The 960,397-nt window shown below is 56.2% G+C and overlaps 345 protein-coding genes and 4 non-coding genes across 349 annotated transcripts; 167 read left to right on the top strand and 182 right to left on the bottom strand.

Annotated features, from left to right (window-relative positions):
* Window positions 1-6,060: 6,060 nt before the first annotated feature.
* Window positions 6,061-9,231, top strand: SPSK_03001 (c6 zinc finger domain containing protein; the record flags this gene model as incomplete). The annotated part of the gene is made up of 3 exons (XM_016729846.1): window positions 6,061-6,553; window positions 6,673-8,815; window positions 8,877-9,231. 3 exons carry the CDS (start codon window positions 6,061-6,063, stop codon window positions 9,229-9,231), a joined length of 2,991 nt encoding a protein of 996 aa, XP_016584898.1.
* Window positions 9,232-9,969: 738 nt separating this feature from the next.
* Window positions 9,970-12,014, bottom strand: SPSK_03156 (mob1 family protein; the record flags this gene model as incomplete). Its single annotated transcript, XM_016729997.1, has 2 exons — window positions 9,970-11,724; window positions 11,790-12,014. The coding sequence occupies 2 exons, from the start codon at window positions 12,012-12,014 to the stop codon at window positions 9,970-9,972; spliced, it is 1,980 nt and encodes a 659-aa protein (XP_016584897.1).
* A 742-nt stretch (window positions 12,015-12,756) lies between these two features.
* SPSK_03300 (uncharacterized protein) lies at window positions 12,757-14,305 on the top strand (the record flags this gene model as incomplete). Its single annotated transcript, XM_016730138.1, has 5 exons — window positions 12,757-12,862; window positions 12,927-13,010; window positions 13,186-13,282; window positions 13,337-13,847; window positions 13,925-14,305. 5 exons carry the CDS (start codon window positions 12,757-12,759, stop codon window positions 14,303-14,305), a joined length of 1,179 nt encoding a protein of 392 aa, XP_016584896.1.
* A 1,131-nt stretch (window positions 14,306-15,436) lies between these two features.
* SPSK_03046 (CCR4-NOT transcription complex subunit 2) lies at window positions 15,437-18,121 on the top strand (the record flags this gene model as incomplete). The annotated part of the gene is made up of 4 exons (XM_016729890.1): window positions 15,437-16,017; window positions 16,635-17,573; window positions 17,639-17,842; window positions 17,908-18,121. 4 exons carry the CDS (start codon window positions 15,437-15,439, stop codon window positions 18,119-18,121), a joined length of 1,938 nt encoding a protein of 645 aa, XP_016584895.1.
* Window positions 18,122-19,314: 1,193 nt separating this feature from the next.
* SPSK_02989 (dual-specificity tyrosine-(Y)-phosphorylation regulated kinase) lies at window positions 19,315-22,655 on the bottom strand (the record flags this gene model as incomplete). The annotated part of the gene is made up of 4 exons (XM_016729834.1): window positions 19,315-20,327; window positions 20,392-21,130; window positions 21,228-21,587; window positions 21,660-22,655. The coding sequence occupies 4 exons, from the start codon at window positions 22,653-22,655 to the stop codon at window positions 19,315-19,317; spliced, it is 3,108 nt and encodes a 1,035-aa protein (XP_016584894.1).
* A 1,563-nt stretch (window positions 22,656-24,218) lies between these two features.
* On the top strand, window positions 24,219-24,710 carry SPSK_03681 (uncharacterized protein; the record flags this gene model as incomplete). The annotated part of the gene is made up of 2 exons (XM_016730516.1): window positions 24,219-24,314; window positions 24,363-24,710. 2 exons carry the CDS (start codon window positions 24,219-24,221, stop codon window positions 24,708-24,710), a joined length of 444 nt encoding a protein of 147 aa, XP_016584893.1.
* A 1,031-nt stretch (window positions 24,711-25,741) lies between these two features.
* SPSK_03181 (uncharacterized protein) lies at window positions 25,742-27,688 on the top strand (the record flags this gene model as incomplete). The annotated part of the gene is made up of 1 exon (XM_016730022.1): window positions 25,742-27,688. One exon carries the CDS (start codon window positions 25,742-25,744, stop codon window positions 27,686-27,688), a length of 1,947 nt encoding a protein of 648 aa, XP_016584892.1.
* A 508-nt stretch (window positions 27,689-28,196) lies between these two features.
* Window positions 28,197-28,776, top strand: SPSK_03655 (uncharacterized protein; the record flags this gene model as incomplete). The annotated part of the gene is made up of 2 exons (XM_016730490.1): window positions 28,197-28,311; window positions 28,376-28,776. The coding sequence occupies 2 exons, from the start codon at window positions 28,197-28,199 to the stop codon at window positions 28,774-28,776; spliced, it is 516 nt and encodes a 171-aa protein (XP_016584891.1).
* A 420-nt stretch (window positions 28,777-29,196) lies between these two features.
* On the bottom strand, window positions 29,197-30,261 carry SPSK_03476 (phosphoglycerate mutase family protein; the record flags this gene model as incomplete). The annotated part of the gene is made up of 2 exons (XM_016730314.1): window positions 29,197-30,064; window positions 30,206-30,261. The coding sequence occupies 2 exons, from the start codon at window positions 30,259-30,261 to the stop codon at window positions 29,197-29,199; spliced, it is 924 nt and encodes a 307-aa protein (XP_016584890.1).
* Window positions 30,262-31,057: 796 nt separating this feature from the next.
* SPSK_03242 (phosphatidylinositol glycan, class A) lies at window positions 31,058-32,782 on the bottom strand (the record flags this gene model as incomplete). Its single annotated transcript, XM_016730082.1, has 1 exon — window positions 31,058-32,782. One exon carries the CDS (start codon window positions 32,780-32,782, stop codon window positions 31,058-31,060), a length of 1,725 nt encoding a protein of 574 aa, XP_016584889.1.
* Window positions 32,783-33,284: 502 nt separating this feature from the next.
* Window positions 33,285-35,690, bottom strand: SPSK_03085 (N-acetylmuramic acid 6-phosphate etherase; the record flags this gene model as incomplete). Its single annotated transcript, XM_016729926.1, has 1 exon — window positions 33,285-35,690. The coding sequence occupies one exon, from the start codon at window positions 35,688-35,690 to the stop codon at window positions 33,285-33,287; it is 2,406 nt and encodes an 801-aa protein (XP_016584888.1).
* Window positions 35,691-36,399: 709 nt separating this feature from the next.
* Window positions 36,400-37,851, top strand: SPSK_03337 (UNC93-like protein; the record flags this gene model as incomplete). The annotated part of the gene is made up of 1 exon (XM_016730175.1): window positions 36,400-37,851. One exon carries the CDS (start codon window positions 36,400-36,402, stop codon window positions 37,849-37,851), a length of 1,452 nt encoding a protein of 483 aa, XP_016584887.1.
* Window positions 37,852-38,112: 261 nt separating this feature from the next.
* On the bottom strand, window positions 38,113-38,928 carry SPSK_03573 (uncharacterized protein; the record flags this gene model as incomplete). Its single annotated transcript, XM_016730410.1, has 1 exon — window positions 38,113-38,928. One exon carries the CDS (start codon window positions 38,926-38,928, stop codon window positions 38,113-38,115), a length of 816 nt encoding a protein of 271 aa, XP_016584886.1.
* An 814-nt stretch (window positions 38,929-39,742) lies between these two features.
* SPSK_03023 (uncharacterized protein) lies at window positions 39,743-42,676 on the top strand (the record flags this gene model as incomplete). Its single annotated transcript, XM_016729867.1, has 1 exon — window positions 39,743-42,676. The coding sequence occupies one exon, from the start codon at window positions 39,743-39,745 to the stop codon at window positions 42,674-42,676; it is 2,934 nt and encodes a 977-aa protein (XP_016584885.1).
* Window positions 42,677-42,908: 232 nt separating this feature from the next.
* Window positions 42,909-46,142, bottom strand: SPSK_02994 (ATP-dependent RNA helicase DDX51/DBP6; the record flags this gene model as incomplete). Its single annotated transcript, XM_016729839.1, has 1 exon — window positions 42,909-46,142. One exon carries the CDS (start codon window positions 46,140-46,142, stop codon window positions 42,909-42,911), a length of 3,234 nt encoding a protein of 1,077 aa, XP_016584884.1.
* Window positions 46,143-46,673: 531 nt separating this feature from the next.
* On the bottom strand, window positions 46,674-47,999 carry SPSK_03386 (uncharacterized protein; the record flags this gene model as incomplete). The annotated part of the gene is made up of 1 exon (XM_016730224.1): window positions 46,674-47,999. The coding sequence occupies one exon, from the start codon at window positions 47,997-47,999 to the stop codon at window positions 46,674-46,676; it is 1,326 nt and encodes a 441-aa protein (XP_016584883.1).
* Window positions 48,000-49,612: 1,613 nt separating this feature from the next.
* On the bottom strand, window positions 49,613-51,771 carry SPSK_03130 (primary-amine oxidase; the record flags this gene model as incomplete). Its single annotated transcript, XM_016729971.1, has 2 exons — window positions 49,613-51,409; window positions 51,478-51,771. 2 exons carry the CDS (start codon window positions 51,769-51,771, stop codon window positions 49,613-49,615), a joined length of 2,091 nt encoding a protein of 696 aa, XP_016584882.1.
* A 1,097-nt stretch (window positions 51,772-52,868) lies between these two features.
* Window positions 52,869-55,562, bottom strand: SPSK_03045 (Zn(II)2Cys6 transcription factor; the record flags this gene model as incomplete). The annotated part of the gene is made up of 2 exons (XM_016729889.1): window positions 52,869-55,388; window positions 55,455-55,562. 2 exons carry the CDS (start codon window positions 55,560-55,562, stop codon window positions 52,869-52,871), a joined length of 2,628 nt encoding a protein of 875 aa, XP_016584881.1.
* Window positions 55,563-56,746: 1,184 nt separating this feature from the next.
* Window positions 56,747-59,340, bottom strand: SPSK_03059 (uncharacterized protein; the record flags this gene model as incomplete). Its single annotated transcript, XM_016729902.1, has 7 exons — window positions 56,747-56,964; window positions 57,039-57,472; window positions 57,537-57,608; window positions 57,671-57,702; window positions 57,771-58,165; window positions 58,223-58,301; window positions 58,375-59,340. 7 exons carry the CDS (start codon window positions 59,338-59,340, stop codon window positions 56,747-56,749), a joined length of 2,196 nt encoding a protein of 731 aa, XP_016584880.1.
* A 1,215-nt stretch (window positions 59,341-60,555) lies between these two features.
* On the top strand, window positions 60,556-62,810 carry SPSK_03116 (uncharacterized protein; the record flags this gene model as incomplete). The annotated part of the gene is made up of 2 exons (XM_016729957.1): window positions 60,556-61,942; window positions 62,017-62,810. 2 exons carry the CDS (start codon window positions 60,556-60,558, stop codon window positions 62,808-62,810), a joined length of 2,181 nt encoding a protein of 726 aa, XP_016584879.1.
* Window positions 62,811-63,342: 532 nt separating this feature from the next.
* On the bottom strand, window positions 63,343-67,317 carry SPSK_02945 (uncharacterized protein; the record flags this gene model as incomplete). Its single annotated transcript, XM_016729791.1, has 1 exon — window positions 63,343-67,317. One exon carries the CDS (start codon window positions 67,315-67,317, stop codon window positions 63,343-63,345), a length of 3,975 nt encoding a protein of 1,324 aa, XP_016584878.1.
* A 1,798-nt stretch (window positions 67,318-69,115) lies between these two features.
* Window positions 69,116-70,749, top strand: SPSK_03271 (uncharacterized protein; the record flags this gene model as incomplete). The annotated part of the gene is made up of 2 exons (XM_016730111.1): window positions 69,116-69,278; window positions 69,341-70,749. 2 exons carry the CDS (start codon window positions 69,116-69,118, stop codon window positions 70,747-70,749), a joined length of 1,572 nt encoding a protein of 523 aa, XP_016584877.1.
* An 855-nt stretch (window positions 70,750-71,604) lies between these two features.
* Window positions 71,605-75,481, bottom strand: SPSK_02950 (Ca2+:H+ antiporter; the record flags this gene model as incomplete). Its single annotated transcript, XM_016729796.1, has 2 exons — window positions 71,605-75,239; window positions 75,298-75,481. 2 exons carry the CDS (start codon window positions 75,479-75,481, stop codon window positions 71,605-71,607), a joined length of 3,819 nt encoding a protein of 1,272 aa, XP_016584876.1.
* Window positions 75,482-76,446: 965 nt separating this feature from the next.
* Window positions 76,447-77,187, bottom strand: SPSK_03609 (uncharacterized protein; the record flags this gene model as incomplete). The annotated part of the gene is made up of 1 exon (XM_016730446.1): window positions 76,447-77,187. One exon carries the CDS (start codon window positions 77,185-77,187, stop codon window positions 76,447-76,449), a length of 741 nt encoding a protein of 246 aa, XP_016584875.1.
* Window positions 77,188-77,820: 633 nt separating this feature from the next.
* Window positions 77,821-79,243, bottom strand: SPSK_03347 (glycerophosphoryl diester phosphodiesterase; the record flags this gene model as incomplete). Its single annotated transcript, XM_016730185.1, has 3 exons — window positions 77,821-78,396; window positions 78,492-78,590; window positions 78,659-79,243. The coding sequence occupies 3 exons, from the start codon at window positions 79,241-79,243 to the stop codon at window positions 77,821-77,823; spliced, it is 1,260 nt and encodes a 419-aa protein (XP_016584874.1).
* Window positions 79,244-81,375: 2,132 nt separating this feature from the next.
* Window positions 81,376-84,381, bottom strand: SPSK_03012 (acetate regulatory DNA binding protein FacB; the record flags this gene model as incomplete). The annotated part of the gene is made up of 2 exons (XM_016729857.1): window positions 81,376-83,636; window positions 83,709-84,381. 2 exons carry the CDS (start codon window positions 84,379-84,381, stop codon window positions 81,376-81,378), a joined length of 2,934 nt encoding a protein of 977 aa, XP_016584873.1.
* A 3,564-nt stretch (window positions 84,382-87,945) lies between these two features.
* On the top strand, window positions 87,946-88,509 carry SPSK_10535 (uncharacterized protein; the record flags this gene model as incomplete). Its single annotated transcript, XM_016736911.1, has 1 exon — window positions 87,946-88,509. One exon carries the CDS (start codon window positions 87,946-87,948, stop codon window positions 88,507-88,509), a length of 564 nt encoding a protein of 187 aa, XP_016584872.1.
* A 5,905-nt stretch (window positions 88,510-94,414) lies between these two features.
* SPSK_03272 (SET domain protein) lies at window positions 94,415-96,047 on the bottom strand (the record flags this gene model as incomplete). The annotated part of the gene is made up of 2 exons (XM_016730112.1): window positions 94,415-95,533; window positions 95,592-96,047. The coding sequence occupies 2 exons, from the start codon at window positions 96,045-96,047 to the stop codon at window positions 94,415-94,417; spliced, it is 1,575 nt and encodes a 524-aa protein (XP_016584871.1).
* Window positions 96,048-96,795: 748 nt separating this feature from the next.
* SPSK_03308 (GTP-binding protein) lies at window positions 96,796-98,339 on the top strand (the record flags this gene model as incomplete). Its single annotated transcript, XM_016730146.1, has 3 exons — window positions 96,796-96,889; window positions 96,959-96,968; window positions 97,031-98,339. 3 exons carry the CDS (start codon window positions 96,796-96,798, stop codon window positions 98,337-98,339), a joined length of 1,413 nt encoding a protein of 470 aa, XP_016584870.1.
* Window positions 98,340-99,311: 972 nt separating this feature from the next.
* Window positions 99,312-99,566, bottom strand: SPSK_10959 (uncharacterized protein; the record flags this gene model as incomplete). Its single annotated transcript, XM_016737180.1, has 2 exons — window positions 99,312-99,361; window positions 99,443-99,566. The coding sequence occupies 2 exons, from the start codon at window positions 99,564-99,566 to the stop codon at window positions 99,312-99,314; spliced, it is 174 nt and encodes a 57-aa protein (XP_016584869.1).
* Window positions 99,567-101,439: 1,873 nt separating this feature from the next.
* SPSK_03645 (large subunit ribosomal protein L22e) lies at window positions 101,440-102,051 on the top strand (the record flags this gene model as incomplete). Its single annotated transcript, XM_016730480.1, has 2 exons — window positions 101,440-101,454; window positions 101,692-102,051. The coding sequence occupies 2 exons, from the start codon at window positions 101,440-101,442 to the stop codon at window positions 102,049-102,051; spliced, it is 375 nt and encodes a 124-aa protein (XP_016584868.1).
* Window positions 102,052-102,422: 371 nt separating this feature from the next.
* SPSK_02923 (eukaryotic translation initiation factor 2-alpha kinase) lies at window positions 102,423-107,830 on the bottom strand (the record flags this gene model as incomplete). Its single annotated transcript, XM_016729771.1, has 4 exons — window positions 102,423-103,277; window positions 103,350-104,795; window positions 104,857-105,201; window positions 105,263-107,830. 4 exons carry the CDS (start codon window positions 107,828-107,830, stop codon window positions 102,423-102,425), a joined length of 5,214 nt encoding a protein of 1,737 aa, XP_016584867.1.
* Window positions 107,831-108,518: 688 nt separating this feature from the next.
* Window positions 108,519-110,651, top strand: SPSK_03136 (urease accessory protein; the record flags this gene model as incomplete). Its single annotated transcript, XM_016729977.1, has 2 exons — window positions 108,519-108,579; window positions 108,664-110,651. 2 exons carry the CDS (start codon window positions 108,519-108,521, stop codon window positions 110,649-110,651), a joined length of 2,049 nt encoding a protein of 682 aa, XP_016584866.1.
* Window positions 110,652-111,578: 927 nt separating this feature from the next.
* On the bottom strand, window positions 111,579-114,403 carry SPSK_03031 (uncharacterized protein; the record flags this gene model as incomplete). The annotated part of the gene is made up of 2 exons (XM_016729875.1): window positions 111,579-113,790; window positions 113,868-114,403. The coding sequence occupies 2 exons, from the start codon at window positions 114,401-114,403 to the stop codon at window positions 111,579-111,581; spliced, it is 2,748 nt and encodes a 915-aa protein (XP_016584865.1).
* Window positions 114,404-118,946: 4,543 nt separating this feature from the next.
* On the bottom strand, window positions 118,947-120,731 carry SPSK_03228 (uncharacterized protein; the record flags this gene model as incomplete). The annotated part of the gene is made up of 1 exon (XM_016730069.1): window positions 118,947-120,731. One exon carries the CDS (start codon window positions 120,729-120,731, stop codon window positions 118,947-118,949), a length of 1,785 nt encoding a protein of 594 aa, XP_016584864.1.
* Window positions 120,732-122,427: 1,696 nt separating this feature from the next.
* On the bottom strand, window positions 122,428-123,675 carry SPSK_03417 (uncharacterized protein; the record flags this gene model as incomplete). The annotated part of the gene is made up of 1 exon (XM_016730255.1): window positions 122,428-123,675. The coding sequence occupies one exon, from the start codon at window positions 123,673-123,675 to the stop codon at window positions 122,428-122,430; it is 1,248 nt and encodes a 415-aa protein (XP_016584863.1).
* A 917-nt stretch (window positions 123,676-124,592) lies between these two features.
* SPSK_03363 (uncharacterized protein) lies at window positions 124,593-125,987 on the bottom strand (the record flags this gene model as incomplete). The annotated part of the gene is made up of 1 exon (XM_016730201.1): window positions 124,593-125,987. One exon carries the CDS (start codon window positions 125,985-125,987, stop codon window positions 124,593-124,595), a length of 1,395 nt encoding a protein of 464 aa, XP_016584862.1.
* Window positions 125,988-129,986: 3,999 nt separating this feature from the next.
* Window positions 129,987-130,358, bottom strand: SPSK_03736 (uncharacterized protein; the record flags this gene model as incomplete). The annotated part of the gene is made up of 1 exon (XM_016730570.1): window positions 129,987-130,358. One exon carries the CDS (start codon window positions 130,356-130,358, stop codon window positions 129,987-129,989), a length of 372 nt encoding a protein of 123 aa, XP_016584861.1.
* A 778-nt stretch (window positions 130,359-131,136) lies between these two features.
* Window positions 131,137-131,355, bottom strand: SPSK_03815 (uncharacterized protein; the record flags this gene model as incomplete). The annotated part of the gene is made up of 1 exon (XM_016730647.1): window positions 131,137-131,355. The coding sequence occupies one exon, from the start codon at window positions 131,353-131,355 to the stop codon at window positions 131,137-131,139; it is 219 nt and encodes a 72-aa protein (XP_016584860.1).
* Window positions 131,356-132,356: 1,001 nt separating this feature from the next.
* Window positions 132,357-133,268, top strand: SPSK_03548 (uncharacterized protein; the record flags this gene model as incomplete). The annotated part of the gene is made up of 3 exons (XM_016730386.1): window positions 132,357-132,506; window positions 132,576-132,623; window positions 132,687-133,268. The coding sequence occupies 3 exons, from the start codon at window positions 132,357-132,359 to the stop codon at window positions 133,266-133,268; spliced, it is 780 nt and encodes a 259-aa protein (XP_016584859.1).
* A 1,516-nt stretch (window positions 133,269-134,784) lies between these two features.
* Window positions 134,785-136,395, bottom strand: SPSK_03280 (COP9 signalosome complex subunit 12; the record flags this gene model as incomplete). Its single annotated transcript, XM_016730119.1, has 4 exons — window positions 134,785-134,868; window positions 134,961-135,372; window positions 135,432-135,493; window positions 135,562-136,395. The coding sequence occupies 4 exons, from the start codon at window positions 136,393-136,395 to the stop codon at window positions 134,785-134,787; spliced, it is 1,392 nt and encodes a 463-aa protein (XP_016584858.1).
* A 1,326-nt stretch (window positions 136,396-137,721) lies between these two features.
* On the top strand, window positions 137,722-138,361 carry SPSK_03635 (large subunit ribosomal protein L18Ae; the record flags this gene model as incomplete). Its single annotated transcript, XM_016730470.1, has 2 exons — window positions 137,722-137,943; window positions 138,026-138,361. The coding sequence occupies 2 exons, from the start codon at window positions 137,722-137,724 to the stop codon at window positions 138,359-138,361; spliced, it is 558 nt and encodes a 185-aa protein (XP_016584857.1).
* Window positions 138,362-139,505: 1,144 nt separating this feature from the next.
* On the top strand, window positions 139,506-140,318 carry SPSK_03575 (uncharacterized protein; the record flags this gene model as incomplete). Its single annotated transcript, XM_016730412.1, has 1 exon — window positions 139,506-140,318. The coding sequence occupies one exon, from the start codon at window positions 139,506-139,508 to the stop codon at window positions 140,316-140,318; it is 813 nt and encodes a 270-aa protein (XP_016584856.1).
* A 1,644-nt stretch (window positions 140,319-141,962) lies between these two features.
* Window positions 141,963-144,360, top strand: SPSK_03087 (uncharacterized protein; the record flags this gene model as incomplete). Its single annotated transcript, XM_016729928.1, has 3 exons — window positions 141,963-142,097; window positions 142,241-142,328; window positions 142,397-144,360. The coding sequence occupies 3 exons, from the start codon at window positions 141,963-141,965 to the stop codon at window positions 144,358-144,360; spliced, it is 2,187 nt and encodes a 728-aa protein (XP_016584855.1).
* A 4,855-nt stretch (window positions 144,361-149,215) lies between these two features.
* SPSK_03422 (uncharacterized protein) lies at window positions 149,216-150,439 on the top strand (the record flags this gene model as incomplete). Its single annotated transcript, XM_016730260.1, has 1 exon — window positions 149,216-150,439. The coding sequence occupies one exon, from the start codon at window positions 149,216-149,218 to the stop codon at window positions 150,437-150,439; it is 1,224 nt and encodes a 407-aa protein (XP_016584854.1).
* Window positions 150,440-151,363: 924 nt separating this feature from the next.
* On the bottom strand, window positions 151,364-152,947 carry SPSK_03291 (histone acetyltransferase; the record flags this gene model as incomplete). The annotated part of the gene is made up of 2 exons (XM_016730129.1): window positions 151,364-152,814; window positions 152,884-152,947. The coding sequence occupies 2 exons, from the start codon at window positions 152,945-152,947 to the stop codon at window positions 151,364-151,366; spliced, it is 1,515 nt and encodes a 504-aa protein (XP_016584853.1).
* A 433-nt stretch (window positions 152,948-153,380) lies between these two features.
* Window positions 153,381-153,758, top strand: SPSK_03734 (uncharacterized protein; the record flags this gene model as incomplete). Its single annotated transcript, XM_016730568.1, has 3 exons — window positions 153,381-153,519; window positions 153,579-153,633; window positions 153,713-153,758. The coding sequence occupies 3 exons, from the start codon at window positions 153,381-153,383 to the stop codon at window positions 153,756-153,758; spliced, it is 240 nt and encodes a 79-aa protein (XP_016584852.1).
* Window positions 153,759-154,051: 293 nt separating this feature from the next.
* Window positions 154,052-155,315, top strand: SPSK_03407 (cell cycle checkpoint protein; the record flags this gene model as incomplete). The annotated part of the gene is made up of 2 exons (XM_016730245.1): window positions 154,052-154,208; window positions 154,273-155,315. 2 exons carry the CDS (start codon window positions 154,052-154,054, stop codon window positions 155,313-155,315), a joined length of 1,200 nt encoding a protein of 399 aa, XP_016584851.1.
* Window positions 155,316-156,432: 1,117 nt separating this feature from the next.
* SPSK_03616 (uncharacterized protein) lies at window positions 156,433-157,143 on the top strand (the record flags this gene model as incomplete). The annotated part of the gene is made up of 1 exon (XM_016730453.1): window positions 156,433-157,143. The coding sequence occupies one exon, from the start codon at window positions 156,433-156,435 to the stop codon at window positions 157,141-157,143; it is 711 nt and encodes a 236-aa protein (XP_016584850.1).
* A 4,443-nt stretch (window positions 157,144-161,586) lies between these two features.
* Window positions 161,587-166,470, top strand: SPSK_02931 (uncharacterized protein; the record flags this gene model as incomplete). Its single annotated transcript, XM_016729779.1, has 1 exon — window positions 161,587-166,470. The coding sequence occupies one exon, from the start codon at window positions 161,587-161,589 to the stop codon at window positions 166,468-166,470; it is 4,884 nt and encodes a 1,627-aa protein (XP_016584849.1).
* Window positions 166,471-167,505: 1,035 nt separating this feature from the next.
* On the bottom strand, window positions 167,506-169,184 carry SPSK_03255 (uncharacterized protein; the record flags this gene model as incomplete). The annotated part of the gene is made up of 3 exons (XM_016730095.1): window positions 167,506-168,184; window positions 168,209-169,026; window positions 169,164-169,184. 3 exons carry the CDS (start codon window positions 169,182-169,184, stop codon window positions 167,506-167,508), a joined length of 1,518 nt encoding a protein of 505 aa, XP_016584848.1.
* A 283-nt stretch (window positions 169,185-169,467) lies between these two features.
* On the bottom strand, window positions 169,468-172,753 carry SPSK_02992 (uncharacterized protein; the record flags this gene model as incomplete). Its single annotated transcript, XM_016729837.1, has 2 exons — window positions 169,468-171,137; window positions 171,196-172,753. The coding sequence occupies 2 exons, from the start codon at window positions 172,751-172,753 to the stop codon at window positions 169,468-169,470; spliced, it is 3,228 nt and encodes a 1,075-aa protein (XP_016584847.1).
* A 1,967-nt stretch (window positions 172,754-174,720) lies between these two features.
* Window positions 174,721-175,317, top strand: SPSK_03648 (uncharacterized protein; the record flags this gene model as incomplete). Its single annotated transcript, XM_016730483.1, has 1 exon — window positions 174,721-175,317. One exon carries the CDS (start codon window positions 174,721-174,723, stop codon window positions 175,315-175,317), a length of 597 nt encoding a protein of 198 aa, XP_016584846.1.
* A 522-nt stretch (window positions 175,318-175,839) lies between these two features.
* On the bottom strand, window positions 175,840-176,813 carry SPSK_03517 (oligosaccharyltransferase complex subunit delta (ribophorin II); the record flags this gene model as incomplete). Its single annotated transcript, XM_016730355.1, has 2 exons — window positions 175,840-176,581; window positions 176,686-176,813. 2 exons carry the CDS (start codon window positions 176,811-176,813, stop codon window positions 175,840-175,842), a joined length of 870 nt encoding a protein of 289 aa, XP_016584845.1.
* Window positions 176,814-177,568: 755 nt separating this feature from the next.
* SPSK_03405 (glutaminyl-peptide cyclotransferase) lies at window positions 177,569-178,835 on the bottom strand (the record flags this gene model as incomplete). Its single annotated transcript, XM_016730243.1, has 2 exons — window positions 177,569-178,085; window positions 178,171-178,835. 2 exons carry the CDS (start codon window positions 178,833-178,835, stop codon window positions 177,569-177,571), a joined length of 1,182 nt encoding a protein of 393 aa, XP_016584844.1.
* Window positions 178,836-179,940: 1,105 nt separating this feature from the next.
* Window positions 179,941-185,062, top strand: SPSK_02927 (ABC transporter; the record flags this gene model as incomplete). The annotated part of the gene is made up of 10 exons (XM_016729775.1): window positions 179,941-180,117; window positions 180,182-181,598; window positions 181,661-182,349; window positions 182,412-183,031; window positions 183,095-183,166; window positions 183,243-183,293; window positions 183,360-183,424; window positions 183,492-184,176; window positions 184,236-184,316; window positions 184,342-185,062. 10 exons carry the CDS (start codon window positions 179,941-179,943, stop codon window positions 185,060-185,062), a joined length of 4,578 nt encoding a protein of 1,525 aa, XP_016584843.1.
* A 471-nt stretch (window positions 185,063-185,533) lies between these two features.
* On the top strand, window positions 185,534-187,087 carry SPSK_03298 (uncharacterized protein; the record flags this gene model as incomplete). Its single annotated transcript, XM_016730136.1, has 2 exons — window positions 185,534-185,852; window positions 185,913-187,087. 2 exons carry the CDS (start codon window positions 185,534-185,536, stop codon window positions 187,085-187,087), a joined length of 1,494 nt encoding a protein of 497 aa, XP_016584842.1.
* Window positions 187,088-187,944: 857 nt separating this feature from the next.
* SPSK_03236 (siderophore biosynthesis protein) lies at window positions 187,945-189,690 on the top strand (the record flags this gene model as incomplete). The annotated part of the gene is made up of 1 exon (XM_016730077.1): window positions 187,945-189,690. The coding sequence occupies one exon, from the start codon at window positions 187,945-187,947 to the stop codon at window positions 189,688-189,690; it is 1,746 nt and encodes a 581-aa protein (XP_016584841.1).
* A 979-nt stretch (window positions 189,691-190,669) lies between these two features.
* Window positions 190,670-191,626, top strand: SPSK_03526 (nmrA-like family protein; the record flags this gene model as incomplete). The annotated part of the gene is made up of 1 exon (XM_016730364.1): window positions 190,670-191,626. The coding sequence occupies one exon, from the start codon at window positions 190,670-190,672 to the stop codon at window positions 191,624-191,626; it is 957 nt and encodes a 318-aa protein (XP_016584840.1).
* An 865-nt stretch (window positions 191,627-192,491) lies between these two features.
* Window positions 192,492-193,264, top strand: SPSK_03598 (uncharacterized protein; the record flags this gene model as incomplete). The annotated part of the gene is made up of 3 exons (XM_016730435.1): window positions 192,492-192,677; window positions 192,734-192,824; window positions 192,891-193,264. The coding sequence occupies 3 exons, from the start codon at window positions 192,492-192,494 to the stop codon at window positions 193,262-193,264; spliced, it is 651 nt and encodes a 216-aa protein (XP_016584839.1).
* Window positions 193,265-193,823: 559 nt separating this feature from the next.
* SPSK_03283 (negative regulator of DNA transposition) lies at window positions 193,824-195,429 on the bottom strand (the record flags this gene model as incomplete). Its single annotated transcript, XM_016730122.1, has 2 exons — window positions 193,824-194,878; window positions 194,943-195,429. 2 exons carry the CDS (start codon window positions 195,427-195,429, stop codon window positions 193,824-193,826), a joined length of 1,542 nt encoding a protein of 513 aa, XP_016584838.1.
* A 1,059-nt stretch (window positions 195,430-196,488) lies between these two features.
* Window positions 196,489-200,196, bottom strand: SPSK_02967 (cell division control protein 24; the record flags this gene model as incomplete). The annotated part of the gene is made up of 4 exons (XM_016729813.1): window positions 196,489-199,023; window positions 199,094-199,731; window positions 199,797-200,104; window positions 200,171-200,196. The coding sequence occupies 4 exons, from the start codon at window positions 200,194-200,196 to the stop codon at window positions 196,489-196,491; spliced, it is 3,507 nt and encodes a 1,168-aa protein (XP_016584837.1).
* A 3,315-nt stretch (window positions 200,197-203,511) lies between these two features.
* SPSK_02984 (F-box and WD-40 domain protein 1/11) lies at window positions 203,512-206,895 on the top strand (the record flags this gene model as incomplete). Its single annotated transcript, XM_016729829.1, has 2 exons — window positions 203,512-203,677; window positions 203,759-206,895. The coding sequence occupies 2 exons, from the start codon at window positions 203,512-203,514 to the stop codon at window positions 206,893-206,895; spliced, it is 3,303 nt and encodes a 1,100-aa protein (XP_016584836.1).
* Window positions 206,896-207,159: 264 nt separating this feature from the next.
* On the bottom strand, window positions 207,160-207,807 carry SPSK_03634 (charged multivesicular body protein 5; the record flags this gene model as incomplete). The annotated part of the gene is made up of 1 exon (XM_016730469.1): window positions 207,160-207,807. One exon carries the CDS (start codon window positions 207,805-207,807, stop codon window positions 207,160-207,162), a length of 648 nt encoding a protein of 215 aa, XP_016584835.1.
* Window positions 207,808-209,369: 1,562 nt separating this feature from the next.
* On the top strand, window positions 209,370-213,120 carry SPSK_02960 (ankyrin repeat-containing protein; the record flags this gene model as incomplete). The annotated part of the gene is made up of 2 exons (XM_016729806.1): window positions 209,370-209,973; window positions 210,071-213,120. 2 exons carry the CDS (start codon window positions 209,370-209,372, stop codon window positions 213,118-213,120), a joined length of 3,654 nt encoding a protein of 1,217 aa, XP_016584834.1.
* Window positions 213,121-213,401: 281 nt separating this feature from the next.
* SPSK_03542 (short-chain dehydrogenase/reductase) lies at window positions 213,402-214,325 on the bottom strand (the record flags this gene model as incomplete). The annotated part of the gene is made up of 2 exons (XM_016730380.1): window positions 213,402-213,461; window positions 213,537-214,325. The coding sequence occupies 2 exons, from the start codon at window positions 214,323-214,325 to the stop codon at window positions 213,402-213,404; spliced, it is 849 nt and encodes a 282-aa protein (XP_016584833.1).
* Window positions 214,326-214,876: 551 nt separating this feature from the next.
* Window positions 214,877-216,145, top strand: SPSK_03404 (diphosphomevalonate decarboxylase; the record flags this gene model as incomplete). The annotated part of the gene is made up of 2 exons (XM_016730242.1): window positions 214,877-214,938; window positions 215,023-216,145. 2 exons carry the CDS (start codon window positions 214,877-214,879, stop codon window positions 216,143-216,145), a joined length of 1,185 nt encoding a protein of 394 aa, XP_016584832.1.
* A 973-nt stretch (window positions 216,146-217,118) lies between these two features.
* Window positions 217,119-218,529, top strand: SPSK_03356 (uncharacterized protein; the record flags this gene model as incomplete). Its single annotated transcript, XM_016730194.1, has 2 exons — window positions 217,119-217,205; window positions 217,270-218,529. 2 exons carry the CDS (start codon window positions 217,119-217,121, stop codon window positions 218,527-218,529), a joined length of 1,347 nt encoding a protein of 448 aa, XP_016584831.1.
* A 354-nt stretch (window positions 218,530-218,883) lies between these two features.
* SPSK_03527 (cytochrome c heme-lyase) lies at window positions 218,884-219,837 on the bottom strand (the record flags this gene model as incomplete). Its single annotated transcript, XM_016730365.1, has 1 exon — window positions 218,884-219,837. The coding sequence occupies one exon, from the start codon at window positions 219,835-219,837 to the stop codon at window positions 218,884-218,886; it is 954 nt and encodes a 317-aa protein (XP_016584830.1).
* Window positions 219,838-220,298: 461 nt separating this feature from the next.
* Window positions 220,299-221,696, bottom strand: SPSK_03362 (argininosuccinate lyase; the record flags this gene model as incomplete). The annotated part of the gene is made up of 1 exon (XM_016730200.1): window positions 220,299-221,696. One exon carries the CDS (start codon window positions 221,694-221,696, stop codon window positions 220,299-220,301), a length of 1,398 nt encoding a protein of 465 aa, XP_016584829.1.
* Window positions 221,697-223,038: 1,342 nt separating this feature from the next.
* SPSK_03717 (uncharacterized protein) lies at window positions 223,039-223,442 on the bottom strand (the record flags this gene model as incomplete). The annotated part of the gene is made up of 2 exons (XM_016730551.1): window positions 223,039-223,301; window positions 223,403-223,442. 2 exons carry the CDS (start codon window positions 223,440-223,442, stop codon window positions 223,039-223,041), a joined length of 303 nt encoding a protein of 100 aa, XP_016584828.1.
* A 2,365-nt stretch (window positions 223,443-225,807) lies between these two features.
* Window positions 225,808-228,494, bottom strand: SPSK_10513 (uncharacterized protein; the record flags this gene model as incomplete). The annotated part of the gene is made up of 2 exons (XM_016736897.1): window positions 225,808-225,944; window positions 226,085-228,494. 2 exons carry the CDS (start codon window positions 228,492-228,494, stop codon window positions 225,808-225,810), a joined length of 2,547 nt encoding a protein of 848 aa, XP_016584827.1.
* A 441-nt stretch (window positions 228,495-228,935) lies between these two features.
* On the bottom strand, window positions 228,936-229,739 carry SPSK_03581 (50S ribosomal protein L24; the record flags this gene model as incomplete). Its single annotated transcript, XM_016730418.1, has 1 exon — window positions 228,936-229,739. The coding sequence occupies one exon, from the start codon at window positions 229,737-229,739 to the stop codon at window positions 228,936-228,938; it is 804 nt and encodes a 267-aa protein (XP_016584826.1).
* Window positions 229,740-230,149: 410 nt separating this feature from the next.
* Window positions 230,150-231,371, top strand: SPSK_03423 (uncharacterized protein; the record flags this gene model as incomplete). Its single annotated transcript, XM_016730261.1, has 2 exons — window positions 230,150-230,293; window positions 230,373-231,371. The coding sequence occupies 2 exons, from the start codon at window positions 230,150-230,152 to the stop codon at window positions 231,369-231,371; spliced, it is 1,143 nt and encodes a 380-aa protein (XP_016584825.1).
* Window positions 231,372-231,859: 488 nt separating this feature from the next.
* Window positions 231,860-233,591, bottom strand: SPSK_03239 (aspartate aminotransferase, mitochondrial; the record flags this gene model as incomplete). The annotated part of the gene is made up of 4 exons (XM_016730080.1): window positions 231,860-233,022; window positions 233,108-233,117; window positions 233,193-233,276; window positions 233,469-233,591. 4 exons carry the CDS (start codon window positions 233,589-233,591, stop codon window positions 231,860-231,862), a joined length of 1,380 nt encoding a protein of 459 aa, XP_016584824.1.
* A 1,247-nt stretch (window positions 233,592-234,838) lies between these two features.
* SPSK_10984 (imidazoleglycerol-phosphate dehydratase) lies at window positions 234,839-236,971 on the bottom strand (the record flags this gene model as incomplete). The annotated part of the gene is made up of 1 exon (XM_016737205.1): window positions 234,839-236,971. One exon carries the CDS (start codon window positions 236,969-236,971, stop codon window positions 234,839-234,841), a length of 2,133 nt encoding a protein of 710 aa, XP_016584823.1.
* Window positions 236,972-239,739: 2,768 nt separating this feature from the next.
* Window positions 239,740-240,600, top strand: SPSK_03558 (glycosidase crf1; the record flags this gene model as incomplete). Its single annotated transcript, XM_016730396.1, has 2 exons — window positions 239,740-239,830; window positions 239,888-240,600. 2 exons carry the CDS (start codon window positions 239,740-239,742, stop codon window positions 240,598-240,600), a joined length of 804 nt encoding a protein of 267 aa, XP_016584822.1.
* A 417-nt stretch (window positions 240,601-241,017) lies between these two features.
* Window positions 241,018-242,337, bottom strand: SPSK_03388 (uncharacterized protein; the record flags this gene model as incomplete). The annotated part of the gene is made up of 1 exon (XM_016730226.1): window positions 241,018-242,337. One exon carries the CDS (start codon window positions 242,335-242,337, stop codon window positions 241,018-241,020), a length of 1,320 nt encoding a protein of 439 aa, XP_016584821.1.
* Window positions 242,338-243,971: 1,634 nt separating this feature from the next.
* Window positions 243,972-247,617, bottom strand: SPSK_02970 (uncharacterized protein; the record flags this gene model as incomplete). The annotated part of the gene is made up of 3 exons (XM_016729816.1): window positions 243,972-244,895; window positions 244,919-245,668; window positions 245,830-247,617. 3 exons carry the CDS (start codon window positions 247,615-247,617, stop codon window positions 243,972-243,974), a joined length of 3,462 nt encoding a protein of 1,153 aa, XP_016584820.1.
* A 2,018-nt stretch (window positions 247,618-249,635) lies between these two features.
* On the bottom strand, window positions 249,636-250,754 carry SPSK_03454 (uncharacterized protein; the record flags this gene model as incomplete). The annotated part of the gene is made up of 1 exon (XM_016730292.1): window positions 249,636-250,754. The coding sequence occupies one exon, from the start codon at window positions 250,752-250,754 to the stop codon at window positions 249,636-249,638; it is 1,119 nt and encodes a 372-aa protein (XP_016584819.1).
* Window positions 250,755-251,229: 475 nt separating this feature from the next.
* Window positions 251,230-253,800, bottom strand: SPSK_03062 (uncharacterized protein; the record flags this gene model as incomplete). Its single annotated transcript, XM_016729905.1, has 2 exons — window positions 251,230-252,951; window positions 253,039-253,800. 2 exons carry the CDS (start codon window positions 253,798-253,800, stop codon window positions 251,230-251,232), a joined length of 2,484 nt encoding a protein of 827 aa, XP_016584818.1.
* A 1,016-nt stretch (window positions 253,801-254,816) lies between these two features.
* On the top strand, window positions 254,817-257,297 carry SPSK_03077 (uncharacterized protein; the record flags this gene model as incomplete). Its single annotated transcript, XM_016729920.1, has 2 exons — window positions 254,817-256,549; window positions 256,715-257,297. The coding sequence occupies 2 exons, from the start codon at window positions 254,817-254,819 to the stop codon at window positions 257,295-257,297; spliced, it is 2,316 nt and encodes a 771-aa protein (XP_016584817.1).
* Window positions 257,298-257,376: 79 nt separating this feature from the next.
* SPSK_03797 (uncharacterized protein) lies at window positions 257,377-257,634 on the top strand (the record flags this gene model as incomplete). Its single annotated transcript, XM_016730631.1, has 1 exon — window positions 257,377-257,634. One exon carries the CDS (start codon window positions 257,377-257,379, stop codon window positions 257,632-257,634), a length of 258 nt encoding a protein of 85 aa, XP_016584816.1.
* Window positions 257,635-258,873: 1,239 nt separating this feature from the next.
* Window positions 258,874-260,504, bottom strand: SPSK_03273 (vanillin dehydrogenase; the record flags this gene model as incomplete). Its single annotated transcript, XM_016730113.1, has 3 exons — window positions 258,874-259,476; window positions 259,540-259,933; window positions 260,014-260,504. The coding sequence occupies 3 exons, from the start codon at window positions 260,502-260,504 to the stop codon at window positions 258,874-258,876; spliced, it is 1,488 nt and encodes a 495-aa protein (XP_016584815.1).
* Window positions 260,505-261,829: 1,325 nt separating this feature from the next.
* SPSK_03728 (uncharacterized protein) lies at window positions 261,830-262,210 on the bottom strand (the record flags this gene model as incomplete). Its single annotated transcript, XM_016730562.1, has 1 exon — window positions 261,830-262,210. One exon carries the CDS (start codon window positions 262,208-262,210, stop codon window positions 261,830-261,832), a length of 381 nt encoding a protein of 126 aa, XP_016584814.1.
* Window positions 262,211-264,532: 2,322 nt separating this feature from the next.
* Window positions 264,533-265,963, top strand: SPSK_03343 (uncharacterized protein; the record flags this gene model as incomplete). The annotated part of the gene is made up of 1 exon (XM_016730181.1): window positions 264,533-265,963. One exon carries the CDS (start codon window positions 264,533-264,535, stop codon window positions 265,961-265,963), a length of 1,431 nt encoding a protein of 476 aa, XP_016584813.1.
* A 704-nt stretch (window positions 265,964-266,667) lies between these two features.
* Window positions 266,668-268,623, top strand: SPSK_03178 (arginyl-tRNA synthetase; the record flags this gene model as incomplete). Its single annotated transcript, XM_016730019.1, has 1 exon — window positions 266,668-268,623. One exon carries the CDS (start codon window positions 266,668-266,670, stop codon window positions 268,621-268,623), a length of 1,956 nt encoding a protein of 651 aa, XP_016584812.1.
* A 712-nt stretch (window positions 268,624-269,335) lies between these two features.
* On the top strand, window positions 269,336-270,693 carry SPSK_03377 (nmrA-like family protein; the record flags this gene model as incomplete). Its single annotated transcript, XM_016730215.1, has 4 exons — window positions 269,336-269,431; window positions 269,507-269,520; window positions 269,572-270,039; window positions 270,108-270,693. The coding sequence occupies 4 exons, from the start codon at window positions 269,336-269,338 to the stop codon at window positions 270,691-270,693; spliced, it is 1,164 nt and encodes a 387-aa protein (XP_016584811.1).
* A 75-nt stretch (window positions 270,694-270,768) lies between these two features.
* On the bottom strand, window positions 270,769-272,664 carry SPSK_03197 (uncharacterized protein; the record flags this gene model as incomplete). Its single annotated transcript, XM_016730038.1, has 1 exon — window positions 270,769-272,664. One exon carries the CDS (start codon window positions 272,662-272,664, stop codon window positions 270,769-270,771), a length of 1,896 nt encoding a protein of 631 aa, XP_016584810.1.
* Window positions 272,665-273,412: 748 nt separating this feature from the next.
* SPSK_03119 (uncharacterized protein) lies at window positions 273,413-275,664 on the bottom strand (the record flags this gene model as incomplete). Its single annotated transcript, XM_016729960.1, has 2 exons — window positions 273,413-275,437; window positions 275,461-275,664. 2 exons carry the CDS (start codon window positions 275,662-275,664, stop codon window positions 273,413-273,415), a joined length of 2,229 nt encoding a protein of 742 aa, XP_016584809.1.
* Window positions 275,665-276,022: 358 nt separating this feature from the next.
* On the bottom strand, window positions 276,023-277,656 carry SPSK_03270 (MFS transporter; the record flags this gene model as incomplete). Its single annotated transcript, XM_016730110.1, has 2 exons — window positions 276,023-276,910; window positions 276,976-277,656. The coding sequence occupies 2 exons, from the start codon at window positions 277,654-277,656 to the stop codon at window positions 276,023-276,025; spliced, it is 1,569 nt and encodes a 522-aa protein (XP_016584808.1).
* Window positions 277,657-278,290: 634 nt separating this feature from the next.
* SPSK_03215 (uncharacterized protein) lies at window positions 278,291-280,116 on the top strand (the record flags this gene model as incomplete). Its single annotated transcript, XM_016730056.1, has 3 exons — window positions 278,291-278,870; window positions 278,934-278,999; window positions 279,053-280,116. 3 exons carry the CDS (start codon window positions 278,291-278,293, stop codon window positions 280,114-280,116), a joined length of 1,710 nt encoding a protein of 569 aa, XP_016584807.1.
* An 804-nt stretch (window positions 280,117-280,920) lies between these two features.
* On the top strand, window positions 280,921-281,334 carry SPSK_03711 (uncharacterized protein; the record flags this gene model as incomplete). The annotated part of the gene is made up of 1 exon (XM_016730545.1): window positions 280,921-281,334. One exon carries the CDS (start codon window positions 280,921-280,923, stop codon window positions 281,332-281,334), a length of 414 nt encoding a protein of 137 aa, XP_016584806.1.
* Window positions 281,335-281,564: 230 nt separating this feature from the next.
* On the bottom strand, window positions 281,565-282,566 carry SPSK_03497 (nuclease S1; the record flags this gene model as incomplete). The annotated part of the gene is made up of 1 exon (XM_016730335.1): window positions 281,565-282,566. One exon carries the CDS (start codon window positions 282,564-282,566, stop codon window positions 281,565-281,567), a length of 1,002 nt encoding a protein of 333 aa, XP_016584805.1.
* Window positions 282,567-284,080: 1,514 nt separating this feature from the next.
* On the bottom strand, window positions 284,081-285,880 carry SPSK_03225 (MFS drug transporter; the record flags this gene model as incomplete). Its single annotated transcript, XM_016730066.1, has 1 exon — window positions 284,081-285,880. One exon carries the CDS (start codon window positions 285,878-285,880, stop codon window positions 284,081-284,083), a length of 1,800 nt encoding a protein of 599 aa, XP_016584804.1.
* Window positions 285,881-286,583: 703 nt separating this feature from the next.
* On the bottom strand, window positions 286,584-287,984 carry SPSK_03361 (uncharacterized protein; the record flags this gene model as incomplete). The annotated part of the gene is made up of 1 exon (XM_016730199.1): window positions 286,584-287,984. One exon carries the CDS (start codon window positions 287,982-287,984, stop codon window positions 286,584-286,586), a length of 1,401 nt encoding a protein of 466 aa, XP_016584803.1.
* A 3,631-nt stretch (window positions 287,985-291,615) lies between these two features.
* On the bottom strand, window positions 291,616-292,005 carry SPSK_03726 (uncharacterized protein; the record flags this gene model as incomplete). The annotated part of the gene is made up of 2 exons (XM_016730560.1): window positions 291,616-291,801; window positions 291,880-292,005. The coding sequence occupies 2 exons, from the start codon at window positions 292,003-292,005 to the stop codon at window positions 291,616-291,618; spliced, it is 312 nt and encodes a 103-aa protein (XP_016584802.1).
* A 2,448-nt stretch (window positions 292,006-294,453) lies between these two features.
* On the bottom strand, window positions 294,454-295,998 carry SPSK_03306 (uncharacterized protein; the record flags this gene model as incomplete). Its single annotated transcript, XM_016730144.1, has 1 exon — window positions 294,454-295,998. The coding sequence occupies one exon, from the start codon at window positions 295,996-295,998 to the stop codon at window positions 294,454-294,456; it is 1,545 nt and encodes a 514-aa protein (XP_016584801.1).
* A 739-nt stretch (window positions 295,999-296,737) lies between these two features.
* SPSK_03208 (protein OS-9) lies at window positions 296,738-298,599 on the top strand (the record flags this gene model as incomplete). The annotated part of the gene is made up of 2 exons (XM_016730049.1): window positions 296,738-296,836; window positions 296,899-298,599. The coding sequence occupies 2 exons, from the start codon at window positions 296,738-296,740 to the stop codon at window positions 298,597-298,599; spliced, it is 1,800 nt and encodes a 599-aa protein (XP_016584800.1).
* A 1,200-nt stretch (window positions 298,600-299,799) lies between these two features.
* On the top strand, window positions 299,800-303,584 carry SPSK_02957 (uncharacterized protein; the record flags this gene model as incomplete). The annotated part of the gene is made up of 6 exons (XM_016729803.1): window positions 299,800-299,821; window positions 299,887-300,449; window positions 300,495-300,604; window positions 300,678-300,988; window positions 301,071-301,959; window positions 302,024-303,584. 6 exons carry the CDS (start codon window positions 299,800-299,802, stop codon window positions 303,582-303,584), a joined length of 3,456 nt encoding a protein of 1,151 aa, XP_016584799.1.
* A 6,394-nt stretch (window positions 303,585-309,978) lies between these two features.
* SPSK_02987 (uncharacterized protein) lies at window positions 309,979-313,347 on the top strand (the record flags this gene model as incomplete). The annotated part of the gene is made up of 2 exons (XM_016729832.1): window positions 309,979-310,581; window positions 310,684-313,347. 2 exons carry the CDS (start codon window positions 309,979-309,981, stop codon window positions 313,345-313,347), a joined length of 3,267 nt encoding a protein of 1,088 aa, XP_016584798.1.
* A 638-nt stretch (window positions 313,348-313,985) lies between these two features.
* Window positions 313,986-315,164, top strand: SPSK_03435 (uncharacterized protein; the record flags this gene model as incomplete). The annotated part of the gene is made up of 1 exon (XM_016730273.1): window positions 313,986-315,164. One exon carries the CDS (start codon window positions 313,986-313,988, stop codon window positions 315,162-315,164), a length of 1,179 nt encoding a protein of 392 aa, XP_016584797.1.
* A 1,068-nt stretch (window positions 315,165-316,232) lies between these two features.
* SPSK_03685 (uncharacterized protein) lies at window positions 316,233-316,716 on the top strand (the record flags this gene model as incomplete). Its single annotated transcript, XM_016730520.1, has 2 exons — window positions 316,233-316,330; window positions 316,404-316,716. 2 exons carry the CDS (start codon window positions 316,233-316,235, stop codon window positions 316,714-316,716), a joined length of 411 nt encoding a protein of 136 aa, XP_016584796.1.
* A 536-nt stretch (window positions 316,717-317,252) lies between these two features.
* Window positions 317,253-317,498, top strand: SPSK_03802 (uncharacterized protein; the record flags this gene model as incomplete). Its single annotated transcript, XM_016730636.1, has 1 exon — window positions 317,253-317,498. One exon carries the CDS (start codon window positions 317,253-317,255, stop codon window positions 317,496-317,498), a length of 246 nt encoding a protein of 81 aa, XP_016584795.1.
* Window positions 317,499-317,998: 500 nt separating this feature from the next.
* SPSK_03122 (tryptophan synthase) lies at window positions 317,999-320,219 on the bottom strand (the record flags this gene model as incomplete). The annotated part of the gene is made up of 2 exons (XM_016729963.1): window positions 317,999-320,116; window positions 320,172-320,219. The coding sequence occupies 2 exons, from the start codon at window positions 320,217-320,219 to the stop codon at window positions 317,999-318,001; spliced, it is 2,166 nt and encodes a 721-aa protein (XP_016584794.1).
* Window positions 320,220-321,242: 1,023 nt separating this feature from the next.
* SPSK_03778 (uncharacterized protein) lies at window positions 321,243-321,530 on the top strand (the record flags this gene model as incomplete). The annotated part of the gene is made up of 1 exon (XM_016730612.1): window positions 321,243-321,530. The coding sequence occupies one exon, from the start codon at window positions 321,243-321,245 to the stop codon at window positions 321,528-321,530; it is 288 nt and encodes a 95-aa protein (XP_016584793.1).
* A 103-nt stretch (window positions 321,531-321,633) lies between these two features.
* SPSK_03638 (uncharacterized protein) lies at window positions 321,634-322,267 on the top strand (the record flags this gene model as incomplete). Its single annotated transcript, XM_016730473.1, has 2 exons — window positions 321,634-322,122; window positions 322,148-322,267. 2 exons carry the CDS (start codon window positions 321,634-321,636, stop codon window positions 322,265-322,267), a joined length of 609 nt encoding a protein of 202 aa, XP_016584792.1.
* A 244-nt stretch (window positions 322,268-322,511) lies between these two features.
* Window positions 322,512-322,766, bottom strand: SPSK_03799 (uncharacterized protein; the record flags this gene model as incomplete). Its single annotated transcript, XM_016730633.1, has 1 exon — window positions 322,512-322,766. The coding sequence occupies one exon, from the start codon at window positions 322,764-322,766 to the stop codon at window positions 322,512-322,514; it is 255 nt and encodes an 84-aa protein (XP_016584791.1).
* Window positions 322,767-323,633: 867 nt separating this feature from the next.
* On the top strand, window positions 323,634-324,653 carry SPSK_03490 (uncharacterized protein; the record flags this gene model as incomplete). Its single annotated transcript, XM_016730328.1, has 1 exon — window positions 323,634-324,653. The coding sequence occupies one exon, from the start codon at window positions 323,634-323,636 to the stop codon at window positions 324,651-324,653; it is 1,020 nt and encodes a 339-aa protein (XP_016584790.1).
* Window positions 324,654-324,852: 199 nt separating this feature from the next.
* SPSK_03398 (FAD-binding protein monooxygenase protein) lies at window positions 324,853-326,160 on the bottom strand (the record flags this gene model as incomplete). The annotated part of the gene is made up of 1 exon (XM_016730236.1): window positions 324,853-326,160. One exon carries the CDS (start codon window positions 326,158-326,160, stop codon window positions 324,853-324,855), a length of 1,308 nt encoding a protein of 435 aa, XP_016584789.1.
* Window positions 326,161-326,308: 148 nt separating this feature from the next.
* SPSK_03109 (C6 transcription factor) lies at window positions 326,309-328,609 on the top strand (the record flags this gene model as incomplete). The annotated part of the gene is made up of 1 exon (XM_016729950.1): window positions 326,309-328,609. The coding sequence occupies one exon, from the start codon at window positions 326,309-326,311 to the stop codon at window positions 328,607-328,609; it is 2,301 nt and encodes a 766-aa protein (XP_016584788.1).
* Window positions 328,610-329,563: 954 nt separating this feature from the next.
* SPSK_03547 (uncharacterized protein) lies at window positions 329,564-330,479 on the top strand (the record flags this gene model as incomplete). The annotated part of the gene is made up of 2 exons (XM_016730385.1): window positions 329,564-329,945; window positions 329,986-330,479. 2 exons carry the CDS (start codon window positions 329,564-329,566, stop codon window positions 330,477-330,479), a joined length of 876 nt encoding a protein of 291 aa, XP_016584787.1.
* A 181-nt stretch (window positions 330,480-330,660) lies between these two features.
* SPSK_03143 (uncharacterized protein) lies at window positions 330,661-332,768 on the bottom strand (the record flags this gene model as incomplete). The annotated part of the gene is made up of 3 exons (XM_016729984.1): window positions 330,661-331,743; window positions 331,844-332,595; window positions 332,672-332,768. The coding sequence occupies 3 exons, from the start codon at window positions 332,766-332,768 to the stop codon at window positions 330,661-330,663; spliced, it is 1,932 nt and encodes a 643-aa protein (XP_016584786.1).
* An 881-nt stretch (window positions 332,769-333,649) lies between these two features.
* Window positions 333,650-336,016, top strand: SPSK_03094 (uncharacterized protein; the record flags this gene model as incomplete). The annotated part of the gene is made up of 3 exons (XM_016729935.1): window positions 333,650-334,591; window positions 334,657-335,028; window positions 335,138-336,016. 3 exons carry the CDS (start codon window positions 333,650-333,652, stop codon window positions 336,014-336,016), a joined length of 2,193 nt encoding a protein of 730 aa, XP_016584785.1.
* A 1,693-nt stretch (window positions 336,017-337,709) lies between these two features.
* SPSK_10995 (translation initiation factor 4A) lies at window positions 337,710-337,913 on the bottom strand (the record flags this gene model as incomplete). The annotated part of the gene is made up of 1 exon (XM_016737216.1): window positions 337,710-337,913. The coding sequence occupies one exon, from the start codon at window positions 337,911-337,913 to the stop codon at window positions 337,710-337,712; it is 204 nt and encodes a 67-aa protein (XP_016584784.1).
* An 802-nt stretch (window positions 337,914-338,715) lies between these two features.
* Window positions 338,716-338,949, bottom strand: SPSK_03809 (uncharacterized protein; the record flags this gene model as incomplete). Its single annotated transcript, XM_016730641.1, has 1 exon — window positions 338,716-338,949. One exon carries the CDS (start codon window positions 338,947-338,949, stop codon window positions 338,716-338,718), a length of 234 nt encoding a protein of 77 aa, XP_016584783.1.
* A 400-nt stretch (window positions 338,950-339,349) lies between these two features.
* On the bottom strand, window positions 339,350-343,131 carry SPSK_02958 (L-aminoadipate-semialdehyde dehydrogenase; the record flags this gene model as incomplete). Its single annotated transcript, XM_016729804.1, has 3 exons — window positions 339,350-341,154; window positions 341,220-342,974; window positions 343,071-343,131. The coding sequence occupies 3 exons, from the start codon at window positions 343,129-343,131 to the stop codon at window positions 339,350-339,352; spliced, it is 3,621 nt and encodes a 1,206-aa protein (XP_016584782.1).
* A 1,942-nt stretch (window positions 343,132-345,073) lies between these two features.
* Window positions 345,074-347,047, bottom strand: SPSK_03172 (uncharacterized protein; the record flags this gene model as incomplete). The annotated part of the gene is made up of 1 exon (XM_016730013.1): window positions 345,074-347,047. One exon carries the CDS (start codon window positions 347,045-347,047, stop codon window positions 345,074-345,076), a length of 1,974 nt encoding a protein of 657 aa, XP_016584781.1.
* Window positions 347,048-351,506: 4,459 nt separating this feature from the next.
* Window positions 351,507-352,013, top strand: SPSK_03676 (uncharacterized protein; the record flags this gene model as incomplete). Its single annotated transcript, XM_016730511.1, has 1 exon — window positions 351,507-352,013. One exon carries the CDS (start codon window positions 351,507-351,509, stop codon window positions 352,011-352,013), a length of 507 nt encoding a protein of 168 aa, XP_016584780.1.
* Window positions 352,014-352,300: 287 nt separating this feature from the next.
* On the bottom strand, window positions 352,301-354,250 carry SPSK_03180 (MFS transporter; the record flags this gene model as incomplete). Its single annotated transcript, XM_016730021.1, has 3 exons — window positions 352,301-353,003; window positions 353,086-353,341; window positions 353,398-354,250. The coding sequence occupies 3 exons, from the start codon at window positions 354,248-354,250 to the stop codon at window positions 352,301-352,303; spliced, it is 1,812 nt and encodes a 603-aa protein (XP_016584779.1).
* Window positions 354,251-358,219: 3,969 nt separating this feature from the next.
* SPSK_02937 (uncharacterized protein) lies at window positions 358,220-362,599 on the top strand (the record flags this gene model as incomplete). The annotated part of the gene is made up of 2 exons (XM_016729785.1): window positions 358,220-360,918; window positions 361,000-362,599. 2 exons carry the CDS (start codon window positions 358,220-358,222, stop codon window positions 362,597-362,599), a joined length of 4,299 nt encoding a protein of 1,432 aa, XP_016584778.1.
* A 474-nt stretch (window positions 362,600-363,073) lies between these two features.
* SPSK_03675 (uncharacterized protein) lies at window positions 363,074-363,583 on the bottom strand (the record flags this gene model as incomplete). Its single annotated transcript, XM_016730510.1, has 1 exon — window positions 363,074-363,583. One exon carries the CDS (start codon window positions 363,581-363,583, stop codon window positions 363,074-363,076), a length of 510 nt encoding a protein of 169 aa, XP_016584777.1.
* A 2,483-nt stretch (window positions 363,584-366,066) lies between these two features.
* On the top strand, window positions 366,067-367,973 carry SPSK_03194 (uncharacterized protein; the record flags this gene model as incomplete). Its single annotated transcript, XM_016730035.1, has 3 exons — window positions 366,067-366,771; window positions 366,877-367,695; window positions 367,764-367,973. The coding sequence occupies 3 exons, from the start codon at window positions 366,067-366,069 to the stop codon at window positions 367,971-367,973; spliced, it is 1,734 nt and encodes a 577-aa protein (XP_016584776.1).
* Window positions 367,974-369,631: 1,658 nt separating this feature from the next.
* On the bottom strand, window positions 369,632-369,970 carry SPSK_03749 (uncharacterized protein; the record flags this gene model as incomplete). Its single annotated transcript, XM_016730583.1, has 3 exons — window positions 369,632-369,699; window positions 369,726-369,797; window positions 369,880-369,970. The coding sequence occupies 3 exons, from the start codon at window positions 369,968-369,970 to the stop codon at window positions 369,632-369,634; spliced, it is 231 nt and encodes a 76-aa protein (XP_016584775.1).
* A 3,609-nt stretch (window positions 369,971-373,579) lies between these two features.
* On the bottom strand, window positions 373,580-373,839 carry SPSK_03795 (uncharacterized protein; the record flags this gene model as incomplete). The annotated part of the gene is made up of 2 exons (XM_016730629.1): window positions 373,580-373,734; window positions 373,758-373,839. The coding sequence occupies 2 exons, from the start codon at window positions 373,837-373,839 to the stop codon at window positions 373,580-373,582; spliced, it is 237 nt and encodes a 78-aa protein (XP_016584774.1).
* A 1,658-nt stretch (window positions 373,840-375,497) lies between these two features.
* Window positions 375,498-375,908, bottom strand: SPSK_03713 (uncharacterized protein; the record flags this gene model as incomplete). The annotated part of the gene is made up of 1 exon (XM_016730547.1): window positions 375,498-375,908. One exon carries the CDS (start codon window positions 375,906-375,908, stop codon window positions 375,498-375,500), a length of 411 nt encoding a protein of 136 aa, XP_016584773.1.
* Window positions 375,909-377,718: 1,810 nt separating this feature from the next.
* Window positions 377,719-378,603, top strand: SPSK_03552 (uncharacterized protein; the record flags this gene model as incomplete). Its single annotated transcript, XM_016730390.1, has 1 exon — window positions 377,719-378,603. The coding sequence occupies one exon, from the start codon at window positions 377,719-377,721 to the stop codon at window positions 378,601-378,603; it is 885 nt and encodes a 294-aa protein (XP_016584772.1).
* Window positions 378,604-378,886: 283 nt separating this feature from the next.
* Window positions 378,887-380,404, bottom strand: SPSK_03317 (battenin; the record flags this gene model as incomplete). Its single annotated transcript, XM_016730155.1, has 1 exon — window positions 378,887-380,404. The coding sequence occupies one exon, from the start codon at window positions 380,402-380,404 to the stop codon at window positions 378,887-378,889; it is 1,518 nt and encodes a 505-aa protein (XP_016584771.1).
* A 688-nt stretch (window positions 380,405-381,092) lies between these two features.
* Window positions 381,093-383,218, bottom strand: SPSK_03138 (uncharacterized protein; the record flags this gene model as incomplete). Its single annotated transcript, XM_016729979.1, has 2 exons — window positions 381,093-382,685; window positions 382,751-383,218. 2 exons carry the CDS (start codon window positions 383,216-383,218, stop codon window positions 381,093-381,095), a joined length of 2,061 nt encoding a protein of 686 aa, XP_016584770.1.
* A 686-nt stretch (window positions 383,219-383,904) lies between these two features.
* SPSK_03597 (uncharacterized protein) lies at window positions 383,905-384,681 on the top strand (the record flags this gene model as incomplete). The annotated part of the gene is made up of 3 exons (XM_016730434.1): window positions 383,905-384,208; window positions 384,232-384,341; window positions 384,388-384,681. The coding sequence occupies 3 exons, from the start codon at window positions 383,905-383,907 to the stop codon at window positions 384,679-384,681; spliced, it is 708 nt and encodes a 235-aa protein (XP_016584769.1).
* Window positions 384,682-386,325: 1,644 nt separating this feature from the next.
* Window positions 386,326-390,068, bottom strand: SPSK_02962 (bromodomain-containing factor 1; the record flags this gene model as incomplete). The annotated part of the gene is made up of 3 exons (XM_016729808.1): window positions 386,326-386,676; window positions 386,776-389,419; window positions 389,956-390,068. 3 exons carry the CDS (start codon window positions 390,066-390,068, stop codon window positions 386,326-386,328), a joined length of 3,108 nt encoding a protein of 1,035 aa, XP_016584768.1.
* Window positions 390,069-392,839: 2,771 nt separating this feature from the next.
* Window positions 392,840-394,291, top strand: SPSK_03336 (U3 small nucleolar RNA-associated protein 5; the record flags this gene model as incomplete). Its single annotated transcript, XM_016730174.1, has 1 exon — window positions 392,840-394,291. One exon carries the CDS (start codon window positions 392,840-392,842, stop codon window positions 394,289-394,291), a length of 1,452 nt encoding a protein of 483 aa, XP_016584767.1.
* A 507-nt stretch (window positions 394,292-394,798) lies between these two features.
* Window positions 394,799-400,307, bottom strand: SPSK_02922 (uncharacterized protein; the record flags this gene model as incomplete). Its single annotated transcript, XM_016729770.1, has 2 exons — window positions 394,799-399,554; window positions 399,763-400,307. The coding sequence occupies 2 exons, from the start codon at window positions 400,305-400,307 to the stop codon at window positions 394,799-394,801; spliced, it is 5,301 nt and encodes a 1,766-aa protein (XP_016584766.1).
* A 7,000-nt stretch (window positions 400,308-407,307) lies between these two features.
* Window positions 407,308-409,797, top strand: SPSK_03075 (uncharacterized protein; the record flags this gene model as incomplete). Its single annotated transcript, XM_016729918.1, has 1 exon — window positions 407,308-409,797. The coding sequence occupies one exon, from the start codon at window positions 407,308-407,310 to the stop codon at window positions 409,795-409,797; it is 2,490 nt and encodes an 829-aa protein (XP_016584765.1).
* A 1,240-nt stretch (window positions 409,798-411,037) lies between these two features.
* Window positions 411,038-413,413, top strand: SPSK_03093 (uncharacterized protein; the record flags this gene model as incomplete). The annotated part of the gene is made up of 2 exons (XM_016729934.1): window positions 411,038-411,769; window positions 411,845-413,413. 2 exons carry the CDS (start codon window positions 411,038-411,040, stop codon window positions 413,411-413,413), a joined length of 2,301 nt encoding a protein of 766 aa, XP_016584764.1.
* A 679-nt stretch (window positions 413,414-414,092) lies between these two features.
* On the top strand, window positions 414,093-415,022 carry SPSK_03537 (iron-sulfur cluster assembly protein; the record flags this gene model as incomplete). Its single annotated transcript, XM_016730375.1, has 1 exon — window positions 414,093-415,022. One exon carries the CDS (start codon window positions 414,093-414,095, stop codon window positions 415,020-415,022), a length of 930 nt encoding a protein of 309 aa, XP_016584763.1.
* Window positions 415,023-415,625: 603 nt separating this feature from the next.
* On the top strand, window positions 415,626-417,599 carry SPSK_03171 (ssDNA-dependent ATPase MGS1; the record flags this gene model as incomplete). Its single annotated transcript, XM_016730012.1, has 1 exon — window positions 415,626-417,599. One exon carries the CDS (start codon window positions 415,626-415,628, stop codon window positions 417,597-417,599), a length of 1,974 nt encoding a protein of 657 aa, XP_016584762.1.
* Window positions 417,600-418,447: 848 nt separating this feature from the next.
* On the top strand, window positions 418,448-418,771 carry SPSK_03755 (uncharacterized protein; the record flags this gene model as incomplete). The annotated part of the gene is made up of 1 exon (XM_016730589.1): window positions 418,448-418,771. The coding sequence occupies one exon, from the start codon at window positions 418,448-418,450 to the stop codon at window positions 418,769-418,771; it is 324 nt and encodes a 107-aa protein (XP_016584761.1).
* A 131-nt stretch (window positions 418,772-418,902) lies between these two features.
* SPSK_03790 (uncharacterized protein) lies at window positions 418,903-419,166 on the top strand (the record flags this gene model as incomplete). Its single annotated transcript, XM_016730624.1, has 1 exon — window positions 418,903-419,166. The coding sequence occupies one exon, from the start codon at window positions 418,903-418,905 to the stop codon at window positions 419,164-419,166; it is 264 nt and encodes an 87-aa protein (XP_016584760.1).
* A 701-nt stretch (window positions 419,167-419,867) lies between these two features.
* SPSK_03366 (uncharacterized protein) lies at window positions 419,868-421,250 on the top strand (the record flags this gene model as incomplete). The annotated part of the gene is made up of 1 exon (XM_016730204.1): window positions 419,868-421,250. The coding sequence occupies one exon, from the start codon at window positions 419,868-419,870 to the stop codon at window positions 421,248-421,250; it is 1,383 nt and encodes a 460-aa protein (XP_016584759.1).
* Window positions 421,251-421,599: 349 nt separating this feature from the next.
* SPSK_03452 (thymidylate synthase) lies at window positions 421,600-422,730 on the bottom strand (the record flags this gene model as incomplete). Its single annotated transcript, XM_016730290.1, has 1 exon — window positions 421,600-422,730. The coding sequence occupies one exon, from the start codon at window positions 422,728-422,730 to the stop codon at window positions 421,600-421,602; it is 1,131 nt and encodes a 376-aa protein (XP_016584758.1).
* Window positions 422,731-423,136: 406 nt separating this feature from the next.
* On the top strand, window positions 423,137-424,825 carry SPSK_03250 (uncharacterized protein; the record flags this gene model as incomplete). Its single annotated transcript, XM_016730090.1, has 1 exon — window positions 423,137-424,825. One exon carries the CDS (start codon window positions 423,137-423,139, stop codon window positions 424,823-424,825), a length of 1,689 nt encoding a protein of 562 aa, XP_016584757.1.
* A 1,307-nt stretch (window positions 424,826-426,132) lies between these two features.
* Window positions 426,133-426,672, top strand: SPSK_03663 (uncharacterized protein; the record flags this gene model as incomplete). The annotated part of the gene is made up of 1 exon (XM_016730498.1): window positions 426,133-426,672. One exon carries the CDS (start codon window positions 426,133-426,135, stop codon window positions 426,670-426,672), a length of 540 nt encoding a protein of 179 aa, XP_016584756.1.
* A 3,337-nt stretch (window positions 426,673-430,009) lies between these two features.
* SPSK_02952 (uncharacterized protein) lies at window positions 430,010-433,867 on the top strand (the record flags this gene model as incomplete). The annotated part of the gene is made up of 1 exon (XM_016729798.1): window positions 430,010-433,867. The coding sequence occupies one exon, from the start codon at window positions 430,010-430,012 to the stop codon at window positions 433,865-433,867; it is 3,858 nt and encodes a 1,285-aa protein (XP_016584755.1).
* Window positions 433,868-434,988: 1,121 nt separating this feature from the next.
* SPSK_03525 (uncharacterized protein) lies at window positions 434,989-435,945 on the top strand (the record flags this gene model as incomplete). Its single annotated transcript, XM_016730363.1, has 1 exon — window positions 434,989-435,945. One exon carries the CDS (start codon window positions 434,989-434,991, stop codon window positions 435,943-435,945), a length of 957 nt encoding a protein of 318 aa, XP_016584754.1.
* Window positions 435,946-436,135: 190 nt separating this feature from the next.
* Window positions 436,136-436,882, bottom strand: SPSK_10532 (uncharacterized protein; the record flags this gene model as incomplete). Its single annotated transcript, XM_016736908.1, has 3 exons — window positions 436,136-436,212; window positions 436,280-436,732; window positions 436,780-436,882. 3 exons carry the CDS (start codon window positions 436,880-436,882, stop codon window positions 436,136-436,138), a joined length of 633 nt encoding a protein of 210 aa, XP_016584753.1.
* Window positions 436,883-437,294: 412 nt separating this feature from the next.
* On the bottom strand, window positions 437,295-439,649 carry SPSK_03098 (C6 transcription factor; the record flags this gene model as incomplete). The annotated part of the gene is made up of 1 exon (XM_016729939.1): window positions 437,295-439,649. The coding sequence occupies one exon, from the start codon at window positions 439,647-439,649 to the stop codon at window positions 437,295-437,297; it is 2,355 nt and encodes a 784-aa protein (XP_016584752.1).
* A 606-nt stretch (window positions 439,650-440,255) lies between these two features.
* SPSK_03286 (MFS transporter) lies at window positions 440,256-441,853 on the top strand (the record flags this gene model as incomplete). The annotated part of the gene is made up of 2 exons (XM_016730125.1): window positions 440,256-440,366; window positions 440,507-441,853. The coding sequence occupies 2 exons, from the start codon at window positions 440,256-440,258 to the stop codon at window positions 441,851-441,853; spliced, it is 1,458 nt and encodes a 485-aa protein (XP_016584751.1).
* Window positions 441,854-442,024: 171 nt separating this feature from the next.
* Window positions 442,025-442,449, bottom strand: SPSK_10988 (uncharacterized protein; the record flags this gene model as incomplete). Its single annotated transcript, XM_016737209.1, has 2 exons — window positions 442,025-442,227; window positions 442,299-442,449. 2 exons carry the CDS (start codon window positions 442,447-442,449, stop codon window positions 442,025-442,027), a joined length of 354 nt encoding a protein of 117 aa, XP_016584750.1.
* Window positions 442,450-445,961: 3,512 nt separating this feature from the next.
* SPSK_03227 (uncharacterized protein) lies at window positions 445,962-447,756 on the top strand (the record flags this gene model as incomplete). The annotated part of the gene is made up of 3 exons (XM_016730068.1): window positions 445,962-446,090; window positions 446,174-446,221; window positions 446,293-447,756. 3 exons carry the CDS (start codon window positions 445,962-445,964, stop codon window positions 447,754-447,756), a joined length of 1,641 nt encoding a protein of 546 aa, XP_016584749.1.
* A 212-nt stretch (window positions 447,757-447,968) lies between these two features.
* SPSK_03466 (carbohydrate esterase family 4 protein) lies at window positions 447,969-449,059 on the bottom strand (the record flags this gene model as incomplete). The annotated part of the gene is made up of 2 exons (XM_016730304.1): window positions 447,969-448,263; window positions 448,320-449,059. The coding sequence occupies 2 exons, from the start codon at window positions 449,057-449,059 to the stop codon at window positions 447,969-447,971; spliced, it is 1,035 nt and encodes a 344-aa protein (XP_016584748.1).
* A 1,076-nt stretch (window positions 449,060-450,135) lies between these two features.
* On the top strand, window positions 450,136-451,107 carry SPSK_03518 (ferulic acid esterase (FaeA); the record flags this gene model as incomplete). Its single annotated transcript, XM_016730356.1, has 1 exon — window positions 450,136-451,107. One exon carries the CDS (start codon window positions 450,136-450,138, stop codon window positions 451,105-451,107), a length of 972 nt encoding a protein of 323 aa, XP_016584747.1.
* A 1,008-nt stretch (window positions 451,108-452,115) lies between these two features.
* On the bottom strand, window positions 452,116-453,081 carry SPSK_03521 (uncharacterized protein; the record flags this gene model as incomplete). Its single annotated transcript, XM_016730359.1, has 1 exon — window positions 452,116-453,081. One exon carries the CDS (start codon window positions 453,079-453,081, stop codon window positions 452,116-452,118), a length of 966 nt encoding a protein of 321 aa, XP_016584746.1.
* Window positions 453,082-453,871: 790 nt separating this feature from the next.
* Window positions 453,872-455,697, top strand: SPSK_03214 (uncharacterized protein; the record flags this gene model as incomplete). The annotated part of the gene is made up of 5 exons (XM_016730055.1): window positions 453,872-454,118; window positions 454,176-454,428; window positions 454,506-454,683; window positions 454,745-455,271; window positions 455,349-455,697. 5 exons carry the CDS (start codon window positions 453,872-453,874, stop codon window positions 455,695-455,697), a joined length of 1,554 nt encoding a protein of 517 aa, XP_016584745.1.
* Window positions 455,698-455,943: 246 nt separating this feature from the next.
* SPSK_03107 (uncharacterized protein) lies at window positions 455,944-458,248 on the top strand (the record flags this gene model as incomplete). Its single annotated transcript, XM_016729948.1, has 3 exons — window positions 455,944-457,229; window positions 457,301-458,108; window positions 458,186-458,248. The coding sequence occupies 3 exons, from the start codon at window positions 455,944-455,946 to the stop codon at window positions 458,246-458,248; spliced, it is 2,157 nt and encodes a 718-aa protein (XP_016584744.1).
* An 889-nt stretch (window positions 458,249-459,137) lies between these two features.
* Window positions 459,138-460,280, top strand: SPSK_03448 (uncharacterized protein; the record flags this gene model as incomplete). The annotated part of the gene is made up of 1 exon (XM_016730286.1): window positions 459,138-460,280. The coding sequence occupies one exon, from the start codon at window positions 459,138-459,140 to the stop codon at window positions 460,278-460,280; it is 1,143 nt and encodes a 380-aa protein (XP_016584743.1).
* Window positions 460,281-460,536: 256 nt separating this feature from the next.
* SPSK_03218 (uncharacterized protein) lies at window positions 460,537-462,358 on the bottom strand (the record flags this gene model as incomplete). Its single annotated transcript, XM_016730059.1, has 3 exons — window positions 460,537-460,574; window positions 460,651-461,264; window positions 461,343-462,358. 3 exons carry the CDS (start codon window positions 462,356-462,358, stop codon window positions 460,537-460,539), a joined length of 1,668 nt encoding a protein of 555 aa, XP_016584742.1.
* Window positions 462,359-466,163: 3,805 nt separating this feature from the next.
* SPSK_03206 (uncharacterized protein) lies at window positions 466,164-468,026 on the bottom strand (the record flags this gene model as incomplete). Its single annotated transcript, XM_016730047.1, has 1 exon — window positions 466,164-468,026. The coding sequence occupies one exon, from the start codon at window positions 468,024-468,026 to the stop codon at window positions 466,164-466,166; it is 1,863 nt and encodes a 620-aa protein (XP_016584741.1).
* A 980-nt stretch (window positions 468,027-469,006) lies between these two features.
* Window positions 469,007-471,359, bottom strand: SPSK_03099 (alpha-amylase; the record flags this gene model as incomplete). The annotated part of the gene is made up of 7 exons (XM_016729940.1): window positions 469,007-469,486; window positions 469,551-469,647; window positions 469,735-470,076; window positions 470,167-470,584; window positions 470,648-470,777; window positions 470,894-471,057; window positions 471,134-471,359. The coding sequence occupies 7 exons, from the start codon at window positions 471,357-471,359 to the stop codon at window positions 469,007-469,009; spliced, it is 1,857 nt and encodes a 618-aa protein (XP_016584740.1).
* A 654-nt stretch (window positions 471,360-472,013) lies between these two features.
* SPSK_03086 (uncharacterized protein) lies at window positions 472,014-474,417 on the bottom strand (the record flags this gene model as incomplete). The annotated part of the gene is made up of 3 exons (XM_016729927.1): window positions 472,014-472,394; window positions 472,502-473,072; window positions 473,156-474,417. 3 exons carry the CDS (start codon window positions 474,415-474,417, stop codon window positions 472,014-472,016), a joined length of 2,214 nt encoding a protein of 737 aa, XP_016584739.1.
* A 747-nt stretch (window positions 474,418-475,164) lies between these two features.
* On the top strand, window positions 475,165-476,817 carry SPSK_03264 (MFS alpha-glucoside transporter; the record flags this gene model as incomplete). The annotated part of the gene is made up of 1 exon (XM_016730104.1): window positions 475,165-476,817. The coding sequence occupies one exon, from the start codon at window positions 475,165-475,167 to the stop codon at window positions 476,815-476,817; it is 1,653 nt and encodes a 550-aa protein (XP_016584738.1).
* Window positions 476,818-477,248: 431 nt separating this feature from the next.
* On the bottom strand, window positions 477,249-478,310 carry SPSK_03478 (uncharacterized protein; the record flags this gene model as incomplete). Its single annotated transcript, XM_016730316.1, has 1 exon — window positions 477,249-478,310. One exon carries the CDS (start codon window positions 478,308-478,310, stop codon window positions 477,249-477,251), a length of 1,062 nt encoding a protein of 353 aa, XP_016584737.1.
* A 775-nt stretch (window positions 478,311-479,085) lies between these two features.
* SPSK_03351 (glutaminase) lies at window positions 479,086-480,504 on the top strand (the record flags this gene model as incomplete). Its single annotated transcript, XM_016730189.1, has 1 exon — window positions 479,086-480,504. One exon carries the CDS (start codon window positions 479,086-479,088, stop codon window positions 480,502-480,504), a length of 1,419 nt encoding a protein of 472 aa, XP_016584736.1.
* A 67-nt stretch (window positions 480,505-480,571) lies between these two features.
* SPSK_03240 (tetratricopeptide repeat domain protein) lies at window positions 480,572-482,302 on the bottom strand (the record flags this gene model as incomplete). Its single annotated transcript, XM_016730081.1, has 1 exon — window positions 480,572-482,302. One exon carries the CDS (start codon window positions 482,300-482,302, stop codon window positions 480,572-480,574), a length of 1,731 nt encoding a protein of 576 aa, XP_016584735.1.
* Window positions 482,303-483,985: 1,683 nt separating this feature from the next.
* On the bottom strand, window positions 483,986-484,803 carry SPSK_03572 (GNAT family acetyltransferase; the record flags this gene model as incomplete). The annotated part of the gene is made up of 2 exons (XM_016730409.1): window positions 483,986-484,639; window positions 484,717-484,803. 2 exons carry the CDS (start codon window positions 484,801-484,803, stop codon window positions 483,986-483,988), a joined length of 741 nt encoding a protein of 246 aa, XP_016584734.1.
* Window positions 484,804-485,611: 808 nt separating this feature from the next.
* Window positions 485,612-485,684, top strand: SPSK_11288. Its single transcript has one exon. It is a non-coding gene; the product is annotated as a tRNA-Thr (tRNA).
* An 8,503-nt stretch (window positions 485,685-494,187) lies between these two features.
* SPSK_03429 (mannitol-1-phosphate 5-dehydrogenase) lies at window positions 494,188-495,390 on the top strand (the record flags this gene model as incomplete). Its single annotated transcript, XM_016730267.1, has 1 exon — window positions 494,188-495,390. The coding sequence occupies one exon, from the start codon at window positions 494,188-494,190 to the stop codon at window positions 495,388-495,390; it is 1,203 nt and encodes a 400-aa protein (XP_016584733.1).
* A 721-nt stretch (window positions 495,391-496,111) lies between these two features.
* SPSK_11289 lies at window positions 496,112-496,185 on the top strand. Its single transcript has one exon. It is a non-coding gene; the product is annotated as a tRNA-Val (tRNA).
* Window positions 496,186-497,132: 947 nt separating this feature from the next.
* SPSK_03509 (uncharacterized protein) lies at window positions 497,133-498,119 on the top strand (the record flags this gene model as incomplete). The annotated part of the gene is made up of 1 exon (XM_016730347.1): window positions 497,133-498,119. The coding sequence occupies one exon, from the start codon at window positions 497,133-497,135 to the stop codon at window positions 498,117-498,119; it is 987 nt and encodes a 328-aa protein (XP_016584732.1).
* A 307-nt stretch (window positions 498,120-498,426) lies between these two features.
* Window positions 498,427-500,243, bottom strand: SPSK_03221 (MMP37-like protein; the record flags this gene model as incomplete). The annotated part of the gene is made up of 2 exons (XM_016730062.1): window positions 498,427-500,112; window positions 500,211-500,243. The coding sequence occupies 2 exons, from the start codon at window positions 500,241-500,243 to the stop codon at window positions 498,427-498,429; spliced, it is 1,719 nt and encodes a 572-aa protein (XP_016584731.1).
* An 813-nt stretch (window positions 500,244-501,056) lies between these two features.
* Window positions 501,057-503,678, top strand: SPSK_03055 (mitotic spindle assembly checkpoint protein MAD1; the record flags this gene model as incomplete). Its single annotated transcript, XM_016729898.1, has 1 exon — window positions 501,057-503,678. One exon carries the CDS (start codon window positions 501,057-501,059, stop codon window positions 503,676-503,678), a length of 2,622 nt encoding a protein of 873 aa, XP_016584730.1.
* A 733-nt stretch (window positions 503,679-504,411) lies between these two features.
* On the bottom strand, window positions 504,412-507,770 carry SPSK_02988 (uncharacterized protein; the record flags this gene model as incomplete). Its single annotated transcript, XM_016729833.1, has 4 exons — window positions 504,412-507,196; window positions 507,277-507,362; window positions 507,482-507,574; window positions 507,720-507,770. 4 exons carry the CDS (start codon window positions 507,768-507,770, stop codon window positions 504,412-504,414), a joined length of 3,015 nt encoding a protein of 1,004 aa, XP_016584729.1.
* A 1,731-nt stretch (window positions 507,771-509,501) lies between these two features.
* On the top strand, window positions 509,502-510,056 carry SPSK_03661 (uncharacterized protein; the record flags this gene model as incomplete). The annotated part of the gene is made up of 2 exons (XM_016730496.1): window positions 509,502-509,610; window positions 509,689-510,056. 2 exons carry the CDS (start codon window positions 509,502-509,504, stop codon window positions 510,054-510,056), a joined length of 477 nt encoding a protein of 158 aa, XP_016584728.1.
* Window positions 510,057-510,491: 435 nt separating this feature from the next.
* On the bottom strand, window positions 510,492-515,780 carry SPSK_10503 (ring zinc finger protein; the record flags this gene model as incomplete). The annotated part of the gene is made up of 1 exon (XM_016736891.1): window positions 510,492-515,780. The coding sequence occupies one exon, from the start codon at window positions 515,778-515,780 to the stop codon at window positions 510,492-510,494; it is 5,289 nt and encodes a 1,762-aa protein (XP_016584727.1).
* A 761-nt stretch (window positions 515,781-516,541) lies between these two features.
* On the top strand, window positions 516,542-517,698 carry SPSK_03444 (palmitoyl-protein thioesterase; the record flags this gene model as incomplete). Its single annotated transcript, XM_016730282.1, has 2 exons — window positions 516,542-516,671; window positions 516,755-517,698. 2 exons carry the CDS (start codon window positions 516,542-516,544, stop codon window positions 517,696-517,698), a joined length of 1,074 nt encoding a protein of 357 aa, XP_016584726.1.
* Window positions 517,699-517,996: 298 nt separating this feature from the next.
* On the bottom strand, window positions 517,997-518,455 carry SPSK_03696 (uncharacterized protein; the record flags this gene model as incomplete). The annotated part of the gene is made up of 1 exon (XM_016730531.1): window positions 517,997-518,455. One exon carries the CDS (start codon window positions 518,453-518,455, stop codon window positions 517,997-517,999), a length of 459 nt encoding a protein of 152 aa, XP_016584725.1.
* Window positions 518,456-519,127: 672 nt separating this feature from the next.
* SPSK_10527 (1-acylglycerone phosphate reductase) lies at window positions 519,128-520,268 on the bottom strand (the record flags this gene model as incomplete). The annotated part of the gene is made up of 3 exons (XM_016736905.1): window positions 519,128-519,779; window positions 519,837-520,126; window positions 520,179-520,268. 3 exons carry the CDS (start codon window positions 520,266-520,268, stop codon window positions 519,128-519,130), a joined length of 1,032 nt encoding a protein of 343 aa, XP_016584724.1.
* An 836-nt stretch (window positions 520,269-521,104) lies between these two features.
* Window positions 521,105-522,535, bottom strand: SPSK_03342 (ribosome biogenesis protein UTP30; the record flags this gene model as incomplete). The annotated part of the gene is made up of 2 exons (XM_016730180.1): window positions 521,105-522,349; window positions 522,470-522,535. 2 exons carry the CDS (start codon window positions 522,533-522,535, stop codon window positions 521,105-521,107), a joined length of 1,311 nt encoding a protein of 436 aa, XP_016584723.1.
* A 2,057-nt stretch (window positions 522,536-524,592) lies between these two features.
* SPSK_03187 (transcription factor Tos4) lies at window positions 524,593-526,516 on the top strand (the record flags this gene model as incomplete). The annotated part of the gene is made up of 2 exons (XM_016730028.1): window positions 524,593-526,359; window positions 526,484-526,516. 2 exons carry the CDS (start codon window positions 524,593-524,595, stop codon window positions 526,514-526,516), a joined length of 1,800 nt encoding a protein of 599 aa, XP_016584722.1.
* A 698-nt stretch (window positions 526,517-527,214) lies between these two features.
* On the bottom strand, window positions 527,215-528,325 carry SPSK_03458 (aflatoxin B1 aldehyde reductase; the record flags this gene model as incomplete). Its single annotated transcript, XM_016730296.1, has 2 exons — window positions 527,215-527,940; window positions 528,011-528,325. 2 exons carry the CDS (start codon window positions 528,323-528,325, stop codon window positions 527,215-527,217), a joined length of 1,041 nt encoding a protein of 346 aa, XP_016584721.1.
* Window positions 528,326-530,197: 1,872 nt separating this feature from the next.
* SPSK_03690 (uncharacterized protein) lies at window positions 530,198-530,672 on the top strand (the record flags this gene model as incomplete). The annotated part of the gene is made up of 3 exons (XM_016730525.1): window positions 530,198-530,381; window positions 530,436-530,511; window positions 530,540-530,672. 3 exons carry the CDS (start codon window positions 530,198-530,200, stop codon window positions 530,670-530,672), a joined length of 393 nt encoding a protein of 130 aa, XP_016584720.1.
* A 378-nt stretch (window positions 530,673-531,050) lies between these two features.
* SPSK_03563 (uncharacterized protein) lies at window positions 531,051-531,902 on the bottom strand (the record flags this gene model as incomplete). The annotated part of the gene is made up of 1 exon (XM_016730401.1): window positions 531,051-531,902. The coding sequence occupies one exon, from the start codon at window positions 531,900-531,902 to the stop codon at window positions 531,051-531,053; it is 852 nt and encodes a 283-aa protein (XP_016584719.1).
* A 657-nt stretch (window positions 531,903-532,559) lies between these two features.
* Window positions 532,560-534,196, bottom strand: SPSK_03268 (flavin dependent monooxygenase; the record flags this gene model as incomplete). The annotated part of the gene is made up of 2 exons (XM_016730108.1): window positions 532,560-534,045; window positions 534,120-534,196. The coding sequence occupies 2 exons, from the start codon at window positions 534,194-534,196 to the stop codon at window positions 532,560-532,562; spliced, it is 1,563 nt and encodes a 520-aa protein (XP_016584718.1).
* Window positions 534,197-534,823: 627 nt separating this feature from the next.
* SPSK_03246 (MFS polyamine transporter) lies at window positions 534,824-536,530 on the bottom strand (the record flags this gene model as incomplete). Its single annotated transcript, XM_016730086.1, has 3 exons — window positions 534,824-535,138; window positions 535,198-536,218; window positions 536,301-536,530. The coding sequence occupies 3 exons, from the start codon at window positions 536,528-536,530 to the stop codon at window positions 534,824-534,826; spliced, it is 1,566 nt and encodes a 521-aa protein (XP_016584717.1).
* A 493-nt stretch (window positions 536,531-537,023) lies between these two features.
* Window positions 537,024-539,637, top strand: SPSK_03057 (uncharacterized protein; the record flags this gene model as incomplete). The annotated part of the gene is made up of 3 exons (XM_016729900.1): window positions 537,024-537,632; window positions 537,711-538,190; window positions 538,258-539,637. The coding sequence occupies 3 exons, from the start codon at window positions 537,024-537,026 to the stop codon at window positions 539,635-539,637; spliced, it is 2,469 nt and encodes an 822-aa protein (XP_016584716.1).
* A 1,611-nt stretch (window positions 539,638-541,248) lies between these two features.
* Window positions 541,249-543,200, top strand: SPSK_03179 (uncharacterized protein; the record flags this gene model as incomplete). The annotated part of the gene is made up of 4 exons (XM_016730020.1): window positions 541,249-542,311; window positions 542,372-542,711; window positions 542,806-543,151; window positions 543,177-543,200. 4 exons carry the CDS (start codon window positions 541,249-541,251, stop codon window positions 543,198-543,200), a joined length of 1,773 nt encoding a protein of 590 aa, XP_016584715.1.
* A 4-nt stretch (window positions 543,201-543,204) lies between these two features.
* SPSK_03438 (uncharacterized protein) lies at window positions 543,205-544,376 on the top strand (the record flags this gene model as incomplete). The annotated part of the gene is made up of 2 exons (XM_016730276.1): window positions 543,205-544,130; window positions 544,169-544,376. 2 exons carry the CDS (start codon window positions 543,205-543,207, stop codon window positions 544,374-544,376), a joined length of 1,134 nt encoding a protein of 377 aa, XP_016584714.1.
* A 2-nt stretch (window positions 544,377-544,378) lies between these two features.
* Window positions 544,379-544,756, top strand: SPSK_03733 (uncharacterized protein; the record flags this gene model as incomplete). Its single annotated transcript, XM_016730567.1, has 1 exon — window positions 544,379-544,756. One exon carries the CDS (start codon window positions 544,379-544,381, stop codon window positions 544,754-544,756), a length of 378 nt encoding a protein of 125 aa, XP_016584713.1.
* A 253-nt stretch (window positions 544,757-545,009) lies between these two features.
* On the top strand, window positions 545,010-545,934 carry SPSK_03541 (uncharacterized protein; the record flags this gene model as incomplete). The annotated part of the gene is made up of 2 exons (XM_016730379.1): window positions 545,010-545,090; window positions 545,143-545,934. The coding sequence occupies 2 exons, from the start codon at window positions 545,010-545,012 to the stop codon at window positions 545,932-545,934; spliced, it is 873 nt and encodes a 290-aa protein (XP_016584712.1).
* A 444-nt stretch (window positions 545,935-546,378) lies between these two features.
* Window positions 546,379-548,289, top strand: SPSK_03193 (dihydroxy-acid dehydratase; the record flags this gene model as incomplete). Its single annotated transcript, XM_016730034.1, has 1 exon — window positions 546,379-548,289. One exon carries the CDS (start codon window positions 546,379-546,381, stop codon window positions 548,287-548,289), a length of 1,911 nt encoding a protein of 636 aa, XP_016584711.1.
* Window positions 548,290-548,385: 96 nt separating this feature from the next.
* On the bottom strand, window positions 548,386-549,803 carry SPSK_03352 (NADP-dependent alcohol dehydrogenase; the record flags this gene model as incomplete). The annotated part of the gene is made up of 5 exons (XM_016730190.1): window positions 548,386-548,581; window positions 548,640-548,675; window positions 548,747-549,384; window positions 549,456-549,468; window positions 549,562-549,803. The coding sequence occupies 5 exons, from the start codon at window positions 549,801-549,803 to the stop codon at window positions 548,386-548,388; spliced, it is 1,125 nt and encodes a 374-aa protein (XP_016584710.1).
* Window positions 549,804-550,140: 337 nt separating this feature from the next.
* Window positions 550,141-552,171, bottom strand: SPSK_03160 (uncharacterized protein; the record flags this gene model as incomplete). The annotated part of the gene is made up of 1 exon (XM_016730001.1): window positions 550,141-552,171. One exon carries the CDS (start codon window positions 552,169-552,171, stop codon window positions 550,141-550,143), a length of 2,031 nt encoding a protein of 676 aa, XP_016584709.1.
* Window positions 552,172-552,921: 750 nt separating this feature from the next.
* SPSK_03258 (glucosylltransferase family 31) lies at window positions 552,922-554,589 on the bottom strand (the record flags this gene model as incomplete). The annotated part of the gene is made up of 2 exons (XM_016730098.1): window positions 552,922-553,737; window positions 553,822-554,589. The coding sequence occupies 2 exons, from the start codon at window positions 554,587-554,589 to the stop codon at window positions 552,922-552,924; spliced, it is 1,584 nt and encodes a 527-aa protein (XP_016584708.1).
* Window positions 554,590-556,803: 2,214 nt separating this feature from the next.
* SPSK_03650 (uncharacterized protein) lies at window positions 556,804-557,397 on the top strand (the record flags this gene model as incomplete). The annotated part of the gene is made up of 1 exon (XM_016730485.1): window positions 556,804-557,397. The coding sequence occupies one exon, from the start codon at window positions 556,804-556,806 to the stop codon at window positions 557,395-557,397; it is 594 nt and encodes a 197-aa protein (XP_016584707.1).
* A 707-nt stretch (window positions 557,398-558,104) lies between these two features.
* SPSK_03028 (uncharacterized protein) lies at window positions 558,105-560,954 on the bottom strand (the record flags this gene model as incomplete). Its single annotated transcript, XM_016729872.1, has 1 exon — window positions 558,105-560,954. The coding sequence occupies one exon, from the start codon at window positions 560,952-560,954 to the stop codon at window positions 558,105-558,107; it is 2,850 nt and encodes a 949-aa protein (XP_016584706.1).
* Window positions 560,955-563,509: 2,555 nt separating this feature from the next.
* On the top strand, window positions 563,510-565,028 carry SPSK_03316 (cyclin-dependent kinase; the record flags this gene model as incomplete). The annotated part of the gene is made up of 4 exons (XM_016730154.1): window positions 563,510-563,592; window positions 563,696-563,777; window positions 563,849-564,847; window positions 564,930-565,028. The coding sequence occupies 4 exons, from the start codon at window positions 563,510-563,512 to the stop codon at window positions 565,026-565,028; spliced, it is 1,263 nt and encodes a 420-aa protein (XP_016584705.1).
* A 281-nt stretch (window positions 565,029-565,309) lies between these two features.
* Window positions 565,310-566,896, bottom strand: SPSK_03290 (uncharacterized protein; the record flags this gene model as incomplete). Its single annotated transcript, XM_016730128.1, has 3 exons — window positions 565,310-565,788; window positions 565,857-565,971; window positions 566,042-566,896. The coding sequence occupies 3 exons, from the start codon at window positions 566,894-566,896 to the stop codon at window positions 565,310-565,312; spliced, it is 1,449 nt and encodes a 482-aa protein (XP_016584704.1).
* A 701-nt stretch (window positions 566,897-567,597) lies between these two features.
* Window positions 567,598-569,777, bottom strand: SPSK_03126 (uncharacterized protein; the record flags this gene model as incomplete). Its single annotated transcript, XM_016729967.1, has 4 exons — window positions 567,598-568,145; window positions 568,223-569,095; window positions 569,149-569,316; window positions 569,501-569,777. 4 exons carry the CDS (start codon window positions 569,775-569,777, stop codon window positions 567,598-567,600), a joined length of 1,866 nt encoding a protein of 621 aa, XP_016584703.1.
* Window positions 569,778-570,132: 355 nt separating this feature from the next.
* On the bottom strand, window positions 570,133-570,702 carry SPSK_03657 (uncharacterized protein; the record flags this gene model as incomplete). Its single annotated transcript, XM_016730492.1, has 1 exon — window positions 570,133-570,702. The coding sequence occupies one exon, from the start codon at window positions 570,700-570,702 to the stop codon at window positions 570,133-570,135; it is 570 nt and encodes a 189-aa protein (XP_016584702.1).
* A 1,039-nt stretch (window positions 570,703-571,741) lies between these two features.
* On the bottom strand, window positions 571,742-577,960 carry SPSK_02915 (uncharacterized protein; the record flags this gene model as incomplete). The annotated part of the gene is made up of 15 exons (XM_016729763.1): window positions 571,742-571,774; window positions 571,861-572,418; window positions 572,544-573,047; window positions 573,189-573,277; window positions 573,388-573,771; window positions 573,837-574,614; window positions 574,712-575,441; window positions 575,547-575,630; window positions 575,686-575,726; window positions 575,832-576,535; window positions 576,607-576,636; window positions 576,708-577,130; window positions 577,198-577,269; window positions 577,334-577,727; window positions 577,775-577,960. The coding sequence occupies 15 exons, from the start codon at window positions 577,958-577,960 to the stop codon at window positions 571,742-571,744; spliced, it is 5,010 nt and encodes a 1,669-aa protein (XP_016584701.1).
* A 488-nt stretch (window positions 577,961-578,448) lies between these two features.
* Window positions 578,449-578,882, bottom strand: SPSK_03705 (uncharacterized protein; the record flags this gene model as incomplete). Its single annotated transcript, XM_016730539.1, has 3 exons — window positions 578,449-578,537; window positions 578,595-578,601; window positions 578,661-578,882. 3 exons carry the CDS (start codon window positions 578,880-578,882, stop codon window positions 578,449-578,451), a joined length of 318 nt encoding a protein of 105 aa, XP_016584700.1.
* Window positions 578,883-579,553: 671 nt separating this feature from the next.
* SPSK_03235 (uncharacterized protein) lies at window positions 579,554-581,305 on the top strand (the record flags this gene model as incomplete). Its single annotated transcript, XM_016730076.1, has 2 exons — window positions 579,554-579,576; window positions 579,676-581,305. The coding sequence occupies 2 exons, from the start codon at window positions 579,554-579,556 to the stop codon at window positions 581,303-581,305; spliced, it is 1,653 nt and encodes a 550-aa protein (XP_016584699.1).
* Window positions 581,306-582,624: 1,319 nt separating this feature from the next.
* Window positions 582,625-583,659, top strand: SPSK_03489 (uncharacterized protein; the record flags this gene model as incomplete). Its single annotated transcript, XM_016730327.1, has 2 exons — window positions 582,625-583,125; window positions 583,210-583,659. The coding sequence occupies 2 exons, from the start codon at window positions 582,625-582,627 to the stop codon at window positions 583,657-583,659; spliced, it is 951 nt and encodes a 316-aa protein (XP_016584698.1).
* Window positions 583,660-584,685: 1,026 nt separating this feature from the next.
* Window positions 584,686-586,155, top strand: SPSK_03330 (phosphatidylinositol transporter; the record flags this gene model as incomplete). The annotated part of the gene is made up of 1 exon (XM_016730168.1): window positions 584,686-586,155. The coding sequence occupies one exon, from the start codon at window positions 584,686-584,688 to the stop codon at window positions 586,153-586,155; it is 1,470 nt and encodes a 489-aa protein (XP_016584697.1).
* A 314-nt stretch (window positions 586,156-586,469) lies between these two features.
* Window positions 586,470-587,247, top strand: SPSK_03594 (uncharacterized protein; the record flags this gene model as incomplete). The annotated part of the gene is made up of 2 exons (XM_016730431.1): window positions 586,470-587,043; window positions 587,069-587,247. The coding sequence occupies 2 exons, from the start codon at window positions 586,470-586,472 to the stop codon at window positions 587,245-587,247; spliced, it is 753 nt and encodes a 250-aa protein (XP_016584696.1).
* A 632-nt stretch (window positions 587,248-587,879) lies between these two features.
* On the top strand, window positions 587,880-589,880 carry SPSK_03165 (uncharacterized protein; the record flags this gene model as incomplete). The annotated part of the gene is made up of 1 exon (XM_016730006.1): window positions 587,880-589,880. One exon carries the CDS (start codon window positions 587,880-587,882, stop codon window positions 589,878-589,880), a length of 2,001 nt encoding a protein of 666 aa, XP_016584695.1.
* Window positions 589,881-590,196: 316 nt separating this feature from the next.
* SPSK_03482 (oxidoreductase) lies at window positions 590,197-591,253 on the bottom strand (the record flags this gene model as incomplete). The annotated part of the gene is made up of 2 exons (XM_016730320.1): window positions 590,197-590,228; window positions 590,302-591,253. 2 exons carry the CDS (start codon window positions 591,251-591,253, stop codon window positions 590,197-590,199), a joined length of 984 nt encoding a protein of 327 aa, XP_016584694.1.
* Window positions 591,254-592,668: 1,415 nt separating this feature from the next.
* On the top strand, window positions 592,669-592,757 carry SPSK_11290. Its single transcript has one exon. It is a non-coding gene; the product is annotated as a tRNA-Gln (tRNA).
* Window positions 592,758-593,153: 396 nt separating this feature from the next.
* Window positions 593,154-594,284, bottom strand: SPSK_03451 (NADH oxidase; the record flags this gene model as incomplete). Its single annotated transcript, XM_016730289.1, has 1 exon — window positions 593,154-594,284. The coding sequence occupies one exon, from the start codon at window positions 594,282-594,284 to the stop codon at window positions 593,154-593,156; it is 1,131 nt and encodes a 376-aa protein (XP_016584693.1).
* A 531-nt stretch (window positions 594,285-594,815) lies between these two features.
* Window positions 594,816-596,174, bottom strand: SPSK_03376 (indoleamine 2,3-dioxygenase; the record flags this gene model as incomplete). The annotated part of the gene is made up of 1 exon (XM_016730214.1): window positions 594,816-596,174. The coding sequence occupies one exon, from the start codon at window positions 596,172-596,174 to the stop codon at window positions 594,816-594,818; it is 1,359 nt and encodes a 452-aa protein (XP_016584692.1).
* A 614-nt stretch (window positions 596,175-596,788) lies between these two features.
* On the top strand, window positions 596,789-597,007 carry SPSK_03814 (uncharacterized protein; the record flags this gene model as incomplete). Its single annotated transcript, XM_016730646.1, has 1 exon — window positions 596,789-597,007. The coding sequence occupies one exon, from the start codon at window positions 596,789-596,791 to the stop codon at window positions 597,005-597,007; it is 219 nt and encodes a 72-aa protein (XP_016584691.1).
* Window positions 597,008-597,355: 348 nt separating this feature from the next.
* Window positions 597,356-599,461, top strand: SPSK_03144 (kynureninase; the record flags this gene model as incomplete). The annotated part of the gene is made up of 3 exons (XM_016729985.1): window positions 597,356-598,129; window positions 598,193-599,188; window positions 599,240-599,461. 3 exons carry the CDS (start codon window positions 597,356-597,358, stop codon window positions 599,459-599,461), a joined length of 1,992 nt encoding a protein of 663 aa, XP_016584690.1.
* An 827-nt stretch (window positions 599,462-600,288) lies between these two features.
* On the bottom strand, window positions 600,289-604,530 carry SPSK_02939 (hybrid NRPS/PKS enzyme; the record flags this gene model as incomplete). Its single annotated transcript, XM_016729787.1, has 1 exon — window positions 600,289-604,530. One exon carries the CDS (start codon window positions 604,528-604,530, stop codon window positions 600,289-600,291), a length of 4,242 nt encoding a protein of 1,413 aa, XP_016584689.1.
* Window positions 604,531-607,475: 2,945 nt separating this feature from the next.
* On the bottom strand, window positions 607,476-609,436 carry SPSK_03174 (choline dehydrogenase; the record flags this gene model as incomplete). The annotated part of the gene is made up of 2 exons (XM_016730015.1): window positions 607,476-608,284; window positions 608,341-609,436. The coding sequence occupies 2 exons, from the start codon at window positions 609,434-609,436 to the stop codon at window positions 607,476-607,478; spliced, it is 1,905 nt and encodes a 634-aa protein (XP_016584688.1).
* Window positions 609,437-610,640: 1,204 nt separating this feature from the next.
* Window positions 610,641-612,618, bottom strand: SPSK_03170 (uncharacterized protein; the record flags this gene model as incomplete). The annotated part of the gene is made up of 2 exons (XM_016730011.1): window positions 610,641-611,524; window positions 611,598-612,618. 2 exons carry the CDS (start codon window positions 612,616-612,618, stop codon window positions 610,641-610,643), a joined length of 1,905 nt encoding a protein of 634 aa, XP_016584687.1.
* Window positions 612,619-613,263: 645 nt separating this feature from the next.
* On the bottom strand, window positions 613,264-613,896 carry SPSK_03639 (uncharacterized protein; the record flags this gene model as incomplete). The annotated part of the gene is made up of 1 exon (XM_016730474.1): window positions 613,264-613,896. The coding sequence occupies one exon, from the start codon at window positions 613,894-613,896 to the stop codon at window positions 613,264-613,266; it is 633 nt and encodes a 210-aa protein (XP_016584686.1).
* Window positions 613,897-614,577: 681 nt separating this feature from the next.
* On the bottom strand, window positions 614,578-614,922 carry SPSK_03747 (uncharacterized protein; the record flags this gene model as incomplete). Its single annotated transcript, XM_016730581.1, has 1 exon — window positions 614,578-614,922. The coding sequence occupies one exon, from the start codon at window positions 614,920-614,922 to the stop codon at window positions 614,578-614,580; it is 345 nt and encodes a 114-aa protein (XP_016584685.1).
* Window positions 614,923-615,260: 338 nt separating this feature from the next.
* On the bottom strand, window positions 615,261-616,790 carry SPSK_03314 (ribosome assembly protein RRB1; the record flags this gene model as incomplete). The annotated part of the gene is made up of 1 exon (XM_016730152.1): window positions 615,261-616,790. The coding sequence occupies one exon, from the start codon at window positions 616,788-616,790 to the stop codon at window positions 615,261-615,263; it is 1,530 nt and encodes a 509-aa protein (XP_016584684.1).
* Window positions 616,791-617,044: 254 nt separating this feature from the next.
* On the top strand, window positions 617,045-618,757 carry SPSK_03243 (uncharacterized protein; the record flags this gene model as incomplete). Its single annotated transcript, XM_016730083.1, has 1 exon — window positions 617,045-618,757. One exon carries the CDS (start codon window positions 617,045-617,047, stop codon window positions 618,755-618,757), a length of 1,713 nt encoding a protein of 570 aa, XP_016584683.1.
* A 54-nt stretch (window positions 618,758-618,811) lies between these two features.
* On the bottom strand, window positions 618,812-620,119 carry SPSK_03397 (endoglucanase; the record flags this gene model as incomplete). Its single annotated transcript, XM_016730235.1, has 5 exons — window positions 618,812-619,510; window positions 619,563-619,585; window positions 619,643-619,737; window positions 619,793-619,845; window positions 619,904-620,119. 5 exons carry the CDS (start codon window positions 620,117-620,119, stop codon window positions 618,812-618,814), a joined length of 1,086 nt encoding a protein of 361 aa, XP_016584682.1.
* A 1,198-nt stretch (window positions 620,120-621,317) lies between these two features.
* On the top strand, window positions 621,318-622,109 carry SPSK_03587 (transcription initiation factor TFIID subunit 10; the record flags this gene model as incomplete). Its single annotated transcript, XM_016730424.1, has 2 exons — window positions 621,318-621,620; window positions 621,693-622,109. 2 exons carry the CDS (start codon window positions 621,318-621,320, stop codon window positions 622,107-622,109), a joined length of 720 nt encoding a protein of 239 aa, XP_016584681.1.
* A 473-nt stretch (window positions 622,110-622,582) lies between these two features.
* Window positions 622,583-622,997, bottom strand: SPSK_03710 (mitochondrial ribosomal protein S19; the record flags this gene model as incomplete). The annotated part of the gene is made up of 2 exons (XM_016730544.1): window positions 622,583-622,884; window positions 622,934-622,997. 2 exons carry the CDS (start codon window positions 622,995-622,997, stop codon window positions 622,583-622,585), a joined length of 366 nt encoding a protein of 121 aa, XP_016584680.1.
* Window positions 622,998-623,301: 304 nt separating this feature from the next.
* On the bottom strand, window positions 623,302-624,336 carry SPSK_03488 (cytidylyltransferase; the record flags this gene model as incomplete). The annotated part of the gene is made up of 1 exon (XM_016730326.1): window positions 623,302-624,336. One exon carries the CDS (start codon window positions 624,334-624,336, stop codon window positions 623,302-623,304), a length of 1,035 nt encoding a protein of 344 aa, XP_016584679.1.
* A 592-nt stretch (window positions 624,337-624,928) lies between these two features.
* Window positions 624,929-627,499, top strand: SPSK_10514 (uncharacterized protein; the record flags this gene model as incomplete). Its single annotated transcript, XM_016736898.1, has 2 exons — window positions 624,929-625,159; window positions 625,229-627,499. The coding sequence occupies 2 exons, from the start codon at window positions 624,929-624,931 to the stop codon at window positions 627,497-627,499; spliced, it is 2,502 nt and encodes an 833-aa protein (XP_016584678.1).
* Window positions 627,500-627,875: 376 nt separating this feature from the next.
* Window positions 627,876-629,072, top strand: SPSK_03430 (protein pelota; the record flags this gene model as incomplete). Its single annotated transcript, XM_016730268.1, has 1 exon — window positions 627,876-629,072. The coding sequence occupies one exon, from the start codon at window positions 627,876-627,878 to the stop codon at window positions 629,070-629,072; it is 1,197 nt and encodes a 398-aa protein (XP_016584677.1).
* A 1,738-nt stretch (window positions 629,073-630,810) lies between these two features.
* SPSK_03293 (uncharacterized protein) lies at window positions 630,811-632,393 on the top strand (the record flags this gene model as incomplete). The annotated part of the gene is made up of 2 exons (XM_016730131.1): window positions 630,811-630,993; window positions 631,065-632,393. The coding sequence occupies 2 exons, from the start codon at window positions 630,811-630,813 to the stop codon at window positions 632,391-632,393; spliced, it is 1,512 nt and encodes a 503-aa protein (XP_016584676.1).
* Window positions 632,394-632,724: 331 nt separating this feature from the next.
* SPSK_03535 (uncharacterized protein) lies at window positions 632,725-633,655 on the bottom strand (the record flags this gene model as incomplete). The annotated part of the gene is made up of 2 exons (XM_016730373.1): window positions 632,725-633,478; window positions 633,534-633,655. The coding sequence occupies 2 exons, from the start codon at window positions 633,653-633,655 to the stop codon at window positions 632,725-632,727; spliced, it is 876 nt and encodes a 291-aa protein (XP_016584675.1).
* A 520-nt stretch (window positions 633,656-634,175) lies between these two features.
* SPSK_03499 (uncharacterized protein) lies at window positions 634,176-635,174 on the top strand (the record flags this gene model as incomplete). The annotated part of the gene is made up of 1 exon (XM_016730337.1): window positions 634,176-635,174. One exon carries the CDS (start codon window positions 634,176-634,178, stop codon window positions 635,172-635,174), a length of 999 nt encoding a protein of 332 aa, XP_016584674.1.
* Window positions 635,175-635,699: 525 nt separating this feature from the next.
* SPSK_03302 (uncharacterized protein) lies at window positions 635,700-637,247 on the top strand (the record flags this gene model as incomplete). Its single annotated transcript, XM_016730140.1, has 1 exon — window positions 635,700-637,247. One exon carries the CDS (start codon window positions 635,700-635,702, stop codon window positions 637,245-637,247), a length of 1,548 nt encoding a protein of 515 aa, XP_016584673.1.
* A 136-nt stretch (window positions 637,248-637,383) lies between these two features.
* SPSK_03411 (6-phosphogluconolactonase) lies at window positions 637,384-638,640 on the bottom strand (the record flags this gene model as incomplete). Its single annotated transcript, XM_016730249.1, has 1 exon — window positions 637,384-638,640. The coding sequence occupies one exon, from the start codon at window positions 638,638-638,640 to the stop codon at window positions 637,384-637,386; it is 1,257 nt and encodes a 418-aa protein (XP_016584672.1).
* An 837-nt stretch (window positions 638,641-639,477) lies between these two features.
* SPSK_03520 (rhomboid-like protein) lies at window positions 639,478-640,443 on the bottom strand (the record flags this gene model as incomplete). The annotated part of the gene is made up of 1 exon (XM_016730358.1): window positions 639,478-640,443. One exon carries the CDS (start codon window positions 640,441-640,443, stop codon window positions 639,478-639,480), a length of 966 nt encoding a protein of 321 aa, XP_016584671.1.
* Window positions 640,444-641,202: 759 nt separating this feature from the next.
* Window positions 641,203-642,843, bottom strand: SPSK_03267 (uncharacterized protein; the record flags this gene model as incomplete). The annotated part of the gene is made up of 2 exons (XM_016730107.1): window positions 641,203-641,547; window positions 641,713-642,843. The coding sequence occupies 2 exons, from the start codon at window positions 642,841-642,843 to the stop codon at window positions 641,203-641,205; spliced, it is 1,476 nt and encodes a 491-aa protein (XP_016584670.1).
* A 2,166-nt stretch (window positions 642,844-645,009) lies between these two features.
* On the bottom strand, window positions 645,010-646,809 carry SPSK_03224 (uncharacterized protein; the record flags this gene model as incomplete). Its single annotated transcript, XM_016730065.1, has 1 exon — window positions 645,010-646,809. One exon carries the CDS (start codon window positions 646,807-646,809, stop codon window positions 645,010-645,012), a length of 1,800 nt encoding a protein of 599 aa, XP_016584669.1.
* Window positions 646,810-648,194: 1,385 nt separating this feature from the next.
* On the bottom strand, window positions 648,195-648,590 carry SPSK_03724 (uncharacterized protein; the record flags this gene model as incomplete). Its single annotated transcript, XM_016730558.1, has 1 exon — window positions 648,195-648,590. One exon carries the CDS (start codon window positions 648,588-648,590, stop codon window positions 648,195-648,197), a length of 396 nt encoding a protein of 131 aa, XP_016584668.1.
* Window positions 648,591-650,123: 1,533 nt separating this feature from the next.
* SPSK_03505 (phenazine biosynthesis protein) lies at window positions 650,124-651,116 on the top strand (the record flags this gene model as incomplete). The annotated part of the gene is made up of 1 exon (XM_016730343.1): window positions 650,124-651,116. The coding sequence occupies one exon, from the start codon at window positions 650,124-650,126 to the stop codon at window positions 651,114-651,116; it is 993 nt and encodes a 330-aa protein (XP_016584667.1).
* A 567-nt stretch (window positions 651,117-651,683) lies between these two features.
* SPSK_03748 (uncharacterized protein) lies at window positions 651,684-652,024 on the bottom strand (the record flags this gene model as incomplete). The annotated part of the gene is made up of 2 exons (XM_016730582.1): window positions 651,684-651,772; window positions 651,853-652,024. The coding sequence occupies 2 exons, from the start codon at window positions 652,022-652,024 to the stop codon at window positions 651,684-651,686; spliced, it is 261 nt and encodes an 86-aa protein (XP_016584666.1).
* Window positions 652,025-653,216: 1,192 nt separating this feature from the next.
* SPSK_03501 (uncharacterized protein) lies at window positions 653,217-654,213 on the top strand (the record flags this gene model as incomplete). Its single annotated transcript, XM_016730339.1, has 2 exons — window positions 653,217-653,327; window positions 653,398-654,213. 2 exons carry the CDS (start codon window positions 653,217-653,219, stop codon window positions 654,211-654,213), a joined length of 927 nt encoding a protein of 308 aa, XP_016584665.1.
* A 497-nt stretch (window positions 654,214-654,710) lies between these two features.
* On the bottom strand, window positions 654,711-655,967 carry SPSK_03410 (acyl-thioesterase; the record flags this gene model as incomplete). Its single annotated transcript, XM_016730248.1, has 1 exon — window positions 654,711-655,967. One exon carries the CDS (start codon window positions 655,965-655,967, stop codon window positions 654,711-654,713), a length of 1,257 nt encoding a protein of 418 aa, XP_016584664.1.
* A 998-nt stretch (window positions 655,968-656,965) lies between these two features.
* SPSK_03770 (uncharacterized protein) lies at window positions 656,966-657,266 on the bottom strand (the record flags this gene model as incomplete). Its single annotated transcript, XM_016730604.1, has 2 exons — window positions 656,966-657,136; window positions 657,216-657,266. The coding sequence occupies 2 exons, from the start codon at window positions 657,264-657,266 to the stop codon at window positions 656,966-656,968; spliced, it is 222 nt and encodes a 73-aa protein (XP_016584663.1).
* A 1,485-nt stretch (window positions 657,267-658,751) lies between these two features.
* Window positions 658,752-658,967, top strand: SPSK_03817 (uncharacterized protein; the record flags this gene model as incomplete). The annotated part of the gene is made up of 1 exon (XM_016730649.1): window positions 658,752-658,967. The coding sequence occupies one exon, from the start codon at window positions 658,752-658,754 to the stop codon at window positions 658,965-658,967; it is 216 nt and encodes a 71-aa protein (XP_016584662.1).
* An 813-nt stretch (window positions 658,968-659,780) lies between these two features.
* On the bottom strand, window positions 659,781-660,083 carry SPSK_03769 (uncharacterized protein; the record flags this gene model as incomplete). The annotated part of the gene is made up of 1 exon (XM_016730603.1): window positions 659,781-660,083. The coding sequence occupies one exon, from the start codon at window positions 660,081-660,083 to the stop codon at window positions 659,781-659,783; it is 303 nt and encodes a 100-aa protein (XP_016584661.1).
* Window positions 660,084-661,532: 1,449 nt separating this feature from the next.
* Window positions 661,533-663,173, top strand: SPSK_03266 (uncharacterized protein; the record flags this gene model as incomplete). The annotated part of the gene is made up of 1 exon (XM_016730106.1): window positions 661,533-663,173. One exon carries the CDS (start codon window positions 661,533-661,535, stop codon window positions 663,171-663,173), a length of 1,641 nt encoding a protein of 546 aa, XP_016584660.1.
* A 188-nt stretch (window positions 663,174-663,361) lies between these two features.
* On the bottom strand, window positions 663,362-664,837 carry SPSK_03328 (uncharacterized protein; the record flags this gene model as incomplete). Its single annotated transcript, XM_016730166.1, has 1 exon — window positions 663,362-664,837. One exon carries the CDS (start codon window positions 664,835-664,837, stop codon window positions 663,362-663,364), a length of 1,476 nt encoding a protein of 491 aa, XP_016584659.1.
* Window positions 664,838-665,615: 778 nt separating this feature from the next.
* On the bottom strand, window positions 665,616-666,608 carry SPSK_03504 (hydrolase of HD superfamily; the record flags this gene model as incomplete). The annotated part of the gene is made up of 2 exons (XM_016730342.1): window positions 665,616-666,475; window positions 666,545-666,608. 2 exons carry the CDS (start codon window positions 666,606-666,608, stop codon window positions 665,616-665,618), a joined length of 924 nt encoding a protein of 307 aa, XP_016584658.1.
* Window positions 666,609-668,070: 1,462 nt separating this feature from the next.
* SPSK_03229 (uncharacterized protein) lies at window positions 668,071-669,843 on the top strand (the record flags this gene model as incomplete). Its single annotated transcript, XM_016730070.1, has 1 exon — window positions 668,071-669,843. One exon carries the CDS (start codon window positions 668,071-668,073, stop codon window positions 669,841-669,843), a length of 1,773 nt encoding a protein of 590 aa, XP_016584657.1.
* Window positions 669,844-670,295: 452 nt separating this feature from the next.
* On the bottom strand, window positions 670,296-674,752 carry SPSK_02936 (nuclear pore complex protein Nup155; the record flags this gene model as incomplete). The annotated part of the gene is made up of 2 exons (XM_016729784.1): window positions 670,296-674,275; window positions 674,374-674,752. 2 exons carry the CDS (start codon window positions 674,750-674,752, stop codon window positions 670,296-670,298), a joined length of 4,359 nt encoding a protein of 1,452 aa, XP_016584656.1.
* Window positions 674,753-675,753: 1,001 nt separating this feature from the next.
* Window positions 675,754-676,827, bottom strand: SPSK_03472 (beta-keto reductase; the record flags this gene model as incomplete). Its single annotated transcript, XM_016730310.1, has 2 exons — window positions 675,754-676,608; window positions 676,684-676,827. The coding sequence occupies 2 exons, from the start codon at window positions 676,825-676,827 to the stop codon at window positions 675,754-675,756; spliced, it is 999 nt and encodes a 332-aa protein (XP_016584655.1).
* A 317-nt stretch (window positions 676,828-677,144) lies between these two features.
* Window positions 677,145-677,724, top strand: SPSK_03654 (ergosterol biosynthetic protein 28; the record flags this gene model as incomplete). Its single annotated transcript, XM_016730489.1, has 2 exons — window positions 677,145-677,210; window positions 677,287-677,724. 2 exons carry the CDS (start codon window positions 677,145-677,147, stop codon window positions 677,722-677,724), a joined length of 504 nt encoding a protein of 167 aa, XP_016584654.1.
* A 258-nt stretch (window positions 677,725-677,982) lies between these two features.
* On the bottom strand, window positions 677,983-679,235 carry SPSK_03413 (UDPglucose--hexose-1-phosphate uridylyltransferase; the record flags this gene model as incomplete). The annotated part of the gene is made up of 2 exons (XM_016730251.1): window positions 677,983-679,060; window positions 679,135-679,235. The coding sequence occupies 2 exons, from the start codon at window positions 679,233-679,235 to the stop codon at window positions 677,983-677,985; spliced, it is 1,179 nt and encodes a 392-aa protein (XP_016584653.1).
* Window positions 679,236-680,743: 1,508 nt separating this feature from the next.
* On the top strand, window positions 680,744-682,891 carry SPSK_03133 (uncharacterized protein; the record flags this gene model as incomplete). The annotated part of the gene is made up of 1 exon (XM_016729974.1): window positions 680,744-682,891. The coding sequence occupies one exon, from the start codon at window positions 680,744-680,746 to the stop codon at window positions 682,889-682,891; it is 2,148 nt and encodes a 715-aa protein (XP_016584652.1).
* A 475-nt stretch (window positions 682,892-683,366) lies between these two features.
* Window positions 683,367-686,029, top strand: SPSK_03049 (uncharacterized protein; the record flags this gene model as incomplete). The annotated part of the gene is made up of 3 exons (XM_016729893.1): window positions 683,367-684,991; window positions 685,049-685,231; window positions 685,279-686,029. 3 exons carry the CDS (start codon window positions 683,367-683,369, stop codon window positions 686,027-686,029), a joined length of 2,559 nt encoding a protein of 852 aa, XP_016584651.1.
* Window positions 686,030-686,176: 147 nt separating this feature from the next.
* On the bottom strand, window positions 686,177-687,612 carry SPSK_03340 (uncharacterized protein; the record flags this gene model as incomplete). Its single annotated transcript, XM_016730178.1, has 2 exons — window positions 686,177-687,480; window positions 687,531-687,612. The coding sequence occupies 2 exons, from the start codon at window positions 687,610-687,612 to the stop codon at window positions 686,177-686,179; spliced, it is 1,386 nt and encodes a 461-aa protein (XP_016584650.1).
* Window positions 687,613-688,684: 1,072 nt separating this feature from the next.
* SPSK_03257 (uncharacterized protein) lies at window positions 688,685-690,359 on the top strand (the record flags this gene model as incomplete). The annotated part of the gene is made up of 2 exons (XM_016730097.1): window positions 688,685-689,895; window positions 689,957-690,359. The coding sequence occupies 2 exons, from the start codon at window positions 688,685-688,687 to the stop codon at window positions 690,357-690,359; spliced, it is 1,614 nt and encodes a 537-aa protein (XP_016584649.1).
* A 1,764-nt stretch (window positions 690,360-692,123) lies between these two features.
* Window positions 692,124-698,064, top strand: SPSK_02918 (uncharacterized protein; the record flags this gene model as incomplete). Its single annotated transcript, XM_016729766.1, has 9 exons — window positions 692,124-692,305; window positions 692,369-693,248; window positions 693,335-693,647; window positions 693,713-695,018; window positions 695,123-695,470; window positions 695,559-696,188; window positions 696,267-697,419; window positions 697,502-697,816; window positions 697,876-698,064. The coding sequence occupies 9 exons, from the start codon at window positions 692,124-692,126 to the stop codon at window positions 698,062-698,064; spliced, it is 5,316 nt and encodes a 1,771-aa protein (XP_016584648.1).
* Window positions 698,065-698,818: 754 nt separating this feature from the next.
* SPSK_11291 lies at window positions 698,819-698,890 on the top strand. Its single transcript has one exon. It is a non-coding gene; the product is annotated as a tRNA-Arg (tRNA).
* A 238-nt stretch (window positions 698,891-699,128) lies between these two features.
* On the bottom strand, window positions 699,129-700,202 carry SPSK_03471 (uncharacterized protein; the record flags this gene model as incomplete). Its single annotated transcript, XM_016730309.1, has 1 exon — window positions 699,129-700,202. One exon carries the CDS (start codon window positions 700,200-700,202, stop codon window positions 699,129-699,131), a length of 1,074 nt encoding a protein of 357 aa, XP_016584647.1.
* Window positions 700,203-700,985: 783 nt separating this feature from the next.
* On the bottom strand, window positions 700,986-703,111 carry SPSK_03137 (glutaminyl-tRNA synthetase; the record flags this gene model as incomplete). Its single annotated transcript, XM_016729978.1, has 4 exons — window positions 700,986-701,063; window positions 701,123-702,507; window positions 702,579-702,660; window positions 702,713-703,111. The coding sequence occupies 4 exons, from the start codon at window positions 703,109-703,111 to the stop codon at window positions 700,986-700,988; spliced, it is 1,944 nt and encodes a 647-aa protein (XP_016584646.1).
* Window positions 703,112-703,710: 599 nt separating this feature from the next.
* Window positions 703,711-704,145, bottom strand: SPSK_03703 (uncharacterized protein; the record flags this gene model as incomplete). The annotated part of the gene is made up of 1 exon (XM_016730538.1): window positions 703,711-704,145. The coding sequence occupies one exon, from the start codon at window positions 704,143-704,145 to the stop codon at window positions 703,711-703,713; it is 435 nt and encodes a 144-aa protein (XP_016584645.1).
* Window positions 704,146-704,347: 202 nt separating this feature from the next.
* Window positions 704,348-704,626, top strand: SPSK_03782 (uncharacterized protein; the record flags this gene model as incomplete). The annotated part of the gene is made up of 1 exon (XM_016730616.1): window positions 704,348-704,626. The coding sequence occupies one exon, from the start codon at window positions 704,348-704,350 to the stop codon at window positions 704,624-704,626; it is 279 nt and encodes a 92-aa protein (XP_016584644.1).
* An 858-nt stretch (window positions 704,627-705,484) lies between these two features.
* SPSK_03793 (uncharacterized protein) lies at window positions 705,485-705,745 on the top strand (the record flags this gene model as incomplete). The annotated part of the gene is made up of 1 exon (XM_016730627.1): window positions 705,485-705,745. One exon carries the CDS (start codon window positions 705,485-705,487, stop codon window positions 705,743-705,745), a length of 261 nt encoding a protein of 86 aa, XP_016584643.1.
* Window positions 705,746-705,944: 199 nt separating this feature from the next.
* On the top strand, window positions 705,945-707,714 carry SPSK_03230 (MFS transporter; the record flags this gene model as incomplete). The annotated part of the gene is made up of 3 exons (XM_016730071.1): window positions 705,945-707,268; window positions 707,337-707,441; window positions 707,497-707,714. 3 exons carry the CDS (start codon window positions 705,945-705,947, stop codon window positions 707,712-707,714), a joined length of 1,647 nt encoding a protein of 548 aa, XP_016584642.1.
* A 971-nt stretch (window positions 707,715-708,685) lies between these two features.
* SPSK_03562 (carnitinyl-CoA dehydratase) lies at window positions 708,686-709,537 on the bottom strand (the record flags this gene model as incomplete). Its single annotated transcript, XM_016730400.1, has 1 exon — window positions 708,686-709,537. One exon carries the CDS (start codon window positions 709,535-709,537, stop codon window positions 708,686-708,688), a length of 852 nt encoding a protein of 283 aa, XP_016584641.1.
* Window positions 709,538-710,031: 494 nt separating this feature from the next.
* On the bottom strand, window positions 710,032-713,075 carry SPSK_03009 (uncharacterized protein; the record flags this gene model as incomplete). The annotated part of the gene is made up of 2 exons (XM_016729854.1): window positions 710,032-712,976; window positions 713,054-713,075. The coding sequence occupies 2 exons, from the start codon at window positions 713,073-713,075 to the stop codon at window positions 710,032-710,034; spliced, it is 2,967 nt and encodes a 988-aa protein (XP_016584640.1).
* A 627-nt stretch (window positions 713,076-713,702) lies between these two features.
* On the top strand, window positions 713,703-714,395 carry SPSK_03619 (uncharacterized protein; the record flags this gene model as incomplete). The annotated part of the gene is made up of 1 exon (XM_016730456.1): window positions 713,703-714,395. One exon carries the CDS (start codon window positions 713,703-713,705, stop codon window positions 714,393-714,395), a length of 693 nt encoding a protein of 230 aa, XP_016584639.1.
* A 154-nt stretch (window positions 714,396-714,549) lies between these two features.
* On the bottom strand, window positions 714,550-717,342 carry SPSK_03033 (uncharacterized protein; the record flags this gene model as incomplete). Its single annotated transcript, XM_016729877.1, has 1 exon — window positions 714,550-717,342. One exon carries the CDS (start codon window positions 717,340-717,342, stop codon window positions 714,550-714,552), a length of 2,793 nt encoding a protein of 930 aa, XP_016584638.1.
* Window positions 717,343-718,298: 956 nt separating this feature from the next.
* On the bottom strand, window positions 718,299-718,798 carry SPSK_03679 (phosphatase YCH1; the record flags this gene model as incomplete). Its single annotated transcript, XM_016730514.1, has 2 exons — window positions 718,299-718,621; window positions 718,690-718,798. 2 exons carry the CDS (start codon window positions 718,796-718,798, stop codon window positions 718,299-718,301), a joined length of 432 nt encoding a protein of 143 aa, XP_016584637.1.
* Window positions 718,799-719,127: 329 nt separating this feature from the next.
* Window positions 719,128-721,643, bottom strand: SPSK_03072 (double-strand break repair protein MRE11; the record flags this gene model as incomplete). Its single annotated transcript, XM_016729915.1, has 2 exons — window positions 719,128-721,556; window positions 721,628-721,643. 2 exons carry the CDS (start codon window positions 721,641-721,643, stop codon window positions 719,128-719,130), a joined length of 2,445 nt encoding a protein of 814 aa, XP_016584636.1.
* Window positions 721,644-721,995: 352 nt separating this feature from the next.
* SPSK_03358 (anaphase-promoting complex subunit 10) lies at window positions 721,996-723,402 on the top strand (the record flags this gene model as incomplete). Its single annotated transcript, XM_016730196.1, has 1 exon — window positions 721,996-723,402. One exon carries the CDS (start codon window positions 721,996-721,998, stop codon window positions 723,400-723,402), a length of 1,407 nt encoding a protein of 468 aa, XP_016584635.1.
* Window positions 723,403-724,585: 1,183 nt separating this feature from the next.
* SPSK_03375 (lipase 1 precursor) lies at window positions 724,586-725,950 on the bottom strand (the record flags this gene model as incomplete). Its single annotated transcript, XM_016730213.1, has 1 exon — window positions 724,586-725,950. One exon carries the CDS (start codon window positions 725,948-725,950, stop codon window positions 724,586-724,588), a length of 1,365 nt encoding a protein of 454 aa, XP_016584634.1.
* Window positions 725,951-731,113: 5,163 nt separating this feature from the next.
* SPSK_03546 (uncharacterized protein) lies at window positions 731,114-732,033 on the top strand (the record flags this gene model as incomplete). The annotated part of the gene is made up of 2 exons (XM_016730384.1): window positions 731,114-731,181; window positions 731,205-732,033. 2 exons carry the CDS (start codon window positions 731,114-731,116, stop codon window positions 732,031-732,033), a joined length of 897 nt encoding a protein of 298 aa, XP_016584633.1.
* An 845-nt stretch (window positions 732,034-732,878) lies between these two features.
* Window positions 732,879-733,808, bottom strand: SPSK_03536 (uncharacterized protein; the record flags this gene model as incomplete). The annotated part of the gene is made up of 1 exon (XM_016730374.1): window positions 732,879-733,808. One exon carries the CDS (start codon window positions 733,806-733,808, stop codon window positions 732,879-732,881), a length of 930 nt encoding a protein of 309 aa, XP_016584632.1.
* A 1,229-nt stretch (window positions 733,809-735,037) lies between these two features.
* SPSK_03416 (uncharacterized protein) lies at window positions 735,038-736,285 on the top strand (the record flags this gene model as incomplete). Its single annotated transcript, XM_016730254.1, has 1 exon — window positions 735,038-736,285. The coding sequence occupies one exon, from the start codon at window positions 735,038-735,040 to the stop codon at window positions 736,283-736,285; it is 1,248 nt and encodes a 415-aa protein (XP_016584631.1).
* A 532-nt stretch (window positions 736,286-736,817) lies between these two features.
* Window positions 736,818-737,888, bottom strand: SPSK_03475 (uncharacterized protein; the record flags this gene model as incomplete). The annotated part of the gene is made up of 2 exons (XM_016730313.1): window positions 736,818-737,671; window positions 737,744-737,888. 2 exons carry the CDS (start codon window positions 737,886-737,888, stop codon window positions 736,818-736,820), a joined length of 999 nt encoding a protein of 332 aa, XP_016584630.1.
* Window positions 737,889-739,274: 1,386 nt separating this feature from the next.
* Window positions 739,275-740,919, top strand: SPSK_03265 (uncharacterized protein; the record flags this gene model as incomplete). Its single annotated transcript, XM_016730105.1, has 2 exons — window positions 739,275-739,912; window positions 739,995-740,919. 2 exons carry the CDS (start codon window positions 739,275-739,277, stop codon window positions 740,917-740,919), a joined length of 1,563 nt encoding a protein of 520 aa, XP_016584629.1.
* Window positions 740,920-741,506: 587 nt separating this feature from the next.
* On the bottom strand, window positions 741,507-741,884 carry SPSK_03732 (uncharacterized protein; the record flags this gene model as incomplete). The annotated part of the gene is made up of 1 exon (XM_016730566.1): window positions 741,507-741,884. One exon carries the CDS (start codon window positions 741,882-741,884, stop codon window positions 741,507-741,509), a length of 378 nt encoding a protein of 125 aa, XP_016584628.1.
* An 81-nt stretch (window positions 741,885-741,965) lies between these two features.
* SPSK_03047 (uncharacterized protein) lies at window positions 741,966-744,647 on the bottom strand (the record flags this gene model as incomplete). Its single annotated transcript, XM_016729891.1, has 2 exons — window positions 741,966-742,528; window positions 742,616-744,647. The coding sequence occupies 2 exons, from the start codon at window positions 744,645-744,647 to the stop codon at window positions 741,966-741,968; spliced, it is 2,595 nt and encodes an 864-aa protein (XP_016584627.1).
* Window positions 744,648-745,267: 620 nt separating this feature from the next.
* Window positions 745,268-746,439, top strand: SPSK_03437 (zinc-containing alcohol dehydrogenase; the record flags this gene model as incomplete). Its single annotated transcript, XM_016730275.1, has 2 exons — window positions 745,268-745,435; window positions 745,522-746,439. 2 exons carry the CDS (start codon window positions 745,268-745,270, stop codon window positions 746,437-746,439), a joined length of 1,086 nt encoding a protein of 361 aa, XP_016584626.1.
* A 564-nt stretch (window positions 746,440-747,003) lies between these two features.
* On the top strand, window positions 747,004-748,443 carry SPSK_10526 (uncharacterized protein; the record flags this gene model as incomplete). Its single annotated transcript, XM_016736904.1, has 2 exons — window positions 747,004-747,320; window positions 747,999-748,443. 2 exons carry the CDS (start codon window positions 747,004-747,006, stop codon window positions 748,441-748,443), a joined length of 762 nt encoding a protein of 253 aa, XP_016584625.1.
* Window positions 748,444-748,567: 124 nt separating this feature from the next.
* On the bottom strand, window positions 748,568-749,970 carry SPSK_03360 (MFS monocarboxylate transporter; the record flags this gene model as incomplete). The annotated part of the gene is made up of 2 exons (XM_016730198.1): window positions 748,568-749,721; window positions 749,778-749,970. 2 exons carry the CDS (start codon window positions 749,968-749,970, stop codon window positions 748,568-748,570), a joined length of 1,347 nt encoding a protein of 448 aa, XP_016584624.1.
* Window positions 749,971-750,356: 386 nt separating this feature from the next.
* Window positions 750,357-751,279, bottom strand: SPSK_03544 (uncharacterized protein; the record flags this gene model as incomplete). Its single annotated transcript, XM_016730382.1, has 2 exons — window positions 750,357-750,509; window positions 750,578-751,279. 2 exons carry the CDS (start codon window positions 751,277-751,279, stop codon window positions 750,357-750,359), a joined length of 855 nt encoding a protein of 284 aa, XP_016584623.1.
* A 741-nt stretch (window positions 751,280-752,020) lies between these two features.
* SPSK_10517 (glucoamylase) lies at window positions 752,021-754,046 on the bottom strand (the record flags this gene model as incomplete). Its single annotated transcript, XM_016736899.1, has 3 exons — window positions 752,021-753,338; window positions 753,410-753,581; window positions 753,644-754,046. The coding sequence occupies 3 exons, from the start codon at window positions 754,044-754,046 to the stop codon at window positions 752,021-752,023; spliced, it is 1,893 nt and encodes a 630-aa protein (XP_016584622.1).
* Window positions 754,047-755,464: 1,418 nt separating this feature from the next.
* SPSK_03477 (aldo-keto reductase) lies at window positions 755,465-756,526 on the bottom strand (the record flags this gene model as incomplete). The annotated part of the gene is made up of 1 exon (XM_016730315.1): window positions 755,465-756,526. The coding sequence occupies one exon, from the start codon at window positions 756,524-756,526 to the stop codon at window positions 755,465-755,467; it is 1,062 nt and encodes a 353-aa protein (XP_016584621.1).
* A 1,131-nt stretch (window positions 756,527-757,657) lies between these two features.
* SPSK_03408 (sialidase-1) lies at window positions 757,658-758,920 on the top strand (the record flags this gene model as incomplete). Its single annotated transcript, XM_016730246.1, has 1 exon — window positions 757,658-758,920. The coding sequence occupies one exon, from the start codon at window positions 757,658-757,660 to the stop codon at window positions 758,918-758,920; it is 1,263 nt and encodes a 420-aa protein (XP_016584620.1).
* Window positions 758,921-759,111: 191 nt separating this feature from the next.
* SPSK_03100 (uncharacterized protein) lies at window positions 759,112-761,461 on the bottom strand (the record flags this gene model as incomplete). The annotated part of the gene is made up of 2 exons (XM_016729941.1): window positions 759,112-760,188; window positions 760,277-761,461. The coding sequence occupies 2 exons, from the start codon at window positions 761,459-761,461 to the stop codon at window positions 759,112-759,114; spliced, it is 2,262 nt and encodes a 753-aa protein (XP_016584619.1).
* A 2,134-nt stretch (window positions 761,462-763,595) lies between these two features.
* SPSK_03102 (uncharacterized protein) lies at window positions 763,596-765,937 on the top strand (the record flags this gene model as incomplete). The annotated part of the gene is made up of 2 exons (XM_016729943.1): window positions 763,596-763,688; window positions 763,754-765,937. 2 exons carry the CDS (start codon window positions 763,596-763,598, stop codon window positions 765,935-765,937), a joined length of 2,277 nt encoding a protein of 758 aa, XP_016584618.1.
* Window positions 765,938-766,408: 471 nt separating this feature from the next.
* On the top strand, window positions 766,409-768,502 carry SPSK_03147 (uncharacterized protein; the record flags this gene model as incomplete). Its single annotated transcript, XM_016729988.1, has 1 exon — window positions 766,409-768,502. One exon carries the CDS (start codon window positions 766,409-766,411, stop codon window positions 768,500-768,502), a length of 2,094 nt encoding a protein of 697 aa, XP_016584617.1.
* Window positions 768,503-769,337: 835 nt separating this feature from the next.
* On the bottom strand, window positions 769,338-771,296 carry SPSK_03176 (uncharacterized protein; the record flags this gene model as incomplete). Its single annotated transcript, XM_016730017.1, has 1 exon — window positions 769,338-771,296. One exon carries the CDS (start codon window positions 771,294-771,296, stop codon window positions 769,338-769,340), a length of 1,959 nt encoding a protein of 652 aa, XP_016584616.1.
* A 2,866-nt stretch (window positions 771,297-774,162) lies between these two features.
* Window positions 774,163-775,169, bottom strand: SPSK_03494 (nmrA-like family protein; the record flags this gene model as incomplete). Its single annotated transcript, XM_016730332.1, has 2 exons — window positions 774,163-775,068; window positions 775,140-775,169. The coding sequence occupies 2 exons, from the start codon at window positions 775,167-775,169 to the stop codon at window positions 774,163-774,165; spliced, it is 936 nt and encodes a 311-aa protein (XP_016584615.1).
* A 911-nt stretch (window positions 775,170-776,080) lies between these two features.
* On the top strand, window positions 776,081-777,295 carry SPSK_03425 (uncharacterized protein; the record flags this gene model as incomplete). The annotated part of the gene is made up of 1 exon (XM_016730263.1): window positions 776,081-777,295. One exon carries the CDS (start codon window positions 776,081-776,083, stop codon window positions 777,293-777,295), a length of 1,215 nt encoding a protein of 404 aa, XP_016584614.1.
* Window positions 777,296-780,527: 3,232 nt separating this feature from the next.
* SPSK_03106 (major facilitator superfamily transporter) lies at window positions 780,528-782,837 on the top strand (the record flags this gene model as incomplete). Its single annotated transcript, XM_016729947.1, has 1 exon — window positions 780,528-782,837. One exon carries the CDS (start codon window positions 780,528-780,530, stop codon window positions 782,835-782,837), a length of 2,310 nt encoding a protein of 769 aa, XP_016584613.1.
* A 1,032-nt stretch (window positions 782,838-783,869) lies between these two features.
* On the top strand, window positions 783,870-784,336 carry SPSK_03691 (uncharacterized protein; the record flags this gene model as incomplete). The annotated part of the gene is made up of 2 exons (XM_016730526.1): window positions 783,870-783,902; window positions 783,932-784,336. The coding sequence occupies 2 exons, from the start codon at window positions 783,870-783,872 to the stop codon at window positions 784,334-784,336; spliced, it is 438 nt and encodes a 145-aa protein (XP_016584612.1).
* A 2,508-nt stretch (window positions 784,337-786,844) lies between these two features.
* On the top strand, window positions 786,845-787,528 carry SPSK_03626 (uncharacterized protein; the record flags this gene model as incomplete). Its single annotated transcript, XM_016730463.1, has 1 exon — window positions 786,845-787,528. The coding sequence occupies one exon, from the start codon at window positions 786,845-786,847 to the stop codon at window positions 787,526-787,528; it is 684 nt and encodes a 227-aa protein (XP_016584611.1).
* A 419-nt stretch (window positions 787,529-787,947) lies between these two features.
* On the bottom strand, window positions 787,948-789,942 carry SPSK_03167 (uncharacterized protein; the record flags this gene model as incomplete). Its single annotated transcript, XM_016730008.1, has 2 exons — window positions 787,948-789,795; window positions 789,859-789,942. 2 exons carry the CDS (start codon window positions 789,940-789,942, stop codon window positions 787,948-787,950), a joined length of 1,932 nt encoding a protein of 643 aa, XP_016584610.1.
* Window positions 789,943-791,910: 1,968 nt separating this feature from the next.
* On the bottom strand, window positions 791,911-794,541 carry SPSK_03054 (uncharacterized protein; the record flags this gene model as incomplete). Its single annotated transcript, XM_016729897.1, has 2 exons — window positions 791,911-793,623; window positions 793,660-794,541. The coding sequence occupies 2 exons, from the start codon at window positions 794,539-794,541 to the stop codon at window positions 791,911-791,913; spliced, it is 2,595 nt and encodes an 864-aa protein (XP_016584609.1).
* A 235-nt stretch (window positions 794,542-794,776) lies between these two features.
* SPSK_03774 (uncharacterized protein) lies at window positions 794,777-795,067 on the top strand (the record flags this gene model as incomplete). Its single annotated transcript, XM_016730608.1, has 1 exon — window positions 794,777-795,067. The coding sequence occupies one exon, from the start codon at window positions 794,777-794,779 to the stop codon at window positions 795,065-795,067; it is 291 nt and encodes a 96-aa protein (XP_016584608.1).
* A 2,314-nt stretch (window positions 795,068-797,381) lies between these two features.
* Window positions 797,382-797,777, top strand: SPSK_03723 (uncharacterized protein; the record flags this gene model as incomplete). The annotated part of the gene is made up of 1 exon (XM_016730557.1): window positions 797,382-797,777. One exon carries the CDS (start codon window positions 797,382-797,384, stop codon window positions 797,775-797,777), a length of 396 nt encoding a protein of 131 aa, XP_016584607.1.
* A 2,256-nt stretch (window positions 797,778-800,033) lies between these two features.
* On the top strand, window positions 800,034-801,344 carry SPSK_03393 (chitin deacetylase; the record flags this gene model as incomplete). Its single annotated transcript, XM_016730231.1, has 1 exon — window positions 800,034-801,344. One exon carries the CDS (start codon window positions 800,034-800,036, stop codon window positions 801,342-801,344), a length of 1,311 nt encoding a protein of 436 aa, XP_016584606.1.
* Window positions 801,345-801,884: 540 nt separating this feature from the next.
* Window positions 801,885-802,807, bottom strand: SPSK_03543 (uncharacterized protein; the record flags this gene model as incomplete). Its single annotated transcript, XM_016730381.1, has 2 exons — window positions 801,885-802,659; window positions 802,716-802,807. The coding sequence occupies 2 exons, from the start codon at window positions 802,805-802,807 to the stop codon at window positions 801,885-801,887; spliced, it is 867 nt and encodes a 288-aa protein (XP_016584605.1).
* A 957-nt stretch (window positions 802,808-803,764) lies between these two features.
* Window positions 803,765-804,505, bottom strand: SPSK_03608 (cyanamide hydratase; the record flags this gene model as incomplete). Its single annotated transcript, XM_016730445.1, has 1 exon — window positions 803,765-804,505. One exon carries the CDS (start codon window positions 804,503-804,505, stop codon window positions 803,765-803,767), a length of 741 nt encoding a protein of 246 aa, XP_016584604.1.
* A 1,327-nt stretch (window positions 804,506-805,832) lies between these two features.
* SPSK_03253 (transcriptional adapter 2-alpha) lies at window positions 805,833-807,512 on the bottom strand (the record flags this gene model as incomplete). The annotated part of the gene is made up of 1 exon (XM_016730093.1): window positions 805,833-807,512. The coding sequence occupies one exon, from the start codon at window positions 807,510-807,512 to the stop codon at window positions 805,833-805,835; it is 1,680 nt and encodes a 559-aa protein (XP_016584603.1).
* Window positions 807,513-808,117: 605 nt separating this feature from the next.
* SPSK_03168 (protein-tyrosine phosphatase) lies at window positions 808,118-810,110 on the bottom strand (the record flags this gene model as incomplete). The annotated part of the gene is made up of 2 exons (XM_016730009.1): window positions 808,118-809,924; window positions 810,013-810,110. The coding sequence occupies 2 exons, from the start codon at window positions 810,108-810,110 to the stop codon at window positions 808,118-808,120; spliced, it is 1,905 nt and encodes a 634-aa protein (XP_016584602.1).
* Window positions 810,111-811,382: 1,272 nt separating this feature from the next.
* On the bottom strand, window positions 811,383-812,439 carry SPSK_03481 (uncharacterized protein; the record flags this gene model as incomplete). Its single annotated transcript, XM_016730319.1, has 3 exons — window positions 811,383-812,169; window positions 812,281-812,296; window positions 812,370-812,439. 3 exons carry the CDS (start codon window positions 812,437-812,439, stop codon window positions 811,383-811,385), a joined length of 873 nt encoding a protein of 290 aa, XP_016584601.1.
* A 2,232-nt stretch (window positions 812,440-814,671) lies between these two features.
* On the top strand, window positions 814,672-815,166 carry SPSK_03680 (uncharacterized protein; the record flags this gene model as incomplete). Its single annotated transcript, XM_016730515.1, has 1 exon — window positions 814,672-815,166. The coding sequence occupies one exon, from the start codon at window positions 814,672-814,674 to the stop codon at window positions 815,164-815,166; it is 495 nt and encodes a 164-aa protein (XP_016584600.1).
* Window positions 815,167-815,613: 447 nt separating this feature from the next.
* SPSK_03053 (uncharacterized protein) lies at window positions 815,614-818,253 on the bottom strand (the record flags this gene model as incomplete). The annotated part of the gene is made up of 3 exons (XM_016729896.1): window positions 815,614-817,858; window positions 817,944-818,015; window positions 818,075-818,253. 3 exons carry the CDS (start codon window positions 818,251-818,253, stop codon window positions 815,614-815,616), a joined length of 2,496 nt encoding a protein of 831 aa, XP_016584599.1.
* Window positions 818,254-819,238: 985 nt separating this feature from the next.
* Window positions 819,239-821,134, top strand: SPSK_03196 (MFS toxin efflux pump; the record flags this gene model as incomplete). The annotated part of the gene is made up of 1 exon (XM_016730037.1): window positions 819,239-821,134. The coding sequence occupies one exon, from the start codon at window positions 819,239-819,241 to the stop codon at window positions 821,132-821,134; it is 1,896 nt and encodes a 631-aa protein (XP_016584598.1).
* Window positions 821,135-821,426: 292 nt separating this feature from the next.
* Window positions 821,427-822,560, bottom strand: SPSK_03450 (aldehyde reductase; the record flags this gene model as incomplete). Its single annotated transcript, XM_016730288.1, has 3 exons — window positions 821,427-822,219; window positions 822,290-822,300; window positions 822,489-822,560. 3 exons carry the CDS (start codon window positions 822,558-822,560, stop codon window positions 821,427-821,429), a joined length of 876 nt encoding a protein of 291 aa, XP_016584597.1.
* An 871-nt stretch (window positions 822,561-823,431) lies between these two features.
* Window positions 823,432-823,894, bottom strand: SPSK_03694 (uncharacterized protein; the record flags this gene model as incomplete). Its single annotated transcript, XM_016730529.1, has 3 exons — window positions 823,432-823,587; window positions 823,662-823,772; window positions 823,829-823,894. The coding sequence occupies 3 exons, from the start codon at window positions 823,892-823,894 to the stop codon at window positions 823,432-823,434; spliced, it is 333 nt and encodes a 110-aa protein (XP_016584596.1).
* A 3,272-nt stretch (window positions 823,895-827,166) lies between these two features.
* SPSK_03718 (uncharacterized protein) lies at window positions 827,167-827,566 on the top strand (the record flags this gene model as incomplete). The annotated part of the gene is made up of 2 exons (XM_016730552.1): window positions 827,167-827,359; window positions 827,475-827,566. 2 exons carry the CDS (start codon window positions 827,167-827,169, stop codon window positions 827,564-827,566), a joined length of 285 nt encoding a protein of 94 aa, XP_016584595.1.
* Window positions 827,567-828,242: 676 nt separating this feature from the next.
* SPSK_02963 (uncharacterized protein) lies at window positions 828,243-831,972 on the top strand (the record flags this gene model as incomplete). Its single annotated transcript, XM_016729809.1, has 3 exons — window positions 828,243-828,506; window positions 828,690-828,847; window positions 828,918-831,972. 3 exons carry the CDS (start codon window positions 828,243-828,245, stop codon window positions 831,970-831,972), a joined length of 3,477 nt encoding a protein of 1,158 aa, XP_016584594.1.
* Window positions 831,973-832,373: 401 nt separating this feature from the next.
* Window positions 832,374-832,799, bottom strand: SPSK_03708 (thioredoxin 1; the record flags this gene model as incomplete). The annotated part of the gene is made up of 1 exon (XM_016730542.1): window positions 832,374-832,799. One exon carries the CDS (start codon window positions 832,797-832,799, stop codon window positions 832,374-832,376), a length of 426 nt encoding a protein of 141 aa, XP_016584593.1.
* A 3,486-nt stretch (window positions 832,800-836,285) lies between these two features.
* SPSK_03484 (uncharacterized protein) lies at window positions 836,286-837,338 on the top strand (the record flags this gene model as incomplete). The annotated part of the gene is made up of 1 exon (XM_016730322.1): window positions 836,286-837,338. The coding sequence occupies one exon, from the start codon at window positions 836,286-836,288 to the stop codon at window positions 837,336-837,338; it is 1,053 nt and encodes a 350-aa protein (XP_016584592.1).
* Window positions 837,339-837,570: 232 nt separating this feature from the next.
* Window positions 837,571-838,389, bottom strand: SPSK_03571 (uncharacterized protein; the record flags this gene model as incomplete). The annotated part of the gene is made up of 1 exon (XM_016730408.1): window positions 837,571-838,389. One exon carries the CDS (start codon window positions 838,387-838,389, stop codon window positions 837,571-837,573), a length of 819 nt encoding a protein of 272 aa, XP_016584591.1.
* A 1,286-nt stretch (window positions 838,390-839,675) lies between these two features.
* SPSK_03585 (uncharacterized protein) lies at window positions 839,676-840,477 on the top strand (the record flags this gene model as incomplete). Its single annotated transcript, XM_016730422.1, has 2 exons — window positions 839,676-840,404; window positions 840,460-840,477. 2 exons carry the CDS (start codon window positions 839,676-839,678, stop codon window positions 840,475-840,477), a joined length of 747 nt encoding a protein of 248 aa, XP_016584590.1.
* Window positions 840,478-841,929: 1,452 nt separating this feature from the next.
* Window positions 841,930-843,283, top strand: SPSK_03378 (glycoside hydrolase family 5 protein; the record flags this gene model as incomplete). Its single annotated transcript, XM_016730216.1, has 5 exons — window positions 841,930-842,017; window positions 842,085-842,128; window positions 842,200-842,258; window positions 842,360-843,067; window positions 843,133-843,283. The coding sequence occupies 5 exons, from the start codon at window positions 841,930-841,932 to the stop codon at window positions 843,281-843,283; spliced, it is 1,050 nt and encodes a 349-aa protein (XP_016584589.1).
* Window positions 843,284-844,212: 929 nt separating this feature from the next.
* Window positions 844,213-845,919, bottom strand: SPSK_03245 (uncharacterized protein; the record flags this gene model as incomplete). The annotated part of the gene is made up of 1 exon (XM_016730085.1): window positions 844,213-845,919. The coding sequence occupies one exon, from the start codon at window positions 845,917-845,919 to the stop codon at window positions 844,213-844,215; it is 1,707 nt and encodes a 568-aa protein (XP_016584588.1).
* A 4,253-nt stretch (window positions 845,920-850,172) lies between these two features.
* On the bottom strand, window positions 850,173-850,415 carry SPSK_03806 (uncharacterized protein; the record flags this gene model as incomplete). Its single annotated transcript, XM_016730639.1, has 1 exon — window positions 850,173-850,415. The coding sequence occupies one exon, from the start codon at window positions 850,413-850,415 to the stop codon at window positions 850,173-850,175; it is 243 nt and encodes an 80-aa protein (XP_016584587.1).
* Window positions 850,416-852,598: 2,183 nt separating this feature from the next.
* SPSK_03301 (uncharacterized protein) lies at window positions 852,599-854,146 on the top strand (the record flags this gene model as incomplete). The annotated part of the gene is made up of 1 exon (XM_016730139.1): window positions 852,599-854,146. The coding sequence occupies one exon, from the start codon at window positions 852,599-852,601 to the stop codon at window positions 854,144-854,146; it is 1,548 nt and encodes a 515-aa protein (XP_016584586.1).
* Window positions 854,147-856,421: 2,275 nt separating this feature from the next.
* On the top strand, window positions 856,422-857,752 carry SPSK_03385 (cell cycle control protein (Cwf2); the record flags this gene model as incomplete). The annotated part of the gene is made up of 2 exons (XM_016730223.1): window positions 856,422-856,681; window positions 856,762-857,752. 2 exons carry the CDS (start codon window positions 856,422-856,424, stop codon window positions 857,750-857,752), a joined length of 1,251 nt encoding a protein of 416 aa, XP_016584585.1.
* Window positions 857,753-857,866: 114 nt separating this feature from the next.
* SPSK_03460 (uncharacterized protein) lies at window positions 857,867-858,975 on the bottom strand (the record flags this gene model as incomplete). Its single annotated transcript, XM_016730298.1, has 2 exons — window positions 857,867-858,279; window positions 858,321-858,975. The coding sequence occupies 2 exons, from the start codon at window positions 858,973-858,975 to the stop codon at window positions 857,867-857,869; spliced, it is 1,068 nt and encodes a 355-aa protein (XP_016584584.1).
* A 1,287-nt stretch (window positions 858,976-860,262) lies between these two features.
* On the top strand, window positions 860,263-861,271 carry SPSK_03493 (large subunit ribosomal protein L15; the record flags this gene model as incomplete). The annotated part of the gene is made up of 2 exons (XM_016730331.1): window positions 860,263-860,621; window positions 860,695-861,271. The coding sequence occupies 2 exons, from the start codon at window positions 860,263-860,265 to the stop codon at window positions 861,269-861,271; spliced, it is 936 nt and encodes a 311-aa protein (XP_016584583.1).
* A 692-nt stretch (window positions 861,272-861,963) lies between these two features.
* Window positions 861,964-864,731, top strand: SPSK_03036 (sorting nexin Mvp1; the record flags this gene model as incomplete). The annotated part of the gene is made up of 3 exons (XM_016729880.1): window positions 861,964-862,546; window positions 862,827-863,869; window positions 863,928-864,731. 3 exons carry the CDS (start codon window positions 861,964-861,966, stop codon window positions 864,729-864,731), a joined length of 2,430 nt encoding a protein of 809 aa, XP_016584582.1.
* Window positions 864,732-866,300: 1,569 nt separating this feature from the next.
* Window positions 866,301-866,759, top strand: SPSK_03695 (uncharacterized protein; the record flags this gene model as incomplete). Its single annotated transcript, XM_016730530.1, has 2 exons — window positions 866,301-866,384; window positions 866,520-866,759. 2 exons carry the CDS (start codon window positions 866,301-866,303, stop codon window positions 866,757-866,759), a joined length of 324 nt encoding a protein of 107 aa, XP_016584581.1.
* A 1,997-nt stretch (window positions 866,760-868,756) lies between these two features.
* SPSK_10525 (uncharacterized protein) lies at window positions 868,757-870,204 on the top strand (the record flags this gene model as incomplete). The annotated part of the gene is made up of 4 exons (XM_016736903.1): window positions 868,757-869,085; window positions 869,330-869,415; window positions 869,507-869,678; window positions 869,763-870,204. 4 exons carry the CDS (start codon window positions 868,757-868,759, stop codon window positions 870,202-870,204), a joined length of 1,029 nt encoding a protein of 342 aa, XP_016584580.1.
* Window positions 870,205-870,753: 549 nt separating this feature from the next.
* On the bottom strand, window positions 870,754-871,191 carry SPSK_03700 (37S ribosomal protein Mrp17; the record flags this gene model as incomplete). Its single annotated transcript, XM_016730535.1, has 2 exons — window positions 870,754-871,089; window positions 871,168-871,191. The coding sequence occupies 2 exons, from the start codon at window positions 871,189-871,191 to the stop codon at window positions 870,754-870,756; spliced, it is 360 nt and encodes a 119-aa protein (XP_016584579.1).
* Window positions 871,192-871,875: 684 nt separating this feature from the next.
* SPSK_03027 (uncharacterized protein) lies at window positions 871,876-874,761 on the bottom strand (the record flags this gene model as incomplete). Its single annotated transcript, XM_016729871.1, has 1 exon — window positions 871,876-874,761. One exon carries the CDS (start codon window positions 874,759-874,761, stop codon window positions 871,876-871,878), a length of 2,886 nt encoding a protein of 961 aa, XP_016584578.1.
* Window positions 874,762-877,500: 2,739 nt separating this feature from the next.
* SPSK_03469 (chitin synthase export chaperone) lies at window positions 877,501-878,578 on the bottom strand (the record flags this gene model as incomplete). Its single annotated transcript, XM_016730307.1, has 2 exons — window positions 877,501-878,261; window positions 878,341-878,578. 2 exons carry the CDS (start codon window positions 878,576-878,578, stop codon window positions 877,501-877,503), a joined length of 999 nt encoding a protein of 332 aa, XP_016584577.1.
* A 2,241-nt stretch (window positions 878,579-880,819) lies between these two features.
* On the top strand, window positions 880,820-882,063 carry SPSK_03418 (uncharacterized protein; the record flags this gene model as incomplete). The annotated part of the gene is made up of 2 exons (XM_016730256.1): window positions 880,820-881,286; window positions 881,325-882,063. 2 exons carry the CDS (start codon window positions 880,820-880,822, stop codon window positions 882,061-882,063), a joined length of 1,206 nt encoding a protein of 401 aa, XP_016584576.1.
* A 595-nt stretch (window positions 882,064-882,658) lies between these two features.
* Window positions 882,659-885,439, bottom strand: SPSK_03035 (fungal specific transcription factor domain protein; the record flags this gene model as incomplete). Its single annotated transcript, XM_016729879.1, has 1 exon — window positions 882,659-885,439. One exon carries the CDS (start codon window positions 885,437-885,439, stop codon window positions 882,659-882,661), a length of 2,781 nt encoding a protein of 926 aa, XP_016584575.1.
* A 2,198-nt stretch (window positions 885,440-887,637) lies between these two features.
* On the top strand, window positions 887,638-888,840 carry SPSK_03428 (proteinase T precursor; the record flags this gene model as incomplete). Its single annotated transcript, XM_016730266.1, has 1 exon — window positions 887,638-888,840. The coding sequence occupies one exon, from the start codon at window positions 887,638-887,640 to the stop codon at window positions 888,838-888,840; it is 1,203 nt and encodes a 400-aa protein (XP_016584574.1).
* Window positions 888,841-889,536: 696 nt separating this feature from the next.
* Window positions 889,537-891,170, bottom strand: SPSK_03269 (cell wall glucanase (Utr2); the record flags this gene model as incomplete). Its single annotated transcript, XM_016730109.1, has 2 exons — window positions 889,537-890,789; window positions 891,047-891,170. 2 exons carry the CDS (start codon window positions 891,168-891,170, stop codon window positions 889,537-889,539), a joined length of 1,377 nt encoding a protein of 458 aa, XP_016584573.1.
* Window positions 891,171-895,452: 4,282 nt separating this feature from the next.
* On the bottom strand, window positions 895,453-896,912 carry SPSK_03332 (uncharacterized protein; the record flags this gene model as incomplete). Its single annotated transcript, XM_016730170.1, has 4 exons — window positions 895,453-895,569; window positions 895,605-895,721; window positions 895,804-895,851; window positions 895,923-896,912. The coding sequence occupies 4 exons, from the start codon at window positions 896,910-896,912 to the stop codon at window positions 895,453-895,455; spliced, it is 1,272 nt and encodes a 423-aa protein (XP_016584572.1).
* Window positions 896,913-910,958: 14,046 nt separating this feature from the next.
* SPSK_03369 (uncharacterized protein) lies at window positions 910,959-912,340 on the top strand (the record flags this gene model as incomplete). Its single annotated transcript, XM_016730207.1, has 2 exons — window positions 910,959-911,096; window positions 911,168-912,340. The coding sequence occupies 2 exons, from the start codon at window positions 910,959-910,961 to the stop codon at window positions 912,338-912,340; spliced, it is 1,311 nt and encodes a 436-aa protein (XP_016584571.1).
* Window positions 912,341-915,232: 2,892 nt separating this feature from the next.
* SPSK_03151 (dihydroxy-acid dehydratase) lies at window positions 915,233-917,304 on the top strand (the record flags this gene model as incomplete). The annotated part of the gene is made up of 2 exons (XM_016729992.1): window positions 915,233-915,513; window positions 915,588-917,304. The coding sequence occupies 2 exons, from the start codon at window positions 915,233-915,235 to the stop codon at window positions 917,302-917,304; spliced, it is 1,998 nt and encodes a 665-aa protein (XP_016584570.1).
* A 799-nt stretch (window positions 917,305-918,103) lies between these two features.
* On the bottom strand, window positions 918,104-919,770 carry SPSK_03259 (mannosyltransferase; the record flags this gene model as incomplete). The annotated part of the gene is made up of 3 exons (XM_016730099.1): window positions 918,104-918,950; window positions 919,022-919,420; window positions 919,478-919,770. The coding sequence occupies 3 exons, from the start codon at window positions 919,768-919,770 to the stop codon at window positions 918,104-918,106; spliced, it is 1,539 nt and encodes a 512-aa protein (XP_016584569.1).
* Window positions 919,771-921,310: 1,540 nt separating this feature from the next.
* Window positions 921,311-922,402, bottom strand: SPSK_03465 (short chain dehydrogenase/reductase; the record flags this gene model as incomplete). Its single annotated transcript, XM_016730303.1, has 1 exon — window positions 921,311-922,402. The coding sequence occupies one exon, from the start codon at window positions 922,400-922,402 to the stop codon at window positions 921,311-921,313; it is 1,092 nt and encodes a 363-aa protein (XP_016584568.1).
* A 433-nt stretch (window positions 922,403-922,835) lies between these two features.
* SPSK_03647 (uncharacterized protein) lies at window positions 922,836-923,438 on the top strand (the record flags this gene model as incomplete). The annotated part of the gene is made up of 1 exon (XM_016730482.1): window positions 922,836-923,438. The coding sequence occupies one exon, from the start codon at window positions 922,836-922,838 to the stop codon at window positions 923,436-923,438; it is 603 nt and encodes a 200-aa protein (XP_016584567.1).
* Window positions 923,439-923,989: 551 nt separating this feature from the next.
* Window positions 923,990-924,820, bottom strand: SPSK_03566 (cytochrome c oxidase subunit 5b; the record flags this gene model as incomplete). The annotated part of the gene is made up of 3 exons (XM_016730404.1): window positions 923,990-924,411; window positions 924,500-924,550; window positions 924,601-924,820. The coding sequence occupies 3 exons, from the start codon at window positions 924,818-924,820 to the stop codon at window positions 923,990-923,992; spliced, it is 693 nt and encodes a 230-aa protein (XP_016584566.1).
* A 1,033-nt stretch (window positions 924,821-925,853) lies between these two features.
* On the bottom strand, window positions 925,854-926,569 carry SPSK_03614 (uncharacterized protein; the record flags this gene model as incomplete). The annotated part of the gene is made up of 2 exons (XM_016730451.1): window positions 925,854-925,901; window positions 926,033-926,569. The coding sequence occupies 2 exons, from the start codon at window positions 926,567-926,569 to the stop codon at window positions 925,854-925,856; spliced, it is 585 nt and encodes a 194-aa protein (XP_016584565.1).
* A 788-nt stretch (window positions 926,570-927,357) lies between these two features.
* On the top strand, window positions 927,358-928,809 carry SPSK_03335 (pre-mRNA-processing factor 19; the record flags this gene model as incomplete). The annotated part of the gene is made up of 1 exon (XM_016730173.1): window positions 927,358-928,809. One exon carries the CDS (start codon window positions 927,358-927,360, stop codon window positions 928,807-928,809), a length of 1,452 nt encoding a protein of 483 aa, XP_016584564.1.
* A 639-nt stretch (window positions 928,810-929,448) lies between these two features.
* SPSK_03359 (uncharacterized protein) lies at window positions 929,449-930,852 on the top strand (the record flags this gene model as incomplete). Its single annotated transcript, XM_016730197.1, has 1 exon — window positions 929,449-930,852. The coding sequence occupies one exon, from the start codon at window positions 929,449-929,451 to the stop codon at window positions 930,850-930,852; it is 1,404 nt and encodes a 467-aa protein (XP_016584563.1).
* An 879-nt stretch (window positions 930,853-931,731) lies between these two features.
* Window positions 931,732-933,606, top strand: SPSK_03203 (uncharacterized protein; the record flags this gene model as incomplete). Its single annotated transcript, XM_016730044.1, has 1 exon — window positions 931,732-933,606. The coding sequence occupies one exon, from the start codon at window positions 931,732-931,734 to the stop codon at window positions 933,604-933,606; it is 1,875 nt and encodes a 624-aa protein (XP_016584562.1).
* A 401-nt stretch (window positions 933,607-934,007) lies between these two features.
* On the bottom strand, window positions 934,008-935,066 carry SPSK_03480 (pyridoxine biosynthesis protein; the record flags this gene model as incomplete). Its single annotated transcript, XM_016730318.1, has 2 exons — window positions 934,008-934,837; window positions 934,904-935,066. The coding sequence occupies 2 exons, from the start codon at window positions 935,064-935,066 to the stop codon at window positions 934,008-934,010; spliced, it is 993 nt and encodes a 330-aa protein (XP_016584561.1).
* A 581-nt stretch (window positions 935,067-935,647) lies between these two features.
* SPSK_03768 (uncharacterized protein) lies at window positions 935,648-935,950 on the top strand (the record flags this gene model as incomplete). The annotated part of the gene is made up of 1 exon (XM_016730602.1): window positions 935,648-935,950. The coding sequence occupies one exon, from the start codon at window positions 935,648-935,650 to the stop codon at window positions 935,948-935,950; it is 303 nt and encodes a 100-aa protein (XP_016584560.1).
* Window positions 935,951-936,566: 616 nt separating this feature from the next.
* SPSK_03390 (8-amino-7-oxononanoate synthase) lies at window positions 936,567-937,882 on the bottom strand (the record flags this gene model as incomplete). Its single annotated transcript, XM_016730228.1, has 2 exons — window positions 936,567-937,054; window positions 937,234-937,882. 2 exons carry the CDS (start codon window positions 937,880-937,882, stop codon window positions 936,567-936,569), a joined length of 1,137 nt encoding a protein of 378 aa, XP_016584559.1.
* A 447-nt stretch (window positions 937,883-938,329) lies between these two features.
* Window positions 938,330-940,645, top strand: SPSK_03105 (adenosylmethionine-8-amino-7-oxononanoate aminotransferase; the record flags this gene model as incomplete). Its single annotated transcript, XM_016729946.1, has 1 exon — window positions 938,330-940,645. The coding sequence occupies one exon, from the start codon at window positions 938,330-938,332 to the stop codon at window positions 940,643-940,645; it is 2,316 nt and encodes a 771-aa protein (XP_016584558.1).
* A 538-nt stretch (window positions 940,646-941,183) lies between these two features.
* SPSK_02946 (nitrite reductase (NAD(P)H) large subunit) lies at window positions 941,184-945,089 on the bottom strand (the record flags this gene model as incomplete). Its single annotated transcript, XM_016729792.1, has 8 exons — window positions 941,184-942,222; window positions 942,296-942,453; window positions 942,534-943,006; window positions 943,091-943,293; window positions 943,386-943,892; window positions 943,981-944,066; window positions 944,137-944,830; window positions 944,899-945,089. 8 exons carry the CDS (start codon window positions 945,087-945,089, stop codon window positions 941,184-941,186), a joined length of 3,351 nt encoding a protein of 1,116 aa, XP_016584557.1.
* A 1,374-nt stretch (window positions 945,090-946,463) lies between these two features.
* SPSK_02996 (nitrate reductase (NADPH)) lies at window positions 946,464-949,679 on the top strand (the record flags this gene model as incomplete). The annotated part of the gene is made up of 7 exons (XM_016729841.1): window positions 946,464-946,737; window positions 946,819-946,918; window positions 947,006-947,264; window positions 947,345-947,580; window positions 947,676-947,899; window positions 947,989-948,621; window positions 948,766-949,679. The coding sequence occupies 7 exons, from the start codon at window positions 946,464-946,466 to the stop codon at window positions 949,677-949,679; spliced, it is 2,640 nt and encodes an 879-aa protein (XP_016584556.1).
* Window positions 949,680-951,002: 1,323 nt separating this feature from the next.
* SPSK_03256 (MFS transporter, NNP family, nitrate/nitrite transporter) lies at window positions 951,003-952,677 on the top strand (the record flags this gene model as incomplete). The annotated part of the gene is made up of 5 exons (XM_016730096.1): window positions 951,003-951,052; window positions 951,119-951,394; window positions 951,471-951,964; window positions 952,051-952,410; window positions 952,493-952,677. The coding sequence occupies 5 exons, from the start codon at window positions 951,003-951,005 to the stop codon at window positions 952,675-952,677; spliced, it is 1,365 nt and encodes a 454-aa protein (XP_016584555.1).
* A 1,607-nt stretch (window positions 952,678-954,284) lies between these two features.
* On the bottom strand, window positions 954,285-957,438 carry SPSK_03002 (uncharacterized protein; the record flags this gene model as incomplete). Its single annotated transcript, XM_016729847.1, has 2 exons — window positions 954,285-955,125; window positions 955,313-957,438. The coding sequence occupies 2 exons, from the start codon at window positions 957,436-957,438 to the stop codon at window positions 954,285-954,287; spliced, it is 2,967 nt and encodes a 988-aa protein (XP_016584554.1).
* Window positions 957,439-960,397: the final 2,959 nt, after the last annotated feature.

Raw genomic sequence — 960,397 nt, 5'->3', positions numbered from 1 at the left:
TTACTGTGACTGGATAACGCACGTTGGTGGTTTTTGTCCTGCTCACACAAGCCATCCTCTCCATGTTATGCACCTCTCAGGCCTGGTTTCGGTGGCATCGGGCGGCGCCTGTGCACACCGAACCGTGTGCTAGAGTACTAACCAAGATATAAACTCTCACCTGCAAAGTGTGGAATATCACACGAAATGCGTAATCACATCCTTGCCTGGTGTGACCTTACCAGATGGCTGCTTTGCATATCTGGAGCCATCGATTGTGCATGTGCAGAAACCCTTTAAACCCTTTATGAAGTATTTGAAATAGGAGACGTAATTTGATAGGCAGGCAAGTAGGACAGTCGAGGCAAAATTACCCACAAGATAACCTGGACGGTGTCTGTCTGCTTCTCTGATAGCAACAGAATATTCTAAGAGATGCAAAGCAGCCCAAAAAGGCAAAGAAGAGAGACAAGACGAGACAAGAAAGAAGAAAGTCCATACTCCGTGCTCATATGCCTTGTTCCTCTCAATGTCGTTGATGATAAAAAGTGGCACCTCACCTCGACGTTTAAAACTGCAAAATGTGGGTTGTTTTTGTCGACGGATAGCATGGAGGAATTGCCGCCCGAGTGACATGGTGGTAAATTTTTTTCCTTTTTTGGACTCTGATCTTTAAGCCATGTGTTTCACGGGGGTCCCAAGGAGCACAACATAACGTTGGGCCCTTTTCCCCTTGTATTTACCCCTTGTTTCCCCTGTCCAACCCTCCCACATGAAGTTAATTCCCCGTTGCCCCAAGTGCAATCCTCCCTCGTAATGCAGACAGAAGATCCAATGCTCTGTTAAGATTAAACAGGACCTTTAGGGATCGCCGGAAGAGCTTCAACAGTCAACGAGAGGATGCAAATGCGGGAAATCACAAACGCTTTCGAATGGTCGAATTGAGTAAAAAAAAATCAACAAATCGAAAAGGGGGCAAGGGGAGACGCGGCCCTTTGAGCCCTGAACGGCAAGATGCTTTTTTGGTTTCGGGGGTGTATTTTTTTCTTTTCTTTTTCTTTTTCGTCTCGTCTTCCGCCCTGCCGTCTCTTCGTCCGAGCTTTCTCGCCCAAGCTTCTATGACCCAAGCTCTTTCATGGAGCTCCTATTGCGACGTTGGCATTGGTACAAGGGCGTCTCGGTAAAAAGTGGCCCTTGGACAGACGGAATAGAAGGTTGGGCCTGGCCCACTGGTTCATTGTTGTTTGCTCTTTCATCATCTTCACACGTCTTAAATCTCCTATCTCGGTATGTCATTGTCCTCGGACGTCCATCTCGATAAGAACGCGCCAGAGATCGCTCAGCCAGCGGTTTGGCGGGTTGATTTTATCCTTTGGGTCCTCACAGAGTTTTTTTCTTTTCATATTTTCTTCATTGTTCTTCTCCTCCTATTGTGTCTTTTATTCGCATTTGGCAAAGTTCAATCTGTCGCTCCGTGATTGCGCTCGTCAGACTCTTTCTAATATGGGCCTTTCCTCGTATGGTGGTGCACAATGCACTGTCTGGAGTTAGTTCCCTTGTTAGCTCGTCGGAGAAGGGGGGACAAGGTTCATCAAACAATAGAGGCAAGAGGTGGGCAACCACCAAACACAAGCACATTTTTGCTTGTGGAGCACATAAGACACGCGCCGTCTTAAACCGTTTTCTTCATAGTCGGTTTCCCACGAGTCGACATTCTTGTCCTCTTAAATTCGGTGTTGGTGTTTTGTTTTTCCCTCACTTCCTGCTTTCTCATCCCCTGTCTCTTTTGGGAGCGCAAGAGCGTTGCAAGAATAGCCCTGTCGCAGCTATCAGATATGTTAGCATTTATCCCTGCCCCACAATATGCTCAGGCCTGGTTCTACACCCTTCTTGTGTTATTGACCCTGTTTCTCTCTGGTAAAGGCACCCTCGGCATCCAATCCAGCGTACGGGGACCCAGTCGTGCTTGCTTCCCCACAACTTCTGGCCCTAACGTTCCGACAGTACGTACTCCATACACCGTAGGTTTGTACACATGGCCCCCTCGTGCCGAAGCTTGGGTTAGGTGACCCATTTTGGCTATGTCGGATGTAGATGTCGAGAGAAAGCAAGCTGGAACAAGTTGGGATTGGAAGGAGGGAAGAAAGTCTCGGCAACAAAATCAAGAGGGAGGGACGGGGTTTCCAGGAAAAATTGAAGCAAAAGAAGGAAAGAGATCAACACCCTTACCGTCACCTTTCGCTAGCTTCGAACAAGGGGCTGGCTGACTTGGGCTGAGAACGGATGGAGTTGACTCGTCTGCAACGAATTGTTTTTCGGAGAGTATTATCACAAACGGCTTGACATTCGAGGGCAAGGGGCAAGGCTGGGCCGCGGTGGAGATGGGGAGATGTCGTTCGGCGGGTTGTCAAGGTTCATGAACCGTTCCTAACATTTGTTGTCATCAAGATAGAATATGCGAAATTCCGAGCTACGAATTACAGCTCACCTTGTTCTGGAGCAACCTAGCAATCTTATCACCTGGGTTCATGTCGTGTCACGGTGAGGGTGGCGTAAGTATGTCTCAAATAAGCGTGGGTTGGTGTGCAACAAGGCAGAACACGAAACTAAACGTAGGGTGAGTGAGAGCAGAGAAATGGACGGGTGGGAAGGAGATGCATGAGCCAAAATTGCGACTTTGTCAATAGTAGCTCGTTCTCGGCAAGTGCCACCGCGCACACCTTCCTCAATTCTTGTTCTTTTCGGACGGAACTTGCCTTTGGCTGGTGCCTTCCCTACCTTTAGGTTTGGGACATCTAGGCCTTGCCTAGGTTGGGCAAGTGGCACCTAAGTTGCACACCACTGTTCATGTTTCCGCAGAGACCTTTTGGTCCCCGAACTGTGTGCCTCATTTGCTTATTTTCAGGTGAGTGCCAAGTAACACTCCGTAACTCCAGCACAGTCGGAGCTCGTTTTTATTTATTATTTTTGGGTTTAATTCAGGGTTAGCAGGTACGACTGGCAGTGTTAGAGTGTTAGCAAAACCTCTCCGGCGCTCCTCCCCCCTCACCTAATAACCACACCCTCTACCTTCAAATCAGCAACTGCAGTTCCAAGTCTCCATTGTTCGTTCCTGCCTTGATAACTGCTCTTGCATCCACACTCTTCCCAGCCCCTCATTTGTTTTCGCTTTTTTTAATTCTCGTCAAGTTCTCCTTTCTTCGCATTGCGAAAAAAACAACAACATACTTTTACTCTCACGCAACTGCACACACTCTTTCTCGTCTCAACTTGTCTCATACACCTTAATACCACATCGTTGTGATCAATCTGCCGGCCTGATCCCGATACGATTTTACCAATTGTATGTTGTTGACTTGGTCATTTTATTCTGCTCTGTATTGTTTCCTACTTTCATCTTTTCATCGTCTTACTTCCTTCTCCATAACCATTCGCATTATCCCTTTTTCATTTCGACCCGTCGAGCCTGGCCGCTTCCATATTGCAACGTCACGGTCTGGTCCAGCGTCGATCTCGCCAGCTCCCATAGGCGAAGACTAGCCTCACATCTGCTTTTTTTTTTGTAAACAAAAAATCTTTTCGGCGAAGAGAAGAATCCAACCAAAGCCACAAACCCTCCATTCTGACTTTTGCAGCGGCCTGGACTTCTCCGCCGACAAAGGGCAACAAAGCCGCCATCCAAACTTTGCACAAGTGTTCCCTTCTGCTCCGTTTCTGCTCCATCCAGATACGACAGTGTCTTTTGGGAATACTACCCAACCTCGACACTAGGCAGGGATAGATACCAAGGCTGCCGTTCCAGTACTCCGTACACACTCCCAGAAAGCCAACCTATCCCCATTTGCTGGATTGGTCGGGACACGAACCACATTTTCAAACTTGCTGAATGTTGACGAAAGCTTCCATTGAGAGGTTACCGAGCGCGCCACTTTCCAGCAACGCTTCTAGCGGTACACTTTTTGTTTACTTTATTGCTTCCAACTTGGTTCCAGCTTGTTCTGGTTTAGCCGTTTCCTCTTTCTTCACGCCGACTTGCTGTGTGGATCAAGTTGCAGAGTTGCTTCTTCCCTCCAACTGTCTTTAGAACTCGACTCACACCCTTCTTCTCTGGTTTGTTCCCTTCTTGACTCTAAGAAAGCTCCTTGAGGCCTCTATATATTTTCGTTTCTAACTAAATGGCCCTCGCTGACTCCCAAACAGGTCGAGACGGAGCACAACCATTTGCCAAGGGCACTTGACAAACACCAGAACCAGAGGACAGAAAACCAGCCTCTTTACCTTTGATCTTCCTCGCGCTTGTGATCTTCCTCGCATGCTCCTAGCAACGAAGCCATCTGCCTTCAACATCCCTCCAGTATTCTCCAGAGTAGTTGGTGAACACTAGGGGTTGTCTCTCTGCACCGGGCCGTCTGATCACCTTTTATACATTTCGGGCTCGTCCATCCAAGATAGTATCTTTTGGTTCGGCATACGGATTTCTTCTGTGGCAGCGCTGCCACACCCGGACTCTTTCCAGTATCTTATGGTCAGGGAATCCTCCTCAGATCGGCTGTGGTGACAACAACGCTGGTATCAGTCTGCAGCAACGAATTCGTCTCGTCTCGGACTTTTCTATTTTGGCCTACATCCACTATACGTCAGTGTTCTCCAGCATACGACACATGTTTTTGTGCTCAATCTGAAGCACCTTTGGTAAGTTGTGTTTCTCGTGTCTTGCAATTAGATGTTTTTCGTTGCCCACTTCATCGCCCAATGTCCATGTGGAACGCCTCTGAGTTTGACACGAAGGTATGTGCAAAGGAAGCTTTCGATTGTTTCAAGACTCTCTATACCTCGGTATTCCTCGCTGCATCGTGTCAAAGCAGCTTTTTGGATAACCCGTCCTCTTTTTACACCTCAACAGCTCGCTCATTCATGTGCACTATTATATGCCCCTTCTACATGCAAATGCTACTTATTTATTCAAGACACGCCTTTTGTACCAAGACGCTATCTTTCATTCACTTCACACCTCCCAGCACACCCACCCCTCCCCACCTCCACCGTCCTCTGTCCACACCCTCTTATGACTTGTTTATTTTCCCTCTCCACTTCTTAACCTTGCGGCCCTTGACCTTGCCTGCGGGCAGATCACCCCCCTGGGAGACGGTACGGCGAATGGTACTCGACAGCAATAGCTTTGGATAGGGCTATGGCGAATGGAAAATTGTCGGCGCGTAAATACCATCATCCAACCGTCGTTTGCTTCTAACTTGTTCTACCCTTCTTTACCTTTGCCGGGGCCATTCTGCGCTTTTCCTTTCTGTCTTCTCCACAAGGTGGCCGCATCTCACTTGCTTCGTCATCTCGTTGCTATTTTCCTAATTTCCCCGTCGCCCTCTTTCCTTTTCAAGAGAGTATCCTAGTCAGCTGCGCCCTCGATGCACCTGTACTATATGCTAACGGAGGATAACTGCAGAGCGGAAGAACATCGATGGCACTGCCTCAACAAAGATAGGTTGCATTCTTGACGCACACATCGACAAACAACACACTGCTCTTTTCCTTCTCCAAAACAGCCTCTGTCATCTGTCTGACGTCTGTTCTGTCCGGCTGTCGCTGTACTTGGTCACCCGCCACCGAGATCGTGGGCCGTATACGCCAACCGCGGGAAACTCTCCGAACACCCCGCTTGTCTGAAGATTTTCCACCAATTCTCTCTTTTTTTCTTTTTTGCCCTCCGTCTTTATTCTCAGACGACGCCAACGTTCAACGACAAACGTTGACGGCACCTTATTACTAGCTTCGCGGGACTGCATTGTCCATCGCATCACTGTCTTTATCGGTCTTGCCTTTGTATTGTACCTGTTTCCGCTGTTGTCAGTTTGTTCTGGCCTACCGGCACCGCCGACAACATTCTCACCGCGCCAACCACACAACGACGCTTGCAAAAGGAGAATGCTACCGACGACAAGTTAACTATTCTTTCGTGTCACTCATTCTGCCATTCTTGGAGCCCGTACCATTGGGAGCCAGCTCTCTTGTCAATATAGCAAGGTTATTGGCTACGCCGGTCCCCATATATGGTATATCCTTGCCACCATGAGTGACTATTACCACCAGTTCCTGGCTTCCATGTCAGGCATCGAGCCAAATCCGCATCTTATGCAACAACAACAGCAGCAACAGCAACAACAGCAACAACAGCAACAACAATATCCGCAACAGCATACGCACCAGCCTGTACCACTTCATCAACAGCCTCACCATCTTCACCAGCAGCATCCACAACCTCCGCCGCAGCATGTCCAGGATGTGCCAATGCCGTTGTCACTTCCACCCCATCTCCACCAGCAGCCGGCCATGTCCATGACCATGGGGATGGGACCGGGACAGGGGTCAAACCAGTATCAGAACTTGGGCTTTTACACTGGCTTTCCAGAGCCGGTCATGTTCAACGCGCAAAAGTCACAGCGCAATCGTCGGAAATCCGCTCCTGGATCAGAGCACGTCAAACACCGTCGGACGCGGTCGGGTTGTTATACGTGCCGCAGCAGACGAATCAAGTGCGACGAGGCGCGGCCCATCTGCGAGCGTAAGTTAAACTTCGTTTTTTGTTCTCTCCTTAAAGCATATATGACATGACTGCATGTCTGCTTGTTGCTAACAAAATTCTGCGCGGCATCTTACGCACTACATTCTTTATCTTTATAGGTTGTAAGAAAGGAAAAAGAGATTGCTCCTATCCCGATCCCAAGTCGTCAAAGAAATCGGCTGCCGCTGTGTCACAAGAGGAGGCAAATATAAGCCAACAAGCTAGCCCAGAATCGTCAAACGAAGAAGACGACGAAGATGTGGATAATGACAGCAAGCTTGACACGATTCCTGATTACGACGAGGCCGACGAGTCGACCAGTGGAACGGCAGATACATCTACACCCCAGCAGTTTACGGTCACCTTCAACGACAAAGTGCGGCCTCCTCTACGGCAGTCGAGCTCAACATCACTTTTGAATATGAAACGGCTTGTATCTACTGGTGGCGCAGGTGCAGCGTCGTCGACAGGAAGACGAACTCGGCAAGGTTCAGAGACCCCATCGTTTGAAGGGAAAAGTACGTCACCGGCCACGTCGACGGGTACCGCCGGTAGCTTTCCGCCTACAGCACAATCTGTTGGTTCCTCCGAGCCCTACTACTCCTCGTCCTCAACTTTACCAGCAGTTTCGGCAGCCGACTGGAGCCACCTGCCCCAAGACTTGCGTTTCTACCTGGGATATTTTGTGGACAATATCACACATCTTCACTACTGCATTCCAATCGACTCGGACAGCTTTATTCGTGGCATCTTGCCGGCTCTGGCCGTCCGTAACGAGCCTCTGCTATATGCACTTGTTGCCTTTTCGGCCTACCATTTCATTTTGCGTGATCCGACGGCCAAACTACAGCAGTTTTTGCAATACTATGACCAGAGTGTGAGGCTTCTTCTCGGAATCCTAAAGCGAAAAGAGAAGCATACACTCGGTACTCTTTTGACTGTTTTGCAGCTCGCTACGATTGAAGAGTACCTCGGTGACTGGGTCAATCTCATGGGCCACCAAAAGGCTGCTTTGGAAATGCTTACGGAAATTTATACGCCCGACACCGCCCCCCAGACATCAGTAGGCCGCATGATCCTTCACTGGTACACTCGCTTTGATGTGTTTGTGGGCATCATGGGTGGCTTTGAGACAGCTCTCTCGCGGGATTGGTTCATCAGCATCGTGGAGTACTATCAAGAGCGTATTGCCAACGAGCCCACGAGCCTAATTTACAAGACTGAAGATTGCTCTGCGCGACTGCGACTTATCAGCTTCGATATGTCTTTGCTATTTGCGCGTGCCAAGGAAGACGATAACGGCGAAGATGCAGCGAAACGTGCAGGCGGTGGCCTGGCCGCATTTCCGTCATTTGCACCAGACGAGACCTTTATGCGAGAGCATGCGCGTATTCTCAGTGCGCTGAATGAGTGGAAAGCTGGTCTCGATGCCCTTGTGAAGGTCGACGACGAGACAACAAACGGGATGACAGGCAGCGCAGGAGGAGAATCAAAACACCACCCTCTCCTTGTTACCGACTTTAGTCATGCGGTTGCACTTGAGGAGGACGATATTGTTGACCCTTATCAGCCGGGAATCTTGTATTACGGGCCACTTTTTGCATACACGATCATGTCTTGTGAGTGGCAATCGATTATTGTCATGCACGAACTACAGGCTGCGCAGTTAGCTATGGCCGCTATGGGTGCCGCGCCTCAACCTGCAGCTGGACTATCGCCAATGCCTCAGAGTATGACGCTTCCTGAAGGCATGTCTCCCGCAGAAGGCATGTCTCTACTCAAAGCCGTGTCTCTACCGGAGGGGATGTCCTTGCCAGCAGGGATAGCCCTTCCGGAAGGGATAACTTTACCGGAAGGTATGGCTCTACCTGACGGCATGTCGCTCAAAGACGGCCTAGCTGCTCTTGCCGCTATGAGTGGTTCTGGTGGTGAAACGTCTGGAGACATGGCGGCCATGCACGCTGCTGCGGCTGCTACCAAGTCTTCTTTGCCTCCTGCAGGGCGAGGAAGTGCCCTGGATGCTGACGGACAAATGGACCCCGCTCAAATGGCAGCTCAGATGTCGGCTGGTATGGCAGGACTTGCCAAGCGTGCATACACCATTTGTCAGATTTTTGAGACGCTTGAGATGTGGCCGGCCAGTCCGCCAGGGTGCTTGATAATATCGCAAGCGATGCTTGCCATTGCTGCTCTTTTCCTTCCGCGCGACAGTCGCCACCATATGTGGATTCGACGCAAGTTTGCGTTGATTGAAACCATGGGGTAGGATTTTTTTACGCTTTTTTTTTGGAGCTCTGTATTCAATAGCTAACAGGAGCCACAGCTATATCTTCCCGCTTACTATGCGTACGCGGATGTCCGAGCTCTTCAACGACCCATCCTGTGTTCAGTGGTGGCTGCCCAACAATGAAGGCTTCAGTCCGATTCTGCAAAGCGTGCGTGCTTTTGCCGATGAGCGTAATGTGACGGCCGTGTCGGCACAAACAGAAAACCTACGGGAAGTCCGGCATATCTTTGCGAAGCTCCAGATCGGTGAAGGAGGCGGAAGTAGCGGCAGTGGTGGCGGAGCCGTGGACGATTCAGATGCTGGCAATCGGGCTAGCAGCGACACAATGAAACAGAAGAAAGGTGCCAAGGGTGCACCGAAAGCGGCAAAGGTTAAGAGAAGAGGCGTCTAAATGATATTTTGGGTCAACAATGGCACCTTTCAGTGTTGCATTTTTTTGGGAGGCATTTGTCATTCATATATGTTTTCTTCTTCTTCGAGATCCCTTTCTTCTTACCGACTTTTGTTTACTTCTCCTTTTCTATTTCATCGGCTTTCAACATTTTGCAGCGCATTTAACGGCCTTGTATACATAACAAGATTTATACGTCACCAACCCAGGAATACCAATACATGCAATCTCTTCTTTCTATCTGGGCACGATATACAAAACTGTGGGAAATTTCATTATTTCTTTTTTGATTTGTCGTCCCGAGAGAAATGGTCAAAGTATCCTGGCTTCAAGTTTGTAGTTGGCTTTCTGTATAAATCAATTCGTCGTTGTGGCAGGCTGACAGACGAATGTTGGCTATTTACGCAGAACAAACGGGTACCGCAAGAGTTAACATTTAACACGAAAAGCCACTGACGCCATGCGTATTGGATATCATCTGTAGTTTGGCTATTTCGGTCTCGTGCACACACTTTTGCTCAACTGCTCTTCACTACAACTTGGCCAAAAAAAATACAATACTAAAATAATACAGGAAAAGGAAGGAAGAAGGATGGAAAATGGACAACCGCCAAACAAGACCTAAAGGAAATTATGTGGAATGAAACGTAGTCTGGCTTCTCCTCCCGATGCACGTTATTAAGATGTTGGTTCTTTTGCTATTTCCTCTTCTGTACAGTCACCTGCCGATACCAGCACCTATTCTTCGGCTATCGGTGCTGGTTCTGCAGTGGCCTCGGTCTCGACATCAGCTTTGGCCTCTGCCGCCTCGGCCTTGGTTGCTTCATCCTCCTTCTGGGCCTTGTCAGTAGCCTCCTTGCCCTCGGGCGTGGCAGCTTCCGGCGTTTCCTCGGTGGCGTTGGAGGTATCCTCCGGGGCAGGCTCAGTCTCAGTTGCTGTTGACTCTTCTTTAGTGGCGACAGGAGAAGTGCCATCGGTCGGCTTCACGTCCTTGGCGCTTTCGTCTTCGACAGTCGAGGTGACCTCCTCTGTCGCTGTCTCGGAAGCTGCTGGGACGCCAGTTGATTCTTCCTTGGGAGGCTTCTCCGCAGCCGCCGCTGCACCACCTGTGGCTTCTGCCAGCTCACCCGCTACAATGACTGTGATCGGTTCGGTAGGTTCATTCTCGTTTGGAGGGTTTGCACCTGCGTTAGCGGGCTCTGCACTCAGCTCGGTCTGTTCTGTTTCGGTGCTATCTGTCGTGGACGCTTCCACTGTGCTTGCTGGCTCTTGCTCAGGCGGTGTGGCGGTTGCAGACTTGTGCTGGTGGTGTTCCACGATAATGGGCACCGAAGTCGTCGAGGCGTCTGTACCTGTACCGGCTCCACTGCCGTCCGTCTTTGACTCGTCCGCCGGAACTTCTTGCTCGGTGACCGTCGGCGGCGTCGTCGAGTGAGAGGATGAGCGAGCCAGTGCGGGTGCTAAGTGGGTATTTTTAAGGATGGAGACGGGCCGGCCGGCGGCACCAGGTGCAGCATTCGCGCCGTCCTCATCTTGCTCCAGAACGGTGGTCACAGCGCTGCCAGTGGACGGGCTGCTACGAATGTGTCGCCGCGTATTGGTGCGGCCAACCGCGTGCAGGTGTTCGCTGTCGGCACCCAGTAGGTCCGCCGCAAGACCTGTGCCACTGCTCGAAGTAGAGCCGGCGCCAGCCGGTCCAGAGCCTGACCGGTACGCTGAACGATCGCCGGCCGCACCTCCAGATGCCGGGTTCATGGCAAGGCTCTTCTTGTCGGCGATGGACGACATCGGGATGAGGCCCGGTGCCACATTCTCGGAGGGGGCAGTGCTGCTCTCATTTGTTGAAGGCTCTGCGGGCGCACCGCTGCCCGACACCGCCACGGAAGGTGTGACGTCCAGGCCCTCAGCCTCAGGTGGCAGCTTGTAATTCTCGGCGGGTAGCAGGTCATACATGTCGCAGACAGTTTTGAAAAAGACGTAGAGGCCAGTCTGGCCCTCGACAGACCAGAAGACGCCACGGTGCTGGAACCAGGCGTGGGCAAAGATGCGGTGGAGACGACGGAACACGTTGATCAGGTTCTTAACGGCCGCATTCTTGTCGTGTGGATCGGCAAAGACGAAGCGGCTGGGGAAAATCTTGGGGTTGGTGACGACATTTGCGGCCCAGTCGAGGGTGTGGCAGCAGTAGTCGATGGCGCAGCAGGAGCGCGGCTGCTCGTGGACGGCGCACAAAAACTGCCACTCCGACGCACGCATCTCGGGGCAGGTGGTGGCGCTGCAGGGCGGCGTGTCAAAGAGAAAACCGACAATAAGGCTGTTGCACTGCGCAATCAGAAAACGGCAGAGCTCGTATAGCCAGAGCGTGCGGTCGGTGCCGGCGGGCGCCTGGGCGAGGATGTGGGCGGTCTCGCGGGAGATGGGAATGGTATTGTTGGCAGTGTGGTGGTAATGGAGGGCAGCGAGGTGTTCTTGGAGCTGGAACGCCGAGTCGAGCTGGCGATGTTAGTCGATGCTGTTGCGACATTTTTTTCTTAGGAAAAAGGCCACAGCAAGCTCACCTCATTAAGCGGGACAAGCGGTGGCCCTACGGCAAAATCTGCAGCCCGGGTGCCCGGGTGGATGCGGCGCTTGGAGTTGGCATCGAGGATCGTCTGCTCCATTTGCTGCTCCATTTGCTGTTGGGCCAAAGTTGCGCCCGAGGCTGCCGGCGATTTGGGCCCGATCTGGATTTCGGCGGCCGGGGGAGGGCTGGGCAGCCGAGGCGAGCTCGGCGGGAGCGCCATGTCTGGAGAGGTACTTTATATTTTAGGAGGTTGTGAGGCACTGTCGGTGGCAACCTCCCTCTTCATCACAAAATGATTTCCGGTACGGTTATTGACCCTTGTTTTGTGTCTCGTGTCGAGGCGGCTGTCAAACTGTCAAATTGCCAGGATGGAAGAAATGTTGCGGCGGTTCCGATACGCAATGTATGCTCAGTGACACAGGTTAGCGGCCACAGCTTGGATGCGAAGTCGTGTGCGCGAGTGTCCTGTGTGGGGTCGTGTGTCGTGGTGAGATATGAAGAGTGACGATTCTGGAAGCTATGCAAGCGCTGGCGATGTTTTTCTGTTTGCAGATGCCCGATGTGAATCCTGTTTGTTTCTGTGCCTACCTCCTGTCGCACCTGCCTTACCGCCGTGCAGAGCTATCCAGGGGTTGGTTTGGTAACCCCCGGGCGCTGCAGTTGCTGATTGGCTGATGCTCAAGGAGCTCTTTCTCCGCTATGACTAATCAGGTAAGCCCTCCCGAGCGAGGCGTCGTGTGCTGTATTTGAGGCGGTTGCGGGGCCTTACAGCACTAATTGATGTGTATCAACTTCTGCGAGGCGATGTCATCGCGGCGACAAAGAGGGCGTAGCGTGTCAAAAAGTATTCTCCAATATAAGTTGTGCCTGCCACTCCTACAAACTCGGACACCTTGCTGAAATATTTTATTCCGTGTCAATAAGCGTCAGGGAATAACCAGTCGCAAGCATCTACGGGAACTATGGACTCCGACGACGACCTGCCGCCTGTTCTCGTCGACACAGCCGTCGGAGCAGACGAGAATGACGCAGAGAATGGGCCCAAAGTGCCTTTGACGATCGTGACGGGTGGGTTCTGACCCAGTGGCTATTGTGAGATGTATAGCTTGAGCCTGACCTCTGACCCATCTAGGATATCTGGGGGCGGGCAAGACAACGCTGTTGAACTACATCTTGACAGCAGAACATGGCAAGAAGATTGCCGTAATTATGAACGGTGAGTTTCAGACATGTCTTGCTTCTCCGTCTTTAAAATATCTCCAGATGTATTGTTTAAAGCTTGGGATGAAATACTAATTGTTGTGATGGTAGAATTTGGGGACTGTGAGTCTCGGTCATGGTTGGGACGCGCCTCGGTGTTAGATGAAAATCAAACAACTAACGCCACGCAGCTTTGGACATTGAAAAGTCCTTGACAATAAACAGAAACGGCGAGTCCGTCGAAGAGTGGCTGGACGTTGGTAACGGCTGTATTTGCTGCTCAGTCAAGTGCGTCCTGCCTTTTCTACTATGAATCTCAATTTTCGTTTGCTGACCTCACAGAGACACCGGTGTCAACGCTATTGAATCGCTAATGGCCAAGAAGGGCAAGTTCGATTACATCCTACTCGAGACGACTGGCCTCGCCGATCCGGGTAACCTGGCACCGCTGTTCTGGATGGACGACGGCCTCGGCAGCTCGCTGTTCCTGGACGGCATTGTCACGCTGGTCGATGCCAAGAACATTTTGCGGAATCTTGATGAGCCCGAGGGCACTGATCAGACGGAGGACCACAACCATGCAGATGAGCACGGGCCACTGATGACGACGGCACACGTCCAAATCTCCCACGCCGATGTAATTGTTATCAACAAGTCGGATCTCGTCGATGCGGACGAGCTGGCCCGCGTCAAGACGCGCATCGAGTCGATAAACGGCCTGGCGCGTATTCACGTCACGTCCCAGAGCGCCGTACCACAGCTCGAGGGCGTCCTTCTTGACCTGCACGCCTACGAAACGGCTGAGGCGGTCGAGCGTGCTGTGCACCAAAACTACCACAGCCATTTGGATCCGGTACGTTGACACGCCCGCCCATTTATCTCTGCTGCACACGTCCCGGCCCATTGCACACACTGACACCCAAAATAAAGTCAATATCGACAAAAGCTATCGACCTTGGCGTCCTTGATGCGGCACAGGTTGCCAAGGTCGACGAATGGCTGCGGTCGGTGTTGTGGGAGAGCCAACTGCCTGATCCTGCTGGCGGGCCAAAACAGGGCGGTCGCAACGACCCGACCAGCTTCGAGATCCACCGCACCAAGGGCCGTCTCGTGCTCAAGAACGGCTTGGACAAGGTTGTCCAGGGCGTTCGGGAGCTATTTGAGATTTTCGACGCTCCGGCACCCACACTCGCGGAAGAAGCAGCAGGCCAGTCAACCGCCACGCCCGAGTCGAGCAAGCTGATATTTATTGGGCGGAGGCTTGACCAGTTCGACTTTGAAAAGAGCATATTGAGAGCGATACGGATATAGCCAGGGCATGTCGATGTCTGGTGTTGTCAGCTACAGTAAATATCAAATGAAACCCGTTAAATGCATATCACAAATTGACAAATTGAACCGTTAATTGGTGGTGGTGAGATTGCTGTATGTGGAAGCGAATCTGACTCATCTCAAGCTTTAAATGTGAGGTTGCAGTCTACTGTGAAATAAATCAAAAGACAATGACCCTTATCTACGGGAACAAAGCCGGAACACCTTCGACATGACAATGCAGCTGTCACTTGTTTTAAACTGCACGTGTGAGGCTGAGATGCAGGGGAGAGCTGGGTTCTGCGCGTAATTTGGCAATTAAAAAAGCTGCAAAATTAAATATAAAACTCTAAAAAGAAGGTGGAGGAAGGGCGCACGGGCCATTTGTGTCGCAGCTTTACATCGCTTAGAGAAATATGCATGTATCGAACAGCTGAGTCCACACGCGCTAGTCAACAAAGACATATAGTTTTGTGGGGCTTTGATCATGATTGGTCTCTGTTGGTTGGCTAGTTTTCGCACAGCGAACCTCCTTCGTTTCTTTTCGAGGAATCTCCGACGCCACACTACCCCAGGGCCTCACAACACACGACCACGAGCTTCTATCTGCACGCCATCTTCTCGCCCGACCCCACAGTCCTTTTGACTTCCCGTCCAACGTGTCACTGTGCGCGGTGCACATCAATAGTTGTTACCTTGTAGCATTAGCGCGACGTTCGTATCGTTCGCTCCCTTGCATTATCACGAACTCGGCCTCGCTGTTAGGACGATAAACCATCAACACCCAAGCCCTCAAGCTGACCACCGAGTCGCATCGACGACCATCGACGACCTTGGACGACCATTGACGACCCAAGGCGACCTAACCAGCACAGACGCTGCGCACATAGACAGTCTTTCGATCCGCTGCCCAGTATGAATCGACCAGGTATGAACGACCATTGCGCCCGATAGTTAAAGAGAAGCGCAGGGAAGGGAGGTGAAGTTGGCAGACAGGCACGACCTTCGAAAACTAGGCACACGGCCCTTGGAAGAACAAATGAAACGGCTTCGTTGCCAGAACGGCACGGGTGCTCAGCATGCTGTTGCGCTTCTTCTCGATGCGCGCAAGCCGTCTCAAGCCTTTTGATCATGGTCGCGGTGGTACATTTTGGCCGGATGGGGGGCCACGAGTATCGACACGGCATGGCCGTTGCGATCACTGGCCCCATAGCCTCTGCCCGTGTTGTTCTGCTGCTGCCGTTGCTCCTTTGCGCTCTGCTGTGTCTCTTAACGGAACTGTGGCTGTTATCCCAGCTTCGATCCCCAAAACGTTCGTCTTTGCCTGTCCGGGTCGATCGCGCTAACAACTTTTCTCAGGAGGCGCTCCTCATTCCCTCCGGGGCTTACCTAACGGCTTCAATACCCAACAACAGCAGCCACAGCAGGCACGGTCCGTGTCCAGTCGACTACCCAACGGCAAGATGGGTAAGCACGAGAAAAACGAAGCAGATGGGAGACCGGTCTAGCGGGACAGCTGGCAAACGACAGCTAACAGGCGTGTTTGCAGGTAACAACAATGCGTCAGGCTGGACGTTCGGCTCCGGCGTTCCACTCGCAGGCTCGGGCGCCGGTGGCCTGCAGAACCAGGCCCGGCCGCAGCAACTGGGCGGCAATATCAGCTTTGCCCAGAGCTTAGGCGGGTCACAACCGGCCACGCCTCTGGATCCTTCGTATGTTTTCTATTTTTGTGTTACTTATCCAGCGGTCCATTTTTGGTTTTGGTTCCTTTTTACGGTCGTTTGTGTTGCTTTTATTTTGCCGCCTCATCTTAGTTTCACTTTCCTCTCACCTTGAAGACTGCCCATCTGCCATTCGACTCCACTCTATTCCCTTCTCCAGCCTCGCCACTTCATCGCACTTGGTCACTCTTCATATCGCCCCGCCTTCGCAGTTACTCTTCCTCTTTCATGTTTATGAACAGTCTCCATTTGCCCGTTTTGCCTGTGTCTTCCATTCGCAATGCCTCACTTCGTTTCACCCCCCGCGTCAAAAATGTGCATCCTGGAGCCAGAGACATTTTCTGGACCGGTTCGATTGCAGAGGCCTTGCAGATCTCCTGCACGACGAGTAGCAAACTCGTCCACGTTGAAGAGCATGGCGTACGCTGCGGCTCTCAAGTGGTACATCCCATCTCAGAAGCATTTCCTCTCGTTGTAGCTCCTGTAATAACAGGGAGTTTATCTCGACACGTTGAAACCTCATCCCATGTTTTGTTTTCTGTTTCCTAGCTTTTGCCTTGTTTGTTCGCTGTCTGCTTATCGCTGCTCGCCTACTAACCATTTCATAGGGAGTTCCCCTCGCTGTCAAATAACACGCAACTAGCAAACGCTGGACAAGCATCGTTATGGTCCACGACCGGCGCACGAAACATTGGCAGCCAGTCGATACAACGGGGCGCCAACACGCCCTTGTCGTCGCAGCAAGGCCAGCAGCAGGAGGACATGTTTGGTGCGTCCACACGACTGCCGTCCAACCAGGGCACCTTCCGCTTCGGCAGCCAGGCCGCCAATATTGGCCAGGCCAGCATCGGTCAGGCGAGTATCGGCCAGAACGCACAATCATCACAGCCGGGCGCCATCGACGATTTCCCACCACTGAACCGGTCCGCCACCACAGGCGAGATTGGCCAGGACCGCACGACGAGCCTCATGTCCAAATTCGGTTACAGCGGCGCCCAGACGTCGGCAACTTCACCCGCGGCACCAGGAGGTACAGCAGCAGTCGGCACCCGCAGCATAGGCAACGGCCTGCTCAACGCCCTGTCGGCCAACTCGGGATCGCGAGTCGCCAGCGGTGGTAGCGAGGTGCGGTCACCAGTCGGCACACGACCGCAGGAGACAAGTAGCCTGGCAGCGGAGGAGGCGGCGGCAGCACGACAGAAGATGGACAGCGATGCTGCGTCTGCTTCTGCTGCTGCTGCGACCTCGGCGGCAAGTGCGGCGCAGTCGCCAATAGGAGGAGAGGCTGGTGGGCCGGTGCGCGGTGCCGACGGGCGCAGCTCGATTGGTACGATGGGCGGCGGCGATGGAGCTCCTTCTGGCAAGCTGCGGGAAGAGAGCGAAACAGCAATCTACGCCAGCCAAGATCCCCTAGCCGGCACGGCACCGATCGACCGGTGGGGCATGAAGGGCCTGCGGTCCTTGCTGAACAATCCAGAGTACAGCGCCATGATCTCGGGGTACGGGCTGGACCTGAATGCGCTTGGTGTGGATCTGAACACGAACGAGTGAGTACTATCGTTACCTTCTTTTGTTTTGCTTCCCGGATTGAATTCCATGCCTAACAGAACAGCCTCTTGTCCACGCAAACGTACTCGCTGTTTGACGGCGCGGCACCGCGGCCCGCCATGCCCAAGTTCCGCCTGCCCGAGTGCTATAAGGTGTCCAACGTTGGCCCGATCGAGAGCAAGATTGCGAGTTTCAACGAGGAGACTCTGATGTGGATCTTTTACTCGTGTCCAAACGACATCAAGCAGCAACTTGCTGCCATTGAACTGTATGTCCTGGGAGAATCGAAAACAAAACGCGCCGCTGTGCAAGTATAAGCACTGACACCCTCAGGAACAACCGCAATTGGCGGTGGCACAAGCGGCAGCAGGTCTGGCTTACCAAAGACGACCTGATGATGCCGCAAGTCCTTAGCATGAACCACGAGCGTGGCTTCTACATTGTGTGGGACGTGTCGACCTGGCGCAAGGAGCGGACAACGAGGGAAATTACTCTCAACTATGGCGACCTGGACAATGCCCCGGTTGCCGCAGGAGGCGCCGTCTAAGCAAGGCTCATTATGGATAAACGGGGAAGGAAAAGGACAGAGGAACGCAGGGGTTCATTGCTTGTTTTTTTGGGTCCGGTTTTATCATTAGGAAATGAGTGGGGGAGCCGCTCACCTGGTGCCGTTATTCTGCTCCGCGTGCTCTCTTATAATTTTATCATCGCCTGCTCGTACGTTCGTGTGTACTTTCGGCTGAACTTGGGACTGCTATTTTAACTTGTTCTCTTTTCTTCTTTTTTTATGATCACATGTTGAGTTCTACGTGTCCTCTTCCCATGGTTATCTTACTCTTTTCTTTTGTCTCCTCTGGTTTCCTCTATGGTTCTCTTAAGGTCCTGAACAAACACGACTTTCTCTTGCCGGAATAACACCGAGTCTTTGCATTATTAGTACTTGCCTAAGTGATCCAGCGCGTCTCGTTTTTATTTCCAAATGGTATAAAACTCAACAGTGAAGTTGGGACTTCAAAGGTTATTTTATCTAGCCTTCTTCAAGCTGCAAAAGGAGAACAATACGTATATGTGCGTAAAGAGAATGAGAAGCACAATAGGTATCGAGATCTTTGTTTGTGAAACGCTTTATAATGTCTGGGGTGCTCGTGACACCTAAGATAAGGGACAAGACAGAATGTATAAAGATGTCCTACGGTACAAAAAAGAGGCGTGAAGAGAAGAGGGGCAGAAAAGAAAGCATTTTGACCCTGTCGCACATTGTAGAAATGATGGGAGGGGGACAATATGAGAGAGACATCGACGAAATGGATCAGAGCGGCAGACTGGTGATGATGATGCGATTGAAAAAGAGAAATTGAAAAAAAAGAAGGCGACAATAGCCGAGACATTGGAAAAAGCCAAGAGGCATACGAGATAACCTCGACTTCATGCCCGCACACTGCCAGGCAGCAAAATAGAACGTAACGGAAACAAACCAGAAAATCCACACGATGTCTTTTGAGCCATCTCCAAATAGCCCCCAATTCCATGTCCTGTACAATGATTTATGCCGTGTCCGACCCCATTCTCCCCTCTCCTTCCAAGCAACCCCTGGTCTCCTGTTTTGAACGGTGTATCCATCTTCTACCGCGAAGAAGGTGGTAACAGGAGTGCCCTCGGCTCCAAAAAATGAGAACAAGAATAAAAACTAGTGGGGAAATGCACCCACCCCCCTTCGGTTGACCTCATTTTCATATCCATTTAGTGCCAAGTACCGTTGCCGCCCATAAAGCCTTCCTCCAGAGTCCGCTCCTCCAGGTTGCGAATAAAGTCGCGGTTGCTGCCGCCACGGCCCGAGTTGCCACTGCCGCTCATACCTCCGCCGACCATGCCACCGGCACCCATCCCACCGCCGGCGCCCATGCCGCTCGGACCAGGTCCCATCTGCGTGGTACGGCTGCCGCGGCGGACCGGCCGGCCGGACTGGTCCAAACCCATGCCGTCTGATGGCGGCGGGTAGTAGGCCGGGCTCGGCTGCAGGCGAATGGGCTGCGTCGGGTCAAGGTGGCTGGCGACTCGCTGGATCGCCGCCGGAATGCCGCTCATCTGCTGCTCCATTGTCGACGCGCGCTGCCTAGAGCGTGCCCCCGCAGCGTTTGGCTGCTGCTGCTGTTGTTGCTGCTGCTGCTGGTACGGGTTCTGAGGTGCGCCTCCCATGGACGACCCGTAGCCGCCGGCCGAGGCTATTTGTGGCGGGCCCTGTTGTGCCATGCCCATGCCGGCGTACGGGTTCTGGGGTGCCCCGGCGTATGGTGGCGGCTGCGGTTGTGCTTGGACGTGGCTGTTGCTGGGTGCGTACATGTTGCCGGTGTTGTAGAGAGGCAGGCCCGGCTGGCCATGTTGGACCTGGGGCGGGGGCGGTTGTTGTTGTTGTTGTTGTTGTTGTTGTTGTTGTTGTTGTTGTTGTTGCTGCTGCTGGTATGAGTTGGCGCTCATCGCGTAGGCGTTCTGGGCAGCGGTGTTTGCCTGTGCCTGCGCAGCCTGGGCCCGCTGCTTGCTGATGGCCTCGGCTTGCTGCTGCTGTTGTGTGCCGGGAGCCGGTGACCGATTCAGGGAGCTCGACTTTAGGTTCATGGGCGGGACGAAGGGGCCTGTGAATTTTTGCTGTGTAATGAAGGGATGTAGCTTCGCTTGCTGTGGGGACCATCGCTCCAGAGGGTTGATCGTCAGGAGGCCCCGGACAAAGTCAATGAACGCAATGCGGTTGTTCATTTCTGGGGTTGGCGTTAGTAGGAAGCATGGGAAGTTGGAAAAAAAAAAAAAAAAAAAAACACGAACCTCTGTCGATCTCGCTCTGCTTCATGTTCTTCCGTGGCATAGGGTACGTCTTAATGATCTCGGGAAGCGTCGTGGCTTGGAAGTAGCGCTTGCTAGGTTGCTCTTTGGTGCCATGCTCCCGTGAGTATTGCTCCATTGACTTGAGCTGATAGGTGCGACGGCCAAACTCGTCGGCGCGCCGCTCGAAAAACTCGCCGGCCTGCTTGCCCATCTCGATCATCCAGTTTGGCGGGTTGCCAAGCATCTCGACGATGCGCATAACCTGGTTGTACTCAGACGAGCCCGGGAACAGGGGCAGACCGAGGAACAGCTCGACGACGATACAGCCGAGCGACCACATGTCAATAGCTGAGGAGTATGGTAGGCCCAGCAGGACCTCGGGTGAGCGGTAGAAGCGCGACTGGATATACGTGTAGACCGTCTGGCGTTCGTCGCAGGCGGAGCCGAAATCGATAATCTTGATGATTGGACTTTCGAGGTTCTTAAGCAAAATATTCTCCGGCTTCAGATCGCAATGGATCAGGCGAGCCTTGTTGAGCAGGGCAAGGCCGTTGAGGAGCTGCTGCGCGAAGACGCGGACGAGCGTTGTGCTGAGACCGCGGAACTGGTTCTGCTTGATTAGTTCGTACAGGTTGACGCTCAGTAGCTCGAAGACGAGACAAAGATGCTGCCGGTGGATGAATGTGTCTTTCAGGCGCAGGAGATGGTGGTCGTCGTTTTTGTCGAGCTTCGTGTTGAGCTGACGCGCGACTGTCAGCAGGGAGCACACATGGGGCCATTGCAAGGGGACGAGTTTAAGCAAGTTGAAGAGGAAACACTCTTTGGGGCCAACGTACCAAATCCAGGACAGACACCTCCATCATACTCTGGTTGAAGTAGGCTGTCTTGTTCTTGATGACCTTAACGGCAACGACTTCTTGTGTTTTGAGATTCTGGCACTTGACCACCTGGCCGAAAGTACCTTGGCCAAGAACATCGAGAATGAGGTAGCGGTTCTTGTGTCCTGCTTCTTCGGAACCGAGAATGTCGTTCACGTAGAGGATGTAGTCGCTGTCCTCGTTGTCGAAGCCGTCGTTCTTGAGACCCTTGCTGGGCTTGGTGAGCACTCGCCGGGGATTGCGCGACGACTCGTATTTGAAATGGGGGTTGCAAATCCGGTAGGTCGCCGGCAAATGGACAGTGAGAGCTTGCAGGGGCTAGAATGTAACAAAATCGTCAGCAGCAGAATCACAAGGTGTAGGCATAAGCAAGTACAGAAGGACACTCACGCTGATGAATCCGCCCTCAGGGTTCGCTCGCCGGAATGGCGGCTGGGTATTGACAGTGGGCCGCAGCTCGTTGACGGCCCGGAGCTTCTTAAACTCGGGAACGACGCTGGAAGGCGGCTTGCCGCCAGAAGTACTGCTGCCACCGCTGCTGTTGGCCAGCGTCATGGCGGGCAACTGTGGCCGCCGAGGCGATTTGTGGTCGCCGTACGTGCTGTCCATGGGCGAGAGAGCGCTCGACGCCGGCGAGTAGAGGTCGCTGCCGACGGGTATCAAGTTCAGCAATGGTGGTGGCTGCTGCTGCTGCTGGGATGGGCCCTGGGATGACTGGCGACTGCCGCCACCGTAGTACGGGCTCTGAGGGTGATATGGGCTGCTCTGGGGTGCATAGCCGTCCTGCGGCCGAGCGGGTGACTGACGCTGCGTCTGTTGCTGGCCAGCCGGAGTGTATTGGGCGGCCGAAGACGAGGTCTGTCCGGATTTCGGGGCGTAGGGGGTGTACGGAGAGGTGGGCGAGAGCGCCTCCATGGGCGAGTAGCGCTGGGCCGCCTGGGAAAGCTCGTGAGGCGAGTGCAGGCCCGACGAGCGGCCACCGCCCAGAGGGCCGCTGCTGGACAGGCTATGATGATGGTGAGGACGGATGGGATACTTGACGCCAGCGTAGGGATCGTGGTTCCCACCAGACGCGGCGGCGGCGGCGGCTGCGGCGGCGGCTGCATCGTGCATTGGGATGTCGCCATTGTTGTCGCGGATGGATTGCGGGCTAGTGATCATGGGCGAGCCTGGCAGGTTCTGTGCGGCCAGACCGGCACCGCCGCCTCCCGAGTACTGCTGCGATGAAGGCGGGGCGCGGTGCTGCTGCTGCTGCTGCTGCGGTGGCGGCTGCTGCTGTTGCTGCGACGGACCGCCACTACTGTATTCCCGCCCAACATGGTTGCTACCATTATACTGCCGTGAGCCATTGCCGGACGGCTCGGAGTATGCAGGCCATTGATCCATCGTGGCGGATTGATGGCAAGCTCAATCGTCGAGAGGTGTCGGGCAACCTGGGGGACGAGAAGCGACGAGAGAGACGGCGATGGGAGACGTGGAGGGCGAAGAGCCCAGGCGCGTCCGGGATCTCGAGAGGTGCAGCAGAGTCGGTATACAACGTCCAGCCAGTCCAACGCAAATGTAGTTCGGCCAGCTTCAGCTTGGAGCAGTGTCGATGGGCGTTCGGCTGGGCGCGTCTCGTCGAGTCTAAAGCGGAGGCGAGCGCGTCGAGAGAGGCGTCACGGCGTCACGGCGCCAAAAAGAGAGCGGGAAAGCAACAAAAGCGTCGTCGGATCGATCGCTCTCGTCGATGTGTCGTTGTTGGGCGGCCGAAAGGAGAGAGGTACGCAGCTAAGAAGCTGAAACCCGCAAGCTTGCTTAGCGATGCAGAAATAAAAAGGGAGTAGGGAGGAGGGACCGCCGGGAATGGGAGAGAGTGGAGGGGAAAGGGGGCAACCGCCTGTGCCTGTGCCTGTACCTGTTGCCTGTAGCCCTGTCGCCCTATAGTAGCCCTGTAGAAGCGTGGGCGCTGGGATACAAGAGTGAAACCCGCAGACAGAAGATGAGCCAAACGGGGGCTTTCGCGTGCCTCGGACGCCACGAGAGGAGAAAGGCAGAGGACGAGGTGCGAAGGGTGGTCGCAGGTGCTGCGGGAAAGCGACGATTTTTTTTTTCTATCTCGTCCTCTTTTGCTCTATTTCCCCTGCCTTGGGGAACCGCGAAAAGTTTGTGGCTTGTCCCTCCGCTAAGTCTTGCGGAGATGTTTTGTGTTGGGAGCCCTTTGTAATTTGCGTGCATTTTACGCCGCCAGTCTACAACGTGCTTGGCTAGTGAGAGGTAAGGTAATAATTCGTATTAACAGGGGAAGAGGGAAGGGCGTGCGGGAAAGAGTGGTGATTGGAAAGGCCCAAGGAGGGGGGAATTGCGGTGCGGCTGGGCTTGCACAGAGGGGAGGAACAGCAAGAGCAGCAGGCGCCCAGCGCATGCAGAAGCGCTTGTCAGCGGCCCAGCGCTACGAGAGCGAAATTGGGTGCTTTTTGCTTTGGGCATCCATCATCCCACTCCACGCGCACTACGCCAGTTCCGTCAGGCTTGAGTCAACTGGGGCTGCGACTTGTCACCCACTATTGCTGTGTACGTACACGGCTTGGGAATACGTTGGGCCCAGCACGACCAAAGAATCGCAATTTCAATCGTATCATCGGCAGTCGGAGAACGAGAGAGGCAGAGAGGCTCATGGATGCGTCGAAAATAGCTGACTAAGTTACAAATGCGCAGATGCCAACCCAAAGGGCAAGAGCGAACGATTGCGACAACAGACGGGCGAATGCAACGGCACGGCAGCATCAGACGTCATCCCATCATTGTTTGGCAGGCGTTGCCTGGTTCCTTCCTGTTTTGCGCGCCTTTGGACGCGTTTCTCAAAGCGCTGTTTGAACTGCTTGTAAGATACGCAGTGCTGCCCGCATTTCTTGTATTCTTGCATTTCTTGCATTATGGTTTGTGTGTGATCGTTTCAGCCTTCGCCCAATGTCCATAGATACGCTCGCTTTTGTCGCAGATTTCACGCGGCCATTTCCCAGTTTCGTACCGGCTTACTTCCATGGAATATGGAGCACGGAGCAGGTATCGCTCAGATACGTTGGTCGCTCTTTCCTGCTTGCTCGCGTTTAGCCGCAGCCCAAGACCCAGCAGCCAATCAGAAACCGACAGCGCTCTGCTGCCGCCACAATAGCCACAGAAGCCACAGCGACCACCAAGCCCGAACAGAGGGTGGTAGAAGAGGATGAAGCTGTCAAAACAGTCACACAGCGGGATTTGATACAGTCTGCAGATAGCGAGATCGCACTTGGCTTGTTCTTTCGGTACACTTCCCCAGAGCGGACCGAGCGGCAGCCGTGGAATATCACAGATTTACCTACTTTGGTGGACGCCATGTGGATCCATATCGCAGCTGGAATGTGCACAGAAGGTACGAAGTACGTAAAAGTGGGTCTAATACCTCCGTCACGACCGGAATAGATCACTCGATATTTCTGTGCAGGCAATTGACTGCAAGTGAATCAACCTCAGCTGGAGGAAACAAAGTCGCACGGAACTGACAACATGAGTCTCGACTTTCATTACCAAAAATGACAGCGTTAGCGGTAACATGGCAGCTTTCGCACCCTGACATAGCGCGCTAATTCTAGTGGCAGGGGCGCCTCCGGGCGACTGCCGCTGGGCCAGTTCTAGCGGCTCCGACAAACCGTCCTGCGAAGTAACTCACAGCACCGACTGACTTGAAAGTCCTACAGCACCTCCTCACTTTCTCTCTCGACTGGACGGTCTTGACGCAGACCAATACAAAAAGCATAAAATAATCCATTGCATCCTAGAGGCGTACCCGCGATCCCCAGATCCCCAAAACAGAAGGCGGATCCGCTAGTTTCCGGTACTGTGGCCCAAACCGCATATAGTGTAAATCATGGCCGGGTCCGGCCACGTTCGGCCAGAGTACTTTTGTGCTGTGTTCGACCCTTTTGTAGGACAACCCTGAAAGTTTGTAAAGCGTGCCGAGCAACTGTACGAGAGCATCGAGATGGGAGTGGAACGGGGTGATCGAGACAGAAAAAACATTATAACATACTACCACCCATGGCTTAATGCATCTTCCCGCGCGACCGCCGAGCACAGTCCAGAAGTCAGTAAACAGGACATCATCAACACCGCATTTCTACTTATCTGAATGGTCGTGTGCGTGCCCATTACGAAGACGCCAAAACACTGCTGACGACTTTTTGGCACGCTTTGCAACTTGAACAGGAAAAGCCACAAATCACTGTGCACACTCATTCACTTGAAACCAACGACGAATCCAACTGACAGGCACATTGGCTCGGTATCGCAGTGTAAAATCAAAGAACAACCGCGAAGCCTCGGAAGACAAAAGAGGCACATAGAACGAGAACGAAAAACTTGGAAGGACTTCCTCGAGACGTCCTGGGCACGGAAGAAGACGAAAGCAACTTCGCCCGCAACACAACAAACGGACACAACAAACGGAAGACCACATGAGGAGCCCACTTCACAGCCAAGAGGCAGAACATGCTGGTAGGCGGGCACAAGCAGCAGCGGCGGTGGCAGCAGCAGAAAGAAGCCCATGGTGCTCGCCGATGTGGCCGTCACCAACGGCACTGCCGCACACGGCTCTATTGCCGAGGCGGAATTCGCAGCAACTACCGGCCTCCTCTAGTACTGCATACGAGTCAAGTCACCGTATCAGCCTCAGCGGGAGCAGTATGGGAAGTGACAAAGGCAGCGGAAACGGCTTTGGTCTGTGGCAATGTCCTCATCCCAGCGATGTAACGATGGTGCCGAAAATTGCCGAACTGTGGCCACGGCGCGCGAGCGAGGCCTCGTCTTCATCGTTCCGGCTCGATGACTACTGGAACGCGGCCGTGGCAGACTGTGACGATCCAGACGAGGACGACGATTTCACCCTCTTTCCTAGGCAAACGGATGACCAGCCGTATCACAAGCAAAACAACTTTGTGCTGCCTCCAATGTGGCTGCCCGGCGTCCTTGACGATGACGGTGTTGAGCCCCTACCACGGCCGACAACATCACGCCAGCCTCGTCTTTCCTGTCATTCTTTGTCGTTTCCCTGCCTGACAGCCCAGCAAAAGGCCGCCCAAGCTGTGCAGTGCGACGAGCGACTGCATTGGCCCGAAGCATTTCCAGCAGAGCCGCAAGTCATGTGTCAGTACCAACGGCAATATCAACTCCATCTCCATCTCCATCTCCATCAGCAGCAGCAGCAGCAGCAGCGGCAGCAGCGGCAGCAGCGGCAGCAGCCACAACTAAATCCACCGGTTGTTGCGCCTCCCACTACTACCGCTCCTGCAGTGACAAAGACCTTCAAGCCCATGCAGATGGTCTTCCGCGAGCATCGGCGGACCTCGGCTAGTAGCACGGGCATGAGCAACAGCGGCGGAACAGGAACCGGGACAGCCACCACGGCCATGACAGCTGCGACAACAGATACGGCGTTTCGCGATGCTATGATGCACCAGCAGGCACCTGCAGCAACTATCGTTGCCACTGCTCGACGCGGGTCATCGTCATCAACCTCACAGTATCCCCAATGCCGGCCGCCCCTGTCGTCATCGCCGTCATCCCTGTCTGCGGCCTCAATGGTGGCCTTGTATGGAAGCGCCCCCGTCCTTCCGCTAGAAGAACAGGTCTTCCGTCGCCAGCAGGGCATCAGTCTCAACTACCGCGGCGACATCCGCAACCCACACAACCGCGGCGACCACGTCCCCGCCCACCTCAACACCTCGCTCTTTCTGATGGGCCTGCCGCCGCAGGCTACCGTGGGCGACCTCCTGCGTGCCGTTGCTGCCCTGGGCCCCACGGGCCGCATCTATGCCGCCTCTGTCAATCCGCCCGACCCAGCCCGCCGCCTGCCACTGGCCGCCGCCAAGATTTCCTTTTTCTCGCGCCAGCAGGCCGAGCGGCTCAAGGCCCTCATCGACGCGCAGCAGCTCGTCCTGTTGGACTCGAGAACTGCGGGCGCCGCTCACCCCGGTGCGGTGGGTGGTGGTGGCCGCCCCTTCCCCATCCGCTGCGCGTGGAACCGCGACAAGAAGCCGCCACGGCAGTGCGTACAGGCAAGTGAATGTCGCGTGCTGCGGATCCGGGGCCCTGCAGACGTCGTCAACTTTGAGGCGCTGGCCGCGTACTTTGACGAAAAGTTCCGCTACGAGTTGCAGGACGTGCGTGTCGTGCCAAGCCCGGCAGCAAACGGTGACAGCAGCAGCAGCAGCAGCAGCAGCGGTGGTTCCAGAAGCAATCGTCCGTCGAGCGGTGGCGCGTTGGGCGACGAGCAGACAATGGAGTGGCGGTTTGCGAGTTTCCAGAGCCAGGCCATTGCAGCCAAAATGGCGCTCAACCAGGAGCGCAAGATGGTGCACGTCGAGTACGGGCGGGATCCGTGCGAATGGGGCGAGTGTTCATAAACATCAAGCAGGGAAAGGTTGACATGAAGCCCTCGGAATAAATACCAAGGCCTAACAGGAATTCAAGGGAAAAGAAAGCCACACGATAGGTTCAAAAGCCACAGTCGACCACAGTCACAACAGTGGGAAAAGGGTTCAGAGCATCGCCGTCAGGCTTACCTGTGATCGGTATCAATGGGATTCTGCATGACTAGCTGTATCCCGTGCCATCTCGACGTGAATGTATATTATAACGAAGATATTTCGAAACAAACAAGGAAACGAAACTTGCGCTGTGCAGGGGCTGGAATGAGTCGTTCGAAAAAGGCAAGTCCAGCCAATACAACGACCCTTGGGAATGCTACCCGTTATTTTAGCAACGTCTTACACAGGCCATTGCGGGCTATTTTAGCGCTACAACGAGGCATGTGAATGTTAGGTACAAGTCACCACCAAAAATATCACATCCCCAGAGCTTCCAGCCATTTGCAGCATTTTCTCTCTCTCGTGACAACAACCACCATCAGCAATGCCACGATCTGACGAGGCCGAGTCGTTTTTCTTTGCCGCCTACAGCGCCATTCAAGAGGTGCCCTATGGGAAAGTGACCAGTTATGGACACATAGCAAAACTCATCGGAACCCGTGAGTTTTACAGCGTTCACCTTGACCGCTTTATGCCAAAGTCAGTCGCTGACCCCTACTGCAGCACAACGGCCCCGCCAGATTGGCATCTGCTTGCGACACCTACCTGAAGAGGGCAGCGTCCCGGAGGGCATGCTGTCACGCTTTCACACGGGCACGGTGCCATGGCAGCGCGTCATCAGTGCCAAAGGCGTCATCTCGCCTCGCGGATTAGCCGCGGGCGGAGCAGGCAGCCGGAACCGACAGGCGGCGGCGTTGCAGGCAGAAGGCGTGGATGTGATTGCGGATGCGATGGGAGAGCTGTCGGTGGACCTGAAGCGGTACGGCTGGTTTCCGCGACAGCTGCCCTCTGAAGCAGGAGAAAGACGGGATAGAGGCGACGGGGCCGAAGGAGGTAACGGGGAGAATGGAGACGTAGAGGTGAAGGCAGAAGACGTCGAGATAAAAGAGGAGGACAGCGATTGAAGTCGGGGTGAATGATAACTTGGATCTACGTGGACAATGATCACAACGTCACGAATATTACGAATGCAATAGAACGGATTAGTTGCATAAACAATCAATATTGTGAAATTATATTCATATTTACTGTCTTAGAGTCATCAGTCGTTACATTATGCATCTTGGGAAGGATCTGTCAACAGTTAGTCTTTGATACTCAAAAGAATCAAGTAGTTAACAAAACGAAAAGTGCAAGCAAGACAACTGTCAGATAGCGGTTGGACTATTTATCCACATGAAATTCAGAACAGGTCTGTGAAAAGTGTTTTCTCATCATAGAAGTCGAGCAAGCGGTAAAGAGGACACAGAACAAGAAAGAAAGAAAGAAAGCACGTACCAATTAAGATGGGCGTGAGAAGCGTCGCCGGCCGGCCACCAGTCCTCTCACGCACCATCCCCTCGCTTCCGCTTCTGGGCAGAAGGACCAAAGAAGGCGTCCATCGTCTTCTGCGTCGGGTCAAACCGAGCACTACCAATGCCACCACGAGTTTTTTTCAGCCCGTCAAGGTGCTCCACACAGTTTACTTTCGTAACTTGCAGTCGGATACCATCAGCACGCCGAGCGGTGTCCCCGTTCTTTTCGTCCTCCGTCTCCTCGGTCTTCCTCTTGGTCACAGACATAACGAGATACCCCGTATTGCTCCAGGGAACACGCAGTTCTAATCGTCTTCGCTGTGCTGCTTCACTACCGCCGACAGCCAGGGACGGTGGCAACAGACGTGCAAGCTCCAACGGCGCATAATGCTGTAGCAACGACGACAGGACCACGTTCAGGATAAGACCGTGTGCCACAACCACGATGGCCCTTCGACGATCAACATCCTTGAGTGGGCCGTCTGCACCAGCATCCAGAAGAGGATGCAGGTGCGTGTCGATAAACCGCTCTGCACGCACGCGCATTTCGTCCCGTGACTCGGCATCGGCAAAGGCATTTCGGCCTCCATCAACGTCGCCCGCAGCCGGTGCCCCAAATCGGACGCCCTCGCCCGAACGAAAGTCTCGCTCGCGCAAGTCGACCGACTTGACCACGTCCATCGCCGCGCACGCCTCGCTCCCGCCTCGCTTCTTCTGGGCGTCGAGGATGGCCGAGGCCGTTGCAAATGCGCGCTGAAGATCCGACGAAAAGATGTGCGTGATGACAATGGTATCGGCCGACGAGCCAGTCGCCGACGGCAGCGCAGCAACGTGGGCACCCAGTCGCTGTGTCTGGAGAACGCCATGCGCAGTCAGGGCAGAGTCGCGAGAACCAGCACTGCAGTCGGGAGAAGAGAGAAGAAGAAGAAAAAAGACGAGAAGACGCGTGAGTTCGGGAAAGAACAGGCCTTAAAAACGAGCGGCAAAACACGAGAAGAAACCAGAAAAAGAAAAGCAGGAAACTCAATTCTGCACTGACTAGAGACCAGCCACGTTGTCGACTGACTCGCCATGGCGGACGAGGATGAGACGCATTTCTGCTGTCGTCAAGGGACGTCGCAATACGTTTTCGGTTTCGATCAATCGAAAGGCAGAAAGAGCTTGTCCCTTGCCAGATGGCAGTGGGAGCCGTCTCGTGGTTTGTGACCCTGGGGGGTGCCGGCTGGTTTGGTTGGGTGCAAAAACTATCCAGAAATGAAGAACGGATGAGGTGAAGAAAAGTAGAAATTGGAGAAAAAAGAATTTTCTAGCTGTTGAAATAGGGACGCAGGAGCAAAAAATAATGGCGGTGAAGAGTGGCAGAAACAGGGCACCGCGATGGTGAAATGTGAAGGAGACTGATCTACCAATTTTAGCTTAATGTTGAGACTGCCACGTCAAAATGAGCTTTAAGAAACGGAAGCTCCATTTGCTCAATAACTTCCGAACGGAGCAGTTTAGCTGCGTTCTCGGTATTAACTTATCAGAGGCAAATTTTCTTCCTTTTTTTTTTTTTTTTTTTTTTCTTCTCTCTTTAAATCTAGTCAAAGGTCATTTATTTACTATAATAAAGTAGTAATAATGAACTAAAATGTATTGTCCACATAAGCAAATCAATAAAGGAGATTTACAAACGCAAAGCTGTGTGAACGTCTATTTCATCTTGAACAAACTTGGAGATTACGAGCAATACAACTGTGTAGCTTCTTATAAAACATTATCTATTTGCTATGCCTAACGTATAAGACCAAGAGTCGACGTGTCACAGTGTTCGTCTTGTTGTTTGTGAGTGTGGGTATCATGTCATCGTCGAAGCGACTCAATTCTTGCTTTCTCCGCTTTCCTTCTCCTCTCAACGGATATGCTCCTTCTCTTGTTGTGGCTGTAGTGTTTTCCGTGGCCAGTCCGGGCAGATGTCGATGCGGTCGCGTGGCCACCAGAACTCGCAAAACAGGTACAATAGGTAGTCGATCACCACGCACAGGCAAAATAATTTGCCAGCCCAGATGCCGCAGCCGTAGTACCGCTTGAGGCGGTCAATGAGCGCAAAGCTCTGCACGCCCGAACGCCCACGCGTCGCGCTCCAGCCACCCGCCGTACCACCACCGCCGTTGCCGCTGTTCGTGGCCATGTCGTAACCGTAGAACTCGGCCTCGCTGATGGCGCCCGTGATGCCGTTGTAGACGCGCTCGGTTCGTGCCGCTACGTTGGTCCATGAGTACATGGCCTTGACTTGCTCGTGGAAGCGCTCTGTGCGCACCTTGTTGGCCCGCAGCGCCCCAATGGCACGCCCTGTCGCGGCCACCAGGTCGTCCTCTTCGGGCCGCGCAAACACGGTCATGTGCGACGGCAGAACTTCGGGAATGCCGCCAACCTGCGTGCACACGACGTACAGCCCGCAGCTGGCGGCTTCGACAATGACAGTGCCAAAGGCTTCGGTCAGACTGGGGTGCAGATAGATGTGGCCGCGGACCATCACGTCGCGCACGTCCTCGTGGCGCACGGGTCCGAGCATTTCGACACGGTCTTGCAGCACGTTCTGCTCAATCATTTGTTTCAGGTCAATGGCCTTGGGGCCGGACCCGGCAATAATGAAGCGTGTGTTGGGGTGGTTTTCGAGGATGCGTGGAATGGCGGCGACGAGAAGGTCGGTACCTTTGTTGTAAAAGAGGCGGGAGATGACAACGATTGTGATGGGATCGTGTGGGCTGAGAAGGTGGGCGGGCGTGGGCGGCGAAGCCGCCTGGCTGACAAACGATGGTTTGGGAGGCGAGGTGCCATTTTGCGTGGACGAGGACGAGGACGGGCGGTGCAGCGTCGGATGTTGTGATGACAGCGGCCCACTCCCTGATACATTGCTAGTCAAACTACTGGATGGCCCGGACTGTTGTGTTTCGCTTGCTGTTGCCTTGTTGCCCTGGCTTGCCTGGCTGTCCTGACTCGTGTGTCGCCGGTGGTGACGGTCCTGGTACTGGCTCTGCAGGTGCTGCTGCTCCTCGGTTGACAGCGGCTTGAAGTTTTCTGCGACCACAGCGTTGGGGATAACCGACACCAGCAGCGGGTCGAGCGATGCCCGCAGCACCGTGTTCTCCTTGCAAGTATGGCTGACGCAGATGACGTGGTCGACATCGCTGAGCCCAAATTTGAGCAGCTTGTTGGCGAGGATGCTCGTAGCGTCCGCAAATCCGAACAGCGAGTGATCTGTGTAGACGGTGCGCAGACCCATGGTGCGCGCATGCAGAATGGCCTCGTGGCAAAGACTGCTGAGACTGGCGTGGCCGTGCACAATGTCAATCTGCTCGCGGATGACAATGTTGCGGAAGAGGGGGAAGAAGGAGAAGACTGTCGGGAACGTGGTCGAGCGGTAGATGACGAGGAATGGCACGTGGTACACCTTGATGCCGTTGGTCAGGTAGCGCACGCCCTTGCGGTCACCGTACTCGTGCGTGATGATGACGACCTTGTGGCCGCGGTCGATGAGCTTCGATGCGACTTGGTAGATGTGGCTTTCGACGCCGCCGGGCTGCGGGAAGAAGAAGTCGCTCACCATGGCGATGTTGTATGTGCGGCGCGTCATGGTGGGAAATGGGGCAGGCCGAACAGGCCACTCACGCAAAGGGTAGGCTGTGGTGCTTTGAGTCGAGATGTTAGTGATCCAAGGCCGGATAGCAGACGGTTAGTTTGAAGAGGTGACGTTGACGTTGGGAAGCTTAATGTGTGGTAGTGAACGCGGCAGTGCACGGGCCACGTGATGGTCAGGGGTTTCTTGGGCCAAATAGGTAACAATACAGGCAGGTACAGGGGGGTTTAGTGATAGTGTGCCTCGTTCCTGCCGCTACAACGGCCACTGTAGCGGTTATTGTATGGGCCTAAGAAGGTCCAATGGACGCAATTACGAGCAACAAACATTTAGAAGGTAAGGAAGGAGCAAACGAGAGAAACAGGAGAAAAGAGAACTCTGAAATTTGGGTAAAATTGTAGACACTCAAAACACAAACACACGCCTCATAATTTACAAGATTGCAAGCTGTGTACTATATACAAACGTTTGTTCTCTTCTGGCGAACTGGCACGCTCGCCTAGCTCGCTGTCTGTCGGAGCAGGAACCTCGTAGCCCATTCCGAGGCACTTTTGACAACGATCGTCTTCCTGAACGCTGGTAACCCCTGGCGTTCCCATGCATCGAGGAAGAGTGCACGGTATGGCGCTAGGTTGAGCATCGCGCCCGACAAGATGAGCATGTCCGAGCTCGGTGTGCACAGGCGTGACGTGGCGAGGCGTTTGATGCTTACAACGAGGCTCGAAGCGGCGTCCTGGAGGATGCCAAGTGCCTGGGTGTCGGGTGCGGCATCATCGTCATCAGGAAATGCTAGTGCGGTGACGACGCGCGCGACCTCAGCAATCTGATGCTTGGGCTCGCGATCTGCGTTGTACAAGATGAGCGGCAAGAGCTGTGCAGGGTCGTTCGTACCAAGTGCTGCCAGCACAGCCTTCTCGAGGCCAGATGCTTCGTCGGAAGCATGACCTTGGTCAGGAAGATCCTCTCCAAATAGGCCAGCCTCGTCCGCCAGGAGCGCCATGTCTGCGAGCACGGCCTGCAGTGCCCGCCGGCCGATGTCAAAAGCGCTGCCATCATCGCCCAGCAGATGGCCCCAGCCGCCAGCACGACTGACCTGATCGACGGAACCGTCGGGCCTCTTGCGCACGGCCACGGCTACCGACCCCGTTCCGGCAATAACACACAGGCCACCCTGTACACTGTCGTCGACACCGACACAGGCTCCGAGGAGAGGCGCATCACTCGTCATTCGCAGGCTGCCGTCGCGAACCGAGACAGACAGCAGGGTTTCGAGTCGGTACGCAAGTGCAGCAGGGTTATATGAGTAGTGAAGGCCGGATATTCCGGCCCACACCCTGGAGAATCGTGGGACATCTGTTTCGGGAACAAGACACTGCTGTTTGTTTTGGGTGCTGGGCCCTGTCTGGTTATTGCGCAGATTCGTCAGGGCACTCAGGGTTGCCGTGCGAATCTGTGTCACCAGCTCGTCGGGAGTCGCGCAGGTGATATTGCACGCGCCGGCCTCGCCGTGCGCGATCTGGCCAGACCGTGTGGCCACGGCGACCTTGCAGTTTGTACCGCCACCGTCAATGGCGAGCACGAGCTCGTCATTTTGGCTGGGCAAGAGAAGGGGTGATGGCTGCGATAGGGCCAGGAATTCATAGAAGCGGCCATTGATGCGTTCGAGGCGTTCGAGCGCAGCTGCTAAGTCGAGCCCTGACACTGCAACTGCACAAGCCAGTTTGACGTTGGCCTGGCAGAGTTGGATGTGAGAGTCAATGGCTGCATCTGCGGAAGGCGACGAGAGATCGACTAGATGTGGTATTTGTATTGATTTAACATCTTGCGGTGTGGATAGTGACGAACGGCCGGTGCTGTATGTTTCTACCTTGCCAAGTAGGTAGGCTGGACCTCCACCGCAGACTTGACGGAGTATGCGTCGGCCGCGTACCCGTAACTTGTGGTTGCGCACGCGCACATCGAGCATCAACCCGCGGTATGTCTTGCCGAGATGCACCATGGTAATGGTGCTAACCATGTTGAGTATCTGTTTTGCCGCCGTGCCAGCCTTGAGTCGAGTGCTACCGGCGATAAACTCCGGCCCCGTCAACGCCTTGACCAAGTACTGGACTCCCAAGCGCCCAAAACCCGATGGCTGGCAGTTGGTGATGCCTGCCGTCAATGCGCCCGCGTTGCGTGCAGCCCGCAATGCCCCGAGCACAAACGGCGTACGGCCCGATGCAGAGATGCCAATGATGGCGTCCTGTGCCTTCGGCTGCATGGCCTCGAGCGCGGCAGCGCCATTAGACTCCGAATCTTCGGCATCCTCGCGTGCTTGCATCACTGCACGGCTGCCGCCGGCTACGAGAGCAATGAACTGACTTGGGTCGACGGAGAACGTTGGCCCCATTTCGGAGCAGTCCATGGAGGCGACACGACCGCTGTTGCCGGCACCCACATAGAAGACGCGGCCACCAGCCTGTAAGCGCTTGACAAGGGCGTCCACGAGCGCCGAAATGACGGGCAAGGCAGCTGTGATAGCGGGTAGTACGCTGGACTCGTGGTTGATGAACTCAGCGCACAAGTCGGCTGTGCCAAGGGTGTCGATGCGCTCGGCCCATGCTGCATCGCAGCTCTCCGTCTGCAACTGATTCAGCGATATGGTGTCGCCTAGTTCAGCTGTGACAGTATCGAGCTCCGAGCCAGGCGACGAAGGACGGCGAGCCGGCTCTGCGTGGCCGTTCGGCATACTGTCCTGCAGGCCCATCATATGCGGTTTGCCGCCGCCTCTGCTAGTGTGATTGCCATTCTGCAACGTCTTGTCTTGTTCGAGAGGGAAGCTCATGGAGTGGTCTTCGCGGGCGTGACCGTTTGCGTGTCTGGTTGGTGAGAAGCCACGGTCTGATAACGCAATCGTGGCTGACATGTTTAGCGTGGCAAGGAATGGTCCTTGTCGTGCCTCACGTCGACGCAGCGAGTAATTTGTTCGGGAACTGGACTGGCTCCCGATTTAATACCGTATGCTATGCTGGACATGGCCGTGGAAAATGGTGTCATCTGAGCTAACATGATATAGGAGATTGGAAAGCGAGGGTTCTGCTCGAGATGCGTCGCTGCAACGGATACCGGTGATGTCTGGGGGCCTTCTCTTGGAGGCTGTTTTTACGACTGAGAACGTCGTAAGTACCACGGATGCGATGTTGAAAGTGACGACAGCCGGCGTGTGGTTCGGATATCGCACCTTAGTCAAGATTCGACTAATAGCGGATGTCGCTTTCGTCCGCTACTCGATGATGTGATGGCGCCGCTCGGTTCTTGGCTCCATTTTTTTTTTTCGCAAACGGTTGCAATTTGGATCCGTCAACCACGCGACAGTAACTTACAGCAACCTTCTCTTTTCGCACGTATGCCTATGTTTGCATATTTCGGGGTCGACGCACTGTTCAGGATTTATAAAATGCAGTGACATTTCTGCATGGACCAACGACAGGGTCCAGATTTGTCCCGGCAAAGGCAAAGCATAGCGTCTGCTTTGAGTGTTTGTTCTTGTTGACCACCGTTCCGACGACTCAATCTTCCGCCTTCAACTTTCACCTTTGCTTCAGCATCTTGCCTCTACATTTCCCATCGCCAGCATGTCCTCGCACGTATCTCTCGAGGCGTCGCGCGCGCATGGCGTCTTCCACCGCCTGCAGCACGATCCTTGGTTCCAGATCGGCCTCATCTCCTTCATCTCCTTTTGCAATCCCGGCATGTACAATGCCCTGACAGGAATGGGTGGCTCGGGCCAGGTCAACAGCACCGTGGCCGCCAACTCCAACGTTGCCACACACGCGGCCACGGCTGCCGCCGCGCTGGTCCTCGTCGGCGCCTTTTACAAGTACATGGGCCCGCGCCTCTCGTTGCTCATTGGCGGCTGGACCTATGCACTCTACGCTGGCGCGCTGCTCAACTACAATCGCACGGGCAACGGTAGCTTTGTCATTGCCGCGGGCGCGCTTCTTGGTCTTGGCGCAGCCTTCTTCTGGGTTGCCCAGGGCACTATGATGGTAACGTACACGGACGACCGCACCCGCGGCCGTGCCATTGGCCTGTTTTGGATCATCTTCAACCTCGGCGGCGCCATTGGCTCACTGGCCAGCTTCGGTCTCAACTTCCACTCGTCATCCGGTACGGTGACCGACTCGACGTACATTGCGTACATGGTGATTATGCTGTTCGGCTGGGCGCTCTCGATCCTGGCCGTGCCTGCTGAGTCGCTGTCGGAGCGCTACAACGGCGCGCGCGTTACTGCGGCGGCCAAGACGATTACGGGGGCGCACTTGCGCCGCTCTTTTGTGCAGACGCTGCGTATCGTCGTCGACTGGCGCGTGGCTTGCCTGTATCCCATGTTCTACAACGCCAACATCTTTTACTCGTACCAGCAAAACGACGTCAACGGCCTTGTCTTCAACCTGCGCACGCGCGCCTTGAACGGCGCGCTGTACTGGATCGCCCAAATGTTTGGTGGCCTGTTTATGGGATCCGTGCTCGACTGGACGCGTTTGGGTGGCCGCCCGAGGCGCGCCCTCGTTGGATGGGCCATTCTGTTCGCGACCGGCATGGCCGTCTGGGGAGCCGGCTACAAGTTCCAGACCTGGGCGGACGCGCGCTTCGCCAAGGGTCTCAAGCAAGACGTCGACTACACGCAGTCCGGCACCGCTGCAGGGCCCATGCTGCTCTACTTCTTCTACGGCGCCTACGACGCGCTGTACCAGGGCTTCTGCTACTGGATCATTGGTGCACAGTCACACAGCCCTACGGTCAACGCCGTCATTGTGGGCACGTACTCGGCGCTCAAACCGGCTGGTGGTGCCATGGCGTGGCGCATCAATGCCGTGGGCGTCAGCGCACGCACGCAGTTCTACATGAACTGGGGCTTGACCATGGCGAGTCTGGCCGTGGCGGTCCCAAGCGTGCTGTCGGTGCGCAAGACGATTGACGACCAGGAGCTGGCAGCCGTGGACAAGGCCGACGAGGTGGATGTGCAGTCGGCGGTGGAGACGAAGCCTGTGGAGGCGGACACAGAGGTGGGGGCCAAGGTGTAGGTAATCGATAGAAATGCGGAGTGCTTGTATGACATTGGCATTTGTATAATAAAGTAGGCGCTTAATGTCTAGAGAGTTGACTTGGATGACTGGGCATAATTTATGATCCTTTGTACACTTTGATTCGCCTTCTCACGTAATGACCACTATGCTACCATTATGAAGGTTCACTTTAAAGTATGGTATTTACTTACGGACTTTCCTCCTTGGCATTGTAACCCATCCGATCCTAGGATAGTCCCATCCTCCGACTACCCTTATCTACAGGCCCGAAAACACCTGGGCACCAGGAAGCATTGGCGAACCGTTGTACAGGCCATACAGCGAGGACAGGAACGTGCGAGTTGCCTTCAGCCACGGCTGCTGGCCGGCCGTCGCCTGGCAAGCGTCGTTGCAGACGGCATGGTTCTTGCCGCCCCAGATGATGAAGCCGGCCAGCGATGCACTCTGGGACGCCAGGTAGGTGAGCTCCTGCTGCCACAGATCGACAGGGAAGAACGAATAGTTGCCGTGGTATTGCGGCCAAGTGTAGGGTACAATGGGCACCGATCTGTTGATGGCATGGGCAGTGGCCGTCACGGTCGCCAATGAGCTCTTCCAGGTCGAGAAGCTGTTCGTGAAGGTGTAGGCCGAGGGGAAAAAGGCCGTGGGCGTGTGGTTGGCAATGAGGGTGCGGTAATGGTCGTAGAAGGCCGTGTTCGTGTTGCCAACGAGGCCGTACCAACCCACAATCGAGTTGGCTGGCAGGACCTGAGCGGCCCATGTCTGCAGTGTGGAGAGCCACAGCAGATTGATGTCGGCGGTGGCCGCATTGTTAAAGTAGAGCTGCTCGCAGTCGAGAACAAGTGGGTAGCCCGGGTAGGTAATCCACTGGAGCACGGTGGCCTTCCAGACCGCCTCGCTGGGCAGAGAGCCGGCGGCCAGCAGCGGCGAGCAGACGTAGTTGGGGATCCAGTTGATGTTGGATGTGCCAAAGCCGATGGACGTGTTGGTGTAGGCCGTGTTGTCAAATACGCGGAAGGCGGTGGCAGACGCGGCCAGGCCCGCAAGGGTGGCGAGAATAGAGGAAAGCTTCATGACGGGGTGGAGATGAATATAGCAAGGATATCAAAAAGGTGAAGGTGCCTGAGAAGGGTGAAAAAGCTATGGGGGTCTGTGCCGATGTTGATTGAGTCGGCTCCTCTGTTGCTCTGCTGCTCTGCTGCTCTTCTCTTGCTGCTACTGCTTTTTATACAGACAGAGGCCGTGGCACGCCATCTTTTGTCGCAGTGTCGAAGGTTAGCATTTAGTTGCGGTTTCTGGGTCCCTTGTCTTTCTTGTCAAAACGTAGCTCTGCTAAATGTCGGTGATCCTGGTAATGGCATCGCGAGTTCCTGACTTGGGCAGAGGATGCCGGCTTCCCTCGAATTTCGACACCCGTTGAAATGCCAAGGCGTCCGCCGACATCCGCTGGCGCAGTAGCGCATCCAGATGGCGGGTCTGGCTCTGAGATCCTGACGCCGCCAGACCTGACCGGACCTAGTGAGGATTAGCACCATCGTTCACCAGTTTGACCTTTTCTCATCCCAAGCCGACCTTTCCATTTCTGTCAGTCTCCTCGCCGTCTAGACGGACTCCTCTTTTGGCACTACTTCGACATCTACATCTCTTATCCATGGCGACAATGCGGAGAATGATCGCGTGCTGCATCTGACTTTAATTGTAGCTCGTTTCCTCTTTTCCGGGGCCGTCCCTTGATGCCGCCCACCAAGCAAGCTTGATTTGCAGCCACGAGCATTCGCCTGTCGCTCATCGGTTGTCGCTGGTTTTCGCCGAACAAATACCCTCTTCCGGCCGAAACGCATCTCGCCCTCTTTTTTGGGGGCTGATTTCTTGGAGAACGGATGTCGAGATGGAGTCGGTCAGCTGCATTATCTGCCGAAGGCGGAAGGTGAGTCTCTTTGGTGGAAGGCGAGAGGTGGAAGGTACAGGTGGGCACAGACAGCATGGTCGCACTTGCCAGGACACGACCCAACATCCATTGTTCCTTCCCGTTCCCGCTGACAATTCACCTGTTACGCAGATCAAGTGCGACCGGCGACCCATAACGTGTGCCAATTGCGCCAAGTTTGGTGCCCCTTGCAGCTACCGTGAGGCTCCTTCCGCCTCCTCCACCGCGACTTCCGCTTCCGAACCGGGTCTCGGTGCTCACCACAACCATCGTGGCGGCGCCCTCTCATCCACAGCCACAACGACCCAGGCCGGATTGCAGCGGCGACGGATTCTGCGCTCGTGCACGGCATGTAAGCGGGCCAAGGCCAAGTGCTCGGGCGGCATATCATGCGCGCGCTGCATCCGGCGGGGCGTTGCCTGCGTGTACGAAGGCAGCCGGGGAGATGCGTCTGTTTCATCGACGACGACGACGACGACTCTCGCTGACCAGGTCCTACCACTGGCTCCGGCTCCAGCTCCGGCTCCAGCTCCGGCCGTTGCTCCAGAGATTATGTACCGATCTGCGGCCAATGACAGCGGCATCGCAGGCGACCCGTCGGACACGTTTCCGTCGCCCGACTCGGCAGGCCTCGTTACGCCACTGCCAGTAACAGTTTCGTCATCTACATTGCCATCACAGCCCTCGCATCATCCAGCAGGCGTTTCCGCCATACCGGACTGGCTGCTTGCACCGGGACTGCCACCCATGGACCGGCTGCGTGGCCTCCTTGCCACCTACTTTGCCCGCATCTATCCGCTGCGCTGCTTGGGGTTTCTGCATATGCCGACGTTTTTTGAGCGGCTGCGCGACCCGCAATCGGTCTACGCCGATGAATATGGCCTGATAAATGCCATGTGTGCCTTGGCCGCGCCGTTCCACTGTGTCGACAGGGCCGGTGTGGCAACAGGAACATCTCCAACGTCCACAACGGCGCCCACCCGCTTCTACGATGCTGGAAGCGGCTGGGCGGCGACGGCCATGCAGCGCATATTCCAGCACCTCGGCACGCCCGATGTCGAGAGCTTGATGACCGAAATGCTCGTGCACGAATATTACCTGCGCAATGGCGAGTATGCCAAAGCATTTATGCTGTCGGGCATCGTCGCACGCCATGTCCAGGTGCTGCAGCTGAACCTGGAGCACGACCACGACCTGCCGTCCCAGCAGCGAGCACGTGGCGCGGGTGGAGGCGGCGCCGAAACCATATCGTGGTCCAACAAGGAGTGCCGGCGCCGGCTGGTGTGGTGCTGTTTCCTGCAGGACGCGTTCATGGAATGCGGCATCGACCAGCTGCGCTTTGTCAACCCGGCCGACATCCAGGTGCAGCTCCCCTGCACCGAGGAGCTGTTTGTACGCAACAAGCCCTGCGTGACCGAGATGTTGACGCCCGGCCAGCTTCTGCCGTTTGTTGACCCGACCACAGCCGGTACCGCCGCCCACAATCTGGACCTGCGCGCCTATTACATCCGTGCCATGGCTGTCCGCGCAAAAATCCTCAAGTACGTCAAAAATCTGCGCGGCGACGTGCCCTGGTCCCCGGACCCGCGCGTGAGCCGCTTTGCGAGCCTCGACCGCGAGCTGCGTGCCCTCGAGGCGTCTGTGCCCGACGAGTTGCGCATGACACCGGAAAACACCTCTGTGTTCCGTTGGTCGGGCGGATGGTCGGGGGCCAGCGGCTCGGGCGGCCTAGGGCTGTACTTTGGCTTGCATATTCTGCTGGCGCAGACGTTCAACGACCTGTACCGTGTGGGCGTCGCCAACCTCGTGTTCCCGCACCACGCGACACAATGGATCCGCGCCCATGCACCTCTCGACTTTTTGCTTCGCTGCCATCGCATGTGCAGCAGCAAGGCTGTTGTCATTGCGACGCTACTCGAAGAGCTGTGGCAGACGAACCGGCTGAGTCTGGTGGATACGCCATACGCGATGCACGCGCAGGTGTGTAGCAGCGTTCTGGTGATGACCATTAGCTCATGGCAGGCGCTGCTGAGTAGCTCTCGGGGTCGACGAGGTGGTGTGGATGACCGGGGCAGCGCGGCGGATGGATGCGACGGTGTCGACGTCCCAGACGGCGCTGACAGTCTTGGAAACGGAAACGGAGAATCCAATGGCAGCAACGATCCGCTGGTCGTCCCCGCCTTTCTCCCCGAACACCGCCACCTTTTGCAGAGCAATGTGACTGTCCTCGACTTTCTGCGGAGGTACATCAAAGCCGATCTGTACTACGAGTCGGCCAAGCAGGCGCTCCGTCGGTTTGAGGAGCTCGAAGCTCGCGGCAGCAGAAGCACCAGCAGCGCCGAGGACACAGCAGGTACAGCAGCGAGCAGTGCAGCAACTGAATCGTCGCAGTTCTCGCTTGAGTACATCTTGAACCCACTTGGTGTCTATCCCATGGCGCGGAAACAGGCGCGGAACCGCCACGAGCCTGAAGCGAACGTGGCGGCCAGCGTGTCCAAGGCAGATACGTCGACAAGTGCGCAACATGCGCGGGATGAAACGAGCACCCAGATGGCACAAAACACGCACCAGCAGCATACACAAAACTCACCAAACGTGCCAGGATCCGACAATGCCCCTGGGAGCATGATGCCGTATGCCTACCCGCCGAGGCAACCCACGTATGCCGACATACCTCCGACGATGCTGCCGCCGGGCCAGCATGTTGTACAGCATGAGCAGGTGCAGCCAGCGCTGCCACAGTTGCCGGAGCAAGCAATAGCGGGCGGGCTGGACACGGCCGATGCCACTCAGTTTTCGCTGTTCCAAATGTGGGATTGGGAGTCGGAGGTACCCGGCATGGACAACATGGGCTACCCGACATTCCTCGACACGTTCCCGGTGGCTTCTCATTAGGTGTGAATCTTCTTGAACTATAATTTTATTTTTGTTTCTGGAGGCCGGGGATCAAAAGGAGTTGGACGGTTGGAAATGTCGGGACAGCTTATGAGTTTTCACTTAATTCTTCAATCTAATGACAACGCGCGTGGATGAAAATGGTAATAATTTTTGACAAGATAACACCGTACTATGCTCACGATATGTGTCGTCTATATTTGTTGTTGTTGGCTTTCTATGTACTTGCGGTCTACTTCCTCCGCGCGTCGGCCGCTTCACGGCCCAGCTGCTCCAGAGCTTCTTCGTATGCTGCCAGCCGCGCCTCGCCGAACCAGGCACGCGCACCACCCTCGTCGTCGCCGTCTGTACCGACCTGCTTCTGCTTCTGTTTGTGCTCACGGTCTTCACCACCCACCACGGCTTTGGCTACCTTGTTCGTGCGGCGGACGGTGGATGCCGAGGATGACGACGAAGCAAGCAGCGCTGACTTGTTCTTGTTGCTCTGGCCGGCTACTTCCGGCCAGAACCAGCCAGCCTCCTTCTTGGTGTACAGCGTCCACGCATGGCCCGCCCAGCCGGCGCGCGCTGTGCGGCCGACACGGTGGACGTAGAACTCGACGCTGGGCGGCATGTCGTAGTTGATAACGTGGTCGAGGCGGGGCAAGTCAATACCGCGGGCAGCCAGGTCGGTGGCCACGAGGATGCGAAGCTTCTTGGACGGTTCGGTGCCAAAGGTGCGTAGGGTCTTGCGGCGCTCGGATGTACGGGTTGTGGACGTGATGGTGCCAATCAGAGGCGCGAGATCGGGGGCGAGCAGGGCCAGGAGACGGGACAGGCGCAAGGCGTTTTCGTTGGACTTTGTGAAGACAAGGACGGTGCTGTTGAAAGGGGCGGCCGGGGTCGTTTTTGTCTTGTTTGATGTGGTGTCCTCGTCTTCGTCCGTGTCGCTGTTGCCGCTACTCGAGTCACTGTTGTCGCTGTCGCTGTCGCTGTCATCAACACTCGAAGCACTCGAGTCACTCGAGGAGTCGGAGTCACTAGGTTCACTCGAGTTGCTGTCACTGTCGCTCTCGCTGTCGCCGTCGCTATCGCTATCGCTACCCTCATCACTGTCCACATTCGGCTTGGCTGTCGATGCCGCCTTGCTGCCGCTAGTAGCGCTGGCACCGGACAGCAGTGCACTCCGCAACAGGTCGACCAGGTACAGCGGCTTCTGCGACTCGTCGCGCACCTTAATGGCCGACTCCTGGAGGCGGTCTGGTAGAACGTACGCGGCATTGTCGCCTTCGGTGGCCAGGCCCTGGGCCTGCCGGGCCGTGCCCTCGAGGATAATGTGCGTGGGACGGCTGAGGCGCAGGCTGTTGAGCAGACTGAGATCACGCGTCATAGTGGCGCTGAGCACGACTTTTCGGACGCCGCTCTCGCACGAGTCTGCAAAGTCGCGAGCACCGAGCTTCTCCTTGATCATGGAGTGGGACGCGGGGGAGGAAGAAGAAGTGGCCGCAAGCCTGTCCATGACAATCGTCAACCACTGCTGGTAGCTCTGGCCCAGCAGCTTGTCGGCCTCGTCGACGACGAGCCAGCGGACAAAGTCGAGAGTGAAACCTGGCGTGGACTGAATGTGCTCGACGAGGCGGCCTGGGGTGCAGACGAGAACGTCGACACTGGACATGTTCTGGATGACGTGGTTGGGGAGGGGGAGGGTTGATGAAGTGGGTAGGCCAATGGTCTCGACAGCTGTGTACGGGTTTGCAGAAACTCCTGTCGCAGTGGTGGACGTCTCTGCCGCTGCGTCCTCGGTCGCAAAAGGCCATCGCTGGCGGTTGCTAAGCAAGGCCCGATAGCCCTCCGGATCATACACTTGGTCCTCCTCCATCAGTGTGGCCTGCTCCTTTTTGAACGACTGGCTGCCCATAGCAACACCAATGCGGACCTTTTTGCCCGACGCCTTGCTGCCGTCCGTGGCCGAACCACTGCTGCCGCCGTACGCCCGTGCACACGTCTCGCAGACGTCCTGCACCTGCTGCACCAGCTCACGTGTTGGCACAACAATGACGGCGCGCAAGCGTGTGACACCCCGTGTGCGGCTGATGTCACGAATCAGAGGCAGTACGTAGGCCAAGGTCTTGCCAGAGCCCGTGGCAGCCGAAATCACAAGGTCGCCGCGGCCGGCGCCTGTGGATGGCCGACGGGAGGGTAGAAGCAGAGGCACAACGGCGGTCTGGACAGCAAAGGCCTCGGTCCAGCCCTTTTCATCACGCAGGACCTTCGCCGCGCGCTCGTCGATGCCCAATTCGGGACTGATGCCGAGTTCGGCAAAGGGTTTGCGCGTAGTGGAGGCGACACGGACAGGGTCGGCCAGCCACGGTGGAAGGGTGTCGTAGGCTGGGCGGGCGGTGCCTTCGGGGATGGACGCGGGCTGCGGCAGGGGCTCGAGGCCGTGGAGCTCGGCTGGTTCGTTGGCGTCGTCTGCGCTGGCGCCGTTGTCCTCGCCATGTGCGGAAGTCGCTGGCGCGCGTTCTTGGGCCTTTTTGAGAGACTTGTTTTTCTTCTCAAGCAGAGCCTTATGACGAACGGACAGTTCCTCGACCTCTTCGGCGATGGCGGCTTCTTGCTTGGATTTTTTGTTCTTCTTCTTTTCTCTTTTCGGTTTGTTTTCTCTGAACCGGTCGACCATTGGTGTGTCAACAGCTTGGGCGGGTGTGGTGGTGGCACTAGTAGGCTCTTCCGTGTCTACTTCCATCGGCTCTTCTGTTACCGGAGGCGGTGCCGGGGCCTTCTTGTCCTCGTTTTGTTCTTTCTTTTCTTCCGTCTTGTCGTCCGTTTTGCTCTTTTTCTTTTTCTTCTGTTTTGGATCGTCCTCCACTTTTGTTTCCACGGGCACTTCAGTCTGCCCGTCTTCCTTGGTCTCTTCTATGTTCTCCACTGCCGTTTCTACTTTCTCCTTCTCCTTCTTCTCAACCGTGCTGTTTTCTTCGGCATCGTCACCCTCGTCGTCATTGTCCTCGTCGTCGTCGCCGCCGCGCTTCTTGGACTTGCGCCTCCGCTTGCGTTTCTTCTTTTCGCCCGCCGGCGGAGCTGTTCCGTTTGTGCTCGCGTTCGCGTCCATGTTTGTATGAGGTGTTGCCACAGCCGTCGACTCGGGCTCATCACATGCCCGGGGCCGTTTGCTTGCGCCGGCACCGCCCATCAGGCCCAGCCGGGCTGCAGAGACATTTGCGTATTCGTCATCCTCAAAAACAATCTTCCGTTTCTGGGTTGCAGGCAGAGACGCAGCTGGTGTTGGTATGGGCTGTTGGGCAAACGGTATCGGGCGAGCAGCGTGTTGTGTCGGTTGTGGAGGAGCAAAGCGGTTGGAGCTGGGATAGCCATTGACGCCGTTGACAATGTCGGCGCCATTGGCAGGCGCGGGCGCCGGAGCCGGTTCTGCCGGCCGGGCTGTGCTGGCAGCATTGCTCTTGGGCGGAACCCAGCGTGCGTACATGGTGGGCAGACTGGCACGTCTGATGTTGGAGAGGGAGGGGCCAGAGTCGAGGCCGAGGAATTTTGCATGAGCCCTCGTACGAAGCCCTCCAAGGGAAGGACTATTATAGCGTCAAGATTTTGCAGGCACGAAAGAGGAAGAGCGAAAGTCGATTCTGCCATAGCCCACCGCCAAATATTTTCAGTGGGTCCTGTTATCTTATCGCAGGCACTACTTGCTCTGAAATACTTGTGAGGGGCCGCTAAATGCAGCCTCAACATCATTGTAAATTGCTCTATTCCAGCGCGCTTGCTCGTCACCAACTTTCTTTGCTAAATCACTACATTCTTATCTGCGCACGATGATGGCCCATTCAATGAGTGTACTGGATAAGATTATTAACGGTAAAACAAGACAAGATTGGCACATTCAGAGCAGGACTATACTAATGAGATGTCATGGATCGTGGAATGAGACGGTATATGGCGAGAATCGACAAGACAACAATTGGACTGAAAACAAACACAAAACAAGTGGCCTCTACTTCGACCCTCACGACGACTCCGTCTGGCCCAGGGACCGCAGGGTGCCAATCAGCTGCACGCTGTACTCGACGTGCTGTAGCTCCTCGCGCGTCCAGCGGGCGCCGACCGTGGTGCGCCAGGTGGTGACGTTGTTTTCGATTTCCTCGCGCAGCAGGTCGGCCTTGCGGCGCATCTCGCGGCTGCGGGTCTGGTCGTCCTCGTGGATGGCGTAGCGCTCGCCGTGGATGGCCAGCTCCATCTTGTAGAGCTCGCGCAGCATGTTTGTGGTGTCGCGGATGTCGGCGGGGGTGACGTCGACGTTGGACATGGCGTGCTGCTGGGTGGTCATCTGGGACGAAGACGCGTGCTGGGGTTGCTGTTGTCGGTGCAACGTCTGCGGCGGCTGCTGCTGGCGCTGTTGTTGGGTGGCCGGCTGCGGATAGGTCGGGGCGACAGCCTGGGCACCGCCCTTGGACTTGCCGCCCAGCAGGCTGTGGTGCGCCTTGGCCGACTGCTGCCCTGGCGGAGGCGGCGTGAACTGCTGCTGTGGCTGTGGCTGTTGCCGGGGTGGAAAGGGTGCGCTTCCTGGAGAGAACGGCTGCTGTTGTGCCTGGTGGTACAGGTTGGCATGCGATGACTGATGCTGCGGCTGTTGGGGATGCGAATACTGGGGCGGAGGAGTTGGGAAGGCCGACTGCGAGCTTGTCGTCCCTGCCGACTGTGCGCCGGCCGATCGTGGCGGTGGCGGGACATTGTTCGTGTTGGGGTCGCTGTGGCCGCTGTGCACGCTGCCGCCGGGGGACGTGAGGTCGTCGGCCGTGCTGGCCAGCGGTGGCGGGAGTGCGTTGAGGAAGCTGATGTCGGCGCCGTACGACGGGCCGCCGAGGCTCCCGTTGACGCTCCCGCCATTTGCACTCGGACCGTTTCCGTATGGTAGCCCGATGCCGTTGCTAGCTGCGGCTGCACCGCCTAGCGGATTCGCCACATCCACGCCGTTGTAGAAGGCACCGGGGGGCGGGAATTGGGTTTGCTGCGGCTGCCCATGCGATTGCTGTGGCATGCCGGCGGCTGGGAAGAATTGGCTCCCACCAAGACCACCAAAGCCTCCCGCACCTCCCGCACCACCCGGAGCACCACCACCTATATATCCGGCAAAAATGGGCGGTGGCGGCGGCGTACGGGAGCGTGTGCTGCCGTTGGCCGGGCCGTTGCGCAGACTGAGGTCGGCCATGGACGGCAAGGGATTGCTGCTCCCGCTGCTGCTGCTGGACGGGCCACCTTTGCCGTCCTTGTGATAAGGTTGACCATGTGTCTTTTGCGCCGTGGAGAAGAGGCGCTTCATCTTGCTCGTCATCGTGATGGTTACGTGTGTCGCGAGGAGAGACTTTGGTGTTGGCGATTTGGATGAAGATGGAAGACGCGGAGTGAGGAGAGATGAACCGCACGACCCGAAGAGAGAGGCCCAAGACAATGCCAGGCGTAAATTGCGACGAAGCAGCCTTGAGGAGGTCTGTCGAAGAAAGATAGACAACAAAAGATGTAGAGAACAAAACCCAAAGACTCACAAATCTTGGAAAGCTCTCCGGCCTCCAAAAATGGTCAGCATTTGCTGGAGCTATGGAAGGAATTCGTTCCTCGAGCTCCCTCACTTTCAAGTTCCCTTCCGCCTTGCCGGTTACTTCTCATGTCAATGCTGGGGGTTGTGAGCCTCGCCTGGAGCCAAACAATATTGTCGCTGCCGCCTTACCAGCGCCTTTCTCGTCGAGGCAGTGTAGCTTGCAGCAACCCCCAAAGATACATCGTAAGGCAGGTCAAGGAGGGGCGTGCGATTAGCAGCTGGCGGACATATTGAACAGGGGGCGCAGCGCTGTGTTCTGGCGCACTGTGCAGCGTCTCGTCTCTTGACGAGCCTGGAGCGAGCCAAGCTAGACCGTTTCAAGGCGGCCTGAGGCTCACTAAACAGGCGCTCGCCGCACGCATCCTCCGGGGACCTCTCACAGCGCCGACAACACCGACAGCGAATGAAGCAAACGTGTGGCAAGCTTGCTATCACGGCTGCACTGCAAGGACATAGACCTGCGCTGATTGCGACATTTGCAAAGCTTCTTCGTGTTTCCTTTTCCCCCAGCGACCCAACACCCGGGGTTGAAGTTCCGTGCTGAAGAGACATATGTAAAGAAAGGGGAGACGGAGCCAAAGAAGACTCAGTCTTTAGGTGGCCTCGCCGGACAGCTTTGGCAGGTCTCTCGGTGGCAACCTTAAAACGAAAGTGAATCTGGAGGGCTAGGCTGTCAATGCGTGGCCCCCGCATAGAGAGCCCCTGTCTTATCTCGCCTGGGCCACTGAGATGCTGCCACAAGACAAGAGAGTCGCAACGGGCGAAACAGAGGCCGCGAAAAGAGCCTCCTGTGGGGAGCTTTCTCGCAACCGTCGTCACCGCACTGTGGGCATTTGTGCCTTTTTGTCCTGTGTTAAGTTGTCCACAGTGACAGGCACTGTCCCGGATGCAGGCCTCTTGTTCTTGACCGAGGAGACACGACCGAACGGAGGGCGCAGTCATATGCATCATGCAAGCCACATTGACGGGCCCTTTATTGTATGGAGGACGATAACCGTTTACGTCGGAAAGTAGGGAAAAGCGAAACGGGCAAACGAGGGGAGGACATGAGCCGATCGGCGGTTTGGACCACTTAGGCGACGAGCAACTTCAGCCTCGTGAACGTGGTTTGGTTGCCCCCTTCTTGTTGGAATCCCCACAGGCCTCGTAGGATTGACACAGGCCTCTGTGAAGGATATTTGTGGGATGGGAAGGTCTTCGGCATTCGATAGTCCCTGTAACAAGTGGTAGATAGTTTGGTAAGAATAAAACTGTTTAATTTTAAATTGATATTCAACAAGTACACTAAGTGGCATCCGCCATAGTTTGGGTCTTTGTCTGTTTTCTCTTGTACTTTGCCGTCGTCAAGCTTATGAGCTCTTGCAGCACGAGCCATTTGTACCGTTTGCACCGTTTGCACCGTTTGCACCGTTTGCACCGTTTGCCTTGCCGGCCACAACCAGCGTGCTCATTGTATCTGTTGCGTCGTATGCGCCGCCCTTTTTCGCCGCCAGAACCTGGCTCGGCGTAATCGAGTACGACGGCGGCACGTCCATCACCGGGTTGCTGGCAAAAAAGTGGCGCGGCCGCAGCAGCAGCACAATCGGCTCCGCCGGCATCACGGGGTAGTCCTCGGGCGCGGGGAAGTGCGTCAAGCCAAACGTGTGCCACAGCACCACGTCCGTGTTCACGACCGAGTCCGTGCCGGCGCCGATCCAAGCCGGCAGCCCCAGCGACGGCTCGCCCGACGTCTGCGGCACGTGCCGGCCAGCCGGGTACAGCTGGTCGTCGGCGTACGCGGTTACGTGCACCGTGTGGCGCGCAAACGCCGCGCGCTTCCACACGAGCGACTGCGGCTGCGGCAGCAGCATCGGCACCTCGCGGCTCACCAGCTTGTACGAGGCCGGCTGGCCGCTGTACGGGTGCACCGCGTTCTCGTTAACCATGTCCCACGTGCGCATAGTCGCCCAGTCAAAGTCGGTCTGGGCCTGCGCGGCCGTCTCGAGCCGCGTGCGCTTGGCGTAGAACGCATTCCCGTACGGGTTCTCGGCGCTGCCGACCGGGTGCGGCGACGGCACCGCGTCGGCCGTGAACACGGAGTTGCGGTGTCCGCCGTCCACGTTGGGGTTGATGCGCAGGCAGAACAGGTGCTGGTGGTTGTGCGCGTTGACGCCGGGGAACACCTGCGTGCCCCAGCCATGCGTGTCCTCGCCCCGGCCGAGGACGTAGGTGTTGAGGATGCCCGTGAGCCGCACGTTGGGCTCGATCGTGCCGTCTTGGTGGAAGATCCACTGCACGGCGTACTCGTAGTTGGCGGCCGTGAAAATGTGCTGCACAACCAGCTTGCGCGCGCGCGTGACCGTCGTCGAGTCGTCGCGGAAGTCGCTGTGCTTGAACAGGATGCCGTCGTCCTCCTCGTGGATGCACACGGCATTCTTGATCGTGCGCACGCCGCCCGCGCGCGTCGGCATCGACGCGTCCAAGTAGGCGATGCTGCCCTTGCAGTCGCAGCCCAGAGACAGGCTGTTGGACATGTAGCCCGCGCCATACTCGCCGAGATCGAACGCGTGCTTGCGCTGGTGCGGGTGCTCTGGGTTGGCGTACGGCACCACCATCTCGGCGAGCGACATGCGGTAAAAGATGGGCCGCGCGCGGCCGTTGTCGACATAGCGGATGTTGTTGAACACGGGGCCTTCGCGGTAGTTGAAGCCCACGTGGAACCGCCAGTTCTGCCACGACACCTCGTTGCCCTCAATCAAAAACGACACGCCCTCGGGCTGCGAGATGTTGATGGGCTTCAGGTCTGTGCGGTAGCCGCCGCGCGCTTCTTGTGCCACGTGGTGGTAGTCGAGCGGCGCCACCGTGGAGAGCGGTCGGCGCACCTTGGGGATGTCAATGGCCACAATGGCGTCCTTGTTTCCGTCGTAGATGGGGCAAAAGTCAAGCGGGTATTGGTACTGCGTGTTGTCAATGTCTGGCCGATAGTACATGAGCGCCTGCTGTAGCCGTGTGTCGCTGCCATACCGCTCGTCGTAGCCAATGGTCCACGGGTCGCAGTAGACCTTGTGCATATCCTCGCGCGCCACGCCGCTCAGCACGCACTGCTCGATGACCTGCGGGTTCTGCCGCACCACTTGCTCGACGTGCTGGAGCTCCTCCATGAGAATCTGTCGGGTGTTAGTAGGTACATGAGCAAAGGTATGTTGTGTCTAACAAAGCTGCTGGGTGGGCTCACAATCGGCTGCACGCCCGACAGCTTCTCCCAGGCGGTGATCTTGCCGCCGGAGATGTCCACCAGACCATCGTAAACAGTACCCGCAGGGTTCTCGATCACGACAACTTCAGCTACACGTGCCGGTCGCGGTGCCGTGTCAGGCGCATCCAGCCATGCTGTCATGGCTGCCTTGCGCGGCTCCTGGAGTGACACCACATGGAAGAGCAGACCGTCGCCGTGGGCCTTCTTGACGAGGGCGACGGCCGTCTCGATTTCGGCCGGTGAGAGGGGATCAAAGGGATGAGGAAGAGACATGTTGGGGATATGGGGTACAATACTATGAAATGACAAGGAAAAAGGAAGCGTCGATAATTTAAGAAGAAGGCTCGACGATCGACGTGTGTTGCTCGTGTCTGTCAGAGATTTGGATGAGGACGGGATGGAGAGTCTAGAAACGTCAAACTTCTTCTGGAGAACCTCTTCTTTAAACAAAACAAAGACGTAAGGCACGCAGAGATGCGAAACTACAGATTGAAGACGGCTAGTTTCGTTTCGTCAAGACACTCTCGGCTGGTCGACATGCCTTTAACGCCTTCATATTATATTTTAAAGTTTTGTCTGCTTCGTCTTCCCCCCGGTCGTGGACCACCAACGGGTTGCATCTCTTATCGCGACATCTATCCTCTGGAGGAAACGTCCACTTGCTCTTTCTCCGCTTTATTTACGAGGGTGGCCTTCAGAAGCTGCAGATAACAGAACGTGCCCCTCTAAAAGTGTCACTCCAAACCATCAGCATTTCTGTACGATCTGGAGATAGTACGTGTAGATAAAGATAAAAGATACCGCGCCGCCAGCGAATCATCTAACACGACCGGCGCTTGCCGCGTTCACCCACTAAACGACAGTTTCGTTGTCTGCCCCAAATTCTAGTTGTCAGCAGAGTTACTCACTAATACCACAGACGCTCCTCTTCCACTGAGGGCAGCATAATCGTAAATAATTTCCTAACTAGGTAAAGGCAGAGATTCCTCGCAGCACTACTGCACGGCAACCCACTTATTCCCCTCCAAAGTCCAGGCCCCAATGCGCTCCTCCATTCACTTGGCCTTGGCCCTTCCCCAGTCGTGCTTTGAAGCTCCAGTGGTATTTTGACATCTCCTCAGGTAATGCCTCGTCCTCTGGCTGGCGAGACTGTTCGAGCCTGTCTCTGTGCCATTGAAGTGGAAAATTAATCATGTAGTATCATTAGACCTATATGGCCACGACATCATATTCCGTGGATCCTTCGTAAAATGTCCGCAACGTGAGCTGCGCGACAAAGTGTAAATGCAAAATGCGCCACCCATCCCTCCAAGAAATCCCCGCCGTAGTAATCCGATGAGGGTGAAATGCGTGCTCGTGTAGCCAAACTCCTATGCCATAATCGTCTCCCAGCCGTTCTGGATCATCACATCCATCCAGTACACGTCCGCTTCGCCGTCCATTCCCAATCCTCCTCCGGCGATGCACTTGGCCCGCGCCTCCGCTTGCTGGTCCATTTCCACCCATGTTTGCTTGACAATCTTAAGGCAGGCCTGGATGGGCTTCGGCGGCAGCACGTGCAAGAAGGCATTCAACCGGCTCTCAATAAAACCGCGCGCCCGTGTCACCTCCACAGTCTCCATGTCCAGGTTGAGCAGCGCGTGCAGCGGCAGGCTGGCGCCGCCCATGCCACCCACTGTGCTGGGGATAGCGCCGCCGGGCCGTCGCTTCTTTGTGATGCGCAGTTCGCTCGACAGAGCGACAAGCAAAAACGGCTGGAAGTCGCGGGTACCCGACTCGATGGGTATCGTCTTCATCATTTCCAGACTGCGCAGTGTGTACGACGTGAGCCACTTGACGCGCTCCTCGTGTGTAATCGCCGGCTCGTCCGCTGCGCCGTTGTCGTCCTGGAACGACGTGCCCAGGTGGGCGTAGTCGCCATTGGCACCTCGCCGTTCCCGTCGTAGGCGGGCCGACAACAAGTCGGGGAAGACGTGGTAGATCTGGACAAGACCCGTGTTCCGAATGATCTCAGCCAACGTGAGCAGGTGCCACACGGGTGTGTTGCGGTCTTCCGTGTCCTTGACCGATTGCTCTGTCGGATGTGAAATGTTCACAAGGCGCTCCTCCAGCTCTCTTGCGGTCGCCATATCCTTCTTGAGCTGGTTGATGTGCGCCATGGAGGCGAAGCGATGCGCGTAATTGAATTTACGTTGCCGCCGGATCAAGCGGCCGACCTTTAGAACTGCCAGCTGTGTCTCCGCACAGAAACCCGTCCAGGGATGGGGCACACGAGGTCCGGGGATGGATTGGGGACCGAAATGCCGTTCTGACGAATCTAGGCGTTCGTCGGGGACCGTCGATATGGTGTCGTCGTCTGTGACAAACGCAAGAAGCATTTCCCAGTACAGCATCGACTCGCGGAAGAAGCGGAAGCTGCGGTCACCGCCTGCCTCGCCAAACGTCGAGGCCGGCATAGTGGAAAGACACGCGGCAATCTGGTTGAAAAACGGCAGGCCGAGATCTCGAGGGTCATGCCAGCTGGAGGTACCACCCAGCATGAGAATCGCAAGCATCGAGTTGGCGTCCCACTCGGTAGTCTTGGCTAGCAGCTCGGCAGCTTCTTGGCGCAGTTGGCGGCCGATCGACGCGACCTCTGGGAAATCACGTACAAGAGACGCTGCTGCCATGCTTTGGAGGGTGCAATAAATGATTCTCGATGAGTTCCAAGTGCGCACGACAGCCGAACGGAAAGGGTTCATGCGGCTATCGTAGCACGAGTATACCTGTGCTGTCACCTTGAAGTAGAATTCAACAAGCACAGTGCTGATATCGTTCAAAGAAGTGATCGAGAGGGACGGGCTGCTTTGGCAACCCTGAACGGGGGCCAGTTGCAGCGCCTCTGAAGCCGGCGATGCGTGGCCAAAAATCACCTCACTCACGTTTTCGTCTACCTCACTGTCGGGCCGGCTTTCTACATGGTAGGAAGGCCGCGTGGTAGTATCGAGGGCTAAACTGGTGTGGCTCGGAAGATGCGGCCACCTTCCCCGAAGGAGTCCATCGAGTCCATCGCTGGGCGCGGACGTAAGGTCATCCGGAGGTGACTCAGTCGATACCCGGTGCGGAAATCCATCCGTTCTCGAAATGTACTCCACGTCATCGCCGTTTTCGGTTGCTAACGTAGACGGAGCTGTACTGCCCTGCTGTGCCGTAGACATCATGCTTGGCATGGCCATGCTCGTGCCACTTGGGAACCCGCCAGTCCATGATCCATCAAGCCCGGCGGTTACCATAAGATTGCTATGGAGCATCGCATCGCCATCCAGTGCCTTCTGGGCTGCAAATAAGGGGTTGTTGATGCCCATATATATTTCGGGGAACTCATGGACCGGCACTGGAATGTGGTCGAAAAGGTTGGCCCAAGCCACGTTTCGTGGGTTACTCGAAAGGTTGCCGTTGAAGGGGACAGAATGGGGCATGGTCATCTCAGGCTCCGGGCTGCCGACGCTAGAGGTGAACTGTGTCGTTGGGCTCGTCGTACTCGTGCCGGTTCCCATTGGCGAGGGTAGAGGATGCTGCTGGGCGCCGTCTGCCGAGGAGGGACTGTGTTGCGACCGAGGGGTTGTGTTCTGTCGCTGTGGCTGTTGTCGGGGGGAGCTTGCGAAATCGTGCGCCTGCGTAGGAGAGTGGACTTCCTGTTGCGCGGGTATCGGGGGCGGCGCGGGAGCTGCAGCGGCCGGCGCATCGGACGTCTGGGCCTGCTTGCGCCGAACCTGCTGCTTCTTCTGACCTGGCTCGGCCCGGAAGACCTCATGTTTCGCAGACCAACGTAATTTTTGCTCGTACCCGGGGCATTGGACACCTACACGTACGCAGCGGTCGCATTCCGGATGCTGCTCGTCACACCGCACCTAGGAACACGAACGTCAGCAAAGGCAAGTCGAAATAGATACATGAGCAACAGGACATGGGCTTACCCTCTGCTGTTTGCATCTGGAACAGCCATTACGCGAGTAGCCATAATACGCGCGCGTCCGGCCACTGCCGTTGGCACCGCGGGCCGTCTTCTTCGTAGCAGTCTCCATGCTGACTAGTGAGAGGAGACGAGAGAATGTCAGGAGCTCCGATAGTCGGGGGATCCAACAATGGCGGAAGCAGTTGTTGTCAGGGAATCAAGAAAACAGTCGCCATCCTCAACGAGTGAAGTTTGCTCTGATAAGATAAAGTGGTTGCGTCAGCCGGCCAGAATCGCCAGCCAGGAAATGCAACGCAGAGAAACAGACGGGTTGGGAAAGACCGAAAGAGGGGGCTCGTGGGTTCTCTACAGAGTATGCAATTGCCGAGACGGTGAAACCGCTGGTCGGTGGAGAGGTAGAAGGTGGAATTGGATATCCCGGAGCTGCTCTCAAACTGGGGTGGACAGAGAGGTTGAGTGCGAAGATGACGAGACACAAAGAAAACGAAAGGCCGTGATGTGAAAATTGACTAGGTCATTCGTTTCGGGGGATTCGACAATGATTCGGAAGGGGCATACGGCACTAGCAAACACCTGGAGGAAGGCGCGAAAGCGAGCAACAAAGGACTAACAGTCGGATACCACCCTTGGCACACACGTGATCTCCTAAGAAATGGAAGATTTTAGCGTATGCTCCCCAGGATCTTTCAAGAGCCTGGACCGTGCCAGAAGCATGGCAACATGGGTCGTTCTTTCTTGGTGCTTCTTTCCATCTTCGTGCCTGTCGGGCCTGCGTCAGGAAAGCTTCAAAGTGCGGCTTCCCAGCCGTATTTTTTTGATTTGTAAACCCCAAAGGTCGTGACTGCCTCTTTGTCGTTTTGGCTGCTCCTGCGTGCAAGGTCGGTACCCGTTCGACTAGTCAGTTGTAGAAGGCTCATGTTTTTATTAGTCGTTATTTCCTGATTAGGAAAAAAACATCGAACGACAAATTTTAGGAGTCCCCAGTTTTGCTTAAGACCACCAGGTCACATGCTCGGAGACGCTCCTGATCAAAATGGAAGTCACGACCGTGCGACAACACTCAAATCCAGAAATGTTTTGAATCTACTTCGACGCATACTAGCAAGAAAGGCAAGATCGAACGGCAATAGATGAGCGAAAACGTGACCTGGACCCTCCTTTAAACGAGAACACCATGGCCCCTTTTGCCCAGGCCGCAGAATGAAAACAAACGAAACTCAAACACAACAGTAACGCAAGTGAGGTATCTAAACATGCGGTTTGTATCATTGCCCAAACACTAAACATACCACATCACAGCTTCTTTAGGTCCGTCTTGAGCGGCAGCGTCTCCGGACCAGCCACGACAACGCCGCCGCTGGTGACGGTCACCTTGGCTTCGGTCGTGCTGACGCACACTTCGACCTGCACACTGTACTTCATGTACCGGTCGTTCTTGTCGCCATACTCGACCTGATTTGACGCCGGCACCTTGTTCATGTTGCAATGCAAGATGACGATCTTGGCCTCATCTAGTGCTGTTGTTAGCGGCTGTTCCTGAGCAAATGAAGCACTATGCACAACCTAGAAAAGAAGGAAAACACACCCATGTTGAGCTCCTTGAAGCGTCTCGGGGCGTCGGACTCGTGCGATGCCACAAACACAATATCTCGATAGACCTTGGTCTCGGCAGCGCTGCTGCTGTGGGCGGCACTGTTGCGTTTGCGGGATGAAAACGAAAAGGACGACGTGGCTAGTGCAAAGTCACTTGGCCGCAACAACCAGTGACAGTTGTAGGTGGTGACACGGTCCTTGCCAGGCTGGATAGCGTCATCCTTGCGAACGAACCACTTGACCTGGTCGGTGGCCCATTTAACGCCGAGCGAGTCGATCTCGAAGTTGTCGCCCGTGTTGCGCCAGCCCGAGTAGAGCTGGCGTGTCTTGACGCCATAGTAGCAGGGACTGCGGGTGATGTTTGTTGGCTTCTCTGTGAGGAGGCCCAAGCCTTTCATGACGGCACCCTTGGACACGGCACACCAGCTGAACGATAATGGTCAGTGAGGTGGATTTAGAGAACGAGAAGGCGAATTTAGAGCCTACTTACCAGTCCAGGCCCTTCTCGACATTGATGCCCTGCTGCCCAGCAAAGTCGGCAACACGGGAGAAGAGGTACTCGCTGAAAGATGTTAGTTTGAACAGCCAGAGAAATACGTTGTCAGTGATACGTTCAGAACTAACCTTCTCGCAAAACCGCCAGACAAGAAAATGCTCTAGGAGACCGTCAGTGCCTATTGTGAAGTGCGGACTAATATATACCCCGACGTTCACTTTGACATACCTTCACCTTACGCCGAGGAGTGGCGTTGTCGAGCGAGCTGATCTGGGCACCAATCAGAGCCAGCGTCTTGTCGACTGAGAAGCTAAACATTTCGCGAATATCGTCGGCCGTCAGCTCCAAATTGCCGTCATGGATTCCGCGGTCGGCGCGATCCTGGATATTCATGCCACGGGGTAGTGGAACAGCCTCAGCCAAGTTTGTGTCGGTGCCCGTGAAACCGTGCTTGACGGGCAGGAAAGCCTTGAACACTTCCATGCCGTCCTTTGTCCAGACAAAGTGGCCACCATCGCCGTACATGCCGGTACCGACAATCTTCTCGCTGTCGGCAGGATCGAGACGTCGCTTGAGGGTCTTAATGAAGCCCTCATCAACATACGTCGAGCCACAAGCAAAGCCTAGAGGTGTTAGCGAATTAGCGAACTATTGGTGTTGGTAAGGGTGCTCCAGCATACCAGAAATATGGCCAACGGGCTTCATCATGAATTTGTTCTTGGCAAAGTCAATGTCGGTGATTTGGAAAGATGCCAGATCCTAAAGCAGCCACGTTAATGAGATTGGCCTTTGTTAACAATTTTCGAGGTCACGCCGAAAAAAAAAGACATACGACTGTACCACCACCAGCGTCGACTACGATGAAGCAGTCGCCTTTCCGGAAGCGCGCATGGTCCATCTTCTGTGCGGCTCGCAGCGTGTAATGCGCGCAGGCCTCTGGCTCAGACACAAACGACACATTGCGGATCGTCGGAAAGCGGTCCCCAAACGAAGAAATGGCGGCACGGTAGGTCTTGTTGAGGGCCTCTTCGGACCACTTAGCAGGGTGTGTGATGACAAGGTCGATGGGGATCTGTTCGGGCACGGCGCGGCCCAGGGTGTTGATCATGTCGTCGTACGTGACGTCGGCGATGCGCTCGAGGTAGTCCTGCACAATATCCTCGGCGGTCTTGGCCAGATGGCGAGGGATGCGACCAGCAATCGCATTGGCGTCGTTGAGTCGCAGAGACGCCAGGCCGTGCAAGGTCTGCGTAAAGGTGGTGAGCTCTCGGCCACGGTCACGGCTCTCCTGCAGTTCCAGCTTCGTTTTCGATAAGACCTCGGAATCGTCGTCGATGCTGTAGCCATATTGCAACAGACGGTTCTTGGAGTTGGAATAGGAGATCTGCGAAGGCACCTTGACCTCGGAGGCACCGGGCCAGTTCTGGACGACATGGATGTCGTTGAGGTCGATCGGACGACCGACGGACTGGGCATACGCAACACCCGTAAAGGTTGTGCCGTAATCGATCGCCATGACAATGCGTGCAGCCGACTCGTCATCGGCAGAGTCGCTTCGTATCACAGCACTTGCTCTCGGAATTGCTGGCCGCGCAAGCGGCACGCTCCCCAAGTCGAGCGCAGTCCCCGTCGGGCTTCCTGGTGTGGCAGCAGCCACCGTTGTCGGCGATGAATTGCCGGCGGTTGAAGCTGTTGTCGGCGCTGCGAAGTCTTTCTTGACTTCCTCTTTTAACCGAGCGCGACGTGCAGCCACCCGGGCATGCGGTGCCGGGAGGTCGACTACCTCGTCATAGTTCATGGTGCAGCAGCTAGGAAGAGTCGAAACGGGAAAAACAGGTACGGAAACCAAATATAGTTTTGAAGGCGATGTTGGACCGAGATGACCTTCGATCGCGACAATTCAACGATGCAAATGGGTTGAAATGGGTCACAAAGAAGAAATCGAAACAAAAATGACGGAAGATACAAAGCTTGAGGAGGAAGACGAAGATAATCAACAAGAACAGGGAGAAACAGCCGAACTATGACGATGCTGCCAAAACATTCCCCTTCTTGCTAAGCTCCAGAGCTGGCTGAATGAAAGAGTGCGCCAGACAACGAGAGGCTCTGGTGTCGCCTTGGGTGGTGGTCATCTCAAAGCGTCGCCCTTGACTCGTGTAAGTGAGGTACTTGCCGCTAACGACACCCCCTAGGACCCGCTTTCTAAGGTGCGGGTGGAGCCTTGAGCCGAGCTTCGGTGCGCACAGTGACACAGTGTGACAGCCGCTAACATGCCGCAGTGCCAATATTTAGGCGTCCACTTGCATATGGGCGGCGAGGCTGCGCATCGACCTGGCCTGTCTGGGCGCCAACAAGGCACACTCTCGGAACAGTAAGGGTGACAATATGCAAGCAGAGGGAGGATGGAAAATATGGAAAGAAGGACTGCCAAAAAGGCAAAACACTGAGCGCTGAAAAAGCCAAACACAGGCGACAACCGGAGAGGCTGTGCTGGTTTGCCTTGACGACCCCGCAGAATAGGAAGATACTGGTATGAATGTGACGCTCATACCTGACAGCGACGACAAGAGGCTCAACAGCACGGCACCAGTGCATCGTTGTTCCGCATGGAGAGCAATTGGGATAGCGGCTGCACGACAGTACTCGGTACATCGTACACCCCAAGATTTCCTCTAGATCCCTGGGCCCCAAAGTGTGAGGAAACACTACACCCGCCTCTCTTGGGTCGGTCTCTCTGTCGTCACTCGTTTTTTTTTTTCGTCGCCAGACATCCTGTTCACAATTCTATACTGCTCTGGTTAGCAGGGCAGTCGTTGGACTGCTGCTTCAATCCCATTTCGAGATTGGCTTTGTCTTCCTTATCAGTTGAAAGCCCGAATCATTCCTTGGAGGACCAAGTGTAGGGGGTCATCCACTGCATTGTTTGCCTATCACCACTCTCTAACATCTTTTCTCTTTTCACTTCCCACCAACACATTTCACTTTCACTTCTCCCAGACGGCCAAGGCCCAAAATGTCCCTTCGAAATTTCCTTCAAGGAAAATCGAGCAGCAGCGGTAATGGCGGCAGTGCCGGTGGCGGCGGGGGTGGAAGCATAAATGGAGGAATGGCAGGTGTCGGTATTGGCAGCGGAATGCCCGGTGGGATGCCCGGCGGAATGCCCGGCGGCGGGATGATCGCTGGTACTGGCTTGAACGGAGAAGACGGAGGTGACGGGACCGGCATGGCTCACGTGGTCGACGGCGGCCAGCCCGGCATGGCCAAGGCCTGGGAAGTCGAGGCTCGGGAGCAACGCATGCGCGCTCAGGTTGCCGAAGAAGCACACCTCTACGGAACACAACAGATCCTTACCTACCTCAAACAAATCGGTGCCAGCCCAAAACGCAACGGCAACGCCGTGGAGCAGATCCTGCTGTATTGCAACGCGCTGATAAAGGAGCGCCACGCCACCGAGAGCGATGCGAAGCTCAAAGCCCGCAAGCTCGGTGAGGCCACTGCCGAGATCAAGTTCTTGCAAGGCGATGTCAAGGAGGCGCTCAATGACAAACGCCTAGCCGTGATCGAAGCCGAAAACTACCGCCGCAAGTACAAGGAGAACAAGGAGAAACTCGAAAAGGCCGACTTCAAGCGCGACGAGGCCGTCGCCAAAGTCACGCGCCAGATGAAGGAAGCCGCTGCTGCTCACGTCCTGGACAAGCAGCAGTCTGAGGCCCAGCTCCGCATGCAGCTCGGTGTCCTCGAAACGCAGATCCACCGCATGCAAGGCGAGCACCAAGCAGCGCTGACCCAGCTTGAAGCCAAACACGCCGAAAAACTCGAAGAAGAGGAGGCCAAGCACAAGGTGGATAAGAAGACGCTGCACGACGAAAAGGAGCGCGAGATTGACGAGATTATCGACGCGCACGAGGCGGAGGCGGAAATTCTTAAAGAAAAGATCCGCGAACTGGCGTCCGACCTGATCTCGCAGACCGATGACTTCCGGCCAGCCACCGACCAGGCTCTGCGTATAAAACTGCTCGACCTGCGCAACCGCATCAAGAACATTACCGTGCCTAACAACCTACACCTTCGCTTAGACGGCGGCGGGAAAGGCAATGGCGGCGAGGGCGGCGCAAATGCTGCAAACGGCGGAGACAGCAATGCAGCAGGAGGCGGCGCCTCGGCCCTGCATCAGTTGCCAGCCGATTTGGATCCCACGGGCTTTGTTGCCCGGCATGGGTCACGCGATCTTCAATACATCCTGCGTGGTCTCGTGTGGAACGTGTTGGTCTCGGCCTTTTTCTCTGCGCCGTTTGGCTTTGGTTTCTTGGGGCCAGAATCCCAACGAAACCCTGGCCGACAACAACTACTTGAAATTCATCGCTCATGGATCCGACTCTACGAAGGACAACAGTCGTATCGTGAGTTAACCCTCGTTCCTTTTTTACCTTTTTTTTGTTGAAAAACCCACCTTTTCACATACTAACCTAGGCAGGCTACGCACATGATACCGACGAGTTCGCCATGTACAGGCGCGACTACAATGCCAACAAGCTACGCTCGGCCATCTTTCAGTCCTTCCTCCCCGTCGTCTTTCCGGAAAAGGCTGCTGCTCGCCAGCAACAGATGGGATCTGCACCTTCGTCTGACCATCAGCAGCAGCAAACTCTGACGCTGCAACAACTGCCACCACTGCCCTCGACACAAAACCAACCTCACCCCGGTGACGCGTCCTGGCCAGGCCAGTACCAGGCGTTCCAACCGGGCGGCGGACAGTCCGCTCCGCCACCCTACTCGGCTAGTGGCTCTCCACCGCCGCCGCCTCCACGACGTTCGGCTGTCAACAGTTTGAGTGGTTTTATGGGTGGTGGTGGTGGTTCTGCCGAACCGGGTATTGCCGCGTGGCACCGCCAACACTGCGAATCCGTCGTCACCAGCATCAAGCAGTTGCTCGACCGCATCACCGGCTACGCCACCCGCCCCGATGCGCTCGAGGCTGTTCCCGCTATTGTCAACCTCGCGGCCGAGCTTGGAATCGAGTTTGGTGTCCAGCGGGCCCAGGTCTGGCTCGTTATGCCGCAACGGAACGAGCTGGTGCAAGCCGGGCCCGAGTACCAGGATTGTTTGGGCGGTGGCAGCGGCGCCTCCGACAGCAACGACAAGGAACACGGCCGCGATCTCAAGGTCGATCTCATGGTATCGCCTGGTATTGTGCGCATTGGTGACGGCCGTGGCGACCTGAGTGTTCGCAAGGCCCTCGTGCCATGCGAAGTGTTTCCATTTTCATGAGTTGTCTTTGTAGAGGAGGGTATCTTGATGTGTAGTTTTTTGCTCTTCTTTTTCTTTTGTTTTTATTAACGGCGAAGCATGTTTGACTTTTCTATTCCTTTTTTTTTTACTTTATTATAACTTGAATGACACGACCTTGTTTTGTAACTGTAAGGAAGGTGGGCTATTTTAGATGAATGCCTATTACTTTTACGTTCTGCTGTACATCCCCTTTCCAGCGAACGTGCGAACTGGCGAACGTTTAAATTCCGATAAGATTTTTAATAAAATGTTGATTAACTATGGAATTATTTTATTACCTTTTTTACAATTTCATTCGCATATTTTCAAAATAATTAAGCACCTAAAATCGACCAACGAAATAAATGCAGTGCAGAAAAACGAAAGACGGTAAGCCCGTGTAAAAGAATGAAGACTATGCAAGAATAATCAGAAGACCCCGAAACGCTACATAAACAAAAAATGAGGGTATATCGCGATGTGTGCAAAATGACCACAAAAGAATAGAAACAAGAAGTTGTCTTCCGCTCAACTACAGGGCAGCCCCTGACCGCAGACTGGCAAAGGTCGACCGCATGCCGGTCTCAATGTGCCGCACCGGCGGCATGCTGTAGCCGCTGGGACAGATAAAGACGTAGCGCACGAGCACGCGCGACTCGTCTGTCACAATGTGCGTGCCCGCCGGCGGCTTCTTGGCTCCCGGCGGCAGCGTCGAAAGCGGGTCGTCCTTGATAAGCTCGCAGCCCAGGAGTATCTTTTTCATGCTAAACGCGCTCTTGGACCACGTATTATTAAGGGTGCCGCTGTAGCTAAACGATGTCGACGGCTCGTCGGCCAGGTAGATGCCGGGGCCGTTTACGGCACCGTGTGCCATGTAGCGCGTGTTGGACATGTTGCGCAGGCCCTCGGTGAGCACCTTCCACATACGCGACGTCTGCGAGCCGTGGAAGACGACATCGCCCGTGCGCGGGAGCGGCGCCGGGCGCGCGGAGCCGCTGCTGGCGCTGTTTGTGTTGTAGGATTCAAACGCCTTTTCGCATTCGGGCGTCGAGTTGTATAGCAAGAACTGGTCAACGTCCGACATGATGGACAGCCGCTTGCCCTGCGGCGCCGACAGCATGCAGCCGCGGAACCACTTGCTCATCCAAGCCAGCACCTGCTCGCGTTCGTGCGACAGGTAGTTGCCGAGCCGGATCTTGTTGAGCAGGTCAAACGGCGTCATGGTGTCGTCGGCTTGTAGCCGCGGGAACGAGTCCAGGATCGTTATCAGCCGGCTCTTTTCGTAGGGGCAGTCGGTGGACAGCAGCTGGAGGCCTGAGTTGTCCTTGGCCGCCGCGTACAGGCAGCATAGCAAAAAGTCCAGGACGGGCGCATCAATGAGCAGGCCGTAGGCGCGAACCAGCAGCCCGGACTGCGACATCTCCTTGATGCAGCCGTCTTTGGTACAGATTGTCGGCTTCCACAGGCCCGTCAGTTCATCTCCACAGGCCGTGCACTGCGACCCGGGCCGCCGGATCGTCTCGTTGGTGAGGTCGTAGACGCTCTTGAGCGTGACACCGCCTAGCAAAAAATGTCGATGAAGCCGCTGCGCCAGTGCATGCGTAAATAGGTTGAAGCTGGCCGTACAGATGCGACTGGTCGGTTTGCGGTGGGCGTTGGACTTGGGTCGCCAGTACGTGTGATTCGTTTGTTGTTTGAGTTGCACTTGCAGGCCCTTTCCCAGTTCGTGCACCGTCTCGTGCGGCACGAGGTGCACGCAAAAGCCGTGCGTGCGTTCGGCGCCATTTAGAATCACCCGCACGGTCAGGATGGGGAAGAGGTCGCTGCCGATGCCACGGACTTTCCGGTCGTGGCCTTGCAGGTGCTTGAGCGGGAAGCACAGCTCGTACTCCTTGATGCCCACGCACTCAATAGCGTCGCTCAGGGGCTCGGGGATGTCCGGGTCAATGTACGGGCGTGTGCCCTGCATGCCGATGCGATTGGCCAGCGAGTTGGTCCGCGTACTATCCTTGCGATCCAGCTGGAGGCGCAGCCCCTCGACCTCGCGCGCCTGCTCAATGACACGGTCATACTCTCTGAGCATCTTGTTCTTGATGACATTGAGGCCGTGTGGGTTGAGTGACGGCTTGATGCCCATGAGCTCGCCCAGAAGCGTGATTGCGTTCTTGTCGCCTTCAGTCAAGTCCTTGGACCGCCGCCAAGCCAGCATGTACGCTTGTGTGGCGCTGTCGGGCCACCCTTCGTGCATGTAGAACCGCTCCAGGATCGTACGAATGCCGTACAGGCCCTGCGGGCTGCTCTCGTCGTGTGCCGCCAGGCAGCTGCAGAGCGTTGTGATGCTACTGGGCGACGAGTCGAAAAATGACAGAATCCACTGCGGGTCATAGCCAAGCGTTTTGCGGCCGACAATGGTGCTTAGCAGAGCCGTCACGTTGGGAATCTCTTGGAGGTACAGCCACTTCATGGACGCGATTCCTCCATTCTGGCGCCGCTGCAAGCGATCGAGGTACTCAACACCCACCAAGTATTCGCTCTGCAGCTGTTGCCACCACGTGAGGCGCTGCAGGCTCATTCCGAGGCTGGCCAGAGCGGTCATCTGGTCGGGCCGGCCGTTGAATACGACGCGCATGTCCGTCACAAAGCGGAACCAGTCCTGGACGGTGAGGTTGTCACACGACCAGACAAGGAGGTCGTCAGCACGCTGTTTTAGCATGAGCATCATCAGCGAAATCCACACGTCGTGCACAACCATAGGGAGCTCGATACGGCGGGCCAGGATTCGCAGCATGTCGATGCACGACACATGGGAGTCCCGCTCAATGAGGCCCACCAGATCTCGGAGCAGCACGACATCTTCAACGAGAATCTGCAGGCGACACGCGTGCAAGAACTCCATGTCTTTCATGTAAGCCAGCTTGCGGATGATGCCCAGGATCCGGTTGCGCTCCACGTCTTGGTGAGTGATCCAAAACTCCTGTTCCCCGTCGACCGCTACTTTGAGTGACGCAATCTCCTCTTCTGTGCCTGTACCGCCCAGTGTGGCCAGCAGGTAATCCTTCAACGCCTTTTCCACCGACTCTGTCTGCGGCACCTGCAGGCGCGACATGATGCCCTGGAAGACGTCCTCGGGTGGGAAGCGATCGAGACCAGCAAGGAACTCGGCCGACACGAACTCGTTGAGCCAGGGCGCGTACCTTATGGCGCGGCCGTAAGCTTGGATCTTGTAGCTAAGCGTGTCGTTGGTGCTGCCAAACAGATGGGTCTTGTATGACTCTTGCGCGGCCTCCATTGTGGGAACGACGATATCGATGATCCGACTGGCAAAGACCTCGCGCAGGGCCGGGTGCCGCTGTAGCGTAAGCAATGTGCTGGAGAGTGTCATCATCCTGGCACTGACACTGGCGGTGGGCGTCAGAGAGTTGACAAGGACAATAGCAGCAGTGCAGCACTCCGGATCAGCGATGCGGATAATTGTCTCGGCGAACGTTAAGGAGTTGTCCGTAGCTGTGGTTTCGATGCAGAGACGCGACAGCAAACTAATGGCTTCCGGCCCGATCTCCATGGCTTGGAGGAGGAGCTGCTGTAGACGCTGGATCAACGCCACGTCTGCAGGCTCGACTGCCACGGTTTGGAAGCATGCAGGACCGCAGTCTTTGAACGTAGGGTTGCCGGTGCGTGTCAGATCAGGGCCTTCCAGGTGGAAGATCGGCCGAAGTCGTGCGAGATGCTGGGGTGTGAAGTTGTATGTCTCCCACTTCTGGAGCATGGCTTCGTCTGGCTTCCAGCTGGCCCACAATTGCAAGTCGGGGATCTGGCCCTCAAGAACCTCTCGTGCAAGCTGGCATTGCTGGTTTGAAAGGTACTCGTGAACCCACGAAACGCTGCGGTAGAGGCTGGCAAAACGACACTGGTTCTGCAGCATATGAAGATACAGTTGGTAGGATTGGGGGATTTGGCAGAAAGCGAGCAGCCGGTTGATGTACTCGGCCGGGAGCATCTGCGAATTTGGAATCGTCGATAGGGTCGCTATCATATTGCGGAAAATTTGGAGGGGATCTGCGTAGCCCAGTCGAATTTGCAACAGATACTGGGCAACCTGGGCTTCTGGCACAGACACATATCGTGGTGCGATGCTACTGGCGACGACGAGGCAGCGCAGATATCTGGTATAGCTTGGATTTTCTTGGTTGTCACCTCGCAGAGATTTGAGTGCTGCGATGGCGGTGAACGGCGAGTACTCCAGGGTGCAGGCCAGGATGGCAACCTCAGGATCGCCATGCTCGTTTTGTACATGGTCCCGGATGAGCTCGTCGATGTGCCGGTTGCGCTCGTCGGAGTTGGCCACGAGCCTTTTCCGGTTGAGATAATCCCTGGTGAGCTGCAGAAGCGCCGGCGGGAATTCTATTAAGCTGCCATCGTCGAGCTGTGCAGAAAGGTTGCTTGCAAGGAGCTCTTTGTGCCAGGCCGCCCGGAGGGCCGAGGACTTCGATATGGTGATGATGGGCATGGTCGTGTGGTGGTAGTGAGGAAAGGACGAATAGAGCCCGTTCCAGGTCGTTGATTATGCAGAAAGGAAGCGATGCTGGGTGTCCCCGGTTGCCAAGATCTAATGTAATTCATAAAACAGTAAAGAATGGCACCGGGTGGCAAGCGTGAAGGAATGTTTTTTAAGAATGTGTGTCCGTCCTTCGTCGAGATGGTGATACCAACGAAGGAAAGTAGGAGTAATGCCGAAAAAGTGAAGTGAAGTATTGAAAAGAGAATACCTGAAATCACTGTAACAATAAAAAGAAGGAAAGAAAGGGCAGTGTTAACATGGATTGCAAATACAAGTGGGTATCAAAATGCCGAGTACGGATGTCGAGTTGAAGGCGTTGCGAGGATTGGAATCAGGACGTGGGCTGAAGGCAAGAAAGTTGGAGGTTAGGGAGTTGCAGCTCGGGGCCGCATTCCCACGGACAGATTGAACAAAGAACAAGCGAGTAAGAGAATTACCAATAGAAAACACTTGGGATGGATCAAGGCCAATATGAAAGGTGGAAACAAATGAAGAGCAACTATGAAGGGAAGACAGGCAGAGGGAGGACGAGTGCATGGAAAGTTCAAAGTACACGCTCCGAACAGAAGTTTGTTTGTTTGTTATGTTATGAGTTTTGACTCGTGCTGCTGGTAACAGAAGCCAAAGCAAAACTTGTCGCGATAAGGGATGCCTGCCAGAATATGCCAGTGGAAAGGAATGCACAAGCAAGGTTCGACTCATATGGCGAGTCACCGACGAGGCCACCTCAAGGCAGACTGTGAAAAGCTCGGAAGGGCGCTGATTCTCATTGGGACATCGGTGTCTCTAAGAAACAAGCTTCTGATATCCTCACAGCCTTTCGTTCTATCCACTGTTTGCGCCGCACAGAACGCTGCGCAGCCGGCGTCTTTTGGCGGCTCGCTGTGTTATTGACCATGCTCCGAAGGATGGGTGACAAGGCATTGCCTGAACTGGCCATAGAATCAAATAGGCGACGAGCACTGTAAAGTGCGATATCTGACGCCGTACTGTGTACAGACGACACAGTGCCAGGAGCTAGGAAAACGGGACGGCCAGAGCTGGGGCAGACTAGGGTATCTATACCATTTAGAGTTTAGTGCGCAAGGCTCCTTGACGGGGCGTTTCAATAAATTCCAGCCAGTCGCCAGGGAGGGGGAGGGGTGCAATTAATACTACCACACGAGGATAATAATTGCGCAGCCGAGCTGTTGTCACCCACCAACGATTGAGGAGGCTTCTGATCTGTTTTGGCCGCATCAGGTTGGTCGATTTCTCCTCATTTGCCAGCTGTGCAGTCGGTGGCTGAAGTTACGATTTGGACTGGTAAACCAAAGAGATATGAGAAGCAATGTGATTATTGTTTTGGTAGCGCGTTGAGGAACAATATCCCTGTCGCTTGGGGAGTAGGAACGAGGTGGAGGCGGGTAGGCAAGGCGAAATGGGAAGAAAGCCGACCGTATGATGCCGCCGATGTCGAATTATGCTGGATGGAGGCCATAGGTAAAAGTGGCCAGGCCACACTCAGTGTTGTTCGTTCGAGCCATGCACACTCTCGAAGAAACAAAGCCGTTTATTGTCCACGCCATACTGTCGTGTCTGTGAAAGGTCAGCCTTTTTTATACATTTTTTTTATAATATTGGCACTGCTCTTGAAACGAGAGTACTTTGAAGAAAACAAAAAGAGGGTGGAAAAAGTCACGAACCAAAGCAAGAGAGAGCAAGCACTTTTCCCTCAATACGACATCCATATACACAACCTCCAGTTATGTCATCGTCAAGCGCCGCTGCAAGAACAGCAACGACCGCAAGCACCACGAGCCGCGAGTTTCTCGACGAGCTGTACGAGCTCCTAGAGCGAGACAAGAACAAGAAAAATACCGTCATCCTCGAGCTGATTCTCCAGCAGTGGCAGCAAATCGGCGACGAGCGTAGGTCGACCTTCTCTTCGTGTTGTTTTTTTGTTTTACGTTGTGCTCTAACCGTGGAGTAGAAATGGCACACGGAGTGGCTGAAGAAATCTTGAAGCGAGATACCAGCCATCCTGGCGCACGGGAATATATTCGCAAATCGTCGTCTCAGGTCACCACACCCGCATCGACAATCTGGTCGTCATGGAGTCTCGGCACATCCTCTCGATCCACATCCGCCTCTTCGGCGTCGCGTCCCGATCCCCTCCAAACACGACTACCCCACCGCCCACCACGCGGTGGAGGTAGCACAGCCGGCACACCGGTCATAAGTGAGACGGGGTCCGTCTCGACATCGAGCGGCACACGGCACCTCGACCCCAAAGCTGCCATGGCTGCGCGGCTACCTGCGTCGTCCGGTGACGTGCTTGGGGCGAAGCGGAAGAACAAGCGACCTGTCCAGTTTGGTTCTCCCCTCAGCTCAGAGACGGAGCGGCTCGCGGTCGAGGTGAAGCTGGAGCAGCAGTTTGCGGACTTGCAGGCGCGAGCTACGGAGCTGGAACGCGAGATGGTCGTTCTCGAAAACGTCGGGCTCGTTGACAATGCCGAAATCTTCCAAGACACCCGCAATATCAAGCACGGACGCGTCAGCCTGGTCGTCATGCCTGCTATGCCGCGGCCCGTGCGGCAGCTCGTGCGTGAGCTGCAGGGCGACCGGAAGCGGTGCTTGGACTTGATCATTGACGACTTTGTGGAGGTCGCACAGTGGTCTCTCGAGGACGACACCACAGGCAAGCCACATATTGACGTGGTGCGCGATCGGCTGCTGCGGCGGCAGACGCTGCTGGACGCCATGCTCCCGGCAGGGCTCGAGGACCTGGGCCGCACGGCCATGATGCTCGTCGAGCACCAGCTCATCGACCACGGCAAAAAGTATGCCAACGACAAGACAATGCTGTTCGAGGACGTCGCCGACATCCCCGTCGCCAATCTGTTGGTGACCTCGGACAACTATGCCTGGGACATGTCGGAGCTGGCGGACGCGCTGGCTGTCAACAGCGGCGTCATGCGCAACCCCATTACGCGCGACATGTTTTCCGAGGAGGACGTGCGGCAGATCCTCAACCACCCGCTGGGCGAGCGCCTGCGGCCCATGGCCCTCGAGCAGAGCGAGTTGAAACGCGGCGTGCGCTCCACCACGATTGACCGCATGGCCCACCTCAGCAAGGTCATGCTCGAGGACCAGTCGGCACACGCGACGCCGACGATCGAGGCCATTGACATCTTCATGGCCTACTTCCACACGCTGCCCGACGCCGAGAAGCGGACACTCAAGTCGCTCAAGGTGCCGGCCAAGGACAGCCACACGGGACAGGCATATGACTCGGCGATCCTCGAGGCTATCCAGGACGCCAAGGCAAACCGGGTATGCTACCATAAGGTGGGCGATTTCCTCAGCCAGGCGGCCAAAAAGTTGCAGGATGACTTGTGAGGTGAATGTTGGATAGTGTACAGAAAGTTGAACAGAAACACCAAACATCAACGAAGAGGGCAAGGGAGCCTGAAACTAAGGGGCATGACGGGGCAGGTCACCAGTTTGTGCAAACGGAGGAAGGCGCGATGGAAGCCCACGCTCGCTTCAGATTTGAGAAGGAGCAAACGGCGTTCGGGTCTCAAGCAACACCAATAGGTTGATTACTTATTTGTTTCATGATCTTTTCTGTTTTCTACTCGTTTCTTTTGGGCTGTCGGTTTCATTCTTTGGTTTTGATTTGCTGCGGAACATCTTTTTTAAAGTGTAATACCCTTCTCGTGTCTTGGTCAGTTGACCAGGCTATGATCATTATGAACTACCGTTTCTATTCACATACGCACAGCTGAAGTATTGACGTGGTCATTGTATTTCTTCAAACTTAAACTGCATAGCCAGGCCACGACAACGGTCAATCTATGAAAAGAACGGAAAACACACATTAGGCAGGTTTAGGAAAATGCGACTGGAAATGGCCGCAAGAGACTGATTGGAACTGTCAATGGAAACACAGCACGTAGATACGCAACATATACGGATAAAAAAAAGAACAAAACACACTCCAGCCTGACTATGCCTATTGCAAATGAAAATAAAAGGACGGCGAAAAAATGGAGAACAATTGAGACCAAAATACGATTAAAGAGACATGGCGTTGATCGACCGAGATATTCTTCGCACCCAAATAACCAGACCAGGCGCGTGGGAAATGCAAAGCAGTAATAAAGAGAGAGGCACAAAAAAACAAAAGAAAAAGAAGAAGAAAAAGAAAAAAAAAAGGGAAGAGAAAAGGGAGAGAAAAGGCACCATCGCCACTCAAAAGGCCTCGCCCATACGGCTGCGGCCAACTGTCTTGAACGATTTGCTGTACGGCATGTACTGACCATCGAGGCCCATCGTGTCGAAGCGACGCAGGCCGCTGGTGCTGACATCCATATTGAGATTGGTGTAGCCACTAAAGTAGTAGCCGACGATGACAACCAGGTAGCTGAGCAGCAGGATGCTGCCCTTGAAGTAGTTGCTCTTCCCCTCGCCGTACATGTAGCTCAGGAGGAAGACGCACAGGATGACTGTGACCATGTCCCACTGTGGGAAGAGCAGAAAGAACGTGAAGCGGGACAAGTCGTCGCCCAGGTTGGCGGCTGGCGGGAAGCTGGCCGAGAACAGCACCAGCGCTGGGATTTGCAGCAGACACACCTGCAGCGCGTAGGCGGAACCAATCTCCATGGACAGGGCAATGTTGCCGTTCATGGCAAAAGAGATGGCGTTCAAAAACTCCGTTGTGTTGGGCACCAGGGCGAAGAGGGTGATGCCCAAAAACTTCTGGTCGATCGAGAACCCGTCGAGGACAAAGTCGACAGAGTCCACCAGAATCTCGGCAATGACCGCGTACAGGGCTGTGGCGCACATGAGAATGACGGCCGACTTTCGCCGGCTCCAGTTGGGGGCATCGTGGCCGCCGTGCCCAGCCTCGCCACCGCCCGGGGCCACCGGCTCCTCACCAGCTGCACCCGCAACAACGCCAAGGCTGGCACCACCCTCGTATGGGTCATGGAAGGGAGCCGTGCGGACGGTGTTGGTGCGGATGGTGTTCCCCCCGGCCGTGCTTCCGCCACCAATTGTGCCTGTCGTGGGAAAAGCTCCGCGAGCCGATGCGCGGCGAGGAAGCCGGGCATCGCGGGCGGCGATGGTAGCCGCTGTAGCGGCCATCTCAGCCACTTGGTGCACCAAGTTGTCGCTCTCGGCTTCCGTAAAGCCGGCGATGCGCACAGAGGAGCGACCGTCGTCAGCCGTCGTGCCTGCGGCCCCCGACGACTTGGCCGTAGTAGAGGATGACTTGCCTCCGGATGTGGCTGCAGCACCAGCATCGCAGTTGCCTGTAGAAGAACCACTTGGGCCACTGACAGAGGCATCCCGACTCGCCCTGCCGTCTTGGCGCGGCTGCAGTCCGACCTGCTTGAGAGACTGGCCTAGTATACGGCGGTAAAGGTGGGAGTCGCGAATGTCCACACCAGTGGCGTCACCAGACGTGCCAGTTGCGACGGCGGTCGACGTCACATTATGACGCGGGGCCGTGCCTGCGAGCTCTTCCTGACGCTTCTCTTCAATCTCCGTGTTCCAGATGACGGCGGCATGCGTGCGCAGCGTGAACCAAAGACCAATGACATACGACAGGAACAAGAGACTGGCGGCCACATAGCAGTAAGGGCGAACGGCCTCCAGGTAAAAACGGTCGTCGATGGAGGGTGTCTGGGAAAAGAAGCAGCGGCGACAATCACTAGAATCGCCGCCACCCACACCGACCCCATCGCCATTGTTAATACAGTCCAGGCAGTTCAGCTCGTGCGTACCGTAGATCTGGTAGAAAAGGGTGGGACTGAAGGCGCCAATGACGGCGAACAGCAACATGGTGGAGGTGACACCAGCCGAGCGGGCGTTGAACCGTTGTGTCTTGCGCTTGATGGCGCCGAAACACATGGACAAGCCTGGCAGGAACAGCACACCGGCAAAAATGCTGCCGACGATGCTTCCCTCGACGAGCTGGGACTTGCCCTGGTTGAGCGCCACGCAGTACAGGAACACCTCGACAATGGTGGAAAAGAAGGCGTTAATCGCGGCACCGACGCCCATAGACGACTGGGCAGAAATGGAGGCGACAGCCTGGCCAATGAAGTACGCCAGCGGGATGATGGAGAGCAGGGCGGCGACGAAGAGGAAGGCGGACGACGTGATAAAGCTCTCCAAATGCAGGATGCCGTCGAGGACCAGCCAGTCAAAGATGACAAACATGACCACGGCCATCAGGTTGATCAAGAAGATGTTTGTGCCATCGACGGTGTACTTCCAGTACTTGGCACCCACCGCACGGTACGTGCACACAATAATGGACGACTGGGGTGCTGTGGGAGCGCGTGCGGTGGCAATGTCCGACTCGAAGGTCAGGGCGAGAGGATGCCGCCGCAGGTGGTCGAACAGCAGGATGGTGACGCGGCCCATGGGAATGGAGAAGACGAGGAACCAACAGATACCCGACACGATGAAGAGAGCGGGTGTAATCAGGATGTAGAAAAACAAGAAGAAGATGACGCGGCCAATGTTCCACTGCCCACGGCCAAACAGGCGACGTTTGAGGCGAGGCAGCTCAGCATCACTGTCTCTGCTTGCGTCCTCGTCGTCGCTGTCGTACTCGTCGTCAGCACCGTGTCCTCTATTGTCGGCGTGGGCGTGAGCGTGTCCGTCGTAGCGGCCGTGGTGACGGGTAGCCGATGTACGGTGCTGGATGAGGCTGTCGGTCTCATTCGGCGCGGAGTCAAAACTGCGGCGCGAGCGGCCAACAATGGAACGGTTGCGCTCAGGCCCGAAAAACAGGCGGCCGTACTCAAGGTCACCGTTCTGCCACTGTTCGTACTCGCTGATACTGCGGCCTTCACCCAGATCCTCGTCCAGGTACGCCTCCTGCTGCTCAAGACGGATAAACTTGCCAAAGGGATAGAACAGATAGCCGGAGAGGCCCCAGAGTACACGGCCGTATTCGCGGCCGCTCGGCAGGCCGGCAAAGATGAGACAGACAGCAGCACCCAAGAAGGCCAGCAGCGCTAGCCACATTCCGAAGCACAGAGTCCACATGATGTTAAAAAAGAGCAGCCAGTTGTGGACATGGCCGCCGGGCGACGAGTGAATGTCGCCCTCTGCTGTCTTCTGGACGGACCGGTCCTTCTTGTACAGTGCAGGTTTCCACAGACGGATACCAAACGGGTGAGTCTCGTTGATGGCCTGCTGGCGGTCTTTGAGCGTGAAGCTCTCGGCATCACTGAGATCGTCGTCGTTGTCGTCGTCATGGTCATCGTCATCGTCACCGCCGTGGTGGTTACCGTCTCGGTCCTCGCCGTCGAGATCGTCGCCTGCATTGCTGCGGTCGATCACGAAGCTGCGATCGATGGTCTCGTCATCCTCCTCGTTGCCGTTGCCATCAGCGTCGATGCCTGTCGAGTCGAAAAAGCCCGGTTCGGAGGGGTTGGCGTTGCTGTAGGGCGTTGTCACAGATCTCGAGGTCGTGGAGGTAGGGCCCACCGCTGCTTCGCCCTCCTGGTCAATGTTGTCAGAGTTGGAGTGTATGCGGCTCAGCGGCGCGCCGGTACCAACGACGCCACGGCGGCGTAGTGTTGTGGGTTGCGCGTAGGTGTTCTGCCGTTCGGCCACGTCGGCCTGCACCTCGCTTGGGGCGTCATCAACCGAGAACACGCTGCCACGGTGGGGTGCCTGGACGTTGCTCGAGGCACGTCGTGACAAGGCGGGTTTGCGAGGTCGTGAGCGACCACGGTCGGGGCCGAGAAGTGGTGAGCGGGCCGCGGCAAGGATCGGAGTGTTTCCAAGTCGTTGCGGAGGCCGGTCTTGGGTGGGTGTTGGGGAGTTGTCGAAGTATTGGGAGGAGCCCTGGGACGTAATTGTGCCTTGACAGGTCAGCGTAGAGCTATGAAGGGCAGAATGAGCAAGCACAAGACAGCATACCGTAGGTCTCTGGTCGTCGACGGACCGTGTCGGTTGACTGGAAGCTCTCAGACAGGTTGTTGCTGTTGTTGGTGTCGCCTTCGCGGCCCCCAGCCAAAGAGGTGAAGCGAGTAGGCGCGCGGGTGTCGGTCGGGGACGGGAGGGCCGACGAAGACTCGCCGCGGTCGCGGTCGTCGGCATCCATGGTGTCACAAACCGGCTGGGACAGGATCCAGAATCAAAAGTGCTTGCGTAGTCGACGGGATCGGATCAGACGGAGTGGAAAACACAGGACGTGCGGCGCAGGGGATCCATAGACGGCGACGTAAGCACGATGCAAGATAAGCCGTCAGAGTCGACGTTCGATACGAGTCAAACAGGATAGCGAATACGGTCGTCGTTGGGGTCGGGACAGCGTCAAAATGTCGTTGGAGAGGTCGAGGAAAGCTCTGTCGAGCTCGATCGAGGTTATCGAAGTAAAAAGAACGGACGAAAAAAACGAGAGCAATGACGCCCGAGAAAGTAAACAACAAAAAATGGGACCCAAGGGATACGAGCGAGACTAGCTGTAATTAACAGTATCCGGGGTAAAGTGATGGGACGACAAGAGGGACACAAATAAGAAACGAAAAGGGAGGCTGTCGATCCAGAGCGAAGGCCGAGAAAAGTGACGAGAAGCAGAAAGAGGGAAAAAAGGAAGCACAAAGTACTCCCGACGGAGGCGAGGTCGAATGGCTCTTTGTGCAAAGACAGATTACGACATCCAGGCTGGGTTGCTCTTTCTCGTTAGGGAAGAGAGGGACGGGGCTAATTACGGACGGGCCAAGCAAGCTGAGCAGGATTGCTCGGACGGGAACCGCGCTAAACGGGAAGGAGATGGCGCGGCATGGCGTGACAAAGGCTGGAGGCTTCGGCGTAGGGCTCGAGCTAGTTTACAAGGGCACATTAGGGGGCTGCTCAGTGGTGAAAAAGGTCGCGTAGGGGAGCTCGTTCAGGCTCCACGTGGGTCAGCTATGATGTATCGTATCGTACGAGGCGCTAACAGGCGCTGTTTTTCGAGCTTTGGCGGGCTTGCTTAGCGGCCTGGCCAGGCCAACAAAGCTTCTTTTACAACCCGCGCCAGACCCAACCAAAGTATTCTGTGCGCAGATTCCAATTTGGCCAAATCCATCATACGACGAAGACGACGACCACAATAGCAAAACGTGGGACAGATGAATGTACGATAGCAAGACTACGCCATCGCCCGCAGCCCAACTCTTTCGTTACCCCGTCGTATCCGCATTCTCGTCCGAATACCGCCATGGCATCTGCATCGTCCGCCCGCCGCCGACGCGGTGTAACCCCTGTCGACGCGACGACGACGACGACGACGACGTCTGTGTCCTCTACTGACGCCGCCTCTGATCCTTCCTTTGTCCCGACCGCCTCGACGACGTCCTTTTCGCCGCTCGCCGTCGCCGCTCGCAATGGCAGTCCCGCCGTGCTGCTCGCCGCGCTGGCTCTCTGCTTCGGCGGCCTCACCGGCGATCCCAAGGTGCGGCAGGCCGGTCTCGATGCCGACGCCGACAGCATGGCCATTATCACACTGGCCGGCCTGTTGGGCGTGGCCACGGTCGTGCAGGTCGCTGCGTCCGTCGTGGGCCTGCCGCCGGCCGGGTCCGTGGCGCCGGGTCCGGGGGCGCCGGCCTCGCACACCGGCGACAGCGCAAAGAAGCAGCGCAAGGCGCGCAAAGACGGGCGCAAACCCAACGTCATCGTCACGACGACGTTGTCTCTGGTGCTGACGGCTCTGGCGACGCCGCTGGTGCATTTGGTGCTGGTGCTGTTTGGGGCACCGTTCCTGGCACAGATACGCCGCACATTCTTGTGCGCGGCGCACCTGGCTGTGCTGGGCCTGTACCCAGTCATCTACACGCGCGGCACAGACGGGACGGGCGCGTGGCGCGCACTGGCGTCGGGGTCGCAGACGGCGAAGCAGCTGGACGCGGCTGTAGGTGGTCTGTGGGGCGCGTGTGCGGGTGCATGGCTGGGCGCGGTGCCGATCCCGCTGGACTGGGACCGGTCGTGGCAGCAGTGGCCGATTACGGTGGTGGTGGGCATCTACCTCGGACATGCCGTGGGCCGGACGCTGGGTGGTGTGCTGCAGCGTCGGTAGTTTTAAGAGGCCAAGGAAATGAATGAGAACAGCATTATGCAACAAAGATGGGGTTGGGCATATATAGAGAATAGAGAGACACAGAGCAGTGCGAAAGGAGTGGAAGGACGTGCTTGGTTTGTAATGGTGGCACGCGTGTATTCATAATAGACTGTAAACAGTAGCCCAAATGCCTTGTATAGAAATCAATTTCTTGTGTTCAAGCCGACGTTGTCCTTGTAAGAAACACATTTCATTCCCTTACGAATACGTCTTCTTGACGCTCCCTGGGTCCGCAATATATCATCGCTTGCCAAAGAAGCAAAGCTTATAGCTCAAAATAGAACCGTATGTAGAATCAAATAAAGTCAACTCAAGCCTGACAAAACGAAAATCTCATTCACCTATCAAGGCCGATCCAGCGCTGCCCGAACAACCTTGCTTTCCCAGCCGTTCCTGACCCGCATGACGTTGGTAAAGACCTGTTCCAGCATCCGCAGCAGGCCGACAATGGCGTAGAGCTTCGCCCAGCGCCGCAGGAAGAAGCCGGACAATGTCTTGGTGTTGGGCGGGTGGGCCGTCGGCGGGGCCTTGCCCGCAGTGCGCCGAAGTGGTGTCAGTTCCGAAGCGGGCACAGCACCGTCTTCGTCGCCGTCTTCGCCGTCCTTCTCATCACGCTCCCACCGCTTCCGGACGTCAGCAAACTTGGGCGGGTCGTCCGTAATGACGCCCTCGACGCCGTTGTGGATGCTCCAGTCCATCCACTCTTCGGAGTTGACGGTCCACACGAGGATGCCACGGCCCTTGGCGTGGGCTTCACGGATGAAGCGACGGCCGCGCGGGCCGACCAAAATCCCCTGCAACAGGTTGAAGTAGCCGACACAGTCGTACTTGAGCAACTCGTAGGCGTACGCGAGGGAGAAGCCAATGTAGGCAATGGGGAAGCCGGGCAGCTTATCCTGTGCATGGCGCATATAATTTGCCTACGAATGATGTTAGTGACGTCTTCCTTTTTTGTGTAGACTTGACAGCACGCCGCTGTTGGGGGAGAGGCGGGGGAGGGGGGGGATTGACTGACCTGCCAGCATCCGAGCACAATTCGCCTGCTCCAGTCGCCCGGTGTCGCCAAGATGGTCTCGGCCATCCGCGTCACCAGTTCTTCGGCATCGTCGTCCCGCTGAACGTGTTAGTGTGCATATTCTTGTGTCCTGAAACCATAGAGAGTCAATCCGGGGGCAGTGGTACCTTGATGTCCAGCAGCACCCACACGTGCTCGCGACCCGGCTCCGACAAAAAGGACAGCAGGTCCGTCAGCCGCGCCATAGGCACATGCGGGTCCTTGGTCGTCCGCAGCGTCTCCAACAACGACCAGTCGCAGTCGGCAATCTTGTCCGGACGGCCAAAGCAGCGCTTGAGCGTCGGGTCGTGCGACAGGACGACGACCTTGTCCTTGGACAGGTGGACATCGGTCTCGAGTGCGACCGCGCCGCTTGCCAGCGCGCCCCGGAATGCTTCGACGGAGTTCTCGGGGAACTTGGCACGAAAGCCGCGGTGGGCAATGTTTTGAGGCAGTCGTTTCTTGCCGTCCACTGTCGGAATGCGAGATGCTAATGACGTTGGCGTCTGTTGCTGCTGCTGCTGCTGCTGCTGCTTTGTTTTGTCGAGCGAGAGCAGCTCGGGCGAAAGAGGTGCCATGGGTGTAATGGGTGTGGACGGCGTCGTGGCCGAGCCGCGTGATTTTGCCGAAGGAGATGGAGAGGCTGAAGAAGGGGACGACAAGGGAGATACTGACGACGCGCCTTCGGCGCGAGAAACCAGAGAAGAGGACATTTTGGGGCAGGCGATCTTGTATATGAAGACCGGAATAAGAAGTATATGTTGCCGCTGTCTTTTCCTACCCAGTTTTGTCGCACAGGCGTAGTTTTTGCCAGGTTTATGGCGTTGAACGGGTCTGGTGGGACGGAATAAGAAACAAAGTCGATATAAACCCGACTCTACTGGGCTAGGAGGACGCGGCCGATCTCTCCAAATGATGTGTTTGCGGTAGACGGGGTGGCAGCTCCTCTCCTCCTCGTCGAAATACCTGCTAGTTGTCGTCGTTGCTGTTGTACAATATCCTCCGAAGCAGAAAGTTGACCAGGAAAATTGTATGAAAGCGACTTTGGGGCCTGTGATGCTTCACGTCGTTCAAGTGGAGATGATAAGGACACTCCTCGCTTTTATTGACATTATTCTTTTTCTTCTAGGTTTGCAGTGTCCAGCAACTGCGTCGACAGACGCCACAGGCCACTCCTTTTATTCCAAAGACGAGGCTCGCCAAGCACAGCGGGCAACAAGCTCCCGAACCCGCCGGCCACTACCTCCATTTGAAGCTGAGCTGTGCTGGTACGAGTAAGTTACCCCAAAAAGCCGTATCCAGGCGGTTTTTGGACGGCATCTCCGACAGCATACCGACCTAACACAACGACGGCTTCATACCGACTTTTGGGCTGCACTAAACAGGGAACCTCCCGGAGTTTACTGTTGACATGTCCGTTCCAACGCCAACAGAACGCTGCCTATTTGTGGCGTATTGTTCGAAACCACGACAAGCCATATGATACAATGATGGCTCTGTCGGGGCTCCGGCGGTGGCATAGTGCAGAGGCCCGCCTCTGAAAATGTGGTGCAGCGGTGTTCGGACTCTTACATCGTCCCGGTGCATTTCACTAGCTGGTTCCGGGTGCTTAAGCATACAGGACTTAAGCATACAAGACGGCATGCACTATTGGCAATGTCGCCACAGCCAATCACTTGCGCACGCTCGACATATTGTAAAATCGGCACTGCAGTCTCGTGCTCCGTTTGGTAGTCTTTTTTTCCAGCTGTCCTTGCCACTCTGCATTCAAAACGTTTTGGCCCGCGAAAAGACGCCCAATATATTTGACAAGGACCAGGGTAATAATGTTAGATATTGCGGAGTAAAATACGTACAAGGGCGTAAGGCTGTTGTAGCCTCGTGCTAATCGGTGACATATATTTGCAAATGCTTGTCTCGCCGGTTGCCTGTGCTGGTATTGGTTGGCTTGGGGATACGGATTATGCGAAGATCCTTCACTTAACATTCTGACCACGCAGAGGATGGGAAAGGAAAGACAGTATCAAATATCGTTTTGATGATGTTTCATTGAAGTACGTTAAAAAATATGAACGTAGAAGTTAAGATTTCGGTATGCGCTCATGAGATATGTGGACCAAAAGCAGAGAAAGTTGTTTAAAGCCTAAAATGACTCAGTACAATTTACGCAGTTTTGAACGGGAAGCGACATGATACGCATACGGCATGACCATTGCGGATGACCACCATTCTTGAAAATGTGCATTTCATCATAGGTTAGGCCAGGACATGGATGTGAGTTTGCAAACTCAAGCTCTGCGATTTCAAGTGCATTGCATAGATGGATTACATTTATGAGGCACATGACCACCACCAGCACGGAGAACGAGAATTGTGTAACATAAATGTAAATGAAAAATTGTATATTAAAAACAGGCCCACAAAACGCGACCTTGACATGAGGTATCAGGTATCAGGTATAGGTTTGTCATGGCCCTTCGTATTCCAACTCAACAAAAAAAAGCGGTACGACGAGAAATCAAACCAGAGAGATCCTAGCCGCGCATTCCATTCACGTAAAATCCGTAACCCAAATAGTCGTTAGATAATCCTTCGCCCCAGATAAAATTAAATAAAAAGGTGGTTTGCGAACTCCGGGAGACCAATAAAGTGGCCAAAGTCGAACGTTGCCGTAGTTTTGAAATTTGTGACGTTGCGTAAAAGGTGTTTTTTAAACGTGACCGAAGTCCTCATTTCCGAAGAAAGCCATAAAAAGAAAAGAGTAGCCCATGCAAGACGCACAACAATATAGACCATCAAAGAATAAACACAGAACCGCCACAAGAAAGGGACATGACAACAAAAATCACAGGACGAGACCGTCCACATTGTAGCTCTCAGGGCCGTTGCCTAGAACAATGCCGGTGCTGCGGTAAGGCAGGCCGCCCATATCGAGGCCACCGAGACCAAGGCTGGCAAGGTCGGCCGAGTTAAGGTCATCGCCAGCCACCGAGCTCATGCTCTCGTCGCTGAAGCTCAGCACACTCTGCGCCGGAGCTGGGATGCTGCCGGGCGGGCCCTGTCCGCCAGAGCCGGCCAGATCAGAAAGCGTGAAGCCACTCAGGTCCCAAGACTCGGGAGACCAGCCGTCGCCAGACTGCGACGTTGCCGAGGCAGGTGTCGTGTCGGTGGCAGCCGACAGGCCAATGTTCGGGCCGCCGTAGATGGCGTCGTACACGTTCATGTGGCCGCCGTCCATGGAGCTCAAGAGAGCCTCCCAGTCGGCAGGTGTCACGCTGGACGGAGACTGCGACTTCTGGTTGTGGTTGTAGAACTGCGGCTGCGACATGCGCGGCTGGGCAGGCGAGGACGGCGCTGGAGACACCGACATGTTCAAGAAGTCGAGGTTGCTCTTCTTCTGCATCAAGCGCTGGTGCTGCAGTTGTTGAGACTGCGGCATGCGGTTGAGAATCTGCGCTTGAGACATAGACATGCGCTGCTGTTTGGGCAGCTGAACATGCGCGCGTGGGCTGTCAAAGGAAGAGCGAGCACGCGACCGAATCTCCGAGTCCAGAGTATTACCGCTGACGGCAGCGCTAACGACAGGCATGGTCATGCGGCGTAGCTTCTCCTGCTGAACGAGGAGGTCTGTCTCACTCATGCTGGCACTGTTGTGGTGACCAAGAGAGAACTGCTGTTGCTGCTGTTGCTGCTGCTGCTGGCCCTTCCGTTGCGAGCCACTGGGAGACGGGCGGCGGGCAGGCGCAGACATGGACGGTTCGGAAGGTGTGCCGGAGGCTGTGTCGTGGACGTCGTCCACAGAGACAAGCATGGCAGCTACGCGCTTAAAGTCGTAGCAGCCAGGGGCTTTGGTGCGGTCGGAAATCTTGACGACCGTGTTGACAAGGCGTTCGGTGTCCTTCATCATCTTGCTGTCTTGCTTCAGGTCCATGCTCTGGTACAGCAGGGTCATGCCGCAGACGATGAGGAGATCGGGCTTGTTCATGCACATGGAGAAAGCCATCTTGCGCTCCTCGAGCAGCTCGATGATCTGAACAATGTGCTTGCTCGCCTCGCTGACAGCCATAACAGCAGAGGCCGCCTTGGCACCCAAGCTGGAACCGACGGCGGGTCGCCAGATGAGTGTGCGGATGTAGTAGTAGGTGAGAGATAGGAGAGGGGAGCGGTTGCCAGTCACATCCGTCGACGGCTTCTCTTGGCGGAACGTCAGGGTGAGGTGAGCCGGCAGGGCGTCACGCCACTCGGTCAGTTCAGACTCGAGAGAAGCCATCTTCTGGAGAGACAGCTCGTGGGTAGAAGCGGCTGGGTAGTTGGTGTCCAGGATCTTGGCAAGGATCTTTGCAACGCGGAAAAGGGCGAGGGCGGCCGAAAGGCGGGTGGACTCGCCAGGGAGTGTCGGCTGGAAGCCCTTCTCGGTGACATACTCGTCATCAGTGTCGGCAGGGTACTCGGCATGGATGTCGTCGTCATTCAGCTGCCGGGGCAGACCGAGAATGGCAGCCGAGAAGCAGTCAAGAGTGTAAAGAGTCCAGAAGACCTTTTTGCGGGTCTCAATGGTCAGGGCACCGAAAGAGAAGCGTTTCTGGCCCTGGTGCAGGCCCAGGCGATGGGAGAGACCAATGGCAACGCCCTTGTAGTACTGGAGGCGCTTGTAGTCGGCGCGCATGGAGCAGTATAGTATCGCAAGGACCAGGCACTGCAGTGTGATGATAGTGTTATCCATGAGGACGGCATCGAGCGCACGCTGCCACTGCTGCTCGCAAGCAGCAACCTGCTCCGGATCAGGTTGGTCGCTGGAGAGACCGGCAATGGCAAAGACAAGATACAACTGGGCCAGCTTGTGGTTGTTCTTGACCTTGTCTGCATCGCTGACAAACTCGTCGTAGATACGCAGGAAAGCAGGGCGGTGCAGGATGGGGAAGAGAGGCGACCATTCCTGGAAGTAGACGTTCACGCACCGGTCTGAGAACAGACGAGGTGGAGCACGCATGCTGGACGCGGGAACCTTGTTCACTAGCGGGTAGCAGCCTTGGATGTGCAAAAATGTCTCTGCATGAAAGTCCGAGCAGGACTTGCCACCCTCCTGCATTTTTCTCTTGAAAATATCTACAAATTGCGTTAGCGAGGAGCAAGGAGACAAGGACAACAGACGGCACACCAAGTGGCCACAGGACTTACCAATAAACGAGCGGCCGCTTGAGGAGCCCATAAAATACGAGTCGGAGTTCTCAACGCCGAGAACTAAGGGGGATGCTTGCACCCGGAAGGTATCCTCCTTTGATGCTGGTGTCGACGACGGCTTGGAGTCTCTTTTGGATGACTGTGCGGTTGCGTTACCATCTAACGAATTCCTTGGCGACGCGCTCTTTGCGACTGCTGGTGAGGCTGAGGACCCCGGCGACGCGGACGAAACGGATGTCGACTGGCGAGACAGGCTACCGCTGGCGCTGCTGTCATTTGTTGGTGAGGACGAGGCAGAGGTTGCTGAACCGCTTGTTGGCGAGAGAGCGTTGTTTCGTGAGATGGATGCGCGGTGCTGGTTGCTGTGCATCTTAGAAAGCATATCGATCTTCTCGTCCTTCTCATCGAGCAGGTCCTTCAGCTCGCGGACCTCCGACTCCAGCTGGCGCACGCGCTCTTCCAAAGATTCCGTATAGCCACGGGGAAAGGCGCGGCGGCTAAGCTTGTCGCTGGTGCGGCACTCGAAGCCGACGTTGGCACACTGTGAACAACATGGCCGGATGCCATCGCAGCGAATCTTCTTGCTGCGGCAGCGATCACAAGCCTGGGCGATCCGACTCTGTGAGCTGGTGCCCACCTTTATTACTTTCATTGGTAATATGCCTGGCATTTTGGAAGTGTGAGGGCCGGAGGAAAACGAATATGAAAGGAGGGAGAAAGAAGATAAAATAACTGGATCAAGACCAGCAGAGTCCTGCCTTGCTAACAAATAGCAAGCAGCGGAGGTTGAGCGAGAGCGTGGTGTTGAGGCTGGCGCGCTCCGGTACGACTTTCGGTACTGGTCGGTAACTCTTGCGGTGAGTCGCGTTTGTGAGTTGAATGATCTGGATTTGACCCTGACTAGCGAAAGGCTATCTCCAACATAAAGGGAGCAGGCGGCAGCCTGTATTTTAGACCGCTCCTAGAGGAAATGTTGTTGGCTAGACTTGACTGGCGCGAAATGTCCCAACAAGAAAATATAGACGTCAAATTGTGCGGTCCGCAAGGTGCAAGTTGGCCAGGCCTGTGACGCAGTGTCACCTGTGAGCAATCTGCATTTGCGATTGAGCTTGTGATGTGCTACCGTTCAGCAGCATGCAGTAATAAGGATCGCAAACAAAGTTGACCTAAAAGCAGTTGGAAGGGAGGGCTGCGGTAAAATAAGCCGAGCGTCGTGTCGTCGTGTTCTGGTGTCGAGGATGTTTTCTTGTGCCTGCGGTTTTTTGCCCTATTTTTCTTACTGGGGATAGCCTGGGGTTTTGTACTCCGTAGTTTCGCGGTCCGTTGTCCGAAGCTTGTGCTTTCTTGGGCGGGTGGAACCACGAGTGTCCTTTCTGTTCATTCACAAGAGCAATTGGGTGTGCTGATGGCGAAAAAGTGGGCACCGGTCACAAGCCCACCTGTTGATAAAAGTGTCGATATCAATCGCGAAAACGATTCAGACGTTCAGGACGTCAGAAGCAGATGCGTGTTTGTGGCTGGGGAGCGGTATTGAGGATTAACGGCCGGGGTATGTCAGATGACAAAAGGAAACAGAAGCAAGGCGCAACGTCGAGAGGGGCGATGTTTATTATAAAACGAACTCGGTGTGAAAGGAGCAGGGGATGGGCACGAGGGCGAAGATAGAGCGGAGATGAACAGACGAAGAAGAAAAAGAAGAAATGCGGAGGGCAGGGGAATTAAAAAGGAAGATTTACCAACAAGCAAGACTCACTAAGGATGGGGAAATGGAAGAAAGGAGTAAGGAAAGAGCAAAGGACGATGAAGTGAATGGGGCAATACGAGGCAAGAGCAATCCAAGATAGGCGGACACAAGCTGTGAGGAAGTTTTGTGAGATTGGGGGGGTATGGCCGGGTGAATAGGGAAGGTGTGGGATGGGCAGCAGGTTAAAATGGGAACGAACGAGAAACACCAGGGAGAAACAACTATGGGCGACGCGAAAATAACACTCTAGCTGGTGAGTAGTGGGAAGGAAGGAGGGGCGTGCAGATGGGTGGTAGCAGTTGTTGCGGAGGCAAAAGGGGAAAGAGCGAGGGTGGAGGGTATGGAGAGAGTGCGGATCGAGGGAGGGGCGTGTGTGGAGAAAACTCAGGCTCAGACTGACTGAACTGAACAAGGGAAAATATTTATGACATTGGGGCACTGGACTTCTGTGAGGCAGTCCACTATCTGTCCGTTGCTATCACGATCCATGGAATACGGGGCATGTCCGTTGTTCATTCTTCACTCGGAATTGTCCAGAAGAGTTTTTACACTGATTCGTGAACGGCACCCTGGGAGGTCCTTTTGCTCTACTGTACTAAAATCGCCGTTTTCTTGATCACAGCTGGACTTGCTCCCTCCCACAAAGGCCGATGGAAAAACAGGTCGAGAAGTGAAAAACTATGGGGTGCCGAACGTTCCGTTTGGCGTTGAGGGATGAAAAAAATCAGGTTGAGAACAAACAGAAGCAAGTCGGATGGTGATTGTTACGTGCGGACAATAACGACCAAGAAAATAGAGGCTCTGACAGGGGCAAATGACCGAATGCCTCTACATACGGACTGCACAAATATGCCAAACCGAGTCCATCCCATGGCATCGGTTCAGTTTGCTTGGACGGCACTTGATTTGTTGCCCTCAAGTAGTAGTCATTGTAGTGCTTGGCCTCGCGAGTGTGCTCCTTGTTCGATCAAGCTAACGTGTTCTGCCTCAATACGTTGCCGCTCTCATTGCCATCTCTACTGCTCGGCGCGATATCTCGGATTTCTAGAAGGCAGACTCGCTTGTATGCCTAATATGCTCCCGATATGTTTTAAATTTGACAAAAAGCGGTAATAATAAATAATAATAAGAAGAATAAGAAATAACAGTAAATTGACGGCTGCGAAGCGAAGGTATGCTTGGCATGACAGAAGGGAACTCGCACACATCTCGTAAGCAGAGAGAGAGAGAGAGCCTGAGCATGGGCCCATAACCGTTGTAAATCTGTCTGTGAGGGAGAGGTTACAGCCTTCTTCTCATCGAGCACTTTATCCATCTATCGTGACCCATCAAAAACAGCCTCGAGTGGTTTGGTTTGGCACAAAAACAAAAGTAACAAAAGTAAATAGAAATCCAGATACCCCATATGCTAGGCCACAGAAGGAGAACAGGCGGAAAAGGACAAATGAAAAAAAAAGAAGGCCACGAGACAGACTCAACTCTACGCACGTAGAAACGAGTCCAGTCCAAAAGGCCCCCATTCCCTCCCGCCACTAACCCCACCAATGCAATTCCAAGCATTGGCGTCGGTGGTTGGAGACCGGTAGACAATGCCGTAGTACGCCATACACAGAGAAGAAATGTAGGATACAAAATAGTGTGGCTACCAAGGCCAGAAAAAAAAGGTTCGAAGGCTTCGAGGCGGTCCAGGGCGGGGAGAAAAATATCCCAGGCGGACTAAAGCTATGGAGAAACGAAAATGCAGGGTTTGCCAGCGAATAATTCCTCCACTAGTAATATGGCGTTATGCGCGACGAGTATGAGTGGACCGCGAAAGACGGCACCTCGAAGCGTTCCGTTGCGTTGCCCAAAAATATGGAGAGTAAGATACAGCCAGAAAGAGGATGTTTGCCAACTCTGGACGCCACCGTTTGCCAATCTAGGCTGGCACCACGCGGACAACGAGTGGCACAACTGGTTACGGGACACAAATTTTCCTTACTTGAAGATTCAACGGAATGCAAAAGAGAAAAGAGCGAACGTAGTGCAAGCTGGACAATCTTTAATGGCAGTACTTGTGCAGGTGGCTTCGCAACATATGCTCATTTATGGGAAGTGGGGTTCGAAGTTGGGGCGGTGCCTTAACATGTTAGAAGACATCTGGGGTACATGTGTTTCTAAGGTATCTTTGTCACTCTCGGATGTTGCTGGCGGTCGGTGGCATGATACAGCAGAAAAGAGTGCGGGTGCTGGCCTAATGCATGACCAGGTGAAGATTTGACATATTTTACGGGGAAGTACGGAGTCTGGGGAGCATCGTATGGAAGAGGTACCAAAGTACGGGGAAATTCCACGAACACACCGCCCAGGGATCGTCGTCTCAACGACACGAAAATTACAGTCTGGGCTACAAAAGGATCAACACCAAAATGTTGAATAAATGACGTTGCGTACAGACCGGCGCGCAAACACACCGAAGCGTAATTGGCGGCATGGTTGGGATGAAAGAACATGAAATCCGGGAAAATAGTTGGAAAGAAAGAATTCAACAAACGCTCTCCGCTCTTTAACGACGACAAGGCGTCTCCGCGTTACTTCCGCTCCACTAACATATGCCGTTGCCCCGGATTTGACGTGGAGATGTCGTGGTCCACCTACAAAATCTTGAGCCCTAGTGGATGTCGTCTGTCTGGCGTCGACTTAGCTATCCTGCCACCTGCTTGTCTGCCTGGCTCAAAGACACATTTCGTAGCCTCATTCGTGCCCACATTTCGACAAGTCGGAGCCGGAGTGGCACTTAAACAGGAAGAAAAAATAGATCCAAAATCGGACAAGATCAAGGAGACAGCACTGCGTACGGTAGTATGCAGTAACACAGATGGAGGGCTGCGAGTCGCACTGCTGCCGATGTCACAGATTTGGAAGCAACTCACCGCTAAGCGACGCGCCAGGCACACCGAGAAGAACGGGAGAAGGTTTCGATTCTTATTCGACGTCGAATTTCACATAAAGAAGCCATCAGAAGGAATCGAAGAAAGTGTGCGTGAGCAGATGTCCGCGGACCAAGGAGGGTGACGTGCAGTGACAACATAAATCGAAAGGTGCTCAAGACGAAAAACACCCCAGGGGGACGCGTCATGACAGAGACACATCCAAAAGGGACAGCACGGCGATTCCTGGGTGGCAAAGAAATCATGATGTTTGAGGCACATGAGGCCCCACAACCAGGTTTTGTGGAAAAAGGATCGAGAGCATAAGGAAACTACGAATGTATCGTCACTTTGTCACCCAATACGGAAGCAGCACCTTGACGAGAGAGTCGCGACTGCCATAAACGGAAATGCCCACACCATAAGACGTACTCCTTCCGGTCCATCATCTCTCACCTGTTCGCCCCCCTTTCTCCCTTTCACTTTTCGCATCACGCCGACCACGCCCACCACATATTCCCCATATTCCTGCTCGTCTCATCCCCGCACTTCATTGTCCGTCCGCTCATATTCCAAACGCCCTTAGCCTGTCGGAAGCAGGGTTGTCAGTGAGCAAAACGGAGACTATGAGTGGCGCTACGTCGATCAAGACGGCCCTGGTGGGCAACGGTCGTGATCCCTCCCGTTTTCGACCGATCTTGTCTCGCTCATTTGGATTTGGCTGGGCCCATCTCGAAGCCCATGATCGCTCCGCTTTTCTGCCCATCGGTATTGCGCTCCTCCAAATTCTCGACCACGTTGCGGTTCCGCATCCGCAACCTTAGTGCTTGTTGCACCGTTCCCAATTCCAGACAACCCCTCCTCCCAAGTTTCGCATTGAACAGAGCCTGTCGCGAGGCAGTTTAGCGTCGATGTGTCTTTTTGTCCTCAGACCCGGCCAACAGGAAAGAAAGGCAGTTGGCTGGCTGTTCCCCGGCTGTGGAGATGCAGATAGAAAACCCCAGCCAACTCACTGCAATACCGTGTGGAGCACTAGCCGACCCCAACATTTTCTCCAACTTTCGCGAGGCTGATGTCCCAAGCGGAGGGAGGTGGGAACGAGTGAGTGCACTCAGACGAGGGTATCCTCTTATGAAGCATCTGAACTTTCTGATGAGAAGTTGTAAATTGGCATCACAAATTGGCAACAATAACCGATGATGGCGAGCCAGTATACTTTAGCAGATGCCATCTATCGACCCCGTCTAGTCAGGCTAACAAAATTCTCGTTTTGCAGTTTGTTCACCATTGGTAGTCCTTTGTCCTTTGCCTTTTCGATTCCTTGTTTCGACACTTGAGTTGTTGCTTGCCATCTAAGATGCTGATGTTGCAAAATCCCATGTTTTACTGAAAGGCGGATCTTGACCTAGTGCCTCTTTGCCAATTGACAAGCAAAAAATCAGTGCCGAGTTGTGATCTATTCCATCCATACACCCCCTCCCTGTATTTGGCAGCGTCTGGTCGATCACGACACAGCAAGGAAGGGCTTATTGCGGATAGAGAACGAAGGAAACAATGGCTTGTGAGGGAAAGAGGCGACGTCCTTGAGGGTACACGTGGTGGCCTGTCTGGCATCCGCAATGGTCCTGGAGCCGCACCACGCACGTAAGGGTCTTTTTCACCAAAGGAAAAAGACCAAAAAAGGCACACTTGCCTCATTTGTCGTCAACTGCTCCAGGCGACATCGATACCGGAGGCGGACTGTAACGCATGACTGTGACTGCGACTACGACACGCGCCGCACGAGGCACTACGGCATGGGTTGTGGATGCTCTTCAGCTACGGCTCCGTAGAGTCGCCGGTGTCCTGGATCCAGACACACCTTTCAGCTCTTTTCAAGCCTTTCCCCTGTCCCTAAACTTCAAATGGCAGTTGCGGAAGTAACGGGCGGGCGGACCTTTCCAGCGCCGTACCGCGGCAGCAAGCAGACGGATCGGCCTGGTCTGTCCGGTCGCGTGCATGCGAGAACAAACGTGTTATGGGTCAAAGAGCGCGAGTGGGGGAATGAAAAGAAAAAAGAGTAATAACAACAGAGTGCTAAACCATCGACGGGTCACACCAACGAGACGCATCCGTTTCCCGTTCGGGCCACTTGCATTTTTGGTCACCTTTGGATCTCGCATTCTTGCATCTTGTCTACAACATATATAGGACAAGGTGTAGAGAAGCAGAGTACAGAGTACAGACAACAGCCGGTTCGATTTTCAATGAAGTTGAGAAAGGAGGGCAAAAGAGGTGTGCCAACTTGGTTGTGCCAGAGCAGATCCAACACTTTCATGGAACTGGCAGCGCAATGTAGTATGGCAGAGGAGAGTTGCAAGTGCCGCACCCTTGGAAAATCGACCTCTATTACATAGGCCCTAATAGCAGCCGGCAAAATGCCAGAAAAACACATATGAGACCCAAAAGCGGGTACGACAAATATACTATGCGGCGCTGCTTGTATCTATATTTGTCCCGCCCTCTAAATGAAGAGGCCCCCCTTCTCGACGGAGGAAGTACCAGATGCGTACATTTCCACCCACGCGTTAGTGTTGCACATGCTTCTGAGAGTTGACATTTTTGCGTCCAGGAACGAAAATTACATCTGACAGGGGAGGTTGGGAAACGCAAGAGTCCAGCCAAGCAAAGGTTCGAGGTTTGACTTTATGAATTCCTTGTCTGGTGGCTCGTACCGCGACAGCGAGGCGGAAGGTAGTTTCTTTTTTGAGTGAAAAAAAAGGCAAATGCCACATATTGTCAAATGAAGATGAAAAAGGGTCTGCAACATTTGGGTGGACAGGTACAAAATGGCCTGGAGTGAGAGCGCAGAAGAGAACGGCTGGCCATGGTCCTGGCCACACTAAGAGGAAAGTATGTTTTTGAAACCCCAGATTCCCCGGAGCGGCCTGGTACCGTCGTAATTTGTATGGGATGCACCCTGAGGATAGACACTCTAATTGAGAAAGGGGAAACCGATCAGTAGCATGTACGATGTAGCACTGGAGAGACGGGATGTATATTAATGTCACACGTGGCTAAGAGGCCGAAAACAATAAAGCAAACAGAAGGAAATGCGGTAGTGCGGTATTCCCATATGAAAGGCGCCCCGTCCTCCCTCTGTCTGAAAGACAAATGAGATGCAGTGAGCGGATGACCTTCTATTTTTGACTGTGCTGCGACGGAGATCGATAGGAGGGCATAACAGGGTAGGATTGCAGGATTGCAGGATTGCAAACCTGCAGACCTGCAGATCTACAGACCTGCAGAGGTATTTTTGTGACCTCTTCGCGTGGGCAAGGCACAATAGCGCCCTCTCGTTCGGCTTCTGTGCTTAGCAAAATCCGCACAACTGAACGGTCATAGTAATTTCACACTCGTGCCTTATAGCTGCTACTGTAACGCGGGCGGTTCGGTGGTAATATCCGTGACACGGAGACAGCGAGAAACCAAAAGGCATAGCCCGAAGCATAAGGACAAGCAAGCAAAAAAATGATTCTGTATTTGTACATCTTTATCCCATTTCAGTCGAGGGAGGACAGATCGGGGCAACATAAATAGAAGGCTTGATCGAAACCAACCGACACAAAACCTAAAGAGACAGGGAAAGGGACAAGTCCAAACCGGGGCCAACGCTTCTGCAAAACTCCCGGTTGTCTCGATGGCCGAGAGAGCCGCCGAGAATTCCATGTCTCTTATGTATGTTTGGCCCGGGCCTCTAATATTCTGTGCTTCTTAACGGTACTCTACGCCGAGCCGTGTGAAGATCAGTTGTTTTAACATTGCTCGCTTCCTGACAGGCCTGTGGGGACTGTAGCATCTGATACTGCCGCGAGGATGGAAAAAGAAAAGAAGAGACGAGACTAATCCTACCTGTCCTAACTCTCGCAGTTTCCTTCTCGAAACTCAGAAGCAGTAAACTGGGCCCAGACAGTGGCCGGCCATGATGAGACGCGATCATATGCTGTCCCGGGAGTGATGGTTCATTGGACGGCAAGGGGAAGATGTAGAAAGTTCGTGCGCCCGTGACTTGCGTGAGGCGACATCACTAATAGTTCCAGCTCACGCCCCACAGCAGAAACGCTGGAAGGCACCGGGAGAGGCAGGAAAAGCCAGGGAGAGGCAAGGAGAAGCAGGGAGAGATAAAAGGGCCAAGATAAACGAAAGGAATGGTCCGGGAAGGCTTATCGTCCTTGAAAAATCGAGTCGTGCGTCTAGCTTGTGCGCATTTCTGGCTTGTTTGCTTGTTTATGGTAGTCGTAAACGGCGGGCCAAGCAATGCGCTGTGCGTGCCAATGGTTTTCATTTCATTGTCACTTGTGAATATCTCCGGTTGGATTTGGGCATTTCTAGTCCATGCTCCGCCCTAGCAGTAGTTGTTGACCATTTGCCTTTTGTTTTGATGATGCTCGCCACCCATCACCCACATGCTTCTCGCCAAAGTTCGTATTTGCTTTATTTGAGCCCAGCGAGGGATGTGGGCTCCGCAACGAAGTGGACAAAGACGGAAAATACCGTGACCGTTTGGAAACACGGAGAAGTAGACAAAGAGGTAACATATTCAAACTTTTCGTGAGGCACTAGGGTTGTGGAAGAGATGAATCACATTGTCGAAGCACATGCGTCGTACTTTAAACTTCGTACCAGACAGCCAGAACACCAGAACAGCATAACAACAGAACATCACACTCGTACTTGCGGCCGGTGATTTGTCAAAGAACACAAGTGTTTTGGCTGGCATTCTCAGCTAAAATCGTCATCATCGCCTTGGTGCATAAGCTCATCGACTTGTTCCTGATTGGGTGCCTGGCCATCGACTAGGTCGTTTTGGGCAACTTCCATCGACCCGAGATATGCTACTACTGTAGCATTCGTGAGAAGATCCGACCTCTGCATGGAAGGATTGAGGTGTCAGCAAGAATTAGTACCAAAGAAAAAAGCGACTGAAAGCAAATCTTCAAATGGGTCCCCTTGTTGACAATTTCATTTGGAACGCTGACAGGGCTACCATGAAACGGACCACTTGTATCGTATGATTGTTCGTTCTCTGTCTCGCCCCGTGTGCTCCCGAACACTCGTTATTTCGGTAGCAGTTAAGGGTTGCAAATTCCACGTTAGACTCAATACCTAGGTTCTCTCTGGTGCAGCCCCAGTACACTGCATGTACGGAGTACTAGGCACGGCTCCTACTTGGGACCCGAGAATTCCCTGCGCTTTCTTGACAGTTTCCCACAACGTCGCGTGCCGTAGTGTCATCTTTTGTTCACGTTTTCGTTTGTGGCCCTAGCAAAACGCCAGTCCGAGCGGAGCCCATACTGTCGGCGAATGACCAAGTTCAGCGTTTAAACGGGGCTCATAACGGGGGTTCTTTTGGGCGTGGGGTAGACTTGAAGTGACCTGGAGAATGGCCATGGATCGCACTGTGATATCTCGTACTTCATAGTAGTCTCGAGAGAGGTTGTGTGCGAGTTTCAGTAGGGCAGTGGCGCACGACAGTACTTGAAATGAAAGAGATTGAACCATATTTTGTATCGAGCCCTGAGCATTTCTCAAGCAAGACTGGCAGAGAGAGACCAGTTGGCCTCCAGCTAACACCGTAGGTCCCGACTCCATAAGCATCTCCATGCATCTGTATGGGGTAATGGGGCGACGGGCAGCAGAGGCGAAAAAACAGCTCGGAGTGGCCAGAACGGCGTGACGCGCCTTGTGGGCTTCACAAAAATGAGAATGTGAAGATTGTGGGGATAGTGGATGCGGGGGAACAAATTCAAGAGAAATAGGATCAGAAATCTGGGACCATCTGGGGCCAACCAGGGGAAGAAAAAGTGGCGGCAGCAAGCGAGGAACGATTCAATAAACCCGAAAATGTACGACTGGTACACGAGCTGAACAGAGGTAGCACATCAAACTGCCAGCTTCCGCCCCAAGTGACGAAGGGAGACACCGGTGGTTATGTTGATGATGGCTGTACCTTCATTGTAGTGATGACCTTTTCAGTCACAGGGGAAGAGCACGGGGAAGTCAATCGTCCATTATTCGCTTGTCGGCTTGAAACTCACCTCTGCTTCCAATGCTTCTAAGGCTGCGCTGAGGATCCGTGATTCGATGTCTCGCAAAAGTGCGGCCTGCTTGGCTACAACACTGCGAATGTCGTCGTCGAGACTAGAGCTCTCGTCCTCCATGTCGGCGTCATTATGCGCAGCGTTGTCGTCGTCATCGTTGTCGTCGTCGCCGCTGCCACAGTGGTCGTCCTTTTCAGCTCCGACTGCCTGCATGCGCTCCAAATGCGATTCGATAACCTCCTGCAGAACCGTTACGACACGTAAACGGAAGATGGGCGCCATCGTGTGTTGACTCGAAAACATTTCAAAATCGCGTGCCCTGTCTGTGATATCCTCATCCTGCCAGAACATGCGCAGCTGTGTCGATCCATCTGTTTCCTGGCGCAAGCGAAAGTCGATGCCGTCCTCTTCGTTGACACACATCAGATGGACAAACGGACACGTCCAGCGAACCTTTCCCGATGGATTTATGTTCCCTTCAGCTTCGTTGTTGTCGTCACTATCATCTTCATCGTCCACGCCCAGACATTCGATCTCCAGTCGTGGTACCGGCGCACCGAATACGTGAAGCTTTGCCTTTGCCAGAGGATCATCCGGAAACGGTTGGAACGGAAGGACGAGGCTGTGCCGAGTCGACGCGGGATCGATGAAACCGTAGCTGAAAAGCATCTCGGATGCAGGTTTGAGGCCGCTGTTGCCATCACCAGAACCTGCCCCGGCATCATCTTCTTTACTGCCGCAGTAGCTGATAGTGATCTCGTCAGACGCAGAAATCGTTTGCTGTGGCCTCACCAAGAGAACCACGCCAACGTCGTCGCTGGCTACTGGTGTGGTTGAGGCTTCCTCGTAGTAGGCGTTTGGCTTGTCGCTGTGGTTGACCATGTCGATGCATGGCACCATGGACGGACCATACCGCGGGAGGTCAAGGCAGCGTGAGCGGTACCAGGCGTCAACCAGAAACCAGTGGCGGAGCTCTGGTCCAGACGTGCGGTCCCAGAACGCAGCCTGCCAAAACGGGATGTCTGACGAGTGCTCGCGCAGTTGATCAAACTCGGCCTCCAGGGCTATGAGCTTTGCCCCAACCGCAGACTATATATAATTAGAGTGACGTGAAATCTTGGCAAGAAAACAGCAGTCATTCACCTACCTCGAGCGAGGTACCCTGGAGCAGCAGGCGTTCTGCATCTGTCCACAGGGTCGGCAACGGCACGTCTGCGGGCAAGAACCGAACATACTCCGTCCATGGTGTGGGCAAGGAAGCCAGGTCCTCGTCGGGCTGTCGTAAGCCCAGCACGAGCTGCACCAACAGAAAGAGGAGTATATCGCCACGGGCTGTTTGGTGACCGACGGCATCGAGGAGCAATCGAAAGTTCCGGTCCTGTTTCGCGTATTCTTCGACTGCCTCAACATGGAGCACGAGGCCGTGTGGAACGGAAATCAAGGGCTTGCCATTGCCATCCGTCTGAGAACTCGATTCGGAGCCAATTGAAACTAGTCCAAAGCCTTTACCGGGGATAGCGGTGATGCGGGTGTTTGTGAAGGTGACGTTGTTCAGTGTCTCCCAGAGCGGAAGTGACGTGATGGGCAGCTGCGCATGGGCCATTACGCAGAAAATGATAGTGAATAAATAAATGAAAAAGAAGAAGAAAAGAAGAGCAATAAATAAGAAAGATAACGGAGGGAAAGGGAAGAAAGGATAAAGTCAAGATTTAGGGGCACAACAGAAACAGGGCAAGAGCTTTTCGGTAGATGGAGTCCGTGGCTAGGAAGGAGCAGCCTGGAGCAAGGTTGCGGGACTGGCTCGGTATTTTCTTATCGTTCCTGCCCAGGTATTGCTATTGAGCGTGACCAAGTGCGTTTTGTTTTTAATTAGTATGCAATTAAGATGCGCTGGCTTGGGGAAGGAAGGAGCTGTTCATTTCTCCTTCCAGGTTTGACTTGCGACTGGCCATCACCTGTCACTAAATACGTTCTTGTCGTCAAATACAGCCACTGGATTGGCTGATATTCCACCAGCCTCAATGCGCCAGTCGCCTTCCTAAATGGCGGGGCACCGTACGGAGCGCAAAACATACAAATCGTACTAGCGAGAAAGAAAAGCCTAAACTAAAATTTTCTAGCGGGGCAGCCCACTGCAGTGGCTTTCAAAGCCACTGCCAGTCGAGAACTGGTCAATGCAAGGGCGCCGGCGCATCCCGCACCAGGAAAATCCCGAGCAAAATTCAAGAGACATGCGACATCGCGACGAGGCTGCCTTTACAGAGTGTCTCGCTCGCCGCGCCACATCCGGACCGACCCAGAGGGGCTTTAACGACGTCTAGGGCCGCATTCCACTAGTCTCGCTGCCCATCATGCCTCGCGACCCGCTCATTGGGCTGGTCGGCAAACCGAGTGCCGGCAAATCGAGCATGCTCAATTCGTTAACAGATGCCACGTCCAAAGTTGGTGAGTGATCCTAGCGGGTTAAACCTCTGAGCTGCTTGGGACATGGGGCTGATAGACACTCTCTGACAGGAAATTTCCCGTATGTACTCCTACAAACACTCCCGACGGGCGCCGCCACCCCATCCTAACCATACGCTGCAGCTTTACGACCATCGACCCCCAACGAGCGGTCGGCTACCTCCAGGTCGACTGTGCCTGTGCCCGCTACGGCGTCACAGAGCGCTGCAAACCCAACTACGGCGCCTGCACCAATGGTCGCCGGTCCGTGCCGATTGAGCTGCTCGACGTGGCAGGACTTGTCCCCGGCGCCCATCAGGGCAAGGGTCTCGGCAACAAATTCCTCGACGACCTACGCCACGCCGACGCGCTGATCCATGTCGTCGACGCCAGCGGTACTACGGACGCCGAGGGCAAGAACACACGGGGCTACGACCCGTCCGTCGACATTGCATGGCTGCGGTCCGAGATCGTGCAGTGGATCAAAGGCAACCTGGTGGAGCGATGGCCGGCTATCCGGCGGCGGCACATTGCCGCAAAACAAACGGCTGTCGAGACGATGCAGAACCAAATGTCCGGGTACGGCAGCACGGCCAAGCTGATGGCGCGGACGCTGGACCGGCTGGCGCTCAAGGAGCCGCTGGAGGCGTGGGACGATGCGCTGCTGGACCGCGTGGTCAACGCGTTCACGGACGACAAGTTCCCGACCGTCATTGCGCTCAACAAGATCGACCACCCGGATTCGGACCGCAACATTGCCAAGATCACCAAGATGATGCAGAACGAGTCTGACAAGATCGTGCTGTGCTCCGCTGTGTCCGAAATCTTCTTGCGCAAACTGGCCAAGCAAGGGTACCTAAAGTACACCGAGGGCGGCGAGTTTGTCGATACGCGCGAGGACCTGATTGCCGACGGCGACCCGGAGGGCGGCCACCTCAAGGAGATGGATGAAAAGAACTTGCGGCGCATCAACAATCTGCGTGATATGGTCATCTACCGTTTCGGCTCGACGGGCGTCGTGCAGGCCCTCTCGCGGGCGGCTGACGTGCTGAACCTGATTCCCGTGTTCCCGGTGCGCAGCATTGCCGCACTTACTATGGCACAGGCCAGCGCTGCCGCCGCCGCCGGGTCAGCAGATCCGACAATGGGTGGCCCGCCACCACTATCGGCCGCAGAGGCGGCAAAACCGCTCTTCCGAGACTGTGTTCTGGTCAAGAAGGGCAGTACCGTGGCGGAAGTGGCGCGCAAGTGCATGGGTGATGCACCAATAGCCTACGTTGAGGGTGCTGCAGGCACACGCGTGGCTGAAGATGACACCGTGGATGTCGGCAAGAACGATGTGAGTATTTACGTCCGCATTTTGAGATGCACGTTGTCAATAGCAAAGGCTAACGCTGCTGCAGATCTTATGCTTCAAGGTTGGCCGCACGTAACGACGGCACGTCAGCTTTAAAAGGAGAGACACGCCGGTGATTTAAAGGGCATGCCGCGACAGACCAGGGTGTCTGAGAGTGCAAACGCAATTGCAATCAATGTACTGCAGATCGACCTTCGCCGGCATGTAGACTAGGAGTTTGGACAGGAATACCCAAGCATACGAGTCCGAGCCCAAAGTTGTGGTGAAAGCACGACGTCCTATTGGGCGGGCAGCTTCCATATCATATGCGCTGGTGGATTGGCCTGTCCGATCAACGGACCAGAAAACTACCGTTGCGGCGGCCCGGAGGCAGTCCGGTAGATGTGGAAGCTTTGGTCGACGCAGATATCTGGTCCAAAGGGTGCCAGAACACAACGGCCTGCCAACATCACTGAACGTTATGTCAACGGTATTTTTCACCAAATAGCAAAAGATATAATAATGAAGGAAGGGTATCAAGATTTCATTGTCTTTTGCGTCGACGCGAGCCGACAGCGAATTAAGTAAGGGAACAAAACCCCATGCTGATCGAAATATCAAAACAAAAATGAAAAATAATTAAGAAAGCCGAGACAAAAAGGCAATGCAAATCCCAAGAAATCGTAGAAAGCAATTGTCGACAAATTTACTGTAATCAACATTGCTCGGACATCTTCACGAAAGATGCCAGGCGATCTGATTTGAGATTCCATCTGTTCGACAACAATAAGGGATCGTTGGGCGGGAGATGAGATTCCGGAGATGGCGAAGGTGCTGTTTTGGTTGCGTCTGCTGATGCCAAGGCGCCAAGCCAGACATTGCCCTGTGGACCATGGTTGGCACAGGCTGCGTTGCTTTTACCGCAAGAGGGCGGTCTAAGGCGCGAACGGGGCTTTTGTTTTCGTTGTCGTCATCAACGGAATTGCGCCAAATCGCGGGCGACCCACGCTGGGCTTATCGACCGACTGCTGCTTTTGTTTGGCTTGTCGTCTTCCGCAACGGCCTCCCTCATTCTACTCCATTTTCGGCCTAATATTTCAGAATGATGTACAGGGCGTGGAGGATGCCGGGAATGTAACCTAAAAAGAGTATTAGCTGTGGGTCGCTTTTTACAATACGATGGCGCATCGAGATAGCTGGAGGCGAGAACATGAACATACCCAGGATGGTCAGCAGGATGTTAATGAGCAGGTCGGCACCGCAACCACGCTCAAGGAAGACACCCAGAGGTGGCAGGATGATGGCAAGGATGATCTTGCAGATGTCGGAGGTGGTGAAAGGCATTGTGGTGGTTGGTGAGAGAGTATCTCGAGATGTGTCTTGAAGTGTTTGCTTGAGAGGAAGATGATTGGAGGTCTGTAGTACAGAAGATGCGAAAGTGAATTGGATGAGGGCAAAAACAGGACAGGAACAAAGACACGAGGACGAGGGGACATGCCACCTTTAAGTATCTGTTTGTGACTGGTGACAAGAGCCACGGAATGGGATTGGCGCCGAGGAGCTTATCTGAGTACGCATCACAAGGAACAAGGCGCTACGCTGTGTGATGTACAGCAAGTGGGGGAAGGCAAAAAGACACCATTTGAAAACCGGACGAGGACACAGGAGGGAGCCAGATGGCCGGGCATTGGGGATTGCGGCCTTCTGTGACGAAAGAGGAAAGAACGTACCGCATCCTTCGTCGACAGGCAGGTGCGAGGCGATGGTACTTGCCGCGGTGGGCGGGTTCTGCGGGTTCTGTGGGTTCTAGGCAGGGGGGAGGGGATGTACTGCGTCATACAATCTTTCAAATGAGGCAATACTAGTGTCATGTCTCTTGGATCAACGATGCATTGGCATTACTAAATGAGCTTGGGCGTGCAAAGGACGGATGAACGTGATTGGCAACCTGGCTGCCATGGCACGACCCCGTCCTGTGGCCACCGCCGTTCGTGCTGCTTTCTTTCCAGCCACTGCTTTTACGTATTCAATCCCTTCCGTAAACTCCACTGCGTCTTGCGTTTTTGTTCAAGTGACCAGATAACGTCGCAGTAACCAAAGGAAGGAGCAATCAGTAACAAAACATGCATTTGAAACGGCGGCCGCGATGGCAGGTACAACACATCAATAGTGCCCCGGCGGTTAGTGGAGCTTAGTGAGAGCTCCGGAGGGAGTAGCTGACAGAGCTTGACGGTCCGCCTTTCTATTTTCCATCTTGTATTCTTCCTCTCCTCGAGCCAGATTTGCCAAAAGCAAAACTTATAGAGCATAATCTCCATGATACAAAATACTCTACAGGCTTGATAGGACTGGTCCAACGTTTGTGCCGTGCTTCTCTGTCGAAAAACCTTTTTACTTTGCATGGTCCAGATCCACTGGACGAAATGAAAGTGCAGGAATTACGTCACTACCACGGCGCTAATCTGAGCGATGGCGTCCACAACGGGAAACAGGAGACCTACGGCAGTTCCCCCCTGTTTCGCGCCTTCCCTGCTTCCTTAAAAAATATGATGCAATCACGTCTCCGTAACGGCCCATGACATGACAGATCGGGATAAGCGATCGATAGCTCTTTCCTTTGCAGAATCTGTTTGAGAATCGTGGCGCATTGCAGCACAAGCCACCTCTTTACGTTTTCCTCAGCAGGCTTTTCGTCCATTCCTTGCCATTTGGCAACGGTAATTTTAGATGACTGTCTTGATACGCTCAAAATAGAATCAGGGCTACCTTTCCTTGGTTGCCTGTAGCTCGCTGTCACTGTTACCAGAATTGTGGCAGGGTTGGTAAAAATAGGTGATGCTGATGTGGCTCACCAACAAGGCCAAGTCTTTGGAGCCTAGCGAGAATAACGCAGACAGCCCGGTAGTAGACTAGCGCGTGTGGATAATTGCATTACACGCAGAGCACATTCACGTGACTTTCAGAAAAAACAAGCCCTAACTTTACTTATCGATAACACTGAATTTTTTCAGTCCTTCCTGCGAAAAAGTGGGGCAATTTCGTCTCTTCTCGCTCGACTTTCCTAGTTCCGTTCTCGCGATCTCGCACAGAACTACCACTTTTCTCGTCAACCACCACATCATTCTTCCCTGACAGCACGCAGGATTCGACTTCTTTGCGTCCACCGTCGCTTTTCTATACATCACCCAAAGTTTCCTTACCTTCCCCAGTCTATACAATGGCTCCTCAGAACGTACGTATATTCCCGCGATGAAGACCTCGACGATGCGAGACGAACGATGGCGATGCTTTTTGTGGTAGAACAAAAGCATCGCCGTCGCGGCCTCGTCCCTCTGCCCTTGCCCTTGTCCCTTTGAAAGACAAAACGAACCGCTTTGCTGTTTTTGTGGGCATCTCTTTACATCCTGTACACCCCTCGTCCAAAATCAATGCAGCAGGCTAAAGTTTTGTTTTTTTCCCCCGTTTGTAGAAGAAGTCCGGCAAGGCCGCCAAGACGACCAAGAAGTTCGTCATCAACGCCTCGCAGCCCGCCAGCGACAAGATCTTCGATGTCGCCGCGTTCGAGAAGTACCTTACCGACCGCATCAAGGTCGACGGCCGCGTCGGCAACCTGGGCGAGACCATTGCCATCTCGCAGTCCGGCGACGGCAAGATCGAGATTGTTGCCCACAACGACCTGTCGGGCCGCTACCTCAAGTACCTGACCAAGAAGTTCCTCAAGAAGATGCAGCTGCGCGACTGGCTGCGCGTCGTGTCGACCTCCAAGGGCGTCTACGAGCTCAAGTTCTTCAACGTTGTCAACGACGACGACGCTGAGGATGACGAGTAAACTGTTGCTCTTCTTCTGCAAGGCGGCTAGAGGGAAAGCAGCGACAAATAGACAAAAAAAGGAACAAAACTTGGAAGGCGTGCAGACCAGTAAGAGCGAGAGGATGGCATCCGTGTCGTCGCTCGTTTCCCTGTGCCTGTACTATCGGACTCATGACAAGGCTACTTAGCCATGCATGTCCGTATCCTCCAAAAACATTTAGAAAACCACAAAAGCCGGCAAATAATGGAATAAAAGCTGTCATTTGGGCCCCAATATTGTTTGCAAATTGCATGTGTGACATATGTGACATATGGATGTGATTTCAATGGGAAATTTGTAAGCGTGAAGAGGAGATTTCAAACTAGTCAACAGCGACACAACCAACAGACCTAGGCTCCAAGATCGTAGTAGATGCACGTCCCCGTGCGAAAATTGTACACGAACGCATTCCGCGACCGACTGCTGTTGCTGCCTTCGTACTCGGTCCGCCACCGCAGTAGCATGTCCTGGATGTCTCGCGTGTACTTCTTTTCGACCGAACTGACGCTCTGCTCCACGCGCCGCCAGCTGTCCGGGTCTGAGAGTGCCGTGCCGCGAATCAGGTCGAGCACCTGGTCGGTCGTCTCGACGGCGGCAATGGGGCCCGACAAGAAGGATCGCACGAGCCGCGCCGCGCTGACTTGTGCCTGCTCGACGACAACCTGGCGGTTGAACTTTTTGCTCTTGGTCTGGCCCACGAGGACGCGCACTTCCTGCTGCTGGCCCTCGGCTCCGCCAGCACGGTCACCCGCACCGGTGTGATGACTGCCACCGACCGACGACGACTCGAGGGACGATGAGGCCACGGCCGCGGCCGCGGCAGCCGCTGCTGCTACTTTGACGGCGCCGGTGCGTGTGGAGTCGCGCTCGCGCATCTCGCTGCGCAGCCAGCTGACTACCTGCGAGAAGGGCAGCTCGACGTCGGGTGCGGCATAGCTTCTGTGAAGGGCGGCCGCACTCGACCCGCCGCTTGCGCCTGATCCTGCGCCCGCAGAGGGCATCGTCTTGATCTTGACAATGCCTTCCGGCTTGACGATGATGATCCACGCATGGCCCTCGTCCCGGTTCTTGAGAACAAGCTCTTCTGTGGACCGGGCATCACCGGCCAGCTCGGCGCTGATGTCGTGTGCCCACAGTGTGCGAAGCAGTTCCACACCAACGGAACGGAGAATGGTCGGATCGAAACTAGCCACAAGAATGTCGCACTATTCCTGTCAGCACCATACCATGTCTCAAATAAAAAATAAAAATGGGTTGGTGGCCTTGAAGATACTCACCCGCTTAACCGAAAATGCACCCAGCGTCTCTTCCTCGGCCGCCTTCTTTAAAAATGCCTTGCCACTGGACCGCGGCGGCGGCGGCGCCAGCTTCTCCCAGTTCAGACTGAAGCCCACGGCGTGGCGCTCGTCGGGCAGGTTGGACCCAAAACGGGGCCGGTACTCCTTGATGAGACCATCGTAGCGGCCACCCGCAGCAAACACGTCCTTGACTTTCTTGTCCAGCAGGCATGAGAACATGACGCCGCCCGAGAAAAACGCCTCGTTCCATGTGTTGAGCGGGCACACGTAAATCTTGGACGTTACACCCATGCGCTTGCAGTACTCGTACACCTCGCGGAGGTGGGCCAGGGTCGACGAGGCGCGTTGGTAGGCGTCGGTGCCTTCGAAGAGCGCCTTGAGCTTGGCGTAGGTTTTGCTCGGGGTGTCGCGGAAGTCAAACTTTTGGAGCTCGTCGATGCTTGTTGTCGATGCACCGACCAGTGGCGAGCGCAGCTCACTGCGCAGTTTCTGCCACGTCACGTTGTGAATGTTGAGCCGACTGAGAACGTCGGCAGCCGCGCGGCGGGCAGACTTTTCGACGCCACAGAAGTCAAAAATGACCTGCAACAGGTCGGAGTGACCGAGCTGGAAGCAAAGTGGGTTGGCGCGCACGGTAGGGAACGCTGCTGTAATTTCGTCAATCACTTTAATCACCTCGGCCTCTCGCAAGGCGAGATCGAGTGTGTGGGTCGTGATAAGGTCAAAGTCCACCTCGCCAAACATGCTCGGCTGGCCGCCACCCGGACGGTCGCGGAAGATGCTCCCGAATGTGTAGGACTTGCCCACCACGTTGCTGCCCGAGGAACAGCGGGCCAGCGCACGGGCGTTGCCCATTGTTAAGTCAAACGGCAATTGCAACAGATTGCCGTTGTGGTCGAGAAGCTGCACGACATTTGCTCCTCCGTACAAAGAGGAACGAGGATATAGCGAGCTGCGTGTGGCTTCAACGGCACCATGGCGTCGGAACACAGAGATCAGAACCTCTTTGACAATGTGCTGGCGCATCAGGTCTTGGGAGCTCGGTGGCGCCTGCGTCTGCATGGACGACATATCCCAGGCGTAGTCTTTGGCCTGCTCGACGGGACGTGCAAAAAGCATCGACAGCATCTTTTGGTAGTACGGGGACGACGGGTCAGAGAGCTCGGACAGTGCGTGCCGGATTGTCTCGCTCTCCATCTGCACCGGTAGTTTGCCGCTCTTGAGAAGCTCGGCCCCCGATGGGCGGTCCTTGGGGTTGTGCGTGAGGAGGGACTGGATGATGTCAACCTGCGACTTGTCCTTGGGCTTGAAATCGGACGGCAGGACGGGCGGCGAACCGCGTAGCTTGCCGAGCACATCGGCCCGTTGCATGCCAATCATGGGAGGATAGCACATCTCGAAGAAAATGACACCAAGCGAGTACATCTACACACAAGTTAGTACGTGAAACAACTCAGTGGTGCACGGGGAAGAGGGCGCCACCTACATCGACCTTTGAAGTATAGGAGCCACTACCTCCTGACCGAACCTCGGGCGCCACATAGACAGCCGTACCGATACTTCTCGTCTCGTCGGTGGCATCGATGTTGCTGGAAGCATGGACGCGGTCATTTCCGCCAAGCTGGCCCGTAGTAGCTAGACCAAAGTCACCAATCTTGACGCTATTCACGCCGTCGACACCGGCGCCGATGAAGATGTTCTCTGGCTTGAGGTCACGATGCACAATGCCAAGCCCGTGGATGTGTGCTAGGCCCTCGAGCAGCTGGCGGAAGAGGCGCCAGACCTCTTGCATGTCCTTGGACAGGTTCCTTGCAATCAAATCGCGAAGAGACTATAAATGTCAGTAGAGGATGGCCACATGGAAAGTCGATGAGGATGTGTTGGCGACATACCCGCTTTTCGCAGTACTCCATGGATATGTACATGATGGTACGACCGGGTCGTTGGCTGCCACGGCGCTGCCGCTTCCAGCCAGTGATACCGAGGCGCCCGTTGTTTGTCTCAGTGGCCTTCGAGTCCTCGTCAGAGCTAGAGTACGCAGCGTCACTGCCATTGTCGCTATCATCACTGTCGCCATCGTTTTCCCCGCCATCTTCATCGTCATCGCTGTCGTCATCCGAGTCCGACTCGAAGGCAATGTTGGGGTAGCCGCCGGACGACATAAAGTCAAGGCCACCGCTCTTGGTGAATTCAATATTGACGTCGTCATCGTCAAAGTCGTCTACTTTCTGCGAGCTGTAGCCGCCCGTTGACGTTGCTGCATCGCCTTCTGACCCTCCAAAGTCGTAGACCTCTTCTAGCCAGGCGTTGTAGTAACGAACGACCGCCGGATGGCTGAGTTGTGATAGGAGCCGAACTTCTTTGAGAATATCGGTCACCGTGAGACTGTCCTGCCGGCTTTGCGAGATGGTAATCTTCTTGATGGCATAGATCTGTCCGTCGAGCTTCTTTCGCGCCTTGACCACCTCACCAAAGCCACCCTTGCCGAGGCGGCCCTCCTCGATGAAGTCCTCGCGGTACCGCGACGCTGCAGGGCCGCGTGTCATGGAATCGTGGCGGGTACGCTGAGGTAGGCTCTGTGGAATAGACATCATGGGCCCGTCCATCGAAAAGCCATCGTCGGCCAAGATGGGCGCATCCGTGGCTAGGAACTCACTGGAGCCCAGATCAAAGGCGCGGGGCCGCTTTTTTGGATCAGGCATAAAGAGTTTGGACACCAGCTCTCCGAGCGCGTCTGATAAATTATGCGATTCGATCATGTCGCGCGGCGAATGATATTTCTGGGGCACGTCCAGGCCGAAGATCATTTGCAAAAAGACGACACCAAAGTCCCACACATCTGTCTTTTGGGTGTATTGGGGGCGGGACGCGCCTGCGATTTCCGGTGGCAGCCAGTACGCCGACCGGGCCGTTCGCATCGATGTCATAGTAGGTCCTGTCCGCGAGTATACGTTGTGCATTAGTCGCTGATAAGAAGCATCGGCAAGCTTGGGCACAATGTCGCCACCGGCACCACGGACGAGCAAGATGTTGCTAGGGTGGATGTCCTCGTGCAGCATGCCATGGCTGTGGAGGTAGTCGAGGGCGTCAAGCAGATCGCGTGTCCAGGCCCGCACTTTGTTCACGTCGAGGTGACCAGCCAACTCAAGAACATCCTCGAGTGATCCCTTGTCCGCCAGCAGCGTGAGAACACTGATCGTCCACGTCGTCTGTTCCTGAGCCACCGAAGACGACGTCTGGAGCTGCTGACCCTGTGGCACGCCCGAGGTACGAGACGCCTTGGGGGGCGGGGAAAGATGGGACGATGCTTGCGACAATGGCTTCGATGGTGATGCCGCCCCTGAACCGTTTTCTCCTTCGACCGTCGATGCGCGATCAATGCGGAAGTCGATGACGTCGAGGATGTTTCGGTGCACCTTCTGGCGCCGGAGTTTCTTGAGCGACTTGAGCTGCGTCTCGAGGGACTGGATCTGCTTGATGGCTTGCACAGAGTCCTTTGCACCTGGCTGCAACTCCGTCTGTTTCAGGGCAAGGCTCCGGGGCTCCTGGTCGCTGCGCAGTACGGGCCGCACGACGTAAATCTTGGAGATGGGGCCCGTGTGCAGGAGGAATTTGCCCGTGACCGTGCGGAAGTAGATGGAATTTCCGGCCGTGTCCGTCAGGTCGCACGGCTCATCAAAGACCATGGTGTCGGGCTCGTTCAATCCGGTGCCGCGGTCGGGCGACACATTCGCGCCGTTCTGGGCACGGTTCTTCTTGCGCATCTCCTTCGCCTTGGTGCGCTGCCGCTCGCGCTCCTTCTCGACAAGGGCGCCCAGAGCACGCTCTTCTTCGCGCGTCTCCTCTTGCCGCTTTCGTTCTTTCTCTTCTTTCTCGTCCTTGGCCGCCTGCGCCTGCGACGCTTCGTGTGCTGCGCGCTCTTCCTCCAGCGACGGTAGGTCCAGGCCCTGCTCCTTGGCAATGGCGGCGTCCTCGATAACCTCGCGGATGCCCTCGACCAGATAGTCGATCATCTCCCTGTCCTCGGCGGCGCACTCCTTGGCCCGCGCCTCCATGACCTTTTGCACCTTGAAGAGCGTCGACTCACGCAGGCCGTCATGGTCTTTGATGGTCAGGAGCGGCACAGATTTGGGGTACGATGCCGTCAGCACCACGCCCAGTGTCACGGCAAAGTCCTCGTCCAGACTGGCCTTGATACGGATGTCAAAGGACGGCTCGGACTTCTTCCATGCACTATGCGCCGCCTTGTGCTGCACGAAATCGTCGCCATAAATGGCCTCCAGGACGGTCACCTCGTCTTGCTGGCGCTCCTCGTACTGGGTCTTCGCATCGCCCGGCTGGTTCTGGGGTGGGCCGCCGTCTCTAGGGCCCTTGTTCGCTGCATTGTGCTGCTTCGGCCCCGGGAAGCTGGTCGAGTCGTCTTTCTTGTTGTTTGGTTTCAAGGGCTTTTTGCCGGCCATCGTGATGTGGTCTTTGGTCTCGAGCGTAGTCTCACAGCCTGCGAAGGCTGCAGAGAATTACTCGGAGAGGCCCATATTGGCAATTGGCTGCAGGATTTCTAGGTGTATGGTAAGTAAGGAGTGGCTGTATGTGGTAATAAAAGGGGCCAGATCGTGACTTGACGTCTCGTGCCTTGTTTTTGGCGATGTTCAGACAAAGATGAGTCAAGAACGAATGGCTGCCACAGCAAAGCGTTATCGGGTTGCAGCGATGGGCGCGATTGCGGGGCAAGGCCAAGCTACGCAGCGGCGGGGAGTCAAGTACGAAGGGCGTCCTGAAGCAGCCAGCCAAGCTAACGTACTGACAAGGCTGAGCTGGACACTAGGCCATTTAGGCCATTGTTCAGCGGTCCATGGCCCATAAATTGATGCACTTAGCTGCAGGCCACAGGCGCGCCACTGGTGGGCAAACATTGCTACGCGCTAGTCCGATTAAGGACACTAAGTAAACAAGGGTCGCTTTGCTTTGCTTTGGTTTACCGCTGTGAAGCGGAACGTCTTCTTAGCTCTTTTTCATTTCATCAGCAATTACGGCTACCACTATCCCATATCGGCACGCATCGCATCCGAACCGGCGACGGCAGACGACCGTGTTCGCTTGCAATAGCAATTATTTATGAAGACTCGCGAGGCTTGATCATCCTTCACAATGCTCGGCTGGATGATAAAACGCGGTCTGGACGGCGGACGCGACGCGCCCGAAGACGAAGGTATGGACGACGACGCATGAAGACGACACCTCCTGATCATGCCAGGCCGTGATTGTGATTCTAACGTAGTATTTCCTTTTCTAGACGACACGAGGATCGAGCAGCCAGACACACCAGGTCCTGTTTTTGCTGCGCGGGCCTTCAAGAGCGCTCTCTTTGGCACACCGGCGCGTCGAGACGAGACCGAAGTCGACGTCCAGCCGGCTCCCGCACCAGTACCGACGACACAGGAGTCTCTTCCAAAAGCAAGCGCGGCGACGGGGGCGATACAAACAAAGAAAAACACGAGCACGAAAGACACAGGGGTCACGCCGGGTCGGTTACCCGGAATACTCTTAACGCCCGGTACGGCGACATCACGCAGAAAGCGCGTGTCCTTTGGCCACGAGGTGTCTGGCGAAGGTGTCGACAAGAAGAACGAGCTGCGAATAGACAAAAACGGCCGCAAACCAAACCTGTTCGGCGACAGCACGCGCGGCAAGACGCCTAGAACAACACTGGGGACGTCACTCCAGAACGACCGCAAGCAGAACAACAAACCCGCTGCCCCGAGCAAGCTGGCGGCGGTTGACAATGTGGCAAGCACAAACGACAGAGCTGTCGTAGACGAGATTGAGGACGACAATCTCTGGGAGGAGGTCGACGATGACGACCGGGACCCGGACATCACAGTCGATCTCAACGAGCCGCATTCCCAATCGGGACGATACTGGAAGTCCGAGTTCCAGCGCTACCAGGAAGACGCCAAGGTCGAAATGGGCAAGCTGCTCAAGTACAAACAGTTGGCCAAGTCATACGCCAAGATGAAGGACGCCGAGGCCGCTGATATGCGGACCAAGCTCCAGGAGGAGAAGGAGAAGGTCACCGAGATGGAGGGCCGCATCACGGAGCTGGCTGACCAAATCGCGCGCAAGCGGATGCACGGTTCAGACCACGAATACCAAGAGCTGATCAGCGATCTGACGCGGCAGACGGCACGCGCCGTCCAATACCGCAACCAGGTTAAGGAGCTGGAGGCGATGCTTCAAGACAACGAGAAACCGGCGGTGGCCACCACGACTGTTGCATCACCTCGCACGCAGCGGACACTCATTGACACGCAGCGGGAGCTGCGCCGTGCCCGTGAGCAGGCGAAGGAGCTGACGCAGGCCAAGGAAGAGATCCGGCGACTCAGGAGTAAACTAGGTATTGCTGAGCAGCGTGCAAGTCGCAAGAATGAGAACAAGAACGAGAGCAAGACACTGGCAAACGACCTTGCAGCGTCTGAAGCTGCGGCTGAGGCGCTGGCAGCCAAGGTGGAAGATCTAGAGAAGCGGGCCCAGTTTGCCGAAGACGAGAAGCGGCAAAAGGTCAAGGAGCTTAGTTTGCTACAGCGCAAGTACGACTCGCTCAAGGACGACGCCAAGGCCCGCGTGGGCGAAGCCGAGCAGGTCATGCGCCGCAAGAACGAAGAGATTGCCGACCTAAAGAAGCAGGTTCGAAAGGCCACAGCAGCCGCCGTACGCCAACATGCCCTGGAGCCACCAGTACAGATCGATGCTCTCAAAGACAGCAAGGATACCAAGGATACCAAGGATACCAAGGATACCAAGGATACCAACAACATCGAGGACACCAAGGCCGGCAAGAACATCAAGACGATGGACTCCCCTGTTTCCGACAGTGCTGCTGCCAAGCTTGCCCTGTTGCGCCGCCGCCGCGGTGCGGAGCCACTTCGCCCCGTTGTCGACGCACCACGGCCAAAGGCCATACTCGAGAGCATTGGCACGAACCACGTTCGCGGCGCTGAAAAGGAGATGCCAAAGGCGGGGCCGTTGCCTGAACGGTCTGCAAAGGGCGCCCCAGCAAAACCCTACAGAGCGACGATTACGACATCGGCGCCGGCACCGCCACCGGCAGCCGAGCGAGACGACCCCGTTGCCGCGGCCGCCGCTGCTGCAGCCGATGCTTCGTGTTTGTCCATCTCGTCGGAACGGGCAGCTGCTGCAGTTGCACGGATAGAGAAGCGGCGGGCCCAGCGGAAGCTAGAACTGGAAGCATTGCGCAACAAGGAGAACATGCAACCGGCATGATGGATTATACCGGCGGGCTATGTGCTGTTTTGTGGATTGGAAAACGGAGGGCTATTTTAAGCCCTTAGTCCCTTTATTTATTTTTGGGGACGGTGGAGCGTCGGAGGGTGCTCGTCCTTGATAACCAACGTATTTCTTTGCTGAAACGTTGTGGATTTTTGGTGTTTTTTTGTTTTCGTTTAATTGTTTTTTCTTTCTTGGCTTTTTATTTGGTATTTTTTCTCTATGCATTTGTTACATATCCCTCCTACCGAGCAAATTGAAGGAGCTTTTATCACACAAATTGTCCGTGATTTCAGTAAAGGCATAGTTCATGCTTACCTTGACTTTTAGTTTTACCTAAGGGGGTGATGACGTCGCTTCCGTTGCTTCTCAGCCGTTCGTTTCAGCTCCCAACAATGCAACACGGGAGACCCATAGCCACTCGGTCGTTACAAACAAGGCTGGTAATAGGATTTCTGCAAGGCTGCGCGGCTTTGCTTCCTGTATTCTGTACTGGTTTTGCGTCCTTACAAGGTTCCCAAAATAGAACACTGGAAGGATTTTTGTTCTTTTTCAAAAAAGTTGTATGTAATATAAATCCTATATACATGGGGTAATCTACTATATAATGATAGGTCAAAAACACAACCGATTATATCTCGAGCTTGCGGTTCCTGCCTGTCCAATACCCATCTATGCGTTATATGCAACCTGAGACCAAAAAAGGGCAATGCCAAAACGCCTTTTCGCCGCCAAAGAAGTCGTCCCCAAGACTTGATGAAGACCACCCAAGATTAGAAAATTAGAAAATCAAAGAATGGTAAACGCCCCATGCAAGTTGTGTAAAAGACGTAACCTCGAGAAAAACAGTAAAAGGTTATAAAAAACCGAGTTGGACACGTAAACGTAGACAAAAAAGAATAGGGAAAAGGGGAAAAAGTGAGCTTATGAAAAGATTTCAGCGAGGCTCTCAAACTTGATCGGGTGTACAAGCACACTGCGCATGCACATGCGGCCGGAGCCCGCAGCCTCATCACCCGCTCCACCTCCTAGCCCGACCCAGGTATCGTCTTGGCCGTCAACAGGCTTGGGCTTCGGTGCAGCCGGGTCATCAATGGGCTGCAGGTAGCCAAGCCAGCGACGCCACAAACGACCTGCAAAGTCCGAGTTGTAATACCAGGTCAAACCGCGGTGGTAATGCTCGTTGCCGGGGTGGAAAGGCGACGCGTCACTCGCACCGGAGGAGTGATCGGGTCCGGCATTGAAAGCCTTTTCTGCCGCGGCCAATGGCCAGTGGCGGTCGGCGTAGACTGGGTGCGGTGCGTAGACAGCCTTGAAGCCACGGTGCAGGGCAACGCTGGGCGGGAACATTTCCGCAAACATGCCGTGGTGAAGGCGCCAAGTTTCTTCGTGCATGGCGAAAAGAAGGCGTCGAGAGAGGCGCGAAGCAGTAATGATTGCAGTACGCCGGGGTGGAATCGCAAAGGCCAGATCGTAGCCGGTGACGTCGTTCGAGAATACCCAGCCTGACTCTTCGGCGTCGAACATCGGATTCAGTGTGATTAGGTCAGCAGCTTCGCCTACACCGCACGACCCCGGAATGTTGGTGTAGTTGTTGTTGCGGTCAGCAAAGAAGTGGCGTCCGGGAAGCGACGCCGTTCGGTTGTCTGCGGGTGCGGTGCGGTTGTACGTGCTCAGGACTGCGCCCTCGCAGCCAGCAGGGAGTGGAGAGACACCATGCTCTTCGTCGCGCGTTTGCGTACGGCCGGCAAAGTAGAGCTCGCCGAGAATCGAAGGGCGGCCGGCTTCATGTGCTTCGGCATCAACACGTGCGGTGAAATTCTCCCACGAGCCATGGAGCGCAGGAATGTAGTACTTTGCAGAGCGCTCCCAAAGGCGGCGACGGGGTTGCTTTTCAGCCCAAGAGCCGAGGCGGTCGAAAAATTCGTAGTAGCTGCCCAGGAAACGCATATCCATTTCCCAGTTCCAGTAGTGAGCGTACTCGGGGTGCTGCTGGGCGAAGTGTTGCAGAGGCAGGTGAGGCGAACGGTAGACACCGTGGATATCGGCGTTGGCAGGGTTGTCGAAGGTCGGCTGGCCGCGCATGCCAGGGTACAACAAGCGCATCTGGCCCTCCGACCATAGCGAGACGAGGCCGCGGAACTCGCGTGGGATATTGTCAGCAATGAACTCCTCTGCCACCTCAGCATCGGCCCAGACAGGAATGTTCTCGTCGCGGGCGTGCAGTAGAATGTGCACGTCGTACTCGCCGCCGGACCGCAGAGACAGCTCGGAAACCAGCGCGCGCAAGTTCAGGATGGAGTGGACGGACCACTTGAAGCCAGCGTAGCAACGCATAACAACGGCCGTGCGTTCGATCTTTTTCAAGCCCAAGGTGTTGCTCGATGTCGTTTCGGATGAAGCATTTCTCTCCCCAACGTTGTTGGTCATGTCCAGATTACCAGACGGCGAGTACTCGGTCGAGCGAGCACCCTCAATACCGGAAGGAACAAAACGCTCTTCGTTTGCCGCAAAGCAGCGACGCTGTGCTGAGGCCCAGTCGACGGTGCTATAGTCAATCTTGCCCGAAGTTGACGCGGACCAGATCTGGTTGGCACCCTCGCTTTCCGTATCCAGGGCAAGGCCGGTGCCGCCCTCTTCCTTTTTGTAGCCCAGTCCGTAGGGGCCATAACGACCAAAGCGATCGAAGCAGACATCTTCCCGAAGACCCAGCAGACTGTGGGAACCGAGGAGAGGCTCGGGTTGGCCCTGAGGCACGCCCGGGTACGCCCACAGATCGGGAACAGGGACTTGGTTGGCGGCATCCAGATAACAACGTTGGACGGGGTAATACTGAGCACGGTACTCGGACGAATTGTAGTCCGGATGGGCGTTGAAGATGGTCGGCTTGGGTGTCGCGTTCTTGGTTGCGGAAGTAGTCGTGGAACTTCTCGCAGGTGTCGTTTTGGCGCCGGATTTGTCGTCGGTGCGCTCAGTCCGGGGCACAACAACAGCATCTGCAGCAGCGACGGAAGCATCCACTGCGTCGGAATATTCCTGGAGTCTCCCGATTCGTGTGTCTTCCGCCGTCGGGTACTCGGCATGGTATTGCTTTATTGGCACAATGGTCCGGATGCCGTTGTAGTAGCCGTCCAGTCTGGTACGTATGTTAGTCAGGATTTATTTGAAGCGAAGTCCATAAGGAAGTCCAAAAGGACTAAGAGCAGGACATACCGAGTGTAGTTGACCCAGATCGACTCGGGGCTCGGCCCCTTCTTTTCTTGTGAAGGCTGCTCCTTGCGGAAATGCAGTCCATGGTGGGTATGGCTGTGCACCAATAAAATAACCAGCAGAGCGCAGAGTAGACCGCCAATCCACAGCAAGACGCGCCGGTAGAGGCAGTGGCCGAAAATTGCGCGCAGTCTAGGTGATGACGTCGGCGACCGGAGAGGTGACGAGAGGCCGGAGAGGGGAGCATACGAAGGGAGCTCGATCCGGCCGGTTGGCAGCCATTTTAAAGACGATTTGGCGATATCGAAGGCGGACGATGCCCTGCTCAGGACGGGCATTGGCAGCAAAGATGCGGGCGCAGATGACAAGCCGTTGATGTTAGCAAAGCTGGCGATGCTGGACAGGCCAGTTGCACCGGCTGTTGGTTTTTCGAGGATGGAGAAGCTGCTGCGCCGGCTGGGCGAGGTACTGGAGGGCGATGAGCTCATGCTGGCCGAACTGCTGGCAGCGCCGGTGTCAAAGGTGGAAGCCCGTTCCATCCTGATGGAATGGTGGGCTAGGAGGTCGTCCAAGTCGAGGAGAGCGTATTATCGTGATAGCGTGAACATGAGATGCGAACTGCGTAACCAAGAGAGGCGTCAAAAGGCCGGGTATGCAAAGTGGTCCCAGAGAACGTGCCGTGACGTATTTGAGACCCGAAGGAAGAAAATGAAGGGAAACGAAAACAACAACAAAAACAAACGATGAAATATGAAGAAAGAAGGGGTATGAATATTTCGAGACTAGGAAGGAAAGAACAATGACGACAGACTGTTGCTGTGCAAAAAGAGAATGAGATACCGCGAAGAAGGAGTTAACGAGCGTGTGCGGGTGTTGTAGAATGAAAAAAAGAAAGTAGGTTGAAGTTATTGCAGCACGGGAACTTGCGAGCAGAGCCAGTATTGAAAGTGAGGTAAGGAAAGGGGTGTCTGACGAAGATGGGGTCGTCTTGATTAGTCTTTCCTTCTTCCAACAGTGGCAAGTACTATGGCCTTTTTCGGAAGGCCCTTTTTCCTTTTTCCTTTTCTTCTGTTCTGAGTCTTCTTATTCCTTTTCAGTTGAAAGATTGCGCTGCGTTTTTGGTGCGACAAGAGAGGGGGGCCGTTTCCTCTGCGTGAGCGATAGACAAGGGACCGGGGGGGGGGGGGGGTAGGTTAAATGATGGGTGTGCGTGTAAAGTGCGTGGCTGTATGTTGTGTGTACCGATGTGCAAAGTCAACAGAGGACAAATCGAGAGTTGGGAGGAAGAGAGAGACGGTGAACGAGAGAACGAGAGAACGAGAGATTGACGAGAAAAGGACGAACGAGGCAGATGATCGTGAAAGAGAAATAAGGAAGGAACGAAGAACAAAAGACGCAATCGAGACAAAAAAGCACCGACGAAAGACGAGGCCAAACCCAACAAGCAGGGAAGGAGCCAATGGCAGGACGAAGGAGAGACGATGAGACATAAAAAAGTGAATCGTAATGGTGGGAACGCAGGAGGAACTCGAAAAAGAAAATGTCCTCTAGAAAATGAAAGAGAGGCGATAGCGTGGCGAACGAGTGTAAAAGCCTTCAAAGTATTGACAACATGCAGACTACTGTCACGGCGCGGCTCGGTTGCAAAAAGGAGACGTTCTACCGACGACGTGAACAGGATAGGAGACGGAGGGGCTAGTCGCTCGACACCATACCCAGTTTTAGTTTAGTGGGCCCATTGAGACCAGTGTGCTTTTTCCTATGTGTACGAAGTAATTCTGCTTTGTTATGAGACGCTAGTGAGTGCGACAACAGCAAAGGAGGGAGTAAACCGTTGTCTTGAGTTTTCAGCGCCGCCTGTTTTGCTATGATGGGCGGACCTTCCTTGTTTTGTCCCTGCGCGAAGTATTTAGTTGTGGCAATCGCGCCGGTCGGGCCTGCCAAGTTCGCATTCCTTGTTTGCGTACCGCAAAGGAAGACAAAGGAGCGCCAGGAACGGCGCCAGGCAAGGCACATGCTGTGTTTGCGTGGACGGCAACTGGCTCTCTCGCCATGTGCCTGTGAAAGTGTCTACAACTGGCACATTTCCTGCTGCGCGGACAAGGCCCACTAACCGTCCGCTTTCTGCAGCACGCACCGGCATGCAAAGATCAAAAAAGACATGGATCAAAATGAGGGGCCTTGGGGCCTGTGGCTTGATCCAATATTGGAAGAGCAACGAAAATAAGTTAGAGTCGTGATGAAAAGGGAAAGAAGCATCTTCTGCACGAGCTAGGGGCCAGGAGGTGGTTAATTGTACTGGCTGGGGATGGCCTGGACTGTCCTCCACTTTGTATGCCACAGAGAGTGTTGGACAAAACAAGAGATGCGCGCCAAGAACCAACTGCAGCCATGTGCATGCTGCCTCGAACTACTGTCGCATCAAAGACCAATTGCGCAATCTCACAGAACCAAACATTGGATTTCTGCTGCTTGTATTGGATCAACCAAGACGAAGCACGAAAACAGTAGCGAAGCTAGATACGTTCGAGAACGGAAGGGCAAGGCCAGTCATGCAGTGTGACTTTCTTGTGTTTACAGGGTGTATGTATATTAATTTAGTGTCTTGTCCGACGTCCAATTGAGCCTGAGTGATGCCAACAGCATGGGTTGTGCATTTGATATTAACTGCACATTCCTCCGAGGGTTTCCTCTTCTTGCCTTCCGGTTTTCTCTGCCGCCGTTTGTTTCGCTGCCTTGCGCGTCCCGTCCCTTCCTTCCCAGTTTGTTGTTTTGTTCCAGTACCTTTCCCTTTCCCTTTCCCCGCCATACGAACGACTTGCGCTTCTTCTCACGCAGGTCCGTGCCGCACGCCCGTTTGTGCACGACGGGAGGAAGGAATCCGGGCAGGTCATGCGTCGTACAGGGACGGCTGACTGACAAAAATAACACAAACGTCATAAGAGGCAGCTGGGGTTGTCTGCAGTGACGTCGGTCGTCTACGGAGTACTCCCGTACGTTGTTTTTGTTTCGGATCTGGTTTGGAGTATGTATTCCTCCGTCCTCGTCTCCCCGACTACATTGTGGACGACCTGCGGGCTGCGACAAGATCGGCATCGAAAGGTTCTCGGTTTCTTGTTTGTTCCCTGCTCGTTCTGCTTCCTTCGTCGTTCGTTCTTGCCGCAATCGGTGTACTTGTAGGTTGCCCCCACATTTTGCATCGATCCTTCCTTCCCAGGTTGATCACCTCAACAGGGCATCTTTGCTTGATGGCCAGCGAGCCAGCCTCCAGCGTCGTATTTGTAGATGTGTTCGCGCAACCTGGTCCTCTCAGATAGTGGTTGCCCATGTCCGTTGCCGAATAGCAATACCGAGTCGAGCGCTCTTCGCATTGGCTGACAGAGTTCGTAGACTATCACCGGGCTCGTCATTTTAGACAAACCGCCATGTTGGAGGTGGAGATATACTGAAGTGGGACAAACGGCGGGTAAAAAGGGGAAAGACCCAACCGAAAAGGGAGTTAAAATCCTGTGTATTTCGTATGCTGCCACTTGAGAAAAAGAAGAAAAAGGGGTTGCAATTGAGGCGCAGCACGGGTCGCCACTCGCTAGAAGCAGAAGGCGCGAATGGAAGCAAATGGGGTGGACCGCTGAAATTTGACCATGTGTGCAGGGGACGGACACACAAGGGATGCTACAGGGGAAAAAGCGATAGTCTTTACTACCTCATCATACAAAAGATGACAAGGTGACCATCCCCGCTAAAATGAGAGTTTGGCGGTCAAATCTAACGAAATGGAGCTCGTCGCTCACCATTTCTTTTCCAACTCTACAGGAGTGACAGCCCCGCAAAAGGAGGCAAGAGGTGAGGAAAACCTGTGGCAGAGAGCAGGCGGCGGTTGAGCACATGAGAGCGCAGGTTTTATCACGTGGAAAACGAGGAAACCAGAAAAGTAAGCATTTTGCGATTCAACGCACAATCAAATCACTGACGACGTACGAATATTCGTTCACAACGGATAACCATAGCCGTAATGCCCTACGACCAACTATCTACGACGCGTATACGTCGGACATTGTACGATATGTCCTGTCCTCAATCTCGATGGCATTTCTGCAATCGTGAATCCCTCAAAAAAGTCTGTGCAACTCGACCTCCCTGAAGACAAAAAGGTCGAAACAATTGTCAGCGAACCAATCCTGTGAGCTACTGTGGAGCACCAGGTCGTGGCTCGACGTGAGAACTTAAATGGCCAGCCAAGAAGGGCTCCTCAGTAGTGAGTGAGAGGGTGAGAGGGTCTGGGCCTTTGACAGCCAAGGCCAAGAGACGGATTGCTTGGCAGCGCCATGATGCTGGGATCGTATTCAACGTCCACTGGCGAGCTTGGCATCACGTTGTGTATTTGTGTCGTTTGCCGTCTGTAGTTTTCGAGCACTGAATGTTTACGAAGTACTTTGGATTGACTTTTATGAGATGACCGCTCTGTCTCTTCCATGCCTTCCATGTGTGCCGATATTGAAAAATCTGATATGGGACACCCAGTACGATACTCTCTAATGCAAGCGCCATTCAATTCAACATGCATTGGTCGAGTTGAACTTTCCTGTAGGTGTCTGTTGTGCCCGTCCTTGTCTTTTGCTCACGATGTTGTCTAGATGTGTGCTATGTTGATTTCGCCATGGCGAAAAGGGCAACCGAGGGCGGAGGCACGTCGATGTAGCCATTACAAGGGGACTTTTAAGTAGTCCCAACCTTTGTCTAACACCAGAAACGGAACCATGGAGATTTCTAGTTTGTCGGTGATGGCAGAGATAGCTCTCTTACAGACGCGACTACGAATACCTTTCTTGGTCGCTCCTGCCGTGCTGAATAGCACAATGCATCGGCTGCTCCTGGCGCTCATGTTGTGTTGAGCAGGCGGTCGCAACTGCCACTATTGATGGCCAGACTGTTGTACTCTTATTCGCAGTCGCGCCTTCTTTATAAGTTGAGTTGATCCGTGTCATAGTTTCTGATGTTTCAGGGGCACAGAAAAGAAGAAACAAGGCAAAAAAAGGAGCCAATGTTGCTATCATAACTTTGTCACTTTCGTCACCATCCCCATCATGGATGTTCAGTTGGCGCTGTCCGCTCCTGCAGCCGCTGCTGGGCCCGCTCATGCTCGGCCTTGCGGCGCCCGTCGCGCCATCGGTCCACGCGGTCGCGCCACTGCTGGCCCCAGACGACGGCGGTCCACAAGGCGACGGCACTGGCCACCAGGAAAAGCGCACTGATGGTGCTGAACCAGCCGACGCCGATGCGCTCCGTGGCCGGCAGGACGACGGCGGTGCCGGCACAGGCAAAGAGGTAGCGCACAAAGTAGTTGGCGGCAATGACCTCGCTGCCGCGGCTCTGCATGACGTCGAGGCAGTAGGTGTTGATGCTGGGGAAGCAAAAGAGCTGGGCGACGCCCTGCAAGAACAGCATGATCACCGCGAGGGGAATGCCGCCGACGCCGCGCTCGACACCCCAGCCATACACCAGGATACACGCGGGGATGACGCCGCCCAGAAAGGGGAGGGCCGAGCGTAGGCGGTCCTCGGGGACGCGCTGGCCGTTGCGTTTCTTGATCCAGCGGCGGACCATGTGGTCGGCATAGCGACCACCAAAGAAGGTGCCGCAGACGTATCCGATGCCCGGCGCCAGGTAAAAGAGACCGGACTGCATGGGCGTCGTCAGGTGGAAGCGCGGATTGAGCACATAGCGGATGGGTGTGAGCAGCGCGTACATGTTCCAGACGAGCGACGACGAGGCGCTGCCGGCCATGACGAGGTTGGGGTACACGAAGAGGCGGATGACGCGCACGGGGTTGAGCATAGGGCCCAGCACACGCAGCTTGCTGCGCAGCGGGTAGCCAGCGAGACTGTCGATCTTGCGGTGGTGGATGGTCTCCGGAAGCAGGGCCAGGGTGCCGACAAAGGCGGTGCCGGCCAGCGCGGCCTGCAGCCAAAGGATGACGCGCCACGACTTGTACGTCACAATGATGCCGCCGACAAAGGGGCCAAAGGCTGGGCCGACGAGCGTACCGGCCATGAACCAGCCCATGGCTGTGGCGCGCTCAGTGGGCCGGTAAATGTCACCGACGGCCGCCGAGCCGACCAGGATAAAGGCTGTGCCCTCAAAGGCAGACAGGACACGGAACACAAAAAAGGCAGCCAGGTTCGGCGCGAGCGCAGTGCCTAATGTGCAACAGAAGAAGAGAAACGACGTGGCCAAAGTGATGGGCCGGCGACCGTACACCTCGCTCAGCGGACCCCAAACGGTCGGGGACAGGCCCATGAACAGCAGGTACAGGGCGTTGCTGATGTCGACAATGGAACCCGTGCTGTGGAACTCGGCCGCAACGTCGGGCACGGCCGGCAGCACAGACGTACTCGAGATTGGCGCCAAGAGCGAGCAAAACGACAACAGGGCGACAATAGCCATTTTGCGGCGCGGCGCCAGACGGTCGTAGAACTCGTCGGGGATCTCTACAAACGACGACCAAGGCTGGGCCGGTGCATCGGGGCCAGCAGACGAGACGTGGGTCAGGGCAGACGTCAGCTGCACCGGTGTCTGCGTGGTGCCAGAGGCACCACTGACTTCCATGTCCTCCGTCTTAGCTGCCGTCTTGGTGGCCTGTGATCGTCGGACAATGTTCGTGTCGTCATTGTCATGGTCGTTGTCGTGGTCGGGCTGGACGGCTTCGAGGCCAGCGTTTTGTCGAGGCGAGGTAGAGGGCCCTGCGGGTTGTGAAGATGAGTTTATTTTACGTTCTGTGGTTGTTGTTTCGTTTGTCTTCTCATCGAATGCCTCTTGTTGAACACTCCGCTCCTGGCCTTGAACATGTTTGTCATTTTCTTCGACCATATTGCGAAGACAGTGGCTGAAGCCTTTCGTACGATGCGGCAGTGGTCGAGCGTGAAGAAATTATGTACTCGTGAAAGAAGATGCCAGCTAGAGGAAAGAGTCTGAGGAACGGTATTCAAAGTTGAGTATGCCAAGGCAAGCCCGCGTTGATAAAAATATGCGGAGATGCCCGGCGTGGATTTAGGTGGAAGGTTACCAGGACTGGATTGCAATCAGAGTCTGGGGAAGCAGAACGCCTGTCGAGGCGGAAACGTCATTAGAATGGCAGATGGGAATGGCATCCCTTTGGCCGATGGAGGAATTGAGTAGGACGTTGTGAAGCAGGACGATGAACGAAAATAGTAGGGAAAATTGAGACAAGGCAAAAAAAGAATTACGAGTTCGAGGAGAATGAGGCAGAAAGTGACGAGTGAGTCTTTTGGCACCTGCGACAACGACACAAAAACGACATATCTCAGACGACCAAAAATAGTCACAAGAAGAGCAAGAACCAAAAAGCGGCCCGTCCTTTAGAGAAACTTTCTCCGTTTTCCCTGCTAGCTAGCCTCTCGCACACTCGTGGCTCCTAACACGGCGGATCGACGGTGGGCCGTTCTGCCGCATCCCCGGTTCTAATCCGGTCGACGGCCTCTACGCTGTGCTGGGCAAGGAAGGACAAATCGAGCCCTAGTTAAAAAACCCCAGGCAAAGTGTCAAAGCAAGGCCGAAAAGAGCACAAACAACGGCTCGCCAATCGTCACCCACAATGGCTCAAGTCGCCTTGGCAAACACTAAAAGCGAAGCCTCGGACTGGTGCGTCCGCTCCGGTGTCCATCCGACAGAAGGGCCAGCAGTCAGCCATACAACGTGTTGGAGAAATACTCCACACGCCGTGCTGATGCACGACTTTGGTTTTGGATGTCCTTGGACGGGCCAATTGCCGACACGGCGCCGATGTACCTCCTTATTACTTTTCCTGGTTTTACTGCTCTCGTCCTTCCAGCGAAAACTGCGAGACGGAAACAGACAAGAAGAAATTGTTCTGCTTCCACCTTTTGTATATCCATTGGACCTTGGACCGCTCCAAAACAGAATGGAATTTGACCTTTTTCTTTTCCGCTTGCTTGTCCAGCCAGGGCGACCTCCGGGCCGAAAACCGGCGAGGCAGGGCCGATCCGAGTGGAGTAGATGGCCAAACCCTCTTTTTTTTCGCTTTGAACTATACCGACTGCCGATGTCCTGCATGGTGCCTTGAATACGGAACAGCTAAAGCCAACGCAGTGCATGGAGCCTTATGCCGTCCAATCTTACTCGCTTGTCGTCTGTCGTCCTGTTTGTCACCTTAACAAGTACCGCAGCTCGCTTCTCTCATCGTGACTCCTTCGGACAAGGAGCCCGCAGTGTTACAGTACAACGGCTGCAGCCGGCTCCAGTCGATAGCGCCACGCCATTCGTCCATTAAACTATTATGAACCTGACTCTCACATGTTGCAGACGGGTAGTTCCTCGAATACTTCTCGTCATTCCATATACAAAAAGGTATGAAATCCCGAAGTGGCTTTCGTCCGGTAATGGATATCCAATCTTTATTGCGTCACTATGCCCCGTTGCATCACAGTCTCCATTGCCTTACCCTTTCTATTCCCTTTCCTCGTTTCCATGCTACCCAAAATAGCTGTTGCCCTGCTTCACCCTCCTTACATCTCAAAATCCCCCTCTATGAAAACAGCACCTCGCCAGTGTAGATCCGGCACGACTGCGTCTTGGAGTCCTGCGTCCAGGAGAGGGGCACCCTCTGGCCTGTCGGGTCCATGGCGGGGTACGCGTGGAAGGCGTAGCTGTAGCCGTCGGGGAACCGCGGGATCTTGTAGATGGACACCGGCTTCGTCCACCCGCCCGTCAGCGACGTGCTGTGCGACAGGTAGAGCGAGTCGTCGACCGCCGCCGCACCGCTCTGGAACAGCATAATGTACTCGTTGTACACCGGGCTCCACCAGATGTCGCCGGTCGCGGGCCCATACCACTTGCCAAACGCGTCGAGCGAGAAGTCAAGCACGTTGGCGGCGCCGCCGTCGTCGAGCGCGGGCATCTGCGGGCCAAACTGCTGTCCGTCCCAGAACTCGTACTGCCGGCGGTCGGCAAACGCCTCGGGCCGCACGCGCGCCAGCTTGAGGCCGTTGCTTTTGTGGTTGGCGGCCTCGGACACGCGGCCAAACAGGTACAGGTAGCCGTCGCCCCCGTTGGGCATGAGGTCCGGGTGGACGATGCAAAACGAGCCAAACATGGGCTCGCCGACGTTGAACAGGTTCTTGACCGGCCGCGACACGACGGGCGTGCCCGACTGCGCGTCGAGGTGGATGTCGATGGGCGTGTTGTACAGCAGGGCAAACTTTTGCTGCTTGAACAGGTTGCGGTCAATGACCTCGGTAAAGGCCACGCCGCGCGTGCCGTTGGTGCCGGGCAGCGGGGCAATGTTGTGGTTGGGCCAGATGGCCGTGGCCATGGCGGACTCGCCCTGGTCGGTCAAGAACGGCACCGCCTGCTGGGGCCCCTGCGTCGCGTTGCCGAAATCCGTCACGCGCGTGAGCGTAGGCGGTCCCGACACAGCTCCGTCGCCAGCAACGGCAATCGAGTTGGACACGAAGCTTACAATGCGGCTCGGGTCCGTCGGCGGTTGGCCTTTTGTGTACATGCCGTCGGCAAAGATGATGAGGTGCTTGCCGCCGACAAAGCCACCGCCACCGCCGTCGCGAAAGACATGCGGGAAGTTCGACTGCTGCAGACCACACGTGCGGAAGCTCGTCGTGATGTTGTCTACCTTGACGGGCTCAGACGGGGGGCCGGGCGCCGGTGGTCCCATTGGTTGCTGCTGCTGTTGGTGCGGGTATTGACCACCACTCTGCCCTCCCTCGTGATCATGGACCAAGCCCTTGGCCTTTTCTGTCGCTTTCTTAATCCAATCCATGTTGTATGAGTGTCTTCTGTGCTGCTGTGATTTGTTGCTTTGCTGCGCTTTGAACAATGCTTTTAATGGAGCTGAGTGGTCGAAACCTTAGGGCGTGCCATTTCTTATAGCTGAATATGCGATGACGTATGCGGGGGACCGCCAACAGCTGGAGACAGTGCTTAACATGTGAATACTGTGCTGAGCACATGCTTCATTTGTCTAGTCTGTTAACAACATCAGCTGGCAGCTTGTATCGTGTCGTTGAAAATCCGGTAGAAATTATTGACAGACATGACTTACATAGGATTTCTCCCGCGTCACTTCTATGCCATCTTTCTCAAGATCGTTGCTGTTGTACAACCGTACGTTGTAGTTGTCAAGGAAGCTTCCCCACAGTGCGGAAAGAGGAGTTGCAAGACAAGCTGAACCTCGACCATCGACACAAATAAGAATGCAGAGAAGCAGATATAGTCGTGCGGGAAAAGAACCGTTTCGGTATTGAAATGCAAAAAAAAAAATCAAAAACGATATATACTCGCACAAAATAAAACCCAATGGTATAAAATAACGCAAAATGTGACCAACAGAAAGAGAAAACTTCCAAATCATCCTCTGCAGCAACTCCAAGCTGTTCTCGGGCCTGAGCCTTTCCTGCATCTTTCCAACATCATCTCTGCCACCTCCTCATCCCTTTGGTCCAATATAACAAATCGGTATCGTCGCTCAGAAAGGAAGTTTGAGAATTAATGGAGTCAACCCAAAGCAAGACCGGGCACAGAAATCCTACACTGCTTCCAAATCCAAAAATAAAATAAAAAAACGTCAAAAAGCTCCCCTCGTACAGTGTTGTAAAGTGTCACCAAAAAGTGAAATCAGTGAAAATGAAAGAAAAGGAAAGGCACAAGGACCCTCTCTTGACAACTGTCCGTCCGACCTCAAATAGGACTCTGGGGCGTGCTCCGCACACCACTCAGATCACCGCTGCCCGTCCGTCGGAGCGCCTGCGACATGGTCTCCACCGAAATCTCACCAGCGCCGTTGCCGCCACCAGCGACCTGTAAGAGCGCACTGCCACTGCCGGTGCTAATGGCGGCAATCTTGGGAGACCGTGTGGGAGACCCGAGAGCCTTGCTCGGAGCGGCAGAGGGGTTGCGCTGCGGAGACAGATCCAGGTTCTTGACCGAGCCGCTCTTGCTAGCAGGTGGGCTCGTGCCGAAGCGGTCGGTGGTGGTCGGCGAGCGCATGGGCGACGGAGAGCGGTTGATGGCGCCGCTGAGGGCTGCGAGACTGGTCAGGCCCGCCAGACTGCCGGGACCGGCGGTGGCCTGCTGTTGCTGCTGCTGCTGATGCTCGGCCTGCACGACGTCGGCAAACGAGATAAAGCTGAGACGGCGCACATCGGTGGTGTCAAAGGAGCCGTAGTTTGAGGCGTTGTCGTCCTTGTCAGACACAAAACTGCTAGCAACGTCGTCGACCCAGGCAAATGTGCCGCTGGCAGCAGAGCTGTTAACGCCGCCGCCGCCGCTGCCACCACCACCAGCTACAGCAAGACCAGCCGGCTGGTGGTGTGCATGGGTAATGATCTCGACGGTGTCCGGGTCGAGGTGGCCGTCGGTAATGGCCTCGGAGGAGGCGTCGAGGACGGGCGGAATAAAATTCTCGGTGGTAATGTGGGAGGGGATGGCAGGGGAGCCCGGCATGAGCACGCTGTTGTTTTCTTGAACGTCGCGCTCAAAGATCTGCGAGCCGGCAGGCGACGACATGCGTGGCGATGACGAGAGCGCAGCAATACTACGGCCGGGCGAAGACGGCGGGAGCACGTAGTAGCCACCATAATTGGATCCGCCGGTTGTGGTGCTGCCACCAACGCCGCTGCTGGTAATGCTGGCACTCATGGGGCTGAAGTTGTCGGTCAAGATCGGCGAGGTGGGCTTGCGAGCAGGCACGTCCTTGGCGGGCGGTTTTGGTGCGACCCCGGTGTTGGACAAGCTGCCCGTCTTGGGAGGAGGCGGCGGCGGGGATTTTGACAGAGTGGGTGGTGGCAGGGAAGCGCCGGTGGCTGGAGAGGTACTGGCTGCCCGTGCTGCGGACGCGGCGGACGACGATGTGTCTGCTCCAGCGCCTTCGACCTTATTCTTGCCGAAGCCGAATATGCTACGACGCTTCTTCTGCTTTTTCTCGTTGGAGGCGCTGCCGGTCACAGCGGTCGCTTGCTCATCGTGGGCAGTAGAGGAGGAAGAAGAGGCGGCGATGGGCTCAAACGGCGGCGCCAGTGTCTGGCTGTGGCTGCTGCCGGTGTTGGCCAATGGAGCAGAGCCGGAGAGACTCATTGTGAGGAAGGCTACTTTCTCGGGAAAGCGTGACGTTGAATGTGTGTGGCTGCCGGGAAGCAGTAGGTCTTTTGAGCCGTTCGTCAACGGCGATGCTATCGATCGTTCTAGTCGGAAAAATGTGTTAATCGGCGTGGACGAGAGCAGCGCTTGAGAGGAGCCGGATGAAGTCGAGGGAACAAACGGCGAGAGGGGGGATGTCGCGAATGAAAAATACGACGACACGAAGGGACCCGTGAAAGATAGGAATAGAAAGAGGGAGTGCAAGGAGCAAAGAGGGCGGAAAGCAGCTGTTATTTGCTCGTCGCGCTATTCGTGCTCTTGTGCCTGTTCCTGTCTCACTGCGGCGGCAGCCTGCTAGGCTGGCGGCTTTGCTTGCTCTTGCTTGGTTGGGAACGAAGGTTTGGTTGAGGTGGTCCAGGCCTGGATCACGGAGACACGGAGGCAAGGAGGGGTGAAATGATAGGAGCGACGATATAGCAACAGGGGGAGGGGGGAGGACGTTGTTTGTTCCTTTGGTTCCTTTGATTCCTTTGGTTCCTTTGGTTCCTTTGTTTCCCGGCTGAGAACGTGAATCACTTGACGGCGGGAAAAGGCAAATGGTAAAACGGGGGGAAGAGGAGCTTGTTTGATGCAGATTGCGGGAGGGAGTGCGAGGCAATAACAGTAAATGCACATGCAAGCGCAAATGCAAATGCCAGCTGCGATCGTACGGACCTTTTTCGTGTGGCTTTTGTGTCGTCTCGTTTGTCCCGTTTTCGTTTGTCCCGTTTGACTTTTGGAGTTGTGCTTGCTTCGCGGATGCCTGCAGCAGGTTGGTGTCGAGGTCGGTCACAGCTCTGTATGTGTTTGTCTGGATTTCCTATCGAATGTGGTCAGGGTTGTCGTCGTGCCTGTCGTCGTGTCTCCCGTGCCCGTCTTCGATTTGTGTTTGTTTGTTCGAGATTGTGATGTCCGGTTGGTCCGAAGACGTGATAGATTATGGAGTTTGTGGCCGTCGTGTCCGCTGTCTCCCCCTCTTTTCTGCTGTTGGCAGCGTTTTGTCTTTCTTGGTTTCGCAGTACCCGCAATGACCGTGGCAGGGTGGACGTATGACGCAGCTTCAGGGAAAGGGGGAATGGAATACGGAGAGCGGAGCACGACCCACGACCCAGGCAAAATGGGACCGCACCGTTGTGGATAACGAAACGAGCAGGGCCTGGCCCCCAATCAACGGTCGTAGCGCCCGAGTGTCATACGTGCGCGTGCCAGAGAGACGTCAAAGGTATCTTAAGTCAGGGTCGCCAGTCCACTAAAAGAAATGGGGCGGTTAACTGGTCCTCTGTCTGGCCGTGAGGCCGTGATGTTTTTTATCGGTTTGTAGCTTGACCGTAGGTTTGAGGCAACGCGAAGGGTGGGACAACGGAGCAATACGGCGTATCGGGGTGGAGGAATTAGGCCGTGGTTTGGTGCGACGGAACAGTCAAATGAAGTGCAAATTGCGTCGAGTCAAGTGTGTTGGTGAGAACGCAAAGTAGCGAAGAATGAGAGCGACGAAAAGAGTGAGCGCGAAGTTGGAGATTCAGACAATGACTACGATACAAATAGGCAGCGGTCGCGCCTTCTTAGCAAGGGATGAAAAGAGCGATGAGAGCGACGCAGCGAAGGGGGGAAGGAGCATACGAAGAAAGATTCACAACAGAAGGAACTCGTGCATGGCAGGAGCTGACCTATTACCAGGGGCGAAACGAGGACGATGACAGAGAGTGGGATGGCGACACAAAAGGCAGCACGTGCGACCCTGTGCGGCCACTAGGCCTATGACAGTCCACAGAAGGCGCTGGAACACCAGGCTCCTACCCTTCTGGGGGAAGCATCTTCGTCTACGCTGAAGATGCAGCTGCTGCATGATACGCATGCCTCCTGTCTTTGCACCGGACGATAATAATAATAGAGGTCACGGCGATGCGACGACCGGCACGGTGGATGTTTGCGGCTCAGTCGTCATAGGCTCCGTCGTGGCGACAGCCGTTTGGACCTGTCGATTATGCTGAAGAACGACTGACAGATTGCTTAGGTATCTGTATGTATCTTTCGCTCAGATTATGGTACGAGATACATGTAAATACTCGGCAGATGACCACTTGTGACTACCACAATCAAATGCACTATCAATATGCCGGCGACGGTTCCACCCAAACAAACATATCAACAGATGTTATGCTCCATACGATGCATAATAAGAAAAAACTAATATAAAATACATCAAACAATTGGGACGGTATCAGGGCACGAATAGTTTGAGGCCGACAGCCGCATTGACGACGGCATACGCAAAACAAACTAGTCGACAAAACGGACAGTTTTGAAACAAACAACCTGCTAGCCCGTTCCGTCTAATACTGGCATTATGCCCGCTTAACGAGTAAAGTAATTACAATAAAAAACCAGGGCTGACCAGGTCGGTTGTTTGTGTTGGTGACATTGCTGACGATAGTGGCGAAGCCCTGGCTCTTGCGGCAGTGTAAAAGAAAAGTCCTGCAAATTTTGACTGGCTCGACTATATCAAGGAGATCCTATGTAAATCGACAGGGGATACGTAATGAGGCACGGCAGCACTACCGAGCAGCCAGCCGGCGTGAACGGTCTAGATACAGTCTTGCGACGATACATTGGGCAGCAAACTCGGGCTTCGGCGACTGTTCTAGACGACGATCCAGAGTACTTTACAGATAGCGAGCACAGAGATACCCTCGTGTCGAGAGCATCCTATCATGGATGGTCCAGGCTTGCAGAGATGCATGTGTGCCCTGTGGCTCTGTCATTGGTGAGGCATAGCACTAAGTTACCTGGTCTCGACACCGCTCCGTACGCAGACTTTTGTTGCTTGCCAGGTCACACGGCGCATCGGACATGCGGTGGTACTGGTGTGCGGTGCATGTATAGAAATAACGCTGGACGGTTGAACGTCCCAACGCCCGTTGCCATCACCATAAGGTCATCCTTCGTGTCCATTGGGCCGCTGCCGTGGCCTCGACGTCGTACTCGGGACATTGTGCGGACCTTGCAGAGAGGACGACAAAATCCAAAGTCGGTGAACAATATTTCGTGCATCTCCCCGACCAGGGTTTTATACGCTATTTTGCATCAAAGGAGTCTCATCCTGGAATCATTAAGAGATCCTGGACCGGAAGGAAGGAAAGGGCCCAACAACACCATCGTCTGATAGCCCTATTTGCCTGGGCAGATCTACACACAGCCGCCTCTGATGCCTTATTTGCGGGAGATGGCGACAGGGTTTGGTTGAGTGGGCCCATGTATTCGGAAAATGAAAAACTAGAAACGACAAAAGTCAGGGCGATGTTGCAGGCGTGCAGCGGCGTTCTGCTTTCTTGGTCTGTTCTGGCCGTCAAAGTGGTGCTGGTGGGAGGTCTTCATTTCTTGTTTCAATGAAAGACAGGGCAAGAGGAAGCGGCATCTCACTCCGAGTCCCTAGTGTGAGTGAATCATCCGCCTCGTTTTGCGTCGCCTTTGTTTTCGTTTCTTTTTTTACCATCCATCAAGTAAGGAGATCGAAATATTCAGCGGCTGGTGATCCCACACCGTTTGCTCCTACCCCCAAGATCCTGTTTTCTTCTCCTAAGTTGGACAAGAAACCACGATAAGACGGTGACTTGGCAAGGGCTACAGCATTCTGCTATGGAGACGGTGTGTAGAAACAATGTGCCCGGTGCCTATTTCAGGCGAGGTGACCTGCGTCTTTCGTTGATACTGCAACAAGGTGGAAGAAGCCCTGCCAGAATGCTAGATCGTTTTCCTAGATCCCGCCGTTTAGTACGTTTGGGTCGTCGTCTAACAGGTTGGTTTCGATGGGCAAGAAAAGCAGGTCATCTGTCATATTATTTTCTGCCCAAGTCCTAAGATAATTTATGACGGGCAGCAAGGCAGGCAGTCCGAGAGGCGACCGACAGGTGACGAACAACCGGTGACGAGCACTCTTGTTGCTTCCTGACCCTCGATTTAGACCTGCGTTAGTGCCTCCAGTGAGGAGTTGCAGTGCGGAGCTGTCAAGGGGGACAAAATAGTAATAGAACCGTCAGGTGGTCGGGCATTCGCCCTCGCTTGGTCGGGCTTCCTTTCGGCAGGCGGCAGCTCTGGGCCAAGAAGCGAGAGGTACAGTGCAAGCGAGAGTGTAACATGCTGTCCAGAAGTCTCCACAAGCACCGGGGACGAGGAAACCTTGCTGACTGTGCCGAGTATGCATTGCGTCCGCCATATGTCGGTGTGGTGGAGTGCAGAAGGCACTGGTGGTGTGAGCCTCACCGACCCAATATTGCGGTCGTCAAGCTCTCGGTACAGAGTGCCGTGCGTCGCTTGTCCGCTTGTCCGCATGTCCGCATGCCGTAGTTTGTGAGATTGTTAGCTTTGCCGCCCAACGGAGACATTTAAACCCAATCAATCTGAAAAATCCCTGGCAGCCTCGCCTGATTCTGGGCAATAACAGGGGTGGCCTGGAATAAGTAGGTCAAGAGGTCCACTTCGAGCCAAATCGTATTAGTGTGTTAGCGCGATGTTGTACGGACAAAAGAGGACGGGCCTAGTCTGTCTCGTCTCTGTCTCTGTGTGTGTGCATATCTTTGCTTCTGGAAGCGATCTGCACGCGGCCTCGCGAGATTTCGCAAAGCAAAGATTCCTTCCCGGTTTAAGGGCGACTTGGATGAAAACCGGGTAAAGGTGGACGGTCATGAGCAATTGTTGATGCTGTTGATGCCTGAAAGGCGGCTACTAATACGAAAGAGGAGTGAAACGACTAAAATGAAATAAAGGGGGAAGAAGAAACCAGAAGTACAGTTTATTATTGTCTGTAAGATCAGGATATTGTGGTAGATCCAATGGCAGCATTCACGCCCAAAGACGGTATATCGTGTGCAAGAAATGTGCCAGTTACGTCATTCTTGGAGCCAGAATTACCCACCTAGGCATGCTTGAAAATGCATATACGGCAGTAAATTCCCGACCTGGGCCAGAGAAATAAGGCGACATAAAGATTCTAAGAGAAATATGATTGGAAATAGAATTTGATAAATGGAAAGCAAAAACAAAAATAAAAAAGCATTAAGAAAATACAAACAAAAACAAATAGAAAGTGGTCACATCTCGCTCTCGCACGTTACGCCTCAGCTGAGTAGTCGGCTGCACAATGTGCAAGAACCTCAGCCTCGTGTCTCTGTTGCTCTGCATCAACGGCTGCGTGGACGGGGAAATCCACCGTATACACGGAAATAAAAGCGCCGTTTTGAGCGGGAATGGAAGAATACAAATGCGCATTTTCAAAAGTCCCAACACACATTAGACTAAGCGTGGCCCAAGAGCCGTCAACAAAAGCCATCATTGGCTCTCTGCGACATCGTGTAATTTCGTAAATGGTGGCCGGGTTGGCCAGGAAAAAAAGTTGGCAGCATCCATCACATTTGTGCAAAACATTAACCCAAGCTTCTGCAATGCTGTTGTGCATGCGGTACTTTGCCGCAATGTTGCGGCCCACACTACCAGGCGTTTTGAGATGAAAAAGCGGCGACAAAATTGATACCCATTCCCATTATTGTGTATGAAGAGGTTCTGTCATGATAAGACCGATGCAAAGCTTTATAAATGGCTGGACGATGTGAAGGAGAGTATGGTGAACTAAAATCTAAACAGAAAAAAAAAAACAAGAAAAAAATGAGGCGAGGCCCCAGCTCGGCCTTCTCCTTATTCCTTTTCTTCCCTCTCCCCCTTGATCGACGAATAATGTTGGAACGTGATGAAATGGAGCCCAGCTCCAGGATCCTTTTTGCTGCTATTATGATATGTCCTTAGGATGGTGTGTACCTGTCTTTATAAGTCCGGTCATTTCAACCCAAAGCGCACTCCCGAGCCCGCCCAAGTCAAAATGGAAATAAATAGAAGTAAATCGGGGGCAGTTGGCATCGGCAGTAACCACTCTAGGAAACTGGCGTAACGGACTGATTCCGCACTTGGTGTATCAGTGCATCACAGCATGGTATGGATCCATCCTGGGAGCTATTGTTCAGGATGCGCCGGTCGGGCACTACTTGTTTTCTGTTTCCAACCGCGGCTCCCGAATTCTGGACCGTTCTTCTCACCTTCCGCATAGTTCTGGATCCAGAAATGCGGTCGTGAGGCGGCACCCCATCTTCTCGTCTCCTCATCTGCATATATAAGGGAGGCACCTCCTCACTCAAGTCCCCGTCCGTGCTGAATTCACCTCGCATGCCCCAGAAACTCTCTCGTGTCACTCTAATCTACCTTGCATTACTTTAATACAACTGCTGCCATTTTCTCTCGGTGCAACCCGACATCTCCTTTTCGTTCCTACACCGATTTACTATGAACTACGACTGCTCTTCACCGCCTTCCTACTCTCAAGGCATGAACAAGTACTGGATACCCCACAAAGATATTCACAAGAAGGTCATCACTTCACACATCCAGTTCTACCTGGGATCCGATGCCACAGTCAGGTCATACACAAAAGATGTAAGTCGTTTTCTTTCTCCGTGGACAAAGCAGATAGTTCCTCGGTATTGACAAACGTGTCTCCTTCAGGGCGAAGATGGCTTCCTCATCACGACACCTGGCGAATGCTTGACAGATGTCAGTGGTGTCCCTTCTTTCGCGGGTATTCATACGACACCGCTAACACGCTCTCCTCCTTAGGAACAAATTGACGACCTCTGCAACAAGTCCATGGAGATGTGGGAGCGCCAGGCTGCCGCCCGATCCTTGGCCGCCGCGGACGGTTCTTCGTCATCCTTGTCCATCTCGCCCAAGGCACCTCTCAAGCGCCCCTTACACCAACCCGTCGTCATTGCTCGGGCCGGTGGCAGACGGTCGTCACACTCGAAATCACACACACACTCGAACCGCAGCTCTGCGTCCTCTTCGTCTTCTTCTCATCATCACCACGGCCGGCACAGCCACAACCATAGCTACTCAAGACAGCAGCAGTATTTCCAATATCCACAGCAACAGCAACAGAGACAATTGCCACGGTCACAACAGCAACACCAGCATCACAACCACCAAGAACAACAGCAGCAGCAACAACACCATCACCAGCAGCCCAATCCACAGCAGTACCGGGGCCCACAAAACCAACCCTACATTCAACAGCACCAATACTACCCGCAGCCGTCCAGTACCCAGTCACAGCAAGCGGTACAACCGTGCCACTCTGGCTGGGAGCCCCTGTCGCCGACCCTTGACAGTGCAGTTTCTGAAGCTGAGAGACTGTATTAATGGAGGGAGATGCATAGAGGTTTTGCACACGCGAGGTTAGGTGGTGATACTGGTGGTGTTTACGGTTATAGTATCTCATGAGACGGTATACTTTATTATGCTCTACTCATCTCTTTACGATTGACTTGTCTTATTCAGTGATTCTACTGACAGAGTGGCATGGGGGAAGTACTGTGTTATTGTTATTGTTATTGTTATTTTTTTGGCCCTTCCTTTTCCTATCATCCGTTTTTTATGTATGCGATCTGCTTGTGAACTGATTTTCCTTTCCAACATGGAGCGGAAGTGGCGCGTTGTATTTTCTTCCTAAAAATGAAATCAAAATAAAATGAGAAGAGAGATAGTGGGAAAGAAGAGAGACCCGATGCTGACCATCAGAAGCTTTCACTTTGGGAACTGTTGATCGGCAAAGACCCCTCCAATGTCTGACGATGACGTCGCCAGAAATCTGCCCCAACTCGGAGAAAACACTGCAGGTACAGCTGGATAGGAGACAGCAAGAAGAACAATTATGGAGGAAGAGAACCATGAAAGCATGCGAACCGCAATAGGGGCCAGATGAGGAAGGGCTTGTCACCCTTTTTTCGTGCATATGCGGTGATGGTCTATCTGTATAAGCTGGGTCCGCCTTCGAAAACCAAGCAAATAAACGCGATACTTGGGTCAGAGGTTTCTTTTTGCCAGTCAACGGTTGCATCTCTTTTCGTCCTGACCAAAACTTCTACCATTTCGCTCATCACTTTCGCCCACATAGTCACATCATTCACATCGGCACTAGAGACAACGGAACGACGGATGAGACGGGTTGATGGGACGAGAAGGGGACGAAAAAGGGAAACAAATGTTATTGGTAGATGGCAAGGTGTAGGAAGACATTCCAGCAAGATTTCTATGTAAGGAAAGTAATAGTCAAGTAAATGAAATAACATTTTCATATTATGTATTCACTCCTATTTTGTAAATTAGATTTTTTTCAGTAAATTTTTTTTTTAAAACTATTCAACATATCTGATTAATTATTCATGTGCTTGTGGAGAGCAGAACAAAAGGTTTATATTTCTCTTAAACCCTTAAATTTATATAACGTGAACATTATGACAGCCCATCTCGTGATGCCTGTCGCGTCTTGTAACGCCGCCTTTAGTGACGGCACATTGACTCGTCCTGCCAGTCGCCTATTCCACCTAGCCCCCATAGAACCACTCAACTACAACCTGACCCAAATGGACTTCTCACTGTTTCATAGTCGTTGCATCTGGATCTTTCACCATTCATGGATATGATTGAGTATAGCCATCTACAAATACACCAACGTCATGGTGCGTCGCAAGAAATCCGATACGCTTCGCTTCATCTATAATAATGCAATGAGAAAATGGCCCAGAGGAAACAAATAAAACGGATGTTAACGTGAAAGAATAGAACGCCGTATGAAGACCTCGAGAACCACATGAAATAGCTCGTTTTTCGGCAAATCATATACCATAAGAAACATAGAGTAACCGTTTCGTCACGTCTAAACACCCGTCCCAGGGAAAGCTTCAGCCTTGCTCAGCACGACAATGCCCCGTTCGTGGTGGATGTAGCCCTTCATGAAATTCTGATGACAGTTAGCACGGGTAATGGGAGTTCAAAAGAGAGAGTTGGAGAGAGGGCGAGAGACACGGAGGGAGGATAGTGATATAAACCAACCTTGTAAATCATATTGGCCAGCAGGCACTCCACCTCATCCAGATCGAGGTCTGTCTGCTTCATCGCCCACAGACCCGCCGTAAAGTGCGAAATGGGTACCCGCGTCTTGCGCAATGGCGCCTTGCCCGGTTCCGTGGCCTCCTCGAAGCCACCCGCAATAAATACCTTACGCAGCAGGTTGCGCAAGCAAATGTCGCGCCCGCGTTCGACCGTCAGGTAAATGCGCAGCTTGATGAAGTCTTCCTCGTTGTCGTGCAGGACTTGACTAAAGGCTTCGAGGTCGCCCTTCTTTATGCTGGCCGAGAGGGGCCCAAATAGTGTCTGGAGTTTGGGGTAGGGCGCCAGCAGTTGTTTGCTGGGCAGGGCGTGAGAGGTGATGAGATGGCAAGGAATAAGGTAGGTGAGGATTTGTCTACACGGTGTTAGTGACAACAAGTCGACTGGAAAGGGAAAGGACCGTCGCCTGCATACTCTTTGTTTCTTGTGGCGTGCGTGTAGCATAGCTCGTAGGCTTCTGTAAGGTGTGTCTCTGCCTACAATGTGTCAGCCTTGGCCGTTGTATTGATTTTGGGGCGCGCACAAGTCCAAGAGCGCGCCGTACCTCTGCATAGTTTTCTTCGAGAAAGTATACGACACCCTCGTAGTACTTGAAGGTCACTCGCTGCGACCGGGGAAACTTGTCCAGCCCGGGCATGTCGCCCTTATACGCCGTCAGCGCCCGCAGAATGTTGCGCGACAGACTGGCCGAGTTGAGCTTGAAGTACGTCTTGAACAACAGGTTGATGAGCCCGTAGATACCCCATTTGCGCGAGTGGACCAGGTCCTGCGTCCGGTCGCTCAGACACAGCTGGAACAGCCGGTTCAGTTGCCGCGCGCAGTCTTCGAGCTGCTGGTTCTTCTCGCTGTCCGCGTCAAAATCGTCCTGGAAGGCCGCCTCGCCGACAAACGCCGGGCCAGTGGCAGAGCTGGACGCGTTGGCCCGCTCTTCGTCGGCCCGCACGGCAAAGATGCGCAGGTGGTTGCCCACAACGTACAAGCACGGAACCGTCCACGCCTCGAAGCCGTGGTTCGTGTAGCCGCGGTGCACGGCGTTGATCACATCTTTCCAGGCCTCATATACCCTCGTCCAGGTAGACACTGGGCCACTGCCGCGGCCGCTTTGCTCGTCTTCAACAAGCAGAATCTGCCCTAATGCCTTCCAGTAAGCATAGTACACATCTGTCCAGCCCATTACCTCGGCATGTCCGAGGCCATCGCTGTTGTTCTGGATCTTGCGCTTGATCACAGCCTTGGCATCATGGTGGTTGGCTCCATTGCAAATGTTCCGCAACCGGTACGGGTCGTCGGCCGGCGCCACGGGGGACAGTGTTAATGAGAGTTCGTTGCCGTTGTACCGCTGCATAGCCTGCCCAAACTCTCGGAATAGCTTGTCCATGTTGACTGCTGCTGGTCGTCTATTATGTTCTCACTGTCTTCAGGCGCAGTGACTGGGTAGCTTTGCCCGGCAGATACTCCACGCTAAGAGGTTAAATTTTAGCGTCTTTGGCGAGAAATTGTCCTGATGTATCTCGTAATCTGTGATCCGTAGTCCGTGATCTCAGTATAACGGCCAGTTGCGTCGTCTGGAGCCAGCTGGAGGACAGGGCATCAACACAGTGCACGACGGTGTATCCCACTTTCCCACGCCTGTCAATTACAGCTTTGAGCTCTTTTGCACATGATTGGCTAGCTTAGTCAGCATGAGATCCACTGTTCAGACTGGCTTGTCGAGTCGAATGAGCCTCTCTTTGAGGCCCACTTATTTCCCGGACACGGATCATAAGTTAGTCCGACGCACAATTTTGTCTGTCCTTTTGCGCCCACTAATGGTTTTCAAGCCCCAGAAAAATTCGGCAGCGCCCAATGAACACCACCACAGGCGGTCCACTGTGGTCTGTTTTTACCCTGTAGAAGAGAGAAACCCAAGAAGGGAAAAAAATTGCAAGGCGCGCCCCTCTCCCTCGGAAACCAAGACCACCAAAATTTTGACGACCACCAAAGCGTTTAGGAAAATTATTTTCAAGGTGAGAGACTACTCGGACCTTTCCCTTGCCATTCCATCCCATCAACGACGACACTCTTTTCGAACTTTACTGACATCCATTTTCTTTGCAAAGATGGGTAAGAACAAGTCTATAAAACCTCTACTTACGTGCATGTTACTTTGACGGCTTTTTCTTTCGATCCGACTTGTGTTTGCCCTCTGCCGCGACGGGAGACGACAAGATGTTGGGAGACACGGACGACGAGGACAACATTGACGAGCGAACCCGGAAACACTTGAAGAGGGCCACGATTGCGGGACGGACGTGCTGGACGATGCGAGGGCAGCATACTGCCGGCGGAACCTTAAACATGCCGTTGCAGTTTTTGGCCGTCGACGATTTTGGCCATCGGGAGATTTGGGTCTGACGGCATCCGTGATCGATAAATCGACAGGCTGGCGTCGCGACATAGATCTGTGGATAATGCGGGCGGCTTTAGAGCGATCCGAGTTTTGTCATGCGACCACGGTCATGGCCGACGTCGAAATTCTCATTCGCACCTTGCCTCGAATCCGATCCTCGGTCAAACGACAGCAGTCTCACGCCTCAACCGTTCCTCTCTTCTCGACAACGACAGTCGTTTCCCGTCCTTGTCCACCCACACAGCGTTGACCCCGTCGCGCAGTGCAATGACAAACTGAATCGAAAGAAGCTGGATAGAACGTTGCAGTGCTGTGATGGGCAGGACAGAATTGCTGACAATCTCCTCTGCAGGCCGTCTTCATGAGTACCAGGTCATTGGCCGGCATCTGCCGACCGAGACCAACCCGTCTCCCGCTCTGTACCGCATGCGCATCTTCGCCCCGAACACGGTCGTTGCCAAGTCCCGGTTCTGGTACTTCCTTCGCGGCCTGAAGAAGGTTAAGAAGGCCACCGGTGAGATCGTTGCCGTCAACGAGGTATGTGCAACTGGGAGCGATGGCCGTATAGCCGTAACAACAACACAACTCGCCCCGACACAGAACTAACACGCTCCACCAGATCTCCGAGAAGCACCCCCTGAAGGTCAAGAACTTTGGCATCTGGCTCCGCTACGACTCGCGGTCTGGCACGCACAACATGTACAAGGAGTACCGCGAGCTGTCCAGAACCGCTGCCGCCGAGTCCCTGTACTCGGACATGGCCGCCCGCCACCGCGCCCGTTTCCGGTCGATCCACATCCTGCGCGTTGTCGAGATTGAGAAGGGCGAGGACGTCAAGCGCCCATACATCAAGCAGCTCATCACCAAGAACCTGAGCTTCCCCCTGCCCCACCGCGTCCCCAAGATCCCGACCAAGAAGATTTTCAGCGCAAAGCGCCCTGCCACGTTTGCTTAATTTGCTTAGAAGAGACGGGGAGAAAGAAAGTTGGAGAGCACTGTATCTCGAAATTTCTATGTCCCTTTTTTTACTCCATCTTAGTTCTCTTTTGTGTCCTTTTACGGACCCCTGGCGGAGTTGTGCGTGTTTTTGGACTGGAAACAAAACCACCGAAAGACGACAAAGTTGAAGCGGAAGGAAAATAAAACATTTCAAACCTCTTTTTACAGCACAAAAAAGGCCAACATGACAATGGGACACCGACAATGAAAACAAAAGCTGGGTTTTGACGACGTGCTGTTAACATTGTGTTGGGCGATTGGGTGGTTTTTCTCAAGGGTGTTTCTCTCTATTTCGGCCACGGGACAACATGGTTCTTTAGCATTCACTTTCTTTTTTCTGTCCTGATGTCTCGGTGCGGAAACAGGCGGAAAACAAGAGAGTTGTGAAAACGAATAAAAACAATAAAAAGCTATTTAAAAATGAGGATTGTCAACCTGTGATTGTGTTTTGTAGTCCATCTGTTGTCGAGAAATACATCTCCAAGTCGGCCCTTTTCAGCTGATAACCCGATAGCCAAGACGTCACAATGAGGCGGTGGACGCTCCGGGGCTGACGATGCCATCCGGACTCTTCGATCACGGTCGGGTTATTCGTACGGATGGGGGCGGCGCGGGATGTCCAAGCCCAATGTGCGGCGATGTATTACGCCCGATGTATGAATATTCTGGCTATTGTGCAGGGGTATTGCGAAGAAATGACTCAGAGGCACGCGAACGGTGCACTTTCCACTCCGTTCCGTCACTCGGCGCTTGCTTGGACACAGTTTGGGTCCGGCACTTGCCAAACTAGGAAGCTGAGACGGGCAAGCGCGGAGGCCTGGACCGCACCTTTGACGCTCGATCTGCCAGCCGCATACATGCGACGTATAAAGCGTCTCCTTTTAAAGAGTTCACATAACGTATACCACCCAGCACGCAACTTCGTGTCGGGGAATTTTAGTTGAAATCAGTACCAATCCTACGACATATAAGAAGCATATATTCCCGCAAGTTGAAAACGAGTTCGTGTCTCATCGTCGCTGTTGCCTTTTGCTACGTGACATTCTTTCTATAAAACAAGAGGAAGACATACGCACGGAACAAACCGACCAGCCGCCAGAATGACACACGTCACCGACGGGTCCAAGGTCTTTGAGGACTGGGTTACCGTCCTCTCCACAATGCCCGCGCTCCCGTTGCCGCCCAACAGCCAGCGCGTCGCCTTTGAAACGGAGCGTCTCACCATCCGCCCGCCTGTCGAGGAAGACCTCGCCGCCTTGCACGAGCTGCGCACCCAACCCGAGGTCATGGCCAACACCAGACGCGGCCTCCCGGACGACGACCTTGAGTTCACCCGCGACCGCCTCACCCCTTTTCTACCGCCCGGCGACGCCAAAACATACAACTGCGTCATCTGCCTACGCGAGGCGGGGGACAACAAGCTGGTCGGCATGGGTGGCGTCCACAATTTCACCGGTGGGTTTGGATGGCCCGAGTTGGGCTACATGTTCCGCAAGGAGTGCTGGGGCAAAGGCTATGCCACTGAGTTTGTCCGTGGTTTTCTGCAGCTGTACTCGGCGTTGCCGCGCACTCCAACACCGGTACCGGTGCGGGTCGCGCGAGCCTCACTGCCTCCGGAGCTGGCAGCCAAGGCGGGCCCTGGATCCAAGGAGATGGTCGACGAAAGCTCCAACAGCCCGGCGGCATTGGCGTCCACGGTAACGGCAGACACGGTGGTGGTTGAAGAGATCCTGATGGCGATTATAGCAGATTTCAACAAGGAGAGCCTGCGGGTTTCCGGCAAGGCAGGGTTTGAAAAGGTCTTCCAGTTCACGGAGGAGGACAATCGGAAGCCCGGGACGAGCATCCAGATTCTTGTGCACTTTCTGCAGTACTTTCCCGGACGGAAGACACTATCAAATGCTGAAGCTTGAGAACGAAGCACCCGCTCCATGAATGGACATTGAATCTAGATCTGCACCTCGGCGTTCCTTTTAGAGAGAGGGGGATTTGGGGCTTCGTTCGTCCTGTTTGTACTTGGCGAAAGATGGAGATGACTGGTGGCTTTTGTAGCATAATACATTGTTTCAACCATATTGATAAGATATTCCGCAGCGCCCTGAAACTGCCTCCGGAATGTTCTGTCCACAACGCGCTTTTCTTTGAGTAGAATAAGGGAAGGGTTTGCATATTTCTCACTGCACCAGACTCACTGTCTCCTGAACACAGCTTCATGCTTCAGTCGTACAGCACCTCTCCTTGCGATGATCCCTGTTCTTGGCTAATGGCCTGTAGTATCCCGGGGTCATATGGCCGAGAAGAAACACGAATGCAACAAGGAATGGAGGAACTCAGAATTTGTATGACTCTTGAGGGCTACCAAAGCCATTAACCTTCACACATGAGGTCGTCGGAGGCCAACTGCTCCAACTGCTCACCGCCCCAGTTGCGGCCTGTTGCCAAACTGCCAAACAACTGAGAAAGCATGCAATAGCTGCCTTGGTTGTGGAGCAACAGGCGGTTTTCGGCCACAGCTCGCCTACCAACTTCACTAGTCGCACTTGATATCGCAGAAGGGGTTAGCACTGCCGCGGGATATTGCGTGCACTAATGAAGTCAAATCTCATGTGTTCCTGACGTTGGTGGTATGATGGCGATTCATTTTACTACTCGTCAGCAAAACGCTCCAGGACACTGGCACTTGACAGGGCAATTTTCCCGCTCTACCTGGTCTGACCGCCCAGCCGCTGCTAACCACCAAACGTCATGTCATCTTGGCTTCACCCTCCCATCGTCGATTTGTTGGTATAAAAGTATATCCTCCTGCCTCCTCGAACCTTGTCCCTCGTATCTCACCTTCCAGGCACTGAATCTGCGCACATGTGGCCTCTTGGCGCATTTGAATCACTTGTGCCGTTCCTGTCAGGCCAATGCATATTTGCGCAGTTTCCCCTCTCTTACTCGGTTTTCCCCACCTTTCTCGTGCTTCTCAGCCGTTTGTCGTGCTTGGCCATCTGGTGTCTTCCTCGTGCGTGTCAGCTTACACTCAACTGGCACTCAATCTTTGCAGCGGTTCGCAGACCCTCTTTTCTGCCTACTGGGCCTTCTTTCCCTTTTTCGATTTGCTACCATCGAATTTCTGAAAAGGGAAGGAAACAAACGGGGCCTTGTTTGTTCTCATGTATGTCGTAAACCTTGGGCGCTCTTTCCCTCCTGAGCAGCATGTCGTGCCTACTTCTTCCGTTGCTCATGCCCATCAGCCCCCCAAGGTGCCTTCCCGCAGCACCAGATGCTGTGGCTGCCTGCATGCGCTGCAAGCCTCCATTTTGCATCTGACCAACAGCCTACCACTCGACGAATGAGCTGACTGTGCCGCGCCTGCCTTTTTATCTGATTCGGTCCTTGATAGAATATCACCAGGCTGGTCTGCCGTTTTCTGCTCGTCTACTTCCCCTCTCTGTGTCTCCCGTCACTCTTCTGTTTTCCTCTTTCTCTTCCACATCCATGTCATACCATCGCATACCGAGCACCTCCCCACTGCCGTTGTCGCCGACGCCGCCGTTGTTGCACCCTGCATAATGGCGACCGCCTCACCGCCGCCCAATCCAGACGTGCCGCCCGATCCCAAAACTTACTATGGCTACCTCTTCCAGCCCGACAAGGCACCGACGCCGTTGTTCAACACGTTCTTGCGTGCAATGGCCCAGCATATTGTAAGAAACCTAGACTCTGCCTCCTCCTCCTCCTCCTTTTTCCTTTTTTTTTGTGTTGGTTGTTGTGATTGCAGCGCTGCGTGCTAGTCTAGATCACCACCGGACTATGAGCTCATATTGACACAACCTGCGCACTTGTCCAGATCGACAACATTGGCGACAAAACAGACAAGACGTTGTCGCCGCCCAAGCTAGCTGCCTTTTACAAAGCCGTTGGCCACAACTACGATTGTAAGTGCGCTCATGCACTCCGAGCACACAATCTGAACACGAACAGCTAATCATCTCGTCACTCATAGCTCTGTTTGTCGACTCACCGCACCAGTCCATTTCCTTTATCTGGCAGATCACTGGCTGCCAGCATTCTCTCCAGCCAACTGCCGACGACTTCGCCCCGCCTTCGATCCCTGCCCTCACTCCCAAAGGATTCGTTCGCTGGCAGTCTGTTGAGACGCTGCTTGGACCTGACGTCCATGTGCCATTGTTGCAGCGTGTCGCGAAAGAATGGGGTCTCGTGAACCCGGACACCGGGAAGCCGTTCCCCGCCGACCTCCCAAAGGAGGCCTTGCCCTCCTTGCCTGATGCGGAGGTCGAGAAATGGCACGACCAGTGCGCAAACAAGCTGCAGCGTGAAGCTACCATGGCCGACAAGGACGACCCGCCGTCACCCAAGACCACGACGAAACCGATCTTTACCGAGGGCACGTATTACTACTCGCGTTCTCGAGCAGGCCCCCCGCCGAGCTCTCCCCCGCCGAAAGCACGGGGCGTCAGCCCACATGGCAGCCCCGAAAGTCCAGGAGACTTAAATGCGCGAGCGTTTTCGTTCAACCACGCTCCACCTCGCTATGTGCCGTCAGGCATGTCAGCGGCTGCCACAGGGGCGGCCGCATCATTTGCCACGGCTGCTGCCGCTGCAAAATGGACTCGGCATGTCCGACTTTCCCCACCAGAAGATGACCGGCGCAACACACGCCGACGGAGCTTCTCAGACTACCCGCCAGCTGCTGGGCCTGGCGGAGCCAAGATGCGGACACATTCACCTCCGATCCACTCTAAAAGTCAGATGAATATGGGTGGCACTTATGTACACCGGCCACGGCGCCACAGCCAACCGCACCACCACCACTCTTCATCGAGTGACTCAAGCGACGACGGCGATGATGAGTTACCATCCATAAGAGCTAGAAACGCCCGCCGGTCTCGCCGGCCCGACGATCCGCCTGTTATCTCTGTGCGCCGGATGTACGCTCCACAGGGCCCAACAGTCCTCCCCGACACCTTCCCGCCGGGGCCCATGCCATCGGGCAAGAGGGAGAGCTCGTCCAGTGGCGCCGACCGAAGACGGACGGAAGAGCGTATTCCAATGCCACCTCAGGGCCGTTCACCACATCGGTCTCCCCATCGCAACGATGAATCTCGGCCAAGGCTTTTTGGTGCCGCAAGCGACATACGTGATAAGCTCTCGACCGTACTACCAAACGGCATTCTCGGCGCAGTCTCGAAACCAGAGCGGCCGCGCAGTGCATCACGGTCACAACCCCGCAACGTCGGTCTGGGCGCCGTTCCACTTCGGTATTCAAAAGAGAGCTTGCAAGGTTCACGCCTTGCAGGCCGGAGTTGGTCGTACGACTCGGATGAAGGTGATGGTGCATCGGTTGGAGGCGATCGACGGCCGCCAAGAGACAAGGACAGGGATCCGCGCGACCGTGACCGCGATCACGAGCACGACCGTGATCGGGCGCTGCGACGGGATCAAGACGACGACAGAGACTTTATGGGCCGCCGCGACCGTGAACGGGAGCGCAACCGTGGCGACCACGTTGAGCGCCGCCATCGGTCACATGAGAAAGACCGTGATCGGGACCGTGATCGAGAGCGGGAGCGGGATCGAGATCGAGATCGTGACCGTGATGTGCGAGACCGTGGCCGAGACCGCGACATGAACCACCGTGAGCGTGACCGAGACCGCGGAGACCGTGACCGGGATGCAGTGTACATACTTGACCGCGGATCGCGTGATACACTACGGGAGAAGAAAAAAGCGAAAAGCCAGGACCGAAGCCGGGACAGAGAGCCGCGGGACCGTGATCTTGACCGGGCCGACCGCGACGACGACCGAGACCGCGACTACCGGAGCAGCCGGCGTGACCGCGACAGGGACCGGGACCGGGACCGAGACAGAGAGCGTGATCGACACCCGTTGCGGTCGGAGCCTCTCAAGCGGCCTATCAGCGCCGTAGATATGGACCGGGAGCGGTAACTTGGCCTTGAAAAGACCGCGCTTCGGTCCCTCTGTTGCCTAGTCCAGGCAAATTACGACCATTTGGATGATGTTATTTGGATTGTTGGATTTTTTTTTTTTTTTTTCTACTCTGCACTTTGCACTTTTCTTCTTGGACATATCACCTTTACGACTATACGAATCCCGGCACAAACACACGTTGTATTTTTCTTCTTTTTTGATTGCTCTGCCAACTTGATCCTCATGACTGTACGACTTTATTTTTTTCGTTTGAATTTTCATTACGCACTTCTTTTGGCTTTTAGTACATGTAAAGCCGCTCTCAAAATTCACCAGACACTGGTAGCTTCATTTTATGCCTTCATTGGATACCGTGCTCTGTCTCTACACTTTGTTTGGTCGTGTCGCGGGCCGCCCGCGCTGGCACCGTCCGGGCCAGTATGCACTGTGAACACGTGTGTTGATTTCGTACATCACCGGTCCTGCCTGCGCGGCCACCATCCAGGCCGTGCCCAATTGTTTGTAATAATTTCGGGAGCCTAGTTGAGCCACGTAAATGCCAGCCACCAAAGTCCCCCGCCGGTCCGTCCTGGCGTGCCATATATTTGCTGTCTCTGCTTGGTTACGGGCAAAACGCGTCCTCAGTTCATTCATGCTGCCGGGGTCCAGGCGGACGCGCTTTTGCGGTCGATCGTGAGCTCGGCCCCGTAAGAAGCAGTCGACAGGGTGTTTAGATCCGGCCTCCACCAATGGGAGGGCGAAAGCACGGACGGGCAAATGTGAACAACATGTGAAGGGTGAAATGAAAATGAAAAGAGCAGGGAATACAATGTGGCCCGTATGACGCCCTCCCGTGCCATTCAAAAACCCGGCCGGAATTGGTTGTCAAGTCCTGCATGAAAAGAACAATACAGCGATCCGGCCTGTCATATTCGCAGCGCATCCTCCCTTTTCTTACTTCGTAGGTTTTAGAATACATACTCTCGTCAATACGATTTGATTGCAGCGGTGTGACAGCGTAGTAGAGTTTTCTAAGCGTTTGGCTCCTCCAAAAGAGGCGGATGAGGCATGTCACTCGATTGCATAAGCAGAGAGCCGCTTTGTGGAATGTGCACTTTTTAGAGATGCATCGCCAGCCAGCCCTTTTGTTTGCGGGGCGGATGGCAGCACCTTGCATATCTTTCCAGAAAAGATCTCCTCATCTTAGCATCATGAGCTTGGCGCATGCAAATGAAAGGAAAAGAGAAAAAAGAAAACAAAAAATGCCGCTTTAAAGGCCGTCGACGGTGGCCCTGTTCTTGTTCCTGTTCTTGTTCCTGTTTTTTCCTTTTCTTTTTTTTTCTTTTCTTTTTTTCTTTTCTTTTTGCATATTCACTCGGGCCCCGCCAACAGGTCGCTCACCAACAGCAGGCCACCGAAACAGGCGACCCAACACGGGCATGGGATCGCAAAGTAAGGGACAAGAGGAACGTACGAAGCAGGCCGAGATTGGGGGCCATTCCTTTGATTTTGATTGCCACACCTGGTCTCTTTTTCTGGCCAGTGCTTATGAGTTGTTTTGTTGATTTGGCTTTTATGTGTACCATTGAATCGCTGGGCGCAATGCATTCGATTTGTCGGTTTCGTTCGGAAATCTCCAAGCTTGTGTTCTCTTTGATTCTGACCATCGTCACCACCCGATACTTTGCGAATGACTCGTCAGCAAGCTGCCGAAGTTCGCCAGTGTTCCAAAAAGCGTCAAGGCGCATCGGATGACAACACTCCAGTGAAAGACCCAATGGCTTGCTTCTGGACCTGATCCTGCCATTTTGGCCTGCACATTATCACCATGCGGCCACCTGGAGAGACCCAAACGAAACCACAAGACCAAGCGACCAGGTCCGACTCTGGAAACCCGCGCTGCGAGCTCTGATTTGCTCGTCCGCATAATACGACAATCGTTCTTAGTCGAGTGCTGCGCCTGTTCCAGCCAACCACGTCCATTCTCCTCTCTCCTCCTCACTGCGAGAGGCCCATTCCGGCCGGCCTAATGCTTGGGATGCTGGGAAGATGCGACATACTTGCAGGCAATGTATCTCGGAGGGGGCACCAGCTGTATACAATATAGACACGACGTGCTCTGTATGAGCTGAATTGAAGGTTACCCGACCCACGGCGTCCGTTTTCTGTTAGACGCAAACAGGGAGAGCAAAGTAAGGCGGGCACTTCTGCATATCATTCATGGTATTCCGGATTACTGTGGGCACCCCACTGTAACCTTTTGGCCCGAATAAGAGACACAACGACGGATCCAAACGTGAAAAGAGTCAGAAAAGAAGAGTACAGGGAGCTGTGGGGGGCAGTTGGTGGGTGTGGCGCTCCTGGGTCGTTTGCTCCGTTTCTTTCGCTCTTCTCCCACTTCGTGATTGCATCCCATTCTCTTTGTGACATTGTGACATGTCTCTCTGTCATGTATGTCCTTTTCCTCCAATAAACTGGGTGGCTCGGGCCATCTTTATTTATTTATTTTTTTGTGCCTTTTCTCTCTTAGTTACTTCCCGTCTTAGAATGGGCGATTTGGTTTCGTTGTTCCCCTGTCTGCCGGTCACTCCTTCCCAAATCGTTTGGCTGCTGCTCTTTATTCTGCCCCTCCTCGCACTACTAACCCCAGTCCTCCTACACGGCGTGATGCTTAGCACAGCGGGACCCGCCCAGCCATCACTCACGCCAGTCCGTTAGTCGTGACCACAGACGGACAGCGGAGAAAGAGACGAACGCGGAAGACGTCGTAGTTGTGATGGCTTTGCAGATGCGCAATCAGTGTGGTGTGGACTGTGTCCGTGCCGATGTCTCTGTTTCTCTTTTGTGTGGCTTCGCTCCTTCTCTTTCTCCGCCCGTACTGCCGTACCTGTCGTACCTGCCGTAATTGTACCGTAGTCATTTGACAGGAAATCGTATCAAGGGGTGTGCGCTATCCAAGCTTGTGCATCCACATACGAGAGGCAGGGCGAGGAAGGAGCGACACGGACAACCAGGTAATGAGAGGGGGGCACAAAGACGAGAGGAACAAGAGGACGACAGATCCAGTTTTCGGTTGGCCTGCAGGCGGGGCACAACGTCCGTAGCAAAAGGAAAGGTAAAGGAAGTAAAAATGAAAAGGGAAAAAAGAAAAACATGTCAGGCCAGGCCCAGGGAAGGCCGGGCCAACTTGACCCAGGCCGCCGGCCTGAGAAACCGACCCAAGATGCGCTTTCCTCATTTGTTACCACTCCCAGCTCTCTTCTTTCCTTTTGTTCCCGTTGTTCCTTCCTTGGACGACATGAAAGGTACAACAAAAAGGGCCCATGCCACATCTTCCACAAGGATGCTCTTTCTCGATTCGGTTCTCGTCCTTGTTGCGCCGTAACTCCTATTTCTCCTTCGTCTCATCCTCTCGTTTCTCTCACCTTCTTCTTTCAGTTTGCCACTCCTGTTCTCTCCCTGCCATAGCTAATATCATCATCGCATACCCGGCCACACTACCAGACAACAAGGCCGCGACAACAATAACACGCAAGCCCATTCAGACTACCTGACCCATTCACGCCTGTCCACGACCTCCTTCCTCCCCCGCTTACTGAATGGTTCGAGCCAAACCTAGGCCAAACCCAAAGCTGGACGCCGTGTCGTCACTTGTCTTATAAGTTCGCCTAGGCTCCCGCGCAACCTCGTCACATCCGCACACACGCCGCGCATTCTCTGTTGTTGTCGTCGTGTTTCTATCTGCCTCCGCCACGCTTCGGTCGCTGTCGACCATTTTTGGAGTTTGCTTCTTTTTTGGACCGTATTTATATACCTTGACACAACCCACTCTCGAGATTCTAACACACACACTCTCTCCCCCCAACCTCCCAAGCTTCGACCCATCATAACAGGTCGCTCACTTCGCACTTGCACACCATCCATCGCCATTTCCTTGCCGCTACATTAAGGCTTTTGCGCCGCCTTACTAGTTCGCACACTCGTGGACCAACGGCCAACAGACGCTCCGTCACTCATCAACACATCAATACATATTGTTTTGCTCCAGGTCACCAGCTGCACACACCTGGCGTTCGTCGCCCGTCCGTCGCTAGTCGTCCATCACCTGTCGCTCGTTGCCCGAGCTCTGGCAGCCTAACCAAAGAGCCTTGGCTGGCTGACGCCTCCTGTGACAGACACCGAACGCCCATCCTCTTTCTCTTGCAGCCCCACTCTCTTTGTGCATAGTATTACAGAATACGGTGTACAGAGTACGAGAAACGAAAACGTTGCGCATTTCGCAGCTGCTGGTTTTCTGCTCTCCCCATTTCGCCCTCGGTTTCCGCGCCCGTGTGCACTTACACCGTTCCGTTGGCGTTAGCTCAGCCCATCGAAGTAGTGTCCACGGCTGCCCGGGACAAGCCAAACAGCATCCTTCACGCAACAGCGTCACTGGCCACCAACCAGAGGAACGGAGACGCAGAAATACGACAAAACGACGAAACGAAAAAGCAGGGCGAGCAAGGAATACAAAAGAAGAAAAAAAGTGGCGATCGCTTTGCAGTCCCATCGATACTCTCGCAACCCGAGCAAAACGCAAAGCGTTCCGACTTTCTGGCTTTGGCCCTGTTCCAAAATTCACCGCTCTTTGAAGTAGATGGGATTGCGGCCAAACACCTCACATACACACACACAACGATACAACACTCAGCTGTCAACTGCGCGAAATTTCCTTTCAGCTTGGTTCAGGAACGATACCTCACTTTTTGGTCACTTTATTTTCTCGTTCTTGCGTTCTTCTTCTTTTGTTATTCTGTGTTTTCAGTTCTGCCACTTCTCTTTCTCTCACTCAACTTACTCCATACACAACCTCATCCCTCGCTTCTCTCACACAATGAAGCGCCCTGCAATCGACCAGCTTGTGTACGAGTACATACTTCCACGGCCGAAGGCGTCCGACCCGCCTAACTTCGCTGGCCTACTTACTCGCTTTCTTGTTTTTGAGGTGCGCCAAGAAGTCCATTCCTTCTATGGCCACCTGGACACACAGGAAGCCAAGTACCCAGGTCTCGACTACTGCAACTCGATTCACCGCATCCGCTTAAGCCGCTGGCCATGGCATCGCCGCCTCTTCCGGGCTTTTGACGCTCTGCGTCTCACGCCCTCCGAGATTGCAAATCTGACAAAGTGGGAAGGCACCCGCTGGGCCAAAGAGCGCTACGAAAAAGAGCAGAACATCACCATTCTCGACACGGCTGCCGACGGGATGCCCGACTACCGCCACGTCGAGACCAAGAACTGGGTAGACGAGCAACCGTACGGCATCGACAACTATATGACATTGCTTGCCAGCTCGCACCCGGCCATGGTGTACGCGAGACGAGAGCAGCAAGCTGACGAATGCCTTCTCAGCGCACCAGAAACTGACCCCTCGCATTCACAAGTCGCCATGCTGCGAGGAGCACTGCCAGCCGTAGCCGGCTTCACCATGGTCCAAAGTCAGGACCAGGATGAGGACGAGGACGAAAACGTCGACCAGGACGAGGCGATGAACGACGTCGAAAGCGGCAACCAGGACGATAGCGACGACGGTGTCGTCACGCAGAGTATCGGACTTCGGCTTAATGAGCGGCTGAGAGAGCGCGTGGCTGCCCATAACGCGGGCGACACCTCACAACCACTGGACGAGGACTGGGAGCAATGGCTTAAAAACGCCCTTGAAACTGGAAACCTTAATATGGTGGCCCAGCACACCGAGCTGCCGTTTGTGCACTCCCGGTACATGGCCCACGCCTCTACAGCACCAAGCACCAGCCCGGACGCGGCCGACACAAATGCCACTCACGGCAACCAGCTGTCGTACTCCAACATTGTTCCATCAGAGATTCTTGACTCGGCGCGGCAAGGAAATTGGAGCGAGATCCCCGAATTTCTGCACGACGTTTTGCGTCAGACGGTCGAGGCTGAAGCTTATGCGGACGAGATGCCCGGCCGTATGGAAACCCTGCCCACAGGTACTTCTGCCAACGCCACCTCCTCGACGTCGTCGGGTAGAGCCCGTGAGAGAACCACATCGTGGCGTCGGACATATTCTGATTTGCGGCTTCCAGGCCAGTGAGCCGAAGGTGCACGGTGCACCTTGTCGACGAGGCCTCAACTATCTTTCTTACTCTTGTTTCTTTGCCTTGCATTCGTGACACTCAATCGTTAGATTCCCCTTGTGATTTTCTATCCCTTTAGGACTTATCCACTGGCCCATTTTCGTTTTACTTGGGGGCCCTGGCGTTGGTTTTCACCAGAACTGCGTTGAATGTCAGTCTCATTGTTTTCAGCATGGAGTTTTGTATTTCCCTTCCTTTAACTCAACGGCCTCTTTTTATTCGGGTTTGACTTACTCCTCTTTTTGCTCACTCTCATGCCTCTTATTCCCCATTGTTGTGTATCTTTGTTGTACACGGATCTTTGATAAACGCCAACCATTATCCGTCTCAAGTTCTTTGCATGTCCTCTCTTTGTCCCGTTGAATTTTACTTGTAAGGTTATCCTATTCTTTTTTTTCTGCCGTGCGGGTTCCTTTGCGCCTTGGATAGCACACTTCTGGATTCTGGTTTTGTCATTACAAGAGGAAAAATTAGCTTTGAAATTGCATTTTGTTCAACATCGTCTACGACATCGTCAGGTGAAGCAGTGTTGTAGTGTTTTTGTGCATGCTGCTTTGTATAGTTTGGATTCTATTTTCATATTTTGGGTTGAAATGTTACAAAATGCAACATGCCTCCCTAGTAAAACGCCGCCCATCCTATCCATCCACCCATCCCACCAAATGATGCGGCCATGCACATGTGTCTCCTTACACGGCTGGGTATAAAGCCTTGTTCTCCCGATTTGATGACCGCGCAGTGATGCGAAACAATGTAGTAAATGATAATTAAACAACGCGCGCTCGGAACATGCCCGTATGCAAAAGAAAAACAAAGACAAAAAGGAAAGAAAAATGTACAGAAAGAGAAGAAGAGTGGCGGACGCAAACAGCACAGGACAATTACGGATCCAGATGGGACCATTCCGGAATGGCTTTGATCTGTTGCCACATAAACTTCTCCAGCTTGTTGGCCGACTTGGTGTAGGGCGTGTTCTCGCTGTTGTACTTGCGGCAGTTGTTGAAGATGAGCTTGGCGTCGTGGATAAAGTCCTCGGGCGTGGCGTACTGGTCGGCTTCCAGCTTGGACTCCATTGTGCTCAGGTCCATGGGCTCCTTGATCACGTCGTAGTAGTCGGCGACATCGTCGCGGCTGACCGGGACCAAGAACGGCCACGCGCTCTGGTGGTTCTGCAGGTCGTTGAGCAGGTGCAGAAGCTGGTTGTAGTTGGGGCCATGCCGCGGCTGCCGCGCCAGCTCGTCCATGTCGGGCGACCACCCGGACGCGCGGATCGCGTCGACCGTCAGTGGGTCGATGGGCCGTACACCGTCCGGCCCCGGCTTCCACTCTTTGGGCGGCTGGTGCACAATGTGCGACCGCGAGAAGGCGCGGACCTTGGCCTGCACGCATTCGCGCTGCTTCAGCATCATGCGGCCCATTTCGAGGTACCGGATCCGTGGCAGCATCGTGCACTGCATAATCGTGCCGCCCTCGTAGTCTTTGATGTAGCCCATCCAAATGGACCGGTCGAGCGTCACCTCTTTCGTGAACCCTTGCTTCTTGAAGTAGCCAATAGCATAGTTGTCGGCATAGGTCAGAAAGTGCATCACAGGACTCGTGGCTTTGACGTAGTCCTTGAGGTGCGACATGAGGTGCGCGCCGTAGCCCTTGACCTGCTGGTCGGACGAGATGGCGCAAAAGACGATTTCAGCAAACTTGCGGTCGCGAAAGGGGCGGTACGTGATGCCGCCGACGACCTCGAGCGGCTTCTTGACAATGGCAATCGACAAGTGGGTGCGGTCGTAGACAAGGCGCGCAATGTAGTCTTTGGGCATTTTCGGCAGCTGCTTTTGGAAGATGCACTTGAGGCCGGTCAGGATGATAAAGCTATCCTTGGCGCCATCGTTATTGACAACGCGGAACTCGATGTCGCCGTTGCGCTCTTCGATGACGGCGGGCTTTTCGGGAAACGGGATGGGCTTCATCTCGACCGGTGCGGGCGGCTTCTTTTCTGTGCTGTCGCCGTCGTCTGCGGTGGCGTCTATCTTGTCGTCTCCGTTTCTGTCGTCGCCATCCTTGTCGGCCGCATCGCCGTCCTCTTTCTTTTCGTCGGTGTCCATGGCCTCGTCACCGGCCAGAGCGCTGGTATCAGCGCCGTTCTCGACTTTGGACTTTGTTGCATCATTGCTGTCGTCGTCGTCGTCGTCGTCGGCAAACTTTGCTTTCGCGTCTGCTGCGGACTCAATCGAGTCGGCCACCTCGTTCACACCAGCCGCTTCGGTCGAGTCGCTGCGCTTGATCCGCTTTGCTTCGGACGGTGACGTCGGTGCTTCGCTTGCCTTGCGTTTGGCATCTAAAACGGTTCAATGATCAGCAAGTGAGGAAAAGAGGGACGGGAATGACAATAAGTGTGTGCTCATACTCTCTTCGACGTTGGGGACGGTGTCTGCCGTGTCTAATTCTGATGACTCCATGGTTGGTTGCATCGGAACTGATGGCGGTTGAGCGCCTGATTTCTGTCATTGCGGTTAAGCTTGTGAAAATGAAAGATACAGCTGGGTGGCGTAAAGAGCAACGCCCCAGTGCCCCTCAGCGTTGAATGACTAAGCACATCACGTGAAACTGTTTAACACCCACGAACACAAAATGGAAGGAACATGAATCAAATGCGCTAATCCACTTTTAGACGTGAACGTGTACTTTCCCATTCAAGCCGCGCCGCGCATTAAAGCTACCGTTGCTCTAATTGACCATTGGCCTCTTCCCCTGGCGAGCTTCGTCCCATTGACCTCAACCTCAACCTCGACTTCACATTCCCAACATCGTCCTCGCATTCACCCTCCCACTTCGGCCGACTTCTCACGTTCTTCAACGCGCCTTCTCTCCCATACCCTCTCGCGACCCACCTCATCCAAATACATGGATTCTTCGCTTCAGGAGCTCTGGCAAACTGCGTCAGGCAGTCCCTTCAATCCTACTATCGGCAAGGGAAGCCAGTTCCTCGTGGGGTTCTCACTGCTGGTCCTTGGTCTTGGCCTGACGGGCAGCTTCCTGCTCAGTATGTTGACCAAGTGTGATGGATTTGTGGCCCTGCAACACCAGCTAACAATTCTCCAGACCGGACACTCGCCAGCATCAGCTATCTCGGCCTCCCTGCATCATTGGCAGTTGCGTACGTTTCGAGCATATGACGATTGGCTCCGTAACCCTACCTTGCTTAGGGCTCACTACTGACGTATCCTCTCCTCTAGATTCGGTGTTGTCTACATGTTCTGTGCGGTGGGAGTCTACGTGTAGACGTTTCGACAGTCATCTTTGAAAAGCAACGGCCAGAGCCTTATCCACACGGTCAGCAGGCCATACAAGAGAAGGGAAAGGATATCCAACCGACAAAATAATAAAAGCACTGTGTCCTAGTTGATATAAAGCGGCGTTGTTGATATTTGCGTGTCTTTCGTTTTCTGTCAGTTGCGTTTTCTGCCGCATCTTAGTTTATCTACCGCATTTGCTTGCTTTTATTTCTCGTCTCGTCTGAGTTCAGCGACCACTGTTACTTCTTCTTTCACAGCTCGACCAACACCACATTGACAATGGAGACGCCAGCGCCTCCTCTCTTCCGGGCGATGGCCACCTCGACCCGACCAATCTATCAGCTGCTGCGCTGCGTCAGTTTCTCCAACAAGGTGCATGTGGAGATTTCGGACGACGGCATCAAGTTCATTGCAGACCACACACGTGTCATGCAGGGTACGTCCAGGCGTGCTTACGACAATTGGAATTTATTGGGCACGACATATGCTGACATTGACAGGCATGGCATCGATTGGCCGTTCCATGTTTGCAACATACTCACTTCATCTCCCCCGCGGAGGCAGAGGTGCCGGTGGCGACGACGACGATGATGCGGGAGAAGGGGAGGATGACGAGCCCCTCCCAGCAACGTTCCAGATTTCACTGCCTGCCTTCCTCGAAGCCCTACAAATCTTTGGTGTGACAGATGCACCTTCGCGACAAATCAAGCAAGACCCCGACGGGTATCGTACTCAGCGAGGTGGTAACAACAGCAACAACAGCGGCAGCGCAGGCTCTGGCCCGACGGGCGCTGGACGGCAGCAGGCGCCCGACGCGTTCAGTCATCAGATCCTAGGCATGCCGGGCACGTGCAGCATCTCGTACGCCGAAGCGGGCGCACCGTTTGGCATCATCCTGGAGGAAGCGTCCGTGAAGACGACGTGCAACTTGGCGACGTACGTGCCCGAGGCACTCGAGGCCATCCCCTTTGACCGCGACAACCTCGTCTTCAAAATGATTATGCAGCCCCGCTGGCTGCTCGACGCGCTCATTGAACTTGCGCCCGCGTCGCCCAACCTGCTGACGCTCACCGTGACCCCCCGCGAGCCGTACCTCCGGCTGTCCAGCCACGGGCCCCTCGGCAGCGCCAACGTCGACTTTTCGCGCGGGCGCAGCCTGTTCGAGTCGATCTCGGTGCGCGAGCGCTGGTCGCAGAGCTTCAAGTTTGACCTGGTCAAGTCGGCGACGGAGGCGATGCGGCTGGCAAGCAAGGTGAGCATCCGCGGCGACGAGCAGGGGGTGCTGAGTCTGCAGTTCATGGTGGAGATGGAGCACGGCAGTGGAGGAGCAGGCCCAGCAGGACCAGGCACCGGAGCCGGCGGAGGCGCAGGCGGCAGCGGCGGCGGCAACAACATGCAGTGGCTACACTTTACATTTGTGCCGTTTATGTCCGACGAACAGGAAGAGAGCGACGAAGGGGACGAGGACGGCGATGCTCGGGTCAACAACGGGACGGCCAGAGGCCGCGGCAGACTGGACAGCGACGACGACGATGAGCTTTGAGTGAGAGTTGGCATGAGACCTGACATCCGACACTATCCGATTTGTTTTACGTTGTTTCAATAGAGCACTAAGGTTTGTTTCGAAATAAAGACCATTATTCTAAAAGACGTGGCTAGTATTGAAACATGCAACTCGCCATTGAATGCAATGACAAGAGGCTGGCAGGCACTCCTTAAATTGATTAATCGACGTATGGCACGGCGTATTACGTCGCATGTCGCAAGAGTTTGCATTTTCCCGCGCGGCAGTCAAGACGTGGAATGAAACTCGACATCGCCCATAGCCTCAATTCGCGTTTCAGAGCTGGGCCCTTTTGTAGCGTGCGCATGTCGACACAGAAAATCACAGTCGACCACACACAGGAGCCCAGAGATAATCCGCTGCAAAGGCTGGACCGCCTGTGTGGAATGGGACAGCCCCTTCACTTTGGGATGTCTTGTGCGTCTTTGGCGTCATATGCCAGTTTTCCCCAGTGGGCCCCTTTTCGCTGTGGAATGCAGCAGCCTCCCACATTCTCATCAACGAGCGGGCCACTCATTCGCACTCAGCTCGATCCACCCAATAGACGCGTGAGCAGCGCTGACGAGCATGGCAGACAAAGGTAGGCAAAGAACCGCCGAGTAAAACAGTCTTGGGTGGCGCGCGCATAGGGTCGGCTGGCTGGCCGTCGCAGAGAAAGTGCTTGAAGAGGCGGAGGAAGGTTTAAAGGCTTTGATGGGAGGCGGGCAACGCAGGAATGCATACCTTTCGATTTAACGACTTGTGTGGGAAGAGAACGTCGGAATCGAGGGCAAGGAGTGTATAGCGTGTTTCGTGATCGAAGTATATATAAAGCAGACACGTCGATTGCATTAAGGAGGATAAAGGAAGGAGATCAGAGCATTTATGACTGTGCGACTTTCTGCATTTATCATTTTAGAAGATTCTCTCGTCTTCAGTCACTCGTTTTCTTGCACGGTCAGAGGCAAGCATTTCCACTCGTTTCGTTCTCTCATCTACGATATATCTTTCAATCTACGGTTCTACGACGCTACGATCACGACTCTCTACTTTTGGCCCTTGCTCAACATCTTTTCTTGCAACTGCATATTTCTTTGTTTCGTACTCTTCTCCAACCATGAAATCCTTTATGCTCAAGCCGGCCGGCACCGGCTCGACCAGCAAAAGTCACCAAAGCCACGGCAGCGGGTCGCCCTCCTTATGGTCGTCGGCAAACTCATCGGCAAACTCGTCGTCCTCGGGCTCGTCGTCGTCGACAGCGACGGCCATCGTCTCCTCCTCGCTTTCCCACGCCAAGCTGGCCACCAGCGCCGCCTGGTCGGCCTGCAAGAAGACCACGCGGTCCACTTTCAAAAAGGGCACGTCGGCGCTGCACATGAACGTGACGGACCGCAAGAGCCACAGCCCCGTGCTCGACTGCAACCAGGACCAGCCGCGGACGTACTGCAGCCCGTCGTCGCGCCGTGGCCGCCGCCTCTTCCCCTTTGGGGGCAACCGCCTGTCTAGCAAAGCCCGTTATCGCTCGCTGGGCGAAGAGCTGGACATTGGCGCCGACGACGAGGACCGAACTATTTTCTCGGACCGGCCGTTTTGTGACCGTGTCGACGTGTACCAAAAGGGCTTTGACAGCACCGACTCCTACTACGGCTTTGATGACGACGACGACGACAACAACAACAACAACTTTGGAAAGACGCATATCCGCGTCGTGCACACGCCGCTGTCCACAACGGCCAACGACAACGTCCAGGCCACGTCGACGGCGCGGCATATGCAGTTTGCCGCGGACGAGGAAGAGGAAGACGATGATGAGTGGTGGAGGGCGTAGGAGGTGGAGAACGAGAATGATTCGAGGTGGCTTGCTTCATCTGTAGCCTGCCGCCTCTGCTTCCTTTGCCGTTGCTTATTTCTCTTTGCTTTTCTTTTCTTTCTTTCCATTTTGCCATCTCCTATCAGCATGCAGGACATGAAGGCTTGTCAAGTCACGAATGCTTTCTACGGAGGATATGGATATAGAGTCTGGTTTATGGAGTCCGGTGTCCATCGGCTGGTTTTGTTTTGTTTCCTATTTTCTTCTTCCCCCAATGTCTTTCCAACTACGTCTTTCCTGGCGTTCGTCGGCAGGGGTTGCGAGTTGGATAAGGGCGTTTCTGGTAAGGCGTCCCGGCTTCTCTATTTATTCCTTATCTTCTACACTTCACAATGTCCTAAGATTCAGTTCCCTAACGCTGCCACTTCACATGGACCCTTATAGATGCAACTGTGTTTTGGCCTTTGTCAATCATTTCCCCATCTTTTAAACGTTTTTCTTTTTCTTTTCTACTTTCACGGTTTCCTTTTTGTCTATGTCTCGGGACCTCTTAGATTTGTTACTTTCCTTCTTTCCTTCAATCTCTTCTTCTATACATGGTAGGCGTTATAGGCCGGCGCCGGCCACGGTTTGGGATGGGAATGGGACCTATAGTTATTCACGGACTCGAATCTACAAACACGCAATTTTGGACTCCTTCTCTCCGTCCTTTCTCTTGTGCCTTACATAAACTTCTCGTATTCGCCATTTTGTCTGTTTCAGCCTCACGATAAGTGCAGGATGCATATTTATACATCAGGCTCGTAATTGTCCGGGGCGCCGTTACCGTCGTCTCCTGTTCTTGACTTGATTCGTTCATTCTCTCATTCTTTTTCCTGCCTTAGATTACCTGGCCATCCTCCAGGGACAGTCTTTTTGTACTACCCACCTCGAGAACGGGTACAACAAGCAGACTGCATTGATACACCAGCGCCAAGCGTGTCGTACGTCTACTATCTTTACTCTTTTCTTTTCTTTTTTCAAAATCAGTCCCTCAAGCCACAGAAGCATCCGTGCACATGAGCGGCGATTCGGTAGGCGATGTGGCTTACACGTTGCAACCCTGGTCAGCAACTTCGATAGGGGAAAGGCTTGCTCACAGTCACCGCTGATAAGCTGATGAGCAATGGAAAAAAACAAAGGTCAAAGCTATCAAACTGGATTTTTCAAGAGGAATTTGCGAAATGCAGAATATGACAAAAAAAGAACAGCCGGACAAGCCGGAAACGTGCGGAATTCTGCAAAGAAGGTTTGCAATTGATACTGTCTCCAGAAGACAGTCTCCCGGTAGCACACCCTCGCTTAACCAAAGCTATGGTTTCCTTGTAAGAAAAGCGTGTTGGCATCCTTTCTGTTCTCCCCCACGGACGCCGCTGTTGAGGTGGCGTTTTGGGGGCACAAATGATGAAATGAGGGATACTTACGGGGTGGAAAATACAAACCCCTGCTGTGAAACGTTGGCTGAACTATTTACGGCCGTTAAAAATAAGAAAAAAGAAAAGAAAAGAAACAGACAAGTGGCGAGGCCAACGGGATCGGCGGAAGGGCAGATATTCGTTGGCTACTTTGTAGATATCTCCTATTCCCTCTCGCTGTATAGGACCTTATGTTTGCTTTCTTCGGTGTTTGCTCTGCCTGCACTGTGCTCCAGAATCGCAACGCAAAGCTGACGTCCTGTCAAAGCCAGTTGTTTCACAGACGTACTCCGTATCATGATCCGTTTCATGACACAGTAAACGCAATCGAACGTCAAAAGTTCGCCGCTCTCTTTCTCTGCTAACATTTCCCTTTTCCCAGTCGTCCAGCTTCTTCTCTCCCTATGCTGTGATACGCAAAGAGGACAAGACAGGTGGGGGGATGGCAGGCAGCACAGGGTGTTCTGTGTTCTGCACGGAAGCCAAGTACGTGTACGATCGTTTTGTGCGTCAAACTTGCACTTGACAAGTACGGCGCATGCTGGCACAAGAACACGTCAGTTGGCTGTCGCTGGCCGTCGAATCCAATTATGCCCCTGTCAAGAGAAGAGCTGAAGGGCTAGGCGAGTATTGGGTGCATACAGCTGGGATTGTTTGCTATGAGCAAGGTTGCTTCCATCCTCGGGTCCATTTGTCGGGAAAAAGACATTAAAAACACACCGCTTTTCTAGAACGCTGGCCACCTTGTCAATTTCCACGTTGAAATTTCACAGAGGACAAAAGGAAAACGAAAAGAAAACAAAACGAACGAAAGAATAGGTCGAGGAGAAGCGGATGTCTGCATGCCCTCGACATCGCACAGCATGATTCTATTGCATGCATGGCCGGGTACGCACCTCTGCCTGGTGGTTCAATACGAAGAGACAGCTGGCAGGAAGCACGTACTCGTATGTTGTGTTCCTCTCCATGGCGTGCTTGTCTCTCTTGTGGACAACCTGGACATCTGGTTAATTCTCTTTTCTTTTTTTCTTCTTCCTGTATTGTTTTTCTAATTTGTTCCATCGACATGAAGATATGACAAGTGTATGGAATAGCCGCAGCAACAAATTACCTTTCGCTTGCAAGTTGCAGCTATGGCCTTTAACAGATAGGCGCGCGGAAAATAAAAACGAACACAGCCCCGGGCCAATAAACGAGCCGTGACATCTACAAAAATACCTCCAACAGCCAACTATCAACACAAAGGTGGTGTGTTGCTGCGGCCCGCTCCAGAAACGATGGTTCAAAAACCCCCAAAGCCCCAATGTCCCAAAAAGGCCTAGAAGGGTCAGACAAGAGTGCATGCAGTGCAAGTGTGCATCGTAACACAGTCTGTCATCTTGTTCTAGTGCCCATCTCCTCATCTCGTCCTCTGTCCAAATGAAAGTGAGGGCAAACAACGGTTAGAAGAGACACCAACAGAGAGACACCAGGCAACTATGAGTGTAAAGAATTGTTATGAGCGTTGCTGTGAGACAAGCTGGAGGTCTTTATTTACTTTCCCGCCTGAGCTGAATCCATAATACTATAGGCTTGTACGACGTATTGACCAGGTGCGCTACAATATACGCAGCTGAGCCGCCGCTGCCTTTCGTGGCCGTGTAAGTCGATTCGTCGACCCAGGCGAAAAGACACTGATCATGTCATTTCGTCTCTAGCAGATCGTCAGCAGCACACATTTACTCTCACACAGACAACGCTTGTCAGCGTGCACTGTCCTCCCAACCCTTTTGCCAATTCTGTGCAACCGGCAGGGATGGCGGATGAAGTTCCTGTAGGCCAACATGCACTGGCCAAAAAGGGCCAGGCCGGTTCTGGGGGCCAAAATGCACCCTTGCGTCCCGTATAACATACAGAAGGGAGGAGGGCGAGGGCAAAGGCGGTGTTCTTGTTCTTGTTTTTCTCACGACTCACATTGGGGGAGTGAATCTTGGGGCAGTTTCTGTCCGCCGGTCGAGCACGGGTTCTTTTCCCCCTTCGATATCGCCTCGCACACATTGCACCGTCCCCCAACCTGAATCCCTGCCAACATTGTTCCTGCCCTCCTTAGAAGAGTCAGTTGGTATAATAGACGGGGTCTATTTAGAACGAAATTTAATTCTTGTTTTCGACGCATGACGGCCACGATGGCCCCCGACCTGTGCCGTACTCTCTATTTCCATCCCTTCCTCTGCCTCCGTCTTCTAAACTTACCTTCATGCCGCTTCTTCCTCTCAGCCACTCGGCTGCTCCCTGGGCTTGTAACACAGGTTGTTAGTTTCTTGGTTGGCCCTTTTTGCACACCCTCTCAGTCTACCCGGTATGATTGTTCCAGTCGCTGTTCTATTCATGATCTGGACCAAGCTGTGTTCTATGTTCCAAATTCAGTGTTCTATTTTCTGCGTCCATGGCCTGCCTCGTGTTGATTTCTTGCCTTTCTTATGACTCTCCCTCGATATCATTTTTGTTTGTAATCGCCTCTCCCTTCGTTATTTGTGCCTGCAGAGAACGCTTCCCAAATGCTCTATTTCCATCCCAGCATCTCTATTTACAGTAGCTTTGTATTTCTATCTCGTCGTTGTCCCCCCCAAACCTCCCTCCAACACAGAGTCGCCGTGAGGACACACGAGGCCGGCCCCAGCATTGGCCTTGACTCTGTTATATTGGCAGCAACGACCGCGCACTTTCACCTTCGGTCCTCTTCGAAATCAATTTAAGTTTTGTTTCCAGACCTTGTCTCTAGAACTTGTCTCGTCAGAAACAGCCATGCTACTTGGACCCGGCTCTTGCTGATGAACTTGTTCCCTCTGATGTCCTCTCTTCCTTTTCATCAACTTCATACTCTCCACACATCCCAAAGCCTGTCAGTCCTTAATTTCCCACTCTGTCTCTCTCTGTTGCTCGCTGTCTCTCCTCGCATCTGCATTCGTCCGAGTATCGTGCATTGTGTATCGTCCGTTGTACTTCCTCTCTATTCCCGCCTCTCACGATGCCGTCGCGCGACAGCTTCAGCATCCGGAAGCTGTTCTCGTCGCCTCGCCGGCTGTCTCTCATTGCCGACGAGGTAGCCGCGTCGCCGACGTTCGACCGCGTCCGCAGCAAGCGACGCAGCGACTCCAGTAGCAGCAGTGGCACTAGCAACGAGAATCGGATCATCACCCACAGCCGCGGCAGCTCCGGCAGCTCTGGCAGCAGCAACAGCACCATCTTCCACCCAGACAGCAGTATCAGCATCACGACACCGCAGGCCGAGCGTGGTCTCACCGACAATGTCGACCACGAACTGAGCCAAGAGGAGATTGACCGCATCAAGGCGGTCGTGGCCGCGGCGGCAGCAGCAGCCGCCCGCAGTCTCCGTTTGCGCATGGACGCAGACAGCGAGGCAGCCCAGTCCATTCGAACGATTCAGACCATCAAGACGATTGAAACTGCTGTGCTCGACCGCATGGGAGTCGACTGTCGCGACAAAACAAACGCAACATCAACATCGACAAACAAAAACACAGCGCGGTCCGAGTGCACAGAGAGCGCAGTCACTGCACGCCTGGGTCAGAGCTCAGATCCAGCGAGCACAAACGAACCGCCGCCGGTTCCTCGCAAGAAAAATCGTCCGATTCCTCCAGCCATTGTCGTGCCGCCACGGAGCAACACGCCCAGAACGGCGACCGGCGTCCGGGTGACCCGGCGGGAAAAGCGCGTGCTCGCACCCGATACACACGACAAGGCCGGTGGCGACAAACACAGCAACACAGAGAGAATCGTAAAGACGGAGAGAGTTGACAAAGGAGACAAAAGCGATCGAAATGGCGGCCGAAACAACGACGTTGACAAAAGAAGAAAGAGCCAGCACCGCCGCGTGGACAGCCAAGGGAGACGAGGGAGCCTTGGGGCCAAAAGCGGCAAGAGCCAACAGCACTTGCACGACAGCCTGTCCCAACAAAGAAAATCCAGCAGGAGCGGCAAAGGGGCACAAAAACAAAAACAACACGAGGCAGTCGCAGCCCCGCCCACAGGGCAGGCGCAGCTGGCTGCCGGAAACAGCAAAGGCCAAATCCAGCCAGAAAGCGACAAGCGCCACACCCAGCCAAAACACAGCCAAGCTGCACACATCACGCAAACAACAGCAAAGAAGCAACCGGACAAACAGTCGCACCTGGACAAAGATGGCAAAGGGGACAAACAAAAGAAGGCTGGTGCGGATGTGGGCGGCGCTGCCTGGCGCCATGGCCAGCATCGCAATGCACAGCCGGCCTCGTCTGTCTCTTCCACTTCGACCGTCAAAGCATCATCGTCACGGCCAAACGTGCACCCTCTGACTCTCGATACCACCGTCTCTCTCGCCTCGACTGTCCCGTCTCGAACTTCTCTGTCCGCTCATGCACCCAATCTCTTGACCAAGGCACTCCCGCCTCCACCGCCGCCTCGTGTATCCTCGTTCGTTGCAAGTCACAGCTCATGGAAGCCAAAGACTGAAAACGCATCATCGTCGTCATCAGCAGCTTCACCGGACAAGACTGTTGTCGTTTCGACAAAATCAGACGCTGTCGCTCATCCTCTTTACCGTGGCCGGTCCGGCGACATAGACTGCAAAAAGGACAGCGGAATTGCACTCGACCGCAGTCAGACCAATCTAGTTGGCAGCTCAAACGATAATACCTCCGCCTCCTCCGACAACAACAACGTCAACTCCGACTCCGACTCTGACTACGGCTCCGACGCTGGCTCGTGTATTGATCTGCTGCAGGCGCTTTCCATCCCGCCTGAAGAGGCCGCCCTCTTGCGTCGCCCACCAGCGACCGAGTCGTCTACGCAGTCTGCCAGCATGCAACTGTCGTCGTCCCGGCTGGCCATCGACAGCGACACCAATGTCAGTGCCGATGCCAGCGCCACGACCGATTCTCCCGTTGTGCGCAATGTGTGCACAACACCCACATTCACCCAGCCGCGCATGGCACCAACACCTTCGCCCCCGGCTGTCCCGTCCATCGTCCCATCCGAGGCCACAATCTCGCGTCGCATGATGAGCACATCACCGTCGCCAACACCACGGCCTTCGCTGACAGGCGGGGAATCAAGGACGTCTGGAGCCTCTAGTGCTTTACCCGCCTCTACATCGCCGTCCTCGCCAAAGCGACAGACGCGCTTCTTGCCTCTGCGGTTGAACAAGGGCCTGCCCGACGCTGCCCTGCGCATCAAGCGGAAACGCTCCAAAGACGCCGCCGTCAAACGTGATCGGGCAGCTGCTGCATCTTCTGCCGCTGTTTCTGGTACTTCGACGTCCAACAAAAGCGGGCAGCCATTCGTAGATGGCAAAAGCCAAATGGACGTTGATGGCGACGGCACAAGCAACAGCAAGGGCAGCAAGAACAGTAAGAACAGCACAAATAACAATGCCAACACCACCAGCACCAATAGTGGTGGCAGCGGCGGTAGTGGTAGTTCTCGCTGGACACTGCCGGACAATGTCACAGAACTTTTCAATGGGCGCCTGTTCAGTCGTATGGAAGTCACCGAGACGCTCCCCTTTGAGAAACTGCAAGCTATCCGTGCGAGCCGAGCCCTGGCCCAGAAGCAGCAGGTCGAGGCCGACGAAAAGAAAAAGGCAAAGCAGATGCAGGAGGCGCAGGACGAAAAAGAGCGGCGGGCAACTCAAAATGAAAAACAGCAGCAAGAACTGGCCGATGCCGAGCGAGCGCTCATCAAGGAGCTGCAGCGGCCACACCCTCAGGCTCAGTCTCGGTCTCAGTCCCAGTCTCAGTCTCAGTCTCAGGCGCCGTGTGACTCTGCCGACACAACCACGGCCGGCCCGCTCGAGACATTGCTGGAGTGCGAGGAAGAAGAGCTCCAGGTGAGCCCCCTCGAGCCAGACGACATGCCAGTTGATGCACATGGCAACCCCATCGAACCAACTGTCTTCATGCCCGTGTCACCGCCGACCGAGTCCTACCCTTCAAAGTCTCTTCCAATGCCCCCGCACATTGCTACACAGATGGTGTGGCGAGGTGGTGAGGGCCATGCTGACGGAGAAGAACATGAAGACGGCGATAAAGACGAAGAGAAGACTCCTCGGGTGGCCGAGCCAAGCCACTTGACTGTGGTCCGTGATAAGACCGACGACGGCAACACCAAGACTAGAACCGTGTACCTGAGTGCATCTCGCGACGAACCCGATGGCAGCACCACACCCATTGAGCCGTTCCACATGGAAGATCTGCCGAGCCGCATTGGCGCCGCCGGCGTCCGCGAGTCCATCCTGCTTCCCGTCGAGGAGGAAGAAGCCTACTTCGCCTCGTCCGTGGCTCAGCACAAAGAACGTCGGAGGCGAGAAAGAGAAGCGCAGGAAAGCAAGGAAAAGGAGGCTGCAGCCAAAACCATTGAGTCAGAGTCCGAGTCTGATTTGCTTGAGGAGGTTTCCGACGTCGTGCCCAAGCCACCCAAGTCGCCTCTCGACGAAATTGGACCCTTTCCCTCGCCACCGACAAAGAACCCGATGCGGTTTCAGAGCTTCATCAGGAAGGTGGCACAGACTCCCAAGCCTGACGCTGCTTCGCTGCCGTTGCTGAACCAGCCGCCGCCAACACAGCCTATTCCGCAAGTGACCGTGACCGACGTAGACCGCCAGAGGCGTCGGCGTCGTGCACACCGGTCCACATCGCACAAGTCCTTGGCCAAAACGCCCAAATCGTCCTTTTTCCTGTCGTCCCCTACCTCGCTCGTTCCTCCTTTGTCGTCATCTTCACTATCCACCTCGTCGTCAGCAACATCCATGACAGCCGTTGCGGGTGCTGCCGCATCGACCATACCCCAGCACCGCGACGACACAACCTATGTTTACTTGTCGGCCACGCCCTTCTCGCTCGTCATGCCCACCTACCGCCATGGTCCCGTCCGCTTAAATCGTTTAGATCTTCTCGACGTGCGTTCAGACAGCCGCAGCTCGTACGACCGCAACTTACATCTTCACCGCCATCACCACCCCAACATTGCCACCGTCGAGGAAACTTTGGACTGGACCGCCTTTCAGATGGCCATATTGGGTGGTGCGGGTGAGTATTGCAACGAAAGTATTGATTACGGCCAAATATCAGCAGCCGCGGCCGACGAGGCGGACCGGCTGGCCGACTGGTTCTGGTCGCTCGACATTCCCGCCGAAAGGCTCCTGACAAATGCCGAAGAGGACACGGAGTGGGTTCGTCCTGTTGCACCACCATCTGAAGTAGCGACAGCACCTGCCACGATGACCCAAGACACCCAGCGTCATAAGCCTGGGTCGCAGTGGCCATCCATCAGGTGCGTCGCTGCTGGCGTTGCAGGCAACACCAAAACGAACGTCCGTGGCCTTACACACAGCCGCACTGCAACCGACACAAGTATTGGTACGACAACATCGGTATACAGCAGTTGCGGTAGCAGCATCAACAGAGATGTCGCGGTGGTCGCCAGTGTATCTAGCAGCACCGTCAACACAGTCGACTCGGGCCTCACTGCGCAGACGGCCAACCAGGCCCTGCCGTTCCCCATGAGCCGAAACAACAGTACGGACGACGGCGCATACGCAATGAGCCGCAATAGCAGCACGGCTCGACACAACCCTGCAGTCCATATTGACGACGACATCACACCTACTCAGCCGCGAACCATCCACAACCTCCACCCCATGCACGCCGTCCAGGACATCCGCGCCAGTTATGCGAGCGTCGCCAGCTACGAGAGCATGCCGCAGAGCCCCATGGCCGACCTTATCATGACGCGCGGTGCCAACGGCAAAGAGTACGTGGCACCCATGGGCTACAACCTGAGCCACGACTTGGGTGACTACCTGCAGTGGGAGAAGGACAACGTCTACGCCATGGCTCTAGACGAGCCGAGATAAACGTTTCTGTGCACTTTCTTTTTTTGCGTCTGGCTTTGCATTCTTGTCTCTTTGTGTTCATTTCCTTCTTTGATTGCGACTTCAATTGGCCATGGCTGGTCTTTGGCCATCAAAGTATCTCTTAATCTTTCATTGGATCCTGTCAATTATCTCGGAGGTTCACTCTTTTTTCTTACGATTTCTTTCATTTTGGATAGCAGCATCAATTACGCTACAGAAAGCCAACATCGGCATCACAGTACGAAGTACTAACAAAAAGCGGATCGATTTGATTTCATCTCTTTGTGTTTCTGAAGTCTGGTTATCGCTTTGTTCATTTGCGTACAGCCATATTTTCACCATTCACACAAAAGATACCTAGATACCACGCATTCATGACCAGTCACAATTCAACTTTGTAAATACGTACTTTAACAATATGTGTTCCCGTTTGTACTCGTGAGTGGTTTCGTCAAGCTCTGATTCGATAATATCTCCACTGAAATAAGACGGACGATCGGCACGGTCATTGGCGATGTCGGAGGTATTACGTCGCAGTTTTCATGATTTTGTTTCTTTGCCAACACTCCGCCATGCACTAAAACAGCCCTAAAAAGAAAACCGCAAACTGGCGTATATAAGCCATGCAACCTGGAAAAAGAGGAGGCAGAATGGAGACCGCACATCGTCCGGACTTCTTGCCGACTACAAAAGAGTCACATCCATGGTTCAACGGCCAGTCATGAATTCATGATAACAAAACAAAAGTCCATCTTCTCGTCCCCATCCGTCCAATGCGTCCCCAAAGCATATGCGATTCAACACGGCCCTCCACGTTAACGCACCACAATGAACATCGAGCTCGACAACATTCGCTCGCCCGAGCCGGCCGCCACCAGCAGGCTGGGCGGCGCCCGCACTGCGCCTTCGTTTCGGCCCATCCGCCAAAAGAGCAGCGCCGCGCTCCACCGCTTGAGCCACCGCAACGTACGGCTTGCTGCGTCACGAGGCCGCGATGACGGTGACGCCAACAACGCCGCTTCGCCCTCGCCGTCGTCACCGGCCCACGTCACCTACGGCCGCCGCACCGTGCCGCCGGCCGACCGGGGCCGCGGCGCCTATCTCGTGCTGGCCGCGTGCTCGCTGGCACAGGCGCCCATATGGGGTGAGCTCCCCCCCCCTCCTTCTCGTTTTCTTTCCTTCTTTTTTTTTTTTTAATTTCCCTCCACTGACCTCCCAGGCTACTCCCTCTCGTTTGGCGTCTTCCGTCAGTACTATGCCACCCACAGCCTCGTCGACGCCTCTCCCGGCAGCGTCACCTCCATCGGCACCTCCCAGACGGGCGTCATGTACCTCGCCGTCCCCGTCGTCATGGCCGCCCTGACGCGTTTCCCCCGTCTCCGGCCCTGGTGCGGGCCGCTGGGTCTGGTCGTGTCCGTCGCCAGCATCGCTGGTTCGTCCGCGCCCGGCGCCAGCGCGAGCTCCTCGGCGGCCGCGCTCATCGCCACACAGGGTGTGCTGTATGCGCTGGGCTGTGCGCTGCTGTTTGGGGCCGCGTCGCTGAGTCTGGACGACTGGTTCCTTGAGCGCAAAGGGTTTGCGTACGGCGTCATGTGGGCGGCCAAGAGCACCGTGGGCGGGGGCATGCCGCTCCTGGTGGCCGTGCTTCTCGAGCGGTACGGCGTCGAGACGACGCTGCGGGGCTGGGCCGTGGCGTCGGCGGTCATGGCGGCGCCTGTGCTGCTATTCTTGCGCCCACGCGTTCCGGAAGGTGTTTTGTCGGCAGACGCGATCGGCAGGGACGACGAGAACGAGACCAACGGAGATGGTGCCAACAACCACAGCAACGACGACGAGAGTACCGGCTCCCACCGGCCGTCTCCTGTCGGCGCCCCCACCACCACCACCACACTGGCCTCCTCGCTCGTCTTCTTCCGCCGGCCCCTCTTTTGGATGCTCATGGTCGGCAACATGATCCAGTCCCTCGGCTACCAGATGCCCAACACCTACCTCTCCGCCTACGCCGTCGCGCTCGGCCTCGAGCAGTCCACCAGGCTCGCCACCTACGCGGGGCCGCTCCTTCTCGCGCTCTTTTCCGTCGCCTCCGTCCCGGGCACCATGGTCATGGGCATGCTCGGCGACCGGATGCCCGCCACCACTGTCGTGCTCATCTCGTCGATCGGCTCCGCCGTGTCCGTCTTTGCTCTTTGGTATGTCAGCGACCTGGCCAGCTTCCACGGCAACCCGCTGGCCATTCTGATTGCGTTTGCGCTGGCCTACGGATTTTTCGCCGGCGGCTTCTCGTCGACCTGGTCGGCCGTGCTGCACGACATGAAGCGGCGCGACGAGACGGCCAACACGGGCCTCGTCTTTGGCATGCTCATGGGCGGCCGCGGCCTGGGGTTTGTGCTCAGCGGGCCCATCAGCGGCGCACTGCTGGCGGCCGGTGCGGCCGGTGGCCCCTCCAAAACGAGCGTTGTCGTGGGCGAGTACGCGCCGCTGATTCTGTGCACGGGCACGACGGCGATCTTGGGTGCGTGGGGCTCGCTGTGGTCGCTGGGGCGGCCGTGCCGGCGTCTGGCCCGGCGATTAGTGGTTCTCGTTCGTGGGCGGAGAAGTTAAGGTCGGGTCAGGACGGCAACGGAGCCAGAACAAGAGTCCAAGAGTGCAAATATCCAAGTAGTCAGTTGTGGAGAGGGATCCAAAGGGGGAACGTCCTCAATAATACAAGTCATATAGTAACGATAGGGAGCAGATATGCAGGTGAACCAGTCAAAACAAAAAGAGTAATGCTTTCTGAAAAAAGACAACGCCGTATTGTGCAACCAGGCTATCGCCATCGTGAGCTCGTTTGCTATGCGAAACACCCAAATTGAAGAGCCGAGGCAGAAAGCGAAAATGAGCTGAAAGACATGAAAAAAGACAACAAGCAAAGCGCAGCCAAAGAGAATTCGAAAGCAAAACACCAAGAAAAATAAACATTCACTCCCGTTCACCAACCCCAGCCTCCACCCTTCCCTACACCTCTAAAATCCGCGTAATCGTCACGTCAATTTCCTCGCGCGTCATATCCTGGCCCGCGGCGCGCTGGCCTGCAAGCACATCGTCCAGCCGGTTGAGCTGTTCCACCTTGAGGACGTAGGCGTTCCACAGCTCCTCGGCCTCGCGCAGCACGCGACGTGGCCTCTGCTTGTCGTTGAGCGCCTCCTCCGTCTCGCCGCTCTTGCGCATGGCCAAGATCTGCATCCACAGGTGGCGGCGTTCGTCGTCCAGCAGCTTCATGACGTACGCCAGCGCGCTACCAGGATCCATGGACGGGTCGGGCAGAATGTCGTTGCGGCGGCCGGCGGTGTTCGACGAGGTCGGCTGGCCCGGTTGGATCGGCCGCGGTACGGCCACGGTTACCTTTGCGTTCTCTCCAACTGGGCCGGCATTTTGACAACACACGACACAGTTGACGCGATTGTGCTTGCAGATAGCCGTCGTCGATGCTGCGGAAGTTGACGTGGTCGTATGGCGCAGAGTGTGGTTGGTCGCCTGGAAGGAAACAGACTTTTGCTGGCTGGGTTTGCTGGACTTGCTGGTCTTGGAATGGCTCGCTTTAGCCTTGGCCTCTGCAACCCGCGAGGCGGCGTGGACCTGTGCCAGCTCGCGCTCCAGCTCCTGGTCATGTATCTCGCCGTGCTCCGCGTCTTCGCCGTTCTCGCCCTGCTCCACCTCCACGTTCTCCGTCTGGAAGTCTAGATCGGGAATGATAAACGCCGACGTCATGTTCTCATCCATTGAGTGGTCGACCGCAGATTGGCCCGAGTCCGAGGCACCATCACTCTGGGCCAGGTCGGCCACGTTCTGGTTGTCGTCGGGCCGCTCTTGGTCATCTTGCTCCGACTGGAAATCGTCTACGTACACGTCAAACTCGTGCTCATCACGGCCATCGTGCTCCAGATCTTGGGTCGTCTCCGCAGGCTGCAGCGTGCCCCGGTGCTCCTGGGGTAGACCGCCAGGCCATTGGCCCAGAACCTCTGTCATGCGCATCAGCGTCTCATCCTTGGACGACCACGACTCGCGCAGCTTGCGGAAGTTCTCGTCGAGCTGGTGAACGCTCTTCTCCTTCTCGCGCAGAAGCACCTGCAGCTTCGTGATCTGGTTCCGCTGGCGCTCGACAACAGCATGCACTGTGGCCTCGCGGTCCTTGCACTGCTGCCGCACTGCGTGCAGCTTCTCCTTGAGTGCCGTGTTTTTCTGGGCCAAAGCGTCCTTGGCGGTTGTGAGTGCATACTTTTCGTCGCTGCACTTGGCGTGGTCGCCACTGAGCATGCGCTTTTCGGCGTCCATGCGTGCGATGCGCTCCTTGTGGAGACGCTGCTCTTCGCGTTGGCTGCTGTTGGCGGCGTCGCGTTCGTCCTTGAGTGCTTTGATCACCCGCTCGCGCTCAGCCACCATCTGCTCCAGCTGCTGGATACGCCGCTGCGCCTCCTGGTTGGGACGCTGTGCGGACGCGGCCATCCGCTCGCGAAGAGCCTCCAAGTCAGCCGAGAGTTTCCTGGCTTTCTCAGCAGCGGCATTGGCGCGGCTCACGGCCGCATCGCGCTCGGATGTCAGATTGGTCGAAATTTGAGCCTGCTCTTCGTACTGCGTATGGATGACGTCGAGATCTGTCTCGAGCTCAAGAATCTTATTTTGCAATACTACAGCAATTAGTACACGGGCGGAGAGTGAACAACGCAGACTCAGACAGCTACTCACATTGGTTCTCCTCGCCGCTTTCTCTGGCAGGGTCATCCAGGTCTGGCGCAAAGTCATTTGCGGCGGACTTGTGGGCAAGGCTATAAAAACGATCAAGAAGCGACTTGTACTTGATCTCGCCTTGGACAATCTCGTTCTGGAGCATCTCGTCGTGCTCCTGCAGGCGCTTCACCTCCTCGCGGATGGTCTCAATATCCACGAAAATCTCCTTCTCGTCTTCGGGAATGCGACCAGCTGGCAGCTGGTACTTCTGCTGGGCGTCAACGGATTGGGTATAAAAGTAGTTGCCAGGGGTGAAGCGCAGAGTGCCGGTGACGAGGTTCTGCAGGAGAGGGAACGATTTGGACGGAACGATAAACGACTGGTTAGTAACGCCATCGTTGCTGTCTGACCGAGCCAGGATCGCGGTATGAGCTGCGGGTGCAGGTGGCGCCGAGCTGGTCCTCTGCGGTACATGAGTCGTTGTGGTTGTAACGGCTGTCCGGATACCCAGGTCGATATCCTCGCGTGAACCGGCAGACGTCTCAGGCGACGACAGCTCGTCGTCCAGGAGCGGAGAGTTCTCAAACACCACAGCAGATTGGTGTTTCCTCTTGGTGTCCGTCTCCTTCAGCGAACCTGTCGTGACCGATTTCTTCAACGCCGGCGCAGGTGCAGGAGCAGATGCTGCAGCACGAGACACGGCGCCATACCGCAGGGGAGAGGGCTTTAGCTTTTGGGTAGCCGCTGCCGTCATGACGAACGACGTCTGTGACTCGTTTTGCACCGTAGCTTGCAGAACTGGACGGTTGTGTCGGGTTGGCGCGTCGGCCATGCGACCGTTTTTCTGCTTATTGTTCTGGGCGGATGGGAGGGGTCCGCAGTTCTCCTTGTCAATGTGCACCAGGTTGTCGATGACACCAAAGTTGGTAGTGGAATCCGCGTCCACGTTGACCCGGTTGTCGTTTTGTGCACCTGCGTCGGCGTCCTCAAAGATACCCGTTTCGGTCACATCTTCGGGTCGCCACTCCTTAAAGGTACGGAACAGGGCCGACGTGTTAACGACACCACTCAGGATGTCGGTGGCTGTCCGCTTCTCCTCGCCGCCGTTGCCAAAGCGGCCAGTAGATTTGCGCACGCGGTGGCTCCCGCGCTGGTAGTGCATAGAAGCACGCGTCGACTCGGCGTCGGGGCCGGCCGAGAAGGTAGAGGAGGGGGTAGAGTCGGAAGTGAGGTCATTGTTGTTGTTGATGTTGTCGCCAAAATGGATGGAGCTGTGTGTGATGGTGCCGTGCGAGCCTGTGGACGAGGGCGGTTCGCGAAACTGTGCGGGCATCTGGGCGCGCGCGTGCTTGGCGGCGAGCAAGATGTCGTCGTGGCGGGCGCGGCTGGTGCGCTGGCTGAAGGCCATAAGGTCCTTGAGACTGTCGAGCGTCGTGGAGCGGTCGGAGTCGTAGTGCAACAAGCCGGGCGCGTTACGTGCCGACTCTTGGTGCTGGTGGCGTGGCCGGTGGTGCTTGTCCTGCACGACGGAAGGCCGGGCGGCGCGATTGGCCGTCTGGACATTCCGGTAATCCATTGCAGGATAGGAGTGTGTATATGTGTAGTTGTGGGAGGATGTGTGAAGTCAATCGGTGAGGTAGAAGAAACACGCTGATCAACGCGACTTTTGGGGCAAAGAAATAAAAGTAAACAAAGCGGCCGTGAGATCAAGTCGTAAAGAATAAAAGGGAACAAGAAAACAATGTTTGCTCAGATGCAATGCTGAGACGCGTCCTCAAACCTCCAGAAAGGCACGATGCTGTCCGGGAGTGTGTCGAGGTCCTCGTCGCGGTGAGGCCGTTTCTTTGCGTGGGAAAGACGTGTCGTGCTGCAAGAACCAGGAGAAGATGTCGAGACAAAACAAAACAGCAGGAGAGCTCTTGGTGCTGGTGGCCAGTGTGTTATTGTGGGGCGTGGGGTAGCCACAATTCTGGCCCAAAAAGGCAAGAACAAAACAACTACGAACGAACTGGCTCTTCTCTACTGTTTAGCCACACAATGCGACGGCTCGGACGAGGCTGGCATTTCCGATATACCGCTCGTAAGAAAGAAAGATCTTGCATTTCCATAATATCAAAAAGAGTGTTGAAGATATGCCACACTCGATAGCGGTCGACGACGTAAGACCGCACTAGACGGTTTGTTTTGATAGCTGGCCAATCAGAGTGCGGGAACAATACTTCAGAAGGAAGGCGCTACGAACGTCGAGTCTGTCGTATTGTCGTATTATGTCAGCATTCATGACGACAGCAACTGTAAATGGCCCTCGTCTGCGAAGCGGCTGTGGCAGTTTCATCGGTGGACATGCTCAGCCAATCTGAGACGCATATCTACATATCTGTTCTCCAGAATGATGTCGCACTTATGTTAGAGGCCCGTCAGACCGCTTCCCAACCATTTTTACGAATGAAGTCATACGCGTACCGCCGGTAATGCTTCGGAAGTACTGTTGTAAGGCAGAGCATTCATCATCTACGAGTACGGAGTGTTCCGTACATCGAAGTTAGGCATAGCCCAATTTCGCCCAATGCACAGAGCTTTCTCAAAACGAATTCAAAGCAGTACGATTACGCGTGAGGTAGAGCTCAGGCACCAGCAAAAGAGCAGCATCAAATAGATAGTCCGATCTTGTTCTCATTTTGTCTCAAGAACAAAAAGCCAATCGGTCCATCCGCCGCAAGGAATAAAAACCTTCTTCGTTGGAAGCTCGAATGCAGTGTACGAAATAGAGAAAAATTTAAAGCTCCGTGGCTGTGTTCCATTTTAGCGTCCTTTCAGTGCCACCTGCACTTCGCACTTTCCGCGTGTTGGAACGAGTGCGAATGCGATATCACAGCCAATAGGCGGTCGCTCCTACCCCGAGTGTCCACACCACTCCGCCAACAAATGCAAGGCTCTAGGCAGCCCTTTTCAGGGACTAACAGACAGGCTGCTTCATTCCCATCACAGCCCACACAATTCGCACGATCGCTCCCAATGCGGCTAACCGTACCATTCTGTGGGAAGCATGGCACAGCCCACCTGCGAAGCAGAGAAGCTTTTTGGTTCCCGTTTGCTTGTTTCCTTTAACCCCATCTCTCCATGAACAGCCCCTTGGCGCCCACGTAATCCAGACTGAGCGCGTATTACAGAGCTGCGCCGATCGATTTCGGCTGGCGGCCTCGCCGTCAGTCGTTGGGGCTGCCTGCAATATCAATTTTGTGCCCGGCGAGAGGTATGGATGGGCTCCATCCTGGTTCTGAAAGGTAACAATTGAACGTGGTTGTCGTAGAACTCGAAGGGACAGGTAAGATATAAAGCCAGCCGGTCCTGTCTATCTTCAAGTTGGTATTTGCTTCCAACATCTCCATCTTCTCAAGAAGACACTCACACACATCTCTCATAACCCATCAAACGCTCAACATCTACTGTGACATCACCTGTCCACGCGGATATCACATCCCTTTGACACCTCATCCGCCTTACATCTTTCCCACGCACCAACCAAAGCAAGCCTTCTTCAAAATGGGCATCATTCGTGATATCGTGTACAACGTGATGGACAATCACAACATGAACAACGCGAACATGAACAACCCCAACTGCGGCCACGACCGCAACGTCGTCTACACGACTCCGGTCCCTGTCGGCGCCACCTATGTCGGCTCTCCCTACCTCGGCCGCCACGACCGCCGCATGGCCCGCCGCGAACTGCGCCGTGACTACCACGACGTTCGCCGTGATATGCGCCACGGGTACGTTGTCGACACTGCCTACGTCACCTCCGTGCCCTCGCCCATGCAGCAGCAGCAGCAGCAGATGATGTACAACAACAACACCAACATGCAGTACCAGCAAGGCCCGCCGGCCTCGCAGATGTATAGCAGCAGCAACAACTACAACAATCAACAGTACGCCCCGCCGCAAGGCCCGCCGACGTATGCAACGCGCGACGTATCGTCTCAGAACAACAACAATAACAACAGCCGTGACATGGCTCGGGATGGCAACGCACCACAGCCGCAGCAACGCCGCGTCTTTGACGATGAGTCGGACGTTCACGCCCCGCCGCCCTACACACCCAACGGCAACGACCAGCAGTCAAAACGCTCGAAAAACTAGGGCGGTGGTTGTAAAGTGACGTCTTTTGGTTCTTTTTATTTTGTATTTGTATTATAATCATAGATGGCGGGTATTGGTTCTTGGAATACAGGTTTTAGGTTTTATTTTATTTATTTTCATTATTTGTCGTCGAATTAATTTTACAAAATTTAAATTTAATTTCTAAACAAAGAAAACCTCAAGCTGTTACATTTACTTTTAGAGATGCACTTCTTTATATGAAAAGCGACAAAAAAATTGTTGTAAAGCATCGCAGAACTACAAAAACTAACAAGAAGAAATCCTAGACCGCAATTGTAAACTGTGCAGCAGACCTTTTTTGCTGTATTCCTCCCCCACTCGTCTATTTTCAGTGTCCTAGTATACATTTGCTGACTCCTCTGGTTTCTTCTAGGTACAGTTTCGTACCTTTGCAATCATCAAGTTAAACGATCGGCCGCAGCTCGTCGATATGTGACCATCCCATCTTGCTCACACACCAGCCATCTCTGTCCTCCTCTTCACACTGCACCCACCCCCCGTTTACCGCTCACCCGCCAGGCGACGCGCTTGCACCTCGCCCAGCGCCTTGGTGCCGCTCAGCACCGCCACCGCACCGACGATGCCGGCGACCGGCAGCATCTGGAACAGGTTCCACGACGTGTAGTACAGGAAGAAGACGCCCTCCATGGCCAGGATGGAGCCGAAGAACGCGGCGTGCGAAAGGGGTGCTGCCGACAGCGCCTTGCTCAGGTGGGCCAGGTTGGCGCCGAGCAGCAGCCACGCGCCAAACAGCACGGGCACCGTCGCGGCCACGGCCAGAACAAACAACAGGCTAATGATCTTGGGCGGCGAGCGCGGGTCGGCGCGGAAGATGTGGTGAATTTCGCCCTTCTTGGAGAAGCGCTCGGGCGCGGGCGACGAGGGGGCCGCCGCGTTGGGGTCGTGCTGCAGGGTGAGCGCAAAGAGGCCGCCGCCCGCCTGCGACGAGACATAGGCCTGGGCAGAGCCAAAGGAGCCGATGACGAGGTGGGCGTGAATGGGGTTGCCGGACGCCAGGAGCTGCACGGGGATGTCCTTGTGGGAGATCTGGACGGAGCCCTTGCCGCTTTCCTTGACGGCTAGCGGGAAGGGCGCCTCAAGACCCGATTCCGGGTCTTGCAACAGCAAAAACGCCTGATGCGGCCGCTTCTCCTTGCCATTGTCCTTGGTGGTCAGTGTGATCTTGGCGACGTCGTTGCTGCCGAGGACGAGGGCCTTGTCGAGCGAAGCCTTGGCATTGAGCCTGACGATACGTTTAGTAACAATGAGATGAGCAGCAGGACGGAAATGGACGATGAGCCCATTGAGGAACGAAGAACAACGGCCAAAAACAAAAGCAACACCTACTTCTCCGTCACTTTGTTGCTGCTGCCCTTGGACGATATTGTGATGCTGCCGTCGTCGAAGCTCCAGGCCGACGCCGCCTGTGCCACACCCACGGCGGCGAGCAACAGTGATGAGACCGCAAACCGCATATTGATGTATGGTTTGCGAGGTAAGAAAGGGAGAGTTCGCAATGTTAAAGCTCGAAGCAGGTCGAAGTAGTGTTTGGGTGGGATGGAGGTTGGTGACGTTCAAGATCGGTCGAAGATGTCGTCGAGAAGAGGCGTCGTTGGCGAGAGTTGTATTCGGGGCAATTGAAGGAGAAGGAATGGAAGAAAAGAAAGAAAGAGGCGGCTGAGAAAAAAAGACAGATCGAACCAGCTGAAGGGTTGGCAGCGTCGTCAATGGCAGATAGCTGGTAGCGGAAAAGAAGTAAAGACACCCCTCTGTGATGGAAAGAGAACACCGTGCCGTTTGGGACGCTGTACGACAGAGGGTGTTTGGAGCTTGGTGTTGCGCGGTCGTGCGACAAGCTTTAGCAGTTACGTGTCTCTCTGGTGGAGCTCCACCCGGCCCGTGACCCTGAAACTACACGTGCATTGTCACGTGCTTATAACGGAAATGCCAAACTGCAAAGCGTCACAGCAAGAAAAGCGTGGACGTAGGTTTGAAATACAAAACGTTATATAGTTGATTGAAATCCCATGACATGGCATTATTTCAGTACACTGACGTTTTAGTTAGAGGTCTATTCAATCGGACGTGGGGTGGTCGCTGGCGGTTGGAGACGACAGATGGCAGAATCAAGCAGAAAGACAAACAGGATTAGAGCGTAAATTTGTTGTAATTTGAGTAGAAGCCCATAATATAAACGCCACACTATGATAGCCTCCCCCCACTGTCATTGTCATAACTCTGTCTTGGCAGACTCCCTTGTCGTGCGGCGAGTCTGAAGCTGGGGCAGCATGCCGTCCAACTCCATCCACTCTGCGGTGAATGCCGTCACGATCATGGCCCAGTCGTCGACGGTCGGGATATCCAAGTTTCCAGGGGTATCTGCCATGGTGTGCCACACGGGCGGGAACGGCGCGGGGATGATGTGCAGGATAGCCACGCCGCGAGCCATAAACGGCACGTGGTCGTCCTCAACAAAGGCGCGGGAAAACTGCGAGGGCTTCTTGCCCGACTCCGGCAGAAATTTTGCGCCTGTGCCCTCGGACGCCAGGACCTTGAGCCTGCGCATGCGGTCCTCGAGGGAGGCCATGCGCTGGTATGCCCAGTGCGTGGTTTGGAAGTAGGACGGCACCGTGGGATTTGGTGCGCCGAGAAGGTCGAGCAGCACGAAGAGGCTGATGGAACTAAGTGGGTTGGAAAACGTCGAGAGGGCCTCGTACCGAGTGGCCTCCCATGACTCGGCAAGTGCTCTGGTACGGGGGGGGGGGGGGGGGGGACGCGGTTTAGTATGAGACACAACACGGTCAAAGAATATGACAAGGAATACAAACTCACCTCGAGCCGTAGAGCGAGTCCGTGGCAGTCCACTTGACCCATGCCTCTTCGCCGTCCAGCAGCATAATCTGCACGCCACGCTCTTCCTCGAGACCGCTGCCGGCATCGCCCGAGGCCTTCATGGCCGCCCACTTTTGCGTCAGCGCTTGGTCGAGGCTGCGCGCCACGTGCATCAGCATCGCACACGGCGCAGCGCTGTCCGTGGCCCCAATAAAGCCCTCGGGCTGGAACAATGTGTCGTAGTGTGCAGCCAGCGTCAGCCGTGCCACATCGCCCGGCGCAGCCCAAGGCGGGTCGCGCCGAAAGATTAGGTTGGCAAAGGGAATCTGCTTGTCGCCCGTGGCCGGTGTCGTAGCCGTCGAGTTGTGCCACTCAATTTCCCACTCGGGGAGCTGCTCCTTGAAAAACCGCACAAAGTGCTGCTGCACGGCCCTGGAGCCGGGCGTGCCCGGGACGCGCGGGATGAGGATGGGTGCCAGCAGCTTGCCATTGTGGATGTCAAAGTCGGCGCCGGCCGTAGGTATGCGCAAAAGACTCTCGTCCGACAGCGGCCCGTAGGCGCGGGCGCCGGTCATGTACGTCGCAAGGACGAGGAGGTGCGCGAAAAGAAGAGACAAAGAAAAGGAATCGGTGCCTGGAACCCAAGACGGCTGCAGTGGCCACATGATGTGTTGCAGCCGGAGACGAAACTAACTCTAGGCGGGATGAGGAGGAAAAGGCGGGGGAGATGTATCGTCCTCTCGACAGTCGGCTCTCGGCGCCCACGCGCAGCTTCCACGGCGCCAGGTGTGCGTCTCCCGCAGTGAGGCGCAATGCTGTGTCGCCTGCTTGCGATCGACACCCCAACGTCGTGCGGTAGCGCAGACTATGGCCCAGATTCGTCTGACGTTGTCCAGTGAGACTCGTTCGGGAGTAAGACTTTTTCCGTTCGGTCGCTTGCATCCACACACTCTTCTTTCCGTGGTCCTGTGTTCGCCCGCAGAGATGGACCGTTGTGAGAGATAAAAGAATGTACGCAGTTGGAAAAGAGAATGCGTGTAACGTGCCGTGTGTTCACCCACGTTGTGGCAAAAGACCCGTCGAAAAGCCGATGCGGCCAGATTGGCTGTCTCGAACCAAGATCGGAAACTGGTATCTGTTTATGGAGCACTGCCGAATAGCACCAAAAGCGGGAAGGCCTGTCCTCCAGCTGCTGCTTTAGAGCAGGGGTCCTCGCTATCCGCAACCATCTTAGCGTCTGAGTGAGGCTCTAGTGGGTGGGCGCTGCACGCGATGCGGCGGGCATTTTCAAAATCTCTGGGCCGAAACGCCTCCGAGGCCCCCAAAAGCCGCCTGTGGTGTCGACAATTCAGCCTGTCAACCGCTCCTTCCTCGAGTTGACTGGTAACAAAACACTGATGGTAATCCTGAACATCGATCCTTCCTTTGCATTAATTCAAGTCCCTTCCTTTCATTCGTTGTGTGCAGATAAGCCTGCCTTTGTAATGGTCTAATAAACTGGGCACTTGTCGTCGGAGACACCCAACATTGGATCAACTCGCTTGTTTTATGCTCCGTAAGACACAATACGAGAAACGCAACCCGTCCCCACCACGCATCGCAGCCGTAAACAGTATGGATGGAATTGTGCAATGCGACCCCTGGCAAGACGGTATATAGGTTAGAGCGTCAACTTCGGCCGCTCGCGATGCATCTCATCTGTCTTCGCTATCGTCCTGTCCATTCTTCTCCGACAAGAGGCTGCTGTTGATTTCTTGAGCGTGATGCAGCATGGCGGAATTGCAGACTGTGTCGTCGTGGAGGACGCGCCCGTCTGCACAAGACGGTCTCTTTCTGGCCGCCGGCTTGGCTTCATGGATCTTTCTTCTGGTCCTGCCGGTGAGGCTGCGACAACTGCATTTGGCGTCAGTCAAGGTCAACACCTCTCGCCTTGCCTTTTACAAGATTGTGAGTTTCGCATGTTCATACACGTACCCGTTGATGTCATGATTCGTCCTGTTTACAACCCAAGGCTGCCTCGTTTCTGCTCATCGCCGCCTGTTTTAGCTCGGCCTTCATCTTGGCGCGCAGGGACACCTCCGACTCGTTTGCAGCTCAATGGAGCCTGTACGGTGGACCGGCCGCGTCCGTAGCGGTCGCCATCCTCTCCTTCCAGGAGCACCGCCGAAACCTTCGCCCGTCCAACACAATCGTGCTGTATCTCGTGGCAACGCTTATTATCGACTTGATGTCGCTGGCTGTCCCATTGCGCTTTGGCTGGCCGACTACATTTTACGGGGCCAAGACTTTCGAGGCCACGGCCAAGGGAACGTTACTTTTCCTCGAAAGCCGTAGCAAACAGCGTATCCTGCGCGAGGAATTTCACGATTTGCCTCCCGAGGAACTAGCTGGCGTTCTCAGCTTGACGTATTTCTGGTGGCTTCATGACTTGCTGCAGTTGGGCTACGACAAAGTTCTGTCGCCAGCCGACCTTCCTCGGATGGATAGCAAGCTCGAATCGGATCCGTTGCGGCAGAAAATACTGGCCGCATGGGAAACACGAGGTAGGTCTATTCAGGAACAACAGGCGGCATACTACATGGCCCTAACCCAATGTGCTTTGGTTCTAGAGACTCCCGACAAACCAACGACACTCCCTCGCGTCTTGTTCAGTTGCTTTTCGGTGCCAATCACGCTCGTCGCGATTCCACGGCTCTTTCTTATTCTATTTCAATTTTCACAGCCTATCTTGATAAGCAGGGCAATTTCTTTTGTCCAAGGACTCGCCCAAGAGCAGAGCATTGATGATAATGCATCCGCTGCAGGATCTTGGATTGTCGTGGCGGCCGGCTTTGTCTACTTTGGTCTCATGACATCTACCGTTGTCTATCGCCACCTACTCGATCGCATCCAAGTCATGCTCAAGGGTGCCCTCGTTGGCATCATTCACCAAAAGTCTTTAACAGGACGCAGCCATGCATATGACGATGGAAAAGCCTTGACCCTTATCAGCACAGATGTTGTCGAGATTGAGGGTGCTGCTGAGATGTTTCACGAGTTGTGGGCATTCTGTCTCGAAGCAGCCGTCGGCTTCTCCATGCTTGCCATGGAGATTGGCTGGCTGTGGCCGTTGCCAGCGGGTATTGTTTTTGGTAGGTTTGTACCTTTATGCTGCTCTTCCAATGCCATACACAAAGCTAATACCGGCATGTCAGTCTTCTCCCAGACAAGCCGTTATGCGGTGAAGCCTATGAAGGCGAGGCAAACCGCGTGGAACGAAGCGACACAGAAACGGCTGTCCATGACAAGTTCGATCCTTGGAGCGATCAAAAGTGTCAAGATTCTCGGGATGCAGACGGCCGTCGAAGATGTGATCCTACAGCTTCGCGAGAACGAGCTCCTTGCAGCAAAGGGCGTGCGCTGGGTGAATGTGCTCTACAACTCGAGCGGTAAGGGACGACTGTTATACAACCAATCGACCTGTATCTTTCACTGACGAGTAATTTTGCAGCAAACGCTTTGGGTCTTTTCTCGCCTGTCTTGACTGTTGCCCTCTACGCAATTCTCGCGTCGGCGCATGGCAAAGAGTTTGACACGAGAACCGCATTCACGACAACGGCCATTCTGTCCATGATTACACACCCAATCAACATGGTCATGACCATTCTACCCCGGATTGCAGCATCCATGTCGAGTTTTGAGCGCATCCAGACGTATCTGCTGAGACCAAGCGTGGACGACAAGAGAGTATCTACCGAGCATGAAGACATTTCCAGAACATCGGATGCAGTGGTTTTTACGGATGTCACCATTCCCGACCAGCAAAGCTCGAAGCCTATTCTCCAGTCTGTGAATTTCAGTATCGCAAAGGGATCACTTGCTATTGTCGCTGGGCCTGTCGGAGCTGGCAAGACTCTACTAATGCACAGTATCCTGGGAGAGACTATATTCAGCAAAGGAACGGTAGCTGTGTCTTCATTGAAAATGGCGTTTTGCTCGCAGACCGCGTGGTTGCCAAACAGAACGATCCGAGAATGCATCCTGGGACTCGACGGAGGTGTCCACATTGACCAGACACGGTATGACAAAGTGCTAGATGCCTGCTGCCTGCTTGAGGACTTTGGTGCCCTTCCAGACGGAGATCAAACAGTTGTTGGTACCGGCGGCCAAAATCTCTCCGGTGGCCAGCGGCAACGAGTGGTGCGTACTCTATACGGCGTGTATGTTTCTTGTCAGCTACTTACTGACCGCTTCTACAATAGGCCATTGCTCGAGCTGTTTATTCCAAACTTGATATGTTCGTTTTTGACGACAGCTTCAGTGCCCTGGACAGCAAAACACAGAGCGCCGTTATCAACAATTTACTTGGACCCAACGGTCTTCTGCGTAACAGCAGCATGGCCGTCATATGGGTAACTAACAACCAGTCGTACTTCCACCTTAGCGACAAGGTCATCTTGCTTGCAGATGGCACTGTGAAATATCAAGGCGATTTGCAAGATAGTGACAAAGCTGTTCTTGGGCAGATGTTCACGGATACTACGCTTGCTAGTACCAATTCGGATGAATATACTGAAAACGATACGATACAGGCAGACGCCTCACAGCCCCAAAAGGCGAGCCCAAAAGGACCTGCTGCTGCTATAGACTATCAACAAAAAGATGGCGATCGTTCATTATACAAGTACTACATCTTGTCTGCAGGTATTGGCAACGTTTCCCTTGTCGTCCTTTTGACGGCAACGTTGGGCTTTTTCTTGACGATGCCGGCTCTTTACTTGAAGTGGTGGACGGAATCGAAACCTTCAAATACTGTGCTATATGCTTCGGGATACGTTTCCATGTTGGTTGTCGCATGGATGGCCACGACCCTATTGAAATGGTGAGGGTTTGAAGATGTATCACTGTGTATTACCGCGCTTATGAGGCTAACAAGCTGTCTCAGGGCTGATATTATACTCGTTGCGGGCCGGTCTGGCGAAACTTTGCATCGTCGTCTTCTCCGGTCGATCTGCAAGTAAGTACATGGAACGTAATGTGGTTCATTGCCAACGAGCTCCGTCCGTAGACAACTGCTGATTGTTCTTCATTAGTGCCCCTCTCTTCTTTTTCTCCAACACGGACCTCGGAACTGTTTTGAACAGGTGAGGACTATGGATGACGGCCCGGCCACGTACGCTGTTCTAACGATATTTGCGTTGCTTGTTCAGGTTCACCCAAGACATCCAGCTTGTTGACAAAAAGATTTCCGTTGCAATGAGCAGCTTTCTAGCTCGTACGTATCGCGAACAAACGTCGTATTTCTAAGAAACGAGACAACTACGACGCTAATACTGGTTCAGAGTGCTTTAAACTTCTGATGCAGGTCATTGTCCTTGTCATCTCGCAGCCCCTCCTGGGTGTGACGTTGCCGATCTGCGTTGCAATTGTGTATGTGGTGCAAAAGCGGTATCTACGCACGTCAAGGCAACTGCGACGAATAGAGCTCGAGTCCCAATCTGCAGTGTACTTTAACATTCTGGAGACAGTCAGCGGTGTTCAGACCATCCGTGCGTTTGGCTGGCAGGATGCCATGGCCCAGGAGAATGCCGTGTCGCTTGACAATTCTCAACGGCCGGTCTACCTCACGCTGTCTCTCCAACGCTGGCTGAACGTCGTCCTGGACGCGGTTGTTGCCTGTATTGCTGTTGGTACGGTCTGGCTGGCAGTGTGGGGGGCACTTGCAGGGGGCTCGCCCTCGCAGCCCATCATACGACTGAGTCCGTCAGGTGGACAGATTGGTGTGGCTTTGAACATTATCCTTGTGACCAACACGACGCTCCTTCGCCTGATCCAGACGTGGACAACTCTGGAAGTGTCATTGGGGGCTGTTGCACGACTTCGAGAAGCAACACACGAGACGCCACAGGAGGAGTCTTTGCTGGACAAGGATGCGATCGAAGCCAATGGCGACGCTGGAGGGCGGCTACCGGCAAACTGGCCAAGTACTGGGAAGATCGAACTCGCCAATGTGACGGCATCCTACAGGTGAGTATATCTCTGCCGCGCTACACGCCACTGTGGCTTCTTTACTAACAGCTGCATAGTCAAGATACACCTGTTCTCAACGGGGTGAACTTGAGCATCAATCCGGGCCAGGTAGCTGTTATCTGCGGGAGAACAGGGAGGTATGTGATAGTCTATGCGGACTAGTATAACCCTTGCTTTCGCTGACCGTGTCGTTAGTGGAAAGAGCTCTCTTCTCATGTCTCTCCTGCGACTTTTAACTGTACACACGACCGGCAGCATCACCATTGACGGCATCAACCTGGCCGGTCTCCAGCTCGACGACATCCGCGAGCGCGCATTTGTGACTGTGTCACAAGATCCGTTTCTCCTCCCCGGCGCCAGTCTCCGTTTCCACTTGGACCCAACCGAAACGCTGCCGGACAGATCGTTGGCTGAGGCACTGCAGAAGACGGGGCTGCTCAGCTTGTTTGTCGGCAGCAGTTACGATGAGCACGGTGGCGATGTTGTGGATGGAGCGACCGCCTCGCTATGGGACCGGGCGCTTTCGTCATTCCCCGTGCTCTCGGCCGGCCAAGCACAGCTTCTGTCACTGGCCCGTGCTTTGCTCCAGCTGCAAACCCGGTCCTCCGTTTCTTCCGAGATGTACTCGGACCGCGAGCACGGCAAGCGCATGCCCATCGTTCTGTTGGACGAGATCACGGCGTCACTCGATGCGGAGACGGAGGCGGCTGTGTATGATGTGGTGGAGGAGGTGTTTATCAAAGGCCAGCAGGGTGCCGGCCACACGGTGCTGATTGTGACGCACCGTCCGGCGGCGTTGACACGACGGCTCCGGCCGGGCCAAGATGTCACTGTTTGGATGAGCAGCGGCAAGGTGGAGAGAGTCGAGCCTGTTGAGGTCTAAAGCTAGCTTGCGATACTGGACGGGTTTGCGTGGAGTGGTGTATTGGTCGTGCGACGATTTGGACGACGTGCACCATGACGTGGAACAGCCTTCGCGGTGACTTGAGCGTGTCATATACGAGAACTGTGGACAACGTGATGGTATTTTTAATTCGGGTTTAATTCTATTTATTTTATGTTTAATTTATTTTCGTCGTCGACAATCATTCCATTGAATGTGCGGTTGCGAGATGAGCTGTGGTTTGTTGATGTAGGGCTCTAGCCCCTGACTACAGCTCCTAGCTCCAGTGGTGTCGTGACGTCATTATTTTGTTCCTGTGCATGACAGGTGGCACGCGATAAGGTCTTGGAATTCTCTGTCAATCATTTTTGCGACGCAACAAACGACGGCTCCAACGATTACCGGCACGAGACCACCATTCTACACCGAAACGGACGCCCGTACCGCAGCTTGCACAGCTTGTCGTTGACAATGGCCGGCGCAGGGTGGCTACCACCGCGATTCCTGGTTGTTTCACCGCGCACAGCCATTCTGTGCAGCATACCGCGAGCACCGATCCACACCCTCTCGACCCGACCCGCGACGCTTCCGTCCTTGAACTGGACAGGACGTGTCGGCTTCTCGACGAATCCGCCGCCGGCAGATGGCAAACACGACAACGACAGCGCCTCGCGACTCCACCCGGATGAGCAGCATTCGCGGGCACGCGAGCTACAAGCCAAGCGGCCATGGCACCGCGAAGATGCGGACCAGCCGCCGGCGCAGAAGACGGGGGCCTTGCCAGCAAAGGGTAGGCAATGCATGTTCACGAGTGACTACGATACGGGGACGTCATGCTAATTGTGTGCAGGCAAACTGTTGACGACACCCAACCGACTGCTCAAGTTTACGCTGCCGCTGCCAGTGGGTATACGGCAAGAGAAGGAGAAAGAAGCCGGCGGCAAGAGCGGTGACCAGGACGGCGACAAGGACGGCGACAAGGACGGCGACAAGGACGGCGATAACCAGAATCCACACACAAACATCGAACCGCTCTCGCTGTTCCTGCACCCACAGCAGCCGCTGTCGTACGTGCAGCGGCTGATCCAGGCAGAGCTGCCGCCGGTGGTGGACGCCAAGGGCCGCGAGCGGCCGCCCAACGTGTACTTTTGGGCCGAAGAGACGGGCGCCGAGCATGCCGAGGGCCGCGGTACAGACTCGGAGGCGGACGCCAGCCAGGCGCGGCGCAGCTCGCACGTCGCGGCGTACTCGGGGCTCGGGCACGAAGCGGCGGAGCGGCACGACGCCGACAAGGACTGGGTGCGGTGGGGCAGCAGCACGGAGATGGGCGACTTCATCCGCGAGGCGGCGCGGGGCCGCGAGTTTGCCATTGTGATTGAGGGCGAGCCGCCGGCGACGGAGATTCGGGTCAGCGTGCCGTCGTTTGCGGACCGCACGTTCTACCAGCGCATGCGCCTGCGGCGGCTGTCGCGGCAGATTGCGCACCAGGCGGCCATCAAGCAGGAGTGCGACGCGCTGGCGCACCGCAGCGCGCGGCGGCTGGCCAAGGGCGGGTTCGGCGCGCTCGTCGGGTGGTGGGCGATTGTGTACTACCTGACGTTCATGACCGAGTACGGCTGGGACCTCGTGGAGCCGGTGACGTACCTGGCGTCGCTGACGCTCATCTTGGGCGGCTACTTCTGGTTCCTCTACATCTCGCGCGACCTCAGCTACAAGGCGGCCATGAACGTGACGGTGTCGCGGCAGCAGACGGCGCTGTACGAGAGTCGCGGGTTCGACGTGCGGCGCTGGGAGCGGCTGGTCGAGGAGGCCAACGGCCTGCGGGCGGAGATCCGCAGCGCGGCGTACGAGTACGATGTGGACTGGGACGAAGCACAGGATCTCGGCGGTGCCAAGGTCAAAAAGGTGCTCGAGAAGGAGGTGAAGCGAGAGAAGGCCAAGAAGGAGCGTGAGGAGGCAGAAGAGGCCGAGGCGGAGGAAGTGGAGGATGAGGAGATGGAGGCCAAGGACAAGGAAAAGAAGTAGGGGAGGGAGGTGGTGATGGACTGTCGGACAATCTTTGATGTACATACTCGGCGAATATCATGACTTGGAGTTGCTCGAGATCTCGAGATCGATCGTGACGATCCGCCAAACGCAGTCCTGTTGGTCGCCGTGTTTCGGCGGTGCCGATGTGGTGTGTCTGTGTGGTGTGCTCCAGCCCCTGGCCGTCAGTCCATTGCGGCAATCGTGGGACGGTTTCTAGCGTTAGGGCCGGCCACGCCCACTACACCCACTACGCCCACTATTGTGAATGCCTGCCGTCCACAAGGCTGAGCAAACATGGAAGGACCCCGCTCCCGTGAGATCTGGAGATGGGCAACGCTAGCCGTGCTTGCCCCAACTAAATAAAGCATGTGCAACAGAGGGGAAGGAGCTCGAACAGCTTTAAAGGGCGACACACGTACGAATTAGTGGCCCCACTTTCGCAGGCGGGTGACAAGCAGCTGGAAGTAGATGAAGTGGTGTTATCGCTCTGTTGTGCTTTCGCCGCTTCTACTTTCATGAACCAAGAGGGAGACGTCTGCAGTGATTTGGTGACAGCTGGCCTCGCTTTGGACGGTACATTCCACTATCTTCTCCGGTGTACCGCATTCTCCAGGTCTACGAGGTACCGACGTACTTGCCGATATCGTACGATCTGGCGGCGACTGCCGAATGCACTTTCCCAAGCCGGCACGCAGAGCTACAGAGTCAAGGGTGGGGCTGCTTTTCGCTACGAGGGACATCAACGATTTGCAACGTTTTGCTCGCTCGACTCTCTCAACTCTTGTCAACAACCTCTCGATTGGCAACACCGTCCACACACACGCGCTGTCCACACCGCCAGCACCCCGCCGGCCATGGTCAACTCCACGGTCTACCTGCCGGACGGGCAGCACTTCACCGTCGTGCCTGTCTTTGCCGGCCTCCTCTTCAAGTCCAACGAGCTCAACCCGCACCACTCGCCCTATCCAGTCGGGTGGACAATCGTTCTCCATACCGACGATGGCGACGAGGGCGGCACGCCGTCAGGCTCGGCCGGTGCGCACGGCCGCGGCGTGCACGCCTTTTCGCGCCCCACGCTGCAGGGCGACTCGCTCTTTCTCTCCTCCGTCAACCAGCCCAGCAGCGCCGAGTTCAAGCCGGCCGCCAGCCCGACGCGCCTGGCCGCCATGATGCTGTGGGTGTCGCTCTACTGGTACTTCCAGCAGCCGGCGCCGGATGTGCTGCTGCCGCCGACGGCACACTCGAGCGGGACGCCGCTGGATGGGCGGCCGCGGGGCGAGTGGCGGATCCGGGTGAAGCGGGACGGCATGCTGCGGGTGCGGAACCTGATTCCGAAGCTGGAGCGGATGGGGCTGATTGTGACGCTGGAGTCGTCGGTCGTCTGCGGCAGCACCACGAACGGCAGTGGTGGTGGTGGGCCGGGCGGCAGCGACACGCCCCGGGCCACGTTTGGCGACGACGACGGATGGGACCACATGTATGTCACGCGCAGCATGTTTTGGCAGATCCCGCCGCAGCTGTTCCTCTTCTCTCTGCAGCCCGTCAAGCCGCACGACCACCATCGCGGACTGAGCGGCGGCAACCTGTCGTCGTTCCCTGGGTCGCCCATGGCCAGCCGGCCGTCCTCGCCTGGTTCGCCCGAGTTGGGCGATGCGAGGAAGGCAACGCCGCAAACACTTGGCATCGGCGAGGCCGCCGAGCTGGCCGACAGCCTATCCTTGTCCACCGTCGCGACCAACACAGCCGTGCCGGTGGCTGCTCCGTACGCCGTCACCTCCCTCCCCGGCAGCCAGTCGGCCACCCCCACGCCGCCCATGCTCGCGTCCGTCCAGAGCTTCCCCATGGGCCCGTTTTACTCCACCTCCCACCTGCCCACCTACTACCCGCCGAGCCCGCTGCGCTACACCATGACCGGCAATGTGCGCCACCCGGCCCGCCCACGTCCGCCGCGCATGGGCGAGGTCTTTTACAACCGCTACATCCCGTCGGTCCAGCAGTTCCTGTCGTTGCGCGTGGCCTCGCTGTCGCCGCACCCGGTGCCGTACTACGGACCGAGAGCGTCACCGGGCACAGGCGCGTCGTCGGCGCCCCCTGCCGACCGCGCCGCCCTCCTGGCCACCCTCTCCGACGACGCCCTCCTCCAGACCTGGATGGCCGTGCCGCGCGTCCACAAGTTCTGGGGCGACTACTCGCCCGCCTTTTTGCGCACCGCCCTCGCCAGCCGCCACTCGTTCCCCGTCATCGGCCTCTGGGACGGCGTCCCCTTTGGCTACTTTGAGCTGTACTGGGTCAAGGAGGACACCTTGGGCCTGCTAATTGGCGCCCAGGCCGACGACTTTGACCGCGGCCTGCACGTCTTTGTGGGCGAGGAGTGGGCGCGCGGCCGTGTGGCGCTGTGGCTCACGAGCGTCGTGCAGTGGCTGTTTACGAGCGACTACCGGTGCATGAGCGTGTGCATGGAGCCGCGCGTCGACAACGAGCGGTTCATTGCGCACCTGCAGGCGGCGGGCTTCAACAAGCAGCGTGAGATTACGTTCCGGCACAAGCAGTCGTGGTTTGGACGGCTGCACCGCGACGGCTGGGAAGGGCCGGCGCTGTAAGGTGCATGGGCCGGCCGTGTAACCGGTGTATTTTTGAGCTTGGAGCCCTTTTGATTCTTTTGGCATCATACATACCTTTGCGCATGCAACCGTTTTGTGTCTTTTTTTACTTTTTTCTGTCTTCTTGTTTTTACACTTGGTATTTTTTTATTCTACTCACCATCTATCTGCTTCTACTCCTTTGGATAATAACACTTCTTTTCTATTTTCCGAAAAGCGACACTGACGTCACTGCTCGACAACGTCCGATTAAGATGCTGATGCAAGTTGTAGAGAGTTGCTCCGACTCGCGCGGCGCAATGGCAGGTGGAGGGCCGCTCTAAAACGGGCCACACATCTGCTTAACAATATCACGGCGCGCCAGAGCTGAAGCATAGCGCCGCCGCTAAATTACAGCAACACACACCAGCCACACAACTCGATGCGCATTCCTCCGACGACACGGCGGTGCATGGAAATAAAGGGCAAACTCCGTCCAGCGATGACCTAAGCACTGAGATTCGACACAACGTTGCATGAGGTAATCCTTGACCTTTCTATTCTGCGTCCGTCTTTCCTTTTTTTGTTTTGCTTTGCAATGCATCGACAAGTTTGTTGTCTTTCCTGTGTTTGTAGATCTCGGCGGTCGACGAGACGGTGGATCACGTGTGCTATGCCTATTGCGCAATCTACGTCCGACGCGGCTCAAACTAACAACCAACAGCACGTAGCCCTTTGTATGAATTCTGTACATTGACGTCAATGAAGCAGACGTCGCCGGGTATAAAACTGCCGTCGTCCGCTCGTCGTTCAGAGGAGAGAGAGAGTATCGGACATCAACATCAACATCAACAAGCACAAGTTACAGCATCTCATAATATATTGTCGTTTTCGACACATCAATTACATATTCACATCTTGGACACAGTCTTTGACCCTTGAACCAGCCAACAGACTCATCTCACAACCAATTATAAAATCTGACTCTCCCAACTATACAATGGCCCACTCCGTCCTTGTCGTCGGCGCCACAGGCAAACAGGGCGCCGCCGTCGTCAAGTCCCTGCTCCATAGCGAAGACGCCAGCCTCGTCGTGCACGCCCTGACCCGTGATGCGTCGACACCCCGGGCCCAGGCTCTAGCTGCGTCCGACCCGCGTCTTCGCCTCGTCCAGGGCGACCAGCTCAAGCCCGACGCCATCTTCGCCCAGCTGCCGGAGGGATCCATTTCGGCCCTCTTCTTGATCACCGTCCCGCCCAAGGAAGAGCCCCAGGCCATTCCGTTTATCGACGCCGCGCTCGCCCACGGCGTCCGCCACATTGTCTACTCGAGCGTCGACCGCGGCGGCGACGAGCGCTCGTGGTCGAACCCCACACACATCAAGCACTTTGCCGAGAAGCTCACCATTGAGCTGCATCTGCGCGACGCGGTCAAGAAAGCGACGCAGGCGGGTCCTAACAACAGCAACAAACCAGTGACGTGGACCATCCTGCGCCCCGTCGCCTTCATGGACAACTACAACCCGGGCTACTTTGTGGCCGGCGCCTTTGTGAGCATGCTGTCCATCACGATGAAGCCGTCCACCAAGCTGCAGCTCGTCGCCACCAGCGACATTGGCCGCTGGGCCGCCAAGTCCATCGAGGCCGCCCTCGCCGACCAGGCCGACGGCACCGCCGTCTCGCCCTACGCCAACCGGGCCATTGGCCTGGCCGGCGACAACCTGACGCTGGGCGAGGCCCGCGCCATCTTCCAGCGCGTGGTCGGCCATCCGACGCCCTGGGCCCTGTGGATCGTGGGCAAGCTGGTCTTGCTGCTGGTGCCCGACATCAAGACCATGTTCACGTGGTTCGACGAGGAGGGCTACGGCGTGGACATTGCCGCGCGCCAGGGCGAGGTGCCGGGCGTGTCGTCCTTTGAGACGTGGCTGCGCAACGAATCGCAATGGAAGATTGAGTAGGAGGGGCAGGGAACGGACAAAAAAAAACATGCGAAAATAAAGAAAAATGGAGGGGGGGGTAACAAGGGATCGTTTTCGCACTCTTTTGTTTCATAATGATAATAGTAGTAATAATAACTTTCAATGTTTTGATAAAGAAGTTGTTCTGTATAGACTTGGATTTAAGCAGAACTATTGCTTTGATACACTACAGTTCTCTAGGATTTGCCGTTAATATCCTGATATCCTGGCTTCCAATGAAGTCGCCAGTTTTACCCACCTTGGGCTATCCATGGCTACACTGACACAGCTACAGACAACATGTAAGGCTGCTTGCAGCTGGTCTGATGTACATAACAAAGGTCGAAGACGCACAGCCAGGTTGCCGGAACACATTTTACTCTAAAATAGGCCCGAAATACAGCCAGCACAGCGGAGGTGACCATTGTGTGCTAGGTACAATGTCCTTGTTAGACGCTACACTGTCACAAACCATTGTTGAGGATGCACATAATATTCGATTTCTCGTTTGCGCTTCGGGCGGTGTTGTCTCCGTTCTCCAATGCCATGTAAGCTTGTCTCTTGTTCACGACGAAAAGTTGTCTGTGTTACTGCGCAGCTCTCAACATCATGATTTGTGCTGTCTTGTGCCTGCTTTCATGTAGGGCAAACCATCTTGGTACCATTTTTGCTTCTGCGACGGACGGCCAAGAATAGACTTGTGATGGCTTCAACTATACAGAGAGCACGATGCATCAATATAAAATAACGCTTATCTCTCCCAGACTTGCCTCCTGGCCGGCTGCTTGGAAGTGTCTATAGCCCAAGACAAGGTTCTCCTCCTTCTTCCATGCGTCCACACGTTTGTCTGCTGTATCTCCGCACAATGACGCGTCTTTCTGTCCATCACGGTGTCCTCAGGGCGGCCCTCCTGCTCGCCCTCCTCGCCCCGTTATGCCCCTTGGCTCTGGCTCAGAGGCCCGGCCTCATCCAACACCATCATCACGAACAAGAGCAAGACTCTCCGGACGACAATCAGCTAGAGAGCCACGTTCCCCGCAACCCAGATGCCGTCTGCTCCATTGTCCGGTACTGCCCGGATCCTATCATGTCCATTCTCGGCAACAGGCGGCAGCAGCAGCAGAGAACGACGTCGTCGACGACATCGACTCGGGAGTTGTCGTCGTTTCCGTCCTCCTCCTGCACAACCCTCCACGCCGTCAGCTGCACCTTTTACACTGTCTGCAACCTGACAGCATCGGCGCCCACTGACACCTGTACGAAGACAACGACGACGTCGTCCTGCACCACGCCCACATCCACGACGCGCTGCAGCTCCAGCCTCAGCTCCAACTCCAGCTCCAGCTCCGTCTCCAGCAACGACACCAGCAGCAGCACCACCTACTGGGTGTCCTGGTCGTCGCCGGTGCCCACGCCGGCGAGCTACTCCTATGGCCGTCTGACGCCCGTCCACAGTCCGCCGTGGCCGAAGCTGCCGTCGTCCTTGTCGTCGTCCTCGTCGTCTTCCACGCCCTGTCCCTCTACATCGCTCGACAGCATCACGTCGTGGCCCCCCAGCTTTGCCACCGAATCGACGACACGGTGCCAGCACCACTCGCGGAGCATTCGCAGCTTCCACTCCATTGTGCGCCCGAGTGAGACGTCACGTCTGCCACCGTATCCAACGACAACATCGTCGTCGTCAAGCACGACGAGCAGTGAGGACGACTGTACAAAGACGACAACGCATACGTCCAAAACGCATCACTCGGCATCCAGTGTGTTTATTTTGCCAGAGTTGTATGGAGCATAGTATTTGGAGGTGGTCCGACAAACTCGAGGAGGTTACCAGGTCTTTGGTCAGACTTTCTCGAGGAATTATGTTGTTTATGGGGGAGCGCAAAGGAAAAGCACCGTTTATTTAATTTATTATTTCGATTTGTTTTTAATAAAATCAAAACATAAATAAATAAAACAAAGGAAATAGAGCGCCAAATAAAAACGCATAGCAACCTGCGAGTCTAATGTAGGACACATATTTAATACCATATAATCCCATGAAAACGCCAATGAGCCATTGTAACATAAAGCGACACTAGTATACAGAACATGAACTGACATTAAAACCCAAAAAATCATGCCGAAATCCAACGATGAACGATGCACGATAGTGATGGCAGACATGCTTGTTTATTGCCATTGCACCTTTCCTCCTCCGTCACTCCTCATCGCCCTCCTCGCCCTCCTCGCCCTCCTCGCCTTCTTCGTCGTCATCGCCGTCATCACCCTCGTCCTCTTCCCCTTCCCCTTCGTCGCCATCCTCGGTGCCCTCTTCGTCGCTGCTCCCAGACCCGTCGCTGTCCCCGTCGCTACCCGGATCGTAGTCCTCCTCGTCCTCGTCCTCTTCGTCCTGTAGCTGCTGCTCGGCGCGCTGCAGCTCCGTCAGCCCATCGTCCGGCACGCCGTCTCCGTTGGCACCGGCCGCGCCACCGTCGGCGCCGCCCTCGCCGTTGGCCGTCTTGTCGCCCCGCGCGTTCTCGGCCAGCTCCCGCTTCGCCTTGCGCCGCTCTGCCATGCTGCGGTCTTGCAGGTTGTGCCGCTGGACGTACGTCTCGCTGATGCCACCGTAGTCTTCCTGGTCCAGCATGCCAAACTCGACTTCCTCGTTGTCGTCGGCGCCCGTACCCGCCCCCACGTCCACCTCAACCACAATGTTGAAGGTCCGCTGCAGCACGTTGGTGTAGCTGACGGCGACGATGCGGTCGAGTGGCAAGAACAGCAGCGGTTTCTTGAAGCCCCAGAGGATGCCGGTCGGCAGGAAGAACAGGTAGCCGTCCTTGCTGCCGCGGAAGGCGCGCACGTGCACAGCCTTCTCGGCCGGGCGGAATGGCTGGCGCGCGGCGCTGTGGAACACGTTGGGGTCGGCGGCCACGATGATGGTGCGCTGCCGCGCCAGATACACGTTCTCGGCGGACCGCAGCTGGCCCTCAATGGCCCAGTGGAAGAGCGTCGTGTACGAGTCGGACACGGGGGCCGCGAGGCCGGCCGAGGGTCCGCCGACCTGGCCCGGCTTTGGTGCGGTGGCGGGCACCGTAAAGACAAGCGGCTCGGCCGCGGGAGGAGGAGGAGGGGTTGTGGGTGCCGCGGCTGCGGCTGCGGCTGCGGCTGCTGGCGTCGGTTTCGAGAGCGACGCGAGCGCCGCGTGGCGCGGGAAGAGGATGTAGTTGTACTGCACCTGCGTCTTTTCGGGCACTGGGAGGTAGAAGACGTATTCTGCGGCACGTTAGCTCCTGATTACAAACGGGCACTCTACACGTGTGGGTTCGGGGGAACCTACCAAAATCCGTCCAGGCGTAGACGATGCCGGGCACGGGCGTCGTCGTCTTGGCGGCCCGCGCATACAGGTAGTTCTTGGTAAAGCACAGGTCGTACTTTTTGCGCTGCGGGATCGACACCGAAATGTCCTTGACCTCGAGCAGCACCGTCTCCGCCGCGGCAGCGCTGAGCAAGTCGGTTTCTCTTCCTGCGCCTCCGCTGCCGGTGCTTCCGTTCTGTGGTGCCATTGCTGCCGTCCCTTGACGCGCCGGCAGCGCACTGTGACTGTGTCGGTTCGCCTCGCCCTCCGCCTCGCCCTCCGCCTCCACGCGTCGCCGCTTGTGCGCCGGCTCGCCCCCGCCATGCACTTGCTCGTACACGTAGCCGGCGATGCTGTTGAAGAGCGGCGTGTGCGCCGGCGACTTGGCCGCGGCGGCCCGGATCTGCTCGACGAGGTCGGGCCGCGATTGAAATGCGAGGCTGAGCCTCTCGGTGTCGAGGCTGGCCATAGTTTGGTTGGTGCTTGTGGGGTCAAGAAACAGTTGTCAGAAAAGAAGATCCAACGTCGCAATGGTTCAATATGGTGTAACTTCGAATTCGGGGTAATAGGTCCGGCCGGCAAGTTCAGAGGAATCGACACGGTAGAGTTGTGGTGGTCGTGGTTGTGGTGCACAATTGCTGTGTCGCGTTTGGTGATGTCTCGAAACAATCGTTTTTCGGTGTAAACGCGGCGTGGGAAAAGGAGTGATGCATTGGCGGTACCACTGCTCAAAATCATGCAGACAGGCACATGCTGGCTAATTGGTTGCGTTCATTTTTAGCGCCCGCTTCTTCTTTCAGGGCACGTTACGATGTAATACAACAAAACAGGACCTCTGCCCGTTTCGCAGACGATCAACATCTAGCAAAAGATAGCAAAACTACGTCATGTGACACGGTTCACAGATTGAGCGCCAGCATTTGGCATATTACGTTACTAAAGGTGGTAAACTATTCAATTCAGGAACGCAAAAAAGCAATGACTAAATAATTGAGATTCACAACAAATCGAAAACAGAGGCACCCGAGCCGCTTAACAAGAGCAGCTTGTTGTCGACATGCGCGTAGGCTGCATAGAAAAAAGAGGAGAGAAATGAGAGAGAACTCCACGGCGCCGATAAGGAACGATAAGAACGTCTTGTGTATATGAGAGTGAAACAAGGATCGAGGGCAAGTGGACACTAGCATGTGGAAAATGAAAGATGAAAGGAACGGCAGTAGGCAGTGCATGCTGTAGACGAAGAAAAAAGAAAACAAAAATGCTGCTTCATTTCGGTGGGAGAATGGCCGGAAGAGAAAAGAGGGATGAGGAGAACGCAAGAGAAGTGAAAGAAGCAAGTAGAATAGTTATGGACAGAAGAAGGAAATAATCGGGTAATGTAAAAGGAAAGAAATCCGGATGCGCCTTCGATGCTGTTAAAAAAAAACGACAAAAAAGTTTATCTTGTAAAACCAGAAAAACCAGAAAATGGGAATGAGAAGACGAGAGAAAGAAAGACAATCGCAAACAAGACAAGGTTGCCGGCCGCCTATAGGCCGTCGCCGACGCAGAACAGCTCAATCTCTCCGACACCCGCATTGTACATGTTGCGTACGCCGTCGCGCCACTCCATAAACGCAATCTGTATGTCGTCGTCGCTCTCGATGCTCACAAAGTCGCCGTCCTCGTCCTGGTACCGCAGCTTCAGGTTGCCCTTGCCGATGCTGCTGTTGGTAAACCGCGCCAGCTTCGCGTCGATCCGGTCCACCAGCGACTGGTACGTGATGTTGAACGCCACCACCAGCGTCATGTAGTTGGACGTGTCGTAGTTGACCTTGACTTTCAGCTGCGTCGGGATCGGCAGGTCCGAGCTGCCCACCATGCCCGATGTGCCTATGCCGGGGGTGCCGGTGCCGAGCGGCGGCGATGCCGCGCCCATGTCGTTTGGCAGCGACGGTTGGTGCTGGTGCTGGTGCTGCGGTGGCGCACTCGTCGGTCCGGGCGTTGTCTGGCGTGGGTAGACGGGCTGCGTGGGAAACTGCGCCATGGTGGCGCCGTACGAGGCGGTCAGCTGCTGCTGCTGCTGCTGCTGCAGGCGGCTGGCCTGCACACCAGGGCTCTGCGTACTGGTGCGGATCGGCAGGTCGTTGCGTGGGCTGCCCGTGTTGGACCGCGGGATGGTCGAGTCGTGCCGCTCATGCGTCGGGTGCAGGTGTGGCGGGATGCCAGGCACCGCGGGAATGTTGCCCTGGCTGCCTCCGGGTGTCCTCCGCGCCGGCTGGTTCTGGATGTCGGGGGTGCTGTAGCTGCGGCTGCGTTGCTGTTGCGACAGGGTCTGCGGGTTCTGCGACATGACTGGCATCGACGGGCCGCGTGGGTTGCGGCCGCCACCGCCCCCAGGGCCACCGTTGACCATACCGTACGCGTTGGAGGGCGAGGGTCCGTCGCGTGATGGTGCGCGAGGCATGGCTGGTGCTGTGTAGCGGTTTGTCTCGCCGTCCCAGCCGCCGGGCTGCGGTGTGCCGACCTTGGGGAAGGCATAGCCAGCGCCGGGCGGGAAGAAGCCCGACGTTGTGCTCGTGCGCGACGATACGGGCGATTCGGCCACGGGCGAGAAGTAGGACTCGCCCCCGCGCAAGCTGGGCGACGACGCCTGCTGCGCGGGCAGCTGCTGTGTCTGCACGCTGAGCTGGCCAGGGAGCATGGGCAACGGGAAGCTTGGTGGTGGTTGGCGCATCATGCCGGCGAGGGACTGGGCGCTTTCGGCTGTGATCGACCGTGTACGGAGTGGTTGGCCATTGAACTGTTGTTGCTGCTGCTGCTGCAGTATCTGCTGCTGTTGTGCTTGTTGGTTCATGACGAGGTAGTCGTCATCTTCGTCGGGGTCTTCGGCGTAAGGGTTCTCGATGGCGGCCACACCACCGGCGGAGGTCTGCATCCATGCAAAGCTCGGTGCCGGCTGTTCGGGGCTCTGGTCGGGCCGCGGCGCGTTGAGCTTGCGCTGCGTGTCGAGGCCCGCCGCCCATTTCTTCATGGACTCTTCGTTTTGGAACTTGATGACAAAGTTCTCGACGCCCGGGTCGCCCTTCCACCAGATTTGGACGGTGTAGGACCCCGGCCGGGAGAAGAAAAGGACTTCGGTGACGTTGGTCATAAAGATGCGCCCCTTAAGCTGCAGCTTGGCATTCTTGTTCCGGATCTTGGGTCCCGTGGACTTGGTCTTGTCCTTCTTGTCCTTGCTCTTGTTGGGTGTAATCTCCTTGCAGCAGAGGAGAATGCACTCAAAGAGGTAAATTTCGTAGTCCTTTTCCTGGTCGCTCTTGCCGGTGACAACGGTGTAGACGCCATGCTGAAGCAGTTTGCCGAACTGGTCGACGCGGTGGTTCTTCCAGTCGTCGACGCGGCTCTTGAGGTCTTCGAGGGCCTCTTCCAGCAAGTCACGGTTGACGGCCTCGTTGGCCTTTTGCAGCGCGCGCTCAGCGGCAGCAATACCAGCATCGAGGTCCAGGCGCTCATCCTCAAACTCGCTCTTCTTGCGCAGATCCTTGAGGAGGAGCGGGTACTTGACGAGGCGTTGCATGGGCTTCAGCAAGAATCCATCGAGGGTGTTGAAATCGACAGCGACGGGGTGGTTGGCGGAGCGGATCTTGTCAAAATAGATCTGGGCCAGCTGGGCGGCCTTGCGCTGGTTGGCAATAAAGGGTTGGTAGATGTCAAAGGACTCTTCGAATGCAACGAACGGGTTGCCCCACTGCTGGTCCTTTTGTGGTATGGAGTTGGTCGACTCGATGCGGATCAGGAAGCGCCGCTGCACGTCGAGAATGGCATTGATGTTCAAGAAAATCTGATGAACGACGTCGCCGTTGATGATGCCGCGCTGTTCGAGCGTCTTCTTCAGGTCGTACAAGTTCTCGAGGTCCTGGACGTACTTGCGCTCGGTGTCGACAAGTTCGCGGACAATATAATCGCGGTAGCTGAGCTGCGAGGCTGGCCCGTCGACGGTTTCGTCGACCGAGTCCTGGGCCTGGAGCAGCAGGCCGCGCTCTTGGGCGAGATCAAGGACGTGGTTGACCACGGTTGTGACCTAGGGTAGACTGGGTTAGTGGGTGAAGCGCATGTGGGGGAATGACAATCTGGCGGCGTGGGGAACGTACCTTGACGAAGCCTGTCGTGTCGGTGCCGACGAGGTCGGCAATGACAAAACATTCCGGCGCCGGTATGTTGAGGTCACTGAGACAGGCGCGGATGAATTTGAAGGCGGCAATCTTGGCCCGCTTCGTCTCGCTGGCCTCCATGTCGTTCTCGGCCAGCATCAGCGGCTCGGCCGGCTGCAGGGCATTGTAGATGGCCAGCAAGGGCAGCCCAGACCGAAACATTTGCCACAGACCCTCAACGGGATCGCCGCTCGTGACATCGCGCTCGAGGTGCGCGAGCTCTTCGAGATAGCCCTCGAAGCCGGGCACCTGGGCAAGCCGCTGCTTGAGGGCGACACAGATCTGGTAGAGCGAGCGAGAGGCGTCGGCCTTTTGGTTGATGATGTTGCTGGTGGCCACGACCTGGCCCGTGACGGGTGGGCTGGCCAGGGTGGTCTGGCTGGCGAGGGACGTGAGGGAGGTGGTGCTCATAAATGCGGTGCTGCCCGACATTTGGGACGAGCGCGGCGCGCCGCCGGAGACGCCGCTCATGGTGTTCCGGATGGGACCGCTGCCGTTTGCGCCGCCGGGCACAGCGGGGGTGGAGGAGGAGAAGAGCGGCGCGGTGTTTGTTCTTAACAAGGGCGCGTGCGCCATGGCTGCTCCATTCGCCGAGGGGGCGCGGTGAAGTCGGCTTGACGAAGGGATGGGGTGGGAGGGTTACTTAAATCCCTGGCGTCGTCGTCGTCAAATGTGAGGCGAGAGTGAACAGACTGGTTTAAGGAGGGGGAGGGGGGAAGAGGGGGGGGGGGAACAACGGTAGCGAGAACGCTGTTGACAATGAAAGGCGGCCGGACGTGCAAAGAATTGTCGATGAAAGAAAGAACGGACGAGTCAAACGAAGCGAAGGTGAAAACCGCTGGCAGGTTCGCAGGGCACGAGATGAGCGAGACGGACGGGTTGCAAGGTCGAAAGAAGGAGGAAACACGAGATGTGGTGGTAGCCGCGTGCACTGGCGATACGCGCTTTGTGCTAGCACGAGTCGATTAGGATCAAGTAGACGGCGAAGAGTGGACAAGTTCGTTCTTGTCACAACACCCAACGGTCGCGTCGCCGGAAGGCATGCGTTGGAGAAAACAAAGGTCGAAATCCGAATTGGAGGGTATTGCCGAGATTGTTGGTGGGCAGAAATCGGAGTGCAGATAAGGAATGGGTGGGTTCGAAACTGTACAACGGCGGCGAGCGAAGACTGGAAAAACAAAGCCGGCAAATGAGGCCCAAGAAACCGAGACGAGATGCGAAAAGGCGAGATGCAGGATGCAGGAAACGGAAGGCGTGCCCCAGATGCAAGAACCGCTGGGAAAGAACAAAGTTGCTGTGTCCGGACGCTCTTTCTTAATTTGGAACGTTCGAAAAGGGTGCAGAATGGCAAAAGGCAAGGCAAAAAGGCAGGAACGACGGATCAGGGGTGGCGGACAAGGCGGGCGGTTGGTCGGGAAGATTTGTGTGGATGTGACGGTACAGAATAGTGGAGGGCGAAAGGAGTTTACGACGGGGCCTTGGACAAAGATGGAGGGGCGGCCAATGCAGAAACAGGCCAATGTCCAGTGCGAAATAGGACTTTTGGGCGGGCCTTTGGGCGTCCTTTGGTGACTCGATGTCCTGTCCCATAAAAAAGGGGGAGGGGAGAAAAGCGCCAGGCGGGGGTGAAAAGGGAAGGGGACACAGGAAATGGGGAAAGCGGCCCAGAAGGAGGGAAGTGGTGTCCTGTCCAAACAGGGAGCAGTTTCTGGAAGAAAGGAAAGAGCCAGAGAGGGACCTACGGTGCACGGGGCAGGAACAGACACTGTCCCTTGGACGACAGCTGATGTTCATGCCATTTTTCAGGGTCATTGCAGGGCAAAGAACAGGCGGAAGCGAGCGCTAGAGAACCCTAGAAAAGGGGCATCGGTAGCACTAGTGGCTTTTCCGGAACCCAACTGACGCCATTTAGGAAAACAGTATGGATACAAACGATGCACACAGTATGTCTTGCCGTTGTTGTTGATGGCCGTTGGTTGTTTGGGCGTTTTCAGCATTGAATCTGTCAACGTCTTTCGTTTCAAATTGCGACTATCGACGCTAGTCCCTGGACGGTCAGTTGAACCCCGGCTCGCTGGGCCTTTTGCTGGAAGAAATGAACATTCTACCCTTTCGATTCAGAGTGGGGGAGCGATAAGGGGTGGCAGCACCATGGGACAGAAAAGGGTATGAATGGGGTGAGAATTGGGAGTGGATGTGTATGGAATAGGGGGCGGTAATAAAACGCCAGTGCGTGTTCTGGACGTGTGATGGAATTGTTTGGGCGCGGCGACAAGGCGTGGGTAATTGCGGCCGCTGGAAACGGCAACAGCTGAGTTGAAAAGACATCATCAGGAACATCATCAGGACAGGGGTTGGCAGAAAGGGGGAGATTTGTTGCGCGTCGTGCGCGCAGAGTACGAGCTACAAAGTATTCTGTATGGTCGGGCACGACAGGCGCGAGAGAGAAGTAGCAGGAGAACATGCGGCATATGACGAACACAAGAATGCAAGTATGCCGGCTGTCGATATATAAAAAGTGTAGCCTGCACCCATGTAAAAAGTATGTGCCAGCATACGGTGCAACGAGTAGCAAAAGTGCGCACCCCATCCGACCTGCGAAGTGCGGGTTGTGAATGTGCCTCAACGCCCAGGCCACCTTGTTTGATGTTCCGGGAACCAGAAGCGGTGCTGCGATTCGGCGTCCGAGACACCTTCGACCCATACGATGCCGCTGTCTCAGCAGTGGCGATTCAGAACAACGACATCCAGGAGCAAGGCATTATGACGACACTTCATTCACATTCTTGGCTTTAACGTCCGGTGGAGTTTTGCCCAACATTTCCTAACGGCCCTTTTCTCGGAACTGCGGGGGGACGGATGCAATATAGACCTTCCAGAAGCTGTCAAACACAGCCGGGGCGACGGGCGGACGGGCAGAAAGTCAGAAACTCTTTTGTTGGCTGTTGAAACCATGCGTTCATGCAAAACAAACGTGGCCCGCCGTTGGGGGCTGCAAATCAAATGGAAGCAAGGAGCAGCTGAAGAAAACATGAAAAATGGTTTCACCCGTCCCAGCTCAGAGACAGTTAGTCACGTGGGAGACTCTGAGTTGTCTCTGATTCACATTATTCACACAAGGAAGAAAGAGTCTGCGTTTATGTCGTTGACGAAGCCGATGTTTAATTTAGCTGTGTACATGTAAGGTGCACAAAGACCAGTCCTACTTTATAATTCAACGCCAATATGGCATTTTGCACTAGCATGCCTCTGTAAACTCCGCAGGATAGAGTGGAGACGCCCCTACTGTGTGATGGTTCTACTTAGTTGCAGGCATCATGGAAAGACGGCCTCCTCAACGACACCGAACCCATGACGCAGTCCCTCTTGCCGCCGCAACAAACACCGAGATATTCCTGTTTGGCTCGTTTCCTTGCATCCAAACCATTCAAACAACCCACCATCTGACGACCTGCCGACTACTGTCGGCATACTGGGCGAGACGCTTGACCCACCGCAGCTTCCTCGCCAATGCGCCGTAAGGCTAGCCGCCGAGAAACGGCAGGTGTGGCCTGGCCCAATGCACGGCCGCCAGTGACGGGGGGCCGTGGGCCAGTCAATCCGTCGAGATCGGTGTGCTTGTCATGACTGTTTTCACTTTCTGCTCATATGGCGCCTCGTACATATGTCAAAAGGAAGCACATAATTATCACCGTCGAGAAAAGACGCAAGTAAGATACAAAGGCCAGCCAGCGTGAGGCTGGAGCCAGTGCATGCATGGACAACGTGCGCACGTATCGTAGCACGGCCTGGTACGGCGTGTGCTCTGGTTGCCTATGCAAAAGCTCGTCCTGGTATGACACGTTGTGTTTTAGTCTTTGTGCTTCGTGCCCTGTATGTTTATATGTTTATTTTGCTGGACACATTTTGCTGGACACTCACATATTGTTGTTGTGTTGCTTTGGTCGCTAAATTATTGAGAGAGTCGCACAGCAACATTGTCTGCCTGTGATTGGTCAGCCTGATCTCACCCACCAAATCGCCCCGCTTTTCTCCGCGCCGTCACCAGGCGCCGATCTCCAGCCTATCACGACAGCAGTAGGCGAGGCAGCGCAGCCTGTCATCACCGTTTCCGCCACTGCCGACCCCTACTCCATTCGACAAACAACCACGCCGGCCCTTTGACCAGCGATCTATGTTCCAACGATCAACGTGACGCGATCAACGACGGGTGTCTGGCGATTCGCCGTTCATCAACATTACGACGCGGAACAAACGAGCGATCGAACGGGCCTCTACGCACGATCTCCCCCTTCCCCCCTCACCATCGCGTCATTGACGAAGCGTGACGGGCCATCACCGTCGGCTCACAGTCGACCATGAACCCTTTCCAGACGCAGCAGCCTGATGAGGGCTACTCCGAAGACCCACTGTCGACATCCGGGTCGCTGGCTGTTGCGAGCAAGTCATCTGCTGGGAACACTGAAGGCCTGCCACCAGCTCTGGCACGCCACATTTCGTCCCTCTCGGTTGCGTCCAAGATTCGTACGTTCTGCTTTACGTATTTGCTTGTACGAGTCGCTGATGCGGACATTCGCTGGCTAACCCGCTGAGAACTCACCGAAGCCCTCCTTGACAGCTTGCCGACCAGCGCCATCGCCCAGATCGTTCAGAAGCTGAGTCCGCGCCTGTACATTGACTTTATCCGCTACCTGCCCGCCGAAATCTGCCTCAACATCCTCGGCTACCTCGACCCGCTCTCTCTGATTGCGGTTGCGCGCTCGTGCCGCGCCTGGTACGGCCTGGCCTTGGACCGGAAGCTCTGGGAGCGCCTGTACTACCTGGAAGGCTGGAAGGCCATCACGTCCGAGCTGCAGAAATGGGAAGAGACCATCAACCGCGACCGGCCGGCGCCGTACGACGAGACGAGCAGGGGTCACACGTCTAAGAGACGCGCTATTACCTCGTCACGACGCGCCGCGGACGGTGACCGGGACCATGTGATGCTGGACGCGGACCGGCTGTGGAAGTCGGACATGACGGCCGTCGACTCGTTGCCCGAGGACCAGCCGGTCTCGAGCTTGTTTGGCAACGACAAGCGAGGAGACAACGTGCCGGACCCGGCAGCGGGCACGTCCTTTTCGTCTGTGTCGACGGCCGCCTCGTCGTCGTCGTCGTCGGCGGCGGCGGTGTCGGCTTCGGCAAGCAAAAAGGGCAAGCAGCGTGCATCGTCGCCACCACCAGGCCCGTCCGCAGACAGCGCCGCGCCCGTGCGCGAAGCTTCGCCAGAGGGCCTACCGAAGCAGAGCCTCTGGGTGCTGGACTCGGCCAGCGGCAAGTACCGCATGAACTGGAAGCACCTCTACACGCTGCGGCGGCGGCTCGAGGCCAACTGGGAGCTCGGCAAGTACACAAACTTCCAGTTCCCGCACCCCGACCACCCCAACGAGGCCCACGGCGAGTGCATCTACACCATCCAGTTCAACCAGGACTATCTGGTCAGCGGCAGCCGCGACCGCACCATCCGCATCTGGAACCTGCAGACCCGCCGCCTCGCGCGGATGCCCCTTGCCGGCCACCGCGGCTCCGTGCTCTGTCTGCAGTTCGACTCGGACCCGGAGGAGGACCTGATTGTGTCCGGCAGCAGCGACTCCAACGTCATCCTGTGGCGCTTCTCCACGGGCGAGATCCTCCAGCGCCTGCACCGCGCCCACCGCGAGCCTGTCCTCAACGTCAAGTTCGACAAGAACATTTTGGTGACGTGCTCCAAAGACAAGACCATCAAGGTGTTCAACAGGCGCCCGCTCAAACCAGGCGATCTGGGCTATGCGGTTGGCGACGGCAAGCCGTCGTCGTCTGCCGTCGACCCCGTGCCCATCCATCTCAAGCGCTACGGCTACGACGACGAGATCAGCCGCCTGCCGCTCAAGCCGCCCTACACCATGATTGGCAGCCTCGAGGGCCACAGCGCCGCGGTCAACGCCGTCCAGATCCACGGCCGCGAGATTATTTCCGCCTCGGGCGACCGCAACGTCAAGATCTGGGACTGGCCCAACCAGCAGTGCGTCCGTACCTTGGTGGGCCACAGCAAGGGCATTGCCTGCGTGCAGTACGACGGCCGCCGCATCGTATCCGGCAGCAGTGACAACGAGGTCAAGGTGTTTGACCGCCGCACGAGCCTCGAGGTAGGCAGCCTGCGCTCGCACTCAAACCTGGTGCGCACCGTCCAGGCCGGGTTCGGTGACCTGCCCTACAGCGCCGAAGAGGACGAAACGGCCGCCGCGCTGATGGACCAGCGGTACCTCGAGGCGGTGCAGAACGGCACGCTCCCGATGAACCCGACACACGTTCGGCGCCGCCACCGCACCGGCAACCGGTCGGCCAATGACGACGACGATGACAACGGCATGCTGCGGCCCGAGAACATTCGCTTCACGGGTGCCAAGCTGCCCCCCGGTGGCGGTGGTGGCCAGTACGGCCGCATCGTGTCGGGCTCCTACGACACCACGATTATCATCTGGCGTCGCAACAAGCACGGCATGTGGAAGCCGCAACACCATCTGAAGCAAGAAGAAGCCGCAGCCGCCGCGTCCGCAGCCACGTCCAGCGCGACAAATGCGCTGCGCATGGCCCGGCGCCAGGCTGCAGCTGCTGCTGCCGCGGCCGGCGAACCCGGAAGCCAGCCGCTGACACAGGCGGCGCTTGGAGCACTACAGCAGCAGCAGCAGCAGCTACAGCAGACCGGCCAGCAGAGCGCGGCGAGCGGAAACCATGCTGCAGCAACAGTCGCCCCAGGACAAAGTACCACGCCTGCACAGCAGCACCAGCCTCAGCCCGGCACAGCATCCGCCACCCCGCAACCGTCCTCGTCCCACGCGATGCACGTTGACCTGCCGGACGCGGGCGCTGCCTCCTCGTCAGCAGCGGCCACTGCAACAGCGCATACACCGGTGCAGACGCAGCTGGCACGGCTGATCGACGACCTGATTGCGCAGGGCGTCCATGCTCTCCAGCAAGCACTCTCCACGTACCCGGACCTGCTCGAGATGCAGCCCACGCTGCAGGCCGCCATTGACCGCCACCCGAGCCCCTTTGTCCGCTCACAGCTGCGCCAGGCCGTCAGCTCGGCCCTGGTTCGGGCCCAGATGGTGCAGGCCGCCACCGGTCCACGTCCAGCACCAGCCGGCCTTGCAGCGACAGCAACACAAGCTACGACCGGCACGTCGGCCGAAGGCAGCGCACAAGCCGAGACAGCCCAGACGGCCCAGACGGCAGCTACGCCAGCTGGCGCAGCGCCGGCGTGGTCGACGGTGGTAGGCGTGGGCGCCGGAGCGGGTACGGCCGGCTCCAGCGCACCGCCCGCCACGGCCATTGCGCCCCACACCGTCTCGCTCGCCGCGCTCGAGAACCACCAACAGCAGGTCGTTTTGCCGCCGCCCGCCGTGCCGCCGGCGCCGGCGCCGGCGATCGTGGGGACCAACACCGCACCACATCCCCACGCTCAAGCTGCTGCCGCCGCCGCCGCCGCCGCTGCCGCCGCCGCTGCTGCTGCAGGACCTCCGCCGCACCATCCGCATATGCACGCGGGTGCAGCCGCTGCCGCCGCCGACGACATGGCGAACCCGGCGCGCGTCTTCAAGCTGCAATTCGATGCCCGCCGCATCATTTGCTGCAGCCAGACGGCCATCATTGTTGGGTGGGACTTTTGCAACGGTGACCCGGAGCTCGAGGAGGCGGCGCGGTTCTTTGGGACGATTGAGTAGATTTGCGCAGATGGTGGTGCAAAATATGGTCAGCATGAACTGGGCGTTTGGCTTTGATTGCATTTGAGCTTCGGTCGCATTGTATTGCATCAGGCTTCATTTGAGAGCTTTGCGCCATTACACGCGTTGAACAATTTAAAATCGTGTTGCTAGTAACATGAACGAGAAAGGAAAAGACGAAATAAATAACACATGTGGCGAAGCACATAGAACAGGACGCGCGCATCGACGACCCTGTCGTCCATCCACCCTCCCACCCATCTCTTACCGAGCCACCTCTTGGACCTTGCCTTCGGTCTCGGGTGCCTCGTCGATGAACTCGGGCACCTCGTCTTGCATGAAGCTGGGTACACCGGTCGCCGCGCCCATCTCGGCCTCCAGCTCCACGTCCTGGCCCAGCGCCTCCAGCTCGGCATCCAGCTCGTCCTCGTCCACGTCCTCGGGAACGTCCCAACTGAGTGCTTCCTGGATGTCGTTGTTCAAGTACTGCAGCTCGTCGAGCTCGTCACGTATCTTGTCAATCTTGTCCAGGTCCACTTTGCCCAACTGCTTGCGCAGGTTCTTGTTCGCCGTATTCAATGCACCCACCACCGCGATCGTATTTGCCGAGCTATCCGTCATGCCACGCGCGTTGTCCATGGTCCACAATTGCCCCTTGTAATTTTTGCGCAGATTCTCATAGAGCTTGCGTTCCCGCAGGATCTCGATGGCCTCCTCCCGGAGCCTTTGTTTGGCGCGCCCGGGGGGCAGTTTTCTCATTTTGGAGCTAACGACCGCCAGCTTCGCATCGAGAGCGGCAATTTTTGTTTCTTTGGACTCGAGACTCTCGTTGGCACTGGCGCTGACTCTGTTGAGCTCGGCGATGGCGTCGGCCTTGGGGTCCTTGGACCGGGTGCCGAACAATCGGTTCATGGCGGGCAGAATAGTAAAGCGATGTCGCGTTGGATGCAAGATGTTGCTGGGAGAAGATCACGATAGTGCAAAGCAACCAGGAGCAATTGCTCGTGTTGGGGGCGATGAGAATCGGGAGGCGCCGATTGTAACGAATTCGGTGCGGGGTTGGGAGTTTATGGGGATGGGATGAATCGGTTGACAACAACGGGACGGCAGTCGAAATGGTCGTACAAGTAGTTTCGTCTTATGTGAGTCAGGGGTGTTCGTCGGATTCTTTTTGTTGGACTCTCTTCGTCGGATCGTGATTGTTGAATGAAGACCACTGAGATTTAGGAAGTCACGGAAGCGAGTTACAAGGAAAGAACGACGCCACCAACCAACCATATATTCTTGCCCAAGACAACGAGGCTGGAGTTTTAGCGCAGCAACCGACGTCAGTGGACAGGCAGCCACTTCGGCTTGCATTAGTCACCTAGTTGGGTCAGGCCGGTTCATTTAGGTTGTCTCGTGACTTTGGTACAAATAACCTGCTTCACTGGGCAGAAGGCGCATTTGCATTGAAACGTCAAGAACAAGCATCATATGAAAGCGTCCGTACTGTTTAAACAAACCTGAAGCCAAGCAGGCTCTCGAGAAACTGTCCTAACTGGTGTCGAAGCATAGTGTTTCTTTGCTGTCGGCTCTCAATATTGGTCAAAAGTGTAACCTTACCAAAAGCAAGGGAGGAAAACATATCACCCTCGAAGACAGTATCTTTGCTTAGGCAGTTGGAGAATGCTGTACGACATATTTGTCGTTTACACATTCAATATGAGGATATTATACGAGCAAACTTGGAGTGAATTTAGTCGCTTGTATATGAGAGAAGTCGTCGGTCGCTGTATACTGTGCTTGAAGGTGCAGTACAAACAAATAAAATTACCAACCAAGAGCCTCATGAACAGGGAAAAAAGCTTCTCGGGGTTCGCGAGGATTTGGTATCATCGGTACGCGAATTTATATGGTGGAAAGGTTGATATCGGGCGTCGGCCAGTATTTGTCGTACTCCATTATCAAACACATCCCCTTTTTTCTGCATGGCCTGATCTGCATGGGGGGAGCGGCGGGTGAAGGAGCGGGCCGCGTAGAGGACAAATGTGCAATTTTGGAGTGGTTCTGGTGGCTCGCGTCACAGTCTGACACGTATTTTCTGCATTGGAGCCTAGCATACTATATCCAGAGCTGGTCGGCGGTAAAGCAGAAGTGTTGATTGGCGTCATGTTGCTTCGTTTGAGAAGTTTGTTTATTGGTCTGTGGCTGCATGCTTTTCAATTCTAAACAGCCTTCTCAATTAGAAGAAGAGCATTTTAAGGAAGGCCTTTCCCCCTTCCTCTCATCTTTATGAGAAATCATTTGTAAATATTCCGGCTCGCCCGAGCACGTCGTCTTCTTGTCCTTTCTTTGGATTTCAAACAGACTACTTCTCGTTTTTTGTCACTTGTTCGCACGGAGGGCGTTTACCACGTGCTTTGACGAAACCACCATCCATATCAACACATTTATCTCGTTTAGAGATCATCGCCGTCGCCTTAGGCAAAGTGATGGATCCTCTTAGTACCGTTGCATCCAGCAAATCACTGGTACGGGCCATTTATGAGACGTACACGACAATCCACGCCATCAAGGGCCGTCCCAAAGCGTTTGACAGGGTCAACAAGAGCCTGCAGCTTATTCAACTAGCCCTTTGGAAAATACAAACCCACCGCTCTGGTCCCAGTGCCGATGCTTTGCTGGCAAACGCCATTCGGCCATTCACACGCCGGTGCGAACAGAAGATCAGGGTGCTTTACGACATTTTTGTCAATTTGAAGCATGGTTTGGGGAGCGATTCCTGGCAAAGACAGACGTGGGCGGACCTTGGCCAAAACCGCCGCAGTGTCCTTCTCGAGCTTGCAGAGGGAAACAAAGTCGAGGCCCTCATGCAGGAAATCCTGGCGGACTTGGTCATTGTGGACCAGTACCAGACATTTGGCGTGGCCACCGAGAGCCAGGTAGCACAGTTGCAGAGGAGGATGGAGGAGCTGTCAACGACAAAGTCCGTCACGGCCGACGCGGTTGCAGCAGCACCGAAACCGCTTATTGCTGGTGGAGGAACTGGTTACCAGAATCATCAGGGTAACTCGGGGACGGGGCACCAGGCGGTCGGTAAGACTATGAGCTTTGGTACGGAACAAAATGATATCCCTTTTGCCAATTTAACACATGATTCGGTTGCCTAACAGTATTTGTGACGTTGGTTTAGACGAAGATGCAACAAAACGACAGGCAATCAAGAAGACTCTACATACGACACCGTACAAGGACGACAAAAACCGGAGTCCGTTTCCTGTTCCCGGCACGTGCAAGTGGTTTGTTGGACATACGCTGTTCAGGCAGTGGTGTAACAGTAGCGAGTCGACCATTCTTTGGGCGTCTGCGGATCCTGGGGCTGGCAAGTCTGTCCTGGCAAGACATCTCGTCGACACCATATTGCCTCGAGAACTCGGATCCAGCTTGATCTGCTATTTCTTCTTCAAAGACGAGGATGACGGCAAACGCTCGGCTAAAAGCGCGCTGCGATGCATGCTCCATCAGGTCTTCGAGCAGAGAGAAGAGCTTCTTTCTGACAGAATCGTCAATCGATTCGGGGGTGGCGGTGGTTACGAGACCAACTCCTTAGCCGATACTTGGGACATCTTTACCCAAACACTGTCGCAAAGACTCCCCGGCGAAGACCATATCAGCGTTGTGTGTGTCATCGACGCCCTAGACGAATGCGATGGCAGTGAGCAGGCCGATTTCATGGGGCTGCTGTGCAACTACTACCAACAAATCGGTCAAGATTCTCGTTTCAGCATCAAGATGCTCATCACCAGTCGGCCTTACAGCTCAATCCGCAAAGGCCTTCATCCTCTGGAATCGAATGGACTCTCTCTTATTCATTTAAGGGGCGAGACGGACGAGGAGATCGAGAAAATCAAACAGGAGATTGATCTTGTCATCCAAGCCGAGGTCGACCAGCTGCAGTCCTATTTTCAGCTCGAGGATTCCGAAAAGGAGGCGTTGCTGGCCGGGCTACAAAAGTTCGACAATAGGACATATCTCTGGGTTCATCTCACACTGGACGTGATCAAAGCCCAGTTCGACGAAGATATGGATCTGGCCATCATCGCATCGAGTTTACCACCTTCGGTTGATGCGGCATATGAGCGCATGCTCTCGAGCAGCCCCGACAAGGAAAAGGCCAAACGACTTCTGCATTTTCTTGTTGCAGCATTGCGGCCCTTGACAGTCGAGGAGCTGAACTTTGCGCTGGCTTTGCTACCACACCACCGCAACTATGATGAGGTGGTGATGATACCGGAAGCACGGTTCCGTGAACACATCCGAGAGCTCTGCGGATTGCTTGTGACGGTCATCGACTCCAAAGTGTATCTTCTGCACCAAACGGTGAAGGAATTCCTCGTGTGGGACAAAGACATCGACAGCGAAGAGGCCTCGTCAACACACGGACCTCGTTTGGTGTGGAAATATTCTCTCCATGGACAAGAATCGCAACAAATTATAGCCAACGCTTGCATGCGGAGTTTACATCTCCATGATACCGAGGAGATGTTATCGTCCGCAAAGTCCACCACAAACACCTTCCTATTGTATTCTGCTCATTATTGGGTTAACCACTTTCTCGCATCGGAGACCAAAGCGAGCGATGCTGCCTTGGCTCTTGTATCTATGCGACACGCTCCGAAATGTCCCGCAGCGTGGTTCATGGTATACTTTTTTCATTTTGAGACGAAGTATCCCCTCGGCTTTACGAGGTTGATGGTTGCGTCATATTGTGGTCTCGAACAGATTGTCAAGCGTCTGTTGAGACACCCCAGCGCCGATTTGAATGCGAAGGATAGCGTAGGTCGGTCGGCACTCTCCTGGACTTCCAATATGGCATGTGACCAGCTCAGCTTTGAGACATTACACGGTCAGGTCGATGGATTTGCAAGGGAGACAATGGTGGCTGCAGCAGGGACAAGATACGCAACTGTCGCCCGGTTGCTTATCGACGCTGGTGCAGAGGTCGATTCGATGGATGTCCACAACCTGACGCCCTTTTATTATGCAATCAAACATGGCTGCAGCATTACCGCCCGGCTTCTTCTCCAATTCGGAGCGAATGTCAATACTTTGGGCAGCTCGGGCGAAACGCCGGTGGACGTGGCCACTACCAGAAGCGAGGAGGCCACCGTACGATGGTTGCTTGAGGCTGGGGCGGATATCATGATACATGATAGAACTCGCCGCTCCCTTTTTCGATGGTCCGTCCTCACGGGGGAAGAAAGCCTTGTACAGATGCTGCTCGATGCTGGTACAGACGTGGCCATAGCGAATATACCCGATGAGATCGGTGTAAGTCCGCTTGACATAGCCATCATCGAAGGCCGGAATTCTGTTATACAGATGCTGCTCGACGCTGGTTTAGACACGAATTTGCTTGACGGGTTGGGTTCAACGTCGCTCCACACAGCCATCCTCCATGGCCAGGATTCTATTATAAGGATGCTGCTCGATGCTGGTGCCGATCCAAATTTAGTCGACAACTTGGGTTCAAGTCCCCTTGCCACAGCCATACACGATAGCCAGGATTCTGTTATACAGATGCTGCTCGATGCTGGTGCCAATCCAAATATGACCGACGAGTCGGATGAAAGCCCGCTTAACTGTGCCATCGCCGAAGACCGGGTTTCAATTGTACGAATGCTGCTCGATGCTGGAGCGGATCCAAATGCAGCCGGCGAGTTGAACAGAAGTCCACTTGAAGTCGCCGCCTGCGATGGCCGGATTTCTGCTATGCAGATTCTGCTCGATGCTGGGGCTGACCCGAACTCAAAGGAATCTACAGGATTAAGCCATCTGACAACAGCAGTCCTCCATGACAGGGAATCTGTTTTACGGGTTCTGCTCGATGCAGGTGTTGATCCGAATGTGAGCGACATGACAGGCTTAACTCTGCTTGAATTAGCCGCTTTACGCGGCCAGGAATCCGTGGTCCGCATTCTGCTCGATGCCGGTGCCGATCCGAATGCTAGCGATGGTCAACAAATGCGATCGCTTGGAGCAGCCGTCTCCCAAGACCGGGAATCTGTGGTGCGGATGCTCCTCGATGCTGGCGCCGATGTGACATTGTACGGTGAGGGACTGCTTCTACTAGCCAAATCCCGGGGCCAAGATTCAATTGTACGGATGCTGACCGAAGCTGGTGTCGATGCGGAACTGGACGACGTTGATGGGGTGAATCTTCCTCAAATTGCTCGTAGCTAGGATTCCGCTAAAAGCCTTACACTCGTGGCATGATACGACATTATAAAGTTTGGCAAAGCAGTCCACGGCTCGAATTATCAGTGACGAGGCCACCGATGTTTGTTTCTGTTACGAGGACAAAAATATTGGAGTCAGTTTTACCTATCTTAAACACTTGCACATTGCTCAATATGTGTCCAACATATATCAACAGTTGCGGTTCCATAATGGTTCCTGTCTTGGCTTTGCCAATTTACCGACAGGACACGTTCTTCATAAAACGAGAATCGGATTTCTGCACGTTACTGGACGACTGGTGGTTTCAACTTGTCCAGGCCAACTCGTTTGGACATGGGAGAGTCCTAGGCAAACAGAAAAGCAGGTTAGATCGTGGACGGTCACTGACATGTGCTGAGCATCCGACAGCGCAGACTCACCAGCATCCCGGTCCAGCCAAAGGTGTTGAGGATCCAAGCCATCGTCGCAAAGGTTGCACGCCAGAGCACCGGCTGGGGCGACGTGCGCAGCAGATCCGAGGCCACCTGACGCGCATAGTCATTGGCGGGCGTCCAGTGAATGCCGTCTAGAAAGTCCTTCTTCTCGATGCGCTCCTTGAGCGGCGCGTACACACTTCCCTCGGGCAGGTGGCAGCGCTCGTCGGCGTTGTCAAACAGGTGCGAGGCCACGGAGCCGGTTATGATTGTCACCACGCGGACGCCCAGCGGCGCCAGCTCGACGCGCAGCGTATCGCCCAGAGTGTTGATGGCGGCCTTGGACGCGTTGTACGCCGTCTGGTACGGCGGGTGGAGCACCGTGTTGATGGAGCTGATGTTGGCCACGACGCCGCCGGCGGCCCTGAGCTGGGGCAGCAGCGCATGGGTCACAGCAAACACGCCAAAGATGTTTGTGTCGAGGACGCGCTTGACGTCGGCCAAGTCGCAGTCGGCAAAGGGCATGACGTGGTTGAGGCCCGCGTTGTTGACGAGGATGTCGAGCCTGCCGCCGGACGCGGTTGCGACGTGCGCGACGGCCGCCTTGATGGACTCTGGCGACGTGACGTCCATCTCGAGCGTCGTGATGCCGAGAGCCTCGAGCTCGGTCATCTTGGCAGTGTTGCGCGCCGTCGCAAACACCTGCAGGCCACGCTTGTGGAACTCGCGCGCCAGGGCATCGCCAATGCCGCCGAGGCTGCAGCCCGTGATGAGGACCGACTTCTGAGCCACCATGTTGAGGTCGAGATCAGTATGCGAAACGACGTGCGTCGGGGAGACAATGTGCTTAGTTTATGGAAGGCAGTTTGTTTACGGTTGCTCTACGATGCCCATCGCTATGTCCGTGCTGTTGACATTCTCCAACACAAAAGGAGGGAGGGAGGGAGGTCGTTTACCCCGTAAGGTCGTTTACCCCGTAAGGTCGTTTACCCCGTATTTCACAGCCTCGCTGAAAACGACCAGCGCCAGCTTCAGTGTGTGTTTTGACACACTGCGCCAAAAAGGGGCTAGACCCTCAGAGGCAGTTGGTCCTGCCATTGGCCCCGCGCTAATCCAAGACGAGGAAGGACCAACCGACTGCTGCTGCCGCGCCCTGCAAAATACTCAATTTGTAGCATGAAGCTCTTGGAGCTTAAACTTTAGGCCTGAAAAACACATGCCCCTTTTCGAGTCCATTCACACTTTTGTCGACGGCCGTATTTTTTGTGAACCAGCACACGTCCTCGACAACGACATCTTCAAGTCCAATTCGTTCCTCCCCCGTACGGTTCACACCCTCCACTACGATGGCCGACACGAAGGTGTACCGTGCGACCACCACCGCACCGGTGAACATTGCCGTCGTCAAGTATGCATGCAGCCTCACCGCTCCCTTCGACGTCGAAGCCCTCGTCTTCTCGCTCATCTGCTGACCACCGTGGCTCCTGTTTAGGTACTGGGGCAAGCGCGACCCCAAGCTCAACCTCCCCACCAACTCGTCGCTCTCCGTCACCCTCGCACAGTCCGACCTCCGCACCTTAACCACAGCCACATGCTCGGCCGCCTATGCAGGCCAGAATGACACCCTGCTCCTCAACGGCGAGCCCTCTGATGTCTCGGGTGCGCGCACCCAGGCTTGCTTCCGTGCCCTGCGCGAGCGCCGCGCCGCCCTCGAGGCTGCCGATCCGTCTCTGCCCAAGCTCGCCAGCCTGCCCCTGCGCATTGTGACGGAGAACAACTTCCCCACGGCCGCCGGCCTGGCGTCGTCGGCCGCTGGGTTCGCTGCCCTCGTGCGTGCCATTGCCGACCTCTACGAGCTGCCCGACTCGCCGTCGCAGCTGAGCTTGATTGCCCGGCAAGGCTCCGGCTCGGCGTGCCGCAGTGTCTTTGGCGGCTACGTCGCCTGGCGCATGGGCGACAAGGCCGACGGCAGCGACTCACTGGCCGAGCAGGTGGCGCCCGCGTCCGCCTGGCCCCAGATGCGCGCCGTCGTGCTCGTCGTCTCGGCCAGCAAGAAGGGCGTGTCGTCGACGTCGGGCATGCAGCAGACGGTGGCCACGTCGGGCCTGTTTCAAGAACGCATCCGCACCGTCGTGCCCGACAACATGGCCAAGATGGAAAAGGCCATTGCGGCGCATGACTTTGCCAGCTTCGCCGAGGTCACCATGCGCGACTCCAACTCCTTCCACGCCACCTGCGCCGACACCTACCCGCCCATCTACTACATGAACGACGTCTCCCGCGCCGCCGTGCGCGCCATCGAGGCCATCAACGCCAAGGCCGGCCGCACCGTCGCCGCCTACACCTTTGACGCCGGCCCGAACGCTGTTGTCTACTACCTCGAGCAGGACGCCGATGTCGTGCTGGGCACCTTTTCCAGCGTCCTGGGTGCCGGTGTCGACGGCTGGAAGGACGGTGCCGCGCCGAGCACGGCCGCTGCCGTCGAGATGGACGCCACGGTCGCGTCGACGCTCAAGTCGGGTGTCAGCCGGGTCATCTCGACGGGCGTGGGCGAGGGCCCCATCAAGTCAGAGGAGCACCTGGTCGGCGAGGACGGTGAGCCTGTGAAGCGGTAAGACGGGCCGTTTGACTTGGGAGGATGGAAATACGACATACTTGTGGATTCATTACACTAGCGTTTTTACTGTACTTGTGGTTTATCCAGATGAAAATAAAATGGCACGATGCCCTCCATGCGCCTTACCTAAAGGCGTTGTGACGAGGCTTCCCGGTCGAGGTACACAATGGTAATATGTCATACCTTTCACCACTTTGAAAAGTGCAATCTCCAATCAAGTCCCTTCACCCGTAATGAACCACAATACCTAGCCCAGTATCTAGTACAGATGCCAGCGTACTGAAGCGTTCAGGTACCTAACTACATTCCCAACTGCGTCACCTCTAAGTAAATAAAAATGGGCCCTATTTGCGTAATGACGAGGTGGTCGCGACCAGTGTGCTGTCATTGTTACTACGGCGCATGTTTCGCGATGATTACAGGGCGGTTTAAGTGCTGATGGCATTCCCCGCGTCACGTGGACACGTTCCCCCAGTTTTCCAGAATCCATTGCATGTCGACGCGTAGTTTCGATTGGGGAAGGCAGTCACGACCGACGTCCGTTTTTTTGCATCGCACTTTCCCTATTCAGCTTCAGAGAGCGCAAGGTGCGAATGCCGCGCTGGCCTTTTCTTGCCTCGTTCGTTTTTGTAACATCTGCCATTTTGCATTCCTCGTCTCTACATCCACGCTGCATGCATCCTCAGCAGCCATAGCTCGTCGCCCTCTCACACCCCTTTTCATTCGCTAAGCCTTCCATCAGGGGCCGGGCTGGTGCTTCAATCATCAAAATACCCATCAACACTTATCCAGGTCCCTTTTCATCCCAGCGATATCCCTTTTTCACCTCCCTATTTTCATTTGCGCCCTTTTGCGTCCTTTTGCGTTCTTTGGCGTCCTTTTGCGTCCATTTGCGTCCATTTGTTTCCTATGTTGCGTTTGCCACTGGTCCCTTCTACGTGTCGCCGCTACGGACCGACGCCGCCGCCAAGATGAGCTCGACGGCCTACGACATCGACACGGCCGGCAACGTGCTGTGCACATACACCGACGTCAACGACCCCGAGAGGTTCAAGGCTGTATGTACTCTGTGGCCTTGTCTTTTCATCTCCTGGCAACATGCCTACTGACTTTGCCCCCCAGGAGCGAACCCATGTGCCACTCGGCAAGGCTGTCTTTTATGCCTTTCTGCCAGCCGGGTTCCCGCACAGCGTGACGGATGACTACCTGTCGTATCAATTGTACGACTCGCTGCAGGCGTTTTCGTCGGCCATCGCGTCGCTGCTAGCCAACCGCGCCGTGCTCGAGGGCCTGGGCGTCGGCAACGCGTCGCAGTCGCCCACAGGGGCGCTCGTGCTCAAGATCATCCAGGATACTTTCTCGCGCATGGCGACGATTTTGTTCGCGCACCGGATGGGCCAGGCCATTGAGCCCGAGTGCAAGACGTACCGCTTCATGGCAGACCTGTTTAACGACAGCGCGCTGCTGCTCGACCTGCTCACGCCGGTGCTGCCGTTTTTGCCCAAAGTCTGCGTCATGGTCGTCACCAGCATCCTGCGGGCGCTGTGTGGTATTGCCGCCAACGCCAGCAAGGCGAGCCTGTCGGCCCACTTCGCAAAGAGGGGCAACCTAGCCGAGCTCAACGCCAAGGAGGCGTCGCAGGAGACGGTCATCAGCTTGCTGGGCATGCTCGCGGGCTATGCCGTGGTGCACATGGTGCATGACCGCACGATGGTGCTGTACTGGATGGTGACGCTGGTCTTGGTGCACCTGTACATGAACTACCAGGGCGTGCGCTGTGTGAAGATGCTCACGCTGAACCGGCAGCGGGCGACGATTGTGTTCCGGGAGTACCTGGACTCGGGCCGCGTGCTGACGCCCTCGGACGTGGCCCAGCGCGAGAGCATCCTGCGCAACGTCAACGGGGAGATGGCGAGCAAGGACGGCGACTACACGGGGTCCTGCGAGCTGCGCAACTACGGCGACGTGATGACGAGCAAAACCTGGGGCTACCATTCGTACAAGTTTGAGCGGCCCGACTACTTCATGGGCGTGTGGCACTACCAGGCGCGGTTTTTCATTCGCATCGCTATGAAGGAGCACACACACAAAACCATTGGCCCGCTGCTTGCCTGGTTCGATGCCGTGGCGCACGCCTTCCATTTCAGTGCGGCCCTCAAGAACGGCCTCAGCAGCCACTACGAGAACGAAGGCCCCCACGGTTATGTGTCGGCGGAGGTCAAGGAGGGCTTGCTGGCGGCACTGCGCAGCGCCGGGTGGCACCTGGACGACGGGCAGCTGGAGACCAACAGCCCCGTCCGGGTGCGGACCGGCGGTGGCGGCGATATGAAGAGAACAGCGGAGCGGGGACAGGCCGCCGCTCCACCGGCCAAAGCCGACTAGGTCTTTCCGTGGATCGCCACCGGGACGTTGCAAAATGGTTTGGCTTGAGATCGGTCTTGAGGCCCCAGAACGACGGAGGACGGTTGGGTCGGTCGTCTGTTCACATTTTTCTCTTCTTGTTCTTGTTTTACGCTTTGTACTTTTGTCATGATATGAGATTTGTGTTTCTGCCCTGTACAATATACATTTGGGGGCGTGCGACCAGCGTATACAACGTTTTGTTGTCCGCACGCGCAACGCCGGTATCACCGAATTCTAATTTTTATACAGTCCAATACCCAATGCAAAAAGGAGCCGTCCGGCCATTCCTCATCCAAGCGTCTGAATGTGTTCGTGTCAAGTCCACCCCTTCTCCTACTGCAGGCCCAGGCCGCGCAGGGCACGCATCTTGACGCCCTCCCAGCTGTTCAGCTTCGGCCGCACGTCCAGGTAGAAGCTGACTTGCGGCTGGCCCGCATTGGGCGACGCAGCCGTGGCTCCTGTTGCTGCTGCCGCCGCCGCCCCCGGCCGCCCCGCATAAAAGTCAATCACGTACTCGACCTGCGTCCCGCAGCGGTCGACAACCCAGTCGTGCCGGTCAAACGGCGCTGTGTACCCCAGCAGCGTGTTGAGCCGCGCCTTGGGCGACATGCTGGTGCTGAGCCCCGCAAACGAGTGCAGCCGCGGACCGCCGCACTGGCCCGGGCCCGTGCCTGTGTAGGGCGCCTCCCAGGCCAAAATCTCTTTCCAGGCGCGCTCATTGACGGCGTTGTGGATGGGCACGACGACGCGCATGTCGGCGACGCGGGCGTTGTCGTTGCCCTTGCGCTTCATGGCCTCAAAGAACATCTTTTCGGAGGGGTAGACCCAGTTGCCGGAGACGGGGTCGGCGCCGGTCTCGACTTCATGGTTGACGGGGCGGCCGGCCGCCGGTGCCGTCTTGTCCTCGTCGGCCGAGGTGGTCGTGCGCGGGATCGAGGAGACTTCGCGGTCGGTGCCCAGGCCGCGGATGGTCGGGTGGCCCAGGGGCCGTTGGTGCTGTGACGGCGCGGCATGGGACGACGGAGCAGAGGAGGCGCTCGAAGGAGGCGGCGAGGGTGAGGGCGATGCCCAGAGGCTGGGCCAGCCGCCGAAGAAGCCGGACTTGGGCTGGGCAATTTGTGCAGGGACACTGGTCGTCGGCTGTAGTGAGATTTGTGTCTGTTTGGCCTCAGCCTGTTGTGCTTGTTGCGCCCGCGCTTGCTCAAGCCAGGCGTCTCTCGTCTTGTGGTCGACAGGGCAGACGGCTCCTTCGCCGGCTGTAGAGCCAGGGTGCCCGTTGGGAGACATTGTTGGTGTGTGCGAGTGTTTGTACGAAGTTGTCGTCGCGATGTGGATTTTTTTGGTCCGGTTGATTGGGGTCAAATGTCGTCAGCGCAACTTTTTGAGAGTTTTAGTCGCTTAGAGCGCTGGGTAGTGTCTGTTGGCGCCATTGAGGGGCTTGTGGCAGGCAAATCAGGTCTCTTTTCCATCGGTCCCGCGCAGTCGACAAAAATCATTTAATAAGCGGTTGTGATTGGTTCTCAGAAGAGGTGGTAGTACAACATCAACACGAATCTGTTGCATATAAATATTGAAAGTATTACTTTTGTCGTTTTCAAATCCGGATTTCATATTTTCTAAATATATACCGTTTTCGTTTCCGTAGCTCTGCCCGTCGTTTTAATTCCAGTCAATCCTTTTCCGAGTTTCCCTGCCAGAACATTGTCTCAAATCGTCACTCATAACGACGTTATCAGCACGCCTCTTCTCTACTCTAGCATCTTCTTCAGGACGGCCACCTGCTCCAGGACGCTCGCCTTGCTCGTGCCGCCCTGGGCCGAGCGCATCTCGACGCTCTTGTCGTAGTTGAAGACCTCGGCAATGTCCTTTTCGAAGCGCGCGTCGACGCTCTGCAGCTGCTCAAAGGTCAGCTCGTTCATGGGCGTGCCGGTCTTTTCGGACAGGGCGACGCACTCGCCGGAGATGTGGTGGGTCTCGCGGAAGGGCACGCCCTTGCGGACGAGGTAGTCGGCGAGGTCGGTGGCGAGCATAAAGGGGTCGAGGGCGGCGCGCATCTTGTCGGGCTGGGTGGCGAGGGTGGCGAGGACGCCCTCGGCGATCTGGATGCTGTCGGCGACGGTCTTGACGTGGTCGAGCATGGGCTCGACGGACTCCTGGAGGTCCTTGTTGTAGGTGCTGGGCAGGCCCTTGAGGGTCATCATGAAGCCGGCCATGTGGCCAAAGGCGCGGCCGGCCTTGCCGCGCAGCAGCTCGAGCGAGTCCGGGTTCTTCTTCTGGGGCATCAGCGACGAGCCGGTCGAGTAGGCGTCGGCGAGGCGCACGAAGCCGAACTCGGCCGTCGAGTAGACAATCAGGTCCTCGGCCCAGCGGGAGATGTGCTGCATCAGGGTGGCGCCCCACTGGAGGGTCTCGGCGACAAAGTCGCGGTCGGCGACGCCGCCCATGGAGTTCCACAGCAGGCCGTCGAAGCCCAGCTCCGCGGCCATGGCGGCGCGGTCGATGCCAAAGGGGTTGCCCGCCAGCGCGCCGCAGCCGAGCGGCGAGCGGTTGACGCGCTGGATGACCTCGCGCAGGCGCGCGAGGTCCGCCGCAAAGGCCAGGCCGTACGACAGCATCCAGTGGCTCCAGCGGATGGGCTGGGCGCGCTGCAGGTGCGTGTAGCCGGGCATGATGAGGTCGACCTCGGTGGCGGCGCGCTGGGCCGTCACCTGCAAAAACGAGACCAGGAACGCCTCAATCTTGCGCAGCTCGTCGCGCAGCCACATGCGCATGTCCGTGGCGATCTGCTCGTTGCGCGAGCGGCCCGTGTGCAGCTTGCCGGCCACGTCCTTGCCAATCAGCTCGCCCAGCCGGCGCTCGTTGGCCGTGTGGATGTCCTCGTCGACGCCGGGGACAATCTTGAAGGTGCCGGCCACCCACTCGGCCTCGACGGCCTGCAGCCCCGCGTCGATCTTGTCAAACTCCTCCTTGGTGAGGATGCCGGCGTGGAAGTTGGCGCGCGCAAAGGCGATGCTCCCCAGGATGTCCTGCTTGTGCAGCACCTGGTCAAAGTAGATGCTCTCGTTGTAGGCGACCATCAGAGGGTCGAGGCCGCCGGTGAAGCGGCCGCCCCAGAGCATGTTGGCCTGCTTCTGTTGGGATGCCATGGTAAAGGTTGTTGTGGCGGCGGTGTCGGAGGGTCACGTCGATAAGGGCCAATTGGCACGGAGGGTGCCGTAGAGAGGTCGTAGAGGGTGAATTCAATGCCGTCGGTGTAGATAGAAGCTGGAATATGTCAATTGGGACTGGGTAACTGGGGATTGGGTATCGTGAGCGAACACAAGAAGTGGACTTGTCGTTGGGGGAAAAGTCGGAAAGCAGCCCGCCAGCCTTGTGCACTTTGTTGAGTCACGTTGGAGCCATAAAAATTTTAGCGGCCGCAAGCGGCAGGAGCTATCGATAAGTGCTGTCATTGGCGGTGGAGCTCCATAGCAAGCGGCAGGTCTCCACAGCAAGAGTCGACTTACACCGACGACAGCCATCAAGCCATCGTCAAGAAAAGCATCAACACTTTGGCGAGTCTACGTTTTACGTAATTTTGAAATATTTTAGGAAGGTATGTCAATTTTATCTTAATTTATTATACAACTTTTCTCGGATTTTGGTCATGTTTAGTCACTAGCTACTGGGCGTTGCGATTAATTCGGATTCAAAATGTAAAACGATAAAAACAAATTATGGCCATTTTTTGGCGAGATCAATTCTTTAATTTGCGTTCCTGTTTATTACAAAATAGAACACATTGAATAAGAAAGAACAAAAGGAAATTAATATCTCGGAGACGAATATGCCAACACATGTTTCAAGCCCGTCAACAGAGCTAGTTGGCTAGCATCACCTCCACACGATGAACAGTAATGGATAGCCACGAGATATGAGGAGGCGACTGTCCCACTCGCCGCGTGATGGGTCGAGCTACCTCAGATTCTGGAGCCGACGACGAGAGTAGTCTGTCAGTATCCGAGTGTACGATATATGTGGCTGGCATGCTGTTCTCCTTACGCTTGCTTGAGTTCGGATCCAGCGTTGTTTGCCTCGTGCAACTATCACCACCTGCACATCTAACGCCTCACGACATGCCCGGCGACCAGATCGAGCAACCCTGTTTGCGTGCCCAGCATCACGAGTGCCTCGACGATACATTCACATACCCCCAGTTTGACTACAACACGTCCATCACGTATCAGCGTGTCCCTCTCGCCTCTCTCTTTGCGGCTCTATGATGCACTGTGCGTTTGTTAATGGCGGCTCAGCCTGCATCAGAATCTCCTTTCTTTAAAAAGAGGGCCGACGTCCCACGACCACTTTTAAAGACACTGGGCCATCTTTCCATGAGGACCTCACGGCCGTCTCCCGCGCGTTCAAGACGTACACCATTATGCGGTACACACAGCACTACTGCCTACCCGAGCTGCAGGCGTGTGTGCCCCAACTGGGCGTTGCTGTCCTCTACTGCGACGCGTGGACGACCATGTGAGTGTGCGACTGGGCGGACATGGTGTCGGTCCACGCCAGCGACGACTGCAAGGGGATGGCGGCGGACTGCCGGCGATGGCCGGGCACTATGTGATTGTGGTCGGAGGACCGGTACCGGGCATGGACGGGGCCACCGGGCGGGGTTCTCATGAAACGGGGTTGAGATGCCAAACTCTTGTAAGTTGTGTCGTCTCCATCTTGATCATCTCTGGCATTTCGGCCCAGACGGCGCTGCTCTGGAATAACTGCAATTTCGTTATCCACCTAGCTTGCTAAGCATTGCATTCACAAAGCTTCTTTTTATGCATCTTGGCAAAATAAGTCTTGTACAACGAACTGGCACGGACTGGCGGTGGTTGTTCCTCTGCGTGTTTCATCTTTTCGATGCCGTTGGCTATTTTTGACCTGGTATGGTCTCTCTCTGCCCGCAGATGCTCCAGTGGGGTCGGCGGCTACTGCCGGCACTGGCGATCCACGGACTGGGGCCTAACAAGCGCTGGATGCTGAGGGCCAATCGTTTGCGGGCAGTCCTGGATGACCGCGACAACAACCGCCAGCAAGGGTAGGCAGTCTCGCAGTGTCGTGCCCACGCTCGCCACGGTCGACCTTTTGGTTTCCCCATTCGTTTGCATCGCTGCTCCCGTTTTCGCCTCTGGAGGCCGCCGCCGCTGCCTCCGTTTTTCCTGATCGCATGCAGACGGAGTGATGTTGGCAGGTATCGCGAGACCAAGTTATGCAAGTTTTGGACGTTTTCTTGTATTTTGTTTCTTCTTTCCGCAACATCATTCTGCCCAGACTCGGTTAGAATCGCTCGGTGCTGCGCTGGACGGAGGACGCGATGTTGTCGCCGGGTGGTGAGTGTACCAAAGGCGGTAGCATTTGGCATTTCCTTGCTTTTTGGTCAGTAAAGACGGGAGAGGCCTGTTTCCTCAATGGGCTATGAGGCTGGTTCCGTCGTTTGAATGGAGGAATGACTCGCACTAGCGGCCCGTCATTGGCTCTGGCACTAGAACAGGGGGCACAGGCCACTGGCGGGGATGCTCTTGATTCAATGGTCGGGACTGACTGCTGTGGATTGGTTGGACGGGACTGGCCTAGCTTTGTTGTGCCCTGAAACGCCACCACAAATCGCAAGAAAGACGTGAGAAAAAGGCCAACGAGAAGAAGAATAAGAAAGAAACGCGAAAGCGACAAAGAAGACACCCACGACAAAGCCAAGAAAAAGCTAAGCAATGCCAAGGCAAGCGACCATGACCGCGACTGATGCCTTTTGATCTCAGAAGCGCCAGGCATACGAGACCCCAGCGAGCTAAGCAGCGAGGCACCTGCCACGGCGGGCGACAATCGCTCCAGACGACAGGCCAGGACGAGTTGATCTGATCAAGGAGCATAGATCTAAACAGCACCTGCGCACCTATTCTGCACTGCCTCACTGCTTGCTTCTCCACTGCAGCGAGTGGCAAGAATGAAGTTGTGAAGCCGTGAAGCCATGGAGGACAGATGTTGTCGGCTCTGACTCCTTAGACCTGTCTTCTCTCTGTCTTTGTCTCTCCGACTGTCTCGCATATTGCTGCTCCTCGTCACGGCATGGGTATTCCTAAATCAACACCAAGCTTCCTGTACCAAGCCTCCTCTGATGCAATTCAACGTAGTCATAAAATGGGGGCCGAAAACAACAACGGCGTCATATATCGGAAGAGAAGATTCTAACGAACCCGGATCCTTAGAAAGCGTCAGTGAAAAAAGACCCACTCGTTCCGCTGTCTCGGTAGGCGCTGTGAAAGGGTCAACTTCACCTCAAAATAGATTTTCCCCAGCGCAAAATAAGGCTGCTCCTCGCTAAAACGGACGGCTACGTACGCTGATTGGCCCCCCCACTTACATTGTGGCCTGCCAAACAACGGCCCAGAGGCCATCCTTTATTGAGTCCCATTGTTGTCTCTCTTTGTCGTGCCATTGACGGCCTCAAACGCTCAAACGGACAACGGATGGCAACGGGGGATGTTTGATCCTATTCAGACCCCTTTGGATCTCATTTCTGACTCGTGCCTGGCGCCTACCGCCGCCCGAATGACCCAAAACGCCAAATTGACAAAATGCGCTGTGGTCCAAACAAGCAAAAGCCAGGGGCCTCTCCATCCTCATCCTCCGCATGCCACTCCATACCGTCTGCGCATCGACCACGATGGCCCGTGTAGTCGCTTCTATTTCTCGCCCTTCATGTGTCGTGTTGTGTCGTCTCTGTTTGCTGCGTTCCTATCCCCTCGACGTCTCTTGTTTTCCTATTTTGTCTCTTCATATTTCCTTTCTTCCTGACCTTTCTTCTATTTCTTTTATCCCCCCTTCTTCCTCATCCGTCCTTTCGTCTTCTTCCCTGTTTTGCCCCCGTCATATACCTGGTTATATGCACCTCACCTTATTCACGGCTCTGGCCCTGCACCCTCCCCACCTCTTCACCATTGCAGCCTTTCCATAGAGGCGTGCCTTTTTATTGTCTGCTGGCCAGTTGATTCACGTCTTGCAAGGGTCATCTTCTTCGTTGTTCTCTCTCCTGGTTATTCTTTATATTATTATCTTTGTTATATCCTTTTTCCTCTTCCTTTGATTTTCTCTTTGACGGCCTCTTTCTTCCTCTATTTACATATCCTCTTCCAGTTGTTTTCTCCTTCACCCATTTTGTTCTTGGTTTGATACCACACTATTTTTAATACTCTATTATTTGCTGCATTATTTACTTCTTTTCTATTTCATTGTTACAAGTTCACTTGCATGAACGGGCACCGCATAGACGCCACCGCAAACACCACGAGCGTTCTTAATACCTTCACGGTCCAGACCCGTTTGCTTCGTTTTCTTCTCCTTTGAACCAGTTCTCTCGACTAGAAACGACGTACACACAAATAATCATCTCCACACAAGCATCACGACATCTATACACCGACACACAATCCGGGACACACTCCCAACTACACTCTTTCTCATCCTCTTCTCCTTCGTCCCCGCCCACTCTTACACACACCGCCACGAACATGGGATTCCTTCGAGAAAAACCGGACGCTCAGCCCTATCCTGACGTGCCGCCCAGCCTCCGCGATGACTCGTTTGAGATGCAGAATTTCAAGCTCGGCAACCAGGCCGGGGCGGCCGGCCCGCCGCCGCCGCAGTACGACTCCGCCGGCAGCATCACCCCCTACCTGGGCCTGCGGGCCCGCCTGTCGCAGATCTGGTTCAACCGGTGGACCATCCTGCTGGTGCTGGTCCTCATCCGCGTGCTGATCCTCATCAGCGGCCTCCACGGCAACATTGACGACGCGCAGGCGCAAGCGCTGGCGGCGTGCACCAAGGTCGAGGACGTCGGCAGCGCCATGGCGTCGATGCCGCATTATCTGAGCGTGGGCGTCAACGACCTGGCCGCGAATGGCATCTCGCAGACCGTGCAGGGCCTGGTGGCGCTGCTGGGCATGATCCTGACGGGCGTCGAGCAGCTCATCATCTTTGTCATCAACTTCTACATCGGCACCTACGTCTGCCTGTCGTCGGCCCTGATCCACGGCGGTCTGGACGTCGGCATCGGCGCCGCCAACGAGGCGACGGACCTCATGAACACCGCCATTGGCAAGATCACGACGACGCTCAAAAGCGACGTCAGCGGCGTGCAGGACGCCATCAACTCGGCCTTCTCGACGATTGCGTCGGCGTCGAGCATCTTTGGCAAGACCATCACGCCGCCGACACTCGACCTGTCGGGTCCCATCGATGACCTGTCCAATATCCACATCGACGACACGAGCTTCGTGCAGACGCTGCAGTCGCTGAACTCGACGATCCCCACCTACGACGAGGCCGAGAACTTTACCAAGAACGCCATCAGCATCCCCTTCAACGCCCTCAAGACCGTCCTCAACAACACCTACGGCGCCTACACCTTCGACACCTCCGTCTTCCCCGTGGCCAAGAAGACGCCGCTCACCTTCTGCTCGGGCAACGACAACATCACCCAGTTCTTCACCGTGCTCTACGACATTGCCGATCACGCCAAGACGGCCTTTTTGGTTGTCCTGGTGCTGCTCGCCGTCCTCGCCTGCGTGCCCATGGCCTTTATCGAGATCCGCCGCTGGCGCAGCCAGCAGCGCCGCGCCAAGGTGCTCGCGCAGCACGGCTTCGACCCGCTGGACGTCGTCTACATTGCCAGCCGGCCGTACACGGCGGGCTTCGGCATCCGCGTGGCCAGCCGCTTCTTCCAGGCCGGCAAGCGCCAGCTGCTGGCCCGCTGGGCCATTGCCTACGCCACCAGCTTCCCGGCCCTGTTTGTGCTGTCCCTGGCGGCCGCCGGCTTCTTCTCCGTCGTCTGCCAGTCGATCCTGCTGGCCGCCATCCAGAAGGAGGCGCCCGCGCTGACGTCCGAGGTTAGCGGCTTTGCCGACGACGTCGTCGCGACGCTCGAAAACGTGTCGACCACCTGGGCCCACGACGCCAACGGCGTGCTGCTCAATTTCCAAAACGAAATCAACAACGACATTCTCGGCTACGTCGTCAACGCCACCACGGCCGTCAACCACACGCTCAACGTCTTCACCGCCGAGATCAGCAGCGGCATCAACGCCGTCTTCAACGGCACCGTGCTCGACAACACCGTCCAGCAGATTGTGCGCTGCCTCATCGGCATCAAGATTGAGGCCGTCGAGGAGGGCCTGACCTGGGTCCACGACCACGCCCACGTCACCCTGCCCCTCTTCCCAAACGACACCTTCTCCGTCGGCGCCAAGGCCTCCATCACCAACGACTCGTCGCTCACCTCCTTCTTGGCCGACCCGGGCAGCGTCACCAGCGACGACATCACCGCCGCCGTCGACAAGGTCGTCACCGCCCTGCGCAACAGCGTCGTCCAGGAGGCCCTCATCTCCACCGGCCTGCTGCTCGTCTACGTCGTCGTCGTCCTCGTCGGCATGCTCCACGCCATGACGGGCATGGTGCGCCCGGACAAGACGCGCGGCGACGGCGGCCAGCGCTTCTATCCGACGCCGGGCGACTTGGACGGTGATCCGACGAGCAGCAGTACCAGCAACAACGGCAACGGCAACGCCCGGAGCGTGGCCCCCGCCAACACGGCGGCCGCCTTCTTCCCTCGCTTTGACGGCGGCGCCGAGACGGCGGCGGTCGACGACGCCACAGCAGCGCAGCTGCGCGATGAAAAGTTGAGCGCGCGACGAAACATTCCCGGGAGCAGTGGCAGTGGCAGCAGCGGCGGCAGCATGTCCACCGCCAGCGTCGGCGGCGGCCGCCGCGTCGTGTTTGAGAAAAAGGGCCACTGGCGCGGCAGCAGCTACGGCGACGTGGGCGACGCAGGCGGCCGCTAGGACCGGCCGCCGCAGTATGCGCCGCGCGAGCCGTCGCCCGTCGGGCCGCCACAGAGGCAGGCACACCGACATGCTCACAGACACGCGCACCTGTACGTGCCACCACCATACGAGGCAGAGTTCAATGTGGCCGTCGTGCCAAGGCAGCTGTGCTGACCTTTCCGTCGTCTTCCATTTCGTTCATTCTCTTCCTTTCCTTCCTCACTACCAGTAGATGGATACCCTGCATGTGCAATGGATTGGGCCATTTTTTGTATGTATTCTCTGTTCATTTTCTTTTGTCACGCATGTTCTCTTCTTTCTCACGTCATTTTCTGTCCCTTTGTTTACACTGTCTTGCCGGCGTTCTTCCAGGATACAGGCACAGGCGTTTGGACATCATGTACCGCATTTCGCTCTTAATACAAACAACCACATGACTTCGTATGCAACCCAGTAAACTTTGTGTGAACGCGTCTTTGTGATTTTGGTATTCGTACAGTATGCTACAACACAAGCCTTCTACCCCCCTCCCTATGACGACTTTTTGCCGTCCGTCTCCGCCATGAAACCCTCTTGTGGCGCCATGTCAAACAGGGCCTCCTCGTCAATCATCCGTTGCGTCTCCTCCGTCAACAAGCTGTCCTCCGCGATGTCGTGTTCCAAGAGGGCCCGGGCCGCCTCTGCCGCCGCCTGCGCCGCCTCCAGCCCTTCCTCTGGCAGACCTAGCGTCACCCGCTGCTGCCGGAACTGTTCCTGGACCGTCGGCGTCTGCATGATCCGCCACCGCAGCCGCCACCCCCACGGCCCCAGCTCGGCAATCCGCGCCGGCTTCGACCCCAGCAGGTACGCGTCCAGCCCGCCCACCTTGTCAATCGTGCGCAGCACCCGCGTGCTCACGCGCGTGCGGATCGGCACGCCCAGCGACGCCGAGAACAGCCGCTTCTCCTGGATGTTGGGCCACCACTTGCGGCGCACCTTTTGCGGGTTGATGACCTCCGTCTCGCGTGACACATTGTTGCCGAACCGGATGCGCGCGTTGCCGTAGAGGCCCTTGTTGGACTGCTTGAAGAGCTGGCGCGGGCCGAGCGGGTACGGCGGAATGTCGGGGCGCTTGGCGGTGGGCGAGGGGATGGGAGGGCCCTCGGCGGGGACTTGCTGCTTGTAGGAGCGTATCTGTTGGGTGCCGGTGGTCTGTGTAGCAGAAGAGGTCTGGGAGAGGCGGAGAGAGGCGGCGAGGAGCGAGCAGGAGGTGGGAGAAGACGTCGAAGAAGACGAAGCAGAAGCTAATGGTAACCTCTGGCCGGCGCGGGCGACAGAAAACGGTGAGGGCACCATTGTCGCTGGGGTGTGAGGCAAATGGCGAGGATGCAGTCGTTGTGTCCTCTGACAGACTACGGTCGTTTGCGGAGCGCGTTGCGACGTCGTCGGTCGTGGATGTTTGACTGCCACGTCTTACCGTTTCGACGTTCCGTTCGTCGTGCAATTGAGAAGCTCTTGAAAATTTATGGTGGTGTCGCGCGCGCCATTCAGTGGTCGCACATTATTGGCCACATTGACCCATATGGACCCACCAAGAATTTGCCGGTCCGACAGGGCCCCGCTAACCAGCTGTACAGCGTAAAGTCGGCTGTTTTCGACTACACGTCCCCTATTCGCGGAGACGATCATGAACAGAAGTGAATGTGGACAATAACATCTGTTCAAAAAACCCGGGAAAACTGTCACGCATAGTTGACATCGCTACCATGCTTCCTCCAGTGGACGAGGCGGTTCTGCGGAACAACCCAGACTTTGCTGCGCTCTACAAAACGCTCACAACGGTGATCCTCAATCCGGATGGATCAACAAAGGCACATGTCAATGCAAAGGAGCAGGCGGCCATTAAAGAGGTACGTGGCCGGTGCTCTGTACATTTCCTCACAGTTCTGTTTTCTAGAATCACCCCATTGACGCCCCCCACTCTCTTAGAAAGCAAAAGAAGCGCGGTTACGAGCCGCCAAGAACCACATCCTTGTTCAGGCCATCTCTAGCATTGCCGCACCGCCTCCGGCATCCGAGACTGCGGGTGCAGCGGAGGGAAAGATTGGTGGTGCCGCAGCTCGCCGAGCTGCGCGTGCTGGTACCGTTCCCCGGCCGGCACCGCTCGTGCCACCACCCAAGCCGGCCAACGACCTGCCGCCCGACCTGGTGGACCTGCTGATGCTTCTGCCGCCACTCTTGCAACTGGCCAATGGGCCAGAGTCGTCGTCTTCTTCGGCGTCGACACTCTCCGGCGAAGACGTCGAGCTGCTCCTGTCTAGCCCCCCCTTCACATCACTCCCCCAACACCTGCCGCGCATTGCCAGCCTTGTGTCCGAGAACCTGCAGACCGCCGCCCGCGGCCTGGCCCGCGTCATGAACCCGACCACCAACCCGTCGTACCTGCACCGCGCCGTGCCGGGCTTGCCTGCCCAGGTGGTGGCCCTACAAAAGGCCATTGTGGACACGCGCATCAAGCTGGCCGCGGAACGGCACGCCACCGCCACCGCTCTGTTGGCGCTGCTCGACCTCCACGCGGCCAACCTCACGAGCCTCATCCGCGCCCTCGAAGCCAAGCACGGCCCCGTGGCGCGGTCGCTCGAGCTGCGGGCGGCCGAGGTATCCCTGGCGGCGCAGGCCGGTGACGTGGACGCCCAGGCCACGAGGGCGGCGGCCGTACGGACCGTGTATCCCCCGGAGGCGGTGACGGCGCTGCGCAACTACGCGAGCCACCTGCGCGACAGCAAGATGCGGTTGGAGGAGACGATCCGCGAACGCAAGGCGTTGCTGCGGGAGTACGGGATCGATGTGGATGCGGACGACGGCGAAACGGACGAAAAGACCAAGAGCAAGGGCCGTACCATGCGTGAAATGGCACGGGTCTACCGCGAGATGGGGCAGCAGGTGGAGGACGTGCGAAACGACCTGGCACGGCTGGGCCGGTCATGACGAAACTGAACTGCAATACGTTGCAATACGTGCACCAAATATGACTTACGACTTGGACGACAGACAGATACGACGGAATGACATGGATACGGGACTCTCTAGGAAGGCGTCGTGCCACAGACCGCACGACTGTATCAGCAGGCGGTGACAATGACGCAAGGTGGAGGAGAATGGTGTTGGGTCATTGATAGTCCTTTCCAAGTGACAAAGGAAATAATAGAAACACGAACAAGCACAAAAATACAGAGACGCCTCCAAATCCGTGACTCATAAATAGTTTTTTTTTTTTGTATTTCGTTTCTCACTGTTGTTCCCACTCCCATATCTTTCGTTCGTTGTGCCATTCTAGATCTACTCCTTTTTTGATACCGCTTTTAAATCATGTAGCCGCCAAAACGATCTTCCAGGCCGCCGACGACAGCTTATCTACTCTATTTTGAAACGACAAAAAGGAAAGAAGGTGGACAACCGAGGAGGAAAATAGCCGCTTAACCAGTGACCTTGAAGATGGCCTCGGCCAGGCGGCCGACGTTAGCGCTCGTGATGCCGGCCACCGAGATGCGGCCGTCCTTGGTGGCGTACACGGAGTGCTCCTTGGCCAGGGCGTCCATCTGCTCGGGCTTCAGGCCCGTGTAGGCAAACATGCCAATCTGGCTCGTAATGTGCGACCAGTCGTGCTTGCTGCCCAGCGCCTCGAGGTTGTCGCGCAGCAGCTTGCGCATGGCAATGATGCGGTCGGCCATGCCCTTGACCTCGCCCAGCCACTGCGCCTTGAGGGCGGCGTCGCCCAGGATGGTGCCGGCGATGCGCGCGCCGTGCACGGGCGGGTTCGAGTAGAGGGGCCGCACGAGGATCTTGATCTGCGAGTCGACGCGCTTCGCCTCGGCGGCGTCGGCGCAGACGACGCTAAAGGCACCGACGCGCTCGCCGTAGAGGCCCATGTTCTTGGCAAACGACTGCGACAGCACCGGCTGGTGGCCCTTTTCGACAAAGTAGCGCAGCGCAAAGGCGTCCTTGGTGGCGTCGCCCGACGCGAAGCCCTGGTAGGCCATGTCGAAGAAGACAAAGTGGCCGGCGGCCCGGGCGGCCGCCTCGATCTCGACCCACTGCGCCTCCGTGGGGTCGACGCCCGTGGGGTTGTGCGCGCAGGCGTGCAGCATGAAGACGGAGCCCTTGGGGGCGGCGCGCACGTCGGCCAGCAGGCCCTCAAAGTCGAGGCCGATGGTGGCCGGGTCGTAGTAGCGGTACTTCTTGACGGTCAGGCCGGCGTCGGTGAAGACGGCGTTGTGGTTGGCCCACGAGGGCGTCGGGATGTAAATCTCCTTGGGCCGGTCGGCGCCGCCGGGGTAGAAGCGTTCGAGGAAGGCCGCGCCGATGCGCAGGGCACCCGTGCCGGAAATGGACTGGGTGATGGCGATGCGGCCGAGGGCCGGGCTGTCGGCGCCGTACGCGAGCTCGGCAGCGCCCTTGGTGAAGTCGGGCAGGCCGGTGATGCCGGCGTACTCCTTGTTGAGGCGCTGGGCAATCACCTTGTCCTCGGCGGTCCGGACGGACGGCAGGACGTACGGCTTGCCGGCATCGTCGCGGTAGGCGCCGACACCGAGGTTGATCTTTTCTGGGAACGAGTCGGCCTTGAAGGCTTCCGTGATGCCTGGGAAGAGTTAGTCGTGTGGGGAGCAAAGAGGAAAAGAGACGAAGAGCGTGGGGACCAGGGGCGAGCTGGGGCCAGTTCTTACCGAGAATAGCCTGTCAGCGGCAGTAAGCGAAGCACAGCGACTGGATCAGCAACATGTACCACAACGGCCAAAAGGCACCACCCACAGCGCAGGAATCTGCCGACGCGATGCCGAAGTAGAGGGGAGTTTGCGTCTTTTCCGAGGTTGAAGGTTGAACGAGGCAAAACAACTTACATCCTAGAGTATAAATGTTAGCCCATGTCCTTGTGCATTTGCTGTATCTGTTTTCGTTTGGTTTCTTTTTGTTTGAGTTGTTTTCTTTTCTTTTCTTTTCCTCTTCTTTTCATTCCTTTATGACTTCTTCTCTCGTTGTTTTCTTCTTCTTCACTTCCATTCTTCCACACACAATTCCTCAACTTACCGGAGGACCTTGGGGCACGTTGGCCCACGACGAAGCAAAGCGACCGGCAGGCACCGCAACAGCACCGGCGCGCCGGCTGGCGACACCGGCCTGGCGTGCCGACAGTCTCAGGACAGACAGCATTGTGTTGTGAAGAGGAGGGAGGCCGACACGGGGGGAAGAGTCGAAGGGTGGAAGTCGAGAGCGATGTCGAAAGACGGAGGAGGAGGAGGAAGAAGACAAAAAAGATTCAAAAATCGAAACGGCTCGCGCGGCTGGATACAGTCACAGCGACTGGAAGGGAGCACAGGCAAATAAAGGGTTGCGAGGAAAAGGGAGAGAAAGAGGAACTAGAGAGCAGCGGAGAGAACCGGACTGCGGAGCAGCAAGCTAAAAACCGCAAAAGAAGCGCGTGAGTCGATCGTAGATGGTGCAGGATATGACAAGTGTGGGCAGAGTGGGCGTAGGAATAGTGGAAATGTGGACTGTGGGATGCTGTGGTGTTGCAAAATTGACTCAGAATGCTGCAGAAAGAAGAAAAAAGAAAAAGAAAAAAAAGAAAGAATGAGGCTGTAGCGGGCGAGGGCGGAACACATGTCACAGGGCACCCCACACGGATAAAATGCCCCCAAAGCAGCTGGAAACCCCTGAAAAGGCGCGCCAAGCAGCGTCGCAAAAGATGGAAACAGCGGCTGGTCGCAAACGACAGCCCCTCCGAGCCAAGTCCGAGCCTGTGTTGTGTTGACTTTTAGCGGGTCGCTGAGCGGATTGGCCAATGACTGCTTGTGCCGCGCAGCAAGAACGGCCCATGTGGGGGTTCACGGGAGTCGGTGAGTGCAAAGAAGTGCGGGCAAAAAGCGCAGCTTGTATGACATGGAAAGCTCTACGATATATCGCATAACCGCCCCGAAAAGAGAACGAGCGACAGCCAAGCAACGACCAAAGAGGCAGACGGCGGTGTCGGACTATGGCGGACACTGCCAAACCGGGCGGTAAGGAGCCTTTAAGTCCTCTGCTGGAGACTTCATCCTTGCTTCTTCAAGGAATTCCGCTTCTGCATCGTGATGGCGCAACCGTCGATTTATCCAGACCAAACAGGGGCCCAGCTTGACCCTGGCAACGATTCCCCTCTCAGTCGACTCCACATCTCACCCCAGGGGGAACCATGCCTGGTAATCCCGAAGAGTGCAAGCGGACTTTGGCATCCGGAACTCGGACAACTCTCAATGGAGCAAGTCGTGTGTTGATAATCAGAATGGAACAAGCCCAGGAGAAACTGGATATGTGGTTGTACCCCGACGTTCAAACCCCGCCGCCTACCTCATCGGATATTTCTACGTACATGTACAGATCGGACAATCGGTTTCATCCTGCATTAACATCACGAAGCTCTAACCCCGCCGGAAGGCACGCCGACCTCCGATCCACGTCTCCTCGATGCCCACCGATGCCACCAGCCGGCTCGCCTCGACCGTCCGCGGGTCCGTGTCCAGCACCACAAAGTCGGCCTTCTTGCCGGGCTCCAGCGAACCCACCTCGTCCAGCCGCCCCAGCTGGCGCGCCGGGTTGTATGTGATGCCCGCAAACGCCTGCTCGACCGAAATGCGCTGGTCCGGCCCCAGCACGGCACCCGTCGCCTCCAGCACCCGGCTCGCCGCCGTCTCCACATACTGCAGCGGGTTGGCCTCGCTGATGGGCGAGTCGCTGTGGAACGAGTAGGTCACGCCGGCGGCCACGGCGTCGGCGACCGGGTCGAGGCGGGCGGCCCGCTTCTGGTCCAGCACGTACGTCGCAAACGCGTCGCCCCAGCGCCGCACGTGCGCAATCAGGTGCGACACGCCGAGCCCCAGCTGCGCGGCGCGCGCCAGCTGCGGCGGCGCAATGTCGGCCGTGACGTGCTCGAGGCGGTGCATGTGCCGCTTGCGGCGTAGCTTGCCGGCGCCGCTGGGGCCCCCATAGACGTCCGTGGCCACGGCTTCGGCCGCCAGCACGCGCGCAAACACGCGCAGGGCCTGGTCAAAGGCGCGCGCGCCGTTGGTGTGCATCACAATCTGCCAGCCGCCGCGCACAAACGGCTGCACGAGCGCCACGACGCGGTCGTCGTCGGGCGGCGCGTCGAGAGCGTGGCCCTGGCGGAAGTTGAGGATGCCGTAGTTGTCGGGCTGGCCGCGGTATGGCTCGTACACGGCGGCCGTGAAGCCCTGCGTGGACCCGTCAAGCCACAGCTTGAGGCCGTACACGGCCCCGGCCGCCTCGCCGCCGTCGGCCGTCAGGTGCCACGGCGGCAGACGCAGCAGGTCGGCCACGGGCGCGAGGCGCTCGACCGTCTGGTAGGCCACGGCCCCGTGGAAGCGCGGCAGCACAGGCGTGTCGGCATCGGCGTCGGTGACGGCGCTGGGCAGCGTGTTGCGCTCCAAAATCTGGCGCAGCAGGGCGAGGTCCGCGAGCCCAGCCAGCGTCCCAATGCCGCAGTCAAACGCCGTTGTGATGCCCTTGCTGGCCCACCGCTGGAGGATGCGGCGCCCGCCGGCCACGGTGTCCGCGGCCGTTGGCTTGGGTAGGTTCGTCCCGAGCGCCAACACGGCGTCTTCAAACAGCAACCCCGTCAGTGCGCCGTCCTCGGCCCGCTTTTGGTAGTTCTCGTCGTCGGCCGGGTAGCCAAGCTCGCCGGGACGCTTACCCACGCCGAGCGCGCGGAAGACGACCGAGTTGACGTACGCAATGTGGCCCGACTGGTTCAGGACATAGATGGCCGTGTCCTGCGCGCCGTCCCCTGACACCTCGTCCAGCAAGTCAATGGTCAGGTCCGGGTGCTCCGCCACCAGGGACGGGTCAAAGCCGTAGCCAGCAAGCCATTGCACCTGAGTCTTCTTCTCCTTGTTGGCGTCGGCGCTGGCATCGGCTGCCGTTGCCGCCACGGCGTGCCGCAGTTTGTCCAGCGCGTCCTGCTGCGTCCGCACACCGGGGAACGTCAAGTCAACAAAGCGCTTCTCATCCGTCATCAGAGCCGTCATCAGCAAATGGACGTGCGGGTCGATGAAGCCGGGCGTGATCACGCGGTTCCCATAGTCGACTTCGCGGATGCCCTCCGTGCCCACGGCGGCCCGCACGTCATCGAGCGAGCCCGTCGCGACGACTGTGTCGCCGCGGATTGCGAGCGCTTCGGTGGCATTAAACTTGCCGGCCGCGAGCGTCAGGACGGTCGCCTTGAAGATGATTGTCTCCAGCGGCAGCGGGCTTACTGTCGCTGTCGTCGTAGTCGTCGTAGTCGTTGCTGGAGTGTTCGTCGCCGTCGCTGTTGACGAATCCGGCGCTGGCGTATTTGTAGTCCACCTGTTGTTTGGTGTTTGTCCAGTAGTGCTCACCACTGAGTCGTCCGGTGCGCTGACATTTGTGTCCTGAATTGATTCGCCAGGAACGTCCCGCCCCTGGCGGATCGATGCGACAATAAGCTTATCCACCTCGGCCGTCGAAACGTCCGGGATCAGCGCCTTGCTGAGCTGGTCAACGCTGTCACCACACATTTCGTAATTCGTGGTTGCGTTCGTAGTGATTTTTAGTAACTGGACTTCCCTTGCAACCGCCCCAGTCTTGTAAGAAGTCCTTTGTGATTTATTTATTTATTTTTTCAACTTTCTTTTGTTCTCTTCCACGTTTTCTATTTCTGTCTTTAACCTTCTCGTCGTCTGCAAGAAGATCACGCTCTCTAAAGTACATATGGCGTCGCGAGCACGCAATCATACTTAAATCGTAAATCTAAACGCGGGCGGAGTAGCACATGTCATGTAGTATGGGTCAATTCGGGTAGGATAGGATGTGGGGGAACTCGCTGGCCGCATAGGGTAAATGAAAGCTTTGATGTGGGGGGACACTCGACGGTTTGAACGCCGTCTAGCCAGTTTTACAGGACACGGCGTCTGGTGATGCTTCCGGGGCGAAGGCCGGACAACGGATGCCGCGAATTCGTTTATTTCCCCGCGCGGGGGAAGAGTGTCACAAAACTTTAGTCACGCAAAAAAAACCGCCGAAAGCCGAAGTTGACATGCCATATTACTATAAATCATACTTGTACTCAGTAGTTAGTACGAGCTCCTCGGAAGCTCACAGTTTCGCCGTGATGGAAATTTACATACTACTTACCGAGTATGCAATGCTAGATAGGCATTTAAAAGCATGTGTGAAAGCGTATGCAGTAGAAGGCATACATAGAAGAGTATCGCGTGGATACGCTACGGCGATGCTGTGTCTGCAAACCAGAGGTGTGCCGGGGTGCGAGTTGCCGCGCTGGGAGCCGACGACTACCTCGTCCGCCGTCTGCGCCAACCTGCTCAACTCCGACGCCACCGCCGGCTCCGGGTCTGCGAGTCAACGACGGCAGTGGCTTCCTCTGCACCATCAACGGCAACAACTACTACGGCTGGCGCGACTCTGTCATCAGCGGCATTTACGGCCTTTAAGGTATGGCTGGTCTTTGCCCTTATAAAGCTGCGAATCAAAGGCCCCCAAGAAGGCCAAGTAAACTGGACAGCATGCGTTAAAGACACATTGTCGTTGATAGTCAATCGTTTATGACCTTTGCATCACTTTCTCTTTCTCTCTTTTCTTTTCTTTGTTTTATCGGCAAACATGTTTTCATACTTTCCTTGTGCTGTTTTCTGTCTTCTTCACTTGTCATTCCGCCCGCATTTGCACTGTAACAAGCGCGTCATACCATGCACATACATGGACGTACATTTTAGAATTTTGTTATAGTATACGTTGGAAAGCCACACATACGACAGTCAATAAATATTTTATGCAAAGGGACAGGACTCTGAGCAAAATCTTGGACCGGTTTATTATTTATCCCTTCTTTCTCTTCTTGCCCTTTTCCGTCTCCTACTTCGACCAGAGTACCCCTTTCAGATATGGTCCGAGTCAGAGCACGCACAATATATAATGGAACACCGCTCACCTTTTCTGGGTCACAAAGTGCTTCTCGCAAACAATCACCGCCCCCCTGCACCGTGGCTTGTGGGTCATTGCGATCTCCATCAACGGTAAGTAGTTGAAAATCACCACGATGCACTGCCATTCACCGCCGATAAATACAATGGTCTAGACCTTGAGCACCCGGGCACCTCACGCACAGCACAGACTTCAGAGTCAACGATCTGTAAAACACTCCCCCGGCCGTAAACAGTCCCCTGGATATAGATGCCGCGCGTTCTTTGTATCCGCTAAGCTGCATCCGTGATAGCTGCCGACTTAACGCCCAGCGAAGACACCACGTTTTCTTGGCGATCTGCGCGTGCATCTAAGACAATCGGCATGAGTCGACTTCGCTAGCGACGACGTCGACGAGACGACGTTCAAGATAGACGTGCATTGTACAAAAAGAACGAAATAACGAGAAATAGAACGAAAAGAAACAGCAGAGGGACAAGTCAGCGGCGAATGACCCACTTTATAAGATCTCAGTCTTGAAGTGGAAGAGTACTGCCAACCGAGCAGACGGAGTAGCGTCCTGGCAACCCACGAAACCAAAATCATTCTAAGATTCCCGAATAAAAAAAATAGAAAAATGATGACGAGGCCAGCCTGCGCAATAATTACGACAGCAGTGGGACTCTCTAGAAGAGCATCCACCGTCGACAGTCACTTCTAGGCTTCTTTTGAATATGCTTTTACCGGATGACTATTGAAGTCATGAATTTAAGAAATAGAAACGTATTCATGTTATATCCTGGTACGACCCATTTTCGTCTGGCTGCGCAAGCGTGCCGCAAAACGGGGGGGGAGGTAAGTCGACTTGTCTAGCCCGCGCCGGTTCACCCGGGCTTAACATACGAGGCCCGGAATATGTAGCACCAAGGAAGCTTGGTTTCTATTTTCGGCCTCCCATAGAGCACCGGGGAAGTCGTCAGCTCACAGGCGAATGAAGAGGACGATAAAAAGGGAAATTCCACACGTACGTCGTCGAGGGGGTCGGTTGCAATAAAGAAAACTACGAACAACCCTTTCCGCTTCTAGATTTGTATATGACCTTGTCCTCCTTTCCATCCCCCCTGTCACCTTCTTCAATGCTAGTTGTTATACGCTCGTTCATCTCCTCTGTTCACTTCCGCGGCGCTTGCTTCACCGTTTCTTGGCATTTCTCCGGCATATATCAAATTCAATTTATCTACAGTCACTTCCGCCACAATTAGCCGGCATACTTGGGGGGTTGTCATCTTCGTTATTTTCTTCGTGTGCATTGCTGTGTTTCTCTGCAATCACCTCCACGACCTCCACGACCAGCACCGACGTCGTCATGCATTTCTTCAAGACCGCCGTCGTGGCTGGCCTCGCCGGCTTGGCCTCGGCCCAGACCTACACCGACTGCAACCCGACCACCAAAACCGGTACGTCGACTCTACGGGATGGCTCGCATCACTACTATACTCCCACTAACACTGCAGGCTGCCCGTCCGATGCCGGTCTTAACAAGGCGTCGTACTCGGTTGACTTTACCGGCGGCGCGAGCTCCGACTGGACTCTGACGTCCGCGTCGGCCAGCTACAGTGCCAGCACCGGCGCCGCCCTCACCATCAGCAAGGCCGGCAACGCGCCGACGCTCAGCAGCAACTTTTACATCTTCTTTGGCCGCGTCTCTGTTTTGGCGCGCGCGTCCCCCGGCCAGGGCATTGTCAGCAGCATTGTCCTCGAGTCCGACGACCTCGACGAGATCGACTGGGAGTGGATCGGCGGCCAGGACAAGCAGGTCCAGACCAACTACTTTGGCAAGGGCAACACCACCGTCTACGACCGCGGCACCACGGTCGACCTCGACGCGCCCACGCAGTCGGCGTTCCGCAACTGGACGCTGGTCTGGACGGCGGCGTCGACGAAGTGGTACGTGGACGGCCGCCTGGTGCGCACGCTGGCCTACGCCGAGGCCCTGGGCGGCCGAAACTACCCGCAGACGCCGATGCGCGTCAAGGTGGGCAGCTGGGCGGGCGGCGACAGCAGCAACTCCAAGGGCACGATCGAGTGGGCGGGCGGCGCGACCAACTACAACGACGGGCCCTTTACCATGTACGTCAAGAGCATCGAGATTGAGAACTACACCCCGGCCAGCCGCTACACGTACAAGGACACGACGGGCGGCTACAAGAGCATCGTCATTGGCTAGATATACTCCAAGACTCCCAGGACGTCGTCGGCCACGTCGACAGTGACCGCCGTCTCAGGTGCCACCGCTGGCTTCAGCCGCGTGTCTGTTTGGGCAGCGTCTTCCCTGCTGGCAGTTGCCATGTTCATCTTGTAATAGGGGGTTTCCTTGCGATGGAGCTCCCAAAGGATGTCGTTCGTACAAGTTCTCTTATAGAATACGAGTCAGCTGTTCCTGTTTGTCTTGCGCAAACAATTATGTCTCATTTACTTGCCGTTTATTAAGTGAAAAGCGGACGACGTCATAAATAGAAGGATTGAAACAAAGATTAACACACACAAAAAAAGAAAAACGTGTACATTTTCACAGCAGCTTGGTATAACCGCCTTCAAAAAGAAAAAAAGAAAAAAAGGGCATTTATTTCAAAGAGATAGACCATCAAGACAACAGTTCAACACCGCCCACATTGAACAAGTCCTTGACGAGCTGCTGCCCGTGCTGCCCCATACGGTCTTCGTAGCGACCCGGAAAGTGTTTCTGCAGCTCGGCGAGGCGGCGGCGCAGACGGTTGGCCGACAGGTTGAAGTCGCTCAGCCGGTGGAAGTGGCTCTTGAGGGCGTCGCTGTCGTCGTGGTGGGAGTACCCTCTGTGGCCGTCGTTGCCTTGTGACGGCTCCTCCCCTTCGTCTCCCCAGCCTACATCCTCTTCGTCGTCGTCGTCGTCCTTGTCGTCCGACTCGCTGTCGAGTATGCCCAGACCGTTATCTGAATACCACGTGGGATGGTACACCTCGATGCAGATCCGCCGCGCCTGCGACTTCAACACCTTCTTCGTCTCGTTGCGTACGCGGCGCGTCTCGTAGTACGCCTCCTTGTTGGCCCGCTTCAGACCGCGGTCGGGCATCAGGAGCGTCACCGGCGGCGGCTCGCTGCTGTGGGCGTACGGCCGGGCGTCAGCCATGCTCTGCTGACGCTGGGCGGCGTGGTACAGGTGCGGACAGGTCGGCGGCACGGAGGCCAGCTCCCAGATCATGAGGCGCAGCTCCGCCGGCAGGCGGGGAAAGGGATGAAAGACGGGCGGTGGTGCCGTGGACGACGAAAGCGAAACAGGAGCCTCGCCCAGGGTGACGGGTGGCGCCATGCACAGCAACGCGCGCAGCTCAATCTTGAGTGAGCGGACGTCCGCGGCACAATGCTGCGCCTGCATGTTAAACACCTCTGTCCGCCCGGCGTTGGAGTTGAGGTGGTAGCAGTAGGAGATGTGGACCCGCGTGCGCAGGTAGGCGAGGCGGTCGTGGTCGGCAATGGGAATGGGCGAAGGATAGAAATAGGCCGGGTCGCGGTGCTGCGGAGCGTCCGGGTCTGTGTACCGATCGGGCGGCGGTAGAGGATGTGCGTGAACGTCCAGGTTGACGGCTTCCGTGACCATGAGGGCGGTCTCGAGCTGGCGGAGCTGCTTGATCATACGGTGGGCAAGTTCGCGGGTGGTCGGCGGGGGTCCTCTCCTTGGGGTGGTGGACGGCCCGGTTGTGGTCAGTTCAGCATGCGTTATGGGCTCGGATGAGGGCGTGGCAGTGGGTATTGCCGTCGCCGTGGACGTAGACTCGGATAAGCGTATATAAGGAAAGGAAGATGGTAGGAGACACACAGATACGCATATTTGCCTGTGTGTCTGTCTTGGTATGCAGCAGTGTCGAGCGTACCAGGTCTCACTGCTTTCGTGCACGCCCCAGATGCCATTCATCTCCGAGTCGATCATGGCAACGAGCTGTGTCGGATTGTTGGACAGTATCCGTTTGCGATTTTGGTCGCTGACTTTGTTGTGGACATATTTGTTGATTTGAATCGTACACTGGCCTGTCTCTGGATTCGCAGGAGACTGTCTTTATGATATATGATCTACTACGAGGTAAATGAACTCTAATTTCAAAAAGACTTTTCTATGCACATTCTTAGATAATATGTGATTAATATTTTGTGTGTCGTCTAGGTTTTTGAATAATCTTGTGCGTATGGGAGTCAGCGAGGTTGACTGTTGGATGTTTGTCACGAGTCGCGGTGTTGGCTACATGACTGTGAGTAAGATGTATCGCGTATGGCGCTACTAAAGAAAGGTGCATCGTAAGTCACGATGACCTTCCAATCGACACATCCAGCTTTAAGTCAGCGCCATGGGGTCCTGATACGGTGCTGTTGTTGTCATCGTCAACGTAGCGTGGCGCGCGTTGGTAAGCGCTTCAGGGGATGCCCGGCGCCGGTGGCCCGGATGCTGCGCGGTGTCACGTGAGGAGCGAAAGCGATTGTTTTGCATGTTACACGTCTCCCGACCGACCGTGCGGGACCCTCAAAGTCAGCGATGACGTACAGCCAGGCGTAGACGGCACGTGCAATCTACTCTTGACAGATACGACGACGGCACGATGGGTAGACCGTGGCCGGTGCTCACACGACCCCGACGGCATGTATCTCGGCGACGACTATCTACAGTCGCCTGGATGAGCAGTGGCTCCAGTGCTAGGATCTACTTACTGGGCCAGCTCGAGATGTCACGCATTCTCTCGAGGATACATCGATGAGCTCGTCAACCATGGGTGCCCAGGGCACAGGTACGGACGGCCACGGGGGACCCCACGTGAAATTGACGACACCGCCTCTTTGGTGACATTTTGCAATCCAATATTCTAGAGGATCCCTTCACCGAGAGCGCCGGCGTCTCTGCGGCCGGCCGGTATGAGTCAGTACGGCATGGCCAGTCTTGGCGTTGGCGGAGTCGACCCACAAAATAGAGAGACCGTAATACGGCGTGGGATGTGCTTCGTACAGAGGCATCTGGTTCCATGCGGACAAAGTCAAGCGCCACTCTTAGTACTCTAAAGCGGCAAGGACATCATTGACGGTTGTTTCGTGGCCGTCGACAGAGATGGAGCAAATGTTGCGCCGGTTGGCCAAGACCTTGTGGTGAACATATTCAAAGGCAAAAGGAAAGAAAACGGCAGGGGTCTACACAGGCCAAGACGATCCAGGAGCCGAGCTGCAGCCCTCTTATTGGAAGAAAACTTGGTTATGACTATGACCGCTACTTTAATTCGTCTAGATCAACACTCTTCATTTGTGGTTTCCATGTGTGTGTATGTTTGTGGTTTTTTTTCTCTCCAAACTTCACCACTATCATGTCACACGCCAAGAAGGCCGAGCAATGCCAATGCATCGTATCTCGCATTGAATTCTGGCAAGAGATTCGGGACAGTTGCTCCCATCTTCAACAGACTACAGAATGAGGTCGTGCTATGTTGCCAAGACGGCAACACATAGCTGACACAAATTCGCAGCTTGAAGCCTATCAGCATTTTGTACAAAAGCAAGCTGCAAACCTGCATTCTCAACCTGTTGATGTCATTCCATTAACCACCAACGACATCGACAAAGGCCAACGTGGCTGACACAAAAGTCAAAACAGATCCGACGGAGGGCGTCCCTCTTCGCATTGCTGGCGAAGCGGACACACCACCGACCAAGACAGAGACAAAGACGTTTCCCCTCAACGCTGCCTTTGAGAAGCTGGTCCGCGACACGCTCGACAGATGCCACATTCCGGGCGTCGCCGTGGCGGTTGTAGACGGCGACGACACGTGGACCGCGGGCTACGGCATGGCCGCGCTGCCCGACGTGCCCGTCCGCCCGTCGACGCTGTTTTTTGCCGGCAGCACGACCAAGTCGTTTACGGCGGCGGCGGCGTCGCTGCTCGTCGACGACGACACGACGGAGGCGCGTGCGCGCGTGCAGTGGACGACGCCGCTGAGCGAGCTGATCCGCGAGGACTTTGTGCTGGCCGACGCGTACGGCACGGCCCACGTGACGCTGGAGGACGCGCTGTCGCACCGGACGGGGCTGGCGACGCACCAGCTGACGATTGGGCGTAGGCGGTCGTCGCCGACGGCGATCCGCGACTACGTGCGATCGCTGCACCACTGCGCCATGACCCAGCCGATCCGGACGGCGTGGCAGTACTGCAACGGCATGTTCATTGCGGTGGGGCACATGATCGAAGTGGTGACGGGCCAGACGCTGGGCGCGTTTATGAAGGAGCGGCTCTGGACGCCGCTGGGCATGATGTCGACGTTTTGGACGCTGGCCGAGGCGCAGGCGTTTGTAGCGGACGGCGCCAATGACACCAATGGCAGCAGGGCGACGGCGACGTTGGCGGTGCCCTACGCCTGGGACGAAGCGGCCGGCCAGCACCGCGCCATCCCCTACTTTGACGGCGTGCTGGGCGGCGCCGGCGCCATCATTTCGACCGTCGAGGACTACGCCGCGTACCTGCGCTGCATCCTGCGCAAGACGGCGCCCCTATCGGCGGCCGGCCACGCGGCGCTGCGGCAGCCGCGCGCCTTTTGCCCGCCGGGCGCGCAGCCGCAGCTCACCCAGCCCATGACGTACTCGCTCGGCTGGATGCTGTCGACGTACCGCGGCGACGACGTGATGCTGCACCCGGGCGGCGTCGAGGGCATGACGGCCACCATGGTGTGCGTCCCCGCGCGCGACTGGGCCGTCGTCGTGTTTGCCAACGCCGACAGCCCCGGGCGCGAAGCCATCGCGTGGCACCTGGTGGACGAGCGGCTGGGCGTGCCCGCGGCCGCGCGCCTCGACGTGCACGAGGACGCGCAGGCGAAGCAGGCATGGCGCCAGGCGCGCCACGCGGGCTCGCGTACGCGCCTGTACCCGACCGTCCCCGACCCGCCGCGGCCCTTGTCGCTGCCCCGCCGCAGCCTTTGTCGCTGCCGCGGCTGCAGGACTACGCCGACGTCTACACCCACCCGGCGTGTCCGGACGTCGTTGTCAGCGTGGACACCGACAAGGGCAAGGACAACGACAAGGCGACGCCCCGTCTGCGCGCCGACGTGACCGGCGCCCTCCCCGTGCGCTTGCTGCTGGACCACGTCACGGCCGACTACTTTGTCGCGGGCTTGTACCTTTTCCGGCACGCCACGGTCCCCGACGCCATGGTCAAGGCCGAGTTCCAGCTGGACGCGAGCGGCCTGGTCAAGCGGTTCGGCGCGGCCGTCGACATGTTCAACCCGACGGGTGATTTTCTATGGTTTGAGAAGCAGGAGACGGCGTGAGCGTCGGCGTGAGCGTGCGGCGTGGACATGCGGACGGTCAGGTCATTGCAATGGTTTAGATTAAAGTAGACAGGATCTATGGAAACATGAAACAAAATGACACACACGCCCGCCTGCACCTACGCAATCACGGAATCGTCGTCATCGCTCTTGGCCAGCGTCTGCTCGTCGTTGAGCTTGGGGTTGCGCAGCGCCAGGGCGAGGCCGATGATGGGCACGCACAGCGCGATGCCCGTGATGGTCAGCAGCCGCTGCACGTGCTGGTACGACTCGATGATGGCGGTGCGCTCGACGGTGCCGACGGGGTAGGCGGCAGCGGCGGAGAGCGGGTCGCCGTAGACGACGGCGGCGAGCGTGGTGTTGATTGGGGCCAAGTTGTGCTCGAGCGTGCGTGGCAGCACCTGCGACCAGAGCGCGCCGCTGACGGTGTTGCCGAGGGCGGAGCCGATGTTGTAGGTGGCGAGGTAGAGGCCCGTCATGACGGCGAGGTTCTCGTGCTTGAGGCACGTCTGCAGGGACGCCTGCGCCGGGTAGGGGAACAGGCCACCGGCGATGCCCAGCAGCACCTCGGCGCCGATGACGCCGGCGCGGCTGGACGCGGACGCAGTCGTCGAGCCGCGGTAGTGGATGAGCAGGCCAAAGGCGACGAGGAAGAGCACGGTGCCGGCGAGGATAAAGTACTTGAGGCGGCGGACCTTGAAGACGACGAGGCCCAGCAGGAAGCCGGTGACGACACTGCAGAAGGAGTAGAGCGACGTGATGCGCGTGGCGGCCGCGACGCTAAAGTCAAAGGCGACAAACAGCACCGTGTACAGGTAGTCGCCCTGCATGTACCAGGCAAAGTTGAGCAGCAGCGCGATGCCGAGCGGCGCCCAGACGCCGCGGTCCTTCATGAGCGCGAACGGCACGAGCGGGTGCGGCGCCCGGGTTTCCCACGCGACGAAGACGGGGATGCAGACAAAGCCGACGACCAGCGGCGCGATGATGTGCGCCTCGTGCCACGTCGCCGTGAGGCCGCCCGCCAGCGTTAGGGGCACGAGGATGAGTGCAAACACGGCCACCATCAGCACGATGCCGACGGCGTCGAGGCGCCAGAACAGGTCGACGACGAACCCGCGCGTGCCCTGCTGCGCGCGCAGCGCCTGCGCGTAAGGGCTGACGAGGCCGCGGCGCCGGGCGCGGCGGCCGACGGCCAGCAACGTCGCCAGCAGCGGCACGCAGCAGACGGGGTAGATGATGCACCACATGCCGATGCCCCAGCGCCATGTCGTGGCCGCCAGCACACTTGACGTCACGTTGCCGCTGATCCACGTGTTGATGACAAACGGCAGCGCCGGAATGTAGGAGAAGAGCAGGCGCGCGCGCGTCGACGTCAGGTCAGCCACGATGACCTCGACGAGCAGGATCACGGTCGTGTAGCCGATCTGGTAGAGCACGGCGCCGCCCGCAAACGCGCTGACGCCGCTCGACGACGCCTGCACGACGGTGCCCACGACGTAAAAGACAATGGACACGAGCACCAGCTCGACGCGGCCAAAGATGTCGGCCACCTTGGCGGCCGTCGGCTGCGCGGCCGCCGCAATCACCGACCGCAGCACGTTGATGGCCGCCAGCAGCGAGTGCTGCGCGTACGACGCCGTCGCGTACGTCTGGAACGTGTAGCGCACCGTGCCGTCGAGCCCGTAGGCGTACGCCACCAGGAACACGCCAAAGAACAAGAAGACGCGGTCGGTGCGCGTCAGCACGGCCGCCAGCGCCTCCATGCGCGTGACGCCCGCCGACTGTGCATGGAGGCTGCTCGGGCGGTCAGCGGCCTTGGCCGTGGTCGTGGCAGCGTTGACGTCCTTGCTGTCGGTCTGGATCTCGGGCGCCGACGTTGCATACGCCGGAGGGCCGGCGTGGGCCTGCTTCTCGGCCATTGTCGAGGTGGAGCACTATGGGAGGTGCGGGGAGGTGGTGCAAGGAAAAAAAAAGGGAAGACGATGGGAGGAGAACAAGAGACAGTGAGAGGACAAGACGGAAAGACGACAGCGCAAAGAGATGAAAGATCGGCGGGAGGCAAGTCTTATAAATTAATACCTGAATGACAGTATGCCGGGAGTACTCGGTACAGTTTGCGGCTCTGAATTTTCGTCTGCACGAACTTGGTGTCCCGACAAGCTCCTTGGCTCTGGTGTCGGTTGTCTTGTTGTCGTCTCTTAGCCTGCCGCAATTTTATCTCTGCATTTCGCTCGTCTCCGCCCTTCATCAATCTAATCAGATGGCCAAGACCCAAGGACTGGTCCAATGCGCAAGTTTGTCCGAGGTGCGGCTACTAAGGTAAAAATTGGCAAACACTGTCCACAAAAACATCCACTCGCAGGAAAAAAGCAATAAATGGACAAATCATAACCAACCAGACAACCCTAGTCCCGAGGAGGGAAAATGGCCCGTGGATCAACAAGACTGTGGAATCGACCAACAGACTGGAGCTCAAGCTTCTTTCATCCTTCATCTGGCCCAGCTGCAGACTTTTTTGGTCTCTTCCCTCTGTCTTTTCACGCCTCGAACGCCTTCCCATCCCACCCTTCCACATTCCCTGTGAATGCCGCGTCGGTCCAGGGTCCAAAAGAAGAAAAAGAGCCAAGACCATCCCACGCCTCATTTTCGAGGTCGTATTTACGAATGTACAGAATACGACTTCTTCTTTTCGTCTCGCTCTTGTCAAGTCTCCGCGACCGGCGAACCCATGTGAACCTGCGACGTAAAAACGACGGCCTTCCGTATTCCACTTTCTGTGCAACCTCCCATACAATACATTCCGTGCCAGGACACTACTCGTTTGCTATTTTGTTGGATGTGTCATGGCGGCTTACATCGTTTTCTCACTACGAACTTAGTGTGGCAACTTCATGCCTGGGCGACAACCCTCTGTAAAGCAACCAACCAGCACGGAATGCCCTTACTGTTCTTGCAGGGGTATCAAGTCCGGAGATTGGACGGCGAGTTGGGTCTCGTCAGCTGCCACTTATCAATCTACAGTATTACCACGTACGCACATTCTCTTTTGGCATGACTCCGGCCCCGGAGCTGGGTTTTTGGCGCTGATGTCCCGTGCTCTGTAAGACACGTGGTAATGCAAACTACAACAGTAGAAAACCGAACTCTGTCTCACAGGGTTTTTTTTAAAAAAAAATAAGAAAAATCACGCAAACGCTACTATGCCAAGAATGGACCACACCAAGTTGCCTGGCCAAATGGCACGAGAGACCTGACGGCCGCGCATCTTATCAATCACCACTTTATCAATCAGCCGCAGATTGATAATACGGTGCATGCTGCAAAGAGAGATCTGCCATGGCACACTGTCCTGCAGTATAGAGCTCATGCTCAAACTCTGACGCACTGTGCATCGCGTTACGACAATTTCGTTCCGCGCCAGAACGTAAAAAGTTCTCTTGAGAACTTGATGCTTTTTGGTATGGGTACCACATTCATAAAAAGAAAATCTATAATGTTTTCCGACGATTTGTAATTTTTAATTTATTTTTCGTGCGCTTAAATGATGATACTATTTTAATGCTTACGTTTCACCTGAATATCGGCCTGTATGAATTTGTTATTATTTTTAAAACGAATAATTTGAAACAAGGCTGTACAGAAATGGGCGCTTAAAAAAAAAAAGCTACCGCTGAAGTCAAAGAAAACGTTAACGCTGCATACAAATACGCATATGTATCATTTCATAAAAAATTGCAATGAAATAAAACATCCCGCAGTGCAACCATATATGACAGCGCACATATATCTATCGTGTCAGTGCAGTTGCCAGTCATGAAACCGCTCGTAAAGGGAAAACGGAATGCAGCGCTTTATGGAGCAGGAAGTGCAAGAGAGGAGGAAACAGAGTCACAAACAAGGACAAGAAGAAGAAACGACACAAACAGGCAAGTTAGAGTTAGACCGTCGGCTGCCCGAAATAGTCACCGCCGCTAAAGGAGCCGTCACAATGGCACACATGTGGCCCGCCGACTCGGCGCCATATGTTCAGAACACCAAACCCGCTGCAGTAGTAGCACTCGTCCTGCAGGTTTGAGCAGTCGAGGCACACAACGGTCGCTGCACGCCACACGCCGCCAATGCGCCCGTGGCCCTGGCAGAACGCACAGTCGCGGCGGGGTCGGGAGGGTTCACGGGTGGCGGACTGGGTGGCGGCTTGGACGGGTGCATTTTCGGACCCGCCGTTGCTAATCGGAGGCCGAGCATGCGTCCGGCTCGGAGCATGGGCCTGAGGACGGGCACACGACCGTGGCTGGGTTTGAGACTGGATCTGAGGCTGGGTCTGGGGAGGGTCCTGTTGACGAGGCTGCGACCTCCCAGATGCATCCGTGACTTGGACGTCGACGTCTATGTTGATGTGCAGGCTTCGAGGCTGGGACTGAATATCCGGTTGTTGTTGTTGTTGTTGTTGTTGTTGTTGCTGTTGTTGTTGTTGTTGTTGTTGCTGTTGTTGCTGTTGCTTTTGATGCCGTCGGCGCGGCTTGGCTTGTCGGGCGTCAGGATCAGACGGTTTGGATAGCTTGGACGGCTTGGATGGCTTGGACGGTTTGGACGGCCTGGACGGCTTGGATGCCCTCGAAAGGTCTGAATCTTGCCTGGGCATACGAGGGTTGGAGGCACCTTGTCCCATAACTCTGACTAATATCTCTGCTGCCGTCTCTTCATAGGCCTCCGACGTGTCGTCGACGTCGATGATCGGCGTGCTGCCCGGTGGTTGTTGATTTCGTGCTCTGGTTACTCGCGGTTTCTTCGGTTTGGTAGCTTTGCAGCGGACTTTGGGTTCAGCCGGTTTTGGTATTTTCGGGGTTTTCGGTTTCTGGGGTTTTGAGACCTCTGGGGTCTGGGTGGTTTCGGTCCGTGTCGTAGTCCCTGTGGTCCCTGTGGTTTCCGGTCTCATGGAAGGCCCAACCCTTTGCGTGGCCAGCGCCTCGGCCAGAAGCGCATTGAGCAGCTCGGCCTGTGTCTGGGGCACCACGACGTCGTGGCCACGTCCAGGTGTCTTGACTGAGGGTTCCATATTGCATCAGGGCGGCGTCCAAGATTGGTGCTGAAGCGTGAGACTGTTGAGATGGACATGAGGTCTGCTGCGTTGCCGGGCGTTTCAACGATTTGAATGTTGATATTCATTCTTTCAGAAACAGATGCGGCAAATTTCACGTCGCAGACTCTATTGGGGTCCTAGGAGTGCCAAACATCTTTACGAAATGGGCTGCTGACTACAAGATCACGGTGTGATGCGTGCTAGTCTCCAACTTTAACAGCGGCAAGTCATGGCATTGGACTTGTTAATCTACGAGTGGTAAGCCACCACGGTTCCTCTTGGCTTATGAACTAGATGACACACGACGTCGAAAGGTTATGTATGCTTGCACAGTGTGAGAAGGGAGACTCATGCTGTCATATTTCAAGCTCCTCTTTTGCGGTTTCTCCACGTTTGTACGCTTATAATGCCATGTGAATTTAATCAAACAACCAACAACCAAACGTTCCTATTAGACAGGCTGAGACACCTGGGCGTTCTGGAGGACAACGGTATCGTATACCTGTTCGTCTTTTCCGCCTCTAGGATTGTGATGCTCGTCCCTTCTAGGATGGTGCTCCGGACAGACCTCGTCTTCCGGCGTTCCGCACACTTCCAAAAGCCGATGAACGGCGACAACGGTCGACGGAGCTTCACTTCTAGGTTTGCTTCTTGGATGGTAGACAACAGTAGCCACGCGGTTGGGTGCAGGGTAAATTTCCTCCACAGACGGAAGCACGTCGGCGTCGTCGACAGGAGCATAGGAATGCTGGCCTTTGCTAGTCAGGACGAACCCGGCCGTGTCAAGACCGGCCGCTGCTTCGAACTCGTCTACCTCAGACACGCTGGAATGTCTCGAGTGCAGCTGGTCGTACAAAGACGAGCCGCCCCCCAGAGCATGCATGGGATCCAACCAACAGTCATCATACAGCCTAGTATGCGATGATGACGCGTCGGTTGTCGTTTTGCTGGCGTTGGAGGAATGGAGCGAGTAGCGATCTGGGGATGGTTCCGAGCGAGAGGCCTCTGGCTCGGGGGATGCCACGCTCGAGGCTGTGTCTGTAGCGCTGCTGGACACGCTGCCCGGCGGCAGTACAGCGTATTCAGACGTCCCCGGACGACTGTGGCTGCCATGGTAGAGGGACTGGTCGTCGTCGTCTCCGTCTCCGTAGTCCACCTCATCTTCCGGGGTTTCGCCCCGGCCGTTGTACCCGTCTGCGGCGGACGGGGCCCTGCGCCTTGCGTGGTACTCGCCACGGCGGGACCGTGACGGCGGCCCACTCGGTTTCGCGACTGCCGTGCGTATGCTTCCCAAGCTGCGGTTCGGTGTCTGTCTGCTGCGCTTGGCTGGACGCTCGTGTCGGACCGACGGCGAGGTCGACGCCCACCGCGACAACGCTGACGACGCCCGAGGGGTGGGGGCGGCGAGGTACTCTGACAGTGCCGTCGGCGACTGCTCCATCGGGTACTCGCGAACCGCCCAGTCTGGGCTGGGACGGTAACGTTGCGTTGGTGGATCGGTACGATGTTGTGGTGTGGGACTGCGCGACAGGTCGACGTCAACGTCAACGGAGCTGGTCGACGTGAAAAATTCGTGTTCTAGACATTCGAGGGCCGAGGGTCGGTCGGCCGGTTTGTCAGCAAGAAGCTGCATGCCCAGGTCGAAATGGGCCGGCAGGTCGTGGGTCTGAGCAGCCAGCACCTGTCTCTGCGTGACAACGGCGTCGAGGTACGGCCCCCAGTTGTCGCCTCTGCCGTCGGGTATCTCAAACGACGTTCCAAACAAGGCGAGAATGAGAACGCCAATCGCAAACATGTCCACCTTGTTTGTGCGAGCCTTGTGGCCGTTGACAATCTCTGGCGCCATGTACAACGCCGTCCCGCATGCGGTGTTGAACCGAGTCGCGTCCGTTGCCAGGCCAAAATCAACCAGTTTAATTTGGACGGGTTCGCGGCAGGCCAGGATAATGTTAGCCGGTTTGATGTCTCTGTGTGTCACCCCTCGACCGTGTAGATACGCCACAGCCGTGAACAGCTGCCACAGCACGTCCTGGATTTCGGTGACGCTGAGCGGCTGGTGTCCTTTGTCCGGGTCGCAGATGTCCTGGAGATTGGGACCGTCCACGTACTCCATGATGAGCTGTGCACGCTGGCCGGGCAGGTCGATGAATGCGACATATTGTACCACGTATTCCTACGTAACCGACAGTTAGCAACAATGAGAAGTAAACGAGACGAAAGAGAAATGTGTCCTTAGGAGGTGTCGTGAATCTGAACGTACATGTTTGAGGCTTTGCAGCATGCCTTGCTCTCTCCATTCCACCGCGCCGCGCTTGTACAGCTTCATTGCGTAGACTTGCCCGGTGAACTTTTCCACGGCCTTGAACACCTGCCCAAAGCCGCCCTGCCCAATCTCGTAGTCTTGCATATACACAGGGGGCCGCTGCGACGCATTGGTTGTCGCTATTTTCGAGTCCAGCCCGAGAAACGCCATCGACAGCGTGTCTTCTGCCCCGTACTGAACAAGGTACTCCTTCCAATCCGCTGGGTCATCGACGCGTTCGATTTCGATCTGGAGATCATCGCTAAATCTGATGGTTGCCTTTTCAAAGGTCATCACTGTTTGCGTATTTTTAAGCCGCCTCGCCTCAACCTGCCTTGAAAAATTGACTCGAGTGCCGTGCTTCGAGTGATTTTGAAGTAGGGTAGTGCCCGATGTTGGCAGAGGTCGGACAGCGATATGCCGTTCACTGACCATGTGGCTGTCGACCATAATGTCGCACTTGTCTGGGTCTCTACCGATCATGAAGCCAACGCTTCTGTCTTTGGGGAGATGATCTGTGGTGATACGGAGGACGAATGGCGGCTTCCAGTCGGGCGCGGGTGTGCCGTGGTCTTCATAAATTGACTCGGCAACCTGATCGGTGCCGTCGTCTGCGTAGTAAACTGGGGCGTCCTTTTCGACTGTAAACACTTCATTATGCATGTTTCCAAGAAGGTTCTCGTCTCCCGTGATGGTGAATATCACTTGATTGTTGGCCATGGCTGTGGCTGCGCTGTTGGCTTGCGTGATGATTGAATGCCTGCTATTGATTAAGAAAAGACAATGATGCTAAGGTAAACGATGAGTGGCGAAAGAAACATACATGAAATCATCTCAAATCAACAGCATAAAGCGTCAGGCAGGCCTCTTATGCTAAGTTCTCGGGCCATACGAAAATGTACTCTGGGAGAGGGAGTGTTTGTCATTGAAGCATCTGGGCGTTTCCAGCCTCACTATTTTGGGCATCCAGTCAAAGAAAAACCGAGAGCACCTGTTACAGGATATTCGCTTTTGCCGACATTGGTTGGCTTGCACGGCTCGCTGTAGATAAAGCAGTCTGAGAGATCCACACACACAAACACGACACATGTTGATGGGTGAGGCTGTGATGCGGTGATTGTACGACGTCCAGGCGCTTGCGTGTGAACAGCATTATCTCGGCGGCTAGGGAGCGGGCCGTGTGCTGCAGACCCACTAGCCCATTCATCAGTTTGGTGCCCTGACTGAAAGAGGGGTAAATCACCAACGGGCCTGGCCCTTTGGCGCCTAAGCACGGGAAGTCCCCAGCCTTTTCTGTTCAAGCCAGGGGCTGGGATGACCTAAAAATACCACCTGTCGCAACTTTAAACGCCCATTTTCCAGCGCGACCCGAGTCAAAAGAAAGAAAAGAAAACGATTCACCGAAGGCAGCGCATCTTTCTCCCTCTAACAAAGCCACGACCAGACCTATGTTCCCCCTTTTCTCGACCATACCCCAAAACCCGTCGCTTGACCTTTTGCTACGACATACGCCTTCCTTTCTCTGTCCTCGGCGTCCGTACCCGCTATCATATGCCCGACATATCCTTCCAACCGATTGACGTTCAGTATCCCGTATGGTTAGTAGTGGCGCTCCGGCAGTGCCGGGACCGGTTGATAAGGAGAAGACTGCAGGTCCCCAACGCAAGCGATGCCCGCCATCTCGACAGCGGTATTACGATAGATTGTCATGGGCGATATCGAGCACCGGCCATACTATGGCCGAACTTGCAAGACTCGGGCGTCCTGGTCAGTGGATTCTGCACAACGAGGATATCTATGTAACGGACCTGGACACGCGACCGCAAACACGAAATCCGGACGAAGAAGTACGCATTCGTGGTCTTACATACTATGGGGCCCCTATTAATCGGAGGGACCTGGTTTGGGCAGGAAAAAGGCCGGCGCCCGACTTCCTTGACGTTACGTTTTGGGACGACTACAACAAAAGCCTCGACGAGAAGCTGAAGCAGGCCAAGGCCAGACTTGTACAGCCTCGCTTTACGCCAGAGGAACTGCAGGTCATTGAATCGCTGGAGGCACAGCCTCGCCATTACTTTCGCACGCAAATGAATACCAGGAGACGGAGAATGGCTGACAATAAGACAACGATCTTCGTCGCCTTGTTTGGCCTCGCTAAACTCGGGCGCCCTGGGCAGTGGATCTTGCACAGCGAGGAATTTTACCACCCTGTCATCGACACCCGGCCACAAACACGAGCCGCTGAGAAATGCATCGTTGTGCGCGACGAGCACTTCGTAGGGGACCGGAGGATTGTGGGCGAAGCGCTCTTCGCGAACTTTGAGCTTACATGGGCAGGAGACGGGCCGACACCGGACTTTGACGACTCCCAATTTTGGGAAGAAAAGTCTAAGAACTTACGTGAAACGCTTCGTCGGGCCGAGAAAGGCGATATAGAGCCCCAGTTCAACCCAGACGAGCTGCGCGTCTTGGAGGCGATGGAGGGCGATGAGGGGCACGCGTTTGCCAAGTACCTCACGGAGCGACTAGAGGCACCACCACCGGCGGTCATCGAGACGGAGGAAGAGCAGCAGGTATCACCAAGGCTTGGATTGGCAAAACAATTGGTTCTCGATGCGTTTGAACGTCTGTGGTACTATGGTCTTCCCGGAAAATGGGTGCTGCATAACGAGGATCTTTATCTTCCAGAATACGACACACGCTTCCGGGAGCGCTACGACGAAGACGAGGATGGCGACGACCAGGACAAGGACAATGTCCTGATCGACAGCGATAGCCGGTTGCGATTTGACACCCGCTTCAGGCCACTGCCTGACTTCAGTGACGTTGCGTTTTGGGAGGAAAAACGCGCAGAGCTGCGCAACAAGGAAGACGAAATCACCGCAGGTCGGTTAACAACACACAACTTCACGGAAGGTGAGCTGCTGCGAATCGAGCTACTCGACCGTGTCCTTGAAGAGCAACTTGAATACGGCCTGAGAAGCGAAGAACAGAAAGAGCAGCAAAAGACACGGCAAATTGCAGCGTGGGTCAATGGCAAGTCGCCGAGAGAAATATGGAGCATGCCAGCAGAGCAGCGTACACCGTCCCCATCACCGTCGCCTTCTGTCGACGCACCTTCAGAACATAGACGGCGGGGCCATGCAGCAGACGTCGACGGAGACGCCACCCAAACACAATCACCCGCGTCGAAAGCTCCAAAACGCAAGCGGACGACAATCAACGGCGACAACAATAACTATGGCAATGGCAACAAAGATGACGACAAACCAAGACACATCATACAACCCGCCAAACGTAGCAAAATGCAGCCGCCGCTGGAGCCGTCGCCAGCAGTACCAAACCGGCGCCGCCGCTCCAGGAAACCACCATCAACGTCACCGAAGAAGACACAACGCCGTCCGGCAGATCCACCAGCAAACCCACCTCCGAGGAGAAGTCCACGCATAGCGGCACAGCAGCCGAGGAGGTACCTGTACAAGTAACGAATGCAGCATACTCTGCAGACACTAGACATTGCCTTTGTTTGACACAATGAATGTTCTTTGCAGTGAATCGTTCTCAGAATACCATGATTGTCTTTTCGTTTTCTTTCTTTTTTTTGACAACCTCCCTGGCTATCTTCTAAATACAGTAAACTCGAGCACAATGAATACAATGTACATGACGAGCAGCACGGCGCCCACCCACTGCCTCGACCCGAAGAACACAATCGGGAGAAACAGTGCCGCGGACACCCACATCACGAGGAGCTCAAACGGGACGACAGAGCTTGCGAGCTCCTCTGGATCGCCGGCCACAAACGTGATGCCCAGGCACAGCGTCAGGAGGAAGATGTTGCTTCCCGCCGTGTTGGCAACAACGATGCCGCCATGGCCGCGCGCGCCGCCGATCACGGCAACGAACTTCTCCGGCAGCGTCGTCGCAAAGGCCAAGATGGTGACACCCAGGACGGTGCCAGAGAGGTCAAAGGCGTCCCCAATGGAGGCGGCACTGTGCGACAGGATGTAGCCCGCGAGCGACAGTGCGACGAAGCCGAGGAGGAGTTGAACGATGTGGTAGACGATGCCATGTTTGGGGCGGTGTGGCGGCTGTTCTCCACCCGGTCCGTTGGCGATCAGCGGCGACTGTTCGTCAGCGACCGCATCGCGTGGCACCTCTGCCTCGTGGCCGTTGCCCCGCGTGCTGTCGTCATCGCTATCCGAGTCACTGTCTGAGTCGACATCTTCAGGTGTGTCTAACACGCCCCTGTAAATGCCGTAACCCACAGATGCCAGATACAAGGCAAACACGGCGATGAAGACGGCACCCGCGATCCGACCGAGGCTGTTTGTGAGGGCCACGACAGCTGCGAGCGTGGTGACGACAAAGAGCAATGCAGCATACACCTTTGCGCTGCGATCAAAGGTCCAGTGGCCCGGATGGACGAGGAGCCCCAGGGAGAAGGCGCCGAGAATGTTTGAGATGGAGGAACCGACGACATTGCCGACGGCCAGAGACGAGCGGCGTTGGAGGATCGCGGCCAAAACAACGGCCAGCTGCAGAGCAAATTAGCGTCCTCATTACCATTCCATATTGTAGCCGATGCAAACACACCTCTTCCCATTCTGCGCCAGCGGTGAGCAAGGCGACCAAGGTCTGCGAGACGCGGAGTCGGCGCCCGACAATCGCCGTGTGGTCAATGAAGCGATCCGCGCCGAATTCAAGGAGAAACAAACCCGCGACAAAGGCGCTGGCGTTGAAAGCGACGCTATCCCAATCCATCTTTCTTTCCGGAAAGTCGGATATCAGATTCCTGTCATGTGGCCGTGGGCTGTAGTGGGCTGTAGACTGTTGGCTGTTGGCTTGCATTGTGGACGAAGCTGAGGTTGAGGTTGAAATGGAGCCGGGGGTTTCAGCCTTGTTTGGTTGCGGGTATTCGACGGGACGCGAAATTTAGCATGTGCTATCGGGGCGTCAGGGGGAACTGGTGCAGTAACGTAGCCAGTAAGACCCACTGTAACCTTTTAGGTGGATGGCCTACAGGTTACAAATACAGGCGCTTTACCTCACTTTCTCGCAGGCTTCTTCACCTGAAAATTGAGACCGCAAACATCACGCTACATTCTCACGTCGTTTCTATTTCGACACATGCCACTGCTTCACTATTCTGGTTTCATCTCCAAAATCACGCAAGCTACATCTCCAGATACAAAAATCCCCACTGTTACTTCGTGCCCATTGTCGTTGCCATTTCTGTCCTTGCAGCTATCCTTCCCACAGGGACGGGCGCTTCGCCTCTCGTCGCTGTCCTCCGTCATACGACAATCATAACAGCAGCGGCGGCTGTCATTCCCAGTTCTCTCTGTGTCATTGTGCTGTACCAGACCAGCAAGACTGCCGAGTTGGGCCACCTTAATTGTTGACGTTGGTCATTGGGAATGAACGATCGAGGTATCTGTGAGGGGGGAACAGCCTGATATTAATTAGGCCCACGATATGTGTTGACAGTGAATAAATAGAAGCAGACTGAGATTGAACGACCAGTACAGAATTTTACATCGTTGGCAACACCCACCGAGCGGTACGACTGCTAAACGGAAACTGAACGCAGCAGCAACGGACGGGAAATGCTCCTGAGACGGACAGTACCACGACGTGGCGTGGGACGGCTCGATTGGGAAAGGCAAAGCACCAACGAAACAACAAGCGGATCGTTATTCGGACGTAAGCTCTGTTGCTCTTTTTTGAAAGAAGAATTACATTCCCACCTCCCTCCATCCGGGCACGGCATCGCGCTTGGAACTGCGTCATCTACTTGCTCGGACGGAACGTAATCGTCTTGGTCTTGAGAAACTCGTTGAGGCCGGCATCTGCATTGAACCGGCCAAAGCCGCTGTTCTTCACGCCGCCGTGCGGAAGGCCGGCCTCGTCGTGTACGCTCATGCTGTTGATGTGCACCGCCCCCGTCTCGATCCGGCGGGCAATGGACAGGCCCTTGGCGAGGTCCTCGGTAAAGACGGCGCCGCTGAGGCCGTAGTCGGTGTCGTTGGCAATGCGGACGGCCTCGTCGTCATCAGCGACGGAAATCAGCGACACGGAGGGGCCAAAGCTCTCGGTCTGGTAAATGTCCATTTGGTCCGTGACGCCGTCGAGGACAATGGGGTGGATGGTGCGGGATGGGGTGGACGACGACGCAGCGGCCGGCGCTTGCCCGTGAAACACACCGGCGCCTTTCGCCACGGCGTCCTGGACGAGGCCGGCGACCTTGTCGTAGCCACCAGGCAGCGCAAGCGGCTGGGCCGGCGCCGCCTCGCTGAAAATGGCGGCGATGGCCTTTTTCAGCTCCACCTTGAATGCGTCGACAACATTCTTGTGGACGAGGATCCGTTCCGTGGACATGCAAATTTGACCGGCCTAGAACAGCTGCGTTAGGCTCTCTGTTGCGCTGCACCGTCAGTATGGTACCGTCTGACCTACATGCAAAAAGGCGCCCAAGCAGCACTGCTGCGCAGCATAGGCCACGTTGGCGTCCTCACAGACAATGGCGTTGTTCTTGCCGCCGAGCTCCATGAGGGCCGGCTTGAGATGCCGTCCGGCCAGTTCCGAAATGATGCGGCCAACCGCCGTGCTGCCCGTAAAGTTGATCTTTCGCACGGCCGGATGCTCGATGAGGCTGCGCGTGACATCCGCTGCGTCAGCCGGGCGGTGGTACAGCACATTCAGGCAGCCGTCGGGCAGGCCTGCCTCGCGGAAGAGCGCGCCGATGGCCCAGAAGCAGCGCGGGGACACTTCGCTGCCTTTGAGCACGCAGGTGTTGCCTGCCGCCAGCGCGTAGACGACCGACCGGATGCCGAGAATGTATGGGGCGTTCCTAGACCGTCAGCATGCAGTTTACTCAAATTTTTGTGTGTTGCAGTGTTACACAAGGACGCTGGGCGTGGAGAGCCGCACCAAGGCGCAATACCCAGAACGACGCCATACGGCTCCTTGACCACCAGGGCCTGCGTGTCGGCGTCGTCGCAGATGGGCGCCGTGCCGCTCAGGGCGCCGCTGATGCGTCCGGCACAGTCGCGGATGATCTCGCGCGACGTCATCAGGTTGAACTCGGCGAACCCAACGCCCGAGCCCGTTTCCTGCACCATGCACGCCTGGTACTCGGCCGCGTGTGCCTCGAGGAGATCGGCGGCCCGGAGGAGAATGGTTCGTCGAACGGCGGGCTTGGTGAGAGACCACGCCGGAAAGGCGTCGCGGGCGGCGTTGACAGCGGCCACGGCATCCTCGCGCGAGGCCGACGAGGCCTGCCAGATCGAGCCCGTGCCGACGTCGGGAGACACGACGGGAAACACAGTCGGCGTGACAATCTCCTTTCCGTTGATGAGGAGAGGAACAGTGGTAGTGGTGGCACCACCACTGCTCGCAGGGACGACGTTCTCAATGGCCATGTTGGCTGCTGGCAATGTGTCGATGTTTGCTGCATATCAAACGTTGCGAGACGTCTGCAGCTGGAAAGAGACGGACTATGAAATAGCAAGCCGTGTGCGGAGTTCATGAGGGGCAAACAAATCGTCCCGCCGTAGCATTGTCGTTACAATGTCGCCAAGTCCATCCTCTGGAATCCTGCAAACCGATCATTTGGACGCTAGTTGGCTGGCTCGTGGTTGTCGCCAAACGCACCTTTCGAGCTTTCCTAGTGTCTCCGAGTCTGTGGGCTTGGCTTGTCCAGGGGGAACAATTTTCCCTCAACAACCCTCTCCAGCGGCTTGTAGGGAACGAACTGGCGGCGTTTTCCGAGCGAAACAAAGAGCATCGGCAGTTAGCTGCGGAGAGCCTTCTTGGCGTCGGAGCCATGTGGGATGGATCGTCCGAGTCCAACACGACGTGAAGAGATGGCTGAAAAGGCCTCGACCACCATCCGAGCACTTGTTTCCCTTTTTCCACACAGAGGCTGCGACCGATGATTCGCTTTCCGTACATCCTTCCTACGCACCTTACTAGTTTCGGATGCCATATTGGTCGCCCTTTTTATACTTGATATCGTCTATGTTGCGCTGCACGCATTCCAGTAAGTCCGTCAGGTGGCGGTAGCCGCTGCCGCCGAGTCACTGCATCTTTCTGACTGTCTGCGGTCAACGAAAGTCGTGAAGAAGTCCTGTCAACATTTGTCACTATATTCATTATAAGTCGCTAGGACCCGTAGGAAACTACTTAGCGATTTGACAACCTCCTCGGCGGGTGTGGCGTTGTGTGGCTCGTTAGTCGTCAATTAAGGCGCTCCTTGTGACCAATATTTATATACTTGATTGAAATATAGACTACTTTACTGCATGAAGTACCTCTCGGTGAAAAATATATGTCTTGTTATTATCGTAGCTAGCACTGGATGTGCCAGTAAGGTATGCCTTCTAACTGACACGAACAAAATAAGGAATGACAAGCGGAATTATATTCATTTTGTTCTTTAATAGTCTTAATAATCTTCAGGTATCTCGTCGAGGCAACGAGCATGGAAATAAAAGTAAGTGAAAAGAAAAGGAATCAAAACAACGCCGCCTATATCCCAACTATCCATCCTCATATGCGTAGTTCTACATGAGGTTCCTAGGCGGGTCATTGTCACTTCCCAGTCAGCACGGACCAGCGAATTCGAATTGCCGTCCGAGGGCGTCTCCAAGGTCAGCTCATAACGGTCCAGATCGACATCGTTGAGGTAGCTCTCCTCCGGTGTATCTGGCCAGCTCGCAACCCGGGTGCCACCGGCTGTCCGGGTTCACGAGGCCCGGCTGATCGGGTCCAGGCCGCCGTCGCCGTGCTCGACGTTGTTGCTCAGTTTCCGGAATACACGTGAGTCGTGACTCAAGTATAGTCTGTCGTCCACGACATACAAGTCCTTGTGCAGCTCGCGGAGTCGGGCCTGCAGCCGCCGCAGCTTTCCAGTCAAGGTGGTGACGTGGTGGTAGTCCCTTGCCAAGGGCCCGTGGACCGGCCGGTAATCCTCCCCCGGAGCGCGAGCCGGGTGCAGACCGGCGAGCGCCTCTGCCCTGCCCAGCACCCAGTCAAGTTGTAGCAAAAAGTACCGGCGGTGTTTTGTGATCCGCGCCATCCGCTCCCTGGGCAGGACGGAGAGACACAGTGAAGTCGACGTCTCCATTCCGTCTTCCGCGATTTGTGAGTATTGCTTATATTGTGCCACTGAGTAAAACAGTGAGAACTCGGGCGTGACATAAATATGAGTGATAGTTTGTTATAACAGTGGTGATGAGTGATAATGGTCCCATGACCTTTACGTTGGACCATAAAAGGCTGAACGGCGACAATTCTCTCCATCGCTATCATGCCACGTGAATACAAACTCGCGGAACTGGTATTGGCAGATGTTTGCCATCGTTTTACTCTCTTTTCCATGGTTCGTGGTTTCACGGATACTGATGTTTGTATATCTGAATATATGCGAAACAAATCTCCAAACGTCAGAATCTTGCCCAGAAACCTGATTACTGTAATGGATTCTTATTTGTACCGTCGCGACTTATCTGCACTGCGCCTGGTGCTGTGTTTGTGTCGTTGTTTGGCTTACGGTCTTCCACATAGGAAGAATCGACAACGAACAGTCGTCCTGTTCAAGCCACTTTGAGTTGGCTGTGCGTCAATTTGTCCGGGACAAAAATAGATACGACGCAAGCACAAGTCTGTTAAATGTGTGCCTGGAAGGATTCACACTAGCAATTGTCGAACCCGCTTGTCTCCACGTGGGGAAAGCGCCCCCAAAGGTGCGCTGGTTACAAACCACGGAAAATAACGAGTGTCGTAATTGCATACGGAAGGATCGCAAAGAATAGTTTCTGACCCGGAGCCGCATATCACTGGCTGGTATGTCGTTTCACTTTGTGGGCAGGGGTGGCCTTGGCCAAGAAGTCAAGCAATGCCAAGCGACGGTCAGGCCCGGGGAAAACACAAACGGAAAATGTTTTTTTGTTGTGCCTACCGAGCAATACTACATGCGACTCACTACATGCTACTCACGCGACTCAGAATCGATAAAAGTGCCTTTTTTTTTTTCCAAAACAGCACAAAAAAAGAAAAAAAGCGCGACACCACGCCAATGAATATGCTTAATATTCGACACGGAGAGTGCGTAAAAAATGAAATTTAAATCTCGTATTCATGCCCCATCTTGGAGCCACAGTACGAAGTACGCCCGACTGGTGGTGCATTGCAGGGGGAAGCCAAAACGCAAAACGCAAAGCGCCGGGACATCGGCACAATGACGACGCATAACGGCAACCCACAGTGGGGGAGCCAAGACGACCACTCCGTGAGCTGAGGAGATCGGAATACAAACTCGCATGGTTGGTCTGACAGCTCGGCTGTCGACCTTGGTTGATCTGACATGTGCTGACAACTCTGCATTTCGAACAAGGGATAATTCAAGGCACGGTTTGCTTATCATTTGCCGCGCAAGAAGGACATTGGACGTTGTGGGAGACAAAATATAGTTTTGTGTCCTACAGCAAAGCAGACGGTCTAGCGTGTATTTCGTAAATTCGATAAAGTTGACGGCTGTCACCTATTGTTTGGTGCTTCTTTGTGTCTTTGCGGCAGTGGGAATAGCAACTTTGGCTTAGTTTTGTCGCCTTCGTCATGCATTTGCTCTGACCGTTGGTACACATCTGTTGCGTGGAGGGAGGAAAGCCAATTGAAACAACCATAAAATAAAAATAAAATAAGGGCAGAGAAAAGTAGAAAAAGTGAAAAGACCAACGCGACCTGTCCGTGGTACAGGGACGGAGACTTTCCTCCTGCTCCCTGTCTCCCTGTCCTTGCTGTCCCTCGGTCGGCCATTGTTCTCCCTGAATTCTTGTAATCCAGAGTGGTGCTCCACAAAACACGGCATCGATGACGGCTCGACAGCGTGTTCTCTGGCGTTTGGCTACCACGACTACCTTGGCAGAGACAATCGTTAGTTTTTAAGATTTCTGCTAGGGCGAGAGGCTAGTGGCCCGCCGAACCCGCTTCTTTGACTTCAGTAGCGCCCGGGCGTCGAGTCTGTCTTTGTGATTTATGTTGCTTCGTCTTTGCAAGGGGCGCGCACTGGATCCCGGGCGGTGGTGAGTCTAGCGTGTCGATCTCCTCAGATTCTTTACCGTACGTCATCTCCGTAGCACTGCGTAGTCAGACATAGGCATAAGTCGGTGGACAGTCGTCAGCACAATGTAAGAGGTGACAAGTGGCAATGGAAAGGGGATGTTTTTGTTTGGGAGAGCAAGGGTGGGAGATGAAGGGTTGGGTAAGGAATGCTTTTTTTCTTTTCCTTTTGGAAACGACTGATTTAAACTATTTCCTTTGCTTTCCCATCCCTTTTGAAGCCTCGGAATTTCGTCTTCGTATGCCCGTCTGTCCAAGTCGGGGCCACTGTCGTCACCATCATAGATCACCGTCTTCGTCACCACCACCGCCTTACATCGACTGCATCATGTTGATCGGACTGTCACCACGACGGCGGTTCGCCGTCATCAGCATCTTCTCCTTTGTCGTGCTCCTCGCACTCTTCTCGCGCACCGAGATGGGCGTAACGGCCCTCGACACCGTCAAGGAAAAGCTGCCGCTGCCGCCCATGCGCAGCGGACAGGGACAAGGAAAGGAAGAAAAAGAAAAGCCACGACCGCACCCCAAGTACAAGCCGCTGCCCTCCGACAACAACGGATACGTCCCGCCGCCGGTGCGCGAACCCTTCCCGCTGCTAGCCAACTCGGACGCGTCGACGCTGCCGCCGCCGATCCCTGAGTGGAACCGCCCGCGGCCGAATCTGCACACCGAGTACGGCCTCGCGACGCCGCCGCCCCTGCTCATTGGCTTCACGCGGTCGTGGCCGATGCTGCTGCAGGCGGTGGTGTCGTACATCACGGCCGGGTGGCCCGCCGAGCAAATCTACGTGGTGGAGAACACGGGCGTGCAGCAGGCCAACACGCGCGGCCAGCTGACGCTGCAGCACCCGTTCTACCTCAACCACACGACGCTGCGCCGGCTGGGCGTCAACGTCGTGCAGACGCCGGTGTTGCTGACGTTTGCGCAGCTGCAAAACTTTTACCTGTCGCTGACGTACGCGCGCGGGTGGACGTACTACTTTTGGTCGCACATGGATGTGCTGACGCTGTCGTATGAGGAGGGGCTGGACGGCGTGACGCCGCCGTACAGCGACAAGGGTGTGAATGGCAAGGCCGGCTCCGGGTACAAGACGGTGTACGAGCTGTGCTGCCAGGCGCTGCAGGGCACGCTGCTCGACGACCCGCACTGGGGCCTGCGGTTTTTCGCCTACGACCACCTGGCGCTGGTCAACCCGGCGGCCTACGAGGCCGTCGGCGGCTGGGACACGCTGATTCCCTACTACATGACGGACTGCGACATGCACGCGCGCCTGGGCATGGCCAACTGGACCATTGAGGACCGACGCGCCGGCATCGTCACCGACGTCAACACCGTGCTCGCCGACCTGGCCGTGCTGTACCGCGTCGACGGGCTGCCGGACCCCGACTTTGTCGACCCCAACCCGCGGCCGCAGACGGCGGAGGAAAAGAAGATTCACGGGCGCGACGATGAGGCTGCTGCGCCCGCGCCCCCCGCCGACACCCGCCTCGACCAGTGGCGCAAGCTCCGCGACGTCTCCGACCGCATGTTCCAGTACAAGCACGGCGACCGCGAGCGCAACACGTGGCAGGCCGGCCAGACGGGCGGCCAGGGCGAGAAGTTTTACTATCCGGCCCAGGGCATCGCCGAAGGCATCGACGTCCTGACCGAGGCGGGCCGGGAGGTGTACCGGCGCAAATGGGGCCACCGGGACTGCGACCTGGTCGACGGGGCCGGGCTGTCGCTGTGGGACCAGTGGCTCGTAGAGAAGGATTGGTAGGGTGAGGGTGAGGTGTGTATGATACTCAACATGAATGTTCTTTGGGCACGGCGTTTGGTTACATTGGGATGCCACTGGGGCAAAGCACAATACTTGCAAAATAGATTGATTAATGGCCGTTCTGTTGTATTAAATACATGTAAGGGAAATACCTGGCCTGCGTCGGAAGAGAAATATGAAACAAAGATCTGGAAAATAAAAGCAAAGAAAAAGCAAAGACAAAGCAAAAAAAAAAAAATAGAAGAAGAAGACGAAGAAATAACTACCGCTGCCCTCCATAGTCCCTGCGTCGACATACGTCAATCACTGTGATAGCGTCCAGAATCTGGACTCAGCCGTCGTTAAAAAGCTGCACATTATTAGCCACTACAAAGCACTCGCCCATGACTCGTGAAGAAATTGCAGTCCGTCTGTACATCTCATAAACAATCCGTTCCCACGTGATGGAATCCAACATCGCAATTCTCCGCCAACTCATGTCGGACAGAGCCTCATGACTCCACTTTTACCGCCCAGGCATGCTGAAGCTCCGTCATTAATCGCCGCGTTTCTTCCGCAATGCGACATGACTCACACGGCATCCTCTCGCAGGAGACATACCATGAAAACGTCGACGCCAACAGTGTGTCATAACAATTCCTTGCTTTCCCAAAATTGACGCTAAATTACCTGACAATTGTATCGTCCACGAAAAAACATCGCCAATGTCGAAAACAGGCAATGGCCTGGCAGACGTTCTGCCCGCCATTGACGGCGTAGAGCCCGCGCCGCAAGACTTTGCCGACCTCCCCGACGTACATCTTCGCAGTCGGCCGGTGGACTTGTATCGCGTGCACGTCGCCAAGATTCTTGCCCAACTAACGGGGTGCGCCCCGGCCGTGGCCTACGATGCCGTGCAGTCCACGACGGCGTTGGCCAAGGGCGACTTGGTGGTGCCCGTGCCGCGACTGCGCTTAAAAGGCAAAATCGACGAGCTCTGTGCCGATGTGGCGGCCCGTTTTCCGGACACCCATCCGCTCTTTGCCAGGCCGGTGCCGACGGGCATTCACCTCCCCATCTACCTGCGCCCGCGTCCGCTTGCGCAGTACCTGCTTCCCTACCTGTTTGAGCGCAGCGCCCTGTACGGGCACGACCACACAGAGGGTGCCGCCAAACCGAAGCGCGTCCTCGTCGAGTTCTCGTCGCCCAACATTGCCAAGGAGTTCCACGCCGGGCATCTGCGCAGCACCATCATCGGGGCCTTTATTGCGAACCTGTACGCATCCATGGGGTGGGACGTGGTCAAGATCAACTACCTCGGCGACTGGGGCAAGCAGTTTGGCCTGCTGGCGGTGGGCTGGAAACGGTACGGTTCCGAGGCGGAACTGGCCCGCGCGCCGCTGCGGCACCTGCTGGAAGTCTATGCGCGGATCAACAAGGACTTTGAGCCCGAACAAGAAGCGAGCAAAAAGGCGCGCGATGAAGGACGCGACACGGCGGAGATTGAGTCCCAGGGCCTGTTTGCGGAGCGTAACGACTTTTTCCGCCGCATGGAAGACGGCGACGACGAGGCATTGGCGCTGTGGAGGCGGTTTCGCGACATCAGCATCGACCGCTATGTCGCCACGTACGCGCGCCTCAACATAGCTTTTGACGAGTACGCGGGCGAGTCGCAGGTGCAGCCGGAGTCGCTCCAGGCCGTGGAGACGCTGCTCAAGGAAAAGGGCGTCTACGAGGAAGAGAACGGGTCGTGGCTGATCGACTTCAAGAAGCATGGTGCCAAGGCCCTGGGCGTCGCGGTGGTCCGCGGCCGGACAGGCACCACGACGTATCTGCTCCGGGACGTCGGTGCCGTCCTCGAGCGCGAGACAAAGTACAGCTTCGACAAGATGATCTACGTCGTCTCCTCGGAGCAGGATCTGTACTTTCAGCGCATCTTCAAGGTGCTCGAGCTCATCGGCCGGGCCGATCTGGCGGCGCGCGTGCAGCACGTCAACTTTGGCAAGGTCATGGGCATGTCGTCGCGCCTGGGCAACGTCAAGCTGCTGAGCGACATCCTGGACCAGACGGCCGACGCCATGCACGACGTCATGCGTCGCAACGCGACCAAGTACGCGCAGGTCGACGACCCGGCCGCCGTCGCCGACACGGTCGGCATCGCCGCCGTCATGGTGCAGGACATGACCGGCAAGCGCATCAACAACTACCCCTTTGACATCAAGCGCATGACGTCCTTTGAGGGCGACACGGGCCCGTATTTGCAGTACTGCCACGCCCGCCTCTGCTCCCTCCTGCGCAAGGCCGGCCTCGCGAGGGCCGACCTGCACAGCGCGGTCCGCGAGCGCGGCCCCGCGGTCCTGGCCGCCCTGGGCCCCGACCTCGACACGCCCCACGGCGCCGACCTCGTCCGTCTCATGGCCCAGTACCCCGACGTCACGTCCACGGCGTTGCGCAACCTCGAGCCCTCGACCATCTTGACCTACCTGTTCCGCCTGGCCCACCAGCTGTCGTCGGCTTACGACGTCTTGCAGGTCGTCGGTGCCGACACGCGCGAGAGCATGGTTGCTCGTGCCGTCGTCTACGAGAGTGCGCGGCAGGTCTTGGAGAACGGCATGCGTCTGCTCGGCCTCACCCCTGTTGAAAGGTATTGTCGTCCCTCCTACATTCTCAAAGACAGCTGAGATTGCTAACTGATTGCAGGATGTGAACAACATAGTGGTTTTTACAAACATGATTATCGAGGTTGGAAAAGTGTTTGCGAGTTTGTGGGTTTACTAGTATGAGTTGGCAGCACGAGATAATTTTATATGTGAATTTACGCAAATCTCTGCTGCTTTTGGTGGACTCTAGAGAATAAAAGATGATGGGGCAATTAACTCGGATTTTGCACTGTGATCGCTAGTCCGTCACGTATCGTTATTATAATTACCGACGTAAAGTTGCTTCGGATTTTTCATGAAACAAACGTCCAAATACACAGGAGAATATTCTAACAATCAGTTGATATCCTGCTGCATGTATTCAATAAAAGCATAATAATTTTATCAAGACATCGAGTCCTAAATCCGCGGAGGATCAAGGTACAAGATATTCTTCCGCAGCTGAACGTGACCTCTGTCTTCCACCCATTGTCATCTCGATAACAACCGTCCCTTCGGACAAGAGAAGCGTAAGCTCCAGTACCAGTTCAGTCCTCGGACACTTTCATTACTAATTCTCTTGGATATTGATAATGGCAAATGGAAATGTGTCGTCCTTAGTAGAAGTCGTGGACGTCGCCGCGAGGACGGGTCTGCGATTCTCCGCCGACATGTGGGTCTCGATTCGTCAGGATCTGGAGTCCTGCTGGCCACTAAACCTTGTCAGGGCAGCGCGCGGTCGTTAGTCCAAACCATGTTTGAGCACCGCGCGGTCTTTAGCGCCATTTGTTTCGACGACGAAACGACGCCCGTTGCCTGTCGCCTGCAAAACTTGGCCGACGGAGCGACGGTTTGATTGTAGACGGGCGTAGAAGGCTTTCAATTGACAATCAGGTTTGCAGACGGAGATTATAACGCCCGACAGGATGACGAGAAGGGGTAGCATATCTTTCGTAGCTGTGGCTGTAGATGGAACACCAATATAAATAGACAGCAGCTCCCCGACGTGCAGATAACATCTGGGAGATCAACATCATCCATCTGCCTCTTAACAATTGACACCCTATCTACAACTTTCACAGCCTCTACCACAGCCGTCTTCATCATCCTTACTTTCACCATGTCCAACATTGCTGTCGCCGGCGGTCACGGCAACGTGGGCCGCACCCTTGTGGAGGTCCTGCGCGCTTCGCTGCCCGAGACCACCGTTTTTGCTCTGGGCCGCAAGACGCCCGAGGACGCGGCCCGCAAAGAGTTGTCGTTGGCGGTCGACTACTCGGACGTCGCGGCCACGACCAAGACGCTGGCCGACAACAACATTGGCACAGTCATCAGCGCCATCAGCGTGATGGACGCCACCAGCAGCGCCGCGCAGCTGTCCCTAATCGAGGCGGCTGTCCAGTCGGGCACCGTCGCGCGCTTTATTGCCAGCGACTGGGGCATGGAGCATTCCACAGAGTATGTTGCCTTCGGGGGCGCCCATGTCGTGTCTGCCTGCTGCCACTTGTGTACTGACTGACAAATAGTTCCTTTCTGTATCCCTTCCGCCACGCCGCCATCGAGGCCCTCGCCAAGACGTCGCTCCAGTACACGACCGTCGTCAACGGCTACTTTCTCGACTTTTACGGCCTCCCCCACGTCAAGTCCTACCTGCCGCCCCTGGGCTTTGCCATTGACGTCAAGAACAAGGTCGCGGGCATCCCCGGCACAGGCGACGACACCATCGCCGTCACGTACACCTTCGACGTCGCCGCGTTTGTCGCCCGGCTGCTGTCGCTCGACACCTGGGCGCCCACGACGTATCTGTACGGCGACCGCCTCACCCTGAACGAGCTGCTGGCGCTGGCCGAGGCGGCGCGCGGCGCCAAGTTTGCGGTGTCGTACGATTCGCCCGCGTCGCTGGCCAAGAACGAAATCACCGAGCTGCCGCTGCACGTCGCCTTTTACAAGATGGTGCCCAAGCCGATGGTTCAGGGCATGATGGCCATGTTTGGGCGGTGGGTGCTGGAGGGGCGGTTCGATGTGCCGGTCGAGAAGACGCTCAACGTCCAGTTTCCCGAGGTCAAGACGTCCTCGGCGGCCGAGATTGTGGGCAAGTGGAAGGGCCACTAGGGTGTGCAGTCGGGTGGCATGAGGCTCGATAAAGAGCATGTAGATTTCTTTAATTCAATAGTTTGTCACTTGTCATTACATGAAAACAGGACTGTCGGCTAGCAAGGCCACTGATTCTCGAAATGTGCGTGGTGGTTCGTTGTGCTGCTGAGGCGGCCGCTTCCACAATTCCTCCAAGTGGTGCAGCGTCGACGCCAGGCCGCCGAATTTCTGTAGAGAGCCGGCAGTAGCCACAATGTTGCGGATTGCGGCTCGTTGCTCGACAGTCGCCATGATGCCCGTGACAAAGATGGGCCAATTGAGGCCCCGTAGCACAGCCGGCGACGACAGTTGTTGCAACAGCGCAAGGACGGTTGTGGCGTTCTCTTTATGAGACTTGCTGGCGCAGTTGTCGCAGGCACATTGTCTCGTGACTGTATCCAAATACAACAGGCCGGCATAGGCCCAGATGCGTGTGACTTGGGCCTGTTCCTCAAGTTGGGCGCCGCTGTCGGGCCGGTAGTAGGCTTGCAAGAATGGAGGCGGAGACGCTGCACTCGCACATGTACTTGCACTGAGCGGAGATGTTGCGGATTCCGTGTCTCGCGTCAAATGCTGTAGGCCATCGTGGATGCGCCACGAAAGGCTTTGACTCCGCGCATGGAGCTCTGTCAGCCGGCCCGGGTCGCCACGGTTCACCTCGGAGCCCTGGTATGCCCAATTGGCAAGCACGGCAATCTCGCTGATGAGAATCAGCATCCAGCCCTGGCATCCGACCACGTCTTCCATGCGGAGTCGCCTGGTGTCTTTTGTAGTTCCGTCTGCTTGCGCAATGAGTCGCGGGTACCATGTTCGCAGGTGCGGCATCCCTTGCCGCGTCGTGCTCTCCACAATGTCCATGTACAGAAGCACACTGGCCGCGAAACGGAAGGCCGCTTGGTCAATGTTCCAGATGCGCCAGCCGGTGCCCTGCCGTGCCTCCGAAAACGAGCTGTCGAGCGACGCCAGGACGTGGTCGAGGGAGTCGTACTGCCGGACAATGCCGTCAAACACGTCTGTGGCGGCACGCAGGTGAATGGCGCGTGTTCCTGTCCCCGTCCCGGCGCCGGTCCCCATGGCCGTTTCAAACACTTGCAGCTGCACAATGTTCACCAGCAGCCGCGTGCGCGGGACCAGCGCCGTGTCCGCCGGCGCGTGGGGAATGCTGTCGATGACGGCCCGCACGGCGCGGCTGGCTTCTTCCATGTGCTGGCCAAGAATGTCCCAGATGAACCTACCGCAGAAGGATTGGAGGGTTGTGTGGGACTGGGCCGTCTGAGATGTTTCCGACGGCGACTGCGGCGTCGATTTTGACGGGGTTTGTGTTATCAGGGCCAGAAAGTAGGAAGCCAGGCTCATGGCCGTGTGGTACAGCGGCTTTTGCGTCTGCAGCGTCGCCAGGACCCATGCTCGGCCGCCTTCAAAGATGGTTGGGCGGTAGTGCGGGAACAAAAAGGGAAACACGTAGTCGAGGTACATGACGGTGAAGTCGGCGGAAATGTACGATTGCCCGGGCGGCGCAAAGGCCGCCGACGCAGAAACAGGCGAGGATGGAGGCTCGACTGTGTGCGAGGACAATGGTGCTTGGATCGACGACGAATTGTTTGCGTTTGCTCCTGCTTGTTCCGTTTCCTTCACAGCCGGCACGCCCCGACCATCTATATTCATAAGCAGCTCGGATCTCTCGTCACCGCGTTGTGGGCGATTTTGGACCCTGCGGCGTTGTACGGCAAGCGATCTCTCTCGGACCTGGTGTTCTTTGATTTGTGCTCGGATGACTAGGTAGTACTGTTCCTGTGCTTTTCCACCTTCCATCCAGCGCGGCCGTGTCTCGTCACCATTGCGACAGGAAATGCCCAGGTCGCGGCAGTTGCTGCAGAGGGGGAGTGTGCGGTCGCACTTTTTCTTGCGTAGACGGCATGTCCAGCAGGAAAGCCGCGAGTGTTGAGGCATGTCGGTCAATTGCTCTAGTTTAGCAAATGACCACGATTGTGATGGAGATGGGCTTTGATGGCAACCAGTGTTGGCGGGAATGCTGATGATGGAAAGAGTTTGGCTCGGCCTGAGAGGTGAGAGTGCGGGGTTCGGGATGCTGTGAGTACAGTCTAAGACATGGTGATGAACATGGGCGAGTGTGGATGAAGATGATCAGACGGGCGACGATGAGTTTGACCGTGATGCAACTCAACTTTGTGAGATGCAAGAAGAGTGTGGATGAAGATCATCTTTGACACACAGCTCTTTCCGTTTTGTCACTCGTTGCAATGAGTTGACCAATCCGAGACGTCGCGTGCTTCCGCTATCCGCACCGTCCGCCAGCGCACTTACATGCTGAAAAGTGGATCTACACGTGACTCTCACCAAACCGCCCCGCTTTTGTGTTATCACGCAAGAGCTAACTCACGTAACGCCATTTGTCGAAAGCGCCATGGTCCCTTATCAGCTGCGTTCTCGTTGTGGGTGTCAAGTGCTGGCGCGCGGAACGCTGTCGACGACACACCGACACCGTTTGGCCGAGATGTGTGCGTATAACTGCGGTTGTGCTCCTGTCCATACACGATCATGGCCAGCCAAGCCCAGTTTGTGCCGCTGTCGCCGCCGCCGCGGTCTTTGCGAGTGTCTCAACGGCCGCCAACAGCATGCAGAGGTAGGCCCACGGATTGTTTGATTCGTTTTGTGTTCTTTTTTCATGTTGTGTCGTTCAGACGACGGGCGAGGCTGACAGCCAACTGACTTGGTAGAATGCTCGCAACGCAAGGTCCGGTGTGACAAGGAGACGCCGTGTGGCCGATGCGTTCGGCTGTCCAAAACATGCACCCGCGAGGTGGTGCGGATCAGCAAGTCGCTGTCGCTGCACCGGGACGAGCTGCGGTTCCTGCGGGCACTCCGGGCCCGTCTGGTCGCGCTGGGGCCCAGCTGCCACGATGCCGTCGCCGACATTGACCGACGCGTCCACTTCCTGGAGCACGGCAAGTCGGCCGCGTCCGACGATGGGCCACCCCAGCCAGATGCCAACGACATGAACGGCGCCGCCATGGGCGTGGACCCTGCGATGCACAGCCCGGCACCGACGGATGAAGACGAAATGCGCAGCAGCTACGGCGGAACGGCGACTGTGGCCAGTCCGACAAGCATGGCCACATCGGCGTCGACGCCGGTCGTCAGCGTGCAGCCACGAACCGTGCAGTACCAACACCAGCAGCAGCACCAGCACCAGCGCATGCCGACCACGCACCAGCTCGACGACAACCATGCGTCCATCCTGACCGGCTTCGAGTTTCTGGCCTGGGGCCGGCACAGCCAGGCATGCTTCCCGCACCGCCGCTGCCGCTGCTACCAGAACCGGCGGTATTCGGAGCTGGCATCGATCAACTGCGACGCCGCGTGGGTCGGCCGGCAGGCCATGACGCTGCGGGCGGACGCCAGCGACAGCGACCCGACGGAGCCGTCGGTGCTGCTGCCGCCGCGCGTTGCGCGTCAGGTGGTGGCGTTCCACATGGACCACCTGCGGTGGCACCACAACGCGTTCCACGGGCCGACGTTTGTGGCGCAGTGCGAGCAGTTTTGGCGCACGGGCACGGCGGACCACCCGCTGTGGCTGGCGCTGTACTTTGCCGTGTGCAGCGTGTCGCTGTGGACGCTGCTCAACAACGAGCCGTACCGGCGCGAGGTGACGGGCGACTGGGACTTTGACGAGGCGCTGGTGGGCCGGCAGTTCCAGGCCATGGTGCACACCCTGTACGGCGAGAACTTTCTGGAGAACCTGTCGCTGTACGCGGTGCAGGCGATTGTCATCTCGACGCGGATCGCGCACAACCTCGACCGCACGGACCTGAATGCGATTCTGGTGGGTGCCGCGGTGCGCATCGCCCACTGCCTGGGCCTGCACAAGATTGCGGACCCGGTTGCCGACCCGCCAGACGAGGGCACCGAGGTGGACGCGTGGCACGAGCGGGTCGAGATCGAGACGGGCAAGCGCGTGTGGCTGCAGCTGGTGATCCAGGACCACTTCCAGATCCCGTACACGGACACGTACGTCATCCACCCGTCGCAGTACATCACACCGCTGCCGGACAACTGCAACGACGAGGACATGGTGGCGCGGCCGGCCCGCGAGCCCACCAACTCGTCGTACGTGCGCATGCTGGGCCGGACGGCGTCGCTGATCCCGCCGCTGCTGGACGGGCTGGGGCCGATGGGCGCGCGCAAGCCGCCCGCCGAGGCGTACCAGCACATCCTGGCGTGCGACCGCGTGATGCGGGCCAACGTGGCGCAGATCCCCGAGTTTCTGCTGCGGGACGACGCGGCCCCCGCCGCAACGAAGACGCCCTGGCTGGCGCTGGCCCGGCGCACGCTCGCCATCTCGGCCGCCGAGAAGATCATCATGATCCACCGGCCGGTGCTCTACGACTCGTTCCAGGGCGGGCCCGCGTTCCGGCACACGCGCACGACCTGCGTGGCCGCGGCCACGACCATTCTGCGCGAGCACGAGCAGGCGCTGGCCGAGCAGACGCTGTCCATCTGGACGCACTCGGCGTTTTGCGTGACGGCGGCCGTCGTGCTGGGCCTCGAGCTGTTCCACCGCACCGACCACACCGACGACACGGCGCACGCGTACCGGCAGACGCTGGCGCGGGCCGCGGACCGGCTGCGGCACCGGCGCTGCGACGCCATGGCCAAGCGCGGCGCCGTGCTCATCGACACGCTGCTGGCGGCCGAGGAGGACCTGGTGCTGCGGCTGATGCGCACGGCGCGCAGCGGCGACGCGTCGACGGCGCACCACCAGGCGGCCATTATCAACGACATGCTGGGCCGGCACGAGATCATGGCGCGGTTCCTGGCGCGGGCGCCGCCCAAGCCGGACAGCAGTGTCGGCGGCGGCGGGGGCAGTGCCGGGAGCACGCCCGTGGCGATGGGTGGCGGTGTGAGTGGGGGCGTCGGCGGTCCGGCCATGGACGTGTCGCCACCACCGGCCGTGTCTCTGTACCAGGGGCCGCTTCTACCGAATGCGTCCAACAGGGGCAACAGCGGCAACGCGGGCCACAGCGCAAACCACGACGGTATGAACGCGTTGCTCACATCGATGGACCTGGACACGAGCCAAGACTTTGAGTCCTGGTTCAACAACGTGTTTGCTCCAGTGTACGACCCGCTGCTGTAGCCGTCTACGTAGTGCCTTGTTACATTTATTGCACTTACGAGAAATGAAAGGATGCCACTACTTTCTAGAAACGAATGTCATAATTGCAATTGGCTAGTGTATGTAACGCAAGTAAAAATAAAGTAAAATCATCACAACGCCAACACCCCACTAGTAGTTGTAGAGCTTCACAACTGGAGACGCGATGGGCTGGCCGTCCTTGTCAACGTGGCTGGCGTCCACGCCGGCTACACCATCGCCCCCACCGACCTCCTTCTTCAGCTGCCGGTTGGCCAGGGCGTACAGGACCAGCAGGGCCAGGGTGACGGCGACGGAAAAGGCCATAAAGGCGACGGCAATGGTCCAGCCGCGGTGGTAGTAGGGCAGGTCGTCGGAGCGGAAGAGCTGGCCGCCGACGATGCCGGCGCAGTTGGCGGCCATGATGAAGAGGGCCATGCGGATGGAGCGCTCGGCGGGGGAGCGGGCGTTGATGGCGAGCCAGGAGCCGTGGGCGGCGTGCCACCAGCTGCAGGTGGCGCTGGCGAGAGTGAGGAGGGCAAACTTGGTGGCACGGGCGGCGTCGTCGTGCAGGCACTTGTAGGCGACGGTGAAGACGAACTCGATGGCGACGGCGACGAGGACGAAGCAGCCGCGGCGGCCCCAGCGGTCGGCCACGAAGCCGCCGAGGACGACGAGGGCCACCGACACCCACTGGCCGACGCTGGTCATGGCGTTGGAGGCGAGGCGGTTGAAGCCGTAGGAGGCGACGATGGTGGGCGCGTAGGACCACAGCGCCGTGGAGGGCGCGAGGCCGACGGTCGTCAGCAGCACGTGCAGCCAGACCTTGCCGCTGAGCAGCGTGACGCGCAGGTCCTGCCACGCGACGCGGCGCCGCAGCGGGCCGGCCGTGGGGTCGTCCAGGGCCTTGCGCTGGCGCAGGATCAGCAGCTCGCGGTCGCTAAAGTAGCGCACGCCGGCAAAGGAGACGGGGTGGCTCGGCAGGCCGGGGAAGAGGGTGACGAAGACGACGCCGGTGAGGACGGTAAAGATGCCTTCGAGCTGGGTGGGTTAGCAAATGTCAGGGGGTGTCGTATGATACTATGACACACGGGAGGGGGACGTACAATAAACAGCCACTGCCAGCCGGCCAGGCCAGCGAGGCCGCGCATGTGCAGCACGCCGTAGGCAATGAGGCCGCCGGCGGCCGTGGCCAGGCCGTTGCCCAGGAAGAAAAAGGCATAGCGCCGGCTCAGCTCGTGGGCGCGGTACCACTGCGAGATGGTAAAGAGGCTGCCCGGGATGAAGCCCGACTCGCAGAGGCCCAGCAGCAGGCGCGTCGACAGGTAGCCGCCGAGGCCCTTTTGGAACGACTGGAAGGTGGCCACGAAGCCCCACAAGAAGATCTGGACGCCGATCCAGGCCTTGGGGCCGACGCGGTACAGCACGAGGTTGGACGGGATCTCCAGCACGACGATGCCGGCGTTGAGCAGCTGCGTGCCGATGTTGAACTGGTTCTGGGTGATGCCGACGTCCTTGAGGAAGTTGTCCGTCAGGGCGTTGCCGGCGTTGGCGCGGTCGAGCTGCAGGCCAAAGAAGACGAGCATCAGGATAGGCATCACGATCCAGTCGACCTTGCGCACCAGGGCCTGCTCCTCGGCCGCGGTCCACGTCAGCGTGTGGCCGACGTCGCTGTCGCTGGCGTTGCCGGCGGCGTTGTCGGCGCCGGGCATGCTGGAAAGCGCCTGGGCCGACTTTTCCTCGTCGGACACGGGCACAGAGGCCGTGAGGAGGTCCGACTTGGCCATGTGGGAGGTGTGGGCAATGTTGGTGATGTTGTGCTGCAAGCTGTGGACGTGGTGAGAAATAGTAAAGATGCAGTCACAGTCTGCGGCCCGCTTGGTCCATTCATCTGTCGATCGGCCCCTTGGCGGAACGAGTCTTCATATACTCGTCGAGAGAACCTGGCAACGGGCACAGGTCCTGATGGGCAAATCTAGCGTCGCGATTGCACCATCTTGGACGTGCGCCATGGATGCCACTCTTTTTGGCGGCGACACAGCACGCAGCGTATCGAGTGCGGATGTGATAGGAGATGGAACGAGATGGCGCGGACCTTGTCTGAAAGCAAGCCCTGTCACAGGCGCGGGCGAGACGGACGCGGCCCACAAGTGGAGCCGCCCAGCAAGGCCATCTTGATAACTCGGGCGAGATTGCATCTAGGCCGTGTCTGCACGCGACGGTTGATGGTGATATCGTTGCAATTGATTTCGCAATTGCACGATCTTGGCATCGTGCCCGCAAGACTCCGACGTCCGACGTGGTTGTTAGAGGGTGCATTCCATCTCAGCTTCCAAAGTCATTTCTTTTTATAACAAACACACCACGGACCAAAGCACAACACAACCATCATTCCTCGCCTCACACCCACGCGACACCAACATGGGGCGCTCACCAACGACACCCGCCCTCCTGGCCCTGGCCCTGGCCGCGGCCGTAGCCTCCCCAGCCTCTGCCGACACCACCTACCGCTCCCGGCCCGACCTCTCGCCGCCGCACCTCAACATCACCATTCCGTGCAACGGCCGCTGCGCGCCGGGCTACCTGTTTGTGTCGCCTTTTACCACGTACGGCGAGCCGGACGACCGCGTCTCGAACCAGGTGGCGCCCTACATTCTGGACAGCGCCGGCGACCTCGTCTGGTCCGGCTTTGGCTACTTTGCCGGCTGGACGTGCAACTTGCAAGTGGCGCGGTACCAGGGCCAGGACGTGCTGTTCTCGTTTGAGGGGCTGCACAACGGCAACCACGGCCACGGCCACGGCCACCACACGCTGCTGGACGACCACTACAGCGTCGTGCGCGTGCTGCGGGCGGGCGGCCACCGCGTGTCGGACAAGCACGAGTTTGAGATTGTGGACGAGACGACGGCGCTGCTGCAGGTCTACGAGCCGGTACAGCGGAACCTGGCGGCGTACGGCGGCGACGACGCGCAGACGTGGATTGTCGACGCGCGGTTCCAGGGTAGGTCATGGACGGGCAACACGTCATAGGTACGCTGGAGTGCATCTACTAACCGAACCACAGAACTCGACATTGCCACGGGCGACGTCGTCTTTGAATGGAGCAGTCTCGACCACGTGTCGCCAGACGGTGAGTCCACATTGGCACCCGCATCCCATCTCAGCCCCTCTAACAACTCGCAGAGTCCGCCCTCTCCCTGCCGCGCGGCCTGGCCGGCGTGGGCCGCAGCAGCGCCACCGCCTGGGACTATTTCCACATCAACTCCGTCGCCAAGGGCGCCGACGGCCACTACCTCGTGTCGGCCCGCCACGCGTCCACCATCTTCAAGATCAACGGCACAGACGGTTCGGTCATATGGCGCCTCGGCGGCAACCACTCCGACTTTGTCCTCGGCGATGGCGTCCGTTTCGGGTTCCAGCACCACGCGCGCTACTTTGTGGAGGGACAAGACGGCGGGGCGGACGTCATGTCCCTCTTTGACAACTCCGTCTACGGCTCCGAGTCGGCCGGCCGCGGCCGCGAGATCCGCGTCAACCCCTATTCTCGCGGCAAGTACATCCGCCTCGACCACGCCGCCCACACCGCCACCCTCGACCGCGCCCTCGAGCCGCCCGCCGTCGCCGTCCCCGCCCGCGCCCGCGGCGACCCGCCCATCCTCACCAAATCCCAGGGCTCCCTGCAGTCCCTGCCCGGCGGCGGCGACCTCGTCAACTGGGGTTCCGAGGGGCAGGTCACCGAGTACGACGCCGCCGGCACGCCCGTCTTCCACGCCTGGCTGGGCCGCGGCTTTCTCCGGGACAGGCTGCAAAACTACCGCGCCTTCCGCTTCAACTGGACGGGCCATTCCGCCGAGACGCCGGCCGTCTACGCCGAGCAGCCGGCGGCGGAGGCGTCGGGCGCCGTGGATGCGGGCGGCGCGGTGCGCCTGTTTGTGAGCTGGAACGGCGACACCGTCACGCGCGCGTGGCGCTTCTCGTGGGGCGAGCAGCCGACGACGGACGACGCGACAGGCACCGTGTGGAAAGCCAAGGTGGTGCCACGCCGCGGGTTCGAGACGTCGACGCGCATCGACCGGGCCAAGGACGTGCGCATCGTCGCCGTCAAGGCCGAGGCACTGGACGCGGACGGCCGTGTTCTGGGCGCGTCGTCGACTGTTGCCGTGCAGCAGGCACTGACAGAGACGGTGCGCAAAGGCAACAACCGCGTGGAGGGACAGGACAGATTAGGGCTGAATGTTGAGCTGTAAACAATAGGTATAGCGTATTAATTGCAACAAATTTTTCTCATTTGATTTGAGGATACCGCCCGGCGTCACCGGGTTACGCTGCAGAGTCCACACATTATCTCCATTCTATCTTCCTTCGCGTGCCGCGATAACCGGGACTCGACTTGCTTGCTTCATAATATTGCGGCCCGCTATTAGGCCTGTTGTCAAGACTGGGAAATGAGTGTGCCAAGGCGCTATGCAGCGGCTCAACTTTGCTATCCGCCGAAATGATGTCACTTGCAGCGGTGGATGCATGCCAAGGATGCCTGGCAGGTTTTACGTCGAACAGGGTCTCAAGGGTCCAATTGACAAACGAACCAACAGATGGACCTTTTCAAGGGCCTCTCTTTATCGCTTCAATGATGCTAAGTGGTCCTGCGAACACGTCCGAGTCAATCCATTTCGTCTCGTCATAAGCTTAAAACCCGTCCGGGGAGTACATACACTTTCTCACCCATTGGTCGCCCCACAGGGCAGATGACATGCCCAAAGCGGCAGGGATCATAGGTCTTTTCAGGGATTGAGGGCATCCTTCGCGAAATCAGGGCGGCATAGCCTCGCCACTGTAACGCCAAGCAGTAAACAAACTGGCAGAGTTTATGTCCGGGGTGTCGTGCCGAAGGGGCCTCGTGTGTAATTAATGTAATGATAAGATACGTCCACCATGGCGATAAATCATCTCACAATTCTGCCTCTACCATCGCCAACATACATCATCAATACCAACATCACGAAGATAATTATTCTCGACACAAAAACTCAACAAGACACCTCACCATCACAATGTCCTCTGCTGCCTCAGCGACGTCAAACGCCCCCTCGCCGGCATCGACCTGCCCCGGCGCCGGCGTGCTGCCCGACCTCGAGTCGCTGCCCATCCCCCACGACGTCCCCGTCGCCGTCATCCCGGGCACCAACGCGTCCGAGCCCGACATGGTCGCCTGCTGCTCGCCCAACGCCGTCCACGTCGTCGAGGGCTGCTACCTGTACTGCCAGGCGCCGCCCGCCAACCCAGACTTGAGCTCGTTTGGCAACTGCCTCACGGTCAACCACCGCGACCTCAACAAGTCGCGCATCCTGGGCTTCAGCAACGACGCCGCACCGGGCGGGCACACGTCGCCGTCGATGACAATGGCGCAGCTGGGCGTGTGGGCGCTGCTCGTGTCGGGCGTTTCGAGCATGGTGTTTTCGGCATGAGTGGCGGAGGAGACAATACCAATACCCTACGCTGTGAGGACATGCGGAATGGAGACGGGCCGTGCGACAAAACGCACAATCCATTGTACCCTGTCGTTTGCAGACTATCATAGTGTTCTTTCTGTTCTATGTACCATATGTCCACTATTAATTACAATTGCATCTCGTCTCACGTCGTCACGTCGTCACGTCGTCATCGTTCACATCGCGTATAGAGCGCGCCCGCCCATTCAATGACGGTGCTGGCCGCAGCTGCCGCCCAGCGCCGCGCGGGCCAGCTTTGCTTTGCTCAGGGGCCGCGGCGGGGGCAGCAGGTCGGCGCCGGAGAGGTCGGCCACGGGTGCGCGCTTGGCGGCGGCGCCGGCGGCAATGTTCTGGGCGTAGATCAGGTTGAGCCAGTTGGCGAGGCGGTAGCCGGCCTTGGCGATCTGCAGCTCGACGGTGGGGACGACGCCGTTGTAGTAGGTCGGGTAGAGGTCGCCCGTCTCGAGGGCCGCGACGCCGTTGGGCATGACGACGGAGCACACGAGCGCGTTGGCGTCGGCAGCCCAGCGCGTGGCGGTGGCCACGGCGCTGCCGACGTCGTCGCCGGCGATCCACGACGCCTTGGCGCTGGCGTAGCTGCCCGTGTTGATGGCGGCCGTGAGGCTCGTGGCCCACGACTGCGCGTCGGCGAGCGTGCTGCCGCCGACGAGCTTCTCGGGAATGTACGTGTCCCAGTCGGCGTGCAGGTTGTCGCTGTAGCCGTCAAACGTGACCTTGATGGTGTTGCCGCCGACGTCGAGGGCCTCGTCGTGCAGCGGCTGCGTGATGTCGCCGACAAAGTGCACGAGGAACTTGAGCGCCTGGTTGATGTTGGCCGCGCTCAGGCGCCCGTCGCCCACGCGCTGCGTGTAGTTGGCAATGGCGCTGATGGAGCAGCCGCTGCTGCCGCAGTCGCGCGCGTAGTCGACGTTGCAGCTCGACGGCGGGTTGTCCTCGGCGTCGATGAAGTGGAACGGCGCCGACCACTTGCCCGCCGTCGTCGCCCGGTACGTGTCGGCCCACGACGCAACGTTGGCCAGGTACGACGTGGAGGTGTCGCCCAGCACGCCCTGCGCCCACGTCTTGACCTCGCTCGTCACAAAGTTCTGCGCCACATACGCCACGGTGGCGTGGCCCAGGCTGCCCCAGGCATGGGCGCCCTGGAGACTGGCCAAGCCGGCCAAGACGGGAACGTAGGAGGTCTTCATCGTGGATCAAGATGGGGAAATTGGAGAGCTGTGTGGGGAGGTACCGGAAGGTTGCCTGGCTCCATTTCCTGGTGAATGCGTCGACTCGAGCCGGTTTATATAACTCGAGGGGATGGGACGAACATGGGAGGGACAACGACTGCGTATCCGGAACGACATTTTGATTTCCCTTTCTGGCCTCGGTGGACTGGCCGCATACTGCCAGGTCCCTCCCAGCTCGATGCGCATGCGTACAAAAGTACTGTCGTGAGCTTGTATTATGGAACAAGCACCACGACCAATTAAGCTTATCGCACCGGACGACGTTCGGTCCACTCAGCAGCCGTGACGCAGCAACATGGTCCAGCTGCCGGCCAAGCAGCCAATTGCTGCACGGCACTAGGAAACATGGGGAAGGAGGTAAGATATGCACGACATGCGACTTTGTGCTTCCAATGCTCGTTCGGTTCGTTCCACCGCTCAACTGCCGCCCAAGACGGGCCAAAGCGGGCCAGAATGCCCAGTAGCGCCCGGCGGTGTACTAAACAGGAAACTGGCTTTGGGCCGTCATTTACACCACAGGGGCTGCTGGCTATCGATTGGTTCAGAATGAGCGTCAGGATCGGCACTGAAACGACGAATGCAATATGGAAAAACAAGGGCGTCGGCGGCGATCGATGCTGCTACACATCGTAGTACTCTGTCGATCGTAGTGGCTATGGAGATATGGTCTCTCTCAATGGTGGACAAGCCTGCGTAACGTGGCGCCCACTATGCCTAATGCGACGCCGACGGCCGATGTCGACATGGACGAGGGGAAAATGTGCTATAGCGAAGAACAAAAGGTCCTCGCTTGTGCCGAGAACTCCGGGCACCGACAGTCGCAATACCAGTCTCAGAACATGTTGAGCATCGCACGTTTGTATGAACATGTGCAACGTGCTTGAGCCACCGTGTTTTAAATGTAAAAACAGGTGTCGTGACGTTCGGATTCTGCATTTATTTCGTCTTTCCTATCCGCATCTACCACGATCCACGTCACATGGGCGAGTCGTTGGCCACAGCAGTACCTCCCCACTTGTGTAAACTGAGAATTATGATCTTGGCATTGCCCTGCGAAGAAAAGTCACGAAGAAAACGGTGCGGAACTGTCCGCGTTGGCTACCGACCGTCGCCTTGTGTCTCCCGCCCCCTGCCTCTTTTCCACCGGGCCAGTACTACTCTCCGATCCGACTATGCTCAAATGCGACTCTGCAACTGTGGAGTTGACCACAGGCATGTGATTCCGTCGAGATAAAGACAACAAAGTTACGGATGAATTGTATTAGAATGCGTTACCAAGACTTTGCATCGTAGGTCACAACAACAATGTCTACATATCTTGATTTGTTCTATATTTATTATTTGACGATAAAAAGAAAAAGAAAACAAAACAATATCACTGTTACCCTACTAAAATATCTCAACAATAAATACATGCTTTTATGAAAACGCCAATATACAATCAATTCCTTTACGTAAATGCTCACCACCAACTACTTTCTTGGCTTCGTCGACAGCAACAAGGTGCACACCACCGTGACGCTGCCCACGGCCAGCAAAAAGTACAGCCCGCGCCGGCAGGCCTCGTAGTAGATGCCCTGCACGACGACGCGCGTGTCCGCAGGCAGGTCCCGCAGGGCCTCGACGGAGTGCGTCAGCGTGTCAATCAGCTCGGCGCCGCCCGGGGTGCCGGCAAAGACGTCGGTGAGCCGGGCGAGGAGGTGCGTCTGCACAATGGTGGAGATGGCGGCGACGCCGGCGACGGAGCCGACGGAGCGCACGAGGTAGACCAAGTAGGTGGCGACGGCGTGCTCGCCAAAGTCGCAGGCGCCGATGAAGCGGAAGAGGCTGGCCGGGTAGGACATGCCCTGGCCGAAGCCGCCGACGGTGAGGTAGGCGGCGTAGTGCCAAGAGGGGTCGTGCATGCCGAGGGCGAGGTTGGCGACGCCGCCGGCGAGCAGGACGAGGGCACCGCCACGGGCCAGGGCGGTGAGGAGGGCGTTGGGCCCGCTGGCTGCGTAGCGCGGGGCGAGAAACTTCATGGCGAGGCCCGTCGTGAGGCCGCCGAGGGGCGTGGCGAGCGACGAGGCGACGAGGCGCAGGCCGGCGACGGCGGCCGAGTCGAGCAGCACGGCCTGGAAGAAGAGGGGCATCAGAAACAGGAAGCCGTAGCCAGACATGCCGAGGCAGACGTTGGCGACGAGCAGGGACACGCGCTCGACGCCGTGGAGCATGCTGAGCGGCAGCAGGGGCACGGCCGTCGTGCGGGCCTCGACGGCGAAAAAGACGGCCAGCAGCACAATGCTGCCGCCAAGGCAGCCGAGGACCGACGGCTGCGCCCACGCCAGGGCGGCGCCCGCGCCCGCCCCGCCGTTGTTGCTGCCGGCACTGAGCGCCGCCAGAAACAGGGACAGGCCGGCTATGAGCAGGACGGCGCCGAGAAAGTCAACCTGCTCCCACGTCGACATGGGCCGCGTCACGGTGGCCGTGGCCGTCGAGGGTTCTCGCGCGTTGCCACCGACGACAGACTCGACGTCGGCATCGATGCCGTCGCCGTCGCCGTCGACGTCAGGCTTGACAATGGCGCGGTGCCGCCGGGGCACAATGCTCTTGGGCACCACGACGCGGGCCACAACCAGCGCGGCCAGGCAGATGGGCACCTGCACCAGAAAGGCGAACCGCCAGCCCAGCCAGCCGGCCAGCGTGCCGCCCAGCGACGCGCCCAGGATGGCACCCACGCCGTGCAAGATGTTCTGCCCCGCCTGGTACATGCCGCGCTGCTCCGGCGCAATGAGGTCCGTGTTGATGATGGTCGCCATCGTCATGAGGCCGCCGCCGCCGGCGCCCGCCAGCGCGCGCATGGCAATCAGCAGGCCCAGATTGGGGCTCAGCGCGCAGCCGAGACAGCCGAGGCCAAAGAGCAGGGTGGCCGCCAGCAGGCAGGCCCGCCGGCCGACAATGTCCGAGAGGCGGCCGTAGAGCGGCTGCAGCGCCGTCGTCGTGACGAGGTACGACGTGGAGATCCACGCGGCCAGGTTGGCGCTCTGGAACTCGGACGTGATGACGGCGTACGTCGAGGCCGTCACGGTGCCGTCGAAACCGGCCAGGAACACATTGGTGAACAGGGCCGCCTCGATCCAGAAGAGGCCCGGGACGGCCTTGGCGCCGGGCGGGACGTTGCCGTGGACGGGCTGCGCAGCGGCGAGGAGGGGAGAGGTCTCGTCATGCTGGGCAACGGCGTCGCTCGACGTGTTGGCATCGCCATTGTGGCGTGGGATGTCGCGTCTTGCCATGGTAGTGTGTCTGAGTGTGACGCAGAGTCGGACGAGTGTAGACAAGAGTGAATCCGACAAGGTGCAGGACAACGTGTTGCGGACAATGTGTTGTCGTTTTAAGATGAAAGGCCAGACAAGCTGTTGAACAATGGCACCATCCGCGTCCGATAGTAGAGCTTGCTAAACATCCACCAAAACGTAAAGCTCGACTGGAACAACAGCTTACCTACGCCGTACATTTCCATGTCGGCCGTTGATGATACTTGCCCGAGCAGAGGTCGACACTATATCTCGGCCGAGTCCATTTCTGCCCCGACGATAACTGTGGGGCGCCCGCAATCACGACATCCGCTAACGATCACAACTTCGGGCGCTAATCCAAGACACGAGCGACCCATGCACATAATACCAGGTCGTGGACTTGCATTTGATGTAGAGGGTATCTTGTTAACCTGGCTGATACCGAAGCAGTTTCTCCTGCTGGACATCGCCGTGACATCATGCGACGACTTGTCACGTGCTGCAGGGACTTTTTCATGGTCGATGAGATAAATGTGAACCAAGTTCAATATGTTCAATAGGGTATATACAAAGAGGCGTGCCAATGCACGACGAAGTGAAAAACAATGTACAAGAAGTGAAGGCATGTCGAAACCACAAAATGTATGGACATAAAACATAAAACATGACGGGTGCACATTCGCACAGATGCGGTTGCCGCCTAGTCCAAAAAGAACCAGGACCCTTGCACCCGTCCCATCGCGGCCCCGGCCAGCTGCCCAAAGGCGCTCGGCGACAGGTCGACGTCGTTTTCCGCGCAGGCCGTGCAGCGGTCGACAATGGTGACGTCGACAGTCGCGCCCACGCCGCCGCCGAGCGCGACGCGGATGCGGCGGCCACACAGCGGGTTGTTGTTGGGGTTGCTGACGCCGTGGGCGGCGCCGACGGCGTCGTACAGCGACTGGGAGACGGCGGCAATGTAGTCGGTGGCGGCGCTGTAGCGGCCACACGCCCCCAGGCCGGGGGCGTAGTAGGTGACGTCGCCCGCAAAGGGACCGCCGGACGGGTTGTTGGAGGACGGCGACGAGGGCGACGTGGGGGGCGCGGGCGCGGGCACAGGAACCGGCACAGGGGCCGGTGCAGGGTCCGGTGTGGGCGCAGGCTCTGGCGTGGGTGATGGCGTGGGCGCCGGATCTGGAGAAGGAGCCGGCGTCGTTAGTATGGGTGTGGTCGTCGGAGACGGTGACGGTGATGGTGAGGGTGAAGGAGCAGGCGTGGCAAGAGGTGCCGGGGAAGGTGTGCTGGAGGATGGCACGACGGCCGGTGGAGGCGTACTGGAAGACGTGGGCGGCACAACTGTGGATGCGTTGGACGAGAGTGTAGACGACGGCAGCGTCGACGTGGACGTTGGTGACGTAGCGTTGGTGGACGATGTGACGTTGAAATTAATGGGCGTGGCTGTGGGATGTGGGGGGACGATGGACGGTGTAGATGTAGCAGACATGTTGGTACCAGAGCCGGCCAAGAGCGCATGCCGGGCCTTGGCGGCACGCACGCCCAGGCCGGCACTGAGACCAATGACCAAGATCAGCGCGGCCAGGACACCTGCAGCCATCAGGAGCACACGGCGACGGCGTCGAGGAGCGGCGGGGAGACACCCAAAACGACCATCGTCCGCACCGGCTTCCGTCATCGTGCTGAGCCGACGAGCACTCTCTCTCTCTGCATCCCGGCGCTCTTGCGCCACAGAGAGCGACTCGAGAGACGACACGGCACGCAGAGAGCTGGCCTTCCCGCGAACGCCGGCCTTGCCGGTCCTGCCCTTGGGCCCGTCGTCGTCGCTACTGCTCCCCGTCGTCTTGTCCTCGCTGTAGTAGACATGGGTCTGCGCTCTACCAATTTCCTCGTCACTTGGCGACTGGCCCACGAGGCTGCTCCGGACAGAGGCCATGATCGTAGACAAGCGTGCCAGCGGACTCGTCGGCGACTGACGGTTTTGGCGGTTTTGGAGGTTTTGGCGCGACGATGAGGCCTCGGCGCCCCCGCCAGGCAGCTCCCAGTCGATGGCATTGGCGGCCGTGGACCGGGGCATGTATGCCCGAGATGGCCTGGTGGTATACATTGTACCAAGTGTTGTATCTGATGTGTTTCTTTGTTCAATGAGCGTGGTGTCGTCGACTGGTCATAGTCACGTCTGCTCCTGGCAGACGGCTGGTATTGTATCAAGTAAGGACTGTAGGTTTTGTTGACGAGTATGTCATGGAGCTCATGTCGTAGTGTTATCGTTGTTGTTGCGACGGTGTTTTGAATTTAAGCGTGGAGATCAGGCGATGTGCTTGTTTTTGTTTTCGTCTTTTTGTTTGTTTTCAAAGGAGTGGAAGGAGCGACGATCGGCTCCGGGTGCAAAGGAGTGGGTGTGATGAGACACAGGGGTAGAATGAAACTTAGAATTCAAAAATCGACGCAGACAGAAAACAAACACTCAAACTGGGGGCGACGGCATGGTCCAGCAGACGTGCCTGCAGGGCAACCTCTGTCTATTTATTGTCATCCCTGGCACGACGTGCGTCTGCACGCTGCAGACATGCCTACCGACATGCTTACCGACTATCACGCTGAAGGCCACGGGCGGTTCCTGGTTCCTGAATTTCCATCTCGTGGCCTGCATTCCCGCTCGTTCCGCCATTTTATCCGGGCCAGGAACAGAGATTTACGAAATGTGGCAGCGCCACAGTATAAATGAACGCCAACACACCAACAGACACATCGGTGCCCATGTGGTCATTTGGTCTTTTGGTCCTTTGGTCCTTGTTGTGTCGCTTGCTGACCCGGGAAGCACGACACGCGAGACGGCACGGTTAATTAGGCGCGGAAGACTACCAAAACTACCAACATGCCGGCGTGCGCTGCGCGCGGATAATATAAAACGGTGAGCACGACCAAAGCACGGCATGAATGGGCCTTATAGGCCGTATTGGTGCTTTGCCTCGTGGCGGCATCTTCCCGTGGCCCGGATGAAGCAATGCTGTTCTCGTCCCCTGGCTTCGCGCCACCTCTCTGCCGTGCTTCTCAGCTGGTCTCATTCTGCCATTTTATCCCCCTTCTAGAAAATATAGGCCACAGAGAATAAAGCCACAGAGAATAAGGCCGCTCGAAATAAGGCCGATGCCGAGCCCTATATGTTGCCCTCTATTCTGTGTTGGACGTTTGTATGATCGCTGCGCCCGGCCTAAGACCACGGCCAGGAATGTCGGCAACTCTTCCCAGGCGACACCATGTGCAGTGGTTATGATGATTCTTGCCTGTCTTGCCCGGAATACCGTCTCATTGTCAACCGGTCTCTGCCATCGTCATTGTTTTCTTGTCTCTATTTACCCGAAATCATCACCTATAAACGGCGGACTATATGGCGTTTCCGGGGGATTCCAGCAAAGAAAAATCGATGTCGTCAATACCGTTTTACCCTGTCAGAGGCGCAATTGCATCTCACTTTGATCGTCTACTCACTCTACAGTGCGGCGTGCCAGACATTACACATTATGCAATGACAAAGACAATATACGCTTGTGTCTTGTGCAATGTCAGCAGAGCACAATGCATGGCCATGCAAATTGTCTATTGACACAGCACACAGTCACGCACCAGTGGCCCAATTTCTCTGCCTGCTGCTGCCTGGGAATCGAGATGCAAGTGCTTACGGTTGGTGGCGGACCCAATGCAGGTCTCCTTGGGCGCATTTGGTTGTTCGGCCAATTGTGCTTCTGAGGCAGCTCATTCGTCGTCTGGTCATAGTTTTCATTATCGGTCATGTTGTTCTTGGTCGTTTCTCTCGCATTCCCACGCATTCCCACGCACCGATGGCTGTGACTCTCGTCAGAACTCTTCCCCCACACCCCCTGTCTTTTCTGCCTTACAAGGCGACTCCGCACGCCCTTGCCCTGACGTGCCATACTCCAATGAGCAATGCACCGGCAAACACTCTTGCCACTCTTGTCATCGTGACGAAATAAATTCGGACGAGCTTCTGTTGTCTTCCGTGATGGTCGTCGTGTCGTCGATTCACAGAGCTGCACAGGCAGAGAATGCACGCTACTGTAGGCACCACATGCACCTGCAGCTGCACCTGCACCTGCGCCTGTAACCTTCTGCACCGCCCCTCCACACTCTTGTGCATTTGCCGGAGCGCGTGGGACAGCCAAGGCAACCCGCTTCGGCTATTATTGAGTCTCGGAGAGCTGCAGAGATCATTTGTCCTCGAAATGCATGAAGTTTTTTATGTTTAGGTTTTATTTTATTTTATTTTTTTGGACCAGCGTCAACATTCTGCCTTTGTAGGCTGACAGAGTAAAGTCCTCCGTGTTGCATTCCGTGACATTGTATTTTACGAAACAGCCAATCACAGGGCCACAGAGACCCGAGCCAAGTTATGGCTGTGAGATGGCAGGTCGTCAATTTACATTTTGGCTCTTTTATTTTTCTTGATCGGGTTCTGTTTCGCGGTGATTCACTCCGCCTTACGGGACGTACACTTCGGTGACAGCAAAAGTAAAACACCCTGCCTGTTGCCTGCATATGTGCATTGCAGGCTGCTGGTTGCCAGGAAAAAAGTTGTGATCCGACGAGCTCAGGTCCATTCAATCGGGAGGCACAACTCCGTCTTCTGTTCCGTTACTCCGTCTTCGTTTCCTTTTGAATTTCCAAAGTGCGCCTTTTGTCACGGTGCCAAGGCGCTAATCGTACCGTCGAAGACGTTGACGTTCGTGCGTCTACAACGACCACTTTATGGACCTCCTTCAGGACGCGGCTTTCGACAAGATCAGTCCTGTCAGTCCTGGCCGGCAAACTACTGTTGCATCAAGACCCCGCTAGGCGTCCATAGGCCCCGCCCCTCGTCCAAAACACAGAAACGGCCAAAATGAACCAGAACGAACCAAAACAAATCAAAACAAAACGCAGAGGTGCCCCACCCCAGCAGAGCCGCATACAAGGCTGAGACCTCACTGGTCGGTTTCGGTCCAATGGCGACCGATGCACTACCGGTGCGAGGGCGCGACTGTCAGCAGACCGTACACCCAGCCCCCTTTTTTCGGTCTGCCTCACTCTCGCTGCGTCGCTTTTGACGAATATTGTTCCGTGGAGAGGAGTCAACGCGGATCACAAGCCAGATGTGACACTTTTTTTGTTTCTTTTTCTGATCAAAAGCAACCCGGTCGTGGCCCGTCGTTCCCCTTCGTCTCTCCTGCCAAAAACCACCAATGGCACTTGTGCACAAGCCAATGTCTCAGGTATTTCGTCATCGAGATATGACACTTTTTTGCTTTTCTGCCTGGCGGGCCAAGCAGTCAGGTCACGGGCCGTGGGGTGCGTTATGCCATCGAAAGTGGAGAGGCTGGTACGATGACCGAGCTTGTATGTTGTCATACCATCGTTGGGAGGAGTCACGGCTGCAAAGAGACAAGGGGAACAGTAGAAGACTCAGTGGCATTGAAGTTGAGCTGAGTTGGACGTACACGTCGTAGCATCGTAACACAGCACCGAAGACATAAGAGAATATAGCTATGGAAACAACAAAGGAAGAAAAGAAGACATCCACCGCATGAATCTGTTCTGTTGTGGCCCGCACAAGAGAAATCCGAGAAATAATATGCACCGTCCAAGTGCTCTGATGCAAAACTGCACTCTGTATTTTGTCGTCTGTTGCCGTAACGCGGATTGGCGTAATCTGCCCTGAAAAGCAAAAGTAGGTGCCGTCCTCAGTTGGAGGAGCAGCATGCCGGGGCGTGGTGTGCCTGCAGAGCCGTCTGCAGGGCAGCTTGCAGGATGTAGTCGTCGGTCGTCTCCTCAATCTCCTCCTCCGTGCAGTACGAGCAGCGGTAGTGCGAGCAGCCGCTGCCAGAGCAAGAGTCCGACAAGAGCATGGGACCATTGCCGCAGTCGCACTACAGTGGTGGTCGTTAATTTGGACGTGTTTCTCAAGAAGAAAAGCAGAACGATAGGGAGGGGCAACATCAACATACGCAGTACCAGACAGTAATGTAGGTTTTTCGTGTTCGTATGCCCTGGTCCAGCCATTGTTGGCGGACAATGTCTGATGGGCCGGCCACTTGTGCCTCAGACGCCATTCGGCTCATGCTGTGTGCCATACTTGTGTGCGAAAGGGGGACAAACAGACGGCAGGATCGTCGTCGCTGAATGGTAGTGGAATGGGAAAGTGCCCGAGTGACCAGGAACACGTCGTCAGAACGAGTGTGTGTGGTATGGGATGAGACGAGGAGTTGATGCCTTCCAAGTGAGGAACCGGGCCGTCCTTTATATCTCTTTGTTTCCAACGAGGCTCAGTCTCAGTCAAGTCACAGTTATACGTTGACGAGAGGTTGACATCATGTACAGATAGGGGGGCGAAGCAGAATTCGGCATTCCCACCGGAGAAGTGCAAAGGGCGCGAGAACGAAAACAAGAAGACTGACTCAACTGACCAGACGTTGTTGGTGATTTGCCAACCATGGCTATGGACGATCCACTCTCGGTGGCCTGAGGACTTGGACGGGGATCGGCCGGAAGAAACCCGTACAAAGAAATTTAAAACAAGAAGGCAAATTAAAATCGAGTACAATGAAAAAGGAAGGCCGTATCTTGGGTTGCAGTTCACAACCGGCGTTCATGATACCAGTGAAGAAAAGGAGGCAGAGCAGTGATTCCGTGAAGCTTCTTGTCGATCTAAAGTCTTTCCATTTCTCGTCATAGTTCTGCGACATGGAACGAGAGCCTGGACCTCGTTGTCTCAGGCAGAAACTCTCCGAGTTTTCTTTTTGAGGCTCTGCTGAGAAGGCAGAGACGAAGGGTGGCAGTAGAGGCAGTTTGGGGCTGGATGCCATGAGGCGGAAAGCCAGTGCCGTCTAAGCCAAGGAGGGAAAGCGTCCGGCAAGTTGCTGCACCGCCGCCGGACGGCAATACGGATTACCCATCATCTTGGCGATGTGGCGAGGACTGAGGAACTGTTACCGAGGACACGGAAAAGTGGTCAAAAAGGGAAGAAAAAAATAAAATAAAATAAAATAAGATCAACAAAGACAAAAAGGAGCACTGCCGCATCGCAAGTCTTGGCTGGCAACCACAATGTCTGCCTAGCTCGAGTTGTGCACGTCAAGTGTCACGTTGACGGCAGGCAGGGCATGTCTGTGGTGCCCAAGCAAGTGCAGTATACGGCGTACCTGACCGGACTGCATATGGGAATAAAATAAAACACAAAGTAAAACCCCAAATTCCGCAGAGCCTCTTGTTATAGGCAGCAGGGCACACAACTCACGGGGGTGTCACTGTTGTGGGTCCCGCCAGTCCCGCATTTTTGGGGCAGGATGTCCCCTTGCTCCGTCGTTTCCTTTGTTGGGTGTCCGCAACGACGCATTTTGAAACACGCTCTTGAGGCGGAAAACGAGTCGAATTCACGATGTAGATGGATGACATGGCAGTAATATTTCTGAGAATGACGGTTATGTGAGATTATTTTATGTAAAAGAAAAAAAGGGTCAAGCGTAAGATACGCATTCCGCCGAGACCGGCCTTCCAGAGACTGGGGGTTTTCGACTGAGTCGAAAGGAATTACATCACGGGGCAACTTTTCCACCAAATGAACCTCTTCTCGCCATTCACTATCAGCCACAAAATGACGTGCAACAGGTCGAAAATGAATATCCCCCAGGCGACCTAACTCAAAGGCTCTGCTAGTCTCATCCTCTCTAGATCAAAATCACAATTGTTGGTAAGGAGCAGACACAGTTGTTAAATCACTAGTTGTTCAAATTCTTTTTTCCCATTCATCTCCCTCGCTCTCCTGGTTCACATCCACGCCAATACAAAATCCATATAACGCAAAGCCCGCATCCAACAAACACGTGGTAGTAACATCGCTGGCGTTTTTTTCTTCCACACCTCCCCATTTAGCCATCCTTTTTAAACAACATTTTTGAACGACTGTGCTTCAGGTCGGCCGCGTGTTATGAGACCTTTGTAAATAAGCCATGGTCTTAATACTTCCACTGATGCTGCACCCCGACAGTTATATAATAACCGTCCCTTATATTTTGCTCTGTTTGATGATACATACTTGATTGGGTTGTTTCGCATCCAGTCGTACAATTTCCGTTCATCTCGTATACAGTCGACACACATCGTTCACGGAGAAACGCAGGATTCAAACGGCAACGTTTACCATGGCACCACTGCGAGTGGTGCCGTGTAGGATCGTCCGTCATATGGTACGACTGGGTATCCAACGCCTGGTACCATCCGAGAGGCACAGAGGCATTCCTAAATGCATCGCGTAAACGGAGAAAAAAGTGTTGGTTGTGCTGGCGTGGTCCATGTATCATAGCTGGTGGCCATGACGGACAAGGGTGGACGTAGAAACCCTCGAGTCGTATGATCCGTGTGTAAATCAGCTTGAGACAGCGTGGTCCTTGGTCGCAGGTGGCCAGGCGAACGCGGAGGTGGTCAATGTCCGAAATGCGGACTGGAAGCGCCCGTACAACTTCGTGTTTCCGACAAGCGATTGGGGCATCTCCCCCCCGTCGCTGGAATCCCTGGTACACAAGTCAGCCACAGCGCTCTGGGTCCACGCAGCGTAGCTCGGGCAGGATGCCCGGGTAGTCCGGAGGTGCAATGTACCGGGCGGGGCTATGCCCCTTGTGCAGCTCGTGAACACGATCCCGGAAGGCCTGTGCCGTAATAGCTCCGTTATGCCTACTGTCGTCGGCGTCGGCGAGATTCAGGTGGGCAGTATATGACCATGTAATCACTTTGTGCCGTACACCGTCCACCATCATGTCGTGCACTACAAACGACGGGCTTTCGCCGTGGTCCTTGGTCGTGAAGCGTTCGTATGAAGGAAGCTGTGTGTGGTCCGCCTCGCCCTGACCCTGGACACGGTCGTCGGCCTCGCCCGTATGGTGGGGATGCTTTGCGTGACTTGGATGGTCGCACACAATTCGAAGATGAGCGTCGACTGAGAAGGCGGTGTTGTCAACCTCTGCACTCGACAGCTGGTTGGCCCAGCAATCATCCCGGAAATTGTTGTCGAGGCGGCCATTCGGTAAACTCTTGATGACCGTGTCCCAGTCAACTGTCTTGTGCTGACACAGCCGTACGTGTCCTTCGTGTGCTTGGCACACTCGGTTCTCCATAATCGCCTTGTCATCACGTCGGATCATCTTTCCCGAAAAAAGGCTCATCGGGTGGTCGGCTTCGCACGCTGTGCAGTGCATGAACATGTCGTAGTAACGAAACTGCCCGTAGGCCTTGCAGCCTCCACACATGTCTTCGGCGAGGTGGCCGCGTTGGCGCAACGTTGACCATGCGCCGAAGTCGTCAGTCGGAAAGGCCGGCAGGGTCCAAGGCGTAGGCAAGACATAGAGGCTGGTATTGTTGCTGATGGCGTTGACGTCGCGCAGCGAGGCAAACTCATCTCGACAGCTGAAAAGGCGCATGAACACGCGGCTCGTGTGGCGGAGAAAGTACAGATCGTCCCAGTCCAGGTAGCCCATGATGCGTGCAATCACATCGTCTGGTAGACGGACGAGCGGGCTGCAAGCGGCATTGTACAGGCCACGCGCGGCGAGCACATCGATGTCATTGTGACGTGATACTACGGCGATGTTGCCCAAGAATCTTGTTGGTCTCTTCTTTGCGTGGTGAGTACTTGCCGTTCTTGCTTTCCACGTCGCCTTGGTGGCCTTGGTGGCCGTGGCATATTTGGTGAGTAATGTGGTGATAACTTTCTGTGCAGGTTGTTCTTGGTAAGGTCCGTGTGGACAAAGGGCCCGGAGGCGTCCAAGTGGTACATTCTCGTCGTCGTGGCCTGTCGGAGCTAGGTATTCGTCGTTGGGTGGTGACGGTAGTGGTGTATAGGCGTACAACGACGGTGGGGTACGCGTTGTTGAGACCGCTTGGTTCGCTCGCGACCGTTCCGCTGGTCGTCTCGGTGTTGGTCCGGGTGGCGACGTGACAGCCTTATTTTCTTGAGACTTGTCTTTGCCGGGCGTGTGTTTGGTGGATGCCTGGGTCTTACCACTTGAATCTGGCTCCACGTGAGGCGTCGATTGCAACTGCCTCTTTCCGAAAAGGGAGTTCCATTTCCCCATCTTCGCTGCTCTCTTCCGTGTTGCCGATGCTGTTTTTTATTTTTATTTTTATTTTTTATATTTTTGTCTTTTTATTTTGATGTCTTGTTTCGTGCTGTGAGGATGTCTTGTTTCGTGCTGTGAGAGCAGACGTTGCAGCTTTTTTCGTCAATTCATCCGGCTTGTAGTCACTAGTCGATTTCAAGGCTGTGATCTTTAATTGCCGATGTCTTTTCTTCTCAACATTATTGAATGGTCTGCTAACGGTTTATATATGCTTCGGGTTGAGGGCTTATACATTGCCACGCCTTTATATACAGCTCTAGTGTCAAGTTGTTACTACTCATGTCTACGCAGTGCGCCCAGTGATTACTGACTGAAAGATGACAGTGAAGTACACGTGACCAACTTCACACGGCATCTGTGACTTAGCTCTGATATGTGTCGACGCCTCTTTACAAGAGGCAGATATCTTGAGGGAGCCAATAGGTGATGTGAATGTCATGTACAGAATTCCACTAACTATCATCTCCTCGCGTGCATCTCCCAAAACCGTACATTTCGCGTCACGTGGATACACATGACGTGTCACGTGCGACACTCTCCGTATGACAAGGCTGCTCGCCACGTAATTTCCTCAATGAAGGTGTCTACTAAGTCCGAACATTGACAGCTACAGAAGTACACCTGGCACCATCTCCACTCATCATCACACGACTCGAGCTGACCACGTTGCGAATATGTACCGACAACCACCATCATGAGAACCGCCATATTAGCACTGCTGGCTGCACTGCAGCTAAGCGCAGCAAGACAACCTGGGTTTAGTATCCACGAGGACATTCTTGCTTATCCGCAGGTAAGTATCGCCGTGGAGGGATCTCCCCAATTATTGAATACTAACCACCTCTCCTTCTCCAGTTCGAAGTCGTCTTCTCTGAATCCTACATTCTCGAAGAGGATGCCCAGCTGCTCCTCGAAGGCGCCGGCCGCCACGATCCGAGCGCTTACCAGAACAATCCCGCTGCTGCGGCACCCACAACATCACATACCAACAACATTGCACCCAAGGCGGCAACTGGTCAAAATGGCGCACACTCAAACGACGACGATGATAGCGAAGCCGCGGACGGCACCCAGATCTCAGAAACCTTTGAAATCATGAACATGCCACCCTCTCGCTACCTTTGCTCCGTCCCCGTTTTGGCGCCGCCACCGCCACCGAACCAGACCGCGGCCGAGCTGGCCCGTGCCGGAGAAGCCCGTGAATTGGCCCGTATGTCTGGCCGCGGCGTCGACATCATCAGCACGCTCGAGGGCGAGTGCTTGTACTACATGTCGGGGTGGTGGAGCTACAGCTTTTGCTACGGCAAGGAGATTGTGCAGTTTCACGCGCTGACGACCAAGACGGGGAAACCCGTGAAAGATCCGCACAGCCAAGACTACGTTCTGGGGCGGATGAAGAAGCGGCAGAACGAGAACACCGCACAAGGAGAGGCCGAGGCGCACGCCATACACGCCAAGGACGTGGAGGTACAGAAGCCGCTGGGCGGCTCTGCGTCGACCAAACCAGGCGGCGACGCCTACAACACGGAGCTGCAGGTCAAGGGCGACCAGCGGTACATGGTGCAGCGCTTGGGGGGCGGGACGGTGTGTGATCTGACGGGCCGCGAGCGCACGGTCGAGATCCAGTACCACTGCAACCCGGGCGGCACAAACGACCGCATCAGCTGGATCAAGGAGGTCACCACCTGCTCGTACCTGATGGAGGTGCGCACGCCGCGCCTCTGCGAAGAGCCGGCGTTCCTGCCCCCCAAGCCCACCCGCGCCCACCCCATCAGCTGCCGCCTCATTGTCCGCTCCGAGGAAGAGGCCGTTCAGTGGCACCAGCAGAAGACCATTGAAGCCTACGCGGCAATGCGCGGTGTTCCAACGGCCGCCGGCGCCGAGGCAGAGGACCGAGATGCCACAGCTAGAGCAGGCGATGGCCAGGATGGCCAGACACCGCACAACCAGGCCGGCATCGTCGTCGGCGGCGTCACGATTGGCGCGCGCAAGGCCCTGGGCCGCGGCCAGGACGGCCAGCCCCCGCTCAAACTAGAGGCGCCCAAGCATTTTGGTGGCGGCAACGATGCCAAGCTCCTCGCGAACAACGGCCGCGTCGTCAAGGTCCTCGTGCGTGCTGCCAGCAAAGCCAACGGCGGCGAGGTGGCCATTGTTTCGACCGAGGAGCTCAAGGAACTCAACATCCGCCACGACGTGATTAAGGAACTCGTCGGGAAGCTGGTCAAGATTGCCGACGGTCGTGCATGGCGGCTGGAAGCGGTGGAGAACCCGGGCGACCCGGCGCTGGAGATCCGGGCGGTGCTGGAGCCTGAGGAGGGCGACGACGCCGAATGGGGCGTGAGCAACGATGCGACGGAGAAGTCGGAGAAGACGGACGAGACGAAGAACAAGGTCGGGGACAAGAACGACAAGAACGACGCAAAGGAGACGAAGCAGCCCACGGACAAGGTGACCGTAACCGTCGAAAAGGTTGAGGGCGAAACGGACGCACCGAATGCAGGCGACGACATCGACGACGAGGGCAGCGAGGAAACATTCAAAAAGGACGAGCTGTAAGCCTGATGCTGTGGCGGTCTTTCTATTGCGACGAAAGGCAAACTTATTACTTTTTCGTATAAAGTCAACATCATTTTTCCGTGTTTTTCACGATAGGCCTTGGCGTGAAAGTATGGCGGACGGTGGATTGAATTGATGCACATCTGCTGAACACAAATATAAAATCCAAGCCGGAGACGATTGGCAATGAACAATGAATTGACCAATGCCATTCCTTGCTATCAAGCTCGATGCAGATCCCAACCAATCGAGTCAAAAGTCCTAGCTTCCCGGAGTTGACAAAAAAAAAAAAAAACCTCACCGCATGCCGTGTTGCCCGTTGATATGTCCTGCGCAGGATGCGCAGCCAATGACGTAATCCGGCCTGTAGGGAAAATGTAACAAAAATGACACCAGGTAAATACGGCCCTGCGGTCCAGACAGTCGAGTGAACGTGAAGTGAGTTGGCCAAGGTGTCAATTTCTGTTTGGCGTTGTTCGCCATTTGTCTGCGGGCCTCTAGACCCTCGCTAGCCGCCTGTCAGGGGCGCCATTAGAGCCCCAATGGGGGGGGACCCGATATCGCGCACCGACTGTGCCTCTGTGGGCCAAATCGGTTTGGTGCAGATGGTCTGCACAGTGCTAGTGCCGCGCTAAAGCGCAGAGCAAAGAAGAAAAAAGCAGAAAAAAGCAGAAAAAAGCAGAAAAAGAAAGAAAAACGTTTTCAAATGGCCTAAGAATAAAAAGGTGCATATTTCGTACTCCTTACAGGCAAAAGTAGGCGGAACGGCAAAAAAGAGCATGGCGCGCGCATCAACCGTGAGCAATATAAAGGTAAAAAAGGCCAAAGAGCAACGCCCAGACAAAGGCGCACTTCAGACACGAATGAAAGAAAATGAAGGGGTAAATTTTCGACGGCGATGCCGCTGCCAAAAACCAGCCATCGCAAATGAAGTATGAGTAATGTAGTATGAGTCGACGCGGTCGTTCCTTCCCTCATTTTGACAATCTGTTCACCTTCTGTTTATGCTCGCCTTCCTCACCTTCCCTTTTTTCCCAATGATCAACAGTCGAAAGGCGGAGATACTTGGACTTGTCAGTTTTCGTCTGTAAATTTTTTGTGTCTTAGTTATGGACTTGTTGTTACGTCCAAGCCTCCTAGCCTCGTCCTCTCCCTCCATGCCCACTCTCATCGGTCCGTCTGGCTTTCATTACGTTTCGCATGTCGCCTCTTTCTGACGGCAGTTTGCAGTCTGCCCACAATCTACGTAGCTGCACCCTCGTATTGAAGTATTTCTGAGATTGTGAGATCTGGGTTTTCACGCTCTCATTCGTTCCTTCCTCACCATCCTCGCCATCCGCTCCTTCCGTGTTGACAGTGTCCATTGCCCACCCTCCTTCCCATCTCACCACGTTCCCAGCGCTCTTTCCCTCTTGCACGCCAATCACGCCCGATTCTCAATTCTGCAGCACCGCTCATCGTGCGTCCTTCGCTCGCTAACGTCCCCCGGCAAGACCCCCCCGCATTGTCGCAGCCCCGCCGTCTGCGGCCAACAATGGACTGAATTTTCCATCGCCCATTTTATCCTGTTGCTTTTTTCCATTCCCCTCTCGGCCACACCACCAGCCTCGACCACCGCTCGCTTACGCCGGCCCCTCGCCCACGTCCTCGATCAGGGTCTGTACTCCGTAAAGCTGCTGGAACTGCTGTCGTTTGCTGCGACGGCTGCAGCTCTAGCCACCCTGCAGCGGCCTGGTTGGCTCCAGCCGATCATTCCTTTTCCCTTCTGTTTCCTCCTCCTCTTCCTTCTCCTCACTCAAAACACACCCGCCATCTGTCAGCACAGAGACAACATCGTGACAGCCTCGCCTGTGCGTTCATCCTGTCATCGTCTCGTTGCGTTTTGTCAGTCATAGGCCAACGCCGGCCCTGGCAAACATTCCTTTCTTCTCTCTCGTTTCTTCTCTCTCGACACTGGTTACAGGCCCCTGCACGCCGTCTCGCTTGCTCCTACACCGAGCGCCGAGTCCGTCCACGTTCATCTCCACTGTACGATTGCAGAATTGATAGAAAACATCGACGACGCGACACGCACACAGACATACACACAAGCACACACCCACACCCAACAGCCAACGCATCGGCGTCGGGTCGCATCGGCCCAGTCCTGGTGCCGCGCTGCCCACAAAGGCAGACTATGTGGGTGCTTGCGCCACGACAATGAAGACCGAAGACGGTGGTATCGACGACTTGCTGCCGTCGCTCCCGCCGCCGCCGCCGCCGCCGTCACCCCAGGCCGGCGCCAAGGCCGTCCTCTACACCAACGACGCCGCCGAGTCCGCTCAGACCCAGAACGGGCCCGGCCAAGCACTGCCCAAACGCACCGTCTGCGACCACTGCCGTCGACGAAGTGAGTTTCCCATGGTCGACGCTGCGCCCTTGATAGAATGCTTCTCTCGCCTTGGCTCACGCCTGCTGACTCGTGACCCCAGGAATCCGCTGCGATGGCCAACTTCCGTGCCAGCCGTGCGTCAATGCGTCGCTGGCTTGCAAGCGCGACCACGTTCCTCTGAAACGGGGACCCAAACGTGGTCGCGGGCGGGTCATCAACGAGCTCCGGGAACGGTACTCGATTGAACAGAACGCCAGCGCTGCCATGACCAATCAAAACACCAACACCGCCAACAACATCAACAGCAACAACAAACACAGCCGCGAGAGCAGCTCGGACCTAGTCAATGGCATCGACATGTCGGTCCCGTCTACACCCGCGCCGCCGTCCGACATCTCCTGGCAGAATGTGTCGTCGGATCCCCGGCACGCCGTCGAACCGCGCGGCGCCTTCTCGTCCGAGCACTACCGCCCAACGACCCGCAGCTACATGTACCTCATGCCGCGATGCGTCAATCTCTACTACGAGCACATCTACCCCATCATGCCCCTCCCCTACATGCCCGCTGTGCGCAACATGGTCAACCGGAGCCCCGCCGGCTTGGCCGAGCTGACCTTCTCGGACCGCAACTTCCTCTACGCCCTGTGCGCCCTCACTTGCTTCCACATGTCTGGACAGAACATCACGGCGGATGCACCGCACCCGTCGTGGGAATGCGCCGGCCGTTTCTTCTTGGACGAATGCATTTCGGCGCGCCAGTCATACGACTTCTTCAACGACGCGTCCTTGAACGCCGTCATCTCCTCGTTTTGGCTCTCGACATCCTTCTTCGAGATCAACCAGTCCCGCAAGTCGTGGGTCTACCTGCGAGAGGCATTGACTCTTGCCCAGGAGATTGCATTGCATGACGACGCTTCCTACGCCGGCCTGGATGCTGCGGAAAAGCTGTGCCGGCAGCGTACCTTTTGGCAGCTCTTTGTGACCGAACGGTAAGCGTACTCCGTCATAGTTTTTCGAGTTCTTTGGTTGCTATACTAACCCCACCTCATACAGATCCTTTGCCATTCTCCGAAGCAAACCCATTACACTCAAGAAGACTCCGTCGCTTCCAACCACCCGCCATCCGTACGAAGCCCCCGAGATCCATTCTGGCTTCCGCCAGCTCATCAGCTCCTATACACCACTCGACGAATCCTTTGTGAACGCCTGGAACGAAGGCTCCGACCCACGCGTCACGGCCGCTACGTACCTCACCCTTCAGGCCATCCTCGCCGTTCGGCCGCCCTTCCTCGCCAAAGCCAAGAGCGAGATTGTAACTGTGACGCATGGTCTGTCCACGGCGAGCCATACGCCCGAAGACCGGTCGCCCACTGGCCACGAAGCCCCGCCACCGTCGCCGAGCTCGCCAGCCGAGTTCAGTGCTGGACTGAATGCAGCGCTGCGCACAAGCGGGGTGGCGGGCGGCGACGACGCGGAGATCAAGCAGGAGAACGAGCCGGAGACGACCGACATCCAAAAAGCCGACCTCCTCATCACGCAGCAGTGGCTGCGCCTCATTGTCTGGCAGTCCTCGTTCCGCCAGCAACTCCTCTCGTGGACCGCACCCGATGAGAGCATGCGCTTCGCCTTCCCACTCACCATTGCTGCCCGCACCGCCGCCGTCATCCAGAGCCTGCCCCCACAGGCCATCGAAGTCCACGGCATGGGCATCTTTGAGAAGATTTTTGAGATTGGCACCTGGTCCATGAACGTCTTGCAGGCCTGCGACATGGCCAGCGCCTCGGGCAACAACGTCGCCGGTGGCGGTGCCGCCATGGGCATGGACTTTGCCGGAGCCTCTGACATGGGCGTGCTGGGCGTCGGCCGCATGTCCTTCTCGGTCGACCCGCTCGAGTTCTTTGTGCGCACGCTGAGCGCTAGTCCCAACAGCCGCACCCAGTACGCCGAGCGCCTCCTCATGTTTGCCAATGAGCGGACGGGCGGCGGCATGCGCATGGCCCTGTCGCCGTCGCTGTCGTCGCCGTCGTCGCCCGAGCTGCTGCCGGCAGCACCGGCCCACTGGTCGCACGATGAGATCACGGCCGCCGCCGGCACAGCCACCACTGCTGCTGCCGCCACCACAACAGAGGCGGCAGGGCCGCCAACGTCGCTGCCGACGGTCACGGATGCGACTGGTCGAGGCAATGTCGGCACCGTGCTGGGCGAAGTCGGCGACGATTTCCACATCATACCGTCCATGAACCACAACCACCACTTTGCGTCAACGACGGTCCCCAATGGCCAAGCTGTGCCGTTTGCGTTTGACGCGAGCGCCCTCGACAGCGCCGCCTTTGAAGTTGGCCCCGTGGCCTACGACGGCAACAGCCTCGATGGCGTGGTCTACGACGGCACGGTCAGCCCGACGGGCGTGTCGGTCGGCGGCGGCTCCTACGGGTCCATCCACGGCGGCTCCATCCACGAGGGCATCAGCCGGAACCACAGCTACGGCAGCTTTACGGAGGAGCTGCAGGCCGGAACGGACTACTCCGTGTTCCTGCCCAGCGGCGCACAGAGCCCCATTGAGAACAACGGGTTTGCCGGCTTTGACCTGTCGCGGACGAATCTGGCATCGTAGGCTGTCCTGGCCTTGTTGCATGACCCTCTTTGCGTATCTTTTTATACATACTACTACCTAATATCCTTTCGTTTTTGGTTTCACGAGTTCTCGGCTCTTGTTTTCTTTTCGTTGCGGGGATGGACCGGATGGAGGTTTTCTGGTTTTATATTTCTGTACGTTTGCATTTCGCACCGGCACGCCCCCTCTTGCTCTTGCTTTTGCCGTGTAGCGTACCTCCAATATTTATTTGTTCCTGGGCTGGCATATTTGTTTCTCATCTCTTTTTACATACCATCTATATTTCATAAAAAACTGGGCGGCACATATTGTTTTTGGATTATGGGAAATTTCCTTTCGGTTCATGGGGTTCTGTATGTGTTTGTTTATATATCGATCTTTGTCATGTCATTAAAATCGATTAATGCATTGAATGAGCTGAAATCTTGTATGAATTGACGCTGGTTTTCTTTTTTTTTTTTGAAAAATTGGTAATGGAAGAATGCAGACTTTTAAAATATGAAACAAAAATAAAATATATCAATAAAAGTTATATTTTATTCTGTACTTTGTACGAGTACGATACGTGTATTTGCACGGCACAACTGCTTGCCACATTTGCCTTTGCCTATCCGTCGGATGACAAGAGACACATTGTCTGATATGTCGTTACGAGCTTTCTTGTTAGTTTTCTACCCCATGCAGGGAGTCATTCTGGTTCGTTTACTTGGACATCTTCCAACCTCATTGTACCGTATTTGTGAGAGGGAGAAACGATGGACAATGCAAACACTGCCGGGTACCGTCCTTCGTTCCCATCTGGTCGTGACGTTTCAATTCACGGACCAGGCAATCTTGATTCACCGTCTTTCGATTCCTCTCGCCACGGACAGTGGTATTCTGTCACTCTAAACGCCCCAGTTATCCATAACCACTGGACAGTGATTCAACGAATCACCATCTTGCCAATGACCTTTTGTCGTTTCCATTTCACCTCTTGTTTATGTCCCCTATTCATATTTTGACGCATTCTACCTTGCTCGGGCGGACAAGCTCTAGTTTCCGGTTGCACACTCCTCTTGCGCACTGACAGCTCGACACTTATTTTTATGCTTCCTTCGCCTGGCACCTTGGTCGATCCCACCCGTGGATGCGCACGCTCTATCCACTTTCTTGGTCCTTATTTTTGCGCCGCGTGCCTACACGCCTCCATTTTTGCGCACTGGTCAGCCTCCGCTCGATCCCCCTCAGGCCACCGTTCATCGTCCATCGTACAGTCTTACAGTGCATGCATATCGGTCGGCACGCGGCAGGTGCATGTTCCCGTTGGCTTGGACCAGGTCCCAGGTGAGTCTTTTTTTAACCTTGTCGACGCCCGCCGTTACTCTGCATTTCGTCCACCGTTGTTCTTTTTTCCATCTTTCCCCCTGCTCTCATTGCTTTTTGCCATGCATGCATTGCCCAGCCGCTCTCAGCTTCTGTCTGTCACTCGGCGTGTCTTGTTATTTCTTTTTGCTTTTATGTGGTGGTAAGGAGAAAGTCAAGGATTGGCAGCCCAATGGGCTCTCTACTTTGTACTCCCGGGGCTTCTGCGGAGGACTCCGTGTACTAGGGTAAGATATGTCGTCTAGAAACACATGACTGTGAGACCTGCATATGCGAGAAGCAAGGGACATGTGGGGAGGAACAGATTCAGCGGAGATGAAGGAAAGATGCCGGGGGAGAGAAACATGGTGGAAAGCTTCAAAGAAACTTGCTTTGGCCAATAACACACAGTAACGCTCACCTTGCTAGCTGTCAACTGCAGTCTCCTGCTCTGGATGTGCAAAGTTTATGCAACATCGTGGATATTCCTTGTCTCAGTAAGAAAATGGAAGAACTTCACCAACCGAAAAGTCGATCATGTCTTCTCGTTCTCTTGTACTTCTGTAGATGCTCTCTCCTTACATCCTCAGGGGTTGTATCGAGGTGTATCTGAGGTATCCTGACCGCCATTTGCGGGATGTTTCGCAATGTTTTCTGTAAGTGGTACAGAAAGCGGGAATCGCCAACCTGGGAAGCACCGGCGCGACATACCTGACAGCCATCCATCTAGTTTCTCTTTGCATTTTTGGATGATTTTGACACGTATCCATACGATCTTGTTGGTGACTAGATATTTGTCGATGCAAGGGAGCCCCGGAAGCCTCTTTTCCAACACCCCAACAGGGCATCATATGCAACAAATCGGGCGGCCACAAAGCCACTCGTCGGTGTACAATCGAATGGTTTTGTCACCATTGTTGCATGGAAACCTGCGCTGCGTTTTCCTTTACCTTTTTTTTATTGGCCGTGCCGTAAAAGGGCCAATAGATCGTTTCGAGCCGGGAGAACGAACCAGGGAAAATCCACACGGTAGACTACAGGTCAGTCCCTGGTTTGATTTGCTTCCCTTGGACGGCATCAACCAACTGGAAGTGCGGCTGGATGCATGCAAAGTGCACGACAGGATTGACAGACTGACATATGCCATCTCGAGCCATGTCCTCCAAACATAGGTATCCTGCTGAACTCCGTCAAAGGAGTGGATCGTCGAACGCCACTCAGGTTGGTCCAAGTGACGAATTTCTCCAGTCATGACAAGCGAGACAAAAGAACCGAAACTCAAGCCATCGTTTTCCCGTTGTTTGTCACAAGACACCCGCAGCGTCGTATTTCACTTAAACTTTCTCCGACGCGCTATCGCGCCTTTGCGACGCCATCACAGAAAAAGAGTGTGATTTTCGCGTTTCTAATTAAACGGAACGCTGAAAAGGGTTAAAGTATGAGCAAAAAACAAAAGAGCAAAGAAAAAAGGTGTCTGGACAAGGGAAGGAAACCGAAAAAGGGTTGAAGGTTGAAAACAAAAAAGGACTCCGTCGACAAAACGACAGGCTCCAGAGTCGTAGCCGCAATCTCAACCCTGGGCAGCTGTGGCCAATCAGATAGTAAGTCCTGACATCCCCTGTCAAAACCAGTGGATGCCCAGCCCCCCTATTTTTTTTTGTTCTCCCCTGTTTCCCCATTGACTTCTCAGACTTTCAGTTTTTCATGCCTCATTCCTGTATCCGTTTTGCACTTGTCTCCGTTCTTCCACTCACGGCCCACACGCGGCAGACGGGCCTTTGCACTGGACCAAGGCCGGGGCCGTCTGTCGATGCTCACTGGGCCCCTGTAACTTGCAAGGATATGCCGTCTGTCAAATCTGCGCAAAGGGGCGATAGAGGGGAGAGGACGGACGAGGCGCGGACCAGAGGAAGCACAAAACTGTGCACTCTCAGTGGATGTCGGCCTCTCTCCCAGGTTTCTCGCGCTCTTCATCCTTTTCGTCCTAGTTCTACCGTGGGTTTGGAACCAGCCCAGCCCAGACCCAGTCTTGGCTTGGCCAGTTTCTGTGCTCGTCTTTGCCAATTTGAGTACTGTTCTTCACTATCAGGGGACTGAAACAAGACCGTCTAGCAGACGAGGTGGATGCGGAACAGAGACTTGTGTCGCTGGGTAAAGGGTCATCAGATACGATGTAGAAGAACCGAACACTGGTGCGGTAGTGATAGAGTCAAAGGAACAGAATGGGCAGCATCGGGCAGCAAGACGTGCAAAAGGTGCAAAAACATTCAAAATATGCAAAACGTACGAGCGAGAACAACAGATGACAGATGGAATGCCGAGAGCCAAATTGTAGCGCTCTTGGCGGGCAAGATCATGATAGGATGCATGTAGCGACGCCCAGCTGCTCTGATGAGAGCGGGACACACATCATACGACGTGTTGCAACGAGAAATACTGAATAGGACGCACCAAGTACGGAATAATTAAGTGATAGGGCCCGAACACAGTCCCAATTCGATGATGCACACGCGTTTTGGCGTTTTTATGTATCAGGGCATACCAGCAGGCAGAAGAGGAAAGGGCGACAGGGTCCTGCTCTGCAAGGAGACGCGCTAAAACAGACCAACGGCGGATGCTAATACGAGACGGCGCACTTGGTCCCGGTACAGTCGCTCCTGCCCCAGTATGCCGGGAAGTCTCCCCTTGCCTAGCGGCGTCACTAGCGCCTGCCCTCCTAGGTCAACATGTACAAGAAGGCAAATACGAAGGAAACCCGCGTGAAAGAGGCAAACCAAGTGAGATCAAGAACGAATAGGACGAGAGAGAGTGGAAAAAGAGAAAGTCACGATGGAGCCGTCGCCGTTTATTCGTCCGTGAAAGCTTTCGTGCGAGTCTGCCGTTGGCAAAAAAAAAAGAAAAAGGGAAGAGCAAAATACAAGAGAAGTCGAAGAAGGAGCGATGGTCGGAAAAGGGGAAAGCGTTTTCTGTAGATGACTACGGGGCAGTGGGAGCTCCCGTCCTGGTCAGGAAATTGCCTTGTCGGCCGCTCCTTCCCTTTCCAAGCCCAAAAGCGTGTCTCAGTTTTGTGATGGGGATCGCGTCACAGACCAAAACAGCAGCCACAACCGTCCCCCGTTTGCTTGTTCTTTCGTCACTTCGTCACTATCCTCACACAGCCTTTGGCACCCCTCACGTTGTTTCTGTTCGGCTCTCCACCGCGACATATTCCGTACTCCGTACATACTAACATCGCACCGCACCCATTCACCAACAGAGGCCCATCCGCCGATTCCCGTTCTGTCTACGACATACAGCAGGTCTTACTGCTGTAGGATCCCTGATCCCCCGGATACCTAATAGTGAGACAATTGGAGACACAGCAACAAGGCAACAAGAGAGACCAAAGGATCAGAAATCGACAGGGAACGGCAGGCGAGAAAACTTGGTCAAGAAACAGGGACCATCCTGACTCGCCGGATCTGATCGTCTGGCAGTCAAGCCCACCTTGATTGTGCCCGTGCCACCAAGGAGCGGAGCCCTTCAGGCGATAGGGCCCGGCCTCTGATGTTTTGTTTCTTTGGCGTCCTGTCCCCATCCTCACCTTTCAAGGAATGTGTTGCCCAGTACAGAGCATTTCGACAAGCGTTCCTCGAAAACGAACATAGTATAAGCTCATACTTGGTTGCTTTCTTTGTTCATCGTTTTATTTTATACGCTCGACGCCCAGGTACGACCCATCAGCACTCCGTCTCAAAACCAAGGACCAAGACGCTGCCCCCTCGCACTCGATGACCCAAGAAACGCATCGTCAAGCTTGCAACGAATATCTGCCATCGTATCTGCCTTCGCAGCGAATGTTGCCGAGCCATCGAACCGAGCAATACCCCCACCCCCCGTTGCAACAGAGGCGACCTAGCGCACGAGCCCAGGACCATTGACCACAATCATACCCCACGAGTTGGCAGACGACGACCGTCGCATCTCAGAGAACCAACGTGACTCTCACCTTTTTCACCTGGCTCTCGCCGTCTCGCCATTTTCCCTCCCTCCCTCACACACACCCTCGCATCCACACACCCACAACCGTCGCAACAGGCCCTCCTTAGTTTCTTGACCCCTGGCTGCGCCCCCCATCTTTGCAGTTACCAACGCCGGCACTCCTTCCGGCCGTCCTCCACGATAATAATAGCGCCAAATTTTGACCCTATCTTGCAGCGAAACGAGCAGAGCAGCCGGCCCTGCGACTTGCTTTTCATTTTTGCAGCCGTTCTACGAAGTAGTCGTGAGCAGACTCTGCTTATTTTGTTCTCGTTAACAAGAGGTTTTCGCTGCTTCCTGGGCCTTACCTCACGTTTTGGCTTTGTCTGCCTCTTCCTGCTCCGAGAACCGCCTTCGAATCGCAAAATTCTGTGCTCGTTTTCCGTACATATGAAGTACACACCACAGTGAAGACCCCGACTTCTTGCTCTTTTCGCTCGCCTCTCTTCTCCCTTCATATGCTGCCGCTATCCTTCTGGTAGCCCAGTTAGGAAGGAGTTCGGTATTGGATCTTGTTAGTCTTGACTTTCTTTGCTTTTCCACCTCGTCCACACTTTTTGTCTCTCCCTGGCTTTCTTCAACTTTCGCTTGATACCCTTTTCCCTTTCCGCCTATGGCCTCGTATTGTCTATTATTCCTATTTATTTTTAAAAGGGTTTTTCTGACTTGACCAGCAGCACACTATTACATTACATATCGCCTCTCACCGCCTGCCGTGTCTTGCCCAAATACACACACACCTCGTCGAGAATTCCACGAGACGTCAGCAGCACTCCGCTGGCGTTTGACAACTGCGTCACAATACTTTGACGTTCGATTGCATCTTGCCTGTGTCTTCCTTGGACGAGGCAGCTTGCAGAACGGATTTCAGCGGCCCACACCTTCACACGCCCACCCCTCGTCTGCCGCGTCTCTCCATACACTCCCCAGCTGGGCTGGTTTAGAGGCCCAAGACAGAGTCTTTGCCTCCGACTCCAACCCCTTTTAAGGCTGCCCCCTTTCGTTTACATCTCCGTCGCCACCCGACATCATGGACGCTCCTTTATCTGCAAGCTTCACCAGTAGCACGAGCACGGGTGACCGGTCTCGTCGCCCTTCATATACTCGCGCTTCGTCTCGTTCGAGCACCGGCGCCACCTCCGATTCACGCATGTCGGCACACACTGCGGACCGCTCCATGTCGAACCTGATTCCCTCACCACAGCTGCCTCTGTCGCAGCCGCAACAGCAAACCTCCTCCTTGTCCTCGACACAGTCGACTTCTCACATCGTCCATCGCTTCCAGGACGGCGCAAACAAGAGAGCATCACCAGCACCGAGCACAAGCACTGATTCATCAAAGTTCCGGTCCATCAACGAGTCTACCTCGGACCTTAAGTCGATCGATTCGAAACCGGCCCTGACCGCGACCTCCAGCTATCTCCAAGAGAAGCTTCTGAAAGAACGCAAAGTTGAGAGCGAACGGAGCTCCAGCCGACTTAGCAACGACAAGATGGCCTCGACGCTGGACCTGCGTGGAGGACAAAGCTCGCCTGCTAGAGCGCCTTTCGACATCAGTCGACCCAAGTCCAGCACGGGCCACCTCGATGGTGGCAAGAAGAAGTCTGGTGTTGGCTTGAAGGAGATGGAACAGGTATGTACAGCACCAGCACTACAAAGCTATTTGGCTGTTCTGGTTAGGGCTACGGATCTACCAGGCCACCACCCACATCCATGCATTCATCTAACTCTCTAGACTTTGACGACTCTGCACAAGCAAAATTTCGACCTCAAGCTTGAGCTGTACCACCGCCGCGAGAAGCAGACCGCCCTCGAAGAGCAATGCGGAAGCCTGGAGACAGAAAAGCGCGAGCTGGAAGAGATCAATGACAAGCTCATGTCTGAGCTTGAAATGCGCGATAAGGCCGTTGAGGAGGCTGTTGCTATGATTGTGTCCCTGGAGGCTCGCCTGGAGGAACTCCTTCAGGAGCGCCAGATGATGCAGCAGGCTGAGAAGGAGCAGTTCTTTGCGACCGACGCCCGGCTAAGGAGCGCCCTTTCGTCTGCACTACACGAGACGACAAACGGCGCAGCGGGTACTGAATCTGTCACATCGTTTGACGAGACCCCAAAACCCACGACGAAGGCGGACGACGATCAACGCACCATCAACCGCATGCCGAGCTTCGTGTCTGAGCGTAGCGAGCTTACGGAGAACCTGCGCAACGTGTATCTCGGCACGCGAGCCGGCAGCCTCGTCAGCCTGCCCCGCATGTCGGAAGACAATATGGACGTTGATCTGCGGGACGGCATTAACCGCATCGCGAGCCCGAGCCTCAGTGTCCTGAGCGAAAGCTCTTTTCTCAGCATATACGGCAAGACACGAGACATACCCACACAAGTCACATCAGCGCCATCGGAGCCACGCCCCATGTCGCCTGTCGCCTGCGTGCCGGACATTCCTCGCAGCATGCCTGACGCCGGCTTGAAAGTCGAAGACTCGAATGGAACTGCTGCAGCTGTAGTGGCACACGCCCTTGCATCGACGGCACCGCCGCCTACATCTTCCACTGTCACTGCCAACCGACCAGCGTCTCGGGCGCAGACACAGAACTCATCGACGCCGACTAAGAAGCGATCGAGTTCGAGCAACCGCAACCCTCACCTGAATGAAAACCAGAACGCCGCCGCGTTCAATTCCCTGACTGATTTCCTCGGGACCAACTCGCCACTTCGGCAGCTGGAGAAAATGGAGATATCACTCCAGGCGATGAACGACGCATCCCGCCCAGCCAGCCAGCACGGCCGCGCCGAGATCGAGTCTCTGGCCCGCCACCTCCGCGAGCACGAGCTCGGCAAGTCCTATGCCCGGCAGGCGAAGAAGGACGCTCTGCGCAGAGTGCGCACCGATGCACCATTTTCGCGTGACCCGCATAATCTGCCGCCAACCCCCGACACGATCTCGACGTCGACCCTCCGCCGGTACAAGAACTCTAATGACACTCTGTGCCTCCAGGACAAGGACGGTGCCAACGAGCGCAGCTACCTCGCCATGTCCGAAGCCAACACGTCACGGTCCAGTAGCGGCGAGAAGCGCATCTCGGCGCTGGAATCCTTTGTCGACAGCATCCCTGCCATGCACCCACCGTCGACCTCGGCCTTCAACAGCCGCCGCCACGAGATTGGCGGCCGCAGCACATACTTTGACAGCCAACTGCATATCCCACCGCGCCCCCGGTCCGCAGACGAGACGACGATTTCACATCACGGCCGGGGCAGCGTCTGGGGCGACTCGGAGAGCTCCGACGATGACATGGACATTGATGGCAACGACTCAGCGTCCCTGCATGACTACTGGCTGCGCGAAAGCCTGCGTCCCACGGGCCAGGCCCCGGCACCATCGACGAGTCGCAGCCGCCGGGGTGGTCGCGTTTCGCCCGATCTGTTTAGCTTCCCCACGACATCCAACGGCTGGGCCACAACGGCCATGTTTGGTTCGCTGAGCGGCCAGGGCTACCAGGGCTCTGCACCCCTGGCCCAAACTCTGGACGCCCTTGGTGCTTCCCTCCCTACGCCCGCGGCCGGCCTCTTTGGCTCCGACGGTCTCCTGGCATCGCCTCTTCCCTACGGTATGAACATGAATGGGATCTCGTCCGGTCCGCCACCACCGCCACATCGGCGCTCCAGCTTGCATGCCCACACCGGTTCTACACACGGTTCGCGCCGCGGGTCACTACACGGTACCGCGCCCGGGACACCGTCTCTTGGTACACCCGGTTTGGCCAACAACAACAAGAACCGTCGTTCGCCTACGCGGCCCGGAACCACGACCGGTAAAGACGAATTGAGCCCAAGCAAGGAACACAACAGCCAAAGTCAACCGCCTACGCCTTCCGCACCTGCCCCGGCCACCCAGCAAGAACAGATGACCGTACCAAAGCAGCGACACTACCCGCCCACATCGGGGTCCAACTCGAATGCCACACGCAGTCGTGTGATGAGCCTGTTCCGACGGTCGGGCTCGCACGAGCCAAGTTCGGCTGCGACGGCGGCTCTGGCGTCGTCGGCTACGGTGCCCGCCACGGCGACACCGACGGAGCCGACGTCTGCGCCCGCGATTGGAATGCCGTCGCGGGTGCGCCGCAACGAGCTGGACGAGGACCATGCCGGTGGTCCGGGCGGCGCCAGTGCGACGCCTCCGCCGATTCTGCGCAACCCGCGGCCTGTGCGCGGCGGCGGTGGGGAGGCTGGAGACACGGACGAATCGGCGGTGCTTGTGAAGGAGGTCGTGACGCCCGTGCCGGCGCCGCAGGCCCCCGAGGCTGCGCCCACTGCCACAGCTACGGCGACACCCCTGCCGCAGGAAGTGCGCAAGAAGTGGCTGGGTCGGGTGACGGGCCTGCGCAACCGGGCGGGCTAGCGGTCTCGCGTCGGGAGCAAGGCCGTCAGAGGCAATTGAAGGCGAGACAGTCCAAACGGTGTGTACAACCTGATGATTGGCTCGTCTGGTGGTTACTTTGCTTCTTTGTGTTTCCTTGACATTTCTGTTATTTCACAACCTCTTGCATTTGGCCCACGGTGTTTTCGCGATTGGATTTGGGTTGGCACCTGTTGTTTGTTATGTCTTTTCTTTGCACTGCGATGGTTTTTGTTACATGGCGTCTTTTTGTCAATCGGATAGGAGGACAATGGGATAACAGGTTTGCGGATTGTTCATTTCACACAATATTGTTTTTCAAATTGGAAAGTTTGGGAAAAAAATACAACGGCCAGAAGAATTGGGCTCTGCGTCGAATCTTTTACATTGCGTCATCCATACATGGAGGATCACTACAGAAATTGACACATTATCTTACACGAAAGTCACTTTGCGTCGTGACACATTTTGCGAGTAAAGTCAACCGTAACAAAATGCTTAGGTGTTGTCGTTTGCGCTGGCCAATGGGACTGCCGCATTCGCGGTGCTCTACAGAACGTGGCCCGTTTGCCGTTCCACGCTTGATCATCGAAAGACACACGTTGCTACACAGCAGCCGTCTCTTTTCCTTACATGCCAACATGGCGGAACCAGTGCGAAGGCGACCGCGGCGGCGGACAACAGAGGCAGACGCAGACGTAAATGACGCCCACAACCGCGTGAGTGGCGATCCACCAGCAGCAGATGCACCAAACGCACCGCCTTCCATGACAGCCGCGTCGTCCTCGTTTTTCACAGTGCCCACGGCTGTTCTCAGCGGCGTCGGTCTGCCTCCAATTAGTGGCATCGTGGGACGGTGCATCTACAACCGTGTTGCTCGTCATGTGCGAGAGGGTCCGGCCAGACAATGCCTGCAGTGTATCCTCACCGCCAAGGACGGCCTCCTCGTCCACGTCTGGGCCGTCCTCCAAGCGTCCGTCTTTCGCGGCCATGCGGCCACCGCTGCCGCCCCTTACCTGCTCGCCGCCGTCGTCCTCAACCATGCGCGCCGCGCGCTCTTCTTCGGCCACCCCGCCGCCGGCTTCTTTGTCCGCCCGCAGCCCGACGACGACTGGCGACTCTTGCTGGCCCGACCGGACGTGTTTGTGGAGGATGTTGTCAAGGCAGTGGAGCGCGGAGCGTACCTCCAGGCCGTCGCGTGGAAGGGTGTCTGGGACATGCTGGGCGCGGCGATGGCCATTGCGGCGACGGCGAACGATGCCGCGCCGCATTCGCTCCCCTTGATCCAGTCGAAGAACAAAGCCGTCGCGCGCACACTGGTCCGCCGTGCCAAGGACGTTGCTGCTACGCTCTTCACGGTCTGGCTGTTCTCCAGCATTGAGTACGCCGTGGCACAGGCGTCAGCGACACTGGCGGTTGGGTATGCCGCGTGGACGATGCTGCGGGTTCCTGGCAAGGGCGGTCCGGATCGATTGGCGAGCATTCTTTTCGACAAGAGTCTTCGTACTCAAGCCTCGATCCTCCTCTTTTGCTGGCTGCAGATGGTTGTGTACCCTGTGGCGGGCCTGGCACCACTCGTCGCGAGGAGTGTATCGCGTCCTTTGCAACGGCCGGGCGTTTTGCCGGCACTCGCTTTTGCCTGCGTCGCCATGGACACCGTCGTGCGCTACCGCAGCCGACTGTACATTGCCATTGAGACGAGCGGGCTGTTTGTGTTTCTGGGCTATGTATGCATTTCTGCAATGATGGTGGGTGCCAATAGGATGGGAAGAAGGACAACAGGCGAGGCAAACCAGGGGGGAAATCAACGTAAAAATTGATACGAGATTCTTTGTCACAAAATAAAACAGGTCATAGAACGCAACACTTTATTCCCGCCCTGATCTTTTCTGTCGAGCGTCTGATGGCTTCCCTCGGCTCATGTAAGATGAGATTGATAAGAAAGGAGATGAAGGCACGATAAGATGAGAAAACGGAGATGTCATGACACAGAGCTGAGGTACCACCTTGCACGTGCCGCTGATGGATCTTGGGGGATTGTGAAGACGTCATGTCAGATCGTGGAAGATTCAAAATGTTGTGCTGAGTGTAGGCCGCTGATTTGTAGAATACGGTGTCGGGAGTTAGTATTTCAGTTAAGCACATGTTACGTAGAATGATGAGGCATGTTTATGCACGGGATCTGTGTATAAAAGAAAGGCGTGTAACTGCTTGGCTTCGTGTTTTGTTTGATTTAACACGTCATATCCGTGGACCCATTTCCATTCCGAAGGAGCAAGAGACAAGACACACAAAAAGAAGGAATGGAATAGAAACCTCTTCCCTGTACATGTCTACATAGGCTATTTTTACTGGCCAGTCAGAGCAGCGACGTAGAGCTGGCAACGTTTCTACTGCAGATAGCTTGGGCCTCGCTTACACTGCCCACGCCCCATGATTGGCTGACGCCACCAACGTACACGATGTCAACACACTGCTGATATAAAATGCGAAATTCAAAGCAGATGCACCGCGTATGCCGAGATCGAATCGTAAAATAGCTTCACACACCGCACCACCATTACTCACACTCGTTTCATGACGCTTCCATTGCGTTTTGCCGTCATCTGATGCGTACATATTGACAGCGTCCTCGTTCTGGCCATGACTGATATGACTTTCAACAAGAACAGAAATGTGCATAAATATGAGGCCGCTCGCCCTCCATGGCCGACCTATTTTATTTTTCTTCTTTCCTTCTTTCAAATCTTCCAAGTTCTTTGATATAATCTAGAACCAAAAAATAGCAACTCTTAGTCTCCTGTCGCTTTCTCTCGGCAGACAACTTTCAAAAGCTTCAACAGAGCCTTTACAGCTACCTTTGGCCAGTTCTTGACTTTGTGTCCAATATGAGCTGCTTCAAGGTCTGCTACGACGACTTGTCTGTCGACGAGATCGTCACCATGGTCAATGACGACGATCTGCCGGACACGGTCCTGCGTCGCAAGTGCCACATCTGTGCACACGTTCATATGCGTGTCGACCGTCGGGAAGAAAGCTCTTCCTCACGACATGCCCAGCCACGGCCACGGCGTGCCGGCCAGCGAGCTCTTTACGCCGCAGATGCTGGTCGCCGGGGCCGATGAACTGGCTCTGACGCGGGTGCCGACGGGCATGTCGACCATTTCGGTGTCGTCGATCCAGTCGCTGACACCGTCGCGTCTGGCGGCAGCTGCGGCGGCCAGCGGCTCCAGCGAGTCGGACGTGCTCAACGACTATCTGGATGCCGTCTGGCGGACACAGCCGCCGCGGTTGACGGACGTGGACCACCCGCTGTTCTCTGTGAACATGGTGACGTACATCCAGCAGATGCAGAAGGAGGGGCATTTCTAGGTGTGCGGAAAAAAAATAGGAAAAACAAATAAAAACAAAACAAAACGCACAACCCTTCTAACCCTACCAAAGGCTGGTTGACTAAACAATCACGGTGACCGACTGACTTACATCCGATGTAAGTCAGCCTTCGTCAACCAATCAGAGTACACCACCGCAACAAACGTTGGTGCATTCTTGATTAGAGGCTTCCCCTCATCTGCCACACTCTGCACAAAGACCATGAAGTCGATACTTGGTCCAGTCCGACATTGTCTTCGGCCGGGTGGTACCTTTCTCTACAAGTCCAACTATCTGAAAAGACATGAGAGAAAACACCCAGCCACTAGCCAATGTCGGACGTCGCGGAAACAGGTCACCTGTTCAGATGAGGGGAACTGTTAAGTCTGAGGCTGTCGTCTCGTTGTCTCTTCTCGTTGTTTTTTTCTCGCCTCTTCTCTTTTAAATCAAATAATCAATTGAATCAAGAATCGAGAATCGAGTACAATCGTCGAGAACGAGTACAAACACCAAGAACGAGTGCAAATCATCTCACCATGGACAAGACGGCACCCACAATGAGCAAGATGCAGATGCGCGCCAAGGCCAAGCTGGAGGCCGTCATGCAGGGCCGCGGGCCCAACACAAGCATGAAAAACCGCATCGGCACGACGCGGCACCCGTCCATTTCGGACGGCAGCCCGGCGAGCGGTGCCGGCATTGCCAATGCCGTGTCGCACCCGCCGCGGCGGCCGTCGACAGGCGGCATGCTGAAGCGGATCAATTCGCAGCCGGCGTATTGAGTCCGGGGAAGGATGCTGGGACTCAAGGCGCGAGGCGCGGCGCCTGGAAGGCAAAGATTGAACCGGACAGGATGTGGAATTGACGTTGTTATTGCAACTTAAATTGGAGACTGTTCTTGTTACCCTGTCTGTATCCTGCAAATATATAAAAATGACAACCAAAAAGGAAGTCTAATCGTTTGGCATCGTAACGTGCTCACAAGTACATTGTAAACCAGACAAGTGTCCAAGAAATAATATCAATCACTGTGCATTGACCTTTCCTTTCAACCCGAGAAATCTACCCTTATGTTGGTCGTCATGTCTGAGTGTCTGTCGACGATGCAAACCGTAAACCCGGTGACTACGTTTACGAAGTGGTGCCAGGTCACACAATAAACTACTGGAAGCAATCCCGAACACAATTTATTTCGCTTTTGTATTATATCTACCAGACGTACCATTTTATGGAAATGCGATGGAATATGTTTTGAGCGACAGTTCGCCGTGACATGACCTCCTCAAAAGCGCAGGTCCCAGCCAATCTTGGGGCCAAGCTCCGGCAGGCCGTCCGCCACGCTCTGCACGTCCTTGTCGCCACGGCCACTGAGGCACACCACAATGTCCTCGTCCGGCTTCATCGTCTTGGCCAGCTCCAGCGCGCCGTAGATGCCGTGGGCCGACTCCAGCGCCGGGATGATGCCCTCGAGCTCGCTCAGCAGCTTGAAGCCCAGGAACGCCTGCGCGTCCGTGGCGGCCACAAACTGCGCGCGGCCGCTGTCCTTCCACTGGGCCAGCTCGGGGCCCACGCCGGGGTAGTCGAGGCCCGCCGACACCGAGTGCGTGTCCTGGATCTGGCCGTTGCGGTCCTGCAGCACGTAGGTGCGCACGCCGTGGAGCACGCCGAGCGAGCCGCCGCCGAGCGTGGCCGCGTGGCGCGGTGTGTCGACACCGTCGCCGCCGGCCTCGACGCCGACCAGCTTGACGGAGGGGTCGTCGGAGAAGGGGTAGAACATGCCGACGGCGTTGGAGCCGCCGCCGACGCAGGCGACGACGGCGTCGGGCAGCTTGCCGCGCAGGGCCTGGAACTGGGCCTTGGTCTCGTTGCCAATGACCGACTGGAAGGTGCGCACGATGCGCGGGAACGGGTGCGGGCCAATGGCAGAGCCGATGATGTAGTGGGTATCCTCGAGGTGCACGACCCAGGCGCGCAGCGCCTCGTTGACGGCGTCGCGCAGCGTCTGCGAGCCGGCCTCGACCGCCACGACCTTGGCGCCCAGCAGCCGCATGCGGAACACGTTGAGCGCCTGGCGGCGCACGTCCTCGGCGCCCATGTACACGGTGCATTCCATGCCAAACTTGGCGCACACGGTGGCCGTGGCCACGCCGTGCTGGCCGGCGCCCGTCTCGGCAATGATCTTGGTCTTGCCCAGGCGGCGCGCCAGCAGCAGCTGGCCCAGCGCGTTGTTGATCTTGTGGCTGCCCGTGTGGTTGAGGTCTTCGCGCTTGAGCCAGATGCTGGCGCCGCCGGCGTGCTGCGTGAGGCGCTCCGCCTTGTGCAGGTGGCCCGGGCGGCCCATGTACTCATAGTACGAGCGGTACTCCTTCCAGAACGACTCGTCGTTGAGAATCTGATGGAAGCCGTCCTCGAGCTGCGACAGGCAGTCCATCAGCGACTCCGGCACGTACTGCCCGCCAAACTCGCCGAACCGGTCGGGCATCTTGTCGTGCAGCGCCGCCAGCTGCGCCACGAGGTTGCTGTCGAGCTCCTGGGCCGTCTTCTCGTCCTTGACGGGCGCGGCGACCTCGGGCGCGGCCACCGTCTTGGCCGCGTCGGCGGCGGGCGACGGGACAGCGGCCGCCTTGGGGGGCTGTGTCTCGTGGCTGCCGTGGATCAGGTAGCGGCAGTACGCCTCGACGGCCTTGTACGGGTCCGTGGCCGTCGCGGGCGTCGTCGCGTTGCGCAGCGTGGTCACAATCTGGCTGCCCACGACCACGCCGTCGGCAATCGCCGCCACGGACTGGTAGTGCTCGTGCGTCGAGATGCCAAAGCCGACGGCCGCCGGGCGCCCGCCGCTGTACTTGTTGACGCGGGCCAGCAGCTCGGGCAGGTGTGCATTGAGCGTGCCGCTAGCGCCCGTCACGCCCTGGCGCGACACCACGTAGATGAACGAGTCTGCCAGCTGGCACAGGATGCGCATGCGCGCGTCCGACGTCGCCGGCGCAATCAACGGCACGTACGACAGCCCGCCGCTGCTGACCAGTTTGCGGAACGACACGGCCTCCTCGGGCGGCAGGTCCACCACAATGAAGCCGTTGACGCCCGACTGCTTGCTGTCGCGCACCAGCGCCTCCTCGCCGTACGCCCGCAGCGGGTTGTAGTAGCCCATGAGCAGCACGGGCGCTTTCAAGCCCTTGGCACGCGCATCCGCCACCATCTTGAGCGTCATCGTCAGTGTCACGTTGTTGATCAGGGCCTGTGTGTTGGCTGTCTGGATTGTCGGTCCGTCGGCAATGGGGTCGGTGAAGGGCACGCCGAGCTCGAGGACGTCGGCGCCGCCGCGCTCGAGCCCGAGCAGGATGTCGACGGTGTCCTCGGCACGGGGGTAGCCGGCCGTGACATAGGTGACGAGTGCGGGCTGGGGATTATGGTTAGCATTGGCTGGCTGATGGCTAGGGCAGGTTACCACATACCCGGCTCTCGGCCTTACACCGCCGGAAAGTCTCCTTGATAGCCTCCATGATATGGTGTGTGAGTGTATGTGCGTGCAGGAGTGGTAGTGGTTTGCTGATGGGGATAGAGCCTGGCAGTATCGAGAGTCGATGCGACGAGGTGGCGACAGTCCGATTTATGTATCTTCGACGCGACGTCGACAAGACGATGCCAAAGCTTCAGCAATTGGTCCTTCGATTGCTCAATTGGGCACTCCGCCAACGCTTGCAAGAATCTCCGATGCTCTCGTGAGTCACGGTGCAACGCAAATGGTGATTACCAAAGTCCGTCGTTGCGAAGCGGTTCCTTTTGGCGACGGTTGATCTGCAATTACGTTGCCTCGATTTCCCCCAGACGGCAGTCTCGAAATTTTTACCACCGAATCCCACTTCCGCCGTTTTCGCAGTGATTCGGAAGGCCAGCCAATTCGCACGGTCTAATGCGCACTCTTCTGGCCTAGAAACAGTGCCCCGCACCGTGGCCTGTACGTGCCCCTCCTTCCATATTTCTACGAGGCTCGTTAGCGTGGGCGATGTTCTTTGTCGGAGTTGCTCCTTCCATCGCCGCTTTTATCTTATCGTACCTGCCAGCTGCTCTGAAACACTGTCGGAGTTCAGGCGGCCCCACTGCAGGCCCTGGCCCTGCCCCTGGCATTTGCTGGATGTTCAATGTACATCGTCCCCTCCACATTTCTCATCACTCTCAGCCTCGCATCTGGATGTTAACAATGTCGATCCCGAGCCTCGTCGGGCGACATGTGTAGAAATGTGCACAATGGATCACTTATTGAGCGTAACCTACGGCAGTATCTGCCTGGCGAATACATAACTCGTCACGTGTCTGTACACACTCATGAATCTGTAGAGCAAATACGGCAACGGCAGGAGCGGCCGTATCGGTCGTGCCTTCCTGATTTGACACATCGATGAGGATTAGATAACACAACCTTGAAATTCTGAACAATTTTGACACAGTTTGAAAATGCCCTTGCTCTCTCCTCACTTTCGATCACTCTGTTGTCACAGACTATCTCCTCCTGCCTGCGTTCCGCCATGCCGACAACCAAGAGCGATATTCTTGCCCTTGTGGCTGAGATGCACAATCGAGACCCCGAGACAACAAAAAGCGTCGGCTGGCCATCCAACAATTTAGTCCGTGCAGTTGACACAAAAACAGCCGACACTCTGAACGATCGCAAGGAGTTGTATCGCATGGCGTTCAAGCACGTCTTCATCGATACCGCGTTTCCACCAACCGCTTCCACGCTGGCTCTTTTTTTGGTCTGCCCCATCGAGCAGCTTCGGGACATTGTCCAAAAAGTGACGCAAAATGACAATTAAACGACCAAGACGAGGCTCTAGTTCTTCGGTTCTATCTAGCCCATCTGCTTCCGAGACAGCGACAGAACAGCTCCCAAACCCAGCCTCACCACCAGCTCAGATCATGGCACTCTCATCTACCGAATCAGCGCAGAAGATGAGACGGCAGTCAGCAACAACCGCTACATATCGGCGAGACGACCACGTATGTGTCCTGTCTGGTTACGGTTATCCCGATGGAGCACACATATGTCCCTTCTCGGCTTCTGAAGACAACAAGATGCGCAGTGACATGTGGTCACTTCTAAAGTTTTCTTGGGGTCCTGCTGCAACGGTCGAGTGTGTGGAAAATTGCGAAAACGAAAACATGAGCGAATCCCCACGGAACATGATCTGCCTGTCCAAGCACCTCCACACCCTATGGCGAGCGGCGCGCTTCGGCCTCAAGCCGCTCCGCGAACCCCGGGCAGTCGAGCGGAACGAAGTGTGGGTGCAGTTTCACTGGCTTGCCCAAGGCCGGCTACGGCTTAACCAGGCGGTCGGCTCGGACGCGATGGAGAGACTGGGCGAATACGTCATGGACACCTTTGTCGACGCTATCCTACGAGAGCATGTTCGACACCGGCCTAGGCTGGCAGAACGAGTCTGATTATGCAGACTCTGAAGATGGGGTTTATGACGCTGAAGCAGACGCCGACGTCACGATGCTGGATTTGGACGAGTCACACGGCGCGTTTGACACAGAAACAGATGCCTAGAAGAAGTCTTGTTCCTTGCATGCGACTGCGATTGAGAAGAGCTTGTCGATTTGCTAAAGCTATGAATTTGTGGCTGACCTGGCCGTGCGTTTCTCCTTTGCCATCGCAATAGACTCTCCCCCTCCATTGCGCCTAATTGCTGCAAAGCTTTTGTGACGACGCCCAACTGCACAGTTTTGTTCCAACACACCCACAGCATTTGCAGACCTAAGGGCATGTCAGTATTTCTCTATGGCCTTTTCGATTATTGGGGCGAAATAATGATAGTGGAGAGGGCACCGACCTTCCTTGCCTTGTCGGCCTTGTCTTTGCCCTCGATGCAGTTGAGCGTCTGCTGTCCACGGAAGCCAAACTCGTTGTAGCAGGCGTTGGGGTTGATGACGTCGGCGCAGTCCGTGCTGGCAGCGAGGTCGGCTGGACAGGCTGGGACGGTTTGAGCCATGGGTGTGGCGGACAGCGAGAGGCACACGGCCACAGTGTAGAGAGATGAGAGCTTCATCTTGGGCGCGGTCGTGGTGAGGTGCAGTGTCGCGATGGAAGGACGTCAAGGGGCGTGACGCGATGTTGGGGATGCGAGGTGCATTTCCCGCGTCTGTGATCTATATATATCCAGAGCCTCCATGTATCTCTGATGGAGACGTCCTTGAATTCTAGATTAGGAAACGGAGGTGTGTGGAGACTGTCAGAAATAGCAGCAAACAGTCTCTGAATCGTAGTCGGAGAGTGCCCAGCAAATTAGAAGACACAGGTATTGGACGGGCTAATTTTACTCTCCCCGTCGACTGTAAGTAGTCATGGTACTTCACGACTCTCGAATGTCATATTTAGGCGAATGTGTGGATTGAGGTTGGATTTGAGGTGCCGAACTTTGTCGTCTCTGCCAGTAACACCAGTGCCGCCTGGGGAAAATACTCCGTAGTGTCGTCCCGATATTATCCATATTGCACGCCGGGTGGAAGATGTCGACTACGCACTCCACGCGAATGTTTTGAATTCGTTAGATTGGATTATATTGTCTTGGATGTAAGGGCTGTAGGTCGGTAGTCCACGGCAGTCGCCCCACAGCCTGTAGTGTCTCGTAAAGTTCTGTTTTCTTCCTCTTTTGTTGCACACTCTTGGCACAGCCAATATAGAAGCACTTCCATAGATACACGTCTGCGTGACATTCACAACCACCCTGGTCAGATTGTCGGCAGTTGCCAGCTGCTGATTTGGCAGCCTGACCTGCCGATACCCAGAATCATAAGTACGGAAGGCTGGTCTTGTTCTGTCCCAAGATGTCGTCCGTTCCGCCTTCCCATCCTCGGCGTATCCACACCGCAAACGCAACAACTACGTCAACTCCCTGTCTCGTACTCCCACCACGATGAAGAGCGCTCTGTTGACCGCTTTTGCCTGGACGGCACCGACGTCGGCGCTGATCCGCTTCGGCTGCTCGAGCCTGACGGTGCAGCGCATCGACCCGCTCGTCAACCCGGGCATGAGCCCGTCGAGCCACTTGCACCAGGTCATCGGCGGCAACTCGTTCAATGTGACCATGGACGTGGCCACGCACGACCTGGCGGCGCAGTCGACGTGCACGACGTGCTCGTTTTCCGAGGACTTTTCCAACTACTGGACGGCGACGCTCTTCTTCAAGGCGCGCAACGGGTCGTACACGCAGGTCAAGCGGATGCCGCAGTCGGGGTTCGAGGGCACGACGGGCGGCGGGATGGTGGTCTACTACATGTCGGACGCGCTCTTTGACAACGGGCAGAAGTCGAGCGTGACGGCCTTCAAGAAGGGGTTCCGCATGCTGGTGGGCGACGCGTCGTTCCACACGCGGACGCAGGCGCAAAAGTTCCGCCAGCTGACGTTTACGTGCATGGCGGACGCGAGCTCGCGCGCGCCCGAGACGCTCGACTTTCCGGCGACGCCGTGCAAGGCGGGCATCATGGCCAACCACATCTTCCCGACGTGCTGGAACGGCAAGGACCTGGACTCGCCCAACCACCAGGACCACGTGGCCTACCCGGCGAGCGGCACGTTTGAGAGCGGCGGCCCGTGCCCGGCGTCGCACCCGGTCAAGCTGCCGCAGCTGATGCTCGAGACGGTCTGGGACACGCGGCCGTTCAACGCCAAGGAGCTGTGGCCCGAGGACGGCAGCCAGCCGTTTGTGTGGAGCAACGGCGACAAGACGGGCTACGGGTCGCACGCCGACTACATGTTTGGGTGGAAGGACAACTCGCTGCAAAAGGCCATGGACGCGCACGCGTACGTGACCGGGTCCGGGCTCAAGACGCAGACGATTGCGCAGCAGAACAAGTGCTCGGTCAAGGACATGGTCAACGAGAAGCTGGATGGCTGGCTGTCGGAGCTGCCGGGCGGCATGACGGCGGGCATGTGAGGGATGGTGGTTGGGGGATGGGGGGATCTGCTGTGTCTCCTCAACGGTACTGTTTTCCTTTGTTGTAGTCGTTGTCAATTTTCTTTCTCACTCTTTTATGTGGTTAATCTCGGGGACGCAAACAGTATGATGATATTCTGTTATTATACATGAGACTGAGTAGAGATATGCAATACGTATACAAGGCCACCTTCGTCGTCTACTCCTCGTACTCTGGCGGTTGGGTGAATCCGTCCTCGGGCAAGGCTTCTGCGTCTGCGTCCGGGCCGTTAAATAACAGCACCAGAATAAACAGCCGCGACCACACCAGGAAGCGGATGGTCGTGTCCACCAGCCACACGCCCCAGGTCGTCGCGGGCGACAGGATGCGCAGCAAGCACGGCATGAGCTTCTGGGCCTTGTCGACGTGCGGGCGCATGTCGGCCTCGTAGGCGGCCAGTGCGGTCTCCACGTCGTCGGCGTGTCGCGCCAGAGACGAGGCCAGATGGTATGCGCCCAAGAGTGCCAGGGTCGTGCCCATTCCCGAGAGATGCGATGCACAGTGGGCCGCATCGCCGAGCAGGACAACACGTCCACGGTGCCACGTCGCCATCTTGACCTGCGCCACCATGCTGTAGTAAAAGTCGTCGGAGGCCATCATTTCCCGTACGAGTCGCGGCGCCTGCCAGCCGGCGTCGGCAAAGTATTCCCGAATCAGCTCTTTTTGGGCGGCCACCACCGTCTTGCCGTGGCCCCGTGCCGCCTTGGCCAGTCTCTCGTCCGTTTCGTTGACGACGGTCAGCAAGGCCGTCGACCGGTGGTTCTGCTTGTCCGGGCGGATCGACAGCAGGCGTCTGCCGTGGGTGTGGTAGCAGCGGCGGAAGTCGCAGTCGCCAGCTGCCGTGTCCTGCGGCAGACTGAAGAAGCCAGCGTACATGTGGAGTGGACGAACACACTCTGCCTCGTGGTCCGGGCCCCAGACCATGGATCGCGTGGAACTCAGCAGGCCGTCGGCGCCCACAACCAGGTCGAAAGTGCGCTTGGTCCCGGCTCTGGCAAAGTGCACCGTCACCGTGTTGGTCGTATGGTCCTGTTCAATGCCGTCGAGGTGGTCGCCAAAGATGTACTCCACTGCATTGGTGTTGGCGATCGTCGTGCTCCGCTTCCACAGAATCTGTGCCATGCGCCCCCGCAATATTTCAATGTCGCTCGTCGGATTGTGCCGCCCCGTGTCGCCGTCGCTGGCGCCGCCTAGCTCCGCCCAGACATGACCGGCTGACGTCACCCACTGTACGCCGGCCTCGCCCGTCGTCGATGCCTTGACGGCTTTCTCGATACCCAGCTTTTGGAGCAGTGCGGCACCGACGCCGCGGACGTCGACATTCTGGCCGTGGTTGCGAACGGCTGGAGCACGCTCGAGGACTGTTATGCGCGGGCGTTGTCCGGGAGGAAAGGGTGCCAGTTGGAGAAAACTCGCCAGTGCGGGACCGGCGACGCTGCAGCCGACGATGAGAATACTGAGGGGCATGATGTGTGAATAGGGTTTCGGTTATAGCTTTGGAACTCAACTATTCAGATTGAATAGCATATTATTTGGTTCTCTCGTCTGTATTAAATACAAAGGCAGCTACAACAGTCGGCCAGAAGATGTACCTGTGGCGACGTCGTCTTACACGATGGTAGCTGGTTTCTGCGGTCTTAAAAGCCGAGCGGCCAATAGTAGCCATCCATTCTGCAGGGAGCCCCTCGTACCGGCTTTTAAGATCGCTTCCACGTCCGTTCTACCTTTGCCATTGTCAAAACCCGCAACGACCGAGGAGGAGGATTTCCGTGGCAACATGCATTCACAATCCCCTGTCCCCCTGCCACAGCTGAGCTGCGAGGGCTGCCGCACGCGCAAAATCAAGTGCGACAAGCAGCAGCCGTCATGCTCTGCGTGTGTGGCCACCAACGTTCCTTGTGTGCCCGTCCACCGCCTGCGGCTGCCACGAGGACGGCATGTCACGAACAATGCGGCCGTGGCTAAGGTAACGACGGCTCCTGAAGACACCCGCGATGATCTGAGAAGACGCATTAGGCGACTGGAGGCGCTTGTCAGCCGCACGGATCCGGCGTCGACGTCGACATCGCCATCCATAATGGGAACAACGGCCAGTCCGAATCGAGCAGTCGCTGGACCATCGGCTCCCTGGGTAATGCACCACCCTGAGTATTTCTGGGAAGAACTCACCGAGGCTGTACAGGAGCTGCGGGATGTTGTGGAGTCGAGCCCCGAAGAAGCGGAAGACGACACGGCTCAAACACACGCCGAAGTGTCGAGTCAGCCGGTCCGACCTCGAGACATATCTGTCCTCGGTCTGACAACTCTACCCAGCCACGTCTCGTGCCCCAGCCACATCCTCCTGGACCGTCCCTTGGTCACCCAGCTATGCACCGTCTATCTTGACCAGGTCGACCCGATCCTCAAGATTCTGCACCGCCCGACCATAGCGCAGCACTTGGTGAATGGTGCATCTTACCTTGGCTACCCAGAGGGCCACACATCCGTTGCCGCCCTAGACTCGGCGGTCTTGTACGTGGCTGTCAACAGCATGGATGATGAACAGTGCCGGACATTGCTGGGGCGAGACCGGGCAGGGCTGCTGGTCGCCACGCGTCAAGCCTGCGAGGCGGCTTTGGAGCGTGCTGGTCTCTTGACAACGCGCGACATGACCGTCCTCCAGGCATTTGTGCTGTACCTGGCCGGGCGGCAGGTCGAGGAGCCCAGCCGGGCCGTGTGGACGCTGCTGGCCGTGGCCGTCCGCGTCGCGCGTGTTCTAGGCGTGGACACGCCGCAAGCGAAGGCGACGCAGTCCGTCTTCGTCCGCCAGATGCGCCAGCACCTGTGGATGACAATCTGTCTGATGGATGTCCAGGTGGCCTTCAACATGACCTCACAGCCCCTGGTGGCAGCCGACGACGCCCAGGCGACGGCCGAACGCATGCCGCGGCACGTCAACGACGCCGATTTCCACCCGGGGACAAGCGACGTCGACGTGCCGGCCGAGCGTACCGGCTTGACGGACACAACATATGCGTTGCTCAAGTACCGCACGCAAGCTCTGGGTCGTAGGTCGCAATTCGTGCCACTAGCAGACACCGAAGCGAGGCAGGTCAACGACGACAGGAAACGCCGCGACGACGCCCAATCTCTGTGCGACGCCTTCACCCGGGAGGTGATGGTACTCGCCTGTGGTCTCGACCCCAACGACTCGCCGCTTGCGTGGCTCGTCTTTCACAGCACACAGTGTTTTGTTGGCGGCGCCCAAGCAGGTCTGTACAAGAGTCAACCCGACGACACCAGGACAGGTCGGCCGGGTTTGCTGCGGGCCTGCGCCCAGGTCCTGGAAACGACCGTGCTGATGCACACGGACACACGCGGCAAGGGCTTCCGCTGGTCCATGACGGTGCGGTGGCACATCCTGGCCATGGCACTGGCCGAATGCTACGTCTGCGCGCGGGCAGCTAGCCCGGATGCGTCGCTCCTGACAAACATTTGGCCGACTATGGAAGCGGCATACGCCCATCATGCGTCTATTATTGGACGGCATCGCGGCGGCAGGCTGACGGGGCCACTGAGCAAGCTGATGGCACGAGCGCGACAGACGGTGGAGGCCGTGATCGGCCCGACGTGTGGGCATAATGACGAAGCACAGGCATACATAAGGACACACGATACGGAGCCATCTGACTCTGCTTCGTCAGGACTGCCAAGCATGGACACAGAGGACACGCCGTCCGTTGATTCCTGGAGCGCATCTTGGGACGCCTGTTGGGACGAATTCGTGTCGGCCGCGGCACTCGACGACTCCATCGACACGGCTATTTTTGACATGTACTGGCAAGGGAACCAAAGGGAGGGCCTTGTCGAAACAGACAGATTTGGAGTCGCAGGGCTGGGACGCACTCTATCCACATACAGGACACAGGGGCAGTAAAGGGATGACTTCTTTGATATCTCTATTTGACAATGGAGCACTACCACGTGTCTCATGCTTTTCTTGTCGTATCGTTTTGTCGTACTGTGACAAAGTGCACCCTCGTCCATGAATGACTGCTCTGGTGATGCCACAACGGTCTTTGGATCGAACGCCCAAATTTGGCAGCCCTTTTGGGTCGCCCTATCCCAACATCAGGGCGTTCCATGTCCGCACGGGAATAGACACCACTCTTCTTTGTAGTTCCTTTAGATGACAGGGATCCCAACAGCGGCCCCAGTGGCCCCCATCGGCTGTCGTAGAAGCCGTCCTCTACGCCACGACGCCCTGCCTTGGCCCCCACGAGCGGCTGACATCCCGCCACGTATCGGGCTCGTCTTTCAGCAACGGACCAGAGACGGAATCGATAGAAATGGCTCAAAGAAGAACTGAGACTGAGCGTCGTGGCGATACGGGTCGCCGGTTGTTACTGCTTTGTTTTGGTGATTTTGTTCTCGAAATATTCCGCGTATTTCCAGTGTTACCGACGCCCTCGCCATGATCGCCATGATTGTTCCTGCTTTCCCAAATAGCAGCAAAGCCAAAGCCCCTGCGACGAGTCGAATGCCTTTTGTCACATATACGTTGTTTCTTTCCGTTCGACATGTTGCTACAGACGAGTGTCTTCCAGGACCTCCTTGTGACTGTTCTTTGGATCAGGAATAGAATCACCAGGGCAAGATGGACGATGTCGACATCAGATGCTAAATATGGATGTATATGGTTGCCTTTGTTCCAGTAATATCGTAGGGAGCATCACGGCCAGTATAAAGTTGAAGCTGATACGAAGTCTGCTCACGGGTGCTTTACATTTGCCTTCAAGTCGTCACTCATCCAACGGATCTATCCAATTACGCACAGCAAATCATCAACATTTCAACAAAATCACGGTATCCATCGACACGCAACTGAAACATGGACGCAATGGAGGGCATCGTACCGACTACTGGAGTCTTGTCCAAGCTTTACGACGAGGCATATGGCAACGAAGAGTACAAGGCCTCTGCTTTTTGGCAGGTTTTCCTGCAAGCGAATTTTCACGAAGATTTGTACTTTGTTGTATGCGAGTCCGCTCCCGCGAGCAATTCCCGGCGCCGCGTCGACACCATCATCCGCCGTTACGATCCAGACCACCACACGCTGAACTCCCTTTTGTTCATCGACAGCAAGCATTCTCATGGAAGTCGTCTAGAAGCTGATGAACAGGTCCTCGGTGCTGCACGTCTGGCATTTGAGTCTGACTTGCTCGCGTCCATATACGTCATGACGACGATTGGGGACGGAATACCGCGTCGGGGTTGTCTTTAGAGGGTATAACAGAATCGTTCCGATCGAAGGCAGCTACAACGCCGACAATTATGTCGACGCCAAATCACATCTTGCCGTCGACCTATGGACTGCTATCAGCTACATGAAAGCATGCCCGCCCCTCGGCGAAGCGCCCGTACTACTGAGCAATGCTCCGCTGCCAAATTCCGGCATAGAGCAATACGGAGCCTACGATGACGGCGAGGCAGCCGACATTGACGACCAAACGAATCCTACGGACTTAGGGGAACCCTCCACGGAAAATCCGGGGGGGCCAAGTACTGGTCAAGAGGGATTGGACAACAGCACCATCTTGACTCCTCGCCAGATCATGAGTCGTATGTTAAACAAAATTTTTGTTCATATTAGACTGGAACGCCATACTTTCGGCCACGATGTGGTGTTATTCAGGGATGAAAAGGGGGTGACAAGATCTTCTTTCCTCCGGGACTGGCATAAAAGGAAGATTAACGAGTTCGAGATGCATGTTCATAAAAAATACTTCACCACGGAGTTGCTATAATGGCCGATTTGACTTTGCGCATGGACGGTTCTCATGATTTAGCCAAGGAGTATTTGTATTGCCAAATTAACTGGGATATTTGTACGCTACACATGTATTTTGGAAGCTCTGAAATACGATACAAACAATCTATGAAAGCAACACAGGATGGGCAATGTAGCGGCTGGTCGAGGCACTCATGTCAATGGCTTGTAGCCACTTGGTCGGCTTGATTGACGTCCAGTAAAGAAGGGGCACCTGTATGCCAGAGCACCATGCTTCCCCGGAAGAAAATTGAGCGCCACTGTATTGTTTCATCGTCCACTGTGGGTGTTGCGGAAACCTTCTCCAAGTGTACAACGAAGCGACTGACTCTGAAATATCCAAGATACAATGCATGGGCCGATGACACGTCGATGGGTTCACCCACATTGTCCAGACGAAAATCCCACAATGGAACACATGGCCGCCCATCGCCATACGAAAACAAAAGGCCACCGATAATAGCATGATGGCACTTATCTCCTCGTCGAAAGTACGACGGCGTAACGGCAACCACGCCCTCGAGCGAAATCGTCGTAGCAAAGGCCATCTCATTCCGAGTACGGGGAGGCGGGAAACGCAAGTGTGGGCCGATCGAGGGTCGCATCTCGAGACTTGCATCCTCAAATACCAGCCTTTTTATGCCACGCGGCGACACGTTATAATGGATACATGTCGGGGAGTCCGTCGGCAAGCTGCAGACATGCTCGTACCAGAGATGGTCGTTGTTATGTGAGGTATGCCGGGGCGGGGCGCGCGGACGAACCGGGCCAAACGCCATGTAGCGCCCCTTGTTGGTCCCAAAGGCCAGATCCATGCGTCTAGACGGAGACTCGTGGCCGTTGTAGTTGTGCCGGCAAAAGACGTCGACAAGTCGCTCGCCCGGCACGAGGGGAAAGTAGATCCAGAACGCGTGGGCGTACAGCTGGCCGTACAGCTGGCCATACTGGCTGTAAAAGGACGTATCTTCGCCATCGTGGTGCGCGTGCAGGGCGATAATGGTATTCTCCTTGTTGCTCCAAAATGCGGAATAACCGGTAATGTCTGGTGTGTTGCAGGCAATGGACATCATTTGCCTGCTGCTGTAGTCGTTCCGGTCGTTCCTTGTCGTGGGAGGCACGTGCGTAAGGTTTTTTGTTGTCCGCATCGGAACGCGCCAGACAAATTTTGCCAGTGGTAAATCATTGTCATTCTCGCCGTCATTGTTGTGAGGAACCGCTTCAACGTATCGAATTTTTAAGCCCTGTATGGAGCATCGTTAGTTGTCCTATGTCGTCCCCAAATAAAAAAAAAGCGACTACCAGAAGTCGACAAAAATAGCATAGTAACAAGCCCTAACATACATCAGACCAGACTTGGAGACGGCGTCCGGGCCCGAGTTTCACCGTTCGCCACCATGAGTTGTTTACGTGGTCACTTTTCTTCGCCGTCTGTACATCGTCTGACAGCCGCGAAAGGTCCTCGTCCCGGGAGGCAAACACAATCTGTCGCACGCCGAGGTGGTCTTCCAAAGCGTAGATAATGTTCTTGGCATAGACAGAGTCGCTGTCCAGAAGCTTCAGGCATGTAGTACGGTCGGTTTGGCCAACATTCGGTGTCGGCGGGACCCGTGTGAGCCGTTCGACATAACGGACCCCGTCAATAAACATGTAGTGCGCCCAGATACCCAAGGACAAATCCAGCTCGGCACTGCAGCTACGGCTGTGTTCCCAGAGTTGACGCACAGCCTCGACAGCGTACAATTGCACGATATCATTGTAGGAGGCTATCTTGTGCCACAACTCAGTCGGTAGAAAGGAGTCTGGAAAGAGTTTGGGCAGCTCGGTCGCCAAATGTAGCCGCGTCCGGTGCCATCGACGGCGGTCGTCGGTATGTGGTGGAGAAAATTCGTAGAGCGTGCCAATACTCATGCTCGATGGGAGAAGTTCAGGTCCCCAACGGTTCAAACACGACTCATGGTAGCCTGTTGAGAAGTTGGGCGACGTCGTTTTTGCCCCGCCCGGGAGTACTTGAATGATCACTCCGGCAACTTCATCTACGGCGACATGGCCCACGTACATATACTCGAGGGGATTTGATCTCTTGCCGTGCAAGTCTGTTTGGTGTTAAGTATGACATGCGAGACGCACAAAATAAACAGAGTCATGACAGAGGAGGGTGAGCAGGCGCACCGGCGATATATATGTCTCCAGGCTCAAATTGAAACCGACAGAGCAGGCATCGCGCTTCTAATACATAAGCATTGTCGCTTCCCGAGTAACTAGGCATGGCTGCTTTGGCTTGGTGTTGCGAACTCGTGTTGCCGTATGGTGCGTTCTACTCCGTATGTTGAGAGACACTCACTTTCCATGGCCGACGACCCCTCCTCCTGAATGATGCTGGAAAACAACGAATGGTCTTGATGACTAATTTTGCCACGTCATCCGCGAAGCCGGTGTCAACTCCAAAATGCATCCACCCCCACGTTATCTTGTACACGTTTGTCCAATGCTTGGAGAAACGTTCGCTGCTTTGTTTTCTTGATGACAAGAACAAAGATGTTGGATATTCACTTATGCAGTTAAATTATACTACAAGTGGTTCCACTTTTCATGTAAGCCAAAAATACAGAGCCGGCCCGTTCCGAAACGGCGCTGTCTGCGCGGCCGAGGCCGACTGATTCTCGAGACGTCTCGGTGGACAGCCTTGTCTTCGACCGAGTGATCCTGTTGGTGTGTAGATGGTATGGATACCCGTCGCTCTGTCGTGCGCAAGTTCCGCATCAGCCGGCGGTTTACCAATCGAAACATCCGTTTGCTCTCCAACAGTGACCGCGTGGACACTGGGTATGACGGACATTCACGTCGCCAAGACTGAATCAAACCGTTAATCATTGGGAGTTTGTCGTTGCAAGTACCGATTATGACCGGATACCATGCCCAGACGGCGTGTAGGTGAAGAGTACTGCAATACGACCTACATCGTACGACAATCGCAGGCAGCAGCTACCCCTGTCCTTGTTGTGATTGGTGGGGCGAGCCTTACACACCAAAGTTGCAAGTGCTGATTCGAGCCTATTTAATCTTCTGTGCTTGGGATCCTTCGCGTTCAACACTTTTTCTTGTTAATCGTCGTCAGACCTACGACAGAACACACACACACACACAGCCATGTTTGCCCGCCGCGAAAGCGACAAGCCCCTGCATCTCGGCCTCACCGCCCACTGCGGTCTCTGCGGCACCGCGCTCGAGGCCGGCGACGCCTGCACGGCGCTTCTCGGCGTCGACCGGGCCATGCGGTACCGTCGCCGCACGCCGCCGTTTGCGTATCCCCAGTATGCATTTTTCCACGGCGAGGTGGCGGCCGGACTGGATCCGGACGACGAGCCGGGGACAAACAACAAGAACGAGCCGATGATGTGCCGCAACGCCTCGTGCACCAAGGGCACGGTCATGCTGGAGGCCTGCACCGTGCATGTGGACTGCCGCATTGTGTTCCGGAAGCACTGCGGGAGAGGCGGCGACGGTGCTGGCCTCGACAGCCAAGACGCCCTGGACCGTCTCTGGATCGCCGCTGCTTGGCGCCGGCCGTGGCGACAGGCGGCGCGGCTCTGGCTGGACGAACCGGGACAGGCAGACCGGCGAATCTCCGTCGACCGGGTGGCGAGGGCCAGTATCGCCGCTGGGCATGGCCAGGAACAGGAAGGGGGGCAGGAACCGGATCTGTCAAGCCTCCTTCGTGGACTGACGCGACTGCCGCCCGAGCTGGTCGACATTGTCCTCCAGAACTCTGCCGACAGCCAGGTCTGGCGTTACGCAGCAGTGCTCGACCGAGGCCAGCCTCTCGCCGAAAACACCGCCCAGCTCGCATCCCATCCCCTGGCCGAGGTTGCTGCCTGGGATCGGGGCAGCTCTGTGGTCCTTTTTCGCTCGGAACAGGCAGCCAGCGCGGCCGACCACCCGATTCTGCTGCTGACCATCGATGCCCGGGGGCTGAAATCTGTCCAGCGGCTGGCGGCTCGACCGGCCGCCACGCACGATCGAGCCTCTCATACGGAAGCGTACACCATCGTGGACCAAGCCGACGTGAGGGGTGTCAAGATACACGTTAAGGTGGGTCACGATTGACTTTGGATGTATTTTACTATACAATTCGTACACTCCCACTGACTCTGCAGTATGGCATGGCCCGCCTGGAGGTGCCCAAGAAGATGAAGGGCCTCCACATCTGGGACACACCCACGCCGCCGGATGTCTCGGCCGACTGTCGCTTCATATTTTCCTGCATTGTCCCAACCTCCAAGTTTCAGGCGGTGCCGCTCGACCACTGTGACGGCATCACGCTTATGTTTGTGTACAGCAAAGTCGCAGCCGTGCACATACATACGCCGGCAACGCCGGCGGCCCGCTTCACTCAACTGGCCTTGGACCCCGGTGCTGTGAACTGGGTGTACATTCCCATTCCACGGGCGGCCGGGGAACGGGTCCTGGCCTTTGGAGCAAGACGGAATGCCCGCCATTGGCAAGACGCCGAGGAAGAGCTGGCGGACGTAGCAGCGTACGCCGTGGAGAAAAAAGCAGAGAAAGAAGCAAAGCGGCGAGCCAGGAGAAAGGCAAAGAAAGAAGCGCAGCTGACACCGATGGCTAACGGCAACGAAGAAGAAGAAAAAGAAGAAGAAGAAGAAAAAGAAGAAAAAGAAGAAAAAGAAAAAAAAGCAGGACGAGGAGGACGAGGAGGACGAGGACACGGAGAACGAAGACCATGACAGAAACGCATACGTCTACTGCAACGCAAATTTCCTCTTCCGCTTCCGACTGGCCGGCGACGTCTCGGTCGGCCCGATGCTGGACGCGCCGCGGGTCGACACGGTCGTGGCCGCCAGGCCCCCCATCTCGTTGGTGTTATCCATCAGCGACTCGGAATTGCTGGCCGTCGCGGGGGCGTACGACGCGATCCCACGGCCCCCGTCACCCGTCACGCTGGCGCCGCCCTTTGGCGCCCTACCCCCGCGCGAGCCCGCCCGGGCCGACGACTACAGCAACTTTCTGTCGACGGCGCCGATCGACAAGCCCGTGGCGCGCATCACCGTCTTCAGCGACCCCACGTACGGCTTCGACCGCGGCCTGCTCGTCGAATACGCCACGGGGGCCCAGCGCGCTCTGGGCCAGTGTCGCGTCGGCGTCGACGAGACGACCGTCTTTGACCGCCCACAGTGTCTCTGCGTGCGGCCCGCGAGCTACGACCGCACCAAGCCCCGCTCCTCCCGCGGGCAAAGGCACTGGCAGTCGTGTCAGGTGTTCTACGCGCAGTGCAGCGCCGACATCAGCGACGGGCACGAGGACGAGGACGTGCACGGCGAGGAGCAGAAGAAGGCCCTCTGGAGCTGCATTCCGCTCGGGACGCCCGGCTGCGGGACGCTGGAGCTGACGTTTACGGGCACGTGGGGACGGGTGGCCGTCCGTGGCGATTATGGCGAGAAGCAGGCGTGGCGCAAGAAGCGCTACGATCTTAGCTTTTCCCGATTCCACACGAGGTGAAATGTAACCTAGACAGGGTCGTGTCGCTCTCAGCCGGTATTCTGTATATTGTGGAATGCAAACCGCCAACAGTTGCATCGCATTTCCACAGTGGGTCTATTATTCATTAAAGCAGTAAAATCACAGTAGGCAAGAGAGATGATGGATTGTAGAACCAGCTAGTATTGAGTTGACTTAAACTACACTGAAACATACAAGCAAAAAAAGAAAAAAAAAAGAAAAGACAAAAGGGGGAAGGGGGCAGAGGAAGGGAAGAAATCAAGCGGAGGCGAAAAAAAAAAAATACTCAAAAGGGGGCGATCACTTACAAACACAGCTTCTTGTCTTCCTGTCTTCCTGTCTCCTCGTCTTCAACCGAGCCAGCGGTCGGATTGTCACCTTGTCGTTATTGTTTCTCACATCGAGAGCCGGTAAGCTGGCCGCATCTACGCCACGCAAGAGAGCCGGCACCGGAGACGCTCGTACACGTCACTATAGGTCCAGTGACACAGAAGCTCCGGGCATGCCGTCTTAGTGATAATTGCCGCATCACACATGTCGTTGGTGACCGAAGTATTGACGTGACCACACTCGTAGTGGGTGTAGACGACGGACATGCGGCACATATTGGCGGTGATTGTGGAACGCGAGGCAAGTGTTGGCGTGGTGATTGGAGGATGATGGAGAAAATTGGGCAAGTCAGATGGCAGCGGAGCGATCGGACTTGAAGAGGCTGTCGGTTAAGGAACTCGTTGACACGGTAAAAACTAAAGAACGAGGCTGAAAGTGCTGTTGAAGAGGCAGTTGTATTTGTTGATGATGATCTTTTAAAAATGAATCGTAAAAACAGCAAGAGACAGAGTCTATATTTATACCCATTTCATGCCACATTACATGAACGAGAATTCATAAACAGTTTTACGTGAACAACGTCAGTTGTTTCCGCTGTCTATGAGAACAGAAGAGCGTAGGAAACAAAGTGAACAACTTCATCGTTTGTCGAGTATGCATCTACCAACTCCCAACAACGTCTCATACTGCTGGCTAGCATGCAATACTACAAAGGCACAAGAGCGATAGTTCAGTGCACAGCCACCAACTGTTGTCCTTGTTGCGGACTTTCATTGTTGTTCATTGTCATTGAGTTGCTTTCTGATGGGCACATGTTCTTTCTTGTTATTTTCCTTTGGCGAGTGGCTCAAAGTCTCTTTGTCGCTGTTGTTCTGTAAATTTTTTCGTTTGTCATAAACTTTTGTTGCATTTTTTGTCCATATTTCATTGCATGCACAAAGCCAATGTCTACACAGCGACAATGCCCCGAACTCGTTTCAATTTCCTTCACATTCTATGTTGTGCTCCACATCTAATGTATTCTCTATCATGTGTCTTTTTGCTACTACAACAATAAAATCAATAGGCGGAAATAAAACAAAGCAATAAAGCGTTTTCCACATTGAGAGCACAGAACACTGGCGGAGAGAAATAAATGTCACAAAAGAATTTTAGTTTCAAAAGGCTTGTTTCAGTTTAATTATATCACTTGATGTCACTTGTGACAGTACAAGGTGAGATGGAAGTTGCAATAAAAAAAATTGTATTGAATAATTTTCTACGGATCACCAACGTGTAAGCGGACCAGCCACGAACACTCTCGACACATTATGTACTCTACGCCACAGCCGCACAACTGCGAACCAGTCAAACAACCCGCCCTCTACGGCTCCTCGCGCCAGGGGGCGCACGTCGTGCACTTACCATGAAGCCACACATCCTTGGACTCCGTCTGGCATTTCTCCTGTGGGCACGTCTTCTTCGGCCGCAGCAGGCCCGGCACCACACACACCTTGGTCCGCGCCACCTTGCACGTGCTATGGCCGCACTCCTCGTAGACGTAGTACGTGGTGGTCAAGACACACATGATGGCGGGTGTTTTCTGGTGGCTGGCAGGAAAGGTGTTGTGTACGATGTCGGGGCTGCAGCGCAAAGTAGGCGGTGCAGGCGGTTGGAGGTTGGCTAATAGAGTGAATGTGTAATGTTTGAGTGTTGATGATGATTCTGAAAATCGAAATGTGAAATTGCAACGGGCAGGTCCTTTATTTATAAAAGTCATGATAGTGGACTTGAACAATGTCATGTATTGAACAACATAAACACGTTGTTCTCTCGTTTTAAACCGGCGTTTGTTTCTTTTGTTGTTTTGTTATTTTTATGTTTTTTTGAGACCCTGTGAACAACATCTTTATTATGCCATACGAAACATGTTAACAGTGTTCCCATTGTTGTTGGCTGTCCATTGCTTTCCATTGTCCGCAAACCAATGCTTTATTCTATTTTGTTGGATTCGTTTGATTTGCTCCTAAGTGCAGTACCGCAACTCATTGGAATACCAATGCTTCAAAACTATACAAAATCAGTTAGGTGGAATTTGTGTCGGGTAATTTTTGTGCGACATATTAATAAAAAGAACAGAGTATTGGGTTTCACGGATTCTTAAGTTGTTTCGGAATCAAAGTGTCACACTTTTGCGTACATGTGGAGCGTAATCAGGGAGAGTAGAAGTTGATTTATTGACAAACTTACCAACCAGCGGTTTCATCATTCGACGGCAAACATCGTATCTACCAAGCATTTTGTGCTCTACCAGTACAATCTACATTGTCGTTCCTTTTTGATTTCGTGTCGAATCAAAGCCACCACAACAATCCGTATATTCTACGTCCTTACTCCTTGGCTTCTTCCACGACCTCGTCCTGCGAGGCGGCCGCCAGCACTTCTTCCTCCCGCTTGCAGCGGAAGCACACACAGTCGTACGTCTCATCCGCCATCGACATGGGGCGGATTTGGTCGAGACAGTCCTTGCGGATGGTCGTTGCCTTTGGGCAGTTGGTGACCTCCGTATAGCGATGCTTGTGGCCGCAGGTGTGGTACATGGTCACGTAAAGGAGTTCGCACATTTTGGCGGTCGTGATGGGCGCGGTAGAATTGTTGAAACAGAGCGTGTTGAGGAAGAGGCAGAATACATTCATACTGAAATCTGCACTTGGCAAGACATGAACAATGCAACAAATGTACTGTTCCTTGACACGATTTCTCTTCTTGCACACTCTCCTTGTATTACATGTTGTCTTTGAACGTCACTCAAAGGCCGCATTGTCAACATTTTGAACAACGTGAATATATCTATCATGTGAACATGGCCCTTGCCACTACCTTCGATGAATTGCACATGCTTGTGTCATTTTATATTCCCATACCGTAAACCCAAATTTTTGTACACGTACATGCAGACCTGCATTTATTGCCTTGCGTGCTGAGCACGGCGTCTTCGTATGCGCCCTGCTCACCGCCTACTTCCTAATTGGCAGCCGACCGGCCGCCCAGCCGGCCGGCGGCAATGTTCGCCAGAGCCGCCTCGCTGAGCTGCGGCAGGGGCGTCGCCTGTGTGCCGGCCGGTGCCGCGGGCAGGAACCCGGCGGCCACCAGGTAGGCCAGGTAGACGCCCATGGTGGCGAGGGGCACGGCGTTGGCGGTGGGCGTGGAGGCGGCGTCGTAGAGCTGGAGGGCGCGCTGGGCGTGGCGGTCGTCGAGCTCGGGGGCCAGCGAATTGCCGGGCAGGTCGCCGACGACCATGTGGAAGAGCGGCAGCAGGGCGAACTCGCGGCCGGCATCGGCGGCGTTGACGGCGTTGGCCTCGTCGTCGACGTAGGCCTTGACGCGGTCGGCCCAGTCGGCGTAGGGCACGCGCGGCGCCGTGTAGCCGTAGGCCTCGAGGGCGCCCATCCAGTCGTTGAGCGTGGGGCGCGGGTGGCCGGTGACGTGGGCGACGGCCAGGGCGACGCCGTCGGCCGCGGCCGGCAGGTAGAACGCGGCCGCGACGACGATGCGGTTGACCTGGGTGACGGGGACGGCATTGAGGGTGTTGGCAATGTCGGGGCGCGCGCCCACCTGCAGACAGCCCTTCCAGAGGCGGACCAAGAAGTCGTCCGTGACGGAGGTGCCGGTGACGGGGTCGCCGGTGATGTAGCCCGAGCGGACGATGGCGCCGACCAGGCCGCGGCGGCCGGCCTCGCGCAACAAGTACTCGCTGGCCCACTTGGACTGGCCGTAGCCCGTGGCGAGGCCCTTGCGGCTGCCGGCCAGGTCGTCCGTCTCGAGCAGCGGGGTGCCGTGGGGGCCGGCGGCCTGCTGGACAAAGTGGTCGTTGTCGAGCGCCGACGTGGAGCTGACAAAGGCGAGGCGCTTGGGCTTGCCGCCGCCGCCGCCGCCGCCGCCGCCCGCGGCGCAGAGCTGGATGCACGTCATGGTGCTCAGGACGTTGGCCGCGCGCAGCACCGAGTACGGCAGCATCCAGTTGACCTGGGCGCCGTTGTGGATGACGGCGTCGACGGTGCTGCTGAGCTGCGCCCACACGTCGTCGGTGAGGCCAAACTGCGGCTGCGCAAAGTCGCCGGCCACCACCTGCACGCGGGGCGTGGGCGAGGCGGTCCGCCAGGCCGGCGACCAGAGGCCGTACGCCGTCATGACCGACTCGAGACGGGCGAGGCCCGCGGCGGCGTCTGTGGCACGGACGAGCGCAATGACGTTGGCCTGCGTCGGCCCCTCGATCAGCTCGTGCACAATGTACGCGCCCAGGAACCCGGTGGCACCGGTCAGGAACACGGTCGGAGCGCGCCCTGACGCGGCGGCGGCATCCCAGGTGGCGGGCGCGGCGGGGATGCTGGCGGGCAGCTGGCTGGCGAGCTCGCGGGCGTCGACGGCGTAGGCCTCGTCCTGGGCGTGGGCGTCGGTCTCGAGGGGCACGGCGTCGAGGCGCAGGCCGATGGGGTCCTGGGCGCGGTCGATCTCGGCGGCCAGGGCCTCGAGGGTCGGGTGCTGGAAGATGGCGCGCAGGGGCACGTCAATGTCCTTCCACTCCTTGGTGAGGCGGAAGAACATTTGCTGGGCGAGGATGGAGTGGCCGCCGACGTCGAAGAAGTTGGACTCGGGCCGCAGCGAGCGGGCAAAGCAGTTGGGGATGACGGCGGCCCAGATGGCGGCGAGGCGCTGCTGGGTGTCGGTGAGCTTGGGGGCGACGGAAGACGCGCGGCGCTTGGCCAGGAAGGCGAGGTCGGCCTCGTCGGGGAACGGCAGCGCGGCCTTGTCGATCTTGCCGTTGGGGTCTAGATGGGTCAGGTTTGTGTGGATCAAAAGGAGGGGCCGGGGGGCATCGTTTGGGGGTACTCACTCAACGGCATCCGGGCGAGCGGAATAAAGAGGCTGGGCACGGCGTACGACGGCAGGCGGCCGGCCAGAAACTTCTTGGTGTCCTCGGACAGCGAGCGGAAGCGCAGCAGCATCTGGCCAATGGACTCGTCGGGCGACGGCACGTCGAGGGCAGCGCGCGACGTGCGCGAGCGCGTGGGGCCTGCGCCGCCGCCGCCCTGGGCCTCGAGCTCCTCGAGGTGCTGGAACCAGCGCTTGGTCTCGGGCACAAAGTAGGTGACGAGCGTGTGCTCCTCGTTCTTGTCGCGGCGCACGAGGGTGACGTTCTCGCGCAGGAAGGGGTGCTGCGACAGGTGGGCGTCGATTTCGCCGAGCTCGATGCGGAAGCCGCGGATCTTGACCTGCGAGTCGATGCGGCCGGTGCACTCGACGCTGCCGTCGGGACGGCGGCGGCCCAGGTCGCCCGTCTTGTAGAGGCGGTCGCGCGGGTCCGGGTGGTCGACGAACCAGTTGGCCACAAACTTGGCGCGGTTGAGCGCCTGCGTCGTCTCGTCGCTGCCCAGGTAGCCGCGGGCGAGGCCGCCGGCCCGCAGGAACAGCTCGCCCTGCTCGCCCACGTCGCAGAGGCGCGTGGGATCGTCGCGGTCGACGACGAGCAGCTGCACGTTCTGCATGCCCTGGCCCACGGGGATGATGTCCGGGAAGCGGTCGAGCACGTCCGGGTCCTCGTTCTTGCTGGGGATGCGCAGGTACGACACGGCGCGCTGGCTCTCGGTGGAGCCGTAGAGGTTGATGACGTTGGCGCCGCTGGCCAGGTTGCGCAGCTTGGTGGTGTCCTTCTTGGTCAGCTGGTCGCCGACGAAGAAGGCGTTGCGCAGCGCGCCGATGCGCGCGGTGGCGCCGCCGACGAGAATCTGGCCCATGGCCGGCGTCAGGTGCGTCACGGTCACGCGGCTCTCCTTCATCCACTCGGCCAGCAGCTCGTAGGCAATGACCTCGACGGGCGGGATGATGATCTTGGCGCCCAGGAACAGCGGCGTGAAGATGTCGCGCTGGATCGGGTCGTGCGCAATGCCCGACAGCATCGTGAAGCGGTCCTGGTCCGACAGCCTGAACCGCTCGGCCATCCACGGGAAGTAGTGCGTCAGCGAGAAGTGGCGGCCCAGCACGCCCTTGGGCCGGCCCTCGGAGCCGCTCGTGTACGACAGCGTGGGCGCCGCCTCAGGGCCGACGTCGACGCCCGACGGGTCTTCGCTGCTGTAGGTCGCCGGGTCCAGTGTGTCCTTGCCGCCGTCGGTCGTGTCGGCCGCGTCGGCGCGCACGCCGCCGCGCAGCTCGCCGTCGTCGCACAGCTGCAGCGCCGGGATGAACGATTTGAGGTCAAGCGTCGTCGCGACAAACTCGAGGACCGGCGCCGACAGGGGCCCCGACTCGCGGTTGGCCTTGTCGATGCAGACCAGAAACCGGGGGCGCGCAATGTCGAGCAGCACCTTCTGGCGCTCCGCGGGGTACTGGGGGTCGATGACGCTGACGGTCGCGCCCGCCTTGAGCGCGCCCATGTAGGCCACCACGAGGTCGACGCCGCGGTAGGCGTAGATCATGGCGACATCGCCAATCTGGCAGCCGTGGGCCAGCAGGTGGTGGGCGAGCCGGTTGGCGGCTGCGTTGATCTGCCGGTAGGTAAAGGACCGCTCGTTGCTCTGGGAGCTCTTGGTCTCGACGACGCACTCCCGGTCGGGGTGCTTCTTGGCATTGGCGGCGAAGATGTCGTGGATCGCTAGACGTGAAGAAATAAGACAAAAAACACAATGTGTCAGCCAAAAGTGCCGGCAGCCGAGTACGGAGCCGCTTCAGCCACAAGACGAGCGCTTACCTCCACGAAACTCCCCCCAATGGAGGTCAATTGTCGGATCTGGTGGTGCTGGCGCGGCCATGATGCGCAGTCTGTGCAGTCTGGCTCAATGGTGGTCCTGGTGGTGGGTATATGGTGAAGAGAGAAAAAAAAAACGCCCAAAAAAGAGCCCGGAAACGGAGATGGGATGATTCTTAACACAAAATGCCCCATCGCCAATTGACCAGTGACTTGGGCCCCGCCGAAACAGGCACGGCTGCAGCTAAAATTTTCCCAAGAGCTCTTCTGTAACAGAGCGTGAGTCACGCGCGGCACTTTCCAATGGACTGCTGCGCCAAACTTTTTTTTCCGCCACCGGAGGTGCTGTAGTTCAGCTTTTAGCTGTTGATTTTGCGGTGTGCGGCTTTTGGGGAGGGGCAGCTCCGTACGTCGGGACCAGACAACAAAACAGTATTACGGCGCATAAATGTACTACGTCGCACTTGAGTTAGCCTCGTCTCGCTTGAAGCTGAAACAAAATTCTATTCACCATAGACATAAGGCTGACTTACATCGTGACGATTTTTCTGTTTATTCAACTTTTTTAATAGAACCATTACTTTACAAAAAATGGAAGCGGTGATAATGTCTATGGATGTATCCTTTTATTTACTCAAATAAATACACACTATCATATTAATAAAAAGATCAAATTGTAAATATTAAATGAGTACACAAAAGAAATAAAATTAGCGATAAAGTAATAAGAAAATATAAATTGCAAGTAAAAGATCAAAATCAATATATACTTGTCCAGACCAAGGCCAAGTAGCAGCGAACGCCATTCTGGAACATCATGGGAGAGATCAACTTCTCTTCCCAGCCCAAATGCCCGTTGTTCTGTCGCCTTGACGAGACGCCCATAAGTCAACAAGCGCCATAGTGAAAACACATAAGTCGTTACACGTGTCAATAAACCAAACAAAACTCAAAACAAAAGCAAAGATAACAAAACAGAATGAATAAAAAGTAACAGACAAATAGAGCCACTGCTTCCAAGACGCAACTGCGAGTCGGTTTCGACGCCTGCTGAAACTCGTCTTGCTGTGGCAACCCAACACCTTGCTCAAACTAAGAAGCGAAGCACCATATGACTCTCCCTCTCCTTGTACCCTCTTTGAGTAAACTCGGTTTTGGGAACCATAGCTGCCGGAACGTTTCTTTCCCGGCTTGCTGCTGCTTGACTCTCGTCTTGCAGGTAAAAATCCCTAGTTACCCTAAGACGAGAACGAACATGCAAGGCCACTCACCTCGTCAGCCCATTTTGTCTGCAAAACGTCCTGCTGAGGTGTGTTCCCGTGATATAAAAAGGTAGAAAGAGACAAGGTTGTGGGAGAAAACTTGGGCCCGAATAAAAACGTTGGCCGTTCCCTGATCACGTTCGGATGTACGTTCATAGTCCATCCGACGCTGATTCTGGAAAAAAACATCGACCAAAACGAGGTAAGGAAAACGTAACCCACACATCTGAACCCGATGACGTGAGGGTCTGGACAAGAGAGTCCAAGAAACAAAAGACAGAAGACAGTTGTCAGAGAACAAAACAGACATCAAACTATGACAAAAGCAACAGAATAAGGAAGTGACAAGATAGAGAACAAAATATCAAGAAATCGTCAAAGGTCATCAATAAAACAGGGACGAAGAGAAAAGAAATGAAAAGAAAAGCAAACATCTCCACACTACTTGGCCGACGATCCGTTCCAGGATGGTCGGTTTGTATGGGGAATAGGGATGGTATCGCAGATGACTGTTATCGTGCACAATCCATAATAACGAGATATGTTGCGAGCTTTTTTTTTTGGTTGGTCGTGCCGTTTGGGGAGTTTTTTTTGGGGGGGGGGGGGGTGCAGGAAAGGAACAAGTCGACTTGAAGAAATAAAAACTGTTCAGAGGAAAACAAAAAAAGCCACCTCCGACTGGGAAACTTCTCAGCCAAAAAAAAAAAAAAGGTTGACGAAAAAAAGGTTAAAAAGTACGACTCCTTAAATCGAACCACCGAGAGGCACTAAGTCAAACTCGAGCGGATCGCTAGGAGCATACTGCTGGGAATAACCAAACGCCGTCGCGTCAAGTTGATGCTGCTCAGACAGGAACGGGTGTGCAGTTCCTTGGGTGATGGTGGTACCCGAGGGACTGCTCATAAACCAGGACGATTCGAGACCCGACATTTCGCGGAGCAGGTAGCTTGAGTTGGACTGCGACTCGAGAAAGTGCGCAGACGACACGAGACCGCTGGCCTGAGTGTACATGGCCGACTGGTCGAGTCTCGGCATTTCAGCCTGAAGTTTGGCCGAATGAACATTTTTGAGGCCAGCTGCGTCTCCGCCGGCGGCGACGGCCAAGGCCGTGACTGCATCTTGTGGGAACGCTTGTGGGAACGCGAGGCCCATGCCCATGCCGAAGTAGGTGTAGTTCGGAATGTCGCCCATGTCTGTACCAGTCGAGGCGTCCATATTTCCAGTGACGTCCTCGCTTGCCTGCAGGTCCTGAACTTCGTTGAAGCTATCCTCCTCTTCTTCGTCCGCATCGCCTGCCTCGGTCACAGAGGTGACCTGGTCTTCGGTGATGGTTATTTCTACCATCCATTTTTTCAGAGCGTGCATCGGAGGCCAGCCTCCATCACCGTCTGCGTCTGGGTTGCTGGCGCTGCTGTCCACGGCTGATGCCGCACTGGAGCGCTTGCGCGACGTCTTCCGCTTGAAGTGCGCGCGACGGAGGTGGGCGGCCGCGTTGTAGTACATACCGTAAGCCTTGCCCTGCTTGCAGTGCTTGCAATCACTGAGCGGCCGGGTGGCAGTGATGGACGACTCGATACCGTCCATGTGCGGGTCACGGCAACGCCACTTCTTCACGGTGGTGGAGTGTTTCGAAAGCTTGTGCCGCCGAAGCTCGTGATCGCCTCTGAACCCTTCCGGGCACAGAGTGCAAAGGTCACAAAAGAGCTTCTGTGACTTGGGCCGCTCGCGCTTGGCTTTGGTGATTTCTACCTTTGCACTGGTGCCGCTGGCAGTCTCCATGACCGAGTCGGAGGACGAGTGGCGCGAGGGCACAACAGGCCTCGTGAGCGCGGCCATCTTTGGCTGGATTTGAATCTTGCTGGCGTTGTCCAGTTGCCGGCGCAGAGATGATTTCGCGCGCATACGGAGAGACGTGTTGGACCTGGCGCTGGTGCCAGAGACCGATCGCTCCATGTCCGCAGAAACGTGTTGGGGGCCGGTGTAGTCCGCCAACGCAAAGGTTGCCGCATCAGCAGGGTTCAGGCCCAGAGACGAGTAGCTGTTGTGAGTGTCGCTTCTTTCCATAGCCTGTGCAGCCTCCAGCGAATAGGTAGGGCCAGGAGACGCTTCCAAGTCGTGGCTTGCTTGGCCCGCAGAGAAATATCTGGAGCCGATGCCGCGAACATCGTCATCGCTGACACAGTATGAATTGGCCAGAGAGCCCTCCGTTCCCACACTCTTGCTGTAGCTCATGGCAAGCGACGATCCGGCGGCGTAGCCAAATGGGTCCAGGAATGAGCCTTGGGAGTCAGCGTGCGCCATTTGAAGAGGAGCCGACATGTTGTCACTGTAGCGGTCGCTGTGGTGCCCGCTCAAGGCCGTGTCAAAGGTCGTGTCTTCCGTGAGAGACCCGCAACTGGACGGGAGAGAGTGCAGAGCTGTGGCGTTGTTCATGGTGCTAAAATCCGTTTGAAGATGCCCGGCTGGGACAGATTGCATTTTCTCGCTGGTCGAGACGGGGATCTGCCCTGGGTCTTCATAGATGCCTCTGGTGCGCAGGTAGTGTGCTGGCTCCATGCCGATACCGTCGAAGCCCATATCTGCGAGGTCATGGGTGCCTCTTGGACTTGACATGTAGGACAGTATATGAGGCTGCGAGAAGTGTCTCCGAGCCAAGGCATGGGGCTGCGAACCCATACTTGGTACGACGGAATAGGGCGAGCTCAAAGAGGGGGCCATGTCGACAGAGGTAGGCGACTGCAAGTGGTGAACAGGCCGAGACGTTTTTGACCGCTTTAACGGCGGCGGTTGAGCTACCGCGCCGTCATAAGAAAAGTCCTATGTTCTGTCAGACAGGTCCATGGCAGAACAGCAAGAGATCGTGCGTCATACCTCAGTCAGGGTAGTTGTCGGAACGCCAGCCGTGAGTCCATGGAAAGTTTGATTACTATTCCGGCTGGCCATGATATGGCAGTGATGAGGAATGAAGACGGACAGAATAAGGTGCTGTTCTGCGCGTGGGTGGTGTATTGAGGATGAATGAGGCGAGAAATAACGAGGCAGTTCTTAATGGGGATGTTAAGGCGAGAGCGGAGTTGGGAATGAAAACGAGAGGATGGAACGAGGCGACAAAGCCGGCAGGACAGAGTCTAAAGAAGAAAAAGGATCGATCGGACAAGTAGTCGTTGGATTTGGGCAGGGTTGTTTATGTGGATGCGGTGACACATTTGAGCAGCTCAGAAAAAAGACGGGGCAGAGACCAAATAAATAATCGGAATCGACGAGGTTTACAGACACGCAGAAAAGCACAAGTAGAAGGAGAAGGTGAGTATCATACGCTTGTGTGTGTGCATATGTGGGGGGAAGATGTAAAGGAGATCAGTGATCAAAGAAAAAGTAGCAGAAGCGGAGAGGACAGCGAGAAGGAAACATTTGGGGGGAAGAGGAGGAATAGCGGAGAAGAAGAAACTAGTCGTGGTTGTATGTCGTAAATATGTGTGCCTGCGTGGCATGCGAGTTGTGAAGTGACAGACACGATGTGCAAGCATGAGCGGGCAGACATAATGGGACTTCGTTTGGCTGAGCCGCATGGTGCCTTTGTCCGGTCTGGCGTTTTGTGGATGACCAGAAAGTTGCTCCTGTCCGCAGTGGAAAAAGAAATATATTTTCATCCTTTAATTGGGAAATGCAAAGGAAGGCCGCTAGTCAAACCGGTGTGTGGATTCGCATCCCCGATTTGAGGGTTGCAGGGGTCACAATATTGCCAGTTGCAGGACACATCAGGTCGTGTAAGGGTGGGTGTGAGGATGTGAGGTGGTCCAGGTGCTGAAGGTGTGTAGGTTGTAGCATGTCATCACCCGTATGCACTGGGCGGTGCCTTTTCTGCCTCCAGCTGTTTGCCCGACGACAAGGGGATGGAGGCCGAAGGAAAAAGAGGTATGTCGCCTTGGCTCGCATCTCATTCGACGATGTCAAGAAGGCGTCTCCACCAAGAGGGCGGTTTATGATGTAGACTCTTCGTGCTCTTCTGGAGCAGATTGTTGCTGGTCAGTCATGTCTCTGAGGTCTTTTAGGTCGCATCATTTTTCGTGGTGCAAAAGTAATGCCGCAATGAAAGGCTTGTACAGGGCACACTCTGTTCTCTGTCTTGTTGGTGTGTTTCGTTCTAGGACTGCTGCTCTCTAACATACTACATATCTCATACATGGGCTGTTGGTGTTTATGCGGCGTAAAGCTGCCATGCAGTATCAAAAAAGAGACTCAACAGCGGCAAGGGGGTTGGCAATTCTGTTCGCAAATCGGTCAGCGGTGCGAGCACAACACAGCTGGTGTCTTACAGTCAGTCGAAGGATCATGCACCGCGGCTTGCGGAAGCATTCTCGCTTTCAGGCTCACGTATGTTGAACGGAGTCACTATTCTGTATGTCAAACTTATTGGACGCAAGGCGGGCCACAGCGTCGTATGTCGAAGGAGGATAGTATGCACACTGTGGCACTCAAGAAACCTCCCCAACCCGCATCCAGGCACAAATTGCGGCGCCGAGACCCCGTTCCAGGCGGTGATTTCTTCTTTTTGTGTTTCCTTTTTTTCCCCCTTTGAATTCAAAGCTTCCTCGGTTCGCTTCGCACTTTGTCCGGTTTGGGGATGGGAGGCAATGATCGGCAGTGAGCCGTCAAAGAATGGGGGGCAGTGAGCCGCGACTGGGCTTTGTATTGTCCTGCAGAGTGTGCGGCATGGAGTTGTCCAGGCCGGCTATCACAGACCTGAAAAGGAGACAATCAGCCAGGCAACAGAGCTGATGATGGCTCTGAATGAGATGGCCAAATCCGAGACACGCTGTCGGTGTTGGTCCCCACAGTGGGTGTCGAGGTGTGATGAAATGAGAGGGAAGAGTTGCGGACAAGATGTGTGTCTCTGCGATGCCGAAAGTCATTATGAGAGAATGCGTTTCGACGTTTGGTCATTACGAGCGATCTTTTGGGGGAAAAGTCCCCAACAAAACAAATCAAATCAAATCAACCAACAAATATTTCCTCTTCAAGATAGAGCAAGCCGCCAGGCTGACTTTGTCTATCGTTCTTGCCCTTGATGTAGGGAGGCTGAACATCAAGTCAGGAAGTCGCGACTGGTTGACTCTTTGGAAGGACGTCTCGACTCTCAACGGCTGTTGAAGGAAATATGGGTGGACTAGGGCGGGCCGCTCTGCTAAAGGTTCCTAGCGTTGAACCAGTCCGTGAGGGCTAGGCCAATTCTGTCTGGGGCTGGACAACACCAAGTCAGCCGACACAGTGGGTCCGTCTTTTGATTTTTCAGTTCGAGCTGTCCCAGGTTTGCCAGGGAAAGAGCCAACGGGCGTTGCAGCTGTCCCGCATCAAATTAGAGCCAATCAAGATTTTGAGGCGGCGAGACAAGTGCAGAAGACAGGAAGGAGCCAGACAGGACTGTGAGGCCCGTCAGGGAACAGGAGCGGCAGTGTTGCGAGGGGAAAGTGGGGATTTGGAAATGGTTGGCCCAGACTGTGCCAGCGAAAGTAGGGCGACACTTGGCGGCTTGTCCACTGACAGAAGGAGCAGCAGAGACTGCTGTCCGCCCCATCCGGCTTCACTGGCTGGCGGTGATGTGTGGCTCTTTTCCGCGCTTTTACCTCGCTTTCTTTATCTTTATTTTTTTTCTCTTATTTTTTTTTAAAGCCCCCCCAAACATAACACATGAGTACCTGCCACGGGCTGCATTCTCCGCCTCTAGGCCTGCATATCAGGGGGACCGACACGACCGAGAGGGCCGTGTATCCAGGTCACTCTTTGCCTCTTTGCCTGCTGTGTGCACCCACCACGCGAATAGCACCCCCAACCATGCCCAACCGGCGCTGCCCGTCGCGGCTACTTACACTATTCGAGGCTAGATCCGCTGGCCAGGTTAGCGTTGTTGGTGCCCAAATACGCACTGAAGATCGCTGCCCAAACTGTGCATATATGCTTTCGTGCCTCATTTCATTTATTTCGGTCATTTCCTCATCGACCGCGCGCCCTGGGCTCTTCGTATTGTCACCTAGACGCACTGACCAACAGGACCAGATAAACCCATCGGCGATCGTCGTCGGGATGACCTCACCTGGTTCCCCGAGCCGACATGACGACAATGCCGAAATCTAACTGCAGCGGGCGACAGCACTACGTAATGATGTGCGAGCGAGAAAATGTGCCTGAAAGAGGAAAGCAGCCTCCTGATGACTTGTCTGCAGTTGACGACAGACGTTGTGCAGATAGCAGGCTTTGCCGTCTGTATGTCGTATGGTTGCAGATTGCATAGTTTCACAGCCTGTCGACTGCAGAATCTCCGTATCGTATCAGCCATCACCGTCTCACATCGGAGAGCGAATATTGGCAGCATATCGTTGCATAGCCCCCGTAGCCGTCACAAACAAAAGACGGTGTAAACCGTTCTGCGGGTGCCTGACATGCTGCTTGTCATGGACGCCTTGGCTGTTCGTTACGTGCATCTCCTTCTGCTTGTTGCCGATTTCTCTTTACTGAGCATTTCTGTTGCATCTGTCGCGACATATGCCAACGAAAGATAGTGGGTTACAGGGATTGCTTCGTTAAGTTGTACTCTTACAAGAGAATCGCGGTAGACAGCACGGATATGGCCTGTACTAATTGTAAAGCGCGACAAACCTCGATGAGCATGAAGACCTGCAAACGATGTCGACGAGTCCCATTCTGTCACAAAGTCTGCACAGTTGAACCAGATATGTGTGCCACGACACTGTGCATAGTTTCTCGCCTTGCCTGCTGAAGCAGGCGAAGCTAGGGCTGGTCGACATGGCTGCGCAAATTACGTGCAGGAAGCGTGCTTATGACGGAAGCCGGCTGTACGACTCAGCAGTTATGAAGGTATGCTGTCTATGTTGGTCGCAACACTCTAAAAAGAGAACAACGATAAGCACGAAAACCGTCGTCGTGATTTTGACGTTCGCCGTTCAACCTCGCCTTAAACCAATATGCAGCAAAGCGAGTTCGGAAACCGACACAAATCGGCTGTTTAGCGTCGAAAGTGGACAACAAGCGGGGCGGATCGAGCTTCCGAAACAGACCTTTGAGCTATTCATGATATTGTCCTTTGACGAATTCGTCCGTCGAAAAGAAAGAAAGAAAGAAAGAAAAAGCCGTACAACGTCCAACAAACCCCGCACCCTCAATGTCCGTCGTCGTTCACAACATCAACACCAGGGACGAAGAAACGCCGCTCCTCATCTCTGTGCACTCCGAACCTGCGCCCGGCGGTCCCTCGCGTCTTCCACAGCGCCAACAGCGCCAACAGCAGCAGCACCTCCGCCACCTCGCCATGGCCAGCATGTTCTTCTGGCGTGTTGGCGCCCTGTACGGCGCCACGGCCGTCGCCCTTGGCGCGTTTGGCGCGCACGGGCTCAAGAACCGCGTCAGCGACCCGGCCAAGCTGGCGACGTGGTCGACGGCGGCGCACTACCAGCTGGCGCACTCTGTGGCGATGCTGGCGGCGCGGGGCCACCCGGTGGCCTCGTCACTTTTCGCGACGGGCATGACCCTGTTCAGCGGCAGCATCTACGCGCTGGTGCTCGACCCGGAGCGGTTCAAGGCTCTGGGGCCCGTGACGCCGGTGGGCGGGCTGTGCCTGATTCTGGGGTGGTTGTCGCTCGTCTTTTCGCGGGGCCGGATCCAGCTGTAAGACCGCCGAGGTCCCTGGACAGACAGCCACCGCGGCATCCGCTTTGCGACACTCCTGCGGACAATCTCATGTACATGTATCTCTTCTCTCCCCTTTGGTTTCGGCATTTTTTCTGTATCTCTCCTCTGTCGGCATTTCCTGTTACGACAAAAAAAAAACAATTGTATCTTATTATGACGCTCTACATGGTTACGCTGTGCATGTAATACGCTTGTCATGCTATATGCTTTTTGCTTTTTGAATGAAGTGAAACAGCAGAAAACGTGGGAGAGGGAGACGAAACAGCCTCACGACGTTTCGCCCTTGGATACTGATTGTTGTACAGACCCGTCGTGCAGGCTTCTCTTCTCGCTGCCCGGCCGATCGTGGCCAGCAGCCCGATCGCTGTCTTCGCCGGACGGTGGCGTCTCGTCCGAGTCGGCCTCGTTGGCTTCGAGATCGGCACTGGCACTGCCGTCTCTTGTCGCGACCGGCACCGGGACCACTCCACCGTGGGCGTCGCTCCCCGTCGCACCCTCTTGCGCCGCCTTCTTCTTGGCCTCGCGCACGTCCGTGGGCTCCAGACCTTTGTCTTTGACAAAGATGCACACCAGCAAACAGAGGCCGATGAGGGGCACCTGCAGCAGGAAGACGGCATGGCTGGCGGCCATGTAGGCGTCCAGGACCGCCTCCCGCGCGGCGGTGCTCGCGAAGCTGGTGGGCAGGTAAAAGGCGTTGTTGGCCAGATAGGCGTACTCGACGGGCAGGTGCGCCCGCAGGGCCGCCTGCAGGACGGCCGCCGCCACGGCCAGACCGACGGCGCCGCCGGTGGCGCGAAAAAAGTTGCGCACCGAGATGATGACGGCGCGGCGGGCCTTGGTGGTGTGGGCCTGGAGGGCGACGAGCGTGGGCTGGAGGGTCATGCCGAGGCCGGCGCCCACCAGCATGAGCGGCACGACGATGGCGGCAACACTGGTGGTGCGTGTGTTGAGGAGCATGAGGCCGGCGCCGCTGCAGGCAACGTTAGTATGGGCAGCAAGAGAACGTTGGCATTGGACGGTGAGAAGGGGTTGGGACGGCTAGGGTCACGTACAGCGTCCAGCAAGCAAAGCCGCACCAGATGACTTCGCCGTAGCGTTTGATGCGCGACAGGTACTGGCCCGACAGGATGGAGCACGACGACTGCACCAGGACCATGGCGGACACGAACGCGGCCGATTCGATAATGGTGTAGCCCCGTGCGTTTTGGAGAAACAGCGGCAAGTAGTAGAGCGAGATCTGGTACACGGCACCCAGCAGAAAGCTCTGGACCATGAGCACCGTGATGACATGGCTCTTGAAGATTTGCACTAATAAAGTTAGCGTCAGCGTCGGCTTTTGTAATGGGCATCGTCTGGGACCATACTTGGCATCATGGGCAGCTGAGCGATGCGCAGCTCCACGACAATAAAAAACACAAACAGCAGCGCCCCAATCACCAGCATGCTAATCACCATGGGCGAGTCCCACCGGAAGTACGAACCGCCGCCGCTCACGGGGATCAGCACGAGGATCACGGCCGCCGACGCCGACAACAGGCCCCAGTAGTCAATCTTGCGCGCGTTCTCGCGCAGGCCGCCCTGGGGCGGGTTGGACGGCAGCATGTACGCCGCCACGCACCCGACGACCACGCCCAGTGGTGCCAGCAGGTAAAAAAAGGCGCGCCACGTCGTCCGGGCCGTGAGGCCGGCCGCCAAGAACGGACCCGCCAAGTTGCCGAGGCCGACACACGCACCAATGATGCCCTGGTAGAAGCCGCGCTGCTCGAGGGACACAACGTCCGACACGATAATCATGCTGAGGTTCGTCACGCCGCCGCCGCCAATGCCGGCCACGCCCCGAAACACATACAGCATGGGTCCGTTGCGCGAGAGGCCGCACAGCAAGTCGGCGAGTGCCAGGCAGCCGACGGCGGCCAGGTACACGCGCTTGCGGCCAAAAATGTCGGACAGGCGGCCGTAGAGCATCTGGAAGGTGGTGTTGGCGATCAGAGACGCAGTGCCGGCCCAAGAAATGGTGTTTTGGGCGTCGAGGTCGCGGGCAATGGTCGGGAGGGTGACACTGATGCCGTTCTGGTCGATAAACGTGATCAGCAGCGTCAGGGCGAGGGTCGCAAAGACAATGACGAGCTTCTTTTTCGGCAGCAGGTCGGTTTGGTCGTACAATGCCTTTTCCGCGGCGGACTGCTGCCGCGTCATCTTGGCAACGCCGATGGCCATGGTGGGAGGAGGTATGCTTGTTCAGAAAATACAGTAAACTATGCCAGTAAACTTGTGGATGTCGTGATGCAACGGTGTGCATCCGGCCAGTTCCATATGTATGTATGCAGCCGGGTGCGGCTGGCGTCCATGTATCGCAATGAACAAGAGAGTACTGCAATGGTGGTCGATATTCGGATCCGTGGACCGTAAAGGCAGCCTGGCCTGTCGAGCTTCGAAGTAAAGTGAAGGACTAAGTCAGATTCCAAGCATCGAAAAGGAGTTGAATAATAGTGAAACCCCGGACTGGGGTATGGATTGAGTGAGTCGAAACGAACAAACACAACTGAAAAGTAAAAATTAAAGAGCGAAACGAACAAATAAAAGAAAAGAAAACAGCGGCGAGGTCTTCTCACGGCGAAACTCCGAACGGATATCTGCCGGCAGCTCTTCTTCCAGTCGACGATCAAGACGACGCAGGATGGAGCGGGAGCGGATCGAACGCGAGTCACAAAAAAGAAAAGAACAAGAAAAAAAAAAATTCTACGAGTTGCTTTTCTGGTCCTGCTGATCCCCGTCGGTCTAGCGCTTGTGCGCTGCCGCGTCGTTGCTTCCGCCACCCGTGCGCCTGGGGATGCGATGCCGTCATTGCCGGACTGGGTCCGGCCAATTCCTCTGAGGCGTGGTTGCAGGCCCCAGGGACTGGGGTTGGCCTGGCTCGTATGACCGATGACCGCTGTCAGCAGTCTCTGAAGGAGGACAATACCCCGTCCTCCGCCACTGGGCAAGCAAATGAGAGCGGTTGATACCGAGTACATCGTAGAAATGATTTTTATTTATTTACTTGTTTTTTTTCGATTTTTCTTTCCTAACTCCCAACAGCGGCCTCAAGCCGACGAGGCACCGATTGCGCTGCCGCGAACAACAACACATGTCCGCCGAATCGGATCCAGCCTTGCCGCACACATTGCACGCGACCGTTGGGTAGATGTGTTCTTGACATGTAATCACTTATGGGGGTTCATGTCATCGTGTTCTTTTAGAGAGAACAAGAGTCGGCCCAACCCACACCGATGACAGTTGCAGTTGCAACAATACAAACAAGACAACATACTTCGTAGCTTGGACAGGAATCGGCTTGGCAGACGACGAGAAGCTTTGGGTGAAGACGCTATCGGCTCCGAACCGGCCTGTCCATGATTCAGGCCTGTCGTGGGCTTCTTGGTGGGTACTCAGTCTCCGATTTTAGGGGACGTCAGCGGGGAGGTTTCGCCGTCGGCATTACTGGATTTGGTCGCCGAAAATGCGTGACAAGACACTGGCAGATTTTGCCTGTCGATGTCGACATGCTGACAAGACACAACAGACGGCCAAATGGCATGAGATGAGAGAAAACCATGATAGCATCCCTGCCCGTAAACTGACTGCAGTCACATCTCGAAAGCGATGTTGTTCACGAGCATTGACAGTCATTCAGGAATGAATTGGCCGCTTTTGTTGGCAGGTAGCTTCCGTCTATCAAACTTGAGGATATGCGCGATATTCGGCATAAGACATACACAACAATGGGGATGGATTTTTTAGTTGGCACATCTAAACCGCCTGTGCATGTAAGATACATCCAGACCGCAACTTTCTTGTGGCTTGACTCGACGACGCAGAGGACGAACTGATGGACACGTCTTGGAGAGCGATCCCGAATCACTGCTATACTGTAAAACGCCCCCGTACAACATTGACACCGTTGCTGGACTCGTGGCCATACAGCGTAAGGCTGTCGGTGCAACCGAATCGACAGTGAGCGACAGATTCACGAGGCATGATCGTCTGGTGCGATTTCTTTCACGGAGGTAGCAATGGTCGATGTATTTGGCCGTGATATTGTCCTATGTGACCTGAACATCAATCCAGCAAACATGACCGGCCAATAATTATGCAGCGAACATGAGCACCAATAACCGAATAGTAGGCTCTGTGACGCTGAAACACGGCGGGCCGTTGCCTGTGGCCAGTGGCCTCGCTAATCGACGTGCCCTAGCGCCCCTCTTACCCATAGACAGGTCTCACACATGCTAACACAGCTCTTAGCTACTCAGCTTTGGAGGCCCACATTTCCAACTGCCTCTCTCCACGCGACCGGCGACCAGCGTGTCTGTCCAGTAAGCACGTGCGTCAGGGACCCAATGTCGCTCAGTGCCATCACGACGAGGCCTCTGCATCGCCCGTCTAGATATTGTACGACGAACGCGTTGCATGCAAACGCGCCTGGCCTGCGTCTGGTTTCCTGTTTGCTGCTCGCGGAAAGCGCTATAACAAAAGCGGCCGAAAGCACGTATTACTGCAAAAGCATAGGTGCAAGTACGACATACTCTTCCGCACGGTTGCGCCTTCTGCAGGCGATCGAGTTTCTCCACATTCGTGCCTCCGTCTCCTCTTTTCTCCTCCTCGCAATCCGCTCCTTCTCCTACTCCTCACCTTGTTGCGCCGCATGTGTCGTACTTATCATAAAGAAAGAACTGAAAGGGGAAGGAGGCGATTGCTTCATCTACTAGCTCCGTCAGTTCTTGTTGGTCGGCGAGGCAGGCAAGTGCCATCTGAGCTTTTTAGTCCGTCTCTGTCCTCTGCTGACTGCTGGGTGCATCTTGCACTATTCCAACCTATTCCATCTGAGCTGATACCCTCTCGCATTGTGACTATTATTCGATCTCGTCGTGACTATTGTCCTGTGTCGTTTGCGCCTCGTCGTCAATCAGCTCTGCCGTTCCCCAAACCAAAAGCAACCAAACAGCCCTGGCTCCCTTGCCGTCCAGCTCGGGCCCCTGCGTCAGCTCGCCCACCATTCGCCCTTGCCGAACCTTCTTTTTCTGCCACTCTCCTGCCCTTTCCCCGTCATCGCCTCATCTACCGTGGCTCTATGCTTTGCGGTCGCTTCATCTCAGATTAGATTGCTCAAGCCCAATAATTCGTACATATATTTCCTCTACGACAGCGTCACGTCTTCGCTCACCCGTTCCCAGCGACCGTGCTTCTCCTGAGCTGCGCCATTTAGCTCTCAAGCTCCCCGGTTTCTGTCTGAGATCCATGTTTCGTTTTCGAGGTTGTGCGTCTGGTGACGCTTGTTCGCGCCTTCCTTTGGTGGCTTTGTTTTAGCTCCAATTTTTCCCTTGCCACCACTTCGACTAACCGCTATTAGCGGCAGGTGCATCTGTTGGTCAGTGCTCCGTCCAAATTTTTCGGGCCTTGACTTTTCCCCATCTTTTCCCTTTCCAACGTGCCCTGCCCTGCGTCAGACACCAGCCGCGCCCCTGGAGCTCGTGTCAACAGCTGCGAGGCAGTACGACCTCCCCGGGTGGTTCTCCAAAAAAAGTCGGCAAGTAACTACAGTGTGGCCCTGATCTGATCTGGTGCTCTTCCCGCTTTCTCCATTCTTGCCGTCCAGGCTTTTTCGCTAGTCCGACCGGTTGCTCCTTCCCCATCCTACTTTTTTGTTTCCTCCTTTCTATTCCCTTGACTGTCTGGTCGCCTTCTCCTTCCTCTTACATCGACACCTCCTCCCTCGCAACTTCCTCGCCAGCTCCTCTCGACACTACGTCTTCCCCGACGACGTGCGTCGCGCCTTCCTTGTTTCACCGCCGACACACAGGCGCGCGCCCGCTCTGCCCCTTTTCGACTCCGAATGTACACTGTAATCGACTCGGCCTGCCCCTTGCTTACGACAAAACGCGGTTAAGAGTGGAGTGCGCGCTCATTCGACGAATGTGAGACGCAAACTCAGGGCCGAACAAAGTTGCAAGCACCAAAAAAAAAGAAAAGAAAAAAAGAAAACGACCCAAAACACCAAGCGTCAGCCTCCAAAACACAGCCCAAGGAGCTGGGCTTTGCGGCACCCGATCACCCGATCATCGCCCTAGTTGTTTTTCGAGGCTACAAACTAAAACATAGCGAGGAACAAACCCACGTTCCAGCTGCCCCGTTCGTCGAGGCGGCGCCATGGACTCCCGACAACCACCGCCTCCAGCGCCACCACCGCCACCGTTGTCGACAGCGTCTTCATCCTCGCATTCCCAGCATCCCTTTCCGCCGCGAAACAACCCATCACCACACTACGGCCGCGCAGCATACCCACCGCCTGACGCGCGCTCTCCATCAGCGCCGTCGTCCGCCGCGTACGGCGATCCCAAGGGCCAGCACCAGCCGCATCCTCATCAACCGCCTCATCCACAACATCCACAACATTCACAGCACTCACAACATCATCAACCGCATCCCAGCGCCCATCGACGAGGGCCCTCTGACTCCTCCTTTTACGCGCAGTCGCGCTCCGCGTACCCATCGCACCCGGCCGGGCCCGACGTGGCCAGTCCCAGCTCCAACAACCCGCCTCCCCATTCCGTCGCCAACCACGCCCGCAACCCGAGTGCCCCATCGCTAAGTCGCGCGATGCCGCCACACTCTGCCTCGCCGCCCCCTCCGCTGCAGGGCAGCGGCAGCAACAACGGTAGCCCTGGTGGTCCTGGCGGTCCTGGGGGTCCTGGTGGGCCACCACCGCCGCCGGGCCATCACTCGCCATATACACTGCCTCCGCCACGCGTCGGGTCGTCCTCCTCGGCGTTTCCGTCTGTGCGCGAGCTGCCATCACTCTCGTCCCTGCCGCGCACCGGCAGCTCGGGCAGCTCAATGTCGATATCGTCCATGCTGGGCGGCCCGTCCATGGGCCACGCGCGTGAGCAGTCAGGGCCACCGTCGTATGGCCCGCCACCGCCGCAACAGCCCGCGTCCGCAGGGCCCCCGGGAAGCGGACCTGGTTCTGCCTACGCGTCGAGCATTCACGCCTCGCCACGCATGCGCTCGGCTGCCAACGACTACAGCCCCTACCGCCGACCGCAGACGCCTCCGGACCACCAGCGGTCCTACGACGCGCGTGATTCGCGGGACGGACGCGATCCTCGAGACACGAGAGGCCCCATCGCCGCCTCACCCCAGCAAGCCGGCATGTACGTCACCACGCCCGAATTGCCGCGCTACGGGACCCCCCAGTCGTATGCGCATCCCCAGCGCGGCCCGCCGCCACCCAGCGATCAGCAATCGCGGATGGCTGCCAGCATACCGCGCCCCAACAGCCAGCCCAAGTCCTATCCGCGCGGTCCGCCGCCTCCGGGCGAGCAGCAACAGCAGCCGCAGCAACACGGGGGTCCGCCTCTGCCGCACGCCGACGCCATGTACGCCCGCCGTGACGAACACCGCGGGCCACCTCTGCCGGACTACAGCCCTGACCAGCGCGGCCGCATGTACAAGTACGAAGACCAGCACCCACCACACCCGCCGCAACATACACTACCCTACTTGTCCGAGAGAGAACGCGAACGCGAGCGGGAGCGGGAGCGCGAGAGAGAGCGGGAGTGGGAGCAGCGTGAACGCCAGGCCCGGGAGATGGAGTTTCGCGACCGTGAGCGGCGAGACCGAGCCAATACCGGTGGGTCGGATCCTGGTGGACTCCGCCCACCCCCCGGTGCGCTCGGCCCCGACTACAACACACAGCGGCATCCGCAGCAAGGCGGCCCTGGCCTTCCTCAGTTTGGCCGTCCGCAAGATGCTCGCGAACCCTCACATGATCCACGCGATCTGCGCGACCTACGCGACCCCCGCGATGCTCGCGATGCTCGCGATGCCCGTGATGCCCGTGGCGACCCCCGTGGTGACCCGCGCGATCCGCGCAGCGGCCAAGCCTCCTGGCGACCACCGTACGATCAGCAAGGCCGGCCGTACGAGCATGGCCGATCAGGCGAGTACCCAGCCTCGGCCGGTCCCGGTCACAACCAGCCACCACCGCCGCCGCCGCCGCCTCCACCATCGCAGTACCCTCCTCACGGGCCGCCGGCACCCGGCCAAGACCGCTACCCTCCGACAACCCTTCCTCCCTCACACCATCCCTCGGGTGGTCCGTCGCCATACGAGTCGCCTGATCGAAACCGCATAGGCCTCGGCCACCCGTCGGGTCCGCAAGGAGGACCGCAGGCGCCGCCTCCGCCGCAGCACCAGCACCAGCAGGGACCTGTGCAACCGCTGCCACAGCAACAGCAGCAACAAGGTCCTCCGCGCTTCTCCGTGCCACCACGGCCTCGCCCAATGGACGACGCGCCGCCGCCGCCTTCGGTTGCGTATAGTGCTCGTGGTGCTGGTGGGAATGGCGGCCCACCTCCTCCTCCGCCTCCCCCTGGATACGACACGGCCCCGCCTCGCCAACGGTCTGCAGAAGAGGCCGCACACCACCCACCGCGGAACCTACTGGCCATCCAGGAGATGAACCGCCGCGGTCGCGTGTCCCCCCTACCGCGGGCGGTCCAAGGCGCCCAATCACAAATTCACGGCCCTGCCGGCGAGCCCTCCATTAAGAGCGAGTTTGGCCGCATGTACGTTGGCATTGGAAACGGCGTCGGCATGGGCCTCAGCAGCCCCATCACGTCCGGCGCCACCTTGCCCTTCTCTAACGGCAACGGCGGTCCCACCAGTGCCGACGGCGCAGCCCATGACGCGGCGGCTGATGCGCCAACCAAGCCGGCCAAGGGCAAGCGCCGCAAGGTCGCAAAGGATGACCCAGCCAAGCTTGCCGGTGTCGAGGACGATGGCAGCGGTCGTGGCACGCCCGCTGGCAAAACCAAACGCACTAAAACGGCCCACCACCATCACCAGTACGTGTCAAGCCCTCGTCTTGTTGCCTTGCATTCTCCCACCTTGGGTTATGTTCACTAACCGTGCCTTCCTCTTTCTAGTCACCATACCCCCCACCACCACCACCACCATCACCCTGACCAGACCATTTCTCCGTCGACCGCTTTGTCCGTCCTAAAGAATGGCAAGGGTGCGACGCCTGTCCCTCTTCCTGCCAGCGTGGCCGGCCCCTCTCGCGACTACAACGCAGCCCAGATCCCTCAAGCCGTGGCCCGACCTGCCTTCCAGCAACCCCTTCAGACATCGCCGCCGCAATATCCGCAACACGCCCCGCACTTGTCCCCAACCAATCCACCCAATGGTGCATTTGCGCCCATCCAGGCGGCACCTGCCGTGGTCAAGCCGAAACAGATCGTTCTCTCGCAGGCGGTCGTCGATAGTGTAGCCGACCAACCGCGCAACTACCTCGGCGACGTCCTGTACGAGCCCAAGCTCAAGGCCGCACGCAAGTGCGATCCTCTCACCGGCCGGCCGCCGCGCTACCCGTACTCGACCACGCCCCGCCCCTTGCCCCTCGATATGATCAAGGACAAGGCCAACAGCATCTTGACGGTCAAGGTCAACAAGCTCTTCTTGGCGTCCGCCGCCCGTGAAGAAATCACCCACCGTCGCGCCCTCTGGGGCACCGACATCTATACCGACGACTCGGATGTCGTGGCCGCCTGTATCCACGGCGGCTGGATCCGCGGCGAGTGGCCAGACGATGTCGACGTCGACATGCTGGGCCTCGCAGAGCAGGCCGACGCACTGGCTGGCGGCTCCGGCGGCTCCGGCGGCTCCGGCGGCAGCACAGCGAAAGAGAAAGAAACGACGAGCCGCAAACAGCGCGCCGCCGCTGCCGCCGCCCTGGAGCACGCGCGCAACCAGCCCCTGCCCGATCTGCTGACTGCGCCGCTCAAGACCGGGCCCATGGACATCCCACCCGGCCGCGACCTGCACGTGACTCTCCTCGTGCTGCCCGCCCTCCTCAAATACGGCGCCACCACCCGCTTCGGCATCCGCAGCCGCGAGTGGGGCGGCCCGCCGCACGAGCCGCAGCACCAGCCGCACGACGGCATGAGCTTCAAGGTGCTCAAGATACGCTGGGTGGTCAACGGTGCGGGCGCGCAGAACCGCCTGCGCGGGAAAGCACGGCGCGAGCGCATGCGGCAGGCGATGCGCGAGGTGGATCTGTCGGCGTCGCAGAGCGAGGGCATCAAGCTGGGCTTTGGATTCGGTGGCGGCGCGCCTACGGGCGACGATGCGCACGCCGGTGTCGGTGCCGGTGCCGGTGCCGGTGCCGCTGACGCCCAGTGGTGGCGTCCTCCCCCGCGCAAGGCGGAGGCTGGCGACGGTGACAAGGAGAACCGCCCTGGCTCGACCGAGCGCGGCGAGACCGCAGCCGCGGTTGCTGAGACGAATGGCGACAAGGACCGTGCCGCGGCCGAGAAGGATGCCGTGTCGACTGCGGAGGTGGCTGCACCCAAGGGCGACGACGCCAAGCCGTCGGATGGGACGTCGGCAGACAAGGCAACCCTTGCCAAGACGGCTACGGACAACGACGGCACAGCGGCGACGGGCACCGACGCAGCAGCCGGTGATTCTGCGGCCGCGGCCGAGGACCCCGACACGACAATGACGGATGCTGGGATGGACGACTAGGAGAAGTTCCTCTACCTCAAGACGTTGGAATTCACGGGGACGATCCTCTTTTGAGCGGCATGTTTATTCGATTTTGCTGTTTGTTCGTTGCATGTTTTTCAAGGCGATTTTCTCGTGGGCACGAGATGGTTCTGCAGTGTGCAATGTTCGTATGGCGTGTAGTTTGTCTTACTAGTTTCTTGTATTCTCGTTTTCTCCTCCGTGCGTTACTCCTATTCAGTTCCGTTGTTTAATTCCAAAAGCGAGAAGGTTCCTGTTGCCTGAATTGTCTTCTATTACGTATAACCACACCCTCTCCACACACGTATCTTCTTCGTCTACAATGTTACAATGTCTCAAGTCACAGCTCCGTATTTTAATCCCCGCCTGATCGTATGCCGTTAAAGTGAAATGGACGTCCATTCTATGCAAGTCCTATCGTACAGCCATCATAATCTCAGCCCAAATACCTATGTCATACCCCCATCACTGCCCCTAAAAGTCAGTCACCCGCCCGTTGAAGCTCCAGTCGCCCGAACTGCCCCACCGCAACGGCTCGTTCTTCGGGCCGCCCACCTCGCCCGTCTTGGGGTTCCGGTCGCCGTCAAACTCGGGCGCCGCACCGCGCCAGACGCCCTCGATCGGGTTGCCGTTGAGCGCCGATGCGGGTGTTTCGGTGGCAGGTTTCGCCGACGCCGCTGAGGCCTCCGCCTGTGTCTCGCCTGCTTCTCTTGCTGCTGCCGCCTCTTCCTCTGCCTTAGCGTTGGCCGCAGCGACCGCGTCCGCCAACGACGCAGCCGCCGCCGACTCCTGCGCCTGGCGCACCAGCTTCTCAAACTCGGCCTGCTGCTCGGGCGGCAGACGCGGCGGCGCCGGCTGGTCGTCCCATGCAGACGAGAAGGCGCGGAGGGCTATTGTTGCCGGCGCGCGGTGAGCCGAAACAATGGGGATACGGAAACGTGCGGCACTGCGGCACATGGCCGCAAAGCGCGAGACGGGCAGCATGGCAATGTCGTTGCTGTGGGTGCTAAAGACAAAGACTGGCGGGAGCGTAATTGGAAATGGCGTTGCGACGAGCAAGTGGTTTATTCATAGAACCCTATGCGTTGCCGTCGTTATCGACGTGCTTGTCGTTGTTGTAATTATCGTAAAGCAGTGCCACAAGTCGGACCATTGTCGGACGTTTGAATGCTGAACCTCGGCGTCGGTGATTGGCAGTTGGATGGAGAAGAAAAAAGGCCTGATGGCTTACATAATGTTGAATGGCTTCCTGGTTTCCTGCGGGTCATCGTCCTGTATTCGTCAGGTTTTGGTGCAGCCAACGGCTAACTCTATAGTGGGATGCTACTCTGCGAAGTGCTCCTTTTGTGGGCCTGGCCAGTTCACGGCACGATGTCGCGTCACATGTTGCCAGCGACCTCCGGTACGCTCTTTCCAGATAGGTCGACGATGTTTTGGGAAATTATGAAGGCACTTGCCCAGTCCAGCCTACCATGGAACACAAGGAAGGTGCAACCCACAGAAGTGCGTCGTAACGAATCTCTATCCTATACAACACATATCCGTGGCCATAAATGGCGGCCGTCGATCATTGGCTGCTTGACATGTTTGCGGCTCAAAGATCATGGTAGCCTAGAGAAAGAGTAAAACATTCTCCCAAATATGGGCAGCAACTGGCCACAAAATATGATGCAAACATCACTGCAGTCCCTGAAGAAGGAAAGTGCGAGCCGGCACTTGAGGTTGCGTACCCGCTCTTGCCGCGGGAACTCTCACGAACAGAACCCAGCCAGTCGCAGTTGCCTTTGGTGGTCAACTGACGATGCAGGACACGAAGGAGCGACCCATTCTCATCGCATGCACCGTACAGAAGGCCGTACTTTTCACCACAAACTCCAATGACCTTCCGCTACTTATCGCCAACGGTTAAACGCGTTCGCCAAAGAGCCCCCTCTCTATCTGTAAATATCTGTGTTTCCCTCAAAACAATGTCGCCTTTCAGTTATGCACGACGTGTGAATTGCATGCTGCCCAGGGCATTCTGCTATCGACCCGTTGAGTCGCATTTTGCCAGACGAGGTCACAGTCTTAGCCTCCCACGCCCTCGCTTTGCGGTACGTTTAACCTTTCCATGCTTTGACAGAATGGTTGATCATTCCACGGGTTTCTGCTGCTTGCATCTCGACGAAACCCAAAGGAGAATGAGGTTTGGCCACTAACGAGAGCAGAAATCTCAGCCTTCTCTCGGATCACACCCCACCCACAGTTGACACGTCGGCGCGCATTTGCTTTCTGCAGGCTGCTGATCTGCAGACGAAAGCAAGGCAGCGAAGACTGGGAGTGAGGCCACGACAACCAGCCATAAAAGACCAAAGCATCCCTTTTGGCGGTCCGAAAAGGCGCCTGTCATGTAATTACGCCGACAGTCGTACAAGGGTCGCGCTGCCGTGCTGTCGTTTTGCCAGACGGGAGACGTATCGCTGGAAATTCACACTGAATCCGAACAAGTTCCTCCTCTGCGGCACATACTTCCATGCCATCTTGGCGATGATTATTAGGTGACAATATACCCAGTGGAAGGGTGGAATGAAGACGCTCAAGTCACATGTCCCAGGTTGTGCCTATGAGCATCTGCTGCTCGTCATTCTGGTTGATGCCACCAATAACAGCCGATGCCAACACCACCACCACCACCACCACCGAGCAAGAAGCAATGAGCCGCACGTTTCGTTGCATCCTGCTGTCCAATCCATTCCGTGCCTTTATTCACTGCCCCCTCTTTCCATCCGCTACTCCCCCCCTTTGGCCTACTCTCTCAGTTGTGAAACCTAAAATCCCTCTTACGGCCGCCGTCATTACACTTTCTTTCCCTTCCTCCTCTAATCGCACTTCTTTCAGATGTGCTTATGTGTTGCCTTTCCATTGCTATTGATAATTTCATGATATCGCGTGTGCATTTACGGGCCAAGAACGTTGTCTCATATCCTCAAACGGCTGGTTGCTTTCCCGCCCAGTCATCTGTTCCGTCTCCTTTTAGCATCCTTTGCGATTTGGAGTGGCAGCATCCAGCTCACCTTATCTTGCGGGTTGTTTTTTTCCATTCTTTGCACACAGCTCGCCCTGTTGCAACTGCCTGTGAAACTATCCCGAATCCAGACCTGCTGGTTCAGGACAAGGGTAGTCGGCGTGCACCAACCTCGCAGCGTTTTTGGTTACGCCTCTCGTTCCAAGAGAGTTACCTTTACACTCCGGTGCTTATTTGGTCGAGAGTGTCTAGCCAAAGACATTCGGATTACAGTCTGGTGGCTTCATCAACCTTGGATTTCGTCCAAGAGAGTCCCTCGTCCGAGTGGACATCCTACTAACAAACTGCAATGCACGACGTTGCCTAAGACAACAGAGCAGCACCTCTTGACACCTCGTTGGTCTTACCGTCTTGTTTCGGTTGGTCGACAAGATCCTGTCACATCCCACAGCTCTTGATCGATATGGATTTTCTTCCGCCTGTGGGTACCGGGCCATCGTTCTTTCTCGTGCCAGACAACCATAACGCACATATGGTCATCAACCATCCACACAACGCTGCGTACGTGGACGCGATCGATGGTGAACCTGCGCTGCACCTGAATTTTACGGGCTTGGTCAACGACAAGATTACCCTCGGTCGATCAAATTGCACAATCACACTTCCAGACCACCACGGCGCAGGCATCCAACGACGCCACTGCTACTTCTGGTGCAACTCGTCGACCGGTGCCGTCATCCTCAACGACGAGTCCCCAACCCGAACTACACTTGCCTACGATCAGGATGCGGACTTCAGTGTTCCCATGTCGCAGGCCATGAACTCAGTCGTCGTTACGAGACGGTTCAACCGCAACATTGCCATCGGGAATCGAAAACACTACAAGTTCAAATTGGTTTGGGACGGTGACGAGCCCGTGAGGAATTTTTTAACACAACACCCGAACCAGTTCGGCCCCGAGTCGTTCGATACAACCAAAGCACGCTACATCCAGGGCCAGGTTCTGGGGATGGGTGGCTTCGGACTCGTCCGCAAGGCGGTAAACATCCACAGTGGACACGCCATGGCTGTGAAACGATTCTACAATCTCGAAGGGAAGGGACATATCATGGCAATTCGCGAAATCAACAACATGCTCAAGCTGTCCTCCAACAATGCAAAGAGACACGTAAGTTGCCGGTTTTCTACGGTGTCCTCCCGTCACAAAACCTAAGTCATCATATTTTGCGTTCTTCACTCAGGCGTACAAAGCTAATGTAACCCGGCTCACCAGGACCATATCCTTCCCATTCTCGACGTCGTGTACGACAATAAACACTATCGGTGGATTGAGATTTTCATGCCTCTTCGAGAAGGGTCCGTCTATACTCTTATTGAAGAAGCAGACCGTGCGCTGTCCGACGCCCAAATTGCAGAGCAGGTTCTCTATCAGATGGCAAAGGCGCTCAAGTACATGGCCAAATATAATATGGTCCACCGCGATATCAAGCACGCGAATATCTTATACGAGACTCGCATGCAAGACGATGGCGTCGCACCATACTATCACTTCCAACTTGCTGATTTCAATCTGTCCAACGAGTCCGCCCAGGCGCGGACATTTGCTGGTACACCGGTGTTCATGGCCCCGGAGGTTTACGATCGTCAATTGCAATCGTGTACAGCAGACATATGGTCACTCTTTGTGACGGTTGTATGGATCTACAACTTTGACGGGTTCCGGACATATTCGGCAGACAACGGCTTCGAGCTGCGTGAGAAAATCACGGCGATTGCCCAGCATGAGCTGTTTGAACATATCCGTGACATGGCAATCCAAGACCCGAGTCAACGGGTGTCTGCAAGAGAGCTTGTGGCTCGCCTAAAAGGTACTTCATCGTCTGGCAGGTCCGGCAGGGCAATATTCACCGGGCTGCATGACGATGGCGACGGCGCCTATGGCTACGTTCCGTATATTACGGACGATGTTGCCCAGAGCTTTTCCAACACCTTTGGCTCATCCAGCCGGCAATCGATGATGAGCAGGAGTGCCATGAACGGCTTTTCGGCTATGGCCGAGTTTTCTCTCGCTGGTGGCACAATGATGCCAAATGTAAGTTAATGAGACCAACAAACCTCGATGAGTAACTTGCTAACGGCGTTTGTTTTCTCCTTTGTCAGCCTTACCAAAACGGCCTCATTGACGAGCATTACGAGTACGCCGACCAGTTCCCCCGCAATGAAGAAGTCGATCTTGACGCAACGGCGGGTTTCGCCGAGTCGCAAGCAGAAGACAGAGAAGACGAACCCGGATCGGGCGACGAAGACCGTCACAACATGGGCACGGAGGCGGATAGTGCTACTCCGACATATCCCTTATCGACAGACTGAGTCAAGTGACTTGCTGCGATCTTATTTATTTGCCAACTCTTGTCCTGTTTTCCTCACCACGTTTTCATATGCACAGTTTTTTAACGTACGTTTCCATTAGCTTTCTTGTCAAGCATCATGTCCCATTTCAGTCCTGACAGAATTGTTGTCATCCTCGTGCTATTAGCGCAATTTTGTTGAAGCTCTCTCTTTCTCATATTTCCCCGCCATATTGTCTTTTCATTTAACGACCTTTCACGATAAATGCTGTCCAAGTGTTGCTTAACACTTGCAAATACGTTTTTTTTTATTCAAGTTAAATTTATTTCATAATTTCCCATCCTATTTTGCTATGCTGTCTTGTTTGATTGTTGCTCCAGTTTTCTTTTATTTCTGTCTGTTTATTACAAGTATGTTATTACCTTACACTCCGCATTTCAATTTTACAGTAGAGTTTCTTATGCTTTCATGTATTTAACTTCTCGCCTGGGAGTAAGATGACGTTATAGCAATCAACTTTTTTTTTTTGCTCATGAAATAAAATCACCCAAATGGAATCGTCTGAACTGTGTCGCACCCGCTACTTTGTCAACTTAGAGATCTATAAGAGAAAGAATGAATACAAAAAAGGAAAAGAAAAAGATTCTAATAAATCCATTTTCTTGATTTTGTGGTGGCGGCTGTGCAGGTGCAGACGTCGATGTAACTCGAGTCACGACGAGACCGTTTTTTGATAGGTTACGTTTAGTCTAGCAGAGTGCTGTCGACGGACATTTGTTTGCAATATCTTGGGATCAAACGATTTTAGGAACCAGCTTGCCTTGGAGCCGGTACGGAGGGACAAACGGCAACGTGCAAAAGAAAAAAAAAGACAAAACGCTATCGTGGCAAACAATCCGACACGTAGAGTTGCAGTGGTGATTTCAACGACGCATCATGCCGAAATGGAACCTCCGAAATCAAGGAAGCCGTTCAGCTGCTGTGGCGTTGATCACGATCCAGTCACTGACAGCTGTCAGACAGACAGCCTCAGCAGCCACACAACACCGCGTCGGACCCGTTTTCCAAAATCGTCTCGGACAACATGGCCGACTGTTGTCCAGTCCCAGGTTCTGTTTTGCACAGCCACGCAAACCCAGCGTTGTCAGTGGAGGACCACGTACGTTCCTCAAGCCCCCAAAAAGGACAAACTGCGCGACGCTTCGTCGTACAGAGTCCTTTCAATGCAACAGGCGTGTTGCAACCCTACGTCGGCATGCTTTTCGGACGGACAAGGGGGTGTCGATGGCGCACGGGCGCAGTGGTACAAGTACAACGTACGAGCGCATCGTCGTCCAGTTGTGGATGCGCAGGTTTTGCCGAGTCTCGATGACCTGCATCGCAACAGGCCAGGCCTGGCCACGCAAACCTCCCGGACTGTAGCTGGACGCTTTTATATTTTTTATTACCGTATATACATATACTATTTTTGTTTTCCTCTTTTGCTCATATTCGCGCAGTGCGGCTTCGTCCTTTGAGCTGTGGGGATTCTTTGTTCACTCTGTGGTCGGGCGTCGTGCACAGCCGCAGTGGACATGTTCTGCGCTTGCCATCTGCGGCCTACAGTTGTCCATTCCGATCGGAGGAAAGGAGCAAACGACAAAGATAAGAAGTGTAGGGCCATTCCACATACACATTGTCTATTTGACATTGTTTATACCACCGTCCTCTAGCGGAGTGTTGCGTACAATTCCGTGGACTCCAAGGACTAACTAAGTATGTTGTATGTCTTACCATGAGGGACGTTTACTTCCTTTGTCAATATCGTTCCGAGACAGCCGCGTGCTGCTGGGCCTTCCTCGCCTTCTACTGCATTTCTGCTTTTACCTGCGTGCATGTGTAGCCTGTATGGAATATGTAGGATGCAGTATGCAGTATGTGCACGTACGACGTCTTCGCCGCAAAGCGTGTTTGTGCCTCACATCTGCATTGGTATACGGGAAGCAGCTCTGCTCCTCCTCAGCACTGTCGATAAACATGTCTGCCGTTGCAGCACGAAGGCTTTCGCTGCTTGCTGGCCTTGTTTATTTTTGTCAGAAGGAATCAAGCCATGGAGCGCACAGTGGCTGCGCCATGGCGCATCCCTTCTTTTCTTGGCTCCTTGGGCTGCGCGTGCGTTGCGCGTGCACAAGTCCTGTTGTCCACGTACGCAGGTCTGAGCACATACTATTTTCTCACGGGATTACAGAGTAATTCGTAATTCGTACTTTCGCATGGTTGTCATACGCGGTCCGTTCTTTGCCCAGCAGCCGCGGTCCGGCAGGCAGGAAACGCTCCTTGCCGATCGCCGTTAGATTGTTTCAAAGAGGCAATCCCATGTCCGATTTTTGTTTTGTCGTCCGTCTTCGTCTCGCTACGGGGATCGCTGGGTCGTTTACCGGGTTCCACTGGGTTCCGCGCTGGGAAGTTGGAGATCCAAAGGGACCTTGTTAGGATTTGATGATTTTGCCCAGATCGAACGATCCTGTCTAGCTTTGTTCAGAACAGCCCGTTGGTTATGTTTTGCCGGGGAAGTGTTGGGCATCTTCGCCGAGAGAACGCGTACAAAAGCACAGTAGAAACGTCCTTTTTTGTCTTGAAACACTAACGTCGAAATCGTGCAACACGACTCATTTCGGAGAATTGTCGTGTGAGAACAGGCCTGTGCGGAGCCTTAAAAGAGAGTGAGAAAAAAAAAAAAAAAAAAAAAAAAATAACACGGGCCTGTCGGCTTCTAGAAACCATTATTGTCGTCGCACGATCATTTGTTGCCCATTCCCCGTCCCTTTTTTTTTCTCTCTCTGTATAAAACCGCAACCAGGTACAGCTGTCCTGGTCCTTGTTTCCATCGTCGCTGAAGAGTGGAGTTTTCGGTCGTGCAAGTGGAGTGACTCGTTTTGTTTTTTTCTTGCAAGTCGGATGGGCGCGCATCTTGGTGGCGTGGCGGTTTCGGTGGATCCCCGCCGTTTGCCAGTGGCGGTCGAGGGCTGAGTGATGCTGAGAGTGCAGTTATTACAGAGTACGACATAATTACTCTTCAGCAAGGCGGTGATGCGTTAGCGCCTTGGAGTCCGCTAGAGGACAGGATGAAACGGCGATGGACCCAGGCCCTGGGACGAATAGCAGACGAAACAGAGGCAAAATAGAAAGGGGGAGGCGATACGGAGCATTTGACAGTCTCGACAGGGCGTCCAAGGGCATGCTCCATGGCCTGGCTCGCGTGGTTTTTGTGGGTTTGCCACTCTGTTGGGATTTGGTCGGAAAGTCGGCGATGGAGAACAACTGACGGTCAGACAAAAGGACGCCAGGACACTTGTCGACGGAAGAAAGCATGCGCCGAGACTTGCAAAGAGTCAATCCGTACAGCGGCGGAGAACCAATGGCGATGAGCGATATGAAGATGCGTTCGAGGACCAGAGAGGACGGAGGACAGAGAGAGACAGAGGCAGAGGCAGAGGACAGAGAAAGAGAGCAAAAAGTGTGTGACATCACACAGCATCATCCTGCAGGGCGTATGACCTCGCGTTCCAACGGCAGCGTGGATGCAGCGGGGTGCACAGAGGGTTGCGTTGCGCTCGTCAACGCTGCGTGTATGTCGCACGTCGTCGAAAGCAAAAGAAGCAAATGCGGCTGCTGATGTAGGATTGGGGGCTGCGGTTGCCGCGGGTTGGCAGGATGGAGTGGTGGTATCTCGTAGGGAGATAAGACGGGCATAAAGTGGAAAGGGATGTCAAGAGAGACGAGCGGGAGACTCGATGGCTGAATTCTTACACAAACGAGACGCCCACCCAATGTCGACGGAGAGGGGAGGCTGGCGATGATAGTAAGAGGTAAGAGACAAAGACACGAGGTGCAAACACAGGAAAAGACCACGGAACCGAAGCCGAAACCGAATCGGCCGGCGCATCTACTCACAATGTAGTGATGGTGACACGATGTTGGCAATACAATAATACATTCGCGGACATATCTGAGCGTACAACACATAGACGCCAAAACACTTGCCGCGGCTACTTCCCTGGCCGTTGTAATCGTCATCGAACCGCACGCCGCAGAGCATCCCGCGTGCTTCGCTCTATTGACTGTTTGGTTTCTTACTCTGTCCCCAATCAGTCTATGGTCGGCACCCAAATGAAAGCATGGGCCCGGACGGCAGGCCAAGGCAACGGGACGGGAGGTGTGGGTGGGCCAGCTGGAGAACATCGTGGCACGGATGCAGGTGTGACGGTGTCTTCGTCTTGACGTTTACAAGTACGCAGTCGTACGCTGTAATTACGATGCATGTAGGCCATCAGTGCGCCGTATGCATGTCGTAATTGAGTCGTCGACGGTGTCGGAGAAGGCCGAAAGGGGAAAACGGCCACCACAGCCAAGGCCAAAACCAAGGGCAAAAACAAGGGCAAAAACAGGGCCGCGACAGTCCAGTGCAAAGCTTGAAGCTTGGTACAGGGGTACATTTGATTTGGAGACGTCTTGTTCGTTTCCATTCTCTTCTCTTCTGCAGTCTGCATCTCGGCCGTCTTGTTCTTCTCGTCCGTCGTTGACACAAAATGCCCTCACGATTGTCTCTGTTTTGATCATTGGGCATGAAGACGAATCCTCAGTGTCCCCTCCCCCCTGTCTGCGCATTACGCGGAATGGCCTGGTGTTGATGTCGTCTTTTTTTCTTACTTTCTGCGGATGCGAACTCGTTTGCGGCACTGAAAAAAAAAATCGACTCCACGGACAGGGACAGGCCTGCCATCTGCTCGTCATCCTGTCCCTGTCGGCATCCAGGCCCAGACTCCCCTTCAATATCAGACACACCCATGTCGATGCTTGTGTTGCCGTTTTTTTTTTTTCTCCCTCGCTTTCTTTCTCAAATTCAGCCATTCACGCACATCCTTGTCCCCTCCCTTCCCAATTCCACGTTGTGCATACCCACTTTCTGGACGAGCCCGAGCAACCACTGTACATCACTGCCCATGCCTGTGTCGCTGGAACCGCTGAAGCCTGAATTTGCTGGGGTGCTTGGAACGCTGGTGGTGTTGGGTCGTGTGGCGATCGGCAATTCTAGAACCGGCCATACAGCTGTGTTTGTTAAGCACGGGCATTAGGCAAAGAGACAGTCAATACACAGTAGAGTCAATACACAAAGTCAATAGACGGCAGAATCACATCACCGTCCCGTCGACGGGCAGCCGTCTGCAGAAGTTTCATATCCATCCCTCGTCTCGCCCAGTCAAGAAACATGCTCATAACCATGACCAAAATGGCTCACCTATTTATTTTATAATATTGTATTTTTCTAAATTCAAATCTTGTTTTATTTCTCATGATCCTTCCTGTGCCTCGGAAATACACCTCGAATTCTACTCCGGCCCCATGCCATGCCCATCCATCCAACCCCTGGTCCTGCACTTCCACCCTTCCGATTGCCTCACCATCCATGGCCCCTAGCTTGTGCCTGCTCTGAACGGAGTACATATGTGTGTATTCTTTGAAGTGGTGTTATCCGCCCAGGCAAGATGGCATGGACCTTGTCCTACAAGACATGCAGAAGGCCAGGAACGGCAATCTGCTCTTGAAAAGTGAAGACACCACGGCGGATTTCCTTGCACATCCGCCACTTAAAGGGTCCAATTCGCTTGTCTTTCTTTTGGTTCATTCCATTCTTTCTTCTCCTCTTCGTCTTCAACGCTCGCAGCCACCTCCTCCACCCTCATCACTGCAGCGTACTCCACCTCTGCCCAATACCCACCGTTTAAACATTGGACTGGCACCCCTGTGCATGGATTTGCAGCTCACGCACCCTGAGGCGTGTGTTCCGCCCCGTTCCACTTTCACTTTCCGGTGCCTTGTGCTTCTCGAATTTTCGACGTTTTGACATTGTCACATCCCTTTTGTCTATGACGCTGGCATATTGAGAATTTTCTCCAGCGTCCCGTCCAGCAACATTGCGACACCTCGCGGCCGCGTTCCCTTTACACATCCGGTACGGACGTTGCAAAAACTCGCCCGAAATCACCGCTTTTATTTGATATATATATTTGTCTTTTTACTTATTTTTATTTCACTTTTCCAAGGCCAGCAACTACAAAAGTCTCTTCTCCCGCCCCGTAGTCGTCTCACCTTCTCATCATCATTTGCGTTTGTCTCTTCTTTTGGCGTTTCGCCAGACAACCCTTTATGCAATCCATAGAGCCTTTTACAGCTTTTGCTTTTAAAGCTTCTCTCTCGTTTCACGCCCCACACGAAACGCAAGCTTTCCGGTACCGCGAAGACGGATTCTTTTTCTGGCTTCAGCTACCAAGCTACTCGGCCTCAACTGGACCATCGCCCTGATCGGTCGCTACTATACACATCTGCCGACCGTCGTGACTAGAGAGGAGCAACAACGCCGACGGAGAAGCCACGCCCAAGTCTAGAACGAAACCGAGCGAAATACCTTGACCCTAGGCAAAGTTCAGGCAACCGTCGCAGCGGAAAAGGAACTAAAAAATAAAAAAAAATAAAAAAAAAATCGGAAAAGAGCAGGGATCGACGCAATCGCCCAAGGTCCAGAAGTGGGCCGCACGAAGCAGATCTAGAAATATAAGGGCGATCAGGAACGAGCCACACCCCCTTGTGCCGCCCTTTTTGCCCAGACCCAAGACCATCCAGACCCAAGACCAAAAAGCAAAGACCATCCGAGACCAAAGACCATCAGAGACCCCCAAGACCTCCAAGACCCCGACCATTGAAAGGCATTAAAAGGCACGCCGCGTGGCCGCTTTGGCAAGCCACAAGAGAACCGGCTATTCCGTAGGCTGTACGAGCTTACTGGTATCCCCTTCTCCCTTTCTTCGTTTGTGACTTGTTTTTGTACTCTTCACACTCCACCGCCCTGTTGCTGCCCAGGCAAACTGTTTTGGTTATCTGTCTTTCTCTTTTCTTGTCTTCTTTTCCTCTTGTCTTCTTTATCTTCCATTCTTCTTGTCTTCTTTTCCTCCTTACCTCTTTTCTTCTTTTCGTCTTTTCCTTTTCCTTTTTCCTTTTACTTCTTCCCTTCTTCCCTTCTTCCGTCTTCTTCCATCTCGATTTGCTCCGTTCAACCTCGTCATTCCACCTCCAACATACGAAATACTTCCACTTCCACTTACACCAAAGGGAGAAATCGACCGTGATCACCGCAACGCCGGCGCTTTTCTCCCATTTTGCTTGACCACCTTGCATAGGCCGATCGACAGCCATCGCCCCCCATTCTCCCAAGTAGTCGTCCACTCGCGTCGCATTCCACAGCCCTGCGAATCCAGACCAAAGGGAAACAGAATAAAACGAACAGAAAACGGCGCTTCACTCACGACTCCGCGAAAGGCGTCTCACTCGCTCGGCGCGCCCAGACCAGTTTGATGACAACAACGCCTACATAATTAAGAAAAACGGAGGCGCAACCTCGTATTCCCACCGCCATATCCATTCCCATTTTATTTTGCGTCCCGACTCTTTTCGCTTCGCCTTTTGGCCCTTTCGCCTCATTTTATTTTCGCAATTCTCATTTTCACATTTTCACATTTTCGCATTGTCGCATTGTCGCATTTTCTCTTCCTTCATTATTTCGTCGGGCGACAAAACTGCACTGGCTGTGGTTTCTTGCTCTCCCTTCTCTCGCCATCGCTCGCCATTTCTCGCCATCTTCTCTTTCGCAACAGCGAATCCACACCCTTTCACAATGGTACGTTGAAACCAAGGCACATGTCGCGATTCGTCATTTCCTTTGGTTGGACGAGTGCACGGCGTCGTGCGTCGTGACCAGACGAGCACGACAACAACAATAACAAAAAATTGGCCCGCGTGAACCACCCTGTGACTAACATGATACCCTCCTTTTGTCTTCCAGCCTTCCCACGACCACGCCCATGCCCACGCCCACGGCCACCACCACACGGCGACCAGCAAGGGCCAAAAGACAAAAGTCATGAGCGTCTACTTGTGGCAATGCGTAAGTCTTTTACGGAGCCCATAGCGTTTGTCTTTGCGTTTGTTTTTACTGTTTCAGAACCCGTCTAACAAACCAGCACATCTGCGGCCTGGATGGCATGGAGGCCGTGACACAGATGCAGTGCGCCAACTGCGTCCACGTGCGGTGCCCAGACTGCCTCGTCGAGGCCACGCCCGTCTCCGATTGACAATGAAACCCTGGGGGGAGTAACCAACGAAGCAGCGGGAGGGTGGGTGACAACCGCCCGCCCGCCCTCTGCCTCTCTTCCCTCCGTGGCGACGACAGCCAGAAGTGATCGGCCACGTCGGCCACGATGTTCACAGAACAGGCGCAACATCCAAGCATGACAACATGCACAGCATGACAAACGGCCACCCTCACCGAACATTCGGAACACGATATACCACGACACGAATGCGACGCACAGCACCGCGTCGCTCACAACCGCGTCGCGCCGCCCTCTCACATCTCGACCAAGCACATCGCCCTACGACGTTACTTTCTCATCCATAGATATCCTGGCTTAACACAGAAAGCCAAACCATCATGACGGCATCCGACAACGACCCAGCCGACTGCCATTATTTTTCTCTTTTTCCTCTTCTTCCCCTTCTGCCTCTTCTTCCTCTCTTCCTCTCTTCATTTCTTTATATTGATCTCCCCAGCGGCTATCTTTTGTTCTCTTCTATTCCGGGAAAGGAAGCGACCGTTTCGGCTCGCTTTTCCTCTTTCTTTTTTCGTTCTTTTTTTCTTCTCCTATTCTTCTTTTCTACTTCATCTTTTCATTTTACTCATTTCCTTTCATACTACATCGTGGGCCGGGGCCATCGGCCATCTGGGAAAATTCATTTTTGGGACCAATGCCTTTTTTTCACTCTTGCCATTTCCTTTGTCTTGGGCCGGGTAGCGAAAGCTGCAGGATGGCCTTTTTATTTCATTTTGCTGCTTTGGGCGTTTTACCTTTCACAATCTTGGGAGGACAAAGACAAAAATCAAGTACACTTTTTTGTCAGTCACACATGGGCAGACGTACAACACGATACGACCTGCACATTTCCCCCGGCTCGTTTCGCCTTGCTTTTTAGCAGTCATTGGTTTTATTTGCAGAGATATCCTTCCTACTCGGGACACTGTTTTTTGTGCGCTACGTATATTCCATACACAATCCAATTTTTTTTACCGTTGGCAGATTGTATCATCCTAGTCCTGCTAAACATGGTCGACATTCGACATTTGACTTCGGATAGTTTAGATTGCGCCGTAGTCGATGACAGTATTGAAGAATGCTGTCTTCGCTTTCATATCCATCTGTTCAACACATTTAAGATGGCACCGACATGTTTTCTCCGGTAATGGAATATCTCACCTAGAACAACCAACTGAACAACGGCCAAGTGAGCATAAACGACAAACATGAACAATGACATACCGTAGTTCAGTGTACTGTCTGACAATATTGATATGTGAACACGACCTGAGTCGCATACCATGTATAAATAAACGTGTCTCTTTTTCCTGTTGCTGACGTTCGGTGTACTTTGTCATCTTCAACTATTATCATCTTGGAGATCATCTGGAACCAGGCTGCACTTCAAGTGAAGAAAGAAAGTCACAAAAACAAAAGGAAAAAACGACAAAGCTTTCTCTGGTAGAAGCTTTGTCACTTTTTATCCTATTCACAAATCTTTGTAGACAAAGATATTCCTCCAGACGTATGCCACTGGCCCCAAACACCGTCCACGATACCATCCGCTCTCACGGTTGACGTAGCTTTTGGTTGAGCCAACCATGACGACCTCTGCATCAGTGATGCCGGCGATGACGGCAACGTCCGTCTCTGTCGCGCCCTCGTCAGTGGCGTCCATGGTGGCCCAGCTGAACCAGGGCGTCGCAGACGACAGCGCGCCGTCGCCGCATATGCACGTCACCGCAGCCAGTGCGGCCATCATTGCCCTTTTGCTTCTCGCGGCCGCCTTCGGCATCTGGTTTGCCATTTGGGGCAACCTGGACAAGGCACAGAGGTGTTGCAGCTGCATGCTGGGGCGGCCCAACACAGGTCGTGGCCGTGGCAATGGCAACGACGATGACGGTGACGGCGGCCGGAGCCAGTCCCTCTCCCATGAAATGCAGCCTCCCACGGTCACCCGCTCGTATTCTGTCCAGCGCAACAACAATTGCGTCGACCTCGAGCGTGGCGTGCCTCGTCGACAGGTCAGGTTCTTGTTCGCCTCGTCCTTGTCGTCCGAGACGCCCGGCGCGTCGGCGAAGCCTCAGCCTGCCTCCACCTCCACCTCCACCACCCAGGCCGTCACACCTCTTCGCTGGCCGTTCTGGCCGGATGTGGCCAATCCGCCGGTGGAGCCCACGCAGCCGGAAAACCGAATAGTCGTTGAGGCGCTTGCCGAAGACTATGATGTCGCCGGCAGGAAAGTCCGCTTCGCGCAAGGTACCAAGGTTGGCCGGGTTGCCCACGTTGCCCAGGTTGTCACACCCACATCCACGCGGCCGAGTGTTGTCCCTGTCCAGGGCTCTCACCGTAGCAACGGCTCCAAACGTACCAGCAGTATCCCGACCGCCCAGACTACCGACCGCAACTTCTTGATTGGTTCTCGTTCTGGACTCCGTCGGGACCTGACGGCGCGCAAGTCGGTGGTCGGTGCGAACGAGAATTGAGTAAACTGTGACAATGACAGCGACAGCGACAGTAGACGGGCTGTGCCAAAGGCACGGCAAGGTAACAAACAGTGACAAACAGTCAAAAAGGTACGTAACAATGTAATTGCTCTTGTATTTCTAAAACAAGAAAACGGAAAAGAAAAAAATATACAATCGATCGCAAACGCACAACTAAGACGCAAAACTCCCCGGCTCATGGCCTGCTCCATACAATGCATCATAAAGTGACAAACACGTAAGCAAATTAAACAAGACGCTCAGAAAATTCAGCATAGGCTCTTCACGCCCGTCCGTGCCCACTCGGCCGGATCTGGCGGCACCAGTCACGGCCGTGCTGCACCTGCCAGTTGCAGAGCCCGACCTCCATGGCCATGCCCAGCAGGCCGGCCACGCAGATGCCGCCGCTGTCGCTGACGGAGGTGGCCCCGAGACTAAACTCGCGGTCGGCCGCGGGCACAGTCTCCATGATCTCGGCAAACGTGTTGACGTACACGGCGCCGCCCAGCAGGCCCTCCCAAAAGACAATGGCAAAGACGAGGTAGACGGACGGCAAAAACGAGTCAAAGTACAGGGCCTGCGTGGTGAGCACCGCCAGGTTCACGACCTGGAGAAGCGACGGCAGGTAGAGGCGGTGGATGCGGTAAAAGGGCGTGGACGAGCGCGAGATGAAAACGCCGAGCTGGTACAAGAAGCCGTAAAAGGGGTAGAACGCGCGGAACTCGGTAAACGGCGACGAGGCGAGGGGGAAGAGCAGCGTGGGCGCGACGCCCTGGTTGATGGTGTACTCGGCAATGTAGACGAGCAGGAGCGGCAGCATATAGGGGAAAAAAAGGGCGCGGGCGCGGCGCACGTTGGCCTGGAACGAGACGGCAGCTGGTGGCAGCGGCGGCCGCGGCCGCCGCCGCACGCGGTGGTGGCGTGCTGCCAACGCTTCCTCGTCCTCGACAGCTGCCGCCGCTGCGTATGCCGTGACAACCGAGGCCGAGGACGCCGTAAACCGGCCGTCGCCGACGCCACCGACGCTCTCCTCGCCGTCCTCGCCGTCCTCACTCCCCTCGTCATCCTCGTCCTCCTCCGCGGCTCTCGGTGCGCCAGGAACAGCCGTGTATCGCTGCTGTTCTTTGGTCCGCCCGGCTGCGCCCCAGGCGGTGGTGGCGCGCATCGGCCCCCGCGGCAGCAGCCCAAAGAACGTCACCAGCATCACAACCGGCAGCACGGCCGACGCCAGCAGGCTCGCGCGCACCGAAAAGGCCAGCCACTCGGTCAGCAGCACGTACAGGCCCGCGCCCACGAGCCCGGCGGCGCCCGTGCCGCTGCCCCAGGCCGCCAGGCTCAGCGGGCCGTAAAAGTGCGTCAGCCCCAGGAAGCTCAGCTCGCCGCCGCCGCTGCTCAGACTGGCCAGCACAACGCCCGTGAGCTTGACGGCCACGCTGGCGGTGGCGGGTGTGGTGGCGACGAGCAGCATGCCGGCGGACGAGAGGGCGACAAAGACGGGGATGCGGGCGGCGTAGGGCACGCGGTGGATGAAGTAGGGCGCGACGAGCTTGGTGGCAAAGGACGGCAGGACGTCGGCGAGGAGGACGACGCCTTTGGGGAGCGTGCCGACGAGGTCCTGCGCGGCCGACAGGATGATGACGTAGAGGACGTTGTTGATGAGGCCAAACAGCCAAAAGGACACAAAGACGGACGTCCGGCCGGTCACGAGGGCCTTGACGCGAGCACGGTACAGCGCCCACGACGACGCAGGCGAGCCCGGCAGCGGCAGCAGAAGGCCCGAGGACGACGGAGACCGGGACATGGCGGCGTGCGCAGCAGCGAGGCTGGAGTTGACGGTAAAAGCAAGACGAACATGCGATGCAGTGAAAGTGAGGCGGGACACGAGTCGTGGTATGAGCGAGGTCCAGGGGGGTGGCACGAGATAAGGATACTGCCGGGCGGTGAAGGTGCTAAAGTACCACTGAACAGGGGGTCGGTGGCGCTGTTTACGAGCGCTGACGTAGGTCACGCGACAGTGTAGTTTGATAAGGCAAGGAACAGCCAAAACGGCAGCTGCAGTCGTATCTGATTCGTTACATGCGACGTAAATACTGCGACGAGAATACGACTTACGACTGTCGTTGTGTCGCGTCTCTTTCACATGTTGTATCTAGATATCTCGCCTCTCGTAAAGTTAGAAATTAGGTAGACAAAAAAATGCTGGAGTTCGTTCATTTCTATTATTGTTCTGTCGCATCGTGCATAAAAAACCAAAGTTCCCCTCAAACGCCAGCTTCTCCAAGATGACATGCAGGGTCGTATACAAGTAACAAAATGAAATATGCAAAACAATGGTCAAAATGAAAGGAAAATATGAAAAGACTGAAAAGACGCGCGTATGTGCTCTGTTTGAAAAGGGAACAAGCAAATGTGCCAGGTGGGTATCGCTAACAAAGCAGTACCGTTGAGAAGATGGGAGCCGAAACAATAAGGGACAACGAGGCCACTGACTATGAGTGGTAATACTCCTTCCACGACGCAGGCTTTCGGTCCTTCTCAAAGCTCGATCGGCGGTTCATCTCCCAAGCCGACCGCGTAGCGGGGCTCGCGCGCACAACAGCCGCCGCCAGTCGCCCGATTTCTTCAATGGCGCGCCGGCCGAGACTAAAGGACGTGAAGAAGAGGTGGTCATCGGGCTCTTCGCACACCGCGAGTTTCTTGGTCAGTGCCGGCACGGCTGGTGCGGACACGACGTCCTTGTGCACAATTTTGCTCCGGAATCGACTCTTGACGAAGTTCAGGCTGGGGCCGTTGTTCCGGGCCTTCTTTGGCTGCGCAGTGCCGGTGGGCGGGCCCGGTGCGACATATGTATGGGTCGGGTTCTCCACCTGCGTGTTGGTACCGGTCAGTGGGCCCGGGGCCACGAACGTAAGCGTCGGGCTGTCAGTGGCGCCGTCCCCCTGCTTGTCCTCTTCTTGTTTCTTGTCCTCTTCAAAACGGAGCTCGGTTGTGATCTTGCTGGTCCCCGTTGGGAGACCAATGACTTGAGGAGCTACACAGGGCTTGTCGACCTCCAAATAGCGATCCGACTTGGGCAGCTTACCAAAGCCCTTCTTGTCGACAATGCCGCGCGCCCGCATCTGGCCGTCGATGATCACGTCCATCAGGTAGTCGGACATGCGAAAAAGAATGCCATCTCGGAGGAGCGTAGGGACAGGTGGGCGGTCGATATCCTGACGACGTTTGGCCGAATGGCTGGGCAAGTCGTTTGTCGTCCCAGTGATAGTGCCTGTCAAAGACGATGGACTGGCACCAGCAGCGGCGGATTCGGCGGGTTCGGTGGATTCGGCGTCAGCGCCAACACGGTCGTCCGGGTGGATAAAGGTAGCGTTCTTCTTGGACCATTTGTGCATCCCGTCCAAGACAAAGTCGTTCCACAGCTTTGTGAGGCGCACAGCATTGTGTAGATGCTCGGGCTTTGTGTGCAGGTCGGGCGCGTTGGGGCGGTCGAGGTGCCAGGCGGGCATAAGGGACGGGTCAAACAGAAGCGGGATCACGACACGGAACGGTTCGGACGTGGTGTCCTCCCACTTCAGGTCCGAGTTCTGGCCTGCAGCTCCGTCGGGGTTGTTGATGTTGGCCGTGTTGTTGCCGGATGCCAAAATGATGTCGTCGTCGAGGGGGACAGCGTTGTACTTTGAGTACGCAATCGACGTGGCGTCATGAGCGGCGTCATAGAGCATCTCAATGGTCGAGAACAGGTCATAGACCATGCTCGTCACGTACGCCTCGGCCGTATGGGCCGGAAATGCCGCCAGCGACCAGACATCCCACATGCCCGGTGCGAATACCCAGACGGTCTCCTTGGGCGGTCGCTGCGGTGCCGGCTGCTCGAGAAACTGGGCGACCTGCGTGTACAGATCGGGTGCCTCCCACGGGATGGGATACTGTTCGGACACATACGTAAAGTCGTCCGCTGGCACGTGCTGTTTAGAATCTCGCAAGGCCTCGTCGACGGCTGCGCCGTACAGAGAGTTGCTGCTCAGCGAACGGTGCGGCGAATCGAGCACGGGGACGCAGGAAATGTACGTCGTGCAACCGAGCTGCAGCGTGTTAGTTTATAGATGATGGGCACGGGGGCACAGTCGTCCAAATCAGGAAGGCTCACATCAATACACAGCTCCTTCGTCCAAGACGTGTCATTGATGACGCCTTGGGCATCTGCTACGTCGGACAACACGGACGTCGCAATGTCGTTCTCGCCAAACACGACGACCCTCAGACCGCCGCCGGCCAGCGCATCGTGTGCATTGTTCTCACCCGGCACGAGGACCGACTGGCCCTTGGAGGCACCACGACTACCACCGAGTCCGCTGGGCCGGAATTCCCAAAGGTGGCTTGTGCTGCTGACGATTCGGTTGGAGACGCTCGAGGGCAGGCATTTGGTCAGGGCGAGCAACGAGGCGAGAAGAATTGCCAGGTACAGCAGGAGTCTAGGCCCACTGCGAGTGACGCGGTGGAAGAAGAAGTTGAGGAAGGCAAGAGCCCTGTAGGACCGTGTTGCGCTTGAGTGCGGTTTTGTTGCTGATGTGAGGATGGCAGCTACGGAGTCGGGGCTGCTGGCTGATGCGACCATTATGTTGGGAGGAAAAAATGATCAGAGAGAGAGGGAAGAAGAGGGAAGAACGAAGAGAAGGGGGGGCTTTTGTTAGATACCGACGGCCATGGGAGGATGATGTACGAGATTGGCCGTGTCGTTTACACAGAGCAGGTGGAGTTGTGAAGAGATAAGATATATAAATGGATGTAAGGGAAAGCGAGAAAATAAAGATTGTCAGAGTCCTTGTAACAAAGATAAACGTTGCTTCAGGTATGAGACGGAAATTCAAAGTGGTGAGTTTGTTCCTTGCGCGAGGGATTGGCCGGGTGAAAGGACGTCGTTGCAGGCAGCACGTAGACGCTCACAATTGATGGTAGAGCGGCGAGTGTTTCGGTATCGGGAGGAAGGAAAGTTGTACTGCAACACGAAGCGGCTGCTGGAGACACAAGTAGACAAGCTCACCTCACAGCCTGCTTAGCATTGGCGAGGATGTGGATGTTGATCGTGTGCTCTTATTGCCGCCAGGTTTCGTCGTGTTCCAGAGCTTGCCAATGGCACTTGGGTAATATGATGGGACGGATCAAGGCGAGATGTCCGTGGTGTGATGGACACGATTACGTGAGAACAGAAAAGATCTGGCTGTAGTCGCAGATAAATGTCGAAAGGTGGACAAGAACTTCGGTCAAGTGCAGGACAAGTTGTATGTACGGAAGATGCCAAAAATGACGAGAGCCAAGAAACGAGCAAGAGCACGCTGCTCCTTCTCCGTTTCTCGATCTTTTTTGGGTGAGTGGGGCCACCAGAGAACAACCACTGTTACAGGAAGGAACGAGGCAGGGGCGATGCAGTTTGGCATCGGTGGCGTGCCGGAACCGATTTTGTGTGGGGAGGCAGTGGGAACGGCGACGAAGCAAAAGACCAGACAGGATACGTTGTCTCGTTATAAGTGTAGTCGCACGTCGTATCGTAATGCTGGGCCGGGGCCAATTGCACACAAGAGGCAGCTGCGAATTTATTTACCGAACGGTGCTGATACAGGGCTTGTCAAGGCGACTATGTTCAAGGCGACTATGTCAAATTAAAGAAGGAGCTACCGAAAGTGACAGGAACGAAAGGGAAGAAAGGAGCGTCCCGGAATCTGGAAGAACCACCTGGGGTCGTTAGATACGGAATGCACATGTAATCAGTGAACAGAAACAGAACAGAAACAGAAAAAGAAACTCGCAATAACGACCCCACCAGAAAAGCATACGAATGCACGCGACATCGGTTTCGAAAGTGGAAATGAGGCGGCATACGCAAGCCAGGGGCATTGGCGGCACTCGGCCATCAGGACGCAGATGCAAAAGGCTCGAGATTCGCTGGGAAAGGAAACAGCGATCCTTCCCCAACGCGGCGACCTGTCGCGTGCCCACAGACTCAAGGCCCAGGCCTGGCCCACCCACCTACGAGATGCGTACGCTACTGGGACGCGCCAGGGTTTCGATCGAACTAAGTGACCAACTAAGTGCAATACTAAATATACACTGTCGACGCACAAATGAGTACGCGGCTTCGTGTGGGCCGAGCCAGAATGACGAGATGAGACGACCAAGTGCCAGGAAATCCCAAACACGAAAGCACTCAGCCGGCAACCGGGATCATGGGCTCGAGGGCAAATGACGTTCATATGGGCGGCAGACTAGCTGTGCTTTAAATAAATGAAAAGGACCAACCCCGACCCGGTCTCTGTCTACCAATTGTGCCAGACGGATTTGCGGATTGGAGCGGATATTGGAGTCAAGGCTCTGTCGTTGGAAAGGGACAATGAATTGACGCCCAGTGTCCAGACGTGTCTCTTCGTGATGGATAGGCGGCTATCTTGGCCATCGGTTACCTCGCGATGAAACAGAGTTGTAAGCAAAAATTGCACAAACAGGAAAGAAAAAAACAAAAACAGGGGGCGAGATAAAACGGCACTTCCATCTGTCAACGGGACTCGTCAGCTTGTGGGTCCCGCCCCAAGCCGCCTTGGCAAGTATGGCAGGGGAGGGAGGGAAAGGTATGGACGTACAACATATTACGACAATACTTTGTAGGTATCTCACAACATACAGATCGTCCAAGCATGGAAAACTACAACATTTTGTAATGTCTCTTCCGATCCAGTGGAAATGCCATTCTGGTCTGCAGAAACACCAGTCTTGAAAGATGCAATCTTTCATTGGTGCCAAACGTATGAATTCCGTCCCAACCCTCGAGAGAAGAGATCTTGATAGATGTCGTATCAGTGAACGTAAAATCAATGGCCGATTCATATCAAGTCGTACGCCCGACGCGTTGGCGTTCGCCATCTACATGCAGAGTCTTGCATGTGTATGGTTATCTGTTCTGGAGACTCTTTACTTCGGCTCCTTACACGGGCATCTTGTTTAAGCAACATCGTCCCACTGACCTCAATCCATGACCAGGTCAACGGCTATGAGCTTGCGTTTGTGTGAAATACGATTGAATTGTCAAGGCAGGCCACGAGGGTGAGAATGAAAGAAATAGCAAGGTTACGCTACTCCTAGGCCATGTCCATATAAAATTGGCACAAATTCGTGTAATATCACTTTGAGGATGCTGTAGAGCTACGACAGGAACGAGGAGGTGCTAACACGATCAATTTTCATTCCTTCACTTGCTTCTGAAAGCATGACATCCCGTCTTTTATCTTGGAAACCTGTGTCTCTACCCCCTTGGCCATCATTGTTAATATTCCCGCCGTCCGCATCTTGCGCAACAAAGCAGACCAGACATGGAATCAAATCCGCACGAGACTGCAGGAAACAGTAAACAGGAAAGCAGAAAAGCAGGAAGCAACAACGCAGAGAAAAAAACGTAAATATAAAGAGGCCGCACCCTCCGTTAGCATGGCCAGCAAACAAACGCCTAATTATTTTGGTGTCCCATTTTATGTCCCAAACAAAAACCTGTCCGCCCCAAATCATTCCAAACGTACATTATGCGCAAACGCCCCTCCACCAGCGCAGCGCACAATACAAAAGCGACAAAAGGCGAAAAAAGCGAAACAATATCGCGCAAAACATGCCGACCAAGATTAATACACATAGGCGAGAATTTTATACAGAGAATCAAAAACGAGGGGTAGAGGCAGGCGCCTACTCCTCCTCCGAGTCGACCTCGCTCTCTTCCTCCTCACTCTCCTCTTCCTCGAGCGGTTGGTTCACTTCAACCGACGGCAGTGGCTCTTGACTACCGCTGCCGGGACGCTGGAATTGCGCCTTGATTTCACGAAGCTTCTCAATGTTGCGCTCCTGCTCCAGCTTGCCCATCGGCTTGTGCTTCTTGGGCTTGCCGCTCGGCTTGCTCGCCCCGTCGCCCGTCGCTCTGGGCTTCTCCGTCTTCACACGCATGTGGGGGAAAGCCTTGACGATGAGCTCGTACAACTTGCCCAGGGCATCTTGTGAAAGCTGGTCAATATCCAGCTCCAGTTCGCCAGATTCACTCTCCTATAGTGGAAACACGTTAGTCAATGGTAAACAAACAACAGTGGTGTAGATATGAAGGGGACAAGCGGGATCAAGTCCCGACGGGTTAGAGACACATACCTCTTGACTGGTATCCTTCTTAATGATGTCAATCGCCTTCTCGAGCTGATTGCCATCCAAGTTGTTAATACCGTCTGTCACCACACTCTTCTCGGCCTGGCCAAAGTGCCGCGGCTTGGGAGCCTTCTTGGCCGCAGCACCGGCCGCCTTCTTCGCACCGCCAGCTCCGGCCTTCTTTGCTGCTGCGCCACCACCGCCAGCCGCCTTCTTGCCCTTGGCCGCTTTCGCCTTGGCTGGTTTCTTGGTCCGGCGGTCGGCCTCCACCGCCGCGAGCTTGATCTTCTCCTCAACAATTTGCTTCTGAATCATATTCGTAACAACTTGCTGCGTCGTGATCATCGTCATGTCCGGAGCGGCGGCGTCGAGCAGCTTCTTCAGGCGCGCGTTCTCCTCATCCAGACGCTTCACAAGGGCGTTGACAGTGTCGCTCGAGAGCGGAGGAGCTGAGATGTCGCCACCCTCGTCGTCGCTGTCCTCTGCCTCCTCGTCGGAATCCTCGTCCTTCACAGACGGGCTATGCGCTGTCGTCTGCGTGGTGTGCGCCGCAATCCAGCTGTCCTTCTCCGCCCACTTCTGTTTAAAGAGGTCCTCGAGCCGGTTCGCGGCGTCCACGACCTCGCCGACAACATTGAACTTGCGGCAGTTTTTGACAATGAGCCCAAAGTCGTTCTCAAAGTCCTTGGCAGACACGTACTCGCCAAGGTTGAGCTTCGTCTGCATCGTGCCCAGATCCATCGGCTTCTTGATCACCTTATGGTACGTCGGAATCTGCAGCGCCACAGCATCGACGGGCTTCAAAAACCAGTGGTTGTTCTCGTAGTGCTTCGCCTTGACCAGCTCCTTGAGCACCTCTTCGCAAAACCGGAACTCGGGCGACTTCTTCTTGGGGTTCTTCGGCTCGTAGCCAAGGTCACGGTTCTTGGGTGGGTGGATCGGCCGCTTCGGCCGGTCGCCGTCGTTCTTGGCCGAGTCGCGGCGGATAATGGGCACGCCCGACGACGGGACCGCAAACACCGGTGTCGATGCTTCCACTGCCGTAGCACCGGCCAGGCCGGGAGACGACGCCTTGGCGTTCGTCCCAAACGACGTGGACAGGGCAAGCGGACTGGCCGAAACATTGATGACAGAGTCGTCCGCGGGCGAGCTCGCGGCGCCTCGAGATTCGCGGCGGTTCGCGGCAGCGCGAGGCTCGGTCTGGCGGGTGGGCAGCTGCTTCGGCTCCTTCTTCTCAGACTTCTGCGGCTCCTGCGCAGAGACCTCCGAGAGCCGTGTGAAGTAGTTGTCCACGAGCGACTTGGCCTCGTCGGTCACAGGGTTGCCCAGACCGTTGAACGAAACCGAATTCTCAAAAATCAAAAAGAGGTCCGACGTAAATTCGCCATGCGTCGCGTATGCATTCTCACGAAGGTTGCGCTCCAGCAGTCCAATGTCGACTGGCTTCGCCACCCGCGCTGTATACGCGTCCCAGAGCATAGGCCACTTCTTGTGGACAGGATCCTTGAAGTTGTTACCTGCCTTTGTTTTCTTGACACTGGCGAGGACACGACGGATCTCCTTGCTGGCATACGCCGAAATGGGCTCGTCGTCCAGCTTTGGGTCTGCTAGACTGCCCTCCTTTGCCACGGCGCGTGTGCGAGGCGGCATGACAACGGGGGCGACGTCCACCTGCATCTCAGCGCCGGCAGGGGGAGCCTCGGCCTGGTTGGCCGGTGCCGCAGGCGCCTCGGCGTCTTCAGTCTTGGCACGCTTCGCCGAAGGACCAACCTCTTCATCGTCTTCTCTCTCCCTGGGCACCTTGCCCCCCGAAGCATCTGCCATGATCGTGTCCTGCGCCGCCGCGCCCGAGCTGTTCTCGCGGGAACGATCGTCACGAAGAGACGGCAGGAGGCTGGAGGAGATGGAGTGCGTGAGGGGCGCGTGGACTGGTGGTGACTTGGCCTTTTCTGGCGAGGGAGCCTTGGACACAGCAGCGGGTGAGGGAGTCGGCGCCGCAGCAGCCGCAGCCGGAGCCGCAGCCGAAACCGCATCCGCAGGGGTCGCGTTCTCGCTGGGGGCGGACGCAACGTCAATCATATCGACATCCGAGTCTTTCGCATCAGCTCCCGGTGACGGCGACCCGTGCTTTGTTTCCGCCCGTTCCTCCTCGGATGTCTTCGGCGCGCTGCTGGGTTCGGCAGCTGGTGCTTCTTCCGCGGCGCTCTCTGATGCGGCCTCTGCGGCTGACTGCTTCTCAGCCTCCAACGAGGGTTCTTTCGCAGGATCCACAGCAGGTGCACTAGGAGCTGTCGGCTCTTCTGTCGACGGTGCTGGTGCTGCTGGGCTCACGTCCTTTGGCACGTCGGCTGCCGACTCCTCTGCGGTTGCGGCTGGCGCAGCAACGGCCTCGTCGTCTTCCGCAACCTCCTTCTCAGCGTCGTTAGAGGGCAGGTCTGCTGTTGGTGCCGGTTCCGGATTGGCGTCGTCCTCAGCTGACTTGTCGCTGACGGGTGCGTCGGTTGTTGCGGTCGTCTCCACTGCCGTTGACATCGAGTTTGCGCCAAAGGCTTCGGCGTTCTTGGAGACGTTGTTTGCGACGTCCGAGACCTCCGTCTTTCCCAACGGCGTACTAATCGGCTTGGGAGAGGTTGGCGCTGCATTGGCGTGTCTACAGTGATGAATCGACATGGTTAGCAAGCAAGTCGACTTGGTTCAGAAACAACTGCAGAAGAATCAGATCGCAGGAGGGCAGCAGAGTTGAGAGCTAACTCAATGATCAGAGGAGCCATGATTGTGTGAAAAGTGTGGTGAAGATTACACGCCATTCACCACAGACTGGCGCACAGTCGCGATGAGCGGTGCATGTATGATGAACAGATGGCAAAAGTGGAAAGACAGACAGCAGCAGCGGGCTGATGCAATGCGCAGCATCGCAAGTCGCCACGGTCAAGACGATGCTGCGTTGTCGTGGAGAACAACGAGACGTCCCATGTAAATAAATACAGAGAACAGGATGCAGGCGTGCGCTTTGCTGGGCTAAAGGGAAGGAGCGATCGGGAGCAGCGCGATTGTGCAGAAAAGGGAAGGCACGAAGCAGAGTGACCGTCGTTATGATGGAAGGTGCGACGTCGCAACACGTGCGGTGCGGAAAGCGCCAAAAAAAGAAAAAAAGAACAATGGAAAATAAAACAAAATGCGACTTACCCATTCACGCCGTTGCTCGTCGGCAGTTCATCTGTAACTGAGGCCATTTTGGTTGGCTCTTTGCGGTCGAGGGAAGCAATGTCTGTCGGATGCGGTGATGTCATGACAGCCATTCGAAGATTTTGTGGAAAGAGGATGCGACTAGTTGGGGAGCAGCGACATGAACACACTATCCGGGGCGGCGATAGGCTGGAGAAGGCGCGGCGTGTTAGTGGTCTAATAAATATTGAACGCCAGAGGTAGCAAATGTGAGCCCCGCCTCGCCGTTTTCTTCCTCGGTTCTCAGGGAGCGTTGGAAAGCACAGAAAAAAAGCAAAATGTCGCTATAGAATGGCAATAGCAAAAAAGAAACGAAAAAGAAACAAAAAAAGGTGACGAAAAGCACAGTGCAAGTGATGTATATGTGTCGTCGCAACAAAACGAGGGAAGGCCGGCAATCTGAACAACGCGGGAACTCACTGTAAAGGTGAAATGGAGAGGCTGGGGCGAATTGCTAGCGGTGGTTGGCTCTGGACAAAGCCGCAAATGGGTTAGATAAAACGGTGTGGCGGATGAGTTGTGGCGGGTTGGTGATGACTAAGGACCGGGAAAACGAGGAACGGGGTGTCGAAAAGATAAAATCGAAGAGAGAAAATACAAAAAGCGCGGCGATTGGAAACAAAAAGGTGACAGTGTAAATAAAACCAAATAACTGGGGCTGGGTCGCGCAATTGCGAGAGCCTTGGGGGTGTTTGGGGGCGTGCTTCGGGGCACAGGAACCGGAGTGGAAGGAGCGATGCAGGACGAAACAGGTGGTAGGGTGGAAAGAACGCACTAGGTGACAGTCACTGTAAGGAAGAGCGGACTCTGATTGGTTGGTGGAGTCGCAGATACGTCGCGTTTTCAAAAAAATCAAAAGAAAAAACACATGTCAGTCCCGGTCGGCAGGCGGGAGGTATTTATTTCGAAAGGTACGCTGGGCGCCGCTGATCTGTTCTTATCTGTGATTCGCCTGTGGTTGGACGAGAGGGCAGAAGAGAATGAGAAGGAAGGGGGCGTAGGGGAGGGGGTGTGTTTATGTGGGGTGAGGAAATGGCCCGTGCGCGGATCGGCGTCGAGACTGTGTGCGAAGGACAGAGACGCTAAAAAAAATAAAAGAGGGAAGAAAAGCGAAGAAAACCGAGGGGAAGGCGAAAAAAGTTGCCCAAGGCCTTGTTGCTTATGTACCCTGGTTCGCCACTAAAAGGCCGCGCAGCCAATCAGGCGCCGTGCGCAACGCGAGACGCAACACCGCGACAGCGTGCAGCTTGTGCCTTCCGTCTGAAAGAAAACATTGAAACAGAAATTGCGACAGCGCCTGGTGCTTCCAAACAAGGAAACAACGAAACAAACAAAAAGAGTTGCCAAATGGAATTCAAGTTGGCGCGTGGAAGATGAAAAGGCAGAAGTGAGAGGTACGACTGGTGATGAATCCAAGGCGAGGCAGCGTGTGCGAGTCAGGCCTGGTGCGTAGAGGGAATCACAACAGCGACGACAACTGGAACAACTGGAAACGATAACCATTACAATGATGGGCACGCGCACACTGGGGACTGTCAGGAACATCGATTAAGACAGCAATGTCCAGTTGCTTGCGCCACGAGAACAGGCATCACGCTTCTCACAGCGCTTTGGAATGCACACGCCGGAACGGGCAGGTATCACGTAGCTCCTGTTGCACCTTTTCACCATCGTCCAAAGCTAAGCTGTGGTGAAAGGCCATTGTCGCTGTCTTTCCAAAGCTTGATCTCAATCAGCATGACTCCGGCGTCAAAACGGTTACTGCTAACATCAATGCGAGTGAACATTGTCTTTGCCAACCGTTTGAATCGCGAACCTTGTACGAAGCAGACATGCAGTTACTCGTGTCGCGTCCGGAGTGCTCCGTTCAGTGTGGAACCGTTATGCAGTCTTTGCTTGGTTTGCCTTGTTCGTTTTCCTTTTTCTTCCGCCGCTTCCTGCTTGGAGGCAGACAAGCCAAACGGGTAACGGCCCATGAAAAGGTGTGCGCATAGCCGTTATTTGTTCACAGCTTTGCGAAAATTTCGCGACACAATTGCGCGACCGCTCGCCAGTTCAGACGACGTACGATGTATGTGCCCTGTCAAAAATGAGAACTGAGCACAGAGCACTTCGCCGGAAACAAAGGGCCTGTTCGTCTGCACCAATCAATGGGTCCAGATGGAGACAAATGGTGGATCCCATAATCAAAACTTGAGGCAACGGAAAAGACAAAGGACGGCAGGCAAGTCCCACAATTCAATCTTCAAACACCAATAGGCAGCCATGTATGGGTAAAGGCTCCACGCAAACCACCAATGACGATGCAAGCACCCGTGTCCATTTCCGAGGTTGAAGCCTGCACATAGGGCACTGCCTCAGTGCGCAATTTCCAGAGTTTCCGATTTTATTCGAAGCATACAAAGTACGAAATACAATGTACGAATTGAGAGATGTGAGTCACGCATAAAGTCATCTGATAAAGGCACCGTTATTAGTCATCCGGTAGCTGGAATCGTGTGACTAGGCACGTGCGTCTGTCTCGGACCCACCCAAAAGGCGGACAAGAATACTGCCAGGAATATAGCAAAGTGACCCAGAAAAAAAACTGTACCAGGACAATATTGAGAACAATTTTTTCTCCCATGCTGCAGTGAGAAGCAGGACATCGAGGCATTGTCGACCCCTACTCTCGATCCTTCAATTGCTTCACTTTCCTTCTCGGGGCGTTACGCATAGGAGGACACGGCTTTACACCTAATGGCCTATTTGCCTTTTGCATTTTCATCACCTCCCTTCTTCGCATCATCGTCACAACTGCCCTACTGCATTCACATTCACCTTCACATTCACATCCATATTCACAATGTCGTCGACAAAGCGGAAAGCACCGCCGGTGCGCATTGCCCAACCTCAGACGACGCGGAACGCGAAACCCATGGCCAAGACACGCATCAACGAGTCCAGAACAGCGGTCGTCTCTGTCCCGAAGCACCAGCAAAAGGCGAAGCTGGCCGCCGGCGAGTCGATTGATATCTCTAGCGACGAATCCCACGACGAGGCCGCCGACGTAGACGGGGACGAGGACGAGCTGATGGACGACGATGCGCCGGTGGACGCCGCCGCTGACGAGCCGCAGACCAACGGCCACAAAGGTTTGAAGAACAACGAGGGTGACGACGAGAACAACGAAGACGACGACGACGAGGACCACGAGCCCACGTTTGGCGACCTCGTCCGCGAGCACGAGACCGTTGATGTCGCCGCCGCCCTGAACCAGCTCAACCCGGCCGAGGAGCCCACCGACACAAACGCAAACGGCCGCTCCAAAACCAACACCGCCGTCGCGGCCGCCCCCACGCTGGCCTCGCTCGGCCACCTCCTCAATGCCGCGCTGCGCTCCGGCGACGACGCCAACCTCGAAGTCTGCTTCAACACCACCACCGACGCCGTCTGGATCCGCAACACCATCCAGCGCCTCGACCCCTCGCTGGCCGGCGCCCTGCTGCAGAAGCTGGCCGCCCGCATCCACCGCCGGCCCGGCCGTGCGCACACACTCGTCGGCTGGGTGCAGTGGACCCTCATCACACACGGCGGCGCGCTGCTGGCGAACCAGGCGGGCGTGACGCGTGCGCTGCAGGAGCTGCACCGCGTGCTGGAGGAGCGCGCGCGGGGCCTCAACAGCCTGTTGCTGCTCAAGGGCAAGCTGGACATGCTGGAGGCGCAGATGCAGCTGCGGCGGGTGCAGCGGGCGGGCGCCCATGCGGCAGCCGGTGGCGGCGGCGGCGGCGGCCACAGCGGTGTGGCCACAGTCGGTGGCCGGTCTGGCAGTAGCAAGGCGCTGGACGGTGTGAACGGCCTGGGCCGCGCGCGCGGTGCTGGTGGCCGGAGACGCAACGGCGCCGGCCTGGGCCGCGGGGCACGGGACGTGGACGACGACGAGGAATTTGTGACCACGTACCGCGAGGAGGACGACGTGGAGGAGGAGGATGGCGCGGGCCAGATCCTGGTCAACGGCGCTGGCGTTGCCAGTGCGTCGTTTATTGCGGAGTCGGACGAGGAGGCACTCGACGACGACGACGACGATGAGGACAGCGACGGCGACGAGAACGACGACGCTGAGGAGGACGATGACCTCGAAGAGATGGACGACGACGCTGCCGAGGAGGACGAGGTCGACTTTGACGATGTTGACGACGAAGACGACGAGGACGAGGACGAGGACGAGGACGAGGACGAGGACGAGGACGATGCCGCTGCTGCACCGCCTCCCAAGCTGCAGAAGAAGTCGGGTGCTGCGTTCTCGAAGCGGAGGTGAAGAAACGTCACGAACGTGGAGTAGTGACAAAGGTTTTCTTGTTTTGGATGCCATCCTATCTATGTTGTCTCTATATGTCGTGCTTCTGTCATGCTGCATTGGTTTTCTTTTGTTACGCTTTTACGCTTCATCGTCTGGCGACCACATTTGCTCTTTGCCGCATGTTCGCAGCATCCGGTTGTCATTATCATTTTGCGCCATAGATAAAAATGTAACTGGAGTTCGGATAGGAATTCACATTTCTTGTTTTGCTCTTTTGCTCGTTATGTAAAAACAATCGTGAAACGTACCATTCCTTGTGACCTTTTGTATATTTCGCTTCCTAAGATCGTACTGGCCAACGCCAAACGCAATGCTACAAAAAAAAGATTCTCAAATGCCCATCAACAAAAACGTGCTAGACCAAAAGCACATACCCTCCAGCATATGACAAATAAAAGACCAGACCGGGACTGGTAAATGTGACGACGAAATGAAAAGGTACTTCAGAGAGAACAGAACCTGGGATCAAGGCAAGACGCCCTGACGCCAGCGCTCGACACGGTCCACTTGCGGCGGCGACTGCATCGGCATTTGCATCGGCATTCCCATGGGCATGCCCATAGTGGGCATCTGCATCTGCATCGGCACCTGCATCGCGCCGTAGGGATTGTACGCAGGCTGGACGGCACCGTAGACGCCGCCATAGGCCATACCGCTGTTGGCCATCATGCCCTGCTGCGGCATGCCACCGTAGCCACCAAAGCTCATGTTGCGGTTGTTCATGCCCATGCCACCCATACCACCCATGCCACTCATGCCCATGGTGTTGAGGCCAGAACCATAGCTGGCATTCGCCATGCCCATGTTTCCCGTCGTAGCCAACGACGTCAAGTTGAGCGCGCTGGCGTTGCCCATGGGCCCGCCCATGGTGCCAGGATTGGCCCAATGGCCGACGCCGGGTCCGTCATGGTGTTGCCGCATGGTCGTGCGGTTGAGCATGCCGCCATTGCCGCCGGCACCGTCGTTGAGGCGGCCGCCCAGGAAGCCGCCCGACTTGGTCACGCCGCCACCCAGACTGGTGTTGGAGATGTTGCGGGGCATCTGGGCGCGCATGGCGGCCATCTTCTGGTCTTTCTCAAAGGCCGCACGTGCGGCTTCCTGTTCGCGGCGGATGCGCTCGGCCTCGCGCGGGTGGTACGCACCCTGCGCCGTGTCGGCAGGGTGTGCTGAGAGCACATTGGCCATGGATATGCGACGCGAGAGGCGGTCGGAACCGGTCAGTGCGTGCAGGGCCTGTCCGTTGACAGCCAGGCCGCCGCTGCCGCCGCCCGAACCCCCAACCATCCCCTGCTCCTGAGCTTCCTTCTCGGCTTGCAGCCGGCGCCGGCGCTGACCCAGCGTCTCCTCTTCTTCGGCAGCAGGTTGCTGCGACTTGGCCTGTTCCTCCTTCTCGAGCCGCTCGCGCTCCTTGGCTTCTTCTTCGGGGTCCACGAACTGGTTAAGAAGCTCTTCTGAGAAGGCCATGCTCACCGGCCGTGCGCGGGGCAGCTCGCTTTCTTCCTTCGCCTTGATCCGCTGCAGCCGGGCGGCCAGGGGCTCGTCCTCCACCTCTTCGACGCCGTCGTCGGAGCCATTCTTGTCACCGTCAGAACCTTGGCTATCGGGCTGGGCAGCAGCGTTCTGGTTCAGGGCGGCGAGAGTCGGCGTCAGGTTGAGCATGCTCTGGCGTTTGACGGCGTTGCTGCCAAAGTTGGGTCCCAGATACATGCTGACGGCAGTGTCGCGGCCTTGAAGACGGTCACGGCGTCGGCTGAGAGGCTCGTTGTCTTCCAGCTCCTTCTTCTCCATGAGGCCGAGAGGACGGTTCATCTCGGCAACGACAGCGGAAATGTCGTTGTGCCCGGCTGCCTTGGCCGCGAAGAGCATGCCGAGCGGGACGTCCTCGTCGTCGCTTTCCTTGTCGATCGGCAGCATGGAAGGATCCTCCCAGGCAAGGTTGACCTTCTTCCCCTTGCGTGCTCGCCGCTCGATCTCGGCCACAGCATCCAGTTCAAGCAACGTGGAGTGCATTCCGTTGGGGAAGGCCTGGTTAATAGGGCGCGTACGCAGCTTCTGCTGTTGCTTACGGAGTTGCAGCTCAGCGAGCAAAGTCGTCGGCGCGCCCTGGTAAGCGGCACCAACCAATTCGTCCTCGTCCTCGTCATCATCCTCGTCTTCCTCGTCGTCCTCGTCGTCCTCGTCGTCCTCCTCCCTTTCGTCCCCGTCGTGCTCGCGGTCATATTCCTCGTCGTCTGAGACCCGCTCGTCATCATCCGGGGCCAAGACAGCTGCCGTCCCCTCGCTCAAGCCAGGTGATCGCATTGCTCCGTCAAAGTTCTTGGAAAGGCGTTTACGGACGCGAGGCACCTCAAACTCCGACCGGCCATCGCCGACAGGCTCACTGACTTTGCGAATGTGGCCCATTATGGACATGAAAGAGCTGCGGGACTTTGATGTCGGAAGGTCTTTTTGCTGAATGGGCGAGATCTCCGGGCGTTTGGCAGCGGCACTGGCAGCACTGGCAGCATTGGCGCCAGCAGCGCCAGCAGCGCCTGCCTTCTTCTTGGGTCGTCTCTTTTCGGTACCGTACACCTCCTTACCAAGATGGCCAGCAAATTGGTGGTCTGTAAAGGCGCCGACGGGCGCGGCAGCGGCGGCATCGAGGATGCTGTCAAGGGTATCCATGGCAGAGCCGTTCTTTACCTCGATGTTGGCTGTGGTGGATGGATGGTCAAAGAAGGCAGAGGCACGAAGCTGCGCGGGCAACTTGGTCATCGTCGACAAGCGCGACTTGCGTTTGTCGGCGTCCATAAGTCGTGACGGACGACGGAGGTGGTTCATATCGCCCGACTCGACTTCACTGGGAGTGCCAGTCGCAGGACTGACCTCAGCATCGGTCGTACCAGTCGGGTCGACCCCCAGCAACGACTGTCTTGTGGGCGACCTTGTTTGGTCTGTAGGGTCGCCGCTCAAGGCTGGAGATAGGGCGTTGGGAGAGATGGAGTCGGAAGTCAGGTTGGGACTGAGAGAATCGGAGCCACTCATAAAGTGAGAACCAGCGTCGCCATCCATCGGATCAGGAAGCCAGACACGAGACGCCCGCTCCTGTTTCGGCTCTCTCAGTTCGGGGCTGTGCCCCGGTGTCATCATCATGCTCATGACCTGAGACCGCCTTGCGTTGCGATCAGCCGCCTTGGGGTTCCTAGACAGCTTCTGGGGCAGCTGCAGCATGGCCGGAACGCGAGCAGGATAGAAGAGCATTTGCTGGCCGGTTTGAGGGTCGAGGTACGACGTCGGGCGAGGCGGCATGGGCAGGCGGTGTTTGAAATTTACCGGCGGTGTCTCGCGAGCCGGCTCTTCGGAAGGCGGACGTTCCAGGATCGAAGGTGCGCCGCTGATGGACCGCCTCAAGCTTGCCGACTCCGGATCGCAGTGAACACCGTCAAAGTCGTCAAAGGCGAGTTGCGCCTGATCAAAGGTGCCACCAGACGCAGCTGATGCCGGACGCTCCAGTTCATTCTGATGATCTGCGTCAGGCCGCTCTTCAGGTATCAAGTCGCGACCAGCCGCCGCATTCTGATCAACGTCGGCTTCGCTGTTATGCTCCTGCTTTGGTGCACCGTCCCTTGGAAACTGCACGTCCGTATGGCCGGGAGAAGTATAGTCGCGGAACGCCGCAGGATTCGGGACATATTGTGGTGGCGAAGCATAGCCCGCGAAGTCGGTCACGGAGGGTCGAGCAATGGGAGGAGGTGAGCGAGACGAGAGCAGTGAAGAGTCGGTACCAACAGACGAGCCCAGTGCCGCCAGCTGCACCCACGACTCCTGGTTAGGTGTCAGTTCAGGGTCTCCTGTCGCCGCACCGTCGTCGACTTCACCATGTGGCTCAACGTCAATATGTTGGTGAGCACTGGCGCGGATCGTGTCATCATCCTCGGGGTCTTCGCCGGCAGCCATGAGACGGTCGGCCTCGTCCAGAGCATCTTGTGTCAGAGTGGACGGCGGCTCTAGTTCTGCAATCTCTGGCATAGACAGCTTGCCAGAGCGAGTACTGTGAATGGAGCTCTTGCCGGTTCCGTGACGTGAGAGGAAGGGGAAGATGTCATCGCCACCTGTGATGGACTGGTCGGAGATGCCGAGGATGTTGGCCATCAGACTGCCATGGGGGCTGCCTATGCTGCTGGCCTTGCTGTTCGATCGCTGCCGGGTACCGCCGGCAACAGAAGAGCTGGGCGACATGATGTAATCGTAAGGGGACAAGGCACCTGCGCGTGCGGCACTGTTCAGCTCAATAATGGAACTTTGCCTCGAGAACTGTCGACGCCGGGGCGGCGCCTCTGTTGGATCCGCAACCGAAGAGCCTCGCGAAGACGCCTGGCGGATGCTTGCCGCAAGAATCGAAGAGCGTCGGCTGTCGCTGCGTTTCAGTTCCTGGTGGGCCTCGCGGATGGCTGTCTCGATGGAGCCGGTGCTGGATAGTTGCTCGGCCGTTTCTTCGAGTTGTGCAATGTTGCTAACGATACTAGTGGAGCCGCCGTTGGGGTCAGGAACGGGCTGTCGAAGCGGTAGATTGCCGTGTGAGGAGGTCGTGCGGACAATAGCGGGCTGCTGTGGCAGCGGCGGCGGGGGCGGCGACGACTTCTTCGGCTTGACAGCCTTCGGCTGGAAGAACTTTGCTGTGGACGACGTGGTTGCGAGAGCGCCAGCAAGCGGTTTTGCGGCGCTGACGGAGTTCAGGATGTTCGAGTAGGTTTTCTGGGTGGCGTTCTCTTCGCCTTTCGCACGCGCGTGCGGCGTGGCACACTGTGTCGCGGGGCCGGAGTGTTGTTGTGATGATGCAGGCTGTGGTGCGAGCTGTGGTGCAGGTTGCGCTGCAGGTTGCGCTGCAGAATTCAGTGCAAGAGTCGGTGTCTCACCGCGTAGGTGGGCGTGCTGGGCCTGATAGGGCGCCGTACTTGGCGTCCCAGAAGCGCTGTCGGTATTACCGATGCCGTAAAGGACGTCCGCTGTGCTCGTACTCGTCGAGCCACTCGAAGTCGCGATTGTTGTATTTTCGTCGCTAGTACCATTGTCCGACGTTGTGCTTTTTTTGGACCTCGTGTCCCTGAGCGCCCCCTTTTCCGTTGCAGCGCCGGTGGCTCGTATTGGCCCTGGTGATTGGGCCTTTTTTGCCGTATTTTTAGCGGACACAACCGCACACACTGTGCCTGAATCTGGCTGTGGCGCTTCGCCTTTTTCGGACCTGCACAACAATAACAAATAACAAGCTTGGTTAGTTACCAGTCTTTCAACGTAGTGCGGCCACTGCAACATGTGTTTTTTTGCAGTTTCCTGTCTTGCACCGGTGACATGAACTGGGGGCAAACGGCAAGCGAATCAACGTCGGACGGAATCAACTCCCCGGATAACTATGTGAGAAACCGACAAAATGGGTCGCTTCCATTGCTTACCCTGCAGAATTAGGCATGTCACCAAAGCTCAACATTGAGTCCTGCTGGCTGCCGCTATCGTCATCAATGCACACTGCGTCGTCTTCGGCCACGGCACAACTGCCCAAACTAGGTAGGCTCGGACGACACCACGACTCGCCGCCGTCCAGTGACGACAGTGGCGTGAGAGGGTTCGACGTAGCCGCGCCTAGCAGCGACTGAAAGCCGGCCGACGGTTGTGAGAAGGAGAAGTCCGAATCAGACGGAGATGCTAGGCGAGACAGTGGTGATGCGGACAGGTCGTCGACCGGTAGTACGTGCGCCGGCGTTGTTGCCGCTGATGTTGTTGTTGTTGTTGTTGTTGTTGTCGTCGTCGTCGTATCGATCTCGGAGATCTTGCCGGTAATGTGGCAGTGGTTTTCACTGTCCCCTTGGGCAGCGTCGTCGTCGTTGTTATGCGCGTCGTCTCTGGTTGTGATTGTCGTGGCGATGATGTCGATGGCTTGTGCTACAGTTGGTTGTTGCAGTTGGTGTGGAGGCCGCTGTCCGTTACTTTCCGTCGCCATGGTGGTCACCTTTTGTTCTGGCGATAAGATCGGATCTGTTGCGATGCCGTCCCTAAAAGTCGTCACGGGCTGTTGAATCGACTTAATATGAGCTAGAGAACATCTGAACGGTCAAGACAAGCTCTCAGAATCGCTGCAGGGAGGGATGATGAGTGAAATGGGTGTGAAGGGTTCCAAAGAGGGTTGTGCAAATCGCGGTGGAAGAGCGATCTTGTTCATATGAGGCGCAAAAACAGATGGAGATGCAAAAGGTACAAGACGTGCAAGATCAGACGGGAGGGGGATTGAGAGGAGCATAGCTCAAAGGCCAGCCAGGCGCAAAAGACAAAAGAGAATGGAGGGATGTACAACGTTTGACAACACCGCCAGCTCGACAAGGAATGCAAATCAAAACAGAAGACAAGGAGCGCAGAAAAGGTCTGGAAACCGCGGCCGAGGAACGAAAACGAAACGAGATACAGAGCACAGATAAACAACGGCCATAACAATTAGAGACAATGGGGGGATTGCGAGAATGCGAGAGACGCATAAGAAATGAGCGAGACCATGACACTGGAATTAAAGAGAAAAAAATAGATGCAAAATGGAACCGATGACGAGAAGCGGTGGTCCAGCAACGAACAAGGAGCCACTTGAGCTAAATCGGCATGGAAACAGTTTCTGGGTTCTTCAAAATCTTCAAATGTATAAAAATCGTAGAAACCACAAAAGCAAAAGGACCCAAACTAAGAACGAGAACGAGTCCAGAAGAGAGAAAACGGGGATCAGTGTGCCAAACAAGGTAGGCCCATGACACATTCCAATCTGTCTGCAGCTCTGTGCTCCACGTTCCGTGGTTTCCTCATGGCCTCATCCCTGTCGCCTCGTTTTTTCTGTTTGTTTCTTAATCTTTTTGGCTGTGTTGGAGAGTCCACCCGACGGAGACAAGACGGCAAAAAAGCAGGCAAGGTGAGGGAAGCAAGGTACAATATCCCGGACGTGAACCTTAGGCAGGGTGCAGGGCACGAGAGGCAAGGGGAACGGGAAGAATAAAAATTCGCGGACGGGATATAGCAGATTGGCGTACCATTAATGTCGGGAAGACATGCGACGGATGTGACGAGAAGAGGGTAAAAGGCCATGCCTGGTATGGCCAGGTCGTGTTTTCGAGAAAAGCAGAGGCAACCATGTAAGTCGCACGACAACCTATCGTTGTTCGCTGCTGTTCCTGTCTGCAATGTGGCAATGTGCCACGGGCACAATTTGAGAAGCGAAAACCGGCCCTTTGTTGGTGTCCGATGGGAAAGGCATATTATGAAGGCGGTAAAAAGTGTTTCAAGGCGGAAAGGTCGAAGAAACCCAGGTGTCAAACACGGGCTGGACACGACAAAGGCAAAGCGGTTCCAGGTCCAAGCAAGACTTCCGGTGCCTTGCTTTTCTTTCGCTTTTGTGGTCGGCTGTCTCAGGTCGATGAAAGCTCCAAAGACGATCTGTAAGCGGTGGCGGCAAGTCTAAATTCTAAAACGACGGCTTTAGGCACAGAAATTCCTGCCAAAAGATCCCGAACCGGTGGGGGAGTGCAACCGGGTGTCGTCCACGAGTAAATGCATCTATGTAGTATTCCGTACATGAAGCAAATTGAAGTCAAGGGCACAAACGACAAAAAGGAGAGACAAAGACGACCAGCACGAAAGATAAGGAAGGAGATGAACGTTTTACATGCGCTCGATGAGGAAAGAGGTGCGCGTTGCTCCCGTCGTCAGCACCTTCTCTGTGTTTTTTTACTCCCAACTGTTATCTTCGCACCTTCCCTGTCCACATTTGATACTTTATGTGACCTGTTCCTAGACCTGCTCTTTCCATTTACCACTTAACCTACCAGGAGGCAGGAGCGATGCCCGGCACTTCAAAGCATGGGTGTTCTTTCCATCTATGATGTATTGGCAGAGAACGAATGTACTCAGAAACCGATTATACCAGTCGCGTTTAAGATGAAGGCCAGTGTGCTCCAACTAGAAAGCCCCCAATGGATATTGGCAGTATTTCGTACCAGGGCAGAGTGGCGGAGTGTTCGTCCCGGCTGAAAGTAGAAACCAGGGAACGACGGAGCGAGATTCAAGGAAGCCAATTAGACCGTGCTGCAGGTTGGGGCCTTCCTACTTTGCCTTGTTTTGCGTGACGAGGAAGGAGACGTCGTGAACCCAATCAAAACGAGAAGGTGCCAACCCAGGTAATTACCGCTCAAAGACGACTTCACATCCAGCTGGACTCGTATCAACCGAAAATACGTGGTAATTTTGTTCTCCATACTCAAAAGTACTGCGCCGTGAAAGGATTCTGTCTGTGTTGCGACGCACATCAGCACACGTCCTGCACACAGCCAGGCCAGGACGCGTTCCTTGTTCGTGGATTGCATAGCGTCATCGATATATTGCATTTTTTTTGGTCCCGGTGCAACCCTTGTACGTCGTCGTGCGGCGCTGCTGAGTGCTGAGGTTGCAGCCAACCCGGTCGAGCAAATGTAACCAAGATCAGACACCCACCACCATCGGCTTTCCGTTTCGCGATTTTTGTGACTTTGGGGGGCTCCAGAGGGAAAAGCGGCCCTCTGTCTGCGCTTGGCAAATGTGTTCAGGATCCCCGGTACCCTCTAGAAGGGACAGCCCATTTGTCGGTTTTGCGCCGTCTGTTTCACCATCACCTGCATCCTGGTAAAAGGTCCAAAAAATCCTCACATACTAAAGTCTGGAACACTGAAAAACTATACACAACGGTAAAACGGGCAATCTTATGTGTTCCCCGCCTTCGTCGTCCTTCCTTTCACGATTGCTGAGTTCCCATAGGACTTGTTCCTTGCAAGATTTGACGTGTTCAACGACATTGGAGAATCCTTTACGGCCATTGCGATTTGAAGACGCTCATGTGATCTTCGCAACCAGCACAAAATGTTGAAATAAATGCACCGTAGAGCCAAGGTAGGTACAATGTACTTACAATGCCGATATCTTGCTTGAGCAGACAGTGTTTTCTTAGGCAAGAGAGACTGACACGGGTGGCGGTGATAGCTCCCGATGGATGCGAAGCGGGAGGCTAGCTGAGGCTCGGGGCGATCAACCACGCGGCCGTTCCTGTCACACAAACTCCGGATGACAGCGCTAGACGTTTGACTGTGGCCAGGCCGACCACGCGTTCCCTTGTATCAATCAATACTTGATTAGCACCAGGTCACAGAATGTCAAAACGGATATGCAATTGACGGAGAGCCGAGGCTGCTAGTGTTATGTTTGTAAGTGCACAGGGTGCCTCGGGGATGTGGTGGGAAACAGTAAATAGCGAATTGGTACGCACAGAGATAGGAGGCTGTGGCTTGTGCGAACTCGGTTTGCGATCGACTATGGATCTAGATAAGCTGGCGTAACTGTGTTGTCTGTAACCTTCTTCTTATCTTGGGCCTGGCCTGCCACTGCAACGCCAGGCAATAATCTTGGTATCTCGATATGCTCTCCGGTCTAGACGCCAAAACGGACGATTCCGGCATACCTTATCAAGAATCCTGAGGAACCAAATTATATCGTCTTTGTCTCTCGGCTCGCGATAAGACTGCAAGTGTGATGATATCGTGGGTAAAAGCAGTGTAGGTATCCAGCACCCGTGCTGATAGAAGAAAAACTTTTACCGTTCAGGAGAAATGGTTCCATAGCTCATGTTGATCGCCAATTTGAATCAAATTTCCCGACAGATATAGCAGGGCACCGCACTGCGTCACGCAACGCCTCACTTATCGCTGTCTCTTTCTTGGTCATATGGACGGTTGTGATAGAGGATAAACTTGCAGTGAGATTGGAGACTGTTCGTGTAATGCAGATGTGCGTACAGATCCTAGAGAAAACAAATCCGATTACTTTGCAGGCGACCGTTCACTCTAGCTGACTAATTTCTGGTGTTTTCCTTGCGTTAGTAAGGCAATTTGCTTTAAGATAAAACTTAACATATATTTTAAAAATATAAACGAAAGAGATGAATAAACGAATAAATAGATGTGGCAATATCAAAATTAATCCGACGAAATTATGACCTTTCCCAATATTTTAATCTAAAAAAGGCGACCATGTACGTACAGCATGGCAACATATAATATGTTTGCATCGTTTTATTTCTTAATTCTTCCCTCACGATGTCGTGTTTCACACCACTGTATGCGTTGTACTTCTTCACCGCCTCCTTGCCGATCGGCATGCAACCACTGAAGCCGGCAAGAGGCTGCATTCGTTACATGTTAAGGAGAGGCACAAGGGTTTATGACAAAATCAAGAAAAAAAAACGACAATGCCAGTCGTTAGACAGCAGAACGTGCATGTCCTTTGCATGCAGGACTCGTAGACGAATGGTAGACTGACTGAGGCGCCGACCTCTCACAGCTGGATGTTTGTGTCCCATGAACAAAAGATTCTGCACCGCTCCTGAACTCCACCTCTTCGTCGGTGCTCGGAACAGGGGCCGTGCAAATCAACTGCCACGTGCGGCTCTACTTGAGGAAGGAAGCTTGTAAGAATGGTTACGGTCGATGATCTTTCGACGGGTTTGCCTGCTCTTCCCAGTTCCGCCAAGGATCTTTTTGTTTCGTTTGTCGTGCTTACTTCTTCAAGTTGTCCTCTTAGTATTGCATACGGAGCAGGATCATAGGCGGCTAGGTGCAGTGTTAGTGCATAGAAACGGTCTTGAAATTCACAGGATCCATCTACATCGTACACCGCTCGTCGATGTTGTCAATGAGGAAAGCAAAGCTAGGAAAGTCCCAGACCAGGCACTAAGCATGCAATCTGGCAACGGATTCTTCCCCGCGAACCTTGACAAGGAACGACAGGAGTAGTTTACCGGGGCAGAGGTTCCATCGTTTCCCGTGCGGGAGTAATCAAAGGAATGAACAAAAGTGGTTGTTTTGGTGTTGGGGATCCATGTTTTTACTTTCTTTTTCTTTCATTTTGTCATGATGAGGCCATTCCACATTGACTAACAGGACAGCCCATTGCATCGAACCAACCAGCCAACGTGCCCAAAGTAGGTGGACCAAGGTCGGCTCGTTGGCTGGGTTTGGGTAGGTGTTGTGCCCAAGGCGTAATGCTTTATTGTTGGCTAGGGATGTGATAATTTCGGTGAACGTGACGTGATGCCAGGCAACATTCCAGAGGGAAAACCTACAGCGAACTGTCACTGGCTGCTGTCGCGAATCGACATTCATGGTCGTTTCTTACCGAGATATATAACATGCAAACTGGCTTCCTGTAAACATGGCTACACGACACCGGGCGCCTTGCATCTGCAGGCCAGCACACTTCTTATCACGTATTTCTCTCATCTGGTTCTCCATCTCGTCCGTTTCTCATCGGCGATTGCAACGAGTCGGCATTGGCTTTGTTCCTTCATATGGAGAAAGCTTAGTATGTTCCTGGCCTAAGAGACTAAGGTTGACAGATGAAAGAGTGACATGAGATTGTCAGATTTGTTGGTTTGCACTGTGCAGATGCAGATGGTGAAGCATTTACAGACTGTGCAACGCAAGGTCAACTGACTTTCCTTTGGTGAGTCACGATGCATGCCATACCAGCCTACAGTGGGGGCACCGGCGGTGTCGGAGAAGGAAACCCAACTGAACTGACACTGTGCCCGCGGGCGGCGAACACGAGGGCCGCCCGCTGTGGCTGTCTTCCGTTCATAGTGGGAGGCGAAATTCTAGAACACCCGCCTATCTCGTTCGCTCTTGCCCCCCTTTGCGCTCCTACCTCACTCAGTCTTGCTTTGTTCTTCTTCTTCACATTGGCAGGTGCCTCGCGACGCTACTTCCGCAAGCGTTGCTTTTGGCGGCATCCCCTGACACCAAGGAAGAAAGAGCGAACGAAGACGAGTTGGTGGGCGACCGTAGTCCAGTTCGCGCCTTCCTACTAATTTTTCGCTTCCCGAGAAAACTATCGTGGACTTTGCTGACGTGCGGCTAGCGCATTGCATTTGAAAGCAGCCAATTTCGTGTCCTTTTGCCTTTTCCTCTTTCTGCATGCTCTGCATGCTCCTCACGCCAGCTGACCGCCTATTTGAGGGGATCGTGAACCAAACGGGGAGAACCCGCTCCACACTCTGCTTTTCCTCACCTCAGGCCTCCACCATCCAGACGTCCCCGACTGCCCACGAGAACAATTCGACATAATGGAGTAGCATGGAGTAGCGGAGCCGTTTGCTCGAGGTGTATTACATCTTCATACGCCTTTGCACCCCTTTTCCCAGGTCGGCCGTCTTGAGTCTGCGACGACGTCCTCTTTATCTTTCGTCTCCTCCCGCACCGAGTCCGTCCCACAGCGTCTTTGGTACTCTGTCCACCGTCTCCCGGTTCCTCCACGACACGCTCTTCCCCTGGTCCTTTAATCACCGTCCACGACATCCCTGGCCGATCACAGACAGTCTGTGTTCGAAGAACGGGCGCGCAGAGAGACTTTGCCAGAAGTACTGCGACTCGAGTCCTTGATCGGCGAACACAGTACGAAGACAACGCAGCAACTGTTGTCTCATCGCTAAGTCTGGGGAAGCACGCGCGCACGGCGCACGGCACACAGCACACAGCACACAGCATTACAGACGAACAGACGATCAGAAACAAGAGACGGCGTAAACAGCAGACGTAACAGAAGCGACACAAACAACAGACTCCTCAGAAAAACCATGCCTCTGCTCTGATTCCCCACCGGCGATCCAAGTCTTGTCCTCTCCCTTGTCCTTTCCCCATCAAATTCGAGATCGGTAATCGGTCACCCCCACGCTCGTTTCCTGGCTGCATTGCCCACACCTTCGCCTCACCTACTCGCCTTGACGCAATCGCCCCTTCTGCCGCCTGGTCTCGACAAGGCAGTCGTCTCTCTCCTCGCTTTGGTCGACGTGGGCTTCAACAAACATCTTTCCGTTTCCCTTTTTTTAGTTGCAACCCTAGGCATACCACAGTTATCCGATCTGTCTCAATCGTACACACTCCCCCTCCATGAGTGGAACACCGACCAGCACGGGGCAGCCGGCCCGCCGCCGGTTTGCCCCTGTCCCCATCGAGACCACCTTTGAGCGTTTCCGCAAGAACGTTTCGCAGGCTGCTCCGGCCGTCCCTACCGCTCCGACCGCCGAGCTCACACCGTCTCCCTCTCCCCAGTCCGAAGCACCGCCGCCAACATTGTGGACGTTGGACCCCAGCCGTCTTCCGGCGCGAGCCAAGCCGCGTCGTTTTGCCCCGCAGCTCATCGAGTCGTCGCGCCGCTCCCGCCGCATCGGTGACATTGGCCCTGCCACCCGGCCCACCGACAAGACCGACATTACGCCCTACCACAACCACATCTATGCCCCCAAGGCCCGAAAAAAGCACCGCAAGGTCCAGTCCCTGGCCCGTCGTGAGTCCTGCGACGAGGAGACCGCTGCTCATGTCTTTGAGATGCTGGCCCGCGAGGCCGAAAAGCGGCTGCTCGAAGAGGCCGCCCTGGCAGCCTTCCCCAACAGCCGCGCCCGTGCCGGTGGTGCCGAGCATTTCGTGATCCGCGAAGGCTCCGACGACGACGACAGCTCCGAAGGTCAGGGCCGCAGCCGCGAAGCGACAGGACCGGGCCCGCACGTCCACTTGCGCACCACTACTCGCCGCACACGTCGTGATTCGTACACGGAAGACGTGGGCTGGGCGCTGCGCGAGATGCAGGAGCACCACGAGCAGCTGACCAAGGTGCGCGGGGCCTCTTTTACGTCAGGTTCGCCGTACATCGCACCAGGAAACGAGGCTGCGGCGCCGGCCACGCCTGACAATGCGCATGCCCGCGCCGTGTCGGTTCCGCGGCCCACACAGCTCGACCGCATATCCACCTTTGATTTGGACCAGATGAGCATCGAAAGCCCACCCACCGACCCCATCTGGACGACCACGGCGCGCCAAGCGACGCAAGACTCCGCCATTCATCCCATTGGCGAGACGTTTATGCCCTACATTCCTGAGGAGCCGCTGGAACTGCCCGGTATCAACGAAGGCTTCCGGGGCATCCCGGCTTACGCCCGCAAGCTGCGGGAAGCCGAGGGCGATGTCGACGAGGACGACGAGGACGATTTATTACGGCAAAGCGCCACGCCCACGACGCGTCCCATTGGTGAGTCATCTATGCCGTATATATCGACCGTATCCGCTGGAAACGCGGCCACGGGCGCTCCTCACACGTCTGCTCCGTCTGCTCCGTCTGCCCCGTCCGCTCTCTCTGTCTCGGCTGCCACAACCACAGAGGTCCGGTTCACACCCGACACTGCCACCCAGATTCCGACCGAGACCAGCTTCCGGGGACGCAACGCCTATGCTGGTTACCGCAACCGCGACCTGTTTGCATCGGAGCGCGACGTGCACAGGCTGCGAAAGAAGTCGCCGCCCATGCTGGGCAAGGAGCTGGTGTTCCCCAAGTGCGCGTCGCCGAAGCAGACCAAACTGGAGCCTGAGTTCTTGTGGTCCATCAACGACGTCATGGAAAAGTCGTCGCACCAGGACGAGGGGCAGGGCCAAGGAGGACAAGGGAACGCCGCCAACGGTGGCAAGAGCAGTTCCACCAAGCCCGCTGGACAGCATGGTCTATGGAACGGTCTTTGCATTGCCAGCGACAAGACACAAGCCGTTGTCCCCCTGGAGCGGCCTGCTCTCCTCGAAACCCCCTTCCCGCCCAGCAGCCCCGGCGACCCATTTGCCCGCGCCTTTAGCCAGAGCGCACTAAGCAGCGACCTGGACACCATGTATGAGGAGCCATCCCACATCGACGGCACGCAGTCGTCGCATGGTCACCAGGGTCCCGGCCTCCATGGCCTGCACAGCCTGCATGGGCTGCATGGTCTCCACGGCCTCCACGGCAAGACCACGCACGCCGAGCCGAGAGGACTCCACATGCTGGTCGGCCTCGACGAGCGTCTGCGGCAGGAAAAGGCCGCCGCTGAGCTCGAAGAGAGCATCGCCGCCGAGTTTACCGACAGGTTTGTGACGCAGGTCTACAACTACCTGTCGCTCGGCTACCCGTCCATGGCGTGGTCCTACGACGACGAGCTGTCCAAGATCTCGCGCATCCCGGTGGACGAGCTGTCGCAGGACGATCTGAGCGGGAGCAGCAGCGACGGCGGTGATGGCAGTCAAGGCAGTGGGGATGGGGAACAACGGCCCATCTTTGCTCGCGGCTCCTCGGCCAAGGGCCACATCTCTCTCGACGACGACGACCGCGCGGCGGCCTTAGCGGCAGCGTCTGCCACGTCGTCGGATAGCGACGGCAGTCCCCCTCCCGACGGCGGCAGCAGCAGCAGCAGCAACAACAGCAGCAGCAACGGCAGTCATAGCAGCTACAACCATGACAGCTACCCACGCTGGCGTGCGCTCAAGATTTACATTTACGAGTGGGCCCGCCAGCACCCCGACCTCAACAGCATCAGTCCGCTGGCCTGGGGCGTGCGGGAACGGCGCGGCAGTTGGGGCGTGTAATGCAATGCATCTGTTCTCCGGAGACGTCGGCTGCGACGTCGATTATATATACTTTGCTGTGCCACATTCCTCTTCTTGTACGCTCATTTTCATTGTCTCCTTCTTGGGACCAGGCCGAGTTATGCGCCTGTTTAACGACGTCTACGACACTGCATCGTTATTGTGGTTTATCCTTACTTCTTACCTTTATCGTCAGCCTTTCCGATAGCGTCATGTATCTCCTGGGGGCGCTCCATGGTGCCAGGTGTGCTGTCGTCTCGTATGGCAGCCGAATTGATTACTGCATTTTGTCGACTTCTATCTGCGTGCCTAACTCACCATGTCCCGCTTGTCCGGGTCTAGTCACAATATTGTCTATAAATTTCTATGGTGTCTAGGCGTATCATTGAGGTGTATGTTGTACACTATTGACTATTGATGATGGTGCAAATCCAGTATTCCGCAGTCGTTCTGAGTAACAATAACTTCGCTGTCCAATTACCAATTTGGGCTCTCAATACAACCACACTTGGCGACTTGCTCTTCAAGCCTACACGCCGCTAAAACCAGTGCAGAAAGAGCACCTCCAACGGGCATTGGGGTGGACACGTAAGTCCATTTTAGTGCGTTGTAGGGAGGAAGACAAAATAGGGGTGAGCAGGACCCGCTAGCCTATTAAGTCGTCAGCGGTATCCAGGGCACATGCTACAGGGATCCTCGAGCTGTGACCCAGTCCACGGGGCGAGGAAAGTGCAACCGTTTCTGTTGCCTCAGCCTCACGACTGGCGTATTCTCCATCCCATAGTACATCCGTAATTCCTCCGTACTTATTGTTTTGCGCTGTTTGCAAACAGCTTCCAACTACACCCGTGGACGATTGACAGCAGGCAACACTCTAAGGCATTCTCTCTTCCTGCTCCACAGAACACCTGTATACTTGTCTCCACGCGTCTAGACTTCCTGTGTTGGCGGCGTGGGCCCTCTTTTCGAATCTCGAGATAGGGGAAACGTCGCATGGGAAATAGCAAATCGAAACACGACGACCAGGCTGCATGACGGACCAGGCCCTATTCTCGAGACAAATTGGCGAGAACGGCACTCACGACTTTGAACACGACACGCGACTTGTCCCTCGTCACCCATCCATACACCCCTGCGCACCACGACATCGCCATCTTGACCGTACTTGAACTCCCCGACTCCACAACCAAAGAACTCCTCCTTCACCTCCTCTTCCGCTTCAGCTGCACGATCACCCCCGATGGAGCAGTCCCCGCTCACGCAACAGCCGCGTCCGGATGCCTTCCAGCCCAAGATCGTCCAGCTGTACGACGAGCTGCTCGACCACCCGGACCACATCCCCGGCGAAGGCTTCTGGGCCGAGTTTTTCCTTCTGCGGCCGGACCGCCGCGCCCTCCGCGAACGGCTCGATACCCTGACCGCCGACGCCCTCCTTGCCCTCGAAGCCCAGACGCGGCAGCTGTTTGCGCGCGCCGTATCCGTACTGCTCACCGGCCGCGGCACAACAAGCAGCAGCCACAGCAATGGTGTGGGGGCTAATGGCCACCGGAGGAACGGCTCGGCCGGTCGCGTGCCCGGCCGCATCAATGGTGGCAGTTCGGCTTTGAGCAGTCGGTCAAGCAGCAAGAACGGAGCCGCGACATCACCGCCACCGTCGACCACGACATTGTCCTTCTCCTCGTCTGCCATTGAAAATACACTGGCAACGCTGGCGACGTTCTTGTCGGCCGCCCTCGCCAAAAAGTACAGCAACCCGTCGTCGGATGTGATTGACCTGCTTGCCGGACTCGACCGCGTGGACGCTGTGCTGTCGGACTTTGTGGCCGCACTGGACCAGCTCCTGCGGCATGGCCGCACACCTACGATCCGACGCTATGCCGTCGACGTTGCGCTGGCCGTGACCGCAGGCGCGTACCAGACGACTCTGTTGACCTACTTTATCCAGCGTGACTTGTTTCCGTCATTAATAAAGGTAGGCACCTTCCAGGTCCCTTCATCCCACCTTGGCTTATTTTTTTTTTTTCCTCACGTACTAACACGGTTACAGGTCATCCTGGACTCCCCTACTGCATCCGTCTCTCCATTCATCCTTGTCGGCCTGCTCGCCAATTACAACAAATTCGAGTTCCAGAATCCCTACCAGCTACGACTCAACGACTTTGTGAACGAGAAAGCCATCCATACCATACTGTGGGGCGTGGGCGACGCCTGCCGTGGCTTGCGGGCACAGTACATTGACATCCAGGATGACCTGCCCGAGGGCTGGACGCTGTCCAGCACTCTGGGCATGATTGGCTTGGGCGGCAGCAGCAAGGCGCCGGCCAAGCCGGTGTACGACGCTGAGACGGCCAAGAAGCTGTTCGCGGAGCTGCCGGGCGACGACGCCGCCGTACTGCTGGCGACATACGATTTTACACACGCAAACAAACTGTTTTGCTTCAACCTCGTCACTCTCGGCGCACAGCCCGTCCCCCAAGCGACAAAAGATGCAAAGGACGCAAAGGACGCAAAGGACGCGGCACCGCCACAAGCACAGTCGCAACACCCTCACTCGACAGAACCACCCATCTCCAGCTTCGTCTCCCTCACTTCGTATCTTCTCCAGCACGCCCACCGCTCGCCCCGCGCCACGCTATATGCGCACCTCAGCCTCATGGTCTTCCGGCTGCTCGTCGAGGACCCGGCCCTCTGCAAGCGGCTCTGCAGCAACGACGACAACGCCCGCGTGGCCGTGCGCCTGTGCCGCCAGCGCGCGCCCCATCTGCCGCTCGTCAAGACCGGCCGCCCGCTGGCCGCCAGCATCCTCGACGCCATGGTCGACGGCATCACGCACAACCTGCGCCGGCGTTTGGACGTCGGGCTGTACACGCTGCTCGTCGGCATACTGCTGCGTCTCGTGGCGCACCTCTCGCGCACACGGACGCGGCTGGCGTATGTGCACTGGCCGCAGCTGTTTCGTGCGCTGCTGGGCCTCGTGCGCTTCCTGACGACCTACGCGGCCGACCTGCGGGGTCCCGCCTCGGCCACGACGGCGCCCGGCAGCTCTGCTGCTGGAGCGACCTCGGCCACGCCCCAGCTCGACACCCTTGTCGACCACGTCGTCAATCTGCTGGCGCTGGGCTTGTCGGCCGGCGAGGCATTTCTGCCCACCCCGGCCTCGTACGACGACCTCTTTTACAAAGTGGTCGAGACGGGCGAGGTCCTGGAAAAGTTTCGGGACACGTACCAGCTGGGTGGCCCTCGTGGTGCAAATGCAACTGCAACTGCAACCGCCGCCGCCGCCGCCGCCGCCGCCGGCCGCCCCGCGACCAACAGCATCGACACCCTCCTGAGCGTCAACGCCCACTACAAGCAATTGCTGGCCGAGGGCGCCAAGGGCGGCAAGGGGAGTCGCATCAAAGGTGTGTCGTCATCGTCGTCGTCGTCGTCGTCGCCGCTCACAAGTCTCCAGGTGGCCGAGGTCATCAAGCAAGGGTACGAGACGCTGAGCATCCAGGCCACGGCGGGCCTCGACAGCTGGGAAAAGTACCGCGAGGCCGACGAGCGGACGCTGCTGAAGAAGGTGGCGCGGACGGTCGTGACCGATGTCAGGCACAAGGTGGAAGCACAGGGGTGATGGAAACGGGTTTTGTCGTAGGAGCTGTCATGATATTGCTACTTCCCTGGGACACCATGAGAGCACTGGCGTTTTGTGGGCGTTTTTGTGGTATACAAAAGCAGACGAGCAACGGCTGCAATTGCTATATTCCTGTCCTTTTCTCATCCATTCAATTCTCAAGTCGTACATAGAACTGAATTTGTCTTATACAATGTGTGCATCTTTGTGAGTATGATCTGAGGCCATTGTATGTTCAGCTCAATTATGCTGTGCTTTTTGGACCGCTGTAAAGTCCGCTCGTAATTACCAACCAGCGTCGGCCTAGCAGAACCACCGCTTATTTGCGGGCGCCTGTTTTTGACCATTGCGGCGCCTGTCATTGGCCCGGTCAAAGTCGGCCCATACACAGTAACCAGCGCCATCGGACCACAAATTGCCTCGCACTGTCCAGTTGTCGCCCCATTTTCCACATGCGGCCCTGGAAAAGCCGGGGGAAGGAACGACCCTTTTCCTCGACGTAACCAACTAGACCCATTTCTTCAAACCCATTTTCTTAGAAATCCAACTTCCTCTGCGACCGCCAATCCACCCATTGCTTTCGGACAAGCGTTCACATCTTCACAGCGACTCCTTCTTCTTTTCTTTTTTTTCTTCTTTCCTGTTCGTTTACCACAACGCCTTCCACCGTCCATCCAAAATGAACGCCCTCCTACCGCGACAGTCAGCCGAGTCAGCCTGCCTTTTCTGCCGGCAGGGCCTCGTCCGACAGCTGCGCCAGCATCACCCACGGCGGCAATTGCAGCCGCAACAGCTGCAGCCACAGCAGCACTTGTTCTCGCTCAGTCGCAGCAGCATGGTATCGCCTGCTCCTGCGCATCAGCGCCGCCGCTACCTGTCCAGTACCGCGGCCGCCCAGCGACCCCCGCCGTTTGCGCAGGCGGAGGCGACATCGAACTCCTCGACAACATCTTCAGCGGCAAACCCCAAGACCGCATCGTCCACAACTCCCTACACACGCTACTCCCTCTACACTGAGCCCACATCGCCCATGACTATGCGACCGCCGCCGCCGCCGTCGCCGGTCGTGCCAGCCGACTCGCCTGCGCCGACGGCCACGGAGGCACTGAAGATGCCAGTGGAGGAGGCACAGTCGGCCGCGACGGAAACGAAACAGGCAGAGGCAAAGAAGGCCAGCACCACAAGCACCACAAGCGCCGCCGCGTCCGCCGCTGCAGCGTCCCCGTCGACCACACCAACGGCCGGTGCCCCCAAGAAACGCCCCTCCCGGCTGCGCACGCCGCGCAAGGCCGCCATGCGCTTGACGCCCGCCGCTGTCGACCAGGTCCGCGAGCTGCTCGAGGGGCCGGACCCGAAGCTCCTCAAGATTGGCGTGCGCAACCGCGGATGCAGCGGCCTGTCCTACAACCTGGAGTACGTCGAGAAGCCGGGCGCCTTTGACGAGATGGTGGAGCAGGACGGCGTGCATGTGCTGGTGGACAGCAAGGCGCTCTTTAGCATCATTGGCACCGAGATGGACTGGGTCGAGGACAAGCTGAACCAGCGGTTTGTGTTCCGGAACCCCAACATCAAGGAGGAATGTGGCTGCGGCGAGTCGTTTATGGTGTAAGATCAGAGGTCCATGGACCGCACCGCATGGAACACGCGCATCGGACCTGCCTAATGAATACATGACCTATACACATCTTTTCCCCTCGTGCATTTCTATAGAATACATGGTCTTTTCCCTTTCTTTTACACGAGTTTCGTATCATCCAGTCTACACATCAGACGAGACAAGTCCAGAGTATCCTTGGCAACAATGAGGCAGCGTAATGACAAGAAAAAGTCGTACTTCGAGTATCATATTATTCGCCATCGTAAACCCAAAACGAACCTAAACGACGACAGGCAGTGATGCAGTGGCGACTTTCTCATGCTCGATTCGCCCATGTATTTTAGTATGGGCTTCTTTGGGCCACTAAAGTGCAGGACCCCTCGCCCCTGTAGCTTAGCGCGTGTTGCCGCGTGTGGCGCTGCCTCGTTCTGCTGTGACAAACGCGTCTCCCAGGATAGACTGTGAAACTCCCCTTAAGCACGCCTGTCAATAACATTCCATTCCTTGTGTTGACCTAGGCTCGCCTTGCACCTCGTAAACGTCAAGCATCTTTCACGACATCTACATATACTCGCCGGCCTCTTTTGGTCTCTGTCCAACGACGTTTTGTCAAACATGTTCGCGCGGCCTGCCGGCCAGACGGCCGTCGTCGACTGTCCGATCTGCAGCAAACATGTACGACCATCCGATATCAACGCCCACCTCGACGCCGGCTGTGCAACACATATCGTGGAGGAGGGTGCCGACGAAGCGAATGGCACAGGGACGGCTGGAAGCAGCACAAAACGACCGACACCGCCGCCGAGCTCACCGTCCCTCGGATCGAGCTCGCAGCAGAAGCGGTCGGCCTCGTCCTTTTTCCAGACACCCGCCGCGAAACGACAGCAGAGCACCTCCGCCGCCACAAACGGTGCGAGCGGGACGCACGGCACACCGAGTGCCTCGCAAGGCGTAAAGAGCACGATGTCGACGTTTACCTTGCCAATCACAACGCAAGGCGCAGCCGGCGGGTCAAAGAAGCGCACATTTGAGGAGGGCCCAGGGCAGAGCTCGCCACCACAACCAGATGGAGACAGAGGCGACGACGGAGGCGGCAGGATACATACAAATGGGGAGGTGGCCCCAACGAACGGAGCGGCTCCGCCGCCGTCCTCGGCACAAGCGGCACTGCCGTCCGCCAAACGCTCACGCACGCAGCGGGCAGCGCCGCTGGCCGAACGCATGCGGCCGCAGTCCTTGGACGACGTCTGTGGACAGGAGCTGGTCGGGCCCAACGGGGTGCTGCGTGCGCTCATCGAGTCCGACCGTGTGCCGTCCATGATTCTGTGGGGCGGCTCGGGCACGGGCAAGACCACCATTGCGCGCTGTATCGCGCAGCGCGTCGGCAGCCGCTTTGTCGAGATGAACGCCACCAGCAGCGGCGGCGTGGCCGAGTGCAAGAAGCTGTTCCAGGACGCGGCCAACGAGCTGTCCCTCACCGGACGCAAGACCATCTTGTTCTGCGACGAGATCCATCGGTTCAGCAAGGCGCAGCAGGACGTGTTCCTCAAGCCGGTCGAGGCCGGCACGATCACGCTGATTGGCGCCACCACGGAAAACCCGTCGTTTCGGGTCGTGAACGCCTTGCTGTCGCGCTGCCGGACGTTTACGCTGGCGTCGTTGACAAAGGAGGACGTGCAGCGGATTCTGGCGCGCGCCGTGCTGGAAGAGACGGGCGTGCGAGTAGGCGAGGCTGTGGTCGAGGCTGGGGGCGAGGCTGGGGGCGAGACGCAAGACGACACGCGTGCACACACAGACAGCGACAGCACACCCAACGCATCACACACCAAACCAAACGGCTTAGGCGCGGCCCTGTCGCCGCTCATCGACCACGAGCTGCTGGCGTACCTGGCGGCCTTTTCGGACGGCGACGCCCGCACGGCGCTCAACCTGCTCGAGCTGGCCATGTCCATTGCGGCGCGGCCCACCAACGACCCCGGCAAAGCCTTGACCAAGGACGACCTCAAGGCCGCGCTCACCAAGACGCTCGTCTACGACCGCGCTGGCGACCAGCACTACGACACCATTTCGGCGTTCCACAAGTCGGTGCGCGGCTCCGACCCGGACGCCACCCTCTACTACCTGGCGCGCATGCTGCAGTCCGGCGAGGACCCCTTGTTTGTCGCCCGCCGCATGGTCGTCATCGCCTCCGAGGACGTCGGGCTCGCCGACAGCTCGCTGCTGCCGCTCGCCACGGCGGCCTACACGGCCACCCAGCAGATTGGCATGCCCGAGGCCCGCATCCCGCTGGCCCACTGTGCCGTCGCCCTGGCGCTGGCGCCCAAGAGCACCCGCGCCTACCGCGGGCTCAACAATGCGTTTGCGGCGCTGCGCGAGCCGGGTGTCGCCTCGCTGCCCATCCCCATCCACCTGCGCAATGCACCCACACGCCTCATGAAGGATCTCGGCTATGGAAAGGAGTACAAGTACAACCCCAATTATGTGAACGGACGCGTGCGGCAAGACTACCTACCGGACGACCTGCTTGGCCGGAGTTTCTTGGAGGCGCGCGATCTTGGGACGGCCGTCGACCCAGACTTGGAGGATTAGAGAGGAGGCATATACGTGGCGTGGAAGCACGGCTGGAAGAAAACCGAGACTCGTTGGTTGTATTGGGCGCACGGGGCACATTGAAGTGATTACATTGGGCATTTTCATGATATCCGGGACTGGTTTTCTCAGAGAGCTGCCGTTTTTCGGAAGACGTACAATTGGATACTGCGACATATCTGGCAATATCCGGTAACTCTCAATTTCGTAGTTTTTTGTACCATGGCAGAAACTGTTGTAAAATTGGGTAAAGTTTTTTGTCAAGTGTTTATGTGCCTATTGATTTATTTCAGTCAAGTTTTTGTCTTGACTCATATAAATCAAGACAACGCAAATTTAGAATGTCTCAAAGACAATGAGAAGTTATTTATTTAGACCCTAAAACTTATCATATCAGACCTTGAAATATTCCACTTTCAATACAATTAAAGATCCGCGTTCATCATATATTACCCTACGCCATATATCCTTGAGTACGGAGTACAGCAATGGCGTTATTCTGTACAACTTGATATCAAACATCCCCCTCCTGTCACTTGTGTGCCTTGTTCGCCCGGCCCAGCGCAGTCTGCCCTGCCTTGAGAAACTTGAGCCTCTTCCTGGTCTATTTTTGTATCCCGACTTGAAAACGCAGGGCGCACCAAAAGAGAAGCCTGCCACTACCCAGCATGTTACGCAGTGTTTCATGTAATTATTTTCAAACAAAACAAAATTGCCGGCACGCCATACCTTGGCTGTGTTAAAAGTAATCTTATCTTACCTTCTCAGAGGACTTATCTCGTCCCTCTGCAAAAGGCCATGCATGGACAACTGCTGGCCGTGTTGGGCAGTGGCTGTGGGACGAAGGCATGCCGTTCACTAGGCAGACGCCAATGTCGTTGGTCCGGACAACACGGCTCCGGCAGCTTGGAATGGGGTTGATTGGGGTTCGGGGGAGACTCAGGAGAGTAGCCGCAGCGTTGCAAGAGGGCGCCCGCAGGCCCCTGGCTAGGCCTGGCCACCAGACCCACTTCCTCGCAACGGTCTGGCGGAAGGAAGAGCAGCAACAACACAAAGAGGCGGCGATCATGATTACTGTTGAGTCTAGACGCCCGAGAGACCCCGGGAGGACGAGCAAGGAGTATGAGGCCACGATAAGGAGGACGAATAACAGTGAACGAAACAAGGACTGAAAGAAATCAGGACGACGCGTAACGCCTCCACAGAAGAGGCAGTTTGTCCACCGGCTAGAACTAGCCTTGGTGAGCTGAGTGGGGAAGGGAGATGAAGAGGCTGAGATGCTAAGAAGTTGGACGATATTGACATGCCTGGCCAAAGTCTGGTGTCGTGTGCTGTCTCGCAGATTATTTGGGTGACCAGAGTGCCGATCGGAAGAGGCAGAACTGGACAAGGCTGGGTGATCGAGAAGCAAAAGAGCAAAAAGCGACTGTCAGAAGCCTTTTCAGAGTACGACACACGACACCCAGAACTATCTTATCAAATGTTCAGGGAAATTGCAGTTCAGTGCGTATCTTACAGACAAGAGACCAGGATGCTCAGCCCTGTGGCTGTGGCAGCCATCCGATGACGTACGACCACTGTATTCTGTATGTGTTTGCTGTGTTTCCTTTTTCTAGTGCAAAATAGGCCTACAGCTGTAAATCCCGTGCACCGATGCCACTACCACCACCAACCATAACCCCGTCTACGCGCCCAAAGGCCAATTCCGTGGCAGGTGTGGGCCCGCTTCGCCCCCGACTTGGTGGGCTGCTCTTGCCCGACCACATAGTCCTTCACGAGTGAGCTGATTTTCAGCTATTTTTCATCGTCGCCTCTAATTTCACCACCGTATTCCTCCCTTCCACTCCCACAGTTGGCCCTTTGGCAAGTCCCCGTCCATTGATTGTTTTGCTGCTTTATTCCCATCCCCTTTTTTCTCTTGAGCATTCTTTGTCAGTCTGGGGTCGCTGCCAACGAGTGTGACCCATTCACACAAGACAGACGCCTGACGCCAACATTCCTCCTTCAGCACCACCTTTCTTTTCTGAGCGGAAACAGCTCCTTTATTCCGCCCACTCTCGACGGTTTTGTCTTTGCATCGTTTTAGATCATCTGTACGCACGCCGTGACTCGGTTTGGACGCAGTTGTCCGCGTCATATCGACTCCCCGACGACCACCGAGTCAGCCGACGTCATCGGCAGCACTTACGATATACTTTGTCTGCATATTTCGGCGCGAGCTTTACCGAACAAGTTCTTTCCACCGACATTCCCCCTCCATCCCTCCCAATGGACCGGCCCCCCGAAGCCCGGTCGAAGGGGTCGTCAGGGCCCGGCGACACCATGGGCAGCCGTGCAGTCTCCAGCCCCATCAGTTACAGCCGCGATGCAAGTACCATCAACCAGACTCCATCGACGCCCCTCCTATTAAGTCCAGATTCTGCGGGCCATCTCGCTCCCCCGAGCGATCCTCTCCTCGACATCCCTCCAGACGCACCGCCGCCGTCGTACGAAGAAGCCACTGGCATCTCGCCAGCCTCCTTAAGTAGGCCGGTGCCCCCGGTGCCCGGAGCAAGTCCTTCGCCGGGCAGTGCCCCGTCACCGGGCGCTGGTCTGCCACCGTCGATGGCCCACAACAGCAACAACCTAGCTGTACCCAGCGGCCACCCATTACGACCTGCCGCCTCGAATGGCCACCTGGGCGCAAACGGTGGACGCCGCACAAGCGCGGGGAGCAGTACCAACGCGAACGCGCGGCTGAGCAGCGGGAGCCTTGGTGCAGGCTCGTCGCGGCCCGCCGTGGCCGGCGGCTTTGGCAGTGTCAGTTCGAGCCATCTACCCGGCTACCAACAAGCAGACGGAGGTACGTTTGGCGGCAAGCCCGGACAACCGCGACCAGCGACGAGTGCGGGCGGCGGCGGCGGTGGTGGCAGCAGCAGCAGCAGCAGCGGCAACGGTGGCAGCGGTCCTGGCCGACGCCCGGCCCCCGGCTCGGTTCCGACGGGCCGCCAGTTTCCAGCCGCATTCAACCTGTATGGCGACAACTATTCGCGCGTGTACTTTTTGGGCGAGCACCAGCAGACGCCCCTGTACGCCGTGCGCATGCGGCCCCTGTGGCAAATGTCGAATCCCGTCATCGCCCTGCACAACGGGCCCAATCCGGAGACGTCGCCCTTGCTGGCGGCGGTCGACTATGTCCCCATGTCGGACCACATGTCCATCACGCTGCCACCGCCCCTGACGTACCGGGGCGGATCCACGGCCGTGCGCCTCGACATCGTGCTGGGCTGGTCGCACTTTTATACCTTCACCATGGAGGTCGGCACCGACCCGCGCAACGTCCACCGCGAGACCTTTGAGTGGCGCCACAGCTACGGCAATGCCGTGGCGGCGCTGGGCGGCGCGCGTGAGGGGTGGAAGCTGGTGCGCATGAGCACGGCGCCCCTGCCTGGCGCACCCCGGGCGCAGCCCGCCCCTGGCTTTGTGTCGTCCGATGGACGCGAGGTCGTGGCGATGTACTCGGACGCGCGGATGAGCATGACCAAGCAGCTCAAGTTTGCCTACGTGGGCACCGGACTGACGGGGGCGCTGGGCGAGCGGTGGTCGGTGATGGCGGCGACGAGCGCGCTGGCCATCTGGGAAAAGGAGGAGGCTGTTCGCAACCGACATTAGCGGCGTAGCCACGACGTCCTCCTGTTGGACTGGTTGTTGGATGATGCATGGCAGGGCCATTTCATTGGTTTCGGCGTTGTTTTATTCCTGGTTTCCATTTCTCCCTCTTCCTTCCTGTATCTATTCTTACTCGTCGTGATTTTTTTGTTTGTCACACTTCTTCATACAAGATACCCCCATACAATTTTATTGTTTCATAATCTTAATTCTAAACCAATTGTATACAGTAGGACCTCCGTGCGTGTACACGGCCCGTGTGGCATGACAATACAAAAAATACAAGCAGATAACCAGACACGCTCGTGCTGTGTTTCGCCAACCAAAACCACAATCTACCAATCCCACGGGCCTACACGGACATCTTCATCGCAATCGCCTTGTACGGGTTGTACCCCTCAATCACAAAGTCCTCGAGCTGCCAGCCGTCAATGCTGTTGCCGTCGTTGCGGATCGTCAGCGTCGGGAACGCCCGGGGCACGCGCGCCAGCTGCGTCTCCAACGCGTCGACGTGGTCGACGTAGACGTGCGCGTCGCCCATGACGTGCGTCAGCGAGCCGGGCACGAGGCCGCAGACGCGCGCCAGCATGTGGGTCAGGAGCGCGTACGAGGCGATGTTGAAGGGCACGCCGAGGCCCATGTCGCAGGAGCGCTGGTACAGCTGGCAGTGGAGGTGGCCGACCGACGCGGTCGATGCGGTCGACGGTGCCGAAGGCGGCGGCGGGTGGGCGGTTGCTGCCGCTGTTGTAGACGTGCTCCGTCGCCGGGGCGCGTCCGGGTACGACACATAAAACTGGGCAAACATGTGGCAGGGCGGCAGCACCATCTGCGGCAGGTCGCGCGGGTTCCAGGCCGACAGGAGAATGCGCCGGTCAAACGGCGTCTCCTTGAGCTTGCGCACCACCTCGGCCAGCTGGTCGACGCCCTGGCCCGCATAGTCGGTGTGCGGGTCCTGGTACGCGGCGCCAAAGTGGCGCCACTGGAACCCGTAGACGGGGCCCAGGTCGCCGTCCTCCCGGTCCGTGAAGCCCATCTGGTCCAGAAAGGCGCGCGACCCGTTGCCGTCCCAGATCTTGACGCCCTTGGCGGCCAGCGTCGTCGACGTCGTCTCGCCGCGCACGAACCACAGCAGCTCCTCAATGACTGCGCGCGTAAAGACACGCTTGGTGGTGAGGAGCGGCAGGACGGGCACGACGTCGCCCGAGGCCGCGTCTCGCCGGTGCAGCGCAAACTTGAGCGGCCGCGGGGCAAAGAGGGAGTAGGTGCCGGTGCCCGTGCGGTCGGGGCGGTGCTCGCCGGTCTCCAGGATCTCGCGGACGAGGTCGAGGTACTGGTCTTCTTCCTTGTTGCCCTCGGCAGGTGGTGCCTCTGTCGGCTGTGTCTCTGTCTGTTGTGTCTGTGTCTGTGCCTCGGTGCCGTTTTTGGCTGCAACGGGCGCCGGCGCTGGCTCGACAGCCGCGGTGTCGTCTCGTGCGGCAGGCATTGTGCGTATGTGTTGTGTCGGTGGTCGAGGAAGCAGGACAGTCGGATGTCCTGTCAGGTTTCTAGTCCACTTGCCTTGGGTGACGTCTGCTGGCCGTTGTAAATTGTAGAAAAAACAACCCCTCGCCCGCCAACTGTGAGAAGACGCGTCGCGCGTCTGTTTTTGTTTAATTGAAATGACTAATACAGAGCAACGGCGCTAGTGCCGTCAGCGAAAAACAGCTTTAGAAGGGTGGAGCACATTTCAGCGCCGGAACCGTCCGCTGCAGAGAGAGTGATACGCCGCTAACTCCGGTAAAGGCGAATTTTGTATCAACATCGGCGGATGATGTGACGTGTCTCTCTTTACGCTCTCTTTCCTACTTGACTACTGCAGCCATGCGATGCTTTGTCGACGGCAATCCGCCATGTCGACACCGCGATTCGTGTGTCAGCACTGCGTCCGCGCTGCGCTTTTGCGGCCGGCGCGGCCTCGTCGGCTCCCACGACCACCAATGATTGGACAAGCACGGCCATACTCGACAACAGACAGCCCGAAACAGCCTTTGAGTGAGACGGCCGAGAAGAAGGAGTCAAGTGCCATGTCAAGACGGCTCGAAGAAGCAACGGAAGACGCCCTTCTGACCGGCGGCCGTGCTGGGCGGCGTGCCGTCGAAGAAGCCGGTTTCAGCGAAGAGCTCAAGAACCGCCTGTTCGACAAGATTGCCGACGCCGAGTTCCGGACCGAGCACAGCCGCACCATTGCTGCTGCTGGACTGGACGCACAGACACTTGGGTCGGCCAGCCGGACGGGTGCCGGCACGCGTGGCCTGGCGGCGGCGCAGCACTGGACCGGCGACGAGGCACCGGAAGACACGATCCTGCGCATGCTCGACGATGCACGAAAGCCGCTGCCGCCGAGCCTGCGCGGGAAGCCGTCCATACCGAACCCAGTTGTTGTGGACCTGCGGCTGCGGCGACCGCCGTCTCAGACTCCGGGCCAGCGGGCGGCCAACGCGCGCGACAAGGCCACGGTGTACGCTGGCATGGGCATGGGAGACAAGACAAGGGCAAAGGACCAGCAGAATGGGAACGGCCCCGTCGATGCAGACGCCGACGAGAAGCAGCGCGCCGCCTTTCGAAAAGAGCTGCGCGAGCGGTTTGGCGCAGGGGCCGGCGCGGCCAACATGCCCAACACGTTTACCGGCCTGGCCGCGCTGGCCAACGAGCGCATCGAGGACGCCATTGCGCGCGGGCAGTTCCGCGACATTCCGCGAGGGACAAACGTCGCGCGGGATGCGCGTGCCGACAACCCGTTTATTGATACCACCGAATACATTATGAACAAGATGATCCAGCGGCAGGAGATTGTGCCGCCGTGGATCGAGAAGCAACAGGAGCTCGTGCGGTCGGCGCGGTCGTTTCGGATGCAACTGCGGACGGACTGGCGGCGGCATGCGGCGCGGTCGCTGGCCAGCCGGGGCGGGTCGCTCCAGGACCAAATGGCGGCGGCCGAGCGATACGCGGCAGCTGAGCAGGTGCACAACCCGCGGCGGCGGGACGTGGACAAGATGGCGGTGGCGACCAACCACACCGACGACGCAGTGATGGCGCAGGCCGGCAAGCGCGCGGAGTCTGCCACGGCCACCAACGCAGCCAACATAGCCGAAGCCGACGCCGAAGCCACACCCACACCCACACCCACACCCGCCGATGCGACGGTCGGCGACTTGACCCGCCCCTTGCGTGATCCCCAGTGGGAAGCCGCCGAGCGCGCGTACATGGAGCTCGCGATCCGCGACCTCAATGCCTTGACCCGGTCGTACAACCTGATGGCGCCCGAGCTGGCCAAGAAGCCCTACTTTTCGCTGGACCGCGAGCTTCTGGCGTGCTTTGCAGACGTGGCGCCCACGCTGGCCGAGACGATCCGTGACCGTGCGGCGCGGCCGCCCAAACCCAACCCGGACGCCGTGAGCGAGACCATGGGGCGGCGGGTGCTGGAGCGGTTTGTTGGCGAGGGCAGCACAGGGTCGGTGCGGGTGTACGACAATAAGAAGCCGCACTACGGACTCAAGGAGATGTGGCGGGATCTGTGGAAGAAGGAGAAGACGGCATGAGTACTGTACAATATTACGACATTTACGATCCCCTGTCACGACAGACATTACGGAATACAATAAGTCTATTTTTCCAGTCGACCCTACCGGCGGGTATCGGTTGCTATCGTCTGTCGGCGGACAGAAGTTCGTACTCAATGGATGCTGCACGCCGGCGTAAAATCCTCATGCACATAGCAGCAGCGTAGCTGGGCAGTATCGCAACCAGTGTTCCTGCTTGGGTAGAAGGTGACCATCCCGACATCCTCGAAAGGCTGCACACGACGAAAGCTCACGAGATCTTGAGCTTGGCTCAAGGTCACTGAGCCTTGCCTGGTTGACCAGGTGGAAGTACCACTCCGGGCCGGTGTCGCGATACCGTCCCTCCGTACCGGCCCTCCGTCGTGGAATCTAGATGAGAGTTGCTATTTGTTGCTTTTGTTGGTCAAGCCTTGGCCAATGACGGCTAAACGACACCAAAATTGTGGGGTGCAGCACGTCATGACTTGCCACCCACGTTTCAGGCGACCCACTAGCATCCCACTAACAGCAACCGCCAGGGGCCACTGTCAACGAAAAGCAAACGTCAACAACATCGACGGTGGGTTTAGTGGATAGTGGAAACCATTCGAAGGATGTTGGAGATGGCATACCGTTCGGTCAATGGCGTCTCGGGCGTCTATTCGTTTCCTTTTTTATGCAAGGAATCACGTTTTCAGCACGAAAAGTCCCACAACGTCTTATTTTTATCCATCTCCCCTTTTGTTCGCCTGCCTATTTTCAACGGACAAGGATATTATTACATAACAATGATGCTGCAGGCAGGGTTCATTGGGATCTTTGGTCCCTTCTGCCAGTCTTAGTGCTCCTGTCTGACACGGCAGAATGCATTTTTTACAACTCGACCCTCCAGATCGGGATTTGCTTTGCAGAATCGCAGACGTCATAAGGACGGCCTCCAAGAACGGCCATATGCTCTTGGTAGATGCCGTGACGCGTGCGGAGAATTCAACCGTAGCTAGTAGAATGAACCAAGGAGGCAGCTTGTTTGAGCTTGCCCGTTCGTTGTCTGGACTGGCCATTGCCATGAAAACGTTCTTGGTCAAGGGATTCCTGATGATCTCATCGAAGCCGTCGCCTTCTCGACGTTGGGCCAAGTTCTCATCGCAAACATATATATAAGAAAAGGCCGTTCACTCGTTGGGCTCGCTATTGTTTTCATCTTCATCTTCATCTTCATACACGTCCATCGTCCGACAAATAGCAAATAAGAACACCCACCAACTTTCATCTCCTCTTTATCACGTTCCAACAGCACAACCGCCATCATGGGTCTCCTTCATCCCGATAACCAGACCACGGCCACCGGCGCCACAACGGGCACCACCGGCCATCACCACCACCTCGGCGGCGGCGTCAACCCGGCCACCCACATCCCGGCCACCCAGACCACCGCCACCGGCCCGGCTCCCAACACCGCCGGCCCCCACAGACACGACATCATGAACAAGCTCGATCCCTCGGTCGACAGCGACCTGTCCAAGACGGCCGCCGCCCACACCGCGCAGCACAAGCACAACGTGTCGCCCGCCGTCGCCGGTGGTGTCGGTGCCGCCGCCGCGGCCGGCATGGCCCACCACCACAACCACCACACGCCCCATACCGCGCACCCGGGCGCGACCACGGCCGCGCACAACCACCACAGTGCCGGTGTCGGCGGTGTCGGTGGCGTCGGGGGTGCCGGCGTCGGTGGTGCCGGTGTCGGTGGTGCTGGTGTCCAGACCACCGCTGGCCCCCACAAGTCGGACATGGCCAATCGCCTGGACCCGACCGTGGACAGCCGCACCGGTCTGCGGAAGCAGATCTAAGGGACGGATGTGGGAGCGATGTGCAACATGATACCAACGACTCGAATACGAGATTGAGAGAGTCCCTTTTCCTTTGTTTTCAAATAGTCTATGAAATACACATCGATTCATGATATCACCGCATAAAATTTTTGACCACTTCTTTTGACCAGTCATTTTGGCCAGTTCTCTGTGCCCATAAACAACCCGAGGCGTAATGAATACTCGACAACTGAGTACCAACTAAGGCGTAATTACACGGATGTAACGTCGCCGACGTTCTTCACACGTTCCGATTTGGCATCTTCCGCCGTAGGGCCACAAGTCGGACAAAAGACGGCTGTGCCTTTTTATGTTGACACCCTTCTGGTGCCTCAGATGGATATGTCAAAATACGGCGTAAACCGGCGTGAGAAGGGAGTGGCTGGCTGCCAAGGGAGGTCACACGGCCTTGCTTCTCCATCCTGCAAGGCTGTGCTTTGGCAAAGGGCCAAAAACAGCGGATGAATAGCCACAATCGCTCCATGTTCTGTACGTCATTTTCCCGCCGGTGAACTCGTAATAGGCGCCATGAGAGTATTTGACATATACTTGTTGGTTCTTTAGCCTCGGTCGGCTCCCGTGTTTTCTTCGCATTGGATCTTCTGGGCTTTGCCCATTGTTTCCAGATTTGGAGGCTGCGCGCTGCGAACAATAGCATTGTTTGCGGGACACGGATGGCAGTAACAGGGGTGACAGGGCTGTGCAGATTGGCCAACCGTATTGAGTAATTCGTAACAAGGCCATTTGGGTGGGAACACCAAAGGGGAAAAACAAGGGGACAACAAAAGGCGTGCAATGGACGACAAGGGACGCCACATGCAAACAGACCAAAAATGCTGTCCAGTCGTAATACGTCCGTCGTGCGCCAAGTAGACTCCAGGTCCTGTTTTCGTGTTGCGCACCATACAATTTGGGCAGAATCTCACATACAACGGCATCGCCGACAATCGATCAGCAACCAGTGAGAAAAAAGACCGAGGCGGCAAAGTTGTGCTATGTGGGATGGTGAGCAATCGTGAGTAACAATAACACAACAGGCAAAAGACGATTCGAAAGCGACTTGGCAAAGAATGGATGCCGAGCACGACGACTACGTGGGGGATACGGCAACCCAAAGAGCAGTCCCGTGAATCCCGAGAGTGCAACCCCAAGCCTGCTGCTCATTGCCGCGAAAGGCGGCTTGTGACTCTTTTGGTATGATAACGAGTACGGCGTATTTTACGTGGGTTTCGTATCTCCTCGTGTCAACGGAACATGACGAGAAAAAAGAAAATAAAATGTCTGGTGGGAAGGCGACGCAGATACCCCCAAATAAAGGGTTTTTCTGAACATGTCCAGAGACATACCTTCTCTGGCCAGGCGCGGGCCGACTTGTGCCCATCACAACGTCGCATTGAGAACCGTCCGAGGTGTGGATAGTGGGAGGCTTTGAAGGATGAGCGGATGCCGCAAGGGGGGTGTACTTTTGCGCTCCTAAAATCTCACAACGAAGTGAGGCTCGGGAAGGAAGGATGCTTCTTCGCTCTGGTTGGTCAGCCCTATGCTTATGTGCTGACTGCTCATCTCTTTTCTTTTTTCCCCTGTTTCTTTTCTCTACTTCCGCTGCTCTGGGACAATTTTTTTTTTTGGGTTCCTCACGACGCCGCAAAGGGATGCATTCTGCAGCCTTCCGTTTTCTCTCCCTTCAGCTGGGAACGAGACGACGAAAAGGGAATGGTACTGGCCAGATTTGAGAGCACCAGGCAGCGGATTTCGTCCCGTCAAATTGACGTGTAAGATGGCGGTGGAAACAAACACAAAAAAGTGACAGGCAAAGGCAGGAAAAGAAAAGAAAATCCCACAATTGCCTCGCTAGACACCTACGATGTAATTCGCCGTTTCAGCATACTGGGGCCACAGATCAGTGACTGCTGGGTTGTCGTTTGACGAAAATGGCACGCAAAACAAAAACGGGACTGTCCGCTTCTGTCCGTGATCCTCCAACAATATTACGACGACGGCCAGGGACCCTTGCGTTCACCTCCACCTCGCTCCATGCACCTCCACTCTACGGCCCGTTTTGCGTGACAGCAAACGACATTGCGTGTCTTTCAATACGGGGACGTCCACCCTTGGGCTTTTTCGTGGCGTCTCTGTCCTGTGGTTTCTGTCTCCGTTTTTCTGGTGTCCGTTCCAGGTTCCCTCTTCTTTTCGACTGTCCCTGCTGGTACGGAATAGCATACATTTTGATTTGCACTTGGTACGACCTGTTTTTGTGGTCAGGGGAGAGAAGGGGAAAAACGTGTTTCTCATACCCCATATGCCCACATGCTCCACTTCGTTTTATTGTTTTTAGTTGTCGTTCACCAGTCGCCCCCCCCTCTGACAATTGTCAATATCCTTTTGAGACAGACCACTCCGACCCTCTGCCTCCTCCTCTACGATTTCGCTGTCCTACATCACGGCCGGAGCCTGTCACGGAATAGCAAGGCAGATGCAAGAAAACTCAATGTGCATCAAGACGTTGCAAGCGGAAAGGACCTCGCCCGTCCAGAAACCAAAAATGCCACAAGACTACCTAACCAAACAGAGACGACACAAGCAGCCTCGTAACATATGACAGCCAATATTACTTCGCTAACTCCAGGCATCCCACCGGCCCTCGTTACACACACCCCCATTCCCATTGTTGTTCTCCGTCCCTCCCACACCCATGCCAGCCCACGCGGACCCTGTCCCACCCCATCTCTGCCTTTCCAATGTCGTATCAGTGCTTCCTCTCTGGCACGTCTCGTTCTCATTTCTATTTTCTTGTTCACAGCCGCACTGGTCGTGAGCCAATGAAAAGCGCTCCCTCCACTCCTCCCGACAGGACTCCGTTCTCACTCTCACCACTCGTCCCCTCCCTCCGCCCTCCGCGCTCCCCTCGTGCCCCTTACGGACTCGTTATGTCTTGGCTCTTGGTACATGGGACATTTGTGAGATGGGGCCTGGTGACAAGATGAGGCAGAGCTGAGCAGTCCTCGTTGGTTCTGCCCCTCGCCTGACCCTCCTCTCGTCTGTCGTTCCTTCCCGATTCATCACGTTCTCGCCACGAGGTTGGAAAGGTCCACTTTCCGTTTGTGTTTATATCCTGCCTCCCTCGCTCCTTCCTTCTCGCATTGCACGGACTTGCTCTGATTGTTTGGTACCTTTTATTTTTCATCCTCTTCCTTTCGTTCCTTCCCCGCCCAAGCAGCTGTCACGTACCTGCCGAACTAAAGGTCCAGGGGTCACCGAGAACCGTTTGCCCATTTCGTTTATCTTTTCCGTTTGTTCCGCCCTTCACTCGCCCATCATGCATGCCACTTTGGCATTGCTGGCATTGGCATTGTCGTCATCGACTGTGACGGCACTCGACACGCGCTACCATGCCACACAGAACAAATACGGCGACTTTGTTGCCGACCGCCGCAGGCCGGCGCACCGTGATGAAAAGGCCGGCAACCACTTTTCGAACTGGTTTCACGATATTGTCAAGCACGGCCGCGCCGGCGATGGGCTCAAAGACTACTTCCTCGGCGGTCAGGTGCCCAAGAATGCCTCTTTTCAGACGATCCAGGACAGTCTGAACCTGACCGATCGGCAGTCGGCCGGGACCCAAGATCCCGTCCATGCACCATCCAAACCACACACCGGCCGTGGCGCACCACACCACTGGGATGCTCTGGAGGCCACACAGCTTTTCAAGCACCTCGGCTTCGAGCTTGACGAGACCTGCATCACCGACAAGGCCAACTGGTGGTACCGCACCTACGACGGCTCGTGCAACTGGCTCAAGGCCGGCGAAGCGGGCCAGGGCCGCTACGGCCAGGCCAAGTCGCGCGACTTTGACCAGCACTATTACGCCGACGGCATCGCGGCGCCCCGCGAGGGCCCCAACGCCCGCGCCGTCAGCAATGCCTTCTTCCGGCGCAACTCCACAATCTACTACGAGCACACGCCCCTCCTGCTGGGTCTTATCGAGTTCATCATTCACGACGTGACCTGGTCCCAGGACTCGTCCACCGAGTTTGTCGACGTCGCGATGCCGCCCGACGAGACCGAGTTTGCGCCGAACACGACGCTGCGCGTCTGGCGTGCCGCCGCCGCGCCCGGCACGGGCACCTCACCGCAAAACCCGCGCGAGAACATGAACCACGCGACGACGTGGATCGACGTCTCCTCGTTGTACGGCAGCACGCGTTCCGTGGGCGAGGCGCTACGCACCAAGCAGGGCGGCCGTCTCAAGACGCAGGAAGTCCTTGGCGGCACCACATGGAAGGCCCCCGAGAGCAAGAAGACGTCCTACCTGCCGTTCGACACCATCGGCGTGCCCGTGCGCAGTCCCCCGGGTATGGATCCGGCCTCGCTCTTTGCCGGCGGCGATCCACGCACCAACGAGGACTGGGTGATGCTGGCCGTGCACAGCCTGCTCCTGCGCGAGCACAACCGGCTGGCCGGCATCCTGGCGGACAAGCGGCCAGACATGGACGACGAGCAGTTGTACCAGACGACGCGCCTGCTCATGTCGGCCAAGTTCCAGCTCATTGGCAACTCGTACCAGATGGCGTACTTTGAAAAGGACATGCCGTGGCCGCAGGACGACGGGTTCCCCCTCTTCCGGGAGATCCATGGCGAAGACTGGCTGCAGATGAACCCCGCCAACACGTACCCCTGGCCGCTGGCCATGAAGGCCGGACGCCCAACTGTTGTGAGTGCGGAGATGGCGGTCGTGTACCGCTTCCACGAGTTTATTATCAACGAGTTCCCCATTGTCGATGCCGGCGGCACCACACTGCACAACCAGAGCCTGTTTGACACGGGCTTCGACGCAAAGGGCTTCATTGGTGCCGGTCTCGAGAACATTCTGCGCGGCGTGGTCTCGACGACCATTCCCAACTTCAAGAGCGGCGTCGACGAGTCGTTCCGGTCCGCCGGCAAGTACCGCGGCAGCCCCTTTGACATTGTGACGTGGTCCATTGTGCACGAGCGGGAGCAGGGCCTGCCCACGTTCAACAACTACTTCCGCGCGTACAACGCCCAGAAGCCGGACGTCCCTGTGCCCATCCGGGAGCGCTTCGAGGACTTTACCACCAACCCGGAGCATCTGGCCGCCCTCAAGACGCTGTACACGTCGCCCGACGAGGTCGATCTCGTCGTCGGCTGCCAGCTCGACGAGACCATGTTCCCGGCCACGTCCGTGCCCAAGTCGTCGCTGATTGTCAGCCTCTTCAACTTGATCAGCATGGGCAACGCCGACCGCTTTTCCGTGGGCTATGCCGCCATGCGCTGCTGGCTCGTCGACAAGCCGTGGGACTGCCACCCCAGCAATGCGCTCGAAGACCTGCTCTGGAAACCCGTCGCCAAGGAAGGCTTCCCCAACTTTCGCTTCTATGACGACTTTTGGATGGAGGAGCTCGACTTCCAGGCCCATGGGCAGAATTTGCTGTGGCGCATCGTCACGGAGAACACCGACATCAAGTGCCTGCAGCAGCACCCGCTCTTCCCGGCCGACCCCAAGACGAACCCGGTCTTGTGTGTCCAGCCACCGACCAAGGTCAACTTGGCCGTGGTTGCGTCCACGGCGACCGAGGTGACGCTGTCTCTCGTCAAAGCGCACTACGTTTCGATTCTTGCTACGGTGCTGGCCGTTGTTGCTTCCGTTTACCTGGTCCGGTACGCCAAACACCGCGAGGACGGCTTCCCGCGGGTTCTCTATGGCTGGCCGGTCCTAGGCGAAGGCTATGCCTTTCAAAAAGACGCAAAGGCTGTGCTTCTCAAAGGCCTCCAGAAATTGGGCAGCCGTGCCGGCCCGTCCAACGCCTTTGGCATGCACCTCGGTCCACAGACTCATTATCTTCTGTCACAGCCGGCTGACTTGCAAATGATGCTCGACGACAACCCGTACGGCGTGCACTTCAACCTTGACAAGTTCTTTGCCGGCCTCGGCGCACCCATTTTCTTGGGGAAAGACGTCTTCTCCATCAACCTGCACGCTACCCTCATCCGTACGCACCTGGGCAACCCGGACACCGTCCGCCAGTTCGGTCCCACCATCGCAGCTGCTGCCGAGCGCTACCTGCGGGACAACCAGCTGGCACCGAGCGACGGTCGCCCTGTTGTGCACCAGACGCTGAGCAGCTGGATGGACCGTTTCAGCACGAGTGTCAGCGCGCGCTGCATGCTTGGCGCCGACGCCGACCAGCACCCCGAGCTCATTGACCTGTTTCTCAAGTTCAATACCACCGTCGACACCGTCATGCAGCTGTCGAGTGTGCTCCCTTCGTTCCTCAGCTTCATCCCCCAGATCCAGATCAACCGCAGCTACAAGGAGTTTAGCAAGATCTTCTTGCCCATTATCCAACGCCGCCGTGCCGACCCGGCCTCCAGCCAGGACGGCAACGGCCAAGGCGGCCTGCTCGACTTTATGCCGTTTATTTTGGAAGCCGTCGACGACGACCATCTGGCGTCCAACCTGGTGGCCATTTCCGTCTGGATCGGCCTGCGCAACCTGCAGGTCAGCGTGACGTCGACGCTGCTGGACCTGATCAACGAGCCGGGCCTGGCGGACCAGGTGGCGGCCTCGGTGAAGGATGCCTCCCTCGACACCCTCGACACGTTCTCGTTTGCCGCCAAGGCCGCCAACAGCAAGGCCAATGGCAAGACCAACGGCTCGGCCAGTGCTACTTCTGGAGGTGGCACGTCCGGTGCGCCTTGGGCCCTCCTCCGCAGCGCTGTTCTCGAGTCCATCCGGCTGTGCGGCACCATCACGGGCCCCGCCCGCATCATTGCCGCCACCAAGGCCCTGCCGCTGCGCTCGGATCCGGCCGTCCGTCTCCCGCCCGGCAAGGTCGCCACGCTCTCCACCTGGTACACCCACCGCCAGACCGCCAGCTTTGGCCCCGATGCCGCCCAGTACCGCGCCGACCGCTTCGTCGACAGCAGCCCGGCCATTGGCAGTGTCCGCAACATCTCGTTTGGTCTGCAAGGACCGCGCATCTGCCCGGGGCAGTGGTACGTCCAGGAGGCCATTTGCATCATGGTGCAGCACCTGCTGGCTGGGTACACGTTTACCCCGTCGGTGACGCGGCTGGGCGATGCCGACAAATACATTTACCACGCGGGCGTGGTGACACGGAAGGAGGTGCCAGTGACGGTGACCAGGAAGGTGTAAGGGTAGCAACGCTATGCTTTATTCCCTACCCGACGAATCTGCCCTATTTCCTCGCGCCTTTCTATTTGATTTTTTGGGGCCTGTGGAGTTGGGCGCTTGTCTGCATGGCTTGCATCTGTTTCATATATATTTTCATTTGATTGTTGCCGTATGATTTGGTGGAGACCGACTTTTCAAATTGAATATTTCATTTGAGGTGTGCGTTGGAGATGCATAAAGAAATGGCATGTTAACATGATGGATACAATACCTAGTACTGAGACTGTTACTGTAGAAATAAATTTGTTCTAAAATAAGAGGCTTTTTTGTTAGAAGCGATGACAGTAAATTTTGAAAATGAAATACTGCCACGGAAATAAAGACTGTTGTTCACATACACTGTTTTGATTTTATGTATTTTTTTTTTTTTTATTTCATTTCTTTTCCTTTAAAAATAAATAATAATGGGGTATATGAGAAAAAAAATCGAAATGGCACCATCATTCACATAAATAAAAGGTAATACTTTAACAAAACTCAAACAAAAAACATCGAAAAGCGTCGAAAGTGATAACAATGATGAAATGACCAACAATCGTCGTGTTCAGTCTGATTAGCCTTCGTCACTATCCACAGTGTGGTTCCCAAGAAAAAAAATAGGGGACAGCTCCAATCCTGCAGCTCCAATTCTGCAGCCTCCTAAGCTAGCCAATTCTAGCCAATTATGTCGCAGTGACCACATGCATCTTCAGGGACCTTTTGTCTGAAGCGAGACTACACGTTTTGCGACTAGTGACCTCGAAAGGCCAAGAAAAGGAGGGAAGGTGGCATCTTCTCCATTTGCGCTTCCCCTTTACGATATGCGATTGTTGCTTCTGACGACAAGACCATTTTTGCGAAGCTTCCACGACGACGCGCCATTATTGGAACGTGGTGAGGCGACCGTTTGGCAACACACCATTCGAACCCCGACAACGACGACCTCTCAGCTGCAGGTCAAAAGCGGACAGTCCAACGCGCGACGAGATTCTTTGCGACGGGAACATCCCAATCCCTGGTGCATCGCGACGGCTCCGGCCCATTTTCCTTTGTCTCCGACAACACCCTCCTCTCTTCCACACACACACTCACAGACGCACACAATGACGCGACAACTACGGCTAGCCTCGGCGCTGCTGCCGGCTTTGCTCCTGGCGCCCGCTGTCGCAGCCGTCGAGCTCAACCTCCCCTCGTACCACTACGGCGACGCCATCCATGTCGAGTGCATGAACCGCAGCGCCGAGACGGGCGAACACATCCAGCTGGCCAACAACGAGATCCAGTGGGTGCCGTTCCCCGTGTGCAACGAGACGCAGAAGCCGCTCGAGTTTCACTACGGCATCGAGGGCGAGGTCAACTGCACGATCCCGCTCGTCACCGACCCCTTCTTCCACCTGCTCGAGTTCTATCTGCACGCCGACGCGCCGCTCATGTGCCGCCTCGCCAACCGGCCGCCGCCGCACATTGAGACCATCGGCGAGCGCCCGTACACGCCCGAGTACGTGCCCCTCGTGTTTGCGCTCGCCGGCACCCTGCAGATGAGCCACCTGCACATTGCGTCGCACCTCAACGTGCTGCTACACAGCACGCCCAAGCACCACATCCACCCGCACGACTCGGGCGTCATCGACTCGGGCGTCGCCTACAGCACGAGCCCGCTCGGCCACAACGTCCAGGACGGCGCCAGCGGCGAGGTGCGGTCGACGGGCGGGCGCACGGCGGCGGCGGCGGAGCACTCGCGGCGGCTCATTATCGGGGACCCGCTGCCGCTGTCGTTTTCGGTGCGGTGGTTCCCGACGCCGCACCTGCCCAAGACCGAGGGCCGCGTGGAGTGGAGCGGCATGGGCAGCCACATTGGGCCGAGCACCGTGTTTTACAGCCTGGTGTCGTTTCTGGCCGGCCTCATTGTGTCGGCCGTCTACTTTTTCGGGACGGTGCTGCCGAAGCGGCTCAAGGGCCGGGGCCTGGGCGGGGCGACGCCGCTGGGGTACGGCATTGGCACGGGCAGCAGCGGAGTGGGCAACGGCTGGGGCATGGTGCCGAAGCGGGCGTTGGATTAGGGGGAGGGGACAGCAGTTGCGTGTCTGTTGTCTGTTGTCTGTTGTCACTATCAATTTGTCTGTTTTGATGTCCTTGGGCGTTTCAAGCGGGTGCTAATTTGGATGCCTTGGTTTCGTGTATTGTACTTTGGTCTTAATTACTGTAACATCTCTAGACCTTTACCAAATATCACCTTTTTCATTGTTTCAACTACTGCGTCTTTTTGGTGCTGTCGACGTTGAAGCGGGCCAACAACCGACTGTACATGTCGACAAAGAGGAGCGCGGCTGCATTGTGTGAGTGGACTGACGTAATGACGTAACGACGTAGGGACGCAGGGACGAAGCAACTCACGCATGGCAAAGTATGGCCCAAACAGCTGGTAGCGGAAGACGTTCTTGTCTGCCTCCGAGTAGACGGCCGGGCTCCAGTACCCGACGTCGTGGATGCACACGGCCGTCGTCAGCGCGGTTTCGAATGCATAGACAAGAAGCAGAAGCTCCCACGGGCCCGTGGTGGATGCCGCTGCGTGGGAGGGTGCCGTGGCCGTTGCCAACCGGGCAAACCGGTACACCGAGTAAAGCACAATGGGGAGCGTCGCCGCCATCTCGATCCACAGAAACAGCGCCATCCAAGGGCCGCCGGCGCCCACGGCCGCGCCCGAGGCCGGCGTCCAGTCCATCAACGGGTCGTTGTACGTCGTGACATACCACTGCCGGAACGTGTGCAAGAAGTGCAGCGGTGCGCCCGGGTCGGCGCACAGCCAGGCAGGGTAGGTGTCGACGGCATCGACGCCTAAGGTGTCAGCTGTGTGGACAGAGCGGTAGTTTGAATACGAGGGATGGGCGACCTACAAAGAATGACGGGAATCTGGAGGCAGAACCAGACCAGCCAGATGCGGTCGCGGGTGGTTTGTGAGAGCGGCATGATGACGGCGTATTCTGTTGGGGGAAGCATTAACGTGCGAAACGGTACTTCGATGAAACTCTGAATTGAGAAGCGCGTTGCTATGATGTTGACATGAAGGTCGTGTGAGACTGGGAAATTAAAGCCCCAAAATTGTGGTGCAGGGGACTGGATGTCCACTAAAGGTGGCGGGGCTAGCGGATGCACGCCCTGGAGTGCGACGTCAGCCCTACGTTAAGTGGTTATTCCACGGTAGACAAGAAGGGAATGTGAGTTCAAATTATGATGCATTTGAGAAGGTCAAGCTATACAACTAAAAGAGGGCCATGGTGTAAAGCTTCTCGAACATGAATGCATTTGCCATTGTTGGGATAATCTGCTGTGATTGACAAACTACAAACTCGGCCCAATGAATGGACTACAATTTCACATTTCATGCATACGTCCTTTTCCGTCGTCCCCATCATTGCATATACACCATGCTCATCTCATTCGAACCCGTGTTGGTTGCGTTCGCATTGTGACTGCCATCGCTGTAGGTTTCAAACAGAGTCTGGTACACGTCGTCGGAGAGAGCAAAGCCGGGACTCAGCAGCAGGTCGACGTTCCAAAACGTGGCAGGCTCGTCCCACCAGCCGGCGTCCGGCTGTTGTAGGGACAGGGCAGGCTGCTGTTGTGGATGTGGGAGACTGGACCGGATGTGGTGTGTGTGCGGTAGACCCGGTGGCAAGCTCTGGTGCAGGCTGGGCACGAAGTGCTGGGCAAAGGGCTGGGCAGACGACGTTGGCGTGACGGTGGGTGTTGGCGTGGGCATTCCAGCGTCGTAGCTGTTGTGACTGTGCATGGTGTCGTCTTGGTGTGGAGGCGGATACTGTTGTGTCTCGAGGTCGATGGGTTGCGCGGTCGTTGTTGTAGGTGGTCTCTCTCGCACGGTTTGGTTTTGCTGCCGTGGCTCGGGCAGCGCTTTTGGTGCCGTCTCTGTTGCCGGAGGGTGCCTGTCCGCCACGTCCTCAGCTGCCGCCGACGTCGCAGGCGCTCCCTGCTGCAAGATTTGCTGGGCCCGTGAAAACAGACGGTGGATCACGCTCGCGCTCCAATAGGTTCGCCGGATGTGAGACAGCACCAGCAGACACAGCCCCAGCTTGTTCTTGCCGAGGCTGCGCAGCAGCGGCGTGGCTGCCTTGCAGAAATCAAACAGGTGGATCTGCATGGCAGGCACGAGCGCTGTGATGGTCATGGGCTTGAGCTGGTGGATGGCGTCGAGCTCGATGAGGGTGTTGAGGGTGTCGTTGGTGCGGGCGGCGGCGGCACGCGCACGACGGGCGACGTCTCGCTGCCAGGCCGGACTGGCACCACGGGGCAAGGACGTTGGGGCCTGCAAGAGGTACGGCCGGTACAAGATGGCCGCGATGGCATTGTAAAAGAGGTCGACGTGCTTGGCATGGAGACGGAGATGGTCGGCCATCTCGGGGTCGTCTGCAGCTGCAGCATCCGACGGCCCGCAGGCCCGAAGCTCCTTTTCAAAGGCATCAATGTCCTCCAGCGATGGCGGCAGACCTTGCACGCGGTAGTGGGCGCGCACAATGCGGCCGAGCAGGGCGCTGATCGTGACGAGACGCAGCCACATGCGGGCGAGGGATGCCGCGGTCTCGGCACCCCCAGCCGGCACAAGATGCTGGAACGCCGGGCTGGCAGCCGCGTCCAGGTCGCCGGAAAAGTCGTCGAGCACGGGGAGTGGCACGTCGCAGTCTTCGTCGTGTATGCGCATAGGCCGTCCCTTGGCAAGAGCCACCCAGCGATCCCGCACCAGACAGGTCCACCAGATACGGCGGACGAGGCTGGCCCGGCGGGCATGGTTTATGTCGCCACCGTCCTCGCGTCCACGTCGCGTCGGCTTTCGATGAAACCCCAACGACTGCGCCAGACTGATGGCAATCCCCACCCAGTGCCACGCGCCCGTGTGGTCGTAGGCGTCCGTGTACCAAAAGCCCATGAGCAGCACCGCCTGGATCAGCGTCACCTTGTCCGTCGACCGGTCCAGGTCGTACAGGCACTTGGCCCGCGCGTACATGGCCTGCTTCATGGCCTTGCGGGACGCATAGCCGGTTTTGGCGAGCACGTCGTCGGACACGAAGTTGGCCGCCGCCAGACACATGCTCCAACAGAGCAGGGGATGTAGCCCAGCAGCGCCATGGCGTCTGTACGCCCTGAGCACATCGGCGGCGTCCAGGATGGGCATGAAGAAGTGGACGTGCTCAAAGTAGACCTGCACCAGACCATCGCTGAGATCCGATGGCAGTGTCTGGAATGCGCCCTCGTGGCGGAGATAGGCAAGCTCGTGGGCCGCCCACAGACTGTTGGCACGATTGCTCTCCCCGTTGTCTCGCCCCTCCACAGCATCCGGCACCCTTGCATCTTGTGGCGTTTGTGGATGACACAGCTCATAGACCGACTGGCGAGGCCCTCTGTTGTCGCCAATGTACGATGTTGCATCGTCATCTGGCAGCCGGCCGTCCGCTTCGGGGGTCAGACGGGAGGGAGATGCCACGCCAGACGGCCCCAGGGTAGGTGCTCTCTCCGGCGGCGAGCGAGGCACAGGCACACCGGGCTTGACGGCTGGCGCCAGCGGAGCCACTCGCGACCGTCTTGGTTTGTGCTTCTTTCGAGGCACTGTGACGCACTCGACACTGCCGTCCCGACAGTTGGTGCACGGCGGCCCAGTCTCCGCCACATTGCAGCGCACCTTGCGGCGGTTGCACGTCACGCAGGCCACACGCGATCTTGCGCGCACCCGGGGCGTAGGTGGGCCGCAATCCATTGTCATGGAGCTGCTCTCATGCAGTTAGATCTTGTGGTCGTTGTCGGTAAAAGTGGTAAAATTGTGGAAAGGTAACAAAACTGTGCAGGGAGATGGCGGGCCATTCGGCATATTTGAGGAAGGAGCGCCCGGGGCCATTTACGGCAAATTCGGCAATTATCCCCAGGTTCCTTAGCGTCTCCCCGCGTTCTCCACGATTTCCTGCTTTTTTATCCTGTTGCCTTTCTTTATGTTCATTTTTACGCTGTCGATCCCATTTCGCCCAACTTCACGTCATGTTCCCGTCTGGCTTTGGCCGGGGTTGCACACCCCGCAGCGTCACACGAGGTATCCCGCAGACTCGCTGACGGGACTTGTGCCTGTTTATCGTGCTTGGCTGGCTCCTTCCTGTTTCTTTTCTTCTTACCTTCTTTACTTGCCGAGTGGGTTGCACCTTCCCGGAGCTGCACCTGCCGCACCACGGCAGCTATAAGTACACGGCCACCTCGTGATCTCATAACACGACACGGCACGTCAACCACTGAGTCCAGCAGAGCCTTCACGTTGCGTCTTTGTCTTTGTCTACCTTCCTCTGGATCCCACTGCACACCTTCCACCATCAACACGATGCACACGCCGGACACCAAGCCCGATCCTGTCGTGATGGTCGAGGCTGCCAACGCCAAAGAGGAGGCCCTCGACGCCGACGTCTTCTCGCCCGAGGAGGAGCGTCGTTTCGTCCGCAAGATTGACTTTTGGTAGGCCCCCGCTGATGCATCCCATATTCCGTATCCCGTATCGCTGTCGCTGTCGCTCTCACTGTCCCGTGCTAACTTGCCAGGATCATGCCTCTCATGATGTTCACATACTTTCTGCAGAGTTACGACAAGGGCATCATGAGCGCGGCCACACAGTTTGATTTTAATGCGGATCTCGGTCTCACGACGATTGTCGGCTACACCGAAACCGGCACCCCCATCACCAACAACCAAAAGTACGCCAACGCCAGCATGATGTTCTATGTCGGCTACCTGATCGGCACCTACCCGCAAATGTACCTGACGCAGCGGTTCGGCGTCACGCGCGTCATCTCGTTGTCCGTACTCGCCTGGGGCGCCATTGTCATGGCCACGAGCGCGTGCTCCAACTATGCGGGCATCATGGTGGCGCGTCTGTTCCTCGGCGTCATGGAGGCGGCCGTCGCGCCGGCCTTTACGGTGCTTGTTACCTTCTGGTGGACGCGCGAGGAGCAGGCCCTGCGCACCAGTCTGTGGTACTCGTGTGTCGGCATGGCCACGATGCTGTCGCCGCTCATCAACTACGGCATCGGGCACGGCGTGCACGGCGCCCTCCACGAGCCCTGGAAGTACATGTTCTTGATCGTTGGCGCCGTGACGGTCGCGTGGTCGTTTGTCCTCGCCGTCTTCTTGCCCGACACGCCGCTCAACTGCGCGCGGCTCCGCGACGACGAAAAGGCCCTGGCCGTGCGCCGGCTCGCCCGCAACAACGCCGGCACCGTCAGCCGGCAGTTCAATGCCGCTCAGTTCCGCGAGGCCTTTTTGGACTACAAGACGTACAGCAGCGCCCTCATCATCCTGCTGACGGGCGTGCCGTCGGGCGCCATCGGCACGTTCGGCACCATTGTCATCAACGGCTTTGGCTTTGACCATTTCGCGTCGCTCGCCCTCACCAGCCCCATTGGCGCCATCACGGCCCTCTCCATTCTGCTGGCTGGCTACGTCACGCGCCGCTGGCTGGGCCTGCGCCACGCCATCATTGTCGTTTTGGCCCTCGTCTCGATCACGGGCACGCTGTTTTGCTGGTTCGGGCCGCGCAGCAACCGCGGCTTTCTGTTTGCCGGCGTCTTTTTGCTGGCCGTGCAAGTCGCGGCCGGCGGCCAGGCCGTGTCGCTGGCGGCCTCCAACACGTCCGGGCACACCAAAAAAGCGACCGTCAGTGCATCCACCTTCCTGGGCTACTGCATCGGCAACATTATCGGGCCCCTCATCTTCGGCGCGTCGCCGGGCCCGCTGTACCATGCAGGCTTCCTGGGCAGCTTTATTTGCCTCGTCTGCGTCGTGGTCATCGCCATCGTCACCTACATTCTACTGCGTCTCGAGAACCACAGGCGGGACCGGCTGGCCATGGCGGGCGGTGTGCGGCGGCACACGATTGACGAGGACCTGACGGACAAGCAGAACGAGGACTTTCGGTATGTCTTGTAGAGACAGTGAAGGAAGAATGTTGAGCATGGACTAGTCGGTGCAAAGTCTGTTTATATTGAATCTCAGAGTGAGGTGATTGGCCCCTGAAAGGGCACTGCACTGGAGAAAGTCAATACAGTGTATGTAGCGGGAAGCAGCCAAAAGAACATTCAGAGTACAGCATAGGCAGCCTCACGACTCAGACTGTTTTGACTGTCTCTCACGGAGACCTTTCCGCAGGTCGGGCGCCTCTTGCACACTGTCGCCGCCATGTCTCAGCGCGCGTCCCTCGATGTAGTTTTGCAGCTCGTCCTTGTCCCGCGGCAGAACGGCTGCGCGCGAGGCCGAGTAGCGGCTGCCCTGGTGGGCAATGGATGCAATAAGTTCGTGCAGAGCTTTGCTGACGTTGTTTTGTCTTTGTCTTTGTCTTCGTCTTCGTCCTCGTCCTTGTTGTGTTCAGTACTACCACAACAGGCTGCCTGGAAGAGCACCTGCAGCCACTGGGGTGTGTCCTCGGCCGCGCCGTAGGCATGGTCCAGCGTGGCCCAGTCCACAGTGTCAAGACCGGGCGGTGTAGGCCGGCGTGCTTCGTCTTCTTGGGGCGTGTTGTCACGCATCGTGGCCATAGCGAGGTTCAAAAACACGGAAATGGAATATCGAGGTGCAAGCGATCAATTGTGCGTATGTACATATATGTACATGTACTCAGTACATGTACCGCGCCGTACCAGAATGACCCACTCATGAGGCAGACAGCCGGCAAGGAGACAAGGTGTGGGGTCTGTATCTCCGCACTTACACCCTTTTTCTGCAGCCACTAACTCTTGTCCAGCGACGTCGTACGTCGGTATTACATCTTGTCAAGTTATAAATCATGAGCCCACGATGCCGATGCTGAAATACAATGCTTACTACCGTCACAAGCATCACATGGATGAGACACTGGGTGCAAATTACTTAGTGTGCCAAAAGGAAAGAGCGGTGAACTCAAAGGACAGAATAGAGGCAAATGTTGCGGAAAGCAGAGAGACAGAGTTCAAAATGTAGAGTTCAAAATGCGCTTTGACTTGCCACCATCCATGCATCATTCCGTCATTCTATTCTCATCCCAGCCCATTGCATCCTGCGCAGTCATCCACGACTGTTATTGGTACAAAATCCACGTCATCCCCGCGCTACCCAAGACAGCCAACAAGCACTTAGCCAAAGGTTCTTAGCTCAGTCCGCACACACAAAATCCCTAGAACCTTGTCGTCTCCGGCGTATAAATAGCCAGCCTCTCGCCCGCAGAAAACGAAAAGCACTTGGGGGTTTTCAACTTTCGGAACATCGTCGTAACGGGTAGCCTCATTCCAACAGTCACGCCTCGGGGCCGATGATCATCTCTCGGAATCAAGAACCATGTATCCCTCTTGGATGGACACATTGGACGCTCGATGACTAGATGTGATGCATTACTTTTCGTCAGTGAGAGGCGAAAAGAAGCGGAAAGAAAAGACCGGGTTGTCCTCCCTCCAATGCCCCTCAGCTCAAACTTTAAGATGTCATCGGACGGTTCGGGTCCTCATTCAAAAAGTCTCATCTCGGGGTCTTAAGGGAAGGTCTCACCTTGTGGGCACCCCCATGGCAATTCTGCAACACCAGAACCGTGTCTTCCTCTGATGAGTCCCTCTGATGAGATGCACTGGACGCTGGATCGCTGCAGTTGGTGCATGGTATCGATCGCAAGTTCTGATGTCATCTTCCGTCAGTGCGATGCGAATAGTCATAAGAAGCGAGAAAGAATGAACAATGGCAGAGGTTTCAATCAATGCCATCATCGTCAAAAAGGTATTGGTAAGACTCACCTCTTGAAAACCCCATCATCGCTCAAACGTCTCGGAACCGGTGCTCATCTCAAGAGGATGCATTAGATGCTCGATGTGTGTGATCACTACTTTCCGACAGTGAGATGCGAAAAGTAAAATAAAAAAAAACCAAAAGGAAAAAAAAAGCCCACAGCGAAGCCATTTCCCATAGAGAACAAGAGCCCACAGAGAATAAGAGCCCACAGAGAACAAATTTCTCAGAAAGTCGTAACTGGTTCTTGAACCTTCCGTCACTCCATAAAAATGGTCCGGGATTTTATTATCATCATTGAAAATAAGGACAGTCTCACCTTTTTTCTGTTCTACATCTCTCAATCATCACCAGAACCAGTGGTCTTGTCTTGAACAGGATTTTTTTGGACGCTGGGGATGTTTGCAGTCGATGCGAGGCAATGTCTCAAAAGCTGAAAGGCACATTTCAGTCTCCAATTTTTTGTTACCAAACCAAAGACACGCAGTGTTGGTCAAGGCCAAATGCTGTTGTTGTTGCTTCATCTTTCGGATGGGCACTGGGGGATCGGATGGGCACCGGGGGATCTTGAGATATCGGGGGAACCATCGACCTGACAGAGAGAATGGGTTAGCGTGTGTTGGCAAGTGTCAAGACATGGCTTGGAGGAGCACGGGAGAGGACTGTACCTTGAGGCTGAGGTCGAATACTATTGTGGTCGGGGTGGACTAAGGTGAGTGCCAAGACATCGTGGAGGCAATGTGCATAGCGAAGAAGGAGAAGGATGAAGCCAGTGAAGAGACGAGAGAATGATGAAGGGCAAGGTGAGGGTGGAAAATATAAGACATGGCATCAGTGCGAAGGTAGGTTTGATCAAAAGGAGAGGAGAGAAAGGAGGACGAGAAGCGACGGGGATGAAAGCATTCTGGACGGTATTTGTATATTCATTGAATAGACGGCTGATCAGGACTGTTTTGGCCGTAATTGGACACAACTGGCTCCTTTTGCGTTGCGCTTTCTTTTTTTGCAATGTTATGATTTCATGAGACCTTGATGGCCGTTCAACGGGGACGATCGAATGCATCCAGAGGAAGGAACCACCCAATCGCGTCACCTTAGATATCGTAGACCTTTTTTAAAAATAGGAAGGAACAAGGCGCTCATGCTGTGAATTTAGAAAGAGCGATGACGAGAAAACGGCATGCTTACCACAAGCAAGGCCACATGATCCATCTCTATCGAAAAAAAGGAAAGAACGAGGCAGATTGTTTTGGTGTGCCCCGGGAAACAAGCAGGCTACGAAGAACGGCAGAAGGAGCAGACGAACAGATACGGCAGTCTCTATCCAAAAGTATCGCGTGCTTCCGATGTAGGAAGAAACGCTTGAGCGGACAAAGCTACAAGACACGACAAAGTTTGCTTGCTCCAAAGACAAGCACAAGGGCGGGAACTGCTTTACGTGCGCAAAATAGATACCACTCGACCGACGGTTCATCGGTAAGAAAGGGGAACAAGAAAGAAAAGCTCATGCGCAGTCAATAGGTACTTTCGCCGCCCAAAAGAAGTGTATCACAATGGAGAGGAGAAAGAAGCGGCACATCTGCAAGCCCTCTCAGAGCTTTGAACAACTTTTGGTACGCAAAAGAAGTGGCAAAGATTCTTGAGGAGCTTACGGGAAGGAGAGACGGAAACTTGAAAACTGACCGGAAGGAGTCCCGAAAGAATCGAATGTTCACGACGAAAGACCATATACTCGATAGAAGGAATCATCCTATCATCACATTGACATACTAAATGACAAGTTTGTAGCAAGGAAAGACCCAATAGCAATCAAGAAAGAGCTATCTCTACGCCTACATTTTGTTTATATTGAATCTGAGAGTCTGCGCGCTTGCTGGAAATAAATTAGCTGCCACTAATGCTGCCATGTCGACACCTGGCCTAGCCGTTCCATAACACATGTTGATGTATCTAAATCTCACTGGATGCATCCATTGGAAGCTCATTCTCATCGTACTTTATTCACGCAATGTCGTTTTGGTCGCCCGCTGTCTATCAAGTCTTTGGATAATAGTCGTGTATCCGATGAAGCATTTTCTCTGCTCTGAAAGCAAAGGATGCACCGAACAAGTTAGTGAATCCACGAGGCGCATGTTGGCCTGAAAAACCAGGCGGAGATAACCAACAAGGCCAAGAGACTAAGCCATGACGACAAATTGCTGGTCCAGTCGACATTCGTGCCGCCATTCCCAGGAAACAACACTCGAGGACATTCGGTCAAGATCGTTCCAACCGCCAACAGACTACCAGGATGGCTATACGGACGTGGCAGAGCCGCATGCCCCGGGGCTTGTCTCCAGAAGCGCTGCGCGACTTCCTTCGCGTGAATTGGCACTTGGGATTCACATCGTTTGGCGGCCCGCCCGCGCATTTCAAGATTGTAAGACGGAAAGACCGGCGACGAACTACGACACATCTCGTTCGGTTCTGCAGATGTACTGACACTGTTCTTCTGGGTCGCAGTTTCGCGACAAGTTTGTGCGTAAGGAGCAATGGATCGACGAGCAATTTGTAAGTGACAGCGCGCATTGTTCCCTCCTTTTTTGAGGCCATATACAGTAGCTGATATAGCCTGTCCCCAGTATCAAGAGCTGTTCAGCGTCGCGCAGGCCCTTTCCGGACCGGCCAGCACGAAGATGCTCTACTGTATTAATCTTGTCCACCAAGGCACCCTCATAGCGATTCTTGGCTTTATCATGTGGAGGTATGCATCTCACCCAGGGCTATGTTACCGAGTCTTGTCCTCTCTGTTTGTGTTGGAGTGTGTTGCTCACGAGATATGCAGCTTGCCGGGCGCCTTGGCCATGTTCGGTTTGTCCCTCGGCGTCGCCAACATCAACCAGAGTCTTCCCGGGATCGTCTATGCCCTTTTGTCGGGCATCAACGCGGCGGTCGTCGGCGTGATTGCCCTCGCCACCGTCGAACTGGCGGCCAAGGCCATCACCGACGAGCTCACCCGGCTGCTCGTGTTCTTCACGGCTTCGGCGGGGACGCTGTACAATGCCCTGTGGTACTTTCCCGTTCTCATGATTGCCTCCGGATTGGCAACGTTGACATACGACCTTCGCTGGCTGCACAAGCCCGTCAAGGCCATCGTGCGCATGGCGACGTTTTGGCGGCGGCGCGACGACGAAGCACGGCCCGAGCCCGAGACGGGAGCGACGGAACTGGGTGAGGCTCAGAATCAGAGGCAGAGTCAGAATCAGAGTCCGAACGAGCCGCCGGCAAACACTCCGTCTGCTGGAGGCGGCGACGACTCCATCACCGCCAGCCCATCGCCGCAGGCGACACAGCGGAGCGGATCGCAGCCGGCCCTGCTGGCCTCGACGAGAGACGACGAGCCGCGCGTGATCCCGGAACCGCTTCGCATCAACGTCTCTTGGCGGACGGGCACCGCCCTCATTGCCGTGTTTTTCACCGTGTTCTTGGTGGTGGTCGTCCTGCGCGGCACCCTCACCGCCCCGCCGCTCCTCTACCGCCTCTTTGCCAACATGTGCCTTGCGGGCACCATCATCTTTGGCGGCGGCCCCGTCGTGATCCCGCTGCTGCGCGAGTACGTGGTCGCCGAGGGCTGGGTCAGCCAGCGGGACTTTCTGGTCGGCCTCGCCATTATACAGGCGATGCCGGGGCCCAATTTCAATTTTGCCGTGTTTCTCGGCAGCTTGACGGCGATCAATGCCGGGTACAGCTCGGTCCTGGGCGCCTTCGTTGCGTGGCTGGGCATTTTTGCCCCCGGCATGATACTCGTGCACGGGACCATGGGTGTCTGGAGCGCGATTCGCAACCGGCGCATTGTCAAGGCCATACTGCGCGGCGTCAATGCCGGGGCGGTCGGTCTCATCTACACGGCCGTGTACCGCATTTGGCAGGCAGGCTACTTGAATCAGTCAGCCCAGCAGGGCGAGAGTCTTGGGGACGACCCCTGGTGGCTGGTGGTGGCGGCAACGAGCTTTGTGTTTGGACGCTGGTACGGACTGAGTCCGCCGGTGACGATTCTCGCGGGTGCTGTGATGGGTCTGATCTGGTACGGTGTTGTGTCGCGATGAAGGAAGCAGGACGAGGTCATGGTGGTTGATAGCCCAACTTTGTGCTACACAGTACGGTCATAAGAGGAAAAAGGTATATTCAAGACTGCCATGGTGTTGATTTGGCTCGCTGTTGGCAGTTAACATACAATCTTGATTTTTTTCGTCACTACAACCACTATATACTTGATGCCCGTGCCCATGGGGATAAACATTCAATGCATGCCTCATCCTTACAATGTCCCTCTTTTGTACGGAAACGTGTCTCGCCAGTGCTGGGCAATGCCCCTGCGCGTCGCGACCCAGACGTCCGGTTTTGCAGAGACGTACTCGACAAAGTTGCGGACCGCTGCAAACCGGCCGGCTTTGCCGCTGATGCGGCAGTGCAGGCCGATGGACATCATTTTTGGGGCGCCGCGCTCGCCTTCTGCGTAGAGGACGTCAAAGGCGGCCTTGAGATACGCCTCAAAGTCGGAGGGCGTGCTCCAGCCGGACGCGGTGTGGTATTTGCCGTCGTTGCAGTCGTAGCTGGATGCGACGTCAGTTGCGGTGACGATGCGAAGGCGCGCTGCATCAGGACTTACGAATACGGAACCATGAGCATGCCCTGCGGATCGGCGACATTCTTCTCGGCCGGGACGTCCACCCAGTACGGCAGATCGTCGCAGTAGCTGTCGCTTTCGTACAGCAAAGGAAGACCCTGTTCTCGGTAGACCGCGTGGATGATGGCCTTGGACCGGGGCGAGAGTGCGCCGTAGTACCAGCCAACGGGGTACTGGCCCGTGCTCGCTTTCAAGGACACGAGCTGTCGCTCCACGTACGCCTTTTCGAGCGCCGGCGTCATCCCGTGGTACGTCACCCACCGGTACCCGTGCGATGCAATCTCGTGCCCGTTTTGGCCGAGCGCGGCAGCCACCGCCGGGTTCTTTTCCAGCGCCTGCCCGACTGCAAACGCCGTCACCGGCATTTGGTGCGCCTCGAAGCACGCCAGCAGCCGCCACACGCCGACGCGTGAGCCATAGTCGTAGTCGCTTTCCGAATTCAGGGAGCGGGCGCCGACCTGGGGGGCCTTGCTGTCCGAATGCTCCCACGCGCGGGCCTCGGACTGGCCATCGCCGTTTTGCACGCTGCGCTCGGCGCCCTCTTCGTAATTAATAACAAAGGAGACGGCTATCTTGGCGCCGTTGGGCCACCGCGGGTTGGGCGGGTGGCGGCCGTAGCCGACGTGGTCGCGGGGGAAGTCGTACTGCGTGTCGCGGAGGGGATCAATGCTGGCGGCGTCGAGGGAGGCGGCACTTCCGTCGGGGTTGTGTGATGGGGCCATGATGTGCTGTGATGTGGTGCTTGATGTAGACAAGATAGGCGATGGTGGACGTCTGTAGACGATTCAGACGAGACAATCATACCCAGAGATTGTCGGTTGACAAGAAAAGTACGCGCAAAGGATGCGGCCACCCCAGAATGCAGGATGTCACCGAGACCGGGGTGTTGGATTGGACCGTATCGGCAATGCAAATGATAAGCCCTAAGCCGCAACCCGAGGTTTAACTACCTACACTGACACCCAACCGAGATAAGAGCTTCTTTCTGCAGCTCTCGTCCGGAGCACGCCTATTTCCCTTCTCTGTGTTAATTCCTACTTCGGCTTTCATTCCTTTTCTGTCCGCCATTGTTTCTTTGTTTTTACCGTACCGTGCATCGAGAACGGCAGGAGAGCACAAGACTCACCTGATTCCACCGTAGCAGCCATCATGTTCGTCTTTACGAGAATCGACAAGGCTCTGCGGACCCAGGAGATCATATTTCGTGAACAGGAAGGAAATACCAAGAAATGGGGCAACGAAGACCTTGACCCGACGCCGTACGCCATCCGACCGTTCTAGGACGTGTCGTTCAACCCGATCGCTTGGAACTCTGGCCTAGCCTGATTAGTCTCGGTTTGGTAGGCATTGTTTCTCTTATGTCCCTACTCTGCCCATGCTCTCCCCTGAATCTCTGTCCCCGGTAAGCGCACCGTGCTCATACGGCAAATCCAAAGCTCCGACTCAAAGATGCCTCTTCGGCAATTATGGTCTCTACCTGCGCACACGGCCTCCACGTCTAATGCTCGTATCCTGGTAGTACTTGCGTGCGGGGAATCTGATGTGGAGTCAGATTAGGATTGAATATTTATAAAAATAATTAAAAATAATTAAAATAAGACGAGAGTATGCAGCAAATACACACTGCCTGCTGGTTCGGCACGCTGAGGCTGCATAGCTAACGTATTTATAGTCATGCATCGCCAGCTTGTCTATCTGACTATGAACATGTAAAGAGAATCGAAACCAGCCGAGTGCCCTTGCGTATTCACAGCTTCCTTCTATTGTTAACACGCTCTTTGCACATCTGTTCATCACCATGTTCACCTTTTCCCTGCAAACGGTTGCCTGTCTGGTCGGCGTCTTGTCGATGGCCACTGCGTCACCATGCACCACCAAAGCAGTCACCGGCTGCCACAAGTCCCTCCCGCACGGCCAGTCTCGCGGTGGTGTCACCAACGTCAGCATCACCAGCAATGGCCTGGACCGCAACTACCTGGTGTTTGTGCCGCCCAACTACGACAAGAAAAAGCCTACACAGGTCATCCTGTCGTACCACGGGGGCACCAAGACCGCTCTGCAGCAACTGCAGCTTGACAATCTGACGTTGCCCGAGTTCAACACTGACTCCATTGTGATTTATCCACAGGGCATCAACAATTTTTGGCAGGGCGTGCCCGGCGTCACCGTGGACGATGTGCAGTTTACGAGCGACCTGCTCGACCACGTGTCCCGACAATACTGTGTGGACACCCGGCGCATCATGGCCACCGGCAAGTCGGACGGCGCCGGGTTCTGCAACGTGCTGGCCTGCGATGCCGGTCTGTCCGCGCGGATAGCCGCCTTTGCCCCCGTGTCGGGTGCCTACTACGTGGACGCGCTGCCCTGCGCCGCCGACACGGTCGCGATCCCCTGCAACAATGCGCGCCGCGACATTCCCCTCCTGGCGTTCCACGGCGGCGCGGACACCGTCATTGCATACGGCGGCGGCGAGCGAAAGAAGGCGTGTCTGCCGTCGGTGCCACACTGGATCCAGTCGTGGGCGGCGCGGGAGAACTTGGGGGCGAGCAACCACACGGTGCCGTACGCCCAGGACACGGTCATCTACGAGTTCAGCCGTGGGACCCAGAAAGGCCTGGTCAACCTGGTCTACGACAGCGTCAATGGCCACGACTGGCCGAGCACGCAGCCGAATGCCGACAACCAAAATGCCGGCCAAGCACCCACGAGCTTCAACGCGACGCCCATGATTCTGGACTTTTTTGCCAAGCACACATTGACAGACTTGTGAGAAGGTTGCCGTAAGAGGTAAGTATGCCGACGATCCGGGGAATGCTGGGGGCGCATTGGTAGATGACAGGTGGAGGAGCTGGGGTACTGGGGGAGGAAACTGGATATTCGGGATACGAGCGTGGCTTAGCACACACGAAATGTAAATACTGTGAGACTGTGTAGATAGCAGTATAATATACAACACGAAAAACCTCACTGAGAATTTTCTTTTTTGGAGGTGCACCTGTGCCGTCCCTGCTCCAACCTGCTTAGTGGATGTGTCCTTATGTGCTCCCCTGTGCTCCCTGTGCTCCCTGAGCCCGTTGTGCCCGCTGTGCCCGCTGTGCCCGCTGTGCCTTTATACACTGCCAACAGTACGAGCGTAGGTAGTCACTACTTCCGTCGCCGGCCTCGGCGGCTGCTGGTCTTAACCGGCTTGTGCTTCTGGACTATCTCAAGGCTCATGTGCCTCTTTGGCTCTTTGGCACCCACTAGTCTTCTTTTGTCGGGCGGCCCATGCACCGTAGCAGGTATTCCGTCTTGCCTTTTCGTGTTCGGGTGCGTAGCACCTCGACGCTGCGACTAAAGCCTTTGTAGTCTTTCTCGAACGTGGCCACAAGTTTGTCGAGGATGTCTCTTTGAGGCTCCTAGCTCTAGCACCCGTCTTGGGCCCACTTTACGAAGTAGCTTCCTCCCTGTTTTCCAAGCAAGCAGTCAATAAGATATTCGTCTCTTTGCAGGCTGACGTAGCCTGTGTCTTCGCCTCTGCAGGAGCCAGGCTATGCAGCGCCTATGCTTGGCCCCCAACGACATGGCCGAACCGACAGTGTTTCCATTCGTAATAAGCAGCGGATAAAGGCTCTAAGATGAGAAGTTAATATCAAGGTGTTGATAGAGAATCTTGTCTACGGATTGTAGCATGGATATCAGAATATGGCAGCCCGTCGCTTATTGTAATTTACACGTTTCTATATTGATGCCTATCTATTTTTATATGTTCGGGTCCAAATTTCACCTTAGCCACACCTCACAGGACGCGAGGCAGTTTCGCCAGCTTCACAGCCGTGTGAATCTCTTCCTCAGCACCATCCGGAAGCGGCAGCAGCGGCGACCGGATGGCGGCGTGGTTCAGAATACCGCGAGCCACCAGTGCGTGCTTGAGGGCGACAGTGCCTTCCATATGCGAGCCACGGTGGTAGACAGCCTTGGTAACGGGCAGCAATTGGTCGTGAAGCTCCCGAGCCCGCTTGTAGTCCTTTGCCTTTCCAGCCGCAATCAACTCAATCAGGGGCTCCGGTGCAATGTTGCCGTAGCCGACGAGCATGCCGTCGACGTCAAAGGCAGTGTGCAGAAGGTACTCGTCGTGGCACGTCAAGATCTGCAGGTCGGGCCGCTCGCGGCGGACCACAGGAATCTCCGTGTCCCAGCGGCGCATGTTCCGCACGCCATTCTTCATGGCAAAGACACCCGGCTGCGCCGAAATGTCCAGCATCGTCTGCAGACTGTACGTCGCCTTGGTGTTGTCCGGGTACTGGAAGAGGATGAGCGGCAGGCCGCTGACCTCATAGACGCGCCGGTAGCGGTCCTGAGGGGCACCTGGTTGGTAACCAAAGCGCAGCCAGCCATGGGACGGGTAGAGTAGGCCCGCAGCCGCACCGGCCTCCTTGGCCCTCTTGGCTTCGAGAGCAGCGACTTCGGTGCCTTCGGCCGTGATTCCGGCAATGATGGGCACCTTATGGTTAACTGACGCAGCAAACGCCTTGATGACGTCGACTTGTTCCTCCTGGGTCAAAAACGTGCCCTCGCCTGCATGGCCTAGCACCACCAGACCCTTGACGCCGTCGATGCTGCCGAGCCATGACCCCAGGCGCTGAATGGCGGCATAGTCGACGCTGCCATCTTCATTGAAAGGCGTGACGGGCGCCGGTACGAGTCCACTAACGTCGAAGCCGACCTTTGCTCCGTTGGTGCCGTTGGTGCCGTTGGCTGCCATGTTGTGAGATTGTTTGGTTTGCTTGGGAGGAGATGTGAGAAACAGTGACGATGCTTGGGCGAAAATTTCTTTGAGTTAACAGAGATGTCTGGTGTAATGGCTTACATGTTTCAATCCAGAGAATGCAGAACGCAGCCTATGCAGTCAATATATATATATTCATATCTCTATCTTGGTTCTATGACATCCTCGGAAAAGAACGGTTGGCAAGTCAGATTCGGAATCCTCCGTCTCCACCTCTTGAACAGAGTTAACGGATTCTCCAGGCCTTCGTTGGAGATCCTCGTACCGGATTTTGCGGACTCTCGTAGAGAAATATACCGGAAAAGACAGGGCTTGTTGTGTGGATAGCTTTTGTGTTGGTCACCACATTTCACGGCTTGATAATACCCCGGATTCAGTAGCGTGCGGGGATTAGCCACTAGTAAATCCGCAAGCGACCTTTACAGAAATCCGTGGTGGACCTGGTGAAATCCGGTGGTGAGCCGGATTTCTTTCCGGCCCATTTACAGGTGGACTTGTTCGAAAACTTCTGGTCTCAACAAACAACGTACTTGGTAATGCGTCGTCACGCTATTTTCTGATTTTCTGGGGCCCCTTCACCACTCAACTTTCCCCCCAGATCAGGCACAGCCAAGAGAACGAAGTACGGGGTGGCCAATTCTATTCTACTACCGTGATGAATATTTAAAGGAGCTGGATTTCGTTTGGAAGGGTCAAGTAAGTCACCATTCTCAAGTTAGTACTCACTGTGGTCACCTCAGAATCTCGGCAGGCCGATATTCTCAAAATGGGCAACGAAAGGCTTGATTCAGGCGCGTCTGGCATGGACGACGCATCTCATACATCAAAGAAGGACACCGACGTGATGCACGAAGAGCACCCGCGGCCGGGAGGTCTCTCTGCGGACGATGTGGAATTTCTCGCCAACTTTACAGAGGACCAGAGAAAGCGTGTCCTTCGTAAAGTAGATGTGCGGCTCATCCCTATGCTCCTCATTCTCTACCTCATTGCCTACCTCGACAAGACAAACATTGGTAAGTAGAGTTGTACGAATCCTGCCAAAATGCAATTTTTTTTCTAACCTCCTACAGGCAATGCCAAAATCGAGGGCCTCCTGGACAGTCTGCATATGAACGGCGACCAGTACAACATCGCCCTATCCATCTTCTTTATACCATATGTCCTAGCAGAGGTTCCCAGCAACATGATCCTGAACATGTGCAAGCGACCGTCGTATTATCTTGGAGCACTTGTTGTTATCTGGGGCATTACCATGACATGCACCGGTTTGGTGACCAATTTTGCTGGTCTTGTCGTGGTGCGATTCTTTCTTGGACTTTTTGAGTAAGTAGGGAGCCCCGTTGTTATCGACCGTACATTGCGACCGTACATTGGACATCCCACTAACTTTTATCGTCCAGAGCCGGCTTCTTCCCCGGCGCCATCATGATTATCTCTCGATGGTATCTTCCCGAAGAAACGCAGAAACGAATTGCAATCCTGTACACATCAGCGGCCACGGGTGGTGCATTTTCGGGACTGTTGGCCTTTGCTCTGTCCAAGATGGACGGCGTTGGAGGATACAGAGGTTGGCAGTGGGTACGTTTTCCCGAGAACGTTGACTGGAGTGTTTGTCTGTGCACAGCCGCTAACTATCTAGATCTTCATCATCGAAGGTCTGGCCACTGTCTTGTTAGGCGTCGCCTGTTTCTTTGTCTTACTCGACTCCCCTGCCCACTCTCGAAGCTTAGCCCCTGACGAGGTCCGCTATCTCGAGATTCGCCAGATCGCCCGGCGCACCTATGTGCCGACTGGTCGTGAAAAGAGTTTTGACTGGAAGGCCCTGTGGTCCATCCTCGCCGACCCGAAACTATACCTATTTATCCTCGTCAACTGGTCTCAGGGTGTGCCGACATACGGGCTTAAGTTCAGCTTGCCCACTATTATCCAGAGTATGGGCTTCACGTCGGCCAATGCGCAGCTTCTGACCATTCCACCGTACGCCTGTGGAGGGATTTCTGCCTTTGCGTTGTCGTATTGGGCAGACCGGTCAGCGTGGCGCATGCCGTTTATCGTCGGCCCGCAGATATTCGTTGTCACCGGGTTTGCGATTCTCTTCAGTTACGCCGCCGAGATTAAGACGCACATCGCATTGTGCTACGTTGCTGTGTGCCTAGCCTGTTTTGGGTGAGTAACTAACATGTGCTCTCTATGCTCTCTATGCTCTCTGTACGGTCTTCAAATACTGACATCGACTCTTCCAGAATGTACCCCATATTCCCCGGCGTCCAGGCGTGGAACCTTGTCAACACGGCTGGTCCCATCAAGCGCGGCATCAGCATTGGCGTTTTGGTCTGTGCCGGTAACATTGGCGGCGTCGTCGGCAGTTACATCTACAAGGAGGAGGAGGCCCCGCGCTACCCGACCGGCTACGGGACCTCTCTGGCCTTTGGTGCTGCGGGCCTTGTTGCCGCTCTGGTGCTTGAGTACGTCTTTTGGAAAATCAATCTGCGTGACGCACAGTGGACCGAGGAGGAGATCCGCGAAAAGTACTCCGACGAGGAGCTGGAGCGCATGGGTGATAAGAGCCCGCTGTACAAATATAGTCTGTAATTGCATTTATGTAGTTAGCGGAATGAAATCAGGTCATTCGATGAAAAATTAAGGAAATTAAGTCGCCAGTCTAAGTTGTGGCGACCTCGTGACACTTGGACGGATAATTGTGGTTATTTCCTCTTTTGCGATTTTTCCGCCCCACCTTGTTCCTAAACACAGGTTACTTATCCGGCTTTCTTCGGATTTTCAAACGGAACCTTTTCCTCTTTACCAGAATCATAACAAAGCTACTGCGTAAACAAAATGGAAATGGATCAGCCAACGGCCGCCGCTGTCGTCACGCCGCAACACCGCAAACGGAGCCACAGCCGCAGTCACCTTGCATCGTCTTCCTCCCAGGTGGATACACCCAGCATCAATGGCCGCCAGGACAAGGATAGCCCAAGAAAACAACCCAAAGTCAGCCGCGCCTGTGATGTCTGCAAAGCGAAAAAAGCAAAATGTTCAGGGACGCTGCCGTGTGATGGATGCACGCGAAAAGGACTGGCCTGCGTCTACGATGCCAAGTACTCGCGAGGCCGGCCGCCGACTCCTCCTCCAGCACATCCACCGCTACCCCCTTCAATCGCAGTTGTCGATGTGGATGTTCCCTCCCGGGCATCGCCAGAAGTGGATATGGCCGAGATTGAGGGCCAGTACTTTGACCCGACATCCGGTCTGACATTTCTCCACCGGGCGTTCAAGCGACTGTCGTCCCACAAGGCCGAGTTTGCGCCGCATGTGTCGAGCGGCGCAGAGAAACAGCAGCCGCTGATGACGGCGGGCGACCGGCCTTTGGAGTGTGACGATGATGGGACTACGGAACTCCCCGACCGAGACACATCCATGGCCGCTCTTGCCTACTACTTTGACACCTGCGTCGTCACCTACCACATCTTCCACCAGGCCACCATCATGGGATGGCTCAAGGCCATGCTTCAGAATGTGCAAGAGGGTCAGCCGCTACAAAACGGCCTCGGGCACTCGAGAGCATCCATTGTCCTCAGTATCCTCGCCATTGTGACGTTTCGCCAAGAAAAGATCCGCATGCGCTCCGAATATCCCCAGGACGAGGCTCGCGCACTGCGTCGCAGCGATCCGTATTTTGTCGCCGCCCGAGCACTGACCGACGCCGAGACAGGCCTGCCGCGACTCGAGTCTGCCCAGGCACGACTGGTCCAGGTACTGTATCTGCTGCAGACGGCGAGGATGAACCAAGGATGGTACGTCTTCGGCATCACGTCACAGATAATGGCGGCACTAGGGCTACACCGGCAAGGCGGGCGAACTAGACACAATCTGTCAAGATCCAGGTCGAGATCAAGGGCAGACTACATCAACATCCAATGCCGCAAGCGCACGTTCTGGGTGGCGTACATCATTGATAATTACCTCAGTGTTATCTTGGGTCGGCCTATGCAGCACCGCGATGAAGACATTGAGCTCGATTTTCCCGACTGTGTCAACGATGAAGACATGACGCCCCAGGGACCGTCCACCACCGAGGCGGCCGACGATTGTTACCTAGATGCGATGATCTTCCACGCTCAGTAGGCCCCGTTGTCCCTCTAGTTGTTACGTATTTTATTGTATTTCATTCAGCATTAGTTAACTGCTCTAGACTCTCACAGATTGTCGCCAAAATCTCGCGGGAGGTCTACGCCATCCAGCATATCCCCACACGAGAACGCATTGCCGCTGCCCATCGCTCCGTCTCTGCACTACATTCATGGCGGGCATCCCTCCCAGCCCACCTCGGTACCGTCAAACCATCGAGCCTCATCCCCCGCTTCCGACGCCAGTCGACTGCTCTCAAGCTGGCCTACTGCCACGCCATTATACACGCCTATCGACCGTTCCTGCTGGGACAGAGGGGCATCTACCTCCACCAAGCGACGGAAAATGCAGCAGACGGCACATACACCGCCGAGTGTGTCTCAGCCGCCAAGGTCGCGCTGGAAACCGTCGCCTCCATGGCCAACGACGGATCGCTATTTCATGCCTTTTGGTGGACTGTCTACGTCACGTTCTGCGCCATTGCCGTCGTCTACGTCTGTGAGATTCAACAAAACAGGCATCCTGGCCACGAAAACGACCAGCTATCGCTCGCCCAGTTGTCGACACTGGCGGACCGCTGTCTTCAACACCTCGACAGGGCCACGTCCGTGCACTCGCCGAGTCGGCGATACAGCGTTGTTCTTGAGGAGCTGCGGCGCGAAGCTCGACGTCAGACACAAGTCACCCTTGACAACGACCTGGGTGAGACGGTGCAGATACAGGCCCAGACACACGTCCAATCTGCGCCCTTCGACCTGAACGCCGCCCAAATGTCAGGCCTCCCAGATCCGCCCACCGATGACAGCCTCCACTCGACACAAGATCTGTGGAACGGGTGGCAGACCACAGATTGGCTGGATCTTGACTCGTCGGTTCGTATTACTGACTTTCGTTGTTGTTGTTTTGACTAGTTCTCTTTTTATCATCGCCCGCTAACAAGTTTTGACAGGCATTCGGACTACACGCAGACATGGATGGATCTCCTAGTCTATGGGATTTGTCGTCAAGTTAAGGCCCGTACGGTTCTAACAGAATGGCCAAAGATAAAATATCTGACTAGTGTTAGATACGCAAGGTATATCTTTAACTATTTGTTGCAGACAAAAACAAAGTTTGAGAGAATGATGGAAAGAATGAAGCAAAGCCCTTCAGATTAAGTCCGTTATCAGTACTATGTCGTACATAGGACGTTAAAAAATTGAAGCAAAATCATATTTGTTAACGAAATAAAAATAATTCAAAACACCCGCGGCAAGTTCCCCGATGACGCTGCCGTTTGCGCCTTTGAGGTAAGCATGCGCAGCGCCTGTGCTTGGCCCCCACAGCCTGGCTGTGATTTGCAGGGGAGGCAATAAGGTAATTCGGCTGGTATAACAGAGAAAATAACACACAGGGAGACTCGGTTCAACGTCGCAGCAGGATCAGATCCACACAAATAGCGCTACCGTTGTCTTTGTCAGTTGACCAGCGGAAACGGCAAACACCTCGCTAATAACCGATTCGGTAAATACATGTAAGTCGAGTGCCGCTCATGGTTTGCCACTAATTGCCGACACTTCACACCGGCAAATACGGCAATTTTGCGTGCACTGCAACCAGCTTACAGGCCAAATGCAACGCAAATCCGTCGTATTACCCTTCACTTCACAGTGACCTTTTTTTTTCAAGAAAATACATGTAAGACATGCCGCCTACCCGGCCGTCGATGCCTGCCAAGGTCTAGTGCTCGGACGTCCCATACTGCTCCGGCCTGGTCCCGAGCCAAGCGTCTAGAGGCCCGATCTGCTGCATACTTTTGCTTTGCCTCACTTGACGATACTTGCACCTGACCAACTTTGCACTTGATTTTAGCCTTGCACACGTCAGGCATACACAACGACAAGCAGTACTGGGACGGCATCATGGCGGTCACCATTGTTGAGACGGTCAAGGCCGCCACTAATGCAAGCTATGGAACAGCCAGCAATGTGACCGGAATCAACGCTACCAACGGCACCGGCGGCATCGACGGCACCGACGGTGTACCAAATGGCGACGACAGCCTTTTACGGGACAAGGCTGCCGGCCTCAACCCTCGCTTCTCGCTGCCCGATTCCACACCGCGGTCCAGCAAGACCTCCTTGGTGATTGGTGGCGTCCGCATCTACGTCTACGGACTCGACAACCTGTCATCGTCGCCGCCAGCAGACACCTCACGTGCAGCGACGGCCACCGACGTCGCCGTCCTCTACCTCGCGCACAACCGAACCCGCACCTACCGCGTCACCGAGGGCATCGCCCACGAGCTGCTCCACCGCTACCGCACCGATCCGCGGCCGAAGACGATGGGCCTCATCGCCGTCACCATGGACATGCGCAACCACGGCGAGCGCGAGATCTGTCCGGCCGCCAACCGGACGTGGGCCGCAGGCAACGAGCGCCACGCCATGGACTTGCTGTCGCTGATTGACGGCGGCGTCCAAGACTTTCGGCTGGTCATGGACTACCTGCCCGTGTACCTCCCCCAGTTTCAGCGGCTGCACAATGTCATGGCCGGCGTCTCGCTGGGGGCCCACACGGCGTGGCGGCTGGCGGCACAGGCCCCACCGGGGCAGGTGGCCGGGTATGCCATGGTGGTCGGGTGTCCGAATCTGACGTCGCTGCTCGTGGGGCGGCTGACGGACGGCAAGGTCGCGGACGCGGCGGGGGACGCGTATGACGATCTAGACGGACGGCAACAAGCCCGCTGGCCGCGCGCGCTGGCCGCATTGGTAGCCCGGCAAGACCAGCAGATTGCCCAGGCCTTTCCTGCCGAGACACCCGTTCTGCTCTGCAACGGCGCCGACGACGGGCTAGTGCCAGCCAAGTACACCGCCGCGTGGGCAAGAGACCGCGGCGTGGCCCCGACAAGCGACGTGGTGCGGCCGCCGTACGTACCTAGAAATGCCGATCCCAAGCCACCTCTCATTGACCTGCTCGTCCAAGAAAATACAGGGCATAGCTGCACAAAGGAAATGGTGGCACGGATGGCTGTTTGGCTGGGTGATTTGTTTGTGGCGCCATAGACGGACGGGTACTTCCAACGGATACTCCCAACTTGGTTGGGTTGCAGATAGATTCCTTGATGTATATATTAATGCAAATGTGGAATTGGTTGCCTTCTTCCCACGCCCATCTTCAGTCACCTTTCACAGTGCTTCGTCTGTCTTTCGAGCCTCTATATGCTGGTTTCCCTCCTAAGATAAAATGCAAAATACAAAGCTCCCATCCCCATGTAGCAGAATAAGTACTGCCTTTGTCGTTTCGTGTTCACACCCCGTTTCAGAAGTCCCAGAGCGTGCCAAAAGCATGCATGCCGGCTGTCATCGTGTCAGTTTGTACAAACGGTATAAAAAAAGTAAATATAAAAAGCTATACAAAAACAAAGTCACTCACCCTCACGGCAGCCTTGCATCATCTCATCGTTGCCCTGCATGTTGGACGTGATGAAGATGACCTCGGCACCAAAGCTCGTCCACGTGTCCTTGAGCAGCTGCACACTGTTGGGGCGCCCGCCGCGCTTCTTGGAGTCCCACAGGATCATCCGCTCGGGCTCAATGTGCTTGTGGATCAGCCCCGTGATGGTCGGCCCAAACGTCTTTTCCTGGTCCGACCCGATCCAGATGAGGAACCAGTTCTTGCTCTGGATGCAGGTCGAGAGGGCCGCGCCGATGCCCGTGCCCGTGCAGATGCGGATGCCGCGCTTGAACATGGCCGAGGCGTGGCCGACGCCGGCAAACTTGAGCTCGCGCGTCCAGACCGTCTTGGGCGGGTCGCTGACGAGCCCCTTGGTGAAGTCGCCCTGCACGCCGCAAATCATAAAGTGATGGTCGGCCGTGCGGCCCTCGCTGATGATGCCAAAGGCGTGGTACTCCATCAGGGACGTGCGGCTGATGCGGCCCAGCAGGCCCTGCTGCATGCCGCGCTCAAAGCGCAGGATGGCCACCTTGGGCGACGGCAGCTCGACCTCAACGGGGACCTCGCGGAGGGTGACCCACGGAATGATGACGCTACAGTGGTTAGTGAGAAAAAGAAAATAGAAAGAAATGAAAGAACGTATGGTTTCATGTGCGAGGAAGCGGACTTACAAGATGGTCATGAAGGCGGCAAACCACATCTCTTGGGCCGTCAGCAGCGAGTGTGCGTCTGCGCGCCACGCGCCTAACTTGAGGTCGTACGTGTTGCCCAGAATCACAAACACCCACGTCGCCGCGAGGCCCAGCCAGCCGATGAACCGGTGGTACCGCTCAAACGTGTTGTGGTGGTTGTTGCGCACCCAGGGGAACGCGCTCAGAATGGACACCATAACGCACACGTTGGTGACGACGCCCGTCGCCAGCACCGAGTCGGGCTGCACGGCGCGGTGCAGCACAATGTCGACGACCTTGAACAGCAGCCAGCCCGCGCCCGACAGGGCACAGCCGCTGTGGATGCCGCCGACGTGCTGCAGGACGGACGTGACGGCCAGCTTGACGCGGACGGGTGCCCAGGACCGCAGACCGTAGATGGAGAGCGTGTACAGGCAGCGCAGGAACAGCTCGTTTCGCATGAGAATGGCACACAGCAGGTTGCCCAGGACGAGCGCGCCCAGGTGGTTGTCGGCATACGGAAAGTGGCCCGTGGCGGCCAGGACGATGCCGACGAGGTTGAGCAACGTCACGAAAATAAAGAAGCCGCGGTACGTGTTGAGCCAGAGCCGGAAGCGCAGCCAACGGCCCACCTTGGGCTGGGGCTTGGCGGGCTTTGTTTTAGGGTCCGTCTTGGGCGTGGACCCTTTGGCGGACAGCCGCTTCGACAGCACTTTGCCTCGGCGACCATGGTCCGGAACATCGCTGGCCGTCTGCTTCGTCCAGCCGGGCGGCCATGCGAGGGCCAACTCGGGCGTCGAGTGCGGTGAGAAGAGCGTGATGCCGTCATCCTGGAACGACTTGACGGAGAAGAGCTCCGTCTCGAGGATCGCAGGCGTGGGCGACGACGGCGTGTTGGTGTCGCTCAGGTTCTTTTCGAGATCGACAAACTCAGTACGTTCATCGACGGGCGTGATGTCGTCGTGGGAGCCGGAGCTGGAGCTTGTGTCATTACGGTGTGCGCGTGGTGCCGCCATGGTCACGGCCCGAAGGCTGAGCACGATGCAACCCAAGAATCTATGGTAGGACAGCGAAGAAGAAAAGAAAAAACAAGCAACAACGAAACAAATTGACTCTGTATAATGTATGGAAATCTGGAACACGATGAGATAGCGACGGTGATGGGCGAATAACAAGACAAGAAAATAATTAAATCATGATGAATATGACTGGCAAAGAGGAACCAAGCATGAACGAGAGATGACAGGGCAGGCTCGTTCCCAGGGCTGGCCCTTTGTGGAGGGTGCTGTGTGCTCTGCCCTTAAGAAAGAGACCGACCAGGAAAGGGGAAGGAAAAGAACAAAAGAAGGAACAAAACGAACCAGCAATCAGTCAGAATTTCGACGCTCATGCGTTCGTGGCCAGGGCATATCTACTTTTCAAAGTCCACGAGGCTACTACGACTCTATACTCAAATCGGGTCCAAGGCTTGGCCCATGCTTATTTTATTTCACGCATAGGCACTATGGTACCATTCATGCAAAGCACAACGGGGCCCCGTACAGTCAACAGATAAACCTTGGACTAATACAGAAAGGGATCCACTCTTCCCTCTGTCGCCCGGTCGTGTCTTTCCGCCAACGAGATCTCCCACCACTGGGATCGACGCTGGGATATGCCGACCATACATCGTATGCTGTGCCAAGGCCAGGCAGGTACGGATAAAAAAACCCCGGTCGCCATATTGGATGCTGGCGAACCACAGTCACTTTTGGATATTGGGGATGTTGGGGGCTGCAGGATGGGGGGGACCTGGGGAAAGGCTTGAAAAGCTTGCCAAATTGATGTGCCGGGAAGGGAAGGGAAGCAGGATGCAGAGGAACGACTTATGAAGGCGGGCCCTCGGCCATCGGTCGAACAATGTGGCATGGTAACCGAGTTTCGGCTGTTGCAGACGACGCGGCTGACGAGAGGCCAGGCCGAGTTTTGTGTTGTCCCCTTTTCCCTTTTTCCTCTTTCGTCTTGCCTTTTTTGGGTATCTATCTTGTTTGGGTTCAGCCTATAACGGCGCTGTCAATTTATATTGATGCGCGCCATGCTATAACACCACGCTACTATACAAGAACAAGCCGACAAAAAACCTGGGGAATTCCGCTTTGGGGGAGGCAAACGTGGCCCGTCGCTCTTCCTGTCGCTCTTCCTGTCGGCTGTCATCTGACGTAGCCATGCAGTCTGGTGTCAAGTCTCGCATGCGCCCCACGCTCGCTGCTTGCTGATTCCGCTGTGGCTCCATATCATGTCTGTTCATTGCGAGCCGGCACAGCCATAGTGCCACCTCTCTCGACGGAACAATGCCCTGACTTTCCCACGACGCCACAAAAGACCCTCTGGCAACACATGGCTGGTGGGAAGAAGCCGATCTGGTCGTGGAGTTGCCTTCCGACCGACCGAACAATTTTTCTCAACGACGAATTAACACTTCCAAGCCCAAGGAATACAGGCACAATTGATCCGTCGCCCACATGCCTTGTTTCGTCCTCTTGCGTCTTGGATTCCTTTCGGCAGATCGCCTTACCTTTTATTTAGTTTGAAGAATAAACCAGTACACTTCATTTTGTACACTCTTGATTATTTCATATCTCCACACCATTGAAAGTATTGCAGTTACCGATGCATTGGAGACTAGAGCCAAGCTTCGATATAGAAACCGTTTACATTTACGCGATTACTGTTGCATTGACTGTATATCATATCATACGTAGGCGATATTATGACACGGGGCAGCGATAGTATGGTTTATTAAATTTGAATGAATATGAGATAAACGAATGTCGGAAATTATTATAAACGATCTGAGTGTCAGGTAAATGGGAGTCGAAAGAAATATCAATTGTCTTCTTTCGTCAACATTCGACTACGTTTCAAAGCGCTACCATCCGACGATCTCTCCTACAAAACGGATGTCACGGTCCGGCGCAGAACGAGTTAGGCTGAGGGCAGTGCTAGACGTTGGTCGTTGTACGATGCTCTCCACGTCAGGGCCGGTATTGCCGGTCAAAACCAGTCGTTGTCGTGGCTAAATGGCGGTGGGAACAATGTCCTCTCATGGAAACTAAAATATTCGTAAACGAAAACCATGCCTATGACAAGATAGCCACGGACATAAAATCAATTGCAGGTGCTTTGCAGGTCGTGAACCATATGAGCCAGCATGTGACGTGTTAAAATCAACAGCAAGAAATAAGCTTCTGCCATTGAATGTAACCTCAGTTCCAGGGACGTCCTGTTTGGGGAAGATGATCTACCTGGTCCCGCCTCTACCAAACTCTCGTTTGGCGTGGTGGCGGAACCTCGGATCGTCGCACCTTGACTGCTGGATTCCGGTGGGTCTGCTACCTTGTTCTCTTCTCGGCCCTTTTCGTATCGAGAGGCATTTCATGAAGATACTTTGATATTGTTAGCTTTCGTTCTTTATCTTTAATTTACTTTTCGATTCTTATTTCTTAAGTTTTGTCGTTCCATTTTATTGTTAAGAAATGTCTAGCAAAACTGCATACCACCTCCACCAAAACACACACAGAGACGATTAATTACACGTTAAAGCGAGAAAGCGCTGTTGTGCCCGCCACTTTTGTCTGGCGGAGGCCACTATTTTTGGCGGCTGTTGCAGTGGAGGGGTTTGTCCTTTCGAGGTACTATTTACTTATAGTTGTTATTTTTTATTTTTTTTTGAAGGGGCCCGATTTTGGTAGCCTATCCCAGCGACCGAAGCGGTTGTGGTACGAAGGCACTCTCCCTGGAGACATGGCGGCTCTGCTAGGTGATCAATGTAGTTTTCTGTATACGGGATGTCGTTGTCTGTGGCTCAGTAGATCCGAGTCCTTCATTTCTTTTGTTTATCCGAGTTTGTTATAACAGACCAACGCCTCATTCGCTGCTTTTCTGCCAGCGTCGCCCGCGACGACCACGCACGTGTTGACATTGGTCCCTATGGCTTCCAACCGTACGTCCCTAGAGTTGCGCACGACACGTAGTGTCGACTTACGGGCTCTTCCAGGGTAGGGTACGGATCACAGAAGCACTAGGCCTAGGTATCACTATTGTAGTCTATTGTATGGTTGTTGGTTCTCCGTAGGAACCCTCCTCTCTCCGAAGAGAGAGGAGGCAAGATTTAGTCTTGTAACAATACCATACCTATCTTCGCCCCCGGCCACTGTTCGAACTCTCTTAAGCCTCTATTGTGACTACGTATCCAACAACTCCTGACAACACCCCTGTTAGACATGTTGAGTAGGTTCGACCGTTACACCTTATCACTGTCTTAGCGAACAAGCCCCTGTGGCCGAATAAACCAGCAAGGATTACGCTTCTTCACTTAAGGAGTGTGCTCTTTGTAACATAAACATTCCTTCTTTTTATCTAATAAGCAGCCACGAGTTTAACGGCTTTAATAACGGTGTGGTTACGGATAAACGTTGCAAGAAGAATGAAGCATTTCGCGCCCGTGTCAACCAGCTTGAAGGTGGCACCGCGTACAAACTTCGTCAAATAAACGCCGCCGACGAGGATAATACCCGTGTGGCTAGAACCGAACTCTAGAACGAGCAACCAGATTATATCTTGTCAATATGTTTTTAGTTCGCAAAACACAATCGAATCCGACTATGTTGTGCGTGAATGCGGATGTTTACAAAATCCCAAGGAAAAAGTCAAAGGCAGTGTTTTTTATTTCATGACAAAAAAGTATATATATACTTTTCTTAGCCCGCTCTACATTTTTCGACTGCTAAGACGGCCGGTTTATCTTACATTATTCAAAAGGCTTACGGCAAGGTCGCCTGCTTAGACGATCTCCCATTCACCCCAGTAGCTGGCATCAATGTTAAATTGGCCCAGATCGGCGCTGCCAAAGTTGGACATGGTGACCTTGGTGCCGTTGACGGTCCAGTTGGAGATGATCAAGTCCATGGTGACGCCGCTCGCAGCGGGGATGAGGCTCTCGCCGATGCCAATGCTGTTGGTCTGCAGGCCGTCGGGGAACGAGACGTTGGTCACCTTGAAGTTGGTGTAGCTCTGCAGCGGCGTAATGCGCATCAGCGCGGGACACAGGCCCTCGCAGACAATGTTGGACACAGACATGGAGATGGATTCGTTGGGGCTGACGGTCATGCCGTCCTCGTAAAACGGGGAGGCGCCGATGATGGCCGACGGCACGACCGTCTCGGACTTGCTGTAGCGTGCGTGGATCACGTTGAGGGTGTCGATGGTGACGCCGCTGATGCTGCGCACGGTCCAGCCCATCTGAATGACGGGGTCGTTGTGGCCCTTCCAGATGGTGGCGCGGGACACGGATGCGCCGGAGTAGTATATTTTGAGAGCGTCGTCGTTGACGTGCCAGAAGACGTCGTGCACGATGCTGTTGGCATAGATCTCGGGGCCGTCGGTCTGGAAGAAAAAGGCACCGACTTGCTTGTAGTTGCTGATGCGGCTGCTGACGTCGCTGTTGCCATTGAAGTCCATGGTATTGAACGGCGGTGCCGCAATCGTTGGCCCTTGGCACGTCCACGTCTGGCCACGCACGAGGTTGTTATGCCACCACATGCGCAGGGACGTCGTGTCGCTCTTGACGGCCACGTAGTCCTCGGCCGCGTTCGCCTGGTACACGTAGTTCTCGCCAGACAACACGCCGTGGCCTGTCGCGTAGAACTGGGCCGCGGTCGTAAAGTACTCGATGGCGCCTTTGACGTACGCGCCCGGCGCAAAGTGCACCCAGTACGTGTTGCTGCCCAGGCGCATGTGGTTGGAGCCGAGCTTGCCCACGTTGCCGGACTGGTCCTGGTTCATGTAATACACGCCCGGGGGAAAGTACAGGATGGACTTGTTGCCCCAGTCGCCGTTGTTGATGGGGCCCGGCGTCATCGTGTGCGTGTTGGCGGCCGTCATGCTGGGCACGTCGCTGGCGGCCAGGAACGGGCTGGCAAAGATGACCAGCGCGTTTGTCGGCTCAACCCCCACGACGCTACCACCCGACGTCACGTAGTCGGAGCCGTTGGACCGAAAGCTGTACAGATCGTTGGCAAACTCCACGGAGAAGCGGTAGCCATTGGTTGCTGCTGGCACGCGGATGATGACGCTGCCATCGCCGCCGTCGCGCATGGCGAGGTTGTCTGCCGTCGGCCGGATGGTCACGCTGCCGGCGCCGCCCAGCGTCGAGCCGTCGATGGTGGTGATGCGCACGTCCACATCGTGGCTGTACTCGAACTGCGACCACGCCATGTTGAGCCCGATGGACGGCTCGATGGAGATTCCGTCATCGACGGTGGCGCTCAATGTGTTGCTGTAGGGCGCATCCGTCGGTGCGTAGATGCGGCCGTTGCCATTGCGCGGGATGGCCTCGTAGACAAACGAGTCGTAGAAGGTGTTGGCGCCGGCCGGGCTGACCTCGACTGAGTAGCGGTGCGACTGGCGCACATTTCCCGGCTTCACCGGCGTCCACGTGTTGATCTCACCGGTCGTGTGCCACCACGTGCAAAAATCCGTGCCGCAGTGCGTCACGTTGCCGTTCCGCTGACCACCGCCTTTGCCACCACCGTGACCACCACCGTGAGCGTGGCTGTTGCCCGGGTTCGAGTTGACGGCCGCCCCCCGGACGCAGCCGGGGACGAGCAGAAGGACGGCGGCTGCCAAAGCGCGAAAAGATGGCATTTTGTGCGGCAGTGGAGAGTTGAATGTGCCAAGGACCGTAAATTGGAATTTGCGGTTTCCAGTGTTGACGATTATCGCAACATCTTGCCAACATCAACACGATGGATCGCAGGGCCCGTTTATATGAGTTTGGCGAATACGACTACGGTAGCAAGCGCCCGTCTGAATGTATGCTGTCTGTTGTCATTTTCCCCGCGTTTCATGGTTCTTCTTTTTTTTGCTCTTCTTTTTCTATTTTTCGTTTGGACTATTTTCGTTTTGCACTTTGTCGGACCTACCTCGGTAACGATTCCGCATTGCCTTCCCCACGGGGAAGCATAGTACACGAAAATGTTTGGTTTTGGTTTTGCAGTGCGGAGGTGAGGACGAAAAAAAAGTAAGTGTGTGGTTGCGGTTATTTACCGATTCTGGTTAAGCGTTAATTCGGTTTCCTGAGAGCCAGGTCTGCATAAGCCAACCCTCTCCTCCACACCTTCACCTGCCCCCGCGGACCCTACTGAGAGTAATCCCCTGTAGCAATTACGGTTATTTACCTTTTGAAGTTTGGCCCCGTTGGCGTTCTCATCGCGTGACGGAATGGTCACCAACCACATTTGTCTCGCTTCTACATGGCCCTTTTTTGGTCCCAAATCATGCATTGATTAATAATAACGGTTACTTATGTTACGCACGAGCGTAGTACGTTACTGGCTTCGAGATGCCAGGTAACGGAACAAGAAGTGAGGTATCACATGTATCACGACTCAGAATGCCGTACTGTTGCGTAGTTCCTGAATAATAGTATGATATAATATGTGATGAATGATTGTTGATTCTGAATTCTGCAGAGTTGTCTGATTCTTATGTTCATTAATATATAAGATGTTTATGTAATGATAAATTGATAAGAATAGGTAGAATGGGTAAAGACAAAAAATATAGTTGTGTTAAATTCTATCTGTTTGTGTATAAGCGTCTATCTTACTTAATTCGTTCTCGTCTTACAGGTGTCCCTTGGGAACGCGCGAAGGAACCGCGGACGACTCTTCGAGCAGCACAAACGCCTCAAACGGCTTCAAAAGCACGGTATGGTCTGGTTGGACGTCGACCTCAAGCGGTGACCCTGCACCTACATTAGTCAGGATCACCCTGGCCCGGCCCGGTAGAGACCACAACTCAGGCGGCATGGCCCAGCGCTGGTCGTTATCCGTGAAGTTCGCGACGACGGTGGCGGTGGCGCCACTCGTCGCGCTGATGCGGCGGTAGCAGACGACAGTCGGGTGGCCCATGTCCACCATCTCGAAGCGGCCGTATACAAAGACATCGGGGCGGTGGCGGCGCAGCTGCAGGAGGCGGCGCCAGAAGGCAAAGACGCTGTCGGCGTCTTTGAGCTGGCCCTGGGCGTTGCATTCCCCGTAGTCGTCGTTGACGCGCATCCAGGGCGTGCCGGTGGTGAAACCGGCGTTTGCCTCGTCCGTCCACTCATGGGCGTCAGTAGTTGGCAAGAATAGAACAATGTTCGGGGGATCATTTCCAGTGACGTACCTGAACAGGAGAGCGGGCGTGGTCGCGCGCCTTGAGGGCAACTTGGCCGAGGAGCTGCTGGACGCCGGCTTTATCGCCGCCGTGTTTTGAAACGAATCTAAGCGTGTTGGTGGACGAACATGGAGCATTGTAGAGAATGAAAATCAAATCGAGAAAGAAAACAAATGGGCAGCGTTGGACTCACTCTTTGTAAAAATTCTGCGTTTCGACGTCTAGGTACTCCTCGATGGGCCACTCTTTGGGCAGGTTCTGCATACCCAGCTCCTGGCCCTGGTAGATGAACAGCGTGCCTGACTGCAGGCCGATGAAGGTAGCCAGCATCTTGGCGGCTCTACTGCGGTGCGCGGGCCGGTGTGGCGTGAAGCGCGATACCGACCGGCTCTGGTCGTGGTTCTCGAGGAACAACGTGTTCCAGCCGCCCTGCGCCTGCATGCACGTCTGCCACTTCTGCACAATGTCCTTGAGCGTCTGCAGCGTCCATGTCCGTGGCGAGAACTTTCCCCCGACGCCCATGTCCATGTCGACACTAATCCGGGGAGGGAGGATGGGTTAGCCAGCGGGCCCTCTTTTGTCATGTTTCAGCCTACCATGGAGTAGAGTTCGTAGAGAGACTTACATATCGAACTGGAACACCATGTTCAACTCCCGCCGGTCCTCGGCGACCGACATAACAACTTCGTCGGTCGTCTTTGCCCACGGCATCTCACCGATGGCAAATGCATTGTAGCGGTCGAGGATCGCGCGCAGGCCACGCAGGAATTCGTGCAACCGCGGACCGTTGGCGTAGTGGTCGTGGGCGGGCTGGAAGGCGGCGCCGGGCAGGGTGATGGGTGCATCGGGCAGGCCAGGCACCTTGCTGATGAGGTTAATGACGTCCATGCGGAAGCCATCGACGCCGCGGTCTAGCCAAAAGGTCATGATGTCGTGGACGGCGGCGACGACGGCAGGGTTTTCCCAGTTGAGGTCGGGCTGCTCCGTGCAGAAGAGGTGCAGGTAGTACTCCCTGGTAGCCTCGTCATACTCCCACGCGCTTCCTAGAAGACGGTGAGTCATGGTTCGATCAGCCTGTTTTTGTACGTAGCAATGCGTTGACATACCTCCGAAGATGGACGCCCAGTTGTTCGGGGGGTGTCTGGTGCCGTCTGGGGCGAAAACTGGCTTGCGCCAGATGTACCAATCCCGCATGGGGCTGTCACGGCTCGACCGGGACTGTTGAAACCACTCATGCTGTGACACAAAATGTTAGACATCATACCCAAAGACGACCTCGTCCGTCCTTGTCCGTTCTTATCCGTTCTCGTCCGTTCTCGTCCGTTCTCATTCATTCTCATCCGCGCACGCACCTGGTCCGACGTGTGATTCACCACCAGGTCCATGACCAGCTTCATCTGGCGCTGGTGTAGGGCGGCAATCAGGCGGTCGACGTCGTCCAACGTGCCGTACGGCTTGTGGATCGTGCGGTAGTCGGCAATGTCGTAGCCCATGTCGACCTGGGGCGATGTATACACTAGGTTTTGGTCAGCATGGCATCTTCAAGGCATCTCCTTAACCATAGCACAGAGAAGGAAAGCAGATGCACCTACCTGGACACAGCCAGACAACGTCGACGCCCAGCGTCTGCAGATAGTCCAGCTTGGACTCGATGCCGGCAATGTCGCCGATGCCGTCGCCATTGGAGTCAAAAAACGAGGCCGGGTAGATCTGGTAGATGCAGGCCTCTTTCCACCAGTGCCGGGTTGCAGGCACGCTACCCACGGCAGTCTCGGCGGCTTGCACCAGCTGGAGATCGGAGACAGCGTTGGTCGACATGGTGGTCTTGTTCTTACGCCGACGGCTTCTTGAAAAAATTCTTTCGGAATTCTTTGGAAAAACACCAGACGAAAGAGCAGCCAAACAGCAGTCATTCACGTTTCCTGTCAGAAATGAAATAAAAAAGATATAAAAAGAGGGTAAAATACCCCCTTATGGCTGGGTTTCAACGGTTTTGAGCTGCTTGGCGGCTTATTACCGAAAAGGGCAAAGCTCCTTGGTCCTTTTTCGGAGTCGCTGTTAGGCGTTCTGTGGGGCGTCGACCCCCCGATCCGAGTCCGCAGCGTCTTGCGGCGGGCACATCTACAGCATGTGAGATGTGAGAAAAGAGGAGGTTTGTGCCGAGAGCAGAGGGTCCTTTGCTTCGCCTGCCTCCCGGCTCCTTCATATGGTTCACAACGCCACACCGTAGTGCACGTACGAGTACAAGTCCACAAAGTCAGGCATGAAGCTGACGATGGACCTTGCCTGTATTTCGTACCTGTACGTTATATTACGCCGGGAATCTGCACACGCCTCGGCGATACTCTCGACTCGCACATCGCGTGGACACAATTGGGGTGGGAGGACAGAAAAGAACCGTTGGCATGCCTGTGTAATTTCCTGGCAGAAGATTGGATATAAAGACTGGTACAAAAAGAAGACAATATAATTTTACATTTCGCTCTCATCGGCGTGCCGCGGCAGCAGCGTAAACCCATTGTGAGCCGCCTGCGTATCACTCATGTCCGCCTCCACAAGGCCGGGCACGTTCCCGTTCCCGAGCCCGACGCTGGCCCCGACCCCAACGTCGACGTCCACTGGCAGGAGAAGTGCCGGCAGAAGGCTCTGCGTTCCCAGGATGGCGCCCGCGCGCTGCACGAGAGGCCCAAAGTACTCTGAAGTATGGTTGCGGAAGTGCGCGAGAAACAGCATGAAGCTGTTCAGGTAGCCGATGGCGATGGCCCTGTCGGCGGGCAGGGGCAGGCTGTCGCCGGCGTGGTGGGCCGTGAGGGCCTCGCACAGGCAATTGGCAATGTCGGACACTTTTTGCTCCTGGGACGTGGGTTCGTCAGCGAATGTTCAACGTAGATGTTCAACGTAGAATGTACAACGTCGGTCTAGGCGAAAAAAAAAAAAAAAAAAAAAAAAAAAAACATAACCATGCCGATGCCGTGGCACCGCAGCGATGTGGGGCTTGCGGATGAAATCAGCTGCTCGACGCTCTTGGCTATGACAAAGACGCTGCCGATCTGCACGGCGGCAATGCTACTGCCGCCGCCGTAACTACACGACGCAGGAAGCAGTGGGTTGCCGCCAGCTCTGCTGCTGTTGCTGCCATTGTGCAACTGGTGAATGAGGACGTTGAGCCACTTCTCAGTGATGAGAATGTCGAGGCGCTGGGTTTCGTCAATCTCAGCCATGGAGAGCACATTCATGACGTCGTTGGGGCGGAACAGCTCGATGCTGGTGTTGCTGGTGCGGGTGTTGGTGGTGGTGGTGGTGCCGCCACAGTGGTGCGGGTGCGGTTTGGAGAGGGCCGGCGGACAGGGCTCGCAGTCCGTCAGCGGCTGGCTGCTCCAGGCGTTGACAAAGGCGTCGCTGACCGACGAAAAAAGCTTGACGAGCGTGACGAAGCCGCAGCCGATGCGCGGGTCCTGCGAGCCGAAGATGCCGGGCAACTCAATGTCGGGGCGCAGCACGGCGCGCCGGCGGTGCTGTAGCGCGTAGGCCCTGCGAAGGTGTTAGTGTGTCGGTCCCTTTGTTTTCTGTTTCCGTCCGTTTGTATACCACTCCGTGGGAAAAAAGGGACCCACCGTTCCGTGATGAAAAGAAGCCAAAAGAGCCGCCGCTTGCGCTGCGCGACCGCCATAGGCAGGCCAAAGTACGCGTCCTCCTCGTCGAGCCGCAGCGCCTGGAGGAAGCCAATGGCCTCGCGCAGGTAGTACCACGACAGTTGGCTCTGATTGAGGTTGCCGTGGTAGGCGAACAGAAAGAACGACGTCAGCACCGTCCACTCATCGCAGTGCTCGATAAAGTCCTGCTGGCGGCGCGCCTCTTGGCACAGTCCGATAAAGTGGGTGGCCGACGACTTGACACGCCGGGACGCCTGCGCCTGCGCCTCGGCGAGGACACCGGGGCTGCCACCACCGCCGCCGCCACCCGTGTAGGGGCTTGCGGTGGCGTCGGCGTCGCTGCTCGTCATATTGAGCTGCACGATCACGGCACCGGACAGTGCACACAGACACGCGTACATGCCCAGCGGCAGTGGCGTCTCGCCGCGCTCCGTCTGCCGCAGCAGCGTGTAGAGCTCGTTGTGGTCGATGACTGGGAAGACGGGATACAACTGCTCGAAGAAGACGTCGACGTACATGCGGATCTCGGCCAACGGTGCCGGCAGCGCGGACGGCGGCAGTCCCACCACTGTCGTCGCTGTCGTCGTATCCGGCACCGCTGCTGCCACCGGCGGGCCCTCACAGCCGGCGAACCACGCGTCGCAGTCCGCCATCTCGACGCAAAACGCGCGGGACGGTGACGACGTGCGCTCGACAGACGCAAACGATTCGGTGTCGGTGGACCACGGCAGCGACGAAACGGGGCTGTGGTCGCTGGGCAGTGCGTCGGCGGCTGCGTCCGAATTCATGGTCCAGACGGTAAACGAAGGGCTCGTCATGTCGTCCTGTTGAGGGGCCGGAAGGTCACGGCGGGGTTCCATGGGTGGCAGAGCGCCCATGCTGGACGTCGCTTCTGGCACGGGTGCGTCCAAGCTTTGTTGGCTTTGTGTGGTATTGAGGGTAGTGTGGATAGTGTGGACAGTGTGGACAGTGTGTGTAGCAGCCGGCTCATGTTCGGCGTCCTCGACAGCAGGCGCTGACGGTAATGGCCGGGCCCGTGGACGGCGGCCCCTTTGTTTTGGCATGGCCATGTAGGAGCAGGCAATGTCGTGACGCACGCAGGCCTGGCAAGGACTCCGCCGGTTGCACGCAGACTTCTTGTGGCGACACTGGTCGCAGGCAGGCCCAGGTGGATGCTGCAGCAGCGCTCCACGGCTGTCGTGGCTCAGCTTGAACGTCAGCATTTTTTGGGGGGGGGATTTTGTTTTTGTTTTGATTTTTTGGTTTTTGTCAGGCAAAATGCGCAAAGCTGGTAATTGTCCGGTGGGCGTATGTCGGATGCAAAGGTGACGGATCAGCCACGGCATCATGATTATGCCATATTCCCAAAAAACGTGAATCCCCTCTTTCACCCACAAGGATGGGGATAGCGGTCTTCTTTCCCCAGTTGTCAGAGGACCCGCAAATCGCGGAGGTCTGGCCCTCCACGCATTCACTGCAGTCACTACCCCAACCTAAAATGCTTAGCATTTGCGCGGTAAACCGCATGTGGTAAATAGCCGGGAAAACGCGACATGGCCAGGCCAGCCGCCCAAGACAACAACGAGTGTCTGGTCTCGTGGCTTGGTGGAATGAAGTAATATGCCGGCAGGCGAATCTAGATTTGTAGAAGCGCGGTTTTGTTGGGCAAAAGGGAAAACATGAGCACTAGGTTACAGCAGGGCGGCTAAAAAAGTTTGGTTGAAAAGAGTTGAAAAGAAAAGAAAGGAGAAAGAGAAAGAAAAAGAACCCAGAAAGATGTCACAGTCCTATTATACGGCTTAGACCGTCGATTATGAGGTTGCTCCGGATTGCAAGACATAAAGACACGAGGCCGGCCCGCTCTCAGGATGATTTGATGGTCCTCATCGGATTCGATCACCTTCTCATCTTCCCAATTGTTTATTCTTGATCGACACCCTCTACCCTCCACTCCCCACCCACCACCCACCATGGACACCAAGAAGGAAGCCCACAATGACATGCACCTGCCGGACGACGCGCACATGGCCGACGTGTCCGCCGAGGCCCAGGCCGCGACTGCCAAGGAGCACTCGATGACGCTGTGGCGCGGCATCAAAACGTACCCGCACGCCATTGGCTGGTCGGTGCTGTTCTCGACGGCCATCATCATGGAAGGCTACGATGTTGTGCTGATGGGCAGCTTCTTTGCGTACCCGGCCTTCAAGGACCGGTACGGTGACCTGCAGCCCGACGGCACGCGCGCTCTGTCGGCCGCGTGGCAAGCCGGCCTGACCAACGGCATGAACTGCGGCCAGATCCTGGGCCTGATGGCCACGGGCATCGTGACCGAGCGCTTCGGCTACCGCAAGACCATGCTGGCCGCGCTGTCGTCCGTCGTCGCCTTCATTTTCATCCTGTTTTTCGCGCCCAACAAGCCGGCCCTGATCGCCGGCGAGATCCTCATGGGCATCCCCCTGGGCGTGTTCCAGACCGTCACCGTCACGTACGCCTCCGAGGTGTGCCCCGTTGTGCTGCGCGCGTACCTGACCACCTACGTCAACCTCTGCTGGGTCATTGGCCAGATCGTTGGCTCGTCCGTGCTGCGCGGCCTGCTGTCGCGCACCGACGAGTGGGCCTACCGCATCCCCTTTGCCGTCCAGTGGGTGTGGCCCGTGCCGCTGATTGTGGCAGTCTTCCTCGCCCCCGAGAGCCCCTGGTGGCTTGTGCGCAAGGGCCGTCTCGCCGAGGCCACCGCGTCGCTGCGCCGCCTGGCCTCCGGCCCGGGCGACGACCTCACCGAGACCGTGTCCATGATGGTGCACACCACGGCGCTCGAGGCCCAGCTGTGCGAAGGCACAAGCTACTTGTCGTGCTTCTCCAAGGCCAACCTCCGTCGCACCGAGATTTCGTGCCTGACCTGGGCCGTGCAGAACCTCTGTGGTGCCGGCCTCATGGGCTACAGCACGTACTTTTACGAGAACGCCGGCCTGGCCACCGACAAATCCTTTGACATGTCGCTCGCGCAGTACGGCATCGGCTTCTTCGGCACGCTCTTCAGTTGGGTGCTCATGTCCCATTTCGGCCGCCGCACCCTGTATGTCGGTGGCCTCTTCACCCTCTGCGTCCTTCTCCTCATCGTCGGTTTCATCAGCCTCGCGCCCGGCGCCAGCACCATCCTCATCAACGCCGACGGCACCACGCAGAGCGCCAACATCGCCACCGCCTGGGCCACGGGCTCCATGCTGCTCGTCTACACGTTCGTCTACGATTCCACCGTCGGCCCCGTCTGTTACAGTCTCGTTTCGGAAATGCCAGCCACCCGCGTCCGCAACAAGACCATTGTGCTCGCCCGCAACCTCTACAACATCTTTAGCATCGTGAATGGCGTGGTCATCCCGTACATGCTCAACCCAACTGCTTGGCACTGGGCCGGCAAGGCCGGCTTCTTCTGGGGCGGCCTCTGCTTCTGTAGCACCGTATGGGCGTATTTCCGCCTGCCCGAGCCCCGCGGTCGCACCTTTTCCGAGCTCGATGTTCTCTTTGAGAAGGGAATCTCCGCACGCAAATTTGCTTCCACGGACGTCGACGTCTTTGGTGAGGAGGCGTCCAAGGTCGCCGCGGTCGTGTACCACAAGGAGTAGAGTGGAGGACATGCCCGTTGTGGCCATCGTGGCCGTCGTGGCCGTCGTACTGGTTATGCCGATGTGGTGCCGAGGCCACCATAGATTCAACCGGAATTCACTGTACATTCACTAGACGGTAATAAATCAGATTATCCATGGCCCTCCGCCGGAAAGAGGGCAAGTCGATTAAATTTTATACTTTCTAATACCTACTTTTTTTGTTCGACTTGGGATACGTGATCTTTTCGCTATTAAACCCATCCCTAATCCCTTCGCGAGCTCCCTTCGTTCTCGGATAGATATTTGAACAATGGGACGATGCCTAAAGCAGCCAGAGTACTTGATGACGCAATAGGTCTGTAACAAAAGAATTGTAATAGTAAAATGGCAAGTTGGCGTTTGAATTTTCAGGTTCAAGTCCAGTCATATTTACTGCAAAACCGCCAGGACTAGGGCAGCCACATAAGGGCCGCGAACCGCTGCAGTTCGCTATCGCTTATGATAATGTCCTGCTCGTTTGTGTGGGGCCTCGGCTGTCGCAAGAAAATATGGCAAAAGTCCAACTTCAACGGCCCTCTAGTCACATTGAAGTTGGTCGGGTCTTGACGCACCGGCATAGACGCATCGTCGTACGGTATAGGCCCGGCCCAGACAATATTAATTGTCTGGAGACAGACACTGTCACGAGTGGCGGCTGCATGGGCTCTGGTCTCAGTGGCACCGAGACGGTGCAGCCGGTACGGCTCCTGCCAGTGTTCTATCAAAATCCTCTTTTCAGGACCTCCGTCTCTGTTGCCGCCGAGCGGGAAGCCTTTCACCAAAAGGACGATCTTGACCTGGTGGTCGGATTGACGGAACCAAAAGGCTTTTCTGCAGCGGAGACTGGCGAGGCTCTGCGTCCAACCTGCCTCAATTACCAAGACAGGCCATGCGGCACAACTAGGTCGTGCTGATATGGGCCGACCACCAGAGTCGCCTTCGCCAGCCGACGTATTTCCCAGAGCAGATTTGAAGGTCGTCGCGTGGGTCACGGCCCAGTCATCACCCAAGCCAATCTCCCAAAGCTTTCCGGTGAATATGTGGTATAGTTGGCCGTGTAGCATCTCGTGATGATTTGTTGGCACCGTGACAATCAGCAACCGAGAGTCATGGAGGTAAAACAGACGTGCCTTGCTGCCGCGCCGGTCGCGCTCATCGGCAACAGAACAATACTCGGCAAAAGACACGGGTGCAACAATAAATCCATCACCAGTAGCAGCATATGCGCGGGAGAGGATGTCTGCTGCTGTTGTAAAGACAGAGTCGGCAACAGGAAAAGCGCTAGCGTTTTCGATAAACGCAACATCGGCAGCGTTTGCCGTGCTCGGCACAAGGGTTGTGGACATGGAGTTGGATCCGGTTGCCGAGCGAGTGTTAGGACGGTGGGTGGACATGCCGGGAGATGGAAGTTGTTTCCGTTTGACTCCCGTGGCTGCGCTCTGAAGCATGCGCGATGGGTGAGTTGCAGGCATTGTTGACAAGCGAGTCCGTCGAGGTTGGTATGAGATAAACAAAGCGTTGTTAAAACAGAAATGGTTGCTGGACGGTGTCGAAAAAATTTTTACACGGCGTTTTATTTCTCGACGATTAGCTAAGGTTATCTTGAAAAATGGAAAGCACGGTTATGAGGAGCGACACAAGGCTGTGTAACTTTGGACTGACGATCACGTGCGAAAGACCACTTGTCAACCACATGGCTTAACGAATAAGATGAGCTCGTTCTAGACAGTTGACAAGACTAATGTTATTCTGTGGTTTGTTTACTTGTAAGCAAATAATATAAAACTTGACAACTACTGTCAACATTTCCATATTGCTCTCCTTGTTAGCAGCAAACTATTCTTGTGGCCTATTTTACGGGCCCTGGTCTCATGGCTGTTGACCACCTTTCCAAATCTTCCAGATGATGATAAAACAGTTCGCCTATATCCTTGTTAGTTTCCTTTTACCTGCTTCGAGATGCCGTTGTCGTTGGCCACAGCTTCGTAGTAACTTGTATTGTACTCTCTACTGCCTTGCCAAGGCCTACAGACCAATGGCGCTAAGCCCAACCCGACATGTTGCTGGCCAATAAAATTACTCAGCTGCCAGATTTACTACACCACAGGTTGGCTTCGAGAAGACAGCTCTCATCCGTGCCCGTCCGGGAACCATTCAAGCGGCGTTGCTGTTTCTCTTATTTGGCTCTGTTCTACTGTTTTCGTTCGTTTCTTTCTTTCCTCAGCCGCCATACGGACACGATCAGAAATGAAGTCTCCCATCCCCGACTACCTGGCGCGCTTGCTGGAGAATGTCGGCCCGCTCGACTCGGGCGAGCCGGCCAGCTACATCGATGTGCTCGCCACAGCCGACACGTCGCGGTCGGCCGTGGCACTTGCGACGGTGGACGGCAGCGTGTACTCGGTGGGCGACGACGCCGTCGAGTTCTCCATCCAGTCCATCTCCAAGCCCTTTGTGTACGCGCTCGCCATCCAGGACCAGGGCCTAGACGCCGTGCTGGACAAGGTCGGGGTGGAGCCCTCGGGCGATGCGTTCAATCGGCTGTCGCTGGAGGCCGGCACGAACCGGCCTATGAACCCCATGATCAACGCCGGGGCGGTGGCGACGCACGCGCTAGTGGTCGCGGCCGACGCAACCGTCGAGCAGCGCGTGGACCGCATCGTGCAGGCGCTCTCGAAGCTGGCGGGCCGCCCGCTGCACGTCGACGAGGCCGTGTACGAGGCGGAGCTCAAGGACGCCAACCGCAACATGGGCATCGGCTACATGCTCAAGGCGGCCGGCATGATTGGCTGCGATCCGCAGGACGCCGTCCGGGGCTACATCCGCCAGTGCTCCATCAACGTCAATGTGCGCGACCTGGCCATGATGGCGGGCACGCTGGCCAACGCCGGCGTGCATCCGCTGACGGGCGAGCGCATCATGCCGCAGGACAGCGTGCGCCAGGTGCTGTCGGTCATGACCACGTGCGGCATGTACAACTCGTCGGGCGACTGGCTCTCCAACGTCGGCATCCCGGCCAAGAGCGGCGTCTCGGGCGGCATCATTGGTGCGCTCCCCGGCCAGCTGGGCCTGGCCGTCTTCTCGCCGCGCCTGGACGAGCGGGGCAACAGCGTGCGCGGCGTGGCCATGTGCAAGCAGCTGTCGCACGACATGGGCTTCCACATGATGGACATGAGCCAGATCGGCCGGGCCAGCGTGCGCTCGTGGACGACGACGGTGGCCGGCGGCGCCAACCAGCCGCACGCGGGCGGCCAGCAGCAGGTGGCCGTGTTTGAGCTGCGCGGCGCCGTGCGTTTCGCGGGCGCCGAGCGGCTGACGCGGGCCATTCTCAAGGAGATTGCGCAGTCCCGCGAGGACAGCGACGACCCAGGCCAAGGCCACAGCCACGGCGACGGAAGCGCGCATGCGCACATCTGTGCCGCGCTTTTTTCCTTTCGCAACACCTACTCTCTCAACGACGTCGCCCGGCGGCTCATCCACGAAAACATTCGCCGGCTGGCCAGCACGACCAACATCATCATTGTCGACCCCGCTGGGGTGCTTCAAATGGCCTCGCACATGGACGTGGGCTCCCACCATGTCTATGTGGTGAAGACAGAGGCCGAGGCATACCACCGCATAGGCGGCATCGGATGCCGCGTTGTAGCACAGAAAACCATTTTATAGTTCATAGTTGGTGCATGTCAGCTACAGCTTAGAGTACAATGATTAGACTTGGTTCGTTAGATATGTATCAGCAGCAGTGCTTCGCTGCCCCCGCGTGCTCGCCCTCGGGAAATGCCGTCAGCCGGCAATAGCATGACGCGTGCAGCGGAATGTCGGCCAGTGCCAGGGCCGTGTCCCGCTGGATGCGCAGCATGGCAAGCTGCTCCGTCTTGCCGTTCTTTTCCAGGCACTCGCAGAGGCCGTGCAGGGCCCAGACGTTGTTGATGCGGGCCTTGCGGCGCGGCAGGTTGCCGAACCCCAGGTCGTCCCGGTAGACCTGCTCGGCCTCGTCGGTGCGGCCCTGCTCGAGCAGCAGCGCGCCGAGGGCGTGCCGCGCCGGCTGCATCCAGGACGGCGGGTCGCTGTACGGGAGCTGGTCCTCGGCCGCGACCGCCGCGCGCAGGTGCTGAAACGCATCTTCGACACGGCCCTTGCGGTAGGCGAGCTCGCCCGCCAACATGGCCTGTGCCACGAGCAGCACGTCCTTTTCCAGTACGGGGAGGGCGTTGAGCCGCGTGGGCGGGACCCGCAGCCGGGCCGCCTCGAATTTCGTCTGGGCCTCCTCTGCCTCCGCGATGCGGCCCGTGACGGCATAAGCAATGCCCCGTGCGTAGTAGACCATGGCCGTCGTCGATGCAAACAGGTCCTGGTCGGCCGGCAGCGGCCACTGCAAGACCGCCTCCCAGCGGCCAAACCGGATCAGCGCGTGCGCCATGGCACCCGCAATGCTCTCGACCCAGTCGGCCATGGGCGGGCTCTTGATGCTCAGCAGCGCCGGGGTGATGAGCGTCTGGATGGTTGTGGCGGCGTCGATGGCGGCCTGGGACTGGCCCGAGATGATGGCGCCGTAGCACTTGACATAGACGTTGTGGATGCGATACAGGTGGTACAGGACGGGCGGCGGCGACGACGACGATGACGTGGCCGACTGCTGCGCAAAGTAGGCGTCGTCCGCCACCATGGCCCGGTGGTTCGAGTCGACGACGTTTTGGTAGTCGCCGACGGCGGCGTCAATGTGCGTCGGCATGTGCAGCATGTGCGAGCCCTGCGGCATCAGCGTGCGCAGCGTATTGGCCGCTGGCAGCGCAATTTCAGGAAACGGCGACATCTCCATCAGGTGAATGTACAAATGGCAAAACATGGGATGCGCCGGTGCTTTAGCCAGTGCCGGTTCCAGCACGGCCCGCGCTTCCGTCGTGTGGTACAGCGGCTCACCCGTGCTCAGATCCCACAGGCGCCGCGGGCTGACGCACATGAGCGCCTCCGTCAACAGCCCGGCCACCTCGAGGTCGTCTGGGAACGCCTTGTACACGTTACGCATGGCCACGACATATCGTTCGTCAAGCTGCCCCAGCGTTTCCGGCGTGAACGAGGCCGGGGCTGCCGGGTCGTCTGGGAACCGCTGCCGAAGCGCCTCGACCACGGCCTTCTCACGGGGCGTGCTGGGGGCCCCTTGCTCTTGGAGCGCGACGGCATGCGCCAGTGCCTCGATGGCCTCCGCAAATGCGCGCTGCAGATCGGATCGGTCGAACCGCACCCACGCCTTATTGTAGTTGGGCCCGCGCGCATATGCAATGCCCCAGTAGGCCATGACACAGCGCGGGTCGTGGTCGGTGGCCTTGCGGAAGCAGCGCACAGCCTCTTCGTGGTTGAACGCAAAGGCCCAGCGCAGGCCGCGGTTGAACCACAGCTGTGCATCGGCCGAGGTGGTGCTCACGGGCAATGCGTAGTCGCCCAGGTCGTAATAGTTGTCTGCCATTGTCGTCGTAGACGTTCGAATTGACCAGCCCAGTTCTGTGGTTTGGAGAGGTGCAGAATACGACGTCCGGATCTGTTCCTTATGGACTGAATTCGGGGTTTAAGATGGTGACGCTGAGGAGATCAATTGCGTGACCATGTGACCTCTATCGTCGTGCCCCAAAACGCCGACTCGCGTATAAGTGTACCCGAACAGAGGACTAGCGGCAGGAGGGTGGTTTTGCGGGGATCCTCATAATCGGGCTATCAGAGGCCTGCCAGTGCTAGCCTGCCATAAACGGCTTCATTCTCAAGGTGTTGTCCATTCATTCGTCCGACTGCGCATAGTTGGCAGGCGGACAACGTGGATTGTATTGCCGTCTGTGATTGTACCTCGATATCCGCGGAGCCATCGCCAAATAATAAAACACAATGTTCAAACGAGAAACCAAAGAGAAGTGATGTACAACTCAACACTCACATTTCACAAACGTTGAAAAATCTATACATGAATATTCGTTGTAATTCATATGCTCGCTATTCACTCATATCTCTCCACTTGGCCAATGTTTTGTTCTTATATCAAAACACCTATACTTTACCATCGTTTCAGTCACAGTCTCTACCTTTGTTGTGGCCTACCCAGTTGTTTGCCCACGGTCAGGTGTTCTTCCACGCGTTTGGTCCATATGGCCATAACCAGGTATATCTCTCTGCGATATCGTCTTAAAAATTCTTAACGACTTGCTATATATACCCTAGCTACTCTAGCACCGGCCCTTTCATGCCTGCATTCTCCGATGGATGCGATGCCGGCAAAAGCAGCAATATGGCAAGTGGCGGATGGGACCACTTTCTTATCAAGTCGTCGTCGTATACTGCGGAGTGGATCAAAGCAGTATTCACCTTTCACCTTTATCCGCTCCAACAGTCTTTTCTGTCTCCTGGGAATGTTGAAGGAGCATCTCTCCATCGGATGCGTTGGGCCGATGTACTTGGAGCAAAGGGAAGATACAATTCTAGCTCTATAGCCGTAACGCCAATACTTTGCAAACAATCCCTTTAATAGTCTCAGCTACTATTTCTTATTTTCGATCTTGGACTAATCACTTATGTCTGTCCAATTTGTTCACATTTAGCATCTTCGGTAACAATGACGCCTAGGGAAGTCCTCGAGTTGGGCAATATTCTACAACAAATCCGAGAGTCCTCAAACGATATACTTATTAGTTGGTCGTATAATAATCAGCAAAACAGCGTCTTTGGTAATATTCCAATATACACTCTTTTGCGACGTGATATATCATGTGATGAATTTGCTCGATAGTGGACTGCGCCATGTCCAGGCAGAATGTAGCGTTTCCTTACCACGATCCTTCGAATTTTGAAGCAGGCATCGCGGAGATCTTTTGCACTGGTCGTTCAGTGCCATGATCGTGTTGTCCGGAAACCACGGAGCCTGTTGTTCCTCGGATGACGGTTTGTGGTTCTTTATGGAAAACGGCAACGATTGGAAATTTGACGATATTAAACTCATTCTACACGGTACTGGTGATGAGTATTTCTAGATAAAGTCCACCAGGCGCCGCTTCCCATCGACGCCGACCACTTTAATAATTCAGAGTCGCGGAGGCTCCCGCAGTTGGCCCACGTCGCAGCAACAGCAAATCGTGTTTCACGTGTAGGAGTGGCCGTGCATCGTTTTTCACTTCTTCCGGAGCCCCATCTGGGCCACGACATGTGGTCGCTTCTCCTCCCATTCATCCCACACAATGGAGTACACGGCCGTATGCCGCCCAGGCGCCTCGTCTTCCGGCTTGGTCCCGTTCCGTGCAGCCAGGGCGGCCGCCGACAGCGCAACGCCTGGCCCCGCCTGGCAATCGCGGGTCGGCGCAAACGTCCGCTGCCACCGCAGAATGCCCTCCAGGGTAAAGCCCATGCGCTCCGCCAGGCCCCGCGACGGCTTGTTGTTCGCGTTGGCATGCCACGCCACACGGCGCAGCCCGAGACCGCCCTGGGACGGCGGGTCCAGCAAATACTGCAAAATCAGCCCCACGGTATTGGACGCGACGTGCGACCGATGAAAGGGTGGGAACAGGATGCCGCCCATTTCGGCCGTGCCTTCGGCCTTTTTGACGTCTGTGAGCGCGAACGCGCCGGCCAGGTTGTCGTGGTTGGCGCCGGCGGGGCGTGTCTTGTCGATGATGGCCCACAAGCAGTCGGCCAGCGAGGAGGCAATGGGGTTGTAGACCTCTGTCAACAGCTCGTCGACGGAGTGGAGGACCGGGAAGGCGACATACGTGAATGTTTCGGGGTATTTCTGGACGAGTTCCAGGAAACGGGCACCGTATTTGGCGGGCTGTGGGCTTTGTCAGAGGGCGGTCCATGCATGGTATGCTGCGACAGAGCCAAGGGAGAATGCCAAAACCGACTCACGTCAAAGATGTCGACCTTGAGGCAATCGTTCTCCAAGGTTTGCTGCTCGTACTGGAACGTAGCCTCTTCGATTGCAACAGTCGCCATGGTGGGGGTCCGCTTTGTTGCAGTTCGTGATGCTTTTGTCGTGGATTTGCGAGTATGTGACGCTCCAGTGGTTTGTCAATGCCGCGAATTGTTCGTTATAAGGGTCGCCACGGAGTCTCTGGCCGTCCTTGTCGTAACGACAATTCCTCCCGACAGCGGGGTGCAGCCTGTCAGATTGGCTGACCCCGTGAGATTTTTGTTTTGAGGCTCGGCGAAAATCGCCTACCAACTGCTTTAAGAAGGTGGCAGCGGAGATCCAGAAATGCTTAGCGTCCGATTCATCTCACGCAATGCGGACCCTAGGCGGTGCTTTGAACGACGAAGCATACGTGAAGCGGAATAAATAAAAAAGAAAATCTTTTTTGTCGATGTAACTAGGTGAAAAATAAGTGCTACACGGAAACACACTGGCTGTGACGTAGATGGACGTACTTGAGGGTTTGCAGGCGAGGCATATGCTTGTAAGGTGCCAGAGTGGACTGTGGCAGCCAAAATTGACAAAAGAGCCGGCACACAATTTCACGTAATGAAATCCGTAATCACATGGCGATGTAGACTGTAACCATTCAGATGCAGTGGTAAAAGGGTACAGAAATATTTCGTCGCCTCGGCTGTAGATTGCGCAAAGAAAGGACGGGACCAGAGGAAGAAATGCAAGAATAATTTCAAAGACAGCTCGTATCTGCTTTTATGAAGTTGAGTTCGCGATCCCTGTTTGTGCTTCGTCAAACTGTTTCTCACCTTGTTTTCCAAGTGGATGTCCTCTCCACATATAAACTCTTCAGGGGTCGGCAGCTATCCTAAAGTGGCCCGGGTAGCACAGTGGTAGCTGCGCCTGCCTAGTAAGCAGGAGGTCCGCGGTTCGATCCCGCGTCTGGGCATGGCTTTATTTTTGTTGTTCCGTCTATTCAACTTGACGTATAAAGAAGTAAATGTTTTTTTATACTAGTGATAAAGGTGTGCAAACGGTAAGCTGTAAATAAAGAAGGCAAGGCCAGAATAAACAAACAATGAACCAAAAGGCAAGGCATACCCTTGAGCAACATAGGTGGAGGTAGAAGGAACAGAGAAATGAGGACAAAAGATGAATAAACTAAATACAGCGTACTTGTTAGAATAGCAAAGGAATATCTCCACGACTGTGTCGGCTTCAATGACAACGAAAACATCTCCGAGCCCCTTGACGAGTCAAAACCTAAACCTAAGCCTAAATCTAAATATGCTGCCCGCATCACCTCGGTGTTCTGCTTGATCTGTTCGGTCTGCTCTGGGTCGATACACGGCCGAGCACGAGGATGTATCGCGCGCCACGCATCATGACATGAAAATAGACGTGTTGGCCAGCCCCTGCGCCGGGTTCAATGGCCAGTGGCACGTGGAGGAGCTTGCTGCTAAATCGCCATAGGCTATTACCATCCAAAAGTCGAACCACGTAGCTCCATGCTGTCCGGGCCCGTGGACTGGCTGGTGACGACGGTGGATTGTGGCCTCAGAGACACCGGCGAGCCCTCCGTTGTGCGGTCGATCATTTGTCTATACGCAAGGAGGGGTTGCCAGCGACGCCGACATCACCTTTCAGCCGGACGACCCTGGTCCGCGATGCCCCGGTTGGGCGGGCCTCCCAGCATCCACGGCCGCGACGGCACCGCTAGCATCCGGAGCAGACGTGGTACTCATATTTTGGTCTACCTTTGTCCGCTTTGGAGTTCTGAGACCTGTCATGTGGCGTCGGGCACTGCCAGATAACCTTGTTTGCCGACGCAACCAAGGACGGTACTTGGGTCATCGGCTGTCATGGCGAGACCAGAGGAGAAAACCACGATATGGCCAGTCGGGCCCTGCATTGCCGGAATGGGCTTCGATTTGGAGGCGCCCCAGATGCCGAGTAACACCGAAGAATAGGTGCTGTATACCTAACATGTCGCCGTTGACGTCAGCAAAAGACACGAGTTGGGTTCCTGCTTCTATCTGACCTAGAAAGCCGAGTGTTGTAATACTGCCACAATGAACACAAACTGGGAGCAATGGGAGGCGAAATTAAAATTTCGTGAATGAGATGGTCTTAGAATAGAGGCAGAGTATATAGTGAATATACACGGGTATCATGGGAGATATGTTTGCCGGCCTTGTGAGCAGGGGGACGGTCATTTCATTCTTTTTTGTACAATGGCTTTTCTATGTGTTTGGGGTATTTCGATAGCTTGTATCATATAATTCCTAACAGAGTCGTTGTTAGAGAGCTGACACGAAATGTGTGGACAGACAATTCTGTGCAAGGGGCAAAGTCCGCAATTGTTTAGATATATCGGGATGAAGCGGCGCCGGTTCTGTCCGTCAAGTGTTCATCAAGAGACGGCGGAAAGCTAGACATGAAACTTCGCCACTGATTGTCATGGGCGTACCTCCTGTCTCTACTGCTCATGGTTATTGTGCCTGTAGATCTAATGTTAGTACCATATAAAACAAGCATCTTTTGTCATGGATATAGGACTTGTGTTTGAAACAAGATACTCGCATTTGTTTGGTTGAGTGCTTCATACGAACGACAAGGTTTGTCGAGATGGGGAAAGAAGCAGAAACAACGCCTCAGAGATGGGAAACTAAGAAACAATCATGGTAACTACTTGGTAGCCTTGTTCGATGAATCCTGGCTCTTAGATCCACTGCGTCACGCAAACATCCCTGGACGGCGCTGCTAGTCCCTACTGCGTACTTCGAAGAACAAGCCCCAAAAGTCCCAACGCCACGGCGTCTTGCCTATGAGGCGGTCCATATTATATCACGTAGACAGTCAGGGGATGCCTATGTCCTGGCTTGCTCGTCCTCACACGTATGTTGCTCCTTAGCAAAGCACTAAAGCTTACTGTTTGTGCTGTTCGAAAGAGTCTCCTTAATCTCTTTACCAATCTCCATATTATGTTATCATCTGCAAACAAATTTTGACAACGCCATCATACATCATCCATGCACGTGTCTTCTCTTGGGTCGCAGGAAATGTACTTGTAAGAGGCATATGGACGGCCACATCGGGTGGTCTCCGTGTCCTCCGGCCGTCTTGGTTTGGCTGTTCTTTTTACAACGGCGGCAGGAGAGACATTCGCAAACGTGTTGCCGAGCTGCCGGGGTTACGAGCAGCGACTGCACCAACTGAACATCACATCAAACCAGAGTACGAGAGTACCTGGACTTTGAAGTAACTTTCATGCACGGCACAACTTTCTTGGACTGTGTGGGGCCACGCACGAAAAACAGCGGAGCCAAGAAAAATTGACCCTAAAGCAAGGGGTCCCCCGGTCGTTTCGTACTTTTGTCGCCTGTCTTCGTTCGCCAAGCGTCACTACTGCGTTGTTGTTTTGGAGTGCGGCCTTATTTCCAAGAACGGGTCTGCGGGTCATGGAGAGGGGACCCTCGCAAGGGACCCACCGATGACATATGCCAAGACTTTCTTTCGGCCTTGAGCCACCACCACCACACACGACCTCCATGCTCCGTACATCGTCTGGTCATACTCAAGGACGAGACAAGGTAGGGTGCGGGTGGAGATGGTGAAGATGGGAAGGGTAAGTTTGTCGCTAATAGGATACAGCAGATGGTAGAGGAAACACGCCATGCATATTGACTTGCATTTCATATGTGAGGGGAATACGTCGTCGAGGTGGCATATGAGGAGATGAGACAGAACAGCTGCCGGAGCTGCTTATCCTGTTTATTTCCATTTTGCACGCACCAAATGATAAACTACATGAAAAGGAACACAGGAAACAGGAATCTGAGATTGTCCAGCTGCTAAGGACTGTTAACAACTACCACAAGGTGGAGATAGTCAGTCGGTCGATGCAGGAAAATGTATCAGGCCCTTTCCCTTTCCCACAGTTCGTTATTTGTCCTTTCGAGCTATATTGAAATCCGGTTTCTAGTCCAAGGCATGCTGCACACTCGAAAGAAAGCTGATGTTGTCCTTGGCGAGATACAAGCAATGTACACATAGGAAAACATTTCGCTGGCCAAATAGAGGGACCTTTCAGAAGCGATTAGGTTTGCCATTCTTGGTCTCCCGATCGCAAGGCAATACGCCGTTTTCCGGCGCCACATCAGAAGCAGGCTTCTATATATCTATTGTATTGGGCAACCATAGAGGACCTATATAGGCCAAATGTCCAGGTGCATAATGCCACGAGAACTATAATAGCTGGGTTACGGGACACCGCAGGTTGCCGACGATGGCCACGTCGTTAACGGTTACGAGACGGAGGCAACAAGGGAACGAGCAGAAACAGGCCGGTACACCCGCAGGATACAATTTGTGAGTTTTTCCTCAACCGTGGCCACCTACTCGAACAATAAGTACCGAGAGTACCTCTTGTTCAACATGCCACATGGATCTACATCTCCGCGCGCCCTGATTTCCTTGTGGTGGAGGTTTTCTGGGGTAGTATGGAGCGGTTGACTTTCATCCATCCCCCTTCGGACGGCATTCATTGGTCCTACGTGTACGTCTCTGCTCTGGCCTTGTACTTATATTTTCTATAATTGTTGCCCGTCTTATAATCCTGTGCCCGAGTGCCTGGCATTTCTCCAGAAAGTAAAATCGTCTGTTAAGTAGACAGACATAGCCGTACTCCGTAAATGTCCTCCGCCAGAGACGCATTCTACTTTCCCCAACAAATGTTGATTTTACAGGCAAAACACACGAGTCGGGCGATGCCGGCCCCACAATTTGGACACAGGCAGGGGCAAACCGCGGGTAGATAGAGGATGCACGTATTACACCGCAACCAGCGGCCAAATACAGTGACAGGCCTCCTGCAGCCGTGTCAGGATGCAACGACGCTGCGCCGCTTAGACAAATAGATAAGAGGAATACAAGGAATGCGGAGTTTTCATAGGTGGAGGAGGCCGGCGTATGAAAAGAGAAGAGGCTGCTCAATAGGTTAAAAGTGAGCCGGCACTCCTAAATAGAGTCCTCTCTCCACATAGCCGCAGCAGCGGCACGGAAAGACGGCGGATAGAAAAAAAAAAAGGCAATACTTGCATGTGCAACTGCAGGTGTTCAAAAACGAAACAGGGAGTGAAGCACGAGCAGCGAATTCGTGGACGAGAAAGAGAGTACGAAATGTGGCGAAGCGTGGAAGGAAGGGTTGAGAAGCGCGGCGGCAAAAGGAGAAACTGTAAATACCTCCAGTGACGGAGTGTTTGCCTGCATTGTCCGCCATATTCCTTGGCAGGACGGAGTCAGAAATGGCACAAGAGTAACGCGAAATAAAAAAGGTGTGACTGTTGCCCGGTTCAACGGAGGCTAAACAGCCTGTGGTACGCGAGCCGTTTTCGGGACGAGGCACGGCACGATGGATGTTGGACACACGACGAGATCGGATAACTTTCAGGTCTGTATCGACAGTATCAGTACGGCAGTGTGAGTTTCGAATTTCGATGACTGTTTCGTGGCTGGGCCAGAAGCACCAAAGAGAGCGCCTAATAATTCACGGTTTTATGCCTCACAGTAACAACGACAACGGTAACATATTGACAATAGGCACGTTTAACAAAAAAAAATTTAGAAAAGTAAAAACGCGGACAGATTGTCGGCTTGATGTTCTGATATTCCGGTTCCAAAGCATCCTGGCGAAAATCATGGGCAGTCCACAGAAAATCCACAGAAAATCCACTGTTTGTCGTTGCTTCGCATCCTCATGAGCCTTTTGTATGCAATCCTACACGTCTGCGTGCTTTACTTGTTTTTGTTTTCTCCGTATTGTCTCCATGTCGATCCAGACGGGCTCATCCGTTTTCTCTGGGTCTTTTCCGGGCCTTTTCTGGATCTTTTCTGGGCCAGGTCTACATGTACTTGGTATGTTACAACGGTCTCTAACGTTTTCTCTTCTTTGATTTCTATGGTATCCTTGTTCCGTTTCTTCGTCACGCTGCCGTCTCCGAAAGAAGGACATATCAACTGCAGGACCCTATGTGCGGCGTACGTAGAGAACGGGTTGTATTTCCAAGGCAAGAAATTAAAGAAACGCAAAAGAAAACGCTGGAAGGGCGATCACTGTCTCGGATTCCCTGCAAAAGGCACATGCCATGTCGTGCTGTTTTGCTGTCGTGCAGGGCGCAGATTTCGTGCCGTCCATGTCAAGACCCGTGAAAAGCACATGTTTTTTTATTGTGCGGAAATGCCGTAGTTCGAAACCACGACGCGATATTAAAATCCAAAGTCACAATTCGGCATGTGAAGCGACTTGGATACAGAGAGAAAGAACTACGAAACAAACGAGAGATCGACGCTGCATGGTGATATCTTCTCGCATCCAACGTTGTTTTTCCATGTTGGCAGCTCACCTCGATGGATCTCTTGTTTGGGCTGCGGTGGTAGGACCGAAATAAAATCAAGTTTGTGTAAATTAACTTGTCGTCGTGGCTGTGACACAGTGAGTGGTGTGGTGAGTGGTGAGTGAGACAGGAACAAACACAGGAACTGGGACTTGTTTCAGGGCCGAAAGTTGACAGTTTCAGGGGCGTTGATACGCTATTCTAGCGGACATTTCAGCGGCCAGACGCACACTTCCTGCCCAGTTTTGCCTCCCCCTGGCCGCTTCTGTCATCGCGTGGCGTTTCCCGGAACAAAACGACGACACCGCCGATCAAGGTGTGTTTCTTTCGTCATAGGCTTACAGCAACCCAAGCTCGTTAAGAAACTTTGCAACGTTTCGCCGACATGCTCCGCTGCTCTACAGTCTACGAATACCACTCAGACGCAGCGCGAATTAGCTGGCATGGTGCCAAGACGCAAGGCTTTCGCAGGAGCCCAACAAGCCAACGAAAACAGGGCCAACATTCCGCTGAATCCACCCGGACCAACAAGCATCTGCCTCCCAAAAACGGGAAGAAATACAGGGTTTCTTACTCGCTGTAAGAGGTTCTTATCGGCCAGCCGCGACACAAAAGTGAGCCGAAGGATCGACGCCCCCGGCGGATAAACACGCAAAAGGGGTTTGAAAACGAGAAAAAAACAAATGATCGAAAATCAAAAACCTGGCTTGCTTGCAGACAAGGAGACAAGTGCTCAAGGGTGTCGGGGCTGTTTGTACAACTCGAGCAAAAGAGAGGCTTTTCACTTGTTGCTGCTCCGGCTCGACGTCACTGCCGTCTCTGCCGTTCATTCCGTCTGCCAAGATTCACTCGGCTCGGTTGTATCGTAAAGACAAGCGTGTACTCCGTGTCCCGTCATGTACTGCGTGTACAACATTGTTTGTAGATTGTTGGCTGTGAAAATGCAAGCCGTACATGGCGCGAAAGGCACGTCTCTGGCTTGGCACTCAAGCCTGTATGGCCTTCAAAGAACATTGCAGTGGAAACCCCTGTTCCTACGCATGTAATACGAGGTTGACGTTGTACATGCGATGCTTACAGACACCCACAATGAGAGCAAGGACATGTTATCAAAGAACGCGCGATCGTCAAAGTGGATGAACAGCCACCACAGAAGTGGACGACTGGTGGAGAGACGAGCAGACAGAGGGCCGCAATATTGTAACAAAGCATAGTAGGAAAGGCCAGCGAGTAACGCAACAAGACCTGGTAGGAAAGCATCGTGCGTGAGGCTTTTCACATTCTGTCAAGTCGCCTTTAATGAAACAAAGCGGGATGCCCGTTTGGTTTTCGCATTTGATACTGCTGTTGCCGAGGTGGCCATTCGTCCATCCAAAGCAAGGGCCACATGGGCCAGACGGCCCGGATTGCGAGGCACAGTCCCATTCTATGGCTCATGGCTCTGACGAATTTGCACGACGACGATACAAACGAAACAAAAATACAGCAACCGAACACGGAATCCAGAAAACCGCCGAGCCCACTCACACCCGCACGCATGGGGCAACAAAAAAATCAGAAGGCGAATCAAAAGGGCCGCTTCTGTTGACCAACGGCTCGTCATTATCGTGAGTCGTGGCGATCTTGTTTCTCTATTGCATGCGAAAAGCATCATTGTTTCCCCATTTGCAGCCAGGTCCGTTGCTCAGGTCTTCGTCGACTCCGTCATTCCTACGGTGTAAAGTACACTATGACGCAATGCCTTCTCCTGAAAAAACCAGAAAACAGCGCCGTTTCAACGAAAAGATAGCGGGTGGGGTCGCTGAAAAGGAGGTCGCCCAACAGAGGCTCAAGTGTAGGGCAGGGCGGAAGAAAAAGCAAGAGTGGATCATAGTGGGTCCTCCGGTGCAAGAACCAATCATGGCGCGTGTCAATAGTTGACTTGCGCTGGACAAAGTGAGCGATATGGCGAGGTGCAGGGCAACTGGTTGTTACGGGGCACTGGAAATGGCCTGAAAAGGACGAAACAGTGGGTTATGGGCGGTTTACTAGCGGGGCCCTTTGTGGGTCCCTGCGCCCGTATGTCACTGTAATTGTCCCTTTAGCCCAGTGAGATGATACGCGCTCAGCGAGGGGCAGTGACGAAAGAGGGGGACTGTACAGGGGGATCCACCCAGCAACCCCTCCTCGCGCTCCTCTCCGTGCCGCCAAGGCCCAAAGTGAGTGGCAATGCTGTCAAAAATGCGCTCAAATGGTTCGGCAGGCGCTGCAATGCTATCCACACTGTCGCCACACTGTCCCTTTAGGCCTCTTAGCCAACGACCAAAGATCCGCTAGCCACAGTATGAGGTCGCAACACGCACTAGCCTGCTGCTCGAAACACGCCGGAACAGCGCTATTTCTGCAGGCCGGATACAGCGCACCTCAGCGGTGCATGCTCTGTAAATTTGCCCGCACTTCTCTGTTTTTACGTGTCCAGCCCCGGGTCCCCCCTGTCCTCTTCTGTCCCCTTCCTTTTCGGGAACTGGGCGAAAATACTTACACCAGATTGGCGCACGTTTTCCCTCCCAATTGCTTCCTTCCGTGTTTTGCCTTGTCCTGCCTGCACCCATTACGTCGTCGTCTGTTTTGAAAGCCCACTTTTCTCACGACGTAATTATCCTGGTGTGCTTTCCTTGTTCTCCTGCGTTTGGCACTAAACACGGCTCGCCCTGGCCTGCTAGTGCCTTCCTGGCACGGAGTACGTCCGTATCATGCTGGATCGCTCTTGCTCTGCACGGTACAATGTCGTGGTCGGCCCCATCGCTCCTGCCTCGTCTTTGCCTCTTTGTGTATAAAGATACTCGTCTCGCCCCCTTCTAGTTTTGTTTGTCCTTTCTCTCCCCATTCTCATATCATCAACAGATTCAAAACATTCTCTCCATCCTCCAACATATCATCAGAACATCTTGACGATCGTTCGCCAAACTCCCCATATTATCTCTACATCATCTCTAGCTCATTATCAACAGCCTCTCACCAACCACCACCAACATCACCACCTCATTTCTCTCCCACTCTCACCCACCCAACTTCACAATGGCGTCAAATAGCTCAACGTACTCCAAAAAGGCTGTGCACTTCGGTGCCGGTAATATTGGACGCGGCTTTGTTGCTTGCTTCCTCCACAACTCGGGCTACGAGGTCGTCTTTGCCGATGTCAACGACGCCATCATCAACCAGCTCAACGACAACAAGTCCTACAACGTCTACGAGGTCGGCTCGGACGGCACCTCCGAGACCACCATCACCAACTACCGCGCCATCAACTCCAAGACACACGAGGCTGAGTTAATAGAAGAGATTGCGTCCGCCGACCTCGTCACCTGCTCGGTCGGCCCCAACATCCTGCGCTTCATCGCGCCCGTCATCGCCAAGGGCCTGGACCAGCGCGATGTCGAGGCGCACCCCACGCCCATGGCCGTCATTGCCTGCGAGAACGCCATTGGCGCCACCGACACCCTGGCCGACTTCATCCGGAAAGCCACGCCCGAGGAGCGTCTGGCTGACCACGACACCCGTGCCCGCTACGCCAACTCCGCCATTGACCGCATCGTGCCTGCCCAGGACGCCGATGCCGGCCTGAGTGTCAAGCTCGAGAAGTTCTTTGAGTGGATTGTCGAGCGCCAGCCGTTTGCGCCCCGCGAACCGCCTGCCATCAAGGGCGTCCAGTGGGTCGACAACCTCGCGCCCTACATTGAGCGCAAGCTGTACACGGTCAACACGGGCCACGCCACCGCCGCCTACCACGGCTACAACCGCAAGAAGCGCACTGTCCACGACGCCCTGCAGGACCGCCACATCCACCACCACGTGCACCGCGCGCTGGAGGAGACGGCCAATCTCATCACCGAGAAGCACGGCATTGACCGCGACGTCCAAGAGGCCTACGTCCGCAAGATCGTCTCGCGCATCAGCAACCCCCACCTCGAGGACGCCGTCGAGCGCGTCGGCCGCGCGCCCCTGCGCAAGCTGTCGCGCAAGGAGCGCTTCATCGGCCCCGCGGCCGAGCTGGCCAGCAAGGGCGAGCGCTGCACGTACCTGCTCGAGGCTGCCGAGATGGCGTTCCGCTTCCAAAACGTCGAGGGCGACGACGAGTCCTTCGAGCTGGGCAAGATCATGGCCGCGGAGAAGCCCGAGGCGGTCGTCCGCACCGTGTGCGGCCTGACCGAGAGCGAGGCGCTGTTCCCCATGGTCGTCGATGTTGTTAAGCGCGTCCAGGCCGACTCCATGGACGAGTAAGAAACAGCAGTCGACTAGGCATGATCATGACTTTACTTGTACCACTGGTCTGAGACCATGGCGTTGGATTTCTCTTTCGTTTCTACAACTTTTTTGTCGCTGCCGCGACTTTCACTTTGGGACTGGATTTTTTTATCTTTACGGGAGGACAATTTTGGGTTTGGCTTTTTGAGTGGTTTTTCCCTTGTTTGATTAGGGAACCATGAGCAACGGCATCATTATACCGCGCACTGCATTTTGTCTGCATGCTAGACTTTTTTCTGCTTTCTGCTTTTATCAGCGAATTGACATGACTTGCACTTTTTCTCAACATATTCTCAACATGCATACAAATTCTATCCCTGTACTCCGATCGTACATATGTCTGTTCCCAGTCAGGGGATTTTCCATTGTTCACTAGAGCGTGTCAAGAGGGAGGTACTTAGTAAACCACCAGGCCGCAACAGACAACGAAACAAAGCTAGGACGATTCGTTGGTACCCGTTCTGTTGGTGTCGTGAGTGGCGATTCACACAGAGGAATTACACCGTAGGAAAAGGCGCCCCATAAATTGCAGCCACTCGGAGCGTAGCGTTCAGAATCGATCTCCACGATGGCTTCCCAACACGTCTAGGACTCCGAGGACCTCTTCGAATGCCCGTAAAATCTCTCGCTATCCCCCACCGTCACCGCCATCATATACGCTACCGGCGGCCGGTTTTGACATCAAATTCCCCTCATAGGTCGATTGGTCTAGTTGGTTATGACGACGCCTTAACACGGCGTAGGTCCTCGGTTCGATCCCGAGATCGATCACACCCTTCCTTTTTGGCTGTTTCTTTCAAGACAATCAACATTCGCATTCGTTTTGTAACGTGTTGTTATTTATTTGTTCTTGTTTGTTGTCTTGTCGTCCGTAAATTTATCGTTGGTTTTGCGAAAGCAGCGAAATGGAAATATGTAAACATTGCAAGTAAGAATGCTTCACCTGGATTTATTTTAAAAATCGTCAAAGTCAGAACCAAACAAAAACTTAAAAAAATAAAATAAAATAACATTGAACAAAATAAACCCTTAAAATTGTAATAGTGCAACAACATCCAAGGGTTTTTACAAGGACGTAAATCAAGCAGGACAAGTCGTTTGGTCGGCCCTGTTCAGATATATCCCTGTTCAGATACTTCATACATCGTCACGATAACTAAACTGCTTTTGCCCTTCACTGTAAGATCTGTCAATGGACATATGTTGCCATTTGGATGGAAACGCTTTCAAGCGTGGCAACGGCCACCAGCCAACTGAGGTTCTTACTCCAGGAATTACCACCGAGAGCTGAACAACTGACATCTAATAGTTCAACATCCAGAATGCACCGTTTCTCGTGTTTGCGACATGCGTTGTAGATCTAATAAGCTGACTCTGATGATCTTCATCGGACAAGATGCACATTGCGGCTGCCGCCCGCCCGATACTGCTGCCTAAAGTAGTAGCTAGGGCATCCTCTATAGCACTGAACGGACGCGTACAGACTAAGCTTCAGGGGATTCCAAGTTCATGCAGCCTGGCCAGGGAACGCTTAACGCCCCACGACCGACGCTCAGAGAGCCTATGTGTGATGTTTCGGTTGCACAGTCTTTCTTCGAACAGCACCGACCATTTCGTACAAAAGCCAAAGGATGCCCATTTGTACGTATCTGTAAGAGCGTACATCGTCCCCCACGCTGACCGTCATATTTCCAACTCTACCGTTTCCCCATTCCGCCATGACAAAAGCTACGGTCGCGACGCACGGCGTGCCCAACACCCGCCAGACGGTCATCGACACCGAACATGGTCCTTTCCAGGTCATGGTCTCGTGGCCGCTCGACTGGCACGCCGACGGCACGCCCAAGGACGCTGCGGAGGACGTTGCGGCCGTCCCCGTCATTTTCGTCCTCGACGGCAACGCCTACTTTCTGTCGGCCACCGACATTGCGCGGCGGCAGCAGTTTGAGGCCAAGAGAAAGTCCATCATCGTGGCCATCGGCTACCCCGACGCAGAGACGGAGACGGTGTACGTGCCCGCGCGGCGGTCGTTTGACCTCACGCCGCCCGCCAAGAAGGGCCTGCCGCAATGGCCCGTCAAGGACGCGGACGGCCGCGAGGTGACGGATGGTGACGGCCACCCCGTGTACATGAAGCTGGGCGGCGCGGCGACGTTCCACGCGACCCTGGTCGACGTCGTCATCCCGCTGCTGTCGCGCGAGCTGCTGCCGTCGCTGCCCGCGTGGGACCGGCTGGCGACGCGCGTGCTGTCGGGCCACTCGTTTGGCGGGCTGTTCACGCTGTACGCGCTGTTTACGAGCCCGGGGCTGTTTGACGTCTACATGGCGGCAAGCCCGTCGATTTGGTTCAACGACGAGTCGATTGTGGCGGAGCAAGAAGCCGCGTTCCTCGGCCAGCCACCGCCGGCGGCGGCTGACGGGCGGCAAAAGCCCGTGCTGTACCTCAACTCGGGCACGGGCGAAGAGCTCGACGTGTTCCCCAAGCCGGACGACACGGACGCGACGTTCAAGGCGCGGCAGGACTTTTTGGCGGAGAAGCACATGTGCACAAACACGCGGGCCATGGCGGCGCGGCTGCAAAAGACGGAGCACTTTGCCGACGTGTGGCTGCAAGAGTTTACGTACGAGGACCACATGAGCGCGGCGGTCGTGGCGCTGCAACGGGGCATGAACAAGCTGCACCGCGAGTGGTGGGTGGGCAAATAAAAAAAAAAAACAGGCGGCGGGCTTTTGTATTTTGAAAAAGCAAATGTTGTAGTCGCTACCATAGTCTACTCTGAATGTATAGGAACAGGATTCCCCGCCATGCCTCGCCCCGTGTAGGATGCCGTCCGTCTTTCCCTTCTGTCAACAAAAGAAACTGTGCATTGGTGCACTGGTGTGCCGTGTAGATGCTTTGTGCGGTGCAGTTTGCCGGGTGTACAAAAGAGAACATAAAAGAAAAGGAAAACGAATGACAGCTATGGCAGCGGTTGAGCTGCCGATATGTACAGGTTTTGGTCATGAGGGCAGGTTACGCCTTCTTTCCCGAGTCCTTGGAAGTCTCCGACGATGCATCGGTCGACTTCTCCGTCGACGTCTCGGACGCACCGTCTGCAGACGCGGGCTTGGACGCCGTGTTGGCCTCTGGCTCGTGCGCCGTCTTCTTGCCCTGCCGGAACTTGGCCATCTTCTCGCCCATGTACCGCAGCGACCGACCCACGCCGGACGTCAGCACGCCCTTGAGGCTCTGCGACGTGCTCGGCCAGTTGATGGTCTGCCGGATGACGTGGCGCACGTGTTTGCGCAGCGTGGCCGGGTCGTCGTCGTCGACGATGCGGCGCTCAAAGTCGGTCGCCTGCTGGCGCCGGAACCCGCCGCCGGCGGCCGCGTCGTCCTCGTCGCGCGTCCGGGCCATCATGCGGTCAAACTCGCCGCGCGGGATGGCAAACTGCTTCTGGTACTGAAAGTACAGGCGCTCGCGGAACGCCTTGGGCAGGCGGCGCACCATGTTGCCGCGGCGCACGGGGTCCATGTCCTGGGCGAGCTGCAGGTTGGCGTCGGCGTCGTCGAGCCAGCCGCGCTGGGTGCAGCGGCTGTCGTTGAACTGGGCGTTGGGCAGGGTGTCGATGAGCGGCGCGTAGAGGCGGCGGAAGTTGCTCATGTTGTGGTCGACAATGTTGGCGACCTTGTGCGGGTTCTCGGTGGGCAGGCGCATGCGCGGGTCGCCCAGGTACGAGATGGCGGCGATGGTGCTGTAGAGCTCGCGCTCGGTAAACGCGGGCGGCAGCAGCAGGAGGGCCGTGCGCAGCGCCGACAGCAGGTTGATCTGGTTGGCGAGGCGGACGCGCGCGTCGTCGCGCAGGATCTTGACGGGCTTGTGCAGGCGGCCGGCCAGGTACAGCGTCTGCCACTCGCTCAGGTCGGCGCAGAGCGTGTCGAGGTTGACGACGCCGTACTTGACGAGGATGCCGTTGACGACCACGTACGGGTTGAAGTAGACGCCCGCGCCCACGCTGTCCTGGACGTACGACACGGCGCCGGAGCCGAGCGCCCCCAGCGCGCTGTAGTGCGCGCGGTGCTGGTGCAGGTTGAGGCTGTGCCAGTGCTGCGTGAAGGTGACGCCAAAGATAAAGTCAATCATCTTGGGCGAGCCGTCCTGGGCGCGCTGCACGGCCAAGGGCGCTTTGGGGTGGATGGCCTTGATCTCGGCCTCGGTGGGCACGCGGCCGTTGGGCGCGCTCTGGGGGAAGACGCCCGACCCGTACGCAAAGGCATAGCGGATGGGCGCGCGGAACTGCCACAAAATCTGCCGCAGCGCTTCCTTAAACTCGTCGTTGATGATCATGTGCTGGTTCACGCCGAAATTGGTGTGCGGCAGCTCCGAGAACTTTTCAATGTTGAAGTTGGGGTTCTCTTCCCAGTCCTCGGCAGACGACGGCGGTGTACTCGAGGACGATGTTGAGGCTGTGGATATGGAGGACGTCGGGGTGGTGGAGGAAGAAGACGACGGAACAGCGGCTTCCGCACGGTCTTCGCTCTGCGGAGGAGTGGTGTCTCTTGACGCGTTCGAGGCAAGGCGGACATGTGTGAATCGGGGGTAGATGGGGCTGTGGCCGTGCCGTGGCCGGCGGAGAACGGAGCTGTTGTGGACAAGGCGCTGGTCGCAGAGGCACGGGAAACGGGAATTCCGCAATGGCGCGGCATTGGTACCGGCGTTCTGCGGGTAGACGTTAGCAGGACAATGGAGACACAAGACACAAGCCACGAAGACGGCGCAGCCTTAAGCGACCACGAGATAATGTCAAGGGAACGGACCAAGACGCGCAGCCCTGCCGTCGCGGAGCGCATGATGGCAGATGTCGATTTCGTCGCTGGCTGCGCTATGCCGGAAATGAAGCTATTCGCACAGAGGCAGGAGAAGAGGGAAGAGGATGTCCAGGAACGTCAAAGTCAACAGTGGTCGGGAGCTGCCTCAGCTGCAGCAGGTTTGCCAAAGGTCAAGAGCCATACGCCATAGTGGGGAGTGAGCGAGAGAGCGACAAGGCGAACCGAGAATCCGAGCATCGAATAGCGCCAGAGGGAGCTTTTTTGTGTGAAGCTGCGAGGTTCCACTTGTAACCATTCTGCCCGCTATACACACTGTCTGAAACAGCCCCTCGCCCAGAAAAACAGCAGAAGAGAGCTAGCGTCTTAGTGCGTTTAGTCGCTCAGTGGAGCTATTTGTTATTTGAGTGTATCCAGTTTCGTCAACTTTTGCATTGTCCACGCAACTGGAGGCAAAGACTGGGAGCATACAGAAAACACAGCGATCGTGATCAGAGACGCCTAATGTCTTCCATCCCAACGAAACGATATCCTTCCAACAGAGTGAATGCAACCGGCCGAGATTTGATGCTTTCTTTGTCATTGACCAACAGCCCCACTCGAAACAGTGACACGTGACCAGTTTCATACAAAATTATGGGTCCCTTCTTACTGGGCCGCACGCGGAAGCGCTTCTCTTGTTAGCTGCAGGCGCTCTAGACGCGTTTTGATCATCACCTTCAACACTGCCCAGTCACTCGCTGCTCCTGTACGCCCACACCGCACCACGACGGCGTCCAACAACACGACGACACGTCTACGAGGTGGGAGACACGCGTCCGGTCAACAAAACGAAAGATGAGTCCCGTCGGCGGACCAGGAGGCAACAGACAGCCGGTCGCGCAAGGCGGCGTCAACGGCGACGGCAGCGGCAGCCGAGCGCATTTACGGACAGCCAGCAGCAGCGGACTCGCGAGATCACACGGCACGACGCAGTCGGCGCGCGAGAGGCTGGGTCTGTCACGACCCACGCAACAACGCACCACGCCTCAACAGCAACAGCGCGCCCCACAAAATCAACAACGTCAACAACACCAACAAAACACACCCTCGCGGCCCTCGTCCAGACACAGCGCCATCCCCGACACCCAGTCGGTCGGCGCCCCGACCTCGTCGTACCGGGCCACCTCGCATGAGAGCAGCAAGGAAAACATGGCGCCGCCCGACGCCGAAGAGTACGAGCTGCAGCGGCGGCGCATCGAAGAGCTCAAGGCCGAGGTGGGCACGCTGCAGTACCAAGTCAACACGTTTGAGCAGGAAAAGGAAATGGCGCGGCTGCAGCACGACACGGAGCTGAGGGACGCGCGGCGCAAGGCCGAGGACGACTTCAAGCAGCGGCAGGCGGCCGAGGCCGAGCGCGGCGCGGCCGACCGCAAGATGGCCGCGCTGCACGAGGAGCTGGAGGCGGCGCGCGGCGACCAGGACGCGCGGCAGCGAGACCTCGAGCAGAAGGTGCGGGCGGCGCAGGACGAGGCGCGGGCCCTGCAGGAGCAGCTCGACGACCTAAGCGTTGCCAAGGAGGACGCGGCGCGCATGGGCGAGCGGCGGGCCGTGGACCTCCAGGAGCAGTTGGCGACGGCACAGCGCCGCCTGCAGGAAGCCGCGCAGGAGGCCGCGGCCCGCGACGCGGCCCTGCAGCAGGCCCAGCAGCAGCTGGTCGCGCGCGATGCCCAGACGGGCCAGCTCGAGGCCGAGGTGCTGCGGCTCAAAGCCCAGACGGGCGATGCGGCGACCATGGAGATCATCCGGCGCGAGCTCAAGGACCAGGTCAACCACATCCGCGCCCTCGAGGCCACCAACCGCGACCAGCTGACCGAGCTGCGGCACCTGCGGCAGGCGCACAAGGCGGTTGAGGTCGTCGAGGAGGAGAAGCGGTCGCTGCTGCGGAAGCTGGAGAGCGCGCGCGCCCTCGAGCAGGAGCTCCACGAAGAGCGCATGCAGCGGCAGCGGCTCGAGACCGAACGGCGGGCCTGGGCGGCGTACCTGCAGACGGAAACCGAACACAGCATGGACGGCGCGTCGTCGAGCGAGTTTGACTCGCCCGAGGCCGTGGCCAAGGCGTTGATGGAGGCGCGGTACCGCACGGCCGAGCTGACGGAGAAGATTGGCGCGCTGGAGCCCGAGATGGCCCAGCGGGATGCCGACATCCGCGCACTGGAGATGCAGAAGAAGGAGCTGGCTGCCGAGGTGGAGCGCCTCAAGGCAGCGCGTGCGTCCTCTGGAGGCGACGGCACACCCTCGTTTGGCACACCCACACTTGTGAATGCCAGCACCAACGCCAACACCAACGCCAACGAAACCAAGCTTCGGGCCCGTCTCGAGCGCCAGCGCGCCCTTGCCGTCAAGGAAGTCGAGTATCTGCGCGCCCAGCTCAAGGCGTTCGACACCGAGGACATGACCTTCCACCCGGGTCAATTTGACCAGCAAAAGGCCGACCGCATTCAGCAGCTGGAGGAGCTCGTCGACAAGTACCGCGCCGAGGCCGAGGGCCTGCACAGGGACCTTGCATCGCTGGAGGCGTCTGGCGGGCCCGCTGCGGCCGCTGCCCAGATCGCCGGCACCAAGCGGTCGTGGACCGACGGCGGCAGCAGCAGCGGCAGTGGTGCGAACGGCACGGCGGGCAGCGACGAAGACGCCCAGGTCGGCCAGCTGGTGCGCAAGACGCGCAAGCTGCAGGACGAGCTGTCCGCGGCCCAGACGGCGCACCGCGTGCTCGAGACGGAGCTGGCCGTCACCCGAGAGCAGCTCGCGGCCGAGAAGCAGGCGGCCGGGGTGCGCGTGCTCGCGCTGCGGTCCAACCCGACGTCCGACTTTGAGGCCGTCAAGCGGTCCACGCTCGCGGCCCTGAAGCAGGAGAACGCCGAGCTGCTCGCCCACATCCAGAGTCATGCGGCTGCTGGCACGGCTGCTCAGAAAGCGCTCAAGAGCGGTGCGCGGGCGCCCCTGTCGGCCCTCCCTCCACCGTCAACGGCAGCGCCCCCGTTTACGACCGTCCCCATGTCGGTGCTCGCCGCCGCCCAGCGCGAGATCGCCGACGCGCAAGCTGAGACGGCGTCTGCGCAAAAGGCCAGCCGCCGGCTCAAGGAGGTCTGGGCGGCCAAGTCGGCCGAGTTCAAGGAGGCCGTCGAGAGCACCCTGGGCTGGCACGTCACCTTCATTCCCAACGGCAAGATGCGCGTCGAGAGCGTGTACTACCCGAGCCTCAGTGCCGATGAGAACGAAAACAGCATCGTCTTTGACGGCGAGCGGGGCACCATGAAGGTCGGCGGCGGCCCGCGGAGCGCGTTTGCGCAGCGGATCGACGACCAGATCCGGTTCTGGGTGCGGGAGAAGGGCTGCATCCCCGGGTTCTTGGCGGCCCTGACGCTCGAGTTTTGCGAAGAGCAGACGCGGACGTCGACCGTGACGACGGGACGATAAGACACGTGGGAGAGTAGCCATGTGGGATTGTAACTGGTAATTGCATGTTTTGTTCGAATGGCGTCATGTTTCGGGCGAAGCGAACCGGCCGGGGGTTGGCATAGCATGGCACGGTATGCCATGGCATTGGCTTGTTTATTTCCGTGATTACCGTGATTTCCGTGACACTTTCATTGTATCTATATTCATTTCTGTTCAGTCAATATACGGAGCGTGATCTCAGGATCGCGATACTTTCTCATTATCACCGTCAACATACGGCACGTGCATTAAAAACATTATTGATTTACGGTTAAGGTGAGGGACCTCGGGGTGACGAGGGTAGGCTGAGACTAACAACTATACAAAAAAAAGAATAACAGAGAGAGATTTGGCGCAATACAACAGACATACAATATGGACAGGGGATGCGGGCAAACCAAGCGGTGGAAATCAAAGTACAAAAACGATGAAGCCGACAATGTGAACAAGAACTAAAAAGCAAGGTAAAACAAAAAAAGAATAAAGCGAGGCAGGAACGTGCGTGAGAAGATATACTTTGGGAAGGGATGGAGGAATATTTTGGAGAGGATGGATTTTCTTTGTACCGTTGAAAAACAAGTTATGGATGGTCACACAATGCAAGGGCTGGATAAGGGCAACAATGAAAGCAGAAAGCAGAAAGAGAAAGCAAAAGCAAAGGCAACAGCACAAAGCAGAAGCAACATGGACCAACAGGCACGCCGCCCCTTCTTTACTTGCCCTCGTACTTGCTGCCGCTGACAATCTGTCGTGCCAAGGGCACATCGGTCCACAGCGGCGCGCCCGTGCCCGCACCCGCACCATTCGTCGTCTTGGGCGACGGCAACGAGTCGTCCGCAAAGGGATCCTGCTCCTCGTCCTCTTCCTCGAGCGCGCTGGTGGTCGCAGGCTGCAGCTGGCTGATGGTGATGCTGCTCTCGTCGGCGTCGGCGTCCGTCGCAGCCGCTGGCACAGCATACTCCCACCGCGCTTCCACATTGCCCGGCTGCGGCACGGCGCCACCGGCCTCGACGCGGATGGCGCAGGCAATCTTGGACCAGGCGGCCGTCAGGGTCACGGACGGCAGGCGCCAGTACACCAGATGCCGGTCTTTCACGTGGGTGCCGGATGGCTTGGACGCAATGGTGCTGGCGCGGCCCTCGTACGTAGCGAAAAAGACGACGTTGCGCAGCACGACAGGCTGGCCGGAGGGGGCCAGACGGGAGTTGGGGTTGAGGCGGTACTGGAACATCAGTCGGAGCTGATCGTCCATGGGCTTCCACACGGGCTTGATGGCCAGCGGGCAGTGGGCGGCCAGCGACTGGGGGTTTTCGGCGTGGGCGCGGAACGTAAAGGCGGCAGCGGCCTTGCTCTGCAGGTGGCTCGTGTCGAGGGTGAACTGGTCGGGGCTCGATGTATTCTGCACAAAGATGCGGTTCGGTCCAATCGACTCGAGCAGCGGGAAGTTGTTGATGCGGATCGTCGTGGTGGCGGTGGGCGGCGTCGAGGGGCTGGCAGGCGGCGCCGTGTACGAGAAGGCAATCTCACCGGCGATCTTAGCCGACGCAACCTCGCCGTTCTCGAAGCTGGCGGACACAGACTCGATGATGGACGCGTGCAGGCCGGGGCCGTCCGAGTCGACGTGCTTGAGGTTGGCCATGGCACTGAGCGACGTGGTGGAGCGGACAGACTGCGTGTCCGACGAGCCGGTGCCGCCACCGAGGCTCGACTCGGATGCGAGCGCGGACACAGCGGGTGGCCTGGTTGGCGTGGCCGTGGAGCCCAGGGAGGCAAAGGTCGAGCTGCGCGACACACCGGGGGGATTGGGCAACGAGGACGGCGTACTGCCGCCGGCCGACGGGGATGCGCCGGCCAAGGACTCTGGGACGGACGTCTGTGGCACGTAAATGGTATTTCGCACATCGCGACGGCCGCGCACGGTGCCACCCCTACGGCTCGGCATGGCCTGCGAAAGCGTGCTCGCCATGTTGGACAGCGCCGCCCTCTTCGCCAGCGGGTCCTCTTCCTGCACAGGCTCCTTCTGGATGTTCACCTGGAACGCCCGGTCCTCGCCAGTGCCATCGCCGAGCGGCTCACCGGTACCGGCGCCGGCGGCCGCCGCGTCGCGCTGAGCCTGCGAAATCGGGTCGTTGGTAGCCAAAGGCAGCGAGTAGCCCTCGGCGTCTCGCGCGGGCTCGTTGCCCGTCGTCCTCTGCTGCGACGGCGGCGGGCCAGGCGGTGGCGGCACGCCGAATATATCGTTGACCGTCATGGTGTTCAGGGTGCTGCTGTCGGCGACGCCCACCCCACTCAAGCCGGTGCCGTTCGTGTGGGCAGCGCCGTCTCTGGAGGCGGTCGGCCGGTCGGATGCCTCAGCCACGGATCCGAGACGGCTGGTGGCGTGTGCTTCGGACAGGTTGTTGTAGGAAGCGCGGGGTGAAATGGACTGGCCGTGGCTGCTGACACTAATACGGTTGAAGGGGCCCGAGTTCTTGGAGCCTATCAGCTGCCCAAAGCCGCCGTGGATGCTCTGGCGACGGCGGCCCAGCATGGTGCCGATGCGGCTGCGCAGGTTCTTCTCTGGCTTTTCTGGCTTTTCCTTTTCCTTTTCGGCGGGTGGAGGTGGCGGGAGGTCTCGGAACCCAGTGGCCTCACGCGAGGGTGGTGCTGGCGGTGGTACGCTCCCAGCCGCTGCGGCTCCTGCGCCCGTGGACGTTGAGCCAGCCGTGCTGCGTGCAGTCGTGGACGGCCGGGGTGCGACGGGGGAGGATACTGCGGATGTACCGGAGACGGCGGATGCGCCGCCGGCGGTGGTAGGTGGTGTCTCCGGGCGCGTTGCCTGCAGCGTGTCGTGAGCTGGCGTGGCCGGGGTCTCCTGCTGTGCACTGGCACCCAGCAAGTCGCCCTGCTGTTGCTGTTGTTGTTGCTGTTGCGGCTGCGCTGCAGACCCCGAGGCAGAGGCGGCAATGCTCGACTGGCGGGTCTGCATGCCGGCAAAGCGGCCGACGCGGGGACGGCCGTCGATGACGCGCTGGGAAAAGTTGGTAATCTCGTCGTCGGTCTTGATGTCCAGGATGAGGCCCAGCAGGCTCTCGTTGCTGGACTGCGTCGTGGTCGCCAAATCGACCTCGTGTGTGCCCAACTGGGTCAACAGGTCGCGCAGATGGTTGACGCGGGACTCGTCGAGGGCCTGGAGGCTCTCAAAGATAAAGGGCGCCTGGTTCTCCCACTGCTGGTTGGCGCCGTCCAGGCGCTGGGTCGCAGCGTCGACCTTGCCTACGTTGGCCTTGCCGCCCTTCTTGGTGAGCTTCTCGACTTGGTTCTGCGCGTCGTCGAGCTCCTTGGCCATGCTATGGAGGTTGGTAGCCATGGTGGACAGGTGGGTGACCTCGTCTTTGGCCTGGAAGTTGCGCAGCGGGGACTCAACGTTATTGCCAATGTTCCTGCTGAGCTGTTGGTGCGAGTTGGCGGTGGATTCAATGGTTCGGAGGAGGCTATCCCAGGACGGCTGGAAGACGCTGTTTTGTGTGTTATACGTCAGACAACGTGAAACAAGAAGTATCGCAAGAACGCGGTGGGAGTGGAGGTGTCAGCATACCCAAGCTCGGCACTGCTCGCAGGCACTTTAAAGCCGACGAGCTTCTTGAGGCCCGCAACATATTGCTCCTCGACCCGTCGCCGCTCCTAATATAACACGTTAGCGTATGCTGCGAGGGCGAGTACGGCAATGGCTGGCAGGATAGCCAATGCGTGCTGTATGCAAGACGAGGTATCGTGGGGAGAGTGGACAAGTCACGTCGTACCGCGAGGAAATCGGCAATCTCAGTGTTGACCTTGCTGATGCGACGGATGCGCTCCTGCAGGACCTGCACGGCCTGCGCGGGTTGGAGATACGGCTAGGAGAAGGGTATGTTAGCAATCCTGGTGCCGAGACTCTGGTGTTTGTGCGCTGAGAGCCATCGGACGATCACGGCCGGTCACGGTCGAATGCGCTGGATCGATTCGCATCTCGGGGATCGGAACCATAAGGAGCTATCTTACCAGCACGCCCGCATACTCCGTCCGCTGGAGAGCTTGCAACGTGTCGGACATTGTGTCTGCCGTGCTGAGGTGGTAAAGTGTATGTGTGTGTGTGGTCGTGACGGAAACTGAATCGTCGAAAGCTCGGCGGTGAGTCGGAGGATGTATCCGGGATCAAAAGGGCGATCGAGATGACAATGGCAGAGACGAGCCGAGATAATGAATGTGGTTTAGAGCAGAGCAAGCAGCACAGCAGCCAGACGGCGGACCATGGTCTGGGCTGCTGGGGAGACCAAACAAAAATGCCAAAAAAAGGAACGACAATGGCCAATTGCGCCAGGAAACGCCGGAATCGCAACGGTAGCGACTATCGTTGTCCACGTACGCACCGTCGCGTCGTCTATTGAAACGGTTTACTGTTCGTCGTCGATTCGTCAAAGGCGGCAAAGGAGCGCGGGTGTGTGGGTTGACAAAATGGCTTGGTAAAGAAGAGGCGAGGTGAGACGAGGTCGAATCGTGAGAGTCTGGAGAGGGCGATGCTTGTCTCCGGACGGTGCGGTTGCTCCGTGTTTTTGGGTGCCCCAGATAATTTTCACAATGCAATTCGCGGGAAGCTTCGACCGGCTAGGGCCTTGGGAGTTGGGAAGGAGCAACGAAGGGTGGCTGGTCCAAAGGGGCTGCTTCAGCGACCGGGAACACTGGAAGGGGAAAGAGCAGCCCAAGTGCTCTGGGGTGGTCTGTGTAAGGAAATTGTGGGCCCAGCGGGTCTCGCTTTCGCGCATTGGGGCTCCACTTCTGTCACGAGGCACATGTTCCATTGGCTGCGGAGCTGCAGTCTCTGGTCGTCTTGGGCATTGCTTGCGCAGCTTCAGAATTGATTTGGAAGGTGCTGGCGGGAAGCTAAGGTCGCTCGGCTCGCTACGAAGGAGGCAGGAACAGATGAGAAATACTGCAACGGCCACGGGCGACATTGACATATGCTGGTGAATTCGAAGGTGACGCACTTAATAAGCGTCGAAAATGAGAAACAAAAATCAGGAGAAAATCCGCCATGTTTTACAACGTTGTAACGGTCAGACGATCCCAATTGCCGCTGCCAACGGCTGTCACGAATGTGCTGTGTCTCCTCGGCCCCGTCTAGAGGGGGAAGCTACGCTAAAACTACAGCGCATTTAGCGGACGGCAGGCCATGTGAAGCTGCTGGTCACAAAAGTGGGGCCGGAAACGAGAGCTCGAGAGCTCGAGAGCTTCCAACTGAAAAACGGTGGAAAGGTGATCGGAACGCGCCCGGCAGCAACGGAAGAGCGAAAGAACGCAAGAGCTGACGTGATGTGAAACGCGATGCTCAACACGGACAGGGCGCTCCGAAACATACAAGTCTAGCTCAGGAACAGCTTTGTGTTGAGTTGGTTTGCCGACATGTGAGCATAGGTGGCCATCTGAACAAACATACCTCCAAGCACCAGTGGAAGGACTGCTGGTCTAAAGAAACATTTATTAATAATAGAAAACGCAGATATAATGATCAAAACATTTGAAAAAATATCAGGCGAATATTGTGCCAGTACACGACGCTCGCTCGCCCAGATTTGTCAGGTGCCTCCCAATGCGCCACTAACACCGACGGCAGCTGCCAGCCGAGCAACTAATCGCTGCCGCGGATTTCACCACCGCCATCGAAAGAGATCTCGGCTTGCATGTCAACCGCACCTTATCTCATCTACATCGCCGTTCCTCTGTTCAACACCAGCTCTGCACATCTTCACATCTTAACGTCTTGACGTCTCACCACCCCGCCGCACAATGCCTCTCCCCATATCCGCCACCGAGGCCAACGCCCGCGCTTTCTTCGCAAAGCCCTACTTTGCCGTCGTCGGCGCCTCCACCAACCAGGCCAAGTTTGGCTACAAGAGTGAGTTTGCGTTCTCTGTGCTCGCCGCCCCTTCCATCGGGCTGGCTGCCTCCTCCTGGATCTGCTAACATAGGCCAGTCTTTGCTTGGTATGCCCGCCATGACCTGCCGGCCACGCCCATCAACCCCACGGCGCCGTCCATCTCCGTCGACCGCATCGCCCACGCCACGCTGCCCAACATTTCGGCGCTGCCGCACCCGCACGAGACGGGCCTGTCTGTCATTACGCCGCCGCCCGTGACGCTCCAGGTCCTGCAGGACGCGCAGAAGCTGGGCATCGGCGCCGTGTGGCTGCAGCCCGGCACGTGGGACGACGACGTGGTCAAGTACGCGACGACCAAGGGCCACTTTACCGACGTCGTGGCGGGTGAGGGCGGCCGCGGTGACGAAGGATGGTGCGTGCTGGTGGACGGCGAGCGGGCGCTCAAGGCGAACGGGAAGCTGTAGCGGCGGCGGTGGGTGTCAGCAGGAGACGTGTAGCAGACCTGTGTGTGACATAGTGGCGTGTATGGATGAACTTCTGGGGTTGTGCCACGCAGAGGACGTTTGATCGCAGCATTCGGATCAATATGAATTCGTGTGTGACGTGTGAGACGTCCTCTTGTGATTGAAAGTATGGGATTAGCTACATCTGCTGTTGGTCTCTTGTTAAACTGATGAGTCGGCTTGATTGTTTATTATCATAGTTTTTTAACTAAAAGAGGTCTCTCACGCTCTTTATTTTTGTCTTCCTACAATATATCTACTTTCTAAATACTAGTATATATCAATGCCCAAAAGAAATACAGTGAGAATACCAACTCCTTGTTACACCGATCCCTAAACGCCTGTGCAAATGTGACAGATGCATCGTCTTACATGCACAACAGCCCTCCTCCACCCTCAGTACTCCACATCCCGCCGCTTAAACTTCTCGGACCCCAGGAAGCTGATGGGGTTCCGGCACAGCGGACACGAGTTCTGGTTGCTCGACTGGAACCACTTGTAGAGGCACGACCGGTGGAACATGTTCTTGCAGGTGCCGCAGCGCTTCTCGGGCACGCGCTTCTCGACGGAGATGATGCTGTAGCAGATGGCGCACTCGGTGTGGCCCTGGAGGGCGCCGAGCACGTTGCGCTGGAACGCGGCCAGGCCCTCGACGAGGCTGCCGTTGGCAAAGGCAATGACGCCCTGCGTGATCATGAGCCAGCTCTGCCACTTTTTCTCGTCGACGGCCACGCGGTTGAGGCCGACGACGGCGACGTTGTCAATCGGGTAGTTGGCCGGCAGGCGCAGCGCAATGGACAGCGTGAGCTCGTCGACCTCGTAGCCGGCGACGACTTCGCGGGCGCGCTTGTTGGTTTTGATCGTCATGTCGTGGTCGTCGTCGCCCGCGGCAGACGCGGCAGAGCCGGCGGCCCCGCCCCTCCCCTCCGACGACGCGGCCCACGCGGCCACGTCGTCGAGCACCTCCTCGACCACGAGGGCCGACACGTACTTGGCCGTCCAGGCCTCGACGGCGACGGTGGTCTGCTTGGTGCGGCAGGCCGTGTACCACGCCTTGAACAGGCCCGGCACGTACTTGAGCACCAGGTAGTACAGGTGCACGAGCAGCTGGTGCATGTGCGCCTCGTCCGACCGCGAGGCCTCGGCCGCCGCCAGGTCGTACGCGGCAATGCTGGCGCGGTCCGCCAGGCCTTCCTTGTCCAGGTTCAGCGGGCGGGCGGCCGAGTGGCCGAGCACGTCAAAGGCAAAGTCCAAGAGGGCGGCCACGTGGCTGCTGCTGCTGCCGAGGTGCGCCACGTAGTCGCTGCGCACCTTGGCGGAGGCGGTGCTAAAGGCGTCAAAGACGAGGCGCCAGGCCAGCAGGTAGCCGCGCACGGGCGTCGGGAAGGTCGCGAGGACGTCGTCCGGATAGGCCTCGAGGGTGGGCGCGCCGAGCAGCAGCGAGAGCAGCTCGTCGGGCAGGCGGGCCTCCTTCTTTTCGAGGATGGTGTTGAACGAAAGCTCTTCCTGCTGGGCCGGCAGGGCGCGGTGCAGAAAGCCGTAGCCGGCGGCCTGGATGTCGCGCGAGTCGGAGGCAACAAGCGTGTAGAGATCCGCCGAGTCGGCCGTCAAGAGGTGGAGGGGCGTCTTGCTGGCCATGCGGCTCAGCAGTGCATCCACGACGCCCTGGGGCTGTGTGCGTGTGGAACTCGTAGCAGCAGTAGCAGCAGCAGCACTCGGACGGCGATGCGCCAGAGCGAGCAACAGACGGCGCAAGCCTGTCCACTTGGCCTCGGAAAACAGGGCCAGCGTGTCCTCGAGATCGTCGTTGGGCTCGTCCAGTGCGTCGAGAGCACCCATCAGCTTCAGAGATGCGTAGACGTAGGGCAGGTGTTCGTCCAGCGCCGACGAGGGTGCCGCCGCAACGGCCGCGGCTTGGTCCCACAAGCCAATGCTGTACTTGATGCTGCGCTCCCAGTGCGGGCCATACATGTCCTTGATGCAGGGCAGGAGGCGCTGCAGGGCGCGGCAGCTCTCGGCGGCGATGCGGGAGTCGAGAGCCGCGTCCTCTTTGTTGTCGTCATTGTCGTCGTCGTCATCGTCGCCGTCATCGCCTCGACCAAACCAAGATGTAATCTGCTTCACGGCAAACATCAGCCGGTTGCTGGCCGTCGGCAGCGCGCCCACCTCGTAGACAGCCACGCACGCATTGAGCAGGACGAGCGTCTCGAGCGTCGACTGGGCCTTGGCGCTGCTGGCGCGCGGGTTGGCGCCGGCGACGTCGCTGATGAGGCGGTTGCAAAAGTTGGACACGGACGGGGAGGCCACCAGCACCTCGCCGTAGCCGGACAGAAAGGCCAGTGCGCCGAGGGTCGTTCCGGTGCCTGCACCAGTCTTCCAAAGGTTCTGCTTCACCACGTACGCCTCGTCTACCGTGGCAGAAAACGTGCGGCCCTCCATGCGCGTCTGCAGCAGGCCGCTCAGGGCCCGGGTCGTGTACACGGCCAGGGCAGTCGGTTGTTGCGTCTGCTGAAGCATGGCGGCCACGAGGGCGTCCGAGAGTGGCGAGGCCGACGAGTCAGAGCGGCCAGCCTGCAGAACGCCGGCCAGTGTGGACCGGATGGCGGCAATGGCGTCCTCGGCGGCGGCGAGCACAAACGGATCGGTGAGGTCGCCCCACAGGCTGTGGGCTTCGGAGAGGGCCACTTGGTCCGAGCCCAGCTCGGCCACGAGGTACAGGAGATACAGCAACTCGACCTGGAATTCCTGCGGGAGCGCCGCAAGGGCCACGCTGTCGTCGTCCACCACTGTTGCCAGCAATTGCGTCGTGTACGCAGCCATGCGCGCCGGGACGGAGCGGCCGTGGCGGTCGCGGTGGACGGCCGGTCGTTGTCGTTGGGCTTGGGCCCGCTGGCCGGATGACGGCACAAGCAGATACGCTCCACCGACGTTGCTCGTCAGCGACAGCGACGGGTTCAGGTTCAGGCCGCCGGTGCTGCCCGTGGCCAAAAAGGCCTGCATGGCTTGCATCCAGATGTTGGTATTGGGGAACAGGTTCTCCCTGTCCTCGTCGGTGACGTTGGGCGATTTGGCGATGCTGGCGGCCTGCTCGACGAGCGTGTCGATTTCGAGCGAGTTGGGCCCGGCGCTGTCGAGGTTGTCCTGGACAATCTTGATGAGGCGCGTGGATTGAGCGCCCTTGGCATCGCCACCACCGATACGGGTACGGCTGTTGCTGCTGTTGCTGCTGCTGCTGCCGTCGACAAGCGCGCGCAGAGCGTGCACCTTGGCCGAGAGAGCCGTGTCGTGGACCTCCATCATGCCCAGCAGCTTGGTGACGAGCTCCAGGTGCAGCTCCTCGTCGTCGGCGAGCAGCCCGGGTGTCTTGGTGGCCATCGTCTCGAGGGCCGTGAGGACACCGGCTGGGTTGGCGGTGTCGCCGCCGCCGAGAGAGCGAACAAGAGCCGCGGCAAGCTTCTTTGCCGTGGCAGCCGACAGCGCGTTCGCTGCCGACACGGCGTGGAAGAGGTCCCAGCTCGCCAGCTGGCCCTGGGCCGTCGCAAAGCAGGCGCCACCGAGATACTCTTGCAGATCGCTGTTGCGCCGACTGGTGGCGAGAGCGGCATCGGACGCGTCCGAGATGAGCAGGGCAATGCTGTTGGCCGTGGTGTCGGGCTCGGCGTCCTTCCTGGCCAGCAAGAGAGAGAGGATGAAGGCGTAGATGCGTGTGTACTGCTCGTGGAACGCGGGAATGGTGGCCATGGACCGGAGGCACGAGAGAAGGGCCGAGGCGGAGGGCGAGGCGACGACGAGAGAGAGCTGCTCGGCGTCGTCGACGGGGAAGAGAGACGCAATCATGGCTGTGCCCGTCTCGTTGGCTTGCAATACATGCGGCGCGTGCGAGAAGGCGGCGCGGACCAGCTGCGCGGCGCCAAAGGGCTTGAAGTTGCGCTTGGTCAAGAGGTCGACGGCGCTCTGCAGAAGCGACAGCGTCGGCTGCTCGAGGACGTGCTCCACAAGGTTGGCTGCGGCGCCGTCTGCGGTGGACTGCCGCGCCTCGACCTGCTGCACAGACCGGTGGATGTCGGCGACCAGCGTGAACCACCGGTCGCCCTCGCCGGCAATGGCCTGCTGCGACGCCGTGAACGCCTTGGACACCTCGGGCAGCGAGTTGGCCATGCGGCCGGCAAGGTTGTTGGCGAGCCGGTCCCACTCACGTCGTGCCGAGGCGACAATGTCTGCGTAGGCCGGTCGTGCCACCAGGAGGGAGGCGCGGGTCAGGACGGGGAGGTGCGCACCCGTCGCCCACACTGTGCCACCATTGTCCGTCGGCGGCGGGCCCAGGAAGCGGTCCAGCAACGGGAAGACGTTGGCCTCGACCAGAGCTACGCGTGCCTCGTCCGGCGTGACAACGTCCACCAGCCGTCGGACCATGGACAAATAGGCCGTCCAGCCGTCAATGGCATTGCTCTGCGGCTCGTCGCGACTCGACAGGCCCTTGCGAAACGAGGCCAAGACGGATGACGCTGCTTCGGCGGCAATGTCTCGTGGCGGCATCGAGGCAAACAGGGCGTCGAGCTGTGTCCAGAAGTTGCGCGACGGTGCGGCGGGCGATGCGGCCGTGCCTTGTGAGCCCTTCTCGATCAGCGGCCGCAGGCGCATGAACGGGTGGCCGCCGTCAGCCCAAATCTCGGGGTGTGCCTCGGTCAGCGTCTGCAGGACCCGCAGGTAGTCCACCACGGACCCTGCCTGGCTCGTCTTGGGCGCGTCTTGTGTCAACAGCTTGGTGAGCCGTGCCAGCTGCGCCGGCGCCTCAAGCAGGTCCGGCCGCGTCTCGAGGCACGCCAGAAGCAGCTCGTACGTCACGCGCCGCACGTGGCTGTCGGGCGACAAGGCGGCACGGCTCCAGAGGGCCTCGACGGCGAAGAATTGTGTGTAGGCGTGCGCCAGGCCCGCGGTGTCGGCGACGGACAGCGTTCGCAGCAGTGCCAGCACGAGGGACAGGCTGCTGTAGAGCACTCGGTGGTACTTGAGGTCGGCGTCGTCCTGGGTCGTCGAGCGCAGGTCGCTCAGCGTGGCGGGCGTTTCCTGCATGGCGGCCGTCGCGTCCTGCAGAATCTGCGGCTGCAGACGCCGCCAGAACATGGTGGTCTTGTCGTCGGTCGTCAGGAACGAGGCCAGACCGTCGGCCGCCGCCTTCGCCACGGCGCGGTCGCGGTCGTGCGTGCCGGCCAGCCACGCACTGGCCACCTTGGGAACGAGCCGCTCCATGCGCTTGCGCGCCGACTGCATGAGGGCCAGCTGCACCGTGTGGGCGAGCTCGCGCACCCGCCGCGCATCGTCAATCGACAGCCGCGGGTAGCACTGCACCCACGCCTCCAGGATCGCGTCCTCCACGCCGCCGCCGCTGCTCGAGTACGGGTGTGCTTGTGCGTGGGCCAGCAGCTCTTCGAGCGCCCGTGCTTTGGTTGTGCTGTCCTTCTTGGCGAGGTTCTTGAACGAGACCACGGCGTGCGCATCCGAAATGGCCGACAGGTCCGCCCGCTCGGCGATGTACGCCAGGCCGCTCTTGCTCCGGGCCGTCTCGAAGCCGCCGAAGCCGCCCTTGCCAAGCGACGCACCGCCCGGCTTGGCCACGCCCACGCTTCCAAAGCCTTTGAGGCCCGCGGGTGGGGGACCGCGTGGTCGCCCCTGTGGTCTGCTCATATCGGGGAGGTGTTGGAGGAGGGGATGGTCGAGAGAATGTCAGAATGTCGAGGATGTCAGGATGTCGAGGACGTCGAGAGGTCGCCGTCGATTATGGTCTTGTCATTCGGCAACTGGGACCTAGGATATTGATGTGAGGCAGGCGCAGGCTTATGTAGAAGTGTCGTCTGCGTGGAAGTTTAAAATGTCAAAATTGACAAATTGACGTACATTTAAACGCTGCAGATCGGCGTTAGTGGGGTGAAAGGTTGCGTCACAGCCGTGCCGCCCGCCACTCAAGGGTTGCCGCAGCCTTCCGTACGCTTCCATGTTAGCGCTCCACTGTTTTTTCTGTTACGGGCCAAGTAGTTACAGTGGACACAGCCCTGCGCCCACGCCCGCGTGAGTCAAGCGGAGGCCACGGCGACAGGAGAAGGAAATATCTCAACACCGCTGGCCTCACCCGGTTTCTTGCGTTTCAACGGCTGCTTCCGGCTGCAAAACACACAAAGCTGTTCACCAAATGCTTCAAAACAGCCACGGTCCTCGTCAACACGTTGTTTCAGCCACGTGCTTGACACATCACGTGACGTCCCAATGCGGCTGAGGTCGCCCTGCTGAGGATCAGCGTTGCCCGAGCCAACTACCCCTGCTGGTACTTCGTAAATAGATAAACAGCTGCCTAAGCTCTTATCGCCATTGTCGTCGTCCCCATCTCTCTCTCGCAACTCTCCATCCGAAAATCCTACGAATCCTCATCTCTCACCTACGAGTCACCCACGATGGCGCTTTTCCGACACATCAAGCTGCTGTTGACCTTCGGCTCGCTGGCCCTGGCGGCTGCGACGAAAGCCAAGACCGCGAACTACGACGAAGACGACGATACGCCGCTGCCGTTGATTATCTGGCATGGTAAGGCATCTCTCCACAGCCCGCTGCCCCCCCCCCTCCCCGCTTCCCCCTTCCATCGGAACAACGCTGACATGCACGGACAGGCCTCGGCGACAACTTTGCGGCCGACGGTCTGCGCGAGGTGGGTGCGCTCGCCGAAGAGGTCAACCCGGGCACGCTCGTCTACTTTGCGCACCTGGGCGACAGCGCCGGCAGCGACCGGTCGGCGACGTTCATGGGCAACGTGACGGAGCAGGTGGCGCAGGTGTGCGCGGACATTGCGGCGGACCCGATCCTGTCGACGGCGCCGGCGCTGGACGCGCTGGGCTTCAGCCAGGGCGGGCAGTTTCTGCGGGCGTACGTGGAGCGCTGCAACCGGCCGCCGGTGCGGTCGCTCGTGACGTTTGGCTCGCAGCACAACGGCATCTCCGAGTTTGTCGAGTGCGCCAGCACGGACCTTGTGTGCCGCGCGGCCATGGCCCTGCTGCACGGCAACACGTGGTCGGGCTTTGTGCAGGGCCGCGTCGTGCCGGCGCAGTACTACCGCGACCCGTCGACGGCGACGGCGTACGCCCAGTACCTCGACAAGTCCAACTTCCTGGCCGACATCAATAACGAGCGCCCCGGCGCGCGCAACCCCCAGTACCGCGACAACCTGGCCCAGCTCGCCAACTTTGCCATGTACCTGTTTGAAAACGACACCACCGCCATTCCCAAGGAGTCGGCCTGGTTCGCCGAGGTCAACGGCACCGAGGTCACCCCGCTGCGCCAGCGCGCGCTCTACAAAGAGGACTGGCTGGGCCTCAAGGCCATAGACGACAAGGGCGGCCTGCACTTCCGCACCGTGCCGGGCGAGCACATGCGGCTGCGCGCCGAGGACCTGCAGGCTGCGTTTTCCGAGTTCTACGGGCCCTACAACAAGAAGTTTCCCAGTGCCTCCCGCGCTCCAAAGACGACTTCAAAGTCGGCGTTGGTGCTGCCAGTCCCGCCACTCCCAATCCCCGCGCTCGCCGAGGAGGCGCTGCTCGAGGCCTTGGTCGAGCTTTAGAGGACGTCACGAGCTGCCGCAAAAGGACTCTGGATGATGGCCCGGGCCGCGCTGTGGGTGGGCCGGCGGATGTACAGATTGGTGCAGCCGTACGTGCCGGGCCCGACGTTGGAGAACGCTTTCAATCTGTCGTATTACCTGTTCATGTTTGTCCTGGAGTTGATCTCCCTTTTCCTTTCGATCTGGATAGCGCTTACTTCGTCTTCGTAACCTCTTTTTGTGTAGGACTCGGCTAGAATGCCATGTGACTAGGATATCCCCCTTGCATGTATGGTAGTAGTGCCCCTTGTCCCGTCCATCAGCAGCGCCCCCTGTACACGTGAATCGGCCCCAGGTTCTCGCCAAAGTCCCGATAGTACTGCGCGACCGCCTCCCACTGCGGTGACCCTTCGGGCCACAGCATGCCCCCGTCGGGCCGTCCGAGCCGCAACAGACCGTCAACCACGGCCGTGTGCCGCCGGATGCAGTACCGCATGTTGGCCGGCTCGTCGTAAAAGTACAGGCCCTCGGGGATTGTCGAGTGCCGGATTTCCGTGCTGTGCGTGATAATGTACGGCAGCCGCGCCGCATCCGTTGTCAGCCGCGCGTAGACGCGGCCCTCCTTGGTGTCGATGGGCAGCCAAAAGATGGTCGTGCCCGCGTGCGTCTGGATGTGGCAGTGGTACCACGGCGGCAGTGTCCAAAAGTGCGGATCGTCCAATGGGTCACGGGGCACGGCGCTGTGCGTGTCCTGCGCGCCCGTGATGCTGGAAGGCATTACTGGCCAAATTGGGGGGATATCACGAAAGAGGTACGTGGAGATAAGAGTGTCTGGACGGGCAGCTTTCTTTGGTTGGGCACGTTGCTTCTGTTAAACAAGAAGAAAACCCATTACATTCGGCCTGTCGGATAGGACGCGCTCTCAACGGGTTTATATCACGTCGTAAGGCCAAGAATCACTGATGGGTGGTCTTCACCCGCCGATGTTCGTTTGCATGTCGGCTTGGCTCGTTGCGTGTAAGTGTCCGCTTTGAGACACAATGGATGCGTGCATGCCCTCGTTACAGGAACCTGGCGGACTGGCCTATCACACACCACGATGCAGCCCTGGCACGGTCGCACTGCATATGTGATCCCACTGTGAAGGGGCTGCTTAACGAACGTGTGCTGCAGCCACAACTCTACCCTGTTTGCCAAACGGCTTCAAGTGTAGACGCCGTCTCTTCTGTTCCCAGTACAAGATAGGCCAGGCGATTGTATTCTCAAGTAAGGATATTTATAATGTATGCAAGTACAAGAGGCCGTGGAGACAGTCTAGCGACAAGTAGAGGCAGGGCAGGAGGAACGGCAAGCGACAACAGACAAAACAAAAGAGCGAGGGCCGAAACAACCCAAGTACACACCGTCTCCTTCACACGTCGTAAACATTCACACGTCGTAAACTCCACGGTTACTTAGTCTTCGCGTCGGCAATCGCCTGCTTCCGTCGCGCGTCAATAATGTCCTTGAGCCGCTGCAGACGAAACGTCCGCCACGCGAAGGTGTCCGACATCCACTCGCCCAGGATCGTGCCCAGCCACACAATTGTGGACATGCCGCCGCACCAAAACCAGTCCCGCCGCCCGAACCACGCGCGCAGCAGCAGCGGCACCTCGGGCCGCAGCGCGTTGCCCACGACCTGGCGCGCAAACGCGCCCGTGTCCATAGTGTTGTTGGTCTGGCTGTAGACCTGGCGCTTGGCGTAGAGGTCGGCCACGGGCTCGTAGAGCGACCCGGGCACTAGGGGCAGCACGTTGTTGGCAATGTTGGAGCGCACGGTGCCGGCCATGACGACGGTGACGCGGACGCCAAAGGGGCGCAGCTCCTGCCGCAGGCAGCGCGAGTACGACACGACGGCGCCCTTGGAGGCGCAGTAGGACGCGCCGAACACGTAGGGCACGGCAGCGGAGAGCGAGGCGATGTTGACAATGAGGCCCCGGGCGTTGATGAGCAGCGTCACAAAGGCCTTGCACATGGCCATGACGCCAAACACGTTGGTCTCAAACGTCGCGCGGATCTCGTCGACGTCGAGGTCCGTCGCCGGCACGGTGTGCGTACGGCCGCTGGCACAGTTAGCGGAGAAACACGAGTCGGATGTGGCATAGTGTCTGGAGGCTTACGCGTTGTTGACGAGAAAGTCCAGCTTGCCGCCCGTCAGCTTCGACACCTCCTCCTTGCACGCGGCAATGGAGTCCGCGTTGGTCACGTCGAGCTGCACCGTCGCAATGCCCTTGGCGGCAAGATCCTTGAGCACCTCAGGCCGGCGCGCAGACGCAATGACAAAGAGGCCTGTTGTTGGCGCGTTGGTTAGTTGTGCTTGTGGGCGTCGGACGATGGCAGCAGAAGGGGATTCGAACCTTTTGCGTGGAACTCCTCGGCGATCGCATGGCCGATGCCGCCAGGCGTGCAGCTGGCAGGTGTTAGTGTACACGCGTCTCAGTCGCAAGCCCTCCATCTCTCACCGTATCGTTTCCTAAAGATGCTCGAGAAGAAAGAACTTGCCCTGTGATTAGGACGGACTTTTGTCCTTCGCGAAGCACGACGGCGCCCATTGTGTCGTGTGTTTTGTGTGCTTTGTGTGAGGTGTCGTAGGCTGTGTCAAGTTCGTAAAACAGACGCAACCAGAGATGCGAGGACGAGATGCCAAGTCGAAGATGAAGGCCCAAAGGTATTGACGAAACAGATACAGCAAACAAGTGGTCGATGGAGGATTCGTCGTAAAGTCGTCGACTCTGGGGAAGTGCGCCGTAAAACTGTCGAGCGCGGGGAGAGCTTGGAGGGAGCTGCTGAATTTAGTACATGCGCCCGCCTAAGCTAGTCCATGCACATGCTTTAGAATGTCTCTGGTACGGAGGAACAAACAATACCACGGCATCGACCACCGAGGCACGGAGGTGCCCCACTGAAGTCGGTCGCTAAACACTTTTAGGTAAAACTTGTGAGGCAATACACAATACACCACCATTGGCGCAATTGCAGACGGAACGGGATTGGAAGCATCTTCTCAATGAAAGTCACCGGGGGTAGACGAGGAACGCGGCAAGTCCGCCTGACGGACAAATGTCAGGTTGTATCCGATCTCGTCGCGCTTCGACTACTTTGGTACAAATGGTAGTTGTACGTTGACTTTAAGATCTCACCACATCACGTGAGATCTTCGCCAACTGGGTTGGCAATGCCGAGTCGCAGTTCGCAATGCCGAAAGGTTGAAATGATAAACAAGAACCGTACTTTGGATTGTTTGTCGGTGCCTCGTCCCAATCTAAGCACGCCTGAAACGCCAATAGAATGTCAATGCAAAGACAGGTGACAAAGTGAAAATGGAAGCAAAACACAAATACACAAGACAAAGCCCCCCCAGAGTACATAGTACACCACGCACACGCGCTTAGATGCCCATGGCCTTCTTGGCCGCCGCCTTTTGCTTCTTCAGCTTCTCTTTGCTCGCAGCAATCTGCTTGTCCAGGCCACTGTCGTTGCTCTCCGGCACCGCCTTGGCCTTCTTGGCCGGGCGGCTGGCCTCCTTGGGCGCTGCATCCGCCGCTTTGCCCTTTTTGGACGCCGTCTTCGCGTCGGCCGCCGCCTCGGCCTCCGCGGCACCGTCCGTCACGGCCTTGCGCTTCTTGCCCACGTTGGCCTTCTCCTTCTTTGCCGCCTGCCGCTCTTCGTACGCCTTGAGCTGCGCCGAGCCCGTCTTGAGCACGTCCTTGCTGCCCTCGAGCCACAGCTCGTCCGTCTGCCAGATCGGCACCGCCATTGTGCGCGGGCCCTTTATGAAAATCGACTTGACGTTGCTCCACCGCTGCGGCACGTACTTGCCCACCACCTCGCGCGCCACCGTCTCGATGTTGGCCGCCACGTGTGCCGCCGGCCACCCGGCCTGCCCCACCTTGACCGACGTGCTCTCCGAGGCCGCCAGGTGCACCACAGCGGCGTCCGTCGCCTTTTGGATCTCGGCCGCAATCTGCGCCGGCGTGCGCGCGCCCGCTTTGGCTGCCGCCACCGCCGCCGCCTGGTCCTCGGCCTGCAGCGCCGCGTCGCCCTCGACCGTCGCCGCCGCCTTCTTGGGCTTCTTGGGCGCCTTGACGCGCTTGCCGTCGGCGCCGCGCGGGCGGCGCTTGGCCAGCACCACGGGCACGGGGCGCTTCGCCGTGGTCTTGTAAAAGGTCTTGCCGAGGACCTTGGGCAGCCGGTTGATGATGCGGTCGTCGCCCAAGAAGAGGTCGTGCTCGGCAAACAGCTTGCGCTGCGCCTCGTACGACTTGAACTTCTTGCCCAGGTGGTTGACGTCAATCACGCGCGTGATGCGCTTGCGCAGGGCGGCCGGGAAGGCCGCGTCGGCCACAATGTCCTTGTAGGCGCGCTGCGGGTCGGCCGTGATGAGGCAGATGGTGGCGTCGTCGTCGCTGTTGAGGGCATGGGGCACGGTGATGGTATGAGGCTGCAGCCGGTTGGTGTCGATGATGTGGCGCTTGGTGCTGATGGTGAGCCAGATGGGCGTCTCGCCGGCGCCCGCGGCCGCGCCGTCCTCCTCGCCGTCGTCCGCAAGCAGGTTACGCTTGCCCGTCTGGGCGACCTCGTCGGCGGCGGACTTCTTAATGTACGCCAGGAGCGCTTTGGTAGCAGCCAGCGCCTATTGATTTCAGAGGTCAGTATTGTCACATTGTCACAATCGTCTCTTGATCCCCACGTTTTGCTGTTTGTTCCTGTGGTCTTCTTCTTTTCGTCTGTCTCCTCGAGCTGGCGTTCGTACCTGGGCAGAGTCGACCTGGGACGCCGGGAGCGTGTCCGCTCTTGTGACTGCCTTTGATTCGGACATGTTTGCGAGAAGCGAGCGTGGTGTCTGTTGCTCAATGCACTCGTCTCTCGTCTCTGTTCGTCAGAAATTTGAGATAGGCGAGAGTTTAAATACAAACGTCAAGAAGCTCTGCGTTTTCCTTACTTTTTTTAAAGTGGGGCACGCAGAAAAGCAACCAGAAGAAAAACCTGCCATTCGTTTTTCTGCCAGGCGGTGTGGGAACTTTCTCTGCCAGTAAATACTGCCGGAAAGCGGTGACCTCTAGGCCCCTGAGCAGCCTCGCCTAGGTGGGTCGTGCAGCTCACTCACAGCGGCCATTGACCGAAGCGGAAGAAGGCGGTCTCGGTGCCTTCGAGATGGCGCTCCACGCGACCGTTTAGTTCCGCAGTACGTGATCCTCTGAGACACGACGGAGTCAGGAATGGAAGTTAAATTGAAAGCACTCCCTGACGTACAGTTCCCCCTTTCGCTCTCAAACATCACCACTACAGACCATTGCGTGCTTCTGGAAGACTAAAAGACGGCTGCAGCGATATCGGCTAAAGTGATGTTGCACACTTGTACATACGCGATGTATCTTACTGTTTACTTACGCGTGCCGCCATCGTGCCTTCCATGCTTGACAATGCATCTGTAACGAAAAAGAAAGAGCACAGGGTGCACTTTCCTTTCTATTCTTATTCATTACAGAAAAATTGGCACCAGCCGCCCAGTAATAGTTATAGACCTGCAGATTGACCTGCAATGTCTTACCCTGTACTCGAGGGACAAGACGTTTCAATTCAGGTGAACAGCTGGAGACCGCCCTCTGCTACCGATCGGCCACCAAAGTGACATGACAGGGAAAGACGGGCCATTCAGAACGCGACAGGGCAGCGTGCATCGGGTCAGGGCGGCTAAAAGAGGCTTTTCGGTGTGCTCTCCAAAAGAACCAGATAGCCCTGGCGGTGCTGTATGGACAGCGGGCAGGTGGGGTCGAGACGCGCTCCGCTCCTGCTTCAAACAGCCATGCGCGGTTTCGTTGGGTTAACGCAGTGTATATTTGGCAAGAACACAATTGTAACCACGGGAAAGAGCAAAGAAGCCTTGCCAGTTATAACAATTCAAAAGGGACAGACATATCCTTGCTGCAAAGCATCCGAAAGGCGAGGAGCAAAGAGTATTCACCCACACTGTGATACACGCGACACAGTTAACAGAATGTTTACCCGCTTACACGATTTCCTAATGAGATGGAGACGCTGTCTGGACACAACCAGAACAGCTGTGCTTGTGCGGGACGCGGTGCGCTGGGCATTCTCGTGTAAGCGACGTGGAGCGCTAAGCGTTAGTGGATAGACGCCTAAAATGACGCGTCCGATGCCCTGTAAAACACTGTAGCCCCGCCCTGAAATTCCAAACGCCACTGTCCTGCTGCTGCCACATGCGCCCTCCGCACTGGAGACGCCGCGCCAAAACGCCAACGCGCTTTCCTCATCGGGCTGTAACGAGCACCTTCGCGCGTTGTTCCCACTCCACAGGGAAATAACGACTGACCGCGTCTTAAATAGCGAAACCTCCCTTCTCATATTTTCTCAGTCCTCCTTCCGCACCCAAGAATCGACCTGGCCGACCATTCTGGCCCTTCTTTGGACGACCGTTTCTATTTTCTGTCTTTGGCATTCGAGAACACAGTATCTTGCCTCTCACGATCTCTCCCGACTCTCACGTCAACGACCAGTCTCCGGCTGCAGCTCTCGTCTCAACTCAACTTACACGCAACAGACGCGGTGCAGTTCCGAACGCACAACCACGAACATTCCACGACAACAAAAAATCCCCACCAAAATCCTCTTCCGTAAACGCGACTACATTTCGACATATTAATTTTTTCTTCGTGGCCAACCTAAGACTTCTTTTCTCTTTCTGCTCCACTGGCTCTCTGCACATCTTCTCCTCCTACTTCCAGTCTGTCCCCTCCTTTGATATCATCCTGCTGTTTGCCTCCTCGTCCTGCCTCTCCCACCTGGTCATGCCACGGCCAATTCGGTGACCTCGCATCATATCTGCCGTGACCTTGCCTCGCTTCCTTCTCCCCAATGGACTCTCCTCTTGGGAGCAAGGCCCCAGAGCCTTCTCTACCCCAGGTCGCCGGCGTCAAGCGTCCGGCGCCGTCTCTGCTGCCCGCCTTTGAACCTCTCTCCTCATCACCAGGCCTGCCGCGTCTGATCAAGAAGGCCCGTAACAACGCGTCCGGTCTGAACGCGCAAAATGCATTTGCAAAATACCCCACGCCTGTGCCAACGTCCAGCACGGGCATCATGTCCTCCTCACCACCAGCACGTGTCGCCGGCGGCCGTCCCACCCTGCAACGGACCCTGTCAGCAGCCTCGGAACGCACGCCCCTGTGTGCCGTCCCATCCATTGAGCTCAACGAGAACGGCGAGACACTTCTCATGGGCCGCTCCAGCAACTCCTCACACTACCAGCTGTCCGCCAACCGCCTGATCAGCCGCGTCCATGCCAAGGCACGATTCATTCCCTCCATGGGCCCGCTCGAGCCAAACAAGGTAGAGATTGTGTGCTGCGGGTGGAACGGTCTGAAGCTGCATTGCCAGGGCCGCACATGGGACCTCAGCAAGGGCGACACGTTCACCAGTGAGACCGAGAGCGCCGAGCTCATGATGGATGTGCAGGACGCGCGTGTCCGCATCCAGTGGCCCAAGAAGAACGGTGCCGACGCACTGGCGAACCTGTCCGACTCCTCCTGGGACTCGCCGCGGTCGGCGCGCGTCGCCAGTCGACAAAGCAACAGCAACCGGGTTGGTGCAACAGCGGGTGGTGCCCCTGGTGGCTCTGCCTTGCAATCCAGCCCGCTCCGCCGTGCTGCACGGATTGCATCGCCCGAGAGCCCGACGCCGGCCAGCGTCCCTATCTCTGGCGCCAGCCTGCAGGCCCTGCTGTCTCAGCACATGGGCAGCGACGATGAAGACGACGACAGCGGCGCGGCCATCCAAATCTACGAGGATGCTAGCGGCGACGAGCCGGACCTGCCCAAGCAGGATGCACGGCCGGGTGCGAGCTTTGCAACCGAGCTGGCGGACAGCTTCTCGAGTGACTTGAGTGATATCCACACGGACGACGACGCAAACGACAGCAGCCAAAACGACGACGTCGACGATCCTGACGAGGAGAACGATCCGATTGTGCACTCGTTTGGTCCCTTTGGTGCCAACCTCTCCGACCGCCTCGCCTCGTTCTCGACAAACAGCCCCAAAGTCGGCCGCCGGCCGCTGAGCCGCATCCCCTCCGCCGACGGTTCCATCACATCGTTTGACTCCAATGCAGCCGCGGCCGCGGACGACTCGATCCACACCAAGAACGCCGCACCCTCCTCCTCCCAGCGGCCGACGACGCCGACCGCATCCGGCATCCCGCTCGCGGATCCCAACCGCTCTGCAGAAGGCGTCGGTCTCGGTATCTCGGTCGAGCCCAAGAGCCCGAACCCTACCCAGGACGAAGCTTCGGCTACAGTCGAGATCAGCAAGAACGTCGACGTCGAGACGGTCCGGAATCACTTGATCAACCAGCTCGCCTTTTCGCGCCTGTCGTCGAGTCCCCTGTCGACCATTATGAACAACCTGCCAGCCGAGGAGCGGCGCGACCTCACCATCGATGCGCTCCGGTTCATCATTGAGGGCACGCCGTGCGTCGGTGTGATCAAGCGGCAGGGTAAAGACGCCGCCGGCAAGGCGCTGGAGAGCGAGTACTACTACGTCTCCGACATGGACGACGACATGTCGCGGCGGTCGGTTGTCGACAACCTGCGGAAACCGAGCTTGCGGAATTGCCGGAAGCAGCACAAGGTACGTTGTTGCGATGGAGGTGTGAGAAAGTGTTGGAGGGTGAAGTTGCGTGAGGGCGGTTGGAGTGAGGTTGAAAATGTGGGGTCAATGTGGCGGTTCTGACTAACACGGTTTTCTCCTACAGCAATACTACTGGAAGCGCCCACGGACGCCATAGTCGGACCATTTTTTCGACAAGGAACGATAACAACGACAAAATCACAAACGTGCTTTTTCTTCTCAAAGTATATACTTTGTTTCTCTCTAATACCGACTCTGTTGTGAAAACTATACCCTTTGTTTTGCACCTTTGTCGTCGTGGGAGAACTGCTTCTGTTTGCTTCATGTTGCATAGCCTGAGGCGTCTTTGTGTTTGCATTTTTAGTTATTCTTTCTGTATTTCTCTCTTCGGCGGCCATTTCGTGTCACGTTCTGTCATAACGTATATGTATATTCTAGATTTTTCACACTTCGTCGGCCTTGACATGCATAGGCCGGCTGGGACAGGATGAGCAGGAGAGGCTGTACTCTAGAAGAATGGGATATTGGACAATGATGGAACAAGGTCCATTGTGATGTATGTCTTCAAATAAACAATATTGACTGAATGTCTCCGCTCTGAGATGTCTTTGTGAAGATGTCAATGTGAAGATGTCGATGTACCTTTTTCGTTCAAGCCTTTCGTTATTTTAAAGTCGGGCAATCACAAAGACGAATTTGTATTTTGGCCTCAAACGTTATTTTTTATTTTAGTCATATCAGTTCTAATATTTTATATTTAACACAAAGGGCATAGATTGTTGCTTCACCAATGCCTGCACTCATATTCTGCGAGATTCAACACGACGCCACTTCATTGCTTGACAATTTTGACCTCTACTTCTTGCCTTCACCAAAGAGCTCCTTCTGCGTGTCGTACGTGTACTTGAGATCCAGGTGCCAATACGGTGCCGTATCCACCTTGGCCAGCCGCCACGCGTCGTCCACCTCGTCCAGGATCTCCTGGGGCAGCGGGTCCTTGGCCAGGTCCTTGAGGTTCGACTCGAGGTGCGCGAGGCTCGACGCACCAATGATGATGCCGTCGTGGAACTGCTTGCCGTAGACATCCAGGGCGCTGTGGTGCACCAGCCAGCGCAGCGCAATCTCAATCATGGAGATGCCGTGCTTGGCCGCCGTCTCGCGCATGGCGTCCACAGCCGCAAAGGTGCCGTTGCGCCAGTAGCGGGCACGTGCGGCGCCACCGAGGAACTTGTTCGAGTACCGGCCCTCGGTCGGGAAGTCCTTTGCGTCGGTGCTGGCCACCTTGCCCGACAGCAGACCGCCGGCAATGGGGTTGTAGACGACGACGTCGAGGCCGTAGCGGCGGCAGGCGGGGATCAGCTCGGCTTCGATGCTGCGCAGGATGACGTTGTACATGCCCTGGTAGACAGAAGGACGCACCCAGCCGTTGTACTTGGCCGTGAGGGCGATCTCAGCGACCTCAAAGGCAGTGAAGTTGCTCAGGCCCAGGCGCTTGAACTTGCCTGCCTTGTACAGCTTGTCGACGGCCTCGAGGGTCTCGGCAAACGGAACACTGCGGTCAGCAGCATGGAGGTAGAAGATCTGGAAGGATGTCAGCATGCAGGTCCTCGTGAAACACATCACAACCCCGGTCGCGATGCACTTTGCTTACATCGACACTGTCCGAACCCAGCTCCTTCAGACTCGTCTCAAAGTACTCGGTAAGCGTAGCTGGCTTGTGGATGCCCGGGGTGACAGGGTACACCTTGGTGGCCAGCGTGAGGCTGCGCTCCTTCCAGCCGGCCTGGCGCGTGTAGCCCTCCTGCAGGCCGCCGACGTAGATGCGGGCCGTGTCGACCTCGTCGTAGCCGTAGCCCTGGAAGACATCGAGCGCCTTCTTAAGGTCCTCGACATCGGTAACACGGGCGCCCTTGTCGGCGTCGGGGCCAAAGGTCATCAGACCCAGGATAATGCGTGCTTTCGCCATGGGGAAGTAGGCAGGTAGGTGCTTGCGTGACGTTTGAAACGCTCTTGGTCTGTGTCTCGGCGTAGTGTCGAACTGCGGGTTCAATTCAATGCCCTATTTGCGAATGGCGAGGAGAGAACTCCAAAACGACACAATGGAGAGCAGAGAGGCGCTTAAATAGTCCTGTGAATGACTTGGAGCTCTCTCCGTTCACGGAGAATGACGTGCCTTCAGTAGCTTCGCCCCATTGTTTGGTTCAGTTGCGTCAATTAGCGGGCGGCCATATGTCGATGTAAACTCCGTTAACATCGGACGGTGGCGGGGATGTTGGGTTTCCCCTCCTTTGCAAGCTAAATTGATAAAATGAAGTTCGAAGACGATGATGGTTCCAGGTCCCAGGAACACGCCTTCAGTAGCCGTGATGGGAGGGAGCAATGTTGAGCCTTTGTGTGAAGTTCAAGCTCCTTTTAGTGGAGGTTCGACTTTGTAAAACATCATAGGGTTTAGATCAAAACAACTGGGAATTTGACACGATCCCTGCCCTTTTTTGGTTCGATAGTTTGTCCGTTTATTACTTCATTGTATATCCAATAAAAAAAAAAAAAAAAAAGGATAACAAGGAAAAAAAGAAGATTATGGGAAAAAAAATATCCCATCAAAAAATACACAGTGCCACATTATTTACTACACTTTTTCGAAAATCGTAATGAACAAAAGATCCAAATAATCCCGCCTTGTAAAGGCAACCTACGTGACTAACACTGACTCTCGGAATATTCAGATGCACTCGTTCGGACAGGATGGGAGGAGCATTTCCCCGTAGCTCTCTCAATTGCATGCTGACTCACGACTTCTAATTATTGAATTCACCGAGCGAGAAATAAAACAAACCTAAGCAATCAAAGGCGTTTAAAGCAGAGCTTGCAGAACCCACGAATACTGCCGTTGCACTACTTTATGTCGGCAGTTCATCGTATGCTCTCCAGTATTTTCTCTGTCGAAGCTGTACCAACCAACAGAGTGCTCAAAATAGAAACAAAACAAGTAGAGGTTCGGCGCAAGCCAAACTGTGGATGCCGATATGGATTCGGGGTGGCCATAATAGCCGGTAGGCGCCGCACAAGTACAGACTCGGCTGCGCTGTAGATCACGGACAATGGGCAAGCGAGGTGCGCCAGTGGGTATATTGTAGTGACCATGTGGACCAGGTTTTCGTGGATCATTTACAGAGTTCATTTACATCACATCCGTAGGGTGGCGAGCCACCACTTGGCTTGCGGCGGAGCACTTTCCAATAAGCATTCCCCTCCGGAAGCTTATGCTCGGCCATTTTACAAGGGCATGGTGAATTTCAAAACAATCCCATCTCGGCGGCCATTCTGGACTCTTTGCCGAGCATCCTTTCCCAAGAGGATCGGCCATCCCGACAGACGAGAAGGATGCTTGTGAGCACAGCGTAAGCTCCGGTAAGCAACATGGAGTGTTGGTTGAAATTGGCAATGTTGTCTCATCTGTGTGCTTGAGGATTGAACCCGCCCCAAGGTGGCGCATATTGTCCTTGTTTACACGTACTGATATTCTTTGAAAGGCATACACTAGACTTGCACACATAATGAACACCCCGTGCCATTTGTATATTGCCATGGTCGCTCTCACGAGGACACCAGGATGCACACTTCAGGCATCAGAGTATTGAACCGGCTTGGAGGTGACGTTGTCCGGCCTTGGAGAGCATCTACGCCACAATAGAAGCTTGGCACCGCGATGGCATCGTGTATATAAGCTACCAAAGATGGGGACTAAAAAGAGAAACGTAGAAGGCATACCCTGGAATCACCCTTGCCACACTCATAATTTTTTAAACTCAAAAAACGAGCTCGACCATTTGTCAATATGAAGTTTGCTGCTGCTCTCCTCGCTCTTGTGGCCGTTGCCTTTGCCATGCCGGCGCCGGCTGACGCGTCTACAGCTGCCGTGGCGGATACAGATCGCCGTCGTCGCTTGGAAATCTCCTTTTGCCGCATTGAAAACTTTCAAGACTGCGATATCATTGAGTCGGCCGAACGTGATGAGTGCAGTACGTTGATATACATGTCGTGCTGAACAGTTCCTCGCAGCTGCTAATGATCAGACAACGTCCCTGCTGCGCTCAACGACCGCATCCGGTCCATCAGCTTCCACGGTGCCGACCAGTGCACATTTTACACGTACGTTTGAAAATCCCCCGTCCACCAGCGCCAATGGAAACCGGACTGCTGACAAAAACAGTGACGCCAGCTGCACGGGTCGCAGCTTCACGGACTCCGGCTCGGTGCCGGAGCTGCACAAGAGATTCAGGGACCGCATCAGCTCGTACCAGTGCAGCTAAGCGGATTCGCGGTGCTGGTCGAGATAGGAGGGTGGATAGCCAAAGTGTAAATACAAGTGTTGATGGGAAACATGAATATTGTCGCTTGTGCTATGTTCACCATGTGTTTTCGTACTGTCTGCCGCAGAGCCGCTACGTGTCGAGCAAGGTTCTACTGTGCAGTTACTTGAGATGAACAAAGACCGTAAATGCAATTCGATTCTAAGTTGAGAGGCCATGAATATCAGATCAGCAGAGTAAAGTAACATGTTCAATAAAAGGTGTGCCAGATAAACGCCCGTCCCATGAGTAGCGACTTCCCAAAGACGCCTTCCAAATCCGCTGCAGTGCTGTATGAACGCTAAATGTCAAAACGCATCCTCAACATCGCCTCTCCCCTCATAATCGCTCCGGCCGCCGGATGCTCAGCTCCCGTTGTGTGTATGTGCAGAACCGCACGCTCGCCAGCACCAGCCGCTTCCAGTCGGGCAGTTCTGCCGCGCTCCGGGGCGCGTGTACTGCCACGTACTGCACGGCTTCGTGCCCGCCGCTGCCGCCATCCACCAAATCCTGGAGGACGGGCAGCCGTTCGGCCCAGCCACACTGGACGGCCGCGGTGGCATCGGCCCGCGACAGGATCATGTGGGCGCTGCCGTCGGCGTGCAGATGCAGGTGCTCGCCGCGGGTGGGCAGCAGCCAGCGGGGCAGGTCGAGGCCGCAGTCGACAAAGATGCCTTTGCTGGGCGGGCTGTCCTCGCCGGTGTGTTTGGCGCACGCGGAGGGCCGCAGCCGGACAGTGTCATGGTTGGCCCAGACGGTGGCCTTGACAAAGTCGGCCATGTCGTAGCGGAGGCGGTCGAGCGTATCTTCGCGTGGCCGGCGGCCGCGGGAGTGGGAGTGGGAGTGGGAGTGGGAGCGAGGGGACTGCGGGAGGGAGGGGGCGTAGTGTAGAGACGAGTCTTTGAGATCGCGGGCTTGCGTCAGGTCGTGTGCCAACGGCAGGCCCATCCGCCATGCGAGCGGTCTGTGGTCGAGAAAGCTGGTGAGGTTGTGGGGAACGGAGTAAAAGTTGGACGCGAGATTGTCGTCATCGTGGCGGTCGTTGTCGTCGTCGAGGGCACTGTTGGTTCGGTGTAGGAAGCTGTCGTCGCTGGAGTAGCTGCTGCTGAGACTATTGCTGGTGCCGGCACGGCCAGTCGTGGGCCGCGTTGTCGCAGTGACTGATGGCGAAGACATAGAGGATGTGGCCATGATGGCGAGCGGATGGTGGTTGGTCGCATGCAGAAACTGCGCAGGTCAACACGACGGGCGCAGAGGAGATATATGTCGCACGCCGTTCCACCCTCACGAAAGAAGGATGTCGACACGGCAGAAGAAGGAAAGAGTGTGGCGGAGGTCGGCGATTGGCTGGTCGAATTGAAGCAAAAGCGAGACAGGGGACATCGGAGAGGTGAAGCGTGGGAGGTTTCGATGGGGCAACGGCCGGGCCGTGTACTCCACTCTGGCCTTATGTCCGAGCTAATGCTGTGCAAAGCGAGGTGCTGTTGTGTGGCATTTTTGGTGTGTTTTTGGCTGGCGACTGTATGGCGCTGGGCCAAAGCTCGGTGATAAGTGGGTGGTAAAAACCGGACGTTCCGTAGCGCCCGCTGCTGCTGCCTACAGTGGGGATGACGACTGATGGACGGGATTTGCAGCTGGGCGTCGTGAAAACCCGACTCTGCGCCACATAATGCAAATGCAAATTAACTCGAAGCTCGGGTTCGGACGGCGCCAGGGATTTGGTCCAGGCTTCGTGCTCTAGTGATGTCATCTTACTTTGTGCGGATGCTCCGACATTCTAAGTCATGTCTACTTGTACCTCTATTTTACATTGCCGTGATATAATGTCGTCCTGATCTCCGCACATCCTCATGACGCGTCCGCTTTTCCGTCTTCCGCGTCCTTCGACGCCTCGGCCTCCGTGGACGCTGCCCAGGCCTTGTAGTCAAATCCGAGCTGCTCCAGCGTCTGCACCTCGAGCCGTTTCTCGCCCAGCGCCCGCGCCGCCAACTTGATCATGGGGAAACGCTCGCGTGCCCAGGCCTGTTCGGGTCCCCAGTACGGCGGCTGCCTGCCGACACCGTTGTTTGGCAGCAACGACGGATTGGGCGTCGCGGCCAGGCTACGGTCGTGCAGGTTGTTGATGTATGCCACGTCGCGGGGAAAGGCCAAGTTGTGCAGCTGCTTGCCGACGCCGCGCTCGGCGACAAGAGCGTCCAGCCACTGCTGCATCGTGTCGAGGGAGGGCAGGGGCAGGCGGCCCGAGAAGAGGCGGGCGACCCAGGCGCTCTGGGCCTCGGCGACGGGAAACGGCACGATGCGCTGCGGAATGCCCAGGAAGGCGAGCGTCGGGTGGTGGAGAGCGAGGACGTGTTCGTAAAGATCGGGGACGTGCGAGCCGTCCGCCACCGTTACCGGCGGCGCCAGGCTGTGGAGGAAGGGAAACGAGTAAAAGTAGCCGGTGCAAAAGACGACGGCATCGATGTCGGTCTCGACGACACCGTCGGCAAAGCGGACAGCGCGCCGGGCGGGCTGGAACTCGACAATCTCGGGGACGTTGTGCGTGGGGGGCGGAGCGCCGTCTGCGGGCGCGAGGGCGGGCGTGCTGGGCGTGCTCGGGTTGGGTCGTTCTTTCTCGGAGATGAGAACGGGCGAGCGGGCCACGGTGGCAATCTGTGCGCTCAGGTCGATGCCCGACGCCGAGTTGCCCACCACAAGGACCTTTTTGCCCGCAAACGGATCCGGCCGCCGGTAGAACTTGGAGTGCGTCACGACGCCCGGATGGGCCTCGTTGAAGGCGGCCAGCCCGCGAATGTCGGGCACAAACGGGTCGTTGTAGTGGCCATTGGCCACCACGACAGCGTCAAACTCGACGGTTCGTCTTGTGCCGCTGGGCACATGCTGGACCTCGACGTCCCAGACGGCCCGACGGCCCCCATCTGCATCGGCTTCCCGCCGGCGCACATCCAGCACCTGTGTGGCGAGCGTCAGCAGTGGAGCGACGCTCTCAGCAGCTTTGTGTAGATACTGCCGGACGACGGCGTGCGGCGGGAACAAGGCGGTGCCTTGCGGAAAGGGCTGGTCGCTGTAGTTCATGAGCGTGTGCGGGATGTTGGTCTCCAGCTGGTCGTAGACGGGCGAGACGACGACAAGGGGCGCTGCATCGGCGTCGGCGTCATTGTTATTGTCATTATTATCGTGCACCAGCGTGTCTGGCCGGCCGGATGGCTTGGTGTGCGGAATGGCAAAGCCGCTGTCGACGACGTGCAGCGGCGTGTAGTTCCACAGGCCACCAACGGACGCACGCTGGTCAAAGACTTCGATTTTTGAGAATGCCTTTTCGGCTTGCAGGTATCTGAGACTGTCATAAGTGGACGCGAGTATTCGCAACTATAGAGTCGTTATAGACGGAAGCCAGTCGTGACCTACTTGGCGGCCGCCAGACCGCATGCGCCTGCACCGATGACGGCCACGCGCTTGACCTCGAGCTTGCTGTCGCTCGCCATTGGAGAGCCAGATGGTGAGGTTTGTGCAGGCGCCGCGAGATACGAAGCACAACCTGATTGTGTGTGCTTTGCGAGTCTTGGGAGAAGCAGTTCAGCAAGTGTTCAACGGGTCGGAAGGCGACCACGTGATGGCTTGCCGAGCTTTCGATCCGAGTCGGGCAGGTGTCGCTCTATGGGACCATGATCGCCCCACCATGGCGTGCTCCCTGCTATTTACACCAGTAATTCTTTGCACATCATTTGTGTCCGAGGCAACTCCAACGCCGAACGGCGCCACACGACACCAGCAAGAACAGAAACGGTAGCGTCGCTAGGCCAGACAAAAGTCCTTGTCGCAGCCTCGAAGGTTACTCAAGTTGACGACCAGTATCGCACTAGTTGTAATTCCGTTCATTGATACAAAGACGTCGTAAACAAAGTTCGCGAATGACACAAAGCGTAAAACAGTTTGAAGTTTGGTAAATCTATAAAATCAAACTAAATAAGAAAGAATAAAAAAAACAGGACGCCTAGTACAGTGAATTAACGAAGCAATATGAGGACCGTACAGAACCTATAAACATAAGAGATCTATGATGTTGAAAAGGGAGGTGATGTGGGACGACTTGGAACGGGATGGTCGCCGAATTACGCAGTCGTGGCCGGGGCCGTCGTGGCCGTGGCCGTCACTGCTGGGGCCGTCGTGGCAGACGCAGGAACAAAGCGACTGTTCTGGCGCAGCTTGTGGCCGTACTTGAACAGCAGCCACGGGATGGGCAGCAGGGCCAGCGACAAAAAGGCAAAGACGCTGCCGGCCCAGTGCACGCCGAGCGTCTCGTACATTTGGATGGTAAACAGGGGGAAGACGGCGCCCAGCATGTAGCGGATGGACCCGTTGGCGGCGAGCGCGGAGGCGGAGGCGCTGGGGCCGTACGATTCGACCAAGTACATAATGGAGGACAGCTGGGGGGAGACGTTAGAGTGTGATTGTACATCGACCAGCGAGAGGGGGTTCGACTCACAAACAAGACAAACGCGCCAATGCCAAACGGAATGCCGCTGGCGGCGACGACGGCCCAGTTGCCACCGCCCGGGCGCGAGGACCAGGCGTACCAGAAGAGCCCGATGGGCAAGAAGATGCTGCCGGCCATGGCCGAGTAGAGGCGGTGCTCGGGCGCCGGGCGCTGGCCGGCGGGGGCAAGCCGCTCGGCGCGGGCGTAGAGCGTCTTCTCCACGACGATGTGCAGCACGGCCGCCAGCACGTAGCCGACAAAGACGCCGAGAAAGACCAGGCCGACCTGGCGCTCGTCGAAGCCGTAGTCGACCAGAAAGACGTAGGAGCCGCTGGCAAAGAAGCTAAAAACGACCGCGTAAGCGTAGCCGGTGTACAGCGTAATGGAAAAGGCAATGGCCTCGGTGGTCAGCATCGTGGTCGAGCGCACGACGGCCGCCTGCAAGAGGGACACGGCCTGGCCGGCGACGCCCAGCCAGCTTTTCTTTTTGTCATTATGGCCACCTCCTTGGACCCGCGTCGTCGACGTTTCCTTCATAAACAGAATCAACACAAAAATGGGCGCGCCGATCAGGGCAATCAGCCACTGCGTCCAGCGCCAGTCGCCGCCGTGCTCGTGCATAATGTAGGCGCCGGCGAGCGGGCCCATGGACGGGCCCATAAAGGGCCCGTAGATGAACAGCAGGGTGGCCAGGCCGCGGGCCTTGGTGAGGCCCCAGACGTCAAAGATGGTGCCCGCGCCGATGGCGATGCCGCTCGAGCCGAAGAAGCCACACAGGAAGCGGCAGACGAGGAACCCGGCAAACGTGTGGCACGCGCCGGCGCCGGCGGCAAACACGACGATGCTGGCCGACGTCACGACATACAGCCAGCGGCGGCCGACGAGCTCCGAAATGGGCGCCAGGAACATGGGGCCAAAGGACAGGCCGAGAAGGTAGACGGTGCCGCTCAAGAGGGCGACGGTGCGGCTGACGTGGAATTCGGCCATGAACGTGGTGGTGGCGGGAGCGACGACGGAGGCCGAAAAGGTGCTGGTGTTGTTAGTATGTCAGTACAGTAGGATGGCAAGGTTGCGGGGATATAACCGTACGTTACTGACCGTACGTTACTCACATGAGATAGGCCAGGAAGCAGGGGATGGACGTGTAGTAAATCTTGGACCATATGCTGAAGCTTGTTTTTGTGCCTTTCTTGACAGAGGTCTTGGCAGCGATCTCAGCGACGGCACTTGCAACGGCATCTTGGGGGGCTGGAACGTTGCGTTCGACGTCGACAAACGATGCCGACTCGGAGCTAGCATGGCCTTGGTCGATGGCCTTTTCGGCCGTGGTCGTCTCGGACATTGTGTCGCGGGTTCGGTCCAGGTGGGAGAGTATCGGTTGTGATGAAAGTACAGTGGTCTGGCCTCTAGACGAATGATGTCGTCTGTGTCACAGTTCTTTTGTTGTCTCTGATAATCCGATGTCGTGCTTTTGTCGAGACGAACAGAAGATATATACCACCGCACACTCGCATATACAGGCATCCATCTTACCGGACTACGCCTTGCTGTGGCGTATCTCGCGTCTGTTGTATGCATTTGAAAACAGCTCCCGGCCTACAGCGGCGCCGAACGTCCGGCTTACACGAAATCGGATGGAACGGGAAAAGTGGAGCGAGCCCATAGCGTTCACTGTATGGCCCCACTTTTATGACTGCTTTAGCTTCATCTCTCGGCTGCCCGGCGCCGAAATCCCCGACCTCTCATGAACAACCTGCATCATCCCCCTCCAGGACCGTTCGGCGCCGACACTGAGTCTGGCCGCGTGTCAGCAAAAATAAACAAAACTAAGCAAAATGAAAGAAACAACAGCAAAAGAAAGACACCCTTCGGCCAGCGCGCCCTATCCACCCCAGAAACTTGCGTCACGATCCTGCACCGCCTGCTATCAGCGCAAGGTCCGCTGCGACCGGGCTGTGCCGTGCAGCAACTGTGAAAAGCATGGCGTTAGCTGCGTGTACCCGACCAGGGCCACGACCGACGCGGATGGCACTTCCGTGAAGAAGGGCCCGACTCTGCAGAGCATCGCCAACCGGCTCGGGCGTGTGGAGGTGCTGTTGACGCGGTTGCTGGAACAAACGGGCGAGGCATCGGCAGAGAGACTGGATGGCCAGACCGACAGCACAGGGTCGGTTACAATACCGTTAGGAAGTCGAGTGCTGCCATCCATTGCGAAAAGCACCCGAGAGACATCGCCGCCACGCCCGATCGATCCGCCACGCAACGCACTGTCTCCGCGTTCTGAGCAGGCACAGCTGAGCCAGAGACACAGCCAAGGCCAACAGAACCCGCAAGCGCCGTCGACCACGTGGGAAATCCTCTTGCGTGACGAACTCGACGAACGAGCACTGACCTTTGTTGGCACACCCAGCATGGGCCAGACGCCACAGAGCGGACATGTGAATGTGAGTGGCGAAGCAGAATATACAAACTGGCATCAGACACAATCTTGCAACTTACTGACAACCCCTACTCCTGTGTAGAAGTCGACATCGACATCCAGCACACCGGCCTCGCACTTGCAAGTGACACAGAAGCACACGCCGGCCCCAACACAGCGAGGACTGCATCACGACCACAAACCGGGAGACAACGCCGACGTACTCGCCCTCTATCCGCATGCGCAGCTTGCACTGCAGCTCTGGAGCGTCTATGTCAAGCACGTCGACCCCGTGCTCAAGATTTTGCACATACCGACGCTGCAGTCGACGGTCGTGCAGACGATCCTTGATCCGGCATCGGCGGCCGCATCGACCTTAGCGTTGACGTTTGCCATCTACTACGCCGCCGTGACGTCCATGTGCAGCGCCGATGACGATGACAATGGCGACACCTCCTTACCCCCCGAGGAGAGAAGCGCCCTGCTGTCCCAGTTCAAGACGGCATTGGACGCGCTCCTCACGGTCCGTCGCGTCATTGACCAGCCGGACATTCAATGCATACAGGCCTTGGCCATTTACGCAGTAGGTGACTTTCTTTCTTTCTTTCTTTTTTTTGCTACTTATGTCATCCCACCTTCTAACACAGCAGACCTGTCTGCGGGCGCACGAGGTCGGCCGCAGTGTGTGGATCCTCAACGGCCTCGCCATCCGCCTGGCGCAGTCCATGGGCCTCCACCGCGACGGCAGCCATCTCAAGCTGAGCCCGTTTGAGACGGAAATGCGCCTGCGGCTGTGGTGGCACCTGTGCATCCTCGACTCGCGCGCGCCCGAGGACCAGGGCCTGCAGCCGACGATTGCCGTCACCAACTGGGAGCTGCGCGTGCCGCGCAACGTCAACGATGCGCAGCTCTACCCGGCCATGGTGGCGCTGCCGGCGGCGTCCACGGGGTGGACGGACATGTCCTTCTTCCTGCTGCAGACGGAAGCCTGCCGGCGGATGCATCCGCTGATGGAGACGCTGGAGCGCCAGTCGGGCCCCACGCCGGGGGTGTCGGCGGAGGAGGGCAATGGCGATGGCAATGGCAATGGCGATGGCGGTGTGCACGGCACCCCGTCGGCCCCCATCGACGTCGCCGACGGCATCCGCCGCATCCGCGCGCGCCACGAGTCCATCCGCGACGCCGGACGGTACATGCACGTCCATTTTGGCGTGTCGCCGGACACGGGCCGGCCGACCGACCTGCCGCGCATCGCCACCACGCACATGGAGACGGCCTGCAAGAAGATGGAGTTTGTGCTGCAGCTGCGCGAGGAGATTCTGCTCAAGCGCTTCGGCGGCACGTCCGATGTGGACGCGGCATCGGACGCGTCGCCGCTCGAGACGCAGTCGTTTGCCCTGGCCTGCGAGACGCTCGCGTGCAGCCGCACCCTGCTACGCGACAGCCGCGCCGCGCACTACGGCTGGTTCTTCAACATGTACACGCAGTGGTATGCGCTGGCGTACGTGCTGCGCTGCCTCTGTCTCTGCGGCCGCGCCCACGCCCACGCCGCGGCCGAGCACCGCCAGGCGACGGCGTGGGCGCTCGTGGACGAGCTGTTCCCCAGCGGGCTGCGCCTGCACGAACGGCCCGGGCCCGACACGCTCATCAGCAATGACAGCGGCGAGGCCAGCAGCAGCGATGCGTCCACCGGCGGCCACGCAGACGACGGCAGCATCTGGAGCTACCTGCATCGGCTTCGCCAGCAAGCCGCGCTCGTGCGCGAGCAGGCCCTCAACGACGACCTCGTCAGCAGACAGAGCGAACAGAGCGCAAAGACGAATAATACCTTGGCGGCATCCTACGTGCCAGTTGCCGGTCTACCGCCTGCGGACGGCGACCTGGCGGAAATGCAGTTGCCCGCAGCGGATGCCTCTCTGCCGTCGGCCGGCCTGGTCCAAGACAACAACCAGGAACCGTTTTCGTCGCTGGACCTGTTCATGGCCGACATCCAGTTCTTGCCCGACTGGGACACGGTGATCAACATGTAGGAAGTGGATTACAGGAAAGGCCGAGCAGTGTGAAGGATAGGACCGTAGTAAGATGCAGGACAGTGTGCAGAAATACCAAGCTGTCGAACATGTGCCATGCTGCGAATGGCCTTCGGACGTGATATGTCGTACATGTTCTGTTGTTCCGCACTATTTTTATTGGCCCGGGCATATTCTGGGGCGGATAGACGGCATCTTTCAGCGCCAGTACCTTTCAAGCAGTTTGGATGCATTGTTAGAGCATCCTTCCCGCACTGCACCTGCGCACCTGAGACGCAGCGCTGACATACCCTGGCATAACATGGTACAACTTACGACGTTGGCCGGCACAACCACGTACGTGTATCTAAAGCACCCCCTCAGAGATTGCCCGCCCCTCGGGGATTCTGTCCTGGGCATCGGCTCTACCTAAACCACCCTCCAACCGGTCACAGAAATGGCCTTGTTCTCTTCGCCCACTCGTAAAACGTATCTATCGTGCTTGTCAAGTTTCCTCGAACCCGATAGCCGGCTTCTAATTGACTCGATAGATAAAGCATTCATCACACAAACCGTCTCCTAGGTTGAGATACATACAATTTAGACGGCCTTATACGTCAGTTTGTCGATTAAAAGCGTACAAGACGCGATGAAATAAGTTTACAAATACACACGTCGCTCCAAACAGGCAGGGTCTCACGTTCAATTTTATTTCAGTCATAACTATCCAAGTTACGTCAGTTCCCCCAATCTCTGCCTTATCCCACTTGTAAGCCACATATACACAAATGAATGGATTATTAGGTTGACCAAGCACTTGGTACTATTTTATCAAACACTTCCAGTTTCACTAGACGTTGCAGGTTGTTTCTTTTTAAATCTTAGTATATACAAATATACGTACACGGCGGTCGCGGAACAAATGGTGCTATAGTGTAACTTGTACATAATACCTGCCAGCAGCAGGGTGATGGTTAATGCCAGCTTTCTTCACTCTATATTCTACTACCTTGTTCGTCCATATAGATACAACAGTTACTTAAAAACTAACATGACATGTACGTATGCTTCGAGAAGGGCTACTCATAGAAACGTAAACATGCGTGTCCGATACAACAACTCTCCAGGTTCTCGTTGAGTTCAATTTTCATGACGATATGTTATGCGCATGTAAACCATCTCATACTTCTTTTTAAGCTCCCATACTTGGTTTAACCTATGCACGCACCGGGGCTGATAGAGCACAACGCCCGTTCAGCCGTCACATTTTATCACTACACCCAAAAATTAACTTTTCGGCGAATGACAACCTGTCACTGGCATCTGGCCGTCGGCCGGGCGAAATCATCATTCATAAATCCGCGTTTCGCTACGTGGGGGGTTGTGCGTTATGCTTGAGGCTCTGTCGGGCACGGTATGTTGCAGCGACAGCTCAAGCGGGGTATGGGCTGAACAACAAGGCTGAGTTGCTGAGTTTGCGAATACGGCCTACGCAAAAGACGATAACTTTGACGGAATGTATCGGTTGCTATTCGAACTACGACCTGTACCAAAAATAAACCTGTGCCTTTCTCAGGTTGCTTCAAATGTCCCACTACGACCCGCTTGCCCGTATTGCTCACGTATCTCTAGATGGCAGAAATCACCGGTCTTCTTCTTGGTGTTGCTGCGCTGTGGGAAACGTGTGTGCAGATCTCTGATGCTGTCGACTCTGCGCGACACTACGGGCTCGAGTATGAGCTTCTGGCGATCAAGTTTGAAGTGGAGCGCGTACGTCTGGTATGCTGGGGCGACGCAGTTGGCCTAGGCGGCATCCGGCGACCTGCCGCAGACGAGAGCCAACCGCCTCCCGACGCGCGCTTGTCTCGCGACGAAGTACGGAGTGCTGTATATGCTATTCTCGGCTGCATCCAGCATTGTTTCGACAACATCGACCGACTGCACGATCAGTATGGCCTGCAGCCGTCCCATCAACTCACACCGCAGGCCGAGCGCGAGCTTGCAGTGGTTCAGCAGCAGCGTGACTTGACCCGAGTCTTCAAACGAGCCTACGCAGGCATACGCCGCATGGCACAAGAGCGACAAGCAGGCACGACGATCAAAGGCAAGGCCCTGTGGGCGGTGCGTGACCGCAAACGATTTACCGTCTTAATCGCGGAGCTGCGGGGGTTCAACGACAGCCTAGAAAGCTTGTTTCCCGGCGCCAAGTCCCAAGTCGCACAAGTCATGAAACACGACATCAATGTCGCTGTGGAGATCAACGATCTACAGCTTCTCCAGGAGGCCATGGCGAGCGACCACGGTGATCTGTCCGAGCTCGCCAGCATCCGCCTCGAATCGCTGGGCGCCACGGTTTCGGCGCGGACCGAACTTATCCCCAGGACGAGCAGTGACCATGACCCCAAGGCGGCAGGTCAAATCAGAGAGCAAAATGATCCCAACACACAAGAACAATCGGAGGCAATACCGTCCAATGCAGAAGCTGGTCCGCCGGATTTCGACGAGTGGACATCCCGACTCGAGGACTTTCAGCTGTTCATGGACAAGAAGGCTTCTGGTGCACTGGTCACCGGCATCTACTCTGGTTTTGCCCACGTCTCCGCGAGCGTGCACTGGAGTGGTCACAGTGAGAGACTCTCTCGCTATGATCTGCAGGACAAGGGAAGAGCTTCGTCTGCTGTGCATAACGCCTTCAGTGAGTGACCTGCCACCACGCTGTCTCCACTTTTTATTCCGAACAAACTAATACATTCAGAGTCCTACAAGAAAACCAAGTTCATGAAAAAAAAAGCGTCCCGCGAATACGAAACCTTTGACGACGAAGACTACATCCTCTTCGACATCGAGAGCCACAGCAACTACGAGAACATCCAACCGGGAACCGTGATAATCAAAGGATATGGCCTGGAATGCTGGGACTTTGAGAAAACAAGGGTGCGCGTGACCATTTTGGTGAACTATGCACAGCTTCCTGTGCTTTCGGCGAGCACAATCTTGCGACGGCTGCATGAAGTGCAGGAAAACAGGAGCAAATTCGGCTGGAACCCGACAGAGGAGAATCTGAATCTCAAAGACGTGGTTGGCCGCTCCGTGAAGTGAGTTGCTCTGCTGCTAGGCTGTTGTGCCATTTTTCGTTATTTTTGTTATTTTTGTTATTTTTATTGTCTTCTTTGGCTGACGTCCAGTTAGTTTCACCTACTATGACCAAAACGGCGCGCAACACCGCAACCGCGACATCATCGGCGACCTCTACAGCGTGCTGAATCGCGACGACGTCTTTGCCGACTTCATTGCAACATCCAGTGTCCAGCTTCACAGGGTCATGGGACCCGACACCGAGGGCCATATTGGGAAGTGGAGATTTCTACGGCAGATCATCGTCGCTTGGGAATTGGCTGCTCGACTCAAGATCACCGACGACGCATCCTCCCATTCGGGATTCACGCCCCGTATCCTGGCGTCCTTGATCGTGTCGGACCTGTGGCTCAAAAACGTTCAAATTGTTCTCCAGGATGCGAATGCGGATATTGGTGATGTGAAACGGCCCCAGACAGAAGCAGAAAAGAGCAAGGCAGACGAGCTGAAAACATGGGCAACGAGGCACTCAAAAACAAAGAGTACCAAAAGGCGGCGGACTTGTACGGCGAGGCCATTGCCATTGACAACGGCAACGCCGTGTACCGCTGCAACAAGTCAGCCGCGCTGATGAAACTCAACAAGCCGGACAAAGCAGGACACGAGGCGTACGTGGCGACCTGTCTTGACGCGACCTATGCAAAGGCATGGTCGTGCCTGGGCATGGCCTTTCTCGAAATGGGCCTTGCCAAGCGGGCGAAGCTTGCCTACGAAAACGCTCTGGCGATGGCAGGCAACGACGCCACCGTGAACATGCGTGAAGGGCTCAAAGCCGCGCGGGACGAGATCACCCGCTCCATCCGCGCCATCAACGACGAAAAAGACAAGGAAAAACAGCATCTGTTGCGGAACAAATTTCTCGACCAGGATTGGGACATTTATGGCAAGATGGTGCAGCTGCATTCGCTTGTGCACGAACGGCAGGTGGACGGCCTGCTGTTGTTTGCTCGACGCATGAAGTGGCCATACATGAAGGAGGTGCGCGACACCGCGGAGGACGTGTACAGCAATATGCGCGGCGGGGCGATTATCAACATCCACCTGCATGACTGGCTGTACGGTATGATGCTGCCCGGAAAGTGGTTTGCGTTCAAGATCAAGGCCGCGCTGGTGCTCTGCTCCCCGACGGTCAAGGCGCAGATGGGCGTCAGCCCGTATTTTGACTGCGGTGTCGTGCTGCCCACCCGCTCGTATTGGCGCGTGCGAACGGTGCTTGGGCGCGTGCTGGGCTTGGGCTGTCTCCCCGGCGTCGTCTCCCTCTGCGGCTGGATTGGACCGTGTCCCACGGTCACGTTCGTTCCATCCACGGCAGCGGACAAGGCTGACGTCAAGGCCGACGTCAGCCCATGCTATGCCCGGATCAAGGCCCGCCACATTGCGTTGGCGACAAGCAATTCCGACTACGGCGCTGTCGCAGCCACTACGGAATGCCGCAGATGCGCTCCACGGAGGAGATCGAGCCGTATATGGAGGAAATACGCGACGCCAGCAACTGGATTGTGCCGGAGCCGCCGGTCCGTGACATGAGCACATGTGACACGACCACCATCGAACTGAAGGCCCTGCCGCTCGAGCGGATGCGGCGAAACGGGCCTCGCGGGGCGCGCTGGCCGACAAGGACGTGATCATGGAGACGCAGTACCGGGCAAGCATCACGTTCGCCATCGACAACAACCAGGGCCCCGTGACGTACAGGCTCTACACAAACCCCGTCTTTGTCACCCCGCCGCCGTGCCGGGATGGACCGCACCCCATCCACCTGCGCGACCTGTCGCGTTTCCAGAAAAACATCTGGTCCGCCGAGCAGCTCAAGGACCACACGGCTGACGACCTCGGGCCGGACGATGTCCTGACCATCAATGCGACAGGTACGGGCGCGGAGGTCCTCGCGAGGGCCTGGTGCTCGGAGAACGGCAAATGTGCCGTTGTTCGTCGAGCCAATGGGCCCTGTTTCGTATGTGCTCTGCGTGCTGCTGACATTGGTGTCTTGACATTGGTGTCTTGATATGGGTAGAGTGAAATGGACGGGGGGTTATCCTCTTTTTATTTACTTACATTTTTTTGTCTGCGTGAATTTAGTTTGGAAGATGGGTGGCACAGAGTCCTGTTTTGTATGCATGCGGGCTGATGCCCTCCCACCGTCGATCTATATACTGGATACGAAATATACGAGAAAGAACACATACAATAGCAGGCCCCGCTGCAAAGTGTCGTTTCACAGACACGATTTTCGATAGTCTGCAAACCACAACCAAATCATGGCCGTCTTTCAAGCAATGCTCCCGCCGACCGCGACACGGCCCAAGTCGCAATACTGGTCCGGTCCCAGCAAGCTCAACGTGCGTCGGCTCCTTCTATTTACTTCTGTCGCCGCCAACCTGACATGTCTAGATCCTCCGTGACGCCATTGGCGTGTCGACGTGGATCGCCCTCGGCGCCGTGCTGCAGTCGCTCCTCGTCGCCCTGGCCCCGTTTCAATGGGCCGTCCTGCCGCCGGCCGTCTACCTCGCCACGCAGATCATCGACACGCTGCTGATCTGGGGCGGCGTCCGGGCGAACCCGGCTTTGGCCGGCGTGGTCGACGGCAAGGTCTCGGCGCAGTTTCCGGGCAGCACGGCCCCGTCCCAGCAGACCGTAGCCGTCATCCAGCTGGCCGCCCGCAGCAACCACGCCCTGGGCGCGCTGCACCCGTACTTTTTGACGATTGGTGGCTACTTTGACCGCATGATTGCCGACCTCGAGGCGCGCAGTGCGGAGAAGGACGACAACGGAGACGAGGGCTTTGGCTACCTCGGTGCGCGCAGCTTCCTGGCCAACGACCGCGCCGCGTCCAACGAAGTCATGGTCCAGATCTACTTCCGCAGCTACGCTGGCCTGCACCGGTTCGCACACGCGGCGGGCGGCGTGCACCGCGAGGCGTGGGACTACTGGAGCACGGTGGTGGCGGGCAAGGCGTCGACGGTCGGCCATCTCTTTAGCATCATGCACGAGGCGTACGAGGTGCCCGCGCAGCACTGGGAGTCCATCTACATCAACTACCAGCCGACGGGGCTGGGCGCGACGTCGTTTCGGGGGACCGACGGCAGAGCGCAGTGGGCCAGCCCGCTGGTGGATGCGCACGCGGGCCTGCTGCGGACAAGCAAGGGCCGGCGGGCGGCCACCCATGAAGACGATCGTGACTAAAGATCAGCAGCGCAGGGGAGCGATCAGCGATGGTGGCCGTAGGGCTTTCTGGAGATGGCGTAGGCAGCTCTCTGGGTATGTGTCCACAGAAAATAATATCCAAATATCCAAATAAACAAATAGCACACACACCCAGGCCTTGGATGTAGCTTCGGTGGACGGGCAATTGACAGCCGAGATCGATGCCGCGTTGCGGAGAAATGCGATTGTGTGCCAACGCTATGGGGCAGACGGTCCACTCCATCCCCTAAATCCACTACAGCTCCAGCGGCCGAACAGCGAGCGAGCGGGGATTCGAGCGACAACGGCACAAGAAGTTGCAATTCAGGGCACCAATAGCGCCATCGTGTTAGTGGGCGGTACCCGTAATTACAGGGCAAAGCTCGACGACAACGCACGAGAACGAAACCCTTCCTCGTCCACCACACATCTCCGTCGCCCGTCATGGCAAGCTCACAACCCGAGCAGAACGCCGCCGACACGGCCGAAACTGCCTACACGGCAGAAACAGTCCCCCCGCATGCCGACTACCTCCTCGACCGGCCCATCCAGCCGGCCACGGGCATGCGCCAGGGCCTGCCCAACTACGGCGACCCGCACTTTGCGCTGTTCCTGCGCAAGGTGTTTATCAAGGCGCTGGGCTACAGCGAGGACGCGCTGAGCCGGCCGATTGTGGGCATCGTCAACACGTTCTCGGGCTTCAACCCCTGCCACGCCAACGTGCCGCAGCTGGTCGAGGCCGCCAAGCGCGGCGTGCACCTGGCGGGCGGCCTGGCCATTGACTTCCCGACCATCAGCGTGCACGAGTCGTTTTCGTCGCCGACGAGCATGTTTCTGCGCAACCTCATGGCCATGGACACAGAGGAGATGATCCGTGCGCAGCCCGTGGACGCGTGCATCGTCATTGGCGGCTGCGACAAGACGGTGCCGGCGCAGCTGATGGGCGGCATCTCGGCCAACAAGCCGGTGCTGCCGCTCATCACGGGGCCCATGATGCCCGGCTCGTTCCGCGGCGAGCGCATCGGCGCCTGCACGGACTGCCGCAGCAACTGGGCGGCATACCGCGGCGGCGCGCTGGCGATTGAGGACGTGGCGGCGCTCAACGAGGAGCTGGCGCCGACGGCCGGCACGTGCGGCGTCATGGGCACGGCGAGCACCATGGCCTGCATCACGGCGGCGCTCGGCATGATCCCCCTGCGCGGCGGGGCCACGGCGCCGGCCGTGTCCAGCGCGCGCCTGCGCATCGCCGAGCTGACGGGCAAGAACGCCGTCGACGCCGCGCGGGCCCAGCGCACGCCCCAGGCCGTGCTGTCCGAGGCCTCGTTCCACAACGCCCTCACCGTCCTCCAGGCCATCGGCGGCTCCACCAACGGCATCGTGCACCTGCTGGCCATTGCCAACCGCCACCCGGCCGTCCGCGGCACCGTGAGCCTGCAGCGGCTCGACGACATTGGCCGCCAGACGCCGCTGCTCGTCGACCTCAAGCCCAGCGGCAGCAACTACATGACCGACCTGCACAATGCCGGCGGCCTGCCGGCGCTGCTCGAGCGCCTGCGCCCGCTGCTGCGGCTCGACGCGCTCACCATCACGGGCGAGACCTTGGGGGCTGCCCTCGACGCCGAACATTTCAAGCCGTTTCCCCTCTCCGCACAAATCATCCGCCCCCTCGACGATCCCCTGTACCGGGCCTCCAGCCTCGTCGTCCTGCGCGGCAACCTCGCGCCCGACGGCGCCGTCCTCAAGGCCAGCGCCAGCAAGGACCGCCGCCTTCTGCAGCACCGCGGGCGTGCCGTCGTCTTTGCCGGCCCGCAGGACCTCGCGCGCCGCATCGACGACCCGGAACTCGACGTCGACGCCGACTCCGTGCTCGTCCTCCAGGGCATCGGGCCCATTGGCTTTGCCAGCCCCGGCATGCCCGAGGCCGGCCTCGTGCCCATCCCCCGCAAGCTCGCCGCCCGCGGTGTCCAGGACATGCTGCGCCTCTCCGACGGGCGCATGTCCGGCACCGCCGGCGGCAGCATCGTGCTGCACATTGCCCCCGAGGCCGCGCTGCCCGCGAGCGTCCTGGGCGTCGTCGAGACCGGCGACTGGATCGAGTGCGACGTCGCCCAGCGCCGCCTCCACCTCGACATCAGCGACGCCGTCCTCCAGCAGCGCCTGCGCGACCGCCGCCTGCGCCTCGACGGCGCCCTGCCCCGCCGCGGCCCGGCCGACGTGCGCCGCCAGCCCACGCGCGGCTACCGCGGGCTGTACGAGCGGAGCGTCACGCAGGCCCACGACGGTGTCGATTTCGACTTTCTGGCCGCCGACGGGGCGGACGCCGTGGCGCATGGGCGTGGTCACGAAAGGACATAAGTTGGTGTGGTCTTGTGTACCCGTTTACTGTGGTTCGTATTACTGTATCTATATGAGCTAGCCGGCACGACGTCAGCCCGCCCCGGGACGACCGTCCTACGCAGAAAACGCATTGCCCAGCTCCTTGCTCAGCACTGCACGGTACCGCATCGTGCCGTCGGCCAACCGCACAAAGGCCTCGGTGAGCCCCTCTTCGGACATGGGATACTCTTGGATCCACGGCCGGATGTTGTGGCGCGCCGCAAACTTGAGGGCGTCCTGCTCGTTTTGTCTCGTGGCACCTAAGCTGAAGCTGCAAGAGGAGGATTAGTGGACATCAATGACGCTGTAGACGACATGCAGTGACGTACATAATCTTCATGCCCGGCAATATGAACGGCATGTATCTGCAACGCGAATGGTTAGTGTTTTGTGCTGTGTCATGTATGCTCTTACCCGGCAATCGAGAGGAACGCACGGCACGGTAATGTCCTTGGTCTGTATGACAACCGGCACGACCCGGGCACGGCGTGCAAGAAGAGGAAGAAGACTGTTTGTCAGCATTGTCCGTCGTACCAAGACTGGCTGTAGAGGCGATCTCGCAAAGAAGGGTGCAACGTACACGCCAAAGTCGGTGACGGCGCCGCCGCACAGAAGCAGGACGTCCACCTTGGAGGACACATCCAGCGCCAGTGGCGGTGGCGTGCCGGCCGCGCCCGCGGTTGTCGTCGTGTTCAGCACATGAAACGCCGACGCACCCATGGCGAGCGCGTCCGCCCGCTTCGTGTCGCTCGCCGAAAACACCGACACGGCGCAGCCCATGGCCTTGGCGTAGAGCACCGCAAAGTGGCCCAGGCCGCCGAGGCCGACGACGCCCACGCGGTCGCTGGCCGTGACGTCGGCCGCCCGCAGCGCCTCGTAGACGGTAATGCCCGCGCAGACGAGCGGCGCCGCAAAGTTGGAAGGCAGGCCGTCGGGGATCGGGTTGACAAAGTCCTGGTGGCGGACGGCGTAGTCGCAAAACGTACCGTGCTCCTCGGCGCCGTACTTTTGGCCGACGGACTTGTGGCAGTACTGGCGGTAGCCGGCGATGCATTCGGGGCAAGACCCGCAGGCCTGTTGCGTTGTTGCGTTTTGTGTCAGATGCCGTCTGCCTGCTGGTCGATCAATCATGATATGGTGCTTACATGAGTTTGGAAGCTGCGCGATGTCGTTAGTGCTGACGAAAGAGCGACATACCAAGAAATACCAAGCACGCATGTGTCGGGGCCTAGACCATCCACCTCAACCTACGTGAGACCAACGCGCTGGCCGACCTGCACAGCCGTCACTTCGCTCCCGACACGGTGGACGACGCCGACGCCTTCGTGGCCGAGGCCGCACGAGGCCGTGCGGTCGTGTACGTCGGTGCCGCAGACGCCTGAATGGGTGATGCGGACCAGTACCTCAAGAGCGCCGAGTGCAATTAGGGCCGTCCGGCGCTGCAGGGCGCCACTGGGCGAGCCAGCCAGGTATGTGCGTGTTTCTCCATCCATTCTGGCGCTTGCTATCTGCAAAAGAAAATCGTTGAGTGAGTCGTTCAGCTCCAAAGTCCGTCTGGGACGCTTGTTCAAGTCCACTTATAATGCGGACAAGTGGAAAGGATTGGGCGGGGTACACATAAACAGGTGAACAACGAAAAAATAAAAAAGACGAAAAAAAAAAAATTAAAGAAACAGACAAATAAAATCTGAAATTAATAAGCCTTCTGTTTACAAACGTCTCGCCCCTCGTTCGACACCCCATCATCGCAAAATGTGGAGATGCACGACTGACAAACGTAGTGATTACCAATCTGCTCAACGGCTGGATGCACCCGCTTCAGCCAAATTTCTATACGGTTCCCGAAGCAGACCCCGGATGGCGACTCGCCAATCCAGAGATGACGTACAGTGCCTCCTTGCCAAGGTAAATGTCGGCATACCGATCGATGATGCGCATGTTTTGTGCAGAGTACGCGTGCGCGTTGGCGCGGCAAACGTCCTCCGTCGTGAGCGCCGTGCCAACTACGCACGCCCGGCCGGCCAACGGGCCCTCGTGAAACAGCCGAACAAGCAGCCTCTGCGGCCCGACCTCGCAGACGATGTCGCCCGCCTTCACCAGCCCGGCCGCCACGCCCATTTTGTGGCGTGTCGCGCCCGTGATGGCCTCGAGATAGTATAGTCTGGGGGCCGCAGACGACGACGTCGACGACGTCGACGACGATGACTCTGTGCTATCGGTCTCCGCCAGCGCGGCTGCTCCGGGCACATCTGCTGCCTTAAACTCACGGGCTTCCACCGGGAATGTCTCGGGGGCAAACAAGACGGTCGACGGCACGGACACGCACGCGGCCGCCATCTGGGCCTCGTCCGCATGGAGAAGCACGCGGATGAGATTGTTGCTCTCCACGTGCGCGTCCTTGACTTGGCCTGCGTCGTACAGGTCGTCAATGAGCCCGGTCCACAGCGACAGCGTGCCCGGCTCGGCCACGATGCTTTCGGTCGAGGGGCCCACCAGCAGGATCTGGCCCAGGACAGTCGCGTGGTGGTGGTAGGCCTGGGGATGCGTGGGGGCCGGGCGTGTCAGCCGGTCCAGGACGTGGCGCTTCTCCGTCGCCATGTCGACGCGGTCGCGCGCGTCAATCTGCTCGACGAATGTGGCCTGGGCCGCACCGCCACTGGATTGTGTGCCACCGGGCTGTGCGCCACCGGGCTGTGCGCCACCGGGCTGTGCGCTGCCGGCGACAAGGGACGGCAGGTGGAGATCGCTGTCCGCAACCTGCAGGATCTCCCGGACCAGCTGCCCGACAAAGACCACGTTGTGCTCCGCCGTCAAGAGCCGCTTCCCGTTCAAAAAGACCATGGTGTCCACCCACACGTCAAACAGCGACTTGTTGTAGTCGATGGGGAACCCACTGCCGTTCGTCGCCATGCCCAGGAGCCCGTACACCTTGTCGTGCCGATCGGCGCACTTGGCCAACCGGTGGTCGTGCAGCAGCTCGATCAGCGTGTGCGCGCCCCGCTGGTCCTTGGCGCGCAGGCTCTCGTGCAGCCACAGGGGGCCGGACTGCTGCCCGGCGCGGGCGTCCTCCCGCCGGGTGTTGCTGCGCAAAAAGACGAGAAACTCGTCCCACGTATACGACGACCGCCGGCCAAAGTGGACGTGCAGCGTCCATGCCTTGGTAATCTCTTGCAAGATCCAGACGCGCTCCCAGTACGGGTCCACCTGCAACTGCCCGCAGAGCTCCCACTGACGCCCGTACGCGTTTCGGCCGCTGTGCACGGCGGTGCCGACGCCGCGGTCGTTGGTGTTGTTATTCGTGGCGGTGGTGATGCCATCCCAGTCGTCGCTCTGCACGCCCGATTCCGGTCGAACGGGCACCTCAAAGCGCTCGTACGCTTTGCCCAGCCAGACGACGACCTCGGTCGCCCGGAAGTAGATCTGGTCCATGATCCGCACCTGCCGGTTGCGCTCCTCGACGTCGCTCTGGTTGATGCAGATCGCATCGATCCAGAACTGCCGGCCTGCATCCGCCGCTTGGTTTTGGCGTCGAAAGAAGATGAGCGCGTCAAAGAGGTTGCGTCGCACGACAAACGGAAACCCGTTGAGCATGATGGTCGGGTCGTCGGGCGCCTTGTGGCCCCATGTGTACGACAGCGCGTGGAACTTGGGCTTGTCGCCAAACCGCGTCTCGACCAGCGTACAGACGACAGGATCGTCGTCGTTTGCGGCCGGCTCGATGGTCAGCAGACGTAGCCCGTTGCTGTCGATCGCTTTGTCACGGTATGGCAAAGCGTTCTCTGGCTTTGGTGGACCGTGGCCTCTGAGGGGCAAGACTGCCACATATGCTCCTGGTTGCGCTGCGTCTGCGGTCTTGGTCATCTTGACTTCCCGGAGCGTGTAAGCGTCTGTGGTATATTGAAGATTGGGTCGCCAAAGACAAAATTGAATATGTATCTTTTTTTTAAAAAAAAAAAAAAATCCGTAAACTTCCATGTAATGAGTATTGACTTGAGCTCATGGACCATCTGAAAAAAGGAGGCGCAGCGGGGGCGGGGCAGACCCCTGCAAGCTCAACGAGGCTGCAAGTTCAATGTTTTGCACTTGGCTAACCGAATTACGAGATGCTAACATGTATATTCGTTTTTCCTCTGCGGAAACGCAATGAATTGTGTATCTTAACGGAGTATGTCGTATACCATTTTGTCGGAATAACCAGTTCCTCATAAAGTCAAATTAACAATGTTGGATTTAACTCGTCTAGGATCGGCCCGTATTAGTGTTGTTTGTTTACGGAAGGTGCCAGCCCTGTTGGCGGAGACCCGACGGTTGTTCCTTCCTGGGAAGTGTCGAGAGCCGCGGCCATCACTTGGAAATGGTTAAACTTGCAGTGGTGTAAATTCTACCGTATAAATACACTTAGGTGAGTTTATACTGTTATGAGTAAATATTTCGATTGTACCTATATATATATTGCAATCACAGTCCACAATGCTGAGCCATCGACAGTGGTCTATTGGTCATGCATTCACAATCCATGGTATTCCAAAGAAGATAGGTATCATCGCTCATTATTTCCATTTCTAATTTATTTATTGGGAATCTTGCTCTACACACTGCACCCTTCATGGTTCAAACATTGCAGGACTCGTCCAGTTTTCGTACCAGACGCAGGTTCAGTCCCGACGTCTTTCCCTCTGCCTTGCCGCCCACAATCACCCACGGGCTCTGGTGGCACTCGCCGGTCTCCTGCTCCCACCGCCATGCCATGCACTGGTCGCGACGGGCTTCGCACAGCACCTGACAGTCGCTGGCCTGCTGGACATCCCGTGCCGTCGTGGTGTACTCGTCCAGCGAGCCCACATGGTCCCAGTCAACGCGGTGGGGTGTCGCCTCCAGCGATTCCAGCGATGGGCCGCCATACAGGCTCCAGATGTCGCGCCACAGCGGGGGCGTCGGCGCGGTCCAGTTGGTCTGGAGGACGCGGTCGACGGCCAGCGTTTGGTCCGGCGCCCGCAGGCCGTGGAAGGACAGGACCGGCAGGCAGAAGCGGTCCGGGCGGATCTTGGCGGTCTCGGGCGTCTCGCCGTTGAACAGGACGCTGTGCTCCTCCGCCACGTAGAGCCCGACCTTCATGAGCGTGTTGGATAGCAGGGAGTCACCCATGCCGGTGGTGAGTGCCGTCGTGTGCGCGGCCGCGACGATCGCGGGGTGGCCGTCAAAGAGGCGGCGCAGGGCGCCGTGGGACAGGAAAATGGACGACCCGCCGTGGGCAAAGCGGCCCTCCCAGCCGCCGACGCCGTTTCCGAGGTAGTGCTCGCAGGCGGGGTGGAACTGACCGAGGAACTGGCGCAGCGCCGGCCGCACGAGGTACGTGTCGTCGTCGGCGAGGACGTACCACTTCTTGTCCGGGAAGCGGCGGTAGGCGAGCTCAAGGCTGGAGATGAACTGCGCATGGTGAGAAATGGTGGTTCATTCTGGGGCGTGGGGAAGACAGTTATAAACAGAAAAGGGGGGGATGGGGCGTCCTACTTTCAAGGCATCGAGTTCCCAGCCGAATTTTTTGGACAAGGCCATGGCCGCTTCTTCGTCTGCGGCGACGATGGCATTCTGCAGATCGTGGTAGAAGCCAACTTTGGGGGCGGGCTCCTTGTCCTTGGGCTGCGGCCCGGCAAGCGAGATCGTCATGCCCACCACATCGTTCATCGGCAGCTCCTCTCCGTTGCAGCGATAGTGCTGCCCCTGCTGCGTCACAAAATCGCCGACCAGCAATATGTTGCTGAACAGAGGCCCCTCAGGGACAGAGCTCGTGCTGGTCCTGTTCCCGCCGTCGAGAAAGGCCAATGTTCCCGGCAGCCTGGCCCGCGTCCCGTATCCCGTCTTGATGACGAGCACAACGTCCGTCGCCAAGTCGACGGGGTACGGCGGTGGTGTCGCTAGCAACTGTTGGCGTGAAAAGGTGCGCTGCAGCGGGGTGTGGAACAGTCGGCGGACGGCCAGTCGCGTGTGGCTGTCGAGAGGCAACATCAAGTAGACCAAGGCGATGGCGGCCACGACAAATGCCACGCGCCGCCATATGCGGGTGCGGCCACGTGAGATGCGCATCGCGCCGGGCCGTTCTCGATCTGGCGCGTTTTGGCCAGCAATGTAGTCGGGACAATGTGTAAAAAGTGACACCGGCGGTCTCGGAGCGCATCGTACCCCCTCATTCGCGACAAAAGTGATGCCTCGTCGGCAAGATGCGTATGCCTTCTTCTGCCATTTGAGTCTGAGGGCCAGAGAGAGCGGCGCAGTCAGCATTGAAAAGGGGCCACGGAACTCGGATGGTTTGGCAAGTGTGATGGCTCGTCGGGCGTACCAAACCTTGCGAACAGCACATTGCAGATTACGTAGGGAAAACAAAAGAACAATCACACGGCGTAAGCAGCGAATGCCAGTTTCCGAGGCAGGGTCTCACCCAAAATACAAAGTACAACGGCGTCGGCCAATCTCGTCGTCTTTTGTCTATCCCTTCCACTTCTGCGGCACCTCTCGGCAACGCGCTGACAAGCTTATTCTTACTGTTGAGCCGCGCTAGCAAACCCTCGCCTCGTATTCTCACGGTGCATAAGATTCTCGAACCGGGGTCTGTCATTGAAAGATTCCCCTTTCCCACGCCCCGCAGGCGCGGACTTTGCATACATACGGCCGGAGCGAGCAGGGCAGTAGGGCAAACGGCGGCAGGGCGCGTATGGGCCCTGTACTCCGTACCTGTCGTGTAGAAATTTTGTGGCTCAGATTGGTTGGGTCCACTGAAAGATCGACCATGATCACGCTGTTCATTTCCTGTATCCCGCTTCGTCTCCATCCTATCTTACCATGTCAGGTTGTGTCGCTTGCGCAGTGCAATGGCAGTCGAGTCATGCTGGGTAAGGTGTTTCTGGATCATACAAAAAGGAAGAGGTATTGCAGTTCAAGAATCCCCAATTAGGACGCTTCTAGGGTTGCAAAAGTTCCGGACGTCTGGAACTGTGGCGTCCATGTGCCCAGATAAGCCAAGGAATTAGCTACCTTGGCAGGAAGGCTTGAATCTCGAGGCAAGAAAGCTTGAACAGAAGTCCTTTCATAGAAGAACGGCCTGTAAGATAGCACAGAACTAAGAGCTCCTACAACCAGTATGGTTGTCGGTTTATTTTAGTCTTGGTTTACAGACCGCCCTTTGTCTTCGTCTGATGAAGTAGCCTGGGCAGCCTTGGAAACAGACCCGGAGGATAAAGTGCATGAGGAATTTCCAAAGACGCGAGTCACGGTTGAAAAAAATGAGTGTTCTTCATGCATATCTGTTGGAGCTTCTCATTGTATTGACGCGTTTTGGGGCTAATGTGAGATCCTGCCTAACCTGGACGTTTGAAGCGCATCCGTACGCATTTATGGATTGTTTTCTGTTTTCTGTTTAAGAGCAACCTAAGACAACCCGAATTTTTTTTGTCAGTGCGCATCATCTGTTTGGGGCACACGACATTCCACCGGAAGTACTGGGTTTTTATTTATTTTATTTATTTGTTTTGCAAAAAAAAATTAAAATAAAAAAATAAAAAATTCTTCAAGTATTTGGTAGCAAAGTTGTCGCCTTGGCATGATTTTGATGTTATTTTGCTTGCAGGTCCTGAAAGCCTTGCCAAACGCTATGATGAAATGAAAACATTTCGAAATAATAATGTCGAGGCCGTAATGGTGGGCTGTTGGATCCAAGTACGGAAAAGTGGTGTGCTTTTCATCTGGTGCTATGTGGTGACAACTACGGCCTTGGTCAAACCGGTGCTATTTGTTCGTGACTCTCAATTCCATGCTAAAATGACACGCGACACGCGCTTTGAAATGCAAGGCAGGCCAGGCCACGGTCTGAGCCAATTTTGGCAGGACACGTTTGAGACACAGTGATAATGAAGAGGGGAATCCAATTAATAAAACAATGGAACGAGACAAAATCCAGTCAGGAACAAAGAAAACGAAACATCTCTTCACCTGCTTCCAACAATCGTTGCAGCCACCTCCTGAGATGTGTGGCATACATTGGGAGGCCACAGTCATACGTGGTGATATGGCGTTGTGGAGTGTGTGGCCGACAAACCTAATTGGTAACTGCTCCAACGGCTGCGTTCTGTGAGTTCACTCTCGCCACAATCTGCACACTACCGGACAAACAGAATCAGTTTCATACATTCGCTGAGATTCACCGTGCTTCTTTCGTCAACTGACAGAAGGGCGACCGGCAATGGGGATGGAACGATGTACCTAGGATGAACAGTGACATATATTTGGCGAGTGCCTTCACCTCAACGCATCAAAGTGTGATGTTTGTCCTTCGTCTCTCTATTCTTATTTACCTTTATCCAAAGCAAACAAACGCTACAGCAACCCACATCAATACCATTGAAGCAATCTGCATTGTGAAGTATCCTTAACTACCATCCCACAAGAACAGTCAGTGCGTTGACCTACATATCGCATTCGCATTACCGTACATTGAACACGATGTTCCCTCCCGAGTCACCACATTTCCGCGACGGCAGCGGCAGCAGTTACGGCTCGGCCACCGCGGCGGACACTGGCAATGCCAACAACAGCCACACAAGGCCCGCCGTCCGCCAGGATCCCTCGGATCCCTTGGCCGCCTTCGAGAGGCACTTACTCGCCCACCCACACAGACACCACCACCACCGCACCCACGGACACAGTGCCCATCCGCCGCGTGCCCGGCAGCTGCAAGGAAAGACTACCTTTCTGGCACCGCCGTCTCCGCGCATGTGCGGCAGCCATAGTCGCTCTCGCTCCCGTTCTTGCTCCCGGTCCCCTGCGCCGTCGCAAGCCGCCCAGCACTGCATGGCTGCCACCACCGCCTGGACACCGGCCCCGGACCGGCGGCAGAGCTGGGACGAGCAGGAATACCGGCGTGCGATGATGGTGCAGTCGACGGGGCTGGCGTGTGGGTGTCAACCGCACGCGGGTGGCGGCGACAAAGCCACCGCTCCACATCATGGTCACCAACATCGACACTCGCCTGTTGGTGTCTCGGCGCGGAGCCTCTACGAGTCAGACTGGGGGTTTAGTGAGGTTGTGCATAAGTAACGTATTGTTTTGTTTCGTTGCGGAGCTTTAAAAACTACTTCGAATTTACCTTGCAACACGTTCAGCTTGAGGCGTACAAAGAGCTCGTCGTAGGTTGCAAATTGCATGGCAAGCGGCAAATAAGCCCTGGCATTGGGCCGGAGGATTACTGAAACTACTGCTTTTGGCCGTTTTATAAATCTTCTTTGCGCATAAAGTCCGGTAAATATTGTGTGGTATTTGTAGCTACAAAGTTATGAACTCCATGAGAAGGGTAGACAACATGGCCAAGAACGATTCCAACAACGCATAAAACAATCCATAATGGCGATACCCAATGATGATAACAAAACCACATAATAAGTATGATAATGAGCAACCAAAAATCGACAGTAAAGTAGGGTATAACCCACAACATAGTCCGACGCCCGGGAAGTGGTGCTTTGAGGTAGGCACAAAAGATAGGTACTGGGGGGATGGTGGACATGGGGATAGGAAATGTACAAGTGGCTGGCTTCTCAACAATGAGCACCACAAAGGAAACAGAATGACAAGCAAAAACCCAGGTAATGCTCCGGTAGAACGACCATGTTAAAAAACGAGTGGAAAGGACGTACGAGAAAGGAAAAGAATAGGAAATGGAACGAATGTGGGAAGTAGAAGCGAAGGATAAAGGAATGACTTCCTCGTGTCGGCCCTGCCGACGGGCAGGTGAGAGTAACTAGCACTCAACGGCCCTTGACGTATTCACTCGCTACACCAATGACATACGACACACCCGCAACCCATGTGGCACCGACCACCATCCGCTTGGCCACACCAGGACCGGCAGTCGTGCCGGCTTTGCTGCTGCTGTCCTTTGGCCCGCTGAACACGGGCTCTTCACGGCGGACGCCAATGCCGGACTGGAAAGATGTGGACGAAGCTTTCGCCGAGGCAGGAGGGGGCGATGGCAAATCGGCAGATGAGGCAGCAGACCCCTCGTGCAGATGTGGGAGGTCCAGGTTGACATAGCCGGTGGGCGAGACAAAATTTGCCGTTGACGGGGGCACATAGCCATGCTTGCCGGTCATGTCGATAGGATTGACGGTCGTGGCAGGCATAGCGCGCCGCGTAGTCTTCTGAGCGATCTGGGGCGTTGGCGTCTTGGACGGCGCGCTGCCTTCTCCATCCGAGGGCTCGCGCACCTTGCGGAAGATGAGGACGTCACCGCTACCGGAAACAATCTCGAAGCCCTGGGCGCGGAGAGGCTCAAAATGGGGGAAGAACTTTGCAGGGTTGGAAAGACGCAGCAGCACGTCCGCAGCCGGCATGGGCGATGATGCGTCAGGTACGGTCGATGATGTCTCGGCAGTGTCGATTGTGTTCATACCGGGGTTGTAGGCAAGAATTTTGTATACGAACGGATCCGTGGGAGTCGACGTCGCGGCCACAGGCAGGGAAGGGGCATCACGATCAACACGCTTGTGTGTCTTGACGAAGATTGGCACGGTACCCTCACCACCGCACTCCTCGGCATAGGCCGTCTCGAGGCCTTGGGGCTTCGTGCAGTACGGGTCTAGTTGTGCTTGCTTGCGTTCCGCATCGGTCATCTGCTTCCGAGCGCGGCTCTTGTGCGACTTGATGGAGACGCTGGCCAGCGTGTCGATGGCATCGTGCTCAGCACTGATCCGGTCCATCGACGATTCAAGGGCAGATCGGCTAGGGCGAGCTCCGTCATTTTTGGCCTGCTTTCCAGAAGCAGAAGCAGTGCCGGCCCCGCCGGATTCGGACTCGGAACCGTAGGAGCCGTTGCTCGGTGCGGCCGCGTCTCCGTCGTGGGGAGACAGCGCCCTCAATTCCCGCAAAACCGTGGAGTACGCCTCGTCATATGGCTCCTTATTGGCCGACTTCGTGTCGTACTCCTTCAGGCTGTCGGCTGTCGAGTCAGCGCTAACGGATGGCTTTCCGTCGGGCTCTTGGTATCGCACCGCGCCGTACGATGACAGTTCTGATGAGTCGGTAACATCCTCGGCGGTCTCCGATGCCTTGCCGTCGGGCTCATTGTATCGGACAGCTTGGTAGGTCTGCACCTCAACGCGGTCGTAACCCTCACGGCCAAGCTCGCCGGTAGTAATAGGGGGCTTGCCATCTGGCTCGTTGTACCGGAACGCCTTGTAGCTCTGAACCTCGGCGGCATCATATCCGTGATGACCCTTTTCCTCGTTGGCGACGGGAGGCCGGCCGTGAGGCTCATGGTATCCAAATGGCTGGTACTGCTGAACCTCAGCCTGGTCGTAGCCGGTGTGGCCCAGCTCGACGGGCCGATCCTTGGGTTGACCGTGGGGCTCGTTCCACCGGAATGCCTGGTACTGTTGCACCTCGGCAGGATCGTAGCCAGCATGGCCTAGCTCGGCCGGTTCGGTGTTCGGTTGGCCGTCTGGCTCGTTCCAGAGAAAAGGCTTGTACTTGGCCAGCTCCTCGGGGTCGTACCCCTCGTGGCCTAGTTCAACCGTCTTGTCGACAGGCTTGCCATCCGGCTCGTTCCACTTGAATGGTTTGTACTGCTGGACCTCCGCTTCGTCGTAACCCTCATGGCCAATCTCGACGGGCGCATCGGTTGGCTTGCCGTCTGGTTCATTGTGCTTAATGGGCTTGTACTTGTCCAAGTCGTCGTACTTGGGTGCTTCCTCGTCGCCAAGGCTCTTGAAGCTGATAGAATCAGCGACGGCGGCGCCAATTGTGGGGTTGTGGAAGGCAGAGTCGTCCACCGACACATTCTTGTACGCGCGCATCTCGGCTTGTGTTGGGGGCAGGTCCATATCGTAGACAACTTCGTCCGGTGTGGACTTGGCAGAGGACTTGGACACTTTACGGTTCGTAATCGGGTCGATGACATAGTCGGCGTCGGGATGAAGCGTCCCGGAGGACGAGGATGTGGATGCAGAGACACCGGATGCAGACGACGATGCTGACGACGTCGTTTTCGTCGCGTTGGCCGTCGGCGTGCCAAAGGGCGTCTCATTGAGGAGGTCTTCCTGGCGTCTGGCAATGTAGCTTCGGATATCGTCAAACGAGGATGACCAGGAAGGATGTGTGCGCTCGCCGTCGCGGAACAAGAAGTGGCCCCACGCATTGCGCTCAACGTCTTCTATGGTGGGCTCTGCGCCAGTGGCATTGCTCTTCGAAGTGCGGTTACTGCTGCTCGTCTCCGACGACTTGAAAAAGTTGTCCTTGTTGGAGCGATACCGGCTGAATGCAAAGTACCGCTTGGGTTGCCAGTAATGCTGGGTACAGCGCCGGTGCGCCGGTGCGTCGGCATTGTTGGCATGCTGCTGCTCCCAGAGCATCTTGCGGTTCACGGCATCCGAGTACCGGTGGTGCAAGGCCTTGTAGCGGCGGCGCATTTCGCGGCGCTGCTCATGGTCGACGTGGTCGGCCCACCAGCCGAAGCCAAAACCACGGGTCTGTTGTTGTAGCTGGCGGTGCCGGGTGAGGACAGCGACAGTCCCGGCTGCAGCGAGTGTTCGCGAGCCGAGAATGCGAGACTGGGCCAGGCGCACGCGAGGTGCCAAAGTGGAAGCAGATGTCGTTAACATGATGGCGATGTGTGGGGATGAAAGGCGGCTAGGACCATGTTACGGGGCCGTTTGCGGGGGCTGAGATGGGGTCTGGATGGGTATCGCGTTAGCATGCTGTGCGAAATGGAGATTGTCTCCGACGGAACGAAGAAATGGAACTTTGACAAAATCATTGGCATCGCTTACTATGAGGACGAAAGGGCCAAGTGGCGACGATGGACGTGTAGGAGAGCGCCGAAACGAGACGAAAGAGACTGGTCCATGAATCACTGCTGTCGAAGCAGAGAGACCAGGGTTAAGAGCAGAATGAGATGTTGAGCGAAACGTCGCTGGCAGTGATGGCCATTGACAATCCTGGAGAAGCAAAGAATAAAAGTAGGGGATGACTGACGGATAAAGAAAGGAAGATGTTTCGGAGCAAAGAGGAAACAGGCGAGGCAGGCACGATAATACGGAAATGGAAAGTGGCACACGATGGATTTGTCTTATTGTGCTCACGGAAGGCGCAAGTGGCGCCAGGCATCGCCCACGATTGGCGAAGAGGGCGTAACGGAAGTCTTCGGCAGGCCGAGATAGGCAATTGCGTATCTGTGTGACGGCAGGAGGTACCCCAAGATACACACTTGACGACATAGAGTGCAGGCGCCAAAAAGGGCAACAAGGGCCACCACCGCTCTGCAGGCTCCAGCGCTAGGCTTCAAATCGTGGAGACGTGTGACGCCCGTCCAAAGTAGCCCGTTGGAAGGGTCAAACAACGTAACGGTACAGCAAAGTCACGACCGCTTTGTTTGGCGCCAAGGCCCTGAAAGGAGAAGGTTCCGCGCAGATGCATGAGATGGGGTGATGGGGTTTGCTGAGAAAAGGGCCTACTACGCCAGCCCATGTGGATACCCCGCAATGCTAGGGCATGGAGAAGCGGCCTGGCGCTGTCGTCACTTGCTCTTTCCTTTGAACTGGACGTACGGAAGCGGATCGGGCAAGTACACATGTGCGCAGTCACGGCAGGAATTACAGGGTCCGTTTTGTCGTTGGCGTCTGCATCGTCCGATGCATACCGAGCCAGGCCTTAACAGGAGCAATGTACGGACATGGAGACTATCGACGCACTGGAAGTTACTGGATTTATTTGTATGTGTCCTACCATCAATGAACAGAGCATCCCATCATGAACACGGGCGTGTTTTGCCGGCTTCGTCTCGGATTCACTTTGCTGTCGTATGGGGTATGCAGTGAGGCAGTTTGTGCGGGGGGTAACAGGGGCCTTACGGGCTAAAAATCAAGGCGCAGAAGGCAGCCCAGCTCAGTCGAGATAACACGCGGGGGCCCACTCACACTAAAGGCCCCCGTCCAAACAGCGTCTTCAGGAGGGAAAACAGAGACCCACAGCGGAGGAGCAGCACAGTGCTCCGAATCTCACTGGTCTAAAAAACACCTACGAAGTAAGAGACACGGCAGACGGCGGCCTGAATACGAAGGTATTTCGTCGTATTGGTCTACTGTAGGCATTGACCCCGGGACGGGCTCCACCCAAGCGGTCTTGTTGCTGCCCGCTGCATCTCTCGCTAAAACTCATTTCCAGCAGACGGTCATGCAACGCTCTTATCTTTGTCTTCCAGGGCACGAAGACATCGCCTGAAAGAGAAAATACAGTGTTCCGCCACAGTAGGCGAACTGTCTCAACTAACCCCCGCTTTTCCGCTCTTCTTTCAAGGAGAGGTGCGATGACGTAGCCAACCCAAAGACTGGTGGGCCTTGTCTCCTTTGTGTGGGGAAGGACACCCGAACATGTGATCCTTTTGGTCCTTTGACCAAACCTCCGAGCCTCATTGCCAGTAGTGAGCCAGGATCATTCAAGAACAAAGCCATTTTCGACATGGGCAGCATGGATTCACGTAGTTGAAGGAATGATAATCCTTGAAAGTGCTGCGGGAGCTGTCAGTAGCAGCTTGCTGGGAACTTCCAGGCAAAGCAGTGGAGATCGCAAAGGGTTTTCTGGACACTGGGGTCTCGCCGGTCACTAATTTTGTCAAGGAGCCTTTATGGACTAGCTGAGACCCTGATGACGTTTGAAGGGTGCTTCTCACGATACCTTTCGCCATTGGAAACAAAGCGCAACATGTGTCGCTGACACTGATCGGCAGTCACCTGATAAGCCCTTTCATCTCTGCTTCAACCGCCATTTACGGCAGGCTCGTTTCTATGGACAACACTACTGCACTGTCGTATTATGCAGTCGATGTCAAAAAGGCAATGTCGCTATGTTTGTTTACGTTGTGTCGTCGTTGCGCCTTCCCCAAGTGGATGGCATTGGACGTGGCCGGCTGCGGGGAAAGCGTTTCTCCGGGAGCTCTCCACTGAAATCGTACCGGGTTGGTGGGTTTTGTAGCGCTCTCCACCAGAGCTCAGAACATCACAACATTACAACATCAGAACATCATAACAAACGGTGGCATCCATAACACAGCATCACACGCAGCACGCTGCGCCGCAACATCGCTTTTCATCACTCGTTAATCGTATTTCCAACTAGTTGTTTTATCAATCTACGGCAAGACGTTCAACCACAACCCGCAATGTGGAGCCTGTCCGACGACGGAGACGAGAACTGGCGAAATCATGTCGGTTTCGAGGAGCGTTATAAGAACATCCGAATAATGTGAGATCCTCTACCGTGGACGAGAATTCCTGCCCGTCATTGCCCTTCTGTCATTGGTGTTTGACCCGGGACCAATACATACTGACTCTTCTTTGGTATACAGCGGCCTCACTGACCGGCCAGAGCTGGATAGGAAGACTGCAGCAGCCCTCGAACAGGAACTGTGGAACGAGAGCCTAAATCTTGTACGAACCATCCCGCTTTGTTTGTGCATCTCTCCTTTGTTTTCCGTACTGTTCTCCACTGACGCAAATAGAGAGAGTATCGGGAAGCAGTCGCTAATAACTCCTACCCCGTTGGCCATTCTGACGGCCCACCAAGCGACACCGAAATAATATTCGATGCGGATATGGACGATCCGGAGGGCGTCACCATCGGGCCATACGAGGACTGCATCCACATTGGCCAAGGTGCATCCGCCGACGTCTACCGAAGCGATTTATATGCTCTCAAAGTCTGGAGGCACGATGGCGATTTGCAGCCACACAGTATTGAGCGCGAAGCCGAGATTATGCGCATCCTGAACTGGGGCCACAATCGCTGCATCTCACTGGTCAAAAAGTTGACGTACGACTCACGGCCGGTTCTGGTGATGCCCTACTTGCGGTACTCACTGGAGACAATCCTGGAAGGGGATAAGGGCCCGAACAATACCAACCACTATTTGACCCGCGACCGTGTTTTGAACTACTTCACCGACATCTTCTCCGCCCTCAAACACGTCCACAGCCTTGGCATCATCCATCGCGACATCAAGCCGTCGTCCATTCTCTTGGAGCGGCTGGACGGGCCTGTGTTCCTGTCCGACTTTGGCACCGCATGGCACCCCGAGCTGTCCCTGCCAGACGAGCCTGCGGACAAGAAGTGTCTCGACATCGGCACAGGCTCCTACCGCGCACCCGAGACTCTCTTTACCAACGAGGCCTACGGGACGGCGGTCGACATTTGGGCGGCAGGTGCCTTGCTCGGTCAATGCGCACGCCGGCCACCACGCGAGCCGCTGTTTCGGTCCCGGGCGGCTCATGAGGACGGCAACCAGCTGGGGTTGATCCTGGACATATTCAAGAAACTGGGCACGCCGACACGCGAGACGTGGCCCGAAGCCGAGCATTTCCCGACGCCGCCCTTTGACATGTACAACGTATTCCCGCGCAAGCCGTGGAACATACTTCTACCGGATGTGGACCGGGACATTCGGAGATTTGTGGCGGGCATGCTCAAGTTCCAGAGCACAGAGAGGCTGACGGCCGCGCAGGTACGTTGCCCATCCAAACTGCTATATCGAATCTCCATTTAACATGATGTCGTCGACATGGCTAACCGGTTTCGTTTTGTAGGCCCTTGAGGGATTAGTAGAACTGGGCACGCCGCCGCCTGACATGCCACCTCCACCTGGCTTACTCAGAACACCACCACCGACATCGCCGGATGCCTGATGGCAATGAGAGGCGCATCGGCGTGTACGAAAGGCACGAGGCACGCACCAAGGCAGGGAGCCAGACATACAGCATAGATTAAAACAGCGAGGCTTTGACGACGTCTACGATGGTACAAATAGATATTACTCTCACGAACAATAGACAAATATACCATACACGGCAAGTACAGGAAAGTTGATATGCGTCTTGTTTATTGCGGCTACGTTTTGGTTCGAGTCTGTATGTGGCATGCCCTGTGTTTGTTTACTCCTGTGGCTGGTATCTTTGACACTTTTCCCTTACAGCTTGCTGGACTGTGCGGCATCCTGGTGGCGACGGCGCTCGGCCACGGCCTTCTCCTTGGCCACAATCTGCTTCCATAGAGCGCGCACCGCGTCGACGTTGTCGTGCTCCTCCGTGCCGTAGCGGATCCAGTATTCCTCGGACTGCTGGGCGTAGTGGCGGGCATCGTCAAAGGCCTCGATGGACAAGTAGGCGCGGGCGATCATGGCGTAGTACTCGCACAGCTGAGGCACCAGGTCCTCGCCGTTGATCAAGAGCATCATCTCGGCCAGCAGGGTCTCGATCGTGTCGCGTGTCAGCAGACCTTGCGCCGCCTCGTCCTCCATGGTGGTGTAGATCTCGACGAGGCGGGTGCGGCGGATGTCCGAGGCGAAGGCGAGGTTCTTGGGCGCCATGCAGAGGCTGCAGTGGCAGGAAAAGCCCCAGCGGCGGATGGACTCTTGGCGGTCCTTGAGGGCCAAGCCGAGTGGCAGGTCTGCGGGTCAGCGGTGGGTTCTCTGCTGTTGGACTCTGAGTGCATGGGAACCGGTCACGGCAACGTACAACTGTGGGTAAACTCCTCGCCGATGGAGATCTCCCGGAAGGCCACGACCTCGTGGGTCATGGTGCTGGGCGAGTACCGCCAAAAGGTGTTGGGTCGGCAGTCGTGGTTGATGCGCTGTGGGAGGACAAGGTCAGCTGCAGTCAAATTACCTTTTTTTTTTTTTTGCGCCATCTCGTGAACTCACCGACCCCTCCACTTGCAGCGAAAAGTGGTGTACGCCCGCAATCTCAATGCCAAAAATGTTGCTCCGGAAGATGTCCTCGAGCAGATGCTCCTTGTCGCCGGCGCCGGCCCCGCCGTGCGCCAGCGCCAGAATGGCCTCCTGCGCCATGGCCGGCAGCTGCTGCAGCGCGCGGTCCTCGAGCGCCTGGCGGTCCGCGTCCTCGAGCGCCTCGAGGAAGTCGGTGCGGGCCACCATGATGGGGAACCCGACGAGCGCCTCCCCCCACTTGGGCACGCGCCGCCGCGCCACCAGCCCCTTGCCGCGGCCCGGCGCCACGTTCTTGATCACGTACGGCCGCCATGCGTCCCGCCGCGCGTCCCGCTTGGCCATGCTGCTCGCCGGGTGGTCGCGCAGGCGCGGCAGCACGCGCGTGTCGTCGAGCGACGCCACCAAGTTGGCCGCGCCCTGCGGCGTCGAGATGACGCTGAGGCCGCGGCCGCGGAAGGTCCGGGCGGTGTAGACGCAGTACTTGCGGCCGCCGGCACTGACGCGGGCGTCGCCCGCCTCGGGGTCGGGGACGGTGGCGTTCATGGGCGCGCAGATGCAGTACGGCGGGTACGACCAGGGCGCAAAGCTGCTCGAGAGGTCGGAGACGGGCCGCGGGCAGACGTCCTGGCCGGTGGTGGGCATGGGGTAGCCATACTTGGACCAGGCGCAGTGGCCGACCTGGGGCAGTGGCAGGTCCACGTTGATGCTGCTGTGGTCGCGGGCTGCAGATGCTGCTGCGACGAGGGTGGACGATGCCGCCAGGAAGAGGAGCATGGATGCTTTGTGGATGTGGACGACCGAAGAAGTCGAACGCGACGGGTCGGCCATGGTCGTTGGCAGTTTACAAGCACGCTGTCGTTTAACAGAACAGATTTACCTTGGAGATGATGAGAATGGCACACGAACGGCCGGCCATTTGTGAAGGTCGGAGAATTTCACGACGAGCCGAAGAAGACCATTTTCCTGCCTGCTCGCCATCCGGCCTGCGGTCTCGGCAACGGCAGTAGAGCTAGGAGCAGTTCTTGACAAGCTGGCATCAGTGACGTCGGAACACAGCCAATACCAAATTGGAGTCATTAGGAAGTACTGTATGCCGAACACAGTAGCGTTTTAAGCCCAGCCATTGCATGGTGCCGACAATCAATGGCATGAACGCGCCGAGGCGCAATCTGTAATTGGACAAGGGCCAATTTGCGTCCGGGTAAACAACCACTTAACAGGCCGTTTATTAATGCAACGGTGACTGGAAGACGAGCAGAAAATAATAAGGTTTGAAAGACACCAGCGTGTTCAAACGAGTATTGTACAAACAAACTTTGCTTAATATTTTTAAAGCTCGTGACAATGAGAAATGATCATCGGTCCAACGACCTGGTCGAGATAAATGTATGGCAACGGAGCATCATTGTCTTTTCCGTGAAACTACCCCTATGTTCAACATTGAAATGTTGAAAACAAGAACAAGAAGAAAAGAGAAAACTTGAAGAAACCAGCTTTCTCGTTGTGACACACCCTTGACTCTTTTCCGCCTAGAATTTGTGCACCTCCTTCTTGCCAAAGCCCAGCTCAGCCAGCGCTCCGTCGCGCGCCAACAGTGCCTTTTCCATGGCGGGAGGTCCGCTCAAAAACACCTTGCCTATGCCGTCGGCCGCCGAGACGCCAGCAGCCTTGAGCACCGCGCTCGTGACGTGGCCGCTCTTGAAGGACGTGGACGACGCAGCGCTCGTGGACGGCGTGCTCACGACATACTGCGTCGTCAGGCGGCCGGGGTACTGCGCCTGCAGGGCGGCCAGCTCCTTGTCCAGGATCAGGTCGGCCTCGGTGTTGACGCCCCAGACGAGCGTCACGTTGGTGCGGTCGCTGCTGTTGCGCAGAATGCCGCGCAGCAGCTGGTAGCAGGGGGTGATGCCCTGGCCGCCGGCGACGAGGGCCACGTGCGGCTGCTCGTTGGGGGTCCAGCTGTAGCCGGGGATGCGGAAGAAGGTGACGGCGTCGCCCGGCTGGAGGCTGTGCATGTAGGAGGACTGCTTGCCGTCGGGGTATTTTTTGATCAAAAAGTCAATGCGGCCGAGGTCATCTGCATGCAGTGTTAGTTTGAGAATGTAGAGGTGACAAAGAAAAAAGACGGTGGGAGAGAGGAGGATTGCTACGCACCAGTGTCGTTGATGGGCGTGTACGGCCGCAGCACCGGCAGCCACCGGCCGTTGGGAAAGGTAATGGACAGCAGGGCCGACGTCACGGTCAGCCCGCTCGGCGTCTTGGGATCCGGCAGGTCGAACCGCAGGTGCTTGACGTTGTGGTTCACCGTCTCGCTGCTGGCGAGCGTCAGCGTGCGGAACCCGAAGCTGGCAAACGGGGGCTTGCCGCCCGGCGCCTCGGCCTGGGCGGTGGACGACGTCCACGTGTATGCAACGTAGGCGCCCACCGCGACGGCCGCGGCAGCGAAGAGAACAGAGGCGCTCATAGGGGCGGTTGGGCGCGGCGGTGATGACAGGGAATGGCTGTGTATGGCGGTTCTGGTCTGTGAGGCGAGGTGTCGTGACGGGGAAGTTTGGTGTTGAACAAGAGGACGGAGGCCAATGCGTGCAGACGAGGCGAGAAACGCCATTGTGAGGAGAAGACTGCAAATAAAAAAAGGAGGTGCCGTGAAGAAGAGGACAGCACAGCGGCTATATGTGTTGCCCGGGATAATAACAGTAATAAATGAACCTGACACCTGTTCGGTTGTGTGACGGGGACGCTCCAGATGGCTGTTGTGGAAGCAAAGCTGGGTCGGTGGGCAGTCGTAGCACGCAGGTACAAAGCGAGACAAGCGTGGACGGACTGGGGGACCGTGGGTGGAAACGATGTGAACTTGACGTGCAAATGAAGCTGTTTGATGAGGACGAGATGTTGTGCACCCTGGCCTGGTGCTGAAGTAGCCGCAGATGTTGGTGTTAGTGGGCAGTTGGGCTAGTGGCTTAGTGGTGTTGGTGGTGTTCGTGGCGACAGTGGCAGATTTGGCGTGGTGACTGTTGCACCTCGGGTCTAAAACGAGAGCCTTTAACACACAATTGGACGTGGATGTCAATATTATCAACAGAGGAGTGTAAAGCGACGCATAAAATCCAGCAGCTGTCGGACGCGGTTGGGGAAGTCCTCCATTTTCAACTGTCGAGAACGGCGCATTGCAAAACGTCGGCGCTTCCAAGGCCCGACTTGCGACTGCCCGCGGACAATGCGACAATGCACCAATGCGCGTAATGTCCCTAAGGCTTAGCGTGTTGCCCCTGGGCCCGGTATTACTACTTTTTCTCGCAAACGCTCCTCTCCATCGTCCGAAGTCGACCTCCTTGGTCTAATAGAGCATGGGACATGCTTTGAAAAGAAATGCGGTCCTTTCCTCCGTCTCGAACAAACATACACCACTTACTCTGTTTTGTAAACACATACCATTCTTACTTCGTTTTTCCACATCCTCGTTGTCCGCATTGCCAGTCTGTCGTGTCCGGGTCGAGATGTTAGTCCCTTCAGTTCTGTCGATCGCTCTAGATTTCGCACATTTCGAGCCCCACAAGGCGCTAACGGAATTTTCGTTAGTTGTCAGTCGTGACGAATGTACAGCATATGTTCTGTTAGTTTGCAGCTGCGCTTGTACGTCGGGACCGAACGAGAGACCGACTCGGCCGTGCTCGTCCGAGCCAGACCGACGCCGGATGTGGTACCGCATGGAGGCCGGGCGTGGCTACAGTGATAATGGGGAGTTCAACCGTACATGTTGGATCGATATGACGTTCTGCACCGCACGATTCTACAAGAGCGTCAGTTTTGCTGTACGTGGATTTCACAATGTCCAATTCGAATTCGGTCATTTGGTTTACTTTCACTCAGCAGCCAGGGCGAGTCTGAAACGCCATTCACATAACTTCATCCGATGCTCAATCTGTGCCGCTATGGATCGTTCGCACAATTTATTGGTATTTGGCATTTATTTCATCCCAATTCGGTATGGCATATTGCCAGCTTGTGATATCGTCGATAAACAAACGCCACAAGAGCCGCTGTCTTGACGCACCCATCACCTTCTAATACGGGTGGTGCCGCGGGCCTCGCTTCCGCGTGCATGCCAGCACCAGCGTCACCGCCCCGGACACCAGCCGCATCGCTCCCACTACAATCGCCAGCACAAATCCCGCCTTGGCCAGCTGCAGCAGGACAGCGTCCCCGTACGCGAATTCGCCAACCGGGACTTTGAACAAGGAGTAGCCGTCGTGGTTCACGCCCAGGTACAGCGCCGCCAAGGCCAGCCCAAACCCGTCGCCCACCACGGCGCATTCCAGCGCCGGCTTCGGAGACGAGGCCACATGCATGGCCCAGATGTCGTTGATCACCGACACCGCGCCGACCACGAGCCCGATGCCGCGGCGGGTGTGACTTACGTAGCCAAGGTACGCGACGGAGACGCCGAAGAGGGCGAGGCCAACAAGGAGAAACAGGCCGTGCAAGACGAGAAAGCCTGTCCCGCCGTAAGCGATGTGCGAACGTCTGGCGGCGGAGGAGGAGGATGCCACGCCGTCTGCAGTCAAGCCAGAGGTGGGGCCGGAGCGAGAACGACGGCTGTTCCCGACAGGATTGGGGTTGATGCGGCCAAACATGGTGAGGCGGCGATGGTGAGAAGTGGATGCGGTCGATTTGTCGATGAGCAAACAAGAGTTGAAGGGGGTGGACAAGGACATCCTTCGACTTCGCCGCAACATCGCTGTGACGCCTTTATACGAAGCGCGACCATGCAGTACGCAAACACCCCGTGGAGAAGGGTCACCAGAATGCCAATGGCAAGGCACACACTGAGGACGAGTACAAGAGTAGGCTGTCGGCCTTATTGGTAGGGTTAGGCAGCTACAAAACTAACCAGAAACAGCCACCAGATGCGTCTTGGCACACACACGACAATGATGATAATGGTTGTCTGTTCGATGCAACCAACAGACATCAACCTTGCACAGTCATTCCAGTGGTACTGGACACGGGACGGCTGAAAACAAACACCAAAGTACAGAGGGACTTGTGAAAGATACAGAGGGGCCCATACTTTAAGCTTAATCACCGCGGGCTCCTGTCATTACTGTTGTATCCTGGCACTGTCTTTACCGGGTGGCAAAGTCAACGCCAAATCTAATGTCTCATAGGTTCAACACATACTGCTATAAATCGCCACGGCCAAAATTTATCCCCCTACCAAGTCATGACTTGACGTTGATGAAGACAACTGTATGCTTGTAAGATGGCAAATTAAACAACAAATGTTCATTTATTCTGGATTTACGAAGAAATAAGATCCCTATGAATAAAAATACAATTACAGTAATAATAACTGAAATACATCAAGCTCTTCTAAAATAAACACTTTCATGAAAAGTCTGGGTTGTGGGGCATATTAACGACACCGGCACCGCCGACGGAGCAAGAGCAGCGTTACATTGTATCTGTTCTCTTTAACATGGATTGGTTCTCCAGCACCAATAACACTGGGAATTGATAACTGCATGCTGCGCCCGCACATAAAACAAATTAAAAAAAAAAGACTCGGAACTAAATAAATCGAGGTGGTCATGTTTGAGCCAGATGATTCTCTTGGTATTTTTGCACTTGCACACACAACCGTCGGAGCCCGTTTCTCGCTCACCGTCATATCTAGCATGTGTAAAAACAGTCCATGTCTTGGGTCTACAAGAACGAAAAGTAAGGCTGGTCAGTACCCATTACCACCACGAGCAAAGAAACGAAAGCATGTTATGAAGAGAGGAACGTACCAAATGACCCGAGTATTTGCCCACGTTGCAATACGCTGCCTTTGCCGAATCGCGGTCGTCCGTCGACCAGGTGTGGCCGCTGGTCGTAAACGTGATTACGCAGTTGTCGGACTCCAGCGGGCTATCGTCTGAGCCGTCCATACTGTCTGCACCATCCGTACCGTCCGCACTGTCCACCTCGTCCACACTGTCTGTACTGTCCGTATCATCCGTACCGTCCACTCCTCGGCGGAAATTCATGCTCCGCGGAACAAGGCAGCTGGATAGCGCAAAGTGAATATCAGCAGGCAGTCTGGACTGGGAAGCCGACCAGACCAGCTTATTCCCACTCGCAGTGCCGATATTTTTGGTACCGAGGACAGTGTTGGCGTTGTTGGGGTCGTAGCTTGTACAGGCGAGCCGAGACAATGTTGGACTCGTAGGTGCGATCGATGTCGTGTACGTAAATATTTTTGTGATATGGAAATGGCAATGCCGGACTTGTGGCGCCGTTGACGGCAGCGGAGTGGGGATCGGTATCGGCACTGGAAGAATGCCCAAATAGGGGTTGCTCTTGTTCTATCAGGCCGGAGTGTTAGCTGTCAAAATTCAGGACGGGAAATAACTAAACAGGGTAAGTTTCTTGAGCGTTCCTGACAGCCACAGCATCGCAGAGACAAAAAAGGAGAGAGAACAAAACGAACCGGATCTTTGGGGTCTCGGTAAAATGGTGGTACTCCGTCTGGTGAATCGTCGCAGTACCAGTCACTGTTGCAGCCTGTGCCACACTGGCCTGGTCCTAGGACAATCTGCGGTGCGCGACCATTAAGCTCTGGAGGGAGAGTTGCCCGCCCGGAGCCCTTCGACGGAGTAGTGGACGGGGCGGCTGCCGAGCAGAGCGGCCCGGGTTCGCCTGGTTGCCACTCAATGGTCTGACCCTTGTCGTTATCTTCAGTGGTGCTGATGGCGTTCCAGTATTTTGCATCATTCCAGAACTTGTCGTTTTTAATGTCGGGACAAACGTTTCTCTGTGCCTCCGTCATTTTGTCAATATCCTCTTGTACGAGACATGACAAGTCTTCGGGCAGCTGGCCATTCCATATCGTCCGGACCATCAGTGTTTCGGGAAATCTCGCTTTGTACTTAGGTGGCATTGGGAGGCCAGGCATGACGTTCAAGACGCGTGCCAATTTGCCCAGGAAATATTTCTACAGTGTGAATCGTTAATATAGCTACTCAATGCTGGCACGAGCTGTTCTTGTCCGAGACAAAGACATACAACGTCACGGTGAAGGCCGAAATAATCATATGCAGTCAGAAAACCGAAACATAAAAAGAAAGAAACATACCAATGTTCGTACGTCACTAAGTCGTTTTTGGAGATCTGTGTTTGGAAGTGCTCTGAAGTAGGCAATCAGGCCAGCGACCTGCGGTGCGGCTGCATATGGTGTTAGATTTTTTTGTGTTACAAGATCACTGGACTCAGAATATGACGAATAGAGCCACTATTCAATATGTGACGCCATTGTCGATTTGCATCAGTCTTACCATACGACGTCCCCTGTGCGTCTGCGTCGTTTGTCTCGATGAGACCATTGCCATGTTTCGGGGCTTGAACTTCCCATAACGCCTTCGCTGGCGCGTGTAGCTGAACAAGGGAACTGAACTGGCTGAAATCAGCTTTGGGACCGTTTTTTGTAGTGGCACCGACCAACATGATGGAATTTGCAAAGTTTCTGAGTTCGTTCCTATTTGGCGTGCCGGGAATGCTGTTGTATCCTCTATAAGTTTCATATGCAAGGATTGGCGGCCACAGTATTGCCGGGTCCTTGTTATAGATGTTTCCCGATGACATAATAATGGGAATATTTAGCTTGTAAAACTCGAACAAGATGGCAGCTGTAAGGGAGGGTCGAAACCAACAGAAAATGGCTGTCAGCGTCAAGGCAACGCAAAGTATGCAACACACAAAGATCTTTGCCACAGTATAGACTTACTTCCCATAAGATCAAGACCTATCATCGCGGGGTTTTCAGACAACTCGGAATCAAAGGAAATGCTCAAGACAGCGGTATGGGCGTTATTTTGTGAAGCGATGCTTTCGAGGATTTCCACTAAAGCGTCATTCAACCAGAATGCAACTTCAAAAACATCGCTTTCTATAAATGATTCTGCGCCAGCCGTTGATGTCCACAAGTTGGCGCGTTTGGCGATACCTAAGTGTTGACCGACAGCCATGGCCGCCACTTGTGAGGCGTGGCGTCCCTTGTGAACCAGGGGCTCGTGGTAACCGTCGCCGGTGAAGACTGGTCCCCCACGGACACTGTATGCACGTACTGGCAAGTTGCGTGATTGGAAGTTTGAAAATTCCTGTCCAACGTGGTCAGAATGTACTTGTCGAGAACATAGGGTGGCGGCGATGACATCTATGCTTACTGTATGGGCGTGCCAAGGAATATCATCAGCCTCACAGACATGTATGTTTTGGCCCTGGCCAGCGGATGGGTGGTAATAATAGTGGTAGTCATTCCCTATGCGGGATTGGTCGTTTGGCCATCGAACGCCTCTAGGAACTGAGACCTGAGATGCGCTCCACGAACTAGATTTGGCGACGACGTTCGTACTGCGCCTTACTTCCTGCTCTCTATTTTGTGCTTTGGTTTCTGTGATATTGAATGACATCACTGGTCTGGTTCGTCGTCGCAGCGATCCGCCCAGTGATCCATCCGATGAGTCACTGAAGTGGAAGTGATCTATGTAAAAAAATGGTCGTAGCTAGACAAAACATATGGGACTGTTTAGTGTGCCGTCATCCATAAAGATTGCGCCTCGGTTCCAGGGACAATAAAACAAGTCGGGACACTGTACTTACGATTCCACTATTCCGAAGTGCTATTAATTCATTCTCGAGCCGTATCGTAGCGTCCTCCAAAAAGTAACCTGCTGTGAACCCTCGATGCGATGGTGCCCATATCTTGGTGAACTGGAGATTCCGATTCGCTTTGTAGTCATCCAGAAGCCGATCAATGTCGACGACGTTAAGGGGATCCGCGGGCAATAGTATACCATAATGGCCAAACCAACAGTCAATGTCGATGTCATTGTTTTCTTCTCGTCTGTGTGGAGATTGCGGTGCAGATGGATGTCGTCGGCTGGTAGATTTTCTGGTATTCTTACCAGGTCTTGATTGGCTAAGGTTATCATCATGGCCAAGAGATTTATTGTTGGCATGTCTCTGAGCGGAATGGAGCTGATGGTCGGCCCACTCACTACTGTCTGAATCACTACCATCTGCATCACTACCATCTGAATCACTGTCATCTTCCTCGTTTTTGCGTTCAAAGGCTACAATACCTCTGGCATGTGGGCAGTTAGTGTTTGTCACAAATGTTTGGCCGGTTGTGGCCGTGGCCTGCAAGTGACAACCGGTCCGGGGAATCTGCGTTGACCGCACTGTAGCTGTCGATGTCCATGTGCTCTTTCCGCTAATTGTTACCGTCGCCGTCACGGATGTTGCCGTATCAAACACCGTGGTACTGTGTGCGCAGGAACTAGTTTGGTCACTCCGCTGCGACGTGGTCCATTTGTTGTCCTTGCCACGTCTATCGACATTGTTTAGCTGTGAACCAGTGCCAGTCACGGCCTAGTCAAAAAATCTCAAACATGATTTGTTTCTCCAGCCATGGCAACAGATACGAGTGACTTACGTCAGAATGATGTGTGGCTCGGGTTTAAGATTAATGTTCATGCCTGGGGGTGGTTTAATAGAAGGAGGATCGGGAGGTGGAAAACTGCCAACGTAATCAGTGTCTAGATTAGCTCGAGTTGCGATTTATTTGTACTCACATGTAAAGGCCAGGTGGTATTGGAAAATTCAATTTAAAGCCCTTGAAATCGAAACCGGGCCAGGAGAAGCAAAATTGACATGTTAAACAGCTTATTTGTGGTTGTACCGTTCAATACGTGTCAACGACAGTGTCACTCAAACATACGGTAAGGAACCATGCATGACATGGTATAATATCGTCATCGTCGTTGTCTGTAGGTTCTATTACACCTGGCGGCCATGTCATGATGACAACCGCAGCTGTTGTCGTGCTGGTCGTCTCGGTCGTCTCGGTCGTTCTAAAATCTGTCTCCTTGGGTACTGGAGGGTCTGTAGGGCCCGTTATCGGGTATAGCGGCGGAAGAGGAGCAAAGGGTTCTTGTGTTGACGTGCTGCTGCTGGCATCGCTGTGCGTGGGCGCTTGCCAAGGGTCCTGGTTAGTGACTCCGCCGGGGGGTGGCCACTGGCCTGTCGTAGGCCAGTTAGGCAGGGTGACTGTACGGGTTGTCACAGTGCCACCGGCAGTTGGGGTCACAGAAAGAATCATGGATGGCATAGGAATGATGGGAACAGGGGTAAATGTGTCGCCTCCATTGCGGCCACCGCCGACGTAGACAGGCGAGAACGAGATGGAGGCTGTCGTAACTGTGACTTCCGTGATCATTGTCTCGGTAAGAGTCGAAGACGGACCCTGGTAAACCTCGAATGTGATGGTATATGTGGCCGTCACGGTTGTCGTGGGTATGGCACATTGGGGCATAATCAAACGACACGGTTGATGGCAAGATGCGATGCGGTTGCCATTGTTTCCATCCTGACAGACCAGTGAAGGGTCAATGTACACATCCGATATATTCATACCCTGGCCCACTGTGCCAGTTGTTAGCATTGGGGGGGGGGGGGGTTATAACTTGTAGATAGCGTTCAGCGCAGGAACTTACTGAAATCGACAGACCAAAACAATGTGCCACCTGGGTGATGAGTTAGTCAATATTTGTAGGTCGATAAAACACATACAGATAATATAACATGCGGAACTCACCAAAACCGTATTTGTCGGCCAGATTGGTCTTCTTGAGCTGCCAAGTCTCTTGATCATAATATCCGATCCAGTTTTGTTGCTTGTCGCCCCATGTGAGATATTTCATCATTGTTGTAGGGTCTAGGGTCGGGCCTGCCCTGTTCTGGCGCTGGGCGTCTAAGATCTTTTGCTGAATCTCGTCATAGGATAAGACACCAGAAAAGTCGGTGCAAATACCAGCCTCGTTTCCGCCTGTCCATGAGCAGGTCCCGTCCATGGCTCGACATTTTGGGTCTGCCAGCGTAAACCCTCGCCCGTAGATTGCCATGCCAAAGTTGATCTTCCTAAAATCCAGGCCGTCAAAGGAAAGTGGGATGATGTCTTTGTAGATTTCTTCGGCATCCGTATGGCCTCTGACGAGTTTACTTTTGCTGTCCGATGCCCCTGTTTATGTTTGTGTAAGCGAAACTCTAGTGACCGAGTGTAAGGACAAGAAGCATTGGTCACTTACAAACACCATGAAGATCATATGCCATAAAGCCGAACCAGTCGACATACGGCTGCATGGCGACGGCATCGAAGTCTATCACTATTAGAAGATCACACTCCGAAGAAAGTGAAATGTGTCAAGGCTACATCCAACTTACAACGTAGGTACCAGAAATCGGGTGCTAAAGCCACACTGATGCCGTATTTCGTGCCGAAGGCCTGTCGCATCTCGCGAACTAAAGACACGAAATTTTTGGTATCCTCTGGACGTCCTCCACGATCCTCGGAGACGGGATACTCCCAATCGAGATCAATGCCCTGGAAGCCGTATTTATCCATAAAGGTAATGAGCAATTGTATGAATGCTGTTCGACGGTCCGTCGTCATTGCCATGTCGCTCCAGGTGCTGTGTGTGGACACATCTGGCGCGGTGTCCGTCTCTGCATCCGGATCTACGCCGGGGTCACTGAAATCGAATCCACCAACGGCGATCCAAGTCTGTGGCCCATTTGGTCGATATTTGAGGGCAGTAAATTCCGTGTACAAAGGTGCCTTGGTTGGATCATCGACGATGTGAAAGGTCTTCGGGTTGATCGCACCAAAAGCATAGTATAAATGCGTCCAACGGCCACCGAGGGAATATTGGTATCAAGAGGAATGTCGCCTGGTCGAACGGGAGGGCACTTGAACTTGCCATCTTTATACTGGCGCTTGCGGACGTTGGAGCTTTGCCAGTAGCCAATTTTGCGACCGGATGCAGAGTTGCCGCCGACGGCCTTGGGCATTTTGGGAGCTTGTTCGACGTCAGCACGATACTTCGGAAAAAAAGGGGTAGATTACCAAAATTGGAAAGAGCAATGATATGACAGAACACAACAAGGAAGGAGCCAAGAAGGGGGAAATGGTAACAGGCAAAAGCGAATGAGCACAAAACAAGCAAATAAGGGTGACAGCGGCAAATGAACCAGAATGGAAGGCACGAAGGAGGAAGGTACAATGGACACGATGGTCATATAAACATACCTGGATCACCACAATATCCCATGCCTTTTTGTCAGTCCCCCTTTCCGGCCCCAAATCCATCAGAGTGTTGACAATGGACTTCCTGGAAGTCACGTCAGCAAAAATGCGTTGTTGTGTGCATGCGGATTGCGGAGGGACCTTCGTACCTCATAACCACACCAGCCCGAGTAAGAGCAGCATAGGTTCATACCACAGGCCAAGTTGCCGCCCAAACTCTTGCGGCCGCATATGGCGGTGGCATTGCAGTTGCTCACACATCCAGCACCGCAATTCTCTTCTTCAAAGCCGCACTTTCCATTGCTTCCACAACCTTAGGCACATGGTTAGTACACACCCAGTCTGTATAGATGACTTATATGACAACAGTCCATGATGATTGAGCTGGAGCACACATACAGGAGTCCTATTCAAAGAGTTAGTCGAATGGTAGTCCACCTCGTTTATTGTCGACTATAAACATACATCTGCACAAACACCCGTGGGGCATAGTAGTGGCCCGGGCTGCGAGTTGGGCGTGGAAGCGCCAATGGACTGACCAGCCAACACCGCAAGAGAGTGGTTGAATACGGAGATTTCGGCTTCCGCAGTCTGATCGGTAAACTTTCGATTTCGTGTGTCAAGTCGCGCTGCCTTGGTTGGCAATGTGCACAGCAGCACGAGCGTCGTTGCGCGGCGAAAAAACATGGCGGTCACTGTTCTCTGCAGTTGTGCGGAATAGGCGGAGTCTTAATTATGACATTGGGTGAGTGCCATGGCCGACATTCCTCAATGTAGGTTCTGTACAGCATTCTTTATATATTGACAAGTAACGTTTTTGAATTCTAAGGTATTGTGTATGCTCCATTGATAAAACACCAACAAACTGCATGCGCATGTGTGGTATATCCAACAGACACATGGCATACTTCTATAAATTCATGAAGTCTATAGCCGGAGGTATTTAATGTGTGTCTCAGTATTACGGGAGATATTCCAGTTTGAAATTATTTCTTATGGAGCAAACCACTTGACGCCCTTTGCTAGCACATGAGAATACTTTTGGACTGTGCTGTTGGCAGATACAAAGGTGGCAGTAGAGTCAATGTACCCGTTTCTCCCGTCGTGCACTCAGAGATCCAACAGTCGGCCATATATTCGGGCTGCAGAAACAATCGTTGGCCTTTGCAGGCACCGTGACCCCTTAATAATGAGGACCGTGCCAACACGGCACGGGGTCGTAGTAGAAAGGCCCAAAATGCCGATATTTCTCAGGCTCTGGCCCCTAGGGGCCGCGATGAGAGACCGGTGTGGAGCCCGATCTCGGGCGGGCAAGTGCAAAAAGATACTGTTGGGCCAAGAGTCTCAGGATAATTTCCATGGCTGTTGGTTGGATCAACGTGTATGTTGGTGGCGGGTGGGCATGCGAATAGCCGGCGTTGGCCCGAATACCACGTGCAATCGCATCCCATGCTGTGCCGCAATTGTGTATTCTCGACAGTTGCCCGGAATATCCAAAAGATGTCGAGAGGGTCAAGGACGAACGTATTAAAGCATTCTTCAACATCGCACCTACAGGTGCAAGACCGTGCAACTCCCAAAATCCATCGCCAAACTCAACGCAGCAAGACGAGCTAAATCATATGGAGCAGGACGACAGCGGCGATCTGGGTCGGCCGACAAGACTCTCCATCGCGCCAAATGGCAGCAAGGTGGCATACCAGATTCGAAAAAGAGCAAGAAGAGTCAGGGCAACGGAAACGGGGGAAGGAGTGGAAATTGGGGAAACAACGGAAACAACGGAGGCTGACACCAGCGAGTGGACTTTCACATCCAGCATCTGGATGGCCTACGCGGGCAAACAACACTCGGCGCGACGCGTTACGGACGGTTCATTTGACGACCGCTCGCCGAAATTGTCCCGAAAAGGAGGCTATATTGTGTTCATGTCGGACCGGGGTCCATTACGCTCGGAAGATCAAATGTACGCGGTGTATCACCATCGGCTTAACATCGACGAGCTGCCAACGCCTCTTGAGTGCCATTATCCCTTTACTCAATTTACCCTATCCCCTTTCGGGCGAATCGTCATTGTTTCACAGCACGCGCCATATGCCTGGGATCAGTGGTTCACTGGTGGTGGTAGATATAATGCCACCATTCACGGGCACGGATTGGTGACGGCCGTGGCGGCGCGAGTGGTCTCAAATCGAAAGTATGGGCAGCCTGCCACGCCGCGAGATGGCCACACCCGCGATGTGGCTTTTCTGAGTCACTACAAGACCAACACAGAGCCTACACAGACCACATCATATATCTCGCTGGGTGGTGACAACCGGAAACCGAAGCGCATCTCATTGGCCACACAGCCTTATGATCATGCGTTTCCGTTTGAAATCGCCGACCTTGCATGGGCGGGCACGACGCTCTACATTCTGTCTAAAGATGCTGGCTACGGTACGAACAACAACAACAACAACAACAACAACAACAACAACAACGCGGCATCCTCTTCGTCAACCCCCCAATCGACTCGGAAACCGACCATCTACCGTCTCGATCATGTCGACGATGTCGAATTCACATGTACAGAGGTATATGGGGCCGGGGAGGATGATGATTACGTTGCTGGCATCAGCGGCACGCGGGATGACCTGCTCGTCCACACGCGCACCGAGGCAGGAGACAAACTGAGTTTGCTGCTCGCGGGTCGCACGGTTTGGCAGCAACAGGAAGCCATTCTTGAGGCAGTCGCTGCCCGACGCAAAGTCAAAATGCCCAACAGTAACGAAATCGACTACATGATGACCGTTGTAGCCGTGATCTCGGCAGACGGCCAAGTGTACTCTGCCAAGATCAAGGAAAAAATAAAGGATAAGGCAAAGGATGAGGTGGAGGATGAGGTAAAGGATGAGGTAAAGGATGAGGTAAAGGAAGAGGTAAAGGAAGAGGCACAGGAAGAGGCAAAGGAAGAGGTAAAGGATGAGGTAGAGGATAAGGCCCAGGACCGCGACTCGGTCAAGTCCGATAGCACCATCAGTACGATTCCAGCCAAGAAAGTACAACTTTCCAACCACGATAGAGATGGTTCACCACCGATCGCACTTGAAGCATCCGAGGCCACGCATTAGGCCACAGCTGCAAACCACGCACGCACAATCCAGCTGCAGAGATCTACCCAGCCAACATGTTGGAAAGCCCTAAAAGCAGAAATAGGTCTGTTTTTCGGCATTAGAATACGCCGCTCCTATTTCTTTGGCAAATAACGTGGACAGGATGTCATGAATACTGAGATTTAAGACTTATATGTAGGCGATTAAGTATAGCTTTTCCAAATAATTGAAGTGAAAAATTACACCATGGTCGAGCCCGGGAAAATATATATTGCAGCTACACCGGGTCAACGTAGCACCGTTGACGCCGGGAAAACGATTGCCCCCGCTTGGTGTCAGCATAAATTGTTGGAGAGGAACACGGAGTAAAAGCGTGAGACAGCCGGAGACAAAATGTTAAGCTTAACTTCATTTTATCTCCGGTATAGAATTCCATGCAGGCCATACTTGCCATTCTATATGACCAGAGGGTCAATAATTTTGTTACTTTTATGGATATGTCGCCTTTATGGATATTTCTGTTACGTCGTGTTGATTCGTACAATTCGAAAACGGTTTGTTTGTCGTCCCGAGAACGGAGAACAAATTGCGGCTCCAGCGGAGTCCGTGTCGCACCGGTAAGCTATCTGTGTTGTCTTTTTTAAAAATCGGGGAAATACAACAAAATTCTACACGGGCCTGGCCATGTCGGCCAAAGCGCAAAATGCAGCCACTTTGGCGTACATGTACAATCCCGCCCGAGCGTGCATTGCGTAATACGACGTATTTTGCGTCATTACACAACTGCACACTCCATAGAAACGACACGAAACCCGTACGATGTGGGGAGCACATCATCTCTCCGACGCCATTCGCGCTCGGGGATTGAAAGGCGGAGTTAAGCGGATACGGTGATCTGCAGCAGAACGGGGAGGGGACAGGAAATCTGGACAGGGGATGAAGCTGGTTGCTCCAACGGCGTGGTGTGAGTTTTACGGCTCCGGCAGCTTACAATTCAGGGTCGACATGATACAATACGACGTATTCCGGTGGACCAAAAGCCTGTTACCGTAGGATTGGTAGCAATCCAGCAATCCCCTCCCGCGTTCGCCGTCATAGCGACTGTGCTGTATGCCACAAAAGAACAACCAGATGTGGAGAGCTTCAGGTTAAGCCTCGGCAAGGCAGCCGAGATGAGTAAATATAAATACACGGATGGTATGCCGTTCGTTAGGTAGACGATTTGTTTACTAGCAGACGTACGTGGTATATTATATTCTGCTATTGCCCTCTTCTGCACGTCATTGTTCCAGTGTCGGCTCATAGTAACAGATTATACACGCACACGCGCACGCACCATGTTCGCTCTCGACACGCACGAACCTCAGGTCGAGTCGGCCGACGGCCTAAAGATCTGGGCGGCCCAGGCCGGCCGGTCAGCCAAGGAGGCGCCGACCATTGTCTTTGTCCCCGGCTTTGCCAGTTCGGCGCTTCTCTTTGACCACCAGTTCCGTGACGAAGAGTTGCTGTCAAAGTACTGTCTGGTGAGACATCCCTCGCATGTTTATCATGTTTACAATGGTTGCCTACTGCGCTCAGTCATTATTTACACGCTTGCCCAGATCACCTACGAGCCCCGTGGGCAGGGCCGGTCCGACTCGCCCACCAAAGATGAGCAGTGGACGTCGTTGTGCCACGCCCAAGACTTTGCCGCAGTCTGCGCCTACTACGACGCCTCCAAGGTCTTTGCTGCGGGCTGGAGTGCCGGATGCACCATTATTTCGGACGTCTTCGAGCACGATTTTGGTCATCTCCTCGCCGGCCTGATCTATCTCGCCGGCGTGCCCTATTTGGAACTGGTACGCTTACGCTCTGTTTTGTCCTTCCTTCGGTCGCTTTTCGTTTCTCGCCTGCCTCGTCCTCGGTCTACTGACTACAATTAGTTTCCCAAAGTCAACTTTCCCACCGTGGGCAAGTATTACCAGCCCATCAAAGAAGCCTCCACGGGCGACACCCACGGCCAAATCATAGCCAACTTTCTCAACATATGCATCTGGAAGCCCAACCGCGAAGCAATGTCCTACACCTTCCGGTCGGCGCTCATCGGTACTGTGGCCACGACACCCACGACGGTCCGCCTCCACAGCCAGACCAAGCACGCCCAAAACCCGGCCAAGCTGCTGGCCGCCATTCCCAACTACGAAGCGCTCTTCATCGTCGGCGAACAGGAAGAGGTCGTGAAGCCAGACGCCTCGGTTGCCTTGTTCCAGGAGATGTTCCCGCGTCTGGATGCGGTGCGCGTGCCGGAGGCGGGCCACGCGGTGTATTGGGAGCGGCCCGCAGAGACGAACACGGCCATTGTCAAGTTTGTTGACCGGGTGGTGAAGGCATAGAAAAGAGAATGCCATGGCGACGCACGGATGCAGTTCCGTTTGAGTCGTGCCGACAAGTAAATACACCCCACACGTCAAAAGTGCAGATATAGTACATAACCTTGGATAGACTCGTGGAAACGATGAATAACTGCTGAATCCGCTCTATGATGTGAATAACAGCGTGTGTGAACAAGAGGCGCGTTAATAAATGCCGTATATTACACAGCAGATGAAACCAGGAAACAATGGCTACGGAGATATATACAATTGTATATACGACATATACGCTTTTCTTGTAATTGACAATATAATAGAGGGTCGGCCGAGCACGCCTAAAAGCCAAAAGGACTTCTGTTGCTTATTTAACTTTTCAGTCGCATTTGCAATACGGAGCACAGTTAAACTTGACACTAGCGCCGGTAACGGCATCTCTAGCTGACCCGCATGTTATCACTCCAGGTTATTCAGGGGTTGAATTTAGGGCGCTTCTGGGCTCGAAAGTACCCTACGCTACCAACCGCCGAGAATTCGGAGGAGAAAGAGATCATGAAAGAACATACAAAGGCACGTAACGGGTGATGCAAGGGATGATATCCGCCACCGCTTTTCAGAAACGGGTTGGGTGGACATTTCCTGGCACAGTTTGGCAGGCCCTTGAAGTGTAATTACAGCGCCGTCTGTCCGCCAACCCGCCATTTCGGGTCGTTTCACCTCCCGAGCCCCGTTGCCACTGCCACTAGCACGCCTGTAATTTTAGACTTAATATTTTTTTGCATTCCTGCCCCCACAACCTGCATCCGCCGACTGCTCAGCTGAACTGGACTTCTCACCAATTCTCACCGACCTCCCCCGACCGCTCTTTTCTTCTCCCACCCTCGTCGTTCTGTCCTCCGACTCCAGACGACATTTACTAATTGTCCACTCGGTCATCATCCGACTCTCGTTTCCGACACATCCGCTACGGCCGTTCTGACAGCGTCCTCCTTTTTCTCCCGGCCGACTCAACCTCCCCCTTCCTTTCCCACCCCCCTTTTCACCCTCACAATGACACGCGATTCGGTCTCGGCCGACGACGGCGGCCACATCACCAAGACGCCGTCCAACGCGCATTCGCACCACAGCCACAAGCACAGCAATCATGTGTCGCACAGCAAGCAGCAGAATGCCGCGGCGGCGGCGGTCGAGTACGGCTACCCGCACGGCCATCTCGGGTACCTGAGCGAGGCCGAGGCGGCGGCGTTTGCCGAGTTCAAGGCGTACCTGGCGGAGCAGGGCGCGTACACGCCGCGAGCGGACACCGCGCCGGCCTCGCACGACGACCCGACGCTGCTGCGGTTCCTGCGGGCGCGGCGGTGGGTGGTGGCGGACGCGTACAAGCAGTTTAAGGAGACGGAGGACTGGCGCGCGGACAACCACCTGGACGTGCTCTACGACACGATCGACTTGGAGGCGTACGAGCAGAGCCGGCGGCTGTACCCGCAGTGGACGGGCCGGCGGGACCGGCGCGGCATCCCGCTCTACCTGTTTGAGATTCGGCACCTGGACAGCAAGACGATTGCGGCGTACGAGAAGACGGCGCACAACACCTACTCGAAGGCGACGGGCGACGGCAAGACGCCGGCCAAGCTGCTGCGGCTGTTTGCGCTGTACGAGAACCTGACGCGGTTTGCGCAGCCGCTGTGCACGCAGATGCCGGACCGCGACTTTGCGGCGACGACGCCCATCACGCTGAGCACCAACATTGTCGACGTGTCGGGCGTCAGCCTGCGGCAGTTCTGGAACCTCAAGGGCCACATGCAGGCGGCCAGCACGCTGGCGACGGCGCACTACCCGGAGACGCTGGACCGCATCTTCATCATCGGCGCGCCCATGTTCTTCTCGACCGTCTGGGGCTGGATCAAGCGCTGGTTCGACCCCGTCACCGTCTCCAAGATCTTCATCCTCGGCCACCACGAGGTCCTGCCGACCCTCCTGACCTTTATCGACATCCAGAACATCCCCAAGGCCTACGGTGGCGAGCTCGACTTTAGCTGGGGCGACATGCCGAACCTCGACCCGGCCATCCGCACGCGCGCCGCCTGGGCGCCCGGCTTCGACACCTTCCCCAAGGGCCCGCTGTACTGGCGGCCCCTGCCCCGTGCGGCGGACCACGGCAACCCCGACAACGACGCCGACGGCGACCGCGTCGAGTGCATTGCCGTTGGCAGCGAGAACCAGGTCGAGCGGCAGGTGCGCGTGTGCACGCTGCCGCGGCACTACAAGGGCGAGCCGGAGACGAAGGAGGCTGAGGCCGAGGACGAGGGCGAGGACGAGCAAGACACCTTTGAGGAAGCGGCCGAGGCCCCGGCCCAGCCCCAGCCCCAGCCGGCCGCCGAGGGCAACGGCCACGCCGTGGCGGCTGCCGAGGATGCTGCTGCGGCGCCCGTGGCCGACATCCAGAACCTGACCATCTCGGAAAAGAGCACGGGAGCCAAGACGGAGACGGCGGCTGTTGCGCCCACGGCGGCGTCGTAGGAGACGGCTGTTTCGCCGGTCTTGTCACACCTCTCGCCACGCCACTCGCCGCTTTTGATTCCCAGAACTCTTTTTCCATTTCTTTATTTCATCGCATCTTGGATACACCTAATATTCTGTTTTCTTTCCGCTATTTTTGTTGCATCTTCCTTTTATTGGGGCCACATTGGACTGTCTGAGGTCCATCGGATGCGATCTTGTCTTTTGTTTGTTGTCCGTACCGGCGCGCCATCGCTTACACTACATATATACACAAAGTAGAGCTTACCATGCATCAATTTAATTGACTCGTGTTTCGTCTATGTCTACCATCTATGCCAAGTTGTCGTGAGATCGTACCGCCTTTTTTAGTATGCGTACTCGTAATCGCTTCCCTCGCCGTCGCCAACCTTTCCCTTTGTCTCTTCCTTGCCCAGTCGGTCGCCGCCGCTGTGGCCGTGCCGCCGCCGCCAGGCGCGCACGCCCTTTTCCACGGCGTCCCACGTCACGCCGTCGCGCACGAGAAACATGGTGACGCCCAGCGTCTCCACGTTGCGGTTGCGGCTCTCGTCGTCAAAGAACAAAAAGTCTTCGTAGGCGATCTGGGTGCGCCTCTGCAGCGCCTCCATGTGCCGCAGCTTGTTGGTTGGGTAGATCTCGAGGCCGGCATCAAACAGCGTGATGGCCGCAACCCCGCCGCCGCCGGTGTAGTCTGCACCTCCGTCTCGATCGCCCCCGTGGGCACCCGGCCCCTGCGGCACCCGAAGCAGCTGCAGCATCGCCCGCCCCAGCTCCGGTGCCGACGTGCGGCTCGCCACGCCCATGCGGATGCCTGCCGTCGGCAAGGCGTGCAGCAGGTGCGGCACGTCGCCGTAAAAGGCAAACGACTCGCCGTACTTGTCGACCACGGTAACGGGCGTAAAATCAGATGCAGATGTCGATGCAGATCCAGACACGTCAGCGCCTGCGCCTGCTTTGCCTGCGGCTATTGCGTCGCGCAGCTTCCTTGCCCGCCGCCCTCTCGCCACGGCCTCGTCGACCGCCGCGTCCGCTGCTTTGATCTTGATTGGCGCGACGACATGCGTGTCCACCCAAAACGGCCACAGCGTGTAGTCCAGGTCGAAGACGACGAGGCGCGGCAGCGGGTGCCCGTCTGTAAATACAGAGCCGGCCGGGAACGGGTAGGCCGGTGGCGGTGCCTGTGTCGTCGTGCTGTCGCCCATGGTAAAGACGGTGGCGGACGTTGACAGCAACGTGAATGCTTGGTGTTGGTTGTTGGTCGCAAACTGAAAGTTAGCGTTAATGGCTCACGTTAGGCAACGGGTGTCTCTCGGAGCAGTGCAGATAGCAGATTTAGCAGAAAATTAATTTATCTACACTGCATTCACTAACCTGGCGCCCCCGGCGTAAACAGAGACGTTTCTTCCAGCTCGATTGGTTAATAAACACAACTCCTCGTCGCCACTTTTGAAGATGAGCAGAACTACATGTGCACGATCGCACTGGAAATGGTTTGATAAAAAAGAGCCCGGACTCAGGAAGCAGGAAGCAGGAACCACAAGCAACTTCCGCTAGCTGCGTTGTTGGGTTGCCTAGTGAGGCTGACAATATGTATCTGCAAACGACCACACCAGACCCTTTGAAGGTATTGAACCACACTTACCTATGCTTGCTCTCTTGTCCCAATCGACGGGACGAGCGGGCTTTAGACGCTTTTCTCTTGCCCACCCATCCCCTTTCCCGCCATGGCCCTTCTCGACCTGCCCACGTGTGTGCGCAGGCGCATCTTCGAGTATATTCTCGTGCGCGACGACTGTCCCATCGACTTGAGCTTCTGGGCGTCGCGGTCGTACCAGACACCCGAGGAGTTGCAGTACCAACAGCAGCATGGCATGCACCAGTGCTGGCGCCGCGCCAGCCAGCCCGGCCAGCATAAACCGCACAACCGGACGTGCGTCTGTCCTGCCGTGCCCGTTGCGCTGTTGCGCGTCTGCCGGGTCGTGCACGCCGAGGCGGTGCGTGTGCTGTACGGGCAAAACCGGTTCGTGCTCCGCGGACGCACATTCTCCCTCACGCACGGCGATGCCGGCGGCAACGACAATCACGACAACGACTACCGGCTGCGGCGCCTGCCATGCGCCGACCAATTTGCGCCGCTGCTCATGGCCATTCCTCTGTACGGACTGGCGAGCATGGGCTCGCTCTTGGTGCGGCTCAACTGCTGGCCTTGTCCGCTGGGCCATGAAGAGACAGGCTTCACGTATCGGTACCGCACGAACCCGTTTGAACATGTAGAGGGCGGCGTGGCAACCGGTTACTGCCGGTTCTGCAACATGCGGTCCGACCGTGCCGACGAGCCACTTGTACTGCGGCCGGCCACAGATGGCTCCGACGATTCGACCGTAGCAGCAGAGGACACAGGTGCGCCTGTGCCCACCAATGACGAGTCGATGATGCAAGTGTGGGACGACGTCTGCGCACGTTTGGCGGCGGCCCTCGAAACGTATCCACAAGACAAGCCGCTCCTGGACCTGACCGTCATCAGCGACGTGGGCAGCGTCGAGGCGGCTGAGAGAGTGGTTTCTCCGTTGAAGCGGGCCGTTCTGCCTGCATCACGATTGAGGGACTGCACCATCCGACTTGGCCGGCGGCGACGGGATTTTGATCTAAAGGCAGTAGCCCAGCAAGCCGTCCTGGCTCTCACGACGGGTGCCGATACGAGAACGAATGCCACGGACACCACGGATACGACAGCCACACAGAAAACGGAATCCAGACACATCTTCCCATTCTACCGCCTACCTGCCGAGCTCCGCGTCAAGATCCTCGAGTACACCGATCTCGGCCGTGTCAGAGAGGTCAAGTTCCGCGACCGCCGCCCGCTGTTCCGCAGCACAACCGTCCTCGGCGCCCCCTGCTGCAGCAACTGCACGGACGCGCGCATGGACTGCTGCTGTCCGCGCTACTATGCGTCCGTGTCGGCGCACTGCACGTGTGTCATCCTGCCCGTCGAGCTCTTCCTGGTGGACCGCCAAATGTACCGCGAAGCCGCCCACGACGTCTTGTATGCCAAGACCGCCTTTGCCTACGAGAGCGATACGTTTGCCATGACCTTGGAAGCGCTCCAACAGCTGACGCCGGCCACGCTCCGACGGATGACCACGCTCCACATTGTCGTCTCGGGCGAGCAGTTCCCCTTGTGGAGAAAGTCGAGCCGCGCATTCTACGTCCGCCACTACAACGCAGACGGGCAGCGTGTGGTGTCCTCTGGGGCGTGGACCTACGACCCCCACCGCGGCGACACTACGTGGGCATCGCTCATCGCCTTCATCCGCGACCACATGGACCTCCCCCGCCTCACGCTCCACCTCGACGTGCGCGACTGCATCTGGGACCGGTACGAGTTTTATGTGCTGAGCGAGGCGGAGGACGAAATGCCCGCGTCGTTTCACGAAGCCTACTGCATGTACATGGACCTGGTCACCGTGCTGTGCACGCTCGAGGAGCTCAAGGGCTTCCGGATGCACAGCACCGTCTACTGCAACTTGGAGCCCTGGCTGGTACGGCAGGTCCTGGGCGACCGCGACCCCTACAAGGGCGGCCTTGCCAACGCCGACGTCGAGGTATTGCATTCACCGGCGACGAAACGCCGGCCGAATCGGTTCATACCGTCCTACCATGACGTCAACATCCCACTGCCGGGGTCCCACTGGCACCCAGAGAAGTCGAATGCGGATTTGGCTTGAGTCCACGGTTCGCCCTGGAGGACGTATATCACGAGGATTGTTGACACTGGTATTGGCCATCATCCATGGTTATTAGCTACGTTATAAACGTTTCATGACCCAATGCTTGTAACACGGTTTGGAAGCTAGTCGTACGGAGTACGCCGACAATACATTGTGTTTGACCGGCTCTCTCTTTCACCGCTTTTGCGTTCTTATTGTCGTCATGAATAAAAGTATCACCTTTCCTTTTTTCCAAACTGTCTCGCTGTGAAACGTTCCGGTACGGGGCGGGCATGTCCAGTTTCTGCAAGGACAGGTTTTGTGCTGTGCTGCTCTAAACGAGGAACGTGGGCGGAACGTCGGGGCCTGTGGTCACTGTTAGCAATAGAAGTCGCCTACGGGTAAGACGAGACACATCCATCATCAGCCTTCGACTCACCCCAGACGTGCAGGTGGGCGTCCTTTTCCAGCGTGACGTGTGTCGGCTCCGACATGTCGAGCAGGTCGCCGTCCACGTAGTGCTCGAGGATGAACTGGGCCGGGTCGAACCAGTAGTCGAAGATCTGGCTGCCCATGACGTGGCGGCCGACGCCCCAGCAGTTTGTGTAGCCCTTGGCCCGCAGCCAGTCGTGGCCGAGCACCTGCGTGTCAAAGTCGTGCGTCTCGTACGACGTGTGGTGCACGTGCCACCGGGGGCCCTGGAACAAGAAGAACGTGTGGTGGTCGACCTGCTCGTCGCCGCGGTCGAGCCGGAAGAAGACGGTGTGGTTGGTGCCGCTGTCGTCGTGCACCAGCTCCGACGGGAAAAAGTTAAAGTGCGTCACGTAAAAGTCGTACGACTGCGCAAAGTTGGTGACGCACATGCCAAAGTGGCCCAGCTTGTGCACGGGCGCCGGCCGCTTCTCGAACCGCTGGAACTTGTTGACGGGCCGGTTCTTCTCGGCCGGGTAGTTGAGGTGCACAATGGGGAAGTTGGGGTCGCGCGCCGCCACCTTGGTCTGGCCGTGCACCAGGTGCATCGGAAACCCGTCGACGGGGTCGTAAAACGTCACGCCCCGGCCGCCGCCCGGCGCATCAATGTCGGCCAAGTCGTACACGGCGGTGGCCTTGACCGCGGCCGGCAGCTGCGTCGCGGCGCGCTCCAGGTCCTCGGCCGTCTCGACCTCGAAGCAGGCGCCGCCCCACGCCGTCTCGTCGGCCGCCTCCACGCAGACGACAAACGGCTGCGTGCCGTAGCCCCGGAAGTACGTGCGGTGGCCGGCCGTCTTCTCTTGGCTGAAGCCAAAGTCGTGCAGGAACTGGATGGCCGCCTTCGGGTCCTTGTGCTTGTAGAAGACGTGCGCGATGCGCACCAGCTTGATCTTCTGGAACGGCTGGTCGACGGCTGCCATTGTGTTCAGTGGGTCGGCGCTGTGTCCTGGGTACTTGTTGAAAGTGATGTCAAATATATGTGGGGTGCGGTGTAGCTGGTGAAGCTTCTAGTGCTGTGGACGTGTTTGTGCCGTTACCAACAGGCCGATTGTCGCTGCAATGGCCTAGAAACGAAACGAGGGATCCACGGATTTATACAGACACAGCGCAGAGAAGAATCGGGGTTCAACCCAGAGATGGGGCAGACTAAGCGTGCCGGATATATGGACACGGGACAGGGGAATGCGAGAGTGCGGGTGAGCCAAAGACTCTGAAGAGTGTTCGTCGTCAGGGCGTCGCTGGGACAAGTTCGTGAAGGAAAATAGGACAGAAGTAGCAAGTGCAGTGGATGAGGACGGGCCAGCGTGGACTATATGTGTGAGAATCGACAAAGTAAAATGGGAACAAACTTGGCGTGATCAGTACCAATGCCTCCGAATAAGATTTGTCAGTTGGGATGATACGGGACGTCGGGAAGTCGAGAGTAAGCTGTTGTCGTACAGCACAATACAATTCAATCAGTGATGACGCAGTGGCACGCAGTATGCGTATTGACAAAGAATAAACTCCCCAAAATAAATAATTCGTACAAGGTCGAATACATGCACAACGTCTGTACTAAAATGATCGCAAGGTGAATTGTTAATTCAGCAAACCGCAAGCAATACGACGAGTGCTCGGAGAAGAATCTGGGGCGCAAGAGGGGAAGGGGACAGAGGGCGGCAGTTGTCGTCCACCAGGGCGGCTGTATTGGAGGCGACGGTGGGGATCGCGGAGGTGGAGGAGGGGAGAAATGGGGGATCCCGAGTACGACATATAAGGTGAGCAGCCTTGGCCGTTCTTGGACTTGGAGACAAAGATGAGTCGGAAATACACGAGGAGTGCGCACTCTGGAAATACGGACAAAAAGACGAGGAGCAAAGGGACGGAGGGCCGGAGTGAGACGTGACATGGAACAACTTACGCACGGCACATGACCCTCAGTGTGCCTCATGTGCGACATGCGACTGCACCTTTTCCCTCGCTCGTTTGATCCCGATTCATTCAGTTTAGCGGGTCGACTTTAATCCCCCACGCAAAACCACGTCGTGCCGCCTTTGTGAAGTCAAAGGACACCGGTCAAGTCAAGCAAGAGAATGGGAAGCAGGAGAAACCATTACCAGCGGTAGAAATTGAATTGAAATCATAAAGTAGTTGCGAGCAATCAGCTGTGAGACAATCGCGTTATGTGGCTTCTTCTTAAATTGTCGAGACTGTCGCATGTCTCCGTTGGTAGTCCTTAGTTTGGGAAGAGGGAGCCGTCAAGCGTTGAATGTCGCCGAGATTAATATGGGGCACGTGAAGCTAGGTATACATATATAGCTCCGAAAGTGTAACTTTACATCCAATAACAAATGGTCCTATAGTCTAGCGGTTAGGACATTGGATTCTGATTTCTCCAAATCTGAATTTCCAGTAGCCCCGGTTCGATTCCGGGTAGGACCTTAATTTACTATTTTTTTTGGACTTTGGTTGACAACGACACAGCCTCTTTTTACCAAAGTGCTATGTCAAACTACATAACGTACAGGTGACTTACTGCGTTTACTCATTTTAGTGAAAGTTATTTTTTATGTCAACTTGGCTTAACCGGGGTTTTATGTTAAAAACAAAAAGAAAAAAATTAATAATAATACTAAAATTATCAGGATTCTACTTGTGAAATTGCTACCTCCTATCGTATTGGCTTTGTTCCTATCGATAGTAAAAGTGTAATACTGACAAGCAATGCATCTGCAAACATCCGACGTGCACTTAGATAACCGTCCATCCGGCGGCAATAATAATATAGACACACTGGTTATACAACTCGCCGCCCCGACCAATTCACCTCTGTCATCCCTAGTTATCCTCCGCCACACGCACCACAATTTTGCCCTGCGTCCGCTGCGTCTTGAGCCGTGCATAGGCCCGCGGCACATCTTCAAAGGGCACGGCCGCTCCGCCGTCCAGCGGCACCGTCAGCTGGCCTTGCGCCATCAGGTCGAGGAGCCCGCGCAAGATGTCGGGCGTGGCGCGGCCGGCCACGAAGGGCGATGCATGGCGGCCGCCGCCCAGGAGTGTCGGCCGGTACACGATGGCGACGGCGTCTTTGATCGTGCCGGGCTCCATGCCAATGCGCGGGAACGCGGCGCCGGCCGCGAGGAAGGCGTCGGCGGCTTTGTAGAGGCCAAAGCGCATGCCGATGACGTCGACGGCCACGTCGTAAGGGCGGCCGGCCTCGTTTGTCTTTTGGACGAGGGCGTCAGCCACGTCGGTCGTGCGGTAGTCAATGACGTCGTCGGCGCCAAGGACGTCGCGGACGAGTTGGGCGCTGGCGGCCGAGCAGGTCGCCGTGACGTGGCAGCCGCGGGCTTTGGCGAGGGGGATGGCAAAGCTCCCGATGCCGCCGCTGCCGCCATTGACAAACACGCGCAGAGGTTTGTCACGCCCGCGCCCCGTCGCCGTGGTGTTGCGTGCCTGGGCCGCCTCCATCTGCGGGACCAGCGCGGTCCACGCCGTCGCTCCGGCGAGGCCAATCGTGGCGGCCTGCTCGACCGAGACACCGTCCGGAACAGGCACGACGTTCACCGAGTGCGCCACCGCATAGTCGGCCAAGGCGCCGTGCTGGGGCTGTGGCGGGAGCTTGCCAGCGACGAGTTGGCCTTCTTTCAAGGTGGTGGCACTGGTGCCGACACGCACAACGCGGCCGCAAAAGTCGACGGCTGGCGTGGCCGGTGTCTTTTGGAGGAGGCCGCCCACCACGGGAAGCTCGACGAGCTTGTAGTCGACGGGGTTGAGGGACGCGGCCAGGATGCGCACCAGCACGGCGTCGCCTTGGCCCGGCGGCGGGGCCTCCAGAGTGCGGAAATGGCTGGGCACAGGGTAGTCGGGAATCAGTTTGAGCGTGTTCTCGATGCCGCCCTTACCGGTCTGGTAGACCCAGGCGCGCATTGTGGGCGGGAGTTGCGTGGGTGTGTTTGCCGCCGCCATGGTGGGCTGTGATGCTGCAAGCAGAACGGACGAGGACAGACGAAACGAGCTTCGTGGAGAAGAGCAGGTTCGTGTTTTGTATTTGCTACGACTTCGTCTTGCCAAGCTCAGGCAGCAGGTCACGTCATATTGTTTCATATGTGCACAGAAGTGCAAGACCATCTTCTCGCTGCTTCCTCGCATTGGCCACCTGATGTATTCTTACACAATAGGCGGTGCAATTACTCTCCTTTTCCTCGTTGTTTTGTCTCCGCTACTCTGTACTAGTGATCCACTTTTGTGGTGATACTAAAGGAGGCGGCGGTCGGGGAGTTTTGACTGACATCGAAAATTAGGCAGCGGCTCAAATGACGGCGCATCCGGAGACTTCTCGGCGGGCGGAGACTTTTCCGGAAGAGCCAGTCTCGAGCGGCACGACTTGATGCCGGAGTTCTTGCCCGTAAACATGACCAACAACCACGGAGTGCAACGTGTTTAATTTGCATGTAAAAATACAAGCCCGTGAAAGGTGTTCATTATGCACCGATTCTATTAGCTGATTATCATAGCATCATACTTCATATCGTCTCGTGAAATGGGTGCCGTCAACACCCCGGCCTGGAGCGTTTCGTCGCGCGTCTGCTTCAAAAACGGCATGAGCTCTGTTCCACCCGTGCCCGTGAGAATCTCAGCGCCGTCTGTTCTGGAGGGCATGTGCGCCAACCCTCTCAGTTTAGAGGCAGGCTCGTCGCCCGCTGCGGCTTTTGCTTCCATGGCGGCCTTCTGGCGCGACGGGAGGATGATGTACCGCGCGACAATGGCCAGGTGCTTGTCACGGAACGCGGCCAACGCCTTTGTCGTGTCCGCAAACGCTGCGGCCAGCTGCTTCTGGTCGTCGGTCAGCGCCGCACCTTGTGTGGCCTGCATGACAAAGTGCCTGATGCTCGGCCTCGCAGCGACGTGTTCCAGGAACCGCCGGTGCGGGCCCGGCATGTAACCACGAACTTCTTCGTGGAAGCCTTGTTCTCCGGCGTCGTCGTTGGCGCCGGGCCCGTGACAACCATTCGAGGTGTGCTCGACGCCCAGCACAATGTCAAAGAACTGGAGAAGCGAGCTCTGGCCGTTGCTGCCGCCGCGCAGCTGCCGCCAAGCGCCGCGGCCATCGCCCTCATCGTAGAACACGCCGTTGGGCAGGCCTTGCGCGGCCATGTGCTTGCTGCCCGCGAGAAAGGGCCGAATCTGAAAGAAGAAGATGGACGGGTCACAGCGCTCGTGCATGCGGTCGAGGAGGCGGCCGATGTCCTGAACACAAGGGACAAACCGGCGGAGGGCGGCCGTCACGGCCGGGATGTCGGCGTTCGTGCGCGCCGCCTGAGCCTGCAGCAAGACAGGCACGATCTTGGCCGCACGGTATTCCATGGCGACCGACACAACATAGAACCACGACTCGGACTCGGTGCCCGTGAAGGTGTGGAGGGCGTGCAGGCGGTCGAGCTGGTCAAAGGGCATGTCGCCGGTCCCCTCCGTGGTAAAGTTCCACAGGTTCAGCGCCGCATAGGTGGCCACGGGCGGCAGTTCCAAGTGGTCGGCGACGGCCAGCAGGGGCACGGCAATGCATGGAGGCAAGACGTCCGCCACGACGTCGTCGCCCCAGATGTACGCGTGCGTCAGAAAGGCCAGGATCAAGTACGCCCGGCGCCACTCAGGCTCGGACCGCAGGGCATGCACCGACAGGATGGGCAGCCGGTCGACCTCGTTCCGCAGACGGTTTGCCTGCAGCAGCGCCGGCAGTTGGCGGATGATGGCCTCCCATGGTGCGTAGTACGGGTCGGGCAACGTGGCCAGTGGCAGTTGGGGTGGCAGGAAGCCGTTGTCGGACAGGCCGTACCGGTGTGTAAATGCAGTGTCCATGAGGGAGGAGTTTGCACACTTAAGTATTGTAGATGATGGGTCAACAAAAGTCCCAAACAAGCAAGGCGCCGTTCTGAGGCACAGCGGACCAAAAGGAGCAATAATAAAAAGGATGAATGGAATGATTGGTGTGGTTAGCTGTATGTGCTATGTGCTATGAGACTTTGGTGTGGATTATGTTGGCAGGTGTTGGCAGGTGTTGGCAAGTGTTGGCAGGCAAAACAGGAAGGCACGACCAGCCAAAGGACCCGAGGGAAGAGGGAGCGCAAAGACATGAAGTAGACGGCCGGCCAGATCGCACTGCCATGGTCAAAGCTGGTATGTCTTGGCCGCGGGTCATCAGACGGAAGCGGAGAACTACGAACGAGGAACCATCAACGCGGAACTGGAGACGGGGGCCAAAACGTTGCGAGGATACGAAAACAAAGCCGCTCCGACTAACGGTTCTTTGCTCTTGCAACTGCCTGTTTGGGGCAAAACTAGTCTGTAAATGCACGTGGAATGACGATACGCACAGTCGTGTGCAGAGTAATCCAGAGGAAGGCGCGACGGAGATGGATCGAGGCAACTGAATTCCAAGGAAAGAGCAGCCAGCAGGTGGTAAATATTCCCTCATGGTTTCGGCTACCCACGGATGGCGGCGGCCTTGCAGTGACGTCTGGGAGGCAAAACACCACTACAGCGGCGGTTCAAGCACTGTCCCGCACCGCGGAGACAATGCGCAGGGGGTGCAGGTGGAGTGCGGAGAGACGGCCGCGGGCTGGGATCACCGCGCTAGTGTGCCCTACAGTGGGCAAATACAGGCTTGTGCTCCTCCAATCACTGTGCACTAGGTCCTTGTATTACTGCGAAATAGCAGAAGGTGCCCCGAAATAGCGAGCCAAGGCCGAACCTGCCGTTTTGGGTAATCGTGGGCATGTAAGAGGGCAGGAGCAGGTGACGTGGGCCACGCGCCATCGCCGTGCCAGAGACCCTCCAACGCTGACTACAAAGTGGTCTCGCGCGTCCAGACAACCAAACCCGGAGAGAGGCCATCGAACAGCACGGCCCAACACACATACTCGTGCGCCTCCCAGCTGCCCTGCACTAGGCGCTTACACGTTGCATATTCTTGAGACCCTACACTTACACAGTACCTTATTAAACGGCCCCAGCAAGCCCGTCCCCGGGCTTCTCCCAAGATGATGACCATTGCGCAACTCAGCACGGCGCTTCGTGACGACTACACGTCCGTCACGTTTGCCGACAATGCACACACGCTCGACTATGCCGAGGAGCTCGATGCGCACGACTTTCTCAGCACGTTCAAAGATGAGTTTGTGCGGCCGACGCGGGAGATGATTCGCAAGGCGGCGCCGGCCAGGACAGCCAAGGGCAAAGACACGGCAGAAGAGACAGGAAGCAACGGCCATGCGGACAAAACCGAGACGGCACCCACGGCCCAGCTCGAGGAAATGGCGGGCGCACAAGCGGACGGGAAGCCGCCGACGCGCGGCCTCTACGACCTGGTGCCCGGGACCAAGCCGTGTGTAAAGGGCGAGCATCTGGCCATGATGTACCCGACGCACACGGGGTCCAGCCACCTGGCCATGTACTTTTGTGGCAACTCGCTGGGGCTGCAGCCAAAGGCGGTGCGGCGGTACGTCGAGGCGTACCTGGACACGTGGGCTGCCATTGGCGTCCAGGGGCACTTCCATGCCCTGGCGCGGGATCCGAAAGAGGCGAGGGACGACGACGCACAACTCGAAGAGACGCCAGTCGCCCTGAAGCCGTGGCAGGAGATGGCGGCCGAGTGTTCGAAGCAGATGGCCCGGCTGGTGGGCGCGTCGCCCCAGGAGGTCGTCACGATGAACACGCTGACGGTGAACCTGCACCTGATGATGGCGAGCTTCTACAAGCCGACGGCGACCCGGCACAAGATCATTGCCGAGTGGAAGCCGTTTCCCAGTGACAGCGTGCGTGGCAACTGGCCCACATGACTTTTTGATTGGTTTGTTAATTGCTAACAAGGACGGCAGTACGCGCTGGAGTCCCAGATTGTGTGGCACGGCCTCGACGTGGCCAAGTCGCTCGTCGAGCTCAAGCCGGACGACAACTTGTACATCTCCACGGACGCCATCCTCGCCACCATTGACGAGCACGCCGCGGAGACGGCGCTGCTGCTGCTGCCCGGCATCCAGTACTACACGGGCCAGCTGTTTGACATGCCGCGCATCACGGCCCACGCCCGCAGCAAGGGCATCGTGGTCGGCTGGGACCTGGCCCACGCGGTGGGCAACGTCGAGCTGCAGCTGCACGACTGGGACGTCGACTTTGCCGTCTGGTGCACGTACAAGTACCTCAACGCAGGGCCGGGCAGCATTGCCGGCGCCTTTGTGCACGAACGCCACGGCCGCGTGGACACGACGTCGTCGTGCGAGAAGAGCGACGGCCACGGTGACGGCCACGGTGACGGCCACGGTGACGGCCACGTTGACGTCGACTTTGACGTGCGCACCAACGCCTTCACTTACCGGCCACGGCTCGCCGGGTGGTACGGCAGCGACCTCGGCGTGCGCTTCAACATGGCCAAGACGTTCCAGCCGACGCCCGGCGCGCAGGGCTTCCAGCTGTCCAACCCGTCGGCCGTCGACCTGGCCAGCCTGAGCGGCGCGCTGTCCGTCTTTGACAAGACCTCGATGCGCGACCTGCGCACCAAGTCGCTCGTCCTGACCGCCTACGCCGAGAAGCTGCTCAACGACATTCTGCAGGACGCGCGCGACGCCGCCGAGGCCGCCGAGGCGATGGGCGCCCACGACCACGCCGCGTTCCCGGCCGACGCCGCGCCGCCGTTCCGCATCATCACGCCGGCCAACCCGGCCGAGCGTGGCGCTCAGATCAGCATTCTGATGCGCGACGACGACTTTCTCGACAAGTGGGCCGCCGCCATGAAGCGTGCCGACATCGTCATGGACATGCGCAAGCCCAACGTCATCCGCATCGCCCCGGTGCCGCTGTACAACACCTTTGTCGAGGTGCACCACGTCGTCGCGCTGCTGCGCCACCTGCTCATGTCGTCCTCGTAGGGTGTGAGGATTCACGTGCGCCACTGGCTCGCCTCGGTCGCCTCGGTCGCCCCGGACTCGGACCCGAACCCGGACCACACGCAGCCCCACGAGCCGCCGGGGGATTTTGATCTGTGGCAGGCGATGCCGTACTACGACGCCACCAACTACCTGGCTTTTGCGTGGGATCTGGCCGCGGGCATGGACTGGGAGGGGGAGGACCCGGATGCTCTGCGGGATTGAATGTTAGGGGCGCGATGCGAGGAGTATGCTCCCACCATCCAGTTGGACACAATGCTTAGTTGGAATACAGAGTTACGACCTACATAACTGCATCCTCCACATTGTCTACTGTCGCGTGTTCCTGCCTAATGGTTGCCACCCAGAATGAACAGGCCGAGTCACAAGTTGAGGGCATAAGGGGAGACTGAACCAAACCACTCTGGCGATGCTCGGATGGATTCGACGCTTGCAGTTGGAAAAAAGGGCGAGCAGAGTGCATAATCAGCATCGCCGAACGCATAACGAATTTCGAAAAGGGCAGTAAGTTGGCGTGATGTGAATGAATGCCTGGTAAACGTCTTCGTAGAGAGGGCATCATCCGTTTAGGCAGGCTGTCAACGTTGTCACCACGTAAACCAGAACACGTCAATCCAAAACCCCGTGGCCATTCCCCGACATGCTGCTCTCCAAGGTCATCATCGTCGGCGCAAGGTCCGCGGGCTTCCAGCTGACCATCCTGCTGGCCAAGGCCGGCATCCATCAGGGCACATTCTGGATGTGTCCTGCCGCGAACGCCACAACCCCATCTCGTCTGCCAGCATGTACGACATGATGCAGCATTACAGATATTATCGTGTCTCGGTGTCTGGCGTGGCCTGTATCGTGTAATGTGAATCATTGCATTCTGGCAGCCCAAATGTTAAAATGCCGTGTGTCTCTCGTGTGTTGAACCATTTTCCACGCTGAAAACAAAGTAAAGAAAGCAAGCAAAAGCAAAAAAGTCAAACAACGCAACTCAAACATGACATATTCGCTGTAGATCGCATCATCCCCTCACTCCCGTTGCCTCAAATCGGCTCGTCCCGCGGCTCAATCATCACTTCGTTGACTGCGACGTGCGCCGGCTGCCGCAGCGCATACATCACGGCCGACGCCACGTCCGCCGGCGCCAGCACCTCGGCGCCCGTGGGCGTGCCGTACTTGTCCATGGCCTCCGGGTCCGTCGACAGGCTGAGCAGCTCGGTCGCCGTGTTGCCGGGCTGCACGGACGTCACGCGCAGGCCGGTGCCGGCGGTCTCGAGGCGCAGGCTCTGCAGCACGGCCTCGACAAAGAACTTGCTGCCGGAGTAGACGCCGAGGCCGGGGAACACCTTGCGGCCGGCGTCGGACGAGATGCACACAATGTGCGGCGAGCGGCCGCGCAGGTGGTCATCCTGACCACCACCGCCGCGGGCCAGCTCGGCCAGCTCGGCCGGCGTGGGCGGGTGCGGCTTGGCCCGCGACAGCATGCCCGGCACCGTGGCGGCCAGGCAGTGCAGCAGGCCCTTGCAGTTGACGTCGACGGTGCGCTCCCACTCGTCGGTGCGCACGCTGGCCATCATGGTAAAGTACATGACGCCGGCACAGACGACCAGAATGTCAATGGGGCCGAGCGCGTCCGTGGCCCCGGCCACCAGCGCCTGGACCTGCGCGGCGCTGGTGACGTCCGTCGGGCGCGCGAGGACGCGAACGCCGGCAAACTGCGCCTCCAGGGCCGCCTGCAGGGTCTTGAGCTCGCCGAGACGGCGGGCGCCGAGGGCCACGTGGGCGCCGTCGCTGGCCAGGGCCGTCGCAATGGCGGCGCCAATGCCCGACGAGGCACCGACGACCACGGCGACGCGGCCGGCCAGCGGGCCCTTGGGCATGGGCACGACGCGGTCGACAGACGGGCCCACCGCGGCGGTAGGCACCGCCTTGGGCCCGTGGGCGAGCCAGCCGCGGGAGTAGAAGTGGCGCGTGTACGTGGCCAGCAGGCCGAGGTCGAGCTGGGGCCGTGTCGTCGTCTGCTTCAGCTCCGTCTCGTCGTTCTTAGTGTTCTTGTCAGTTGGGGGCAACAGCAGGGCACGCGTCTTTGTGTCGTCGAGCAGAATCACGAGCTTCAAAAAGTCCACCGACGGCATGCCGGCCCGCAGGACGTCCATGGGCGACACGTCTTCGTCGTGGCGCGCGGCCGGGGCAGCCGCCGGCGGGTGGTTGCTCTGGTCCTCGTTCCACCGCGCCACCCACTCGTCCCAGTCCACGGCCTCGGTCGGGTAGCCCAGGACAGCGAGACGGGCAAAGAGGTCCTTGGCCAGAAGCGCGTCGGGATCGCCCACATGGTGAACGGTGTTGTCCGCCGATGTCGTCGTCGTCGACGCCAGCTGCGCAATCGTGCGACACGCCGCGTCCACCGGCGTCATCTCCACGCGCCAGCCGTCCACATTGGGCGCGTACCCAATGCGCAGACTCTCCACGACCAGGGCCGTGACGACGTCGCGTGGGTTCGTGGCGCCCGTGGCGCTGTGGCCGCCGAGCGTGCCGGGCCGGTAGATGCGGGTGGGCAGCCCGCGACGGCCGGCCTGGAGGACCAGCTGTTCCGCCGCCCATTTGGTCTGGCCGTAGCCATCGGTAATCTTGTCGACGACGTCCGCGGCCAGCACGATGGGCGTGTCGTCCTCGGTCCAGGCCGTCTTGGCGGGGGGCAGGACGCCGTTGGTCGAGATGTAGTGCAGGGTGGCGCCGCCGCGGCCCACGAGCCGCAGGACCTCCTTGGTGCCGCCGACGTTGGCGTCCCGCAGGGCGTCGTACGGGTAGACCAGGTTGACGTGCGCACCGGCATGGACAACTGCCTGGACGCGGGTGGCAAGGCTGTCAAAGTCGGCGTCCGAGAGGCCCAGGCTGGGCAGGGCCAGGTCGCCCGGCACAATCTGGATGCGGTCGGCCATGCTGTCCCGCCAGAGGCCGAGGCCCAGCAGATGCTTCCGCACGCGGGGCATGCCGGCTGCGGAGGCGGGCGATGCGGACGCCGCGGGGCGGCGCACCAGGCAGTGGACGGTGGCCGAGGTGGTGGCCAGGAGCTCGGCGAGCAGGAACGCGCCGAGGAAGCCCGTGGCGCCGGTCAGGAAGATGTCGGTGGTGGCGGGGTCCGTAATCGACTGGGCGGCCTTGGGCGCATCGGGCACGGCCAGATCCTCAGGCAGGGTGCTGTCGTCGCGCAGCATGGACAGCAGCAGGCCGTTGTCGACGGCCGCGGCTGTAGTGGCGTGGGCGGCGCGCGCGGCCGCGGTGACGGCGGCCACGTGGCCGGCAAGGGTGGGCGCGCGCATCAAGGCAAGAAGCGGCACGTTGCAGCCGTACGAGGCGGACAGGCGGTTCGACAGCTCGGCCAGGGCCAGCGAGTGGCCGCCGAGGTCGAAAAAGTCAAAGTCGTGCTGGGGCTGCGTGCGGGCCAGCTCGACCAGCGTCTCGTCGCTCTCCATGCCGAGGCAGGCGGCCCAGTGGCGGCGAATGTCGGTGGGGTCGATGCGCACCGCGGCATCCAACGTGTTGTTGGGCGGCGCGGCGGCGGCAGCACCTGCGGCCCACAGGATCTGGGCCATGCTCTCGGCGGGCGGCGTCACGGGCGGGCTGGGACCAGCGCGCGCGGGCGAGGGGGCGGGCAGGCCCTTGATGTCAACCTTGCCGGACACCTTGTGGGTCGGGAGCGTGTCGAGCTCGACCCAGAACACGGGGATCATGTAGTGGGCCAGGTGGTCGGCCAGCAGGCGGCGGGCCAGCGGGCTGTGGCCGTCGGCGTTGATCTCGAGGGCGGCACGGGTGCCGTCGGCGCCTGTGTTGGGGCTGCCCTCGGCCTCGCGCACGACGTAGGCGACCAGCTGGCGCTCGAGCCCCTCCTTGTCGGCCAGGACGACGCAGCTGCGCACGGCCAGGTGCTTGACAATGGCGCTCTCGACGGCGGCCGGATGCACCGTGTAGCCGCGGACCTTGATCATGCCACCGACGCGGCCGCTGATCTCAATCTCGCCCGAGGACGGCAAGATGCGGGCCTTGTCGCCGGTGCGGTACATGCGGCCCTCGCCGGCAAAGACGTCGGGCAGGAACACGTCGGCGGTCGTCTCGGGGCGGTGGAGGTAGCCGCGGGCCAGCAGGGGCCCACCGACGTACAGCTCGCCGCCGACGCCGGGCGGCACCGGCTGGCCGTCCTCGTCGAGGACGTAGGTGTGTGCGGGCAGCAGCGGCGGGCCGACGGGGCACACGGTGGCGTCGGCGGGCAGGGTGGCCAGGGTGGTGCGGATGTCGCCGCAGGCAATCTCGTGGGTCTCGCTGGCGCTGTAGCAGTTGAGCAGGCGCACGCTGGCCAGGGCGGTGGCGGCGCGGCGGGCCAGGTCGACGGAGACGACCTCGCCGTTGAACCAGAGCGTGCGCAGGTGCGGGAGGCGGGTGGCCAGGTCAGGGTAGCGGCCGAGCACGGTGGCCAGCAGGGTCGGGGTCATGAGCGTCTCGGTGGCCTTCTTCTCGGCCAGGAAGGCGACGAGGCCGACGGGGTCGTAGCTGGCGTCGTCGGGGATGGTGAGGACGGTGGCGCCGCGCAGCAGCGGGCGCAGAATCTCCCAGACAAAGAAGACGTTGCAGGCAACGCGGTCGCCGGGGCCCAGGTCGCTGACCTGGAAACGCAGGGCATAGGACTGGACGGGGGCACTGTGGGGGTTGCAGATGCCCTTGGGGCGGCCGGTGGAGCCGGAGGAGTAGGAGACGAAGGCGAGGCGGTCGAGGTCGGTCGGTGAGGGGAGGGGAGAGGGCGATGCTGCTTGCGTCGCGGATGTGGATGTGGATGTGGATGTGGGCTCCGGCGTCGTGAGCGCGGCCAGGTCGGCCAGCGTGGTCGCCCGCTCGAGCAGGATGCGCGGGATGTGTGCGGGCACCTTGTCGGCATACTCGGCTGAGGTCAGGATGACGGGCGGGTGGGCATCCTCAATGACGTCGGCCAGCAGACCTGGCGGATAGGCGACCTCGAGGACGAGAAAGGCGCCGCCGGCCTTGAGGGCGGCCAGGCAAGCCACGACGTACTGCACGGTGTGGCCCATCAGGACGCCGACGAGCACGTCACGGCCGACGCCGTAGACGGAGCGCAGGTGGTCGGCCACGAGGTCGGTGGCCCGGTCGAGCTCGGCATAGGTCCACGTGGTGGCGTCGTCCTCGGCGGCGACAGCGTTGGGCGTCGCGTGGACCTGCTGGCGGAAGAGGGCCACCAGGTCCTTGTCCGTGTCCATGGGCAGCCTGGTGGACGCCATGACGGTGTGTGTCGGACGGTGGGGAGGGAGGCAGTGATCGTCTTGGTCGTGGGACAGTGGGATAGTGAATTTGAGCACGCGACAGAGCTGTGAAAGAAGCAAAATGAGGCCAGGTGAGGCGAGAAGTGAGGCGAGAAGTGAGGCTACGAGGAAAGAGGAGAAAGGTGGGAGTGTGCCCCAGACTGGCGATGCGCTATCGATTAGGAAGGCCCAGAGAGAGGAAAAGAGGAAGGTGGGGAGGGGATAAGGGCAAGATGATAAAGAACTTGAGGAAGGGGGAGTGGACTGCACCTTCCCTTTTTTTACAATCACGACTGGGGCGATGCGACTGGATAGCTCCGGATATCGCTGGATCACTACGGGAAGGTGCCGCCCACGCTACGATGACAGGCTACAGAGGGTGCAGGTCACTCAATGGGGGCATGTTGTCCATGGAAGAGGCAAGACGAGGCGGTGCGTTGCCACAAGGCTACGTCAATGCTCCATGCTACGATCTAGACTTGCCCTGGATGTACACCGGGCAGACGGTCTGTCGGGCACTTCGGCCCGGCCATCGGTTGTCGGTTTTCAAGTTGGCTGTCGGTGAAGGAAGCGAGGGATGGCAATAAAAAAAATGAGAGAAAAAACAAGAAAAGAAAAAAAGAAAAAGAAAGACAAAAAGGGACAAGAATGGACGCTGACTGCGTGGGGAGGGAGGCAGCACGATAACGTGGTGGGTTCGTCGAGAAAAACTCAAAAAGAAGACCGCGGAAAACAGGGGCAGGATTCATACGATTGGCCAGTTGGGAGGGAGTTTGTTGGGACGAGGTCAAAGGTCGGAGAATATGGCAAGTAAAATAAAAGCCGAAAAAAAAAAGCTGGCAGAATTCAGTCATCCAACGCTAACCACGTCCTGCAGATAAGCGGCGGCCACTGACATGTGCAAGTGCCACCGCTGGACCCATGTTGGAGCACAATTGGCCAAATCGGTCCCAGTTGTGGCCCAAATCGGTCCCAGTTCAGACTGATGCTGTCATGGCGATTCTAGAAGGCGAGAGTCCCCCTCCATCATCGGGGCGGGAGGCTCTCGGGGCGGAGATCCGGTGGCTGATTCTGGGGGGGTTCGGGGCATTGCGTCAAGACCATTCGGCCTGGCCTACGACATTAGGGCCTGGCCTACGAAACGGACACGTTTTAGGCCCGGCCGAGTCTCTTTGTTGTCCATTACGTCGTGGATGCAGTAAGGGCCAATGGTGTGGTGGTAGTTTGTCGATCGTTCAAGACGTGAGAGTGAGAGACAAAGCAAGATGGGGAGTGAAGAAAAGGCGCATCCAATGGAGAGTGACAAACATTGTGCGCGTCGAGGATGTACGTGGGAGACGCAAAACAAAAGCAGCAATGGAGTCAAAGGGATGTGCAGTTGGAGATGCGTCGGCGTATCGACGCACCGAACGTGTGGGATGCCAGGGCTGACGCGGGATGGTATCTTATCCCAAGAGAGGTGGGAGCGGCATGTTAGAGGCTGTTGGGGCATTTTTGGAGTTAAATTGGAGCACGCCTGGAGCACTGCTGCGTGGGATGAAGCGCAGATCGTGGTCTGGACGCTTGCTGCTGGAATGAACTGGCCAATGAGCGCCGACCCCGACTTGCACAAACAGTCATGTGAGCAGAAGACGCCTCATTTACATGCAAGCCGATGAAAAGAGACTGCAGATGTAAACAGATGCAGATGGGTGCAGACAGACAACCACGACAGACGTGTCCGGCGAGGCTCGGTGAGCAAATCGGGAGAGGGGGCACATGACCACTTTGTTTTGCATGTCTGCAGTACATTGTGTTCACCGCCTCCGTTGCCTTGCGTCTCATGTATGTTGTATGGTGCATCGTGCATTGAGTGGGGGCCGTCAGCCTTCAGCTTTGTTTTCAGGGATTTTGTAAAGAATACGTGAATATGATAAATACAAAACTTAGAGAGTGTTGCTTGAGCCGGATTTATGTTGTGATTTAATTTAATCTAATATTTTTCAAGATATTTTGGTGAGGCCATTACTTTTGCATGCCTTATCTTTAAGTGTCGTAAATAATCCACAAAGTAAAGGATTGAATTCAAAAACAGCGGCATAGACGCAATCAATACACTCCGTAAATGACTTCAACTTTACTGCAGTTGACACACGCGGTATCATAGCTAGTCTACTTCCTACGTTGCCTCCTTGTGAAATATTGGTTTGTTCCAAAGCACCGCTTCAGTTGCCAGCTGGTCTTTTACAATGCTGGTCGACGTGGTAGACACGGAAATTACACGTTGGCTAAGCCTTCTGGGCCGGCAGTGCTGACCGTTATCTGGTGTTTTGAAGGACGCAAGGAAGAGATACGAGGACACGTATCATACCTTGCATCCCGTTAAGTAGAGTGACAATCCTGCGGAAGAATACGGAAGGCGTACGGCCTACTCCGTCGAGAAGCAGACATTGTTTGTGACTAGAGCTGTGTCGCGCTGGCCGTAGCAGGACACCGCGTGGGACGTGGGACGTGACGTGAGCGGCGTGGGTTGACACTGCAGGGGCGTGGAGGTGTGGCAGACATCCAGGAAAGCAAACGTAAACGTGACAGATGGCGTGTCACAAACGAGCGACATCGGGCAGCATGCATGCAGCGGTCGATGGGGGTCACATGGCCCATGCTTGTGCAGATTGTTGAGATGCTCGAGACCTGGCGGCCGCGCAGAACGGAGGCATGCCCTAGATGCTGTCGTTTTTATTCCATTCTTTGTCAACAGTTAGGCTCTTTCGCTGGGAGGTTGTCACTTTCGATCACAGTCTACCATGTGAGTTCCATTAACGAAAGGCAACGCCAACAAAGTTGACAACACGCCACATACCAAGCAGCCAGCTCGTTGTTCCTCACCACATCATACAGTCATCCCCCCGCCCCCCCCTCCCCCCTTCTTTCCCCCACCCCCTCCACTACCACAGCCCGTACTTGGCCTTGATGACGGCCGCCATCTTCTCGCCCGCCGCGTACATGGTGGCCGACGGCGCGCCGGCCACGGGGAACGGCCAGAAACTAATGTCGAGGACGCGCAGGCCCGTGACGCCGTAGACGCAGAGGTCGGCGTCGACGACGCCGCCGAGGCGCCGCGGCAGCATGGCGGCTGTGCAGCAGGCGTGGCCGTTGGTGGGGTTGAGGGCGGCGACGAGGGCGGCGGCCACGGCGGCGTCGGACGTGGCGCCGGGGCCAAAGGGCGCGGTCTCGACGGGGCCGAGCGCGGCCATGGCGGGGGCGGCCATGAGCTGGCGGTTCTTGCGGAGGAGGGCGGCGTAGACGGCGAGGTCGGTGGGGTCGGTGGCGGTGCGGTAGTCGATGCGGGGCGCGTCGCGCACGTCAGCCGAGGCGATGGCCACAGTGCCGCGCGACAACGGCTTGAAGGCGTACAGCGTGCTGGCCGTGTCGGTGTTCCAGTGGAGCCCGCCGACCGCGGCCTCGCCAGCGAGCTGCTGCAGCAGCACGGCGCGCTGGGCCACATAGCCGGCGGCGACCGTCGGGTCGGTGCCGGTGGGCAGCGCGGCGGTGGCGTTGCGCGCACGGGCGGCGGCGACGATTGCCTGGTAGTCGGGGGTGATGTCCTGGAGCGCGAGGGCGGCAAAGTTGGTGCTGAGCGTACGGACGAGCGTGTACGGCCCCGTCTTGGACGATTCGTAACGGGCATACTGCGCGGCGTCGTACGTGGCGTTGTTGAGGAGCGAGCCCCAGTTGGGGGACACATTGTTAGTGACTGCAGACAGGTTAGTAGCTGCTTGCCATTCGGCTCCTCCCCCCCCTGCAACGTACAGTTGTAAGTCATGGGGATCGTCGGCTGGTCCTGAAAGTTCTGGCCCACGCCCGGCAGGTCCGCCACCACGGGGATGCCAAACTGCGCCAGCAGCGCCTGGGGGCCGATGCCCGACAGCTGCAGCAGCTGCGGCGTGTGCAGACCGCCCGCCGCCAGCAGCACTTCCTTGGACGCCGCCACCGTCGCCGTCGTCGGCGCCGTGCTCGACGCGTCGGTGGCCACAAGCTGCACGCCCGTCGCTTTCTTGCCGGCGCTAAACAGCACCTTGCTGACCGTCGTGCCCGGCAGCAGGTGGTAGTTGGGGCGCGCCGCGGCCACCCGGTCGTAGTGATTGGCGCGCGCGTCGCTGCGGGTGCGCGTGGTGGCGTCCTCGGCCAGCGGCAGCCAGAACACGCCGCGCACCGAGCCGTCGTTGGGGTCGGTGTCGGGCGCGATGCCGGCGTGCACGGCTGCCTCGTACCAGTGGCCACTGCCGGGGAAGCGGTAGTTGGGATACGTCGCTTGCACGGGGCCGGCCGTGCCGTGCACGTGGGCCGTCCACGAGATGTTGTTCTGCGCCGCAAACGCGGCCGCCGGGAACGTAAAGTTCTCGCTCTTGCAAAAGTACGGCAGCAGATCGTCCCACGCCCAGCCGCGGTTGCCCAGCGCCGTCCACCCGGCGTAGTCGTCCTTGTCGCCGCGGAGGAAAATCATGGCGTTGACGGTGCTGCCGCCGCCCACGACGCGCGCCGTCGCCGCAAAGTACACGCCGTTGTTGAGCCCCGCCTGCGGCACCGAGAACAGGTTCGGCCACAGGTACGCGCCCGGGTTGTACGCGCCGGGCACCCGCACCGCGTCCTCGCCCCGGTCCAGCGGCCCTGCCTCGACGACGAGCACCGTGACCGACGGGTCCTCGGTCAGCCGGTCGGCCACGGTCAGTCCGGCAATGCCGCCGCCGGCAATGACAAAGTCGTACGTCGTCGACGAGGCCGTGGCGCGGTCGACCAGCGTGGCGTGCTTGGGCACCACGCGGGCGAGCGCTGGCGCCGCCAACACGAGGCCGAGGAGGCCAAGACCGCAGCCGGCACCCCGTGCGCGTGTGGGCAGGACGACCATTATGGAAGTAAATGCAGAGTGTCGGTGACGATAGCAAGAAAAATCAGCGGGGCGACGTATTCTCAACACGGATCGTACGACAGCAGGGAGGACATTGACAAAAGCAAATCAACGACACAGACAAGGCGGTAAGGCGGTGCAGTTCATCCGTGGGACCTGGGCAAGAAACCAGGGCGAGACGGGACGAGACGGGACGCATCCATTTTGTAGTCGAGTTGAGCATGCACCTTTTTTTTGTCCTGTGTAAGTGGAGGGATGTAACGGTATGATGGAGGACGTACATCGTAAAGGGACAAGCCGGGCAGTCTCACCAGCCATACTCAACCCAACAGACATTCAGTCGGCGACCACTCTTCTCGTCGACCCGTGCCGTCTCCCGCAGCCGCCTTCTCCGCGCTGCTGCTTTGCTATCACGATCTTTTCTTGTTACGACTTGCTTCTTTCTTACCTCGACCCTGTCACTTCACCTGCAGCTTGTAGAGGGGCAGGGTCACTGAATGCACATAACAGTCGTATTTCTCCGCTGCATCCTGGTGCTATCCCAGAGCTACAATTCCTTGGGCCGGGTGGATTTTGTGTTAATTCTTTCTACTTGTTGTCCTCCGCCTGCCTCGAGCCCCTCTTCCCCTCTCCCATCAGCGTCGCATCACCCGAGAATGCCCCTGGTCAAGCTTGGTCTGGCCATGCAAGGTCCTGTCATCAACATTTTCAGGGATGCTCGTTGGCTCCACCATTTTATTGACTTCCGTGCACATTGTCTCCTCGTTTGCTCTTCTTTTTTTCTTCTTTTGGCATTCCATCCGTGTTCCGTGTGTATTCCATGGTCGACATCGTTTCCATTCCTTTCGTCTGGATATTCCCACGGTCCAGTTATCCCTCCACTTGTCCACTTGTCTGCACCAACATGCAAATCAATACCCTCTTTGGATTTGTTGTCTACCCGTATATTGACTTTCTTTGCTCACTCGTAGCCTCCTCGCCTTTTTCAGATGCGCTTTGACATTACTTTGCATTTCCATGTTTTGCATTTCCACCAACGGAACGTATGTGTTCTTCTTTTTTGTTGTATCTGATTTATTCGACCACGTATAACATATAAGCTTTGACGTTGGGTGTCCTCGCTTCGCTCGCCGTCTCGCGCTGCCGCGAAACGTGTAGTCCTCCGCTGTGTGCCTCCGCTGTGTGCCTCCGCTGTGTGCCTCCGCTAGATGCGCCCCCGCGCCAAAAACTTGTCGGGAATGTCCACGTACTTGCAGCGGATGTACTCGCAGAGGTTCTTACCCAGCGAGTCGAGGCCCGACGTCGAGTTGAAGCCGCGGTCCAGGTGGTCCTTGAGCAGAAAGTGCACGGCCCGGATGTTGGGGAACTCGCAGCGGTCAATCGGGCGGCCGACGTTGTCCTTGCCCAGCAGCTCACGCAGCTTGGCCGTGCTCAGGACCGTGCGCAGCCAGGCCCACTCGTCGTCGCGGCGCACAAACAGGCCGAGGTTGCAATTGGAACTCTTGTCGCCGGAGCGGCCGAGCGCCACGTAGCCGAGCGGGGCGCGCGTCGTCGGGCCGAACTGGGCGAGGTCGACCGGATCCGCCGTGTCGTAGCTGGGCTGCTCGCGGGGGAACGTCTGCGTGACCGTAGGCGCAGGGATGTGCTGGACGGTGCCGTCCGGCAGGTGGGCGGTCTCGTGCACCAGCGCCTGCGGCATCAGCGCGACCCAGTACTCGAAGAAGGGGCGGCCGATGGCGGTGCGCATGTCCGGGGCCATGGTGCCGCCGGGGTAGCTCTGCAGCAGGTTCTCGATGCAGAAGCGCGCAAAGGAGCCGCGGTCGGAGTCGACAAAGGAGCTGCCGGCCAGCAGGTCTGGGTCGCGCGTCTGGGCAAAGATGCGCAGGTCGACGGTGGCCTCATCCTGCGTGGCCGGGTCGGCGGGCACGGCGCCGGCCATTGTGAACTTGAGGCAGCTGAACTTGTCGAGGTACGCGCCCATGCGCGCCTTGGTCTGGCGCTCGATCATGGCCGCCTTTTCCGCAATGTCGAGGCCGGTGAGGTAGAAGTGGAACTCGGCCTGCATGCCGCCCTTGGCCGTGATGCCGACTGGGGGTCCGTGGTTAGTAAATGAAAACAGGGGTACAAAAAAAAAATCACAGTAGGTACCAAAGGGACACACCTTTCGTCGTCGGCGGTGGCGGAAGGCCCTTGACGCCCGAGACGTGGACCTCGTTCTGGCCGACCTGGACCAGGCGCACGTCCTCAATGGACGCCGTCACGTCCGAGTTGTAGTACAGCGGGCCCTGGATCTCGTACAGCAGCTGCGATGCCACCGTCTCGATGTTGACGAGGCCGTCGCGGTTCCTCTCCATGCTGATGACGGCCTCGCCCTTGTGGTCGACGGCCGCAATCGGGTAGCCCATGTCGAGGTCGTGCTCGCCCAGGTCCTTGAAGGCCGAGTAGTAGCCGCCCGTCGCGTACGTGCTGCACTCGATAATGTGGCCCACCATCAGCGCGCCCGCCAGCGCCGCGAGGTCCGCGCGCGTCCAGCCGTGCCACCACATGGCCGCGCCCACCGTCACCGACGCGTCGGCCACGCGCCCGCACAGCACAATGTCCGCACCGCCCGCGAGGCACGCGGCAATGCCCGTGCCGCCGAGGTAGCACTGCGCGCAGAGGGGCTCGAAGCCCCATTCGGAAATGGGCTTGTTGGCCGGCAGGTTGAGGAACGGCTCGCCCTGTTTGTAGAGCTTGAGCACGGCGTCCGTCACGTCGTCGCCGTCGACCACGCCCACCGCGAGGGCCACGCCGTGCTTCTGGATCAGCGCCTGCACCGCCGCCGCCAGGCCGTGCACGTCGGATGCGCCCGCGTTGACCACAATCTTGGTGCCCTTCTTGGCCAGCCAGGGCAGCGCCGGGTCCAGCTCCTCGAGGAAATACGGCTCGTAGCCCTTGGCGACCTCGGTCGAGCCGGACGTCATCTTCTTCTGCGCCAGCCGGTCGCGCTTGTCGGACCCGCGCAGCGTCATGTTGCACTCGGACATCCAGTCGCCCGTGATCACGTCGACGTCCTCGAACTTGGCCATGTCGTGGATTGCCCGCTTGCGGTCGTACACGCCGCCAGAGCACCCGGCAATGCGGATGGGCCGCTTGGGCGTGCTGGCGCCGTTGGCGGCATTGACCTCACCGGCAGAACCCATGGTGAGACGGTGGTGGTGGTGGTGTGGTGATGCGATGATGTGGGAAGGAAATGGGCGGTCAAGAGGAAGATGACGAAGAGAAATGCGAGTGTATGACGGAAGAAACAAAGAAACCAAAAGGAAATCAAGGAAAGAAAGAACTGACGATGCTTAAATATCAATAGATGACAGATGGCCGCTCTCATTTGATTTCACTTGTTTCTTGCAAGTCTCGAGAGTCATTAGCCAAAACGCACACACAACACGAATCTCATCTCGCGTCTCTCCTCCCGCCATCCTCCCACGCTACACAGCTTCTCCTCACTTTCTGTCTCGTCGACATCGCTCATGAGCCGCGTTTCCGACTGTGGAATGGCCCGTTGGGTGTTGTCTTGGGCCACACATTGCCACTAACACGACTCGTCCTCGCCGCGCTAATGATTCACCAAGCGGTCGTCCACTCGCCATGGATGACCGCACTCCAGACACGACAAACGACAGGATGGATGCCTGCAGGGAACGAGCACAGCGTGGAACGCGGTCTTTCGTCTATTCTTGATCCTATCGCTACGGCAGAGCCACCACTGACTCGTCTTTTGATTTCAATATGACGTCGTCACGATACGGTGTATCGTCTGGAAAACTATGTACAGTTGCTACCAACGACTACAATGAACTTGTCACTCCCCGCTTGTACAAAAAGCCGTGCTTCACCTGCAACACCGCCGTCGACGCCACGTGTGCCCCCGCGCCGAGAAGGGACGCCGGGCCCGCATAGCCCGCGACGTTGCCGTACGCCTCGGCCGTCACCACCACGTCCGACCCCTTTTCCTTGTCCGTGTACACGCCGAACCAGAGCGCGCCGCGGCGACGTGCGGCCGTGAACGCCCCCGCGAACTGCGCGCGCACGTCCTTGTTCGGTACGCGGAACGTGTTGACCACGACATACGCATCGGTCGCCGTGCCGAGCTGCGGCGCCACGTACTCGAGGTCCGTGTGCGCCGTAAACCGGACGATCGGCGCCCCGTCGACGTGGCCCGGTACCCCAAGCCACTGCACAAACCGGCCCACGTTGTCCGTCGCCACGTGGCTGTCAAACGCGGCCTGGTCGTCGTACTCCTCAATCATGTACAGGGCCGCGTCCGTGGGGTCGTCGCGCGCCACGAGGGCGGCGTACTTGCTGACGCCCGGCTCGCCGGCGTGGGCAAACGCCGTAACGGGCGCGACGACCCGGAGGAGCTCGTCGCGCTTCTGGGCCGTGTGCAGCGGCAGGCGGGCAAAGACAAACTGACGGGACATGGTGGGTGACGGTTGCGTCTGTGTGGTGGGAGAAAGGGACTGTCAACACTGTTGACGATCGGCGCTTCTGTGTAAGTGTAAGTGAGAAGTACAGCGGGTTTGTGAATTTAGGGGTTTCCGGTGCGTGTCCACAGGCATGTCGCCCGCTGGACTACACTGCCGTTGACCCATTAGCACCCTAATTAGACATACCAAATAAATAAAACAGTGCTGTCGTATGCCGTACAAACGATAATTGGGATATTGGAGGGACACAAAGAAAAAAGAAAGAATAACACCTTGAAGTAGAGCTGGCCTCTTGCAGCACATTTTACAACCACCGTCCTCGTCTGTCCTCGTCTGTCTCTAAGCCGCCCAGTCCCGCGGCTCATGGCCACTGATTCAGTGACCGTTGGCGGGTCTGGGGAAGCTTTCCCGGGCTGCGGGGTCGGCTGTTCGGTGCCAGTGATGCTAGTGATTCACTAGCGCATGAACTCACTGACGCTGTGACAAAGGAACAGTCAAGATATCCTAAATCCCCAACGGTAGGGTCGAAGGAACACATCTCCCCGTTTGTTCAGCTTTACACGGGGCACGAGTGATCCTACGGTGGAGAAAATACTGATACAAGAAACGCAATGCATTATTATGGAGTGCAAAGTATGAAGTACGATCGTATGGAAAGTAATGCAAATTTATCTCCTAAAGAGTCTCAATGGGTGCCGCCAGCCAGGTGACGGCGCCGTTGCACCATTGGATCCATTGTCCTGGTCGACCCGGTGCTGGCGCCGGCAGCTGCATCAGCTCACCGGCAGGACGATGCATCCAGCAGGCCGTGGCTCCGGGGGCATGGTTGCACGGTATGCCGTACGGTTGCGGCTGGACAAGCACGGCCCGGCCCGGCATGTGAGGATTGACAGACGTGTAAATGGATTGTTGGGCCGGGTAGACGACCGACGGGGCGCCGTAGGCGAGCTGGGGGTTGATGGCTTGTTGAAGTGGATATCCGCTCATGGTCTGAGCAGGAACAAAGTACAACAAAAGCATTGATGTGGATGTGTGTCGTCATGCAATGCCGGGGGGCGAATCTGCCGTATCAAAGAGTCCTGGCAAATACGATGGCGAGAACACGAGCTTTTATACTACATAAACTCGCAGTGGCCACAGACCACCAGCTCACGATGCACCTTGCTCACTGCTACATGTCAGACTGACAACGTAAAGGATGATTCAAATCGAGTGGCGCCAGTTGGGGCCAATTACTCCCAAGCAGAAGCAAGCAAACAAACAAAAGACGAAATTAGAAAAGGAAAAAAAAAAAAAAAAAACGACCTAGCTTTGATATGACTCGTCCACCTGCAATCCATCCCATTCACCCCCCTCACCTACACGCTGATCGTCTTGAAAATGCTAAACTCGTCGCCCGTGGCCACCAGCGCGCCCGGGACCTGCGGGTGCCAGTGCACCTCCTTGACGTTGGCGTGGTAGTGCACAAACAGCAGCTGCGGCGGCACGTCCTGCACGCCGGCCGTGTCGCGGCTCTCCTCGTCGTCCAGCTCCACCGCCAGGTCCCACAGGGTCACCGTGTTGTCGCCCGCCGCCACCGCCACGATGCTGTCGTCCGTCGGGTGCCACTGCACGCTCGTAATCTGCTCCTTGTGGTAGTCGAAGCGCGCCACCGGCGTGGGCTTCGAAACCGCGCCTGCGCCTGCGCTGGACGGCTTCCACTGCCGCAGGTCCCAGACGCCCCAGACGCCGTCGTCGGCGCCCGACGCCAGCAGGTGCGACGTCTGCCGCGACCAGCTCATGACGTTGACGTCCGTGTCGCTGACCTGCACCGTGATGGCCGCCTGCCGGCTCTTGCTGCGCACGTCCCACACGCGGATCGTGCCGTCGCTCGACGCCGACGCAAACACCGACGCCTCCGACGGGCTCCACTGGATCTCCTCGACGCTGCCCGTGTGGCCCACAAACGCGCGCGTGTCCGTCACAAACCCGCCGCCGTCCGTCCGCGTCGTCACGTACATCAGGCCGTCGTTGTCGCCCGTCAGCAGCTTGCCAGCGGGGTGCAGCGGCGACCAGTCAAGCGCGTAGCCCTCGCTCTTGTGCGCGCGAATTGTCGACACGGGCTTGTTCTGCTGCGTGGAAATGACCGTGCCGGGCGTGTCAAAAGCCGCCAGGTGCGGCGAGATGTCGTGCACCAGCACGTGCGACGACTCGGTCATCGTGGCCGTCAGCGTTGTCGGGGGCCGCGACGGGTCGGCCGACGGCACCTGGTGCGCGCGGATGCGGTTGGTCGTCGACGCCAGCGGGATGCTGCGGCTCTCCAGGATGGGGTCACTGTCGACGCCGCCGTCGCCGTTGCCGTCGTCGTCGCCGTCTTCGTCGTCGTCCGAGTCCGATTCCCCACCGCCGTCCTTTTGCATCTTGCCGAGGCTGCTAAACTTGAGCACCATCAGCTGGTTCTCGCTCGCCTTGCCCGCCTGCGCCTGCGTGCCCGCCACCGTGTACATGGTCGCCGGGTACGCCGTGCGCGCGTCGCCCAGCTGGTCCCGGACAAAGTCAAACGACAGGCACGGCCACGGCGTGCTGAGGCTGTGCAGCATGTCGTACGCGCTCGGGTCCGGCGCCAGCACCTGGCCCGGCTCCAGCTTCGTGCGCCCGACAATGAATGTGCCGGGGCCGCCGGCCGGCGCACCGTCCACGTCCATGGCGCCCGCCGCCTTCTCCTCTGCCTCCCGCTCTGCATCGGGCCGGCCGTCGACGCCCGCCTCGATAATCTCGTCGTCGCTGAACTCGTCCTCGAACTCGTCCTCAAACTCGCCCATCTCGTTGTCGTTGTCAATGTCCATGGGCCGGTCGCCGCCCTTGAGGGCCACGCCACCCTCCTCGTCGTCGGCCGTGCGCTTGGACATTTTGTGTATTTATCTCGTTTGGGAAGAAGGCTTCGTGCGGAATTGGGAGGAAAGCCGTGAGAATCCGAGAAGATTGGAGGGGAATTTGTTATTTGCGCGCGCTGCAAGGAGCCATGATCGCCACTAGATGTCTGCTGTAGCCCACCGAGCCCACTAACACCCCACCATAACCACCGACACACCTACCAAAAAAAAAGTTTTCTTATCGATAAGTCGTTATCGCGATAACTGGAGAACTGAACGGCTAAGTCATCATGTTTACTTCTCTTTGCCCCTTGTGGAACGACGTCAACCAAAACAGATTTTATGAAAATGTAAAAAGTCAACCACTCACGTCCGTCTGTCTTCGACAGATCATCTTGAAACTGGGACCCAAATTGGACGGAACACGAAAACTGACCGGATATGCAAGTGCCTACCCCTGCGGATGCGCCGTCCCGCGCCCATTTACCCGGCCGGAAACCAGAGGCGCTGTAACTTGTTTGCGTCTGCGTCGTCAAGTGACGACTGTCAAGAGTCTGCTCTGCACCTGCTTTTCATCCTCTGGCGTCTTTGATGCGCGTCATTGCATCGCCACCACCATCGCACACGCCATGGACCTGAACAGCCTCGCCCGACACGCGCGCCGCCTGTCAAGTGCAGGCTGGATACCGCGGCTCCGGCTCGTCTATATCTACGCCGTCGCAGTCGTGCTCGGCCTTTTTTTGTTCCTTGGCATCAGTGGCGTCGGCCATCTTCACCGCATACCGCGGATCGCCAGCCCAACACTGCATGGCACATGGCAGCGGAACACCGATCTCTCCCTCCCAGACGCGCCGTTTGTCGCCTGGCCCCTCGCCGGCCTCTGCCGCGAGACCAGCTGGACGCCCGGCCTCGTCTTTGCCTGCAGCAACAACTCGGGCGGCATCGGCAACATTCGCAACTTTGTCCTGACCTGTCTGCGCTACGCCCTTTCCGCCGGTGCCACGGGGCTTGTGCTGCCGGAGATTCAGACGCGGTCGGACACCAATCTGGCCCAGCTCTTTGGCGGCCGGCAGCCGTTTGGCTACTTTTTTGACGAGCCGCATTTTCGCCGCGGCCTGCGCGAGGCGTGCCCGGCCATCACGGTCTACGACAGCACGGCCGCCGTGCCACACCTGGCGCCCCGGCGTGCCGAGCCGCTTGAGCCCAAGGCCCTGGGTCTGCGCGGCGGGTGTGACCACCGCGACGTGAACCGGCACACCGACATGTTCCGGACGCGCTTCGATGCGCTGCTCGCCGAAACGGCCGCCGACTTCCACCTGCCGCCGGTGAGCGCGGCGCATCCGCGCCTGTTTCAGCCGGTATGGGGCGTGCAGTGGGAGTGGCCCGTCGCCAAGGACGGCCCGGCGCTTGCCAACACCTTTGGCGGGCTGCTTCGGTTCCGCCGTGACCTTCTCCAGCTCGGCGACGCGGTGGCGGCGGCCATGGCGAAGACGGGCGGCGCCCAGTTTGCCGGCGTCCACCTCCGCACCGAGAGCGACGCCCTGGCGTTTTGGCCGACGTTCGAGACCCAGACCAGCGCGTTTCTCCAAACGCTCTTGGCGGGGCGCACGCACGCCGTCTACCTCGCCACGGGCAACGCCACCGAGGCCGCCAAGTTTGCCGAGCGCGCCCTCGAACAGGGCATCCGCGTGGTCACCAAGGACGCCCTTCTCGACCGGCAGCCGACGCTGGCGCAGCAGCTGCACGCCCTCACATGGGACCAGCAGGCCGTCGTCGACTTTGTTGTCCTTGTCCGCAGCGCCTTCTTTCTCGGCGTCAGCCCCAGCTCCTTCAGCATGACCATTGCCGCCAAGCGGCATCTTCGTGCGGACACGCAAACGGACGGCGTCTACGCGCGACCATGGCCGGTCAACGAACGTGGTGATGCACGGAGCCGTCTCGTGGGCAACTACACAAGCTACTGGGACGACTGGTTGTTCATGTACGATAGTCTCTGGCCTTGACGGTGACGACGGCAATCTATTCGTTCGTCACCAAATACATACATGTCCACCCCCCTAGATGTACGGCACCAGGCTCGGAAGCACGCCCGTGTACGCCGTGCCGCTCGGCGGCTCCATGCCGTACATGTAGTCGCCCCACCACGGTCCGCCGCCCCACCACAGCCACCCGCTCCACACGTCCGCGTTGTCTTGCATGTACGACAGCATGTCCGTCAGCGCGCCGATGCACTGCGCATTGGCGCCGCCCGCCGTCTCGCCCACAAGGCCCAGCTTCTTGTTCGCCCGCAGCCACGCCGTCGCCTCCTGCAGCCGCTCCCGTCCAATGGTGCTGCTCACGCACGCCGTCGACGTGCCCGAGCCGTCCGCGTCCAGGTACTGGTGCATCTCGTACACAATCTTGTCGGACGGGTCTGTCAGCCCGGCCATGCCCGTGGCGGTGCCGCTGGACACCCAGTGCCACGCGCCCGACCACGAGTTGCCCTCGACAAAGATGTACTGCGACGTGGCCCCCGCGGCGCGGATGCCGTCGATGGCGGCCTGGTTGAGCTGCGCGACCAGCGTGTTGTCCATGTCGTGGTACTCGTTGTTGGTGTCAAAGACGACCTTGGCGTTGTCCTTGAAATGGGCCGCGACGGTCGTCCACCAGGCCTGGAACCCGGCCGTGTCGGTGATGACCTGGTCGTAGTAGCGGCCAAAACTGTGCGGGTCCACAATGGCATACGCGCCCCTAATGTACATTACAGCGTTAGACAACTATGCAGTCCAAGCATTGCGCATCCCGTTTTGTTCTATGATGGCGACTCACTTTCCAGTGACATAGGACACGATCTATACAGGGCAGTCTGTGTCAGCGTTGAGACAACACACATACACATACACACACACACACTACACGAAGAATACTCACGTCAGTCAGGCCCTGGAAGTAGGTGTCGTTGATGGTCCCCGTCATTTTCGTCGGGATCGCGCGCTCCCTAGGTCTGTTAGTATGTGGAGAGTATGTCACGGCTTTTGTTCCAACGGGGCCTTGCGTACATCATAATGGGGATGCGGAAAATGTTGAAGCCTTTGCCCGTCAAAGTCTGGATCTGTTAGATGGCATTGTCCCCTTTCTCTTCGACATGGAGACAAGAGCAGCGTACTCACGTCAATGGTCGACTTCACGGGCCACGTGTAGTCCTTGCCCAGCTGCCCCGGCAGGTTCTTGTTGCCAAACTCGGCGCCCGACTCGTTGACACCCGTGAACTGGAACTTGCTCTTGCGGCGCTGCTTGGCCGCAGAGGTGCCGGCAGCCTCCGTCGTCGGCGCAGCAAGCACCGACGTCACGGCGGCGGCGCCACAAACAAGGTCAATGAAGCGCATGTTGGCAGTGAATTGGCATCCAAAAGAGACGAAGTGATGAAGACAGAATTGGTTTTCTGCATCTCGCTCATAGCGTTTCACGCTCCACGGTCTCTATTTATACAAAAAAGTTTCACTGTTTTGTTGACATGCTTGCACGTGTCAATTCTCGTCCTACCGGACGACGGAAATGTTTCCTCCGCCCTCGTCTTTTTTCCACGGACGATGCCGTGCCAGGTGTACCAGGATGAGAAACCATGTTTCCCTGGATGGGACCTCGTGCATGGGGACAAGGAAGAGGGGAACACAGCAATTTCACCTAGACACATGGTTCATCCAGTTGAGCCGGCTCGGCAGGGTCAACGATGTGTGTGGGGAACAATGAGACCGAGTGCAACCGAAAGTTTATTCGTCCAGTCGCAGCGTCGTGGACCTGGATCGTGATAACGATGGGTTGTACGTTGCAGGAACAATGTTCCTTGCGTTTGTATGTGTCACTCTTCAGAAATGGATTTTATTTAACATGCGGCTATTTTCATGTGACTGTAGCAATAGAAACTCTCTCCTAATAAAATAAAATAAAATAATCGCGTGATACAAAATAAGACAAAATAAAAAGAAAAAGCAACAGACATGGAAAAATATGCGACTTATTTTTATATTCACGTTTTTCTGAAAAAAAAAAGAACTTCCAAGAAAGCAATTACATAGAGCTTAAACGGTTAATGAACACAATTAGATTTATTCTTTCGTCCGATGCTGTAATGCCGTCCGTCTTCGCAGTAGAAAGAAGGCGACGATCTTCTTCTCCTCATCGGTTGAACTGTCGGTAGTGCCTCCTCCGAAGTCATGTTTTGGGACAGCAACACAACAACACGCCGAGGCACATTTAGCTGAATGATAGACATAAAATATTATCTGAAAAATAGAAATAATAGTAAATTAAAGTGAATGCTATTTTCAACGTTTCGGAAGCATCACAGATGGAGCCGAGACAAAAAGTCACTGACCAGTATTAGTCATCATATCACATGACTTTCTCGAAAAGGGTGTCAAGCGCGAATGGCCCAATTCGGTCAGCAGCGCCTACGACTTGCATCGCAATTGCGTCGACACTTACATCGCAATTGCGTCGACGACAACCTGCACGACCATTGCCATCACAACCGCCCTCACTTTCTTTTCGAATATTTCTCTCGTTTAGACCAAACCACACACCATGGCGACCAACCCGGCGTCAACACAGAACGGTGCCGAGCAAGAGGCCACGGGCAATGGCACCGGCATTCCAGCGGCAAACGGCGCCGCGGCCGGCGGTGCTGGCGGTGCCTCGTTGGCAGGCGATGCTGCGGGTGCTGGAGCGGGCGCGGACGATCATGCTACTGGTGGTGGCGCATTCGCAGGCGACGCCGTGGCGGGCCCGCATTCGCTAACGGCCGCCGTCGAGCCGCGGCCCATCACCACGGCCAAGGACATTTCCCTCAAAGACTTTCTCAACAAGATGGACGATTACGCTCCCATTGTGCGTTGCCCCATCCAATCCAATCCAAAGTACTCCATCCATCTACAAATGTGCAAGACTGACGAGGAGTAGATCCCCGATGCCGTCACCAACTACTACATGACCAAGGCCGGCCTCCCCCCGCCGCCGCAGACCGACCCCCGCCTCGCGCGCCTGCTGGCCCTGGCCACGCAGAAATTTGTCGCCGACATCGCGGCCGATGCGTACCAGTACAGCCGCGTGCGGGCGAGCAACACGGGCGGCAACAGCAACAACCCGATGGGCAACCTGGGCACGGCGGCCGGCTTCCCCCTGCCGGGCCAGCCCAACGCGCCGGGCGTGGGCAGCAAAGACCAGGGCCGCGGTGGCGCGCTGGGCATCCAGCGGCCGGGGTTCGGTGGCGGCGGGCAGGGCGGCAGCCAGAACCGGACGGTGCTGACGATGGAGGACCTGGGCATGGCGGTGGGCGAGTACGGCGTGAATGTGAAGCGTGGGGAGTTTTACCGGTGAGGGGGGAGACCGGGCGGCGTGCGCGTGCCAGCACGTTTTGTCTATTTGTGTTTTGCTTACGGCCGTCGGGACTGGTTTCTGGCTGCCACGCGGGCATGGCGTTGGACGGGGCTTTTTGTATGAGTCGTTACCTTTTTCTTTCTGTCCTATTCGGTTCTGCACGGGTCATCTACACGGCGTTCTTATCTTTGTCGTCTTCGTTCGTTTATTCTAAATAACTTGTTTCCGAGTGACGGTTGTGTTAAAAACTGTATTTTGTACATATATTTACATTTTGGCGGGACCAACACTTGGCTCCCTGCGGTGTCGTGTCGTTGCTTTTAACAAGGAAAATAAAAAAACAGAAAAACTCCAAATCCATATATGCTTATGCACTCGCGTCAGTCGCGCCAATTAACGGCGCGACCAGATAAACGGTTTGCGTGTTCTGGCAAAGTTAGCGGCTACTTGAATTGACAGATTCTCGGTGATGATCAGGGGACGTACGGTGAGAATTCGCCCAGCTTGTGGCCGACCATATCCTCGGTAATGGTGACGTCGTGGTAGACCTTGCCGTTGTAGACCTGGAACTTGAGGCCGATGAAGCTCGGCAGGATGGTGGCGGCACGGGCCTGCGTGCGGATCGGGGGCGTCGACTTGCCGGCCTCGACGTTGGGAATGGCAAGACTGAATGTGTTAGTAGGTTGCGGGGTCGTGGAGAACAGAACGACGAGGAGGGAGGGAGAGAGGGACGAGGGACGAGGGACGAGGGAGTCGTACGGCACAATGTGTGGGCCTAGAGGACAGAGAAAAAGTTAGCATTGTCGTGTGAGGCAAGGAGCTACCGCAGGAGTAGGAGTTCGCACCTTTCCAGACCGACCGCTTGAAGAGAACTCGAGTCGGCAGCATCGTGGCGACGGGATGTGTGGCGCGTGGTGTCGTTGACAGATGGTGGATGCAGAAGTCCAAACGGTCACGATCGCAAGATGCGAAGCCCCGTCGAGAAAAGTCGTCCCCAAAATGAAGGATGACATAATAAATTAAAATGGGTCCCAAACAAGGGCTCCCATAGGCGCATGGGGCCATTGGGAGTCCCAAACAAGGTGCTATCAACGGTCGCCGAAAGCGCTGTGGATAAAATTACAGGGGGCAGGAAAGTCGCTAAAATACGCTAAATGAAAAATGCTACAGCACACGCTTTTACATACAGCTTCTACGGCGCCTCGGAATACGGCTTTAATATCGCGAGTCTCTCCAGGACAGCTGGCCCGACCAACGCACGCAGCGTTTCCGTGTCGCCGGTCTGTGACGCCGCCCGTACCACGGTGCTGCTGACGGCCTGCGTGCCCGGGTCAGCCCCCGTGTCCAGCTGGATCCGACTAGCCCACTGCTCCGTCGGCCCACCCAGGGCGTCCACCGTGCCGGCGACCCAGGCCCGCTGGGCGACTTCGTCGCCCCATTGGTCGTCCGGGCGGGTTGTGACGCGCAAGCGGGCGCGGCGCAGGAGCGGCGTCAAGGCAATCTGCATGGGCGTGGCGTCGGCGGGCAGGCCCTCTGGTATTGCCGGTGCGCCGTCTGCGTCAGCTGGGGGGTAGTATTTGGGATCAAAGAGGCGGATGAGGGTGTCGTAGCCGAGCAGAAACAGCTGGTCGGGCGTTGGGCGGTCGACGGGCGCCGAGGGAAACGAGGGCCGGACGTAAAAGGGCGAGACGGCAATGGCGTTGCTCTTGTGGTGAAAGTAGGGTTCGGAGGTGAGGCCAATGTCGATGGGGATGTCGAGGCGGTCGTTCTTGTGCTGGGCCAGCTCGGCGTGCGTGTCGCGGGCGAGGGCGAGCATGAGGACAAGGCGCTGCGCAAACGAGGCTGGCTTGGGCGCCTTGTCGGCATTATTGACGGATAGCAAGAGGAGAAGGCGCGTCGAGAGCAGCTGGTGTGGTGGCGCACAGAGGCAGTCGAGCAATGCCGAGGTGGCCAGCTTCATGTGGGCGCGTGTGGGCGGGTTGAAAGAGGAGTCGAGGATGACGAGGCTATGGATCTGGGAGCGCTGGCGCGCAGGCGGCACAAGCGGCGATGGTAACGAGGAGGAGGGGGAGGCTGGTGATGATACGACATGTCGTCTCGAGACGGAGCAAACAACCTCAAACTTCGCGCCAGACTTGGCGAAGCCGGCCAGGGCTTTGGCAAAGAAGCTCACTTCAGCGGCGACCATCTTGCCGGCCGGATCGCGCGGAGCAGACGATGGGGGCATTGCGTGGCGCGTCGCCGGGGAGGTTTGGTTGGTCGACGACGGAGATGGATATGATGCAAACATGACAAAATACAACATGCATGATACATTCGTAAGATACAAAAGCACAACAGTCGGCGCCGAGGCGCCAATAAACCCCGCCTAAAACAGCGAGCCACACCCCTGCGGCAGCTGCTAGCGAATAGCGTGTTAGCGGAGCGTTAGCGGAGGTTTTTGAGGTTGGGGTGGTGTCCGTTGCGGAGGGTTTTCCAGGATCGTTATCGCTGCTAGCGGGTCTTACGCCAGCGCAGGCATACAAATACCCGTTGACGCCATCGCGACCATCCCGTCTGGATTGCCAGATTGTACCATCGAACAATTACTTTGGGGGGTCACATGAGTATGGCGTCAACTCCATGGCTGATCGTTGTCGAGTCCCTTTCCCTTCGATTTCTTCTTTTCTTTAGTTCTCGATGTGTGGAGATGCAGAGGACAATGCTGCCTCGTATTGTTGTAGGAATGGATGACCGACACTGCCACATCGACGGACAGACGACACGCGGATTTACATGACAGAGCACAGGCTAGTGGAGTACGACGGACGACTGACGACATGGGTGACAACTTTGACGCCCGGAGGACCTCACCCGTCAAAACGCGCCGTAGTCGGCGGGGCTGCCTGACGTGCCGGCAGCGCAAGGTCAAGTGCGACGAGACGCGCGACGTGTGCCGCAACTGCTTCCGGCTGGACGCGCGCTGCACCTGGGAGACGCCGGGCGACAGCGAGCCCGGTCGGCGGCGGTCCCGCAACTGGCGTGCCTGTGCACGATGCCGCGATAAGAAGGTACGTGTTCCCGTATTCCCGACTCCGTTGTGAGATGCTCTTTCTAACGTATTCCTGCCCGACGTGCAGCTCCGCTGTACGGCCCCGTCGTCTGGGCCTGGATGTGGACAGTGCCTCAAGGCGGGCGCGACGTGTGATGCGTTGTCGTCTGTGGGCGGCGAGGCCAAGCCCGCCTTGAGCATCCCTGCCAGTGAAGACACCAAGGCCAGCGACAACGTGACCAATACAGTAGACGATGCCGCTAGCGCCGACAGCATCGTCCCGCGCGAGGAACTCCTCCAAATCCTGGACGCCTACTTTGCCGGCCCGCACTACTTTTGCTACTCGACGTTCTTGCACCGGCCGTCGTTTATGAAGATGCTGGACAACGGCCTCATCCCGCGGTCGCTTCTTCTGATTGTCCTGGCCACAGGGCTGCAGGTGATGGGCGCCGTCGGCGGCAGCCGCGAGCGGTCCCGCCGTGCCGACGCGTGGGCCGACGAGTGCCGCGGCCTCGTGGTGCTGGACGTGTTTGCGCGCATCTCGACGACGAACCTGCAGACGCTGCTGCTCCTCCAGCGCTACGAGTGGCACCGCGGCGGGCACCTGAGCGCGTGGTTCCTGTCTGGGGTGGCGTACCGGCTGGCGCACGCGCTGCAGCTGCACCTGGAGCCGACGGACGTGTGCGAGGGCAAGGGCAACACGGTGCGGCTGCCGCCGTCCGTGGTGGAGACGCGGCGCCGGCTCATCTGGAGCTGCTATGTCATGGACACGGTGCCGGACGTGCACCAGAGCGGGACGCGGCCGCTGCAAAGCCTGCTCGACCCGGCGGTGATCCACAGCCGGCTGCCCTGCGACGAGGTGCAGTACGAGCGGGGGGAGGCCGACCGAGAGCGAGGACGAGAACGACACGCGCGGCCCAGCATCGGGGCGTACCTGATCAGCATGGTCATGCTGCGCCAGCGGATCCTCAAGTACTCGTGGGCGATGCGCGCGGCGGCTGTGGCGCTGGAAGAATGCCGGGAGGAGGCGGCGCACGACGCGGCCAAGGGCACCACGCGTGTCTGGCCGTGGCACGACGGCTCGGCCTTTTACGCCCTGAAACAGCAGCTCGACGGGCTGGCCGCCGATCTGCCGGCCGCCTACCAGCTGCGCAGCCACGCGTCCGTGCCGCGGCACGACCGCACGGCCTTTTATACGTTCCACACCATGTTCCACGCCGTCTACACCGACCTGCTGCGCATCGGCACCTTTGTTGGGCGGCATATGCCCGCCGCCAGCCCGTCGCGGCGTGGTGCGCGCCGGGGGTCGGTCGTGCCGCCCCCGGCGTTCGTCCATGCCTGCAAGGTCGAGCAGCTCAAGCACGCGTGCGGCATTGCCCACGTCGTCGCCCAATGCCTGCGGCAGCAGGGCCTCGCGTCGGAGCACGACCCCTTCATGGCGATCTGCAGCTGCCTCGCCATGCGCATCCTCGTCATGGAGCGGTGGCGCGAGGGGCGCGACGGCCGGGCGGCGGAGGACGCCAAAGAGGTGCTGTCGCTCGACGACGCCCGCGTCAAGGACGGCATGGCCGCCTGTCTCGAGTGTGCCAAGCGCACCGCCCGCTGGTCCATGCCGATCCGCAAGCTGCTGCTGGCCGTGGGCGACATGGCGCTGCAGTACGGCCATCTGCTGGACCTGGACGAGTTCCGGCCGCCCACCCAGCGCCAGATGCCCCTGACACCGCCGCCCATGTCGCGCGGCCCGCCGCCGACGCGGCCCATGTCGCCGAACCTGAAGCTGTACGGCACGTCGGGGCTGCTCGAGCGGGCGAGGGACGCACACGATCGGGAGGTGGTGCAGAGCGTGGAGGTGGTCGAGGGCCGGTTTGGCGGCGGGTCAGCCGAGCCAGAGATCACCGTGGCCACAACGGGCGCTCCAACGGCCGTGCCAACCACACTGGCCCGGCCAGTGCCAATCGCGGTGCCCCGTCCGGCGCACTCGGACGACTCGGCTCGCTCGTCGCTGTCCTTGTCGGCGGAAGCCCTGCAGATCGCCTCCAACTGGGCCGACGGCACCTACGACGTGCCGATGGCGCAGACCAACTTTGACTGGGGCAGCTTTGAGTTTGGCATGAACTTTGTGCCCATGGGCGGCGGAGGCGGTGTCGGCAGCGGAGGTCTTCAGGGCAGTTTTCCCGGGAGTCTTTCAGGGAGTCTTCCAGGGAGCTTTACAGGGAGCATGTCGGGTCAGGAGCTGCCCGACGTTCTCAACGTGGGCGTCGGAGCGGGCATCGGGGCGGATGGAGAACTGGGTGTGCCCGGTGTCGAGTTTGGCATTGCAGACGGCGAAGGCTTGGATTTGCACTTTGGGTTTTATTGATGAAGCGACAAAGAATGCTCTTAACTTTATTTGTAGCCAGAATGTAAGAAAGTATGTTATGATAGGTTAACATTGTTACTTTACGCTTTTTCACCGCCCCTGGGCAGGTCACTTAGAGGCTATAGCGCAGCCTCGCGCTAAGGAGCCCCTAAGACGGCCTGGAAGGCTGAGGCCAACTCCGGCAGGCACACATTCAGTCATTTTGACGTATGCGGGGTTACGATTGCATCCCATCACCGTTCCCATCTCTCTATTATACCACTCACTCAACCCACACAGCTTACTTTTCGAATACCAAACGACGTTTTAACCGTGAAACACCATTTTACGATAAAGCATACTCCTACACATACACACAGCCACTCACACACCCGCAATGCAGCTCGTCAAAGGAAAGAAGCCGGCGACGACGGACGCTGCACAGGGCGAGGCCGGCGTCACACTCTTGCCCACGGAGCCCGAAGACATGTGGCACGCCAACAACCTCATCCGCCCTGGCGACATTCTGAAGGCGACGGCCATCCGCAAGGTCGTGGACGAGTCCGCGACGGGCTCGACGAGCTCCAACCGCATGCGCACCGAACTCACGATCCGCGTCGCCGCGACGTTCTTCGACCCGCCTTCGTCGGCGCTGCAGGTCAACGGCACCATTGTCGTCGAGAACCCGTTCGCATCGCTGGGGCAGTACCACACGCTCGACCTCGAGCTGCAGCGGCCGTTTACGCTGTGGAAGGCGCGGGAGAGCGGCGGGTGGGACTCGGTGGCCCAGGCGGAGCTGGACGTGGCGCTGCGCACCGACAAGGGCGACGCGCTGGTGGCGGTGGTGCTCGGCGACACGCACAACACGGCGCTCGTCGTCTTGGTGACGGAGTACCAGACGCTCGTCAAGACGCGCATGGAGGGCAGCAGCAAGCCCACGCCGCAGTTTTATGGGGAGGTGCTCGCGGCGCTGCTCGAAGCGGCCGACTTTTCCAGCGGGCCGCGCCTGCTGGTGCTGGCCAGCCCCGGTTTTGCCGCGCAAAAGTTCAAGGCGTTTGTCCGCGACCAGGCCGTGCGCGCCGACGACGCCAAGCTGCGCCGCATGGGCCGCGACGCCGTCGTCGTCCACGCCAACTCGGCCAACGTGTACGCGCTCCACGAGGCCCTGCGCAGCCCGGAAGTGGCGGCCGTCGTCAAGACGGCCAAGTTCCAGGACGAGACGCGCGTCATGGACGAAGTCATGGCGCGCGTGCGGCAAAACGACGGGCGCGTCGCGTATGGGCTGCGGCAGGTGGCCCAGGCCGTCGAGGAGGGCGCCGTCGGCCGCGGGGGCGGTGCGCTGCTGGTCAACAATGCGCTCTTTCGAAGCGACGACGTGGCCACGCGCAGGCAGTACGTGGGCATTGTGGACCGGGTGCGAGACGAGGGCGGCGCGACGCACCTGCTGAGCAGCGACCACGAGGGCGGCCGGCGGCTGGACGGGCTGGGGGGCATTGCGGCGCTGCTGACATACCCGATACTGGACCCGGACGAGGCGGACGTCGAGCCGACAAGTCTCGAGGAGTGGGGCTACGAGGGTGTTACGGTGATATGAGTGTACTAGAGGGAGGAGGGAGGTGGACAAGGGGAGGAGTGGGACGTAGCTTGGATGAAAAGATACCCAGATAGAAACACAATTTACGAATCGAAGAACATGGATTCTCGTCCGGTTATTATGACACGTTGGGCTGCCGTTCCTCTTTTCGTGTTAATATTTTCGAAGAATGGACTGTCCACGCAATCCCCCTGGTGAGTCTCTATAATCTCTCTGTATAATTTCTCTCCCATTTCCAATGAGGTAAGGTACAACATGGCACGTTCACACAAGGCTCATCTGTTATGTTCTGGTTTATCTGCCTTGGATGTTTACTTCGTGCCGTTTTACCGCTTCCTTCGTTGGCCCATCTCACACGAGGCCCCACAATGCAGAACGAATTTGAAGAAAAAAGCCGATTGGAAAATAGAAGAAAAAAAGGAGACGAAAAAAGGAGACAAGTGGAAGAAACCAAGACAAAGTACGACTGCTGCCGCGCGGCATCGTCCGTTTTCCATTCGCCGGAACCAAGCGTCCGGCTTTGTTCGGGACGTTTTGCCGACTTGGTGGGCAGGCGTAGAAACAAGCTTTTGATGGCCCTGTGGTAGTTGCTTGGCGGCTTCTTGGAGAAATCGTCTATGTCGTAGACTGTTGTCTTGGTGAACCAACTTGCAGATTTAAACCTGCGGAAATCCGTGGTCCTCCAGACTTGTATTAGCCTTGGTGTTGGAGGCTCTCTGATGGCCTAGCGGTCGTATCTACAAACCCCTGTCGAGGTGCACGTGCGCTGATTGTGGAAGAAAACTGGCTTATGTCTTGGCGATGGTGCTGGACGTGGTGTTGCAACGTGTAGCTAGGCACCGGTAATGTCGACCCACTGCAAATGTAACCGGGCGGTATTAAGTGTATTCGACCACAAAACGTCGACGCAAAAATCTCGTATCTACGACAGTTTACGACGTGAACAAACGCCCACATGAAGCATATATACACGTGGGACACTGGCGTCGACTGGGATTGCCCAAATGGACGCTCGGTAGAAGTAAACGAATAATGGATAATGATAGTGGGCTTTTTGCTTTCTCAGATTGGCCGTTGTCAACAGCATGTCGTCCTTCGCGTGCAAAGTCGTACTACATCGTACTTGTGGCCACCAACGAAGCAGTAGCCATGTAGCTTACGGTGACGAGTGCGGACTCTGGTCTGGCTGTTGGCTATGACTGTAGCCTCGACAGACTGAGAAATCGACGTGATGGAATGACGAATCGCCTGCGGTCCGATGATGCAGACAAAGGCACCGAAAGGATCAAAAGTCAAAACAATGGGATGAACGAGAGAGCACCGGGTATCGGACAAGGATCGCTGGTACGAATCCAAAGATAAAAGACCCTTTGACGGGCAATGGTACCGCGCATGGGGCGCTAGCAAGGAGTGCTCTAGTGAGTAGGAATATGGAGCAGAGGGGATTCAGTTGGATGTGCACCAAAAGTTGCCGTTTTGGGCGACTTGTACGAAGCAATACGACGGGTGGAGATAAACAAGTACAAAGTGACTTGCGCATGGAGAGTCGTAGGATGACCGGCGACAGTGTTTCCGTCGTGCAGACGGTCTTGCAGAACTATGCAGGCCGTATCCTTTTGGATGCCGATCCCAGGCCGCACAGATAAGACTTGCTGGTGTCCCCGTTTCCCTCTTCTTTTTTTCTTTCGTTCTTGTTTTATCGTCTTGTCATACCCTTCACGTACACCTACGGCACACCATGGCAGAAATCGCCCCTGCCAGTAGCCTCGAGCAGATCGACGAGAAGCAAGTCGCGCAGGCGCACAACGGCGCCACCGACGCCGCCGACGCCCGCGATGGCGACGAAAAGGCTGATGGCGCGACCGGCGCCGTTGCGCCCGTCTCGGCGAAGAAGCAGTCCATGTCGGACCTGTTTACGATTGTACGTCTTCCGTGGCGTCCCACCAAGGACCGTTGCGCCGTCCACAGTTTGCCGGCTACTAACAGGTGTAGATCTGCGCGGGTGCCGCCCTCATCTCCGACGGCTACCAGAACAACCTCATGACCATGTGCAACGTGCTCTTCAAAAAGGAGTATGCGGCCGTCTACACGTCGGCCGTCAGCACCCAGGTGTCCAACGCGCTGCTGGTCGGCGAGATCCTCGGCCAGGTCGTCGTCGGCCTCACGTGCGACTACATGGGCCGCAAGACGGCCATCGTCGTGACCACGCTGATGATTGTCCTGGGCGGCATCATGGCCACGACGGCCCACGGCGTGACCACGCTGGGCATGTTCTGGATGCTGACCGTGGCGCGCGGCGTCGTCGGCTTCGGCACCGGCGGCGAGTACCCGGCGTCGAGCACGTCCGCCTCGGAGGCCGCAAACGAGCGCACGCCCACGCAGCGCGGGCCCATCTTTATTTTGGTGACGAACTTGCCGCTGTCCTTTGGCGGGCCCCTGGCCATCATCGTCTTTCTGATTGTGCTCTCGGCGGCCGGCATGAGCCACCTATCGACGGTGTGGCGCGTGTGCATGGGCATCGGCGTCGTGTTCCCGCTGTCCGTCTTCTACTTCCGCCTCAAGATGCTCAACTCGAAGCTGTACCGCCGCGGCGCCATCAAGAGGCGCGTGCCCTACCGGCTGATTGTGCGCTACTACTGGAAGACCCTGATCGGCACGTGCGGCGCGTGGTTCCTGTACGACTTCATCACCTTCCCCAACGGCGTCTTCTCGGGCCTCATTATCGCGTCCGTCGTGCCCGCGTCCGGCAACTCCATCCTCCAGACGGCCGAGTGGAGTCTGCTGCTGGGCGTCATCGCGCTGCCGGGCGTGTTTGTCGGCGCCTTTCTGTGCGACCGCATCGGCCGCAAGAACACCATGATCCTCGGCTTCTCGGGCTACCTCATCTTCGGCCTCATCATCGGCTGCGCGTACGACAAGATCACCAAGATCCTGCCGCTCTTCATCGTCTTTTACGGCCTCATGCAGTCCTTTGGCAACCTGGGCCCCGGCGACATGCTGGGCCTGCTGTCCTCCGAGAGCTATGCCACGGCCGTCCGCGGCACCTGCTACGGTCTCAGCGCGGCCCTCGGCAAGACGGGCGCCGCCGTCGGCACCGAGGCCTTCACGCCCATCCAGAACAACCTGGGCAAGCGCTGGACCTTCATCATTGCCGCCATCTGCGGCGTCGCCGGCATGCTGGTCACGTACTTTTTCGTGCCCAACGTGACGGGCGAGGACCTGGCCATCAACGACGAGAAGTTCCGTCAATACCTGCTGGCGAACGGCTGGGACGGCGAGATGGGCGAGGACGACCTGCGGGCGCTGGCGCACGATCTGTAGGTTAGGGTTTGGCTGATCTCACGGAGCAGAGCTAGGGTTACATGCCTGACGGTGCCAGTAAAGTATGTGCGATGCACTGTAGCCCGTAAAGCATCGGAGAACAAAAAGGTGTACAAAACACAAATAAAGCCAATTATTCGCTCCAACTTCTAATGCGAGCCCTAACACCGGGCCACGCAATTCATGTCTAAACTACCTACGATGTACAAACGCTTCCAAGACCGCTGGTCTTGCCAGAAACAATGCCATCCATCCTCACCGTATGCTCCCTAACGTATATCTCAAGTATATGTGCCTTGCCCGGCCCATCGCCTACCATCTCCTCCCCTCCTCAGTGTCCAGCATGGCTGTCCACCTTCTTCGTGTTGTCGTCCATGACCTTCTTGGCAAAGTCGACAATGCCCTGGAAGTAGTCCTTCTTCTTCTGCGCCACGCTGGCGTCCGTCGCCTGCTCGCCCGCGGCCGGCTCGACCACGTCGGGCTCGTCGGGCGCGTTGGGCGCAAACAGGTCGGCAATGGTGCCCTGGCCCGTGGCGCGCTGGTAGACGGCAAACGCCGTGCCAAACTCGCGGTGCTTGCCGACCTGGATGGCGTCGAGCAGGAACAGCGCAAAGTTCTGGCAGTTGTTGCTGATGAGGTTGTACGCCGGCCGCTTCTGGCGCATGTTGAAGATGACCATCTCGCCGGCCTGCCGCAGCGCCTCGTCGTTGAAGTGCGTCTTGCCGACCTCGAACGTGTGCCAGTCGCCGGCGACGACCGTCTCGTTGATGTAGATGACGTCGAGGTGCTCGTCCATCCAGAGCTCGTGGCAGTAGTCGCCCACGAGCACGGCCCAGTGCTGCGTCGGGTCCGGATAGTGGTGCACCTTTTCGGTGATGAGCTTGCCGAGGCCCGTCTTCTCCGCAAACCACTTGCCCGCCAGCCCGGCGACCGGGTGCCAGCCGAGGCGCACGGTGCGCTCGGGGCCGTGGATCTGCGCGTCGGCCGGCGGGATGGCATTGGGCCGGGCGCCGAGGCCGAGCGAGTGCTGCAGCGTGAGCTTGCCCTTGAGGAGCTGGTTTTCGCCGTAGGAGACGCCGGATTTTCTGCGTGGCATGTCAGCGAAGCACGGCTGCCACATGCAACTGGTAAGATACCTACAAAAGCCCCATGAGCCGCTCCCGCTTCGAATGCGACTCTGCGTGCGCGTCATGGCCCACGGCCGTCGTCGCCTCGGCCACCTCGGGGCTCTCCTCGGCCATTTGTTCTACCGAGAGGCTCATCGTGCGAGGCTGTGTGTACGTGTCTGTATCTGTCTGAGTCGTCTTGCGCGTGCCTGTCGCACAGCGTGCTGGTAGCAGTACCTGCGATGGGAAGTGTAGCAGAAATACCGTGCTGCGTCATCTCGCGGGGCCTTTCCATGGACCCTTGTTGACACGACGGGCGCAAAGGTGCCGACTTGCGACGTGCTTGCCCCTCATCATCTCACTGGCCTGCCCTGGCTCCTGGGCGATGCGACTGGCGCCGGCCAATGAAAATCAATACATGTGACAGGACAGGGGTAATGCTCTGTAATTACGCAGTAGAGATTCCTGCTAATACCGAATACGGCGCTAATGCTCCGTCTCTATAGCTAATGCTTGGCCCGCCAAGTTGCTGCTGAGCCGCTGTAAGTCATACAGCCTTCTTTTCAGCGCTAACCCAGCTGGTGTCAACAAAGCTCAGGCACCGAGACCAATTAAATACGGTTTCATGCCGCCACACACACCAATGTGCATCGATCACCACTCATCCCATCGCGTCATGGCCAAGCGTAACCTCCTGCTCTGCTTTGACGCGTTCGGCACGCTCTTCCGCATCAAGCAGCCCATTGAGCGGCAGTACGGCGACGTCGCCCGGCGCCAGTTTGGCGTGGCCGCGGACGTGCCCGACAGCGAACTGCGCGATGCCTTTCGCGCCGCGTTCAAGGCGCAGTCGCGTGCGCACCCCAACTACGGCCGGTGGACGAGCGGCATGGGCGCGACGGCGTGGTGGACGCGGGTGATTGAGGAGACGTTCCGGCCGTTTGTCCCCGGGAGCCTACCGCCCGGCCTGGCACCGCAGCTGCTGGCGCGCTTCGCGTCGAGCGACGGCTACGCCATGGACGACGGCCTAGTTGGAAGCCTGCGGGCCTGGAAGGAGGAGAGGCGGACCCAACGACAGGCCTACGACCGCGTCGTGGTCGGCGTCATTACCAACTCGGACGACCGCGTGCCCGGCATTCTGTCGTCCTTTGGCCTGCGCGTCAGCCCGCTGCGCTATGGCACGGCCGACCCTTTGTTGGCATCATCCTCCTCGGCCGCCGCCTACGACATTGACTTTCACTGCATGTCCTACGATGTCGGCGTCGAGAAGCCCGACCCGGCCATCTTTCGCGCGGCGGAGTCCCTGTTGCCGACGGTGCTGGGCGGTGACGGCCAGGGAGCGGCCCAAACGGTCGACCTCGACGACTGGGACAAGGTCTACGTAGGCGACGAGGCGGCCAAAGATGTCGCGGGCGCACACGCGGCTGGATGGAACGCCGTGCTGATCCAAGCAGACGAGGCGACAACGACAACAACGACGACGATTCCCACGAGGGACGATGGACACGGCCCACGTAAAGACGCGGTCGTGCGGCACTTGGCCGATTGTCCCCCGCAGCCTCTGGGCCTACTATTTGGTGCGACTGGCGACAAAACAACGGTGGTGGGTGTGGAGAGTTCCGCCTCATTTGTTGAGTGGCTGCTGGCGTCGGAGACTGACGGCAATGATGGGCTGTGATGGAAGATGATGATGGCTGCAGCGACCGGGGTCCGCCAATTGGGCCGCGCGCGATACCACCCACAGCCGTGTGCTTCCCTCCAACAGGCGGCTGACGGTCACACCAATGGGGCACCACGAATGTCTGCCATTTGGACCACCGCAGACACAAAGTCGCAAAGACGCAAAAAGTGAGGCTGGGCGGCTGCAGGCATGCCACGTCAGTCCAAGGCTGGCAGACGTGACTGGACAATGTCTGGCGACCAATGTCTGTTTGCCGTAACATTCGTGGGCAGTCGCATGATGGGTGGCCTAGATTGAAGAATGGGGACAGCCGGGCGTCGTATTTTGTTTTGTCGATTGACCCTTGGGCAGAGCCCCATGGAACGGACTGTGTGCGATACCAGCTGCTTTGCCAAAACACTATAACATGCCTCGTCGCGATCCTGTGTCATACCGACGATGTTCGCACAACCACATTTCGACGCTCAAACAACGCCCAATTAACCTAACATTTGCTTCTCCCTCTTTTCCAAGTAACGCACCATGTCCACGCCCTGGCGTCCAACGCGACAGTACACCGGAAACAAAGGCACCTGCATGTATGGCGTCACCTGCGTCAAGTTTCGCAAGAACAAATGCACGTACTTCCACGCCGATCAAGACCGTGTGAAGCTCGCCGACAGCATCCACCGCCAGGCAGCTCTACTTGCCCAGAGCCAGGAGCGCTTGTCGAAGATGCTGGAGGGTCTGGACGCACACCCAGACATTCTCGCCGCCGCCAAAACCAAGGATACGGAGGACGATGCGGCGGATACGAGCACCGACCAGACTTGCCCCGTCCGAATCACGGCCGAACGGGTGCTAGCCAGCTTCAACAAGGTGTCTGACGACACGATTGCGGTGCCTGGCTGTCCGCCGCGGTTTTCGCCGCCGACGACCCACGCCATCCGAGTCAGCCACGACGACGACGGCGACGGTGATTATGGCAGTGATCGCGACAAGAGACGCCTCTACCCAACGTATACCCACGGCCTCGAGCCCCTGGTCCGGGCCGTGCAGTGCATGAGCCCCGACGTGGATGTCCTGAACGGTGCCTGTGACATTGTGGCCAATGCGGGCTCCATCTACCGCCTGTTCAACTTTTTGGTCCGCAAGTCGTTCGCGACGTTGCGGTGCGACTTGGAGTGGCGCCCACCATCGCCGACGGGTATGGCAAACGGAGACGGCGACGGAGCTGGCGGCACCCTCCTTATCCAGCAGTGGAAAGACGACCCTGACCACGATGTGAGCTACGGCTTTGGCACCAACTTTGCTGCCGCGACATGTCGCTTTGGCCCCGATCTGCCCGAAGCCCTGCAGACGTCCTTCTCCCACCACCGCGTGCTGTACTACGAGCTGGGCGGCCTGCGCTTTGCCGTCCACTGCGAGGCCGACGGCCACTACGACCCGCATCGGCAGGGACACGCAGCAACAGTGCAATTCCCGCTGTCGCCGCCCGTGTCGCCCAAGCTGGCCATGTCCACGCCCACGACCACGCCAGCCAGTCCACGATCCAAGGCGAAGGGCTCGCGGTTTTCTGTCCTGATGGAGGATGCAGACGACGAGGAGACAAAGCAGGCGTTCTCGTCACCCACCCTAACGGTCGACTATCCCTGTGGCCCGGCTGTGCCCGTGCCAGCAGACCATCTAGTGGAGGTCAAGACGTTTAACGCGCAAAAGCGGGATGCATGGCTCAGTACTAGCGCCAAGTCGGCCCGATACGTCCGCTACGGGCCCGACAGCCAGCTCTACTTTGGCCGCACGGCCCAGCTCTACGAAGCCGGCCACAAGCGCGGCGTGTTTGAGCCTAACGTGCACGTCGAAAACGTGGCCGGCCGGTTGCAGCTGTGGGAGGAGGACAACCAACAAGACTTGGCACGTCTTGTCGTCTTTTTGCGGGACCTTCTCCAGCGGGCCGCCGCCCATGCTGCCGACGGCCGCATGCACCTGAGCCTTGTGCTGCCCGGGGCACAGGACCCGTCGTGCAAAGACAAGCGAGCCACGCTGCATGTGCGCAGCGACAGTGCCTCCTTCCTGCCGGAGACGCTGTGAGGGACATTGGCCGCCTTGTACTTACGTTACGTTTTATGACACATTACGATATGGCCTACGTGCCAACAACGAATGAAAAGATTGGATTACTACAACTGAAACTGAAAGAAGATGAAGACACCGCTGCTTGGCACACCTAACTCGTCAAGACGATAGGCACTTGCTGCACATACTGCGGCCCGTTCCCGGCCGGGCCAAACACGGACAGCGGCACACTCGGCGCCGACGCCGCGTCGGCCGTCAGGTTGCCGCTCGTGCTGTCCCGCGCAATGGCCAGCAGGCCCGCGGCGCCGTCCTGGTTGGCGGCGAACAGCAGCGCCTCGCTGCCGTCCGTCGTCGACAGCGACACCATGCGCGGCTGCAGGCCGCCCGACGAGATGGTCTCCACAAACGTCAGCACCAGCGCGTCGCCCGAGGTTGCCCCGATCGCGCCCGTGAGGCCAAAGTGCGCCACGCTGTCCGTGGCGTTGCCCGTGTTGCGGTTGCTCACGTAGGCGTGCTGGTTGTCCGCCGACACGACAATCTCGGCGGCCGTCGCCGTCGACGCGTTGGCCGGCGGCTGCAGCGGGTCGAACGTGCTGATGGATTGCAGGTGCTGGAACGTCAGGTTGCCGCCGTCGCCGTCGTCCGTGATGTTGAGCGCAAACACCTCGACCAGGCTCAGCAGCTCGCACACCACGAGGTAGTTGGTCGGCACGTCGGCCCCCGTGGCTGGGAAAAAGGCGGCGTGCCGCGGACCGCAGCCGGCGTCGGGCACGCGCACGCGGTTGACCACGGCAAACGCGTCGTCGCGCGTGTCGAGCACGAGCAGCGTGTCCGTGCCCAGGTCGTTGACCACAAAGAAGCGCCCGCTGGGGTCCAGCAGCGCCTGGTGCGGGTGCGGTGCCTCCTGGCGCGCCGCGTTGGGCCCCAGCGGATCGTCACTTGCAATCTGCTTCAGCAGCGTCAGCCCCCCCGCGCCGGCCGATACGTCCCACACGTCCACCTGGCCCGCCCCGTAGGCGGCGCCCACCATGCGCGTCGCGTCGAGGTTGAAGGACAGGTAGACGACGCCCTGGGACCCCTGCTCCTCGTGCAGCAGGTCAAAGGCGTTGGTCGTCGCGTCGAACTGGAACAGCCGCGTGCTGTTGCTGTTCTCGTCGACGGCGTAGACGAGGTTGGGGTCCTTGTAGAGCAGCCAGCTGGGGCTGGTGCCGGGCAGGGTGTTGTTGGCAATGATGTCAAAGGTGGTGCCGTCAAACGTGGCCGCGGCAATCGTGCCGGACGGACCGCCGCCGATGAGGAGGACCGGCTCGGTGCTGGTGGTTGCGGCATCCGCGTCCTGGCGGAGTGAGAGGTGGCGCAGAGCCAAGTTGCCCGTGGCGGCGGCCCAGGCAAACAAGGAGGACCACATTGTGGTGGTAGAGAAGGAGGAGGAGGTGGTGGACAGACAAAATAAGCGCGCACAGACACAGACCAGGAGAAAAACAAGAAGCATGTGTTGGACACTGACAGCTGTTCTACAATAAAGCGACAATATGCTCACCGGGGACGACTTATATCTTGTCAAGACAGAGACAGTATGTTCCTGACAAGCTGCCAAGTGAAATTAGACGGTGATCAAACAGTTGAACAGCCGTGTATCCTCTGGCTATCTCTCTCTTTCTTCTGTCCCTGTTCTTTCGACGTCAGTCCGATTCAGCGGCCCTTTCAAAAACATCATTTTCAATCATACATCGCGTACATGCGTGATCGACCGGATCATCGGCCCAGGGCGGACGCTGGATAGCCACTGGTGTGTCGAGAATGGATACACCGGTTTTCCAATCTTCAGAGAGCACAGAACAGCCGCTTTCTTTATCTCCACCATTTAACCGGCAGAACCGCATGGGAAAAGACGACAGCCGACGACAGGATCGACGTCAGGGGCTACAGAAACAAAATGCCGATTGTGGCAGCTTATTTACAAGAAAAATGCAGGTGCAAAATTGGGTCTTAGAAAATTTAATTCATATCTTTCATAACAGTACGGATTGTCTTGCTCTCGTATCCGGGGTATCTTCTTGAACTCGACGTTCACATGCCGCCAGCGCCATGAAAAGGCTTGGATGGACCCAACGCGCTTGCTGTAAGTATCCTTATCGTACAGTCCCTGTCACTCTCATATGAATCGACATATCCTGCAACGTCGACACATCTATCCGCGTCAACAGCAGTGCGTAGCGCGGCAGTGACAGTCTATACTCGGTCCTCACACCAGTGACAGCCGCTGCATCTGGTGGAACGTCCACTGCTTCACCGGCCGCCAGACGCGGTCGCGCCCGTCGTAGTAGACATAGGCCACGCCCAGCGCCAGGCCCGCCAGGTGCGCTGCGTGCGCCAGCGGCAGCCGCTTGAAGCCCACAAACAGGCCGTACGTCTCAAACGCGGCCACGCCCAGCAAGAACTGCGACGCCGGCAGGCTGCCTGGGATCAGCACGATGCCCAGCTGCTTGTCCGGGTACGACATGCCAAACGCGCCCACGACGGCCATGACGGCGCCGCTGGCACCGCGTGCGGGGATCACGCGGTCCAGCGGCCGCGGCCAGACGGCGGCCAGGTGGTACGCGTACGACGCCAGCACGCCGGCCGACAGGTAGAACGCCGCCAGGTGGCTGCCGCTGCTGGCAAACGTGCGGCTGGCGGCGACGGGCGGCAGGAACTGCACGACGCCGTACATGTTGAGGGCGAGGTGGGCGAGGCCGACGTGGCCAAAGGCGGACGAGAGCATCGTGAAGTTGGCGGTGGCGGCGGTGGTGCCGGACGCCGCGGGGACGTGCGAGAACAGAGCGGACGTGCCGGGCAGCAAACGCTCGAGGCCGAAGACGCCCACGTTGGTGGAGACGAGGCCGACCATGAGTTTGCCCGCCTCGGGCAGGTTGGACCACGCCGCGAGCGGTGAGGGCGAGGGCGATGTGGTGGATGCGGACGACGATGCATGGGACGCGCGCAGCGGGTTGCGGCCGCCCGACGCCGCCAGCATGGCCCGCACGCCGTCCAAGTCCCGCAGACCGATGGGCGAGGTCGGCATGTGTCGCGCCCGCCGTGCTTCCCGCGCAACGGCGGCATCGTGGCGCACCTCGTAGGCTGCACAGCCGACGTAGATTGTGCCCACGGCGCCGGCGCACCACAGCGCTGGCCGCAGCACGCGGACAGGGGGAAGGCCGAACGAGGCCATGAGCGTGGGCGGTGAGTTGTGATCAGTCCCTGGCGCGTGACAAAGGCGTCGTGGTCGACGCAAGATGAGGTGGTGGTCTGTGGCGGCAGCGGATTCCGGGATGTGAGGCGCAAGTTTCAGTGGATGTTGTGGCAAGCTTAGCTTGGTTGTTTAGCGGGATCTTGGTAGAGTGGGCCTCTGGAGCTGGGAGCTGGTGTGGATCTCATCGCAGTCACCACGTGACGAAACTGCAAGTGTTGGACTACGGTACTTACGACCTGCTATCTACCGTTGTTAGAGGGCTCTCTTTTGCCAGCTAGACTAGCAGTCCAGTTCTCATTGTGCTTTGGTCTCATACACAGCAAAACAACATATTTCAGGCCGGGACAGGCTCGTGCAAAGCTGATCCGTCACGAAGAAGCATAGTTTTAAAAAAAAAAAAAAAAAAAAAAAAGAAAAATACCAGTGTCGACAGCCATGCTGTCTAGACTTACTCATTTTCTATCTTTGAATCTCTTGTTGGACGGAGCGAGCACATAAGACAGCAAACGCCGTGCCGAGGCAGCAGCATATTCCCGACAACACGCCATTCCCTCCTGTCCCCAACACATGTTACCTCCTCTCTTCTCGTCCCTTTATTCAATCGTGGTTCTTATCCACCATACTTCTCTTCCTACTCTGTGTATCATCTCTTCTTCGTACTTCTCACCTTCGTTCCTGCAGCTCGGACCAGCCCCCTTCTTGGTGGCAAGTGCCTCACTCTATCTACCTCCCTCATGATCACCACCACCACCGTCGTCTGTGCACATGGTTTTTCCGCTCTCGTAACAAGCTATCCACAGTGACACCGGTCTCGAACAGCGCACGAACAGATCCAGGATCGTGCTCGACTGTGAGCCCTGACTGCCACGTGTTTGGCGCCATGGACTGCAGCACGGGGCCTGGAACGTGGCTCTGCCACCACACATCCGTCACGGACGCCTCGGGGCCAAAGTCTTGCCACACGGTGATTTCGAGACCCGCGTCACTGGCACGCACAGAAAAGTCCGTCGGGCAACGGTCGCAGCTGCCGCCCACCGCGCGGTGATTCAGTAGCTGCTGCTGCTGCTTCTTCTTCTCCTCGTTCTGCTAGTGGGCATGGAGATCGGCGGGTGTGTGGTAGAGCCAATCGGTAGTATCTGGTTGGGGGCCGTTGTCCTGCTCACCTGCCAGTCGGTATCTCTCCGGACAGTTGTGCACTCCGTACACATACATCGAGGCAACCAAAAAGCGAAATGGCGATGGCAGTACAGATGGGCCCTCGTGTGTGGGGTTGACGGCGTCTTCCGCCCAAGCGTAAATCTGTCCGTCGTGGCACCCACGACGGTTTAGAAGTGTCACCTCTCGCATCGATGCTTGATGCCACGCTGGCACGTTGTCGTTGTTGAAAAGTTGGTGCGGGCAGATACTCAGGGGAATGTAGTGGAAATCCACGTGGGCGATGGTGACCGTAGTCTTGAGTAAAAAGTGTGCCTGACGATTGTCTCGGCGAGTATTACGGCCCGCGCCGTCGCTGTCACGGAGAATAACCCGTGGCGTAAAGCTGTACTGGATTGTCTTAGAATTCCTTCTAGAACACCGTGGGCTTCTCCTGTCCGACGAGACCATCCGCCGCTGGGCTGAATATGACGCGAGAGCCGCGCACAACTGCTTCTCCAGTATGTCGCGGGCATTTGCGGCCCGATCCTCGTCGGAGGGGCGGTTCCAGGGCATGTGATACCAGAAACGCGCCAGAGCCCATATGACCGTCGTCTGGATGTTCGTCTCTTCCGCCTTCGTCTGAAATCCGCCAGCATCTTTGCCTTGCCTGTTCTCGTCTGGTTCGCATTGATGTGCCGACGTGACCTGCTCGTCCTCTAAAAGCATGCGGACACGCTTTAAGATAAGCTGCACATCGCGGTGGGCGAGTCCTGCAAGAGGTGTGCGTCTCGCAGGAGATGACAAGGCGCCAGTGAATGTATGGAGATTCTCGATCGCGTCGTAGTGAGAGGACGAGCGGCGGCACCGCGGCTCGAGTCTGGGTTCAGTGATCCTGTGTTTTTTGGATGCCTGCTCGACGAGTGCCGTGTCGTGAGCGTGGCTCTCATTTGCGACCTGGTGCAGGTGTAAACATGTCTCACACACGTAGTGGTCCGGCAAGTCCCGTGCAATAACAGACAAAACGTCCAAAAACTGACGGTCTGTGAGTTTCGAGCGCAGTGTAGGCACATCAGCCACACCAGCCAAGCTGCTCCTCAACTGCCTGCATGTGAGGCCCAAGGATGCCTGCTCAGCCGAGTCTACGCGGTCCAAAATGTTCCTGCGGATAATCCAGTTGCCTAGAGCGTGGATGACACGGCGGTCGTTGGCTGGGATATGCTGGCTGGACGCTGCCACTGCCATTTGTGCCAGTTGAAAATATTGTGATAATTTAAAATGCCGATATTAAACAGCGGACGTTAAGAAAGCAGGACAAAGGTATATATATGTCCGCAAAATACATCACACTTGACGCATACATGTCACAAAACTTACTACACCCATAGTTAGCGGTGCACAGTGAGGTCGACCATGACAAAGTTTACTCACATGACATTTTGATGACAAGTGTACAACATCGTAGCTTGTATGTTGACCCATAGTATACGAGAAGTCAATACATACGATAAATAGTTTAAGGTGAGTCTATGGCTCCCCCACTTTACACTGGTATTAACGAGAAGGACAACATGACGGGATGTATCATTAAATGTGGGAAGTCCACGGAACTTCAGACCTGTTATCTAGGTATTTGAGGGCTCGTTATTTTGCCAGTTAGCCTAGAGATACTGCCGTCTAGCGGTCTAGTCCCTTTTTAAAGCCATACACGTGACCCCCCCAAAAAATATTCGGTGGTTACCTGGGCAAAGCCTAGGGGCGAGGCAAAGCTTGTTTTCACACAACAATTAGCCCCTATTTGGCCATACACTGTTTTCAACCCACAACCACGAAATCGTCCAGTTACACAGGAAGATACATGGTCGTCATCCCGTCTGGCAGCACCAACACCATCGATTACGAACAAAAATTAAGCACCCGCCCACCTCTACAATATTGCTCCCTGCCATTTCTACGAGAGCCCAATATGGAAACAGTACGGGATAAAGTTCCTGGGCCTCTTCCTTTCGGCTTAAGGAAGAGAATGTGGCATGACTACAAGGGGGACAAGGGACTAAAGAAAGATGATTTAGTGGTGAGCGTCATCCTCCTCCTCCTCGCCGTCAGCGACGACGCCATCGCCCTCGACCTCAACCGCCATCGACTCGGAAGCTAACAGTCGCAGCCACATTGTCTTTAAGGCCTTCGAGGCCGCGCCACCATCCCAAGGTGTCCCGGCTTGCCAAGATGTCCTCCGCTGGACGTTCCCACCCCGTGCAGTATATATTTAACAAAAATATATACTATGACGAAGACTTAGTACATACTTAACTCATTAAGTATCGGTACAACGACAATTATGCCTCACACTTGGACAAGACACTGGATATGCCACTTACAATATTGTCCTACACGATATTGTCCCAATTGCTCGACGTTTGTGTCCACCACGGCATGCTTCCAGCACTCACTGCCCTGCTACAGAAGAAACTGAGAAGGAAGCTTGCGATACTGGAGCGACACTGTTACTGGGAGCAGTATACATGACAAGATGACCTCGGAAGGACTCATCCAGAGCATCGCTTCGATGCTCAAAACGTCCCTTGACTTGGCTCAACAGTACCTGGAAAATAGACTGTCACAGTTCAAGTAGGCCACCATTCGAAAGATACCAGTCAATCGCATCGAAATCTGATGTGTAAACAAACAACATTAAAACCCGAATCAGCAACATGCCGGCTGCAAGGACGCTTTAATTGAGCAGCTCCGTGATCAAGTCAACAGCCTCTAAAGAAAAGAGGCCGAAATTCTCGCGGAGATGGCCGCATTGTTCTACGAGGAGAAACAGGAAAGAAGAGGGCCTCCGGACTTGTCAACTTTGGATTCACCGCCTCATGGACCTGGACGACGGCCTTGGAAACGTCCAATGGAGGGCACGGCCGGATTACTAGTTTGTATTTATTATTATTATTATTATCTGCCTTCTTCAGCCAGTCTTGGCTATTGGCGTCTAGCTAGGCAGAACCCTCCTGGGAAAAAACCTACCACAGATTTATGTGCGTGCATGTCACAGGTGCCAGGGGTGTGCAATGGCCTTTTTTGGTTTGCCTCCCAATGGTGAAATACACATTGTCATCATACTGCATTTATTTCTCATAACTGGTGGTAAACTCGATGTATTACTGGTTTTGCTTGTGTTTTATTTTTTGGGCAGTTTCTGATCAATTTTGAATGTCACGGCCCACCATCAAACCTCCTCGTCCTGACTTCCTTTGTCGGTATTATCTCGCCCTTCCCCTTCTGCTTCACATCTTTTGCTCCCATAGTTCAGTCAAGCACGCCCGCTTGTTTTCACAAACTACCAAACTCCGTTTGCCTTGCAATCGTACCATCACCACTCGCCTCGTCTGTACCCTCCGTTCGCCGCTCACCTCACAACCCGTCCACTGCGTCGCCCGTCTTGAACATCACACGCACAGAACCGGGGTCGTGCTCGACCGTGGGCCCCAACTGCCACGTGTTGGGCGCCATCGGCTGTGCCTCGCGGCGCGCGGCCTCGGTCGGCAGCACTGGGCCTGGGATGTGGCTCTGCCACCACATGTCCGTCACCGGCGCCTCGGGCCCAAAGTCCTGCCACACGGTGATTTCGAGGCCCGCGTCGCTGGCGCGCACCGAAAAGTCCGTCGGGCAGCGGGCGCAGCTGCCTTCCGCCACCAGACGGTCGATCGGCTGGGTGGCCTCTCCTGTTTGGGTTGGGGGAGGCGCCTGGCTCGCTGCCAGCCTCATCCTCCTCTCCTCACGCAGCCGGTAAACATGGAGGTCGGCCGGGGTGTAGTAGAGGGTATCGGCCATATTTTTCTCTGGCAGTGGTCCGTGTCGCAGGCGTTCGTATACGTTGGGATGTTTGTTCACTGCATAGACGCACCTCACTGCGCCGACGAAGCGGAACGGTGCTTGGAGAAGCGGCAGGCCCTCGTGTGTCGGGTGGATTGCGTCGACGACGTACGTTTGTCTGTCAAGGTGTCCCAGGCGGTTCAGATGCAGCAGGTCTCGTGTCGATGCTCTGTACCACACAGACCAATTATCGTGTGTGACGAGCTGGTGAGGACAAATGGACAACGGAACGTTGTAGAAATCCAAGTAGCTCAGGCTCACAGTCGTTTTGAGTAGAAATAGAAAGCGTGGCTGGTGTGGATGATGCCCCGCGTCGTCGCTGCCACTTTGGAGAATCACCCGCGGCACAAATCGGTACTGGATAGTTGTAGGTTCCTCTTCTTTCCCTGTGTTCGCCGAGACCAGCCGTCGTTGGGCTGAATACGGTTTAAGCGCGGCTCGTACCTTCGTCTTCAGCGCGTCACGGGCCTTTGTGGTCAGGAATGGTTTAATCTGTTCGTCTGGTGATGCTCTGGCGTGTTCTGTAGGCTGTTCTGTAAAGGTTTTCTGTTCTTGGGAAGGCTCCTTAAAAGATGCTTTGGTACGTATCGAAACCTGATGGTCGATGGTGGAGCGGTTCCAGGGCATCCGGTACCAAATGCGTGCAAGTGCTCCTCCTGTGGCTCTCGACATGTTGCCTTTCCGTACCGTTTCCGCTGTGAACTTGCGAGCTTCCTCGAGTCTGATTTGGTCGCGTCTGTCCTTTTCTGTCTCGTCCTCTGCAAGCATACGGACGCGCTTCAAGAGTACCTGCACATCGCGGTGGGCGAGTCCAGCAAGGGGCGTGCGCCGTGCCGAAGACAAGGCCCCGGTGAAAGTGTGGAGGTTCTCGTCGTAACGAGGCTCATCCAGCGGAGAAAGGGGAGTCGAACGGTGGCATGGTGGTTCAAGACTGGGCTCGGTGAGCGCATCGTTTTTAGATGCCTGATCGACGAGTGCTGTATCACGGGCATGGCCCTCGTTGTCCTCTGTACGATGCAGGTGTACGCATTGCTCACACACATAGTGGTCCGGTAGGTCGCGGGCGATGGACGATAACACGTCTAAAAAATCAGGTCGTGCTAAAGTCGAGCGTAGTGTAGGCACATCAGCCTCGCCAGTTAAGCTTCCTTTTAAATTCCGACACGTGAGGGCCAGGGAAGCCTGGTCGGCCGAGCTCACGCGGTTGAGAATATTTCTGCGTATGATCCAATTGTGAAGGGCGTGGAAAAGGCGATCGTTTGTTGGGATATCTCGGTCGGACAATCCCACTCGTGTTTGGCGTTGCCGGTCACAAAACGTGTCTGTTTTTGACGGCATAGTAGATTTCCGTAATAAAATGACGAACCGGAGGAATACTTGAAAAAGTGAAGGGAGAAAGTGCCAGAAGGAGCGAGAATCTGGCGCATAGTTGAGATGTTGATGATTTAGAGTTGATCAGTATCGGCCTTGAAAGTTGTGAACCTAGACGGAAAATTGCTTGAAAAATACAATTACCACATACAAAATTTGCCATGCTTGCCACATTTACAGCAACGCTCGATTCTGTTGGTCGTTGCAGCTTTGGCAAGTAAGTGATTAAGCTCTCATATGACTTCTTGATGACGAATGTTGCCCTGTACATCTCAGTAATAGTATCCATTACTTGCACGCACCAACACAGCGAATGACACACATATTAAAGACATCAGGTCCCTTCTCCCAAAAAGGCAGCTTGCGTAGTAAGGACGACCAGGGGGTCCCGGGATGTGTTAAGTCGGTGTTGGTGATTGCTCAAGCTCTCTCGCCAACCTGTATTCCGGAAGTCTGTTGCTCTGAATAAGTCAGCAGAGGAGTGGTCCGGCTGTGAGACCAGCTTGCAGCTGGTGGTACAGGTCGTCGGGGGTTGCAGGGCCAGTTCGGCGGCGGCGGCGGTGTTCCTGTACATGATAAAAGGACGTGGGCCACTGTTTCGTTCCTGACGGCCGCAATGGCACTCCAGGGAGCCTACGGCGTTAGTTTATATTTCAATATTAAATGAATCGCTGACAACCAGGTGGGGTACGCGAGTTCATCATGTGGCGTTGCTTTTTCTTTATTTTTAATCCATGGACAAGCCTCTCTCTTCACTTGCCAGTAGAAATCAATTTGTTATGCCGTGACATTTTGATGACGAATGTACAACATAGTGCTTTGCATGCTGTCCCTCAGTACTAATGCCCCTTGAAGGTCACGCGACCTCACTGAACGCCCAGTATGTTGTACTCCGTCGACAAAATGGTAAAGCCCAGTTCTTCCCGAATGCTGTTACAACATACCGAATCAAGCTCCACGTAACTGCCCAGCCAGTCGTGCTACAAGCCCGTCACTAACCCCTCGATGAACATACATGATTTGCCCAGGCCCAAGCATTCATTCCGCCCGTATCAACAGCCATGGCACAGAACGGCCGCCGTGAGAATCAACCGATGCTCGGGCAACAGCTGCTTGCTTGTCGTCTAATCACTCAAAGTGACGGGTCGAAATGGTGTATGCTCATGTTGGTTTCACCTCGAAAGGCTACTCGACCCAGCAACCACGTTGAGGTATGAGCGTTTGCTGGGTCCCAAGAGCCACCCCTCCACCCGACCCTAGTAATTCTGAAGCCTGTACTAGAATGGCCCTTTCGCAAAACCTGCGACGCCGTTAGCAGAACATCTGCAGCCGATCCGAGCTTGCCTGTTCGTCTAGACCAGCTCGTGGCCCATCCTGACGATATACGCATGATGCGCCTCAGCAACCTTCGCCATATCGTCGGCCCGATTTTTTTCGCGTTCCTTCTCGCCGACTAAAGCGACCTTCTCCGCGAGAAGTTTGGCGTTTTCGACTTGGAGGCTATTGACTTCAGCTTTGAGCTGGTCAATCAAGGCGTCCTTGCCGTCGTTCTCGTCGGGGTTGTTGTCGGCGACGGGACCGGTATGACCAGGAGGGCTCACGCTGCTGGCTGCAGGGCGCGCACTCTCGGCCATAGGCCCGTTAAGTTTGTCGGAAAGGTCGTTTACCCTGGTTTTGAGAGCGCCCAACTCCGCTCTCATAACCTGCATGTCGGCGAGAAGGGACGCCTGCGCTTGCTGGGAGAGCATGGGGCTTGCCTTTGGGTCCCCAGGTTCAGGACCAACGATAATGGTGCGGACTTTCCGCTCACTACGCTGATATTTCGCCTGTGCCGTCGCGGCAACCGCCTGCCAAGCGGTACCGACTGCAGGGACCTAATCTGCAGCGGTAGCCATTGTATCTGCAGCGGTAGCCATTGTAGATCTCTTGCAGACGCAAGCGAATCTGAAGAGAGTGTGGGAAGTGTGGATTGGGGACACTTAACTGTGGTTTGAGTTGTATTGTTTGTGTGCTGTACTGCTGTGAAGCTTGGGTCTGGAAGAAAAAGAAGGAGAGTCTAAGACAAGAAACGGATGACGTGGGGCGAGTAGATATATGACTTTCTCTTTTGCATCTTCGTTTCTGCCTCGACGTCAGTTGTATGTTTATTTGTTTTGTTCGTTCCTACCCAGACAGAATTTTGAGCGGGCATAGAAGGACGAATACGGGAAAGAGCAGTGCAGCTCCCATATCCTGACTTATGTCTTTGAGGACGAGAGCTCCTGAGTTGCTGGCACAATATGTCACCTGCCATTCGTTCTTTCTATCTACGATGATGAAAATGAGAGCAAGGCGCCATAAATAAGAAATGGCATATCCGTTACCGAAGTATCGGTTTCGAAACACAAGTGACCGTGGCGCTATGCCAGGGAAACAAAGAGGTCCTGTTTCCGGATTTTGTAAAGGAAAGGTAAACAACACAAAATCAGCACGGCGCTCTTTCCGTCTTGGCTTCAATAGGGGACTTCTTGGTCCTTTGTAAACAACAACTGTCTTCACACGGGCATGGAGCCTACCCAGCTCTTGCTTCCTCTTAAAGAAATACACCTGTGCTGAATACACCCGTGCTCTGCATGTGTTTCCAAGTATGTTATATAGCCGTAGTACGGAATGCTGGAGACCTTACGCAAGGAAACTGGCCTCTTTTAGAGAACAGAGCATGACGATGTTTGTTGTATTGACTTCTCGTGTAAGTCGATTTTCGTCACGTGGTGCCAGCCACTCCAAACATATACACAGCCACAGGGACTGAAAAAGAAGGCACAAACAAAACAACTGAAAGAAATGAAGGAAAAAAAGGAAAGAAAAGAAAAAGAACAGGAAAACTAATTCCAGAGGAGCGATCGGGCGGGGAGCGGGGGGGGGCGGTACACCGGGCCCTCCGGTGCCAACAACACTATCACGCACACCCCTACACCGGTCCTCACCTCAACTTACATCACCATACACTCCAACTGTTTACTTTTTTGTTCTGTTTGTTATTTTGTTGATTGTCTACGCCCTATGACGAGCCATGCATCTCCATCTGACTACATTAAAGATTAGTCATCATGGCCGTTGGTTTGCCAAATCGGGCAGGACCCGCAGTAGAGCACATCCACAACGATGGCACCATGGCAAGATGCAAAGGTGACTCACGGATTGCATAAATAAATGCCGTCTGCCCATTCTGGCTGTCACGCCCGTCATTTTCAGTTTCGTATTCTCCATTCTCACAACATCTTCCGTCTCGTCCCGCCGCAATGTCCACGCCGCTCGAGCTCTCGTTTGTGACGCTGGACGTCTTCACGACCAAGCGCTTCGCGGGCAACCCGCTCGCGGTCGTGCATGTGCCCAACGGCGTGACGGTGGCGCAGGAGACCAAGCAGACGGTGGCGCGCGAGTTCAACTTTTCCGAGACGGTGTTTCTGCACGAGGCGACGGGCGACGGCGGCCGCGACTACCCCGTCGACATTTTCACAATCGACCAGGAGCTGCCGTTTGCGGGGCATCCGACGATTGGCACCGCGAGCCACGTCCTGAGCAAGACGGCCACCGCAGACGCGGCGGCCACCCTCCTCGTCAAGGCCGGCCGCATCCCCATCGAGCGCGTCGGCCCCGCCGGCCCCGCCGACCCGCTGGTGGTCCGCGCCGCCGTGCCCCACGACGTCCACGTCCACGCCGGCCACCTCCGCACGACGCCCGGCATCGACGCCGTCCGCGACGCGGGCGCCATTGGCCACGGCGACCCGGCCATTGCGGCGGCCGAGCTCGACGCGCCCGTCGTGTCGATTGTGCGCGGCATGACGTTTGTGCTCGTGCGGCTGGCGTCGCTCGCGCAGCTGGGCGTCGTCAGTGCGAGCAGCCCGGGGCTCGACTTTGCCCGGCTGCCGGACCTGCTGGACAAGGGGCCCTGGGGCCCCGAGGCGGGCGGGCCCGTGAGCCGGTACTACTACGTGGTGACGGACGCGTCCGAGGAGGGCGTGACGAACATCCGGACGCGCATGATTGGGTGGGCCGAGGAGGACGCGGCGACGGGCAGCGCGGCGTGCACGCTGGCGAGCTACCTGACGCTGACGCTCACAGCGGGCGCCAAGGACAAGCGGCTGCTGCGGTACAACGTGACGCAGGGCGTGGAGATGGGCCGGCGCAGCGACATTCTGGTGGAGGTGCAGGCCGCGACGGACGGCCGCATCGAGGGCGTCTTCCTCGGCGGCAGCGCGGTGGAAGTGTCGCGGGGGACGATTCGCGTGTAGACCCCGAGGACGACCGGGATTGTGCTGGCCATGGCACTGTGTTTTGTCGTGAAATGAGTCAAGGGGGGCTGTCAGCGTATATCGCAATTTTCTACTACACCCATCTCAGCGGCAGAAGGCAAAGTGCATTTTTGTGAGCGTTCCCTGCAACGTATGGTCCCTCCGCTGTGGAAGAGATCTCTTGTTTTCTTGCTTCCTTTTTTCTCGATTCAGGGTGTCGGGTTGCCGATCTTGTCTGACGGTTTTGAGACACGCGGGGAGTCACTGAAACAGCATGCTGACTTATTCGCGTCGCGAAACAAGAAATGGTTGAAGCCAAGTACGCTGTGCTCATAATTGCAATGCGCTAGAGCCGGCGATCGCGTCCGTTTGCAGAGGTAATTGACCGTACGATTTACTTGAGGCTCGGCGCTAACTGTGCAGGGAGAACCACAGTTACTGATCCTGCCGGCACTTAGGCTTGGCATTGGAGACCGGCCGCAAGTGCGAGGGGCATTCGGGCATCTGGCCATTCGGTACGAATTAGCGGCGGCCAAAATGGCCTTGGCACTCGTCAGAGGGTTGCAGCTACAGGCTAAAAGAGACAACATGGGCAGCAAACAGGGGCGTGCAGGGCGTGCAGGGCGTCACCGTCTCGTGGCGTCTAGAACTCTTGTCTGTGTTTAATTGATTAGCAGACCGTTTGCGTTTACCGCCTACCTGGTTGCAATGAATGGCATCTGCCAGACTGACATACTTTGCACGACAGTCGATTGCAGCTGCAGTGCGTCGGACGGCGGCATCAAAACCAACGATGCCGAATCCGTCGACGACGGCTCCTGGACGGGTCCTGGCGTGCTTACGAGAGCGGAGGCCGTCAGCTGAGCTAAGAGACATAAGACGGCGAGAATGGCGACGACGGTTTCCATGATCTCGGTCGCTGCCCGGCCATCGCTAATCTTAAACCTCACGAGTTGATTTCGCACGCGTCCTGCCCCCTGTCAGACCGTTTCCGAGTTTCAGAAAGAGCACAATTTCCTTGTCTACAGTGGCATCTCGACAGTCGGCGAGCACACACGTTATTCGTCTGTTGAGCGAGATGCCTCTGTGCTCGTGCTCGTATTGAGGCGCCTCCCACACCAGGCGGGCGCACACGTTGACAATGTGACCACGGCGCGGCCTGCCGCCTGCTGCGTCCCGGCGCCGCCACTCCTTGAATTTGGCTTTGGCCTGGCCCAAATGGGCATCCAACCACAATTATTGAACATAGCTGACGGTAAGGCTGTGGGACAATCCACTAGCGCGAATTGCCTGCATGCGTAGGGGATGCAGAATGCGCCGTAATGGAGACAGAAAGCGCAACGTTCCAGGGCTGGGACGATGCACTCTTGGGCAGTCTTCGTATTTAATACATTTCACAGTTGTTTCCAAGTACTTTTATGTCGTAATTCGTACTTTTCAATTACTCGACAAGGTCGCGCTGACAGGCCAGTTTGTTAGTTCGTTCGTTCTTTAGTTCGTTAGTTCGTTAGTTCGTTATGGCGTACTGTCGTTCTTAGTCCGCCCAGCCATTGCACCCTTCCAGACCAGGCCAATTTGGCCATGCTGCCAATTCTCACAAGCCTCGCAAGTCCTTTTTCAACAACACAACCCTGGCTCTCTTCACTGCCCCCCGTTCCATCCCTTTCCTAGGAGGCGCGACAATTTCCTTCATTCTCTCCCATATCCCATTTGCTTTAATGCTCGTCAGACAGGCTCACGCGCATCGCGCATCGCCTTTTCTCTGTTCTTGAATCCCAAGTTCACCTGGGGACCTGTCCTTTGCTATTGACGACACCTCACTTTTGTCCCTCGTTTGTCACCGCCACTGTCTCATTCGTTCGCCTCCAACGCTCGCAACCCCAACCCCCGACAGCCGCCCGTCCCCCCTCCACCCACGGCCAGCCTCCATCGCGTATTGGCAGCCGTGTGCAACGGGAGGCGCCGCGCCCAACGACCGCCGTGACCTCGTGACCGTCGCCGTGCGCCCCAAACACAGACGACCGACGGCCACGACGAACCGACTGGTCCTACTCGCCTCCCCCCCTTTGTTATTTCCTTTCGTCTTCTGCTCCCGCCACAATGTCCATCCTCATAGACTACGGCGTGTCCCGGCGGTTTGTCGGCATCGCCCTCGCCCTGCTGGCCGTCATCTACATTGTCCGCCTGACCCCGCGGGACATGGTCCCAACTGTGCGTCTTCTCTGTTCCTCGTGACTCGTGCCTCGCTCGTCCTCTGCGCGTACTGACACTGACCTGCCAGCCCTCCTTCCTCGGCGCCAAGCCGGAGACCAACGCCGTCGCGTCGGCCGGCGCCTTCCAGATCAAAGAGAAGGTCGCCCTCATCTCCGACACACAGTACTCGCCCCGCCTCGTGCCGCTGATCCTGCACTTCCACGCCGTCCTCGGCCCCGCGTGGCCCATTGTCTTGTACACCTCCAACGAGACCAGCGCCATCTTGGCCGGCACCAACGGCACGCGCCAGCCCGCCATCTGGCACCAGACCGTGGCGTCGGGCGCCATCGACGTGCGCATCATCCCGGACACGTTCGACCTGACGACGCGCCGCGGCGTCAACCTCTATCTGTCGCGACCCTGGCTCTGGGAGCAGCTCGCGCCCGCCAAGCATGTGCTCGTGTTCCAGGCCGACGCCATGCTCTGCGCCAACGCCTACGAGACCGTCGACGACTTCTTGGAGTGGGACTTTATCGGGGCGCCGCTGCACACCAAGCAAAAGTTCTTCAACGGCGGCCTCTCGCTGCGCAACCGCGACCGCATCATGGACATTCTGCGCAACCCGGCCAACAACTGGGAGAACGAGACGGCCGCCGGCACCTGGACCCTGGGCGGCGAGGACGTCTGGTTCTCGCGCCGCATGGAAGAGAGCGGCGCGCACCTGCCCGACTTCAACAAGGGCATCACGTTTGCGTGCCAGCACACCTGGCACATCGACCACTCCAAGACGCCGCTGGGCTACCACAAGGTGCACAAGGCGGCCGCCAAGTACCTGGGCGACATTGCCGCCTGGTGTCCGGAGATTGCCTTGGCCGCGCCGGGCAAGCTGGAGCAGGCGGAGTAGCGTGGCGTCGGACGGTGCCACCAAACGGTCGCGACCGCGACTTTGTGTCTTTTTGTCATCTCTCTGTCTTGTTGTCTCGTTGTCTCTCTCTCTCTCTGTCTCTCTGTCTCTTTCTGCCATGGTTTCGGTAGTCTTCGGTTGGTTCTTTCTACTTTGGCGTACATTATAAACGAGCTGGCCGTGCGTGTCCCTGGCTGGTGGGCTGGGATCTGTTTTATTTTTGTATGTTCTTTTTGTTCATGTCGGTTGTCATACAACGCCAGCCAACGTCGGCGCTGCTGCATTCTGTTTTGGGTATGTTTGCTATACTACATTTTCACTAGAATTGCATTGCTGTTATCCTAATGTACGTGTTCCCACTGTGCGTGGTAACATCCAACAGCGTGTCGCGGTCCATGCCATGCCCAGCGTACCAGTCTGCTGGGTTCGGTCTATGCTGTATTGTGTCCTGTTCTTTCCAAACAAAAAAGGTGCGCCGTTCGTGTTCGTCTATTCGCCTATAGCTTCCAGTCAAAGGGCATCTTCTCCTGCGCGATGCACAGCCCGTCCTGGTACTCTGTGGCCACGTGCACGCCCTCGGGGCTCCAGATCTTGTTGAGAATAATGGCCCGCCCCGCGCCGGCCCGCGGGAAACACACCTCCTGGATCCACCAGCCGGCCGCCAGGTCGTTGTCGGACGCGGCCGGCGGGTGGTACGTCATGGCCGCGGCGGCCACGTTGGTGTGCACGACAAAGGTGTTGCTGAGGGACGCGACCTTGTCGTTGAGCGGGAACTCGAGGTTGTTGGCCGTCATCAGCAGGCCGTTGCGGTCGGCCGCGTAGGCGTGCACGAGCACGTGCGCGTTGCACTCGGCCGCCGTCGCGCGCGGCAGCGGCGCCAGCAGCCGGTACAGAATCAGCTCGCGGCGGTCCGCGAGCGGCCGCCCGTCGTTGTACCGCGTCATGTCCACCTTTTTCATGTCCACCATGGGGAACGTGCCGACGACGTCGCGGCGGCCCAGCACCTCGAGCAGCACGTCAATGTCGACGGGCGGCGACGGCGCCCAGGCCGCCGGCGCCCGCTCGCCCAGGACCGCCGCAAAGCGCTGCTGCACCGGCGCCTCCTGGCAGTCCGCGCCGAAGCTGTGCGGCCGCGGCGTCACAAACGACACAATCGCCGTGAAGCACACAACCCCCAGCGGCCCGTCGCCCGCCGCGTCCCCCCGGAAATCCGTGTCGTCCTCGGGCACCGCGCGACCCGTCTGTGCCTGCGCCTGCGCCTTCGCCGGCGCCTGGTTGCTCGGCGCCAGCGGCTGCCGCGCCTCGACGCGCGCCGTCACAAACGACCGCCCCCGCGTCAGCACGGCCACCTCGTAGACAAACGGCCGGTCCGGCTTGCCTGCGGCCGTAAAGTAGCCGTGGATCGTGTGCAGGCCCAGCGCCGACACGTCGAAACGGCGGCCCGCGGCCTGCGCCGCGGCGGTGTCTTGCTCCAGCGTCTGGCACACGGCCAGCACGGATTGCGCATAGACGTGTCCGCCAAATGTGGCCTCGTGCACGGGGAACCCGGGCCGTCCACGGCCGAGATCGTCGATTTCGGCGCGCAGGTCGGCGCCCGGCAGCCAGGCGGGGCGGCGGCTCATGTAGCGGGTGACGTTGCTGCTGCCGTCCGGGTTGGTGAGGGAGGAGGCGCCGGAGGTCGAGTTGGGGTTGGGCGAGGCGGCCGGGAGGGGCACGAGCTCCATGGCCTCTTGGAATGTTTTGCGACGCGCCATTGTGTTCGCGTGTGTGTGTGTGTGTGTGTGTGTGTCTGTGTGGTGTGTTGGAGGCGATGTGCTAGAGTCCAACTGACGCAATTGTGTTCCCAAAGGCACGGAGTGTACGTCGCTCCGCGTTTGTTACTAATGCGACCTGCTCCAAAACTGTGCTTCGCCAGTCAACGGTTCGAGTAGCTGTTGCAGACAAACCCTCCCACCAGCTCGCCTTCTCGCGCCTTTCGGATGGGAGGAGCTTCACGGGCGGGCTGTTGAGCCGAGGCATTTTGCACGTGACGGCCACTTCTTGCTGACGCCCACTGACTAAACTGTTCGGGGCCGTTCACATTTATCCTGGGCCTACGGGGTACGTGATTTGGGGGAAACGAGTTGGAGGCTGCTGAGCATGTCCAGTTCGGCATGTTTGTCGCCTCTGTTGGACATATCTCTCAAAAAATGATGCTTGCGATGTGTCAGGAAAGAGTAATATCTACGATGCACAAAGCAGTGTATGTTGGTGCAAGAGAGTCCCAGTCAGATCATTGCGGTGTACTTACAGCGGGGAAAGGCCCTACGACGTTGTTTTATGGATGACTTGGCGCCCTGTTAGAAGCAGCTTACAGTGCGTACAGTGCTTACGTGCTTGCTAGGCTGTATTGGGGTAGAACATTGTCACTTTAGTGGGACCTGGGGTCGACTGGTGATGATTCTAGCAACGGCATTCAAAGGAAAGAAACATCCGAAAGAAGAGGAGGAAATACACATACGTAGTACATCGTAGCAAACGATTGCATCCCAAGCCAAGACATGGATCCCGAAGCAGATGGGACGTTGTAAGCTTAAGCGACGTGATATTATTGCAAGAGGCCAAGGCTGATCCACACGAAAAATACGGCGTACCTATTATTACGTCGTATTGGCATAAAGCACAACGACCACCGTTGAAACGCCAGGATCATAAGAGTTTGGATAAAGGATACGGATCCAGGGGCGAGGCGAGGCGAAGAAAGAATGACAGGTCACACTGACATATTCGGTGTCATGTTTGAAATAAAGGAGAATGTTGGCGTAGCACGACGCAGCGACAACCCAACCCGGCAAAACATATGCCGACTGATTTCCACTGGCTCGTGGACAGCGGTTGACGGTCCATCTCCTTGCGCAGCAGTCCCAAGGCGTTGGGAGCGAGCCTGGTCAGTCTCCGTACAAGAAAGGTGCAATTCGGCGCACAAACGCACCTTGAGCCAAGACGGGCAGTGCTGCACATACCCCGTACAACGTGTACGAAATGCACTGCAGACGCCCGTCCGATGGGGTCATCTTGCACGAGTCATGGGCCCTGCACGCCGTGCTTCTCGTCGCAGTTGACGTGCTCAGACAGGCGCCAAAAGAGGGCGACTGGCTTTTCAGTCGGCGATGTCAAGGTGAGTGCCCGAGTGTGTTCTCGGAGACGGGTATCTTACAGAGTATTTGTGGTGTTTGTTGTATTTGTGACAGTCCGTAATACGCGTCGTATTATGTACGGAGAATCGTGGACAGTGCATTCGGCGACTACCTCAGGGATGTCTTTCTGCTGCAGATCGAATACCATCACGCTTTCGTTCCCCCTTACGAATGTAAGTTGTATTGGTGCCCCAATTCTCCGTAGCGACAATGCCGAGAACAGCTTGACCAAGAACAGCCAGTTGTTGTTAAACAGTGGGTCGCTGTCAGTCGGTAAATTGCTTTTCTTTTTCGCTCCTACATTATGTCTGTGTCCCCTCTTTTCAGTCTATGCTTTTTTACAGTTATTTCTTGCGGCACTATGTCAATCACAATAGCCCACAAGGGAGCGAGGGAGCGCCCGCGACTAGCGACGGGCCTTGCACTGTAGCGCAGCGAACGGACACGTTTTGTAAGCTTGTTAGGTGTAAGTGAATCGGACGACAACCGAGCGAACGGTGAAGGACGAGTCAACGTCAACTCTCTTCTGAACTACGAAGCACGCCATGCATAACAAGAGTCGAGAGTAACGACAATCCACAACTGCTGCCGCTCGGAGTGGCCAAGTCGCCCGTTGCAGCCTGGGGAACTATTGAGCAGCCAAGATGCAGCTTGCCCAACATATCCCCAGGTATCTTATTCGTCCCAATTTGTCGTCGCAATTTGGCCTTGGCCGCCTTGCAAACGCAAACGCACCGCCCGGACAGTAGCGTCCCCTCCTTGCTCCTTTTGGGTGGTCGTTTGGCGGTCACGCGCCCTGCAAAAATGGGCAAATAAAGACAGTCGACAGCCAATGAGGAAGCAAACACGCGCGTCGTCTTTTTAGGTTTCTGTTCACAACTCCTCATTCTTTTTCGGACTCCGGAGTACGGAGTAGTACCCCTTGGCGGCCTTTCCATCTGTCAGATCTCTCTTTTACCCAAGTGACCGGGACGAGACCAAAACAGTCAAACGAGTGATGGAGAGAGGGCAGAATAGGGAAATGATGAGAAGAGAAAAAGCAAAACCAATGAAAAAGGAACAAAAGAGGGGGTGAGAGGGAGAGGCGGCAGGGAAGGACCCCCTGGTCCCAGGTATTATTGTCTCGTGAAGTACGACATTGTTCACCGTTGTCTTGCGTGTCTTGCTTCTGCTTTCTTTTTCGTTCCTTTGCGGGCACCTTGCAAGGAGTACTTTGTACTCACTATCACGGCCTCTAGACAGGTTCCGCTCTCTCGCGCGTCTCTGCCAAAGTAAGACAAATGGTAGCAAAGTAAGTCGTAGAAACGGCCAAGCTGGAAACTCGCCCATGCGGAGTGTCCATCACTTCCTCTCTGCGTCAAAATGGCTCTCCCGCCAAGGGGCAAATACAAACACAAACAACAAAAAGGGGTCGGTAGCATCTCGACCCCAAACCTGATCCTGAACCTGATCCTGATCCTGAACCCGGCTGGTGTGCTGAACCAAATTTCTGGTCATGGAAAAGATGACCAGTCAGACTGCGACTCCCGACGGTGCGTCGCAAAATACCGCCCCATGCCGCTCTGCCGCGCTGTCTGATGTGGACTTGCCAATTTCCAATTGCGACCTCCAGATCGGCGACACCGGCACCGACACTACCAATGGCAGACGAGTCCGTTTTTCCCCGTGAAGAAAAGGATGACTCGCAATGTAAGTCGTATTTGGTACGGAATACTGCCGCTGAAGAAGGGGCAAAGGGCACACGAAACGGAAAAGAACAGCGTCGATACTTTGTTAAAACCTCAAATAAAAGGGGAAAGGCAAAAACGCAGCGAGGGTAGGACCGAAACGTGGCAAACAGCCGAATGATCGCCAACAATAGACTGCAATATGTTTGTTTTTGTTTTATTTTCATTGTTTTTGTTGCTGCCTCCTGCAAGCAAAGCAATATTGTGGCTGGCAGGGATCGCCAAATGCATCGTTATTGGTATTGGCAGTCTTGTTAGGTTGCACTTTCAAGTAAAGCCAACTCTGGGGGCGGACAAGGGCACCCCAGCTCAGCATCTAAACATGCAGAAAAGAGGCAGAAAAGAGGCAGAAAAGACGGGGTGAGGAACCGGTAGCATGTTGGCTTGTTGTCTGTTGTGATGGAGCATTTTTGGGTACCGTTCCGTGCAACTACTTTAATTTTTGTATTATCTATACTTCGTATTTCCAACTTTGGTGTGACTGGAGAGGAGAGGACGAGCGGATTGATCTCACCCGTCCCAGTCCAGAACCAGAACCAGACTTTGAGTTTCGTTCCCTTTGCCTGCCGGCCAAGGCCAATACACTGTCGCCATGTCCATGTCCAGGTCCATGTCTATGTACTATGCAATGTGCCAGTGGCTTGCCAATGTCTCTCTCTGCGTGTTACAACTCCACACCGCGCGCCGTGCGAGCATATTGCAGACAGCCACGGCCGACTTGGTGTCTCGCCCTTCTCTTGTTTCTTCCATGCCAACCGCCTTCTTTCTCCTTCCCCAGACCCAGGTTGCATCGTGTCTCCCAGCCATTGTCTGTTTCTGGTGTTGTAGCCGCAGCCTCACCCAGGTTGGGCACTGCTCCTCTCTTTTGCTCCTGTCTGCCTACCTCCTCCTCGTCTGTTCCTCGTCTCCTCTTTCCTCGTTTGTCTGCCGGTGGCACACCTTTTCGATCGCAAACTCCACCCAGCATCCTGGGCATGCAAGCATGTACTCTGTACCTCCTCTTCTCAATACACCTACGGAGTACATCGTACATGTAGACAGACCTAGACATCTCGTGTCCATATGAGACAGTCTCTGTGTCGCCTCCACATTCCTTCAACTTGGAAGTCGGAACGCATCTTGCGACGGTCATTCGCAGCACGCATCCCGTCACCGATCTTTAAATAGCTTAGCCTTTTTTTCCTGTGAACAAACGACCCGCTGTCTCCGCCTCGCACATCCTCGCTGTAGCCCTGTCTCTTTCTCCAGACCCCGGTACGACGTAATACCGCTCGTCTTCTCCTCCTGGCACGGCACACCCTGGCCTACCCTGGCAGAGCACCCTGGCACCTGCAGCAGCGGGAATGCTATGTACGTTAGACTGACAGAATACTTTACTCGACACCCCCTCTTTCGCCGCCTCCTCTCCTCTTCGTTTCTGCTCAACTTACCCGGCTGTTTGGATTTTGTGGAGAAGAATATACAGAGAAAGACGACAGCCTGTCGAGTCGCGACCGATTCCGTCCGCCATTCGTTTGTTCGTTTGTCTGTTTGTTTCTCTGTTTGGTCTTCTTTGCAACTCGCTCGTCGCTCGTCGTCTGTTTATTGCTTCTGTTACGGCACTTCCTATCAAACGAGAGAGTCTAGACCGGCTGAAGCGCTCCACGGACAACGCCTCCTCCTTCTCCTCCTCTGCGGGCACAGGCGGACACAACCGCCGCCAGCCAACTGCGCGCAACCCCAGATCAGCGTCAGGCACCTGGGCCCCAGAGCCCCAGAGTCCCAGACATCGACCCGACTTCCGCCTCACACCACCTCCCTCTCTCGCCTCTTCTTTCCACTTCTTTCCTCTCCGCGCCGCACAGAGCGTCGATCGTCTCCTTGTCTTCTTTCGCCTCCTCCTTTTCTTCGTACCCACCCGTCCTTCACTTGCCCTGGAGCACACGACCGTTGCACGACTCCTCTGGCCAGACGCGCATCGCCTTTCTCTGCGCTGTACGAAACACTTCCCTTATTTGTTCTGTCGGTGGAGCCCGAGCAGACGCACACTCTACGAATCATCCGTCGTTTACGAAATATTCTTTCTTTCCTTCTTTGCATGCCTCCTACTTGTCTTACATCCCCTCCCAGCCGACGACGCACTCTCTGTACCAGACCTCATATAACACCCTCTTTCCCCGCACGCTTTCTGCACCTCACTCTCATTTCCTCTCACCGGTCTCATCTCTCATCTCATTCGCCATCTCATATATTCACGTCGACGACACATTAATCGTCACTCACTCGCCTCAGCATCAAAACATACAATACGACCTCGTCTGACCAGCCGCCATGACATGATCCGTGCACCTACCCTTTCGGTGTTGACAGGCTATGGCACTTGGGTCTTCTTGACGTCCCCTTCATAGTCAACGAGCACCTTGTCCCTGGAGCCCCGATGGCTACACAGGTCGACTTCATCGGCCGGGGCGGGTCGTTCAAGTCGTTCCGGCCATGGCGGCATCGAGACCAGACGGCCGCCGGACAGGCCGCCGGACATCGCACCGAACTAGAATCAACACACGACAGTGCCCAAGAGACACACGGCGATGACACTGCAGAGGCCCACTCCACGGACGTAAACGTGTCCCATGTCGTACGGAAAGAACGGCCACCACCAGCACAGAGAGAAAACCACCGTCCAAGGGCTCTCCTCTCGCCGTCGACCTCGCCGTCGACCTCGCCGTCGTGTCCCTCACAGCGGATCTCGGCGTCCCATCCAGCGCAGGCCGATATCCTGCTCGACGACCCAGCGCCACCACTGTTCACGGCATCGTCGGCGGCAACCGACGAAGACGCGATACCACGCACGCCAGGGCCGAGCATTATCCTGTCACAAGAGCCGGAGGCAGAAACAGAGCCAGAGTCAGAGCCAGAGCCAGATGCGTCACTCGTATCATTGTCCTCGGAGGCAGAGCCTTCCGCTAAAATGCCACATGCATCACCACCATCACCACCACGGCATGCGTTCCCCCGCCCGTCTCTCAAGCGCCGCCGCGATCTCTCCGATGTCGACGGCCCCAACACTGCCGCCCTCTGCTGCAAAAAACGCCGCCTGCGTCGGTTCCTGATCACGTCGCGCCTCTCGCAACCCTTCTCGCAGCCGGCCACGCACATTCTCAACCGCGAGTCCGTGGCCGCCGGCGACAAGCGGTTTTTGAAGCTGGCGGCGATTATGAATGCCAAGAAGCTGATGGCGCCGGCAAAGACGTCTTTGTTGTCGTCGTCGTCGTCGTCGTCGTCGTCGTCCACGTCATCACCAACACACACACACGCCCACGCCCCCATGGCCAGCGAAGTCATTTGGCGCGCCGCCATGGCCAACCGGCTGCGGCAACGCCTCTATGCCGAAGCCACAGCCGCATCGACGGCCGGCCGGCCCCTGACGGGCATTCCCCTGTCGCTCATGGCCAACATGGCCAATGCGCGGTTTACGATTGTGCCCGTGTCGACGGCCGCCATGGCCGGGCGGGCGACGACGGCGGCGACGACGACAGCGACGACACAACGACCCGCCACCCCCGCATCCCCCAGGCCCCCCCTGTCCATGTACTCTGAGCCCCCCGGCGCCGGCTCGTCGGCCGTGTTTGCCCCGGCCGCCGCGCTCAGCCGGTCCGCGCCGCCACTGGCGGCGCACCGCCCCATTGTCCGGGCCGTCTCACGGAGTCCCAAGCTGCGGCCGGTCAAGGACCCGAAGCGGCCGGGCAGTCGGCAGGAGACCCAACCGGACAACCGCCACGACAGTCGCCAGGAGAACCATCACCACCACCACCACCACACCGACGACGACAGCGACTGCGTGTTCGCCTTCCCCGCAAACGAGCACAGCAACACCACCAACGGCGTCGTCGACGACATGGATGACGATGTGGCTGACGACGGCTCGGAAGAAATCTATGCCGACTTTAGCGTGCTGTTCAGCAGCGCGACGGCCGGCGACGAGCTGGACGACCTGGACGGGCTCGACGGGCTGGATGCCCTGGACGGGCTGGACGACTACATGGACGAGCTGGACGGCATTGCGCATCTGCCGCGGTGAAGGGGGAAAAGGGGGAAGCGTGATTGTCACAAAATATGATACCAGGCGTTGGGAGGATTTATTTCATAGGGTTCGATATTCGGGTTGCTTTACTATTCAGTACATGTAACATGCAAATGAAATGTCATAATGCTCGCTCTCTCTTTTGCCCGCCTCGCTCGCGTTCCCGCTGCCTTCCGTCGCCCCCATCACGCGTTGTTTCGCTCATGTCCCCACTGCTCGCTGTCCACAAACGCCGGCACCTCCTTGAACCGGAACAGAATGGCCTGCTCCAGCGGCGGCAGCCCCGCCTCCAGCGCCCGCGCAATCAGCACCTCGCTGGATTCGTACGACATGTCCGCGCGCCACTGCTTCACGTGGTACAGAAACCGCATGGCCAGGATCCTAAGGTTCTGTACGGTGTGCGACGGCCGCAGCAGCTCCGCCAGGAAGCCGGCGTGGCCGATGCGCAGGCCGCCCAGGCTGCCCTGCAGGTGGGCCCGTCCCTCGCGCGCCGTGGCAGTGGCGGCCGACGCGGCCGACGCGGCGGGGCGCGCTTTGCAGAGGGCATGGATCCGCTGGAGGGTGGCGCGGTTGCTCAGCGGCACAAAAAACATGTGCTCCTCGGGCGCCGCCGCGCTCCCAAACAGGCCGCTCGCCACGGCCTGCGCGCGCGTACCGGTCAGGACAATCTCGTCAAAGTAGACGAGCAGCTGCGGTGGGGGGGACCTCGCGCCGGCGCGGTGGGCGGCCGCCGCGGCACAGCGCTGCAGCAGCGGAAAGATGGCGGCGCCGACCTGCGACTGCAGCAGCTCGTGCTTGACGGCAATGCCGCCGCCTCCGCGCACGGCTTCATCGAGGCAGCCGATGAGCTGGTGCTGGGCCAGGTCGGCGATGCTGACGGTGCTCGCCGGGTTGATGGGGGCCGGGCCCGGTGGCGGTGGCCGGGGCGCCAGCGGCGGGGCCACGTTCGGGACGCGCCAGACGGCGACGTCGTCGTGGTCGTGGTCGCCGTCTTGGCCAACTTCGTCTTCGTCTGTATCCGGCGGCGTCGCCCGGCCCAGCAGCATGTAGTCGACCCGCCGCTTGCTGTTCAGCAAGATCGTGTCCCGCGTCGGGTCAAACCACACCGGCTGGCCCTCGGCGCCAATGGTCCAGCGGCCGCTGCGCAGGGCCGCCGCGCGGGACTCGAAACACGTGCTGGCCATGGCCTGCGGCATGCGGCTGCCGACACTGGCCCGCGCACGCGCGCTGACCACGGTGACGCTGTCCCCCTGCGGGGCAGAGCTCGACGCGTACTCGTCGGCGTCGGCGTCAAACGGCCGCAGGCCAATGACGCGGCGCGGCAGGGCCTCGGTCCAGATGGCACTGCGAATCTCGGCGGGCAGCGAAGAGAATGTGATGCGGGGTGTGGTGGAAGGCGTGGAGGGATTTGCCATTGTCGAAGTTGTAGAAGAGGGTGTTTCGTGTCCGGCAAGACCTGCCGATTCCGGGGTAAGTCCTGACTCTGGCTCTGGTGCTGGTGCTGGTGCTGGTGCTGGTTCTGGGTCTGGTTCTGGTTTCGGCTTTGGTCCTGGTGTCTCTTCCACGGACGCTTCCGCTGCGGTATCGCGCTCAGCGGCAAAGGCCGACCGTAACGCGGCCCGTCGAGGTCGGTGGTTCCGTATAAATAGTGCAGTCAACATGAGGGCCAGTCAGACGTTGGTCGTGGACGGTGCTGGTCTTCTCAAGAGGTCGGATTAAAATGAAGTACAGCAACACATTCGTAAATTCAATTTAACGTGAATCCAGACGACAGAGTATTTATCGTTGCAGAGCGCCCATGCTCCCTTTCAATAAAATATCTCGGTGCCTGAGCAGGCTACAGGATTTCTCAAGGCCGTTTGTGCGTGGATGTCTCGCAACAACGCATTGAATCTCCTTTGTTTATTTGTGAGAGCCTCGCCATTCTTCACTAGCAGCTAGGCACCGGCAAAAAATGGTATTGTTTGGGAAATGCAATCCCTGACGCGAGGCCTCGGGGGGCTGCGCATGGACGCAGTGATGCTGTGGTGTTAATGATTGGTGATGTCTGCCTTACTTGGCTTGGATTGGCTGTGCCTTCAAGGCTGAATTGTCAACACCGCGCAGGTCCGGGGAAAGCCCCATAAATAATGGCACAAAAGTTAAATTGGAAATAAATAACCGCGGAGGTAAATTTGACGGCATATAGGCCATTGGAAAATGAGCGGTTTGGACGACAAATGCTACGTCGTACAACAAAGTCTATGGTCATTCAAAAGCGCTGTCGCGTTTGTTGCGTCCGCTCTCGCTGTTTCTGTCTGCTGCCAAAATAAAATGAAAACCACAAGAAAAATACAAATGCAAATGCTGTTGCCAGTGTCTGTTCTATTCTCTACCATCTGGTGGCCATTCCCCCCGTCCACCTGCCCAGCTCCCTCGTATTCTGACGCTCTGCGCCGTTTATGTCAACGGGGCATGGCCGTCGGCTTCGTTGGCTTCGTCGACACCGTTCGTCTTTGACGTCGCCGCCGCCTCCAGCTCTGGCATCGTCGGCTGCCCGGGTGGTGCCTGTCCGCGGCTCCGCCACAGCGCATCCCGCTCCTGCAGCAGCGCGGCCGCCCACGCGCGCGTCTCCGGCAGCACCATCTTGGTCGCGACGTATGCAAACTCGCCCAGGTCGACGTGGCCCTGCCCGCGCGTCTCGTACTCGTGCATCTGCAGGAGCAGCTCCATCTTGTCGACGTCGTGCACGAAATGGCTCTCGGGGGTCGCGGCGTCTTCGTACTCTTGCCAGATGGCCCGGATCTCGCGGCCGACGGCCCCGGTGTCGTTGTCACCATCTCCCCCCCCACTACCACTCTTACTCCCACCCCAACCCCCCACCTGCCCCAGCAGCGTCCCCGTAATGTAGTCCATGGTCGAGGCTTCGCGGCGGCTCTTTTCCGGCTTGGGCACGCCGTCCACGGGCGTAATGTCCCCCACGAGCGCCTCGGCCATGTCGTGCACCAGGCACATCTTGATGCACCGGTTCATGTCGAGGCGCGCGGCCAGCGCCGGCGGCGCCAGCATCGCCATCAGGGACATGCGGTACATATGGTCGGCAATGGACTCGCCGTGCGTGATGCCGAACCGGCGCCAGCCTTCGCGCTTGGTGGTTTTTAACAGCTCGAGCAGGTGGAAGTAGGGGAGGGGCGACGACGTGTTGGGGGCCGGTTTGCTGTGTCTGTCGCTGTCGCTGCCGGTCGGCGCAAAGATGGCCTCCGTGGCCTTGTCGACCGTCCACTCGCCGGCAATCTTGGGCGTCGGAACCACGCCGAGCTCTGGGGGACGAGCGCATTAGCGGGGCGTCAAAGTCGTCAATCTGTCATGCTGGGCGCAGGATGGCCTACCTGCAATCAATGTCTCGACCGTGATTGCCGAGCCGTTGGGCGCCGGCTTGCTGTTGGCTGCCATCGTGGTTGGGTGGGAGGAGACAATCTGTCGAGATTGGCGGAGTGTCGAAGGCAATGAAGAAGGACGACCAGCGAACTCTCTGTGTCAATATTTAAGAATGCCGTTTCGGTTGGCTCTTTGTCTTCCGCTCGGTCGTCTTCTTCGTTTCTTCGCCGTGTTGCTTCTAATGTTGGAGTACGAGGGAGGAAGAGGCAAAAACTGGCACTCGCAAAACTACTAAAGGCCCCCTACACATCCCGCCAAAACCCGCTACGGCATGTAAACACAGAGGCCGCTATCGCATATCGTTTGCGCTGGGACATGTGGCCCTGTGGGCCAATCAGCGATCAGAGCCGTTCGGCTTACTCTGTTTGTGCCTTCAACAGCCGCTTTTGCACATGATCTAATCTATCTTTGTCTTGTCTCAGCAGTTTGCTTTCGAACAGAAGATGTCAGAACATTGAGGCGGCGGGGCCTGCTGATGGACGTGTGAGTGACTCTGCATCTGCAGAGTTTTGTACTATTTTCTTTCTTTCTTTCTTTTTTATTTTCTTTTTTTCTCTCTTGTTGCCTTTTTTATTATTATGTCGTCATGGATATAAAATAAATTAAATGTAAATAAATTCTACGTAGATTCTTCTTTCGCAATAGTATCCCATTTACTCTCTCTCAGAATTCTCCAGGACGTTGTTACTCTTAATAAGTCGGTACTCTTGCTTTACTACTTGCTAGATATAAAGAATTAGTCTTACTTCGCCGTCGTTCCATTCGCAGTCACTTTCTGCTGCAGCTTTCCTTCAGCGGCGGCGCCAACGTGCGCGTGTTGACTTTAAGCCGCGCTTGTTTACTGCGATTGCTGGGCAACGCACGCTCCACCTGACTTTTAGCGGTCTTTGGGCGAGCACAGGGCTGTCGAGCACGGCACTTGTGCTGTAATAGTGCTTGCGTCTGGGCTCGCATTCGATGGATCGACCGAGTCGGCATTATCTGAGATTTATTCTTATCGCCAAAAAGTCAATATTCTTAGTGACAGGGCCCCGTCGTACCTCGTCAGAGTGTCACGTCGCCCACGTCGCCATCAACCCACACGACGTCCCGATGACGAGTGTCTGCCTGCTGCAGGCGTCTTAGCGGCCCCAGGCTATAGCTCGCACAGCTACCCCAACAAAGAAGGCTCCAACTGCCCTTCACGTCAATCTCGTGACATCCCGCCGCACTTTGTGCAGCCTCACTCTCTTCGACTTTTACGCCATAGACCATCGACAGCAGCAGCCTTATCCACCCGCCCACCCCCGGTGCACTCGATCGTAGTCAACGCCCCATCTCGAACTTCAGCCTCGCCTCCCTGTTGGCCAGCATGCGCTGCTGAGAGCGCGTGCTGTGAGACGACGACATCACGCGCGGTCACGAGCCACCGCAAGCCTTTCCAAACCATACTCGACGAGTCACGTTCACTTCTTCGCTGCGCTGCACCTCCACCACCATGGCGGGCTCCCCACGTCCCGAGTTCCATGTGCCCGGCGCATACCACTTTGACAACCCGTTACCATACGCCATTCCCACGCCACGCGCCCTCGGAGCCGACGTCTTTCGGCCGCCTGTCGCGTCCTCCCCGACCGACTCGACCTACCTCGATCTGGCACGGTCGGCTGGCAGTCTCTACTCGGACGTCTCGTCGGTCGCCGACCATGGCGCCAAGCGGAAACGCGCCGCCCAGGACTCACGGGAGTCGACGCCGCTGGCCGAGTGGGATGCGAATGCGACATTCGGACAGCATGGCGGACGGCACCTCTACACACTGGCCGGGCAGATTGACGTCCAAGGCGCTCCGGGCCTGCACGACGCCATGGACGAGAGCGTCTATTCGGACGTCGAGTATCGACGTGCCTTGGGCCCACATGATGCGACAGCCGCAGCAGAAGCAGCGGCCGACGACGCGCAGTCTGATGCAGATCGCTGGACGGTGCTGCACGCACTCGGCAACGTTGTCGGCAAGGTCTGGGAGTTTTGCACAGCGGGCGCCTTCCGCGGGTTCCATGCGGGAGGTGGCGAGAGTTACGACTGGGAGACAGGCAAGCCGACGGAGATTGTGGGAGAGTCGCCGACGCCGCAACCACAAAGTGAAGAGCACAAAGACGAACCAACACTAACACGAACACCCCATCCCGCCCACGACGACCGCGACCGCGAAACGACACCGCAGCGCAACGGCAAGCGACGGCAGGTCAGCGCTGCGGGCGACGAGCTGGGCCGCAACTGGGTCATTGTCGATCCGAAGCTGAAGCAGAGACAGTCACAAGCCCACGCACAAACACCGAGGCGGTCGACTGCACAAGGACAAGGACAGGGACACGGACTAGGGCAAAGGATACATTTGCGCGGTGGGAGGGCGTCCACTTCGACCACGCCCGCCGCGGCAGACACACGCACGCCGGACCGGCGAGCCCCGAGCTACACGCGAGGGTCAGCAACAACGACGGTGACGCCCAGCACAGCAGCGTCACGGCGCATCAACACACCGATATCACGGATCGCCGGTGCCGCCACGACCACCCCGCACGGTCACCGCGGTGCGTCGGCCGCATCGGTTGCTCGCGTGTCGCATACCGGCAGTCCGTCGTGGTCATCACGCGAGCCTGCCAGTTTTGCCTCCTTTGCCTCACCGCGGGCCTCCACTCCAGCCGGTGGTGCCAAGACCGTCTCACCACGGCGTCCTTACGCAGCCTCCTACAATAGCCCTGGCGGCAGCCGGATCCCCTTACCGCAGCCCAACGGCGCCGATGCAAGCTACAACAACCCCTTCTCACGAGCTGCGGTTGCCGCCTCACCACGGCCTACCAGTCGAGCCGGCGGACGCTCCAGCAGCATGGTCTTTGGCGCTGCCGGCAGCCCTGCCCAAAACGGCCACGGCCCCGGCCATGGCCATGGACACGCACATCGCCGAAGCCATAGCGGCCGCGTCGGCGTGTCGCCGCTGCTGCCAAAACAAACGTCGGCCGCTGGTCCTGCCAGCCTCGACGCCGACACGTCCCTCGGCCTCACCGAGAGCCCCCGCCTCAACGACGAGGCCAAACGGCTGGCCGCCCAGAACCTGGCGGCCGAGCAGGAGTCGGACGCCAAGATGGAGGCCTTCAATGCCCGGCTGCAGCAGATGATCCGGCAGGGCCAGGAGGCGCTGGGCACGACGTTTGAGGTGGACGGCGACGACGACGACGGCGGCGGCAGAGGCGTAGACGACTATTGGGCGGATGATTGACTGCCAAAGATGGGCGGCGTGGCGTTGTTGAATAGTTTTCTCTTCTCTGCGTGTGGTGATAGTTACCCCTTTTTAATGCATTTTTTCAACGACCCAGTCACGCGAACGAAACATCTACCGGAAATGATGGTACTACTTGTATGAAAAAAGGAGATTCTGCTACAATACCTTCCGTAGGTGTAGGTACAGGTAAGCCACGGGCCACGGGACTAAAAACAAAAATCCAAATGGAGACCAGACGTAATGTAATTTAATTACAAAGAAAGTAAGAGGAAAGTGGAAACAAAACAAAGTAATGCATGAACCGCAATACCGACCGACAACCAAAACAACAAGAGCAAAGAGACAAATGGCAAATCGACCAAAATACATGTATGTTTCCCCTTCCTTTAGCATTTTTGTGAGCGCCCCTCACCCCTTCGGGGCTCACTTCGTTCGGGGGCCTCGCTGGCTCACCGGAACCGCATCGTCGACCGCGCCGGCCGCACATTGCTGTCCACGCGCGCCCGCAGCTGCCGCGTCTCGTGCAGCGTCTGCTCCAGCTCCTCCTTGGCCCGCGCGTCCCGCACCGACGCCAGCAGGTCCGTCATTGCCCGCTCGGCCCGCGCCATCAGGTCGGCCACCCACGGCCCCAGCTGCGACCCAGACCCGGACGACGTGCCGGCCCCGCTCCCCAGCGCGTCGCCGGCGCCCACCTGGCCCGTCACCTCGACGTCGTGGCACCACAGCGCCACGGCCGTGTCGATCCACGCGACGACGACGCGCCGCCGCCGGCCCGTAAAGGGCACCTCCTGCGCGTCCAGCAGCCGCTCCAGGACGTGCACGACCATGGCGTGGGACACGCGCAGCTGCAAAAACAGCAGGACCGGCCACGCCGGGTCGGCGCCAATGGACGCGTCCTGCTGGCGCGTCAGCGCGTACTCGCAGAGCGTGCCCAGCAGCGTCTCGACGGGGAAGATGAGCGCGTCCAGCGACGTGCGGTGCGCAATCGTCTGGATCTGCACCGAGACCGCCTCGTACGGCAGCGGCGGCGGGCCCAGGGCCGCGACGGCCGCGTTTTGGGCTGCGTTCGTCTTGGTGCGCACGGCCTCCTCGTACGCCGCCAGCCGCGCCTCAATCTCCTCGTGCGTGCTATTGATGAGCTGCTTCCACGTGTCGGCAATCACGCGCGGGTTGTGGTAGTCGGCCGCGTTGTAGATGAGCAGGCACAGGTCGTAGTAGCCGGCCTGGTCGGCGTAGCCGTTGAAGAGCTCCGAGAGGCCCAGCACGGCGCCGTCGAGGTCCGCCGCAATCTCCACCTTGCGCTCGTCGGGGATGCGCCCGTCGGCCAGCAGCCGCTCCAGCAGGTCGTCCTGGATGTGCGCAATGTCGAGCAGCTCCGTGACCTCGTGGTTGAGCTGCTGCTGCCGCTGCCCGCTGACGCCCGCCGACGACACGCTGGCATTGGCCTTGGCGCGGCTCAGCAGCGTGATGCGGTCCTTGATGCCAATGGCAAACGCCGACCCGGCCAGGTTGAACTGCACCTGCGCCGCGTCAAAGAACCGGCTGCGGTGCGTGTAGAAGCGGCACAGCAGGTCGGCGTGCTGCACGTCCGTCGCCGCCAGCCGCTGCAAGAAGGTGACCACGTGCGGCGAGTCGATGGCCAGCAGCCGGTCCGTCAGGTTCTCTTCAATGTACCACTCGTACAGGTCAAAGTGGAACACCTCGTCGGCCGCGTCGTTGACCACGTTGTACGCCTCGGTGCGCTTCGTGAACGCCAGCGTCGGCCGCCCGTCAATCTGCTCCGGCTCGGCCGACGAGTCCGTGTCGAGCTGCCGCAGCACCGTGTGCACCAGGTCGTAGCACCGCTTGCGCTCCTGCCACGGCGCGCGCCGCGGGTCCGCGTCCGGCTTGCCGTCGTTGAGCCACGCCAGCGCCGCGTTGCCGCGGTCCTTTTCGTGCGCCACCATCAGGCACAGCTGGATCGCGCCCGCGTAGTACTTGAGCTGCACGTACTGCGCGACCGCGCCCGTCAGGTTGGCGTACGTCAGGCTGCCCGCCACGCGCTCAAACAGGTGCAGGCTCTCGCTGAGCAGGCCGCGCGCCGCCTGCGGCGACTTGATCTGCTCGGACGCGCGCTGCAGCTGCTCCTGTGCCTTGAAGATGACCACGTCGTCCGGGCTGCAGAAGCTGCCGCAGCGCCGCCGCAGCGCGTCGGCCACCGTCTCGACGTTAGACCCGCTCTCAATGTTGCGGTTGACAATGGCCTTGACCAGCAGCTTGGCCAGGTCCTTGCCGGCCGGCCGCGCAAACAGGCTCTCGTACGTCAGCTGCCGCAGCTGGTCGCGCGTGCCGTCGTCAAGGCGAACGTAGATGTCGGCGACGCGCTCGTCAAACAGCATCAGCACAAACGAGATGCCCTCGGAGATGCTCTCCATCAGCTTCTGCAGCGCGTGCAGCGCCTGGTGCTCGGCCTGCAGCGCAATCTCCTCGTGGCGCGTGGCCCGGCGCCGCACGTCCGTCGGGCCCGACAGGCCCTGGATGCTGCCGGCGTTGGCCTTCAAGAACGTGCGCAGCCGCTCCAGGTTCTCCTGCACGGCCGTCAGCTTGCTCGTCGGCACCGTCGATCCGACCACGACGCCCGCCGCCGAGTGGTTGACCGTCACGACCCGGGCGGCCCACAGCGTGCGCACCAGGCGGGTCAGGTACAGGGCCAGCGCGTCGTGGCGTGACGACAGGCGCACCGAGTCGATCGTGATGGCGCTGCTGTCGGTCTCGGCCACGGTCGGCTGTCCGCCGTAGTTGACAAAGGCCGTCTTGGCGCGGTCCTCGGTGGTCTGGTCCGTCGCGCGGCTCGTGCCCGCGCGCAGGTCGCTGCCCTGCCCGCACGCGACGGCGAGCGCCGTCGCCACCGTCTCCACGCGGCCGTACAGGTGGATGAACTTGCGAATCTCCTTGTCGAACAGGTCGTCGCTGCCGAGTGTCCGCACGGCCGTCGCAAAAATGTCCACCAGGCGCCGGCGGCGCACCACGTGCACCCCGTCGTTGGTGAGGATGGCAAACTCGCTGGGCGGCGCGTCAAACTGCACGGCCAGCTCGTTGCCGAAGCCGAGCGGCTGCTGGGCGGCCGCAAAGGGCTGGGTGACGAGGCCCACGTCGAGCGCGTCCTTGGCGCGGCCCAGACTGATCCAGTTGCCGTGTTCGTAGTACTTGAGGGCCGACGCCGGCGTGGTCACCTTGATCTTGCCCGTCTCGGGGGCCGACAAAAAGAGGCGCAGCTCCTGGTTACGCACGACAAAATCAAAGCAGAAGCCGGGCGCAAAGCGGACGCCCTTGGTCGTCGGATCGAGCGAGCGCGACTGCAGGTCGACCATGGCCGGGTCGCTGGCCGCGGACCGCGCGAACCCGTTCGCCGCCGACAGGGCCACGGGCGCGGCGGCGCCGGCCTCCTTGGGCGGGAACTTGACAAACTGCACCTGCATGGACTGCGGTGCCGTGTTGGACGAGTTCATGGTGTAGGACGCCGAGCTGGTGGCGCTCAGAAACAGGCGGCAGCCCGTGCTGGTGACGGCCACCAAGTGCAGCTTGGACGCCTCCTGCATGGCAATGGGGCTGATGCCGACGATGCTCATGCGGTCGGTCAGCAGCGGCGACGTGTTGATCATGTGCGTGATGTCGCGCAGGCAGTCGTTCTTGTGCTTCTCGATGACCTTGGTGAGGCGGTCGGGGCTCTCGATGTGGTACGTGCGGATGGTCGACTTATTGGACAGCGTGTAGAGCAGGTTGCGCGAGTTGTCGGCGACCATCTGCACGAGGCTCTCGTTGTTCTTCTGCGTCCAGAAGTCGAGGCCGGCGGGGAACGCAGGCACGACGGACGACCAGCCCGGGTGGCTGTGGTTGGTCTTGCCGACGCGGTTCGAGAACCACTTCTCCTCCTGCTGGTAAAAGATCTCGTGCACGTCCGTGTCGCTGCGGCCGCCCAAAAAGATGCGGCCCGCGGCCGTGCCGACAATAAACGACACGTTGCCGCCGCCGCGGTGGATGGACATCTTGGTCTGGTACAGCGAAATCTGCTTGGAGCCGGTGGGCGTGGGCGTGGCCTCGACGCCCAGCAGGATGATGTCGACCTCGGTGGCGACCACCAGGACGTGGCTGATGTTCTTGACAAACACGCCGGGCTTGGGCGGGACGAGGCCGATGGCGGTGATGGCGTGCGGCTGGTCCTCGAAGCCGATCAGCTCGGGGTTCGGCTGTGTGTAGTCCCAGAGAAACAGGCTGCTGTCGATACAAGCGTAGGCGTGGTTGATCTCGGGGAAGAGGCCCATGGACGTGACTAGCTGTGACACGTTGTACCGCTCAAAGATTTGGTCCGGGATGGGGTAGGTCTGCACTTTGTGGAAAGGAGCCCAGGCCGACTCGGCGCCGTGGATGTCGTACTCGGACGAAGCGCCGGCTGAATTGTTAGCAGGGGGGGACAATATATGGGAGACTCAAAAAAAAAATCCAAAAAAAAAACAATTGAATGTCAAAAAAGGGACAGGGGAGACGCACGTCGGCAGTAGGAGTCGAGGTCTGGGTAGCTCTCCTCTAGCTGAAGCACCCGGTTGACGGAGCCGGCTGCCTTTTGGATGGGTGTCAGAACAGCCGGTGCGGGCAGGGCCATCACGGAGTCTGCCTGTTGTGCGCTGCCGCCCGGCCGCTGGGAGAGTTGCTGTTGCTGTTGCTGTAGCTGTTGCTGCTGCTGCTGCTGCAGCCGCTGCAGCTGGGCCGAGGATGTGGTTGCGCTGCCAACGCCAGACGAGGCCGAGAGCGCTGCTGGTGCAGGGTCAAACAGCGACCGACCGCCATCGAGCCGGGACGAGGCTGCCGGGCCGGGCGTAGCAAAGTAGGAGCCGGGGATCTGGCGCCTTGGGGTGGACAGCATCGCCATGGCGGGCGAGGGTGTGTGCTGTCACGGGGCGATGGCCGCCGGTGATGTGTGTTGGATGGTGGCCGTTTTCAGTGGGTTGTTGTTTGTCTCCAGGTAGTCCAAAGGCAGGTCGGCCTCCCAATTCCTCTGGTTCGGAGATGCACGACAGAGTTCAGAGGAGCTTCCGATCGATGACCGCAGGTGTCGATGTCGAGAGCAGTGAATGGGGTGCGGCGTGTGACAACTGAAGCCGGATGGCGTTTCCGTCGATAGCTTCGTCCAAGCTTGGATTGGAGATGTCGTCGGCACGCGGCCGCTGTGAGCCGCTTGGGTGTAGGAGAAAAGCGTTCGATCAGCTTGACGATTTGTCGGCAGTCGTCACTTGGTTCGGTATGGCTGCACTGGCCGGCTGGGTCGTCGTTGTGCTGTGCTGTTGTCGTGCTGTCGTGCCTCCTACGGATTTAGCTGTAAAATGTGAGGCTGGGCCAGCGGTCAATTTTTTCCCCTTTGCCTAGGACGCGAAGTTGTCGCGCAAAAGACGCTAGTCCTTAAACAGCAATCAGAGCTCTGAGTGGGGCACCACACCAACCAATTCATGAGGAAGGAGCAGAGACGGAAGGGGCAACGACGGCACAGCTGTGCTTGTGAGATTGACTACGATCTCAAAGGTTTACGGGAAACATTAGGTCACAATTGCTGGATTGGCATGAGTTTTAGATAGAATGCGATTGCAATTGCATTTATACGTTTATTTTCTAGCTATACTCCGTTTGTCCTTCCAGTTTGCCTAACCTGGCTACTTGATTTGCCCCAGTGCTTTCCCAGTGAATGATTCGTCCGAAATAAAAAGCAGTAAGGATAATGATGACGATAAACATAATTCATGTTATATTGGGGGGACAAGACGGAGGAGTACAATGGGTGCCTCGACGGGCTGGGAACGGGCCTCGAAAGGCCAGACCGTGTGCCCAAGGGCCCGTTGGAGCTGTGCACGGCGAACGCACCCGGTTCTCGCACACCGCTTACGTCGTCTTCTTGGCCTCGCGGGCGGCCTTGCGCAGCGCGCGCCGGCGAATGTCCTGGTGCATCACCAGGTTGTACCAGATGGCCAGGTGGTGGCCCACACCGACCGTGTTCTCCACGACGTGCTGCACCAGCGCGTGCGTCCAGAAGGGCGTGTAGGTCGCCGCAAACGCCTGCCAGCCGCGGCCCACCTTGCCGAGGGCCGCGCGCACAAAGGCGTCGGGCTTGGGGATCAGCAGGCTGGGGCGGCGGACCTTGCTCATGGCCGAGACGACGAGGTAGCTGAGGACGAGGTAGGCGTCGACGCCGCTGGGCTTGACCTCGGCTGCGAAACTGGAGTTCCAGTGCTGGAGGAAGGCTTTGCTGCCGCTGTAGGTGGCCAGGTACGGCGTGGGCAGCCAGCCGCCAAAGGAGCCCATGGTCAGCACGAGGCCCTTTTTGCGCTGCACGAGGCCCGGCAGGATGGCCTTGGTGGTCTTGAGCGTGCCGAGGCAGTTGATTGTGACAATGTTCTCGAGCTCCTCGGGCGCGGTGTCGAGGAAGGACACGGGGATGCTGTGGCTCTGGCCGACGTTGTTGATGAGGATGCCGACGTCGAGGCCGCGCACGAGGTCGGCGAGGCGGACGTAGTCGCTGTCGTCGTTCTTGGCGTAGTCCATGGCCAGGACCTTGGTCTTGAGGTCGGCGTACTTGGCCTCGAGGGCGGCAGCGAGGTCGTCGAGCTTGGACTGCGTGCGGGAGACGAGGACGAGGTTGAAGCCCTTGGCGGCGAGCTGGGTCGCAAACTCCTTGCCCAGGCCGTCGGATGCTCCGGTAACGACGGCCCACGTGCCCTTCTTGCCGTACTTGCGGAGCTGGAGGGGTTAGAGGGGAAAGCAGACAATGGGCGGGAGGCTATCCGGGAAAACAAAGGACACAGGACAACTCACATTGGTGCCGCTCAGGACAAAGATGTTGAGGAGGAAGCCGAGCTGCGAGAGCACCTTGCTGCCCAGGTACAGGGCGCCGACGGCCGTAAAGGTGGCCATGACCGGGCTGGGGATGGCAGCGACAAAAGAGCGAATGGCCTCCATGGTGATTGCCGTTGAGGAAGTCGAGAAAGTTGCTTGTCAGAGTGTATGTTGTAGACAGACCGAACTGTTTCGTGTCTTTATTATTTTCGTTTTTGTCGGACGGTGCAACTGTTGGGGGGAGGACGGACTTTAGGGCGTTCCACAGCCAGCACGCGGTTGGCCAATAAGAAAGCTCAGTGCTGGGAAAGGACCAACGACCTAGCAAACCTACTCCAAAGAAATAAAAGGGGGCAGTCAGCCCACCACCACGGCTGACCATTTCTCGACACACCGAACCAGCGACCAAACGACCCTTACCCCTCGACTTTCGCAACGCAATGGACACCGTGCTGTCGTACCTCCCGTCTGGGGAGCAGGGCTTGATGCCATACTACCTCTTCTTGGTCGGTTCCCGTTCCAGTGCCAGGCTCGGCGTTCTGCAGACGGGCGAAACGTACTGACTGAATTCCCTGCGCACAGGTGGGCATCGTCTCCGTCGGCAACTCCCTGCAGAACCTCGCCACGCTGCACTACACGCGCCGCATCTACAACGGGCTCTTTGTGCCCAGCCACCAGAAGGGCAACGACGACAGCATCCACAAGCTGATTGTGGCATCGACCACGGGCAAGGACACGGAGAAGGCGCAGGACCAGGTGACGCCGCTGGCGGCGCGGCTGTTTGGGACGTGGACGATGCTGGCCGGGTTCGTCCGGATGTACGCGGCGCACGACATTGGCAACCGGGCGCTGTACCAGCTCGCGCTGCTTACGCACGTCGTGGCGGCGGTCCACTTTATCAGTGAGCTGACGGTGTACAAGACGCTGCGGCTGACGGGCCCTCAGCTGTTTCCGCTGATTGCCGGCACGGGCGGCAGCATCTGGATGGCGTTGCAGTACAGCCACTACGTGTCGGCGTAGGGCGTAGGGTGTAAAGTGGTAGCTGTGACGGGGACAACCAAAACCGTTGGGGGTGATTGGCATGCATGATGCAGGGAGAAAAGGAGGCTTTGTAATGTAACACGTGTTGCTATTGGTACAGGCTCTTACTTTGCGTGGTGTGCTTTGCTAATGATAGATGCTTTCTACTGTCTGGCTCGTCTCCATGCATCCTTTGACCTTCAACCGTTAACGCCGCTGCTCATTTTTCTGCTCACATCTCAACCCCATACCCCCGGCCTACAATTTCTTCCGGTACAGCTCGCCGCCGCAGGCCCGCAGCTTGGCGGCCGCCTGCTCGGGCGTAATGTCGCGCTGCGGCTCGCCCAGCAGCTCGTAGCCGACCAAAAACTTGCGCACGGTTGCGGACCGCAGCAGCGGCGGGTAAAAGTGCATGTGGAGCCAGCTGCTGTCGGCCTCGTCGTCGGCGCCCAGGGTGTCGAGGGGCGCCTGGTGGATGCCCGACGAGTAGGGGAAGCTGGTCTCAAACAGGTTGTCGTAGCGGCGCGTGACCTCCTGGATGGCGTCGGCCAAGTGCCCGCGCTCGGCGTCGGACAGCTCGACGAGGGCGCGCACGTGGCGCGTGGCGACGACCAGGACCTCAAAGGGCCAGATGGCCCACCAGGGGCAGACGACCAAGAAGGCGTCGTTCTCGTAGACGACGCGCTCCTGCTTGGCCCGCTCCAGCTGGACGTAGTCGCCCAGCAGGTGGCGCGCGGGGCCGTGCGTCGCGCGGTACCGGCGCATCTGCGTGAGCTCCTTCTCGGGCTCCTGCGGCAGGCTCGACGTCGTCCAGATCTGGCAGTGCGGGTGCGGGTTCGAGCAGCCCATGGCGGCGCCCTTGTTCTCAAAGATTTGCATGTAGCGCAGCTGGTGGGCCGGGCGCGGGACGGTGTCGTGCGCGGACGTCGGCGGGTGGGCCGCCAAGAACTGCGTCGCGGCGGCGTAGGCGGGGTGCGTGGGCGCCAGGTGGGCGGCGTAGATGCGCGTCCACGTCAGGATGACGGGCAAAATGTCGCCGGCGGCCATGTCGGCGAGAGTCACGTGGTGCTTGGGCGAGAACGTCAACACGTAGCACTTGCCGGTGGTGGCCTCGGCGCGCAGCAGCAGCGACTCGAGGTCACCGTCCTTGCCCGTCTCTGCGGCCGGGGCGTACGCGGCCTGGGTCTCTTTGACGGCGCTGTAGTCGTTGACAAAGACAAAGGTGTTGTCGTAGACCGGGTTGACGTCGCCCTGGGCGCGCTTGTTGCCCGGGCAGAGGTAGCACTGGGGATCGTACTCGGGCAGCGTGTTCTTGGAGGGGGCCTCCTGCTGACCCCTAATACGGTCGTCAGTATTGTCCAGTCCGGCCATTCCATATACTTTCGACGCGGGGACGAAGAAGGAGCTTACTGCCATGGCCGCTTGGTCCGGTGCGGCGACACCAGGAGCCACTCGCCGGTCAGCGGACTGTACCGCCGGTGCGAAATGTCGTTGAGGATTTCGTCGGGCATTGCGACGTGTGTGGCTGTGAGAAGGAAGAAGGACGGATGTGAACGCTGAACGCTGAAGCTGGCGGAGCTGTCGGGGGAGCAATGCTACAGTGCGGATCAAGAGATGCCCTCTGGTGTGAGAAAATCAGGAGCAAGACGGTCTTAAGAAGAAAGACCAACAACGTCAACCTGTTGGGACACAAAACGAGTGTGAATGTGAGAGTACGAAACACGGATGTTGCCGTCGTCGGTTCCTTGTTTCTTATGGTGACGATGTTTGCCCGCATTTCGAAAAGTGAGGGGTGGGGGCGCCGTCCCCAGTTTGCGCGAGCATTTGGCGGCGGTTGCACGACAGGACACCCCCAGCTCTTGCCTGTTTGGGTTGTTTAGCGGGGCGTCCTCCTATTTTACACCGCAGCAATACGACATATGAGGCACTTACAGGTTAGGCGGTGAAAGCTTCTCCTTTTACGTGTCTCTGCCGTCTCGCGGGTCGTCGGCGGAACCGCCGAAAATCAATGCAGTGGACATGGCTACCATTAAGAGGCGCTGACCGGAGAGGTTTAGCGCCCAACGGCGCCACCACTGCCCGTAAAAAAGCCCTTAGAATAGCCCGAGTCCCGGCTGCCACTAACCCGAGCACAGGGCCTCGGAAAAGTCGACAATACGCTTCATACGAAGTACGGACACAGTCTTCGTAGAATATCAGATGCAGAGCAATTCCGGAGTCTCACTGAGGGACATTGCAGCCCTGCTTTCGCTGTCAGCGCGCAAAGAGAGTTGGCAACTCGGAGGGAGAGGAAGAGGCACGTGGGTAATAGGGTTGAAGTTTTGATCGATCACTGCCCAAAAAAGAAGGAGCCACTTTTTTAACGACGATCTGGACTCTGTAACATTGCAAAGGATTCAAAGAGGATCTCTGATTTGAGTTTAATTTGTTTCCTTATGCTCGTATGCGCCCACGCCGCACATATTTGGACGCGACATGGCATTTTCACTTTCTCTACTTCTGTATGTACTGGGAGAAAACAACACGGTGAGTACTTCGTACATAGCATCGTCTCTGCTGCAAATTCACAAGGCTTCATTTCTTGCATGTTTTCGGGGTCCACGACTGTCGGGTTCTCGACAATCTGTTCTTTTGGATGCAACGTGCCGCTCGGTCAAGATCAGCCAGGATCGTGCAGGAATATGCAGGAACGCACGGGAACCTTGCCGCTTTTGGTCCTCGTTAGGCACACGTGCGCACGAGCTTACCCGGAAATCACAACGGAACTTAAATTCATCCCGTCCCTAGATGCGGTCCCCGGTTTGCATCTTTTAATTACCAATTATGAGCAGAGCGTGGCTCAGCCAGTCCGCGGGACGTCCTCGTTGACACTCGTGTTCGCCGTATTTGACAGTAGTTGGGATGGCACTCTGTAGATATAAATGTTTGTCCCGTGTTTTGAATATCATGTTTCGTTTCGTAGAGTAGTTATCGCCAACGGCTTCCATATCGCCTCACCTCGCCTCGCCTCGCCGCCACCATGCCTCACATGCCTCGACGGGCCCTGTCCCTGGCCACGCTGGCCGCCCTGGCCGTGCCCGCCCTCGCGGCCGGCAAGCTCAACGTCTACTGGGGCCAGAGCGGCGACCGGACGCTCGCGCAAGTCTGCCAGGAGGACGCGTTGGACTACGTGACGCTGTCCTTTATCAACGAGTCGCCCGAGAACGACGGGGCCACCAACTACCCAGGCATGGAGTTCGCGGCGCACTGCCCGGGCACCATGTACGAGGTCGACGGCGAGGCGTCCAACCTCATCAAGGGCTGCACGGACATCCAGGAGGGCATCCCCGTGTGCCAGGCGCTGGGCACCAAGGTGCTGCTGTCCATTGGCGGCGTGTTCGATACCGTCCTGGCCAACTACAACGTCACGACGGAGGCCAACGGGCGGTACTTTGCCGACTTCTTGTGGGGCGCCTTTGGCCCGTACAATGCGACGTTTGGCGGGCCGCGGCCGTTTGACCTCGGCGCGACGGTGCACAATGCCGTGGACGGCTTTGACTTTGACATTGAGGCCATCTTCCCGTCGGAGGCGCCGTGGATTGCGCTGATCGACCAGCTGCGGGGGTACTGGGCCGCGGACGCGCCGTACCTCGTCACGGGCGCGCCGCAGTGCCCCATTGTGTCCGACGCCTCGCTGCCCATGAAGCACATGATTGCCGAGGCGCAGTTTGACCTCATCTGGGTGCAGTTCTACAACAACCCCGAGTGCGACGGCACGACGAGCGCCTTCAACTTTGACGAGTGGGTGGACTTCTTGCCGGGCACGCGGAGCGCGCACGCCCAGCTGTACATTGGCCTGCCAGCGGACCAGGGCGCGTCGGGCTACCTCGACGAGGCCACCCTGCGGTCCATCCTGAACACGTACGGCACGAGCCCGTCGTTTGGCGGTGTCATGCTGTGGGACGAGTACCTGTCGTACACCAACACGAATGCGTCCGCGACGTCCACCGAGTCGTATGCCGACCTGGTCAAGGAGGTCTTGGCGGGTGTGCCCACCCCGTCCCCGTCGTCGTCATCGTCGTTGTCGTCGTCTGTGCCGGCGACATCGTCTGTGTCGTCCACGTCGTCCCCGAGCTCGACGCCGTCGCCGACGCCCTGCAGCAACCCCTACACCGTCCAGCCGACCGACGACTGCTACGACATCGCCGCCGCACACAACACCACGGTCGGCCAGATCCTGGCGCTCAACCCGGCACTCAATCGCTTCTGCGACTTGACGGCCGGCCAGGCCATCTGCCTGCCCGAGCAGTGCACGCGCTACTATACCGTGGTGCCGCAGGACACGTGCTACAAGATCGACACGCTGTTCGGCATCTCGTTTGACCAGCTGCTGGCGTGGAACCCCAATGCGATCAACGCCGACTGCACGAACCTCAATGTGGGCCAGGTGCTGTGCGTGTCGACGGGCAACACGACCACCTCCGCGTCGTCGTCCGCCACCTCGTCCACGGCACCGACCTCCTCGTCGGCCGCCTCGGCGTCCGCCTCCCCGACGCCCGTCGCCTGCGCCAAGTACTATACCGTCGCGGGCGGCGACTCGTGCTACAAGATCGACACCAAGTACGGCTTGACGTTTGCGGAACTGCAGGCACTCAACCCCACCGCGGGCATCAACAAGGACTGCACAAACCTTAATGTGGGCCAGGTGCTGTGCGTGTCGGCGGGTAACACGACCGCCTCCGTGTCGTCGTCCGCCACGTCGGCCTCGACACCGACCTCCTCGTCGGCCGCCTCGGTGTCCGCCTCCCCGACGCCCGTGGCCTGCGCCAAGTACTATACCGTCGCGGGCGGCGATTCGTGCTACGTCATCTACACCAAGTACGGCTTGACGTTTGCGGAACTGCAGGCACTCAACCCCACCGCGGGCATCAACAAGGACTGCACAAACTTGCAGCCCGGCGAGGTGTTGTGTGTTGCGGCGGTCCTCCCCAGCTCCAGCGCCAGCGCCAGCACCAGTTCCAGAGTCAGTTCCAGTGTGTCTGTTCCGCTGTCGACGGGCGCCACGACATCATACAGCAGCGCGACGTCATACAGCAGCGGTTTCTCGACCATCACCACAAGCAGCCAGTCGTACATCTGGTCGAACAGCACGTCCGTCGGGACTTCTTCGATGCTGAGCATCAACTAGAGGTGAAGGGTAATGTCTGCTGACGCAGGATTATCTTCCAAAAGAGGATTGTCTGTATAAATATTGCATGTTGAGCGTTTTGCTCGACCTGTACATATACTTCTTTCATTCGTTTTGTACATTTGCACTTCCTTTTGTCACGTTCTTACACAACCCACATAGACCGTCATCCTTCAAACAGAGGCTTGTCTGAAATTTCCTTGTTGTACTTTTTATTTATTCAAAACGTTACTGGCACGATGACTGTCGGATAAAGGCACATATAATACTAGTCGCACATATGTGGACTTGGCGAATAGATACGAGAGATGAGAGACACATCTCTACCCCAAGAATGAAATCCCCTTGTTTGCCCTTATTAGATCCTATTGACCCCGCAAAGCTAATGCCAGGATAGCGTTGTTGTGTTCTGCTAGAGCGAACAAATGTTAACCGACGCTATTATTTTCCTCTTCAACTTTTAATTTTTTCTATAATGCCTTTTCTCTTCAAGGACATGGACACACCCATTCGACCTCGACGAACAACCAAAGCGTGCACGACGTGCCGTGCACGTAAGACACGGTGTGATGCATTGACGGCCGGCCTGCCCTGCCGGCACTGCCGCGAGGGTGGGTTTGAGTGTTTGCTGCAACCACGTAAGAAACGGCAGAGCAAACTGGCCGTACGGCTGGCAGAGGTGGAGGGGGAGACGGAGGCGGAAGTGGAAGCGGAAGCGGGTGTGACCGAACGAAGTCCTCCTGTGCATCCAGTGCGTATGCACCAAGCCGGCAACGCAATCGGAAGAAGCACGATGATACGACAGGCACAGTCGCCGACTCAAACACAGACACGGACTGCTTCTGTATCTGCGTCGGCGTCCGTCCTCACACCGGCTGCTCGCGTAGCCTTTTCCGAACATGCCATGCGGCACCAGATTCCGCACTTCTCATTCTTCAGCCGACTTGCTCTCGTCGGGAGGGCGTCGCCGGGGACACCATCGACGTCACAGACTGCACGGAAGACCATGTCTGGTGGCAGAAACAGCAACGTTGACAGCACCAACAGCGACCGCCGGCTCGTACTCCCAATCGCTCCGTACAACCAGTCGGCCGAGTCGGCTGCACACGATGCGCAGTCGCGCACCGAAGACGAGCAGTATTTGCGTGCCAAGGGGGCGTTCCACCTGCCGCCGCGTGACGCACTCGACGACTGTGTGGCAACTTACTTTCGCGTGTTCCATCCGTTCTTCCCCGTGGTCGACCGGCCGACATTCCTGGCACTGTACCGGCAGACGGCCCGTGACGACGGGGTGCAGGGCAGTGCCAATGGTCGGGAGACCGGACCGAGCTTGTTGTTGTTGCAGTCGATTGTGTTTACGGCCAGCGCGTTTGTCGCGCAGGACCGCCTCACGGCCATGGGCTTCGCGTCCCGCCACGAGGCGCGCCGTGCGTTGGCCGCCCGCGCCAAACACCTCCACCAGTTTGGCTGGGAGCCGGACGACATTGTCACCATCCAGTCCTTGCTGCTCCTGAGCCACGACTATGCCTCCATGGCCGACCAGCGGCACACGTGGCTGTGGGCGCACCAGGCCATTGGGCTGGCTCAGGGCGCGGGTCTGCACCGAGCGGCGGCGGCGGCCACGGCCGAGGGGCCATCCGCCCAGGACGCGCGGCTGTGGAAGCGCATCTGGTGGGCGTGTCTTGTGCGCGACCGGCTCATTTCCCTGGGCACACGCCGGCCGATGCACATCAACAGCCGGGACTGCAATGTTCCGTTGCCGACCGCGGCTGATCTGGCCGAAGACGAGGACACGGACGAGGACCGCGCGATCAAGGCAGTCTTTGCGGATTTTCTGAAGCTGTGCCAGTGCGTTGAAGGCGTCCTGTTGCTGACAACTGTTGACGAGGAGGCGGCGTCTTCGTCGCCAGATCGTCTTGCTCATGAAGTCGCTGTATGCCGGGCGACGCTGGCTAGCTGGGCGGCCAACCTCAGTCCACCGTCGAGAAGAAATACGGCCGCCGTGGCTAGAAAGTACCAAAACAATGATAACGAACAAGACACGCCACCGACTGGCAGCATCTCGTTTCTCTACCAGACACTCCTTCATCTAATCCACAAGTATGTTTCATCTCGACGTGTTCCTCCTATAGAATAGCATCCTGATCCAACGCACAGCGTCGTCTTGACCACAATACTACAGACCGGCACCAACAACGGCAGCGCGCGCAGCATGGACCGCGACCCGCTGGCTGGTCCACGCGTCCCGTCGGCCGAGATGCAGGCTCTGGCCCACGACTCAACGCAGTTGCTGGATGGGCTCATGCAGCGGTCGTTGGTCAAGTATTGTCCTACTCAAGTGTACGCTCTACCCTGATAAGCAAATACGCGTTCCATACTGACAATAGCAGCGTCACGACCGTTATGCCACCTCTCATTGTCCAGTTTCTGCTGATGCGCGAACCTACGATCGGCGATGATGATGGCGAGGTTGACAACGACAACCGTAGAGTCACTACACAAGACGCCGCACGCGGGTTCGCCACCTGCATGTCCGCTCTCAGACAGCTCGGCCAGACCTACTGGCACGCCCAGTTTTACCACGATTTCTTCCAGTTGGCAGCCACGGCCGGTCGGACACGAGCAAGAACACGCGTACGAGCACGAGAACAAGCTAGGACCCGCCGTGGCCACGATGCTCAGAAGAGGAAGATGGAGGCCACCAAGTCGAAGACGGCGACGGACAGCAAACGAGCCACGGTGGCTGTGCACGCGATGGAGGCGACGGCAGAGGCGACGGCAGGCATTGACCCGACACCGACCGAGGCGACGGCTATGATGGACGCAATTTCTCCGCCGCACAGCAACAGCATGGTCCAGCTGGAGCAGAGCCTGGACTATACTGGCTGGGGACATATTGACCCACTTCTGCAGCAGACTCTTGTTCCACTGGAAGGCAACAGCGACACCTTATGGCCTACCGGCCACTGGGATATGGGCGGCCTTGATGCTTCCGGTTTTTCAGTGCAGCCGGGAGACCCTTTGAATCCGTGGATGTGGAATGGGGGTGACAGCGCCTGGACGGCAGACCAGGCGACGCTGTTTGACGACTGGCTCAACGACGACGCCTTGTTTCAGAGCCTCTTTCCGTCGGCGTGAAACAATTCATGGGATATGCAAACGTACAATGTAGACGGCACTTATGCAGGCTACGAAAAAAAAGAAAGGAAAAAGAAATCTTTGGTCTCACATATACCCAAACGCACGCTACTCACTACTCTATATACCACGCATCGCCACATGTAGCTACCGCTTGGGGCCATTCCGGATAGCAAGCCCCTCTTTGCTGTTCCAAAAGGTGCCCGCCGGGTACTGGTACGCCGCAGTGGCCTCGGGCGTGTACTCGACGCTGTAGCCGGGCTCCCAAGGCGTCACAAAGTAGCCGTTGTCCAGCTGCACGGGGTGCCGCAGCACGTGCGCAAACGAATTGATGTGCTCCAGCAGGCTCTTCTCGCCGGCGACAGCGACGTAGTTGAGCAGCGCCAGGTGCTGCGTGTACTCGGTGAGGCCGATGCCGCCGCTGTGGGGGACGACGGGGACGCCAAACTTCTTCGCCAGGAGCAGCACGGCCAGCACCTCGTTGACGCCGCCGAGGCGGCACGCGTCGACCTGGCAGTAGTCAATGGCCCCGGCCTGCAGCAGCTGCTTGAAGAGCACGCGGTTCATGCCGTGCTCGCCCGTGGCGACGCCGATGCCGTGCGGCTTGAGGGCCGCGCGGATGGCGGCGTGGCCGAGCACGTCGTCGGGGCTGGTCGGCTCCTCGACAAACGCCGGCCGGAAGGGCGCAAACTGCGCCACCGCGGCAATGGCCTCGGGCACGCTCCAGACCTGGTTCGCGTCGACCATGAGCATGCGGTCGGGGCCAATGACCTCGCGTGCGATCCGCAGTCGCCGCAGGTCGTCCGCCGCGTTGCCGCCCACCTTGAGCTTGAACTTGTCGATGCCGGCCGCCAGGCTGTCGCGCAGCCGCTGCCGCATGCGGTCGTCCGAGAAGCCCAGCCAGCCGGCCTGCGTGCTGTACGCGGGCACGGCGCGGTTGGCCTTGGCGTCGGCCACGCGTGCGGCCTTAGTCGGCGCCTGCGCCACCAGCAGGGCCTCCGCCTCCGCCGGCGTGAGGGCGTCCTCGATGTAGCGGAAGTCGATGCACCGCACAAACTCCGCCGGCGACATGTCGCAGACCACCTGCCACACCGGCTTGCCCAGGTACCGCCCCCACAAGTCCCACAGCGCATTCACGCAGCTGCTCGTGCCCAGGTGGATAACGCCCTTTTCGGGGCCGACCCAACGCAGCTGCGAGTCTGCCACCAGGTACCGCCACGTCTTGCCCATATCGGCCGTGAGCGCACCCAGCGTCTTGCCGACCAGCCGCTCGCCGACCATCCCGGCGGCCGCCGTGACCAGATCGTTGCCGCGGCCTATGGTGAAGGCAATGCCGTGCCCGACCAGACCGGGGTGGTTGGTCTTGAGCTGCACATGGGCCGCGCTGTAGTCGCCCGCGGGGTTCATGGCGTCGGAGCCGGAGGCGTCCAGCGAGGTCGGGAAGCGGAGGTCTAGTTGTCAGTGAGTGACAACTAACATTACAAAGACGAATCGTACTCACCAAACGTTTCCACTGCCTCGATGCGGACGTCGTCAATGGGTGGGCGGATGCCGTTGGTGTGGCCATTGGTCTGCTCTGCCATTGTGTGTGAGAGTGGATTGTATGTGACGTACGGACTAGAGATAGAAATGTGAGGATAGTCATAACGATCACCTTGGTGAGGTGTCCACGAGCCTGGGGGTCTCTATTTAAGAGATCACACAAAGAGGTAAATAAACGCAACCCTCCGACTCCGGCAGCTCGTTCTATTCCCGTCCGAAGCGCGTCTCGATTGGTCTCCTCGTGGCATGTTCTGTTATGTCTCCCATATTCCGTCCATTGACCACTCTCCAGCTCGTTCTCCGTACTCTTTGTCCCCACCCGGTAATTGACACTGGACCCTCACTCACGGTATATTCCTGGACTCACGGTATATTCCTGGACTCACGGTACATTCCTTGTCTCCATTGATGCACCTCTCAACCAATCATAAATCGTGGACCGGCGATTCGGACAGTACATGCGTGCCAAAGCCGGCATCGTCTGGGATGATATTCCAAGGCCAAGAGGCGTTGTTCTCCACATTTTACGCCGACCAATCGAACTACACCTTTCGGCATTACGGCATTATCTTTGTCAACTTGCGTGCCCGTTGCACGTCTTCTGTTAGCCTCAACTTCACTAGGCCAATCTGACAACGCCATCATTTTTTGCTCTCGAGACCCTAGACTATCTCTGTCCTTCTTCCTCCTCGTCTTCCTTCGTTCACGTTCACCCCGGATCTCGATCCCCACACTTACCATCCAGACGACCAAGAACAAACCTGGAGATAGCGGGAGGGGTACTGGAAATCTGGGGATTCGATCTCATTTCTCCGTTGCCTCCATTGGCATTCTGTCAAAGTCGAGCGACGGTGCAGTACCATGCAATCCCCGGGGAGACCTTGACCTTGATGCTCAGCGCAGACCAGTGACGAGGGTCGCACATAAATGGACGTACATCCTCACCATCATAAGATCACCGTCTTTCACTGCACCATATCCACGCTGGGCGTCTCAGTATTCCCCATTCCCTTTTCATTCCTGTCGTATCTCTCTCCCGTGTTTCTTTCCTTCAGGTTGTCCCCTTCACCAACTTCCTTATACTCTCTCCACATACCGCACACCGCACTCGCCATGAATGAAGACAAGGACATGGCTGTGCTGCCCGACCATGTCGAAGACGACGGCCTCAAGCCGGACATCGAGGCCAAGGACCGCGACACCTCTCTCACGGCTATCGGTGGCCGTGCCGGCGTCAACGACCGGCGGGACAACGCCTTGTACCAAGAGGCTCTGGCCCGCTACCCCAATGATGCCGCCATCGACCCGGCCGACGAGAAGAAGCTCGTGCGCAAGCTCGACCGCCGCGTGCTCTGGATCCTGGGCGTGTGCTACTTCTTCTACTACGTCGACAAGACCACGCTGTCGTATGCCGCCATCTTCGGCATCAAGACGGACCTGCATCTGGTCGGCGACGAGTACTCGTGGCTGTCCAGCGTCTTCTACTTTGGCTGGCTCGTCTGGTCCATCCCCTCGAACCTGCTGCTGCAGCGGTCGCCGCCCGCCTACTACCTGGCCCTCAACATCTTTCTGTGGGGCGTCTTTCTGATGGTCCAGGCCGCCGTGAACAGCTTTGCCTCGCTGGCCGTCCTGCGCGTCATCTCGGGCGCCTTTGAGGCCATTGCCGACCCGGCCTTTATGCTCTTCACGTCCATGTTCTATACCAAGGACGAGCAGCCCTGGCGCATCTCGGCCTGGTACCTGTGGAACGGCCTGGGCGTCGCCGGCGGCGGCATCCTGGGCTACGGCATCGGCCAGATCCGGGGCCACCTGGCGTCGTGGCGCTACGAGTTTCTGATTGTCGGCGCCCTCTGCGCCGCCTGGGGCCTGGCCCTGTTCGTCCTGCTGCCCAACGCCCCGGGGCAGTTCCGCGGCTTCTCGCACGACGAGTCGCTGCTGCTGATTGCCCGCATGCGCCGGAACCAGTCGACCTTTGAGCAGACGCGGGTCAACTGGCGCCACATCCGCGAGGCCCTGCTGGACTACAAGACGTGGCTGTTTTTCCTGCTGGGCTTCGTCTCGGCCGTGCCCAACGGCGGCATCTCCAACTTCTCGACGCTCGTCATCCAGGGCCTCGGCTTCGACACGCTGCACACGGCCCTGCTGGGCATCCCGCAGGGCGTTACCGTCGTCGTCTGGATCCTGCTGGGGGCCCTGGCCAACCACTACATGCCGCCCAACAGCCGCACGCTCGTCTGTGCCGTCTTTATGCTGCCCACCATCGCCGGCGCCCTGGGCTTTCTGCTCGCCCCGGACGACGCCTATGTGGGCCGTCTCATCTGCTTGTATGCCACTCGTCCCCTGTACCCAGTATGTGACGACCTGACGCTAACAACACAACACCAGCTACCTCACCGGCTCGTACCAGGCCTCCTTTGTCATCTGTCTCTCCCTCGTCACCAGCAACACGGGCGGCCAGTCCAAGAAGATGATTGTCTCCGGCATCATCTGGCTCGGTTCCTGCATCGGCTCCATTTCGAGCCCCTTCTTCTACAAGGCCGACCAGGCGCCCAAGTACGCCCTCGGCATTGGCTCCCTGCTGGTGACCAACATCATCGAGCTCCTCCTCTTCTTTGTCTTTCGCTACTCCTTCATCTACGAGAACAAGCGCAAGCAGCGCCAGCGGGCGGCGCTCCAGACCGCTGCTGAGAATGGCAATGAGGGCGCCTCCACCGTTCCTGGACTTAACGAGACGGCCATTGGCGACTTGACCGACAGAGAGAACCCCAACTTTGTGTATGTATACTAGATGTAGTAGGCGACAACGGCGATACAGGGTGCCTTCAATAAATGTTGTGTTGGTCGGTAGTCTGTGTGCTGAACCACCCGAAAGCCTCATCCCATTCCCTACAAATCATGACCGTTTTTGACGGCCAAGCACAGGCTTGCACAGCGTGCACAGATAGAGCCATACAGATTTAAAGTGACCTTGTCTACATTCGTAGTAACCAGGGACCTAAAATGAAGAAAGGCTCTTTAGAGGAATAAGCCGTAAACAGGTCCTAACAAGTAATGTCTTTGTAAGGTGGCAATGTTGTATACGATTCTTTCTTGTCAATACTTATACGTGTAATTACGGAGCCGCCCTCCGTTTGCAAACGAGAAACCTTGCGCGCGCAGAAAAGAAGTGTGTAGCTACGGCGCAGAATGTGTCCTGATTAGAATTTTTTTTTAGAATTTTTTTTTTTTTTTTTTCTAATACTACCCAACGTGTGGTCACCTTTGAAAGGAGAAAAAAAATTAGCGACATGTAAAATACTCCTACATTCTGCCCTGTAAAGGCTTTCCAAAAGCAGTACGTCGTATCTGTCTGACTTCTTCTCCGCCTTACTCCGTGCTCTATCCGACACTGAAGAAAGCATGGTGGCGTTTTGCAAGGCTTGATTTACAACTGGGATTCAGGGAAGCTAACCTAGCGGGTGGTCCCGAAGAGCTTTGATCCAGGATCAACGCTGACCATCACAGACCGCACGGAAAAGAGCCCTGTATTTCTCCGCAGAAAAGAGTGCGCTTGTTGATTGGATCCCAGGAGCTGAAAATCAGTGTCACATCGCAATTTTGGGATGGCAGGCGGGGTTTTGTTTTTAAACGACGGCAATGCAGGGGCAGCTGATAATATCAACTCTGACGTCCGTACGGCCGAGCGGTAATACGGACTTGGGCGACTGTTGCTTTGAAAAGCCACCCCCAACGTAAGTGACCAGACAGCTGTCGATTGTATTTCCCCATGTGTATTTCCCCATGGCAAGTAAAAGCAGTCCTAGGAGCACTCCGTGTATTTATACGTAGCCAGTTACCAGGCTGAAGGTGCGAAACGTAGCAATCTTCGACTATTAACATTGCACATTGGCATTGTGATTGTCCCTTCTTCAGTTCAAGGTCAATAGAGCGACAGCCCCAAGACTGGGAAATATGTCGTTTACCTTTTGATCTATTGAAATGTGACAGCATCCATCCCGATATTGCGCAGGCATTCGAAACAAAACATAGCCCCAGAGGCCGTGTCTTGGCCGACCGTGGACGTGACCCCACCCACACACACCAAATTCCAAACACCAACAGGACAGTCGCTAGGCGGCAATACCGAAATCCTGCATCGTGATTACCCCTGAAAGGAACACCACCTTTTATTCCAGCCGTCGAAAGAAAAAGTGTGCAGCGGAGTAGAAATACTACTCTCGCTCGTTCAAGACGCCTTAAGGCTCCCATTATTTTGTTGTGTTGAAGATTGGATTGCGTGGGTACGTCGTGCATGTATCACAAATATTCGCTTTCTAATATCGTAAAGTCGTTATCCTCTTTTTTTATGGGTTTTTTTTATCCCTTTTCATCAGACCTTCATATTTGTCTAGCATTTCTCTCAAAGAATATCGCTACATGAGTCTTCAGTTCTAACAATCTCACAGTTATATCAGTTATATGACGTGAACACTCAGAAAGCAGCCAATTCCCAACACTACACATTTTACTTTTATGTTTCTAGAATTCACTTTCCAAGTCGCCCATGACAAAAATGGCCACCATGACGGGTCGTGATGTGGCCAAACAGATCGTGCTGGAGATGGGGAAGAAGAACGGATACATCCCGGACGAAGTACTTGCAGAGATGCAACATTCACTGTCCGAAAAATCGTGCAACATCATCTTGGACGCCGTGAGCAATTTGAAGCACCAAGCTGCCACGTCCGTTAAAACGTATGTACATAACATCAGAGTATGGGTCAGATCAGGACAGTGCATTGACTGACACAATGGCAGACTCGCCCAGAATCTCTATTCGAGCAGCGCAAAGTTTGTCTTTGAGTTGCTACAGAACTACGACGACAACCACTACGACAGCGACCGCGGCCCACCGAGCGTGGCCTTTCACATTTACCCGGACCGGATCGTGGCTTCGTGTAACGAGAACGGCTTTACAGAAGAGAATGTCTCGGCCATCTGCAGCGTCGGCCAGAGCTCCAAGAAGAAGACAAAAAACCAGTTGGCTGGTGATGTGGGCTACACCGGGGAAAAAGGCATTGGCTTTAAGTCGGTTTTCATGGCCGCGGAAGAGGTGCACATCCAGTCGGGTGACTACTCGTTTCGTTTCAAATACCCCAAGGGAGACTCGGGGCTGGGCATGATGACACCGATCTGGACTGACTATAACGAGACGCTCGATGCCCAGCTCAGCCACATCACGTTGACACTACGAAGCGATGGGCAGCTTGGTGACGCTGTTAGGAGACAGGAGATCATCCACGAACAGTTTTACAACATCCACGACTCCATTCTGCTGTTTATGAAGAAGCTCCAGGAAATCAAAGTCTCCTTTTACGACTCTGAGGAGAATCTGCAGTCCACCACCACCTTTTCCATTGATCGTTTGCGGCACCAAACCACTGTGAAGAAATCCGTGACAACGTTCGACAACCAGAACACGGAGCAAGTCACCGACGTTGTTAAGAGCTATGTTATGATTAAACACATTGTCAGGGATCTCGCCCCGAATGAAAACCGCAAGGACTTGGATAGCGAGGCACAAACTACCACAGACGGTGTGGTGGTTCTTGGCTTTCCTATTGATACACACTCCGAGCCGGTCCTACAAAACGAGTACATTTTTGCGTTCTTGCCCGTCAAGATAATGGGTTTCAAGGTAAGTTCAGTCTCTCACTTTCCCCCCCAAAAGGGTCCATAGGTACAATACACTTACTGACGGCGATTTACTACCCCGACAAACAGTTCCTGATCCACGCCGATTTCGTCACACAGGCCAACCGAGAAGACATCGTTGTCACATCGGACAGGAACCATGGCCTTGCTCGCGGCATCGCAGAAGCTTTCATCATGGCAGTTAGCCAGTTCTCTACCCACGCCACACTTCGGTATCAGTGGATGCGATACCTTCCGCGTGATAGCGACTATCCCTGGGACGGATTTTGGAAAAGTGTCATCCAAGACATCCGTAGCCGCTTGGGACGAATGGCCATCCTGCAGTCCCAGGACGCCTCCCAGCCTCTGCTGTCAATTGGTGACTCGCGCCGTCTCTTACCCAGTATGCTCGATAGCGACGGAGCGCCCCTCGTCCCCGACATTGCACCATGCCGTTATTGTCGCAAGAATACCAGCACAAGGACCTAATCCTGCTGGAAGATTACGGTCTTACTACAGTGTCAAACTGGGAGTGGGTCGAGCGCGTGGAGCATGACTTGGCTTCAGACGCTTCGGTGATGAAATCGACCGACGACGAGGACTGGCACATGCGCGTGGCGGACCTCCTGTACGCGTTATCCGACTCAGAATCAGAAGAAGTCCGTGAGGCCGTGCAGCAACTGCAGCTATTCCCTCTGCGGGACGGGAGCTGGGTGTCGGCCAGCCCCGGGCCTGTGTACTGTCCACAACCCGAGGGCACCAGCTTGGTCATTCCCCCGCGAGTGAACCTGGCCGTGGTGGATGCCACTGCCTTTGCCAACGTTTCAAGGGAGCGCCTCTTTAACAAACTGGGAGCCCGTGCTGCGCCGGTCAAGACTGTCCGCGAGGCAATTTTCAAGGAACACCAAAACCTCGGCACCAGCAGTATCCAGTGGACAGACCTCGTCCAGCACACCCACTTTCTTTATCTAACACACCATCTGGTGAGCAGTCCCTACGACTACAACAGGCTGTCCATTGGTCCGCGTAAGGGACACCTCAAAAAATCGTGCAACACCGATGTCGATATGTACATTGCAGATGGCACACCTTACGGAGTGGAGATTTTGCTTTCGTCCGACAACGATGCACCGGGATTCGAGCCCCTTTTCGTCATGGCCGACGTGTACTTCAAGGATGTACTAAGCCTTCCGACACCGACAAGTCCGACTTTCAAAGACTGGCTCCACATATTCCACGGAGTGCGTCGAGACCTACGCCTGATCCATACGGATGGGAAGGCTCTGTCTCCCATTGGCAACTATATTGCCGAACACCGACCCGAAAAGTTTCTCGGCTTTTTGCAGAGAACGTGGGGAGGCGTCGTATTGCCATCCTCGGACAAAAAGCTCATCACCGGGGAGATCGCCAATCTCGAGGTCCTCTGCCAGGAAGGAAAGAAGGTCCGCCTCGGTTCGACCTACTTTCCACTCGGGAGTCTCAAAAAGCTGTCCGAACGGTTCCTGGTCGACGAGTTCTTTCCGTGGTTGCAGCTAGAGAGTGAGATTACCGACGACGAGGTGTTTCTCTCCAGTTGGGCGGCACTGGGCAAAGCTTTTGGACTCGGTTACCACTGCACAACACTATCGTTTCTGCTTGATATCCTGAGATACATAAAGAAGCATACTTTTGCGGAGGACATTGTCAATCCTAGGCGTATATACGAGCTTTACGTTCGTATCCAGGCCGAGGTGCAAGCTGCCAGTCCAGAAGATGGACTAATCGAACAGATCAGGTAAGTGCCTTTTTTTTTTGGCGCAAAGATGCATCCACATCGGGAAAGCAAAGATAGAACGATTGCTCATAAACTGATCCACTAATATGGAATCGTGATTTCAGGCTCGCTTTCAATTCGGACGAGTTAATCTTCACCGGCCACACGGATTCTGCATGTGCAACATGGTCCTGTCCTGAAGATTGCGTCTGGGAGTCACCGGTCGACATGATCAACAAGGGTTCTATCGCCAGACGCTGTCAAAGTAGCTTCCCGGACCTGTTCGTACAAGAGCGCTCCAATCTGCAGAATTTCTTCTCCACAACACTGCAAATCCGGGACGCATACTGGCGTGACTTGCAGTCCGAGATTGTCTATATGCATGACAATGACATACATGACCTTTACAAGGCTAAGGAACTGTACACTCGTCTTTCCGAATGTCTGGAGAGTCTCGATGAAGACGAGCTGAGGTACGTGCAGACGCGGTGATGGCAAAGTGGAATGTAGAAACCTTTGATACGCAATTCTGACAAGGACCAAACACCATGATAAAAACAGTGAGCTCAAAGACGAATTCAAAAGGTGGGGGCTGATTTACGTCTCCAGCGAAGACGATCCCGACGACGGCGGCTGGTACACACCCAACCAGTGTTTATGGACAAGCGCCACGAAGATCCGCGGCAAGGTCACTCTCAGCGTCATTTACCCAGACTTGAAGAGTTTCTTTATGGATTGTCTCGGCATGCGGACAATGACGGTCAAGATGGTCTATGACAAGCTAACGGGGCCCCTTCTGTCTGTCGAAGACACAAAGCAGACCATCCATGCATTCAACTCCTTGTTAGTTCAGGACGCAGATGCAAGAGAAATGGTCGCGACCAATGTATTTGAAAAGCAAGTGTTTCCCGTCCGCCTCCCTGGCGGTACTGTGCAGCTTTGTCAAGGAACCGACAGCTTCTTTCTTGTGAATCGCCAGTCACTCGCAGACGAGTTTGCCGGACAAGTCAAGTTGTTTGATTTTGACATGGGCGAGGTCCGCTCCTTGCAACCGTTCATCGCGTGGGTGGGACTTGGGCACAAGTACCTGTCGAAAATGGTTAGGGAGAACTCCTGCGTTGTAGGAGATGATAAACGGCCTATTTCGTGTAGAGATCGCGATATCCGCCGAAAGGCTCGCGCTCTCCTTAGGTATATTCCCCTATTTTACCGTGTCTATCGATAAGTACGAAAAAAGGAACAACTACTAACGATTGCCCTATTTTAAAGTCTGGCCGTGGCATACAACAGTCCCCGGGTATACGGTAGCCGAGAAAAGTCATTCTATACGCTCCTTCGACACGCCGAGACAATCGAAACAGACCGCATCACGTCTGAGCTACACCTGGACCAAGATGGAAAAGTCCTGAAGGTCGAACGAGCCGCCGCAACATTCCACATCCAAGACGATGACACGTCAGTCAAGTTCTATGTGCCACGAGACGAGACCACGCAGGAGCTATGTTTCAATGCAACGTTGCCAAAAAGCATTTGCCTATGGATGATGGCCAATCCAATGACCACGATCGGCTCAGACATGATCTTTGCCGCCCAGGCAGTTTTGTGCGCAAAATGTGTTGCCATGAATGTGATCCTAGATCACCATGGTATCAAGCTAGCCTCTGTCCCTGAGGGAGAAGACGACGATGAGGATGAGGAAGTTGTTGCCCCGCAAACATCCATCGAGGCGCCGGGGAGATCATCCATCGAGGCGCCGGGGAGATCATCCATCGAGGCGCCGGGGAGATCATCCATCGAGGCGCCGGGGAGATCATCTGTCGAGGCGCCGGCGAGATCATCTGTCGAGGAGCCGGGGAGATCATCCATCGAGGCGCCGGGGAGATCATCTGTCGAGGAGCCGGGGAGACCACTGCAAGTGGATGAGGTGGCTGTGACAACTCGATCGATTTCGCTTGCGTCTGTTCCGCAGCAGCGCGTGGCGACGTTTCATAGTAACGAGGAGGAGATAATCTCCTCGAGATCGAACACGCCCTTTACCTTTAGCGGACAAGCAGAGGCTCACGGCAGCGGGATGACACCCGACTCAATTACTTTTGCATCACCCACGACGGCCACGACAGCGTCGATAGTGACGATATCAACGACAGTCACGGATGATGGAGAGCTGTACCTTTCATCACTTTTCGCTCGCACCCATGTCTCGACAGATTCGGCGTCACCCGTGTCACAGGCTCCTGACAACAGCTACTCTGTGCTCCTCGACCTTGTCGTGCAAGCGGCGACACAGGCAAGCATTCCGTCGCGTGGCAATGTCTCCATGTCCACCATACAAAGCACGGGCGCGCAACGCGGCAACCGATGGCTCCAGCATGCCTCCCTGGACGAGAAATACAAACAAATTGGCGCCGCTGGCGAGTTATTTGTGAGTACAAGGTGCATGTGTGTCACGGGAGGACCAGGACCAGGCAGCTAATCTTTTTCTCTCTTTTATCTCACCAAATTAGGTCTACGCGCTTTTGTCTCATATGGGGGACGGTGTCTTGCCAGGATTCTCTTTGCAAAACTGGCAGAGCACCATCCGGGGCTACGCCCGCAGCCATCCGTTGTACGCGGACATTCAAAACTGGGTTGGTCAAGAAACAGCCGACATCACCTACGAGGATGTCGATGGCACTCTCACCGCCTTACTCATGGACAAGGGCTACCTCGCGCACGAGGTATGGGCGTCTGCCCGACCACGATACTTCATCGAGGTCAAGACAACCGTCAACGCCGCCGTTGCCACGCCGTTCTATATGAGCAACCATCAATACACGCGAGTGAGTTCCGTTGCCGAGTCAGACGGCGAAGAAAACGAAGCTAACCTTCTTCCCCACAGATGCAAAACTGTTCTCCTGATGGTCTAGACGGCCATCATGCGCTCGAGAATGTTTACATGATCATTCGTGTATTTGGTCTCGGCGCGGGATTTGTTGGCTTCCAGCTGCTGGTCGATCCAGAAAGCATGCGCCGGCGTGGTGAACTGGCGTTCACGGCGCCAGAGTCTTGGACTGTCGTTGTGCTGTAAAATGTGGCTAGATAATGCTTGTAGGAAGACAAGCGAACGTGAGAAAAGAAGGTCAGGCAAGGCCTTGTTGTTTTGTATTTCTGTACTATTTTGTACTTTATTTGAAATCTTGCGGCTTGACGGCTAGGGGCAAATTCGATTCAATGCACAAATCAAATACTCTTTTTTGTGCTCTGGATGACGAGCTATGATTATTTTGGAGGCTTCAAAATGGGTCCATGAAGGCCGATGCCTTTGTCGCATCCTACTTCCAAGACGTGAGGTCCAAATCTTCGTGGAGCGGACCATGGCAGTTGTTGTCCAAGAATGCATAGACACCGGCTTGGTAAGTTTTATTTAGTTGCGACTTCTTGAGACGCACTCAATTGTAACTCTTCTTGTGAGATATTCCCAGATGAGGGCTCTGTGCCGGTGCTGGAAGCACTGCGGGTACAGGGGAGCACACGATGGCACATCGACTAAGCAGGTTGGAGCAGAGACGGCACAGGTGCACGTCCCTAGAAGGAAATTCCCAGTGAGGGTTTCCGGGTGGTATAGTGGCCTGATGTATATTTGAATAAATTTAATCCGTGTTTACTCGTTCTGATATGCGAACATGCCGTGGCCGTTGTCGTCCCTCTTGGAGGGCACACATATTGTTATGTGCCATTGGCGCTGCCATTGTGGTGATTATGCCCGGCCTTTGGGCGGCACACAAACCTCCTTTTCCAGCCCGCTGGTCTTACAGCCAACAACTGAGACCATTCCACAGACGGGTCCAGTGGCAAAATAGCAACGTGCTTGGCTACGAACCAAGACATTTCAGGTTCAATACTTTCCTGGATCGATCTCGTCTTATCTTTGTTGTGACGGCGATATATTGTCAGTCAAGTTAGAGGGCCGATTTCTTTTTAAGGAGTTAACGATGGTGGACACACGAATTGGTAACTATATGCAACAATGTTCGGAAATCTCATTAAAGCACGCCAGAAAAGCATAAAGAGAGACAAGAATACAAGCAACAGTTGTGAAGCCTAGAAGGAAGATAGCACACAAAATGAAATCAAAACGGCAATCCAGAACTATCAGAACCGCACATCCTCCTGCCGCTTCAGTTCGTCCCGGAACACATTGCTCCTCCCCGTGGGCGTCGCGTGGATCGGCCCAGCACCATAGTTGCTGTCCGGCAGCGGTGGCGGCACATGCACTGGACCCTGCAGACCGGGACCGTATGGCCCCTGCGGCGGCCCAAAATGGCCAGCGGCGCCCGTCCGCTGTCCGTAGCTCTGCCGCGCGCCGTAGCCCTTGGCCGAAAAGGACGATGTGCGCCGTGACACAAAGCCGCCGATGCACGGAAGGTGGCCGTGGTGCCGGTACGACCACACGCAGAAGCCCAGCAGGGCCAAGACGGCGGCACCAATGATCACGGGCACGGCAATGGCGACGGTGCCCACGTGGTGCCGGTGCTGGTGCGGGAGCACAACATGGTTTGTCACCAAGACGCTGGGCCCGGCGAGGCGGAGGAGGCTGTTGGACGTCGAGCTGTTGTAGGCCAGCGCGAGCGTCACGTTGACGTGGCCCGCCGCGCCGCCGTACAGGGTGACCAGTGCGCTCGGCACCGTCCAGGCGTAGAATCCGCTGGTGGCCGCCAGCGGCGCCGACGAGAAGCCCTCGCCGCGCGCGTTGGTGTCGACGCTGGCGTACGCGCTCTGCACCTCGACCGTCTGGTTGGCCGCGAACCCGGATGGGTCCCAAACGACGTAGTAGGTGTGGTTGGTGGCGATCTGGCTGCCGGCGCGCGGCTGGCAAAAGGGCGCGTGGGCGTCGGCCACCAGGCTCTCGCCGACGTGGCAGGCCATAAAGGCGCCCGCGGTGCCTGGTCCCGTGGCGCTGGCGACCGGCGGCGCCGCCGTCGTCGTAGTGGCGTGGCCGTTGAGGGACAGGACGAACGGCGTCGGCTGCGTGAGCACGCTGGGCGGCGGTGAGACGGTGGACGGGCCGCTCAGCGAGGGCGTCACGGTCGCGACATGGCCGGCGGCGTCGACGGTGATCCAAGGTCCTGGAAAGGACGTCGTCGCGGCGGCGCGTGGCCCAAGAGCCACTGCAGCGATCCTCTCCGCGAAGAGAAGGATCAGAGCGGTGCCGATTGCAATGTGCATCATCGAGGGAAATGGCCTGTACTGGAAATGGCTTCGGTGTATGAAAGTGAAATGTTTTTTTTAAAAAAAAAGTGAAAAAAAAACAGGTTACGTTCAGGTCTAATTTCTCGTGAGCGGTGCAAGTCATAAATGTGAGAGCTCGATCACGACCCATAAAGTAAACGAATGTCGCCATCTACAGTCCCAGCCTCCTCTTTCCCCTCATCTGCTGGCGGCTTGGCTGTTATCACGGCATAGCTGCAGCTGCAGGCAAACCAAGACAGAGGAGCGGGAGAAGCGCAGTGGTGGTGTCGGGTTGCAATGAATCTGCAATTAAAACGTGCTCAACAACAGGCTGCATTGATGCTATCGACAAGGGGACAAGGGTTCCATTTTGAGCCAGTTCCGCTCGTATGTTCCCAAGTCCCCCTCTGTGGCCGATAGTAATCTGTTATATGTCTGATATAGGTCAATATAGGCCAATATACGTTGTACAGAATAGAGGCAGCCAAATAGAACGACCGTAGGAATAGAAGGGAGAAATGCGCTATATAACAAACCGCATTAATGTTCTCGGCAGAAATCACGCATGTCCGATTCACCGACACATCGTTCAACGGTGTTTTGTCTGTTCTTTGCTAGGGTCTGGACTGCCAGGACGTTCAAGCACGGGTTTAAAATTATAGGCCGCCTTAAAATCAACGTGAGTATTAAGATATCGAAATGGCCCATTCGCTTCATCCATCTCGCTGCACGACTATCAAGTAACTAATTCGCTGATAAAGTCCGCCACTCCACTGTCGCTTATTTTGCAGAATCTTCCTTGAGTGACACGATGCGGTTGAGAACAACCCGGTCGTCAGTACTGTCCGAGTCCATGGCCTGGCAGGTTAGTCACAGAAACAACATGTAGCGTATACAGGGGAGGGGGGCACACTCACAAAGTAGGCAACACGCATGCCTTGGAACCGCACACACTCGGGTCCGAGCAGCGGTTCTTCGTCACGGCCACCGCCCGTGGTCGTCGTTGCCGGCGGCGTCAATGCCCGCCTCCGCACTTCCTCCAGTCCCGCCGCCTCCACCCGCGCTTCGGCGTAGATGGCCTCGCTGTTGGGGTTGATCTCCTGCAGGAAGTCGACCGATCCGCTGCCCGGGTTCTCTGCTGTGAACAGAGGGCCATGCACGCGCACCTCCACCGTCTTGGCGCCTTCGCCGTCCGGTACCCACTGTATGTACGTCTTGGTGCGCTTTGCGCTGTCGCGCACAAGAACGGCGTGCACTTCGGTGACGTTGCCGCGGCTGTCTTTGGTAAAGCTCGTGGCCTGGATGGGGTACGGCACCTGCAACAGGCCGACCGTCTTGCCGGGCGCGAGACGGAAATACCCGGGGCTGTCCGCTTCGCGGAAGTCGGCGCGGTCAATGTATACGGTGGACGTGAGGTGCAGCGTGCGGCTGCCCATGGACGGGTCTTTGGGCGAAAACGGCACGTCGAGTGCCTGCCCTTCCAAGTCGCCGAGGTCGTCGAGGACGACACGCAACGGCTCGAGCACCAACATCAAACGCGGCGCGCTGGTCTCCAGATACCCGCGCACCGCCTGCTCAAACCGGGATGCCTGGATGGTCGTCTTGGCCGTGGTGACGCCCAGCTCGTTGATGAACGCCAGGATCGCTCCGGGAGGGATGCCGCGACGGCGCAGGGCGTTGATGGTAAACAGGCGCGGGTCGTCCCAGCCGCGGACATGACCTGACTCGACAAGTGTTTTCAGCTTGCGTTTGCTCATGACCGTATGCGTAATGTTGAGCCGGCCGTATTCGCGCTGCATGGGCTCGTACACGCCCAGCGTGTGGTTCAGCCACTCGTAGCTCTCGCGCGACAGGATGAATTCGGTCGTGCACAGGCTGTGGGTAATGCCCTCGAAGCTGTCACAGAGACAGTGGGCAAAGTCGTACGTTGGATAGATCTTCCATTTATCGCCTGTGCGAAAATGTGGTGTCTTGTCTTGCGGGATGCGGTATGCCGCAAGATCCCACATCTGCGGGTTATTGTTCGTGATGTCTTGCTTCATGCGCAAGAACGCCTCTTTTGGTTCGTATTTTCCGTTGCGCATGTCCCGGAACTTTGCCAGGTTCGTGGCTGCGTCTTGGTCGGCATGAGAACAGCGGTAGCGGGGCCCTTCTTTGCCGTCTTTACCACCGCGCTGCTTCTGCGTTTCTTCTTTGCTACAGTGGCAGACGTAGGCCCGTCCGAGGCCGATGAGCTTCTCGGCTAGGTCATAGAGCCTGTCAAAATTATCACTCGAGTATGTAATTGCGTGCGGTTTGAAGCCTTATTCCTGTGTAAGTGTTTTGGACTTCGTCTCAAGGTCGTAAGAACGTGAACACCAGAAACAGCCATACCTAGCCAGCGGATGTTTTCTCGAATGGCGGTGAAATATGCTTCCTCCTCGGCATCTGGGTTGGTGTCGTCGAAGCGCAGAATCTGTTTATCAGCACGAGCAGTCGAGAGACAAGTTGACTGGGAAAGAACATACCGTCTTTCCATTGTGGTATTTCGCAAATCCAAAGTTAACGGCAATGGCCTTTGCATGGCCAATGTGTAGGTAGCCATTGGGCTCAGGTGGGAAACGTGTGAGGACATCTTTGCTTGGACGGATGCCGTACACTTCCGAAAGGAAGCCCTGTTTAAAGATTGACTCGGGATCAATTGCCGGTTCTGCTACAGCTGTCTTTGCCAGTGGAACAGTTGCTGTTCCACTTGCAGCAGAGGTGTCGGCTGCCTTGGCTGCTTGCGTTGCTTTGGCACGAGCCTCGGAAGCTAGCTTTTTAGCTCTCTTTTGCGTCCGCTTCTTCAGCTCGTTCTTCGATACATACTCCCCGGTCTCTTCATCTAATTGTAGTTTCGCCGCAGAATTGGCAAGATCGTCAGCCATTGTCGCGGGTGCGGTGTCAATGTGAACCGGTGAGTATTTGACCTGCGGAGTGGAAAGATGGAGAAGAAAAATTAAGAGTAGCCGAGACGTAGAGATATGGACTGCCCCTCTAAAATAGCGCCGGTGGTGGGGGGTTGATAACGGCACGTGATGTGACTCATGGGAGTTGGATTGTGTATGATGTTCATCTGGAAAGAGCCTGAAACATGAATTTTCGAGCCGACATTCGCCAAACTTGGACGCTCTACTCGTGCAACAAGGCGGTGGGAAACATCTTTTTTTGTCTGTATGTGCTTACGACTGGACAGTCTGCTCAGATGTTTAATGCGCCGATGCAAAAACTCTTTGTATGGGCTTGAAATAAAAGATACGCACGTAAAGTCCAATACTACCATTCCTGTTACAAATATTGTAGCTATTCTAGTTTCTGATTGACTCTGTAAACAAGATATCCCAAAGTACATGTTCAAAATCCCAAATATCCCTGATTTACACTTCTACCCCTCGCCGGCTCTGAAGAGCAACATTCCAACATTCTCCCTTCCCTTGCTGGCCTGGCCAGGCCTAGTCCCTAGAAATGGTAGGCGCTAATGCAAGCCCTAATTGTAGCGGCGGGTCCTTCCACTGAAATAGATTTCGCGAGCGATGGCCTGGTTGATCTCGGTTGGGAGCCGGTCGTGACTGGCCTCGATGATAGCTTCTTCGTGGTATCTCCTTTCGCGGAGTTCGTCAAGATGGTGTCGCGCATTATCGATGCGGAATCTCCTCTCGGCCACATCTTCCTCCCATTTTCTCACCTGCTTCCACGCTTTCGAGACTTTCCTCATTAGAACTGACAGCTCCTGAAGTAGTTCGCAAGCGCATGGGGGCTCACCTGTGTTCCTGGACCGCCCATTATGCTCGCAGTTCTTGGCATAATCGACAGCCTCATTGTACCGGCGAATGGAGTTGCTCAAGCTGTGCTCGAGTGTATCGATGTGTCTTTTCGCCGAGTCGATTTCGGTATCCGCAGTATGACCATAGTAGGCGGGCATTTTGGTCAAGAAGTTGTGTAAATGAGTTTGTTGTCAAGAAAACTGAGAAGGCAAACAAATAAAGTATAACGCCACAATGTGTTTTAAGAATACTTGTACAGTTGGGATTGGAAAAATCAAGAAGTGCTTCGGCTTCGTTCTGGGGAGAACACATGACTAAATATTCGTTGACCGAGGCGGCTTTCTGTACGTGTCTTCCATCATGAAGCAGATGAAAATCATGTCAGTCGTCGAGCTTCACAGTTCAGAGCTGGATAGCAAATCAAATTTTCTTGGGGATCAATATTCGAAACATACGACACGGCCCGAGTCAGACCTGGGTCTTTCGGTGGGCGTGGCTTTGTCGGCCGAAACAGAGGCCAAGATGGGCCATGCCAGCAGGCCGGCGTTTACGCCAGGAGACAAAAAGCTGATGCAGATGCAACATCACATGAACGCACTATGCCTACTTTCCGCGATGTATGAACACGGCCAAGTGTGACGGAATGTCTTCGAGGGCAAGTGCTGAGCTAGCCGCCCAGGCTCGTTCTGAAAAGAGTTCTATTTGTTGTTTTGTATGTCTCCGTCAGTGCAAGGCGATTTTAAGCGCTGGCCTACGGAAGGTTTTTTTTTTTTTGTTTGCTTTCTTTCCCTGTTCCTCCCTGCTCCTGATTCCCCTACTCAGCCTGCAGGACGGCCCTTTTAAGTTTTATTTTTTTCTATTTTAGGAATGAGGGCCCCTACCGCTTGACTGCGACAATAAAACAGTCCTTATGGTTAAGCGCTCGATCTCCGATAGACTTTCCACTCGCGCACACGCTGCTCAGCCCCTGAATATTGGCCTTGATTTGCCGGGGGTTGACGATTGTTTCGGGCTAAACGAATTGGAAGATATAGGAAAATAGAATGCTTCACCTACAGCTGTTGCCGGGCTCTTCGCCCTTCAAGATTGGCCTTCGCAAACATATGTAAGACAGTAAAAGTATGAACAAAAACTACGTAGATTATCATATACAGGATGGGTTTTTTGTGCTACAGCGTTTGCATCGCATATATAAGCACGTTGGCTTCTCTGAATGCGAAAACTATCGAGGTTGGGGTCAAGACCGTGAAGGATACCTATCCTATCACCTGCAGTTGGACTCAAATTAGTAGGATTTAGTTACGCTTTGGTTTGTTTCGTTTTCACCGTACGATGTATACTGGGTGGTTTGATGGGTGGTTTGATGCGATCTAGACATACGCAAGCCACAACTGTATCTGATGTTGCATAGCTGTTGACGTACGGCGCCATATTGCCGCCTCTGAAGGTAGCTGCAGTCCTGGTTAGCGTTTTCGGTCTAACCGTCGAAGCCATAAAATGCAGGGGATCACCAGGATCGGCAAGTGGAGGCGAAGCCGCGATCATCCCTGGCCTCTCTCATGGAGCAGTCGGGAACTCAACATCGGGTTCCCCAGAGATCGAGAACAGCGTTCACATGATGGAACGGGCATACCAACAAGCGAGTTGTGGCTAGGGATCCAGACAAAGAATGACGGGGAAGTGGAGATGGGGAAGCAATACGCCGTCAAAGAGGAAAACATGCAGAGGAGACAGATCACTCCGCAGACAGCCTGTTAAGCACATGCCTGGTTATTCTTGCTTCGAAAGTGGTGCTGGGCCGGCAATATACAATATACAATATTTAGTCTGCTCATATAAAAATTTAATTTCCTGGCCAACTATATAACCGCCCAGCGGTCTGGCTATCAGACATAACGCGACACATCACGAACCAGACGCACCAAAGAATCAAATATTGTCCGTCGCACACCCAACAATGGCCTCACACGATGACAGACACGCCCACAAGCACAAGCTGGGCACGCTGCGGCTGCGGCACGAGCACACCAACGAGGTGCTGCTGATCCCGACGCCGTCCGACGACCCTCGCGACCCGCTCAACTGGCCCCGCTGGTACAAGAACTACGTCGCCGGCCTCTCGGCCTGGGCCATCTTCTTGTCGACGTTCAGCGCGGCCGGCCCGTCGGCGGTCCTGACCAACATCACCATCAGCTTCTTCGGCCCGCCCGGCCCGACCTTTCTGGCCGCCATTGCCAAGGCGGCCTACTTTATTACCGTCTGCGCCCTCATGATGGGCATGAGCAACCTGGTCTGGGTCCCGCTGATGATCAAGTTTGGCCGCCGCCCCGTGTACATTGGCTCCTACCTCCTCTTCATCGGTACCACCGCCTGGGCCGCCAGCGCCACGAGCTACTCGAGCATGCTGGCGGCCACCGCGCTGCTGGGGTGTGCCGCCGGCGCCGGTGAGGTGCTGGGCCCGCTGACCATCTCGGACCTGTTTTTCGTGCACGAGCGCGGCACGATGATGGTCATCTACACGTGCACGCTGTCGGCCGGCACGGGCGTGGGCTCGGTGCTGGCGGGCGCCATCACGGCGACGACGCTGCGGTGGCAGAACGTGTACTGGCTGTCGTGCGCCCTGGTGGCCGCGACGGCCGTCCTCATGTTTTTCACGCTCCCCGAGACAACCTTTCCGCGGCACGGCGGGCCGGACCAGCCCGGTCGTCCTGCCACGGCCACCAAAGAGGACGCTGCCGTTGTCGAGACCACGGAAACCAAGGAGGACATGGCCGGCATCGAGCAGGGCCTTGCGGCGACGGCCAACACGCAGCGCGTCGCCGGCCAGCGGCCGTCCCTTGCCGAGATCGTCCGCAGCCGCCCCACGTCCTACACCTCGGAGGCGCTCTGGACGCTGTCGCTGCGGCCCATTGTGCTCATCATCCTGCCCTCGGCGCTGTGGGCGTCCCTCGTCATGGCCGTCAGCATCGGGTTTCTCGTCGCCATGTCCAGCAACGTGTCTGTCGCCTTTTCGCAGTTTTACCACTTCTCCACGTGGCAGGTCGGCCTGAGCTACCTGGCCGGCGTCATTGGCTCCGTGGTGGCCGTCTTTTTCGGCGGGGCCCTGTCCGACTTTGTCGCCGACTACTTTACACGCCGCAACGGCGGCATCCGCGAGCCCGAGATGCGGCTGCCGGCCATGCTCATCAGCCTGGTCACGGGGCCCCTGGCGCTGATCCTGTACGGCGTCGGCATCGGCAACCAGCTGCACTGGATGTGTCCCGTCATGGGCATTGCTTTGAGTAGGTGGCCCTCCAAGTCTTTGGATAATATATATTCTAATTATACGCAAACTTACTAACACGTCAAGTCAACTTCACCATTGTCCAGGCCGGCAACATTTCCATTGTGTACATGATTGACTGCTACCGCCCCGTTGCCGGCGAGGTCACCATGACCCAGTACACCTTCAAGTGTGAGTGTCTGCACCCCACTCCCGTTACAGCAGCAAAGACTAACGCGGCCCCAAGCCCTCTTTGGCTTCCTGCTCAGCTTCTACACCAACGACTGGATCTCCCACTCGGGCTACGTCGCCGCTTTTGGCGAAATGGCTGCCATTTCCGGTGGCGTCTTTTTGTTTAGCTTGCTCTTCTTCTTTTACGGAAAGCGAATCCGCCTCGCGACCTGGGACTGGGCCATTATGCGCATGTTTGTCCACTGGAAGGGCGACCGCGAAGTGGGCGAGTGAGAGGAGAAGCGAGCGACAGTGCGCGACAAACAGGATGAGGCGGATACCGGAAGGTTGACCATGTCATGACTCCGAGAACAACGTGAGCTGTATCTGGCAAGCAATACATTCTTTTAATAATACTATTGAATGAAACCCGTCAGTGAATCCACACACACTTCGCTTGTCGAACATCGTGACTAGGTCCGCGTGGCCAGGGTACTGACATATGTACCTGTCGATGATGGACAAACACGGTAAGATGGCGAAGAAATTAGCATGAAAGTCGAACGTAAACATTTCGGGATGTGGGGATACCCCGGAAACGTGTGGAGGGTTTGCTTGGCTGAGGTATGCGCTAACCCCGGATGTATTACCCCATACATCTCCATGTTCTGCACAATAAACTAAGTAGCCATAGCTTGTGGGTATTATTCGCTCTTGACAGTAAAAACCCAGAAACAATATTACCTTACACCTAATGCACCTGTTGCATCGCCAGCCATTCTTCATGTACCGTCTTTTGCTTTTCCCAGTCTTTGACCAGTTTTTTGCGCTTGCTCTTGGACACGGCATTTCCTGCTGCATCCACGGTGGTGGTGCCACGCTCGTCCCATTCCAGATACTCACTCGAGCACACAACATAATAATAACCAAATAGGCCACAGGAACAGAATCAGCTTCGACGGGTAGTGTAGAAAGGCTATAAAAAGGGCAGCACTATTTGACCATCCTGTCGCAGGGAGACATGTCGCCGCTTGGGGTGTATCTCGAATCTCGACCCGCTGCATGCTCGCAAGGCCATGCAGAAGGCGTGATGTAATGTCCACGTTCTGACGACCATCTCGGCTGTGTTTTGAACTAGAGAGCATACGGCACAAAATATTTACAGACAAGCTAGCCTCGAATGCCAAAACATTGACAGTCTGCAGTCCATCCTTTTTGTTTTATGTCCCCCGTGGAGCTCCCTATGCCACCACACAACCACACGCCTACAGCTTGCTTCCCTTCCACACAGCCGGCCGCTTCTCGACAAAGCTGAGCACGCCCTCCTTCATGTTGTCGGCGCCGTCCATGATGCCGTACATGCCCCGCTCGAGCAGGTCCGTCGCCAGCTCCGGCGCAATGCCCTCCCAGCCCAGCCGCATGCCCTCCCGCGACACGACCACCGCGTCCGGCGAGTTGGCCGCCACCAGCGACGCCATCGCCACCGCCTCGGCCACCACGCGGTCATCCGCCACCACCGTGTTCACAATGCCCCACCGCGCCATGTCCTGCGCGCTGTAGTGGCGCCCCGTCAGCGCCATCTCCGCCGACCGCTGCCGGCCCAGCGTCCGCACAATGCGCGGCAGCGCGCCCGCAATCGCCACCACGCCGCGCCGCACCTCGGGCAGGCCAAACTGCGCCGACTGTGCCGCCACCACCATGTCGCAGTTGACGGCCATCTCCATGCCGCCGCCCAGGCAGAGGCCGTTGACGGCCGCCACGACGGGCTTCTTGCCCGTGCGGTTGCTCAGGCCGCCGAACCCGGCGGGTGTCCAGCGCGCCGTCCGGGCCTGCGGGGCGGCACCCGGCTGGTGGGCCGCGTCGTGGCGGGCATTCCACTCCTTGAGGTCGGCACCCGCGCAAAAGGCCCGGCCGGCGCCCGTGACGACGGCACAGCGGAGGGCGGGCTCGTTGTCGAACCACGTAAAGAGGCGGTCGAGCGGCGCATGGTGGGTCGACGGCAGCGAGTTAAGCTGGCGGGGGCGGTTGATGGTCACGAGCATGACATGCTGGGCCGGGAAGGTGACGAGCACATCGGGGACGGTCGGCGGCTGGGAGACGAACGAGTCTGCGGCCATTGTGGATTGGCTGCACAGGGGATCAAGTGAGCTGGCAAAGTAGAGAAGATGTAATTGTCTAAAACGAAAGGAAATGGAATGCTTTGAATGTGACGAGAGACAAAAAAAGAACACAAGTAAGCTATCAATGAATGGGCTGCATCAACCTGGAGCCTCGGTTGGCCGGGATCGCTTCTCCGCATCTCAGTGTTCGGTGGTGTGAATAACTGTGGGTAGTCTCCCGGCAGCTTGGCGCATAGTGGCCGCTTACAGTGGAGTAACCCCAACAAAAGTTTACTAAACACACTAATTACAACCTTCTGTGCCGGCCCAATGCCAACGACACTCACATCACCATTACGACACAAACGCTTCCATGAAACCAGTTGTCCATATGTCGTACATCGGACCCAAGTCCAAATGTCAAATTATTATGATACACGGCAACGCAGCGCCGAATGCACACTGTAGACTCCATAGGCCCCTGCCAGTAAAACACGGCAACCACCAACACCTCACGCCGGCAATCCCCTCTTCTCGCTTTCTGTGAAGAAAATGACCATCCGCCACAGCTTCTTGACCAGGTCCTCGGCCGCCTCGTCCAGCGCCTCCTGCAGCTCTTCCACCAGCGCCTGCGGCGTGCCGTGCTTGCGCAGGTGCTCTTCGACGACCTCCACCAAAAACTGCTCCTGCACGCCCAGGTACTCGACGACCTTCTTCTCGACAAACGGCCGCAGCTTGTCGCGCACCACGGCGTCGTCCATGCACGCCCACTCGACCGGCCACGCCCACAGGCCGTCCTGCGTGGTCGGGATCTCCTGCACGAGCTGCCGCACGGCCTCGTTGATCTCCTCGTCCGACATGCGCGCCGACGCCGCCATGGGCTCGAACTTGATGGGCACGAGCTGCCGCTTGGTGGCGCCTTCGTGCTCGCCGTCGTCCAGCAGGCCCTCGACCTCTGCCACCGTGCGCCGCGTGCCGGCGCCGCGCTGCGCCTGGTTGCGCTGGGCGGCCGCGCCAAACGAAATGGTGACCTTTTGCTGCTCCGTGGCCGCCTGTGCCTCGTGCTTCGCTGCGTCTGCACCTTCACCTTGGCCTTCCCCTTGGATGCCCATGCCGTCGAGGAACGAGTCCGCCTGCGAGCGCACCGCCTCCATCGCCGCCGCCTGCTTGCGTGCATCGTCCTGCTCGGCCCGCCGGTCCGCCGCGTCGCGCGCCTCCTCGGTGGCCCGGTCGTTGGCCCGCTTGCGCAGCCACGCCGCGTGGTCGCGGTAGTAGAGCGCCGTCTTGCGGCTGGCCTCGCGCTCGTCGTCCCACGCGGCGTCGCGCGCCAGGGCGTCCGCGCGGAACCGCGCCTCGTTGTCCTTTTCGGCGCGCTCGCGCTCGCGCTCGCGCTCGAGCGCGGCTGCCCGCTGCCGTTCGCGCGTGGCCCACTTGCGCTCGGCCTCGCTGTACAGCCGCTCGTCCTCGGCCTGGATCTTGCGCTGCTCGCGGCGGTAGAGCTCGTCGTCGCTGGCCTCGGTGTCGTGGTCGGAGTCACGATCGCGATCGCGACGGTCCCGTCGGTCGCGACGGTCGTCCCCATTCTCACGGCCGCCGTTGACGAACCCTGCACGAGACGGATGGACACCGCTGCCGCCGCCGCCGCCGCCACCACTGCGGGGACCCAGTGGCACGCTGTTCGTCGGACCCGGGGACTCCAGCCGACCTTGTCGCGACGGGACGGCCGCGTCCTCGCCGTTCCGCCGCCGCTCCAGCTCCTCCATCTCCTGCTCCCGCTTGAGCCGCTCCAGGTCGCGCCTCGTGCTTTGCTCGCGGAACGACGCGATTTCGGCCGCCACCATCTCGCGCATCTCGGCAGGCACGTCTGCCAGTTCGTCTTCTTGCGTGGCGTCCGCAGCGGCAGCGGCGGCAGCGGCAGCCGCGCCGAGCGGGATGTTGAGGGCCTCGAGGCCATCTAGGCTGCTACCGGTCAGCAGCGGGATGCCGTTGATGTCTGTCATCATGACATCGCCGTTGCCGTTGGCACCGCCAGCGGTGGCGGCAGCGGCAGCAGTGGCTGGGTCGATCTTGGGCGGGAAGAAGAGGCTGTGCACTGCCTTTTCGAACGCGGGCCGCAGTGCGTCCTGTTTCGATTTCGCCTCGGCCTTGGCCTCGTCGCTCTGCTTCTCCTGGAACGACTCGATGTATTTGAGGCTGACTGGGTCGACGGCGACTTGTAGCCGCACCTTTTTGATGCCCTTGAATGGGTCGTCTGTGTCCTCGGCGCTGTCGTCGTCTTCGTTCTTCTCCTCCTTCTCTTCTGTATCGTCTGTCTCGTCCTTGTGGCCCTTATCGTCCTCCTTCTTCTGATCGCCGCCGTCCTTTGTCTCCTCGTCTTTGTTTTCGTTGCCATCCTGCTCTTTGTTCACTTGCCTGGCCACTGGCACATACACGTCCTTCAAGAGAGCAAGCGCTGATGCCAGCGCATTGGCGTCTTCGTACTGGGCAAACGCAAACAGCGAGTCCTTGCTGTCCGCCAGATGCGATGTGCCTGCGTCAAACCGCCGTAGCCGACCTGCAAGGCCCAGCAGCTGCTGCAGACCTGCCTCGCCGCCCACACCAGCCGCGGGCACCTTGTGTACAAAGATGGTCCGTAGCTTCTCGTCGTTTGTAGGTGGTGCCTGTGAATGCATCGTATCGCGGATCGCCGCACGCGCTTGCTCGAGGCCGCCATTGCGGTCGCGATCGCCGCGCTCGCCGCGGTCACCGCGCTCGCCTCTGTTGTCGCGGTCGCCTCTGTTGTCGCGGTCTCGGTCGCCGCCATATCGGTCGTTGCGGTCCCCACCATACCGGTCGAATCGGTCTCCCCGGTCTCCACGGTCGCCTCGTTCAAATCGGTCGCCGCCGCCGCCGCCGCCAAAGCGATCTTGGCGAAAATCGGGTCGTAACGGTGTGCCGCTTCCGCTGTGACTGTGTGCCGAGAGAGGTGTATCCGGCTCGCCGCCTCGCCGTCCACCACCACCAGGGCCCGTGGGCATGCCGTTGTTGTAGCCGCTTGGACCAGACGGGATGTTGGGTCGCGCCGGGAGCGACGAGGCGCCGGGGCCGGGGGGTGGTCCGTTGGCGCCGCCGAGACGAATGACGGGCGCGTTGAAGTTAATGCTGCCGGGGAGGTTTGGTGGGGGCTGGAAAGATGGTGCGTAGTGGCCAGGCGGGCCGCCGTAACCACCGGGTGGGCCACGTCCGCCGCCTGCGCCCGGGCCTGCCCCTACGCCTCCATATCCATGGGGTCCGCTTGGTGGTCGATTAGCTTGTGGCGCACTTGGCGGCTGGTGGTGCACACCAGGCGGAGGAGCCATACCCGGAGGGGCATTGGCAGCAGCAGCAGGAGACATGCCTGGAGGCGGGTAGCCCATGCCGGGCCCTTGGTTGGCGCCGGGGTACGGGTTGTAGTTGGGCGGCGGCTGGCCGTAGGGGCCTGGACGAACGCACAGTGTTAGCAGTGGTCAGTGGAAGACAGTACTCTTATCTGAATTAGGAGAAAGGGGTACTCACCACCGTAGGGGTTGTATGCCATGGTGCTCGACGTGCTGGGTGTGCTGCTTGACGTTCTCGTGATTGTTCGGCTTCGTAGTCGAGCCTTACAGCTGCTACTGTTCGCGTTGAAGGCGTCGACGCTTGTCTTTGCCCAATCGGCCGTCCGCTCGCTTTTCCAATTTCTCAAAGGATCAAAGAAAAGCTAGCTATGCAACGTGATGGCGTGGTGAAGTGAACGATCGTCAACCACGAGAGAAGTGAAAACCGATTGGAGCCTGTCGCGAAACGGCTCTGTTCCTCATGCAAGGCCACCAAAAGTTGCTGCAAAACGCTAACAACAGTAGTGTGGAGGCTGGCAAGCGCCTGTACGTTGCTCTACTGTGCTCCACTGTAATACTCTTAGCAGAAGCTGGACTACAGCGCTCAGCGCGGCTCGGCCTCGGATAATTGTATCGCCGGATAAATTTCGGTAACGAAGCGTATTTGGTGAGTAGAACTTCATAGCTTCTCCGATAGCTCGACAGCACGACAGGCGACTTTTGTCTGTTGACGATTGATTCGACCCGCATTGCAATATTGTGGTGTCGACTATTCAGAGTAAGTTGGTCTTGTGGCCTGAGATCTGCTTCTTACCAATTGACTTCCCTGCCCCTAACTCCCCCAACAGATGGACTTCTCACGGCTTGCGCGGACAGCGCTGTCGGCATCGACGTCAACGACAGCGACAGCCTCGCGCACATTTGCGCGCATGTTTGGCGCTGCTCGTCCCAGCTCGTCTCCTTTTTCCCTTTGCAGATCGCTGTCCACCACACCGATGCGCCTCGCGCCGCCCCGGCAATCGGGACAACACGCCCAGCCTGCCTGGCCACCAAAACGAGAGGCGACGACGCCGCCAACAGGGCCCTCATCGGCATCAGCGTCGTCCTCGTCTTCCACGACCGCCGCCCCCGACACCTCCAACCCCTTGAAAGACATGTACTCGTCCGACAGCCCCGCGCAGTGGGCCAACTGGTCGAGCAACGACTTTTCGGCGCGCCACGGCCTGTCCAGCTTCGACATGGGCCTGTCGGCCAGAAGCAGCCGGTCGGCACACGGCGACGATACGCGGTTCCGCTTGAGCCCCGAGACGGGCCGCACGGTGTACGTGGCCGGCAACGTCGACGCGGCGCAGGCCTTTATGCTTCTCAACGCGTTGTGCACGCGCAACCGGGTGCAGGCGGACTTCCAGAAGCAGCGGTTCCACGAGCGGCAGGGCCTGCGACGGAAGCGGCTCAATTGGGAGAGGAGGCGGGACAACTTCCGGCGGGGGCTGCGGGCGTACGTGGACCGGGTGCAGGAGTTGACGCGGCAGGGATGGTAAATGGTAGGGGGGAAGGGAAACGAAACCCTTGTACGATATGAAATACGATTCCACAGAATCATTATTACAAATTATTACAATCACAACCACACAGCCACGGTCAAAACGGGACGACTCGTAACTCAAATATTATACCATTGTACCACATACGCTCCTAAAACTGCAGCTCGCGCGTTGGGCTGGGTATCGGGCTCATCTTGATCTTGGGCCGGCTGCGGAAGATGGCCTCGGCGTCGTCTTGGCCGCCCGACATGAGCTCCTCGGCCAACATCGTAGTATCTTCTTCCTCGTACGCGCCGCTGCCACCGTGTTCGTCCACCGGCGGGAAGTAGCCACCACCATTGGCAGCGGCCTCACATCGTGTAGTGGCCGTCGACGACGACGCGCCTGCAGGTCCGCCGCCCACGCCCAACGACGACTGCCGGCTCTTGCGCTGTGACCGGCGACGGTCGAGCTGGGCCTTTTGGCGGGCGGCCTCAAAGCCGGCCATGCTCTTCCGTGTGCGGGCGACCAAGTCTTCGTAGCGGTCGCCATTGGTAGCACTGCCCGTCGCGGCTGCCTCGTCAGGCACCTCCTCCGCCGCCTTTCCATCTTTGCCGTCGTTGCGCGCCGGTCTGCTCGTCGTCTTGCTGTTGCCGCCCGTCGTGCGCACCGACAGGGACGCCCCAGCGGCAAGATGGCGGCGGTTTGCGAGCGTGTCTTGGCCCCGCTCACCACGGAACGCGTTCTCGTCGTCGCTGTCGCCCGCCGTCCGCACGCCGCCGCCCGCCCGTGATACCCGGGCCATGGTCATGCGTGTCCGCTCCGCGAGGGACAAGGTGTGCCGTGGACGCTTCGCCTTGACAGGCGACGGAGACGCATTGTCCATGGATGCCAGGATCTGGTCCGCGAGGTCCTGCGTGGGGGACGCTGCAAACGACGGAGACGCAACAGACGAAGCCACAGCCGCTGGCCCGTCGGTGGCGGGCGGCGGCTGCAAGACGATCGAGTGCTGCGGAGTCGACACGAGCTCAAAGGGACCGTCGTCGTCGGATGGCGGCGACGGTGGAGGCGGTGAGCGGTCGGGCGACGGTGTGCGAGGGATGACTGGGGCGGGTGTTACGCGCGTGGGCGATGTTCGGTTGGGAGGTGGTCGAATGGGCGGTGACTGTTGGCGTCGGCGGACTGGCCGTGCCGCCTCGCTCAACTGGGGCGACAGCTTCCGCGCGGTAGGCGACAACGGCTGGTCGACCTGGATGGTGGCGGCGCGCTTGATTTTGGGCGACAGGAACTCGCGGGGCGGCGAGGGCTCGTCGTCCGAGTGGTACGACTTGACACTAAAGGTCATGCTCTTTTTCGTCAGGAGGACGCGGCGGCGGGTGGGCGACTCGGCGTCTTCGCTGGGCGGAGCCGACAGCTGCTGTTGTTGGAGGAGGAGGTCTTGCTGCTGGACGATGGGGTGCTCATCAATGTCGCTAATGTCAGACTCCATGTCGCCTGCACCTGCATCTGCATCTGCATCTGCATCAGCCTCTCTACTTTCCGTCTTTGCGTGTCCTCTCGCCGTCGCCTTGGCTGCTGCTTTCCGCGAATCCAGAAACGAGGCCAGCAGAGCCGGGCCGTCTCGCGGCATGTCGACATTGGCCAGGTCGCGGTGGAAACTCCGCAGCAAGTCGGCATAGTCGTCGTTGTGCGGCGGTACGACCGGCGCGTCGGCCCTGTGTCGTTTCGGGTTGAGTGTCGGGTGCAAGTCACTGTGTGCGTCAAAGCCAAAGTCGATGCCCGCTGTTGTTTTGGCCTGCGTCTCATCCGGCGTCTGCTTCTTGGCGTCGGCACGGGCCTCGTGCTGGTGCTTCCCGAGGACACGCCGGCTGTACTCCTGCCATTTTTGCAGCCGCTCCTTCTGGGCCGCCACCCGCCGGTCGAGCTGGTCCAGCAGCCCAGTCTCCGTCTTGCTCTCCAGCTCGCCCAGCCGGCCCGCCTGCACGCGTCGCCACACGCGGTCGGGTGGCGTCGACAGCAAGCCGTCTTTGCGCGTGCGGTCGTCGCCATACACGAGCGCATTCATCCATGCTTCGCTGCCGGACCAGTTGTTGCGCACCAGCCGCTGCAGGCGCAGCCCGACGTCGTCGGCAACCGCAGCGACGTTGTCGTCGTCCTCCAGAGAGCGCGCCAGCTCTCTCCGCCGGGCAATGCTGCGCTCCTTGAGGGCCAGCAGCTCGGCAAAGTCGCGGTACCGCGCGCGCGCAGCCTCCTTGTGCCGCAGCGTGCGGCTCAGAGACGCTTTGTAGGCGAGGATCAGGGCATGCAGTTGTGTGCGGTCGGCCGCGTAGCCGCGGTTCTCGAGGGCCGCGCGCAAGGCCACCGATGTGTCCCCGTCGTGGTCGTGTCCGTCGCCGTTGCCGTCCCCCACCACCCGCTTGAGCACGGCCGACGAAAACACGGCCAGAATCTCTTCCAGCCGCTCGCCGCGGCACTCGTCGAGCATTGTCTTTCGAAGGATGGCGTCGCGGCCAAGTGCGCCCGTCTTCTTGGCCGTCTCGAGGGCCCGCAGAAAGGCCGCCCGCAGATTCACGGACTGCACCTGGTCGGCTGGCGGGAAGTAGGGCTGCATCTTGGTGCGGGCCTCGTCGGGGTCCCAGAAGCAAAACAGGTGGAAGAGCGCCCACTCGACGCTCTGGATGCGGCGTTTCTGGCCCTGGGTGGCATCTTTGGCAGCAAACGTGCGCGCCGTAATGCCGGGCCAGTCGGGGCGGAGGTCGAGGTCGAGGAGGCGGAGGTTGGTGAGGAAGACGTCGACGTAGGAGGTCGAGAGAAAGAGAGAGGAGGCCGAGGGCCGTCCGACAGAGGAGGACGCAGAGGACACGGCCGAATGGGCAGTCACCGCGTCGTGGCCGGCAGACTTGCCGCTCGGCAGGCGACCGGACCTCGTCCGAGACAACAGCGACGTGGACGACACTGTGGCCATGGGGACATGTCGAGAGAGGGGGGAGGTGGAGGAGTAGAGAGGAAGTTTGGAGAGAAGTTATTGGAGTGATGCGTGACGTTGTTTCGAGTTGTGTCGAATTCAGTCGAGTCGAGTCGGATGGTTTGTTAAGGACGTTGTCGTGGTTCTGTGTGCTTGTTGATTTAGTGACGTGAGCGGTCACTTGTCACAATACTCGAGAAGCAACACGGGGCATAGAAAAGATATGCGGTCTGCAATCAATCGAAGTTGGGAATGGGCCAATGGCACACGATCTCCTGCTGTTGACCGTCTCGACCGTGCCGTCTGTGCTGGTTGGTGGGGTGTGTTTGTTGACAACAGGCGGTAAAGACAGTGGGGAAAGCACAACAACCAGGGGCCTAACAGGGGCCTAGCGGCTTGTTCCACCGCCCAGACAGATCCTACATCGGCAGTGGTCATTTTGTTGCAGCTAGTCTGATCGCGAATCGGCAAGGCTGTCAAAGGACAATTGACAGGTCAAGTGAATTCATTGATTCTTCTCGTGGCACATGAACGCAGAGATATGTTATTTATGTATATATATATTTTAAAGTATTAAATAGATAAATTTAGTCATTCTATAATTTATTGGATTTTGAGACGCGATAGAGTGATTGTTTTCTTTTTTTAATGAAGAGAAATTAAAAAAAAAAAAAAACTAATTCAAGCTCAAGAGACTATTCCTTTACGTCAACGGAACAATTCCTTAAAACAACTTCATAGTTTATCTATCCTTCGTCTACTTGTACGTATTACCATCCCTCTTTGTAAACAAGTTGACCAGTGTTTGTTTTGACTGCGTCACGCTCTCATTTTCTCAAAGCATTGATTCGCCTATGTGTGACTGGCTGCCGTCCCCCCAAAGATATCTAGCCATTTCACTTGTTGCCTCCCGCTACCTGTTGTCGTAAGCCACCGGACAAGTCACCGCTACTCGCTCAGTAATTCGCCCACAGTTCTTTCCGGAACCCTTCCGTCAGCCGCGTGTCCTCGCCGTAGACCTCCTGCCAGCCGACAAAGCCGCGGTCCAGCACGTAGACCGTCTGCTTGGGCGACGTTGCTGCGCCGTCTGCGCCGCCTGCCTTGGACTGCACTTCCCGCAGGTACCGCAGCGCCGCGCCGGGCCCCCGCTGCTGCGACAGCGCGCAGTGGAAGACGACGGTGTCGATGCCCTCGAGTCTGCGGAGGAGCGTGGGCATGGTGGCGTCGAGGCTGCCCGACGCAAAGTGCAGGGCGCCCTTGATGTGGCCGCCGATGTAGTCTGCAAGGGCAAAAGTCAGTGACTGGCCAATCGAATTCAGGGGAAAAAGGGGGCGCATTGGAACGGACCGTCGTCTCGGACGTCGACAATGGCAAGGGACTGGGCGGTGGGTTTGGCGAGGATGCGCTCCGCGAGCTGGGCCGCGGTCATGCGCTGGAGGGTGGCGATGGAGGCCATGATGGCGGAGTGGGAGGTGACGCGGAATGGAGAACGCCGAAGATTGCGACCGGACGAGGAGATGGCAAAAGGTACGATGGAAGTGACGCTGGGCTGCCGTTGACTGCGCCAGCAAAATGCGCCCGTCGACCGCCAAAGTGGGGCGTCTCTTACCTACGTTTCACGCTATGAGCACCGCCAGCCTTGACAGAGGAGACAGCCAAGGCATCGACACAGAACGATTTGATATTGGATCGCTTCCTTTTAAATGATCTGCAATTTCGCTATGTATTGACATGCCGCATAAGATATTAAAATCCACACATTACAACTCGTACATCCCAGCATGGCTACCGCCTCCGCGTCGTCCGTGTGGTCGGCGGTGGCTCAAAGTCGTCGCTATCGTCCGAGATCTCATCCGCACTGATTTCCTGAACCGCTGCCTTCTTGCCTCTTGTAGTCGTGGGCGCGGCCGCTGCTCGTGGCCGTTGGGACGGTGCCGGCGCCTGGGACTGTGACAGTTGCAGCGTGGTCTGCCGCAGCCGACCGGTCGCTGGTTTCGCGGCAGCAGCAGCAGCTTTGCTTGTTGCTGATTTGGCTGCTGCCGCACCCCTGGCAGGCGCTCTGGCGGGCGCGGCCCGGCCGCGGCGTGTGGGTGGTGGCGCAGGCTCCTCCATCCCGTCGTCCTCAATCTCGTCGGCCTCTTCTTCTTCGTCGACATCGTCGTCGTCGTCCATCACGACATCGTCCTCGTCCGACTCAGAGTCTTCAAATGGTCCCTTTTTGCGGCCCGAAGCGCTGCGTTTGGCAGCCGGGGCTCGTCGTGTTGACGTCGTTGCTTTAGCTCGGGATGAGCTCGCCGCTGCGGATTTTGTTGTCCGCTTCGCTGCCGTCGTCTTTGTCACGGCGACCGGGGCCAGGCTGTCAAAGTCGTCCATCATGAGGTCCTCGTCAATGCTGCTGCTCGGCCCTGCGCGAGAGGATGCCGCGGCCGCGCGTGCCCGCACCGCGTCCAGTTGGGACCGCGCATGGGACGCTGCTGTCGGCGCCGGCGCCGGTGTCGACAACGCTGAGTCTGCAGGATCCAGCAGTGCGCCCGGGTGCTGCTCCCAGTGGCCCTCCATGTCCGAGTCCCAGTCGTCCGGCTTCGGCTTGTACAGGCGCTTGTGCCGCTGCTTGACCAGCCCCGCCTGGAACTGCCGCTCGCGCTCGTCGCGCAGCCGCTCTATGGCCGTGTCGAGCTCTTCGTCTTCGGCGCCGAGGGCCAGCAGATCCTTCAGCTGGTTGGCCAGCGAGCCCGACACAAAGGTGTCCATGGCGTGCTTGTCGTCCTTGTTGACGAACTGGTTGACGGCGTCGCCAAACTCGCCCTGCGGCAAAATCTTGAGGGACTGCGCCGCTAGGTACTCGTCCACGAGAGCCTCGACCTTGATGGCGTTGAAATCGACGCCGGCCGCGGCGTCGCGCACACCGCCCGGCAACGCAGCGGTCCCGGCCTTGGTCTGCCCCGCCGTGGTCTTGCGCCGGTGGAAGTAGATGACGTCGTTGACGTTGGCGACTTTGCCGGCAAACCGGTTGGAGAACCGCTGCGGGTTCTCGCAATCGAAATTGCCGCCCTCCGGCGCGGTGTATTCGACCTTGAGGCGGATGAGAGGCAACGGCGTTTCATCGTCGTCGTCGCCGTCGCCATCCTCGTTGCCGTCGCCGTTCGCGTCGTTCGCGTCGGCCCGGCCGTTGTCGTGCAGCGCCATGTACTCCGCACGGGCCTCCTCAATCATTTCCTCGACGACCAGCATCAGTCGGCGTGTCAGCTCGGCACGGTTGTCGCGCTTCTTGGCCAGGTCCTTGAACCGCTTTTCCTGGGCCAGCACAAGCTCGCGCGTGACAAACGGCCGCACCGTCTTGAGCGGGATCTTGTCGACGGTAAACTCTTTGCCTGTCACGCTGACAATGGCCACGTGCTTGGCCACGGCCTCGCCGGGCACAAGCGACGTCGCCACGGACGAGCCGGGCTGCATGACGTGGAAGCCCGTCTCGGGGTTCTTTTGTGGATCGATCAGGCACTCGTGCTCGTGGCCCCAGACCACCAGGTCGAGCCAGTCGGGCAGGAAGTTTTCTGGCAGGTAGCTTGTGGCCGTGTGCGCGTGGTGGTTCTGGTGGACGACCATGAGATTGAAAAAGTCGGCGGCCTGCTGGTTGGGCCGGAAGAAGGTGACCTTGTGGTCGCGGAACGTGCGGAACATGCGCTCGTCGCGGACGTTGCCCGTGCCAAAGAGGGCCAGCTTGGTGGCCCCCTTCTGGAGCAGCACGGGCTTCACCTTGATGTTGTCGGCCTCGGGCACGCGGCCAAAGTAGTTGACAAACCCGGCCACCTGCAGCAGGTCGAGCGAGCAGTAGTGGCCGTCGCCGCTGGGGTCGTCGTGGTTGCCGTGGATGGAGAAGACGGGGATGGAAATGTTGATGTCCGGGTCCTCGTAGTTGACATGCCCGACGGCGCCCTCGAAGATCTCCGCGGCGTCGCTCAGAAACTCGAGCTCGCAGGGCTTCATGCCCAGACAGTTCTGGCGCAGGCTGCGCATGACCTGGTACATGGCTTTGCGGGACGGCTTGTTGTCGTGGAAGAGGTCGCCGCCTAGGAGGACCATGTCGACGTCCTCGGTGCGGGCCAGGTTCATGATCTCGTCAAAGGTGCGCCAGCTGTCGTCTTTGCGGATGGGGTCGCGCTCCTCGTAGCCGACATGGTTGTCGGTGGCCACGAGGATGCGGATTGTATCCGGCTCTATTTTGTTAGGCGAATGGGAGATGGAGAGAGGGCGAGGAGCACGAGGAGAACTAGAGGGGTCAGCATACCTGCGTTGCGGACCATTGTCTTGTTTTTGACAATGAGGTCAATGGGGAGTGCACAGCAACCAAGTCCACAAAAGGCTGTCAAAATGGTCCTGTCCAGGAATGTTGGCGATGCGATGCAAAGGTCCGAAATTCAGTAATTACTGGGGCAGTTTAAAGTGGGCTTGGGCTACCCGTTAGCCTGTCGCGACGCGCTGGAGCCTAATTGCTCAAAGTGCCCCAAAGGCCCGGAAAACGCGAAATTCGACCGCAATCACGTGTAGCTCTCCAAGCTCTGACTTCAAAGCTTCCCCTCCAACGTCAACAAAAACATAGCTCACAGCGACAGCGAACAACCTTTTTATCTGCCAACTCACGACGGCATATTGCACATGGACCCGAGCAATCCATTACGCGGTCCACGACGGGCAGCGCGGCGCGGCGAAGAGGCTCTGCGATACGACCGTCCTGGCGGGTTTCGAGCTGCCTCAGCTTCAGCTTCAGCGTCTGCCGCGGCGACGGCAACACCTCCCTCTCTCCCCTTCCCACCCGGCCCTCCACCAAACTTGAGGTATGCTCGCGGCGCACACAGTGTTTCACCTGCCGTCGACCCCTACGGCAACCAGTTCGCTGCCTCGGACGATACAGAAGAGGACGACGCGGACATGGACGACGACGCAATTGCGGACAATTTGATGGCTCAGATGGCACAGATGGCACGGCTGCGGGGCGGGCGGCCTCCACCGGGCGCGCGAGCAGGAGCAGGGAGACATGCTCTGGACGGGGACGACTCGTACGAGTATGAAGACGACGAGGACCACGAGGGACAGGACGCTGCGGCCGACGACGACGAGGGCATGGACGAAGACGACGACGACAGCCCCGACGACGAATTTGAGTTTGCTGCGCAACGGGTTGTCGACTCAGACTCGGACTCGGACGACGACGACGAGGCGGTTGGCGACGACGACGACGATGACGAAGAGGAGGAGGAGGAAGAGGACGACGATCTGCACGGCCCGGTCGGCGAAGAGGGCGTCGACGTGGTCGACGAGGATGACGCGGACGGCGCCGCCGTGTCGTTTGACCCCGTGGTGCTCGGCCTCAAGGAAATCAACAACCTGGCCCACTTTAGCGTCAGCAGCCACAAGCCGGGCAACGGCGTCGACGAGCTGCTGCACGACGACCTCGGCAAGTACTGGCAGTCGGACGGCCCGCAGCCGCATCTGCTGACCATCCATTTCCTGCGGCGCGTGGAGATCCGCGCCATCCGCTTCTATGTCGACTACAACCAGGACGAGTCGTACACACCCACGTCGGTCGTCCTGTCGGCGGGCACCGGCCACCACGACCTCCTCGAGTTTGCGTCGCTGGCGCTCACCACGCCCGTCGGGTGGCAGGACATTGACCTCAGCCAGGTGGGCGGCGGTGCCGACGGGCGGTCGCTGTGCTGCTGGATCGTGCAGATCCGCGTCAAGGAAAACCACCAGAACGGCAAGGACACGCACATTCGCGGCATCAAGCTGTATGCCGTGGACGAGAACGCGCCACCGGCGGACAGCGCACTGGACGAGCTGGCGCTCGTCAAGGCGCGGACGCTGCAGCTGCCGCTGCCGCCGCAGGAGAAGCAGCGTCAACTTGTGCTTGAGCAGCATCTGGGGCGGGTCGGCGAGGCGCTGTACGAGCAAGACGATGATCTGTTTGAGCGGCTGATCACGCAGCCACTGGACGGGCTGCCCGGAGCACCGGAGCGTTCGGGGAGCATCGCGACGTTCCTGCGGGACGAGGAGATTCGGTAACTCACGGGCAGGGCGAGGATGAAGACTGGACGGGATCCTGCAAACGGGCAGGCATTGGGCAGGGGTAAGCATGGCCAGATAGGATATCGGCAAGGTACGGGTATGGGATGGCATATTACGGGGTTATGGCGTTTCGGTTGCAACATCACGCGGGATGAACGTAACGATTTTTAATCCACAGGATTTGACAATCACTGTTTACAGGCATTGTACTATGACAATAAAAAGCCTTGCGCTCTATGCTCTTCTGGCCGTATGCGGTCGCCTTCAACAGTGTCGTGACCATACACATTGTCGGCGTTGATGATCTGGTTTGAATGCTGTTGTGTTATGGGCATTGCGGACACGAGGACCACGAGTTGTCTGCGTCCGTTGTTGAGTCAGAATCAACGACGATGAATCTCAGGTTTTTATCATTCTCCGTCCCCTGCTCTTCTTTTGTTCTTTCAGCGTGGTCTCCAGGGTCAAATTCTACGATTAAATCCTCACGACCACACACCCAGCAGTTCTTCGCTTCACCTAGAGGCTAGACCCGAATGACTGAAAGAGGCAATTGGACCGGCAGACCGGGCATGAGAGATTGGTAGCAGGGTACGAAATACGATGCTGTGCTACCCCAGTCGTAAGGCTGCGATGTAGATGACCGTCGATGACACAAACTATCTGCACCATAAAATAGGTTAGTGGCGGCGGGTGCATGTGTCGGGATGAACACAAGGTTCTGATGCTGTAAATCGATGGGGTGCGTTTGTGTCGTTTCTCTGGTAGCGCGGAGCAGGGAGCTTAGGGGACAATCATTGCCGTGTTCAGCGTATGCACCCGGATTACAGGGCTGACAGCGACCAGCATCAGTCTGACCGTGCACCAGCGCACTGCGCATGGACCATCGCCGGATCGGGAAACGACGTCATCTAACAGTCAGATTGTTTATCGGACGGCATGTCTGTGCTGTGTACAGTAACTCGTAAATAATAAAATGACTTTTACATTGTATTACGAAATAAACATTAACGAGGAGCAACAGCGAGACGATAAGCAAAGCAAATAACCGCGCTGACCAACCCAATCCAACCCCAGAATTAAAAACACAAAGCCAGATCCAAATCGAGCATTTCGCCCATTATGTACATTTCTCATGTGCTCGTAATTATATACATGACGTTCTTGCGTCACCCGTCAGCGCCTAAAACTGCGACGACGACACGTTCACAAAGACGTTTTGAACAAAGCAGCCTGTCGCATTCGCCGACGTGGCGAAGCTGCCGTCAAAGATGCTGTTGAGCCAGGTGACGGCGCCGTCGCGGCCGTTGGTGCCCTCGGCGGAGTGGCCGCCGTTGGTGTTGCGGGCGTAGTTGATGTTGACGCCGACGCCGCAGAAGCGCTCCACCAGGGCGTCCGTGTCGTTGATGGGCGAGACCTCGTCCTTGATGGCCTTGTAGACGTAGAGGGGCATCTGCGGGACGCCGTGGTAGCCCATGAGGCCGTCGGAGTGGATGACCTGCTGGGCCTGGGGACTGAAGATGTCCTGCAGGCCGCCCTCAAAGTACTCGGAGATGTTCTGGAGGGCGTAGGTGGCAATGTTCTTCGACAGCGAGTACGTCTGCGTCGCCAGGAAGCCCGTCTTGTTGTAGGGGCCCTCCGTCTTGAGCCGCGACAGGAGGTACTGGTAGACGTCGGGGAACTGGTTGGCGATGCCTAGGATGGCCGGCGGCACGAGGCCGGCCTCGACGCTGTTGTAGACTGAGTAGAGCACGCTCGTCACGTTGGGCGTCAGGCCGCCCAGCGCGGCGCCGCTGAAGCGGAGCTCGGGCGCGTACTGCACCGCCAGCTCGGCCGCCCACTCGCTCGCCAGCGCGCCGCCGGAGTAGCCCCACATGGCATAGCTTGTGTTGCCGGGCACGCCGAAGCGCACGGTGTTGCGCAGAATGGCACGGATCGAGTCGATGGTCGCGTGGCCCGACAGCACGCCTGCCGTGAACGATGCCAGCGGGCCCTCGTAGTCGGGCACGCTGACAAACCAGCCCTTGCCCAGCGACTCGCTAATGTCCACGTCGACGCCGGCGTACAGGGCGTAGCTGGGGCTGGCGTCGAGCGACACCGAGTCGTAGGGGATCTGGTACGACAGGATGGAGCCGTTGCGCCCTGTCGTGGCGTTTTCAAAGGGGACAAAGAGCGTCGTCACGGCCCACGTCGGGTTGTAACGCGAGCCGGTGGTGCGGTACAGAATATTCCAGGCCGACGAGCAGTTGCCCGTGATGGCGCTCAGGTTGCCCGGGGCCGGGCGCACGCGCAGAATGGTGCCGGGGGCCTCGTTCTCAAACTGGTAGGGCGCGGTGTACCAGGGGTCCTCGGTGGGCGCAATAGGCTGGTCGGTCACATTGAAGCTGGCTGCGCTGCTAGGGGGGACGCCCAGCAGACGGCGACTCCGGAAGTCGTAGACGGGTGCGGCCGGTGCAGCTGGGACAGGTGGCTCGACCACGGGAGCCGGCGCAGCTAGGGCGGAAGGCAGGCTCGCCGCCGCCAGGGCGAGGACAGCAAACGAATGCATGACGTTGGGGGAGGAGAAGTGACGGAGTAGAAGACAACAAACAACGAGACTATAGCTGGCGATGGGAGGCTATAGATGCTGCAGATCTATAATGCGGCCTGAGCACTAGCTGCTTTAAATCACTGTATATCCGGATGTAAGGAAAGGGACCAGCAAAAAACAAAGAAAGGGGGAAATAATGAAATACCATCGAAAAGCAAGAGCAAATCACATATTTCCCCGGGTGCGTGGCATCGCGAGGGGCGAGCCGGACAATGGCCTCTTTATAAGCTGCGAAGAGCACACCATGGGCTGACCAGACAAAAACGGACCTGAGCTGGTCGGAGAGCTGCGGCTTTGCAGGTTCTCGTTGGTACAGGTTCTTTCTGCAGACTAGCTACGAATGCATGAGACTACAGGAGGCTACATCAAAGAGCACAAAGCGAGGGAGGACGGAAATAGACAAAAAGGGAAAAGGACAAACGGGCCAAACGGACAAAAACGAGAACGGGTAGCTTGCATGGCCCGAGACCATGGCTAAGACCAACAGAGCAGCGCAATGGGTTGTGGGGACGGGGCGTGGGAACGGGTCAACAATAAGAACCGGAGGAGACCATAGAAACCTAAAGACCATTAATGACCATAATGACCATGACGGGGTGTTGGACGCTCCGTCCGGAGGGGGTGTTGGTCGTGAGGTGGCGGAAAAGAGAGCGGACTAATACGTGGTAGTCTTACTCTCAAGTGTCCGAAAGAAGAAAGAAGACAAGAAACAGACAAGACGACCACAAGAAGGGACCCAAACCGCAGCCCCCCCGCTTTGTCGGGCTTGTTGACATCGGGCGACCGACAGGATCGGATTGGATGGGTTTTTTTGGAGTTGGCCTCGGCACCAACAGCAGACGTGCATTTCCTTGACAGACTTGCAGATGTGCAGATAGGCAAACTGCAGACCTGACAGCAAGGGCAAAACACCTTGCGTGTCTGGGTGTCAGTGGACGGTGGCTGGCGCTGCACGCGGGCACACCACCAGAACGAGGAGGGACCGAGAATGCATCATGCATTATGTGAATTCAGATCGCATAAAGTCGTGACATGGCCCTGTTGGTCTATTGATTCGTCGTCGAGCCATTTGTTACGCTAGACACTTTGGTGTTTGTTGGTTGTTGGCTGGCCGCTCTTTTGGCCGCATTTGATCGCATTTCACCGCATTCGGTCATGCTGGCGTCTGTGGGATGACATCAGTCAATATTTTGGTCGAGCTTTTTTTTTTCTTTCTGTCAATTTTTTTTTGTGCCGCCGGATGGTCGCATACCATCCACTAATACGCCGTGTTTGCCGCTGCGTCATGGTGTCAGCCCCGCAAACACACGGTGTGGGTGGAGAATGCGCCCAGACTCGCACTCGCTGGACTCGCTGGCTTTCCGGGCTGTTGCAGTTGTGCTGGCGGGGCATCAGCGTTTGTCTCTGCGCGTTTTTTTCTTTCTTTTTTCTTCTTTCGCAAGGCTTTGCCGCCGTATCGTAGAAAGACTTGCAAATACGCTCGAAAAGACGCTGGCAAGCCCATGCCTACTTCGGAACGATCAGCATGACCCTCTGAGACCCAAGCTGGACGCTCGGGACTGCACACTGCCGAATACTGCGTTGCAAGAACAAGGGATCCTGACAAAGCGCCAGTGGATGCGGCCGATCGCAGTACGATGGTACTCTTGAGAGTGAACATTGAACATTGCACATGGACAGCTGAGTAATGAGCATGGAGCAGTGCGCATGGTCACTATGTATCTATTTGATATTTCGTCCGAGTCACCTACTGTTTGGCGGAAGCCCAGCCACAAAAGTCATGCCGACTAGCCGGTGGAGGTACGAGAATACGAGTACGACGGACTCGAAAGGGAAGGCGACAGAAGGAAGAAAAAGACGGAAAAGAAGAAAAAGAAGAAGCAGGAAAAGCGTGGCGGAGACCGCGGATGAACGATGGAAGAGAAACAATGGCCAAAGGAACATAAGGAACCAAACCGAAGCTCGGCGGCTGCACCCAATCCAGAGCATTGCAGGCAGCACAGCACCATCTGCAGATGCCTGTTGTGGCCTAGCGGTTCGCGGGGTCGAGCGTGGAAGGTCTCGTGGGACTGCCCGCCACAACGGTGGGCAGTGGGTGGAGCGTAGAGGAGAGACGGTTGAGCAGAGTCGACGTTTCTTTGAGGGCCGGTCCCGTACGAGCCATCATCTTACGACAGGCAATACGGAAGAGAGCGTGACCTGTCGGCGGTGGAGTGCTGTGGGGAGTGCAGTGGGACCAGCGCAAAAGTGCTTTGGACAGAGGCCTGGGTGTCCTGCCTTTTTTGGCCTTTTTTCTGGTATACTTCTCGTCTTTTTGCTTCTTTTGTACTTTTCCTGCCGCCTTCTTGTCTCGCTGCCCTGTTGGCCTTGTTGCCGCTTCTCATTTCTCTGTACTATTCGAGTGCGACATAGTTTTGCATGTCCCATTGCTCTCGTCTCGATGGCTCGTTTGACTGCGCTGTAGGCTCGACGGCGTTTTGTAGGATTTGCACATGTCAAACGATGTCGTTGCATCCAAAAGAGAAGAAAATGTGGCAAGGGTCTGTCCAATACTGCGGGGTTGCGGCAATACGACGGACTGGATCAAAAAGGCAAAGCGCAAATGAACAAAGCGCAATGAGGTCAGTCGGACACCGTTGCGCCGGTGCCAAAATATTGAATACTACGTTGTAATACAGACGTACTTCGTACTCTCGGTACTCTTCTGTGCTCGTGAAAACCGACAGCAACGGTACCGCCGAGATCTGGTCAAGCCTTTCATGTCATCGAACGGTGGCGTTGGCACATTCATAGAGTGCGCACTGCAGCCACTGCACTGCTGCAGCCACTCAGCCACTCAGCCACTCAGCCACTCAGCCACTCAGCCACTGAAAGCCACTGAAAGCCACTGAAAGCCACTGAAGCCACTGAAGCCACCCGCACATCGAGTGTGCACCATCTTTTCCCATTGCACCTGGCTAAGGCAGGGTGCCGGTGTGATGGACGACCCTTCTTTTCGCCAGTTTCCTCTATTTCCTCTTTATCGTGTTCACTCTAGCCTATTCTCTATTCTTCTTTGTTGATACGTACACTACTTGGTCTCGTACAGCGCACCGCTCGTCGCCACACTCGCGCCTGTTACCTAGCTTGGTCCTAGACGGCGTGGCGTTTAGTGGCGCCGATCTTTCAGCAGATCTGGGTAGGAGACGAGGACGAGGATGAATATGGAGAGTGACACTGAACTGAATGTTGTTTTTGGTTTCGGATTTTATTTTAATTTTGGAGGTTTTGACATGGGTCGATAATATTGTTTGAGGATCTGCCGTGTAAGACGCAAGCTTTGTTCATTTTGTAACCGTCAACATGTCTCCCTGTACGATTCAATTAAAAGACGATGCAATACGAACCAATGCAGAAATGTAGAAAATACAGGGACAACAATATGGATACAAGGAAGTCGGCCGACATCCCAGTTTTTTTCCGGATGGACGACTGCTGTAACGCAGGACGGACAAGACTGCCAAGATGGCAGATGGTTTGCCGAGCTGCGGTATTTTGTGTGCATCATCATGTCGGTGCAGTTTAGCTGACCGGTGAAGTGAAAAGAGGAAAGAAAAGTAAGAACAAAAAAATTACAAAGGACCCCTAACTCGGTCGAGGACGAAGGACAAAGAGGAGACTAGCATAAAGTACTAACAAAAAAGGTATGATCCTCGTATTTATGCAACTGCACGAGAGGAACCACAATCAAGGAACCACAATCGAGCAAACTTGAGAACAAAGGCACCTCGCCTGGGCTTTGCGATGGCGATCGTCATGGACGTCGTGGGTCCAACGACGAATGCAAATGTCCAACGTTGGAGCCAACCAAGCATGCCGAGCCAGTTGCAGCAGACACTGACAAAGAAACGCAAAACCATGAGAACGATGCCTCTTTGTTCCTTTTCTCGTGTTCTTGGTAGGGAGGGGTCGAAGGGACTTTTGCGAGATCGATGAACAAGAGAAGTGAATGATGACACCGCGGCGACTCTGAATTCCTTCTACAAAAGACCTTTGCATCCCGATGCTAGAACGTGAGGTCGTCGTGTTGTGAGGGATGGAGCGGTGAGCATGTCCACCCAGAAAACGGACAGCTCTGACCGAGACCAAGTTGACCCAAACACGGCAAATCGATACGAGGATCTTCAATCATATTCAGTTTTGTTGCGAGGCTTTTTGCGCCCTTTTTTGTCTGTCAGTTTCGTAGACTTTATCGTCGACAACGACAGTAGATAGCAGACAGTCTCGAAATCGATACCACGGCCTCTGCAAACTTTGCTCTTAGGAAGACTTCATCATTAACGTAAACGGTTTTGTGCTGCCTTGGATTGGCTTATGAATCTGCTGAATGGTCGACTGATGCCGCCATATTTGGTGTTCTGCAGAGAATTTGTTACATTCACGATCCTTCTCAATGTCAACTTGTAACGTTTGACTGAATATGATGAGCACAATGTTATCACTCACGATCCTTCAGTGTCCTCTGATGGCATAACGTTCCTTGCTCCCCTGACCTGCGAAGACGTGGTGATCGGCCGGGCGGTCTGCCTGGTGGCCGCCGGTATGGCGCCCACCCAGCCCATTCCAAGACCTGGAAGACGTGTACTCCGTCCGCGGTAAGTCGCTTCGACGGGGCCCCCACTACGACGTCTGGAGTACAGAAAGAAACAACGGAACGGCGGCCGCATCGGAGTACCTACAACAGAATTGCGCTCACATCATACGCCTGTGATAAAATGTTGTAGGGGTTGGGTGACCCCGCGTGGACGAGATCAGATAACATTGGCGCACTCCACCTTCACCTCCACGTCGGCGGTCACCGGTCCACCACAGCCCACGGGCCAAGCCCGGCATCTTTCGTCCGTCCCCTTGACCTTGCCCTTATTTTCTTTGCCTTGGTTTGTTTCACCTGCCACCTCAACCTTTCCCCTCTTCTACAGCTGTACCGATCGATCCTGACGGGCCGCCGGTCGCCAAGAACGAGAACCACGTGCGGATGTCCCAAGATCGGAAGTGCATCGGACGGCTACCCTGTATTCGATGTGCTCCATGACCTTATCTTTCGATTACCCAAGAGCACAGCGCTGACCACGCATTGTTGGGATGAACACTGCTATCCGTGCCGCTGCACCGGCACAAATCCAAGCTCAAGCAATTTGCAAGCAGGGCAAGTATGGGAACGCAGCACATCCAGTTGTGTCACTGGAGCACAGACACCGCGCACGTTCCGTACGGTTCACTCCGGAAACGAGCATGGCGACAGGATGCAGATGAGCGATGTCCCCAGTAACGCCTTTCGTCCTACCACCAATGCTGTAACCTGTACTATGGATACTCAGTTCCTTCGGCACCGAATACGTCGCAAAGGTACTGAGCACATTGGTGGCCAAGGCCCTACTCCAACCGTCAGCCGTACGGCATCGGCCGCGGGCTTGAGCCGATGGCGGCCCCGGTTCTCGATCCACTGGGACATGTCGGCGTCTAGGTTCTGCTGCCCACACCTGGTCCGCCCTCTGGACCTTTGTTGTGGTCAAAGTGCTGCCACAGCCGACAAAGAGGGCATAGACGGCATGCGATCCCTCGACGACGGCCAGCCCACCATCCAGAGGGCCACCGTTTGGCAGCAGATTGAGCCCTCCTTGGACGCACTGGTCGATGTAAGCCCAGGGAGCACAGGCGGCTCCAATGAGTTCACAAGCAGGGTCGGGGATAGAAAGGTTGAGGCCGACAAAGCACACGGCCAGCTCGTCCACGTCCTGGATTTTATTTTCGAAACAATATCGACAAGACCGGGCGCCGAGTGCAAGTCCCAGAAAAGCTGTTCGTGGGCGAAGCCATGGCGAGCGGGAAAGCCATCGTGGCTAAAAAAGGAAGTTGGTCGGGCTTGTTCGTGTTGTGGTTGCCGTGGTCAAAGCCCCATATCACAGCACTCCAGCGACGAGGCTGCCCTGGTCGGTGTAGTGCTGGATTTCTTCGGGAGGCAGGTAAAATGCTCCAGCCGTTTTTTTTGTCTTGAGGTTTAATCATCCACTCGGGGATCTAATCTCGGTGGGAGCGGCCAGGGCCTTAGCGCTAACTGGATGTGGTAAAGGGGCCAAATCGCCTGAATAGCCCCGGACCTATGTAGGCCTGTCAAGGAACTCATATTCTTCACCTCGCCAGCAAGCACCTTGGACAACGTGGTATTATCGTGAGATGGGCTTTGCTGAAAAGAGTACAGAGATAGTATATTGTACGGCTTAGTATCGCGCTGGAATACTTTACCGAGTCGTTTTCTCGGTTATCCAGACGAACCTGTTATCGCAAAGCGTGTCCCTTTTTTTTTTTAATTATTTTGAACCGTCCTTATCATGGCTGAGCGCCGCAGGGGTCGCTTCATTGGATACTGGCGCTAACACGCAGCTTTAACATACGCTTAACAGAATCTGCCCCAGGGGGCTTGGCTGGCCTTCTAAGGGATTTCCACGCCGTTGAGAGATATTAGCCTGTTGTAGCGTCCCATAGCGCCACATAATAGCGCCCTCAAGGCCAGGGCTCAGCGTGCTTGACATTCCTTGGCGGCATGTCGTGTGTAGTAACTGGGGCATGAGCCAGTTCCCACCAACGCGCCCAAGAAAACATAATCAACTTCAAAGGATGTAATGCAAGCGAAAGCCGGCAGACTAGTTGATACTTCTCGACATTGTGAAATACTCGTATAGAAAACTAAAAGTACAGACTGAAATTGCAAACGAGACATTGATACGGGAAATCATCGGAATAAAAACCATAAGAAATCAAAATAACATGGGGGCAAAACTGCACAAGAGCGAGGACTGAATGTAAATGCAAAGAACGCAAAAGAAGACTTAACGCAATAGGAAGCATCTTATCGACGACGATGCCGACTGCTTTCTCCGCCACTTCTGCCAAAGCCAGCAGTACTGCCTTTCCCCTTGGATGGAGCTGTCTGCTCCGAGTCCACACTCCCCACAATGTCGGTGTAGTCCTCGACAGTAGCCATCTGTGCATGGTATGCCTTTATAAGAAATCCTAGCAGCGCTCGCATCATCTGCGTTCTGTCTGTCACAATTGTGACGAGGCAATACTCGCCGCCCATCTTAAGTTCCGTATCCGCGAGGTCCGTATCCACGAGGACGACGAGCACTAGCGTGTGCCAGTCGAAAAAGGCGATATATTTGGTCCCATAGTGGCTGCTGTAGCTAACGGCCTGTTTTAGGAGAATCTGTGAGTTGTTCTTGAAGCTTGGTTCAAGATACTCAAGCGGGTCCCGCGCATTAAACTCGTTCCAGGTGAAGACTGTGCCGAAGTCATCTGGATCGATAAGAGTGGGCCGTTTAAAGTCAAGAATCGCAAAGTAGGCGTGCAGGTCCAAGGTATTGGGGTTGCCCAGACCCCAAATGCGGTCAGCTCGGACCGAGAAGGTGTTCCCGTAAACGGTGTGCTGTGACAAAACGCGAAACATACCGACTGGCAGATACTTCGTTAGAACACAGTCGATGGCGTAGAGGAGATACACGCTCGAGGCCTCGGCAACATCGCCCTCCACGTCCATGTATCTGGCATCGTTCCACTTTGGCGATCGGTCGTTGGTAAAGTGCCTGCCGGCTCGCATTGCCCGGAGTGCAGCACTGGCAAATGTATCCCATGCCGAGAATGGCACGTCGATGCGAACCTTGGGTTCGTCTGCCCGCCTTGTGGATTCACCTGAAGCAACTGCTAGGGGACGAGTGAGGGGCATAACGAGATAACGTCCAAGCTCGAGGGCTTCGTCGAAGCTTTCTAGAAGAAGTCCCATGTTGACAACGAGAGAGCAAGTGTGGCTGTGGGAGTATGATCGACGATATGGGTGAAAGCAATGGAAGAGAGAGTTGATGGTCAAGTGAAATCGGTCAGAACAGTAGAGCCTTCAGCATCCGTGCAGCTGGAGAGGGGAAATATGAGGAATTTGTATCAAGTGGTGGCAAGAGCTGCACTGGTAAATGTAAACAAAAAAGGTCTTTGATGTGTGGGTGAGTATATCTTTCCTTCTGACCAAATCGAACTCGAGCCGCTGCAGCAGCATAGTTGAATTATATACAAATGGCAGTCACTGATGATGCTTAATATAGCCAGCATCTTCATCTGTGCCATGATCGTTTTCATTGACGAAACAATTGCACGCCTGTCTTTTTTTGGAACGTTTGTCGTGAATGTCTCCGCCGCATAATTTTGGCCCGGTGGTTGGTAGGGAGAAGCGTTAAAGGCCTGCCTTTTGGCCTATTGATATCCTACGCCAACAAACACACCACTGGCCTATGGAAATGCATCGTTTTTGTGAAACACGACTGAACTTCCAATCTTCGTCTTTCAGGTTGGACTCTCTCTGTCGGGGTGGCAGATTTTAGAAGAAGTGGGTCTATGGCATGTAGGCCTTAGGCGAGGATTGAAACTGTGCGAGGCTGTGAATGAGCCGTGCTAAAAACAAACCAGGCCTTTTTTTGCTATTGTCACCCCCAAGAAGCGGCCTCGCAAAGCAGGGCCTTGCTTCATGTCCTTTGTAGTCAAGATTAGCTGGAGTAGGACTATCCCGTATTTCTTTTGTTCCTTATTTTAGGTGCGCTGTCTCTGTCATTCCGGCTCTCCCTCTTGTGTCAGAGGCGCCCTGAAAGCCCCTCTCCAATTATTTGCCACAAGGCTTTCTTTTCCCCATCCCTGGTATTCATGGCCGCCAATTCCATATTTAGTTGTCTTGTCAATGGCCGGTACTTACGCAAGGGTTTTGAACAGTCTTTATTTTATGCTATTCTAGGTTCTACCGTGCGTTGTGTTTTTTAGGTATTGGCTTTTGACCCAGAGACCTAGCAGTTCTAGGTGACCAATGATTAGTTATCCGTTGAGGTGAGGCTACGGCGACCTTTCTGCAAGCAGATGTGCAATTGCTTCTGTTTTGAATAAGACCCCGCTAAATGCCCATCACATTTCCAACGACATTCAGCTGCATCTCAGACTGCAATCCAACCGCCTTTTACATCTGCAAGCGGCAAAATGTACGAATATCAGTCGAAGCAGGACCCCCCGCGACCCGTTGATTTTCCCTATCAAGTCGGCCGCTCCTTTTCCATTCGACGGCATCGCGCGCCACCGCCGTTTGGACAGAGGTACCGCATTTCCCCCGGCCTGCGAAAGCACACCCATTTTGGCAGGGATCCAGCACTGTCCAAGCTCTCGAACCTCGAGCGGTGCCTCCGCCACCCACCCCAAGAGCGGCCGCCTGACGAGGACGAGGACGGCGAAGAAGACGACGGCAAAGACGGCAACGAACCTGACTACGACAAGGTCTACACACTCCAAATCACCGAGGAGATCGTCGCGCGCGTGGGCCACGGGGCCCAGATTCTGCGGTGTCGCGTCGACGGCGAGGGCGACAACAAGGACAATTACGTGGCCAAGATCTACGATGGCGCGTACTTCAACGAAGACGATGGCTGGTTTGGCGACGTGTCGTTTGACGCCGACCACGAGTACAGCGTCGAGGTGGCTGCGTACGAACATCTGAACGGCGAGGGGGCCGATGGCCGATACACGCCGTGCTACTACGGGTCGTACACATTCGAGCTGCCCGTACCAAAGGACGAGTCTGGGCACGCGGACCGCCCGCCGACGCGGCCTGTCCGTCTCATCATCATCGAGTACATTGCCGGCACCAGCATGTTTGCCCTCCTGAAACGCGGCGTGGTCGACACGATCCCCGTCCCGCGCCGCCTCGAGCTGATGGCCGATGCCATGGAGAGCCGATGCCAGCTTGACTTTTTGGGACTGGCCCATAACGACTTTGAGCCGCGCAATGTGTTGGTTTTGGATGCGGCTCTGCGCGAAGACGACGAGGCCGGGCAGTGCGTGGTCATCGTCGACCTTGGCCGGTCGTACATTGTTGACTCGTATTGGCTGTCGCCGAAATACGTGCGGCCACGACAGCCCAAGCCGATAAGCCCAATGTACGTTTTCTGGGGCTCCCCTCTCAATTCATTCGCGGCATGGATCCCGCACGTCTACCACCGGCGCTGGCCGGCGTTCAACGGCTGGTTGAAACACCGCTGGGGCAGTACGGCCGACGACGAGGACAAGTATTATGTGCCCCGCGGCGCGGTCCACCGTGAAACTCGAAGATACGACGACGAAACGGAGTACATTCCTCCCGAATCGATTCCGCTCGTCGAGGACCCGATTCCCGGCAAGATTGTGCGCTCGCTGGATCCCGACTATGAAAAAAAGGTGAGGGAATCGTGGAACTGAGTGAATGTGGTGCGAGATGACTTGTGTTGTGTCGTGCTATGTTTTTGTTTTGATACCATTTGATTCATTCTACCAGTCCTTAGTTCTCCATCTCTAGCTACTTTTAACAACATGCTGCATTTCATCCGGCACCTGCCGTCCAACATGCGCGCCTACACACGCCGAACTATGTGCTTAACGATACTTTTTGTGCGCACTCTTTGCCTCCTCGTACTCGTGGTCTGCGTAGAAGCGATGCCGCCCGTCAAGATCGACTCTGGCAATGCTGACCCAGCACCGGCCGCACAGCGCTTGAATCCCGGATGGCTACGATGCCGGGACAAAACCACAATACTGGTAGTCTGCCTTGCAAAGAAGGCAACATAATAATAACAGAGAACATGTATAGATACAGGAACTGGAGCCAAACCAACAAAACTGCAACCGGCATCTCAGATATATTTTGAGTTTGAAAATGAAAATCATCATCATTGAGAAATTAAACGACTTTTACATCATTTCCCCTGCTCCTTTCCTTCTACCCCCTAGTTGCCTAGTTGCCGTTGGTCTGTTTTGACGTGCTGGCCTGCGCCGCCTTCTTAATGTACTCCTCCTCGACGGCCAGCAGCGGCTTCAGCAGGCCCTGGGCGCGGTCCTTCTTGGCCTGGTCGACAAAGCGCGGAATGGGGCGGCGGCAGTGGACGCTGGTTTCCGGGTAGCCGCGGGCCCAGGCGGTCAGCCACTTCATGCCGCTGACGTCGGAGGTGGCGATGCCGAGCTCGGGCATGACGAGCTTCTTCTGCAGGGCCACGGCCTCCTGCATGTGGCCGGTGGTGTAGAGGCGGTAGATCTCCATCATGACGTTGGGGAAGATGTTGGCGACGCCCGAGATGCAGCCGCTGCTGCCGGCGGCGAGGGCGGCGACGAGCCAGTCGCTCATGCCCGAGACGGACGTGAACTGGGACGGCTCAAACTGCGCGGCCACGCGCGTGGCCTTGCCGACGCTGCCGCAGGTCAGCTTGACGGCGTAGATGTTGGGGTGGCGGCCGAGCTCCTCGAGCATAAAGGGGTCGACGTCGATGCCGCTCAGCAGGTTGGGGAAGTTGTAGATGATGATGGGCAGCGGCGAGCGGTCGCCGACCTCCTTGAAGAAGTCGAGGACGGCGTCGTTGGTCATGGACCAGTGGAAGACAGCGGGGACGAGGACGAGGGCAAAGTCGGCGCCGTTCTGGTGGCCGGCCTCGATCTGGGCCAGGATGTCGCGGGTGCAGCCGGCCATGACGCCGAGCGTGATGGGGAAGTCGGGCTTGCCGAGGCGCGTGGCGACCTCCCGGGCCTTGCGGACCATCTGGCTCTTCTCCTCGATCGAGAGCGTCGCATTCTCGCCGCTGGAGCCGGTCAGGACAACTGCAGAGTTAGTAGTCAGTGGGACGACGATCACAATGGTACTATTTTGTTTGCCAGGGCGCAGAGACGTACTGCCGTGCAGATGCTTAATCATAAACTCAAAGTGCTTCTCCTGGGTCTCCCAGTCAACCTCCTGCTGGACGGTGTCCTGGAAGAAGGTGATGGACGGGCCGTGGATGCCCGGGGGGTACGACGAAAATCGGCTGGTTGGAGACATGGCTGTGATTGTGGTGGTGATGACAAGGACGATAACACAAGGACGATAAAGACGACGGCGGTGAATATGCTGCTTTCAAAAGTGATAATGATAAAGCTTTACAAGATGCCTATCGTATTAAGTAGTGTCTCGATACAGACTTGCCCCCGTTTCCAAGCCAGACCGACGCCGATGCGGAGGAGATAGGACGAGATGACGTGCAGCGACAAAGGGTCTCGTGCTTCGATTCGGCCCATTGGGCTCCGAACACGCGTCTCCGCGAGGCCACCGACGCGATGCGATCGCATCGGTAGTAGCGTAGCAGCACACGATTAGGTGTGAGGTCAGACGTTGACCGGTCTGCTGGGACAGTTCGTCAACAGAGGATCGAGGTTACAGTGACATGCAGCACCTTTGACGAACACTGCAACCGCTATTTGTGAGGGTGCCGGCGCTAAGGACATTCGGGTTAGCGATGATGTTAGCGAGAGCTTTAGCGGCTGTAGCGAGGGTGCTAGCGGACTCCACGTGCTGTCGGATACAGGGGGTGACAGCGAATCGGGCACCGGCGCTACGCGGCCAATCGGCTTTTACGCCCTGCAAACTTTCTTCGCCGATGCAGTCGGACACAGTCGGACACAGTCGGCCAAAGTCACTGTTTGCGCCCCTTGGCGCCCCCTTTTGCGACCGCGTCGGTTTGTCTCTCCACGCTCTCCTCCGTATCGCCCAGGATTCCCCAGGATAACGTATCACGCTCTGCATCGACCAGTTTACCGCTATCAGACGTCGGCAGGCTATATGGAGCCATGTGGTGATAGTGGCTGATAGGGCGCCCTTGAAACTGGAGAAACAGGGCCAACTGGGGGGGCAAGACACGCGCACAAGTGCAAGAGTGGGCAAGAGTGGGCAGGAGCGCAATTAGAGGACACGCGAGGACCAAAGAGGACAAAAGAAGCCCGACGGTAACCAACCACAGCACACAAAGGGCAGAAGGGCACCCGCCACGCAGATAGCGATCCCCACACTCACCTGGTTACCCCAGACTGCCAATTGCCACATTCTGCATGTGTTCTTGCCGCTGCATTCTCCGTATCTGTGTGCATGCTGCCCGCCAGTATTATCATTCCTCCCATCACATCGGCCTCTGAATGTATATAAGATGCCGCGGATCCACTGGTCGATATGTGTTTCTGTTGATCAATTCTGCCAGTCTCTTCTTTGAGTATTGGTCTGACTGATACTTGATTCTTTTTTCTTTTCTTTTTTACTCGTCCGTGTACTATATCTCTCCTTCCCCTTTCCTCTCTTTGTTCCTCTTCTACATCCCATCTCAAACCATCGCGTCTCCTCCATCTCATCCATCTCATCCATCTCATCCGTCTCATCACAGCCAACACACCACCCACCATGGGATCCTCTGACATCGAGACGGCCGATGCCGCCCAGGACATCAAGACCTTGTCCCCCGTCGAGGACGTCACAAGCCACGCCACCGGCGCCGCCGTGCTCGTCAACCTCACCGACGAGCAGAACAAGCGCATCCGCCGCAAGACCGACAAGGTCATCCTGGCCCTCCTGACCTGGGTCTACTTTTTGCAGGTCTTTGACAAGGCCGTGCTGTCCACCAGCGCCCTCTTTGGCCTGCAGGCCGACACCGGCCTCACCGGCAACCAGTACTCGCTCGTCAGCTCCATCTCCGCCATCGCCCAGCTCGCCTGGCAGCCCTTCTCTGCCATGCTCATCGTCAAGGTGCCGCCGCGGATCCTGATGCCCGCCATGACCCTGGGCTGGGGCATCGCCGAGGCCAGCATTGCCAGCTGCAAGAGCTTCCCGAGCCTGCTGGCCGCCCGCTTCTTCCTGGGCCTGTTCGAGGCCGGCTGCCTGCCGCTGTTTACCTACATGACGGCCCTGTGGTACCGGCGGTCCGAGCAGCCCGTGCGCATTGCCATTTGGAACGGCATGAACGGCGTCGCCACCATGGCCGCCGCTGCCATTTCCTACGGCCTGGGCCACATCCAGTCGGATCTGCTGCGCCCCTGGCAAATGTACGTCTTTGCGTCTTGCGTCTTGCGTCTCCTGTTGGACAACCTGCTTTGTATACTTCCATCTGCTAACACTCGGTGACAGCATCTTCCTCTTTGCCGGCCTGCTGACCATCATCTCGGCCCCCCTCGTCTACTGGAAGCTCGACAACGACATCTCCGAGGCCCGTTTCCTGTCGGAGGAAGAGCGCATCCAGGGCGTCGAGCGCCTCCGCGTCAACCAGACGGGTGAGATCAACCACGCCTTCAAGTGGCACCAGGTCCTCGAGGTCGCCCTCGAGCCCAAGTCGTGGCTCTGGGTCGCCATGATCATCCTGCCCAACATGGCCTCGGGCATGACCAGCGCCTTTGGCACCCTCATCATCCAGGGCTTCGGCTTCGACAAGTTCCAGACCTCGCTGCTCAACATCCCCTTTGGCTTCATGCAGCTCGTCATCATCCTGCTGTCCTGCTGGGCCGCACAGAAGGCCAAGATCAAGTCCGCCGTCATCGTCGCCTTCACCATCCCCGCCATCGCCGGCACCGCCATGCTCTACGCCGTGCCCCGCACCCACTCGTCCCAGCCCGCCCTGCTCGTCGCCTACTACCTCTGCGCCTTCCTCTTCGCCGCCAACCCCCTGATCCTCTCGTGGGCCATTGCCAACACCGCCGGCGCCACCAAGAAGTCCTCCATGCTGTCCGTCGTCCAGGCCGGCGTCTCCGCCGGCGCCCTCTCCGGCCCGCTGCTGTTCAGTGCCAACCAGGCCCCCTACTACAAGGCCGGCATCCGCGCCGTCCTCGGCATCTTCATTGCCCTCATCGCCGCCTGCTGCTTCCAGGTCGCCAACCTGCTCTTCCTCAACCGCCAGAAGCGCAAGCAGCGCATCGCCGCCGGCAAGTCGGCCGACGTCGTCGACGCCTCCATGCAAAGCAAGGTTGTCATCAGCAAGGGCCAGGAGCAGCAGCTCGACGAGGTGGCCAAGCTGGATCTGACGGACAAGCAGAACGACCAGTTTGTGTACGTGTACTAGGTAGAATGGGAGCACGGAAAATATGCCCAACGACTGGATGGCGATGAGATTGACTCAGTGTTTGTGTGTCGTGGTGACTGGTGCTTCTTCTTCTTCTCTTTTGTTGTCATTATTTAATTTAGCATCAATGCATTATAATTGGAAACGTCACAACTTGATTGCCGTGCCTGACACACTGTGATAGAATTGTACCTGCATATGCGCCACATGCCGTACCGCAACTTTCGTTTCCTGTATCCAATGTATGTATACTCCAGCCACAGGCTCCAACGGGATATGCAGTCAACGTTTTATAGTGCACTGCGGAGGGTGCACTGCGGATAGTAGCTTTTGCGGCTGAAGCTGTTGGAAAGGACCGTGCCACTGACTGGGCCGTCTTGGCTGTCTTGGCTTGTCTTGTTCTACTTGCCTGGAACGATCAAACCGCCAAGCCTCGGCCTGTACGAACATGACATAGTTGTCTAACCACTTGTGTTATTTGTGCACTAATGTGAACAGAACTCGCCGCGTGTCCCATAGTGATGTTTTCATAGTTCATATCTCATGATTCGTTGCCATACTTGGTTACTCATCAATCGTTGCAGTCGTTACCGTCTATAACGTCCACGTCGATGGCCTCCTTCACGCAACGAGCTTCTTGATGCCAGTGCCGTCGTCCAGCGATGGCGGCCGCCTCCGGCCCTGTGCATCTCCGCTGTGTGCTTTCGCTTCCACTCCCACCTCTGCTCCCGCCGCCGCTCCTCCTCCTGTTTCCGGTCAGCAATCTTGGCCCACTCAAAGTCGATACACACGAGCTGTCGCTCCCGCGCGTTCCACAGCAGGTTGGGCTCGCGCTCGTCCCCATGATCGACACCAAGCTGCCGCAGTCGGAACCACAAACTAGAGACAAGCGAGGTGATGCTGCCAGGCATCGGCTTGGCCGCCTTCGAGAAGAGTCGTTCGCCGCCGCACGAAATCACCAGCATGTGGGAGATGTGCGTGCCATACGACGTCCGGTACACATCCACCAGGTCGATGATCCCGAGGCACACGGGTTCAAGCGTGCCCTACTGCTCTTGGAGGTGGTCGTATATGTCCTTCTCCTGCTGGAGTCGCTGCGCGTGCACGCGCTGCACCCCCTCGGCGGCCACGCAGTAGCCATGGCTTCGCAGCGTAAGCCGAAACAGCATGCCTATGGCGCCAAACTTGCTAAACTTGTCTAGCGCCTCGCAGTCCTCGCCCATATCGTGCGCCAGCCGCTCTCGTAGGCGATTACAAAATTGTACGGGCGTGAGTTTGTGGTGTCCGTTCTCGATCGACGGATGCAGCTGCACATTCTGGCAGGCGCGGTCGAGGGCGCCCCCGTTGCGTAGGCCCAACATACAAACCTGGCTGCAGTGGGGCAGTATCTCGCATTGGCGCCTCGGGCTGATTGTGTTGTTTGTGTTGATAGCACTGTTCAATTTGCTTGTGTTGGTTGTTTCGGTTGTTTTGGTGGTGCATTTGCCCGTTGATCGTGTCGCGTATTGTTTCTTCGCCGGTGTTGTCGATGTTTGAAACGGCCGCGGAGGGCGAAACTCTCCGTCGCTGTTCTCGTTGTCGTCGCCGTCCCCTCGCTTGTTTTGCTGCTCTGCCGCCTATTTGAAGGCGTCCGTTGGTAATTACGAGCTTTCAGAGTCCTAGTCTAGAGATCCAGTCCGAGATTGACGTAGTGTACTGGGCAGAAGAGTGTCAAGGTCGTCCAAGACAGCACGAATTCCATTCACGACTGCGGCAATGCCCGCCATGTCCGCCTCCGCTGTCTTCACGGCCGTCTCAAGACGGCGTACCGACATGGTTAAAGTATCACCGTCGACCTCGAAGGCTGCCTTGGCATCTCTGTGGCGAGTATGTCTCCTCGTGTCCGACTGTGTGTTGTGATGGAACAACGCATCAACCACACGCTGCAGCTCGCTCGCAATGTCGTCTCGCTTTCTCCGTGCGTCTGCCTCGGCACGGCTGGCCAGTCGTGCCGCGGCGGTCCAGATTGCGCGTCCCTCAATGACACTGTTGCGTTGTGCAAGAATATTACGCCCAACGAACGGTTGTTGTTGGATTCCGTCTATCAAGTTCCTTTCCGCATCCATGTGGCCTTGGTCCCTGTCACTCCGCTGCGGCGGCGGCTCGGCGGCGAAGTCGGCAGGGTTCGTCGATGTGGTGTCGGCCGGCGTATGGATGTTGCGGGCCGAAAGCGTCTGGGCAAACAACGTGGCCAGCGCAATATCTTTGGTCGTTTGTGCGGCGTCGTCCGGCGAGAGTCGGGTCAGGTAAAAGGCCAGCATGCGGCGCCAGAGCCAGTTGTCCATACTCGTGGGCATGGCACGGCCCACGAGGCAATACAAGGACAATGCAATCACGGCGACACCGCTGTCGATACTGTTCGCTAAAGTTGGACAGCTTCGCATCACAAAAGCGCAGTCAGCGACGGCGAGTGCCTCACCCCCCGCTGGTATCTGTTCGCACGTCAGCGCGCCGTCCAAGGCGGCTGCTATCTCTGTGTGGGACAAGCGACTGCCAGGTTGTGGATCGTAAACGGAGACGACGTTCTCGGAAGGGCACAGGGTGGCGAGGATCCAGTGATTCGATGTCTTTATACGGAGAGGCGCGATAATCGTACTCGTGCCAGCATCTGGCCGGCCGAGACGAGGCGATAATATGTCCATTGTCTCATCTGCGGGGCATGAGACTCCAGCTCCAGATGCAGCAAATTGAAACAATTCTGGCTGGATGTGGACGAAGGAGCTACAAAGCCGGTGGACAACGTCGGTCGGCAGCCACCAGCCATAGGCGAAACGCCACACACTGGTCTGTTCGCTGCCGCTGACGTAAATGGTGTCTGACAAGGTGGCATCACCGGTTTCGCTGCCGCCATTCTCGCCGCTTTCACCATCAGAATCTGGCCGCTGAGGAATTGGTATTGCGATGTTGGTGCTATCCAGCGTGTCACTGAGCGCTGTAGGTCGATGGGCGGCATGTCCAGCGGCTGCATCGTCCCGTCCTGTTCTTGTGATGGGATTGTCGTTTGCGCGCTGGTGGACTTGATCATGCTCTTGCCCATGCTCTTGGTCTTGTCCTCGCTCCTCCTCGTGCTCCTCCTCTCCGTCCTGGTCTTCCTCCGACTCCTCCTCATGTTGCTTTAACACTGCCATAATGTCGGGAATGGCCCACGGCTGGATGTAGCTTACGCCCTGACGGCGAGCCAGACGGTCATATCGGCGGCGGTGACGAGCGACTTGCAGGCGCTCGCGGACGTCCGGCCAGGAGCCATGGCAACGGGAGCGTGCCAATCGGGCCAGGAGTCGCCAGAAATTGTCCGACTTGGGCGCGTCGGCAAACTCCGCCAACAGAACCAGCGGCGACAGGCGCCAAGCCTTGGCCGCCGACTGCAGCTCCGCCAGCGCGCGGGGCACGCGCGGCATTGTCCCGTCCGGCCGGGTCCGGCCCCGCAGCTGTCGTTCAAAGCTCCGGAGAGCAGCTTCCTCAAGTCGGCGGCATGTACTGCGTCCTAGTGCGGACGCGAGATCTGCGGCCGTCTGTCCCTGCCCGGGCGGGAGGATGTTGCATGCTGCCACGAATTCATCGACCGCGGTGGTGGCGGCGCCCGCAGCGTCGCCATGTCGATGACGTAGGACTGTTGTGATGTGTGCTGCTTTCTTGCGAATTTCGTCGCCCTGAATTGCGCGTGCCTCCACAGTATTGTCGGCAGACATGGTCGAATAAGCACAGGTCCCCGCATATCGTGGACTGTGATGGTACGCGGCTATGCAAAAGCAGCGGCGCTGGAGAACAGATAGCCGGCTGATAAATAAGGACCAAACCTGTCCCACGTCTCGGTGTAATTGAGCTTGGGGGTATATTATTGCACTAAACTGAATCGGGATCTAGTACGACGAGCGAATCGACCAAATTTGTTAGACAAACTGGCCCGACCAAAATGTTCGACCAAATTGTGTGACCAAAACGGTCGGATCGGTAATATATGGATTACATTTGGTCTGCCTTCTCGTCTGCGACATGCAACACGAACAGCAGGATGCAGGAACCTTTTCGTTTTTCAGTATCGACGTTTGTTTTTGCAGCACTTCCCTTCGACATAACTTAGTAATGTATTGTTTGACGTGATCAACAATCAGAATGCCCACCTTTGGTCTTTTGCATTCATTATTTTTTCTCTTGGTAAGAGACTTGTATAAATACGTCTGCCTCTTCGCTCTCCTGGCCGGAAGTAATATAACCGAAGCAGAAATTTGCGTCAAGCCAGTATCCAACTTCGTTTCTACCTTGATCTACACTACATTGTTGACTTTCACAACTCTATCGGAATATCACCATGGCTCTTCCCACAAAAACCGACGAATGGGTCCTGGCTGCTCCGTCTGGTGTTGAAAACGCCTTCAGACTCAACAAGGGCGTCCCTCTCCCGGCTCTCGGGAAGGACGATGTCCTTTTGGAGATTAAAGCAGTCTCGCTCAACTACCGAGACGTTGCGATTGCAAAGGTACGAAAGGAGCAGTGCTGTCATTCACCGTGTCCCCTGCCCCCCTTGTTCCATAATTCATACTTGACAAACTCACCGTCCATTAGGGTGGCTACCCTCTACCCACCAAGTTTCCTCTCGTTCCGTGCAGCGACGCGTCTGCCGTTGTGCTCGCCACGGGCACTTCGGTCACGTCCGTGGCCGCCGGCGACGGGGTGATTGTCCTTCCCGCGCCATTGTTGCAATCAGGTCATATGACCACTGCCACCTTCGGGGCGCCCGGAGACGGATTAATGCCCGGCACGCTGCGACGGCATGCCGTTCTTCCGGCGTCCTGGGTTGCGCCCTTCCCGCGCTTCTTGTCCTTTGTCGAAGCATCGACCATAGGCGGCGCCGGCGTCACGGCGTGGAACATCCTCGCCCAGCATGGTCTCGGCGCCACGGACGCGGCGGTCGTCAAACCGGGCAGCTGGGTGCTCACGCAAGGCACAGGCGCCGTCGCCATGTTTGCTGCCGCATTTGCTGTCCGCCTCGGTGCCGTCGTCATCGGCACGACCAGCTCCGACGCCAAGAAGCACTGGCTTACGGACCTCGGCGTCAAGACGGTCATCAACTACAACGAAGACCCGTCGTGGGGTGAGACAGCGCGCCGCCTGACGCCTGATGGTGAGGGCGTGGACCTGGTCGTCGACGTGGGTGGGACAGGGACGCTCGGGGAGAGCCTCAAGGCCATTCGGTACGAGGGGACTGTGGCCGTGACCGGGTTCTTGACGGGCGCCAGCACGGCCGGACCGTCCGTCATGGATGTCTTGCCGCGTGCGGCCAACGTCCGGGGCGTGCTGGCGGGGTCCAGGGCGCACTACGAGGAAATGGCTCGCATGATTGAGCAGTGGCAATTTCACCCCAAAGTCGACGACGAGGTTTTCCAGTTTGAGGACGCCAACGAGGCGGTCCAATATTTGGCAGCGCAAAAGCATATCGGAAAGGTCGTCATTGAAGTCAGCCCGGAAAGCCGTGCTGCTTAATGTGAAAGGCAGTCCCATGTGTGTTCTTCACAAAGGTGTATCTCTCACTTATCTTAAAAGGTCCTTTGCGTTTAATATTCTACTCAGCTCCAACCTCCCGATAAAATACAAGAGTATTATGACGATGCCTTATTGACCGCCGTAGAACCCAATGTGCGTATTTTAAACGTTCAATGTCGAAATTATCATACCGACGATAACATGAGGCCTGGGTCTGGAAAGAGGCTTGGAGCAAGGTCAGGGCCAGAGCAGAAAACGCGTCCAGGGAGCCAATCAACATGGTGGTGCCAAAGAAAACAGTGAAATGGGGCGTGCGGCTGGCTGTGTCTGGTGCACAAAGCGAACATCTGAACATGCTCCCTGCAGTTTGCACCCGGAGCCCACGTCAATTGGCGGGGCAGAATATGTCTGCGGGGCAAAGGCATGCATCATGTACCCGTGAACAGGTATAATCACTCGGCGTTGTATCGAGCGATATACTACCTGTAACCCCATTTCCATCGCACTCCCCATTTGGCTTTTACGGCAATGTCGACGACATCAACAACATCAACCACGTCAGCAATGGCAGTGCCCGGCATCACTCAACTTCCATGTGAGATCATCAACACGGTGCTTCGGCACTTGGGAAGTCTGCAGGATCTTGCATCTGCGCTCCTCACATGTCGCCTTTTCCACACGAGCTTCCAGGAGAATCCGCACATCGCGATTGATATATTGCAGCAACAAATCGCCCCGGCGCTGCTCCCTTATGCAGTCGCCGTGATGGAAGCATCGCGTATTGATACACGGATGCCTCAGCCGGTCCAGGCACTACTCGATAAACTGCAAGACGAGATATACCTGGAGTCGCAAACGAAGTCGGCCACAATGACAAGCCAGTTAGTGGTGATGGAGCGTCCACGGTTGTCGCAGATGAGTGGCAAACACGACATCATTCATGACTTTGTGACGACGTTTTCGAGCACAGCATGGGCGCGTCTTTCTCTCAAGCCCGGAGAACCATACATATCTGGGAATGTATCATTGTCGCCGGCAGAATACATTCGCTTTTGCCGGGCATTTTATCGAATGGAACTGTATTTCCTGCTCTTCCGCTACCCCTCAGACTTGAGCAGCATTGGTGCATCTTTTTTGCATACGTTTCCGCCGTGGGAAAACGAGCAGATTGGCTGTGCGCAAGAATTTCTCGAGCTTCAGTTTTCAAAAGGTTTTGCTGTGCTTCCTCTTGGTGTCTTTTTTTACCAGAACTTGATAAAAGTATTATCACCGCTAACATCTTGTCGTTCATCAACAGCGTCTCGTGAAGTTGTTGCTCATGATGTAGACTTTGGAGATATTGACTATCTCACACCTGGTTTGATGAACTTCAAAAGGCAAACTTGGGTAAAGTCCTTCAACCTTCTTCCTCTTTGTAAGGTCTTGTTATTTCTTTTTTCAATGCACTGACATAATGTTATTCAGCTATCACGAGGCCTTGGCTTTGTCCATCAACTAATAAATGAATGTTCCTACGACGCCAAGCATGCGCTTTTAAGGTCAGCAATCGGATTAGACAGTGCAAGTCTCAACGAAGTATTGACCGAACTCTACGACGACGACGGAGACGATGATGACACTCCACTTCATGATTATGCAGACAAGGAGACAGCTGCTCTGTTTCTACCATCAGAACCTCGACATGATGCCGACAAAGGTCCCTTTGAAGCTTGGTGGATAGCCAACAAAGAGCTACGTTTCCATGACACTCTCATGCATAGTAACAATGCTGGGTTTCGAGAAAGGGCGTATGTGCTCTGGGACAAGGACCGTCTCCAACGATACACCTTACTGGAGCTATTTGCCCAACTTGCGCCAGAATCAGAGCTGGAGCTGCAGAATTCGGCTCCCGAACAAGCGGCGATGCGCGAATCATTTGAAGCGCGTTCTAAAATCTGGGAGAAGGGCGGCAGTGGGTATTGGAGCAAGGGCGATGAAAGCAGGATAGTATGGAATACAGGGTGAAGGGGTCAAAGCCCAGAGAGATGAAAGTCTTAATGCATTTGAAAATTCGTACTCCGATATCCGGAGTAGAGACAAATTAATTGCATCATAGGCAAGTCCTCCGGACAACGTCCTCCATATAAACCTAGTTCGTCTTCCGATGCTCAACAATTCTGTACAGATGCCAGCCGGCAATAAATGCAGTCGCAAGCAGGGATGTCGCTCCTGTCAGCAGGATAATGCCCGCGTATTTTGCGCAGCCGTAGTCAGCCATGGAGACGGGTTTTCTCGTCAAAGCTGCACTGATGGGACCAACCAGAATATTGCCGACGCCCTGCAAGAAGACGTAAATCGCATAGGTGGCCAGCGGGTCACCGTGGACATCCCGGCCCATGGCAACCCGCATCGTGCCGAACCCACAGGCAAAGAAGCCGTAGATGATGCTAAACGGGATCAGCCAGGCCAGCGACGTGGACAGACCCCAGAGCACAAAGGAAGCCGCGCCTGCCACGGTGCAGCACACACCAGCCAGCACCGACACCGGGAGGTTCTTGTCGGACAAGTAGCCAAAGGCAAATTGGCCCAAAACTTGCGCAATGGACAGGAGGGACAGCAAAAGGGCGCCGCCCGTGGTCGACATGCCAATGGACGAGGCATACGTGGGCAGGAAGTTGATGGGGAAGAAGAAGCCCAGACCCTGTGTCAGGATGGCGATGCCGTACACCCAAAAGAGCGGCTTCTGCAGAAACGACCACTCGGTCCGCGCCAGCTGCGCTTGGTCCGACGCCGGCAAGCGGCTCTTCAGCAGCGGTATCAAGGGCCCGGTCAAGATCGTCATAGCCACGGCGCACGCCTGCAGCGTGGTTCGGTATCCGTACTTTGCCAGCAGCGACGTGATGATAAAGGGCATGACGGCACCCGTAGCACCCGACGAGGCCGAGATCAGGCCAAAGGCCATGCCTTTGCGCGACACCCACCATTCGTTGATCATGCTGATGATGGGGTACGACAGGATGACAAAGCCAAAGCCGTACAGAACGCCTTGCGTGCCAATCAGCCCCGTGACCGACGTGGCAAAGGACGCCGCCAGCAGGCCCAAAATGCACATCAGCCAACCCAGCCAGATCTGCTGGCGGCGGTACTTGGGAAACCGCTTTGCCAAAAGCGCAGAGAAGGGTGCACCCAGGTAGTAGAGTGCTTGTGCTACCGTGCCGATGATGGTGACGTTGGCGGCGTCGGCCTCGAACTCTGGACGCGACGAATAATAGTCCTGGAACACACCAAAACACATTGGGAATCCTGGCGGACGATTAGCACACGGTCAATCCATCACTCTGCAGCGGACGGAGACGCACCCCAGAACAAGGCATCGAAGACGAAACCAGCAGTCAATACCATCCATGCATCGCGCCCCTTGTCGACGGGCTTCAATCCAGGAATAACCGTTTCGTCGGGACTGCGATGAGCATCGTGGCCCTGGAACGGTCCCTGGAAGGATGCATCGTGTGTGCGCGTCTGAAGCTCGATTGAAGTAACCGTGTCACTCATTTTTGAGGTAGCGATCAGCTCGGAAGCTTCGTGGCATACGAAACAATGTATCAAATGTGTTTTGCGCTGGTGAGAAAGAAGTACACTATTGCATGGTTTGGATTTTTTATTGCTTTTATTTAGCGAGAAACGGCTGACGTCAGTGACGCCCTGTAAATGACAATTCTCCACTGTAAAATATACAAGGCCGACGGCAACCGCACTTTCCACTAACTACTGCGCCTACGACGTGAAAGGTTCTTTCGGACAAGTAGCCAAAGGTAAATTGGCCCAACACTTGCGCAACGGACAGGAGGGACAGCAGAAGTGCGCCGCCCATGGTGGTGTATACGTAATCGAGTGGTCACAACACGCTCAAACTCATGCCCGATGTATAACATCTATGACTACAGGCTGTCCAGTGCTGGCCGCCGAAACTGGTGCCTGGGATACACCAGCGGTGGCCGAAGATAGTAATGCTCCCACTTGTCGCCGCCATGCAGTATGTCGTACGTGCCCACCAGTGATTTGACTTCAATGTACATCCAGCCGACGTCGTACTAAAGCGCGTAGACGGTTGCCATGTTAGTGGACGGACAGCTTGACGAGAGAGGTGAATGAAACTCACGGATGTGGACGACTCGATGGGTAGAAACTCGTCCTCTGCTACTTCTTCCTCATCGTTCTCGTCGTCCTCGTCGTCGTCGGATGGCTGGCCTCGAGACGAAAAGGCCCCCCAGCCCAGCCACTTGTCCTGCTTCTGCAAATCGGCCAGCGACGCAAATGGCCTCGCCCACGGCGACGCAACGAGGGCCACCGTCACCGGCGGCCCGGCTTCGTAGACGCCCAGCTGGTCCTCCCTCGCCCGATACACCCCCAAACTGTCCAGGCACGCCTGGTCGACGCATAGACAGTAGTTGAACCGTGGCAGATCGTTGTAAAAGCCGGCCTGCGCGACCGACACGTGCCGGGCACTGTCCCGCAGCTGCTCGTCGCGCCACGCGACAAACCGCTCGCGCACCTGCTCCTTGGTTGCATTGGCCAGCGTCGTCTCGTCCTCGATGACGGTCCACGCCAGGGCCGGCTCCACATACCGGGCAAACGCCTGGCCTGCGACGGCATCGCGCTGGACGTGCGCACGCACGCACTGCTTCATCGTGTCGAGGAAGCGCGCCCAGGCGTCGTCGTCCCCGTAGACACAGCGAAACAGCACGAAGCCGCAGCACGCGAGGCCCGAACCGACCATGCCTCGGATGGTTGGACCCCAGCGCTGTTGGTGCGCCTCCTCGCGCGACCACAAGGGGAGGAGCGTGAGAGGTGTAGAATCCATGATAGGTGGAGGCGGTGCAGGGCCAAAATAAATGGGCTGTTGGGGATGGTAGGGCCGGTGCAAGTGGTGAGAGTTGTGGGCGTGGTGAGAATAGTGAATCGGTTCTTCTTTTTTTTTAAAAAAAAAAGGTGAAAAAAAAACACCCTGCCGTGTGCGGCATAATTAATGCACACCATAATAATACCAACTGTGTGCCGCCCATCAGCAGGATACTATATTGAGTAGCTTGAGGCCGGCCTTTTTGTAGACGTGGTCTACAAGAACAGACATGTGACACTCTTCGATGACTGTGAGGTTTGTATTTTATTTTGTTTTGTTTTTTATCTTCAAATGATTGTTCGCGTTGTTTCCATCCATGGTTAAAATTAACTGCGCTTCTACCTTTTTTACTGTACACGTCGAGTCAGGTTCCGGCTGTGCACGAATGTTTGTGAGCGATCCGAGGTATCCTCGAGCCAAAATAAGAATTGTGCAGCCGTACACATAGTCAAGCAGGTTGAATTTGAATTCGCGCCGACCGCCACCGGCCTCGATGTCCCGTCTTCCCGGCAAACCTCCCTCGTCGTCATCCTCGCCAATGCTTTCATCAACAGCGTAGTCTTGGGCGTCGGGATCCAGGCCGCATCGAATGTCGCCGTCTAATGCGCCAAGAGGCCGTAGACAAGGAAACCGGGACACACTTAGTTGGGGTCAAATCACTACAGGTCTATGAGGACGACTGTGGGAGAGGGCATCCAGCCATTAGCAACCGCCCGAGCTGCCCGTGGGCCCGGTCCACGCATTGTCCGTGGTCAGCAGGGGCGGCGAATTGGGCGTTGCGTTCTCGTCGCAGGCCGGCACCAGCAGCGTGCGGTTGACGGTCTCGTAGATGCTGGCCTGGCCGCAGTCCTCTTCGCGCACAAAGACGTAGCTGACGTACTCGCCGGCCGTCATCTGCACCTCGGCGAACCACTCGGGGCGCTCGGACGTGTAGTTGTTGGCCGACAGGGGCTGCGCGTTGGCGAGGTCCCAGGCGCCGAGGTCGGTGGTGTTGCCGACGAGGTACACGTTCTCGCCGTAGTAGGTGCTGGCGTTGACGACAAAGAGGACGCCGCTCGTGCAGGTGGCGGTGACGTTGGGGGCGCCGGCGGCCGTGGCCGGGGCGTAGACGCCGTTGGTCGACGAGGCTAAACAGACCGATGGCACGGCCGCAGGCGCCGACTGGGTCCACGAGTACTTGGGGTAGTGGCCGGCACGGCGGCGGGCCATGGTGACAAAGGCGGCATAGCTCCAGGTCAAGTCAATGGCCGACAGCGGCTGGCCCGCGCTCTTGTCAAACTGCTCCGACAGCGACCCGTCGCGGGGCGTATATTTTTCGGCGACGGCAACGAACGAGTCGGCATAGGCGGTGGCGGCGTGGACAATGGCCTGGAAGGTAGCGCGCGGCGGGGCACCCTTGCCTTTGGTGGTGTCCTTGGCGTTCCTGCGGTAGGTCTCGCCGGCCCTGGCCGCAGGGTACAGGTCCCTGAAAAAGGCCTCGGACGTCGCGTCGACGGCAATGGCATCCTGGCGCGTCCACTGCGCGACAGCGTCGTACAAGAACTCGGCGGCGCCCTGCGTGATGAGGTACCAGGGATTGCCGTTGAAGTAGACGTCTTCTGGGTAGCGGCCCAGGGCCACGCCTGCGCTCGACGGAACGCCCTCGTTGACGGCGTACAGGCTGCCGTTGCGGAAGGTGTCGACAAACACCTTGAAGCTGGCCAGCGAGCGGCTGTGGCACGGCTGAAGGCTGGGGTGCGCGCAGTCGGCCGCAACGTCAAACACGGAAATGGCGCCCAGCATCGTGTTGGCGTCGATGCCCGAGCGGCCGTTGTCGACGTTGATATTGGCCGTCAGGAAGTCGCCGTTCCAGTATGTCTGAAGGAAGCACAGCACGTTGGGTGCCTCGACACAGCCAGTGCACGTGGCCCCGATTTTGTCGGCCAGCTGGCTTGCGGCGACGAGACTCTTGTAGTGGTTTTGTGTGGTGAAAAAGCTAGAGCCGTAAACCTCTTCCCAGAGATCGTAGCCACTCGTGTTCCTAGAGAATGTTAAGAGGGAGGTCTGTACGGCGTTCGAGGCAAAGTTGCGGTTGCGTTGTACCAAACTCACCAGTACTGCCCAACATAGGAAATGTCGTTGGCAATGACCGGCCAGATCACTTCTGAGACCTTTTTGTGCTCGCCGCGGTCGAGCAGCCAGTTGCAGTAGTCGATGAGCGTAATGGCACGCAGCGCCGGGCCGTCGCGCTGGGGACGTCCCCAAGCACCGTTGAAACGGGTACCTGGAAGGTCAGCTTGCCGACAGACAAGAAGAAAAGGAAACACGCCGGCCACCTTGACGTACCATCAACGTTAAACTTGGGCTCGCCGAGGCCCAGGCCATACGGCAGCAGCGTGCCCGATGGGTTCGACACCGTCTGCAGCACCGCCTGTGCCTTGATGTAGTCCTCAATCACGCCCTGCACCTTGGTGTTGCCAAAGATGAGCTCGTCCACAAGCATCCGCAGCGTCAGCGCCGAGTCGCGCGTCCACGTGTAAAAGTAGTTGGGGTTCGTCTTGGACGGGCTCGCCACGACCAATCCCGCCGCCGCGCCGGGCACCAGCGAGCCGTGGGCGCCAATGTTGTTCAGCACACCCTGCAAGGCGACCGTCTGCTCGTGGGCAACAAAGGAGTCGACACTGCCCGCCCTGGCCTGTCCGGCAGCAGCGAGACCGCCCAGAAGCACGGACACGTACGAGGAGACCATGCTGGGAGGTGGATAGGGGATGTTGGTTGGGTGGCAAGAAGCTCTGCACTATGGGCTGTGGGCAAGGTTAGTATATACGGCCACGAGGAGGCCACAAGAAAGGGCCATGCCGTGGCTTATATGACCGCCGATCACGATGCGGCACTGCGACGCAACCCCTGCCGTTTGTATTGTACTTTTGTTTTGTGTTTTCTTCTTCTGTTTGTGGTACATGGACTTGGCACGTCCAGCGCCGACGAAACGGTCCAGACCCAAACGAGCTCTGTTTCCGGACATGCTGTTGCACTAGGATCGTCTTCGTGAGAACAAGATCAAGCGATCACGGCTGGTTGTCTTTTCGGCAGCACGTTCTCGGCAGCACTTTCAGCACGATGTAAGGCGTGGCTTGGTATAGGGCCGAATGAAGCATCGAGTGGAGATGCACGGGCCCGCTAACAACCCCTGTACAATCATTCGCGGGGTGCGGGGAGATGGCACGGCAGCTGTCTAGGCACTGCGCTTGACTGCCTTGACACATGTCGACGAAGTACCACTCTGTACGCCACTTATGCTTAAGACAAGCGCGCTCCATGACGGGCATATTGAAAGACCGAGATGCACGCCGTTTGGCCGAGTCTAGATGTTCCGAACAGGAGCAGGCCAGCCGAGTAACACCAAAGCAGCTGGCTATGGTACATTGCGGTGCGGGCAGTTGAAAAACAACCTTTCGGCAAGCTGTCACACCCCACTGCAGCGTGTTCCCCTGGCCGACCCCATCCACACACGACATTCTTATCGGTCCGCCCAGGAAATTGAATTGGACCCGCCTGCGTGGTTTTCGTAGGCTCCTCGCACAGTCGCCAATGTCCATAGTATTCTTCACGATGTTCAAAAGACAGATTTTTGATTATAGGCAGAATATATTTGTCGGCCAGCTGATGTGAACTGGCCCAAATGAACAATCTTCAAGTACACCACGATTCATCGTCCGTACGGGGTTGTTATTGAAGCTAGAATACTGGAAGTGAATACGAAATAATAAGGAAAATATGCGGAGAGCCATGTATAAAAATAAAAAACTTATAAACTAATTTAACAAACGAGTTGGGAAATCTATATAATATATCAATAAGTAAAGAATCGTATGAAAAATACACCTAAAAATAAGATTATAAAATGACGAACTTTTTTCTTGACAAAAACCAAGTACATAAATAACGGCGACGTATTGTCAGCTTTTGATCTTGAGCCTCAACGAGTGTAAGACAAGCGATTCCATCATCAAATCAGGCGCGCCGGCTTCGTACGGTTTAAATCACAAAATTTCACACAAGCTCACTCTCCGATTGCGTTATATTCCATATAGCCACGCACCATTGAACGTCATTAGTTTATTATATGTACTTGAAAACTAGTTGATTTTATCTCATGCTCCCCGCCTAAAAGTGACCCTCAATCTCCACGGACTTGTAGGGCTCCTCCAGGTAGGCCTCCTCCTCGGCGGTCAGCTCCTTGCCGCGCGCAGACAGGGCCTCGTCGAGGCGGGCGACGCTGCTGAAGCCGATGATGGGGGCCGTGACGCGCTTCTGCGTCCAGGCCAGCGTGACCTGCGACATGGTCCAGCCCTTCTTGGCGGCCACCTCCTCGACGCGCTTGATGATCTGCTCGGCCTCGGGGCGCAGCGGCGTGGCGGCGTCGCCGGCGGAGCGGGCAGTGGAGCCGCGGTCGGACAGGGGGCGGGCCAGCAGGCCCTCGCAGAGCGGGCCCCAGGGGATGACGGCGACGTTGGTGCGGCGGCAGAAGCGCAGCATCTCGCGCTCCTCCTCGCGGTAGAGCATGTTGTAGCGGTTCTGCATGGCGACAAACTTGGTCCAGCCGTTCTTCTCGGCGCAGAACTGCATGAGGGCAAACTCGTGCGCCCACATGGACGAGGCGCCAATGTAGCGGATCTTGCCGGCCGTCACGAGGTCGTGCAGCGCGCGCATCGTCTCCTCGATGGGCGTGTCCGGGTCGAAGCGGTGGATCCAGAAGAAGTCGAGGTAGTCCGTCTCGAGGCGCGCCAGCGTGTTGTTGACGGCCGTGAACAGCGCCGTGCGCGACAGGCCGAACTGGTTGACGTAGTCCTTGGTGCGGCGCAGCTCGTTGAGGATGGGGTAGGCGTGGAACTGCTGCTCGCCCACGCAGCTGTAGGCCTTGCTCATCAGCACGAGCTTGTGGCGCGGGATCTGGTACTCGCGGATGGCCTGCGCGATGACGCGCTCCGAGTCGCCGTTGGAGTAGATGTTGGCCGTGTCCCACGTGTTGACGCCGCGGTCGTAGGCCGCCTTGAGCAGCGGCAGGGCCTTTTCGGGGCCGACCACCCAGTCGGCCCACTCCGGGTTGCCGATGCTCATGCAGCCGACAATCGGCACGGAGACACGGAGGCCGCTTTCGCCGACGCGGACATAGTCGACCTTGGTGTCCTCAAGGGACTTGGCGACGCCGGGCGGGAGATTGACCATGATGCTGTGAGAGATGGAGGGTGGGATGTGGTGAGATGTGGTGGGCGGGAAGATCGAAGATGTCAAGTGAGACGTCTATCTGTAAGGGCTGACTTCGGAGCTTCGGCGTGAGATTCGGGTTAGGCGTGCCTTGATTATTTACTTGGCCCGGCGCAAGAATAGCTCAACTGGCTGACGTAGCTTTTATGGCCTATCAGTTTCTCCTGATTTTGTCTAGCCTGGAGATATCGGTAGCAGATTTCCCTTTTTTTTTCTACTCGCATCGCTTGGTCGCATTGCCATTCTCGGATGAGCTCCGATTTCAGGAACTGGCCAACACCATCGACTGCGATTGGAGTTGGATGCCGCATGACGACCGCCGCTGGAGACAATTGACGCGACGTGGAGCCGCTAATGGCAGGGCGGCCGGGTGTTGGTGCAACCGATTGCGTCGCCAGCGCTAGCCGATGCGGTCGGCACCAGACGGTCGGCTCTGAGTGCACCACCAACGCGGCCAACGATAAACGATAGTGGACAGCAACACGGAACACTCTTCCGCAGACAGCAATCAAATGACCATTATCAGCAGCACCTCGTCCTCGTACAACCGGTCAGTCACGATCAGATACGCAGTAGATACACTAAAATGCGGGGAAGAGATCCACTCTCCACGCTTTACGACGTCTGCAATCAAACTGGTAGATACGACGTGTGCTAAGTAGACAAAGTGAAGCTATTCGCATGGCCGCGATTGCGAGTGGACAGCGAGTGGACTGCGGGTGGACCTCGAGCGGAAGGATGGGAGATCGTTTTGAGCATGTTATCCAACGCCACGGTGATTTGCTTCTCCTGATACGGTCTGAAATAACCGCTTATCCAAATATCGACAAAACGTGGGAAGCAGGGGATGCAGCTTGCGTACGCAAATGCCGTCATGATTGTTGACAGTTGACAGCAGTCCCCCGAGTTGATTTCGGAGTATAAATACATAGTATGTCCATAGACGTCTCTTGGGTCAAATCCGGGGAAAACTCCACATCCACGAGGCAGTCCATTCTCTTAGCAGAGCCCTTTGCACTGTCTTGCCGGTGCCCATCTGTTACTTTCTTTTTATAAATTAATTTATTTTATTTTCTTCCCCAGTTTGCCACCATGCGGTCCTCCTTGCTCTCCGGCTTCGGCCTGGCTGTGCTGACGGCTGCTGCGCCGGCGCACCGCTCCTCGGACCTCATTACCAACACCACGCTGGCCACGGCTGGTTCGGGCCCCTTCAACTACTACCGCATCGTGTCCCTGCAGAGCCTGGGCAACGGTGTCGTGCTGGCGGCCTTTGACGGCCGGCCCACAGGTGCCGACGCGCCGGCGCCCAACTCGATCCTGCAGCGCCGCAGCACGGACTACGGCGCCACGTGGGGGTCCATGACGTACATTGCGGAGGGCCAGGCGGCCAACGCGGGGACAGGTGTGCTGGCGTACGGGTTCAGCGACCCGAGCTATGTGTATGACAGTGCCACGAGCACGCTGTTCAACTTCCACGTCTTCTCCAAGGACGCGAGCTTTGCCAGCAGCGTGCTGGGCAACAACGATACCAGCCGCAACATTGTGAGCGCCGAGGTGTCGGTGTCGACGGACGGCGGCCTCAGCTGGTCGACAGACCCGACCAACCAGCCCAACCTGCCGCCCGTGGCGTCGTCGCAGGTGGGCGTGCCGCCGCTGCTGACGTCGGCCGTCAAGCCCAACGGGTCGCCCGTCGGGTCGGTCTCGGACGTTGGCGCCGTGCTGGGCGAGTTTGCGGCGTCGGGCCAGGGCATCCAGCTGCAGTACGGCGCCCACGCGGGCCGCCTGATCCAGCAGTACCTCGGCCGCGTCGTGCAGCCCAGCGGCAGCGTCGTGTACCAGGCGTACAGCGTCTACAGCGACGACCACGGCGCCACGTGGCAGATGGGCACGCCGACGGGCACCGGCATGGACGAGAACAAGGTGGTGGAGCTGTCCAACGGCACGGTGATGCTCAACTCGCGGCCCAGCGACGGCAGCGGCTACCGCAAGGTGGCCCTGTCCAACGACGGCGGGCTCACGTACACGACGCCGCGCACCGAGACGCAGCTGCCGGACCCGGCGTGCAACGGCCAGATTTCGCGGCTGTACCCCAACGCCGCCGAGAACTCGGCGCAGGCCAAGATCCTGCTCTTCACCAACGCCAACAGCAAGACGTCGCGGGCCAACGGCACCGCCCGCTTCTCGTGCGACGACGGCAACACGTGGTCGTCGGGCATCGCCTACTCGCCGGGCGCCACGTCCTACTCGACCATCACGCCGCTGGGCGACGGCACCGTGGGTCTGTTTTACGAAGGCCTCAACAACCAGCTGATTTACCTGCGCGTCGACACGGCCTGGCTGGGCATCAACTGTTAAGGATGGTCAGGGAGACCAGTGTACGGGGTCCAAGAAGAGTATTGACTTGTTCAACACATGCAATTTGATGACATGAAGGAGCTCAAGGAATTGATGTAGTGACGAGTTGACGAATAATGGGTCGCATTGGGAAACTCCATAGTCCATTCTCAATCAATATAAAAGAGTATATATATACTTCCACCCGCCAGCTATACTATTGCAAATGTCGTATTAAACAGCTCGAGACACACCGACCGGATGTCCACACGCCAGCCGGCCTCTTGCTGCCGCGTCTGGATTTCCTGCAGGACATTGGCCGTCATGTTGGCGTTGGTCACGAGGTGGTGCAGGCTGCGGATTGTCTTCAGGATCCAGCGGCACTCGTCAGGGTCGTCTTCTTCGCTGCCCCACAGAAACAGGGGCCACAGCATGTTGACCATAATCTGGCCACCACCGCCACCGCCGCCGTCCTCGCCGCCGCCGTCCTTGCCACCGCCCCGTTCGCCGTCGTCGGCGACCATGGCGTGCACCATGGTCTTGATCTTGTCCATGGCCGTCAGCACGGACTGCGAGCGGGCCAAGTGGCGGTGGGCCACGCGGTGCAGGTGGATGTAGCAGGCGTAAAAGCTGGCCATGTACGTCTGGTAGGAGCGGACAATGTCGGACGATAGCGACGGCGACAGCAGGCTCGTGAGGCTGTCGCTGCCGCTGCCGCCGCTCTCGCTGGCGCGGACAGCGGCGTCCATAATGGCGGGCCGGCGGGCGTACAGCGAGGCCAAGTCTTTGAGGATCGTCGCCGCAATGGCCATGACCTCCGTCTCGTCCTCGACGCTGCCGCGGCTGCGGTGGGCGTGGGCAATGCGCGTGATGCGCACCGAGATGGTCTGCACCTCCTGGTAGAAGACGATGCCCGGCTGGCAGAGCATCTCGTAAATGACTTCGTGCGCCGTCGGCGCCTCCGTGTTACTGTTGCTGCTGCTGCTGCTGTTGCCGCTCCTGCCGTTGGTGCTCATGCTCCCCGTTTCGGTCGTCGATGGCCCGGCGCGGTCCATGTTTTCTGCACTCTCCGAGGCCGTGCTCGGCGTCAGCGGGTAGATGATGCCCGACGTGTCGTTGACCAGCAGCCCCGGCCCCCCCGCCGAGGCCGTCCGGGCGTCGAGCAGCCGGAGCCACGACACAATGCGCTGCTCCACCGCACCGAGAGCACACACGCCGCCGGCCCGCTGCAGCGTCTGGTGCGCCTTTTCCAGATTGTCGCACGCCATGTCCAGCTGGCCCGTCAGCATCTAGCGGGTTGGGCGATTGTTTCGTCAGCAAATGCGGTCGTCAAATTTTGATGTGAGGTCAAACTCCTTCTGCACTGGCTCTACTCACATTGATGTATGTCAAGAAGAAAATGGTGGCCAAGATGTGCCGCATGTCGCCGTGTTTCCCGGTGCTGCTGCTGGTGTTGGTGCCGGTCCGATCGCCCCCATGCCAGCCCTCGTCGAGCCGCTCCGCCAGCGCCGCGGCCGCCTGGTCGTAGTACTGCTTGTACTGCACGCGCGCCGCCGTCGTCGTCGCCTGGATCGTCGCAAACGCGCTCAGCGCCGCGCGGAACATGGGCGACGCCGTGGCCATGCGGTGGAACAGCGCCTTGACGGACGCGCCCTTGGGGCCGTTCTCGATGGGGTCCAGAATCGGCGGCAGGTTGAGAGTCAGGTCGACGTCGGGCAGCTGCGGCGGCAGCATCTCCAGCGGGCCTGTCGCAGCGGCGGCGGCGGCGGTGTTGGCGACGGCGTGTGTGGTGGTCTGCTCGGGCGACTGTGTGGGGGCAGGCGCCAGCAGCCATTCTTGTGTCTGTTGGTGCTGGTCGTGCGGATGCGGTTCCACGCCGGCCATGGGCATGGAAAAGTCGTTGAGGTTGACGGGCGGGAAGTAAATGTCTTGGAACGACGAGAGGTCCAGCGTGCCGTCGACAATGGACTGCGCAAAGTCGAAGAGGCCCGACGACGGGGACTGGTCGCTGCCCGTCCCGGGGCCTGTTCCAGCTCCAGTTCCGGCACCGGTTCCGGTTCCAGTGCCGGGACCGGATGGGCCGCTGGCGGGACCCGACAGCGGCTGCGTGCCGTCGGCGGTGTCGCTCTGCGAGGGGGACGTCTCGCCATGCGAATGCGCTTGCACCTGAGACTGTACTTGCGCCTGTGACAAGGTCCGCGGCTGTGTCTGTGGTTGGACCGCTAATGGCGACGGCATCGCAGACTGCGCCTGCGATATAGACACTGCGGCGCCGGGTGTCTCCTTCCACACGCAATCAAACCGCAGCCGCTGGCAGTGGTAGCACCGCGGCCGCTGCTCGTTGCACCGCACCTTGCGCCGCTTGCACGTCAAACAGCCGTTGCGTGAACGACGGCGTGCCGCGTCTGTGGCTGTCGTGGTTGTGTTTCCGTTTTCGTCGTTGTTGTTGTTGTTGTTGTTGTTATTGTTATTGTTGGTGTGGTTGCTGTTGCGTGGGTCACTTTTGCTCGCATTCGCTCCAGGTCCGCCGCGTGCGCGCGGAAGAAGGGGCTGTGAAGCCATCTTTGGATGCTGGGGGTGGTCCTTATATTGTTTCGTGCACGTCCGTAACTCGCATCAAGACGTAGAATGAGAACAAAATGAATGAACCTGCAAGCCGTTATCACAAGGTCGGCCAAGAACAATCTCAAAAAGATAGTCCACAGTAAAGAGAAAAAAATAAAATAAAAGATTGCTGAATCCCCCCTTCCCCTCAGACCCCTCTCTCCGCTCCTCTGTCTCCTCTCTTTCTCCTCTTTCGCTGTTGTTCCTTCTCGTTATGTCCTCCACTTTGGCGCCACGTGAGAGGCTCAACTTTTACAACACCGGGGGAATCAATGGGGGCAATGAAAATGGGGACATCAGACACCCTCAATCCTGGGACAGACGCTTATCATGGCCCGCTTTGCAACTAGCGTTGGTGCTGGTGGTTGTAGTTTGGTTTGATCGAGCCTACTAGATAGCGGAGGGGGAAGGTGAATGTGAATGTGAAAACTAGCATGACTGGACGGGTGGCGAGGTGTGGAGGAAGCAGGAGGCGCCTTCTGGTAAATCTGGTAAAGCAGTGTGGCAATGGCAGAGACAAGACAGCCACTGTACGAAATATCCATTTTGCGATTGTGATAGTTTCTTGGTCCCCTTCCCCCTTTCCTCCGTCCTCCGAGCTTCTTTGTATACTTGGACCGAGTTGTCTGCCTCGGAGCTGCCGTCTCGAAACAAAGGAAGAGTCGTTTCGTGGCCGGCATGTACGACATACGAAGTGGTCGTCTTTTATTTCTCCACTGTTCTGTCGATTGCACTGGCAAAGGACCACAGCTCGAACCAACTGCCCCAATTGACCTTGCAACTAGTCCCATTCTGGCTCGTGCTGCGTGACTCGGTCTGCTTGTCTGAGATCGGCAAGACAGTTCGGTTGACACCAACTAGCTAGATGCTTTGATTGTGCTTTATTCTTGTTGTCCGGCATCGTTGCTTCTGAGGGACGTTGTCAAACAAAACTTGCGTGTTCCTTATTACCGTTTCTGGAGTGTACGGGTTATGTGGAATAAGACAAGACGTAGGAAAGTAGAGCGTCGGTGTTGCACATTCATTGGGGAAAAGAAGGGGACTAACTAACCAAAACAGGAGTTGTTTGGTGGATGCTCAGGGCGAGTCATAGCTTGCGGAGGAGTCCTCCAGGATGGCAGTCGATTTGATTGTCCTGTTTTATCTGTTTTTCTTCTTCTTTTTCGGCGGACAACTTTGGTCTCGGACGACTTATCAATAGTTCTTATTTGAACACATTGAAACTGGCCGATAGCTGATGGCCTGGATCGATTCCAGAAGTTGACCTGACGATAAGCAAAGCGAACCAGGAAAGGCACATGCAAGTTCAGTTCCCAATCGACAATCGGCACTCTACTGTAAACCTCGACGCTAGACAGTCGACACTCGACAGCCGCTGTTCGACATCCGCTATTCGACATTGTCGGAACTACGCTAGCCCCAGCCAGACGACGAACTCGCACGCTATGGAACACTATTCCGTAAGTACGAGCCCAAGCCATCCAATGTGGCAAGACAGCCGACCGTGTCGGGACGTTGACAGCTGACCAATCGCTGGCCAGGCAACATGTTCTGTCTGAATTAGGAAGTTCTGTTCCGCAGCAGTGGGACGCTCCAGCGGCAGCCTGTCCTGGACCCATACAAGCTTTGAAGCTGTCGATGCGATCAAACACGCGACGATGCAACGATGCGACGATGTCGTCTGCGGAGGTGCACCTCATACACCGACGCATTCCGTGGATTCAAGCACAAGATGCACAAGAGATACTGTAGATAGGCCCTGGACTTCCTCCTTTGGCAAAGAACTGCGTTTTGTCCGAGCTTGTAGCAGCGGATGCTCCATTCCATTCTCCATTCCTGGCCTAGTGACTCGAACCAGTCGGTGCTCTCCAACGCTCGACGATACGACGTGCTGCAAGGTTCTGCCGACCTGCAAGCTCTCCAGTGTGCGATAACCGGAGACTCGACCCCTCTACGAACCTGGTATCTGTGTATTCAGGGTCCTTGCATCATACCTGCCTTCATCGTGTCTATCCTTTGCCTTTGACCTCTCCTACTCGGAGCAAGAGTCCATTCTCGTCATCACACAACGGCAACATCACCATCGACAATCATGGCCCTTCAGCCAGACAAGGACTACCCAGTGGAGATTATTGGCTACGCCGAGCCATGGATTGCTGCACCGGGTGACACAATTTCCATCAAGGTACCTCAGAGCAGTGCGCGCCAGAAACAGTCGTTTGTAGAATCTGCCCCATCTAACACCGCCAGGTCTCCTGCACAGAACCCGAGTACACACACCGCACTGTCCGCCTAATCCAAGGCATCGACTTGGAGCATTCTCCGAAGAAGGTCGAAGAAGAAGTCACTGCCATCCCCCGCGGCACGCAGCCCGGCCGGTTCCAGTCCGCACATCCAGGATCGTATGGCCGCGTGACGAATTGGTGTCCGCCGGTGTCCGCCTGCGGTGTGCAAGTGTCCTTTTACGTGCAGCCATGGCTGTTGGCGTGTCCCCACGACCAGACGTTGGTGTCAGCACTCGACGAGCAGACAAAGACAGGCTTCAGCATAACTCTGGGCACCAAGGGATCCCTGGACGTCCGTGTCGGAAATGGAGACAATATTGAGACCGTGGCTACGGGCCTGAAGCCAGAGCTCAATGTGTGGGCCAAGGTCAAGCTCGTCATCCAGGGCAACCAAGTAAAGCTGGACCTGGCACCGACTGCGTTCCGTGCAGAGGCCGTTCCAGCAGCGACGTCGTCCATGTCTACCCTGTCGGCCGACGCCCGTCCATTCACGGCGGGACCTCTTCTTGTGGCGGCTGCGCAGGGAGACGGAAAGCTAGCGGCAGACTTCTTTAACGGCCGGATCGACAGTCTCTCCATCAAAGCTCTCGACAGCGCCACACCCTGCACCCTTGCCAAGTACGACTTTTCCCTCGACATGCAGAGCAACCGCATGGTCGACACCTCTGGCCACGGCCGCCATGGCATATTGATCAACGCCCCCACACGTGCCCTCCCGGGCTACAACTGGGACGGCTCCGAGAACGACTGGACCAAGGCCAAGTATGGCTACGGCGCCATCCACTTCCACGACGACGATATGGACGATGCCGACTGGGCCACCGACTTCGCCGTCACCATCCCCGAGACGACGCGGTCGGGCGCGTATGCCGTGGAGGTGGTGACGGAGTCCAGCAAAGGCAAAGACTCCGACTCCATCGTCTTCTTCGTCCGCCCCAACCAGTGGTCCGCGTCCGAAACCAACAAGGACAAGGTCTGCCTCGTCTTCTCCACCATGACCTACCTAGCCTACGCCAACGAGCGCCTGTACGACAAAACGCGCGTCAACACCGCTGACCTCGGCCCCGGCTTCGACATTGACAAGACGGTCAAGAGCGGCGAGTTTTACAAGATGCGCCGCCGCACCGACTTGGGCCTGTCGACCTACGACCGCCACAACGACAGCTCCGGGGTCTGCTTCTCGACGGCCAAGCGGCCCATCCTCAACATGCGCCCGGGCTACGTCATGTGGGCCTTTTCGCGGCCCCGCGAGTTCTCCGCTGATCTATTCATGGTCGGCCTCCTCGAGCAGCAGGGCATCCCTTATGAGATCCTGACCGACCACGACCTGCACGCGCGCGGCGCGTCGGCCCTGCACGGCTTCGCGGCCGTGATGACGGGCTGCCACCCCGAGTACCCCACCCTCCAGTCGTTTGGCGCCTACAACGCCTACGCCCGGGCCGGCGGCTGTCTCATGTACATGGGCGGCAACGGCTTCTACTGGGTCAGCGCCGTCAACGACCACCACGCGCCCCACCGCCTCGAGATCCGCCGCGGCGACGTCGGCGTCCGCCCCTATTCGCTGCACGGCGGCGAGCACGTCACTTGCATGGCCGGTCAGCGCGGCGGCCTGTGGCGGTCGCGGGGTCTGAGCTGCAACACGCTGTTCGGCGTTGGATTCTGTGCCCAGGGCACGGGGCTGGGTGTGCCGTTTCGGCGCACCGAGGCGTCCAGAGAGGCCCAGTTCCAGTGGATCTTTGACGGCGTCACCGACGAGACGGCCGACGGGCCGGACGGATCAACGGGCGCGGGCCTCTTTGGCGTGGCTGGCTTCGGCGGTGGTGCGTCCGGCGACGAGATTGACCGTTTCGACACAGCCAACGGCAGTCCGGCCGCCGCCGTCGTCTTGGCCTCCAGCACCGGCCACAGCGACGAGTTTGGCATCGCCATTGAGGACCTGAGCTACCCGGCCCTCAACACCCTCGGCACCCAGACCGACCGCATCCGCAGCGACGTGGTCTACTACAAGACCACCGGCGGCGGCGCCGTCTTTAGTGTTGGCAGCATCAACTGGTACTGCTCGCTGGCCTGGGACGCATATGACAACAATGTGGCGCGGCTGACTCTGAATGTTGTGCGGGGATTCCTGTCTGGCATGCATAAGCAATAGGGAACGGCATCACTGTTGACTGTATATCACTACTGTGTTAATGTTTTGAATTAATAAATTAAATGTATAGCAGGCAATTCGGGACTGATGACAGGTTTCGCCTCACGCAAATCGTATTTAGTAAATCTACCAAACGTTTGGAGCCATCATCAACCCATCTTCACTCTTATTGGACCACGAGTCCATTTCCAAGAACTGCGGCTCAGACGCAATTGCGACACTTTGTATGCTTTTCAGCTCGCATGTGCATAGAATATATTTCTCCCATTGGACGGTATGACAAACACGTACATAATTACACAAGAGGGGGAGGGGTAGCCTTGTGAATACTCAACAGGCAGTGACGGGTACAAAAGAAAGGGTGTGCCCAGGTATGTCCTTGGCCGGTCATTCAATCTTTGCCTGTAACTTGTTCGACATGCGTATTCGTTTGCCCTGCGTGATTCAGCAACTTGAAGAGGAAATACGAAGATGGCACTTCCTTCCCTAGAACCCGCGGTGGTTTGTGCCGAGAACATTGCACTCTTGCATGCTCTCCATACAGTTCCCCTGCAGCCGGCAAAGAATAACGTGGACGACGAGCTCAGATTCAAGTGGAAGGATGGATACATCCTCTCGTTTGAGCAAGAACGCAAATTGACGAGCGCTCTCTCCTTTCTCTGCAGCATCTCGGACAATCCGGACCATGTCGCGGCTGTTTGCATCGAGGAGGACCACACAAGTCCATCCCTCCGTGTTTTGGTTGCCATAAACAAGCGGGGACAGGACGATGGGAGGCCAGTCCTCCAGAGGCTTAAAACTGGCTTGGAAGGCGTCCTGGAGCCACTGTCCAGGTTTGGACGACCTCCGAGCGAAGTAGGCGACTCCTTAAATAGCGTGGAGGGAGATGTGTTCACGGCGATCGTATCGACGTGCCAGAAACGCATTCTCTGTCGCCTTCGTCTGGTCCCAAATACTAGGAACAAGCCAAAACAAGCCTTCAAAAGCACACTTCAACAGGCTGTCAACTCTCTAAAGCGACGTTGCGTGCATGAGGGAGGCTCGGTCAACTTGACAGCGGCACAAACCTCTCTAATCATCGAAGCTGCAAGGGCGGTGATGAAACTGCTCGATGCATGGCATCAGTACCAGGTACCTGCTCGGCTCGAACAATTGGTCTTCGGGGTGCACCAGCTACATGGCACGCTTGGCCTTTACAATACGATCAACAAAATCCCAAATTCGGACATGGAACCGACCGCTCGAAGCAATCTTCTAAATATTACTCAAAAAGTGGCGCGGTACTACAAAGTGGCAAAGTTTCTGTACCGCATGGCTAAGACGGTACCGGTCATACGGCAAACCAGTGTTACAACTGTCAATCTTCCACCCACGGCATTCCACCGAGCTCTTCCTGGAAAGGACTACGTCCCGGACATGTCGTCCAAAATTGAGCAGGTGTACAGCCCTGCTAAGCTCACGCGTCAGGAGGTCAACCGCATTTTCCGCTGTCTCCAAACAGATCGTGATGCACCAACGGGTCGTTTCCAAAGTTTAGCCAGGAAAACACTACAGGACGCAAAGATACACGCCGAGATTCAGCTGCTTTTTTACATTGAGCAGAAACAGACGTCTCCATCCGAGATACATCCGTATTTTCCGCCTAGAGTGGTCCGCTCAAACAAAGACGCCTGCTTCCTGTGCAATTCTTTCATAAAAATGCACGGGAAAATATACACATCGCGACATCACGGAAAATTGTACCCAGGATGGCGTCTTCCTGCAACTGTGAACGTCGAAGTTCAAAAGCGATTCAATACAGTGTTGGCAGACCAGATCAAAAGCAGCCTAGTTACACTTCAGAAGCGACAAAGAAAGACGGAATATCCAGGGCCAAACGAGAGCACACTTACCACGCTACCTTCGCTGACGTCGATAGTGACGGTAGCCGTGCGACATCATGACGAGACCGAGACGCCAAAATCGGTGGATATGGCCCATGAAGTAGGAAAGCCACTGGTGGCAGAAGTCGCAGTCGAAGGTATTGTGTCGGACACCACCTCAAAGGCAAGCTCGCACACCCTGCCACACCAGAGCAGCGTTGTCGATCAGGATGCAGAACCTCCTGCCAGTGCAAAAGACACAGCGGCCGATATCGAATCCCCTCCTGTTCGGCCCACCCTGTCGATTCAGGATTCTACACTCACCGACGGAGCGAATGGTCCTCAATCTGATATTCCCGGTGAAAATATTCTGCACGCCGTCCTTGAAGGCACGCTCTCGCCCGATAGTGTCGAAGGAGGCACCATGTCACAACTACACGTTATTCTGCCTTTTGAAATTCGGTTTGAGTATGACGGCTTAAGTGTGCCTTGCGGCGGCACGGAGCCCAAGAAATTACGCTACAGATTAGAAAAACTCACAGAAAAAGAGGCAAAACTACTTCTAAGTAACCAGTCCTCTGCCATTTTCGACATGGAGAAGATCCGTGCCGGCGACGAAGTATCATTTCCAGTCGGTAGTCTGGATTGTTTTCATGTTGCGGCTCGGAATTCCACTTTAAAGGTTTCTTTCACATTTCTTTGATGGAGAAAAACATGTATGTACATATATTATATTTCGACAGTACCGTAATGAAATTACCAAGGGTCTTCTTTCTTGGATGTTCATTAAAGTACTGAACCAGATTTTATAGGAGGGGAATATATCTGCCACAGGAGCTGTTGGGCATATACTTTTCATCAAGTCGCTTACACGACAAATGTCAAATTGCCTCTGGAAATTCTTCCAACGGCGAGTATCGAGCCCACGACGATGCGTTGTGACAAATGGAGCTGTGCAATAGTGGGTTTAGCTATGAGCGTGTTAGCGTCCCTGTCCCGCAAGTGGAAAGCATGAAAGTACTCACCATTGATGACAACCTCATCCTCGAGTTCCGAGCGGAAGAGTGCCTTGTCTTGTCGGAATAAAGAGGTGCCGTACCTATGTCTATCTACCGATGCAGCGCATATTCATCCGAGTTCATCCATCTCTTTTGCTTGAATTGGACGATACGATCAAGAATATGCCAACGGATTAGTCTAGCAAAGTTCTGGCCTAGACATAAGCAAGAATTTGGTTAAACCACTGACATTTGAAAGCAAGCGTCGATGAAGGAGCCACAGCGCCCACTTGGAAATACATCATGTTTTCTCAGCCGACGGCACTGATCTAGTTAGATTCCCGTTTCTAGGCTTGGTACTTACAAAGCATCGCCAGGTAACTGCCATGGCGAACCTGGCCGCGCAGCTCAACGCTACGGCCTTGCATGCGCCAGTACAGATGCCTCGTAGTCCACGTCCCAGCACAGTTCCTACCGTTCGTATTATCGTGCTCGCCGTCGCGGGCGGACCGGCATGCAGTCGCACGGGTTTGCGTGCGGTCACTCTCGCAGGTTGCCGTCGGTCGCAGGACGAAGAGAAGAACGATCAACCGTGCCTTCAAGCTTGTCGGTTTGCTTGTTGACTCGGGTGATGCCATTGCCCTTCCACAACCTTGCGCCTCTTTGCCCACATTCGAGGCTTACTTCTTTTCGTCCGTCGCGCGGGTTGGTCGCATTAAGACTCCGGGCCGTGCGACAGACCCAGATCAGAGGATCCTTCTCCGCGCTCGAGGTGCGGTGCCTTTCCAGCAAGCGCGTGATGCGATTACGGGCCGCCAGGTTGGTCGTGATTGTCGTGTAGCACATGGCCCAGCCGTAGAAGAAGACGGACAGTGTGGGATGCGTGTCATTCATCTCGTTGGCGATGGTCGACGCCACGGCAGGAAGAGCGGGCGATGGACACGGCGGTTGCGCGAGCGTCGGGGTGGCGTCACGCGACTGCAGGCCGGACACAGACATGATCGTGTCCAGGCCCCATGGCCTGGTCTCCACCACAACCGGCAGCATCAGGTCGTCTGGGATGGCGTCGGGATACGCCGAGAGCTCCCGGTACCGGTTAACCAGTGTCTGCCGATCGACGCCTGATTTGTCGCCCTCGCCCAACAGCACCCGGGCACGCTCCTGCTCGCCGGGTTGTGCCATGTCGTAGACCATGACACGGAATGCCTGCGCCGCTTCGCGCGTGCACACCAGACGCCGGCCGCACAGAGCATCCTCCATGAGACTCCGCAGCACGCCGCCCGGGCGCTTGGCCTCGCGCGTGATTTCGTCGACACGCTGCCACGGGTGCCAGTCCCTGACCTCGACCGACGAGTTGGTAATGTCCGACGTGAGCGTAATCAGGATCGACGTGTCGATGTTGAGCGTGGGCGTGAGACGGTTCGACAAGTCGGGAAGCAGACGTTGCAGAGCGACCTGCAGGTCAGACGGAGGCTGGGCTGTCGTCCGGGGGTCGCGGGCGCTATGGATCTCGATCTGCAAGCGGCAGCCGTCAATGTCGGGAGGCAAGCGTGCTGCTCGTGCGGTGAGGCCGCGACGGACTTTACCCAAGTAGCGGGCAATTTCTGCACACTCTTGCTTCTTCTTCTCGGCCTCTTCTTGGCTTGCCGTCCCGTCGTCCTCCGCCGTCTCGCCCATCCGCGTCAAGAGAATGTAAATGTGAGGATACGCCCCCCGGACGCAATTGGCGTGAGCAGCTTCGATGAGGCCCAGTGCCAGGATGACCAGCGACATGTCGGAGATGTCCGCGAGAGCATCATCGCCCTGCTCCTCGTCATCTTCGCCCTCGGCCAACCCCCACTCCCACCCGTTTTCGGCCATCTCCACCAGAAGCTGCGCATTTGTTGTCGTTAACACCCGCATCCACGACCGCCCATTGTCCACGACCGCATTTACAAACATGCCCTCCGTGCGACTGCCGGAGTCCGCTGATACATCGTACATCCGTCTCCTGCGCTGCTGTGAAGCCAACACCCACTTCGTGCGCTCCGGCGTCCCTTCCTGGGGCGGCCCTGCCGCCGCGGCCGCTGCCACCGTCAGCGACGGTAACGGTTTTGGGAACCGCCTGTCCAAAGCCATCACCCCTCGGCACGTCTTGATCACCCGCCACATGCCCTCCTTGGCCGCCAGGGTCGTCACGGCCAGCCGCATCTCGCCCCGGCGCTTTTCGGGCTCGTCCTCGAAGGCGCCCGCCGCCAGCCTTTTTGTCTGCCGCGCTTCAGCGTGCAGCATGGAAATGTATTGTCGGACACCGGGCCAGTGCAGCTGCTGGACCCCGACGCGCAGTGCCTCCTGAAAGGCCTCGTACTCCGCAATCAAGACCGCCCACCGGGCAACGAGGCCGGCGGGGGAGTCATCGGGCAGGGCGGCGGCGGTCGATGTGCGTGTTGGGGCACAACCACCAGGGCCATCATGCTGGCCAAGGTCTACCTGACCGAACATGTCTGCTACCATGTCCATTTCTAAGCAGTCGCTCTCCATGTGTTGCGGACGCAGGCGCGTGTGTTGGCATCTGTTTGCGTTTGTTGATATTGTGACATTCGTTTCGGGCAAGGTCCAAAAATAGCATATGAAGTTTTGAGTATGTCGTACTCCGCACACTTTTTAGGTGGGCCGGCCATTGATGGAGCTTGGGTCCCCACTGTTGTCCTCCGATACGCCTTGGCCAGCTTTTTCTAGAAGGCGCGACCCGAGGAGTGACGCTAGGTCAGCCTTGCTGAGAAGGCGCAACCAACGTCCTTCTACAAAGGGATGCACACAACAGTAAGTTGCACGCAATAGTGCGTCTCTTGACTTCTTATTTCTACTGGCTGGCTTCTGCAAACAGTGAGTGATTGGTTGGCCATTAGGCACCTGCGAGTGCTCTTTTCGCGTGCTGTTATCTAGTCGATTGCGAGGCTGTATCCGACTATGCCCAGCCATTTGGAGCAACAGAAACGGCCTTGTTAATTCGGTTAAGGATCTTATGTCATCCTTTCGACTGCCACACGTATGACGATCCAGTTTACTGATCCTCCTGTCGCTACATGTGGCTTTCGTTGTGAAATGACCGCCATTCATTTTGACGTCTCAAAACCCAACGTCGGTTTCTCTGGGGAGATTCTCTGCTTCCCCGCCCTTCTTTGCTGATTTATCCGTGTCCAACCACAAACGGCACTTTGCGATTGTCTTATTGAAGGTCAAGTAGCCGCCGCGGTTCAGGCCGTTCTCCTCACTGTCAGCGACCAAATTGTCGAGAGACGCGAATGCAACTACACATGGTCTTAGTTGTGAGTTGCAGATTCGTCGGTGGCGCTAAATGGCGCTCTCATATCGTGAAAATGTAAAGCAGTGCGACCCGACTAAATTACCAACAGGCATTTGCCTTTCCAATGTGTGTAAGGAACATTGCCACTCACATGTTTGGTACTACCTAGACTCAGTAATACGATATTAGAAAAAGATAAAAACGAGTTGGAGCGCCGTTTTTCTGTGCCCAGTCCTGTTTTATTTTGGTCACGAACCTACATTTCCGCGTCAAATGTCTCTTAGCGCCGCCCACAACTACGACAATGGATTATCTTTCGATCGCTGCCAGGCTTGAACTGGCCGATGCAAAACTCCATCTCATTGACAACAAGGTGAATCGCCTACACAGAGACCTGTGGAACAGCACAGACAGGACAAAAAGTCTCGACTGGACTCGTGATATCACATATCAACCTCTAACTATGGAGCTGAGAGGCCTCAGGAGAATTTTTCAGTCTACGACCAGCCTGTACACAGTTTCGCGACAACTTATCCAAGAAGACACCAAAATCACACGGCTTAGACCAAAACAGAAAACAAAAAGGAGAGCGACACAATCAGACGACGAAGCCGTATTTCACAATTTTATCCATCTACCGGCTGAGATCCGCTTAATGGTGTGGGAGGCGGCAGCCGCGCCACCGCCTTGCGTTCATTTTTTTCACTACGTTCAGAAAGGTCCGCGGCAGCCTTACGGGCCGGCCTCCGGTAGCTCACCTCATGGATGACGGTGCTCTCTGGACCGTGTGTCGCGAATCGCGCTGGGTGGTGCGGAGAGCATATCGCCAACAACACAAACGTGTCACGAAAACCGGATGCTGTGCTGCCACCAGGGCGCTCGAGCTTCACTACAAACGCCTTGCCCGGTTTAACGCCTGGAGCTTCGATTTCAGTCTCGGCTTGCGTCGACTTCCTTACCTGTTTTGGAGGCAGTACAACATGCCGCGAACGACATTGTCGACTCTTTTACGTGGTGTGTGCGGGGACTTTTACGACAATCCAGAAGCAATACTTGCGTTAGACACGAGTCTGCTGTCAGTCTACCCGCCCGTCTGTAATGAATTGCGTTGGGATCTTATGTTTATTTAAACTTTGGTACTGGTAAAACCACAAGCATGGTGTGTCACTGAGGTATATTCTTAGATAGATGTAGGAAAGGAAATTGAAAGTAAAATGGAGTGTTATGAAGAGAGATTTGATCCAGGCACAGAAGCAACCTCCACTCATATCCCATTCCCACGCTCAATTCTCTCTACAAAATTGACAAGATGGACGACAATGACGGCATGAACTTACTCGCTGACGCCGCTGCCGAGTTAGCTCCGGCGGCCACTGTACCCAAAGAAGTTTTGATTGCCAACGTACGTATAACCTATTGATGGCTATTTATAACAATATACTAATCAAAGTGTGTAAATAGCTCGCCGTGAAAACAAAAGAGGCACAAGCAACGGTATAGTACACTCTACGAACAGTTTTAGAATCTCGTTCTTTAACTAATAAGCCGATACGGTGTATTCAAGGACAGATCGCGGTATGTCGTATATAAATCGATTCGGATGCTTTAAGAGTTTCGCTAACTATATATCAGATCTTAGAGGCCCGACTCACTGTGCGTACTTTAACTGTCCGATAACGAGTTATACATTTTACTAATATGCTCGGTCTCTAGGCCAAAAAAGCCGCTCTCGAGGTAAGTATTACATACAAATGTACATAACTCCTTCTAATAATATTTCTAACACAGTGACGAAAGAGAAAGAAGTTTTAGAGGTAAGTGTATCCTATTTATAATAATGTATCAATTGTATACTAATTTAATTATAGGCCCGCAGACAAGTCGCAGATAGACTCTCTGAAGCTCACTGAGCTGCGAAGTGCAAGATGCGAGGAAATTGCAGCATCATTAAAAGATGGATGGAACAAGAAAATGTGTATAGCTGGTGGTGGCAAACGTCGTGGCCTCAATACTAGCCATTTGGAGCGGAATTTCCGTCATGAACAGTCTGTGCCTAACAGCTACTTGTCTTGAACTACTTCACTTCTTAAAATGGGCCGCCAACGCCACCTTGAAGTCCTCCAGCGGCAACCCCAGCACCGTGTTGCCGAAGGTGGGGCTGTTGGTGTCGGGCGCGTGGCCGGCGCCGTCAGCAAACTGCCACACGCCCAGCAGGTCTATCATCGCCGAGAGGTCGCCGTTTCTCAGCTTCTCGGCGCCCGTCTTCTGGGCCGCGACCGAGTCGACGCGCGTGATGGTCCAGCCGTCGGCGCCGCCCGTCGTTAGCTCTTGGACGGCGGCTAGGAGCTCGTTTTGTGTCGGGGTAAAGGACGCGATTTCCAAGTGCTGGTTCGCGGTCTTGTCGTCGGCCGGGTTACCACCAGCTTGTTTAAGCGTGGCGGCGACGGCCTTGGCGACGAAGGGTAGGTTAGTGGCCTGGAATCGCTCGTTACCCGAGTCGTAAATAGTAGCGGTACGTTTGTCGACGTCAATACTATACACGCCGCGCTCCAAACCCCAGTCAAAGAAGAGACCGGTACTAATACTAGTCCAAGTCAACGACGGTTTAACCTTGGACTTTTCCTTTACCAAGTCCGCGATCTTATTATAACCGTCTAGAATAACGCCGATAGGCTGGCCCCGCGTCTGACGCGTGTTGAGACCAAACTCGGACGGGATAAAGCGGCGCACCGTACTCTCGGGCGCCGCGGCGGCCTCAACGAGCGGCACCTGTTCGCTAATAACGCGAGCGCCTAGCACGGAGACGATAGTGTCCTGGCCGGCAATAGCCTTAGACAACGACTCGACCGACTTATAGTCGACGGGCTTAACGGCGGCGACACCCGCAGGCGGCGTGGCGGTACTGCCCTCGCGCGTTAAAACGGTGACGGTAAAGCCGCTGTTAACCAGCTCCGTGATAATAGGGACACCGAGGGCGCCCTTGCTCTATGTTTGTTTACTAAAGGTGTGTCGACGATAACAGTTGTAGGTTAAAGAGTGATAACAGTTTCACTTACTCCTGCAACGGCAACGTTCTTGATAGACATTATGTCTGCGGTTCAGAAAGGGATCTTAAGAAAGAACTAGGTTGGATGGAGAAAACGTGAGGGTCGACTTGGACTTGGGTGAAGACCGAGGCGAAGATAGAAATGTAAGGTATACCTTCTTTGAGCCTAGTTAGAGGAGGGGAACCTCCATTATATGCACAGCTTGGCCAAGTATGGTAAGGGGAGATGGCAGAGAGGACGGGTGAGGGAGAGGGATGGTAATGGGACGTGGGATTGTATTCTGCATTGGAAATGCGCGATTCTCACGAACTGCCCACACAATGCCCAACTTTCTGACCGTCAGCTTACTCCCGGACCCTTACTGATTCCGGTTTGGACTTCACTCGCCTCTGCTGCCCTATCGCCTTACCCGAAAACCCACAACCACGCCCTGTTTGTGTCGTATTTCGTCCGCACGTCAGGCCGGGGTTTCGATCTCACTGATGTCTCCGCCGGCACCACCCAGGTGCGTCACACACTCACTCGCAGACTCGAAACAGCTTTGGACTTGTGGAGAAAACCTCCAGCCGGAGTCAAAACTCATCGAAATGGCTCCGAGCTTGTCTTGTTGGGTTCTAATTTCAGCATGTGGACAACACTCTACGGTCTACATCATCAGCTCGCCCACGCCTATAAATTACAGTCCTTGCGCAATGCATATCCGCAACATATGTCGGTCCATTTCGAGCAAATTGCACTACGTATGCTCTTCTTAGCTGACGCCCAAAAAGCACCGGCACTCATCCGCATTAGCGCAGACCATCTTAGTCATGGCGCCCAATCCGCTCTGTCTGCATTGTTATCGGACTTATGAGACCATCCGTTCGTCCAGTTACCTCTTATCGCAGCACGAGACAATGGCATCATTTCGCTCCATTTACCATCAACAACCCACGCAGCTCCTCTCCAAAATGGCCTTTGACCAGGACTCCACTGCCTCTGCCGCAATGCCCCCCTCTGGGCAGCCCATGCAGCCATTACAGCAGCCGCGTCATCAAGAACGTCGAGAAGACGAAGGAAAACAACAGCAGCGTTCCTCCCAAAAGCCACCCCCCGCTTCCATAATCGGCCTACCACCCCCGACAACAAAATCGCCGCCGCCAGTCAACTCTCTACCACCTGAGCTGCTCGACGACGTCCTCAACTTCTTTCCCACGTCCGCCCTCCTCAAGTTTGCGGGCGTCAACCGCCGGTTCCACAACGTTGTTGCACGTTTGCTGTACCGCCGGCTACGGCATGCCGTCGCACTCGCCAACCACCAGCTGATCCTCGCGTGCTATCACCCCAGCGCCAAGATCTCATCACCTCACCTGAACTGCGCCTATCTCGGCACCGAGGGACTGGACCTGCCGTGTCCCGAGTCCGGTGCCGACAATGGACCCGAAGACACGTTGCGCCGGCTGCCCACTATGTACAGTCGCTTCCGCCCCGTACCTCCAAGCGCATCGGATGTCCACGTGCGCAACTACCGCGCCATCCGCCGCACCATGAATTTCTTTTTGCTGTCGGACACGACGTCGGGCGGGACAGCGGCGACGGCCCTCCAGACAGTAAAAGAGGGTACCGCCGGTGCGGCAAGCGGCCCGCCCCTCGTATGCTACGACGTCCACCTCGACGAGGGCGAGCTCTTCTCGCAGCTGTGCACCGTTACAAACTTGGTCAAGACGAGTGGCCAGCCGGGTATGTTTCTCAACTGCGTCAACATCAATGATGGCGTCATCCGTGTCTGGCGCGACTGGCTCGACACGCGTGCGACGGCCACCACGGCAGCGGAGGGAGCAGCCAGCGCATCGGCCAGTGCATCAACCAAGACTGCCTCGCAAAAGCCGCCCTCCATCGCCGACACCAGCCAGCATGTCTTATGGGCCTACACCGGCAAACACGTCGGCATGCGGTTCCGTGTGACGGAACGGGCTGTGCCGGCCAACAGACTTGTTACTGCTGCCCAGCTCGACAACGAACGCTTCCGCCGCGCCACCATGCCCCCCGAAGAACCGCCCGTCAGCTTCGTGCTCGAGTACGAGGAGCTGCTGGTGCGAACATACGAGCTGCTGCTGGCCATGGAGGCGGTCGAAGCACAGGACGCGTCTCATGGGATGCGCGGGGTGGTGATGTCATCGCTGTGACGTTGCAGGACGAGACCCGAGAATGGAGGTTTGCTTTTATTTTGCATAGCGAGTGCGGTCGGAGCCTCTCAGGCTGTTGACGTTACAACTACCATACCATTTATGTCTTTCATACCAAACACAATTACACTTTCCAATTAGCCGTGAAAATGGTAAATGAGGTCGGTGCATTGTTTGTGGAATGGGACAGCCCTACAAGACGACCACGCCCGGTAATTGAATTAGCGGCCCGTCAGTGGACTTGCCCCGCTAATGGAGTACGGTAGGTGCATCCAAGTTCAGTTAAAGTACAGCAGAAACGTCCTACTTTAAGTGGACATGTATTTCTTGTCAACACAAATACTAATTCGTGCCCAAACAAAAACGGCGATACGGCATCCTTTTCTTTTTCGAAGCACTGTTATTTCCTAAAAAAGCACGGCATCTTTTCTTTTTCGGACTGTTATCTCCTCATAAAGCGTGGGCGAATTTGTGCTCCACCAGCCAACACAAGAGTGGTAACGTTAAAGCACGACAAAAACGGCAAATACGACACATACAGGACAAACATGAGTGTCACATCAATGTGCAAATCCACGGAATGAAAGGCGCCACTGGGGCTTAGAAGACACGGTGGACTTGGTCTGGAAGCAGGGTGGTGTGCATTGAAGCGGTCAGCGCTGACAACAGATGGAGTAGAAATGGCCAAAGGCGACACTGCCCAAAAGCCATAGTCAGACCGTGTTCGTCGTGTTCCTCCAGGGCGTGGGAGGTGGCTACGTTGTGACGGACTTCCAATAATTCTCCGCCTGCCGTTGGCGCGCCAAATCATGCTTCGATGCATTTCATTGCTAACCAAACAGGCCGTCGAGACACACAGAGCAGGTCATTTTGCGGTTGCGGTTGACCAGGCTATGTCACCCAACGATGACGCTCCCAAGTGGACTTGAGTGTGGTGGGTGCTTGAGACTGCATTGATTTTTCTGGCTGTTTGTCTTGTTTCCGTTTCTTCTGCTCGTCCTTCTCACAATGCATTGCTGAAGTGCTCTTTTCCACCTCCGATGCCAAACATGATCACGAGCATCCCAAACAGCGCCATGCAAACGACCCGGGATTCAGAGTCACAGTGTATCCGGATTCCAGGTTTGCGTTTGTATTCTGTTTATCCTGCGGCGCGGGCTGTCTATTTTTGTAATCCTCCAAGTTTGTGTTCCTGAAAATCGGCCTCTGCTTGATTTAGCCGTCCCGTTGGGTGCCGCCATTTTGTTTTGTCCGTTAGTTTTGTCTATTGAATGCGCTTCGGTATATCAAGTATATCATGAGAATCGTGTGGCGTGTTTTGAACGCTTCCATGAAAATCAGTGTGTCCACTGTCGTTTTTGCGCGATGAGCATCGCTGTCCACAACTCACCCACTCTGAACTGCACAAAGTACACCGCAACAATGTGCGGCCGGTTTCATGAACCAGAGATTATGTACCAGAGTCGCTGCTGTGGACAAAGTGAAAGTCCTTTTTCATCCCCGTGTGCATAACGAAGCGTCGTCGTGCCGGCCTCTCGCATCCACGAGAGCGTGCTTCAGTATTGTTTCAGCTCAGCCTACCGTTGCTTTCTTCGCCTTTTTCGGCGTTCTTATGGATGAGGGCATCCCTGTTCTCCACCAGCCCACTGCACACCTGCCCAGCCAACCGGAGCTGGCCCCTGTCGTCCTGCGCTTGGTCTGGCCACATCCGCCCTACCAAGATGTTGCCAAGCACTGGCAGGTGGTACCTGCGTTTGGGGTACAGCCGTACTGAGTTTGTCGTACAAGTACTCGCAGGAACAGTAGTAGTACGTCGTACTTTTCACTCAGAGGGATGCGGTCGCATGTTTCTTGAGGCTTTTCTTTTGTCTCGCCCACTGTTCCAACCGTCAACGGGCCAAAGGGTCAAAGCGTCCGCAGCTCCCCAGCCGCATCCAACGCCAAAAAGGAAAACGTCTTGGACAAGGTGCCTGCGCAGATCAGACGGAACACCTTTGTGACGGACGGGGGAGTCTGTCCAGGGCATTCCCTGGTGACTGGGAAAAGTGCCGAAAACCAGGATTTCACGGACTGAGCTCGACGCTGTTTTCTTTTTTTTCTTTTTTTTTCCTTTTCTTGTCCTTTGCCACTTCGTGTTTGTCTACTCCACTGGTTGTGCAGAGAGTGGTGAAAAGGAGACTGCATTCGGACCCAATACGTCTTGTCTTACTGTATCTCGTGGGAGCTGCCCTTCCTGTAGAGAGCGGTGACTGCTTTCTTTTGTGTTGTTGCTCCAGTCCCTTGCTCGTTTATGCTTTTCACGCCTGGCGAATGAACAGCTCCCTTGCACAAAATGTCTCTTCAAAACGGGTCGTCAACTACAGTCTAGTGAATCCGGTGTTTGACCACAACGTGCTTTCTTCTTCCGACTCGTATTCATTCTCCACAACGCTGCCTCTTCACGACGGAACTGAAAATTCTTCTTTCTTTGCATGCTCCTGCAAGCCCTCGCATGCCTTCACATACGTCGTAGGGAATCCGTCGAACCCCTGCCTCGCCTTACGAAGCCCTGCTCCACCACGCATCGCCACGCATGACGGTGGGGGAGCTGGGAAGCACGAGGCAGGGGGTTGGAGACAGTGGGAGTACATCAGGGGTTGCCCCATCACATTGTGCACGCACTGTCACTTACACGCAGATGCATACGTCGTACACACAACGACTTCCAAGATATACACACTCAACTCTCGGTGCCTGACACACGATCCGCGATGGAACAAGAACCGCATAATGGTCCGCGCTGCCCGTTGTGTCTGTTCCTGTGGCCATCCGACACGCATCGACCGAGAACCGAGTTTTCTGTCCCTTTGAGTGTGGGTTCGATCGTGTTTCTATTTTCCTCGTCCTTCTTCCCCTGTCGCCGTTCGCTTTAATACCATCCATGGCCCCGTCGTCCGTCTGCATCTCACGCCACTTTCTGTCTCTGTCTTTTTCTCTTTTTTTTTGGTTTGCTCTTTCTTTAGCCGTGTAATTTGCCGTTAGCCCTTTCCTCCCTCCCGTGGTTTGTATATTTCTCATCCACAGTTAACTCGACCGACGACGTGCGATCCAAGCGATGCTCATTATGTACTGAACACGATCCTATTTCATGACCGCCACGGCCTCCTATCCTCGCCTGCTGGCCAGCGACGATATCGTTATTCTTTGATTTTTTGATTTTTTTTTCCTGATTCGCGTACCAACAATCCGCAACATGGACAAACGCCGCCAACCATCAGCATTTGCTGATATCGCAGACACCGACGAAGACTTTGAAAAGTATCTGGAGCGTGAACTCGCCAAACTGGCCGAGTCCAAAGCGGCCGAGAAGATTTCAAAGACAGAAAAAGTAGAAAAGGCAGAAAAGGCAGAAAAGGCAGAGACAAGTCGGCCGTCGTCACCACCAAAAACCGCTAACGTGGCCCTGTCTGCCTTTCCACCAAAGCCGAGAGCCAACCCGGGCCTCGTCTTGGCCGTGCCACCGTCGCCACCGTCCAAAGATGCGCCATCACAACCACCACACACCGTGTCAGCCACGCCTGTATCGTTACGGCCCGTCACACCGCCCAAGCAGCCGCCCTCGGCACCGCCTACCGCACCGCTTCCACCACCGCCTGCTGTCCCTGCTGGCGGGTCGCCGCCGCGGTACCAGCCGCCCAAGTCGCTGCGTGTCGACATATTGCCCGTTCGCGGACCCATGGGCGGCTCGACCGCGACAAGGCCCCGCCCAATGTCGTATTCCAGCAACATGTCGGCTACGTCCATGCCCATGTCCATGTCCACCTCCACCACCACGCGCCGTCCTATCAAGTACGGCAAGGGCAAACATACCCGCACCGAGCTCGTCCCGCAACCCTCGGATGACGCAGCTGACCCGCTCAACTGGCCGCGCTGGAAGAAGGAGGCGCACTACGGCACCCTGCTGCTGTTTGTGGCCCTCGTCGGCGTCATGAAGACCGCGCTGTTTGCCGTGCACAGCCAGGTGGCAACGCAATACGCCGTGTCCTACACGGCGGCAGCCGCCCTTACAGGGGCCCCCCTGATGGTGTCGGCCGGCTCGGGCTTTGCGTGTCTGCTCGCCTCCCGCCTGTGGGGCAAGCGGCCGCTCTACCTCGCGTCGGCCGCGCTGCTCTTCATCGGCACCATGTGGGCCATCACGGTGCCCTCGCACAACTTTGCGCAGTGCATGGCGGCACGCGTGTTCCAGGGCCTCGGCTGGGGCGCGTTTGACGTGCTGGTGCTGGGCTCCGTGCACGACACATATTTTGCGCACGAGCGGGACGCGCGGACGGCGGCGGTCGATCTCGTGGCCGTGGCCTGTACCTGGGGCGGCCCGCTGCTGGGCGGCGTCGTGTCGACGTCGACGGCCTCGTCTACGTTTGGCACGCAGTTTGCCGTGCTCGGCGGCTTTCTGGTGGTGGCCACCCTGGGTCTCGTGCTGGCTGTGCCCGAGACCACCTACGACCGCTCCTACTACTCGCTCAACACGCCCGTGCCGCTGTCGGCATGGTCCAACAAGGCCCTGCCGCTGCGCCCGCGCACCAAGTTTTCCTCGGTCCTGTCCAGAGAGGCCCTGCGCGACTACGTGACCGCGGGCAACCTACGCCCCGTGTCCTACGCGTCTCCCTCATCGGCCACAGACGTGGCCATTCTCCTACAGGTCCCCCGCGCCATGGCCGCGCCCACGACGGCCCTGCTGACGCTGGTTACTCTCTTGCCCTTTTGCGCGCTCTGGGGCATGGCCGCCTCCGTTGGCCTCTTCTTCGCACCGTTGCCGTTTGACTTGTCGCCGCGCGGCCTCGGTGCCCTGTTCACCGGCCCCTGGCTGCTGGCCACGGTTGCTGTGCTGGCCACGACCGGCGGCGGACTCGCCCTGCTGGGCCGTCTGGCCGCCAAGATCAACGTGCCCTGGCCGTCGTGGACCGCGCGTCTGTTGTCGACCGCGCGCCACAACATGGTCGCTGTCGCCGTCGGGTCGCTCCTCGTGCTGGTCGGCCTCCTCGCCTTTGGCCTCTACATTGCCTCCTGCATGAGCCTGATGGCCGCCGCCGCGCGCGCCAACCACGCCTCCTTCTTTGCCGTGGCGGCCGCCGCCCTCGGCACCGCAGATGATGTGCCCGCCGTGCACCTCCCTGCCGTGAGTTTCCTGCTGGGCCTCCTCGCCGCCGGCACCTATCTGCTCGACGCCACCGTGCGGCCCATGGTCCGCCGCTCGGCCCAGTTCACCTCCCCCAACCTCATCGTCGCCCAGCGCAACACCGTCGACATGTGCGGCGGCCTGCTCGTGTGGCGCACGCTCGTCAGCGGCGCCTTTGTCGTCGCCCTGCCCAACGCCGTCTGGTTCTGGACCCTCCTCAAGGCCGCCAGCATCGGCCTCGTCACCGCCCACGCTGTCGTCGCCACCGTTGTCGTTTTCGCCTGGTGGCGCTACGACGAGACGGTGCGGCGGCTGGATGGGCAGGTCATGCGGAGCGTCGACCTCGGCATGCTGAAGGGGACCGGCAGTTTCTTTGACACGGACTAGAGGAGAGGGACCAAGCTCAAGCAATGACCTAGATTAAGACAATATACCACATAATGACTTTCGTACCATGTTGTTTGTTGTGACCTGAACGTGCACGATGTGACGAGTGAAGAAAAGCAAAAACGGGGATATGACGGATGTGTGAAGGATGTGATGGGGAAGGCAATACAGTGTAAAAAAACATGGACGGACAGATTCAAAATATACCAACGGGTTGAGAGGACGACTGCCTGATATACTTTTCCACCGGCACAGTCATCTTCCATTTCATCCAGTCTTTTTTCATCCGTCCTTTTGCTTCCTGCTCACATCTTTCATGGATCGTCATTTTGTCCACGCATCACGATACACTTCCGGTCAACATAACCGGAATAGCCTATGTACAGAGGCGTTGCCGAGCAGTCTTCTAGAAGGAACAGAAGACGTACAAGAACAAAAGTTCCAGTCTCTAGGAACAGCCGAGAACCGGGTCGGAACTTGGGGAACTTGGCTGGAAGAAGGTGAAACCCCGCGACATTACCCCGGTATGATCTCCCCTTCTCTGCCGCTGGTCACCTTGACTGGTTGTTGTTGCTGCTGTTGATTAATGAAAATAATTTACAAATAAGGTCAACGATTATGTAAAGTCGTCAGGGCCGTCGATTCAGTTCTCCTTTTTCATTCATGTTCGATATGTTTATTTGTAAGCGGGACCAATACACCACTCTTAATGAAGGTCAATGAGAAAGGCGTTTACCAGCGGCAGATGAAAGGGAAAGACGTCTTGTGACGGGCTTGTTATCCAGTTATTACCCCCATCGTCTCTTTTGTCATCAACCTACGATCTGCTGGCATCACCAGCGCTGCCACATGATCCGACCACGACCACTCCAGATGGCTTACAACTTAGCTCACCTGCTCGCGTCCTAGCAAGAGGCTTGGGCCGTGGAAGGTTGTTGTCGAAACGCATGCCGCACCAGACGTCTCGATCACAGACTCCGTAGAGGGCCAACAAGACAGCTCTGTCCCCTCCCAGCGCCACTTACCAAGCTCATGCGGTGGCCACAGATACACTGTCTTGAACGGGTCAGTGGATTAGGCACATACACGTACAGTTTGTCCTGAATACCACCGACACCAAAACCGACGATGACGACAACGGCAGCGTCGTCTACACCTCCAACCTCACACGGCTCGTGCGTTTCAATTACGTCGCTGTCCTGGCCGTCGACCCGGTTGCCACCGCCGAGACGGTCGCGGCTGTGGGTATGCCACCAGTCGTGTCATCGCCCCTCTGCAGTCCCGTTCTCACAACGACCAGAGCACACTCATATCAGAGTCTCCAGCTCGCTCTCGCTCGTCAACGCCGTCAAGGGGCGCTATTGGGAGTTGCGCAGCATTTGCCTGGGCTACAATTACCACGATACTGCACCGACGATGCCTGGGCCGCGTCTGGTCTGGTTGGTCTCGTGGGCGAGGTTGTTGTGCAGTCGTGGCGGAGCGTGCGTTTGCATTCGTGAAGGACGAGTTTGAGACCGCTTTGAGTCGAGTTGTCGCCGACCAGAATGCCGCGACGGGGAGAAGATGCACCTAGAAGACTCTTTGAAGACATAATGTATCAATTGCGGTCACATGAGACACTCGAATCAATCGTACTTGCCAATCGTACTTGCCGTGGCTGGACAATGGGAATTGACTGAAGTCACGACAACACTCCCTAAAGTGGAAATTAGCAAGCGTCAGTGACTTGCCGCCATGTTTTCTCCCCCTTTTACCCCTTTTGCACTAGCTCGCTCAGCATACTGTTTTGAGAAGGAACTATTGACGCTAGCGACACAGCCCTGGAGAAGCTGGGACAGTGGGAAAGTGGGGAAACAGCTCTGTCTCATTTCACAGATCCGCAGTCTTCACAGTTTGCCGCAGTTGGGATGGGAAACGAAAGGAAACCGACGAGAAATTGTCCAATATCCACTCTCAGGTCGCGCCTTCCCTGAGATTATGTAAGTGTTGCAATACAGAACAGAGAAAGAGCAGCCTGCCGCCTTTCATTCCCCCATGGAAGCTTGCCTTCTGCCCCACTTGGTAAGTGAACTTCGCGTATCGGACAATTTGGCCGCTTTTACTTTTGTTTGTTGCAGCTCCATCGCGTCAATTGATGCATCCTTGACCACGATAATCGTTATGCACAGGGCAGGACACCGTACAGATGTCCAAACGAGATAATCGTGTCTATTGACAACAGTCTAGCTGACCCTTTCCACCAACGGGTGCCAAAAGAATAACAACGGAAACTAGGGTGAGGGAGCCCAAAGCTGAAAAGGGTCCAAATGTTCGAGACCCGAGAAGCGGAAGAAATACAGCAAAATGTAGCGGAACAAGGGATGCATGAGTGCCATGCCAGAACGGAACACGCCGACGAATGACGACCAAAGTGCCAACCAAAGTAACAACGGCAAGTCCACTGACAATTGGCGTTTTATTTTCTTCGTCTGTTCATCCCTTCGTCCCACCTCTGTCGACTCTCTTGACGCACAATACTGACCCAGTCCAGTCGAAAGTCAGCCTCACCTGATCGGCTACTGGCTGCTGAAGTCCCCTGTGTCGTGTCACGAAAAGGTCAGGTTCATGTCTCGTTGCCACAGTCGACGTTTCCTCCAAGACATCCGCAGAATGAAAGCAACGGAATCCATGCTAGCCAACGGATCTTCACTGAGGTTGTGGCTTTGCACCACTCGCAATACATCGTATAGCTGATCTTCAAGCGGATGTACACGACAAAGCGACATGCCAAGAGTGTTCATCTCTTTTTACGTCCGCCGTCAACGAGACCGACAGCCTGCCAAGCCAAGCCCGTTGGGGGACATTTCTGTCTTTGTTCTGCACCATCACGAAGCCATTGCGAAGTCCCACGATCCCATTCGTCCCGTTTTGTCCTCAACAGTGCCTCAAGGGAACCACGGAACTCCAACGCTAGCGTCGAGCGGCTGAGCGACAACGGGACCAGTTAAGGTAGACGTTTGGCCTGTGTAAGACGGAGGAAGCCAGCAAACAAAACAAGCAAAGCAGAAGAACATCTGCTATTGAGGCTGATGGTGACTGGTGGTGTGAAGTCCAAACGCCACCATCCAACAGTTAACCAGTCCCTTCTTTCGAGAGATGCCACTCAGAACGGTCGATGGCCGTTTCCCTTTTCGACGAAATAGACCATTTTAGCAAGGCCAAGCAACCAATGAACAAACAAGCAAACCGAAAGTAACGCGAGAAAGCTCCATGCCAGACTCCACTTTACCCCTTGCGACACACCACTGGGGAAGAGATCATCAAACGCAAGGCTGATCCAGATGCACAACCTTATTTTATTTGGGTCTTGCGGAATCGACCTTGCCTGTGGAAAGACCTGGACTGCGGCCACAAAATTAAAGGGGACTTTTACGATGGCCCGGCTCTCGAGTCAGAAAGCCACAAGACCAGGGGCTGTGATGAGAGGAGAATTGGCCAGAGTGGAGCACCGTGAGGCAGCTTTCGCGTTGTTTACCTGCTATGGCTTTGCCGGTTCCTCACAGGCGGCATTTGCATCTGTTCTGCCCTACGAACCGAAACTCGCGCCAAAAAAAAGAGAAAAAAAAAGAGGAAATGGAAAAAGAGAAAGGGGGTAAAGGCAGTTCAAAATTGACGCGAGTAAAGCGAGTGCTTGGCGATCTAGGCCAGGCTTAATCGTCCACTTCACCCCTGCCAGCCATGGATGGCGTCCCGAAGGGGAAAACGAGTGGAATCCACGCACAGACTTGACGATGGCAGCCTGCGCCTATTGGGACGACGAGAAGCCCCAGAGGCGAGGACATAAAGAAGGGGTTGCTCCCATCTCCAGTTGCATTCTTCTCCTCACTACAGTCTTTCTCTCCACATCATCTTTTTCATACTGTCTTTTTAATCTTAATCTTCGTTCCATCCTGTTCTCACCTTCCTTTTACTCTCAACACGTCCACTCTTTTCAACATCACCCATCACACTCCTTCACGACCACCACAATGTACACCAAGTCGATCCTCCTCGCCGCTCTGGCTGCCTCGGCTTCGGCCACGCGCCTCTTCCCGGGTCAGGCCGCTCTTAAGCGCGGTCTCGACACCCGCCAGACTGGTTCCGCCGGTGGCGACGAGACCTGCGCCACCGAGCTGTCGTCGGCCTACGACACGATCCCCACGCCACCGCCTGTGATTCAGCAGTGGGAGATGACCGCCGTCATCTCGGATCCCTGCAACTACACGCCTCCTCCGTCCGTCGAGGCGGCGTTTTCCACGTACAGCGCCGACCTCGAGGACTGGTACTCGTCCCACAGCAAGGAAATTGCCAGCATTCTGAGCACCTGCGAGGCTTACGCCCCCTCCGGCGAAGAAAGCACCAGCGTCGCAGGCCTGTCGGACTACTGTGCCACGGCGGGCGGTTCCGGCGGCGGCTCGGGCGGCGGCTCAAGCGGCGCTGCCACCACGACGGCCAAGCACACCAAGGGCAGCGGTGCTACTGAGTCCACGGCCGAGCCGACCAAGACGTCGGGTGGCTCTGGCACCACCGCCGGCTCTGGCTCGGGCTCGGGCACGACCACCACCTCGGCTGGCAGCGCTTCCAAGACCAACGCCGGCTCCAAGGACACTGCTGCTGTCGGTGTCGCTGCTCTGGCCATGGCTGGTGCCCTGTGCGTCGCTGCTGCCCTGTAAGGGGTTGGCACGAGTCAAAACCCATGTTGGAGGAAGGAAGGCAGGCTTGGAAGGCTTCCAAGGTTATCCAGTCCAATTTGCACAGCCGCTTTTGTCGTTTTATTGTCAACCCTGTGCTTTCTTTCTTTTTTGAACTTATTTTTTTTGGGAATGCTTCTGAATGTTTTGGCTACGAGTGAGTGTCCATAGCTCTTTACATTGATTTGGAAATACATATAATCAGAACCATTCAACATTTAATCTCCCAATGTGAATCCGGCGAGGATCCCAAGGCCACCCGCGGTAATGATCCAGTCAGTGGGGATACGAAATACTAATGGATAAAATGCAGGCAATGGGTAACACGACGAGCAACAAAATGGAATCAAAAAAGCCCGTGACTTGTCCACCACCAACGCGCGCTTTCTTCGTTGCTTCTCCTACACGGCAATGTTTGCCGGCATCGATCCCGTTCCACCCGGCGGCTGTTCGGCTGGCTGCTGCGACTTGCGCCAAAAGACATTGCGCATACGACCCATGACGCTCGCGCGACGCTGAATCGGTGGCGGCGGAATGGCCGGGTCGGGGTCGACCGCGGCGGCGGGTGGTGTCGTCGCGTCCGCAAGCGGCCCCACGTCTGCATCTGGTTGCCGGAACATGGCTGCACTCTCGGGCCGTTGGGCAGCAATGTCGTGCTCGCTGGGCGTGGGCGGCGCGGACAGGGGGGGGACACGCACCGACACAGGCGTTGTCGCTGCCGCTGGCGCTGGCGCTGGCGCTGGCATGGACCCCTTTATCGGGCTGGCCAGGGACACAAACGTACGGCTTGGCCGCCTCTCCTCCGGCTTGTCCTTGTCCTTCTTGGGCAGCCGTTCTCTGTGCCGGCACGTCTTTCCGGCCTTGTTGGTGCCGCTGGCGTCGCGACCCATTTCGCGGAGGACGGCGCGCACGAGATTCTCCAGGGCGTGCTCGACGTGGCGGCCGGTCTGGGCGCTGGTCTCGAGAAAGGGCACGGAGAGCTGGAGGGCTTGGGCGAGCATGGTCCCGTCGGCGGCGGGGACTTGGCGGACGCGGGGCGCCTTGGTCGGTTTCGGTTTTCTCGGCTTGATGTCGGCGACGGTGCCTGCCAAACCAAAGTAGTCGTATTCGTCGTCATCGTCGTCGTCGCCGTCGCCGTCATGCATGGGCGACCTGGGTGACCTGGGCGATGGGGACAGCGGCGACAGCGGCAGAGATGGCTCGGGTCGGCTAATCTCGAGCCACTTCTGGATGTCGTCGTTCTTGCTCTTGGCGGCGGCCTCGAGCCCTGCCTTGCTTTTGGTGTTGTCGTTGTGCTCAGCACGGTCCATCTCTCCCGTGGGAAAGGGTGTCGTTGGTGTCTGGGCGGTACGTGCCCTGGCTTCGGCTCTGGCCGTGGCACGCGCCACCTTTCGTCGTTCCCGCTGCTCTCGCTGTGCCGTCAACTCCTCGTACAGTATGCTCTCCCGGTAGAGCGGATGCAGCAGACTTTCTTCGGCCGGGTCGCTGTCCTGCACCGCGCTCGTCATGGTCACATCTCCTGGTACGTTGTCGCCCACCACCCGTTTGTCCTCGTCGGCATCGTCTACGTCGCTCTTGTTCCCCACCAGGCCGACCACAATCTCGCCCGAACCCGTGGTGCCCGTCTCGTTCCCGCCGCCTCCAAACCACCCGCTCGTCCGGCTCCGCGTGGCGCTCGCATGCGGCAGTGCCCGGCGGTGGTGCTGGTGATGGTTCGTGCGCGTGCACACGGGGATCTCGCCGTGCAGCGTCGGGATGGCGTCAAACGAGGCGGCATCGCAAACGTCGTACACCAGCAGGACGGCATCGTAGTCGGCGCGGGCGTGGACGTGTCGGCGGACGGCGGCGGACTGCAGGTCCGGGTAGTTGATGACTTCGACGAGGTACGTGTTGTTTTCGCGGGCGCAGGCGCTGCAGAGAGAGGAGGCGGTCGTGGTCGAGGACGCCACGAGGGTGCGGTCGTCGAATGAAGCATTGTCGGGGTGGTCGACGGCGGGAAGATCGACAGCGGCCGGGCTGGACGACATTGTGGCTGTCGACGAGGTGGTGCGTGGACGCTCGTCGGCGGCTACAACGACCTTCTTCGCATCCTTTCTTCTGGTGTTCTTGTCGGAATGCGGACTTCTTGGCTCTCTGACGTCCTCTGCCTCGCAGTCGCCGACGGCGTGAACAGGCGGCAGTGTAAAGTAGCGCCGACTATTGAGGGTCAAGGCCGGGTTGTACGGCGGCGGGTAGGTCATGGTGGTAAACTTATGGTCAGTGTGTTTGAATTGGCATTTTTTTACGAGTTCTCTGGATCATGCTAGACCTACCCTCGACTCAAGGCAGTTTTTGCCCACGCCGGCATTGCCCAGCATGAGAATGCGGATCGTGGAATTGGGGCCATCTTTGCCCATGATGGCGGTTTGATGCCACGGAGCTGTGATGGGGTGAAAAGGCGAAAAGAAGGTTAAAACAAGAGGACGAAGCTTGGGCTTCGCCTCTTTCTATCAACAGGTGTTCAGCTCAGAGCATGGGTCGGGGAAGAATCTTGGAGTCGATCGAGAAAACGACCGGGGAGAGGACCAGGGAAGGACAGATGATCTATGTGTAACAAGCAACAGAAAGTGGGTAGGGTCGTTTGTTTGACACATGGGCAATTCGCACTACAGAAGTGAGCACAAAGTGAGGGAAAAGAGAGAAACCAAGATGCGGAAATCTAGGCAGATAAAGCGATCAACCACAAAGCAGCAGACCACAGAAACCAAAAGCGGATAGGACGAATCGAGAAGAAGAAACACCTTGCTTAAAGCTGGACGTGCAACAAGAAACAGAAACGCGGGATGCGTCTGTTCTTACATCGGATGAAGATGGGCGGTGACGAGCCACTGCACAAAAACGACGAGGGAAATCTGCCGTTCAACGATACAACAAGACACAACCGTAAACAGAGAGAGACGAGGGGCCAATCCACGCAGCACCTGCGTCCAGACCGTTGTCCAACGCCGTCGGTTATGACCATGTTGTGCACATCCTCGAGTGTGCTTGCGCATGAGACGGAGTTGCCGTCCGTCAACCTTCTGGCGATCGCCGAGTTACAAAACAAGTGGGCACAACTGCCGCCGCGAGACAACACACTCTCAAATGAACTGTATGGCACTGCGCAAAGAGCCAAAAGAGAGGGTCCTTGGGGCACATGCATTGGGGTGGCATATTTCCTGTTCGTCGTGTTGTGCTGCGACGTTCTATCACCCTCGTTTTTTCGATGCCATCCGATTGCTGGGAAATTTCGCCGTTTCAGTGGTAAAGAAAGGTCCTTTGCTTTTGCAATGCAGAACCAACCTTATTCTTTATATTATTGGCCATGATATCAAGTGGTTTGTGCCGAGTAGATGGGCATGATTCCATTTTCCACTTCTTTTTGTTTGGTCTGTCTTTCATCGAGCGCGGCACCAGGCAGCGTCCTTGTGCACACCTGCAAACAGCCGTCGTCCTCGAATCCTGCCTGCTTGTCCAAAACAGAAGGTGACGTGCATTTGTGGTTTTGTGTTTCCGATCTCCTCTACTATATTCGTCCTCCTGCGCTCGTCTTCAGCTGTACGCCCAGTGTCATTCATGCACAGCCTGTCTCTCGTTGTTCGGCATGAACGGAAAAAATTAAAACTTGACGATCATCCTCGTGGCTAAACGGAGGAATAAGGACACACTCCGCAAAGAAAAGCGATGTCAAATCGACAGATGCAATCGGTTGGTATTTGTGCAAAAGAATTGAAAGTAGGTATTGTAGACTTGCTGTCCCACTGAATGAATGCAAGGGTGCCCCGAGTCATGTAGCAGACGCCGCCAAGAGGCATGCAATCAAAGATGCATGCATCCGTGGTATGCATCGGAGCATTTTTCAATCTTTATCGCATACAACGTCTGGGGTACATTAAATATATTAAATACACTCTACGGTCCATACGGTGTGCAAGATACCACTGCAAAATTCACTACGTTTCGAAAAGATCACGGCAGTTCGTAAAATGTATGCAACAATGTGTACAGCTTGTTCATGCCCCATGCACCTTAAACTATGTACAAATAAATACAGACACAACCAAGACCCCCAACGAAGGTCCCAGAAAACGCAAAGATGATATAGATACTGATACAAAGTGTTGTTTGTTGTCGTCGTGGTTGTTGTTCATGGTCCCGTTTCATTCATTCCAAGAGCCAAATGCGAGTAAAGAGAGGATGCAAACGTGGAAACAGAAACATGGAAAGATGATGACTCGCTCGAAATTCGCTAGACGTGAAACAAGTTGACGAAAAGGACGAAAAGGACGAAACGATGCAAGAACGCCGTCAAGACCGCGTCACAAGGCGAACAGGGACGCCGTCGGCTAGATAAAGGCCCCGTCACCGCCGCGTGGTGGGCTGTAGCGATGGCCGCCCGGTGGCGGCGGCGGCGGTGGCGGAGACTCGCGCTGTGGCCCTCCCATTTGGCCTTGAGACGGTTTCCGGCCACGACCGCGTGTGTAGTGCTCGTCGCCCGAGCCCTGGCTGCCGCTGCCGCTACCGCTGCCGCTTCCCTTGGCGGCGTGACCACGGCTGGTACCGCTGCGTTTCTCGCCAACAACAGCGACCGCCTTGGGTGGTGAGGGCGGCGAGCCGGTAATGCCGCGCCCGTAGCGTGCTGACGTCGACGTGGTGGCCGTTCCCACGTACACGGGGTGTTTGGTGTCGTCGTAATCGTCGTAGTCGGGGGTGTCGCCGTACTGGTCGTCGTCGCCCTCCATCTCCTCTTCATAAGTCGGAAGAGTGGAAGGCGCCACCCGAGAGTCGCCCTTGACCAGGCCGAGACGCTCCTCTTCGGTGGAGCCCTTGACTTGCGGTGCCGAGTAGCCGCGCGACGTCACGGGCGCACGACGGTAGCCGCGCCCGTGTCCTCCTGTATTGGACGACGATCCGTACTCGTCATAGTCGTCGTGCTCGTCGTCTTCGGGAAGGGAGTCGACCGTGCTGGCGCCGCTGGCACCATGTTGCTGGTGTCTCCGGAACACGTTCTGGAAAGAGAACTGGCGCTTGGCCGAGTGCGGTGGTGGGTCGGGAGGTGCGATACTGCTGGCAGCGTCACTGCTGGCGTAGCCAGCGGCGCCGACATACTCCGTCTTGCCTGACGGCAGCCCATAGCCACGTCCATACCGGTCGCTGCGGTCCGCATCGCCGCTGCCACGGCGCCCGCGCTGCTCTTGTGACGGGACCGATATTTCCGTCAACTGAACAGGGTGCATCGGACTCTGGACTTTGGGTGCCAGCTCTTGCTGCCGCATTTGCTGGGCCTGCTCCTCGTCGTCGCGTGCGTCGGCATTGTAGGTGGGCAGCAGCATACTACGTCCACGGCCGCCCAAGCCGTGCCCGCGGATCGTACCCGCAATGCTCGACAGGACGCCGGGGGTGTTGGAGCGCTGTTCGAGAGCAGCCAGTTCTTCGTCAGTTGGCATATGCGACCAGCCCAGGGGCGGGTGGGGTGTGGAAGAGCCCGCGGTGCCGGGTGGCGCGCCGGGCGTAAAGGGTCGAGAGGAGACGGTCTGGGAGCGCGAGCGCTGGCTGCCAATCGTAGTGCGGCGGCGGCGGATGCCGTCCCACTCGTACATGGGCGGGCGGGGCTCGCCGTTGTTTGGCACAGGATTGCCGTCCTCGCCAATGGCCTCGAGCTCGTCACGCTCGCGCATCTTTTCTTCGTGCATGCGCTTGAGCTCGGCGACCTCCATGTTTTGGCGGGCCGTGGAGAAGCGACGCACAATTGCGGCGGCGCCGCGGATGGCGTCGGCCTTGGGTTCAGACTCGGGCTGTTCTTGCTCGGCAATGGTGTGAATCTGGTCGAGGTCGCCGGCAAAGACGGCCGAGTCGGGCACGTCCTTGGCGGACTTGGAGAGTTGGAGGAGGACCACACCAGAGCAAATGGTCAGGAAGCCGAGGACAACGGTGACAATGGACGTGACGGTGCCCTTGAAACCCTGGAAGAGGACGGCTGAGGTGATGATGGTTGTGCTGGTAAAGTAGACATAGTAGGTGGGTGTGACCATGGCGGCATTGAAGAGGTTGAGGGCTTTCTACAAGACGGGGGTGACGTTAGCAGGCGTACATACAAATGCATCGCGGGACAAAAACAGCGCAAAAAGCCGCACATTTAAGTAGATAATCTCCGTAAGGAGCGTGCCAATGACAAACACCAGGAGCACATATAGGAACCACTGGTTGAACTGGGGTGTGCCACCGGCCTGGGCGACGATAGCAGAGCCGAGGCCTTGGGTGGCGACGACACTCAGGCCGCCGACCCAGCTGCAGATGGACAGATAGACCAGCATGTTCTTCTTGCCCCAGCGCGGGCCGGCCCAAAAGGCAGTGGCGGCCGAGCCGACCAAGATGACTCCGGCGTACGATAGAAAGCCGGGGGTGATGACGAAATGCTGCATCTCCTGGATGTTGGCGACAGAGGACTCTTGCGGGGCGTTCATGACAATAACAACGGAGCCGACAATGCACAAGAAACAGGCGACCTTGCCGACCATGGAGAGTCGTTCTTTGAGGAAGATGGCGGACAGGATGGTGGTGATGACGACGGAGAGGGCGCCCAGGGGCGTGACGAGAATGGCGTCGGTGAAGGCGTAGGCGACAAAGTTGCAAATCTCGCCGACAATCATGAGGGTCATGCCGGACCACCAAAAGACGTTTTTAAGGTAGCCGTAGCCCTCGCCGGCAACCTCGTTGTACTTTTCGTTGGCGCGCAGCAGGCCAACCTTTTTCAAGACAAACGACGTGCCGATGAAGGCGCCGGAGCTGATAGCCAGGGCGATGCCGATGACCTTGAAGGAGGCCGGGCGGTCGTTGTGGCTCGAGGAGGCGGAGGTGGATGTGCCGTTGGAAGTCGAGTTGGCGGCTCCGGCGGTCAGGTTGGCCCGGGCATACAGCTCGTTCGCGCGGGCATAGAGGGCATGCGCCTCGGCGAGGACGTCGGCGACGTTGTCCATGTTGGGAGAGGTGGGGAAAGGAGGAAGTCCAAGGAAGTCGGTGTGTCGGAGTAGGAGAGCCTCAGCAGTCGACGACGAGGTCGCCGATGCGAGCGAGGGTGCGGCGAGCGCAGACGGATGGCAGTCGAGCAGGGCGCCAATGTGCTCTCATGGGTGTTGTATGAGAGGGCGGTGTGTGCGTTGCGTTGCGAATCGATGTTATGTTGATCTAGGCTCTTTGTTTATCGTCATAGGGATGTCGGAGGAGAAGATGACGCTGTCGGTGTCAAGGGATCCAGATCCAAGAGGACGAGGACGAAGTGGTTCAGTCGGCTCTTTGTGTTTGTCACGTATAGTGTTCTTTTTGCTTGCTGCTTTTCCTTTGTTTGCATTTGCCTGGTCTTTCTGTGTTGATTCAGACGGAGAGTTCGTGGTTTGCCTGGCTGGCCGCCACAAGATTGTGCCGGGTTCCAGAGAGGATGGTTCGGAAGACGATGGTTCGGAAGACGATGGTTCGGAAGACGAAAAAGGAACTAAAGGCAAATAGAAGGAGGATTAAGAAAACAAAAAGAAAACGACGAACAACCACAAACACAAAACAACAGCGGTTCTGTTATGTGTACCTGTACGACGTATGCGTTCTCCGGATATATGCGATACGGCTGTCGCTGGGGCGAAGGGGGTGGTCCAGGCGGGTAAGTGCAGGAGGATGTGGCAGGGGTGTGGGAGAGTCTTTTTTCTTGGGCGTCTGGGATCCTCTGCGCGAACGACAGCTGTCTGCACGAGGCAGTGCGATTGCACGTTTTGGGGGTGGGAGAGGGAAGATAGAGAAAAGAGATCGGAGAGAAAAGAGAAGGAAAAGCAGAAAGAAGAGAGAGGGACAAAAAGGACGTCCGCAGGAGGGATGACGCAGGAGGGTTAGACCTGAGACAGAAGCCGTGGGAGGATGTTTGGAGATCGACAATGGGGCGTCGTAGAAAAGTACGGGGGTACTTGGCGGGAGTTGCGAGTAGGAGAGTTGTGGAATAAAGAAAGAGAAGAGAAAACGGGTTTGAAGAAATACGGAAGATGGATGGAAAGATGGGAAATGTCCAGTTGTAGGAAGAGGCCGTGGATGAGTAGATGAGTGAGGCTCGAAGTCGAACTGCAAAAGCCCGGGCGGGAAGGTACGACCGGGTGAGCCTTGATTGAAGATTAAGTGCAATCTTGTTCTTGCCCGACGGGCTGACGGTTTTGTTGGTCTTCTTGGTCTTGTTCTAGAGTATTTTGTATGGAGCATGCCTTCTGTTGCGGGTGTGCATTCGTATGGACGACAGCAGACCGCACTCTGTTTTGTAGCATCACATACAAAAGCGCACCTTTCTTGCTCGTGGTCTTGACGTAGTTTTGGGGAGAAGTGGGGAGGCGATACCACAGAAAACGAGAAATCTAGACGCAGCCCCCAGCCGCCCCAACCAGTCTGTCGGCCGGCCAATCCGGTTTTGGTATGGCGGCAAAAGCAAGACGCAGCAGACGGCCAGCGAACCAGGGCGAGGCGGCGTGGTGATGGACAGGGGGCACCCAAAAGAGACCAAACGGGGGCAGAGAAGTGGGTCCTGTAGCGATGCAGGCGCCGTCTGGTTGGTTCAGCAGGAGCTCCTGGCGGGAAGGAGCCAGACAAACTGGAGTTACAGGGGACTGGCCGCAACAGGGGCCTGGTTGCTGTACGCAACGGAAAAAGGGAGAAGGGCGCTGGGCAGGTTACAGGCCGTGTGAGATCGTGTGAGACTGTGTGAGAAAGTGGCGAAGACGGTTTTCTTCTTTCTGGAACAATTCTGAGGTGAATTTGTAGAGAGTACGGAGTACGATTCTCGGACGGTTTCGAATTTAAATCGAGGCGGTGTAGTCGCTACATGTTTTGGCCCACGCTCGGGCGCAAAAAAGATCAAAAACATACAAAGCCACCAGCATCGACTTTAGCCGCACGATACGCGGTGCGTTTTGCGAAAGCCAAACAAGTCAGCACGAAGACGACAGCTGAGTGAAATAACCGGCCTTCGCGTGCCAATGTGGCTGAGGACGAGGGCGAGAAAGACCGGCTAGAAGAAAAAGGCCTCGCAAGTGCTGCAGGCCTCGTTTCCGTCGTGGTGGCACTAGTGGCTGCAATAGTCGGCTTCAGCGGAAGCGAGCAGAGGTTTAATAGGCGACCTCGGCGCTGTCAGTGGGACGTCGGTCAAACTATTGACTTCGCTTAAGTCTGCCTTTTGGCTTTGGACATGTCAGTCGTCGCCGAATCTGTGTCATCTGACATGAAGTCGACATGGAGAAAAGGACGACGGACAAGAATGCCACAATCAACTTTGTAAAGAGATGACGACGGACTTGCATGCCGGTCAGCAGCGACCAGTTGCATCGCTGCATCGGTGGAGACAGCATAAGTACTTCGTATACTTAACGGTACAGAAGAATGCGTCACAGACGTAGACAGTGCGAACACACAACACCAACTAGCAACATTAAAAGGCTGGCACGCGGAAACACACCGTTTCTTGGCAAATCGACGGCCTCCCGTGGTTCCCAGATCGTGTCCTAGATCTTGTCTCGTGGAGGCAGGACGCCGTCGCAAAGACGGCCTGGGAACGGTGCAACGACAGGCGAGACAGGGAGACAGGCTCGTTTTCAGCGCCGTTTTTACTGGACCTGCCGCTGTAAGGGAGGCAAAAGGGAAGACGAGGCGCTAAAAGACGTAGCCAAATATAGCACAGCCAAAGAAAAAGAGCGGCCGAGGACCGACAGTTGGCATCTTGAAACCAAGCAAGGAGAAACCAACAAATCAGGGCCGACGACTCACAGGCTCCTTGACACTGCCCGCCTTCATCGACATGCTCAAGACTCAATTGACGGCCGCGTCATGGACATGTCGCGAGAGTGTCGCCACCGGTTCGCATCGCAGGTGCGATTTACAGAGTCCGAATACAAGAATTGTGGCAAACACCGGCAAAACGAAACGCAGATGGAGCGTAGAATGCATTTCGCATCATCACGGGAACAGTGACCAGTTTTCCGTACACGGCCAGTCGAAGGGCAGTTTGAGGAGAGAAACAGAGAAACACCCGTGCGCAACACTGCCCAGAAGGTTGAGGGCCAAACTGTCAGAAGGTCGGGGATTGGAACGTGACGGCCAGGGAGACAGGCGAGCCAAGATGTCGACCATTTCGAAACAAGCAGTGCACTCGATTCGCGACAACAGGAGATGGCACGGCGGCAAAGTCACGTAACGGGGTTTGATACGCCCTCGAGGCCCTGCTTGCTGCCGGCACGAGAAACGTGGATTGTCATAGGACAGACAGTTTTCAATTTTCGGAGAGCTCCGTTCGCCATGGAATGCGAAACTAGATCGTCTATCAATTGCCTCTTTGGGCAATGTCGTGCCTTGCTCAATCAAAACGACGACACCAGGAACAATAACGGCAAGATGTCTCGGCTGTAACGGTGTGCAGAAAACCGGGGTAAGAGACAGCAACATCATGACAATGGCCGATATCCGCTGGCCGTTGTTTTCGTTGGCATGCAAAATGGCTGTGCGCTGCAATTCCTATCATCTCTCCATTCCGTGGCGCAGTTGGTAAAGCCGCTTTGAATTGATTGCGTACGAATTACCTCATACTTCGTATGCATGGGGCAGCGTGGACTAGACTGTGCCAGTGTCTCCCACGCTGACTTTTTGAATTATTGTGGCTTGGTTGCGGAATGGCAAGGCATTGACAACCATTGAATGTGTGCACCGACGCCGCCGCAGGTAATCTTAGCAACGGCCTTGAGCACGTCAGTTCGGGACCGGCGGTTGCATGCATGATCAAGAGCATACTGAGCGGCCGTCTACCCCAGAGCCGAGAACATGCTCTTGTTGGATGGACTGTATACGTCTGTGTCCATATTGGGAACAAACGGAAGACTCCAGTCAAAACAGATGTACGGCGTAAAATGGCAGCGACTAAGTCGACGTGCACATAGTACGAGGAATGACCGTCATCAAAGAAAGCACCACAAAAGGAACACAGGGACCAAAGGAATACCCGACTTCCAAATTGGTCACCGCGGTTGGTGCGGAAATGCTGCGTGGATGCGGAGTCTTGCACACCAAAACCACACGAAAAAGGAATTAAAGAAAGCTTATTTCGACTTGGGTGCCTTCAAGTGCGTCCCACCCCAACGCCTATTCCACTCCTGGCCATTCTACAAAAAACGTGCTCCATGCTGCCATCGTTTTTCCTCTTATCGTGGCCTTTGTGGCGTTTCTCTGGACACCGCGTACGGTCGCTAATACGGAATCAACAGAATAATTTACGTATCTCTTCGCATTCCCTGCTGCAAAAGAACTCTTCTCTTTCAAGCCACAAATGGTGTCTTTTCTGGGGCCGGGGCCATGGACCGGTCTAGATCGTAACCTCGTGCTCGAAAGTCAGTCTCTCTGTTGACATGTTCGTAGGAACGCAGCATTGCCGTTTATGCCCTTTTCTGTGCCGCCGGTGAGTCTCCCTTGCCAGACAATATTTACAAGGCCCTGTCCACCAATTAATCTACATGACAGGGTCCATCTCGACACCAACGACCAAGCTTTTTCCTTTCTCCGGCACAGCGGCATGGGACAGTCTGCGGACGATCAACACGTTTAATGACCTCGTACACATGTGTGGCTGTCTTCATCGTCCTTTTGTGGTTTATGGTCGGTTGTCATCACCAACAGCATAGGCAGTGCGTGCTGTGCCCGCCGCCCCCTTCCCTTATCGCGTCATGCATGGATATCCAAAGACCCACGACCCCATGCAAGCGTATTCCAGTCAACATCAACACAATGGTCGGCAGCCTACGGAGACTCGTCTCGGTCCGTCGGCAGCAAAAAGCATTGTATGCATAATCTGTCCGCGCCGTAAACAAGGCTTACTTCTGCTTCTTACTTCATTCCTACGTTCTGTGCAAGTCCAGGCTTAAGACCCGTATTCTAGAACCAAAAGCTAAACCCGTTGGTCCCCCGTCGCCATCGACTTTATGCAATCGGGTGGCTGGTCCCATCCTGTCATTTTAAGGGCTCATCGTCTAGCTGTTCTGGATATTTATTGCCTCGCCTTGTGTACTGTTGCCATTTGTCCATATCCCTGAGCCCACCTTTACCTGTCCACGTTTTGCGTCTTCCAGCTTCTTTTGGATGTGCTTCTTCTCATTCCTTCGGCTACCCCTTTCCCTTCCTTCCCACACACATTACCCAGGCACCAGGATTCAGCCAGACTAGCCGCTTGTTTATACCCTCCTCTGCAATATGTGCCTCTCCGTAGTTTTATATTCTCCGCGTCCTGCTCCGGGACCCCCTATTTTATTCGCATATATAAAATCGTGGAACCCCCGTCTTGGCATCGCCTTACACCAGATGGCCGTGTACACGACGTATGCCGCATCTCGTTGACGTCTCCGTGACATCATTCAAGGGTCTCCCCGACTGTTTGAGGTTCCCTTTGTGATTTGTTCGCAGCCTCACCATGTGGATCCCGAAACTACTCCCGGGCCTGCTGGTCACACCGGCCTGGGCACATGCGTACGACGACACCGATATTCTCATTGCCAAGCGCAACAACGGCGTGGCTGCCGGTGGCTCCTGCGGCACCCAAGCCAACAACGCCGTATGTGCAGCCGGCCTCTGTTGCTCCGCCGCAGGCGTCTGCGGCACGGGCGGCGCCTTTTGCGTGGCACCCGCCTGCCAGATCTCGGCGGGTCCTGCGTGTGACGGCAACCAGACGCCCAACGGCGCCGACACCAGCAAGGTCCCGCGGCCCCTCGTCGGCAGCATTCCCTACGGCATCGACATTAGCCACTGCACTGTCAACGGCAAAGTGGCCATCACATTCGACGACGGGCCGTACCTGTACACGGGCGCCCTGCTCGACATTCTCAAAAACAACAATGTCACGGCGACGTTTTTTGTCGTCGGCAACAACGGCGCCAAGGGCATGATCAACGATCCGACGACTGGCTACCCGGCCATTCTGCGGCGCATGGTGGCCGACGGGCACCAGATTGGCAGCCACACCTGGAGCCACCAAGACCTGAGCGCGGTGACGGCCGCGCAGCGCAAAGACCAAATCGTCAAGAACGAAATAGCCCTTGCCGACGTCCTGGGCGTCTTCCCAACCTACCTGCGGCCGCCGTACACACGATGGAACCAAGACGCCCTCAACGACCTCAAGACGTACGGGTACCACGTCCTCAACTACGACATCGACACCCGCGACTGGCAGGGCGACTACACCGTGGCCGAGAACATTTTCCAGACCATCCTGTCCCAGCACAGCCCGGCCTCGTCCTCCTGGATCTCCCTCGAGCACGACATCTACAACACCACCGTCCACGTCTTTGCCCAGTACATTATCGACCAGGCCCGCAAGCTCGGCTACCAGCTCGTGACGGTCGGCGAGTGCCTGGCCGATCCGCCGAGCAACTGGTACCGGAACGCCACGACGGGACAGCCGGCCCATCCCGTCGCCGATGGTGTAGCAAACAACGTCGGGGCCGGAGGAAACCCGACCACGGGTACAGCCGCCCCGACTACACACACAACCAAAGCTGCTTCGCCGACAACCGCAACAGGCAGTTTGCCGTCTGCCATTGCAGCCGGCAGCAACGGGAATGGCAGTGGAAAGACAACGACAAAGACGAGTACAGCAGCGACAACAGGCGCGGCTGTGACAGCGACATCCTCGCCAACAGCGACAAAATCTGATAGTTTACGGCTAATGTCTAGAGGAGGCTCTGCCATTCTGCTTTTGTTGTTTGTAATGGCATTCATCTTGTAGACCGATGACATTGTTCAATGGTACGAAATTATGTAAATAGTTTTGTTATATTTTTATGTTTATGATAGGATATATTTGGCGTTAAGCCACGGCAGATTGCCTTGCCCCTCGTATTTGAAAGTCCATCGGTATTTGTCATGTTAGATTTTTTTTTTATTATAAAAATAAAAAATTCTATCGTAAACAAAACTTCTCAAAATATGGAACGAAATTTGTAATTCGATAGAAATTAGAGAATCGAGAACGCAGACTGGGCTTAATATGGTGTTTGTTCAGATCCAACTTACAAATACTACTGCCTTAATGACAATCGCCGTTCTCTTTTCCGTCGTGTGAAAAATACAAAACAAACGCCATACGATGCAAGCGCGGCCGTGAATCGTGAAAAATTACAAAACCAATGGCCAGAAGCCAAGCTTGCTGAAGAGTACAATGAGAAGAGGGACGTGCCGAATCAGAGAGATGAAAATGAAACAAAAAAAATGAAACATAAATCACGACGTAAGAGATGTCACAATCGCCCGAACAAGCACACACCGCCTACCAGTCCACAGCCCACCCGTTCTGGTCCAGAAACTCCTCGCATGCGGCTCGCAGGGCAAGGTTGGGCCGCAGATCGGAGGGCAGCAGCTGCTCCCGCGTCAGCGGGTCAGTGTGCTGGCGGCGCAGGTGCTCCATGATGGCGGCCCGCTCGTACGACTTGCCCGTGTTGGTGACGACGGGGTCGACCATGATGGCAAAGGTGATGTCGTCGATGGCCCAGTCGGGGACGGTGCGGCGGGCCTCGACGGCGCTGGCGGCGCGGGACCGCTCAAACGTTTCGCGCAGGCGGGCAATCTTTGCGTCCCATTCGGCGGCGATCTCGGCGTACTCGGCGCTGGTTTCGCTGGTGTCGCTTCCTTCGCCGCTTGTGCCGCTCTTGCTGGCGTCCAGCGACGCGAGGACGCTCGCCTTTTCCCGCTCGGCCAGCTCCACCATCTCTCCCTCCAGCGCACCTGCTTCGCGCAAGCGGTGTTTCTCCATGTCGTTCCAGCGGGCGCGCTTGCAGTCCAGCATGTGGTTGGTGATGTTGGTCAGCGACTTGTCGTCGCTCTGGACACACAGCGCGTGCGCGCGGCGGCAGTGGGCGACGGCGGCATCAAAGTCGCGCAGCTGCAGCTCGGCCTGCGACAGATAGTACAGGGCCTTCATGTTGTCCGGGACGCGCTCGAGACAGGTGGTGCAGTCGTCGACGACGCCGCCCCACATCTCGAGCTTGAGGCGCACGAGGGCGCGGTTGGTGTAGAGTGCCGAGTTTTTGGGGTCGACGATGATTCTGGCAGAGTTAGCAGGCGTGGTCCATAGACACTTGGGTGTGCGTGAGAGGCATACGCTTGTGAGTAGAGGCCCTCGGCGGCGGCAAAGTCGCCGCGCTGGAAGCATTTGTTGCCTTCGGCCTTGATGCTGTTTGCTCGGGCCTCCATGATGCTGGCTTGGGCGGACGGAATTCAAGCAGTGCTGGATGAGGCCGACCAGGATCGTGTGAATAGCGAGGTGTAAACAGGTGTGTATGTGCTGGTCTACCTCTCAGGCCGCGGCCATATCCAGGCTGACAGAAGACGAGAGGTGGCAACAGACGGCAAAGAGCGGTTGAGACTCAACGACACCGCTCAATGGCGAAGGCGGTGAAGTGGCTTGGTCTGTCGAAGGTTTATGGAAGGTTATACTAAAGACGACGCCGCTGGGTTATGATATACGTGTAAAACGACAAAGTGTCATGTTTTTGGTCTTCAGCCTTGCGTTGACAAGTAGGAAGAGCCGCCACGGTGGTGTCGATATGGTTGTTGCGGATGCGGAAGATGAGACGAGGCGCCTGATACACTTTAGGGAAGAAGACACCAGGGACAAAGGATAAACAAGCGACTGGCGATAGTGGTCACAGAAAGGTTGGCTTTGGGAAAGGGTGGTGAGGCAAGGCTCCTCCCAACGCAGAGACAGATTTCATGTCACAATCATCTCATTTCTCACTCGATCCGTTGAAACTCCTTAATGGCAATGTATGGAGTAGTACCGTCTGTTCGGGCCGTTCAGGTTCCTGAACAACGAGCAGCCGGCGCAAGTTGCCAGCAGCCGTAGTCCACCCCACTGGGAAATGGAGTTTTCAGCCGCTGAATCGGGTTTAGGAGACATTATGCGGCTCCCTATTTGTCAACGCTCGGTTCGAAGCTTCTGGAAAAGGCAACCAGGCGATAACCCGACTGGGGAATGAGCTACCCCGCTGTAACACTCCTATTACGGTTGTAAACTCCCCAACACCCACATGGAACGCGCTGCCCATAAAAGTGATATTTCATTATTGTCGTCGTTCCTCATAAGTACACATATACATTTGCTACGCCTCTACAATTCGCTTCATCCAGCGACCACCGACCGCCCACCTCCTAGTCAAACTCCGCCATCAGCTTGTTGTGCAGAACGCCCTCGGGGAACGCCTCCTCGCCCAGCGCCGTCGTGTGCGCCCACGGCTTGAGCCCGTTTTCCTCGCGGATCGTCTTGGCAAAGCACGCGCTCCAGCCGTTGCGCGGGAACTGCTTGTTGACGTCGACCTTGGTGTCGGGGTGGACGAGGCCCGGGTTGCCGCCCATGTTGTCATAGATGGTGGCCAGCTGGATGAGCTGGCCCAAAAACGTGATTGTGCCCGTGGTGCCCAGGTCCTGGTGGCGGATGATGGCTTCGGCGACGGCCTCGGCCTGCACCTGGGGTGCGGCGGGGGTCAGCTGCTTGCCAACGAGGTCAAGGGCGAGGTAGCCGCCGAAAAACTCAAACGACAGGCGCGTGGCGCGCAAGTGGTCGTGGGTGGTGCCAATGTCGTGCAGCAGCGCGGTCAAGGCCAATGTGGCGCGCGACAGCGTCGCGTTTTCTTTGGGGAACTGCTGCTGGAGGATGGCCGAAGCAAAGTAGTAGACGCGCATGGAGTGGCTGTAGGTCTGCGGTGCGAGCTTGGCCTTGGCATAGGCCTGGACCTGGGCGACGAGGGCATCGTCGCTGGGAAAGGAGATATCCTTGACGAGCAGCGACGACGGTTCGTGGAGATTGCTCTTTCCAGACAAAACCACCTGCGGGTCACGGGCAATGGAAGTCCAGCCGTGCTGGGCCACTTCGGCGTCATTGGAAGTAGCCATTGTGTGGACGTGGAGGCGACCGTGAGATAAAGTCCAGTGGGGCCTATTGGCGACGATGCGGTTGTGATGCCAAGATTGACGATGATGTGGGTATGATACCGAGATTGACGAAATGAAGATGTCGACGATGAAGTCGAAACGAGAACACCATTCCAAGACGCTCAAGAACAGAACCAGAAGCTCGAAGGACAAATAAACTGATCTTGTTTTATACCATTTTTTTGGTGCGTCTACGCATAAAAGGTGTGCCTAGTGGCGGATGACAAACGGCTTCTACATCTCATGGCCCATGTCGGTGTTGCTCTCGTCTTTTGCTCTCCCGTTCCAACGGTGTATAAAAGCGGGTGTTGAGTAATAAGCAGATCCCGAAAGCGACTCAAGGGATTTCTTATATGTAGCGTCCGTCTTAGCGAAACGGCGAGCGTACGCAATCCCATCCGTCAGCACACAAGAGCAAATCCCACCTGTTTTGCCGTTGATTTTGACGACTCTGAAATCCATTCTATGATAGACAAAGCGTTGCCTTATGGCCATTTTCAGAGCACGGTGCAATTATGGACATCATCGTTCAAGGCTGTCTGACGTAGTAGTGTACGACTACAGCAGAAAACTGCTAGTCGTTGGCTCATTCGGTGTTTGCGATGAGACTACGCCATACACGGGATTGATAGGCCCTTTGCGTCGCTTGTCATGCGTGCAGCTTTCGCACATTTTCTACCGAATAGGCAAAAGAGAGAGGAAACGAGGGCACTCCACGCGCCAGGCGCATAAAGCAAGTGATCCGAATGCCGGCGGGAAGGCGCCGAAATACGAGAGAAGCAATAAGGCGCCGTGGATTGCGGAGCCGAAGTTGCACCTTCTTGCGTGTTCACGTGCTTCGGGTTTCGGCGTATTTTGTGAAGCATGCAGATGGGATGGAGATAGTTTACTTTCCCTAAAGGGTAGGTGACTCATGAGAAAAGCTCCCGACGGCTTTTGCATACAGCAAATTCTGTTGTCATCAATGGTTTGGTCTCCAAGCTGACATGGTTAAAGTCTGACGTATTGCTATTTCCACATCGTATCCAATAGACGAGAACCGTAGACGAGAAGCGCAAAGTACAAAAAGCAACGCGATTGCTAACGCGAGTTACTGTAGAGTAAAACAGAATAGAGAAGAAACACCAAAATCACAAGTAAAAACACAACGCCTGCCTAAAAAGCCCGTCCCCACCGTTTTGCATATATAAAGAGTACAGAAGACGTAGAATGAGAGAGAGAATGAGACGTGATATCAGTGTACAACAACGCCGGCAAAGTCAAAGGTGTTTGTTCGGCACCGCCCCTGTCACGCCTTGCCAACCCAGCCGGCATTGACAAAGAAATCAAAGATGCGCGCGCCCTTTTGCGAGTCGAGCCGGCAGATCTCCTTGGCCTGCTTCTTGCGGAGCGTGCCGTTGCCGCGCATGGCTTCCTTCAGAATTTGCTCCTTGATCATCAGGTACGGCTTGGGCTGCAGGCGCACAATCTGGCACAGCTCAATCTCCTCGGGCGTGAGCAGCTGCAGATCGGGCGCGTTGTCTTGCGTGAGGGTGAGCGACGGTATGCCGTAGATGGGGACGGTGGGCTGCTTTTCGCGCTTGACGATGCCGTTGACACCGTTGACGCCGTTGACGCCATTCACCCCATTCGTGTGGCCGTTGATGCCATTTGCATAGTGGCCATTGACACCGTTGGCAACGACCACGCTGCCGTTGGTGGCTTTCGCGTCCTTGTCCTTGTCCTTGTCCTTGTCTTTGCCGTCCTTGTCGTCGCCGTTGACGTGATCCGCAACGGCCGCCGTGCCGTTAGGCAGCGGGCCGTTGATCGGCAGGTCGGGCGCCAGCAGCAGCGCGGCACCACTCGGCGGCTCGGGCGGCGGCTGGTTCTTGTTGTTGCGCTGCGCCGTGGCCAGGCGTTCGCGGTCCATGGAGCCGAGCGGGATGGCCTTTTGGATGCGCTGCGCCTTCTCCTGCTCGTACCTGTTGCCGCTCTCGAGGTCGCCAATCTTGAGGCTGCGCCACTCTTGCAGCTGCGCAATGGCTTGCCGCAAAAACAGCTCGTGGGTCAGGCCGTCGCAGAAATCGCGGAAATCGTCGTGGTTCATCATGCGCGCAAACGGCTTCGCTTTGTTCATGAGGTCGCGCTCTTCCTTGGTGCGTTTCTTGTCGAGCTTGTTGTTCTCGCGGTAGTCGAGCAGGTTGTGCTCAAAGATGACCTTTTTGCGCTCGACGCGCTGTGTGAGCCGGCAATTGTAGATTTCCATGACGGTCAGCTTCAGGTCCATCTCCGGCTCGAGCTCGCCCGTGCGCGGGTTGATGCCGTCGCCCGGGTCGAACTGCATCAGCTGGACGGCCTCTTCGGCCTCGTTGGCGTATTCCGTCTCAAACTCGAGGCGGCCCGGCATGTAGCCTTGGATCTCGTGGCACGACGGCACCGACGCCGTCGGCTTGGTCTTGGGTGTCAGCGCGGGCGCCGCTTTCGCGGCCTCACGCCGCTCTTCAATGCGCCGCTTCTTGCGCGCCTGGAACTCCTCTCTAGGGATCTCGCTGGCGAGCTGCATGTCGTGTGGGCTGCAGCGTTCTGGGAGCGGAAACTTGGACGACTCAATGTAGATCTTGTAGTAGTGGTCGCGCACCTCGTCCTTGTGCCGGTACCCGCCAATGTGGTCGGCGACGTCGGCCCAGGACCCCAGCCCGTAAATCTCGCAGCCCTCGATGAGCAGCAGCTCCTCGTCGGCGCCCCATTCCTGGTCGAAGATGGGAAACGAGTTCTGTTCGATGACGCGATAGGGGTGTGTCGCCGGTTGGTGGGCGTTGCTGGAGGAGCCGTTCGAGAAGCAGAGAACACACAGATCGTACTCGTTGCACGCCGGGTGCGCACATCGTATGCGGACAGTGGATGTGATGTCAACGCTGCAGACATCGCAGACATACTTGACGCCGCCCTCGCCGCCCCGGACGGCCGTCTTCTTGCGGATAACACCCATGGCGTCTTCTTCAGAGTCGGAGCCGGAGTGACGGGGGTTTGGCGGGGCTGGTGTGGCTCCGGATGCCGACAGTGCGACGGTTGTCGAGTGGAGAGGAGGGGGGGATGGAGGAGAGGCGGATGGAAGGTTGAAGGAAAAGGTCGACGAAATAGAAGACAAGACACTCGCGCTACGTCGCAAAAGGCATCTTTCGATCACACGCGCCTGCGCTGACCATCTGCGCCAGGTGATTTGATGAAAAGTCGATGGAAAGAGGCCGATTCGTCGATGGGCCGATGGAGGGGGATTTGCCGGAGGTCGTTGTCGCGCGTGGTTCAGAGCCGGCGTGCTTGAGGGACGATGCGTCGATTTCTAGTGGCGGCAGTGGGCGAGTGGGCAAGGGTGGCGGCAGGTTGTAGCCGTCCTGGGGTAGTTCGGCTTATGTCATCGCACGTGACATATTTTACATACGCCAAGATTCAGGCCCGCGCTTCCATGATCCACGGTCGCAGCTCTGGCAACGGTGATGATGGAACTTCTGTGTTGATGATTGGGACAAACTACTTGATTATTGGCTATGTTTTTCATATTTCTCAACTGTGCCTTTCCTACGACGTCTCGTACTGTCATGATGCCTTTGCAGCTTCTTCTTCGCCAGGGCTGCTCTCGTCCAGGTCCGTTTCGCCTTCGGGCCCACTGGTCTTGACGCTCGCCAGCGCCTCTTCGTGGTCCTCGTCTCGCTCCTTGCTCGCATCGGCGCCATGACGTGGTGAACTGGCAGCGGTCACGCCATTGCTGTCGCCCACGGGAATGCCCGTCACACTGCTCGCGCGACTCACGCCAGCGCTCTCTGGGTCGTCCCGTCGCAGCCCCAAGTGCTTGTTGGCGTCGGGGTCTTCGGGGTTGTTCCCTTGCCAATTCGCTGGCCGCATCTGGGGAACGTCGGCAGTCGCGCCTGCAGGAGCAGCAGTGTCCATTTCGGGGGATGCCTCCTTCTCGCCATTGTGCTCCTGTACGTGCCGCCACACGACCGAGATCCGCTCGGCCGCACGGCTGCCCTTTTGGCTGCTGCCCTTGATGCCGTCCAACTTGTCCCAGTCCAGCACAAAGACTCCGCTGTCGTCGGGTACGCCGTTTTGCTCTGGGCCGTTGCCCTCGAAGAAGGTGTTGAACCACACGTGGGCGACAGAGGTGACCATGGTGAGGCCCATGTTGGCGGCGGTCTTGTTGCGGCGCTCGATGGAGATGTTGACATCGCCGTTGGGGACGCGGATGGGCTGCTCGGGTCTGAAGATGACGGCCTGGCCGCCTGGTTCGTCGTCGGCGGCATAGCGGAAGGGCTGCTTATGTGGTTGTCCATGTGTTGATTCTGACGTAGAGGCGTCGGCCAAAGCGGGCATGGACTCGCTCTTGTTTTGGAGCTGATCGATGTCCATGCTGAGGCCCGAGTCGTTGGTGGAAGCGAGGCCCGCATGGCTGCTGCTGTTTGTTTTGTCTGTGCTGTCTTTGCTGGCCTTGCTGCCGCTGTCGAGTTGGACGTCTGTCCTGGGCCGCCGAATCTTACCGCCGTCCACGACGGGGCTGTTCAGGACGCCAGTGTTGCTTCGACTGCTTTGTGGTGGATTGTCTCCGCTGCTGCCGTTATTGCTGTTGCTTCCACCGCCTCCACCGCCTGCACTGAATCCGCCCGCCATGTCTGACACGAGATCCAATAGGCCGCCACCACCCGGCGCGTCCCCTTGCACAACATACCGCTCGCGGTTCTTGAACGTGTGGAACACGTGGATCTGCTTGCCCTCGTCCACGTAGCCCTCGACCGCTAGCTTGACGCCATGTCGCAGCCCGCGGAAGTGAATCTCGACAATCTCGACGGCGCGGTCCACGTAGGCCGGTTTGCCCGCCCGCACCCACCGGTCGACATACGTGATCCACCGCAGCTGCGAGGGGATGGTCACGCCGCTGCCAAACTTGGGCCGCATGCGGCGCTCCGTGAAGCGGTCGAGCGCCTGTTTCGGTGTCCACCCGCACTCTGCAATCAGGTAGCTGCAGGCCATTGTGCCCGACCGGCCCTTGCCCGCCTTGCAGTGAACGACCGCGACCCTCCCTGTCTTTTTGTCTCCTCCTTCGCCCCCCTTTGCTCCCTTGTTTTGTCCTTGTTTGCCGTCGGCTCCCGGCGGCCTCGCGTACTCGTCGCCCAACCACTGCTTCATGCTCGCCAAAATCAGCGGTACTAGTCGAAATGGCGGCGGATGGTGATCGGGCCAGGGGTAGTGCCGGATCCGTCCGTACACGGCCTCGTCCGGGTAGCCCGTCCCCTCGGCACGAAATTCCCAGATGGCCCAACCGTCGCCATGTTTGCGGTCGAGAAAGGCGACAAGGCGGTCGAGAGGATTGCGGTAGGCGAGCTGCGGGTAGGTGATAGACGGACCGGACCTACGGTTTTTACAGTTTGGTTAGAATAACTATTGGTAATGGGACGGCAATTGGGAGGGAGGGGGGCCAACTGGGAGGGGAGACTCACGTTGCAATGATGTTGCTAGTGACATAACAGAGATCGAGACCGGTCTCGTCGTGGCGGGCTCGCGGCCCGGCGACAATCTGGCGGAGCAGGGAGGCCATTGTCGGGGTGTGGAGTCGTTTGTGTAAGGTGAAGAGTGAAGGAGAAGGAAAAGACGACGCAAAAACGAACAAGACAATAAATGTCACAATAAAGTCCCACTGCAATGTGGTTCGGTCCGACGTTTGGTGTTGGCGTTGTTGAGCCGTCGAGGAACCCTCGTTGCAGGGCATTGCAGATGGCTATGACGCCTAGACCGCGACCCAAAAGACCAAGCAGATGGGACAAGAACGACGTCATGCGGGCTTAGCGTGATGGAATGGAGCTTGCCTTTAGAACGTAGCCCAGATGGAGATTGCGGCGGTGGTCCACTGTATTTTAGGCGGCCTCCAGTGATCAAATCAAGTTATACGTCACACACCTGTGGGAATACAGGGCACAACTGCGACAGCGTCTACAACACAAGACATATTCACCACCAACAGATTGTGCAATGCGACCACGATGAATACTTTTAACGAAATACAATAAAACATTTAAAAGTAACAATGGCACCACTATTCTCACAGCCTTCAACGAGTAGAGTTATGCCAAGGTCAACCCGATCGGCCGTACGAGGACTGCCCAGTGGCGGCGCAGTCCTTGGCAAAAGCAGTTCGACGTAATACACCAGACAGGCACGTGCATCGAGTTAAAGGAATTGAACAGGCAAACACAAAAAGCGCACGAGGACACGCTGCCAGGGAATAGAACAGGAACAGGCTGCAACAAGATTAACGATAATGAAACGCAATACAAAATACATAGACGACAAATGCAAGTAATGCAAAAAGAATGCAAAAAATGCAAAAAGCAGAATAAAACACTACATGTAGCTTTGAACCCGTTTTGCGCCTGGCGGGCAAGGCCCAGCGTTGGGCCATTCCGTTTCCCCGTCTGTGAAAATGAGAACCCGCTCCGTCCGCCGTCCCATCTGGTCGTTACTACTCTTCACCCTGTTCACCCACGTCTTCCTCTTCGTTCTCGTTCCATCTTGTTCTCTTCTTCCGACTCTTGTATAGCCACAACCTCCAACCTTTACCCCCTACCTCGCCCCTGTCGTCTCTCATTGATTACTCTTGTGAGTCGAGCGTTTGCTGTGACGGTCATGCGCGGTCTGCCAAATGAGTGCCGTCTCGTTTCGTAGTTGCGTGGTGGCCGTCATGTCCAAGTGTTGCCTGGCGACTGGTTATGTCGCTTGTCGACAGTTCCGGTCGCCGTTGCACGGCGAGTGATCGTGCGTGGTCGTCGGATGGTTTGAGTTTGCAGCATCCACGCGCACGCCCCTTAGCCCCTTACTGTGTCTTGCGCGGAGCCTGGGCTGCACCGCCAACGTACTTTTGCACGTCGGTGGCGGCATAGGCCTGGCGGACACCGTTCTTGGTCGTCTCCCAGATCTGGCGCACGGTCGGGTTCATGCCCTGGGCGCCGGTGAGGTTGTCGATGCGGGCCTCGATCTGGCCAAAGGTGCTCTGGACGTGGGTGCTCTGCGAGAAACGAGCACGCAGGAACGCGGTGTAGACGGCCAGCAGGATCCACGAGCCCTTGGCAAAGGTAACGGCAGACAAAAACAGGCGGCCCCAGAGGACAATCTCAAGCAGAGCCACAACGGACATGGACGAGTCGTAGTACTGCTTGACAAACTTGCCAATGGACTCGGCGACGGGGTGGGTGGCATACTGGGGCTTGGCGTCGGGCGCCGCGTTGGCGGCAGGGGCGAGCGGCTTGGGGGGCGCCAGGGTCGGGATGAGGTTGGTGCGGGTGTAGGTGGCGACGTGGAAGACGGAGTAGATGGTGTAGGGCAGCATGGCCAGGATGTACTGGCGCGAGTAGAGCCAGACGAGGGCCATGAGCAGGTACTGGACGTTCTCGTCGGCCAGAAGACCGGCGGCACCGGCAGCACCGGCGGGAGCGCGGCCGGTCTTGGCGCGGGCCTTGAAAGTCTTGTAGACGACGATGCCGTAGGTAGCGGCGGCGGCGACAAAGGCGGTGCGGTACGAGAAGCGCGGCCAGAACGTGGTGTAGTTGAAGCGGATCCAGGACAGCGCGTAGCGCAGTGTGCAGAGAATGAGCGTGAGGTGGCTGGAGACGTTAGTAAGACATTCAAGAAAGCAGGCGTGCTTGTTATCGCAAAATGGCGCGAGACCTCGAGGAAGCTCAGCTCAAGCTTTGGACAGGACCGATTCTACGCACCCAACAAACCAGCCGACTAGAAGACAGGTTAGCAACTCGGTGACAAAAGGAAGCACAACTTCAAGCTCGCCCGCCGACAGGATCCTTACATTGCAGCGTCTTTGCGAGGGTCAGCAAGCGCTCGGTAAGCGGCAAGCCCGCGGCCGGAGGAGGAGCCATGGTAGCGGCGGTGAAGGGGAGAAGAGGAGAATAGAATGCGAAAGATAAACGAGAGGCAGGAGGAGCAGCTTCGGTCGAAGAGCGAATGCGTCTGTGGATGTGTGTTGGCGTTATCGCAGGGTTGGTGCGGTTTGAGGGTCGTGGGTTGAATGCGGACGAAAGTGTTTTTTTTTATGGCTGGGAGGGGATTCACGAACGTGGCCTTGACCGGGGAAGAGAGAAAAGTGAAGAGGGCAAAGAGTAGTGGCCTGAAGGTGTACAACATAGAGCGGGCACTGGACAGAGGGGGGGCTGCCAAGAACAGAGCAAATAGGCAGGAGAGCATGCTGCTGAGCTTCTGAAATCGCAAAGTTGGCGGCCGGCCCGCCTTCGATTCAGCTCCACACAGTTGGCCTATGCGTCATCGGCGCCACTCAGCGTCGCCTAGCAGCTACGAAAACAGGGAGAATTGGGGCATTGGGGCAACTAGGCCAGGCATGAGGCGATGAGGCAACGAGGCGATGAAGATATCGAAGCGACTAGCTCGTCTCAAAAGCCACCCACTTTCGCTCGTGGATTGGCTGTCAGCGCTGCGTTCCTTCGAGCTTCCCAAAGATCGCAACCGCTCTGTTCCGTCTTGCATTTCATTGCGACTATCCTGCTACCCCAGAAACATTGTTTCCAAACGAAGCCGCAACGCAGGAATGCTCTTTCTCGACCCAGACGCCAGACAGCGATCACTGCTGCAGTGTTTCCGGGGATGGCCGCAACAGGAGGGGATCCGCAGAGCGAGACAGTCTCAAGTCCCCCAAAAGCCTCTAGCACACCTGCTCTGGTCCAAGCTTGCCCCACTGGCCCTTTGGAGCTGCGACGTCATCGGATCGACGATTGTGAGTAGCTGCCTTTTTGTATGAACTTCGGTAGCTGTCTTTGGTCTGGTCCTTTTTGTTCTCGATTCGTTTGTTCCTTTCGGGCATGTATCCCTAGAATGATACAATGGTTAATCAGCAAGTCTGCGCCAGTGGAATGGATTCAACAATCTGCATCCTGACGTCGAAGACCTGAAGAACAGCCACCCGGCTCGACGATCACTGTTTCCAAACCTTCAGGTGGGCTCAAAGGGGGTGGCACTCTAGTTGCAGAGCAGCCTTGCATTCGCTCCAGGTTGTATGGGCGAGCTACACGCACCGAAGGACATCTGGGCATGTAATTGTGGTCGGGTGTGGATGCGAAGGCGTCGACTGCTTCGTGTCAATCGAGGTCGACAAGACCACCGGCACAGATGACGGCAACAGACGACAGCAACAGATTGCACTTATGAATCAGGACAGGATCCAAGAACACCCGCTTAGTAGCATGCAATGTCGATATTGCGTTAACGGGCCGACGACGGGCATTTGCGCTCTCTCGGCGACCCGGACCCTATGAGCCTATCCAATTATACCTGCTCCGGACATGGCACGAGACGGCACGGACACACAAGTGCACTCCTACTGGATCGCATGATGATACAAAGAGAATGCTCTCGGGGCGGAGTACGTCAGACCTGGTGTAGACTTCACAGTCGTTGCCTTGGTGCTTAGCTAAAAATGGGCGACGGATTCGTAGGACATTGGTAGCGCATGAAAAGGCCCAAAAGCCTAAAGGAACCCAAGGAGCCTAAAGAGCATGAGGATCCTACTGGTGTAGCCCAATAAAGCCACCACAAACCGCTAAACCCCGTTCCAAATGCCCCGCAGAGCCCGCCATGACGCTTAAAAAGCCGAACCACAGGACGGACTTCCCCACCAAATACTCGCATTGACGGCGTGAATAAAACGGCCGCGCCTGGCAGCACGGAACAGCGCTCCAGTGGCTAGAACCGCGCCGGAGTCTGGTGGATTGGGGACAAGGCTGCGCCAGCAAATGTAACAGTGTACTGCAGTCCACATCGTCCACATATTCAATAGCATCGTACACCTATACACCAGACAACTATCCTTGAGCCGTTCAGCCGTTGACAATGTAGACCAATCAGAGCAGCACACGCAAACATATCTCACGCATTGTGCCTCCGACGGTCGACGGTGCTCGTAAACGCCGACGCAACAGCAGCGTTGGCGGTGGTCTGGATGTGTATAAGTAGAGGACCGCCGTAGAAGTCTGTCTGTCTCGCTTCATCTCATCGACATCAACACGTCTACACAGGCACAGAGAACAACGTACACCACCACCACCACCACCACCACCACCACCACCACCACCTCCACCACAATGACGACCATCTACCTCGCCCATACCGTGCCGGTCAACCCGCCGGGCGCCACCCCTGTCTTGTCCGAGGCCCAAGTCTTTGCCGGCTTCCAGCGCAAGATCCGCCAGCCCGGGGAGTTTGTTCCGGCCATCGCGGCGTCCGAGGTCCTGTCGGACGCCGACGGTGTCGTCAAGCGTAAGGTCACCTTCAAGGCCGCCCCGAACGCGGACCACCCCACGCAGGTCGTCGAGGTCTGCACCGAGCACGCGCCGCACCGCGTCGACTACGCCCTGGACAATGGCAGCACCGTCCTCAACCTGATCAGCACGGGCTCCAGCGGCAACGCCGACGACCTGTACGTGACCTATGCCTTTGCGTGGAAGCACCCGGAGTCGCTGGCGGTGGGCAGTGCCGAGTACAGCGAGGCGGAGGCGCGGCACAAGGCCGTGGCCAAGCTGGCGGTGGAGTCGAGCATCGCCACGACACGGCGGCTCGTGAGCGAGGGGGCGATTTAACGGGAGCAGGAGCGAGAGGGGAAAGCACGTTTATCAAATTCAAAAGCAAACAGTTACAGGAGTCCCCTCTCATGTTGAATCATTGATGTTAGATTGATATTGAATTGTTAGGGGCTGGTATGAAAAGAGAACATTAGATTGTGATACAACATGCAGTGAAAACAAGAGTGAAACCCCCCAAAGTGCATTGCAAGAAACACAAAATACATACACACCCGTCTCCATAAAACTTATTCGTTTTATTCGTGAAGTGTATATATTTTATTTTACTTAAATTAGCCTCCTCTTCGACTTTCATTTTTATTTTTTTCCAAATAAATAGCAATAAAATACAAGAGGACAGTTGAGATTTCAAATAATTTTACATATTTTCGAAAGCGCTCCCCCAACTCCTCTACCCTTACACGTTTATTTAACTTTTCAGTTTCCTCATTCATCAGCCCATCACTACGCCATTGGCTCCCATGTGTTGTCCAGGTCAAAGATGGCCTTCCAAAAGGTGCTGTCAAACTCTTCTAGCGGGATATTCATGGCACCGGGTGAGACGACCAACCGTTCGTTGGGGGTGTTGCTGTTGCTATTTCTGCTGCCGTGGCTGGCCGCGGCATTGTCTGTGTCGACGTCCATCACGTTGGTCGTGACTTGTGATTGTGCTGACTGCACCGTTTGGGTCGACAGTCCCTGGTTGTCCGGCCCTGAAAACGGATACGGCGGTGGGGACGCAACAGCCGCAAGGGGCGCCGATGCCACAGCGGCAGCCGACTCGGCCGACCAGGGCGTTCTATGGCGGGCCGCCGGGTGCGTTGACGCCGGCCACGGCGGCGGCACCTGGTGCGGGTCGGGCGGCATCTTGGTGGTGTACCAAATGCGGATCCAGCGCATCTTGTCGCGGTGCGTGGCCAGGATGGTGCGGGAGTCGTAGTAGGCGTATCGCCGTTTGCGGGGGATGCTGGGCGGCGCGGCCGTGCCGGGTGCTGTAGCTTCGAACTCGTCGGCCGCCTGGAAGAGCCGTTCCAGCCGCAAGGCCAGAGCGACAAAATCCAGGCTGAGGCGGGCCTGGCCAATGTGCCACTCGGGCGCATCGAGGGACAGCAGCCGGGTCAGCGTGACGATGCCAAACGAAAGGTGGACGGTACCGAGCAGAGGCAAGACGCCCAAAACGTCCGGCGGAATGGCCGCGTACGCGTCGAAAAAGTCCCGCGTGGCCTGCAGGCAGTTCCACAGCGCCTCGGTCCGCAGGCCCGTGTCGGCCAAGTCAATGGCGGACGATGAGGCCGTCCTTAGCCGCAAATAGATGGCCGGCTCGTAAAGACGCACCAGGGTGGAGTGGTAGTGTGTCCACAGAAAACAGTTGCTGCGCACCTGGGCCGGCAGCCCACCGTGTCTAGCGTCTCCAGCGTCCCCAGCGTCCCCGTCACGCCCTCCTCCGCGCCCGTCATCGCTCGGCATGCCATGCACCAACTGGTCCAGCTCCTTGCGCAGCGTCGCCATAGCCATGTAGACGGGCGCAAACGCCAACGCGGGCGGGGCGTCCACGTCTGGGCTGGGCAGGACGGCATAGACGCGCGCCGCCACGCGCTGCATGCGGGCCAGGACCACGACCAGCGCATCGGACGCATGCTCGTTGGCGGCCAGCAGCCGGTCGCAGCAGTCGTCCATGTAGGCCGTAAAGGGGAACGGATGGATCCGGCGGAAAAAGGAGCCCGACAGGGCACAGACATAGTAGCAGCCCAGCATGGCCCGGATGCCCTCGAGCGTGTGCGGCGGACGTACGTGGCCAAAGCCGCACAGAGCCGTGGTGGCATCGGCAATGAAGGCATTGAGCGTCACGCTCCGGTCGTGGTGCACAGGGCGGCACAGCCCCAGATCGCTCACGAGCCCGGCGGCCAGCTGCAGCAGAGGCGTCACCCTGGGATCCACGTAGAAGCCCAGGTCCGACCAGGCCACGTACAGCAGGATGGCCTGCAGGAGGGACACGCTCTTTTCCTCGTTGGTGACGACGTGCAGCGCAATCTGCTCGCGGATCCAGCGCTTGGCGTCGCGCTGCATCTGCGGCGGCTGCGGGAGGACGACCTGCAGGATGATCTTGAACAGCAAGGGCTCTGCCTGGTAGAGTTCAAATGCAGTCAGGTTGGCAGCCAAGGGCACAAAGGGGAAATGCGGTGAGTAGGTGCGTCGGTACTCGTCGAGGGCAAGGTCGGCATCATGGAACGTGACCTTGAGGCCGGGGAGCACTTCGACGTGTGTGGGCGGGTGGGCGAGCGGGTTCTGTGTGCCCAGCACATTTGCCAGCGACGGGAGCAGATCCCCCTGTGGCGGTGGATACAGCGGATGCGGTTGGTCCTGGTGCTGCTGTTGTACACGCGGCGGTGGGGGGAGAGAGGATCCAGGCGATGAGGTGGTTGATGTGACGGGCGTCGCCGTGCCGCTGCCAGCGTGGCGATGCGGCAGTTGGGAATGCGCGTGCGCTTGGGATGCATGTGAGCGAGACGAGTCAGGCGAGGGCGCAGTGGTGGAACCACCTCGTGTTGAAACAGATGCTGGCGAGTCGTGTGCGTTGGGGGGCGTGTCCGTGGCGGTCAGAGTGGCCGTCGATGCGGACAGAGCTGCAGTTGCTGCCGGCTGGACTTGCTGGCTAGCAGTAAGCAGCGACATGATGCCGTCCAGCTTTTGTTCCAGTTGGCCGACGCGGCTGTCATGTCGTGGTGTTAGTGACGAGTGGCTGGTGGATGCTCTGGTCTAAAAGGCAATTGTGAGGGCGGTACGGCTGTACTCACGTTGGGTTCCCTCGTCGTGGCCCTCGGGGCTTAAGACTCGGAAGGAGGCATTCTGTCTTCATGCGTGCGCATCTACATCATTAGTCAATGAGTGGACGGTCCTGTTATGCCATAACGGCCGCAAGACCCACCTCTCACAAGGCGCTTCTCCAGGTTCCGACAACCAGTTGCACCTGAGTTTCGAACTGCTGCATTTGGTACAAGCCCGCGGCCGGAATCGGGGCGCGTCGGAAGGGTGGAGTGAAGATGTGGCAGCGCGGGACGGCCGAGACGACGAGCTGCCCGATGTTCCGATGCGGTCGGTGGTCATTATGAAGTGAGGTGTCGCCTGTGTTGACGTTATTGGGTGGGAGTGGATGGAGGCCGTTGTTTTGCACTTTTCGGTTAGAGCGCTTCTTCCGTTATTAAACTCTGTTGTCGTATGAGGAAAATAGTGGCGGATGTGCCGACGTGGAAGCAATGAGGGGCGTTCGCTGAGTATGAAGTCAGGTATGAGTTTAGCCGGGACTGTGATGTCGTCTCGTGCGATGTGATGCAACCACAACGTGGATTGAACAAGAACACGGTCTTTCTCGTCACGCAAATAACATCGCAGCAAACACCAGAAAAAATAAGCTGTCTAGAGTTTGTCCGACAGCGCAGAGCTGACACATCAGCCCTATCAATCGTATGCAACGGTTTGACGCCTGGAGTGTGCCTGGGGTGTGGTGTACGATATGAGCAATACAACTGAAGTTCGATGAAGAAGACGTGAAGTCGGTCAATCGGGCGTCCCGAAAGTGGCCGACCCCGACTGTGGATCCCTCTTTGAGGCGCTTCAGCCAATCGGGCGCTGCCGTCGGTGGACCCGCTGCCGGCCGGTGGGCCACTTTGACGTGCAACTCCACGCCCTTCCTCACGGAAAGGCAGATCTTGCTGCCATCGGCCAGACGTTCGGGGCCGCCCAGCCGGCAGTTCCATGGCTGCATGCGGGACCGTAAACCAGGGGTACGTGGAATATGGCCCGTAACGTGCGGAGTTAAGAACACAATGGCCCGACTCTTTCTTACACTGCGAGAGTCCGTCCAAGGTCGGCAATACCGGAGAGTTTTTCATGGGCAAGCATATGTTATATTAGGCCTCGTCATCTGCACCGTTTCAAAGATGTTGCTATGGTCATTGCCAACATAGCCGGCATAGAAATCAAAGCGCCGTTGTGTCTGCCAACCATCACCAAATCGTCCCATTTCTAACATCAACACGAGCCAACCTTAACATCCAATTCCGACACAGCACCGGCATCATTTACACCCACCATGTCCTCAAAACCAGACGACGAGCCACTGGCCCGGGCAGACGGAACTGCACCACCGGCGGACCCAGGCCAGCCATCCCTTCAACGCTCACCGACGGCAGCCACCGAGGACCACCACGCGCACGGCTTCAAGCTTCTGTCAGTCATGGTGGCCCTCTTTTTGGCCGTGTTCTGCGTGGCCATTGACCGGACCATCATTGCCACGGCCATTCCCAAAATTACCGTCGAGTTCGACTCGCTGCCCGACATAGGCTGGTATGGTTCGGCATATCTGTTGACGTCCGCCTCGTTCCAGCTACCCTTTGGCCGCATTTATGCCGAAGTCAATATCAAATGGGCGTTTCTGGTCGCCGTCGTGCTGTTTGAGGTCGGCTCCGTCATCTGTGCGACCGCGCCCAACTCGGCGGCCCTGATTGTCGGCCGGGCCATTGCCGGGCTGGGGGCCGCCGGCATCACGTCCGGCGCCCTTACCATTATTGGCCGTGTCCTGCCGCTGCACCGCCGGCCCGTATTCACGGGCGCCATGGGCGCGGCCATGGGCATCTCGCAGGTCACTGGTCCCACGATCGGCGGTGCATTTGCGGACCATGTGACGTGGCGGTGGTGCTTCTGGATCAACCTGCCCATCGGCGGCCTGGCCATCCCTGTCGTCTTGCTGTTCTTGAATGTGCCCGTTTTGCCGCCGCAGCCGTCCACGGGGGCCGGTGTTCCAGCAACCCCTGTGCCCCTCAGCAAGATGACCGTCCCCCAGATCCTTCGCCGGTTTGACGTGGTCGGCCTCGTCCTCATCATTCCCAGCGTCGTGTGTCTCTTGCTGGCCCTCCAGTGGGCCGGCACCACGTATGCGTGGAGCAGCTGGCGCATCATTCTGCTGCTGGTGGTATTTGCCGTCACCTTTGTCGCCTGGGCCGGCGTCCAAGTTTATGAGGGCGACGCCGCCACGCTGCCCCTGCGCCTCGTCAAGCAGCGCTCGCTCGCCGCCGCCATGGTCTACATGTTCTGCATCCTGGGCCAGCTGTACACGCTGACCTATTATGTGCCAGTTTGGTTCCAGGCCGTCAAGAACGTGTCCGCCCAGCAGTCGGGCGTCAACATCCTGGCCATGACGGCCCCGACGGCCGTGTTTGCCGTGCTGGCCGGTTTTCTGACGTCGGCCATGGGCTACTACAACCCGCTTTTGCTGGCCAACACGGTGCTCTCGTCGGTGGCCACGGGCCTCGTCTGGCGGTTCGGCGTCGACACCAGCACGGGCTACTGGGTCGCCGCGCTCGTCATCTACGGCATCGGCGTCGGCCTGGGCGCCCAGCAGGCCTTGATGATCCCGCAGGCCGTCTTCAAGGGCCGCGACATTGCCCTCGCCTCCTCGGCCATGATTTTCACGCAGACCATGGCCGGCGCCATCTTTCTGTCCGTGTCCCAGAACCTGTTTGCGCAGAACCTTGTCGGCCAGCTCGCTGCCCGCGCGCCCGGTGTCGACCCGCAGTTTGTCGTCGCCGCCGGCGCCTCGGACGTCCAGGCCACCATGGGCAACGTCTATTCGCCCTCGCAGGTGGCGGAGATCATCGCGTCCTACGCCGCCGCCCTGCAAAAGGTCTTTTTAATGGCGCTCATCCTGTCCGTTCTGAGCGTCCTCGGCTCGGCCACGCTCGAGTGGAAGAATGTCAACAAGGGCAAGAAGGCGGCGATGGCGGCGGCTGCCGCAAAGAGTGACGCGGAAAAGGCTGTCCCGGCATCTACTACAAGTAACGAACCAACAAACGAGATGGGCCCCATCGACGGCGGCCAAGACCCGGACGCCAGCAACCTGCCGTCGCACATGACTCTGAAAGACGAGGAGGCGACTGTTGCGTTGGAGGCCGGCACTGGGGCTACGATGCCAACAGGCCAGAAGGAGTAGAGGGGATGGGCGTTTCAGGGTTTTCCTTTCTTCTTTTCTTTCTTACATACGCATTGCAGTTGTACATAACTCCGGTGCGTCGTCTCCGCTCTTTTGTTTTCCGTTTTTCTTTTTTCTTTTTCTTTTTAGATTCTGCCGGTAACCAGGTAGCAGTGACATTGTAGTACGTGCAGACCAACTGCTGGTGATATTCAACTCAAGTTTGACCTTTCAAATCTACTTTGTTGCATCTGAAATACGTAGGTCATGTCCGAGAAAATCTACACTCGGTCCTGTCGTAGCCAAGGCCCGCCTACTCATCCAGCGGTGCCACGGTCGGGTCCCAGCACACTGGCTCGTACTCTGTCGTCTCCAGCGCCGCCACCTCGTCGGCCGTCAGCTCAAAGCCGTAGACGTCTGCATTCGACTTGATCCGGCCCGGGTTGGCGCTCTTGGGCAGCGGGACGTGACCCTTTTGCAGGCTCCACCGGATCAGCACCTGCGCCTCAGACACCTTGTACTTGTCCGCCAGACTCGTGAGGGCGGCCTCGCCCCAGCGGTCGCCGCGCACCAGCGGGCTGTACGCCTGGACGGCCACGTTGTGCTTGGTGCTCCAGTCGACAATGTCGCGGCGTGCCACCCACGGGTGGATCTCCCACTGGCCGACGCTGAGAATGCCGCCCTTGCCGGGGCCGCCCCGCTCCTCTTCGAGCTCCTTGATGTGGACCAAGAGCTCGTCGAGGTGGTGCACGCCGTAGTTGCTAACGCCAATGGACCGCACGTGGCCGGCCTCTACGGCCTCCACCAAGGCGTGCCAGGCGCCCTTGCGCGCCTCCGAGCCGCCAAACGGTGCGTGCAGCAGGACCAGGTCAATGTAGTCGAGACCCGACAGCGCGAGCGAATCGGCGACCTGTTTCTTGGCGCCCTCATACGATGTCTTCTTGTACGGCACTTTTGTCGTGAAGAAGAGCTCGCTGCGCGGGATGCCGCTGTTGCGGACAGCAGCGCCGGCGCCGGCTTCGTTGCGGTAGGTGGCCGCCGAGTCGATGTGGCGGTAGCCGGCGGCGAAGGCCTTGAGGACGACGTCTTCCGTTTCGGCGGGGGGTCTATACATACGGTGAGTATCCAACCCACAGCAAGGAGTAAGGCGTGTTGGTGAAGGAGGCAGCGTCCTACGTCCGGTAGAGCTGCAGACAGTTAGCATTCAACCAAACACGCAGGATGTGAGTGTGCTCCAGGACATTCAACACGAGATCCATGAGGAATTTGTGGGCGATCCTTGCGACAATCACTAGGTGAGTTAGGATGGAGGATGTGGCAGTCGTCGTTGTGATTGCAATTGTGGTCATGTAGCGTTAGGGTTGAACCGACTTACACCAAAGCCCAGCAGGGGCAGCTCGTAGCCGCTGTTCAGCTTGACCGTGGAACGAATCGAGAGCGGGGCCATTGTGGGTGACACTGTGTCGTGCGATATCGAGAGCGAAGAGGTTGTTGCGGCGGTGGAGGACACAAGGGAATATGCACAGGCCCCTCACATCAGGGGCTCAGGTGTTTAGGTGTTTCGTCGACCTCTCAAGTGGTGGGCAATTCTGCCGTTTTATATGGAACACTTTGATCGAATCTCGCGTACCAATAGAGCCAGCACGACTTGCATCCCTTCGTTAGTCATTTGGGGCAAGATCCAACGTGCAAGTTGGAAAGACGATGAAAGGAGTGGCCCATGTCGGTGTTACTTTCTATGCAAAACGGAGAACGTTGCCCGTACACTGCACCCCACCTACCAATTCCCCATTTTCGCTGGAATGAAGCCATCCAAGCCAAGCTCCGTTGGTCTCGTCCGTAGTCGTCGTAAAGCACCAAAGAAGCCGCATGGTTACGCGATCGGGGCCATGCTGCAATGCTACCATTCGGGGCTCTCTGACTGGCTCTCATTCGGCCTCGAATTGATGATGTTGTATTTGGTACGTCCACTTGCTTCCTCTACCAGCTTTCTCTACTGCTTGTTTCCGAATCTACATCCATCCTTACAGGTGCCATGCTAACGCACTCTTATCTCTAACATGCGGCATGGTTCCTCCCCTGCAACATGCACCCGTCCGTGCATCTTGGTGAGATATTTACTGGCGCGGGCTGGTCAGTGCACCTGGCTGCTGTGTCCATGCTGTAGCCAGCGTGCTTGCATTATTAATCCAGCCTACGGCTCACCAATGGGCTCGTCGGAGTTCATCGGTCTCTCCTTCGCATTGCTTGTCGTCAGCCGCATCCGGGCTTCGGACCATCCTCGTCTCTGTCAGCCGTGCCGGTTGCGTTTGGCCCCCTTAAAGCTTGCCGGACTCAAAGTTCATAGTGGTAATTTTCTCCACGAGCGGAAACGTGTCCCTGAGAAACGCTTGGTGCACCGGGTCCTCTTTGACATAGTATTGAAGATCCTCGACCGTTGCAAACTCGGCGACAAAGGCGTGTGTGTGGCCGTTCTGGGGACATAGGGACGTACGGTTAGTATTGTTCTCAGGCTGGAGTACACGCCGTCAAGGGAAATATGTCTCACTTGAAAATGCTCAATGGACGTGTCTTTGCCACCCTGCATGGAGAGCACATACGGCTGCTTCGTCGTTGGGTGCACACAAGTCTGGTTAAGGTTGAGAAACTGTTCAAGGCCCTGTGTGTATTAGTAGCCGCCGACCTGGCTTGGAAAGTCGGAGAGAGGACACGTACCGCCTTGAGGACCTCGGCATCAGCCGATTCCTTGAACTGGAGAAGAACAACGTGCGTAATCGTCATGTTGGCGATGTGCGAGGTGTGGTCTCTTGGAAACTATTGCGATATGGAGATATCCGGCGCAGAGAAAAAGTGAATTGATATTGACGCAAGGCAATGGCAAACGTAGAATCGGTGGACAGCGAAACTGGGCTGGCGATATATACCTCTTCCATCACTCACCCAAGCTGTCTTGTCAAGCTTCCGTCGATCGACCTTCTCACTGCAGTAGTTCATGTTCATGAAGCCCCGCCTCAAAGTGGCCGGTGCAAGGTAAGCTGAGTGCGTCCCACATCGTAGTTGAACAATCTCACAGGTAAATACTACTAACGAAGCACAAGAAAGCAGTCTACGGCCAATCTGGCCATTTAAGGCCGGCTCCTGGGGCTGCTAATACTACCCCCTTCCCCCTCCCCCGCGCGCGAGTTCAGCAATCATCAACGAAAACACGTTTTCTAAGCAGAACTGCTGTGCAATCACAGCGAGTTGGACACCATCCGAGGTGATATTTTGGGCTCTTGCATTCTCAAGGCTGCCAAAATGCGCCGCGACACAAGGCATAGGGGGCCTCGAGGGATGAGAGGCGTCAGCCATGGATAGACGTGGTCGCAATGCAAATGGTTGAATATGAATGTCTGCGACTGGCATATTCCACGGACTTTCTATTTTTTGTCATTTCTAAGCGGCTGCGCAATTGATAAAGACATATGACAATGTGAGAACGACGCAGTACCTTTCATCTCACCGCGGATGGTGATATCAGTTTATCTAAACCGGGCATTCGTCCAGTCTTGAGAACGCTCCGGTGCCAATGGCACTTGATTAAAACTGAGCAAAAAAAGTTCTCTCAAACCATGATTGCCGTGTCTGTTGAAGTGCGCCGCGATAGTTTGGATTTGAAGTTGAAACGATACCTGATAAGCTTAAAAATATTAGGTCCTGTCCGGGCCAAATCGGCCAACCGGCTCTGATACGACGTAATCGGATGGGTCAATGCGTTGTAATACGTCGTATTCACAAGTACGGCGTACAATTTTACACGTATTCCGTAAAACAAGCACAAGCACGTTAAATAACGACGTATCCCATAGTCTTTCCCGTTCTTCCTCCTACAACCCTTCCTGAATTTGCATTATTGAATATTGAAATTACCGTAACTGCTACCGGGTTATAGAATTAGCCAGTCAAAAGTACACCAGATATCCACCGACTGTTACGTCATTTTTGTTAAGAGATCTTCTTACAAAGTGCGCGACGCATCTGGAATCCACTGTGTCCTCTGTCACACTGGCCGTCTGTAACCACGTAAAGAAAAGCAATTGTCTTTAAACGGGCAAGTGTTTAACATCCTTTCTCGTGTTTTACTGACGCAAACGTAGAGCCAATGACAGATTAAATATGCTGAAATCATACCCATCACCTGATGCTGCCTTGACCGTGTGGCGTCAATGGGCACATTGCCTGCCCCACACCAAGCAAGACAGGGCTCCCGCTGCTTCGGAACCTACGGATACGCCCTGATTCGACGGCCTTTCTAGCAAGCTCTTGCAAGCTCTTTCAAGCTCAATCCTTGCCAAAACGTCTCCTCTCCAATGCTCAATGACGTTGTGTACTTTAATCTGCCGGCGTTGCCAGGTCCATACTTGCTCTCTCGTCTGTCTGAAAGCACGCCCGCGTCTTCCATTCGCAGTCTCGATACAAATTAATTAGCCCAATAGCAACAGTGACAATCATTAAGTTAATCAGGTCCTTTTCCAACGCGTTCCAGGGCCGCCTGGTGCAAAGTAAGCCGCCGAGTCAGGCTAACGCCCAATGCGGAAGGGACAACGGCAAGCTCGGAGCCAGCGCCTGTCCTGGACCTGACCAGGCCAGTGCCAGTTGAGGCGGTCAGTTGCGCTTGCCTTTTCGCGATAGGACGTCCGATGAACTTGTTCTGGCAGGAACCGCCTCGGCGTTCCACATCCTGTACGCTCGGTAGTTATGTCAGAATCGTACCTTCCTGTGGCCTCTCCATCGCAATAGATCTCCCTTATCTAGCTTAGGTGTACTCAACCCGATTGTGTGGATCGTACGCCTACCCGATTTTGTTTCGTCTGGTCTCTTCCTTCCTCTTTTGCCCTCTTTGTTGCTTTCTCGTTCCCATAGTCGTTTCTGTCCTGCTCCAGAGATTTCCACCCAGTTCGCACTCTTATTAAACCCCGAGTTGCATCGCATCGCCACGCCGCCAGAGTTTCTTCATCAAGTTTTACCCCCGCACACAGCCAAAAACTGAACAGCCCCCCAGCCGCCTTATGCACATGCAGCCCAACTGCATCTCCATCTGTTTCCTTCTAGCTCCGAGCACCCAACCAAGCTTCTCTCCTGCTCCGGCCTCTGCAAAGTACTGCGAGTTTTTTTTTTTTCCCGACGGAGTGTGAGCTCCAATCCAAGCTTAGCCACCGCCACGACACCTCTGCCGTCTTACTCGTCGACTTTGCGACAAGCTCCTGTCCTGTAGCTCGAGTCCTGTAGCTCGACGCTGCGCCGTGAGCAAGCAACGCTGACCTGCCGTTACGGCACTCTGATGGCAGTCTCACCCCCACTCGGCGAAACCTTTATGCAGATGGCTGGACAGCTTCTCTGACCGTCTGAACGTCTGACCTCCGACCTTCCGACCGCCCACCAGCTCTCAGTGCTGCCCATCTTCTTCGCCGCTGTCACGTCTCGTCGCACAAGGCCCTCAAACTTTCGCTGCCTCTCGAATTTCGCCTCGCCCACCGCCTATCCCACGACCCGAGCTCTCCGTCTTCTCGTCCTCCCTTCTCTGCCGCTCTTTTTTGGAACCTCTAGGGCCGATCGTTTTACGAGACACGAAGCCCCCCCTGTCGGTATCGCAGTTGGTGCGCCGTGATCAAGTGTCCCGTACCTCGGGTTTTCCATACTTTTCATATCAACTGTTGGCTTGTGCTTCGGAAGCCGTTGCTTGTATCGCCCGTCACTGTTTTGCTTAATCTCCATCCACGCACCTTCGGCTCTTGCAGCTGCGATTGCCTTCCCCACGCTCGCATCCAAATTCGATTCGTCCTCCACAACACAGCCAAGAAGAAGCCCCCAGGAAAGCAGACCCCAATGCAGTGGGGCTACGCAACGACAAAAGCCACATACCCTTTGGCGGATTAGTCGGATCGATAAACGCCTGGCGGCAGGCCGCACATGAACATTACGTTCAGCCTCTATAACATAGAGAGTATAACACAAAGCGCACATCGCGCGGCATATATATATATTCCTTGACGTCACCCAAACCCGCCCTCAAAATGGCCGCCCTTCTCGGCGCCACAAAGGGCGGCCAGGACCGCCCCCAAGACCGGGACGACGTGCCTTTTCGAATCGGCAACAGCGCCACTACCACAAACAAGAACGCCAGTAGCATTTCTGCTCCTCCGGCTGCAGCCTTGTCTGGAAAGGCCACCAGCTTACCAAAGACGCCGACGTCGTCCAATGATCAATGTACGTGTTTTTTTCATTCTTCGTTTCTGCGTTAAGGAGACAAGCAGCTTTGAAAAGTTATCAACATGGGAGTATGCTCCTCGTGGTCTGGCTGTTTTTACACTTTAGTCTCTAGTGTCTCGAGTATTCTCTCCACCTGTCACCCAAGAAGACTTGTGGTACTTCTATTTCCGTCGTTCAACATCGAGCGGCCTCGTCCCATTTTAAGCATAAACCACAGCCACACTCTAGGCTGTCGTTTTCTGTTTCTTTCTTTCTTTTTTGTTTTTTTTGGTCGGTTCCACGTTCCGGGTTGTCTTCCCGCGTTACGTATCCGTTTTTGTACATGTCGTTCCTGGCTTGACATGTCGTCTCTCTTGTTGGCTCCTGTTGTATTTCCCACGTTTTGCCTCTTTCTTGTCGACCCGTCTTACTTTCCTGCCTCGCGATCTCGCACTTGTCGTTCTTAATTGTCCAATCTGAGCCGTCCAATTCTTCACGCTCTTTTCTTCCACCCCGCAGCAACTACCACGTTGACGTTCTTTGGTTTCTATTTTCGTCCCCTACCATCCAAATACCCCGTCTCCACTTGGGCAGTCTCGATTTCCCTGTTCTGCGTATTGCACGAGTACTGCGTATTTTCCATCTGCCCATCGCATAGATATCATGTCCTGGCTTGATGTCTCGGCATGCCTGAGCTCGGCTTCGCCCTAAGTGGGGTCCGCATACGCGTTCGGCACGGAGGTCTTTCTGTCTTGTGCCGGGCGCAAGAATTCAGGACGCACAGGCCTTTTCCCTCTTAGGGTCGGATACGAAAAGTGAAGCGGGCAAGCCACATGGAAGACATACGAGACACAACAAAACAGAACAAAAATGCTGCTGCCTGGGGTCGACTTGTTCCAAAATGCCACTAACGTCGACAATAGCACAGCCTGCCACGCCCTCGCCCACCGCCGTCGCCACCGCATCCACACAGCCCACGATAGCTACTCGCAAAGCGCCCAGACTCTCGCGGGGACCATCTGCCCTCGCCCCTGTCAGAGGCGCTGACCCGGAGCCAACCTCCCCTCAACCACAGAAACCGCAGCAGCAACCGGCTGCGACGGCAGCTTCCGTCCAGTCGAGCGGCGCCTCTGTGAACACGTCGTCCATCGACCCCCTTTCTCAAGTAAGGTTGCCCTGTTGAGTAAAGAGAAAGGCCCGCAATAAGCTATGCCTAGCTCATCTTTGCTTCTTTTTCACTGAATGGGCCCAGAGATTCATATCCCGCGTGGCCTTGTACTTATATACGTGACATCCCGTGAAATGGACATCAATTGGAAACTAGCTAATGCGTGGATACGCACAACAGCATATTTTCCTTCGCACCAACACGGACCAGTCCCGGAATCCGAAACTTCGGTCCTATACCACAGGACCCGACAGTCCTGGGCCAGATGCATCGTCTCCCACCGCTGATATCCCCCAGCGCTTCCCTTTTCCGGGCGCCGATGTAGGGAAAGAAAAGAAGTATGCACGTTCCGTCCTTGTACATTGCGCTTGTAGCTTGCCCTGATTTTTCGTGTCTAACGTCAATCAGAAAAGGATTTCTCGGCCGACTGAGCATGCGGGCAGGTAGGAAGAAGGAGGATGCGAGCGACCAAGCCTCTGAAGCGGGTGAGCCGCGTGACGAGGGCTCCAATGCCCTCGTCTTCTCGTCGGTTGTCGACTCGGCCGGCTTCCTTCCGCACCACAAGGAGCCGCCTCGCTACATCCGCGTCAAGTTACACAATAAAAAGGTCAAGGAGTTCGACAAGATGTTTCTCGCTCAAGAGCTAATTGGCACACGGCCTCTGGAATCACAAACTGACAGCCGCAACCCTGTCGTAACGGTAACGACATCCGGCCACGGCCGCAAGAAAACGGCCACCGGCGGCGCTGTCTGGGCGACCGAGTTCAGCAAAGACGGCCAGTACCTTGCCGCAGGCGGCCGCGACCACGTCGTCCGCGTCTGGAAGGTCATCTCGACTGCCGAGGACCGTCGGTCCCAGGAGGAAGAAGAGGCCAAGAGCGACGGCACCAACGAACGGCTTAGCGCGCCCGTTTTCTTGGAAAAGCCCGTGCAGGAGTTCAAAGGCCATACCGGCGAGATTCTCGACTTGAGCTGGAGCAAAAACAACTTTTTATTGTCAACATCCATGGACAAGACCGTCCGTCTTTGGCACACCAGCCGTGAGGAGTGCCTGTGCACCTTCAAACACAAGGAGCTTGTCAGCAAGGTCACCTTCCACCCCAAAGACGACCGGTTCTTCCTTGCAGGCTGCCTCGACGCCACTCTGCGCCTGTGGAGCATCCCCGACAAATCCGTCGCCTTCTCCGCGCAAATGTCCGATATGATCACAGCTGTGGCCTTTTCGCCTGACGGCAAGATGGCCATTGCGGGCCTACTCAGCGGTTTTTGCTACCTCCTCGAGACGGAAGGACTGAAACCACTCACACAAATCCACGTCCGCTCATCACGTGGCCGCAATGCTAAGGGCAGCAAGATTACTGGCATTGTTCCGATGCTTCTGCGCAACTCTCGGCCCGGCGATGCTGCCATCCTGGTGACCTCAACAGACGCCCGTGTTCGCCTCTACCACTTGCGCGATAAGATGCTAGACTGCAAATTCAAGGGTCATGAGCACGCCAGTGCCCAGCTCTTCGCCAGCTTTAGCGACGATGGCAAGTACGTCATCTGCGGCAGCGAGTCCAAGAAAGTCTTTATTTGGAGTGCATCGTCCAGCGATGCCATCACCAAGGACCGGTACCCCTGTGAGACATTCGATGCCCACAGCGACATGGTAACCACGGCCATCTTTGCGCCAGTCCAGACTCGGCAGCTCTTGGGCGCATCGGGTGACCCAGTCTACGATTTGTGCAACCCGCCACCAATCACACTCATGTCCCTCGAAGAGACACTGGCGTCGCAGTCGGGCATGTCCAACAACACGCTCAACCACAACGAGGACGGTACAGACGTTACACAGTCCACGAACCCTCCTCACCCGCCGCGGGCCCGGCCCGAAGAGTCGCCCGCCTACGTTGCTCGCTCGACTCACTACGACGGAAACATTATTGTCACGGGCGGCGATACAGGTATCATCAAGGTCTTCCGACAGGACTGTGCAGCTAAGAAACGAAAGCACGAAAGCTGGGAGACTGGGTCTTTCGGCCAGAAACTGGGCACGAGCTCGCGTCTGGTCGGCCGCAGCGGAAGCATCATTACGCGCACCAGTGCCAGCAGCGCCGCCCATTCGCGCCGCGGGTCGCTCTCATTGCCGTCACACCTGGCAGGCAACTCTACACAGATTGGCGGCCACCCGGACAGCATCAACCGCTGGCGACACGACATAGAGGGCGGTGGCAGTCGACCGAGTTCGCTTGTTGGCAGCGGAATCGCGTCCGTGCGAAGTGAGCGCTCCATCTCGCCCAACAAGTCGTCAAGGACACCGTTGGGCGCCTCAAGTGGCCTGGCTAGTGATGCCCGCAGACAGCCCTATGCGACAGCTACAAGCTCGCCTCTCTCACCCCATTTTGCTCCCAACCAAGCCGGTCGCAGTGGTTTGGCCAATTCGGCAATAAGTCCGACATCTACCACATTTGCCGCAACCTCACGGCAACCTGGGAAGCCCGTCCTTCCGCCAGCAGGCGAGAATGCGTCGACAGTACCGATGAAGGGGACGGTTGCCTCGTCGAGTCAAGCAGCGTCATCGAATCGTGACAGCTTGGCCATTGATTCTGCCACCTCGCGGCCAAGCGACGAAACGACGGAGAGTGCACCAGTGCCAGCCGAAGTTCAGATACAGGAGCCAAAGGATGGCCATGATCTCGAGCAAGATGACATGTCCGAAAGCAACCTGGACTCTGTCGGGTCAACACCGCAGCCGTCCATGGCATACCGGGCGGACGACGGAGCGCTGCGGCTCGACCAGGCGGGCGCCAGCTTTGGCTTCTGGAACCTCAGCCGGTGGAAGGGTATTTCCGGTTTGCGCACGTCGCTCATCGGTGGTGGCTCGAGCTCCAACAACGCTGTCGAGCCACCCAGCCCTGTCGGCTCGACGCACAGCAGCGACAAGGGCAGCGAACACGGCGGTGAGGGCAAAACGGCCCATACGCGCCGACGGTCACTGGGTGTTAACCTCTTGCCCAAGTCACCGCTGTCAAAGTCGGACACACAGGCGAGCGCTTCTGCGGCGGCGAACGATGGGTCTTCTTCGGCAGCAGCAACCATCCGTGCATCGCAAACCCGCCAAAAATCCAGTACCGGACGTTCCCTCCTCTCGCCGTCCATTGCGATCGCCTCTGACGACGGCGACGGTGGACCTCACGATGACATGGACCAACCCCACTACAACAACACTAACTTGCTCATCCCAGGCTCGCGCTCACACAGCCCTTACGGGAGGCGCGCAAGCTCGATTGTCAGTCGGCTGAGCTCTGAGATGACTAGCACAGACGGCGGCAGCGACGTGGACGGCGAGCATGGCGACGAAGGTGTCGAAATGAGGTGCACCAAGTGCGGCGGGCGGGAGTTTAAGGCGCGGCGGGTGAACGGCGTGCAGCAGCTGGAGTGCAGTCGGTGCGGCAAGTTACTAGACGGGGAGAAGAAGTAAGTAGGTTCTGTTGTACATATTTTTGGCACATTTTTTTTGCCTATAGTTTTGCTACTTCACATTTGTGTTTATGAGATTGGAGTCCGGCGCCGGCATACGGGACTGGACACCAAAAACGGAGGAGCATCTAATTGCCATGTTTTGTTTCTACTGCGACTACATATACTTCTTTTTGGATACACACAGCCGCCATTGTCAGCATATTCTGTCACTTGATACCACGAAGTATAGCGTAAATAACAAATCTCATTTGTTCATTTGACGGTAATAGAAATGCGGGTAGTGCTATCCCGGACATGTCCTGACAACTCCTGTGGTATTCCATTGTCGCCCTCCAAAGGTACATGCGTCCTCCGTCCTCTTTTGTGGTATGTTATAGATTGATCGTGGAGGTTTCAGTTTTACTCCTTCGCCGCGCGTGCCGCCTCGCCGAGCCGCGACGCCGCCGCCGTCAGGGCCCGCGGGTCCGCACCCCGGATCAGGTCCACCACCCGCTTGCCCGCTGGGTCCGCCTCTTCCGACTCAGCCGTCGCGCCCGGCTTGCGCGGTGCCACATTGATCGATGCGCGCTCGCCGTCGGCGAAGAACAGGAAGGTCGGCATGGCCGACACGGCGTACTCCTGCGCGACGTCGGGGACGTTGTCGACGTTGATCTTGGCAAACGCCAGGCCGCCCTCAACGCCGTTTTCGGTGGCCAGCTTGGTGTAGAGGGGCGCAATGGCCTTGCAGGGGCCGCACCAGTCGGCAGTGAAGTCGGCAATGACAAACTTGTTGGCGGCCAGGAGGGCCTTGAAGTCGGCGAACGTCTCGATCTGAGTGACAGACATGGTCGTGGCCTGTGGGTGAATGTACTGAATTCTCAGGTGTGTCGAAGAAAGGGATCATGAAACGGGCCGTAGATGGTCGTGGATAGTCGTAGACAGGACTCGTAGAACGTGTGCCTCTCTCGTATGTCGTCGGACGCAGTTTCGATACACCATTCAACCCAGGGCGGGATTCCACTGGTTCCTAAATACTGCCGTCCCTACCACGGCCGTCTGGCGCGCCGTAGGCTGTCCATCTGCCCCGCCGTTTGGTCGATTTGTCAGTCCCGGTTTACAGGGCACTGAAAAGGCGCTAGCAAAATGTTCCTCCCTAGCTTGTGTGGAACAGTTGTGCCCTGAGCGACAGCAAACATTAAGAACGCGAAATCTTGGCAGCTGGAGCGCCCGTTCGTGCAATTTGTCACACGAGTCGCTGCAACTCGTTCACATAGGTTCATTATACGTGCGAGTGCATTCCATGTTTTCCCATCATGTGTCGTGTGTGCTTCAGTAAGATTCCATGTACTGACGCGTCCATCGCACCTTCAACAACAATCGAGGCATTCTGTTGATCCATCATGGACCAAGAGAGGGAAAGCGCAATGCATAATGATATAGAGCTATCATTCCGGGGAGGTGCAACCGAATCAATGCGTGGTCTCAGAAGACCTAAGAAGACTGAAGACTGCAGCCTGCGGCGAAGCGGCTCACACCATGCCGTCATGCATTGCATAACTAAACATTGCATGCAAACAGCCTCTCGAAAATCAAGACCAGCCTTTGCGTCTAAGCTGTTCAACTTTGAGCACCTGTGCGGCACGTCGCACCCCAGATGGCGTCACGCACTTGCCGCCCCATTGGTTGGTGCAATGCCCGACTGCCGCCTGCCGAAGGCGCGGACTTCGTTCGAAAAAAGCCAGGGCAAGAAGAGACAAGGCAGGCAAGAGCGAACAGCTGCCGACCCGCTGTGCCTGCGACTTTAGCACCCTGTCCCATTGTCGCCATCGAATTGACCAATCTCAGCCACATGCTGGCATAACTACACAGTGCAATCTACAGCAGCGAGTCGCCCTGCACAGTATCCCGCATCCGCTCTCTGATTTGACGCTTCGACCGTGTAAGTGGCTTTGGTGAGTATCAACATCCCATCGTAAGCTTCTGTTGGCATTTGGGTCGTCTTGTGTTTTTCTTTTTCTTGCCATTTCCTTTCCGTTAACAAGCGAGTGCAGAGCAGGTTCTCCCAGTCTCCCAAGGTCCAACAGACCTTTGTCAAACGTCCTTCAGCCCAGGCAACAGGCGGCTAACGAACCCGCCAGCACATTTTACCCTGTCGTCTACGCCTGATTCGTGCTTCGTCGAACCGTTTGTCCGTGCTCCATACCGGAGCTAGATTTGCCTGTCAACACGGACACACCAACTGGTCTGAATCTTGTCATGGCGAAACACACAAAAAAAAAAATTCACAAATCCCGGTCTACGAAACACGACAGAAAGGGTAGGCCGGGCACGGTGTGCGGTGTCTTACGGTGAAGCATCCAGACAAGTAGGTCCTGCTCAACAACGTCCCGACTCCCAGCGCCTAGACGGTTGTTTTTTTCCTTTTTGTGTCAAGTCGCAATTGTTTTCCGGGCGCTTAAGGACTCTGCGCTTTGACCTTCTCATCCCATCGCCGCGTAACATATGCCGTTGCCCTTGTCGCCATCAACGGTGTCCATCGACTGTGTCTCCTTACACTTACTTTTGCAAGCCTTTTGGATTCCTTGTCGAGCGTGTTTGTTTCAAGAGATTCCGTGCCCACATCCAGACCAACATGCTTCTTTACAGAGCCTCCTTGTGGTCCCCTTGTCGATTTGTGGGGTCGACTTACACACTCTGAAGCACAGGGAGGCAGCCCAGCCGACGACGGCTACGGCTGCCAAGCAAAGAATCCAGGAGTCCACCAAATAAGCACGAAATACCAAGCGAGCAAGCTTCCCTGTCTATTTGGGTGATTTCTGTCTTCGAATCCGATCTGATGGCAGCTGTCAAGGGCATCCATTTTGAGCTACAGCCGGACGAGACGCTGCATGCATCGACATCGGATCCGCGATACGACCATGCATGCCATTTTGCAAATGAGATTCGATAAACAAGACTCTTGCACCGGTCATCCTTGCAGGAGAGCACCACTGATGTTTTGCTTTTGAACGCTGGCCGCAGTCGAAGTGGCCAAATCGCCAATTCAACGCCTGCACATGTACACCATTAATCTTTTTCTCTTTTGTTGTCTCCGTGAAACTCAATACAACTCAAATGGACCAAAATGTCAAGGGTCATTTGCATGCCTCCGTATAGGAGGCCCGGGGATATACGTTCGGCTAAACTACGACCGCTTCCAGGACTAAGGCCAGGCCCCGTTTTGTTCCTTGCCCTGACCAGAACCTGGTCCTTCCAGTCGAGGAGTCTTGCCTGGTCATGGCTAAGATAAGAAGCGCCCACATGCACGTTACGCCGCTCTTCCCTGGAGTTGGCACTGCTCGATATCGTGGAAGGGGGTCCGGAGAGATGGCAGGCATGTCTTGCCACTTTTGTTCTAGCAGACGACGCTGCAATGGAAGACAACCCAGGTTGAGGCTCTGGTCATCGCTGCCGCCCGACCCCACGACCACGCCAGGTATCAATTGCCGCCGTATCGCGCGGCGATGATTCATACGACTCTTTTTTCTGGTTCATGACGCTAACGTGTTTATAGATAGACCTTGATGTGTCCATTGTCTTGCTGTCAAGAGCCAGTGCCTGATACATCAAGGAGGCCTGTGATCTTGTCGAAACAAGGACTTGATCAATGAAAGAACGGGTAGGCCGCCCTTCAACATCTCCGGGTTATCATGACCTATCTTTTCCTCATGAGACTCGTCGACCATGTTCCAAGCTCGACTCAAACGGCTGGATGGGCCTCAACACGGACCTCCTTTGTTGCTCGAATCAAACACCTTTCAATCAATCATTGAAGTCAATATATGGAGATGCTGATACAACATGGTCGTCTTAAAATTATCCAAGCGGCTGCCACTGTCTACTGTCCTTGCCTCTTTGTTCCCTCGACGCGGACACTTCTCTTTCTCGCCCAGAGAAAATTCTCTATGCCGGAGAACAGAGCCATAATCCCAGGCGGATTGGATAACAAAGGCGACAAAGTCAAACATGGCCAATTCTAAAAAAAGAGTAGATCCTTTTCCCCTTTGCTGCTTTCTTTCTAAGTTGCTTTGAAGGCACTGCTCATCTACTAAGAACAACCTCAAACGGCGGACTGGGAGGCCCATCTCTCAAGATGGCTAGCCCGGTCAGCGAATGTGCACTCTGGGGTAAAAGAGCTCAGTGAGAAAGGAGATGAGGAGGCAACACATATTGGCCTCGATATATAAATACAAGCGTCGTGACGATGTCGCCAGGGTATTGATGAAGGAAGACACCATCCAGCAGCCTCTTCTTCACGTCATACTCTCACATTCACTTTCCTCATACCCTACTATGCCCAAAACATCTTTCCGATTCGGCGTCGAGCTCGAGCTGAAGCTCGAAAATCAACAGGGCAATATGCCGTTCAAAAACTGGAGTGGGCTCGCCGAAGACGTCAGTCAACGCCTGACCGAACATGGAATCCGCAATCACATCCATGGCAAGGCAGCTGAGACTTACAAGGAGTGGTTCATCATCCGCGAGGTGACCATCGCGGTCGACCCCGGGAGCGACCAGTACGGCATCGAGCTCGTGTCGCCCGTGTTCAGGGCCGAAGAGCAGACATGGAGCACGAACCTGCAGATCATCTTCAACGTGCTGCACACCTACTACACGGTCCACGAATCGGATACGTGCAGCACTCATGTGCACCTGTCGACGGCCGGGACGACTCTGACGGAGGTCAACGCGGTATGCCTGGCCGAGGCGGCGCTCTACTACGAGCATGCCATTGACGCGCTCATGCCGGTCTGGCGCGCGGGCGGGTCGCACTGGTGCGCCTCGAACCGGGACAGCCACATGTTCAACGGCAGCGAAGCCGCACAGCGAACCAAGCATCCCGCGCTGGCCAAGGCACTGGCGGCCCACCACACGGCAGCCAGCCTCGACACGTACCTTGACATTGTGCGCGCCTGCTACGACAGCCGCATCTTTACGATGGACGAGGCTATGAACTTGCGTCCCGCTAAGGCCGTGCGAGGCAAGGCGCAAGGCAAGACAGCCGACTTAGTGCACGGCAAAGTGTTCAAGTGGAACTTTGGCAGCCTGTACAAGACATCGGGTACTAGCAAGGCGATCCACAGAGACGGCACGGTCGAGTTCCGCCAGGCGCCGGGCAGCACACGTGCTGAGGACGCCGGGGCTTGGGTCGCACTTGCGCTGACCTTTTTTGCGGGCGTCCTGTCCAGCGACGGCAGTTTACCCGCCGGCACGGTGAATGGTGCGTCGGTGGCCGAGCTGGAGGCGCTGGTGCAGCGCGGCAGCCAAACCTTGGGCTGGGGCAACTTGGGCGGGCTGGAGGAGATGCTGAAATGCGCGCAGGATTTCCAAGTGGACGAGTATTAAGGGTGTTTTGTTTGCCTGTGTGGTTGCCGGTTTTCTGTTGTGCTTCGCATCGTCGACTGTTTTTATCTGAGTATGTTTGCGCTTTTGATGTGCTTTTGAGGTGTTTTACTCTCGTTCCCGGTTTTCTTGGTCTGGGTCCGTCCTTCGTTCTCGTTCCAGGGGTTCGTTTTCATCTGCCTATTGAAAATTGCAATATCGATTTTGCAGAGTCCACTACTTTGTGACCTTTTCCCTACACATTTGCAGCTTCCACCACGGTCCACGTCCTGTTCCCAGAGACCACGGTCTCGCCGTCTGTCAGTGTCCCAGCGCCGGCAATGGCTGCCACGCACGGCAGCAAACCCGATCCGTGGCGGAAAAGCAGCTGCCACGTTGGCTCCTGTGAGCCACCAAGACCAGTAATGACTTGGGGGGCAGCGCCACCCTCTTGTGTCGGCCGCCACTGCCACCGCTCCACTGTGACGCCGTCGTGGGCCGTCCGCGCAATGCCCTGGCAGAACTGCCCCAGCAGCTCGACGACGCCTCGGTCGTTGGTTTCTGGGTCGTGCATCTGCAGAACCACACAGCGCGGTGGCCGTTCTGGCAACGGTGACACGGGGTCAATGTCCCGCCACACCTCCTCGTACGCTGCCACCACGCCCGTCGCCGGGTTCTCCATCGACCCCGTCTCCAAGACGCTGCCATCGGCCTGTTCCGCGTTGCGCCCTGCGTCCACTTGCGCGTCCGCGTCGTCATACCGACTGTCGACCCAGTGGCGCCAGACGCCGTCGCTCACGGTACCATTGGTACCAGCCACGGGTGTCGACGACGATGTGCCGGCCAAGGCCCAGTCGAGCTCCAGGGACGACGTCGCAGCCGCGGTCCCTGTCGCCGTCCCTGCTGCCGAAGGAGAGAAGCTGCCATCGACCATGGACGGCCGACTGCCTGGCGGCAAAAGGATGCGCACGTCGACAAAGCGGCGTTGAGGTGACGTGAGTACGACGGTCGAGGTGGGTTCGCTGGGCCGTGCAGGCAGCCAGGCAATGGACTGGCGGAGGGAGATGCTGGCCATGCCTGGGCCGGTGGACGGTAGATTGCGCTTCGATCGAAGCACTGGTGGTGGTGATTGAGAAGATGGAGGCGATGCGGTTTACCAACCGTTTGTGCATGCGAGATGACGATGTCGGATGTGGAACAGACAATAGGAGGTGAAACGTCTTCTGGCGCCACCTGCCTTCATTGGCTAGCTTGGCGTTGTAAGAGGCATCTCCAACGCGCTTCTCTGGACACTGTCAGCAACAACCACCTTACTTACGATACACAGCACGAAAATGCCACAAAAAGCAGCGTTTTCGAGGTTGGCGCGTCTATGCTTTAGTTGCATCGATTTAACGTGTAGATCATTTTTTCGCTGGAGGTATTTCTTTTTCATTCTATTTTCATGGCCTGTTTTTTTATTTTATTTTCTATACCACACCCGCACCGTCTTTTACAACCGTCTCTCGTCTCACCTCTGTCTATGCCAGGCAAACCATGCAGTTCGTTGCTTCCAGGCCCCTAACCGCCGACTGTCGGTGGTCCATCATCACAAACACGTCAACATTTCGGCCGTTGGGTCATCGGTTCACCATTATCGCCACCGCCGCGTCCGCAGGCTCACTCTCTCGTGGCGTACGCACAATTGCCTAGCTCAGATGCCGCATTGCGCTGGTTTTGTATGCAAGGCAATCTACGTTGCCCGTTCAGGTGACTGGACGCCGTCGCCGCCATCCAAACGCAATGCTCGGCGATATTAATAAATACGCAGCCCCGTGCAGAAAATGTCGGCACTCTGACACCAGGACTGGGGCACATGCTGTGGGATACATACGCTCCCCATGGGGCCACATTTGCCGCATTCTCTCTGTGCCCTTCTCAACCCGACTCTCTTGGACGGGTCATTCGCTCCCGCAGCCAGCGGCCCAGCAATCGATCAGAGCATGCATGGGCGTGTGCCGCCTACTTTGCTGGGTAAATAGCCAGGGCCTCCACATTCTGCATTGGGCGACCCGGCCGGCGCGTGGGATGCATGGAGGGCAGACGAGAGTCGAAACCAGAAGCTGCAACAATGCGACGAGGTCATGACGGCCGTGGGCTCCAGATATTAATTGCTCGATACAAGCCGAATGGACGCCGAGGTGCCGAAGTCCAAGCACGGAAACGAGGAACCGCTCGTATATTGCTGGATGTCTCGACCCCAGATAAATACGCATCGTTTCCAAATCGACACTTGGGTAGCTGCGTTCACTGCTTGTCTTGTGTCCATCGCACTCCTCGTCTCTCTCGTCCCTCCTCTCCCAGCAACACCCCTTCCCAACTATGAAGTCCTTCTTTGCTGCGGCCGTTGCCGCCTCGCTGGCCGTCAGCCAGGCCTCGGCCCACTACATTGCCATCCAGCTCTCCGTCGGCGCGAACAAGTTTGGCAAGTACGAGCACATCCGCCAAAACACAAACTACAACTCGCCGGTCACGTCGCTCACGTCCAACGATCTACGCTGCAACGTCGGCGGCGAGACGGGCACCAACACGACGACGGTCGACATCCAGGCCGGCGCCCCGTTTACGTTTACGTACGACACCGCCGTCTACCACCAGGGCCCCATTTCCGTCTACATGTCCAAGGCGCCCACCACGGCCCACGACTACGACGGCAGCGGGGCCTGGTTCAAGACCCAGGACTGGGGCCCGACGTTTTCGGGCGGCCAGGCCTCGTGGCCCATGAAGCTCTCGTACACGTCCAACATCCCCAAGTGCATCCCCAACGGCGAGTACCTGCTGCGTATTCAGTCGCTCGGCATCCACAACCCGGGCGGCACGCCCCAGTTCTATGTCAGCTGCGCCCAGGTCAACGTCGTCGGTGGCGGCAGCACGACGCCCACAAACACAGCCCGGATTCCGGGCTTCATCAAGGCCACCGACCCGGGCTACACTGCAAACGTACGTGGTCCGACTCCTCGGCAACTGAGCGTTGCGTGGCGAAAAGTACTGACTCGTTCCGTCCAGATTTACAACAACTTCAAGTCGTACACCATCCCCGGCCCCGAAGTGGTAGGTCATCGCTCCGTCGATCGTCGCTGTCATGTCCGTTCACGGTTGCTAACAGACACAGTTTGCTTGTTAATGTGGGTGTTCTATTCGGGTCCAAAAAGGCTATGGTTACGTCGCAATTTCAGAATGTCAGTAGTGTGCAGGCATCAAACACATAATTTATTAATCAACATATCATAACTACTCTGGTACATTCAAAGCAATGATGCGGAAACCCCAAAATACATGAAAATAAAGTCCAGACCCCGGAGTCTCCATGCCCAAAGATCAAGCATAGCAGAAACGATCGCATGAGAAACGCCTGGCCCGGCTTCCGATCGCTGTACTTTCCCGCTTATTCTTACCCCTTGCTACCATCCATCTTTTCATTTCATGCGCGCTTTTGCTTAAGACTATACGCGGTACGCGGAACTATCGCTGTATTCGTCTCGGGCCACGCTCCGTGCTTCCTCTTATGTCGTCTGTTATGATTTCCTTTTCTTCCGTCCCCCGTTTCCTCGGTTCGACTAACCCCACATCTTGTTAATCTGCCACTCACCAACATAAGCTGTACCTTTATTTTATTATATATATTATTATTATGATTTTTCGTCTTCCGTCGCCAACATTTGTAAATTGGCCATTTCGGCTCTTTTTTCTCTACTTCGTTCTTACAACGGAATAACGTCGTGCGACTGATGCACTGACCTTTTTCATTCCATGGAACAGAATGAACATTATGCTTCTTGTCAGTAACTGCATTTATTGTCAAATTGGTTTATGGCTTGGAACAAAAAAAAGCAGTTACCTTTTCGTTAGAACCAGCACAGAACGGAGACCGGCATTACAAAACGGCATTACTTTAACCGAAACGGGACGAGAAAGGTGCTATCCCACCGCTGTCTTTTTCAATATTTTTCAATAATTACATTCCCGCCAGGCCAGCCCGAGGTCAACGTTGTCAACACTCAGCGTTACGGCCGTGGACGGATAGCAAGAAAACAAAATATACCCCATGGTCTCTCCCCTCCTCTCCTTTATTAATTCAGGTCCCAGTCGGTCCGTACAGACATGGGCCCAAATAAGCTTTCTCGGCCCTTCTCGACACTCAATAGACGAGCATATCAATGAAAACAATACTAAGGAGAACCTTTAACAAGACTACAGTATATCCATCCCTTGCCTAGTAAAGCTTGACGCATGGGATAAACGGTACACGGATGCAGTATCCGTGAACTATCGGTATGAGAGAGACAATTGAGAAACTGAGGCCTGGTTCCGGGGGTGGTACGGCCAAGGTACCCGTTCTTGGACAATGGCAAGGTGAGAGACGCAGAAGGAAGCAGCAGTATATATGGAAGATGTGTCCCTGTTCCTGACACGAGATCTTGTCCCTCTCACACAGCAACCCAAGTCAGCCAAGCCGAGTTTACAAAAAAGAGACTCTTGTCCAGTTCCTTCCATCTCCCTCACGGATAGTCAATCGCAAAGGACCTCATTGCCTGCCGCCTCTGACTCCCCTTCGTCTCCTTCGACTTTCATCACGATGTTGTTTGCTCTCACAACAGCTCTGGCCCTGGCCGGAGCCGCCTCTGCTCTGCCACAAGGCCGTGCCACAAGCGGTGTCCAGTTTGGTATGTGAAAGCCATATGGCTGAGGTGGACTTGGCTCAACCGCGCACTTGCTGACACTTGCCTGCAGTGGGCACCAACATTGCCGGCTTTGATTTCGGCTGCTCTATCACGGTGAGTGGCGTTGGACAACAGCATCTCCGAGAACCAATCTGTGAAATCGATTAGCTGACATCCGACAATAGGGAGTCGACAACATCACTCAGGCATACCCTCCTCTGTCTTCACTTGGTGGCCCTGACGGGTGAGACTTTTATTCTTTATATATATATATGCTTTTTGTATCGTCTTGTGAAACATCCTCTAGTGGACCTCCACTAACACACACGCCCCCTTTCCTCCCAGTGCCGGCCAGATGCAGCACTTTGTCAAGGACGACGGCATGAACATCTTCCGCCTGCCCGTCGGCTGGCAGTACCTCCTGAACAACAACCTTGGCGGCAAGCTCGACGGCAACAATGCCGGCAAGTACGACCAGCTCGTCCAGGCTTGCTTGGCCACTGGCGCCTACTGCATCGTCGACATCCACAACTACGCCCGCTGGAACAACCAGATCATCGGCCAGGGCGGGCCCACCAACGAGCAGTTTGCCGACCTCTGGTCGCAGCTTGCCACCAAGTATGCCAGCCAGCAAAAGATTGTGTTTGGCATCATGAACGAGCCCCACGACGTACCCGACATCAACAAGTGGGCCGACTCCGTTCAGGCCGCCGTGACGGCCATCCGTGCCGTCGCTACCAAGCAGATGATCCTGCTGCCCGGCAACGACTGGACCTCTGCAGAGCAGATGTCCACCAAGTCCGGCCCGGCCCTCCTCAAGGTCAAGAACCCCGACGGTTCCGTTGACGGCCTCATTTTCGACGTCCACAAGTATCTCGACTCGGACAACTCCGGCACACACACCGAGTGTGTCACCGACAACATCAGCAAAGCCTTCCAGCCCCTGGCCACCTGGCTGCGCGCCAACAAGCGCCAGGCGCTCAACTCGGAGACTGGCGGCGGCAACACGGCCTCGTGCCAAAAGTACCTCTGCAGCCAGATCCAGTTCCTGAAGTAGGTCCATCCCTCTCCCCACCATGATTTGGTCTTCAATGTCGTACGTCGTTGCTAACCGACAGCCAAAACGCCGATGTGTTCCTTGGCTACGTCGGCTGGTCTGCCGGTTCCTTCAGCCCGGCCACGTACGAGCTCAGCGAGGTGCCGACCAAGAACGGAAACTCGTGGACTGACAGCTCGCTCGTCACGGCATGCATTGCCCGTAAATCGTAAACGAGTCATTTGGGTGGACATGGCCGGCGTGGCATTCAGCAACCAGAAGCATTTCAGAAGCTAAACTTAACACCTGTCGAAAATAGGAATATTCTTACCAAACAATGCTCAAGATATCCAATAGTGTGGCAGCGCAGCAGAGTTGTGTCTAAAGGTTTTGGTATTGAATGTACTGCCAGAATATCTCCCGAGATAGCTTGCCTCGTTCTGTCGAGAAGCAAGGTAAAATCTTCAAAAAATGTATAATCCCAAGAACAGTAACATACAAAGAAAAAAGAGTAAATCATTTAACTCCCCATGCCAATGAAACTCCTAGGTGTTGCAGACGCCTCGAAATCCAAACAGAATCGCGCAAAAGTAGGCCGAAAAAGTATAAGCCAGCTGAAGGAGGATGTAGGACTCCAAGATCCAAAAAAAAAAAGAGAGAAAAGAAAATGAAAAAAGAAGACAAAAAAAATCATTCCGATCCGCATCCCCCAAGCAAGACCAGATATTAGAGTATCTAAGATCGCATTACTTAAATCCACCAGGAAAAGAAATATGTACCCAACCGGCGTAAATGCTCCAAACTGCGTCTGGATCGACACAACCCAAGGTGTCTTTCCAAGATTATAAGATTGCTGAAATACGAAACAAGACGACAAGGAGAATTGTAGCGGAAGGCGGAAAAAGTAAAGAGGGATGAAACAGACAATGGACACGTGACACCTGGTTTTGGTGAATTCTGGCTCTTGTCGCACCGTTATTCGGCGGGTAGTCGGTATCCAATCAGACTGCATGCTTCTCGGAAGCGGCTGAGATATATTGGCGAATAGATCCTCGTGGATCATTGACCGACGACGTCATGTTTGTCCCTCTTTGTCGTAACGAACTGTGTCGTACCAAAAGGCTTCTGGAGCGTCGGCCTTTGCGTTCATTAGTTTTTTTCATTAGTTCCGCTTGTCGCCCTCCTTCTCCTTGTTGCTGTTGTTGTTGTTGTTGTTGTTGTTGTTGTTGTTGTTGTTGTTGTTGTTATTGTTATTGTTATTGTTGTTGTTGTTGCTGTTGCTGTTGTCCTTGTTCTTGTTGTCCTTGTTCTCATTGTTGTCGCCCTCTTTGCGCTCGCTGCCCTTGTTCTCGTTGTTCTTCTTGCGACGGTCTTCTTCCTCCTTGCGCTGCTGTTCTTCTTTCCGCCGACGCTCATCCTCTTCTTCTTGCTCACGGCGCTCACGCTCCTCTTCTTCTTCCCGCTGTCTCTGCTTGCGATCCTCCTCGTCCTTGGCCTCCTGTTCCTTGACTTCGCGTTCATGTTGCTCAATGCGCTCACGCTGTTCTTTCTCACTGAGCTTCTTGAAGTCAGCGACGTCGGCATCCCACTGCTTAACACAGTCATCGACCCAGTTGCACTTCTCAACCTCACCGTACACGGGGTGACGGTAGCGGGGGTGCCGGCTAGGCCAGTTGGACGCGTGGTAATGATGACGGACAAGAGCAGCACGGGCATCGTGGTTGCCAGAGTCGGAATGGCCTTGGCCAGCAGCGAATGCCTCGACAGTCAGGGCAAGAACGCCGCCAATGAGTTTGGACTCGCTCATGTCATGGAAATAATCCCAGGTGATCAAGTTCTTGCCAGAGCGGCCTCGGTTGATGTGGTCCAGGATAGCGTTGGTGAAGGCAGACGGGCCGGTACCAGTAATGATCTCGTCGAAATCAAGGACGACCTCGGAGATGGACACCTTCTGCTTGTCGGCGACGCCATGCAGCCAAGCCATGATCTGCTCGATGAGACGCATCATGATGGGGTTCTGGGGCTTGGACATGAACGTCCACTGGCAGAACGACCGCGACTTCTGGCCCAAAATAGGGTGGTCCTTCCAGTCGGGCTCGTCGATCTCAACACCAATAACCATGTCAATGTCACGCTTGTTGTACCGCTCGGGAATAAACTTGCTCATTGGCTTGAGGGCCTCGACGTCAATGTCGGCGTAGACGCCACCATCGGCATACATAATCATGTAGCGGAGCAGATCGGCGCGCACAATGGTCGCACGCACATTGCGGTAGAAGTCGACAATGTCGGGGCGGTTGAAACCCTCCGGACCGAAGTGAAACTCGACGTAGGCATACTCGTTGCCGTCAGTCAAGACCTCGTACTGGTAGTCGGGATTGCGGGCGAGCCACGAGTACGCGGTGTTGTGCTCCCGCTCCTCAAACTCGAGCGGGTTGACCTTCCACGTCTGCCAAATCTTGTGGGGGAAGTCGCTGTGGACGGTGCCAACAGCAGTGGCCGCACGGTGGGCGGCTGCGGAACCCGAGGACATGCTCAGGTGGACGAAGAGCAACAGAACGCATACGACCACGGCGTAGACGTTGGCGAGTCTGCGTAGCCGTGCGGGAATGCCCACGGGCATGTTTTTGGACACGTCCATGTAGTAGTGCGCGACGATAGGCGAAGCCTTGTTGTACGTCTGCACGTAGACGAGCTGTGCATACTGGAGCTTCTGCCGGACCGATTCTGGGATCCAATCGGGGATACTTGGCATGAAAGTCATGGCTTTAGCTGTGGTGGCTGCGAAGGCCGACGCCGGTGTTCGCGGGGAGCCCGGAGGCGTCATCTTCTCGGTGATAGATGACGAGCGTGATGAATGCTGGGACATATCTGCGCGTGCGCGTTGTCTTGGGAGATGGCGATGAAATAAAAGGTGGCAATGGGGTCAGCGAACCCAGGCCTCGTCAAGAGTCGGGAAAAAAACGAGCGTAACGAACGTAAGCCTTGCGCGACGGCAAGGGAAAAGTTGACAACCAGACAAACAAAAAGACGAAAGGCGGCGGCAGAATAAGAATAGAGAGAAAACGTGAGGAAGGAAGAAAAGAAACGACAGATGTAAGGGGGGAAGGATAGAAGAAAAGAAAGAGTAGAGAGGATAGGAGAGAGAAAAAGCGAACTAGGTAAAGAAAACGGACACGAGAAAAAGGAGGAAGTGGAGCGGAAAAGAGCAAGGCGGAGGACGGCCAAGGGAGATAGGGGGCGGTTACCACCAAGCCAGGCCAAAATAATCGAGGATTGAAAAGGGAAAATAACGAGAAACAGAATGTAAGCGGGCGCTGGGCGAGAGGTGGGACGATATCGAAAGTAGGGAAAGATTTTTTTGGATTAGGGGATGGGGGAGGGGGGTGCGGATTAGGAAGGCGCTGATTTATCGTGTGGCTCTTGGCTCCTGCTGCCATTTGACGCGCACTGTATCAGTACGGTGCCTTTTAGTCTAGGTGCTTGCCATTAAACGAGAGCTGGTCCACCTGGCAATTGATGGTGCTCACGTGGAGACAATGGCAACTGTGGCTTTGGAGGACAGGTAATACGACATACAGAAAGAACCACCGGCCGATTGTCAAGCCATAACAACAAGCGGCGCCCAGCAAAGGAAAGAGCGGATGGAAGAGAAGAAAGTGTGTCGATAGTGGCACGGTGCACAGGCAATTAGCGAGCAGGAGCGTTCCTGGTTGCGGGATATGGAAGGGAAGGCGCGAGTAGTGGTGTGGAGGGCGGAGGAAAGGGAGTGGAAAGAACGATACCGGGGAAAACGAAAGAACCGGAGACGACAAAACAAGGACAATGTGAATGGTCATTCCGGGCGTCAGAGGCAAGAAAGACGCGAGAGGATACAAACAAGGCAGGAGCGCCACTCGAAACTGCCAGCAGACGCTTTCACAAGCTTTTGCCAGTCGTATTACTTCGTACTGAGTAGGGCAGCAGGGCAGGACCAGGAACTGCGGCGAATGATGGGCGTGCAATTAGCGTACGCATGTAGAAATCAGACAGGGGCTTGCTTTGGGGCTCTTGGGCTCCTACGCTAGCGCCAAATTACACGCCCCCATAATGTGCGAAGCAGAGCGACTGGAATTAGACCACTCTCGCGGTCTTTTTGGCTAGCGGCAGGCACTGGGGAACTGGAGATGGGCTAAGACGGGCAGACGGGGGCAGACGACGATTGCGTGAGATACAGCAAATTTCATTGTGCAGACTGGGTGGGCTTGTATTGACAGGGCATGCCTGGCTCGGAGGGGCGTTCATCAAGCGTACCCCTGCGAGCCCTGTTGTGGCGTGGCACTTGCGGGAGTGGCCAGGCCATCTGGGTTTATCGAGCGAGGACCGAGATGTGGCTGTCAATGGAGATAAACGACCTACGGCTCTTTTCTTGCATCTTAATTTTTTCGAAAAACAAATAAAAATTACAGAATAGGCCGTAACAAAAGAAGCTTCGCAAACCCTCGTGTAAAAGAGGAGAAAGGCGGAGCATCCGTTGACGGGGAAGGAACAGACCAGGGGGTGCCTACCGCAAGGAGAAAAGAGATGGGAGATAAAGTGATGTGCATGGCGAACAAGGCCAGGCCTGGCCAATCCATGCCTACCCCTTTTATTCTTTGCGATTTTGAAAGTCTCGCCATTGTTTTTTTTTTTTTTTATATAAAAAAAAAGCAGTTTTTGGTGCTGTTGTACTACTAGCTCCTTATGTTTTTGCCGTAATTGCTGCCCCCTTTTTCGTGTTGGGCCCCCAGTGTCTGGAAGCACAATGTGGCCTCGCTAGACTGTAAAATACGGAAGCCAGCACTCATTGACTGCAAAGACGACAGAGGAGCCCGTTCGGGGCCATTGCATGGCCCGTCGCGAACACGGATGAAGTGCAAAGGAAGGAACGAGGAATCGCCAAAGTCTTGACCAGGGCCGCATGTGCCGTGGCGACTATGAGATACGGAGCACAATACGAAGAGACATTCGGCAAGGAAAGGCGCAGGTCCCTTGCAACTACCAAACACAGCAGACTATTCGCATCGCCCATGTCCTATGGCACTGTATTACCAGCCATCATGACCTCGAAGGACCTGGTTGGAGAGTTTATGCATCACCGCCACCAAGGGTTCATGTCCGCAAACGGGGCGTTCTTGTTGTTTTATTTTATTTTATTTTATTTTCGAGTGTGTTCCTTATTCATGCCATGGCAACTCACAGCGCATGAAAAGTTCCTCGCAGCCTCCATCACATGCCTGTTTTGTTAACGATTTGGTACAAAACATTAAACATAACCACTGTGCAGTCATGCCTTTGGCTGTCGGCGAGGCGTGCACGGCAGCCAATTATCTTACGATGTAGAAGTATTCTAATCCAACCCTTCCTTCTTCCGCCTAGAGCGCCGCCTGACCTTTGAGGCAAGATACATGAGTTTCTCGCGGCACGGTGTCCTTCAATCCTTGCCACTGTTACTTTCTGAGATGTATTGTCGAGGGTTGGCGGACGGGAACAGTCGAGACGCGCAATGTGGCCAAGATACGTCAATATCTTCAGGTAGAGGCCTCTAGCTATTCATCCCCAAAACAGGTATTCCGTATGTCGTAAATATGATATGGCTGTGAGAAGAACGCCTTGTATGTCATAGCTGGAAGCACCTAAAACAGGATTCCCTTCCAAGGATGCGCGTCGCGCTTAAACGGCCCCAAACACGAATGCGGGAGTGGCTGCGTGGACAATGGCAGAGGGAGGAGGTATGCTCACTGCAGCAGATGGCAGTGAGAGCCATGCCGCTGCACGGGGGTCTCCGAAGTTAACCATGGCCCTGCTCTGCCCTACCGAATCACCGGCGACATAGCTAAGCCATTCTGCCTTTGAAGGCATGAAAGGGCCATGCATCCTCGGCCAGCCAATCAAACATGCAGCATAGGTTGTCCGTGGATGCGTACACTTTCCTTGCTGTACGATTTAACTTGGTCGTGTTCCGCGGGAGAGGGAGTGGAGCCAGTGCCAAGCCATTCGATTCTCTGCTTCGTTCCCCTGAATAATTTTGGCCGTTGTTTTCGGGTTGTCCTCGCGTTGATCGTTTACGTCTCCCGCTTCAATTTTCGTGCATATTCGAAAGACGATGCATTCTGGAGACCGCCTCAGGCCCCTCAAACTGCCTTGTATTATCATATCTAGGCTTCAAACTCTCATTTCGGGAGCGAATAGATTCTCAATAAAGCAAGCACCGCCGCGCTAATCAAAACGCGTGCGCGGCACTGCAATACGGTGTCTCATCCATATCCGTTAGCCGTACATCGCAGCCTACGTCGTAAACAATCTGGCTGCGGGCATCGGGATGGTACTTTTCCCTAGCGGAGTGTGGAGACCGAGCGAGACTTGGCTCACAAAACTCAGAACATCGAAGAGGCGGGCTGGACTGGAATTGCTCCCAAGACGACCACGGAGCCTTCCTATTTTTGGCTCGTTGTGTGTGTTGTGTGCGTGACGGTCAGAGAAGTAAGACAAAACGCAGCACTCCGTCCCAGTTTTACGTTCCAACCTTTTATTACTCACTTTGTCTCTTTGTCCCTTCTATTTACTCTGCGAGTTTGTCTGTCGGTCGGTTTGTTTGTTTGTTTGCTAGTTCGCCTCAGCTTTTGTCTCAGTTAGCCCGCGTCTCTTCATTTATTCTAAATTCGTCTCTGCCTTGAAGCATTGCTGACATTGACGCAGCCTGTCTTCGCCCATCTCCCTTTGTTTAACGCCATGCCTCTGATATGCATCTGATATTTCCATATAATATTTTCCGCTGGACCGTCGTCCTCCTTCCATTTTCGACAAAATAATGGGGCCAGACAAGATGCAACGAAGCATAGCGGACCAAATTTTTTCTTTTTTGCGCATTCTGCTCAGCAAAACTAGACACAGATTTTGCTTTTTCGTGTCTTGTTTTCGCTCGAGCTTCTAGCCCCATTTTCCTCCACCTTCCCCATATTTGCTATTTCAATTTGTACTATTCCGGTGTAGTTTGTCGCCATGGTTCTTTTCTGTCTGTTCCTGCCCCCTTTTTTGAGTCGATTCCCACTTCTCGTTGGCCTTACATGCACCTCTATCATGAGACGACCGCTTCTGGCAACTCTACAACGTGACCGTCGCATACACAAAGTCTGTCCAAGTCTCCCAGATGGCTGATAGGTTGACAAACGTCCATTGTTCCCTGGCGAGCCTGGCAATGACGACCTGGTATGGCACTGTCTTGCCGTTGTGTTGGGATCTCCGTTGCGCACTGCCTCTCCCATTGGCCAGCTCGCCCGTGGCCTCCTTATTTGGAAATCCTCCATGATCAGCATCAATGAATATTTTTCTGGCTCGCCCTTTCATTTTGTTCTGCAGCCCACTTAGCTGGGTCGGCGCACTTTGCCACCCCCCCGTGCACAGTCCAATACTGTGCGTCACATATTGGGCACTGTGTGTAAAACGCCTTTCGTCGTTGTAGCACGAGAAGAATCGTGAGGGCTCATCAGTGTCGTCAATCATTTAACATGGACAACATATACATCGTCCTTGATCTAGCTGCGTGCCACGATGTGTAATGGGTGTCTCATACACAAATGCTGTGCGAGGTGTGTCGAGTCATCTGCCTGCAAAGACTGCCCCTGCAGCAATTAAAAGCGCTGCACAAATGGGCCTGGCGCCAATGTGGCCTTCCCGCAGCCGCGCTGAGGAAGAATGCTTTTCCAATATACAAAGCATTGTACGCCCGTACGCGGTACATATTCCGTTAGAACATTCTGTATTCTCGCTCCGTTTTCAAATGCAAACCGATGCCTGCGTTGTGTCATCCGATATCTGGCCTAATGTCCATACAACAAACGCTCTAACGCACGCCGATACGTCCAGTGTCCCCGCCTACGGGCTTCGGTGGATCTCCTAAATTCGACCTCAATGGTATATCCCTTTCCTGTAGCGGCCCGGGCAGCTCTCCCTTCCCAGAAACACTTGAAAACAAAGAGAGATACGACGTTCCAGAGAGAGTATGTTGGAGATATAAATCGTATTCGTAGGTACAAATACGGAGTCAGACGCGGCTCGCTCAAGTCCGCACGGGTGCGTACTCATCTGGATCGCCAACAAAACCGCCACATTCGGAGTGATCTCAAGGACCTTTTTACACAGTAAGCGTGCCTCTGCCTCATACCGACGCAAACAATTACGGAGTACGGAGTACGGATTCAGCTGCTGCGCCGGCATTGATACGCTCACCCCCGCTCCTTCGCACTGTGATCCACGTCCTATTGCCTCCTGTATTTGCAGCGACTTGAGCGACACCACCGGCATATATTGCACTACAACGTACTCGGTACTTCAGGCATGCCCCTATTTCAGACCCTGTCGAGCCTCCTCGTCGTTTCCCACACTCGCACAGATTTGAATTTGAATGCAACCCTGCTGTCGCTGCATTGCGCATCCTCATCAGCGGCCTAGCCATAGTTTTCTTGCAACGTACAATGCAGGGAGGCAGGACGCAGGCTCGCAGGGAAAAGAAGTGGCTGACGCGAAACTTGGCATATGAAGACAGCCTCCAAAATGGAGACTTGAGTCGCGCTTCTCCTGCACCACCAAGTTGCTCGCCCGTGTTCCTCCGTCCCGATTCGCGGAACCTGTGGTCCATGTGTACTTGTGCAAATCGTCTTGAACACCGACCAGCAGTCAAAACAACTGGCTGGCGATGACAGTTGACGGTGCGCACGACACGAAACATGACTAGAACCACGAACGAGGAACTATTCAGCACAAAACTGTATCTTACTTTGATTTTAGCTAGCCACTCTGTGTTTCTTCTTCCAGCTGCGATTGCAGCACCGCAACTCGCTGGATTATCACATGCACTTTTTGTTTGCTAGCCAGCCATGCAGAAGTGTTGCCAGTGAACAAGTGGCTTGATATCCATCGCCATCAAAGCAAGTAGATCGATCTGTCACCGGGTGCGGAGAAGGTACTTGACATACTCTGCATGTTGCAAGTCCATACTGGCGTCATACAGTGAGCGACAGAAAGCACAAGACTGCAGAACCCCCAAAGCACACGACAAAAAACTTGTCGCGCCGACTACAGGCGGGCTGTCCCATTTTACAGTCGCTTGTGAATCCCCACACCCCATTGCGCTCACCTCTAGTTTCTTTCAACCTCCTACCTCTTTTCTCCTCTCTCCATCTCACTTTCCTCACCTTGCCCCCTTTCCGTTTGGAACTTGTTCAACTTTTTCTTTCTTCTTTCGCTCTTTCTTGTTTCGTTGTTTGGGCCCTTGCCTTCATGCCGGCAACGCTTCTTTCCTCTTTCCTTTGCCCCTTTGCTTCTTAGCCCCTAATCTAATTTTTTCGCCTGTCCTTAATCAACAGCAGCAGGCTCTTTACGCCGTCTTCCTCCGACCTTCTCCTCCACAACCAACCCAACCCAGCGACCACCATCGCCATCTGGTGCTTCTACTCCCCTACCCTCGACTATCGTTTCGAACTGGACAGCAGTTTCTTGGTTCTTTCTTTTTACCCCAATACAAAGCTACAATGACGAGCAGCGGGCTGCTCGACGGCGGCAACGCTCCGGCCGAAACCCACGAGCTTCCCGTCTGGCGCGACGGCGCGTGGTCCAACGAAAAGCCGAATGCCCGCCCTATGCGGCGCTTTCTGCGGTCGTTCTGGAACGCCTGCCGCCTGGCCGACGAGGACGGCGAGAAGAAGCCACTCCGTCCGACAGCCTACCTCGACGGCCTGCGTGGCTTTGCTGCCTTTTTGGTGTATATTCATCATAATGAGCTCTGGGCTCACGCGGCCAGTCCTAACGGCGACAACGAGACGTTTGAGAACGCCTTTGGCTTCAAGGATCGCTACCACTTTGCGACGCTGCCGTTTGTCCGCAACTTCTTCACCGGCGGCCACATAGCGGTGGCGCTCTTCTATGTCATATCGGGATACGTGCTGTGCGCCAAGGGCCTCTCCCTGATCGTGGCCGGCGAGCACATGAAACTGCTGGACAGCCTGGCCTCATCCGTCTTCCGCCGCTGGTTCCGTCTTTACATTCCTATTTTTATTACGACGTTCCTCTACGTCACCTCATGGCACATCTTCGGCCACTATTGGGTCTCCAACTCGACTCAACACGCCACCATCGGCGAGGAGTGGTGGGAGTGGTACGTCGAGCTGAAGAATTTCACGTTCCTCTTTAAAGAAGGTAGCATCTGGGTTACGATGAATACCCACTTGTGGTCAATTCCGTTTGAGATGCGCGGCTCCATGATATGTTTCTTGTTGATGCTCGCCACCTACCGAACGACACACTTTGCCCGCCATGTCATCATCCTCGGCCTCATGTTTTACTTCCTCTACATTGTCGACGGTTACTACTGTTGCATGTTTATGGTTGGCATCTACTTATGTTATCTGGACATCCTGGCGAAGCGCAACGACCCCGGCTTCCCTGCGATTCTCCACAAGCTACAGCCGTACAAGACTTTTATTGTCTACACGCTCTTCGTCATCGGCATGTTCCTGGCCGGCGTGCCGTCGCAGAAAAACGACCTTATGCTTCTCCGCTCCAACCCTGGCTGGTACTACCTGTCGTTCCTGAAACCGCAGGCTGTCTTTGATCCCAAGTGGTTTTACCTCGTCTTTGCTGCCGGCATGATTGTCGGCACCACCCCGCACATCCCTGTGGTGAAGCGTTTCTTCGAGTCCTCCTTCTGCCAGTACCTGGGTCGTATCTCGTACTCCCTGTACCTGGTACACGGACCGGTGCTCGCGTCCATTGGTGACCGCGCCTACGCCATGACCGGATGGTACCGTGTTGTGGAGGACCACGATAAGATGCTGGAGTGGTGGATCAACCGCTTCCAGCTTCCCAAGACGGGTCCCATGGGTCTGGAACTCAACTTTTTGGCTCCCCAGATTATCATTTTCCCTGCGACGTTCATCTTGGCCAACTTGGTCACCAAATACGTTGACGAGCCCGCAGTCCGCTGGCCGGCCAAGTTCTACAAGTGGGCTCTTGGCGGCGACACAACGCCCTCCCAGCCGACTGCAGCACGGCGGCCGGAAGACCCACAGCGTCTGGAGTAGGAAAGGACGCAGTCTAGTGTCTATTCTTTCTTAGGCAGTCATTTCCCTGTTGAGGGGGAAGCAGGCGAGCATGGTTAGTCTTTCTCGTTCATACGACCCCATTTCGCGCCTCCGCTCACTTTCCACTTGCACTTTACACTTTCATGTGCATAATTAGGGGTTCCTGGTCAACGTCCTTTTTCCTTTTTTTCCTGGCCCTCTCATTTTCAAAATTTTGCTTCTACTTTTGGTTCCTTTGTCGGCACCAATACAAGAATATCTGAATACGGGAATACCAGTTTGTTTTTGTTTTTTTTGTTTTTAATGTCTTTTCTGTGAGCTTGGGAGGGGTTTGGTTTTTCTATGTTGTTTCCACCCAGGCTTTGATACGCCGATTTATGTATTTGGTGCGGCTCTGCGACGTAAGTCTTGGTCTTCTTGTACAAGCTTTTCAAGTATAACGGTTACTCCATTGCCAGGCGTTAGGTCGTTCGTTTACTCTTTTTGACCGACTTGCACTGTTTTCACGTTTGGTGTCTGGCTCGGTATAAATTTTTTTCGTTCTCGCTCTTTCTTTGGATAATTTTTGTCAGTTAATTACAACTAGAGAAAAAAATCATAAATGTAAAACTACGTTTGCACATCTTCTATCCAGGCGCGTTGGTACCATCAAGGCCAGAATGTTCCACCGCAAAAGCATGCGGTCACCTTGTCGGAAGAAAGTCAAGTTTGCTTCTGCTCACGATCGTGCCGATCGCTCATTTACCAGACGCCAGACGGTTCTGGCCAGGCCTTGTCTAGAACAGAATATTCCACTAGCCGGAAAAGACTGTGGACAACATAGGAGAGCACAAGCAAAACAGCAAAACGACGCAACAAAACAACAACAGAAATCTTGGAAGATAGTCGGCGAGAAGACAAAAATGGATAAAGTCACAAGCAACAAAGACCACTTCAACTTTGCGCACACCCCTTCTTCCAGGTTCATTGCCTCGTTTGGCCACCAAACCGAGGACATCACAGCTTCGTCGGCTTGTGCCGTTGTTGTACTGCATGATTTCTACGATGCATCGTCGGCCAGGTTTCCAGTTCTAGATGACCATCTCAAAGCACCCGCCAAGTTTTCCCCGTACTTTTTGCTACCCCATACCCATCAAAAAATAAATTGCTCCAAATGGAAAGCTAACCCAACCTGCTAACCAGAAAAATAATAGGAGATAGTCGTCTTGTCTTGTCTCCTCAGTCGTTTGCCCCGGCCTCCAAACACCGCTAGCCTATCTGATTGCAGGAACATGGCGCCTTTTCGATTTTGCTGCACCTCGTCGTCTTGATCTGGTTGTCTTCTTTTTTAGGCTGCTTTAGCTGCTTAATCCCCCTATTTCCCCTTGTTCGCCTCAACTTTGCGGCTCATTCCTCGGCATGCGTGACTGTCACAAGCCAATTTTGCAGTCCTCTCCTCTTTTGTCCCCCACAGAATGCGGAGTAAAGGTGGGAATCAAGGCGCCGAGCACGACCAACAAATCGATGCCGGGGAAGCAACAAACGTACGGAAAGCTGCTCGTGAAAGCCCCTTTTCGCTTTGTGTGTGAAATCTTCCTCTCGTCCAGTCAAAACTCAGGAGGGGGCGTTTGTCGTGTTAGGGACGACAAGTAGACGCGCAAAGCGACAAAAGGACAGAAAGACGTGGGTGCGAAGAAGCTGCCATAGATGTGACGACGAGAGCTGAGTAACAGACCCTTGATAACCAACAGACTACGTGAACAGCGTGGAAGTGGAAACGAGACACACGACGTCGACTGGTGACACAGCCAAATCCACACGTCATGATGTCGGCCAGACACTTTGGCGCCAAGTCATGGCCGTTCTGGCGTAACTTCCGAAAACAGCACTTACAAAAATCCTTTTTGCTGATTGACTACTCCTGGGCCCTGTGCAGCTATGGTGATGCTACCCCAAGAACTTAGTTGAAATGCCCTATTTAACGCACTGCAATATTTCGCAGTCACTGTAAAAGGGTCCAATAGCAATGAGACCAAATGGTTTTCAGGGCACAACCAGTATGTCGTAGGTGCTATTTAAAAAAAATTTGATCACGTGCTCAATCATTCGATAAGTGGCGATAAGAAATTTGGCGGTGTGAGGCGGCAATTTCTGTTTGAGGCGCGACAGGAGGTTACCATCTCAATGTACACGCAACATCATCACGAAGAATGGAATAGGCGACCGCGCATCATACCAAATTGAAAGCGTATTTTTTTTACTTTAGTTTCATCTTGATATCATATACATCACAGGCATGGCTGATGTTTCCAGCGAAGCCGCGTCAGCGCCGGCGCCGACAGCGACGGGGTCTCGGTCTCCAGAGACAGACTTCCCAACCGACACAGCGACAGCACTTGCGAAGACAACATCAGCAGAAGGGCCAGAACCGACAACAGCAGTAGAACCAACAAAAGGACGCAAAATAATCCGGAGGAAACGGAGGCCTGCTCGTCCACAGGTCGACCCAGCGACGTTCCGTACCGAGCCACCACCACAGACTGGCGTGACCTTCAAGTAGGTCCTCCCCCCCTCCCCCACGCCCCCAACACCCTTGTCTTTAACTTCATTTATGAGGACATGCTCTAACAAAACAGCATCTGGTACAACAAGTGGAGTGGCGGCGACCGGGAAAGCGGTGCAGCCAGCTCGACGGCCGCCAAGGGCCGGTGCAACGTGGCCAAGGACTCGGGCTACACCCTCGCCGACAACATTTCGGGTTCCTACTTTTGCCTCTTTTTTGCGCGCGGCCTCTGCCCCAAGGGAAGCGACTGCCCCTACCTTCACCGCCTCCCCACCGTCACCGACATCTTCAACCCCAACGTCGACTGTTTTGGCCGCGACAAGTTTTCCGACTACCGCGACGACATGGGCGGCGTCGGCTCCTTTTTGCGGCCTAACCGCACGATCTACATTGGCCGCATCCATGTGTCCGACGACATTGAAGAGGTCGTCGCCCGCCATTTTGCTGAGTGGGGGCAGATTGAGCGCACGCGCGTCCTCAACACACGCGGTGTTGCGTTCGTCACCTACACCAACGAGGCCAACGCCCAGTTCGCCAAGGAGGCCATGGCCCACCAGTCGCTCGACCACGAAGAGATTCTCAATGTGCGCTGGGCCACGGTCGACCCCAACCCCATGGCGCAGGCGCGCGAGGCCCGGCGCGTCGAGGAGCAGGCGGCCGCGGCCATTCGCGCGATCCTGCCAGCAGACTACATTGCCGAGCTCGAGGGCCGGGACCCGAATGCGTCCAAGCGGCGTCGTATCGAGGGCGGATTCGGGTTGCAAGGGTACGAGGCGCCGGACGCGGTGTGGTTCGCACGGGAGCGGGCGGACAGGGAAGGCAGGGACGGTGGGGAGGCCCATACGCGTAATGGCCAAGCGCAAGGAGAGCAGCCACAAGGACAGCAGCTGGAGGCAGCACCAGAAGAGCCGCCAGCAGCGCGCGGTGTCCTCTCCAGTGCCACATTAGCGGCTCTGGCACGACAGCGGGAACGCTCGAGCGGGCTGGTAATCAAGACTGCCAAGGAGGCGAAGCCGGCGGCCGCATTAGTCGACTATGGCAGTGACAGCGACGATGACGAGTGAACATGAGCATTTTCTCTTTGTTATGTTTTCCTTTTCTAATTATTGTACTCCAGAAACTTAAGCAGCGCGATTATTAAATATCAGCAGCCCTCCTTGGATGAGCTTCCATTCATATCAACTTCTCTTGCTCCCACGATTCCCCATCGCCCTTACACCGCTGACTACCTCTGTGTCGGCAACAATGCTGCCCGAGATGTGCTGCCAGTGCTTGTGCCGTTCGTCCAGAGCGGTGTCGTGGTGGTGTTGTGCCAGCTGCTGGCAGTCTGCGTCGAGGTGACCCAGGAAATGCTCCTGCTCTTGGTTGTGGCCGTCCGAGTCGGATGGCTCCTCGTCGCCGTTGTCGAGTTGCCAAATGGGGGGGCCTTTCCAGCTGTCGTTACTGTTGTTGTTGCGGCTGTCGTGTTGGCAGATGCCGTGGTTGTCCATGCCGTTGAGTTTGTCGCTACGGTAGTCGCCTGTGTTGTCGTCTTGGGCTTTGGAAAGAATGTCGTCGAGCCCGTGGTGACATGGCACGAACGCCACGCCCACTGAAGATGCTGAACGACGGCAGGCCGGGCAGAGATCTCACCATGGCCGTCATCGACGAGGCCACCGAAGGCCGCATAGCCATTTGTTGAGTTGGTCTGAACATGCACTCCGAAGCGGAATCTGAGAGCGAGGTTACCGAGCTCGGCTCCGTCTGAGCAGCCCGACCAGACTGGTACGCTGGAAAAGTCCAACAGCGCTCCCATTGCACTTGCTTCGTCCATTGTCCGGCTGTTGGTCAGCGACACATTGCGCTCGGCTGGCGCAGGTGCCGCCGTTCTGTGCCCAGTTCCAGAAGCTCCAGCGGTTGGTGCCCATGACACGCTTGCCGCCGCCGAGATGGAGCTCCCACTGCTTAGCGCCGCATAGCCGCGGATGGACACTGTCTCGAGTGCCAATTGCCAACCAGGTGAGGTGTTTGAAAATGTGGCATGGAGTGTGCAGTCTGACTCGGATGGCAGTCCTCCTGGACCGGGCTTCGCAGTGGCTTCAAGATTCAAGTCGTGCAAACTGACGGTCCAGTCGGACCAGCTGGCCGGGCTCCAAGTTGCGTTGGCCGTTCCTTGCGAACAGCCAGCGCCCGAGAACACCAGGTTGTTGACCTGTGGCAAGATTGGAGGGTCCATGGAGATTCCGTCATGTTGGGCAGCCTGCACGGCAACGCCCAGGAGGGTGACGAAAAGGGCTTGATTCAACATTTCCAAATCAACTGTACTGTCTTGTAGCTGCAAGGAGAACTGTGGCTTGGTTAGTCGTTGATCGCAGGGAAGGGGATACGCAGGCTTCATATAAGTCACTGCAAGGCATATCAGAAGGGGCCGCACGTCGGCTTCTCTTCGTTAAAACAGCAAGCCGCCCTTGGAATAAGCAGACAACAGCGCTGGTGTTTATTGCATGACGTCGAAATAAGGAGGTCCTTCTCAATTACATCCCGATATTCCGAACGTTTGGTAACGACAGAAGCTCGATCTCAAGGACTCAATTATCCAGATGAGGACAAACGATGAGGCTGTATGTGAAGGTATTGACAAAAGCACTATGCCGTCTCGGAGTAAAAGTGGTACATGTGCTTAGGTATTGTTAAAGACAGGCTTCAAGATCATTTTTTTTTCTTTTTTTCTTTAATATTTTGAATATGTAATAGCTCAGTTTTCGGTGAATTATTTCGTGTTTTCTTATTGAACTTGTTTTGGTAGGGGGTTTTTAATACAAAATAAAAAGGCCTATTATATCGGTTTTCTCTTCCAAAAAATAATCATAAAATTAACGTTTCACCCAGACGTATGATGCTTCATCTCCCAGCGGAAAAGACTTCTATAAACGTCCTAAGGAACTTACAATAGAGCTCAGTCGCAGGCCTTCCTTCCCAAAGTATGTGATAATTGAGGCTGTAGAGGCCCATTTACCCCCGAGATATCCGCACAAAGAATGCCAAGGACCTTACAACGGCCCGGGAGAAAAAGAATACTGCCGGCGGCTCTTCCAAGGCGGAGAAAAGGCAAGGAAGGGATACCAAGGCAAGCAAAACAGGAACAAATACATTAAATCAGATTGGCGAGTCCACTGACATAGGTAAACTTCTGAAGTAGGAGAGCCGCCAAAAGGAAAACGAATACGAGACATTTCAGGAATTCACAAGAATAGCATAACCGAAGCATGTCTCTCAGTTTACATAGCACGGGCCTTTTAGATCATGATCCAACCGTGTCACCAGGTAGGACCAAAGGTGGCTGAACGACAAAGATGAGATGGCCGCTGCAAACCTGGCCCCGGCTGTTGCCGTTGTGCTGGTGCACTAACGCTTCCTAAACCTAGCACTTCTGGTTAAAGTAGTCACGTGCATCACCTGGCTTGCGGTATCGACCAATAAAATGCGTCAATCAGGTTTAGCCCAAGAATTTTTTCGAGGGATCAAAGAGTTCATTAAGGTCTGACAATTCTCGAGCGCAGGAGTCGACAACCGCACCGGCGACACAACCGACTCGATGGCAACACGAACGGCACTTTCGGGCGTCGCAGCTTGCTGTCAGGCGGCCGCCGTCGCCGCCCGGCTTGCGCGGCCTACCTCATCGATAACATCAACCACCTCCAGGTCACCGCTGGTGCCTCTTTTTGCGGCATTGACGATCCAGACACGCGACGCTAGCATCTTGGCCAGCCTACGGGACAACAAGGGCGCGCACCAGAAGCGCATCCGTGTCGGCCGCGGTCCCTCGTCGGGCAAGGGTAAGACGTCCGGCCGTGGTCACAAGGGCCAGGGCCAGCACGGCAAGGTCAAGCCGTGGTTCCAGGGCGGCCAGACGCCGCTGATCCGGACGTGGGGCAAGAAGGGCTTTGTGAACCAGTGCGTACAACCTGCGAGGGAGATGTTGCGGTGGTATGACTCTTTTTATTTGACCTCACACTGACAACTGCAGCCGCGCCGACGTCATGTCCGAAGTCAACCTCGATCGCCTCCAGGCCTTTATCGACGCCGGCCGCATCGACGCCACCAAACCGATTACACCGCGCGAGTTGATCGAGTCGGGCCTTGTTGGCAAGGTCCGTGACGGCATCAAGATCCTCGCCCGTGGCAAAGAGGACCTCCGCACGCCCGTCGACCTGCTGGTGTCGCGTGCGTCGGCCGGCGCCATCGACGCCATCGAGGCCGTAGGAGGCAAGATTGTCACGCGCTATTTTACGAAACAGTCGATCAAATGGCTGCTTGAGGGAAAGAGCGTCATATCGAGTACACCCATGGCCACGGGCCCTGAGCACGTCGAGGCTGCCGTGGCCAAGTTGCGCGCGGCGCCGCATCTGCGCCGGCTACCGGATCCCACAAGCCGTTGGGACATTGAGTACTACCGCGACCCGGCTCACCGTGGTTACCTGAGCGACCAGCTGAAGCCTGGTGAGTCGCCGAGTTTGTACTTTAAGGTGCCTGGCGTGCAGCGGATTGTGCGGCCGGGCGGCAAGGTCATTATCCAGAAGAAGGAGGAAGATGTGCTGTTCTAGAGACACTGCATTTGACATGTACTTGTACGATATGATAATCTATACAAAAGCCTCTTGTTACACTATTCTTGAACCACATACGTCGTGTAGTGGTTGCTGGCTGAGTGTTGTGATTCTGTATTTTGTTATCTTTTTCTGGGGTCGAGTTGCCGCATGTAACTTAGGTGCCCTTTCGATTACGGCGGTTACAGGCCCCTGCGACGACCCCATTAGAGCTTGTCGCAGCGTTGGCCTCCAGTGTCAAGAATCTGCCCCTCTGATTGGCCAACTGTCACTGACACCACTCCGTCTCCACTTTGTAGCACCTGCCCGCAATCTGCAGGAAGGAGCTCTCCGACGCCTCTTTCCAAAGCCATTCGTGATCCATTTCCTGAGCCTTGACCAGACTCGAACGTTTCCCACGACTTGCCACTAGTCACTATCTTTTGCTCGTATTTTTTCACGGACCTTTCTTCCTCGGGATTATTTGTGTGCTCCCCGATTGTATTTGGCTGTATCGGCGTTGTGCCGCATCTGCGCGTTCTCACTTGTCTATTCGTCGTCGTCGTCATTGTCATCACCTCTCACTGTCCATTCACTCTCTCAACAGCAACCAACAGCGATCGACCACGATAGCCCTACCATACGACGTACAGGCGTTCGACCTTTACCATCCGATCCACTGCTTGCCGTTTCCCTCCCCAACGGCCACTATGTCGCTCTTCGGCACCTCGCCCCCGGACGAAAACGTCAACCCGTCGATGCACTCCTCATTTGCCCGCTCGCGCCACGGCCTTTTTGACGACGAAGGTGGCATCAGCCGCACGAACTCGGACCACCTTTTTGACGCCGAGGACGAAGACGACGACGATACGACGACCAAGAATGCCGATAAAAGCCACGACGCACCATCACCGTGGGACATGCCGTCACCGCGCAAAAAGAAAACTCGCGCAGAGCTGTTGCGCGGCCTGCTGCCCGCTTCCGACGTCCCTGACGCCTACCACAACGCCTTTGAGGTCGCCGTACACGACGATGACAATGGCAATTCGTCTTCCAAAAGCATTGTGTCTGCCGGCGGCGTGGCCCGCACATTGGCCGCTTCCAAGCTCGACGCCGACAGCCAGACTGCCATTATGAACGTCATTGCACCGGGCGGCAGCAACACCACCGACGACGACGGCAACAGCACCATTGCTCTGGGACGCAACGAGTTCAACGTGCTGCTGGCCCTGATCGGGCTTGCCCAGGAAGGCGAGGTGATTAGTCTCGACGGCGTAGACGAGCGCCGGCGAAGTGAGTCCTTTCTCTACAAGTTTTGACTTTGTCATTTGCCATTTTTTCCCCCTTCCCCTTTTTCGTTTTTTTTTTCCGTTTTCAATCCTGTTGCCAGTATCCAGCCATGGCGCACCTCGTTGCGTATTATCTTATCCCACTACATTGCCCATATGTATTGTTGATTGCGCTGGGCGTCTGTTGCTGTGGTGGCGAATCAAAGGCGAACGCGCGATTTGGTGGGTCTACGTTGCACATGGAATTATCACATAGAGCTAACCCAGGTCGCCTTGTCAAACAGATCTTCCCCGTCCTACTCTAACTGGCTTTGCCCCTACGTCCCAGTCCCAGACCGATTCCTCTCCCTTCCGACCGACCCCCAAAGCAGCAGCACCGCCGCCCCAATCGTCCTACCAGCCGCCATCTGCCTTTCCTCAGCTGAAACCGGCGTCAGACATTCGCCAGGCTCCGATGGACTACGGCTCCGACGATCCGTGGAGCTCGCCCGATCTGCATAAAGACCACCACCATCCCGATATTGCACCGGCCGCGAGGGTCAGCACAGGTGACGATGCCTCAACAGTGACCGGCGGTGCCGATGCTGGTGCCGATGCTGGTGCCGACGCAGGTGCCGACGCAACCACACGCTCCGATCCCAACGCCAATGGCAATGGGATTTTTGCTTCGAGCCCCAGCAACGCCCTCCCGATAAGAACGACATCCAACTTCACAACGACGCCCGAGGCGACCGTCATCGGCGGTGGCAGTACGGCCGACGCGCAGCCCAACATTACCAGTGGAAACGCACGGAACTCGGGATCAGGTTGGGACATGTACAACGGCGGCGGCAGCCCAGCCGTCGGTAACCTTGGCGGCGGCTTTGGCGAGCTGCCGACTGGTAATGACAACGGCGGTCTCGGCGCTAATGGGAACTCTACTGTGCGCGGCGGTGCACCCCCTTCCCGGACCATTGGCAACATTGGTGGCCGCACGGGCAGCGCAATTGAAGAAAACGTTCTCGTCACGCTGATGCCAGAGAAAGAGGGTCTGTTCATGTTCCAACACCACAACTACGAAGTTTCCAGCACCCGTCGCGGTAGCAAGGTTGTGCGCCGCTACAGCGACTTCGTGTGGTTGTTGGAATGTCTGCACAAGCGGTACCCATACCGCGTACTGCCGCTCCTGCCGCCGAAGCGCGTCGCAGTCAATGGCAATCATTTGTCGAACGACGGTGCCTTTATCGAGAAGCGCAGGCGCGGCCTGGCACGCTTCCTCAATGCTCTGACACGGCATCCTGTGCTCAGCACGGAGCAGCTCGTCGTCATGTTCCTGACTGTTCCTACGGTATGTCCACCACCACATCGTTTATTTGAGTTCATGTTTCTGTCTCTAACAACAGCAGGAACTCTCTGTGTGGCGTAAACAGGCGACAATTTCTGTGCAGGACGAGTTTGCCGGCCGCCCCCTGCCGCCCGGCTTGGAGGAGTCGCTGTCCCCCTCCCTCAATGAGCTCTTCGACCGCACACGGTCGGGCGTGCGCCGCTCGGCTGAGCTGTACATTACGACCTGCAACATTATGGATCGCCTGGTCAAGCGCAGCGAGGGCGTGGCCAACGACCACGCCCGCATGGCCGTGTCCCTGCAGTCGCTGACCGAGGCCAGCGCCGACGTCTATGCCACCGACACCAACCTCGTGCCTCTTCTCAACGACGGTCTCGTCGCCATGAGCAAGCACCTGCGCACGGGCCAGACACTCATGGAGGACGAGTCGCGCGCCTGGGATGCCGGCGTGCTGGAAGACCTCAAGCGGCAGCGCGATGCCTTGGTGGGCCTCCGCGACCTCTTTGACCGTCGCGAGCGTAACGACCGCGACACCATCCCCATGCTTGAGCGCCGCATCCAAAAGAACGAGTCCAAGCTGGCGACCCTGCGCGCCAAACCCGAGGGCCTTGTGAAGCCTGGTGAGATTGAAAAGGTCATCGACGCCATCATCAAGGACAAGGAGACCATTGTCCAGCAGCACAACCGCTCCGTCTTCGTCAAGGAGTGCCTGCGCGACGAACTTCTCTATTTTCAGGCCACCCAGTACCACATCTCGCGCTGGAACCAGGACTGGGCACAGGAGCGCGTCAAGTACTCGGAGATGCTGGCCGACAACTGGCGGCGCTTGCTTGATGAGCTGGACGGTATGCCGTTGGGCGAGTGACAGAGCAGGGGAAGGGAGTATATTCAGTCTCTTATCAATGCTCTTGTCTACTTTTCTTTCTATCGTCATCGTTCAGCGTTGTTTTGCTCCGAGGCGAGGTTGTTCTCCCGTCTCTTTCACACACCGATCGACTTTTTCAATACCCTTCGGCCGATGTTTTGTCTTTATGTTCTGTTAGTTGTTTCTTTTTTTAATTTCTCTGCGATCTCTTGCTATGCCTTGTCTCACTTTCTGGCGTACTGTATTTTACCTGTGTTTATATGTATCAAAGCATCCTAGGTGCAACATAGAGCCAGTGTGAATCGTTTGGCATTGACGATTGTAATTTGACATTACAATGACGTACGATCTGTATTTTTTCGGCCTGCATGGTTGAAGTATTTTGAATTCCGTCACGTGCATCTGTCAATTGTTGTTGTGATTTGTCGCAATATGCCTTCCGTCCAGGCCATGAGCCAGACCCGTCCAGACCCCGCCATTTGGGCATGCTGCGCTGGGAATGTGCGCGGCCCACCAACCCCAGCCGTTCACTTCTTTCGTCACCCCCGCTTGACGACAAAAAAGCCGGCGTTAATAAAGAGGAGAGGGAAAGAACCAGAGACCCAGAAAGCACCGACAGTCACTCTTTCCCTACACGGAACCTATTTTGGTAAAACCTCACAGGGAAAGAACTGGTCACGACGCCTTGCCATTTTACCATTTCCATTCACACCTCGCTTGCCCTTCTTTGCATCCCTCTGCTAGTCTCCCGGCGTACTTTGTTTCTCCCAGCATCCTGGGACGACACAACGCGCCTGCATCCACAACACACGACTGGTGCCCGTCTTCCACCGGAGGAGAGAGCCTTTACATGCCCGCAACACATGGTGTACGGGTCGTACCCAGCAGTACGCAGCAGGACCACCGTATCAAGCAAGGGCCGCAAGTGCCGTACACGACACCGCTCGAGAAACGACGTTCCCTTCGCCTCTCCTTGAACGGTTGAAGCAACAGAGACGTATCGAGAAACTGCTTCAGCTCATAGTGGCAGACACGACCTTGCCCTGCCCTACCATCTGCCTACAACGGAAACTACCGGCTTGGTTCTTCGATAGCCCCGACTTTTATTAGCCCCTGTCCACAAGCAGCATATACACCCAGCAGTGTCGCAACATTTCGGTTCATTCACCCGCCACTTCGATAGTTCCTCGAGATCTCCGTAACACGCGTTTCTCGACGGAGACGCTACGAATCTGTTTTCATTTCTTGTGCTCCTTGTCCCGCCTCATCCTCAACACACACGTGCGGACTCCAGACATTCGGACTTTGTTCGACACAGGGCAGAACTTGTGGAAAATTGTCGAGACAATCGCAACAAACGGAGGCAGTCTTCTGCTGTCGAGACGGGCGACACCGGCCATACACACATATCCACACACGCCTAGCCAAGGGCAGCTGGTCCTCGGAAGCCGGGCGAGCTACGATTTCGATCAGAGCTGTGCTCTTCTCCTACATATAATTTACGAACCAACCTACCTTCATCACCTCGAATCTCTGTCCTCCTCCAGAGCAAATAAACGGGCTACCAACATGCCGCCTCTAACCGCTACACAGCGTATGCTGCTGGCCCAGTTCATGCAGGCTACGGGAGCCAACGAACGTGCCGCACTGAAGGTAAGTGGTGATCGTTTCTTTTTGCCAATTTATGTTTTTGCTTCTCTCCTTCCGATTGTCTGTTCCGGAAACCTTCGGGTGTTTGGAATAAAGTCGAGTTGCTCGGTTTTTGTACATCCGTCGTTGTGTTGGCAGCCCTGGCTTGGGGCTACTGTTGCAGGGCTGTGTTCTGCGCTTCACGAGCTTGTGTGGACGGTCAGCAAATCCGGCAAGAGCAATGGGACGAGCAAGCGACAGGACGGCGGCGATCAGAGCAAGGCTACGGAACGACCGACGGAAGACTTAAAGCTGGGAACAAAAGACGAAGAATCGAGAGCCGAAGACACAGGAACACAGATCGCGTGGCGGAAAGACGCTCATGCTTCAAAGCCATAATGCTGGAACAGGGCGAAAAATCCGTTGTTGAAAAGAGGAGGAGAAAGAATAAGCAGAACAGAAAAAAAAGTGGAATTGTTGAAGAGAAGGAAAGAAAGGGTGAAGAAACATGGACAAAGACAACACAGAAGCGGAAGACGACACGACAACTCGACCAGAAGCAAATGCCTTGTCAGCTTGCACGTTGCCCTCGCTCTTTATCGGAATTCTTGCCTCCCTATTCCGCTTCCCACGGTCCCTTCGTATGCGGCGAAAAGCTGCGGGCGCCGCGGATGGGTTAGGTTGCATGTCGCTATTCGCTATTCGGCCCTATTTGGGTGGATCACCACAACCATTGCTCTTTTTCTATTTGTCCCCGACTCGGAGCACAAGCAGAACACAGCACTGCAGAGCAGCAACACCGCCAGCAGGGGGCCTAAAGACACCACAAAAACAACAGTGAAGCGACCCAGATGACCCAGACGACCCAGATGGCACAGGCGATCCGGATACCAAAAGGGCAAAACAGATTCCCAAACAAATATGCTGGCCCATTGCAACGGACAAGGGCTGTCCCTTTGTCTATGGAGGGAACTCTCTTTTACCTGGCGGCTGCAATACTCGCAATGGCGTCTGCGACGATTTGAGTTGGTCATGTCGGGTGGTTTGAAGGGCCATTCCTCGATGTCTCTGTGGTGTCTTTGTGGTGCTTTTTGCCATCTGGTCGTTTTGGTGTCTTTGGCGTGTCCTGGCGACGGCATTGGCGGCACCTGCTGTTCTATGTTTAGCCCGATCGACGGTTTGCTCCTTCCCACAAGCTTCGAGAGACATTCCGCTGACGGGGCTATCGGGTAAATCTACAGGCGCTGAAGTCCACCAACTTTAAGCTCGATCAAGCGGCGGACTTGTAAGTTTTTATTATCATTCCTTTTCGTTTCTTGCGTTGAGGGTCGCTAGTGCTATTTTTTTGTCCATTCCTTTGTCTTGCATCGTTCAGCCTTTTGTCCTTTGTCCTTTTGCCTTTCTTCGGCCTTTTCCCCGGCCTTGTCTACCCGTTCCCATTTTCACTTCTTCCATCCTTCTCTGGCTTCTTCAAACCCCCACCTCATGTACTGGCCCTTGTCTTGATCTGGCTCCCGTTCCCGCTATTGGGCACTGCCTACGTCTCCACGACTTTACGACATCCCTCGTCGACTGCTCAACAACTCCGACGTACTCCCCACCTGGATCTCCCAATAACGCATTGAGCCGTTTTATTGTGCCCTTTCTGTCAGCTGGCCCTGTCACTTCGGTTGCTACTCTGCACGGCTGCATCGGACCTTTTTTACGAACGTCGTTTTTATACTTGGGGGAAAGAGGAAAGCGTCCCGGCCTGCATTGGCGTTAAGCCGCACATCTCGAGATCTACCAATCCACACACAGTCCCATGTCGACCTGCAAATCTGCACAGACTACTCTTGCACTCGCACCCACACCATAGTGAGAGAGGTTGTGGCAAGAACTAGGAACAGAAGATCCAAATCCAGAAGCCAGGTGTCCATACGGTCAGGAGGCAACGGGCAGGTTACCTCTGCCACCATCAGTTTCTCCAACAGGCCGTGTTAGTCTTGTTACAGCCAAATCGAGGCTCCGTCCAAGAAACCATCACACATACGACACATTGCGCACGACCTCCGCTGCACAAAATATACTACACGCGCCTCGCACCTACAAACCCACAAACCATTATGGAGTCGCTGGCCGCATAAATCCATAGTTTTCGGCTCGACCTCTCGCTGCCGTGCGCAACTGCACCGTCACGCTTTAGGACCTTTGGCCACTGGCCTTCCACGGCGCCAAACCACTGTTGGGGTCGTTGCACGGTTTTCGGTCCGCTCGAGCAGTGTTGTCGGACCTTGACTTGCTTCTAGTGGCATACTGTATTGCAAGGTGCAACGCTTTACTTTGAATCTACTCCGAAGATACAGAGAGGCACTTTCCAAATACGCCCAATAGCCTCCTTCCTCACGATCTGCACCATGGTGTTCAACATCAAGAGACTCTTTCGCATATCCTCGGACAAACACGGGAGAAAAGGACCGCAGACAGACACAGACTCGCCGAGCGAGGACGATGTGTACAGCCAGAGATTACAAAACGACCCGTCCAGTCGACACTGGGCCTCGTCATCCTCGAATTCACTATGGAATCTGACCAAATCCAAGGACGACCTGCAAAGTGGCCAAAGCCGGCAAAATGGGCATGGGCAGAGCGGGCAGAACGTCCAGAAACAGCAAACCGACACCTCCTCGACAAAAGGCATCCGAATCAAGGCTCCTCGGATCGGTCGAGGCAAAGAGCACGGAGGGTACGCAGCTATGCGGGAAAAAAGACAACACGTTCTGGTAACTGCAGTGTCAGTGAAGTCATGACTACTCTGCTCTACGGCTGTGGAACTTTTGTTTATTTTTTTTCCTTTCCCACACCATCCTAGTCTACATATTGTCGTTGCACCTTTTAGTGGTTTTCTTTTCTCTTCGTTGCCTTTACTTGTTACTGGGTTTGGAAAGCGTTGTTGTACACTGACCATGCCTTGCTAACCTGAGTATTAGGTACTTCAACAACTTGGCAGCCGGCGGCGGGGCCATTTCCAACGGTTCAGAGCCGAAGCTGGACGCGATGTTTGATGAGTTACAAGGTGAGCTATGACGTCGTTGGTGCTTGGATGCATATGTATCTTGGTGTTGAGGTGTTCTGGTGTTCAGATGGCTAACTGAGCAATTCATCAGATCCTTCACAAGATGCCAAGGACGCGCTGGGAGTCGAGTCAACAATGGCCTACTTGACATCCTTAGGACTGAACCCGGAAAGCGGAGAAGTTTTTGTGGCGTTGGAGCTGGTTCAAGCACCGAGTCTTGGTGAGATCACCCGCAAGGGCTTTGTCGATGGCTGGAAGACAAGGTTAGTACAGGTGGAAAGGGCGAAGACGGTGACACCCCGGTAGGAGAAATTGTTGGGACTGACACACACATTCTTCCGTTTTAGTGGCAGCGTAACAAAAGAGGAACAGGCCAAATACATCACGACCCTCTTAAAACACTTTTCAACCGACCTTGCCTACTTCAAGCGGGTATACCGGTACACATTTGGTGCCGGAAAAGAGCCTGACCAGCGGTCTATGAGCCTGGAGAATGCAATTGAGTTCTGGAAAGTCCTCTTTGCGGCACCCGGCCGCCCCTGGAAGACGGCCTCGCGCGATTGGACCCCGCTCTGGATCGCGTTCCTTGAGGAGAAGTGGACGCGGTCTGTTAACCGCGACATGTGGAACCAGACGCTCGAATTCGCCATTAAGTGTAGCGAGGACGAGACATTGGGCTTCTGGAACGAAGACGGCGCCTGGCCTAGCGTCATCGACGACTTTGTCGCGTGGTGCAACGAAAAGGGCTACACAGGCAACAAGAAGGACTCCATGGACACTTCCGAATAGATAGCGACTTCTGTCTGCCGTATCGGGTCGTACATATCTATACGACATACACGCTTTTGTACCATTGCACCTCTACGTCTATGTGCTCCTTCATATTCCTGCCTGTATGCATTCTTAGAAAAGAGTAAAAGTATATATTGCTATGGCTACTCATGAACAAATATAAAAATAATTCATTGCATCGATAGCCAACTCTGCCCGGAGCTCGAGATTATACAGATGAATGGAACGTGACCTGCGTGCCAAGGATGGATGTCCTTTAGTCGTAAAATAATGAATCTATGCTCTCAAATACCTTAAGTGTATATATACAATAGCTTGCGTGTCTGCATATTTCCGTACTCCTATTTGCTTTTATATATCGTACAAAAGAAGGATAGTGCGGGCTGTCTCGAGTGGATGCTCGCTGCCTGTTTGCCAGGCCGTTCGTTTCGTTGTTGGTTCCTGTCTGGGGCTGGCCGTGTTGGTATGTGACGCTTGTCCTCGATCACTCACGATCGTTCTTGTTGTGCCCTCCCAATGTCTGGTTCGATCGTCGTGGACGCCCCCTTAACTCCGCTCAAACGCCTGCGACCACAGGATCTCGCCAAACCGAGCCGTGTTCTCTAGCTTGCGGTCGTCGCCCAGCCGCACAAACGCTGTCCGAATCATCCGAGGGTCCAGCTTCAGTGTCGTGCGCACCGCGTTTTGTGCCTCCGCGCTGCCATCGAACCGCATCACAAAGTAGTGGCCCCGAGTGTACTTGGCCTGGTGCACCGACAGCCGGCGGGGTAGCGAAAAGACGCCCCAGTTGGCAATAGAGCGGATGACACCGCCGTTGCGGAGGATGAGCTGGCCGCTGGTGAGGACGATTTCGCGGACTTCGTTGATGTGTCCCGGGCGGGCCTATTTGGTGACGGAGACAGCGGTTAGTAAGTGTTCCAGGCGTACGCACAAATCTTCATTCTCGGCCAGCTGACATACAATCCCTATTAACTCGTACAACATCTTGAAGTGGTGTGCGAGTGTGTATTGTATTTGAGTCCACCGACTCGTGGAAGGAGGAGATTTGGTTCGTCGGTCACGAGTTACGTCTTTTCGGTCGATTGTAAATGTAGGTTGACATGCGCTCGTGGTTCGTTATCTCACATCGTCGTTTCGTGTCGTTGTGGTGTATCGTTGTTCGACGTTGATGCGATGCACGCCATTGCAAAGTTTAGAGCCTTCCGGACGTAGTTTTTCCTGCTTATGTAATACAATTGTCCAATGACAGGGCCGGTAACCGTGGCATCAAAGCTACTTGGCATACTCGAAATCGACTGCTTTGAAGTTGGATATGATACTTTAAAAAGTGATTCAAATAATAGTCGAACAAACAATAGAATACATGATTATTGAGATCAAATGGTTTTGTAAAAATGTCAACAAAACCAAGCCGATTCGCACAACTCCTCGCTGTGCCCCCCCCAAAAAGACTAAACAGAGCGTGCAATAGCGCCTTCGGCCCGCCCATTTGCCTTGTAGCTCCAACCAAAGCCCCAAATGAAAATAACAGTATCAATAATCACTAACGCCTTCTCTTCCTTGCCTCCTCTTCTTCCAAGTCGCATCGCATTGTACATACAAGCAACGGACAGTGACACATAATTGTATATATAGCACGCAGACTAGGAGGATATAGTAGGTGTGAGATTAATCGGACTCGTTGCCCGCCATTACCTCTGCCTGAATTCCGTCCCACTCGGTCTCGATTTCGTGCCGATCCGTCTTCCGCAAAGGAACGCCTTTTTTCTTCAGGAAAGCAAGAAATCGGCGTTTGGTGCGCTCTCGTTTGAATTGTGCCAGAACATTGCCTCGGCCTTCGATGCCCTTAACCTCTCGAGTGCCAATAACAATGATGTCGGAGTCGGGCGCAAACGACACTTCGGTTAGTTCCCGCAGGCGCAGATGGAAATCGACGGGGTCAGCAAAGACACCCCAGCCAATAGTCGGTTCTGTCTCTTTTAGAACCTGGTGCTCAAACATAGGATCAAAGTCGCGACGACCGTCAGGTCCTGACTTGTAGGCTTGTTCCCTATCCACCCAGTGCCAGTACTGCGTCGTCTGCGGGTTCGTGGCAAGATCCTTCGTCTTGACCTGATACACGCGCCAGTCTTTCTTGACCACCATATCATGGGTCAAGGAGTCTGTCGTCGTATAGCCAGAGTACTCCAGGTCCTCGTCCTCGGTGGACACGGGCACGGCGTCAGTAGCATGCGAGGCTGCCCGGCTAGGAGCGGTCGACGTTGAGACAGATCCTGCGGTAGACGCTGGAGCCTTGTCGTCGCGCGTCTTTGACGAAGGTGGCTTCCGGACACGTGGGTTGGCCGTGGGCGTGGCCGTACCAGGCTTCGCCATGCCTAGAGAGCGTGCCGATTGCTTTTTCTTTGTCCTCTGTGCGGTGCTGTCTTTGCCTGCGCGCTTTTCAGAATCCAAATGGACGCGCTTGGACGGCGTAGGGTTGTTGGTGTCACCCAGTGGCGGCTCTGTGCGCTTCTCGCCCGTTGGCTTCTTGTCAGGGCTGCCATCGGCGCTGCCCGGTTTAGTGCCGCCATCAGTGGCGCGAGGCTTCGACGCAGCTGACGGACGGCCAATGTTGCCAAACCCGTTTTTTGAGCGCAGGTGAGCCAGCTTAGGGTCGTGGTAGAGTTTAGCAATGGCACGGTCGAGCTTGAAGTTGCCCTTTTTCTCCAGGTAGATCTCGTACAGGCGCTGTCGGAGCCACTGCAAAGGGGTCACATCCAAGCGAAACTTGGCTAGCTCGTCAAGCGTTGCAACCATGCGGAACAACGTGTCATAATGAGTTAACGACGGCGTGATCCACTTCTTACTGACGAGCTGGTACGGATGGAAATCGCACGTGGCGAGATACCGTGTTGTGGCCTTGCCTCGGTTCACCTGACGGCCAGCTTGGAAGACCGCTGTCCGCTCCTTGTCGGTCAAGGAAGAATCCGGGAGAGCTTTGAGCTTGGCAAGCTTGTCCGTCCATTCCTCGAGCTTACTTTGGATGGCACCCTCAAACGGCTTCCATCCTCGTTCCCAGTAGGCATGGTCAGGCGAGATCTTGCGGAGAGGAACGCCATGCATCAACTCGGGCTCCAGGAAAATCATGCCGTCATCGCGCAGCGCAATCATATCGGCCGTGATTTCGTCTGATGCATTCCCGGGTGGGGAGAGTTCCCTGACCATGAATGACTCAAAATGTTGCGAGGCGTCTGGCGACTGGTAGTGAGGAAGGCTGGTTCGCCCGCGCTTGCTTGAACTGGAAGGCCTAGAATCCGGGTTGTCCATAGCCATGGGAGAGCCTTGGCTGAAAGAATCATTGGCTGGTTGCTTGGTAGGTGTTCCAGCTGAGCCACTGAGAGGCGGCTGGTGCTGCTTCGATGCCGCTTTGGGTGCCGCAGTGGGGAGTGGTACTCGGTTGGCGGCCCGGACAGAGGCACCGTGACAGCCCTGCTTGTTCCATTCGCAATTGCCACAACGAGGGAAGTCTGTGCCACCAACGATAATGCAAAGGGAGAAGAGTCCTTGGCCCTTTGCGCACGTCTGGCAGGCCCGATCCTGGATCTCACCGGTTGCCTGAATCATAAAGCTCAGCCACTTGGATCTCTTCTGGTCGTGGCCCTCATAGATAGCATCCAAGTGACTCTGCTTAAACTTGCGACCTAGTCGAATTTCAACAGCACGCCGCACTGGTCTCTCGAGCAGGGCCTGTACCCAGTGGTTCTCGGGGCGGATGGGTATGACCTTGCCAACGCAGTCGCCCGACGTGTTGACCACGGACACCGACCCGTCAGCGTTAGGAAGGTATTCGGGAGCGCTGTGATGATCGGTCGGCACAGTTGGAGGGGGTGCTGCTCCATGCGGCGAGGGGCTTGTCTGGCTGTGACCGTGGAGATCGCCATTAGTGGTGCCATTGGCGCTATTGTGGAGTGGGACAGAAGCCCTGGTAAACTGGTCGGCTGGGTGGCTGCCGGAGTCTGTCAAGAGCGACAGGCTGTTGTCTCTGTCCCAGTTCATTGCCGATCCTTGGCTGTCAATGTGCATGGCTGTCACATTGCCCATGGTCTGGCGCTGGCGAGCGTCCATAAAGCGCCGCCCTTTCGTGATCCATGCCCGGACGCGGAAGTCATCGGCGGCGCGGCGATCTTCAATGGCCTTTCGGCGTTTTCTGAACTCGGCCACGAGCCACTCAAGATCGGCCTTCTTTTCGTCGACGAGCACACGAGCTTGCAGCAGTGTCTCTGTGAGCCTATTATGCTCGCATACGGCGTCATCTAGCTCGGTGCGAAGAAGCTCCTCCTCTTCATTGTACTCCTCGACCATCTCGCGGTCTTCTTTGGCGCGGGCTTCCGCAATCTGCTGTAGCCAATTTTCCTCTACCTCGTCCCAGTTGTAGTCGGCATCATCGTCCTCGGGAAGACTCGGAGGCTGAACACCGATGGCTGAAGCATCACCAGCGCCGACGCCGACGCCAGGGACAGGAACACTGCCGCCAGCGGTGTGGGCGGAACCATTCGGCGCCACTCCGTTCGACATCCTACCAATCCAGTGTAAGTTGGACCGGTAGTGACATGGACAGGACAGCGCGGATGTCTGTGTTAATTGGGTCCGAAGACCTGGAAAACGAGGGGTGGCGAGACGATATAAGGTAAGCAGGGAATGATCTTTATGTAAAATGTAAGGAAATTAGTGAGGTGGTGAAGTGCTTCCATGTATCGACAACAGCTGACAACGAGGTCTCAAAGGTTGCGGAATCGATGCTGAAGGAAATATAGAGAAGGGCCATCTAACACCTTGGTATCACTAGGCCAGCGACGGGGAAAAGACAACAGCATCAATTTTATTTTGTTTTTCGTGAGAGTGAGGAGAGCAGAAACCCGATCGTGCTGTTTCCCAGCAATCAAAAACAACCTAGACCGACACACTGCAGTCTTGGTATCCTGCTGCTGGGCGGCAATTGACGTTCAGAAACCGTTGGCGGCGGTCGGGCCGAGAACTACCTCATCGTAGTCCAGCCGCATTCAAGGATGAGGGTTGGGGAGGACGATGACAGGTGGGAGAGAGGTGATGGTATATAGGAAAGTGGGCAATGAAGACGAGCGCAAAATTCCGCAGCACACCGCAGTGTACTCGAGGAGGTGTAACAATGCTGGATGTGGATGTGGCTCGTGATGCGCCTAGGAGCTGTGTGAAAGACGGATTTAAAGTGGGTGGTGGGAGATGGAATGATGGAGAATGCGCTTCAAGAGCTGGAAGGGGAAGCAGAAGGATGACAGAAGAAGAAGAAGAAGAAGACGACGACGAAGCAGTAGGAGAAGGCGATTATAATGTTTCTGGGGCAGCTAGGTGACGGAGGAGAAGGGGCTATTGTCACTGAGAAGGAAGGAGCGCGTAGGAAAAACGGTTGACAAGACCAATGCAGAAGGAGCGATGAGGTTTGAATGCAGAGAGCGTGAGCAGTCGTGGCGCGCAGGACGAGACGGAAAAATTAAAGGTAAGGGAAAAGGGCCATGCATGGCGCAGGCTTTGGCAGGCGCGACCCATTGAGGTCACGTATCGAGTTCACCTCACTTTTTGCAGGGCAGTTGCGGCGAAAGGTACATAGCCCTGCAGCGGGCTAACGAACAATTACCTTACGAACCCGACAGCCAAACAGGGGAGGTTTGGGAGGCAATATGTGAGACAATGCGCTAAAAGCTAGACGACGAAGAAACGCTAAGAAACAAACTCTCATCTGCTCCATATGAAGAGAATACCAGATAGTTAGAACCAACAGGACGTTAGGTGCCCCAGATTGCGGTCAAAATGTATCATCGTCGGTGCTAAGTTGGAAGAGACACCGCCGATACAGAATTTCTGAGGTAACAAGACGTTGTGCTACGACAGCTTGTTATTTCACTGCGACCTGGCCATTCTATGAAGGCGAAATTATATTCTCAAAGTATGCAACAGTAGAACAAAGAAACAATACAATTGAATAGAAGCAAGACTGACGGCGGCGGCAAGCATTGATACAATGGCCTTTGGAAAACAGTATTCCGATTTTTTTTTTTTTTTGAAAGGTCCGATGTCTCAGTGCCAACAAATACTGTGAGGCTCTTTTATAGCGTCTTGTCGTTATGCACCAGTTCGGAATATAACGAACCGGCGTGTTGTACAAAACAGAAAATATGTACGGCGTGCTTTCGAAGGAAGCAACGGCAGGATCACCGTCACAGCAGCACAGCCAGCTAATTGTGGAGGAAATTTTGTTTACTTTTTTCACGTCCTCGTTTGTAAATATATCCGTGAGGTCCTGGGGATGGTGCTTCCCACTCAAAGCCGATCTTGATCGGAGCCCAGTTCATCAAGAAAGTGTTTATAAGAGGCGCCGTACTTTTCAAAAAGGAGGCTTACCAAACCACTACGACGTAAATCTTCATTCGCAGAGAGATTGTCATATCAGTAGAATTAAACAAATCCCCAAGTGAATATGGCAAACATTCATTTTCTCTATGAATATTCGCCGTTAGTTCTGTCTTAAGTCTGCCAACTGCTGTCACCGCATTGAACCCGTTTACTGTTTTCCATGAGCATCCCAAAGAGATTATAAATAGATAGGGTGTCAATTTCTGAAAGAGATATACATGATATATAGATTATAAAGCGGTATATAAAATGAGCTCTGTAAAATGTTTCAGAAAGACCTGGTACAAAAAGTACCAGCAAAAATAAGACTTCCAGTTTGTGCAGCTTGCTGCTTGGGCCTCAGGTGTTGGCCGGGTGCATGCTGCGTCACAATCTTGGCCACTATCAGCTCAATGAACCTTTACGACTTGCATGTACGCCATCTGAAATAGTCATTATGTATGTAGAAGATGTTCTTTTACAATAGATAATGATGAACACCGCCAGCAACACGCACCTATGTATTTTCCTTCGTTGCAATTAGACATCCGTCGATACAACGAGAACACGAGAAACACAGAAAGGGTGAAAAAAAGGTAACGGAACGATATTTCATAAACCCGGGAACAAAGCTTGATACATAAAGCTGAACGCCATAAAACAAAACAAATCCAGCGCTCATATGCGACAATTCCGTATATCCACCTCCCGGTCCATCAGACAGAGCTGTTCTTGGAGATAAAGAAACAAATCGAGAGTAAGAGAGAAATTAGGAGTCAAAAAGAAAAGGACATGGCGGCAAACCCCGGTAGTGATATTAAAGAACATAGTAAAATGTGAAGGAGTGGTAGTAAGGAGAGATATTTCCCGCTGCTGTTGGCCGTCCATCTAGTATTTCGAGAATCGGTTGCCTGTAGGCGAATAAGGGTGGTCATAGGCGCTTGACTGGCCATAGGGATCCTCGGTGTAGATCGTGTTGCGCCGGTCTTCCTCAGGCATCAGCTCTTTGACCTCCCAGTTGTTCATGCGGGTGCCAACGGAGAACTCGAGATCCTCCTTGGTGATGGAGTCCCAGTACTTGTAGACCATCATGACGGCCAGCAAGTTGCATGTGGTAGCGAAGAAGAGGCCGTCGAGGTAGTGGCTGATGGCAACGCAGATGCGCGAGCTGAAGGCGTACAGCAGGACCTGCCCGGCGATGAGGAAGAAGACGCCGAAGGCAATGTCGCCGAGGGGCCAGCGGTCCTGCAGGGTGCGCAAGACCAAGAGAGTCTGCAGGACAATGTAGACGAGCAGTTGGATGCCGTTGAGCAGGTATAGAACGACAAAGAGCCCGACGGTGTTGGTGGGGCCAAGGCCGGCCCAGGACTTGAATGTGGCGAGCGAGACGAGGAAGGAGATGACAAAAGCGGCAAATGAGCACAGGCGAAGCATCCAGAGGGAGAGCGGTGTGCCGTCCTCGTAGAGCTGGAAGCCGACGAAGCCGTTAATGAAGAGCGAGGTGACGAGGGCGGACGCGAGGCCAGACTGGATGGCGACAAAGTACGGGTAGGGGCCAGAGCCTGGTGGCACGACTCCGGCGTCGATAATGAGCGAGAAAAAGGTGAGCAGCAGGTAGAGGTAGAAGAATGTCGTGATTTCCTTACGGCCTATGTGGAAGAGAGTTAGATGTGGCCGCGGGTAACAAACGGACAAATGAAGATGAACGGGAGTCGGAGCGAGCCTTACCAACTGCAGTGAACTTCCCCCGGACGTGGAAGATCATGATAATGGTCATCAACAGAGCAACAATGTGCATGGCGCTGGCGGCGCCCTGGAAGATGATGGTATTGGCCAGCTCAATGTTGCGAGCATAACAATCGGGCTCGATGCCAACGCCAAAGGAGATGGAGGTGATGGCACCGACAGACGCGCATAACGGAATGGGTGCCGTACGGCAGAGACTGGTGAAGTCGCCAAACCCCATGACGACGGTGGGCGATTGTGTATCGCAACGAGGCACGGGAGATGACCGACAAAGCGAAGGATCGTTGGAGCCGTCGATGCTGGATCGACTGAAGGGCTCGCGAGCGGCGATATTGTCGCCTTCTTTCAAGATCCTCCGGCGGCGGGAGACGAACAGGGGAACTGTGTGGCGGTCTGTCGCAGAGGTGACGTCGAGTGGTTGTCGAGGAAATGAAGTGGTGGTCTGCTTGCCCTGATTTGTGAGTCGGTTTTTTGCTTGCGGAGGTCCAAAATTAGAATGGAAAGCCCCCTCCCCAAAACACACGAAAACACAGCTGAACGAGCTAGAAGATCGAAAAGGAGAAGCGAAAGTCGATGAAGCGAGAGAAAGCTTTGAGTGAAACGAATGAAGAAGCGAAGGACGAAAGAAAATGAGAGAATCGGATCAGAGAAAGGTTGGTGTGTCGTCGGAACACAGCGTGGGATGGAGAGATGGTGAGGCCAAAAAAGGAGACAGGAAACACGAGAAACGAGAAAACAGAAGAAGCAAGAGCCAAAATGACGAGAGGCGGAAAATGTGAGGGACACGGGAAAGTGGAGAGTGTCACACACGGGGCACACAGGGAGGAACGAACAGAAACAACAGGAACAGGGCGCTCGTTATGGGCGTCGAACAGTGGTTGCCACGCAGGAAATATCTTTATTTGGGGCACAGTCTGGTTGGGAGATATGGTGGGCAGTGCTGAAAATAGACAATGGTTGCTGGGGCCGTTTAACCAATTTTGCCTAACCCCTGGGGCGTTGTTGGTCTAGCCAGGGCCTTGGCAGCTGGCTTCATCGCGCGTCGTGCACGGGCCAACACAAAACTGGCCCTGTCCCTTGCTGCAGTTAGGGGACAACAGCCGTGCAGTGCAAACAAAAAGCGTCTCGATAGTGCCTTTTGTGATGAATAGCCTGATTCCAGAGAGAATTCAGGGGACATTGTCAGAACGACCAGTGGGAGGAAAGCACGATCAAAGGCAATCAAAGGCAATGAGCAAATTGTCTCCACAAAACACCGTTGCAGGTTTAGTGTAGAGTGTCAAGGAAAGTGGGCAGGGGTTCTCGTATTGGGCAAGCAGAGCAGGCGCGACAGAGACACGTTCGCGGAGTTGATACAGTACGCCAATCCCGACTGCATAAAGACACCCCTTTGTCTGCGACAAGCGCCACTATGTATGCTATGCTCGCTACTCTCGACGGCCGACCTCAACAATTGATTTCGCGATGATTTCGGTTCCATTAGACGGGTGTTTCCGTGCCGAAGTTCTTTTGTCGACTTGCGGTACGCATCGCTCATTTTGTGCTTTTGTTTCGACTTTACCATCTTCATTACACAAAATCACGACTGCGATAACAACATTTCTTGTTTGCTTTTATCCTTCTCCCCTTGTTTTCGGTACACGGATCGCCAATGCTGCCGAAACCGTCCGTCGATATGGCCAGCGGTGGGAAAGATTGCACGGCAAAATGAAAACATGACGAAACGAAAGCGACGCTGCGGCAGAAAATAAGAGCACCTGATCTGCAGTCTGTGCAAAAGTCTGGGCAGACTCGACGGTTTCGAGCTGGCTCTTTTGGCAAATAGCTTTGATAGTTCGTCTGGTTCATGATCGCACCCAGAGATGCTCGTTTGCAATTGTGTGGATCGATTGCCGTTTTGAGTATTTGCTGATGGCCAGAAATTGATCACATATTGTCCACAAATTGTGTGCACCGCAACGGCAATTGGATATGCAAGTTGCATCCGTTGCAATTCCCCAAGCAAGGCTTGGCCGATGGTTGGTTGTCTTTTGTCGCGATCCACAGATCGTTTGTTCAACGCAGCGCATGACGGACTTGACCTGTCGACCATCTCCACGTTTGCTCCGCTGTCTTCCCCAAGGATACCTTGGCGCTGTTCGAGCGCATGCTGCAGCACATCCCACCGAATGCACGCTGCAAATAGCTGGCATCCAATAGACATGTCTGGCCGTGAATGAGGCTATCGGTATGCGTCTGGGGCTTGAGCGGAGGGCGCGGGCAAGGAGATGGCCATTGTCCAATCACTAAAAGGAGGCTGTCATCTCGTCAGTGTGTGACTCGAAACGTTTTCTCTTGCTTTCCAACGACATTCAAAACTACAGAAGGGACGTACTTTATTCTTTTGTCTGAACTCTCCCTCTCTCTCTCTCTTCCTCTCTGCTCCTATGATTACCCACGCTGGCCCACACAGACGGCGTCCATGGCGGACCAGGACGAGACAGATGCTGCCACGGTTGACCGGGATTCGGTGGAGGGCACTGTTTCTTTGATGTGTCTCCCGAACGAGCTCCTACTCGCAGTCAGCAACCTGCTCGAAATCGGCGACCTATCTCGGCTGGCTCGAGCCTCTCGTTTCTGCCATCGGCTTCTGGTCGACACTCTCTATCAGAGGGACGCCGCACAGAGAGCGTTTGATGAGAACTCTTGCTCCTGTTGCTCGAGAGCGCTTCGTTGGGGCTGCCTCACGAGCAGTGTCGGCACCCTGCGGCGCGCTCTGGCGGCACCCGGTGCAGACTTGAGCCGCAGCTGGCCGCACGCGTTTGCCATGGCACTCGACACCACGTGCCCTAGCCCGCTGACCACACTCGACTGTCTCCTCAACCATGGTGCATCCGCCAGCGTACCAGTGTTCCGTGGCCTCCACGGCAAGCCCATCGACGGCGGTCCGTCCTCGTCCAGAAACACGTTCTGGCCTCTTCTCGCAGACATCCTTACGCGGCCGCGCTGCCGCCGCGGTGGTGCCCCGTGCCCGTCGTGGCCTGCTTTCTGGCACACGGTGCCACACTGGCACTGGGCAGCGAGTACGGCCAGAACGGCGTTGCTGGACTGTCTCACATTGTGTCTGCAACATGGAGCCATGTGTTGGGTCTCGTGCAGGTGCGCGGGCCACGGCGATGGACATGGTCTCACGCGGACTCACCCGAGCTGCGGCACGACCACTGCCTCCACGACGCGGTGCCATGCAACGTGGCCCTAACGCGGCTCTTGCTGCAACAGGGCCATGCTGATCCCAACATGGCTTTTGGTGACCGGCATCCCGACCGACGCGGGGACAATGCGACAGGCTCACCAACAGACTCGCTGCTGTTGCGCGCCATTGCCGATCCGCGACGGCCGGTAGAGCTGCTGCAGTGCCTGACCGACGCGGGTGCAGACTTGAAGCGGCTGTGCTATCTGCACGGCAGTGAGAAGGACAGTGAACGGCAAAGCCGAGATCGTCCGCCTCTTCACGCCATTCTCGAAGATGCTGTCCGTCTTCGGTCACTTGCTGCTTATCCACGCCGCCAGCACTGGGACTGTTATCCGAGGCATGTCTGGTACCCCAAGGCCGAGGCGATCCTGCGTTTCCTCCTGGCACGGGGGCTACAACTTGGTGGGAATCGATTCCAACGAGAGTCTCGTCGAGGCGGACGAGAAGGCCGTGCAATAGCACGGACGACGTAGCTATTTGACCGCTGGGACAGCCGATGGCAGCGTTTCAATAAGCGGCCCAGTAGAAGGCGGAATACAGTGTGAATGATGCTTGCAATTACGTCTTACAGTCTTGCCTTTGTTTCTCCTTTCAACATTTATGAATTACGTCTTGACGATTGTGCGTATGGTAGTGATCAGAAAATTAGTTAAGGTTTTATGCAACTAAAATTTTGATTTTTTGGGGACGTTTGCCCATAAACAAGCGCAGCCTTCGCTCAATATACACTTTCGCATCGGCACCTCGACTCTGTTCTTAACCTAAATCGAAAACCTCGGTAAGCCTTATCGGGAAATACAAACTCTCGAGGTGCGCGTTCAGAAGACGGTTGGCTCCTGGAAGCCCCGGGGCTGTGAGCACTGGCAACTAAGCTGCTCAGCAAATGCCATCCAACACGTCAAAGTGATCAAGCCAGCTACTTCCCTACCAGCCTTCGACATCTTATAGAGAATGATGAATTTGGCAGATTTGCTGGTCTGCCAATCGTGTTCACAGGTCTGTCAGTGCCAAGTAAAGCTTCAACACGACAGAAATATTATTCATTTCTGCCTCCCGTCCCTCCTCGTCTTACCCACCCCAAGGTGGACGTGGCCCCCAGCCCCAGGGCATCGGCATCTGCGGCCAGTTGCCCATATTGCCCAAGCCAAAACCGGGTGCGCCAAAATTAGGACCTGTAAACAATGGTGGTGCTGGTGGAGTTGCATCGCCAAAGGCACTTGGCGCTCCGCTTCCGGGCGGTGGTGGCCCGCTAAACAGTGAGGCCGTCAGACCACCATCGTCACCTCCAACCATGTCCATGGACAGGGTCGTGGCAAATGCGCCAGTCAAGGCACCCGAGACTCTATTGCCGTGCACACTTCCTCCGCCCGCTTGTAAAGATGCAATGTCGGTCGTTGCTGGAATTTCCGTGGCGGTCCGGTCGCGGTCGTCCTCCGCCAGCTGCGCGCGAATGCGGACAATCATCTGGGGCAGGGGTGCAGGTCCATCCTCGTGTTCCATTTCACCAGAGGCTCTCGACCGGGCCTCACAGGCGTCCCAGGCCTGCAGGATGGTGCTGGCAAACATCTTGAACATGTAACGGATTTCGCTGTCGCTCACAGCGAAACGAGCTTCGTAGTTGTCGTTCATAGCAACCCAGGCGTGAGTGGCCCGGGCACCGCCAATACGGCTGGCCAGTTCTTGTGTGATAAAGATGTAGGCTGGTAACGGGAAGTAGAGGTGCAGCAGCCAGCGGTAACCACGTGTAAGGGACGAGGTCATAATGTTGGTGTCGCTCTCGATAACGGTAAGCGCGTCGGCGAGGGCACAGTCACGCAAGGCTTCGGAGGACGATGTAGTAGTGAGATTGGTTGACGAGGGTGTGCCACTGCCGGTGGCTCTAGACGAAGAAGTCGGCGTGCTCGCAGTCACGCCGGCGCTTGCCGGTCCGCCGTTGGCATAACGCGAGAAGTATTTGATCAAGCGGCACTTGGCAATGAAGCCCTTGGCCATCCAGATGGTCATGTAGTGCAGGCCGTTAGCCGGGTCGCAGTATTGTAGATACTTGTCTTCAATCAGATCTTCGAGGGCGTTGAGTTCGGCAAATTCGGGAAGCCGGCCTGTTCGGCTGCTGTTTCGGTTGATGGCGGTACCCTGTACGGCGTACTCGCGGTCTTTCGCCATGTATTTGAGGGCTGGGTTTGACAGCGCCAGGTAGTATTCAGCGTGCCGCATGACGTTGCCGAGCTCGCTGCGCACAACGGCAAACAGCGCTTCAGACGACACGGCAGCACGACCACCAGCTGCCGAAACTGACATGGGCGGCTCCTTGAGCTCGGGTCGGAAATCAAAGTCGTTGGCGTTCAATGGCAGGTGGCAGTCCCAGGTCGGGTCCAGCATAGCCGGGCTGTGGTTGGCCAACTCACTGATACGCGAGTCAAAGAGGGCCATGGCCCACCAGAGGCGACGGCGCATCTCGGCCTCGAGAGGCGTCAGGCGGGCGCCGGGACCGACTTCGTTGTTGATCTGCATGGTCTGGGCAACGCGCATGGCCACACCGAGCATGGCATACAACGAGCGCGGGTCGATGGAGTGGCCAAGGGAGAGGAGGTACAGGAAGAAGGCGGCGAGACAGTCGCGCTCGGACGTCCGCAGAAAGCCGCTGTTGAGGAGTGCCTGTTCGCAGGCTGGCTGGTAGGTGGCCAACAGCGCGTCTTTGGACATTCCAAAGGCTGCCTGGCAGTCGGACGGCGACATGCTGTGGACGGCCACACAATATATGCCAAACAGCAAGGCCTCGAGGTTCGGGTTGATGCCCTCGAGTTTGCCAGTGGCCTCAACAATCCGGCCCTGGAGGCTCGGTGTGTGTGTGATCTTGAGCAATGGGTCGACATTTTGGAGGTAGATCTGCCACAAACGAAAAATCCGGACAGGGTCTGGATGGAGGGTCGTCACATTGGCCAGCGTCCGATGCGGTCCTCGAAAACACAGGCTGCCAGTGCTGCCCAGCTGGCGTGCCCACATCTGGCGCAGCGCAGAACTGCTGTTGCGGATCTCAGACTCGGTGTCAGAGTCGGAGCTGTTGCCGTCGTCATGGCCCGGGGAGTTGTCGTTGTTGTTTGTGCCGGCATTGGTGGAGCCTGCGGAGGTGGCTGTGTTGCGGTCGTGGCTGGCTCCGCCATTGGCTGGGTCATGGAAACCTTTGCGGATCGCCTTCCAGAAGTTGTTGGCTTCGGCACGGCGTTCCACCTCTGTGCCTGGTGTTGGTGTCGTGGCAGGCAGCATTGATGAAGATCCAGCATCCGAAGAGGCAGCCTTGACCGCGCCCCTAACCACTCTAGCCTCGTCGCCGTCTGAGTCTAGCACCATCTCCGAGTCGTCCTCTCCATTACCTCCACGACCTCCTCGTCTGCCTCGACTGGCGCCTTGACCCCGCCGAAGGGCCGCCAGAGACGACGCTGCTTCGTGGGACGCTTTATTGGTGTCCTTTCCGTGGTCGTTTTCGTCGCCGTCACGTTCAGCGTCAAGTCCGCCCACGGTCTCTTCAAAGAGCGAGTCGAAGCGCACATGATTCTGCCGTAGCAGCGCCTCGCAGCGCCGCACGTGGTCGAGCAGTTCGCGCTCGGGAAAACGGCGGCGCCGGCGGCGTGGATTGAGGGTGGCGGGCACGCACGAGACGCCGAGTCGGATGCAGTTGTTGCAGGGGAACTTGCGGTTGCACTTGATCTTGCGCTGCTGGCACATGACACACGCGAGGACGCGTGGTTCGGAGGGTGCTCCGGTTGCGGCAACAGCCCTCGAGCTCTGGGAAGGCACGGCCGATGGCAAGGGCGCCAGCGAAGGAGAAGGCACAAGCGCGACTTGTGACATAGTTGGCAGCAGCGGGGGGAGCAGCTGCTCAGACGAGTAGGCCAGAACGGGCAGGTGCGTCGTACGGGGGTTGACGAAGGTGGGTTGTAAGGGAGTAGAAAATATATAGAAGAGGAAGGAACGCAATATCCTAGGTCTTGGCAATGCACTTTATTCTCCGGCACAGGATGATATCGACGAGGAGATGGAACAAGATAGAAGTTGACAAGAGTGTATCTCTGACACACTGGTACGCAGGGGTGTCCCAAGACGCAGACACAGCTAAGCCCTTTTGCCTGAAAATGGCCGGCGTACCTTCGCCCTTGTTTCTATCGTCGCGTCGTCTCGATGTTTTACTTGGTCTTTTCTCCTTGGAGTTCCGTCCTCTTGCTTCCATTTTCCTTTGCATCTCTGTTTCGCCTCTTATGCGAAGTGCGCTGGCTCGGGATTTTCCAATCCCCGAGCGCGTCGCGAAGTCTCGGGTGGTGGAAATGCCCGGTGCTAGCGAGTCCGCACTGAAGTTTACTAACCCTGTTACCCTAGCCCCCGCCCAACCGCCCCTGTTCCTCACTCCCTGAAATGCTCTAGGGTGACCTGGGCTGTGGCGGTCAGAGCCCAACTAGCACTGCATAACATGACATACACAACTACGTAGCTGCCTATTCTATTTTTGCGACATCCTCGGGCGTCGTGCTCATCAACCGTCAAATTATGGCACAATCACGTTTTTGGAGCACTTGACGTAAATCTCGACAACGACAACCGTAATACGACGGGACTATGGCCCTGCGGCGTTAGACACACACCACAGATCCCATGATTAGTTGCAGCGATAAAAGACGCCAGAATCCCGGGATGATCACCGACGACCGAGCAAATCCGTGCAAAACAATCGGCCAACAATCTGGACGCTGGCCGAAGTGCTGGAACTATCCTCACACTCCGGTCAAGTATCCACATCATCATCGAGGCCCAAGCTATGCCAAGCACAAACGCGGACAACCTAAAAAAACAACTCGGTCGGGTTTGGTTTCCTGGAAGAGCAAGTAGTAGTGTGTCGTTGCAGCAGCAGAAGCAGAGGCAGCACAAACGGTCCACTTGTCGCACGGCACGGCATCCAAGGTCATTTTATATTGCTGCCGTGTGCAGGGCTGGATGTGGGCTGTGATAAAAGTACAGAGTACGACATAATGCATATCAAAAGAAACACTTGGCAGAGCCGCCCTCCAACCGCTCGGCTTATTTACCGGCACCAACCTTATCCGTCTACCCTCGCGCCACCAGCCTTGGCCACACGACCAGGTTTAGGGAACAGCGTGCAATTTATTGAGCCGCGATGCTTGTCTTCCCAAACACTAGTGGCTGGTCCTGGTGACGAGCCTCTTGCTCGGCTCCCTTATTCTCTTTCCGAATTGGGAAGGAGGCCATGAAGGTTGGTGATGATGTTGACGGCCAGGCCCTCGTTCCATGTTATCCAGCTAGGCTCTTCTTCATGCAATCTAGTTCGTACTGGCTTCCTGCCACAATCCCGGTCTTCCTGCTTCTCCTGCATCCCACGACCAGTCCCTGAACAGTACGTCCACGTGCCTGCGGCAATTTACAGACCTGGAGGCCCTCGTTTTGTGGGCCGAAACGGTGAGACTGTCTAGGATATATGTGCGTCGTATATACAAAAGAAGGACAAACAGGAAGCTGGTATCGTTGCCCATGGCCCGAGACATCCCTCCCGGACTGTTCACTACCACGGTTACTTCGTTGTAATGGAAAGCATTCTCTCTGCATATCTGCATCTGATCAACATCGACAATGTGACCTCAGCCAGGTAATGTCGCGAGCTTCCTTTTCCAGGCGCTCTGGATCAACTTCTGTTCAATCACATCAAGAGCTCAAGCACCTTCATCATCGGCCATGCCGTGTACGGAAGGTTACTACGATGATAACAAAAGTAGAAGAAATGGCGTCGGTTACGTCGTAACGGCCGGAAGATCAAGATACAGCAACATGAAGATAGCATCGCCATGCGGTTAGACCGAAAGTTGTAGATGCTGTAGATCCAAAACAAAGATAAATATGCCCGTTGCCCATCTCAGGTTATATTGTATTGGCCCTCTCGTCATCAACAAAGCAGCCGTCTCATTTACATCTACCAAGTCTTTCCCCCAACTTTCATATCGTTGTCATTATACAGAGTGCTCCGTATCACCGCCCAGCTTTCCGCAATGTACAAGCTCGCCGTCCTCTCCCTCTTGTCCGTGGCCTTGGCCGCTCCGGCCCTGCCCAAGCGTGACAGCCCGGCTCCCCTTATCCGCTCGCGCAATGCCAACCTCATCTCCGGCAAGTATATTGTCAAGATGAAGGACGGCATTCCCGCTGCCACCCTGCAGGACGCCATTGACACGGCCGACTCTACCCAAGTCGACCACGTCTACAAGGCCGACGGTGCTTCCTTCCGTGGCTTTGCGCTCCGTCTGGACTCTCAGGGCCTTGCCAACTTGCGTGACCACCCGGGCGTCGACTACATTGAGCAGGACGCCATTGTCAAGATCGACACCTACGTCACCGAGACGGCCAACCCGCTACCTTGGGGCCTGGCCCGCATCTCCCACAAAGCCAACACGTCCACGTCTTACACCTACGACGACAGCGCCGGCGACGGTACTTGTGCGTACGTCATCGACACGGGCATCTATGTCGGCCACCCCGAGTTCGAGGGACGCGCCACGTGGCTCGCAAACTATGCCGGCGATGGCCAAAACAGCGACGGCAACGGCCACGGCACCCACGTGTCCGGCACCATTGGCTCGGCTACGTACGGTGTCGCCAAGAAGACCAAGCTGTTTGCCGTCAAAGTCCTCGACAGCAGCGGCCAAGGCTCCTTCTCGGGTGTCATTGCCGGCATAGATTTTGTGGCCCAGGACGCCGCCACCCGCACTGGCTGCAGTAAGGGCTCAGTCGCCAACATGTCCCTGGGTGGCGGCTTCAGCGCCGCCGTCAACAGCGCCGCCGCCGCCCTCGTCTCGGCCGGCGTATTCTTGGCCGTCGCCGCTGGCAACTCCGCCGACGACGCCTCCTACTACTCGCCCGCCTCCGAGCCAACCGTGTGCACTGTGGCCGCCTCCGAGACCGTAGATGATATTGCCTACTACAGCAACTACGGCAGCGTCGTCGACATCTTTGCGCCCGGCACAAACGTCCTGTCCACCTGGATCGGCAGCACCACAGCCACCAACACCATTTCGGGAACATCCATGGCCACGCCACATATCACCGGCCTCGGTGCCTACTTGCTGGCCCTGCTCGGTCCCAAGGCTCCGCAAGCGCTCTGCGCGTACATCCAGAGCACCGCTCAGAAGAATGTGCTGACCGGTGTCCCCAGCGGCACCATCAACGCTCTGGCCTTCAACAGCAACCCCACGGCCTAGATCGACACGGAGTTTCGCATACAAGAAGCTGAATTAGCAATTGGAGTGGTAGAATGGTAATGTGGGAGGAGTTCAGGGGGTGGGATTTGGTGTATGATGCTCTAGATCTGGTGCAGGTCGCGTGATATTGTTTACCGGAATACATCTAGTTAGACGGGGCGGCCCTTCGAGGTGTGTTGGTCTTGACCTTGCGAAGTTCCTTTGGTCAGCAAGCACAGTCAATTATCGCAATTCACAATCGTGGTCATTAGTTGAATCCAATGAATTATATTTGCGGTCCAGAATTATTAGCGTTTTCGGTCGGTACTCGGGGCCGCGGTTCGCAACTGGAAATTGTTGACTGCAAGACAGAAGTGAATCCATTGCCTTATCATCAAAGGTGCAGTCATCCCCGTTCTCAAGCTCCCATTTGCGAATCCAAGCAAGAACCCATCGCAGCCGAACCAATGCTAGGGACCAAAAAGGGAAGAATGAGAAAACCAGAAAATAGGGTAAAATGAGGTGCTGGCTGTTAAAAAAAAAGTGCATGAAAATGCAGCCATGATCAAGACAAATAAGACAAAAGGGCAAAAAAAGACAAGGATGTTGTTTCAATAGACCCCAGAAAAATGTTGCACACAAATAGTAAGACATAACTAGATGCGGCTCCACTAGAAACTAGACATTAAATCAAAATCATGTAGCGACAAACAAAAATTACAGTACCATCATGGCACCCAGCGCAACGACCACGGCAAATGCACTGGCGCTAATGATCCGCTCGCCGCCCACAATGCGACCGCCGTCGCTCTTAGACGAGCTGCCGCTGTTGCCGTTGTCGCAGCTTTGGGAGAAGCCGGTCGTCGAGCAGCCCGAGGAGCTACCTGTCGACGAGCCGCCGGAGTTCGAGCCCGAGCCCGAGCCCGAGCCAGAGCTCGAGTCGCCGTTGCCCTGGGAGTTGCCAGGGCCGTTCGAGGTGCCGCCCGGAACGGTGTTGCTGTTGGTCTTCTTGCTGCCGGCGGCGCTGCTGGTCGACGACGAACCGGCGTCAGGGCCAGATGTCATGTCCAGACCAGTGTTCTCAAAGTTCTTCATGATGGGGTTCTTGTCGCCGTTGACAACGGTGTTGTTTGTGGCGAGCCAGTTGTTGTACGTGTACGAAACGGCGTTATTGGTACCGGGCGCCGACGAAGCGTTGTAGCACTGGATCTCGACCTCGGTGAAGGTCGCAAAATCGTAGCCGTAGTTCTTAATGTCGGCCGAGTTCCAGTCAATGGGACCACCCGCCCACTGAACGGTGCCGGGGGCGTTGGACGGCGCACCGCCAGGCCAGATGGACAGCTCAACACGCGACGGAGTCTGAGGGAAGTTCCACTGGTTGGCAGTGGCGTTCCAGGTGTCAGACTTCTTCTGAACACGACCGACCTGGCCATCGACAAGCCAGGTGATGGAGTCAGGGGTCCACTGGATCTCGTAGGTGTGGTAGTTCTCGTAGGTATCGGACAGGGAGATGTTGCCCGAGTTGTGCCAGTCCAGAATGCCCTGGAAGTAGTAATTGGTCTGGGCAATGTTCAGCTCCGTGCCGACAAACTCGTAGTCGATTTCGTCCTTGACATCACTGAGCAGAATGAAGGCGGTGACGACACCAGCACCACGCGACGTCTTGAAAGTGGCCTTGACATTGCCGTACCACATGTAGCCGGTGGAGGAGAGGACAGTGCCGACGGAGTTGGCGGGCATAGTAAGCAGTACAGCCTCGTTGTTGTAGACAAGCGGGGTACCCTGGGCAACCCAGTCGGCCTTGGACGAGTCGCCGAGGTATTCGGAAACATCGACGATGCGGTCGAGGCTGTTCATCTTCATGACACGACTGACGCACTGAGGCTCAGGTGCGCACGAGTCCAGCGAGAAGGACATACGAGGGTCGCAGCCGCCGAGGCAGTACGCACCTACACCACATTGGCCGTATTCTAGTGGAGTTAGCAGACAAGGTCAACATGTCCCGGAGGGATAGACGTTCACGCCACAATGCGGTGCGACAATGCGCCAGGTGCCAGCGGCAGGGGATAGTCGATGGGATGGGGAACACAGCAGGAAGCGGGCGGCCAGGCAAGATCCCAAAGTGGTGCCGCCAATCGTGGGTTGTACAACCACCCAGCTTAGGGCACAAAGCAAAAAGTTTAAAAAAAATAAACATCGATAAGCAGGTTGTCGATGCGAAACTTACGTGAGCAGCACGGCGCCGACTCAGGGCACTTCTGGGTGAGCGAGCAGGTGGGAATTGAGTCGGCGGCAAGGACGCTCGTGGCCCCGATGAGGGCGACGCCGATGGGGAGGAGAGACCGGACCATGGTGAAGGCGAGGGGAAAGGTGTCGAAGATTTGAAGGAGTATTAAAAGCAAGTATTGGTGGAATGGGCCGGTCGCGTCGTCGATACGAGACGATACCAGAGAAAAACGAGAGACTAAGAAGGGGTGGGAAATAAGGTCGGTAGATGCGTGAGCGAATGGATAGCCCGTGGGAATGGGCAGCGCGAGCGTCGGCGAAGCGAAGACAAGAAGAGGCGAGAAGCAAAAGAAGTGTAAGAACAGAGAGAACGAAACGAAGCGAATATTATGTGAAGCGCCACTACAACCAAAAAGCCGACGTGTGAAGGCAACAAGACTCTTTTCGCGTTTAGCGAGTGTCACGAAGAGAGACAATAAGCGGGACACAAACGAAGGGAGCAACGAGGGACGAAAACGAAGTCAAAGACAGAAGAGCAAAAAAGAGGCTATTCGGAGAAGGCTTCCGCTGGACGAAAAGAGAGAGGAGGAAGAAGAGGAGAGGGAAAACAGACATAGCCTGGGGCGGTTGCCAAGACCTTGAATTTTAATAGGAGAAGGCGGACCATGACCAGATACAGGCAAAAACAGGGGTGCAATTGAACAAGCACAGAACATGGCACAGAGTTGGGCGGTTTCTGAGCGCGGAAAAGTAGACAAGTACAGAGCTAGTCCCAACATGGACTGGACTGGCGTGAAGAGACAGGCCAGGAAATATTACCTACAAGCGACTTTTCGAACGACTCCAGGGGGTAGCTACACTCTGAATTTACGAGTAAAATGCAAGAACAAGAAGTGGGTTGGTCCTGCCAAAAGAAAGAGGCAAACATGGCAGTGGGAGAGAGCCAGCACATCAGAAACAAGAGCGAGGCGAGGGGAAGTGGAAGGAGCATCAGTCACACCTGGTTGGGAAGCACGGACATTGGTGAGGGTGGTGCGGCCCAGTTTTTCCTGCGTGAGGTTCTCGTATTGGTAGGCGCCGTTTTTTCATGGTCCATTTCGGGCTTGATTTTATTTTTTTATTTTCTTTCCGGCCCCCATTGTGATTGCCCTACCGAATTTCTCCCAGCAGCTACGACTGCTGTGCAGGCGCGTCTTGTCGCGTTTTCCTCCAAGCTTGCGAAGAACTGGAGGTTTGCACTGTTCTCTCGGTCGCTGTCTGGTTGTTGAGTGCCGTCAGATCCCCTGGATCGCGCGTTTTGCAGTGCAGAGAGCCCCGTTTTAGATAGGACAGCGGCCGGTAGTCGTCCGCAGCAACTGTACATGCAGACATCCGTCCAACAAAAGCGGAAAACCCAGTGAGGCACAGACTCAGGCTGCGTAATTTACTCCTGGACTCTCGAATGGAGCGGTATTGCAAGCAGGCTCAGTCCACAGTGTTTGCAACACTGTCTGGAATCGAACAGCGCCGTCCAGCCGATTCGCCATAGCCACGATGCAGTTGTTTGCAGATGGAAAACGTATGCAAAGGACAGTTGGCCTTGGCAGTCAGCGCGAGACAGGTCCATCATGAAGGGGCAAGAATACGATGCAGCAACCTGATGATGTTCAAGAAGGGTCCTGCACATCACGCCGTCTCGTCAGGAATCTGTTCATTTCCACGTCTTTCTGTCGCGCTTCAGATTGACCTCTTCTTTCGCTGTTGAGGGTCGCTCTGTTTTATATTCGTTTTGTTTTATTATGATATGCCTTATTTTCAGTTCATCTCGCGATCAATGCTCCTAACGGCAGATCAGTGACGCAACAGACACAGACACACAGAGAAATCCAGAGTACAACATACCCCAGTCTGCTCTGTTTTGCCGATCGCCCTTGCAGGACGCGCCACCCATCCGGGAAAAAGAAGACGAAAAGAAACGGGCAAACCGGGCGAGTCAAGCATCGCTTTCCAGGCTCAAGCCACAGTGCCAAACGTAACCTTCTGCAGCGTTGATCGAAACCAATGCAAGGGAGGTGCAGTGCGCCAAGAACGCCCAGAACACGCCACAACGCCACAACGCCACAACGCCAAAACCACCAACTTTGTGCGTTCATGTGTCGCGCGCCAAAGAGAATGGGGAGCTTTCAACTCTTGGTCGCACGGCGATTCAACGGGCACATATTGACTTACCTCCAGAACTTTCAGAACTAAAGTGTTAGCGTGAAAGTAAAGGAAGAGGTTGGACCTAACTCTTCTCATAGTATTTTCCTACTTGTTCGTTGATTGTTTGTTTGCCCTCAACTTGCCCTCTCTGATTCTGTTGTCTCACATCACAAGAGAGGCCGCCGCGCTTTATTACAGCTTTCATGGCAAATGAAATATCAAGAAAAAAACTCTTCCCATCAAATACCGGTCGTGCTTAGCTGGCAAAACTAAATGGCTGTCAAATAGCGAGGCCCTGCCACGGCTGCTGTTGTTACCAGCTCTGATCCTGCTTCAGAAACTGAACGCAACAAAAATTTTTCTTTACATCGCATGAACACGGCACTGTCCCTCCGTATCGATGGCGATATAGCCTAAGTAGGACGGCCAAATGCAACGACCATATGGCCGGCGTTGTATATTGCTGTTATGGTAAGGCCGCAATGAATGGGACTATTCAGCCTGGTTTTTGCTCACCAGGTCGGTGAATCCATGTCCTTCGCTACGCATCCTTTATCTCCCATACGATAATAACAATCTTGTTCCAAAACTTGAATCATAAGGCGCAACGGAACTGAGGACGGCTCGTCTTTCATGGTCTCTCAGGAGCGTTGACGATATGTCTCATTAAATGATGAAGGATCTGAATGCGGATAACATCTCGGAGAGTGTTGCTTTATTGACTTTTTTTTATTATACAAAAATTTCAACGCATGCTACTAAATGCACCTAGAACATCGATTTGGTGAAACCGCGTCATCCTTTGTCCTTCGTAGAATCTATGTAAGAGGCCAAAATACTCCCCTCAAGCTCTCTTTTTGTCTCTTTTTTTTCGTGTCAAAAAGGAAGAGACTCGCTATGTACAGCGTACATGTTGCACCAATCGATACGCTACGTGCGTGGTGCGCCACGTACTACCCCGAACGAAACTAAAGCAGGGTACACAAGATTCACATGAACCAAAACAGCTAGCTCTACTACGTATCGATGTATTTTGCAGTATTTTGTAGTTTGTATATTGGACTCAAAACCATCGTTGATATTTCCCCGCGAGTAGACCCCTTCATATGACCCTTTCCCCTGGACGCAACCGTTTGCGGCCCCTCCCGCCGTGGTTACGAGGAACATTGCAAATACTATCGAGGATGTACCCAGTTGACAGCATCGCGCAATGAAGGGACGGCATGACACTAAAACGTCTTTGTAATGCAGAACATAGCAAATTTACAAACATACATCGCGAAGGTGTCTTTAGTTTTTGGCGCGACAAATAAAAATCGAATTTCAGTCGCTAGTTAGTGTTGCTCCGTTTTTGGATAGGTGTGCAACTCTTTCGTAGTTGAAGAGCAGCGATCCAGACGCGAGCCAAACGCAAACCTCAAACCGAGGTAAGGTAGACAACAAAAAGCAAGAAAACAAATTATACCTAAACAAAGGGTTATAGAAGAGAAACAGCATTTGCCCTAGTTTTTTTTCCTTCGCCGCCACAAAAAAATTTCCTGGAGACCTACCCGAGACACGAAAGTCAGACCGAACAAAGAAAACTCAAAACAAATACCAAACCGTGGCCCCTGTGGTCTCTCGGCCGAGAGACTAGGATAAAAGAGTGGCAAGATAAGACCAACAGTAAGAAATAAAAACGACAGAAAAAGAAGCAGGGTGAAAAGGGAACTGACGGTGAGGATTCCCTAAGCGGCAGGGAAAATAGCCCAATCCAAGCAAGAGCAAGGAAAGACAGAGAAATATAAGAAAAAAAGGCAGACAAAAAAAAAGAAAATGGGAGAAACAAGAATGGGCCAAAGGCGGCAGATGCAGCCCAGAAACGGACGAGAGTGGCAAGAAGAGCATCTGACCCAACAGCAATCCTACTACATGTCAAGATACATCTCCCGTCATCACACAAAATGTTTATGACAATGTGGTATAAGGAGTAGAAAACGAAGGGAGAAGACTCGCTCTGGATCAGATCAGTGACCAAACTCGTTTTTTGTCGTTGTTATTTTGATTCGGGTCCCTTTCCACGTTTTGCTTGCGCATATGCGAGTAGGACAATCAAAGTGGACTCGTTTTGAGGACCGGCCGAGTATACCAAGCCGCACACCGATGCAGTACGAAGGATGGTACTGAACCAATTGGAATCATAAAGAGTCCGTCGCCCTGTCTTATGTAACTGTTTTGCAGGACATACTACCTCTTTCCCGCGGAGAGAATCTGGTCGGCAAAGTGCTCTTTGGCGTATTGTTCGCAAGCCTGAACGTATTCGGAGTCAGCATGCATCTCGATATTGACAGACCAGGCAAGGCCCTGCAGTCGCGACGCGGAGGATATATATGACTGACCTTGGCGGGCTTGCCAACCTTCTGGCCGATCACCTTCCACTTTTGATTCTCGTACTCCTTGATAGCATTCAGAAGCGCTTGGCTTTCGTCCTCGGCGAATTCTGCGTAGTGCATATCCTTGTATGGGTTAGCAGGTACTCTCAAATTGATCTCGATGTAGTTGTACAAAGAAAGAGAAGTAGAGGTAGAGGGCGCGTACCTTGTACCAGTGCTTCTTGACACTGCCTTCTGTACGTGTCGGGAAAGTCTAGTCGGAGGAACCTGAGTTAGTTTTGTCCTCAATGCCACACATTTGTGCTGTCGTGCAGCTAGACTGACCTTGGCAATTTCTGCCCACGAGCTCCCCGCATCACGCATTTGCTTGAGCCGATGCTCCTCCGCTGGTGTCCAGGGCGTGTTTGTGCGACTTTTCTTTGCTGGCGGTGTCGGAACACTTCCAGGTTCGGCCTGGGCCGCAAACTTGATAGGCGTTCCGGTAGCTGATGCCGAAGCGGGCGTGGGGGGCTTTGTCAAGGGTGCGCCCGCAGGAATGGCCGGAGGCGGGACCGCAGACACTGTATTGTTAGGGACAGTCGGTGTGGGGATCGGAGGAGGAATGATGGGAGAGGCCGAGGTTGCGGAAGCCGCGGCAGACGGAGGCTGTGCAGTAGCCGGATTCGGCCGCTTACGTGCGCGCTGTGCCACCGGTGTCGGTGCCGGGGCCGGGACCGCTGCAGTGGCTGGCTGCTGTTGCGAGGGCGGCGGGGCTTGTTGATGCTGCTGAGGCTGTTGCGACTGTGGAGGTTGCTGCTGGTGCTGCTGGCCAGGATGGGCGGCATGAGGTGCGCTATGCTGCGGCTGCACGTTCAACGGCGGCTGGCCTGGACCAGTATGGTGTTGCTGGCCTGGGGCCTGGGGTGGCTGCTGGCCGTAGCGGAAGTCAATGGGTTGGTCATTGCGACGGGTGCTTAAATGTTGCTGGTACTGGTGTTGTGCGCTAAACATAAGAGGTAAATCGTTAGTATGGCTTGAGTCAGAGCTCAGAGGATAGTGCATGGAGTGGAGAGGTGCCGGCCGGCCCAACATTCTCCCTGGCGTGGGTGATATCGATGGAGACATGGAGGGAAATGGTTTTGGTGAAGGGGTATCGGGTAGCTTGGGGTGGTTGGACGACGCAGCGGATTGCTGCCATTGAGGTTCACCATGCTGCTCCAGTAGCAGTGGCTGCTCCTGTTGCAATGACTGCCTTTTTGTTCTACGCTGCTCGCGCGAAGCCGGTAAGCCCCCGGGCTGCTGCGCCCACGGTTGTCCAAAGGGAACATTATCCATTGGCAAGATGGAGCAGGTGATGGTCGAGTTGCAAAACAAATGAAGCACAAAGCAAGCCCCGGGTGATATAAACGAGACGCAAGGTTGGTTGTGCAACAGAGGCAGCCAACGCAGTTGCTCTTGTCACTGTTGCGCAGGTCGGATATTGGAGTGCTGTTAAAGCGAGGGGCAAGAGAATCGGCGGAAAAGCGGCAAGGTAGCGGACAAAAGCAAAACACCATGTGACAGGCGAATAGGCGATGAAGTAGAGTGACGACGATATGATGAGCGAGGGACAATATACAAGTGACAACGGCGTATCGGTGCGGTAGAGACAAGCGAGAGTCGTAAATATTGGGCAGTGAAAGTACGATCCGGTGTGTCTGGAGTTCGGATTCAAAGAAATGAAGTTAAGCCGTCGAGGACAACGTATGGCAACAAACAAAATGTGTGGACCATAGAAAGTGCACGCCTTGTTCTTGCGGTCGAATGACTTTGACTTCGAGAGGTAATGCCACGCGGTGACGGGCACAAAACGACGGAGGACGCGAGTCGGTCGGTTTCAAGTAGGACGCAGAGAACAATGCCGATGCAGGTTGACATATGCGCAATGGTCTTGCATCGAGGCACTGCATTCTGAGCTTGTTGTATTGGATAGGACCTGTCGTTGAAGCTCTGTGGCAGTGACGCTACGCGTGGCGAGCTCGAGTAACCATATCGGCAAGGCGAGGCTGCTTTATCGGACTATGCTCGTCGTACCGGGGAAAGTCTCTTGATCGCGGCCTAGTGTAGGGAGGGAGAGGCGTCGTCGGGAAGATTTGCTTAAAATGTCCGTGTGTGGAGCATTTTGGCTCTGTGCTGTCGCGAGGATGACTGTTGGGGTGCTGATGTGGGGACGCGGAAGTGTATGAAAAGGCGAAGGTGTATTTGAGGGGTTCGTCTCATTCTCCGCAACAGACTTCGCTATATCTTGTTGTTTGGACGCTTTCTCGTGCTTGCTTGAATGCTTCCTGGCTTGTCTTGCTGCTTGTTGTTTTGATTCTCTCCTGGAAGGGGCAGCGGGTGGGAACCGATACAGGCGACAACCCAGGGAAGGGGGGGGGATGAGCGCAGAGGGAGGGACACGAAGAGGATACAAGCAAAACGGGTACTCACTGTACGTCGTTTGGGTGGCTGGCAGAATTGCCGTAGATGTAATCCGGCAGAGGGCCGACCTGCCACTGTTCCATGGCCTAAAAAGAGCGGCAAAGTCAAGCCAGATGTTAGAGACCAAGGAGCGAAATTCCGAGAAAGAATGGAAGGCGCGTGTTGGTTCTTCGCGGATTGGTAGTTGCGGTAGACTGGTTAGGATGTTTTGCGTGCGAAAGTGTCGCATGCGCGAGGAGAACAGACAGGATGGGGAAGTTGCGACCGGGATTGCAGTTTGTTTTGTTTTGTGTCTCTTGTTCTATTTGGTAGGGAGGGGAAGTAGATGGGACAGAAGAAACAGCCGGGCGGCAAGATCCAAATATGAGATAGATGGGTGAAAAAAAAGCTACAAAAACAAAATAAAAATCGATGGGAAGGTAGCATAGATGGGCGTGCGTCGATTTTGGTAGTTGGTTGCGGGTGCTGGGAATGGCGCGCTTGCGTGGGCACGATTGAAAGACAGAACTTAACAAAGGAGCAAAGCACGTAGCTTCCTTGTTTTTCGCCACCGTGTATTTAGATGGGGTAAAGAGGGACGGCGGTCCAGATTTCGCTTTTGCCCTCGTCGGGTTGCGCTTTTGCCTTTTCGTCTTCCAGTTTTCTCGTCACCTTCACTTGGGAATTGTCTCCTGGACTCTGCCTACCTCTCTTTTGACTGCTTCTGTTGATTCTCTCTCGCTCTTTTTTTTTTCGGCTCTTCCCTGTCTTATCGATTTCTTCTCGTCCCCACTCGCGATTCTTTGCTTACCAGCCAGTTACGGAGCAATCGACTGGGTGCGAATTTGTGCGGTTGGCTCGAAAAAAGGCGCCAGAGAGGACAGGCAGGTGTATGATACAAGAACAGGGCGGAGAGCAGGTCGTAGCCAGCTAGCTAGACAGCGACAGGACGTGTTTTAGCGATGGGATTGGGGACGGCAGCGACGCTAGAAGAACAGGGACGATGGGGAAAAGGGGGCGTCGGGGGAATTGACAGGCTGGAGAGTACTGTCGACCACAAGCAGGCTCCTGAAGCACTCAGGAAGCTGGGTGATGCAGGTTGCCGTGGCGGTCAACGCTTGCTAGCGTGCTTTTTCGCGCGACATGGGCGCGCAACCCACAGCAAAAGAGAGCAACGGGGCCTGGCGCGAGAACTGAGGGGAAGTAGCGACGGGGAAGAGCTTAATGAGCGCGAGGAGGGGAAGTGCACGCATGTGAGAGAAGGTGCGAGGCTAGGGACCAAAGGGAAGTCGAGGAAGGAAGAGAGAAGAAAAACATTAAAAAGAAGGCAAAAGGGCCGGACGACGTACGTGTGATGGGGGTTGTCGCACAAACTGGCGACAACGAAGCACCTGAAAAGAGCTTCGGGAGCTCTAGGGCAGGTTGGTTACTTGGGGAAACCAAGACGAGCTTGGTCGCGTTTGCGGTAGTGGATGGGCGCAAAGCGTCGGTCGAGGCGCGCAACAATGGGAGTGTCGTCGATTGATGACAATGCCGTGAGCTGCAGAGAATCGTCCTTTTGTGTCGTCGCTGGGCGTCCTTTTGTTAGTTGGTCGTCGATTGGCAATTGAAGCTCGGTCTGGGGTTTTCGATGTTGTGGTGGAAAAAGAGAACAGGGGGGGAGAAGGTGAAGGAAGCCCAAAAATAACACAAAAAAACGCGGAGAGTGGAGGCCAGACCTGTTTTGGTCTGTTGGGGAAGGGGAAGGACAGAGAGCGCGCGCGCCAGAGAGAGACCGCGAAACAAAGGCTAAGCATACCGGGAAATTTTCTGCTGTTCTCGTTTCCCCTCGTCTTTAAGTGTGTTAAAATTTGTCGACAGGAAACAAAAAAGAGACCAAAAAGAACAAAAGAAAGGGAAGGAGCGACAGGCGATCAGTGGCTGTCAGGCGCTGGTAAACAAAAAGCGCGTCTGTTCCACTGCACCTAGGTTGCTACTTCGGTAGAGGTGGCCGAATGAGAGTTGACCAAAGAGAATGCGTGGCCCAGAGAGGGGGAAGAAAGACTTTTTTCCTAGGGGTGTGAGCCACATGCCCCCTCGTAAACATATTCACACGCCCCCCCTAAGCAGGAGGAACGGCTCTGGCTCATGGCATCCTGCTTTGTACTTTCACCTTTTTGCTGCTCCGAGGCAAGTGCAAAACCTGCACTCAGCACCAAAAAGGAAATAGCAATACGATTGCAGTGTAGAACCATGCACACGACGAGTGGAAAGAACGAACTTAACTTGTGGCAGCTGTTTCTTGCAGATCGCAGTCATGCGTTCCGTACGACGTATACTCTGAATGTTCCTTGACGAGATCGCTGGGCCGGGTGTGGAGGGCTTTACTCGACCCTTGCGTCGTAGATCGTCGTGTGTTTCGCCTCTATCGCTGCTGCAGAAGCCGACGCTGCGAGAGAGTGAAACGAAGAAAGTCGGGTCAAAGGCGCTGGAGAACAAAAAAGGAAGAAAAGAAGCAAGAGGGGAAGCCAAAAAAAAAGTGGTGATCAATGGGGCAGTGTAAACACAGTTGTAGCTCATCGGTGTGTGTTCCTTGTCGCCGGTTGTCCACAGGGCTGAGAAGGAACTTGGCTGTCTAGTGAAGCTGGACTGGGGCTCTGGTGGTTGCGATGTGAGATACTTGCGGCACAAGTCACTCTTGGGTCCAGGGTGTATTCTATCTGTGGAGGAAGTATGTTTGTTGTACGAAATAAGGGAGTGGGTAAAACGAAACGAATGGGATGTGAAAGTAACCAGGAAAGAGCAAAAGGGGATTAGGAACGGGAGAAAAAAAGTCTAGGTGGATGGCGGGCGGGTCCCCGTAGAAGTAGTCGCAGGTCACGCAAAATCCTTGCCTCACTGGCAGTCTGCCTCGACAAGACTTGTACTTGCGTTGTAGTGAGTTGCGTGTCCACTATTATCACGCCGCGACGGCGCGCGCAGAACTAGACAAATGCACAAATTCAAGATACACAAAAAGGTCCGAAAATAGACGACAGCTAAAGTGCAGCATCTGTCTCTCACTCATCTCTGACAGCCTGCACGCTTTCGCCTCGCAGCCTCAGGACGACATGTTTCTTACCTTACAATGAAACAAGAAGTACACAATGGCGGGCAGGACGAACAAACGATACTTCAGCCTGTCTTGGAAACACCGCGGCACAAAATACCTGAATAAGCGCAGGAAGGAAAAGACTGCGTCGGGCGCTTCTGATTGGGGCAGAGGGTTTGGGAATATGTTCGGCACAGCCAGTCCACATTATGTCATGGAGAACGTGACAATTTCTAAATTCGCACGATTTGCATATTTGCACATCAACGTTTTGTTCGGCAGGCGTAGGGAGCATATTGTGCACATTTTCGGTGAGTCCAGATTCGAGTCACCGTGCACCATGGCCATCGCCGATAGCAACGCGACGTGAGCAACCCGTCAACCTGTTTATTGAGAAGCATTTGTCTCCTTTTTCGATGCTTGTCTTGTGTTGGCACTTTCGGCTTCTGGACTTTTGCTGGTACTGCTCTTCCTGTCTCGCCTAGGCGTTCAGCGATGTCAACAGCAAAAGCGGCACGCTAAAATTAAAATGGGACGGGTGCAGCCCAGCAAAGAATGTCGCAAAACGGCCGTCGACAGCCTCCCCTATCTTTGTTTGCAGGGGACACAAGACCGAAACCCGCCTGTGACCAGTATCCCTAGTAGTGTGCCTAGATCATGCCAGCATACTGCGCGTTCCTCCCGTTGCGCTAGTCTCGTCCACTTTTTCCGGTATGGGCGCAGTGGTTTCGTCGATTTTTTTTACTTCTTGTTCGTCCTGTTTACCCCGACTTTTTCGGCCCCCCCCCCAAATCGTCGACACTATCGGCGCGGGTTAGAGAAGGGATTTGCAGACCGATGTGCAAACGGGCCCCGCTCGTCCTTCTCTTGCGGCCACCGTAATCCAAAAATGGCCTAAACGGCCGAAGGAGCCAAATAGGGGCCGCGGAACGAGATGCGTCGCGACATGAATGTCTTGGTTGCATCTGCCCTGCCATTCGATGCTGCCGAATTAGGTGAGGCGAAAATGGAGGCAATGCACAATGGGCGGGTAAGCATGGTTGAATTTAGGACGCGGCAAGGATGACAACTCGCATCGTTGCGTTGACCCTCACCTTCCCTCTTGGGCTTCGAGCTTTGGGCCAAAGCATGTGACACCAGCTCATCCTAAACCAGCAACGTCCGAATCTGAATTGTAGCAGCGGGAGGGGACAAAGAGCAAACGAAAACAAAGCTACGGAAGAACCAAAGCAAGAGAGTATGGCAATGACCACAACGATGACAAGAATAGTGTCAAACAACACATCTTCTCGTTTGATATGAAATGGACCTTGGACAACCAAAGCAACGCGCCTTATGAGCAGAACATTACCTCCTGCTCTTCAGAGGATACAGAACCACTGGAACAGTGTATTTTGTACACGATGATATCGCAAACGAACGACTACATCATGGTCAAAGTACGGAGTACTCGTACACGGTCCGGGACAGCCTCCTCATGTGTGCAATTATGCAGACCATAGGCACGCAAAAGAAGCTCAGTCAATTTGTTTGGAACCGCCAACAGCGTATCGTATGCAGGCTCGAAATAGCTGAAAATAAAGAAGAAATAAAGCAAAATTCTTTTTGTTCCCATGGCGTTTCTCATTTCCGTCTCTCGACAGATGTCGCTCAATTGCTCGGTTTGCTCCGGCGTTGCACTCTGGCCAATCAGATGCACCAATTGCATGGTACTCTGCGCAGTTTGGGTCTGGCCGCCCCGCTGTGAAGACTCTGCATCGCGCCTTTCCTTGTTCTTTGTGTTATTATTGTTATTCTGCTCTCCTTTTTGTCGTTTATTTTATTTATATTTTCCAATTTCTATTTTACACGTTTTGCCCCCTTGCTATTTTATTTCTCGAATGTCCATTTTTCTTGCCCTCTTTGACGTCCGCTTGTCTGGTTTGCTGCAACGTCACGTTGTTCTAATTTCTCCTCCGTGATCCTGCGAGATACGCCCGGAGCCGAAAGATGAAGCCTGAAGCCCATTAAAACCGCAAATACCAATTTGATAACCCTGCTCCAGGCCACCATCAAAACAATTCGCGTCTCCAACCATTGTGGAGTCCGGACGCAATTAAGTGGTGGGTCGCGGTGTGGGTTCGCAGTAAGGGAAAGTGGGAAAGAAACATCTGTCTGTTCCGCTTATCTAGCCCGTATTCTGCGCGCCGCCCTTTCCAGATACCTGTTTTGTTGGTACATTTGAGTATCGCATCGCCAATGCCCGTCTAAGCCAATCCGTGACTATTTGGCCAGCACGAAACGCCCCGTCCTTCTTGTGCTCCGTATTAGGCCTCTTGATTAAATACATGTCGTAGCGTGAGGCTGAACATCGCCCTGGGTATAGGTCGCGTGTCAGTTAGACGTACGGAGGAATAACTTCGTATGCAAGAAACTCTGTCGCGCAAATACACTGGCACAAAGCTCGTTCCTTCTCTGTGTATTGGACATCTTTACAACGTGCTTCCGGCGACATATCTGAACACCCGAGAGATGGTTTTCGCCTTTTCGACTTTCGAGACTCGGCTCCCGGGGATGCAGCGACATACAACAATTATGAACGAAGTTGCGTGAAATGGTCCTCCGCAAGGACGAGGCCAAGGCTACGTCGAAGTCAAGAGCCAAATCGTGAGAGCCGTGAGCCATACCACATGATGCCAACCACGCGATTCGCGCCAAATGTGATTACTGCACAAGGTAGTGTGAAGAGATGATATCGAAATGAGTTTTTTTTCCTGTGGGGAGGCCGACAGAGGAGCATTTATGTTCTATAACCCGTTACCTGTCGTTGCTACGGATGGCGACCTATCTTTTGGCGGTTGAGTCGCTCTGCCTCTCCCCCTGCCTTTTGATTCCTGCACAAAGGCGACATGGTGATGTGCCAAAACTGAGTTCCTACGCTGTCGCGGCCATCCCAGGACGGAAGCCTGGCGACAACATTTTGACCCCATCTATGTTGTAGCATCTCGACGACCCCTGATGAATGATCGCGCCACCGGAACCATCGACATCCGCCCCCCAGAGCCTCGTTTTGATGCCCGACATTTTCGACGTTTCAACATGTCACCCAATTTTTATGGTTCGTTTTCGCTTCGCTCCTTTTGCATTTCAGACGAAAAATCCTCATTCATGCTTGCTCAGCACATCGGGGCGCCATGATCAATGAACCTGAAACCCTGCTAGTAGCAGGATGTAGCACATCGTTGGCTGCCGGTGACACTGCGTGTGTCATGTTGCTGTCACCAGCGGTGAGCAGAGTGTATGGCTGATGGGAAAGAGGAAATGAAGAAGCCCATCGTCATTCCTTAGACGGTGATTCTATGTGTCCAAAAACCGGGAATTTTTGCACAGTTTTTTGACTTCTCCCGATGCGAATTACCCTTGTTTTGATTTCCCTTTCGTCACGTCGTCCATCTCATCCAAAACAGCACCAGCAAAGGGATCAAGCCAGAGCCATGTCTGTTTTGGCATTTTGGACGTTCAATTGACCTTGGAGCAGTTGCGCATAGTGCCGTCCAGTTTCTTGACCGCTAGAGTTAGACGATGCCATCAGACGAAGCAATTCATGCAAGGAGGATCTTGTGGAATATCATGAGATATGCAGCAGATGCTTTTGCTTCCCGCCTGGGCCTTCGGCACCGGGTGCAAACCCAGGTGACTACACCCAGGTGGCCACAAACAAATGACAATTGATACGCAAATAATCAGGATTGCAGAACAACAAGTGGTGGTCCCGCCTGTTTTCAAATGGATACCGAGAGTTCCCAGGTCAACCAGGAAATAATTTGAGGTTAAACAGAAAACAGTAGTAACCGAACAGACCATCGATCCGCAAACAAAAAAAGAAATAGAAAACAAAGATACAAGATTGAAGCTTTTCGATTTTCATAGTCGTCCCTCATATGCTGCCGTGATGTGTCCAGTGAATCTACGTGGGCTTTCGTTTTGGTCTTTTCATCATCACCAGCCGGCCCCTCGGTCAAGCCCTTCGATGAGCTGAAGAACTTATGTTCGTTCGTGATGCGGGAGGTTTTGTTGTCAAATGGCAGGCCGCCCCATGGAAAAGAAAACAACAGGGGTGTTGGATAGGTTTCCCCTTTCTATTCGCCCATTTTCTACTCTGCACGACGGTCCATGGCAAACGCCGGTACACATAGTGCGATGTGTCCTGCAACAACACAAGGCCTTGTTCGAGCAAGCATCCCGATATGATGTACACTTAGTGAATTTAAAGAAGAGGACATTGGCCAAGACGACGGCTACGAACTTTGGGTCGACCTACATGGCAAAGAGCCATCGTCTCAGGAGACGGGGCGGTGGCAAAGACGAGATGAGGCGATTGACGATCAGAGTGAGAGACTGCAAGCAAGCTTCGCTGACGTGGAGAACGAAGGGCCGTTGAGCGAAAGTCTCTTCACAATGGCACGATAGATAAGGTGTATTCAGAGCCCGTGGTGTTTCATCAAGACGGAGCGTATTGTACTACCATTTTTTTTTCTGTTCTTTTTATTTCTGTTCTTATTGTTTTGGTTCTACTCCTGTTTTGCATTCCTTGTTTTCTTCTCCGTCTACGATTGGTTTTTGAACACCTTCATTAGTAGTTGCTTTACCGAGATGTGGATACAAACGTGACCGAGAAGAGGCACACGGTATGTCGTACTGTGGAAGGCGTTATAAATATTAAAATAAGGTCTTTATTTTTTTTATAAAAAAATAAAGACCTTGTTTGCTGAAACACTGAAATATTGTCAAATTTTATTTGTTTTGTTTTATTATTACTTGTGCTCAATTGAAAACAAAGAACTTAACATATAGAGAATAAGTCTCAAATGGTAAAGCAGGTAATGAACCGCGCATGTTTCAAAATCCAAGGCTCAGTTAAGTACACTGGCTCTAATTAATCTTTTTAACGGCTACATCGAAGGTCATGGTGTCGACACATCAAACGAAGCTCATCTGGAGTCAAGATATCCTCCGTTTAATCTGTATTACAGCATTATTTTAAACCCCCCACCTCGAATGCGTCTGCCTGTAAAAGTCGCCTCCCGCACAGGCGGCAAGAGAACCATGGGCTTGGGTAGAGTGGCATTGTCCCATATATTGAGGAGGGTTTTGTCCTTTCTTATCTGCCTTCTCCTTTCCCTGGCTTTGGCTCCATCTTGCCCCTTTTTGCTCCAAATAGGGCGGCTCCCAAAACGTCGGGGGCGTTTCGACTTTTGTTTTGGCGTGCTGGGCAATCCCGAGTCAGCAACGGAGACGCAGCATTCCGAATGTCGGATTGGTGAAACAAGAAACGCGGCTGGCCATCAAAAGAGTGTACTTTTCTGCTGTTTCGGTCCTTTTTTTTTTTTTTTTTTTTCCTTCTTAAAGTTTCGGTCTCATTCATCGTCGTGACATGTCTTCTGTTATCGTCCTTTTATTTTATCTCGCCTACAAAGCATTTCTTGGCCTTGCTTGCTGTTTTGTTGTCCTTCCTACCTCCCTGGTGCGACGAAACAATATCGACGGCCATGCATTGCTCATATGTTTATGTGTTAAACCGAAAGGGCTGTGTCGTTATTCCGATTTACAAGTTTGAGTTTTAGCCTCTTGTGTGTTTAGTCTTGCTGTTGTTCTCGTTCTTGATGTTCTCTTGTTCCTATCTTTAATTCCCTTCATCTTTCCGCTCGTTTTGCTGTTACATTCGTCCAGCAACGGCAGGGGATTGTGGCTCGTTTGACGGACTGTTTTCTTGGCATTGTCACAGGAGTGGTACAGACAGAAATCAAATGACAGAAGGACAAACCTGAGCTGAAACATGACGCAGTTGGACAGAGTACAAAGTACGCACCCAACTTTTGTGTAGAAAATGGTGAAAATGGAGGTTGTCCGACAATGCACCACACCCACAATCACATTTCATGAGGTTCTGGGTCCTATGTCCGGTTTGTTCTAACAGCCCGCTCGCACAGAAGAGAATACAGGCTTGACAATAAATGATTTGAATTAAGGTTTGCGTTTATGGCGAGAACGGTTCATTGGTATCTTGTTTTTGCTATGCCTGCCCTCGACTGAGGCCAGTGCGTCTGCGTACCTGCATCTGGTTGCACTGGGTCCACTGGACTTGTCAAAGAGGGAAGGGCTTGTTGCGTCTTTCGAGAAAAAAGCCCTCCAATCGACGTTGCGCTAGAGCCGCAGCGAGTTTCAAAGGATTGGACCGACGATGCTGCAGCCCACATACGACGCAACTGATCGAAACGGTAGTGCTCCTGTGAGTCTTAAGTGTTTATTTTGACTCTATTTTAGAAACAAAAAAGCGGCTCGCCTCTGTTTTTGTTTTCTGGCTTGAGAACATACTGTGTATGTTGTATCATATTCCTCTGGTCTGTTTTAAATTGACGAAATGCAACCCGACGTGGATACTTTGGCCAAATAAAAAAAAGTAAAGGCGATAACTCAGAAGTTGTATTGTGAATCACTCAGATCTCATTGATAAATACACTCCGTACTTTCATGCCACCGGATAGTTAGTAGTAACTCTCTGTTCGCCACATGGACCACCTTTTACAACTCTCTCAAGTATGAGCGAAAACGAACATGATGGTTTACCAAGAGGCAGGTCCACATCATGCCAAACAGACGGCAACGAGATACAAGAGCAGGGTCAAAATTGACAAAGTACAAGGGCAGACAGCGGAATCCGGTGGCTCGAGAACAGAAGATGGTCGTTTCGTAAATAAAAATACAGAAAAGAAAAGTTTGAAAACGCAAAACCGGAGTAATCACACTCTCAGGCATTTTGAGTTCAATGTTCAGTAGGCTATTTTGACGGCTACTGCGCATTACGGTGCTGAAAACTACAGTGAACTACTAAGCAATGTGCCGCACGGAGGGCTCGTAAACGGCGCCTTCTGTATAAGGGGAAGGAGGCTTTGCATAAGTGTTGGCCCTGGCTGTGGGTGGAGCCATGAGACCACTTTCCACCAATCACACAACAAAGAAGAAGACATGCTCAGTGTTGTAACAGCGTCCCCGCAACGTCAACGTCGAAACCCTTTGTCAAACACGCAGACACAGACCCCTTCTTGACAATAAAGAGGGGCCTGCAATGCATAACAGGGAGTTTTGGCCTAGCTAGCTGAGAGGTGGACCGCTGATGGTAGGATACAATACGTCACGTAACAATCCCCCCAAAAATCCTTCTCGTCACGGTGTCACTTTGTGACTCTACAATTTTGTGCATCGTAGCCTCTCCAAGTTGTATTTATTTTATTCTGCTATGTGGAGAGAGACATAGGCAAAATAGCTAGCAGTGATAGGCAAGACGAGGAGCACAGGGAATGGCAAGTTCCGTTGCGGGACGCAAGACTTCAAATAGAGTCCATATGGCTGTTGTGGAAGTGAATGACCACATGTAGACTCGATTAACGACAGGTTGACCAGGTAGACAGGTTGACCAGGTATGGCTTTGTACGAGCAAGTTTGAACATAGAGACAAAATCGGGCTGACCACATCCGAGCGTCCTTTAATTTCGGTGTACAGTTTCTACTAGCACATCAAGAACATCGTCGAGAGCATCGCCGCGACCAAGGACAAAGGCACTCTTACTCGACAATCATATTGGCGAAAGGACGAGGGGAAAAGATTGAGACAAACAAAGAAAACTGGTACCAAGGGAAAAGAGGGAAAGGAAAACAATGTCCCGCATCAACAAACCAGACGAAAACAAATGCATTAACCGACCAAGAAGCAAAGAAATGGATAACTATTCGTGTTCTTGCTTGTCCCTTCGCTTTCTTGTCCTTCTTCACAACTCCCCGCTCCCCACTTTCCTCACCCTTCTCACGGCATGATTTCATCAAGGCTCCCGTGGTGCTCCAAGCGATGTGTCGAACCGGGCAAAAATGCCAGGGACCAGGGTCTGAGGGGGAGATACTGCTGTGATCCGCGCACGTCCATGACGGTGCATTTCGTACGCAAAGGTTAGGCGGGCTATCTTGAAGAACGGCTGATTCTGCATTTTTGTTCCTGTTGACGTGTACTGGAAGTCACGGATATTCTTGGGATGTGCCAACTGTTTTGCAAGAGGATTCGAGATCCGCACTGGTGTGTTCTGGCCAATTTGCTTGCCTCTACGGGCATCATTTGACTTGATTCTTCCACAAACCCCCCAGCGTCTTTGATTTTCATATTTCCACATCCTGGTTTTGTCTCCACGTACGATAGTAGTTTGTCCATCCGACCACATAAGAGAGGCCAGTTTTGTCACATCGAACCTCAAAACAATGGAAATCTACCTCCCCGCCAAGTTCCATCACCTTCTACATTACGCCCCTGTCTTGTCTGGACCAGGAACGACTCAGCTGGCCTAATCTGGCCGGCAGTCGAAGTCGAGGCGGCCCACCGGGCTGATTGGTAAACTGAATCGTTTTATGTGTTTGCCATGGAACAGGCCAATACATGGTGTAGACGTTTTGGAAACAGAAGGCGATGTAGGGGTGAGAAAGGAAAGAGCGCGAAGTAAAATACATCCATAGCGCCAGGTTATAAGCTAAAACGAAGGAATCCAATGCCAAAGAAAGTGTCAAGAAGTACAAATGGTAAAATTATCAGCTCAGCGGACATGAAAGTGTAGAATACTAGCATTGCAGAGTAACAGAACGGAAAGATAGAAAGAATAATAACATGTCGTACGATATGCACCCACTCACTAAATCATGATGCCTCTGTTTTGGATGTCTCCGTTTCGGCCTTGTACTTTGCCCCTGGCACTGTCAGCACCACAAAAGCCCAAACCACCAAAATGGTCACCAAACCGCGTCAAACGGCGCCAAACCACCCCCTCGCACTTCTCCTCCCCCGTATCCGTCCCAAGTGGCTGCCGCTTTGGCTGAACATCATGCACGCCGTATAGTTTGGGATGGGGTTGGATCGATTCTTTTATTCCTCAACCTACATTATTGTTTTATTCTCCTTTCATTTTGCGCATTGCTCTGCCGGCCACCCCCTGCCTTACTGTGACCCTGGCCTGTTTCTTTGTTCTCGTTCCTGTTCCTGCTGGTTTGGCCTGGCCTGGCCTGGTCTTGCATACCTTGGTGTACTCTCCTTGTGAGCTTCAGTGGATCGAAGACGGTCGTCCTCTTTGTTTGGTTTATTACTTGAGCCCCCCCAGCACGTTGCCTTCCTGTTGTTCCTCTTTTCTCCCTTCCTCTTTCCTTTCTTTTTTTCTCTTCCCTCTTTCCCTTGAGGATTAAGAGAGTATTTCTTCCTTTTGTTCTTTTTTGATCACGGCGCTCTTGCGTGTGTTCTGACGTTCTTTCTTCTTTCACTTCACTTCTTCTAACCCTCCTTTTTAACAACAGCAGCTGGCCTTTTTTCATGTCACTCACCCTCGTTTATTTTTTTTTTTTTTAAACTTTTGACATTCCCTTCTCACCGTCCAACTGGTTTGGCTGCCTTCCACTCTTTTGAAAAGACACAAGAAACACTTCCTTTCATTTTACAGCATTTTCTCCTCCCCATTTTTGTGTGTGTGACCTGGTTATTACTTCTCGACTTCTCGACTTCTCGACTGTTCCATTTCTCGGGATATTTTACATCGTCTAAACGCGAACCTTTTCGTTTCTTTCGTACGACCGTACTCATCCACCCGCCGAGATTCACCTGCCTCGATCAGTGACCGGCTCGCTTAACCCATATCTGGACTATCTCGACTCTCTGCATTTCTTCTCGCCACTTCTTGCTCCCGCGTTTCGTCTCATCTCTCAATATTTTTTTTGTCGCTTTTCACCTCGCCTCCTTGATATTGTTACTTGGTCGATTTGCTTCACACCAAGACAAATATCTCATAAATATCACCGCTATTATCACCAGGATGTCTCCGACTCTGCAAATGGCCTCGCCGGCCACGTACACGCCGACGTCTGATGCAATGGACCGACATGAGTACGGCATCTCCAAGAACCGCAAGCCGGCGTCGACTGGAGGTGGCCGGGCCTGGAGTGATGATGAAGTGCGTTTTTTATATTGTACCATTTGATTGAGTCCATTGATTTTAAACCAGCCTCTGCTAACGACCCACAGGAAGTCTATCTACTCCAGACACGTCTTCAGAAGATGCCATACAAGCACATTGCGGCACATCTCAAGAAAACGGAGCTCGCGTGCCGGCTCCATTACCATCAGCTGAGCCACGGCAGCAACCGTCGCAAGCGCACGACGAGTGTCTCGTCGGGATCATCGACGGGTGGCCACTCGCCGATCCTGGCGGCGTCCATGCCCTCGCCGATACACGAACACGGCGGCCATGGCCATGGACAGAGCTCGCCCACTCCGTCGCCGCCGGGAAGCTCCGGCAGTTTTGGCCACGGCCATGGCCATAACAACGGTCTTGGCCACGCGCATCACCATGGCATACACAGCCACCACAATTCTCACGGCATGCCCCACGGCCACGGCCACAACCACAGCCATGGCCATTGCATCCACCTGCCGAGCATCAACACCGACATTAGCAATACCCACAACAATATCAGCAACAGCAGCAGCACCCACAACACGTCGTCGCCCCGGCTGCCCACGATCCTGCCTAAGCCTGTGTCTATGAACCTGGCTCTGGCGACGGGTGCTGGGTCGACGTCGTCTTCGAGCCGCAACGGTTCGTACATGGGCGATGCTTCGACAGCGCCGCCGCACAGCGCACCTCTTTTGCCGGCAGCCACGTTCTCGACCCGCACACCGACCAGTGCCACCACGCCCCGGCCCGGCGCCAACTCGAAGGACAGCAGAGAAGGGATGCCCAACCTGCGCCTCGACTGCAGCGGACTGCCGCCGCTGCCACTGTCGTCGACGGGGCCCCACCACCCGGTCGACATGGCCCGACTGCACGCCGTGTACGCGGGCCATCGGACGTCGTTCTGGTCGACGATTGCGGGCGAGTACGGCCGCGGATCCAACCCACTCGTGCTGGAGCAGGCGTGGCGTACCGGTGGCGGCGGTCTTCCGAGTTTGTCGACGTCGTCTTCGGCTGGTTCCACAGTCACGGCTGCCACGGCGACCAACGGTACACCGCTGACGCCCGACACGTCACCTGATGAGCGCGAGGCGTTTTACGGCGCCAAGGGCGCACAGGCTGCTGCGGACAAGACACGCATCTCGTCGATCCTGGGCATCGATGCCAACCCGCGCAGTCCCAAGGAGCGCGAGATGGTGCGACGACTCGAGGAGGAGCGCGTAATTGTGCCGCCGGTGGCGTAACGGTTTATTGTGCTTGGTGTGTATTGAGAGTGGTCGTAGGTCTCTACGATGTCTGTTTCCCAAGGTCTGCTTTCTAGGATCTGGCGTTTGCGGTCAGCATGTTGCTTGATGTTTCTTTGTTTTGTTTCGCCAGTGAGCTTGATTTGCTTTAGTCTATTTTCTTCGTCTGTTCGTCTCCTCGTCTCCTCGTCTCTTCTTCTCTTCTTCTCTTCTTCTCTTCTTCTCTTCTTCTCTTTTTCTCTTCTTCTCTTTTTCGTTTTCTTCTTCTTCGCTTTTTCGATTGCAACAACCCCCCGCCCCCCTAAACGTTTTTTTTATCTTTTCATTTCTCTTCTCTTTTGTCCCTTTCCATTTTCTCTTTTTTGTTTTGTCTTTGCTGGAGCACGAGTGATGACCTGAAGATTCCATGACTGCGCGCGACTCCTCTGGCGAGCAACTTGCCCCATTGCCGCCTTTCTTCGTCTTTATTCCCTTCACGTTGCGCTTTAACTCTCTCCGCATGTCTGCATACTCCACCATTTGTTTCTTCCCGTTTCTCCTCTTTGGCGGTCGGCGCCTTGTAACATTATCTCAAGCGACGGCGACGGTGGTTTTGATGCGACGGTACCGGTGTGGTTGCGATGATGGTGACGATGATGGAGAAGATGATGACCTTGGTAGATTAAAAATCCAGCAATTTCTTACCTAGATCGTGTATTCAACGATGCACGTCGTATTCTGTATCTGTCCGCAATGTTGTGATGTGCCCGTTATAAGTTGTATGACGTCGAAGAGATCGATTGCCAGCCTCCACGCAGCCTTACCCCAGACCAGGCACCATATACCACTTAGTAGTCAGTGCGGGATGACTTGCGTGGAGACCGCGTTGGAGATTGAGTGGGAGGCAGAACAGAGTGGGAGCAGAATGCGCAAGGGAGTTTGTTTGCTTCTTGCGTGGGGACGCGTGGAGGCGGCGTGGGATGGATTTCTTTCTGGGCGTGGGATGCCGTTTTTGCCTTCCCAATCCAGGCACCAAAAGCAGCAGGGTACGGAATGCAGGCAGACATAGTTGTCCAATTGGGAACCAGCAACTCTCAGCCTTGTTTACAATCTGCCCCTGCTTGTCGCTTTTCATAGCCTCATCTCGACGTTGACAACACGCAGTCACTCTATGCCGGCTTTTCTTTGCTCCTGCGTGGTCTTTGCTGGTGCGTCGGCCCGAGCACTGACCAGCGTCGGTACTGCTCCACTGGAAATGCGAGCCAGCAGTAAATCCATTGCGCCGACCCTCGGCCAGTCGTTCTTTCGTATGCCGTCCGGCCCTTCCTGGTTTGCTTGTGTCCCTGTGACTCGCGCCTCGCACTTGCCTCCGCTTCTTTTACTTCTCCGCCTGCTAAGTTCTCGGCCTAGTCCCCCTTCTCTTCCGCCTTTTTTCTTCTCCTTCCTACATCCCTCTCTCGGACCCCTCACCGCATCATAGATACTTGGCAGCTGTCGCCAAAATCACCATTTCCAAGCAGCGACTAGTTACTGGCCCTAGCTCACCTCCCTGGCCTAGCTGCCATGGCTCATGGCTCGGGCTCCTTCCACAGGGCCGCATGGTTCCGATACTGAATGAGGCAAGCGTGGGCTGGTCTGGAGACTGAAATCTGGACCAAAAAAAATAAGAAGAGAAGTGAAAAGGAAGAAAGTTTACCTGGCAGCGATCTCCTTGTCGCCGTCTTGTCCCCGCCTGCGACCGTTGTGAGCCTGCTATTCCCACACCCTGCCGCCGTCACCGACTTTCTCGAGCTTCCGATTCGCTCTCCGTGATGCCCGGATGAGGAGTTGTTCTGTGGCTTTGCCTACTCACTCCTCATTTTCGGGCTTCCTTTGCTCCTCGTTTTCTCTTCTCCTCCTCTGTCTATTATTCTCCGCTACTACTTGTGATTGGCACTCCTTACCACATCTCTGGTGTTTCTTTTTGTTTTGTTTTTCGTTTTCGTTCTTCTTCACCATCTTTCCTTTTCTCGCTTTGGTTCTTTAGTGCCTTTCCACCAAATCCTTTTTCCGACCTGCAGCAAACGACGTAGCCAGGTGGAGACTGACCCGATACAAAGGAAGGAAAGGGGCGGAACGTATTATTAAGAAAACAATTGGAGGGAAAGGCACACAAAAGACACGAACTCGATAAGCAAGAGATACCATACCGAAATAAAAGAAAACACCTCTTGAGGCCCTTAACGGTATCATCCAACCAGACGGCGAGGTCAAGAACATGGTTGGTTTGCATCCGGCGCCCGAAATACAATAACTCTTTGCTTTCGGTACTCCCAAGGCCAATACCACACAATACAACCCACTTCCCTGCAGGCCACTGCCGGTCGGGATTTCTGACCGTTTTAGAGGCCTCGTCCAAGAATCGAACAATAGTCGAAGAGGACGCCATCAGTACTCAATACGACCACGGCCTGCATCGGCCTGCACTGCATTCGCTCGGACAGTACCACGTCCCGTTGTCTTGGGCAGCTGTGCCGACCCACGCCCCGATTCACATTCCGATTCACATCACATCACAGAATATTGGTATAGGGCCGGCTTGACGTCAACTCGACACGAATCTGAGAACAATCTGACAACAATCCGAGAAGAATCTGACTTCAGCCAGACGGCCCAGCACTACTGCCATAACGCAATTTTTGTGCAGAGCAGCAAACTATTCACCCTTCTTATTCATCTCCTTGTCCCCTCCACAGACCTTTTAACTCTCTTCCTTTCCCCCCCTTGTTTTCTCTCGTCTCTCTCTCTCCCTCTTTACTCTATTTTCTTTTATTTTCTCTTCCTCCCGCTCATCTCCATACCTCTTATCTTCTTCAAATTTTCACATCTACACTGAAAATTATCGCCGTCACGATCAACAATCTGCTGCTCACAATGGCAGCCAACAACGGCAACGGCTCTTCAGCCGACAAGCTTGTCGACACACCTGCCGACTCGACGACCAGCCGCTTCCCCAAACCTGGCGATTACACTCACTTCAATGCCCTTGCTCCCGGTGGCGCCCTTAACCGCTGGTCTCAGAATCTGACCCGTGGCCATGACCACCCGGGCGCCCAGGCCATGCTCTATGCCGCCGGCGTGCCAAACCGCGACATGATGAAGAATGCACCGCATGTTGGTATCGCGACTGTCTGGTGGGAAGGCAACCCTTGCAAGTGAGTCAACAGTTGAGTTTTGACACGTCAACATCGTCGTCATCTTCTTCTTTTATCACTTACTGACAATCTAGCACCCACCTCCTCGAACTCGGCAAGATCGTCAAAAAAGGTGTCGAGAAGCAGGGCATGCTCGCCTGGCAGTACAACACCGTCGGCGTCTCTGACGGCATCACCATGGGCGGCGAGGGCATGCGTTTCTCTCTGCTGACCCGTGAGATCATTGCCGACAGCATTGAGACCGTCACTTCGGCCCAGCATCACGACGCCAACGTCAGTATCCCTGGCTGCGACAAGAACATGCCAGGCGTCATCATCTCCGCAGCCCGCCATAACCGCCCCTTCATCATGATCTACGGCGGCACCATCCTCAAGGGCCACTCGTCCTTGCTTGACAAAGAAATCAACATTAGCACCTGCTATGAGGCTGCCGGCGCCTACAACTATGGCCGGCTGCACGCCGCCCCGGGCTGCAAGGTCAAGCATCCGTCTGCCAACGGCAAAGCCGTCTCGGTGGATCCTACGCCCTCTGATGTCCTCGAGGACATTGAACGCCACGCCTGTCCAGGCGTCGGCGCCTGCGGTGGTATGTATACGGCCAACACCATGGCCACGGCCATCGAGGCCATGGGCCTGTGCCTGCCGGGCAGCTCATCCTTCCCGGCCGTGTCACCTGAGAAGGCCCGCGAGTGCGAAAACGTCGCCGGCGCCATCAAGGTCGTCATGGAGCGTGACATCCGCCCACGCGACCTGCTGACCCGTGCCTCTTTTGAGAATGCCCTGTCCATCACCATGGCCCTCGGCGGCAGCACCAACGGCGTCCTGCACTTCCTGGCGATGGCCAGTGCCGCCGACGTTGCCCTGACCATTGACGACATTGACCGCTCTTCCAACCGCGTGCCCTTCATTGCTGATCTTGCCCCCTCCGGAAAGTACTACATGGAGGATTTGTACAAGATAGGCGGCACACCCTCCGTGCTCAAACTTCTCATTGCCGCTGGCATCGTCGATGGTTCCATCCTCACCGTGACAGGCAAGACCTTGGCCGAGAACTGCGCCGCCTGGCCTTCGCTCGACCCAGGCCAGACTATCATTCGCCCGCTATCCGACCCTATCAAGTCCACCGGTCATATCCGTATTCTGCGCGGCAACCTTGCTCCTGGTGGCGCTGTCGCCAAGATCACTGGCAAGGAGGGCCTGCGCTTTACCGGCACAGCTCGCGTCTTTGACAAAGAGCACGAACTGAACATTGCACTAGCCCAGGGCCGCATTCGCGCCGACATGGGTAACCTGGTCGTCATTGTCCGTTACGAGGGCCCCCGCGGCGGGCCCGGTATGCCTGAGCAGCTCAGCGCCAGTGCCGCCATCATTGGTGCCGGACTAACCAATGTTGCTCTCGTCACCGATGGCCGCTACAGTGGCGCCTCCCACGGCTTCATTGTTGGCCACGTCGTCCCCGAAGCCGCCACTGGTGGCCCTATTGGCCTGGTCCGCAACGGCGACCTGGTGCGCATTGATGCCGTCAGGAACCGCATCGACGTCGTCGCCACCGTCGACGTCCGCGAGGAGCGCGGCTCGCTCGCCTCGGTCGGCAACACCGACGACAACAACGAGGAGGACGAAGACCCCGAGGCTGTCCTTAAGACCCTGCGCGCCCGCCGTGCTCAGTGGACGCCTAAGCCACTAATCCCTGCCCGTGGCGTGTTGGCCAAGTACGCCCGTTTGGTTAGCGATGCGAGCCACGGTGCCGTCACCGACCTGGCTCCCAGCAACAGCCTCTCGGACTGGTAAATGTTGCCAGCATCGGTGGCCATCATGATTGCAATGTGATAATAAATCAGAACGTGTGCAGAATGGAGCAGCGTTAGATGGAAGGAAACACTGCCTTCAAAAGGAACGGGCATGAAAGGGAAAAGGACCGGGGGAAGGGGCAATGGGACAAAGGACGAAGGAATATGAGATGATTCCTGTTGTGGACAATCAAATGGAAGTTTAAGACTGAATTAAAGACATCCCAGACAAAAGTACGCATGCACAATCGCTGTCTGCTTCTATTTGTATGGAATGCGTTGGTATTCGGGCAATTCTTTATGAATCAGGAAAAGCTTGTTACAATGAAATAAAGTAATATAAATAAAATTTTCGTCGATGGTAAATTGGGTGACAATGTAAAATTAAAACAACCAAGCAAGACAAATCCACGTACAATTCCTCTAGAGACAGCCCATTCAAAAACAAAGGTAACATATAACAAATGAAAAAGAATCCGATGCGGAAAACACTTAAAATAGTTATAGGATAGACAGGACGGGGTCATGTACAAGGGAGTGGATTTAACGAACGAGACGAGAAGACGAAAGGATATCAAGACTGACTGGCTCGAGGGACGTGCGAGGCAAAACTGCATTGAGGCCCCTTTGCTAGGCAAGACAAATCTGAAAGGTATGTTATTTTGGCTTTTGCAAACAGGGATGGGGTGAGATATAAAACGCCATCATTATGATTATTTCCTTGTACTTGTCTCATGAGAGGGGAAGAAGGGGGTAAAGAAAGGGTACGTGTCTGCATGGAGGGGTGAATCACGCGACATCTAAGGACTCGCCCATCCGCCGGCAATATCGACCCACTCGGCCAGACAACTGCCTTCCTTGCCCTCCACATCGACAATGTCTGTGTCGCAGCGGCAGCGGCAGCCCACGCCATTCACCTTGGGCTCGTCAAACTGGTCCCAGTACTTGTCCTCTTCTATCCGCTTTCGTTCGTCCAACGTGGTCTTCTCCAGGTACGGCGTACGCGGCAACTGTCGTGCCGGTGCATTGGCAGGGCAGTGCTGGATTGTCGTATGGCGGTAGCCAAAGTCGCGGAAGTAGTGTATATCGCTGGGCCCCAGCAACGCACCGGCTGCCAGTGAGTGGATGGGCGCGTCACCCCACCGCTCCATCCAGAAACCGCCGCTGCGATCCATCATCTCAAAGAAGTCTTCATACTCCTTGCTGCGGAAAAAATCGAGCCGTGCAATCTCAAAGTTGGACCAAAAGTGACACATGTTGTACTTTTCGCCTTCCATGTTTTCCGGGTCGATTTCCTGCTGGCTCTTGCGGGCCTTCTCAGCGCGGAGAACCTCGTCAGGCAACGGCCCCTTGTACTTGGGGTCGTCTTCAGCAAGAGCTTCTTCCTTCTCGGGCTGTGGCTCAACAAACATTTCCCACAGGCCCTTAGAGGTCAGGTTGTTCATACGCTTGTAGGCTGACGCGTAACGGAACATGTTGGGGACGGTTTCACGTAGCTCCTTGACGGCAATGGTAAATCCGTACGTTTTGTTGGCCTCGATCATGTGCAGGAAGGGGTCGTAGGTTATGTCGCAGAAGTACTTGATTTCCGGCTCCAACCGCCAGTACCACTCGTATTTCGCCAGCAAGGGGTGCTTGTAGAAGAAGCTGTGGGCCGGGTTAATACAACGTTTCTGTGACAGGACATATCATGAACAAGTGTAGAGAGTGGAACATACCCCGAGTAGAACCGACACATGGCGTGGTAGCTCTCGAGACCGCCATACATGACGGCAGCATCACCCTGCTTGGCAATGCCCTCTTTGGCAATTTTGGGATCGATCCAGTCAGGGAAGCCCCACATGTCGGCGCCAACCTTGCCAAACTCAATAGAGGACGTGGTGTAGTTGCGGACGGTGTCCTTGAAGGTCTGGTTGAAGTCGCCATCATTCAAGAAGACGTACGGGTAGTGGTACCAGCGATTGAAGTGGCGCTCGATAGACTTCATGGACTGGATCACACCGTCTAGCTCCTTGTTGCGGGCGAGGACGACAAAGGCCGCATTCGCGCGGGGTTGACTGGTATCGGGCTCGAGGCAGCCGCTGACAAAAACCTTGTCGTGTTTTTCGCTGATTTTGCTACAAGCTTGTTAGGATGATTGAAAAAAAAAACAAGAGGGCATGTAGTAGACATACCGAATGGAAGGCGGAGCACCGGCTGGCATTAATATCCGGCCGGGCGAGTTTGGGTGCTTGACAAAAAGCACCAGGATGAGAATGACGACAATGCAGGGAAAGAGGATGACGACACCCAGAGGCACCGATATGCTTGAGTTGCCTCTTAACCGCAACGGGCGGCGGAAGAACTCGAGGCGTGACCACAGTTTTGCCGAACGCGATTTGTTGCGATTCTTGCTGTTGTCCGCGGACGGTAGTTGCGGCGTCCGGGTCGCCGGGATGTACCGGGACACCCGCCGGACGATATCCATAGTCGCGGCTGCGTAGAGCGACACGGGGAGGACTTTCGAGGGACGTGTGTCGAGTTTGTCCGATGGGAGAGGTATGGGTGAAAGTGTCAAAACGTCAAAGGCTTAAGAAAACACTCAATGGGCAGCCGACACCAACATGTGGAAGACCAGAGGACGGTCGCCGTGAGTCCTGAGTCCAACTATCAATAGGGATGGATGGGAAAGGCTGCACGAAATGGACCGCGATGGATCACAAAGTCAACGTCGATGAACAAAAGTACAAGAGAATCTGAAGAAGCAAAGCAGATAGCATCAAAACGAAGCCAGCGCAACCATCAAGCCGAATGGTAGCACGCGTACGTGTTGTTTAGTAACGTCGAATCCGAGCGAGTGGCGGGGAAGGGAAAGAGAAATGAACGAAAGACAATTTGTTGCGCGAGCGAGAAAACACGATCGCCAAGATCAAGATCTAGTGGCAGACAAGCGCCGTCGATGCGGCGGAGGCGCTTCTGGAAGACCGCAGTCGATTCGAATGGCGGACAGGTTACCGTCGACAAAAGTGAGTGTGTTCCTGTCAACACAGAGGCGGTTGGTGCGGTTGGAAACGAGAACGGAGGAAAGGAAAGAGATGGGAGGGAGGAAAACTTGTCGAAGCCGAGAAACTGACGAGATTAGGGGAAAATGCAGCTATGCGGGCAGGCAAGGTCTATCTCCCACTGCACCACTGCGCGCTGCACGGAGAAGGAGCGTGGAAAGGAAGGGGCAACGGACAGCAGTAACTCGTCCAGGGCGGCACGATGTTTACTGGCGCTGGTTGTCGTCTATGGGAAGCTCAACGCTCATGTCAAAGAAGGGAGAACAAAAGAATCCAGAAGACCCTCGAATCCAGACCAGAAAAGACAAAATCTCCAATTGACATGATGTCTGGCCTCGGGCCACTCTTCAGGACAGAATTCGCTAAGGGGCAAATTTCGTATGAGGAGCAATCGAGCCAGTGCCAGATTTCGAAGCAGGAACCAGAATTAAATTTAATACAAAATTAAGTCACTAATTCTTCCGCCTCCCTTTCATTCCACGCTAGGGTGCCTCACCACGTAATGAAAGTTTGCAGGCAAGTCCCACTTTTAACTCCCCTGGTCGAGAATGAAATAGGACACCCTAATTGGTCCGAATTGGTGGGCTGGCATTTTCAACGGTCAGTATTTGCTCGACAGGATACAAGGGAACTGACCTAGAACAGTGAGCTTGCACAGCGTAAGACAAACTGATTCTGGCCTATGATCAAACTCTTAAGAGCTGCTGAAGCCTCCTGTAAATGAACAAGGCCAAACTTCGATGGAAGGGAGGAGCAAAAAGGAGGCAGAAGACACGTGACCACAATATGCTTTGCGTATGCAGCGAAGAGGTGCTGTCCATACGAAATACTGGATCCTGTCTTTGTACGTTGGGTGGCTTGAAACCCACGATACTGCAGATGTGTTGCCGCCATTTACTTGTCCGGCAGTCAAGTTTGTATTAACGACGTTACGGCTCTGGATAGCGATAAGCAACGGCTTTAAACCTATTCCGATTTCTTCTGTTCCGACATCTCCTTCATCTCCTTAGTGCGCCGTGCCATCATAACGCCTTTAAAAATTTGTTCTAGCATATACGCTGGAAGTGGGACAAGTGCCAAGTTCTGTAACGCCTGTGGCAGATGACCAATAACAACGTCACGGTGGCTGCCTGTCCGAGCGAGGGAGGCGCGCGCCATAGTATCCGTGTCCGGCACCAAGAGGCTCGGTGCACTCTTGGTGTGGCTGACACCCGTGACGCTGCCGAAGCGCACAGCAAGCATCTGGATGCCACCCTGGCCGAGGGCCTCCAGCTCGCGGCGGGCCATGCTCGTGGCGGCCATTATTAGCACCTTGGACGCGGCGTAGGGTGTGACAAAGGGAAAGCCAATATCGGCTAACGAGCCAATATTCATGATGAGAGCGGGGTTTGAAGATGATGACGTTGGTTGCTGTCTGCGTCGCTGAAGCAGCTCGAGAAAGCGCGCCGTGAGTACCAGTGGGAACACACCGTTGAGATTCATATTATCCACAATGCGGGTGCTCGACGTCTCGGCCAGCGAGCCGTACGTTGGCGAAGGCAGACCGCCGCCCGCGTTGTTGATGAGCACAGTCAGGTGAAGGTCGCCCAAGTGGGCTTCGACGAGGTTATCAATAGATAAGCTGGCGTTGACGTCTCCGTCAATGTCTCCGTTGACATCGGTGAGCACCGGGTGGCACACGCGCGTTGCATCGGCCACAAACAGACGGAACTGCCGTTGCGGGTGCTTCTCCGCGAGTCGCTTGCGGACACCGTCCAGTTTTGCTTTGTTGCGCCCGTGCAGCACAACATTGAGCCCGGCGGCGGCAAGCTGATCCGCAAAAGCGACGCCGACGCCATCAGAGGCACCTGTCACTAATGCCCAAGGTGGGTTACCGTTGGCATCGTCGTAAACATAACGGTACAACTGGGACGGCCGCAGGTATACGGCGCAGAAGCTGCCAAATTTGTATAGCGCGTGAGCAACCTTGACTCCAGCGTAGAGAACTGCAAGACGAGTAACGGCGGTTGGCAGACTGTCTATGGCGGCTGCAGCCGTCGCCGTAATGAATGCTATCATCGGAACCTGGCAAAGGTCTATCAGAGTTAGGAACTAAAAGCGGACCAACGGAGTTGTAAATTTCTGCGGTGCTTTGAAAAGTTAATTAGGTTTTGGGCAAAAGAGACACACGAAGAACCGGAGCTTTTGGGCAGTTGAACATTAAAATAAGGCAACGGCGGGGTCACATTTGCATAACATTCGCATAACGTTCGCCACGGTAGCGCTACAAGTGGAAGATCAAGTAAGTAAGTGTTGCCGACGCTGCTTTTGCACTTGACTATCATTGCTGCACCACATTGTCAGCAGGTGGCTAGCTCTCCTCATTGGCTAAACAAACCTAATCAGGCTCCGCCATGTATTCTCACATCAACGCGGCCAAAATCTGTTCACAGCCCTGCCTCGCACGTTATCAACTTGTTGGCAGATCATCGGCTCCTCGACACACAGCAAAATGGGAAAGTTCAACGCAAACAGTCTTTCCTACTCGCAAAATCTGCCGGCATTTCTGGCCAAACTGCAGGGCCAGTATAACGACGATCGCAACGGTCAACGAGCCGACCCAATTCTTGCCACTCAGCGTCGTGCTGCCAAGAAGCGCTCGGCTAGCGAAGAAGCAGAGGATGCGCCCCTCATATTAGACGACAATGGCAATGTTATGGCAGGTGTGACAGTTGACACAGACGGTACTGCGACTATGGACAACAAGGACAAATATGACGAAGCGGGAACGACAAAGAGATATGAAAAGACCAGTACTTCCCTGGATGGCGTTGCTGGTATTGGTGCCGGAAAAAAGAAAAGGCTTGGACGGGTCATTGGTGGCGAAAGCGACAATGATAGTGACAACAGTAACAGCACCGACCGTCGGAAACGGAAGCGGCGCTTTCGTGACAACGATGTCAAAAGCGATGATGGAAAGGCCCGCGCCAAGGTGTCTGAAGACGGAGGTGCCATAAAGAAGGCAACCTCACAGGGAAGCGAAAAAGATAATGTCAAGAAGAAGAAAAAGGCAAGGAAGATCCAGCTGAGCTTCGAGGATGAAGACGAGGGTTGAGCATAGGTCGATTGGTAAATCTCTTGAGAGTCCGAATACCTCAAACCTCGATGCGAAACCACCGACACGCCTGCCGGGACGGTGCCAAACAGCCACATACCCAGCACCGACGTTCAACCGGGGCATTCTTGCGTCGCGTTGCTAAACTTCTTGGCCTCCTCATGGACCATGTTATGTCGAGGAAAGGGTCATGGGCACAGCTAGCAGAGCTTGCACGGTTCGTAATGGTTGAAAGACTTCCTAGCAAACGACACATTGTGCATAAGCAGAATGCACAGAACGACCGAAGAGTGTTGACTAGGCCATCCCCATGCGAAATGTGCCTACAGACTTGGACATAAAATGGTCTTGCAAAGGAAACGAACCGTTGACAAGCAAAACATCTTGACATGTATACAATTTTTATTCACGATTTCGTTTCATTATCTAGAGCCCGTCCATGTATACTTCATCCTGTTCTACTCGTCCCGTGCCCGTCACGGCAATGATAAACCGACCTACAGCTATTATCTGATCGGTTGATCCGTTGATCTAGTGAATCGTTGCACCGTTTACCAGTACTCTGGCTTGACAAAGTCGGCAAACGTCTTGGGCTCCTCGTAGCCGTGGTGGTGATCGTGGTGGCCGTGGCCGTCGTCTTGGGGACCAACGTAGTTCATCTTGTAAACATTGCCGCACTCGGAGCAGCGGTCGACGGGGCGCTCACGCGAAAGGCCGACCCAGATGACGTTGTGCGAGTCAGCTGGGAAGCCCGTGCAACCGGCGTACTGCTCCTCACCAGCGGAGCGAACCAAGATGGGATTCTCAACAGTCCCCTTGCGCGACGCATCCAAGGGCCGCATGTCGAACACGTCAACGTCCTCCATCTTGCCGAGAATCTCGAGACGCTCGATACCGGTTGACTGCTCGAGGTCTGTGGGGACAGTGCCAGGCTGGGCACCCGGGCCGAGAAGGTCTGCACTGGTCTTGACATCTGGAGAAGAAAGGAGGCATATTAGCTTATGCTGCCAGCAATGGCTAGATGAGAAGGAACTTCAGTTTCATCATGGGGAAAGTCTTACCGGAAAGAAACTTGATCTTGGGGGTCGTGTTGGTAGGAGGAGCGGCCTCGCCTAGTAATCAATCATATGTTAACATGTCGTGTTTTCCAGCATCGATTCACAATTATCGCGTTCCCTGTTCATGTGCCATGCCAAGGACTTGTCATCATCCTCCTTGGGGTACTCCCACGGTTGCATCCACAATAGCAAACATATCTCATCTGCTTCATAATTTCGTCTCGGGTACGTACAGCGGACAAACGACGTCGTGAAGGCGCGGCGGACGACAGGTGCAACGGCGGCCCGGCGGGCAGCAATCAGAGCAGCGCGCTGCATGAACATGGTGTCGGCTGGTTGTGAGAAGAGGGTGGGAGGGAAATATTTCTATCAAACGTTCGCTCCGCGATTGGCGATACGAATTGACTGCTTTGCGGGTGCGTCGAAGGCGGCTTCGGAAGGTGGGTGTGGAAGACGAAATCAGCGAAGAAAGAAATTAAAGGACGAAAACGCGAATTTGAGGCTTTTGGTGATATGGGCTGACGGCGTCCCGGAAACATAGCTGCCACCTGCTTGTTTGTTGGCCTTTTGGCGGGCGGTGGGCCGAGGAAAACGAGGAAAATCCCAATTGCAAAAATGATGTCCTTTCCTGGATAAGACTAGCGTTTATTTTTCTTGCTGAATATCACGTGACTGGACATGTAGCTTGTAAACGGACCTCAGCAGACCTATGCGCAGGTCGATATCGGCGTTTCGCGCTAAATAGCCAGGGCTGAGTAAAATCAGTGGTGGGGTCGACCCGGTGGTCAAAGACTTGGAGAAAGCCTCTGAAATAATGGACATCAGGAAACAATTACGTCGTGCACAAGGCCTTTCAAAGGCATTGCAGTGGGGAAGTTTCAGTGCTTTTTATTTGAATTGTCTATGTATAATTTAAAGTATCACGAATTTTTCGCGGTTTTCATTTTTTTTTTTTTTTTTTTTTTTTTTTTTTTGCCAATCAACCGGGTTTAAGTAAACCAAAATGCATAGTTATCTTATGGATATATTTTTGGTTGTGTGTGTAATCTTACGACTTGCAACCTGTAACGGAATAGAGGGGATTTTTATCGAAAGAACCTCTGATGTACGTTTGACATCCTAGCAACTACCAATACAAAAGTCTTCGATGCCAGTAGTGTGCGCAGTAACATACTGCTTTAATGGCTGTTTTTATGTTGATGCGCTATAGGATGACTCCATCACCTTGTAAAGCATTCAACATGGAAAACACGGTTGAAAACTTACAACCTTACGTCCATCGTATTGAACTCGTCAACTCAGAGTGATAGACCAAATGCATACCTTCAAGCCACCCGACCTCATTTACCTCCGTGGGTCAGTGGGTCAACTTGCTGGCACGGTCTTTGGCAATGCAGGTCATGGCCTGGTTATTTGATATCGTCAGTCTCGTGGTCAAAAAAGGCATTATGAGCAGAGGATAAGAGATAGAATGACCTCCCCCCAAAACAAAACAAAAAAAAACCCAAACGATGACCGGGCATTGCCGGCACTTACCTCTATGGCCTCGACCTCCTCCAGAGCATAGACACCTCGGTCAATGCGTGCCCGCATGTTCTCCATAATCTCGTCTCGTGACCGGCTGTTCACAAAAACCACATAGACGAGCCCTGGGAAAGCGGCCTCATACTCGGCGTTGAGCGCGGCTAGCAGTCTCGCCTCATTGGCCGATGCCTTGTTGAGCTGCGCCTGTTCGGCCACGCTCTGGGTACTTTCGACCTTCTTGGCCCCGAGGCGTGGGTGAGCGCACAGGATGTTGAGCAGCTTAGACTTGGCTGCCAGTGCGGCCTGCGTCGGGTTTGGATCGACAAAGGTGGCTACCTGGTTCTGCAGCTCTAGAAGCTGTGTGCGGACTGTGTCGGCGACGTCGTCATACGAGTTGAGGCCGCCTGACGAGGCCGTAGAGCGAATGGCTGGAACAGCCAGCGCATGGAGGTCTTTGCTGTGCTCAAAGAGCAGGTCGAGGGCCGCGGCGATGTCCTCAACGGGCAGGGATGCGAGAGTCGCAATAGGGGGTAGACTGAGAGAGGCCATCGTGAGCAAGTATAGCTGCTAGGTATCACGGTATCAGGTCTAGAGCTGTAAGATACAATATCGGAGTATTATGGCGCGTGGTTGGTGACATGGCTCATTGCGTCCTTCGCCAATTCTTATACTGAGCTTAGTGGCTCGTAGATGGCTGTGGAGATGGCTGTGGACGGCGGTGGCCGCTGAATCAGACGGACGGCGCCGATTTGCTAGTTGGGCCAGGTGCGCCCATTTTGCGTGCCAAAGGGGCCTCACGCGAATGTTTTGGCCCAGGAAAGCGGCAGTAATGGTAGCAAGATGTGATGAATTCAAAGAAATGGAGAAGAGGAAGTTCTGCACGACATTTGGTGGTTGGATAACACGCGGCAAACTACAGAAAAACAGTGCTTGTTGGAATTCCACGGTAATATTTTTCAGACCTGTTTTCTAGCCTTGGTGTTAGAGGGCTCTCTATTTTGCCGGTTGGCCTAGCTGTTACGGACCATTCTTACAGTGCTATGACCAACGACATACTCGTACGAGTTGACCAAGGTGAACTGGCACTATCTTATCACCACGGCATCTGATTGGCCAGCCGTGCCTAGCATAAAATATTTCGACGCGACGAACAGGCCCAGGCACAACAAGCTCGCCGGAAGGTCATCTACAGCATTCAACCCATCTGTCACCCATTGACGACGTTAGCACAGCGTACCTCATTAGTCAGTAACGACCATTTCCGACTTTTCCTGCTCCCTCACCTCCCTCCATTACTTTGTATTAGGCCGACAAATTCTCCTTCGCCTCTCCCCACGATGCTGTGCGCCATCTCCGGCGAGGTGCCCGAGGTGCCGGTCGTCTCGAAAAAGACCGGCACCGTCTACGAGAAGCGCCTGATTGAAAAGTACATTGAAGAACATGGAACCGAACCAGGCACGGAGACGGAGCTCGATGTCGAGGATCTGCTACCCCTCAAGGCCGGCCGCACTGTGCGTCCGCGACCACCCACCCTGACATCCATCCCGGCACTGCTTGCGACGTTCCAAAACGAGTGGGACGCCCTAGCCCTCGAGACATACACGTTGCAGGAGCAGCTCTCCCAAACACGCACGGAGCTGGCGACGGCCCTGTATCAGCACGATGCGGCAATTCGCGTGATCGCGCGCCTAACCAAAGAGCGCGACGACGCGCGAGACTCCTTGTCGCGCGTGACTGTTGCTGCTGCCAGCGCGACTGATGGCGACGACGACTCGATGGCAGTCGACAACGAGGAGCTGCCCGAGGTACTGGCCGCGGCCGTGGATGAAACGCACAAGACGCTGTCCAAGTCACGGAAGAAGAGAGGCATACCGGCGGACTGGGCGTCCAACGAGGACATTGCTGCCTTTGCCCCAATTGCGTCCGAGGACTTGCCCGTGGTCCGCGCCACGGCCTTGACAATCGAGGCCACCGACAGCGAATATGCTGCGATTGCCGGGCTGGAGGGCAGTGTGGGCATCTTTGCTGTGGTATCACAGAAGCTCGAGCGTATGATTGAGGTCGGCGAGCCATTGACGACGGCCTTGTGGACAGGCAGCACGCGCATCGTCCTGGGCACGGCAAAGGGCGCTATCAAGATCTACGAGGCGGGTTCCGAGAAAGCTTCAGTTAAAGCACATGCCGGCGCCGTCACTGGCTTGGCCGTCCACCCATCGGGACGCATTCTGGCATCTGTTGGTGTCGATAAGACCATTTCCCTCTACGATCTGGATACCGCCACCCGCGTCAGCCGCGCCCACAGCACCGCGTCGCTGACTGCCTGTGCTTTTCAACCCGATGGCCACCTGCTGGCTGCCGGCACGTCTACCACGGGTGAGGTGCAGGTCTACATGACCAAGACGGGCGAGCTGGCCACATCATTTGTGCTGGGGGCACCTGTGCAGGCGCTGGCGTTCTCGGAGAACGGCTACTGGATTGCTGCCACCGCTAAGGGCCAGACTACTGTCACTATTTTTGATTTGAGAAAGGAGGGCGACGCTGTCACGGCCAAGGTGCTGGACATTGGTAGCCCCGTCGCCGCGCTGGCCTGGGACTACTCGGGTCAGTTCTTGGCCACGGCCGGCCCGGCGGGGCTCACGGTGCAGCACTACGCCAAGGGCTCCAAGAAGTGGTCGCAGACGCTGTCGAGTGCGACGCCTTCTGTAGCCGTACAGTGGGGCGCGCACGCAAAGCAGCTGCTGTCGGTGAATGCAGACGGCGTTGTGTCTGTGGTAGGGAAGAAGGAGTAGGACGACGAGTTGGAGTTGCTGGCCGGGCCAAGTGTCTGATCATATTTGTACAATTTTTCGCTCATGTGTCGTCTTTTATGTCGTAATTATTATCGCTTTGGGTTTTCTTTTTCCTCATGCGTGTTATTTTGTACTGGTATCTATCGTCGACTTTAAAGCGCATTATTCTTGTCATATCATCTGGTTCTTTTTATGTTCGTCGCGTGACTTGGTGACGGATTTTACAAATATTCGTTCGCTGTCCAGCGTATCGCCCCTCGGGGTTTAGGGCTGTAGACGCTCGCCAGGCTGACCAAGCGCCGGAAACCGAAGTTTGCCCCTCATACTAGCGCCGGAATCCCTAGTAGGCAACATGGTAGCCGCTTGGCCGCCTGTGCAGTCAGCGCGTGTTTTTGTTGTGCTGCTAATGCAATAACTCAACAGAGGATAACCGTAATCGTGAATTTGTGAACAGTACTACTGAACGTCCCTCAAACATCAACATCAGCACCAACGCAAACATAACCACGCACCAACATGCCGATGTTACGCAAGTGACGGCAGCGACGACTTTAGTCCTCTACACAAAATCACTACACATCAGTCGATTCTCACACTGCTATTTGGCCCTCTTATTGCCGCGTCGCATCGTCAGCTGCCATGGCGCGGCCACCGCAACGGCCAGAGCGTGACATTATCGACCTGACCGAAGAACCGGACAGCCCTGTTTTGCAGCACGCGCAACATTTCTCCCCTCCCTCTCGAATGGTGGCTCGATCGGCCGCCCAGTCGGCGGCACGGTCTGCAATGCAGACGGCATCGCGAACGGCACTTCGATCGTCAGCGCGAGCGGCCGAATCTTCTTCACGATCCTCGCAAACGCAGTCGCCCCACGTTATCGACTTGACCGATGTCGCCGACGACGATCCCCCCTCAGCCGCTGCTGATGCCGGCGCGCATCGGCACCTTCATGCGCAGCATATGTCGCAGCAGCGTCAACGGTTTCGACAGGCACAGCAACAATACCGCGAATCCGGGCACGGCCTTTTAGAATCATTGCATCTATCTATGCAAGATTACGCCAACATGCCATTTGCCGGTGAAGGGTCTTACAATGCAGGCGACGGAAGCAATCGAAGCAACGGCAGCAACAGTAACAACAGCAGAAACAACGACAACAACAACAGTGGAGGAACTGGCTCACTTTTCGGCAGCTTTGGCAGCAGTCTTGGAGGTTTCAGCATCAGTGGTATGGCTCATTTTGCGAACATTGCCTTTGGCGGCGGCGGCGGCGGCGGCGTGGTGGCAGGAAATGTGAGCCGCAGCAGTAGGAGTGGTCGCCAGCAGGGCCAGAGCCGGACGCACGCAAGGATGCATAACCGGCCCGTGAGGGCAGAGGCGGTTCGTGGCATCGGCGTCCCTGATTTGCACGGAATCGGGATGGGGATGGGGATTGGGATGGGCATAAGCAACGAGCGCGCCTTGTTTGAAGAAATCATGGGCACCAACCCGTTGTTCGATCTGCCCGACCTCAACTACCAAATGAACGGTGGCCTATTCAATACGCGCGGTCGCGGTCACGGTCATGGCAATAGCCATAGTCACCGTGACGTCCCTTACGGTGGTACTCGTCGAACAGCGTATCCCGCTCCTACCACTGCCCCCGAAGGCTACACTCGCAGCACGGGCGAGGACATGGTGGCCGTCTGTGCCGGATGCGACGTTGAACTGGCCTATGATCCCAACGAGATGGGTCGCCATGCTAGCGAACCGCCAAAAAAGAAGACACGCAGTCGCAAGGACCGCGAAGAGCACAATTTCTGGGCCGCCACAGCGTGCGGTCACGTGTTTTGCAAATCTTGTTACGAGAACCGGCGGAATTGCTTGAAAAAGGACGCTGGCTCGCCAATTGCCACAGGTGGAGGTGGTGGAAGCGGCGCTACCACAAAGACGGGGGTGCCGCCTGTGGTCTTCGTTGCGGAGGGCAAGACAATTCTCTGCGCCGTAGAGAACTGCCAGTCGGATGTCACAGCAAAGAAAGCATGGGTCGGGCTGTTTGTGTGAGCTGCGTATGAAGTGCTGGCCCTCTTTGTGTTGGGCTTCGCCGGTGATGATTGGCACTCTTTTGGCATTCCAAGGGCGTTTCAGGTTATGGGTTTCGAGGCATAGATTGCAATGTTTTTGTTGTTTTGGTGTTGTGCATTCTGTTGTATACCTTTCAGCCACCCGGCGTTATTGTGATTTTGGTTCGTTTGCTGAATATGTTTGGCCGTGAAGTAATAAGCCGTAACAAGCCCAAGACGTAAGTCCATGATGCTAGTACGTTAATATGCGAAGTAATGCCCGTTGGCTCATAACACGGCCATTCACCGTCTTCCTGTCCAGTCCGAGAGAGACTTCCCAAGGTATAGTTGCGTGACTGTGGAAGTTGGCTACGATACTTTATAATGAACTTTATTACCGATCAAGGTCATCAAGATGATATACTGCCCGTTGGTGGTAGTCGGATTCCCGGGGCGGTATTACTCCATACGTCGTAGTGAAGTGCTTTAAGTGGTTGGTGATGGAACTTTAAATGCCCCGCTTTTCTTTAACTGGCACATTTGGGCCATTTTTGTCGCGACCAAACTGTGACGTACGCCGTACAAGCCATTTATTTTGAGTTCTTCGCACTGCGAAGTGGCATATTGAAGCGTGTGGCTAACATTTCATTGTCTTTGTCCGTGTTTGTTTTTGTCAAAAACTCTCTCTCCATCCTGAACGAGTACCAAATAATCGCCTTTTCTCCTGTCGCAGTCTTTTGCGTTTCTAAATATGTAACTTCCATCATCCATTTCGATCATCCTCGATCTTCTCTTTCCTCGACATCATCCTCAGGATTGTCACCTATCTACTCTATCACTTCCTGATTTTCCGAGAAGCTTTTTTAATCTATCCCATGCCATGAGTTCCCATCCTCACCGCGCACAACGGCCTATTGCCCCAGATGACGCAGTTACCGCGCCCAACGCAATGGACTCCCTCCGTGCTGAAGATGTTTCGATCGAGACGGCGGATGTGACAAGCCCAATCGACGACACGGAAGGTTCGGAGAGCCCTACCGAATCTCGCCGGGGAAAAAACAAGTCCGACGAGACGCAAGCGTCCAGCATTGACAGTCGAGAGGTGACCAAGACCGAACCACCTGCAGCGCGCCCCCCCCACTTTCAGGAGCCGTCAAAAGACGAGGCAGCCATGTTCTACCAATGGTTGCCTTCGCAGCCAATCCTCCTAGGCCGGACTTCCTCTCTGTCTTTGCCCTGGGATAACGCGATGGCGGCTCCTCGGCGCGGTGCTTGGAACTACGGGAAGGAGGATACCAGCATGTCCTGCGGACCTGTTGGTGCACATCCTATTCGCGAACATTGGGATAACGATTCCTTCCGAGATCTTCTCTCAGACGCCTTTAATGAACTACCATATTCGTCCATGGTACCCGTTCGGGTTGGTCGAACAATAATGCCGGCGAACGAGCGTCCAGTTGTCCTTTGGGTCGGCGTCGCAAATGCCGAAGCCGTCAGAGCGACATGGCCTGTCATTTCCCACTGCTTGAGCCTTGTACGCAGCGTTCTCGACAGCGAACAGCTTTTCGACGTAGAGTGCGAGCTCCGAATCAGTGACAACATGAGAGCGGTCGAAGCAGACGCAAGATACACGTTGCCTTCGGTTGATCAAATCCGCAGACGTTATTCGACAGAAGAATGCGTCAGCGAAAGAGCGATCTCGACGACGGTGGGAACTGGCATTTCGCCGCAGAATGCGCAGCATATGGAAGGCACACTAGGACTCTACTTGGGACCAGTTTCTGGCTCTAGCGAAACTGCCAATCCTGTGTGGGCACTCACCTGCCACCACGTGGTTTATCCTGAAGAGGACGATACCACCAAGTACAACCGGGCCAAAATTGTGATGCCCTCCCGCACAGAGCTGAACAGTGCCTTGCAGAACATCAATAGTGTTATCACCAATGCTTGGCTTTTGGTCAATGGCCACCGAGGACCACCAGACGCTCAGAACATAGTGGATCGCCAAGTCCTCGAGCGCGCCACCAAGTTGCGAGAGAAGCTCACGTCATTCCGTGCCTCTGACAATGCCGCCGTCGTTGGCCACGTCCACCGGGCGCCTGATGTGGCAGTGAACGACCACCCTGGCGAGCCACGCTACACTCGAGATTGGGCTCTTATTGCGCTGGATAGGGCCAAATTCCCCGATAATTTTGACTTTCAAAATTATGTTGACCTCAAGGCCGACCGACCAGGAAGTATCCTTGGTTCTATCAACGAATACCTCGACGGTCCTGACCGCTTCATAATGCCAACAAATGAACTGATGCGCTTGTCGGGCACTGTCACACTGGATAAGATCCGGGGTCGCCCAAAACAGCATGCGTTGGTCGCAACCAGAGATGATGATTCGTACTTCGTTGTCTTGAAGCGGGGAGTCAAAACGGGATTGACAGTCGGTGTCGCACTCGACATGAGGTCGGTGTGCCGGCAATCTGTCGGCACTGAGATGGTTGAGTCATTCGAATGGTTGGTTGTCCATATCAGCGCAATGCGGTTCGATGCTAGGTGGCCTCTCGAGAACGTCTTTTCTTCGGAGGGTGATTCGGGTGCGGCTGTCTTCGATCTACAGGGCCGGGTCGCTGGTATGATTACTGGCGGGACTGCTAGAAGCGAACGAGCAGTGACGGGAATGGATTTCACATACATCACACCGATGGCCCATCTCCTCGCCGACATTGAGCGGGAGCTTGGTTTCGAAGTGAAGATTTTGTGAGCCGACTCGTGTCGCACTCTGCAAAGAGTAGTTTCTTCATCATTTTACACGTCATACTGTCTCGGTTTTATATGCACGACGGCATACGTCTGTTCGTCACTATTGTTAGTTTAGTGTTTCGTCTGTTGTAAGGTACGCGTTACTCCGCGCTTGGAGCTGGAATGGTTAATCTGCATGGTTTAATATATGACCCTTGTTTAAACACAACCTGTGCTTACGAAGTGTATTTGTAGACGTTAACGTCCACCTAGTAGACAATTCTCCTCGGCCACGAAATAATACTGCATGTCAGCGAAAAGTCACTATCTATATTCATATCCTTGCTCATGCTTAACCTGGTTGCGACATAGAACACAGACGCCATTATACTTGGCACACCACTGGGCGTTTTACTCAGCTAGCTACCAACCGCGACCGGCCAGCTTGTCTTCTGTCTTTAGACTTCGAACGCTGATGCCGACCATGGCCTCGCCAAGCCCCTCACTGCACTCGGCAAGCACCTGTGCGTCACTGTAGTGGGTTGTGGCCCGCACAATGGCTTTGGCGCGCTGGGCCGCGTCGCCGGATTTGAAGATGCCGCTGCCGACAAAGACTCCATCGCAGCCAAGCTGCATCATGAGTGCAGCGTCCGCTGGCGTTGCAATGCCGCCTGCGGCAAAGTTAACCACTGGTAGCCGGCCAAGCTCGGCGGTCTGGCGCAGCAGAGTTGCGTCACAGCCCAGTTCGCGGGCCAGGGCGCGGATACCGCTCTCGCCAGACTGTTTCAGGACAGACTGGGCCGCGCAAATATCGGCACGCACGGCACGCACGTGCTTGACAGCTTCGACAACGTCACCCGTGCCGGCTTCGCCCTTGGTTCGCAGCATGGCCGCGCCCTCGGCGACGCGACGCAGGGCCTCGCCCAGGTTGCGGCAGCCACACACAAAAGGAACTGAGAACTCGTCCTTTTCAACGTGGAAGGCGTCGTCGGCGGGTGTTAGCACCTCGCTCTCGTCAATGTAGTCGACGGCCAGTGCTTCGAGAATCTGGCACTCCACAAAGTGCCCGATGCGGGCCTTGGCCATGACCGGGATTGTCACCGCCGCCTGGATGGCCTTGATGATGGCAGGGTCACTCATGCGCGCAACGCCACCAGTCGCACGGATGTCAGCAGGCACACGCTCAAGAGCCATAACGGCACAGGCGCCAGCCTCCTCGGCGATGCGCGCCTGCTCAGCATTGGTGACGTCCACTGTGGGGTAAAAGTTAGTGAGATGGGGAACGACAACAACTGAGCTTCACGACGGTGCGTCCTTACTAATAACACCACCCTTGAGCATCTGGGCAAGGCCCGCCTTGACCATAAACGGGCTCGTGGCAGAGGTGGTTGCCGTTGCAGTGATGGTTGCTGCATTTGGCGCTATTTTGCCGGGAGCGTTGCCGGAACTGCTCAAAGCAGCGCTCTCATTGGTCGATGCCATGTCTGGGGCTGTTCTGTGCGCTGGGATTGGCTGCGTGAGTCGACAATGCCTGTTTATCTTGGAGTGTGGGCAGTGGATTGTCTCTGTCGGGCTGGAAACTGAGGACAAGGCTGGTGAGGCTGAAATTGATGCTCGCGATGTCTTGGGACGATGATGTTTACGATAGTTTTTGAGTTGATTTGAAACTTTTCGAAGCCCTCTCGCCCGTTTTAACACACATTTTCCCGCCCTCCGATTCTTGCCGAACTAATGCCGATTTGGCAGCAAACTCTGCTCATCTCTGCGCTGCGATTGGACAGTCTTGCGCAGTTGACCAAGCTGTCCGCAGTGGCTCACCCTGGTTTGCTCCGGTTGGCTCTGGTTGGTCTGGTCGGCTGTAGGACTTCAGACCACTTGCCTAATGCGTCAGGTTGCTAAAACGAGCGACCGGTTGTCGGACGTGAATATGAGTCATTTAATGACCACTTCGTGGTGAGTACCCGAACTGTTGAACGCTGTGGATGTACCATGGAATTTTGCAATTAATTCCTCAAAATCGCCTCGAAAGTGGTTTGACACTGGAAGGCACATTCAACGCAGATATGGCCATCACAGTGGGTGTCTTAGCCCTGCAGGGTGGCTTCGTCGAGCATGTCTCGATGCTGGAGAAAACAGCAGCACAACTCGTCGAAACGGGCGTTACGACAACAGTGGTCAGCATCATGGCGATCCGCACGCCCAAAGAACTTGCCAGATGCAATGCTCTTGTCATCCCGGGCGGTGAAAGTACCACAATGGCACTTATTGCGTCGCGGTCGGGTCTGCTGGAGCCACTTCGCAACTTTGTCCGGTGCGTGCAGGCGTTCCTGTTTGGAAAGAAACCCAACGGTATCGATCGTCTCTAACAGCAACAGAGTTCAGAAAAAGCCCACTTGGGGTACCTGTGCTGGATTGGTCTTGCTGTCTCAAGAAACCACTGGCACAAAAATAGGAGGACAGGAGCTGATTGGTGGTTTGGATATACTTGTGCATCGCAATCATTTTGGACGACAGAAACAGAGCTTTGTTGCTGACGTAGACATACCACTGCTTCAGACTGAGACTGCAACCAAGACTGACATGGAAGTCCGACCATTTCCAGCCGTGTTCATCCGCGCTCCAGTGGTCAAGGCCTTGTTGTCAAGTAGCGGACCAGAAGTTCAAGTTCTCGCCGTGTTGCCGGAGACGGCTCCAGGAATGGGAGATATTGTAGCCGTACGACAGGGGAATGTCCTAGGCACCAGCTTTCATCCCGAGTTGACCAACGACATACGGCTTCATGCGTACTGGTTACGCCTCGTCATAGGGGCAGTTGTACATTAGACATAGGGCGAAATACTCAGAGAATGACTAACACAAAGGGTAGACAAGTCGTCGCCTGGCACAAAGAGTGGCCAATGGAATGTAACACATTCATTCATATAATGCCTGTTTGGCTATTATTCGCCCACCATACACATAATGAATGTCAGAACCTGCCATTCATATTTTTGCCTTGTGCTTGACGGACCTGCTTCCGCCCGTTTGAACCCACTTCCTTATGATGCCGACTAAAGCTTCCACCTCTGCCAATGAATTTCCCGCATGCAGACAAACTCGCACTCGCTCCATCCCCAACGGTACTGTCGGCGCCACTATGGCTCGGACGACGTACCCAGCCTCCTGGCACGTTCGCGCCAGACTGCGAGGCTGGGGTGTCAGGAGCGCAAAGATTGGCGATTGTGGACACTGCTTTGGGATTCGTAGGATGGGATTCGTGGGACAGTGCGGTAATGCGAGCAGACGGGTGTGGAGGTGGACGACGAGTTTCCATAAGTGTGCAGCAGCTGCAGCAGTTCCGCCGCTCATCATCAAATCGTACACGGTGCGGATAGCGACCAGGGAAGGATACGACATGAATGTCGTGTAGATGAGCGGACGAGCGTAGTTGATGAGATACTCCTTTGTGAGCGGCGAGCAAAGAATGATGGCTGCGGAGATGAGAATATCAGCAAAGTTGTTCACATGATAAAAAGGCCAAAGTATTTCGAAATATGAATCCTACCCCCATTACAGGCCAATGCTTTACCAAAGGTATGAAGCCTGGCAAACATCTTCTTTTCCAGCCCAAGACCGCATACGACTCCCCGCCCCATCGCTCCATACACACCGGTTGAATGCGCTTCATCAACAATTATCTTCCCATTTCCCGCAGGTAGCACACGTTCTACCACCTCCACAATCTCCTTCAGCGGCGCGACATCGCCATCCATGCTGTACAAACTCTCCACGGCAACAAAAACATTCCTCTCACCGCGTTTTACTTGCGCATCCTCCGCCACAGCTTTCTGCAGGACACGTTCTAGATCACCAACGTCGTTGTGCTCAAACGGCGCTCGCACTCCAGCGCGTGACTGCCGCATGCCCTCGTGCACACTCGCGTGGATGGCCGCATCATACACGATGACGTCGCCCGGCTGCGGGACACAAGCAAAGAAGCCGGCATTGGCGTCAAAGCCCGAGTTAAACAGACAGCCTACCTCAGCGTTGTGGAAGGAGGCAATGGTAGCTTCGAGGGCAGTAGCATATTCGCTGTTGCCATCCAAAAGCCGGGAGCCACCAGAGCCGAGGCGCAATGGGCCAGTGCGGAGGTTCTCGACAAAAGAGCCGTGAAGTGCGGCTGACACAGAGAGAGACAGAAAGTCATTGGAAGAGAAATCGACGGAATCGGGCGGGACAACGCTGAGGGTGCGCAGTGAAGACTTACGGGCACGCGACGCGAGAGCGGTCCGCATTGACTCACTAAGTGTGGGGGCCATGTCGATGGTGAGTTCCCGGTGGGTCGAGCTTCGAATTGTGAACGTTGTGATTACATCAAGGGGAAGGGGCGGGAAGTAAAAAATATATTGATTTGATATATTGCAAATTTCACCGCACGTCTTACTTCGGAGTCATTGTGCAACCGATTGTAACCGAAAACCACCAGTTTTCGTCTCGGGGCGGGCTTGTGGGAGTGTGGAAGTGTGGAGTTGTAATCTTGAAAAAGTCAACGGGCATGATCTGCTAGCATGAAGTCGAGGAGCAGATCTTATTCCGGACAGTTGGGGGGGGGGGGGGGAATCAGTGAGCCATTAAAAACGTGTGTGGGGTAGCGCACATGTCACCTTACCCATTGTTGAGCCGCTCACTGGAAAGTTGACCAATAATGTGAACCAGACAACAACCACGACAACGACCGCGAAAGACAACCACAGCCACAACCTACAATGCCTGTCACTGGCGCCACCGGCGCCATTCTGCGACGCTCCTTGCGTGTCTATCAGGTCTATGGTGCGAACACAGGAGTGGGCAAGACAGTTACATCAGCCATTCTATGCGGTGCGCTGCACCGCGCCTTTCCCGAAGAACACGTTTGGTATTTGAAGCCGGTGTCGACCGGCCCGCAGGATCAAGCTGACGATGGCCACCTTGCACGCTTCTCGCCACAAACACTATCCAAGACGTTGGTTCAATATGGGTCTCCTGTGAGCCCGCATGTGGCGGCTAGAGTAGCGGCTACGAAGCTCACAGATGCTGCACTTCGCGAACAGATACAGACGTACGTGGCTAAGTGCGCAGAAGACGGCCAGGGAACGTTGCTGATAGAGACAGCTGGCGGTGTGCACTCGCCGACCCCATCCGGAAGTTCGCAGGCAGACATGTACCAGCCTCTGCGACTTCCCGTCATCCTTGTCGGCGACCACCGGCTGGGCGGCATTTCAGCCTCCATCGCCGCATTTGAGTCACTGCACATCCGCGGCTACGACATTAGCAGAGTATTGGTGTTTGAGGATGCGACATACGAGAACCATCTCTACCTCCGGGACTACTTTGCGGAGCGGGACATTGCCCTTCTCTCAGTCCCACCGCCACCATCCCCGTCGAGCACGACGGCATCCGACTACGAGCGCATGGCCGAATACTACGACGAAATGTCCTCCAGGCCTGAAGTTCTCGACACCGTCACGGATCTCGCCACTACACACCAGTTGCGCCTTGCCCGCCTCAACGACATGGCACCGCAAGCGCATAAACACATCTGGTATCCTTTTACGCAACATTCAGGTCTTACACCAGCGTCACTTATGACCATTGATTCGGCACATGGCGATTTCTTCCAAGCATATTTCTCATCTCCAAAAAATACGCTTAAGCCAACTCTTGACGGCTCCGCCTCGTGGTGGACCCAGGGCCTTGGTCACGCCAACACCAAGCTCGCTTTGGCTGCTGCACACGCTGCTGGTCGCTACGGACACGTCATGTTTGCGGGTACGATCCACGAACCGGCTTTATCTTTAGCAGAGCTCTTGTTGAAGCACATGGGCAACCCACGCTTGCAACGCATATTCTACTCAGATAATGGCAGTACGGGCATAGAGGTTGCTGTGAAGATGGCATTATCGGCGGCATCGAAACGGTACGACTACGAGGGGAAGGAACTTGGCGTGTTGGGGCTCAGGTCGTCCTATCACGGGGACACCATCGGAGCGATGGACTGCTCGGAGCCGTCAACGTACAACGAGCGCGTCCACTGGTACAAAGGACGCGGTCACTGGTTCGATTTCCCCGAGGTAAAGATGAAGGGGGGGAAATGGATCGTCGAGCCGCCCAAGGGCATGGAAGGCGAGTTCGGCCCAACACAGACGTTTTCCAGTTTAGGAGATGTGTTTGACATCGGGATGCGCAATGCCTCAGCTGCGGCTGAAAAATATAGGACACATATCCTCAAAACCCTCGACCGCCTTGTGCGCGTGGAGGGCCAGAGTTTTGGCGCGCTTGTCATGGAGCCTGTCCTTCTAGGCGCTGGGGGAATGCTCCTCATCGATCCGCTCTTCCAAAGCACGCTGGTCTCGGTCGTTCGTGCGTCACACACTCTTTTCACCTCCAAACCAACTCCCACACTGGATGACAATACCTGGACTGGTCTCCCCGTTGTCTTTGACGAGGTGTTTACGGGACTTACCCGCCTCGGCCCTTTTTCGCCCAGTACGCTTCTGGGCGTGCACCCTGACATCTCCGTACACGCCAAGCTTCTCACGGGCGGTCTTGTGCCGCTCGCTGCAACGGCTGCCAGCGAGGCCATCTACAAAACATTTTTGGGTGCCGAGAAGCGAGATGCCTTACTGCATGGCCACAGTTATACGGCGCATGCCGTGGGGTGTAAAGTAGCCGAGACCTCCATCAAAGAACTACTGCAGATGGAGGCAAGCGGGGCATGGGATGACTTTAAGCGACCTTGGGAGCAGGGCAAGGGAATCGTATGGAGCATGTGGTCTCCTACGTTCCTTTCCGAAGTCTCTTGTCGCGCTGAAGTTGACAGTATCGTCGCCCTTGGGTCGGTCTTGGCCATTAAATTGCGAGACGAGAACCCAGGATACGCATCCAGTGCTGCTGTCGGGTTGCAGTCCGCGCTCTTCAGTGTGAGCGGCGGTTTCAAAATCCACTCCAGGGTGCTAGGAAATGTGTTTTATATTATGGCAAGTCAGACTACGGAGGTTAATATTGTTAAACAGATTCAGGATATGATACTTGAGGCGATATAACGCCGAAAAAAGATGACGTAACGAACCAGATAAGGCATAGGTAATTGACCCGCTACCTTAATTCATGTTATCTTTTTTAAGCCAATATAGAAGAATAACTATCATAACTGCTAATCGACATGGCAGCCAAAATAAATAAACCAGTATTCCACAGGTCTTTGCTTTGGTACAATCGCGGTAGTGCTCTCTTTACTCTGTCTCAACCCACGCCACTTAAACTTTCCCAGTAGGAGGCGACTAACGCCACGCCTCGATATCTTTTCATTACTTAGAGACCTAGGTGATACTTTTCCAACGTGTCAAGAAACCTATATGGTTGTGGTTGAAATTGCAGCGACATGAAAACACGACCTTCTGAGGCCAAGAAAGCCGAAGCATGGCCATCGGCGAGGTGGAAACCGGCCACGACCAAACCTGACCTGCCGAAGCCAAATCTCGGTCAGTCTGCTTTCATTACTGAGTGAGGCTCGACTGTCTTTCTAACAAAGATATTGCACGGTTCCGAACTAAATCATAGGCTTAGCTTCGTCGTCTGCGATTACCAGCCAATTGAAACGGTCTGTAGAGATGGAGGCTGTATATCTGCTGGCTTCCGGCCTTTGCGACCCTTTTGGGACTTCCCCAACTTCTGATCCAGCCTCTGAAACGGGTCACCAGCTTCTTCCTTCCGTGTTTTCCACCTCGAAGTACCGAGTATTGCATCCAGCTCTTCCACGGGAGGGAGATTGAGGTACACCCATCCATCATCACGCTCTTCGGCTGCAAAAGTTGCGATGCTCAGTGAATCGTCGCTTGAGCACCGTCCAGGCACATCCCCGTTGAGGTCAAAGTTGCGCTTGTGGTATGGGCACGATACCCAGTACTTACTTCCGCCGCTACTGTCGCCGTTACTGGCACATTTTTTATTGGCTTTGGCCGCCTGCTCACCGACTAAGCCGTCTGACAGCACAAATGCCCGTTTGTGCGGGCACATCTGCTGCGTCGCATAGTACCGGCCACGAACACGGAAAACCGCAAGCTGCGTGTCTCCCCGCTTGATATGCGCCGACGAGCGTCCGTCTGCATCAAAGTGCTTCGTTTCGAGGAGCGGCTCCCAGGCAAGCTGCGACCAGTGATGACTGCGAAAATCCTCAGACGCTGACTCCTGAGACCAGTAGGTTGGTCTGGTTTGCTCTCGCTCAACGACGACCTCGACCGTCTCTACATCTTCATCCGTGTTGTCGAATTGGCGGAACACGCTCTGTCTGACTGGATCCGCAAGAATCTCGGTCCACTCGCAGAAATAGCTGTCGACAAGCTCCTGCATCTGCTTCTCCATTTCGGCACAGATCCCCAGCTTGTCTTCAAGAACGACCTCTTTCAGGTAGGTGATACCTCCCGGCAGACTTTCAAGCCACCGAGCTGTCCGCTGCAGTCGGTCGGCTGTCCGAATGTAGAAGATGAGGTAGCGGTCTAGGATCGGAATAACCTCCTCTGGTGGCACATCTTTGGCCAGAAGTTCTGCGTGCCGGGGTTTCGCGCCGCCGTTGCCGCCAACAAATATATTGTAGCCCTTTTCCGTTGCAATGAGACCGAAGCTAGTGAAATCAAATGGTCAATCAATTTGCAAAGTCCACTGGGCAGAAAGTTGTATGGTCGAAAAAGGCCTACTCTTTGCTCTGTGCCTCTGCACATTCGCGTACGCAACCGGATACACCCCCCTTGATCTTGTGAGGGGCCCGAATGCTTTTGTACCGCTCCTCAGCACGAATAGCCATGCCAACGCTGTCGCCTACACCGAAGCGGCACCAAGTCGATCCCACACAACTCTACCAGGTCGCATTAGCATACGTATTCTCTGTGTGGTTTAGTAACCATGAAGCAGAGTGTAAAGGGCGGGAGACGATACCTTGACTGTCCGCAAAGCCTTTGCATATGCATGGCCGCTTTCGAGCCCTGCATCCACCATTTCCCTCCAAATGGCAAGCAAGTCCTGTTTCCGTGCTCCGAACATGTCAATCCGCTGGCCTCCAGTGATCTTGCAGTAGAGCCCGTACTTGTCGGCAACTTGGCCCATGGCGATCAGCTGCTTCGGTGTGATCTCGCCACCGGGCACGCGCGGGACAACCGAAAATGTTCCGTTGCGTTGGATGTTGGCCATGAAGCGGTCGTTTGTGTCCTGGAGGTCATGGTGTTGTCGTGACACCACTGGCTCATTGAACAGACTAGCTAGAATGGATCCGATAGTTGGCTTGCATATCTCGCAGCCAAGTGACTCTGGGAATGTGCCTGCATCGCGCATAACAGCTTCAAATGTTGTGAGGCGCTTGACAGCGATGATGTTGTAGAGGTCGGCACGCGGCCGGGAAAAGTGAGGGCAGACTGTTATTTACGTTTGTATTAGACGGGGGTTGATATATAAACAGAGCATTGTCGGGTGCCATGTCTAGACAGAAGGTAACTTACGGTGGTTGGAAACATCTTGTCCAAGATCTTTCAGTGTCCGGTTGAGAATGCTCTGCACAAGTGGAATACATCCACCACAGCCAGTACCCGCCTTCGTGCAAGCCTTCAGTCCGTTCAGATCTGTGCACTTTCCTGACTTGACAGCTTCGACAACGTCACCCTTCGTCACGTTGTGACACGAGCAGACCTGTGTATCGTCGGTACTGGTGAAACGATGTCAATAACAGACGTTATGAACTACTTCAGCTGCGCATTTCACACTTTCTAGCCCTCCAGTACCAGTATTGTTGCTTACAGATCAGAGCCGTCATCTTCACCAATTTTTTGGGCACCTAAGATGAACTGGCTTGGCGGCGCCTCTAGAACTGCCTGCGTACGCACGATTTGGGTGAGCTTGGCATAGTCGCGCGTGTCACCAATCATCATACCACCCAGCAAATACTTTCCGTCCGGTGTAAAGAGGTATTTCTTGTATACGGATCCGAAAGGATCTTTGTAGGTGAGAGCCTTGACGGGCGCTGATTCGGGACTTAATCCCCCGTTCGGGACCGATTTTGGTCCGTCTCTGTCTGCAAAAAAGTCTCCAAAGCTTGCGACGTCAATACCAAGGAGCTTGAGCTTCGTGCTGAGATCAGGGCGGTCGAATTTGCGTGGCGGTTGGCCGGACCCAAGGCGACCTTCGGTAAGGTTGAAGGAAAGTACATCGGCCATTTCGATGCCCGGGGCAATGATGCCAAATGTTTGGTTCTGCCAGCATGCGCAGTCGCCGATCGCAAATATGTCAGGAACGGACGTTTGAAGACTGCAGTCGCCGAGTTCCCACGGTTAGCCCCTGCACTTACCATTTTCTCGTTGCTCAAGCGTCAGATATGAAGACGGGTACGACTCACTCTTCGCCGACAACAAAACCGCCATTGCGCTCTCCTGTCCGGATCCCAGCCGAGCTCGCCAGTTCGTCTCGTGGCTGCACACCAATCTAATCCAATATCTAGTTAATTCCGTCGTATTACCAGCTGCGTGATGTCATATTTGTTTGTCATACGTACCGCGAAACAGACAGCGCTGCAATTTAGCTGCTCGCCGTCCTCGAACGTAATTCCGGTCACGCTTTTGTCGACATCCGTGTTTATGGTGGCGATCCGTTTGTTGTGTAAAACGTCTAGTCCGAGTTTACGGACCCCCTCGGTGACTAGCCGGCCGGCATCGGCGTCCAGCTGCCGAGCGAGCAGGTAGTTGTTGCGGTCGACAACTTTGACCGATGCGAAAGACTCGAGGTCTACCATTGCCTTCGCAGCCTCGAGCCCAAGCAAACCACCGCCGACTGCAACGCCGACGGAGCCTTTGTGCTCATCTGCGAACTGCATCATATTCTCAAGGTCGGCGATTGTCCTGTATACGAAGACGCCATGGCTATCGTGGCCGGCCGTTGTAGCTGGCAAAACGGCTTCGGAACCCGTAGCTAAAACCAAAATGTCGTATGCGATGACGACACCCATGGACGTCACGACATTCTTTGCTGCAGGACGGATCTCGGCCACGCGCGTATTGACGTGGTAATTCAGCGATCCATCGTCCTCCAGAGATGAGTACCATTCTCGCGGGTTTAGGTACAGGTTCTCTACGACACGGTGCTCGAAGAAAGTGGACAGGCCAACGCGGTTGTATGCCAGATGCGGTTCCTCGCCGATAACAACGAGACTGTACTCCCTCCGCTTCGCGTCCAGCTGCATTAGTTTCTCCCTGCAGTTGTCCCCAGTGTCAGTATGTTGAGCTTCGAGATTGAGGGAGGTCACACGGTGCAGACGCACATGAAAGACATAGCCACCATGCCCAGTCCAACAACGACGATGCGGGTCCGGGGAGGGTGGGAACTTTGAAGGCCATTATTCCCATTAACACCATTGATGCCGTTGACACCATTGATGCCGTTGACACCATTGATGCCGTTGTCACCATTGATGCCGTTGTCACCATTGGTATGAGGGGCGCTGTCGGCCATCCTCTTTTCTGTTCAGCTGTATCGTCGTTGAGTGAAAAAAAAATGCTACAAACAAATAACTAGAAGAGCCAAAGATATGCCGATATAACCGACGATGCTGAGGTCGTAGATGGAAATGTGAGGCAAATTCACAACAATACTGCACTTATGTTTTAGGCAGCGTAAATGAAAGAAGGATGGAAATGGTATAAAGTAATAGCAAAGTGAAACACATATTAAAATGAAAATAAAAATGAAAATGAAAACATAAAAGACAAAATGAACAACAAAATAGTACTAAAATATGCATTAATTGTTTCAATTAAAATACGACAAAAAAAGAAGCAAAAGATGACCCGTACATAGAGCGAAAATAACTCAGACAGGCCTGGCCAGTACTACCGAGACACACACGACGTACATCAGCGTAACGGTGCAGTGTGATAGAAAGCGTAGGACGCGGGCCACCAAAAGTAAACGGTGCTCATTTAATAACAAGCTTTTCTCCTCGGAGATGCGGTATACGGTAGCATCAAAGATAAGGAGACAGTAATGCGATTGGAGTTTTGTACTGCGTAATACCAAACCTGTGTGTCGTCCTGGAACGGTCGTGGGATCGAAGAAGAAATCTCATCTTGGACTTTACGATCGAATTGGGGCAGTCTTATCAGGTTGGGCCGGGCCAATGAGCGTTCAGACAATCATTAACCCCCTTTTCCCAACTCAAAATTGAACATTTGGCGGGTTTACCACTTACTGTCTGACAGGCCCTTATCTTTGGTTGCGCTGGGCCAATCAAATGTAATAAATCCCATCCAAACCGCCCCGTTGTTTACTCGACCGTGCGAATGAATACTGAGATATGAAAATCCAACTTCTCCTACATCTCCGGCGCATTTATCTCCTGTTAGTCGTTAGTATTGTCTTCTACTGAAATCATTATTAGTCATGTCGAGAACGGTCCCGCGATAGCATACCTTTCACAGTGATGTTTTTGACTGGCTACCCCTCCACAATCTACAATGATGCCATGTGTGGCTTGAGAGCCATGGATCAAGTCTCGGAAATGCAAAATTCATGGGGAATAGAAAATGTGGGACGGAAATTTTGATACCTCTTTTCTCTGTAAATGTGTCAGTTATTTACTGGCGAAGGACGCTGTGCATGCTCCCCTAATGTCTCCACCAAAGCTCCCTAATATCTGTTCGCCATTGCCAATGTCGATTGCCCGACTCCCGCATATCGTTTTCTACCCGCGTTGGAGCTGAGTCCTGTCTTTGCCGATTTTGTGACGCAGACCTTCTACCGCTATTGATAACCTGTCCACCGCCAGACTCGTTCCTCTTCATAGCCCAGTCATGGCGGACTGACCACGGTGCGAGCCACACGATCACGATGTCCACCACAACAAAGCTTCTGTCTCCCCTGGCAGGCCCCTTGATTGATACAAAATCATTTCCTTTCCAATCCAAACATAATTATCTTCATGCCGTCGAAGGAAGCCTCTTAGATATCCCTTTACCACCCTCTGGGTCACCAGTAACCGAAGTCCTCGACAAGGACAAGGGGACGCCGGACAACCATGTCACCCGCGACTCCCGTCTAATTCGCCTAACCGGTGTGCATCCATTTAATGCCGAAGCGCCATTAACAGCATTATATCGTGAAGGTAAATATTGTTGACATTTTGATTGACTTTTTCACCTAGGGTAAAGATGAAATGCTGAAGCCGATGTATTCGGATGTCCAGGCTTTATCACTTCTGTTGACCTCTTCTACGTGCGGAATCATGGCCCGGTGCCTCAAATTTTGGACAATGAAATTTGGTCATGGGAACTTAGTGTCGAGGGGTAAGTTGCGGTTTCGTCATTGAATTATTTTATTAGGTATTCGTTTCCTTCTTTGCGCACAGAAACATGCTTACTCGACCGGTACAGGCTTGTTGAGAACCCATTGACAATATCTCTGAAGCAGCTAGTTGAAGAATTTGAGCAGATTACCCTGCCTGTCACGCTTGTATGTGCCGGAAACAGACGGAAGGAGCAAAACACGGTGAGGAAATCGAAGGGCTTCTCCTGGGGACCAGCCGGCTTGTCTACCGCACTGTTCACGGGGACTCTTATGGCCAACATTCTGCAAAGGGCAAAACCCATGAGGCGAGCTAAATTTGTTTGCATGGAAGGAGCTGACAATCTAGTAAGTGAATAACTCACCCCCCCAACAAATTGACAATCGAAACATTGTTGTTATACACTGCATACTAATCTTGTATACAGCCAAATGGTCATTACGGGACATCTGTGAAGCTCAACTGGGCGATGGACCCAAATAGAGGCCTTATGCTCGCCCATGGAATGAACGGCGCACCGTTGAGGGCCGACCACGGCCGACCGCTACGCGCCGTTGTCCCTGGCCAGATTGGTGGACGTAGCGTGAAGTGGCTGCGTCGGCTGATTGTGACGGCCGAGCCCAGTGACAACTGGTACCATTACTACGACAACAAGGTTCTTCCGTGAGTTTTTCTTGCATTTGCTCTTTTTATTTTCTATTTGTTCAACATTGGTGCAATGCTAGCACAGGTATAACTAGCATCTAATGTGTCCGCAGAACCACCGTAACTCCTCAGCAATCAGCCGACGAGCCAGCGTGGTGGCGAGATGAACGATATGCTATCTACGACTTGAACGTCAATTCTGCAATTGCACAACCACAACACGACGAAGTTCTCGACCTTGCGTCTCGTGTTCCAGATTATACAATTCGCGGGTATGCGTACAGCGGTGGTGGCCGTCGTGTGACGCGCATGGAAGTGTCTCTCGACGGTGGTAATTGTGAGCAATTATAGAAGCGTCAAAAGTAGCAACGTTTCAGGCCATCCCTTTCGCCATTATATGAATGACTAACGATGCACTTCCTCCAGCGTGGCGACTAGCGGACGTTCAATATCCCGAAGACAGGTATCGTGATATCGACATTGATCTTTACGGTGGCCGCCTCGATATGTCGTCTCGCGATACATGTTTTTGCTGGTGCTTCTGGGCATATACACTTCCAATCTACGAGCTGCAGAGCGCCGACAGCATTATTGTCCGCGGCATGGACGATGCCATGATGTGCCAGCCCCGTGACATGTACTGGTCTGTGCTCGGTATGATGAATAATCCCTGGTTCCGTGTCACCATCGTGAAGACTGGGAAACAGACGCTCCGCTTTGAGCACCCAACGTCCTTGATGTCTGGAAATCCCGGCTGGATGGAAAAGGTCAAAAAGGCAGGGGGTGACTTACTCAATGGCCGGTGGGGCGAAATATCTTCTAAGGATATACATCAGCCACCGACACCACCGCTGGAGGAGGTGAACATGGCAAATTCAGATGTGAAGCGCATCTTCACCTTCAACGAGTTCAGCGAGCAGAGTTCAGAGGCGCGGCCGCTTTTCGTGGTCGCTGGTGAGGTCTATGACGGCACGGGGTATTTGAAACATCACCCGGGAGGTGCTCAGAGCATCCAGGCAGTTGCCGCATCAGATGCAACAGAAGAGTTCATTGCAATCCGTAAGTCGGGCGGGGGGGGGGGGCGCGCTGCAGGTGGTTCGGTCTTGGTCACCTCTTGACTGTCAATGCTGGAGACCAATTCCTCCACGGGTGACGGCCTCTTCTATGACATAACAATTAACTAATGAAGTAATCACGAAACAGACAGTGAAAACGCAAAGCGTATGTTGCGAGATTACCACATCGGCAGTCTAGATGACAGAGGCCGACAGGTTTTGCGTGATCAGGGCGGCACAGAAAAATCTTTATCACCGACACGCGCTATCTTTTTGGACTCGCGCCATTGGGCCAAGGCCATCCTGAGTAAAATCACCCCAGTATCGTCTGACACAAAAGTTTTCACCTTCATTCTTGACCACGACAACCAAGAGGTGGGTCTTCCTACAGGACAGCACCTCATGTTGCGATATACAGATACAGAAAATGAGGAGACCATTCTCCGTGCGTACACACCCGTGTCAGAAAATACACGGAAAGGCACCCTCGAACTCTTGGTGAAGCTCTATCTCCCCACACTGACGTCTCCCGGAGGACGTATGACAACAGCGCTAAACAAGGTGCCGATTGGTACAGCTCTCGAATTCAAAGGACCTGTGGGAAAATTCGAGTACGTGGGCCGTGGTGTGGCTTCAATTGGGGGCGAGAAGCGACCGGTATCGTCCTTTGTTATGATTTGCGGAGGCAGTGGCATCACGCCGATCTTGCAGGTCTTGCGAGCCGTGGCGTGCGATGCTGATGACACAATACCTTTCACTTTGTTGGACGGCAACAGAAATGAGCAGGATATCTTATGTCGACAGGAACTGGACAACCTCCACCTCCTTTCTCAGCGCAAGACCACGGACAGCGGTCGTTATAAGGTGATTCACACGCTCACTTGCCCCCCTACGGGATGGACAGGACTCTGCGGCCGTATATCGGAGCGATTACTCCGGAAAGAAGCTGTGCCTGCCGAGAATAGGCTTGCCCTGGTTTGCGGTCCACCAGCAATGGAAAACTTTGTCAGGGACACTCTTGGACGTATGGACTGGAAAGAATCAGATGTTGTTTTCTTCTGACTGGTTGGGAAAAAGGGAAAAGAGAATATCAGATATATATTTCTAGCTCCTCCATATTCATGGATGGACAGCGGAAGCGCATTCTCGGCCACTATGGAAATACGCCGTCAACAGTATAAGTAGGGGATGCAGGCGAGAGGTGTCATTGATGGAGAATTCGGCGACAATGCAATTCCTCGAGTATGGCCACACAGGTTAGTCAATGCAACAACTGGAAGTATATCCAAACTTCATAGCAAGTTCCTCTAAGTCGAAGTCGAACAGTGCTATGGAACTTGATCACTCAACCCTTGTCTGACGAATACAACATATGCACGCCATTATATTATTTTGCTTCTTTTCCACCCATTCTGTGGTCTTCCATTTTCTCACTGTTATGCCCTTTTATCACTTGACTTTAGAGTATCACATTACCATTCACGTGACACGATGTCTTATGTATCTCTGCAAGTTCTGGGCTGCCACTGTTACTAGTTGTGTTTAAGGTCAACATTACAAAGACACTGATATCTGGCAGTCTACACGTGGGGGGAAGAGGAGAGATTGGTATATCTGACGCCGATCAGGTATGTCGTCACTGATAAAGGCAACAAGCCTTGTTCTAACAGACAAAATGCAGGAATTTTTATTAGAGCACCCGCATAGCCCCTGGATCCCCTTATCTATCGTCTATCTCTCAGCTCAAGATAAGGATACCGTTTTTATTTGCTCAGCTCTTGAACTGACATGTCCGCGGAGAACAAAAGTTTGTTCTCAGCAATCTAGACCAAGTCCCAGCCAGGTCACGGGAAATGCTCTTTGCTGGCCATTGCCTGTTTCGGCCCAGCATTGCTTGCAATGAAGTGAACGCACACATCAAATTCCTATTAATTACAGCTGGCAGCACCGTGGACTTGGGCTCAAAATTGCTCTTTCTGTAAAGATTATTGCAAGTCTAAATCACCTTTTACGTCATTGTTTTTATCGTTAATATTCATTTTTGCTTTTACCTATTCCCTATCACCGGAACTCAGGTCACGATGACAGTAACAAAACCAATAATCTTTTTTGGACAGCCAAAGGTCAACACATTGACCCTTAAGGCTTTGTCGGTGCCCATTTTCAACCTCGGGAACAAGTATGGCCGGGTATTCTTTTTCTCATGGCTGGGCTTCATGACAGCGTTCTTGTCTTGGTTTGCCTTCCCCCCGCTTGTGAGTCGACCACGCGAGCACTGTCCACACGAATCGTCCTAGCTGTCTAGCTGTTTGTATATGAGCTGCAATACTGACTCGATTCTTTCACATCATGGAGATGACAATTACGATCAAAAAAGATCTGAACATGACCCCAGCCGACGTGGCCAACTCAAACATGGTTGCATTATTAGCGACGTACGGCGTTCCTTTTGATAATGAGTTATAATCTTCAAGAGATTTTGCTGACTGGAGGCTCTACAGGCTCATCGTCCGTATGGTGGCCGGTCCCCTCTGCGATAGATTCGGTCCGCGCTATGTTTACGCGGGAATTTTGTTTTGCGGCGCCATCCCAACGGCTTTGGCGGGTCTGGTCAAAGACTCAAACGGCCTCATTGCCCTCCGTTTTTTTATTGGCATCCTTGGCGCTACATTTGTACCATGCCAAGTGTGGTGCACGGGGTTCTTCGACAGAAATGTGGTCGGCACTGCCAACGCTCTCGCCGGTGGTTGGGGAAACGCTGGAGGCGGAGTTGCCTAGTATGTCTCGCTTGATCATGAATCATCTGCCGGTATACATCACCTCTTACTGACCTTCTCCTGCTTTGTCTCCCAGTTTCGTTATGCCTGCCGTCTTCAATTCTCTGGTCAGTTCTCGAGGTCTGACTGATCATGTAGCATGGCGGGTCGCGTTTATCGTTCCATTTATTCTGATCGTGGCGGTCGCTGTTGGCATGCTCCTTTTGTGTGAAGACACACCAACGGGCAAATGGTCCGAGAGGCATCTTGTCATCGAAGGCGAGTCGGGATCCCCGCCGCCTGAGCCATTGATTATAGAACAAGTTGTCAAAGCCCTCAATGCCGATGGCTCTCTACAGAAGGAGGAACCGTCGTTGGCAGATGAGAAGGCGAAGGAAGCTTCAAAACTCGACTCCCCCGTGCCGGAAAAAGAGCCTTCTAAGTTGGAGAGCGCAGTACCCGACCCTGACTCAGAGATTGTGACCACCGCTTTAGGAGAAATGGTTGTAAACCCGACATTACGGGAAGCCCTCTCTGTTATTTTCAGCCCACAGTCTCTGGCACTGGCTGCACCATATGCGTGCTCCTTTGGTGGGTTTCCTCAGTTCTATGTGCATCGTAACCCCTCTTCTCTCACCCCTGACTAGTCTTGTGATGTCTAACAAATGGTGCACAAGGTGGTGAACTGGTGCTCGACTCCAATATCGGATCTTATTACTACAAGAACTTTCCTTACCTTGGCCAGACAGGCTCTGGTAACTGGGCAGCCATGTTTGGCCTGCTCAATGTCCTATTTCGCCCAGCCGGTGGCCTGATTGGCGACTACATATACGGAAGCACGCACTCTGTCTGGGCAAAGAGATTATGGGTAACCTTTTTGGGCGTCGTTACGGGCGCCTTCGAGCTCGCCATCGGCTTGTCGGATCCGCACAGTGAAAGCACCATGTTTGGCCTTATGGCAGGACTGGCTTTCTTCCTTGAGGCCGCAAATGGTGCCAATTTCTCAGTTGTGCCACACGTGCACCCATTTGCTAATGGTAAGGTGTCTTTTTACTACGTTTTCCACTCCTTTGCGTTTGTGTATCTGCTATTTTCTCTGTCTAATCTCATATGTGACAGGAATCGTTTCTGGACTCGTCGGCGCCAGCGGCAACTTCGGAGGAATTATCTTCGCGATCGTATTCCGTTATCACGGAACCGCTTATGCAAAGTCTATCTGGATCATGGGCGCTCTTACCATGGCAGTGAATGTGGCTCTCGGGTGGATTAAGCCAGTTCCTAAAGGACAGGTCGGCGGCAGATAAGTCTTATTTGGAAATAAAACTTTGTTCTTATCGATGGGCTAGAAAGCAGAAAATAGGGCGGTACTCGATGGTAAAATAAATCACAAGAAGACTTCACAGTAAGAAGCGATACTGGAGAATTTTTTTAATAAAACAGAAAATTTAATAGGGCTAGGCGAAAGTATGACCGAGATATACTTTTTGTCTTCAAACAAAAATAAACTTTCTAAAAGATACAACCCCCTTTAGAAATATTAACACCTTACCACTAATAGACATACCCTTCATCGGGATATGGCTCGTTTAAAACGGCTTTATATGGTACACTAGACTACATACGTACCTTGACGATGCGAACGTATATCGATTGTGGCTCCGTTTCAACGCAAAAATGAGATATGGGGGTGTTTTTCAAATTACAGGAGTAAACAAAATAGCACTTGCACTTATGCCCAGGTGCAGTTTCCCATCTGCCAACTTTCAGTGCCGCAAAAAGCTTCTTCAAACCCACAGGTGCTATTATTGTGGCAACAGGTCAGTTGTTTCGCCGTACAAAGCCGATTGCCATATGTTCCATCAGTGCTGTAGACACGGCCGCCGGAGCAGACGCCTACGTAACATGTACCTGCGGCAGAAATCTGCCCTAAGTTTTGTGTTAGCCCGTTTACGTGTTGACTTATTGTTCGTCCGTTACACGATTTCATTGTCTTTCTCAGAACATCAACGTCTTGGGAAGGGCCATTTGTAATACTTGGTGCCTGAGGCATCCATGCTTAGAGCGCCTGGCTGCCTGGGGCTGAGAACGAAGTGAGGCTCCTCGAGGCTTCATAGGTAATGGCCTAGACGGCTGGCGGCACCTTCTGGGCTGCTCCCTAAAAAGTATCACTTTTTAAATGCATTTAATTTATGCGCAATGACTTGTTTGTTTGGCCGCTTATGATACTCCATTTCCCCTTTTAGTTTTTCCACTCAATATTACTCTAGGTATATTTTTTTTTCGCTGGAACAGACAATGTCTTCTGGTGCAGAGTCCGCAAGTGTGAGTGTGAAGGCCACTTCGACCATCCGGATATCCTCCTACGAGTTGGAGGTGGCCCAGCAGACGGGCCAGCGGCAAGATGGTGCGATTCGCCTCCCGGCATCCTACCTCGAGGACCCCTCTCTATCCTATTTCATAACGACCAAGGTTCTCTTCAGTGGCGAGACGGAAGCGGCTCTTGAGGCGGGAGATTTGTACGAACGGGCCGAGGAAGAAGAGCGGAAGGTACGCATCTTTCCACCACAAATACACATAACGCATCTCAGAAGTCTCACTCGCAAGCAAGAACAACCTCGACGAGGCAGAGCAGCTGTTCCGTCGCGCGCACGCGCTCTCTGAGACGGGGCGCGACGTGATCGGCCAGCTGAAGGCACTGAACGGGCTGGGGTGTGTGCTACTCGCACGCGACGAGCTGGCACAGGCGGAGGGGGTGCTCCGCGGCGCGCTAGGTGCGGCGGAGCAGGTGCTGGGTTCCGCACACGGGGTCACGCTGGCGCTCGTGGCGAGCCTGGCCCGGCTGTGCGGCGCGACGAACCGGGTCGCAGCGGAGCAGCTGGCGGCGCGTGCGCAGGCGGGCTACGAGCGGGCGCTAGGCACGAGGCACGAGACGGCCATAGCGGCGGTGCACCGCCTGGGCGACGCGCGCATGGCGCTCGGCGCGCTGGCGGACGCCGAGGTGCAGTACGCGCGGGCGCTGCAGCTGAGTGATGAGACGCTGGGGCCCGAAGGCGCGCTGACGCTGGACGTGGCCAGCAGCCTCGGCGCGCTGCATGCCCTGCAGCCGGGAAAGCTGGGTGACGCCGAAGAACTGCTTCGTCGCGCGATGCGGGGCCACCGGGTCCACGTGGGGGGCGACCACGCGTCGACCCTGCGCGACGCCCTCCGCCTGGCCAGCGTCTGTCAGCAGCAGCAGAAGGAGGAGAAGCTCGCTGAAGCGGAAGCGCTGGCAGAGCGTGCGCTGGCGGGGCTCGAAAAGAAGCACAGAGCGAACAATACGCAGGTCCTTCCCGCGTACGTCCGGCTGGCATTGATCTACATAGAGCAGGGCAAATTGGCACAGGCTGAGCCACTGCTGCAAAGGGCTCTGCAGGGGTACGAGACGGTCCTCGGTCCGTGCGGCTGGGCCTCTCTTGAGGCCGCCGAGCACCTCGGTAGCTTCTATCTGGAGCAGCAGCGGCTCGACGAGGCAGAGCGCCTTCTTCAGTGCGCGCTTGCAGGGTTCGAGAGCGCCCACGGCCCAGCGACCAGGCAGATTGCAACCACCGCCAAGAGCCTGGCCTGCGTTTATCAGAAGCAAGGGAAGCTCGTCGAAGCAGGCGACCTGTTTGCTCGTTCGTTTCACGCATGCCAGAGCGCTCACGGCGAAGACAGCCTCGAGGCGGTCAGGGCGATGCGCAATTTGGCCAGGAGCTACGAGGAGCAGGGGCGGCCTGAAGAGGCACGGAACTTGATGGAGCGGTGTCTGGCTGGCTGCGAAAAGGTGCTTGGGTCCTCTCACTCTGAAACCCAGGAGACGCAACATATGGTCCTACGTCTGCGGGATGGTCCAGTATCAGGATAGAGTCACACCTAGCTGCAAAACAAAGTTGTGGATTGATAGCATTGCTTGTTACTTACACTAGGCGGAAACTCCGCCTGTCGCAAGAGTCGTAAAACGCTAGAAATTCTCTCAGATGTGGCGCCTGGACGGTGAGTAGTCCACAGCGGTGGACCAGGTCGCCCGGTCCTGCTTCTGCAAGCAAGACAAAAAAACTGACCCCAGGCTCCAGCCCGATGCGATTGTCCACCCCGAGAATGACTGCAAGGTACTCTTCGTCACGCAACGCCGAGAGAAGGCCAGATGGCGACGATGGGCCACAGCTCAGAGACACGGTCGCGGACATTCCGGCGACCCTCCACTGCTTGCTCGGATCGCTGCCGTCGCACTCCTCGGTGCTGGGCCGATGCTCAATATTGTCCGGGTGCACCACCGCGGCGTTGAACAGAAGCGCCGCCGGATAGCACCAGGGCTCAATGTCTCCCTGCGGGCTCACAAAGACGTCCTTAAACGCCGCCAAGGAGCCGTTCTTGCTCTCCAGCTTGAGAAAGGACAGAACGCTGCCAAAGGGCGACAGCTGGTGCGGGTGCGGGGCGCGGTCGTGCGTGATGGCGCCGGCCCAGCCGGACCAGGACCACGAGGGGAACTGCGGGCGCCGCCGGGGCCGGCGCTCTGCGTCGTCTGCGTCGTCGTCCCAGCAGCTGTGCACATGCCGCCAGCACATGCCGTCGAGGAGGTAGGCGTCGACGTCCTCGTAGTAATACTTGACCATGCCCGGGTGCACGACAAAGGGGACGCCCCAGAGGTGGCGAACGGGGCAATCTTGGCGGCGGAAGTGGTGCAGCACACCCAGGAATGCATTGAGCGAGTCGTTTTCGACGCTGAGCTTACGCGCGGTGAAAAGCTCGAGCAGGCCGCGCACTTGGCCAAACGACGCATGCGGCGACACGTACTGCAGGTCCGTGCAGAGCAGGGACCCGCGCATGGACGGGAAGAAGCGCGAGCGGTCAAACTCGTGGAAGTTGGCCACGTTGCACGCGACTGCCTCGGCCGTGTTCATCCCCGCGCACTCGTAGTATACCTGATCGTCCGTAAACACGAGGCAGCGGCGCGACAGCAGCCCCTCCTGGAACGTCCACGCCCGCGTGAACCAGCGCGACCGCCGCATCGTGTGGTACGGGTCGGCTAGCGACTCCACCACGCGGTAGCGTCCCATGCGCGCCGTCCGCTGGACCGTCCGCAACCGGGTGCCGATGCCTGGTAGCCCGTGGCTCTGCGACGCGCCCGCGGCTGCCACGATCGTTAGCGCCGCGTTGCGGTACACGGCGTCCATCTGCGCGATCTGGACTTGCTTCGCCTCCGAGTCCTCCTGGTCGATGCAGCACTGGTCCACCCAGAGGTAGCGGAACCCGAGCGCCGCCGCCACCTGCATGGCATCGGCGGCCACGGGCGGGAGGTCAGCACCGGCGCCGCCACTACCCCACACGTAGCTCAGCGCGACGTACGCCATGGCCGGCGTCGCCGAAACAAGGCTGCGCGTCGCGCAATCCAGCAGACGCAGCCCAACCACGGGGATAGTAGGTGGCGCGCACTGCTTGTGGTTTGCACGGCAGAAGTCTAACAGCGGCTGGACAAACGATGCATCAAATCTGTCTTTCCTAACGCGCGGAGACAAGAGGTTGAATCCGAACGACAAGGAGTCATAGCAAAAAACGTGTCCGTGTTCCCGAAAGTGGGACATCATCCTCTCTGGAGGCTGGTCAAATCCAAAGGATCGCGGAACAACACATAGCGAGATACCCGGGTCGGGCATTACAAAGTCGTGTGTGTTAACCCCTTCATACCACTGCACATACGAAAAGGCGCGGATCTCGTGCCCATCGCTCGCCTCTCCCTCACCCCGCGCTTTGAGGCGGTGAGCAAAGAGCATTTGGCAGAGCGGACATCCATTCGCTGGCATCGTCTTGAAGCGATCACCGACGTCTGCGACCAGGAGTCCATATTGGTACGTCTGGAACAGATGCATATTGATAGACATGATCTTGCGCAACTCTAAGCCACTGCAGTCTTCGCAAACGTCGTTCCATAACTGCGTGACGGGACGGGTGACTAAATTCAGTGTCATCTGCGCCAATGCCAGAATGCCGGAACCAGGGCTGCCGGCCACTGCGCGCTTGCCTTTATTCTCGTTCTGGCTCGAAGCCATGACAGAAAAGAGCAAATGGTGTCCGAGGAAATGGGTTCCACTGAGAATGACGAGCGGACGTCGTCGCGAGGAGTATCTGTAGACACGTGTTTAATATTATATGAGCGCTATGTAATTACACAAGTTTTGTTTCTATTTAAGCTAGGCTATAACTTACGAGAGGAGAGAATTGGGCTAAAGTTGTAAATTAGACGTGGAAACCGTTCCGAGTCTTGAATAAGGGACGAGGTTAATGTAGTTTCTTTTCGACACGTTTAGTTACCGAATACGATGAATACGGGAGGGGCCGAGGGACATCTCGTAATTCGTTAATACTAAGTCGGGGCGGGATACCCAGAGTTATATAAACACGAGATTAAGTAAACCGCCCCTTTGTCATGTGACTAGGTGAGCTTCCGATTAAAACTTCGTACGTGAAGTAAAATAATAAAAGAAATTTTATATGTACAGGCCATTGCACCTATGGGGCGCCATATAATTGCGGCGAGTTATGAAACCCGTCATTTGCGGCTCTGCAAGACACCGAATTCTTGATGCCCAACGCTTTTTATGGTTGGGCACACATTTATATATGGGGGCGCCCAGCCATACGTATTATCATCGCCCCGTAAGATACCTATGCCCGACCGACTGAACATCAACATGAAACGCCGCAGCCCATCTGGTCAAACTACAAAATATCGCGTGACGCAACAGTTGACTCCCAAGAAAACAATATGGCAACTCCAACGTTCGTGTGTGCAAACTGGAACCCGGACAACACTGACTGCAGTAAAATTGGTAGATATAGTTGTGGAAACTGCTTTTTATTAGCGGTAGGTCACAGCGTACACGTCCTTTCTGTCAGTAGCGATGACCCTTTTTCTAAAACATCCTTTTAGTACTGCGGACCGAATTGCCAAAAGTCTCACTGGTTCCTTCACAAAACGGATTGCAGGTCACATCTGGCCAAGAAAACATGGAATCCCGACTGGGTTGGAGAGAATCGAACACCGGCATTTGTTCGAGGAGGGATAGCCGTACCGTATGGGGGGACAAGATTCCTGTGGGGTAACATTCCCGCCTTTGACATCCTACGTCTTGGGTCAAATGAAGGTGATGACTATAGGGAGCAGTTGCACCTCTTGTTTGCTGGTACGTGCTCAGTTTGGCTTTTCGTCGTTAGGCGTTAAAGTGATACTAATTTTGTGGTACAGCTTCCGGAGACCTTCGCAATGTTGCTAAGACCATCGCACAGCTTCCCAACTGCTACAAACAACCTGTCAGTATAACAATGAACGACCGCGATCTTGATGTCGTGGCACGAAACGCCATCATACTACTGATTGCCTTCGTAGTTGACGATATCAACGAAGCGATCGACTGCATGATCCACGTCTGGTACTCGGCTCTCATTCGTACGTCCGACGTGATCATCCTCCAAAATCGAATCCATCCTCTCATCAAAAGCGTTTGTGAAAAGATCAAGAACAAACCAACTAGTACCATCTTGGGAAAGACATGGGGATTCGGAAACCACTCTCTGAGGCTTGTGCTGAGAAAGCCATCATGGGATGCTCTTTTGTCCTTCCTGAAAATTCCAGAAGGTTTAACGGCGGAACGTGCGAATAATATCCGCATTGCTGCTACCCTTGCTGAATCCAGAAAGGACTACCGTGATCGAAACCTGCTTTTGCAATCTCCGTCTCGTCGAATTGCAATAACTCGGTTCTGGAAGGACGGCCTCCTGTTACCGTTTGCATCTCCACGCTCCGACTTTGACGAACCAAACCCGTGAGTCATAAACAACATCAACCAAGTAAACGACTTAAATAATCTGATAGGCTGCAGGACTCTCTTCCAGACCATCGACACCTGGCCGATGCATGACAGCGCCAATCCTCTTGACGGATGGTCATTGAAGGACGTGGAAGATAGCCCGAGTGGGCCTGCGACTGCTGATATTTACGGCAAGCTCTTCTACCATGTTCGTGCAGTGCTTCGAGCCTTCATTGTTCGTCTCTCCGGCATACAGGTATCATTTCAACTGTTGCAGATGGATGCTTCTGATCTTCCGAATTTTCTCAAGAGTGGTTCTTTTAACAGAATAGAGGTAAGGTGTTCGAATGTTATACCGCATTTAGATTTTATGTATCGTCGATAATTTCTAATCCGCTTCGTACAGGTCTCTAATATTTCCGACTCTGGATATCTTGGAATACGTCGCACAATTGACTTGATGGTGCCTTTGCTTCAAGACCCTCACATCAACCCACACGCGACACTCATTACCCTCTTCATGAACGCTGTTGACGAAAACACAACCGCTGAAGACCGAATTGCCGATATAGCACGTAGCCTAACTACGAAACGCCTGCACGAGTACTTGCCGGTCAAGGCAAAACCAACGAGCATGTTTGACCCGGCTCTCATCAAGCTCGACTTTGCTAGAGATTTTGTTACATCTCACGACCACATCTTCGACAGGTAAGTAGGGCATAAACGAAATGGCTTCTCTCCACGGCCATTAAACTAGATTTAACAAATCTCTTAAGGTTCGTAAAGGACTTCAAGTTCGCCGAGGCAGGGCAGTCCAATGGGGCGGCGATGAAAGAAAGACACACAGTCGTCGAGAAGTGGCCGTTTAGATTGAAACTTCGACCCGGTCAGTCCGGAGCCGAGGAGGAGTTTAACCGGTTATTAAGTGGAGGGGTATCGGGGAAGGAGCGTTATATGGAGTGGAAGAGAATCTAGTATGTTACTAGACTATTCGGTTTAAGTTTTTACTGTTTTACATAACAACTTATATTAAAATGTTATAAATGTCCTCTCCTACTCCCGAAAATAACGAGTCTACGGTGATTCAAAGGGGTTTACACGGGTCGACCTAAAGGGTTAGTCCTACTAATATAAAATAATTGAACCCTACCCTGAAACCGCCGTTAGTTAGTTAGTTAGGGTTAGTTAGGGTTAGGGTTAG

This window comes from Sporothrix schenckii (genome assembly GCF_000961545.1).
Source record: "Sporothrix schenckii 1099-18 chromosome Unknown Cont47, whole genome shotgun sequence".
NCBI classification, from domain to species: Eukaryota; Fungi; Ascomycota; class Sordariomycetes; order Ophiostomatales; family Ophiostomataceae; genus Sporothrix; species Sporothrix schenckii.
The sequence above is the reverse complement of the archived record's forward strand: the minus strand, read 5'-3'. Positions and strand labels throughout refer to the sequence as shown.